The 1,074,686-nt window shown below is 39.9% G+C and overlaps 9 protein-coding genes and 1 pseudogene across 67 annotated transcripts; 4 read left to right on the forward strand and 6 right to left on the reverse strand.

Moving 5' to 3' along the window:
* Positions 1-2,973: 2,973 nt before the first annotated feature.
* Positions 2,974-92,957, reverse strand: CEP152 (centrosomal protein 152). 17 transcript variants are annotated; one of them, XM_070054151.2, is made up of 28 exons: positions 92,798-92,937; positions 86,151-86,244; positions 76,019-76,122; positions 75,748-75,820; positions 75,425-75,655; positions 73,964-74,057; positions 69,351-69,494; positions 68,118-68,257; positions 62,924-63,124; positions 53,691-53,838; positions 52,053-52,144; positions 51,104-51,267; positions 44,796-44,997; positions 36,479-36,601; positions 35,798-35,907; positions 34,891-35,019; positions 34,644-34,779; positions 32,294-32,479; positions 30,945-31,226; positions 28,860-28,991; positions 22,249-22,899; positions 19,343-19,484; positions 16,071-16,238; positions 10,586-10,682; positions 9,624-9,727; positions 7,302-7,458; positions 6,954-7,057; positions 2,975-4,327 (listed from the first exon to the last, which is right to left on the reverse strand). In XM_070054151.2, exons 2-28 carry the CDS (start codon positions 86,235-86,237, stop codon positions 3,285-3,287), a joined length of 5,244 nt encoding a protein of 1,747 aa, XP_069910252.2. In that variant the 5' UTR covers positions 86,238-86,244; positions 92,798-92,937; the 3' UTR covers positions 2,975-3,284. The 17 variants fall into 17 exon arrangements, with proteins under 17 accessions (XP_089165588.1, XP_069910252.2, XP_069910251.2 ...); XM_070054150.2 differs by having other exon boundaries at positions 73,964-74,111; XM_089309457.1 differs by having other exon boundaries at positions 2,975-4,324; positions 73,964-74,129.
* Positions 92,958-99,059: 6,102 nt separating this feature from the next.
* On the reverse strand, positions 99,060-243,574 carry SHC4 (SHC adaptor protein 4). Of its 5 annotated transcripts, none has more exons than XM_070054157.2 (13): positions 242,524-243,574; positions 199,465-199,535; positions 168,562-168,625; positions 161,083-161,202; positions 148,632-148,685; positions 143,823-143,874; positions 130,341-130,464; positions 128,666-128,837; positions 125,999-126,059; positions 114,321-114,500; positions 109,308-109,561; positions 103,425-103,607; positions 100,660-102,975 (listed from the first exon to the last, which is right to left on the reverse strand). In XM_070054157.2, exons 1-13 carry the CDS (start codon positions 243,106-243,108, stop codon positions 102,820-102,822), a joined length of 2,076 nt encoding a protein of 691 aa, XP_069910258.2. In that variant the 5' UTR covers positions 243,109-243,574; the 3' UTR covers positions 100,660-102,819. The 5 variants fall into 5 exon arrangements, with proteins under 5 accessions (XP_089165590.1, XP_069910258.2, XP_089165591.1 ...); XM_089309465.1 differs by lacking the exon at positions 242,524-243,574 and adding an exon at positions 241,367-241,474; XM_089309464.1 differs by lacking the exons at positions 100,660-102,975; positions 103,425-103,607 and adding an exon at positions 99,060-99,608.
* EID1 (EP300 interacting inhibitor of differentiation 1) lies at positions 152,949-154,848 on the forward strand. The gene has a single exon (XM_008269041.5). The coding sequence runs from the start codon at positions 153,241-153,243 to the stop codon at positions 153,823-153,825; it is 585 nt and encodes a 194-aa protein (XP_008267263.3). The 5' UTR covers positions 152,949-153,240; the 3' UTR covers positions 153,826-154,848.
* A 31,615-nt stretch (positions 243,575-275,189) lies between the features above and the next one.
* On the reverse strand, positions 275,190-327,389 carry SECISBP2L (SECIS binding protein 2 like). 2 transcript variants are annotated; one of them, XM_008269039.5, is made up of 18 exons: positions 326,964-327,389; positions 315,636-315,814; positions 312,017-312,341; positions 310,311-310,446; positions 302,294-302,523; positions 301,994-302,018; positions 301,541-301,656; positions 298,668-298,802; positions 296,833-296,913; positions 296,142-296,309; positions 295,859-296,000; positions 291,571-291,740; positions 290,032-290,164; positions 287,597-287,759; positions 284,767-284,987; positions 283,643-283,797; positions 282,393-282,612; positions 275,190-279,529 (listed from the first exon to the last, which is right to left on the reverse strand). In XM_008269039.5, the coding sequence occupies exons 1-18, from the start codon at positions 326,985-326,987 to the stop codon at positions 278,841-278,843; spliced, it is 3,312 nt and encodes a 1,103-aa protein (XP_008267261.3). In that variant the 5' UTR covers positions 326,988-327,389; the 3' UTR covers positions 275,190-278,840. The 2 variants fall into 2 exon arrangements, with proteins under 2 accessions (XP_008267261.3, XP_008267262.3); XM_008269040.5 differs by having other exon boundaries at positions 310,311-310,443; positions 326,964-327,260.
* Positions 327,390-392,617: 65,228 nt separating this feature from the next.
* COPS2 (COP9 signalosome subunit 2) lies at positions 392,618-425,680 on the reverse strand. Of its 2 annotated transcripts, none has more exons than XM_002717812.6 (13): positions 425,485-425,680; positions 411,903-412,016; positions 410,529-410,606; positions 407,913-408,038; positions 405,967-406,056; positions 405,761-405,838; positions 403,473-403,647; positions 402,894-403,072; positions 401,408-401,460; positions 397,944-398,041; positions 396,852-396,934; positions 395,600-395,658; positions 392,618-394,685 (listed from the first exon to the last, which is right to left on the reverse strand). In XM_002717812.6, the coding sequence occupies exons 1-13, from the start codon at positions 425,536-425,538 to the stop codon at positions 394,541-394,543; spliced, it is 1,332 nt and encodes a 443-aa protein (XP_002717858.1). In that variant the 5' UTR covers positions 425,539-425,680; the 3' UTR covers positions 392,618-394,540. The 2 variants fall into 2 exon arrangements, with proteins under 2 accessions (XP_002717858.1, XP_002717859.1); XM_002717813.6 differs by having other exon boundaries at positions 405,967-406,077; positions 425,485-425,660.
* Positions 425,681-425,761: 81 nt separating this feature from the next.
* On the forward strand, positions 425,762-571,190 carry GALK2 (galactokinase 2). 14 transcript variants are annotated; one of them, XM_070054163.2, is made up of 11 exons: positions 438,236-438,395; positions 444,393-444,705; positions 449,771-449,859; positions 458,394-458,517; positions 462,590-462,680; positions 466,183-466,329; positions 513,070-513,168; positions 514,583-514,735; positions 526,337-526,547; positions 553,432-553,633; positions 570,633-571,190. In XM_070054163.2, the coding sequence occupies exons 3-11, from the start codon at positions 449,790-449,792 to the stop codon at positions 570,838-570,840; spliced, it is 1,305 nt and encodes a 434-aa protein (XP_069910264.1). In that variant the 5' UTR covers positions 438,236-438,395; positions 444,393-444,705; positions 449,771-449,789; the 3' UTR covers positions 570,841-571,190. The 14 variants fall into 14 exon arrangements, 12 of the variants coding, with proteins under 12 accessions (XP_008267252.1, XP_051678343.1, XP_069910264.1 ...); XM_008269030.5 differs by lacking the exons at positions 438,236-438,395; positions 444,393-444,705 and adding an exon at positions 425,762-425,951; XM_089310274.1 differs by lacking the exon at positions 553,432-553,633.
* Positions 571,191-574,666: 3,476 nt separating this feature from the next.
* FAM227B (family with sequence similarity 227 member B) lies at positions 574,667-831,429 on the reverse strand. Its single transcript, XM_089310279.1, has 16 exons — positions 831,295-831,429; positions 820,984-821,108; positions 815,833-815,886; positions 802,672-802,903; positions 800,052-800,119; positions 788,201-788,236; positions 787,636-787,740; positions 784,626-784,724; positions 763,288-763,389; positions 755,354-755,480; positions 746,501-746,638; positions 601,867-601,955; positions 594,456-594,613; positions 578,668-578,748; positions 576,865-576,939; positions 574,667-574,912 (listed from the first exon to the last, which is right to left on the reverse strand). Exons 2-16 carry the CDS (start codon positions 821,029-821,031, stop codon positions 574,798-574,800), a joined length of 1,527 nt encoding a protein of 508 aa, XP_089166405.1. The 5' UTR covers positions 821,032-821,108; positions 831,295-831,429; the 3' UTR covers positions 574,667-574,797.
* LOC149123100 (protein PRRC1 pseudogene) lies at positions 598,647-599,926 on the reverse strand (annotated as a pseudogene).
* FGF7 (fibroblast growth factor 7) lies at positions 647,858-723,733 on the forward strand. 3 transcript variants are annotated; one of them, NM_001195837.2, is given in 4 exon segments: positions 647,858-648,167; positions 648,785-649,332; positions 718,677-718,780; positions 719,817-723,733. In NM_001195837.2, coding segments are annotated over 3 exon segments (585 nt in total). In that variant the 5' UTR covers positions 647,858-648,167; positions 648,785-649,046; the 3' UTR covers positions 720,012-723,733.
* On the forward strand, positions 824,500-898,267 carry DTWD1 (DTW motif tRNA-uridine aminocarboxypropyltransferase 1). Of its 22 annotated transcripts, none has more exons than XM_089310286.1 (7): positions 824,500-824,604; positions 825,316-825,347; positions 830,328-830,388; positions 835,609-835,916; positions 840,540-840,683; positions 843,664-843,922; positions 864,027-866,105. In XM_089310286.1, the coding sequence occupies exons 4-7, from the start codon at positions 835,665-835,667 to the stop codon at positions 864,350-864,352; spliced, it is 981 nt and encodes a 326-aa protein (XP_089166412.1). In that variant the 5' UTR covers positions 824,500-824,604; positions 825,316-825,347; positions 830,328-830,388; positions 835,609-835,664; the 3' UTR covers positions 864,353-866,105. The 22 variants fall into 22 exon arrangements, 20 of the variants coding, with proteins under 20 accessions (XP_089166412.1, XP_089166419.1, XP_069910265.2 ...); XM_089310293.1 differs by lacking the exon at positions 864,027-866,105 and adding an exon at positions 855,653-855,981; XR_016218099.1 differs by lacking the exons at positions 824,500-824,604; positions 825,316-825,347; positions 830,328-830,388; positions 864,027-866,105 and adding exons at positions 831,305-831,442; positions 833,799-833,945; positions 893,005-893,130; positions 897,963-898,267.
* Positions 898,268-1,074,686: the final 176,419 nt, after the last annotated feature.

Raw genomic sequence — 1,074,686 nt, forward strand, 5'->3', positions numbered from 1 at the left:
ATCCTCCATTCTTGAACATGGAAGCAACATATTTCAAGATGACCAATAGGCCAGAATATAAATCACAAGGGAACTAATGAAAAACATAAGAGGCGGAGCTTAAACAGGGAAATTCACAGCTTCAAACATTGACATTGGAAAAACACATCAGTGATCTAAACTTCCATTTTAAGAATACAGAAGAGTAAATTAAGTCTAAAAACATAAAATAAGGATAAGAGGGTAAAACCAATGAAATAGACAGAAAATAAGAGAAACCAAAAGTTCTTAAGGTATTAAAAAAGAAAATCCAAACACTTGATAAACCATTAGCAAGACTAAGAGAAAAACGACACAAAATACCACAATCAAGAATGAAAGGAGACAACACTGCTAATCCTACTGAAATGAATGATGAAAGTTATGCAAAAAATCTAGATAAAAATGGCAAAATTCCTCAAAACCAAAAACTACCAAACATGACTAAAGAACAAATGGAAACCATAACAAGAAAATTACTTAAAAATTCCGAAGCCCAGGCTAGATACTTTCTCCTACTTTAATCCAAAGGAGAAATATCAACCCTAAACCAATTTTTTCATAAGAAATGAAGTGAGGGAACACTTTCCAACAAAGAGAAAAATATCACAAGAAAATAAGAGAACAGTAACTCCTATATAATATTAGCAAATAAAATCAGCAGGATAAGACAGGATTAAACACCACTGTGAAGTGAGATTTATGCAACCATATCTAAGCGGCTTTTTTAGATTTTAAAATTTTATTTATTTTTCATTTACTTGAAGTAGGGGAAAGGTGGGGGTAGACAGAAAGATCTTCCATCCACAGGTTCACACCCCAAATGCACACAACAGCCAGGGCTGGGCCAAGCCAAAACCAGAAAACTGAAACTCCAACAGGGTCTCCCATATGGGTGGGAGGATCCAAGTATTTGACTCATCACCCAAGGGTATGTGCATTAGTAGGGGCTGGACTTGCTTTGCACCCCAGCATTGTATTACTGGATGTGGGTGTCTCAAAGGCACGCAACTGCTGTACCATGAGGCTCACTCCCCTAAAGTCTTCGGTTAAGGTATACTAAGACAGTGGATACTTAACCCAATTATGGTATTCAGAGGCACACCCTTTGGAAAGTAATTGTTACCGTGAAGCCCTTGTGATCAGATCATGGTGGCTTCACAAGGAGAGATTCACTGCCAGCAAGAATGTCATCACCAGATGCTGAACCAGAGGCCATGGATCTTTGACTGTGAACCTTCAAAACCATGAGCCAAAATAAACCACCTTCCTTGGTAACCATCTTTTCCTAGGTATTTCATTGTAGAAACAAAAAGCTAATGCAGGGAATAGAAATTCAGCTGGTTTAGAGGTTTTCCTAGAGTGAGAAATCTCAGTCTTACTACTGGGTAAAAGGCATTGTCTCCACAGGGAAATGTCATCTTTAAAAAAAAAAAAAAAAGATTTATTTGAGGGACCGGCACTGTGGCACAATGTGATGGGCCACTGCCAGCATCCTATATGGGCACCAGTTCAAATTTCAGCTGCTCTACTTCTGACCCAGCTCCCTGCTAATGCACCTGGGAAAACAACAGAGAATGGCCCAAGTGCTTGGGCTCCTGCCTCCCATGGGGGAGACCCAGAAGAAGATCCCGAATCCTGGCTTTGGCCTAGGCCACCCTGGCTGTTGCGGCCACCTGGGGAGTCAGCCAGCGGATGGCAGATCTCTCTTTCTGTGTAACTGACTTTCAAATAAGTTAAAAAAAAATACTTATTTGAAAGGCAGAGTTAGAAAGGGAGAGGCAGAGATCTTCATCTGCTGATTCACTCACGAGATGGCTGCAATAGCTGGGGTTGGACCAGGCCAAAGCCAGGAGCCCAGAGCTTCCTCCAGGTCTTCCATGTGGGCGCAGGGGCCTAAGCACTTGTGTCATCTGCTATTGCTTCCCCAGGTGCATTAACAGGGAGCTGTTTCAGAAGTGGAGCAGCCAGGTCTTGAACTGGTGTCCACATGAGATGCTGGCTTACAGATGGTGGCTTTACTTGCTACAATGCCAGGCCCACAATAAGACTTGAGAGGTGGTGTGTTCCTTGCTACAGCTGCTTGTCAATTCAAGCACTGAAATCCAGTGCTAATTTTTAGGCTTGGCTGTATCTGCTCACCAGTTAAGGGGACAGTTTTCTAGGCTCCAAACATTTCCCTGCTAGGTTCTTGCTTTTAGAGAGTTATCAAGCATGAAGAAAATGCTCCCTTGACCACCACCTAAGTCAGCCTGCTTCTGGATGGAAAAACATACAGGATCAGCCCCAAGTACAATTCATAACATGGCTGGAGTGAGAGGAGAGGAAGCTATAGTAACTGCTTCCAGGAAGTATCTGCATACACCTGAACTCTCATATCCCTCTCTAGCAATTGGAAAAAGAATTAATCTAGAAATGATAGTGCTTAGGGAGTTCTTCATTTCTGCACCTGCCCTTCAGTTCAGAAGTACTTCTTGCAACCCACAGCATATGTCAAATCTGCACTATAAACAAGGTAAAAACAGTGCTGCTTTTTTTACTTCATGATAAAGCTTTTTTAAATCTCCAAGTATTGTTTCTGACAAAAGAAAAACAAGCCACTGAAGTCTCTGGATGTCACAGGTGATCTTCAGTTAATATTTGTGTTATTTCAGAAGTTCAGAATAATATTTTAAATAATAAAACAGGGAAACAGCTATGTACTTGTCTTCTTCAGCAAACTTTGTAAAACCCCTTTTCTCTAAATCAAAGCAAGGACCAAAATTTGTGAGTACCTATTTCCAGAAAAAGCATATCTAAATTGTCTGCAGCCTCATTAAACATGCCACTTTCAAAAAAAAAAAAATTGGCTGACCATACATACAAAGAGTAAGCTTGTATTTTTTTTCCTGGTATCAAGCATGATGTCAATATAAGACTTCTATATGATAAACTACAAAAGAATTCATAGCAATGCTACAGATCATATGCAAGTTTATTTAAATAATTTAACACTACATAGTGAGCCAATTTGTAAGTATAAAAATATATGGTTTAGCAACCAAATATAAGCACCACACAGAAGCACATTACACATATACCATCAGGCCTTTGGAAGATTAAGGCAACATAAATATCCCAAACAGCTTTATGAGAATGCTTTACTCATATAATAGATGTTATTAAAACATCTCAAGATAGGCAGAAATCCACAATTTTTCAGTATGAAGTCTTTCCTTGTAATTTGATCAATATGTTAATGATTCTTCTTAAAAACTGTTCAGTGATTAATCTAGATTGACAAATGGGCTATCAAAGCCACTATCTTGTTGGCTAGACAGGGGAGGAATTAACTTCCTTGCAGGCTGTCGACACATTGAAGTTGGCACTGTCCTGCTCAGTGTTTGGAAGTCTGACTTTAAGTTATCAGCCTTAGGATGAGGTGGGTGTCCAAGAGTCACACTGATCTTCCCTAGTTGGGAATACGTGGTTTCTTCTGACAGGTCTGGAACATGATCACTCTGACATTTCATTGGTTGACAAACCATATTATTTTTCTCTGTATCTGAAAGACAATTGGTTGCTGAAAACTGTTTGAAATGAACAGATTCACCCAGTATATCCAAGGTGTTTTGCGGCCTACTGTGTAAAAATGACACTTCGGGGCTGTTACAGGGTAGAGTTGCACTGGTGGGATGGCAGCCTAAGGAGTCACTAGGGTCCCCTCCATCCTTTACCGGAGTTTCCTGAACACCCAGGCTTTGGCTTTCCTCGGACAGAGCATTTTCACTTGCCATTAGTGAATTGTGTGTGTATCCTTTCAAAAGAGGCTTTTCCTTAGCACCCTGAAAGGTGATGTGTGTGGATCCTGATTCAAAAAGACCAGGGGCACATCTAGGTGAGGGTTTATTTCCAAAGGTTCCAGGGCAGGGGTATGTGGCTGAGTGTGGAAGTGACTCAGAACCAGTATCTCTGAGTAGGTCTTTCTTCTTGTGCAAACCAAGGCCTCCTTCACCTTCACATGGAACAAACTCAGGAGAAACATTCTTGGGCAAAACATCTAGGTGCTTGCCACTACTATCTCCAAACTGAAAGTCCGAAAGGGACCCTTTGGAACCCACATGTTTTGTGTCCCCGTGCTCCGAGTCCTCTAACCGCCGTCGTAAGTTACAAGCAGCCCTCCTCTTAGGAACTTGCTCACACATACTTTTGGGGATACTTTTGACGCTGTTTGATCTGCTTTCAATGTAACGTGCTGTATTCTGAAGCACTTCATTTCTTTTTGATTTTTCAACTCCAATCAGTGTCTCCGAAGCCAGGGGCAGGGCTACTATAAGCAAAGGAACATAAAAGTAAGAGAAAATGAACATTTAAAGGAACTATATCAATGCTAAACAGTTAAAAAAATTTTTACATATATCTGCTAAATAAACCAGGGTAATTTTGTTAATGACATCTAATATATTATTGCCATTCATTTGATCACTTTCTACAACAATGCTTTTTAAGAAGCAATTGCAATTTTTTTTTAACCTATTCCGATTCTGGTGTCAGGAATGGAGTTTTTGATGAAGGAAGTTTGCTAGAAGAGTCATGTACCTAGACCTATCTGTGTGTGTGCACACATCTCTCTATAAAATCTGTTTTCTGATTTAATTGGGTAGGACACTATGTGGCCACACAGCATAGAATTAGAAGCACTGTAATTCAGTCCACTAGAAGTTCATTTCCATGGGGCCACTATTTACACACTGTTGCCTCTAGTCTAGAACATTACTTTCTTATTCAATGCCACTGTCCTAAGAGTAATATCACCATTCCAAAACTTACACAATCAGTTTTCTTCTCCATGAGGAATGGTTAACAACATGCTGAATTTCCAGATAATCTCTGCTTCAGGTTCTCAGTAGTTCAAAAAGCCCATTTTCCTACAAATACTCCTGTGTTAAACATCTCCCGGGGTGATCAGGAACTCACCAGTTGTTTTTCACATATTTCTACCACCCTGTGCTTCATACACTTCGAGTCTAAAGCTATGTTGTTACACACAGAAACAACTCATAGTTTCTTGGGAGATTGTTCCTATTAAAAATTATCTTTGCTCCTTTTAGTGCTCTGATTCATCTAATACTATATTTATAAGTCATCTAATATCAATATTGCATTTGCCTGGCATGCCTTTCCCTACTCTTTTGGAATTTTAGGTGGTATTCTTGTAAAAATGGCAAATGTCCATATTTTATAAAACCCTGTTTGAAACTTGTGGCTTTTTAGCATTGTGATGCTAGAGGGGAAAGCCACCGGCAGGCATGATATGGGCAACAGTTCATGTCCTGACTACTTTACATCCAATTCATCTCCCTGCTAAGGTGCCTGGGAAAGCAGAAGATGGCCCAAGTGCATGGGCCTCTGCACCTAATGTGGAAGACCCGGATGAAGCCCCTGGCTTCTGCCTGCCACAGTGCTGGCTATTCCGGCCACCTGGAGAGTAAACCAGCAGATGGAAGATCCCTCTGTCTCTCCCGCACTGTAACTGACTTTCAACATAAATAAATCTTTAAAAATCAATTTAAAAAAGAAAGAAAATTATGGCCTTTAAAAAAAATGTTTACTTGAAGGCAGAGTTACAAAAAGAGGCAGAGAGAGAGAGAGAGGTCCTCCATCTGCTGGTTCACTCCTTGACTGACTGCAATAGCAGGAACTGTGCTGATCCAAAGCCAGGAGCCTCCTCTAGGTCTCCCATGCGGGTGCAGGGGCCCAAGGACCTGGGCCATCTTCCACTGCCTTCCCAGGCTGTAGCAGAGCTGAATTGGAGTGGAGCAGCCAGGACTTGAACCCGCTATGCCACAGCACCAGCTCTGTGGTCTTTTAATAATAAGCAAATTTAACCTATTCACATTTACTATGATTGCTAATGTTTCAATCTACTAAGAGTTCTATTTACCCAGATTTTCTAATTCTTTCTTCTTTCCTGATTTTGCTAGGCTAAAATGCTTTCTTCCAAGTTTTTCCCCAACCAATTTGAAAATTATATATTCTACTTCTTTGTTACCCTTGAATTTTAATATACTTAAACCTGTATTTTTCCACCAATGACTACATTTAATAGAGTCTATACTCTCTTCATGAAAATGGTGAAAATCTGAGCATAATTTTAGTTTCTTCTACCATTTCTTCCTACATTTTTCAAGAAAATTATACTTTATAATACTCTCAGGTCTTTATTGTTTTAGTTTCATGTCTTATCATGGTGACAGATTTCTGTAAATATATGGTGAGTCTTGATTAAGCAAGCAGCACAGATATGGTATTTAGGACATTTAAATGGCAAGCAGTTAGAGGCTGGGAGAGGTAGAAAGATCCATTAGGTGGCATGGGGGCTCCCAGTTATTCCTTGGTGTGGCTAGCCACCTAGCACACTGCCTGCTCTCACACGCTTTGTTCTTAATGCTGCTGCCCAGTATTGAGGTTGGGGAAGGGAGGGGAAAGGAAAAACAGAGGGTGGCCCCACTGGTTGCATTGGTACCCTCAAGGCCCACTACTTCTCCTGGGCCATCTCCCCTCCATATGTGGAACAATTCTGATATTGTTCCTAATTGTGCCTGTCACCTTCTGGCTGCTTTGAACTGAGGTTTTCATCTGTAACTCTACACTATCTTCTTTTCTACAGCATCTGGTCTATCCATGGCAACTATATAAGTTCAGTTATACTTTCACCTTTTTCTTATCTTAGAAAAAAATTTTACTTGTATGGGCAGAAGCAACAATGGGAAGCTTCCTATTTAAACCAGAAATTTGCATAAATGAATGTAGAGTTTTCTAGTTCAAATAAATCACACGCATATAACTTTATAATTTAACTCTTACTCCTTACATTTCCTGTAGTTTTTCATACTAAAAATATTTAATATCCAAAAGAGACAGAAAAACCATTCAAGTGACTCATTGTGACATACCTGACTGTGTAAGTTTGCTCTGGGATTTATTAGAAATAGGCGTTTCCAGCAATTTTGCCATTGTAGCAAGTTTGCTAGCAGCATTCATAATCTTTTTTTCAGCCCTGTGGGGAATTCCAGAATATTGAATTAAAACAATTTAAATGAAAAAATGAATTCTCTTAGCCCCAAGATTTCTGTTTTCCTATTAGCTCTGCCAACACTTAGGGTAGCACAACAGTTAAGTCTCTCATAACCCCCAGTGGCTGATCATGTAGAAACAGGTAATATTGTGGTCAAGGAAAATGTTTAGAAAATGACAGCAAGTTGTCTTTGACTCTTAGGACACAACTTTTACAATGAACTTACCCTTCTTCTTTTCCATTATCCTGCAAAATCTGTTGGAGGCAAGTCAAATAATATTTGCGCATCTTTCGGGCAGTATCTTGGCGTTCTCGCAATACCTCTGCTTTTACCATTTCCGCAGCTCTTTCCTTACTCTCCTGAATGTAACGAAGCATGTCACCTACAGTGGGGTGAGGGGATACCCACAGAATGCAGGTTCATTAGCACTGATTCAGAAACAGGAGGGGCTGCCTTCAGGCCCCAATTTTCTGTGAGAGAGAGTTACTGGAGGTACAACTGAAACTTTCCATAGTCATGTAAATGGAATACTTCAGATCCCACTTTGATAGACTCAAAAGAGAATTAGTAAGTCTTTCTGGAATGATGACATAACATACGGCAAGGAAACATGATAAGCTCCCCAGGGAAATTCTGTCATATTCTAAAACACTTAGCAAGAAAATACCCAAACTACTAGGCACAGAAACATGTATTCCAATTGTACATTACGTCCATTTAAGAGAAAGAGGAAATTATAGAAAGGGTGAGGAAGAAAGGAGACACTAAAAGGGTGGAGAGGAGGCAACAGGAGCTAGAGACTCATATTCGTCACTTGTGCTCCGAAAGTCCACTTTCCATCAATTCTCTCAGCAGCGCTTACTGAGCACCTTGCTAAATGTAATCTCACAAACCATGGGAGACAGGTGCAAAATGCTACTGTAAGGAGGGTGATGACACGTCCGTGTGAATGTGAATTTCAGAAGGTAATGTAACTCTCAGCTCCAAGCTGTTGTTGCTGTTGTTTATAAAGATGTATTTGAGAGGAAGAGAAACAGGGAGATCTTCCATTCGCTGGTTTACTCCCCAAATGGCCCCAATTGCTACAGCTGAGCTGATCAGGAGCCAGAAACTTCTTCTGGGTGCAGGACTATTCCCAGGTGTATTAGCAGGGAGTTGGATTTGAAGTGGAGCAGCCAGGACTCAAATTGGTGCCCATTATGGGATGCTGGAGCCACAGGCTGCAGTTTTACCCACTACACCATAGCACTAGCCCCTCGAGTTCTCTCTTTAATGTAACATGGTTTTGATCAGAACCACTTTTTGAATAAAAAATGTTAGCCCTAAGACTGCATCTGTTATATTAGCCAACCCATTCATATGGAAGTCTCCCTCTTAATGTCAATAACCATCTAAAAATTACATGCTCTATGCAAAAATATTAACTGGGAGACTTTTTCATTGGAAAAATGAAAATGGAGCATATATCAATATAAAACCTCCAACCAACTTTGTAAAAATATATCTAAGACCCAGTACACACACTTACCCAAGTGGTAGGATGAAAAAAGCTTAAACTTCTACTTCTCAGTTAACAAATTACAAGTATTAACAAAAAGTTGCCATGTTTGTAATTATTGCTGATACTAACAAAATATGTTACTATAAAGAAAATTCCCTTTGAGTTTTCTAGAACATCTATCATGTATAGATCTATCATCTATCATGTATAGATGTTCTACCAATTATATTAGGTATTTGAGATCTTTCCTGCTCTTTGTTAAAAATGAATATATTTTTACAAAGTAAATTCATTTTCCTATTCAAATGCTGGCTATTGTATTAAGACACACATCCCCTTCTATGCAATTTTGTCATTAAAAACCAGGAAGTATTATACACTGGGAAACTGTCAGGGCAAGGCTCTCAGAGCATGCTGGCACCACCTGGTATGGACAAGAACTGATAAAAATACACAGCTCTGAGGAATAATAATGACAAAGAAATGAATCTAGTTAGCAATTGTTCGATCTTACCATAGGAAGTAGTAATTACTAATTAAAAAAACTCATGTGACTTATTTTGCAAGTTATTTAAGCTGTGAGGTTATCAAATTTTAGTTTACAAAAAAGAAATGGAATAATCAACAATAAAAAAAAATATCTGAGGGCAAGTGGTTGGCTCCTTGTCACCATGTAGGAGACCTGGATTGAGTTCTTGGATTCAGCTATGCTTAACTTTGCCATTGAAGGAATCTGGGGAGTGAACACACAGAAGGAAGTTCATTTCTCTCTCTCTCAACCTCTCAAATTAATAATTGCTTTTAAGTCTGAAAAGAATTAACTCTACTTTCATACTTCCATGTCACTTCCAAAATATATTATACTTGGACAAAATTAGCCACTGCATAATTTTGAAAAAGCATCACAACTCTAAGATTAAATAATAAAATAGTTTGGAAAGTTCCCAAAAAGTACTACTATTGGTAAACTCCAAGTTTTCATTCAACAACCACAATTTTAAAAAGGTCCAAACTTCAAAATAATGGGAGTCTGTCTAGGAACTTACGTTTAATTTTTTTTACAGCTTTTATGTACTGCCCACGAAGTTCCTCTAAGGCTTCCCTGTGGCATGGCAGGCAAGGATTTTCAATGGCCCCTTCTGACAAAGACCTAAAAACAAACCAAAGGTTGCAAAGACAGTGTTAGTGAAAAACTTCATTTGAAAAAAATGTGTATTCATGCATTCAAAGGAAATCAACTGAGATGTGCTAAAATTCATACCCAAAGACCACTACCATAGTTATTTAAAATGGAGGGGGAGGAAGGATGGACATAACTTCATTATTACAGATGCTTAAATATTGGTAAATCCACAGGATAAAAATGTAGGTATTGAAAAGCATACAGTATTGCCGGCGTCCCAGCTCACTAGGCTAATCCTCTGCCTGCGGCGCCGGCACACCGGGTTCTAGTCCCGGTCAGGGTGCCGGATTCTGTCCCGGTTGCCCCTCTTCCAGGCCAGCTCTCTGCTGTGGCCTGGGAGTGCAGTGGAGGATGGCCCAAGTGCTTGTGCCCTGCACCCCATGGGAGACCAGGAGAAGCACCTGGCTCCTGCCATAGGTTCAGTGCCATGCACTGGCCGCAGGCCGCGGCGGCCATTGGAGGGTGAACCAACGGCAAAAAGGAAGACCTTTCTCTCTGTCTCTCTCTCTCACTGTCCACTCTGCCTGTCCAAAAAAAAAAAAAGCATACAGTATTTAACATGGGAAAATGTTTAATAACATCAAATGAATAAAAGATTACATAATACTTTCTGCAATAACCCCAATTTAAATACACTGTGCCCAGGACATGCATGTGTAAAGAAGCTTAAATTATTTAAGAAGTTAACAGTGTATCTTCTGGAGATAGAAAATCTCCCAAAACTTTTTTATACCTTTTGCTACATAACCAAAGAAATAGTTGATAGCTTCAAAAACATCAAAATGGTTAGAAATAAACAGTCTCTTTAAAATGGTAAAAGTCTACCTTGGTGGTGTTTTACAAAGTGCTTGCATTTCTTGCAATTTATTCTTCATGTCACTGTTTTCTTCTATTAATTCTTCAACAACTTTGTTATTCTCTTCTACAAAGGAAAGTTTATAGTATAGTAGTCAGTTCCCTTTTTTTCCAGTCTTCCTCTTCCTTAAGTGCCTGACACACATGTTTATAAAGACGGCATAATTCTAGTTGCTCTCCTGTGTTATCAATGCCCTGATAAACTCTAGTCCGATCATTCCCTATTCTGTCATCTCAGCACTCAAGATCTGTATTCCACCTTCTTGCTTAGGGTCACACATCGTCCTGGAATTTGTTTCACAGACATGTGTTTTATTTTCCTGCTAGATGTGCTCTGTTGAAACCTAGTAGGATTTCTAACTCAAGTTCTACCAAGGATCCTGGCCTACATTTGGTGTTCAAGCATCTCTATAAAATAAAAACCTTAAGTAGGTGCCCTGCTCAGAAATAATGTAAGATTTTCAACTTTTTGGACCTTCAGAAAGATGAAAATGAGAGAGTCTATGTGGTATAAAAGAAAAAAGTATAAATTTCAGAGACACAGAGACTAGTTTTAAATCCTAGCTCTGCTTCTGACCAGTTGGATCAACCAAGGCAAATTATTTAACTTTCTGAACTTAAGTTTTTTTACATGTAAAATGGGGATAGTGTCACTTACCTTAAAGGTTATAAAAGAAATAAAACAACAAATGCATAACACCTTACATAGGCTCGGAAATACCAATGTGAAGATAGCATGTCATGTTTCCTACTATGCCATCCTGTTAACCCATAATTTGGGAAATGAAATCACTTTTTTCCCATTTTTCAATACATGTTACCAAGAGAGAAAACAATTTAAGAAACAAAAAAGCAATGATAGCAAAAATATCATCTAGTAAGATTTATATTAAGAGCAAAATTCAATGACTTAAATTCTGGCATTGATGACCATCCTCAGTCAGTGCTTTTGAGAAAGTACAAACTTTCGTTGCTATGAAATGTAGGAGGGATTAGTTTCAATAAACACTATGTAGAGTAACTGTTTGATGATAATATATGGTACTAAATATTATAAAGAATCATATCCTACCACTCGTCATCTTATGTAAAAAATTTTTCTTGATTTCCATCAAATATTGTAATAATTATATGAGTAAACATCAAAAAGTTCATGGAAAATGGAATTAAAAACAAAAAAAGTTCCAGTCATTTTGTCCACCTCTGACCTCTGAAGAGCTGAGGGTCCTGGAAATTTATTCATATCAGTGTAGTCTTTTTTGCATTAACTTAAAAAGCTTTTAAAGTATACCTATTTTTCTTAATGTCAGACAACCGAAAAGAGGAAGCAAATTAGGAGTAAGGTGGATGAGGGATTCCCTATCATCTTACAAATGTGCCGTTGTCTGATGGGAAATGGCAAGAGCACTGTGAAGCACTCTGGGGAAACTGCCTGGGGTTTTCCTGTGAAGGCTTTGGCTAACTTTCTCAAACCACTCTCAAAACAAGCAGGTGTTAGCACTCCTTGGTCCTCTAGAAAGCCAACAAGCAAAAATGCTCTTCACCTTACAAAAAAATTGTTGCCACACCTTTATTCTTGACTGGTCTGCTTTTGCTTTGATTGGACCATGTACTGGTCTTGGTAGCCATTGTTTTGATTGTCCTTTGTCTTCAGGATTACCCTGGAAAAGCCAGGTTTCATCTCCTGTTATAATTCTTCAAAGAAATGCTTCAAGATCGTGATCCACATGTTTAACATCTTATTCAAAGTTCTACATGCAGCCGACTGATGGATGTGCAACAGTTTTTGGGTCCATCAAGCAGGAAGCTTGTGTTCAGCTTTAATTTTTCAGTCAGAATTGTGGAAGGTGGATGGGGCCTGCACCGTGGTGCAGTGGGTTAATCCTCCTCCTGCGGCGCCAGCATCCCATATGGGTTCTGGTGGTTCTGGTCCCGGCTGCTCCTCTTCCAATCCAGCTCTCTGCTGTGGCCTGGGAGGGCAGTGGAGGATGGCCCAGGTCCTTGGGCCCCTGCACCCACATGGGAGACCGAGAGGAAGCACCTGGCTCCTGGCTTAGGATCAGCACAGCTCTGGCCATTGTAGCCACCTGGGGAGTGAACCAGCGGACAGAAGACCTTTCTCTGTCTCTCCCTCTGTCTGTAACTCTCTCAGATAAATAAAAATCTTTAAAATAAAATTTAAATGGGACCAGTTGAAATGTCTGTGGTGTTGGCTATTGTTTCTACTTTTGTCCATCCCCCTCTTCAACTGGGGAACAAATAAGATTAATGATTCCTCACAAATTGATCTTGATAGTCTGCCTCTGTAGACTATCTTCAGAATTGTCTTGTCCTTTCTTAAAATGAGTTATCCAGGGGCCAGTGCTGTGACGAAGTAGGTTAATCCTCCACCTGAGGCACCGGCATCCTAGATGGGTGCCGGTTCTAGTCCCGGTTGCTCCCCTTCCAATCCAGCACTCTACTGTGGCCTGGGAAAGCAATAGAAAATGGTCCAAGTGCTTGGGGCCCTGCACCTGCATGGAAGACCAGAAGAAACACCTGGCTCCTGGCTTCAGATCGGCACAGCTCTGGCAGTTGCAGCATAAACCAATGGAAGGAAGACCTTTCTCTCTGTCTCTCTCTCTCTCACTGTCTATAACTCCACCTCTCAAATAAATAAATAAAATCTTAAAAAAAAAAAAAAAAAAAGGAGTTATCCATTTACAAACTGTTGATTTCTTTGGAGCATATTCCCTGTACACTTTTCATAAAGTATCAGTGATTTCACCCTGTCTCCACTCAAGCTCCACCATAAATCTAATGTTTGTTTTTGCTTCTAGTTTAACAGAATTCATGTTGCTCTCAGAGGGGCTCTTTTCAAACTCATGTCTTATCCTTCTTAGTGCCTTAAAATAGATCCTGTTCGGACAGGCAAATTAATATGAGCTTATTTTGGTGCAAAAAAAAGCTTTGAAATCTGGGGCTAGTATTGTAGCACAGTGGTTTAAGCTGCCACCTCTAACACTTACATCCCATATTGGAGTTCCAGATCAAGTTCTTGCTGCTCCACTTCCAATCCAGGTTCCTGCTAATGTGCCTGGTAAGGTAGCCCTAGTACTCTGCTTCCTGTCACTCATCTAGATCAAGATAGAGTTCCTGGCTCCTGGCTTTGGCCTGACCTAGACCTGGCTGTTGTGGTCATTTGGGGAGGGAACCAATGGGTGGAACATCTCCCCGTCTCTCTTGCTCTTTCAAATAAATAGAAAAACAAATATCCAAAACTTTTTTAAAATCCATGCATGGTTTTTTTTCATATAAGCACTGCATGAACTTCTGGAGACTCTTTATATTGTACTTTTAGCTATAGTTGGGCAAAATGTTATTTAGTCCTCTGTCCTCTAGCAAAGAGCAAAGTAATCACAAAGGGAAGTGTAGTTTTTAAATTTTTTACCTCTAAGCCGGCGCCGTGGCTCAATAGGCTAATCCTCCACCTTGCGGCGCCGGCACACCGGGTTCTAGTCCCGGTTGGGGCGCCGGATTCTGTCCCGGTTGCCCCTCTTCCAGGCCAGCTCTCTGCTATGGCCAGGGAGTGCAGTGGAGGATGGCCCAGGTGCTTGGGCCCTGCACCCCATGGGAGACCAGGAAAAGCACCTGGCTCCTGGCTCCTGCCAGGATCAGCGCGGTGCGCCGGCTGCAGCGGCGGCCATTGGAGGGTGAACCAACGGCAAAGGAAGACCTTTCTCTCTGTCTCTCTCTCTCACTGTCCACTCTGCCTGTCCAAAAAAAAAAAAATTTTTACCTCAAAATTCATAATTCCAAAAGGTTTTATCTATCTAACAAACTTAGTAAACGGTAAGTAAACAGGTGTGGTAGTATGTAGCTTCTTCTATGTGCTATGAGGCTGAATACTTCATTAACTGCTGGGACAGGACTTGATCCTTGAAGTCTATCTTCCAAAAAGGAGTACAGGCAAGAAATAACAAAAGTGATGTATATTATAAAAAGCACAGGCGCAATGGGGAATGTATAATAAGAGGATCTAACCAGGAAATGAGACCAGGAAGTTTGGCTAAAGACAGACAGACTGATTCAGACAGGAGACAATGAAATCCATGCTATGGCTCTACTCAGTGTAAAAGGGTTGCCAGGTACTAAATCATAAAGAGCTTTTTAAACCACGTAAAATCAAGTATTTGTACTTCATACTGGGGACCATGGCAAGCCCCTGAACGGCTTTCAACAAGAGACTATCATGATCCAATTTACTTTTGTAAAAGGTTTCTCTAGCTGCCCCATGGGGAATGAATTACAGGGGTAACGCTGGAAACAGAAAGACTTAAGAGGTGACTGCCATTGTCGAGGTGAATGCAGAAAATGAATGAACCTCTTTACCTGATCTTTTCTGGATAAAATTATTTAGGACCCTGGCGCTCAGTTTTTTATTCATTCGAACATTCATTGTCTGGTATGTGCTCAATATCATAAGTATATGGATAAACAAGATAAAATACATTCTTCATCCTCCCAGAACCTGTAGTTGGGAGAGGATATCAGGCACGCAACAAAGCAATTAAAATACAGAAAGGTAAGAGAAAGAGCCAAGGGCTACAGGGCTACACAGAAGCAGCCCACTTAACCCAGGCTGAGGAAAATCAAGGAAGGTTTTAAAGAAGATGTGTCTTCTGAGTTGAATCCTAAAGGATGAGCAATTGGAAGTCAAATGGTAGGACAAAGAACAGGTCAGATTGATAACACTATAGGCAAGGATCAGCAGTAAAAGAAAACATGACCAGTTAAGGAATCCATTATCCAGAGCTCGGGGTGCAGCAAGTAGTAAGAAAGCAGCCTTTAAGCCCAATAGCTTTCCTTCTTGAAAAGAACAGTGGGAAATGGCAAAGACTTCCCTGACTGCAATGTGGTCAGCAGCCTTGAAGGCGGCCAGGCCAAAGCTACACGCCTTTTCCCTCCGCCCTGAATGTGTTCTTCCCCTTGGCAAAGACTCAGGCAACTTTCCTTAACTCTAATTAAGAGACAGAGTTACCATCCTTTCTGCTAAAAACGCACAGCATATTGCCAATAGCACTCAATGTCAAGTTATTTATTACTCTGTTCTTAGTTCCTGTCACTTAAGTTTTTTGGAGAAAGGGAGCAGCAGGGTGTTTTGTATCTCCACCAGGTCTGGAAACATTCCTCAGAGCATCCCCACTGCCCGGAACACTGCTTGACACATACTGGGCCCTTGCTATCTGTTCAATCAAGAAAAGGAAGGAAGGAATGTGACCTTTTAATCACAGCTGAAGTTTTCCTCTTTTGAGTTGACTAGGAATAATTCTGTTAGTAAAAATAAGGTCCAAATTAGGTTATGTTAATCCCAAAAGAGAAACCGTGCAAACGTTAACTAAAATGTCACATTTGAACATTTATGTCAACAGCATGAAAGATTTATAGCAGTAGCAGTGCTACTTTAAATGCTAACCTCCAATTTTTTCCACTACAGCTTTGTGCTTCCTTTCTAAGTGCTGAAGATGCCTACAGCATTTCTCCAGTTTTCTTTTCAGATCTTGACATTCCTGCTTTGCCTTTTCAAGTTCTTGAAAGCAGGGTCCACAGCATAAATTCTTAATTTCAAGGATCTTTTTCTTATCTGCAAAATTAAATGACAGAAAGCTTTTATATCGGTTTGGCCCGAGAACTACGAAAAGCAAAGCAGATGACGTGACTCACAATCAAAGGCCCCAGTGCACCTGACAGAGCAGGATCCTGAGACAGAGAGACCTGGGTTTAGATCCTGTTCCCACCACGCACTGGCTGTGTGCCTCCACGGACTCCTTAATCTCTCTGAGGCTTAGTTTTCTAATACGTAGAATTGGATAATACGATCTACTTTAACTACTGTGAAACCTATATTCAGATCTTAGCACTGAGTATCGTTTCCTACGAAAAGGAACTGGGAATCTTTAAGAAATGGCTGATTCCAGTTCTGGGAAAGAGAACAAAGAGACTGAAAGATCTTGCCATGTAAGAAAGTACTCAAATACACTCCCATCACAAAAGCAGTTTGAAGGGCCTCTATTAGATAAACTGCTGTCAATTTGAGCATCATTAAATACAGCGATGCATTACGAATCATCAAGAGTCACAGCGGTAATCCTGTGGATGGAAGGCAAGTAGATAAAGAAATATACAGGCCAAGGGGAGGGAAGACTCCTGATTGTGACACCACAGAGTGCCACCTGCTAATACTGGACGGAGGTCTGCAACTGGGGAAACAAAAAATACACTTTTGCTTCCACTGTAGTAAAGACTGGATCAGGTGGGAATCGCCAATCAACAAACTTAACAGAAGGTTCTAATGAGGAAAAGGATATTTGCATGGTCTTAAAGTGTCTCCCCACAGATTGTTCATTAGTTCCTAGAGGGAAAAACCCAGTAATTATTTAGTGAAGAAATTAGAAGGCATTATGACCAGACTGTGGTCAGGAGAGGGGATCACCCAGGCAGTGTCCAGGCAAGAATCTTCTCGGGAAGAAACAGACAAACCTAAGTGGGGAAAGCTCTGTTAACAAGGAGTAATGGGCAACATAGAAGGTCACAATGATATAACTTACCTCATATGGGTCAGGAAAAAAAGGAGATCACATGCACAAACACCCAAATGTGAACACCAGCTGGAGTAAGGTGTTACTAAGAGGTGTATATAAGTATTTTTGCAACTTTTTATTTTTCTAACTTCTACATTTTATAAGTTTGAAGTCATCTCCAAATTTAAAAAAATGACTCAAAACTACTGATATAAATATATAAAAACTGTTTTGCGTAGCACCTGGAATACAGCATATACAAAATAAATAGCTACTGTCATTACTAACATATGGCATTATAAAATTAGAATAACAAAATTATACAAAGGGTTATTACTACTACTATCAGTGATATAATCAAATAGAAATACAAATCGGCACAGGCTCAGAAGCGAGTACCTAAAATGTGCATATAATGTGATTGGTCACGCAAAATTAATCTTAGTTCTCTTAATCAGTTTCACTTATTAGGGATTAATGAAGCATCATACTTGTACTAAACACTGATTTTCTATTTTTCATTTCAGCTACTTTTGTAAGATCAGCAACCATGCAAGTACCCACTGACAAGATAACAGATAAGTCCATTCTAGTACATTTCTAAAGTGAAATATTGTACAGAAATGAAAATGAGCTAGAGTTGTATGCATTAACACAAAGTTCTGTGGAAAGATAGCAAGTTAACAAAGGACATGAATATTAAGCCACTTTTATTACAAAAAACAATAACTTTTTAAAAATAGTTATATTCTATTAAAACATTAATAATTTTTAAAAAAAAACAGATTATTTGTTACCTCGGGTTTCAGGGGAAGAACTGTGTTCCATGGTATTGGTGATGTTCTGTTTCTTAAACGGAATAGTGGGTTCCTGGCTGTTACACTCTAACTTACACACATTCTTATGTATCAAGTGTTTTATAACTGATGTTTATCTTTAAAATATTAAGCTATTAGGAGCATATAACCAGTCAACAATGGTTACTATCTGCTGGTGGGAGTCCTATGGACTTTATCACTTAACACATGTTTGGGATTATTTAGTTCTTTCTAAATAGGTGGGAAAAAAAGAAATCTTCTTTCATATTTATAGGACTTCCCAAAACTACATAACGTTAACAGTTATTTCTAGCCCTTTCATGATGAAAATAAACTATCAGGCTATTGCAAATATGACAAAAAATTGAAAAAGATACAAATTAAGGTAGTATTACCACCCACCTAATAGTCAATATTCTCAGAGCCATCTAGAACCTAGAAATAAGGGGACAGAGCTTGTGAATGAGGAAAATTACTATCAACTAACAGAGATTACCTAAGCTCCTGGGAACATTACCAACTGAATTAGAAATGTGTAGAAACTAAGGTTATTGACTTGGTACATCATATAATTTGCTCTGGCAATTGCTAATTTTCTTCCAGATTCCAGTGAAAAGTGTAAATAAGAAGCAGAAAGTGAGTTTACACATTTGTGTGAGGGAAGGAGCAGGCTGCAAGGAGAAGATATCTAATCAAGGACGTGTCAGTGCTTACCTCAGAAAACCCAGAGGCAACATACGTCCTTGTGCCTCAGGAAGCTAGGAATAAAAAGGGTTGTGGTACAGTACAAAAATTCTTTCAAAATGACAAGTTTAAGTCATTAAAGAAGAATTAAACTGTTACTTCATCCAAGGTTTAAGGAACACATACTATGCAGCATTCACTCTGTCACATGTTAGAGAGGAAAAAATTAAAAACACTGCCTTTAGCTGGAAAAAAAAAAAAACCCTCACAAATAAGCTAGACAATGCCTATACTGCAGGATGATTTTCATTTTTAAAATGGCTGAAATCAGCTTCAGGAATTTGAATGAAACATTTTATTCGCTGGCAATTTTCTTAGGTGAAACCCTTGATTTCTCATTAGGGGATAAAATTCTCATTTGTCTAGTCCCAAAAATCACTTGTAAATGGAAGGGAAACCATTAAAAGAAGAGGGTCTAAATCAACCCTGTCCATAAAAATACGAAATAAAATCTAGGGAGAGGATACACAGTAGTTGGAGTAAGAGCACACATTTTTTCACTCACAAAACCATTCACATATTTGATCTCCTTTTATCCTCAAAGAAACCCTGGGGAATGGTGATTACAGATGTTACAAAGAATAGTGGGAACAAAATCCAGTTACCAGCTTCTGCTGCTGTTTCTTGCCAGGCCAGTGGCTGAGCGCGGTGTCCAGATGTAGACGCAGGAAGGGCTGCTGTTGCTCCCAGGTCTCCTCTGCCAATGCCCTGGGCGGCAGGATCCGCAGAGATCTTAGCCATACTTGCCTGAAATTAATTATCCTCATAGTGAGTACCCAGTAAAGATCTTCACGCTAACTTCTACTTCAAGTGTTAAAAACATAAAAAGAAAATGTTGCTTGGAAAAAAATCTTGCCTGAACTATCACATGACTACTGCCGATATCATAAATGATTCTCTTATGACCATATTTATTAGAACAGTGTCAGAAAAGACTGATGGGTCGGCTAAGACAGAATGAAGCTCAACTCTGAAACATACAAAGGAATGTGAGATAATTTTAGTGGTTTATGTGATCACACCATAGACAGACAACATGCAATCAGAAATGTTCTTCAAAATCCAGCGCTGCAGCAGGAATCAAATTCATTAGCAACTATTATCAAGCTTTTGCCTCCAATGAAAAATAACCACAGTAAAAATAATTTTTATCCTTCTAAATACTTTAACATATACGCCATTTTGTATGGAAGGACAGAAACCGAGGCTTAGCCAAATTAGACATCTTGCACAAGGCTATTTCTTCACTAACATTTATTGAATTATTTTTATGTTCCAGTCCCTGTTACAGGCAATGCAACTACTAAATTCACTAGTGGGTTTTAAAGCAATATTTTCAGATTTTAGACAACTACTAAATCAAAAAACGCCAGAATGTGACACTGAGAAAGCACTCTTGTCTAGTTACTAAAAACATGTAAAACATGCTTGATTCTAAGAAGTATTGATTTAGATTATGAGAAACTAACTTAACTGTCAGGAAACCTACTTATGATGGCCAACAAGAACAGGTCAACAATTATAAAGAAAAGGCAAAAACTCTACCCAATCAAGAGGCTGTGAGGCTCAAGCCAAAAGGAAGAAAAGCTGAACCCAAAGGCATCAACAATTTTGGCTTCTACCTAAGGCTAGAGAAGGGCCAAAACTCTTGACAAGACAAACATTTGATCTTATTTTTTACCTTGACTTTGGTATGATTAAAAGACAGAACACATAACCTAAAATTTACTTTACAATTTTGTACTGTTGCATTAACATATTTTGATAAGGTATTCATTTTCTTGGAAACTATTTTTCATTCATTACACCTATTTTAAACTTTTGAGGGTCTCAGTTATATAAACGAGGACTTGTTTATGTACCCTGAACAATTCTTGTTTTAATTTCAATGAGCAAGTCTAAAAAACAGATTTAAGAAACTATGAATGACAGTTCCTCATGTTTATGGAAACTATTACAAATTTATAACCAATGCTTTACCTCAAGATTCTGAGTTAGCTTGAAAACTATAAAAGGTAAGATATTATTTCTATGACAATTGTCAGATAAGGCATTTCAAAGCCATCATTCTCTTGGGAATGGAATCTGATCCACCACATAAAAGCTGAGAAAGTCTAAATTCCTAGCTAGATTATGTGATTTTGTCTCCATAGACTTGTGAGCCCCATTAAATCACACAGATGACCTTAACACTGCTTACCCTTATTATTAGCCCTATTAAAAACAAAAAACGCTTGGGGTTGATTATACACATAAGTGGTAAGAGAAAGGTGTTGTAGTTTCATGGTTTACATAGCAGATACCACGTTTTCAGGAAAGCAAACTTCAAAGTATATAATATGATTTCTCCACCACTTCTCATCTTAAAACATGTTACAAATAATTTTTCTTATTTTAACTATTTTCCCTAAAAGTTCCCAATGCATTAAGCAGTATTTATGGAAAGTGATCTTGTTCAGTTATTTTTACATTGAACGTAACTACTCATCAGTAGCATGTAAAATCAAGGATAAAAGTATCAACTGGGGTGAACTGGGATTGGGTACACTGATCTTTCTGCCACCTTCTAGCTCTAAAATTCCATACCATACTGTTTCACATGCATGATGCAGAAAGGTCACACTGTTTCATGCATATCCTACAACACCCAGGGATTTGTATTTTATTTTTCAGATGAGCCAGTAAATGACTGCTTGAAACAATAAGCTAACTCTCACCAAGTGTGGGACTGGAACTCAGATTTTTTTCCTGGCTTATAACTCTTTCCAGTAGGTATTAGTACCAAATGCTCAATTCTGTCTTTGAATCTCTTATACTTTGATGGGCCTTAACTCTTCTCAACTCATCTATGAGGCAAACCTTATAATACTGGCATTTTTTTCCACCTCTAATTCCAAATGTTGAAATTGGTTGATCACAATATCATTTTGGATCTTTCATGTATACTTGACTGAAGAAAGTAGCAAGGCATTGGTTTTTGACAGGTCCTCCACACAAACTAAAAGCTGGTCTCAGAGACAAACATATCTAATTCAATATTCTATATGCACAGGTAAATATGTACTCGGTTGGCATTTTTCATCAAGGACAAGAATTACGCTTCTAAACTCTTTTAAAACTTTTAAGAAACTAGTTTAACATGTTGCATGTTTCTTGAAGTGGTCAGGCCCAAAAAACAAAAATAGGAATGAGAGTTATTCAGATCCTGAAATCTCAGGCCCTTTCACATATAAGAAAGACACAGACACAGACACAGACACACACATATACACGTTAAGAAAAAATGTCTAGAGGCTAAAAGCTCTACCTGAAAGTTGTGGCATTATGGAATAGTAAGTTTTTGTTGTTGCTGCTGTTTAAGAATAAAATATATAATCCTTTAGATTTTCTACAAAAAGATTTTTAAACCACTGGTAAAAACATAAGTCTTAGATCTATTAAACTATAAACTGAAGAAAGGAAAATACCATTTGCGGCATCTAGTTATCCTTGTTCATTCTTAGGAACATACCTTTTCCCATTCCAGGCTGACATTCTCAATAAGTAAGGAGAGTGTATCTTGAAATGCTCTCTGGATGCAGGCCTTTAGTTTTTCGAAATATTGCACAGACACCCATTTTGAAGAACAAATGGACATTATTTCCATGAGCTGTGAGTCCTCTGACCCACTGACACACTCCTTCTGAGTATCCCTTAAGAGAAATCCCAGCATGGTGAGGATGTCCTCCTCATACTGAGAGATTTCCAGCTCTATCCGCCGGGCCTCCTGCACGGTCCATTCTCTACGACTCTGGTCTAGACATGCTTGTAATTCAGTCTCCTTCTGAAGAAGCAGTTCAGTCTTTTGTTTCACAAAGTCTTCTTTAGCTGCCGCAAGCACCTCACTAATTTTATTTCGATGATCATCTAAAAACTGTCGGTAATCCTGCTCATTTTGTTCTTGAATTCTCTGAATTTCTTCTTGCTTTTCTTTATTCCATTCATTCCGGGCCTTCGCCAGCTCAGCCCTGACAACCACTGGGACTTCCTCGTTCTTTAACTCCAGCTCCTTCTGAAGAGAATGAATCTTTTCTTCCAGTTCCTTTCCAGGCATGACATTTTTCTTCATATTTTCAAGTTCACTTTTCCATTTCTCTTTAGCTTCGCAAACAGCAAGTGATATCTAAAGGCCATAATAGAAGTTTTTATGATTCTCCTCATTAGCAAAGAAATTAAACTAAAGGAACTATCTGGGTTAACACTTGAACTTAGAGTTAAAATCAAAATTAAAGGGAAAAGTGAATTTACGCAAGATAATATTCTATATTAAAATATACTATATTTTAAGATCTTTTTCCTTATTTAAATCACTCAATAGTTTGTCTTATGTTATTTAGAAAACAAAACACTAATTGCTGATGGAGAACTAGAATTTCAAATTGGCATATGACAGATCTTTGAAAAGTTCATGGAAAATGCAAATTATGTAAAAATTCATGAACTTCAAATTTTATTTGCACAAAAATCTTTTAACTATTTTTCCATAAATTTTTGGAATACTCTTGTAAGGACAAAATTATATAATTAGCCAAAGCTAATGTTAGAAAAATATTCAGTGTTAGTTTGGTAAAATATAGATACAGCCTAAACTCCCAACAAATTGTAAACATCTTTTACCTAAAGCAAAAGCAGGCTCATAAGGAAATCTTAATGTCACTTAAAGTCACACATCTTGATAATTCCTTGTTGATTAATTTCTTTATAAGCTTAACAATTAGAACAGCTTGTTAAATGACAAGGCCAAAGAGAATGAGATGAGCAGATCATAGGAAATAGCAGTCTACAACCAAACAGTGAAAAGACGAATCAAAAAACCCGGGCTCTAGCTCAAACCCTGCCTGAGACCACAGAGACGGCCTGGCACCATGCTTAACAGAACAGATTCTGAAGACAAACTGCTGGAATTAGCTTAGCAACCAGGGAGCCATGGGCCCACTCCCCAGCTTGCCTGAGCCTCAGTTTCCTCACCCATAATGTAGGAAGAACTAGAATGCCAGTTTGCTAATGTTTAAGAGATAACCATTTTAGAGTCCTTAGCCCAAAGACTGTATATAACAAGGATTCAATAACTATCAGGAAGTTGTTAAACGAAGCACTTAGTATCTTCATCTAGTTAATGAGCGGACTGGATATAATTTTGAGTTCCTCTTACTTCTTATTCCCTGACAGAATTCAAAAAGTCACAAGGGACACAACAGTCATCAACAAACAGAACTGGGTCTCCCCAGTTAGTCAACACTCCAACAGGCTCTCTAGACCCGTGTATTCCACATTCGTGGAATCAACTAACCACAGATACTGAATATTCAGAGTAAAAACTACGTATCTGCACTGACATGAACAAACATTTTCCATGTCATTATTTCCTAAACAATACAGTTTAACAACTTCTGAGATGGCATTTACATTTTATGTCATCTAGAGATGACTTACAGTATGTGGGAGGATGTACACAGGTCCAATGCAGATACTGCACCATTTTATCTAAGAGACTTGGGCATCCTAGGATTTTGGTAGCCAAAGAGGTTCCAGGATCCAAATCCGCTCAGTTACCAAGGGATAACTGTACACACTATCTATGCTCAGGGTGATGACAAGCTTACTAAATTTTCTCCTAAAGGAACAGCTAACATGAGCTTTACAAAGGAATTTACTGCAAAACCCTTTGCTAACAACAGCAAGATCAGCAGTGATTTGAAGACTTTCAGTTGTGTTTTTACAGAAAATCATGTTGCAGTGGGTGCCTGGAAATCCTTACTAAGTGATTTGGCTGGAGGTGGGAGCCCATGGAATTGGATGACCTGCCCAACCTTACCAAAAAAACAGGCATCTTCTCACACAAAGTTCTCCAAGGAGAATTTGACATTAATCAATTCAATGGTTCCCAAATTTGGCCATACATTAGGATCGCCTAAGGAGCAGTTAAAACCTCTAATGCCCAAACCACATTCCATACCAATCAAAATCTGAGGGTGGGAGAAAGCAACTGTGTTTTTAAAAGATCATGAAGTTATTCCAAAGTGCAGCAAAGTTTGGGAACCACTGAACCAACCTGACCACTTATAAACCCTAGAAACCGGCTTTAAATTGCCACTGATGACTCTTAAAAGAGCTCTCTCTAGCCACTGTCATGAAATTTCCCTTTTTCCAGCTCCTTTGTGGATTGGAGGAAGGATAATGATAACATCATGTTTTGTGGCTGATACAATTATCTAGTACAGTGTGATTCCCAAGCAGGGTCCAAAATCCAGCAGGGTCATCTGGGAGTCTGATAGAAATGTAAATTCTTCTTGGGACTCACTCCAAACCCACCAAGTCATTGTCTCTGGGAGTAGAGCCCAGGAACTCTACTCCCAGAGGTGATTCTCACGGCTCTGAAATGGACAAGCTACAGAAATACTGTGCTGCCACTTTATATTTCGCATTCTCACGTATTTGGGCCCTCTGTGTTCTTAAGGGAAGATCTGGTGACCTACTTTATATCTATTTTCTATCCAACTTACTTCTGGGTTGGGACAAATTTTCTCACCATCCCCTTGTTTCCTCTATCAAATTTCCTATCAAATTTTCACATACTGGAAAGTATAGAGGATAATGTAGCAAACACCCCATGTATCTTAAAAATACATTAAAATAGATTTAAGCCAGAGGGAGAGAGGAGAAAGAGGTCTTCCATCCGCTGGTCACTCTCCTAATGGCTGAAACAGCCAGGAGCCAGGCACTTCTAGGTCTCCCACATGGGCACAGGGGCCCAAGCATTTGGGCCATCCCATGCTGCCTTCACAGGCTCATCGGCAGGGAGTTGGATCAGAAGTGGAGTAGCCAGGACTCAAACCAATACCCATAGGGGATGCCAGTGCCCCAAGCAACAGCCCTATCTGCTTTGCCACAGTGCAGGCCCCAAAATAATTTATTTCCTTATTCCAAAGAGGAAGCCTCTCTAATTGGATGTAGAGTTAGAAAGGTCTTCTATCCACTGGTTCACTCCCCAGATGGCCACAACGGCTGGAGCTGCGCCAATCCAAAGCCAGGAGCCTGGAGCTGCTTCCAGGTCTCCCACATGGGTGCAGGGGCCCAAGGACTTGGGCCATCTTACTGCTTTCCCAGGCCATAGCAGAGAGCTGGATCTGAAGTGGAACAGCTGGAACTCGAACCAGCACCCATATGGGATGCTGGCACTGCAGGCAGCATCTTTACCCACTACACCCAGCGCCAGCCCAAAAACAAACTTTTTATGTTGAATTAATTCCTAAGTAATTTGTGGAGTAAGATAAAGAATACAAGGTATGAATCACAATTTCTGTTATATTCCACATTATTTTCCAAAATGTGCCAACAGGGGGGTAGTACATGTTTGATGCTACAATCTATGGATGATTTATACATGTAGCATAAAATGGTACCTTGAGTGTGTTAATATGGTTAGGTATGAATGTTCTTCCACTGACTTTTTTTTGTGGGGGGTTAGACTTTTCATGGAGGTCATCTGCTCATATCCTTGGCCTACTTATCCATGGACTCCTAGTTCTCTTACAAATTTGTATGAGCTCTGTGTTAAATATTTTTATTAATACTTCTCATGTTTGATTCATTTATTTTCTCTATTTTCTTAATTTAAATGTTATTTATTACAAAAATGTTTCAAATGTAATGTGCCTGAAGCACTGGCATTCCATATGGGCACCAGTTTGAAACCTGGCTGCTCCACTTCCAATCCAGCTCTCTGCTGTGGCCTCGGAGGGCAGTGGAGGATGGCCTGAGTCCTTGGGCCCCTGCACCCACATGGGAGATCCAGAGGAGGCTCCTGGCTTGGGATCGGCGCAGCTCCGGCCGTTGCGGCCAATTGGGGAGTGAACCATCGGATGGATGATCTCTCTCTCTCTATGTATGTGTGTGTAACTCTTGACTTTCAAGTAAATAAATAAATCTTTAAAAAAAAAAAAAATCCTGGCTGTTCCACATCCCATCTAGCTCTCTGCTAATGTACCTGGGAAAGCAACAGCAGATGACCCAAGCGCTTGGGCCCCGCCACCTAAATTGCAGACCCGGATGAAGCTCCTGGCTCAGCCCCAGCTGTTGTAGCTATTTGGAGAATAAACCAGCAGGTGGAAGATAATGGTCTCTCCCTCTCCCTTTGTAGTTTTTTCTTTTTTTAAAAATATTTATGAATTTATTTGAAAGGAAGAGAGATAGATCTTCCATCCCTGGGTCACTCCCCAAACATCTGCAGTGGCTAGGGCTGGGCCACGCCCAAGCCAGGAGCTTCCTCCAGGTCTTCCATGTGGGTGGCAGGGGCCCAAGCATTTGGGCCATCCTCTGCTGCTTTCCCAGGCACACCAGCAGGGAGCTGGATCAGAGGAGCAGTGGGGACTCGAACCAGGACCCGTATGGAATTCCGGCACCATAGGCAGAGGCTTAACTTTCCATGCCACAGTGCCAGCACCATCTGCCTTTCAAATTTTTAAAGTCTATTGCACTGGGACTGGTACCGTGGTGCAGCGGGTTAAAGCCCTGGCCTGCAGTGCCTGCATCCCATATAGGCGCCGGCTGCTCCTCTTCCAATCCAGCTCTCTGCTGTGGCCTGGGAAAGCAGTGGAAGATGGCCCAAGTTCTTGGGCCCTGCACCCACATGGCAGACCCAGAGGAAGCTCCTGGCTTCAGATCAGCGCAGCTCTGGCCGTTGCAGCCATCTAGGGAGTGAACCAGTAGATGGAAGACCTCTCTCTCTGTCTCTCCCTTTCTCTGTAACTCTTTCAAATAAATAAAATAAATCTCTTTTTTTTTTCAAAGTCTATTGTGGGGCTGGTGCTGTTGCTCACTTAATCATCTGCCTGCGACACCGGCATCCCATATGGGCACCGGGTTCTAGTCCCGGTTGCTCCTCTTCTAGTCCAGCTCTCTGATGTGGCCCAGGAGGGCAGTGGAGGATGGTCCAAGTGCTTGGGCCCCTGTACCTGCATGGGAGATGAAGAGGAGGCACCTGGCTCCTGGCTTCGGATCAGCACAGCGCTGGCCGTAGCGGCCATTTGGGGAGTGAACCAACAGAAGGAAGACCTTTCTGTCTGTCTCTCTCTCACTATGACTCTACCTGTCAAATAAAAAAAATAAAGTCTATTGCACTGAATTCTATTTCGTGACAACACTATTATGTGTTAAGGCTAGACTACAACTTCTTTTCTAGAACATTAAAAAATTCCTAGTTCTTTTTTTCCAGATAAATTTTAGAATTATGTCAAATTTCAAAACTATATTCAGTGTGTTGGCATTTTAGTTAGAACCGGGTTAGAGTAGTAAACTAAGCTGGAAGAGTACACATGGTAGGGTGGGCGCTGTGGAGTAGCAGTAAAGTTCTGCCTGCGACACTGGCATCCCACGTGGGCACCGATTCAAGGCCCAGCTGCTTCACTTCCCATCCAGCTCTCTGCTAATGGCCTGGAAAGTAGCAGAAAAAACTACCCAAGTGCTTGGGCCCCTGCACCCACGTCGGAGACCTAGAAGAAGCTCCTGGTTCAGCCTGGCCCAGCCCTGGCTGTTGCAGCCATTTGGGGAGTGAACTGGCAGGTGGACAATCTCTCTGTGTCTTTCCTTCTAACTCTGCCTTTCAAATAAATAATTAAATCTTAAAAAAATACACATGGTTATAATAGCTAAGTTTTCCAGTTAAGGAACATGACATCTCTGGGAAGGGAAGTTACCTATTTACCAAAGAGAATAAATTATAAGACTACTGACAACAGCACAGAAAACAATCTTTAAGCTTGGGAAGGGATACTGTATATCTAATAATAAACAGATAAACACCTGCTCTCAATCTTACCTAACATAGAGGAAGAGAGATTGAATTTGGTTTCTAAGTCAAAGTTACCATACTGACTCAAGAGTTTTAAATGGCTAACATACAATTGTTTCTCCCTAAACAACTTGAAGGTGGTGAAAACAGAGGCCATCTGTGAGGCCCGGGGCGGATGCTAAATGTGCATTGTCATTTTTAATCCTGCACCAACTCTGAGCATGTATGAATTCCCAAGACTGAAGGGAGAAAAGAGGTCCTGGAGAGAAGTTTCCTTCCAGGAGAGCTCATACCTGTTTGGCCACAGAGATTGCTTGCTGCTCTTCCCACTTCTTTTGCTCTGCTCGGACGCGCGCTTTATATTCCGCAAGCTCAGGCAGTTCTTCCAGCCACCGATGACGAGCATTTTGTACCGCTGTTTCCACCTGTAAGGTATCAAAAAAGATAGAGGTCAAGTGGTTAGAAAATTCCAAAAAGACCACATTTTCAACCAGCAACCATGATTTCATGTGTATTTTACATTATATTTCACAACATGATAGTCACACTGACTACACGCTCTCTGACTTATCCCAAACAGCAGATTCTATTCTTTCTCGTCTATACTTCCCACACTGTCTCATGCAAATGCCACAATAGGAAGTGGGACTCTGTTTGATGACCAACGCTATTTTAGAATGCTTTGTATAAAGCAGTAATCGCCTTTTCCAACACACTCGTACTTATTTTTAGGAGAAAGCCGGCCTCAGGCTGCATGTTGCCAGCTGCAGGTCAATCAGTACATCTATCATTTCCTCACACACTCCACCCCCCCACCCCCTACCCCGCCAACATAGAGTCTTACCTAGCAAACTAATGAATGAGAGTGATGCTGCTATTCAGGCAAAAATTTAAGACAAGGAGACTTCAGGGTGACCTATCTGATGGTAAATCTATAACCAGTTATCAGAAAATCATTTATTTTTCCTTAGTTCTTCATTTTAACAGATACACACACATATATATCCATAAGTACACACAACATTCCTCACCTAAATGTTACACACATCTCCATGTAAACCCCAGAATGAAAAATGCAGGAAAAAGAATAAAATTCCTTGGAAATTTATATTCCTGAACAAGTTATCATGAAACACTTCCTTTCTATTATGTTAACTGTTTTTCTTTACAAGATCTGTAATTCATAAGTAACAAAGCAGTATACCTTTTAACAAATCTTTGTCTATAGATTATTTTCTTAACTCTGTTCAAATCTTTCGGTAAACATTTCAGAAAACTATTTTTGATTGGTGATGCCCTCGAAACCGTTACATGTATTCGCCTGTTTGAAAACTTGAAAGATGCCCAGCAAAATCATATAGAATAATATAATAAGCAGAGTTTCAAATATTTGTCAAGAGCTAGGTTTAGTTTTTAAAGGCTTATTTCTGAGGTTGTTTAAGGGTTAATAAGTAGTAAATCTAAAACAATAAATACCTGGTAGATATATAAAGGTTTAGGGCACTTGTAAAGGCAAGAGACTGGGCTGGGTGGGTTGTGAGGTCAAAACTATTTGCATAATATCAAGGCATCTTTTGCCTTTTTGTACTGTATTCTCTCATGTTTAAACACAGAATTTCAGACTTTGTGCCAGGTGATGACATCACTGCTCTGATAGCCTATGAACTGTGTGCATGGGCATTCTCATTTTCCCAAACTTCTCAAGTTCATTTTCCAGTAGGGTGAACAGATACATCCCACCCAAAAATAAAAAAGGACTCTTTAGAGTCCTCAGTTAACTGTAATTGGTAATAACTCATCTTTCTTCTATTAGCACAGGCTATCCTTGTCTTCATACGAGATTTCTTTCAAGTCAAGTATGTTGCCTCAGTTAAAAATTTTGCGATTGCTGCAAAAGCAAAGGCAATGGACCACTTTTTGGCAGCTGATGGAAATTATAGACAAAGTTCCAAGAGACATGCCTGCAGATTCACCCTGCATCAAATTGCAACACAAATACTGTTACATACCTTATTTGCCTACATTTAGTTATCTGTAATTATGTTAGTGGGATATTTTCTATAACATTAGATATGAAAGATTCATAACTAAATAGCACTTTATTCAGATATAAAACCACCATCGTTAACCTCAGGCATCTTAATGCTTAAACTGATCTCAGAGGAACGAACACCCTTGTAAACTGAAAGAACATATATGCAACAACACTGAAGGGTGAGAGTTCTATGACAGAAATACCATGAAGAGAAACCGAGGAACAACATCCCAGGTCAGGAATTTTAAAATATAAAATTATAAATTCAGTGGTAGTATTCTGCAGGTTTCCATGAACACACAGGCAGTTCTGAACATTGTACTAGAATAAACCTATCAATTACCTGTTTGGCAATATTTTCACAGTATTTGAGCTCCAATTCGATTTCGAGCTTCTTCAGACCCCCCTTGATAGCTACTTCCTTCTCCTGTTCTAAATCTTGCTGGATCTTTCGCTTCTGCTCTTCTATCATGACTGCCATCTCTTTCTTGGAAATAACATCAAGGGTGGTTACTTGGTCGGTTTGGCTGCCACAATCGGAGGTCCTCTTTTTCAGTGCCTTTATAGTTTGATCCAGCTTAGACTGCCACTCCTTTTCAAGTTGTTGGATGAGTTTTTGTTTGATCTGTTTTCAGAAGAAAAGTTGTATGAAAAAAATCAAGGAAGTAAAAACTAGAATTAATAACTAGCCAGAAAAGCAACCACAGCTGTGTTTGAAAACCATCTAGACAGTTGTAGTAATTATACGAGGCTTAGAATGAAAATATATTCTCAAGGTTAACTTGAAAGCTATGCTTTCACCTTAACTATGTAATAACAACAACAAAAAAATCACATGGAAAATTTAATTATGTTGTGTAAGGTCACACTATCATGCTCTCAATATGCAACTCTATTGCCACTACGAAGTTGGCACTAAGAAACTTTTGACATTAATGAGTATTTTGCCATCAACACCATGCTTTCCATAAATGAATGAACCTAATGAATGAACCTAAAAGTGAACAACCAAAACACTAGTATTTTATTTGTAATGATGTGAAATTTTATAGAATAGACTACATTCAAGAGCAGCACTATTGGAAGATGTCTTAATGATTTTTTCCACTTTTAACAGTGGAGTGGGGTAGATATGAGCACAATCAATCATAGGCAAAACCATGAAGAGTAGAATTTGTGGTTCTTGGTTTTTGGTTTCCCACCTCCTGTGTATCCAGGGCTCTCAAACTACTTCCCTGGTTAATCATTTGGTTGTTAACTTTTGAGGAAACTACTGTTTCCTAATCTCATTTGCCAGCTAGCTAACAGAAGTAATGTTTTATGTCTGTGACTTCTTTCTTCTGCATGACATCGATTATTTATTCATTAATCAAGAAAGTAATTTAGAGTTATCAGAATCATTTCATAATATGAAATCAGATCCTGGTTTCATTTGGAGGAATCAATACAGTACCCAAAAATCTGTTACATGCTCAACTGGGTTGAAGAGTCAAGAGGGGCTAAACATTAAAATCTGAACCTGGTGTTGGGTATGCTGCTAAGAGCCTCATTCTGAAAGGTAGACTGGGTGGCTATGAAGGTCCTTGGCAATTAAAAATTGTAGGACTGTTCAGAAAAAAAAAAAAATTGTCTTCTGTAGTTAATACTGCATTTTTTTAAATATGGTGTCCAGAAAGAAATTTTAACCCACACCTCTTTCTGTTCCTTATCCCAGTGTGCTTTGGCTAACACCACTTCATTTTCAACCTGCTGCTTAATATCAGTTTCTTGTTCTTTCAGCCATTTTTTCTTTTCCACCATAAGAGCATCTTGGTACTTTTCTTCAAGTTTCAATTGCAGTTTGCTTACATATTCTTCTCTTTCCTCCAATAGCTGTCTCTTTAAACAAAATTCAAGTAAATATCTTTGTGAAACTAATCATCTCCAAGTTAAAAACATTTCAACTTGTTGTGTATGGCTTAGGTTGCCAAAAGAAAAACATAACCTCCAACTCCTAAGAAGGACTTGCTTAGCTTGTGTTGTATCAGTGTGTACAGAGACAGAATTAGAATGGGAATACTGATCATCTTTGCCTGCTCTTCAAAGCCATGAGCTCCACTGATTACCACCCAATCTGAAGGGTTCCATGAGTAGGACTCTTTCTGCCTTTGGATGAGTCAAGGGTTCCATGTGCCAATAAATACTAGAATGTAGCTCTTATCCACAGCCTGACTCAACAGCATTTCAGAAAACAACACCCATGAAACATGAAAATACACTCTTGGACTCTAGGAATTGCCTGTCTCTTAAGTTCTGTATTCAGACTGTTTAACTTGCTAAAACTTAGCAGCAGGGAAATGACTTCTGTCCTACAGAGAAGGGCTACCCTTAAAGTTCTCCAGTTTGCTCAAAGTTTAATAAGATTCTTGCAATGTATATGTAGGAAACATTTCTTAGCAAACAAGTTGGTGTATCTTTGCCTACTTCTGGAGGATATGAAAAAAAACAAAGTCTTACATAAATCCATAACAGAAAACTAAAGAATCTCCAGAGAAAGAAAAAATTAAAACTTCTAATGCTTTAAATACATTGATCCTTTAAGTAGGGGGTGAATGTAACTTCAAAGTAAGGGTACAAACATGTGTTTTAGGGGGATAACACTGTTCTGTGTGCTCATGAGACTAAGTGTGTTAAAAATTTATAAGAACTATACAACCCATGTGGGCAAAACGGTCAGTTTTACTCCATAATTTGAAATTTTTAAAGAAAATAAGTTTAACCTCTAAGGTTTTTCTTTGTGAAGGGCCAAAGAGCAGTTTTAACTTTTCCTTCTTTCACTGTGCACAAACACTTGTGAGCCAAAATATGTCAGTAGCAACTACTAATTGCAACTGATCTATTATATAAGATTCAATTTTACGGGAAAACTCATTCTTTGAGAAGTACCAAAAATATATTTCTGAAAAGAATGACCTCTTTGAGAGAACTGCTCTTATGTTCTTGCCAATTTATATATTTTTTTGAGTAAAGAATCATACTAGAGATCTTCTCCCTAATTTTTAAAACATTACTGAAAGCTAAGTCCTCAATTTCTAGGTAATTTGATTCTTTTAAAGTTTTATACTGCCAGCAGTAACTAAAACAACTCTCTTCAGAAGTTCTTTTTCCTCTAAATGATATATATACAAGGCAAGTTTTTTTCATCATATTAATCTATTCAGAAATAATAAAAATATTAAATGAATTCCTCACCTGCTCTTTACTATTCTTTTAAACTCTGCAGGACTAAGTTTGCTTTAATATAACTTACTACAAAAACTTCTGTATAGGATATTGACTCACAGCTTTAAAAATATTTTCTAATCGTGAGGCAGGTGGCTTTCCAGTTGTGGTCTGCCGGCTGGTCCGAAGTACGAGGAGGAGTCAGAGCAGTGTCTTGGGGAGGTAGCCAGCTAGCACAACTGTATGCACGTGAGTTTACTCCTAGACACTTGCCAAGGACAACTCGGAAGAACCGGGCATCGGAGAACTACCGTAGTCCCACTACAGCGGCCACACTAACACTCTGACCTTCTCCTCTCACCCTCCACAACATCGCCTTCCCTATCATGAGACCCACAGATAAACTGACTGCTACGTACTGAGAGAGACAGGGTGGAGGACCTGGCCTCTCAAGAACACTCTGCGGAGCGCTCACAGGACCAGGGAGGGTCTCCTGAGGAGGAGGCACACGAAGGAAAAGGGCCATCTTTAAGTTTCAGACCGGACCAACTCTTTTTTGCCTTCTAGAGTAAACCTATAAGGAAAAAAATCTTCATATATGTGTGTGTGTGAATATAATACATAATATATATTACACATTTATATTATATATATCTTCTAAGGTTCTGATAATCATTTCAACATTCACTCTATATTGTGAGTTATTTTAGGGCAAAGCAGCCAAAGTAAAAGTTCTAGGAACACCTTCCCCATAACTTCCCCACAAGTATGCAAGTCTAAATGACAGGACTGAGGCCTGAGAAGTGAAAGCATGGAGACACAACACAAACTTGGATGCTACCTTCTTCTCCTGGGCCTGCTGCTCCTTCTCAATGGTCTTCCTGAGAGTCAATTCTAGATTATCCTTCTCTCTGCACACTTCTAGGTAACATTCCTGCACAGCAGCCATCTCCTTATGGATCTTATCTAAGTCAGACCTTGGGAACACAAAACCAGTAAATGCATAACAAGCAAGTTTCTTCTAAGGCACGTAAGAGGAGAGTATAGTTTCTACAGCATCAAAGGCAGCTGAACTCTGTTCTTCTCACCTAAGTTGCGAGTGAGTCCCTTCATAAACCTCAAAGAGCTGCTGCTTCTCCAAAGCATGCTTTGCCAAGAGGCTTTCCCGGATCTGGGCTTTCATGGCTTCATGGTGCTGCTGGTAAGTCCTCTCACACCTGGGAGCAGACAACAGAACCTACAGCAATGCCCAGTGTCACTACAAGCCCTGAAATGGTCTGTCTGTCTGTCTTCCTTCCTTACTTCCTTTCCTTCCTTCCCAACCTTTCTTGCTAATGCAAACTAGAACACAGATTGGATTGCTTTCTCCCAACCAAAAGTGGCAGTGATTAATCTACAACCAATGAGCTCATGGGAATCTTCAAAATTTTCTTTCCTCAAATGTTTCTACAGAAAAACTAGAAACTTGGATGTGTAAATGCCCCTATCCTTCAAACAAGGATATTAATCTATATTGAAGACTTTGGTTTATAAAAGATTAATACAAATAATTGAGGGTATGGTTCCAAAATTTCAAGTCCTCCATGTTAAACACAAATTCTTACAGGTAAGTTATGCTCCAAAAGTCTGTTTCCAAGTTTATGACTTGGTATTTGGAAGACATAGTCCCCCTTCCCATAGATTTCTTCTTTATAAAGAACACTTTGGTTCCCAGACTAGCCTTTAAAAAACAAACACTGAGCCATAAATATTTCAGTGGACTGCAGTTTCAGTGGTGCTGTAGAACCCAGCCCACTACATATAACATTGTTTCTATGGATAATGTGTTCCAAATTCTAATTTGGAAAGTCCAAGACTCATCTCTGACAATCCAAAATCTCAACAAGGGAGAGTTTATTTCGTCATTTTTCTTGAATCTTTTGTTAGGGGAGGTGAGTAGTGTCTTAAGGGGAGGGGACTTAGGAGTCGGATATCAGGCATCTAGATAGACCTTACCTGTCCACAGCTTCTTGTTTATCACGGTCAAAATCCTGTACCATCTGTCTCATTTGATTACATAAATCTTGATTTGTATTTCTCAGTTTTTCTTCAGTTTCCTTAAGTTCCTAGGAACAAAAGAATAAACCATTTAGAGGAAACAGGTGTTATTTTCATTGATTAATCTATTTGCTTTAACATTTTGTGCTTGAACTCTGCCCTGTTAACACTGACATAGTATTTTAATAAGTCTAAAAAATCTCTCATTTCTTTTACTTCTGTAAGAAAGCTACATATCAAAGTTTTTTACAGAAGTTAAATTTTCATATTTTAATATGTATGAAAAAAAATTTAACCAGAGAGGTAGAGATGTATTAGCTGGTAAAATGAGTCTTAGAAGTCAAAAATCTTCAAAAATATTGTGTAAGGTTTTGCTTTTTGGTCAAGGGCTGGCTAAGGAGAATATATGTCCATTGGCCATGCCAGTATACAGAAGGGACACAGAATTCCACTAATGTATGTTTGAGTGAAACTCAGTAACCCAACAGGAAAGGGAAATAACTGGAGTCCACAATCATCACGTACTACTGTACTTGTCCACTGACTTGCATTGTCTCAGTGTTGAAAAGTCTACTGTATTCTTTGAATTTAATGAGTCTGCACACAAATTCTCATAAAATGTAGAAAATTCTTATTCACCTGGTTTTGTTGTTGTAAAACTTGAATTTCATTTTTAAGTTGCAAAATGTCATCTCTGACAATCATATCAAACGTAGAAGGATCAGGCCATAACTGATTTGTTGGTTTTTCCGAAGTTTTATTCTGAATGTTAAAAAGAAGTAAAAAGTTTTCCAGGGTCTTAAAACATTCTAAGTATACATTTTTGAAATAAGTTAATACTTACAAAGAAATTGCAAGACACAATTTAAATAATTTCCACTTACCTTTATCTTCTCCAAGTATACCACAATTAAACAAGGAAATTAACATGCATATAGTACTTTCAACAAATCTACAGACTCTGTACAAATTCTTCCTATCATTCTCTAATGTCCTTTTCCTTATCTAAGATTCTTAAATCCACAGAATGCTAACTTGTCAGTCTCTTAGGTATCCTCCAATCTAGGATAATTTCTGACCTTTGTCTTTTCAACTGCTGACATTTTCTAAGAGTGTACTAGCCTGTTATTTGGGCTTATTTCTTTATTAAATTCAGGTTATATAACTTTGGAATGAATGTTCTTTGCAAGAAACACAGGTATTATCAGTGGTAATAATCACTTGATAAAGGTAGTCACTGGCAGGTATCTTCATTGAAAATTTACTCATTTTTGATTTGTGATTAATAAGTTTTCTTATGATAAAGCTCAAGACTATGCAAATATCCTAATTTTCATCATACCCACTAATTTTAGGACTTCACTGATGTATTTATACCTGTATTAACTTATGGAAATACTTTATTTAATAGTAAAATTCTTAGGACTCACGATACAGACTTTGGTAAATTGCTTACCAGAAAGAGTACACAAATGCATACTATCAAATGGTGTCTAACTCTAACTCTCCTCACCTCCAATTGCAATGATTTTTTTTTAAGATTTATTTTTTATTTATTTGAAAGATTTATAGAGGTAGAGACAGAAAAGTATTTTACTCGCCGATTCATTCTCCAAATGGCCACAATAGCCACAGCTGAACCAAGCCAAAGCCAGGAGCTTCTTCTGGGTCTCCCATGTGGGTGCAGGGGACCAAGCACTGTGCCATCTTCTGCTGCTTTCCCAGGCACATTAGCAGGAAGCTGCATCAGAAGTGGAGCAGCCAGGACTTGAACTGGTGCCCATATGGGATGCTGGCACTGAAGGCCAGGGCTTTAACCCACTACGCCACATTGACAGCCCCAGCAATGATTATCTTTAAATCATCATTGTATTTGATGTGGAAAGGGAATCTAGTAATTGCTTTCCTTTGCAATTCTTGTGTTATACCTCCATTCTTCGTTTTCTCATCATCCCAGATTTGTCTATTTATACAACTATGCACATTTTCCTCTGAGCATGAGTGTTTTCCTTATTTTTTTATTCATTGAGAGAGAACACAAATATATTACAATTATGTTCTACTTGACTTGTTGGTTTGTGTATGTATCTGGACTCTGAGGTCTCATCTACAATGCTTAAAATACATCCTATACCAAGGTCCATTCTATTTGGGGTAGAGGGAGGGAAAAGGTGAGTAAGCAGGTACATAGATTCCCATGTAGGGTGACAGAACAGCAGGGTTTGGATTGGTTTTCCAATGTGGCATTGAGCAGTGGAGTCTTCACATCCTTTAGGGGACAACAGCTCTCGCTGAAGTTTCTTTACATACATCAACCCTTCCCACAGCCACTTCTACTCCAGCCAGAAGAGAGAAAAGCGGGGGCCAGCATTGTGTCGCAGCAACCCGTTCGAGTTCTGGCTGCTCCACTTCTGATCCAGCTAATGGCCTGGGAAAAGCAGCGGAAAATGGCCCAAGTGCCTGGGCTGCTGCCACCCATGTTGGAGACCCAGATGAAGCTCCTGGCTTCGGTCTGACCCAGCCCTGGCTGTTGTGATCAACTGGGAAGTGAACCAGCAGATGGAAGATCTCGGTCTCTCCCTCCGTGTAACTCTGAGTTTCAAATGTATAAATAAACCTTTAAAATGAGAGAGAAAAGAGCTAAGAATTCTCACTGTGTTTAGTTTCTCTCAGATTAGAGAGGTGGGGAGGAGGTACTACAGAGATTTAAGATTTTTACTGACTCACTAGGAAGGCTTTTTCACGCTTGATCTTAGCCAAAAGGCCGAGAAGCGAAAGGCTTTTTCTTCTAATTTGATCTCTACTTTTATTATTTTTATTTATTTATTTTTTGACAGGCAGAGTGGACAGTGAGAGAGACAGAGAGGTGCTTGTCCTGGTCTCCCATGGGGTGCAGGGCCCAAGCACTTGGGCCATCCTCCACTGCACTCCCGGGCCACAGCAGAGAGCTGGTCTGGAAGAGGGGCAACCGGGACAGAATCAGGCGCCCCGACTGGGACTAGAACCTGGTGTGCTGGCGCCGCAAGGCAGAGGATTAGCCTAGTGAGCCGCAGCACCGGCCTGATCTCTATTTTTTAAAGTTTATGATATTTACATTTCTCTACAGACTGGTAATTTTTTATACTGGGAATGAAAATAACATTGTACTGGTACTCTGACAAATCTTTTCATGGCTAGTTTTTTGTCCCCTCCACCCATGGCGTCTTTATTTCTAAATGTCAGAGTTCTCGGTCAGACTTGAAAACACTTTTAAACAAGTCCTTGGCAACCTCCAAATTATTCTTGGTGATCTTGATATCTCTCTGGCCATACTTGGGACTAGAGAGGCACACAAAGATCACCTTATGGCCAGTGCTGACATAGCCACTGCACGAACACAAATACATGACAGCTTAGTACCTTTACCAAGATCTTTAAAAAGAGAAAGATCACTTGAATGTCACCAAAAGCATTTCAGGAATATGGAACACATTATCATCAACAGAATAAGAGATTTAATATACCAACCCATGCTATTTTCCTAGTTTCTGTGTCTAAAAAGATTCTAGGTAAAGACCTTCTGAACTGTCTATTGAACACAGCCTACCAAGGCTTTGCCATCAGTAAGCCTTTCTGGTTTCCCTTATGCCTTTCTCACATTCTACCTTTTTTTTTGACAGGCAGAGTGGACAGTGAGAGAGAGAGACAGAGAGAAAGGTCTTCCTTTTGCCGTTGGTTCACCCTCCAATGGCCGCCGCACAGCGCTGATCCGAAGGCAGGAGCCAGGTGCTTCTCCTGGTCTCCCATGGGGTACAGGGCCCAAGCACTTGGGCCATCCTCCACTGCACTCCCGGGCCACAGCAGAGAGCTGGCCTGGAAGAGGGGCAACCGGGACAGAATCCGGCACCCCGACTGGGACTAGAACCCAGTGTGCCAGCGCTGCAAGGTGGAGGATTAGCCTATTGAGCCGCAGCGCCAGTCTCATATTCTACCTTAACGACTCAGTTGGTCAATAAAAATGAATGGTATAATATTTGATCCACTCCTAATCACTGCCTATGTATGGCCAGTATCTAAATGTCATCACATCGTATCTTGGCAATGTCATAAAGCAGCATATTCTGAATTTATAACTACAGATAAGGTTTCTGAGAAAGAATTCAGCTTCATATAAACTGCTATTAATAGTGATAGACCATAAAGTAAAAATCTGCAATTCTCTATAATAACCTTAACTTACTCTATATAAAATGAATACAAAGCATGTATAAAAAAATCAATTATCTTTAAAGTGTTCATTTGTAAAAAGCCTAATAGTTACATATTTTTTCTGGCCTTAACACTCAAAGAATACTTAGGAGAAGATTTTGATGGTCCAGGTCTCTATAAGATACCCAGGGAAGTTTAAACTGATGTGCTCTTTCTTTCAATCGATTTCCTTGTAGCAAGCAGAGAAGTTCTATATCCTTATATTAACCTCAGGATTTGATGACGGGTATGTTCATTCCTTGAAATATTGAGCCACTTAAATCTTTCTGGCCTTACTAAAGATCTCAGAAAGATTTAGCCTATATAATAAAGACTTCTATTCATGTGCCATACTTTCTAGTCACACCAGCTGACTTGCCACATGACTTCCTGTATTTCTGTGCAAGGCTGAAATGTCCCCTCCCACCTTCCATCCAGGATTTCTCCCTCAGTACAAAATTCCCTATCCTCAAAGATTTTACCCCCAAATAGAGTTAGTTATTCCTTCTCACAGCACCTCATTCAAACTAGTAGCAACCTTAATAAAGTTGGAGGTGTGTACTGTCAAATATGATAGCCCAATTACCACATATGGTCATCAAGCACTTGAAGTATGGCTGGTCCAAACTGAAACGTGATGTTAGTATAAAATACATGCTACAGTTCAAGGACTTACCACATATTCCCAAATGTGATCCATCATATCAGTAAATTTTATATTGATTACATATTCACTTGGTAATGTTTTGCACATACAGAAGGTACCTGACATAAGATGGTTCTGCTTAGAATTTTTCAACTTCACAATGAACTAAGACTGATAGATATTCAGTAGAAACCATATTTCAAGTTTTGAATTTTGATCTTTTCCTGTAGTGGTATGTGGTACAATACTCACTCAGCACTCTCTTGTGATAATCAACAGCGAGCCACAGCTCCCAATCAGTCACGCAATCACAAAAGGAAACAGCTGATACTGTATTCTACTCAGAAGTCGAATATTTCATACAATACTTAATTATAAGACAGACTGTGTCCGAAGACTCTAACCAACCTCAGGTTAATATAAGTATTCTGACTACAGTTCAGGTAGGTAAGGCTAAGCTTTGTTAAGATAGATATACTGGCCGGCACCACAGCTCACTAGGCTAATCCTCCACATGTGGCGCCAGCACGCGGGGTTCTAGTCCCGGTCGGGGCGCCGGATTCTGTCCCGGTTGCCCCTCTTCCAGGCCAGCCCTCTGCTGTGGCCAGGGAGTGCAGTGGAGGATGGCCCAGGTGCTTGGGCCCTGCACCCCATGGGAGACCAGGAAAAGCAGCTGGCTTTTGGCTTCAGATGGGCACAGCATGCCAGCCATAGCAGCCATCTGGGGGGGGTGAACCAACGGAAGGAAGACCTTTCTCTCTCTCTCTCTCACTGTCTAACTCTGCCCATCAAAACAAAACAAACAAAAAAAGAGACAGATATATTAAATGCCAATTCAGTGTATAATACCTTCAACTTATGATGGGGTTACACTTCAATAAATCATCCATCTTAAATCAAGCAGCACCTACACTGAGTTAAACTATTAAAACACACTAAATTTAATTTCACTCATTACCAGAAAATTTAGAATTAACGTGTGGTGCCTGTTATATGTTTCTATTGGACAATACTGTTCCAGATTCTAAGTTCCTTCAAGGAATGGTGATTGTTTCATCACTGAATCCCATAAGATGCTGTAGCAAACACCTTTAGAAAAAAACAACTATCCTTCCTCCATATACCTCCCAATCATGCTTTTTTTATTATACAAAGAGTTTCATGATAAAATATGTGAGAAAGAAGAAAGTTTGAAAGTGTTCATTGGCTGGGGCCGGCATTGTGGCATAGTGGGTTAAGCCTATGCCTGCAATGCCAGTAGTCCATATGGGCACCAGTTTGATTCCTGGCTGCTCCACTTACAATCCAACTCCTTACTAATGTGCCTGGGAAAACGGAGGCTGGTCTGAGTCCTTGGGACCCTGCACCCATGTGAGCGACCTGGAAGAAGCTCATGGCTCCTGACTTCGGCCTGCTCTAGCCCTGGCTGTTGCAGTCATTTGAGAAGTGAACCAGCAGATAGAAGATCTCTTTCTCTCTCCCTTTCTCTCTGTAACTCTGCCTTTCAAATAAATAAATCTTAAAAATAAAAAGGTGCTCATTGGCTAATATAAATGCCTGTGAATTTGAGGTTTTTTTTTTAATTTATTTGAAAGTTCTAAAGAGAGAAAGAAAGAGAGAGACAGAGAGAGAAAGGTCTTCCATCTGCTGGTTCACTCCCCAAATGACCACAAAGGCCAAAGCTGAGCTGATCCGAAGCCAGGAGCTTCTTGCAAGGGTCCAAGGACTTGGGCTATTTTCTGCTGCTTTCCCAGGCCATAGCAGAGAGCTGGATGGGAAGAGGAACAGCCGAGACTAAAACCGGTGCCCATATGGGATGCCAGTGCTGCAGGCTGGGACTTTAATTCACTGTACCACAGCACCAGCCCCTTGAGTATCTTCTTAAAACCATATATTAGTCAAGTTATTACTTCCTCTCCCTTTCTCCCCATGTAGGAGGTGGATGGAAATGTGTATTAATTATTTAATTATTTATTAATTAAATGTGTATTAATTAACGTGGATTAATTCCAAATATTTACTGAGCAATTACACAGGGAGTTAAAGACAATATTTCCAGGGAATCCTTATATGGCAAGTTGAAGGAGAACAGACATAAGCAAGGAATACTAAAGTAACACTTAAAAAAAATCTGAATTTAAATGCAGACTTTGAGAAGTTGCCATGGCAAAAGGCTAGCTGAACTAAACAAGTACTTAAAGATGAGACAGCTCCCTTTGATCTACTGATCTACCAAACGACAGAGGCAAAGGGAAACACTAAATAAGCAACAGAAGGCACAGCCTTTATCAACTGCCACAGGTAATAAAGTGTATCTGTGTAACAAATACTATTAGTGAGCATCCCACATAAGTGTCAGTTCAAATCCTGACTTCACTTCCAATTCCAGCTTCCCACTAATGTGTATCCTGGGAGGCAGCAGGTGATGGCTCAAGTACCGTGGGTCCCTGCCACCCACATGGGAGACCTAGATTGAGTTCCAGGCTCCCGGCTTCACTCTGGGCTTGCTCTAGCTGTTGCAAGTATTTGGTAAATGAAGAAGCATAGGGGAGATTTCTCTTTCTCAAACTTTCAAATATTTAAAATAAACAAATGCCATTAGTAACTTCAAGATACCCGAGTTGGGCGGTGGACGCCAAATCAGGCTCCTATTCTCCTACCTTTAGGCTACTCTCCCAAAATTCTTGAAGGAACCAACTCTAGTCTTCTAACACAAATCGAGACAAGCTTTCATTCCCATCCTTTTAAAGAAATCTATAGCAGCAATTAAAACAGCTCCATTTAAAGATTAAATGTGCTAGTGGGGAAATGAGGTAGTTCTTCCTAATTTGTTAACATTAAAATCAATACTGTACTCATCAGATGCAGTTATTCAAAAGAGAAAACTAGGCGGGGCAGGAATTTGCAAGTAAAAATACACTATTCTGGAAAATAGGCACAATTAAAATCCCATTAAAATTAGCACCATAGAATGTCTTACGTATTGTGCTTTAATAGGACTGTTTTAATGAATACAACTTTCAAAGGATTAAAACAGGAAGTAAAAAATTATTTCCATCCTGGAGGAAAAGGAGTTTGTCACCTACATTCCTCCCCGCCACCCTTCTTCCCTTTCCTTAGTTACTTTGTGAAATTTGGGATGTTTAAAGAAAAATAGTCAGGCATCCCTAAAAATCTCTGATATCATGAACTCATGGACATAACCCTGACAAGTCATATGTCTTAGGCAATTTGAAACTTCTGTATCCTCAGAAGGGTCACAAACTCCTCCAGCCCCACATTCCCCCATCTGTAAAATCTGAAAAGTAAGTAACTAACCAGAAAACACAGAGATGGGTCTCAATGACTGACATAACCAGATTCCATGCCCTTCCCAAGTCTTACCACCACACTCCCCTTACACAGAACATGGGCCATGGAAATCTCATAGCAAACTATTACAGGGTTTGACTACACAGCACTTGTCTTAACTAGATTTTAGAGTACTCTTCATACAAGCCAATCTTGAAGAAAAGCAGACACTATGCTATGTAGAATGCTTTCTTATATCCTTGGCAAAAGATTTTTACCTAATTGGCACCTCAGTTACTATGTGCCAAGAGAAACTAGAAAATATCACTTTAAATGGCATTTCCTTCTATAAACTTAACTTTCTAAAATAATCAAATTAACCTATGAAACCTAAAGATTTAATAAAAGGTAAAGAGCACAAAAATTGCCTTTTTTTTTTTTTAAACTCTACAGGCTCAAAAAGACAGCAAAACATCTATAGAAAATGTATAGGAATGAAATGATCATTTCAGGATATAACTCATTTTTAGTCCTTGTTAATACTCCTGTGGAACTGTGGTCTTCCTACTTTTTACTTGTTGAACATTATGATTAGTGGTGAATTAAGCCTGTGAATACAGAATAGATTAAAATTATGGCTTTGCAAAAACTGATTAAGATAGGGAAGAAGAGAAGAGGGTTGGGGAGCAGGAGAATGTGGTTGTCTTCTTGAAACTGTATCTATAGAACACATAAAATCTCTCTATATTAATAAAAACTTGTTTAGAAAATACCTCTACAAGCTCTACAAACCTCCACTCCATTGCTTTTCTCATCCTTCAGTTGTTGGAGTTCTTCAATTTTCTGATGACAGCCTCTGAGGTCATTCTGTAATTGAGACACCAGATGACGCTTCACTGAGTTGCTATCCAGCAAACGCTGCACTTCTGCCTTCAACTTTAGGATGACCTCATCTTTCAAAAGTTCTTCATTTGAGTCTTCTTGCTGCACTATGCTAGTGGAGAAATTATAGAATGAATCAAGTAACAGACCAAGCATGGTTGTTCTTTACAAGCACTAGCTATAGTGGTGAACATGTTTCATATACAAATTGCAAGACAGTTGTAAACTTGGTCACACACAGGGATATTGCCTTGGTTGCAGGTGTCCTCATATAAGATTCTTCATGCAGAGACCATTCTTAAGCTTAGTCTTGCTGCCTTACCTGGCTTACATTTGTGCTTAGGGGAAACTGCGTGATACACGTACATAGCTTTAGGATTCTAACAGAAGAAACACTAGCCATCCTAACCAACAATTTGTTATCTCTTTAAACTTAATAAAACATGGATCTGAGTGGGTATCTGGAAAAGCCATGCTAAATTAACCCAAATTTTAGTTTCAATAAATGTAAAGTTGGGGACCCAGCACCGTGGCGCACTGGGTTGATCCTCTGCCTGCGGCACCAGCATCCCATGTGGGCACTGGGTTCTGGTCCTGGTTGCTCTTCTTCCAGTCCAGCTCTCTGCTGTGGCCTGGGAGGGCAGTGGAGGATGGCCCAAGTGCTTGGGCCCTGCACCTGCATGGGAGACTAGGAGGAGGCACCTGGTTCCTGGCTTTGGATCAGCGTAGCTCTGAACACTGCGGCCATTTGGGGGGTGAACCATCAGATAGAGGATCTTTCTGTCCATCTCTCTCTCTCTCTCTCTGTAACTATACCTCTCAAATAAATAAATAAAAAAATCTTTAAAAAAATAAATGTAAAGCTTGGAGTGAGATAGTCTGTTCTTGCTATGATAGATTAACAAGGACTAAATTTACCTTCCCCCTTAAAAAACCAGAAAGTAAATCAAATGGATGAAGCCCCAGTTTTCAACCATGAGACAGCAGGCAGCTCAGGATAGTGATTCCCGAGGAAAGGAAAAGAAGGTAAGTACTACAATGGGCCCCGTCATCTACCAGCAGGCCCCAGCACAGAGGGGAAACCCAGAGTGACCTCAATGAGCTGCACACAAAATGTTACAAGTGTGAAGAGGCCAGAGGGGCCAAAGGTGAAGGGAGGAGAATACAAGGAAGAAAGGAGCTGCACAGAAAAAGAGCTCTGGAGATCTGTGTGTGCATGTCAGGCTGCAGAAAGAACCAGAGGAAAAGAATATCAAGTAATAGTGCATCAGCATGAGTTTCTTAATTGTAATATATGGTCCACACTACTGTTAACATGTCAGTAGGGGAAAATGGAAGCAGCATATACAGGAACTTTCTGTAGGATATACATCATTCTGTAACTAGAAACAGTTCTAAAAAATACTCTATTTTCTAAGAAAAATTAACAATAGTACCTAGGTCAAAATTTTTACTATTCTTCAGTCTCAGATGATTCCAAACAAATACTGGAATATTGTGGGTCCCAGAGCAATGGCACAGTGGGTAAAGCCACTGTCTGCAGTGCCAGCATCCCATGTGGGCACTGGTTCGAGTCCCAGCTGCTCCACTCCCGATCCAGCTCTCTGCTATGGCCTGGGAAAGCAGTAGAAAATGGCCCAAGTGCTTGGGCCCCAGCACCCGCATGAGAGACTCGGAAGAAGCTCCTGGCTTCAGATTGGCCCAGCTCTGGCTATTGAGGCCATTTACAAGTATGGCCATTTGGGGAGTCAACCAGTGGATAGATCTCTCTCTCCCTCTGCCTCTCCATACCTCCACCTTTCAAATCAATCTTGAAAAGAAAATTTTTTTTAAATAAAAAAATTTTGTAAGTGTGTGTATGTGTGTGTGTGTAGAGAGAGAGAATTAACTGTTGGGTAGATTTACTTTTAATGTTATAAAAGATGCACCTTGCAATTCATATATGCAACTTTTGTATATAAATACTATGTAAGTATGTTTATATATATAGATTTCACATATTTAAATCACTTCTGTTTGAATAGACATGGAAGATAAGAAATATGAATAGAATATATAAGAAATAGAAAATATTTACAATGTTATCTTCCTGGGCTACTGATGTGCCAAATTAATTTCAAACAGAGCACTTATTTTGCTCAGTTAACAAACTGTGAATCCCTAGCTGCATCTCTTAGTGGATGTTGACTACTGAAATAGCACATCCTGTACTCCTAATGGCAGCCAAGTTGTAGAGCAGAGAAAGTGCTTGCTAAAACCATCTTCTCTTCTCTCTCCTCAAAAGGGAAAAGCCAGTGGTGAGCATCACTCCTGCATGAGGCTGACCACTGGGCCTGTGGACTTTAGGTCCCCTGTGAAGCCTGCTGAGATGACTAAAGGGGAAAAGGCATGCCACCTGCTGAATGTTTATTTGAGCTTAGCAGCCAACTCTAATAAGGGAGAGAGGAAGCCATCTGCAGGGGGCATGCAGATTTAGCTACTCAAATTCCATGAAAGAAAAATAGAACGCTGAGGCTAAGCCCTTAAAGTTCACTAGGCAGGAGCTTGAGGGGCGTGGTAGCTGGTAATAAAGGCGTGGAACTCCTAATATCTGGGTCACTGATTTGAAAGCAACTCGAAGATTCTCAACACTGGGAAAACTGTTGGCTTCCTCTTATTCTAAGAATCACAGTCCTCTGGAGGAAAGGCATGGATCACATCTCTTCTTTCAGCTGGATCTGAGAATAAGTGTTTCCGGTTGTCCTCAAAGCCAGATAACCATCTGTTAAACTGTGGGAGAGGGGAGCGAATGTTTCTTCCCTTATCCTGCACTTCACTGGCTGTCTTCACATTGAACCTCAATGACCAAGCACGCTCTGTGCTGGGTTAGTCTCTGCTTCCCATCAGGAGCATGCCCATCCTTCCTTCCACTGTGATAATGACGTGCTTCCTCAGGACTACCCTCTACAGGGAACATGCTTTAAAATTACTGTAGGATTTTGGATATGAGAGCCAAGTACATAGAAAGTACAAAAGCAGAACATATTTTAGTATACATTATAACAAAGTAAGTCTATCTGAAAAGATAAATAATGTATTTATCCAATTCCCAGGGCAATTATGGCACAAACTATAGCAATAACAAATTAGAGACAAATATTTTTTGATGTAAATAACTCAAAAATGAACAACATAAACAAGAACAAAGTTTAAGGCAAAAATGTCTGTCATAAATATGAACAAACTGAGAACTGGGCCTTGCCTGAGTTTTTGATTCAAGTACTAGTTCCACTAATTGTTTCTTCAAGAGCAAAGGAGTTTCCCAACACTAAGGCCATGATATTGGACCTGATGTTTTTCACAAAGTTGAAGAGCAAAAACTTCTTATAAAGTACGTGTTGAATTAAAAGTGGATTAATATAAAATGTGATCACTAGTATATTTTAACCAACCTATTTAATAATAGTAATGGCTATCATTTATTAAGTGTGTTATGTGTTATGTGCTAGGGCATAATATGAGGCCCTTTATACTTACAATTTTAATCCTCACTTTAGCTTCCAAGGGATATCAATCTGAGAAGAAAATGGGCTCAGAAAAGTGAGGAACCATGCTCCTGGTCATACAACTAGTGACAAGTCGCAAAGCTATCATTTAAAACAGTTTGACTCTGAAGCCCAGGTTCTACACACCAGCCACTTAGAATCTGACATCAACAGGAAATGAGGCCTTTGTAGCATTGAGTTTTCCAGAAGATCACATTTTAATGTTTAAACTGTTATTTAAAATCTGTCTAAAAAGCATAAAACACTCTTCCTCTTTTGCTTTAATTATCCCAAGTGGAAGCCTCTCTTCAACAACTTGGGATCGTCATGGAGGACATCTTAGCACAGATCAATAAATACATGAATGTATACAGCATATCTGCTTTTATGCTTGGCAACTCCAGCTACCTGGGTCTCCACAGTTCTCTCCTTGCTAAGGACCAGCTTTGTCTGGTTTAAGCACCACCAGGACCTTTCTCAATCCCCTGTTCCAGCTACTCTGCAGTTAGGCAATCTAAGTCAATATGGCCCTGGGGTAAGAGTTTGAAGGTGCCTCCTATTTAATACATCAAATAATCTAGCTTGGCTATTTTCTTCATTACTTCCTTCTGGATTGTAGATGTGATCTATATAAATGAGAATCCCTGGAGACAGATCTCCAGATAAATGGAGCTCTACTAAACTAATAGTTTCACATTTTCAAATGATTGCTTCAGATTTCAAATTATTGAATCTGATCTTACTGTCCCTCACAGTATTAAAATACATAACTTCTAAAACTTATTACAGAGCAAGCCATTTAGAGATTTATATACTTGTATTTAGTTGTGGGATGCCTGAAATACAACATGCATTAACACTCTCACTAAACAATAAACTATAAACCATTTGCTGATAGTGAGGGCCAAATTCATTCAAGATAAGCTTTCTGGGCCAAGCATTTGGCTGGGCATTTAAGATGCCCATGTCATGGGACCAGCGTTGTGGGGTAGCATGTAAAGCCACAAGTTGTGATGCCAGCATCCCATATGGGTGCCAGTTCCTGTCCTAGCTGCTGCACTTCCATTCCAACTCCCTTTTAATGACCTGAAAAAGGCAACAGAAGATGACCCAAATGCTTGGGCCCCTCCCACAACATGGGAGACCTGGATAGAACTCCTGGCTTTAGCCCAGCTCCATCCTGGTCATCAGGGCCACTTGAGGAGTGAACCTATATATGGAAGGCCTCTCTTCTTGTCTCTCACTCTAACTCGACTTTCAAATAAATAAATTTTTAGTAAGAAAAACAAAAAGATGTCCATGTCCTACACTGGAGTACCTGGGTTCAAGTCCCTACTCTGTCTCCCAATTCCATCTTCTTGCTAATGTAACACCCTGGGAAACAGCAGGTAATGGTTCAAGTAATTGGGCTCCTGCCACTCATGTGGAGACCTGGATTGAGTTCTGTGTTCCCAGTTCTCAGATTTGGCTCAAGCTGAGTCCCAACCTTGTAGGCATTTAGGAGCTCTCTCTTTGCCTCTCAAAACAAAAACAAACAAAAACTTTAAAAGATTAGAAAATGCTTCCTTGGCCTAAAAGCAATCTCTTCCCAACACCACATCCCTTAACTCGATCCCTTTGTACTTACTTGTTAACAAGTATTTCTGCAAGTTCCCCACTAGAACAAACACAAACTCACTGTGAGAGTACATCTTTTGTACTCTATTCACAGAGCCTTGCTTAGCACCTTCCAGTGGTTCCAAAGTGTAAATGAATTCAAACCTCATTCATTCACCCTCTTAAAGGTTTAACACTCTCTCCTACCACCACCACCGCTTCCTCCATCAGTCCCCGGGAAGGTTGACAAAGCACTCTCTTCTATGAGACTGCTAAAATATTTCCATTAGGTAACAGAAAAATGGCAGAATCCCTATTTTTATTTATTTATTTATTTATTTGACAGGCAGAGTGTGTGTGTGTGTGTGTGTGTGTGTGTGAGAGAGAGAGAGAGAGAGAGAGAGAAAGGTCTTCCTTCCGTTGGATCACTCCCCAAATGGCTGCTACAGCTGGCGCGCTGTGCCAATCCAAAGCCAGGAGCCAGGTGCTTCCTCCTGGTCTCCCATGCGGGTGCAGGGCCCAAGCACTTGGGCCATCCTCCACTGCCTTCCCGGGCCACAGCAGAGAGCTGGACTGGAAGAGGAGCAACCGGGACAGAATCCGGCACCCCAACAGGGACTAGAACCCAGTGTGCAGGCAGAGGATTAGCCTAGTGAGCCGCGGTACCAGTTAGAATCCCTATTTTAAAAGTAAGGTTACAGTAGTGATGTTTCAAGAAAAATTAATGCTTATTTTTCTTCAGTGAGTTTCTCAATGAAAAATGCTATGTATGTGCTTTCAATACAGTGTTAACATATAAAAAGTCCTCACCATAATAATTAGAACAGATATATAATCTTATTTTAGAATTTACTTTGTATATTTCAACTACATTAACCATGTTTTACCTTTCTAAAATGAAAATGTCTGGATATTGAAAATAGTATAATATCAAAACGAGATTTCTGTTCATTTTGATTTCAGACATTTACATTTCATTAAAAATTACTACAATATACTGTCCCACATTCAAGATTTCATGTCTGGAAACACCTGACTACCATTCAGCAACAGTATTATTCTTGCAGGTTGTTCTACAGTCAACTTTTCTCTCAGTACCTGTTAACTTTGGATTTCTTCTGCTTGTTTTTTTTAATACCCAAATCCACATATGATTCACTGAGTTCTATATTTAACTTTCCTTCTGAATCAGTTGGAAGTATTCCTAGTTTTGCAGCAGATTCATAGAGAGAAATTTCTTCTTTTAGCGCTGTTAATTCTTCCTAGAACATAAAACGAATGAAAATAATTTTCATTATTTTCCTATATGAAAAGATCACTGTTTCAAAATTTGTCATCAACAGAAATACTTCTTCAAATGCATTATTAGCAAATATTATAAATGACTTCATAAAGGATAGCATGCATCAGGTTTTCAAGTAAATTGAATGAACTAATGACTAAACGAAGGAGAAAGCGATCATAAGCCGTTTCTGCCACATCTCACTCTCCCACGTTTTGTCCTCTATGAACAGTGCCCCATGAGTCGAGATGATGGCAGCACCTTTTGGCTTTCTGGAGGGGAGGACAAAGCACGCTGGTTTTCCAAGAATGTGATGTACTTTATAGTATGCCTGTGGTGAAGCTGGAAAATACCTCTTTCAGTGGAAGTAAAGCGGGGACCCTTCCCCAGTGTTTTTTTCATCCTCCAGAAAAAACATAAGCAGTGCTGGAGAAGGATGTGAAAGAGCTGCAGTTCAGTTAACTGTTTCCCACACCTACGGATAAGCTTGTCTCTGAAATACACCCATAGATGAAAGGATACATCACATGAAGGAGTTGGCAGGCAGACCAGCAGGAGAAGAGAAGGGCCTGTCTCTGCAGTGAGACAAACCTGGGCTTGGATGCCCCAATGTGTGAGTAAGGTTGTGAACCACTCCCATGAGCTAACCTGAAGATGGTCCAACTACCACCAAAATCAAGCAGAGTGATCCAAGAGCCAAAGAAGCGATATACTCACTGCTTAATTCAGTTACCCACAGGAGCTCTTCCCAGGGGCAATACTCACCTGCAAAGCCTTGTTCATGCTCTCACTCATAGCATACGCCTTCTGTGCTTGCTGCAGTTGGATCTGTAGCTGGGCCACCTCCTGTACTGAGCCTGTGGGGAAAGAATCAGGGGTACACTGGAAGTAAGGGGTCAAAGGGATCAGAAGGTGGCTTTTGGCTTTATTACCACTCACCTTCTTGGTGTACAGGTACAGAGTCAGTGGGACACAGAAGGCACAGATGTGGTCTAGACATTTCCAAGATTCAGCACAGCTTCCTGTATGTCCTTGAGTGTGACACTCAAGTCCTTTCATGGGAGCACAACATTCCAGCTCAACGCCAGAGAAACAGTTTGTTGGAACCCATTTGTCCTCCATTAAGAAAATTACACTTGGTGCCTTTGGCTTCTTTCTAAATGCTTCTATTTATTTCCAGCACCCCCACCTCCACATAGGAAAGAAGTCTATGAGGGCTGTACTTCTGGAACCTTAGTAACCCAATATTTTAAATGTTCTAGGGAAGTTCCCACTTGGAAAGGACTTTATTGAGTTCCCCCAAAAGAAAATGACCATCTGGGAAATGGTTAAGTGAAGTAATCATGGGCTTATTATGCAGCTAAAGAGAACCATATTTCCAAAGACAGTAATGGCCAGGAAAAAGGATCACCAAGTGGGGAAAAAGAAAAAGGATACAAAAGTAAACAGGGAGGGGAAAACTAGAGTGGACTCAAATTTTGCCTCCCACCAAAATATATACACGTTTAGGCAGTCCTTGACTTCAGTACTAACAGCTTTTGAAAAACCTACCCCTTCATACAATGTCCCAACAGTATGAATTAACTTTTATATGTCAAAGTGTGACTTTCCTCTATCAATTAATGAATAACCACTGACCTAGTTTCAGTGTGGAGCTACTCAGCAGCAAACAGGCAGTTTTGTCAGTACAGCCATCTTTGTACAAATGTATTTTATTGTCCTTTACCCCAGCATCATTTCATAAAAATTCATATGAAATAAAGCTGCTTACGAAACTGAAGTGATCGGAAGCAAATGTTTCCAACTTAACAGCATAGAGAATATGATAGAAATCTTAGTTACAAACAAAAACAACTCCCTGGCCTCGATCACCAATTAAGCTATTCCACTGTGTAGGGGGTAAAAAAAAAAATCAAAGAAGTTATACAAAAGGATAGAACTATATGATCAAATATTGAGTTTAAAACCACAAAATACAATGGGATTTTTGAATGAATATTAGCTTTCAGGTAAAGAGCTTACCTTAGGACATGTGCTTTACTGTTTTGCATACTCAGCTTTGCTATGCTTTCAGAAATGTACTATATACAGCGGCAGGACATTGTGTGTGTACATTCATTTCACTTCAAGTAATATTTAAATATGAATGATAATGATCTTAAAGTATTTGGGTTATTGGTTATTTGTATTTGGTACTGTATACTTGTCTACATTTTCCAAATTACCCAATAAGAACTAACTAGATTTTTACAGATATAACAATTTTTTTTTTTACAAGGAAATGAATTTTGTTGCTGGTTGTCTTTTCTGTCTCCTGGATTTTGTAATTCATGGAGCCTACTGTGTTCCCTCTGCATGTTATCCTGGCTTTCTGGGAAGTTGATAGCTCAATCAGAAACTCACCTGATTGCAACAAGTGGGCACACTGGTTTTGACTCTCCTCTAGACTTCTTGTCAACCTGTTAATGATCTCAGTCTTTTCTAATTTGATTTCTTCTTGAATCCTTTCCAGTTGTTTCACATGATCTTTCAAATGACAGGAAATATCTTCCTAAACAAAGAGTTCCAAAAATCATGTTAATGATCAGTTTTAATAAATATTAAACCAAAACTGTGATAAATAATTGTATATTAAGTCAACTATACAGTCACCACATGGCAGCATATTTTCTATGGAGTTAAGTGCACAGGACCACAAGTCAGAACAAACTTGTGTGATCCTGAATGATGCTTCAGCTTCTCAGTCTGTTCCTTCTTTTGTAATTACGTTAATAAAAGTTGGGTTAGTTACTTCTAAAGACCCCTTCTATTCTACATTCAGAAGACACCATTAATTCTAAAATTAGAATTTATTCATGCCAAAGTAAAAGTATTACATTCCTATTTCCTATTTACATTCCAAAGTGTACATGCAGACCACTTTACATCATGGAATTTGCATCCTGAGACAGTAAGGATACAGATAAACACATAGAAACTCACTCTGTTGTGGGAAGCCAAAAGCTCATTCTATTCAGAACATCCAAAAATAATGATTCCTTCCTCTGAACTTCTTTTGAACTTGATCTATTTCTCTCTTATGTTTCTCTTCTACCATTTACATACATGCCTGACTTCTCTTAACCTTGAAGGTGTCTCTGCAGTGCTTTATATAAAGGGCTTCAACAAGTTCATGGGAAACTTGCATTATCTTTCCAATCCATTTCTCCATGGACTGTTTCTATCTGCTTCATACACAGCCCACAGCAAGTGCTATAATCAACACTTGAGAAGTGAATGACAAGTAAAAACAGGACAAATGTGTATATGCATAATTATATGAAGACCTATAGTAAATATATAGGAAATAAATATTATATACTCAGATATTTAAAAAAAAAAAAAAAGATGTTTTGGGGAAGTCAGTCATGACCAAGTCCCAGTAGAAGATGTCATCACAGAAGAAATTAAATCTTATTCAAAAAAGGCTACATAGGCTGAATTTCAGGCAAATAGAACATGGGAGAGAAAGAGGAGATTATGGTAATTATTGAAACTACCTTAAAAAATTAAAGAAAATAAGTAGTAACAGGAATACCAAGAAACGGCATTGAAGCAGAGAGGCTTAGGCCTTTGATGCTTGATCCACAGGATAAGTAAAAGCTTAAGAGTGCCTCAATGATACCACCACAGGTATACTCCACAAGGGCACTGAAGGAGGGCACACAGAAGTTCCTATAAGGGGAAGAAGGGACAGTGGAAAATTCATGTGAATTTTGTGCTCCATTTCATAATATGGCTGTGTTTCCTTTAAATGTTTCTACCATACTTCTGAGCTAAACGAAGCTTCTAGGAACCGGTCTATATGAGTCAGCACTGCAGATGTATTGGTGTAAGCTGTTAATCCCCAGGCCCGCTCGAGAAGCGTCATTCTAAAGCACTAAAGTAGGACGACAGACACGGTGAATAACCTAATCTGAATGACAGTATGAATGTGTGTGCAAGGAGAGGCGGGTAGGCATCTCATGTTTATGTTCTGCGAGGTCATAATCATTTTTACAAACAACTGGGAACTGGGGAAAAAAAAAAGTTAAAAGGTAGAGGCGAAAAACATTATAAAGAGAAGGCAGGAAGGCGGTTCCAAGATGGCAGAGCAGGGAGGGAACTTACTGCTCTAGCCCAGGAGAAGACAGTTTAAAAATTGTCATCTCAGGGAAGAGTTAGAGAGAAAATGGCAGAGGAAACCCTACCAAAATTAGAGGGACACGGTGGACCGACGTGGAGGGCGTGGATGCCCACAGCTCGGGACTCCAGCAGCGAGAGCCTACACACCAGTGCTGGAAAGTAGGTGAGACCAGACCGCAGCAGCCCAAGCCACTGGCAAACAAGTGGATGGAAGATCTGTCTCTCTCTGCCTCTCTATAACTCTCTCAAATAAATAAATTAATTAAAAGATTTATAAATTTATTTGACAGGCATAGTTAGAGAGACAGAGAGAAAGGTCTCCCTTGTGTTGGTTCACCCCCCCAAATGGCCGCCACGGCCAGCACTGTGCCGATCTGAAGCCAAGAGCCACCTCCTGGTCTCCCAGGCAGGTGCAGGGGCCTAAGCACTTGGGCCATCCTCCACTGCCCTCCCAGATCACAGAAGAGAGCTGGACTGGAAGAGGAACAACTGGGACTATAACACGGCGCCCATATGGGATGCCGGCGCTGCAGGCGGAGGATTAACCAAGTGTGCCACAGCGCTGGCCCCTATAAATCTAAAAAAAAAAAAAAAAAAAAAAGCAAAGCAAAGCAAACAAGACAACATCATGCTAAACAGATGATAGCTGAATGACTTCTGGTGCACAGAAACAGGAGGATTAGACCACAGGGAGGTCCCTGGAACTCTCCAAGCCAAGAGAACTTTGTTCAAAGCAGAGCTCTCAATAGGATACTGGTGACAAAGAAACCAAAGTCCTTAAGTTCACTCAAGCTAAAGATTTCACAATGACCAGAATGAAGAAAGGCATTATTCTGTTATGGTTGTCAGAGATCTTAGCATGATGTTTCCACAAATGAGCGGTAGAAGGCAGTCTGGAGAAGTAACCAGGGATCTGAGAACATGATACTTCTACAAAGGGCAGTTTATAAGAGAGTTCAGCAAACAGCTTGCTGTGAGAGAGTTCCATCACTAGAGGACCGTGATGAGCTCCAGAGGCCCATTCCTTTTTCTATTTCGTAAAAACAAAACAAAACTCAAGAGGAACTCAGTTAAAGTAAAAGGAACTGTTATAATGAAGTGGAGTTCATACAATCTGCTCTACTCAGAAAAGCTAATGTCCTATCCAGGAAGACATTAATAACATAATTATACAAACTTAACATAAGTATACAAACATGTATACCCAATCGTGTCACAGACTGCTATTCCTTCCATTACATAGAATTACAAAGTCCCTGTGCTGAATTTTGTCTTGTGAGTTACAATGAAACACTCATTCATGAACAGCATTCTCAGTAAACTAGGTATAGAGGGGAGCTTCTTCTATTTGAATTTAAAAAATCAAAAACAAAAAATCCCACAGTTAACATTCATATTATAACAGTGAAAACTTGAAGCTTTCCCACTAAGATCAGGAATACAGCAAGAACGTCCCATCTCAGTGTGTTTTAACGCTGCAGTGGAAGGCCTAGTTAATGTGATAGGAAAAGAAAAGTAAATAAATGGTATACAAATTTGGAAAGAAGAAATAAAACTACCTTTATTTGTGAATGACTAGATAATCTATGTAGAAAATCTGAAATCAACAGAAACACTCTTGGAACTAATAAATGATTACAGCAGGATTGCAAAAAAACAGATGAATCCAAAAAAATAACAATTGTTTTCCTATATACTGGCAATGAGCAAGTAGAATTTAAAATTAAAAACACAATATTGGGGGCCAGTGCTGTGGCACAGGGGGTTAAAGCCACAGCCTACAGTGCCAGCATCCCATATGGGCTCTGGTTAGAGTTCCAGTTGCTCCACTTCCAATCCAGCTCCCTGCTAATCAGCCTGGGAATGCAGAAGATGGCCTAAGATGGTCCCCTGCACCCATGAGCGAGAACTGGAAGAAGCTCCTTGCTCCTGCCTTTGGACAGGCTTAGCTCTGGCCATTGCAACCATTTGGGGAGTGAATCAGCAGATGGAAGACCTCGCTCTCTGTCTCCACCTCTCGTTGTAACTCTTTCAAATAAATAATCAATCTTTTAAAAAGATGCACAATATCAGCCATGGTGCTGTGGTGCAGTAAGTTAAAGCCCCAGCCTGCAGTGCCAGCATCCCATATGGGCACCGGTTCAAGTACTGGTTGCTCCATTTCTGATCCAGCTCTCTGCTAATCCACCTGGGAAAGAGGCAGAGGATGGCCCAAGTCCTTGGGCCCCTGCACTCATGTGGAAGACCAGGAAGAACCTCATGACTCCTGGTTTCAAAGCGGTCCAGCTCCAACTGTTGTGGCCATTTGGGGATTGAACCAGCGGAGGAATACCTCTCTCTCATGCTGCCTCTGCCTCTCTGTAACTCTGCCTTTCAAATAAATAATCTTTTAAAATAAAGAATCCCTATAACTAGCAAAATTTACTGTGACTGAACATCTAACCTGTTAGCACTATGTTATGTAAAATACACAGACAAAGAGTCAGGTGAGACTACATGAGAGCCACTTACAATCTAAAAATTGGCAAATCTATCCAAGGTCATTTGGGTAAATTATCCAGTAGGTCATTCCTTGCTACTATTTTCCAAGAATTGTTTTATTTCTTTTTGTATATCTGTCAGATGGAATATTTAGGGGAAGGTTTATCTGAAAGGGATATTTTATAACTGCTGTAAAGAAAAGGAAGGCAAAACGCAAAATGCAACATGGATAGATGGTTACCAGTTAAGTAAGAAAATGTTGGGGCCAGCGCTGTGGCATTGTAGGTTAAGCCTCCACCTGCAGCACCAGCATCCTATATGGATGCTGATTCGAATCCTTGGCTACTCCTCTTCCAACCCATTAGCTGATGGCTTGGGAAAGCAGTGGAAGATGGCCAAGTACTTGGGCCCCTGTACTCATTTGGGAAACCTGGAAGAAGCTCTGGCTCCTGAGAGGTTCAGCTCCAGCTGTTATGGCCATTTGGGGAGTAAACCAGCAGATGGAAGACCTTTTTCCCTCTCTCCCTGTCTGTAACTCTGCCTCTCAAATAATTTTTTTTTTTTTTTTGACGGGCAGAGTGGACAGTGAGAGAGAGAGAGAGAGAGAGAGAGAAAAGTCTTCCTTCCATTGGTTCACCCCCCAATAGCCGCTGCGGCCGGCGCACTGCGCTGATCCAAAGCCAGGAGCCAGGTGCTTCCTCCTGGTCTCTCATGCAGGTGCAGGCCCAAGCACTTGGGCCATCCTCCAATGCACTCTTGGCCACAGCAGAGAACTGGACTGGAAGAGGGGTAACCGGGACAGAATCTGGTGCCCCAACGGGACACTAGAACCCAGGGTGCTGGCGCTGCAGGCAGAGGATTAGCTTACTGAGCCATGGCGCCAGCTTCAAATAATTCTTTAAAAAATTTTTTTATTCTCCCTCTTTGTGTAGAATACATTCATATGGGGCAGGCATTGTGGCACAGTAAGTTAAGCTGACACTTGGGGGCCCACATCTCCTATCTGATGTTGGAGTGCCTATTCTGCTTCCGATCCAGCTTCCTGTAAATGTGCTTAGGAAGGCAGTGGAAGACTGTCCAAGTACCTGGGTCTCTGCCACCCACGTGGGAGACCTGGATGGAGTTCTTACCTCCTGGATTGTCCTGACCCAGCCCTGGCTGTTGAGCGCATTTGGAATGTAAACTGCAAACAGAAGCTCTCTCTCCCTCTTTGTCTGCCTCTGTCCCTCTGCCTTTCAAACAAACAATTAAAAAAAAAAAAAGTAAAATATACTGTAAAAGCAGGTAACTCCCTAGCTCCAATCAGGAATCTTAATTTAGATTTTGAGATAATATGGATTAAATATAGGTGCCTTGAAATTGTATTAAAAATACCAGTGAGGGGCCGGCACCACGGCTCAATAGGCTAATCCTCCGCCTTGCAGCCCTGGCACCCCTGGTTCTAGTCCCGGTCGGGGCACCGGATTCTGTCCCGGTTGCCCTTCTTCCAGGCCAGCTCTCTGCTGTGGCCCGGGAGTGCAGTGGAGGATGGCCCAAGTCCTTGGGCCCTGCACCCCATGGGAAACCAGGAGAAGCACCTGGCTCCTGCCATCGGATCAGTGCGGTGCGCCGGCCGCAGCGCGCCAGCCGCGGCAGGCATTGGAGGGAAAACCAATGGCAAAAGGAAGACCTTTCTCTCTGTCTCTCTCTCTCACTGTCCACTCTGCCTGTCAAAATATAAAAAAAATTAAAAAAAATAAAAATAAAAATACCAGTAAGAGACTAGTGCTGTGGCATAGCGGGTAAAGCCACCGCCTGCAGTGCCAGAATCCCATATGGGCGCCAATTCGAGTCCTGGCTGCTCCATTCCAATCCAGCTCTCTTCGATGGCCTGGGAAAGCAGTAGAAGATGGCCCAAGTCCTTGGGCCCCTGCACCTACATGGGAGACCCGGAAGAAGCTCCTGGCTTCGGATCGCCACAGTTCCGGCCGTTGTGGCCAATTGGGGAGTGAACCAGAGGATGGAAGACCTCTTTCTCTCTCTGCCTCTCTCTCTCTGTGTAACTCTGACTTTCAAATAAATCAATCTTATTAAAAAAAAAAAAGTGAGCTGATAGAAATTTGATACCACAAAGGGATACACTCCATGAAAAAAAACTATAAGCACTTTGGCAATGACCACTAAGGCAAGTGCTGACCCTAACATCAGTGCCATGCTGTCAAAAATAATACTAACAAAATAAAACAACAACAGAATGAAACAGTGGGGAAAAGACCTAACTCAACACCTTCAATTTATCGTTCAGGAGTCTGATGCCCACTCAGCGCAGAGTCCAGACTTTGTTCTGCCTTCTAGTCACAGGCTCTAGGACTGCATGAGGAAGGTGAATGCAGGGGCAAGGGTGGGACACACTAGGAATTCCTTCTGGTCCATCTCCAATGTAACTGCTTCAGCAGAGAATGGAGAGACTCTCAACTAAGCAACATGAAAAAGTCACCATATTTCCTACTCTTCTCCACCCATCCAAAAACTATTGCCCACTTTAATGCTCTTACACTGTGTTTGACCAAAGAAAACATTTTTTTAAAAAGTGAAACAAAGGGGCTGGCGCCATGGCTCACTTGGTTAATCCTCCGCCTGCGGCACCGGCATCCCATATGGGCGCCGGGTTCTTGTCCCGGCTGCTCCTCTTCCAGTCCAGCTCTCTGCTGTGGCCAAGGAGGGCAGTGGAGGATGGCCCAGGCGCTTGGGCCCTGCACCCGCATGGGAGACCAGGAAGTAGCACCTGGCTCCTGGCTTCAGATTGGCACAGCGCTGGCCGTGGCGGCCATTTGGGGGGTGAACCAACGGAAGGAAGACCTTTCTCTCTGTCTCTCACTGTCTATAACTCTACCTGTCAAATAAATTAAAAAAAAAAAAGTGAAACAAAGTAAAAATTATCGAAGCTATATTTCAAATTCCATTTGCTTAAATATTCCATACAGTAGAACTTTCAATAATTTGGCATAGCTTTCACCTTTCCCTGACCCTATTTAAGCTCTACAATTCAAAACATCTTTACATATAGAAGTAATAAAAATGCAACTTGCAAAGTAAATTAAAAAAACTCTCATTTAAATACATATAGAAAGAAAATGACATACAATTATTTGTCAACAATGCAATTTTATATAGCTCTATCTAAAAGCACGGAAAAGCTTAGAGTCAGCCATTTAAGTCAAGGGTAACAACCTGTAGCACAGTAGGTTAACCTTCCGCCTTCAGCGCCAGCACCATAGTGTGCCGGTTCAAGTCCTGTCTGCTCCCCTTCTAATCCAGCTCCCTGCTAATGCACCTGGGAAGGCATTGGAAGATGGCCCAAGTGCTTAGGCTTCTCCACCCATGTAGGAGACCCAGAAGAAGCTCCTGGCTTTGGATCGGCCCAGCTCCAGCTGTTGCAGCCATTTGGGGAGTGAACCAGCGGATGGAAGACCTCTGCCTCTCCAATAAATAATCTATATAAAAAAAATAACAACCCAAATCAGGATGAAGTTTTTAAGTGTGGTATGGTTTTCCTCACTCTCATATCTTACTTTTCTCTTCATGTTAAATTAATTCTGAAATTACCTTAGGGAAAAAAAGAATCAATAAAATTTCATAATACATTTAACTGATTACCTAGGGTCTTGGCATACAACAAACTTGCTACCCTCAACTTACAGTATTTTCTTCTGTTTTGAGAAAAGTAATAAAAATTTATTATGAAATATACTCAAACTTCTCAATGAGTTTAGAAACAAGATTTTCTGTTGCCGGCGCCACGGCTCAATAGGCTAATCCTCCGCCTTGCGGCACTGGCACACCAGGTTCTAGTCCCGGTCGGGGTGCCGGATTCTGTCCTGGTTGTCCCTCTTCCAGGCCAGCTCTCTGCTGTGGCCAGGGAGTGCAGTGGAGGATGGCCCAAGTCCTTGGGCCCTGGGCCCCATGGGAGACCAGGATAAGTACCTGGCTCCTGCCATGGGATCAGCGTGGTGTGCCGGCCGCAGCACGCTGGCCACGGCAGCCATTAGAGGGTGAACCAATGGCAAAGGAAGACCTTTCTCTCTGTCTCTCTCTCTCTCACTGTCCACTCCGCCCGCCAAAAAAAAAAAAAAAAAAAAATAGAAACAAGATTTTATTCCCTTTTTTATACATACTTTTTTTTTTACAATACTGCTTTTTCTTAAAGATTTATTTGAAAGTCAGAGTTACACAGAGACAGGAGAGGCAGAGAGAGAGAGAGAGAGAGAGAGAGAGAGAGAGAGGTCTTCCATCTGATGGTTCACTCCCTAATTGGCCGCAATGGCCAAAGCTGCGCCGATCCGAAGCCAGGAGCCAGGAGCTTCTTCTGGGTCTCCCATGTCGGTGCAGGGGCCCAAGGACTTGGGCCATCTTTTACTGCTTTCCCAGGCCATAGCAGAGAGCTGGATGGGAAGTGCAGCAGTGCAGTAGCTGGGTTTCGAACCAGCGCCAGTATGGGATGCTGGTGCTTCAGGCCAGGGCGTTAACCTGCTGCGCCACGGCCATTGGCCCCAATACTTGTTTTATCAAGTATTATCAAAATTATCACCTAAGAACCCATTCTCTAGTCTTCATTGATATATGAATTCCTAAACACTGGGAGACCCAAGAACGGCTGTTTTTTTTTTTTTCCCCAGGACAACCTCTCAGGTCTGGCCAGCCCCCTGCATGTTCATCCTTCTCAGTCTGTATTTGTTCTAAGACAACATGAACAATGTTCATAAACACCCGGCAGAGAAGGGAATAGTAATGTGAGAATTGAAAAGCACTAACCTACCAGAAGGATTTCCCAAATTACACGTTTAGGATGTACTCATAGATTAAAGAAATCACTGGCTTTTAAATTTCATTCACAATCTAATACCTACCTAAGAACATTCAAGTTTTCTATGTGATGGTTCACAAAATACCAGTTACAAAAAGTAATCAGCTTTACTTGTTGATAACATTTGCTCATTTGAAATCATCCCAACCTGTTCCTTAAGTGCAGTAACTGTAGCATCCAAATTCTTCTGTAAGGACAACACTTGCTCTTCATACTTCTTGGTGAGGCCCATGACAATGTTCTCATGCTGCTCTCTAGCTCGTTGAAGTGATTCAGAATGATGAAGGTCAACCAGTTGCTGCTTCAAGCTTTCCAGAGCCATCTCAGTTGTTCTGGACTTCTTGATTATCTAGTAAACACACATACCCATGTTTACACTATTTTACTTTATGTTCTCTATAGACTTTATTTTTTTAGAAAAATTTTGTTTAATAAATATAAATTTCTAAAGTATAGCTTTTGGATTATAGGGGTTTTTTTACCCCATAACCACCCTCCCACCCACAAACCATCCCATCTCCTACTCCTTCTCCCATCCCATTCTTCATTGATTCATTTCTAATTATTTTTATATACACAAGATCAACTTAGTATATACTAAGTAAAGATTTCTATTGACTTTAAAATTCAACAATGTTTTAATGAGAGTAGAGAGAGTCTGCCACTTTTGTAGACTTAGCTCCTTACAACATCTATAGCTGGGACTGGTGTTGTTAAATAACAGGTAAAACCACCACCTGCAATGCCGGCATCCCATATGGGTGCCAGTTCGAGCCCCAGCTGTTCCACTTCTGATCCCGCTCCCTGCTAATGCATCTGGGAAGAGCAGTGGATGACGGTCCAAATACTTAGGCCCCTGCACCTACATGGGAGACCCAGAAAGAAGCTCCTGGCTTCGGACCGGCCCAGCTCCAGCCATTGTAGTGACTTGGAGAATGAACTAGCAGATGGAAGACTGATTCTCTCTTCTCCCTCCTTCTCTAACTCTGCCTTTCAAATGAATAAATCTTTAAATTTAAAAAACTTTTTAAATCACTAGCTGGGACCTACCAGGTTCATGGTTTTTGGAAATATTCACTGAGAAAACAGATTCTATAGTTACCTGAGGAGAGTAAAAGAGGATTGTGTGCAACATGACAGCAATGTAGGTGTCAGACAAGGAATCTATATTGGTCCTAATGCTGTTTGCACTGCTATGAGCAAAGTGTGGGGCACCCAACTATTAGGTCATAAAAAAATAACAAGTGTTCCGTGAAAAACTGATAAAACCTGCCATGGTCACTTACTAAAAAAAATTATAAAGGCTAGAACTGCACACTAGGTAAAATAATGGCCTGTAACAAAGTCCCACGTCCTAATCAACAGAATCTATGGAAGAAAGCACCAAAAAACAAAAAGCTATGACTATGCTATGTTACAAGACAAGAGAAAATTAAAGTTGAGGTGAAATTAAAGTTGCTAAGCTGAATTACCAAGTGGGTCTGGTAATGCACCAGGGTCCACAAATGAGGAACACTGCAGCAGAAAAGTCAGAACCAGTGAGCCTCAATCAGCCACTGCCAGCTCTGAAGATGGAAACAGGCCACAGGCCAAGGAATGCAGGTGCCCTCCAGAAACTGGAGAGGCAAGAAGATGGATTCTCTGCCTCAGCCTCCAGAAAGCAGTGTGTCCCTGCTGACATGCTGATTCAGCCTAGTGAGGTCTCCGGTAGACTTCTCCCTGCTGGAGATGTGGGGTAAATTTGTCTAGTCTGCAGCCACTAGCTCTGTGGTGATCTCTTGTAGCAGCAATAAGAAATGAATACATTTGGTGAACCTGATGCCTTTATTTTTCTCTAAGTGTAATTTCTAACACAGAAGGCTTACAAAATTATAATCTTTGACTATTGAATGCAATTTAACTTTAAAATCTAAACTGTTTTTTCAGTTTTCAAAGTTAAAAACAATCTATATTATACACAAAACTTAAAGTTTCCTTTTTCAAAAGATTATTTATTTGAAAGGCAGAATTAGAAAGGGAGAGACAGATCTTCCATCTGCTGGTTCACTCCCCAAATGGCCTCAACAGCCGGGACTGGGCCAGGCAGAAGCCAGGAACCAGGATCTCCATCCACGTATCCCACTTGAGTGCCAGAGGCTACCTAGGCCATTAGCAAGGAGCTGGATGGAAAGTGGAGGATCTGGGACTTGCACTGGCACTGACATGGGATGCCAGCATTGCAGGCAACAGCTTAACCCACTGCACCACAATTCTGGCCACCCAAAACATTAAAATTTCAAATGAGGGGGTTGGCATTGTGGCTCAGTAGATTGGAATCGGGACACCTGAATCCCATATTGGAGTGCCTTGGATTCAGTCCCACTTCTGATTCTTCTAATCCAGCTTCCTGGGAAATCAGCAAATAATGGATCAAGTCCTTGGTTCCTTGACACCCATGTGGAAGACCCAGATGCAGTTTCTGGCTCTGGCTTTGGCCTTTCCCAACTCTGGCTGTTGCAGGCATTTGGAGAGTGAACCAGACGATAGAAGACCAAGCTCTCTTCCTCCCTTCCAGCACATCATGTCACCATGCCTTTCAAGTCAATAAATAAATGAAATTTAAAAAATGTTTCAAGGAACTGGCACTGTGGCATAGTAGCTTAAGCCTCTGCATGTAGCTTCAGCATCCCATATGGGCAATGGTTCTAGTCCTGACTGCTCCACTTCTGATCCAGCTCTCTGCTAATGGCCTGGGAAAGCAGTAGAAGATGGCCCAAGTGCTTGGGTCCCTCCACCTATGTGGGAGACCTGGAAGAAGCTCCTGTCTCCTGGTTTCGTATTGGCCTAACTCCAGCCATAGCGACTATTTGGAGAGTGAACCAGCGGATGGAAGACTTCTCTACTCTGTCTGTCCCTCTGTCTCTAACTGCCTCTGAAGTAAATACATCTTGAAAAAAGTTTTTTCAAATGAGAAATATTCTATTTCAGAGATTGTCTATTTATTGCTAAGATGGTTATTCATTGCTAAGGTACTATTCACTTGCTCAGTAAATAACATAGTTACTCTGTGCCAGGGGAGGCTCTAGGCACACAACCACAAGACATAGATAGGTCTGTGGTCTCTCTACTTTCTGGTGGGAAAAGACAAGTCAACAAATGAGGTCATTTCAGGCAGTTCTAAACTATGATAATAGAAAATATATCATGGGGCCGGAGCTGTAGCTCATTTGGTTAATCCTTTGCCTGCAGTGCTGGCATCCCATATGGGCACCAGGTTCTAGTCCCGGTTGCTCCTCTTCCAGTCCAGCTCTCTGCTGTGGCCCGGGAAGGCAGTGGAGGATGGCCCAAGTGCTTGGGCACCTGCACCCACATGGGAGACCAGGAGAAAGCACCTGGCTCCTGGCTTTGGATCAACATAGCGCCGGCCGTAGCGGCCATTGGGCAGTGAACCAACAGAAGGAAGACCTTTCTCTATGTCTCTCTCTCTCTCACTAACTCTATCTGTCAAATTAAAAAAAAAAAAAAGAAAGAAAGAAAGAAAATATATCACGACAAAGGCAATAGGAGTGAGGAGCTATGGGCAACTTTACATTTAAGGTAGATGGGAGTAGATGGGAAGTCCTCTATGAAAAGGTGACATTTTTATCTCAGACCTGAAGGATGAAGAGGAGCCAACAAGGACACTATTGTTTAAGCTCTAACTAAACTCTCCTAACTTAGAAATCTCACCCAAAACCAAGCTCACTGTTTTATAATCACTGAGTTCTCATTCCCCTCTTCTCCCTGCAAAGCGGCAATACCCTCACGAATCACCCGCTATTCAGCCTGGCTACATTTCAGGTGTGGCTTTAGTGTTCCCAAGGGTCCTCTGTGAGTGCAGGCTTGACCTCCAGGATGGTGGTACTGAGAAGTATTGTGGAGCCTACTAGGAAGACCTCAGGTCACTGGGCATGACCACAGAGATCAGTTGTGGGACTCCCTGTAGTTCTCAATAGGACGCTGTCATAAAAGCCTGAGTTTGGCCAAGCCCAGCCTCTCTCTGGTTTGTGATCACTTTCCCCTCTCCATGTTCTTGCCATTGCCATCGGCCATCTACTTTGAGGTCCTCACTAGAACTGAGCTGGTACAGCTACAGTGCCCCTGAACCTCCAAAACTGGGACTTAAACAAACATCTCTTATCTTCTTAAGTAGCCCACGTCAGGTATTTTGTTATAGTAATGCAAGGCTGACTTAACACAGACTGTTTTCAAAATTCAAATATCTCATTAATCAAATAATGTGTCACTACATTAAAGGCCAAGTCTAATAAACAGTTCTGGAAATGTTAAGAAGCTAACAGAATTTCCCCACCCCTCCCTAAAACACACACACACACACACACACACACACACACATTCTCAGGATAACAACACTGATGAGAACTGTTTAGGGCAGGAAATATAGATTTTGATGCTTTGTCAGTAACTCTCTTCATATCCTTGGGCAGGTAACTTGACTTCTCTGAGACTTGGTTAACTCATCTATAAAACAGTAAAATACAATATCTTGCTAATCAAACTTCCAACAAGAATTTATTGAAAGAATGATTGTAAAAGCTACAAGAGGAAACATGAACAACACTTGTAAATCTTTGAACAGTAAGGATATCCCTTCTCTACCAAATCTCAAAGCATGACATAAAGCTACAAGTCATGACAGTAGCCAAACAGGAAACACGAGTAGAAACTAGTTAAAGGGCGTTTGCAGTAAGATGACAAAATCCTAAAGGACAGAAACAGAAATCTGTTAGCAGAACCGAGCAGCTGAAATCCCCAGACACGTGCAAGCTGCAAGGTGACTGTAGCAACGCTCTGCCAGAGACGAGGCTCAGGGTAAAGCAAGATAACCAAGAGCAAAGTCCCTCTACACGGAGTCTACCCTACCCTACTTAACGAAAGTGTAGTTAAGTAACTGGGACTCAGTAACCCTTTTACCATAAATAGTCGAGTTAATATATTTACTTTTTTGGCCGGCACCGTGGCTCAATAGGCTAATCCTCCGCCTTGCAGCGCCGGCACACCGGGTTCTAGTCTCGGTTGGGGCGCCGGATTCTGTCCCGGTTGCCCCTCTTCCAGGCCAGCTGTCTGCTGTGGCCCGGGAAGGCAGTGGAGGATGGCCCAAGTGCTTGGGCCCTGCACCCCATGGGAGACCAGGAGAAGTACCTGGCTCTTGCCATCGGATCAGCGCGGTGCGCCGGCTGCAGCGCACCAGCCATGGCGGACACTGGAGGGTGAACCAACGGCAAAAGGAAGACCTTTCTCTCTGTCTCTCTCTCTCACTGTCCACTCTTCCTGTCCAAAAAAAAAAAAAAAAAAAAATTTACCTTTTCTTCATTGGCTTTTAAGGCTTGTATTTGGGTCTCCAGCGTTTTTATCTGTGCTTCGAGCTGTACTTCTCTTTCTTTTCCATTCTGAAAGAGTTTCTGTGATTCTCGAAGGCTGAGGCTCAATCCATCCTTTTCATCTACAGCATTAAAAGCAATAAATAATTAATTTAATAAGTATATAATCTGTCACTGTGGAGGCACCTCAATTGTCACACTCCCTTTCAGAAAGATAACAGATCTACATCATACAATTCAGACAAGTGAACTTTGGTCAATTTAGGGAAAACCAGATTTTAAAAATGACAAACACAACAAACAAACAAAACATCTGAGTAGCACCAAGAAAAATTTTAAGAGAAACAGAACCACTTCCTTTAAAAATATAATTGTATCCTTTTAGGGGCCTAAAGATTTCCTAACCATGTCAGCATTTACCTAGGAAGTCACATATACCTGCTAATCAATGACAGTATCTGAGGACCAATTCCTTCTTAAATATACTTCCAATAAACTCTTAAACTCACCTAATCATAAATTCTTCCCACATACTTTGCTATCACAAGGTCCATATTTTCTCTCAAAATAAATTTTATGAACATTACAGAATGAGACCTTCCTATTACCAAATTTGAAATGAGCTAGAGTTCAGTCACCAAATTATTCTACAAATAAGAAGTTCAACATTAACCAAAGCTGCAGAAAACGTGAAAAGTAAGCAACTATAATTTGCATCTGTACTGTCTCCGTGTGATTATCCAGATGTCACCATATCCTCTTTGATGCATCTAACGCAGTTCAGGATCTTGAACTCTTACTGGGATTAAAATGGTTATGCTAATTTGTAGCTCAGAAAACATTGCATTACAAACTAAATACAAAACACTCTGGCAATTGGAATACTTCATCAAATTTTAAGGACAGAAGGCGTTCCATACTTCATTCACTATATTCATTGAGTCTATCAGCCCAAGAGAGAAAAGGGCAGGGGAGTAAAATGACAGGAAAGAAGAAAGCAAAAAAATGAGGACTGTCAAACACTTGCTGTATGTTCTATTGTGAAGAGAAGTAATTCAAGGGAAGGACTCAGAAGTCCTGGGGATTTGTTTCACTCTGACTCTCTACAAGTGCCTCAACTCTCCTAAGCTTCATATTTGAAACGAGGTTGCTAGTCCGAGATATCTAGCTCTAGTGTAACTGGTCTGCGACTGCACCCAGCGGCGGTCATCTTACCTTTGATCATGAGAAGCTGGTGATTCAGATACCGAATCTGACGTTCACTTTCATTTAACTTTTCAACTAAGTTGTCTAGTTGTCTCTCTTTGGCTTTGTTAAGAACCTGAAGTTGAATAATCTGCATATTTTCTGCAGAATCCCCTTTGGAATTAAATATAATTTATTAGATAAAAATATTAAAACTTATGGTCATTTAGAGCAGCGTTTTTCAAGCTGTGGACACAGCTTATTAGATTGTCATGAAATCAATGCAGTCAGTAGTAGCTTTTTTTCTTCCAAAAAACAGGAAGGAACAGAGTGCATTACGTAGTAGGAATAAATATTATTTTATAAACCTTTTGTTTCACATATATATTTATTTATAAAGATACATATTGCTGCCCATAACACAATGCTAAAAAAAATACTCTTAACTGTGGATCACTGCCAGAGAAGTTTGAAAATCACAGTTTAGGGTACAACCCTGGAACACTATCATTTTTGCCAATTAAAAATCAGTATACAGAGGCCAGAATTGCAGAGCAGTGGTTAAGCTGCTGCCTACAATTCCAGCATCCCATGTGAGCACTGGTTTGCTTCCTGGCTGCTCCACTTCCAATCTAGCTCCCTGCTAATGTACCTGGGAAAGAAGTGGAAGTTGGAACAAGTATTTGGGCCCCTGCCACCCACATAGGTGACCCACATGGAGTTACAGATGCCTGACTTTGGCCTGGCCCAGACTCAGCCAATGAAGTCATTTGGAGAGTGAACCAGCATATGAAAGATCTGTCTCTCCCTCTTTCTCTGTAATTCTTTCAAGTAAATAATTTAAAAAATTAAATATAGAATAATTGCAATGGAATGCACTCTTATAAAGTTAAAAACAAGTACATCAGATTCTATAAAATCATTTTTTTCTAAAGAAAAGTCTAGCTCTGCTTCTCAAAATATTTTCTTGGGCAAGAGTGGGAATATTTTGTACAGGAGAATTTCAAAAAGACTATAAAATAGAATTAAAGACAAGTTTGCTTGTTGCAAACATTTTTGAAATTCAGGCATAGATTTCATAACATGCATTTTTCCATGAACATTTTGAGGACTCCTTGTATTATTTGTTAGAACATAACTGCTAAATTAACTAATGAGTCAATTATTAAAGAATCTTAAAGTATTCCTTCAGAAATAATTAAGTAATTTTAGGAACTACTTAAGAAAAAACTAGGGCCAGCATTGTAGCACAGTGGGTAAAACCACCACCTGTGATATCAGCATCCCATTTGGGCACCAGTTCAAGTCCCGGCTGCTCCACTTCCAATCCAGCTCCCTGCTAATGGCCTGGGAAAGTAGTGGAAGATGGCCCAAGTGCTTGGGCCCCTACCACCCACGTGGGAGACCCAGAAGAGGCTCCTGGCTTCAGCCTGGCCCAGCCCTGGCCAATGCAGCCATCCAGGGAGTGAACCAGCAATGGAAGCTCGTTCTCTCTCTCTCTCTCTGTAATTCTGATTTTCAAATACATAAATAAATCTTTTTTTAAAAAAAGATAAGACTAGGGATGGGGAAAAGTCCAGTACTGTATCCTAACAGGTAAAGCTGCCACTGGTGATGCTGGCATCCCATATAGTCACCAGTTTCTGTCCCAGCTGCTCCACTTCTCATCCAGTTCCCTGCTAATGGCCTCTGGAAAGCAGCAGAGAATGGCCCAAGTGTTTGAGCCCCTGCCACCCACATGGGAGGTATGGATGAAGCTCCTGGCTCCTGTTTTGACCTGGCCCAGCTCTGGATGTTGTGGCCATATGGGTAATGGCCATCTAGAACCGCTCCCCACCATCAACTCTGACTTTCAAATAAATAAATAAATCTTTAAAAAAAAAAAAAAAGACTTAGGAAAAACTGAAAATAATGATCACTAAGAGAAAGATACTGCTTCAACTACATAATAAATATTCATTTTCTACTAGAAAACTGCTTCTGTAAGCTTGCCACCAGTAATAAATGCATTTACTGAGTTTTAACTACCAGCTAAGAAAGTAATTTGTTCCTTTTTTAAAAAAAATTTCAAGGCCAGCGCCGCGCTCACTAGGCTAATCCTCCGCCTGTGGTGCTAGCACTCCGGGTTCTAGTCCCGGTTGGGGTGCCGGATTCTGTCCCGGTTGTTCCTCTTCCAGTCCAGCTCTCTGCTGTGGCCCGGGAAGGCAGTGGAAGATGGCCCAAGGGCTTGGGCCCTGCACGCGTGTGGGAGACCAGGAAGAAGCACCTGGCTCCTGGCTTTGGATCGGCACAGCGCGCTCACTGTAGCGGCCATTTGTGGGGGTGAACCAACGGAAGGAAGACCTTTCTCTCTGCCTCTGACTCTGCCTGTCAAAGAAAAAAAATTTTTTTTTCAGAGAAAGAGTTCAGTCTTCCATCTGCCAGTTCAGTCTCCAAGTGCCTGCAACAGCTGGGGCAGGGCTGGGGCTGAAACCAGAGGCCAGAACATGATCCAAAGCTTCCATGCAGGTGGCAGGAACCCAACCATTTGAGCCATCACCACTGTCTCCCAGGGTCTGCATTAGCAGGAAACTGGGGTATGAAGACAGAATCAGGAATCAAACCCTGGTACTCTGACATGCAACACAAATGTCTTAAACAGTAAGCTAAATGCCAGCTCCTAGTCAATCCTCTTTTTTAAAAAGATACAAAATTTTTAAAAACTGGGACTACCATTGTGGCATAGTGGGTAAATCTGCCACCTGTGACACCGACAACCTATTTGGGCACTGGTTCATGTCCCAACTGTTCCACTTCTGATCCAGTTCTCTGCTAATGTGCCTGGGAAAACAGCAGAAGATGGCCCAAGTGCTTGGGTCTTTGCTACCCACAAGAGACCAGATGAAGCTCCTGACTCCTGGCTTCAGCCTCACTCAGCCATGGCCATGGCGGTCACTAGTAGAGTAAACCAGTGGATGGAAGATCTCTCTGCAACACCACCATCCCATACAGGCAGGTTCAGGTCCCAGCTGCTCCACTTTGAATCTAGCTCTCTCTTTATGGCCTGGGGAAAGCAGAAAATAGTCCAAGAGCTTTGACCCCTGCACCTACATGGGAGACACAGATGAAGGTCCTTGTTCCTAGTTTCAGCCTGGCCCAGCCCCAGCCATTGCAGCCATTTAGGGAATGGACTGGCAGATGGAAGACCCTTTCTGTCTCTCTCTATATATAACTCTGCCTTTCAAATAAATAACTTAAAAAAGTAACTGAAGACTGAAAACTTCATTATGAAACTCCTCTTAAGTAATATAGCAGGGCTAGACAAGAAATTAACAGTCTCCAAGCCTCAAGTGTCTTCAAACTCATTTTTAAAAACTACTGCTAAGACACTGTAATCACCAAATCTGTTACTACCACCAAGTTATTTAATTCACTTCTACATGTCAAATGCAGGCAAATATGTAACTGCCTCACGTAAATCTACTTGATTAAATACGGTCTGCCATGAGAAATGATGAAAGGCCACAGATGCAAAGACCAGTAGATATAACTGAATAAAGGGAGTAAAAGAGTAAACACCAGGGAGATGTAGGGCCACTTCTGTGATTCGGATTTACTCAAACTGAAGCCAGTTATGCCATAAACACTGTCCACTTCCTCATTCCACAAAAGCTTATCTACAGAGGCCACCCTCACATTTGCTATTCATGCGTTTAGGAGAAAGAAACTCCTAAGCCCACCCCCCCCATAAATGTCCTGTGTCCCCTGTATATGATGGTAGCAATGCACGAAAGTCCAGTGTTCTCTTTAACCTCCCCCAAATAACCCTGACTATCCAGGATGACTGCCCTCTCTCAATTAAAGGAAAAGCAAAACAAACACACAAAAAAACTTGCCATCACACTGGCTCTTCACTCAATACAATAATTAGAGTTTACTTATATGCCAGAGAGTATTGACAATAAGGTTAGATATACAAAAGTACTAATTTAGAATAGTTACCATATAACTTTTGGCCTTTGGTTTTTAGTTTTATGATATCAGTATTTCATCTCAAAATTCTCTAGTTAGCTGTAAACATTTCTGTCATTCTCACATTTTTATACAAATTATACCAAAGAATTTTTTGGAAAATATCACACAATTGAACTTGAGATGTAAGGCTAATTCTGAATCTAAAGTAATTTTTACTAAAAGCTGACTAGTTATTATACTGACAATATTAAATTACATTTCAATAGAATGAAATATCAGAATGAGTGGAAAACTATTTTCAGAATCTGACTTCACTTAGAAAAACATGAAGCTCATGAAAAGTGTCAATAAACTATAATAACAAATATATAGTTAAGAAATTCCTTTAATTTTTTAATATGTAAAACCTCAAATTTGTAAGAGAATAGCACCATGAATCCCAAGAAACTATGCCCCTGATTCAACAGCTAGCAACTCCTGGACAGTTCTGTCTTACCTATACTACCACCCAACATTACTCTCCAAAACCATTTTGAAATGAATCCTAGATTTCAAATCAGCCTACTTATAAATACTTCAGTATATATCTCTAAAAACATGGGCTCTTTGAAATATCACAATTCTTTTCTCATAATTTTAGATAGCCCCCAATTATTGTACTAACAGATAAGTATAAGTTTGATACCTACTTTCATTAACTTCTAAAAATTGTTGTTGCAGGCCTTCAAATGTGTCACTTCTTGCCACCTCCTGGACTGGTGAGCCATTATTCTGAGCTGAAGACTGAAAAGGTTTATATGTCACTTTGTATGATTCCAAAGCTGGACAACTGGGACTCTGTGATGAACCAAGATGCTATTTTAAAATGACAAGTGGAATTAACAATGAGGATTTAGCCATTTCTTTGAAAACTACCTGAATCAGACAGCTTAATTTTATGTTACAGAGGTTTCATAGCAATACAATTACAAATTTTATATACATATCCTTGCTGGAAAATAGTATTTACTGTTAAACAGTTAATTGAAAGCCTGTAACATATAATTTAACAACTTAAGTTTTACTTTTGAGCACCTAATGGAACCAATTTCATAAAAAGAATTCCAATGAGATTTTATATGCAAGTATTTTATTACAAATGACTTAGATGCCAACATCTTTGGAACATAAAAAGGCACATGCTCATTAACAAGAACATGTGATATAATGACTCATAGGTAATACATGCTCACTAACTTTTGTGGAATGAACAATATTATTACAGACAGAATTAAGAGAAAATGACTGCATTAAAGGACATTAAAGAATTCCTGTCACTGGATAACATAGCAAATCTATTGGCAAAATGAGGCAGTTATTGTCATCAAGCAATTCTAAGCAGCAATTCAGAATATCCTGAGGTCTTACTTCATTAGACTCTCTCACATCCATCCTGTCTACTGCTCTATCACCATTCAGAAAAGACACCAGTTTTGAACACTTCACCTAAAATTTTATGTAAGAGTGGTGAGAAGAAAATTGAGGAAACTAAATGTTGTCATCTACATGGAATTACTGCTTTAAAAACCATATCAAGATGGGTACATATAGATTCTCACTGAAGCACAGTAACGTGGCAGAAGCCAGAAACATCAGTTAATGAGGAAGGTTAGGCTTTGGTAGACTTTTTTGTTTGTTTGTTTCTCCCGCCACCATAAATACAAGTTTAGGAATATAGAGGTTCTTCCTACCATACCCACCCTCCCACCCCCACACCCTTCCCACCTCTTCCTCCCTCTCCCATTCCTAGTCCCATTCTCCATTAAGATTCATTTTCAATTAACTTTATACACAGAAGGCCAACTCCATTCTAAGTAAAGATTTCAACAATTTGTGCACACATGCACGCACACACACGCACACACAGGTGAACTTAACTTTTAATGCTTATATAACCATTTCCATAAAGCTTCCACTTTGAACTTCTGACTTAGGATCATAATTGCATTAGATTGTAAACAGAAAAAAAGCAGGACTAATTCAGCATGAACCTGAATAAACTTTTGTAGTTAAAATAAATCTTACTGTTACACTGACATTTCTTAAACACACACATGCCTCAGACAAATACCCACATACACATATCCTTTAAAGTCAGATTCTTACAGTACCTGAAAATGGTTCCTCTGAGGATCTGAAAACGTAATGACATTGGTTGGCTGGCTATTGAATTCCTGCTTCCGACCACTGGTGTATGGCCTGAAGTTCTCAGGAAGGCGATATAACTCAGTCTGTTCATATTTACTTGGAGGACTGTACCCACTTCCACCTTCATCTCCGCCTTCTTCAGGATGGTACTCAAGATGTCCGTCTTCAGTTTTGCTTCTATTTTCATATAAACCCTGAATTTCAGTACAGCCCTAATTAGATAAGTGAAACAAAAGCACTAAGGTCTATTCCCACCCTCAAAGTCATCATCACACCAGACACTTACATTTACACTTTGCGATTTGGGCAGCACTTGATGCTCATTCCAGTTCGCCTCCAGCTGCTCAGAATGATGCGGTCTTCAGAAAAATCAACACTTTAGATTTAAAGCCTTTCATTTATTTGAACATAGATAACACAAAGAACCCCAAGATTTCAACCTTCAACCTTCACCCAGTTTCAACTCTACAACTCTAGCATCATGTAAGTTATCATTGCCTGACGTGCAACAAAGACCTAGCTGAAATATCCAAGTAAAAGGAAAGTCAGGTCCTTACTGTTGCTCCGTGCCATCCTCACTGCAGTCCGAGTAGTGGAGCTCGGGCGAGGAGAGGTCATCATCCAGCATGTCATGGGGAAGGTCCGTGAGTAACTGCTGCAACTGAGCCGGGAGAGCCACATCAGTCTCACACCAGCTTAGCCACCAGACGCCAGCCACGGCTATCTGGGACGCGGTGATGTCTGACTGAATAGGAAATCCTAACTGCCCCACCTAATTCATTCTCTAAATAACGCATAGTTAGGGTCCTCAGTTCACTTGGGGAAAGGGAAAAGTAAAATATCGGGATTTATATTAGGCACCTTTTTTTTTTCCTACGAAGGTATTTAAATGCACATACACTGCAACAGAATTGGAAAACTTCTTTCTGGAACTACAGCAAGTCACACTAATGGTACAATCACTGTATCAGGTTATCAAAGGGCAGACTCGAGTCTCCAAATCCTGTTTCACCAGTACTCAGACCTTGGGGACTTGACAATCAGACAAACTGCAGGGAATCTGAGAAGCCAGATGCATTTCGCCCAGGTGGCGAGAACAGCAGCCGCAGCAGGTGGCCTAGAAGCCTTTAAGCTCTGGCAGTGTGAAGGAAACCCTTGGGGAGTACTAATTGGTAGACAGCCATCTGATCCCAATAGTGAAGACACACAATACCCTGCTCTTATGAAACATGTGAGTACTAGGAGGCTTAGAAGATTCAGTTTTCTGCAGATAACATCCTCAACAGCATTACACTAAAATGACATTTTAAAAGTTTCACTTCACACTCCAATTTTTTATAGAAAAATCATTTTTAGCATTCTAGCAATAAAAACTAAGCAGACAATATAAACGCACTGAAGTCACAAGATAAACTGTGAAAAAGATGAGTTTATTGAATCTCCCTATCTCCTTTCTTCAAATTTCAACATAAAGTACCTTAAAATTTGTAACAATCATAAGATTCAAATATTACATAATTCAAATAGCTTGTAGGGGACTTGCTATAATGACTTCTCTTTAAGAAACTGAGCACCAGTCTAATAAGTATAATGTACATGAACTAGTCTCACAGATTTACACAATGGGTAAATTTTAAAGGCATTAAATACTCTGTAAAATATTGTAGAAAAAAAATGATATTCTGTCTCTCTCTCTCTCTCCCCCTCCCTCTCCACCTCCCACCCTCTATGTAACTCTGCCTTTCAAATAAGTAAAAATAAATCTTTTAAAAGATAATACAAAAGGGGAAAGATTGTGATAGACACACTCCTGGGACATCAGCATCCCATATGAGCACTGGTTCAAGTCCCAGCTGCTCCACTTCCGATCCAGCTCCCTGCTAATGTACCTGGGACAATAGCAGAAGATGGCCCAAGTGGAAGATTGAGATGGGTTCCAAACTCCTGACTTCAGCCTAGCCCAGCCCCAGTCATTATGTCCATTTGTGGAGTGAACAAGTGGACAGAGGAAGATCACCCCCACCGACTTTCAAATAAATAAAAATAAATCTTAAAAAAAAAAATCTCAAATGACGTGCATCTCAGTCCATGGCAGGTTTTCTCCCCAATTTCTCTATACTAGTATAAAAGAAATGAACTGTAGTTATAAAACATCTAAGAGTATTATTTTTAGAAGTTTAAAACTTCACTAAATAATACATATGGTAAAAGTTAAACAGATATAACCTAAGAAAGATCTGCAAAGAATGTCCCAAGCTGTTCACGGAGTTTCAGTGAACAACCTGGGAATGGTATGGAATAAGAGAGGTGAAGAGAAGATACTGCCTCACTCCCATATATTTTTATGATGTTCACTTAATTTTTTTAAATGGAGGGGGGGCGGTTCTCAATCCATTTGATTCCTTCATGATGGAACAAGAGAAAGATGAACAGTTATCTTCATCTTTACATTTGTTTGATACTGCTATTAACAACAGAGGCCCAGCTCAGGCAGAGTAGTTGAGAAGTCATTTTGAGAATTGGACATATCAGACTGACCCAAAGATATAAATGACAAGAAACACAAAAGAGAACACATCAACATACTAATGTATCATGTGTCTCAAGTGGAAGGCAGCAAAGCAATTCTAACAGACACAAAATGCACCACACCAGAAAAAAGAAATACCCATGAGAATTTTAAGAGACTTAAAAGTAGCCCAACCTGTTTTACCTATAATTACGCATCACAGCTCTGAAGAAGAAACGATCCCCACATATTACACAGGGAAAAAGAACACCAAAGTAAACCTTCCATACTCACCTCGTAGGGACTCCTGAATGGAAAGAACATTTTCTTCCAAACCTTCAGCGAGGTTCAAGTACACAGCCTCATCCTCCAGGGGATCCTTCACAGGCACATGTGAACAGCACACTTCCCTCTCGCCTCCCCCAACTAAGTCAGAAAAAGCTACCTGACAATTAAGCAGTTATCATACCTTTCTTTGTGACACCCATGAAATTAACAAACCCGGCATCTGTGGTAGCAAATTCACTTGAGTGTAAGCAATCAGCTGATCAAAATGCTCCGGGATCTACAGATAAACTTATCAACTCGGAGAATCAACACAATAGTATTAGAGTCTTGGAAGATATTTTACATGTATGCTAAAGTTTTTAAATAGCTTAATTCACCTCCAAAAAATTTCTCCATCAAGTTCTTTGGCATAGCTAAGAAATATTCTTTGGCTTCTGTAACTTTCAGGGCAGAGAGAAGCTACATGAAGTCAAGTCCTGGTAATAACGCCACTCAGGAACAACATCCCACCTCCACTGTTTCCAGGTCCCAGGATCAGAGTGTGCCCTCGAGTACACTGTAAATTGACTGGGCTACTGGTCACCGAACCTTGTGTTGTAAAACACAAAGCTGCCCTATTGACCCATAAGGGTTATCAGGAAGGAAGGAAAATTTTAGAACCTGTAAATTTTCATCATTAAAGTTCCACCCAAATTCCAAATAACAGATTCAAGAACAGAGAGAAGTCTTCATAAATGACAAGACTTCATCTCACTCTGATTCATCAAACTGCTTTTTGGTTGCAACTGGCAATCTTCTCAGTGGGGTATTATTGACTGTCAATTGCACTGAATAATTTAAGAGATACCTTCTTCAGGAAAAAAAATTTGCTATGATTTTGGCTTCTATTGAAATACATTCTAAATCACTCTATAAACTCCTCTCCCTTTACTGCTTCCTAAAGAGTAGGGGGAGTGGGCAGCTCCCTCAAATAGCATTTTCAACAAAACACTTTACAAGAACCTATGTTGGGCAGCACCCCCACACATACCTCAAAAAAGAAAATCTATGTTCAAAGGAAAATGTAAAATACACATGTAAACCTTACTAGGATTACCAATTTAAATTAACAGACTGTCTCCAGAGCCTATAATCCCCAGTGTTGAAGAAAGCAAAGTTCCCACATTACAAACCACAGAATGCACCTTCTCCCAAGAGAAATGAACCAAATGGAGTTGCCAACAGTCATAATCCTTTAGAATAGGTTACCACCTAAGCACACTCCTGAAAAGATTCTGACATTTTAAAAACAGAATTATAAAATAATGCTTTTGTGGATACACATTAAGCAGAATCTTTATTTTAGCCAAGAAGCGACTTTAAAACATACTTAAAGGGGTACACATTTAGCCTGGTTGTTAAGACTGCAGTTGAGAGCCCCGTGTACCGCATGGGACTACCTGAGTTCAATACCCGGCTCCAGCTCCTGACTCCAGCTTCCTGCTAACAGAGACTCTGAAAGGTAGTGGTGATGGCGCAAGTAGTTGAGCTCCTGACACTCACATGAGAGACCTGGATTAGGTTTCTAGCTTTGGGCTTCAGACCAGTCCACTGCAAGCCTTTAGGGGATGAGCCAGCATATGTGGGAGTGCTTGCTCTCATGTGCTCGCTCTGTGTGTGTGTGTGTGTGTGTGCGCGCGCATGTCTGTCTCCTCTATCTCTGTGTCTCTGTCTCTCAAATAAATAAAAAGTTTTTGAAAGATCCTCACACTTGAAAAAGCCCATCATGAGATTGATAAAGGACCAAAATGACTTGGCAGTTAGCCCTTTAGTTTAGGAATTATGCTGAGTTCAGAATATTTTTAAAAAATGCATTTCATCAGCTAAACAATTTCATAGTGTTAAGAGGAAAGACCTTGTCTGGGTTGCCATGTATATGAAAAGGAAATATGGCAACATTTAGTAGACAAGTAACAGCTGCACTGCAGATGACAGATGATAGAATTTTTGGCCCAGAAGGAACAGTGGAGTTCCTGCAAGCCAAGCCTTCATTTCTAAAGGTGAGCACAAAGCTCAGAGAAGGGTTGAGCCAATGAGAGCAGGCACCACAGCTTAAATCTCCCCATTCTCACTCTTCTCCTCTAGGTGGCATTTAGCCAGTCACTGTAAGAGATTTACTTCTACCTCTATGTATGTAAGCAAGCTTCAGTACTAGCAAGCAACATTCAATGTTTCTATCCCAATTGTGACAGCCACTGACAAGTACCTATACCATATGAGGAGAAATTCACAAAGCATAATCTGGATGAAGAGTAAGAAACAGCTAAAGAAAAACATCAGGGGAAAGAAAAAAAAGCCTGAGGACTCAACCATTTGTTTCTTGGACTTTGTAGGGGGAAAACAAGAAAATTCCACTCAATAAGTCAACTAATACAGACTGTAAACAAATATTAGCTTTACAACTCCCTCTAGTGGGGACAAAAGAGCAAACTGGAGCCATTACTGCATCAAGCAAAGCAGTAAAGAGAACAGAGTTATGCAGTGCAGATTCTGTTAGGGAAATACTAGTATGAAAACCAGAGAGGGATGGCACTGCCTCACAGTGGGTTAATCCACTGCCTTCAACGCCAGCATCCCAAATGGGCACCAGTTCAAATCCTGCTGCTCCACTTCCCATCCAGCTTCAGCTAATGCGCCCAGGAAAGCAGAAGATGGCTCTAGTACATGGGCTCCTTCACCCATGTGGGAGACCTGGATGGAGTTCCAGGCTCCTGGCTTCCGCCTGGCCCAGCCCCAGCCATTGAGGCCATTTGGGGAGTGAACTAGCAGAGGGATGCTCTTACTCTGCCTTCAAATAAATGAATAAATCTTACAAAAAACAAAACAAAGCAAAAAAAAAAAAAAAAAAAAAAAGAGGAACCCAAATCAGTATTGCCAGGTACAGGGTTCTATCATCTACTCTTTAGACAAGTACTTTCTTTTTGTTTTTTTAATTGAGAACTAATTTGTAGGTTTTTTAAAGATTTATTTATTTTATTTGAAAAGCAGAGTTAGAGAGAGGGAGGGAGAGACAAAGACAGAGAGCTCCCATCTGCTGGTTCACTCCCCAATTCCTGCAACAGTTAGAGCAGGACTGATCAGGAGCCAGGAGCTTCTTCCAGGTCTCCCACATGGGTGCAGGGGCCCAAGCACTTGGACCATCCTCTGCTACTTTCCCAGTCCATTAGCAAGGGCTGGATGGGAAGTAAACCAAGTACCTTTCTACTCAAGATCATTTCAAATATACTATCACTAAATGAACCATCATCAGCAAATTTTTATCTTGATAGCACAGATTACCAAGAATTTCTGTCCCACACCATCAGCTCCAGAATAAAGCATGCACATACAGTTTTACTATCTACACCAAACAATAATCAGAGTTACTTCTGGCAACACTGCAACACTACAGAGACTATGTATATATTCCAACACCCTGTAAGGTCCCCAAGTTTAAATTGTGGCCTCATCAATAACTTATATGCTTATAACAGTCATTCCTGAGGCCAGCACTGAGGTGTAGTAGGTTAAGCATCACCTGTGATGCCAGCATCCCATATGGACACTGGTTCAAGTCCTGGCTGGTCCACTTCCAATCCAGCTTTCTGTCAATGTCTTAGGAAAGCAGTAAAAGATGGTCCAAGTGCTTGGGCCCCTGAATCCATGTGGGAGACCTGGAAGAACTCCTGGCTCTTGGCTTCAGATCAGCCCAGCTCTGGCCATTTTGGCCGTTTGGGGAATGAACTAGTGGATGGAAGGTCCATCTCTGTCTGTCTCTCCCTCTGTCTGTAACTACACCACTCAAGTAAATAAATCTAAAAGAAAATTACTTATTAAAAAACAAAAGTCAATTATTCAGATCACAAAAATAGCAACCATATCTGTAATATACAACCATGAAATCACAAAATACAGTGATTAATCTACAAGTAACATTGTTACATTATGAACTTTAAACATTTTATTCATGTAAATTTTTTTTTCATATTCTTTCTGGGCCAGACTCGAAAGCTTGCCTAAAATACTTTGGATGAGGTCTACTTGATAGTGATAGCAAGGACAGCTACATCTCAGCTTTCAAATGGAGCAGCAATATGTTGTGAGAAATCTGAGTAATGTGCGACTATTAGCTGACAGGAATCCTGCCTGGTACGATACCGTATCTCCACGCTATCATCCTCACTCCCTTGTACTCCTCACTAATCTGACAACTGTATAAGAAATGGAGTGGCAGTGGAAAAAATGTGTGTGCCATGCTTTGGCCAAACTTTTACCAAAGTACCACTAAAAGTTTCAGAAATTCATTGCTGAAATCTTTACTTAGTATAGAGTTGGTGTTCTGTATATAAAGCTAATTAAAAATGGATCTTAATAAAAAATGGGATGGGAGAGGGAGTAGGAGGTGAGATGGGAGTGGGGGTGGGAGGGCGGGTATGGGGGGAAGAACCACTATATTCCTAAAGCTGTACTTATGAAATTTGTACTCATTAAATAAAAGCTTTCTTTTAAAAAAAGTTGCAGAAATTTAGAAATAATTATCTTTCTTTTCTGCAAAATTCTTTGCGGTTTTTCAAAATATGGATCTATTCATGCTGGCCAATACCTTGATCTATTTGTCCTCTGAATAGTCAATCACTTATTTACCAACTTTTTTTCCTTTTCTGAAGATGAAATGTACTTTTTCCACTTGACCTTCAATACAAACAATGGACAGAACAGAAATGGCAAAGGCAAGATCATAATTTAGAGCTGCTAATTAAGATGGCATGGAAATTGGAATTTGACAATGACTTATTCATTAAGTTATGGGCAAATGCAGACAAAAATCCCAATTGGCCACTAAGCAACAAAATGAAACACAGCTTGTTAACTCATGTGGTATTGTCAACTGGCCATCCATACTAGAAGGTCAAAATCAGGACTATCCTACCACTTACAGACATGGGTTTCTTAAATCCTTAGTAAGACTGTAAGTCAAAGGTTGTATGTTTGGCCAGCCTTATGGCACATAACTGAGGTTTCAGATTCCCACCTTAGTCAATATATAAGGATTCCTACCCCTGTTAATTAAAACACAAAGTGATTCACTATGTAGAGAAAGCAAGAATATGTATTAGCCTACTGCTAACACTCATAATCTAGCTATAATCCCAAAGCTACCAAACAGGCAGAAAAAGACAGTTGTTGCTTGCTTGTAAAATAAGAAACAACAGAGAGAGACAGACCAACAGAGCTCCCACCTGCTGGTTCACTCCCCAAATACCTGCAACAGCCAAGGGGCCAAAACCTGGAGCCTGGAACTCAACCCAGATCTCTTACAAGGGTGGCAGGGACCCAACTACTTGAACCATCATTTGCTGCTTCCCAGGGTTGTAATAGCAAGGAGCTGGAATCAGGAGTGGATCCAGGACTCATAACAAGGCACTCTGATATGGGATGCAGGTGTCCCAATTAGCACTGTGGCTACAAGACCAAAAGCCTGCCCTAACTCTTTTTTTCATTCTCTCAAGATTATGAACCGTGCTGCTATTGGGGCATCAGGGAAACTGAGGAGGCTAAAGAAGGCTACTGGATATGCAAACAAGCTTAGGTTTGATCAGCCAATTTACTATTTTAACTTACAATGACAAAGTTTACATACATACAGCTCAATCTGTATAAGTAATTATGAGTTTTGTTACTGAAAAATCTGAAATTCTCTAGCCCCAAATCTCACTTTGTCCCTTGCAGTAACTATTTTCTTTTAAAAAGTAGAAACCAAGGCCAACGCTGTGGTACAGTGGGTTAAAGCCCTGGCCTGAAGAGCCAGCATCCCATATGGTTGCCAGTTCGAGCCCTGGCTGCTCCACGTCCAATCCAGCTCCCTGCTAATACCCATGAGAAAGCAAAGGTAAATGGCCCAATTCCTTGAGCCCCTGAACACAGCTGGGAGACTGGAAACAGCGATTTGGGGAGTAAACCAGCAGATGGAAGATTCTGTCTCACTCTTTCAAATAAATAATATTTTTTTAAAAAGTAGAGGGGCCTACACTGTGGTGTAATGGGTAAAGCTGCCACCTATAATGCCAGCATCCCATATGGGCACCGGTTTGAATCCTGGCTGCTCCACTTACGATCCAGCTCTCTGCTATGGCCCAGGAAGGCAGTGGAGGATGGCCCTAGTGCTTGGGCCCCTGCACCCGCGTGGGAGACCCAGAGGAAGCTACTGGCTCCTGACTTTGGATCAGCACAGCTCCAGCCATTGCAGCCAATTGGGAAGTGAACCAGCAGATGGAAGACCCCTCCTTTCCCTCCCTCTCTCTCTCTGCCTCTCCTCTTTCTGTGTAACTGACTTTCAAATAAATAAATAAATATTTTTAAAAATATATATTGCTAAGAAAATAGTCAATCTGAAAAGACAAAGATAGAAACTTTTTATTAACATGAAGCTTCTGAGGAATGTAACCATCATGTCGTGTAAGAGTCAAATTAGTTATATGTTCCTTTCTTCTACTCTGCTAGAAATACTCATTCCTAAACACTTCATCTGTTTTATTGTTATTTATTGTTTGAGAAGCAGACAAAGAGAGGAAGCTCCCATCTGCTGGTTCCCTTTCCTAATGCCTGCAACAACTAGGACCGGGCTGGGCCAAACCTGGGAACCAAGAACTCTATCCAGATCACCCACGTGTGTGGCAGGAATCCAACGACTTCCGCCATCACTGCTATTTCCCAAGGTCTGCCTTAGCTGGAAGCTGAGTTCAGGAGCTGGAGACAGGTATCAAACCACCCAACCACTCCGATAAAAAACACGAGACAAGGGTCTTAACTGATAGCTTCATCAGTAGGCTAAATACACGTCTCAACTTCATCTTCTAAGAACGCCTTTTCCTCTGGAAATTCCCTACCCCAGAATTCGATCTACCAAAGTGGTGAGCCCAGTGGCTATTTTCTGTATTATCTAGAATTAACTGCCTCCTTAACAAACACTCCCTTTGAGTTTTTCATCACATAACACATCTGGCACTAAACTCCCTCTAATACCCTATCCATCTAATAATTTCTTTCCCAATGAAAACCCACCTATCAGAATATTGTTTCTTCTTCTTTACACTAATGATTATTTAAACTAACTCTCACAAATTGCAGTGGCTACAGCCTAGCCAACTACCTAGACCGACGCAGGGTTTTGAAAACGTCATGCTGCAAGTTCACAGAGTAATATAAAATCCTCACCCACATCCTTGCCACAACAGTTTTGAAGGACCCTGCCAAAACTCGTAAGTTCTCACCAGGGTCAGCTCAGATGTCTTGTGGCCAGCGCTGTGGCGCAGCTGGTTAGCACCCTGGCCCAAAGCACCGGCATCCCAGATGGGCACTGGTTTGAGTCCCAGCTGCTTCACTTGTGATCCAGCTCTCTGATAGGGTCCTTGGGCCCCTGCACCCATGTGGGAGACCCAAAGAAGCTCCTGGCTCCTGGCTTCCAATCAGCTCAGCTCTGGCTACTGCTGCCATTTGGGAAGTGAATCAGCGGATGGAAGATATCTCTCCCTCTCGCTCTCTCTCTCTCTGGTTCTATCTCTCTCTTTCTAACTCTTTCATATAAATAAAATCTTAAAAAAAAAAATCAAATGCCTTCAGGGACCTGGTAGAGGATGTATAAGAATGCACAATGCGTAAGTCTAAGTGCTGATGTGAGAAGTGGGACTGTGACCAGCTGGTACGGGAGGGTCCTGCTGAGCTCCAGCCCATCTGCTGCCATGTGCAAATATGGGCTGGGTGTGGCCAACGCTTAGGAAGTCTCAAGACAAGCCTGAAGTTCTTTTCTGTCACATGAGATTTCCAATCTGTACATATGGATTAGGTTTAGGGCATCTTTTTTTCCAGTAACTCACCTCTTTCTCCCTTTCATAGTCCTCTTTGTCATATTCTTCATCTTCATTTTGTGTCTGTAGTGCCATACTACCAAAGTCTAACGACATGGTCTTCCTGTGGGGAGGGCAAGAAAACTTGGTTTTTAAGGAACCCATAAAATCCCCCCCAAAACAAACTACATACAAGATGCCATAGACACCATCAAAAAACAACATATCAAACACCATCACAATTACAGAGACTCCTTACAAATGACTTGCAGTTCATAGAAAAGACAGATGCCAGTGATTCATCAAAAAAAAAAAAAAAAAGAAAGAAAAAGAAAAAGAAATCGGTAATAAACCTTGGAAGGTATTTTTCTAGTGGTCTGGAACTTAAAAAAAAGGTTTTTTTTTAACACACAAACATCAGATGACCCTAATAACTAGAAGTATGCCAAATAAGAAATCTCAGAACAAGCTCAAATAAAATCTCAAACATGCACAAGTAATATCCTCTATAATTTGCTTCACTCTTCAAATGCCACAAATCCAAATTTCATGCTTTACAAAAAGAGGGCACCAGGGCTGACGCTGGGCCGTGGTGGGTAAAGCCGCCGCTTGCAGTACCAGCATCCAACATGGGCGCCAGTTCGAGTCCCAGCTGCTCCACTTCTGATCCAGCTCTCTGCTGTGGCCTGGGAAAGCAGCAGAAGATGGCCCAAGTCCTTGGGTCCCTGCACTCGCATGGGACCAGGAAGAAGCTCCTGGTTTCGGATGGGCTCAGCTCCAGCCTTTACGGCCACTTGGGGAGTGAACCAGCAGATAGAAGATCTCTTTTTCTCTCTTTCTCTCTTTCTCTGCCTCTGTAACTCCACCTTTCAAAACAAATCTTTTAGGCCGGCGCCGCGGCTCACTAGGCTAATCCTCCACCTTGCGGCGCCGGCACACCGGGTTCTAGTCCCGGTCGGGGCGCCGGATTCTGTCCCGGTTGCCCCTCTTCCAGGCCAGCTCTCTGCTGTGGCCAGGGAGTGCAGTGGAGGATGGCCCAGGTGCTTGGGCCCTGCACCCCATAGGAGACCAGGAAAAGCACCTGGCTCCTGGCTCCTGCCATCAGATCAGCGCGGTGCGCCGGCCGCAGCGCGCCGGCCGCGGCGGCCATTGGAGGGTGAACCAACGGCAAAGGAAGACCTTTCTCTCTGTCTCTCTCTCTCACTGTCCACTCTGCCTGTCAAAAAAAAAAAAAAATCTTATAACAAAAAATTCTGAAAGAAAATTAAAAAAAGAAAAGAAAAAGAAAAAAGAAGGCACCTACATCCTGAGTTAATGATTGCTATCCAGGAACCATTTATGACCTGGTAAAAACATAAAGCACACAACAAAAATTTGAATGTTAAATGTCCTGCTCTTAAACTCGATAAAGTCAGATTCTGCCAAAATACTCAGGGAAAACAGAAGGGAGGTCTGTGAAGCGACACAACTGTGATGTTCCAGTTCCAAAAGCAACAGGGGTTCCCTGCGAGAGCAGCAGCAAGAGATGGGTCTTCATCTACTTACAATCCAAAAGGCTGCTGACAATCTAGATTAGATTTAGCTATCCTGACACTACACATAAAATACCCTGAATCTCAAAATTCTGAACAAGCTTGACAAACGTAAGGGCAGGCAGGTGTCAGCAATTACTTGATTTAACACTGCCTGCCTCCTCGCATCCCCCTGCCCAGCCAATGAAATATAAGCCTGAGCCTCAACTCTTTCTATACCTTTCAGGTTCTAACTTGACATTAAACTGGATTGTTGTAGGCTAGGTTAGGCCTAAAGTCCTAGTCCAGGCTCTTGCCTCTTACAGAAGCATTCCAAGTACAGTCACAAACACAAAGTGATGAAGATGAGGAAAACACACACACAAGGGCATTGTTCAGGGAGAATGGGCCAGGGAGGGAAAAGAGATTTCAGTACCCTGCTTGCTCTGGGTCCATGGGAAGAGGTGAAAGAGGGAGAGAAGAAAAAGAGGAAAGGAGGGAGGGAGGGAAAAAGAAAGAGAAAGAGAAAGAGAAAGAGAAAGAGAAAGAGAAAGAGAAAGAGAAAGAGAAAGAGAAAGAGAAAGAGAAAGAGAAAGAGAAAGAGAAAGAGAAAGAGAAAGAGAAAGGACAGAGAGGGGGGAGAGGAAAGAGGAGGGAGGGAAGGAGGGAGGAGAGATGGCAGAAGGGCAGGGAGGGGAGGGAGAGAGAGAAGGGGGTAAAGAGAGAGAAGGCAGAAAGGGAGGGGGGAGAGAGAGGGAGGGAGGGAGAGAAGGAGAGACACACCAGACCACACCCCTAGCCTTTGCCAGGGACGTGGTTACGTGGTACCACCTCCAGGTCCCAGGTGAGTGGAGGTACATCTTGGGGAAGGGGTAATTTGATTGATAGGTAGGTGGATAGGATTACATAGGGTGAAGGTGTGGCTTTAGCTACTTTCCTTATCCTATATCAAAATGAGAAGCAAAGAGACCCAGAAATCCAAACCCTACTACTATAAAGACCCTGGCTCCTTTTTGATAACAGTTTAAAACTCTGTCACAAACTTTAAGCAGTGGCCCGACAGCAAAAATTATTCCATCCCATCAGCTCTAAGGTGCCCTTGATCATATGAAGCAATTCCATTTGTACCAGTAAAAAGCAGCCAATTAAATTACAATGCCTAATTGTAGAAATGTAGCCTATTTTGTAGATGTTAAAATGTGAAAAGAAAAAGTGAACTTCAGAGCTGATAAATACGGTCTTACAGAGTAACACAAAAATTTCAGTGCTAAAAATCTCTATTTGTCAAGTCTTGGTTTTTGTATTTCAAGAACTGAATTGTATTTCTTAGCCAAGCTCTCATTTGCAGGCCACCTTCTAATCCCCTCCTCTCTGGGCCATGCACTGAGCTCATCCCCTTTGATTTAATGTCCAGCCTTTGCTTGAGACCAGACCTACTCACTTTAACTCTTAAGCTAAGGCTGAAAGAAGGGTCATGGGTACCCCCTTCACTGAAAGGTAAAATAGATCAGCTCGGGGAATCTCAATCCTTGTCCCCACCCAGCATGGCTGAGAATCCTCTTGTTTACTGGCTTTAAAATGAAGATCTGAACGCAAGAAAGAGCCTGTAAATAGAACTGCAATGGTGAGGGGAAAACAGTCTCATGTCTCTTGGGTTTTTTCACTACTGCAAGTGCTCATCAAGCCAACAGAACCCACGAAAAATGAAGATACCAAGTCCCAACTTCTAAACAGATAGTAACCTGGACCCTAGAGATATCCCTGAATCCTTCATGGAAGAAATAATCCTTTCTGCTTCTGAATTCTAACTGTGCTTGCCACCTTTTCTTGCATTTAACTACAAACACATAAATCCAAGGCAGAATATGGGATCTGGGTTAATTTCTGCTTTCTTAGGTAAGAGAAGTGAGGTTTCGTCCCAACTGGTCATGAGTCTGCCATCAACTGATGTTGCATATTGCCAATGACAATTAAAAATCACAAGTGTCTTATTGTTAAATATTGATATTTTTAATAAAGAGCTACTTTCTCCGACAGAAAACTAATTCTACAAGGTTTTTCTAAGTGAAGAGAATTTAGAAAGACAATTACATTTTTAGATGGCATCTTGAAACCAAGCCATATCATTAAAGAAATATGAAAATAACTAAAAAAAAAAAAAACAAAAGTCTCCCCGAGTGGGGAAAAAAATATATTAGGTATGTTTTTCTTCAAAAAAATGTGAACTGTCGAGCCAGGGTTGTGGTGTAGCAGGTTAAACTGCTGCCTGATTCATGTCCCGGCTGCTCCACTTCCAATCAGCTCCCTGCTAATGCGCTTGCGAAAGCAGAAGATGGCCCAAGTGTTTGGGGCCCTGCACCCATGTGGGAGACCTGAGAGAAGCTCCTGGCTCCTGTCTTCAGTTCAGCCCAGCTCTGGCCACAGTGGCCATTTGGGGAATGAACCAGCGGAAGGATGACCTTCTCTCTGCCTCTCAAATAATTAAATCTTAAAAAAAGACAAATATTACATATGGAAAATCACATAAAGTTAAAAAATGAGAAAAATATTTGCAAAACACATGACTGAGTAAATATATATATAACACTTGCCAAGAAATAAGGTGAGCAACTCGGGGCAGGTGCTGTGGTGTAGCGGGAAAAGCCACCACCTACAGTGCTGGCATCCCATATGGGCACTGGTTCATGTCCCGGCTGCTCCACTTCTGATCCAGCTCTCTGCTAATCACCTGGGAAAGCAGTGGATGACCCAAGTACTTGGGCCCCTGGACCCACAAAGGAGATCCAGAAGAAGCATCTGGTTCCTGGCTTTGGATTGGCCCATCTTCTGGCCATAGTGGCCATTTGGGGAGTGAACCAACTGATGGAAGATGTCTCTCTCTCTGCCTCTGCCTCACTGTAACTCTGCCTTTCAAATAAATAAACAAATCTTTAAAAAAAAAAAAAAAAGATGAACAACTCAATTTAAAAATGGGCAACTGAGCTAAAAATGCATTTTAAATATAAATGCTCAATTAATTTAAAAAAAAAGGCTTACAGTCATGAACTATTCCAAGTGTTATTTAAACAAGAAAAATGTCATTTTAAACAAGTAGATATTTTGTGTGACTCATGAATTGTTAGCGAAATTAAAACTATCTTGAAATCAATAATATATGTGCCCTAGTAAATGCCATTAGTAAAAATGAAATTTTCTTGTATTTATTTCCTGTATTTACAGATTTAAAAAATCAAGATGCAGAATAACAATATGCTTTTAAAAACAGCAGTCTAGTTACTTTCTTCCTAGATAACATTTTCCGAATCCTTAACAGACTATAAAACACACGTCTGCCTTTTTGTCACACTCAGATGGGACAGCACTCTGACTCAGCACTTATTTTGTTGTCTCTGGTTATGTTTTCTTTACCTTTCTTGCACAGAGAAGAAAACTAATAGCTGTTTTGTTGGACAAAAGATTACAAAACAAAACTAGCACTGTTTTTGCCTCATGAAATGCACAATAAAAACACTAAAGGCTTAAAATGTCTGCCTCCTTGCACATGGTAGGCACATCACACATATTCGTTGAATATACACACATCACACCTTATGAAATTCTCTACGGCAATACAGTTTTATTGACCACCTACTGAGTGCCAGATTATATCCTAAATGCATCTAAAACAGGGTACCAGCCTGGGGGAGATCACAGTCTTATAAACTAGTAGTTACAATAATACATTGTATTACATTCTGTAGTAGAGGAAAACAAAGTACAAATTAACTTTGCCTAAGAAGGGAGGTTTAGAGAAGTTACAGAAAAGAGATGCTTTAGATTAGAAATATTTGTAGATACTAAGGGGCACAGCATGGGTAACTGGCTGAAGAGTTAGTCGCTGATTTAGTCAACCAGGGCTCATTTCTGGCCATTTCATTTATCAGCTATGTAATCTTAAGCAACTGTTTCCATTTCTTCGTGAATTAATATCTCAAAGACTGGTTGTGAGAATTGACAAAATGATGCACATAAAATGCTTAGCACCATGTACCAACCAACACATCTTAGGTTATTACTATTAAGACTTTATGACTGTTGAACTGGAGACTGCCAGCCACAGAAGAAGTTTAGGGAACAAACAGCATCCCATTTAACTGAGAAATGGAGAGTGTGCAGCCTGTGGGAAACTGTACTTCAAATAACACAACCCCCTCTGGAATGGAGATGCACCTCTTGCAAGATGCCCTCCTCAATCCTGCTCCCCCATGAAATCAAATCCTTCTTTGCACTTCAGACTGCATTTCCAATGCTTTTCAACTTCAGTCTCTTTTGAAAGTATGCACTTATCTAGAAATTATGCATAAAATGTCACGAAACATGGATATGAGATGAAAATCCGCTTAAGGCATTCAAATTCAGAACTACAAAATTAAAAGGGTTAAGTGATTAGGAACTGTCCTGGGAGTTGGGAAATTCTACTTACTTGCTAAGATGGAAACAACTCACTACCCTGTTTTTAGACCTGAAATGCTCAGCTGAGGATGCCTATTCAATCGTAACCACTGTTTAAGACGACAAAGCTTAACAGAACAGGATAAAAAGAAAGAAAACAGCCCTATAAAAAGAAATAACATCTTATGACGATTCTAATGACAGCAGCTTGGACAGATAGCTAAGAGGCCCAGAGGCAATCTTACTACACGGTAGGCACCCACAGAAGGAAAGAGTGTATAAGTATAAAAGTAAATGCCCTTGCATAAACGAACGACCTTACCGAAGAACTGTTGGACCTCAGTCAAGACACATCCAACAGGTACCCAGAGACCCAAGCTGCACGGCGCCCAGCTGCCTAGGGCTGCCTGCTTTGGTGCCAACGACACCTGCACTCGGTCAGCATACGTGCACAGAGCGCCCACTGTGAGCCAAGCGCGGCGCCGGGTGACCACTGCTGGGGTCTTCGGCGTGGGGCCTGGGGGCGCCCGAAGGAGAGAAGAGCAGGGCTCCCCCGCCGTCACTTTCAATTAGGAACCTGGGGTCAAAAGCTCAGCTCTGCAACCTGAGGGCAGTCCACCACTGCGCAATGTGGGAGGGGGCGGATCTGTCCTTAGGGAAGCCTCAGCCAGGATCCCGAGGACCCCGTAACTGTTCCAACCCCAGGCCTATCCCTAGGCGCGAAGCAGAACTTACCGGGGGTCACGGACGCTGTCACTTGGGGAAAATTCAGGCCCCAGCCGAAGACCAACTTCTAGCAACCCCCCTTATCCTAGCTCTAATCCACTAGCTCCCGCCTAGTCGCAACCTAACCCGGAGCCACGAGGCCTTTGATTAGCAGCAGCCTCCTTAAATCACCGTCTGGACTCTCGCTTGGTGGGCGGGACCATATCGGCTATGGGCGGGGCGAGATGCTCCGCCTTCCTCAAGCTTGGTTGAGAGGTCTGCCTGCAGTTGCAAGTGTATGGCTGTTTGAAAGCGGGCGCCAGAGGTGGCGGGAAGCTCCCCCCGTGCGTCCATTGGAGGATTTGTGAGCCAATTACGAGAGGGTTAACTCTGGAGTGGGCGGGCTTATAGGTATCCTAGAGACACAGGAGCGCCAAGCCAGATAACTTAGTTTAGATCAGCAAAGCCAGGTCCGCTGTGCCACTGGTGCGGGAAATAGGCGCCGAACCTCGTGCCCTGCCCGCTTCCACTCCTAAATTCTAGTTGTCGGCTACAGCACTCAAGCTCTGTTTCCTCACAGAACTCTTGCGTAGAGATTTTTGCATTTGCCCTTCTTTTCTAAGGTGCTGGTTTCTCCAGCTCCCAACAGCCAGACATGTTGTTTTTGCTTTGTCGTATTGCTGCCTAGGCCCTGCCTTGTTTAAGTGTGGTTCTAGTTGCTAAAAAAAAAGGGCCCATTCTATCACATATGCATTCACTAATTTCCTTGATTATGAATGCTTTTGTCACTGAGGTTTGCGTTATCCTGTCCTTGAATGCAGCACCACCCTGTCTTCTGAAAAACCGGTTACTATATCTACCTGCTCTGGTTAAAAGGTTCTGGTGAACATCGAAGGTTAGCAGCTGTGGGATAGTGAGGTAAAGCCACCGCCTGCAGTGCCGGCATCCCATATGGGTGCTGGTTCCTGTCCCTCTGCTCCACTTCCGATCCAGCTCCCTGCTATGGCCTGGGAAAGCAGTAGATGGCCCAAGTCCTTGGGCCCCTGCACTCACATAGGAGACCCGGAAAAGGCTTCTGGCTTCTGATGGACCCAGCTCCCGCCCTTGTGGCCATCTGGGGTGTAACCAGTGGATGGAGGACCTCTCTCTGCCTCTCGGTAACTCTGCCTTTCAAATAAATAAATAAATATTTTTTAAACTAATAAAATAGGGCCTGCGCAATGGCACACTAGGTTAATCCTCAGCCTGTGGCACCGGCATCCCATGTGGGCGCAGGGTTCTAGTCCCAGTTGCTCCTCTTCCAGCCCAGCTCTCTGCTGTGGCCCGGGAAGGCAGTGGAGGATGGCCCAGGTGCTTGGGCCCTGCACCCGAGTGGGAGACCAGGAAGAAGCACCTGGCTCCTGGCTCCTGGCTCCTGGCTTCGGATCGGTGCGGCTTCGGCTGTTGCAGCCATTTGGGGGTGAACCAACAGAAGGAAGACCTTTCTCCCTGTCTCTCTGTCTCTCTGTCTATAACTCTACCTGTCATATAAATACATAAAATCTTAAAAATAATAATAAAATAAAAAAGGCTGCCAGCAACAGGTTCATCATATCCTTTTAATTAGTGCTTTCCCATGGATACTAGTATGGAGTAAAGTGCTCCTTCAAGGCTCTCCAGAACAGGGCTAGTTTTCCTTAGCTCCTTCCCATCACACCCCCATGTTGCCTGCACTGACTGGCATCATCTAGCATACGGTGTGGTGTATAATGAGAACTTAATGACGGGAGTCGAGTGAATGGAATCACGGCTAAATGGTTCCCAGACTTCGTCTTGCAGCTGCACTGCCCTGCCTGAACTCACCGCCTACCCCGTTTTCATAGTGGAGCCACTCTGAAGCCGTTCACGACGCACGCATCTTGCTCACTTTGCCGAAATGACCTTTCCCACACCTGCACACAACGCGCACATCCGGTTATAGTCCTTACATCTATTATGACTGGTTGTTGTGTGTTCGTTTCCCTCTCGCAATGTGGACAGCTTGAGGAATTCACTTTGCTTCTAGCAGGCTTCATGGCCCTGGTAGGCATGCAAAACTACTGTGTTGAATTCTCTTAAGTGGGTGGAAAAAAACTAAAGGGAAGACTTGAGGAAGGGGGCCAGAAAAAAAAAAAAAAAAATAGAAGACATTCAGGTGAACGGCATTTGTTAAGCCTGAGCCAAAGTATCTGTTAATGAGAACTAAGGCAATTTTTATGTCCCCTTGGAGTTTATCAGCAAATTGTGCATAACGTTCCATGCTGGGGTTTATAATGGAAAGCCACAGCAAGAGTGCTCCCTGATCTCTGTTCACACACGGGTACTTGATAGAAAATAAAAGATGTTAAGGGGACAGTACACAAAGACGTAGAAGAGCTTTATAGTTTGGTAAATTCTTTCATAGGCATTATCTCACTGGGTTCTCAAAACCGCGATATTAACCATTTTATAGTTGAAGAAACTTATGTTCTTAAAAAAAAGGCAACTTTATTACCAGTACACAGTTAATACAAGACAGGCAGAATTTGAACCCAAGTCCTTTATCTCCAAACCCAGAGCTTCTCACTACATACAAAATACCTGAATGAAGCTAGCATGTAAATGACAAAAGAGACAAAACAGAGACTAAATCAAGAGCCACCTGCCTGTGGGTCTGAGTTGTGGATATAACCAAAATTTTGTTTGCCTTTCCTGTGTAATTTCTGGCCCAGATACTAAAATATAAAGTGTAGGTCGAGACCCTTATCCTCAAGTCACACATGCTATTTGGAGTGCAAGATGCTTACATAGACAAATGTTAAAACACAATAAATTGGGGCTGGCGCTGTGGCACAGTGGGTTGAAGCCCTGGCCTGAAGCACTGGCATCCCATATGGGTGCTGGTTCTAGTCCCAGCTGCTCCTCTTCCTATTATGGCCTGGGAAAGCAGTAGAAGATGGCCCAAGTGCTTGGGCCCCTGCACCCATGTGGGAGACCCAGAAGAAGATCCTGGCTCCTGGCTTCAGATCAGCGCAGCTCTGGCCCTTGTGGCCATCTGGGGAGTGAACCAGCAGATTGAAGACCTCTCTCTCTGTGTCTACCTCTCTAACTCAAATAAATAAATCTTAAAAAAAAAAAAAAACACAATAGTATAATTGCCATATGAATAGAATAGGCAATAGTTTTTGGTGAAAGTGAACATCTAAGGAAAGACCTATCCAGAAAGGTTCCAAGAGAAAGGGGAGGAGAAAGCTCAATAGGCAAGTTGCTAAGCCTGAGATGAAAAGACCAGACCAGGAGCAGGTGTTTGGGGCATCCCAGATTAGAGTGGCTGGTTCAAGTTCTGGCTCCTCCACTTTCCACCAAGCTTCCTGCTAATGCATGAGAAGCAGCAGATGATGGTCCAAATGCTTGGGTCCCCAACACCCATGAGGGGGATCCAGATTGAGTTTTGGGCCATTGATGTTGGCCGGGCCCAATTCTGGCTGATGTTGGCACTTCAGGAGTGAACTAGCAGATGGAAGATAATCTCTCTCTTTCTCAAATAAAGTGAAAATAAAGCAAAAATATGTTTTAAAAGACAGTCCACTGAAAATGAAGATTTATTCTTTAGAGATAGGCAGCTAGGAACTAATCACAGAAGAGCTTGAAGCCTGGAGGAATAGTAAAGGCACCACACAAGTTAAGGTGCAGTGTGCACAAGCCACAAGCATAATACACCCAGAGAAACATGACTGACAGAAGCTTCTAGGTTAATAAAGACAAGTGTGGAGGAAGAGAGAAAAATCACCAGACATCTTAAATACACAGCAAGGGATTATTTGTGGAACATTGGGTAAATGTTTGTCTTGCATTCTGGACACACCTGTGAGTTGGGTGGGACTCTTACCTTTAACCAACTTGTTTATACTTCAATGTCTCATTATTGAGGAGATGGGATTCCTCCCACTAACAAGGTTGTAAAGCTGAGCCAAACCACCCTTACTTCTTTTTCCTGCCTTCTCTTTAGTGTCAAAGCTATCAGATCCAAGCAATGCCACCATGGGAGGGACATCCAAAGCGCTATCATCAAGGAGTTCTCTCTCCAAAACAGCATTGAACTCAGAGTAAGAAGATGCAAGTTAGGCCGGCGCCGCGGCTCACTAGGCTAATCCTCCGCCTTGTGGTGCCGGCACACCAGGTTCTAGTCCTGGTCGGGGCGCCGGATTCTGTCCCGGTTGCCCCTCTTCCAGGCCAGCTCTCTGCTGTGGCCAGGGAGTGCAGTGGAGGATGGCCCAAGTGCTTGGGCCCTGCACCCCATGGGAGACCAGGAGAAGCACCTGGCTCCTGCCTTCAGATCAGCGCGGTACACCAGCCACGGTGGCCATTGGAGGGTGAACCAACGGCAAAGGAAGACCTTTCTCTCTGTCTCTCTCTCTCTCTCACTGTCCACTCTGCCTGTAAAAAAAAAAAAAAAAAAAAAAAAAAAAAAAAAAAAAAATGCAAGTTCCAGCTCTCCCACCTATTTGCTTTTCTCCACAACTTATTTAACACTCAAAACCCTCAAACTCCTTATCTGAAAACAGGAATAATACCTGCTTCTCAGTATTGTGGGAAAGATGAAAGGAGATTGTGTGAAAAGAGCTTTTAAAATGTAGAAACACTATTTAAAATTATTTCATCTATTGTGTTTCTTTGTATTATGGCTTACTGGACTAGACTGTATACTGGGATCTGAACCAGTAAAGAAAAAGCAAGACAGTACAATCACTACCATGCAAATACTAAGGTGTTCTGAAAGTGGGTGGCAGAATTGAAGGGTAAGGTTTGCAGAGGATGACAGGGGCATATGGAATGAGACAAAGGACTACACAAATGATACAGCTCTATGAGAACAGGAAAAAAATAGGAAAATGCTAGAGATGAAACCAGAACTAAGAAAGACTGCCTCATGATTTGTAATATATTCAACAATATTTTTTGAGCAAACAAGTACTTAAGACCAACCCCTGTTATAGGAGTTCGTTCAACACTGACATTGTGGTCAAAATGTCTGCTTTCCCCAAGCCCATTCTCACAGAATCTTCTCACACTCATGGCTACCACAACCTCACCACTGTCACCATTCCATGTCCCCTCCCCCGAGTTCTAGTCACAGATCAAGAGTGAGCACCAGACGAACGTGGGACAATCATATTCCATCCCAGATAACTAGGACTCTATGAAACAGAGTAAAGAAGTAGTCATATAAAAGAGAAGCAACATTTTTATTATTATTTAGAGAAAGGTCTTCCTTCCGTTGGTTCACCCCCCAAAATGGCCGCTGCGGCTAGTGCGCTGCACTGATCCGAAGCCAGGAGCCAGGTGCTTCCTCCTGGCTTCCCATGCGGGTGCAGGGCCCAAGCACTTGGGCCATCCTCCACTGCACTCCCAGGCCACAACAGAGAGCTGGACTGGAAGAGGGGCAACCGGGATTAGAACCTGGGGTGCCGGCGCCGCAGGCGGAGGATTAGCCTAGTGAGCCACGGCACCAGCCAAGAAGCAACGTTTTATTACACTTGTCTGTATTATGTGGGAGATGTGCTGCCTCCCTGTGTCATACATACATCCCAGGTAAGATCATGAACTTCTGCCATTCATCATAGATCTGCTGCATTTCTGCACTTTGAAATGCCTGACAGTTCACTTTTCCTTGGATTCCATGATACCTGAACTTTAAAGAAAAATACTGTTTGACTTAAGCTGACTTGGCTCATATAGCAGTTCAAAAATGTCCTCCCAAAGTTGGTGTCTATCTGGAACTTCAGAAGGTGACTTTATTTGGAAATAGACTTTCTCAGTTGTAATTACTTAACATGAGGTCACACTGGATTAAATCTAATGACTGGTGTATGTATGTGAGACATGGAGGCACCAGGAGAAGACAGTTCTGTGAAGATGGAACTGGAGATTGGAGTTATGTTGCCATAAGCCAAGGAATGTGTTGGAAGGCTTTTTCCCTGAAGCCTTTAGAGAGAGCATCCCTTGACTGTAGACTTCCAGCTTCTGGAACTGTGAACATGAGCTTCTGTTATTTTAAGCCATCTAGTGTGGCTAACATTTTGTTGAAGATTTCACATCTCTATTCAAGGGGATATTGGTCTATAGTCTGTGGTATTTTTGTTTTTGTACTATGCCTGCTTTTGATGTCAGAGTAATATTAGCTTCAAAAAATAAATTGAGAAGTGTTCCCTTTAGTGTTCTGAAAGTGGTCACATAGCATTGGTGCTAATTATTTAAGTGATAGAGTTGTCCAGTGAATCCATCTGAGCCAAAATTTCTTTCAGAGATTTTTAATTTTGAATTCAATTTTTCTTAATAGTTAAAAGGTTACTCAAATGATCAGCTTCATATTGAATGGTATGTAGTAGTTTGGGCTTTTGGAGGAATTGGTCTGTCTCATCTAAATTGTTCAATTCATGTGTATAGAATTTTGTGTAGCATTCTCTTATTCCTTTTGTCTGTAGGTCTGCGGTAGTAACCTCTCTTTCATTCCCACACTAATAATGTTATTTGTTCCATTGGCAAAATTATAACAATCTACAGATAGGTTAAGAGGGCCTACTAACGCTAGAGCACATAGAAGCATACCAATGAAGGAAAGAGTCTTTTTTAACCTCATATAAGATAAGCTCAAAAAGATTAAATAGCAATGAATTTAACATTAATGTGTGTATATTTAAATATCTTCCACATTTAGAGATGATATGTCTCATATATGTGCATGACATAGTAAGAAATTATCTCATACTGTAATCTATGTGGATCTATGATTCCAATCATAAAAGGCAGTGACGTGAGGTTCATTATTTTTCCAGATAAAACCCTGGGAAGAAAATGGAAAAATTAATAGAAGGACTTGCAAGAGCATGGAGATCAAAGATAAACAGTATCTAAGAATTAATGTATTTGAAGTTATTCTTGACCAAAATAACCAAACCTCAAAATACAGTTTATTGGGTTTTTAAAATTAATTAATTAATTTGAAAAGCAGAGTTACAGAGGGGCAGAGGCAGAGAGAAAGGTCTTCCATCTGCCGGTTCACACCCAAAATGGCCGCAATGGCCAGAGCTGGGCAAATCTGAAGCCAGGAGCCAGGAGCTTCTTCCAGGTTTCCCAAGTGGGTGCATGGGCCCAAGCACTTGGGCCATCTTTTGCTGCTTTCCCAGGCCATAGCAGAGAGCTGGATCAGAAGTAGAGCAGCTGGGACTTGAACCAGTACCCATATGGGATGCTGGCACTGCAAGTAGCAGCTTTACCCCTGCACCACAGCGCCAGCCCAGCTTATTAGGTTTTTCATAATGAAAATTTGGCATTTTTGCTGTGGCTCATATAGAGTTAACTGAATACATGGACTTTTTCCTCTGCAAACTGGCTTTAGCTTATTAGCTAATCCAAACCATCTCCTTTGAGGAGCTTAACTGTCTCAAAGTTTTTAGTACTGGATGTGTTCTGTTTGCCCTTCCAGATCTCCCTCTACCCTTCTCCCTCCTTCTCTGTGTCCCAAGAGGCTGGCCTTTTGGATTGTATCTAGTAGCTCTATCTTCAAGTTGCTTGGGCCAGGTGGGAATCCCATTAGGGGAGCAGAGGGTGAGCAGATAAGACTCAGGTTAAGACTCCTAGCTGCCTCTCCAAGTCACCAGGACTACTGTTCTCTCTCTAGATTCGGTGACCGCTCTCTCCCATACATTCTCCTCTGGTCCCAGGACACTGCACTCTCCCCTGTGGTTTCCCTACATTCTGCCCACACCTTTGTAAATTGCCTGTTTGCTAAACTCTCCTCATATTACCCGATTTAAGTGAGCCATCTGTTCCCTCCAGGTTCCTGAAATCGCCTACATATGATAGATTTTTCCAAAACCAAAACATTAGACATATTTTATCAATTGTCAGAAAGCAATAATCATTTATTTTTTTAAAAAAGGTCATTTACAGGTATTTATAGACAAATGGATTTACACATTAAGACAGTTGAAGAATGTGAGATTAAAACAGCATGCAGACATTCCTTTTTGTTGGTATTGTTTTATCTGTGTCTGTGAGAATTCTAAGTGCAGTATTTGCTCACCTAACTACTATATCATGACAGTTAAATACTGATTATCCATGTGTACTGTTCACACCATTTATACTCTGCATCTACTGTATCAGAACTCTTTCTCGCTACCCAGTTAACATCTGCTCAGCCAGACTGAGACACAGCCCTACCCTGTCTCTGATAAATGTGGTTAAATTTCTATCATCTATATTCATACTGATCCTCTTTAAGAGGAACAATGATGAACTAAGGTAGATAGAAAGCTAATGAAAAACACATTATTTTCTAGTTGTATAAAAGGCAAAAACCTAAGAAATCACTGGCAGTAGAAATAAAATGAAATTATAGCTTTTACATAAATATATTAGAATCCAATGTGTTTGGTTTCTAGTGATATATATCTGAAAGAAATTTCCAATATTTTACTTAAAACTGAACAACTATAATGATCATAACCACAAAGATTAAGCTGAATCTACATAGCTAAAATGAAATGAACTTAAAGCAATTGTCTGGTAACAAAGGATTTAAAAGAAAAACATACTATAGTAATGACCTTATCTCTATACGCAAAGGCAAATAAAGGGCTGAAACGATTTTCTGCTACTCAAACCAACTCCACTTCTATCATCATTATCTATATTATTCCAAAGTTGCAATGTTTTCAACAGAAAGGCTTGAGGATCCAAACTATGCGAATGTTGCATCATTCAGTGATTACAGTCAAAGAAAATAACCGATTTTAACCTTAGCTATATAGACTGGTTATCAATATTGACTCCTAGCGAATCAAAAACTTGCTTTTTTTTATAGATTCATACTATGTTAGGTCTGAAGTGGATCTCAGAATTCACCTAGCTCAGCTTCTCATCTTATAGACAAGAAAACTGGAATCCAGACAGGTTTGGCAGCTTGCTCAAGGTCTCACTGATGAGCTCCAGCCCAGTGCTTTCTCCTACATAACACTGCCATCATTATTTTGCCAGCTGATACACATGTGACACACATTTCCAACTGTTGCATTCACTATGTTTCTCCACTTTGATCATATTTAGAAAAGGTGTTAGGACACATGTAGGTGACAGACTATGATTCAATGGCAGCCAATCAAAAGAAAATGTCCCCACACTTTCAAATTTTGTGCTTTCAATAAGCATGGAACCGATGTAGATATTGAATATGAAGAACACGGGTTTTGTTTGTCATCTCTTAAACCTATGTACTTTGAGCCATGTTTTGGGGCAGAGAGAAAGGGAGAATGTGATGAAACCAGAAATGATGGATGGATCTGATCTCTTTAGTTTGTCTCATGCTGTATGCAGACGGTCCCAGTGGTAAAGACTGAGAAATACTGGGCCAAAGACTCTAGCCCTCAATCCTTTAACTAGTAAATGGGATGGACTAGCACTTTCAAGGGCTTCTGATTTGATTCCATGGCATAGACACAGTCTGAATTCAATGTCATATTTATTTTAACATTGCAGTGAAAAATGCCACTAAACAGAAAATGTAATAAAGTTAATAACTATCAAGCAAATTGCTCCCTAATATTTTTTTTGCAGCAAGAAAAACCTCCTTTTTGGCAAATGGTTCTGTAGTTATAGAACATGAAGACACTTAAAACTAAGATCCCCAATATGAAAATGTCCCTAAGTTATCAAGTTGAAAGGCACATACACAGCCCCAGAAGTTCAAGTTGTCTTTAGCATGTGAAATTTTAATTGTGCTTTTAGCTTGTTATTAATGCAATATGACCTTTAAAAAGTGACATCCGTGCATATGTATAATTTCTTTTCACATGGATCGATCCTCTTCCTCTTTTCTGAAGATCAACTTTGTTAGTTCTTTATTTTATAAAGGACCTAGTCCAGGATGGTCTCAGGAAGATGCACTTTGCAGTTCGTGCTCTATTTTATCTAGAAAACAGTTCGAATTCTCCTTGTGTCCTAGCACAAAATGGAGTTTCTTGAAAGATCAGTGTGATGGTGCTGCAATATTGTCATTTCTTAGACTGCAAAAGCCCTGGAGTATTATCTTTCCTCACTGGTTGTTTAAGGCTTACTTCGCTTCCAGAAGAGACGATTGGCAAACTGTTATCCATATGGTATCTGATAAGGTGGCCAACATTATCAAACACGTGATCCTTGGTCCTCACCTTGAAAAGGAAGAACAAATATACTTCGATTAAATGACAGTATTTCTTCTGAAAGTTGTAAGGAATCAGAAGGAGGGGTCGGCATTGTGACGCAGTGGGTTAAGCCATGGCCTGTAGCACCAGCATCCCTCACAGGTGCTGGTTGGAGTCCCGGCTCCTCCACTTCAGATCCAGCTCCCTGATAATATGCCAGGAAAAGCAGCAGAGGATGGGCCAAGTCCCTGGGCCCCTGCACCCATGAAGGATACCCAGAAGAAGCTCCTGGCTCCTGGCTTCGGCCTGGCCCAGCTCAGGCCATTCCACATTATCCCGTCCTATCAGAAGCAGGTCATCTGGGGAAGTCATACCCCTCCTTGGACACTCCAGACAAGTCCTATCCCTTCCAAGAAGGTCCCTTCCCACAAATACCCTAAGAGCTGATTCACAGATATCTGCTGCACAGCGCTTACTGTCTGCTTGCCGAAGGGGCTCAGTTTTCCAAGGCCATGCCTTCTTCTGAGGAATTTCCCCAGCATTTCTGCACCCTCGCGCTGTGCGTGCCCAGCAGACGCAGATGACTCCCCATCGCAGCTCCCCTGGCTCGGCAGCCTGGCTGTGCACGTGCTTCCTTTTGGAGGTGGCTGGGGACCATCCTGGAGAGGTAAGGTGTGCAGCCAGGGAGCATATTTTATATAATTCTGTCAGCTCTCCTACGAGGGATTCTTTGTGTTCTCTCTAGATCATGGGTTTTGGCATTTTAAACATGTACACACACATACACATACTTATTGGAATAACCGTTAGATATGAATTGGATAACAGGATAGTACCAGGGTTAAATTTCCAAATTTTGATCATTGCATCATAGCTATGAAAAAGAATATCCCTGGGGCTGGCACTGTAGCGCAGAGGGTTAAAGCCCTGGCCTGAAGCGCCGGCATCCTATATGGGCGCTGGTTCTAGTCCTAGCTGCTCCTCTTCTGATCCAGCTCCCTGCTATTGCCTGGGAAAGCAGTGGAAGATGGCCCAAGTGCTTGGGCCCCTGCACCTGCATGGGAGACCCAGAAGAAGCTCCTGGCTCCTGGCTTCAGATGGGTTCAGCTCCGGCTGTTGTGACCATCTGGAGAATGAACCAGCGGATGGAAGACCTCCCTCTCTATCTCTACCTCTCTCTGTAACTCTGTCTTTCAAATAAATAAATAAATTTTTTAAAAAAGAAAGAAAAAGAATATCCCTCTTCTTAGTAATTACATATTCAAGGATTTGGAGGAAATCAGCACAATGGCTTCAACTTAGTCCCCAATGCTTCAAATCTTGTGGAAATTATTTCCTGCCCCATCTCCTCGCCACCCCACGCTAAATCAGATGGCAGACAGTGCCTGCCTGCATTCGGAATCCCCATTCGCTCTGCCCTCCCGCCTCAACTTCTCCCGACTCAGTTCTGGTTCAGGTTTCCACTACTTCTTCCGCAACTGCTTTCTCTGTCTCTGACGCTCCCTCTTCTCTAATTGATCCTGCATACACATGTCAAGTTAATCTCTGCAGTACAGAGATTATAAACAGGCCACTCTCTGGCTGAATACACTCGATGTTTTAGTGTGCTGGGGGTAGGAGGAGGAGGTCAGCGCTGAGAGTTTTAAATATTTGGAATATTAAACAGGGGAAAGTTCAAATAAAATTCCGATCTTGTGGCTTCTTTGGAAGAACCCCATCTGTTCCCACTGGGCCTCTACTTGGTGTGGCAGTGTCCCCCTGCCCAGGGACTTGTGTTGCCCAGCTCCACCCGACCCACCACATTGTGCTCGCTCCTGCATCTGCCCAGCTTTACAATGCTGGACCCTGCAAACGTGGGCAGCTGGGCTCCACCCACATAGGCTGTGTGTGTGTGTGTGTGTGTGTGTGTGTGTGACATTGTGGTAAGAAAAAAACTGAAACATGAGATCTACCCTCTTCATAGATTGTTAAGTGTGCGATGCAGTATTGCTAACTCTAAGCACAGCATTGTACAACAGGGCTCAAGGACTTTTTCCTCTTGTGTGACCAAGACTCCACACCCAGTGAACAGCAACTCCTCATTTCCCCTCCCCTCACTGCCTAGCAACCACCATTCTACTTTCTGAGTTTGTTTCCTTGTGGGTGGAATAATAAAGCATCTGTCCCTCTGTGATTAGCTTATTTTACTTGATGTATTCTCTCTAGGTCTTGCTCTCTTTTTTTAAATCTTCCTCTCCCTCTCCCCTGTTTCCCTCTCCCCCCTCCCCCTTCTTCCCTCTTCTCTCCCCCCTCTCTCTCCCTCAGAGGGACAGAAAGACGGAGAAATCTTCCATCTATTGGTTCACTCCTCAAATGCCTGCAACAGCCAGAGCTGGGCCAGGCTGAAGCCAGGAGTCCAGAACTCAGAATGAGTATTCCATAGGGTGGCGGGCATCCAGGTACTTCCACCATCATCTGTTGTTTCCCGGGTACATTAGCAGAACCCTGGACTGGAAGCAGAGGAGCTGGGACTTGAATTATCACACGAATACAGGATGTGTATCCCACAATGCCCACCCCTCTTTGGGCTTCTTTACTATGATGCTCAGTTCCTTCTCCAGATTTGAGGAATTCGGGGCAATCCATGGTTTCTTTATGCTTTCTCCTCCCGTTCTCTGTCCTTTTTGGACTCCCATAATGCACATACTGGTATTGGCATTAGATTGGTATCCCAGAAGTTCCTTAGGTTTCATTCTTTTTTTTTTTTTTCATTATTTTGTTTGTTTCCCTGTCTGGATAATTTTAAATAGCCCAGCTTCAAGTTCAGTGATTCTTCTGCTTGATGAAGTCTGCTGTTGAACCCCTCTAGTGAATTTTTCTGTCCTGTTATTGACTTTATCTATTTGTTTGAGAGGTAGAGTTACAGACAGTAGGGAAAGACAGAGAGAAAGGTCTTCCATCCATTGGTTCACTCCCCAAATGGCCGCAATGGCCAGAGCTGCATTGATCAGAAGCCAGGAGCTAGATGCTTCTTCCCGGTCTCCCACGTGGGTGGAGGGGCCCAAGGACTTGGGCCATCATCTACTGTTTTCCCAGACCACAGCAGAGAGCTGGATTAGAAAAGGAGCAGCCAGGACTAGAACGCATGCCCATATGGGATGCCAGGGCCAAAGGCGGAGGATTAACCCACTGCGCCATGGCACTGACTCCCTATTATTGTATTTTGTAACTCCACAATTTCTGATTCTTTTAAAAGTATTTTTTTTTTTTTTTGGACAGGCAGAGTGGATAGTGAGAGAGAGACAGAGAGAAAGGTCTTCCTTTTGCCATTGGTTCACCCTCCAATGGCCGCCACGGCTGGTGCGCTGTGGCCGGCGCACCGCGCTGTTCCGATGGCAGGAGCCAGGTGCTTCTCCTGGTCTCCCATGGGGTGCAGGGCCCAAGCACTTGGGCCATCCTCCACTGCACTCCCGGGCCACAGCAGAGAGCTGGCCTGGAAGAGGGGCAACCGGGACAGAATCCGGCGCCCCAACTGGGACTAGAACCTGGTGTGCCGGCGCCGCTAGGTGGAGGATTAGCCTAATGAGCTGCGGCGCTGGCGTAAAAAGTATTTTTTTTTTTTATTTGAAAGGCAGAGCTACACAGAGAGGCGCAGAAACAGAGAAAGAGACAGATCTAGCTATCTAGCTATAGGTCCACTCCCCAAATGACTACTGGGCCAGGCTGAAGCCAGGAGCTTCTTCTGGGTCACCCACGTGGGTGCAGGGGCCCAAGCATGTGAGCCATCTTCTGCTGCATTCCAAGGCGCATTAGCAGGGAGCTGGATTGGAAGTGGGGCATCTGGGACTAGAACCGGTGCCCATATGGGATGACGACACCGCAGGCAGCAGCTTAACCTGCTGTGCCACAGCGCCAGCCCCTCTGATTGCTTTTTGTTATCTTTCATTACTGATATTCTCATTTTGTTCTGGATTGTGTTCTTGAGCTCATAGAGTACCTTTAGGATGACTATTTTGAAGTCTTAGTCAGGTAATTTATATATATCTTTGTTTCAGGGAGATAGGTTTAAGATTTATTTTGTTCTTTTTGAACCATGTTTGCTCTCATGTGTCTCAAAACGTGGGATCCATGCGTTTAAAAGCACTGCAGAGCCGGCACCATGGCTCACTTGGTTAATCCTCCACCTGCTGCGCCGACATCCTATATGGGTGCTGGGTTCTAGTCCTGGTTGCTCCTCTTCCAGTCCAGCTCTCTACTGTGGCCCCGGAGGGCAGTGGAGGATGGCCCAAGTGCTTGGTCCCTGCACCCGCATGGGAGACCAGGAGGAAGCACCTGGCTCCTGGCTTCGGATTGGCGCAGTACACTGGCTGTAGCGGCCATTTGAGGGGTGAACCAACGGAAGGAAGACCTTTCTGTCTCTCTCTCACTGACTATAACTCTACCTATCAAAACAACAACAACAAAACAAAACACCAGCTGCCTCTCCCAGTATAAACTGGCTTCATATAAGGGGACACCGTCATCTCAGACCAGCTGGAGTTTCAAGAAGTTTTACAACCTTTTGAAGAGGGATGTGACCTCTCTGGGCCTGTATGATCAATTTTTGAATTACAGAGGCTTGCTAGTTTCCAAGGATTTGCAATCCCTTGCCCCCTCTGGTGTCCTTTTGTGGTACTGCATGTCCTTTGGCGCTACAGCAGCAGGCCACACCATTCTCTCTAGTTCTCAGTGGCCACTGACGACGTCTGCACTGCGACAGGCAGGGCAGACACCGGTCCATCAAGCAGTCCTGCATCCAAAAGCCAGAGAGCTGGTGGCACTTGGCTTCTCGCCTCCCTCCTGAGGGAGAAGCCTCATATTGTGCACACGCTCCTGCCCACACTGAGGAAGGGCAGCTGCTTCCCTGTACTCTGTCCTCAGTGGCACCCGGGCGTCCGAACCCTGCTGGTTCCACCAGGGCTTCGAAGGAGGCAAGATGGAAACCAGTTCCTCAGGCAGCCCGCAAAAAGCCAAGCCATGGCTGCACGCTCCACTCTACTCTTCCCCCACCGCGGGAGAAGTCGTGCGTCCAGGCATTCTCTGCAGGCACTGAGCTGTGCTGGCTCAGGAAAGCGATGGATGCTGCCAAGGTGAACTTGCTCTCCTTACGCAAGTCAACGTGACTGTTTTCAGCCTTATGCTTACCTGGGTATTATACCTTCTCGACTGGATTCTGCAATTCTCATGACGCTATTTTGGTCCATCTAAGTTGTTAAATCAGTGTTTCTGTGGGTGAATGAGGGCTGGGACTTCCCCTTCTGCAATCCTGATGATGTCACCGCCCACACAGGTTTGGATTGTATCCAATTGCCAATGGCCTGCCCCCACCCCCGCACTATCTGGCCATTCAGGCAGCTTACTCCACATTACGTCCCATGGGACGGCTCCAACCTGCCTTTGCTGGATCATTTTTCTGTCTTAATGGTGCCCTCTGCTCCAGCCATACACCTTCTATTGGCTTCATAACATTCTGTCACTCTGTCTGCTCCTTCGGTCCCTTCCCTATATTCTGAATGTCCCCATTCTTAAATCACGCCCTCTTTTCAACGTTTATCTTATGTGTCAGACCCCATAAGGAGCCTTCTCACTTTGCCTCAACCAGAGCAACCTCTCGATCCTGAGCCATACCATGATTCTTCGGTTGAACCATCCTTAACTCATTCATCCTTGTAATTATTTAAGCACCTGTTCCATGAAACCATAGGCACCCTGACAGTAAGAACTACATACGCGGGGCCAGCGCTGTGGGGTAGTGGGCTAAGTCTCCACATAGTTTCAGTCCCAGCTGCTCCTCTACTGATCCTGCTCTCGGCTATGGCCTGGGAAAGCAATGGAAGACGGCCTGGGTGCTTGGGCCACTGCACCCACGTGGGAGACCCAGAAGAAGCTCCTGGCTTCAGATTAGCCCAGCTCTGCCCGTTGCAGCCATTTGGGGAGTGAATCAGCAGATGGAAGGCCTTTCTCTCTCTCTCATTCTGTAACTCTACCTCTCAAATAAATAAATAAATAAAATCTTTAAAAAGGAAAAAAGGACTACATATGTGATACTGAGCATCATGGCCTGTGGGTCCCTTAACTTCCTCATATCGCATATTCCTTCACTTTGTGGAACTGAACTGAGGCAGGCAGGAAGAGGCCATCCTCTACCTGATGACCCAGCGTGGCTTCCCGCTCTCACGCCTCCCTGCTCTCTATTTAGCACTTCCTGCACCAGCTGGAAGGTTCAAGAGACATTAAACACTTAGCCTCGGACACTATCCAATGCCAGTTTTAGAAACCACTCAGGTTATTCTTAACAAAACACCCCGCCCTGTGAACCTGTCATGCGAAGCTGGTGATACCTTGCCTTCAGGATCCACCAGGAGCAGATGTTTCGCCTGGCCTCCCTGGAGTCCGCTCAGCACATACTGGCCAGGGGAGGTTGCACTCTCTCGAACCAAAAAGTCCCCGTCCTTAACCAGGAGGCTCTCTGCCGCCTTCCTGCTCAGCTTGCCATGGTAACACTCTTCATTCCACAGCTGCTGCTTAATGTGTGGCAAGGAATGCGAGCTGGCAGGCTGGGCTGTGGCACCTGGTTGAACAGTTTCTGGTGTCTCTGAAATCAGAACACAAAGAAGGTCATCACCACGTTACCCTTCATCCATCCATCCTCAAATACGACTTGGGGTCCTATTGCGTGCTGGGCACTGCTTAACTAAGCCCGTTCCTAAACAAATGAGGTTTTTGCTTTCAGAACTCCCCACAATCCCTCACTTAATGGTTGATCCAAACATTGCCTTTGGCTTCTGTTACCAGCAAAGGCTCGCCCATGTGCAAGAATTTTCCTTTCAGATCAGAAATGGAACTGGCCCATGAGAACTGCTTTTATAACTGCAGAGAGAGGTTCTTTATGTCCCAAGGGCTGCTTGTGAAAGAGAAAAAAAAGCCTTATCCTGCACCTAGACTACAGATAACTCCTACAGTGTTCCCAAACTCTATGAAAATAGCTATGGTAACTCTGGACCATGTCCATGTTTGAGCATTTGGGATTTTTATAACCAAATCAGTGCTGAACTTCTGGACATTGCCCTGACCAGAAATTTCAAAGCTTTGCTAACCCTCACAGCATTCCTAGTAATTGATCACTCAGCTTTGTGTCTTTCACGTGTATGGACAAAACAGACTTGATGAGCTAAAAGCAAGCAAAACTTCAGGGACACAGGTCTGAGGCAGTTCCCCCAGGCTCTGCAAAATAAGTGTTGTCTAGAGTTGAGAACACTGGTGATGAGAAACGGTCTACAGGGTAAGCATCAAAAAGCCAGAGAGCTGGTGGCACCGCTTTAAACTCACAGTGACAGTGACTATTGTGTAGTTCCTGCGGATTATGAAAGCCCATCTGAATGCTTCACATCCATTGTACTGCTTAATTCTCAAAATTAGGCAGACAAGGACATGGGTCTTCACACAGAAGTTACTTAGCCAAAGTCACAGGATTTGAAATAAAGTCTATCTGATTCCAAAGCCCAGGTTCTCCAAACTCTAAGGCCCTTGCCTTGCATGTAAAATCTTTCAGTTCCCAAAACTTGTCAAGCTATCTACTTCTGCAGTGCCCACAAAGGTCTCTAGTAGATGATGAGGCTCTCAAGATGCCAGGCAGCATCTCCAGAAGCAATGACATAAAATTCTTACATCTGAATCCAGGAAAAGAAAAGCTGTGCATTTAATGTGACAAATTTACTGGGAAAAATAACCATAGAGACCAGGCTTTATACAGTCCACCCTCCAGGTCCACAGTTCTACATCCCCAGATTCAACCATGCTCGGACTGAAAATATATGAAAAGAACTTTTTGTCTCATCAAACTTGTGGAGACTTATTTTTTTCTTGTCATTGTTCCCTACACAATCCAGTAAAACAACCACTACATAGCATGGTCATTGTATTAGGTAATATAAGTAATTTAGAAATGACTTAAAGCACTCAAGAAGATATGCATAGGTTGTGCCAATACTACACCATCTTATATAAGACCCTGGAGCATCCACAGATTCCAGGGTTGGTGGGAGATGCTGAACCCACTCCCTGCAGTTCTAAGGGATAACTAAATGCACTGTGAAACGCAGGAGATCTTTCGCATAGAAACCAACCTTCACCTCTATTAACACAAAGGTCCTTATCCAAAGGTTTCACAAATGGGAAACTTGCTTGGCTCTGAGTTTGACAACTTATATATATGACCACCCCCGAAAGTCGTTAGCATAGGCAAGCAGTGCCTGTAGATGTAGACACAGTTCAATTCTATTAATAAGTTCTAATTTCGTCCCTACTTAAGAACTTCTTTCTGCATAACACAGTTATGATGCAGCACTCTCAACTATATCTTTCAAAAATATATCCTTCTTCGAAATCTAATGACTGGAAACATTCTCCTCTACAAGCAAGTATTTCCATTGTTGCCAGGAAAAGCCTGATGAAACATGTCCAGATTTGATGAATAATCCTTATAGCTGGCCTTGGTGTGCCTGCTTTCCAGCACGATGGAGACCTTCTAATGAGTAACTCTGTCCATCTGTGTGTGTTTACTTGGGTGTGGATGTGTGCTTGTGTGCATGTGTGTGTGTGTGTGTGCACAGTTTAGTGCATGATGGCTTCTGGTTTATTCTGAGATTATGGTGAAGAACTTTTGGACAAGGACAAAACAAAAGAAAAACAGACATTATATCATCTTGAAAAGAGGCACTAGATCATGGGCCAGCCAGAGGATGTGGACAATGTTTTCCTAACATAGTTTCCCAAATTAGCAAAAAGACAAGATACACTGTGCTGGGAGATTTCAATCATCCAAACATTTGCTGAAAATCTAATTCTGCTAAAAGCACACTATGTGACAGATTTTTAAAATTATGTTTTACTTTTTAAAAATATTTACTTTTTTAAAAGATTTATTTTATTTGAAAGTCAGAGTAACCGAGAAGGAGAGGCAGAGGCACACACAGAGAGAGACAGAGAGATCTTCCATCCACTGGGTCACTCCCCAAGTGGCCACAATGGTCAGGATTGGGACCGGCTGAAACCAGGAGCTTCTTCTGGGTCTCCCACATGGGTGCACAGATTGGGCCATCTTCCATTGCTTTCCCAGGCACATTAACAGGGAACTGGATTGGAAGTGGAGCTGCTGCGACTCAAACCAGTGCCCATATGGAATGCTGGCACTGCAGGCCGGGGCTTTAACCCACTGTGCCACAGCACTGGCCCCTTGCCTTACTTTTAAAACCTAGGGTCTAGAAACTTTCTTTTCCCAAAAAGCTATCTCTCTAAAATATTTAAACTTATCCACACAGAATATTTCACATTCAACAGTTGAGTTCTGCTTACTGCAGGAGTCTGAATGCTTCATATCCCACCACCCATCAGACAAGATGTTCTCTGTGGTGGACCTGAGAAGCACCACCCAAATCCCCCTTCAAGAAAGGACTAATTGCCCCAGGTGTCACTTCCCAGTTTACTAGCAATTCAAGGTCTGTCTCAGCTGCCACGGGCTTATCCACCCTAGAATGGCCCACATACAAAGACTGGCATAACCCAGGGATAAAGACCCAGCCACTTCAATCCAATGTGGGACACTTGACAGACCACACAGGCTCCCTTGTACTTCCATCTCCCCTCTATCCAGCCCTCCCCCTGGCTTCCTAACATTGATGCCCATAAGGACCCTACATGTCAAGTTTTCTCTTAGTATCTACTTCTAGAGGATCTAACTTGGTTGGGTTGGGTACCAAGAATGATCCTAGAATGTCTCAAAAGAGACGGACCATTTGCCCCCGCCTGACAATGAAGATTCTCTTCATCTAGAGAATTAAGGCAGTCTAGTGAAGCCCAAGTGCAACAGAATCTCCTTTACAGTGCTGCCTGCCACCCCAGCCACACTGGAAAGTTGCCTTTGGCAGCTCTGGAGAAACTCGCTGGGCTGGGGAAAGGGCTTTCTCAGAACTGGCTCTCCATTTCTGGAGCAAACCAAATTTGAGACCAAGCCAATCTCTGAACCCAACAAGCTTCAATATTTTATAAAAAGCATTTCTGTTTATTTATTTTTCAGTTGATTGTAGGCCTTTGGCTTGTTCTGCTCTTATTTATTTATGTTCCTGTTTATGCATTTACCCCTGGAAGCAATTCGGCAGGAAAATTCTGTTTGTCTTATTGTATCTTACCACAGTATCAGGCTGCAGAAAGGAGCTATCTCATTTTAGTGTTGTATAGATGACTTACCAAGGGGTTAGGAAATGAATAAAATTAATACCATCATTACATAAAACAGAAATAGTGGCCATTGTTGCTCATGCAAATAAGCAAAATCTCCAGTGTTTAACAGCCTTCCTACAGCAAAAGCACACAGCAGAAACCAAAATGGGAGTCAATTTAAAATATTTGAAAGGATTATTCAAAAAAACCTTGAAACCTAAAACATTTAAAACATTTCCACAAAGTTCTGATCTATATTAACTAAAGTGAGAGACTGAGGTGAAGAAAGAATCCTTGTAACTCTAAAAATGAGGGCTCCCTTAGGGGGCCCGCACTGTGGCGTAGCCAGCAAAGCTGCCACACCGGCATCCTATATGGGCACCCATTCATGTCCCCGCTGCTCCACTTCTGATCCAGCTCCCTGCTAATGCACCTGGGAAAGCAGTGGAAGATGGCCCAAGTGCCTGGACCCCTGCACACACGTGGGAGACCCAGAAGAAGCTCCTGGCTCCTGACTTCAGATAAGCGCAACTCCAGCTGTTGCAGCCAATTGGGGAGTGAATCAGTGCATGGAAGACCCCTCCCTTGACCCCTCCCTCCCTCTCTCTCTGCCTCACCTTCACTCTCTGTGTAACTCTGACTTTCAAATAAATAAATAAATCTTTTAAAAAAATGAGAGACAAGTAATGTAAAAGATATGTTCAGTCCTAATCCCTGGTACCTGTGAATGTAACCTAATTTGGCAAGAAAGCCTTTGCAAGTGTAATTCAATTACAAATCTTGAGGTGAGATGGTCTTTCATGTGATCACCTCAGCTCTCCTAAATCCAATGACTTGTCCTCTAGGAGAGAGGGGGGTGTGAGACGCAGAGACACGGGGCGGGTCCTCTGAGGACTGATGCGTCTCTAGGCCAAGGAGCATGAAGAATTACTGCAGCAGCCGGAAGCAAGAAGAGGGGTGGGACAGATCCCCTTCCAGAGCCCACAGAAAGAACTCATCATGCTAACACCTTAATTTCAGACTTCCGCCCCCCAGAACTCTGAGAGAATAAATTTCTCTTCTTTTCAGATACGCAGTTTGTGGCCATTTGTTATAACAGCCCAGAAAACTAACACAGGCAGTGAGTAGCTACTTACTTCCACGATGCCATGAGTTCCCCGGTGGCTGACCTGAGCTCTGATCTCTGGCACAGCCAAGTGTGCTTTGAAGAGCCTGTGTGTTAATGTAGCAAGGGTCGTCAAAGAGGTCCACTCGACACGTGTGCTTCATTAATGAGGCCTCTCGTGGGAACGGCACTCCTCGCTCATGGGTGTTACCTGTAGTAATTAGGAGTGACCAATGCATTACGTTCTTGTTTTTTAAGTCATAAATCTAAAATCCTGTTTGTACATAGGCTGTATAGGATGCTAAAATCCTTGTCCATCCCAAAGATTGAACTTGACCCATAAAACCAACATAAGCACCAGTCTTTGAGGGAAAGCCATCCTCTCATTGCCCTCCCCTCAGCTGACCAACTGCCTCAACAAACAGCACGAACATACATGCAACACCACTCCAAGTGGTTGCCCCCAAATCAGCAAAATAAGTGTGCAATATTCAACTACAGTAGTTGTTATAAACTCTTATTCAAAAATGCATGGCTTCATTTGAACTTCTTAAATTCATTTTACAATAAATGAATGAATAAAATTCTTAAGGTGAAGAGGGGGCATCTGGCTTCTCTTTATGCCCTCAGTTTCCTGTTTTCCAGCTCGGTCTTGCCCTGGTGGCTGTTATTTCAATTCTGTTAATCAGTGGGAAGCAATCAACCCTCAGGTCTTCTACTCTCCATTCAATTTTACATACTGTGGCTAAAAGGATCTTCTTAAGTCTGCAAATCTGATCATATGGTGTTTCTTGGAGGTTTAAAGACCCTTTAATTGTTTCTCATACTCTCCTAACAAGCTGCAGGGTCTGCTCTGTATTAGCTTCTCTTCCCACTGTCTCCTTTGCAGCTTCTACTGGGCACCACACTGGCGCTGAGGGATGAACCAGACTGGAAGGCCCATCTCCTCTGTGACAGGACCTTCCATCCCCACCTCCCTCACTGTCATCCTTCACATGTCAGTTTAAACATCTGTCTTCAAGAGAACCTTCCCTGACCTTCCAGACTGGATGACATTTCTCTGCTTCCCTAGCAGCTGGTACTCAACCTTCGAAGGCCCCATTTACAAGAGTAAGCCGGGGCCGGTGCTGCGGTGTAGTAGATGAAGCCTCCACCTGCAAGGCCAGCAACACATACGGGTGCCGGTTCTAGTTCCAGCTACTCCTCTTCTGATCCAGCTCTCTGTAAATGGCCTGGGAAAGCAGTGAAAGATGGCCAAAGTCCTCGGGTCCCTGCACCCACATGAGAGATCCAGAAGAAGCTCCTGGCTCTTGACTTTGGATCGGGCCAGCTCCAGCCATTGTGGCCATTTGGGGGGTAAACCAGTAGATGGAAGACCTCCATCTCTGTCTTTCCCTCTGTATGTAACTCTGCCTTTCAAATAAATAAATCTAAAAAAAAAGAGTCATTAATTCTAGCATCATGCTATCATTTGTTTAATGTCTGGTTGCATGTAGACTGCATGTACCATGAAGGCAGGAATCCTGCCTGCCTTGGTCATGGCTGCAACCTCTGCACACATCTGGCACACCACAGTTATGGAACTCATGGATTCTAGGACCATAGCTCACTACCCAGCAGCATGAAGTACCCTGGACTGTCCAAATGGATCTAAGAAAGCCAAGATAGAACTTTTTGCTTTTGTTTTTCTAAAGTCCATTTATCATTTTGGCCAGATATCAGATATGGACCAGGATCAGCCCAAGGCTGCCCCTAGAGTTGTGACAGTCCATTGTCTGACCATAAAACATGAGTCCTTCTATCGCTTCAGTCATTCAACATCATCATGAGGTCCAAGAAGGACCAAGCCCATATAGGATTTCACCTCATGATGAACAGCGCTCAGGTTCTTGTAATTCACAGATGGAAACCCAACAGTCCACCAAGCAGGGGAAGCCCAGTCAGGAGGCTAGTGACCTGCTGCTCCTTTACTGCTTGTCTGTCAGCTGGGACATGTCATCTTGTCACACACATGCTCTTGTTGGCATGCAAGGCGTCCTGAGAGAGCAGTGGGCTTTCCACAGAGGGAGGGGTTAGCACAGCGCTTCATTTATGCACCCGACAGTTTCCATTTGCTAGGCTAAGTGGATTTATGATTTATCTAGTTTACACTAAATCTACTTTCAGCAGATGACAAGTGGTTAAAAGATCACTGCAAAGAAACCAAGGATTGAAGACAATCCTTTTACTCCTAGGGCAAACTCCTCCTTAGCAGCATCATGAGCTCATAAGCAACAATGATCTAATGGGATCAGAATTTGACCTCCTGAAAGTTAAAACTACCAAGATTTGAAATGTAGATTTACAGCTATTCTCTTTATCAACAAATATACACTGGGCCTTGAAATATAATCTGATAGTATCCAGCTGTTGTCATCAGCAGTAATTGTTTTCAAAGATTTATTTGAAAGGCAGAATGACAGAGGAGGAGAGGAGGAGATGGAGACAGAAACACAGACAGAGAGATCTTCCATTTGCTGGTTCATTCCCCACAATATCCAGTGCTGGGTCAGGCTGAAGCCAGGAGCCAGGAACTCCCTCTGAGTCTTCCATGTAGGGTGGCAGGGGCACAAGTACTTGAGCCATCATCTGCTGCTTCCCAGCCACATCAGCAGGAAGATGGATCAGAAGCAGAGTAGCTAAGACTTGAACAAGCACCCTGATATATGGGATGCAGTCATCCCAAGAGGTGACTTAACCCACTGCACCACAGTGCCAGCCCCCAGTAGGAACTTTTAAAAATATGTTTATTTATCATCAACTCTAACTTTACAATTTTATACTTTTGCATCTTATAATAATGCAAAATATATTAGTACATGTGTATATAACTTATACATAAATGAGTAAGTTATTAAATAATCATTTATTTAGGAGTGCCTGCCTATAAAAATTTACTGAGAGTGTGTATGATCAAAAGTGCTTGGGGGTACATAGCAGTTTAGACACTGATTACAATGCCTTCATCTCGAATCAGAGTGCCTGGGTTAAATTCCTGGCTCTAGCTCCTGATTCCAGCTTCCTGGTCATGCCGACCTGGGAGGCAGTGATGATGGCTCAATCAGTTGAGTTCCTACCACCCATATGGGAGACCTAGATTGGGTTCCTGGCTGCTGGCTTTGGCCCAGGCCCAGTCCTGGCTGTTGTGGGCAGGTATGGAGTTAGCCAGAGGATATGAGAGCAGTGCTCTCCTTCTCATTCCCTTGCTTGCTCTTTCTTTCTCTCTACCTCTCTGGAAAAAACGTGCTTGCAAATGTCTAAGAGGTCTGCTTCTAAATTCATAAGAACCTGAGTTAAAATACCAGTGATATCTCCTACTACCGGTGTGCCTGGAGAAGTTAATTAATGTTTCTGATACTCAGTTTTCATACCTGTAAAATGGGGATGCCTAGATTCAAGTACAGCTAGTGACGACAAAGTGGAATAAACCTGGTGAGACACTGAGCACAATGCTTGCCTAAAAGTAGGAATTTAATCAATATTATTCATGGATGCTTGACCTCTGAACACAATGTGGACCTCTTACTACAATGTCCTCGCCTCCCTTTCTTTATCTAACTCCTGTTTGTCCTTTAAGACTCTGCTCTGGGGGCCGGCACTGTGGTAGGTTAAGCCTCCGCTTACAGTGCCAGCATCCCATATGGGTATCAATTCAAGTCCCAGCTATTCCACTTCTGATCTAACGCTCTGCTTATGGCCTGGGAAAGCAGTGGAAGATGGCCCAAGTGCATAGGCCCCTGCACCCATGTGGGAGACCTGAAAGAAGCTCCTAGCTTTGGATTGGCTCAATTCCGGCTATGTGGTCATTTGGAAAGCAAACCAGAGGATGGAAGACCTCTCTCTCCATCTGTAACTCTGCCTCTCAAATAAATAAATCTTTATTATTTATTTCTAGACAGTTCTGAATCTGTCTCCTTGAAGAAGTCTGCCCTGTGGCCTTCTCTCCTCCAGGTTGGGTCAGGTGCCCTTTCGTAATATAACAGGCAGCGCTCTTAGCCTCTGTTTCCTTGCCTATCTTTCACATCACTGCTGCCTCCCAGGGTCTGCTTTAGTGTGAAGCCAAAGTCAGGAGCTGGAGACAGGCACTGAACGCAAGCACTCCAATTTGGAATACAGGCATCTTAACCATTAGGCCAAATGCCTACTCCTAAGGAAGTATTTTAAACTAGAACGGGTATCTCTGTATATCTTCTGGGTTTTCAGTGCCTGGGATGAAGCAAATGCTCAAAAGAAAAACAGTTATCAGCTGAATGAATGAATGAATGAATGGCTACCCAGCTATCCTTTCTTAGCCTATTTGATCTCATCATGCTCTCTCTCTCTCTCTCTGAAGATTTATTTATTTGAGAGGCAGAGTTACATACAGATAGAGGGAGGGAGAGACAGAGGGAGAGGCATTTTGGTTCACTCCCAAAATGTCTGCTACTGCCGGAGCTGAGCCAGTCTGAAGCCAGGAGCCAGGAGCTCCCTCAAGGTCTCCCACATGGGTGCAGGAGCCCAACCAATTGGGTCATCTTCCACTGCTTTCCCAGGCCATAAGCATAGAGCTGGATCGGAAGTGGAGCAGCCGGAACTCAAACTGGTGCCCATATGGGATGCCAGTGCCTCAGTCAGAGACTTAACTGACTACGCCACAGCACAGCCCCCCCAACTAAGAATTTTCTATTTCATTTTTTCAATTTTTGAGATAACATTTTTAATTTACATTATGATTAAAAGCCTTAATGCTCCACTAAATAAGAAATTCAACAAATAAAAAGTAAAAAAAAAAAAAAAAGCCATAGTTCAGCAAGACTATAGGCAAGGGCTATAAACGATAATTAAATGAAAATATGTCCCATGGCGCCATGGCTCACTTGGCTAATCCTCTGCCTGTGGCGCCGGCATCCCAGGTTCTAGTCCCGGTTGCTTCTCTTCCAGTCCAGCTCTCTGCTGTGGCCCAGGAGGGCAGTGGAGGATGGCCCAAGTGCTTGGGTCCTTGTACCCGCATGGGAGACCAGGAGGAAGTACCCAGCTCCTGGCTTTGGATCAGCACAATGCCAGCTGTGGCGGCCATTAGGGGAGTGAACCAACGGAGGGAGGACCTTTCTCTCTGTCTCTCTCTCACTGTCTAACTCTGCCTGGCAGAAAAAAAAAATGAAAATATGTCTATTTAACGCATATACAGTAAATTTTAATTCATAGATAATTAAAACTGTAGTAGTATATCATTCTTAATTTGACAAAGATTTAAAATAAAGTTTGACAAAACACTATATATGCAGGAAAACTGATAAACACAGGAATTGCAGCCATTTTTTTCTTTTTGTTTTTTGTTTCTTAGTTGTTTTTTTTGTTGTTGTTTTTTTGTTTTGTTTTGTTTTGTTTTGTTTTTTTAAGATTTGTTTATTGGCCGGCACCGTGGCTCAATAGGCTAATCCTCCGCCTGCAGCGCCGGCACACCGGGTTCTAGTCCCGGTCGGGGCGCCGGATTCTGTCCCGGTTGCCCCTCTTCCAGGCCAGCTCTCTGCTGTGGCCCGGGAAGGCAGTGGAGGATGGCCCAAGTGCTTGGGCCCTGCACCCCATGGGAGACCAAGAAAAGCACCTGGCTCCTGGCGCCGGCCACGGCAGCCATTGGAGGGTGAACCAACGGCAAAAGGAAGACCTTTCTCTCTGTCTCTCTCTCTCACTGTCCACTCTGCCTGTCAAAAAAAAAAAAAAAAAAAAGATTCGTTTATTTATTTGAAAGAGTTCCACAGAGAGAGAAGAGGAGGCAGAGAGACAGATCTTCCATCCGCTGGTTCACTCCCCAATTATCTGCAATGGCCAGAGCTGCACCTATCCGAAGCCAGGAGCCAGGAGCCAGGAGCCAGGAGCTTCTTCCTATCTCCTATGTGGGTGCAGGGGCCCAAGGACTTGGGCCATCTTCTACTGCTTTCCCAGGCCATAGCAGAGAGCTGGATCAGAAGTGGAGCAGCCGGGACTAGAACCAGCGCCCATATGGGATGCCGGCACTGCAGGTGGCAGCTTTACCTGCTAGCCACAGCGCCAGCTACATATTGTGTGTTTTTTTTTTTTTTTTTTAATTTTAGCTCCCACATTCAAGGGAGAACATTCAATATTTGTCTTTCTGTGTCTGGCTTATTTCACTCAACATGATGTCCTCCAGTTGCAACCATTTTGATGCAAATGATAGAATTTCATTCTTTTTATAGCTGAATAATATTCCATTGTATGTGTTATATATATATACACACACAATTTTGTCTATTCATCATCATTATAAATGATGATGACACCTCGGGGACTTTATCACGTTCTCAAGACCCTGAATCAGCCTTTACAACAGGGTGCAGACTCAGCGGCCCCTCACAAAGCACTGGCCGGGGCCGACCACACCAGCTCACCAGCCCAAAGGGTGACACAAAGGCAGCAGTGTCTATACCCATCCTCTCCTGAAAATCTCCACTCCTTTTTTTTTTTTAAATATGACAATATTTGTCAATGTTGTCTTAAATTAGAAAATAAAGAAAGATATTCTGTCCCATACCTTTTCATAGTTCTGGGCTACAGTGTTTGGGTGATGGGAGCTTAGTCACACACATGACCTTATATATCCCAAAAATCCTTTACACCAATGATAACTTGGAGAACAAGCCAACCTGTCTGAGATTTTTGGCAGAAGATAAATATATCCACAGTGTAAATACTGTGAACAACAGAATTTTAAAGTCTAAGCCCTTAGGATTTGTGGAAATTTAACATCTTTTTTATTAAAAATATCAAATTTCCGGCCGGCGCCGCGGCTCACTAGGCTAATCCTCCGCCTAGCGGCGCCGGCACACCGGGTTCTAGTCCCGGTCAGGGCACCAGATTCTGTCCCGGTTGCCCCTCTTCCAGGTCAGCTCTCTGCTGTGGCTCGGGAGTGCAGTGGAGGATGGCCCAGGTGCTTGGGCCCTGCACCCCATGGGAGACCAGGAAAAGCACCTGGCTCCTGGCTCCTGCCATCGGATCAGCGCGGTGCGCCGGCCGCAGCGCGCCGACCGCGGCGGCCATTGGAGGGTGAACCAACGGCAAAGGAAGACCTTTCTCTCTGTCTCTCTCTCTCACTGTCCACTCTGCCTGTCAAAAAAAAAAAAAAAAAAATCAAATTTCCGTTTTAACTGGAAGGTTAGGGAAACATTGTTCTACTTTGCTGGTTAGTTTTTTCATAAGGGAATCTAGCATCAGGTATAGAGATCTTTTCTACAGCCACTGATGAATAAAATTATCTCCTTCAATAGCTAGGAGCTTATTGCAATATTTATAATAAACCTGGAATTCACATTCTAAGCCAATATTTGAATAAACAAGTGTATTGGAGGAAAAAGTCAAATCTTATTGAAAATATTTGTATAGTTGTCTCTCAAATGCTTACATATGAATCCGGGAAAAGCCTGAAAAACTATGTTTTTGCTATTCTGGCAATTGTTATTGATTTGCTCATCGGTCAAGAATTTCAGGTTCCCTTTTAAAGGTTTGCCTACATCGTCCCAAGCAGGTCCAAAGATAGGAACACTTTATTTGTAGGAGTTGTGGTATGAAAGAACGATGTTGTGGGAACTCCCTCTTAGCACAACAGGAGGAACCCTGTCCCGTGCTGGCCCTGGTACACGTGCTGAGTTCTCCCATCCCACCATGGCTTTGGTGGCTGTTTGGGGAGATGGTTTGCCAGCAGGCGGGTTCCCCAGAGGAATTTAGAACTTGCATTGCTGTGACAACAATGTTGTGACTGACAGGGGAGGGAGCTGTCCAACTTGAGGACTTCTTCCAACGATAAATGTCATGCCTCACCTTCCCAAGATTCTAAAATATTTCCAGTTACAAACACTGCCTTAGAACCACAGTTAAGAAAGGTGGTGTACCACAGAAAATCCCACTGTACTAGGATTTGTCATTATAAAATACACACTGAAGCTCCAGGATAGGCAAATCAGAACAGAAAAATGTGGTGTGCTTGTCTGAGTTAGCCATCATGGCTAAAATTTATTCTATGGAAAAACATGTCCCAGGCTCCAAACAGACTTTTATTACAAAGTCTATTCATGTGTTCGGATCTGCTTTCAGTGTTTGATGAGATATATTAGAGATTATACATGTGATATACATATTTATTATATCTGCGATATGTATCACATAGGAATAAAGGGATTACATCGTTTGTTGGTTTAAAAAAGAAATAAAACCAAGGTGATCAGAAATAATAAATTAGATTCTATGACAAAGCTATACTCACAAAAAGAAAAATCTTGAATAAGGTTGAAATGATATCCATTAATCCCTTCATAGATTTATACTTTGGGGGAACAGTGCTTTCAAGTGTGTATATACACACTCACACACACATATAATATTTTCTGTATTTCTATTTTATATGTTATATATAATCACTTTGGCTATACATAACAGACAGTCTTAGGAAGATTTTCTTTTCCCAAGTGAGAGCTCTTTAGAAAACATAAGGGAAAGCATGCCCATTTCTCCTATGCTAGTATTTTTTTTTTGACAGGCAGAGTTAGACAGTAAGAGAGACAGAGAGAAAGGTCTTCCTTTTTTCCATTGGTTCACCCTCAAAACAGATGCTACGGCCGGCGCGCTGCGCCAATCTGAAGCCAAAGCCAGGTGCTTCCTCCTGGTCTCCCATGGGGTGCAGGGCCCAAGCACTTGGGCCATCCTCCACTGCCTTCAGGGGCCACAGCAGAGAGCTGGACTAGAAGAGGGGCAACCGGGACAGAATCCGGTGCCCCAGCCGGGACTAGAACCCGGGTGCTGGCGCCGCAGGCAGAAGATTAGCCTATTGAGCTGCGGCGCCGGCCTTATGCTAGTATTTTGATTTTGTACATTCAGCCCAATTCTAGAAACATCAGGAATTTTCATTCATTGAGCTCCCGTTGGAAGCTGGGTGACAGGACAGGAAGATGCGGCTGTGCTAATGTATTTAATGGAGAGGAGTGAGGCAGGCTGGGAAGGGAGCTGCCCTGGCAGGGCTGAAGATTTCTCAGGACTCACCAATTCAAGATTCATCTCTCTCTCCACCGGTCGCTTGGTGCCAACGGCCTGAGAACTGGCCGTGACACACGTAGTTCTCCTGATCACTCATCCACCCCCACTCTCTAGTTCTTTTTCTCCTTTCCCTCCTCCTCCTCCTCCTCTGTGCCTGGTGAACTCCCACATCTCTGTCAGTCCTTGGCCTGGTTATCCCTTCCTTAGGGAGAGACTCCATGGCCCCCGGAGATTAGGCTAGATTTTCCTCTTATTTGTTCCTGTAACACCTTGGGCTTTGAAACATGCATCACATTCGTGAGCATTTGGATAAGGTGTGTCTCCCTGGCTAAACTGCAAACTACAGGCGCGTCAGTTGTGCCTCACCTGGGAGGTCCTCAGTAACTCATCAGTGAGTGAACCATTGAAGAAATGTTCATGTGAACAAATGAAGAAAATGAGGGAAGTAAACAGGGCTTGGTGCTGTTTCCAAGTGAGCTTCCGTGCAGGGACAAAGTATGTGCATCACTAAAGGTACGTTCCTGACTGTTAAATCCTTAGCTTAGGAATTTTCAGGGTGAGTGAAAGGAAGGAGGGAGAAAGTATAGCTTCTAAAGAGAATAATTTGTTAAAACATTTACATCATTAATTTTTTTCAGTCATCTTATTAAGAATTACTTCAGAATTTTAAATAATGTTAGAGAATAACGTGGGATTTTGATTTCTATCAAAAGGGGCTATATTTTAGAAAAAAAAAATTTAAATACTTCCTTAGGAGTAGGCATAAGATGCCTTATCCCATATTGGAGTGCTTGCGTTCAGTGCCTGTCTCCAGCTCCTGACTTTGGCCTCACATTAAAGCAGACCCTGGGAGGCAGCCGTGATGGCTCAATTAATTGGGCTCCTGCCACACATGTGGGCAACCTGGATAGAGTGCCTACCTTCCAGCTTCACCCTGGCACAGCCATGGCCTTTGCAGGCATTTGGTGAGTGAACCAGCAGATGGCAATACTCTCTGTCTCTCTTTCAAATGAATACTACTTTTTTAATTTTTAAAAATAAAAAGAAAGGGGCTGGCGCTGTGGCGCAGCAGGTTAAAACTCCAGCCTGCAGTGCCAGTATCCCATATGGGTGCTGGTTCAAGTCTCAGCTGTTCTGCTTCTGATCTAGCTCCCTGCTAATGGCCTGAGAAAGCAGTAGATGGCCCAGGTCTCCACCCACGTGGGAGACCCAGAAGAAGCTCCTGGTTCCTGGCTTCCGATCTGCTGAGCTCTGGCCATTGCAGTCATTTGGGGAGTGAACCAGTGGATGGAAGACTTACTTTCTTTCTCTCTCTACCTCTCTCTCTCTACTTCTCTCTGTAACTGTCTTTCAAATAAATAAAATAACACTTAAAAAATAAAATAAAATTAATAAGTGTTCAAAAACAATTACTGCCTTAGCTTACTACTCCTCTTTTACAAGGTGACGATCAGAGCTATACTACAAACAAGTAAACACTTTGCTACACACAAAAAATAACAAAACCATTAGAATACACTGGCATAATTTCCTAAGAAATATAAAAGCACTGTTGAAAATGGTTACTTTGTCTATGGCATCCTTAAATATAGCTCTCTAACTTTATCCCCCACTGTGTTATTTGTACTGTCAGTCACCTCCCCTCTAAACCTGCACAACTTTCCTTCCACAAGAAATAACCCCCCTTGGGGCCGGTGCTGTGGTGCAGAGGGTTAAAGCCCTGGCCTGCAGTGCCGGCATCCCATACAGACACCAGTTCGAGTCCTGGCTGCTCCACTTCCAATACAGCTCTCTGCTGTGGCCTGGGAAAGCAGTAGAGGATGGCCCAAATCCTTGGGCCCCTGCACCCACATGGGAGACCTGGAAGAAGCTCCTGGCTCCTGGCTTCGGATCGGCTCAGCTCTGGCCATTGCAGTCATTTGGGGAGTGAACCACTGGATGGAAGACCTCTTTCTCTGGCTCTACCCCTCTTTGTAACTCTTGCAAAATTAAATAAAACAAATCTTAAAGAAAAAAGAAAAGAAAAAAAGAAACCCTTCAACACCTTGTTAAGAATGAAATGACTAACTGGCAGCATAACTTGTTTCATGAAAATTTATGTTCAGCCTGATAGCTAATGTCCTATACTTGTATTCTGAAAAACTTCTGCCCAACATCAATGATCTCCTGTAGCAATAAGAGATTTAATATCCTGGCAGGTCCAGAGTGGACAGGTCCCTGTAGTTGGGACTCTCATGTTTCAGATAGCCTTTTGTTCTCTCCGCCAGGCTGGAGTAAGGTTTTGATTTTAACCCTAATGGATCTGACAGGTGTCAATTTTCATATCAGTTTTCTGTCTCATTGTCTTTGAAGTGGAACTCGCTCGAGGTTTGTGTTCCCTTTAGAGAGCTTTCCTGATGCTGGAGCAGTGAAAAGGCCCAGGAAGCAAAACCATCAGCAGGGTGGAGCGCCCAAGAGCAAAGAGAAGCACGAGGCTTCCCAGTGACACACGTGCAGCATCCGGGCCTCGGAGAAGTCTGCAGCCCCAAATGTTACACGCTAATTACATATGCTGCTCCTTCCATGAAGGGTTGAAGAACAGGGCCGCACACATCCTTCTGGCTTCACAGGAGTAAGGAGGGTGGCAGACGGGGAGGGCGTGGTACGTACCTATTGCCCTGCTTTGTTCTAAACAGTTCTCGTACACACTGCTGCACTTGGAGTTTCCAGGCTGTACAAACAAGTTGTGAAACATTTACAAACATAGCACACATTCATAAACTCATTACAAATATTCATAAAAAAATACTCTCAGAGGATCAGGGCAGGCCCCTGCACTTTCTGACATGGCAACTGTCTGCCAGGTAAGATCCAGGGTGGGGAGAGTCCCTGCGTCTCCCAGCCCATTGTTTTGGAGGTGCAGAGGTGAGACACTGAGGTGGAGGGCTGCAGAGACTGACACGGCCCTGTGTCTGAAGGGTTACCACTTTGTTTCGAATTTCATACCCAGGACTCAATCAAATCTCAGCCACAAAGTGATTTTCAGGGCATTAGTATGAACACTGGCCCTGTTGCCAAGCTCTTTCTAACTTTGAACTGGCAGGCTGGAGCCCTGGTCTACTGAGGCTTGTGGCAGGCTCACTTCTCACTCTGGAAATCTCATCTCCTCGGAGGGCTTCAGCCATCCCATGGCTGTCCTCGGGAGTGGAATGGGGATCCACTCGGACCTTTGAGAAGGACAGTGTCATTATGGGCTTTAGAATAATGACTCTAGACCTGTGCAGGAGCACTTCAGGGATGAGACTGGACATAAAAATGGGGTTTTCAGAAGGCAATTAGGGACCAGAACTTAGAAACATACTCTGAGGATGGAAACGTTTGGGCAAACTCAAAAGATAACAGACTAGGTTGATACACAACCTAAAGTATGAGAAAAATAAAAGACTGCAGGTTAGTGAAACAGTGGCACTACCACTAAACAACACGAGCAAATCAGTCAAGGAATTGAGTTGGGAGTCAAGGAGAAAATGCTGAGTCTAACCTTGACAAAAATAAGCAATGTGCTACAATGTGGTATTACATCAGGGAAGACAGATAAGGGCTAAAGATGGGGCAAGATGAGTGCCGACAGCAGAGCCTTGGAGGGTGCCTACCTGGTAGGAAGGTGGGGATGGAAGAAAACACAATATAAAAGAAAAAGATGCAACTTACTTTGAAAACTATCAAAAATAAGATGGACCAATGGATGATAAATGAATACATATTTCAAAGAGCAAATATAGCAAGATGCTAAATGCTGGACGTAGGTGGCAAGTATGTAGCTATTCACTGCATAATTCTAAATGTTTCTGTATATTCGAAAATACTCATAATTAAATGTTGCAAAACATGAAAAAAGGAAAGAAAGCAGCAACTAGAGATGTGAGAAGAAAAAGACAACTTGGAACTGTTTTGGAATCTAACAGAAGAGGGTCTCAAAAAAAGAGAGGCAGCCAACAGGTCTCAAATGCTGTAGACAAATGCAGAAGATTGGGTAGGGAAATACAGTTAGCAATTAAAAACCACTGGTGACCTTTGTAAAAGCAATCAAGTTACCATGTAGAGGTCAGGAGCCAGTGTTGTGGTGTAACAGCTGAAGCTGCTGCCTGCAATGCTAGCATCCCACATGGGTGCCAGTTTGTATCCCCGCTGCTCCAGTTCTGGCCCAGTACCCTGCTAATGCCTGGGAAAGCAGTGGAAGATGGCTCAAGTCCATGGGGCCCTGCACCTGCATGGGAGACCTGGAGGAAGCTCCTGGCTCCTGACTTCAGCCTGGGACAGCCCTGGCGGTTGCAGTCATTTGGGGAGTGAACCAGTGGATGGAAGTCCTCTCTCTCTCTCCCTGTTTCCCTCTGTAACTCAGCCTTTAGAATAAGTACAGGGCCGGCCCTGTGGTGCAGCTGGTTAATCCTCTGCCTGCGGCGTCGGCATCCCATATGGGCACCAGGTTCTAGTCCCGGCTGCTCCTCTTCCAGTCCAGCTCTCTGCTGTGGCCTGGGAAAGCAGTAGAAAATGGTCCAAGTCCTTGGGCCCCTGCACCCATATGGGAGACCGGGAAGAAGCACCTGGCTCCTGACTTCAGATTGGTGTAGCTCCGGCTGTTGCAGCCATTTGGGGAGTGAACCAACAGAAGGAAGACCTTGCTCTCTGTCTCTCCCTCTCACTGTCTGCAACTCTACATCTCAAATAAACATGTAAAATCTTAAAAAAAATAAGTAAAATAAATCTTAAGAAAAAATGTCTAGCGTGACATGAAAGCAGATAGAAACAATGCTTTCTAGAAGTTTGTGGATAAAGGGAAAATTAGAAAGAGGTGGGACATACTAGTTGGGTTGGCAAGTCAAGTTTATCTGCAGGCAGAAGATGAAGAATCAATAGACAGAAAACAAAGTTTGAGGTTGAGGCTAAAGGACAGAACAAGGGCACAAAGTTGGCAAGAGGGGATTGGATTGGGAGTGCAGGGGAAAGATTGGTTTTGGAGACGGTTGCTAAGGAAGAGAAGCAGAAAGAACAGTGGCGATGTGCAGATGGGGAAGGGTGAAGTTGAGGATAACTTGTTGGATCGCCCTAGTCCTCCTGGAAGTGGATATGAGGTCATCCGCTAAGGCTCTGGTTGGGAGATTAGAAGTAAAAATCATCTAGTACATGCTCCAACATGATTCACTCTCTGGCCTTGTTTTTGAACGAGATGGGGCTTTCTCTAAGCTAGCATTTGGAAGCCCTCAAATTAACAGCTCCCCATGATAAATAAAGCCAGAATTGCCTTGTTGGTTCAAGTAACAATAAGACATGACTTACCAGATAGCACAACTTTTCACACCGGATGGGGCAGTAAGCCATTTGTTCTGTGGCTTGAACTTTGGCGCGTACGTCGGAGACACCACCAGCAGGTGGCTGCTTCCCTGGGATCTCATTGTAATACTCAGGACCTTCCCTCTCTTCAGCTGGGCCATCAATGTGCACCTCCTCACTGAAAGGCAAAAAAGAATTCCCAAGGGGTTGGGTGAGACTTCCAATGCTGGAGGGAATGCAGAGGGTCAGAACCAGCAAATGATCCCGAAAAACTGTGCATTCATGCTTTAAGTTTATAGCTATGCTTAAGTGATGTCAAACATCTGGATAGAAGCAACCAGATGGTTGAGTTGTTTAGCATTCCATAGACAATTAAAGTGGAGTGAAAGCTGACAAAAAGCACCGAGGGTGATGTTTTTGTAACCCCTCCAGTGATAACTAATAGTAATAAATAATGAAGTCCCAAATAGAGGTCCTTTTGCCTTGGGATCACAAAAATACAAAGTTTCCCTGGGTATCTCTGGCATACCTTGATTGTTCCATTTTGGAAATGTTTTGCTGGAAGCAAATTCACATATTGTTCTTTGGGTAGAGGGCCCAGCCCAGTTTTCAAAATCAAGATGAAAAAAAAAAAAAATAAGAGAGCTATGGCCAGCTATCACGTCTGCACAAATCTGGAGGCGTATATGGGATTCATAAAGAAATATTAGAACCATATGTGGCAAGTGGGTAAACACACAATTGTTTTTAAAACTGAAACAGGGCAAAAAAAAAATTGGAGTTCTCTTACAAATTGGGATTGGTAAATTCTTATAAAAAAGAATAAATCAAGTCTTTTTTGATTAAACTCATTCCACTGGCGATCCACATGGTTTCATTGGGTTCATTACCAGTCAATAAAACAAAAACACTAGAGTTAGTGCCATCCAGGGAAAAATTTAGCATCAAGGCCCTCAGTAAAACCCTCTCTTTGCTAGCCCAGATCCCTTCATAAAGGAAAATCACCACGCCCAGTGTTTGTTGATATACAAAATGTCAAATTAGGGGGAAAATGCATTTTAAAGTGCCCAAGCATTTCATTTCTCAGGCGTGAACTGTGCAAGCCTGAGGCCTCACTGCATTGCACACATGGAGTCTGACAGCCATGAAGAGGTTTTACTGTCACTGTGGATTTTCTGTGCATTAACAAGCAGAACGAGCAGATCCTCAGGTCACGTCGTATCCCACCTCCTGCCACAGCTGCGCTGGAGTTGATCTACTGCCATGGCAAACCAGCAAACTAACGGCAATTTCGGCAACAGACACGCGATGCTTATTATTTGGCTCTGATTATTATTATTCTTATTACGTGGCTCTTTTTTTAACTGATATGCTAGGAATTTGAGTTTGAAATAAGTCGGAGAAATCTGTAGATGCATATTATCTGATGATTCCCCTTAATTAATTCATAGCCCTGTGTAACAGAAAAACAGGGCCAACCTCTTCTTACTTTTTGTCTCTCCTTTAATCTAATTACAAAGCAAGGGGAAATATCTGAATAAATATGAATGGAAGAAAAACAGAATAGAAGCTGTGTCTATTGGTAAGGGAAAACATACTAATTCCATTAGTCAATTTTAAGATGCCATATTAATTTAAAAAATACATAGCAAGTCAAATAATTATACCACTCTCTGCCAACCTTTCACAAGAAGCATTCAAAGAAGGATTTTTCAAGTACTGTTTAAACCGGAGTTCAAAAGCCTGCCCTATGGTGCTTATGACGTCTTGAGCCATTCCGCTGCGGCATTCCAGAATGTGGCAGGCTGCAAGAACACATACCAAAAAGGAATATTACAATAAATTTGCAGGAAGAGAAAATTACATAAAGTCAAAATACTTCCAGCACATGAACCGGTAATTGAATGAATGGAAGTGGTTTTACAAACTCTCTGCAGCTCTGAAATGGTAGGAAGGGCGCAAAACAATGGGAAGAAACACTGGGGTTTTACACACATTTGGGTCTCACAGCAGGTATTTTGGGTCCACATTTTTATAAAAGAAAACTGATTTTGAATCATAATCTGGCGTTCATGAAGTCAATACAGGAGATGCTCAAGCCTGCGATCTGATGGGAGGATGAGGTTTGAGGCTTCCTGTGTGGCGGGTTACAGGAGACTGAAAAAGGTAACTTTCCAGCCCCACCCCCAGACAGAGACGGGGCTGCTGGTGCAGATAAGGGCTTGGGAATACTTCCTTCTCTAGCCACTTCTCAGAGCAGTGATCAGTATGGTAATATCCATCTTCAAAATTCTGCTCAAGAACTCTCTCAGACCAGCATCAAAATCAGTACTGAATTTAGTACAGGAAATTTAGTATTGGAAGATACTAAAGATTTTTCTCTGAGAAGCAGTTACTGGGAAGGGGCTAGTTTTCATGTGCAAAATAAATAAGCTTGGGGCTGGTGCTGTGGCGCAGCAGGTTAAAACCCTAGCCTGAAGTGCCGGCATCCCACAGGGGTGCCAGTTCTAGTCTCGGCTGCTCCTCTTCTGATCCAGCTCTCTGTTATGGCCTGGGAAAGCAGTAGAAGATGGCCCAAGTGCTTGGGCCCCGGCACCCACGTGGGAGACCAGGAAGAAGCTCCTGGCTCCTGGCTTTGGATGGGCACAGCTCCGGCCGTTGCAGCCATCTGGGGAGTGAACCAGCAGATGGAAGACCTATCTCTCTGTCTCTCCCTCTACCTCTCTATAACTCTGTCTTTCAAATAAATAAAAATAAATCTTTAAAAAAGAAAATAAGCTAGAGGTGGGAAGGTAGCTGACCACACATTAGCAAATGTGCTGCTGACATCAAAGCAGGAGCTTGTGTTCGGGTTTCTGTCAGTCAGTTTCCCCAATGTATATAATACCATTCTTGCCTTGGTTACAGTAGGACGTGATGTTTAGGGCCTGGCAATGCAAAGTCTTAATCTGCTGCTTCACACGGATGACTCAGAAATAGTCCTGGCTGGCGCCGCGGCTTACTAGGCTAATCCTCGGCCTGTGGTGCCGGCACTCCGGGTTCTAGTCCCAGTTGGGGCGCTGGTTCTGTCCCAGTTGCTCCTCTTCCAGTCCAGCTCTCTGCTGTGGCCCCGGAGGGCAGTGGATGATGGCCCAAGTGCTTGAGCCCTGCACCCACATGGGCAACCAGGAGGAGGCACCGCCTGGCTTTGGATCGGCGCAGCGCGCTGACCGTAGCAGCCATTTGGGGGGGGGGGGTGAACCAACGGAAAGAAGACCTCTCTCTCTGTCTCTCTCTCACTGTCTAAATCTGCCTGTCCAAAAAAAAAAAGTCCTTAGGAGGAGTTGAAATAGCAGTAATATCTGGAGAAATCCTAAACATAACTGAGGGATGAAGAAAAACTAGGTAACCATTTCAAGATGGTAGTGAACATTGCCAGCCATTCTCTCAGCACAGGAAAGAAAAAGAGGTGATGCACTTCAGGGCATGCGTGGAAAAGCAGATTAAACACCAAGGAAAGCATCTTGGGTCTTGGAATTTCAAAACCAACACTGGAACCTATTACTCACAGGGATATCTGAAGAGAAGAGAGAGTTATCTTTGTGGAATAGTTTTAACCGCATTGACTTTATGCTTTGCATTGTCTTGGAAAAGATACCATATTTACTTAAAGTAAAAGGCAATCCATTCACAGTTGATAAAATTTCCAGGGCTGATAATAATAAATCATAGAATCTATAACAGCATTTCTGAGCCTTATGTTGCTAATCAACTCAAGGACTCTCAGAAAGTCTCTTTCCACAATTAATTTTTTTTTTTTAATTTGAGAAACAGAGAGATAGATAAAGAGCTCTTATACACGGCTTCACTCTCCAACTGCTGTGATGGCCCAGCCTGGGGTGAGCCGAAGCTAGGAGCCAGGAACTCCATCCAGATCTCCCACACGGGTGGCAGGAACCCAGTTACTTGAACCATCTCCACTACCTCCCAGGATCTGAATAAGCAGGAAGCTGGAGCCAGAGTTTGGGCCCAGGCCCTACAACATGAGATGAGGGCCTCACAACCAGCATCTTAACCGGGAAGCCAAATGTCGGACCGGATGTGATTGGTTTTGGAAGGATTTACGTCTCTGAACACTTTTGGAAGGGCTATGTGCCTTGGATGCTGAAACACAAGTTAACTCTACTTTTGAAAACTATTAAGAATATGTTATAAATGTACATCCTAACCACCCAAAGACAGTCTTTTCTCTTTCTTTAAACTATCACTTAATATTTTCCCTGTATTCTTCTCTATAGTAGTTTTAAAAACACTTGTTTGAGCAGGTATTTGGCCTACTGGTTAGGGTGCCCATGTGCCATAACTGAGTGTCTGAGTTTGACATCTGCCTCTCGCTGCTGATTCCAGCTTCCTGCTAATGCAGACACCAGGAGGTAACTGTGATGACCCAAGTGACTGGGTTCTTGCCACCTACATGAGAGACCTGGATTCAGTTCCTGGTACCCAACTTTGGGCTTTTGGGGACTGAACCAGAGAATGGGCTCACTTTCTCTTGCTGTCTCTCTCTCCTTCTCAAGTAAATAATAAAAATATCAGTTGACAACAGGAGTCACTGTGCACTTACTCCTCATGTAGGATCTCTGTCCTTAATGTGCTGTACACTGAGGCTTAATGCTATAACGAGTACTCAAACAGTATATTTCACTTTGTGTTTCTATGGGGGTGCAAACGATTGAAATCTTTACTTAATGTACACTAAACTGATCTTCTGTAAAAAAAAAAAAAAAAAGAAAAAAAGAAATTATCAACTCCCAACTTGACGCTCACTGGGATTAAACATGATAATAGGTCTGATCTGATTTCATCATCATTTAAAAAAAATCATCTATTATTTTTCACTTTATGTTTCTGTGTGGGAACAAACTGTTGAAATCCTTACTTAAGGTATACTAAGCTGATCTTCTGTATATTAAGATAATCGAAAATGAATCTTGATGTGAATGGAAGGGGAGAGGGAGTGGGAAAGGGGAGGGTTGTGGGTGGGAGGGACGGTATGGGGGGGAAAGCCATTGTAACCCATGAGTCGTACTTTGGAAATTTATATTCATTAAATAAAAGATAAAAAAAAAATATCAGTTGATAGAATAAATCCTAGTTTCTCTGAATCATATCATTATTTCTAGGACATGAAATTCTCTGCTCTTTTATTGAAGTGTGAGCTGCAGCAAGTCCCCAGTTGATGGAAGATTTCTCTCTCTCTCTCAAATAAATAAATAAAATATATTTTTAAATATATGGCATAGCTGGTAAAGCTACCACCTGTGACACCGGCATCCCATTATGGGTGCTAGTTTGAGTCCAGGCTACTCCACTTCTGATCCAGCTCCCTGTTAATTTGCCTGGGAAAGCAGTGGAGGATGGCCCAAGTGTTTGGGCCCCTGCACCTAGATGGGACACCCAGAAGAAACTCCTGGCTTTGGACCGGTCCAGTCCTGGCTGTCGCGGCCATCTGAGGAGTGAACTAGTAAATTGAATATTCTTTTCTCTGTCTCTCCACCTCGTTCTGTAACTCTGCCTTTCAAATAAATAAAATAAGCCTTTAAAAAAATGAAGAAGATAATGAGAGGCAGGAGACTCAAACATGTAGGTATACACACGTACAGAAAAATATATTGTGCTTCCAGTGAGAGGGATAAGAGACGAAGGATGTTTAAAAGAACTCTGTGAAAAGATTTATATCTGAGTTCAAGTTCCAGTTATGCCACCATCTGTGTGACCTGGACAAATCGCTCAATGGCAAGGTCCGCACCTGCCAAGGCAAAGTGCTGGTGGCTTCTGAAGCCCTTTTTTTACTTTATAGACTCTTATCCTTTATCACAGTAGCTTAAACCCTTTAAGGAACGGAACAAAGCAGGTAGGCACAATGGAATGAGCGAATCAGCCAAACCCACCAACCACCCTTTAACACTTCTAACACAGGAGGGCCTTTCAGAAAGTCTGTGGAAATTATGAAAAAACTGCATGGGCTTCTAAATTCTTTTATTCCAAAGTAAGCTTATCTTTGAATTCCATATTTCCAAGAACCCGCTCAAGTACATTCCATACTTCTAAAATGCTTTATTTGTCTTAACTTTTCCAATGCTGATATATTGAGGTTTTTTGCCTCTTTATGGGCTGATGCCACCAACAACATTTTCTGCTTGGCTTTAGATTACCATATGACTGCCAGCTTATTCTTTAGGAGATTAAACAGGAAGAAAACCAGTGGTGCCCATTTCTCTCCCCAGGAGAAGTGGAACAGGCCGATCCTGGACAGCTGTTCTTCTTCCCAGTCTTGCCTCCCTTGGGGAACACGCCTGTTTGGATGGAGCTATCTGTTGCCGTCATTCTCAGACATGCTGCTCTGTGAAAATGATCAGGATAGGGGCGGGCCTTTAATTCCATACACATATGCCCATTTCCAAATATTAGAGATACCCCCAAAAGCTTGACCAAGAATTGCAATCTATAGCTAACAGAAAGGAAGAAAGGCCAGTTTATACAAAGTCCTAAAAGAAAGACAAGTATCCACAGAGTTCCAGGTACCAAAAAGGAATGCAGCTTCTCAGTGACCTGTAATTTGGCTAAGGACGCTTCACTTTGCACTCCCTGTCTGCATGGGGTTTTGACTTCCTGCCTTGGAGCCGGACAGACCCACAGTTCTACCACTGGGTGTCGCTCCAGACACTGTATTAAGAAGGATTTAAAAGAATCTTATATTCATAGTCTTCTAGATTTTTCCTTTGGCTTCCTAGCCAGGAAGTCATGGACAAGAGGATGAGAACAATTCTTAGAGGTTTACAGGCTTTTCTTTATTAGTTTTACGTTTGTCTTCATTTTGTTAGGAGACTAGAAATTAAGAAGTTCAGTTTCTCAGCTCAGCCACCAGATGGTGCTGTGGTACTGAAGCAGAGTGTCCTGCAAGCCTTGGGAACTCATTCAAAGCTCCCCCAGCAGCCTATAGCTAACCAACATCATCAGGGCACTAGTGCATGTACTTTATAACCATGAGAATAAATATAAACTAGTGGGTCCATTTAGGTGGTTTTTTTTTTTAAGATTTTATTTATTTGAGAGGTAAAGTTACAGACAGTGAGAGGGAGAGACAGAGAGAAAGGTCTTCCCTCCGTTGGTTCACCCCTCAAATGGCCACCATGGCCGGAACTGCGCTGATCTGAAGCCAGGAGCCAGGTGCTTCTTTCTGGTCTCCCGCGTGGGTGCAGGGGCCCAAGCATTTGGGCCATCCTCCACTGTCTTCCCAGGCCACAGCAGAGAACTGGATCAGAAGAGGAGCAGCCGGGACTAGAATCGAAGCCCATTTGGGATGTCGGCACTGCAGGCGGTGGATTAACCTACTGCACCAAGGCACCGGCCCCTCATGGGGTTTTTAAAAGAACTTTCCTCAAGGACTTAGAACCATGGCCTTCCTATGCTGAGCTGGTGCCGGTGACCTGGGCTTCTCCCTAGACTAAACCCTGAGAAAATACTGAAATCTTCCTGGATTGCTACACACTTTGAGTAAGCAGTGAAGAGAATGTGGCTAGTTGGGACGGCACTGTGGTGTAGCAAGTAAAGCCGCCATCTGCAGTGCTGGCATCCCATGTCAGCGCCAGTTCAAGTCCTGGCTGCTCCACTTCTGATCCAGCTCTCTGCTATGGTCGGTCGGTCTCTCTCTCTCTCTCTCTCTCTGCCTCTCCTTCTCTCTGTGTGTAACTCTTTCAAAATAATTAAATAAATCTTAAAAAAAAAAGAAGAAGAATGTGGCTAGTCTCACAGCAAGGACAGGTTCAGGCCATGTTAGCCACTTAGTAAATGCCAGCCATTCTTGCTGCAATTTGCCTTTTCTTCAGAAAAGGGCCTTTTATTCTTTTTTTAAAAAAGATTTATTTATTTATTTGAAAGTCAGAATTATACAGAGAAAGGAAAGGCAGAGAGAGAGAGAGAAAGGTCTTCCATCCACTGGTTCACTCCTCAATTGGCCGCAATGGCCGCAGCTGTGCCGATCTGAAACCAGGAGCCAGGAGCTTCTTCCAGGTCTCCCACGTTGGTGCAGGGGCCCAAGTACTTGGGCCATCTTCTACTGCTTTCCCAGGCCACAGCAGAGAGCTGGATACGAAGTGGAGAAGCCGGTACTAGAACCGGCACCCACATGGGATGCCGGCACGTCAGGCCAGGGTGTTAGCCCACTGTGCCACAGCAACGGCCCCAGAAAAGGGCCTTTTATCAGATGAGTAGTGCATAAAAGGGCTCTGGCCAAGAAGGGCGAAAACTGGCAATGCTGTGACTCAGATGCACTAATGCAAAATTTCATCATGCAAAGGGGACAGTGGGACTGCGCAGCATTATTGGTGTGAAGCCTGTCTCCTCTGCTGTCTCCCCTTCCCGCCAGCCACGCTCTCCTCCTCCCCCCTGCAGCCTGCCTTTACCAGTGCATGGAAACTGCGCACTCCAAGGTGACCGATGGCCTGTTAAGGGCTGGGCTAAATGGCGTTTCCCACCTTCATCCCCCTTAACTCCTCTGCGGTGGGGGCCCTGCGCCGATGGCTGGGAGAAACTTCTCGTAATGTTCATCTGAGCTCCTTTCCAGCTCCTGACCACTCTTCCTTTGAGTTCTCCAACTTCTCAACGTTCTCACCCGCATCTCTCTGGGCTCCTCCATCACTTTTAGGGCTAAGGAATTATAAGTACAGTTTTTCCAAACCCACATCTCAGACCTAGTGTCTGTCTGTCTGTCTGTCTCTCTCCTCACCCCACCTTGCTGCACCTTACCCCCAAGACCCTCTTCTTGGGCTTCTTCTGTTGTTTTCCCCTGGATGAATTAACTCTAGGTAATTTTATAACATCATCTTTCTGCTTTTACCTGTCTTTTTTATTTATTTGAGAACTTCTGATTTTTCCCCTTTATAAAATTACGTAAATTATGAAATGGACTTCAGTATAGGAATTCTAGAAAATAAAAAGGCACCAAGGAGCAATAAAAATTACACAAACTCTCACCCTGCAGATAACCACTATGCACACTTTGGCATGCATCTCCCCAGTCCTCCTCCTCTGTAAAGCTATGCCCAAATTCCCTAGGCTCATGCTACGCACGCTGCTTCACAACCTGCCATTTGTTCTCAGTAGTAATGTGAATGGTTTCCATGTCATTATTTATTCTCCTACAACACTAGTTCTAATTGCTGCATAGAACTATGTTTTGCATTCATTTAAATAATTTGTTATCTATGAATATTGAATTAATTTTATTTTTTCTAGCCTTTATCTTCTTTTTCAGATGTTTCTTGGTGCCCTGCAATGTTCTTCCATAAAAGCGTGCTCACAATCAATCCACCCAGTTGTTGGCTAATAACCTCAGGAAGATCCTACTTTTCATAGTCCCCAGGTTTCCTTTTCCTTTTCCCTTTCCTTTCCCCCTCCCTCCCTCCCTTCCTCCCTTCCTTTCTCCCTTCCTTTCTTTTTCCTTTCTTTCTCTCTCTCTCTCTGTGTCTCTTTCTTTCTTAACATTGATTTACTTATATGAAAGGCAGAGTTACAGAGAGAGAGGAAGAGACAGAGAGAAAGAGATCTTCCATCTGCTGGTTTACTCTCCAGATGGCCACAATGGCCAGGGCTGTGCCAGACTGAAGCCAGGAGCCAGGAGTTTCCTCTATGTTTTGCACGTAGGCATAGGGACCCAAACATTGGGCCATCTTGTGCTGCTTTTCCCAGGCCACTAGCAGGGAGCTGGATCTGAGGTGGAGCAGCCGGGACATGAAACAGCACCCATATGGCACAGCAGCATCACAGGCAGTGGCCTCAACTGCTGTGCCACAATGCCAGCCCTAATTCCCGTATTTTCTTCCATAGTAACAGTGCCTCCTTCGTAGGACTGCTGTGAGGATGCAACTGAGATCACGGAAAGTACTCTTGACAATGCTTGGCGTGTGGTTAGCATACAGTAAATGGTGGCTGATTTTTGTATTGGGCTACCTGTCTCCTATGTATAAGAATCTGTTTGGGGTTGGCACTGTGGCAGAGCCAGGCACAGAAATACTTGCATTGCATACAATATCCCACTGACTCCTCAGAAACATCTGCTCCCCACGGATTCATGAATCCACACAGGTAAATAGTCATCAAGTACTGTTCATTCACAGCGGTGGTCCAAACTGTGCCTTCCCTCTCCATGCACACTACCAGCTGGGCTCAGGACCAGCGACAAATCCTCTGACTTGGACTGCACATTACAGACCGCCTTCCTGCCCTTCCACATCACCTTTACAGATGCAAGTCATCATTGTAGCATTTCTGTAGCACGGCAGAAGCTGGAATAATTTTTTTGTAAAGGCTTATTTATCTGAAAGGCAGAGTTACAGCGAGAGAAAGGGAGAGAAAGGGAGAGACAGAGAGAGAGAGAGAGAGAGAGAGAGAGAGAGAGAGAGAGAGAGAAATATCTTCCATCCACTGGTTCACTACCCCAAATGGCTGCAACGGCCAGGGCTGGGCCAGGACAAAGCCAGGAGCTGCATCCAAGTCTCCCACATAGGTGTAGGGGCCCATCTTCCACTGCTTTTCCAGGCAAATTAGCAGGGAGCTGGATGGAAAGTGGAGCAGCTGGGACTCAAACTGGCACCCATGTGGGATACCAGCACTGCAGGCAGCAGCTTACCCTGCTGCACCACAACACCAGCCCCTCTAGGATAATTTTTAAAAAGCTGAAAATCTGTCATGACGCCAGTGGCCTACCGGCTGGCACTGAGTGCCCTCCACAATCTGTTTCCAGCCTTTCTTCATTCACAGCTCCTCAACTTTCACTTCTTCCCTTCCCTGCACCCCACCTTTACACACACACTCAGCATCCGACACACGGCTCTGGGCTCCCAGTACGATGGTCTTCACCTGTGCCTTTCTTCTCGCATTCCACAGATCCTAACTGAGCATCTACTGCAACCCAGGCACTGCTCTCCGGCTACCCCTCCTTTTCCATGCACATCTTACAGCTCATGCTTGTCCCTCACACTGGATCAGGAGCCCACAGTGGCCAGGAATTATTTTTCTTCTGTAACAATCAGCTCACCCCTTGCATATTAGGTTCTAACTCATGATTAGTTGTGGACATAAAAGCTGCGCCATGACCTCCCCTTTGAGGGGACTGTGCTAACCAGGGGCCCAAGTGAGGGGAAACAATTTAACACTAGAGGTATGCATGTGCAAGCAGCGGGTATATTGAGAACATGGTGGCTTCTCACAGAGGTTTTTATAACAAGATATATAAGGGAGAAACAGAAATAAGGGAACAGCAAAAAAGAAAAAATAAGCAATGATGAGAATCCACTAACTTTCAAATACAAAAAATTATTGTATATTTCTAAGCTATTTATCGACTCAGACCTGTTTTCTTAAATAAAAAAGAAAGATGAGATGAAGAGAAAGAAAATAATGCTCTCTGTGTTTCCTAAATTATTCAACCCAATGATACCAGGAGGTATGTATTATTATTCCCACCTAAAAGATAAAAATAAGAAGTTGAGGTTTGAGAACATGAGACCATCTGCCTAGCCTCACACAGCGAGATGGCAGAAGTTAGGATTTCTGACTCCAGCAGCAATCTTGTGTCCTGTGACTTATTCCTTATTTCTCATTTTCAGGTTACTGACTAAAGGAAGAAAAAACTGAAAGCTCTATTTGGACTGTTTCCATTCCTCAAACCCCATGCGTGTCCTCACTCCGCGCTTCTCACGAAAGCCTTCTAGAAGTCTCCGTGCCACTCGGCTCCACCACACAGCTCAGGCCCACAGCCGGCGCTTTCTACGCGAATGCACGGCATCGGAATGTTCTCTCCCTCTTGTTTTACTGTGGCAAAGGGAGAGACTTGCAAGCATGGGGGTCCTCCTTGGCCTTACCCAGTGCCACCAGCTCTGATGTCAGAACTGCTTACCACCGTTTACTTAGGAGCCAGGACATGTGCAGAGACAGGCAGTGACCGGTGGCCAAGTTACTGAACACCTACCCTTCTCAGTGTATTTCTTTTCTTCCTTTTATCCCGCTCAGTTCATGTGAAGGGACAAAGCTTTGCTGTGCAGAGGCCTTTCCAAACATAGAAAGGAGTTCTTCTTTGAGAAGTTCAAGCAGGGATGAAAAGAAGTGGCACTTTTCTGGTATCCCTTGCTGTACTCCCTCTGCCCCTTTACCAGTTCCTGTCTCTCACACCCACTCTTCGGCTGTTAGCCATGCTTCGTTAGGTGGTTGAAAGCGACTTAATTTTTATAGGGTATGTCGTGGTGCTTGTCCTCCCCTCCTTCCTCTCCATCTTATCCGGACCGTGTTCTTTGGGCAACCATTTACTAAGCATCTATTTTATCCCAGGCTCTGTGCCAGTGATCGGTCATCATTTCATTCCTGGCCATCACAGTTGCTTCCAAGTGGACCTCCCTCCCTTAAGTTTCTTCCGGAGGAGAGCACTTTCACTTTCTTATGGACTTGTCTAAATACTGATGGAGACTGTGGATTCAAAAGCCTTCTGCATAGCAGGTAAAGCTGCCGCCTTCAGTGCTGGCATCCCATAAGGGTGCTGATTCGAGTCCCAGCTGCTCCACTTCCAATCCAGCTCTTTGCTATGGCCTGGGAAAACAGTAGAAGATGGCCCAAGTGCTTGAGCCCCTGCACCCATGTGGGAGACCTGGAAGAAGCTCCTGGCTCCTGGCTTCGCATTAGCACAGTTCCAGCTGCTGGAAGACCTCTTTCTCTCTCTCTGCCTCTCTTTCTCTCTCTGTGTAACTCTGACTTTCAAGTAAATAAATAAATATTTTTTAAAAGTCTTCCATAGCCTAGGTAGCTTATGGCAAGAACCTTGGGTGGTCACTGACATCATACATAAGAGTGTTAATTGGTAAATTAACAACAGGAGTCACTGTGCACTTACTTCCAATGCAGGACTCTGTCCTCAAAGAGTTGTATTATGAGAGTTAACAGTAAAACTTGTTCTCAAAGATTTATTTCATCTTAGTGTATTAAATGGAGAATATTCTTATGTCTCATAAGTTTTAGTTATGTGTAAGTGTCCAACTCCATTGCTTGGTTTCTTAGGTGCTTCTTTAATTAATGATAAAACTTGTTCTTAAATATTTTAATGTATTAAGTGGAGGATATTCTTATGTAGTCATGTATAAGTGCTTGCAAAAGATGTCTCATTCTTAGGTGCTTCTTTAAAGTTAATTAAGTTTCTCAAAGGAAAAAAGAAGTGAAATTAACTTTGAGATGCAATGACTTTGAGCAGCTCTTGTCTAGACTGTTGAGGAACATTTTTTTTTTTTCAAACAAATTGTTGAACTCTTTACTTAGTATAGAGTTAATCTTCTGTGTATAAAGTTAATTGAAAATAGATCTTAGTAAAAAATAAGCCTGGGAATAGGAGAGGGAGGAGAAAAAGAGGTGGGAGTGTGGGTGGGAAGGTGGATACAGTGGGAAGAATCACCATATTCCTCAAGTTGTATTATGAAATGCATGACCTTTGTATTCCTTAAATAAAAGGATTCTGTGCAAAAAAAAAAAAAAAGTTTTTCCTGAATCCATTTACTACAGCATTCCCCTGCCAAGTAAACCCTTCTTACACTCTGCTTAGTAAACAGCTATCTGAACCCACTTTCCCATAAGACTCAGCCCCTTCTTATTGGGCCTTCTTCTCTCTGCCCACTGGACAACTTTTTCTTCCTCCACATAGATTCTACAATGTTATGTGCTCTGTGCATTTGGACCCCAACACATCTTGTGCCTTTCCACCTCTGTGCCTTATAGCTCTTTACATTTCCAATTCCCACTCCATGTCTGCTTAATAAATGTGGTACAGCAAACTCCACCCATGGAGCAGCAGAGGATTTTGCTTAACGAAGGGGGAGGAAAACCAAACTTTCATCCCTAATAGGGGTCTGAATGTCCCAGAGTTAGAGATGAGAATAATACTAATCATGTCTGTCTACAGAGGTCCAACTACCTGAGGAACTCAGGTGTGTCTGAGAGATGAGTTGTTTAGGCAATTTTGCTTAATATTAACTCTTCCATTTATTCAGCCCTTCCACAAAATGGTTTTGGAACATCACAATAACAGTGGGCACATGAGTAAGAGAAACTGGTTTTAGCCATCATGGAACTTTTAGCCTACTTGAACAGATACATTAAAGACATCAAGAGCTGCAACAAGTGAGTAAATAAAATAATAGAGTGTGGCATAGATATCAATAAGAGAAACAAAATGTTTTGATGCAGCACCTGTGGGATATGCTACTAGGAGTAGGAGCAACTACCAGTCAAAGATCTCTCTGAAGAAGAGGCATTTAAACTGAAATCCAAAAGAAAAGACCAAACACTCAAAGTGGCATTTTGCTCTTTAACAACTAGTGTACATGCTGCACACACATATACACACACACACAGGCCAATGCAGACCAATAACATGATTGGCTTAAGTCTTATGGGTAATTCATTTTTGTACTGATGCTATGGCAGCTAGTCCCTTCATTATAACCAAAGATGCCTCTTGTTAGTTTTTGGGTCTCTCCAAAGAATGGATCTTAAATCTCACCTATATATTTTTCTACTTTACTCTGCTAGCAGGACCATTAAAAAAATTTACTTAGTAAATTAGTTGAAAAGAAGATTGACAGAAGGTGGGGGGAGGGAGAGGGAGAGGGAGAGGGGGAGAGGGAGAGAGAGAGAGAGAGAGAGAGAGCACGAGTGCAAGTGTCCTTCCATCTTCTGGTTCACGATCCCAAATGGCTGCAACAGGCAGGACTAGGTCAAGCAGAAGCCAGGAACCCAGAACCCCATCTGGGTCTCCCATGCAAGTGGCACAGATCCAAGTACTTGATCCATCATCCACTGCTTTTCCCAGGCACATTAGCAGAGAGCTGGATCCAAAGCAGTGCAGCTGGGATGGGAACAGCACTCTTGATAAGGGATGCTAGTGTTGCATGCAACACTTTAACCTGCCGCACCACAACACTGGCCCTGTAGGGCCTTTTATTACCAACTCAAATTTACATAACATTTCTACAATGCAACACGGCACTTAGTGATACCCATCACTACATGTATTGAAAATTTCTTGTTACTTTTAAAGTCAGTATATACCAGCTCTTACGAACATCTTCGAAGTTGCTTTCCATACCTCGTTGATTAACTGGATCTTTAGCTACATAGGCAACATAGTCTGTAGTATCCTAGAAAAAAGGGAAAATAATTGCATTTAAAATAAATGAATTGGACCATCGAAAGATAAGAGTACATGTAGGGTATGATACTGAGGCAAGAGCTTAAACACAAGAAGAATATGAACACATACTAGTTTAACAAGTGTGAACTTTATATCCATTGCCCCTTAGAGAAACAATCTGAGGATTAAAATGTTAGAGGCAGACTGTGTCATGAAATATAAAAAGGAATGCAGATAGGGAATGGGCTAGGATATATTCTTTAAATTGGCTAGGAACTATGGTTCTCTCCTGTGTTTAAAATGAAAATATCATGGATTCTACAGTCACTGGGGTGTCAACAACTAGGATGGGGCATCAGGATTCCTCTGTTGTCCAAACAGATGCCAATGTATATCAGAAAAATAGTTGATTGAAGAGACAGCTTGGGTTTTGTGTGAAGCACAAGAATAATAAAGCAAAAATGCAAGGTATTCATTTGATAATGGGAGAATATAGAAAAGAAAGAGTCATTTTTTAAAAAAAGAGAATTCATGAAAACCTTACGGTGGAAAAAGAGATGTGATACTGACTTTGTAAACACAGGCAAATAAACCACTGGTGATGCCAGCTGCTCTTAAAAATGGTAAGCTGATGAGTGACAAGATTTTAATAATTAAGGATGCTTTTTGTTATCTCAATTCTCAGGGAAAAAATACACACAATGCCATTTGCAGATTAGAAGTATGACTCTCTGGAGGGAAGATGCAATCAGCTGGCAGGAAATAAGAGCCCACGTTTGTAATACCCTCAAGGACAATCACTTAATAACTCACAATGAATCACACAGGAAGCAGATCTCAGGGTCAGCAGAGCTCAGGTTACTTTGGAAAATAACACACACAGAAGTAAATTCCTCTTATGCAAAACAAAAAAGGTCTGAAATGTCTCTGAAGCAAATAAGGTCCTACCTATGAGCTTTTGTTTAGATTACTTGAGAAGAGAAGCCATCTCTGGACTTCAGCACTAATATTAAAATGAAGAGGCAGCAGGATGCCCATGCTGATGTGCAGCTTGTTAGATGACGAGAAGGAGGCTGTGGAGCCTCAGCACACCTCAGTTTCCTCACCTTCAAAACAGTCTCTGGCGTTTTTTTTTTTTTTTTTTTTTTTTTTAGATTTATTTATTTATTTGAAAGTCAGAGTTACACAGAGCTAGGAGAGGCAGAGAGAGGTCTTCCATCTGCTGGTTCACTCCCTAATTGGCCGCAACAGCCGGAGCTGCGCCAATCCAAAGCCAGGAGCCAGGAGATTTTTCCGGGTCTCGCATGTGGGTGCAGGGGCCCGAGGACCTGGGCCATCTTCTACTGCTTTCCCAGGCCACAGGAGAGAGCTGGATTGGAAGTGGAGCAGCCGGGTCTTGAACTGACGCCCAAATGGAATGCTGGCAATGCAGGGGGCGGCTTAACCCACTACACCACAGCGCCAGCCTCAAGCATTCTTTTTTTCTTAAGATTTTTTTATTTATTTATTTGAGAGGCAGAGTTACAGACAGAGAGATGGAGAACAGAGAAAGGTCTTCCATCCGCTGGTTCACTTCCCAAATGGCCACAAAGGCCGGAGCTCAGCTGATCTGAAGTCAGGAGCCAGGAGCTTCTTCCGGGTCTCCCACAGGAGTGCAGGCACCCTAGCACTTGGGCCATCTTCTACTGCTCTCCCAAGCCATAGTGCAGAGCTGGATTGGAAATGGAGCAGCTGGGGCGCAAACTGGCTTCCACTCAGCCTACTACACCACAGCATCAGCCCCTTCCAATATCCGTGCAGTCCTAAAATTCTATAGCTCTTAATATCTGGGAGAATTTAAATAACACTAGAAGTAAAACACACTCAGTAAAGAGAAGTAAGAACAAAGATGATGAGATAAGGGAGAATCCTCAGTTTTACTAAAATTCAGAGAGCAATCTGGTAGAAAAAAGATGACTATGTTGGGCTATGGAAACTTTTAACTCAGCTTCCTACCCCTTGTAATGTGTTGGATATGAAGTTGTAATCTCTCTCAGTGAGTAACCTAAAAAATATGGATGTGCCTTAGTTGAAGGGGTGATATTCACCTCTTGTGATGGGGGTGCCAGGCACCTAATTCTTCTAACACTGTGGGGCAGTGGGGATCACTTTCCATTTCATAGACAAGGATCCTGAAGCTAAGATAGGTTTTACAAGTCAAGTTTGCTTTGCCAAAGCCTGGCGCTGCCCCTTGTGCCTCCCGACAGAGTCAGACTTCACTGAGAATAGGGTGGCGCCCTATTTCTATTTTAAATCCTCATCAGTGGATTTTCTTTCCAGCTATAGAGAACACAGAGGGTTCCACTCAGTTCAGCCAGTCAAACCTCGCCATAGCGACAATGAATCCAATCCAGTTTGTTTTTGGAAGGGGCAGTGCTTTGGCGAGTTGAAAGAACTGAAGGATGAAAGGCACAGGAAGACAGAAGGAAAAGAATAAAGATTCAGGAGAACATCTGTAGAAGTCACGCAGGGCGTGCCCAGGGTGAATGAGGACTTGGGGCTGTGTCCTAAAGTGATGGCAACCCTTGACATTTGGAAAGGGATAACACGGGGCGAACACCAATCATTGCTTTTCATACCACATTTATTGAAAATTCCTTTAAATGTCTTACAAAAAGTATTTGAGTTCCTTCAAGGATGACCAAGCTACAGTGGGTTAGGAAGAGGAGAAACAATGCTGCTGTTTTTATCCTGGATTCAGTCCACCGTCCCTGCTGCCTAACCCTTGGTGTTACAAGGCTGGATGGATCAGGGTCCAGATCCATTATTAAGCTCACACAGCAGCCTCTAAGGGCCAACCACTCTGCCAGCTCCCTGTTTACTAATGGAACCACAAATAGCCATCTGTGGAATCTCTTGGAGAAAAGGTGGAGCTCTTAATTTGGTTTAATTTTTTTATTTTAAAGATTTACTCATTTATTTGAAAGTCAGAGTTACACAGAGATAGAAGGAGCAGCAGAGAGAGAAAGTGAAGTTTTCCATCTGCTGATTCACTCCCCAATTGGCCACAACAGCTGGAGCTGCACCCATCCGCAGCCAGGACCAGGAGCTTCTTCTGGGTTTCCCATGCAGTGCAGGGGCCCAAGCACTTGGACCATCTTCTACTGCTTTCCCAGGCCACAGCAGAGAGCTGGATCAGAAGAGGAGCAGCCGGGACTAGAACCGGCACCCGTATGGGATGCCAGCGCTTCAGGCCAGGGTGTTAACCCACTGCGACACAGCGCCAGCCCCAATTTGGTTTACTTTTAAATAGTAGCGTGATGGAATGCAATAATTTGGAAATAATCAAACCCAAGACTGAAAGATGAGGAAGTAGTGAAGTCTGAAAGGAAAACTGAGTACCCATCAAAAAGGAAAAAAAGAAATTAATTTGAAATCCTGTAAAGGCTTCTTTCTGCCGTATGCTTCAAAAAAGCTCTGAAAGCAGGCTGTCTTGCTTTGCTAGACTTAAATACTTCGGGTTCCTGGTAGCCAGTGTGAAGACAAGTAATTATGGAGATGTTTCTGAGAATGACCCCATTTAAATAGCATTCACGTAAGAAAGCTGCACCAGCCTGCAAGGAAAGGAACCCGCTTAAGTACTTTAGATGCCAATTTATGAACCAAGGGTCCCACACAGTTACTTTAGGACTTTATTTCTTCTTAGGAGAGACACCATCCTTTCTGATTTCTTTTAAATATTTAGCCAGAGTTTAAAGCAAATTAAAACTCTGCAGTGACACCAGCTGCCAGATTTAGTTGTTACCACTGTCCATCTCTCTCCGGTTTCTGGATCATGTATCTTGCCATTTATGACCCTAAATTTTATTTCTCAATTAGAAATGAGAAAGTAAATATGAGGGATAGAAAATGATTCATCACTGGACTGGATTCTATTATCTTATTTCTGAGCAATACAGTATTTAATTCTAAATGATTTGCAAAAAATAAGGTAATATATTTTATGTTATCCTGTATGTTTTCTTGTTTACCATTTTCTGTGTTTATTATGAAAGTCATTCCCTACCCTCCTTCAGATTTCCATATATTTACAGGTACAAGAGAAAGACCCACCACGTTATAGAGGAGCAAATTTGTCCTTCAACTCCCTCAGTTTCAACAGACTTTTATCTTGTTCAGCCATGGACTCCCCAGCTTCAAGGTCGCTCTCCAAGGTCTAGAAATGATGCAGGAGGGAGTGGGCTCTGCAGACAAGGCTTGGAGAGAGAGTCCTGTACCATTTGTGGGATGTGAGTACCACGTGGCCTCTCGCTGGAGAGAAACTGCAAGTTCTCGATCCCCAACGGAGCTTTCCCTCCCTGGGTTTCTGCAAACCTGGCTGCTCATTCTAAATGAGAATCATTCTAGATTAGGTTTAGTTGCCTTGGCTGACACAAATATGGCAGAGTCATCCTCTCATAGGGACAGTGATAAGTAGAGCCTGCTGGGGGTTCTGAGGCAGCACTGGCCATGTGTGCTATTCATAACTTAGATATTATAGACATGAAGCCTATCATATGGCAATTCCATGGCTGGCAACACAATGGAGAACTGTTAGCTCAACTACTCATCCAAATATATTTTAGTTCAGTGACAGAAAATATTTTTCCAAGCCAAATTTTATTACCTGATAAAGGTAGCTGTTCACAAATTGTAACACTTAGAAAAGATAGGCCATGGCTAATAAGCTTTATGTAGAAGCTCTTTTAACTCTTATCAAAAGAAATTTCATGAATCCATACTTACAGGATCCCCTCCAGAAGCAAATGAAATAGACTGCATATGATGATTTGCAATAATCTGAAAAACATAAATTAAACATGCATGATGCTAGAAAATTATTCTTCCTAGTTAGACACAGACTAACAATAATCAACATAAATTTGTTTGGGTTTCATTTGCTCTTCATCCCTTTGGTAACCACTCCACCCATTATGTACAAGAATCTCATATAAATCATGAGGTTCATGGAGGCTTGACAGGCCCCTCTCAGTGCCCCTCCCCACCCAGACGAATGCATGATCCAGATTTAGCCAATCAGAAAATACCATTTGGACACTGAAGAGTCAATCAATATCTTTGGGAGGAACTGAAATGGATAGTAGAAGAGAAAGCATCTTTCTCTGCCATTAAGGGCCATGCAAGTTCAAACACTTGTGAAGACCACCTTTTGCTGCCAAGTGGGACAAGCCTACCGGAATATGAAGCTTTCCTTCTGGGGAAAAAATCAGAGCCAAAATTTAAAAATAGAAAACATTTGGTGGTGGGGCCGGCACTGTGGCATAGAATGTTAAGCCTCCACCTGCAGTGACGGATCCTATAACAACGGGAGCTGGTTCAAATCCCAGCTGCTCCATTTCCTATCAAGCTCCCTGCTGTTGCCCCTGGGAGAGCTGCTGAGGAAGACCCAAGTGCTTGGGCCCCTGAACCCAGGTGGGAGACCCAGAAGAAGCTCCTGGTTTCAGGCTGGCCCAGCCATGGCCATTGTGGCCATTTGGGGACAGAAGTAGCAGATGAAAGATTTCTCCATCTCTCTCTCTCTCTCACCTTCTCTCTCTGTATTTCTCTGCCTTTCAAATAAATAAATAACTCTTTGAAAAAATGAAATAAAATAAGGGCTGGGGATGTGCCAGCATCCCATATAGGTGCTGTTTCCTGTCCCCGCTGCTCCCCTTCCAATTCAGCTCCCTGCTGATGGCCTGGGAAAGTAGTTAGAAGATGGCCCAAGTGCTTGGGCCCCTGCACCCACTTGGGAGACCTGGAAGAAACTCCTGGCTCCTTGCTTCAGATCAGCTCAGCTCTGGCCATTCCGGCCATTAGGAAGTAAACCAGCAGATGGAAGAACTTTGTCTCTCCCTCTCTTCATAACTTTACTTCTCAAATAAATAAATAAAATCTTTAAAAAAAAGAAAAGGTTGGTGGCAACATTTGTTCCTTAGCTTTAGTCAGTACACTTTCCCCTTTCCTTTCTGTTTTTGTTTTCTATGTATTTATTTTTGCATAGTTTGAAGTGTTGTTGTTCACTACCAAAAGTATTCTGACCAAGTCAGTACCCTTTAGCCTTCCAATATGAAATAAAACTAGTCAAGTGAATTGCATCAATAAGCCAAGAAAAATCTTTTTAAAGAACTTTTTAAAAAAAATTAATCTGAAAAACAGAAACAGATCTCCTATCTACTGGTTCACTCCCCTCAGTGCCTGCAGCAGCTGAGGCTGGGCCAAATAGGAGCCAGGAACTCAGTCTGGGTCTCCCACGTGAGTGGCAGAGATGCAACATCATGAGCCATTTCATGCTATCTTCCAGAGTACACATTAGCAGAAAGCTAGCACTGGGCACCAGAGTGCACATTAGCAGAAAGCTAGCACTGGGCACAGAGCCGGGACTTGAACTCAGACCTTCCAATATGAGACACAGGCATCCCGGAGATGTATTTGCCACACTGTTTTTTAAAGTTTCATTAGAACATCAACACTATGGGTGGACTTCTGGCTAAGTGGTTAAGTTCCTATTTGGGATGCCCACATCCTATCAGAGTGCCTGGTTTTCCTGGCTGCTCTGCTCCTGATCCAATTTCCTGCTAAGGCACACCCTGGAAGGCAACAGATAATGCCCCAAGAACTTGGGTCCCTGCCACTCATGTGAGAAGCATGGATGAATTCCTGGCTCCTGGCTTCAATCTGGCCTAGCCCTGGCTGCTGACGGCATTTGAGAAGTGAGTCAGTGGACAAAAGATCTCCTCTGTCTCTCAATCCCCCACCCCCACCTCCACCTTTCAGATAAAATGAAGAGTAGTTTTTAAAAAGTTCTTTCTTTCTTATTTGAAAGGCAGAGTTACAGAGGGAGAGAGAGAGAGGCAGAGATAGCAAGATCCTCCAACCAATAGCTCACTCTCTAAATGGCAACAACAGCCCATTGGAAGCCAGGAGCTTCCTCCCCATCTCCCACATGATGCATGGGCCCAAGATTTGGGTCATCCTCCCCTGTGGATCTTGCATTGGATGCCGGCACCTCAGGTGGTCCCAATACATAAATTTTATTATTTCTTTTTTTTAAAAAAAGATTATTTTATTTGAAAGGCAGAGTCACAGAGAAGTAGAAGCAGAGAGAGAGAGAGGTCTTCCATCTGCTGGTTCACTCTCCAGATGGCCACAATGGCTGGAGCTGGACTGATCCAAAGCCAAGAGCCAGGAGCTTCTTCTGGGTCTCCCACTTTGGTGCAGGGGCCCAAGGACTTGGGCCATCTTCCACTGCTTTCCCAGGCCATAGCAGAAAGCTGGATCAGAAGTTGGGCAGCCAGAACTCGAACCAGTGCCCATATGGGATGCCAGCACTGCAGGCAGTGGCCTAACCTGCTACACCACAGTGCCAGCCCCAATAACTACATTTTAAAAACTTAAAACACTAATACTATGCACTATGTACTACATTTCAGAATTGTGTGGCAGAATCTGCTAGAGCTGCTATTATACAATGACCAAGCAATGTACATCTCACAGAACTGTGTATTTATATGGAATAGTAGATATTCTCAAGAAAGACAAAAACTGCCCTGGTCGTAACTGCTCTGAACTGGAAACAATCCTAATATTACCACTGTGCTACTCAAATGGTCTATCATTCACAGCAACGATGTTTGGAGAGCAAAGAAGCCAGACACAAAGAATACATGCTGCTTTTTTAATGTATATAACATTTAAAAACAGGAAAAAAATACTATCTTTAAATATATTTATTGGAGAGATGGAGAGAGGAGAAGGGGAGGGCGAGGTAGGGGGAGGGGAGAAAGAGGGAGAGGAAAAGCAAGTGAGCTTCCATCAGCTGATACACTTCCAGAATGCCCAGAGCTGGAGCTGTGAACGCAATCCCCGTCTCACAGGTGTGGCAGGACCCCAATTACTTGAGAAACCATTGCTGCCTCCCAGCGTCTGCACTAGCAAGAACCTGGAGTCAGCAACTGGAACCCGAGAGTCGCTTTGCTCCTGTGATCTCAGAGAACGGGTTCTGCATCTCAGGGAGAACACGGCTGCTGCAGTGAACCTCCTCGGTACGCTCAGGTAACCTGACACAAGATGAAAGCATCCCCACTGGCATCCTCACCGCTAAGTTAAACACCTCTTCCTCCATGCAGTTTTTAAAGATTCCTTGTATTGCACAAATGTTTGATTTATAAAAGATCTATAAGAATCAGAAGGAAGATAAAAATTGTTTTTGTGCAGTAGGAAAATCCATCATGATAAAAAGACATTCAGAAAAAAAAAAAAAACCTTTAAATCTGATTAAATAAAACTAATTCTTAAGACCTCTTCAGACAGACAGACGGGGAACAGTTGTAACCTTAAAAACAAAGTATTCACATGCAGATTTTATAAGGAATTCAGAGGACACAAATCAGTAACAAAAGAAATACCAAATAGGCAAATAGGACTTCTTTAAGAATAAAAACTATAGAAAATATATAGTATTAAACGATACACTATTAAATTGATAAAACTGTTAAAATCCAACAAAAGCAGGTGTGAAAAGGGTGTGCGGAGTTCTCAAATACTACTGGCTAGAACTTAAATTTTTACAGCAACTTTGGAGAGTACTTTGACAATATTTAAAGTAGACATACCCTATACACACAGAGAGAGCTAAGTCTTCAGGATATTGATAAACGTTTTTGAGAGTTATATAGAGCATGCAGAAAAAAGTTTTCCCACATAAAAATCCAAATAATGTAAAAAAATTATTTAAAGAATATACATCAAGCTGACTGATAATAGGAGAAAGCTACTTACTAGGAAAGAAAAATGGGACCAAATGTTCACTGACTATAACTGAAAATAGGATAACTTAACTTATATGACTTGTGAACTTAATTTTAAGGGGCAAAAAGAAAAGAGCAGAATGGCTCAGTTCTCAATATGTTGGCCTGCGTGTGGTTCGGAGACGTGGATTCAGAAGTCATTAGGGACTAGACGAAACCGTGGAGCAGGTGCGGTTGCCTGGGGGATGAGGAAGAGGAGCAGCAGGAGCGTTAACTGTGGTTAGGGAGGTATCTCCCAGTTTATAGCATCCTAAGTAGTATCGCGGCACAGTGAAGCAGAGCCCACGGAACGCTCTCGTACACACAGTCTCTAGCTGTGAGGTTTGAATCGGTGGACACATAGTCCACCGAGCCGCCCCGACATTCCCCGGGGAACGGCGAGCTCCCCGCCATAGCGGGGCGCCCAGCGGGAGGCGGCAACTGGGGGGCCACGCATGCGCCCCGAGTCCCGCGAAAGCAAGGCTTGTGCGCACGCGCACAACGGCGCAGCCGCGTCGCCCCTGTTTTGCTAAAAGCGCTTTGCTAGAACCTGAGCGGTTTCTACCATGTCGGCAATGGCAGAGCTGTCGGAGCTGTATGAAGAGTGCAACGACCTGCAGATGGATGTGATGCCCGGCGACGGGGACCTTCCGCAGATGGAGGTAGGCAGCGGGAGCCGGGAGCCGACCCCGAGTCCCTCCCGCAGCGGGGCCGCGCCACAGCTCGAAGAGGAAGGCCCGATGGAGGAGGAGGAGGGGGCGGCGGCCCAGCCAATGGCGGCGCCGGCGGGGAAACTCGGCCTGGCTCCCGGGCGCAGCCCTGGGGAGCAGCCCGGCCAGGTCGCAGGCCCGGACTTGGAGAGCGAGGACGAGGGCGAGGAATTTGATGACTGGGAGGACGACTACGACTATCCGGAAGAGGAGCCGCCGAGCGGCGCGGGCTACAGAGTGTCCGCGGCCCTGGAGGAAGCCAACAAGATGTTCCTGGGCACATCCCGAGCCAGAGAAGCAGCCCTGGATGGCGGCTTTCAGATGCATTATGAGAAGACCCCGTTCGATCAGTTAGCTTTTATTGAAGAGCTCTTCTCACTTATGGTTGTCAATCGTCTGACCGAGGAACTCGGTTGCGATGAGATTATCGATAGAGAGTAGCTGAATGCTGACCGGAGAGGAGGGACCCGACATTCCACTTGCTTTGGGGTTCGTTCCAGATAGGTTCTGTGCCAGTGAGAAAGTCGATCTTCAAAACAAGAAGTTGTTTTTGTTTTTCGGAATAGAAGACAATAGGACAGTGACTGCACAGCCGGGAAGGAGGGAAAGAACAGGACTGTCGAAGTCCGTTTTCAAGAATGCCCTGAAATACCCATGGCTTGTGACTTTGTTAGCAATCCAGGTCATTTTCCTCGCATTGGGAAATACTTTTCTCAGATTTGTTTGGCTGAAAAGATGGTTTTGCAAGAGTAATCCACGACCAAGACTGGCAGTGTAAGAGCCCACTGATAATAATTATATTATGAAAAACAAAAGTGTCCACAAGATTATTTGGACTGAAAGCTTGTTGCAAAAAACTTTGAAAGTTACAATTTATGACCTATTTTCGCCATGGTTATCAAAGGCTAACTTTTAAATGTAAGGGTAAATTGAGTATTCTTCATTATCCAAAAGCATGAACAAACTCGAGAAGAAATACTTATCACACATGCTATATCTAAAGATGTGTTTCCAAGAGCATGTGAAATTATGTTTGTACATTCATCTTGATTTTTTATACAGCTACTGTGATCTATAAATCAGGAAAAATCCCTTGTAATGATTCTTTTTAAACGTCAAAAATTAAGGTTACCTTTAAAAATTTTTAAATGTAGACATAAAAATGCATAATGGAAGTACAAAGAAAACTTTCTCACACTCATATACTGGAGACATTTTGTTTTTGATGTAACTTGACAGATGAAAGACTAGTTGAAATTCTAAGAACTGTTAGTTAAAAGTGTCAAGTAAAAGCCCTATATCTAAAAACGTTTCATGAACAATTGTACTGTAGACCTTTAAAGGTTTTAATCTGCCCGGAAATCCAGCTCAGTATCTGAAGTTTCCCTCTGTCTCCTCCTCTAATTAAACCCGTTACTTGTTATGCACCAGCATTGGCGTTAATAAAACTTTTTGTTCTGTGTATTTTATCTGGCTAATCGTATTGTATACATACTTTTTCTGTATATTAAGAGAAAAGAACCCAGCTTCTAATACCTGACTTACAGATTAACTTCTGGAAGTTCAACTTAGTAAATAAATATCGCCCACAGAACTTATCAACTTAGGAAAACCCATCTGAGCCATAGTTAAGATGCTTACGCAGTCTATGTGGGAGTAATAATTCCATCAGAAGGCTGTGCCAAGCAAAATGAGTATATCAGGTTTTATCATGATCAATAAGATGGTTCCAGCAGCTCCATTATGGCAGTCAAGGACATACTTAATACAACAGGACGATTCAGAACCTCACTTGGTTTATAGAACTCCTATCTTACTGGGTGGTGGTGTCGGGGAGCAGTGGTATCCTGTTAAATACAGGACTGTATGAAGTAACAGTGATTAAAATTGTTCAAACATTAGCTTGGGGACACGAGGGAGAGTGGAAAGAAAAACAGTAAAAGTTACTACCAAAACATCCTCCTCATACTGCTTCTCCCCTACCTCACTTCTTCCAGATGTCTCACTTGGCTTGTCGTTGGAATCACATGAATACCTAGGTGGGTAGTTAATCCTATCTGCAATTTAAATTTCAAGTGCTCTAGGGGGGAGGATGCCAGTACACAGGAAATGGTCAGTTGCATTTTCCTCTAGGTAAAGATGCCAGGAAAGCAGGCTCAGAAAAAAAACTCGGGTCTATAAATAGGTGGTGCTTGTTTCTTTCAGGGAATAAAAGGGAGGGAAAACCATTCCTTGTTAAATTTGAAGACTCTTGGAAAACCTGGGCTCTGCAGCTGGTTGATGCTTGGTTAGTAGGTCTTAAAAATAGAGGTAAGCCGAGACCACTAAGATTAATAGTTCTTACTTACTAAAGGTAGAAAATCGTAACGTTTTCTAACGTTTTGAATACATTCAAATTTCGGCTCCACCAATTAGCTCAGTTATGGGTAAAGTACTTAGTCCACAACTCCCAAATTTTCAATTCTGTGAGTATTTCAGTGACATACTTTCTAAGTTGCCTTAAGTGGTATATTTACTGCTCAATTTACGTTTTAAGTGTCCTGTTGTAGGGACAAAGGGACACTTAATCTCTCTGGCATGGGTCATAAACTAAGGGTTACTGGATGTGCCTTACAAATCATGGGGATTAAAGTGGAGATATACATGATCTGTATCCTCATTTAGTGGGAATTAAAGGAATTGTGGGGAAATTCTGATAGTGATTTTGCAACCAGGAAGAGGGAGGATGTGAGGGAATTTAAAGAAGCCTATGGGTACATAATGTATTGGGAGAGAGTAGCCAAGATCTGTCCATATGTGTTATGTTCACATGGATCCGATATCCCACGTTGGCTGTCCTCAGATCACAGGCGTATTTTCTTCTTTTGCCTCATACTTGCATTTTGAGAGACGAACGTCTTCCTCCAGGAATAACAGCCAAAACCCCAAATGTTCACTTTTTTTTCCTCACAAAAGTAGAAGATCTGACAACTTTTGACGTGTAGTCCTACGTGTCAGAGGGCACCTAGATCACCGTTACATGGGGAAGGTATTCTGTCTGCCAGGGTCTCCAGCATTGTCTTCCTAACACAGTGGCCAGGTAGCTCTCACCATTTATCCTGTGCTTACTTACAACATTGTTTTTCCTATACTTGGACAGTTTGCATTTCCTGCCTGGTCCCGGGATACTGCCTATAACGATGTCTTCATTTCCTGCCTATTTTACTTTCATGCCTCTTTATGCCTCTCATAGCTCAGTAGCTGTTACACTTCGTGATAGCTGTAGAAATGAGTAGAGAATTAGAGCTACCACTTAAGGCCTTAAAATACTATAAGGTACCCCCACCCATGGTTTCGGTGACTCAGGCTCAACCACAATCCAAAAAATCAAATAGAAAATTTACAGAAGCCAACAATTCATACATTTTGAATTGCACACTGTTCTGAATAACAGAATGAAATCTCATGCTATTCTTTGTCCTACATGGGATGTGAATCATCCCTTTGTCCAGCATTTACTCTCCTCACCAATAGTCACTCTCTAGCCATCTCAGTTGTCAGAGCCTGCTGTGGTATCTCAGTGCTTGTGTTCAAGTAACCCTTATTTTTACTGAGACTAAAATCAAGAGTAGTGGGGCTGGTACTATGGTGCAGCGAGTTAACATCTTGGCCTGAAGCTCCAGCATCCCATATGGGTGCTGGTTCAAGACCCGGGTGCTCCACTTCCAATCCAGCTCTCTGCTATGGGAAAGCAGTAGAAGATGGCCCAAGTCCTTGGGCCCCTGCACCTGCGTGGGAGACCTGGAAGAAGCTTCTGGCTCCTGGCTTTGGATCAGCCGTTGCGGCCAATTGGGGAGTGAACCAGCGGATGGAAGACTTCTCTCTCTCTCTGTCTATCTGCCTCTCCTCTCTCTGTGTAACTCTGACTTTCAAATTAAATAAATAAAAATTTAAAAAAAGCAAGAGTAGTGATGCTGGCAATTCAGATACGCCAAAAAGAATGTGGAAAATGCTTTTTTTCTTTTTTTCTTTTTTTTCTTTTTTTTTTTTTTTTTTTGAGAGAGTTATAGACACAGAGAGAGAGACAGAAAGGTCTTCCATCTGATGGTTCATCCCCCAAATGGCCACAACGGCCGTTGAGCTACGCCATTCCGAAGCCAGGAGCCAGGTGCCTCTTCCTGGTCTCCCACACAGGTGCAGGGGCCCAAGCACCTGGACCATCCTCCACTGCCTTCCCGGGCCACAGCAGAGAGCTGTGGAGGAGCAACCGGGTCTAGAACCCAGTGCCCATATGGGATGCCGGTGCCATAGGCGGAGGGTTAACCTAGTGCGCCACGGTGCTGGGCCCAGAAAATGCTTCTTTTAAGTGAAAAAGTGAACATTTTTGACTTAAGAAAAATCATATACTGAGGTTGCAAAGACCTACAGTTAGAACAAAACATATGTATAGAATTTAGTACTATCCATGGTTTCAGGCATCCAGAGGGAGGTCTTGAAATGCATCCCCAATGGATAAGGCAGTCTGCTATATGAAAATGTCAATAAACTGCTGATTGAAGTTTAAAACCAGGAATATATAGAAACATATCATTGGCCTTTCCAAGATGTGTTTTCATACCCCAAAATATGGTTAACTTCTTAAATTACAAGCGATTTTTATTTAATATGATTTGATTTTTTGCCTCTGAGGATCTATGAAAAATTACCTGAGAATAAATCGTTACATTAATGTCCTTAATGACTGAGGCTAAATCTGAACCACCTGACCCAAAAAGTGCTGTCATCTATGATAAATACATCCATCAACTTTAATCCCTTTATGATCTTGGTCCAAAGATGAGGTTAGGAGTCAAGGGCGGAGGAGGCAGTTTTCTCTGTATTTATTTTGGAACTTACAGGGGCAGCTTTCTTTTGTCTCGTGTTACCTCCAAAAAGTCTATTTTCTCCATTGCCTTCATCCTCTGAACCTTTTAGTTGCTCTTTTTATGGGGTATATAAAGCTGCTTGAATTGAAGCATCATCCACAGTGGCACATCTGTCCCCCTACCTCACCCCTAGCCATTTCCTCCAGGCTTGTAAAACAGCACAAAATAATTATTAAAAATCAGCCCCTGCGTCTGAGATCAATGTGGGTCTCATTGCAGCAATGGTCTGACCACAGCCCTGTTCATGCCACCACTGCAGGAAAACTATAACTGTCAAAAGCTCATCATTGCTATAGCTGCTGGCAGTGGAAGCCATGCATTCCCATTATCCCCATCTCTGCTTTGCCTGAAAGATTACAAACATTAACTGCTGTGACCTGAAGAACAGTAGTAGAGGGGAGAGGCTGAGAATAAACCATACACAGGGGCACTTCAAAAAGCTCATGAAAAGTGGAATTAAAAGATTATTTTGGCTCAGAGAGAGTTTTTGAAATTTTGCATATGAGAGATCTACAAAAATCATTGGAAAATATGTACAAGTGCTATGAAAAAACTACAGATTTCAAAATAATTTCTGTACCAAAATAAACATCTTTTAATTCCATTTTCCATGAATATTTGAAGTATGCTGATATACTACAACCTTATTTTTTGTCAATTCCCCTTTCATTTGTGGAGCCCCATGGAAAGGGCTGTTTTATTTATTTATTTTTTTCCCAAAGAAACCTTTTATTTAAGGAATAGAAACTTCTTTAGGAATATAGTGATTCTTCCCACCGTACCCACCCTCCTATCCCTCCTCCTCCTCCCTCTCCCATTCCCAGTCAAAAGGGCTGTTCTGAAAAATGATTATTTGAATCTGCACATGAGGTGTCTCTGTGATGGCTCCAGCTTTGCCTGCTCCTCCCTCACAAAACCCTAAGGTAATTCAAGGGCTCCTGTCCTCAGTGAGTTCTCATGACTAAAAGCATTGAGCGTCTATGCTACCACACAAAAGTGAAAACTAAGGAAAAAATACATCTAGATATGTCTTGGAGTCAAAGAAATGTGTGTTTCCCCTTCAACCTAGTTGTTGTTGCCTTTTCTAAGTGCAAGCCAAAAATGTTATGCTGTTATCATACCAATGTGGTCACCTCTCTTGAGAAATCACTAAAAACCCAGGAATCTATTTTGAACAGTTTCATACTAATTATTTTCCTCGGAGGTGTTTTATCCCATTGTATAAGCAATTTATTTATTTATTATTTATTTATTGACTGGCAGAGTTAGAGAAAGAGACAGAGAGAAAGGTCTTCCTTCCATTGGTTCACCCCCAAATGGCTGTTATGGCCAGCGTGCTGTGCCAATCCGAAGCCAGGGGCCAGGTGCTTCCTCCTGGTCTCCCATGCAGGTGCAGGGCCCAAGCACTTGGGCCGTCCTCCACTGCCTTCTTGGGCCACAGCAGAGAGCTGTACTGGAAGAAGAGCAACTGGGACAGAACCGGCGCCCCAAACGGGATTAGAACCCGGGGTGCTGGCGCCACAGGTGGAGGATTGGCCTAGTGAGCCGCAGCGCCGGTCATAAGCAATATATTTTATTCCTTTTTGAATTTAGAGAATAAAGCTGCCCTCAATACCTATATTTTTAAGCTACTAACAATTTTATAAATTAAATTATGCTTTCACTGGAAAGTATAAAAAATATGAAAATAAATTTAAAATATGAAAAGGCCCTTGAAAAAGAAATGTGTGAGTAAATAATAACAAAAATGGGTACAATGTGACTGGCACTGTGTTAAGGGATTTACATCCATTATCTCATTTAATCGTCCAAATAGTCCTATGAGATCCTTACTGTTAAATCCATCCTCTGAGACAGCCTATGAATAAACACCGTGTTCCTCATTTCATTGATGAGGAACCCTCAAGTTCAGAGTGGTGGGGGAACTTGCTGTTAAGTGGCAAGGCCAGTGTTTCAACCTGTACACGTTAAAACCTTCTAATGTTTATCATCGCCAAGCACACATGAAACCTCCCATGAATCCTTGATCAACAACACTGCACTCGGCAAAATCTTAAATATTAAGAACCTCAAATGTCTACATGTTAGACAATGAGAAAAATCAAACTCTAACAACAACATAAAAACCTGATATAAAGAAGCTTAACAACTTAGAAGCAAGCAGAGAGTCCTAGTTTTGTACACTTTTAGCCCAATGTCGGTCTGTCTTTTACATTTGCCTCAGCAATGCTGTTCTGTGAGAAGTGAGGTTCGAAACAGTGAAAACTCAGGCACACCATGGTATCATAAACATGAAAGAAGCAAAACTGTGTTCATACAGTAATGTTTTAGAAAGCTTTTTGACCACAAGAGCTAGAAGATATCTTCTGTTAAAACTTCAGTTAGCCAGAACATAAACCCTAGCTTCAATTTTCCCCTGTCCCTCTTCTGCACTTTTGCCCAACCCACAGGCTGCTGGTTTCTGATAATGGAGTTGTTTTCTCTGTGAAAAGGGTTGGCAGGGACTCATCAATGACCAAATCAAGGATATTAGTTGCCAAATGATATTGACCATGTTCTTTGCACCTTAGTTCTTCATACCAAGCCCAATTAGATAGAGGCAAGTATATAGACAGATAATGATGGGCTAGTAATGTCATTCTAATTACTGTTGTGCATAAATCTTGGGTAGATTTTTTCTCTTGTGCCTTATTAAATTGTAGGCAAGTTGTCTGAAACCCTATTCTCTATTATCTTCAGGCTTTGCTAGAAGAAAAATGCTTTTTTAGACCATAAATGACATTCTCACTCTTACCTGTTGATTGTCAAGATTCATCAGTGTGAGGCTGCATGTTGAGATGGTCAGTTTTATATTCGTTCCCGAAAACTGAAGATTACTTTTGCCAAGAACTGTTGACAGGAACTTCACTGGGGGCTTTACAAATAACAAAACAACACTGTAAGTTATAACTTTTGTAACGTTAACAATGGATCAAAGCCCATACTCTTTCTCTGTATTTCACTTTACATAAATCAAATGATTTTTGTTTTGAAACAGAAATGCAGGGTATTTTTAGTAAATGGTGAAATGTGGGCCCTCAGAACTTGTCTCCTACATTTCCACCTCCCCAGGTGTTGAGAGCATGGGCCTGCTTTATATAAATGAATTCCTGTGAGAGCTTAGACTGGCTCACAAATCAGAGGGACAAAACAAACAAACAAACAAACAAACAAAACATGGTAATTTCCTCAATCTAATGCCACTGCAGGCACTGACAGTTCCCAGTTGCCTCCTTCATGGAAGCCATCCCTGTCTCTGCCTACTGTTTCCCTTGGCTGGAGTTTAAAGGCCTCTCTACCAGTCTCTTCTTCACCTTCAGACAACTACCCACCATTCTTTAAGGTTGAACCATTGCTTCCAGAAAGACCCTGTTGTTAAAATGAACAAATGTTACTAGGAAGGGATTACCCCATTCGACAGCAACTCATTAATAAGGACAGTTTATCAGAATTAACTAATAGAAATTTAGAGGGAGGTCCTCAGGAAAGGAACACTTTTTTTTTCTTGCTTTGTTTTTGTTTGAGAGGTAGAGAGAGCAATAGTCCAGCCACTAGCTCACTCCCAAATGCCCACCACAGCTGGGACGGGGCCAGGCTGAAACCAGGAGCTAGGAGATGAATCTGGCTATCACACATGGTGGCAGGAACCCAGCTGGTTACTTGAGTCATCACTTGGTGCCTCCCCAGGATGTGCATTAGCAGGAACCTGGAATCAGGAGTGGATCCAGGGATAGAAACCAAGCGCTGTAATGTGGGACATGGGCATCTCAACCTGTGTGTTAACTGTCATACTAAATGCCTGCCCCGGGACAAGTTTTTGACAAAAACTGAAATACTGGGCCAGGCTCTTCTCACAGACAGGTCTGGGGCCTCGGTGGAGAACTAGCAGAGTAGGGGTTGCCCAGGGATTATTAAAAGCATTGGGCTCGCCGGCGCCGTGGCTCAATAGGCTAATCCTCCACCTTGCGGCGCCGGCACACCGGGTTCTAGTCCCGGTTGGGGCGCCGGATTCTGTCCCGGTTGCCCCTCTTCCAGGCCAGCTCTCTGCTATGGCCAGGGAGTGCAGTGGAGGATGGCCCAGGTGCTTGGGCCCTGCATCCCATGGGAGACCAGGAGAAGCACCTGGATCCTGGCTCCTGCCATCGGATCAGCGCGGTGCGCCGGCTGCAGCGGCGGCCATTGGAGGGTGAACCAACGGCAAAGGAAGACCTTTCTTTCTCTGTCTCTCTCTCTCACTGTCCACTCTGCCTGTCAAAAATTAAAAAAAAAAAAAAAAGCATTGGGCTTATAAGTGGGCAAAGGAATCTGAATGGAGAGGTGAGAGGTTGGGCTGGCCAATTTTCTCAGGCAGAATGGTGCCTTAACAGCTGTATGGCCTTAGACAAATACCTTTCAAAGCCTCAATTTCCTTTGTAAAAAAGTGAGAAAGGGGCCAGCTCTGTGGAGTAGCAGGTGAAGCCACCACCTACAGTGTCGGTGTCTTATATGGACATAGGTTTGAGACCCGGCTGCTCCACTTCCAATCCAGCACTCTGCTGTGGCCTGGGAAAGCAGTAGAAGATGGCCTAGGTCCTTGGGCCCCTGCATCCGTGTGGGAGACCCAGAGGAAGCTCCTGGTTCCTGGCTTCGGATGGGCATAGCTCCGGCTGTTGTGGCCATCTGGGGAGTGAAGCAGCAGATGGAAGATTTTCTTTCTTTTTCTCTCTCTCTCTCTGCCTCTGCCTCTCTGTAACTCTGCCTTTCAAATAATAAATAAATAAATCTTAAAAAAGTGAGAAAAACAAAAACCACCATATAAGGACTGTTGTGAGACTGAATTAGATAATAAGCAGAGAGCATTTAGCACAGTGCTAGGCTGGATACACCAGAGCTAAGAATGGTTGGCGGGTGGGCTGGAGGGAGGGCAGGGGGGAATTATCACTATGTTGCTAAGTCTTTATTTATGAAATACATGAAACTTATATAATAAATCTTTTTTTAAAAAAATCAACAAGCAAAATCACAAGAAAAAAAAACAGAGGTAGCAGCATCATCCTTAATATTTTGGTCCTTTCCAATACTAAGAGTCTAAGAAATGATGTGAGAGATTTCAATACTATGTTAGATGTTTAGATTAAGTATTAAAATCATCAGCTGGAAAGTGAGCCAGTTGGAAATTAGTGCTTCTTCAATAATTGGATCAATACTTTGACACAATCAATGACAACATAATTTCTTTCTTTCACAGTTTTACTTGTATGTTACTCTTGCTTGACTTCTTATGGAACCACACTAAACTGCTAAATTATTGTGAGTGAGATCCCAGTGGAAAGAAGGGGCCATCAAAGGAGGAGGTACCTTTCTCTGAAGGGAGGAGAGAATTTCTACTTTGACTATGGCCCAAGTAAATTCAGAGTTTGTGACCTCAAGAGGCTTCCATAGCCTTGGCAGCTCATGACAAGAGCCTCGGGTGATTACTGACGTCATAAATAAGAGTGTCAAATGTTATATCAATAACAGAGTCACTGTGCACTTACTCCCCATGTAGCTTCTCTGTCCTTAATGTGTTGTACTGTGAGAATTAATGGTAAAACTAATCTTCAAACAGTACTTTATACTTTGTGCATCTGTGTAGGTGCAAACTGTTGAAATCTTTACTTAGTATATACTAAGTTGATCTTCTGTATATAAAGATAATTAAAAATGAATCTTAATGAAGAATGGGATAGGAGAAGGAGTAAGAGATGGGATGGTTTGCGGGTGGGAGGGTGATTATGGGGGAAAAGCTGCTATAATCCAAAAGTTGTATTTTCAAAATTTGTATTCATTAAATAAAAGTTTTCTAAAACAATGGCCTTCATGATTAAGCAGATGAAATTTTAAAAAAAAAAGCTAACAATATTATCTCACACTTGAAAAGTACTTTTTCTTTGTAATGAACTTTTTTTAAAAGATTTTTATTTATTTATTTGACAGGTAGAGTTACAGACAGTGAGAGAGAGAGAGACAGGGACAGAGAGAGAAAGGTCTTCCCTCCATTGGTTCACTTCACAATTGGCTGCAATGGCCAGAGCTGTGCCAATCCGAAGCCAGGAGACAGGAGCTTCTTCCGGTTCTCCCACGTGGGTGCAGGGGTCCAAGGATTTGGACCATCCTCTACTGCTTTCCCAGGCCATAGCAGAGAGCTGGATCAGAAGTGGAGCAGCTGGGACTTTAACTGGTGTCCATATGGGATGCCGGCACTGCAGGCAGCAGCTTTACCCAATATGCAACAGCGCCGAACCCTGTAATGAACTTTTACATATATCATAATTCTGTCCTCACAATAGCCATTTTTTGAGAATTGCCCAAAATACATTTATTATCCAGGAGACAAAGTCTTTCATTTTATCATTAGAAATGACTTAAACGACCCATGGAACAGAAAGCACATGAATTTCAGGGAGGTACAGCAGAGTAGAAAACATACAAGATTGGCAACTTGGAATCAAGTCCCAGTTGAGCTACTTATGAGCCCAGGGATACTCTCAGTGTCTTTGTTTACAATACAAGAATAATAATACCACTTCCAAACTCTCACTCCTGCCATGGTCTTAGAAGATTTTCAGCAGTAAAGTATATGGAAATGCATGGTATACAGTGAAGTGCTAATAAACTGTAGTGATCACATTGCATTAGGGGCAGCATTGTGGCGTAGCAGTTTAAGCTGCTGCCTGCAGTGTTGGCATCCCATAAGAGTGCTGGTTCGAGTCCCAGAGGCTCCACTTCCAATCCGGTTCCCTGCTAATGTGCCTGGGAAAGCAGCAGAAGATGGCCCAAGTGCTTGGGTCTCTACACCCATGTGGGAGATCCAGAAGAAGCTCCTGGCTCCTGGCTTTGGCCTGGCCCTGCCCTGGCTGTTGCAGCCACTTGGGGAGTGGATGAGCAAATGGAAGACCTCTGTCTCTCTGCCTCTCTGCCTCTGCCTTTCTGCTTTCTGTAATTCAGCTTTTCAAATAAATAAATCTTTAAAAAAAAAAAAAGAAAAGAAAATTAAAAGATAAGTTTAATTCATGCAAAGTTTTTTCTCAGTATGCATGTTTTCCATGAACTTTTTGAAGACACTCTGTATGCATGACTTCAAAATTTTCTGCACCAAAATAAACTTATCTTTCGATTTCATTTTTCTGTGAACTTTTTAAAGTGTCCCTGTATACCCCAAACAGTTGAAAGCAGGGCCTTGAAGAGATATTTATAGCCATACTCATGGCAGAATTATTTGCAATAGCAACATGTGGAAGCATCCTGTGTCCATCAGCAGATAAATGGATAGGCAAAATGTGGTATATATACATTATGCAATATTATTCAGTCTAAAAATGGAAGAGAATTCTGACATATGCCACAATATGGATGAACCTTGAGGACATTATGTTAAGTGAAATAATATAGTCACAAAAGGGCAAACACTGCATGATTCCACTTGCATAAAGTAAAATGATCCTTTTAAAAAATGTTTATTTTTTTTAATTTATTTGAAAGCAATGGCTACACTGAAGAAGGCTGGGCCAGGCTGAAGCCAGGAGCCTGGAGCTCCTTCTGAGTCTCCCACATGGGTGATAGTGGCCCAAGCACTTGGGCCATCCTTTGCTGCTTTCCCGGGCACATTGGCAGGGAAGTTGATCAGAAGTGGAGTACCCAGCACTCGAACCGGTACCCATATGGGATGCTGGCTTAATCCAGTATACCACAATGTCAACCCTACATAAAGTAAAATGATGGTTGCTAGGGGTTAAGGAGAGAAGAGAATGAGAATGTTCAATTCATATAGAGTTTCACTTTGTAAAATGTAAAGAATTCTGGAGGTGGATGGTGATAATGGTTTTATAACAATAGAAATGTATGCACTTAATACAACTGAATTATATACTTAGAAATGGCTAAGATGGCAAATTTCATGTTATGTATATTTTATCACAATAAAATAAAAAACTGGAGAAAAAAGAATATAAAAAATGTAGGGCCGACCCCGCGGCTCAATAGGCTAATCTTCTGCCTGTGGTGCCGACAACCCGGGTTCTAGTCCCGGTTGGGGCGCCAGATTCTGTCCCGGTTGCCCCTCTTCCAGGCCAGCTCTCTGCTGTGGCCAGGGAGTGCAGTGGAGGATGGCCCAAGTCCTTGGGCCCTGCACCTGCATGGGAGACCAGGAGAAGCATCTGGCTCCTGGCTTTGGATCAGCGCAATGCACCGGCCGCAGCACACTGGCCGCGACGGCCATTGGAGGGTGAACCAACGGCGAAAGGAAGACCTTTCTCTCTGTCTCTCTCTCTCACACTGTCCACTCTGCCTGTCAAAAAAAAAAAAAAAATGTAATGGTGGGGGATAAAGGCAATGCCTGCAGTGCCAGCATTCCATATGGGCGCTGGTTCAAGTCCTGGCTGCTCCACTTCCAATCCAACTCTCTACTTATGGCCTGGGAAAGCAGTAGAAGACAGCCCAAGTCCTTGGACCCCTGTACCCATGTGGGAGACCCGGGAGAAACTCCTGTCTCCTGGCTTTAGATCAGCCCAACTCCAGCTGTTGCTGCCATTTGGGGAGTGAACCAGCAGATGGAAGACCTATCTCTTTCTCTCTCTCTCTCTCTCTCTGCCTTTCAAATAAATAAATAAATCTTTAAAAAAATGTAATGGTGGGCATTTGGCCTAGTGAGTAAAACACCAGTTAAAGGGCCGGAGCTGTGCCCCAGCAGGTAAAGCTGCTGCCTGTGCCATCGGCATCCCATATTGGAACTGGTTCTGGTCCTGGCTGCTCCACTTGCAGTCCAGCTCCCTGCTAATGCACCTGGGAAAGCAGCAGAAGATGGCTGAAGTGCTCAGGTCCCTGCACCCATGTGGGAGACCCAGATAAAGCTCCTGGCTCCTGGCTTCAGCCTGGTCCAGCCCTGGCTGTTGTGGCCATTTGGGGAGTGAACCAGCAGATGCAAGACATTTCTCTCTCTCAGTACTTCTACCTTTCAAATAAATAAATCTTTAAACAGCAGTAACAAAAACACCAAGTAAGATGTCCATGTCCCACATCTGAGCACCCGGGTTCTAGTCTCAGCTCCGTTCTGAATTTCAGCTTACTGCTAATGTGTACACTGGGAGGCATCAGGTAATGGCTAAAGTAGTTGGGTCTTTGCTATATACATGGAAGAGCCAGACTGAGTTCCAGGCTCCTGATTTCAGCCTGGCCCAGCTCCAGCTGTTGAGGGTATTTAAGGAGTGAACCAGTAGATGGGAGCACTCTCTCTTTCTCTCTCATTCCCTGTGTCTCTCCATCTATCAAATAACAAAAAAATAAAATTTTTAATTAAAAATGTAAAGGGCTGAGAAGCATCCCTGCCATATTAACTAGTCAATAAATGCTGACTATCAAAGGAAATTAACTCAGAAATTTCAGTTTTTGTTTACAGGTAAACTTTCTGGGAGGACGTTAATTAGGTTTGCTTTGCTTTAATTTGGGAGGTGGAATCTCTTCTTCTGAAATAAGAGAATCTTTAATACATGAGCACATTTATTGAGATCATCCAGTTGAAGTTTTCTCATCATGGAGGTTATGAGAAACAGGAAGCTTGAGGTAGCTTTGGGGCCATGGGTTCTGTCAAAGAAACTGGGAATGGGGAGTCCTTAATAGAATTCAAAGGCCATTTGTCAGTTTCCCAGGCCATGCAGCTCCTCTGAGTCACTCTGGGTGACACTGGGTTCAACTCTGTGTGAAATAATCAACAGTGATAACAAAAGAGACCCTGGGTGTTATAGAAGCAGAGCACTAGGCTGCGAATCTGAAGACCTGGCGCCTCCACCCTTTCCCTAAGGTGCACTTGAGTAGCTGGCAAAATGAGATTGTGATCCATGCACCCAACGTGTACTGATGCAACCAGGGTAATCAACCTTTTCCCTCTTTGACATTACTCGATGATTGCAGCCCTGGAGCTCCTCTCTTCTATTTGTACAAATATAATAGGTTATTGTGAACTACAGTCACCCCACTATACTGTGTGACACTAGCAACTTCTAGAATACTTCTAGAACACTCTGGTTTGATACCTGTTATCCGCCCTCCCTATCTTTCTCGGTCTGTAGTCATCATCATTCTGTGTTCAGGCTGAGTCTTTTTAGAGCACGCCTCCTAATGAAGGCGGGGGTCATATGGTAGATGGAAATACCCACTATCGCGATGCTAGTTTCGCCATAGTTAGGGAAACATCAAGCAAGAAAACCACATCAATAGTTACCTTTCGCTTTTTAATGGCTCCGTTTGCCCCAGGGACAGCTTCACACAGGCGACTTATTGCTTCCCTACAGAACAGAAACCACACAAAGACTTAGCACACCGGCTACACACCGGAAGCGTTCAAAACCTGTTGGAAATTATTATGACCAAAATGTACCCGTCCAGGATGGCGGGTCCCTCGCAAGCCACCTTCCCTCAGCCCACCGTCTCTCTGCAGTTCAAACCCAGGAAAACACCCTAGCACGGCAAGATTGCCGCTCAGCGTGGAGCCCTCCCGTCCACTCTCTTCGTCTCTTTCTGCCTTAGACTTTGCAGATTTGCCTTTTCGTGCTGTTGAGCTTTAGCCGCCAAGGAGGGGCAGAGGCTTGATCTCTCCCGAGGAGCTCAGCACCCCAGACAATCACAGACAGCCCAGCAGAAGTTGAAAAGGACAGGGAGAGCACTGAACGCCAAGGTGGTCTCGGATGGAGCCCTATCGACGAGGTTCCTGCTACGAGCCATTGAGCTCTCACGTCATTCCACCGAAGAAGAGAAAATCAATACCGAATTTCCTCCTTCACTTATTTTTCTGCCCTTAACTCTACATTGCACTTCCTGAGAGAAAGGCACGACTAAAATAAGTAGGTGCTCCTTAATGGAAGTGGTGAAGGCACAGGCCCCTCCTCTCCAGCGCCCTAGTGCTAACTAAAAGCTTTTGTCTCTGGGACTCAGGGCAGTCATCCCTGCCCAAGCGGCACTCTGCGTAACGTGAACCTTAGCCTTGTGGTTTTCAACACGTGAATTACACTTCTCACAAGGCAAATGGAAATCTCTGAACTCCTCCCGCACCCCCCTGAGATGACTGTTTAAGTTAATGGACTGTTTACACACACATGCTACATTGCACTACAACTTTTTAATATATTCCATTTCATGATGATATTTTCTGGGAAATATTTTTGATTCCCAAAGGAAGGGGCCAGACAGAGGAATGTAGTAGACCCATGACTAAAAATCTGCATGGCGTGGTGGAGAGTGTGTTTCTCTAGGGAACGCTGGAGAGCTGAGTAGAACTCAACCCTATGACTGCAGGCATTATTTCAGACATACATGTTTTAGTCCAGATTCCTTCTTCCTCTTTGTTTTCTTTTTTGGCTTAAATGAAACTCCTTCCCAAGATATTATCTTGTCTTATTTATGACTAATTACCTGCAACCAAAGGATAGAATGGCCCTTTGGTTTAGCATATTTTCTCAGAATTTTGGATTTCTTGTTTCTCTAATACGCAGACTTTAGTGCTCTGTAGTCAAACAGAAGGATTACACAGAGGCAGGACTCTCTGGTTGCTCGGTTAATGCTTTGTGTCGTTTGAGTGATTACTCAGTAACTGATGAGACCCAAATAACTGGCAGAAATTGAACTTTTATACTTCAATGTGGGGAGCAAACCGGACTAGACTGTTACTGGAATTAAGACTTATTCTATGCATCTGCTCTCCCACAAAATGGCGCTGGGAGAGAAGTAAACAGCTTCCGCACAGCTGCCTCCAGTTCAACCAATAAACTGTAGGACTTGCTCCTGATTGGAGAGCAGCGTACTCGGCGTGTGGGCAGCCGAGTTAGGATTGGCGGAGGAGGACTATAAAGGAGGAGAGAGACGGCATGCACCAGGAACATCTATGGGGAACATCTATGGGGAACATCTAAGGGGAACACCTGTGCAGCCCCCGAGAAGAGCCGGCCGGCGGTGTGCCGCTCCCCTGCGGAAGTGGGGAATGTGGCCAGGGGGAACTGCCCTTCCACGGAGGTGGAAGGGATAGTAGCCAACCCGGGAAGAACCAGCAGCAAACCCGGGGAGGGCCGAGCAGACAAAAGAACAGCGCAGGGTCCTGTGTCGTTCCTCCACGAAGAGGGGGAGCGACACTTCAACAATAACTAGTCCTGGCACCTGCTGCATTGATAGTATTTATAAAAGAAATACTCCATGAGAGCTGGTGGGATGCTTTGGTAAATGGTTTGAAATAAAAGTACAGTGGCTAATGCTGTGGTGTAGTAGGTTAAGCCGCCACCTGCACCAGCATCCCATATGAGCGCCAGTTTTTGTCTTGGCTGCTCCACTTCCAATCCAGCTCCCTACTAATGGCCAGCTCCCTGCTAATTTAGTACTACAAAATACTACAATTACTTTGATATTGCTAGAGTATAAAGTGTGACAGAGTATAAAGTGTGACAGTGGGACTGGCATTGTGGCACAACAGGTTAAGCTTCTGCCTGCGATGCCAGCATCCCATATAAGTGGAGTTCAAGTCCTAGCTGTTCCACTTCCAATCCAACTCCCTGCTATCCCACCTGCAAAAGCAGCAGCAGACAGCCCAAGTGCTTGGACCCCTGCACCCATGTGGGAGAGCTGCAAGAAGAACAGCTTTGGCTGTTGCGGCCATTTTGGGAGTGAGCCAGCAGATGGAAGCTGTCTCTCTGTCTCTGTCTCTCCTCCTCTCTTTGTAACTCTGCCTTTCAAATAAATAAAAAATAAATCTTTTTTTTTAAAGTTAGGTGTGACTGAGCAAGAGTGAGTAAGAGCCAAGACATGAGATTAGAGTCTCAAAAAACTTTTTTCAGGGTCCTGCACTGTGGCATAGTTAAAACCACCGCCTGCAATGCTGGCGCCCCATATGGGCACTGGTTTGAGTCCCAGCTGCTCCACTTCCAATCCAGCTCCATACTAATGGCCTGGAAAAGCAGCAGAAAATGGCTCAAGTGTTTGGGCCCCTGCTACCCATGTGGGAGACATGGATAAAACTCCTGGCTCCTGGCTTCAGCCTGTCCCAGCCCTGACTGTTGTGGCCATCTGGGGAGTGAAGCAGAGTATGGAAATCTCTCTTTGCCTCTCCTCTCTCTGTAATTCTTTTAAAATAAATAAATAAATCTACCTCCCCCCCCAAAACAAAAACTCTATAAAGGCCAGATGGTAAATACAGAAGTACTTCAAAAAGTTCTTGGGAAAATGAAATTAAAAGGTAAATTTATTTTGGCGCAAAAAATATTGAAATCCATTGCAACTATTCAATTCTGGGACTGTAGAACAGAAAGCAGCCTTAGACAACATGTAAATAAACCAAAACCAGCATGGCCGTGTTCCAATAAAACTTTATTTCTAGAGACACTTTCCAGATTTGGCCCACATGTTGTAGTTTGCCAAACTCTGGATTAGATAATTCACATAAAATGAGAGAGCTCAATTTTTAAAAATGGGAAAATTTTCACATGCATTATAATGTCAAAATTGAAAATGAAAGCAACTCTAAAATACTTCACTCACAGTAAAGTAGCAAAAAGGCAAATACAAAAATCTAATATTGAGAAGGGTGGGTAAAATTCTGCTTCAGCAATATTTATCCATTGCCAGAGGCCTAATAAATTTTCTCCAAAGAGCAATTTGGTAAAAGATGACAAACATAAAATAATTCATTGGTGTTTGATGTGGGGGGGGGGGGTCTTGTAGCCAAGTAGCATTGAGTATATAAAAGAAATAAGGGACTGGTGCTGTGGCATAGTGAATCAAGCCACCTCCTGCAATGCCTAGCATCCCATATTGGTGCTTGTTCGAGTCCTGCCTGCTCCACTTCCGATCCAGCTCCCTGCTAATGCACTTGGGATGGCAGCAGAGGATGGCCCAAGTCCTTGGGGCCCTGCACCCGTGTGGAAGACCAGAAAGAAGCTCCTGGCTCCCGACTTCGGCCTGGCCCAGCCCAAGCCATTGAGGCCATTTGGGGAATGAACCAGCAGATGGAAGACCTCTGTGTTTCTGTCTGTACCCGTTTCTTTCTGTAACTCTGCCTTTCAAATAAAAAAAGAAATATTTTAGAGTAAAAAAACCCCTAAGTTTGTGATATAGAGATAAGACATGCCAAAATAAATATCCAAATAACATATTTGGAATGTTAAATATGAAATATGGGGGAAACCTATAGAAATTCATGGGAAAGTAGACATTGGCATGTCATAAACACATTGGTAGCAGTGATGTAAAATTAATTCTCTGCAAATAGTGATAGACACAGAGCTGATAAAAAGTGGTTTGGTTTGAGGTGTTGTTTTGTGGTTTGTTGTTTCTGATTCTAAAAATGTTTAGATACCAACAATGTAAACAAGGATTTCAAAACCCAAACCCACCAAGGGAGGAGCCATGTTTCCTGGAGTGTGAAGAGGGAGGACTCCTGGGCTCCAGGGACCGGGGAGGCACAGTGCTGGTTGTCTTTCCCCTGCCCACTTCCCCAGCAGAGTGAGGGGCTACTTTTTGGCCAGTCCTTACACCACTGAGTCTGTGGGGAACTACCAATGGAAAAAGACAAAAAGGCAGGCGTCAACATGGGAAAATGTTAGCAGGGAAGAGCCACTGGACATCGGCCGTCATCGCTAGCCGTCATCTGCCAGCAAGCACCTGCGTGCCCTCACAGATTCAGAGAGAACTTGACAGCCAGGTAAAGGCACCTGTGGCTTCACAGAGCCTCAACATCTCTGGAAGGATTCACAAGTCTGCTGAAAAGCAAAGTGTGTGCTTATAAGCTTGCTTTCTTAAATTAAGTCATTAATGTTTTTTTTTTTTTATTTGAGATTCTAGAAGGCACCATGGATTTTCTCAAAAAAAAAAAAAAAGACCTTTCATTCAAACTTTTCTATTCCATTTTAGAGGGCTCAACCCAACCCTGGAAACATTATGTGGACTACTTGAGAGTAATGGTCCTGTGTTAAGAACCACAGTTTTAAAATAACCTCTCAGGGGCTGGCACTGTGGCATAGCGGGTAAAGCTGCCACATGCAGTGCTGGCATCCCATATGGGCACCAGTTCGAGTCCCAGTTGCGCCACTTCCAACCCAGCTCTCTGCTGTGGCCTGGGAAAGCAGTAGAAGATGGCCCAAGTGCTTGGACCCCTGCACCTGCATGGGAGACCTGCAAGAAGCTCCTGGCTCCTGGCTTCATATCGGCAAAGCTCTGGCTATTGCAGCCAATTGGGAAGTGAACCAGCGAAAGGAAGACCTCTCTCTGTCTCTGCCTCTCCTCTCGCTGTGTAACTCTGACTTTCAAATAAATAAATAAATCTTAAAAAAATAAATAAAAAATAGCCTCTCAAGTGCTGCTTTCTCTACTGATATCTTTCACTCCAGGAAAGAGAGATCTGTGTCTGTATTTTGTTGCTCTTCTACATTAAGATCTTTCCCTCCCCTAAAGTTAGGACTAAGAAAGTAACTGTAACATTTTAAAGAACAAACAGTACTTTCAGTGCTTTTCTGGAATTTCAGCCACACCCTACAGCCTAAAGCGTGGACTTGACAAAAGCTGGGGAAAATGAAAACAGGCAGTGCCTTCCCCCAGGATCGCCTGCCTCCCTGGCTGCCTGGGTTTCTGCAGACCCCCTGTGGATCTGACCTGCCATGCCACTGCGTCCCGCGAGCAAACATGGGGCGCACGTCCTCTGAGAGGAGCTGGATTTGGGGATTTCACTGGGTACGGATTTCCATCCTGGGAGCCTGTACTAGAAAGAGAGAGGGAGCAAGGCTCCACAGCAACAACAGTGGTCACTTTGTTTATTGTTTGGCCACATGAGAAGGAAGGGGAGAAGCGGCTGATGTAAGGCAATGAGAATGCAGTTGAAGATTTGCTTTTAAGCATAGAAAACCCTGCCTACGCCATAAGACCCAAAAAAGATATTTTGTGTGTCTTAACAGAGTCCAAACAAATCATCCAAACAAAGCCACCTTTCTTTACCAACCCCTGGCTGTGGCCATATTCCCGTTGTCATTTGTCTGAGTTGAAGCCTTACACAGTCAAGCTCCTCTGGAGGCTTGTTTAACAACCCCCATCTGTTTTTTGTTTTAACGTGTGGAAGACAATCATCACCATCAGGACAAAGTGGAGCACTTAATGGGGACAGACTTTTAGTAGTGAAGATCAAAATGCAGTTCTTCAGTACACAGAGGAGCCAGAAAATGTGGAACATGAAACCAAGCCAAGGGCCCAGTTGGAAGGGCAATGCTGCCACCACACAGACACACAGTCACAGACAGGTCACACACAGTGAAGGAGTGGTTTCAGTTTTACCCTGGCAAATAGGAATGAGAGGAGAATACAATTTTAATCATGGCAAGAGCCTTTCCCAAAGTGAAAGTCAAAGATACCCAGACTAAACACATTCACCTGCACCTCCCAATGGTCTTGCCCTTACCTTTCATCTCCAACATGAACCCTTCAAAAATCAGTTAACAATGTCTCAGGGACAGATCATCAATGTCTCAAATTGCCTTCCGATTATGAATGAAGAGCCTTGTGAGTAATTCAGATTGCACAGCGGGGTGGTTTTCTGTTGTGCTGATTATCCTAGGGAAACCAGTACCATCTTTTGTGAAACGTTTGCCTTCAGGACATCAAGGCTCAGGGATCTATGTGTTCCATTTTGTTCAGTCTGGTGAAATTAAAGACACCCAAGAATTTTGTGAAAGCCCTGAGACAGGACACGGTAGAACATGAGCCTGCCTCTATGGCGAGAAGCACACAATGGGCACAGTCAATGCCCACACACCAGTCGAAAATAGAAAGCTTCAAACTCCCTTTGTGCTGTTATCAAGAGGGATCGCCCATGCAGGCTGCTGGGGCTCGCCTCAGCTCATAAAATATAGCCTTTCATGTTAGAAACGGACACCTCAGGTCCCAGGATGCTCAGATAAAACCCTGCAGTACTGCCCAGAGCATTTACCCCTACGCCCACTTACCACACCGCTCTGGCTCCTGAATTACACTTAACATCAGATTCTGAAGTCACATTTGCAATCTGACCCAGCCCAGCAACCCTAACATATGGGCTTTTCTAGCTTCTCCGTGATGCTACTCTCTGATGCAAATGTGGGCCCTTTAATTGCACTGTCCTCAATATCGTATGTCCTTTACAAATCTCTCTAGTTAACAAAAATTAAGTACTTATTTTCTATTCCCACCATGATTTCTCACAATAGTATCATATTTCAATATTCAAACACCTACATCCATATGCTGACGGATTTATAGGGTTTGCCAGTGGTTAATAAATCTTATGAAAATGACAATGAAGAAATACATTTGGTTTCACACAAAAATACACTGGAATTTGTAAATTTACAAGACTCTTTTTTCTTGAGATAGATAAGCTGGGTTTCTTTAAAACAACTCTGTTTTAGACAAAACTATTATGAAACTATATCTGCTATTGGCAGGAAAGAGTGCACTGAAACACAGTGTGGTCACTTGTGAGTCAAAGCTCATCTTTTAAAAAATCAAAAATGGGGTCGGCACTGCGGTGTAGCAGGTTAAGCCTCCGCCTGCAGCACCTGCATCCCATATGGGTCTTGGCTCTAGTCCCGGCTGCTTCTCTTGGGATCCAGCTCTCTGCTTATGGCCTGGGAAAGCAGTAGACAGCCCAAGTGCTTGGGCCCCTGCATCAGAATGGGAGACCCAGAAGAAGCTCCTGGCTCCTGGTTTCGGATCGACCCAGCTCTGACCATTGTGGCCATTTGGGGAGTGAACCAGCCAACGGAAGACCTCTCTGTCTCTCCCTCTAACTGTCTTTAACTCTGCCTCTCAAATAAATAAAAATAAATGTTAAAAAAGTAAAGAAACAGTTCCCGCTTAACCACCCATTTTATTCACCCCATTCACTCTAAATGGTATGTATCTACTTCTAAAAATTAGGCCTACCTTCAAGAAGGAAGATTTGGGACTAGTTCAGATATTTATAACTGCTTGTAGTGGAAGTACCTTTAATACTGAGTAAGACAGTGATTGGTGGGCTGAAGAGTTTGACTTCTATGACATTTTTTTAAATAACTGATTATTTTGGCTAAAAATCTATTGATTTCATTTGGGAAGTCCATTTTTAAAAATGTATGTGTGTGCATCTCTGGAAGGAATCAATAACCAGCCCAGTCAGTTAAGTCCGCTGTAGCAAATAAAGGTAGGACAACTTTGGCCTGCACATCAGGCAGGAATTCACCAGCACAACCGTTTGGGGAAGTGGTGATCCAACTTCAAAGCTCACTTTAAAGAAAAATGATTTATCTGAAAGGAGAGACAGAGGATTTCCATCTTCTGGTTCACTCCCCACATGGCCTCAACAGCCAGGTCTTGGCTAGACTGAAGTCAGGAGTTAGGAACTCCATCCTGGTCTCCCATATGGAAGACAGTGACCCATGTTCTTGGGCCATCTTCCACTGCCTTCATGGGAACATTAGCAGGAAGCTGGATTGAAGAGAGGAGCCAGGACTCAAATAGGGGATGTTGGGGTAGCAGCAACAACTTAACCCACTACACTACAATGCCGGCCCCTAACTTTAAAGTTCTTAATTGAGGGGCCAGTGCTGTGGTGTAGTGGGCAAAGCTGCTGCCTGCAGTGCCTGCATCCCATATGGGCACCAGTTCAAGTCCCGGCTGCTCCACTTCTGATCCAGCTCTCTGCTACAGCCTGGGAAAAGCAGTGGAAGATGGCCCAAGTCTTTGGATTCCTGAACCGGCAAGGGAGGCCCTGAGGAAGCTCCTGGCTCCTGCTTCGCATTGGCACAGCTCTGGCTGTTGCAGCCAATTGGGGAATGAACCAGGGGATGGAAGACCTCTCTCTCTCTGCCTCTCCTTCTCTCTCTGTGTAACTCTGCCTTTCAAATAAATAAATCTTTAAAAAAGAATCAACTGGAAGCTGGCTAAAATGCAGATTTCTATGATTGTCCCTAGAGATTTTGATTCCAAATGTCTGGGATGGAACCTAGGAATCTGCGATTTAATAAGACTTGCAGGTAATTTTGAAGCAGAGTTTATGGACCATACAGGTGGTTAATCCTTCCACTTGGACTCACTGTACAAGGTGACTGGTTCTGGGCTCTATAGCTGCAATTATCTGGCTGCATTAGTGGATGCAAAGGAATTAGGTCACCTATTTCTAGAGGCTAGGGTATGGAAGGCTACACCACCTGCACGTTTGATAATATTCTATTTGGGACAAAATTTGCTTTCCGCTTAGTCACTCTACACAGTGGGATGGGTATTTGATATAATCCTGTCTTCTCTATAACCGACCTCTTCTTGGAGAAGGGCACCTGGAGGTCCTGAACCTCTTTGCTAGTATCACTGCTTGCACACACAGGTGGCAAGAGTGACCTGCATCCTGTCTCCCGTCAGGCAGCCTGGAGGCAGGGGCCCAGTCCATCTGCCCCTCAAACTGCATCCATGCTTCAGGCAGGGGTTCTCAGCCCCGCCTGGATATTAGAGAAACACTGGAGAGGATTAACAAGTACAGAAGGCTGGGCCTCATCTCCAGAGGTTTTGATTTCACTGGTGTAGGATGGCACTAGAGACTGGGAGTTTTACAAGCTCTCCCTCCCAAGTATTTACAATGGAGCTAAAGTTGAGAATCATGCTACAGTAGCAGTCCACATGCTTTTTCGAAAAAAAAAAAAAATCCAGATAGTAAATATTTTAGGCCTTGCAGGCAACACGATCTCTGTTGCAACTGCCCAACCCCATGGTTGCAGCTTGCAAAGCAGCCACAAACAACACATAACCAAGTTGGCACGATTTTGTGCCAGTTACACTTATGGACACTGAAATTTCAATTCCATACACATTTCACATGTCACAAAAATATTCTTTTTGCTTTCAATCATTTAAAAATGTCAAAACCGGCTGGTGCTGCAGCTCACTTGGCTAATCCTCTGCCTGCGGCATCGGCACCCCGGGTTCTAGTCCCGGGCACCAGATTCTGTCCCGGTTGCTCCTCTTCCAGGCCAGCTCTCTGCTGTGGCCCGGGAGTGCAGTGGAGGATGGCCCAAGCACTTGGGCCCTGCACCCCATGGGAGACCAGGATAAGTACCTGGCTCCTGCCATCGGATCAGCGCGGTGCGCCAGCTGCAGCACGCTGGCCGCGGCGGCCCTTGGAGGGTGAACCAACGGCAAAAGGAAGACCTTTCTCTCTCTCTCTCTCTCTCTCTCACTGTCCACTCTGCCTGTCACAAAAAAAAAAAAAAAAAAAAAAAAAGAAAAGACTATAGTTTTCTCTACAGCAAACAAGAAATGAATGTAAGAGGCCCTGGGGGCCGGCGCCACAGCTCAATAGCTTAATCCTCTGCCTGCGGCACCGGCACACTGGATTCTAGTCCCACTTGGGGCACCGGTTCTATCCCGGTTGCCCCTCTTCCAGGCCAGCTCTCTGCTGTGGCTCGGGAGGGCAGTGGAGGATGGCCCAAGTGCTTGGGCCCTGCACCTGCATGGGAGACCAGGAGAAGCACCTGGCTCCTGGCTTTGGATCAGCACAGTGCACCAGCCACAGCGGCCATTGTGGGGTGAACCAACGGAAAAAGGAAGACCTTTCTCTCTGTCTCTTTCACTGTCCACTCTACCTGTCAAAAAAAAAAAAAAAAAAAAAAGAGGCGCTGGGGTCATGGTCAGCTATTAGCTTTTGCTAATATGGCACAAAACCTATTCAAACACAATCCTTTAACCTTCACAAAGATGAGAAGCATTTTGGACTTGGGGTCTTTTCAGCTTCTTGGTACAGGAAGTTGGATATTATAAGAAACAGGTCTTAGAAGTCTTAAAACACTCTGTAAGAATTATGGAGCCTCTTTTACACTGTACATTATCATCTTCCACTTTTCCTTGTCTCTCCTTTCAGGACCCAAGAGAAACAAGAGGGAGAGAATGGGAAAATGAAATTCGTTTTTACTTTTTTAATATTAGCCTTCATTAAGGGACACTATGTACTTGACAGAGTGCTTTGGCAGGGGAGACAGAAATTAATTAAAGTGCAAAAGTATAGTAAATGTTAAAAGGAACAGAAATTGAAGGCCTTATTGTTGTATAATTCCTCTTCCCCAGAACAACAGAGTGAAGAAAAGCTAGTTAATTGAACTCTACAATCAGGCAACCAGAATTCAAAATCTAACTGTCGCTTATAATCTCTGTGACCTTGAACAAGTTCTTAAAGCTCTGCTCAGTTCCTTAAATAAATAAAACTTGGATAACAATAGTGCTTAGAATAGTGTCTCAGTAAATGCTGCCATTGTTCTCACTTTATCCTTTCATGGCTATCTGGGTTGAACCTACCCTGTACAACTTTTAGTGCCCCGCAAGATATTCTATGTGTATAATTGGGATGCTATAGATAATATGCAAACAGTACTGGATGAAACAAGTTTCTATAAAATCAGAACGCATGTCTGACGCTCTTTTGATACCCGAGGCACCTAGCAAGCTACCTTGGACATACAATACATTCAGTGCAGAGAAGTTTAGGCATCTCCGTGACACTGAAACGGGCATGCCCCTTGTCTCCTGATGTAACCCCCCCTTCAGAATGGAAGTACTCATTGCCCAGCTACTGAAGGCTTCATTGCTAATGGCACTGAGCTCCTACCCCAGAACTTGTCCTCTCCAGAGGGGACTTGCTCTGTCAAGCAAACTTCCGATGACGCTGATATGAGGGTCAAAGGCCTCGTCCCCTGGTCTCAATCTGGGACAACTCCAAAATGCCACTCCAGCTCTACAACTGAGGCTGAAGCTCTTGCGACTTCATTACTGTCCAGCCTGTCTGTCTGTCCAGCCCTGCTTCGCTCATGACCCCAGAATTCTGATCTTGAGTCTTCCCCGAAAACTTTCTGCACTGCACTCTGCATCTCAAAACTTGTTCTTTTTCTGTTTTGTTTTTAAAATATTTATTTATTTATTTGAAAGGCAGATTTACAGATAGGTAGAGGCAAAGAGAGAGGTCTTCCATCTGCTAGTTCACTCCCCAAATAACCACAATGGCTGGAGCTATGCCGATGAGATGCCAGGAGCTTCTCCTGGGTCTCCCACATGGGGGCAGGGGCCAAGGACTTGGGCCATCTTCTACTGCTTTCCCAGGCCATAGCAGAGAGCTGGATTGGAAGAGGAGCAGCCTGGACTCACACCAGTGCCATATGGGATGCTGGTACTCTAGCTGGTGTCTTTACCTGCAATGCCACAGCGCCAGTTCCAGAACCTGTTTCTATATCCAACCTAAAACCTGCTAGCGAGCTGCTGTCAGAGTTATGCCACCTTACACTCATACATGCACTTAACTAAATACTATTTTAAGAATCTGTGCTGTCACAGACAATAATGAACAAAATCATTTTTAGAGAATTCCTCATAAGGGACACAGAAGATCTGGACCAAAATGATCCATCTTTTATTACTGTTGCATTCCAGGGGAATACACATTTCCTAGAGTACGCGTGGTTCTCACAAGCTATGAATCAATCATGCAAATCGCAGGGACCCGAGAGGGCATTTCTCTCACTTCCCACAGAGAATACCAAGAGGAAATGGAACAAATCTGCCTCGCAGGTACACAGCTGCACCAACTGTCCTGCTTTCCCTTTGGTCACAAAGCTCTCTTTTTATCAGCGAAAGGACTTTTAAAGAATTCTGGGTGCCTTCTGCTGGCTCATTCTTCCTAAAAGGAAGCGTATCATTCATTTTTCTGTATATTTAGGACACAGCAGAATAAAACTCAATCTCTTGCATTCCCCAGGAGTCCCATTGTCCTTTCTTAAGACAAAACCCCAATAAAAACCTGCAGATGGGCTTGGGGATTTTCTAGGGAACCACCTATTCAGAAGTAAGGGGCTTCCATTCCTATGTGGTCTGTGTTTCAACCGAGACTTCCGTCTGACATCAGCTGTGTAGGCTTCCCTTGTACCTGTGACCCTCAGAGTGCGGTCCCTGGACCGCATCTTACAAAACGAGCAAATTCTTGTTTTAACGACCAGCCTTTGCATCCTGAAGTTGGAGAACTACCACCTCATTTCCCCCCTCTTTTTCAGTAGAGATTCAAAAAGGACATTAAAGTGTCCTCACCTAAAGATTTCTGAGTATCTATGAAGTTCCTCCAGACTGAAGTCACAAATGAAAAACTTAGCATTTTAACCACAAATTCCAACCTGAAGATTTAAATTTTCCTTATTCTGTCACGTTTGGCTTTTAGCATATCCCTAAAATCTGTTCTTTTTTTTTTTATTTTACTAAGGTTTATTGACAAAGAGTAAAACCACACCAAAGCTGGGCTTATCACCTCTTTGGAGTGACACTTGCTGATTTGTGCCCCAGCAGCCTTTCTTTCCTACCTTGTCATTTTGCAATAATTCGTGCATAGGGAATTAAACTATGAAAATAAGACACATGTGAGATTAGAAAACATAAACCTTGCACAAGAAATTAAGTTAGCTCTTGCTATGTAGGCGTTGCCTGGTTCTAATACATTTTTAAGAAATATAAAATGGTCAACTTTTCTTACCTAATAAAATTAGCTATTTCAGCTTCCATTTCTAGATTTTTTAAAATCATATTTAGTCTTAAACTTTCTCACATCAATATTTATGCCCTATACTTTCTATTAAACTATAATTTTGGCCGGCGCCGCGGCTCAATAGGCTAATCTTCCGCCTAGCGGCACCGGCACACTGAGTTCTAGTCCCGGTCTGGGCGCCGGATTCTGTCCCGGTTGCCCCTCTTCCAGGCCAGCTCTCTACTGTGGCCAGGGAGTGCAGTGGAGGATGGCCCAAGTCCTTGGGCCCTGCAACCACATGGGAGACCAGGAGAAGCACCTGGCTCCTGCCTTCGGATCAGCGTGGTGCGCCGGCTGCAGCAGCCATTGGAGGGTGAACCAACAGAAAAGGAAGACCTTTCTCTCTGTCTCTCTCTTTCACTGTCCACTCTGTCAAAAAAAAAAAAAAAAAAAAAAAAAAAAAAAAACTTTATAATTTTGCATTCCGAAACCCACCAATGATTTTTAAAATTGACATGTGTCTGAATTTCAAGTTATTCAGACAATTTTCAACTTAAAATGCAATAAATACACTCAAAACTAAAGATCAAAATTTAAAAATAATTGGTTAAATACACATAATTATATATAACATGTTTCACATATTACGTTTTATATCCATGTAATTACAATATAGCATTTGTTTATAATTATATATAGACTCACAGTTTGGAATACTGAACACTAAATTTATATGTAACAAATAACATTCAGGCAGAAATACATCTTCCAGTGATGTTCTGTTACAAGTGTAGCTCATACTGGCTGGTGCCGCGGCTCACTAGGCTAATCCTCCGCCTGCGGCACCAGCACCCTGGGTTCTAGTCCCAGTTTGGGCGCCGGATTCTGTCCCAGTTGCCCCTCTTCCAGGCCAGCTCTCTGCTGTGGCCCAGGAGTGCAGTGGAGGATGGCCCAAGTGCTTGGGCCCTGCACCCGCATGGGAGGCCAGGAGAAGCACCTGGCTCCTGGCTTCAGATCTGTGCAGCACGCCGGCTGCAACCTGCCAGCCATAGCGGCCACTTGGTGAGTGAACCAGAGGAAAAAGGAAGACCTTTCTCCCTCTCCCTCTCCCTCTCCCTCTTCCTCTCCCTCTCTCTCTCACTGTCTAACTCTGCCTATCAAAAAATAAATAAAATTTAAAAAAACAAGTGTAGCTCGTACTGAACACTTACTCCTTTGGATAAAATTTGTTCCTTAAAACTGTTTCTCTCTGATTGAGGCACAGAGCACAAGAGTGAGGCAGATCTGGCTTCCAGTTCATCACTTACTGATTTCCTAGCTGACCTTGGTATATTCCTTTATTTCTCTAAGTCTCAGTGTAGTATGGGCAAACAAGAATAAATATTAATATCTGCTTCATAAATGTTAAATTTTGCAATGGTGACAATGTTGATAGTAGCTATTAATTAATAGTAAAGTGTCTGCTAATAGTTGAAAATCACATTTGATTCATTCAAGTAGAAAGAGTTGTAATTCAGCCAGTTCCACATAGATTGGAAAATCTTTCTCTTCATCTTAATCAACTTCCTTGGACTCAAGGATTTTGAACCAGGGTTGATGCTGTGGCAGAGAAGGCAAAGCCTCTACCTGCAGTGCCAGCATCCCATATGGGTGCCAGTTCAAGTTCCGGTTGCTCCACTCTAGTCCAGCTCCCTGATAGTGGCCTGGGAAAGCAGTAGAAGATGGCCCAAGTGCTTGGGCCCCTGCACCCACGTGGGAGACCTGGAAGAAGCTCCTGGCTCCTGGCTCCTGGCTTTGGTCTGGCCCAATCCTGGCCATTCCAGCCATTTGGGGGGTGAACCAGAGGATGGAAGATTCTCTCTTTCTCTCTCCCCCCTTCTATTTCTTTCAATTAAATAAATAAATAAATAAAACTATTCTTTAAAAAAGGCTGTCTGAACCAAACTGATTATCTTCAGTGAATTTACTTTTATTCTTTAGTTCAAAACTCTATATGAGTGGTGCCCTACATGCCAAACATTCTACTTTAGGGCCTGGGACCTGACCTGGTTGTCCAAGAGTTCTTCATTCTGGAGCTTGGCCTAGGTCAGGATGCCAGATCCTCTGCTTTCAATTTTCTTGGTCTTTTCTGCTTTCCTCTGATCAACAGTGACCAGGAGACTTTAAGAACTCCAGGGTCATCTCAAGAAGTGTAATATAAGCTTGAGAAGCCCTGATGCCTCTCCACTAAACGGTAGGTATTTATCAATCCAACCATGTCCCAGGCTTCCCAAAGATGAGCCTTTATGACGGCGTCACTAAAACAGGAGCCAGTCCCTTCCAGGCCAGACAGGATCTGGGGCACGTTCTGAGCCTTCTCGGGAAGTTCCTGAGCAACTGCACCATTGGCGCTTCCAGGAAAAGTGGCTCAAAAGTCCTATGCGCCACGCGTGGCAAGTGACTAGACCAGGGGCTGCCTGTGTACCTATCCAAAATCAAAACTTGAAATCTGGTCCTCAAGAAACACAAAAGGGAGACACTAGTATGCATGTTAAGGAAGCCCTGGGAAGAAGTCACCAGCGAGAGCGATTTCACCCAGCAATCAGAGCTAGGATTCTGGAGTCACCTCCGCATGCTGAGGCTAATTTAACATCCGTGTGTCTCAATCTCTGGATTAACCCGTTCCTCTTCAAACGCTCGAGGCCAACCGCTATAACCCATGCTTGGACATGGACAGATACCTATGGTTCTCACTTAGGCTGCTGAGTGCACGCCCAGCATCTGTTCAAGGGTATGTGCTGTGTGATACTATGTGCACATCTGTAAATGTCTGTATATTTCTCTAACAAAGTAGCAGGCCCTGCTTTTAGCTACAACATATTTTTAGAAACTACTTCATCAAATGCATCATATTTTCCATGGAAAAGATCTATAATTGGGAGTTTCATTCTTGGCCAAGGGCTCCTCAACAAATAAAATAAATACTACAAACTGCTTGTCATGGAACAAAAACTATGACCATTTTATAAATGTCTATAAATATCTAAAACATTAAAATAATGCTCTAGGTCCTATAAAAGGGAATAAATATATACAGAACCGATACATGGTGGCTCAAAATTTCTAGAATTGTCCAATTACCACATAAAAATACAGCTCAATTGAATTATGTTCTAAAATGAATGCTGTGCTATGATAATATTAAACATTTGACCACAGGCCAGCACTCTGGCATAGTGGGTAAAGCTGCCACCTGCAGTGCCAAAATCCCACATGGGTGCCTGTTCGAGTCCCGGCTGCTTCACTTCTGGTCCAGCTCACTGCTACGGCCTGGGGAAGCTGTGGAAGATGGCCCAAGTCCTTGGGCCCCAGCACCCTTGTGGGAGATCCAGAAGACACCCCTGGCTCCTGGCTTCAGATCGGCCCACTTCTGGTCGATGCAGCCATTTGGGGAGTGAACCAATGGATGGAAGACCTCTCTCTCTCTCTCTCTCTGTGTGTGTGTGTGTGTGTGTGTGTGTGTGTAATTCTTTCAAATAAATAAATCTTTTAAAAAACACATTTATCAACAATTGTAGAAACATTAGAGTTTAGCAGAGCGCTTGAACATGATTTAAACTGTCCAAAGAAATTGCTCTAATGCCTTCCTCTCCCTGCGATGGAAATCTATTCTTTACTGCATCTACTACCTGCATTTTACAAGCCTTTCTCCTGGCTTTCCCGTCCCCACCCTCGCCACCCCACAACTTACTCCCCAGGGCAGCACTGTCCTGGGCAGAGACAACTGGTCCAGGATTGAATCCCAGTCATCCTTTTCCTTGGGAATTTGGTAGTTGGAACCAAGAGAACCAGAGATGAGGGAGTGTCTTTTTTCCTGTAGCTAATGGCCTCAAGAGCCCTATCCTGGTCCTTCTAGTTAGCTGGCTTGTCCAGTGGTCCTCAGGTTAAATGAGAAGACCCAATATCCTTTCAAATAATTCCCCATTTTGCTTAAGCTAGGCAGTCTCTTTCTGTTACATAAAGTCTAAAAGACTCTTAATAATATACCTATAACAAGGAGATATACTTAAAATTACTTCTTTCACCTTAATACTCAGATCAAAGCCATTACTGCTCAGGCTTAAACCACTTAGAAAATGTACACAATATTCATAAATGAGAAAAATATGTTACAAATTACTATACAACATATAATCCCACTTTGGTTTTTAAACATGATTAGAAAAAACAAATATCAAACAGTTACTATTGGCTATTTCTAGTGATTTGACTGTTTTTTCTTTTCACAATAAGCCAGATTTACTTTTTCTAAAAAAAAAAAAAAAAAAAAAAAAAAAAAACAAACCAGATCCATTGATCTAAAAGGCAGAGTGACAGAGAGAGATCTTCTACCCATTTGTCATTTGTTCACTTCTCAAATGGCCACAATGACCAGGGCTGGGCCAAGCTGAAACCAGAAACCAGGCCTTCCATCCTGTTCTTCCACATGGGTGACAGGGGCCCAAGTGCTTGGGCCATCTTCCAGTGCCTGCCCAGGCACATTAACAGGAAGTTGGGTCCAAAGAGAAGCAGCCAGGATGCAAACTGGCACTCTGATGCAGGATCCTGGCCTCACAAGTAGCAACTTAACTCACTGTGGCACAACTCTGTCCCCAGGTCCACCTTTTATAATCAGAAATTTTAAAAAACTGGGAAAATTTTAAGAACTGGATGTCACCCCCAGAGAACTGATATTAGCAATGATGAAGATCATGATGATATTCTTCTCTCACTTAAAAGGATTTTGTTTTAAAGATTCATTTTATTTATTTGAAAAGCACAGTTAGAGAGAGAGAGAGAGAGATCTTCCATCACTGGTTTACTCGCTAAGTGGCCACAATGGCCACGTTTGGGCCAGGCCAAAGCCAGGAGCCAGGAGCCTCTTCCAGGTTTCCCATGCGGGTACAAGGGTCCAAGCACTTGGTTCATCCTCTGCTGCTTTCCCAGGTGCATTATCAGGGAGCTTGATGGGAAGTGGAGCATAACCCATATGGGATGCCTGGGCTGCAGGCATCCCATATGTAGCTTAACTTGCTACACAATGACGTGGACCCCTAAAAGTGAGTTTTGAAGGTGAGGCAGGCCTGCCTATATTCCCCTAGTCTCCCACCATCTTAATCTATTCACAGCCAAAGAAAAGTTTCTTAGGTCCAAACCAAAGCAATATCATTAGGAAAAAGTAAGTGTTGTAGGGAAATGTTGTAGAGGGGAGAACCTGGGTTTGAGCCCCATGGAACAGCAGTGTGGGCTCCGGATGGTCACTTACTTTCCTGAGCCTCAACCCTCCTGCTTTAATAAGGGAATCCTAGTACCCTCATCCAGGTGACCACGCAGTTCTTAAGAGAGCAGAGATACAAAAGTTCTGTGTGGTGCTCAACACCCAGTAGCTGTGAGTGGCCGCTCTTTCCTCCTGTCCCACCATAGCTGCCTCTACAAGTGTGGCTTTGGGGCTGGCTTCTCTGTCAAGAAAGAGGAAGAGGCCACCAACCCCTCCTCACTGATTTCTCTTTGCTCTAGGACCTGCTAGAAACTCAAGCATGGGTGCCGGTGCTGTGGCGTAGTAGGTAGGGATGCTGCCTGCTGTGCCGGCATCTCATATGGGTGCCGGTTTGAGTCCCGGCTGCTCCTCTTCCAATCCAGCTCTCTGCTATGGCCTGGGAACGGAGTAGAAGATTGACTAAGTCCTTGGGCCCCTGCACTCGCGTGGGAGACCCAGAAGCAGCTCCTGGCTCCTGGCTTTGAATCGGCGCAGCTCCGGCCATTGCAGCCGGAGAGAGAGAGAGAGAGAAAGGTCTTCCTTCCATTAGTTCACCCCCCAAATGACCAGTATGGCTGGCACACTGCGATGATCCTAAGCCAGGTGCTTATTCCTGGTCTCCCATGCAGGTGCAGGGTCCAAGCATCTGAGCCATCCTCCACTGCCTTCTCCAGGCCACAGCAGAGAGCTGGACTGGAAGAGGAGCAGACGGGACTAGAACCCAGCACCCATATGGGATGCTGGCACCACAGGCAGAGGATTAACCAATTGAGCCACAGCGCTGGCCCTGTAACTCTAACTTTCAAATAAATAAATTTTTAAAAAATACCTTATCAGATACATGACTTGCAAATATTTTCCCCTCTGTGGGTTGCCTTATAACCTTTTAACCTTACATCAGTTCCTTCAAGTAGTAACTGTGCACCTGCTATGTGAGAGAAACTATACTAATAACCATATAACCTTCATACCCTCTCTCTCTGCATTTGACTCTGTCATGCTGTCAGGACAACTGATAGAAAATTATTTTTTAGTTCCTACATCTTTGAAGACTTCTAAAAGAACATAATTGGCTATTTCATTTAAATATCTGAGAAGATCTTAGCTTAAGCATGTTGAGAGGAACTAGAGAACAGAGGAACTTGAAGTTAGAAGAGGCAGGTGCTGAACACACACACACACACACAAGCATCCAGCAAGGGCCTCCTGACATCTACACACGCGTGAAAGAAAATATTTCCACCAACTCCAATGCTTGCTTAGGAGATATCAACCTTGAAAGCTGTGTTCTATTGCATGGTTTATTGTTCCAGCCAACTTATAGAGGCTGTGAACACTGACCCGGGGACACTAGACCCTTTTGGAGTCAGCACTCTTTCCTGATCAATGAATAATGAAACTTGTTTTTTCTTTTTTTTTTTTTTTAAAGATTGTATTTACTTATTTGAGAGGTAGAGTTACAGAGGGAAAGAAAGGTCTTCCTTCCATTGGTTCACTCCCCTAAATGGCTGCAACAGCCAGAGCTGCGCCGATCCTGATCTGAAGCCAGGAGTTTCTTCTGGGTCTCCCACATGGGTGCAGGGGCAAAAACACTTGGGCCGTCTTCTACTGCTTTCCCAGGCCACAGCAGAGAGCTGGACTGGAAGAGGAGCAGCTGGGACTACAACCGGCACCCATACGGGATGCCGGCGCTGCAGGTGGAAGATTAACCTACTGCACTGGCCCCATGAAACTTGTTTTAATCAATCTTATACATTCCGTTGTCGCTCCCCCTCTTCGTGGAGGAGTGACACTAGACCCTGCCTAGGCTTCCTATCCGAGTCACGGCACCATTATGTTGCTCCTAGGCTTCATATCCGAGTCACGGCACCATTATGTCGCTCCCCGGGTTTGCTGCTGGTTCTTCCCGGGTTGGCTACCGACCCTTCCACCTCCGTGGAAGGGCGGTTCCCCCTGCCACTTTCCCCACTTCCGCGGGGGAGCGGCACACCGCCGGCCGGCTTTCTCGGGGGCTGCTCAGGTGTTCCTTCAGATAGATGTTCCTGGTGCATGTTGTCTCTCTCCTCCTTTATAGTCCTCTTCCACCAATCCCAACTCTGCTACCCACATGCCGAGTATGCAGCTCTCCTCCAATCAGGAGCAGGTCCTGCTGTTTATTGGTTGAACTGGAGGCAGCTGTGTAGAAGCTGTTTCCTCCTCTCCCAGCGCCATATTGTGGGAGAGCAGATGCATAGAATAAGTCTTAATTCCAGTAACAGTCTAGTCCGAGTTGCTCCCCACATTCCATCTTAACCACAGTTCTATCCTTAGCAAGACTGCCATAAGCTAGAACTTGGACACTCATGATTTGCTTTCTCCTTAGCACTCTTCTCAGAGCTCCCTTGCCTGGCAAGTTGACAGACAGCACTTCATCTCCACCCCACACCATAGTCCTTATTTTATATACCATGAAGATGGCAATTCTATTCCTAACTCTGTGACTTTCATCAGAATCCAAATACCACAAGATGTTCAACTACACCAAGGCTTAGCAGAGATACAAACACTTATCCATGCACACCTATAACCAATCCCACTCTAAAATCCAAAAGAAATTTAGATAACTGCAAACCTGTTTTCAAACTAATAGGTACCTTAATTTAGCCACTTCACATGAAAATATTTTACCTCTACAGAGTATTTCCCCTCCCTAATGTTCACATTCCTTAAAAATCTCAAGCCTAGACCCATACATAATTGCTCAGCTACATCGTAGATCTGCTTTGGACCTGATAGTTATGTGCATGTGCGCACACACACACACACACACACACAGAGGGAGAGAGAAGAAGGAGGCATTTGTTATGAGAGAACTAGCTTTAATGTCCTGTTGAAGCCAGAGAATCAATATTTTCAAGATAGTGAATTAAAACTGCAGAATCACTGCTCAGGAGCAATTACATTACAAACAGGAAATTAGCCCAGTTACAACATCTTCTGAATTATGATCTTCGTTTCCTTTTTGCTTTATTCAGTACCAAATCACCCATCAGCCTGCTTACTGTCCACAGCAGCAGGCCAATGAGAAACTCGGTTACAGCCCCACCCCCACAGGATGGAATGGAGCAGACAATTCCCTTTGTGCAGCCCTAACGATATCCTAGAGTAAATGAATCTTAAATGAGGACCCCCAAAAAGGAGCACTCATCACCTCTTCTCTGACAGGCACCTAGTTTCCTTCACAGACCCCTCAACGAATGGCCATCACACGAAGAAGGCAAACCTACCACAACCACTGCCTCTCAGCTGCCCCTGGAGCTAGTGTGGGCCGATCCTGCGTCAGGTGCCTCGCTCTCAGTCTGACTGATTTTGTTACCGAACATGAGTTACATGTTAGTTATGTACCAAATACCGGAAGAGGACAAAGTAGTCGGACAATGACCTGGAGGTGATTCTACTAACGGTGTCCCCTGCCCTCAGGGTACTGGGGTGAGGAACTCCACGTGCCCTCTGCCACTTCAGAATGTAAAGCTCTGGTCTCCAGGTGAGCGCCAAGCCCGTCCCACCGGCTCCACTTGCGGATTTACCCTGATGTGTCTGCTTCATCTCAGAGGCAGGCTCCCGTATGGTCCCAAACAAGAAGGCAGCATTGGGGCAGAGGAAGTCTTCGCTTCCTTGCAAGAAGAGAAGGCTAGGCTTTAGCTTTTAGTGACCCGATTTTCATGATTTAGGTCAAATGGGGGGTTTTCTGTTTTAAAAATCGCAAGGAAAATGCACGGCTGTATCATCCGGAGCTTGTTTCCACTGCCACTTCCCTTCCCTTGCTTGGACACTGACTTCCAGACATTTTCAAGACAACCTGGCTGCGAGCCTTTGTTTTCCTAGTGGCCTCGTTTCTCTTTACTTCCCTCTCGCCTGTCTTTCTGCGGGAAGACTCTATGATGAAAACTTGAGACCTGGTCCAGAACCATTTACAGGGATGAATGCCTGCCTAAGAATTAGTGGAGAAACAGCAATAGAAGCTGCCCCAGGAGCTTGCCCAGGGATACACCTGGAACAGGTGCAGAAGAGTGATGTGGGCCTTGAAAGGGTGAAATCCAGGCAACTACTGAGGAAGCAAATGGCCTCTTGTCTTCTTCCTCTCTGCTGGATTCTGAGCACTCGCTGTGCTCCAGGTCCTGAGGAGTCAGCCCTCAGATGATTGCAGGAAGGTCCCTCCCAATGACAAGAACGCTGCCGCATCTCTCTCCTGCTCCCAGGGTCAACCCCTTTCTCCCAGGTCAGCTGCTTCAACAGTCATGCTCTCAGGATAACAGCCAGCAAACCTGGTACTAGAGCAATTTAAATAGTGATAGAGTGTCAAAGACACAGAGAAGTTGAAGGAGAACAAGAAAAAGAAGGAAAAACAGGACCCGTGCTGTGGTGCAGTGGGTTAAAGCCCCAGCCTGAAGCACCCACATCCCATATGGGCTCTGGTTCTAGTCCCGGCTGCTCCTCTTCCCATCCAGCTCTCTGCTGTGGCCTGGGAAAGCAGTAGAAGATGGCCCAGGTCCTTGGGCCCCTGTACCCACATGGGAGACCCAGAAGAAACTCCTGGCTCCTGACTTCGGATGGGCCCAGCTCTGGCCATTGTGGCCATTTGGGGAATGAACCAACAGATGGAAGATCTCTCTCTCTCTTTCTATCTCTACCTCTCTCTGTAACTCTGTATTTCAAATAAATAAAAATAAATCTTTTAAAAAAAGGAAAAAGAAAAATGGAGGAAAAAGAAGAAATATTTGGGAGGCAGAGTGCGAAATGCAGGCTAAATGGAAAGTGACCCATTTTCTTAACTTTCAAGTCAGAACTATGAAGCCATCTGCTCAGAGGCAGCAACACAGTTTTGAGATACACACTTTGCTGACTGTGCCAGTTCAATGCCAAGGTGAGGGAGGCCTTAAAGAAATTATTCTGGGCTCAAATAAAATAGTCCTATCCAATGACTGTATGGGGAGGGAGGATTTGGTGAGTGTACTAACACTTAAGCTTATATTCACTTAAAGAACATTCTACCAGACTTAGAGCTTCAATTTTTAACATTTTCATTTTATTTGAAAGGCAGAGAGATGGATAGATAAGGAGAGATCTTCCACCTGCTGGCTCACTCCCCAAATGCTCACAACAGCCAGGGCTAGGGCAGGCTGAAGCAGGGGCCAGGAATTCAAACTGGATCTCCCACATGGGTGGCAGGGACCCAGCTACTTAACCCATCACTTGCTGCCTCCTAGGGTGTGTATTAGGAGGAGGCTGGATAGGAAACAGAGCCAGAACCTGAACCCAGACACTCCAATACAGAATGTAGGCATCCAAAGTGGCATCTAATCCACTGTGCCAAAGGTTTGCCCAAGGCCTAGAGTTTCAAAGATCACTCACACTTTCAGCAATATGTGAGCTCCCAGGGGGAAAAAATGTGAAAATAATTGTTTCCATTCTGAATATTCTTTGAAATGCTGGCAAGGAATTTACTAGGGAACCCAGAGTTGAAATCTGCGATGATGATTTTGCTGTGAGTAGATTTAGATTTTCGCTAATTCCTTAAACTGGGACACAACCTATTTGCCAACTTCTCTTGTGTCTTCTATCTAACCTTTCTTGGTGGGTTTTTCTTCCACTTCCTTTTGGGTCAGGCAGCTCCAAGCTTTCTGTTCAGCCCAGGCATACAAGGCATAGCATTGTAAGCCTCACAAGACCTGGGGAAAGGGTTGAGGAAGCCGGGCAGGAGCAGCTTGGAACATAGACTCTGAAGCAAGGGCTCGGCTGGGCAGTCCTGGTGAGTGGAAATCAGTCTCAAGTGTTCAAGCCCCACCACAGGTAAGGTCCTCAGACTACTGACTTCAAGTAGAACCCTTAGACATCAAAGGGTCCATTAAACTGGATTCTCCCCTCTACTCAGCTTCTCTTCCTGAGTGGGGATCCATTTAGCGATTTTCACATCCACTCTGGAGAAAATACCCAGTCTCTCCCACCCTGACAAAACCGACCGAGTGCTGATGCATGGAGCAATGACGTCTATGGCTGTCTTCCCGCATTCACCTGTGAGCTCTAGTCTCCCAGACATGCCCATGGCTGGTCGGCTCCCTTTAGTCAGGTCTGGACTCAAATGCCTTCTCTGGGAGGCTTTCCTGACCACCCAGCCTAAAAACTATAGATCACCACCTCAAGCTGCCACACAGGTGCTTAGAATACAATCTGCCATGCCTGAGTCATGTACAGGGTACATGTGTAAGGAATAACATCCAGAGACCTTCCCCTGGGTGTGTGCAGTGATCACCAACTATCTTCATGACAGAGAAAAAGAAGTCAGCATTTCACTGCTTATTAAATAATAGGGGGCCAGCACTGTGGCGTAAAGGGTAAAACCACCACCTGCAGTGCCGGCATCCCATATGGGCACTGGTTCAAATCCCGGCAGCTCCACTTCTGATCCATCTCTCTGCTATGGCCTGGGAAGCAGTACAAGATGGCCCATGTGCTTGGGCCCCTGCATCCACGTGGGAAACCTGGAAGAGGCTCTTGGCTCCTTGCTTCGGATAGGCACAGCTTCAGCCTTTGCAGCCAATTGAGGAGTGAACCAGTGGATGGAAGACCTCCATCCCTCCCTCCCTCCCTCCTTCTCACTCTGTATAACTCTTTCAAATAAATAATTTTTTTTAAAAAAGTGGCAGTTTTAAAAATAAATAAATAAATTGGGAAATTTAGCCTTATACATTGATGAAGATTTTTTAAAAAACAGATACAAAGGATAGATAGCTCAGAGAAAAGAGTATCCATGAGTATAGTTCTTCTACAGAGCTATCTAGCAACATACATCAAAAACCTTCAAAGTATTTATTTAGTTTGACTTAGTGATACTAATTTTAGAATTCATCCCGTGGGAATAAGCAAGAGCTATGGATAAAATGGTCATAATAGTATTATTTATAATAATGGAAAGTCGAGCTGGCATTGTGGCATAGCGGGTTAAGTCATCACTAATAACACCAGCATCCCATATCAGAGTGCAGGTTGAAGTCTCAGCTGCTCCACTTCTAATCCAGCTTCTTGCTATTGCACCTGGAAAGGCAAAGATGGTCCAAGTGCTTGGGTCCCTGCCACCCACATGGGGAAGGCCAGGATGGAGTGGTTGGAACTTGGCTTCAGCCTGGCCCAGACCTGGCTATTGTGGTTATTTGGGGAGAATGAACCAGGCTGCTCTGCCTTTCAAATAAATCTTTAAAAATAATAATGAGAAGTAATGGTAAAACTAATTTTCAAACAGTACTTTATACTTTGTGTGTCTGTGTGGGTGCAAACTGTTGAAATCTTTACTCAGTGTAAAGTTGATCTTCTGTATACAAAGATAATTAAAAATGAATCTTAATGAAGAATGGAATGGGAAAGGGAGTAGGAGATGGGATAGTTTGTTTGTGGGAGGGTGGTTATGGGGGGAAGAACTGCTATAATCCAAAAGTTGTGCTTTCAAAATTTCTATTAAATAAAAGTTTTCTATTAAAATAATAATGAAAAATAAGAGAATGATACACAGCCAAAAGTGAAAAATATCTATTGACTGATTCATGGATAGGGAAAAAGTAGTACACATATACACAATGGGAGAGTACTCAGCCATAAGAAGGAATGATATTTTGACTCATGCTACACTGTGAAGATACTGAATACTTGAAGGCAGACAGAAACGGACAAGTGTGGGGAGCAACCCGGACTAGACTAAGTTACTGGAATTAAGACTTATTCTATGCATCTGCTCTCCCACAATATGGCGCTGGGAGAGAAGAAAACAGCTTCTACACAGCTGCCTCCAGTTCAGCCAATAAACTGTAGGACTTGCTCCTGATTGGAGGAGAGCAGCGTACTTGGCGTGTGGGCAGCCGAGTTGGGATTGGCAGAGGAGGACTATAAAGGAGGAGAGAGACGGCGTGCACCAGGAACATCTAAGGGGAACATCTAAGGGGAACACCTGTGCAGCCCCCAAGAGAGCCGGCCGGCGGTGTGCCACTCCCCTGCGGAAGTGGGGAAAGTGGCCAGGGGGAACCGCCCTTCCACGGAGGTGGAGGGGACAGTAGCCAACCTGGGAAGAACCAGCAGCAAACCCGGGGAGGGCCGAGCAGACGAAAGAACAGCGCAGGGTTTAGTGTCGTTCCTCCACGAAGAGGGGGAGCGACATAATGGTGCCGTGACTCGGATATGAAGCCTAGGCAGGGTTTGGTGTCGTTCCTCCATGAAGAGGGGGAGCGACAGACAAGAACTGTGATTCCACTTGCAGGAGGTCCTTCAAGCAATCAGATTCAGAGGTACAGAAAGCAGAATGGTGGTTATCAGGAGCTGGAGGGGCAGAGCATGGTAGTTGACTGTTTAATGAGTATGCAGCTTTCCAGTTTGGAAAGACAAAAAGGTTCTGTGGAGAGAAGTGGCGATGGTTGCACCACAATATGAATGCACTCGATGACACAGGACCATACTCCTAAAAACGGTTAAGGTATAGATTTTATACTATGTATATTTTACCACAACATAAATATTTTTGAATATCTAGCAACAGGAAAAAGTTCAATAGAGAGAAACAGTATATAACATTGTTTGGATTTTCCATAAAAAATAATTGGAACCTCATGTATAGAAAAAAAGAAAAGGACAAGAAAGATATCTCCAACCACAGAATGTTAAAAGACATTATGTCTAGATGGATTGTGAATAATTTTTTCATACTTTTGTTAACTATAAAGTGAAATTGCAAAGCCAACTCCCTACATCTCTGTCCTCTTAGTTTTATTGTTAGAGTGACAGCACTTCCTATTATCAGAAAGTACATGATACACTTAATTATTTCCTTCCACATTCTGTCTTCCCTGCTAGACTGGAGGCTCCATGAGAGCAGAGGCTTTGTCTTTTTCACTGCTGAATCCTTAATTTTTTAAAAAAATTATTTATATACTTATTTACTGAAAGGTAGAGAGAGAAGGAGGGACAGAAAGAAAGAAAGAAAGAAAGAAAGAAAGAAAGAAAGAAAGAAAGAAAGAAAGAAAGAAAGAAAGAGAGAGAGAGAGAGAGAGATATCTTCCATCCACTGGTTTACTCTCCAAATGACTGCAACAGCCAGGGTTAGGCCAGGCTGAAAGCAGGAGCCAAGAGCTCCATCCAGGTCTCCTACATAAGAGAGGGACTCAAGGGCTTGAACCATCTTCTGCTGCTTCCCAGGCATGTTAACAGGGAACTGGGTCAGGAAGCAGAGTAGCCTGGACTGGACCCAGCACTCCAATATGGAATGCAGGCATGCCAGGCTGCAGCTTAACTCACTGTGCCACAACACTGGCCCCTGGATTCTTGAATGGTTTCAGGCACTTAAGGGGCACTCCATAAATATATAAGTGAAAGAGAATGAGCCAATGAATGAGTGGGTGAATGGACAGAAAAGCAGTCACCCTCAGTGTCTTGGTCAACTCCTGCTGCTATAACAAAATAGCTTAGAGGAAGTAATTTATAAATCATAGAAACTTATTTGTTACAGTTCTGGAGGCTGGGAAGTCCAAGCTGGAGGTACCAGCAAACGTGGAGTCGTGAATACTTACTCTCTGCCTTACAGTTGTTACCTCCTGCTGCATCCTTGTATGGGAAAAGGGGCAAACAGCTCCCTCACACCTCTTTCTAAAGTTATTAGTCTCATTCCTGACACTCTGTCCTTATGGCATAATCATCTCCTAAATGCTCCCACCACTTGGATTTCAGCAGTGAATCTGGGGGGACACACAGACCAGAGCACTCAAGTTAGGACGGTGGGCACTCCTTTCTTCTATGCCCCTACTCCAGGTACTTGGATCTCAACCCTCTTCTTCTTAACTATAGTCTGCTAAGAATTGGAGGAAGGGTTTTCTCAGGTCAAGAATCATCCAAGTGGGAGTGGGCACCTGGCTTAGCTGTAAGACACAGGTTAGGATTCTCATGTCCCATACTGGGGTGCCTGAGCTCCAACCCCAGCTCCAGCTCCAGCTCCTGACTCCAGGCTCCTGCTAATGCATACTCTTAGAGACAGCAGGTGATGGCTCAAGTAGGTAGATCTCTTCCACCCACATAGAAGGCCTTGATCAAGTTCCCAGCTCCTGCCAGCCCTGGTCATTGTGGGCATTTAGGGAATGAACTCGGAGGCTGGGAACTCTCACTCTCAGTGCATCTTTTGTGTCTCTCAAATAAATAAATAATTTTAAAAAAATAATAAAAAGAAATAAGGCCCACAGTGTGTGTTCAAAGTGGAGTTAACAGAGTGGGAAGCAGTTTAGGAACTACGTCACTGAAGGATCATTGAACGGGCCGAGAATGTGAAAGATATTTGAAGGGGAGAAGAAATGTTGTAGCTCTCTGCAAATACTGAAAGTGTAGTCAGGTGGAACCATGTATCTATTCCTTAAATATCCTTTGAGCATCTTCCATATGCCAGAGACTAAGGTAGGCACCAAGTGTCAAAGCAGCACAAAACCAGGATTATATTTCATTTGTTTGGCTGCACAAGGATTGTTGAGGAGAACTTTGGAAAGACAGAGACTGATGTATCACAAGGCAGAGGGTCCAAATCAACATGCACTTTAGGGACCCCCAGGGATCTCTGAGATGCTCGTTATGTTTATTCTAGGGCTGGATAACTTTAGAGAATCTTGAGATAAAATAGGAGTTTCACAAGCGACAGCACAGGACCTCTCTGTTTGTTTGTTGTTGTTGTTGTTGTTGTTGTTGTTTTGACAGGCAGAGTTACACAGTGAGAGAGAGAGAGAGAGACAGACAGAGAGAAAGGTCTTCCTTCCGTTGGTTCACTCCCCAAATGACCACTATACGGCCGGTGCGCTGCACCAATCTGAAGCCAGGAGCCAGGTGCTTCTCCTGGTCTCCCATGCGGGTGCAGGGCCCAAGCACTTGGGCCATCCTCCACTGCACTCCTGGGCCACAGCAGACAGCTGGACTGGAAGAGGAGCAACCGGGACAGAACCTGGTGCCCCAACCAGGACTAGAACCCGGGGTGCCGGTGCTGCAGGCAGAGGATTAGCCTAGTGAGCTGCGGCGCCAGCCTGGACCTCTCAGTTTTAACCACACTCTTGGAAACTGTGATTTTGCTAAAGAGCAATGTGGTTCCTGCTACAGTTTCAGTATTTCTCTCCCCAAACTCAAGCCAGTGTTTAGTTCCCAAAGTCCTACGCTAATTGTACTGTGATGAGATTAGGTTACAGAGTAGAGCCCTTGTGATTGAATGTGGGTGGCTTTATAGGAAAGGGAGAGAGACACACGGAGAAGCACCTGCTCCCGCCATGATGGGATGCAGCCACAGACGACCCTCGTCAAAGCCTGCATTGTGCTTTTTGAACCCACACAATCACTAGCCAAAATAAACCTTTTTATTTAAAGGTTAGCCTGCCTCAGGTATTTTGTTACAGTAACAAAAAGTGAACAGTTTCTTTTCCTAAATTTTTTGGACCACAAAAGCTTTTTCTAAGGGTAGAATTCCATGGTATGAGCCTTAAGAAGTTATCTTCTCTTTGTAATGAGAGCATTCACCTTCAGAACACGTGGTCTGCAATGGCACAGTGGCATTCCCCAGACACACCTCAGCACCAGGTCCAGTGGACACCCGAGTCTTCATCCTGAATCACTCATCAACCCAATCCTCTCAGCTCCTCTCTCTCACCCTACTCTTCTCCCAGAGTCAGAGGTCAGCATTCACTTCTTTTCCTTTCCATTCTTGCTTGGAACTTGGCTTTAATGAGCCATGGCTTATATTTCTGCTTCTGAATTGAGTTTAATCTAACAAGGATTCTGATTTCTTCCCCAAAGCAGCCTGGGGTTATCTTGGGTAAAGCTCCCCTGGTCCAAATGTGCCATTCAGCTCCCTGGACACAGAGAAGGGGGACCTGGACGAGGCATGAGCAAGTCCTCCTACCAGGAATGCCATTAAAGGGGACAGTCTGGGCTTTCTGCTGTTAAAAGTTCTTGTCTGGTCTTATTTTCAGCTATGTCCTTGGCAGATCTGAGCTTCAGTAATGTCCTAATTCCAGGCATCATTTTAAATACTTTTGGTACCTGGGAAACCAGCTATTTCTGTATAATTCATCATCTTATTAATCTTCATATGGGATGCAGATGCTCTGCCATCCAGTTGGGGAATTTTTCACATGATAAATAAAGCCACTCATCCAAGGTCCCTGGGTTATGTTCTACCCTCCAGCCACGTGAATAAGACTCACAATGTCTGAAGGCTTGCACGTGATTCCTGAAGGAGAAACTATCGTAACAAACTACAGTCTTAAAAACCTCTCTCATTTTTGGTCTCTTACCTTGTCACTTGGGTTCTCATTCCAAAATCCAGTGACCTCATTGATTGCAGCACTTCAATACAGCCCATGTACTGGAAGGAGAAAAACAGAAGAACAAGTGGGACAGAAATACCACAAAGCAGCCTCTTAGCTTCTTAGGGACTTCCTGGGAAGCCCTGAAGTCAGCTCTTGATATCAAGTTACACTTGCACACTACCTGCCATTGATATTTCTGATCATTAATGGACACAAGCTTTCTGTTTCAGGTCAGTTTTAAAGCATCAGCTAAATCCAAACTATAACATCAGGAATGCAGGTAGCAAAGACTAACATGGGTTCAGTGGTTAAAAGAGTAGGCTCTGGGGTCAGACTACATGACTCTGAATTCTGGTTCTGCCACTTCTTAGTTACAGAATCTCAACCAGCTACTCAAATTCCCTGCAGCACAGTTTTACCATTAGTAAAATGGAGCTTCAATTAGAACTGTGTTAAATTATTTCACACATGCAAAGCTTTTAGAACAATGTCTAGTACACATAGATACCCAAAAATAAATGTGAGAAATAAAATAGGATTGTTGAAACATCTAAAGAGATATAACAAGTATAGAAATGCATGTAATACCAAACTTAGTAATATAAGATCTTAGCAGGTTTTGCAAGATTAGAAAGATTCAGGGAGTTCAAGAAAGAAAAATAATTCATGCTCCACACCAGTGATTAGCATATTTAAATTGAACAAGGAGTACTAGAAAAGGAATTGTGACTTTCGAATGGTATGAATGGTTTGTATTTAACAGGGCTGCAGTGGGGAGCTGTGGTAGGCTTTGGGCAAGAGCATGATGTAACTGGATCTGTGTTTGAGGAGGCTTAAGTGAGCAGCAGTGTGAGGTGGGTTAAGAGTAAGGGAATAAGTTAGGAAGCTCCCATCAGGGAGGAAGTGATGACAGCCCACACTGAGAAGGGACGGTGGCAAGAGGAGGGAGGGGACAGATTCAAGCGACATCACGGAAACAGATACTACAGGACTCGGCAGTGGATCTGAGCCAGAGAGTAAGAGAGAAGGATGAGTCAAGGGTGACTCAGACGTATCCAGCCAGGGTAGCAGAGGGAACAGTGATGCCATCAACAGGAAAGCCAGGAAGGGGAAAGATGATGAATTAGTTTGGGACATGTTGACAGCAAGACGCTGGTGGGGTATCCAGGAAATAACAAGCCGGCAGTCAAACACTGAATTCAGGCTCCTGGAGAGGAATTAAGCTGGAGATGCAGATTTGGTGCTCTGTATAGCTTCACCAGGTGCGGCTGTGGGAGTAAATCCTCTTAGCAGAGCCTTGGTTGGCCAGGGCGTGCACTGCTTTGAGCATTGCCTTGTAAGGGCTATGAGAGCCCAGCAGTCTGATTGAAAGGGATCTTGGGAACGGTGTGCTTCCTCTTCAGTTTTCCTTTGGAGTTCTCATGCCTTTCTCTGAGCGGAAATGGTAAAGGCACTGTGGAAAGACAGCAGGAGCCACATGGTGGGTGGGGAAGGCACCTCCCCAGATACTCCTTACAGTATTTCTGAGCAGGTAATTCTACAGACTTAACGTCCTAAGAGCAGCGAAGTGTGCCAGCGCGGTCTTGCGCCTAGTGCTGGGGAGAGCACGCTAGCTAGAACATTCTCAGCCAGACCCCAGTCCATCACACTCCTCTTGGGGTCTTCAGTATTGCTACAACCATTCTGAGTATTTCAATCTGTCCCACTCGTGCTTAACTTAGGCTTGAGTACCATTGAGAAATAAGTGATGGCAAGAGATTGCTATTTAATAGACCATAAAGCCATAAACCAGGAAAAGAGAGCTAGATTTACAGGGCTAAAGGCCATCTCCACAATGTATGGAGCCAAGCTCCATACGCAGGGAGATCGAGAAAACTGCTTACATAGCTTCCCTGGGGGCTCCAGTGTCCCCTGCCCTGCAGGGCCGGCCCTCTGTCCACTCCAAGACATAACCTGCTCCCCTCCCTCCCTCACCTCTGGCCCAGGGAAGAACAGACTCCCCATACACAGGCTGGAGAGGCTACTTTCCCAGGACTCCTTGTTGGTGCAGAGGTGGGTGACATCTTTCCCCACAACTGTCAATCACTGATTTAAAACAAGGTGATACCAACCAGCCCTTCACTGCACACTTTTTGAAAAGGTGACCAAGCAACTATGTTTTTCATACGCTGCCACAGCGATTTTTCAAAAATACATATCATATCATGTTCCTCCACTGCCTAAAACCTTGACATCTAATATGAAACAAAGGCACTGGGACTGGAGCTGTGGTGCAGCGGGTAAAGCCGCCGCTTGCAACACCAGCATCTCATGTCAGAGCGCCAGTTTGAGTCCCAACTGCTCCACTCCAATCCAGCTCCCAGCTAATGGCCTGGGAAAGCAGCAGAAGATGATCCAAGTGCTTGGGCCTCTGTCACCCATGTGGGAAACCTGGATGGAGTTCCTAGCTCCTGGCTTTAAACAAGCCAAGCCCCAGATGTTATGACCATTTAAGGGATGAACAATGGATAGAGGATCTCTCTCTCTCCCTCTCTCTCTCGCTCTCGCTCTTTCTCTTGCTCTCTCTGATGCTCTGCCTTTCAAATAAATTAAATCTTTTAAAAGAAAAGTAGGAATCTCTTCTCAATGTAACATATCAGATAGTCTATTAAAGAGAAAAACAAGTGCATTACTATAAACTCCTAGAGCCGCATTTTCTGGCCTCTGCTTACCCCTTCTGCCCTCCCTGTGTCACTCTCCCGCCACACACTGCTGCAGGGCCTTGGCACTTGCTGTTGCCTCCACCCAGCTGTTTACCCATTGCTCTGAAAAACTGACTCCTTGTCCTCCTGCAGGTTTCTTTTTTTTTTTTTAAGATTTTATTTATTTATTTGAGAGGTAGAGTTACAGACAGTGAGAGAGAGACACAGAGAGAGAAAGGTCTTCCTTCTGCTGGTTCACTCCACAGTTGGCTGCAATGGCCGGAGCTGCACTGATCCTAAGCCAGGAGCCAGGAGCTTCTTCTGGGTCTCCTACATGGGTACAAGGGCCCAAGCACTTGAGCCATCTTCCACTGCTTTCCCAGGCCACAGCAGAGAGCCGGAGTGGAAGAGGAGCAACCAGGACTAGAACCGGTGCCCATATGGGATGCAGGTGCCGCAGATGGAGGATTAACCTACTGCACTACGGCCTGGCCCCCATCCTGCAGGTTTCAATTCAAATGACACCCAGAGGCCCCCTCCTGCCGTCTCCATCCTGATTTGCCACCTTCTCATCTCTGAGTGGTTATCAAGTTTCCTCGCTGATTTGTCCATCAATTACCTGTCCTCATTCCCTGGCTGACAGCCTCCTAAGAGGAGGGACCATGACCAACACCACATTTCCAGCTCATGGGCCAGTACCCAGGACCTGGCAGGTGAGCAGTAAACATTGATTAGAAAACTGAAGACAGCATCAAGTTTTCAATGCTATTGTACCTTTAAGATGAGCACCAAGTGAGGTGATGGTATGACTGTGGCCTCTCCACCCTGGGGACCAAGGCAGAGGACAAAAACAAGGAGGCCTCAGAGGGAGACTCAGGCTCCAAGGGGCAGGAGCCTGGGGAGGGTTCTAGGTTTCTCAGGTCTTTACTCCGTGTCTGTTACTTCTCTTAATCCTCTTCTCCAGATCGGCCACAAGCAACCTAGACAAGAGTGCGTTCTATAGGAAGCAGGCTGCTCAAGTTCTCAGGCTGGGGGCAAGGACAGCCCTGAGTGACAGGGCAGAGGACGAACTGTGAAAGGAAAGGGGAGGAGCCTGCTTGACTGGACAAAGGGAGCTGGCAGGGCCAGAGGCACCCCAAGGACCAATTCCGTGGGAGGGATGGTGTCACACTAGTGGCAACTGACCCAGTGAAATGAACAGCCAAAGATGGGGCTGCGGGCATCTGTGAAGACGGGGGTTTTGATGATTTTTTGCAGGGTGGGGAGTAGGACAAGGCAAGAGGGCCTCCTCCAAGGTTCTGTTCTTCATCGCTTCCCAGTGATAACGGCCTTATCTGCTTCCTCTGAAGCAGGCCCTTAGCCTCGCACCAGCCTGTGCCGATTTACACTTGTCTCTGTCAGTACCAGCACAGATGACCCACACCCTCCGCCAGCCTCACTGTGATATGATGGAAGGTTCTGGAGAAAGGTGTCATAGCCTGAGGTGACGACAATGAGGACAAACCCCCATCCCCCATGGGCAAGTCCTGGAGAAACCACAGCTGATTTTTGCCACCATTACCCCAGAACAGAGGTGATCCTCCCACAGACCGGCACTGTTCATTTCATGTAGAGATCGCTGCCATTGCTGTAAGGAAGCGGGGAGGGGTTGTGCATAAAAATCACCTTCCTGCTTCTTTGCTTAGGTGCCGGAAGGCTGCATAAACAGACAGTGGCTGAATACCAAGGCCGGAGGGAGGCATTTAGTGTGTTGAACGTAAACTGGAGATGACAGTGCCTCTCCTTCATTTATTAAATGAAGATCGGTGTAAGACACGGTCTCCGTTCTTAAGAAACCCGGCCCCATAAAGCCCCGACAGCCACGGAAAGCAATGACTTTCCTTTTTATGAGGCTGGTCATTGTTGTGAGCTCCATTTAATAGATGAGGAAATTAGAGCCTATTAAAGGGAAGAGCCTGGCTCGGTTTCATGGATTCACTGAGACTGAATCAGCATTGATTCCAGAGTCCGCAGTCATCGCGGGGACCCTGGGTAACAGATGCAGCTGGAGGAGAAAGGTTAGCTAGCTGACTCCCTCCCCTCGGTCTGCCCAGTTAGGTAACCCAGTGCTGAGACTGGGGGCCACAATGCTAATAGCAGATGTGACTTCAAGCTGCTCTGGGGACCGCAGGAGGTGGCACATGAGACAGAGGCACTCCCTAATTCCCGACCTTGGGTGAGGAGAGGACACTGGAGCCCTTTATCCAGAGGCATACGGGGTTGGTAAGAAAGTGGTGGCACTCAGCAGGGCCCAGACAACCTTCATATTCAGCACCTGTCAGACAGCTCACCCAAGCCCAGCTCCCTCCCACCCTCCCCTCATGCCCCAAGGCAGTAATAATATTTTCTTGCAGTCCCAGCTTCAACCACTTGCTTTCCGGGAGAAGCGAGCAGCCTATTCATGCTCACGTGTATCTTAGGCTCTGCACGCCAGGGAAGAAAGTACTAGAGCTTTCAGAGCAAAGGCATGACAGCCGGCTTATGGGGACTTCTCATCCCGACTCTTAGAGAATGAGGACTTCAAGTATTTGACCTAAAGACAAAGGGATGTACATTCTTATGCCAGAGTATTTCAGTAAGTCCATGGAACTAAGAGTTTATTGGGGCGGGCATTTGGCTTAGTGGTTAAGACACCATCTGAGATGTCTGTATCCAAAATATGAGTGCTTGGGTTTGAATGGGGCTCTGCTTCCATCTCCAGCTCCCTGCCGATGCAGAGCCTGGGAAGCAGCAGACGGTGGCTCAGGTAGTCGGTCCTCCCATGAGAGAAACCTGGAACGAATTCCCAGCTCCCGCCTTATGCTTGGCCCAGCTCCTGCTGTTACATGCGTCTGGGGAGTAAACCAGCAGATGGGAGATCTCTGTCTGTTTGCTTGTATCTCTGCTTCACAAATAATTTTTAATGCTATTTTTTATTTCAGTGAAAAACTGTTTGAAACCCATGCATAGTTTTTATTTAATGATACATGTTTCCCATGAACTTTTTGAACATCTTTTATGTCCCTGTTTGTCTGCAGGATATGTAAGACACTTAACAGTAGTTGTCTCTAGAAGTGGGGAAAAGGTAGACTTTTTACTCTTTACCCATTTGCACTGCTTATATTTTTAAAATAAATATGTGGTATTATTTGAGTGAAAAAAATCTGGTAATCGAAGTGCATCACTTCCCCTTCTGGGAAGCATTTATTAATAAGGGGAAGGCCCTTTTTGTCAAGGGCGCACACACTTCCTGAGAACGTCCCTGCCCCCGTGCTGAGTATGGGAGAATGTGACTTGGAGACGTTGAAGGCACAGTGGGTTAAGCCACTGCTTGTGATGCCAGTGTCCCGCATCAGGGCGCCAGTTCGTGTCCTGGCTCCTCTGCTTCTGATCCAGCTCTGTGCTAATGGGCCTGGGAAGGCAGCGGAACATGGACCAAGTGTCAAGGCCCTGCCACTCATGTGGGAGACCTAGATGGAGTTCCTGGCTCCTGGCCTCAGCCTAGCCTGTCCATGGCTGTTGGCACCAATTGGGGAGCAAGCCAGTGGATGGAAGATTCTCTCTCTGTCATATTCCCTCTTCCTATGTGTTCTTCCATCTCTCTGCCTTTCATATAAATAAATAAGTCTTTAAAAAAAAAAAGAGGTTTAAGAAATGGGCCCTGCACTTAAGTCTATAACAAGAATGATAAGAACAGCCCTTAAGAAACAGTGAGGAATGGTATATAATCAAGTCTGATACAATGAGTGGCCGACTTTCATGCAATACGTGCTCAATGGTGGTAAAGGCCACCAGGGTAACAAGAAGATTTTTCTGCCTCCTTTTAATACATTAATCTTTCCCATTGGAAAACAAACAAAAAAGCAGGGAGGTAGGGAGGAAGGACATTGCCTTCATAACATTGTCTCCATTCTCCTTACTTTCCATTTATGCCACGTGAAGTTTCAGCACTCTCAGAAACTGCCTGAGCAAACCAACTGCTTCTTCCAGGTCCATGGCTGACACCCACCCCCACCCACCCACCCCCACCCCTTTCTTTTTCCGCTGACCGCTCCCCTTTGGCTTTCATGAGAACATTTTCCCCAACTCCTCATCTTTCTTCTCTATTCCTTCTCGCTCCCCCGGACGGATCCTTACTTCCATCTCTTTCTCTTGAACAACAGTTCCTTCTCTGCTATTGCACACCAGTGGTTCTCGAGCCTCGGTGCCTGATAAATTCAGTAGGGAAACTCAGAAAAGCCTGATACTGCTTTCCGGGTTCTACTCCAGTCCAATAAAGTCAATCCCCAGCACACGTACTCCTGTTCCTGACATCAATACCTGGTGTGATGGTGCAAAGATTTTTCAGCCCAAGCACTCTCCCACCTCCAGGCCAGCATGAACACATGAATAATCTATTTGTATCTCAAATTCAACAATCTAAATTATTCCTCTCCTCACATTTCTAATCTCAACCAACAGTATCATTATCTACCTAGTTATGTAAACCAGGAAACTAAGCCCTCCCCTTGCTTTCAAATCCCTCATCCAGTCAGTGACTGAGCCCTAGCCTTTCACTCTCCACATCTCTCTCGTATCGGCCTGTTTTCTTCCCTCAGCTCCACACTCTGCCCCAACTCGTACCCTCGGTTTAGGCTCACTCTCTCAGCTGCCATACAGTGGATTCATCTCACACACAAGTTTGACGTACATGACTTCAACTGCATCCACTTGGCAGGCAGAAAGCAAGAGATCGGTTTCTTTGTTTGCATCATTAGCCTCCTACTATTCTCCAAACTAGACACACAAAATCAAATACAAGACATTGGTTTTGACATTGGATAGTCCAGATGCACAGGTGTCAATGATTTCAAGGATCAACTGATATATTTTTTTAAGATTTTATTTATTTATTTGAGAGAGAAAGTTACAGAGAGAAGGAGAGAGAGAGAGAGAGAAAAGTCTTCCATCTACTAGTTCACTCCCCAGATGGCTTCAATGGCTGGAGTCAGGCCAACCTGAGGCCAGGAGCCAGGAGCTTCCTCTGGGTCTCTCATGCAGGTGCAGGGGCCCAAGCACACAGGCCATCTTCTGCTACTTTCCCAGGCCATAGGCATAGAGCTGAATCAGAAGAGGAGCAGCCGGGACTTGAACTGGCACACATATGGGATGCCTGCACCACAGGTGGAGGCTTAGCCCACTATGCCACAGAGCCGGCCCCAGCCAGTATATTCTTTATTCTACTTGAGTTTCACTCTAGTGCTGACGTAGGCTTCCCTGAGAGGGTGTCTCTGGTATCTCACTCCCTGAATCTCTTTCCCACTGAGCCAGCATTTTACTGAACAGTGAATCTGACATGTTATCATTCCATACAATCCCATCCCATTCTCACTGAACACTCTTACAGTTCCCTCTACCCTTAAAGCAGAATGTCTGGAACTTTGGGGAAGTTCAGAATCAACAGAATCAACAGGGAAACATAAAAGACACCTGGACTCTGAGAGCTTCTTCTGCAGCAAATCTGCAAAATCACATTTTGATTGCGTTCGAGCCATTCCACCACAGGGGTTCAAGAACCACACTTGAAAGAAAATACCAGCACTCAGGGAAAAACCCAGCTTCCTTAACATGACGTTCAGGGCCTCCAGGGATCTGGCTCCTGCTGAACTCTGTAGCCCCTTGCTGCTCTCTCTTACCCCCTCTGCTTACACTTGAGCCATTTGTCTGAACTCCCCCAGGCTGTTTCCAGTTCAGAACTGCCCCCTCCTCTGCTCCTTCATCTTGCAATGTCCGTCTCGTGCCCATCCAGCTGGCTAACACGTAGGCATCGTTCACAAGGAAAAACAAAAGCTGTTGCCTCTACAAAACCTCTCCTTTTCTTTCCCTTGCCTGCCCACGGGATTGACCACTCCTGTGGTCAATCCTCTACACATTCTAGGAATTTCTAGCAAATGTTTTATAATACTTGAATAGCCCATAAAGAACTTTTTGTCACTATGTCTGTGTCTCTTCTAGAGCAGGAAAGGTTTCTATTTCTTTGTATCCTCCATGCAAAGTCTGGCTCAACAATGTTCTTGAGATAAGCAAGATACAGTTTGAGATAACTTTTGAGAAAGGATGGGATGTATACATAAAAATGATCATATTAAGGATTTAGATGATAGTATACCCTCCTTGAAATTGAACGTTATCTGGGGCCAGCACTGTGGCGTAGTGGGTAAAGCTGCCACCTGAAGTGCTGGCATCCTACATGGGTGTTGGTTTGAGTCCCGGCTGCTCCACTTCCAATCCAGCTCTCTGTTATGGCCTGGGAAAGCAGTAGAAGATGGCCCAACTCCCCTGGGCCCCTGCACCCACATGGAAGACCCAGAAGAAGCTCCTGGCTCCTGGCTTCAGATCAGCCCAGCTCTGGCCATTGTGGCCATTTGGGGAATGAACCAGCAGATAGAAGACCTCTCTCTCTCTGCCTCTCTGTAACTCTGCCCTTCAAATAAAATAAATAAATCTTTTTTAAAAAATGAACTTACAAACACAACTCCATTTATAATATAATCAAAAAGAATAAAATATTTATGAATAAATTTAACACAATAAGTGCAAAACTTATACTTTGAAAATTACAAAATATTGTTGAAAGAAATTCAAGAAGAACTGGAGCCAGCGCTGTGGTATAGCAGGTAAAGCCACTGCCTGCAGTAATGGCATCCCATGTGAGTGCCGGTTCGAGTCCAGGCTGCTCCACTTCCAATACAGCTCTCTGTTGTGGCCTGGGAAAGCAGTAGAAGATGGCCCAAGTGCTTGGACCCCTGCATCCACGTGGGAGACCTGGAAGAAGCTCCTGGCTCCTGGCTTCGGATCAGCACAGTTCCAGCCATTGCAGCAAACTGGGGGTGAGCTAGCAGATGGAAGACCTACGCTCTCTCTATGCCTCTCTTTCTTTCTCTGTGTAACTCTGACTTTCAAGTAAATAAATAAATCTTTATTTAAAAAAATAAATTCAAGAAGAACTAACTAAATAGAAAGATCTCCCATGTTCATGGATCAGAAAATAAAATTGTTAAGATTGAAATACTCTTAAAACTTATCTGATGCAATTCAACTCCGATCAAAATCCCAGATGATTTCTTTGCTTAAACTGAAAAATGGATTCTAAAACTCTTGTGGAAATTCAAGGAATCAACAATAGACAACACTGATTGAAAAAGAACAAAGTTGGGAACTTATATGTCCCAGTTTTAAACTTGCTATGCAAGCTACACAATCAAGATATTGTGGTACTGGCATAAAGACAGACATATAGGTCAACAGAACAGAAATAAAACCTCGTTTTACTGATTTTCAGTGAGGATGCAAAGTAATTCAACAGAGAAAGGACAGTCTTTTCAACAAAAGGTGCTGGGACAGCCAGATATTCATAAACAAAGAATGAAATTGACCCTCTGCCTTACAGCATTTACAAAAATAAACTGAAAATGGTTGTAAGATTTAAATATGAGCCCAAACTATAAAACCTTAAAATAAAACAGTCAGAAATCAGGACAGGGCTGGAACTGGGGTGTAGTCAGTAAAGCCTCTGCCTACATCGCTGGCATCCCATATGGCCCCTGGCTATGGTCCCGGCTGCTCCTCTTCTGATCCAGCTCTCTGCTAAGACCTGGGAAAGCAATAAAAGATGGCCCAGCTGCTTGGGCCCCTGCACCTGGAAAAAGCTCCTGGCTCCTGATCTGCTCAGCTCCAGCCATTGCAGCCATTTGGGGAGTGAACCAGTGAATGGAAGACCTTTCTCTCTAACAATCCACTTGGGGCCAATGCCATGGTGCAGTAGGTTAATCCTCCGCCTGCCGCGCCAGCATCCCATATAGGCACTGGTTCTAGTCCCAGCTGCTCCTCTTCCGATCCAGCTCTCTGCTATGGCCTGGGAAAGCAGTAGAAGATGGCCCAAGTCCTTGGGCCCCTGCACCCACATGGGAGACTCAGAAGAAGCTCCTAGCTCCTGGCTTCGAATCAGCCCAGCTCCAGCCATTGTGGCCATCTGGGGAGTGAACCAGCAGATGGAAGACCTGTCTCTCTCTCTCTCTCTCTCTCTCTCTCTCTCTCCCCCTCTCCCCCTCTCCCCCTCTCCCCCTCTCCCTCTCCCTCTCCCTTTCCCCTCCCTCCCCCTCTCCTTCTCTTTGTGTAACTCTGACTTTCAAGTAAATAAATAAATCTTTTTTTAAAAAAGGGCAATTCAATATACATTCCTCTAAGGAAGATACACAAATAGCCAATAAGCACATGAAAAATGTTCAAAAAGTCAAAACCACAAACAGATACCACTTCACAAACTCGAGAATGACAATAATTTTTTTTAAGCAACAAATTAAAAATCACAAGTGTCAATAAAGACATGGAGAAACCGGAAGCAGCATACACGGCTGGCGCGAAAGTAACAAGGGAAAATAGCTGAGCAGTTCTTCAAAAAGTTAAACATAAAATTCCCAGAATTATCATAGGACCCAGCAATTCCACTCCTAGATATATATCAAGAAAACTGAAAACATGCTCATGCAAAAATGAGCACTTAAATGTTCATAGAAGCATTATTAATAATAAAGAGTAGAAAAATCCCAAAGTCCATCAACTGACAAGTGGATAAATGAAAAGTATTATATCAATGAATGGAAAAGTATCTGGCAATAAGAAGGAATGTGATACTGATACATCCTAGTACAACATGAGGGATCTTGGAAAATATTATTCTATGGGGCCAGCGCTGTGGCGCAGCAGGTTAACACCCTGGCCTGAAGTGCAGGCGTCCCATATGGACGCCGGTTCTAGTCCCGGCTGCTCCACTTCTGATCCAGCTCTCTGCTGTGTCCTGGGATAGCAGTAAAAGATGGCCCAAGACCTTGGGTCCCTGCACCCGTGTGGGAAGACCCAGAGGAAGCTCCTGGCTTCTGGCTTAGGATCGGCACAGTTCCAGCTGTTGTGGCCAATTGGGGAGTGAACCATCAGATGGAAGACCTCTCTCCCTCTCTCTGCCTCTCCTCTCTCTGTGTAACTCTGACTTTCAAAGTAAAATAAATAAAATAAATCTTTTAAATAAAAAGAAAGAAAATATTATTCTAAGTGAAAGACAGTAATCACAAAAGACCACTTGTCCATTTGTTATATGACTACATTTATATGAAATTTCCAGAATGGAAAAATCTGTAGAGCTAAAACGTAGAGCAGGGGGTTGTGAGAGGGGGATCATGAGTTGGGTGGAGTGTGACTGCTAAAGGAAACACAGAACTTTCCTTGAGTTTGATGATGATTTTCTAAAATTTGTGATGGTTGCAAAACTCTGAATCTATTGAAAACCATTGAATTCAACACTTTAAATGAATGAATTTTATGACATATGGATTATATCTCAATAAAATAATTACCAAAAAGCAGCAATAAGGGTGGATGTTTGGCTTAGCAGTTAAGTTGCTCTGCCCACATACTGCATATTTGGGTTCAACCTGGCCCTGGGAAGCATCAGGGATGGCACAGTGGTTGGGTATGCTACCACCTGGGAGACCTGGGATGAGTTCCTGGCTCCTGGCTTCATCCCTACAGCCCCTGTGAATACTTGGGAAATTAACTAGCAGATGAGAGCACTCTCTCTTTCTCTCTATATTTCTCTTTCTCCCTGTCTTTGTGTGTGTGTGTGTGCATTTGTCTTGCAAATAAATTAATAAATCTTAAAAAAAAAAAAAAAAACAAGAGGCCAAACAAGCTGTATCTGCAGTGTGTGACCTTGGTAAAAGCTATTCAGGAAATATGTTATGAATGGATGACTAATGAGTTAATGAATGAAACATTGGAAATTATTCCAGTCGTTTGCTATCTTCTCCAACACCCTGGAGGTAGTGTTCACTACTCTTCCTTTGGGCTCTCAGAACATCTTGGTCACACCCCTAGGTTGCACTTGCCCAGTGGTGCTATGGTTTGTCTGTTTCTACGTCTATGCCCCCCACTGGACTACAGGCTTCTCAAGGGCAGAGAGTGAATCTTAGTCATCATTATCCCCAGCACCTCTTACAGAGCAATAAATGATTTATTTGAATGAATTAGCCAAGAAATGATGTTCAGGAAGTCTGAAAATAACCTGCATCCTAACTGGACCATCTGTAATGTATTCCTTCTTAAAGGGGTATTATCACCAGCTAACATAATCCTCTGTTAAGATGGTCAGACCCCTCCTAGTCCAGATTTAAGTTGGAACTTGGGTCCTATGAAAAGGGAATGGAAATCCTGCCCGTTTTCATGCAATGTCAATCAATTAAGACCCAGGTGGGTAGGCAATGGGTGCTCCCTGGGAATGGGGAGCAAGTGTAGAAGGACCTCAATGAGACAGGTGGCCAAGCAGATGGGCCACTCAGGACACACCTCTAAGGAAAGTGGTCTTGGCAAATGCTGACTTCTCTCAGGAGTGATCTTACAGCATGTTTGACACTCCTGTCCAAGGGTACAGAGCTGTTGACACCTTCCCTCTTCCCACCATTCTCTGTCCACTTACATTTGCTTTCCTGTGGAGTACTTATTGCTGAAAATATTATGTGTTTGGTTTTCGTCTGTGTCCTCCACTAGAAAGGTAGTAGCAGAGAGCAGGACTGTTCTATCCCCAACACCCTGAATACTTCCTGGCACAAAGCAGCCTCTTCAAACATTTTTGGGTTGACTGAATTGGACACATTTTTAAACATCCACACTGCCAAAATCTCTTCCTTCCACTTTAGTTTCAAAAGCCTGAACATCTGAATTTGTTTACAACTGGAGTCTTGGCAACCAGGGAATTTCAACCCTTTGAGTCCTTAGTGTTTACAAAGATAGAACCTTCTAAAAGGAAGATTTCCCTCTCCAGGGCTCTGGCTGGAGCCAAAAAGCAGGGATGTGACATGCGCAAGGACCAAACCCCCTGCCCCTCCATGCCCTTTCACCGGCAGGTGGGCTCCTGCACCCGCAGCACAGGCAGAGCGCTCCCACCATCTCCACCCTCTATGGTCCCAGTCCTAGTCCCTCTAAGTCAGCACAGCTGATCACACCTTGAGTAAAATCTCTTGAGGAATCTTAGGATTAATGAGGGAAGTGTGGATTGATTCAAATGAAGTTTCTCTTTGACAGTGGGCAACCAAGGATAAGGCAAGTAGTGTCTTCAGTGCCCAAAGCACTGATACACAGTGATCTTGGTCGCGTCAGCACTTTGGTGAAACCCTAATGTACTAGGCTATGGGCTGCCTACAACTGTCCAAAGAAACCTTCCAATTAATTTGAAAAAAGGCCCTGCTTGTCCACGGGCAGGAAAGTATGACAATCATCCACATCCGTGGGCAGCCATGCTGTGTCTCATTCCAACAGTCCTACGCCCATTGAAAATCCCTTACACATGTGGATTTTTTGAACTGAAAGTTTCCTCTCTGCCTGCAAGCCAGAGCATAGACATAGCTAGCAAGGTAGAGGTCATCCCTGTGGAGGAAAACCACACTGGCAGCATTTGGAGGGCTATGACCGCCCCCTAGGAATAGCTCGTACCCACAGGGTGAGAGCCACAGGTAGCTCTTTCAGGCCAGAAGTCACCTGTGTGATCACACACTTCTGTGTAGAGATGCACACTGGGTCTGCTCTTTTGAGTGCTATTTCCTCGGATCCCATGTATTGGGTCCTGAATGGATGGAAGATCCCCTTTTACAGATGGACAAACTGCTTCTCAGAAGTTCAGTGCTCTGCCCAAGAGCCAAAAGGGGGCTTAATGGAGAAGAACTCAGCTATTCTGATGTTTGAAGCTGCTGTGTTCCATGTCATCTGCCTGACCTGGAGCAGTTTATCAGATACGGGAGACTCCAAGCCCTGCCTCTATTAAAAAAAATACATAAGATGTCACACAATAAAGCTGGGCTCTGACTTAAAAAAACTCAAGTTTGCATCATCCTTTCCATGAGCAAGCTGCTGACAACTTTCCCGGGGCACCTGGATCAGACACAAGTGTCTCCATCATACTTACCCTCCTGCAGTGCCCCTGAGCCCCGATGGCTACAGGCTAGGGTGATATTTACAAAGAAAATGAATTCAGGAAATGTAAAACCTCTGCATTAAAGTTACTGTGTTGTGTCTCTCCTCCACCTACCTTGAAAATCCTCTCTACATGGTAATATATATCATGAAGAGAACAAAAAATGGTGAGTCCAGGCATTCTCTGGAGGTAGCAAATGTTTCTATATCTCATAATAACTTAGAGTGTGACCTGAAGAACGGTGCTGTAGCTTGCATGTATCCCTCAAAATTTCATGTGCTGGAAATTCAATCCCTAACATATATTGATGGTATTTGGTGGTGGGACATTTGGGTGGTAATTAGGATTAAATTAGATGGCATTGGTGGTTTCTTTTATTTATTTCTTTTATTTATTTATTTATTTGTTTATTTATTTTTTGACAGGCAGAGTGGACAGTGAGAGAGAGAGAGACAGAGAGAAAAGTCTTCCTTTTTGCCGTTGGTTCACCCTCCAATGGCCACTGCCACTGGCCGGCGCACCACGCTGATCCGATGGCAGGAGCCAGGTGCTTCTCCAGGGCCCAAGCACTTGGGCCATCCTTCACTGCACTCCCTGGCCACAGCAGAGAGCTGGCCTGGAAGAGGGGCAACCGGGACAGAATCCGGCGCCCCGACCGGGACTAGAACCCGGTGTGCCGGCGCCACAAGGCAGAGGATTAGCCTAGTGAGCCGCGGCGCCAGCCCAGCATTGGTGGTTTCATAAGAGGAGGATTCCAGCTCTCACACTTGCTCTGTCTCGCCGTGTTATGATGCAGCCAGAAGGCCCACATAAGTACTGTGCTCTTGGACTTCCCAGCCTCCAGAAACCTGACCAAATAAACTTCGATGTTTCATAAATTACCCGATCTCAGGTACTCATTTTCACTTGAGAGGCACCAACAGAGACAGATAGATTTCTTCCCTCTGTTGATTCAGTCCCCAGTGTCCATCACCACTGGGGCTGAGCCAGATTGAAGTTAGGAGCCAGGAACTCCACCCAACCTCCCACGTGGGTAGCAGGGAACCAAGTATTTGAACCATCACCTGCTGACTCCCAAGGGCACATTAGCAGGAAGCTGGAATCAGGAGCAGAGCCAAGACTTGAACCGAGGCACTCCAATACGGGATGCAAGCTTCCCAAGTAGCGTCTTAACAGCTGCACCAAACACCTGCCTCCTGTCTCAGGCATTTTGTTACGGCAAAAGAAAACGGACTAAGACAGTGAGTACTGTGTTCAGTTCCACACCCTGTCAATCACCTTCTGTGTTCTGGGGAACTGCACTGGAAAAGGTGAACTCTCCTTAACCAAAATATCATTCTCAAAGTGTCCTTTGCAGAAACTCCTTGGGGCGCTGGGTGTTATATTCAACTTTAATGTTATTATGGAGATTCAGAAATTGCATTCAGTAACTTTAACCCAAATCATTTATGGGCAGGAGCAAGTGTTGGTACTAAATCCAAGGCTCCTAACAATGAAGAGATTTTTTTTATCACAGGATAGGCCTAATCCTAAAATCCAGGAATGCTATTCTCTATTTTTCTTGAGAAAATTTCTTACCTGGCAGGGCTGATTCCCCATAATGAAAATGAGGATTGAAATATTGGCTTGCAAAGACTGGCATTTCTCAGATTAAGTTGTTTCTGTAATAGCAATTGCCCGCTCTCTCCTGGTGGATCCAGAGATATTCCTAGTTGTGTCAATATATCCGGAATAGAAGCCTTCACAGCACTACTTAACAGGAAGAACAACTGAATAATTGATTCCAGGAGCTGTTGAACCAGAGACCTATGGTTAAGAAGGCAAGTTTTTTCTTCTCAGGAAGTCCATTATTCCTCTGGACCTGAGCTCCTTCTCTTTTATTTTCATGTATCTATCTCCCCTACTCCTTTCTGTTGCATGCATGGGAGTCATTAATGCCCTTCCACAAATGTTTCCAACTTTTCAGCACCCTCCCCCCATCCATAATAGAATAGTAACTCTCTTGCCCCCTTGAAGTTGGATGCAGCCTCTGATACGGCCAGTGATAAAACTATGGAAGTGATTAATCGTCACATTTCTTTTCACTTGCCATTGGAGAAGCATAGAGATAGAGCTGTCCTCAGCAAATGTCGCTGGGTGAGAATGACATAAAGCAGGGCCCTTCCCCAGTCAAGGTACAAGGGACACATCACAGAGGAGGGAAATAAGCCACTGGGAAGCTGGGATTAGTTAACCTAGACTATCCTGACTGATGCAATAACCGTGAGACGGGAGAAGGAAGACAACATACAGTCTGCAAGCATGGGCTTCGATGCTACACAGGCTTGGGTTTGAATCTCAGCTGTGCAGTCCTAGCTGTGAAACCATGAGCCAGTAACTTAATTCCCAAAGCCCAGTTTCTTTGTCTATAAAACAGAGACAATATTTATCTATTTTGTATTGCGAGGACCCAATAAAGTAATGCATGTTCTGGGATGACAACGCTGTTCTTCCTGACTGTCCCCAGTTCCACTTCAGTTCCTCATTTGGGGAGCTGATGAATAAGCCTCAACTACTGAGAAGGGACCTCAACCAAGCCACTTTATACCGTGATAAACAGCGGGATTCAAGGGGCTATGGGAGTAAGTAGGTGGGGCTCCGAGAATCAAGCCAGAGGAAAGGATGCTGGGGTGAGTCATGAAGGGCAAGCAAGGGGAGGCTGGGGGAGGGATTGTCAGGCAACGGGCACAGCATGTGCAAAAAGTAAGGGCAAACATAGGGGACGCTCCAAAATCACCAAATACTTCAATCTGAGTCAAGTTCAGAGATCTTACTGGGAGTGTCAGTAGAGACTACATTGTAGGAATTTCCACGTAGGTATCTGTCCATACAGGTCAGTGAGCTCTTGGAGGGCATCCTCGTTTACCTTTGCATCATTAGAGTCCAGCACAATATGCGGCACATAGTAGGCTCTCAATAAATGCCTGCTGAATGTCTGAGGATTATAACCAAATTTCAGGCCATACTAGCCTAAGTATGATGCCAGTTTCTCCTCATTCTTCCATGAGCTTCTGAACTATACTTCTGCCCAGCCCACTTTTCAGACCCAAATAAATAAAAGCTAAAAATATAGCCCAAGTCATGAATCATAAATGAGATGGAAAAGCAGTGACTCACAGAAGTTAATCTGCTTCCCAAGAGAGTCTTGCTGAATGTCCTTTGCTCTGAAAGGTTAGGCAAAAAGCCAGTACCACTGCTGCACAGATATAGCTAATGCAATTCCCAGGCCTGCCAGTGGGAGCCCATCTGGTATTCGGAGGCTCCCAGGCAGACATGCCAAGGGGCAGCGGCTGGGTGCATCCCCACTGAAGGGATGTTAGATGAAAATTCTAACAAGGGTGCTCAAGAATAGGATATAGAGCCCCATCTGTTATCTCAAGGGCCCAATGTGTCCACCATCTTGTTGGCTATGGCATTAGCATGGCTATTTCTGTAGCCAAGGCAACATCTTTGCAGAATGGCTTAGTGAATGACCCATCCATTATATTTTGAATCCCAGTCTAATTAAGTTGGGGATATAATCTAACCTAATAAAGACAGTGTGTGTAGAGTCTCCCCTGCCAACCCATAATCCACTTAAAGTGGAACATCTTTGAGTTTTTATTACCCTAATTCTCAGTTCTGAGTTCCTCAAAAATTTAAATAATGATCCACTGCACCCCAAAATCACATAAATCTGGCTCAGCCTTGAGTACCCAGGACCTACAGCTTTTGACTTAATTCAGCACATATTAGAAGAACTCTGTATACTCACAAATGAGACCACCTGCAAGTACCACCACAAAGTAGACAAATGTGAACAGCTTAAAACTCCCTCTTCTGTCCCCCCTCCCCCACTCACCAGTGTTTGCGTCCACCCCGTTTAAAGACTCAAATACTATCAAATTTTTTCCTGTTCCTATTTATCATATCAAATTCTCATCTCAGCAAAAAAATGAAATATTACATGCTCATATGCATAGGTAAGTACTTAAAGCTACTGGAACCATACAGTTGTTTTTGGAGAAGCCAAAATGTTGGTCATCATTTGCTCTGGATGCCCCTAGTAAGAGCAGCTACATGATGGTGGTCCCGATCTCCCCAGCACCCTAAGACTTGACCTTGCCCAGTGTGTGGTCATGTCTGAAAGACCCAGTGGCCAAAACTCCACCTTCATACCATCCTCCCTCCATGTCACAGCACTGAAGCCCTGCACGAATGGCCAGTGTTCCATTCTGCTGAAACCATGACTCACATCAGCCCATCTCCGACATGGTGACAAACTGCTAAATGATAGCGTACTAGTGTTCAGCTTTTACAGTTCTCTGCAAAAGAAGCTGCTAACAATACGTCTTCAAAGAATCACGTTCCACACATTAATCATCTCTCTTTACGCTTCTTTTCACATGAAACAAGAGTTTTCTATAGCTCAAGCCAGTGAAATCTCAGTCTAGATAATATAAATAAAAGAATACTAAAGTTTGAAGGAAACTAAGAGATTATTTAGTTCAACAATTCAGCTTTTCATAGATGAGAAATTAAGGAACTTAGCTGATGGCACTCAGCATTTGAAGGGCAGGCTGGGAAGAGTCCACTACAGACAAAATCAGAAATGTACAAGGAGAACCAGAAGAGTGTGATATGGCAGCAGTCAAGAGCACACAGAGCTTTCTGGGGAAAAGTTTGTTACTAGAGGCCATGGAGAGGGATAACAGGCCGAGCTGCTGGAAAACATCCCCTGGAATTGGACACCTGTTGGCTTTAACTGTTGGCCGTAGTGGAGCAACTTCAGGACAGTAGTAAAAGCAGAAGCCAGACAGCAGATTTAGAAATTGATACAGAGGTGAGAAAGCGAGCTGGTGAGTATAGTGCTTTTGTTTTGGCTTTGCAAAATTTACATTTTAACAAAAGAGGAAAGATGAGCTGGCAGGGGGAGGTTATTTTAAGTATGGAACATACTGTAGCATGTAAAATGATTGGGGATGGGGTGGCACACATTTGCCTAGCGGCTAAGCCATTGCTTGGGATGCCTCTATGATTATCAGAGTGTCTGGGATGAGGTCCTTGCTCCGCTCCCAGTTCCAGCTTCCTGCTAATGTGCATGCTGGGAGGTAGACAGTGATGCCTTAAGTACTTGAGTCCCTGCCACCCAGATGGAAGACCCAGATTGGGCTCCTGGCTCCCAGCTTTAGTCTGGCCCAGCCTCAGGCCATTGTGGCATTTGGAGAATGATTCAGAGAATGGGAGCTATATCTGTGTGTCTCTCAAATTAAAAAAAAAAAAAAAAGATAGTGAAAAAAATGGAATTAAGTGTTAAATTTATTTTATACAAAAATTTTAAATCCATAGTTTTTTCATAAGATACATTTTTCATGAACTTTTTGAAGATTCCTCATATGCCTAGATTTCAAATGGTTTTCTGCACCAAAAGAAACATTTTTCAATTCCATTTTGTACAAACTTTTTAAAGAAATCCCCTTTTACTCTTTTTTGCTTTTAAGATTTATTTATTTGAAAGGTAGAGTGACAGAGAGAGAAGGGACAGAGAGAGAGAGAAAGAGATATTCCATTTGCTAGTTCAGTCCCCAAATGACTGGAATGGCTAAGGCTGGACCAGGCTGAAGTCAGGAGCCAGGAACTCCATCCAGGTCTCCACTGTGGGTGGCAGGGACCCAAGTACTTGGTCCATCCCAGCTACTTTAGCAGGTGCCTCCCAAATGCACTATCAGGAAACCGGATTGGAAGCAGAGTAGCTGGGACTCAAATCAGTGCTGCAAAATTGGATGTGGCTGCCACAGTGGCAGCTTAACCTGATGTGCTACAATACCACTGACTCCCACCCCCATATTCACATAACTAATCAGAACGACCCGAGGTTTGTTCAAGTGAAAATATACCAATGGCAAACAGCAGCAAGATCCTACAACTTCAGCAACCACGGGCTCTTCAGGATTAAGTCACAGAAACAGCATGATCAGAGCTAGAAAGAGGTGACTGCTAGTCAGTAAGAACAAAAAAATCACTGGGCTACTAAATCCTTTCTGATGGGAGGAACGATTTGCTCCAACACACTTAACTTTTCAACAAAGTCACTTTGTCTCAGAAAGCTCTAAATAAGCTCAGACACCTGCTAAGCTGCTCACCTTCATGGGCATCAAGTTCCCAACAAATACTGACAAAAAATTGTGACTCGAACCCAAATAATGCCCTTATACTACTGAAACTGACACCTTCAGGATGCAACGCTAACAGGATCAGATTCAATCTGCTTGTTTTCTAACTTTAGTTGTGGAGAAAAAAGGGTGAAAGGATCTCTATTTTCCTTTAAATTCCATTAGTGTAAGTGGATTTTTTTAAAAGATTTTATTTATTTATTTGAGAGGTAGAGTTACAGACAGTGAGAGGGAGAGACAGGAGCTTTTTCCTGGTCTCCCATATGGGTGCAGGGGCCCAAGCACTTGGGCCATCTTCTACTGCTTTCCCAGGCCATAGCAGAGATTGGATTGGAAGAAGAGCAGCCGGGACTAGAACTGGCGCCCATATGGGATGCTGGCACAGCAGGCAGAGGATTAAGCTACTGCGCCATGGCGTTGGCCTCGAGTGGATGTTAATACTACTGGTTTTTACAGTAAATAATGACTTTATGGAAGTATGTATCATTCAATGTAAGTAATCAAAAAGAAGGGAATACTCAAGTAAGATTTGAGGGGCCGAGAGAGGTCATTTGGTTATGAGAAGCTCAGCTCAGGCTTGGGATTTTCACTGAAGTCAAGCAGCTTCATTTCTTCCCCAGCCACTGACTATACTCTGCACCTCCAACCATTGCCCTAAACACCTGTGACTAACAGCATTCGTGAGTATAACAGGGGGAAAGAAGAAGAATGAACAGCAGCAGACGGGCTCTAAGCTAGCCTTTTCCATAATACCTAAAGAATGGCCATTCACAGCATTATTTCCTTTAACGTTCGCCTGAATCCCCATGTCTCCAGAACTCCTCTGATCCATCCACTGAAGAACTGCGCTGGACAATTCAGCCACTTCCAAAAAATCAATCTTTGCAACAATTTTTTATGTGTTTGTGGGTAAGAGAACCCAAAGTCCACTTCCTTAGCAAACATTCAGGACACAAGAGAATATTATTAACTTTTGTCTCCAAGCTCCATACCAGTTCTTAATCATCCTACATAACTGCATGTTTATAACCCTTGACTGACATCTGCTCATTTCTTCCCACTCATTGCCCCTTTACTTTCCAGTACTATGGATCTATCCGTTTTGTTTTGTTTTTCAGATACCACGTATAAGTGAGATCATGCAGTATTTTTCTTTCTGTGCCTGGTTTATTTCACTTACCATAATGTATTCTAGTTTCATACATGTTCACAAATGACAAGATGTCCTTCTTTTTTAAGGTCAAAGAATATTCCAGTGTATATATATATATATTCATTCCAGTGTGTGTATGTGTGTGTATATATATATATATATATATATATACACAGTATATATATATATGTATTCCCCAATTTCTGTATCCATTAACCCACCAATGGTCACTTAAGTTGTCCTCATATCTTGGATATTCTGAATGTTACAACAAATGTGGGGATGCAGTTACCACAACAAGATGCTGATTTGCTGGGTCATATGGAAGTAGTTTTAGTTTGTGTTTTTGAGGAATCTCCATACTGTTTTCTATAATGGTTGTACCAATCCATATTGCCACCAACAGTACACAGGGTTCCCTTTTCTCCAAACCCTTGCCAACACTAGTAATCTTTTGTCAGTTTGATAGTAGCCATCTCAACAGATGTGAGTAATATCTAACTGTGGTTTTGATTTGCATTTCCCTGATAACTAGTAGCACTGAGCACCTACTGGTTGGCCATTTGTAAGTCTTCCATGGAAAAGTATCCATTCATCCTTCTCAACAGTGTAGGCCTAGAAACATCCAAGAGGCCCAGGAAGGGCCCCTGTGAAGCTCTACACAGCCATGTGCTGTGTAACACTGTGTGCTGACCTACTTCTGTCTCATCCTTCTTAAATGGTCAGCTCCTAAGAGGCCAAGGCAGAGACTGATTTCCTACCTATGCCTTTCCTCCCTTTTTCCTTTACCCATTTCTTTCCTAACAGAACTTACTATGTGCCCAGCTTAGAATCTACCATTTCCCAGATTCTCATGAAGCCAGGAGCCCACTGAGATGTAAGAAGATGTCACTGGGTCAGACCTCAAAGAAGACTATTAAAGGGAGCTGACCCAGCCAGCAAGTCCTTGCCCTCACCATTTTGTCCTCACCCTCCCCATTTCCTCCTGCAAGGAAAAGAGACTTAACAGTCAGCGCTCCAGTGGCCTTATTGAATGATCCTGAACAGAAGCCATGTGTTAAGGATGGCCAAACAAAAAGACAGTAGGAGTCTGAGTTATTGATGACTGTGGGACCACCTCATAGCTCTGACCCACCTATGACATGAGCAAAAATATTGTCTCTCTCTTGCTTAAAGTGCAGTGATTTGAGCTTTTTCTAATAACCTAATCCAGAATGATAAGGAGGCATTTTAGCCTGTGCTTTGCAGGCGTCAGGCCAGGAGCCAGGGCTCCTCTGCAGGTCCCTTCCTACCAAGGAAGAGCTCTGTGAAAAGGTTTCCTACTAAGTCAGTTCAGCAGCTCTGAAACAGACTTTCCTACAAGCCAGCAAAAGTAGCAGTTTTATTTTTTAATCTTCATTATCGGAAAGGAAAGCCTTTATACATTAACAAGTTGTCTTATACCTAACAAATTCAAATGTCCTATCTTAGGGGCAGATTTTAGGCTAGTGGTTAGGGTGGCCATGACCCACATCAGAGAACTTCAGTTCAATACCCAGCTCTGATTCCTGACTCCAGCTTCCTGCTGATATTGATCCCGGGAGGCAGTGGTGATAGATCAAGTAATTGGGGCCCTGTCACCCGTGTGGGAGACCTGGATTGAGCTCCTGGATCCCAGCTTTGGTCCCCTCTCAGTAGTTAGAGCCATTTGGGGTGTAAACCAGCAGATGAGATCTCTCTCTCTCTCTCTCTCCTATTGCCTTTTATTCACTCTTGAGGGCTTACCCCATCCCAAGATAGCAACATGACTGTCAGAACGAAGGCTGCACTTCTAGCAGAGAAAAAGGAGGTTGCATGCCAATAAGTATCCCCTCCTAGATATAAACATGTGTGTGTATATATATCTCCAAGAAAGTAGAAAACACATGTCACACCAAAAATTATACCTGAATGCTTGTTGCAGTATTACTCATAATAGCCAAAAAGTGGAAATAGCCCAAAATTCCATCAACTAGTGAGTGGATATACAAATTGTGTTGTATCCATACAATGGAATATCACTTAGCAATAAAGACTTGAAATACTGACACATGCTACAACATCGATGAGCCTGTAGAACATTACGTTCAGTGAAAAAATCCAGACAGAGAGACCTATATATTATATTATTCCATTTATAAGGAACATCTAGAAGAGGCACACACACAGAGGTAGAACATAGACTGGTAGGGCCTGCCAGGGGCTGAAGGAGGGCAGCAGGGAGTGACTGCTAATGACTACAGGACTTCCGGGGTGACAAAAGTGTTCCCGGTGGCAACGCCGCACAATTCTCTGATACACATTAGAGCTCCATATCCATAGGTAACATATCCATATATTCAAGCAATGGCAGATAGGAAATATCTGGGGGAAATGCATCTGTACTGAACATATACAGACATTTTTCTTGTCATTTTCCATAACAACTATCTACGTGGATATATGTTATGCTAGTATTAAAAGTAATCTAGGGATTATATAAAGTATAAGAGAGGATGCATAGGTTATATGCAAATATTACATCGTTTAATATAAGGAATTTAAACATCTGTGAATTTTGTATGCCTAGCATGTCCTGGAACCAACACCCACGGATACTGAGGAAAAATTCTATATGAAAACTGCTGAACTGTACATTTAAAGGTAAATCTTATGATGTGTGTGGATTATATCTCAGTAAAGCTATTATTTAAAAAGGAATCATATATCTAAAAAGAAACCAGGCATTCTACTCAAAAAAAATTATTTGCAGTCAATAACAACCACACATGAAGAGGAAAACAAAAGCTTATACTCTTCATTATACAAAGGTTTCCAGGTAAAATACTATAAGATTTGGAAAATTGACTTGTAAAGGGAGAAGCTCCAATTATCTGAAACACAATGACTGCTTGGTGAGCCAGGATTTGCTCTGGTAAGCAGTGACAGCACATGTGGGTGTCTCATTCAGAAGACACAGCCCCCCAGCCCCTGAACCCTAACAGGTGGGTGATGATTCACAGTGTTTCTGCCCTTTTCACTTTCTTAGAGTCACTCCTTGTGTGTAGGCAGCATTACCTCACCAGCAGGTAAGCTACCTCACCCCCTTCCACAAGTCAGCGGGGTGTAGCTCGTAAATAAACACACCACCCATGAGTGCACACACTGCACTCCCTGGAGGCTTGCAGGATCAATGCTCGCTCCCTGCCAGGGCCCAAGACCTCCCAGGATGGTGCCTGCCATGCCGCATCCTTGCTCCTCATCTCCTCGCCCCTCTTTCTTCTCTACTCCCACCTTCGCTCCTCCTTCCCTTCCTCCTCCTTTTCATAGGCAGCAGCTTAGCTGGGAAAGCTGATTCTTACATTTCCTCAAGAGAGATGGAGACTTTTCCCCACTGCGGGCCAGAACCCCTTCACCGGTTGCCTGTGGGTTTTCAGGGCATGGCTCTTTCCTCCCTCCTCCCCTATCATCTTTCTTGCTCCCTGGGCGAGACATTCAGAACGTTCCCTCCCTAGAACGTCCGTATCGTTGGACCAGGCACACTGACATGGCATTGGCTGCCTTAGCCTTCATTTTCACAGAACTTTGCAACTTATTGCTATTTCTCATAAAAGATAAGGAATTTAAGATTTGGTGTTTCAGAGGGTTTCTTTGTTTTAAAGAGAAGAGCTTTTAGCTGCTTTGGATGGGCTAACATTTTTTAGACTCATCCTTGTATTTGAAGGGGTTGAGAAGAAAGACTTGAAGTAACTTAGAGAGGTTCAGGGAGACCAGCGTTATGCAGACAGGTGTTGAGTTGGTGCCCAAGAGCGAACTACAATGGCTAAGCTGCAGGAGTCTGGGGATGGGCACAGTCAGAGCCACTCAGAAAAGTTTTCATCTTTTATTTCCACCATTCAATGCTTTCAAGATATTTTGTTTTCAAAAACTCTATCTGACTAACTTTCATTTGGCCAGGATAAGTATCTTTACCGTAATTTCAGAACCCAAAAGGAAAAGGCTCTGATCAGCCTGTGGTATGAAAAGAGGATTGGCTTGAAGTGTGGCCCATTCCCAGGGACTCCATGCTGCCAAGGCGGGTCAGCAGGCACTGCAGGCAGCTGGAGAGCAAACAGCACACCACAGAACAGCAGGCAGTGTCATCTTCACCCAGGCCAACAATCACGTTTAGGGCCAGTGTTGTGGCACAGAGCCCCAAGGCCACCTGACACCAGCATCCCACATGTGCACTGGTTCTTGCTCCTGCTGCTCCACTTCTGATCCAGCTCCCTGCTAATGCACTTAGGAGAGCAGTGGAGGATGGTGTGGGGAGCAACTCGGACTAGACTAAGTTACTGGAATTAAGACTTACTCTATGCATCTGCTCTCCCACAATATGGCGCTGAGAGAAAGAGACCAAACAACCTCTACGCAGCTGCCTCATCAGTTTGACAAGCTGCAGGAGCTGATCCTGCTCCTGATTGGAGGAGAGCAGCGTGCTCGGCGTGTGGGCAACAGAGTTGGGATTGGTGGAGGAGGACTATAAAGGAGGAGAGAGACAACATGCACCAGGGAACATCTGAAGGAACACCTGAGCAGCCCCTGAGAGAGCTGGCCAGCGGTGTGCCGCTCCCCCGCGGAAGTGGGGAAAGTGGCAGGGGGAGCCGACCCTCCACGGAGGTGGAGGGGTCAGCAGCCAACCCGGGAAGGACCAGCAGCAAACCCGGGGAGGGCCGAGCAGACAAAAGAACAGTGTAGGGTTGTGTCATTTCCTCCACGAAGAGGGGGAGCGACAGGATGGCCCAAGTATTTGGGCCCCTGCCACTCTCCTGGGAGGCTCGAATGGAGTTCCTGGCTCGTGACTTCAGCCTGGCCCAGCCCCTGATATTGTGGCCATTTGGGGAGTGCACCAATGCATGGAAGATCTCTTTTTCTCCCTCTCCCTCCCTCTCTGTAACTCTACCTTTCAAATAAATAAAATAAATCTTAAATTAAAAAAAAAACAATGGGGACAAACCCAAAATTTAAAAAAGAAAAACCATAACAAATATGCTTCTGGATATATATAAATATGAAAAACTTGGGGGAAATGTCTTAAAGAATACAAAATTGCTAATCATGGCAATTATTCCCAGGGAAAGGTTTCCTTCTATATTCCTTAGATTTTTCCAAAATTAGCACGTATTCCCTTTGAAAGGAAAAAAAAAACCCAATAATGAAAAAATTAGGCTAAACAAAAAGAACTAGAAAAGCTATTCCTCATTGTATGCCCTCCCTTATTCTAGTCTTGACTCTTCCATTTAAAAATATGTATACAAATGAGAGAGCAAACTCATTCACCAGGGACCTGGAGATCTGAGTCCCTAGGAGCATGAGGTAAATCAAAGCTGAGTATATCCATTTTGTAGGATAAAGTGTATTGGTTTCAGGCAAAGAGACACGGAAAGCCAAATTGGTTTTTGTTGGGGTATATTTCTAATAGCTAATGTCATCATTCCTGAGAAAAATATTTTTCCATGACAACCAAAAGCTATGGAGAATTACATCTGCCTTTGTAACACATTCTATTCTAATGTGTTTCATGTAAGGCAACCTAGAACATGAAAAACACAACCAGGGCTACAACAGACACCCCAACTGCCCAGTCAACAATTCGAAGACCCTGTATTCTGGAGGTGAATCAGCAAGTAGAAGGGTCTCTGGAGATAGAGGTTTAAATTCAGAAACTCGTCTATGGCCTTTTCTTTACAAAGAAGCCAAAATGCATGAGGTTTCAGTCCCCCCTCTGTTGTCAGTGTTCTTAACCACCTGAAGACTAAATTAAGATGCCTTGGGTTTTGTTTTTCTTAATAACAGTTTACATCTTATAAGGTGCCCTTGGAACACCATGTATCATTTTCCTTGAACAGAAACCATTTTGAGAGTAAGTACAAGAGTATGTTATCTACTATTCAAGGGCAAGACATTGTTGTCAAATTTAGTAGAAAAAAAAAGGTGAATGTAGAATGTGCTTATTGATTGCAACTATGCAACAAAACATGATGACACAAGTTAGAAATGTGGATCAGGTGTTTAGCCCAGTGGTTAAGACACTGGTTAGGTTGCACACATCTTCCATAGGAGTGCTTGGGTTCAATATCTCCCCTCAGCTTCCTAGTAATTGTTTGTGTGTGTGTGTGTGTGTGTGTGTGTGTGTGTGTTTTGACAGGCAGAGTGGACAGTGAGAGAGAGAGACAGAGAGAAAGGTCTTCCTTTCGCCGTTGGTTCACCCTCCAATGGCCGCCGCAGCTGGCGCGCTGCAGCCGGCGCACCATGCTGATCCAAAGCCAGGAGCCAGGTGCTTCTCCTGGTCTCCCATGGGGTGCAGGGCCCAAGTACTTGGGCCATCCTCCACTGCACTCCCTGGCCACAGCAGAGAGCTGGCCTGGAAGAGGGGCAACCAGGACAGAATCCAGAGCCCCGACCAGGACTAGAACCCGGTGTGCCGGCACCGCAAGGCAGAGGATTAGCCTATTGAGCCACGGCGCCAGCCAGTAATTGTTATTTTATTAAAAAAAATTTTTTTGGCAGGGACCGGTGCTGTGGCATAGTAGGCTAAGCCTCTGCCTGTGGTGTTAGCATTCCATATGGGCACTGGTTCGTGTCCCAGCTGCTCCTCTTCTGATCCAGCTCTGTGCTTATGGTCTGGGAAAGCAGTGGAAGATGGCCCAAGTGCTTGAGCCCCTGTACCGATGTGGGGGACCTGGAAGAAGCTCCTGGCTCCTGGCTTCTGATCAGCTCAGTTCCAGCCATTGCAGCCACTTGGAGAGTGAACCAGTAGATGGAACACCTTCCTCTGTCTTTCCCTCTCTCTCTGTAACACTATATCTCAAACAAATAAATAATCTTTTTTTTTTTTTTTTTTTTGACAGGCAGAGTGGACAGTGAGAGAGAGAGAGACAGAAAGCAGAAAGGTCTTCCTTTGCCGTTGGTTCACCCTCCAATGGCCGCCGCGGCTGGCGCGCCGCGCTGATCCGAAAGCAGGAGCCAGGTACTTATCCTGGTCTCCCATGGGGTGCAGGGCCCAAGTACTTGGGCCATCCTCCACTGCACTCCCAGGCCACAGCAGAGAGCTGGCCTGGAAGAGGGGTAACCGGGACAGAATCCGGCGCCCCGACCGGGACTAGAACCCGGTGTGCCAGCGCCACAAGGCGGAGGATTAGCCTAGTAAGCGGCGGCGCCAGCCAATAAATAATCTTTAAAAAAATTTTTTTAAAAGGCAGACAAAGATCAGCCACCTACTCCTTTACCCTCCAAAATGCCTGCAACACCCAGGGTCTGGACCTGGACAACAGAATACCATTTGGGTCTCCCATGTGGGCAGCGAAGACTCAAGAACTTGAATACAATCACCTGCGGCTTCGTAGGGTGAGCACTAGTGGTGAGCTGTATCAGATGCAGAGCTGAGACTCAAACCCAAGGATCCCAAATATGGGATGCAGGCTCCTAAGCAGCAATTTAACTTCTGTGCCAAATACCCACCCCCCTTGCTAATTTAGACCCTATAGATGCAGCCATGAAGTCCCAAGTAAAGGGGTTCCTGCCACCCACTTGTGTGACCTACATTGAATTTCTGGTTCCCAGCTTTGGCCCAGCCCAGTCCCTGCCATTGTAGGCATTTGGGGAGTAAACCAGAAGACGTAAGTACTCTTTCTCCTCCGCCTCCCTTGCCGCCTCTCTTAAGTAATTTTTAAAATACACATGTTCAAAAATTGGAAGTATATTGTGAGACCTATCAACAAGCCTCTTTGCTGAATTATTAACATACAATACTACAACATTACTTTGTTGATTGATCTCCACTTGACCAACTTGTTGCAGCCAGCAGGCCACTGGTGTGTCCACACCATCTGCTGCGACAATTCAAATTGTAATGTGGGCCTGCCAAGAATCTTGAGGCGCCTGCACCACAGGTGTATATAGCAGTTATAGTTACTATTGAAATAACAATTTCAATAGATGTTAAAGGGTGGATTTTTTAAAAGTAGTCATTCCTTCCTTGGAAATGAAGTCAAAACACTGGAAAGACTTCACAAAGGTAGGCTGCTTTTAAAAACCTTATTAAACTAGAGGTAAGTAAGACTAAGATAAAACATATGTTAAAAAATGAAACTTAAGGGTGGGTGTTTTGCTTAGCAGTTAAAACACAGGTTAAGGGGCCAGCATTGTGGCCTAGCAGGTTAAGCAGCAACCTGAGATGCCAGCATCCTATATGGGTACCTATTCAAGTCCCGGCTGTTCCATTTCCAACCCAGCTCCCTGCTAATGGCCTGGGAAAGCAGCAGAGGATGGTCCAAGTGTTTAAGCCCCTGTCACCTATATGGGAGACCTGAAATAAGATCCTGGCTCCCGGCTTCAGCCTGACCCAGTCCCAGCCATTGTGGCCATCTGGGGAATGAACTAGCTGATGGAAGATCTCTCTCTGTGTTTCGCCCACTCTCTCTGTTAACTCTGACTTCCAAATAAATAAATAAATCTACAAAAACACAGGTTAAGAAATTGCATCCCATGTCAAAGTGCCTAGGTTTGAGCCCCAACTCTGGATCTCAATTCTAGCACCCTGCTAATGCAGATCCTGGGAGGTGAGTTCCCAACTCCCAGCATTGTGGGCATTTGAAGAGTGAACTACTGGATGGAATCCTCTCTTTCTGATCATTTCTTTTAAATGAAACTGCTCAGCACTCAGACTGCTCTGAAGATATCTCTAAGGGCTCTTTCTACTCTAAAGAAACTGAAAGGAGCAATGTAGAAGGGGCACAGAAGAGACAGTGGTAGAATTAATGCAAAAATGAGGAAAGAGGGCAGGAAGCTGTTTCTACAAAATTCAGGGAAAGGGCCTTGACCCAACAACACAAAAGCACATTCATACAAATTGAACTTAAGCATCAAAAGTATACTTGTACAACACGAGTATGTAACAGTTTTTAAAGATTTATTTATTTACTTATTTGAAAGGCCGAGTGACAAAGAGAAAAGAGAGGGGCAGAAAATGATAGATCTTCCATCTTCTGGTTCACTTCCTATATTCTTGCAACAACCATGGCTAGGACAGGCCAAAGCCAAAAGCCAGGAACTCCATCTGGGTCTCCCTCATGGGAGGGTGGCAGGGACGCAAGTACTTGAGCAATTATCTACTGCCTCCCAGGCACTGGAAGGTGCAGGAAGCTAGATCAGAATCATTAGGAGTCAGCGCCCTTAAGCCTCTGCCTAGGGCACCAGCATCCCATATGGGCAATGGTTTGAGTCCTGGCTGCTCCACATCTGATCCAGCTCCCTGCTAATAGCCTGGGAAAGCAGTGGAAGATGGCCCAAGTGCTAGGGCCCCTGCACCCACACTGGAGACCCAGGAGAAGCTCCTGGCTCCTGGCTTCAGATCGACACAGCTTTGGCCCTTGTGAGCATTTGGCGAGTAAACCAGTGGATGGAAGACCTCTCTGTCTCTCCTTCTATGTGTAACTCTGCCTCTCAAATTAATAAATAAATCCTTAAAAAGAATCGTGGAGTAGTAGGGACTATGCACTCTGATATTGGACGCAGACATCCCACACAGCAGCTTAACCTACTGCAACATCATGTCCCCCTCAGTGTGTAACATTTCAATTTTCCTTCTCAATGACAAGTTTCAACTGTGTCAGAGAAGTGGCCTTCTAGTGTGTAACATTAAGAAATACTCCATCCTTTACCATGCTCAAAAATCACCTAAAATCTCTCTGTGTTAATGGGACAGTGGTCAGATAACAGGGCCCAGCTTCTGGCTTGACCCAAAAAGCACACCCCAGGCTGGATGTCCACCCAGCTCTGCCTGTCGCTGGTCACCTCCCCCTTAACCAGAGGACTCTGCCATTGCAACCTTTCAGGAATGGACTCTCTCACGTTCCTTTCCAACAACTCCTCTCCTGTGGTTTCCCCCACCTTCCCTAGGAAATCTACCTGAAAACCTCAGCTTGGTGGATTGACCTCAACACTCTCCCTTGGCTCTCTCCATCAAATCACTCCTCCATCATCCCTCTACCTCATTCCCTCCATCAACACCCTAATACAGATACTTCTCACCTTGGCAATTACTATAATTGCCTCTCACGGGCTTCCTTACCTCCAGTCTGTCCCTTCTGTAGCCCTAGCAATAGTCCATTATATATTACCTCTAATATCCTACCTATACCACATGCTCTGTCCAAAAAAAGTCAAATTACTTACTGGTCCCGAAGCATACCCTCCACTCTCCCACCTCCATGCTCCTGCGCCTGTCGTCTCTTGGCCCAGAATGCTCACCCTGCACTTCCGCCTATGGAAACTCTACCTGTTTCTCAAGACTAAGATGTCTCTTCTTTCATAAAGTCTTCAGTCACCCCAGCTGAACTCTCATAAGTGCTTTACTTGTGTCACTGTGGCGTCATTTATTATAGATTGCCCTATATTAATTTATGTGGATGCCTTTATTATTTTCTACTGTAACCTCTTTATGAAAGAATTGTGATTTAGCCCCATCACAGAGTAAAAAGAGCACATCAGATGACCTATTAGTCCTTGTTCCGCTGCTGCTGAGTCCTGTGACCTTGATAGCTTAACTCACCATGAAACAGAATTTTGCAGTGCAATCTCTCTGTTGTGTTCTGAGTGCAGGGCTTAAGGAGCTGGGCTGAGATGAGGGGGTGGGGACAATGCCTTTCAAGGACCTAGAATTGGCACTAAGTTTATAAAGAAATTGAGTTTGAATTATGCATTTCACTATTTCCCAAGATATGATTCCTATAAATTATTATATGATCACATTGGGGGATACAATTCCTGTAATGGGCCCACAGAGCACACAAGCTTTTTCTTCATGTCTCTTGCTTTCTGATACATTTTTCCTCCTAACGAGAGGAAGTTTCCAACACCAAACAGGCTCTGTACTTAAAATTTACTTGTAAGTTCATCATTAAGACCCTGTATGCATTTCCCCATAGAAATGAGGGTACCACGAATGGCAGGCTACCATGATTGCAGCACCAACCCACCTGTAAACACCATTTCTCCCAGAGTGCACCTGTGCTCATGTGGACACACTTGCTACAGAAGTGAGTCATAGCAACACTTGGCCCACTCCCGTTCCCATTGCTCGAGATGCTAAACACTGAATGTTTCTTCAGTGAAGAATGGGGTGGTAAACTGCAATCTGTAGAAAATCTACGGATTTAAAAGAAAAAAATAAAGAAGAAAACTTGAGAAAATTAGAATTGAGGTTAAATTTATAGGAATTACTGATGAGTTGTGTGTCCCTCCATTCAATATTACTGCCTAATCCATAAGCTCACTGCTCAAGGATTCTTAACCTCAACCCTATAGATGGGCTGAGCCTCATAAATCTTTACCATGGGCCTGTCCTGTACAAAGTGGGATGTTTGGCCGTATCCCTGGCCCCTAGCCATTAACGCTAAGTAGGACTGCCACAGTGATGACAACCAAGAATGTCCCCAAGCATTGTCAAATGTCCCTTGGATGGCAATATCATCTCTAATTGAGAACCACCGCACTAAGGTCCCCAAACTTTCTGTACATCAGTATCACATAGGGAGCTTCTTTTGGGTCCCAGTCTCAAATATTCTGGTCTAGTAAGTCCAGGATGGGGGCTGGGAACCTACATAGACTCAAATACTATGTGTGACTGACATAGGCACTTCTCAGCAAACTTTGGGAGATACTGCAATGAAGAACTCATGATGCAAATACACATCTTTGCAAACTGCAAATGCTTTTCTTTCTGCTGCACTAAGGGAATAGACAGCTGCCCAGTGGTAGGCAACTTTAAAGAGGAAGGCGGGCTTTTCCTGGTGAGCACCACAAAGAAAGACTGAGGGAAGAAAGTTCCACCATGGTGACACTGCTGTCCAGGAGAAAGAACACCAAAATAATGTGGTCAAACACCGAAATCGAAGATAATCTATCCTAATTTTTTTTGTTCCAAAGCATCTTTAGAAATGTACTTTCATCTGGGAACTGCTATGAGAAAAGCTCTGAGCTAAGCTTGCCACATGTTTTCTCATTATCTTCTCTCTAACCATGAGCAAGCTTATCAAGTTGTAGCAGTATTTCTCTGGGAAAATGCATTGCCCCCAAAAAACTGATGTACAAACTAACTTTTGGTCCACAGCCTCTTCACAAAACAGGGACAGCTAGTACTAGTCCTGGAGTTCTACTGCTCTTAGAAGCTCTCCGCAAAACTGTTAGGATAAGAAAAGGCTCTTTGAGTTGAGAAGGCAGGCTCGCACTCTCGCTCTCTCGGGTTTCATCCAGCCCCTAAAACACTTTCTTTGCATCAAAGAGAGAAGTCTCAGAATGCCTGCCCAAGAAGAAGACAATCTCAATTTCTCTCTCAGGTAGTCTAAATTGGAAAATTACAGAATAAGAGGTTAGGAACTCCTTCACATGCTTGCACAGGAGGGCAGACAGGGCCAGCCACCTTCAGGACCAAACAGGTAATGTGAGTGACACTGGGTGGGATCGGCGTAGAGCAGCCTTGACTCAACAGCTGTGTGCATTACTTAGATCACTCTGCTCATGTTGAGATTGGTTTTGGGATCCAGGGTTGGTTCACTCTCACCCATGTGATGTCTCAGTATTGGCTTTACAATATGAAAATGGAAGTGAAAGGAAGCCATCCAAAGAAATGACCCCAGTGGGTTGTAGAAGATGAATGAAATGGGGACCAGTCTGTGCATGTTGTATAAGTCCTGGTCCAACATGGACACACTGCCATCACAGGAAGTTCCTTAAGCAAAAGGGTGAAATTGGCAAAGCCAATGCTCTTTGGGTTCTGTTACCATTTGGACAAGGTTTGAGGGTCCCTCAAAGATTCACAGGCTGGAAGCTTGGTCCCCAGAGTGTCAGTCTTGGGGAGCCACAGAACCTCCAGATAATTGTCATTGGCAGCGCACCCTTCAAAGGCACTAATGAAGCTTTTCCAGGGCCTGGATTACTTCTTCCTAGAATGGTTGCTATCAAAGAGCGAACCTGAGCCCTGAATCTCTCTGTTCATCATGATCTCTCTCTCCCCCACACTTCCACCACGCTGCCATCTGCCATGATGTGACTCACCCAAGGAGCCCCTCACTGGAGGCCGAACACATGAGGCTGCCGCCTTTCAGTCTCCAAAACTGTAAGCTAAATGAACATTACCCAGCTTCAGGGATTTTGATATAGCAATAGAAAGCAGACTAAGAAAAGTTTCCTGACCACTCTTCCATGTTCTCTTCTTCCTTCCCACTGCCATTTTGAGATAATTTTTCTTTTTTAATATTTATGTATTTATTTGGAAGTCAGAGTTGCACAGAGAAAGAGACATAGACAGAGAGGTCTTCCATCTGCTGATTCACTCCCTAGTTGGCCGCAATGGCTGGAGCTATGACAATCCGAAGCCAGGAGCCAGGAGCTTCCTCCAGGTCTCCCATGTGGGTGCAGGGGCCCAAGGACTTGGGCCATCTTTACTGCTTTCCCAGGCCACAGCAGAGAGCTGGATCAGAGAGCAGCAGCCAGGGCTCGAATCAGCGCCCATATGAAAACGCCTGCACTTCAGGCAGCGGCTTTACCCACTATGCAACAGCGCCGGCCACAAGAGACAATTTTTCTATTAGCACATTCTGGGGCAGGTGTCTGACCTAGCAGTTAAGATGCTGGTTAAGAGATTGATATTTGGCATGGCAGTGAAAAGCTACATAGGATGCCCATATCTCATGACAGAGTGCCTAGGTGAGTCCCAGTTCTACCTCTTATCCAGGCTCCTGCTAATATGCACCCTGGGAGAGTGCACAAGTACTCAAGTACTTAGGTCTCTGTCACCCACATGGGAGACCCACAGCTCTGGGCTCCTTGCTTCAGCCTAGCCCAGACCTTGGCATTTAGGAGTGAACCAGTGGATATAAAATCTCTCTCTCTCTTTCTATGCCTTTCAAACAAATGAAAATAAATTAATACTTTTTTTAAAAAAGACACTGGTTAAGACACCTATGACCATATCAAAATGCCTGAGTTCAATAGCCGGCTCTGACTCCTGACCCTGGAAGGCAGCAATGATGGCTCAACTAATTGGATTCCCACCATCCATGTGGGAGACCTGGATTGAGTTCCCAACTCCCAGGTTCAGTCAAGGTCGTGGACATTTGGGAAGTGAACCAGCTGTGTCTTTTTGTTTCCTTCTGCCTCTCAAATATATCAATAAAAACAAATAAGTAAGTAATTATATTTTGAAAAAATACATGCAGCATGTTAATCAAGTAGAGACATGCCGTACAGCATGCTTAGTTTGGGGAGTGAGAAAAGACAAATCAAGCTGGGAGTAGAAAATAGAGAGCTGTACACAGAATTGGGGGTTCCTGTTTGGGAAAAGTGTGCTTTGGAAAGAGTCATTCTATGTCTCTGAACCAGTTTCCCCAACTATAAAATGAAGGGTTTGGACTCAATGATTTCTAAGACCATAAGTATATAAATATAATTATATATTTGAGTATTTGAGAGAGACACAGAGAGAGCTCCCATCTACTAGTTCACTCCTCAAATGCCTACAACACCCAGAGCTGGGCCAGGCCAAAATTGGGATCTGGGAACTCAGTCTAGGTCTCCCATGTGGGTGGCAGGGACCCAACCACTCGAGCCATCACCTGTTGCCTTCCAAAGTGCTCATTAGCAGGAAACTGGAATTGGGAGCAGAGCTGGAACTTGAACCCAGGCACTGTGAAATGGAATGCCTGTGTCCTAAGCAGCTTCTTAACTGCTATACTACGTTCACCCCTCTAAGATTTACTCTTGCAGTTAATGCTCTAGTGTCCAGGGTTGTAGAAGGACTGGACACAAGGGAAACGTGAAGGTCTCAAGAGAATGACAGGAAAACAAGTCAAGCCTGAATTGTAGCAAAACCACTTCCAAACCTACTTCAAGAAAAAACTGTAGCACCCTCAATGCCCAGTTGTCCTCTGGAATTATGTTCACCTACACATCCTTACCTCCCTCTGAATCATGAGTAACTTAGAAAAGAGGGAAACAGCAGAAGCAACAAGCCATCTCCTTTGGCTGTGGGTACTGGGGCCACAGCACCTCTCGAGGGCTTCCCAGAGTTACAAATCACCCTCTTTGGAGTTTATGATTGCCAGACTCCATGTGTGCTGAGCCATTTTCTCTTAGCATTTTTGTCCAGAGAGAACAGAGTAGGGTTAATTCCTGCTGCTCCTGCAGTCCTCATGTTGGACACCAAACCCCAGCTGGGCCATGCAGGCCAGTCCACAGGGGCAATGCCATGTTCCCCAGAACTCGAGTCATTACCAGTCACCTCTTCCAACCCTGGACTGCCCCCAACCAGGTGGCCCCTCAGCCCCCTAGAGTCCTATCCTTGGATGTTGGCTGACTCCTCCCACACCACTTCTCTAAAATTTACCACTTTCACCATTGCCATATAACACTGCTCTTTCTGCCTTAATGGTGATGCCAGCTCAGCCTTAGGAAGAGGCTGTTAAGTTGAAAGCTAGTACATCCCTGAAAATATTCTTTCTCCTCTCTGTTGTCATGAAGGTGGTAGAAATTATTTCCTCTAGGAAACTCTTTGTACCCAAAAGAGATCCGAACAGTAAAACTGCAGACAGGCTGGAAAGGGGACCTGGAGTCTCAAGATCTTAGACAGTACTTAGTTCAAAGAGCTGAAGTGACTCACTCAAGGTCCCACAGCTGATGAGCGTCAGAGCCAGGTCTCCTAACTCCTAGATCCGTGGTCTCCTGTGGAAAAGATATTCTAGGTAGGGGGTGGACATTTGGGCATTTAGGAATTGAACCAGTGACTGGAAAATCAATCTCTCTCTCCCTCTCTCCCCTCCCCATCCTCTCTTTTTCTCTCTCTCCCCACCCTTTTTTTAAAGATATATTTATTTGAACACAGAGCTACAGAGAGAGAAAGGGGGAGAGAGAGAGAGAGACAGACAGGTCTCCCATCTACTCTTTCACTCCCCAAATGGCTGCAATGGCCAGGACTAGGCCAGGCTGAAGCCAGAAGCCATGAGCTTCTTCCAAGTCTCCCAACATGGATGCAGGGTTTCAAACACTTGGGCCATACTCTGTTGCTTTCCCAAGTGCATTAGCAGGGAGCTGGATTGGAAGTGGAGCAGTCAGGACTTAAACCAGCACCCATATGGGAAGCCAGCATTGCAGGTGTGGTTTGACCAGCTATACCACATTGCCAGCTCCCCCACTCACCTCTTAAATTACAAAAGGAAAAGATACCCTAGGCATACATAACCCTGTGGTAGTGTGGACTATATCTAGACAACAGAAATTGACGATACTAGTTTACTGGCTCAATAGTAAGATCAAACAAGGGAAGGTGGATTTTAAAAGAATGCTCTGAGATTTGTAAAAGCAAAGCAAACTTTTCAATACAAATTTATATTTGCACACAAAGCTGAAGAGACCAATACCCAGGATTGCCTGTGTGAGCAAACACACTGCAACAAATGTTCTTGGGGACCATTGTGGATTGAATTATGCCTCCCAAAAATATAGTGAAGCTTTACCCCTAAAATCTGTGAATGTGATCTTCTTTGGAAATCAGTAGGGTCTTCACAGATGTCATCAAGTTGAGATGGAGTCAAACGGAATTAGGGTGGGCCATTATCCAATGACCGACATTCTTGTCAGGAGAGAGAAATTTAGCCATGAACATACTAGCAGAATGCTCTATGAAGACAGGCAGAGCCTGGAGAGATGCACCTACAAGCTCCGAATCACCAAGACCTGCTGGCAACCTCCAGAAGCTAGACACAAGGAAGGAAGGATTCCTCCTCTAGAGTCTGAGAGTGAGCCTGGTTCTTCCGGTACCTGGACTTCTAGCCTCAGAAACCATGACAGAATTCCTGCTGCGGTAGGCAACCCAATCTGTGGCCTAAGAAACTAATACCGTCTAGGAAGATGGTTGGGCTGGGTTGGGCTCAAGTGAGGAGACTGAAATTATAAAAATGAAGCCATCAGGCCAGGTCTGTGTGCTAGAGCATAATAAGGCTGTCCTGTGCGGTGTGGTCCTAATGGCCTTGCTCCATCATGAACTTCCACGACAACTCATCTTGCTCAGCGGCAGTGAGAAGGCAGGAAGCAGAGGGGCACAGGAGACAAACCCAGATGGGATCCCCAGCCTGCAGTTGCCCAGGTCTTGGGGTCTCTACAGTTCCTTCAGATGGTTGTTGCGAGGACCACCATGACTATCTGTCAAAGCTGTCACGGTTAGCTTCTTTGCCTCTGCTTTATTTAACATTTGAAGCAAGCTGGAGGTCAGGAATGGAAACCCATGACCTCAGCACCTCCCACCCCTATGGAGAGAGGGCTCTGGAGTCCATCCATGCTGCTGCTGAGAGGGACCTCCGAGAGCAAGAGGCCCACGCTCTTCTTGTAAGAGGTGTGTACATGAGGAGGACACACTCCACACAGACTGTGTTGGGTACCTGGGAGAGCTTTGAGTGAATGTTTGTTGGTAGAATAAATGAACTGGGAAGACCTCATCAAGAAATGGGAGTTAGTCTTATGGTGGAAACAAGTCACCAACTGCGGTGGAATGAGAAGGCCATCAACTGCAACAACCAACTGCTGTCATTTAATGGACTCTATCCACCTACCTCACTACTTTGCCCAGACAAGGGTCTGGATGTCTCATTGCTGGCTCAGTATCGCTCTAAGAATGGCCTGCTAGGCCAAGAGACTATCAAGGTTCCAAGTCTGAGCTTGAATGAAAGTTACTCAAAAATGGGTGCATGGGATTCATAAAATGTCTTCCAACTATATTATTAATTCTCTGTCATAAGACCAAAAGAGGAGCTGTTTTTCAAAAGGATATTTAATCCGAAGTCAACACTAATATAAGACAGAAAATATAGTCCTTACTGCAATCAAGTGACAAACTGCAAATAAAGCCCAAAGATTAGCTGTAATGCCATTTTTTACCCAGAAAGAAGACCTTACACTCCCACCCAAGCACTGCCTTTTTCACATGCCCTACACTACTGCTCTCCACAGCATCTGAAATATTACATTTATTCATTTATTAAATTAGGACCCATATCTGCTTACTACAGTGTTGGTTTCACAAGGGCTCAGACCTGCTCTGTTTTGTCCACTGATGCTCGGTGCCTAGAACAGTTTCTGCTATGTAACTGGCTCAAAAAACATATTTGTTCAATAAATGAATGAATAAGCAAGTAAGTTTGGGCAGGGAGGGGCAGCCACGTGCTGTGAAGGAGGTAGAATGGAGGGCCTCCTTTTGCCTACAACACGTACAGAACTACATCCATGAGCCATTAAGAACACTGACACTTGTCTGCTCAGAATCCATCACCACCAAGCACCCTTTGATTTAAACCCTCTCCCGTGGGGATCACAATTTTGCTTTACTTGGCACATTTTCCATTGAAAACTAATAGGCTGGTGTTTGATTTTTTTTTTTTAATTTGTTTCACATTTTGGAAGAATTCTGAGGACCAGAATGTTAGCCAGCATGGAAACTGTGGCTACAAATGGTAGAAAGGAGAGTTCAGTGTTAGACCTAACTCAGCTTTTGACCCCATATATGACTTTCAAAAAACACCTCTCTGGAATTCAGTTTCCTCAAGAGCGGCATTGAACTTCATGACTTTTGACTCCCTTCCATGTTTCAAAGTAAGGATTCTGTACAAATTAGTAAAGCAAGCCCTTCATGTATTTTTGACTTCGTAGGACAGGTGATTAACTGGTGTCACACATTGCAGCTATCAGTAATATTGTGTGGTTCATTCGGGTCATGGGGTCAGCACTTTTCCTGAGGTCAGTTATTACCGCTATGAAAAGACAGATGATGTCCTCATTAAAAATCCAAAAGGCCAGCAGAGGCACTTCCCAGAGAAAATGGAGCTCACACAGCAAAGCTCTTCCCATTTAAAACCGTGGAGGTGTGTGGGTGCAGCAAGACAGCAGGGGGTACGAGAGGGAAGGAGCCGGCAGGCAGAGGGTGGCGCATGTGGAGGTGACAGGCAGGGAGGGGCACAGAGCACAGGTTCACAGAGTGCTACTTTGCCCACGAGGGCCTGGCTCACGCTTAAGCCTGACAACTGAGAACATGTCCATCAAAGTATTTCCATTATGAACCACATCACCACGGAGAGGCCTGCGCATTGCCTTCCTGGGAGGTTTTAGTTAAGCCATTTGTCAGGGCTGCCCCAGGCCTGCTCTTTTCAGCAATTCTTCCAGCCTTCCTGACTTGACCTGCCTTGAAATCCTATTTGGGGCGCAGGGATTGGGCTAGCTCTCAATTTTCCAAATCAGACTTCTCATCGACGTGATACTCTTACGCCACGGCTTACCTACATATGAGCACCACTTAGCTATCATTATCATCAAAACGTAAATGTCAAAAGCAACCTTAGCACGAGTCCTAACAATTACTTCCTAACTCCTGTGTCTATCATTGGCATCACTAACATCACGCTAGGTCATAAATTTGGAACTTATCTTTCATTCTTCACTGCCCTTCATCAAAAACCATCCAGAACCTCCAGAAACAACAACAAAGTCATCAGTGTACCCACTGATGGGTAGACTACCACCAGCAGTGTTCTCTAGTCTACTCTTTGTATTAGGATCTGAAATTTACTTTGTCAGCCACCCAGAGTCATTGAGGCTTCTCACAGTCTCTTGAATGTATCTCCTCCTCTCCACCTTAATCCACATTCTCAACCCATCACACCTAAACTCCCAAAGTATCTTTCTCACTGGACTCTAAATCTCGCTGATTTTTCCCTGCTTCAATGCATGCCAAATACATCAGGGCTGATTTTCGTAAAATGACTCTCACCTAGTCCTGGTTTGCCTACAGACCTAGGAGTGTTCTTCTTGACCAATCAGAGCCTTGGTCAAATCACCCCTCGTCTCCAGGCTACCCAGGACCTGCATTTGTCTTTATTCAATTCACCCTTGCGTGAGCACTGACCGTGCACTAGCCCCTCTCTTGATCGCACACTACTCTCAGGTGCTACCCTTCCTCTCCCATCAAACCCAGCCTATGCTGCGATCCCCTGTAGCCGAAACAGTGGCTTTACGCCTATTCCAGCCTGCCAGGAATCTCCTCCGTCCTGCCAATCTAGATCTGATATTTCTTCCAGATTCCACCTTCCCCTGAAGGTTTTCCACGTGAATGAATTCTAGACCGCAGCAACCTTTCCCTTTTCCTTAATTCCCTCGGCATTCTCACACTTGCTATCTGTTGATAAGCATTGTTCTCTTAGTGTTTTCACATGCATTCATTGGTCTCTCCAGGTGAAACTCCAGCTCCACAGGGCAGGAGCCAGATCCTCATGTACCCAGATTTAGATTGGGCAAAGATAAATATGAGGCCAGTAAGACCTGGATTTTGCACACAGGCCATGCACGGCCAAGGCCTACTTGCTGCAGCACAGGTGACAAACCTGCATCAAAGGCTGAGGGAGCTCCTGCACGCGGTCAGAGTCTCAGCCAGGTTTTGATAAGTGTTTACTGAATGCCGAATTACCTTTTCTTCCCTTTTTTAGGCAATTCAAACCCCTTCCACCCCATGTGTTCCTCCAGCACAGAAATCTCTGCTCTAGTCATGCAAAACCTAACAGCCAGTGTAACCCACCAGGAATCAATCACTGTAATCAGATTTGAACTCCTTGATTCTTCTCAGCTGGCCTGCTAGGTCTGGTGGCGACCAGAAGGCATCATCTCAGCTGCCTCTCCCAGAAGTCGCCCCTACACCTGGCAACTAAGTACCCGTTAGCACCAGTCCTTGCCCATTGAACCAGAGGCTAACTCCAGGAAGAACCAGATCTTTGTAGAGACTTTTGTAAACCCAGCCCCCTTTCCCCTTGGTCTAGTTGCACAATATCTGGTCCAACCCTAGAAGGCATTCAGGTAATAATGTTCAGCCTCTTGCAGAAGTCAGGAGGGATGCCTGCCACCTTCCCCGGGAGTTCTTAGAGGCAAACCACTTACCCTCACGCAGTAGTTCATGCCCATCCCCAACAGGTGCTGCAGGTACTGCTTGTCCTGCCTGGGCCTGGGGGCTGGCTCTCCAGGGCCGGGAAGCGGGCAAGCATTAGGAGTCAAGGCGGTCGCCCTGTGCCCCAGCAGGTCCGGCTGCGGTGGCGGTGCAGACCCGGCCCTACTTAGACTGGTTTCGGGGGAAGCGGGGCTGCTGGGAGCCGGGTCCTGGCTTTCCTGGAGCTTCAGCCGGGGCACCTCTTTGGTACCCAGGCAAAAGTTTTTCAGACTCAGCAAAGTGGCTGGGTTGGCCAGCTTCATGCTCGCCATGCGAGGGATCAAGGTGCACAGCGGGGTGGGGCTCTCCTGGGACGGCAAGGTGGCATCTTCCCCAGGCAGGTGGGGTGCCAGGGCGGGGCAGGGAGGCTGCGGCGAGCCTTTGTTCCCTACCGAGCCTCCGGGGCTGCCTTCGTCCAAAGACGTGATGGACTCGTTCCGAAAGCGGCTGTACTTGGCCCTGTGCAGCATGCCGGGGTGCCCGAAGAGTCCTACACACAGCACGAGTCCTGCCGGGCAGTCCTGGCCGCGTTCTCGCATAGCCTTGGCAGTGCTGACACACGATACTGTTGCATAAACCGCCGCGTCGTCTGGCAGATGAACCGCACCGACACCCAGCGCCCAACGCCCCGCGCAACTAGCGGCGGCCGCCTCTCAACTCGGCTCTCGCCTGCCCGGGCACCCGGCCCCGCGAGAGGGACAGCCAGCCCGGGGCGTGAAGACGCCTGCCCGGCTCCGATCCCAGTCCCTCCCTGGCCCAGGCAGCGGCGCCCGGGGATCTCTCTGTGGGCTCCTCGCCTGCCTGCACCCAGGCCCCCGGCGGCGGGGATCTCTCACCGCCAACTCCTCCGCGCAGAACCGGGCCGAGTACCGGCCCGCCGGTTCCGCCGCATCACTAGCCTTGCAGGAGCCCGAGAGAAATATTTAGCGCCCCCCAGTCCCCGGCCTCCCCTTCTGCAAACAGGAACTTTCAAACCTGCTCCCTTCGGCTCCCGCAGGGCGGGGCAACGACTGGCCTTATTAACCCTTTATTTGTTCCAGTGATTGTTCATTTAAAAGGAGGTGGGGGGAAAGACACGTATGCACGAGCCCAGGGCCCTCCTGCCTGGGCTCGCTGGTCCTGCGGGCTGTCTTCCCTTGGAAGATCGCTTCCTGCCCCGGTCCGGCCCGGCGGCCAGGCGGGCTAGCGAGGGGCGCTGCTCCGCATTGTTCCCTGACTTGCGAACCCTGCGCGCGGCTCAGCTCGGCTCCCAGCCTGCACACCCTCGCTCGGAGCAGCCCTCCCTCCCGGTACCCTCTTCGAGCTTCATTCCCGAGCCCATTCGCAGCAGAAAGCTGAGATGTGCAGGATGATACGCAGAGTGTTGAAATTTTTATGAATGAACTTTGCCGAATGAATTTCTCTCCGTGTGTGCAAGCTAATAAATCTGTGAATGAAGCTGAGAATAGCTGTAATTGACTGACGGTCTCAGGGGGTGCTCGCTCTCTGTCCAATCCGGCGGCAGCTTGATGACTCATGCACCATAAATATACTAAACTAGTAGCCAGGCGAAATAAGGCTGGGGTGGGGTGGGGTGGGGGCGACGGGAGAGGAGGGAGAGATGTTATTTTGTGATAGCTGATGAATGCGTTAGGAGGAAAGACGATCTTTACTACACATCATCAGTAAGCTGGGAAGTAGCAGGTTAAAAGATCTATTTGCTTTCTGGTTGAGATAGCCAAGAGAGTCAAGCAGAAGAGCTACAAAAGAGATGGATACATTGTTCCGGCGATATTAGGACATATGGTGTACAAACCCTGTGGGAAGCCAATGATGCATTTTTCTTAGAAACATAGTTCTTTTTTTTTTATTGATTGTTGGTTCCATCTTCTGTCTGGTGCAACTTCCTGTACCTATCAAATCATGCTGAAGACTTGATGACAACTGCAAGAGGCTTAACACGGAGGAAGCCAACCCCAACGTGGGCAAAGGAAATGCAGGTTCTCTTAGGAATGGAGAGGAGGAAAGTGCTGAAGCATTAGCGGGGTGGGGAGAGCACCTCTCCAAAAGACAGAAGGAAATGGCTGAAGGTTGCGTGTTCCCGTGGGCCAGGGTTTCCGCATTGCAAATTGTTCCATTCCAGAAAAAATTAACAGAAACACTGGCAACCAAGGGAATCTGGGATGGCACCCTCATTGTCTTATTGCCCACAAGGTTGGGTGAGTATTCATGGCTTTGGTCACCTGCACTCCCTTGAGAGCCAAACACAGGTTCTGAATTAAATGGTGACTGGGAGAAAAGCATCCTCAGCAGCTCCCTGCTCCTCTGCAGGGAATGCACCTTTCCCCATCCTGTCTGCCAAGCCTGTTAGCACGCGTTTCCCCTGGAAAAAGCCTTTCTGCTTCTTCGTAAATCCGCCATTCTATTCTTGCTGATCTCCTCCCTTCCTCCTGGCAAAACGGAGGGGACAGGCTCTGGGCATTCCTCTCTTTCTTCTCTTCTTCTCTCTTCCCCTATCCTGGTCCCTTTCTTATTTCTGTGATGCTCTAATGACCCAATGTTGTGCTGCTTTGGGAAGTCCCTTCACTTCTCTGTGGCTGGATTTCCTGGTGTGTTAGGAGCAGCTATGCGATGCAGGTGTTGTGGGGGCTCGTAGTGTAACCCTAATCCCTGTGAAGTCTTTACAAGATGCTGCACGTGGTGCCTGCCTCACTAAGCACATGCTGGGCAATATAAGGAAAGACCACTCTGGAACCAGGGCAGCCTCCCCTAGGGTTGGTGCTCTTCCCCTGTACAGAGTCCACACCATTCTACACAATGAGAGAAAAATAAGCGCAACGTGAGTGAAACCTAAGAAAGCCTGCCTTGTCCTGGAGACCTCCGCTGTCTCTCCTAGGCAGCTCCAGGCAGCTCACGGGTGTGCCTTGATGAGGGTCAAAGAGACGGTATCTGCAAATGGGCAGAGACGGGTAGCCTCATAAGTCCAGCCAGCCCAGGAAGGCAGCCTTCCCAGCCCAACTGTCCTAGCTGAAAAGCTGTCACAGCAGCCCAAGACAAGGCTTGTTAATTAAGTGGATTTCCATTCCAGGTGTGTCAGTGGGCAAGGTATCCTCTCTATTTTTTCCCCAGAACATTAAAACATCTTTTTCAATTAGTAATAATGAAAATAATAATAGTGAGAGCTACTATTTATGGAGCACCTGATGGTTTATCTACATTCTCATCTAATCGCTATGACAGTGCTTGAGGCTGGAGCAACGTCCTTGTAGATGGGGAAAGGCGCCTGCGAGCAAGTGCAGTGACTTGGCCAAGGTCCCCAGCTGTTGACCGTGATGCTGGGAATCCCTCCTGCCGCTCTGCCTGGCTGCAAAGCCTGTGCTGGCAGCCACTGTACTCTGCTGCCTCCCAGGGGACCAGAGAGCTGAGTCCAGATTCCAGGAGCATGTCCAGGGCTCCGGGCATCCTGCTGCTCCCTAGAGCTCTGGGAATCGAGGGAGCAGGAAGAGCTTGTGACTTTTTTTTTTTTTTTTGGAGGCCCTAAAATTGTCAGGAAGCTTATTCCTGACCTGTCCTTACAGATCAGCCAGAAAGGGACCTCTCATGCACTGTTTTTCTTTCAGCAAGCTCCTCTCCATCTCCCAGTAGAATGCAGCAGAAAGAACGCTAGCTTAGGTGTGTCACATAGCTGCGGGATTCCGAGGAAGTCATGATCATGGTAATAATAAGTCATACTTGCTGGGCACTTGCTTTAGTGTGCACTGAGTGTTTCATGGGTAAGCCTCCCAGCCACTCAGTGCAGCAGCTGCTATATACCATTACCTAACTTGTCCCAGTCACACACCAGTGGGCAGCAAGCCCACGCCTTTAACCACTGTCAGAGGACCTGGTGTCTGCAGGAACCTAACTCCTGCTCTGTGTTTACTGTCAGTTCTTGCTCCCTTGTCCCCCTTCAAGATCATGCCTATAAATTCACTCTGTCTACCTCCCAAGTAAAAATGTGAATAATAGATGAGAAAAACCATTATTGTCATTAAACCATCAGAGAAGCATTCATCTCTCTCATCACCACCTTTGGAAAGCAGAGCTCTGCTCAGACCACTGCAGCATGCCCCCCTGTGCTTTGAGCCCTGTCCTGTCCCAGGGTGCCTGCCATGAATCAACAAGCCAGCTTCTTACTGGACAGCCTCCTCTGGCCAGGCTTCCTGGGCAGTGTCGAGGGAGAGCTGGATCAGAGAGGATTGTGTTAGCATTAGCCAGGTCCTGCTAGAATCTCTAGGAGGGAAAGGAGAGAAGAGGACCTGGCAAAAAGCCTGCCCAGTGGGAAAGTAGAGAAATCACTGCAAAGGATTGTGGGCCACTTGCTACTTTGAGCCAAAGTGTAGCAGGGAGCATGGGAGAGCTACAGCACAGGGGTGCCTCCTCCAAGCCCCCACTATCATTCCTATCACATAGCAGCACTACCCCTGAAGAATTTTTACTGGGCAGTACCCAGGATGGGTCTACCAGCTGATCAGTAGGGAATGAATACACCGCTGGTGCTCTATTATGGGAGAAGACATTTCACAGGAAATATGAAGTCCTTGGCAGGGACCAGAACACCGTTTAAAGGACAGGCAGGGCGGATGGTGAAGGTCTGAGTCTGAGAGGCAGGACCATTCCCCCCAAGGAGCAGCAGCATTCTCTGCCTCCTGAGCCAGATGCTTTCCATTTTCCACAGTCTCCATCCCTGGGTGTAGACAACTTTCTGATGGTTGCTGTTGAGCCCAACCAGCTTGCCTAGAACCAAAACTAGATAGAACAGCACAGGATAGCAGACATTCTCCTATGTGTTGGAAATTAGATATCATCCCTGGAAGTGCTATGTAAAGAGTTAAGACATCATGCAGATGAAAAGTAGATGAATTACTTAAGGTTAGGTTCTGTTTCAGCTAACTCCAAACTATAAAAGTACAATGGCACTGCAGGCGCATAATGACTGATGGAGTTCTGGCTGTTTCATCTGAATTCCATGAAGGGACCAAGAACATGCCCTCTCTAAATCTTTAAAGAAACATTCCTGGGACCGGCACTGTGGCATAGTGGGTAAAGCTGCTGCCTGCAGTGCCAGCATCCCATATGGGCGCCGGTTCAAGTCCCAGCTGCTCCACTTCTGATTCAGCGCTCTGCTATGGCCTGGGAAAGCAGTAGAAGATGGCCCAAGTCTTTGGGCCCCGGCACCTGTGTAGAAAACCCAAAAGAAGTTCCTGGCCTTGGATATGTGCAGCTTCAGCTGTTGCAGCCACCTGGAGAGTGAACCAGCAAGTGGAAGTCCTCAATCTTTCTCTCTCTCTCTCTCTCTCTGCAACTCTGTCTTTCAGGTAAATAAATAAATATTTTAAAAAATTATTGGGGCCAGCACACTGAGCATCCCATTTCAGAGTGTGTGTTCAAGTCCTCGCTGCTTTGCATCCGATCCAGCTCCCTGCTAATACATTTGGGAAGGCAGCGGAAGATGGTTTAGGTGTCCCTGACAACCAAGCAGGAGACTAGGATAGAGTTATATGCTCCTGGATTCAGCCTGTACCAGCCCCTGCCACTGTGGTCATTTGAGGAGTGAACAAAAGATGTGAGATTTCTTTCTCCCCCCTGCCCCCACTCTCTGCCTTTCAAATAAATAAATCTTCAAAAAAAGGAATATTCTGGAAGCCCCATCTGATGCATCCATTTATATCACATTTAGAGAAACTTAGTCCCATGGCTACACCTGGTTGCAAGAGAAGATGAAGTCTTCTTTATCGGAGAATGACGGAGTCATGGGTGCTGCACATCAAATCGCGTTCTGTCACCAAGGGTGAAGAGGAGAATGGGAATGTGGGAGATAACAGTAGATTCCACTGAGGTAGTGTTTTCAAAAGACGCTCTTCTTAGATTGTAAAGCTAGCATAGGATAAACTTCCCTGTGGTCAGTGTAGCCCCATTTCCTCTTTCTTCTGTGCAAACACGTATGTATAGGTTGTTGAACTTGATAAATGTGAACACAGGTGCTGCCAGAACAGAAGCTCGCCTCTGCACAGCCATAGGACTAATGGAGTCTCTGCCTCTGAGAGATGGTTCGGAGAGTCCAGGAAGCAACAGGGAACGCGTGCAGCTTACTGCAGGTGGTAGTCTAAGGGGTTAGCTGGGGTCAGAAATATGTTTTTATTTATTTATTTATTTGACAGGTAGAGTTATAGACAGTGAGAGAGACAGAAAGAAAAGTCTTCCTTCCGTTTGTTCACCCCCAAAATGGCCGGAACTGTGCCAATCCGAAGCCAGCAGCCAGGTGCTTCCTCTTGGTCTCCTATGCAGGTGAAGGGGCCCAAGCACTGGGCCATCCCCCACTGCCTTCCTGGGCCACAGCAGAGAGCTGGACTGGAAGAGGAGCAACCGGGACTAGAACCCGGTGTCCATAGAAATATCTTAGGAGAAGGAGTGTGCGAGTGCTAGACAAGTGGTCAGACTCCAGTCATCAGGAAGTGTCTGATTCAGGAACAGGACCTCAGTTCTACACATGGAGAGCAAAAGGGCACAGACAGAATCTTGCGGAGGCTGAAACTCTGGCACTGTGAGTTAGCTAATCCAATCCTCATTTCCAGTGTTCTTTTCTTTTCCTCAACTCCACCAGGAAAATCTTGCTACTCACTGGCTTAGGCTTCCTTGCAATTTCAGGGGGTGGGACATGTGGCACATGTTCTGATCTATGAGTTGCAAATAAAAGTCTGACTGTGGGGAGTAGGGGGCAAGAATTTGGCACCATGGGTTAAGCTGCCGCCTGCAGTGCTGCCATCCCATATGGGCACTGGTTCAAGTCCTGGCTGTTCCACTCCTGATCCAGCTCCCTGCTAATGTGTCTGGGAAGGCAGCAGAAGATGACCCAGGTCTTCGGATCCCTGCCACATGGGAAACCCAAATGGAGTTCCAGGGTCCTGGCTGCAGCCTGGCCCAGCCCTGTTGCTGTTACAGGTATTTGGGCAGTGAACCAGCAGATGGAAGATCTCTTTCTCTCTGTGTCTCCATTGTCCACCCCCCCCCCTTTCTCTCCCTCGCTCCCTCTTTCTGGCTCTGTCAGTCTGCCTTTCAAATAAATAAATAAATCATTTTTTTTAAAAAAAGTCTGATGGAGACTTCTAGGAAAACATCAGCTTCCCTGATAAAAGGAGAAAATAAAACTGAAATCCAACCCTACCTTTCTCCATGTCATCCTGTTTGTGGATGTGATTTTTTTTAAATAGATTTTTTTTTTTTTGACAGGCAGAGTTAGTGAGAGAGAGAGACAGAGAGAAAGGTCTTCCTTCCGTTGGTTCACCCCCTAAATGGCCGTTACGGCCGGTGCATTGCGCCGATCCGAAGCCAGGAGCCAGGTGCTTCCTCCTGGTCTCCCATGCGGGTGCAGGGCCCAAGCACTTGGGCCATCCTCCACTGCCTTCCCCGACCACAGCAGAGAGCTGGCCTGGAAGAGGAGCAGCCGGGACTGGAACCTGGCACCCACATGGGATGCCGGCGCTGCAGGCCGAGGATTAACAAGTGAGCAGCGGAGCCAGCCTGTGGATGTAATTATCTAGAACTGTGGCAGCCATATTGCAGCCATGAGAGAAAGCCCAACCATCTCAGCCGAGCACTGTGACATCATTGCATCAGTGGACCAGGACAAAAAAACCACCTCTAGGTATGTTATGCGAGAAATATAAACCTCTGGAGCCAGCATTTAGCCTGCCCAGGCGGATGCCTGCATCCCACATCAGAGCACCTGCTGTGCATTCCCAGCCCCAGCTCCTGATTCCAATTTCCCACTACTGCACACCATGGGAGATTACAGTGAAGCTCAATTAATTGGGTTCCTGCCACCCATGTGGGTGACCTGGATTAAGTTCGTGAGTTTCCTGCTTCAGCTGGCCCAGCTCTGGCTGTTGGGGGCATTTGAAGAGTGAACCAGTGAATGGGAACATGCTCACCTGCTCTCTCTCCCTCTCAAAGAAACAAATAAAAATTTTAAGAAATCAATAATAAACCTCTCCTTTATTAAGGCAGCTCTTAGCTGTTCACTGTTGGAGCCTAAAGCATTCCTACCTGATACAAATACAGTGGTGAGAACAGGACCACAGGACCTGCACAGCCTTGAAGCAGGAGACAGAAACCTAGTTATGAGAGATGATGGCATCGGGTAGGAAGAATTCCAATGTGGTCAGACTAACCTGAGTTCAAACAGGGATGCAGGCAGTTGGGTGGGCGGACTAAAGTTGTCGCACCCTAATCCAAGGAAGAAACTTTGCCGATGTGATGAATATTACCCATCGCGAGATTGGGGTGGGCTGGGGGAATATCTGAGAGCCCAGTCTAATCACCCGAATCCTTCAAAGCACTGAACATTCCCCAGCTGGAAGGTTTGAGACAGACACGAGAAGAAAGAGAGGTCTGAAGCATCAGAAAGCCTTAGCTTGTTTCCACTGCTTTGGAGATGGAAGAAGGGGGATACGAGCCAGGGAAGGGCCCTCATCCGCGGCCAACAACAACAACAAAAACAAAAACAGGGATCTCCGCCTGAGAGCTGCAAAGAACCGAGTTCTATTAACAATCTGAATGAACAAGAAAATGGATCCTTCCCTGTGGCCTCCTGAAAGGACCACAGCCCTGCCAACACATTGATTTTCCGCCGAGGAGACTGTGCGTGACTGCTACTACATCCCATTAGAGCAGCGAGATAATGGGTTTTGTTTAAGCTAAGCTGGTGATAATTTGTTATGATAGCAACAGAAAGCAGATATGGATTTTGGCACCAGGAAAGAGGAGCTCCTATGACAAATACAAAATGTGGAGTGCCTTGGAAACTCAGTAATCAGCAGTGCTTGGGAGACTTTTGAGGAGAAGCAGGATCAAAACAAGCAAAAAAAAAAAAAAAAAAAAAAAAAACACACCTAGATTTCTTAGTGGACTCTTGGAAACAGGGACATTAAAAATGCTGCACTGGGATCTCTGAGAAACACGTGAATAGCAACAGAGGAAGGAGGCTCCTCCCCATGTGGTGGCACAAAATCCAGCAACTGCGTCCTGCAGGTGTGTGGAAAGCAGAGGTTTTAAAAAGATGCACCTGAACACTGAGTGGAGATTTCCGAGAAAACTGTCAAAAATGAGGTCCTGCTGCTTTTGCTGCTCTAAAATGTAAACTGTCAAATGAGGGAGGGAAGGGCCCAACTGAGCAGGAAACTGTTAAAAAGAAAATAAAAAAAGACACAGTTTTGAAAACTCTCAGGCTGTCTGGCTGGAAAAAAAATTCTTGAAGTAAAAGATTCCGTGCCAGGAATGTGTACACTACAAGAAAGCCCACGGTGTGACATCTCAGAAAGGTCCAAGGGCCGGCGCCGTGGTGCAGCGGGTTAATGCCCTGGCCTGAAGTGCCGGCATCCTGTATGGGTGCCAGTTCTAGTCCCGGCTGCTCCTCTTCCAATCCAGCTCTCTGCTATGACCTGGGATAGCAGTAGAAGATGGCCCAAGTCCTTGAGCCCCTGCACCCACGTGGGAAAACCCAGAAGAAGCTCCTGGCTCCTGGCTTCAGATCAGTGCAGCTCCGGCTGTTGCAGCCAATTGAGGAGTGAACCAGCGGATGGAAGACCTCTCTCTCTCTCTCTCTCTCTCTCTCTCTTTCTCTGCCTCTCCTTTCTCTGTAACTCTCTCTTTCAAATAAATAAAATAAATCTTAAAAAAAAAAAAAAAGAAAGAAAAGTCCAGAGGTACAAATCACACAAAAGGCTCTTAGGAGAGATTAAGGATATAGTTTACAAATTTCCTCAGACAAACTAGAGAGTTTATGGTCTATTCTCTCAGCCATATCAATAAAAGCCAAAATTAGAGACAGGAATACATAGGAAAGGGCCGTGAATGAGCTTCTTCACGTGGAGTAAAATCCCTTGAAGTATATGGGAGACCCATGTGGACCTTCAGAATGTTATACTAACAGAACAATGCTTATTTGAAATGGGCAGCTAGTGTAACAAAATGAAAGAAGTCTGACAGACCCACAGAAGTCTAGCTGATCCAATACTCAGCTGAAAACACACATGAGCCTTCTAGAAAACAAGACAGCTCGGAAGGCACAGCCGTAAGCTTGGAGGACACAGTCCTGAGCCACAGAGGACCAGTCCCAGGCTTTGAAACCCAGTGAGACTTACCTGGCTGGATTTCTAAATTATGTGAGGTGAATGACATTTCTTTGCTTTTAATTTTCTCCCTTTGTGAGCTGGAATACCTGTGAGTGCTATCCCAGGTCTATCCTACAGAGTATTTTGAAAGCAGATAACCTGTTTATTTTATTTTATTTTATTTTATTTTATTTTATTTTTTTGACAGGCAGAGTGGACAGTGAGAGAGAGAGACAGAGAAAAAGGTCTTCCTTTGCCATTGGTTCACCTTCCAATGGCCGCCGTGGCTGGCGCACCGCACTGATCTGAAGGCAGGAGCCAGGTACTTATCCTGGTCTCCCATGGGGTGCAGGGCCCAAGTACTTGGGCCGTCCTCCACTGCACTCCCTGGCCACAGCAGAGAGCTGGCCTGGAAGAGGGGCAACCGGAACAGAATCTGGCACCCCGACTGGGACTAGAACCAAGTGTGCCGGCCCCACAAGGCGGAGGATTAGCCTAGTGAGCCGCAGTGCCGGCCTGATAACCTGTTTAGACCCAGAGGGCCACAGATGGAGAACACCTTGCTCCTGCTCAGATCCTTCGGCGTGCTCCACTCGTCCCTCGGACCTGGGACTTCTGAGCTGGTCAGAGTGCTGGACTTTGAGTTGATGCTGGAGGACCCTGGGATGAGGCTAATGTATTTGACACAGGCAACAGATGCAAACCTTTGATACCCAGAGGATGGACCGATCGACTGATCCATGGAAAGTTAAGATGACAATATTGTGTTATTTAAGCTGCTAATTTGCAGTAATGTTTAAAGGTAGCAATAGTTACCAAGACAGACACTTTCTTTTTTTTAAACATTTATTTATTTATTTATTTGAAATGCAGAATTACAGAGAGAGAGGGAGAGATAGAGAAAGAGATGTTCTGTTCATTGGTTCAGGAACCTGGAACTCCATCCCGCTCTCTCCCATGTGGGTGTCAGGGAATCATGAACTTGGTCTGTCTTCTGCTTTCCTAGGTGCATTAGCATACAGCTGGATCAGAAGCACAGCAGCTGGAACTCAAACCAGTTCTCATATGGGATGCTGGCATCCCAGGAGGCAGATGAACTACTGTGCCACAAAACTGACCCCAAGCAAACACCCTGTACTCTAGAGCAGACAGAAAAGAAGCATTTCGCACCCTTGAGATAAAGAAACAGCAACCTGAATGAATCTTTAAAAAAAAGGGGGGGGGGAGCGCTGTGGCATAGGGGGTTAAGCATCCACCTGCAGCGCTGGCATCCCATGTGGGCGCCAGTTCAAGCCCTGGCTGCTCCTCTTCTGATCCGGCCTGGGAAGGCAGTGGAGGATGGCCCAAGTGTTTGGGCCCCTGCACCTGCATGGGAGATCAGGGGAGGCTCCTGACTCCTAGCTTTGGACAGGCCCAGCTCCAGCCATTTAGGGAGTGAACCAGCGGATGGAAGACCTCTCTCTGTCTCTGTCTCTGTCTCTCTCTCTGTGTCTGTAACTCTGACTCACAAGTAAATGAATGAATCTTTAAAAAGAAAGAAAAAGAAACAGCAACTTAAACAAATAAGTAAATAAACGGTGAAAAGCTTTGCCCCATCTGCTTCTGGCCCCCAAACTAAATGATCCCCTGAGCCTTTCCTGAAATCTACAGATTCTTCAACCAAACATCCTTTGTGACACTGAAGTGAAGATGCAGGATGCTCTCTGCAGCAAGGTAATCAGGGCAGAAAATCACTGTTTTTCTACCATGAACAGACTAACCGCATGATAGGTAACCTTGGGAATCTCGTGTTTTCGCCTTCAAATACCAACTACATTGTTCATTTTGTGAGCCAATCTTCTAAAGCATGGGCTTCATGGTAGAACCTCTTTACAAGGTAAACAATTTTTCTTTCCAAAATGCTTTTGAGTCTGAGTCTTCCTTTCACACCATCTATGTCATTTTGGCGAAGTTACTTCACCTCCAGTTTCTCTTCATTTGTCCAATGAAGGTAACAAAGTCTGTGGGGAGCAGCCCGGACTGGACTGAGTTACTGGAATTAAGACTTATTCTATGCATCTGCTCTCCCACAATATGGCGCTGGGAGAGAAGTAAACAGCTTTCGCACAGCTGCCTCCAGTTCAACCAATTAACTGTAGGACTTGCTCCTGATTGGAGGAGAGCAGCGTACTCGGCGTGTGGGCAGCCGAGTTGGGATTGGCAGAGGAGGACTATAAAGGAGGAGAGAGACGGCATGCACCAGGAACATCTAAGGGGAACATCTAAGGGGAACGCCTGTGCAGCCCCCGAGAAAGCCGGCCGGCGGTGTGCTGCTCCCCTGCGGAAGTGGGGAATGTGGCCAGGGGGAACTGCCCTTCCACGGAGGTGGAAGGGATAGTAGCCAACCCAGGAAGAACCAGCAGCAAACCCGGGGAGGGCCGAGCAGACGAAAGAACAGCGCAGGGTCCTGTGTCGTTCCTCCACGAAGAGGGGGAGCGACAAAAGTCTACCTCACACGTGGCATTACTGTCAGAAGTAGGTGCCCATGGCACACAGTAGGTCATCATTGTGAGGCAGCCATTATTGTTAGAACAGATGGGGCCGGCGCTGTGGCGCAGCGGGTTAATGCCCTGGCCTCAAGTGCCAGCATCCCCTATGGGCGCCAGTTTGAGACCCGGCTTCTCCACTTCTGATCCAGCTCTCTGCTATGGCCTGGGAAAGCAGTAGAAGATGGCCCAAGTCCTTGGGCCCCTGCACCCACATGGGAGACCCGAAAGAAACTCCTGGCTCCTGGCTTCAGATCGGCACAGCTCTGGCCATTGCCGCCAATTGGGGAGTGAAGCATCAGATGGAAGACCTCTCTCTCTCTCTCTCTCTCTCTCTCTCTCTCTCTGCCTCTCCTCTCTCTGTGTAACTCTGACTTTCAAATGAGTAAATTAATACATCTTTAAAAAAAATTGTTAGAAAAGAGGCTCCAGGAGGAGCAGAACTAACCGACAGCAAGAGCTGAGTACACACTGAGCCCGCGAATTCTGATCAAGAATATCCTAAATTTTCCTCTAAATTGGGGCTGACATTGGGGCACAGCAGGTTAAGCCTCTGTCTGAGATGCTGGCAGCCCACAACGGAGTGCTGGTTTGAGTCCTGGCTACTCGGCTTCCAATGCCTCATGCTAATGTGTCTGGAAAGGCAGCAGAGAATAGCCCAAGAACTTGAGCCCCTGCCACCCACCTGGGGGACCTGAATGGAGTCCCTGGCTCCTAACTCTTGCCTGGTTATTGCAGGCATTTGGTGAGTGACCCAGAAAATGGAAGATCTCTCTCTCTCTTTCATGCCTCCCTCTCCCTGTGTGACTCTGACTGTTAAATAAACAAATCTTTTTTAAAAATTTTAATATAAAGAGATTTCCATGTATTTCATAGGTACAATTCAAAGATAACCATACTCCCTCCTTTTCTACCTCCCTCAATCCTCCTCTTTCCTTCCTTTTGTTTTTTCTTTAATTTCTGCAAAAATATAATTTCAGTCCAGTCTATAATCAAAGGCCTAATGCAAAACTACCCACAATATTCAATGAGTAAAAAGTAGAAAGACCACAGTTCCAAGGAATATAAACAAGAGCTAAAAACAACAATCAAATCATAAGATGTCCATTTCATTCCTAAACATTTTTTGTATTCTATATTAACTACTATTACATATTAGAAAAAAACATATGATATTTGTCTTTTGGGAACTGTCTTACTTCACTAAGCATAACAGTTTCCAGTTGCATTCATTTTATTGCAAAAGATAAGATTTCATTATTTTTTATGGCTGAGTAGTATTCCATAGTGTATATATACCACATTTTCTTTCTCCAGTCATGAGTTGATGGTATCTGATTTGATTCTGTATCTTAGCTATTGTGAATTGAGCTGCAATAAACATAAGGGTACAAATAACTCATTCTTATGTTGATTTCATTTAATTTGGGTGTATTCCCAGGAGTAGGATGGCTGGGTCATATGGTAGATCTATTTTCAGATTTCTGAAGCATCTCCACGCTGTCTTCCATCATGTTTTAAAAGGAGTCCTTATATGACTTTTAGAGATGCATACATGCATATTTGGGGATGAAGTAATGTGGCCAGTGAAATTTACTTCAAAATAATACAACAAAGGAGAAAACATTGGGGTGGGGGCTGGGAGGGCACAAGTGACATGAGATTGGCTGTTTGTTGATGACTGTTGGAGCTGGAGGCTGGGTATATGGGAATCAGCTCCATTTTGTTCTGCACATGTAATGGGTCTAGAATAATGCTGATCTTGCAGGTGCAGTATGGGCAGTCATGGAACAGCACTGTAGTGAGCGAGGTTGGGGAGGGACACGAGAGAGAGGAGCTAAGTCACCCCACACTTGGTTCTGGCCTTGTCAAACTTGTCAACAGAAGACCTGGGAGACATGACATAGGGGTTAGGCTGTCTGTACTTGCTGGGATTGCAAGATTAATGCAGGAATCTGCCATTCCTGCAGCCCACATGTTATAGCATTTTTCTTTGTCTTTCTGAGCCTCCATTTTTAAAATGGGCCGGAGAACAGAGAAGATGTTCTTTGCAAGGTGTTGGGCAGTGAACAGTCCCTGGCTTTTCAGAGCCATGAACATCCACTGCCTGTTAGTCAGATGCTGTTCATGGCCCTAGAACCATAATCGGAAAGGAAGTCTCTGGCACATCATGCCATTGCTCCCTAGCCAGTGGGGTAGAGGGAGGTTTTCTCATGGAACACGTTTCTTCAGCCATCATCCACATGTCCACAGCCTTCACCCGTAACCAATGCACTGTTAAATCCCAAGTTTTCTTTCTAGTCCATACTCTCAAGTTTCAGATTAAATTTCTGGCAATCTTCAGACTCAATCAGACAAAACTAAAGCATTCTTCCTCAGCTGGTGTGCCAAACAGCATCTGACCACTCACCCAAATCTGTCCACTCCACCCTCAAACTGCCTTTTGATGCTATCCTCTGCTTTCCATTCACATATTCCAGGTCAAGCCCTGGTCATCTCTCATGGAGACCCTCCCTCTACTCATCCAATACGCTTTCTTTCTAATTCAAAAATATGATCTTACCAGTTTCTGGGTTCCAAATTTTAATGACTTCTGAGATTTATAGGATAAAATTCTAACCCTTTACCAGAGCTAGCCTTAAGTAAATTTTTAATCTCTACTCAGTCACTCCTCCTTGAAAACTTGCTAAGAAACCATCCTATTGACTGCTGATCAAAGACAGGAGCTTCGTGAAAAAAAATTTATGGTATTCTGGTCCAGGTGCCCTGAAAATGTTGATTAATCCCCCGTGTACCCATGCATCCCCATCTTCCTCAGGTCCTGCACTTCCTGCATCTTTTTAAAGAAAGATTTATTTATTTATTTGAAAGGTGGAGAGAAAGAGAGAGAGGTCTTCCATCTGCTGGGGTTCACTCCCCGAAATGGCTGTGATGCCCAGGGCTGGGCCAGACTGAAGACAGGAGCCCGGAGCCTCTTCTGGGTTTCCCATGTGGGTGCAGGGGCTCAAGGACTTGGGCCATCTTCCACTGTTTTCCCAGGCCATAACAGAAAGCTGGATTGGAAGAGGAGCAGCCGGGTCTCGAACCGGCGCCCATATGGGATGCCAGCATTGAAGACAACGGTTCTACCTGTTACACCACAGCACTGGTCCCCCCAACTATTATGTCTTTTAGTTTCTCAAAATCTGCTCTCCAATCCTTCATTCACACCAAGTCAAAATGAAAGACTGATTCAAATGAGAATTATAGGAACAGGTTTATATAATCTACCAGGAAAGTCATTATGAAATAAGTTTGCCAAGTTAGGAACAAAAGCGGTTAATGTTCTAGGGGGCAATCAAACTGTAACCTTTCAGGTTACTTTTTCAACTGGACAGAAATTATTTGTCTACATTTCATACAAAGTCTACAAGTTAACATGTAACTTCAGAGTCTGAGCCCTTAATTATACTAAGAAAAAAAAAAAAGTCACATGCAGGATGTCGCTCCCCCTCTTCGTGGAGGAACGACACAGGACCCTGCGCTGTTCTTTCTGTCTGCTCGGCCCTCCCCGGGTTTGCTGCTGGTTCTTCCCGGGTTGGCTACTATCCCTTCCACCTCCGTGGAAGGGCAGTTCTCCCTGGCCACATTCCCCACTTCCGCAGGGGAGCGGCACACCGCCGGCCGGCTCTTCTCGGGGGCTGCACGGGTTCCCTTAGATGTTCCCCATAGATGTTCCCCGTGCATGCCGTCTCTCTCCTCCTTTATAGTCCTCCTCCGCCAATCCCAACTCGGCTGCCCACACGCCGAGTACGCTGCTCTCCAATCAGGAGCAAGTCCTACAGTTAATTGGTTGAACTGGAGGCAGCTGTGCGGAAGCTGTTTACTTCTCTCCCAGCGCCATATTGTGGGAGAGCAGATGCATAGAATAAGTCCTAATTCGAGTAACTTAGTCTAGTCCGGATTGCTCCCCACAGCAGGAACATTCCCTGGATAACTTACTGATTCTTGGCTGTAGTTCAACAGTACATGAGTGAAAGACACGCTGCCCATCTCTGCTGCACTAGTCTAAAGTTCTCAGTGATTTTTAAGTCCTATCCATGGAGGAGGCCAAACAAAGAATTCCATGTATCACCAGCGGAGATGGGTAGCAGTCTCAAAAACTGAACAAACGGTTCCCAAGTCAGTGCTTGTCTGTTAAAAAGTGTTGACCACTTTGTATGGAAAGAGCAATAGTTTCTAAAGTACACAGTGGGAAAATGAGAACTTTATAAGAAGTTACATTAAAAAAAAGCTACATTTAAATACTTTTTAAAAAATTTTTGAGATTATCCTTCCTATGACAACATGTCTTTTCTGTTTTAAAGTCGTGGTAATCATAAATGGTAGTTCTAAAAATAGATTTATGTGGCAAAATAAATGCAGCCCATGCCTCCTCATCTTCCTCAATTCCTGCACTGCCTGCATTTTTTTAAAGATTTATTTATTTATTTGAAAGGCAGAGTTACAGAAAGGCAGAGGCAAAGAGAGAGAGAGAGGTCTTCCATCAGCTGGTTCACTCCCCAGATGGCCACAACAGCAAGAGGCAAGTCGATTCAAAGCCAGGAGCAGAGTTGCTTCTGGGTCTCCCATGTGGGTGAAGGGGCACAAGCACTTGGGCCATCCCCCGCTGCTTTCCTAGGCACAAATAGGATGCCAGCGCTGCAGGTTGGGTCTTTAATCTGCTGTGCCACAGCGCTGGCTCCACCAATTTTTGACACCGCTCTGGAACCTATGTAAGACAGTATGTAGATTGATTTTGTGAGCCAAGAATGTGTGCACAAAGTATCATTGTAGTTTCCCAAAGTACCACTGCTTGTATAGGGATCAGAATACCATCCAGCTGATCCTACAGGTCCCAGAAAGACCCATTCCAAAGCAAGGCTTCCCCTGAGAGTCTAACTGGGACAGGCAACACAAAGAGACAGCAGGGCCCAGGCCCAGCAGGCCAGCGGCTGCATTAGTGCTGTCTTTCCTTTAAGACATGGTTTTCATCTGATGAGACTTTCACTGCCCAGTGAGACTCTTCCTCTTAAGAGGCTAAAGGAAACTCCCCGGCCTCAGGAGAAGTGTTGAGGAGGAGAGCAAGGAGGAGAGAAGAAAGGAGGACCTGGTGCTCACATTTCAGAAACTGTGGGGCTGGTGGGGCTGGGTATGGCCAGGAGGGGCTATCCCATGATGCTTGCTCTGGGCAAGAAGGCTGAGATAGCCCAGGACTTCTGTCAGGGTGAGTCTGCATGGAATAGCGCTTCTAGTCTCTTGATGGACACAGTTTTAAATCTCCCTTCTCACTTCACACAGCAGCACTTCAGTGAAAGAAATAAAAATCAGCCAGAGATGAAAAGTAAATTCATCCATATCCTCATGTAGATACAATCCTTGTTAACATTTTAACAACAACAACAAAAAAAACACCTCAAGGAGCTGGCAGGTGGAAGAGCAGTTAAGTAACTACTTGGGATGACCTTGGGTCCCTGGGCCCCTGCACATCCCATATCAAGGTACCTGAGTTCCAGTCCCCCCTTTGCTCCCCATCCAGCTTCCACTGTGCCCCCTGGGAGGCAGCAGGTGGAGGCTCAGGTAACTGGGTTCCTGCCATCTTCCATCCACTTGTTCACTCCTCCAAGTACCTGCAACAGCCTGGGCTGGCCCAGGCCAACCCGGGATCTAGTAATGCCACATGGATAGCAGGGACACAAGCACTTGAGCCATCAACCGCTGCCTTCCCAGGTGCATTAGCAGGAAGCTGGATCAGAAGCAGAGGCGGGACTGGGTTCCATGGTATGTGGGTGTTCCAAGCTATGGTTGAACCAGCTGGGCCACAATGCTGGCTGGCCCTGGTGTTACTTTAATGGGTATGCAGTATTACTGTGCAAATGGGCTGTAATTTAACAAATGGGGGAGGGGCGGGATTTAGCTGTACACACACATTATCAACAGTGATAGGCAAATCGTTCCCTAAACTATGCCAAGTGTAGACTCTAGACCATGGGTGACTTTGTATCCACTGTACCAGTCTTCCAACTGCTCTGCATATTTTACAAAATAAAGTTTCAGTGACTTCCAAAAAGTATTTATTTACTTGGAAGGCAAAGTTAAAGAGAAAGCCGAGAAAGAGTGATCTTCTATCTGCTGGTTCACTCCACAGATGGTCACACAACCAGGGCTGAGCCAGGACGAAGCCAGGAGCTAGGAGCTTCTTCCAGGTCTCCCATATGGGTACAAAGGCCCAAGCACTTGGGCCATCTTCCACTACTTTCCCAGACCATAGCAGGGAGCTGAGCCAGAAGTGGAGCAGCCTGGAATCAACCAGCATATGGGATGCCAGAGAGAGAGAGGTCTTCCATCCACTGGTTTACTCCCCAGTTGGCCTCAGCAGCCGGAGCTGGGCCGATCACAAGCGAGAGCCTGGACCCTCCTTCAGGTCTCCCACGTGGGTGCAGGGGCCCAAGCACTTGGGCCATCTTCTACTGCTTTCCCAGGTGCATTAGCGGGTTGCTGGATGGGAAGTGAGGCAGCCGGGACTCCTAGGGGCGCTTATATGGGATGCGGCCAATGCAAGCAGCGGCATAGCCCGCTGCGACAAGCCAGGGTGACCTTTCTTGAAATACCCTCGCAAGGATCCCTAATTCCGTTCTTGGAATTAGTTCCTGGAAGCACCGCGTCTGAGAAGCGGGGCTGCAGGACAGTGTCCCGGATGAACTCGGGGCTAGGGGCTCCTCGCTGGAGGTCGCAGCGCCCCCTCGGCGCGGCGGCGGGAGCTGCGGCCCGCGAGCTGCCGGGGAGCGGAGAGGGCCGGGGCTCGCTTTCGCACGGCCTCCCTGAAAGGAGCCGCGGAGCGCCAGGCCGCCAGGCGCGCAGCATCAAAGCTGCAGGCGCGCCGAGAAGAAAAGGGCCCCTGTGCGCCCGCGAGGCGGCAGAGCCCCTCTCGAGCCCAGCGACTCCCGGGGGAGGGCCGAGGGCGCTGGCACTGCGCTGGAACAGTGCGGGCAGTCAGGCCGTGGGTGCCCGGCCGGGACAAAAGGGCCTCAGTGCTGGCGAGAAGGCAGCCCCGGGGCCTGATGCGAGCATAAAGGGAAGCTGTGTCTCGCCGGCACTCAAGTTCACCTTTGTCTGCCGAGTCCAAGTGAAAGGAAGGTTACAGAAGGAGCCTGCAGGCTCTCCTCCCTCCTCGGGGGTCTGGTCGATCGCAAGGGCCAAGTGCTTTCTCCCAGATGCTGGGAATTCAGATGAAAATAGAAATGGGCCCGCGTGCTCGCCGGGACAGCGGTCGGTGGAGGGGAAGCCAGGACAGATGACTGGAAGCAGGGGTCGCCGAGGGCCTCCGTGCCAGTCTGCCCTCGCTGGGAGCAGGGCGGGGGAGGCGTGCGGATTCCGCCCCACTGCAGACCCTAACCAGCTACCCGCTGCCCACGTACGGCTTCGGCCTCTCCCCTAGAGAGACGCCCCGCTGTGTTCCGGCCCGATAGCCGCAGGGTCAGTGATGGTAGGTGCAGGTCTGCGGTCCTTACCCATGGCCTTGGCTGAGTCTTCTCCTGGAATCCGCATAAGATCTGCTGTCTTGGGAGCCAGTGCTGTGGCAGCCTAAAGCACCGGTTCTAGTCCCAGCAGCTCCACCTCTGATCCAGCTCCCTGCAAATGGCTTGGGAAAGCGGCAGAGTGGGCCCCTGCATCCACATGGGAGACCCAGAAGCTCCTGGCTCTGGCTTCGGCCTGGCCCTGCTCCTGCCGTTGAAGCCATCTGGGGAGCGAACCAGCAGATGAAGCTGGCTCGCTCTCTCTCTTACTCTGATAAGATTTTTAAAATTAAATTAAAAATCTGCTGTCTTGGGCCAGACCTCTGTCAGTCCTTGGCTGAATTACTTAGATAATTCCAATGATTTGTAGCAGAGTGAGAAGTGACAGTGATGAAGAGCAGTTCTCAACCCTCCCAGCAACACACATGGTACTCTTTTGTGTTATACAGGTAAGATCTTTTTTTTTTTTTTTTCAAAGGAATAATAAACAAAGGCAGCTGGCTCACATCCCACATGGGGATACCTGGGTTGAGGTCCAGCTGGGCTCTCCTTGCCACCTCCTGCTGATACAGTCCCTGGGAGGCAGGAGGCGGTGGCTCTGGTGGTTGGATTCCTGCCATCAATACTGGAGCTCCAGGTTTGAGTTCTAGCTCCTGGTTCTAGCCCTGGGCTAACCTCATTGGTTGTTGGCATTTGGGAAGTGAGCTTGTGGGTAGAAAGTCTCTCTGTCTCTGCTCCTCTCTGTCTCTGTTTTTCTCTCAAATAAATAAAAACTAAATTACAAAAAATGAACTAACACAAAAACTGAATTTCAGACCTGAATTTCATTCTAGAATGCTTTGCCACTTATTATCTACAACTTTGGACAATTAACAACCACATTGAATTGCCTTATCTGTAAAATGGGCATATGATAACTGCCTTACAATATTACTTGAGAATCAGAAGATAAAGCACATATAACTGTTTCTAGCACAATACTAAGCTTCAAATAAAGTTCAATTATTTGTATTTTTTAAAGATTTTATTTATTTATTTGAGAGGTAGAGTTACAGTGAGAGGAAGAGACAGAGAGAGAGGTCTTCCATCTGCTGGTTCACTCCCCAGATGGCAACAACAGCCGGAGCCGCACCGATCCAAAGCCAGGAGCCAGGAGCTTCTTCCGGGTTTCCCACGTGGGCGCAGGGGCCCAAGGATTGGGCCACCCTCCACTGCTTTCCCAGGCCATAGCAGAGAGCTGGATTGGAAGAGGATAGCTGGGACTAGAACCGGTGCCCATATGGGATGCCAGCGCCGCAGGTGGAGGATCAACCTACTGCGCCACGCACTGGCCTGTTTGTATATTTTTAAAAGCTTGACTATCCCTAATATTGTTCCAAGTGAATCTGAGGCTATTCACACATTTAGAGGGTACTACAACATAAATAACAAATGGATACTTTGTAGTTTTGCTTTGTTCTTTTCATCTTTTGCAACAAGAATGTATTAATCCATTAGCTTGTGAAATAAATGAATGTAAGAACAAAGTGAAGGGAAAAAAACACAAGGAAATGAAAGTGGTAGTGTACAACATGCTTGGCAGAAAGTTAAGTACACTTGCTAGAAGTAGGCTGTCCATTTAATTCTGAGCTCCCAGAAAGCCGCAGCAAAGAGAACAGGCTCATTTTCCTAATTCCTGGTATTCATTGCTGACTCAAGCCCACAAGTTATTTCTTTAGAAATTTCTTTTGGAAGTTGTTGTGAAGAGAACCCTGCACTCTCATGAGCACTGGCAATGTTCTCTCTCTGACAGCACAGTGAGTTTCGCCGGGTTGCCTCTCAGAGTGCTCCTTCATCATGGCCTCAAGTCAACGTGCAGCTCCAGTGAGGGCATGCCTGCCAGCAGCTCACGGAACCGGCACCTTGGCCACCAGCAGCAACTTCAATAGCACCACTTGTCTGCTTCGCTCTTACACTTGGCAAGTCCTCCTCACATACACTACTTCATTCCTCTCTCACAAACCAGATTTTCCTACACCTGCATGCTTGGCTCTGCCAACACTGAATAATTCATGAGCAAGTGCGAAGCAACATAGAGAAGACAAAGAGATCTACTGTCTCCTAATGATAATGTTGAATGCACTACAGAAAAGCTGATAAGAACTGGCCTAACTCAGAGAAGCTTAGTTATGGGTGAAGTGCTCTGAGCTGGGAAGGTGATAAAGAGGAGACAAAGGGTTTCACTGGGGAGAATGCTGTAGGTATGGCTTGGGTAAGTCGCCTGGGCTGATGGCCTTAAGGTGGAGGTAGAGGCTGGTGAGTTAGGTCATGGGAGCTGTATTAGACTGCTTGGACTACCATCACAGAATGCTTCGTAGTGGGTGATTTTTAACAACATAGTTGTTATCTCACAGTTCTGAAGGCTGGAGGTCCAAGATCAAGGTGCCTGCCACTTCAGCTTCTCGAAGGCTCTCATCCTGGCTTGCTGTGTCCTCACATGACCTTTCCACCATGCCTGCTCAGACAGAGAGAAATCTGGTGTTTTCCTGTCTTCTTGAAGGACAGCATTCCTATTGAATTCAGGTCCCACCCTTATGGCACCATTTCATTTTACCCCTTCAAAGGCCCTAATTCTAAATAAATCACATTGGGTAGTAGGGCTTCAGCGTATGCATTGAGGGTACATAATTTAGTTCATAACAGGAAACAGAGTGGGGAGGAGTTAGTATCCCTAGAACACAGGAAAGGAGGAAAGTCCAAACCTGCCAATGAGGACCTTATTGCCCCAGGACTAGAGAACCGTGGGGCACAGCTTAGTTCTACCTGGTAAAGAATGCAGTACTAGGGGTGGTGTTTGGCATAGTGGTTAAGACACACTGGGGACACCCACATCCCATATCGAAGTGCCTAGGTTTGAGCATTGCCTGTACATCCCTTCCAGCTTCCTGCAAATAAACATCCTGGAAGCAGCAGGTGATGACTCAAGTACCCACCTAGGAGCAATGCACTGAGTACCTGGCTCCTGGCTTCAGTCTGGTCTGGCCCTATCGTTGGGGGTATTTGGGGAGTGAAACAGCAGATGCAAGATCTCTGTGTGTCTTTCTGTCTCTCTGCCTTTAAAGTATAAAACCAAAACAATTTAAAAGTTGCACTGAAAGGCTCTTCAGTACAGGGTGAAATCTGGGCAAGGTCTGACATGGGGTCCACGGGCAGCATCACAGCACATTAGTGCAAGAATCCTACAGACCACACCCGACTTTGTAGTGTATGAGCGGTGATCTTAGCCAAGTCATGGAAAACCTCCCAGCCTCAGTTTCCCCATCTGTGAAACGAGGCTAATAATATCTATCTAGTCTCCCTCAGAATGTGGACCATTGTGGTAGAGTGAGAAGCAGCAGTAGTGATGAGCAATTCCCAACCTCCCACCCCTACTCCCCAAATGGACATAAGCACTGTCCTCTACCACAGTGAATAAAATGAAACCAGGAAGGGCCATGTAAATTCTACGTCAATGACAACTACAACAGTGATGAAGACAGAAGGAGAAAGGACACTCTGGCATTCTGTCACTTCAGCACTCTCCTAGGCCAACTGGGAGAGACAGGTCCAGCTCGTGGCCGGCACTCATCACAGTCACAACAATGGGAGAGCCCCAAAGAGGACGACCCTATGATCTTTGGGCAGAAAAGGAACTTTCCTCTTCTCGCAGTCAATAATGTACCCAGTTCCTTCTTCCACTGTTTCTACTGTCTCTGTCTCCCTTGCTCTCTCGCTCTCTCCATCTTTCTACTCTCAAAATTAAAAAAAAAAAAAATAAGGTAGGGGTGAGCATTTGGCATAGTGATTAAGGCATCACCTGGGATGCCAGCCTCTCATACTGGATGCTGCAGTTGGAGTCCTGGCTCCATTTCTGATTCCAGCTTCCTGCTAATGCACACACTGGAGGCAGCAGGTGATGGCTCAAGTTCTTGAGTCTCTACCACCTGGTGCGAGATCTAGACTGAGATCTTCCATCTGTTGGCTCACTCCCAAAATATTTACAACAGTGGAGACAGGGCTAGATCAAAACCAGGAGCCAGGAAATCCATTATGGGTACCCACTGTGAGTGGCAGGAACCCAAGTAACTGGCCATCATCGGCTGCCTCCCAGGTGCATCAGCAGGAAGCTAGATCAGAAGCAGAGGTGGGACTCAAACTCAAGCACTCCAGTAAAGGACACAGGCATCCCAAATGACAGTTTAACCTACTGTACCAAAATGCCTGCTTGCCACTTGAATTTTGAACCATGTGAAGGTATTGCTGATTCAAAAACAATTTAAAAAATTATAAATACTTGGTATATCTTTGGTAGAAAATATACCAGATCCAAGAGAGTCCAGTTCTAATCGCATCTCTGCCAAAATTTATTTCTATGGTTTTTTTGTTTGTTTGTTTGAGAGAGAAAGGGAGAGAGAGAGAAAGAGAGAGAGAGACTTCCATCTGCTGATTCACTCCTCCAATGCTCACAAAAACCAGAGCTGGAGCAGGCCAAAGACAAGAACTGTATCCAGGTTTCCCACATGGGTGGAAGGGATACAAGTAGTTGAACTATCACCTGCTGCCACCCAAAGTATGCATCTGAAGAAGCAGGATTGGAGGCAGAATAGCTACCAATAGAACCAGCTACTCCAAATTGGGATGTGAGTGTCCCAATCGGCAGCTTAACTACTGCACAACACTCACTCAAGGAAAAATCTGAATAGTCAAATTATTTTCAGTTCCTCTTCCTCATCCATTTTGTCCTACCTCCTCCCCAGGGTCAACAAGATCACCTCTGCAATCATTTTGCAATGTGCCAACAGTACTACACTTGGGGTACATTATTATATCACAGTTGAATAAGTAAGGTCAACTCTTAATCCCACCCCAGCAACCTGGGAGCCTAGTACAAAGCCTCATGGCCATGAGCCAGCCAGTTGGCTTTTCCAGATTGGAATAGAGTTGAATACTTACCTCACATCTGAGAAAGAGAAGCAAGGAAGCATCAGCATTGAGTTTTTCAGTGATTCCTCCTCCATCACCATTGCACACCTACAGGGAGTGGTCTCACTGCTCTGGGAGTTGTAAACATTGATTGACACCAGAAGATGGTCAGAAGCTAGGCAGGCCTTCTCCAACCAATGGAGGAACATTGATGGAATGGGAGAAGTGCTGGTGGCTGGTGGTGCCATCGTCGTCCCTGGCTTCGGCTCAGTAGGAATATTCCAGGCTCAGGGTAGCAATGTTTAGGAAGCTCTGCCTCAGGAGTCCTTTGACCCCAATTCAGCAACCACAACTATTTTAAAATGAAAACAAATCTTCCCGTGGAGAATCTGTTTTTCAAAAGTAGAATAGGAGGCTGGGGAAAGTCCCAGAGGATTTTCAGTTCCTGGTATGTGCAAGGAACTTGGGGACTGGGGGATCTGGATTCTCAACCTTAAGCTGCTTCCAAAAGTTAAGTGGCCTTGGGCATGTCCCTTAAGTTCCTTGAGCCTCAGTATTCCCATCTGTAAGTGAATCATCCCATAGTATTCCCATCTGTATCTGAATCATCCCACACCAAAGATCCTGTGTCCTGGGAACTCTGCCTTGGGTGCAGCTCATGCTGGCTCTTACCTACATGCTGCCTGCCCCATGTCTATGTGACATTTGGGAAGAGCGAGCTGTGTTTTCTCATGCCTGTCTTCAGTGTCTGGAGGCCATGGGACAATGTGTATCCTGACATCAACACTGCAGGAGGGGAAAGTGTCACCAAGTGCCACTGACCTGCCTTCACATGGGAAGCCTTAAGTCTCACATTGCCCCATTGGGGTGGGAGTTTGGATGAGAGAGAGACCGTGTGAGCATGTATGCAAATGCAGGCATTATGTTTAATTTATGTAAGTTAGTAGGAGGGATCAGGAAACTGCAAAAGTGTAACTTTTATCCTGATATACCTGCCCCTACAAACAAGGGGAACTGGAGAGCAGTTTTAACCTACATGAAACATGACATTTACAACAGCATTGTTTCATGTAGTAAATTTTTTTTCCTATCATTCCAAGTCCAGTATGAGATGTATTTAAGGGATTCTAGAGTTTAGCTTGGGAGTATAAGCACTTTAATACAGTTTCTATGGGAAAATGGTTTTCATCCCAAGCAAATGAGTACTGACTCAAGCACACACTTATGTGTGAGCTGGGACAAGGTGTCTCAACTCCACCACGGCATCTGACTCAACCTTGGGCTCATAATAATACCAGCCAACAGTCTATGTCTTTGAACAATAGGGTGATCATCTCTTCCCAGATTACTGGGGACTTGTCTTTTTTTTTTTTAACTTTTATTTAAAGAATATAAATTTCCAAAGTACAGCCTATGGATTACAATGTCCCCCCCATAATTTCCCTCCCACCCGCAACCCTCCCCTTTCCCGCTCCCTCTTCCCTTCCATTCACATCAAGATTCATTTTCAATTATCTTTATATACAGAAGATCAGGTTAGCATACATTAAGTAAAGATTTCAACAGTTTGCACCCACATAGAAACACTAAGTGAAAAATACTGTTTGAATACTAGTTATAGCATTAAATCACAATGTATAGCACATTAAGGACAGAGATCCTACATGAGGAGTAAGTGCACAGTGACTCCTGTTGTTGACTTAACAAATTGACACTCTTGTTTATGGCCTCAGTAATCACCCGAGGCTCTTGTCATGGGTTGCCAAGGCTATGGAAGCCTTTTGAGTTCACCGACTCTGATCATATTTAGACAAGGCCATAGTCAAAGTGGAAGTTCTCTCCTCCCTTCAGAGAAAGGTACCTCCTTCTTTGATGACCCGTTCTTTCCACTGGGATCTCACTTGCGGAGATCTTTCATTTAGGTTTTTTTTTTTGTTTTGTTTTGTTTTGCCAGAGTGTCTTGGCTTTCCATGCCTGAAATACTCTCATGGGCTTTTCAGCCGGACCCGCATGCCTTAAGGGCTGATTCTGAGACCAGAGTGCTGTTTAGGACATCTGCCATTCTGAGTCTGCTGTGTATCCCACTTCCCATGTTGGATCATTCTTTCCCTTTTTAATTCTATCGGTTAGTATTTGCAGACACTAGTCTTGTTTATGTGATCCCTTTGACTCTTAGTCCTATCATTCTGATCAATTGTGAACAGAAATTGATCACTTGGACTAGTGAGACTTGTCTTGGTTTTAACACTGAGTACCAGGGTGGCTATGTAGCCTAGTGGTTAAGATGCCAGTATCCTTCAGCCATGTCTAGGTTTGATTCCCAGCTCTAGCTCCTGATTCCAATTTCCTGCTAATGCAGACCCTGGGAGGCAGGAGGTGATGGCTTAAGTAATTGGGTTCCTGCCACCCATACAGGCGACCTGGGTTGACTTCCTTGCTTTTGACTCTTGCCATTGTGGGCATCTGGGGAAGTGAATCAGAGAATGAGAGTAAGCTCTCATGCTGTCTTACAAAACAGCCCTCCCCACTCTTTGATTCAATTGTGTGGTCAGGACCAGACCAGCTCATTCTTCAGGCCTCTTGTTGGCACTTGATTCATGCTTTTATTGGAACATTCATTTGGCAATGTCAGGGGTGCCTCCTTGCCCTTTTGCTCCTCACATGCTTGCCCATGTGATGGGAGAAAATTAGTGGGAGACATGGAAGGCACTGGCATGTGAGCAGGAGCTTTGGGTCAAACTCTCCCCATTCTCCCCGCCAGGAAGTTATAAAATAAAGGATTGTTTTATCCAGAAGATCAGAATGTATCTGGCCAAGTCCACTCTGACACATTCGGGAATAGCTAAGCATGCACCAGAAACAGAAGTCCAAAGCATATGATGAAATCATATGAGCATGTGTCTACCTACTGGGGTGGGTCCTAAAACCTACACAGGACTAATACAGCATCCCAGTGTTGAGTGAGTGCTAGATTTCTCAACCCTGCACTACTGAAATTTGGGGCAAATAATTCATTCTTGTGGGGGAAATGGATGCTGTCTGGCAAATTCCAAGATGCTGAGCAGTATTTTCGGCTTCTACCCACTAGGTGCCAGTAGCACTCTCTCCAGTTTTGACAATCAAATATACTCCCAGAGAGCTGTCCCCTTGGAGCAGGGGGGATTGCCCCTGGTTGAGAATCTCTGAACTAAAGCAGTCCAGGTATCTCTTGAATGTCCTATTCTGCACCTTCAGTCTTAAAACAGCAGGTTTCGATGCACAGTACACAACAAACTAGTTAGGTACCCAGGATGTTTGTGGTTGTTGCACAGAAAAAAGTGCTCTGTGACCAAGTAAATTTGGAAAAGTCATGTTCACGGCCCAACACGTTGGGGAAATGCTGCCCGACACACACTAAACCTTTGCCTTCATCCAGTCAGAATGCATCGGGAACCTGGAGAATCTGAAACTTCTGACAGTAAACTAATCTGTTCAACATGTCTGACCTCATGGCTACCAAAGATTTATAGATTTCACTCTTAAAATCCTGGTACCCCAAACTAAGCAACCTTTCTCAGCCCCAAGTCCAAAAATCCCAAGGGAAAAACCCTTTGGCCCAGCATTGATCAGCTGCTTCAGGATTCCCAAACCAATCAGTGGTTTTAGGATCAGTTAACTGGCTGTTCCTGTTGCAATGAAGAGATTCTAACACATGGCTGGAATGTGACGCAGTGGGTTAAGCCACCCCTTGCAACTCTGGCATCCCACATATGAGTGCTGGTTCAAGTCCCAGTTACAAGGCCACGGAAAATTTTCTCAGATTCTGGAATTCTGGTCAGAATTTCCATGAACTGGAGATAAGGGCCATTGTGACTGGCAAGCATGAAGCTGACTATGGATCCAGGTCTAGAGCTTCTGCTTCAATTATATTCCAGGTAGCTGCTCTTTTAGAAGTGTGCTACTATGAATAGCCGGTGAAAAATAAAGTCTTTGAAGCGGTAAAGCAACTGTGAACAGACCAGAGGCACCATGATCAAGCTTACTCAATTTCTATCCTGAGCAAAGGATAAGGAAACAAGCGCCTTGCACCTTGCTAGACCTAAAGAGCAGACAGGTGAGAGTCATTTTCAGCCTCGGCTGTGGGGTTAGGCCAGGTGAAGAATGAAGGGAGACAGTTTTCTTCCTGGGAAGAAGATAAACACTGTAGCTGGAGCTCTTGGTTATTTAGTAAATAGTAGACATGTGACAAATCAATCAAGGTAAGGGTTTAAGCCTGGCTTCTAATTCTCTTTCTACCACTAATTTTCCTGGTCAATGTATTAAAAAGTCAGACTATGCAAAGTTTGGGAAGTCAATTATAGAAAGAAAACGGTTTGCCTTTTAGTTGGTCAGTTCCTTTTGGTTACTCTTACTAAGCACATAAAAAGCTCCACACAATTAAAAGTGTCGATTAAAGGCATAGGCAAAGTCTAAAAATGCAAAGCGTTCAGGATAAAAGGAGGCTCCTTGCTCTTAAAGGCTATTTTCTCTGCAAACCTGTGCTTACTGCACTTTTCAACTTGAATTTTCAAGGGAACTAAGGCGATTGTCTTAATTAGCATGACCCATTCTCAGTACCAGGCCACCTGAAGGTGCCTGCAGTCTTGGGCTGCATTAGCCTTAAGAGAGTGCCTACCCCTGACCTCAGCCTTTTCAACTTCCCTAAAAAGAACCAAGTTGTGGGGGTCTTGTAACTGACTCATCCACTACATCCTTCATCAGTAAGAAAAGGAAACCAAAAACCAGACATTCAAGGGACTTGCCCAATGGTACAGAGCAAGTACACAATTAACAAACACGAGGGCCAGGGCACAGCGGGTAAAGCCACTGCCTGCAGTACCAGCATCCCATATGGGCAACACCCGTTCAAGTCCTTAGCTGCTCCACTTCTGATCCAGCTCTCTGCTGTGACCTGGGAAAACAGTGGCAGATGGCCCAAGTCCTTGGGACCCTGCACCCACGTGGGAGACTCGGAAGATACTCCTGGCTTCAGATTAGTGCAGCTCCGGCCATTGTGGCCATCTAGGGAGTGAACCAGTGGATGGAGGACATCTCTCTCTCTGCATCTCTGTAACTCTTTCAAATAAATAAGTAAATCTTTAAAAGCAACAACAACAACAAGTAAAAATACAAGAGCCCATGGCTTCCAGGATGTTGGAACAAAGCATCTAGGTTTGCTCCTGATGGTGATCCTCCCGGGCATTGACATCATTCTACCACTGGGCAGAGCTGAATGTGTCTTTTAATGTGTAAATCCGTAACATATGCATCCTCTCTAGAACTTTATAAGAAAAAAAGAAAAAACAGGGATAGGGAATCACAAATGTAAAGTGTGGCTGGACAGTACCTCAATTTTAGAGGAAGGCAAAGATCAGATCACCTTACCTAAAAGATTACAAAATAGTTCAAACTGTATGTCATTAAGTGTTAGGCAAAAGAGTTAAAATGAAAGCAATAGTGGTATCTTTCTTGGTTATCATCGTGTTTGAGTATTTGTAAACTAAGAACATAATGCTTTATTTTCCTAATTACAAATGTTACAGCATTTGTTATAAGCTATTTGTCTCACAACATTGGCTTTATAAAGGGGGAAGTCAGGAGAAGAACATGACAGGGATAAAGACACCTAACATTTTTCCTAGGATTGAGAAGCCAGTATTTTTAAGCTATTCTCTCATTTCTGTTCAACCAGAACAGAAGTAACTGCTTAGGTTTCAATTATCTTGTTCTCAAGCTGAATGCTTACTGAGGAGGTGCCATTGTTATGAATAACACTCTTCTGGTAGACAAGAGCACAACCGGTACCTCCAATTAGAGCCCCACCGTTACAAATCCGGTTATTACCTGCTTCTTCTTAACTACCACCTGTCAAGATGGAATAGGGAGGAATGTAAGAACTCAGACGGGGCCTGGAACAGAAACATCTCCCATTTCTCCAAATCCTGCATTGTGATTTTACAAGAGTACGCTTTGGTCCTGTGATCCTCAAGACAACAGTGGTATACTGATGTCTATGAACAAATATTTCACAGAGATCATACTTCCTATCAGTAACATCAGAAGAATCTAGGTAAGCCAAAAGCCATTGACTGAACTGCCAAAATAATTTACAAATGTCACATGACTAAATCCTCAACAGTGGTCTCAGTGTCTTTTGATGGTGTTCTCTTTCTAAAATGAAATGATAGCTCCATGGGCATGGTTCCTGAGATCTGAACTTAAACTCAGCAAGTGTACTTTCTATGGCAAGGCCTTCAGGTTAGGATACTTCCCTTCCCTATCCACACATTAAAAAAATTATTATATTGTAGCTTTTGACTGTTTTCAGGTGCCATGCACACCCTCTTCTGGTCAGTTAGGAGAAAAACTGATCACTATTGAGAAAACAAATCCAGGGAGTGTTACAAACATTAAGAAAAAGGAATATCGCCGGCATCATGGCTCAATAGGCTAACCCTCCGCCTGTGGCGCTGGCACAGGGGTTCTAGTCCCGGTCGTCCCTCTTCCAGGCCAGCTCTCTGCTGTGGCCCGGGAGTGCAGTGGAGGATGGCCCAAGTGCTTGGGCCCTGCACCCGCATGGGAGACCAGGAGAAGTACCTGGCTCCTGGCTTCGGATCAGCACGGTGCACCGGTCGCAGCGGCCATTGGGGGGGTGAACCAACGGAAAAGGAAGACCTTTCTCTCTGTCTCTCTCTCTCACTGTCCACTCTGCCTGTCAAAAAATAAAAATAAAAATAAACAAAAGAAAAAGGAATATCTATTAGAATGGATGAGATACCCCTCCTCTTTATGATCACCAAAAATTTACTTCATCACGATATTTAGTGTTTTTTCTAACAGATGAGTCACCTCAGATCCTCGACATTTCAATGTGACGTAGTGACAAGATCCGGGACTACTCTCAAGAAAGAGTTATCAGGTGAAGTCAACCTATCAGTTCAGTCCTCACACTTCACATTCCAGAAAACACCTCAAGAAAGGGAGGAAGAATGTTTGCTTTGCAGAATCTCAGTTCTTTCTGCTGAGACACAAGAGCAGTGATTAAAAGCATGGACTCTGGACCAGGCCTGGGTTTGAGTCTAACAGCTGTGGGGTCTTGGGCAAGTTGCTCTGTATCTGCACAATTCTTTTGATTTGAAAACTGAGAACTAGTTAGCAGCATCTATAAGGCTCCTAGAAGGCTTAAGTGAACTACCACTATTGGGAAATGGCTTAGAATATGGAGAGGGATCTATAGGAGCCTTCTCTTACCATCTGCTTGGGCTCTGGTCGACTTCCAGGTCTGTGCTGCAGACCACACCAGTCACCACACATGCAGAGTTGCACTGCTGATTCCTTCCTGCAGATTTTTCAACCTTCGGGAAACCCATGCAAGCACTGAATAATAAACACTACACGGCGGACATGTTTTCCTCTGTCCTACACCCTGGGTAAGTCGTTAGTGCTTTAAGTAATATTCTGAAATGATAGATTACTTTTCAATAATCATTTTATTAGTACAGAAGAATCCCCACTGGTATTTACATAGTGCAAAAAAAGCTGTTGTTACCCCCCAAATGTGAAATAACAATTATCCTTCATAGAGCAAAAGAACTAACAAGATGAAAATCCCTTCATGTCATAACTCACACTAATTTTACTAGTTTTTTATTAGAACATTACAATGAAGATATTAAATTATAAATTCATATGATCTATTTAGAAATTAAATTACAAAATAATACAAATACTTTTAAGGTGGGATGTGCCAACAAAGTTAAAATTTTTGTCATTACGATTCGGCCTAGACAAACAATTTGGTTGATTCTGTGATGTATGTAAAGGGTGCGAGGGACAAGGGAAGAGGAGGATGTCTGTAAATAAATTATTTCAGAGATAATTCTTCAAATCAAAAACAGTTAACAGAGTTTTCATATGGATTAATATTCTAACCTGTTGGCACAATGTACAGAAAATACTTACATGACAAGGGCTTGTTTTTTTTTTTTTTAAAGCAAACAGCAGCCTTAGAAACAGTAATACTTCTTTATACATATATTAAAGTAACCATTGTTAAGATTGAGTGATTTCACGTTAAAGAGTTGAAAATGAATATGGAGTTTACTACTCGTTTGCACATTACAATTCCCATCCCACCCACCTCCCCTAGCTTATTAAGAAATCAGACAAGTATATTATTTGGATATTAATTTCTCAATATTTAAACTATGTGAATTCCTTTTGACTAATTCTTTTCTAAATACTGGAAGCATATAAAATACCATCTCTGCAAAAAATGACCTCCAGTCAAAGCCTGTAAAAACTTTTCAATGTATAACACACGTTATTTTCCCATGTTTAGTCAAAAGAAATATATTACATCATTTACAAACATTAAACCGAAAATTAAGCTAATATGAACATTTGTCTTGAGAAGTAATCTTCACAACAAACAAACCTACTGAAGCAGAAATCTAATTTTGGGGGTGTAATTTATATTGTAATTTGCATACTTATGTGCTAAAATAGAAATCTAGTATTAATTATTGCCAGTAAAACAATCTCTATAGACTAAGAAAAAAATCACTATGCTTTTTATTTCTTGTGATGATGATACCTTACTCTTACCACCGAATCTCTTCCTGGGTCTCCAAAGAGCCCACTACACCCACTTCCAAAAACAAGCCAAAAAAATTTCCTAATTTTCATGCCTCTCCAAAGCCTGTAATTCAATATACACAAATTCCAAAATTTATCTAAAGGAAACAAATTATAAAGACATTATTATTAATACTTATTTAAGCACACTTTCAACACAGTAGCACTTCCTTTAGTAAATCTTGGGCTGTGCTCTACAGCTGACCGGTCTCATACAAAAAAGGCTGTGGTCCCTTGGATTTGCTGGCAGAAGAGGTACTGCAGGTGGGAAAACATTGATTGAACACACTGAATCTGAAGTCTACAGCAGAGTAAACAGTGTTGGTGTTCTGAAGATTTCCTCAACTTCTCTTTTTGATACAAATGTCAAAAATCTAAAATGGCCATTCATGTTCAGAAGAGATATAAAATATAAGAAACTTTTGAAAAGCCATTACCTCAAGATCAAGAGTTATCTGAATCACTGACATCGAGCAAAGGAAATTTACATCATAAAAAGTATGAAAAGTTTTAAAATTTATTTTAAAGATTGTCAGTAGTTCAAAACGTCTATCATTTCTTTAAACTAATACTTCCAAATGTACAGACTGTAAGATCTGCCATATATAAATCTATGATCACTACTTCAGAGGCTTCATTCCTTACATGCTGTGTCCCCTCAAGTATTAGATAACTGGTGCCCAGGAAGTAAGAAGTGGAGAACAGTTTAGACAGGACAGTGTAATAATGTCCCCTTCTCGGCACACTGATAAAGTTGATACGCTGACATTTTCTACACAGCTATGCTCCTAAACTTTCACAATCCACAAATACTAAATCATCATCAACCAAGAATCCAATTTCTCCAGTAATTAAATGTCTGCAGTATAAAACATCAAAACTAGCACAGTAGTCCCAAGGATTTCAGTAAAGAATCTTCCAACGTCTTTCCTGCCTCTGTGAGGCAAAGCCCTGCCCCATATAACCAGGGCAGGGAGCATACCCCTCCCTCCTCCTTTTTGTGCCTGCTTATGGGAGCTTGTATGTGGGAAGCTGGTATGTGCGTTGGGGGGTTTGGGGTGAAGGGGGGTGTGGGAAGGGGTAGAGAGCTGTTGGGGAAAAGGGAGAGTTGGAGGGAAAACAGAAAATAATTTATAACTCTTCCACCACTACATAAACTTAGGTAGACCACTAAAGTCCAGGTGGTAACTAACCAGGAAATAAAACATCTAGCTCAGTAAGTTTAATTCCTCCCAAACAGGTATATACATTCCTAGAGAAGGATAGAGATAAATAATAGTGAATAAAGAATTAATATCTGCATATATCTGTATACTCTAAATCTAATACTTTCACCACAATTAGACAACTTTCTCTTTTCTTCTCAACCTTCTTCTTCTAAGCCTTGATTATTAGGATTCATGTTAAAAGTTGTGCAAAATTCCTTTCCCTGACTTTCTGTCAGGAACTATGGTCATTATAATGTGAAAGGAGCTCAAGGCTAGGCGCAAAATATATATTTTAAAAAAGAGAACTGGTTTTGCACTCAAGACAAGTTTGGAGACTCAATCAAATCTGTATCTCACATCAAGAGGGCCCTGAACCAGAAGCATGCAAAAGAACACACCAGTATAAGACTTTGTTTCTGGATAGTTTACATGTAAGTGCTGCAGTCATACAACTGGTTACAGTTATTCACCTGTCAAGCTTTGCCTAACTTCATGTAAATAAGACTATGTACAAGAGCATTCCTGAGGTAAGTGAGAAGCAAACGTGAGACAAGAGTCTGGCAGGTCCCATCCTGAGTGACTGCTCACTGTGACAGACAGCATCCATTGCTTTCCATGAGTGGCGCCAGCTAGCTCCCATCTACCACGAAGGCTCCACTGCTGGCCAAAGGTCTGGAGGCTCTGCTCTAGCCTATCCCAACTTTAATAGCCTACAGTCTCCAGCGACCTCTGAAACAAGCAAGTGTGAACCAATTAAAACTTGCGCCAAGCTTTTTTTTTTTTTTTTCGTTTTTTAAGCATGAAATACTTTGTGGGACTTGGTTCCCCTCAGTTTTTTGTTTAGTTTTCTGACTTGACCATCAGTTCTTTTTTAAAGAAGCCTCCACAACTTTTAGGTCAGACAAGTCAGACTGAAGATGGCATATTGGTGACTGCTTCTATCCTTTTACAACCCTGATCTTTAGCTTTCAAAATGACTTTAATAGGCAGTTTTAAACTTATTTACTTTAAAACCTAGTCCTCTTTTTTAATCATTATCTTCTATTACAAAATAAGCTGAAACAGATCTGAATTTTCCACACAGTTCCTAGAAAGACACTTAGATGCTAATTAAAAGCTAAGCTATAGATCGTAACAAAACAGGTAAAAGCTACAAAAATAGTTATCAGGAATTAAACACATATATTAGACACTAGACAGTGCAAAATGTTGAGATGAAGCATAAAAGGTAATGGCTGCAACCCTTACACAACTGGAGATAGCCGACGCTTCCTGAGTCACGTATTTTGGGGTGAAGAATCAAAATCCGAGTGCTCTCTGTTCACGGAGCTGCTCTTGCTGGGCTTCCGCTTTTGCTGCTCTGGACTGGCTGGCTGGTCTGCAGACCAGGCCTCCCCGTCCATCCCCGGCTCCAGGGCCTCGGGTGTCTCTACTTCTTCTTCTCCACTTTGCTCTATATTATCTTCCTCAGAACCATTAAGGGTTTTTCCGAGCTGCAGGGTTTCCATAGTTCTCTGTGTCTCGGAGACCCAGGACTCAATTCTACTGTTGAGCTGCACTTCTACAGAAATAGGTTCATGAGTATAGTCTTCCTCCTCCTCCTCATCTTCATCATCTTCCTCCTCGAGCATTCCAGGTACGAGAGTGCTGGTAGTGCTGGTGATGGAGGAATTCAGAAGATCTCGGCAGCTGCCATCTAAAGAGCCGGTCTCTGTACTCTGCTGCGAGGCCCATTCTAGGTCATCCGGCTTCACTTCCTCTTTATCGCTCGCTGCAGATTTCCCAGGGTTTGTAGCTGAGGTAGTACTGCCTGCAGCCACTGACGACGGCTGCTTACCACCAGGGCTTGTGTCAAATGGCAGTGTACTGGGTTTTTCAGATGCGCTGTGCTTACAGGAAACCTCCCTCTCATTCTCTGACGTTTCCAGTCCATCTGAAGTTTCCACCATGTTTCTCCAATTTGTTTCTACAAATATCAAACAGATTTTTAAAAGCCAGAAAAGCCCCCAAATGAGAGAAGAACAAAATATAGAAATTTGTTGGCTCAACAACTGATTGGAAAAACTAAAAAAATTCAGTTTCTTCGAATACTAGTTTAAATGTTATAAAGGGAAAACAGCTCTCAAAAATGTACATTCAAGATGAAGAAGACAAATATATATATTTCATAGAGCAAAAGATGGCAACAGAAACTTGCTGACATTCACATACAAATTCATAGATTCAAGAAAATCAATGAATTTTTTTTTTGGTAGTCTAGCGGTGTGCTATCCTCAAGGACCCACAACTGTCAGATGCTGGAGCCACAAGTCCAGTGAAAACAGTTCTGATTTCATGAATTTGTACCATATTCACTGAACAAGTGATCCAAGCTGTCTTTTGGCCCATATGGATGTGTGTTTACAAGCAAATAACCCATCCGTGCACTTCTAACATTTTTGAAAATGTGTTTTCTAAGTAGCTTGATTATAAAGTGATTGTGGAGGGCCAAAACAAGTGTTACAACCCAGTGGTGACAATCTAAGTTATTTTTAATGTTAGGAAAGTTGTATAGAGCAAAATAAAGTACCAGGAATCAGTACAGTTCTCCAGCTGTTGTCTGCATTTTACACAGGATCCTCTTATCAGGCTATAGTGACAGAAGCAAAACTATACACATTAATATATCTCACCCGACTATCACCCGTGTACTGTATAATGACACAAGCCATATTTTTGGCATGCTAAGTAAGGGCACACAGTTTGGAAGAAACCTTTCTTTCCTGTAGCTACTTTAGTGTAGCACGGGTCCTTTCTATTCTCATTCCTACCTCATGAAAATAAAATCTCTCCTCTATTCTCATCCTCAATGGCAGTATCATTTACAAAGTCTCAAAGCAGGAGAAACCTGACAGTAATCTTTGATCCTATGTTTCTTTCTTACTATACTTTTCATTCCACTAAAGTCTTCAATAAACCACACCATGAATAGCTCAACAACTACTCCGTTTGCTCACTACTGCTTTAGCTCAGGTCTTCTTTATCTGGCTGTGCATCTGCACTATCTTCCAGGCTGGAGCTGTGAACTGCTCACGGCATTATCTAACTGGCTTTCTCTCACCCTAGACTAACACTCCTTCACTTGGCACAGCTAAGCACTCCATGAGCTACTCCTTATCTTTCGGTCCCATCTCACTCAGACCATTGGCCATGGATTCCACACTTAGTGTGTCTCTGAATCCGCCCGGCTTCTTGAAGTTACAACGTATGCTAGGCTTCAGTCTATACTGTTCATTCTGGACCAGACGCATCTTCCTCCTTTCCCCTTCAGACTCCTACTCATCTTAAATGCCAGGCTCTTTGTTTAAGTCTTCCCTGATTTTCCTAAGAGGCATTCAATAATATAAACTCCCACAGCCATTTTTTACATGCATTTGCTCTTCCACCCCGTCATTCCTCCTCACTCCCATTCTAGTTCATCTGTGTCCCTATGGTGGGGCGTATAGTAAGTGCTAGGGACGGGGCAGAGGGGACCTATTAAATGAAAATCTTCACAAAACATACTTATGTAGCAAAAAAAATTAGCCATAAATTTCTCTTAAATTTTAAATGTACTTGTCTTTTCCTTCCCACCATTTTTTGGGGGAAAAGAAATCTGAGGGCCAGAAATGAACCAATTTCATCTAAATCCTCCAGGCAGAGTGTGAAAAAAATAAGGCTTCACCCTTTGAACACATTAAATCCGGTGCTTTTTGAAAATATCTCCTAAATCTTCGAGTTTCTCTTCATATTACTTTTCTTTACACGTGGCCATATGAAGATCATCTGTCACTGTGTCAACTGCCCAAATCCAAAGCTTTATGATTAATCTTGTTGCTTGCCTTGAGATATGGCATTTCACTCTTCAGAGAGAACTTATTTACAAAGTTGGTGCTTTCTGTTTGTCTTCTTTGTATTTTCAACTAGCGTCAACCTGGGAAAAGAAATTGTATCCCAGGAACACCTATCTAATACCCAACAGCTTCCTAAATCCCACAGCAAAGTGTCAATTGCCTCCAGTCTGCAGCTTTATCAAAAGCATTCCAGACAGGTAACTGTCATCACAGACAAGGAGGCCAGGAAATTCTAGGGCGGGCAGAAGAGCAGGAATACTCAGGTCTGTACACATTAGGTTTTAGATGGCAACAAGCTATTTGGAAATAGCTTGGATGAGGCTATTTCCAGAGAGAGAAAAGAAGAGAAGGATGAATAGGGGGCCAAAAAGAAAACTTTGGCTATAGGGGAAATGAATTGGAAATTAGATCCAGAAAGAGAAAGAGTTCAAAGTGTTACAGGAAGCAAGGAATCTACTAAGCCACAGACTGAAGTAAAAATAAAGTTAAACATTAAATACAAATGTTGTTTCCAGTCTCTTATTTCTTTTTGACTACAATTAGATTTAACTCAAAGCAAATGTCACATGTCTAGGTTTTCCAAGCTCAGACTGAATAGTATTCAGGTTTTTAGTTTATTATTAAAATTTTGTGTTTCCTAAGTAAAGTATTAGAATAAAACTTCCTAGTATTTAACTAGTGATATGTTACAAGTATGATACATTCTTCTTTTGAAGGCTTCTTGGGGTTTTTTGGATTTTTTTTTCAAGTTGTGATTAAATTCCAGGTCTCACAGAAAGTCTTAGTCTCAAATATGACCTCATTTTCAAAGACATACATAATTTTTTAAAACCAAAACTTTGAGTAAAATTTGAATAAATTTAGAACCAAAGGTAGCAGAGACACCTCTATCAAATCATTTGAATCATGTAGATCGTTTCATTTCTACATAATTTAAAATGTCATGTAACAACTTACCATATTCCTTTTCATTTACTTCAGAGATGGGCTCAGAAATAACACTGCAGAAGGAGATGGCACTTGCTGCGGAGGGGTTCCGAGAGTGCCCCATGTGGTGTGGTACCTTTTTCACATTCTTTAAGGCCTCCTCAGCCTGCTCCTGCTCCATTGCGGCAACCATATCTTTATATGCTTTCCTGGCTTCCTCAGTGAGTTCGACTAACTTATTAAACAGGTTCTGAAAACAAAGTGATTCTGATTAATCCATTTTTATTATGCTTGTGTGTCTTTATAAATATGACCTTTCTTTCCCACAGAGGGTTTTATCTCCAAATTTTCACATATAGTTCACACAGCCAGCAGACATACAGTATCACAGTGGTCAAGAAACATTTACAGTATGCTCATGCTCAAGGAATGTGAAAGGTGTCACAGGGATGCAAAGACAAGGGATCTGCCCCCAAGTAATTTGCAGTTAAAGGGGAAGAAATACACATAAACTACAGTAAGCTAATGAGAGAGCACAAATATTAATTACAAGTTCATAGAGAGTAGGTAAGTGCAAGGAGGATTCCAGGGGTGGTAAGAGAGAAACTGATTGGAGGTATGCAAATGCAGTGACTGAATAGAAAAGGGCAGGTGCTTTAAAATATACAGACTAGCACGCCAGGGAGGAGAGGAATGGCCTGTCAATGACATCAAAAAACAACCAAGGATCAACCTCACAAAGAAGTCTTAAAACACCATCAGTTGATGTTCATACTCTGTATTAATAACTTGTCATTTTCAGCTCCTATAGGTCAAGCTCTGTATTAGCAGACTGCCAGGGAAAGATAATGATGTCAGAACTGCAAAAGTATTCTGACAACTGGCTCAGGAATTTCATTTTCTAAAGGAAAAACTCCCTCCATTTAAAAGATTCTTTTCTCTCTTGACTCCTGATGGCACAAATATATGCCCACCACAAAGGTAGAAAAGATTATTTAACATTGCATAATACTGAATATTTTTAACCAGGAAGTTCTCAAGTTCTACATATTTAAGCCCAGAAAATAAACTACAATTTTTTCAAAATGCTATAAGATTAACCTATGTACAATTCTGCACTACTGAAAAAGGAAATGTAATACCCAAGAATTTTCCATTCATTCTTTTCAGAGTCATCACTCCTTCAAATGCGTGAGCATAATGCTACCCTGTTTCAACATAAAATGTTCTCTGTGGGGTATATGTGAGAGATCAAGAGAGTGTGTCTTCCAAATTCTTACCTCAGCACCAAAGTAGTTGAAGATTCCCACTACACTAACAGGAACTAGCTTGTTCACACAACGTCCTAGAGCTTTTCTTCCAAGAGCAAACACAAAAGGAATTTCTTGTTCTCGTGCCATGGCTATAACATTATAGAGAGCCTCATCCAGGCCACCTGAGAAAATCAATACATGTAGAGGTTTTAATTTAGTTATTTCCTAAATGGAGCATGCCACAGTTAAAGCAAAACACTGTGGCAAAGGATTCTATGAATGCTAACATTTATGTTGTTACACACATTCTCCTATGTGATTTTGTACTGTAAATGGAGATAGATTGTTTTTTCTTTCTTCCCACTTAAATTCTAAATTCCTTCAAGCCCACTAGTTTTGTTTCTCAATAGAGATTAACAAAGTGGGAATCAAATTTTAATTCAACATGTATTACAAAGAAATTAATTAAAATTGTTAATAGTATGTAACTCCTTTGCACAATGTTTTAGGTCAAGTAGTGACCTATCACAGTGCAAAGAGATGGATGATACATTATAGTTTAATTGGCCTCTCTTCCCTGTGCATACCCTTACTACTGTTTCTAGATGCATCTACCTATGCCAATCACCCAAAGTGGCTCTTCCACCAAAAATAAAGGACAAGAAAGCACATGTGACATGGTAAAAAGTACTTGTGAGTAGGTCTACCTAGAGTATGTACATCTGTATCTATGTAATTGCTAGTTTCTGAGAGATAAATCTCTACCGTAAGTGGAAGCAGAGAACATTACCTCTTTGTCTGATTCTCTTTGTTTAGAGGGACATCAAAGCTAACATAGTAATTTTTAAAGCAGAAAATATTTATAGAGGTAAAGAAATGCACCAACTAGTCCCCACTCTGATCTCAACAAAGGGGACACTTGGTAGATCCAAGTGAAATCCTGTACTAGTGTTCATACATGAGCATTTTCTATACAAGCCAATCTCAATTATACCACTTAATTTCAGGCACTAAAAATGTTTTCATTTTCTCATACTCAAGATTTTGTTATACCTATACTCTGCTCAGAAAGACATACAGTTTCTGCTTTAAAATTTTGAATATCTTATGATTTTACATATTAAAACATTTTAACAGCAACACGTGCATACCCTTTGATTGGATTTTTTCACAGTTTGGAGAAATTATAACACACTTGATCTTGTTTAACTTCATATGTTTGGTAACCTCCCTTAGACCCATAACCAGCCGTCTTCTTGCTTTTGCTCTCACAGGATCCTTTTGATAGATGCGTTCCTGGAAACTGACAAGTTCTTGGAGAAGAAGAGTCACACATTCATCAATCTCTTTACAAAGAACCTGATTACAATACCTGTAAAAGAAACCGAAAATATACTGTCATTCTAACTTATTTTTATGTAATTGTAAAAATAAAAATTAGGAAAATTCCTTTAAGATAAGATACAGAGTAAGAGGTTTTCATAAGTCATTAAAATACTTCTAAATCTTTCTTCAGTCAATTAGAAAAATAGAAAAGAAACAGATATAGATTGTTTCTAAATTTCAACAAACTGAATTTTATGTAAAGGATAGGTTAATCTCAGGGCAATACTATCTGAATTTGCAATTATTAAATTCCTAAAGATAAATATCAAGTGATAGCTTGCCATTAGCCAGAAACAGGCACAACATTTTTGGTAAAGATAAAATTCTTTCATTTCAATGAATACTAAAGATGCTTCTAGTAGGAAAGAAATGTACTTTCTACCTGAATGTCCTAACACCAACAACTCACCCTCTGAGTGTGGCTAAGTCTAAGCACTGGTTTTCTCAACCACAAAAATAAAGGGTTAGGAAAGATGACTTCTGTGGTCCCTTTAGCTCATAAAGTCTATGGCTATGGTTATAATTAACATGGCTATCGACAATAACCAAGCTGAAGTAACAACCAAAGAGGCTTTGAGGTAAAAATCACACACCTTTACAGCAGGCAAAGCTACTACATGAGGCTTTCTGTGAGATCATGTATGGCTATAATGTGAAAAAGAGAAAGTGGAAATCACCATGATATTTTACTTCAGGAATTAGGAAATCATCCAAGTACACAAGGATACTTCACAAAGTTCACAGAAAAATGGAATTATGTTTATCTGTGCAAAAAAATTTTTGAAATCCATATGTAGCTTTTTCACAAAACATTTTCTATGAACTTTCTGAAGACTCCTTCGATGTAGTTCAAGATTTTTTGCAGCAAAATAAACTTGAATTCTATTTCCTACAGACATTTTGAGGCATCCGTGTACGTCTCCTGATACACTCATTCCACCATCCCTGGTTCTCAGACCTCATCTCCACATACCTAAGTACTCACCAAGGAGAACTGCGGGAATTTCTAATCTAGTAACAACGCAAAACCACATTCCTACTTCTAAATTACATCATGGAAATACATGCCTTTCATTAGTGTTTTATTTGAAAAGTGTTTAAAAAAAGTACAATACTACTTCAGGGGATAAAAATGGACACACTTTGGAAAGGTTAACTGTCATAAGGTAGGCAAAATTCAAGAAAGCAATTAAAGAACAGAACCTCAAAAATGCAATTTTCTTCATTCTTTCTTCCTTTTTTCCTTTCAAGCTGCTTACTTCATTCATATGTAACATTTTACCCTCCAAGTGTTTCATTTGTTCCACATCTGCTATTTGACATTTAATTAACTTCTCAAAGCTACGCAAGAAGCATTTGCTCAAAAACAATAGTACAAGGAAAAGGAACAGAACAAACCATTTGGATGCACATAGATTATACTTTTCATCCTGGAATTCTTTTATACATCATTTAAAATTTGTATTTATTATTGTTGTTTATTTGAGAGGCAGAGAGAGACAAATACACAGCCAAAGAGAACTTCCATCTGCTGGTTCATTCCTCAAATGCCCACTCGAGCCCAGGGCTGGAACATGCCAGAGCCAGGAGCTGGAAACTCAAACCAATACCCAATGACAGGAACCTAACAACTTTAGCCTCCCAAAGCACACATTAACAGGAAGCTAGAATTAGAGCAGGGTCAGGACTTGAATCCAGACACTCTGATACGAGATGGCAGGTGTCTCAAGCAACAGCTTGCAAACACTTGCCCCTATGTGTCATTTTTAAAGTTAAAATTAATTCATCTACACGAATGCTAGAACCCTTCACAACAATAATTTCTAGTTTAAGGTTGTTCATACATGGAGTATCACATTTTGTGATCTTCTATCTCAATTCTAAAACTTAAGAACATTTGCTTAAAAATAGCTGTGTAACAGGTTCTTAGATACCTGGTATTAAGCGGCTAAAGAGGTTGTTCTGAAGGGCCAAGAATACAAGCAAAAAAGCATTTGCTGGGGTAAAACTTATAGCAACATTTTAAAACAAAATTTGTATCGAAAAGACAGACGAGGATCGCACATCTCACACTCACTGGTTCATTCCCTAAATGCCTGCAACACCCAGGATTGAGCCAGACTGAAGCCAGAAGTTGGGAATGCCATCCAAATCTCCTACATGGGTGGCAGGGACCCAAGTGCTTGAAGCATTACCCGCTGCCTTGCAGGGTACACATTAGCAGGAAGCTGGAATTGGAAATGAAGCCAGGGCTCGACCCCAGGCACTCTGAGAAGGGTTGCTGGTGTCCCAAGCAGCACTGTCAGTGCTTCACCAGATGCCTGCCCCCATTTTCTAAATAAGACCCAAGAGGCCAGGTTTCCAGGATAAAAACACTATCCGATACCAAGAGAGTATGTTTACTGTCAAATCACTAAACACTGACAGAAGGCAATGCTTTAAATGTAATAAAACCAACTATGAAAACAAAACCTGAAAGAATTCTAAAATTTTTGTGGTTTGTTTATTCAACTTACCAAGTAACAAAGATAATACTAGATTCAGAACCACAATCAAGATCCTTCAACTATTCACCCTAAAAAGTAAAATACTTACTCTCTAAATCTCTTGCTGTGGATTTTGGTTATTGTTGAAGATGCCATTGGACTGCCTATCCCAGAACTAGCAGGAGAGCCTTGTGACACGGGTGTCATACAGTACGGAGAGTTCTGACTTGCAGGAGAGAGTGAGGTATCACTGGGCATGCTCAGTCCAGTATCTGTAGAGAAGTAGATGATGGGAAAGAATGCAGAAAACTTCAAATGCTGAAAAGCTGCAGACTGATCAACACAATTTAGAATGGAAGTTGTCTTTTGAGTTCATTCTAACTTTCTGGAAACTAACAAGGTTGGGCATTAGTCATATCATAATTATTTCTCAACACTACTAAAATACTATCTTCCTATCATCTACTGAAATATGCTCTTTAAAACAAACAAGCATAGCCTATAAGTCTATGTAAAAGAGATAAGGCCAAACTACCTACAACATGAAGAACTGCACTTCTTTCTAGATCATATTACCTATCTCCTTTGCCTTTATTTTCCCACCTATTCCTTAGAATTTATTTTTGAAGATTTATTTGACAGAGACAGAGACAGTTAGAGACAGAGAGAGATCTTCCACCCGCTGCTTCACTTCCCAGGTGGCTGCAATGGCCAGAGCTGAGCCAATCCCAAGCCAGGAGCCAGGACTTTCTCCTAGGTCTCCTATGTGGGTGCAGGGGCCCAAGAACTTGGGCCATCCTCTGCTGCTTTCCCAGGTGCATTAGTAGGGAGCTGGATTGGAAATGGATCAGCCAGGACTCAAAGTGGTGCCCCAAATGGGATGCCGGCACTGCAGGCCGGGGCTTTAACCTGCTGTGCCACAGCACCTGCCCCCAGAATTATAATTGTCTCAAAATTCTCATTGTCACTGACAATACATTTTCTCCATACCCATCTGAAATCTCTGGGCACCACAACCACTTGTCTCTTAAGAATCTGTTTCTGTGCTGAAAGTCACATTCTGAGATCTCATCTCCTGTCTCCATTCATTCACATTCTCCTTCATGACTACTTTTTTCCTAAACAGCTAAACTCAGGGTAGGAGTTCAGATTTATGTACCTAATTCATTAGTTAGAAGAATCACACCTGTATCTTCTTATCTCCCTGCAAGACTGTAAGCTCTTAGTGATAGTAGGACCTGTACACTATATATCTTTACATTCTCTAACTTCACTCTTCCATTCTTGTTACTAAAATACATGTAGTGTGTATGCATTCAATAAGCATTTGCAGAATGGATGGATGCATGGATACACCCAAATACATGGCAAAGAGGAATTCTGAGTATGTCCTAGGTGAACAATCCTTAGAAGTGACCTTTTTTCTAAAAATAATGAACACTACTGCTTAATCTATACATAAATCAGATTTAAATGTGTTGTAAACTCATGACAAGAGCTAGGGTGATTACTGACGCCATAAACAAGAGTGTCTATTTATTAAGTCAACAACAGGAGTCACAGTGCACTTACTCCCCATGTAGGATCTCTGTCCTTAATGTGTTGTACTATGTGAATTAACGGTATAACTAGTACTCAAACAGTACATTATACTTTGTGTTTCTGTGTGGGTGCAAACTGTTGAAATCTTTACTTAATATATACTAAATTGATCTTCTGTATATAAAGATAATTGAAAATGAATCTTGATGTGAATGGAATGGGAGAGGGAGCGGGAGATGGGAGGGTTGTGGGTGGGAGGGAAGTTATGGGGGGGGAAGCCACTGTAATCCATAAACTGTACTTTGGAAATTAATATTTGTTAAATAAAAGTTAAAAAAATACATGAACACACTTTTAAAAATATATACATTTAAAAAATAAAAGTATTCATAGTTTGTAAAAAAAATAAATGTGTTGCAAAAACTGAGGAATAAATACATGTATGCCAGCAGAAAAATCTTTCTTCTACTGCAGTATAAACACTAGAAGAAATGCACAGCTTCGCTGAGTTGCTAACCGGAATCATGCTAGCTTCTTAATGCAGGTGACTGAATCTCACTGACCAACTAGACTCTGCTTTGCAATTCTCTACTCGTTGTGGCAAATGTATTAATTCCCTGAAAGCAAGAAAGAGCACTGACAAAAATGACTCAATGAAACATAGAGTCACAAGTAAAGATAACTGAATATAAAACATACACACTGAAAAGTTGTAAAAATTCCAGGAAATTTTTCATGCACTGATGAGATCTTAATTTTGAGTTTATTAAAATTCAGGATTTTAGCTCCCAAAATGCCATCATTCTACTATGTAACACCTACCCCTCCCTTTAACTATCTCCCTACAAAAACATCTTCAAAAGAAAACACTCTCAAGAATGAAGAAATTTATGGAAAATATGGAAAATATCCTCTAGTTAGGAGCATGAGTAGTGATGGTTTATCTATCAACTAGAACAGTCCCGTCCACTCCCTGAGAGGAGGAGAAAGAGGACCCCTTACCTTCCTGGGAAACAATCTCCTGTGGCAAATCGTCAATAAAACCTAAGTGCATTTCTGTTGGTTCCTCAGATCCCAAAGGATTGTGGTCCACAGTTAAACGGCCCTTCTTTTCCTCTCTTTCTTTCAAAATAACCTAAAAGTCAGTATACCAGTCTTCAATTACTCATCATTCCTCAACTATGTTCTGAATTATTACAATGTGCACTATATCACACTATATCTTTAAAAAAAGATTTATTTTGTTTAATTGAAAGGCAGAGTTACAGAGAGAGAGAGGTCTTCCATCTGTGGGTTCACTCCCCAAATGGCCATAACAGCCAGGGCTGGGCAAGGCTGAAGCCAGGAGCTTCTTTTGGGTCACCCCCGTGGATGCAGGGTCCCAAGCACTTGAGTCATCTTCTGCTGCTTTCCCATTAGCAGGGAGCTGAATTGGAAGTGGAGCAGCCAAGACTCAAACCAACGCCCATGTGGGATGCCAGCACTGCGAGCGGCAGCTTAACCCACCATGCGACAGCATTGGCCCAGGTACAGTGGTTCATTTACACATATACCTGAGGATACTCACTGGCTATGTCTTGCATAGAAACTGACTGACCAAAAGGAAATGTACTTTTAGACAATGTTAGCAGAATACAATATGTTATACAAAATAAAGGGAGACAATAATGCTGCAGAATGCACAGCTATCAAACAATACTTTCTTCGATCTTTAAACCCAGGGTGCCAAATAAGAGTTTCCCAAAAAAGAGATAAATCTGAAAGTTTGGGAACCAGAACACCCAATTATAACATTTTACCATTTTCAATTATTTGGTCATGAATTATCTCATTCTGATCTTCCTAATAACAAGAATGAGTGAATCAGAGCAGGAATTACCCCCAATTTATAGATGCGAAAGAAGAGAATGAGAAAGGTTGCCTAAAATTACATACATAGAAAGCAATGATGTGCAAATCCAGGGCTTCTTAATTCCTAAAGCTAAGGTTTTGGTATATTAAAAGCATGTTTTGTTTTGTTTTTTTAACCTTTTAGAAAGAATTCATTGTTCAGGGCCTTGTTCCATTCAAAACACAATCTCAACGGAGATGATATCCCTAAGTTTGAATTAACTAGTCATTATAAAGATGTATGCCTATGTGCACTTCACAATAATATAATGCTTAAAACACCATACTTTTTTTTTCTTTTTTCTCCTTTCTTTTCTCCTCCCTCCCTGCTACATGCTGGTTCACTCCCCAAATGCCCACAGGGCAACACTGACTGGGCCAACGTCACTGAGAACTCCGTCCAGATCTCTCAAGTGCATGGCTTGAACCCAACTGCTTGAGTCATCACCACTTCATCCCAGACTCTTCATGAGTAGGAAGGACAGAGTCAGGGGCTGGGAATCAAACCCACGAACTCCAAGTGGGACATGAGCATCTTAACTGGTGACTTAACCACTAGACCAAATGCCTGCTACATCACAACCATTTTTGCAAAACAAATTAAAACCCTTGTTTATCCTGTAATACAAACATCCCCAGATCCTGGTTTACCTTTTTAAGTGCTGTGGGTCGTTTTAGTTTTGCTATTTCTTTCTCCTTTCCTTTTTTTGCTTTAGAGGAAGTAATGTCCAAAGAATTAAAGGATGTCACACAGGGCTGACTTTTGGTGAAAGATTTTCTGTTAGCTGAGTCTTTAGGGTGAAAAGAAGCTGCAGTCACCACTAAAAACAAACAAGAACATTAACTGCTACGGACAATGCCACACACTTTCAGAGTTTCCAAACTTAAATCTACAAAAACACAAACATTTGCTTCTTGGGGAAAAAACACATCTCATGATAGTAGAACATGGTTACACAGTGTCCCCAGCAGGTACAGCTTTTATCTATCTTGTCAGCCTCCATAAGACAAAAGAGATGAAAAATTATACAGCTAACCAATTTACAGGCCTACAATAGGGAGAAATAAGTAGTTCTAGCCTACAATGGCACTCTCAAGCATGGCAATTCCTTGCAACTGGTCTTCTTTTTATCTCTGAAATCTCAAAACTCTGCACTTCCCTTATTTCTACAGAATCTGCTGTTCAAATTCATGTAAGATACACGTGGAGCCTAGCAGCCTCTCCTCCTTTCAGTCAGTAAAGAGTGCTAATTTTCCTCCCTTAGCTGCACTGTTGGTATGATTCAGTAATTTTCTTATGCCTTTTATGTCGATGTCCTCATTCTCCAGTGGCCACCCTAATCCTTTCACATTTCTAAGCGCCCAATCTCAATCTTCTCACTCTGGCAGAGATGAGATGTCCTGCCATTTCCCTAAGATGTTCTCCAGTATAAGCCTACAAACCACATGGAAGGAAGTGGCAGACATCCTTACCCCTGTTCAAAGTTCACTGACCACCTGTGCTCTTTTTGTTATATCATTTTTAAAAATATTTAATTATTTGAGAGGCAGAGTTACACAGAGGTAGAGGCAGAGAGGGAGAAAAAGAAAGACAGACACAGAGGTGGGGAGGGGTCTTCCATCCACTGGTTCATGCTCCAAATGGCCACAATGGCTGGAGCTGCGCCAATCTGAAGCCAGGAGCCAGGAGCCTCTTCGGGTCTCCTACACAGGTGCAGGAGCCCAAGGACTTGGGCCATCTTCTACTGCTTTCCCAGGCCATAGCAGAGAGCTGGATCAAAAGAGGAGCCTCAGCCAGGACTCAAACTGGCACCCATATGGGATGCCGGCACTCAGGCGGCTGTTTTACCTGCTACGCCACAGCACCAGCTCCTATCTGTGCTCTTAATCCCATCTCCTCTGCTAGGATCGTTCCCTGACCCCACTCAACCAGCTAAAAAAAATCATCTAAAAGAAAGAAAAAAGGGAGAGAAAAAGACAAACCAACAAAATCCTTCCTTTGACTGGCTTCCAGTCTTCTGCTCAAGCTAAGGTACGACTCCTCCCTGCTCTTTACTTGTTAAACTCTAAACAGTCTCTCATCAGTACTTCCCAAATCTAGCCTCTACTCTACCCACTCTCTCAAAACTGTTATTGTCAAGATCACACATAGCCATGCAAACGCCAAATACAATTCTGAGTCTTCACTTCTCTAGTTTTCTTTGGTGTCTGGTACCAGAACTACATCCTTCTCATAATTCCACCCTTGCCTTCTGTGACTTTGTAGTCTTCTATTTTTCTTACTCAAGTCTGTCTTTTCTGGTTCTACTTCCTTTTGTCCTTTAATTCTGAGCATTTCACAGGCTTACCCCTGAACATCTTCCTAATCTTTTTTTCCTCCCAATAATCTTATTTCCAGAGCTACCACAATCATCTCTATGTGGAACTCACTGACTTGTAACCTACACTGCACATTACTAACTACATTCCAAACGGGAATCACCAAGACTGCTTGCTAGCATTTCAAAAACGGCGAGCATCTGTTCTTCCCAACAAAGTTCTGCCGTGATATTTTTCTCGTACAGCATGACCACAGCCTCGACCACCCTGATGCTCCGAGTCAGAAGGTATGGAGCCATTTTTGACTAGTTTCCACATTCTACCACTTACAATCCTTTTTCATTGCTACCATAGTCTTAAACGTTTCTTTGCAATCAACACTTCAATTTAAACAGTGGTAATAGGGAAGAGGTTAATCTCATTTCTATCAAGAATCCTACTCCCTCTTCAAAGCCCAGTTCAAATGCTATCTTACATGAAATCATTTCTAACATCTTTCTCCTCCCTCCCTATTGACAGAAATCACTAGCTTGTGTAAGTTCATGAAACTTTGCTTTTATCTTTCCTAAGACACTGTTTTTGATTATTTATATATTTCTCTCCACTAGATTATAAATTTCTTGACCAAAGGTGTTATCTTTATCATCTTTGTAATCCAGCAGTTCCTGACACGTTTTGCACAAAGACACTTAACATTCATATACATTAACATTTACTAAATGAATCAAAATTCCAACGATAAGTTATTCAAAGGTTAACAATCTCTCTCCACGATATTAGTTTAAATTTACTGAATGACTATAAGCCGGATCCTGTAAGGACTTCTCATGTATCACCTTGTTTAATCCTCAAGACAATTCTGAAGTTGGTACTACCATTATTCCTATGTTAATGTAAGGAATTTTAGCACAGGAAGGTTAGTAACTTGCAAAGGAAATACATGGAAAAACAGGATTCCAGTCTAGGCAGCTTGACTCCAGGGTCCCTGCTTTTAGCTACGAAGCTATGTTGGTTTTCTAAACTACTAACTCTCAACTCTATTCCCTATGGTCCTTACTCTGACATTACTGCTACTCTCTCCATCTCAACAACATGCAACTCTAAAGCTTAGCAAGATAATTCGTTACTAATACTTACTCAAAGCACAGATGTACACACGTGGGTTAACTAGCTATAGGTTTAAACATTTTGCAGATTGGCTTAAAGTTACATACTAATACTCATCATTAAAGCATCATCCCGTCACATGGGAACAGAACAACAGAAAACTCAATTCTGCCTTTTAGCATCACCACTTTTTATTGATGCTTTTCCTTTTTCTTTGTCCTATTCGTCACCCTCTAAAACAAAGACTATGAAAATAAATGGGGAGTACACTACAACTGCTAGGCTCTAAATCTGACAAGGTTTGCTAAAATAGAAATTAATATTTTAGCAGAAAGATTACTTTCACAGACACACAATTTGGTCAAAATTCTACTTGTCATTTGTTTTTGTTTTTTTTTTTTTTTTTAAAGATTAATTTATCTATTCGAAAGGCAGAGTTAGAGAGGCAGAGGCAGAAAGAGAGAGAAACATTTTCCATCCACTGGTTCACTCCCCAGATGGCTGCAACATCAGAGCTGTGCCAATCCGAAGCCAGGAGCCAGCAGTTTCCTCCAGGTCTCCCACATGAGTGCAGGGGCCCAAGGACTTGGGCCATCTTCTACTGCTTTCCCAGGCCATAGCAGAGAGTTGGATTGGAAGTGGAGCAGCTGGGACCTGAACCGGCGCCTATATGGGATGCCAGCACTGCAGGCGGCAGCTTTAACCGCCTTGCTACAGCGCTGGACCCTGTCATTTGGTTTTAAATTGGGCAATTTAATATTTAAGAGGACCACATTACTTGTGATTTTTATTTCGACCTCTGAAGAACAAAGAAATGTGTTTGGTTCAAAATGCATACCAACTGACATTTAAGCAGAGATCTGAAAGACCTGTGGAAACAAGCAAAACTGATATCCAAAAAGCATTCCAAGAAGAGGGAATAGCAGGTCCAAAGGTGAGTGAGCTAGGAGCAGTAGGGTGTGTTGGAGGACAGCTAATATGGGGAAGGCAGTGTGTGTCAGATGAGATCATGATGATGACGAAAAGTAAAGAACTTCAGGGCAGCTCAGATATAGCCTTAGGAATCTGGCTTCACTCCAAATGACATGAAGAGCTACTGGAGAGTTCTGAGCAGTGGACTGATATAATCCAGCTTGGCTATAACCTATTATTTAATATAATCCAGCTTGTATGTTAAACAGATAACTTCTTTGAAGACAAACAGAATCAGGGGGAAGGAAAGGTGGCAGTAGTTAATAGACTACTACTGTATAGTATGATGACAGAGGCTAATAGGGTGGCAGGAAAGGATGTGGTGAGTAGTTAAGATTATGGATATGTTGGGAAGGTAGAACGGACAGGATGTGCAAAGAGAAGGGTCATGGGCAATTTCAAGGAGAATATGGTTTGAACTGACTTAAAATACATACATATTTCTTATCTTCTATATATATAGCCAAAAATTTTAGATTACCAATATTCAAAATAAACTACACCAAAGCCAAACAGTGAACTGCTCAGACTGATGTATTACCCGTATATGACAGAGGTCTGGTATTAGTAATCTGCCGTGCTTTCATAGCTTGCTGCTGCTTTTCCAGAGCAGCTAACATGTCTCCCAAATCTAGCTGCACGGGCGTTTTGTTCTTTTTTCCAGCTGCCTTTGATAAAGCTTCCTGCAAGGTGAACATGAAAATGCTTGTTTTTTATTACAGCATAAAAGTATAACAAGTCAAGATGATATTTACTATTCCTCCATCCATCCCCCTAAACCTAGCAAATAAACTACTACATTTTGTCACAGAGTGACTACATACCTGTAATTTTTTTTGCTCCATACTAATTTCTGAATATTCTTGTGCTGTGGCAAGGGCTGCTGCTAAAGCTTTCTTCTTTTGACTTTTTGCACGTTTAGGAACTGAAGTGGTAATAGGAATTGGAGTCTGAACTATATTGATTGGCGAGTTTTCTGGTAAATCATCCAACTATGACAACCCAAGAAAAATATTTTTTAGTGATCTCATAAAAGTATAATCACAAGGAAAGATGATTCAGAATGTGGGATGTTCTACATTTTAACTAGACTCTTCAAAAGATTCAAAGTCATAAACACAGTGAGATGGTGGGATCATTTTAGATTGGGAAGTAAAGGGACAAAAGACCTTAATACAATGGGTGATTTTGTCTGGAACCCTGACCGAAATCCAACAAAACAGCACCAAAGTAAAATTTTGCAATAATTGGGACAATTTCTGCACAGACTGTATACTGTATGATGCCATTTTATTAATGGTTATTTTCTTGTCTAGTATGGGACTATGGATTTCACAGGAAAGTATCTTTGTTTTGACTATGTTGAAAAGAAATACTAAAGATAAGTACTAAAACACTGTTTCCTATAGATGAAGCTACCTCCCAAGTTTTTAAATTTACCTTAATGTTTCCTTTCAACATAATCATAGTTCAAATGATTTTCTATGTTGCTTATCTTTTTAAAGAGTCACTTACTACTTTTGAAGAGAGTTTCTGTTGAATATTCTCATCCTTAGTATTTCCATTCTCATTTAGTTCTTGAAACCCATCTTCATCCTAAAATAGTTCCACATTTTAAGTAAATATGGAGAGTTCAAGACAGACTTCTTAGAAAACCTTCTTACAATGCTTAACAGTAATGAATAACGGGGAAGTTGGATCCTACCATTTAATTATTCTTAAAAAGGACATCTCATTCCTCACATGCTAAAACACAGTTATTCAAGGGGCATACCTACATGTGTTCACCCTCTGAACCACTTTATCTACTACTCCATTTTTTATTAATAATTATACCAAGAGTAGGTAAAGAAAAAGAAATGGAAAATGGACATTCAGATAATTTAGAAAATATTTTGAACAGTCTTGAGTTTTACAAATATTTTCCCTGTCCTGCATAACTACATACAGATATCAACAGGGTTACAAGTTAAAAAGTAAAAAAATTATTTCTATTTAAATTAACTTCTTAACCAATATCCCACCTTATACTGAAAATTGTATCTAATATCTTTAACTAAATAGAAACATAGAACCAATCATACAATACTACATGTAATAAAACTGCCAACATCGGACATACTGGGGCCAGTGTTGTAGCATGGTGGGTTAAGCCACAGCTTGTGACACTGACATCATATTGGAGTGTCACTTTGAGTCCTGGCTGCTTCACCTCTGATCCAGCTCCCTACTAATCTGCCTGGGAAAGCAGCAAAGTACTTGGGCCCCTGCCATCCACATGGGAGACTGGGAAGGAGTTCCAGGCCAACCGGAACCCTGACCATTGCAGCCATTTGGGGAGTGACCCAGTGCACAGAAGAGTGCTATCTCTCTCACTCTTCTTTCTCTCCCTCTTTCCATCACTCAGCCTCTCAAATAAATAAATAAATAAATAAATAGAATTTTTCAAAAACAAAAACTCAGACATATCAGACATCCTAAAACTATTCCTGACAGAACAATGGAGATGTACTCTCAAGTCCTTAAGATAAGTACTAACTCATCTAACACAGTATTAATCTCTATCCTCCGGCCTCAAGTGAGTTTTCTAGTTTAATCTCCACCTATTAACTCATTTTATACAATCTATGATCCACTCAAAATGAGTTACTGAAGTGAGTTACTGGAGATGTTTGGTAGAAAACATCTAGACAAAACCAAATTCTCCTTAATTCTTTAAAATCTTTTCCAAATGTTATTCCTCCCCTACCCTAAACCCCAAGTGACTTGTCTCTCCTTTCAACTCTAACCATATTAAGTGTGTACGTGTCTATACTCCTCTACTATACAATAAACTTCCCTGAGGATAGTATGTTCTTTCACTTTAATGTATCATTCAAAGAATATTTTACATGTATACAATAGGCCACCGCAAGAGTTGGTTTGATGACTAAACAAAAGAAACAGTGCAATTAGAATATAAACTGTCTGCCTATTAGAGAAAGTACAATAGCCATTTTTCTTTCTAAAATCCCCTTCACTGGCAGCACAAATGAACTAGATTAAATTATTCAAATTTAAAAAATCTTAGAAATACACAAAATAATAGCAATAAAAATTAAGATCTACCTCTACACATAACCTCAAAATAACGAACACACATTACAAAAATGTATAAAAAATTAACATTAATGAAGTGAATGTTAGACTAATATATATAATCAAGACAAATAGTATTTTTGAGTAATTTATAATTAATAGTACAGTCACAGGTTAAAACATAAAAAGTACTTTCAGTGTTCATAAATTAACAAATTAATATCTTAATGCAAGCATTTTCTAAAGCAGTTTAGAAGGTTTGAAAAAAATACCTCAAAATATAAAGATTCAGAATTTGGGTCACTTCTATGGGACTGACTAGAGTTTAAATGCTTATTATCTTGTCTCTTCAGCAAATTCTGTCTTCTTTCTGAGGAAGTACTATGTCCTCGACATTTGAATCCAACCTAAATAAATCACAGAGGAGAAAAGTAAATCGTTATTATTTTTAAGTAAATGTTTTAATGAAGTATAACATATTTGCAAAAGTGTATACAAAAGTGCCACAACTTAATGAGTTTTCATTATGTGTATAATTTGTTCTAAAAAGTCAAACCCGGCAGCCAGCACTGTAGCATACTAGGCTAAGCCTCTGCCTGCAGCACTGGCATCCCATACGGGTGCTAGTTTGTGTCCAGATGCTCTTCTTCTGATCCAGCTCTCTGACTATGGCCTGGGAAAGCAGTGGAAGACAGCCCAAATGCTTGGGCCCCTGTAACCATGTGGGAGACCTGGAAGAAGCTCCTGGCTCCTGGTTTCAGATTGGTCTAGCTCCAGCCATTGTGGCCATTTGGGGAGTAAACCAGCAGATGGAAGACCTTTCTTTCTGTCCATAATTCTACGTCTTAAATAAATAAATAAAATCTTAAAGAAAAAAAAAAAAAAAAGAGGGGCCAGCGCTGTGGTATAGTGGGTAAAGCCACCACCTGCATTGCTGGTCCCATATGGACGCCAGTTCAAGTCCCGGCTGCTCCACTTCCAATCCAACTCTCTGCTAGGGCCTGGGAAAATAGTTTAAGATGGTCCAAGTCCTTGGGCCCCTGTACTCGCGTGTGAGACCCAGGAGAAGCTCCTGGCTTTGGATCGGCTCAGCTCTGGCTGTTGCAGCCATTTGGGGAGTGAACCAGCGGATGGAGGACCTCTCTCTTTCTGCTCCTGCTCTCTGCCTCTGCCTTTCTGTGACTCTGCCTTTCAAATAAATAAATGAATCTTTAAAAAACAGTTTTTATATTCTCCTCATCATTTAAAATTATACTAGCACATAGAAAATGATCTGCCTTTCAAATATTAAACAGATTTTTGAAAAGGTTTAAAATCATCACAATTAAACTATGAAATACGTGAAAAATCGGAAAAATGGAACAAAGCAAACAGCCCAGAAACAAAACTTAGGCCAGAAGAAATTAGCAAATAACTAAAATGGAAGCGTGAACTAGAGGAAAGAAGGGCTACAAAGTTAGGACAACTAATTAACTGCTCTGAAAATCGACACCATTATGTTTTATCATGCATGAAAATAAGACTGTATCATATTTTATCACACATTAAAATAAATCTCATATTAAAATGTCTTGAAACATTACCCCATAAAAAAGCATCGGATAATACAAATATGTGATTTATAGAAGACTTCTGAAGCCCAAAAATAATCATAAATTTCAAAAGGGGAAAAATGTTGACTTAAAAGAAGATAAAAAGATTATTTATCTTAAAATTAAATATATACTTAAGAAAAGCACATGAATAACAAATCATCAGAAGTAGGAAAGAAAACAAACATGCTGTCAGCACTTGGATCCACTTCTGGAAAGAAGAGAGAGATAAAAATAAACTTAACATACCCTATGTATTTGCATAATTCTCTTTTTTTTTTTTTGCAATTTATCTCTTCTTATCAGTTTTGAGACAGAGATAAAATGTTTTTCACTTCAGTATTATTTCCACTCCAGTAGGCTACTGATACCACAAATGGTATAAAGACTGCAAACTTAGCAAGACTAACAGTTACAGTTGCAACAGAAAATTTCAGCACATAAAAGTAAACATTTTGTAGATTTTGTTTAAACTATATAAATGATTCTTGCTTTTGCTCTTTTGTTTTTAATGAGCTAGATTGCCTCACAAGCCTGAAACAAACAACAATAATTCCTTTTTGCAATCACTACAGGGCAGAGGGCATTATTCTGTTTGTTCTCCTAACAGCCTAATTAATGCCAAAGTAGATCTAAAGTACTTCCTTTCAGGGAGACAAAGAAACAGGCAAGTCATGGGGAAACTTAATCCATAAATTACTAGCTCTTATTTTTGTTCATCCACAAATCTATTCTATGATAGCTTTAATTCCTTAACTTGATTAAGGAATCTAGGAAGTCTATATAAAAAAATTAGAAGGATTATACTGACCAATAAACAACTCCCTGACTTCACAGCCAGCCAGTGCAGGCAGATACAGCTAGTAGAAGTTCATGGCAATGAGCAGCCTGCTCGCTACACTGCAGCTAGACCTTGCTCATGGCCTGAAGCAAGCTGCCCAATCAGGCCACATTACAGCAGCAGGCAACCATCACCGGGGAAATGCCATTATTCCTTATTCATATACTCATGCTGTTTTTCAAGTTGTTATCATTTTGTTTCATTATTTAAATAAATTTTATTGGTTAAGCCACTTAGAAATGTTTCAGACATCATGTTAGCTCACTATTATTAACACTTTTTTCTTTTTCTTTTTCTTTTTTTTTTTTTTTTTTTGACAGGCAGAGTGGATAGTGAGAGAGAGACAGAGAGAAAGGTCTTCCTTTTGCCGTTGGTTCACCCTCCAATGGCCGCCACGGCTGGCACGCTGCGGCCAGTGCACTGCACTGATCCGAAGGCAGGAGCCAGGTGCTTCTCCTGGTCTCCCATGGGGTGTAGGGCCCAAGCACTTGGGCCATCCTCCACTGCCTTCCCGGGCCACAGCAGAGAGCTGGCCTGGAAGAGGGGCAAGCGGGAAAGAATCCGGCGCCCTGACCGGGACTAGAACCCGGTGTGCTGGCGCCGCTAGGTGGAGGGTTAGCCTATTGAACCGCGGCGCTGGTCTATTATTAACACATTTAAAATAATTCCTCTCATACTTAATCACAGATTTCTCCAACCCAGTTCAAATTACCTGTGAATTATTTCTTTGTTCAGTTTGCCTTCCACTTCTAGAAAATGTTTGATTTTTTTCCATCCAAGGTTTTTTCTGAGTTGCCTGGCAGGTTACACTGGACCAATTTACACCACCTGTAACAAATGAGATTTAAGTGTAAGACTTACTTACAAAAGATGTCAAAACCTAAATATTCCCCTACCTTCATGTACGTAATTCAGTCAAAATTTAATGCTATGTATTTTTCTTTAAATTTTAAGTGACATACTGGTTCTTAGTAATATGTGTCATCTTGCAGAATACTCGCAGCTGGCATTTTCTCAATTTGCTTGACAAACCTATATTTAGAAATAACTTGAATCCCTGAAAGATTTCTAATGTCTTCTTGCAGTATCAGTAAGATTCATGCTGAAAAAGGAAATTCTGACATGAATGAAAGTATACCAAAAACACTATGCATAAAATAATTACCTGCACAGACGGATGACTCCACATGCTTAAAAAAAAAAAAAGAAAAGAATTATTTTCTACTTAAAGCCTGTCTACATTACATACATTGCAAAACACTTAATAAGTTAATGTACTGTAAAAGCATGCTTATTAAATCAGAATATTTTCATAAATAATTTCTATTAATAATAAATATACATTTTTAACCATCCTATTATTATAGAAATTGTTAATGAATATAGATACTTAAGCATTAGTAGAGGATGCAAAAATGATACTGATGTCAATGAATAATGCAGAAATCAAGGTCATGGTACATACATTCACAGTCCCAGACTCAGGGTTTCTCAAAGCCCCTGCTGCAGGCTGGCTGTTGCTGTGTTTGGGACTACAGTAACCACTATCACTGTCAATGTCAGCCTCACTAGCGCCCTGCTCACTGGAAGACTCAGCAGTGGGGTGGGATGCTCTTCTCCTTCTGCCTTTGGACTTCCACAGCATTGTGGCAGTGCTCTCCGAGAGAGACTTGTTAGCAATATCCGATGGAAAATCTACAAGAAAACAAAGTGCAACAATTCTTTGTGATGACCAAAGTGATAAATTCTTGTTAAATCATCATTAAGGGCATAAGAAAATAAACGTCAAGCTTTAATTAAGAGGAGAAATAGGAATAGGTGATGACTTTTTAAAAAGAACGTGCAAAGGTAAGATGTTCCTAACACTTTTAACAAGTTATGATGAAAAGAGAATGAAATATTTTTATCATTAATACACTTTAACAACCACCAGCCATTTAAGAAAGAGAACATCACAGTCATCTGAAGTTCGCTGTGTGCCCTGTAACCACTACCGCATCCTCTTTGATCTGCAGAGATTACCTCTATTCAGAATTCTGCATTTATCATTCCGTTAGTTTAACTATAGATTTTAAATTCGGAAACCATAAATCATGTAATTCTGCAGTTCTTAACTTTATTTTTAAAAATCATACTGCTGGTATTCTTCTCTGACTTGCTTAAGGTGCATGTGGCTTAAATTCATTAACGTCACTGGAATGCAGACTAAATACACCATAATGAATTTACCCTAATTGTGCCATTAATAAGACACTTGCATTGCTTTGAAAAATGCTATTAAGAACAACACTGCTTGGGGGCCAGTGCCATGGCACAGCAGGTTAATCATCTGCCTGCGGAGCCGGCATCCCATATGGGCACCGGGTTCTAGTTCCGGCTGCTCCTCTTCCCGTCCAGCTCTTTTCTGTGGCCCAGGAGGGCAATGCAGGATGGCCCAAGTGCTTGGGCCCCTGCACCCGCATGGGAGACCAGGAAGAAGCACCTGGCTCCTGGCTTCAGATCGGCGCAGCGCCAGCTGTAGCGGCCATTTGGGGGGTGAACCAATGGAAAGAAGACCTTTCTCTCTGTCTCTCTCTCATTGTCTGTAACTCTACCTGTCAAACAAATAAATACAAATCTTAAAAAAATAAAAAAAAGAACAATACTGCTGGGCCTGGTGTTGTGGCTCAGTAGGTTAATCCTCCGCCTGCGGCACCAGCATCCCACATGGGCGCCGGTTCTAGTCCCGGCTACTCCTCTTCCAATCCAGCTCTCCACTATGGCCTGGAAAAGCACTAGAAGATGGTCCAGATGCTGGGTCCCTGCACCCGCTTGGGAGACCTGGAAGAAGCTCCTGGCTCTTGGCTTCGGATCAGCTCAGCTCCAGCTGTTGCAGCGATTTGGGGAGTGAACTACTGGATGGAAGACCTTTCTCTATGTCTCTTCCTGTCACTGTCTGTACCTCTCAAATAAATAAATAAATAAAATTTTTTTTGGTTTGTTTGTTTGTTTGTTTGTTTGTTTTTTTCCACAGGCAGAGTGGACAGTGAGAGAGAGAGACAGAGAGAAAGGTCTTCCTTTGCCGTTGGTTCACCCTCCAGTGGCCGCCGCGGCCGGCGCGCTGCGGCCGGCGCACCGCGCTGATCCGATGGCAGGAGCCAGGAGCCAGGAGCCAGGTGCTTTTCCTGGTCTCCCATGGGGTGCAGGGCCCAAGCACTTGGGCCATCCTCCACTGCACTCCCTGGCCACAGCAGAGAGCTGGCCTGGAAGAGGGGCAACCGGGACAGAATCCGGCGCCCCAACCGGGACTAGAACCCGGTGTGCCGGCGCCGCTAGGCGGAGGATTAGCCTAGTGAGCCGCGGTGCCGGCCAATAAATAAAATCTTTAAAAAAATACTGCTGTAGGCCAGTGCCGTGGCTCACTAGGCTAATCTTCCGCCTGCAGCGCCGGCACCCTGGGTTCTAGTCCTGGTTGGAGCGCTGGATTCTGTCCCGATTGCTCCTCTTCCAGTCCAGCTCTCTGCTGTGGCCTGGGAAGTCAGTGGAGGATGGCCCAAGTGCTTGGGCCCTGCACCCGAATGGGAGACCAGGAGGAGGCACCTGGCTCCTGGCTTCAGATCAGCGCAGCACCGGCTGTAGCGACCATTTGGGGGGTGAACCAACGGAAGGAAGACCTTTCTCTCTGTCTCTCTTTCTCTCACTGTCTAACTCTGCCTGTCAAAAAAAAAAATAAATAAAAATAAATAAAAAATTTAAAAAATACTTCTGTAAACACTCTTATACAGACACATGAATGCCACATGAATGAAAATACCAAATCATTTTTTAAGTTGGATAAAACAATTAACACTCTACCAGCAGTATATATACATATATACACATATCCCCAGTGATTCATATATTCAACAAATATTTGATACTATTCCCTAAAGTATAATTTTTGCCAACCTGTAGTAAAAAGGGGGTTTACTGTGGGTTTCAATTTGCATTTTCTGCTTAATAATGAGGTTTAATACCTTTTCTGGTATTTTTTAGAAACAATAATGCTTTCCCTTTTGTAAAATTCTGTTAATTTATTTTTAACTTCTACCCATTTTCCTACTATTTTTTATTCTTATTTTGCAAACTGTAATCATAGTAAGACATTCCCAAAACAAAAACACTTATAATCATCTCCCAATAAATCACAACTGTTCCTTTAGCTACACTTCTGCCCCTACATTTTTATGTAACAGTAACACAATTTTGAGTCATCATCTATTTAATACTATGTTCTATGTTGTGATATGTTTCAGAAAATACTGTAGGAGCCAGCACTGTGGCACAGTGAGTTAAGATGCTGTCTGCAGCGCTAGCATCCCATACAGGAGGAGGTTCAAGTCCCAGTTGCTCCACTTCTAATCCAACTTCCTGCTAATGTGCTTGGAAAAGCAGAAGATAGCCCAAGTGCTTAGACCCATATGGGAGACCCAGATGAAGCTCCTAGCTTCAGCCAGGCTCAGCTCTGGCACTTGGGGTCATCTGGGGAGTGAACCAGCAGATGAAAACTCTCCCCCCCCCAACTCTTTCAAATAAATAAATCTTTTATTAAAAAAATACTGTGGCCAGCACCATGGCTCACTAGGCTAATCCTCTGCCTGCGGCGCCAGCACCCCGGGTTCTAGTCCCAGTCGGGGCGCCAGATTCTGTCCCGGTCACTCCTCTTCCTGTCCAGCACTCTGCTGTGGCCTGGGAGTGCAGTGGAGGATGGCCCAAGTGCTTGGGCCCTGCACCCCATGGGAGACCAGGAGAAGCACCTGGCTCCTGCCTTCGGATCAGCGTGGTGCGCCGGCCGCAGCGGCCATTGAGGGGTGAACCAATGGAAAAGGAAGACCTTTCTCTCTGTCTCTCTCTCTCACTGTCCACTCTGCCTGTCAAAAAAAAAAAAAAAATACTGTAATATAGCTCTGTATTACTGAATGGGTATACTGTACTTTTTTAAGACTCATCACCTGCTACTGGACAGTGTTTTTATGGCACTGCTTTAATGTGCATCTTTAATCAAACAGCCCCTTCTCTTCTAGGGAGAGATTCCATTTGGATACATTCATATGAGTGGGTGTTTAGGTCAAAACAAAGAATCCTAAACACCTGACAACTTCTTTCAGATGCCTGGCACTGTGCCCCAGGGACTCCAAGTACAGGATGGGATCACTTCCTTACTAATTAATATGAATTCTTTATATAGATTAATCCTTTGTCAATTATATACACGGCAAAAATCTTTTCCAAGTTTGTGACTTACTCTTTTTGACTTATTCACTTTAAATAATCAACATTTCAGAAAGAGTTTCCTCTTGGCAATCATGACATCTGCCCCTATTTTTTTTTTCTACCATTGGTTTGCCCATTAAGTCCTTTATCCATCTGAAATAGATTCGCGTGAGGTATAAATGAGAGTTAGCACTATCTGTCATGTGCCATGCATTTCCACATAGGCAGAGTCTATTTCTGGGCTTTCTGTTCTGTTCGGTTTTTGTGTATGGCACTGATAATTTAACCTATAGGATTCAAGGTGGCTTAAGAAGTCTTTTTGTTTTAAAAGATTTATTTTACTGATTTGAAAGACAGAGTAGAGAGAGAGGTAGAGCCAGGGAGAGGTCTTCCATTCCATTGGTTCACTCCTCAAATGACCACAACAGCCAGAGCTGAGCTGATCCGAAGCCAAGAGCTAGGAGCTTCTTCCAGGTCTCCCACACGGGCACAGGGACCCAAGAACTTGGGCCATCTTTTACTGCTTCCCTCGGCCATAGCACAGAGATAGCTCAGAAGAGAAGGCAGCACTGGTGCCCATATGGGATGCTGGCGCTGCAAGTTGGGCCTTTAACTCGATGCACCATAGCGCTGGCCCTGTATAAGTCTTAATATCTAAAGGAAAGGTTCTTTTCCAGGGATGTGTTGGCTCTTCTCAAACCACTGCTCCTGTTTTAGAATTAATTTGTCAAATTGTCCAAAAATTCCTACTAAAATTTCAACAGGATTGCACTGAATGTATAGACTAACTCAGGGAAAACTGACACTTAAAATTGCAAATCATCTTGCATGAATATATAGATTTTTCTAAGGTCCTATGGTGAAAGTCTTACGGTTTTATACATATTATATCTCATACATCTCTAAGATTTATTTCCAGAAACTATTTCTTTTGCTATTATAAATTATATCTTGTCTTAAATTTTGTTGGCTGGGGCCAGCACTGTGGTGCAGCGGATTAACACCCTGGCCTGAAGTGCGAGCATCCCATATGGGTGGCGGTTCAAGACCTGGCTGCTCCAATTCCCATCTAGCTCTCTGCTATGCCTGGGAAAGCAGAAGATGGCCCAAGTCCTTGGGCCCCTGTACCCACATGGGAGACCGGGAAGACGATCCTGGCTCCTGGCTTCGGATAGGCACAGCTCCACCGTTCCGGCCAATTGGGGAGTGAACCATCAGATGGAAGACCTCTCTCTGTTTCTCTGCCTCTCCTCTCTGTGTAACTCTGACTTTTGTATAAATAAATCTATTAAAAATAAATAAATAAATTTCGTTGGCTGATGGCTCGCTGAAATGCAATTAACTTTAATATATTATTTCACATCTAGCTATCTTATTAAACTCTTATTAAATACTATAAGCCTATGTGCAAAAGTAAAAATTTGTTACAAATGAAAAGACAAATTTGTTACATAATACATAATTCTTTCTCTGACATAAATTAATACCCAGAAATTAAAAGCAAACTAACAATGAAAGTACCTATAAGAACGTACAGTCTTCTATTTAAATTATATCTTTATCTTTTTATCATCTAATTCTTACACAATTTTTTAGTTTAACCTTATTTTTCATTTTGCTTGAGACGAGACAAAAACAGCCCTTCCATTTGCCAGTTCACGTCCCAAAGGTCTTCTATATGGTTGGCAGAAATCTAATTACTTTTTAAAAAAAGATTTACTTATTTATTTGAGAGGCAGAGTTACAGAGAGAGAGAGAGAGAGAGAGAGACAAAGAGGGAGGTCTTTACTCCCCAAATGGCTACAATGGCCAGAGCTGGGCCAATCCAAAGCCAGGAGCCAGGAGCTTCTTCCAGGTTTCCCACGCGGGTGCAGGGGCCCAAGCACTTGGGTTGTCTTCTGCTACTTTCCCAGGCCGTTAGCAGAGAGATGGACTGGAAGTAAAGCAGTCTGTACTTGAAACACCCATATGAGAGGCTTAATCTACTATGCCACAGCGTAGGCCCCAAAATCTAATTACTTGAGCCATTATTTGCTATCTCCCACAGTCTGTATTTGCAGGAAGCTGGAGTCAGGAGCCAGAGCCAGGTGTTGAACCCAGGCACTCTGATGTGGGGTACAGCAGGCTAAACAACCACTCCCCATTTTCTAATTCTAATACTTCATAAAGCTTATCATTTTGGTAAGTTAATGACAAAACTAGACAGGGACAATTTTTAATACTTTTTTTTTAAGATGCAGAGACAGAGCTTTCATCCATTGGTTCACTCTGCAATTGCCTAGAAGCCAGGAACTCAATCCATGTCTCCTACTTGGGTAGCAGGAACCCAACTAACTGAGCTATCACCCCCAAGATGTATGTTGACAGGAAGCAAGAATGGGGAGCATAGGCAGTACTCAAACCCAGGCGTTCCGGTAAGCGACATGGGCATCCCACTGGGCAGCTGAACTGCTAGGTCCAATAACTACCCTCAGGAAGGGTAATTTTTAATGGCTTTCCCAGGGTTTAAAGCATCAGAAATGGACACTATGACTAGGAATGACCAGAACAGAAAAAATTTTAATATATCACATAGCAATAAACCTTTTCCATACATCCCCTAAGCACCTGTTAGAATCTGTTCATCTTACTACAAACCACGGTGACTATAATATTACCAAGATTTAACTGATTCTTAGATCCTTTCTCTGTTCCTAATGGATCTAAGCCATTGTAAAAGAAACTGGAATAGTCATCCAAAAGAAAAGGCATACCCAAATGAAAATAAAGCATAAGCTAAATTACTCATTATCAAACCTTATTTGAGTATAGGCTATACAGAAATAAAACATAAATGTGCCTTTGAACAGCTCTAATTGTTGGTCTTGGATCATTAGCAAGGATTTTTTGGGGGGACAACTTTGTGGTATAACAGGTTACCACCTGCAATGCCAGCATCCCACATGGACACTGGTTTGAGTCCTGGCTGCTCCATTTCCAATCCAGCTCCTTGCTAATCCACCTGGGAAAGCAGTAGATGACTCAAATGCTTGGACCCATGCACCTATGTGGGAGGCTGGATGAAGCTCCTGGCTCCTGGCTCCAGCCTGGCCCAGCCTGGTTGTTGCAGTCATTTGGGGAGTGAACCAGCAGGTAGAAGTACTCTTTTTCTCTTTCTCTCTCTAACTTTCAAATAAATAAATCTTTTAAAAAATATTTAAAAATTTAGGAAAAAAAGAACTTTTTGTTATACTCAATGAGAGCGGGTCAGAGAAAACAAACATCTACTCTGCAGATAAGAAGCGGAGACCAGAGATACAAATTAGAATTTCATGAAATAAAATAGTCAATATCTAGAATGTTATAAGAATATTAATTATCTATTAGCTGGCACTACGGCTCACTTGGCTAATCCTCCGCCTGCGGCACCGGCACCCTGGGTTCTAGTCCCGGTTGAGGCGCCGGATTCTATCCTGGTTGCTCCTCTTCCAGTCCAGCTCTCTGCTGTGGCCCAGGAGGGCAGTGGAGGATGGCCCAAGTGCTTGGGCCCTGCACCCACATGGGAAACCAGGAAGAAGCACCTGGCTCCTGGCTTTGGATCGGCGCAGCGCGCCAGCCGCAGCACACCAGCCGTAGTGGCCATTTGTGGGGTGAACCAACGGAAAAGGAAGACCTTTCTCTCTGTCTCTCTCTCACTGTCTAACTCTGCCTGTCAAAAAAAAAAAAAAAATTATCTATTGCCAGATAAAGTTTTTTTTTATTATTATTTAATGCTGAGACAGTCCTCTAAAAAATGCTGACACTATAACTGACTGAAGTTTTTCTCTGTGTGACAGAATATAGACGTCATTCACAGGTTTGGTCAGACCTATGCTTACATGTGGCACAGAAAACTCAGTACTAAGTCATTTCTAAAAACGTTACACAATTTTAGAATGACTTATAAAAAGTTGTAAACTAGTTATAAAAAACACAATCAATTTTGATTTCTACCAAAATGGGTCACTCAAATGTCTAGTATGTGCAAAATTACATCTCTGATTTCTGAACAGCCCCACTAAAGGCAAAAGGAACCTCAAATTCTGCTCCAAATTGTACATAACACCAGAAAGCAAGTTGAAAGAACATTGTTTTATGCCTCCTAGAGAATTTCACAAAATGACAAGACAAATCAAAGGATGAAAAGTCTAGAATCCTGAAAGGTAGTGTTCAACTGTAAAGTTAATGTATGAAAAAAGGTAAAATCAGTGACTTAAGAACCTTCGCCTTACCAGTTTGCTGTGAAGCGTCCACCAAAAGCACAATTTTTGATCGATTATCAGGACCCATTGCATTTGTTTCTTTCTGAGTAGCTACATTTTTCACCAGCGGTCTTTTGCTTTTTATGTGCTGTTGTAAAAGCTGCTGCTGATTTAAATTAAATTAAAAAAGAAAGTATTCAGTATGCCAAACACTATAAAATACACATTTACTTAAAAAATACATTAAATGTATGTTCTAACTTGGTGTGGGGAAAAAGGGTTACTCTTAGTGTTTCATGAAATTATCTGCAAAGAAGGCTGGTAGGCTGAATAATGTGTTATACCCATACTTACACACATTTTTCTAATAGCTGTTAACACTACTATGACAAATAAACTATAATCCACTTTTGTTACTTGCACTTTTTATTTTCTTAATAAGTAATAAATAACAAGGGTATAATCATATCATATGTGGGGTTCTATGCATTTATTTAAAAGGGTAATAAAAAGGATTATGAAATCCCAACACTAAATTTTAGTTTCATAATAATAATGTCCAAAAAATCTGCTTCAGAGTTCAGAAAGAAAATATATAAAAGCTGATCCTTCCTTGACTTTTTAAAATATGAGTGTTCATCATTCAATAGCAATATATAAAACAGAATGCTGAATTTAACTTCTATAACTTCCTAATTTAAACTAGAAGTGCATTCTGAGAAATTACATTCCTTGAACATCTGGAACTATATACTATTATCGGACTTCCAGTACTTACCTCCTCATTCTCAGAGGACTCAAAGGATGTCCCTTGACTCAGAGAGCTTCCATGAGCAACGACTATAAACTTCTCAAAATAACTTCAGATGCTTATTTGTTTTTTAATTTGTAAAAATTATGTGAAGAGGAAGTACAGTTTTTTTTTTTTTTTCACTAAAGAAGCTGGGCTAATGGAATGCAGGGAAAGCATCAATCCTTTGATGGTACACGCATAATGTGTGTCTTCTAGGAGCTCCAAAGTGCTGACTAAAAACATGGCTTTTCCTCTTATTAGCTTTAATATTAAGGTCACAATGAAAAAGTAGCCTACAATAACCCTTAATTTCTCTTATATATGTGTGTTTTTTAAACTTAATTAAATGGCTGGCCCTGAATAAACGTGGTTTCATATGCTATCTGCACTTTCTCCAGCCTTAGGAGACTCCTTATTCATGTAATAGCAAAGTACCTCTCAAATAACAAAGTGCTATTCCTGTGCATTTCTAAAAATTCATAGAACTGAACCAATGAAGTTGAAGGGATCTAATGAATCACAAATTTTTTTCCAGAAGAATGTCTCCTGCTGATATCTGAACACTAAAATACCTTGAAGTGCATGAGCTGTTCAATCCCATTAGCATAGCATCCACACTAACCATTTATTAACGTTGGTATCACCATGCAATTTTCATGACTAAATTAAAATAACTCAGACATACTTGTGCATTGTGTTTATGTAAAGTTCTTGGAAGGATCATAAAGATGACTTAATCATACCACCAATCAAAAGTGAAGGAACAATAAACAAGACAGAAAAAATTATTTTTAAATAACATACTCTTGATACTATATTAGTGAATGAAATGCTCTGTAGTAAAATCAGCATTAAAGGTCAATCAATGCAAGAAATACATCACTTACACAAGTATTACCAAAGAAATATTAGATGTAAAATCCAATCAAAAACAGCCACTTACTTTTGGTACCACTGGCCCTCTATTACAGTTTCTGCTTCGGTGACTGGACAACGGGAAGACCTGTCCAAGCTGACTTGGACGCTCAGTGCATTCTGTGGTTACAGCATTTACAGTATTTGCAGCTTGAAAGGTGCTGGAGTAAGGTGTAGGAAAAGGATGATAGAAACCCATAACTTGGGCACATGGCGCTGGCATCAGCTGATAATATGTATACTCTGTCGAAACAGGTGGCTGAGCAGATATAATGGGGTAGGCAAGGTATGGTCCAGTGGGGTTTGGATTGGGCTGTTGCCATCGTATATCATTGTTATATAAAGGAAATTGTCTGCAAAACCAAATAAAACAAGAACAAATCTATTTACAAGTCTAAAAACAAACAAAATCTCTTAACTTTGTTTAATAAAAAACAGAACAAACAGTGGCTTCATAAGTCTGGGAAAGGAGACAAAATTACCATCTTACAAATTTCTTTGCTTGAATTAGAGATTAGGTACATGCAATAAACATTTAAATGACAGTATAAAGGAATCCAACCTGATGAGTTTTATGGCATTCCACAAACTATTATTATTTGTATGTAACTCTGCCCTCAGCCTTCTCAAGAAACTTCTGCTTAAAACATCTTGCTGCTGGGTAAGCAAACAACGGCAGTGCAAGGTTCCCATCAATGCTAACAACTGTGACTGCCTCTTGCAAAAAGCAAAGCAAGGTGATCATTGTGTAAGATCATCATTTCACAGGGTGACTGAATTCCTCTAACTCTTTTTCTGTTCAACCCCAGGGCCTCCTCTTTCCCATCCTTCCTAACCACTTGGCAAAGTCCACCTGTTTTCCTGGCTCCCTTCTTTAGCAATGAAAGAATACTCCAGGTCTAGGGAAAAGAAGAGAAAAAGAAAACTTGTCCACTGACATCTTATCTCCAGCATTACAGCTTCTTCTAATAGGGTTCCTATTAGAACCAGCAAGTCTTCCTGCCCCAGCATCCCCTTGCTGCACAGCACTGCTGATGAATGAGGGGTTTGAGCTGGGGGGAGTTGAAGCAGAGTTTTCCTTCAATATTCCTGTGACAAAGTATTCAATAATTTTGTGACAAAGCAAAATGGAAAAATATCTCTTAAAATTCTAAAAATATTTTAAACTAATCTGCAGTCTCACTCATGTATTCTCAAAGATTATTTGGTAAGGCAAGAAAACAAACTTATCAGGGTCTGCACTGTGGCACAGCGGGTAAAGCCACCCCCTGCAACACCAGGATCCCATATGGGTGCTGGTTCAAGACCTGACTATTCCACTTCCAATCCAGCTCCCTGCTAATGTGCCTTGGAAAGCAGGAGAAGATTTCCCAAGTGCTTGGGCCCCTGCAAACACAAGGGAGACTCAGAAGAAGCTCTAGGCTCCTGGCTTTAGCCTGGCCCAGTCCCAACAGTTGTGGCCATGTGGGGAGTGAGTCAATATATGTTAAGATCTCTCTCCTTCTCTGTGTCCCTAACTCTTTCTCTGTAATTCTGCCTTTCAAATAAATAAATAAATATTTAAAAACATCACACTGTACACTTGGCCATTTTGTCAAACAGAAAAACAGTACTATTAAATTAAGGCTATGAATCATCTTGTACATTAACAGGTCTAAGATTTTTAATATAAATGTTAATTTCAACTGAAAAGGATCCTTTAGTTTGGACTGTTTATCCAATCCCAAGATTCTGTTTTAAGAATCTCACAATATTAACTTGAATATTTAATACCTGAGAAGGTAGTTCAATGGCCTCACATATCATACATCCAGAATTTCTCAAAAAATGTGCACTGACACAATGTATTATATTTGTGTAGAAATACTGATTGCCTCAGCCCTCGGGGATAGTTGGGCTGAGCCTAGAGTCACCACCTGCCTCATCCATTTACCCCATAATGCCAGAAAAATACAATTTTCTGTGCAACATAACTTGAAAAAGGTTGAAAGGACTTCAATACTTCAAAAAAGGAACTACATCAATGAAATGCAATCACTCAGGCAAACTAAGCAGGGTCAGAAAGGCTATTCTGTGTTTCATGAGATACACTTTTTTTTTTTTTTTTTTTGCCACACAGAGTTAGACAGTGAGAGAGAGTTATAGACAATGAAAGAGAGAGACAGAGGACAGAGAGAAAGGTCTTCCTTCTGTTGGTTCACCCCCCAAATGGTCACTAGAGCTGGTGCACTGCACCAATCTTAAGCCAGGAAGCCAGGTGCTTCTTCCTGGTCTCCCATGCAGGTGCAGGGCCCAAGCACTTGGGCCATCCTCCAGTGCCTTCCCGGACCACAGCAGAGAGCTGGACCGGAAGAAGAGCAACCGGGACAGAATCTGGCGCCCCAACTGGGACCAGAACCCGGGGTGCCGGCGCCGCAGGTGGAGGATTAGCCTAGTGAGCCGCGGTGCTGGCCGAGATATACTCTTTTTTTTTTTTTTTTTTTTTTGACAGGCAGAGTGGACAGTGAGACAGAGAGACAGAGAGAAAGGTCTTCCTTTTGCCGTTGGTTCGCCCTCCAATGGCCGCCACGGCTGGCGTGCTGCGGCTGGCGCACCGCGCTGATCCAAAGGCAGGAGCCAGGTGCTTCACCTAGTCTGCCATGGGGTGCAGGGCCCTAGCACTTGGGCCATCCTCCACTGCACTCCCGGGCAACAGCAAAGCTGGCCTGGAAGAGGGGCAAGCGGGAAAGAATCCGGCGCCCTGACCGGGACTAGAACCCGGTGTGCCGGCGCCGCTAGGTGGAGGATTAGCCTATTGAGCCGTGGTGCCGGCCCCGAGATATACTCTTAACCAGTAGGTCACACACTATCTGAACCGTAAGCACTGTGTGAAATCATTGTGAGACTACAGCACACACTTCAAATTAAAACTGGAGTCTGGAAACATGCTAACTACCCACAAAAGCTTCAAAGTTAAGGACTATGCCTTGACATTTTCTTCTCAAGCCAGAGACCACCATGGCAATTATGAGATTAGACACCTAATCTTAAAAAGAGTTTTTGTTTATTTCTTTCTATATACTTCATTCCTCCCTTTCAGTCAATTTATTTCAAATATATTTCAATGGCAATAGAAGAGACATACCCAAAAAACTCCATGTCCTCTTAGAATGATAACAATGTTAACAATTTTCAAGGTCAGTGCTGTGGCATAGCAGGTAAAGCTGCCACCTGCAGTGCCGGCATTCCCATATGGGCGCGGGTTTGAGCCCCGGCTGCTGCTTTTCAAAGCCATCTCTCTGCTATGGCCTGGGAAAGCAGTAGAAGATGGCCCAAGTCCTTAGGCCCCTGCACCCACATGGGAGACCTGGATGAAGCTCCTGGCTTCGGATCAGCCCAGCTCCAGCCATTGTGGCCATTTGGGAGTGAACCAGCAGGTGGAAAACTTTTCTCTGTCTCTCCCTCTCTCTCTCTTTCAATTAATAAGTAAATATTTAAAGAAAAAACAATTTTCACATTTCCACATCATTTGGTTTTATTTACTCCTCTTAGAAAATAAACAGAGACGATTCATGTTTACAGGTACAGAAGAACAAAATTTAGAAGCATTCTCTGCCAACTTTTATATTCCCCATCACTCCACAATAAAATAATAATAAAGAAATTACCTATTGGACTGATTTTCCTGCACAAATGGATAACAAGTAATCAGATAGCTTGGAATTGGAGTTGGTTCTACACCAGAAACACTTCCATTATCATTTGGGAGAGCCATAGGGATCATAAATGTATCAGGATTCTTCTTCTGGGGAATAAACGGCTCTACCTCAGCTGACAGCTTGACATTCTTCAAAGAGAAGGTAGAATGATTAATAACAAATGAGCAAACAACTTAATATAAATTCACAAATTAGCAGAATAGTCTTTATAAATAGTAATTAGGTCACTTCTCAGTATTCACAAAATATCCAAAAGGAATAACAATGTCAACTTTAATGATCAAGTTATTTAGACAGTCATCAAATAAAATAAGAAAAATGTATCAAAAGTTACTATATTTCAATGAAATAACTTCTTATGTAATCAAAACTGTTAAAGCAATCAAGAGTATAAGGAAGTCATACCTCAGGGTCTAAAAATAAAGCTGGAAGTAAAGAACTGGCTATTCAGACAAAACAATGTGCTTTTTGCTAATTTTCTTTGGGGGATAAAAAAGCATTAAACGGAGTTCTAAAGGATAATTATATTTGTTTGAATAGTCCAAAAAATAGTCTACTTCTGACCATTTCAGGAAATTAGATTAGTATCATTAAATTAATAGGAAGGAAAATATCTTAAGATGAACGGAAAAAAAAAAAAAACTAGGGGAAAAACTTCTGGCTCACAGTTAAACGAGGCGGGGGGGGGGGTGGGGGGAGGGGAGGGCAGGGGCGGGAGCAGGGTGATGAGTACTAGTTTCCCAGCAGACATCTCAGCAAACAAATTCGTAACATGTACTCCATTTTAGTTCATGTTTTACACCTTGTCTCATAATACATCTACAGAGATTTAGAAGACATAAGAAACTACAGTATTTAGGGATACATGTATGAGCAACAAGTAAGATCTACAAAAGTCAGGATAGGAGTTACCACTAAGGAAAGAGAGAGCTGTATCTTGGAGGAACCTGGAAAACTTCTGGATGACTGGCAAAACTCTGTTTCTTAACAGGGGTAGAGGTGTATGCGTGTATGTATGTGCGTATGTGTGTGTGTGTATGTGTGTGTGTGTAACTGACAAAGTGTTCACTTTTTAATGAATCACGATTCATTAAGCTCTACACGGGATTTATGTGGTTTTCAGTATATTAAATGGAAAAAAGCAGAATGTTAAAAACCAAGTAAGGGACATGCATTTAGCCTAACGGTTATGACCTCCACAGACTCACATCGCAGTACCTGGGTTGAATACCTTGCTCTAGCTCCTCACTCCAGCACCCTGCTAATGTAGACTCTGGGAGACAGCAGTAATGGCTTCAGTAACTGGGTTCCTACCACCCACACAGGAGACCTGGATTGAGTTCCCAGCTCTTGCCCAACCTGTACCAAGCCTTTGCAGCCAATTGGAGAGTAAACCAGTGGCTGGGAGATCTCCCCCTCTGCCTCTCAAAACCTGAATATATTCAGAAACCTGAATAGAACCCTACCATACAACCCAGCCATCCCACTCCTTGGAATTTACCCAAAGGAAATTAAATTGGCAAACAAACAAACTGTCTGCACATTAATGTTTATTGCAGCTCAATTCACAATAGCTAAGACATAGAATCAACCTAAATGCCCATCAACAGTAGACTGGATAAAGAAATTATGGGATATGTACTCTATAGAATACTATAGAGCAGAAAAAAAAAAAAAAACAACAATGAAATCCGGTCATTTGCAACAAAATGGAGGAATCTGGAGCACATCATGCTGAATGAAAAAAGCCAGCCCCAGAGGGACAAATATCATATGTTCTCCCTGATCGGTAACAACTAACTGAGCACCAAAAAGGAAACCTGTTGAAATGAAATGGACACTATGAGAAAGAGTGACTTCATCGGCCCTTATCCTGACTGTTGATGAACAACTTAATACTTTATCCCTTTTAGTATTTTTTTGTTCCACTTAATACTATTGGTTGAACTCTGTAATTAACACACAATTATTCTTAGTTGTTTAAATTTAACTGAAAAGTGATCACTGTTAAATATAAGAGTGGGAATAAGAGAGGGAGGAGATGTACAGTTTGGGACATGCTCAAACTGACTTGCCCCAAATGGTAGAGTTAGAAACATACCAGGGGATTCCAATTCAATCCCATCAAGATGGCATGTAACAATGCTATCTCACTAATCAAAGTGATCAGTTTCAGTTCACAATCGATCATACTGATAGGTCTAAGAGTCAAAGGGATCACATAAACAAGACTAGTGTCTGCTAATACTAACTGATAGAATAAAAAAGGGAGAAAACGACCCAACATGGGAAGTGGGATGCACAGCAGACTCAGACTGGCAGATGTCCTAAAGAGCACTCTGGCCTCAGAATCAGCCCTTAAGGCATTCAGATCTGGCTGAAGAGCCCATGAGAGTATTTTAGGCATGGAAGCCAAGACACTGGCAAAAAAAAAAAAAAAGAGAGAGAGAGAGAGAGAGAGAGAGAGAGAGAGAGAGAGAAAGAGGACCTAAATGAAAGATCTCTGTGAGATCCTAATAGAAAGAACGGGCCATCAAAGAAGGAGGTACCTTTCTCTGAAGGGAGGAGAGAACCTCCACTTTGACTATGACCTTGTCTAAATTAAGATCGGAGTCGGCAAACTCAAAAGGCTTCCATAGCCTTGGCAACTCATGACAAGAGCCTACGGAGATTACTGATGCCAGAAACAAGAGTGTCAATTTGTTAAGTCAACAACAGGAGTCACTGTGCACTTACTCCTCATGTAGGATCTCTGTCCTTAATGTGTTGTTCAATGTGAATTAATGCTATAACCAGTACTCAAATAGTATTTTACACTTTATGTTCTGTATGGGTGCAAACTGTTGAAATCTTTACTTAATATATACTAAATTGATCTTCTGTATATAAAGATAATTGAAAATGAATCTTGATGTGAATGGAAGGGGAGAGGGAGCAGGAGTTGGGAGGATTGCAGGTGGGAGGGAAGTTTTTTTTTGGGGGGGGGGGGAAGCCATTGTAATCCATAAGCTGTACTTTGGAAATTTATATTTGCTAAATATAAGTTAAAAAAAAACATAAATAGTGTAAATAAAATTAAACTTTTTAATGAAACCAGTAAGTAAAATGCAAGCCAATTTTCTAATTACTCAAAACAATTACTGTAACAGCAATGGTCCTAACTAGAACTTTTCATCAACAAACTCACTACATTTATACAAGAAGTTGTCATAGTTTTCAGAATAAATTTTAGACATGTTTCACAAAAGTGGTTAGTAATAAATCTGAAAATCTAAAGACCTGATACACTCAATACATACCTAGAAAAATTAAATTTTCAAAAAACAATTCATTGTAAATAATCAAAAATCTTTGTTAAAAGGAGGGGAAAGGGATGGAAGAGACAAAATATGAACAATATAGCAATATTCACTCATTAATCCTCCTACGTCCTTTAATTTTGAAGTTTATACTTGCATGAACCAAATCTGAAGTGGTATTCACTGGGACCCAAAACTTTATTTATAATTTAATATCAAGCTAATGAATGCTTCTCCAGTCAGGAAAAAAAAAAAAAAACAAAAAACACCTTTCAGCAATAGCGCACACGTAATGGTAACTTTTTTTTTTTTTTTTTTTTTTGACAGGCAGAGTTACATAGTGAGAGAGAGAGAGAGAGAAAGGTCTTCCTTTTGCCATTGGTTCACCCTCCAATGGCCACTGTGGCCAGCGCACCGTGCTGATCCGGTGGCAGGAGCCAGGTGCTTCTCCTGGTCTCCCATGGGGTGCAGGGCCCAAGTACTTGGGCCATCCTCCATTGCACTCCCTGGCCACAACAGAGAGCTGGCCTGGAAGAGGGGCAACCGGGACAGAATCCGGCGCCCCGACCGGGACTAGAACCCGGTATGCCGGCGCCACAAGGCAGAGGATTAGCCTATTGAGCCATGGCACCGGCCGGTAACTTGTTTATACAGTTCATACATCTGTGTAAGAAAAGAGGCTTAAATTACATTTTAAAAATAATTTTTAAGATTTCTTTTAAAAATCAGAAGTCCTTTGGAACATACAAAAACTCTCTGAACGGGGCTGGCGTTGTGGTGCAGTGGGTAAAGTTGTCACCCGCAATCCCATCTAGCCACCAGTTCAAGTCCCCGCTGCTCCACTTCCAATCCAGCTCCCGGTCAAAGAGCCTGAGGCCCTGCACCCATGTGGGAGACCCAGATGGACTTCTGGCTTCTGCCTGGCTCAACCCCAGCTGTTGCAGACATCTGAGGAGCAAACCAGAGGATGAAAGCTCACTCATATGTTCGCACGCTTTTTCTCCCTGTCTCTCCCTCTATAACTCTGCCCTTCAAATAAATGAATCAATCTTAAAAAAAATTCATAAGTTTTATAAATCTGGACACACTAATGAATACAAGTACATCAAATTCTCAGTCTAAAATGAAGAAAGAAACCATATTAATATCATTAATAAATCACTTCAAATTCTTGTTCAGGTCAAAGGTTGCAATAATCTTTTACTCCTAATTTCATTTGTACTTTATGAGCTCAGGCAGCCTACCTTTCAAAAGGTTTCACGCATAATTTTAAACTGATGTCTGCAAGTAAACACAGCACATACCTTTAAATATTAAAATTTACATTGGCTTCTATTCTAAATGCAATTCTAGATACCAAAGTTCAACAATAAAACTCAGAAACACTGAAATGATCCTTTGTTTTCAGAAAGGGGAAAAAAAAAAGACTTAGAGAAAGAGAGAAGCTGCTATAGTCAACAGCTGCACAAACAGAAGATGTCACTAGTAGGAACAGAATGGCAAACTTTTTCCTGTCCTGTCGCTACAACTCCGCACAGTCATAAAGTAGTTTATTGTGCTTTTAAGACTGTCAGTATCATACATCAAAATATAGCATCTGTTGTTCTTAGGCCTGAGAAGCAATGTAAAGAACCCAAACTACTCTTAAAATTCCACATAATAAAATTCATATAGATAATATAATAATAAGCCAACAACATAATCTTGTAATATCTTAATTATGTAAGACTATTTCTAAAAATTGTGGAAAATGAAGTTAATTTTGATGTGAAAAATCTGAAATTCAAGCAGATTTTTCATAATACGCCTTTCCGTGAATTTTTTACTCATGGACTTTAAAAATATTTTGCACCAAAATAAGCTGTCTTTTAACTCTACTTTCCACAAACTTTTTGAAGTATCCTTGTATTAATGGAGACATCAAAGAAAAATGTTTTGCATAGGGACAGGATGTTATGAAAAATTAAACTAGCTAACTTCATATGAAGTTTTTCCTCAATTTTATATTTCTGGGCTTACTCTATTTTGCCATGATCTAGTTTTTAGTGATCAGAAATTAGAGATTATCTCTAAGTCTGACTGCCACTGAACAAAGTCTATAATTATTCTTATGCTACTATTGGCTTCAAAAAATTCCAACTATCTCCATAGTAAAGTTATCTTTGAAAAATTATTTCAGAATTTTCCAAATTAATGAACATATTAATTCTAGGAAACTGTTTTGAAAAACTATTTCGGGGCCGGCGCTCTGGCACAGCAGGTTAACACCCTGGCCTAAAGCGCCAGCATCCCACATGGGTGCCAGTTCTAGTCCCGCTGCTCCTCTTCCAATCCAGTTCTCTGCTATGGCCTGGAAAAGCACTAGAAGATGGCCCAAGTCCTTGGGTCCCTGATCCCACATGGGAGGCCCCGAAGAAGCTCCTGGTTCCTGGCTTCGGATCAGTGGAGCTCTGGCTGTTGAGGCCATTTGGGGAGTGAACCAGCAGATGGAAGATCTCTCTCTCTGCCTCTCTGCTTCCTGTGTAACTCTTTCAAATAAATAAATAAATCTTTAAAAAATATTTGAAGATATGCTTATTGTTTATAGCCCTTGTCTATACTCCTGAGGAACAGTGATTTTCTACTCACTACTTACTGAATCCTTTATTTTAGGTGGAGGATTAAGCTTGAGATAATTAACAGTGGTTTACAGCCATAGCCTGCAGCACTGACATCCCATATGGGATCAATTCCAGTTCCAGCTGCTCCATTTCTGATCCAGCTCCCTGCTAATGCGCCTGGAAAAGCAGCAGAGGATGGTCCAGGTGCTTGGGCCCCTGCACACACATGGGAGACCTGGAAGAAATTCCTAGCCAGGCTTTGGCCTGGCTCAGTCCTGGCTGCTGTGGCCATCTGGGGAATGAACCAGTGGATAGAAGACTTAACTATGTAAATCTACTTTTCAAATAAATAAGATAAATTAAAAAAAAGCGAGAGAAAAGTTTGTGATTATAAAATAAACTGAAAGTATGCCATTGCAAAAAATTAAAAGAAAAATTAGAAATGAAAGAGGAGGCAGGGGGAGAGCAAGGGAGGGAGGGAAAGTAGGTTGGATGGGTTTCTGTGTGAGAGCAAACTGTTGAAATCCTTACTTAATGTATACTAAGCTGATCTTCTGTATATTAAGATAATCGAAAATGAATCTTGATGTGAATGGAAGGGGAGAGGGAGTGGGAAAGGGGAGGGTAGTGGGTGGGAGGGACGGTATGTGGGGGAAGCCATTGTAATCCATAAATCGTACTTTGGAAATTTATATTCATCAAATAAAAGTTAAAAAAAAAATAAAGTAAACAAGAAAATGAAAAAAAAAAGTAGGTTGGATGGGAAGTATCATTATTCTCTTAAAACTGTTTATATGAAATACATGAATTTATTCCCTTTATATAAAAAATTTTAAATATTTCAGCAGTGTCACACTCATTTGTAATTCTGTACATATTAAATCAAATGTCAAGAATGTCTTTGGTGTGAATAATCCAGAAAAACCCAAGAACTTATCAAAACATAAAAGCATAAAAACTTTGTTTAAAACAGTTTCTTAGACAAACACGTCCATATCATTCAGAACTCATATCATTCAAGGACCATGCATCAGGCATGGAAAGAGAACTGTCCTAGAGCAGTTTAGAGGAATCAGCACACACTACCAAGAGGCACACATCAGCAGAGAATGCACACTAAACTCAGAGATGGCACCTCCAGGAGAGTGCAAGTAATTTTCCCAGATTAAGCATTTATAAAAAAAAATGACACCCACTTAAAGTCAAAACTAAAGTAGAACATAATGAGACAGTCTCCCACAGTGAAACTTCAGAGTGTGTACCAACCACCCACAGGAAAAGACAGGACCATGCAAACCCTACATCTTCTTTCTATGTTAAGGTAAAAATATATCAAACATTAAGATATTTTACAAAATACTTCCTTTTCTGAAGGAAAAATAATGACAAATGTCTAAGAGATACCTGCTGATTATATTGTTTTCTGACTTCATTGGCTTATACTGAAAGTAAACCACTTGCCAAAACAAACTGCGGTAGTTATGTAAGTTTTCTAAGACTTCAGAAAATACTGAGGAGAAACATTTAACTTAGACTCGGGCCCAGATGTTTGTTATCTACACATTTCCCCCTTTTATTAACCCAGATTAAATCTAATCCTGTTCAAATCTGATGGTATTTTGCAAAAAAAAACTTTCTAGTTTTTGGCTTATCTAATTCATCAATTTCTGGTTTTAGATGTATTATTATTGTCTCTCTTGCTCTGGCAGACTTTTCCTCCTAACTTCTTGCCTAGATTGCTAAATTTTTATTTCATTTTGAAGCCATTTAACAATGAAAGCATTTGCTATGCATTTGCCTCAGACTATAGCTTCAACCACATCCCAAAAGTTTTCACATATGGCATTTTATTGCGATCATTTTTCAATAATCTATAATTCTACTTTTTATTTCCTTCCTGACCTAAAGGCTTGAAAATGTCTCCTTAAATTTCCAAATGGCAGTTTTTCTAAATGAGCATGTATTTACTTTCTGGCTATAAAAGTATTATCTGATAAGATACATCATTTACTTATATCCATATATAGAAGTCAAGTACAAGTATTGCTGAATAATTACTACTTGCAGTAACTTATTTAGGATCCATTCATCCCTTGGTATCTGAAGCGATGGGTTCCAGGCCTCCCCACAGATGCCTAAAGCCTCAGATGCTCAAATTCTTTTTCCTTTCACACATAATATATACACTATCTCCTAGACACCTTATATAATCTCTAGGTTTCTAATAATACCTAACACTATTTAAATGCTATGTAAACAGTTGTCAAACTGCATTGTTTAGGGAATAATGACCCCAAAAAAGTGTATTGTTTATTATAATTTTTTCTTGAATATTTTTAATCCACCAACTAACCAGAATACAGAGCAATGATATACTGACTTACTTAGTGCTAACATTATTTGAACCTTATAAATTATTTAAAAGAAAGTTATAAAACAGATAGTTTTACATTTTATTGGTGAACAGCTCTGCATACAATCATATGCATCCACTGCATATTTGTTTTTCTAAGAATTAAAGATGTTAATAACTAATAATCATAAATTCTTTTGGAAGAATATATACAGTAATGCACTAAAAATTAAGTTAATATTTAAATTATCTGTGATAACATAAACATCTATGAACTTCAGGTGTTTGGTTACCACTAAGCCCAGTTTATTTAAAAAAACACTCAAAACATTTTCCTAAATTTCCTGAAAATGGAAACTAAGCCTTTATAAAGAAAATGAACTTCATGATTTATTCTTCACATCCCTTTACACTAGCTTTTTTAAGGGAAAAATGCATTTATGCCAAGTAATATCTGTTCTTAGAACATCTAACTCTAGCAGCTAAAATTAAGCTACTTCCTTTGATTTAATACAGTCTTGCAAAAGGACAACACTCCTGAGATTCTCTTTGGTTTTAACATTCCTTCAAACAGTCATTACTGCAAAAAGACTACCTACCTAGCACGGTATTACCAGCGACTTACTTTGTGTAATCTTTATCAATATATACACAATTTATCATTTTGTAAAAAGATTTTATGTAAAAGATAAAAAGGAATTCTGCAACATGAACTTTTGGCAAAAGAGCTTTTGTTTTTTAAAAAGTTACACTTGAGCAGTAAGTACTTAAAGAGGTAGGTTATGATAAAATGCAGAAAATCTGTGTTAAGAACTATTTTTAAAAAATCAAACTTCTACGACCTGCTAACCACTACAATACTATGTTTTAATGCTACAAGCATTTCTAGAAATTCTGGATATAAGTCAACATTAGTTTAAAAGGAAAAAACAAACATTTTGTGAGGAAAAAAGGAAATTCAGCATATACTTTTATAATTGAAATTTACTGGAAATTTAACCTTGAAAAACCATTACATTACTCTAAAGTACAGTGAAAATTATAAAGATTTCTAAAAGTTGAGAAATCTCAGCACCTAACCATTCGGTTAATGGTCTTTGGACTTTTTTGAATGATACACCCTCCATTGAGAATATGATGGAACTAATGGAGTCTTGCCCAGAAAAACACATATATAAAATGAGGCACACTCCTTCCAGGTCACCCATAGATCCCTAAATTAACTGACTACAGCCTAGTTAACTAGGCAAAGATGCATTATGTTTTCTAGGGGGTGTACTGAGGAATGGGAGAGTTTCAAATTATTCTCTGTGGGTTTAGGCTGGGAAGAAGCAGAAGGTACTAAAAAAAATCTTCAATAGTAAAACCTTTTCTCGTGGTTTCACTCTAGTCCTTAAATTTGTACAAGGGTTTAATAGGAAGGGGACTTTGGGAAGATGTGGGATGAAAGAGGAAGAGGCTGCCTAGTTTAAATAAATTGCTTACAGCACTTGCTGTTAAGATAATCACACACACGAACAGCTACGCAGAAAGTCACAATCTAAAGAGTTAATTACATTTCCCCCAGGATGAAAGGAACCCTAAGTATATATATGGCAGCATTACTGGTTACAGCTCTGGCTTGCTGGTGAAAGACCAAGACATTGAACCCTTTCATTAGTGACATACATACTGGGAAACTGTTCAAGGACATTTCCTATTCATTTGTTGAGCTTTAAGATCATGGGTACTTTTGACAGCTAGATATCTTAAGTATTTTTAGTTAAGCTGGATAAAGACTACATAGAATACTCCTGCTCTATGGGATGAATCTGTACGTGCCAAGAGGCTTCCACATCAGTTTTGCTTTGGTAATCCCAGGTACTAGTTCATAAAAATACCTGTGTTTTCAGTTACAGTCACATAAAGCTTTTTTCTTAAAACTTCTGCAAAAACAAATATTCACAACTAGGAAGGTGTGCTTCGCCTGCTCAGAGTCTGATTTCAGAAACAACACCGGCTCTAAGTACCCAGAGTCACTTCTAGGAATTAGGGAAACCTTGTCTCATTTGTTCAGGTGCTAATTATCTATTTTGTAAAATTAACAGGCAAACCACTAGCCTCTCCTCTTCAGCTGTCTGTCTAGTTCAAAACTAGGCAAAGCCTTTGGAGACGGAAACGGAGACTGAATAAACTTCGACTTCAACCGAATTCAGTCGTTTCGTAGAAATCCTCAGGGCGGAAAATACTGGGGGAAAACACTGTCATTATCCCTGCCTGCCAGCACCTCCTAGCACGGACAACCAAGGATCTGATGCAATGAAAAACAAAACAACGCTGACGGGACGACTTTGCGAGTGGGAAAACGCATTCGGAAATGAACTCACGCTCTGGCCAAACCTTTAAAATCTACGTTCCATTGGGGGGTGGGGGGGACTAGCTACAATTTTTTTGCAAAATAACTGGATAGAAGGGCAAGGAGGACCCGTAGTACCATTTCTTAGAAGGAATAACCTCCCTAAAGCCAATGCCAACACACACACAGACACACACACACATGCACACTGCTTTGCTCCCCAACACCCAGCGGACAGGCCGAGACCCCTCCGGGGCTGTAGTTATCACCTATTCGCGGACGTTCTCCCAGGGCAGAGGCTGCAAAAAGCCCTTCCACCTTGAAAGCACATTCCAGAGCTGGGGGGGAACGGGGCGGGAGGGGGCTCGCTTAGCTGGAAGTTATCATCCCTCCTCTCGGGAGAGCTCGGGCAACTTGGAGCCTCCGGGTCCCCTCCACCAGGCCGGGGAGGAAGAGGCATCGGCCGAGGCCGCAGGCGCCAGGCTGTGCGGGGCAGGGAAAGCCCCTGAGCCGGAGGCAGCGACGGGAACAATGCGGGAGAGCGGGGCGCAGCCCGGCTCCCGCAGGACGGGGGTCGGCGCCCGCCGGAACCCGGGAGCTCCGGTTCTACGCCCGGAGACCCGGCCCGGCCTGACAGGAAGCGGCGACCCCCATCCCCTGGCCCGGCCGGCCCGGCCCGAGCCCGCGTACCTGGTCGGTGGGGGCTCGGTCCATGGCGCCAGCAGCCGCAACAGGCCCGCTCTAATCGGTAACGAGAATGCCTCGGGCCGCTTTCTCCATGGCCCCCCGCTCGGGTCCACACTGGGCTCGGGACCGCCGCCCCTATCTGCCTGGACGCGACAGCGACTCGGCTACGCCACTGGCCGAGGAGGCGGCTCCAGCTCCCGGAGATTGAGGAGGCGGTGGCAGCTTCGGGGTGGGATCATCTGGGACGGAAGCCGAGGAGGGCCCAAATGGGCGGAGGAGTAGTCGGAAATGGAGGTGTGCGGAAGGGAAGGGAGGGGGGAGGAGGCTGAGTGACGGCAAATGGCCTGAGCGCGGGTGGGAGGACTAGCCAGACTGGGGTCTGAAGGAGGAGCTCGGGAGCAGGTGCCGCCAACCCATGGGGGTCGGGCCACTTGGACCCGGAGTCCAGTCCTCAAGAACTCTCGAGACTCGAAAACCACCTCTTAGTCACGCTGTGAGAGCTGTTCGCTGCCCACTATACGTAGGAGCCTTCTTCCTGTTCTCCAGATAAAGGGAGTCATGACCAGAAAGGAATGCGGAGATGGTGAAAATAGTTAGGGAAAGTGCGTATATAAAATGCCTACACAGAGTGGCCGCCTTCTGGAATCCCTTTTCAAAAGCCCTGCAGGTACTGATTGATGAGTGAATTCTTTGTTCAGGTCCAGGCTGAGTTCTCCTATCTCAGAACCCCTCATGTTACCCAGAATCCATACAACATCGCCCAACAGGTAATTACATCCTCAGGAATGCTGCCTTCCCCCACTGCAGGTATTGATAGTTCCTTTGAATCTTCAAGATCATTAGCTCCTACAGGGTGAAGACTGCCATGAAACTGTACACTTCCCTGGCGCGCAAATTCCCTCCTAGACACACCCTCCCACAAGAGTTCTTGCTTGCAGGTCAGCTCCAGGGTGAGGAAGAAGAAATACGAAAAACAGTGTCAGCTAAAGGGAACGAGAACTTTAAGAAATTTGCATTGTCATACTTGAGCAGATGTCAGTGAAGTCTTGAATTGCCTTATCTGGTAGTCTGGGTTAGTCTCTTTTCTCTGAATAAGACGCCCAGGATGAGGCTGTTCTGTGAAGCTCCTGATTGTATTTATCTTGGTACTGTATTTTGGCCTGCTGAAAGGAGCTGTATTGTGTCAGCAAGACATTTATCAAGGCTGCAGAAGAAGCAGTTTGTAAGGAGAAATATTTACACCTGTACATAGAGATCTCTCATTTATTCAGTATTATTCATTCTTCTACCTCCTCAAATTTAATATGCTCGTGTATATAAATTGCACATGTATGTGCGATTGTTACATGTGTGTGCAATTAATGTAATGTTGGTTTCCTAGAGCCTAATACACATGTAGTCAGAATTCACTGTATCCTGAATGAGTTTAGAGTTGCTCAGAAAAACTGAGCTATTTATAAGGTGAAGTTATGTAAACGAACAGATGATCATCTTCCTCACAATTGAAAGAATCAACTCAATTTTCAGACCCTCCACATTGGTCATCTCCAGTCATAAGATACCCTCATCTGAGTAAAAAGATAAAAATAATGCAGTCATAAAAATACTACAGTACTTTGGTTTTTCTTTTTTATTTATTTTTAAAGATTCACCCATCTATTTGAAAGGCAGAGTTACAGAGAGAGAGAGGGAAAGAGAAAGAGGAAGAGGACGAGAGAGAAAGTTCTTTCTCCTGCTAGTTCACTCCCCAAATTGCTGAAACAGGAGCCAAGAGCTTCACTGGGGTCTCACACATGGGTGGCAAGGGCCCAGGCATGTGGGCCATGCTCCACTGCCCTCCCAGGCAAATCAGCAGGGAGCTGGATTGGAAGCAGAGTAACCAGGACATGAAACTGGTACCCATGTGGGATGCTGGCATCGCAGGCAGCTTAACTCGTGTGCCACAACATGGGCTCCTCTTTCTTCTCCTGAAGAATGACCTGAGAAGGTTTAAAGATAGGATCTCCAAGGATCTGTTCACCTTATAGGATTTTTAGGCCGTGAAATAATTCTTGTTAAGAATCTTCCATGTACAAGACATTCATTTAAACCATAAGAACAGAATCATAATGCCCTTCTTAATTAATGTAGTCCTTAAAAAGGTGGCAGTAGATATTAAAAAAATTAAATCTATGAAGAAATTTCACAAGTACTACATTTTGCAGATGATATGAATGCATTTGAGTTAATTATTTTATTTAGTAATAAGTACTGCATTGAATGTTCCACGTGCTATGCTACCTACTGGAGGTATAGCAGTTAACAAATACTATGGGCCAGAAACTATTTATCTTGGGGGCAACACATACATAGAACAAGTTATTGCAAGTTATGTGAGTTTTGTGAAAAAAAATGTTCTGTTGGCTATACCATGGAATGGGGCTGGAAGGTCAGGGAATTCATATCTGAAAAAAATAGCATCTAAGCAAAGACTTGGAGCAGTTATAACGGGTAAAGGAAAAGAAGCAGGAAAGTGGCTTCAATAAAAGGATCAGGTCGTCTGGTGCAGTGGTTAAGATACTCCTTAAAATGCCTGCAGCTGCTATTGGAGAGCCTGGGTTCAAGACCTGATCCTGATTCCAGCTCCTTGCTAATGCTCACCTTGTAGGGAAGCAGGTACTTGGGTGCCTGCCAACTGTGTGAGAGACTCAGACTGATTTCTGGCTTTCTGGATTCAGCCTGGCCCAGCCATGGTTCTTGCTGACATCTGGGGAGAGAATCAGAGGGCAGAAGATTGCTCTTTCTCTCCTTCCCTCTTGCTCTCTTTCTATCTCCAGCTCTGTCTCTCTCTCTCTCTGCCTCCAAAATAAAACAATTTAAGGAAAATTCTTTAAAAAAAAAATAGAGGAGGAGGAGGAAATGGCATGCATTAGCACCCAAGGAGAAAAAGAATTCAGCATTTTTACTTTTGCTCACTCCTTGAGATGAGAGTTTAGGATGTGCAGATGTAAGGGATAATCTAATAGGGCAAGGCCTCCTGTGGGAGTAGGGACATGTTGTCCACTGTTAACAGGAGACAAGGAAGAGAAGATAGATAATGGTGACAGATATATCAAGTTTGGAAAGGAAGATAGTAGATAATGGCTGCAGATATATTATTTGTTGCCAAGAGTTGAAGGAATGTTTGTCTGATAGCTTCTGTCTCTTTTTAAGATTTATTTATTTATTTGAAAGATTTAGAGAGAAGAAGAGGCAGAGAGACAGAAATCTTCTGCCGATTCACTCTCCAAATGGCTACAATGGCCGGGGCTGGGACAGACTGAAGCCAGGAGCCAGTAGCTTCATCTGGATCTCCCCCATGGGTGCAGGAGCCCAAGGACTTAGGCCATTCTCCTCTGCTTTCCCAGGTACATCAGTAGGGAGCTGCATTGAAAGCGGATGAGCCAGGACTAGAACCAGCGCTGATATAGGATGCCAGCACTGCAGGCAGCTGTTTTAGCCGCTTGCCAAAGGGCCGGCCTGGGGAAAGGAGGCAAAATTGTTGGGCTCACTTGTCAAGATTCAGGAAACATAAATGTAAGATTTTCCATATCAGCATAGAGCAAATTGTACATCAAAAGAAAAAAACACTATAGCTAACTCTAGGTTTAACAGATGCATGCACCTATGTAACCCAAATCTCCATCAAGATATAAAATGCTACCATTACCCCCAGTGATATTTAAAATTTTTCTACTTATATCAAGTGTCATATCCTGTTGCATCTCACTACCTATACCAATGTCTAGCCCATAGCAGGTGCTCAATAAGTATTTATTGAATAAATGAGCATATAATATAATAGTAAATCAGGATTCTTTTGTCCAGGATTGGGCTTTTGCTACACATGTATATTTCATTGAATGGGCAGGATTCAGGAGGGTGGTACGAGCAGAAAATTGTTGCCCTTTTTACTGTGCTGCCCTTCAAATTCTCTGAAGACTGTTTTTTTTTCTGCCCTGATGAAATCTAATGAAGGTCACGCAAACTTCATTCCAAATGAGAGCTTTTTCTCTTCCCAGCTCCATCCTTCCAGAAACCTCCCGTGAGGGAACGTGGCAAGATCCTCTTCTGTTTGGTTTTCTGCCTTTCCCATGTTTCTATCTCCTCCACCTGAGCCACTCTCTAATTAGGCTTTTAGGTTCTTCCAGGTTTGGGTTGTGAGGGCTTGACTGGAAGGGCTCCACCTAGTTCGATTGCTAAGACACGCACAACCACTTTAGGGCAACCATGTATGACCCTGGCGCTCAGCCCTTGGGCTTCTGAGGGTCAGCCTCCCGCTTGATTCCTTGAGGGCTCAGCAGGGCAGTCCTCTGAGCTGGAGTTCCATTTAAACTGGCATCAGGCAGAATTCCTTCCCACCAACCCCTGGGATCATTTTGCTAGACTTGGTTTATCATGTAAGTATTCATCCGTCATTCCCTTTATCCACACATTAATCCATCTTATAAAAGTAGTTTGCATAGGGCTGACGCTGTGGTGCAGCAGGTTAAAGACCTGGCCTGAAGCGCAGGTATCCCATATGGGCGCCGGTTTGAGACCCAGCTGTTCCACTTCCAATCCAGCTCTCTACTATGGCCTGGGAAAGCAGCAGAAGGTGGCCCAAGTCCTTGGACCCCTGCACCCACATGAGAGGCCCAGAAGAAGCTCCTGGCTCCTGACTTCGGATCGACACAGTTCCGGCCATTGCAGCCGATTGGGGAGTGAACCAGCGGATGGAAGACCTCTCTAACTCTCTGCCTCTCCTTTTTCTGTGTAACTCTGACTTTTGAATAAATAAATAAATCTTTAAAAAAAAAAAAAAAGGAGATTGCAGACTTCAGTACTCTTCCCCTGATGTACCTAGAAGTGGTAAAATGAAGCTTATTCCCAATCTTTCTCTTGTGTGTGTGTGCTCTCTCTCACCCTCTGTTTCACTCTTCCACCACCTGTGTCCCTCTCTTTCATGCCCGTCTCTGTCTGGTTTTCTCCACAAAGTATCAGGACCCAAGTCCCTGTACTCTGCCAGACTCCAGGTGACATGTATCAAGTTCACCAAGTGTTTTCCTGAAAGCTCCTCTCACATAGCTTAAGATAAGGGGAAGCGTCTCTTTTTTTTTCCCGTGGGAGGTATAGGTAAGGATCAGGTATCTCCAAAGCAATAGTCTTCGTGAGTCATCTGTCCCTTACAGGACTCTGTCTCACTGTCTCTGGGCTGCAGGTGAATGATGAATAATACCAGGCTGTACTTTCTTAGCAATGTCTTGCATGGTAAACTAACACACCTGGGTTTAAGATGTGAGGGTACTTGGTGCCTATTGTCCTTTGGGGACCCTTCCTGAAACCATAAACATATGTTTATCTATTTAACAACAATTTTGAGCATATGTTTCATGCTAGGCACTGAATATAATAGTGAATAAAACAAAATTCCTGCTCTCATGGAATTTATAATTTAGTCTGGAAGACAGACAAAATAAAAAAAAAGAAGGCAATTTCAAATAAAGATGAACATTATCATGGGTGTAAAACATGTTATTATGATAACTGCAGATGAAGAAGGAGGTGGACTATTTTAAATGGGTTGGCCTCTGAGGAGGTGACATCTGACCTGAGAGTTGAGGAATACAGGAGAGGTGAATGACAAAGCAAGGCCCAGGAGGGGACAATCATGCATTGGAGGAAAAGAGACCAGTGGGAACTGGAATGGTGGGAGGGGGAGAACAATGATAGAACAGGAGACCAGAATAAGACCATGTAAAAGCTTACAGGCCATGGTTAGGAATTTAAATTTAATTCTAAGCCAAACAGTCATGGAGAGTAGGGTTGGAAGGGGTGGTGCAAGTGTTTTGCCTAGCATTTAAGATATATCTTAGTGGGGACCAGCACCATGGCATAGTGTCTGTTAACTCTACCTCTCAAATAAATAAATCTTTATTTTTAAAAAAAGATACATAGGAGTACATGGGTTCAGTTCCTGGCACTGGCTCCCGACTCCAGTTTCTTGGCCTTGAAGCAGTAATAGCTGAAATAATTGGATCCTTGCCACACATACTGGAGACCTGAACAGGGTTCGCGTCTTCTGGATCTGTTATGGGCTGGCTTTGGCCTGGCTCAGTCCTTGCTGTTGTGGGCATTTAGAGAGTGAGCCAGCAAATAGGAATCCCCTCACTCAGATGTTAGGATACATAAACAAATCTGAATGTTTAAGAATTAGATTATTATTACAACTTTATTATTAAAATTTTTAGTAAGTTTTAAGTTTGAATTAGTGCAGGAATAACTTTTTAGCATTATTATTACTTACATGTTCCTGCAGTTGTGAGATCATGCATTGTGCTTTTTAAAATTTCTTAAATTTATTTTTCATTTTTTATTTGAAAAGCAGAGACAGCTCTTCCATCTGCTGGTTCACTCTCCAAATGCCCACAACAGATGGTACTGGTCCAGGCCAAATCCAGGGGTCCAGAACTCAGTCCAGGTCTCCCACATAAGAGGCAGAGACCCAAGTACTTGAATCATCACCTCGTTACCTCCCAGTGTGTGTATCAGCAGGGAGTTGGGTTGGAAGGAAATTAGCTAGGACTCCACCCAGGCACTTCAATATGGGATGAGGGCATGTTAAGTGGCAATTTAACAACTGGACTGAAGTCTGCCTCTACACATCGCAGTTTTAAATAAAAGACCACTTTCAGCTAAAGTCAGATAGGGAGCAAGATCATTTTTGGTCAGCTTCGCTGGGATAGGATATTTCTGAGGGTGATGTTGCCCCTGTTTTTAAGCTTCCTTTCCTTTTTAAGAGGAACTTAGGTAAAGTTTTATCTGCTCTTCAACACCTGGGCTTGGAAGATATGACCAATTGAGACAATTCAATTTCACTGAAGCCTTCTAGAAACTGAAGCTCGTGCTGTGCTCAAAGACGCTTTGTGAGTATCTTCAGACGCAGACCCGAGGTTATTACTCTCATTTGGAGTTTTTATTTCTTCTATGTGTTTATTTCTACATACCTTTTTAAATTGTATATAGTGGTGGCTCATAAAGATGATTTCCTTAAATTTATCTAGCCAAGCTTTTTCTTAAAGTTGTATTAGTGTTTGTTTATTTCCCTGTTTATTTAAATATTGGAAAGTTCTCAATAGTCTTTTTACATAAAATTAACCATTTTCATAACCACCCTTATGACTGAAATATACTCTATATTTAGACTATTAATTGGACTTCATCATAAGGAGTTACTTCCAAAATGCTTCCTTATATTTGAAAGGGCATATTCACATGTTAGCACTAACTCTGTCTGATATACTTTGTTCCTGTAGCTTACACAGTGACATTAATTGGATGTAATGATTACCAAGTGAGATCACCATATGATGAGGGACCGTACCAAGTTTAGAGTTACAAGAGGTGAAACAGGAATTTGGTGGTTCGGCTTTCCAGAGGCCAAGGTTGAAGACAAAGCTGAAAGGCAGATTTGGGCCAGACACTAAGGCCAGAACTCAGGTGAGCTTGAGGGTCGATCATATTTTTTTTCTGCAGAAGAGTAACACGATCTAATGGCAAAAGGGCAGTTAAGGTGACAGAACACAGAATCAAAGCTGGCTAAAGGTAGTATTATTTAAAAATTACTGGTGGTCATGGTTCCACGGTTGCAGCCTAGAAGATCAATCCACCAGAATTCCTTTGCGATAGTGGCAAATTGACAGAAAAGAAGGTCCCACCGATAATATCAGCATTATCGTGGGAGGAGCACTATTGGACTAAGAACTGACAACTTGGGTTTAAATCTTCTCTCTGCCCGTTATAGGCCATGGGCCCTTGAATGTCACTTAGGCTTCAGCTTTCTTAGCTGTCCAACGCATAGTGTTGACAGGTTCAGGTTGTGGACATGAATGTAAAAACACATTACAAGCTTCAGGGATGGGGAAGGCCTGGCCCATGGGCCAAACAAGGCCTGCGAAATCATTTAGTCCGGCCCTCCCAAGGCAACCAAAGGTGGGACTAAAAATCCAATAAATCTGTAACGGGCTCATTTTTAGGTTGGTAATTTTGTATGGCCCATGAATGATGTTGTAAATATCCAAATGGCCCTTGGCAGAAACAAGGCTCCCCACCCCCAAGAGGAATGGCCCTTAACGTGGGACACATTTAGATTAAGAGTTAAGAATCTCTGGCACAAATAATCTCCCAGACAGAGTGAGCTATAAAATCTTAGATCGTGCTGTTCCTCTCTTTCAACCCTCCAGTGGAGCTTCCCAAAGTCCTTAGAGCAGCATGGAAGCCCCCACCTCGCCTACTCCGCCTCCACCTTACTCTTTCTGCTCAGCCACATGGCCTCCCTGCTGTCCCCCTGTCGTTCCAAGCACACTTCCCACCTGGGAGCCTCTGGCTTCTGCAAGCTGGAACATTCTTGCCCCTGTTATCCCACAGGGCCCAAGGCCGCACTTGAGGCCTTGGCTTCAGTAGCTGTGACCTTGGAGTGAGGTCTTCTGAGACCACCTTCTGTAACACAGCCACGCAGACACACCCTCCCTGTTCCTTCTCAGCTTTTCCTCCACACCGCTTATCGCCACCTGAAATGCTGTGTGTTTTATTTGCTTTGTTTGTTCATTGACTGTCATTTTCCAGCCAAATGATCCATGAGGCCTGGGATTTTGTTTGTTGGTTAATTTTGCTCACTGCTGAGTACTTCCAGGGCTTAGAACACTGCCTAGCATAGGAGGCCCTCAGTGTATATGTGTTGTTGCTATTCCACATACAAGCTCTGAGCAGGTACCTGGCTCAGTCTGAAAACTCCTAGCGTGGCTCACCGTCGCCTCAAATATATTCTGTGCCTTTCTGCCTCCCTAACTTTGCTCATGCAGTTTTTTTCTACTTAGCCTGCCCCTCCCATAATAAAAATAGTTTTCTCCATTTTCTGGATAAAAAAAATCCTCTTTAAAATTCCTCTAGCTTGCTGTGCCACATCTTGCCTTAGACTGTTTGTACATTGTGTATAATTATTTATGTAATTATTTCCTTCCTAAGAGGAATAGTGTTACTCAATAATGTTTGTTGAATGAACAAATGAACTTGCCTTTATAGCTGGCTCAAACATTCATAGAATAAGAAAGAGAAATAATTAAATGGTAGATTCCATGGAGGGGGGGGAGTCCCTAGATCCTTCCAGAACATAGATTTCATGTGAGTAAAATAAAGACAGAAGATGATAATATCCAAAAATGATCAGTAGATGGTAAGATCAACTACATGAAAGACTAAGCACAATAATCTTGTACATAACCTGGTTTAGGTGAGAGTGAGTTGAAAAGGAATGAATTTATTGCATAAATAAAGCAGATAAAATGTTAGACTGGCATCCATCATTAAGGCAGCGAGAATTTCAGGCCATCCTAGCTAAAAATGGGAAATAATTTCTCAAATTTATTTGGTATCCTTCAAATTATTTTCACAAATGATTCCAAATTTCACTCTCTTTAGAAGACGTTGTTAGCAATAATGATGATATTAAGTCTCTGATAGTTCCCCTTCATTTGGAAATGTCACAGAAGCTGAACTGAAAAATCTCCTTCACCTAAATGGTTTTCCCCCTTGCGTTTAAAAACCTTTGTAAACAAGCTATCTGGATTTTTCGAGTCAGTGGCTCACATCCACAGCTGCTCAAAACTCTGTTCTTTCTGGAATTTCCTCTCCGAACCTAGCGAAAACTTCATCAACAGGACCTGATGGTTGGACCCAGGAATTTACAAAATTCCACCTGTGAATATGTACTTCATGCCAGCCTTGGTATGTCACCAAGTTTCCCTAAGACGTCTCACCAACTTGACCAAGCAAGATGCATGATCATCAGCCTGAGAGGGAAAATAAGTGCTATTTAAATATCTGAAACCAGCAGAGATAGCACCTCTGAAAAGGTGCCCGCTGCAGAATAAAAAAGAAAACTACCCACCAGCTTATCTTCCAACATAAAAAGGATTTTTTTTACTAGTTCCTGGTTCATCTATATATGCACAGGTGTTTATATGCTATAGTTTATATCTGTGTAACCTAGGGACTGTCAGGTCTACGGAGCAAGAATAAACCTCTGTCCCGTCTGGGGGTCTGTTTAATAACCTCCAGAAACTTGGGAAGAGCTCAAAACAGACTAGAGAAATTTGAGAGTTGAGGGCATGACTGACTCCAAGGTGTAAGTCACTTGGTCTGATACGTGACCCAGGTCAGGAAGGTCCAGAAGCCCATCACTGAGCCCAGAGCAGAGTATTTCCCACAAGGTCTCAAATATCATCTTCATTCATTTAAAGGACAGCTGGAGTCTTCGTATTGACGATTATATCAAGTCCACACTCCCTTGCCAAGATATCTTTGCCCTGTATTATCTGAGCCTGCAGGTGGAAAGGAGTATGAAACAAATATTGGGAGGGGAAAGGTAATGATAAAGAATCTTAAAATTGTGTTGGAGATACCGGGAAGGCATCACTGTATCCTGTGCTGCTTCCACCTAAGACCTGTGCACAAGAAACTGCACCTGCTGCAAAACCCCAAGCTCTTCCCCAGTCCTTCCACACAGCTGGCAGAATGCCCGCAACACTCCTAGGCTTGTTGCTTCTGGCGGACCTGCCCCATTTCTTCACCTGGACTTATAACAGGCATACCATTCACTCTGCCACTCCCTCAGCAGCTGACCACTGGGCCTCTGGATTTCCTGCTGTGCCAAGCTCTGACAGGTTACAATGCACAGACTTTGAACTGGTGGAGACCTCTATGAGAGAAACAATGGGAGCTGCAGCCCCTGGCGGTCAAGAACAATGAGAGGCAGAGACTGTTCACAATGGCCTCTCACTGAGTAGTGACTGTAACAATGGCTTACACTGAATGTGCCAGAAGCAGTGCCGAGCCCTCACAGCAAGCATCTCATTTAATCTTCACCCCATCCTTGAGGTAGGAAACTGATGTTTATAATTAATGAGTTCACACAAGATCTCCCTATACTTAGAAAGTGACAGTGCTGGAATTTGAATATGGCAAACAAAGAAGCTTGTACATAAGGATTGGTAAAGTGAGAACACTTAATTTGCATTGAAACCCATGGGCTGTCGGGTTCTGAGCTGGGCAAGCTTTGCAAAGTGCTGCATCTCAGACATGTAGCCAGACAGTTTGACTCACGGCTGTTTGGTCCTGTGCTGGATAGAAATGCCCTGCATAGGAAACCTCCTCCCACCTGCTGAAGTGGTCAGGACAAAGGTCCTCCTGGTGAGTTCACGAACTTGCTCACAGCCTGTGGTCTGGGATGTCCCAACCAACTGACCAGAAAAGAGCAGCAACCACTTTGGCAAAGCTGCTCTAGGGACACAGGTGTCCACACATCTGTGACTATATTTCCCAGGGTGCAAGAAAAACCAATCATCTCACTCACAGGCAATAAATGCAGCCTCCCCAGCTGATGAAAATCAGGGCATTTGCAAGGAAGAAAGCAGAGGGACAAGGAATATGCAGAGAGGAAAGACAGGAGAGGAGAATAAGAGCCTCAAGCAGAGAGGACACAAAGAGAGGCTGCTCACTGTTTCAAAACTGCAGGCACAGGAGCTGATTAGATTAGATGTTAAGGATTATGGCGTTCCAAATCATAGCCTCCAATGGTACCTCTTGAGCAATTAAAAGTTGATGTGTAAAAAGGGCCCCAATTAGTAAGACCTTGTGTTCCTTGAAGATTGTCAATACCCTGGGCTCTCTCACTTTTCATCATACCCAGTACCAAAGGCCAGCACCAGTGCCACCAACAGGACAGGGGTGGCTGAGGGTATGGTGCTCCAACAGAGCCTCACACACACACCCACTCTTCCCCTCAGCTCCATCCCGGCTCCTCAAGTGTCCTTTTATTTCTCTCCCTCTGTTCTTTACCCACCCTACCACATTGCCTTTCCTATCTATCCATCATTCACCTTTTCCTTCTATTGTCTCACCCTGCAAGTGCTGTACCCAGAAGCAGGCAGCACAGACAGAGCTGCTAGCCCTGGCTCTGGGTGGGGTGTGACTCATTTACTAGGTTGTTGTACTAGGACGTGAAGCAGAGTGAGACATTCAACTCCAGCGCATTTAGTGTCCTTGTTCTCACTGGGGTCAAGTCCTGTGGGTTGGAATCTGATAGCATCATAGCGCTTTCAGTGGTGTAACTCAGTCCTGAGTCCTGTTCCACCAGGACCCTGTGGCAGCCTTTGACCTGTGTCATCGGTAACATTTTGCAACCCCGCTGCTGCAGGAGAGAGATGGTTGCATGCTGTGAAACTCTGTGATTCGGTGCTTCTAGCCTTTTATCTTCTTGAGCTCCAGGTTGGTGGTTTTGTACTTTTGTATTCTTGAAATTTTATGTTAGTGTCACTAGTTTGGACTCAGTGTCAAAAGTATTAAGATATTCTTTCTGTTGCTGATAGAAAATCTGTTTTGAGAGAAGTATACTATATGCAAAGGGAAAAGATTTGATACTACTGTATAGAAAGTTGGATAACATTAGGTGGTGAAAATTCACTCTGCAGTACTGTTGGTAAGTCATTCAATCAACACATACTTAACTATTTCAGAAGCGATATCTACAATGAATAAAAATATATCATGGTTCAATAATAGAAAATGTAGGAGGGGCTGTTTTATATAAGCTGGCCAGCAATGACCTCACTCAAAATGTGATGTTGGGCCGATGCTGTAGTGTAGCGGGTACAGCCACTGCCTGCAGTGCTGTCATCCCATATAGGTGCCCATTCAGGTCCCGGCTGCTCCACTTCCGATCCAGTTCTCTGCTATGGCCTGGGAAAGCAGTGGAAGATGGCCCAAGTCCTTGGGCCCCTGTACCCGCATAGGAGACCTGGAAGAAGCTCTCGGCTCCTGGCTTTGGATCAGCACAGTTCCAGCCTTTGCTGCCGTCTGGGGAGTGAACCAGTGGATGGAAGATCTCTCTCTCCCTATCTCTCTCTCCCTGCCTCTCCTTCTCTCTCTGTATAACTCAGACTTCCAAATAAATAAATACATTTTTTTAAAAAGTGATGTTTAAGTAGAGCCTTGAAGGAAGGGAGGGAAGCACCTTGCCAAATATCTATGGAAGTACCTTGCTCCAGGCAGAAAGAAGAGCAAGTGCAAGGGCCCTGAGATCAAATGGGCTGGGTGAGTTGGAAAAACTTCCAGGTCAATCAAGTTAGAACAGACTCAGGAGGGAGGCTGTGTCTTTATGGCTACAAAGCTATGCAGAGCCCGGTAGGCTATAGTTCATAGATTTGATTGTATTGTAAATGCAATGAGAAGTCATTGCAGGGGTTGAACAGAAAGTGACGTGATTTATGTTTCTGAAAGATCACTTTGACCTCTGATTATATAATAGACGTAGGAGAGAAGGGTAGAAGCAGGAAAGCAACTTAGAGCTATCAGAGTAACCAAGGAAGAGAGACTGGGGAGAATCTGAGGTTTGGCATATGTTTTGTAGGCAAACATGAGAGGATGTGATGATGATTTGGATGTGAAGGAAAGAGAAAATTCAAGACCATCACTGGATTTTCAACCTGAGGAATGGGTGAATGATGAAGCCATTTAGTGAGATTGGAAAAGTTTAAGAGGAAGGTAGTAAATCCAGTATTCAGTTTTGGACATATGAAATTTGAGAAGGCTGAAGACATGCTAAGTAGGTAGTTACAAAGCAAGCACAGAGCTCATTGTGAGGTGGTGTTTACTAAGACTTTTTTAAAAAGATTTATTTATTTATTTGATTGAAAGGCAGAGTTACAGAGAGGCAGAGGCAGAGAGAGAGGCCTTCCATCTACTGATTCACTTCCCAAATGGCCACAAATGTTGGAGCTGTGGTGATCCAAAGCCAGCAGCCAGGAGCCTCCTCTGGGTCTCCCACGTGGGTGCAGGGACCCAAGGACTTGGGCATCTTCTATTGCTTTCCCAGGCCATAGCAGAGAGCTGGATAAGAAGTGGAGCAGCCGGGACTAGAACTGGCACCCATATGGGATGCCGGTACTGCAGGCCAGGGCTTTATCCGCTTTGCCACAGTGCCAGCCCCTACTAAAACACTTTTAACAGCAGTATTGGTCAATAGGTAGAGATCTGAATTTGTAAGAAAAAAAGGAAGGAATTCAGGGGCAGGTTTTGTGTTACAGCAGGTTAAGCTGCCATTTGCCATGCCTGCATCCCATGTTATTAGAGTGGCAGTTTGAATCCCAGCTCCTCTGCTTCCAATCCAACTTAATGCTACCAGTCCTGGAAAGGCAGAGGATGTTAGCTCAAGTGCTTAACGTCCTGCCAGCTGTGTGAGAGACATGGAGTTCCTGGCTCCTGACTTCAGCCTGGCCCAGACCCAGTTGTTGAGGCTATTTGGAGAATGAGCCAGTGAATGGAAGATTTCTCTCTCTCTCTCTCTCTCCTCCCCCAACCCTGTCACTCTACTTTTCAAATAAATATATCTTACATTTGTAACAATTTATTTTTAGTTATTTGAAAGATAGAGTTACGGAGAAAGGTAGAGATAGAGAGAGAGAGAGAGAGAGAGAGAGAGAGCGAGAGAGAGAGGTCTTCCATCCGCTGGTTCACTCCCCAATTGACCGCAACGGCCGGAGCTGTGCCAATCTGAAGCCAGGAGCCAGGCTTTCCTCCAGGTCTCCCATGTAGGTGCAGAGGCCCAAGGATTTGGACCATCTTCTACTGCTTTCCCAGAGACCTGGATTATTCCAATCCCAGGAGCAGCTGGGACTAGAATCGGTGCCCATATGGGATGTGGGCACTTCAGGCCAGTGCTTTAACCTGCTATACCACAGTGCTGGCCCCAATAAATCTTATTTTTGAAAAAGGAATTCAAGGGTACTACCTTCCATCATGCAGAGGTCTGCTCTCTGTTTCCATGCTCAGGTAGAAGAGTATTAGACGAGCTGTTAAGGGACCAGTTGGTTTGTAGAGTTCACCATAGTAGTCTCCAACAGTGCCTCTTTGTTTTTAAAAAGAAAATTTACTTATTTACTTGAAAGGCATAACGAGAGACAGATAGAAATAGAGAGAGAGAGAAAGAGAGAGAGAGAGATTGATTTTCCACCTACTAGTTCACTTCCAATTTTAGTATATGTGCTGCCAAAGCGAGCACTACTAGTTCACTTCCTAAATGAACACAATGGCCAGGGCTGGGCCAGGTGGAAGCTAGGAGGCTGGAACTCCATCCAAGTCTCCCGTAGGAGTGGCAAAGCCCAAGTAATTGAGCATTTTCTTCCGCTTTTGCAGATACATTAATATGGAGCTGGATCACAAGTAGAACAACTGAGACTTAAACCAGCACTCTGATATGGGATGCCAGCTTCTCAGGCGGTAGCTTAACCAAAGTCCCTCTTGAGCAGTTAGACTTTGACATTTCAGAAGGACCCCAATCAGTGAAATCATGCTCCTTAAATATTATCCATAACCCAGGCAGAAACACTGGCCAAGTGAAGCAGCTAAGTACAAGGATGTGTGTTCTGTAATAGCTGGAGATGAATTTCAGGCATACTAATCCTTTTGGAGGATGTGGTAGGTCACAGATATAAAGATGTGAAGTGTGGACTCTGGATGAGGAAAAGCCACCTTGAAAGAGCATACTATTCAAATGATGCTGGATGCAAGCCCAGAACTTGGGCCACAGGGTCACATCACCTGATTTCAAATGACCTGGATTATTCACAGAACAATGAGATCTAAGAGTTGCGTCATATTCAGAAGGGTGAGGCTATGCACCTTAGGATACTCTGGGGCATGTAACAAGATAAACGATTGATTGGCTGAAGGAAGCAAAGCAGTGCACTTGTGCAAGCAGTAAAGGCTGGGCTCACATTATTTTTTCATGAGTTATTTTGCCAGAATTACCGATAAGCCAAGAGTTCATCAATATTAGCATGGTTACGTACATGATTTTGCCAAGGACTCCTCTGGGGAGAGGGTATCCCTGTCCTTCTAAGAAGGAATTTAGGGACCTGGGTGCAGAGGGTCTTTGTCATTGGAAAGTCTGATTGAAGAAGGTGTTGGCAGATTTCCCAAGACACTGGGAGCTTATAAGGCTCACTCTGGCTTTGTCCTCCTTAATTGGATTAAGTCTTTGAAATCTCTTTCAAGGTTGTTGCTCACCAACTAGACCCCATCATTATACTCATTCACTTGAAAACTAGACCAGTGTATCTTTACAATTAGAAAAATGTATAGAGAACTTGGTTATCTCATTCAACAATCTCTTCTAATCAGTTGCAGGTACTACCACAGACTATATTAATTGTGTCCTCCAAGTCATTAATAATGAACATAGGCCTGAGTTAGTCAGAATGGAATTTTTTTTAAAGATTTATTTATTTGAAAGGCAGAGTAACAGAGAGACAAAGAGAAAGAGAGAGACCTTCCATCTGCTGGTTCACTCTCCAGATGCCCACAATGGCCAGAGCTGTTCCAATCTGAAGCCAGGAGCCAGGAGCTTCTTCCAGATCTCCCATGTGGGTGCAGGGGCCCAGGGACTTGGGCCATCTTCTACTGCTTTCCCAGACCATAGCAGGGATTGCATTGGAAGTGGAGCAGCTGAGACTCAAACCAGTGCCCATATGGGTACTGCTATGCCACAGTGCTGGCCCCCAGATTGGAGTTTTGAGTACAGTCTTGTCACTTGCTACTCTGATGGGTGAACTTTGGCCACTATAAAATTAAAATAACAATCATACTAGCATCATTGGATTATTGTGAGAATTGGATGAGTTTAAATCCTCACAGATATAAGAAGAGTATCTTAAACATAATAAACACAATAAATGTTAACTGTTATTAATATTATTAATATCATTAATTTAAAGCTTATTGGAAAAGAGATGTTTGGAATTGTTTATCCAATATAATTGAGATACCTGAGTAGTCCTTCAACAGGTTTCTGTAGAGAGTTAACATCATGCAATTTGTGCTTTCAGAGACTGAAGTTTGGTACTCAGTTTTGACCTAACTCAAGGTTGTCAGTGACTTATATAGTTGTGCTAATAAATATTGAAGATGTATACCTTACAATGACTCAGAATGTGTAACAGGATCAATGAATGAATGAGGGAGGGAAGCACAGCATGACATTTTTATAATCAAAAAAGACTCCACTTAATATTTTCTCATAGGATGTTTTGCCAGAATTACCAATAAGCCAGGACTCCATCAATATCACAGTGTTTGATTAGATGATTTTGCTAAGGACTCCCATAACCATTTTAAAGTGTAAAATTCAGTGGCATTTACAACATTCACAAGGTTGTACAACTATCACCTCTACCCAATTCCAGATCATTTCCATTCCCTCTAAAGCAGATCCCCCACCCATTAAATACCATTAAATAGTTTTACTTCTCTTTCCTCCCCATTCCCAGCCTCTGGCAACTGCTAACCTGAAGTCCTTAGGTTTTACCTGTTCTGGATATTTTATATAACTGGAATCAAGCCATATCTGGCTGTTTGTCTGACTTCTTTCATTTAGAGTGATTTACTGTTGAAGATGAAATTATAGACTCCCAAAAGAAGAATCTTCACCCCACCACCCCCTCACTTTGATATCCATGGACTTCTCCAATGTTTAATGGAGATCCTGGCGTCTAGGAGATAAGGTTCTGCCCTGAGTGATTCAATTAATGGTTTCTTGGGGGAAACTTCATGAAGTTCTAAATAATTTCACTATATTAATTATTTGAGACAAAAAATGTCCTGGAAATCTGGAGATCTTGGCAGCCACACAACTCTACCATTTTATTTTATAGAGAAAAACTTTGATGCTTAGTATTATTTGCTTTGGCTACTATAAGATAATACAACTCTTGATGCACTTATAAAAGTAATTCCTCTTATGAGGATGTTGAATGTTCTAGGGTCTAATGAAGGAGCAGTCTTTGATTTCAAGCTGTGCAAGGTCCACTGGAGGAAAAAGACATTATCTGATGTTAAAATGCAATACAATTAGTGCTGTGCCTGAATTAAGCAAGGTGGGCATTGGAGGACTATTCCTTATGCTTTTTCTGCTACACAAAGTCCAATTGAGATGGATATTTGGCCTAGAAGTTAAAATACCTGAGTACCACATTAGACTACCTGGTTGAATACCTATCCCTGGCTCCTGGCTCCAGCTTCCTTCTAATGCAGACCCTGGGAGGCAGCAGGTGATCACTCAAGTAATTGGATCCCTACTGCTCACATGGAAAACCTGGGCAGAGTTCTGGGCTCCTGGTTTTAGCATGTCCCAGTCCAACCTGTTGCTGGCATTTAAGGATAACATCAGTAGATGGAGAGCTCTCTCCTCTCTCTCTCCTTCACCCACCCCCTCTCCCTCTCCCTCTCCCTCTCTGCCTCTTAAAAAATTAAAGCCCTTGTTATTGCAATGCAAGTGGAAACGCATATTTTACACATCATAAGGTAATACTCCTTAGAATGTTATACAGTTGTTGACTTCAAAGCCTTTGCTAATTTATTATCATAAAAAGAGAGCCCTGTTGCCAGAGGTGCTTCTCCTTATCATTCTAGTGCTCTCTTTGGCCACTGATCCCATGTGGCATTAAGGTACAGATTGTACCTAATGATTAGCTTCCTTATTGTAAGGTACAGCAGATTTATTGACCAGGAAATCCTTGCTGGGATTGAGGAGTCATTCTCTCTGACCAAATGTTAACAATTTAAACTCTTTACAGGTTTTTGGGGGGGGATTCTATTTGAAGTGTATTCTCTTAATTCTGTTTGATCTCAATTCTCTGCCACAATGATAACTCTGCCTTAATTATTTGCAACATGAAGTGTTGTAACACTTGGTCTTGCTGTCTATGCTTGATATCACCCCCAGTTGGCTATCAGCTGATGGTATCATTAAGTCCTCCAGCGTTATAAGCACACCCACTTTTATGACAGTAAGTAAACATAGCTTTAAGCACTATGTCTCATCTGTGCTGCTACTCAAGGGTTCTTGGGTTCCCAGATCTCCTACTCACTTCAGATTCTGACATCTTGTTTCTGCTGCATTCTTTTTAAATTTTTAATTTATTTATCTGAGAAGCAGACACACAAGGAGAGACAGAGAGAGAGCTGCTAGTTCACTCCCCAAATGCCCACATTGGTTGTGGGGGAGGGGGGACTGGGTCCAGAGTTAAAAGTTGGAAGCACAATCCATGTGTCCCATGTAGATACAGGGACCCAATCTCTTGAGCCATCACCTGCTGCCTTCAAGGGTTTGCAATGATGGGAAGCTGGAATGGAGAGGTGGAGCCAGGAATTGAACACAGGCACTCCAAGTGGGGTGCAAACATCCTAACCCATAGGCTGAATACCCAACTTTCATGTGGCACAGTGGGTTAAGTCACTGCTTGCTACACCAGCATCCCATATTGAAGCAATGGTTCCAGTCCTGGCTGTTCAGTTTCCAATTCAGTTCCTTGCCAATGTACCAGGGAAAGCAGTGGAAGATGGGCCAAGTCCTTGGGCCCCTGCCATCCATGTGGGAGACTCAGATGGGGTTCCTAGCTCTTGCTTCAGCCTGGCTCAGTCTGAGCTGTTGCAACCATTTGGGAAGAAAAAGCAGCAGATGAAAGACTCTCTCTCTCTCTCTCTCTCTCTCTCTCTGGCACTTTGCCTTTCAAATAAATAAATATTTTAAAAAAATAAATTACCCAGTCTATGGTATTCAGTTATAGCAGCAGAAAATAGACTAAGCCACATGTACAGGTGCATCCATTTTGGTGAACCACCCAAACAGGAAACACTTGGATAATGCTTTTATTTTTATTTTTTTTAAGCGATTTCATTGCAGTTGTATAACTGCTCAGCTGGAGCTGAGCTAATCCGAATCCAGAATCCCTGAGCTTCCTTCGGGTCTCCCATGTGGGTGCAGGGGCCCAAGCACTTGGACCGTCTTCCACTGCTTTTCCAGGTCACAGGCAGAGAGCTGGATTGGATGAAAAGCAGCCAGGACAAGAACCGGTGCCCATATAGGATATCAGCACCACAAATGGAGGCTTAGCCAAGTACGCCACAGTGCCAGCCCCTCCAACTCACTTCCAAAATCTTTCTTGAATTGAGACCAAGAACCTGGTTACCAAGCAGCTCTTGCTGTCTGGGGTCAGGTTCACTGATTGTAACCAACATAGCACTTGGTACGTAAGTGGGAAAAGTGCATATCTGGGACAAAGGGTTATATGGGAACTCTCTGTACTGTTCATTAAATTGTGCTATAAACCTAAAACTACTCTAAAAAATTAAAGTACAATGCATGTATCAAAATAGACTAAGCACACCCCATTGAAATGAATCAATTAGACACTCATTTGCCTCCTGGGTACCAGATGTTGGGGATGTGGCTGGCCTTTATAGAGGCAGACAGTAAACAATTATACAATAGTAATTTTATTATTATTTAGGAAGTGTGGAACTGGGGTCTTCTGTGAGACAAAGAAACTTAAAGCGATGCATCAAAGACAGAAATCAACCCAATTAAAGCCTTTTCAAAGAGCCTCAGGAAACCAGACTGAACTGTGTGCTCCAGGATGTAGAGGCAGGAAGGAGATGGAGGTACAGGCAGGCCAGGCTGGTTGGAGAACAGTGAGCTAAGAAGATGAGACTAGTGAGGTGAGCCAATGGCAGATTATCTAGTGCTAGAAGCCATGATTAGGACTGGAAGCTGTGTGCTGTGGGTGGAAAGCTATTGGGAAATTTTAAGTAGGAGAATGTGGCTATACGTATGTGGCTATATGTGAGTATTTTAAAAACAAATCACTCTGAGGTGGCCATTTGGCCTAGCAAGTATGATACCTGCTTGGGACACCTGCATCCCGGATCAGAGTGCATGATTTATGTTCTCCTGATTCCAACTTCCTGCTAACAAACACCCTGAGAGGCAGCAAGTGATGCTTAAGTAACTGAGTCCCTACCACCGATGTGGGAGACCTGGAATGGATTCCTGGCTCCGGTTTTTGGCCTGGCCCAGTCCCTTCGAGCACTGTGAGCATTTAGGGAGTAAACAAGCAAATGGGAGCTCTGCCTCCCCACCACCACCACCACCACTCTCAAATAAATAAGAAAGTCAGTTAATTAATTAAGCTATAAAGAAAGCTAAAAACGTCTCTCAGAATGGATTAGAGGGACAACAAAATGACCAGGAAGGAGAGTACTGCAATAGTCCAGATGATAAATGGTAAATGTTAAATACTCAGCCCCTTGCAGACATAATCCTGTGGCTGTGGATAATGCAAGCAGTGGGAGAAGATGGAGGAAATGCAAGTGGAAAAAGACAGAACATCCAAGCAGATAGTTCATGGGATAATGAAGCTGAATAAATAGACATCGATCATGACATACTGTGTTTTTAAAACAAAAAAATGGTAAGTAATAATAAAATCATAATCATAGTAGTTAATACTTACTGAGTACTTAGCATGTGCTAGACAGCTGCTGTATAATCTCTGTGTGGACTAATTCACTTCATCCTTGTTCTGGTCATCTGTCACTTCATAACAAACTACCCTAAAATTTAGCACTTGAAACAACAGCAATATGTATATCTGTTCCAAAATCTGCAACTCAAGTGAAGATGGGTTTGCAGGGAGCCTATTGGTACTCAATTTGATGTCGGCAGGGGCAACTCAAAGTTTCAGAGCTGGAATCTCTCTAGCTTGCAGTGTGTACTCTTCTATTGTGCTCAACATGCCACATTGCAATGTGTTTGCTCAAATGTCCAAATATCTACAAGATGCTGAGCTCCTCCAAAGCAATAGAGGTGTCTTATTTATCTCTGTATCGTCACCATTTGCAGCACTATCCACAAGGTAGATGTTTGTTGAATAATGAACAAATGAATGAACACGGATCTTCACTAATAGAATATTTTCTTTTCCTAACGCTTTATAGGAAGCTCTCCATTTTCTGTTTGAACACTCCCAGGGACTGGATATTTGTAATTTTGCAAGGCTACTATCTTTCTTAGAAAGTTTACCCTTATTCTTGTCTAGAGTCAGATTTGAGTAATTTTTGTTCAGTTGTCTTAGTTAGGACTCATGGAATTCCACAGAAAAGTCTAAGCTGACTTCCATAAGACATCTATCCCCTCAGGGATAACTATCTTCACACAGCTAAATCCTCTCAGCCGCACAACTCAGTTCCCAGTCCTCAGGGATGTGGGTTCCATGATTACTCCACTCCAGACACATTTTTAGATTGTCACTGTGGTCCACAAAGGTCCAGGATGACATGCCTGGAGAAACATAAATGGTGACATTGTGGACCAGGGAACAAAGTACCAAATGGTCTTAAAATGAAGTGCAGGATAGGAGTGTGGGGTAAGGACTTGGGACAGCAGTTGGAGACCACATACTATCATGAACCTTTTCTGGATGGGCTGATCCTGGTGGAAAGCAGATGGGGAACCCCTGGAAGGTTATTTGAGGCACTGACTGATTGGAAATGGAGAAGGAAAAACGGGAAAAGTGGAGAGGTCAGTTGAAACACAGTTGCCCCCTTCCGTCTTAAAATAGTGACTCTTGTCTCTTGCAGTGGCATTTGGTTCAGCAGTGAGGTGCTTTGGGATGCCCACATCCCACATGGGAATGTCTCCCTTAAAAACCTAGGGAGTCCAAGCAGACTGTGTGCTATTAGGAATTAGGAAAGCTGTTGAAGAATTCAAACCCATTCTAGATTCTTTCCACTCCTAGTCCCTGGTTTTATTGAAGAGGTCCCAGCTCCGCTTCTTATTCCAGCTTCCTGCTGATGCACACCCTGGGAGACAGCAGGTGATGGCTCAAGTATTTGGATCCCTGACACTCTCATGGGAAACCTGGATTGAGTTCCTGACTCCCAGCTTTGACGCGGCCCAGCCCTGGCTGCTGCAGGTATTTGGCTAGTGAGCCGGTGAATAGAAGATCGCACTCCCACCCCCATTTATGTGCTTTTCAAATAAACTCAAAAAAGTTTTAAAAATTAAAACAGACGTCCTTAAAAAACCAGTGTCTCTCTCCAAGCATAGTAATGGTAATCTTTAGAAGAAGCTCAGAGCCTGCTGGTTAACAGGCAGTGCCTGCCTCAGGCCCATGTATGTATGTACACTCTTCACAAACTCCCAGGTAATTCTTCCAGACATAGTCTTGTTTCAAGGACTAGTGTGAGATGGGAACTACTCATATTCAGATTTAGAAGAGTGATTTTCCAATTGTGTTTGGCAAAGCTAAAGAATCTTATGTTCTTCAGAAATTTCTTTGAAATATGACAAGCTCCAGTTCATGTGTTGATCTGCATATGTTCCATCCTCTAAGATCCTTATCCCAACCCATAAGAGCCAGAAAAACAATGAAAAAAGAGCTGCCTTTGTCAAAAGATCCATCACAATAACTCTTAGAGAAAAGCTTCCCATCGCCAACCTCCTCCACCCCCACCCCCAGGAAAAAAAAAGCTGTTGAAGAATTCAAACCCATTCTATATTCTTTCCATTCCCAGTCCCTGGTTTTATTGAAATATTAAATTGCTTTTTTTTCTACTGATGGATTTTAAGGCAGATTCGCTTCCAATGGACTTTTAGTTAAATAATGAATGGAAAATGTTCAGTAGAGTTGTAGCAAATACACTTTTGTTGCATAGAATAAGAAACTAAAATGGATTTGGGGGCTAGTGCTGTGGTGTAGTGGGTAAAGTCGCTGTCTGTGTTACCGGAGAAAGCAAGGGTTCTTGTCTTCGCACAAGAAAGAATTCAGGCATGAGACAGAATAGTGGAAAGCAAAATAGCAAAGTTTATTAGGGTAGGGACATCTATAAGAACAGATGGGCACCTGTCCAGACAGAACCTGAGAGAGAGTGCCCAGTCGTTCAGACTGGGGGAAAGCGGGGTTACCTGGTTGAGTGGAGAGATTACACCTGGGCAGGCAGGCGGGTGGCTCAGCAGAGAGGCAGAGGGCTGAGCACCGCAGTCTGTTTGGACTCCCTAGGTTTTTAAGGGAGTCTGTTTACCCACCTCCCCCTCTCCTCCAGGACAAATGATGGAGAGTCCTGGCAAAGGGGTTTGTTGGGTGAAAATTAGCAAATTGCTCCCTAGATTTGCTGGCACAGGGCAGAATAGGGGCTTCCCTTTGGGCATCTGAGAAGGTTTGATTGTCCCATGTTATCAGGTCAAGTAGCCCATTTGGTCCAGAGGAGAGAATTCTCCTGGGAGCTTTCCTTGGGGGAAGGGCTGGGACCACCTGAAAAGTTATCAGGGTCTGAGCAGGACTTTGAAGTGCAAGATGCTGGCTTCTGGAGCTTCTGCAGTAGGTGCTGGTCTTCAGGCCTTTCTCATACACACATGGGCTCAATTTCTGACTTGCTACCTAACAGGGAGAAAGCATTTGTGATAATTTCACTGTAAGTCTTCGGGGGAAAGAAAAAAATGGATTCAAAGTAATTTCACCTACAGACTTTCAGGGGGCACAACTTTAAAAAGAAACACAAACTACTGTGCTCACTCACTGCCTTTGCAAATGGTTCTCACCTGGGGATACAGAGGGGACCAAGACAGACACAGTCCTTCCCAACACAATTCATTGTCATTTTGATTAATACTATAAAAGAAAAATGCAAAATGTTATCAAAATGAATTTCTCATCATTGGACTGTTAAGCTGGAAGTTAATTTTAAATGAAGGGACAAATTTAAAAATGGGTTTCTTTTTTTCAAGCTTCAATTTGGACTTCTTTGCTTTAAATTGTTGAAAGTTGTTTGGTGGGCTGGTGCTGTGGCATAGCAGGTTAGTGCCCTGGCCTGAAGTGCCAGCATCCCATATGGGTACCAGTTCTAGTCCCAGCTGCTCCACTTTTGATCCAGCTCTCCGCTATGGCCTGGGAAAGCAGTGGAGGATGGCCCAAGTCCTTGGGCCTCTGCACCCATGTGGGAGACCCGGGAGAGGCTCCTGGCTCCTGGCTTTGGATTGGCGCAGCTCCAGCTGTTGTGGCCAACTGGGGAGTGAACCATAGATGAAGGATCTCTCTCGCTCTTGCTCTCTCTGCCTCTCCTCTCTCTGTGTAATTCTGATTTTCAAATAAAAATAATAAATATTAAAAGAAAAGAAAGTTGTTTAGGAGAGTAATTCCAAGCCTGAATGTGAACCTAAGATTAAGAGTTGATTTCTTGCTCTCCAGTGATTTAGCTTGGATGGTATAATTTCCTACAAGCTCCTTCTTTGAAGCCAAGGACATTCACTTTACTGTTGATTCTTCTGGAGGAATTGGATCCTTTTGCCCAGCAACACTAACATGTGTGTGTTGCGGTGCTTGTTTTGCAAATGAGAAAACTGAAGCTCAGAGAGATGAAATAATTGGTTTCAAATCAGCAGACTCTGTTCTTCTCTCTATACTAAGCGAGAAAATGGAGGAGGGGGAAGGGTGACAGATAAATGGCTAATTTCACTGACAATTGGTTTATTGTTCCTGGAGCCAATGGGTTGAACCAAACTAATTAGAGCCAACAAAATGTGGCCTTTTTATAAAAAATAATGCAGGGTCTATGATGAAATAGCAACTGGAAGTTCTTGAGAAATGGTATTGAGATTTTGGTTAAAATAGTTTGTAATAAAATTAGATTGAAATAAAATACATGATGAGAACTGAGTATTGCACTTTAAGCATTGTATCAAAACGTTTGCTTTACCTTTAGCAAAGTTTGCAATAGATAACAAGGTAAGATTAGAGAGGATTTACTGTGTGAAATAGAAAAAAATTGCACAATGTCAATTTACACAATGAACTCAAAGTGTTTAATTCAGAGCAAGAAATGAGAGAAAAAGCTCCAGTAATTGGGTGGAAGAAATCATAGAAAACCAGAGTTAAAGTAAATAAATAGTACTTGTTAGCAAACAGTAGCCTGGAAAAATCAAAGGCTAATCAGAAGGTTCATCAGTTAAGAACAGAAAGTATCAACATCCAAGGTCAGTAAATTCTAGTTGTAGTCTGTCTAATGAGGACCAAGCAGACATCAGCTATTCAAAAAAATTTGAAGACTTTATTAACATCTCAGAGCAATTGGAGACAGCCAACATATAATTTATCCTAAATTCAAACCCACCAAGGTTTCATCATTAAAGATGGTCATCAAGAATACAGGCTGTGGTAGACAGAGATTAGCATTCCCTGCATTTTATTTTCCATCAGACTTTTACACTATTTATTAAATTGTCTGTGCATTTACCAAGATAAGTAGGGACATGCTAAGCCAAAAATTTATTTATTTATTGGAGCCAGTGCTGTGGTGTAGCGGGTAAAGCCGCTGCCTGCAGTGCCAGTATCCCATATGGGCGCCAGTTAGAGACCCGGCTGCTCCACTTCCAGTCCAGCTCTCTGCTACAGCCTGGGAAAGCAGTAGAAGATGACCCAAGTCCTTGGGCCCCTGCACCCTCATGGGAGACCCGGAAGAAAATCCTGGCTCCTGGCTTCGGATTGGTGCAGCTCTGGCTGTTGTGGCCAATTGGGGAGTGAACCAGCGGATGGAAGACATCTCTCTCTCTCTCTCTGTCTCTCCTACTCTCTCTGTGTAACTCTGACTTCCATAAATATTTTTATAAATATTTTATTTATTTATTTGCAAGGCAGAGTCACAGAGAGAGAGGGGAAGAGAAAGAGAGATCCTCCACCCACTGGCTCACTCCCCAACTGGCCCCAATGGTCAGAGCTGGGCCAATCTGCAGCCAGGAGCCAGGAGCTTCTTCCAGGTCTCCTACATGGATGCAGGGCTTAGGTTCTTGGATCATCTTCTGCTGCCTCCCAGGCACACTAGCAGAGAGCTGGATTGGAAATGGAGCAGCTGGGACTCATCAGGGGCCCATATGGGATGCCAGTATCACAGGAGGTGGCTTTATCCACTTTGCTTCAGTGCTGGCCCTATAAGTGTATATTTTATGTATAGAATGTATGGCATATATTACAAATACAAACATATTATAGAAAATATATGTGCATATTTGTATAACATTATGAGAAAGACTGGCTTCTACGTACAGGAATGACTTTAGCTTAGTTTTTTTTTTTTTTTTTTAAGATTTTATTTATTTACTTGAGAGGTAGAGTTATAGAAAGAGAGAGGGAGAGACAGAAAGGTTTTTCATCTGCTGGTTCACGGCCCAAACAGCAGCAACGGCTGGAGCTGAGCCGATCTGAAGCCAGGAGCCAGGCGCTTCTTCCAGTCCTCCTACGCAGGTACAGGGGCCCAAGTACTTCATCCATCTTCCACTGCTTTTCCAGGCCATAAGCAGAGAAGCAGGAGCAGCTGGAACATGAACCAGAGCCCATATGGGATTCCTTTGCTGCAGGCTGGGGCTTAGCCTATGACACCACAGTGCCAGTCCCAAGAGTAACTTTAGTTTTTAGAGAGACTCCAGTAATACTATTCTGTTGATCTGGTCACAAGAAATTCTCTTCAGTGATGAGGTTGGTGTAAGTTATTTCACAGAAGAGTTTTTTTTTTTTTTTCTATAGTAAGCATGTCTGACTTTGATGAGGTTTTCATGTTTCTTTATTTTAGCCCTAAATAGCAATGACCTTTTGCTCTTTCCACTCCTTTGCTAAATATCTCAGACTCTTTGTAACCAAAAGCAGATTGAAACCCATAAATCAACCAGCAAATTATGTTCTAAAAGGTCCAGATAATTAATCTCTTTGACATTAAATTTTTTTTGACAGGCAGAGTTAGACAGAGAGAGACAGAGAGAAAGGTCTTTCCTCTGTTGGTTCACCCCCCCAAATGGCCGCTACAGCCGGCATGCTGCGCCTATCTGAAGCCAGGAGCCAGGTGCTTCCTCCTGGTCTCCCATGTGGCTACAGGGCCCAAGCACTTGGGCCATCCTCCATTGCCTTCCCGGACCACAGCAGAGAGGTGGATTGGAAGAGGAGGAACCGGGACTAGAACCTGGGGTGCCGGTGCTGCAGGCAGAGGATTAGCCTAGTGATCCGCGGTGCTGGCAGACATTAAATTTTATATAGGACATACCTATTTCTATCTGTACATTTAGGAGACTATATAGACTAGCTAGTGCATAAAGTCTGTTTAGCTTCTAGTTCCCATCAACTTCAGTAAGAGTTCTAATAATTCACCCAGAATGATAGACTTAATTTAATAAGCCAGTGTGTATACTCTAAATATATATGACAATTTACTAATAAGTTTAAATGAATTCTCATTTGTATATCTAATATTCCCTTTCTTTCCCCTTTTAACATGGGCTCTCCTGATCGCCTTTTTTTTTTTTTTTTTTAAGATATATTTTATTTATTTGAAAGCGTTACAGAGATAAGGAGAGGCAGAGAGAGAGGTCTTCCATCGGCTGGTTCACTCCCCAGATGGCCGCAACGGCCAGAGCTGCGCCGATCCAAAGCCAGGAACCAGGAGCTTCTTCCAGGTCTCACACGTGGGTGCTGGGACCCAAGGACTCAGGCCATACTCCACTGTTTTCCCAGGCCATAGCAGAGAGCTGGATCAGAAGAGGAGCAGCTGGGACTAGAACCGGTGCCCATATGGGATGCCAGCGCCTCAGGCCAGAGCCTCAACCCGCTCCGCCACAGTGCCTTTTTAATTCTCCTTCAATAAGCAAGAGAGGAGGCCGGCACTGTGCCTCACTAGGCTAATCCTCCGCCTGTGGCACTGGCACCCTGGGTTCTAGTCCCAGCTGGGGGCTCCAGATTCTGTCCTGGTTGCTCCTCTTCCAGTCCAGCTCTATGCTGTGGCCCAGGAAGGCAGTGGAGGATGGCCCAAGTGCTTGGGACCTGCACCCACATGGGAGACCAGGAGGAAGCACCTGGCTACTGGCTTTGGATTGGCGCAGCGCGCTGGCCATAGCAGCCATTTTGGGGGTGAACCAACAGAGGGAAGACCTTTCTCTCTGTCTCTCTCTCACTGTCTATAACTCTCTCTCTCTATCTCTCTCTCTCACTATCTAACTCTGCCTGGCAAAAACAAAAACAACAACAAAAACAAGAGAGGAGAGGTGAGGCAGGTGTTTGGCCTAGTGGTTAAGACACTGGCATCCCACATTGGAGTTCCTGGATTCAGTCCTCTTCTCCAGCTACCGACTCCTGCTTCCCGCTAATGCAGATGCTGGGTGGCCGTGGTGATGGCTCAAATAGTTGGGTCCCTGCCGCCTATGTGGGAGTCCTGAATTCTTGCTCCCAGCTTCAGCCTGGCCTGGTCCCAGATATTGTGGGCATTTTGGAAGAGAACCAACAAGTAGCTTTCTCTTTCTGTCTCTGCCTCTCATATTAAAAAAAAAAAAAAAAAAAAAAAAAAGAATGATGATATAATGATTTTAGAAAGCATGGAAGGAGTAACAAGGGGGATAACTGATGATGGACTTTATTATTTCTTAAGGTTTATGTATTTGAGAGTCAGAGTTACGGAGAGAGAGGGAGAGACAGAGAGATCTCCCTATGGTAATCTACTCCCCAAATGTCTACAACAACTAGGGCTTGGCTAAGCCAAAGCCAGGAGTCAGGAGCTTCATCTGGGTCATTCACGTGGGTGCGAGGGCCCTAGGACTTGGACCATCTTGCTCTGCTTCCCCATTCACATTAGCAGGGAGCTGGATCAGAAGTGGAGCAGAGGTTCTCTCTGTCTCTCTCTCTCTCACTGTCCACTCTGCCTGTCAAAAAAAAAAAAAAAAAAAAAAAGAAGTGGAGCAGAGGGAACTCGAACCGTACCCAGTTGGGACGCTAGTGTCCCAAGCATCAGCTTAACCCGCTACACCACAACACCAGTGCCTGATGATGGACTTTTAAAGATTGTCAGCTCCTAAAGGAAGCTTCTGTATAACTTAAATATCTCACAGATAAAAATCATTCTTTAACACAAAACCAATCAGAACTCTTTCTGCTCAGTATGAAATGAAAAATTTATTTTAACTTACTTATTGACATATCTCCAGGAAGAATCTTAGATATCTCACAGAAAATACCTATGACAGAATTGTAACATAGAAATATAGTCAAAGAAATAAAATAGGGCCAGCTGTCAGGCTTAAGTCCTGAAGTTCTACAGACCTGCAGGGGAGGGTCACAGGCATGTGTCTGGTCTTCCTGGCGGTTATGGGGGTGGGCAATCATGACTCACAGGATCTGTGAGTTAAAAACTGGTGAGGCACAGCCACTCATAAAGGCCCAGGAGATTCATTTCAGTTGAGACCTGAGTGACTCTCCATCGACACTGGGACGAATCAGTGACCCAAAGCCTTACCTTCCATGTCATGGCAGCACACCTGAAGTGGCATTGATGGGAAGCAGTTTATAAAGCAGGCTTTGAGTTGGACATCTGGTGCAGTGGTTAAACCACTTTTTGGGACACGGCATCCCATGTGGAGCATCTGGTTAGAGCTCTGGTTTCCTGCTAACGTGCCCCCTGGGGGGTCAAGTCGTTGGCTCTCTACCTCCCAGATGGGTGACACAGGAGGAGTTTCAGGCTCCTGGCTCTGGCCTGGCCACCCTTGGCTGTTGCAGGCATTTGAGGAATGAACCAGCAGATAGATGATCTCTCTTTCTGTCTCTCTGCCTTTCAAATGAAGTGAGGATAAATAAATAAGTAAAAATTTAAAGCCCATTTCACCCAACCCCCAAAAGCAAACACATAAAACAACTCTTCAGAGAAAGTCTGTGAGCAGTATTCTCATACTTCCTGGGGAAACTTCTGCACTGAACTGTTTGCCAAAGGTATGGCTGGGTCGCTATCCAAATCAAATCACTTGCTGCATGTCGTTATTAAGTTGAAGCCAGGGTGTATTTTGAAAGATAGCTACCAACATGGAGGGCTTTTGCTTCAGGACACTTGGCAGTACATTGCAAGTGTCGCCCCTCCTATCATCTGACAACAGAACTGCTTCCTATGTGATCCATCCTCCACTGGGGAGTTCTCACGCCGGAGAAAAACTCCTCCACACTCTGAGGCAGACACAGGATGGGTGTGGTACTGGGTCTGTTAGTGTTAAACCTGCATCCGGAAGAGATATGAGTACAAAGTACAGCCTGAAGAATCGAGGCAGAAAGCTGAGGAGGAGAGTGACAATTGCAGGCCTTGTGTTGGGCTCAATGCTATGTGTGCCTTCTTGTAGAGCCTGGGATAGCAGATTTTGTGGGAGTGCTATGAAAAAGCTTTTCATCCTCTCAAATAATGAAATAAAAAGAGGATGCTCTGGAATGTTGCATAGCTCTGGGGAATTTGTCTGCTTGGGGAAAAAAGACTGAAAATAGCACATTGAATAGGATATGATTTATGAAACATGGAAGATTTTCTTAAATTCCATTTTAAGGAATTTGTAAAGTCTTCCATCCATAATTTTAAACAATGACGTTCAAGTAGGATGGATAAATGCCTTCAAAACTTCTCTTTAAAGTGGTGGCACATGGGTATGGAGTAAGAAATACCCCAACACTATGAGGCAAATAAGGAAAGGAAAAGGAGGGAATTCTTTAACAAAATGTCAAAAAACTAACCAGAATATAACATTAGGTTAACAAAAAGCAGCAGCAGTCAAAACTAAATATGCAACATAATGACTGTTTTGTTTGCTGGTTTGAATAAGCAGGTGCATCCATAAGTGATGACCTCTGAATTCTCTAGATGGAAGGATTCCAAAATCTCACTTCTTTTCTCTTTTGTTAAATTTTATTTAATTTTCCAGTAGGTATGCATGACATTTTATTAGTGAACCTCCTATATAGTAAAGGGGAAAAGCATTGCTCTTAAAAATTCAAACAGAGGGGCTGGCGCTGTGGCATAGTGGGTAAAGCTGCCGCCTGCAGTGCCAGCATCCCATGTGGGCACCAGTTCCAGTCCCTGCAGCTCCACTTCCAATCCAGCTCTCTGCTATGGCCTGGGAAAGCAGTAGAAGATGGCCCACGTGCTTGGGCCCCTGCAGCCGCATGGGAGACCTGGAAGCAGCTCCTGGGTCCTGGCTTTGGAGCGGTGCAGCTCTGGCCATTGAGGCCACTTGGGGAGTGAACCATTGGATGGAAGACCTCTCTCTCTGCCTCTCCTTCTCTCTCTGTGTAACTCTGACTTTCAAATAAAATAAATAAATCTTTTTAAAAAAATTCAAACAGATAGTGTCTGTGGTTATTTTTTTTCTTAAAGATTTATTTATTTATTTGAAAGGTAAAGTTAGAGAAAGCGAGAGGTGGAGGACAGGGAGAGAGAGATCTTCCATCTGCTGGTTCACTCCCTAAATGGCTGCAATGACCAGAATTGAGCCAATACAAAGACAGGAGCTTCTTCTGGGTTTCCCATGTGGGCGCAGGGGCACAAGCACTTGGGCCATCTGCCACTGCTTTTCTAGGCCATAGCAGAGAGCTGGGTCAGAAGTGGAGCAGCTGGGACTCAACCGGGATGCTGACACCATTTAGCACTGGTCCCATGGTTATGTTTTTCTAGTAGTAAAACTACCATCTTCAACTCCAAACTGTCTTTACTTTTTTAAAAGAATTATTTTTATTTTATTTTAAAGACAAAGATACACAGAGAGGTAGAGCCAGAGAGAGAGAGAGGTCTCCCATTCTGCTGGTTCACTCCCCAAATGACCACAACGGCCAGAGATGAGCTGATCCGAAGCCAGGAGCCAGGAGCTTCTTTCAGATCTCCCATGTGGGTGCAGAGATCCCCAGGACTTGGGCCATCTTCTACTGCTTTCCCGGGCCACAGCAGAGAGCAGGATGGCAAGAGGAGTAGCTGGAACTGGAACTGGCACCCATATGGGATGCAGGCGCTGCAGGCTGGGGCTTTAACCCACAGCACCGGCCCCTTCAAAGTGTCTTTAAACTGTGTCAAAAGTGAGGCTGTAGGTTGATTGGTTTCCTAGCTGGGCTAAAATTCGATATGGCTTTGTTATGAAATAACCGGTTCTCTGAGAGTCCTGCAGACACTGGCTACAAGGCTTTTGTTTCATAATCCACACACAGTCCTGAGTACAAAGCAATGTGGTAAAAGTCAAACATTTTTCAATGTGCCAAGAAATGCTTTAAAAGCTAAAAGGGATTACAAATATTTCTTCAGTGTTTATTAAAATGTCTTTTATCAGACTAACTACATACTTTTTTGATTTTAAGCATTTCATATACCCTCAGTTTTACCTTTATGTAGCAATAAGCATCAGTCTACACTCAGGAGTTTACTCCAAAATCTATGGGCTATCAGTCCAGTGCAGGCTACCATGCTGGTTTTGGGAAGGAGGCTGGGTGGTGGGAGACTGTAATGAGTAGCTTATTTTCTTCAAGTCACAGCGATTTAGATATTGAAACCACTACTGCTTAGAAGGCTCTTCAGCGGGAACTCTCCATTTACAGAACGGCCCTTTGCTCTGCCTTCGGCTGTGATTGAAACCAATTTCTCCTTATTATGGCCCACTATTTCCAGGCTCCTACTTCTAACTTCTGGAGCAACAAGCAAGGCCAATGCCACTCTGAAAATGCTATAAGTACTTGTGAATAGCTTCTTTCTTCTCCCTAGTCTTCTCTTGTGTAAGTTAAACATTTCCAAGTGATTCAACATTTTGTTTAAAAGCCACCAAAATAATACCTGTGTATTAATTCCTTCTAAATCTCATTTTATTGCATCCATGAATTAGTTTACTCTGTGGAGATATCCAAATATTTATTTTGGAAATTTGATGCATTAGATAGCTCTCCAAGTTGGTCATTCTGCCTTTGAAATACACTGAGAAAAGAATTATAATAGTTGGTGCCATCTTTATTTTCCAGTTCAGGAATATTAAAAAATAGCATATGGCATGTGACCTCACAGAAATTTAAAAAAAAAAAGATTTATTTTATTTATTTGAAAGTCAGAATTACAGAGAGAGAGAAAGGTCTTCCATCTGCTGGCTCACTCCCCAGATGGCCGCAGTAGCCGGAGCTGGGCTGATCACAGCCGAGAGCTGGATGGGAAGTGTAGCCGCAGGGACAGAACTGGTGCTCACGTGGGATGCCAGCACCACAGGCGGAGGCTTCACTCGCTATGCCACAGCACCGGCCTCAACTTCATAGAAATTTAAAGTATCCTGGTGGGGCCAGGGCTGTGGTGCACTGGGTTAAACCACAGCCTGCAACACAGGCATCCCCTCTGGGGGCCAGTTCGAGTCCTGGCTGCTTCACTTCCCGTCCAGCTCTCTGCTATGGCCTGGGAAGGCAATGAAGGATGGCCCAAGTCCTTGGGCCTCTGCATCCATGTGGGAGACCTGGAGGAAGCTCCTGGCTCCTGGCTTCAGCCTGGCCCAGCCCTGGTCATTGAGGCCATTTAAGGAGTGAACCAGCGGTTGGAAGATCTCTTCTCTCCCTCTCCCTCTCTGTCTATAACTCTGCCTTTCAAATAAATAAATGTTTTTAAAGATTTATTCATTTATTTGAAAGGCAGCATTACATAAAGAGAGGAGAGGCAGAGAGAGAGAGAGAGAGAGAGAGAGAGAGACAGAGAGAGAGAGAGAAAGAAAGAAAGAGACCAGAGCTGCACCAATCTGAAGCCAAGGAGCCAGGAGCTTCTTCTGGGTCCCCCACACGGATGCAGGGGCCCAAGGACTTGGGCCATCTTCTACCGCTTTCCCAGGCCATAGCAGAGAGCTGGATCAGAAGTGGAGCAGCTGGGTCTTGAACTGGTGCCCATATGGGATGCCGGCCCCTCAGGTGGTCACAGCTCTGACTCCGATAAATAACTATTTTTTTAAAAAAGTATCCTGGTGGTTATCAGAGGCTGGGGAGGGAAGGAGGAAAGGAAGGAAGGGAAGGGTTGATTGACAGATGCTAAGTCATGTAAAGGAGCAATGCATTCTATGTTCTGTTACACAGGAAGGTGATCACAGATAATGTCAATGTACTCTATATTTCTATATTCTATACTCTATATTTCTATATTAGAAAACAAGAACTAGAATATGGGATTTTGAATGTTTTCACCATAAAGAAATACAAGCGGGTCAGGGTTAGATGGATATATTTGTCCTGATTGAACATTGCACAATGTGTACACATATCAGGTTGCATTGGGGCTCCATGAATATACACAATTTTTATGTGTCAGTTGATTTTTTTAAATCAAGAAAAATTTTAAATTTGATAATAATAGAATCAATTTCTCTTAAATTTTTCATGAGGATCCATTAGAAGTATGCAAGTTTTATTTTTAGATGATATATAAGCCGGCGCTGCGGCTCACTAGGCTAACCCTCCTCCTAGCGGCGCCGGCACACCGGGTTCTAGTCCCGGTCGGGGCGCCAGATTCTGTCCCCGTTGCCCCTCTTCCAGGCCAGCTCTCTGCTGTGGCCAGGGAGTGCAGTGGAGGATGGCCCAAGTGCTTGGGCCCTGCACCCCATGGGAGACCAGGAGAAGTACCTGGCTCCTGCCATCGGATCAGCGCGGTGTGCCAGCCGCAGCGCGTCGTCTTCGGCGGCCATTGGAGGATGAACCAACGGCAAAGGAAGACCTTTCTCTCTGTCTCTCTCTCTCTCACTGTCCACTCTGCCTGTCAAAAAAAAAAAAAATACATTAAAAAAAGATGATATATAAAATACTCATGTATATGTATCTTTTGTTTTTTAAATATCTGAAATGCAGTCTTTTCATTCTAAAAAGATAATATAAACAGTGACAGATATTTACAAAAAGATTTTCTGAACTATCAGATTAAACTCATGAATTATAGATGATTTCATATAATCATCTAGCTTAGTATTAGAATAATGAAAGAAATTTAATTTCCCAGTGATATAAACTTAATTTGAAAGAATTTAGGCAATATTGTGGCTTTAAAATAAACCTCCATGTATTTGTAACTTGTGAAGAGTACACTTTAGTCCTCCAAACAAACATAAGATAGTTTTGACAAAGTTTAGATTGAATCTCCCTAATATAAAGTAACATTTTAAAGTGAGCACACTCCCAACCACTGGATCATGTTCATCCCCAAATGCTCATAATGGCCCATTGTTGGGGCTGATGTAGGAGCCAGAAACTCAACCCAGGTCCCCCATGCCCTATTCCTCAATCCAAGGCACAGAATTACTTGAGCTTTCACTGTTGCTTCCCAGGGTCTATATTAGCAGGAAACTGCAGTCAGGAGCTGGAGCCAGGTATTGAACCCAGATACTCCCTTAGGGAGCATGAGTGCCTTCACCTATGTTGTTACCACTAGGCTAAATGCTTGCCCCAAGAAGCACTTCTCACATAGGGGGATGGATTAGGTTACCTTTAAGGTCACTTCTAGCCTGAAGACATCCACTAGGGAAATGTCTTCTTATCCACTGAGCTGTATCTTCAGCAGACAGTTGATGTATCCCATCTTAAAAAATGTTTTTACATGGAAAGTCCTGAATTTTCTCATGAAAGCATTCTGCTTAAACATGGCTAACTCACCGCGTAGGTATGAATACTTGGTTAAACCTTAGCAAAAGGCACGGAGAATTGCTAAAACTCATCATCATGCACAACCTTGCTGATCTTCAAAGTGAAAACATTTGATTTTTTCTTCTGGTTGCTGTGATTAGATTTTGATTGTGCCCTGCAAGACACACCTCAGATGTGCTGGAAAAAGCTATTGCTGAAATTGTGGGGCATTTGGCTGCTGACCTGCAGGAAGTAGAGAGAAGAGAATACAAAGCTGTGCATGACCTCTTCCCAAGGTTCTACCTCTAGCACATCCCTGGCCACTCCCTTCCAGCCCAAAGGAATGCTTCCTTGTTTGGATTACTGCATAACCCAGAGCTGTCACAGGATCCCAGGATCTCCCCCAGCCCCATCCACAAACCAGCAGCTTGCTGATGTTTCATAAGCTCTCAATGGTTCCCAGAACCACAAGCATTCTGCCTCCACCTTTGCGCTTCGTGTTTGCTGCTCTTGAGGACACTTACTGCTGTGGACACTCGCAGACTGAAATGCAGAATGACCCAGTGACTTCTCAGCGAGCCAGGTCTGCCACACACTGAGCCCTCCCAAGCCTCCCGTTGCAGCTGCTCAGGCTGACCTGGCTCCAGAGGGCAAGCCTAGACCTGGCTACGCTCGGGTTCAGGCAGCACTGAAAGAGAAATCCACGTTAGGATCAGGTTTGTTTCCAAGGAAACAAGAGGAGAGATGAGGACAGGGCACTTGCGGGCCCTCTGTGCAGTCAGGTTTGGGTTGGCCTTAGAAAGGCCTGGCACTGAGCTGCAAGGCAGTGGTGTGGAGTCTGATTCTGGCTGTGCCACTGACGTGTCTGTGGATAGATCATCACTTCTCTGGGCTTCAGTTTTCTCATTCACAAAATGACAGTGAAACGAATGGGCCAGTCCTCTTCCACTGTACTACTTGTTCATTTTAAGCAGCTCTGAGAGCCCCAGTCTGGCCAGAACTGACCTAACCTCTCCATAGCAGACCATCACTTCCCAATATGGATCAGTCCTCCAGAGAGCTGGAGCACAAGGCAACGTTCGTTCTTCATGGTAACCCAGTCATGGTGTCTAGAAAAACGCTTTTATTGATATTTGTATTGTTTTACTATCTCCATTGCATATAAAACAGATGTGAATTTATTTCAGTTCACCTGGTACAAGATCTCTCTCTAAGAGAAGAATAGCAGCTGGTATCTGGTCTCTTCACACAAAAAAAATATTTTGAAGTAGAAGAGGCCAAGATGAAAGAAGATAAACCAGGTTGTCCTACATAGCTGTAACCTCAAGTTGATTTTTTAAATATGGTTGAATACACAAACTCCAAGTAGGAGCAATAAAAGGCAGCTTTCTTTGCTCCTCTCCCTTGCCTTTACCTCTGCTCTTTTTTCTTCTTTCAGCCCTTTAGAGCATACTGAGTTTTCAGATTTCCCTGGACTCCTTCTGTTACAGAACAAAAAGCAGGTTTCATAGAGCAAGTTCTCTGAGCAGAACTGTGTGCATGCTTGGCTCTCCAGAGAGTATTAAAAAGCACAGAATGTTATCCCTTAACAGGCAAGGAAACATTAAGATGCAAGTTGCTAGGGAAATATCCCTCTCCCTACTTCCCCTACACTGCTGTTAGCCTGTTAATTTCCTTAATTTTTTTTTCTTTGCGTAGATTTTCCCCTTGTGGTTGTAATGATGTTGTATATAGATTCCACATTTTCACGGAGCCTGGAAGGGCCATGCACTCTCCCAGAGGCAAGGTGGCACTGTTTTCTTTAGCACCTTTCCTCCACGTTGAGTCTTCCAGGGTACTTTGAAGCCTGGATGAAGCAATCAAATGACACAAAAGAATCAGTTCTTGGTGATGAAACCGTGGGTTCCCTGGGATGCAGATGGAGTAGATTTTGAACGTGGGGAGAAGTTCACTTGCTCTCCTGTCTGTATGTTAATGAGTAGCCCATTGTGATCAATTTCTTTTTCTTTCTTTTTAATCAGTATTATTGAGATATAATTGGTATACCACACAATTCACCCACTTACAGTGTACTATTTGATGAGCCTTGGTATTTTCACTGAGTTTATCCAGCCATCACCACAGTCTAGTGTGTAATATTTCTGGTCAATTTCTATGAATGATGAGAGTGCAATCACTTCCAATTCACATAGCATTTTATATCAGTTTCCATTGATTAGTTTATAATTATTTATTTAAAATTATATTCCTCAAACCAAGACTGCTGGATTAATAAGGCGCATAACTCAGTCCTTCTACCTCTGGACAGGTAGGAAGATTAACCAGGACTCCCACGTGCAGCAAACAGGTTCCTTTTGGTCAACATGTGAGGAAGACAGCAACCCTGGCCCCAGGCCCACACCCACTTCTGGGCTCCTATCGCTGGCACTGTGTTTGGCTCTGCCCCTCATTTCTGTGATGGACTGGGAGAGCTGATGATCTCTTTCTGCTGGGGCTCCAGCTCACTCCTGATTCCAGGTCACCCACTGACACCCTGGAGTCTGCTTTAAAGCGCCTTGGTCACCTTTCCCACCTTTCCAAGGGCTCTTGGACTTGCTTCCAGCCTCACCCTCCGGTGTAGATCCCAGGGCCTGATATCTGCTTGGCCCTCTCCCCAGTACAAACAGGCTTAGCCAATCAGCCCCACTCTGTGCTCACCCATGCCCTATTTTGAAATCACGAGTGGCTCTCTGAACTTAAGCAGGGCTCATTTCTCCAACCTAGGATTCTTTATTCTTCCTTCTTTTCCCGTATTTCAAAGGTTACATTTCCAAATTCAAAATGTGAAATGTGTAACATAGACCAAGAACCGGGGAAGAACTAGATTGAAAAATAAGCCCTAATGACTTTTTCTACAAAGATGTTCATCATGTGTTGCTAATAAAATGGAAATATTCACCAACAGAGGGAAGTTGAATGAATTCTTATGTATCCAATGATGAAATATTATTCACCAGCTGATGTTCATTAAAAGTCTTTGATGATGAAGTTAAATGCTTATAGTGTAATTTTTAGTGAGAAAATTAGGATATAAAATTGCATATAAAGAATTACTTCAACTGTGTAGGGAAAAAAAACACATAAAAAAAAAAGACCAGGTCAGTTGTTTGGAATAGCAGTTAAGATGCTGTTGGGATGCCTGTATCCCATACTGGAATGCTTGGGTTCAAGTCCTGGCTCCAATCTTGATTCCAGCTCCTTACTAATGCACACCCTGTGAGGCAACAGGTAATGGTTCGAGTACTTGGGCCACCCAAGTAGGAGAGCTGGATGGAGTTCTAGGCTCCTCACTTTGATCTGGTCCAGCACTCACCAGAGAATGGGAGATTCTCATTCTCTCTCTCTGTCTCTCTGTCTCTCTCTCTCTCTCCCCCCCTTTCAAAAATAAAATAAAAAATACCAGAAGGAAATAAGATGATTTTAATCTCTTGATAGGTACTGATTATTTTCCTTTCTAAGTTTCTCTGTGCTTCCTAAAATGAGCATATATTCCTTTTACAATCAGAAACAGGTCTATTAACTTTTTGAAAACAACTGTTACTGAAGAATATTTTCCATACCATAAAATCCACCCATTTAAGTGTACCGTTCAGATTTTACTAGCTTTACCCAGTGGTACAACTGTCGTCGTAGATCAGTTTTAGAACTTTTTTTTTTTTGACAGGCAGAGTGGATAGTGAGAGAGAGACAGAGAGAAAGGTCTTCCTTTTGCCGTTGGTTCACCCTCCAATGGCCACCGCGGCCGGCGCACTGCGCTGATCTGATGGCAGGAGCCAGGTGCTTCTCCTGGTCTCCCATGGGGTGCAGGGCCCAAGTACTTGGGCCATCCTCCACTGCACTCCCTGGCCACAGCAGAGAATTGGACTGGAAGAGAGGCAACTGGGACAGAATCCGGAGCCTCAACCGGAACTAGAACCTGGTGTGCCGGCTCCGCAAGGCGGAGGATTAGCCTAGTGAGCCGCGGCGCCGGCCCAGTTTTAGAACATTTTCACCATCCCTAAAAGATCCCTCATGTTGCTTTACAATTAAGCTTATTCCTGCACCCTGCACCAATCAGCCACTAATCTACTTTTTGTCTGCAAAAATTTATTTATGCATTTATTTATTGTAAAGAGTATCATAAAATATCTGGTTACTAAGGCCAGTGTTGTGGTGGCATAGCGGGTGAAGCCTGAGACTCCAGGCTTCCATATGGGTGCCACTTTGTGTCCAACTGCTCCACTTCTAATTCAGCTCTCTGTTAATGGCCTGGGGAAAGTAGCAGAGAAGGCCCAAAATCTTGGGCCTTTGTCACTCACGTGGGAGACCTGGAAGAAGCTCCTGGCTTCTGACTTCAGAGCAGCTCAGCTCTGGCCATGCAGCCATTTGGGGAGTTACCCAGCAGATGGAAGACCTCTCTCTCTCTTTCTGCCTCTGCCTCTGTGTCTTTGTAAATCTGCCTTTCAAGTAAATTAAAATAAATCTTTTAAAAAATATTCTTATGGGCCGGCGCCGCGGCTCACTAGGCTAATCCTCCGCCTAGCGGCGCCGGCACACCGGGTTCTAGTCCCGGTCGGGGCGCCGGATTCTGTCCCGGTTGCCCCTCTTCCAGGCCAGCTCTCTGCTGTGGCCAGGGAGTGCAGTGGAGGATGGCCCAAGTGCTTGGGCCCTGCACCCCATGGGAGACCAGGAAAAGCACCTGGCTCCTGGCTCCTGGCTCCTGCCATCGGATCAGCGCGGTGCGCCGGCTGCGGCGGCCATTGGAGGGTGAACCAATGGCAAAGGAAGACCTTTCTCTCTGTCTCTCTCTCTCACTGTCCACTCTGCCTGTCAAAAAAAAAAAAGTATTCTTACATGGACTTATATTTTCATTTCTTTTTGATAGATACGTAGGAGTGAAATATATTTTATGTTCAACTTCTTGAGAAACTGCCAAGCTGATTTACAAAGCAGCCGTGTTGTCTTTTTTCAAGTCCACCCCAGGGTTTCAAGTTCACCTTTTGTGTTCAGATATACCCCTGAATCTGCTTTCTCATCCTCTTCTCAGCAGTTTTAGACTGAGGAGAGACTATTCTAAAACTTACAGCCATCTTTGCATTGCCCCAAATCATCATCTTAGAAATTACTGATGATTCCTGTGCAGCTTTCATATTTCCTTAAACTCCCGAGAAGCAACAGACTCTCCACTTGACTCTTCTGGAAGGTGGAAATTTCTATTACAAAGAATTTGAGTACTCAAGAAGGAAGTACTGTTTTTGCTCAGTTGCCTGGTTCCTTTGGAAATTTTTTATAGTTTTCCAATAGGCAGCTTCACCTTGAAAGACTCTGGTTCTTTGTGGGTAGAACCCAATCATAATAAAAATCCAACGAATGTTGGCTACATGCCCAGTATTCAGTTAGGAGCTGTGGTTTTAGAAAAGAAACATGATATCATCTTTGCCCTAAGTAATGTATAACTTGCCTGGAAAGATAAAACTAAACACATATTGAACAGAATAGTTGAGGTCCCAACAGGTTAGGGGTGAGTATTGTGCTTTAGGATAGTGGAGTAGTGGATAGTTCGGGGGGCCCAGTGTTGTGGGGCAGCTGGTTAAGCCCCTGCTTGCAACGCTGGCATCCCATATGGGCTCTGATTCAAGTCCTGGGTGCTCCGTTTCTGATCCAGCTCCCTTCTATTGCACATAGGAAAGCAGAGGATGATGGCCCAAGTCCTTGGGGACCCTGGGCCAACACAGGAGACCTGGATGAAACTCCTGCCTCCTGGCTTTGGCTTCACCCAGCTCCGACCACTGCGGTCATTTGGGGTCATTTGGTTAAAAGGTATCACTGTGTGTCTATCCCTGCTTCTCTCTCTGTAACTCTGCCTTTCAAATAGATAAATACATCTTTAAAACAAAACTCTGAATTTTACTCTCAAAAAATATACTTAGTTTATTTACTTGAAAGGTGGTGGCAGGGGGATACCAAGAAATTCATCTTCCATTTGTTAGCTTATTCCTCAAATGCCCACAACAGCTGGCACTGGGTCAGGTCAAAGCTGGGAGCCAAGAACTCAATCCAGGTCTCCCATTTGGTGCCAGGAACCCAACTACTTGAGTCATCACCTACTGTCTACCAGGATGTGCATTAGCAGGAAGCCAGAGTTGAGAGTGGAGCTGGGATCTGAACACAGGTACCCTGACATAGGATGTGGGCATCCCAAGCAGAGGCTCAGCAACCAGACCAAATGCCCATCCCATGAGGCAGGTTGAACTTAATTCCCTTTGAGCACCTCCTACGTGTCAGCTACTGTCCCATCACTGGAGATAAAGCAATGAACAAAGTAGACAAAATTCCTAGGTTCTGACAGCTTAAATTCTGTGAGGATATGAGAATAAAAAAATAAGTAAAATATGAGAAGTATACAAAAAGTTTATGGAAAATGTGTATTATGAAAAAATAATGCATAGATTTCAAAATTTTTGCACCAAAATAAGGTTATCATTTAATCCCATTCCCAAGACCTTTATGAACTACCCTTGTATATAGGAAATAACAATGGAAAAATAAAATAGATAGTGAGATAAGAAGCTGGAAGCATATGGGTTTGGCGTTGTGGTACAGTGGGTTAAGCCACTGCTTGCAAAGCCAGCATCCATATCAGAGTGCCAGTTCAAGTTCTGATGCTCGCACCCGATCCAGCTTCCTGCAACTGGGCCTGGGAAGGCGGTGGAAATTTGCCCGAGTTCTTGGACTCCTCCTGAAGTAACACCTTGACAGTAGAGACTCCATTTTAGAGCACGCAAGACTCCATCTTGAGAAGGCACCCCCCAACACACCGTGAGATTGTGGTCTGAAACTATGATCTAAAACACTCAGACAATAGCCTCCCACTACATCACACTTGGCAAAGCACAGAAACCTCCTAGCATGATTGCACCTGGGTTAATGACAAGATTGCAATTTGTCTATGTTCTACATATAATTTAGGCCAATACCTGGATTAATGTCAGGATTATAATTAAAATTGTTAAGATTATAACTGATATCAGTTTCTGTTAAGATTAAAATTGGTATTAGTTTTGCATAAGCTTTAGGTTAGCTTGACCCCAGTAACCATGTATTCCCCCCGATCCTAGCAACCATGTATTCCCTCTCCCGTTTCTGTGGTTTTTGCCTTTATAAGCCCTGTTGCTTTGGGCTTGGGGTCGAGAGTTCTCTAGGTCATGAGCCCACTCTCCACCGCTGGCAGTAAAGGACCATCAAATTTCATCAATGTGTGGTGCTCCTCTGTTTGCACTTACTCGGTACAAGACTCCCACTTCTGTGGGAAACCACAATAGATCTTGTCTCCTGGCTTCAGCCTGTCCCAGACATGGCTGTTGTGGCCACTTGGGAAGTGAACCAGCAGATGGAATCTCTCTCTCTCTCTCTCTCTCTCTCTCTGTTGCTCTGCTTTCCAAATAATATAAATGAATCTTTTTAAGAAGTGTGGGGGGCCGGTGCTGTGGCTTGGCAGATAAGGCTACCACCTGCAATGCCAGCATTCCATATGAGCACCTGTTCAAGTCCTGGCTACTCTACTTCCAATCTAGCTCTCTGCTGTGGCCTGGGAAAGCAGTGGAAGATGGCCCAAGTGCTTGGGCCCCTGCACCTGCGTGGGAGACCTGGAAGAAGCTCCTGGCTCCTGACATCGGATTGGTGCAGCTCCAGCTGTTGTGGCCAACTGGGGAGTGAACTAGAGGATAGAAGACCTCTCTCTGTAACTCTTTCAAATAAATAAATAAATCTTTAACAAAAAAGAATTTGGGAGTATTTGTGCAAATTAAAATCGAGTGGTCAGGGATAGTGTCTCTTAGAAAGGGATGCAGACGAGCACAGGCCTGAGGAAATGAAGGCATCATTCCTTTGGCTCTCCCAGGAAAACTGAGTCCCAGCCACAGCACACGGCAAGTGCAGCTATGGTGTCGAGGGATACGCCTGCAGGTCAGAGAGACTGCAAAGAGATCATTGTGGCTTGGGAGAAGGGATCAGTGTAGCGACTGTGTGAACAGCAGGTGATCGGGTGAGAAAGGGGATGCGGACAGGGTGTTGGGGGCTGTCTTAAGAATGTGGTCTACTAGGCTGAGTGATAGATGGGAAGCCAATGGAAGGTTTGGGGTCCATGAATGAGATAATTGGGTACCTTTAATCAAATTGCCACGAAAACTGTGCTAGCAGAGAACTAGGGACAAACTGAAGGCTCAGAGACCAATTGGGAAGCTGGCGAAATAATTTTTTTTAATTTATTTATTTTTACTTGAAAGGCAGAGTTACACAGAGAGAGAGGAAGAAGGAGAGAGAGGGAGAGATTGAGCGAGAGAGAGAGGTCTTCCATCTGCTGGTTCACTCCCCAGATGGCCGCAACGGCCAGAGCTGTGCTGATCTGAAGCTAGGAGCCAGGAGCTTCTTCTGGGTTTCCCACGTGGGTGCAGGGGTCCAACGACATGGGCCATCTTCCACTGCTTTCCCAAGCAATAGCAGAGAGCTGGATCGGAAGTGGAGCAGCCGGAATTTGAACTGGCGCCCAAATGGGATGCCGACATTGCAGCCTGCGGCTTTACCCGCTACACCACAGTGCCGGCCACGTGAAATAATCTTGTGGGAGATGATGTGCGCTTGAACCAGGATGGCTGCAGTGAGTGTGGTGTGAAGTAGTTGGCATGGCCATATTTTTAAGCAGGGAGTCACCACGAACAAATGACAGAGGTATCAGGGAGCATTGGAGAGCCATACGATGAGAGCAGAGAAGGACAAATAGGGAGAGGTTGGAGTTGATAGGTAATTATGGTGGAACTGAAATTAGTGGGAGGTGGAAAGCAGTCTGGTTTCAGAAAAATAGGAAGTTACTGTCATATGTTAGTATGTTAGCTACGAGTGTCACAAGACAAATACCATAGACTAGTTGGCTTAAACAACAGACCCTTGAAGTCCCATGTCAAGGTATAAGCCTGTTTGGTTCCTGGCTCACAGAGTCCCTTGATCACTGTGCCCTCACATGGCTGCTCCTCTGTGCTGGCACAGAGATGAAAAGCTCTGCTTTCTCTTTGTCTTCTTTCTTTCTCCTTCTCCTTCACCTGCTCTTCCTCCTCCTTCTTTTTTAAAGATTTACTGTGGGGAGCAACCCGGACTAGACTAAGTTACTCGAATTAAGACTTATTCTATGCATCTGCTCTCCCACTGTGGGGAGCAACTCGGACTATACTGTTACTGGAATTAAGACTTATTCTATGCATCTGCTCTCCCACAATATGGCGCTGGGAGAGGAGAAAACAGCTTCTACCCAGCTGCCTCCAGTTCAACCAATAAACTGTAGGACTTGCTCCTGATTGGAGAGCAGCGTACTCGGCGTGTGGGCAGCCGAGTTGGGATTGGCGGAGGAGGACTATAAAGGAGGAGAGAGACGGCATGCACCGGGAACATCTATGGGGAACATCTAGCTGAAGGAACACCTGTGCAGCCCCCGAGAAGAGCCGGCCGGCGGTGTGCCGCTCCCCTGCGGAAGTGGGGAATGTGGCCAGGGGGAACCGCCCTTCCACGGAGGTGGAAGGGATAGTAGCCAACCCGGGAAGAACCAGCAGCAAACCCGGGGAGGGCCGAGCAGACGAAAGAACAGCGCAGGGTCCTGTGTCGTTCCTCCACGAAGAGGGGGAGCGACATAATGGTGCCGTGACTCGGATATGAAGCCTAGGCAGGGTTTAGTGTCGTTCCCCCATGAAGACGGGGAGCGACAATTTACTTTATTAATTTGAGAGGCAGAGTTACAGACAGGGAGAGACAGAGGTCTTCCATCTGCTGGTTCACTCCCCAGATGGTTGCAACATGCCAGGGCTGGGCCAGGCCAAAGCCAGGAGCCAAGAGCTTCCTCTGGGTCTCCCACAAGGGCGCAGGGTCCCAAGGACCTGGGCCATCCTCCTGTTTTCCCAGGTGCACCAGCAGGAAGCTGGAACAGAAGTGGAGCAGTCAGGACCCGAACTGGCGTCTACATAGGATGCCAGTGTTGGAAGAAGTGGCTTTCCCGGCTACGTCACAGTCCTGGCCCCTTTCTTCCTCTTATTTCAAGGGCTCTAATACTATTGGGGGCCCACCCTTATTAACTCACTTAACTTTAATTACTCCCTTCAAACCTTATCTACAGATACATTCACCTTAGCGATTAGGGCTTCAACATAAGAACTTGGATGTAGGGAGACACAATTCAGTTCATAATACCTGGGTTCTCAAGAAGAGAGTTTCAGGAAGACAAATCTGATATCAGCTACCAGAAAGAATTGAAAGAGAAGAGTTGAGGGTACTAATTTGGAATCTATAGGTCAGGGTCAGGGGAGAAGTGTGCCGTTAGGGTGAAGACATGAGATGTTGCAAGCCGTGACTAAGGCACAAAGAGGTGTGCTAGCCACAGGGAAAAGGCCTGAGAGAAATTTCCTAGCTCTGCAATTGCATTCTTGTAATAGGAAAATAATTGTGCATCTTTATTCCTATTTATTTGTCCCATTTGTTGAATATATGAGTATGGCAGAGCGTGTTGTAGGCATACAAATGCCCTTGTTACCCATACGCACACACACTACACATCCAAACATTCAACTCTGCCAACCACTCACTCATCTCACTGGTATATACCTATAAATAATGATTCAAGGATGCAGATGCAGAAGAAAAAAAAATAAACTCACAATATAATTTTGGGAGAGAAAGAGACTGGATAGGTAGGAGGGAGTAAAGACTTTGACAGTTAAGTTACAAGGGAGGAGTCAAGATTCAAGGTTCCTTTTGGCCTAGAGAGGATTCAGGGCCAGGTGCGATGAGTTTCTCTTCAACCTGTTCTGCTAACCATGTTAACTCCTTTTGCACTACTCTAAGCATACAGGTCAGGCTAACTCCAGCTCGTAAACAAGCATCTGTGGCTTACAGAGCTCACGCATTGTCAGGTTGCAGAAAGAGGCTGCCTGGCCGGTGTGAACTCCTGCCTTCACTTTGATGGGAAGTGTCTGCTGAAGACAGGACTGCCTAGAAGGGAGATTCAAAGGAGACTCTAAAAAGGCAATACGCAGTTGAAGTTGGCATTCCAGATGGGCTGGCGGGGCTGTACCCTGAGCATCAGGGCAGTAGGTGGGGGGAGATGGGGCAAGATCTCACATAGGAGCAGGAGGTAAACAGCTCAGAATTCAGAATACAGCCCGTGGAGTCAGACTGACCTCCATGTAAATCTCAGCTTTCCCCTTAAGTAGTGTGACCTTGAACAGGTTATCTAACCTTCACATGCCTTACTTTTGTTTGCTGAAAGAAAACAAGAAAGAAAAAGTACTTACCCTATAGGTTGCTGGGAGGATAATGAGTTAATATACATAGAAAAGTCATTAGAAGTTGAACATTGCATTATATACATGTGTGTGTGTGTACCTGAATATTACATGGCACCCCATCAATGTGTACAATTTTTATGTGCCAGTTAAAAAAAAGAACTCATCATAGCTTGGCAGATAGTAAGATTTAAAATAATTAACTAGTAGAAGATGTTTCTTTAAAGGCACAAGTGAATACATTTGCAGTGTTAAAAATAATAAACATTATGCTTTCTATGGAGCTTATTTTAAAAAATATAAGTAGTTTATAGGTCTTGAGGATGGTGGTAGTGTCTCAGTCAAAAAATTTTTTCATCCAACATCCCACTGGTTAGAGTTTTCTCACAATCTCATTCTTTGTGAGCTTAGATATGGAATGCAGCAGAACTAGGCAGAAATCCCACTCAAACTTTGCTGACCACCAGCTGCATATGACATTTTCTCAAGACATTTGCTGGATTTTTTCCTCCAAATAATGAGTCATTCTTGTGAGATATTGTTTATTGTAATACTCTTGTGTTCCTGCCATGCACACTGAAACAAAGGTTACTTTAAAGACACTTTATGTTGCCATGAAGAACAAAAGAATACAATTCTGTGCGTGAAATGTCACACTGCAGGCTGTGCCTTTTTAATGTCAGCTTAAAATACACATATTAGGTACAAAGTCAGTGACAGAATATTTAGTGGGATCTCATTTATGAAAAAATATTTATCTATATGCACAGATAATTTCTGGAAAGACAGACAATAATCTGTGACAGTGACTCTACATCTAACATCAGGATTCTTGTACTTCTCGATATGTAGTCTTGTGTACTCTTGGGTTAATTTCTTAATAATGAGTCTGTATTATTTGCAGTGTAATTTTCTAAGCCATATGAAACTGGATACAGGAAAAAAAATTATACTTCCAAATTAAGAGTAGATCCCAAAGCAGCAGGAATAGTTGAGAGAGAAGACATAAAAAGGTAGTCATCTGAAACTGTCTTTCAAAATAAAAGACAACATATAGATAAATAAAATAAACAAGTATGTGTGTGCACACGTGTGCATGGCTATTATAATATAATAATGCTTACATATAGCCTAATTCTTGTTGAACAGTGAGTTTCATTAAGAACTCCCTCCAAGCATTCACAGTTACTCCAAAAATGTAGGCGTTTAGCTGTAACAGTTTCACTAAAATGAGGTAACTCAATGAAGTTGCATCCTGAAGAAACTCTTCTGATTCATAGGTTCCAGTCCCACTTAGTTGTCCACACGTGTGTTAGTCTGTTTCCTATTGCTATAGCAAAATATCCAAGGCTGGGCATTCCATATAGAAGAGAGGTTTTTTTAAACTCACAGTTCTGGAGGTTTGTGAGCAAGCCTCCTGCATCTGCTCAGCTCTCGTCGGGGCACTGTGACTGTGTGACTGTGTGGCAGATGGCATCACTGTGGGAGCACATGGAGATGGAGATGCTCAGGGGATAGAGAGATCACATCACAAGACAGGAAGCCAGCGAGATTCGAGGGTCGGGCTCACGCTAATATCATAATCCATTCTTGGGATCACTCTCTCCAAGAGATACCAGCATGCATGCCTTTCCAAGCTGATGCCCTCAATGACCTAATTACCTCACATTCATCCCTGCGTCTAAAGTCTTTTTTTTAATTTATTATTTTTATTTTTTGACAGGCAGAGTGGACAGTGAGAGAGAGAGAGAGACAGAGAGAAAGGTCTTCCTTTGCCGTTGGCTCACCCTCCAATGGCCGCCGCGGCTGGCGCGCTGCCACCGGCGCACCACACTGATCCAAAGGCAGGAGCCAGGTACTTCTCCTGGTCTCCCATGGGTGCAGGTCCCAAGCACTTGGGCCATCCTCCACTGTACTCCCTAGTCACAGCAGAGAGCTGGCCTGGAAGAGGGGCAACCGGGACAGAATCCGGCGCCCTGACTGGGACTAGAACCCGGTGTGCTGGCGCCGCAAGGCGGAGGATTAGCCTAGTGAGCCGCGGCGCCGGCCCCCGCGTCTAAAGTCTTAATATGACCATACTGGGGACCATGATTCCAACATAACACTTGGAAGACAAATCACATGCAAATCATAGTGACCTGGATGTATCGTTGCTGCCTCACCCAATTCTGTCCAGTGTTTTCCTTCACTAAGTCATAATCGTGACTCTAAGGGCTGTAGCTGTATCATAACAGCAATGGATTCTCTGTGTCTACACTGTGTCTGCACCTTGTTTGCACTCTTGAGTGCTACAATAGAAAAGTCAAAAACTCGCTAATAACTAAATTTTCCTGCATTCTTTATAAACCTAGTGAAAATTTAAAATGTCCTGATAAGCAGTCTCTTGATAGGGAGTTAACATCAGTGATCAAAGTTAAAGAATACAGACATAAAAAGCCCTCCTAAAGCCCCAGACTATGACAAAGTCCAAGCTAAGATCAGAATAAGCATTCAAAAGCCCATAGAAACATTTCCCAGAAATGAATCTTGGTGGAGACAAAAGCGCGATTTTTTGGGGGGTAGGGGGGATACTGTTCTTCAAAGGCAGGCAGATTAATACCACTTCCTTGGCATATGTCCTCAGCAAAGATTTTCACTATAAAATAAAAGAACCCAAGGACTTGTAGCTCCGCTGTTCATATAAAGATGATTTTAACTGATCTGTGGATCATGAGGGACCCTATGATAAGTAGCATGAAAAGAATTTGTGGGGCAAGGGGTCAGTGGTGTGACGTAGCAGGTAAGGCTGCTGCCTGCAGCGCCAGCATCCCATATGTGCACTGGTTCAAGTCCCAGCTGCTGCACTTCCAATCCAGCTCTCTGCTACAGCCTGGGAAAGCAGTAGACGATGGCCCAAGTCCTTGAGCCCCTGCACCCACCTGGGAGACCCGGAAGAAGCTCCTGGCTCCTGGCTTCGGATCGGCACAGCTTCGGCTGTTGTGGCCAACTGGGGAGTGAACCAGTGGTTGGAAGACCTCTCTGCCTCTCCTTCTCTCTCTGTGTAATTCTGATTTTCAAATAAATAAATAAATCTTTTTTTAACAGAAACTTACGTAAAGCATGAAAACGTAAAAACGTCACAGTTAAAAATGAAAAATCCCATGCATACTGTGGAAACAATAATGAAAGAGGCTGCATATATAGACTATAAGGCACAAAGTATTACCAGAGATAAAGAAATACATCATAACAATAAAGGATTTTATTCACCAGGATGAGAAACATTAAATGTGTATGTGTCAAAAAAACATTACCTCAAAATAAGTAAAGTAAAGATAAATTTATTCTGGAGTGAACAGAATTAATGGCCTAGATCACAAGAATTTAAAGTAAGCATGATAATTACCCTCACATTCTAGGTTAAATATGCTACATCTAAAAGAAGCAGTTCTGAGAAAAAGTAAAGATAATGGGTACAAACACATTCTTCCTGTGAATAAGTTGCATTAATAACATGATGGAATAAATTGTTGAACAAGTCATAATAGAACAATTAGTGAACTTGAAATTTAGCTCAAAAAAGCAGATTCATGAAGAAGGAGGAGAAAGGTTGAAAAGAATGAGAGAAAGGGGCAGGGTGTCTGGTGCAGTGGTTAAATCAGTACTTGGGACGGCCACATCCCCTGTTGGAGTGTCTGAGTCCTGGTGACTCACCTTCTGATCCAGCTTCCTGCTAATGCACACCCTGGGAGGTAGCAGGTGATGGATAGCTCAAGAATATAAGTGTGAATTTAATGGGCTTTTAATAGGCTTTCAAAATGAAAAAAAAAAAGAATAAATGGAAGGGAAGAAACCTTTGAAGAAATAATGACTGATTTTTTTTAGAATTACACAGAAATATGTCTTTATATCAAAAGAATGCTAAACAGTCTGGTTATGAAAAATACAACAAACAAAGCAACACTAAAAACAATTTCACAAGCTTCCAGAGGTAAAAGGAAAGTGATCCTGGAAGTAAAAATGGCAACAGGGTAATGTGTAAAGCTTAGATGAAAAAAAAAAAATTGAACCTACAATTTTATTTTAGCTGAATTTCCTTTGTATGTAAAGTTGAAACAAGGTATCCACAGACATATATGAGACTCAGAAAATTTACCAAAGAGTCTCTCTGAATGCACTCACAAGAAGAGTAATGGATTCAGACTTTCTTGTGATCTAAAGAAGCAATGATCAAAGTGTCCAAATGTATTCGCAGTGATCTGAAACTAAAACTCAAAGGATTCCAATGTGATGGTTGGAGAAAAGGCAATAGACCAGACAGGTGGGGAAAACATAAAAATTAAAATAATATTACCAACTTTATCCCAGACAAAAAAGATGTATTTCTGAGAACAAATAAAATGCCAAAATATTGCAACAACATGCATGGAACCAGAGGTCATTATGCTAAAAAGCCAAGCACAGAGAGACAAGTATCACATGGTCTTAATCCTATGTGGAATCTAAAATATAGGTGATCTCATAGAGATTGAAAATATGAGGTGGTACCAGAAGCTGGAGAGGAAAGTGCAGACAGACAGATGGGGAAAGGTTGATTGATGGGTACTAGGTTATAGCCAGATAGGAGCAAGAAGTTCTGGCATTCTATTGCACAGAACAATTACTATACATAACATATTGTGTATTTCTCTACTAAGTAACTGAAAAAATAGGATTTTGTGTGTTTTCACTATAAAGAAATGTTAATTGAAAGGATAATTTATTCACTCTAAATAGACATTACACAATGTATACCAGTATCAAAACATCACATAGTACCCCATAAGTATGTGAAAATGTTTATATATGTGTTAAATTTTTTCACAAAAATTTAGGTGTCAAAATAGTGGAAGATAAACATTTGAAAGGATGAATAAACTCTATATGAACTGAAATACTAACAAAATTTCATTGTCTCTGAAAAATCACAGCCCAAATGGAATTATGAGTTCTTCTACAAAAACAGATTATCTTTGTATTACACATATTGATCTAAAAAACAGAGAAAGAGTGAAAGCTGCCTACTCACTTTATAATGTAAAATAGTACTGGTAGCAAAACTGATTAAAGATATCCCAAGAAGGGAAAAATATGGCTCAACATCACCTAAGAACACAGATGGAAAATCTCTAAATAAAATGTGGGCTAACACATCCAACATTGTACTGAAAAGGAATATATAATCATCAGTCTGAGTTTATTCCAGAAAGCAGGGATGATTAACATCAGAAAAACCTGTGACTGTAATGGTCTAAAAAAAAATCATATGTTCATTCTGAGGTTCTGACATTTTACTAAAGCCCCAAACCTATTTACAGTGAAGAAAAGAAATCCTCTTACAAGATTCAAAATAGAAGGGAATGCTCTTGGGCTGGTGTTGTGGTATAGAGGGTAAAGCAACATCCCATACGGAAGCCAGTTCGATTCCTGGTTGTTCTACTTCCGATCCAAGTCCCTGTAATGGCTTGGGAAGGCAGCCATGGCCCTTGTGGCCTTCTGAGGAGTAAACCAGCGAATGGAAGATCTCTCTCTGTCCCTTTCTCTGTAACTCTGACTTTCAAAATCAATCAATCAATCAATCTTAGAAAAACAAGGAAATTTTAAAGCTCACTTTCCCAAACTGACAATAAACCTCACACCTGACAGAGAAACTTGAGGCGCTTTATCCTTGAGGCTGGGACAAGGCAAAGATGCCAGCTTTTATCATGGTTGTTCCAAGTGTTACGGGAAATCCTGCACAAAGCAGAGAGACTTACCTCAAGAAAATAGGGGCTGGCGCTGTGGCATAGTGGGTAAAGCCACCACCTGCAGCACTGGCATCCCATATGGGCACTGGTTCGAGTTACAGCTACTCCACTTCCCATCCAGCTCTCTGTTATGGCCAGGAAAGCAGTAGAAGATGGCCCAAGTCTTTGGGCCCTTGCACCTGCCTGGGAGATCCAGAGGAAGCTCCTGGCTCCTGATTTCAGATCCGGCGCAGCTCTGGCCTGCGGCCCTCTGGGGAATAAACCAGCAGATGAAAGACCTCTCCCTTTGTAACTCTGCCTTTCAAATAAATAAATAAATACATCTTTACAAGAAAAAGAAAATAGGAGGTGTAGTGATGAAAGGAATGGACAGAAATCTGGTTTTTTCTTGATAATTTGAGATTAATCAGTAAAGAGGAACAAGGTCAGTATACAGAAAAATCAATATGCAAATATTAGTAAATTATTCGATTCTAATACTTTAGAGAAGATTACAAATAATAAAAATTCAGAAATGAAGCCCAATAATGCCTATTTATTCAAAAATACTTGTTATATTAATTTAACAATGAATCATCAAAATTTTTCTAGATAAAAATGAAGATCTTAAATAGCATAAAACGACAAATTAATCTTCACATTTAAGGCAGTTCTGATGAAAACTTCACAATACTTCAAGGTACCATAACAAACTGATTCCAAAATTGATATTAAAAAAGTCCATGGACCAACACCATCAAATTATTAGAAGACATTGGAGAAACCCTGCAAGATATTAGCACCAGCAAAGACTTCTTGGAAAAGACCCCAGAGGCACTGGCAGTCAAAGCCAAAATTAACATTTGGGATTACATCAAATTGAGAAGTTTCTGTACTGCAAAAGAAACAGTCAGGAAAATGAAGAGGCAACTAACAGAATGGGAAAAAATATTTGCAAACTATGCAACAGATAAAGGATTAATAACCAGAATTGACAAAGAGACCAAGAAACTCCACAACAACAAAACAAACAACCCAACTTAAGAGATGGGCCAAGGACCTCAATAGACATTTTTCAAAAGAGGAAATCCAAATGGCCAACAGACACATGAAAAAATGTTCAGGATCACTAGCAATCAGGGAAATGCAAATCAAAACCACAATGAGGTTTCACCTCACCCTGGTTAGAATGGCTCACATACAGAAATCTACCAACAATAGATGCTGGCGAGGATGTGGGGGAAAAGGAACACTAACCCACTGTTGGTGGGAATGCAAACTGGTAAAGCCACAATGGAAATCAGTCTGGAGATTACACAGAAACCTGAATACAACCCTACCATTCAGCCTAGCCATCCCACTCCTTGGAATTTACCCAAAGGAAATTAAATTGGCAAATAAAAGAGCTGTCTGCACCTCAATGTTTATTGCAGCTCAATTCACAATAGCTAAGACATAGAATCAACCTAAATGTCCATCAACAGTAGACTGGATAAAGAAATTATGGGATATGTACTCTGTAGAATACTATACAGCAGTAAAAAACAATGAAATCTGGTCATTTGCAACAAAATGGAGGAATCTGGAAAACATCATGCTGAGTGAAATAAGCCAATCCCAAAAGGACAAATATCATATGTTCTCCCTGATCAGCAACAACTAACTGAGCACCAAAAAGGAAACCTGTTGAAGTGAAATGGACATTATGAGAAACAGTGACGTGATCAGCCCCTGTCCTGACTGTTGAACAACTTAATACTTTATCCCTTTTAGTATTTTTTTGTTCCACTTAATACTATTGGTTGAACTCTTTAATTAACACACAATTATTCTTAGGTGTTTAAATTTAACTGAAAAGTGATCCCTGTTAAATTTAAGAGTGGGAATAAGAGAGGGAGGAGATGTACAATTTGGGACATGCTCAATCAGACTCGCCCCAAGTGGTAGAGTTGGAAACGTGCCAGGGGATTCCAATTCAATCCTATCAAGGTGGCATGAACCAATGCCATCTCACTAGCCCAAGTGAGCAATTTCAGTTCACAGTTGATCATAATGATAGGATTAAGAGTCAAAGGGATCACATAAACAAGACTAGTGTCTGCTAATACTAACTGATAGAATTAAAAAGGAGAGAATGATACAACATGGGAAGCGGGATACACAGCAGACTCATAGACTGGCAGATGTCCTAAAGAGCACTCTGGCCTCAGAATCAGCCCTTAAGGCATTCACATCTGGCTGAAGAGCCCAGGAGAGTATTTCAGGCATGGAAAGCCAAGACACTCTGGAAAAAAAAAAATGACCTAAATGAAAGATCTCTGTGAGTGAGATCCCTCCCAGTGGAAAGAATGGGCCATCAAAAGAAGAAGGTACCTTTCTCTGAAGGGAGGAGAGAACTTCCACTTTGACTAGGACCTTGTCTAAATAAGATCGGAGTTGGCGAACTCAAGAGGCTTCCATAGTTTTGGCAACTCATGACAAGAGCCTAGGGTGATTACTGACGCCATAAACAAGAGTGCCAATTGTTACGTCAATAACAGGAGTCACTGTGCACTTACTCTCCATGTAGGATCTCTGTCCTTAATGTGTTGTACTATGTGAATTAATGGTATAACTAGTACTCAAACAGTATTTTTCATTTTGTGTTTCTGTGTGGGTGCAAACTGTTGAAATCTTTACTTAATATATACTAAATTGATCTTCTGTGTATAAAGATAATTGAAAATGAATCTTGATGTGAATGGGATGGGAGAGGGAGCGGGAGATGGGATGGTTGCAGGTGGGAGGGAAGTTATAGGAGGGAAAAAGCCACTGTAATCCAAAAGCTGTACTTTGGAAATTTATATTTATTAAATAAAAGTTAAAAATACAGAAATAAAATTCCTAATAAGAAAAAAAAGTCCATGGATACTAAACTAATCATAATGACAGCAAATTGAGTAGGGAGATGCAGCAGTGAAGACACTATTCAGCTCAGTAATAAAAACACAGAGTGGTAGAGCAGGCACCTAGCCTGGTAGTTACGAAGCCGGCATCCCACGCTGAAGTGCCTGGGCACCAGCCCTGGCTCCAGCTTCCTACTAATACTGACGCTGGGAGGCAACAGGTGAGAGTTGAAGTAATTGGGCTCCTGCTGCCTATGTGGGGACCTAGATTGAGTTCCCAGCTCTGGCCTGGATCAGCTTCAGCTGTTGTAAGCATCTTGGGCATGAACCAGCAGATGACAGCGCTCTGTCTCTGTCTCTCAAAATAAATGATAAAATTTAACAACAGCAACACAAGGTGGTACAGGTGAAGGAGCAAATAGGAGAGTTAAGCAGATTAGGGAACAAAGAAATAGTTAGAGATTCAGTAGTTGAAAAGATGGCAACACAAATCTGTAAAGGATAGTAATTAGAATATGGTATTGAGAAAACTGGCTCATTACACAAGAAAGAGAAAACTTGATTACTATTCCATATCATACACCAAAAGAAACTCCAGATAAAGACCTCAATATAAAGACAACAAAACTACATAAAGAACACTTTTAACAAAACTATATAAAGAACACTTTTAAGATTTTTGTTTTAAGATTTTAAGAAAATCTTTCTTAAACAAGACCCAAAAATGTATGGATGATGGGGGTGAGGGGTAAGGAGGAAGGGATAAATTTAACATCAAAATCAAAAACCTTTATGTGCAGTAAAGGAGATATGAGACAATGCTTCAGATAACTTTTGCAAGTTTAAAATAGAAGAGATAGAGGTTTATAACAATAATACACCTCCCACAAAAGTAGGTCCATACAAGGGGAAAAGTGAATGGCTAGTAAGTGTATGAAAAGATGTCCAAGCTGCATCACCATCACAAAAATGTGAATTAAAAAGAACAGGAGACCAGCGTTCTGGTGCAGCAGGTTAAGCTGCTACTTAGGACACCCACAGCCCGGAAGGGAGGACAGTTTCTAGTACCAGCAACTCTTTTTCTGATTCACCACCTTGCTGATGTTCCTGGGAAACAGCAGACAATGGTTCAAGTGCTTGAGTTCCTGTCACCCATATGGGAGACCAGGATGGAGTGCCTGGCTCCTGGCTTTGGCCTGGCCAAGCCCCAGCTGTTTTGGGCATTTAGGGAGTGAAGTAGCAGATAAAATATCTCTGTCTCTCCCTCTTTGTCCCTCTACTTTCCAAATAAATAAATATTTAAAAAATAATGATATCACTTTAGAAAGTCAGATATTCTGTAAGATGGAAGAACATCGGGATCCTTACGCACATGCTGGTTATAGCGTAAATGGTACAGTCATTTTTGTTTGTTTTCTGATTTTTACTTATTTATTTGAAAGGGAATGAGGGAAGAAGAGAGAGATCATGAGAGTGTGCAGAGACAGCTTAACTCCCAGAAGACTACGAGAGAGAAGGGGAGCCCATAACTTGAGCCATTACCACTGCCTCCCAGGGTCTGCATTGGCAGGAATCTAGAATCTGGAACTGGAGCCAGGAATTAGAACCCAGGAACTTGGGCATCTTAACCAGTATCTTAACTGCTAGACAAAATGCTGCTGCCTTTGTAAAAGCCTCCAATTTATAATGGGAAATTAAGGACAGTGACTGTTTATGCGATGTTCCTCATAGTCAAATAGAAGAGCTGTAAACAACCTCACTGCTCCACTGAAAATGCTCATCAACAAAGATCTGCATCTTGCTAAATGCTAGAGCACTTCTCTGTGTTTTCTTATCTCAGCAGCATTTGGTTGATGATTTTTTCTATTTGAAATGCCTTGCTTGTGATAGCACTCATTTATTTTCATTCTTTTGCTGATGACTTTTTTTTTTTTTTTTTTGACAGGCATAGCAGACAGTGAGAGAGAGAGACAGAGAGAAAGGTCTTCCTTTGCCGTTGGTTCACCCTCCAATGGCCGCCGCGGCCGGTGCACTGCCGCTGGCGCACCGCGCTGATCCGATGGCAGGAGCCAGGTACTTATCCTGGTCTCCCATGGGGTGCAGGGCCCAAGCACTTGGGCCATCCTCCACTGCACTCCCTTGCCACAGCAGAAAGCTGGCCTGGAAGAGGGACAACCGGGACAGAATCCGGTGCCCCGACCGGGACTAGAACCCGGTGTGCCGGCGCCGCTAGGCGGAGGATTAGCTTACTGAGCTGCGGCGCCGGCCTGCTGATGACTCTTTTGCAAAAACAAAAACCCCCAAAAGCAAAGAACAAAAGCGCTTTTCCTGTTTGCTATCTACCAGTTAGTAGAGATCTAAAAGCCATCCTTTATGCTTTTCTTTCACAGCATCCAATTTCTACTCCTAAACAAGTTCTGTTGGTTCCATCCTGGTTCTGTGCAGTCCTCTCCAAATCCTTGTCCAAAAACCTCCATCATTCTTTCCGACGGCTGTGGTGGGTTCCTACTGGTCTTTCTGCCTTCTCTTGCCCTATATAATTAATTTTCCCACAAATAGCCCAAACCGTCTTTTAGATTTCCAGTGGCTTCCCATCATATTTAGGACAAAATCTTATGACTTCAAATTACAAGAGTATTTAATCTGGTCCCTGCCCACTTCTCCAATCTTATTTCACCTTGCTCAGATTGGTGTACCTGTCCCAACTCAGATGCACCTTACTTCTTCCTGACCTGCTCTTTCCCTAGATTTGCATATCCAGCTTCTTTTCCTCATTCAGGTATGCAATCAGCTTTCACTCAATGATTGCTAGAACTTTGCTCTACCTAAAATCAAATTGTTTATCTGCCTCTCCCCATAGAATTAAGCTCTTAGAGCACAAGGATGATTTGTCCCATATGGTATTCTTCAGACCTCGGACAGTCCCAAGCACTTGGGAGGCACAGAGCACCTAACCAGTTAAATAAACAGATGCAGGGGTCTGAGAAATTCCAGCTCCTCTGGACTTCTGTTCCAACTGCCTCTTAGTATTGAAGACAACAATGAGAAAGAGGTGTAACCAAGTTTTAGCAATCAATCCTACCCTACCCAACAAAGTGTATCAGTTTATAAGCTACATTTATTCTCAAAAAATTTTTTAACAAGTCCTGGTTGAAGACCACTGACTTAGCGAGGATAATCATAATGCAAAACTTAGGATAGGTTTCTAGAAGAAAACTGTAAATTTCTCTAAAAACTAAGAGTTGGGAACATAAATCTATTAAATTATAAAAGCAACTCAAAATGTTGGATGTATACATACTGCTTATGTAGTTCCTTGCTGGGTATCAATGTAATACCACCTACTACTGCTGCTTGAAATGCAGCTGAAATATTAAGTAGCTAATCCACTTCACTCTTGTTGTACTTCTACAACTTGGAAGGGCAAAAGATTTGCAATTTATGACTTTGGTTTTCAAAACATTTACACACTGGAACTTTGGTCACATAGATACTAGTCTCAAAGTTCTTTTGACTTTCAAATGCTGATTGCATTATCATGGTTTTTGAGATTTAAGGTTGGCCCTTTCTCCTGGAGTGAAGGTTATTCCTGAAAACAGTACTTTAAACTCACATATGGTTCCTTAGATGTTGCAGTTCTCAAACGGTTCATCTTAAAGCACCCTAGGAGAAATTTCAGAGAGTACACTCTTCCTTGGCTTTACTTCCTGCTTCAGAATGTTTAATTTGATAAAGAATAAAAGAATAGTTTCTAAAAAACAGTTGTTTGCAACTTGAATTGTTCCAGGACAGATTTAACAGGGGTCAGGAGAGGCCAACTCCTCCATGAATAATTCAAAGAACAAAAAAGCAACTTTAAAAGAACATTAAAGCCCTTATTTTCAAACCAAATGAATGATTTTCAGTTCTACTTTGAGAAAAATTCTCAAAACACTCAAAGTTATGTTACAGAGGTACTCAATCAAGCATAAGTATTATACTGTTTATATCACTGTGCTGGTCTTGTGATAATTGTTACTAATATTTACACAGTAAATATTTCCTAAGAGGTACATTATGTAATTTTTGTTACCAACAAGTAATGCATATTTTCAGATGAGTTAAAGAAACCCTTGAGTACCTAGGCCTTATGGTTCTTGTGACTCATCCTGTAAATATTGGTAAACTCAATTCTCAAGCATTAACTTGTGAGGTTTCCAATTCTAGGAGGTTGCCACTCTGAAATGCTCCTAGTCACGTACTGTTTACACCTAATTAGAGTAAACTCAAGTAATTTGTCAACTTTAATATTAGTTTAAGCAAAACAAAATTGAGAGAACTTATATAACCAAATACATGATTCAAAATGAGACAATTTTTTAAAAATTTATTTTATTTGAAAGGCAGAGTTAGGGAGGGAAGGGGAGAGAGAATCTTCCATCTGCCGGTTCACTCCCCAAGTGGCTGCAACAGCCCGGGCTGGTGCCAAAGCCAGGAGCCAGGAAATTCTGGGTCTCCCACGTGGGCTCAGTGGCCCAAACACTTGGGCCATTTTCCACTGCTTTCCCAGGCGTATTAGCAGGGAGCTGGATTGGAAGTGGTGCAGCTGGTACTCAAACAGGTGCTCACAAGGGATGCCTGCACTGTTGCCAGCAGCTTAACCTGCTACACCACAGGCCCATTCCTAAAATGAAACATCTTAAACACACTTCTACTAATCTTTAAATTTACCGAAGACCAATCAAGTCCAATAAAGCAAGTCATCTTTAGTATTTGATCTTACAATGTCCTCAAACAAGCCGGCGCCGTGGCTCACTAGGCTAATCCTCCACCTTGCGGCGCCGGCACACCGGGTTCTAGTCCCGGTCGGGGCGCCGGATTCTGTCCCGGTTGCCCCTCTTCCAGGCCAGCTCTCTGCTATGGCCAGGGAGTGCAGTGGAGGATGGCCCAAGTGCTTGGGCCCTGCACCCCATGGGAGACCAGGAAAAGCACCTGGCTCCTGGCTCCTGCCAGGATCAGCGCGGTGCGCCGGCTGCAGCGGCGGCCATTGGAGGGTGAACCAACGGCAAAGGAAGACCTTTCTCTCTGTCTCTCTCTCTCACTGTCCACTCTGCCTGTCAAAAAAAAAAACAAAACAAAACAAAAAAAAAAAAAAAAAAACAATGTCCTCAAACAAAATTCCTCTAGATTATTACCTACATTTGGACAGTCTTACATGTGATGGTCATGAAATGTGACAGGTACACTAGCAATTATTTTTATGGAATATACTTACTTGAGTCAGCCACAAGTGATAACAAGTAATGGAAACTGGTTAAGACTATTGTGATGCATTGGGGCGTTCAGTATGTTCACTCAATATAAATATGACTTAACAAAATTCATGCAGAATGGAATTTAAAGATTATTTTGAAGCAAGAATTTAATGTATGCTTACATTTTTCATAAGGTGCATTTTCCATGAACTTTCTGAAGACCTCTTGTGCAGGCCTTCTGTATATACATACACCCACAAGAACTGTACACACCATTCATGTGGAAATTCTGACCAAGATTTATAATTTTGCCAAGATGTAACAAAGTTTGTCCCAAATAGTAAGATAAATTTTTTCTTGCCCGTCACAGGGTTTAAGGTAGAGTTGGTATCTATGTTTGATATCCTGACACTTTATGGCTTAAGATTTTTAATTATTCTAGCAGTTAGAGAATAAAAGGGCAAAAATTAGAGATTTTTAAAAAGTTATCTTTTAAGACTCAAAAGCAAGTAACTGATACTGAACTGTAGCTTTTTGAGAAATATTTAGAGCTACTGACAGAATTTTAATTCAAGGTGCTTAATATCATAAAATGTAAATCCTCTTAATGGTGTTAAAACTCTAGAGCTCTCCTTGAAATTCCAATAATTAAGGCTTTTTACATTTCATCTGATAGAGTAATAGTTTTGAATCACTGACTAACCTAAGCCATCAACGGCACACAATACCTAGAAATCACATAGTCTAATAAAGTTTTGAGTTAAAAACACACTGCAATTTGACTAAAGTCTTACAAATTCCTACTTGTATCTAAACAAATACAGGATGCTTCCTTGAGGGGAAAGGGGGAACTAAAGCTTAAAGAAAACACAACAAAAACAAGGGGCCGGCCCTGTGGCGCAGCAGGTTAAAGCCCTGGCCCGAAGTGCCAGCACTGGGTCTAGTCCCGGCTGCCCCTCTTCCAGGCCAGCTCTCTGCTCTGGCCCGGGAGGGCAGTGGAGGATGGCCCAAGTGCTTGGGCCCCTGCACCCACATGGGAGACCCGGAAGCAGCTCCTGGCTCCTGGCTTCGGATCAACGCAGCTCCGGCCATTGCAGCCAATTGGGGAGTGAACCAGCGGATGGAAGACCTCAGTCTCTACCTCTCTCTGTAATTCTTTCAAATAAATAAAATCAATCTTAAAAAAAAAAAGACCTCCAAAAATGACAAGGAAATCTTAAAATTTTGGTCATACAAATGAAGATCCAAGACTCTTTGAGTTTCAAGTTTTGGGATCTGAAATCCTATGTCTTGTTCTAAGCACATGGACAGGTTCTTTAATACTTTAAACAAAATAAGTACATGTCTATCTCCTTTATCATCTCGGTTCAAAATGATGTTTATCACTTTCAAAATGTTACGGATAGTTTCTAGTTATACATTCAAAGAATGAAACTCCCAGTTAATGCTTTATGTTCAAATATCACTTTGGACTTGAATCAAATGAAAATATCTGTTTTATTCAAAACAGAGCTAGAATAGTAATTTTCAAAAAGCCTTGATAATTAAATCATTAGTGTTATCTCTGAGCTCCTCCTAAGAGCTAAGAGGACTCCATCAGGCAACTAACTTTATCTTATGGATCAAGCTGATCAGTGTCTTATATATATCAAACAAATAACTTTCCTATGCTGATTTAGACACCTCCTCCCTAAAACAGAAATATACTTACTTACCTTATTTGTGTTTACTGAAGAATTATGAAGACTATTGATTAAAAATTTCTTTTCAAATTTCTACTCTCATGGATATTTTAAATAACAATTCTTTTTTTTTTTTTTTTTGTATCTGGGACAAATCTATGTCTTAGATAAGGTAACAAACAGTAGTATACCACCTACAATATAGCCCATTTAAAATAGAATAGGATCCACATAAAACTATATTTCCATTGTGAAAACAGGATCTCAGTAGTCTTAAAAGATAGACTATCAACCTTTAGTTAGAAGGGGTTCAGGTGATAAAAGCAGTACTTAGCGCATACAAGCTCATCTTATCTTAAAAAAAAATAAAAAATTCAGTTATGTTACATTAAGATGTAGAGAACATGCCTGAAATACTCTCATGGGCTTTTCAGCCAGATCTGAATGCCTTTAGGGCTGATTCTGAGGCCAGAGTGCTATTTAGGGCATCTGCCATTCTATGAGTCTGCTGAGTATCTCACTTCCCATGTTGGATCACTCTCCCCTTTATTTATTCTGCCCTAAAGGCATTCAGATCTGGCTGAAAAGCCCATGAGAGTATTTCAGGCATGGAAAGCCAAGACACTCTGGCAAAAGATCTCTGTGAGTGAGATCTCAGTGGAAAGAACAGGTCTTCAAAGAAGGAGGTACCTTTCTCTGAAGGGAGGAGAGAACCTCCACTTTGACTATGACCTTGTCTAAACAAGATAAGAGTCGGAGAACTCAAGGGGCTTCCATAGCCTTGGAAACTCATGACTGGAGCATTGGGAGATTACTGATGCCATAGACAGGAGTGTCAATTGGTAAAGTCAACAACAGGAGTCACTGTGCACTTACTCCTCATGTAGGATCTCTGTCCTTAATGTGCTGTGCATTGAGATTTAATGCTATAATGAGTACTCAAATAATATATTTCACTTTGTGTTTCTATGGGGGTGCAAACTGTTGAAATCTTTACTTAATGCATACTAAACTGATCCTCTGTAAAAAAAAAAAAAAAGAAAGAAAAGAAAAGAAAAGAAAAGAAACTATCAACTCCCAACTTGACTCTCACTGGGATTAAACATGACAATAGGTCTGATCTGATTTCATCATCATTAAAAAAAATCATCTATTATTTTTCACTTTATGTTTCTTTGTGGGAGCAAACTGTTGAAATCCTTACTTAATGTATACTAAGCTGATCTTCTGTATATTAAGATAATCGAAAATGAATCTTGATGTGAATGGAAGGGGAGAGGGAGTGGGAAAGGGGAGGGATGTGGGTGGGACGGTATGGGGGGGAAGCCATAGTAATCCATTATTCATACTTTGGAAACGTATATTCATTAAATAAAAGTTAAAAAAAAAAAAAAAGATGTAGAGAACAAAAGAATAACAAATAAATCTTAAATTAATATAAGAGCACCGGCGCCGCGGCTCACTAGGCTAATCCTCCGCCTTGCGGCACCGGCACACCAGGTTCTAGTCCCAGTCGGGACGCCGGATTCTGTCCCGGTTGCCCCTCTTCCAGGCCAGCTCTCTGCTGTGGCCAGGGAGTGCAGTGGAGGATGGCCCAAGTACTTGGGCCCTGCACCCCATGGGAGACCAGGATAAGTACCTGGCTCCTGCCATCAGATCAGCGCTGCGCACTGGCCGCTGCGCGCTGGCTGCGGCGGCCATTGGAGGGTGAGCCAACGGCAAAGGAAGACCTTTCTCTCTGTCTCTCTCTCTCACTGTCCACAGTGTCAAAAAAAAAAAATTAATATAAGAACAAGAATGAGGAATAAAAATCCAGCTCTTATAGTCAATAGCGTCAGTTTGTGGAAGCCAAGGATTGCTGTAGAGTAAATTTTATCAGATTTAGGAATGAAAAATAAAAATGAGGTGACCACATTACAATGATAAAAGCTACTTGCAGGAAAGATTTAACTAGGGGATAAATGCTACGAATTTCCCAACTGATTTTTTCCTTCCCTTAAATTTTAGTTATATTCTGATAAGCAATTTCTAAGATTTCAACATTTACAATATTTGATGTATGAAAGCACAGAAAACCATTTAAAGGGAAAAATAACCTGTTCTAAGTTATCGACTGATATTAACCTGTATCTGAGGTTTTTATAACAAAGCCTTTGTGGTACATATACAATTATAGTAAGCTAAGGGCTATGGTGTAACTATGGATATTGTTATACACTGAGCTCAGGTTTCCAAAGAATATGAAGTACATACTTTCTCTCCAGAAACTGGAAAATGCATGATCACACCTAGTGAAGATCTCATCACAGGACAAATGGGACTATTAAGAGTTGCAGGGTAAGGGTTAAATCACATCATTCAAATTCTTTGAATTCTAATTCCACAAATTCAAAGTTAAGCAGATGTTTAGCTTCCCAAGGTTATCACATGCATACATATTTGAATACAGGCACAGAAACTTGTCATTTTTATTTGGGTAACAAAGGGTCTCCAAATTATATTGAAAAATAAATCCTAATTATCACTCCTGTAAAAAAAATTTAGCACACTTTTCACAAATGATTTATGTAAAAGAGAAGAAAATACACATAATTTTATAATATCTTAAACTTTTTTATTCCCTACCATAGACAGTAACTTTGTCTTTTGTTTCCTTTCAGTTTTCTACAATTTCCAACCTTTACCTGTATTTAATACTGCTTTAATCTGCTAAAGACATTAACTGATTGCTTTCCTAAATCTAAGGAGTATATAGTTTTAGTATAAATATATATCACATATTTTCGTAAAATTTGACAAAACCGAATAAGCATGCCTTGCTTTAAGTCCATGCTCCTTCCACTGTTTATAAAATCTGATTTAATGATCAAAAATTCTTGGTTGTCACTCTTCAGTTATAACAGTCTTCTTTCTGCACTGCCACTCACTTTTTACATAATAACAAGCAATAGAAAAACCAAAGAAATTATGTTAATCTTAGTTCTTCCTTCTGACACTATAAAATAATGTGACCTTTTTTTAAAAAATGAAACAAAATACATCCAAAACTCAATACATTCAAATGAGCTGAGTTCCTTTAAGGTAGTCACCTTTGGAAGGCCACAGTTCATTCTGTGAACTTCACTGCCACTGCTCAAAATACCTTTAAAACTCTTTTGGTATTGCTTTCAAAGACATTTGCATACACTCTGCATTACCTCAGATCTAATTTTTGGAAACTGCCAAATAATGCTAAAAACAATCAGCTTGCTAAAATATATTTTTTTCTTTTTTAAAACAATGCATACTCATAAAGTTAACAGTGTGCATGAGTTAACTTTGAATGCAATTATAAAAGAGCAAACCCAAGAGGTTTTGGGCAATGGTAAACTGCTGGCATCAGGAAATAACCTTCCAGCATGATCACTATGCAAGGTAACATTCATTTAGCTGTCTATGTTCTGGCATATTTGCTTAAAGTGACATTCTGAGAGTTAGAACTTATTCTTTTTAAAGGAATAGCATTCTTTAAAAAAAAAAAAAAGAATTTTATTCCTTTAAAGCATCACTGTCAAAGTAAATACTATGCAAGTGTTTTGTTAGAAAGTAGTTCTCCTTACTTTGTCAATAAAGACTACTTTTAAAAACTTGAAAGCAAATAACCACAACTTATTTGCCCCCAGGCTTTTTAAAATCATTAACTGAAGATAAAATAGTTTGAAATTTCTAAGGTACTAAGAAACAAAACAATCCCAAAAGTAATAAAAACACATCAAGAACCAAACTACAATTTCTGAGCTGCACTGTTTATTTTGCTGCTTGAAACCTAAGTGACAGTATGCCACTATAATTATGGGGTTTCATCTAAACCTTTACTACACTGCAGGTACAGAAATATACGGACACATTTTTGGAGAATTGACATTTTGCAAAATGCAGCAAACATTTTCATTTATACATGAGAAAAGGAAGTGTTCAAAAGGGTATGCGTTTCAAGTTATTGCAGGTTATTTGTGAGAGAATTTCTGCAGGTAAAACATGTTTAAATTTAACCAACAGTAGCGTGTCAGTATATTTAAAATCATGACAAAATCTTCTCTCTGGTCATGTTGCCCATGACAAATTACTATGATGTTGTATGTTTAGGGCAAGATGTCAATACAGCATAAATCCCATGGTATTTTGGTTTTCTTCTGGAGATTAAAGCTGTTTTTCTTGGGATAAATGCAGCAGCAAAACACAAACCAGTTGATCAAAAAAGCACTTCTGCCATACTCCAATAATTTTCAGGACACATCAACCGACAGTAGTTTTGCCATTCCCAGTTCTTTTAAGGTTTACATCTCTGCACTGTTGCCTCAAGGACGTCTGTCAAAGCTTGTTCTGTGTTATGCCAGTTTGCTGACTACAGCCTGGTTGAGAGAATTTAGTTGGTTGGTCCATTTGTCTAGTGCAGTATATCGTGCACCTCCCCTCTTCTGATGATCCAGTTCAAGGAGTTGGTTGACTTGATCAATTCGGCCATGAATAGTGCTGGAAATAAATAAATAACAGAAAGGTTGTCTACAGATCATTTTCATTAAGTGTAGTTACTGGATTAATGTTACATCAAATATTTATGGTCAATAAATGCAAAAGAAAAAAATCCTGGGGTGGGCATTGTGGAACAGTGGGTTAAGCTGCTGCTTGAGATGCCTGCAATCACATATCAGAGAGCTGGTTTGACTCCCAGCAACCCCACTGCTGATTCAGCTTCCTGCTAATGCCACTGGGAAGGCAGCAGATGATGGCCCAAGTACTTGGCTCTGGCCTGGCCCAACCCATCTGTTGAGGGTATTTGGGGGAATGAATCAGCGAATGGAAGATATCTCTCCCTCCCTCTCTGTCTCTCTGACTCTGTCACTTGCCTTTTTTTGCCTTTCAAAAAAAAAAAAAATATATTTTAAAAGACAAAACACTGCTATCTACATTGAGTGAGTTCAGATTCAAAATAATGTTATTGTCTTATTCAAACTCCAGACAGAAACAAGATTTCAGTCACCTTTCATCAGTTTCACTCAAAGAACCACTAAGCATAGACTCACCCTACCATCAAAGGCAAATATCATCTGTGATGCTTTAAATAATATACTCAGATGATTTAAAAATTGTTATCTACCAAATACCTTTAAAAATGCAGACAAAAATTGCTATCCATTAGATAATTCTTTCAACTATATAAATGACATATACTGAACAAGAAATCCCTCTGAAAAAACACCTAAAATTTTGCAGAGATCATGTGTTTAAAATGCTCATTCACTGATCAAAAACCATCAAAAGATCTTCTAACAGAAAATTGGAGTGTTTTCTATGAAAAATCAAGAATTGAACCACTAACTTTGTTAACATTATTTAAAATTCATGGTCCAAAACATTTTATGGTTAAAAAATAGCAAAGTACTTACTTATCCAATATGCACTGGACCAGCAAGCTCTCCACATCAGCTACATCTATGTTTAACTCCTAAGACAAAAGACTTATTATAATTCCACTAATCAGCATTTTAAAAGTTTTAATAATTTCATGTAACCATTCTAATTTTACATTCAATTCTATCACCTAAAGGAAAATTAGTGCAGAGAAGATTTTAAAACAAATTCCAATATCATTCTAAAATACCTCTGAGAACACAAGTCTGATAAAGATTTAATATTCTAACTTCTGAAGTATTTTCCTAACCATATTATTGTAGATAAGACTGAGGCTGAAGAAATATTTAAAATAAAATTTATTCAATCTCAATTTCTTTGTTACACTGTTAAGGCACTTTGGGATAACTCAATTTAGGCCAAGAAAATTGAAAAATCCACATCAAAAGTAAAGTCCTGGGAGGGAGGAAGGGAATCAAGTATGTATATAGTATATCTTCCTAGAATTCTATCTATGAAATAAATGTTCTCTTTATATTAATAACATTTAAAAAAGAAAACAAATTTCTACTGCTCTATTTGTTAAAAAATGTAATATTATAAAATGTTATCAAGTCTGCCATAGACAGGAGTGTCAATTGGTAAAGTCAACAACAGGAGTCACTGTGCACTTACTCCTCATGTAGGATCTCTGTCCTTAATGTGCTGTGTATTGAGATTTAATGCTATAATGAGTACTCAAACAATATATTTCACTTTGTGTTTCTATGGGGGTGCAAACTGTTGAAATCTTTACTTAATGTATACTAAACTGATCTTCTGTAAAAAAAAAAAAAAAAAAAAAAGAAATTATCAACTCCCAACTTGACTCTCACTGGGATTAAACATGACAATAGGTCTGATCTGATTTCATCATCATTTAAAAAAAATCATCTATTATTTTTCACTTTATGTTTCTGTGTGGGAGCAAACTGTTGAAATCCTTACTTAATGTATACTAAGCTGATCTTCTGTATATTAAGATAATCGAAAATGAATCTTGATGTGAATGGAAGGGGAGAGGGAGTGGGAAAGGGGAGGGTAGTGGGTGGGAGGGACGGTATGTGGGGGAAGCCATTGTAATCCATAAATCGTACTTTGGAAATTTATATTCATTAAATAAAAGTTAAAAAAAAAATGACAAAAAAAATGTTATCAAGTCAGGTTTACTTTTTTAAATGAAAGATAGGCAGACCGCATTTATAACTACAAATTAGAAAGATCATTATAATCCAAGAATATATGTACCTTAGAAATAAAAGGAATATGTATTCTTGTGTAAGGCTTAATTAATTTTATGAGCACTTGTGTTCTGATGTTTCGCAAAAGCTCTGAAAGAAAAGACAAAAATTAAAATATTTGTATTTAGTAGTTGGGTATCTATGAATTATTATGTACTTCTAAATCACAGTAATTATCTACAACATTTATTTTCTCAAAACACATCTTTCCGCTTTGCAAGATCATCTTTCTCTTTTGCAAGGAGTATTTAAATCTAAAAACACTGTGAGTCCACGGAGCATGATTAGACATTTCTCTCATTTCTTGTTCTTACCTCCCTCATTTTGCTTATGTTCAACTCTATTAAAGTAACTTCTTGCCTTCCCAATAATATCCCACTGACTACTTCCTTAATAGCTAGCATGTTTCAAGAAGCTGATTTATACTAGCCAAGTTCCTTGTTTTATGCTCTCAAAACCCACAGTGTTATATCTTATACAATGATTTTATACATTCTTGCAATTTCTTCACATACAATTGTCTTTTTAATTTTTTTTTAAACTAGATTAGAATTCATGGACAATGAGTCTGTATTTTCAATGTCTACAAAGTGCAGTACCATTCCAGGTTCATATAAGAACTTTTAAAATGTCTGTTGAATGAAAGAGAAAGGTAGGGAACTATAAATCCTGCTTTCTGAAGTATTCTTCAGATTTTCCTGACATACCTGGAATTTAAGTACTTGAATGAGTAGTTCCAAATGGCCATTTAAAAACCCTAAAAAAGCGCAGTTGTGAGAGAGAACACAAAGGAGTGATTTTTTTCCTTGGTAATTCAGCAAAACTTACCAAAAATCGTATTCCCTTCGTGGCATGAAACTATCCCAATGTTACATGATCTTTTTAGTAAATGATCTCAGCCTAACTGATGGCAGGAGAGTTTTCAAAGCTTTTGTTGTCACATAAAATCAGCTAGTGATTTCATTGAAACTGCTTAATCATTTTAAGGAGTCTCCTATTCCATGACAGCATTTCCGTACTTTGCAGTAAACTGCAGCTCTATTAAGCATTAGTTTGACAGTGGCAAAGAAACAGAATTCAGTTAGCATAAAGAATATACCTTCAATGTGTTCTCTTATGAAAGGATCATCCATTATGTTGCTGTGATTTGTTTTCAGAATCTTTTCAAATTCAGTGATGTCATTATTCTGATAGGCACTAATAAAAAAAATGTAAATTTTGTCAAACATGAAGAAGTCAATAAAATCAGATGACCCAAAAAGCTGTTTCTCAATTTTCATATGTAAAAATCTAAATTACATTATTGTTTTCTGTCATGGAAATTAGAATTAAATACACATACCCACAAATACACCATCTGTCAAAAAAAATACATTTCCTTTGTAATTTTTTGCTCTTTTAAAAGAAAGATTGAATAAATCTTCCTTCATGGTTATATACTATATTTTTATATAGACAATAAAATGTTTAACGAATATTCAATATTTTTAAATACTTGGTATTTTCAAATATTAAATATTTTAAAGTTAAATTTAAGCCTTTAAAAATTTATTTTAGAGAGACAAAGAGAAACAAAGAGAACTCCTATTCACTGGTTCTCTTTCCAAATGCTTGAATCAGGGCTAAAGCTAGGAGCCAGGAACTTAATCCACATTTCCCACATGGGTGGCAGGAGCCGAATTACTTGAGCCATCACTGCAGCTTCCCAGGGTCTGTCTTAGCAGGAAAATGGAGTCAGGAGTCAGAGTCAGGTACTGAAACCAGGAAGTGCTAGGTTAATCCCCCCAACCTGACTGTTCTTGATAGAAAAAACCAGGTTTCACGCACATTATTACATGGAGGAGTTAGGCTTTGTCTTTCAAGTATATCCTCTCTTGAAGGTTATTCACAAATGCAGCTTCTGAATTTTTAACTTCTAGAGAGCTATCAGGAACTGCCAAAACTTTTCAAAAAGAACATTTCATTCTCAAGTGTCACTGTCCTTAAAATTCCACTGAACAGAAACATCAGCAGCAGATAAATAGCACTAAATGGGCACACAAGGTAGAGAGTGATGGAATTCCTTGTTGCAGAAGGCCAAAGGTTGATTTATGTTCAAAATTATGTTCATAATTTCCCTGAGATATCTAATACCTACTCTTGAATGAATTCTGTAAGGCATTATGGGGATTTCTAAGGTGCTGAGAAGGAAGAAGCCAACCTTCTGGATATGGCACCACTGTCTGCTTTATAAGTAAAACATATCACAGCCATTCTGCACGCCCTCTGATGTGCTTCCATTTGTTGGGTCGCAATGTAACTTCATGTTAGGGGTAGGTGATTCAAGTGCTTCAACAGGAATTATTTTCCTCTAGTCTGCTGGCAACTGACTAGGAAGATAAAATTAGGAAGCATTACTTTCTAACCTACACAGAATACATTAGTGTAATATACTGTAGGAGGGCATATTCAAGTAATGAAAACATTTACAGATGTTTACATTTTATTTTATATTCACATATATACATATATACATTTTAATCATGAGACATTCTTCCATTTCTTAAGTGGGGTTTATTTTTTAAAAAATCTTATATAGAAGTGGACTACACCATGGGTCAACTTCTTTGGGTCAAAATTCATCATTAAAATAAACTTCTGAGTTCCAATATAAAGGCTTCACTGAGATTAGCAGTCAGATGTTAACAAATATATAAGAACAGTTAGGAATTTTTATAGGTCAGCAATTCAGATCTTCAACCCATTTAACAAATTTCATTTATATAAAATGTCAATGTCTAGGACAAAACTTTTCCTCAATATTTTAAAAAAAGCTTTAAAAGTTTAAACTGTTATACAGCAATTTAACATTATAAACCAAACATTTAAAAGGTATTTTGAAGTTATTCTCTAACCAAATTAACCTTAGCTAATATGGCCAAATGTAGATACAATAAACTGTTTGCAATAAAGATGGAGAAGTTACCTTTCATAACTAAAACTAACCTAATTCAACATACATATATTAAAATAGACTACAGTAGTAACTAAATAAACACAAATTTGATTTTTTTAATATGGCAATTTAGGTTTTTTTATCCCCCAAATATTCCTAGTCCCCCCTAAAAAAAACCCCTCAATTTTTTTTCCTACAGCTAAAATTAAGATTTCCTTAGAAAAAAAAATTTTAGCAACTTGTAAACCCACAGCCAATAAAAAGGAAGTAAATGAAAATATTGTACATAGGAATTCAATATTACAAAATAAGCTATTTTCTCCATTTATAATTTATATATATGATTAATGACAGTCTAATAGTATTTTTTAATTGATAAAATACTAGTAAGAAACATTTTATCATCTAAATTATCTAGATACCTACAAAAAAAGCCCCCCCAAATAACACCTTACCCTATGTCCCTAACTACATTTTTCCAGAAGTGTAAATTCAGCTGTAAAACTTAAAACAAAGGACTTAGAGAAACTTGGTAGGTTTATTATATTTTTCTACAAAGAAAGCTCCACAAAAGATTAGAGCTAGCTCCATTTCTTTTTGCTAGGAAGAGAAAAGAACAGAGAAAAGGTTCTGCTACTCAATATCTTTTACAAATAGGTGCCTTCTCTTTTGGTTTCACAATTTTGTTTAATATTAATTAATTCTGGCAAATTCATTAGCTGCTAATCATCATTATTCACATCTTTCTGCACAGAAATATTCAATAAATCTTTGGATTTCTTACATTATAATAACCTTTTGGCCTTCTCATCCTCTACCTCAGAAAATCACTTGGGGTAGACATTTTTTAAAATGGTATTTTGATCTTGTTGTTGAGAAAATAAATGAGTAAATATGTTTCTGCAGTCTTGTCTTACTGAAAATTCTTGACTTGCATTGGATCAATTCATAATTTCATTTTGGATTCAGGTAGACAGAGGCAACAAACATTGTAAAATAATGTTTTAAGAGACCCACAATCAGTTTTTCACTGAAAAACAGCAGGTACATATACATACATGCAAACACACACACACCCCAAACATACATAGATAATAAGAAAAAAACAAATAGTGGAAGCTTTATAAAATATTGTGACTAGCTAAAACAGCACAACAAATGACTTCAGAAGTTAAAAATTTGATCAACTGGTATGGATGTTTGACCTAGAAGTTAAGCTACTACTTAGGATGCCCAGATCCCATAGCGGGGTTCCTAAGTTTGATTTCTGGGTCTGTTTCCAATTCAAACTTCCTGCTAATGCACACCCTGTTAATTAACAAGTTAAGACTCAAGTATATAGGTCCCTGCTACCTCCATAAGAGACCTGCACTAAGTCACCAGCTTCGGAGTTTGGCCTGGCACAGCACTGGCTACTGTGGGCATAAGGAAATAAACCAGCAGATGGGAGAGTTCTGTCTCTTTATATTTCTATCTTTCAAATACAAAATAAATAAAAATATTTTATAAATCACATTTATATATTTCATGTGAAAACGCAAATGTCAAATATTAAGTGAATTCTGCAAAGTTCTTTCTTTCATGAATGTTCTAAGGAAATTTACCTTAACCAAAATATAGACTCTTACCTTACTAAATTTGTCATTGCTAGAATTTCTGGATCATTTTTATACGGCTTGGCCTAAATACAGTAAAAAAAAAAATTAGGTATGTGAACAAAGAAAGAAAAACATTTAATTCTACAAAAGAAAGCTAATAAGAGAAATTAACAATTTCTAAAAAATCATTGAATTAATTTATTTTTTAAGGAATAAAATTGCATACGTACAACTTTAGGAATACAGTTATTCTTCCTACCATACCTGCGCTCCCATTCTTCCTTCCAATATCCTCCCTCTCCCCTTCCCAGTACCATTCTCCATTAAGATTCATTTTCAATTAACTTTGTATACACAAGACCAATTCTATACTAAGTGTGTGCTAAGTAAAGATTTCAACAATTTGCACACACACACACACCCATAAAAACTGTTTGAGAACAGGTATCGCAGTTAGCTCTCATAATACAACTCACTGAGGACAGAGGTCCTACATGGGAAGTTAGTGCACAGTGACTCCTGTTGTTAATTTAACAATTAAAACCCTTATGTATGACATCAATGACCACCTGAGGCTCTTGATATGCGCTGGCTAGGCTATGGAAGCCTTTTGAATACACAAACTTCATCAGTATTTAGACAAGGCCATAAGCAAAGTGGAAGTTCTCTCCTCCCTTTAGAGAAAAGAACATCCTTCCTTGATGGCCACATCTTTCTGAGAAAAGAACATCCTTCCTTGATGGCCACATCTTTCTGCTGGGGTCTCACAGAGAGCCTTTGTGCAGAACATTTTTTGCCAGTGTCTTGGCTTTCCATGCCTGAAATGCTTTCATGGGCTTTTCAGACAGATCAGGAAGCTTTAAGGGTTGGTTCTGAGGTCAGAGTGTTATTTAACACAATTGTCATTCTATGAGTCTGCTGTGTGGACTGTTTCCCATGTTGGAACATTCTCTACCTTTTAATTCTATTATAATTACTCAACACTAGATCCTATTTATATGGTCACTTTAACACTTAAGATGACATTTTTATCATCCAGCTTAATGGGATTTAGGGTCCCGTAAGAAGTTTTTAACTGTGTCCTTAGAATTTAGGTTTTTTTTTAAAAAAAAAATTTTTTTGACAGGCAGAGTGAACAGTGAGAGAGAGAGAGAGACAGAGAAAGGACTTCCTTTGCCATTGGTTCACCCTCCAATGGCCGCCGTGGCCGGCGCGCTGCAGCCAGCTCATTGTGCTGATCCGAAGCCAGGAGCCAGGTGCTTTTCCTGGTCTCCCATGGGGTGCAGGGCCCAAGCACTTGGGCCATCCTCCACTGCACTCCTGGGCCATAGCAGAGAGCTGGCCTGGAAGAGGGCCAACCGGGACAGAATCCGGCGCCCCGACCGGGACTAGAACCCGGTGTGCTGGCGCCGCAAGGCGGAGGATTAGCCTAGTGAGCCGCAGCGCCGGCCCAGAAGTTAGTTCTTAGGAATGTATGCAGAACTACACAAGAATTTAAGAATTAAAGCACACATACCTCCTGTGAGTCAAATGGATTTATTCCCGATTTCATTAGCATGTTTGCTAGGACCAAATATTTTAAGCAAGTGGTTCGTCTTGGACTTCCTGATTCATCATAATTCTTAAAGGCTTCAAAAAAATCAGTGTGTGCCTTTTCAAATTCACCTTCTCTCAAGTGCATTTTACCACCACATTCTGTAAAGAATAAACCACAAGAAAACATTTTCAGTTCTGTAACAAATTTAATCACTTTATAAAGATCAAATAAAAAGTATTTCACTGGCTTTCAGTCTTTTAATTCTATATCTTTAATACTATTGGCTCCTGGGCATACATATTGAAGCACTAATCTTGAACGCACTGTTACAATTCAGAAACACAACTTCTGGTAAAGTAAATTTTCTATTAATATCTTTACTGCTATAAGTTTCACAGAGAGTTCAAGCTAATATCTTTCTAATGTGAGGTCACTTCACTGACTTCAATACTTGAGCCACTTAGTTTCAGTAAACAGAAACAGTAAAACATAGTCACTAAGTCACAAGCTTGACACCTGATCCAATATCACTGCCCACCCTCTCCAAACCACACTTGCCTCTGATGACTCCCATGATCAGTGGATGAGGGATGGCAGACTTGATGTGAAGTGACTGTTCATAGAGTGCTTTAAGTTTTTTGTTATTTTTCTGTGCTGTGTACATCTGAATTTCCAAAGCATATATTTCTAATAATTGTGTACCTTTTTTCAGGTCATCTTCTCCATCATCAGTCTAGGAAAGTAAACACTTAAGTTCAGTCAAGACAGAATTCAGAGACAATCTGGTAATTTTTACAAGTATTTGAGTTAGCTTGGGAACTGTACAATTATAATACTATTTCTCTGCAAAAACACACTACAAATTTTATTTGGGAATTGCAGCATGAAGAACACTACTTTTCATGACCACAAAGAAATCCATATATCCTTTCTACTTTTTGGTTACTGGAAGGTAAAAGTGGACAGAGGTTTTTTCATGTTTATGCCTTTTCTTGGAGATTTACTTATGGTATTTCCCAAATCTTCACAATTGCTTTAGATCACTTATTCAATCCAAAAGCACTTTCCTGAGTGCCTTCCACGTGTCAGGCAGTGGGTCTAATTTGGGGAAATATGAAGTTATTTCATAAGTTAAACCTCCTCATCTCAAAAACTGTCAATAGAAGATGGAACTGTCAATGGATAAATTATGATGATTCTAGTTGAAGTATGAACCATGTACCTAGGAGAGGGAAGAAAAAGGACTAATTCTCCTGGGGGATGCAAAAGGAATCAAAACGTGGTGACACAACAGCTCAGTTTTGAGGGATGACCAAACCCTCACAAAATAAGGGCCATGAAAACAGCATAGAGTCAACAGATATCCAGGAATATCAAATACTGATATACATTAAGCAAAAACTTGTTTACTGGGTCTTCCAACTTAAAATTCTGTTTATTTTTCATTAATAATGACCAGGGTAAAATATGTGATAAAAACAATCTTTATATCTTGATTATCATGAATCCCTGTCTAAACAATTTTATCAAATATTAAGAACTATACTGCTATTCACAATACAGATAACATTTTATGTTGCTAGGGTAACCAAGCAAAAGTTCTTCACAAGGTTTTTTCATATTCCTAATACACATACTGAAAGACACTATTTCATTCAGATATGGCCTCTTTACCATTTCCATTTGACATAGATCTGAACCCACAGTTACTTATGAATCAATTGATATTTTGTTAACAATATGTAGATAAATAATTCAAAATAACTGATCTGCTATTAAATGAAAATATCTGCAAGTAAATAGTTTAGAATAGCTTCTTAATCATTTTCTCTATCCACAGAAATTATATATTAAAGTAATAGTAAAAGGCATTGGAAAAGCTTAAAAATATTTAAAAATAGTATTTTTTCCATAAAATGTATACTAACATCAAATGACTTATTTGAACAAGACAAAACAAGGAATCATAAAAAGAGAATCCAAAGTTAAAAAGGCAGAGAGCTGTGCTGACTTGTCCATATGGCTTATTCAAATCTAAATTCAAAACTCAGTACCTCTGTCACTCCAGTCACATTTCAATGCATAACTAAAAGCAATGTTAGTGCTACCATACTGACAGCACAGATATATAATTATTTCAGTACTACTTGAAGTTCTTTTGGGCAGTGCTGCTATAGAGGCTTTATATATCATAAATTGAAATACAGAATATGTTTATTATGTATGTTTACAATTCACCTCTCCTATTTTTATAGAGCGCATAACTAAATATCAAGGTTTATTGATTTTTTATTTGAAAGGAATAGTGACACAGAAAGAGAGACAGATTTTTTTATCTACCTGCTTACTCCCCAGATTGACTGTTAACAGCCAGGTCTAGGCCTGGCTGGAGCTAGGAACCAGGAAATCCATCCTCATCTCTCTTATGAGTTGTAGGGGCCCAAATACTTGGGCCATCTTCTCTACCCTTCTAGGCAGATTAGCAGGAAGTTGGACTGAAAGTGGAGAAGGTGGCAGTACAATATGGTTGATAACTGTGTTACAAGTGGCCACTTCACCACTGTGCTCCAATGCCAGCCCCATCAAGGTTTATTCTTAGTAAGTATAATGACTAGACTGTTCATTGATATCTATACCTCATTCCACAAAAGATAAAGACTGAAATTAGGATTAAAGCAAGAAATGCAATCCTTAGAAAGAGTAGCATTTTTATAACTTATTTTCCAAATTTTATTCTGGGATAATGTTTGAGCAAGAATATCCTTAAACAGTATTTCAAACACAAATACTTCCTGTGTTTTTTATTATGAAGAAAGAAATATAAAGAAAAAATAAGGTAATGTTACCTGGCAGGATTGATGCAACTGGCGTAAAATTTTTTGAAGCTTTCCATATTCCTCTCGTTCTAAATATAATTTTCCAAGCTGTAAGAAAGCAAACTTATTAAAATCAAAACATTTCAACAAAAGAAGATGTTCAACTTTAGGAGAATTTGTTAAGAAAAACCACCCACTCTCCAGAAGAAAAACATGTAAGTAGTTGTAACTGTTACCTTTGTGTTTGTCTTAAACCACAGTCTATCATTCTTAGCATCTTTCAAAGCTTCCAGTGTTGTTTCATAGAATTCCTGCAGTAAATCCATCTGACATAAAAAATCAGAATTCTATAATTGTAAACAGCAAATTTGTACCTGTTAATAAAGTTTATTTGAGCAAACTAAAAGTGCATCTTTGAACTTTAACACACATAAGATACACTATCTGTATCTCACCAATTGTCTTGTATAGCCCCCATAACGAACAAAATTGAAACAAAATATAGATTGTAAGACACATGCCCAAATCTGTTTTCATATTTGTTTTATAAAATTCAGAAAACATTTTTTCACTGTATCTATACTACTATAAATTCTAGTGCTGCAATAGTATAGGTTTGTCCCTTCTAATCTAATAAACTCATACAGAAGTAAACAATGTGCTGTACTCTTACCAGTGTATGTATCACCCACTCAACCTTTATTTGCTAGCTGCTTTGTGGCAAACACCAAGCAAGTTGCTGAAGAAACAAGAATGAGCTCCTTCTCTGAAATTTGTTTTTATAAATAGACTAATCAATTAACTGAACAACACCGTTTTTAAGTCACTAATAAACCTTGAAGCTAGGTGGAGAAGTCCAGTCTAGTTTTAGCTGTCTCTAATCTAAGTATACATTTTTTCCCCAAGGTAATCCCTATTTGTTTTGCATCGTGATAAGCTTCCCTGTCCACCTTTCTTCCCACACTTCTGACTCTGCTTTTGACTATGATTCTCAAAATCTCTAGTCAACAGGATCAAGAAGTACAAGGACCATCAGAGAAGGAAGGATGAATACTTTCAGGAAGGGCTGCCTATTTACTCATGACTGCTGATGGAATACAGAGTAACTCGAGTACCATCCGCCCAAAAACTACTCTTACTTTCAAAGGAAAAAAGTTCATACATAATAGCACACTGAAGAAAACAATCTTCAAGTTTTAAAATCACTTAGTCATCTCCCCCAACATTTGAAATAACACTTATAAACAGCATTCAAAAAATGTTGTGATAACATTTGTTTGTTAAGACTCAGGGAACATTTTCCCACTTCAGAAAATCCCATAATATATAACTTAATTCTGGAATTAGTGCCACTAAGTGTTTTAACATTCTAACAAACCATGTAAATTTGCTTCCCTCTATTCCCATTACATACATTTTAAATTCAAAATATTGAGACAACTATCTCAAGAAATAAAAATGTAGTACAAGAGACAGGAAATGAAAGGCTAGTCCTGAGATGAATATTTTTTACTATGAATATAAACGTGTCAAATGTTCTGAGAAAAGCTAAATGATATATGGAATACATCTTGTGCTCAAATACCATAGGGTAAGAAAGCTAAAACTTAGGGCTATGTCACTTAAAAGAATATGCACAAATGATCTAATTCAACCAAAATCTAGACTAATGAAAGCACTATCACTCCTGATGTTCCTTTTAGTTTTTTTCATCAGCAGACCTTCCTTTCATCCACTTATTTATTGAGGACATACTGAGTAATGCTAAGCACTGATGTAAGCATAGGCTCTTCTCAAAGATTTTAACCCAATGAAATCTACACAAATAACCTATGATTCGATGTGAAGTATTTAACACCTCCAAATGGCTAGCTGAAGTGGTGATGCAGTTTATTAGAAGGAACTGTGATAGTAACTGTATGGAGTCTAATACTCGTAAGTCTGCAAAAGCTATTTATTTTAAAATATGAAGATATTATTTAGAGAGATTAAGTTGGAATTATTACCTTTTAATATTATACAATGAATTCTATAATCACAGAAACTATGTGTTATTTTTAAAGCATTCTAGCAACTTAGCATAACTGACTAAAGAGAACCTTTAGGCTTTTTCTTCTTTAAGGAACAAAGCTTGCTATTACAATCACATTGACAGTACCATGAAGAAAAAATTGAGCCTAACCTGTTTAGAAGTGGAGATATAATCAAGAATAGAATTAATGGATTTTTCAGAATAGTTTCTTGTGACTGCACTCCGAATATAGGTCAATAGTTGTTTATATCTATTCATCATTTCTGGAAAGTTTGTCTGTGAGGGAAGAAAAAAAATTATAATTAGATAAAGTTTATATGCTAAAATATGTACACATAAGATTATAGTACAAATTACTATATAACTGAAATATAGTTCATACAGTTCATAATATAGCTTTATGAAAGAGGAATATATAGTATTCCTACACTATACTATTATTATATACACATTCTACATTTTATCTTAAGTTTGAAATGACTATATTACTCCTACATAAACCAAATTTTGTGGAGACTATGAAACAAGTACAACAAATTTTCCAAATTTCACATTGTTCCTCATTTAACAAAACATTTATGTAAATGGTAAAAACTACTAAAACTCATAGACTGAGAGTTATAAAGACCAACTTTTCCAATGTCTTAGACCCCAGCTACTATCCCCCGAGATTCATCCCTTCATTAGGAAGCTCTCTTAGAATTACATGTCTTCTTTCTCCCTACCACTGGATGGCTCTGCATAAAAATGTGAAATGAAGAAATCTCTTCAAGCCCCAAGACTCAATTCAAGAAAAGTCCTTGAAAAGAAGTAGGTGGGGAAAACGGACAGAACCATCGGAAAAACTTTGGCATACTCATCGTGTTTCTATTTTTGTCTCTAAATTACACAGTTTTCCTGTATGGGTAAATAATAGGTTAACAGCCTATAAATGAGCTGCCAAAACTCAAGTTCTAGAATACATCTTATAGAAAAAGGGAAATCAGAAAAATATGACTGTCCCAACTCTTCAGATTTTTATCTTGGTACAGAGAAAGGATTTTAGCAAAAAGTTAGTTCTGAATTTATCTCCTTATTCTATAAGTTTAAAGCTAATTTTTCAAAAATTATGCTGCAGCAATTAAAGACTGAAGGAAGACTGAATAAATTGGCTTTAGTTGCAGTGGTGAACAAACAGAGCAGTTGATAATGAACTCTTCAAATGTTTTACCATCTAAAGCAACTACATGGTAATATAATGAATCCAACTAAAAAAGGGGCATGACTGTTTCAGTGTAAAGAAATTGAGTACTGCGACTAGTGCTGTGGCATAGTGGGTGGAGCTGTTGTCTGCAGTGCAGGCATCCCATATGGGCGCCAGTTCAAGACCCAGCTGGTTCACTTCTGATCCAGCTCTCTGTTATAGCTTGGAAAAACAGTGGAAGATGGCCCAAGTCCCTGGGCTCTTGCACCCGCCTGGGAGACCTGGAGGAAGCTCCTGGTTCCTGACTTCAGATGGGTTCAGCTCTGGCCATTGAATCCATTTGGGGAATGAACCAGCAGGTAGAATGCCTCTCTGTCTCTACCTTTCTCTGTAACTCTGTCTTTCAAATGAATAGAATAAATCTTGGGGGAAAAAAAAAGAAATTGAATATTGCCTTGTAATATTCATGCAAATTCCAGTTAATTTGTGAGTTCATTCAACAAAATATTTGAAGTCTTCTAAAGTCTAGCCACTACAATAGGTGCTAGGAATATAACAAAGGAATAAAACAAAGTCTTGTTGTCATGGAGCTTGCAGCTTATTGCAGGAGTGGCGATAGCAGTTGATGTGAAGCAAGCAATAAATAATAGATCATGTAGTAATGTGCACAGAAGGAAAAAGCACAATAATATGAAATTAAACGATGATGGGAAGGATGTTATTTTATATCAGGTGGTCAGGAGAAGATCATCCTGATATTTGGTCTCAGTTGAGCAGAGACCAGAATTAAAATAGCATTTGAGGCAGAGGAAACAGCAAGTAAAAGCCTTCACACAGGGACGTACTTGTGATGACTGGAGGGGCGGCAAGGAGGTTAGTAAGGGAACAATTAGGAAACAGACCAGAAAGGTAGCAAAGGGTGAGCTCGTACAGACACTTTTAGGCCATGGTAAAGATTCTGGGTTTTACTGAGGGGAGTGAAGGACCACTAGAAGATCTGGAGTAAAGGAATGACATAATCTGACTTAAATTTGCAAATGACTACTGTGTTATGAGTTGAGAACAGACTACAGCAGGGCAAGGATGAAGGAGACCAATTAAGAGGCTACTGCAATCATCCAGGTGAGAGGTGATGCTGGCTTGAACCACAGCAGCAGAGTTAGAAACATTAAGTAGCAATTGGATACTGGATATATTCTGAAGATATAAAAAGCCACCTGGATTTGTCAATGGGTTATTCATCAAGTGAGAGACAGAGTTAAGTACTAAAGTAAAATCTTTGTAATAAATTGAATTTATAAACTCCAAAATAAACACTAGTCATTTGTGGAAAAGGCACTCTATAAATAAGGCAGCTAAATAGTGTTCATTTATATCCAAAGGGTAAGTTTTCTGAAACAGAAAACTTTTATATCTTAAGGAGAATATTCTTACTGAGTAGTAATACCGTAGTCGTAACTGCAAATCAGATTGAATACAGAAACAAAGCAATAGAAAATAAGAAGATACAAATGCATTTTGTTACAATGTTTTTACTTATAGAATTTATTTATTAGTTGAATTCCCCTCAAAACAAATCTTACCAACTTGAAGTTAATCTTAATCATCTGTTTCAGTGCTTTAAATCCCCATTCGCCTTTTTCGCCTTCAAGTTCCAAAACCTAAAAAAGGGAATACATTTTTAGTCTAAACACCTAACACATTATTTATTTATTTTTTAAAAATATTTTATTTACTTATTTAATGAGAGGCAGAGTTACAGAGAGAGGGAGAGATAGAGAAAAAGGTGTTCCATCCACTGGCTCAACCCCAAAATGGCCATAACAGCCAGAGCTGGGTTGATCTGAAGCCAGGAGCCAGGAGCTTCTTCCAGGTCTTTCCCACGTGGGTGCAGGGGCCCAAGGACTTGGGCCATCTTCTACTGCTTTCCCAGGCCACAGCAGAGAGCTGCATGGGAAAAGGAGCAGCCAGGACCTAAACCAGCACCCAAATGGGATGCTGGTGCCACAGGTGGAGGCTTAGCTCATTACACCAGAGTGCCAGTCCCAATGCATTATTCTTAAATTGCATTAAATGTGTAGTTTCAAAGTAATTTTACCTCATATTCATGAAAAAAATTTCCCCAAGAATTCTATCCTTTTTCAGTGTCATTTTTAAAAGACTTTAAAAGAAATAAGTCTTATGATGCTTACTTAGTGAGCTTATTTTGAAGTTCCTTCATCAAAAATTACCTCTTGGGGCCAGCGCTGTGGCATAGTGGGTAAAGTCGCCACCTGCAGTGTGGGCATCCCACATGGGCATTGGTTCATGTCCTGCTGCTCCACTTCTGATCCAGCTCTTTGCTATGGCCTGGGAAGATGGCCCAAGTGCTTGGGCCCCTGTACCCATGTGGGAGACCCAGCAGAAGCTCCTGGCTCCTGGCTTCAGATCACTGCAGCTCTGGCTGTTGCGGCCATCTGGGGAGTGAACTAGCAGATGGAAGACCTCTCTCTGTGTCTCCCTGTGACTCTGCGTTTCAAATAAATAAATAAATATTTAAAACACAAATTACTTCTTGATTATATAGTCACAGAAATACTTTCTCCTCCTGAATAAACTCTGCTAAGCATAACCCAATAGTGTATTAGTAAGTCAAGAAATCAAGCTATTTATAATAATGTAACCATACCCATGTGATTGGTACCAAAAGGAACAAGACTGTAGTGATAATCCCTAGTGATTATCATTTGGTTTCCCCTGCCAGAATCATACTAGCTTTTCAAGACAATGGTCCTGCTCCACAGATAGCTTGACTGGATATTTGCTTGTGCTTCTTAATACAAACTTACCTTATGGGGTTATCACTAAGTATTCAAAACACATTTCTGAGACAAAATCACTTGGGACTTAATTTGATCTAAAATATGATTAAGAAAAAATAAAATTTAAAATACAATCAGTTGGGAAAAAATAGAAACCTTTTGGAAACTGCTTAATGCTGCTTTTGGGTCATCTTCTTTTAATGCTTTAGAATTATAGTACTGATTTTCCAAATCCACATTTGGCTCAGAATTACTATCTTCAGAGTATTCCTGTATGTTGGAAAGAAAGAGACATTAGATGGAAAAAAAGAAACCTATATTATAAAAAATGAAAATTATCCATTTATATAAAACAACTTGGTATAATAAGCAAAATGCCACTGATGCTTAACCATTATTTTATTTTTTAAAAAGATCTACTTATTTATTTGAATAGCAGAGTTATAGATAGAAGGAGAGAAGAGAGTGAGAGAGCTCTTTCATTCACTTGTTCACTTCCCAAATGACCGCCAACAATCTGACTGGGTCAGGCCAAAGCCAGGAGCTTCTTCCAGGTCTCCACATGGGTATAGGGGCCCAAGGACTTGGGCCATCTTCTGCTGCTTTCCTAGGCATATTAGCAGGGAGCGAGATTCGAAGTGGAACAGCTGAGACTCGAACTGGCACCCATATGGAATGCTGGCCTGCGCCACAGCACTGGCCCCTTAATCATTATTTTAAAATGGAGGGTGGGAAGAACAAAATATGTATAGTATAATAGAATAATTTTCTTTGAGATCAAAATTACAATTTCTCTATTTCAGATTGAAACCTGAATGAACACAAAAGCTGAGGGGTTAATTTTGTGGTATAGCAGGTAAGGCTTGTGATGCCAACATCCCATATGAGTGCTGGTTTTTGTCCCAGTTGCTCTACTTCCGATCCATCTCTGTGCTAATAACCTGGGAAAAGCAGTGGAGGATGGCCCAAGTGTTTAGGCCTCTGCCACCCCTGTGGGAGACCTGGATGAAGTTCAGCCTGGCCCAGCACTGGCCACTGTGGTCATCCGTGGAGTGAACCAGTGGATAGAAGATCTCTCTCTTTCTCTGTTTCTCCCTCTCTGTAGCTCTGACTTTCAAAATAAATAACTCTTAAACAAAACAAACAAACAAAAAAAACCCAAAAGCAGAATGCAAAGAGCTATTGTTGGCTAATGACCCCCAATTCTACAGTAGTTAAATCTCTGCTGGAGAAAAATCTAGGATAGATATGCTCTAATTAGTTATCTTTCTGTAATATACCCTTTTACCCTCTTAAGCCTAAATATCATTTATATTTACATCATCTAACTAGTGAGAGTGGTAATTCACATATGGCAGAGCAGTCTAATGCTAAGTATAATTATATGCTAATAATACGTGTCATATGTGCATTCAACATTAGAACAGCTGTTAATGTAACTGAACTTTGTAACAAATCAAAGTAAAACAAATGAATTTATAGAATTTTAAATTCAATTCTTAGTGAAAAAAAAGAAGGCATAAAGGACAAGTGCAATAAAACAACTATTTTGTGAGCAGTATAAATAAGTTCTAAATAGTTTCAAGATACTCAAAACAATAATGGGAATTACACAACACACATGAACTGGTATAATGAAAATTATTATTTTAGGAAGCCATAAGAAACAGATTATTTTCACCTCAGCTAAAAGTTCATTGCAAAGGCATAAGTTTATGTTAAGTTAAGAACAGTATGTGGAAATAAACACAAAAAGATGAAAGCAGTATTAGAGTTATTTCCAAATTTAACCAGTTAATAAACTGCTGTATAAAAAATGGAAAATTCTGTAAAGTCTTATAAAAGCAGAGAGAAGTGAAGAATGGTATACTGAGTGTGATAAGCGTTTAGAAGACTAAAAATATATTGACACAAGATGAATTTTTCAATAATCAAAATAATAGCTTGGTAATGTGCGCCCTCTGGAGGATAATTATTTCCTTGCATAAGGACATGAATGACATGTTTTAAGACCGAGAATTCAGCTATTTTTAATATATGAAAATCCCCTGTGCTACTTCTGTTAAGGACAAGATCAAAACTAGGTAGTAAGTAAATTTCATAAAGACTCATTCATTTCTTAACCCATATAATTTAGTTGACTCCAATGAAAATGATCAAACTAAAAAAGCAATTAATAAAAAATAAATAAGGGGCCAGAGCTGTGGTATAGCAGGTAAAGCCACTGCCTGCAGTGCTGGCATCCCATATGGGCACCAGTTTGATTCCTGGCTGTTCCACTTCCAATCTAGCTCTCTGCTATGGCCTGGGAAAGCAGTAGAAGATGGCCCAAGTCCTTGGGCCCCTACACGCATGTAGGAGACCCAGAAGAAGCTCCTGGCTTTGGATTAGTCCAGCTCCGGCCATTGTGGCCATTTGGAGAGTAAACCAGCAGATGGAAGACCTCTCTCTCTCTGCCTCTCTGTAACTCTGACTTTCAAATAAAAATAAGTCTAGATAAATAAATAAGCAAGCACTTCAACTCTATACTTAATAATACTGTGATGTCATCGCTGGGGCTTGACAGATAAATGAGAGAGTTTACTTAATAAAATGGGAGAAGGTAAAGTGAACACCACATTCAAAAATAGCATAAGCAATGGAGGCAATTGAAGAACTAAAAGCAGTCATATTGTTGGAACATAAAAAACCTTAATGAACTACCTTCAAAAATAATTCTCAAATGCATCCAACTTTCTCCTTCTTCCCGAGTTTTGTGTAGAGCCACTTTAACCTCTCCACAAACTATAACATTCTTCCTGTTCTCTTTTGTAACCTTTAAGTTTCAATCTTCTCATGGTAAACAGAGAACAATTTTCATAAAATATAAAATATCTCATTTCTACCCTCAAAAATGGCTTCCCATCGCTCTTACAATCAAGCTCAACCATATCTTCTTTGAAGCCTGCTCTCATTCATTTTGCTGCAACCACCTTGGCCTGAACTCACAAGTGGCTATACTCTTCCTCACTTTTAATGTGATTTTCCCTTCTCGTTCCACTTCTCTTTTAGCTGGTTAACTACAGTGTATTTCAGATCTCAGCTTAACTGCCATCTCCTCAGGGAAGACTTGGAATAAAGAATCACAGCTATATTGGGGCCAGCACTGTGGCACAGTGGGTTAAGCTGCTGCCTGTGGTGCTGGCATCCCATATGGGCAGCTGCTCCACTTCTGATCCAGCTCCCTGCTAATGTACCAGGGAAAGCAGTGGAAGATGGCCCAAATCCTTGGGCTCCTGCTCCCACATGGGAGACCCAGATGAAGTTCCAGAGTAAACCACTAGATGGAAGATCTCTCCCTCTAATTGCCTTCAAATACATTCATTCATTCATTCATTCTCTCTCTCTCTCTCTCTCTATATATATATAAAAACACAGATATAAAACCTAATCTATCCTTTGGAAGTTAGTCCTTCTTGAATTCTTTTATTAGTTTGGAATAATTTATCATAGAATAAACTTTTATTGAAAACCTCACTTAAAACTGTTCAGTAAAACAGAATAGCTTGCTAAAGCAGAATATTACTTTTTTGTACCCAAAGCCTTCAGATCACAGCTCTGAATCTGGAAACAAAATGAAACATTTCAGATTGACACTTACCACAAAAATCTAAAAATCTGAACTCAATCAAAGTCCATTTATGTTTTATTTCTTGGTCCATAACAGATTAGAAAAACAACTAGGCCAGGATATCAGAAGAGGGAAGCAGAAGCTGAGAGGCACACATGAATGACAGGACTGGAATTACAGAGTTTCCCAGAGAAGGGAAACTGAAATACTTTGGAAATTGAAGAGACTACCTTTAATTATATGGAAATTACCACACCAATTATAACATTTTTTTGAATACAGGATCCTTTACATTTCCTGCCATGTCTCATATGAGCCTATATCTTTTATACTCCAAGACTGAGTACTTGCCATTTTTGGGACCTGACAGATTTCAGATCAATGAGATTCTAAACCTTGGATAGTTCACAAGCAAGAAACAACAGTTGAGATATGACTTGATCCAATCATCACCATTTTGTGAATATATATTTTTTGTTTTTCATGTTATATGGATTAAGTGGAATGTATATTTTTCACATAATTGCAATTCAACTTAAACTATTATTGCCCAAATGAACAAATATGAAAGAACTGACACAGATAGTCTCCATGCTGATTTCCAACATGTTCACATGGTTTGAAGCTGCCAATATGACATCACTAATTTGTCATTTGTAGCTCAATGAATCACATTATTACCACAAGTTGTGTACTACAACAAACTATTCTTCAGTTAATACACAGGCATAATTTTTAAAATTGATGACATTTTGAAATGCCTTCAGATGAACAATTCTGTTGATGCTTCTATTCTTTCATAATCAATAATCATGGTCTTAATACAACCATATGTCACTTAATGACAGGGACAAGTTCTGAGAAATGTTTTGTTAGGCGATTTTGTCACTGTGTGAACATCAAAGACTACTTCCACAAAGAAAGACAGTTATAGCACTAAGTGATATCACTGTCACCTATGTGGTCTGTTGTTGACTGAAATGTCATTATGAGGCACAAGACTATATATGCCAGTAATGAAGTATTGCTTACAAAAATGCAAATTAAGTCCTTCCCCTCAACCTACTCATGGTCTATATGCAAACAAAACTACAATGTAACATAATAAAGGCAGCAACAGAGACACAAACTAGGTACAGTGGTATTTCAAAAAAGGAACAATTACTCCTAAGTTAGAGGAAGGAAAAGATACCTGAAACAAGTATAAAAGCATGAAGAAGAGATGTCAGTGATGAGAAAGGGCAGCTGAAATAAAACAAGCAGTGCTAAGGCAAGCTTGAAATAGTATTACACATTTGGAAGAACCATGAATAGATTAGGCTGAAGCACAGAATGTATGTAAAGGGTTAATGAGAGATCAGTTGGATGGAGCAACAAGAAAACACAAATCTACTTAAGATCTAACTGGGAGACATTGACAGCCTTAAGGAAATAATCTTTTAAGAAGAGTACTAGCAATGAAGTAGCCTAAAGGATACTCTTAAGTCAGGCTAAGAGGTGATAAAGTCCTAATCCCAAGTAACAGACTGGGGAGAAAAGGAAGAGAATGGAATAAATAAAGCTGATAAATGATGTTATGATATAAAATAGGAGATTCATCGTGTGGGTACAAGATAAAGGAAAATAAACTTATTTATAATGACAACTGCTTGTAAGACACGGTACCATTAATCAGGATAGGGAAGGGGCAGGCATTTGGGACATCTGTAGCCCATACAAAGTGTCTGGGTTTGAGTCCCAGCTTTGTGTCTTATTGTAGCTTCCTGATAATGGATACCTGGGATGGCTCAAGTATTTGGGAACCTGCCATCCACATGGAAGGCTTGAATTTTCAGGCTCCTGGCTTGAGTCTGGCCCAGCCCTGTTGCTGGCATCTGGGAAGTAAACCAGCAGATGGAATGTCTCTGTTTCTCTTTCTGCCTTTCAGATAAATAAAAATAAATAAAAGATAAAAAAAATCAAAACAGGGAATTTTGAGAAACATTAAGTATTGTTAAACTGAATCCACTTATTCAAATGACTGGGATAATTTGAAAACATTTAAATAAAATGTTTAATAGAAGAAAAAATGAAATTTTAATCAACATATGAAGAATGCTTCGAAAAACAAACTAAGGGAGAAAGCATTTAACCTAGTTGTTAAAACACTGGTGCCCCCCATCCTGATTTATTGGCACCAGGGTTCAATTCCTGGCTCTGGCTCCTGACTCCAGCTTTCTGCTAATGCAGACCCTGGGAGGCAGCAGTGATAGTCCAGGTGATTGGGCTTCTGCCACTCAGGTGGGACACCTGCACTGCATTACTGCCTACTGCATTCAGCCTTGGCCCACCTCTGGCTGTTGTGGGTATCAGGGGAATGAATCAGTGGATAGCAGCTCATTTTCTGTCTCTTTGCTCTCAAATGAAAAAAATGAAAACCTATGAAGATGGGGCTGGCGCTGTGGCACAGCGGGTTAACGCCCTGGCCTGAAGTGCTGGCAGCCCATATGGGTGTCGGTTCGAGTCCCAGCTGCTCCACTTCCGATCCAGCTCTCTGCTATGGCCTGGGAAAGCAGTAGAAGATGGCACAGGTCCTTGGGCCCCTACAGCCATATGGGAGACCCAGAGGAAGCTCCTGGCTTCGGATTGGCGCAGCTCTGGCACAGCCAAGTGGGGAGAGAACCATCAAATGGAAGACCTCTCTCTCTGCCTCTCTCTCTGTGTAACTCTTTCAAATAAATAAATCTAAAAAAACCTAGGAAGAACCTACACAATGTATGAAAAATAAGTATTGTAAAAGGGATTTTAAAAATGCTGAAGTTCAGTAATAGCTCCAACCTACGTAAAGAATAACTCATGCCCAGCAACCTGTGTTCCAGCCATACTACTCAAATCTATTCTTTTCTCCAAATATGTCACACAATTTAAAATCTCCGCTTTGGCACAAACTGTTCTTTTTGTTAGGAATTCTAAACCACCTTTCCTTCTAACCTTCCTGCTTTTCTATTAAGTTTCTCAGTTGCTAACACTCTTGAAAAATCTGTTCATCAAGATTTACTTTCATGATTCTTTGTCCAATTCTTGGAAAGATAATTTTTTCCTCAGCCCTGCTTCAATATGACATGCATCTCTAACACACAGCTCTGTATGTTGTTGTCATCCCCCTTCTGCTCCATTTATCTTCTCAAAACAAGTAACTTTATTACTCATCTTTGCATTCCAACATTGCTCAATAAATGGTTAATTGAAATGACAAGTGGGTGAATGTTCCAAAAGAATGCAACACATAACAGGCAGGGTTATTTATCTATCCTGACTATATGCTGGAATGCAGAAATTACTGAACAGGGTCAGTTTGATAGTCCATCTACTTACTCTTGTATCTGTTACCAATAGGGGACCAAAGAAATGTACTTTAGGAAAATAAGACTCATTAACAATGCTTTCCAAGCCTTGACCACGTCTAGGAAGCTAAGCACACCAAGATATGTGCTATTATCCTTAAAGAACAGATATAATCCAAATCATAGGCAGCCATTTGTGGTTTAGCTATTCATAAAGTTATGCAAGTTTCGAAAACTTTTTTTTTTTAAAGATTTATTTACTTTACTTGAAAGGCAGAATTACAGAGAGGGAGAGGCAGACGCAGAGGCAGAGAGATCTTTCATCTGCTGGTTCACTCCCCAAATGGCTGCAACAGCTGGAGCTAGGCCATTCCAAAGCCAAGCGCCAAGAGCTTCTGCTGGGTCTCCCATGTGGGTGCAAGGGGCCCAAGGACTTGGACCATCTTCCACTGTTTTCCCAGGCACATTAGCAGGGAGCTGGATCGGAAGTGGAGCTGCTGGGACCAGTGGAGCAGCTGTCCATGTGGGAGGCTGGCCTGTAGGGGGTGACTTAATCTGCTATGCTACAGCAAGGGTCCCAGGAAAACTTTCACTCAAGTAAAGGGATCTGGATTTGTTTTCAACGGTGTAAATTAAAGTGTTCTTTAAATTGGCCTGACCTTTGAGTTTTCAAATTCAATTTCTCAAGGAGAGACATAATAAAAGTCATTCGATCTGGGCTTTCCACTAATTTGTATCACAAAATCACTTATTTTTAAAAATATTTATTTATTTGAGGGGCAGAGAGGTGGGGCTGGGGAGGAGAGAACACTCTCATCCACTGGTTCATTCTGAAAATGCCTGCAATGGCCCAGAAGTTGAGAGATGGGAAGGCAATCCAGGTCTTACATGTGGGCGCCATCATTGCTGCCTCACAGAGTCAGCATTAGCAGGAGGCTAGAATCAGGAGCTGGAGCCAGAAATTGAACCTAGGTAATCTGATGTTGGTTGCAAGCATCTTAAATGCTAAGCTATATGCATGCCTATCCTATTAATTTAGATACATCACATCACTCTTGTAATTTCCATTTTGAGAGTTGAATCCAGGATAAAGTTTCTAAATTTTACTGAGTCAAGTATTCATCGAGATATAACATACAAAGATAAATCACTCTGCTGGATATTCATTGTTAGAGATGTAAATTACCAATGACAAGGCTTCAATTTATTTTTGCCATTTATTAAATTTATATATGCTAATTGTTAAATTATCAAATGTATTAATTTACCACTTAAATCTAAATAATATAACTATTTCTTCTTAGCATGTATGAGTTATCTACCATTACTTAATGTAGCTATCCTTGTTTGAATCTCTCTAATTTCATTCTACAAGGTATACCTATGAGGTATACATTACAAATTAATTAATACATTACAAATTAATACTTTTCTTTGATATATTAGCTTTAAGAAACAGCTCCACTTCCAAGCTAGCTCTCTGCTAATGTGCATGGGAATGCAGTGGAAGATGGTCCAAGTGCTTGGGCCCCTGCCACCCAAGCAGAAGACCCAGATGAAGCTCCTGGCTTTGGCCTGGCCCAGCCCTGGCAGTTGTGGCCATTTGGGGAGTAAGCCAGCAGATATAAGACCTCTCTGTCTCTCCCACTATCTCTGTAACTCTGTATTTCAAATAAATAAGTAAATCTCAAAAAAAAAAAAAAAAAACAAACAACAAAAAAACAAAAACAAACAAAAAAAAACAGACAAACCAGGAAAGTTTATTTTGGTCAAAAAAATTGAAATCCATGTAGTATTTTCATAATATGCATTTCCTACAGACTTTTTGAAGTACTCTAATATAGTCTTTGAATATTCACACTAAATAATCTTTAGGATAAATTAAAAAGCAAAGTGTAGAACAATATGTAATATGCTATATTCTGGTTAAAAAGGGAGATGGGAGATAACATGTATATTTAGTTATTTAGTTACTTATGGAAGGAATAGGAACTAGTTTGAAGAGGAACAGCAGTGGAAACTTAAATATATTTTCTTTTATATTTTCTGTTTTTGAAACATGTGCATGAACCATTACCTAGTTTAAAAAGCTAGGTTAAACATTCTTCAGGTTCCAAAGACAATTTTTGAACTTTAAGAAGTCAATTTTGCTTTCCCAAGACTAAAGTAACGTTTCTGTTCATCATTTGTAGACTACGACCTATCCACAACCACCAACAATAAAATACAGGTTCATTGTGAACAGTTTGTAAGAAATTAAAAAAAATTAAAAACTAAAATCACCAATAACCTATTTCCAGACATCATTTCTAATTTCTTTCCCACCTAGCAAAACTGGGATAATATGTATTACATTTTCTTCAATATTTTTTAAAGCTTAATATTTACAGTGAATATGTGCATAGTGCTGGCAATTGACCGTTGAAAATCATCTCTCTGATCTTATAAAAACGATGACAATAAGAGATTCTGTAAGATATCCTGTGTTGGGGCTGGCTCTGTAGTGCAGTGGGTAAGGCTGCCGCCTGCAGTGCTGGCATCCCATATGGGCGCTGGTTCGAGTCCTGGCTGCTCCACTTCCGATCTAGCTCTCTGCTGTGGTCCTTGGGTCCCTGCACCCACATGGGAGAAGCTCCGGGTTCCTGGCTTTGGATCAGCACAGCTCCGGCCGCTGTGGCCAACTGGGGAGTGAACCAGTAGATGGAAGACTTTTCTCTGCCTCTCCATCTCTCTCTGTGTAACTCTGACTTTCAAATAAATAAATAAATAAATAATTTTTGAAGATATCCTGTAGCTAAGATTCATCTCCTTTTTCTTTGAAAAAAAAAAATGCAGATTAAAAAAAAACAGTAGTAAAAGTTTACAGTATTACACTGCTACAGAAATGAGTGCTTAGCCTAGTGGTTAAGATGTTAGTTAACCCATATTGGAGTTCGTGGGTTCGACACTCAGCTTGGCCTCCGGATTACTACAGACCTTGGGAGGCAGCAGTGATGACTCAACTAATAGGGTTCTTGCCTTCCATATAGGAGACTCAGGTTGGCTACTCTCCATCTCAGTCCTGACTGGTGCAGGCATTTGGGGAATGAATCAGTGGATAGGAGCTCTCCCTGTCTTTCAAATACATTAAACAATAAATCCTGCTATATATTAAGACAAGAATAACACTAGTATATATTCATTCACTAATCCTGACTATGAATATGACTAAGAAAATATAATGAGGTTCACAACTTGGTAACACAGTTAACTAAGTCGAATTATTCTATTTTTTGAACAATGTTTTACCTTTAATACATATAAATAAAATTTCAAGGATACTTCAAAAACTTCATGAGCAATGAAATTGAAATAAGCTTATTTTGGTGTACACAATTTGAAATCCACACATATGAGGGTTTCTCAAAAAAGATCATGGGAAATGTGTACTATGAAAAAACTATGCTTGGATTTCAATTTTTTCTTGCATCAAACTTATCTTTTAATTCCATGATTCCACATACTCTGTGAAATACCCTGGTATAACAGGACTTACTGAAGAATAACTTTTGGTATTAAGTCATTTTATTTTAGTATCAGACCAGCAAATAACCTACAAATCCAGAAAATTAGCATTGGACTAAAAGGCATTTACTAGTGCCATCTCCAACCTCTCTATTCAGTTACATAGATTACTATGCTTAAAAAAATGCCTGCTTCTCCCTCGTATAAGTTAAACAGACCTTAGAGGTACGAGGCAAGCATATTAAGTTCCTTTTACCTTTGTTTCTTCTTTTTCCTTTTAGATCTTGGGCACAAATTGTTATTTACTTTCTTGGATAAAAACAGTCAAGAAATATTTTTAATTTTTCAGGTGATAGTCTAACTACTTATTTCCACTAGGTTGGGCAAGAACAAAAAGCGAGTCAGGTGTTAAAATTTATCATTGAAAAACTATAAAAATATGGTATTAATGTGGTCAGAAACACTCAGCTCTAGTCAATATTTTAACTAAAATGAGGTGATGACCAATTTTCCAACAAGCTTTTATTTTTTTCTCTCCGTAAGACAGCAAGTCATTCTTAGACTTTTAAAATCCTAAGCGACAGAAAAAAGACTCAAGCAAAATAACTATTAAAAAAAGGGGGGGGGGGCAACACCTTGGCTTGCAGTGCCAAAATCTTATGTGGGCAGTGGTTCAAGTTTCAGCTGCTCCACTTCCAATCCAGCTCCCAGCTAATGCGCCTGGGAAAGCAGCTGAGGATGGCCCAACTCCTTGGGCCCTGCACCCAAATGGGAGACCCGGAGGAAGCTCCTGGCTCCGATTGGCCGTTGTAGCCATTTGGGTGGAATCAGTGAGTGGAAGACCTCTCTCTCTAACTCTGCCTTTCAAATAAATTAAATGAATCTTCAAAAATAGTTCTCCCATGCTGTGGCGCAGCTGGTAAAGCAACCGCCTGCAGTGCTGGCATCCCATATGGGCACTGGTTTGAGTCCCGGCTGCTCTACTTCTGGTCCAGCTCTCTGCTATGGTCTGGGAAAGCAGTAGAAGATGGCCCAAGTCCTTGGGCCCCTGCAGCCGAATGGGAGACCCCGAGGCAGCTCCTGGGTCCTGGCTTTGGAGTGGTGCAGCTCTGGCTGTTGCGACCAATTGGGTAGTGAACCAGCAGATGGAAGACCTCTCTCTCTCTCTCTCTCTGCCTCTCCTTCCTCTGTGTAATTCTGACTTTCAAAGAAATAATAAATCTTAAAAAAAAAAACCTCTTAGGCAAAAGCATAAAATGGCAATATACAACATATTCCTTGAGTCTTCTTTTTAAACATATGAGGATTTAATAGGTTATTTTGGTTCAAAAATTTTGAAATCCATGCAGAGTTTTTTCCTAATACGCATTTTCATGAACTTCTTTGAATTCACGCTGTTTAATGATTGAAAAATCAGTTACTAAGTTTTCTGAAAGTTTTAACTATCTGTAGATGGGAGTAAGAGCTTCCATTATTTAACACCTGATTGGGAATCCAGAATGTTATCTACATGAGAGGGAGATTAAGGTGAGGGACAGCTATTTAAAAGAATGCTGAAAACCAAAAAGCCTCCCCCAAAACCCCCAAAAAGTTAGTCAAAAAAATTTTTTAAAAGTCAAAACAACTACATATACTGTCATGTAGTATAGGCCCTAAAAGGCTGTGGAACCATAGCCAAATTAAAACACCATATGTTTAATTAAAAATCTTGCAAAAAAGAATGGCGTATTTAATGAAACAATAAGATTCTCACTGCTATTACTACATTGATGATCTTCAAGTTAATCACACTGTAGATAAGTGGCTATTAAATAGACCATTGCTTACGAAAGAGATGGGCAGGAATATTTACAAACACAAACACGTGTAAAAGAAACACTTTGATAGCTACAAAAAGCCTGAAATACAAATAAACATGTAATAATAAAAATAACACAGATCCCACAAGTAATACAAGCTTAATGAACTGAGAGCAGCACTACAACTGGTTTGGGTCGCATAAATGGAAATGTAATGTAGAACCATAACTATTAGCAAAACTCCAACTAAAGAATTGTCTAAATCTATTATGATTTTCAAGTAACAGTAAGCATTTCCCTATTCCTTTTACAAAATGTGCCTTCTTCTAGAATGCAAAGATTAATTTGAGATGACTTATGGACTGTCCTATACAAATATACATTACATACAAATTAAAAACAAATATATTCATAACTTGAGAATCTCGGGCACTAAGATGTTAAGATGAGACACACTTCCCAAAGAATCTACTTAACAACTTGATGATAATGCAGCATCATTACAATACATAAGAACCAAACAGCCCACATTAAAAGAAAATGAAAATAAAAATTAAAAAAAAAAAAGGCAAAAAGCAGCAAAGCAAAGCTGGCGCTAATTTTTGGTCAAGATAATTTGTCTTGGTTCCCAGATAATGTTTTTGAAAAGCAACCAGAAATGTTATTAAGCGCATTCTTAAATTAAACCTTCCATCTTTAAAAAGCACCAGTCAAGTAGGTAGATCCGTTTATTCCTACCCTGTTGATATTTTAAACTTTGAATACTGGGTAATTCCTAAGTTAAGGAAAAAGCCATTGGTTCAATCCCCTTACCCCTCCTCCAAAACAACAAGCCAGGCGGCAGCAGCAGCAACACCTCCTCCCCAGCTTTTCTCCTTAAAGAACCGAACACACAGTTCAACAACTTTTGCAGTTCTCCTTGTTCTGACCTGTCCACTGCACCTCTACCTGGGACCAGAACCGGCCCTGGACAAGACTGTGAGGTCGCTACCTCCAGGAGACTCACAAGTAGCGTTTCCGGGCCAGGCCTGGCAGCAGGATGGCCCCCCAGTTCTCAGACTCTTCTCCCAGCATTTAACAACCTGCTCAGTTCAAGTGTGAAGCACAAGGGCCCGGAATGCTGGGCCCGAAAGGGCAAAGCCAGGGCCTAGACCGCTGCACGGTCCCTGAGGCGTCTCGCGTGGAAGGGAGGAGGCAGGAGGCAGCGAGAACCGGAGGCCCGCGGTCAGGAGCGTCCGTGTAAACCAAGGAGGCGCCTGGACTCGGAACGCAATGCCTGGGACCCCCTTAGCAGCCTCCCTGACCCTCTCTTGCCCCCGTGCTGGAGAAGCAGGGCCCAGGCCCGGTGCGGGAAGGGGGAGGAGGTAAACCCGTCCTGTCACTACACCGGGACAAGCTGGAAGGGGCACATGCTCCACAGGGAAAGGCCGCGGCCACCACAGCCCCGGCCCGGAAAGCCAGACACCATCTCCAGTCCCAGCATTCCGTCCCCTGCGCCTCACCAGGTCGTAGTCCTCCTCATCATCGCACATGAAATCATCCTCCATGTCAGACATCTTGGCCGGGTGGGGGGAGGGGGAGGAGAAATTGGAGACAACCTCCTCCCACAATCCTCCGCGGCTCAGCGCGTCACTCCCAGCTTCTCTTCGCCTTCCCGTGGCTCTTAGAGGAGCTGCGTTTCCTCCCGGAACCAATGTGCTCAGCACCGAGAGGATTAGCTACGACGCCAAAAGGAGGCACACGACCCGGCTCTTCCTGCGAGACGGTTGGTGCCTTAGCAACTAAACATAGCAACTGGGGAATCGGAACCTTGCGCGCTGGTCGAGCAGTTTCCAGCCTCCAGCGTGAGGGAACAGTTCTCTTTTGCCTGCGAGTCTGGAACTATCTCATTCTGGTCAAAGAAAGAGCCAGTCTAGGACCAGAAGCCTTTCGCGGGTAAAAGGCAGAGAATGACCGTGCTGTATGACAGGTTGTATTATTTTTGCCACCGTTATCTACATGCATTTGGTCCACACGTTGCGGTGGATGTTTTGTGATGGTTCGCGACCCTTTCAGCAACACAGTTGACACGCAATGTTGGTTATATTTGTAGTCGGGGAAACAATTAAGTGGATATCTCAAAGTAGGTATACTCGTATGTCAACAGTTGAGGCGCCTTAAATCTTATTGGGTTATAAACTGACCTTTACTGCCTTGACGAAATTAAGGTAATAGTTAACGACCTATTTTTAAAAGTTGCATTTTTCTTGCACAAAGCCATGAGCAGAAAAAAGAGAAAATATAAGAGGAAAAACTGTTTATCAGACAGGTAGCTTTTTCCATATCAACGTCCGGTTTTGTTCCTTTTAGTCTATAAACATAGTTGTGGCCCAGATGTAATTTTGGATTCTGTTTACACCAATTTTGTAGAGGCAGGGGCCGATATATTCTTGACAATTACTGTTTCAATGGTTATGTAATAATCCCTCCTTTGCATGTAGCAGCATGCTCTAATTTATCCATTATTACTGTACATCCAGCATGTTGCAAAAATAGCACTATTTGAAACAATTCTTAAGTGAATATCTTTGACATTTTATTTTTTCTTAGAAAAAATATCCAAGAAAAGGAATTACAGTCGGGTTTTTTAATACTCACTGGATGTTGTGTCATAATTCTTATAAGAGCAGTAAGGCAAAGCTAGGAACCTGCAGCCCAATTCAGGCCTCCCACTTAGGTGGAAGGGGCCCAAGTACTTGAGCCCTGACCTGCTGCCTGTCAGAGTGTGCATTAGCAGGGGTTGAATTGGAAGTGCAGTGGAGACTGAAACTCAGGCACTCTGATAAGGGATGCGGGAGTCAGGTGGTGACTTTATGCTGCCCCAAATACCTACCCTCACATAGATGGGGCATAGATGGCGCCACAAGTAACATGGTGCCGTTTTACTAACACATACTGATTCCATGTGTAAAACTGTGTGATGATTCACATTGAATTTATTTACATAATTTTCTGTTTTTAATTGGAATTCCTTACTCCTGTAATGAGGAAAGGATCATGCAAGTAAATTGGTGACTAGGAACACTAGGAAAATGGATGCTGAGTTTTGAGCATAATTTCCTTGGCCATAGCCAAATTTATTAAGCCCAATTTGGAAATTTGTTAAAAGCAAATGAAAAGGCATTCACAGTCCTTAGCATGCTATTTGGGTACATAGGTATTAGTAAATGCTTATTGAATAAACATGTGAATGAATTAATCTTTTTGTACAGGGAATGTGGAGAAATCTTTCCTGTCCTTAGGAGTCCATTTAAATGTTATCTCATTTACAGAGCCTCTCCTGAATACTTTGAGTAGCTAAGATATTCTTTTTTACTTTTGTTGACATCAAGTTTATTCAATCATAAATAATTGAAGAATTTTTGTTTATTTGAAAGGCAGAGTTACACACATGCACATACACACACACACAGAAATATCTTCCATCTCCCCAAATGGCCGCAACAACTGGTGCTGGGCCAGGCTGAAGCCAGGAGCCTAGAACATGGATGCAGGGGCCCAAGGACTTGGGCCACCTTCTGCTGCATTCCCAGGCTCATTAGCAGGGAGCTGCATTGGAAGTGGAGCAGCTGAGACTTGAAGTCCATATGGAATTCTGGCATCAAAGCAAGCGAGGACTTTTTTTTTTTTTTAAAGCATTATTGGAGTATAATTTAGCAGCTTTATTGAGGTACATTAAGCTGCACATATTTAAAGTGTACAATTTGGTTAGTTTGGCTATGTATACACCTGTGAAACCATGAGCATACCAAGATATATTTGTCACTGCAGGAGTTTGTCCATAGATTACTTGACAATTCATCTCCTCCCCCACTTCACTTAAGCAACCACTAATCTGCTTTTTGTCAACTATAGATAGGATTACATTTTCAGGAATTTTATATTAATGGAATCAGATGGCTCATTTACTTAGTAAAATTATTTTGAGATTTATCTGTTGCTCCATGGGCCAATTGGTTGTTTCTTTTTATTGCTGAGTGTTCCATTGTATGGATCAACCACAATTTATCTTATCCATTTACCTTTTGGTGATGTTTGAGTTTTTTCAGTTTGTGGCTAATATAAATAAAGCTGCTAAGAATATTTGTGTCCAAGTTTTTGTGTGGACAGAGGTTTCATTTGTCTTCAGTTATGTGCCAGACAGACTATAAGGTGGCTGCCTCAGTATCTGTGCCTTTGGATAAGTCTTTGCACCTTGAGCGTAGGTAAGATCTGTGACTTGCTTCTGTCCAATACGATACAGCGGCAAAGGTGATGTGCATGATTATGTGTACATGATTACGTTACACAGGTTGTTACATCTATTCTGTTAGGAGAGATTTTCTCTTTGTTGGCAAGTGCCCATGCAGCGGGACCCATGTGGCAGAGAGCTGAGGGTAGTGCTGGGCCAACAGCCAGGATGAAACTGTGGCCTTCAGACTGACAATACACAAGGAACTGAATCCTTCTCTACTTGAACTTCAGTTAAGACTGTGAGTCCATAAAGTAGAGGACCTATCTAAGCCATATCCTGCCTCCTGAGCCACAGAAATTGTGCAATAGTAAATGTGTATTACTTTATACACCTAAGTTTGTAGTAACATTGTAATACAGCAATAGATACTAATATGGGTAAATACCAAGTAGTGAAACGGTTGCATTATATGATAGGTATGTGTTTCAATTTTTATGCAACCCTCAAATTGTTTTTTTTTTTAAAGATTTTATTTATTTATTTGAAAGAGTTGCAGAGAGAGAGAAGTTGAGGTAGAGAGAGAGAGAGAGAGAGAGGTCTTCCATCCGCTGGTTCACTCCCCAGTTGGTCATGACAGCTGATCCAAAGCCAGGAGCCAGGAGCTTCTTCCAGGTCTCCCATGTGGCTGCAGGAGCCCAAGGACTTGGGCCATCTTCTACTGCTTTCCCAGGCCATAGCAGAGAGCTGGCTCGGAAGTGGAGCAGCCGGGTCTTGAACTAGCACCCATATGGGATGCTGGCACTACAGGTGGCTGCTTTACCCGCTACGCCACATTTGCCAGCCCCCAAATTTTTTTCTTAAGTGATCTTACCTTTTTGTGTATTTGCCAGCAATGTATAGTAGTTCTGGTTGCCTCATAGCATTGCCAACATTTAGTGTCGTCAGTCTTTTTAATGTTAGCCACTCCCACTCTAGAAGGAGTATAGTAGTATCTTATTATGCTTTTAATTTTTATTTCTTTAATGATTATTTTTTAAACATTTATTTATTTATTTGAAAGGCAGAGGTAGAGAGAGAAAGAGAGAGGGAGAGAGAGAGGTCTTTCATCCACTGGTTCACTCCCCAAGTGGCTGCAATGGCCAGAGCTGCTCCTATTCGAAGCCAGGAGACAGGAGCTTTCTCTGGCTTCCCAGGTGGATGCAGGGGCCCAAGGACTTTAGTGTTCTTCTACTGCTTGCCCAGGCCACAGTAGAGAGCTGGATCGGAAGTGGAGCAGCTGGGACTCGAACCAGCACTCCTATAAAGATGCCAGTGCTGCAAGGTGGAGGCTTTACCCACTGTGCCACAGTGCTGGCCCAGGTCATGAAATATTCAGAGGGTTTAACTGAAAAGAGCTTAATGAAGGGACTATTTATATTTACATTGATGGAAGCAGGCTTAAGGAAAAAATTAGGAGGTAAAAATTCTAACAGCAGGCTGGGAATCATTATCACACCTTGAAGGCTTGAAAGGGAAAAGGAAAGAAATGGTTTTACCAGAGCCTAGAAAAAGGAGGGAGGCATGGAAGATAAAGCTTCCCAACAGCATCTGTGATTGTAGAAAAACACAATGACTGCCACAATCCCCTGTCAAAGGTGTGGTAGGAGGTTGGGGAAACACATATGTCGGCCTCAGTTCTCTTACACCCTTTTAGTCCTTCCCTGAGCAACCCCAGCCAGCCCCAGTAGCACAGAGAAGGGTGGAAAATGGATCCAGATGTCATACAGGGGTTAAATAGCACAACATTATCTCGTATAATTCATCTATAGCATAAATTGTATACTTCACCAAGGAAAGGAATTTTCTGTTCTCCAAAGGCAAATTGGTGACTTTTGTTTTTGGAGCATAGCCCTTGATCTTATGACCCTACTAACTGACTTAGCAAAATGTTATTTCTGCCTACTGTTAACACTCACTCCTTCCTGCGAGGAGTTCTATTTGCAGGATCTCACTACATTTCCACTTCAGGCTTGATGTCCTTACCTGGTTAGTTCTCTATTTAGTCTGTCATGGTTTCTTTAGAGTAAATAAAATGGTGCAGGTAAATGAATGGTGTTTGCAAAGTACTCAGTAAATGGATCATAACTCAACTACTCATACTAAGACCTCAGAATGCTCTGCACTGCAGTTAACATCTTTCATCTCTAAAATTGCCATAGAAGTAATGAGCAAATAGAGATAACTAATAATTGAAGGAGTCTGGAATACTCCACCCCCAAATATGTCACTTTGACATAAAGATTATTTTGAGCTGAAGTCAGTTGAGAACTAACAGCTGCAGAAAAGTTCTCTGCTCTCTCATTATCTGCCTAAAAACATGATATAAAGCTTCCTTTGTAAAGATAACATAAATATGCCCCCTCTCCTACACCAGGATGCAAAGAGCCAGCACAAATCCTTGCTGTTAACCATGCCAAATCCTTGCTGTTAACTCTCCCTATGTATTGCTCTTTACTTCTCCACAATTTGTTTCTCTTTATTTATTAAACTTCTGAGTACTTCTTTGACATTTCATTTCTTTTCAGTAAAGCCCTCATTTACACAGAATTAAAAATGTCAAAATTTATATGCTTTTTCTCCTGTTAATCTATTATTTGTCAATTTAACTTGTAGACTCTGGCCATTAAATTTAAGAGAAATTTTTTCTCTTCTATAACATAATAGTAGTTTCATTCCTTGAGTTGACTTTGATGTTATAAAAAGTCTCTATTTTTTGAAATTGCAATTTTCAAATTTTGCAGCCAGAGTGTATAAAACAGTCCCTGCCTTCAGGGAGCTTATAGGCTAGATCTGTGCCATCTAATGCAGTAACCACTTATTTCCAGCTGGAATTGAAATATGTATTTGGTTTAAAACATACACTGGATTATGGAGGCTTGCCACAAAAAGTAAATATCTGGATTTAAAATTATTATATTTTAAATAAGATTTTGTATATATTTAATAAAATATTAAAATTAACTTTACTTTTTACTCCATTTGAAGTGGATTGGTTGGCTTGCATTGTGGATTCTGATTCGGTAGGTCTGGGCCCAAGATTCTGCGTTTGTAAAAAGCTCCCAGGTGATGCTGATGCTGGTTCTGTTTGAAGACCACATTTTGAGTAGCAAGGTGTAGACAATAGACAGACAAGCCAACATACAAATATTTACAGTACTGGTATAATAATTACCGTGAGCAGGCAAGCAGAGGGTGCTCAGAAATTTTGTTTAGTTTTTTGCTTTGCAAAATATATTCTATAAATAATTTTTACACAATTTCTGTCCCTTTCATATTGATTTATAAGATATTAAAATATTATACTTAATGACATAAATGTATATTTCTCTGATTCCTGAGTTTATCTTTCGCCTTTTGGCTTAAATGATTATGAACTAAAAAGATAACATGTGGCCTTTGAACAGTTCATGGAAAATGAGCATTACAGAGAATTATGCATGGAGTTCAGGAGTTTTCCACACCAAAATGAACTTGTATTATTACAATAAACTTATAATATTTCTGAGTAGAATCTCATTTGAAGCACTAAAAAGAAAAATACACTATTTAAAAAAGCCTTTGTCATCAACATGAATTTTGCTAAAATTGAAGCAAGAACAAACATCAAATTTATGCTGAAGCTTGAATAGAAGAATGGTGAAATCATTGATGCTTCACAAAAAGTTTGTGGGGACAGTTAGCAATTCAAAAGTAGATAATTGACTTTAAGAAGGAATGAGTTTGTGTTGAAAGTCAAGCTCTCAGTAGCAGACTATCCACATGTAGTTGTGAGGAAGAGTTCATCTTGTTCATACTCTGGTTGAAGAAGACAAATTATTATTATTTTTTACATATTTATTTTGTTTATTTGAAAGAGTTACAGAGTGAGGTAGAGATAGAGAGAGAGGTCTTCTATCTGCTGGTTCACTCCCCAGATGGCTGCAACAGCTGGAGCTGCGCTGATCCAAAGTCAGGAGGTTCTTCCGGGGAAGACAAATTATTGAAAGCAGAAACAGTAGCTACCATCATAGACATCTCAACTGGTTCAGCGTGCAGCATTCCAACTGAGAGACTGAAGTGGAGCAAGCTTTCTGTTCAATGGGGGACCAAAACTGTACCAATCTGTCACGGACAAATCTTTCAATAGAAATTTTGAATAGGTGGGACCAAGATCCTGAAACATTTCTTTGAGAAGTTGAAACTGCAGATGAAACATGGTTTTACCAGAACAGTTCTGAAGACAAGGGACAATCAAAGCAATGGCTCCTAAGAGTTGAAAGTGGTCCCATCAAAGGAAAAACAGACTACATTTTGCTTGTTGACTTTGTGGAGGGCTAATGGACAATAGCATCTATTATTATGGGAGTGTTTTGAGAAAGTTAACCAAAGTTTCAGCAGAAGCATGCCCAGGAAAGCTTTCCCAGACAGTCCTTCTCCACCATGAGGGTGTTCCTTTCTCATTCCTCTCATCAGACATGGGCAATTTTAAGTGTTGTTGGGAAATGACTAGGCAGCCACTTTAGAGTCCTGATTTGGTTCCTTTCTGACTTTTGTTTCCCAGTCTTAAAAAAAATCTCTAAGGGCACCCATTTTTCTTCAATTAATAATGTAAAAAAGTCTGCATTGAAGTGACTAAATCCCAGAATTCTCAGTTTTTTTTAGAGGTGGGATAAATGACTATTAGAGTGTTATCACTTACTGTTAGACTGTTATCACTTACAAAAACGTCTTGAACTTGAGTGTATGTTGAGAAATAGTTTATATATTTTTATATTTTAATTCCATCTCTTGAAATTTTTGAAGTCTCCTCATATATTTATTTTATATATAAAATAAAGAACATAACACATTATAAAGAAGAAACTTAGGAATAATAACACATTATTTATCACAATGGAAAAATACCCAGCTTAGTGACTAGATTCTCCCAACTATGACCAATACTTTTTGATTATAAATCAAACTAGAATTTTTTTATTATTTTATTATTTGAAAGGCACAATTACACACAGAGGGAGAGACAGAGAGAGAGGGAGAGAGGGAAATCTTTTCCATTATCTCCTGGTTCACTCCACAAATGGCCTCACTAGCCAGGGCTGGGCCAGAAGCCAGGAGCTTCTTTGGGCCTCCCACATGGGTTCAGGGGCCCAAGAACTTGGGCAATCCTCTGATGTTTTCCCAAGTGCATTAGCAGGGAGCTAGATCTGAAGTGGAGCAGCTAGTACTCCAACTGGCACCCATTTGGGATGCTGGCACTGCAAGGCAGTGGCTTTACCCGCTATGCCACAGTGCTGGCCCTGGAAATATTTTTTATAGAGGCTGCATAACTAAACAATAGAAATAACATTATTTCAGATAACTGATTATTGTTTCACTTAATTTTGAAGGTAGAGGTAGGAATAGGAAACAGGGAGAACTTCCTGGAGGAAGAAGTCATTTCTAAGCTGAGACCTAAATGCCAGGTCTGTAAGACTGTAATAGTCATGCTTTTTTTGTTATGTTGAATCAAGTTTTTTTTTTTTTCATCTTAGTGTCTGTTTTATTTATTTTTGTTTGGTGTACTATTTTACCTGTAAAGAGACTAATGTCCTTTGAGAAACAATTTCAACTTTATTAATTAGGTTTCTGTTTAATGATCTATTATGGGGGTCGGCTCTGTGATGTAGTGGGTAAAGCCGCCTCCTGCAGTGCCGGCATCCCATGTGGGCACCAGGTCCAGTCCCTGCTGCTCTACTTCCAATCCAGCTCTCTGCTATGGCCTGGGAAAGCAGTAGAAGATGGCTCAAGTCCTTGGGCCCCTGCACCCATGTGGGAAGACCCAGAGGAAACTCCTAGCTCCTGGTTTCGGATTAGTGCAGCTCTGGCCGTTGTGGCCAATTGGAGAGTGAACCAGCAGATGGAAGACCTCTCTCTCTATCTCTGCCTCTCCTTCTTGCTCTGTGTAACTCTGACTTTAAAATAAAAAAATCTTTAAAAAAAAAAGAATCTATCATGATATACCATCTGTTAGTTTACAATTTAGACTATAAACCTTATTATAAATGTACCTTCATACAAAAAATAAACTGAGAAGTCTGAGAGTTGAAAGTAATAATAATGTGAAATTTATATTCTTGGGGCTAGCATTGTGGTAAGGCAGGTAAAGCTGCTGCCTATGATGCTGTCATCCCATATGGGCACTAGTTCGAGTCCTGGTTGTTCCACTTCTGATCAAGCTTTCTAATAATGACCTCGGAAAAGCAGTAGAAGATGGCCCAAGTGCCTGGGCCCCTGCATCCCCATGGGAGATTCAGTGGAAGCTCCTGGCTCCTGGCTTCAGCCTGGCTCAACCCTGGCCATTACGACCATTTGGGGAGTGAACCAGTTGGTGGAAGATCTTACTCTCTGAGTCTCCCTCTCTCTCTTTAACACTGGCTTTCAAAAAAATTTTTTTGAAAAAAATATGTTTTTAATATTTTTATTATGAGAGATGTCTAATAAGAACCAAAAGACTATATTTTTAAAATCGAATATTTTTTTCTATCCCATAATGATTGTTGTGAAGATTTAAAGAGTTAATAATGTGTGTTTGTGTGTGTTTGTATAGCATTTACTTTGCAAGATGCCTGGCATAAAGAAGATAGGAAAAAGAATTAATGCTAATTTTGTTTTTTGTTGTCTCTTTGGGATTCTATTGTGGTTTGATAGTAGCTTATTTTAGGAACAATGTTTTATGAAAACTATAATGTACACATTTTAATTTGGGGACAATTATTTGCTTTTAAGCGGGGGCCTTGTCAAAGGCCATACATTCAAAAGTAGTATGGCCTCTGGGCTAGGATACCAGAGACCTGGGTCTTAATTTCAGGTCCACTATGCTTTTTTATTTTGGGCAAATTCTTTCAAAAAAGGATGTTTTACTAGTTGCACTATAAGTTGCTTCCCAATCTGCATTAGCCCTGTTGATAATGTAATAGAAATGTATCCAAGATAGAAACCAATGATTTGGTGTTTGTTTCATTTAGCAAAGTTAATGTTTGGTCACCAAATACTCATCAATAGGAAGTATGCTTTTATGAATCAGAGTTTCCATAGTCATTGTTTTCATTTTCTAACCCTGTTTAAAATAAGTTTATTTCAAAGCTTTAAAATGTGGTTATAGTTAAGCAGTGTATGAGAATAATTAAAAATATGTCTGAATAAAAAATATCCTATCCTTTTCCAAATTTAGTGATTCCTAAACATTTTCCATTTCATCTCACCTAGAATCTCTCCCTGTTCAAACTTATGTACAAGGATTGACAAGGATGATTAAGCCACAATGATCATTATACTGAGATTTATTGGAGTTCAAAAAGAGAAGATATAATTTATTCAGTTGAAAATGATAATGGAGAGGGCAAAGTAATAGTGAGAAGGCAGCCCTGAGACCAGAAATAACTGTGGAGTACCATTTTTTTAAAAAAAATTATGTATTTATTTATTTGAAAGTTACAGACATACACGCGCGCACACACACACACACACACACACAGCTTTCCTCTGCTGGTTCATTCCCCAAAGGGCTGCAATGACTGGGGCTAGGCCAGTCCAAAGGTAGGAGCCAGGATCTTTATCTATGTCTCCCATGTAGGTGGCAGGGGCCTACTTAGGCCATCTTTCTCTGCTTTGTGATGCACATTAGCAAGGAAGGATCAGAAGTGGAGTAGTTGGAACTTGAAGTGGTGTTCCTATGGGATGCTGACATTGCAGGCGTTGGCTTAACCTGTTGAGCCATAACTCTGGCCCCAAGTACAATTGACAGTAATAACTCATGAGATGCTGTTTCAGAAAAACCTGGTGTATAACAATTGACTGCCAAAAGCAATGCTCAAAAACTGGAGAAAGGATAATTTAAAGATGACAAAGAATGTAATTTGTTGAGGGGGTTTACGGACAGAAGCATGGTCTCAGGTGAACACAAATGAAATGGATGTGTGTGCTCCCAGTCAGTACAAGGTGGTTTCTATGTCAAGCTAGACAAAGGTGGTCCACAGTTAACCTAAGTGCACCCTGAACTTTCTAAAGAAATGTAGATATGTCAGGCATTAGATAAGGGATATTCCAGGATTTGACTGGGCAAGATATGGCCAGCTGGCTTTGTTTATCCCATAAGATTTGAAAAAAAAAAAAAAAAAAAAAGATTTGAGATGGCTTTCAGAGTTTCCTATAGGGCAAGATGGTGATTATGACCAAAATGCCTGTAGTTCTGTCAAGCTGAATCCCTACACGTGCCAAGAGATTGCCCCTCTTTGGCTATACTTTGGTATTGTTGATTTGCTCTTTGGCCTCCATTTCCCTACCTGCTGACATACACTTAGAGATTCTGGAGGGGTAACTTACTGAATCTCTCTCAGTTATGCTACTGTCCCTAGTGTGTTGGACACTACTATGGTTTGGATATGATTTGAGAGTGTCTCCCCAAAATGTTCATGAATTGGAAGCTTTGTCCCCAATATGGTAATGTTGGAAGGTAGTGGAACCTTTAGGAGTTGGAGTCTAATGAGAGGTAATTAGGTTACTGGGGATATTGCCCTGGGAAGGGATTAATGTCTCTGAGAGCGAGTGAATTGACCTGAGAATGGGTTGCTTAAAAAGTGGGAGCCTGACCCCTGAATCTTTCTAGCATGCTGCTGCCATTTTGATAGAGGCTAAATAGATGAGGCTACTCAATCTTGGACTTCGGGTTTCCAAAACTGTGAGCTAAATCTCTTTTCTCTGTAAAGTATCCAATCCCAGGTATTTTGTTATAGCATCAGAAAACAGACTAACATGGCATATGGGCCCAAACTTCCTCATTTAGGGAGTCTACAAATAGTTGGATTGCCAGCTGCCTTTCCTCAGGTTTAGTCTTAGTATTCCAAGATACAAAATGCACTAGATTGAGAACTAATAGACTTGAATTTGAATTTGAGTTTTGCTGTTGAAGAGCATGTCACTTCACCTTTCATTCATTCAGCTTATCTTGTCCATTTATTAAAAATCAATTTGAGGGTGGATATTTGGCCTAATGGTTAAGACACCACTTGACATGTCTACATCCCTTACCAGCTATGCATCCTGGCTCCACTCCCAATTCTGGCTTCTTGTTAATGTGCACCCTCGAAGGCAGCAGGTAAGGGCTCAAATACTTGAGTCTCTGTCATCCATATCACAGACGTGGATTAAATTCCTGACATTTGGCTTCAGCCCGGTCGAGTCTGGCAGCTGCAGGCTTTTGGTGAGTGAACCAGGAGATGGAGCTCTGTCGGTCCCTCTGCCTGTAGAATAGGATAGAATAAAAAAAAAAGGATAAAATTTAAAAAATTTTAAAAACCAAACCAATCTGATGGGTACTGTTTTGAGGGCTGGAGATGCCCAGCTCCTGCTGTCATGTTGCTCACCTTTTAGTAGCAATGATGGTGGAGGTGGTAAGAAAGACAGTACATATATAAGAAAGTAAACTGGCAGGGTGCTTTGTGATATTCTGAGAATTGTGAAGAAAAGTCAGTAATATGGTAGGGCATTGTGGGGTAACATTGTGCCTCTTTAGAAAGCATCTGGGATTTTCCTAGACAAGAAAAATAAAGGGATTGAACTGGATGCTAAGTGTTCTTGCAAATTGAAAGATATGTGTTTCTCCCCCCACCCCTGCCCACTAATCAAATGCTACATCAATTTTATATTGCTTGATTTGGGAATAATCCTCACAAGAAGCAAAGCTAAACATTTTAGTATTGTTTAATGCATAGTTATTGGATATTAAGGAGGAAAAAAGAAAAAAGCCTAAGATCAGATGTAGAAGGTGTGTGTGGGCCTGGTTGTAATTTTGTCCTTAGACATTCCCAGAGTGCAGAAGGAAACCTTATCCCTAGTGCCAGGGGAAGGGGCTCCCACAAGTTCCTACCGCCAGGAGCTCAGGGCAGCTCGCGGCTGAACTTGAAAGCCGCAGGGAGATCCGGGAGGAGGAGTCGGAGGCGGAGCCCGCTGGAGTGGCCACCTCAGCGCAGCTGCAGGATTTCCGCAGACTGAGGGTCCGTGTCATCCGGAAGAAAGCGGCTTCTGGCAGATACCTCGTGATTGCTGTGCTTTGCCACTAGAAGCTGCAGAAGAAAGAAAGATCTAGAGAAATATGGCAACGGAAGGCCCTGCCATGCGTCGAATCCAGGTTGCAGAACATCCCAGGTGGGGGAAGGGAGATTCCCTGCTTTGGGACTGCCTAGGTTGTGCAGGTGCAGGTAGGGTCCACGATTTGACTGCGTCCCCGAGGCGCTGCCTTTCCCCCACCGGGACGCAAACAGTGTCCTTGGGATTATGTCTGGCCGTGTGATTAGGCTAGGCTTGCAAGAAAGACCATGCGTCAGTTTCCACCTGGGATTGCTGTGGAGGATTGGGTGTATTGCTCATGAGTGGGGTTTCTTTTTCTTTTCTTTAGTACAGATGCCCGGATCAGCTCTGAAATCCTTTTCTGTCATACCTGCTGATTGGTAGTATTGTAAAAAGTCTCCTCTCTAATTATGAGTATTTATTGAAAACAAACACATTAACCTCTAGGTCTCTGCACTCTTTAAAAAAATATCCGGGAATATTTGAGCTGTCTTTCCTGGAATGAATTTACTACCAGTCCCTAGCTACAGCATAGGTAACAGTTTAGTGTTGTCTGGTGGAGAATCTCATGAATTGCAGACACTTTGTAGGAATACTTTGTTATGATTTGTAGGACCGAAACCTCTTAGAACGAAGTCTCATAGCTGCACTAGCCCAGGGACTTTTCTGAGGTTGGTTCCTGTCCCTCTTTGCTTTTCCTCACTCACACTCTTTTTTAAAGTGCTTTTTGTTTGCTTTTCCTGTTAGCTTTTTCCTCTAACATCAACTCCTTAAGCAATTCTTGCTTCCTGGTTTATTTCCATCATGTTACTGTTGATAATATTGTACTCTAACTTGAAATATTGTTTCATGCTTAAGTGAGCAAAATGTGTCTTTAGTTATCATTTTTTAAATTACAGAGAACAGTGAGCCTTGGACTGTTTCTGAATATCTTTGAATGTTTTAATGTATTCTCTAGAGGTCTTTGCAAACTTCTTTGTCCTTATATATTTGAATGAATTAGGACACATTGTTAAAGACAAAAAAAAAGTCATGTTTCAAATAAGACCCATGAGGAACTTGTTACATGAAAACAATTCAGCCCCTTGTAGTTCAGTTTTTTTTTTAATTACATAGAATGTGTTCATGTATATATTTCATATATGTCTAATGTGTTTCTGGTTTATATTTTTATAGTTAGGCTGTAGGGGCTAGTGGGTGGTGGTAACAAGTACAGGCACATGTTCTCAAAGTGAAGAATTCTTTACTAAATTTCCTTAGTATCCTTTCTTGCCTCTCATGATTTTTACTATATTCATTCATGCAGTAAACATTAAATGTTGCTATTTGCTGTCCTATGCTAGCCACAGAAGAGATCATAACAGTATTCAGATAAGCTCTGCTATTTTCACTTGTGCTTGCAAGGCAATTCTTAGCTTCAGGCAATGTTTTGTTTGCAAGAATCTTGGGAAGCCACTTAACAATTTTAGGAGGGGTGAGTCTTGTTCAATCTAAATAGCAATCTGCAGACCCACCTAACAGGTCACGTGTTGCAGTGTGCTGAAAGGGAAGCCATGAGGCCCTTAGGTCAGTCTATTTCCTTGTGGAACTCCTACTGTCTTCAGGATGCCTCTTCACCTTCACAGGGTGCATGATGCTCTGAGTAAAGGCACTTGTTACACTGTGAATTTCAATAAAAACAATTTCTTTTTTGTTCTCTTTATATAAAAATCATGTTGAAATCGATGTTGTAATGTTTTATTTCTGCATTCCACTCCTGCATATTATCTGTATTGTTAGATTTCAAATTCCCCTGTTCTAGCTTTCTTTGCTTTCTTAGTAGTGGTAACTTATTTCTTCTCTTTTCTTCACGATTAAGTTTTAAATAGTTGATTATTATTATTTTTTTCCAGTGGACTTATTGATATCCACATACCATGTAATTTATCTGTGTTTTTTAGTATTTTCATACTAAAAAGGAACCTGACATCCCTAAGTTGTCACCCCTGAGCTCCCCATTCTGTGTTCCCTGTTCCCTAAGCAGCCATTAATCTGTTTTCTCTCTATATAGATTTGGTCAGTCTTGACATTGCTAATAAATGCAATGATATAATAAGTGTATTATTTTGTGACTGTTTCACTTAGAATAATGTTTCCAAGGTCTCATTTGTGTTGTAACATTTATCAGGATGTTACTCCACTTCATGGTTAAATGATATTCTTTTGTTTGGATGTGCTACATTTTCTTTATCCTCTTATCAGCCTTTGGGTTGCTTCTTTTACCTGGCTTTCATGAATAATAGTGCTATATGTCATGCTTTATGGATACATTTTTAAAAGTTTCATGTTCCTGCAACTGAGCTGGCTAGGTGACACTGAACATATTCTCAGTATTAAAGATTTGGATGCTTTAAAAATACACTCAATGAAACCTGAAAATCCTGCAGTTCCTTTTCTCACTGTTGTCTCTGATTTCAGCCTTGTGCTGCCAATTCCTACTTCCCTTCTTAGAAGTCAAACATTTGGTTTGAATCCTGTAACTTCATTGCATCCTTATAAAATCATTCTTTTCCTTTTTTAAAATTTTTTACAAATATTGCTTATTCACATAAGTGAAATCTATGTTTTTCACTTCCTCTTTCTCAGAGATCCTGGCTTAAACAGTTCATATAGATATAATTCACTTTTTAAAGGCTGAGATTATTTTGTAGTGTGAATACCATTATTATGTAGCTACTTCACTATTTGGTACATTTAGATATCCAAGTTTTCACTCTTAGAAATAATGCTGCAATAAACATCCTTCTATATATATCTTTCAGCATTTGTGCAAATATTTTTGAGGATAATTCATGGAAATGGACTTAAAATTTTGATAGTTCCTAAATGGGCTTGCAAAAAAGATGTTGCTAGATTGTTTTATGTCTTAATACCACTTGGGCACAGGAGTACAGGCACATTAGCAGGGAGCTAGATTGGAAGTGGAGCTGCTGGGACTTGAACTGGCACTCATATTGGATGCTGGTGTCACAGGCTGTGGCTTAACCCACTGTACCACAGTGCTGGTCCCATGTCATGGATTTTGATATGTAGAGCCCCCATTTTTCTTTTCCAAAAAGCTGTTATTTTGGTCTCAATTTCTGCTTTCAACTTTTCTTCTTGTTCACTAATTTTTTCTGCAACTCTTTTCATTCTTCTGCTTAACCTGTCTACAGTTTCTGTTTTTTACCATTACTACTTCTTTTTCTTAAAATCTCTAATTAACTTGGTTTCATTTTTATGTTCAATTTCTTATCTAGGGAGAATTTATTGTGATGAAAGGAGTGAGATTCTTGACATCTCTTAATGGCAGTGACCATACTTTGAAATGCCATCCATAACATATTTTACATTTTCAAGTATAGCAGCAATAATGAATATTTATTATCATGTACTTATAAATCTTCAAAAGTGTTGCATTGAGTTGCTGTATTAGCCTCAATTTGTACATGAGAAAAATAAGGCAAATAGCAGCCTATATAAGCTATCATTAAAATTCCTATTGGTAGCCAGATATTCTTACATTAGTATTAAATGTTAGTGTTATTGAATAGACAAATGGGATTACATCAAGCTGAGAAGCTTTTGAACTGCAAAGGAAACAGTAAACAAAGTAAAGAGGGAACAAACAGAATGGGAGAAAATATTTGCAGACTATGAAACTGATAAAAGATTAATATCCAGAATCTATAAAGAGCCCAAGAAACTCAACAACAACAAAACAAACAATCCAGTTAAGAAATGGGCAAAGGACTCGAACAATCATTTTTCAAAAGAGGAAATTCAAATGGCCAATAGACACATGAAAAAATACTCAGGATCACTAGCCATCTGGGAAACGCAAATCAAAAACACAATTAGGTTTTATCTCTCCCCAGTTAGAATGACTCTTATTCAGCCATTAACAAACAATAAATGCTGATGAGGATGTGCAGAAAAAGGTACTCTAATCCACTGTTGGTGGGAATGTAAACTAGTACAGTCATTGTAGAAGACAGTAAGGAGATACCTCAGAAAACTGAAAATAGGTCTACCATATAACCCAGCCATCCCACTCCTGGGAATTTACCCAAATAAAATGAAATCAGCATATGAAAGAGTGACTTATAGTTCCATGTTTTTTGCAGCTTATTTCACAATAGCTGAAATATGGAATTGATCCATATGTTCATCAACTGATGACTGGATAAAGAAATTGTGTTTTATATATATATAGTATGGAATACTACTCATGCATAAACAAATAAATGAAATCCTATCTTGCAACAAAATGGATGCAACTGGAAACTATTATACTTAATGAAAAAGCCAGTCCAAAAAAGACAAATGCCATATGTTTTCCTTGAACTGTGGTAACTAATAGAGTAACAAAAAATGTAATGGATAGGAGTGAAACTCACATTTTGAGATTCAATGATTTTTTTTACAGCACTTGTCTCTAATGTTAAAGAACAGTGTTTTTTTCTTGTTACTATTTGTTGAGCTCTTTAATTAGTATAGGATTAATCTTATGAGTATAAAATAAACTGAAAGTATATCATTGTGAAAATGAAGAGACAGAATAAGAAAGGATGGAGGAGGAAGAGTGGCAGTGTGGGTGGAAGGGAAGGTAAGGTGGGAAGTATCACTATGTACCTGAATCTGTATCTATGAAATACATGAAATTTGTTCACCTTAAAAAAAATCAAAAAATAAAAATAAAAAAATTAGTGTTTTTGGGGCCAGTGTTGTGGTGCGATGGTTAAACCACTGCATCCCATATGAGTGTCAGTTTGAGTACCAGCTGTTCTATTTCCTATTCAGCTCCCTTAACAGTATGATTTTTGAAGAAGCTCTTAATTTCCTATCAAAAATGCTCATTGTTGGGGTGAGCATTTGGCCTGGTGGATTTGCTTGATATGTGCACATCCCATATCTGAGTGTCTGATTTGGTCCAGGCTCTGCTCCCAATTTTAGCTTCCTGCTAATGCACACACTAGGAGGCAGTAGGTGGCGGCTCAAGTACATGGGACCCTGCCATCTGCTTTAAAGACCCATAATGAGTTCTGAGCTCATGGTTTCAGCCTTGTTCAGCCCCATCTGTCCTGGGCTTTTGGAGGAATGAACCAGGGGATGGTAGATTGCTGTCTTTGTCTATCTTTCAAACAAATAAATTATTTTAAAAAAGAAAAAGGCTGCTAATACTAACTAATAGAATAAAAAGGGAGAGAACGATCCAGCATTGGAAGCAGGGTACACAGCAGACTCATAGAATGGTAGATGTCCTGAGGCACTCTGGCCTCAGAATCAGCCCTTAAGGCATTTCGATCTGACTGAAGAGCCCATGAGAATATTTTAAGCATGGAAAGCCAAGACACTCTGGCAAACAAACAAACAAACAAACAAACCACCACCTAAATGAAAGATCTCTCTGAGTGAGATCCCAGTAGAAAGAACGGGCCATCAAAGAAGGAGGTACCTTTCTCTGAAGGGAGGAGAGAACTTCCACTTTGACTATGACCTTGTCTAAATAAGATCAAAGTCGGCGAACTCAAAGGCTTCCATAGCCTTGGCAACTTATGACAAGAGCCTAGGGAAATTATTGACGCCATAAACAAGAGTGTCAATTTGTTAAGTCAACAACAGGAGTTACTATGTATTTACTCCCCATGTAGGATCTCTGTCCTTAATGTGTTGTTCAATGTGAATTAATGCTATAACTAGTACTCAAACAGTATTTTACACTTTATGTTCTGTGTGGGTGCAGACTGTTGAAATCTTTACTTAATATATACTAAATTGATCTTCTGTATATAAAGATAATTGAAAATGAATCTTGATGTGAATGGGATGGGAGAGGGAGCGGGAGATGGGAGGGTTGCAGGTGGGAGGGAAGTTATGGGGGGAAAAAGCCATTGTAATCCATAAACTGTACTTTGGAAATTTATATTTACTAAATAAAAATTAAAAAAAAAGAAAAAGGAATGCTCACTGCACTCTTTTTTGGGCATACTTTCAGTTACGACTTTAAGACTTTGAGAGTCTTTTTTTTTTTTTTTTTTTTTTTTTTTTTGACAGACAGTGAGAGAGAGAGAGAAAGGCCTTCCTTCCATTGGTTCACCCCCCAAATGGCCGCTATGGCCGGTGCTGCGCCAATCCGAAGCCAGGAGCCAGGCACCTCCTCCCAGTCTCCCATGCGGGTGCAGGCGCCCAAGCATTTGGGCCATCCTCCATTGCCTTCCTGGGCCACAGCAGAGAGCTGGACTGGAAGAGGAGCAACCAGGACTAGAACCCGGCACCCATATGAGGTGCTGGTGCTGCAGGAGTATTAGCCAAGTGAGCCACTGCGCTGGCCCCTAAGACTTTTAGTCTTGTTGTTGGAATCTCAGAGGTAAAAGTACAAACTGCTCTCATTATAACCACACTGTTTCATTATCAGGGGATTAAGTATGACATTTAGAAAGCTCCTGTGCACTTCAGTGCTTTCTGTTCTTAGAGAAAAATGCTCCCATTATTTTGTTTTGTAGCCTGCATGCATCTAAATTTAAAAGGTAGAAGTGCTTTATAGCAAGCCTCTTGGTGATGGAACAGTTCTAAGTGAACGAACTATTATCCTCAGGTCCTCTGGGAAAAATGACACAAAGTTTAATCACTCAGAATGTTTTCACTTAAACACATTTTAGAAATCTCATTCTAACTCTGATGTTAGCACTTTACTTTGTGTTTACAGTGCTTATAAAAGCTAATTAATAAGGATTCAAGTTCAAGAGTCTATATATAATTTTCTATATATGAATTTCATCTACATATGATTTTTTTTTTGACAGGCAGAGTGGACAGTGAGAGAGAGAGACAGAGAGAAAGGTCTTCCTTTGCCGTTGGTTCACCCTTCAATGGCCGCCACGGCTGGCGCGCTGCGGCCAGCACACTGCGCTGATCCGATGGCAGGAGCCAGGTAATTATCCTGGTCTCCCATGGGGTGCAGGGCCCAAGCACTTGGGCCATCCTCCATTGCACTCCCTGGCCACAGCAGAGAGCTGGCCTGGAAGAGGGGCATCTGGGACAATCCAGCGCCCCGACCGGGACTAGAACCCGGTGTGCCGGCGCCGCAGGCAGAGGATTAGCCTAGTGAGCCGAGGTGCCGGCCCTATGTATGATTTTAATCTGTATCTAGACTAGCAGAGTTAGCTAAGCCCTAAAACTGGAAGTTATCAGCCTTATCTTCCTCTTTCCCACAGGCAATTGGTCACCAACTCCTATGGATTTGATATTTTAATTATCATCTCAATTTAATGTGACCCCTTTCTATCTCCACAGCTAGTGGTCTCAGCATTTCTCTCTAGCTTTTCTGTTAAATTTCTTTGGTTTTGCAACCCTTCTATATGCTACTCAGTGAAATTTATTAAATGCAAATTGATGATACCACTCCATCCTTAAACATCTGTTCACACCCACTGTGTATATGTTAAAAGACAAGTTTCCAGACATGGCATATGAGGGAACCTCAAAAAAATTCTTAAAAATGGACATTGTCTTTTAAATGCATTTTCCCACAGTCTTCTAAATCACTCTTGAATAAAACCCCTTAAGATTTGGGGCTTGATAAGCCTCCTAGCTCTTCTCCCCTCTTTCTCTATTTAAGCTCTGTTTGTGTTTATTGAAACTCTAATTGTGGTTTTCTTTTTATTTTTTTAAAGATTTTATTTATTTATTTGAGGTAGAGTTACAGACAGTGAAAGAGACAGAGAGAAAAGTCTTCCATCTGCTGGTTCACTCCCCAAATGGCCGCAACAGCTGGAGCTAGGTCATTCTAAGCCAGGAGCCAGGAGCTTCTTCTTGGTCTCCCACACGCGTGCAGGAACTCAACCACTTGGGCCATCTTCTGCTTTCTCAGGCTATCAGCAGGGAGCGGGACTGGATGAGAAGCAGCTGGGGCACTAACCATTGCCCATATGGGATGCTGTGCTGCAGGCAGAGGCTTAGCCTACCATGCCATAACCCCAGGCGCTAATTGTGGTTTTCTGAATGCAGCTTGCTGGGCCTTTTCATGCCCACTGCCTAGAATCCTTCACTCCATTTCATTTCAATCATTGCTTCTTTGGAGAGACTTCTGTAACTTACTTTCCTCTTTTTGATTTATTTTACCACTCAAATTCTCCAACAATAGGGGCTAATGGTCTTTGCTCCTAAAGAACTGTATTCAACTGTCTTATCATTTTTATTGTACCCCATATTGTAATTTTTAGCTTCCTCTTCTGCCAGATACATATTCCTTGAGGCCCAGAGCTGTTATTAATTTCCTTTCTGAGACTACTTAGTAAAACATCAGAAAATGCTTCCTTTGAAAATAAAGTATTTTTTAAAAATTATTTTTTGAGAGAGATTGCGCCTATTGGTTCACTCCCCAAATGTCTGCATGGGACTGGAGCCAGGAGCCAGGTACAAAATCCAGGTTTTTCACCTGGCTGCTAGGAGGAACCCAATTACTTCAACTATCACTGCTGCCTCCCAGGATCAACATTGGAGGGAAGCTTGAGTCAGAAGCTGGGACTGGGAATTGAACCCAATCACTCCTACGTGGGATGAGGGCATCCTAACTTACAGCTCAACCAGTAGACCAAACACCTGCCCTTTTCTATTGTATTTCTTATCAAACTTTGATTTACAGCTTTAGCATCCATTTATGCCTGAATCGGTTATTACTTTGATGATCACAAAACAGTGACTTTCTAATTTTTTCATACTTTTTAAAAACTTATTAGTTGATATTCTGTTGTGAAGAAGTGCTTTCCCTTTGTATCAGTATGGACTAATAGATTTTTATTTTTAATCTATGGATTATATTCTGTTACCATTATTGTTATTTTTATTTTGATACTCAGTTTTTCCAGATTTGGGCAATGAGAACTTGCTCAGGTGGATTCCTGGCCATTCTGACTCATGGCTATCATTGGGTACTTCTTACTGTCTGGCATAGCAAGATGCTGTAGGTTTATAAAGTCTTGTATTTTCTCTGCCCAGCTCTGGAATCAGCCTTTTCTTTAAGGAGCTCTCGTTTCCTACTTTCTTTCTTTTTTTAAAATTAAGGAAGGGAATTATTTTTATAGTTTTATTTGTTCATTCATTCACTTAATTGAGAGGAAGAGAATCCTGGGGATGGGTGGGGGCAGAAAAAGACATCTTCCATCTGATGGTTCACTCCCCAAGTGCCCACAACAGGTGATCTGGACTAAGTGGAAGCCAGGGGCCAGGAACTCCATTTGGTGCTCCTCCAAGGGAGGTAGGAACTGAAATACTTGAGGCATCACTTGCTGCCTCCTGGGCACATTATCAAAAAAGTAGATCAGAAGCAGAGTAGCCAGGATTTGAACCAGATACTCTGATAAGAGAAGTAGATGTCCTGAGGGGTGGCACTGAACCCCAATGTTACTTTTTAATTTTCACCAATCTGATAGTATCTCAGTGTAATTTTAATTTGCATTTCTCCATTTGTAAGTTAGGTGCAAATCTTTCCATGTTTTGGTATTTTACAATGATCTTTTTAAAAAAGATTTATTTATTTATTTGAAAGAGTTACCCAGAGAGAGGGAGATAAAGATAGATATCTTCCAACCACTGGTTTACTTCCCAGGTGGCTACAACAGCCAGGGCTGACCCAGGCCGAATCCAAGAACCAGGAGCTTCATCCAGGTCTCTCACATGAATAGCAGGGACCCAAGTACTTGGGTCATCCTTCCCTACTTCTCCTAGGCTAGTAGGAGAGAACTGCATTCCGAGTGGAACAGCCAGGACATGAATGGGTGCCCGTATGGGATGCTGACTGCACAGGTGGTAGCTTTACCCACTATGCCTCAAGACTGGCCCCTTTCAGTAATCTTTTATTATGAATTTTGTTCATATCTTCCATGCATTTTTCTATAAGGTTTTTGATCTTTTTCTATTACCAGGAGCTCTGTTCGAATAACTTCCAGCAAGATTCAACAGACATTTCTATCATTATAAAAAATTTATCTTTTTTCTTTTATGTGTGGATTTCTTGCAACTAATTAATGTCTCAGACTAATTCATTAATTAATTTCCTAAATATAGTAGGCTTTAATAAATGTTAACTTTCTGTTATTTTAAAATTATTTTAAGTTATTTATTAGAAAGGCAGAGATGGAGAGAGAGAGAGAGAGAAGAGAGAGAGAATCTCCCATCTATTGGTTCACTCTCCACAAACCTGCAACAGTCAATGCTAGCCCAGGGCTGAAGCCAGAAGCCAGGCACTCTATCCAGGTCTCTTATATTGGTGACAGGGATCCAACCACTTCATCCATTACCTACTGCCTTCCATGGTTCACGTTAGCAAGAAGCTGGAATTTGGAGCAGAGATGGGACTTGAACACAGGAACTCTGATATGGGAATGCTGACATCCCAGGTGGTGTCTTAACTATTATGTGAAATGTCTGCTCCTGCCCTGGTGTTTTTATCTATACACAGTATGATATAGGACTACAAACAGTGAAGTTGTTTGACCAGAGATGATTTGACAGTATAAATTATTGAATCTCTTATAAGCATTTTAGATCTGGAAAGGGCCTGTGAGGACTGTCTAGCTCAAATTCCTGAATTTTAGAGTATAGGTTGAAGGAAAACAATTTAACAAACTGGTGTTGAATTAGAGGCTTTATCGGAATTATACCTGTGGTCTCATAATACCAAGTCTAGTTTTCATTTGACTACTTGTAATGAATTGAATGGCATAACCCCTTAATTCATGACCATTTAGAACCCTAGAATGTGACCTTATTTGGACTACCATCTCTGCAAATGTGGCCAAATTAAAATGAGGTGGGTCTTATCCAAGCTGACTGGTATCCTTATAAGAATGAAAAGCAGAGACACAGGGAGATGCCAGGAGCAGAGAATGGAGTGATGCAGGTCTAAGCCAAAGAGTGCCAGGGATTGACATCTACCAGAAGGTAGGAAGGGGAAGGAAGGAGTCTCCTTTACAGGTTTCAAAGGCGTTAAACCCTGTTGACCCCTGAGTTCAGGCTTGTAGCCTGTGGAAGAGTGAAGCAATGCATTTCTGTTAAGCCATTCAATTTGTGGTATTTTGTTATGGCATCTTTAGGAAACAAATACACCATATCCTGTGCTACTTCTTTAGTATAAAGAGATTCTGCCTTGAATATTACTTAAACATTATGCAGAAAGTTACATTCTTCATAAATGCAGGATTTTTTTCCCCCTTGCTGGTTACATCAGCCTTAACATTACCTTATGTCATTTAGGAGGTTATGATATTATTGTCCTGGGGTTTTCCAGAGGTATATCACTAAAGATTTTGCCTTTTTTTTTTTGCAGTAATTAATGTTGAGGGTTACATGAAATGTGAGTGTGTGTGTGTCTTCTGGATTTTCTGTTATATGGTATTATATGGTATTATGAAATAGTCTACTCTTGTTTTCAGATTGCTGAAGCTGAAGGAGATGTTTAATTCCAAGTTTGGATCCTCTCCCAAATTTTATGTTCGAGCCCCAGGAAGAGTCAATATAATAGGTATTTCAAAAGTTTCTTTTTAAACATTTTCCTCTTCCTTTGGTAAGACCCAAATTTTTGTTAATGTATTTCTTTCTTAATTTTTCTAAAATAGAATATTTTACATACATCCACTAATAGTAAGATATAATTTTGCATAAGGAACACACTTTATTTTTGTTTTTCTCAATCCAAATTACTAACACTAATTTTGTCCATTTGTTTTTTAAATCTGTAAGTTTGTTGAAATCTAGATGTTAATATTTTTTAATGGAGGATGAATATATCTTGCTATGCCTCAGATTAAAATTTTAAACTGTGGTAATAATTTTACTGTGTTTATACTGAATCATGAGTCAGAGGAACATTTGGAATGCTTAGATTCCTTGCTTTATAAGTGTGGCCCACATTTTTCAGATTTCTAGGTGGCTTTGTCTTTGTTTCTTCTGTGAAGTATTTTGAGTTTTACTTTCTTTTAGAAATAAATAGCATAGCCTTTTAACATTTTTGCCTATAATTTTTTGTCCATCTTCATATATAAATAAAATTGATATAGTTGTAGTTATGTAACATTATTCTGTTTTTCATTTAACTGATCATAAATATTTTTCCATTTCCAGTATTCATAATGATTGTTTTAATGACTTCACAATAGCTAAATTGAAATTTAAGGAACAGTTTTCTTTAAATATACATAAACCTTTCAAATTTTTCAATATTATAGCCAGTAGATTGATTAAAAAGAAACATTGGGTAAGAACAGCATATTCAGTTGTCATTATGTATTACTGTCACTGAGCCAATAAGAGCTTCATTGCCCACGTGCATTGGAAATCCAGATAGTGATGCCATGGTCTTAATGGAGAGAAAGTTTATTAGGAGCCAGCACTGTGACATGGTGGGACATCCCCATCCCATATTGGAATGCTGGTTTGAGTACCACTCAGCTATTCCACTTCTAATGTTGCTTCCTGGTAATGCGCCTAAGAAACAGCACATAACGGCTCGAGGACTTGGACTCCTGCCACCCAGGTAGGAGACCTTGATGGTGTCCTAGCTCATGGCTTCAGCCTGGCCCAGCCCTGGCTAGTGAGGAGTGAATGAGCAGATGGAAGATTTCTCTCTTTCTTTCTTTGCCTTACAAACAAACAAATAAATAATGAATGTTTTCTAATTTAGTTTATTAGGAGGTGGCCAACTTAGGAGCTAGGAACAATGTTTGCATTTACAAATATTTATATTTCTGATCAGCAAGATTCTTAGCATTGGAATTTTTGTTATAGGCCTTCTTGAGTTGAATGTTACTTAGAGGACATTTAGATCCTGTTTTTCTTCTAAATTTATTCTGGATCTAAGTGGATTTCAGAAATATATGTACTTTACACGCAGAGTTGTTTTTACCAAGTTGTGCCTGTGTTATTTATAATGAGACCCATTATTAAGGCCAATGAGGGGCTGGTGCCACGGCTCAATAGGCTAATCCTCCGCCTGTGCGCTGGCACACCGGGTTCTAGTCCCGGTCGGGGCGCCGGATTCTGTCCTGGTTGCCCCTCTTCCAGGCCAGCTCTCTGCTGTGGCCCGGGAGTGCAGTGGAGGATGGCCCAAGTGCCTGGGCCTGCACCCCATGGGAAACCAGGAGAAGCAACTGGCTCCTGCCTTCGGATCAGTGCAGTGTGCTGGCTGCAGCTCGCCAGCCATGGCGGCCATTAGAGGGTGAACCAACAGCAAAGGAAGACCTTTCTCTCTGTCTCTCTCTCTCTCACTGTCCACTCTGCCTGTCCAAAAAAAAAAAAAAAAAAAGGCCAATGAGGATATATTACTGAAGATATTGGCCATTCTTTGAAGAAGCAATGGAAAATTCCTACTTTGAGGATAAGATCATATATATTTTCTGTTGCTGTTGCCAGTAGCCACATGTGACTTAGTAAATTAAACTGAAACAAAATTTAAAATTGACCAGCCACATTTCAATCTCAGTAGCCACATTTGGCTAGTGGTTACTGTATTGGACAGCACTGATATAGAACATTTCCATCACTCCAGAACAGTCCATATCCTGTGCTGCATGGTCTGGATGTTTGTTTTGGCTGCCAGAAGAGCAGGAACAGAAGCTTCCTCTGGTTGTTCCTTGAGTCTCCCTAAGGCATAAGGTCCTAGGGAGATGACTAGGTGGGGAGTTCCTGTGTAGATCTAGAGCATAAAGAACAGGTGGCTGCCAGCTGACCCTTAAATCTTTGAAGAATATTTATCTCATTTCTGGGTTCACTTATGTAGAATACATCTATTTAATGTTGGAGGGTTGAGTTGAATCATATTTTTTCCTACTATTCCATTTTTGCTTTTCCTCATGTTCTTTCCTCCACCTGAAACCTTTAGCCTATATCCTAGTCCACATGACCAATTTCTGCCTATTTTTTGTTCTTTTTTTTTTTTTTTTTTTTGACAGGCAGAGTTAGAAAGTGAGAGAGAGACAGAGAGAAAGGTCTTCCTTCTATTGGTTCACTCCCCAAGTGGTTGCCACGGCCGGTGTGCTGCACCAATCTGAAGCCAGGAGCCAGGTGCTTCCTCCTGGTCTCCCATGCGGGTGCAGGGCCCCAAGCACTTGGGCCATCCTCCACTGCCTTCCCGGGCCACAGCAGAGAGCTAGACTGGAAGAGGAACAACTGGGACTAGAACCCGGCGCCCATATGGGATGCTGGTGCCACAGTCGGAGGATTAACCAAGTGAGCCACGGTGCCAGCCATCTGCCTATTTTTTGAGACCTGTTCAGATGACTCTATTATGGAAAGTGAAGGTTACATTCTGTTAGGTGGTATACTGTAGAGTTCATTTTTGCATTAATCTAGATCACTAGACCCCTTTGTGTAATAAATACACCATTTAGTCTTTGGTAGAATTGCTTCACTAAACTGTACAATTAGGGTTTTATGTTCTATTTGAAAGATACTGTAGGAAATCAAACATATAGGAATCATCCTCATGTAAATTTTTAATTTTTCTTCACAACCAAAAGAGCCCAACTAGAACAAAGGAACTAATTTGACCAGTTCATGTACAAACATATATATGTTTTTGTATGTGTAGTAATAAGGGAGAGACAGGGCCTTATAAGGACAGGAGCCAAAATACAGCTGGGCCTCATGGAAACTTAAACTAAACTAGAGGCAGTGCTAAAAAATTAAGCAGCAAATAAATTGTAGATCTTTGCTGTAGTTCTGTCCCATAAGGTAGTTAACTGCATACTCTTCCTTTGCTTATCTTCATACTTTTTCTAGATATTCATTATTCTACCAAATGTTACTCTTTATTTTCTCTATTACTCTTTATTCTGGATGCTTACTCTCTTATTTTTTACTGCCTTGTAAATTGGGCCTTCTGTTTGTGACTCTTATTGGACCTATACCTACATCTCTGTGCATCCTTTTAGTTTCAGTTGATATCAGACTTATCTACTTCACAATTCTTAATTTAGATTCACAAGCAAACTTTATTCATATTTAGATGGAGTCTAATAACAGACTGTTGATTAGTTATTGGTTATCTTACAGATTTCTTTCTTTCATTGAACTGTCCATCAGTGAAGGTGTCTGTCTGCCCAGTTTCCCCTTCTAGTTGGAATTATTCCACCTAAATCTCTGTGCCTGAGGAAGATATAGTGGGCTGTGCTTCATACAGAGGCAGGAACAATGGAAAACTGGCTCAAATAATGAAGGGGGTAGTGAAGTCTTCCCCAGGAAGATGAGACTGGAAAGTTAAAACTCTTAATGAGAATTTTTTGGATGAAGGAAAGGGTATGGGGTAAGGAGAAAGGCATTCTACTTAGAGGGGACAGGAGTGCAATAACTGGAGCCAATTCAGAGTTTGGCATAACTTTGAGAGTGTAAGTCATTAAATATGGCTGGATTGTGATGTGAGGATTGAGAGTGGGGAGGGCGGGGAGTGGAGATAGAAAGAAATTGATGGGCTCAATAAACATTGCTATGTAGAAGAATCAATTATATATTACTTTTTGTTTTTTGGTTGTTGTTTTGTATATGAGACGAGGACTGAGTGATAAATTCCATGGTTGAGCAACTGAGTAGATAGTGGCACTGTCTGCTAAGACAGGAACTCCCAGGAGAGGAGTAGGTTTGGAGAAGAATATTAAGAGTCTTAAATGTAAATTTGAAGTGCCTTTGGCTATCTAAAAGCAGCCTTTGCATATGTATTCTGAAGCTTGTTGAAAGAAATGTGGGGCTGAAGATACAGATTTGGGTAAATGGTATATACCTGATCACTGAAGCTCTTAGGATAGGTTAAATTGCTAAGGGAAAATGTATAGATGAAAAATGCAAAGTTCTGAGGAAAGGAGCCTTAAGAAGAGTAACTTAACAGAAGAGCAGGAAATAAGCCCCACAGAGAGAATGAGGATGAAAGGCCAAGCCAGAAGGAAGAAAACCAGGATGGCAGGGAAACAGAATCAATGGGATATATGGACAGATGTATAAAGATAGAGATATATGAGAGAGGATTTATTAGGGGAACTGGCTCATAAAATTTTGGAGGCAAGAAGTCCCACTATATGCTATCTACAAACTCTGCAGAACCAGGAAAAGACAATAGTTTGGCTCAATCCAATTTGAAGGCTTCAGAACCAGAGAAGCTGATGTGTAACCCAGTCTAAGGCCAAAGGCTTATTCATTTGGGGATTATTGGTGCAAATCCCAGAGTCTAAAGGCTGGAGAATCTGGAATTCTGCTGTCCAAGGGCAGGGAAAGAAGGTTGTCCCAGCTCCAGGAGAGAGTACAAATGGGCCTTTCCTCTGCCTCTTTGTTCTATCTGTGCCCCACAGCCAATTAGATGGTGCCTCCCCACACTGAGGGAAGGCATTCTCTAAGCCCACTGACTCACATGTCAATCTCTAGAAACATCCTCACAGACACACCTAGAAATAATGCCATCCAGTTCTCCTTTTACTCATCAAGGTGGTGCTTGAACTTGACCACCACAATGGTATCTTGGAAGCTGAGGAGAACACCACGTTAAGAATAGGCATGTTTCAAGTGCTACATAGAAGTTAAGATTTTACCCAAAGCGAGTCTTTTATCCATTCTTCTTTTTAGTAGAATTGTTGTATATCTTATCTTCTATATGGCAGGTGTGGCTAGCCATGTGAGACTAAAAAGGCATAGTCCTTCCCCTCACAAAAGTTAGTCAAATGACAATCATGATGGAATTCTTAACACTCTGATAGTGTGCTTCTGTATTGGGTTCTGCAAAGCCCAGAAGATTCCTTGCAGTTTGCTCAACGACCACTATTAGGAGTAGAGTACCTGTCATGCCATGGGCTCAGTAAAAGGAGCATATTATTTATCTTCTTTCTTATTTCATGTCCGTATAAGATTTCATTTCAGCAAAGGCATCTGCAACTAAATATTTTAAAAATTTATTTTCTTATTATTATATTTTAAAATTATTATATTTTCTTTGTAGAGAAAAAGGGTATGATAGAAGTTTATAGGAAGGGTGCTTAATCCTGACTTGAAGGGACTTGGGTAAGTTATGAATGATGACCTGCAGGATAAGAAAAAAATTTTATCAAGAAAAAAATGGGATGGGGGAGCTGAGAAAAGTTCAGAAGACAAAAGGAGGATCAAAAAAACCCCAATTTTTAAAATTTCCACTCTTCTTTTTATTAGAGAGACAGATGAACAGAGTCTGAGAGCTCTCCCATCTGCTGTTTCACACCCCAAACAGCTACAACATCTGGAACTGGGACAGGCCAAAGCCTAGAGCCAGAAACTGAATCCAGATCTCACACAATGGATAGCAGGAAGCAAATTACTTCAGTCATTGTGGTCTACATTAACAAGAAGCTGGCTGTTATGGGCATTTGGGAAGTGGACTAGTGGATGGGAGTCCTGACCTGACTGTCTTTCAAATAAATAAAATAAATATTAAAAAAGAAGATCTGTGGTCATTGCTGGATTTATCAAGGCCATGGAAATGGATGCTGGAAACAGAAAGAAGGTCAGGCTCCTTGTAGGTCAGGGTTTGGGAAGCTAGGGCCTTGGATAAGGTCAGTTTTACCTGAATGTTATCCAGATACTTGTGGAGTTTAGGTGGAGAGGGTTTATAGTTGGGTGCTGAGGTCTTCCATGAGGAGCAAGGTATCTAAGAAAGTCAGATGAAAGTGATCAGAAGGAGAGGAGACAGGAACCTCAGGAGAAGAGAAGTGCAGAAGGAGGCCTGGAGGTGAGAAGTGGGAGGAGGACATCAACAGTGCCCCTGTTTAGCAGAGAAGCACCATCCTCAGGCAGAGCCAGGGTGCGCTTGGTTTTGGGGGCAGTGATTCCAAAGGGTTTTCATGATGAATAATTCTTCTAGTAAGTTACTTGACTATTTTCTAATTTTAAAAGGGAGTGGTCTCTACGTGTTTTCAATATAGTTAGTTCATGGGAAAATGAATTTTAATCTCTGTTAAAAGGATTATTATATTTTATTATCTTTTCTTGCCTTTTGTTTTCTTTTCTTGGGAAATTCCTACTTCCTCCCTATTCCTCACCCAGGGTGGTGTTTTTGTTTTTGTTTTGTTTTGTTTTCACCAGTTTTGACTATGGGAGAAATTATTCATTCTCAGAAGGCTGCCATCTGTGCTGCAGCCTCCCTAACAGAATCTGAATGTTTCCCTGGAGTTCAGCTTATTTGAATACATTTACTTGTTTCATGTCATTGTCTTTTTGAATTATTTGCTTATTTGAGAGAGAGAGAGGGAGAACGAGAGCACAACAGTGAGCTCCCATTGCTGGTTCACTCCTCAAATGCCCAAATGGTAGGGGACTGGGCCAGGCAGAGACCAGGAGCCTAACTCAATCCAGGTTTCCCACATGGGTAGAGGGACCCAATTACTTGAGCCACCATCACTGCCTTCCAGGGTATACATTAGCAGGAAGGTGGAATCTGGAGCTGGAGCTAGGTATCAAATGCAGGTATTCTAATATGGGTTGTGGGCATCTTAAGCAGAGTCTTGACTACTAGGGCACATGTCCCATTATTGTCTTTTTGAAGGTAGTTGGTGTAAAAGATAACTTTGAAAACTGCTGTATCTGTTATTTTTAATCCATAAAACAACAAATCAATATGGAAACAAAAACTTGTTGCCTGTAATCTGTAGAATAATGTTTATTTAAAATATAATTATGCAGTTGAATTGTCTTCTGTTAATTTTCTATTTCTTAGTTGACTGATATCTGCAATAGTAACAATTAGATATAAAAATATGTTTCAGGGTTTGGCTAGGCTGTCTTTCTTGAATTTGTTATTTTCTGTTTAAATCTTATGAATAACAGCCTTGAATTTAATGGTAACTTGGAGAAGACATTATAACATAATAGAAAAAAAATCCCTGCTGATGAGTCATGGAGCAGTTAGCATGAAAAGCAAAAGAGGCTATTTGCTTATATATAAAAGTTCAGGTTGCATATTCTTTTTCTGGCTTTTTTTTTTCTTTTTCCTAGTCTAACACATTTAACACAGTTTACAAGTGCCAATCTAATTTGCTAGACATTTTGTAAGGTAATAAAGCTAAGCAAAGTCTTTACCTTTAGTAAGCTCATTGGCTTACTAAAACCAATAGGAAGCTGTAGGAAGAGTGAAACTCAAATAATGTGAATATAAGGGAGAATGAGCTAAAGGCTTTGATTGTTCATTTTCTTTAAAAAATTAAATTTTTTTTCATTTTTCATTAATTTTTTTTTGACAGGCAGAGTGGAAAGTGAGAGAGAGAGAGAGAGAGAGAGAGAGAGAAAGGTCTTCCTTTGCCGTTGGTTCACCCTCCAAGGGCTGCCGTGGCCGGCGCGCTGCGGCCGGTGCAGCACGCTGATCCGATGGCAGGAGCCAGGTACTTCTCCTGGTCTCCCATGGGGTGCAGGGCCCAAGCACTTGGGCCATCCTCCACTGCACTCCCTGGCCACAGCAGAGAGCTGGCCTGGAAGAGGGGCAACCAGGACAGAATCCGGCGCCCCAACCGGGACTAGAACCCGGTGTGCCGGTGCCGCAAGGCGGAGGATTAGCCTAGTGAGCCACGGCGCCGGCTCATTTTAATTAATTTTTAATAGACTCAATATGATTTGTAGATACAAGTCTAAGAATATAATATTCCCCTCCTCTGTTCATTTTCAAAAAGGTAATACAAAAGAGAAACTGAAAAAGGAAATACTTGCTTTATGCTCATACAGTTTTCCACATAACATAAATATTTGAAAATCATCATGAATTAGAAATTGGAAAAATAAAACTTTAAGATTTAAAGATATCCACAAATTAACAGAAACTTTTGATTGATATACTTATGGCTAGCAGAAGTTCCCGGCTCAGATATCCTGGCAGAGGGTGGGAGAGGGGAAGAAAATGGAATAACTTCACCTATAATATTTTTATTTTGTTGTTAAACCTGGCTTGTGGTCAGGTTTTTTTTGTTTGTTTGTTGTTTTTTTTTTTTTTTGTATATGTCAACCTACTTGAATTCTTTTGTTTCATGTGGTAGCAGTGATAAACATGGTTTCTCTTTTTTCTAGGAGAGCATATAGATTACTGTGGATATTCTGTACTTCCAATGGCTGTAGAACAAGATATGTTAATAGCTGTGGAACCTGTGAAAACAAACACTCTCCAACTGGGCAACACAAACCCCTTATATCCGTGAGTATTTATGATTGCTGGTGTGTGTGTGTGTGTGTGTGTGTGTGTGTATGTAGTGGACTATTTGTGCCTGAAAGAACTCTTTAGGAAATAACCACATATATAATCATTCATATAATTTATTGAAATTTTGTATCTGATATTTAAAAGAATCTAAGGCCAGTATTTAGTGTTTGTTCATTTTGTTCATTTATTCCTTCATTCAGAAGCATTTACCAAACACTTACCATGTGCTAGGCATTGTCTTTAATACCAGGTGATACAAAGGTGACAATAATTCTGATCTTGCGCAGAGGTATTTAAAATAGTCTACTGAAGTAACTGAGCAGTCAGGCCTAGTATCTGTCCTGTGTTTGTGCGGCACATGGTAAGTCCTTTGTCACAACATCTTACTATATTTTGTATTATTACCTCTTTGCTTACCTGTATCCCTCAACAGATTGTAAGCTCTATGACTGGAGGTACTGTTGTCCCTTTTCTTCAATGCCCTAGCCTCAGCGTGAGGAAGAGAGTCTGGTGCATAACAGATTCAAGTTTCTAGTACAGACACTTTATCAAGTTAAGTTTTTTTTTCTTTTTAGATTTCTAGTTTACCAGGATTTAAAACATTCAATAATGGGTTTTCAGTTTTATTAAATGTCCATTCAGTCTTGAAGATCAGTTTTTTTATAATATGATGAATTACTTTGCTGGGTTTTCTAATGTTGAACCATGTTTGAATCCCTGAGATAAGCCCTATCTGTTGATAATGTATAGTGACCCATGCCATATAATCAAATTTCAGTCAGTGATGGATTGCCTGCCTGATGGTGGTCCCATGAAGTTATAATGGAGCTGAAAAATGCCTATTGCCTATCATGGGTTTGTGTTTCAAGCTAAGTATTATCACAAAAACAACAAGAAATTCTTAGAAAATTAAAGACATTAAAAGTAAAATAGTTACAGTAAGCTAAGCTAAGCTCATTTGATTATTGAAGAGACAATTAAAAAATAAGTTGAGCATAATCTAAATGCACAGTGTTTATAAAGCCCACAGTGGTAGACAGTAATGTCAGGCCTTCACATTCCCTCACCAGTTAATCACTGGCTTCTCAGAGCAACTGCTCGTCCTACAAACCCCATTCATATCAAGTGCCCTGTACAAATGTGCTATTTAAAAAATGTTAAGATCATATTTGATGTGTATCTTTTCTGTTTAGATATGTTTATATATACAGATATGTACCACTGTGCTGAAATTGCCTACAGTTGGGGCTGGCACTGTGGCGCAGTGGTTTAAACCACTGCCTGCAACACTGGCATCCTGTATGTGCACCTGTTCAAGTCCTGGATGTTCCATTTCCGATCAGTGGATGATGGCCCAAGTTCATGGACCCCTGCCATCCACAGGGGAGACCCAGTGGAAGCTCCTGGCTCCTGGTTTGGCCTGGCTGTGCCCTGGCCATTGTGGCCATTTGGAGAGTAAACCAGCAGATGGAAGATCTCTCTTTGTCTCTATCTCTCCTTCTCTCTCTCTGTAACTCTGCCTTTCACATAAAAATCTTTTTTTAAAAAAGTTGCCTATAGTATCAAATAGTATGGGTTTGTAGCCTAGGAGCAATAGAGTATACCATATAAGAGTTAGGGAAGTAAAGATACATTTTCAAGGTAGGTAGCCTCTGCTGTAGGCAAGGGGTATGATTACACCAGGACTCCTAGGAAGTATGAGCGTTCCTCTCAGAATTGTTCACTTTTTGGGTGGCATTCATGGCATGGAAATACCATAACTTATTCACCAATAAAGCACAAGGATGTCTTGAAAATAACTGAAAGGCTCCACACATGTTCATCTTCTGTACATCACATAAGGAGGCGTATGATATCCTTTTACAGGTGATGTTAATTTTGATCATTTGGTTAAGGTGATATCTGACAGAATCTTCCAACATAAAGTTAGTATTAAAAATGTTACAATTAATAACTATCTCATGGGGAAATACTTGTAGTCTATGAAAATATCTTGTTTCTCACCAAAATTTTACTCTCCAATTTTAGCATCCATTGATGATTCTTTCCTGAAAGAATTATAATGGAGTTTACCATGTAGTGATTTTTCTTTTTTAACAATTTATTTATTTGAAAGACAGAGTAACAGAGAGAGAAAGAGAGAGAGAGAAAAGGAAAGGGGAGGGCTCTTTCATTTGGTGTTCCATTCCCCAAATGTCTACAGTGACCAGTGCTGGGCTAGGCTGAAGCCAGGAGCCAGGAACTCCTGCCAAAGGGATGGCAGGAACCAAAGTACTTAGACCTTCATCTGCTGTCTCCTGAGTGCATTAGCAGGAAGTTGGGTTGGAAATCGAGGCAGGACCCCATCCCAGGCACTCAGGTATGGGATTACAGGCATCTCAAGCTGTGACTTTGTGGCTTAACTCAATGTGACACAACGCCTGCCTCCACCACCATTTCTTCTACATCTATCAGGTACTTCAGGGGCTGGCGCTGTGGCATAGTAGGTTAAGCTTCTACCTCTGGCACTGGCATTGCATATGAGCACTGGTTTGAGTTCCACTTCTGATTCAGCTCCCTGCTAATGTCCTGGGAAAGCAGTGGAAGATGGCCCAAGTGCTTGGGCCCTTACACCCACGAGGGAGACCTGGAAGAAGTTCCTGGCTCCTGGCTCGCTTCTTCTGGCTGTTGTGGCCATTTGGGGAGTGAACCAGTAGTTGGAAGACCTCTCTCGCTGTCTCTTCCTCTGTCTGTCTGTAACTCTCCCTCTCAAATAAATAAATCAGTTTTTTAAAGTGTACTTCAGAGGGTATGTGGGAAGTGTGCATTATCTTTTAGTGCAATTTTCCTGAACTTTTTGAAGTTCCCTTTTGGCATTTTACTGTAAGGAAGAGTTTATTCTTCACTTAACTATTTATGCATTTATTAATTTATATCAGTTTAGATGCATGGAATTTTACTTCATTTCTTCCTTTGTAATTGCTAAAAAGGCATATAAAGGTAACACATGGTACTGGTGCTGTGACACCGTAGGTTAATCCTCTGCCTGTGGCACTGGCATCCCATGTGGGTGCTGGTTCTAGTCCCAGCTGCTCCACTTCAGATCCAGCTCTCTGCGATGGCCTGAGAAAGCAGTGTAAGATGGCCCAAGCACTTGGGCCCCTGCACCCGCATGGGAGATCCAGAGGAAGCTCCTGGCTCCTGGCTTCTGGCTTTGGATCGACTCAGCTCCGGCCATTGAGGCCATTTGAGGAGTAAACCGGGGTCTGGAAGATCGATCTCTCTGTCTCTCCCTCTCATTGTCTGTAACTCTACCTCTTAAATAGATAAATAAAAAAAATCTTTAAAAAAGTAACACACGCTCATTGCCAAAAAATTTTCAAGAACTACAAGTGTATGTGATTAAAAACACACATACCTTTTTCAGGAGGTAACGCCTATAAATGCTTTGGGTTTTATACCTTCAGGTCTATTCATCTGCAAACATACATAGTCAGCATATCAGGTCCCCACTTTGTACCAGGCACATAGTTTCGCTTTTGTTACATTTTTGTGTTTCTTTTTTCAGCATAGATTCTTAGTTTGTTCAATGTGTGATACTCTACTAGAATCATGTATTTTGTGTGTTCGTTCTTTTTCTTAAATTGTACAGATGGCAAAATTGGATAGGTGGTAGGAGAGGGGGGGACTATCACTTTGGGTCTGTTTCAGCTGGGGGTCTGCCAAACGGCAGGCCCAGAGGATAAAGCATTCCTGTGGTTTACACCTGCAAACTGAGGTCCAACGTGAAAGAGAAAACGGTTGTAGGTTATGCGATAATACATTTGTCGTCTCTGTTTCAGGAAGTAAAAAGGGTTGTTTGGAGGTAGTTTAGTCATTAAGGCCTCTACAGCTTCCCCTTTTTACTTTTAGCAGCAGCTGGATGTCTTCGTTGTTTCAGGGTAGACTGTGAAGTACGTAAATTCAATGCTCAAGGAAATGTCAGTATCGCTGTTTTGACACAAGATGGCAGCAGATAGCCATTGATTTTTTTTTTTACAGTTCAAGGCCTCCAGATTTAAATCCATGTTGTCTTTTGTTTTTGCAGGGACTTCAGTACTAGTTCTAATAACATTCAGATCGACAAAACCAAGCCTCTGTGGCACAACTATTTCCTATGTGGATTTAAAGGAATTCAGGTAAATTGGTTTGTAAAGCACCTACTAGCAAATGAAATTGTGGTGTGTACTATGTCACATTTTAAAATTTGCTGTATCAATTTTTGTTTCCTTTCAGTACTAATGTACATTTCTATTTTGCTAATTTATTTTTCACAGGATGGGGGAATATGAATGTTTCTGGGTATTGCTCATAGCAGGTGGTAGTGGTCTTTCATAGATAGCTGGCTGTTCATAAATCAGGTATATCTGACAAATGTCTGTCTTGTTTTTAAATGACTGGGTTTTTTCCCCCTCATTTATTTGAAAGATAGAGAGATAATGATAGAGAGAGCTCTTTTTCACTCCCCAAATACCTGCAACCTCTAGGGCTGGACCAGGCCAAAGCCAAGAGCCATCAGCTCAATCTGGGTCTCCTATATGGGTGGCAAGGACCCAAATAATTGGGTCCTCACCACCTCCTCTCAGGGTGCACCTTAACAGTGTGCTGGATTGGAAACAGAGGTGGGACTTGAACCAGTCACTTCAGTGTGGGACATGGACATCCTAACTGCTGTGCCAAACACGAACCTCCTCTGTCTGGTTTTTGAATCTTTTGAAGATCCTTTCTCATAATACTGTTTACATTTTGTTCCTGAGCTATAAAGGAGTACACTGTAGTAGAATTTAGAGTTGGGCAGTCCTGAATTTCAGTCTCTATGCTACTCAGGCGTGTAACTTAGCCACATAAGGCTCAGATTTATCAGTAGATGTTACTGCTCTCTTAACAGAGGTTGTTGTGAGGATAACACAGTGTGTGATGTTGTTAGGCATCCAATAAATGGTAAGTAGTGTTGTTACTGCTTACCTCAGATGGGGTTAAAAAAGATACAGTGAAATACACTAGTGTATTTTCCTAGAAACATTGAATAATTCCCTTGAAAATATCTAATGTCATGTGTAAGAACAAGGAAATACTTCCATTTTCATAAATTTTAAAAAAGTATGAAGGACAAAATAGAAAATGGGTATTTGGGGGCTGGCGCCGTGGCTCACTTGGTTAATCCTGCGCCTGCGGTGCTGGCATCCCATATGGCTTCGGTTCTAGTCCCGGCTGCTCCTCTTCCGATCCAGCTCTCTACTATGGCCTGGGACAGCAGTAGAGGATGGCCCAAGTGCTTTGGCCCCTGCACCCGCATGGGAGACCAGGAAGAAGCACCTGGCTCCTGACTTTGGATCGGCGCAGCTCCTGGCTATAGCGGCCATTTGGGGAGTGAACCAACGGAAGGAAGACCTTTCTGTCTCTTTCACTGTCTGTAACTTTACCTGTCAAATAAATAAATAAATATCTTTAAAAAAAGAAAATGGGTATTTGCTTTTTATAACAATTTAATATTTTAGACAATTATGTTATTGGTAGTGGCTCTTGGAGAGAATCACAGGCAAAGAACAATGAGAGGTAGATTTTGCTTTTTAGACCAAAAGCAGATATGTTAACTCTTGTTTTAGAGAGCTTGTGTTCCTGACTGCCCGGTGGTCATATTTACAACTTATTCGTGTGTAGCCCAGGATTCAGTGGCATATCTGTTACAGAGATGCATCAAATGCATAGTCCTGAACTCTAAATGTGGTATCTTTTCTTAGAGTTACCACATTCATTACTGTCTTTTGTGTGTGTGTGTGTTTTATTTCTCCCGTGGTAATGACTTATGGGAAAAGTTATTGGCAGGTTCTAAACCTTCAAACCATCTGGCTTGTCAGAAGTATTAGTGGGAATTACAGTATTTGGAAGCATTTGCCTGGCAAATGCAGTTGTGTTTTCCATACAACAACAAGTCTGTTTGTAGTGTGTGGGTAAAATGGCCTAAATAATGCACGTTGTGTTGTTTTTGAGCATTTTGTGTTAAAAACCTTCCTCTTTGGTTTGACAACTTATGTGCAAGAGCAGGTTTGTACAGTGAACTTCTAGCAGAAAAGTAGTATAAATGTTTGCCTGTTCAGAAACCTTCAAATTAAAATACTAGAAAGTTCCAAAGAATAATCTGTTTATACAAAATTGAACATGTATCCTTTTGGGATAGAGCTATTACAGAACTTGGCATAAGCCATTTGCATTTTTGAATCTGTTGTACATTTTAATTTAAACACTGTGTGATAAGTTTGTAAGTCTGACTCACATTCAAGACACCCTGTAGATCAGTTTATAGTTAAATAGATAGTATCCTACAAGGATTATTTTTTTAAGCAAGCTGTCTGACATTCTGTATGAAAGGGCACTGGCAGCAGCAGTGTTTCAGTTTATAATTTGTATTTCTGGAAAGAAATTTTTCAATGACTTGAAATAAAAAAGAGAAGCACATCCAAGTGAATCTCTTCTTTTGTGGTACGTGAGTTTTGCCAGCTAGGAGAAAAGGACAAAAAAAATTAAGGAAAGAAATGGTCTTTTATTTGCAGAGTTTTGTTGTTACTCTGGCTATTCTATCTAGTGTATTGAAATTTCTCCCTAGAATAATGTGTATGATGAAATGCATAATTAGGTAACATAATAGCATTTCATACTTTGGTCTTGAGTTGCGTGAGCCTTGCAAGGATGAGGGTACTTTTTCTTGAGGAGGAGGTGGCCTTGAATTTATCTTTAATCCTAAACCACAAAGGCTATATGATATCACCCAGTGTCATAGTCCTAGTTAGTCCTGTGAGTATATTAGAGCTTTGTGTCTAAGTCTGAGTCTTATTGTTTCTTTGGACTTCCCCATTTGTAGAAACAGAGTTTCCCTGCCTTGTTTAGAGTCTCCATTCTCATTTGTGGCTGAATTCTAATTTGGCTGTCTTTAAAGCTACCATATGGCCAAATTGTATCTATAAACTTGAGGAGAAATCTGGATTTCCTCATATAGCTGACTTCCATTAAATCACAGTGACAGTATGCTGGCCCCGATTTCTAACTGCAGTGGGAATCTGAGAACCGAGACCTATTCCCAGCTCCCTCTGTGTGATATTGGGAAAGTCGCTTAATCTCTTGGTGCCTAGGTTTTTCTGTAAGTAAAATAGAACTGAGAAACCTTGAAACTCTGTTTTCCAGAGGACTTTCTGAAGCGAGACAGTGCATAGAAGCCAGCACTTCTCTAGGCGTTAGAATTTTTATAATGAAAGAACACTGGAGATGTACTATGTGGAGTTTTAACCCACTTTGCTGATAATTGTGTCTTTCTTTTCTTATACTTGACACGTTGAACTATCATTGTCTTTTTTTTTTTTTGCATTTGCTCAAATTCAATATATAAGAACATTCACGGCAATTTTAGGAAATGGACCAGTAGCTTTTTGTTGAACAAAGTAAAAAAGTGATCTTCAGATTGCCTTACCCATTGGCCAAGAGCCATTAAATAAAATGTTATGTATAGTCCCAATTAAATTGAATTGTACAACTAGTTTCTATAAATATTATAAGAAGTCTACTGGTGAACCTCTGTTCTCTGAAGGTTATACTACTCCTTAAATTCAACACTGAAATGACTATTGCTGTTTTTCCTTATGTTCTTAGGAACACTTTGGTCTCAGTGACCTGACTGGAATGAACTGCCTGGTAGATGGAAACATACCGCCAAGTTCTGGCCTCTCCAGCTCCAGTGCCTTAGTTTGTTGTGCTGGCTTGGTGACACTCACAGCACTGGGAATGAACCTATCCAAGGTAACCACCTTTTATAGTAGTGCTCACAGCAGCCTTTCTTTCTAAAGGCATTAGCATCCGAATCTCAAAATCAGAATATCCTTCAAGACCAAGAAACCTTGTGTTCCCTGAAAGGACAGCACAGGTGGGCAAGCATGTTAAATTACCAAGTCTTGCTTGTGTTAAATCACTATAAGATAGTGAGTGAACCGATCTATGAATACCTGTATTAAAATGTTCTTGGATTAAGTATGCAGTTTGAAGGTATATTTCAGTGACTTCATTAACAAAGTACATTTAGAGCAAGAAATTCTAGGTCTTGTGGTTGAATCTGCTTATTTGCACCTAAAACCTTAAATTTAAATATTTGACAAGCAGTGGGTGAAAAGGATAAAGAGCAGGTAATAAAGGAGCTGAACAGCAAATCTGTTTATGCTGGCAGGTTAGTCACTAACATAAACTAAAAAAAAAAAAAAAATGGCATTTAAAAGAGGAAATGCTTATTTAAAGGAAATGTAAATCCTGCAAGAGGCCAGAAAGCCTCAACTTTACAAGTTCACATAAATCTCTGACTTGCAGTTCGGAGTGCATGTGCTCAGCTTTAATTAATGTTTTGGCATTCTGGTTCAAATAAAATGTTATCATAGGTTCTTCTCTGCCCCTGTAAGACACTGCAAAGTTTACAGGTAGTTTGGGAACAGACTAGGCAGCAGGCAGCAGAAGAGAAGGTCAGTCACATACTTAGTCTCTTTTAAGTGTGTTTAAATTTTTAGTTTGAACATTTTATATGTGGGGAAAAGGAAAACAATGAAAGAGAAGGCAAAGTCAAAGATAGAATGAATTCTTTGCCTTAGTGTCATGTGTAAGTATACATAATTAGTCCTTTGTAAGCAATGACTTATTTGGGGCAGGTGATAAGTAACTAAGGATATTTACTTATTATTTGATTTTAAAGAAGAGAGAAAGCTAGGGGAAAATAGGTTCAACTTTCAGTCTGGTAGTTTGTTCATTTGTTTTTTCATCATTCATCCACTATTTATTTAATGGCTGCTTTGTGCTGAGTAATGTTGAAAGCACTGAGATATAATACATACCATCTTAAACTTTACTGTACTTATGGTCTTAAAGGGGAATAGAGACAAATATATAGGCAGTTATAATGTGGCAGTTGGGTAAGTAGTGTGGTATGGGAACAGATTTAACTCAGATTTAGAGAGCATAGGACATCTCACCTGAGACATAAAGGAGTCAAGGAATTGTAGATATTAGTCAAGAAGTACTAATGGGGGATGGCATTTGGCACAGTGGTTAAGAGACCATTTGGGATGCCTGCATTGCATATTGCAGTGCCTGGGTTTGAGTCCTAGCCTTCTACTCATCCAGCTTCCTGCTGATATTCCGCCTGGGAGGCAGTAATTGTGGCTCAAGTAAATGGGTCCCTGCCACCCATGAGGGGAGACCTGGATGAATTCCAGGTTCTTGGCTTTGGCTTGATCCTGTCTTGGTTGTTGAAGGCAATTGGGGGATAAATTAGCAGATAGATCTCTATCTTTGTCTCACTCTCTATGTATGAAAGAGAGAAGTAAAGAAAAAGAGAAAAAAAGAGAGAAAAGAAAGAAAATGAAAGAAAAAGAAAGCAGGAAGGAAGGAAGAAAGAAAAGAGGAAAGAAACAAAGGAAGAGAGAAAGGAAATCAAATACAAGACAAAACTAATGGAGGAGTGAGCTTTTGGTATAGTTGTTGAGATGCTGTTTGGGATGCCTACAACACATATCAGAGTGCCTGGGTAGTTGGGTTCCTGCTACCCACATGAGAGAACTGGATTGAGTTCCAGCTCCCAGCTCTGCTTGGACCAGCCCTGACTCTTGTGGGCATTTGGAGAATGAACCAGTAGATAGGAGCTGTCTGTTTCTGCCTATCAAATAAATAGAATAAAATAAAGAAAAATAAAAAATGTTAATGGGATTATAGTGCTAATAACATGAGATAGGGAAATATCAGGTGGGAGGAACATCATGTGGAAACAATCTGGTATAAGAGTGATCAGGCGGCCGGCACCGCAGCTCACTAGGCTAATCCTCCGCCTTGCGGCGCCGGCACACCGGGTTCTAGTCCCGGTCAGGGTGCCGAATTCTGTCCCGGTTGCCCCTCTTCCAGGCCAGCTCTCTGCTGTGGCCAGGGAGTGCAGTGGAGGATGGCCCAGGTGCTTGGGCTCTGCACCCGCATGGGAGACCAGGAAGAAGCACCTGGCTCCTGGCTTCGGATCGGCGTAGCGCGCCTGCTGTAGCGGCCATTTGGGGAGTGAACCAACGGCAAAAGGAAGACCTTTCTCTCTGTCTCTCTCTCTCACTAACTCTGCCTGTCAAAAAAATAAATAAAAGTGATCAGGCTTGTTGAAGGAACTAAAAGGGGTTCAGTAAGTGTGGAACATGTAGTAACTTGGGTAGCAGGGTAGGAGATCAGATGCTGGGCCTTGTAAAAAATGTTGAACAATTTGCACTTTATCTTGATTTCTATGGAAAACCATTGCAGGGTTATAAGAAGAGGGTAACATGATCATGTCTGAATTGTGACAAGGTTAAGTTTAGATTTGAGTGTAATAATGTTGTTGTCAGGGGTGATTTGGTATAGGGAAGTGGCACTGAGAATGGATTGGATGAAAGATTCAAGGCACATCTCAGAATCATTAGGGCTTGGCCATTGATTGGGTGTAGGGATGGGGGACAGCAGGAGTCAAGGATTCTACCCATGTCTCTGGCTTTATTCATTGGAACATAGATGGAAAATAGAGTTGATGGAAAATTGATCTGACATGCTGAGTGTGAGGGTCTCTGCATTATGATAAGTTATTGAGTTGTTACCAAAAAATCTCTGAAATTCAAGAGGGAGATCTGGCTTTGAGACGGTCAATTGGAGAATCGTTAGTGTTGTCATTGGCTTTTGAATCTACAGGAGTGGATGAGAACACCCAGTAGTGGAATTTAGAGGACATATAAAGAAGATGAGGACAGAGCCCCATAAGCATGAACACTGAGGAATGGCAAGGGGAGATGTCCACCGACAAGACTGAGTATCCCAGTCAGTAGGAGGAAAACCAGACAGTGAAATAACAATAAAGGAAGATGATGTTTCATGAAGAGAGTGGCAGTGTTGTCAGATGCTTCCAAGAGGGTGAGGCTTGAGAAGCTTCCAGGGAAAAGAGCAACAAAGAAACTGAACAAAACTTTGGGAAGGACAGTTTAGAAAGGAAGTGGGGTCGGGAATGGGTTGAAAGGTTTATGAGGGAGGAGAAACTGAGAAAGGTGTGTCGATACAAAATGTCTGGCAGTGCCTGGACAACAAGATCCTCTGGTGTCTGAAGGGAGGTGTGAAGTCAAGGAATTCATTTCTTTTTAGGGAGGTTTGGTAAAAGTTTTTTGTGTGTGTTTTTCTGGCCCTTTGATAATGTGACTATTAAGGGGGAAAGAATAAAAGACAGAAAATGAAACATTTGAAGCTTTAGAATTAGTTGTGCTATTTCTGTTTTCAAGGTCAAAAAAATAGCAAAGAATATTTTTGTCAGAACTGACTCCAAAGTCTACAGCATAAAGGGAGCAATGTGTATCTTCTGGCTTTCCCCGCTAATCTAAGTTGTAATAAAAATTCGTATTTTCTAGGGGATGAACATAATTATTTGGAAAGCCCGCCCTTCCTTCCTTCCTTCCTTCCTTCCTTCCTTCCTTCTTTCCTTCCTCTTTTTTCTCAAGTCAGAATCTTTGATTGAGGAGAAGTCCCCAATTTTCTGAGTCTTTAAGTATGATCATATTTATGATTTTTGAAAATCATAAAATTTCAAGATAAAGTAGTTAAAACTTTTCTTTTTATGGGTGTATCAGTGTCTCAGTAGTAAACAAATGACATGTGGGATACAGAACTTAATAAAGCAACTACTTACAGAGGTGTGAGCAAGGTCAAACAAAACAACTAGGAAGGGTTTCCTTAGGAAGCCAAAGGAGCTATGGCTGTGGAGAAATACAGTGAAGCAGGGAAAGAATGGTATGGGTGAGAGTAGCAAGGAGCAGGAGTGGAGGAGGGGGTTGGTTCATTGATGTCAGTCTTCTGGTGTCGAGAAAGTGTGAGAACAAGGAGCACAGGGACAAACAGGGAATAACCAGCCTATTTGATATGGACACTGTACCCCACGCCACTGCACACAACTGCTGCAAATGGGGCATGGTAGGAAGATGTAGAACTTGTTAATTCTTTAAATGTTGCAGGTTTGAAACCAGTAAAACAATTTGGCTAGTCAGTCAGAGAGTTTAGAAACCAGAAATCATGAATCAGAATGGTACTGATAGGAGAGAGTATGGTGTGGTAAAAGGCTTTTTTGGATTTAAGATGTCAGAATAAACACATATTTACTCTTTATTTCTTGGTTCTTTAGTCTTTTATCAAAAGCCACTCCCAAACAACAGGGAAAATAAGACAAGGAAACACAAGCCCCAGCTTTGATAACCAAAGAGACATAAATAACCCTAAACCACAAAATATAAAGATGGAAAGTGGGTGGAAAACTGGTGCATGACATAGCAGAGTGGAGAAAGGTCAGGGCCAAGTGCCTGTGGACACAGAGAAAGATGGAAAGCAGTCTGACTCACGCTGCAGCCCTCTGGAAAGGCTTAGGGAGAAATCAGCACGATGTGATAGCTGGGAGCCCATCTGAAAGTCTTTATTAGAATCAGTCAGACCCTCAAAGCCCGCTCTCAACTGAGACCATTTCCATCCACCTTTGCAGGAGTCTTTGGAGAAACAACCAGAGATCATCTAGACTTGGGGACACTGAGCACTGAGAAAGGCAGGGCAAAAAACACATTTGAGAACTGGGGAATTAAAGGACAGTCTGTATTTGAACAGTGAAATTTCCAGTTCCCTCCTACTGGCAGCCTCACCACCTTAATAATAATCCATTAGGATAATTGGTGGATCCTTCTTAGAGGAAATGCAGCCATCCTAGAGAAAAGACCTACAGACACTGATATTTGGGGAACCCCTTTCCTCAGAAATTCCCCAGCTAATCTGTAATCCCATTGGAAGCCCATATGCATAAATCCTAATCATCTTCCAAATGATTCATTCTTAAATATGATAGGGCATCAAGATTAATCAGATTTTGGAGGAAAGGCCTCCCAAATGAAGCAAATAAAAACCCAAAGAGAAAACAGGAACTCAGAGGAGACAGACACAATGCTGTGAACAGAAGACTGCATCAAAGAAGACATGCTTGCTGTCCTTAGAGATGAAAAAATGATGGGGATGGAGTTGTGGTGCCACTGGTCAATGTCAGCATCCCATATGAATGCCAGTTCAAGACCTGGCTGCTCCACTTCCAATCCAGCTCCCTACTAATGCACCTGGGAAAAGTAGCAGCAGATGGCCCAAGTGCTTGGGTCCATGCACCCACATGGGAGACTTAGATGGAGTTCAGGCTCCTCGCTTCATCCTGGTCCAGACCTGGCTGTTGGATAGTGAACCATTGAATGGAAGATCTCTCTCTGTTTCTTTTCTCTCTGTAACTCTGCCTTTAAAATAAATACATAAATCTCAAGATAAAAGTTAAATCCTTGAAAAATAACAATTTTTAAAAACAGGAACAGACAAGAGGATAGAGCTTTGGGATATTAAAAATAGGATCACTAAAACAAGTTCAGTGAAAGGATTAGAAGATTCTCCGAAAAAAAAGAGGTGGGTAATGAGAAAGAGAAAATAAGAAAATTTATGATCACTTCCAGATATCCAAATTACAGCTAGTAAGGAAAAACAGAAAAAAGTCATTAGAAAATTATTTTTAAACAATATTTCTCCAAAGTGAAAATGTAAATTCTGATCGAAATGGCTCCTTGGGTATATGCATATTAAATGAAAAAGGCCAAAACAGAGCATATCATCTGGGAATTTTCTTTTTTTTAAAGATTTATTTATTTATTTGGAAGGCAGAGTTATAGAGAAGCAGAGAGAGAGAGAGAGAGAGAGAGAGAGTCAGTCTTCCATCCGCTGGTTCACTCCTCAAATATCCGCAATGGCTGAGCTGGGCCAATCTGAAGCCAGGAGCTGGGAGCTTCTTCTGGGTCTCCTACACAGGTGCAGGGGCTCAAGGACTTTGGCATCTTCTACCGCTTTCCCAGACCATAGCAGAGAGCTGAATCAGATGTGGAGCATCTAGGACTTGAACTGGCACCCATGTGGGATGATGGCACTGCAGTTGGCGGCTCTACCTGCTATACCACAGCACTGGCCTAATCATCTGAGATTTTTGAAACTCAAGTGTTAATAGAAAAGAAACTAAAAGCTGATGGAGAGAGCAAGAGAGAAGGGAGAGATAGATCAGAAAGTCAGGAATAAAAATTAATTTCTCAGAAATGGTATTGGAAGATAGAAGGTAGCAGTATAATGTCTTTAAAATATGAATGAGTTTTAGCTTAGATGCTCTGTTTAAATGTGAATATTGAATAAAACATTTTCAACATGCAAAGTCTAAAAGTTGAGAGGAAGTAATTCAGAAAAACTAGAGAGTAATCCAAAAAAGAAGCTGACAAGGGTATTAGGAAATGGAAAATCCAACACTGGAAAAAGGAGTTGGGTATTTATAGAACACTGAATAAGGGAAATTGCAATATAACATCATAATATCTGGTAGCTTAGAACACAGTAAAGATTAGAATGAGAAGAGGAAGGAGAAAATGGAGCTCATAAATCCTAACAGAAAAGAAGTAAATCTGATAAATCTTACATGTTCAATCACATGGCAAAATGAATCCAGATTTTTTTTTTTTTAATTAGGGAGATAAAGAGACAGAGGCCTAGCTGTGGCTTCACTTCCCAAAGGACTTCAATGGCTGGAGCTGGGAATGCAATCTAGGTCTCCCATGAGGGTGGCAGGGACCCAGCTACTTGAGCCATCTATGCTGCCTCCCAGGAATGTGAATTAGCAGGAAGCTGAAGTCAAGAGCCAGGGCCAGAACCAGGAATTGAACGTAAACACTGCAATATGGGACACAAGGTTTATTTTATTTTATTTTATTTTAATTTTTTTTATTTAAAGAGCATAAATTTACAAAGTACAGCTTATGGATTACAATAGCTTCCTCCCCCCCGTAACTTCCCTCCCACCCACAACGCTCCCCTCTCCCACTCTCTCTCCCCTTCCCCTTCGCATCAAGATTAATTTTCAATTATCTTTATATACAGAAGATCAATTTAGCGTATATTAAGTAAAGATTTCCACATTTTGCTCCCACACAGAAACACAAAGTGTAAAATACTATTTGAGTACTAGTTATAGCATTAATTAAACACCTAAGAGTAATTGTGTATTAATTACAGAGTTCAACCAATAGTTTTAAGTAGAATATAAAATGCAACTTTTGTATTGTTGTGGCTCCCCCCCACAACCTCCCTCCCTCCCGTGGCCCTCCCCTCACCCACTCCCTCTCCCATCCCGCCTTTCATCACGTTTCATTTTTAATTACCTTCATATGCTGAAGATCAACTTAGTATATACTAAGCAGGGATTTCAAGAGGTTGCACTCACACAACCGAACCAGGTATAGGGTATTGTTCGACTAGTAGTGTTGTTTTTGAGTTTCATAGTTAAACACATTAAGGACAGAGATCCTGCGTGGGGAGCATGAACCCAGTGACTCCTGTTGTTGATTTAACAATTGGTACTCTTATTTATGATGTCAGCAATCACCCGAGACTCTTGCTATGAGCTGTCTAGGCTATGGAAGCCCCTTGAGTTCACCAACTCTGAATTTGTTTAGTCAAGGCCGTATCACAGTGGAGGTTCCTTCCTCCCTTCAGAGAAAGGCGCCTCTCTCCTTGATGGCCTGATCCTTCTGCTGGGGTGTTGTTCACCAGGATCTTTCATTTAGATTGTTTTTTTGCCACCGTGTCATGGCTTTCCATGCCTGTGAGACTCTCATGGACCTTTTAGTCAGATCCGAATGTGGGACACAAGATTTTAACCACTAGGCTAAACACCTGCTCCTGAATGAAAGTAATTTTACAGAGTTGTTGTAGGGTTTGGGAAGGCTTGGGCAGATATACAGATAAAGCTAAGAGAGAAAAATGAGCCAACTGTTAAAATTTATAATAGAAAGGAAATCAATAATTTTTCAGGAAATGGCTCGTAAGTGAACAATAGTCAGAATACTTCATATACTGAGTACAGATTTAAACAACATTTTGGCATAATTTATTGAGAAAGATGAGGGTGGACAGAAAGGTGGATATAATAAATTAAAATCCTCATTTGCCTTAATAGGAAAGCATTAGATAAAGTTAAAATTGGAATAACTGGGAGAGACCATTTTATTCATGTTTTAATAATTTGAAGTGAGAACAAAAAGCTGAAACTGCCTGTATACACACTACAATGGGGATGGCATGAGGGGGTAAGAGCTACGGATTCTTGTTCTCAGGCTTTTGGCTCCATATGATTTTTTAGATTATGTGCAAATATCCCTTTGGTGAAAGTGAAATAACGACAAGGATAGAGAGGAGAGATGAATAGTCATACAATGAAAATTAAAAGGAGCAGTGGATGACCTCAATGACCATAACTGGGGGTATTGGAAGATGAACAGGCAGGAAGGGATTCGGTGAATCAAGGCTAGAGATGGAGAACAGATGAGCTGCTGCAATGGGACTAAGTAAGAAAGGGCCAGGGGAGGCTTGATGGTGGGTTTTAGATGAAAGAATCCAGAAAAAACAGGCATCTTCATTTAATGGCAATAGGCTGTTCTAAAAATCAGATGTTCTGCAGAAAATCATTTTGCAAGACCCGATTTCTTATTAAACAGGAAAAAGTATTATGCATGATTCCTCAACTCAAACATTTCTAACTTCCCACAATGTTAGAAAAACACAGAGAAACTTCCTCTACACAGAAGTAGGGTAAAAAAAAATGCTTAAACCCATTTTCTTTCTTTTAAAAAGTTTTATTTAGTTGAAAGCCAGACAGTTACACAGAGAGAGAGGGGTCGGGGTGGGGGAAAGAGATCTTGCATCTGCTGGTTCACTCCCCAATAGCTGCAATGGTTAGAGTCGGACCAGGTTGAACCCAGGAGTTTGGAGCTCCATCTTGGACTCTAATGTGGGTGGCAGGGGCTCAGGCACTTGGGCCATCATCTGCTGCTTTCCCAAGTACATTAACAGGGAGCTGGATACTAAGTAGAGTAGCCTGGACTCTAACTGGTGCTCTTTGGGATGCTGGCATCTCAGGCAGTGGCTTAACCCACTTCGCCACAACACTGGCCCCTTAAACCAATTTTCTTAGACATCAAACAGTTAATATGACTGTTCACAAACAAGTCCCTTACTTATTAATACCTGTGTATCTTCTCTGTTGACACCTGGTGTTAGCATTGCATGCTGTTTTGTTTGCAATGTGGGATTGAGGTCTTAAACTGTAAATATATATTTCCTATATTAGCACCTTTCAAAATGTGTTGTATTGGAAGATACAAATATTCTATGAAGTTTGATTATTAAAAAAAATTAAGAAGTGTTCCACTAGGAAAATTTTAGTTGCCGAGATACTCTGTAAAATATGCCTGCATCTTGTTAGCTTAAGAGTTCGGTTGCTTTACCATATATGTGTTCTGCTTCTATCTGTCCTTGGAGCTGTCTTTGAAACCCATGAAGGAAGGATCAAGTGCCTCCTAAGGATCTTAGGTTGGAGGTAGCTGGCTGAGTTGGGAAACAGGTTGCAACTCCAAAAGCTAGCCTCGAGTAGTAAGGTGGGTTGTGCTGGCTTCTACCCACAAATTCATCCCTCTGCTGGAGTGGGAAGAGAAGGGGTGTAAGTTTTGAATTTAATGAGGTGTGGACTGAGCAAGAGCTGTTCAGAAGACCCACTTTGGAGGATCTGGGGGATACAGTAGAAGAGACGTCTTCGGATATCTCTACTTTGGCATTTTGTCAGAAACACAGTTAATGTGATTCCGAATAATTCAGAATACAGATTGGCTATGAAAGGTTTCCTTGAGATTTGCAGTCCAGTGAGGAAGATGGGGAAGCTCAAAGTTGGCCTCAAGAATCTTACTCATTCACTGGGAAGACTGGACTAATAGGACTAACACTGGATTTGCTTGGGAGTGCTTTCCAGAGAGGACAGTGTTTCTAGCCACAGTATGAACTTCTGTCCCAAGTCCTGGAAGCAGTGACTCCCTGACATTTACTGAACACACAGTATGTGTCAGAAGAATTGTTCTAGTCACCAGAGATACCACTGTGCAGAGTGTCAGGGAAGCCCCTGCTTTCATGGAATTTCCATGCTGCTGCTGGTGGTGATGGTGAGAGATAGATAATGAAAAGCTAGAGAAATGCATATATAAAAAATCATATATGGCTGTGAAGCAAAACGGGCTGTGGCAAGGGAAGTCTGCTAAGTTAGCTAGGGAGCTGGAAGAAATCCAATTCCAGGAGGGGACATTTGACAGAGTCCTTAACAGAGCGAACAGAAAGGAAGCAGAGGGAGCAGCTGGTGCATAAGCCCTGAGGTGAGAGCAAGCTTGAGTTCGACCCGTGTAGCTGGAGCGCTGACTGCTCGCTGCTCTGAGTGAGCAGTAGGGTGGTGGGAGGTGAGCTGAGAGGCAGCCAGGGCCTGTAGAGCTTTCTCTGGCTTGTAGTCTAAGTGTGATAGCAAGCCTTTGGAGGGTGGTGAGTTGGGATGGCAAGACGTGCTTTACGTCGGTGGAGTTCTTTGAGCTGGGAGAATCATTCCTGTACCCCACCCAGGCAAGGGAGCAGACTCTAACAAGAAAGGAAAACGTCAGTGCCCTTCTGGAATGTACCGTGCATGGTGGAATATTAACAGAGGATTTATAAACGGAACATCTATCTCTTGCAAGGTGTGGAGTATTTCAAGTATGCATGGAGAATAAGGTTGAATAATGGCTCCTTGGTGAAGTTAAACAGGGAAGATTTCATGTAAGAAAACGTTAAAGGAAGGGAAAGCCGTGTCATGACACAGAGTCCTGGGAGGCTCGAGAGCATTTCAGACAGAGTGAACCCATACATGTAACCGTTCTCTGAGCCACTTTATAAGTGTTAGCTGAAGCCTAGAGATTCTTTTTTTTAAATTATTTTTATTATTATTTTTTTGACAGGCAGAGTTAGACAGTGAGAGAGAGAGACAGAGAGAAAAGTCTTCTTTTCTCCATTGGTTCACCCCCCAAATGGCCACTATGGCCAGCGCACTGAGCCAATCCGAAGCCAGGAGCCAGGTGCTTCCTCCTGATCTCATATGTGGGTGCAGGGCCCAAGCACTTGGACCATCATCCACTGCCTTCCTGGGCCACAGCAGAGAGCTGGCCTGGAAGAGGGGCAACTGGGACAGAATCTGGCGCCCCAACCGGGACCAGAACCCAGAGTGCCAGCGCTGCAAGCGGAGGATTAGCTTAGTGAGCTGCGGCGCCAGCCAAGATTCTTATGCAGCTTCAAGAAGGTCCTTGAAAAAATTTATTTGACTACAGGGAAATTTTCAAGTTGCTGAAGTCCCTGAACAGCTATAACTTATTCAGTTTCAGTGGGTGAATTAATGGTATAGACATGGGTTGATGCTCTTTAGAGGGGAGTTTTTCTTATTTTTTAAGGAATACGAATTTCATAAGAACGACTTTAGGAGTACAGTTATTTTTCCCACCATAGCAGCCCTCCCACCCACACTCCCACCATTCCTCCTCCTCCCTCTCCTGTTGCCAGCCCCATTCTCCATTAAGATTCACTTTCAGTTAACTTTGTACACAGAAGACCAACTCTATTCTAAGTCAAGATTTCAACAATTTGCACACACACATACACACAACTGTTTGAGATCTGGTTTTGCAATTAACTCTCAATACAACTCATTGAGGACAGAGGTCCTGCATGGGGAGTTAGTGCACAGTGACTCCTGTTGTTAATTTAACAAGAAGGGAGTGTTTTTGAAGTTTGAAATCCACACTATGCAGGGGACCTAAGAAGAATAAGTGGGATTTTCTAAGCTTTCACTTCCCTGAGTTGATAAAGGCTGTTTTCTTGAGAAAGTTTGGGGCTGTGCTAATCTTCTCCTGTAGCTACATTTAAAGAAATACTCCTCAGCCTTCAGAATGAGACTTTGTGCCTGCAAAGTCAAGCCACATCTACATTACACATCGCAAACACTCTCATAATCATACAAAGGTTTAAGCTATGATTTGAATGTTTCAATATCAGTTTGCTGCATGTTACAAGAAAAATCAGAAACCAATTTGCACTGTCACTAATTATTATGTTTAGAAATCCATACAAGGACATTGTTTCAGTTTGCTTAGAATAACAAAAATCTCAGCCATATAATGGTTAAGGAGAATAGTAGTTTAAAACATTCTAGCCAGATGTTGACTGCTAATGAACTGCAGCAGCACAGCCTCAAAGAAGATGGTAAATCCAAAATACAATCTTTGAAAAGAATCTCTTGATTAAGTGTTGAACATGGACACAGGCCATGTGCTCACTGGTTCAAAAACAAGGAAACTTTAGTGTTAGCTCTGAGTGACCAGTGTTTAAATACTCATGTATATGAAATTTTAAGTTAATAAAAATGTAAATACAAAACCATTCACATAGTTTTATCAATTAAAAACCTCCACATGTTTCAGTCATGTGGGACGGTGTTTGTATCTCTGCATTCTTTTTTAGGAGTAGGATTGGAGACTGAATCATTTATTTAATGATTATGAGTAACTTGGATTGTGACTAAGCTGTTTGATTGCAGATTAGCGGGCTTGCTTTGCAGAGATTGTTTAGGTCACCTCTGTGTTTTTTTTTTTTTTTTTTCCATTTCCGCCCCTAGGCTAACTACATGTTTACCTTTAGCATAAACGGAGGCAAACAAGACTAATTAAGGAATAGCAGATTGGAAGAGTATGGGTCACTGTTTATGAGTGGTTTCAAATATAATCACTATTGCTGCAAATTCATATGTATTCCTGTTCATGTTTTGAACTTTTACTGTGATCGTTAGATTCTTATCATTATTAGGTCACTGTGTTTAGAGGCCTCCAAACAGTTAAGTAGCACCCAGTATTTAAATAATTAATTGGAACAGTGGGAATGATGTTAAGTACACCATCTATGTGCCTAGCCCTTAACTACTACATTTATTGTATGCATCTGACATCCCCAAAGATGAAAATATAAAGATAAGTAACTTTCCTACCAAATTCAAGGTGTTTTTTATCTTCTATTAATTCATATTTCACAGGAGTGATAGGAACCACCTTGGTTAAGAATTACCCCTGTGCTGACTCCAGAAGAAGAACTACTAAAGCTCACCTGGACTTTCTCCCCTTTTGTGACCGATTCGCTCTGTGACTTGTGAGGACTTCTTTGTGCTTTAGTGTCTGTTTCTTTTTTATTTTATTTATTTATTTATTTATTTATTTATTTTTGACAGGCAGAGTGGACAGTGAGAGAGACAGAAAGCTCTTCCTTTGCCGTTGGTTCACTCTCCAATGGCCGGTCCAGTGTCTGTTTCTAAAATGAAAATGAGAGGCTGGCGCTGCAGCTCACTAGGCTAATCCTCCGCCTTGCGGCGCCGGCACACCGGGTTCTAGTTCCGGTTGAGGCGCCGGATTCTGTCCCCGTTGCCCCTCTTCCAGGCCAGCTCTCTGCTGTGGCCCGGGAAGGCAGTGGAGGATGGCCCAAGTCCTTGGGCCCTGCACCCCATGGGAGACCAGGAGAAGCACCTGGCTCCTGCCATCGGATCAGCGCGGTGCGCCGGCCGCGGCGGCCATTGGAGGGTGAACCAACGGCAAAAGGAAGACCTTTCTCTCTATCTCTCTCTCTCACTGTCCACTCTGCCTGTCAAAAAAAAAAAAAAAAAAAAAAAAAAAAAAAAAAAAGAAAATGAGAGTAGTTCTTTTAACTTCACAGGGGTAAATCAGTGACATTGATTTAATACCTCTAGTTCTCTGATCTTTCTCATAGATTTTAGAAAAGTTTAACAAGAATATTTGCAAGAGAAAGGATTTAACAAGAATACAGGCAAGAGAGGAAAATAAATTAGCAATCAGGGAAGTTTCTGTAATTGTATGAAGTTTTTTTTGGAGGTATTGGTGGTCATGGAAACAGTTAGGAGGCAAACTGTATTACATAGAGAAAAAAGTGACTTGAAAGATAATGGCTAATGAATGGAGACTGTTTAAGGTATGCATGGCAGCTTTGGAGAGACAAGATTTGGAAGTTACTACTGAAAAACATGACCTTAAATTTCTATGTTAGAATTTATGTGAGAGTAAAAGATGCCCCCCACCATTTCTATTAATCACCTAGATGTTTTATGCACATCATCTCTTAATTTGTGGTAACTTTGTAAAGCAAGATTTACAATTTTGCAGAGGAAAACACTGAGGCTCAGAGAATTTATATAATGTGACCAAAGACAAATAACCTATGAATGGAGTTATCCAAGTTCCAATTGACATGTATTTGAGCCAAAACAAGATACTTTTCTACTTAACTCGTGCTGTTACCCATGGTATAAGGTACCTTAGGGTCTAATGTAACTGGTATCAGACACAGTGACCACCCGATAAATGTGGTACAGCCCAACATTTTATGATTCTTCTGAAAAGAAAATTCTTAAAAAGATGAAAGTGAATCATAAGATCTCATGTATATGCTTAGTAATATGCATTTTTATAGGTGACATTTTATATTGTTTTGTCAAGGGAATAATGATTATTTTTAAAATTCCACTACACCCAAAGTAAAGGGTAGTATGCTCAGGATACAGAAAACTCTAGATATAGTCCCTAGGTTTAAAGAGTTTACAATTTATGTGCAGGAGATTGGATTAACATAAAAATAGAAATGTCATATAAAAGTATCATCTATAAATTCCTCAAAAGAATAGCCAAAGGAAGAATATTTCTGAACTTTTTTATGAGGCCAGTGTAACCTTGATACCAGACTTGATAAAGGCATCACAAGAAAATTACAAGTCCATCTCTAATGACTTTAAATGCAAAAAAGACACAAAACAGAATGTCCACAAATTTAATCCAGTAATACAATAGGATAATACATCATAGGCAAATTGTGTGTGTTCTCAGAATTAAAGATTGGTTTATCATTTAAAAATTCATTAATGTAATTTATCAGATTAAAAGAATGAAAGGTCATCATTTTGACAGATAAGGGAAAGCAATGATAAAATTTAGTATTCATGATGGGAATTCTTAGCCAGTTTTAAATCGATTTCTGTATAGTGGCTGCCTTTGGGAATTAGGGAGGGGAAATGACCAGCTGGGGACCTCTAGGGACTTTATAGAGTGCTAACAGTGTTTCATTTCTTTTTCTTTTCTTCTCTTCTTTTTCTCCCTTTTATTCACATGGCAAAGACACCATGATATCCACCATTTTAATATGCTTTTTGTTGTAGGATTTTATTTGATCATAAAAATGAAAGCACATAACATCACTCTATATCCTCAATGTAGGATGTGGAGCTGGAACAAAATACATGGATCAACAAAAACAGGGAGCCAGCAAACTAGTAAACAGAATCTTCCCACTGCTTACATTTTGAAGTGTATAATACACTTGTGTTGACTGCAGGTACAATGTTGTAGAGCAGATCTCTGAAGCTTACTCATCTTGGACTGCTAGTTGATTAGTAACGTCCCATCTCCATCTTCCTCTCCTCTCAATACTCTCACTGTTTCTTGATGTTGACTGCAAGGTTCTTTCCTTTGTGATGATACATTATTAAGCTTTATTTTTATACTTATACACTATCCTCTAGTGTCTTATAGTTCAGCAAAAGAAAAAAATGGTAAGATTCCTTTCAATCCCAGCATCAACTAGAAATACTCTTTCCAAGGTAATAGATACATATGTTCCCCCATTTTGTGAAACACATAGGACAATTTTATGTATAAATAATGTATACAAATTATACGAACATTTTCTCCTGCTTTTTCTCTTAAAGCTATAATTTGAGAATCAATCCATGTCAGGACATTACTGAATTACCTTTAACAGCTGCCCTTTTTTTTTTTTTTAAAGATTTATTTATTTATTTGAAAGGCAAAGTTACAGAGAGACAGAGGGAGAGAGAGACAGGAAGAGGGAGAGGGAGAGGGAGAGGGAGAGGGAGACAAGTCTTCCATCTGGAAATTTACTTCCCAAGTGGCCACAATGGCTGAAGTTGGGGCGATCCGAAGCCAGGAACCTGGAACTTCCTTCGGGTCTCCCATGTGGGCTCAGGGGCTCAAGGACCTGGGCCTCCCAGGTCACAGCAGAGAGCTGGATCAGAAGTGGAGCAGCTGGGACTCGAATGGGCACCCACATGGGATGCTGGCACTGCAGGCGGCAGCTTCACCCACTGCACCACAGTGCTGGTCTCTGCCTTATTTTTTAATATATAGGCACACTGTAATCCATTTGGTTCTATTACTGTACATTTCAGTTGTTTCCAGGGTTTTATATAATACCTGTTTTCATATTTAATGAGATGTCTTTAAAAGGATATGCTATAATTTTTAACTACACATCTATGGTGAGAATCTAAGTTGCTTCAAATTTCCACTATTATAAAAATCTCTGATGAATAGTCTTCCCCAATTATTTTCATACTTGTGCAGTTCTTTCCTCTGCATAAATCTCAGGGCATAAAATTATGGGTTTTAGGGATATTCTGATTTGAACTTTTGAAATACATTGCCAAATTGCCATCTAGAAAGATTTTGCCAAATTCAGCAATGTTGCACAAGAAGATCCATTTCCCCATACACTTATTAAAACTCTTGATGTTTAAAATCTTTTCCAAGCTGATAGATGCCGTTATGGATGCATCTTTGGTTATCAAGTAGTTTAAAAAATCTATTCCATACCTTTTATTGGCCATCTGAATTTCTGATTTGGCTGGGTATCTACTCAGCTCAGTTTCTTCTGGAGTGTGCATTAGTTGCCTCATTGCTTTATAAGAACGCTTTCCATGTTAACCACTCATTTATTATATAATGTAAATATTCACTATTCTCCAACTGTTTTTCCATTTGGCTTCTTTTAAACTAATAATTCTGAAGCAAAATCACTTCAGTCATATTTAAGTAAATATACAGGATGGGATTATTGCATGTATGTTCAGTTTTATCTTCCTCGAGTTGAAAATACATTCTTTAATTTTAAAATAAAGGACTTTTACACAAATGAGCCCGATAGACTCAAGCATTTTATTTAGAATTTCTCAGGAGTTAAGTACCTTTTTCCCTTATATGGGCCTGAGGGCTCTCTGGGCTACCACTTGTTTGATCTTGATTCTTTAGAAGCTTACTCAGAGGATCCAGCATTGTGACTGATTTGAATTGCAAGCAGGAACATTTTTTTTTCTAATAGCAATAATGCAGTGAGATATGCCCTTTTGAATGAATAATGCAAGTTAGCATCTGCTTATCACTTGGAAAATTTTAAAGAATGTTACCATGTTCCACATGCTAGTCTTCTTAGCTCTGTAAGGTAAGGTATGAGCTGCTTAGATCATAGTCCTGCCCTGAAGAGACTTTCTGGACCTCAACTATAGGATTGTTTACTTGGAGCTCTGGGTTCTATGTTATAGCCAAGAGATATGACCTATTTCACTTTCATAATATGTCAGTGTTGCCCGCTACTTGCCCTTAGGGCCTACAATACCAAACATCATTAACAACAAAATGACAGTCGTTGGGAAGATGGGCTCCTGGAAATTGACAATGGGGAATGACTTTTTCAATCTTTTGAAAGGCGACTCCATTAATAATGAAATAAGTGCAACCAGCTTGGAAAATAGTAAATAACCTTACAAAAACTTTTTTCTTTGAAGAAAGAGATGATTATTTTAGTTGGTGTGGGCATCTTTACAATGCCTGCCATAAAGGAGGCAATTGATTAGATTGGATTAAATTAGTGAGTTAGCATTACTACTATAATCCTTCAAATAGCCATTTTCCATATTATTACTACTTTGGATAAATTGAGAAAAACATAACAGGAATACTTTGTTCCAAAGAGAGCAGTATCTCCTCCTGGGAGGGTGCATTTATTTTCACCATGAGAGTGTGGAACTGTAAAACAGAGCTGATCTGAATTCTGGCTCCATTACTATAATTGAGGGGAAGTCTCTGGTTTGTAGTTTTCTCATTAATACAATGAGCAAATTTAGACAACTAATTCTTAGGTCTGTTTTAGCACTGAGATTCTGTATCTAAGACTAGGTTTTTGTGAATAATTGCATAGCAGTAAATAAATTTATGCTTAAATCTAAAACTTCTAATGAATTTTTCAAGATTCGAGATCTTAGTGACAAGAAAATCGTCACTGGAAATGAAGGAAAACACTGGAGAGCCATATCCTAATTTTAGGAAAATTAAAACACTGTGGCTTTAGGGATGGGTTCCAGTATAACAATGTAATGTGATTCTCCTAGTTTTGCTAATTGAACATCTCAACTCTAGGAAAATACCTGTTGCTTTTCTACTGTTAATCTTGTTCATTATTATTTTGCTCGATGAACTTGACGATCAGGAATTTACTGAATAAACTTTATAATCTAAGTGTCCACTAGATGGAGATACTGGGGTAACCAAACCCTTCAATTTACCACACATATTTTTACTTCTGGATAGTATGCTTTTAGTTCTAATTAAAATAAATGAATAAACAAAAAAAGAAAAGAATAACAAAAAAAGTGAGGGTGTGAGGACTGAGAGTGAAACCCAGCTTCCCATGGCTTTAAGGACATATTGAAAGACTCTATAAATCATCCTGAAGCATTTCAAAGCGTCCATTAAAACTAAGTATGTTTATGAATACAATGTGCAATAATTAAATCAAACGAGTTAACATATGCATCACCTCAAATACTTAGGACAATTCAGTGGGTTAGAAATGTTTTCTTTTTTCAGACTTATAGTCTGAAGTTAATAAAATTTAAATTTAATAAGTATATTTCCACATGAATATAATGCTAAAGCTAACACTGCCTACTGCTACTATCAGCTCTAATGGCAGTTGTCACAAACATGCATTCGTTAAAATGTTTTGCAACAATAAAAAACTACCAGATACATTGACCTAATTTGCAAATACCCATACCCCTTGAAATCATTGTTTAATTTACTATCTTTGAAAAAATCTAAGAACTTCTCATTTATCAAGTTTTCCTGTTTCTCAAATTTAATTGTTAGGGTTAGTCTTAACAGACATAATTTTAATTTTCTTTTGAGTATTTTTTCCTATTAAAATTTTAGTAATCAACTCTCCTAAAAGCATATTGAGCAATTTATAAGTATTTATACTTTTTCAGAGATGGAAGCATTTTACCAAGTATATTGAGACTTTTTCCAACTCAATTATTCTAAGGCCTTTGATGATTATGAAAGCAAGATCCTGGGGTCAAACTCTGGGTGGTAATGCTAGAGAATGAGGATAGAAAAAGAAGATATATATGGATAATTTTAGGGAATCAGTGCCTACATTGTTCATTACTGCTTAATGAATAAAATAGTCATGTAAAATAATAACACTTTATCTAGATATTTCTAAAATGAATGACTGAGGAAATGAAATGTTTTTTGTAAAAGACAATTATGTATTTATTTGAAATTCAGAGTTACAGAGAGAGGAGAGAGAGAGAGAATCTCTCTCTTTTTTTTTTTTAAGATTTATTTATTTGAATGTCAGAGTTACACAGGGAGAGAGAGAGAGGTCTTCCATCCGTTGGTTCACTCCACAATTGGCCACAATGGGCGGAGCTGCTCCTATCTGGAGCCAGGAGCTTCTTCTGGATCTCCCATGTGGGTGCAGGGGCCCAAGGACTTGGGCCATCTTTCACTGCTTTCCCTGTCCGTAGCAGAGAGTTGGATTGGAGGTGGAGCAGCCGGGTCTCGAATCGGCGCCCATATGGGATGCCAGTGCTTCAGGTCAGGGTATTAACCTGCTGCACCACAGCGCCGGCCCCGAGAGAGAGAGAATCTTTCAGCTGCTGGTTCACTCCCCAAATGGCCGCAACGGCCAGGCCTGAGCAAAGCTAAAACTATTATCAAGAAGCTTCAGCCACATCTCCCACGTGGATGCAGGGATCCAACCGCTTGGGCCGTCTTCCACTGCTTTCCCAGGCCATTATCAGGGAACTGGATGGGAAGTGAGGCAGCTGGGACATGAACCAGTGCCCATGTGGGATACTGGCAGCACAAATGGATGGCTTTACACACTAGGCCACAACACAAGCACTGAAAGGAAACATTTTACAAATTGAAGTTTCCTTAGTTACTTTACATACCAGATGCTTTAGAAGTACTACAAGAGACTATTTAGTAGCAGAATTGGTAAGGGGTAGGGGGACAGGAAAGCATGTTGGCTTGATCTTAAATCCTGAAGGATGGAATTGAAGGGGGTAATTTCATCTCATCAATTTACAGCACAGTCAGGTGAAAAGAGCATGGCTCTGGAGTCAGCCAGACCTTGGGCTCCTAGCTCATTCCCTCAAGAGCTGTGGGACTGTGGGCACATTCCTTACTTTCTGGGGACCTGTTTCTTAATCTGAAAAGTTGGGATATTCATATTTACTTAACAGCCTTACTCTATAAGAAGATAGAGGGGACCGGCGCCGTGGCACAGTAGGTTAATCCTCCGCCTGTGGCGCCGGCATCTTATATGGGTACTGGTTCTAGTCCCAGCTGCCCCTCTTCCCATCCAGCTCTCTGCTGTGGCTTGGGAAAGGAGTAGAGGATGGTCCAAGTGCTTGGGCCCCTGCACCCACATGGGAGACCAGAAAGATGTACCTGGCTCCTGGCTTCAGATCGGCGCAGCGCTGGCTGTAGCGGCCATCTGGGGAGTGAACCAATGGAAGGTCCCTTTCACTGTCTGTAACTCTACCTCTGAAATAAATAAATAAAATCTTAAAAAAAAAAAAAAGAAAAAAAAAGAAGAGTATAGGGCCTAACTCAAAATAAGTCATAATGATCATTTCTTTCATCATCACAACATTATAATAATAGTGATGATGATACTAATAGCAATCTGTAATTCTTATTCTGTTTATTAAAAGGTAGATTTGCTCTGTAAGTGAGGCATTCTAGGTCACTGGAAGCCTTATGATTTTCCTTAGGAACCCACATAGATTAGGATAATCGAAAAACTTTACTTTTCCTCCTTTATTCATTACTGTCTATGGAAACGGGCACTATTTCCAGAATTGGGGCTAGAGTAGTAGACAGGAGCTTATTTTCTAGATGGGAGAGACAGATATGATAACTGAGTGGGAAAGATATTTTCACATAGGGTTAATTTACCTAAGAAGGAGAATGAAGTTTAGCAATAATGGAGAATGGCTTGGAGAAAGGTTACTTTAGATCATAGGATTAGTATAGAGAATTAAAATAAGAGAGGTGTGAAAGAGAAAATATTGCCAAATGCAACAATCACTAATTATTTTTAAAACTGAGTATTGGGGTATATAATAACATAAAACTGTAGAGAGTGACAGTTGAGCTGAAGTGTATTATTAAACATTTAACTTTTTTTTTTTTTTTTTTTTTTTTGACAGGCAGAGTTAGACAGTGAGAGAGAGAGACAGAGAGAAAAGTCTTCCTTTCTGTTGGTTCACCCTCCAAATGGCTCCCACGGCTGGTGCGCTGCGCCGATCCGAAGCCAGGAGCCAGGTGGTTCCTCCTGGTCTCCCATGCGGGTGCAGAGCCCAAGCACTTGGGCCATCCTCCACTGCCTTCCTGGGCCACAACAGAGAGCTGGTCTGGAAGAGGAGCAACTGGGACAGAATTGGCGCCCCAACCGGGACTAGAACCCGGGGGTGCCACCGCTGCAGGCAGAGCATTAGCCAAATGAGCCGCAGTGCTGGCCTAAACATTTAACTATTAACTGTTCTGAACCTTTCATCTCTGATAAGGTCCACCCTGCTGGTTGCAAATTTTTCATCTTGAGGGGCTTGGTAATGCTCTTTGGGTATAGTCTTCTCTATTCTGCCGACTCATCATCATGGTGGTGCCATGGTTGAACACGGTACTTCAAACCCCTGTGGGTGGGCTTCTCTCTTCTTCCTGGGGCTATCCAGGGGTAGCTAACCCAGAGTCCACGGAAATGGCAGCCGCTGTGGTCAGCCTTTTGTGTTTCTGGGTTGAAGTCTTCTAGTGGATTTCCAAATGTAATGTTTTTCATATTTCCTTTCCCAGTTTTCATGGGGTTCTGTTGGGAGCAAACCACCTGGGTCAGGAGTGCTATTTCTTTATTCAACTTAGATATTTAAAAATGGACATTATTAGGCAATAGATTAACATCAAGGAAATGTTAAAACAAAATTCAAGAGGAAAAAATGTGCCTTTTGGGTATTCCAATCATGGTATTTCTAAGTATTATAAAGATTCTACCTTGCTATAATTGGGAAGCTACTCTTCTGGAGCTTGCCTGAAGAAGTCCCAGATCTTTGACATTGCTTTGTTAGGTATATAAATACTGCCAATTGCCTCAAATTTCCTAAATTAAAAAGAAAAAAAAATTAAAATTATATTATTTATTTGGGGAGGCTCACTCCTTAAATGTCTGTAATGGCCAAAGCTGGGTCACGCCAGATTTCCCACATGAGTGGTGGGAACCCAATTACTGGAGTCATCACCACTACCTCCCAGGGACTGCATTGTCATAGTTAGAGTCAGGAGCTGGAGCTGTGGCTTGAACTAGGGTACTCAGATACAGGATGCAGGCATCTCAACCACTAAGTTAAATGCCTGATCCTCAAGTTGCCTAACTTTTTCTTTTAAGATTTGTTTATTTATTTGAGAGGCAGAGTTACAGACAGAGAGAAGGAAGGACAAAGAGAGAGAGGTCTTCCATCCGCTGGTTTACTCCCCACATGGCCGCAATGACCAGAGCTGGGCCAGTCTGAATCCAGGAGTCAACAGCTTCTTCCAGGTCTTCCACATGGGTTCAGGGGCCAGAGCACTTGGGTCATACTGGCTTTCCCAGGCCATTAGCAGAGCTGAATTGAAAGAGGAGCAGCCGAGACACCAACTAGCACCTGTATGGGATGCAGGCGCCGCAGTCAGAGGATTAACCTGCCATGCCACTGTGCCAGCTCCAAATTGCCAAACTTCTATGGTCAAATATTATTCTGATGTCCAATATCGTATAATTTATGGCTTTGACTCTTATGATGTCATTGTATCTCTAATTATCATTTCACTGATATATGTGATTGGAGATCCCACAATATATATCTAAAAAGAAAAATGTAAAAGCCAGGATTCCTATTGTTCTCCTTATTAATTTTCTTAAAAAATAAATATTTTACAGAATAAATTATTCAGAGAAAGAAGGATTTTTTTCCTGGGTGTGTGAGTGGCAGAGTTAACATTTCCTTAAGTTTCATTTCATGTGTGTAGAGTATCATACTGTCAGATTGGCAGTTCAACATATTAAAGTGATTTACAGTGGGAACATCTTTATCTGTAACTAAACTAATTCCCTTGGAACATCATAACTTCTTGGAGCAGAATTGGAAGCAGGAGTGGGGATCCAATTTCATTTTATTTCCTATAACGAACAAGGAAAGTTTGTAAAATTCATCTTCTAGAAACCCCAGTGCCCTGCTTAGTATCAGCACCAGTCTGAACTTGCTAAAGACAGCCTATGAGGAGGTCGGTGTTTTTTTTTTTTTTTTTCCTAGAGGGGATCACTTTCAAATGATAGATTTTAATGAGTGCCACCCAGGTTACTCTTCAGCCAATATGCTGATTTAATTCTTTTAAGCATGCAAATAAAGTACAATTGTTTCAAAGATCTTTAGTAACATCTGTTCTACATAAGAAGACATTCTGGGCTATTAACCAGTTGTTAATTTTGACTGTGTTTATTTAAATCAAGTGGAAGTGGGGCCCTCTGGAACTTTATGTGTGGTCATCAAAGCCTATAATCTCCTATAATTTAAGTCAGTTACAGAGAAGGTTTTTAAAAACTAGCCATGATCCCTGTGGTTAGCAGGACATCCACAGAGTATCTGACTAATTTTTCTTTTGATAAATTCGTGTTATTTCTTTGTAAAACATATGGAAAAATTCAAGACACCAGGGCTCTAACGTGTGTAAGGAAATCAAAGTCCCCCTTGTAATTTTCATAATTTGAGTTGTATGTATGTTAATTTTCATGATGAAATATCTTAATTATTGTCAGATTTTACAAATCATTTAATTCTTCAAATGAAGTAGTTATGGTTAAATTTGGTGATAAGGCAAAACACTTGAAAGAGAAAAGAAAATTTGCGATAAAGCCAAAAATTTTTAGAAAAATGTAAGAAATATGCATTTCTTTTAGGAATAATTCATAGAAATCCATGTTTCCATGTAGGCTGCCTTTAGAAATTTACATTGATTTGCTTCAAGTTTTGGAGATAACATTGTTGGTATCTCTCTTATTTCTGTTTCACACATTCACACACATACACACAATTACATGGATTGCTAATGTAGCACTTAAAATTTTCCTTCAAACTGTTTATTATTAGAAACTTTTAAAAGTACAGAAAATGGCCGGCGCTGCGGCTCAATAGGCTAATCCTCTGCCTTGCGGCGCCTGCACACTGGGTTCTAGTCCTGGTTGGGGTGCCAGATTCTGTCCCGGTTGCCCCTCTTCCAGGCCAGCTCTCTGCTGTGGCATGGGAGTGCAGTGGAGGATGGCCCAAGTGCTTGGGCCCTGCACCCCATGGGAGACCAGGAGAAGCACCTGGCTCGCCGGCTGCGGCAGCCACTGGAGGGTGAACCAATGGCAAAGGAAGACCTTTCTCTCGGTCTCTCTCTCTCACTGTCCACTCTGCCTGTCAAAAAAAAAGTACAGAAAATGTGGAAGAGTCAATGAACACGTGCACATTGTTCATTTAAATCCATATAAATGTTTGCCACATTTGCTTTTATCTTTCTTTTTTTTCTGATCCATTTAAGAGTTAATTGCTGGGGCCAGTGTTGTGGCATACTAGGAAAAGCTGTACTTTGTTTTCCAGCATCCCATATGGGTGCTGGTTCATGTCCTGGCTGCTCCACTTCTGATCCAGCTCTCTGCTAATGGCCTGGGAAAGCATTGGAAGATGGCTCAAGCTCCTGACTCCTGGCTTCAGCCTTGCTTTTCCTCTGCCATTGTGGTCATTTGGGGAATGAACCAGCAGATGGATGATCTCTCTCTCTGTCTTTCCCTCTCTCTCTCTAACTCTGACTTTCAAAATAAATAAATAAATCTTTTTTTTTTTTTTTTTTTAAAAGTTAATGTAGACATCACCGCTGGAGACTTCACTATGTATCTTCTGGGAGCAAGGCTTGGAAAACCCAACAGTGGTACAATATTATTATCTAAAATGCAGTCCATATTCAAATTTCCCAAATACCTCAATAATCATGTCTTTTATAACTTTTTTTTCTGTTTTTTCTTTTCCTTTAAAAAAATTTTTTTTGATCCAGAATCTATTCAAGGAGAGAGGTCTTCCATCCACTGCTGCACTCCCCAAATGGCTGCCACGGCTGGAGCTGGGAGCCAGGAGCCTCCTCCGGGTCCCCCTCGTGGGCATATCTTGTAGGCCATAGCAGAGAGTGGGGCAGAAGAGGAGCAGCTGGGACTCGAACCAGCATCCATATGGGATGCTGGCACTGCAGGTGGTGGCTTTACCCAGTAGGCCACTGCACCGGCCCCTCATTACATTTTAAAAAAATATTTATTTATATATATTTGAAAATCAGAGTTACAGAGACAGAGGGAGACACACACACACACACACACACAGAGCAAGAGAGAGAGAGACAGCGAGAGAGAGGAGAGAGAGAGAGATCCTCCATCTGCTGGTTCACTCCCCAGATTGCTGCAGCAGGCAATGCTGGGACAGGCCGAAGCCAAAAGCCAGGAGCTTCATCCCAGTCTCCTGCATGAGTGCAGGAGCCCATACACATGGGTCATCTTCCAGGGCTTTCCTGGACATAAGTGGAGAGCTGGATCAGAAGTGGGGTAGCTGAGACATGAACTCGTGCCTATAGTGGATGCAGGTGTTGCAGGCAGCAGCTAAACCAGCTAGCCCCAACACTGCAGCCTGTTCTCCACTTTCTAGCCTCTGTCATTTAATTGTCATGTTTTTTGAGCTTCATTTATTTTTGAGCACTCTAAACAGTTCCCCAGCTTTTAGCCTTTTATGACATTGGCATTTTTGAAAAGTCCAGGCCAATTTTTTCTTTTGAGTGTTGTCAGTGGGGGTGGGGGTGGGATCAAGTCCTCAATTTCATTTTGTCATGTGATTGCCTTATTATTAGATTGAGGCTGTTTCGCCCCTCAGGAATATAATGTAGTGGCAGATGTTCTTATCAGTGAATCACATTATATGTAAGTTTCTCTTTCTCCAATTATATGTTTTTTTTTTTTTTAAAACAGTATTTAGATAGGTAGAAATCTGCTACCTATCCAAAAGAATGCTTTAGTTTAGGTGTGTGATATAAATTCCCCATTAAAATGTGGCCTTTTTGTTAATAGTTATTTTAAAAGTCTAATAAAAGTGATCACAGACACTGATATAGTCTTCTATTATGTGTTTTAATAAATACAATACTCAATGCATATTTGTTGAATGAATGAAAATACCAATGACTTAAAAATCATAGTCTCAATTTTGTCAAGGAATTAAAATTACTCATTGTTGCACTGCTATTTAAGTACTTTTATGTTCCCCTTCATTGTTTTGTTTAGGAAACGAAATGTACTAAGCTTGGGATAAACTGTTTGAGATGTCTAACATAAAAATAACCAAAGCAAATGTAATTTTAAACTGTCACTGTGTATATAGGGTCACATTATTTCATTTGCAGTCACTCAGCATTTGTATATATCATATTTCAGGGTAATGGCATGGGAAGGCTCCAAGGAAAATACCAGGCAACACGAATTTGGTTTGACCAACAAATATTTACATGTCTCTGTATCTCTAATTATTGTAATCTTTTAAGGGGTTTATACTACACAGGCTTAATTCTTTAAAACTTTATGTTGGATTCAGAAAGGTTGGTCAGTAGGCTATGTATCTGTAAACATGATAATGCAGCCTGTCTAGATAATGTTGGTGTAAGCCAGAGCTTCTGCAGGGAACAGGTGAACTTGAGAGTGCCCTGCCTATCCCATGTGTATGTGCAATTTATGTGTATTTAACCTTTTTCCCCCCTTCTTAGGTGTGTGGGGTTGATAGAAATCAGGACTATCATTTGATCTTTTTTGGCTTCTCCAGTCATGTAGTTAGTACAATGTAGGAAGGAAAAGATAAATAGTTCAGGCCTTTGCTTAGTAAGTTGATGTATCAGGCAGATGGAAACATGTATGGTTGGGTACTGAACCATTAGCATGTGTTTGCTTACTCAATACCATCCATGTCACTTGGCATGTGAGGTAGCTGACTGGTTTAATGGGCAACCCCCATGCCCAACACATATATTAAGGCTCCCCAACATATAGGATCTCAGAATAACCCCTAATCTCACTATAGTACTTCTTATTTTATATCGCAAGGATATTTCCTTGTATACCACCATTAGGTTTTCAATCATAGAGCCTATCTCTTGTAAAATTTGGACCCCAAAAGATCCACATCACAACTGATTTAGATCAGGCAGTTTTGTGTCCAGCTGAATTAAGAAAAAAAAATGTATCATTTGCAACATGATAATTCCTGGATAAAACAAAAATAATTATTTGAGCTTTTATGTAGTATAACCATTTGAGAGTTTAAAAATTTTACAATTAGATCTAATCCAGAGAATGTTAATGTATTTACATTTATTGAGGAGTTATTAAGTTGTAGGTAGGGCTAAGCTAATAATATGCTACCTTCCTCTCCTATGGCTGATATTTGTTCTTCCTAGTTGGAATGTGTGCCACACTAGTTGTCAAAATTGTGACTGTTTTCTCTAGTTTTGTGTATTTGTTCCTAGTGCTGAGTTTCTCCACATTACTAACAGGCTTTGTCTGTCTTACACATATATGAAAATATGTTCCATATATCCAAAGCTGTCAATTAGGAGAGTTGTTATAGTGATGATACTAGTAAAGACTGTCTCTAAATCCTACACTTGAACTTCCTAAATTTTGTTCCCTGCCTTGTACATTCTCACCTGAGAGGTGAGAGTTTTAAGACAGGGAGTGGCAAGGAGTAAAAGGGACAATGACACAGGGTACACACCTGTAATCCATTATAATTCCCAGTTTGCAGATGAAGAAACTTGTATGAATTAACCACTATGCTATACCAAGAAATACCATGATAGAGTGGAGAGTGAAGAGTGTGTAACTCAGGTTCCAGGAGGCCAGGAAAGTTTCCCAGAGGAGCTGCTGCTTGAAGTAAGTTCTGGTGATAGAGCCATTATGAGGTGAGAAAGGTTTAAAATTTTGTTTCCTCCCCCTGCTGGATCCCCAAAAGCTTTAATAGTGCTTTGCCCACACTTGGCACTTAATGCATGGTTGTTAAATAAGTGCAAGAATGAAGGACATTTCCAAAGACTTAAAGACATAGGAGAACATAGCATATTCAGAAAACTGAAAGTAGTTCACTTTGACAGAATCATGAACCATGTGATAAAAACAACAGGAATCTGTAGTACAAAGAATAAGCAGGGGTCAGATCATAAATCTTTTTTGTTTTTTGGTAGAAAGTCTATAAGATACATACTTTGGCAGCATGCAGAAGCTTAAGATTGGTGAAACTATAGAGGACATAGATGATTATGGAGCCTAGGAAAGCATAATATGTGTGAGTAGCTTCATCTGAAAAAATCTCAGTGGAACAAAATGTTTAAAATTGTTTAATATTTGAATATTCTTTGGGCTCCTGTGAAGAGAAGCATTTGAAAATGCAAAGGTGAATTATTATAATTTTTGATGCCAAAGAAAGATCACTCAGTCAAACTATCTTGAATTAAAAGGAATTGCTCTAAGTCTGTGTCTTGAAATGCAAAGGTGGATATGTAGTTGTTGCAGAATCCCAAAACCTGGGTCTGTTTTCCTGACATGCAGAAAGCCAATCACTGACATTGAAGTGGTAGAAGAAAGTAGGTATTTATTTTCAAAGCTCAGAGCAAGGAGATGGGCAGCCATTGCTTGATTCTTGGACTCCCTGAGGAGTTAGGAGTAAAAGTTCTTGTAGATTGAGGTTGAAAAGTGCGTGTTCAGCTTGTGTGCAGGCTCCTGGTCAGTCCACAGAGCTCATGGCCTTCCTTGGATTAGTCAGCAACAACCATGTTCTTTTGAGAATTTTGATGATGACAAATTGGGCTTCTGTCAGTCAGATGGTAATGACTTCTTGCTCAGGGCCTGGGGTCCTAAATTCTTCAAGATGAGACCAAATATCAAGATGTTGTCTATAGGGGTGATAAATGACCTCATGAGTCTCGTCATCTGGGACCCTCTGGGATCAGTTGAATAACTCCTTCAATTTAGAGAGTTTATTTTAGTAAGTGGTTTGATTTGCAATGTAGAACCAGGGCAAGGAAACTTAAGGCTAAAGGAGGGAGGCTGGGAGACTGAGGCCTGATGGTGTCTGGCATCTGTGTCCAAAGGCACTGTATAGGGACTTGATTTCATAGTTCAGCTTTTGCTGTGAAACAAACCCTCCCAAAACTTAGTGGCTTAAAATAACAACCATTTGAACTGGGTTCAACTTGACAATAATTCTGCTTATCTTGGCTGGGTCATTAAAACATCTGCTCTCGGCTGCTGGTCAGCCAGGCAGTGCTCATTCTGGATTGGCTGGTTGTCAGCTGGGCTGATGGGGATTGCATATCTCTCATCATCCTTCAGGCTAGCCCTGGCTTGTTCAAATGGAGGTTTCAGGCTTCCAAGAACAGCAATAGGGCAACCCCAATGTACAAGTGCTTTTCAAGTGTCTGTGTCCCATATGCCACTGTCCCAGTTAGCTAAAGAGAGTTATACCCCAGATTCAAGAGGTGGGGAAATAGATTCCATCATTTAAAAAAAAATATTCACTTATTTGAAAAGCAGAATGTCACAGAGAGAGAGAGAGAGAGAGAGAGAGAGAAAGAGAGAGAGAGACACAGACAGACAGAAATCTTTGATCTGTTGGTCTACTCTTCAAATACTTGAAACAGCCAGGGCTAGACTAGGCTGAAACCAGGAGTCAAGAACTCCATCTGGGACTCCCACATGGGTTGCAGGAATCCAAGTACTGGGACCATTATATGCTGTCTTCCAGGCACATTAGTAGCAAACTGGATTGAAAGCTCACCGTAGCTGGAACTCAACTAGGCACTCTGATATGGGATGTGGGCATCTCAAGCAGTGGACCAATGAGCTGTGCCATAATGCCTGCCCTATGTTTCATCTTTTGATGGAAGGAGTTGCAAAGTCATATTGCAGGGGTGTGAGAACAGGTAGGGAAAGGATTTGTGGCCATTTTGCTGTTAAATATGTGGAGTATCATTGGGTTTCAGGAAAGTGCAGGAACCAGAAACCTGAATGTGGTTAACTCTGCTTCTCTCACTTGCCTTGTTCTTTTTGCTTCTCTCTTTCATCCATCTGTCCTCAGATCTTCTTGCTCTACTTCTCTGGTCCCTGTGTAGATATGGGACAGACTCAAATTCTACCAAACTGGCTCTCTCTTCCATCAGGAAGATGCTTCTGGAGAAGGAGATCTGGAAGGGAATCTATCTGGTTATTGTTTTCAAGGTACTCACCCCTGGAACTATGAAATGTGGTGGCCGGGTGGGTTGGGTGGATGGGAGGGAGAGGATTAGTGTGTGAATTTGGCAAACAAGAATTATATTCTTATCTGTGGTCGTTGGTAGGCATGGGAGGTTTGAGAAAGGGGGAAAAGAGGGAAGTGCCCCTCCAAAATGGTAGAGATAGGGTGGTTAGATATACATCATGACACCTAACAACACTAAGCTGTATCAATAATACATTAATTTCAGGGAACTGAGAGTAAGGCTTGGAACCTTGGAGGAAAAAGAGATAATGGGGTAAAAACCATTATGGAGGAGGGATATTTGAGCAAAGTAAAGGAGTACATGTTGTTAAAGAAAAAACATAGCAAGGCAGACTCTCTTCAGGACCATTGTGATAGGTAGGGGGACCCAGTGGGGGAGAGAGATTTGGCTAACCCCTCAATACAGCATGGACTACAGCATAGGCTACTGGGAAGTTACTGCCAAGGAGCTGGGGTGGTGCTGGTGGTCGCAGTCAGTGGATGGAAAATTACTAAGGTGATCAGGAGCCACACTAACTTAGCAGATTTATGCTGAAAGCAGGCTAGGGTGATCAGATGTCACCTGTGGGGAGTGGGTAGAAGATATGAAACCTGATCAGACATCAAAAGTGATCAGATACCAGGGGGTGGGGGGAATTTCTTGCTAAAATTGGGTTTTAGAAGAATGTGAACAGATGTGCCTGGTAGATGGCTTAGGAATCTGACTAAAGTTGGGTCATGCAAAGGATCTTTGCCAAGGTCTTCTGTCTCCAGGGCTCATTCAAAGAAGGGGAAACATCAATCTCTTTGATAGGGGCAGTAGCGAGTTCCTAGTGACAGACTGAGAAATTTTCTCTTTGTGAATAGCTGGGGTAGTTTTTACTCAGCTCTCTTTTCTTCCACATAAAATATCGTTGGCTTGATAGTGTGTTGTTTCTATTTTGGAGGAACTTTTTGGGTCCTTTATGTTCTCCTTTCCCTGTTAACACTGTAGATATTTTGATAATTATTTGCACATTTCCCATGAAATAAATCAGGAAAATGGAAAGACATGAAGTTCTTACCATCTCATATTTTTGTCAAAGAATAAAGTTGAAAATTACTGGCCAAAGTGAGTTTTTTTTATTTTTATTGTATTTTTTTTCTATGTCTTAGCACACAGAAATATAAGGGAGAATGAGATTGATCACCTATTATAAAATCCTAAATGAAGCAAAAGAAAGTAATATTTCACTATCCAACACACACCAATGTTGTGCAATGAGTGAATAATTAATCAGTTCCAGGGTATTCATTTGGTACTCATTCACTTTTTAGGAGCAGATTTTTATCTTTTAATATGACAGATTAGTAGGAGAATGGGAAATTGACCTTGTTCATTTATTAAATATTCATTGATTAACAAATTGTTGGATATTAGAACTACAGAAGTGAATAGACTACTTTTCCACCTCATAGAGCTTAGAATAATGGAGATCAAAATTAAACAAACATATATAAATATCTATACAAAGACTGATGAATGCTGAAGGAAGTAGGTTATGAGAGAGAACTCACTTTATATGGGGAGGGTAGTTTTTGGGGATGTCTTAGTGGAGTAAGTTGAGGTGTACAAGAAGGTGAAGGAATCAGGAGGGAAAGAGGGAAAGAACAGAGCTGAGACCCAAGGCACAGATGTTACAAGAACCGTGGCTGATATTGCAGGCTGCTGTGAGGTCCAAAGGCAGAGAGCCTATTATCCACCTTGCAGAGCACTGCCCTTACTGGGATCTCATGGAACTGATCACCATCTTTTCTTCCCCTTCTCTCACATTATCTCCATTTAGACAATGTTAGAGTTTCTTCCATGTATGGAAATTGCCTTACCAGTTGGGCTCATCTTCTGGTCCACATTAGATCCTGTTCTCTTAGAAATCATTTCCTCTTGTTTTTAGCCCATCTACTAGTAGTTTACTAAACCATTGACTAGCATTTCTATATATCTAGGAGAGTGATTATGCAATATCATTTGCAATATTGTCTCTATTTTCATCTTAGTCTTTTTTTGAACACAGCATTTATAACTTTTATAATTTTGAGGAATATCAGAAATGACTTCATTTAAGGAACTTAACAGGGAATGAAAATTTAGGGAGATGCAGTCAGAATTTACTTTCCAAAGGGTAAATTTTCTTGGTCAGTTTTTTATGCCTTTTGGATTGGACTGTCCTTGGACTGTGATTCATAATTAGATTGTCTGCCCATGAAAGTGGATATTGGGTCTTGGCCCTTCTTTTGGTTCTCCCACAGTGTATGGTGTAGAGGTCTAAATATGTCTTTGAAAGTGCTCTATAAAAGATTGACTGGATCTGCAACAGAGCTGCCCTTTCATAGGGCATGTTGTACAGTGCAGGCAGGGGGCCTGGGATGTTGCATGGAGGGTGAAGGTAAGCTCTTGTGGTGTGTCTGAAGGGACCTAATTAGGATGATGGAGTCTAGAGTTGTGTCCAGCAATCCACATTTTTGGAACACAGGAAATTTTCCACTTTTCATGAAGTTCTTTTTTAACTTCTCTTCCCCACAAAGGGCAGGGAATTTGAATTGGCTCTAGGAGTTCTATATACATCTTCATCTTTTATGGAATGTAATGTCATTAAGAGTTTAAAATCTGGAGGAGGGCAAAGAAATATACAGTTTTTCCAGCAGTTGGAAATTAACAGGCCCCTGTCTCTGAACCCCAGATCTCTGGAGTCCTCTCTTTGAGTACATGCATACTTCGTCATCTAACCTGAGCAAAATTCTACTTTTCAGCATTCATAGGAGGTAGTTTTCTAGCTTCTCTGCTTGAATAACTCCAGTGATTTCACCGCTTTACAAAATATTCATTCTTGGATGACTGAATGTATTAGAAAAAAGTTTTTTTTTTTTTTTTCAACTTTTAAAAGTCATTTTAGGGGCTGGTGCCGTGGCACACTAGGTTAATCCTCCGTCTGTGGCGCCAGCATCTTATATGTGTGCCAGTTCTGGTCCTGGTTGCTCCTCTTCCAATCCAGCTCTCTGCTGTGGCCTGGAAAAGCAGTAGAAGATGGCCCAAGTCCTCGGGTCCCTGCACCCACGTGGGAGACCCAGAAGAAGCTCCTGGCTCCTGGCTCCTGGCTCGGGATTAGCACAGTTCCGGCCGTTGAGGCCATTTAGGGAGCGAACCAACGGAAGGAAGACCTTTCTCTCTGTCTCTCTCTCTCACTGTCTGTAACTCTACCTGTCAAATAAATAAATAAATAATTTTTTAAAAAAGTCATTTTAATTATTTAAGAGAGAGAGAGAGATTGAGAGATTGATTTCCTATTCACTGATTCACTCCCCAAATACCTGCAATAGCTGGGGCCGGGCCAAGCTGAAGCCAGGAGCTAGGAACTCCATCTAGACTTTTCATGTGGTAGAATGGAGCCAACTGCTTGAACCATTACCTTGTGCCACCTAAGGTGTGAATTAACAGGAAGCTGGAATTGGGAGTAGAATAAGAGTTGAATCCAGACATTCTGATATGGGATGCAGTATCTCAGTTGGTGGCTTAACCACTGCCAAATGTCCCTCCCCCACATCTTTTTTATACTGAGTAAAAATATATGTGTTCTGCAGACATTAATCCTAATAATTAAGATGCTGTTTAAGATGCCTGTTGCCTCACTTCAGGTTACTTGAGTTCCACACCCAGCTTTGGCCTCTGACTCCAGGTTCCTGCTAATGCAGACCCTGAGAAGCCATGGTGATGGCTCAAGTTAATTGGGCTCTGGCTACCCACATGGGATACCTGGTTTAAGTTCAGGGTTACTGGCTTCAGCCCTGACCCAGACCCTGCTGTTGTGGGCATTTGGGGTATCAACCAGCAAATGGGGTCTCTTTGTCTATATTTCTATCTCTCTGTTCATCAATAACCAAAAAAACCATGAAAACAAAATCTACCTTTTCTACCTAAATTCTCAATTTTTTCCTTCTTTAGAATTTGAATTCTTCACAGTATGAAAGAACCTGTCCTGATGCCTCTTATTCTATTTTTTTTGCTTATTATTTTACTTTATTTTATTATTCTTTATTTAGATCATATATTCACTGATCTTGCAACTATTCCTTACGGAATACGGTTACTGGACCTCCTCCTTATTCTTCCCCTTGCTTCTTAGAATGTGTTCTTATCTTCATGTGACTATTCCATCTGAGGCCTGTTATGTCTTATTTTTTTCCTTTTCCTTATACGTAATACCCTTTTGCTTTCCTTTTAAAAAAGTCCAGGGGCAGATATATAGCACAGTTGTTAAGTCACCACTCAGGATGCCTACATCCCAGATCAGAGTGTGTGATTCATGTCCTAGCTATTCTTCTTTGTTCAGCTTCCTGCCAATGTGCACCCTAGGAGGCAACAAAGAATGTCTCAAGTACTTGGGTCCCTGCCACTTCACGTGGGGAGGCCTGGATTGAATTCTGGCCTCCTGATTTTGGCCCCCAAGCTCTAGCTGTTGGGAACTGAACCCGTGAATGGAAGATATTTCTAGCTCTTGTTTTCTACCTTTCAAATAACATTAAAATAAATAAATAAAAATTTTAAAAAATCTAGGAACTAACTATACAACCAAGAATATTTATTAAATAAGGTTAATATGTTAGAAGTAGACTATCAGGGCAGAGGAAAGAAGAATGAAAACATACCAACTTAATTATTTCATGAAATTTTTTTGTTTAATCTTATCTACTGAGGCTCCTGGAAGCCAAGATAAAGAGGGAAACCTAGTAAGTTTTATAGATCTCATAGAACAGAATAGAAGGATCATTTCAGCCCTTCAGAAGAGGCTTTGTTTTCCCCTAGTGTGCTAAATTCTCTAATGCATTTTTCACATGGATTCTTTACAGCACATAAAAACGTAACTGTCTTAGCCTATTCTCTGTTGCTGTAACAGAATACCTGAGACTGGGTAATTTACAAAGAAAACTTATTTCTCTCATGGTTCTGGTGGCATGGAAGCTCAAGATTGGGCAGCTACACCTGGTGGGGACCTCACGTTGCATCTTGATATTGTGAATGACATCACATGGTGGGAGCACATGAAGGCATCGCAAGAAAAGGGGACCAAACTTCTGAGACAGTGACCTCATTCCCGTAGAGAAGCATTAACTATTCTTGAGGGCACATTGCTAATGACCTCAAAGACTTTTTAGACTCCACCACTTCTTAATACCATTTCATTGGGATCAAACTTCCACATGAGTTTTGGTGGAGACAGACTGTTTTCACTTAATCGAAATAATGAAATGACTCTCTGCAACAGTGTGAAAACAAATGCAAAATTGTTATTACCATGACTGCTTCTTAGAATAATTTTTGCTAGATGCTCATGGCATAACATTTGATAACAACTCAGTAAAATAAATTCGTTTCATGTAACACACTTTGAACAACCTCACCATTTCCTGGCCTTAAAGAATCTTTCAACTTCATGTGAAAGTCTTTGTGAGTTGACTCTTGTATACCACAGTCTAATATATACATTGTGTTATATATATTTGGTTCACAGGTGGGAAATGTCTGGCCTGTGGACCATATAAGGCCTACCAAATCATTTGGTCTGGCTCTGCCAAGGCAACCACAGGAGGGATTAAAAAGTCAACAGAACTACAACAAGCTAATTTTTAAGTTGATAATTTTGTATGGACCATATAGCCCAGAATGATGTTATAAATATCCAAAGGCCCTTGGCAGAAACAGGTTCCCCATACCCTGATTAGACAATGATGCATGGGAGTAATTTTCTTGCCCCTTTTGGTTTATGTCTACATTTGTATTTTCAGATTCATATTAGGAAAGTCAACAGGTTTTGGTTTTTATTATTATGATGCTGGGGGTAGCAGTCATTAAGTAAGTGAATGTCCCTTCTTTACATTGTCCTGGAGAGTCTGGATTGGTTACAGTGGGGGTACCTGCAGTGTGGACTAGTGTGGGACAGGAGAATGATGCTGAAAACACAGTGTGAAAAACCTTCCCTTGGGGAGTGGGAGGGTCCCTCTGATCATGGGAGGATGTGTAGTCCCAGGACACACTTGCCAAACCACAGCGATTGTAGGGCTGCCATCCATTCATTATTATCATCATTACTTTGCCTTTTTTTTTTTTTTTTGGAATGTTAGAGCCAAAGTAAATGGTCTGCCTGCCAAGGAAGCGACACTAGCCTTTACAACGGTGTTGGAGGCCCCGTTGGTATTTAGTAGCAGTGTTTGGGTCATATTCTTGTCAGACTCCATCAATCTGGCCAGGCTGCTCCCTCCTGTTCTCACACCACAACCACTTCTTGGCAATTCTCTCTTCCATTTACCCAATAAATGTTGTATTTGTTTGCTACCTACCCCTACTTTATTTTTTAAGAAGTTAAACAGAGAAAGGGGCTTAATTAATTGTGATATGTGAGAAATAAGTGTGTTGGAAAGGCTTTTTGAAGTTCCTAACTTTTGGGTTCAACTCTTTCCCATTTAGAGATAAAGTATACTATTGTGCTTAAAAGAATACAGTCAAGGTTGTGACTTCGGGTCCTGGCTCTGCAACTTGCTAGCTGAATGATTTTGGTCAATTTAACTTCCCTATGCTTCAGTTTCATTATAAACTTTATTGAGTAATAAAATCTTCTTTCATGGATTTGAAAGCAGCATACTCTGGTGCTTCCCAGGGTATGCTTCAGCAGGAGGCTAAAATAGGGAGTGAAGCTGAGACTTGAACCCAGGCACTCTGTCAGGGGATATGGTATTCCAAGCAGTGTTTTAAATGCAAGACCGAATGCTGCCCCTCAGATTTACTTTAGAGAAACCTACTCACTGTTGTTTTCTTTCCTTTGTTATTTACTGAAACTTTTAAGCCTCAGCTATCAGGGTCACTTGCCTCTGCTGTGTTCATGCTGGGGAATTAGCTATCATTGTTCTCAGGCAACTCCTCTTGCAGTAATAAAGCAAAAATTACTAATTCCTTTGAGTGACATTTCTTTGAGTTAGAAATGTGAAGATGAAATAATAGCTTCCTCCTCATTTTTTTTTTTAAATTAAAGCAAGGCTCATTTCCCCCCTTAAAACACTCCACAGAATCTCCAGATTTGAGCTTGGTCTTCAGCCATGCTACAGAACACGGCAAGTCTATGTCAGTCTCTTTTACACATGCCTTGGTGCCGTTTCATGTAGTTCCTCCTTCCTAGAAGGGCTCTTCCTGGTAAGTTTGCCAATTTGGGAAAAAATCTGAAACAACCTAGGTAAGAACCCAAGCATTTGGAAAGTTAGAGTAGAGAAGGATTGACAGGGCAGAAAATATCTGAGGTAAAGAAGAGTCAGAGGAGCCATCACATTTCACCTTATCTAGATATGCAGTCAGGGTTCTAAGGGAGAACAAATGGCATCGTCAGTAATAAAGGACAGTGTATTTCATTGGGGTTATTTAAAAACTGTGGCTGTAGGGGAAACTCAGGACTAGTTGTAGCTGGGTTGTTACCTGCCTTTGGATCTGCAAGTGCCCTTGGCAGAGAGGCATCTGAGCTCACTCCCCCTCCCTTCCCTCTTTCATGCTTGGGTCTTCTGTTGGAAGGACCCAGTGGAAAGCATAGTGCACAGGAGCCTGTGCTCTGGGTCACCCTAGGTAGCCTGCTGCTGAGGCGGATACCACGATGAGTAGGTGGGCAGCAGATCTGGAAGGGCAATCAAGCTGTCAGTTACAGTAGTTTCACATTTTCTCTTGTAAAGAGTTACTCCCCAGGACAATCTCAGTACTTTGAACTCCTTGAAGGCAGCCAGTGGCATGTTCACAGTGGCATGTAGAATACTATTTAATGATTATTGAGTGAATAGAATAGGGCTCTTTATCTCCTTCCTTTCTCTTGACTTGCACTAAGGGTGGCCAAAAGCAGTAGCTGGATTCTGCTAGATTAAAGGCTTAGGTTCTGAGTGATTAGGCTTCCCATAGGGCTGGTTAACTGACTCAAAGAGATTAGCATTCCTTTTTAGTAACTTAAAAAAAATTTATTTAATAAATATAAATTTCCAAAGTACAGCTTTTGGATTACAGTGGCCTTCCCCCCACCACCACCATAAACTCCCTCCCACCTGTAATCATCCCATCTCCCACTCCCTCTCCCATCCCATTCGCATCAAAATTCATTTTCAATTATCTTTATATACAGAAGACCAATTTAGTATCTACTAAGTAAAGATTTCAAGAGTTTGCACCTACACAGAAACACAAAGTATAAAGTACTGTTTGAGTACTAGTTATACCATTAATTCACATAGTACAACATATTAAGGACAGAGATCCTACATGGGGAGTGAGTGCACAGTGACTCCTGTAGTTGATTTAACAATTGACACTCTTATTTATGACGTCAGTAATCACCCAAGGCTCTTGTCATGAGTTGCCAAGGCTATGGAAGCCTCTTGAGTTCACAAACTCCGATCTTGTTTAGACCAGGTCATAGTCAAAGTGGAAGTTCACTCCTCCCTTCAGAGAAAGGTACTGCCTTCTTTGATGGCTCATTCTTTCCGCTGGGATCTCACTCACAGAGATCTTTCATTTAGGTCTTTTTTTTTTTTTTTTTTTTTGCCAGAATGTCTTGGCTTTCCATGCCTGAAATACTCTCATGGGCTTTTTAGCCGGATCCGAATGCTTTAAGGGCTGAGTCTGAGGCCAGAGTGCTGTTTAGGACATCTGCCATTCTATGAGTCTGCTGTGTATCCCGCTTCCCATGTTGGATAGTTCTCTCCTTTTTAATTATATCAGCTAGTATTAGCAGACACCTAGTAACTTATTTTTAGAAAATGTTTATTTAATAAATATAAATTTCAACAGTACAACTTTTGGATTATAGCAGTCCCCCCCCCATAACCACCCTCTCACCCGCAAACCATCCCATCTCCTACTCCCTCTCCCATCCCATTCTTCATTCAGATTCATTTTTAATTATCTTTATATACATAAGATCAACTTAGTATATATTAAGCAAAGATTTCAATAGTTTGCACCCACACAGACACACAAAGTGTAAAGTACTGTTTGAAGACTAGTTTTACAATTTATTCTCATAGTACAACACATTAAGGACAGAGTTCCTACATGGGGAGTAAGGGCATAGTGACTCCCATGTTGATTTAACAATTTTCACTCTTATTTATGACGTCACGAATCACCTGACGCTCTTGTCATGAGCTGCCAAGGCTATGGAAGCCTCTTGAGTTCACAAACTCCGGCCTTATTTAGACCAGGTCATAGTCAAAGTGGAAGTTCTCTCCTCCCTCAGAGAGAAAGGTACCTCCTTCTTTGATGGTCCGTTCTTTCTGCTGGGATCTCACTCACAGAGATTTTCATTTAGGTGGTTTTTTTTTTTTTTTCCCCCCCACAGTGCTTTGGCTTTGCATGCCTGAGAAACTCTCATGGGCTTTTTAGCCAGATCTGAATGCCTTAATGGCTGATTCTGAGGCCAGAGTGCTGTTTAGGGCATTTGCCATTCTATGAGTCTGCTGTGTACCCTGCTTCCCATGTTGGATTGTTCTCTCCTTTTTAATTCTATCAATTCTTATTAGCAGATACTGGTCTTATTTATGTGTTCCCTTGACACTTAATCCTATCATTATGATCAATTGTGAACTTAAACTGATCACTTTAACTAAAAAGATGGCATTGATACCTACCAACTTAATGGGATTTGGAGTCATATGGCACATTTCTTTACCATTAGGGGTAAGTCCGAGTGAGCATGTGCCGAACTATACATCTCTTCCCTCTGTTATTCCCACTCTTATTTGTAACAGGGATCACTTTTTAGTTAAATGACTAAGAATACTTGTGTGTTAAAGAGTTCAATCAATAGTATTAAGTAGAAAAAGAAAATACTAAAAAGAATAAAATAGTAAGCTGTTCCTTGACAGTCAGGACAAGGGCTGATTAAGTCATTGGTTCTCATAGTGTCAATTTCACTTCTACAGGTTTCCTTTTAGGTGTTCAGTTAGTTGTCACAGATCAGGGAGAACATATGATATTTGTCCCTTTGAGACTGACTTATTTCACTCAGCACTGAGATCCAGTACCAGACAGGGATGTCTAGTAACTTTTCAAGGAGTTACAGTGAGAGGTTTTTCATCTGCTCGTTCACTCCCAAATTGGCTGCAATGGTCGGGGCTGGGCTAGGCCAAAACTAGGGGACCTCCATCTGGGTATCCCTTGGTCATCAGGTACCAAGAAAACTCTGTCTTTGCTAACTAGAACTGAGTCCCCAAATTCATTTCCATGTTTGCTGGGCTGGCTTCTGCGAGGCTTCCTTTCCGTGCACTTCTGTTAATGTGTGTTTGATAGCTCCTCCCTCTTCTCCAGCAATCTTTGGAGATCTTCTATGACTTATGTAGGTACAGAGCTATAATTTAGTGCATTTGCAAGTCAAACTGTCTGATTATAATTCTTGGAGGACATTCTGTAGTTCTGTTTCCAGTGTCCCAAAGGACAGAAAAGGCGTGGGCAGGCTCACATGTCTTTGTCATATCCTGCGGGATGGCAGGAACTCTCTGCTTCTATTTACATCCTGAGGGTGTTACCGTCCTTCTACTAGAGGCTCTCTGAGTTCGGGTCATGCCACCTCTGGCTTAGGCTGTGGACCTAACTCATTTTTTTGTTGTTGTTGTTGTCACAATTTTTCCTTAAATAGGATTAGAAGGCTTTAAGGAAAAAAAAAACACCACATTTGTTTCTAGTTTCTTCAGACATCATAGCCACTTTTTACTTTTAGCATAGGCATGAAGGACTAGGAGGACTGAGAAAGCCATCCTGTGGCCTGGCCTGAAGTTTCCCACTGCAGACACGCTTTGTTCAGCGGGTAGGGACTCCCTCATCCCTCAGTGGGACTGCGGGGCTTTTATCGAGGCTCACGCTTGCCTGCTCACCTCAGGCTTATTGCTCCCTCTCACTGAATTGGCTTTTCTAGAGACATTCAGAATATGAAAAATGTCTTTCCCTGAGCGCTTAAAACATGGTTCTAAACTCCAGAATAATTGTAACTTGTCTTCCCACTTTGTATTTTCTCTTTTGTGAGAATTACCTCCTGTAAACCTCCAAAGACCCTCTGCTTTACCCCAGTATACGAGCACAAGTGAGGAAACTGAGGTTTCAAACATGTAACCAGAAGTGGAGGAACCAGAATCAGTCCCTAAGGCATTTGGATCTGACTGAAAATCCCATGAGAGCATTTCAGGCATGGAAAGTCAAGACATAGTGACAAAAATGGTTCTGCATGAAAGCTCTCTGTGAGTGAGACCCCAGTGGAAAGAAAGGGGCCATCAAAGAAGGATGTACTTTTCTCTGAAGGGACGAGAAAACTTCCACTTTCCACTCTGTCTAAAAACCGACAGAGTTTGTGGACTCAAAAGGCTTCCAAAGCCTTGGTAGCTCATGTCAAGAGCCTCGGGTGGCACTGACCTCTAAAATAAGTATGTTAATTGTTAAATCCACAACAGGAGTCACTATGCACGTGCTCCCCATGTTGGATCTTTGTCCTTAATGAGGTGTACTATGGTAATGATAAAACTTGTCTTCAAACTGTACTTTATACTTTTTGTGTCTGTGTGGATGCAAATAGTGGAGATCTCTACTTAGTATAGAGTTGGTCTTCTGTATACAAAGTCAATTAAAAATGAATCTTAATGGAAAATGGAATGGGAGAGGGAGTAGGAAGTGGGATGAGAGTGGGGGTGGGAGGGCGGGAATGGGGGAAGAAGCACTATATCTTTAAAAGCTGTACATATGAAATTTGTATTCATTAAATAAAAACCTTAAAAAAAGGAAGTGGAGGAACTTCATCTGTTTGACTCTATATCCTGTGTTCTTTTCTCACTGAACTTCAATTATCCCACTAAAAATAGAAATAACGTAACTTCTTTCTTCACTTTCTTAAAGGAATGTGAAAATGCTAATGAAATTCACCAAAATTTAAATATTCTCCCAAGAGAAAAGAAAGCATGAGAAGTTTATGCTTATTGTTTTAAAAAGTTCTTGATGCGTGGCAACAACTGTGTTTTAATAGGTACAGGCTGTGAAATTTTCAAATCTATCTTTCTGGACAGAATTCAGAGGCACATCCAGAAGTTCCCAGTCTCTGAATCAGGCGAGCACACCAAAGGGCAGGGGGTATCTCTCCATCTTTCTGCTCCCTCTTCTGCTGAATTATGACAGCTCAATCCTGTAATTGAACAGATAATACCTAACAGCTCTAAGTGGAGAGAAAATAAAGAAAATTAAGATACGGAAGTTGAAAGATGGAAGAAAGAATGAACTATCTTATAGACCCCTCCTACCCCACAAATGCATGAAGAATTTAGAAATTAGTGGAAAACAAACTGGTATCAGATGACTCCAAATCTCAGTGCAAGCCCTGACTCTCCTGCCTACTGGCTAAGTGACCTTAGATTACTTCACTTTTCCAAGTTTTCATTTATCCATATACTTGTTGGCAACAATAATAGTTTCATTTAAATGTTTATTTTTTATTTGAAAGAGAGAGAGAGGGAGAGGGAGAGAGAGGAGAGAGAGAGAATATGAATCCATCTTTTATCTGTTGGTTCATTCCCAAATGCCTTTAATAGCTGAGGCTGGGCCAGGCTGAAGCCAGGAGCTGGGAGCCAGGAACTCCACCTGTCTCCTGTGTGTGTTTGAGCCACCATCTGCTGCCTGCCAGGATGTGCATTTCAGAAGCTGGATTGGAAGCAGAGGCAGGACTTGAACCCAGGTACTCCAATATGGGATGTGGGTATCCCAAGTGGCAGCTTAACCTACTGCACTATGGTGCCTGCCCCGATTTAGCAGCTAAGATTTACTGAGCACCTACTATTTGTTAAATGCTGTTCTAATTGCCTTTCCTGAATTATGTATCTCTCACACAAGCTTATAAGGTAGGTATCTCTCTCCATTTTATAAAGAAGAGGTTGAGTAGGTTTATTGGCTGAGACTAAGCTAATTAATACTAAAGCTAAAATTCAAACTCAAATTATCTAACCACAACACCCATACTCTTAGTCACCATGTCACATGATCTCTCCTTCACAAGATGAAAAAAATACCTGTTTCCTTGGCTACAAGATTACTATGATAATCCAATGAATTAAAAAAAACACTTTGAATGAGAACACCTCATGGTGCTCTAAAGCTCTGTGCAATTGTAAACTTTATTTTTGCATAGTGAATAAACAATCATTTGATTTACACAAAAAGTAGTTATTTATGTTTTAATTTATTTTCAAAGATTTACTTCTTTATTTGAAAGTCACAGTTATTAGGGAGAGGGAGGGACAGAGAGACTTTCTATATGCTGGTTCACTCCCCATGTGGCCACAATGGCCATCACTTGGCCAAGCCAAACCCAGGAGATAGGAGCTTCATCTGAATCTTCCATGTGGGTAGAAGGGGCCCAAGTACTTGGGCCTTCTTCTGCTGCATTTTGCAGCTCATTAGCAGGGAGCTGGATGGAAGTAGAACAGCCAGGGCGAAACCAGTGCCCATAGTGGATGCTGGCATCACAGGTGGCAGCTTTACCCCGTAGGCCACAGCTCTGGCCCCAGTTAATAAAGAATAAGCATAAACTGCTCAATGCCATGGTTTTGTTCCTCTTAAAGAGGGATAATATTTACATTTTGGTAGATCTCTTTGGTGTTTTTACATTCCTTGAGAAAGTGAAGAAATAGGTCATATTATTTCTGTTTTTTAAGGGATAATTGAAGTTCAGTGTGTAAAGAACACAGGCTTTTGGGTGAGGTTCCTCTACTCCCAGTTATATTTCTCAACTCCATTTTTCTCATCTGTACTCATATAATGGGGGTAAGCAGAAGGTTTTTGGAGGTGAAAAGGAGGTATTTCTTACAAAAGAGACAATACAAAAGAGAATAAAGAGTACTTAACATACTTGACAGCTACCTGGCTCTCAGTTATGCGGCTGTTACTGCTGTTAAAGGAGAGGTGATCCTTACACTGTCTCAGAGTTACACTTACGTGGGTACCCCAATTTCATTATTCTTCACTGAATGCTATGCATATTGCTCCGTCTGGATGTGTTGTTTCTCTATGTTTTTAATCCAAGTGTTTTGACCTTTTAGTTACAAACTTATTTTTAATGTGCTTATTATGGACAGGCCACTGATTCTGTGTGTTAGGCCATGTGCAATGCCTATTACGTCAGACATCTCAAGTTGACCTCTTGTCACAAGGCAAAGTTAATGTTAGTGAATCCACATGACCAAGATGAAATATGACACTTGCAGAATCTGACAGGTGGTAATTGAGTAGCTATTCTCAGAAAATGAAGCAGCAGGTGTTTATTGAGTCTTTACTACGCGCTTAGTGTTGTGTGAAGTAGGTACAGAAAGAACACTGTACTTTATCTGTCTCTCTGACTCACAGTTTTCTGGGGAAAATAGATGTGATGGAAGCAAGAAACAATTAAGGAACAATAATAAACACTATGATTCAGCTCATATTAGTTAAGTGGACTCTGGTTTGGGTGCCACATGGGCTCTCATAGCCTAGTGGGTAAAGAGACAAGTAAATCCACACTCAATGCATCAATCAATAAGCTATAATAGAGCTATTAATATGGAACATAGGAGAGGGTTTATGTGGTATGTATGCATCTGAGTGGTGGTGTGGGCTCCCTGGGGAGGTAAGGCTGGAATTGTGGAATGTTAGTGATGAAAGAAATATTGAGTGAAGCATCTTGGTAAAGTCACTAGAGGTGGAAAGTCTGAGGGTGATGAAGAACAGCATTTGCTCAGCATTCCTTATGGGCAGAGCTTCAAGTTTATGGGAGTAGCGGTGGTAGAACAGTTTGGAGAAGTGAGTTAAGTCATTAAAGGCCTTGTGTACTGAGAAGTCTAAGTATGAAGGTACTGGAAACCAGGCAGGCAAGAGATGATTACAAAATGCCAGTGTTTCAGAATGATGACTCTAGGAACAGCTTCAGGTAAAACAAGTGAGAAACCAGGGCCTGAAACAAGTCTTAGACGAAAGACAGATAGATGAATGAATAATAATGTGAGTAAATAGATAATAACTGTAAGTATTGTAAGAGTGTAGAGAAAGGGGATACCGAAGTGGTAACAATATCTGAAGAAGACATGATGGAGGAAGATTTGAATGGCCAGCCTTCTGACTTGTGTATAAGCTGAGTATTGAGTAGCAACAAGACTTATATAGGAGAGAAGACAGGAAGTAATACCAGTTGCATGAATGTGTATGAGATGGTCAAGGAGACAAATCTAACTGGAAAAGAGTGATAGGTGATACAATTACATATGCAAATTGGTCCCAGGTTTTCGAAGGCTTTGAAATGGCAAATTGAGGAGGTTGGACTTATTTCATTATTTAGTAGGAAGCCACTGAAGATCCTTAAAAAAACCATTTTGAGCTTTTCAGCTTGGATTAAAACTGTGTTCACGAATTGTACCTCTTCATGTTGGTTTGAGTAAGATGTATTTGGTGACACTAGTTCTGATTCATATATTTAATGGAAATGTCAAGGAGACAGCATTACTTTTGGGCTGAAAAATATAGGTGAATGACCCCACTTTGACAGTGAGAAGACTACAGAATAGTCCACCATTGGAAGACAAAGGAATCTGAGGCAGAAATTAATGAGTGCCCATATGTGATGTTTAGTGACACCAATCTAAAGAAGGATGGAGTATAAAGAAGGAAGGGAGGAAATGCTTGCCCTATGGAATCTTTTAGGGATAGCAAAAACATGGCACACAGTAAATATCTCATTCTACACTCAAGCAGATGTTGTTAAACAATCTTAGTGTTTTTCCTATTGGGCTCAGTTGTTGCCTACAGCTCTTGTTAACACAATGCTACAGCCAGCTACTATTAGTTGGTCAGAGTTGGCACTGTATTTGTCATGCTTGATGTAAGAAAAGGATGAGAAATAGATTAAAGCTGTACTCACAGTACAAATCAATCTTTACTTTTTCAGGTGGAACTTGCAGAAATTTGTGCTAAGAGCGAACGTTATATTGGCACTGAAGGAGGAGGCATGGACCAATCCATATCATTTCTTGCAGAAGAAGGAACTGTAGGTGGCATTGAGTTATTTGAAAACATCAGCTTGGAGAAATTCACACAGTGAGGAAGGCCTTGGGATCACCAGCATTTTGGGTTATGGGCCTCTTCTTTGTTATGCTTTACTGTAGGGTGTTATTTTCTAGTTGCCTTGTAACCCAAGGCTATCACGGGTGAATTTACTTTGTCTCATGCTGATCACTTCTACTCTAAACTTCCAGACTCATACCTCAAAACTATTTTTCTCATGTGTTTTTCCTTTTTTTCTTCTTTTTTAGGAAGAGATTTTTCAATTCCCTAGTTTTTTCAGCCCCTTTTGTAACTTCTGTCCTAAATCACTTCTCATCTCATGGCATTTTCCTAATCTCATGTTGGTTTTAAACTCATATGTTCATTTTCTTACCACATGTATTCCTAACTCCTCTTTTTATAATTTACTCTTTGGTATCATTTTTCTCTGTCAACATTTTTGGGTCTTTAGTGGTGGGAAAAAGAATGTTGAAAGCAAGCCAAGAGTGAATTCCCCAGCAAATACCACTTCCTCTTGGCTATCAGCTTCTTTAGGTAGAACATAGATTTTGGTTGTTGTCTATAATCTACCCACTTCCAAAATAGAAACAGTTATTTCTTTAAAATCTTAGGTTTTTTTTTTTTTTTCAGAGTTCTCTAGGCTTGGCTATTTTCCAAGAACACCTAGATTCCTTCTTATTAAAAGTATTTGCTGTTGATTTCCCTAAGTCAAAGACATGTGGAATGAAGAAGTTTGGTTTAATACTCTGAAAAATATTACGGGTGTTTTGGATGAGGCCCAACAATCACACATGATAGCAAGTGTGCTGACATTAATGTACATTGGCTATAAAGTCTGCACAGTGTCCAGGTTTTTTGGACTTGCAAAGTACTTCATCATCTGACCTCTGCTTTACCCCTCCATTGTAATCTCTTGCCACCTCTCACTTCTCAGACTCTAAGCTCCAGCCAAACTACAATTCCCAAAATGTAGTTAGCATCCACGTTGTTTGTCACCTCTGGACTCACAGAGCTCTTCCCTGTTCTTCACATCCTGTTTGAGGAGAGAACCCTCTGTCTGTCCTACTATAGTTACTCCTTTAGGACTTGGTTTAAATTTCCCTTTTTCAAAGGAAAATGTACTAGGTTTATGTGATCAGGTGCTTCAAGTGTGTGTTTATATAGCATATTCTGCTTTGGTGCTTTTGTCACACAACTTGGAAATGATAGGCTCTGTGAGGGCAGGGTCATTGTCTATCTTATTCATTTAGTATTGTGCCTGGAAGTCAATAAATTATATTTAAATAAATGAAAGCATTTTTGAGAAAAGATATTGTTAAGGTAAATTAGTGTATCTATGCTTAGACATGTCTGAATTCTAATTAGTTATATCTCCTCTGCCATTTTTCTTCAAATAGGCCAAGTTGATAGAATTTAGTCCTTTGAGGGCGACTGATGTTAAACTCCCAAGTGGAGCAGTGTTTGTGATCGCCAACAGCTGTGTGGAAATGAACAAAGCAGCAACTTCCCATTTTAATATCAGAGTGATGGAGTGTCGGCTGGCTGCAAAGGTATGAACATGGCAAAGTAGTGAAATCTGAAGTAGGCCTTTTCTTGTCCTTGTTCTTTTTGTTTCTATCACTTTGTCTCTCTCTCCAATTTTAGGACAACATTGTGACTGCAGGAACAGTTGGCAATCTGAATCCAAACTCAGGAAATAGATAAGCCAGTAGGTGTGTGCCCTCTGACTTCTAGCTCTGCAGAAGCTACATGAACTTAACCACTGTTTTCCATGGTGACAGTGAGAAGAAGAGGGCAGTTTATATCCATAAAGCGCAGTCCATGGGTTAGGTTGAGGGGTGGAAAAAGATAGTTTGGAGTGATTGACAGGAAGTGACCTCACCTGGTCTTGTTTCCTAACCAGAAGTGATGGCAGTCTCTGCTTGGTTTTCTCAGATACACCATTTTTCACCATTGCTGTTAGTGATCACTCCAAAAATAAAGGCTTGGTGCAACCACCCTGTGATTAAAAAGATTTCTTCATGTCTACCAGGAAATCACAAACCAGAGGGAATATTGGCAGTTCTCTATTTGACAGTTTAGAAGATCCTTAAATTTATTTAGGAATCATTCACTGAGTAGCCATTGTCTGCGGAGTAGTATGAAGACATACACAAGGACATAGGAATAGACAGAGTAGAGAGTTGAAGTTAGGGGAATACCAAATAGGAAATTTTTAGTATGTGATCATGTAGTAAAAAGTGATGTAGTACTTAAATGTTATGAAGGATTCAGGAGCACATAATATGACTAGAAAATTGGAGGGAATTGAACTTGAGGATTAGGGAGTGGATTCTGGGTCTGGAGCTCCACTGTACTTTCTCCTGCTCCTCCTTTGATCTCTTCCCTACTGAAGTGATGGATATCACCTAAGATTCATGACCACCGATCTTCACCAGGCCTTAAACACATTCTGAAATCTACTTTGTTCCTAGTAACAATTTCATACCTTCCTTACTCCTTTCAAACTCTCATTACTTGACTATATTAATCTGTTTTGGGGGTTACTATAAAATACCTGATGCAGACTAACGTTATAAAGAAAAGAGGCTCATTTTACTTATGGATCTGGAATTGGATGGTAAACAGGCTGTGTTTGTTTGGTGATGTTCTTCTTGCTGGCAGAGTCCCAAGGCAGCGCATGTCATCACAGAAAGACAGGGAGCACACGTGTATATCTGTGCTATACGTCTCTCCTGCTTGTAAAGTCACTAGGGTTCAATCATGGGGTCTCTACTTTAACAACCTATTCTAATCCTGATTTGCTTTCCAAAGACTTTACCTTTAAGCACTAGAGTCAGATTAAGTTTCCATGCTCTGAATATCTCATTTTTGGGGTTAGATTTCAATACCTGAAGTCTTAGGGATACTCAAACCATATCCAAAATCAGCTTGACTGACTTCCAAAAGTGATCGTATCCCCTATTTCATGTTGAGATAGGTGTGATCACACAGGCTATGGTGTCCTGCCACCATGTGTGCAGGTCTCCCTGTATCTGCATCTCCTCTTGAAGCCAGCCCTTCCTTGCGTGCTTGCAGGGACTCCCTCCATCTTTGATCTGTCTCTTGTCTCCATCTCTTTACTAAATCCTCTTCATTAGACCTCACATAGTTATTATTTTGCATTAAAAAAGAAATCTGTTCAATATCTCACAACTCTCCCAACTACCATTTCTGTTCTATTTTCTTGTTCTCTTCACAAGTAAACTCATAAATTGCTCAATAGATATTATCTTTCCTCCATTACTTCCCTCTCATTCTGTAATCTACTAAGCCTTCAGTTCTGCTTTTTTTTACAATACTCAATTTGTTCTTTCTTGGCCACTGAAGACTCTTTTTTTAGAATTAGTAACTGCAGTGGACACTCTTTGGTCTTCATCTTAGTCCTCATTTGGATAAGGTTTACCATTCTCTCCTTGAAGCATTCTCTTCCTTTGGTTTCCATTATAATGCACTTCCTGTTTTTTTTCCTTCTGTTCCCTTGCCATTATTTTTTGGTTTTAGTTTTAGCTTTCCTTTTTTTTTTTTTTTTTCTCCTCAAAGGTAAGGGTAAAGGGATGGTGGAATTCAATCTTCAACCAGTCTTTAAATATTGGAGTTCTTTAAGGCTTTGACTTTGACCTTGTCTTCTTTCCTGTGGTCTTTCCTCTATTAATCTCATACTCTATCATAGCTTCAACTTCAGTCTCTGTGCTGATGAATTGACTCAGGTCTTCTTGGCTGAGCTTCAAACTTGTATATTATACAGAACTTTATTGAACATCTGTATTTGAATGAGTCATAGACTTTTCACACTGAGCATGTAAAAATTGAGCTCATTCTTCTTCTCACAAGTCTTTTACTCCTCTGTTTGTCCCATCATTCATTGATTATTGCATTAGCCTCCTCACTGTTCCTTAATCCATACTTGTCTATATCCCAGTCACTCTTCAAGAAGCAGAATGGTGGTTGAGAAATTTAAATCTAAGTGGTTCCCCTGCTTAACACCTTTCACAGGCTTCTTATTTCATTGCATTAAACAGTGCTTATCAACACGTGGAAAGCCTCGAAACCTCATGCCTGTACACCTCATCCTGTTCGTCTCCTAGAGTCCCCTACTCCATTGCATTCCAATAATGAGGATCATGTCTTCTCAGGGCCTTTGCCCATGCCTAGTACACTATTCCAACCCTCTTTGAACTCTCAATCCAGTTCCCTCGGGGAACATTCCTTGACTTCTGTACTTCTGGACTAAGGTAGAACTTTCTTTGTACTGTATAGCACTTGCATTACTCAGTTATGGTACTTACTACAATTATTTGTTTAATGTCCATCTCTTCTTTCAGATTCAGTTTTGCTGCAGAGCTGAGACTGTACCCTTCTTTACTCTTCTGCCCCTAATGCTTGATGTATGCTTAGACTAAAGTAGACATAGGATATACATTTAGTGAATACACAGATGACTGCTTTCTGTCTCACCTGCTCTGTTCCATTCACTTTGCTCAGCTTCACAGTTTTCTAGAAGTGCCCATCGTGTGTCCAGCACCGAATAGATTCTGTAGAGATACGCAAGATGTTGTTATCCTGTGTGATTGACTCTGCATGTCTCCTCTTACTCTCACCCCTGATGTTGTGAAGTGGGGAAAGTCAGAAAAATTAAAGTTTTATGGTTTGCTTGTTTCTAGAAAGTTTTGAGCTTACAGATTTTAAAAAGATCATATTTCAAATTTGGAATTTACTCAATAATTTCTAAAAATGATGTAAGAGAAAAATTTTAACATGAAACTTTTTACAGCCCCTCATCTGTGCATATATGTGCAGTAAACCTCATTATAAAGGGCTCATTGAACTTTTTTTCTTCTTCAGGACATACTTCCTCTTTCAGGAAATGGAAAAATTAGTGTCTTATTTGTTTGAGGGCTTACGCTTGTTGACTTTTTATCTTGAGGTCAATGAGTAAGTGTTGTCTTCCTAAGAAGATCTCAAATATAGACACATTGTTTCCCAAGTTCTATCACAAAATCAGATATATTGTGCCAGATCCATAGGTGAGCGGAAACAGGGATGGGACATGTGAAATGGGTCATGTTGTGAATACTGTGTTTCAGAGAAGTAAGAAGAAAGTGAAGAATACAACTATGGTGTTGAATCTTTATAGTAAAAGCCATTGGGATGTGTGTGATGATTGAAAAGTGAACAATTTTATCAAGATGGAGAATGTTTTCTAAATTGTGTTGTTGCAAATCACTGGAATCCAAGGTTCTATATAAAAGGAAATTGAAGATAAAACTGACACAGTGGACTGTACCTGTAGATATTGGTGTTAAAAATATAGGCTGGGATTCTGCTAAGCATATTTTTCTTATATTTTGTTGTCCTTTCTTCTATTTTTGGCAATATGTGAATGAATCCAATTTTTGTTTGAAAATGGTCTCCTTAAATAAGGAAATAAACTCCCATGTGAAAAGGTAGAGAACAATATCTCAGCCTGGATAAACTTGCTGTTTTCACAAGATAATAACAAAATGTCATTGGAGAATGACTAATCATGGTAGTTTAGAAAATGAGACTAGAGACCGGCACTGTGGCACAGAGGGTTAATCCTCCGCTTGCAGTGCCGGTATCACATATGGATGCTGGTTCAAGTCCCAGCTGCTCCTCTTCTGATCCAGCTCTCTGCTATGACCTGGGAAAGCAGTAGAAGATGGCCCAAGTCCGTGGGCCTCTGCAACCATGTGGGAGATCCCGAAGAAGCTCCTGGCTCCTGGCTTTGGATTGGTGCAGCTGTGGGCATTTTGGGGAGTGAACCAGCAGGTGGAAGACCTTTTTCTCTGTCTCTCCCTCTCACTGTCTGAAACTCTGCCTCTCAAATAAATAATATAAACTTTAAAAAGAAAAAGAGAAAATGAGACTAATCAGACGGAGCGCCACCTGGCAAAGTTGCAATGAATAATATGTACTTTTCCTCTCCTCCTCTCCTTCCAAGATTGTTTATTGAAACTGAGTGACTTTCATATCATTAACACTGAAAAGTATACTAAGATAATAAAGATTTTTCTTTGTTGTACTTTTTTTTTCATTGAAAATATCTCCTGTTCTCAATTTTCCTCTCTCTTTCTCTCGACTAACTTTAAAAAATTAACTGATTTAGATTCATTAAAATTCAGAGTATTGTAGTGTATTTGAACTAAAATTGAAAACATTTCAAGGCAAACTCAATAGAGATTTATAATTATTACTTGCGTAAGTGATACTTTTAAGTGAAGCACATTTTTGTGTTCTTAAATTAACAAAGTGGCCAGGGATTTTTAATGGGCACAATTTTTTTTTTCATATTTTGCACATACTTAGTGGCTTAAGTAGAAATATTTCATGCCTATAAAAGAGAGTATCCCTAGTCATACTGAGGGATAAAATGTGTGATGCCAATAGTAAGTATTATGAGAAGTCAGCTAGGGAAGAGAAATTAGACCGTTGCTTTTTTGAATGCTCTGAGCTCCTCGTGGCAACATGTGAAGCAATGGAGGGGAGTTTCATGTGGTCCTGTGACACTGTAAGGAAAATTTACAGCGATTCTTTACAAGGCCTGTCTGGTCACGGCCCATCACTCACAGTTTTTCAGTTCCTGTCATTTAGTGGTTGATATGGAACTTATTCTCTTTCTGGTGATAGACTGTGAGGAGAGTTGGCATTATACTTCTCAGGACTTGGCAGTTTCCTTCAATCCAAGCAGAGAAAAACCAAATACCCAAGAATGTGGCCACTTTCACACAGCCTGCTGACTCGGTAGAGCATACTCTGCCAAGACTGTAGCATGGAGTATGCAGAGAATGGTGAGTCCAAGCTTCATGGCAGTTGATGTTATGTTCTGGAGAATAGGGGTGATGTTGTTCATGGAACCGCCTTGTGGCAGCACCTTCAGGGCCGGGCTAAGGGTCACCTGGACTTGGTCCTGGGAGTAGAGGGGAGCTGTTAATGTTGTTAGCAGGGGATTGTAGAATTATTATTCTGGCAGGAGAAACCTTTGCCTTGGGTGAAAAGAGGTGGGTATTAGCATAATAGTGAGGTTGAGATGAAAAGGGAGAGAAGCTATGACTGGGCCTGGTAAAGGGTCGAGTACAAGGCTCTCTGTGACTGGATTTCAGTTTTCCTTCTGGCCTACTGCATCATTACTTTGAGGAAGTTTTTCTTGATGACCTCTCTATACCCATTAGGTTGAACACTTTTTCATATGTTCCTGTCATGTCCTGTATTTTTCATTTACCATAGTTCATCACAGGTTAAGTTCTTCAATGGGTGATTTCTATTTAACATCTGTCTCCTCTGCTAGGATTGAGAGTTTCATGTGGCCAGGAGCCATGTGTACCTTGTTTACTGCTGTCTGTCTGGAGCCTGGGAGGTAGTAGGTACTTAGCAGACACTCATTGCATGCAGATGTGCATGAATAAAGGAAAGTGTTGAGTTGACAAGTTGCAGTTTGAGCTAAAATGTTGGACAGAAAGGGCAGTGCTGCCACTGGTAGGTTTGGAGAAGTTGAGGTAGAAGGTGACGGGAGAGTAGGAGGTGAAGATAATTCCCTACAGAATTTTCTTGTAGGTGGTTGGCAATCTCAGCTAGGAGAGTATCTCATGGATGGGGCTGTAGCCTTCAGATGTATTTGGTTTGAGATAATCGTTGAAACCAAGAGCCACATTCAGTTCACTGAGGGAAGAAATGTGAAAAGAGAGGGCCAGAAGGCTATGAATAAGCTAGGGAAATGCTGTAATTCAATAAAGAAAGGGAAAAAATGAGTCACAGAAGGAAATGATATAAGAATCAGAGAGAGAGGTGAGAGAGAGACTAGGAAAATTCAATACTCTAGAAGCCAATATAACACAGAGTGTTGAAGAATTCCCAAAGCCACAGTTTAAGTAAAAATTAAAAGCAAGATGGCTTCAGTTTTTAGAGATGAGGAAGGGCCTTTGGGTGGCCATATTCAGTATTTAATATAGTTACTAAGAGCTTTGGTGAGTATCTCCACTGGTTCTAGGTGTTGGATGGTGAAGTGATGGAGAAATGAAGGGCTTTTGCTTTAGGAACAGGAATTTTAGGGTGGATCTATTTTTTTTTAATTATTTATTTATTTATTTTTGACAGGCAGAGTTAGGCAGTGAGAGAGAGACAGAGAGAAAGGTCTTCCTTTTCCATTGGTTCACCCCCAAAGTGGCCGCAATGGCCGGCGCACTGCGCCAATCTGAAGCCAGGAGCCAGGCGCTTACCCCTGGTCTCCCATGTGGGTGCAGGGCCCAAGCACTTGGGCCATCCTCCACTGCCCTCCTGGGCCACAGCAGAGAGCTGGACTGGAAGAGGGGCAACTGGGACAGAATCCGGTGCCCCAACAGGGACTAGAACCTGGGGTGCCGGCGCCACAGGCAGAGGACTAGCCAAGTGAGCCACGGCACCGGCTGATCTGTCTATGTTTAAAGACATATGAAGAGGTGTCAGGTGGGAGAGGACAAGCTAGAGAGGCAGGAGAATGTGGGGAGGGAAGGAAATATTTTTTTTTGACAGGTAGAGTTATAGACACAGAGAGAGGACAGAGAGAAAGGTCTTCCTTCTTTTGGTTCACTCCCCAAATGGCCACTACGGCTGGCGCTGTGTCGATCTGAAGCCAGGAGCCAGGTGCTTCCTCCCGGTCTCCCATGCGGGTGCAGGGGTCCAAGCACTTGGGCCATCCTGAGGGAAGGAAATTTAATCCTTCAAGGCTCCCTCTGGGCTAGCAGGGTGCTGGTTGATTTTATTATTATCTTATTTAGCCTTCCCAATAGCTTGTGAGGTAGCCAATAAGTGTCTCATTTCACTTACTGTGGCTTTCAGGAGAGGTCTGTTGTGATGGTTTTGAATAGAGGAGTCCAGGTCTGCCTTAGCCTGTGCTCCTTGCATTGTACTTCTTGGCTATTGGGCATGAGTTGGATCTAGAGCACAATGCATGGTGTTGCCTTACAAAGGAGGCTGTGCTGAGGGTGCAGGGAGAATTGTAGAAGTTTCGTTTGCATGACTTGATTTAGTCTGTGGCCTGCAAACTAATATGGAGAACATGACAATAGGGATGAATAGGATTGGGGAAGGTCACATGATGAATGTGGTTATGGCTAGGGGTGGAACATGGACACAGAAATCACTAACTACTGTGGAATGCTGGGGAAGGCCTCCATGTAGTTGGAAGAGGGATGAAAGGGAAATAAGACCCTTCCCCCCAAAAAAAGAAAGATAAAAGGTGTCCACAGTAAAAGTTGCTATGTAAGATCTTATGTATGTCAAATTGTGTTTGTGTAGGTGTGCATAATAAGTGCATGCTAGAATGCCTGTCACATCGGTGTGCTAACTGAATTGAGTGATTAAAGATGATTCATTTATTTCAGTTTTTTTGGGGGGAGTACTTAGAACTTTCTACAATGAGCATGTGTGATTTATGCAACCAAAAACAACAACACAGCTGCTTTTGTTGTGTGGAAAATAACTTTTTGAATGAATTGCTATTTTTAGAGGGGACACAGAGAAAGGATTAGAAAAATTTCCCTTCATGGACCTAGTGAGAAGAATTGGTGCTTTCCTCACTGAGGTGTCAGTCAAATACAAGGAGAAAGTCAAAAAGAGGTGGATTCTGACAGTCTCTTGAGTGAGGGTCCTTCTCTTAGTACACTCCCTTTATTGGAAGCCCCAGTCAGGGTTTTTTTCTGGCTGTAGGCAAGATCTTAGTATTTTAGTTTGCATCTGGCACAACTGGGAGGTGATAGGGAGTTCAGACTCTTGATGGAAGCCTCAACCAAAACTTACTGGGATTTAGGGGGCAAATACCTGAGTTTTCTCGCCCCTGGGGATTATATAGACAGATCTCGGAAGATCCATAAGGCCCAGCCTCACCTGATTGCATCAGTGCCCCATGGACTGACATCTTTTTCCTGTCTCACTTTCCATTCCTATTCTGGTGCTTGTTGGGATCACTCTGCTCCTAAATTCTTGCCTTCAAATTCTTGTCACGAGTTTCAGAGAAAAACCAACCTGTGTCAGGACCCCAGCACTAACAGAGTTCCTTCCCATGACTGTGGACAAAGCAGCTGTTGTCTGCTTTCTTGTCTGCAAAGCATGAAAACAGAGCTCAGGAACCTCCCAGAAGTGGTATCTGAATGAATACTTAATGTTAGCTGTGGTGAAAAGAAAATGGTGAACAATGACAAAGAACCGCTTTCTCTTATTTCCCCACTCCGCTACTGAGTGAGGGACTCATGACGAAACGACCCATATCCCTGACTCATAGCCCTGCTTCACAAATGTGAAGTCGGCTAGTCACCAGAGCCGTAAGTGACAGATTCCCTCATGGAGTTCTGTCCTTGAGCAACAGCAGTCTTACCCACCCACTTCTCTCATCTGCAAGTCATCTTTCTGTTTCCTGAGCCAAATTTCAAAGGGCTTAAGCGGCTTTCCTATTTTACTCCCTCAATGTAGTGCAATTCAACGGCTCATGGGCTATGCAGCTGTCCTTGAGGGCATGTGGTAGATTTCATCCTTAATTGAAATACACACCAAATTGGCTGAATGGACCCTCCAGCTGAAGGCTAAGTAGACAATTGGGCTAAGAGCAAAGCGGGATGTTGCTGGAGTGAACGTGGACTTTTGTATGTTAGTTCCTCTGTCTGTAGAAGAAAAGCACATGGGGAGGCTGCCTTTGAAAACTAAACCTGTGGGCTGCAGGCATCTTTTACAGACTTTCTCCTCACGCATCACTGGCCGAATTTTCTTGAATTAAGGGCCTGGGGCAGTGTGACTGGTTCAAGTGAGAATGGGGATGGGAACTCGGAGACCGTTTTTGACTGAAAAGTTCTTAGAAAGAACCCACTCTGATAATGGGGGCAGTTCTCTGACATTTTCCCTTTTGCGTTTCCTTTTTTGAAAGAAACAACTGTTTATTAAAGTGTTTTAAAATCACTTGAATGTTGACTTCTAGCACATATCTTAATTTATGCTTAGAAATGCATTTCTAAGACCTGAATGGTGATTTGAACTAACATGAGTAGCATATATATCGTCCATATCTCCTAGAGAATGTGGCCTTGGGGAAGAAAGAGAGATGTAGCACCTGGATTTAATTTCAAATCTGTTATTTTCTAGTTAGGTGACTTTGGACAAATCACTTACTTTTATCTCTCACAAAGAGTAAAAATACCTATCTCACAGGGTTGTTGAAGATTACAAGAATTAAAGAGCACATTTTAATCCATACAGCACTATTATTTTCGCTAGCTTCCATTATTTATCTCAGATGCATTCTGGATATGTTGCCAGAATGCATCGTTGTAGGAAATCGTTGACTTCAGCTTTTCTTTCCATATAAAATAAATATATATTTTATGTTCATTCTTTTTAAAAATATTTTTTAAAGATTTATTTATTTGAAAGTCAGAATAACAGAGAGAGGGAGAGACAGAGAAAGACACACACACACACACACACACACAGAGATCTTCCATCAGCTGCTTCACTCACCAAATGGCCACAAACAGCCAGAGCTAAGCCAGGCTAGAGCCCGGAGCCAGGAGCTTCTCCGGGTTGCTTACATGGGTACAGAGCCCAAGGTCTTGGGCTATCTTCAGCTGCTGTCCCAGCTGCATTAGCAAGGAGCCTGCAGTGGAACAGCTGGGATTAGAACCAGCGTTCATATGGGATGCCTGCGCTACAGATTGCAGCTCTGTGCCACAACACTATCTTCGAAATTTCATTTTCTTCTTATATATGCCTTTTAAGATTTTTTCAAATTGGTTTTAGAATACTTTGAAATATAGAACATGAATAAATGAATTTACTAAATTAACAAGTGGGTCATTCTATAGGACTATTAACCCAGTACTGTTAATAGCACTAACTAAATGTGCTAAGCAAACAAGGGCAGAAGAAAAGTCTTAGCTCATGTTCTTGCTTTAAAAATGGCAGCATGTTCTATGAAATAACTGAACAGAAAAACATAATTCTATTGTCTCTTTTCCAAGTTCTGCTTTAAAATCATTAACTGTTCAAGTGTGTGAGCCAAGGTTTTAAAAAAGATGATTAATGAATTTAAGAACTTCTGTTATTAACATTCTTCAGAAGTGAGTTGCCCTAACCAAAGTACAATAGTTTTTTGGTAAACTCTGCTTCCTGTCGAAAAGAATGAAAATCAACTCAGCAACATAATAGAAGAGTAAATCAGATGCACATTTCCTTGAAGACGAGTTTCTCCTTCTCTTGTTTCTTATTGTTGTTTGAACTGTCTGCACCTGCTGTCTTTATACCTTGGCAATGAATTTTATGGACCTCAGAGTGACAGAAATCTTAACAGTTTTGATTGTCACCTCCTGTGAAGGGCAGTGGTTTGGGGAGAATGAAAAAAACATATCTAGGTTGGTTTACCAGGAGTATACCCGGTTATAAAGATTTGGTTTGTACTTAACCTTCTGTGTCCACTGGAGGATGCCCCACGAAGAGATTGTAAGCCATATGCCTTTTCTTGAGAGTGGAGAAACAGACAGCTCTTCTGCTACTAGCGATCTAATGAAGTGGTTTTTTATAAGGTCACCAATGAGGTTTTCATTTAAAATCTAGGACTTTACTCCAAACGCCAAGATACTTAAATTCATTAGCCATTTTCAAAGAGGCATGTAGTAAACAGGAAGTGCTCTAATGAAACCGGGCATACAGTGTCCATCTCAGTACTCAGGTCACATGAGATTTGAATAGTTTCCTCTAGACTTTACAGAGAGGGACATAGTAGTGTTAAACTGAATAAAGATAAAAGAATGAAATTATTCAAAGAAAAAGCCTCAGGGAAAGTGGTGACAGACCAAAAAAATCAGTGGGAGATTAGTCATGTGTGTGTGTGTGTGTGTGTGTGTGTGTGTGTCTGTGTTGGGACAAATACTTCACTAGTTTGAGCATCATACAAGCATGTTTAATTCCAAACATCTGAACCCAGTATGCATGTCCAAACAATGGTCAAAATTTGGATAGGTTGAATGGAAAAAAAAAACAGCTTAAAGTTGAATCTGGCTAATTAAAATAGTACATATCAAATTCTGAAATGAAAAATGAAAACTGACCATTATCTTGGTTTAAACTTGCAGCTCCTGGCTAAGCACAAAGGCTTGCAATGGAACAAAGTTCTGCGACTGGAGGAGGTACAGGCCCAGCTAGGGATTAGTCTGGAAGAAATGCTCTCAGTCACAGAGGATGCCCTTCACTCTGACCCCTATAGCCCTGAGGAGATCTGCATGTGTCTGGGTATTAGCCTGGATGAACTCCGAACCCAGATCCTGAGTCAAAACACTCGAGATGGTGAGTTTGCTAGAAAAACCAGGGTGTGAGCTGTCCTCATTTATAGCTGGAATGTTTTCCCACTTCCCCATGGATTCTATTGGATTGTAAGGCATACTTGAGGGAATTTGGGGAATGCATACATACTTTGGGAAACTCAACTATCTAGATCCTTAGCTTTATATATTCATTCAAGTATCATAAACATTTCCTGGTGTGCTACATGCCAGGTATTTTGGTGAATAAAACATGATTCCTGCCCTCAAGAGGTTCATTATTTATTTATTTATTGATGAGAGAGAGAGAGAGAGAAGAGAGAACAAACATACTACTCTAGAATACCAGAGACCTTCATGGCTCAGATTGGAACTTATGGCCCAGCTGTTGCTTTTAAGTAATTTTGTTTTTATACCAGTACCATCACAAGATGAAATGAAGGCAAGGTAAATGTTGGAGGCACAGGATGGAGCCTTGAAACGTCTGTTCCTCTTAGAAGTGGAGGTTGTCTATTGATGGGGAGTCAATGTTAGGTGCAAGGACATTGCATTAAGATCCAGTTGTCCTTTGGAGTAGGGGTAGGTAGTGTGGGAGCTTGGCACGAAGATCCGCTTCAGGGTTCCAACTTTCATTCTATTAAGTTCAACTCTACAATTGCATCTTGAGGGACTACTGTGGGTATGCCTGAAAATTCATATCTTAAAGGCTGAAACTACTGCCGGCGCCGCGGCTCACTAGGCTAATCCTCCGCCTTGCGGCGCCAGCACACCGGGTTCTAGTCCCGGTTGGGGCACTGGATTCTGTCCCGGTTGCCCCTCTTCCAGGCCAGCTCTCTGCTGTGGCCAGGGAGTGAAGTGGAGATTAGCCCAAGTGCTTGGGCCCTGCACCCCATGGGAGACCAGGATAAGTACCTGGCTCCTGCCATTGGATCAGCGCGGTGCGCCAGCCGCAGTGTGCTGGCCGCGGCAGCCGTTGGAGGGTGAACCAACGGCAAAGGGAAGACCTTTCTCTCTGTCTCTCTCTCTCTCACTGTCCACTCTGCCTGTCAAAAAAAAAAAAAAAAAAAAAAAAAAAAAAAGGCTGAAACTACTGACAACTTTGGGAGGGGGTAAAGTAATCATTTGAGGTTAGGGACTGGTTTCATTTGATGTCTAACATTGTCATATCCAGTTTAATTTTAGGAACAATTGTTGAGTCTCTATAACTGGGACAAGTGAACTATAGTCCACTATTAAAATTATACCTGATAAAAACTTTTGTGAAATAAACTTTTATTAAAATACCACCATGTATTTGCCATAGCTACTTTTGCACTACAATAGCAGAGTTGAGTAGTTGTGACATAGATTGAACAGGCTACAAAACCTAAAATGTTTACTATCTGGCCCTTTGTAGACAATGTTTGCTGACTTCCATTCTAAACATGTATTAGACCAAAGCTTACCTCAGTTTTCTCTTGAAAACAGGCATAAAAGGGATATAAAGGAGTAACCTATGTAATGTGCTAAGAACAGTGCTTGGTAATGGAGGTGCTCATAGAGGTGGGTGTGGTGGTGGAGGTGTAGGGAGATGAGAAAACAAAGAATTCAAAGCCAGCTTTACTAAGGAGATAGCAGTCAGCCAAAAGGTACATAAGAAATGGGAATTTTCTAAACAGACAAGCAATCAGAAAGAATTCAGGGCTGATAAAATAGCAACTACAGAGGCAGAGAGGTGTGAAAGAGGGTATATGCCCAAGGAACTACACATTTTTGAGTATATCTTAAAAATAATATACATACTAGAAAGTGAGATGATATTAAGCTGATAAAGACAGGCACAGATCACCAAAGGCCTTGTTAAATTCTTTGTGTGAATTTTATAGGTAATGGGGAAGTTAATAAAATTTTTATTGAATGAAGAAATTGTGTAGGGTAGACGTGGGATAGAGAGAGCTTCTAGGAGAATAGCCTTTCTGTTTTGACCTAAGACATTGTCTGATTTCTTTAATTCAGATAATAATATGTATTGATTTCTTGGGACTTGGTATTGTGCTAGAAATTGGCATACAAAGTTAAATAGACATGACTTTTACCTTGTAGTGACTAAGTGTCCAACGCACTCACAGTATTTAATGCCAGTTGTAATAAAAATATTTATCAAAATCTTAAAAATATGGAGTATAGAGTAGATAAATGCCTGAAGAATGTGGCTCTACTTTGAGCTGAATCCTTAGTTTGGAGGGATATTTCCCAAAGCATAATCCAATAGGAAGAGAAGAAATTGTTGTCTAAGCTAGGAGAGTTGCACACAACTATGAAGCTTGGGAGCTAAGTCAAGGATACACATTGGAGGATAAACAGAGGAATCTGTGAAGAACTAAATGAGGACTAAGGTAGAGAGTGGGCCAGGTGACATGATCCCTAGTTTAAAAAGGGGAGAATCTATTTGGAACATTTTTTGATGAGTGTCCAAACTGCTTAGAATTTGGGTGGCTTGGCTGCTTAGTTGTACTGTGTTGGACTGGATACAAACTTCAGTGCTTAGATTACCAGCTTTGCCTTTGTCCCTGTGCTGATAAGGGGTGGGGCAGTTGCTGAGTAATTTGTTTGGATATTGTGATCTCCAAAGTCATGAGTGGTAATCTTGGCTTTTGTTCAAGGACTGGGCACTGGCATAGATTGTTCTTTGGGAAGACACTTACAGTTGATAGTAAAACACACAGCTTGTTTACTTTATGGTTTACACATTACACTATTCACCCACATCATCCAATTTGAATCTCTCAACAACCCTTATCCTTATTTCACAGATGAGAAAACTGAGTTACATGATTGTTAAGCCTATAGATAATACACATTGCAGCCAGACTCCAGATCCTAGGCTTCTGAGTTACTTAATCCAATACTCTCTTCCTTTTTAGTTTTTCCAAAAATTTATTATTAATTTTTATTTATTTGAAAGACAGTGTGACAGTGAGAGAGAAAGAGGGAGGGAGGAAGAGAGGAAGACAGGGAGAGAGGGAGAGGAGAGAGGGAGGGGGGGGGAGAGGGAGAGAGAGAGAGATAGAGAGAGATTGATTGTCCATTGGTTCATTCCCCAAATGCCTACAACAGTTAGGACTGTGCCAGGCAGAAGCCAGGAGCCAGGAACCCTCTCTGGGTCTCCCACATGGGTGGCAGGGACCCAAACACTTGAACTGTCATATGTTCCTTTTCTGGGATGCATATTGGCAGGAAGCTGTATCAGAAGTAGAGGAGAAACTCAAACCCAGGCCCTCTGATATGGGATGCCAGCATCCCACAAGTTGGCCTACCTTGTGCTGCACCACAACAGCTGACCCTAGCTTGTATTTTTTTTTTTTTTTTAGTTTTACATCTTGTATATTTGTAAGTTGGCTTTGGCAGTCCCTTACCAAATAAGGGAGATATTGTCTAATTTTGAATTTGCTTGGCTCTAATTGCACAAACTCCTTAACAAGGAGTTTTTGCATTTTTTCTTTCTTTTCTAAATATTTATTCATTTATTTGAAAGTCAGCGTTACACAGAGAGAGGAGAGGTGGGGAGAGAGAGAGAGAGAGAGAGAGAGGTCTTCCATATGATGGTTCACTCCCCAATTGGCTGCAATGGCCAGAGCTGTGCTGATCTGAAGCCAGGAGCCAGGAGCTTCTTCCTGGTCTCCCACATGGGTGCAGGGGCCCAAAAGCTTGGGCCATCTTCTAATGCTTTCTCAGGCCATAGCAGAAAGCTGGACAGGAAGTGGAGCAGCCGGGTCTCAAACTGGCACCCATATGGGATTGGTGCTTCAGCCCAGGGTGTTAACCTGCTGCACCACAGCACCGGCTCCTGCGTTTTATCTTGAGACTAAAGATAGATGATGAAAATAGGCTGCTTTGCAGATAGTTTCTTTTCGACTACTTTTGATTCTGGCATTTGGACCTTAGAAGAGGTAGGGCTGCATGGCAGCCAGAGCTCATTTTGCGTGAGGATAACTCGGGTTGTGGTGTTCAAGGGCTGTGAGAACTGATAGGGAATTTTCACTTTGGTAGGAAATGTGGTTCTCCTGCCAGTGTTGTGGCACAGTGGATTAAGCCACTGCTTGCAAAGCTGGTTCTTAGTCCTTGCTGCTCTGCTTCTGATCCAGCTCCTTGCTAATGTGCCTGAGGAGGCAGCAGAGGATATCCCAAGTACTTGGGCCCCTGCTGCCCATTTAGGAGACTCAGACGTATTTCCAGATTCTTGATTTTGGCCTGGCCTAGCCCTGGCCACTGTGGCCATTTGGGGAGTGAACCAGCAGATGGAAGATTCTTTCTCTGTCTCAATCTCTCTCTCTGTGTTTGGTATCTCCCTCTCTATCACTCTGCCCTTCCAATACATGCATACATATGCACATATTTTTTTAAAAATATAGTTCTTGTAGATTATCTCTGTTAAGTCTGTGAAGGGTAGTTTGTTTTGATCCACTTGAAAATTGTCATGGTACTTTACAGTATACATCCAGTCAGTTTTTTTAAAAGTTTAAGTTTCTAGCTAATTGTTCTCAGATATCAGAGAAACTAATTTAAAAATCAGACATCAAGTTCTAAACTCCGTGATGTTGGGGTGGGTGACCTACTCCTTAAGGCACTCGTGTCCCACTACAGAGTGCCTGGGTTTGATTCCCAGTTCTGACTCCTGACTCCTCCTTCCTACCCTTGCAGAGCCTAGGAGGAAGAAGTGTTGGCGCAAGTAGTTGGGTCCCCACCCCCTACATGGGAGATCTGAATTGATCCTGGTTCCCAGCTTTCTTCTGGCTCAGCCACAGTCACTGGGGGCATTTTGGGGGTAAACCAGTGGATGGGAGCTTTCTCTATATCTCTATTAAAAAAATGGAAACAAAGCCTTCTATTGTTTCAAGAGAGTGAATTGTTCGTGTATAAATTTTTGAAAAATTTCTCATTAAAAGAAATCCAAAGGAGTTTACAGATGTTGGTTGAGCAGAAATCCTTAAAATCTGCATGAAAGACTTCTAATAATAAGGCCAAATGAAATGTGTGCTTTGGTTTTATCTGTTGTTTTCATTTTTGCAAGATGAAATAAACTAATAGATTATTAATGAAACAAAGTAAAATCAAATAATAACTATTTGTGTTATACACAAAAGATATTATGCTTTAAATTGTTTTGGAAATCAAGTCTGGAGAAAATTTTCTTTCATTTAGTCCTTTTCCTTTGCCTGTTCTGCCTGGTTTTTCTTTTTCTTTTTTTTTTGTTCTTCAGTATCTATTGATCTCTCAGCTGCCTGGCCATCGAGGGCAGGTTCATATCAGGAGTAAAAGTTCCTACTTTATTTTCTAGGAAAAAATGGACTGCACTGGTATGTGAGAATGGGCCTTCCTGCCCGTGCTTCTGCTTCCGTTTTCAGATGTGTGCGTGGCTCTCCTTTTCTGGAGCTCACATTCTCTCTTCAAATATTTAAGGAATTAAGATGAATGTGAGCGTATGTTATTAGGTATGATTTCAAAGACATAGCATCTTAACATTCTAAACCACTCTAGGGACAGCCCAAGACTGGGAGGGGGGGATTCACACCAGCTGTGTGTGTTCTATGTTGGTCACAAGGGAAGCTGCTGGTGGGTAGGCTAGCACTCAGAGGCTGCCTCCTACCCAACAAGGCTGATGGTAGCAGTGGCTCTGGCTGCTGAGATCAGCAGATAGGTAACCATGTGCATGAGCTACAATGGAATCAGCTTCCCCTAAGTAGACCCATGAAGTAGAAAAAATATGTTTCATCATTCTTAGCTTATTTATTTTCCTATCCCCCTGTATGTCTTGGTTTCCTGACCCTGTGAGCTTTCTTTACCCCAGGTGCCTCCTTGACCTTGGCATCGCTGATGCCACTGGGCTCCTGAGTTCTGACCTCCCTCCTTGTCTGGCCCTGTTAGCCTCCATGGCTCTGACCCCGCTGTTCCTGGATGCCTTAGCACCAGAAGCCTCTTTGGTCCTAGGCTTGCTGGCTCCGCCATTCATGGCTGCCTCAAGGGAAGGGAAGAAACAGAAAGGGACATTTGTAATATCTAAACTTCTAAATGTATGTTTTTTAAGTCTGAGGATTTGTTCCATGGTATTCCTTTGCTTGAATTCATCATAGATGTGTCTCTGTCTTCTGAGAGGTAAAAAATTATCACAGGATCAGCTGTGAAGTGATTGGACACTCTGCTTTGAGCAGAATGGGGCTCGTGCAGATATGAGGTCAGCTGATGTCTCATCATCTGCTCAGTCGCTTCTCTGCTGCTTTGGAAACATCTTCTACAGGAAGACATCATCTATAGTCACCATCTAACTAAGAGGACAACATCTTGCCATCCTATTTTCCTTTTGTGCTACTTTTGATTTTTTTTTCATATTTTCAGGTTTCTGTATAAGAAAATGTTTTTTTTTTCATTTTTTTCTGAATAAAGAAATACTTTACACTTTTTTTTTCTTATACTTCTTTTGGTCTGTCCAGTATTAGTGGATTAAAACTGATTATGCTTCAGTCACAAACAGTTCCAAAGTCTCAGTGGCCTAACCCAACAAAACACAAGTGTTTTTGCTCTGCATCTCTAATACAAGTCAACAAAGGGGTCCGCTCATCTGAGGCACTCTGGGACCTGAGCGTGGGTCAGGGAGTTCCACCTAAATGCCTTTGTCCATAGTCACTGTGGCAGGAGGAAGCGAGTGTTGCTAATTGCTCACTGGCTCTTACTATCTGCCAGACTGACCCCCATTACTCCATTTCTCATTTGATTGGCCAAAGCAAGTAACATGAATGTGATGAACTTCAAAGGGGATGGGAAAGTGCAGTATGAACTTGTATGAGGAGAACTGGAATATTTAGAAACAGCTCTAATGATAACCACATTTCTCCATGCTGTGTAGCTATGATTCTCATTTTGTCAATTTTTGGTGATATCATTGAGAACCAATTTACTTGCTCATATAAGCATATGAAGTTGACATTTCTTTTCAGACATCTGGCACAATGACTATTGTTTTTAAACAAATTCCGTGATATTTTCACTTAAGAATTAGACAGACATGCTTTTTTGTTGTTGCACATTTCTTTCACACTGGCATTTCTGTGCACTTGGTCTGATGGAAGCTTCCTTTGTCCTGATGGCTTGTCACTTTCTTCTCTGTTTTGTAGAGTTCACACAGTCTCTTTTCCAGAGCCTCCCATTATAATATCCTAGGGCTTGGTCTGGGAACACATCTTTCCTTTGAAGGTTATTCATTTCCTATAGCTGTCTTTCTTCTTCAAAGTACAGTTTGAGTACCTCTTCCTTGAAATGCTTGGGACCAGAAATGTTTTGGATTTCATATTCCTTTTTTTTTTTTTTTTGGTTGCTTTTGTTTCTTGCATGTTTTCCACTATGCCACAGTGCCAGCCTTGCATTTTGGAAATTTGTTTTTTTTTTTTTTAAGATTTGTTTATTTATTTGAAAGTTACACAGAGAGAGGAGAGGCAGAGAGAGAGAGGTCTTCCATTTGCTAGTTCACTCCCCAGATGGCCGCAATGGCCAGAGCTGCTCTGATCTGAAGCCAGGAGCCAGGAGCTTCTTCTGGGTCTCCCACAAAGGTGCAGAGGCCCAAGGACTTGGGCCATCTTCTACTGCTTTCCCAGGCCATAGCAGAGAGCTGGATTGGAAGTGGAATAGCCGGGTCTTCAACCAGTGCCCATATGGGATGCCAGCAGGCAATGGCTTTACCCACTATGCCACAGCACTGGCCCCACATTTTGGAAATTTGGAAGTACATAATGAGATACTTTGGGGATGGTACTAAAGTCTACACTTGAAATTCATTTATGTTTCATATATACCTTATACAGATACCCTGAAGGTAGTTTTTTAAAAATAATTTTAAAATATTATTTAGAAATAATTTTGTGCATGTATCAAAGTTTGTGTACACTGAACCATTAAAAAGCAAACGTGTCACCATCTCAGCCACCCATGTGGACATTTGTGGGTATTTGGTATCAGCATCATCCCTGACTCTCAATTAATATGCTACTAATAAGTAATCATTTTCTTATCCCTATTCTTACATAAGTGTTAAACAGTAAAGAATATGATACAACATTAAAACTGTGTAAAGTCCACATGTTCAGGGTGAGCAAGTAGCGTGGTAGCATCACCAGAACCCTTGTGTCAGCTGTTGAATAGCAGTACCAATAAACAAATGGTAGGCTCTTAGTCACTACGATGCTGTGCTTTGATTAAAAGATTACCATATACTGTATTTTGTTTTACTTTTGGTGAGAAAAAACATCACATAGTTAAGAGACCAGGAAGTGTATCCCTTGGGGAGGCAGAGATGGTCTACTGGATGGATGACTTTCATTTATGTTTTCTCCAGTCAGCTCTGCCTCATTACCCATGGTTTTTGTCTTAGAAGGCTCTCTTTGATTTTATAAACTGATATGATTTCTTTTTCCATTATGAATATACCCTGCCTTAGTCCTTCAGTAAGTCTATCACATGTTTTCATCATCTCATCTGTAGATACCATTCCTGTAGTGTTAACAATGTCATGTTCATCATTACTATTATCACATTATCTTGATTCAGAACTACTTGTCTGCTTCATCATTGGCCAGTGAATTAACAATTGGAGCCTAATTATCTATGTTAAAAACTTTGCCACTCAGTTCTTTTGCTTATGAATGGACTCTCAAGGTATATAAATCTTTGTGTATGTAAGGGAGTCAGACATCCAGATTTTCTTCACTTGATGTGAGGAACACTTCCAAGACACCATCATTAGTCACTGAATGTAGATGCAGGCTGGAGGCTGTGCCAGGCAAGCATGTCTTTAGTCACTGGGTCCTAAGCATTGGGAGCAGCATATATGGCTTTCTTTATGCCAAACTTCTTTTGGAAACCTTCCCCACCCACACCTCTGTTCACTACTCTAGCATGCTGTTGAAGAAAGTGTTTTCTATTTATTATTCTTTGATTTAGGGAACCCTGGTCACATGGATGAATTTAGTGAAAAGTACATGGCAACTATGTATATATATATATATATTTTTTTTTTTTGATGAGAATTTCAGCTGGAGGATGAGAACAGTCATCAGGGAGTAACAAAATCTTGCAGTCATTGTCCAGTCCAGCTTCTCTGAAGTGAGCATGAGACATTAGTACAAATGCTTGTGAAACCAACCAGAAGAGATATGCTAGTGATCCAATGGGTCTTTTTATTAGTGTTCTAATGAGCTTGTAAGAAATCCACTTCTTTAAAACAACAGGAACACAAGATCTTGCCTATTACAGCAAACTTACACTTAAGCCCGCCTGCTGCATTAGAACATCCCAGCAGTTATTCTGTCCGTGGGAGCTGTCTCATCAGCTGGGATCAGTGTCTTTCTGGGCAATAATGCCCAACAGTGATGCTTATCAGCAGCATTATACACTTGTCTTGGTGTTAGATTTGAATCAGTGATGATCTTGACAAACACGTTAATGCATTTCTCTACTGTTCTGTGATGAACAGATACTTTATCATCACAGATCTTTAGAAATTTAATGTTGTGTCTTTTCTTAAATTTCTACAACTAGCCTGTTGAATGTTCATGGTTTCCCTCAATTTGCAATTGATCATAATAGAACTTTGCTTATTTCATGACCAGCATACCATTAAGTGGCAAATGTTCCCTGTGAGGCCGACAGATCCACTCTTCCAAAAGATGAATGAGATCTTCATTTTTAGCTTTATTTTTTTTTGTTTGTTTTGTTAACTTCTGAAAGTAATCAGCACAGAACTTCAGTGTTTTATCTTTCTATTTCATCAGGTCATAAATGATAATCATTCTGATTCCATACTCATTCTAACACTGCTGTCTTAGTTTCTCCAACAGCGTGAGTTTTGTGAGAGCTTCCTTTTCTTATCACTGGTATGCAGAGAGGTATCTTCAGTGCTTTCTGACATTTTGAACAGTATCTTTACAACTGCAGAGCAGAGACTAAGCAAAAACCACAAAGAGTAAAGCCCACAGGTCTTAGCCTCATATAGGGCATTATAGGGAATTTGCTGTTTGGGTGTCCACCCTACACATGTGCCATATGTTACCCTTTGTGAATGTGCTTGTGTGAGGAATTCAGGCATGCGTGGAAAAGATACAGCACAGCTAAAAGGGTCTGGAAGGGTCTTTCCTCTTTTACAGAAACTGAATAAACCATGTGGTCTGTGCCTACATTTGTACTGTGACTTGTCACATGACATCAGGTGTGCCATTTTCCACTTGTGACATCATGTCGGTGCTCAAGAAGTTTCAAATTTTGGAGCATTTCCAATTTCCAGTTTTTTTAAATGTATTTTTATTTTTTGACAGGCAGAGTGGACAGTGAGAGAGAGAGAGAGAGACAGAGAGAAAGGTCTTCCTTTTTCCGTTGGTTCACCACCCAATGGCACCGCGCTGATCTGAAGCCAGGAGCCAGGTGCTTCTCCTGGTCTCCCAAGCAGGTGCAGGGCCCAAAGACTTGGGCCATCCTCCGCTGCACTCCTGGGCCACAGCAGAGAGCTGGACTGGAAGAGGAGCAACCGGGACAGAATCTGGCACCCGGACTGGGACTAGAACCCGGTGTGCTGGCGCCGCGGTCAGAGGATTAGCCTGTTGAGCTGCGGCGCCAGCCTCAGTTTTTGTTTTAGGGATGCTAAATATGTAATTAGCCTCAGGCAGAATAAAATTTCCTAATAAGGTCTTCTAAATTAGAAATTAGATACTCCTTTCTACCCATCATACTGCTTGTTTCCATGTTGGTCAGCAGAAGTAAGACTGGATCTAGTGATTTTTGGCATGTTGTTCCCAAATATCAAAAGCAATGTCAACAAAAATAATGATCCATCATATCTGCATAGATACAAACAGTTATAAACCTAAGGGACCTCGACTGATTGTCATTCATATTGCAAGTATCACATGAAAACATGCCAGGCCACCACACCACATTCAGGTCAGAGGTAATGCATAGTTATTTAAGAAAAAGTTTGAGGGATATAGTTTCTGCATTGTCTTTAGAAAAGATTGGAATGGGAGAGACCACCAAGATTCATTCCCTCAGTTATTAGAACCTCTTCAATACTAGGAAAACTTTATCCATCAGGAACAGTAAAAAAGCCAGAGACTGTCTACCTAGGAAAACAATATGATTTTGGTTTTTGATGGGAAATTAAAAAATGTTCCAGGAATTATAAAATGTATAAAATTATAAAATATTCCAGGAAGAAGGAATATTAAATTCTACTTAACTGGGGTGGCTGTTGTGGCTCAGTGGTTTAAGTTGCTGGCTGGTATGCCCACATCCAGTACTGGGTTTGGAGGTCTGGGTTTGAGTTCCACATCTGCTTTCCATCCACTTTCCTGCTAATGTGCTCTCTGAGAGGTAGCTGCTGATGGCTTGATTAGTTGAGCCCCTGACACTTGTATGGAAAACCTGGATGTATTTCCTGAATTCAGGTTTTGGCCTGACCCTGCCTGGCTTTTATGGACATTTGGAGAGTGAACCAGCAGAAGGAAAAATCTTACTATCTGTCTCTGTCCTTCTGTCTTTTAAACAAATAAACAACAAAAAAATTTTCCTGTAATTAACACAAGAAATAGAAAGATAAGTGTAGATTAGCCTCATAAAGGAAAGAGGACAGAGAGGAAGAAAATCAAAAGGGAAGGAGTCACATGGACAATGAGAAGAGGAAAATGGATCTGATAAAGAGGGAGAGACTGAATTGTGAGGTGTAGAAAAGCCCAGAAGGCTCAATACAGAAAAAACACAAACAAACTTGTGCTGGTGTGCATTCGCATCCCACCCTAGCCCCCAGAGAGCTACATAAACACATTTATAACCATGGAAGACTATGAAATAGCATCCTCATTTATCTTTTCAGGATTTTGCTAGTTAGACTGTAAATACCTTGAAAATAGGGACGTCTCAATAGATGTCTGTGAAAATTAAACCTTTTTATCTTTCCCAGTTATAGATTGCATTTTGGAAAGTCTGGGTATCTTATAAGTATATTGTCCTTTTTTCAAAAGAGGAAATCCAAATGGCCAACAGGCACATGAAAAGATGTTCAGGATCACTAGCAATCAGGGAAATGCAAATCAAAACCACAGTGAAGTTTCACCTCACCCCAGTTAGAATGGCTTTCATATAGAAATCAATAAACAACAAATATTGGCAAGGAGGTGGGGAAAAAGATACCCTAGGGGCTGGCACCGTGGCTCACTTGGTTAATCCTTCGCCTGCGGCACCAGCATCCCATATGGGCACCGGGTTCTAGTCCCGGTTGCTCCTCTTCCAGTCTAGCTCTCTGCTGTGGCCTGGGAGGGCAGTGGAGGATGGCCCAAGTGCTTGGGCACCTGCACCCACGTGGGAGACCAAGAAGAAGTCCCTGGCTCCTGGCTTTGGATCGGCATAGCTCCGGCCATGGCAGCCATTTGGGGGGGTGAACCAATGAAAGGAAGACCTTTCTCTCTGTCTCTTTCCTCACTGTCTAACTCTATCTGTCAAATAAATAAATAAATAAAAAAAGAAAAGAAAAAGGTACCCTAACACACTGTTGGTGAGAATGTAAACTGGTAAAGCCACTATGGAAGACAGTTTGGAGATACCTCAGAAATCTGAATATAGACATACCATATGACCTAGCCATCTTATACCTGGGAATTTACCCAAGGGAAATGAAATCAATAAATAAAAGTTATTTGCACTCCCATTTTATTGCAGCTCAATTTAAAATAGTTGAGGCATGGAATGAACCCAAATGCCTGTCAACCAAAGACTGGATAAAGAAATTATGGGATATGTACATTATGAAATACTATACAGAGGTTAAAAAAATGAAATCTGGTCACTTGCAACAAAATGGATGAATCTGGAAGACACCATACTTAGTGAAATAAACCAGTCCCAAAAGACAAATACCATATGTTCTCCCTGATCTGTGATAACTAATAGGGGACCTAAAAGGAAATATGTAGAAGTGAAATTGACATTTTGATAAGCAATGACTTGAACAGCCCTTGTCCTGACTGTCGAGGAACAGTTTGTTTTTCTCTATGATATTTGTTGAACTCTTAACATAGAGTTAACCATATGTGTATAAAGCCAATTGAAAATAGATCTCAGTAAGAAATAAGAGTGGGAATAAGAGAAGGAGTAGGAAGTTTGTAACTATAAAGCTATATAGTTCTGCATACATTCCTGTGGACTTATTTCTAAGGGTACAGTTTAAAAACTTGCCTTGGGACCCCAAATCCCATTAAACTGGGTGATAAAAATGCCATATTAAGTGTTAAAGTGATCATATAAGTAGGATCAAGTGTGTGGTAATAATAGTAGATAGAATTGAAAAGGAGAGAATGTTCTAACATGGGAAACAGTCCACACTTCAGACTCATAGAATGACAATCACTTTAAATGTCACTCTGACCTCAGAATCAGCCCTTAAGGCATTCTGGTCTGGCTGAAAAGCCCATGAGAACATCAGGCATAAAAAGCCAAGATGCTGTGGCAAAAAATGTTCTACATGAAGGATCTCTGTGAGTGAGACCCCAACGGAAAGAAGTGGCCATCAAAGAAGGATGTACTTTTCTTTGAAGGGAGATGAGAACTTCCACTTTGCTTATGGCCTTGTCTAAATACTGATGAAGTTTGTGGATTCAAAAGTCTTCCATTGGGGCTGGCGCCGTGGCGCACTAGATTAATCCTCCACCTGCAGCTCCGGGATCCCATATGGGCACCGGGTTCTAGTCCCAGCTGCTCCTCTTCTAGTCCAGCTCCCTGCCATGGCCCGGGAAGGCAGGGGAGGATGGCCCAAGTGCTTGGGCCCCTGCATGGGAGACCAGGAAGAGGCACCTGGCTCCTGGCTTTGGATCGGCATAGCTCCAGCTGTGTGGCCATTTGGGGGGTGAACCAATGAAAGGAAGACCTTTCTCTCTGTCTCTATCTCTCTGACTGTAACTCTACCTGTCAAATAAATAAATAAATAATCTTTTTTAAAAAAGGCTTCCATAGCCTAGGCAGCTCATGTCAAGAGCCTCATGTGGTCACTGACATCATATATAAAAGTGTTAATTGTTAAATTAAAATTAACAACAGGATTCACTGCATACTAACTTCCCATTCAGGACCTTTGTCTTCAATGAGTTGTATTATGAGAGTCAACCTCAAACAGGTTTTTTTGTGTGTGTGTGTGTGTATGCAAATTGTTGAAATCTTTACTTAGTGTAGAGTTGGTATTCTGTGTATAACGTTAATTAAAAATGAACCTTTATCAAGAATGGAACTGGGAATGGGAGAGGGAGGAGAAGGAGGGATGGGAGTGTGGGTGAGAGGGCAGGTATGGTGGGAAGAGTCACTATATTCCTAAAGTTGTTCTTATGAAATTTGTATTCCTTAAATTAAAGGTTTCTTTGGGAAAAAATAAGTACATTGTCCTTTGATAGTTGCTATGAGAATTTTCAGAGGAGGGCCACATTTAGCACACAAGTCCTAGCTCCCTCACTCTCAGTCACCTTGCACCCAGTGCCTAGGTCACTCTGGTCTGCTTCAGCGAATTAATTTCTTCCCCTTCCTTCCTTCCTCCCTTCCTCCCTTCCTTTCTTCCTTTCTTCCCTCCTTCCTTCCTTCCTTTCTTTACGATTTATTTATTTATTTGAAAGGCAGAGTTACGGAGAGAGAGAGAGAGATGTCTTATATCTGCTGGTTCACTCCCCAGATGACTGTAATATCTGGAGCTGTGCTGATCTGAAGCCAGGAGCCAGGAGCTTCTTCTGGGTTTCCAGTGTGGGTGTAGGATCCCAAGGACTTGGGCCATCTTCCTCTGCTTTCCCAGGCCATAGCAGAGAGAGGGATTGGAAGAGGAGCAACCGGGACTCAAATCAGTGCCCATATGGGATGCCAACACTGCAGGTGGTGGCTTTATCTGCTATGCCAGAGCACTGGCCCCATGTGAATGCTTTTCAAAAGCAAACCTGGGGCAACAGCCTGTGTAATCCACATGAGTCTTTAGCTGCCTGGTATATAACCTATCTTCACACTTGCTTCAACTATCAATTTTTGATTCCTTTACTCAACAAATATTCAACTCAGGCCCCATAATTCAAGCACTGTGATAGACAGTGTTGGCAATTAGCAAGGACAGAAAAATCCTTTTCCTCATTTGGTTTAGCGTTTTGTGGGACGAGAACAACAAAATAATTACAAAGGTGTTCTGGTAGAAATATTTTCTCAGATTTTTCTCAGATAAGCACCAAGTTTTCCTTTGCCTTTCTTTCATCCCCCCCGCCTTTTTTTTTAAGTTTTATTTGTTTGAAATGCAGAGATACACAGAGAGGAAGAGACAGAGAGACAGAGCTCTTCTATGTGCTGATTCATTCCCCAAATGGCCACAATGGCCAGAGCTGGGCCAGGCCAAAGCCGAGAGCCAGGAGCTTCTTCCAGGTCTCCCACATGGGTGCAAAGGCCCAAGCACTTGGGCTGTTCTCTGCTGCTGTCTCAGGTGCATTAGCAGGGAGCTGGATCTGAAGTGGATCTCACACCGGTGCCCATATGGGATGCTGGCTTCATAGGCGGCAGCTTTACCAGTTACACCACAATGCTGGCCCCCATTCTTTTTTCTTTTTTTTAAGATTTATTTTATTGATTTGAAAGGCAGTGTTACAAGAGAGAGGGAAAGAGAGATCTTCTCTCTGCTGGTTCACTCTCCAAATGGCTGCAGTGGCTTGGGGCCACAATGGCTGAAGCCAGGAGCTTCATCCAGGTCTTTCATGTGGGTGCTGCTGGATCAGAAATGGAGCAGCTGGTACTCAAACTGGGGCACTTATGGGATGCTGGCATTGCAGGTGCTGGCTTAACTTGTTATGCCACAAAGATGGCCTTCTTTAATCCCTTTTTATTCTTTTACTTTTCTCCCTGTAATCCAATTAACAGATTAAAACTAAGACAGGAACTAATTTCCTTTTGTGTAAAAATCCCAGAACAGGCCTGACCGTTGTTTCCACAGGCTTCATTCAGCTCTGCATCGACAGAGATTCCTTTCCAACTCCCTGGCTCCTTTTCAAGGATTTGATACTATCTCCTCTTTTCACTTTCCCCATGAACAAAGCTTTAGGGAAGAGCTGGAAAGTCAGTGGGAAAGTTCTACCCCCAAGAAAGTAGAAAATAGAACAGTGTGGCTCATCAAGGGAACAGCTGCAGATTCTTCCTGCATTGATGGAATGGGGGCAAGGAAATGATATTGATTGGGAACCTGCTGTATTCCAGGAATTCTGCTGGGTTCTAAGGCAGCTATGAAGGTGAAGAGCAAGTGAAGGTTCCTTTCCTCCTAACGCAGTGTATTACAAAAACAATTAGAAAGGAACACAGTAATTAACGAGGTGTGCAGTGGTGGAGGGTATGAATTCCTCTGAGTGTGCTATGGAAGAGGTGGCGTCTGGGTTAATACTGGAAGAGATGCGGGGAATGCAGTCAGTGTGGGTAGGATGCACATGCTAGGTCTTTTTTTTTATTAAAGTTTTTTTTTTTAAATGTATTTGGGGGCTGGCACTATGGCACAATGGGTTAACGCTTTGGCTTGAAGCGCCAGCATCCCTTATGGGTGCTGGTTCGAGTCCTGGCTTCTCCTCTTCTGATCCAGCTCTCTGCTATGGCCTGGGATAGCAGTGGAAGATGGCCCAAGTCCTTGGGCCCCTGCACCCGTGTGGGAGACCCGGAAGAAGCTCCTGGCTCCTGGCTTCGGATTGGCGCAGCCCCCATCGTTTCATCCATCTAGGGAGTTAACCAGCAGATGGAAGACCTCTCTCCCTCTCTCTTTCTCTCTCTCTGCCTCTCCTCTCTCTGTGTAACTCTGACTTTCAAATAAATAAAAATCTTAAATGTATTTGATAGAGAGAGAGAGTGAGAGAGAGAGAAAGGGAGAGAATATTCCATCCTCTGGTTCACTCTGCAGATGGCAGCCAACAATGCTGGTCCAGGCCAAAGCCAGAAGCCTGGAACTGCATCTGGGTCTTCTACTTAGGCACAGGGGCCCAAGCTCTTGAGGCATCTGCTGCTTTTCTGGGCATATACGCATGGAGCCAGATCAGAAGGTGAGACACTGGGACTTGAACTGCTCATATGGGATGCTGGAGTTGCAGGTGGCAGTTTCACCCACTGCATCACGACAGACCCCTGGGGCAGCTGTGTCCAGGTTGAGAGGTAAAAGGGAGATCAGTTAGAAGGTAGTGCAGTGGTTCAGACTTGCGTGCTAAGACTGTGAACCTGGAGGGTAGATGATAGCATGAAAAACAAGGGAGCAATAGGCTCCTTCCTGTTGTGTGAGTGATCCTGGGGTTATTTGCAGTTTAGTGTATTGCCAGAGTGTTAAATACAGGTGAATGTAACTAGAGCAAAAGTTTCAAGATCAAAGGAGTAAAATTTACTGTGAAACAGATGGTGCCGGTTCTTGCTACTCTGGTAATCTGAGAAAGGGAAGTTATAAACATGCGGGGTGCTGTTAGTCTTCATGTACAAAATGGCATTATGCTGTGGATTTTCAAATATTTACAAATGTTTTTGGAATGTAGTTTTCCAGGGATTAATGTGGTCTGTGTTGAAAGTGCATATATATTTTTTTCATCAGTGGTTTTGCTTTTAAAAGCAGGTAGTTAAAGATTTTTCCCCCTTTAAATGTAAAATGCTAATTGAATTTAAGCTTTGTAGCATGGGAATGGGGTACTAATGTGGCTGAAAACAGCAGTTTATTTTTTGTGGGTTTGACCATTTCAGAAACTTCACATTTATGAAAAATATTACTACTAGGAAAATAAATTTGCAACCACAGTCCAACATCAATGAGGATTGTATAGTGTTTTTCCATTATGCTGCTTAAATACTCCAAAGAGGCTCTGCCTCAGAGCAGGGACTTATAACTGTGCTGCATAGAAAACAGCGAGCTCCAGAGTAGGTTCTGAAGTGGTTTTCCCCATCTACCTCCGATTGCTGTTCTTGGAACCGACGCTTGGGTTAGCCCAGTGGATTTTTCTTCTTTGCAAAGAAATTGGCCAGTAGCATGTAGCAGCGTGCTTGTGCAGAAACTGCTAAGGCCATAATTGCTCTTAGCCCCTACCCAAACAATGGGAAAGTATTTTGGGATGTGAGATTCTCAGAAAGATAAATTATGCAGTTATATGATAAATATTTCTATTTCTTCGAGACCAGCATATTTATTCATTTTGATTTGATTATCTAGAGATGAAGTCTTCATGAAGCCACGTCTGATTCCCAAAACACTTAGCACTTTTTAGCTTCGTTCTGGAAAACCAGTGCTCTGCCCTCTTGTGTGTTCATAAACCCTCATGTGGGTTAGTGATGGGAGGCTATGTGGAGAGTGAGAGGGACCGTAGTCCAGCTCTCCCTTGAGCTCATGAGATGAATTCCGCTCTCTTGTGAATCTGTAAGTAGGTCCTGGAAGGTACCCTTCAGGAAGGGCCAGCACAGACTAAAGTAGATTCAGAGGAGGAAGCATTGGTAACTCACTTATTAAGCCTCCTTTCTCGGCTTCTCTCCTTTCTTATCTCAGTTTTCTTACATCTTCACCTCATCTGCAACCTGCTTTCAGGTTAATTTAGATTAGGATGCCTTGGTATCTCCATTGTAGCTGTGAGGGGTTGCCTTAGCATCTGTTCTTGTTTAATGCTCTCTAGTAGAGTGTTACTTCTTGTAAGTAAGGAACACTTATTTATCATGGTTCCCTCAGTTTCAACACAGACTACCAATGTGTAAAAGACTTAGAACAGGGGTTGGCACTGTGGTGCAGTAGGCTAAGCCTCCACCTGCAATGTTGGCATCCCATATGGGTGGCTGTTCATGTCCCAGCTGCTCCTCTTCTGATCCAGCCCCCTGCTAATGGCCTAGGAAAGCAGCGGAAGATGGCCCAAGTGTGTGGGACCCACACCTGTGTGGGAGACCGGGAAGAAGCTGGCTTCAGATCATCCCAGTTCCAGTTGTTGTGGCCATTTGCAGTATGAACCAGTGGATGGAAGATCTTTCTCTCTGTGTCTTCCTCCCTCTGCCTGTAATTCTACCTCTCAAATAAATAAATAAATCTGTTTTTTTTTTTAAAGACATAGGACATGAGAGCTATCTTCAGATACCTTGTGTTTATGTAAATTTGGGTAACAGAACCACAACCAAATAGCAGAAGTTACAGCAAGAGAGACTATTTTAATGCAGAGCTGTCAATACATATAAGAGGAAAGTGCATTTGCTAGTAACAGTAGGAGTGACTCATTATGGCAAGATGACTAGGGAAGAGTTTTACCCACTCTTCTCTCTCTGCTGAGAATTCCCATCATATAGAGTTTTGTGGAACAAGGGCCACAGCAGATACCCATGGTGACCAGGCAGGCGTATACACTAGTCGGGCAGGCTGAATGTCAGACAGTTGGTGATGGTAGAACTGTGAGAACTAAAGTGTGTGTGTCCTGTCCCAAGGGGGTAGCTGCTCCTCAGTTCCTGTCAACCGTTGCTCTGTGGCAGCTAGAACTTTCAGTTTTTTCAAGAAAAAGCAGAAATCTACACTCATATATAATTTCCCAATTTAAAGATATCTTGTCAGTGAAGAGGGCACCACTGTCACTGGCTATGGCCCATAGGTTGTTAGTGCACAATGTTTGTGGAGCAGGGGATGTGGAAGCATCATGAGAGGATGGCTGCCTGGAGAGGCTGCCCATGTTCTGGTCAGCTTGCTCTCTCCAGCCTGCCTGTTCCCATCCACAGCCATTTGACCATCTGTCTTCATAGCAGGGGAGCTTAAGGCTCAGGCCTTTCTCCCATGACATCTCCTACTGCCGCACCCCGAACATTAAACTTTGTCTTCATGCACCTTTAGCATCTCCATCTCTCAGGTATCTGCTGCAGTTGGTCACTGTCCAGTGGTCTGTTCGCGTGTCTTACCTGTTTAACTGAGTTACAAGTTTCTTAAAGCAGGGGCTTCTACTTCATGTGTCTTCCATCTCATTTGGAGCATGGTATGGGGCACATAGCAAGTACTCAGTAAGAACTATTGGTTGAATGTTGCTACATGGCCATCTGACTCAGGGCTTTTGGCATTACTTTTAGTAGAAGATGAGGTAATGAAGAGGAAGTCCTCAGCTCTTCATGCAGAATTTAAAATTATACCAGTGGATCTCTTTTTAGAGATTGAATAGGCATATCCTTTATCTACTACTGAGCTGCTGTCTTCAGACCTATTAAAAAAATTGGAGAGAGAGAGAGACACTCATCCTCTGGTTTACTTCCCCAAATACCTTCAATGGCTTAGATGGGTCAAAGCTGGGAACTGGGAACTCAAATCCAGGTGTCCCATGAGAGTTATAGGGACCCAACTACTTGAGCCATCATTTGCTGTCCCCTGTATTCTGCATTAGCAGGAAGCTGGGATTGGGCATCAGAGACTGGACATGAACCTAGGCACTTGGATATTGCCTAATGGGTGGCTTAACTGCTAGGCAAAATACCTACCCCCTCAGAGTTTTTGTTAGCAAAATAGTGCCCGGTGTGTTTCATCTGTCAAAGAGTTTCCCACATCTTTTAACACCAAAAGTACAACAAAATAACCAATTACTTGTGTCCTGGTTTAGATTGTTTGATTAGAGATGGGTTCTTATGATGAACTCTGTAGCCATCCATCTTTTGAGCTAGATTAATAGGCACCTCTTTGTTATAAAGATTGCCTAAAAGAAAACAAAAGACTATTTAAACTGGTTATGATGATGATCTATTTTCTATTCCTTCACTTTTATTTGAAACACATTTTGTTTTAGAAATATCTTTTCTCCTATGTCTCTGAAGCAGAATATGTTATAAACAAATGCTTCTCAGTCATCTGTGATAATGGATATTACAGTCCACTTTGGGCATAGGAACCTACTAACTTTACTCTAGCAAACTTTTCCCAATTTTTTTGGTGAGAAGACTAGTAAGTGTGACTGCCAAAATAGCAGGTCTTCTATATATTCCCTATTGTGTTTGTCCCATAATTGTTTATCTAGTCTAGTTTTTTTTTTTAAGATTTTATTTATCCGAAAGATAGAGTTACAGGGAGAGAGAGACAGAGATACAGACAGACAGACAGACAGATACTCACTCTTCCATCCTCTGGTTCACTCCCCAAATGGCCACAATGGCTGTGGTTGGGCCACACCAAAACCAGTAGCCAGGAGCTTCTAGGTCTCCCACCATGGGTGCAGAGGCTCAAGCACTTGGGCCATCATCTGCTGCTTCCCCAGGCACATTAGCAGGGAGGTAGATCAGATGTGGAGCAGCCAGAACTCGTACTGGCCCCCATATGGGATACCAGCGCTGCAGGCACTGGCTTAACCCACTATGACACAATGCTGACCCCTATTTAGCTTAGTTTCAGTACAGTTTTGTCACAAAGACCAGGAATGGAAGCACTCATTCTGCACACATTTATGGAGTCCCTACCATGTGCCAGATCACGTTAGCTGCTAGAAGATACAGTGGTGTTGAAATCAGGTACGGCCCTTGACCTGGAGCTGACTATAGCTGTGGGAGAAAACCACAAGCCTGTGAACACACCAGAAACTATTATCTGGTCATAAATGTTGGGAGAGTAAAATAGGATGGAGAGAATATATGCTGTGTGGACTACTCTAGATAGGAATTTTTAGAGGGAAATTTTCCTTGCAACTATAACATTTGACACTTAAATACCAAAAAGGGGCCAGCCATGTGAAAATTATGAGTGAGAACATTTCAGAGCAACAAAACAGCTATTGTGCAAATGGGCCCAAGGCAGGAGCCCCTGGCAGATTCTGGAGGCAAAGTGTGAAGGCAGTGTGTCTGGGAAAGGGGTGGGCAGTGAGGGATGAAGTCAGAAGAAAAGGAAAAATCTGAGCTAGCAAACAGAGCTTATATAAAAATAGAAATTATTCAATAGCAAAATGAAATATTTATTCTGCAGTTTCAGTGTGTATTGCCACGAACTTTTAGGTTTCAGATTGGAGTCAATGTGTCATGGTTTCAGGATTAGATTCAATAATCCTTGAAGATTCATGCTAGAGAAAAACAATGTTCCAAAGTCCATGTGGCATATCTTGCTTTGAAGCCCTGGATTTCCCATGGATAGGTTAGGCCACTAGTGGTCTCGTAGGAAAACAGCATCTAGCATTATATTCTCAAATTGAATGTGCCTTGGAAGTAATCCTACATGTAGTGAACTTAGTAAGAAACAGCTTCCTCCATCCTTTAATATAATAATTGCTCTCACGGATTGCAAGAGCTTATAGGCCGATGGAACATCTAATTATACAGTTAACTGGACAGGGAAGAAAACTGTTCCAAACAAAGTTTCAGATTTTCTTTTTTCTTTTTTTTTTTTTTTATCTGGAGCACAGAGACCTGATGAGTTGCCAGCACATAACGAGCCAGAACCCTGGATCCAGAGAGCATTTATGATATCCAGCCAGCACAAAACTGCTTTCTCTCCCAAAGGGTGGTCTCCAAATCTCTTGTAGCCTTTGGCAAGATCTTTGTATCACAATTGAAAACAGATGCCCTTTCTGCCCTCGCCTTGTTTTCGGAGTTACTACTGTTCAGAGGGTGTGAGCTATGGCAGTCTCAAATGCACCTTCAGTTTGCCCAGTGAGAGTCCTCGTTAGGCATTCCTCTTCAGGAGTCCTGATGTGAAATGCTTCCTCTACAAACAGAATAGACGCCAGAAAGTGCGAGGATCGAGAGGTTCTGGTAATATGCTTGACGCATTTAGAATGTTTCTTGTCACAAATCAAAGCACCAACCCTAAGGTTTAATAGGAAACATCTCTCTGGACAATTTATACTTGAGAACATTTAATCCTAAATAAATATGTAATCCTAAAGGAAAACCAAAGCATATTTCTCAGAGTATATTGAGTTTTATTGCAGGATATGGCACTGAAATGTACTTGGATATGATACTGAGAATCCAGAGTGCCAAAAATGATTATAAATTGTTGATTAAAATAAACCTATTAGATATAACAACTGAATATAATGTGTGGACCTTGGGTATAAACCAACTGAAATTTAAACTGGAGGACAACAGGGAAAATTTAGATATGGACTGGATATAAGATATTAATGGATCATTGGTGATTCTGTTAAGTGTGATAATTATATGGTGGTAATATAGGGAAAATATTTCTGTTTTATAGAGATGTATGCTGAAATATGTAAGTGGAGATATGTGTATCTATAATTTATTTAAAAATACTTCAGCAAGATATCAATCAAAGCACAAATGGGGAATATTAATAGTTGTTCATTATAGATGATGGGCTTATGGGGTTTATTATAGCATTTTCTCTACTTTCCCATATGTTTTAAATTTTTTGTTAAAAGAAACCTTTGCACATCAGAGCATACTAGCCTGACTTGTCAGCTAAATAGCACTGCTTTATTATCATAGTCGACGCCACTTTCGTGTACCTTTTGTGCTGCAGCCATAAATAGCAGTGGACTTGGAAATCAGGTGATTTTTAATCCTCTGTACTTTACAGGAAAAACAAAACAACTCTGCTTTCTCCTCCTCTTCTCCATGCTGGGAACTTTAAACTTCATATATGATTATGGGAGGTAAAGTAGTTCAAAAGTAAAACTGAAACATACGGGGTCATGGTATTTAAACTTTTGTTTCAACCTCAAATTTTTAAAAAAGAACAATCTTAAGCCACAGTTACCAAAGTCACTTTCTTTGCTTTCAAAATGCGAATCATACAACCTGAATTACAAGAACAGGTATGAAATGATTAGTGCTGTCTCAGGCATGTACATGGCCACCAGTTGCCCTTCTTTTCCCTTTCCCATTGAGAGATTTTGAGAAGTTGCTACATGCTCCTGTGTTGCTCCTTCAGACAGTGGGTTTTGAAGACGGTGTATTGCCAGTATGGGGTATTGGTAAGACATGTTTCCCCTTGGGATATTTTGACACTCAGACCCTAAAATGAATCACATTCCCATTTGAAGAGAACTAAATGATGGGAATAACAAATTCACATTACAGTGTGGGCTGATTCACATGACCTGGCTACCGATGGGACAAAACATGTTGTTGTACTTTTGTTCCCACCTACATTTCACTTGTAACTCCTGTCATTATTATTATTATTTGAATTTTAAATTCACATCTGTTGTTGGCAGTCTGTGAGTGTTGATCAAATGTAGGTCACAGGGAGGAGTGATCAAGAGGGGAATATAAATTCAGAGCTTGCTGCAAAATAGTCCAGGTGGAAAAGAGAATAAAATTGGAAATTTGGATAATGACAGAGGGAATAGGAGTGGGGGATGGCTGCAAGACACACTGGGAAAGAAGAACCAGTCACATGACTGAATACAAGTCCTCTGGTTAGTGCTGCATTTAAGCCTATAATTTATAGTGGACTGAAATTATTTTTGCACAAATTAAAAAAAAAGGAAGGAAGGAGAGGGACTGCGGGAGGGGAAAAAAGGAGGGAGGTAAGTATGGTTCTCTTCTTGGAATTGTACCTATGAAATACTTGAAATCTGTTCTCTTTATATTAATAAAAATTAAAAAAAGAACAATAGGAAAATTCACACAAATCTGCATCATTTCATGAAAATGGTTAACTGTAAGTTTAATATATCTCATATGACTCAATTGAGAACCTCTGAAAAAAATTTTAATTCTTCATTATTAATTTATGGGAAGTTTGGCCTCACAAATACCAAAAATAATGTCTTTGTCAGTTTGGGCTGCTCTAACAAAAATGACATAGACTTGGTGTCTTACACAACAGAAATTTATTTTCAAAGTGCTGGAGGCTTGGATGTCCCAGATCAAGGTCCTAGCAGATCTGGTGTCTGGGGAAGGTCCTCTTCCTGGTTTACAGATGGCTGTCTTCCCCTTGTGTCCTTCTATGGTGGACAAAGTGAGCTTTGGTCTCTTCTTTTCTTATAAGGACACCCAGTTCCTTCATGGGTCTGTACTTTTATGACCTCATTAAACCTAATTACCCCCACAGGCTCCGCCTCCTAATACCTCCCCTCTGGGGATTAGGATTTCCACACATGAAGTTTGAGGAGACAGAAACATGCAGTTTGTAACAAGTGACTATTCACTTCCTCTAACCCTGACCGCCTTTTCCTCTACTTCTGAGAGTTATGGGGGCAGTGCTGCACAGTGGAAACTACAAAGACAACATGAAACTTTAACAGGATTTATTGGCTCATAACTAGAAACGTGAAAGTACTTCTGAAAAAGTAGTCATAGTTCCTGGGAAAGCAACATGGAGGCAGATGCAGGAGACAGTCATGCAGAAAAGGCAGCCTTGAAGGATGCATGGTGTCCTGGATGTTCAAGTCTAGCTGGCTCTGCAAGAGGGAAGCCAGGAAATCAATCGTCTGACTTTACTGTCTCTCCTCCCGTTGTTTGCTGATCTTCTCCTCTGCTCTGCTCTAGACAGCAAAGGAACTCATTGAAGTAGTTTATATAGGTCAGCGTCTGGATGCACACAGCAGGGTAGAGAAGGGCAGAATGCAGAACCCGAATTGCAACCAGAAAGGTCATAGTCATAGTTAGCATCCTCTTTACAAAGGATAACAAAATGGGGGAAATGTTGAGGGATTATGCTCGGAGAAAGTTCTTCATAGAACTGTAAAATGTTGGAGTTGGAAGGACACTGGGAAGTCATTCTCAACTTCATTTTAGACACAAGGAAATGCTCTGTAGAGATAGCAACGTGTGTGATAGCTAGTTGTCACAGAGTTGATAAGAAATGACAGGTCTTTTGGGTCTTAGCCCTGGCTTTTTCCACCAGGCCAGGTAAATCCCATACATTTTTCCCCACAGCTTTCCCAGACCTACCACACCTACCAGCTCAGTCACTGTTCAGCTTGGCTGACAACGGTGAGGATGTCAGATGTTATTCAAGGGAATGTGTAAGCAGAAAAGACACAACTATTGCTTAGGACAAATTTCTGTAACTGAAAATACAATTGTGTAGCACAGTCTTTGTGAATAATATGGAAAGTGCAGAAAGGTGTGATAAAGACCAAGAAATCACCCATACTGGACTACAGAGAGACCTACTGATGAAATTTTGGTGCCTTCTTGTCATTAAAAAATATACATAAATATGTCTATATGTGTATGCAAAATTGGTGTCAGTTGTACATAGTTTTAAGTGTTATTTCACAACCCAATCAGGAAGAAATTGCCTTAGAACTGAGTTTCAGGTTTTTGATGGTTATAGTGTAATTTTTTTAAAGCCTCCTCTTACCGGACATTGGGCTCTTATTTTCTTCTATGATAAGGAATGCTATAGCACACATGGGTGCATCGTTGCCAGCACAAGCAGTTTCAGTGCTCCTTTCTGGTGGACCCAGAGGAAAGAACATGGCTCTGGGGCCAGACACCCCTCATCTGTTCTGCTTCTGCCACTTTCTGGATGTGGGACCCCTGGCAACTCACTCTGCTTTTCTCAGCTTCAGTCTCTGTCTGTTGAGCAAGGATCCTGCTGCGCGTCACCCGCTGCTATGAGAACTACATTAGGTAGTGCTTGAAGGATCTGACAGGTAGGGAGTGCTCCACACACGTAACCCTCTTCCCTCCTGTGGGATGGTTTAGTTTGCATGCGTATGCATGCACCCATCTGGGTGGGTTGGAAAGACTGAAGAAAATACAGTTATAAGATTTGATTCACAATCAAGAATAAAGTAAAACCTACTTGCAAACACAAATTTTGGGTAGAAAGCATTCTTTCAGTGAAATAGAAAACTATTTGAAGTCTAAGATATTGATAATGAAGGCAAAAATGGAAGCCCTCAAAACTATATTTTTCTTTGTATTGGGCTGTCCAGTAAACCATTTCTAACTTCCTTCTAATGCCCTTCCTCCCTCAGTGCCCATCTTCAAACTCTACCAACGTGCAAAGCACGTATACAGTGAGGCTGCACGAGTGCTTCAGTTTAAGAAGATATGTGAAGAAGCACCTGACAACGTGGTCCAGCAGCTGGGAGAGTTGATGAACCAGAGCCACAGGAGCTGCAGGGACATGTACGAGTGCAGCTGTCCTGAGCTGGACCAGCTGGTGGACATCTGTCGGTGAGGCTGGGAGAGCAGCGTGGTGGGAACCAAGGGATACTGCCAGAGAATACTGTTGAAGTCAATGAACAAAACACTGCACCATTTCCCATAATCTTCTTCATTAAAGAGGATCCTTTCCCACTTCTCATATGAGCTGAATGTGTTTCCTCTTCTGTATCTGCGGCATGAAAGACTAGCGACCTGGCTTCATGGTCTCATGAGGTCTTGAGTTTGGGGCCAGTTTGCAGTCAGGTCTGTACAACATTGAGAGAAAGACTTTTCCATGCCTGGATGATTAGGGAAGGCGGATGCTTTAGGTAGGCAGATTTTCTCAGGCACGGGCCCTGTTGTTACTGCCTCATGATATTTTAATTACTACATGACTGCTGTGCCAGAACCTCCTGTCTGCTGTCCTAATGAAGTTTAATGGTTCCATTCAGATGATAGGAGTATGTGGGGAAGAGAGCTTGCTGAACGAATCACTCAGAGAGCCAGCCAGTGTTTTTCTGCCTTCCAGGTTTAGTTTAGACAAATTGGGGAAATGAGAACCGAAGAAAGCTCAGGTTATAAATGGTCAGTTGAGACAGAAGTGTAAAGAAGAAAAACTCTTTCCCAAAGCCTGGAAACAGCTTCCTTATAATTGTAAAAGAATGGGGTTAATAGAGTCGAGTGGTCCTCTTAGCCAGCAGGGAGCTCACTGACCTCGGGAGAACTGAAAGGGAAACTGGGAGAACTCAAATGGCTGAGATTCCGTTTCACTGTGAGAAGATACTATAGTGCTGCATGCAATTAGTAATGGAAATATAATTAACCACTTGGCGCCTGTGGCTTGCCTAACTCATTGCCACACTCCCAGCCTGAAAAACTTAAGCCAAGTAGCTCCAGTGATCACAAATGACACGTATAGCCCAATTTGTTGAGAGACTTGAACACAGCTTTGACGAGAATCACTCTACTGACGTCAGTGTTTTTTCACTCACTGCCAAAAATCCTTACCAAGGTTGTTTCATTATAAGTGCTCTTTTCTGAAATATCAAGGGCCCAGTAAGTGGAAGGGGCACTTACTGTTCAGCTTTGGAAGAGAATGATTTGTACAGAAGTCGGGAAAGAGCATCTTTGCCTGGAAGAGAGTGGGGTTATTTGAATCCCACCTGGAAAGCAGTGGAGGGTCACTTGCCAGACTCCAGGAATTGAATGAACTTCCCCTTCCTGGGATAGCCAATCAGCATAGATTCATTCTCTTGGGATTTCATTCCCATGCGAAGACCGGAGATGACAAAAATGCTTTGCGTGGTAGTATTCAGTGCTATGAAAAAAAATTAGAAGGCATAGAAACTGCCAGGGTTGTGGAGGGGGGTTACTCTTCTCATTGAGTGGTCTAGGAAGGCCTCTCTGAGGAAGTGATATTTGAGCAGAGCCCTCCTGAAGGAAATTCAGAAATGAGAAGAGTCAAGTGCATAGGCTGAGAGGGGCCACGTGGCTGTCACAGGTGAGCACAGAAAGACCTGGTGGAGGGCAGTGAAGGAAGGAGAAAGTATCAGGGGATGAGCAGGAAGAGGCAGTGGGGAGCCATGCAGTGGCCTCTGCAGACTGTGGGAAGGACTCCAGCTCTGAGCAGGAAAAGGGGTGGTGGAATGCTAAGTGATTCAGTGTCATGTGTCTTGAAGAAAGGTTTCAGACACTTCTGTGTGGCTGAAAGAGAGGAATTAATATGACTCCTGGGTTTCTGGCCTGAGAATTTGTCTTTGTTTCTCTCAAAGTCCCATGCTTGGAAGCCACATTTCACCATTCTGGGTCCTGATTATCTTACAGTACTATTAGAAATGACAACAGGAAGGGGCCTTTAAGATCTGAGAAGACAGTGATACAAAGTGACTTGAACATATGAGTTTGCACCATGAGTTAGTGGGAAAACCTGACCCCCAATCCAGTGTGTGTTCCACGCTTGTCTCTTTCCCCTTGGGTTATCCTGAAATGTGATTACACTCAAATGGGTCTTTTTTAAAAAAATATATATTTTCATCTCCTAGCTTTGAATCTATGATGGCAGCCTTGGATGTCATGTTTTCTAGCATTCAAACATTGGGAAAAGCCATGCTGTGAGAAGGCAGACAGCATGGAATTTTAAGAAGGCTGAGTTCTAGCCATGCTTCTTTTCATTTGGTGCCTTGTAACTTTGAACTGTAGCCTTGCTTCATGATCTCCAGAGTCTGTCTGTTTGTTTTCTACCAGTCTATCGGGATATTTGAGCAGAGGATATTTATATATGTGATTCTAGTAAAAGATTTTGTGGCATGTCTTAAATGGGTTTGGAAGAGCACCTTTTATTTTTTAAAAAATATTTTACTTGTTTTGGGAAACTTCTTTTTCTTAATTGCAGCTAAAGTTTTTCTGACTAGATCATTTTCATCAATTATATTGATTTTCTGAGAAAAAAGCAGTTGGATCCAGCATAGGGAGCTATATGCCTTTTTCAAGGTTCTTTTGTTTGGAATGGGTATATACCAAAATGAATTTCTACTTATTATATAACTGGGTAAGGTCAGAGTTTCCCATATTGAAAGTTTCTCTTCTGGCATGTTGAAAGTACTGGCCAAAATAGTTGTCTGGTTCTTAGGCTTTTTTTCCTTTTTTTTCCACTTTTATTTAATGAATATAAATTTCCAAAGTACAGCTTATGGATTACAATGACTTCTCCCCCCACCCCCATAACTTCCCTCCCACCCACAACCCTCCCCTCTCCCGCTCCCTCTCCCATCCTATTCATATCAAGATTCATTTTCAATTCTCTTTATATACAGAAGATCAATTTAGTATATATTAAGTAAAGATTTCAACAGTTTGCACCCACACAGAAACACAAAATGAAAAATACTGTTTGAGTACTAGTTATAGCATTAAATCTCAATGTACAGCATATTAAGGACAGAGACCCTACATGAGGAGTGAGTGCACAGTGACTCCTGTTGTTGACTTAACACATTGACACTCTTGTTTATGGCATCAGTAATCACCCTAGGCTCTTGTCATGAGTTGCCAAGGCTATGGAAGCCTTTTGAGTTCGCCGACTCTGATCATATTTGGACAAGGTCATAGTCAAAGTGGAAGTTCTCTTCTCCCTTCAGAGAAAGGTACCTCCTTCTTTGATGACCTGTTCTTTCCACTGGGAGGGATCTCACTCGTGGAGATCTTTCATTTAGGTCATTTTTTTCCAGAGTGTCTTGGCTTTCCATGCCTGAAATACTCTCATGGGCTTTTCAGCCAGATCCAAATGCCTCAAGGGCTGAGTCTGAGGGCAGAGTGCTGTTTAGGACATCTGCTATTCTATGAGTCTGCTGTGTATCCCACTTCCCATGTTGGATCATTCTCTCCCTTTTTTTTTATTCTATTGGTTAATATTTTCAGACACTAGTCTTGTTTATGTGATCCCTCTGACTCTTAGTCCTATCATTATTATCAATTGTGAACTGAAATTGATCACTTGGACTAGTGAGATGGCATTGGTACATGCCACCTTGATGGGATTGAATTGGAATCCCCTGGTATGTTTCTAACTCTACCATTTGGGGCAAGTCAGTTTGAGCATGTCCCAAACTGTACATCTCTTCCCTCTCTTATTCCCACTCTTATATTTAACAGGGATCACTTTTCAGTTAAGTTTCAACACTTAAGAATAACTGTATTAATTACAGAATTCAACCAACAGTATTAAGTAGAACAACCAAAAAAATACTAAGAGGAATAACATATTAAGTTGTTCATCAACAGTCAGGGCAAGGGCTGATCAAGTCACTGTTTCTCATAGTGTCCATTTCACTTTAACAGGTTTCCTTTTTGGTGCTTGGATAGTTGTCACCAATCAGGGAGAACTTATGATATTTGTCCCTTTGGGACTGGCTTATTTCACTCAGCATGATGTGTTCCAGATTCCTCCATTTTGTTGCAAATAACTGGATTTCATTTTTTCTTTTTTTTTTTTTACTGCTGTATAGTATTCTATAGAGTACATGTCCCATAATTCCATAATTTCTTTATCCAGTCTACTGTTGATAGGCATTTAGGTTGATTCCAGGTCTTGGCTATTGTGAATTGAGCTGCAATAAACATTAGGGTGCAGACTGCTTTTTTTTTTTTTTTTTGCCAATTTAATTTCCTTTGGGTAAATTCCAAGGAGTGGGATGGCTGGGTCATATGGTAGGGTTATATTCAGGTTTCTGAGGAATCTCCAGACTGACTTCCATAGTGGCTTGACCAGTTTGCATTCCCACCAACAGTGGGTTAGTGTCCCTTTTTCCCCACATCCTCGCCAGCATCTGTTGTTGGTAGATTTCTGTATGTGAGCCATTCTAACTGGGGTGAGGTGAAACCTCATTGTGGTTTTGATTTGCATTTCCCTGATTGCTAGTGATCTTGAACATTTTTTCATGTGCCTGTTGGCCATTTGGATTTCCTCTTTTGAAAAATGTCTATTGAGGTCCTTGGCCCATCTCTTAAGTGGGTTGTTTGTTTTGTTTTTGTGGAGTTTCTTGATCTCTTTGTAGATTCTGGTTATCAACCCTTTATCTGTTGCATAGTTTGTAAATATTTTTTCCCATTCTGTCGGTTGTCTCTTCACTCTCCTGACTGTTTCTTTTGCAGTACAGAAACTTCTCAATTTGATGCAATCCCAATAGTTGATTTTGGTTTTGACTGCCTGTGCCTCCCGGGTCTTTTCCAGAAAGTCTTTGCCTGTGCCAATATCTTGAAGGGTTTCTCCAATGTTCTCTAGTAACTTGGTGGTGTCAGGTCATAGATTTAGGTCTTTAATCCATGTTGAGTGGATTTTTGTGTAAGGTGTAAGGTAGGGGTCTTCCTACATGCTTCTGCATGTGGAAATCCAGTTTTCCCAGCATCATTTATTGAGTAGACTGTCCTTGCTCCAGGAATTGGTTTTAGATCCTTGATCAAATATGAGTTGGCTGTAGATGTTTGTATTGATTTCTGGTGTTTCAATTCTGTTCCATTGGTCTATCCATCTGTTTCTGTACCAGTACCATGCTGTTTTGATTACAACTACCCTGTAGTATTTCCTGAAATCTGGTATTGTGATGCCTCCGGCTTTGTTTTTGTTGTACAAAATTGCTTTAGCTATTCAAGGTCTCCTGTGTCTCCATATGAATTTCAGCATCATTTTTTCTAGATCTGAGAAGAATGTCTTTGGTATCTTGATTGGGATTGCATTGAATCTATAAATTGGTTTTGGGAGAATGGACATTTTGATGATGTTGATTCTTCCAATCCATGAGCATGGAAGATTTTTCCATTTTTTGGTATCCTCTTCTATTTCTTTAAGATTTTGTAATTCTCATCGTAGAGATCTTTAACGTCCTTGGTTAAGTTTATTCCAAGGTAATTGAATGTTTCTGTAGCTATTGTGAATGGGATTGATCTTAGCAGTTCTTTCTCAACCATAGTGTTGCCTTTGTATACAAGCGCTGTTGATTTTTGTGCCTTGATTTTATATCCTGCTACTTTGCCAAACTCTTCTGTGAGTTCCAATAGTCTCTTAGTAGAGTTCTTTGGATCCCCTAAATAAAGAATCATATCATCTGCAGAGAGGGATTGTTTGACTTCTTCCTTCCCAATTTGTATCCCTTTAATTTCTTTTTCTTGCCTGATGGTTTTGGCTAAAACTTACAGAACTATGTTGAATAGTAGTCTTAGAGTGGGCATCCCTGTCTGGTACCAGATCTCAGTGGAAATGCTTCCAAATTTTCCCCATTCAACAGGATGCTGGCCATGGGTTTTTCATAAATTGTTTGACTGTATTAAGGAATGTTCCTTCTATACGCAATTTGCTTAGAGTTTTCATCATGAAAGGGTGTTGAATTTTATCAAATGCTTTCTCTGCATCTATTGAGATAATTATATGGTTTTTCTTCTGCAGTTTGTTAATGTGGTATATCACATTGATTGATTTGGGAACATTGAACTATCCCTGCATACCAGGGATAAATCCCACTTGGTCTGGGTGGATGATTTTCCTGATGTGTTGTTGTATTCTATTGGCGAGAATTTTATTGAGGATTTTTGCATCTATGTTCATCATGGATATTGGTCTGTAATTTTCTTTCAATGCTGCATCTTTCTCTGGCTTAGGGATTAAGGTGATTGTGGCTTCATAGAAAGAATTTGGGAGGATTCCCTCTTTTTGATTGTTCTGAATAGTTTGAGAAGAAATGGAGTTAGTTCTTCTTTAAATGTCTGAAAGAATTCAGCAGTGAATCCATCTGGTCCTGGGCTTTTCTTTGTTGGGAGGGCCTTAATTACTCTTTCAATTTCTGTCTCAGTTATGGGTCTGTTTAGGTTTTCTATGTCTTCATGGTTCAATTTAGGTAGATTGCATGTGTCCAGGAATCTATCCATTCCTGACAGGTTTCCCTGTTTGCTGGCATACAACTCTTTGTAGTAATTTCTGATGATTCTTTTTATTTCTGTGGTGTCTGTTGTTACGTTTCCTTTTTCATCTCTGATTTTACTGATTTGGGTCTTTCCTCTTCTTTTTTTAGTTAGTTGAGCCAATGGGGTGTCAATTTTATTCATTTTTTCAAAAAACCAGCTCTTGGCTTGACTGATTGTTCGTAATTTTTTTTTTTGTATTCAATCCTGTTGATTTCTTCTCTGATTTTAATTATTTCTCTTCTCCTACTAGATTTGGGTCTGGTTTGCTGCAGATTTTCTAGATCCTTGAGATGCATTGAAAGCTCATTTATTTGGTGCCTTTCCAATTTCTTGATGTAGGCACCTATTGCTATAAACTTTCCTGTCAACACTGCTTTTGCTGTATCCCGTAAGTTTTGATATGTTGTTTTGTTATCCTCATTTACTTCCAGAAAGTTTTTGATTTCTCTTTTGATGTCTTCTATGACCCAGTGTTCATTCAGTAGCATGTTGTTCAGTCCCCATGTGTTTACATACTCTCTAGGGATTCCTGAGTTGCTAATTTCCACCATCATTCCACTGTGGTCTGAGAAGCTGCATGGTATGATTCTAATTCTTTTAAATTTGCTGAGACTTTCTTTATGGCCTAGTGTGTGGTCAATCCTAGAGAAGGTTCCATGTACTGCTGAGAAGAATGTAAAATCTTTAAATGTAGGATTGAAAGATCTGTAGATATCTATTAGATCCATGCAGGCAATAGTGTCGATTAAGTCTGCTGTTTTGTTGTTGATCTTCTGTCCGGTTAATCTGTCTATTGCTGAGAGTGGCGTTATTGAAGTCCCCAGTACTATTGTATTGGAATCTAAGTCTCCCTTTAAGTCCCTTAACATACCTTTTAAATAAACCGGTGCCCTGTAATTAGGTGCATATACATTTATAATAGTTACATCTTCCTGTTGAATTGAACCCTTAATCATTATATAGTGTCCCTCTTTGTCTCTCTTAACAGTTTTTGTGTTAAAGTTTATTTTGTCTGATATTAATATGGCTACACTTTCTTTATTTTGGTTTCTGTTGGCATGGAATATCTTTTTCCAACCTTTCACTTTCAGTCTGCATGCATCTTTGTTGGAAAGATGTGTTTCTTGTAGGCAGGAAATAGATGGGTTTTGTTCCTTAATCCATTCAGCCATTCTGTGCCTTTTAACTGGAGAACTGAGTCCATTAACATTCAATGTAACTATTGATAAGTAGTAACTTTGCCCTGTCATTTTCCCGGAGATATTTTCTAGTATATGCTTTGAGCTTCCTATGATCTTTTACTGGTAGGTTTTCTTCCTTTACCTTCTTTCATATTGATGGCCATGTTTCTGTGTTTCTGTGTGTAGCACATCTTTAAGCATTTTTTGCAGGGCTGGATGAGTGGCGACAAATTCTTTCAATTTCTGTTTGCTATGAAAGGTCTTTATTTCACCTTCATTCACAAATGAGAGCTTTGCAGGATATAATATTCTGGGATTGCAGTTTTTCTCTCTTAGTACCTGGGCTATATCTTGCCATTCCCTCCTAGCCTGTAGGGTTTCTGATGAGAAGTCAGCTGTGAGTCTAATTGGAGAACCTCTGAGAGTAATCTGATGTTTCTCTCTTGCACATTTTAGGATCTTTTCTTTCTGTTTCACTGTGGTGAGTTTAATTACAACGTGTCGTGGTGAGGATCTCTTTTGGTCATGTTTATTAGGGGTTCTATGAGCTTCCTGTGCTAGGATGTCTCTGTCCTTTTCCAAATCCGGGAAATTTTCTGCTAGTATCTCACTAAAAAGACCTTCTAATCCTTTCTCCCTCTCCATGCCTTCAGGAACTCCTAGAACCCAAATGTTGGGTTTTTTAATAATATTCTGTAGATTCCCGACAATATTTTTTAGATTTCTAATTTCCTCTTCTTTTCTTTGGTTTGACTGTATATTTTCCTGTGCTCTGTCTTCTAAGTCCGATATTCTCTCTTCTGCTTCACTCATTCTGTTTTTAAGGCTCTCTAATGTTTGTCATTTGATCTATTGAATTCTTAATTTCATTATGATTTCTCTTCACTATCACAGTTTCATGTACTACTAGTTGCTTCGTTTCATTTTGATTCCTCCTTAATATTTCATTTTCAAGAGAGAGATTTTCTATCCTGTCCAGTAAGGATTTCTGTAATTCAAGAATTTGTTTTTGAGAACTTCTTCATGTTCTTATCAATTTTTTGAGATCAGTTTCTTGCATTTCTTCTATCTCATCATCTTCATAATCTTGAATTGGGGTGTCTTTTTCATTTGGGGGCATCATAATGTCTTCCTTGTTCTTGTTTCCTCAGTTTCTGCGTTTGATGTTTGGCATTGTGGAGATATTCTTTGGTTTCTTCACTGTAGTGGTTTTCTCATTATACTATGACTCTAGATTAAGTGGACTGTCTGCTTTTGATGGATCCTTAGAGGCTGTGATGGGTGTGGCCAGAGAGCTCTGTTTGGTTCTTCAAGGTTAATTGTGTGCCAAAGGTGACTCGCCCAGGTTATTCTCTCGCTTGCTCGCTTTTTTTTTTTTTTTTTTTTGACTCAGAAGTGAAGTAATGCCGCACAGCTGAACAGAATTGAGGGTAGTCGATGTATGAAATCTGGCCCCTGTGGGTATTTGTCTGCTCTACCCCAAGGACCACACAAAAGGTCTATGCAACCCTCAGTGTGGTCTCAAATTTCTCTGCAGTCTCCCACTGGGTTGCCAAGGTTAACGAGTTTGTGTACTCCGTGAGTTCTCTTGCCTGCCCTCAGATTTTCACAGTCTCAGTTCATTAGCTCCACACCTTCACTAACCTCCTGTTATTTCTCCCCACCAGAGTCAGGTTTTTCTGCTTGGCTAATGGTGGGCGCTGCTGTATGTGTGTCCAAAATGGCGCCTACTCTTTGCCTTGTTCGGCATTGTAAGATGAGTGGAGAGAGAGGCTCGTGTCCATGCCGGTTCCCCTTATTTATTCATTTTTTTCTCTCCTCCAGTCAGCCTGGTGAACTTTACCCAATAGGGCTTCAAGCCTCATTCCCTCTAGGCTCTTTCTGCCATTTCCCTGCCAATGTCTCGGGCTACTGAGGTTTTTGTTTCACCTCCCCTTCCAGCGCTGGTGCACAGAATCCATGGCTGGGCTTCTGAGTCGTGGGCGTCCTTGCTCTCCCTGTAGGTCCTCCGTGTCACATCCACTAGATCTGGAAGAGTTTCCTCTGCAATTTTTTTCCCAAGCCTTTCCCTGGAACTACAGTAACTCCACTTTTATTAAACTGTCTTTTCCCAGACTACCAGTGCACGCCGTCACTATTCCGCCATCTTCTAGGCTTCTTATATAATTAATTTTTGTTTGCTGTCACTGTGACCAGCAGATAATAGTCTCCAAATACTCCAGCCAAATATCCGAGTTGATTGCTGGCTACTGAAAGATCTGAGTGGCAGGACAACCTTAGAGAGTAATTAAGTAGATGCAAGAGTTGATGTCATTCCTTCTTAAAGGTCAACACATACTTTTCACATGGATATTTGTGTATCATGTGAAATTGAAGCTTAGTTTCCACTTTCAAAAGCTGTGGCGGCACAGCAAGGAGGAGGGATTCAGAAGAATCCCTGAGATAAAGGATGGTTAAAAACTGGCAAGACAGATGGTGGAAGAGCAGCAGGTAGTAAACATGGGGAAAGGATCAAATGAATGATGGTGATCCTAGTTTCCTCTGAGGCCTTATGACTGCTTCACTCGTCCAGGCAGAGGAGGTGTTGGATATGCAGCGAAGGAACTTGGCAGGCCTGGTGTGGGCCACCTAGTGCCACAAGCTCAATATCTGGTAGAGTATTACATTAAGGACCACAGCTATCTCCACACATCCATACTCCCCTGAAAAATGTTAACATCAGTGGAGAAGCTGTGAGTAAACCTGGGCAATCTGAGTGATCAGCCGTCTTCAGGGAACCAGAAGGAGGAAGGACTTGAAATCAGTTCAAGAAAGAACACTGCCAAGATGGTCTTGAGATGGTGCTCCCTGGTCCACCTGTGGTACTTTAAAATTCCTCAGTATTTCTGAAGGCTTTCTTTCAAGCAATTGCAGAAAAAGACAACTAATTGAATGACTGAGTGAAAAGTCTGAATGCCTGGAAATACCCACGGCACTACATAAAAGTGGAAATCTTGGTGTGATCTGAGCTAGACTGCATTGCAAAGGTGTCCTAGGTAGTTCGCCCATAGGACCATGTGTAGGACAACTTCAGGACCCAAGCAGACAGAATAGGGGAAGAAAGAATATAAGAAATCATCAATGTTTGCTGTTTTTTCAATTGTGCCTTTTGATGCTTTTCAAAAAAAAAAAAAAATAGAAACAGTTTAGAATCCAAAGTAAGGACCAGGGATAAAGAAGGAAACTACACTAACATAATTAATTGATTTATTGAAAATCAAATTAGGGGCTGGTGCTGTGGCTCAGGAGGTTAATCCTCTGTCTGTGGCACAGGCATCCTATATGGGCGCTGTTTTGTGTCCCAGCTGCTCCTCTTCCGATCTGGCTCTCTGCTGGTGGCCTGGGAAAGCAGTAGAAGATGGCCCAAGTGCTTGGGCCCCTACACTCATATGGGAGATACAGAGGAAGTTCCTGGCTCCTGGCTTCCGATTGGCCCTTGTGGCCATTTGGGGAATGAACCAGTGTATGGAAGGTCTTTCTCTCTTTGTCTCTCTCTCTTTCTGTCTGTGACTCTGCCTCTCAAAGAAATAAATAAATCATTAAAATATAAATGTTAGAATTTTAATTGTGTGAAAAGGCATAATAATGAAGAACAAGGTGATGTTTGGGCAACTATAAAGTATCTTTTTTAAATGAACAAAATGTAAATGTAAGGAAATGGCTAGGGGCCTGTGCCATGGCATACAGTTAACTCTGCTTGTGATGCCAGCATCCCATATGGGTGCCTGTTTGCATTCCGGGTGCTCCACTTCCCATGCAGCTCTCTACTGTGGCCTGGGAGAACAGTGGAGGATGGCCCAAGTGCTTGGGCCCTGCACCCACGTGGGAGATTTCAGAGGCTCCTGGACTGTGGCTTCAGACTGAACCAGCTCTGGCCATTGCAGTCATTTGGGAAGTGAACCAACAGATGGAAGATCTCTCTCTCTCTCTCTCTCTCTCTGTCTCTGCCTCTCTTTCTCCCTCTTGCTATAAAACTGCCTTTCAAATAAATAAATTAATCTTTTTTTAAAAGAAATGGCTAAACTTTAAAGTAGAATTTACTGAGGAACACAAAAAACTAAAACAGTTATGTGTGGGACAGTTCATTTGTTATCAGTTCTTTGATTTTACTTATAAAAAATAGTTCATGCCTTTTATTTCTGTTTTAACATTTGTTGAAATTAGAGAGGATCCATTGCTGCATTATTGCCCAAGCTATTAAGGCCAATGAATGACAAATTTTAATGGACTGACAATGGTTACAGAAGGTAATTTGCTTTTTCTCCTTAGAAGTCTTTCTACAACTTTATTCCAGGGCTTGGTTGCCCAGCCCCTTGCACCCATTCTCCGTCAGGTGTGAATGGGGAAGAATGAAGTGCAGTCCCCTAGTGTCTGCTCTTCCCCCATGACTTTAAATGGTAATGGTAATCTGGCTGGCACCGCGGCTCACCAGGCTAATCCTCTGCCTTGCAGCGCCGGCACACCGGGTTCTAGTCCCGGTCTGGGCGCCGGATTCTGTCCCGGTTGCCCCTCTTCCAGCCCAGCTCTCTGCTGTGGCCTGGGAGTGCAGTGGAGGATGGCCCAAGTGCTTGGGCCCTGCACCCACATGGGAGACCAGGAGAAGCACCTGGCTCCTGGCTTAGGATCAGCGTGATGCACCGGCCACAGCGCGCTGCCGGAGCGGCCACTGGGGGGTGAACCAACGGAAAAGGAAGACCTTTCTCTTTGTCTCTCTCTCTTACTGTCCATTCTACCTGTCAAAAAAAAAAAAAAAAAAAAGGTAATCTGCATATCCTGGCATGGAAAATGGAGGGAACCATTTCCCCTACCCCAGGGCCTCTTTCTCTTTGGGCCTCTTTCACTTGTTGATAAATACGTCATTTGCTTGCTCCCCAGCAACTGCTCTTCAGTGGCCTTGTAGTGGCTTAAGATTTAAAATAGACTTTTGGGCATATTTTCACATTCTTTCTTGTATGAACCCTATTTGGGGGCTGTAGTTTCTTGAATCTAAATCAGCCTGAAAGTGTTTGTAACTGAACTGTAAGAATCATAGAAATTGTGTGGAAAAGTCTATTTTCACGAGATTCTTGCCAGTTTCCAGAAATTAGAAGCTAGAATTATTTTGTGGTATAGAACATGCTACTGATTGATTGCTTATATTTATATGTAAGGTTCTTTTATATTTGAAAATAAATTTAACAGTTTGGCAGTCAATTATAATAACTTACAGATTCCTAGAATTCTGCTAGGTTGTGATTAGAGACAGATTGACTGTTTCCAAATTCAAGATTTCATCAAATAATTTAATATCCAGCTATGTAAGATATAAACTAACTGATAGAATAAAAAAGGAAGAGAACGATCCAACATGGGAAGTGGGATACACAGCAGACTCATAGAATGGCAGATGTCCTAAACAGCACTCTGCCCTCAGACTCAGCCCTTGAGGCATTTGGATCCGGCTGAAAAGCCCATGAAAATATTTCAGGCATGGAAAGCCAAGACACTCTGGAAAAAAAATGACCTAAATGAAAGATCTCCACGAGTGAGATCCCTCCCAGTGGAAAGAACAGGTCATCAAAGAAGGAGGTACCTTTCTCTGAAGGGAGAAGAGAACTTCCACTTTGACTATGACCTTGTCCAAATATGATCAGAGTCGGCGAACTCAAAAGGCTTCCATAGCCTTGGCAACTCATGACAAGAGCCTAGGGTGATTACTGATGCCATAAACAAGAGTGTCAATGTGTTAAGTCAACAACAGGAGTCACTGTGCACTCACTCCTCATGTAGGGTCTCTGTCCTTAATATGCTGTACATTGAGATTTAATGCTATAACTAGTACTCAAACAGTATTTTTCATTTTGTGTTTCTGTGTGGGTGCAAACTGTTGAAATCTTTACTTAATATATACTAAATCGATCTTCTGTATATAAAGATAATTAAAAATGAATCTTGATGTGAATGGAAGGGGAGAAAGAGCGGGGGGTAGGAGGGAAGTTATGGGGGGGGGAGCAATTGTAATCCATAAGCTGTACTTCGGAAATTATATTCATTAAATAAAAGTTAAAAAAATTAAAAAGGTATATTTTGAAATAAGTCAAATTGAACAGAAATGCAAGGCATAATTCCCTACTCTCCCTTTTTCTCTTAAAAATTATGTGTTTGGGGCTGGCACTGAGGCATAATGGGTAAAGCCCTGGCCTGAGTGCCAGTGTCCCATATGCATACCGGTTCGAGTCCCGGATGCTCCACTTCCGATCCAGCTCTCTGCTATAGCCTGGGAAAGCAGTGGAGGATGGCCCAGACCCGTGGGCCCCTGCACCCATGTGGGAGACCTGGAAGAAGCTCCTGGCTCCTGGCTTCACATTGGATCTGCACAGCTCCAGCCGTTGTAGTCATGTGGGGAGTGAGCCAGCAGATATAAGACTGACTCTGTCTCTGTCTCTGTCTCTCTCTGTCTCTGCCTCTCTGTAACTCTGCCTTTCAAATAAATAAGTAAATCTTTAAAAAAATTATGTAATTTTGTAAATTCTTATTTGAAAGGCAGAGAGAGGGAGAGAGAGAGACAGACAGAGACATATTTTCATCTACTGGTTCATACCCCAAATGCCTGCAAAAGCTGGGCTGGCCAGAAACTCAGTCCAGGTCCCCCACTCAAGTACTTGAGTGCTTGCCTCCCAGCATATGCATTACCAGGTTTTCCCTCTTTCCAGTGTGTAGTGCAGTTGTGTCCTTTTTAATTTCTTTTTCGACCCTTAAAATTTAGCACATGTTTCATGGTCAAAGCAGTTCATTGAAATATGGGAAATTTTAGTTAGGTTATTTTGGGTATCTGGGCATTTAATTATGCAAATACATTTTTTGGTGATAAGAGGGTCAAAGGAAAACGTCCTTTCAACCTCCATCCCTCATTTACCTTAGCCTTTGTTTTGTAGATCTTACTCTGTAAGGGAAAGGCTGCTTTAACAAACCCTTCCACGTTTTTTCCCAATCCAATGGGTATAATTATCAGAGTATCATTTGGGAGATTTTAGGGTTTTGGCTTTTGTAACTCTTGAATCACCTCTCTAATGTGCAATAGCTCAGGAGATATATTAAGTATTTCACTGTTCTTGCAGAAAAAAATGCAAAAATGCACACAATACCATTTGCTCACCTATTTTTTCTTTCTTAATTTAAAGCTTATGTTGGTCTCCTAACTTTTGAATCTCCGTTGAAATTTCTATGATATACGGCCTATTAAGAGACACAGCAGACACAATCTTTGTGCTGCTGTGAGTGTGTGTAGCAGGGCAGGCTGTTGACTGGTGCCATTGGCACAGGGACAGAAGGCCATTTATAAAGCACTTACCATTCCCTATTTGGGAAATTCGAGCTCTGATCGTTCTGGACCTTGTGGCTGATACGACCCAGCCCATTTCATCTGCAGTAGGCAGGGTGGTGACAGAGCGGTTCTGGAGACTCAGAAGTGAACGCGTGAGTTTTCACCTACAAGGACTTCCAGTTTTTGCTCTCTGGAAACTGGCAGGAGGCTCAGGAAAATATGCCCTCTAGCACAATTCCTATGGGTTCTGCATCCAGATTAGAAACAATACTCTCAATTTGCTTTAGGTTCAGTTTTGAAACCACAGCTTTCAAAAACTGCTCAAATGAGAAAGTTTAAGAAAATATGCATTAAAGACCATTAAAGACTTGGTGAGTTGAGTCCAGCACAATGGCATGGTTTGGCACATTTTTGTTCTCTAGACTGCTCCAGGGTTGGCTGGGTCTTCCGCAGAGGCTGTAGAGACCTCTCAGTTTTCTCCAGCATCTTACATAGTTAGAGTTTTTGATATGATTGGATGACAACTTTAAAAATAATCAGCCAACAGCAAACAGGCCCTTTGCCAACCTAGGAACTCAAAATAATCCTAGAATCCTAGAATCAGAGAACATTTTTAGTCTGGATAAGAGTTTGGCTCAGTTCAGCTTCTGTACCACATGCTGAATGTTTGAAGGATAGGCAGAAATCAGTATTCTTTATTTGTTTGTAAGCATTTTTCTTCCTTAAATATTCATTTTCATTTGGAAAGCATATTTTAATGAATAAAATGGATGATGAAAAGAAATCAATTGAGAAAATCATTGAGGGGGGAAATGAATTACTGGTGTACACTAATTCTAATGTCCTGGAATAGGGGTAATAATCTATTGATATTTTCCAGGAAGTAAAGTAGCTCATTTAGATGGAAAAAAGGGACAAAACTGTGCTAAATTAATTATGGTGTTTTTTAATATGCTACTAATTTGGAGTAAATTTTATTAGAAAGAATTAATTGGAAGTACATGTTAACTTTTGTTGGCAGGGCAAATTGCATCTTTTAAAGATGAGTGATCCTTGCACTCTGTATAGCGCCGTTTTCGTTGGTTCAGATCTTAGGATTGAAACTGTGCCTGGTTGATGGTGACTGAAATACCACTTGCTGTGTGCCAGTTTATGTGCTCATTTCCCAGGCAGACACATCTCCTCTCATGGTAGTTCTGAGTCCAGTTCTCAAGCCAACAACAGAAGACATGGGGAAGGTGGTAGAAAGTGGTAGGGTCTACCTTCCTCTCTGTGGAAAGGTTTGCCTATTTTTCCATTAGAGATTTTACAGGGTTGGGGACTGTCTGGCCTGTGGGCCACATAAAGCCCAGGAAATCATTTGGTCTGTCTCTGCCAAGGCAACCACAGGTGGGACTGGAAATTCAATAAATCTATAGCAGGCTAATTTTTAAGTTGATAATTTTATATGACCTGTGAATGATGTTATAAATATCCAGTGGTCCTTGGCAGAAAAAAGGTTCCCCACTCCTGAAACCAACTCTCCTAGAGTTTAATAACAACTTCTTTGCTGATATGTTTATTTAGCATGAATCTAGGCTATCTGTTCTAGGGGACTGACTCTAGTGTGTGAAATAGCCAAGCCTGAAGAATGCAGCTGAAATAGCCACAGGAGGAAGCGTCCTTGCTTTTGATTTGCCCTTATTTGAAGTGATCTTCTGATTCATATTAATCATGTCCATTGCCTGTTTTCTTTTTACTCCCTCTTCCTGGTTTACCTTTAGTCTTGAAACACAACTCTTTAAGTGGCTACTTTATGGAATCAAGTCTACAGCTGGTTATTGCCAGACTTCAGAAATGGGAGTACTTTTACTCCTTGCATTCAAAAGCAGGGACTCACTTTGGATACAATGAAGACATTCCAAATCACCTTGTGAAACATTATATGCTTCTTGATGTCCTAAAGTGTTTGACACCACCCAAAAACCCCCACATATTCCCTGTCGAGAACATGGGTTGGCAATGTGTTCTGTGACTCCAAGCAAATCATTCTTATTTTCATTTTCTGTTTTAGGAAATTTGGTGCTCAAGGATCACGGCTTACTGGAGCAGGATGGGGAGGCTGCACCGTATCAATAGTGCCTGTTGACAAGCTGCCTGGCTTCCTGGCAAATGTGCAGGAAGCTTTTTACCAGGGGAGTGACGCAAGCTTTGCACCTGAGAAACAGAGCTTGTTTGCTACCAAACCTGGAGGTGGGGCTTTGGTTTTCCTTGAGGCCTAAACAATGTAAAAAAATCTCAGAAAACTATTTAGGGCATTTAGGCACTTCCAAGACTTCCTATGCCACAGTAAATTAATTCTCTTTCTGTTTTGTGTTATAATTTACAGTTGCTATTATCAAGATGTATTTACAAACAGCTGAAAGCTCTCTATGCTTCATAATGATTATTTTTCCACCTTAAAATAGGATTTTAAAAAACTAATCAGAGACAACATTAGACTTAGGTATTTTAAGGATGATTTACTGAGATTGTCGATGGGAAGATTTTTAAAGATAAATGATAAAACACTCTAAATACATGGATTGGACTTGACTTAAATAAACATACTGCTACAATTAAACTGATAAAATTGACTGTGTCTATTATTCTTGAATTTAATTAATTTCTGGTTTCTCACTGTGTTCTGCTTCCTCCAATGTGTAGATTTCCGTTGATGATGATGACTGTGATGTCATATATTCTAAATCCATGCTTTCTTCAGAACGCTGTGAAAATAATACATGATTGAAAATTCATAAATTTTCTTTAACACCGTGTACTTGAATGTGAAATTTTCCAAATTATTAAGATGGTAAGGGTCACTTTTTTTTTCTGGCAAACGATGTATTGGAATTAGGAAGAAAAACCCAGGATCATTTAAATTGCTTTTTTAAAAAATGTATTGTCATACAATGTAGTTCTTTTGGCACTTAAACTATCTCCATCACTCAGTAGTTAACTTAGATGACACTATAAGTGTCTCTCATATCATAGTGAAATATAGAATTATCTAGATAATAATTCAGATAATTTGATTTGTTCTTCCCACTCTATCCAATCTTTCCTCAAATGCATCTTCAATCCAAGAAACATGTATTCTGGAAACTACACTGATGCCTTCCATCACTTTTGTGTGTGTTTTCATGAGTAGGTTACTGAGGGTTTTTTTTGTTTTGTTTTGTTTTTTGGTTTGTACATGAGTATTTCAGCCAGTAAGGTAGGTGTGCAGGAATGTCGTTATGTTACCTGAGTACTGTGGCTAGTGTAAGGATATAGGTATGCAGGGATATAGGTGAGAGTAGCAGGAAAAGGCTTAAAGTTGATTGTAGGCTTGGTAATAGTATTGGTGGGTACCTGTGTGTATTCATCAAGAGTGGAAAGAAATGTTTGGCCATGTAATGGTGGCAAATGAATGACTTTCTTTCATGGTCAGACTACAGGAATGCCTTCCTGAATTATATGGTAATTTTGACCAAAACACAATTAGCTAAAATATTCAGATAACATAAACAGCGGTTTTGCAGTTTGAATTATCTAGGAAACTATCACAATTTTCCATTTTTCTTTGATTTTGATTGTTCATTGATGCGCAACTCAAAGATTGAGCATCATCATCTAGAATCTCAGTTTTACAGTGGCCTAAGAAAAGTTGGTTATGATAATTCTTAAAGGACAACATACATAAAGTATTAGAAAAATATTCTGTTGTAAAATAAACTTCTGATAAATTTTTATTCTTAGCAGAAAGGTAGGCACTTCAGAATTCTTAATTAAACTTTGTTGAAAAAATTTTGAATTCTTTAAATTCAAGTAGTTTAAATTTAAAACCCTTTGTTTTTAATATCTTGCAATTTTCCACAAAGGATTTGTCATGTGTGTATAACTTTTTAAAGATACCTGAATCACTGTTACAAAAAAAGATACTTGGCCGGCGCCGCGGCTCAATAGGCTAATCCTCTGCCTAGCGGCGCTGGCACACCGGGTTCTAGTCCCGGTCGGGGCGCCGGATTCTGTCCCGGTTGCCCCTCTTCCAGGCCAGCTCTTTGCTGTGGCCAGGGAGTGCAGTGGAAGGTGGCCCAAGTGCTTGGGCCCTGCACCCCACGGGAGACCAGGATAAGCACCTGGCTCCTGGCTTCGGATCAGCGTGGTGCGCCGGCCATGGTGGCCACTGGAGGGTGAACCAACGGCAAAAGGAAGACCTTTCTCTCTGTCTCTCTCTCTGTCCACTCTGCCTGTCCAAAAAAAAAAAAAAAAGATACTTGTCATCACTTTGCTATACTACTTAAATTTTTTAACCGCATGATTTCTGCTTTGCAATAGATGAATAAAAATTTTGTGTGTACTCCTGTAAGCCATCAAATACATATCTGTTTTGATTTCTAGCTTGAAAAGAACTATATTTCAATTCTACCATCACTAAGAGTTGTTCTAGGTATTTATAATAGAGATAGAAAACTTGTCTGGAGTCACTGGAGAAAAGTTTCATGCAGCAAATGGACTAGTGAATAAATTTTGAAAGCTAGAGAGCAGGTGTTGCATGTGAGTGGAACCTACGCACACGATGTGTACAGAGGCTTTGGAATATAGTGAAGAATAATATTGGCTACATGGGCTGGAGTCAGCTTTTTAAAAGGTCCAAATCTAGGCAGACTTTCGACCAGGGGTTGCAAACTGTCAGTTTATGGGCCACATCTGGTTTACAGATGTTTTTTTGCAAACTAAATGTAGTCAGAAAATACTCATACAGTGTTTCAAAATCTTGGGGTTCAAAGAAGAAGGTTTTACTGAAGAATCTTTATTACTGATAGTGGAAAATCTGATAACATTTTGGTCTACCTGCCTACAAGGCAACAAAGACCTGGAGCTGAGGTAGTAGCTGTCTTGTTAGGTGAGGTGTGACTCTCCAGGGTGCTACAATTCCCACAGCCCCTTGTAGTTTCCCTGATGCATCACTTATCATTGACAAATTGAGACCACTCGCCCTTCACCAGCACAGTGACACTGTTGTATTCTTACATTAAGTGTTTCTCTTTTACCATGCGTCTGTTGATACTAGGAAAGATAAATCAAGAAAAATGAGTGTGTGTGTGTGTGTGTGTGTGTGTGTGCGTGTGTGTGTGAAGTAAAGAATGGCCCTGCTCAAGAGAGACATCCAGGTATTTCACTGTGTTCTATCACCCTTCAGGCCCAAGTAGGAATTTATTATTTGACTCATTATTGACATTATACCATTAGCCAATTGGATTGCTCTTGATTTTAAGTGGAAGCCTGAGATACTGAAAATATAAGGTTGTCTTTGATTGCTGATCTCCAGTTGTACCACTTTCAGCTTTATTGTATACATGTGCCTGTTGGACAGGAAGAGGTCCTTTAGACTTAACAGAATTTTCCACAAAGTAAGAAGGAGCCGAAGGGACAAGGACAAAGAAAACCAGGAAGAAGGCAGAGTCTCCTTCCCTTCCTTTCTTCCTCACAGTAGAGTCCTGTTTAGAGCTTTATCGCAGTCTGCCTTGTGTTTTGGTTAATTTAGGCCAGGGACCATTCATCTAACATAGCAACATATTCAATATGCTTTTGTTGAATTATTAATGAAAAATAAAAGGAAACTTGTAGCTCTAACGGCTTTTGGAGGTTTTCAGTTGCATAAACTGTCCATTGGAGGCAAGGAATGGGAAAGAAGGGCATGAGATTGTCAGTAAATATGTTAAATAAAGAATATCTTTTTTTTTTTTTTTTTTGACAGGCAGAGTGGACAGTGAGAGAGAGAGAGACAGAGAGAAAGGTCTTCCTTTGCCATTGGTTCACCCTCCAATGGCCGCCGCGGCCTGCATGCTGCGGCCGGCGCACCACGCTGATCCGATGGCAGGAGCCAGGAGCCAGGTGCTTTTCCTGGTCTCCCATGGGGTGCAGGGCCCAAGCACCTGGGCCATCCTCCACTGCACTCCCTGGCCACAGCAGAGGGCTGGCCTGGAAGAGGGGCAACCGGGACAGAATCCGGCGCCCCGACCGGGACTAGAACCCGGTGTGCCGGCGCCGCTAGGCGGAGGATTAGCCTATTGAGCCACGGCGCCGGCCTTAAATAAAGAATATCTTAAATGTGCATATGGATGATTAAATACCAAGAATACATTTTGTTGCGCCACTGTAACTTGGGTGTGAATCAGATACTGCTTATGAAATATTACCCAGTGTATATATTAGAAACTAGGGAGAGAATTATTATTTTCAGAAAGGAAACATACCAATTTATGTAGGAACTTCTCAAAGTCACTCTGAACTTCATAAGGCTTCTTCATAGCCTTTGCTTGGAGTCTAATTATGGATAAGGAAAATTAGTAGCCAAACTGTCTTTATACTGACACAAATTAATAGCCAACATTTATAAAGATTTTAATATGTGGGGCTGGCACTGCAGTGCAGCAGGTTAAAGCCCTGGCCTGCAGCGCCGGCATCCCATATGGGCGCCAGTTCAAGTCCTGGCTGCTCTACTTCCAATCCAGCTCTCTGCTATGGCCTGGGAAAGCAGAAGATTCCCAACTCCTCATAAAATTTGTAGGAAGTAAAATTTTCTGAAAATTCAAAGTACACACTGCTGTACCAGGAAGTGTGGATTAGGTGACAGGCCTGTTCTAGGTTCCTTCCGTGTTTCTTCAGTCTGAGGCTACCAAGTCGTAGGTCTTTTGCATTGATGCTCTGTGACAGACACATGCCCCTCACTCAGTCTTTATCTCTGTCAGTTTTTTCTCCTCAACCTCTGTTTTCTTCTCACTTTCTGTTTTCCTCTGGGTCACACATCTGTCTTTTCATTCTTATCCCAAACTGGCTCTTATTCATAATCCTGTTTAAACACACTCCAAATTATCCCTGGTGCCCTTTCTCAGTTGCACCCTTTTAATGTATACCAGTCACTGGTTTTAGAATATTCACCAAGTCAGCTGGCACTGCACCTCACTTGGCTAATCCTCCGCTTGTGGCGCCGGCACTCCGGGTTCTAGTCCGGGTCGGGGCGCCGGATTCTGTCCCGGTTGCCCCTCTTCCAGGCCAGCTCTGCTGTGGCCAGGGAGTGCAGTGGAGGATGGCCCAAGTGCTTGGGCTCTGCACCCCATGGGAGACCAGGAGGAAGCACCTGGCTCCTGGTTTCAGATCAGTGCAGCACGCCGGCCGTAGCAGCCATTTGGGGGGTGAACCAACGGAAGGAAGACCTTTCTGTCTCTCTCACTGTCTAACTCTGCCTGTCAAAAAAAAAAAAAAAATATTCACCAAGTCCTGTGGTCATTGTCACTATCTAATCCTCCCTCTTGTGACTGCCTTTCGACTTCATGGGTGTAGTTTTTTTGAAGATGACAGATGGAAGCTTATATGCCATGCCTATAAATTTCACAAGCACATGGGATTTATATAGCCAAATGAGTATTTTCCCCTTCACTTTCTCCTACAACGTGCCCTTACATAAAATATATCTGAATGCTTCTTGGGGGTTACCCTGAGAACTCGCCTAGATTCTTCTGCACAGCTTCGACGGTGAGAAATTCTGTCTTGTGTGGATTTGATTGTGGAAACCTGTAACACCACTTGAAATTTGACCTTACACGTTTGAATGTGAGGTTTCTGGTGAAGTGAGATAAGATTCTAAAATAATGGGTTGGATTTTTTCATATAAGTGAAAACTAACTTTCTAAGTTCCAAAATAGTATTTACAAGTATGACATGTGACTGGCGCAGTTCTAGTTTCCCAGGGGGGCTTTTTGTGAAGGGCTGTACCCATCTGATACTTATTCTTGTGCATGTGGGTGTGTTGGAAGAAGTGGTTGTTCTTAAAATTTGTAGTTTTCCTTTTTATACTCCAATTTATAAAATAAACAAATTAAATGAGCTCAATTTTCCTTGCTTCATTGGGGAAAAATGTTTGTATGTGTAGAGGAAGCAGAAAGGCAGAACAGAATGGAAACAAGGAATTAGCCCAGGAGAGACCAGCTAAACATGCTGTTTTTCTAGTTTACATCTTCCCTAGGGCAGGGCTGGGTTTATTTTAAGTCCCATAGCTGGAGGAGTAAAAACAGTTGATGACAATGTTTAGTAATTAAATTAGCAAGATAGGTGATTTTTGTGGATAAAAAAGTGTTATTCCAGATGAACTGGTTAAAGAGAAAATCCATTTTGCAGGTATTATAGTAAATGTAGTTTTACTTAATAACTAGTGATTTAATGTAACATTCATTAATTAAAATGACTTTAAGTATTACAAAGTTGAATACAAAACAAACCTGTCAAGCTCCTTGTCAATTCTTTCCTGTCGCTGTTTTAGGAATTTTATTTCTTCATTAATTCTTTGCTTTTCTCTATGAAGTCAAAATTTTGGAGTTAAATTTTAAGATAAAGCAGGCAATCTTAATTGGGAAAGAATAAATAATCAATTAACTGGCACAAATATGTCAGTAAATGTCCTTTACAAACTAATTTATCTCTCTCTATGCACTAAGAAAACTTTTATTTAATAAATATAAATTTCAAAAGTACAACTTTTGAATTATAGTGGTTTTTCCCCCCATAACCACCCTCCTACCCACAAACCATCCCATCTCCTACTCCCTCTCCCATCCTATTCTTCATTAAGATTCATTTTTAATTATCTTTATATATAGAAGATCAACTCAGTATATACTAAGTAAACATTTCAACAGTTTGCACCCACACAGACACACAAAGTATAAAGTACTGTTTGAAGACAAGTTTTACCATAAATTTGCATAGTAAACACATAAGGACAGAGACACTACATGAGGAGTAAGTGCACAGGGACTCCTGTTGTTGATTTAACAATTGACACTCTTATTTATGATGTCAGTAATCACCCGAGGCTCTTGTCTTGAGCTTCCAAGGTTATGGTAGCCTCTTGAGTTCACAAACTCCAACCTTATTTATTTAGACGAGGCCATAGTCAAAGTGGAAGTTCTCTCCTCCCTTCAGAGAAAGGTACCTCCTTCTTTGATGGCCCATTCATTCCACTGGGATCTCACTCACAGAGATCTTTCATTTAGGTCATTTTTTGCCACCGTGTCTTGCCTTTCCATGCCTGAGAAACTCTCATGGGCTTTTTAGCCAGATCTGAATGCCTTAAGGGCTGATTCTGAGGCCAGAGTCTATGCACTATTTGATGTGAGGAATCACCCAACACACTCCCTCTTAGAAACATGTGCCCAAAGCATTGCCCAAGACACCTTATTATGGCCTGAATGCCATCTTTCTGCTTCCATGGCACCCTTACTAGGATATCTTGTTCCCAGCAAGCTTAGGAAATCTAAGGGAAATATACTGCATGTGTGGCAGGGAAGGGGATTGGGCATCTGTGGAAATCAGGGTCTCAGAACTGTCACTGTCTGCTGAATAGGTCCTATCTGGCTGCTCCTTTACTTACCTCACTTAGCAATAGGTGTTCTCTGACCAGCCATGGATTCCCAAAGAGGAGGATACCCATCCTTTCTCCCTCTTACAGTAATAAAGTCTCTAGGCAGTTACCTTAATATGGACTGAAGAACTGGATCCTGCCAATTTGTTCTTATAAAAACTGATGGATAACTCATTTATTAACCCATCAGTAGTTTTCTAGTACATGATTGGGCACAAGCAGTCATTTAAATTAACCACAAAAACCTGAAACTGTTCCCCAAGAAAGCATTCTGTAAAAGACCTCTCTTACCTACTTCAATACCACCCCAGCTTCCATCCAGCTCCAGGGAACCCCTACTACACACAAGCTCTTCCCTTTTTCAGGGCTCATCTTTGTACATGGATTATACTGTATTCTCTGCAGCTGTAGCCCACGTTAGGGTGCATCCTCAACCACACCACAGTATAGCTTCCTTCCTCTCTTTGGTTCCTGACACTTGCTATGGCTCTATGGTTATAACATACACCATTTACCTGAAAAGAATCTCTAAATCTGTAAGATGCTCAGATAATTTGCAGGATCAGCAAAATAAGAAGCTTAATTTAGATGATTTCTATGATCACTTCCAGCTATTTAAAAGTATGATTTTATATTTAACAAAAGTTTGGCAGCAGCTTACATTCTAAATTCCTTGTAGTTTCTTTCAAATTGTTTTTTCGCCTCCCTGATGATATCAGAGTATGTTGGAGCAGGTGGTGTGCTGGGCTCATGGTTAAGGAAAGCTTTCCAACTCACAACATTTGGGAGTGGTAAACAATACCTTTCACAGGAGACGCAAGAGGACCACTAGCCTATGCTTCCATGTCATGAGTGATCTCAGGTGCAAACATGAATATTATGTCTGGAGTTATACTAAAAGGATGGAAAGAAGACAACACCCATCAGATCATTATCTGGACCACACCAACTATAGAGTATGATGATTTGATAACATCATAGAAGGGAAAGAAGTTGGCATTTTTAATATAAAGAACTTATATGACTTGGCGGTATTTTTAAATGGGTGTTCTTAAGACTGGAATAATATTACAGACCATGAGGAACTTCTAAAAGAATGATTTGGTGCACTAAGCTTGATCAGTGCAGGTGATAGTACTAGGCTGCTAGTCCTGCCTAGTGGGCAGCCCCTAAATCTTCCCATGTCCAACTGATGCCTGCTCAGAAGGCTGACAGTGAAGTTCTAACAGTGGAAGTCTTGGTCCAGGGAAGACTTCTTTCAGGTTGCCAAGTTAGGTTTCTTCTTTTTCTTAAAACCTTTTATTTAGTGAAATTTTATTTGAAAGGCACACACACACACAGACACACACACACACACACGGGAGGGGGAGGGGGGGGAGAGAGAGAGAGAGAGAGAGAGAGAGAGAGAGAGAGAGAGACACTTCCATTTGCTGGTTTACTACCCAAATATCCCAGACAGAGCTGAACCAGGCTGAATCCAGAAACCAAGTACTCAGTCTTGGTCTCCCATGTGGATGGGAAGGGCCCCAATATTGAGACATCATTTGCCACCTCCCAGAGTGCACATTTGCAGGAAGCTGGATTGGAAGTGGAGGAGCCAGGATTCAAACCAGGCACTCTGATAGGGGATGTAGATGTCCTAAGCAGCAACTTAATTGCTGTGCCAAATGCCTGTCCCCAACCTACTTCTTATTTCAAACATTGCGGGAAGATGGTGTTAACTAAGAAACCTTGAAGGTACAGTATCTACGATGGTGGTGAAGGTGTGAGGCAGGAGTTGGGAGTGGAGTAGAGATGAAATGAATTAGCATTAGCACTTGCTGGATTTTCCAGTGTTCTTCCCTTACCAAAACATTAATTTGAACTGGAAAGTACAGCGTGTGTGAGAGAGGCATCATCCACATGAAGGAATGGGAGTGAAGTGTACACAGGACCTTGGCTCAGACCCTACCACCAGCCCTACTCCAGGAAAGTGAGTGCCAGGAAGGCTCCCTGGGCCCAAGATGACAGGCAGCACTTTCAAACCTGACTGCTCACTCCTGTGTCAGTGTTTGAGGCTGCAACATGAAAGGGTAACTGGTGTCTCCACTTAAATGAACATGGCTCTACCTAACATAATCCTACTTGTTGCCTGGCAGAGGCCATTCCAAGAAGTCTCCTCCTAGTGGGGATTTCATTTTTTGAGGCTGCAGTCCAATTTCAAATATGCCCTTAATGGAAACTCATTTTACTTAAGGATAGAAATTTTATAGTGATGTAGGTTATATGCAAACAGTAACAGTTATTGAATGACCAATTTATCTACTAGAATTACCAGTTTTTAGTCAAATGTTCTGGAAACCTATAATGAGAAACACAGCAATGCCATCAGAATACCAGGACATTCACAAGCTCTGATCACACCACTCTTGTACAAATGACCCTGTCTTCAGGGATCTTCTAAGTGATATTTCTGGAGTAAGTGTTCTTATGAACTACAGTTTTGCCTTGATAGGAATCAAATCAGATGGTAGTGAAGGTGTGAGACAGGAGTTGGAAGTGGAGTAGAAATGAAATGAATTAACACTTGCTGGATTCTCCAGTGTTCTTCCCTCATAGAAACATTAATTTGAATTAGACAGTAAAGTGTGTGTGTGAGAGACATCACCCACATGAAGGAAGGGGAGTGAAGTGTACACAGGACCTTAGGTTGGCCCCAGCTTTCTTTCAAGTTTTGGTTTTGAGATTAGTAATATTTTTGATTATTCAATGAATGTTCAACATTAAGAACACATCAGTCCTTAAATTTAAAAGGAAGCAGTAGAAGCCTCACTTTAAGTCATTAAAACCGAGAAAAACATAATCTTTCAAATCTTCCCATTTTAACAAACATTTCCTAATGATATTGTACAAAGATTGGAAACATTAATAAAAAGAAAAAATTCTCCTATGATCTCATTCTTTAAAAAATAAAAACCATTTTCATGTGTCTATCTGACATATGTAAATAAATTTTATATTATTGTGGTTATATTATATATTATTTTATAAATGTGGTTATTCTCAGTGTCATAAATTCTCCAGACATTCAGGTTTTACAGTAATTATTTTAATATTTACAAACATTTTCATTAAGTTTGTGTATAAGGTGCATGTGTTGGCTCTGTTGCCCTGATGATATAGCATGGTACAAATTTTGCTTTTTTTTTTAAATAAGAAACCATTTTCTTCTCTCTTCCACAGTTAGGTTTTTTAATATGACACTGTTGCCCCCAAGAGTCTAACGAGGGAGGACTGCATCTCTCCTATTGTAGGTCCCTATGAATTCTGGGAAAAGATAACTCTAGTCTTACTTAGCTTGGAACTGGAATGATTCACATAGAAAAACAAAGAGGCCATGATTCTGCTCATTAAATTACTTACTATATCACATTGCCTTGAATTCTGGTCATGCCAGATTTTCATCTTTAGTTTCATCCTTTTTTTTTTTTTTTTTTTTGTCATACACCAGGAAGAAGTCCAGCAGAATTAGAAGGGAAGGTCTAGCAATCTTCCTGAAATGAGAGGTAACTGATGATACTAGATTCCTTGAAATTCTTGTCTTACTTTACCCTGCTACATCAAGTGATTGACAGCCTAAGACTTCTCTGAGAAAAGAACTCAGAACACTGAATATCATTCTTCTTGTAAAATGATTAGATCAACTAATGAGACACTGTTCCTAGGACAGGTGGTGTTGAGCTGCTCAAGTTTTATTTGCACGCAGTTATTTACTGCTATTACTTTGTGTATCCCTCAGAGTTCCTGTTAGAATTTCAAAGATTTTTATTCTTCTACAAAGTGATAATATGCTCTTGAGTGTGGCTTCCATGATTATTTGTGAAAAGATATATTTGCCGATTTGAACTAATTGGATTTTCATAGAGAACATTATTGCTATTGAAATAAAGATTTATGTTTTATTTCTTATAAATTATTAATTTTGAGCATATCACTTTGCTGACATGAACTGTGTATACATTCTATATAAAGTCATTCTAATTACCCACAAACTTTGGTCAAAGCTGTATGTTTATGCTGTATAGTGAGGTTCTGGGCTGCATTATGATGGTGGATTTCTGTTAATTTGTCTTAATGAATATCCTAATTTGTATTTTCTCCAGATACTTAAAGCCATAAATTTGTTCCCAGTTGTAGAAAAATAACATACTTTAAACTTATAAATTATGAAGAATAGCTATATTTTATTCCTTCGGGATGGCTGTGGCAACAAGTTTTCCAATTCCACTGTCTGAATTGGCCTAAAATTTCATTTTCCCATGTACTACTATGTGGAGGCTACAGGGCAAGCCACTAAACAGAGAAGGAGCCATTTGGGGACAAATGAAATGGTCCCATTCCAGGATTTTCAAACAACCATGGTGAAATGCAACAAATCAAGACCTGAAACATCCTAGAAGCTTCAATTTATACTGGGGCTTTTTGTCTCCCTTCAGAATCACAGTATATTAGAGAAACAATGGACCTTAGAAATTACAGGGTCCAATTCAATTATGTTATAGATGGAGAAACAGAGCTTCTGGAAGTACAGTTCCTTGTCTTTGACACCCTGGGTGTGAGAATCATGGAAAGAATTTCCCAGGTAAAAATTTTGCTCTTATTTGCCAAACATGTTGTCCTAGAATGAGGCTACAGGAGGCTTTGCTGTCTCCCTCACATCTCTAGAGATTTTCCATAGATCGCATTCGGAGTTGTTGATGAGATCACCAAGTTTAAGGCCAATGTGCCCATTACACAAATAGTGCTACTGCACAATTAGTAAAATGAAGCTAGGCATCAAGCAGTGGCCAGAATCTCCTTTTACTGTAGAATTAATTTGATTTTAAATCCTAAAAACTGAGTTTATGGAATAACTTAATAACACGCGTCCTAAACTGATTCCCTGCTTAATGTTTACCTTTGCTTACACTTCAAATATTTTAATGTTGGATATGAGTGCTAAATATCTACATAACCATGTATTCAGAAACCCCCAAAAATTGTCACCATGGGGCCAGCATTGTGGCATAGCTGGTAAAGCCATTGCTTGCAATCCCATATGGGTACCAGTTCATGTCCCTGCTAATGGCTTGGGAAAAGCAGCAGCAGGTCGCCCAAGTGCTTGGGTCCCTGCTCTCATGTGGGAGACCCAGGAGAAGCTCTGGCTGCAGCCCAGCCCAGTCCTGGCTGTTGTGGCCCTCTGGGGTGTGAACCAGCAGATGGAAGACCTCTCTTCTCTCTGTCTCTCTAAATATGACTTTCAAATAAAACAAATATTAAAAAATTATCACTATGCACACATGCCTTATTCTATAAGATAGTGTCATTGATGGAATCTTATGCTGATTTTAGGTGGCCTGGTAGTGTATATAAAGTCAAGCTCTGTTTTAGTAAATTTCATTATTTAATATATCAGTTGGGCAGTTTTGTAGCATAGTCTAGAAAACTAAGGGAATAAGGCTACTTGGAAGTAGTAACACATATTTAACTAGAGGCACTCAGCACACTTGCCAGGACTTTCACTGGGCCTTGAGACACAAAGATGAGTAAGACCATGGCTTTCGCCCTTAAGGAGCTAGTAGGCATGAGAAGTGACAACAGGCAGTCTTTGAAGGAGAAAGAAGTGTTATAAACAGAACAACAAAGCAAAAACACCATAAAAAACCTAGAAGTCTACTCTTTTGTGCAGTCTGTCTCAAATTGGATGAGAGTGCATCCTTGTTCTACTATAGGATTCCAAGTGGAGGACAGAGTACTAGTGACAGTAATTCCTACCCTACCTGCTGGATTACTTAGCACCCTCATACAGTACCAGTGCTAGTGTGTATAGGTACTCAGTAAATATTTACTGCTTTTCATCTACTGAACAAAGATTCTTATTCATATCTCAGGACTGTTTACTCTTAGATTTCACCCTGAGAAACCCAGTCATCATCATGAAATTAACTTTTTTTTGCTATATTAAGAAATCAGGTAAGTATGATATTATTTAATGAGAGTATTCATTAAAATGGTCAAAATAAAGGGTCTGGCACTGTGGTAGAGTGGGTAAAGCTGCCACCTGCAGTGCCAGTATCCCATATGGGATCCAGCTCTCTGCTATGGCCTGGGAAAGCAGTAGAAGATGGCCCAAGTCCTTGGGCCCCTGCACCCACGTGGGAGGCCCGGAAGAAGCTGCTTGATTCTGGCTTCAGATCGGCGCAGCTCTGGCCATTGCAGCCAACTGGGGAGTGAACCAGCAGATGGAAGACCTATCTCTCTCTGCCTCTGTCTCTGCCTCTCTGTAACTCTGCCTTTCAAATAAATAAACAAATCTTTTTAAAAAAATGGTCAACATTGGGGCTGGCGCTGTGGCACAGTGGGTTAAGGCCCTGGCCTGAAGTGCCGGCATCCCATATGGATGCCGGTTCTAGTCCCGGCTGCTCCTCTTCCGATCCAGCTCTCTGCTATGGCCTGGGATAGCAGTAGAAGATGGCCCAAGTCCTTGGGCCCCTGCACCCACATGGGAGACCCAGAAGAAGCCCCTGGCTCCTGGCTTCGGATCGGCGCAGCTCCAGCTGTTGCGGCCTTCTGGAGAGTGAACCATCAGATGGAAGACCTCTCTTTCTCTCTCTCTCTCTACCTCTCTTTCTAACTCTGTCTTTCAAATAAGTAAAATAAATCTTTAAAAAAGAATGGTCAACATAAAAAGTCTTAGTGCTTCACATGGTCAGCTTTGGTTTTCAGGAACATTTAATTATGGGTGACAGTTTATCCCTGATAAGGCTGGATTAAACAAATTGTTGATTTATAGAAATTCCAACATTTTTATAATGGATGCCCTTTAACAGACCCAGTTCCAAAGGTTGTTTGGAGGAAGTTTAACCATCTCCATTAGTTCCATTAATTCATCCACCCCCACAAAGCTATTCTGAAAAACATACAAACTTAGGGTTTGTTTTGCAAATGCATGTTGGAGACAAGTTCTCCAGCCCCCTGCCTGCAAGTGAATTGACTATCCAAGTCCTTCCACATGAAGGTAGAAACTCTGGAGCCATCATTTCCCAGAGATTGACCAAATCTGATTGTTAGTAACAATACAGCAAACAGATAAACGAAGGAGCTTCAAAATGTTCATAGAAAATGCTTATTATCTTTTTATTCCATCCCCTTCTCTTATTTTACATTAAGCTGTGTTTATAATCGAAATTATGAATCATGGATAAAATATTTGATTACTTAAAGCAATTGAAGCCTTCTCTTTATTTCACTAGTTACTATAATAACAAGTTGGAAAATTATGGTACATGTCTTGTGTATTTTATTAAAATACATTGAACTGAGTCTGCAAGAAAAAGGGGCTGGATCTTAAAGACAATTTTAGATTTGTCTATGGCTCAAGGTGGCTGCAAAATGCTTACACTACACGTGCACATATTCACACATATAATAACTAAACCCCTTTGCTCCTCACGTTCTTATACAATTATTTTCATTTTCATTCCTTTTAACACTTGGCAGAGTTTATAAATGGAAGAAACTTAGCAACCTACTCAACAAGGGTTTGAATAGCTTTAAGCAAAAGTCATCTAAAAATAAAACACCCTTCTCTTTTCTAAGAGCTAAATTTAAATACTTGATGTAACCTTTATTTTACTATGCCTCCATGAATTTTTTTGTTTATAAAGTACTCTTATATAAATTTAAATGTACTTTTTGAAGATTTATTTATTAGGCAAAGTGAGAGAGAGAGAAAGAGAGAATCTTTTATCTATGGCCACAACAGTTGGAGCTGGGCCAGACAGAAGCCAGGAACTCCATCCAGGTCTCCTATATGTATGGCAGGGGTCTGTGTACCTAGGTCATATCTGCTGCTTTCCCAGGAGTATTTTCAGGGAGCTGGATTGGAACTGGAGTAGCCAGGACTGGAACCTGTGCTCATATGAACCACAATGCCCCCCTTTAAATGTATTTCTTTTAAAAAAATCTTTTTTTTAAAGATTTTGTTTATTTTATTTGAGAGTTAGAGTTATAGACAGTGAGAGAGAGAGAGAGAGAGAGAGAGAGAGAGAGAGAAAGGTCTTCTTTCCATTGGTTCACTCCCCAAATGACTGCAATGGCCGGAGCTGTGCCGATCTGAAGCCAGGAGACAGGTGCTTCCTCCTGGTCTCCTGTGTGGGTGCAGGGCCCAAGCACTTGGGCCATCCTCCACTGCCTTCCCCGGGCCACAGCAGAGAGCTGGACTGAAGAGGAGCAGCTGGGACTAGAATCGGTGCCCATGTGGGATGCTGCTGCCGCAGGCGGGGATTAACCTACTGTGCCACAGCACCAGCCCCTAAATGTATTTCTTAAAAACTAAAATTCAATCCTCTATGGAATCCCTGAGAACCAAGTAGGAGAGTTATGATGTTATTTTAGGTAGTTGGCAAAAGTTAGCATCAAAGGGAATGAAATAAAGGAAGGAATCCATGGATCAGAAATCTTTTGACTATAAAAAGGCAATCACTGGCTTTCATGGAGATCTAGGTTATTTACAAAGTTATTCACCTCAGGGCTAGAACAGAGAGTGGCACGCTCTCTTATGTGTGTTGAAGCCGTACTGTATGGAACTGTATGGCCCAAAAATTGGCATTATGTTGAAAGTACTTTTTTTTTTTTTTAGCAAAAACAAACCAGACACAAAATAAAACTAAACTAGAAAAAAAAGAGAAAACAATCTGACCAAGAAGAAGCAGTGTAAGATGGGAAATTAACTTTGAATATATACAGGAATTTTATTGGATAGATGCAAGAATGAATGAATGAACAAGATAATTTGTAATCTCCTAAACCTCTCCTTCTAAAGTTAGAAGCCTGCAAATGACAAGACAAAAAAGGAATTCTGTACATGTTTTTAATCTGATATCAGAAGGTGACATCTCAAGTTCTGTAACATAGATTAAACTTTTCTTCTTACTAAAAGCAGTGCTGTCCATAGAACTTTCTGTGATGCTGGAATGTCTGATATTTTCTCTGTCCAGTAGTCAGTCACATATGGCAAGTGAATATCTGATATGTGGTTATGTAAATGATGAACTGAATTTCCACTTAATTTTGTTAATTTAAATAGCCACACATGGCTAGTAGCCATGATAATGGACAGAGAAACTGTAGAAAGAAAAAAATATGATAAATACCTAACAGGAGCATTTTAATTTGCTTTTTTTCATAGTCCTTTTTTTTTTTTTTAACCTTGTTGTATCTTCTGCACTGTTGACTTTTTATTGTCCCTACAGCCTAGCCAACTTCTCTCTTACATGCTCCAGGGTGAAGATGTCTTTGATTTTCCTAACATTCTTATTCCTCTGGGATATGGAAGCCAAAGACATGGTGAATTGGCCCCTTATTGTTAACCAAAAGCCCCTAATTGTTAACCAAATTGACACAAACAGGTGCTGTTTTATTTTTCTTCCTTCCTTCCTTCCTCCCTCCCTCCCTCCCTCCCTCTCTCCCTCCCTCCCTTCCCTCCTTCCCTCCTTCCCTCCTTCCCTGCCTCTTTCCTTACTTTCCTCTCTCGCTCGCTCTCTTCAAATCTCTATGCCTTTCCACGCTTCTGGTTTGTTTCTTTGTCCCTAATTTCCCCATTCTACTCCCTCCTTACTCTGTCTCACCCTTCTGGTGAAATTTCCCCAGCTCATCTCTATAATGGATTATGTAGAAAATATTATTACATGGAATGTAGAAAAAAAGCAGACTCCCTTTTTGTGGTCGTTCCATAGAGAAAGGCAACCTGGTGACCCTCCTTTCCATTTTCTAGACTAAGTTTTCGTTCAAGATACCCTTATTCAACACTGTAAGAACTTGACTAATTTTTTTTAAAAAGATTTATTTGAAACTCAGAGTTACAAAGTGATGCAGAGAGAGAGAGAGAGAGAGAGAGATCTTCTACCTGTTGTTCACTCCCTACGTGGCTGCAAGGAGCCAGGAGTTTCATCTGGGTCTCTCACAAGGGTGGCAGGGGCCCAAACATTTGGGCCATATTCTGCTGCTTTTCCCAGGCCATTAGCAGGGAGCATGATAAAAAGTGAAGCAACCAAGACTCAAACTGGTTCCCATATGGGATGCCAGCATTTCAGGTGGTGGCTTTACTGTTTATGCCACAACACTGGCCCCTTTACTTATGTTTTAAATGATGCCCCTTGTGCTTCCAGGACCAGTAAAAAATTATACCCATTTTTCTGTGGATTCCATCCATTTTTAGGCAAAGTGAGGCCATCTGTGCTGTAGCTTTTAAGGAGAGAAGAACAGAGAGTGCTCAGGTAAGCATAAGGGGGAAGGCTGGAAAAAGGCTGCTTGAGCTGATGAGCCTATGGACAAAGTCAGGTGACTGGGGCTGAAGACACCTGAAAGGTTTCTCTGCTCAGGTATTTGATGGCTAATTTTGGCTGTGGCTGAATCTCTGTTGTGGCAGTCAGCTGGAACATGGTCTCTCCATGTGTTCTGAACTGTCTTACCATCACAGCTGTTTCCAATGACAAGCCTCCAAAAAATTCAAAGTCAAACAGGCAGAAGCTGTCAAGGCGTTTATGACCTAGCCTTAGACCGCAAAGCACCCTCTTGGTTGTGGAAGTGTCACAAGACTGCCCAAATTCAAAGGCAGCAAATACAGGCACTATACTTTGATGGGAAAGGTGCCAAGGTCACATTGTAACAAAAGCAGGTGGGAAGGGCAAAGTTGTTATGGCTACTTGTGAAGAATATATGACGTAATCTTAGATGAGGCTGCTATCGTCAGATGAACTAATCTTTGTAGGGTGTTGGCGGCTGAGGATTTTTGGGATTAGTACCATCCAGAGGAGCTGAAGAGTAAGTCTATTCTTCTTCTTTATCAGGGCTTTGAGAGCATCTCCTATACAAATCTTCTTGTTCCTACATTGGGAGGAACATGCACCATTTTTTCTCCTGCTATGCTTAACAATGCTGAGAGTAAGCAAAAGTAATAGCTGCTTGCTCCAGGCAATGCTCTCCGTGTACGATAAAGTTGAGCAACCTAATCGAAGCTCACTTCAAGACTCTTGCTTCATCAGCTAATCCAAAATTATAATATCATAAACTCTACCTGATTCCAGGCACTTTCCTGCCTTCCAAGGCCTGCTTCAAAAATCACCCAACTCAGATCTTAAAACCCGGCAAATGTCCTCCTGGAATTTCCCTGTTGGAGACACTACTAAATCCCTGTGAAACTGGTATCCTCGCTTACTACAGAAAGTCTACTACACAGGTTATTCTGCTGGTCTTTTTATAAGTCAACAGCTGACAATGGGAAAAATGGTTTCTAAGCATTCTTTTTCTTAGTTTAGTCTCAGGAGAACTTTGTGCTACAGTGAGTTGACAAAATGAGAATGTCATCATTTTAGGGAAATACTGAACTAATTCAGCCACCAATGGTGTTTAAAGTCAAATTCCTCCAACAGAGTCACAAAATTTCGGGTTGAAAGAGACTTAAAATTTATCTAGTCCCATTCATCTACTTAATGTGGATGGAGAAGAGGCTCAAATTAGGTTAAATTTTGTTTTCCTGTATTGCTGAAGAGGCTCAGTGGGCCTGCGAATGTTACATTTCTCCCCCACACTGAGCTAACTTGGTTCCTGTTTTCCCCCTTTTCAGAGTTTAGAGAAAATAGCAGAACTCCATTGTATTGGGGTAGAGGTAGCCCTTCATCTCTGTAGTGCCAGAGTGTTTTCAGAGCTGTTTTGAACAAAAACATGTCTTTAAAGAAACCTCACATTCCAGAAAGCTAATATCTGTTTTCCATTATCCGAAAGATCTCATTAACGGACAGCATTGTCATAGTCACCTTCTGATTTTTGAAGATGAGGGGAAGTGAGAGTTACTTTTGTTGTTGTTGTTGTTGTAAAAATCTCATAAATAATGGAGTGAGCTTTCTAGAAGTGTGGGCTTTCCTATTTACTTCACCATGAGTATTTCAGAAGGATTGAAGGAAAAATGGTATTTTATCTTGTATATACTGAAAAATCAATTAGATGGGAGGGTCCTGGACTAGAGTTTTTTTTCACATATTTGTTTTCAGCTAATTTATCTTTTTAAAAATGCGATCAAGGATGGCATTGTGGTGCCGTGGATTAAGCCGCTGATTATAACATTCCGGCATCCTATCGTGGAGTGCCAGTTCGTGTTCCAGCTGTTCCACTTCTGATCCAGCTCCCCGTTGATGTGTCTGGGAAAGCAAAAGATGCCTGCCATTCATGTGGGAGACTGCGAGGCTAATAGCTTTGACCTGGCCCAGCTGTGGCTGTTGCAGCCATCTTGGGGAGTGAACCAGTGAGTGGAAGATTCTCTTTCTCCCTTTCAAATAATAAATGCATCTTTAAAAACTGTGAGTGTATCCCAGATCCCTGCTGATGCATGTAGGAAGACAGAGGAAGATGGCCCAAGTCCTTGGGTCCCTGTACCCATGTGGGAGACCTGGAGGAAACTCCTGACTCCTGGCTCAGTCTGACCCAGTCCTGGCCATCTCTTTTCCTCTATGCCTTTAAAATAAATAAATAAAAATCTAAAAAAAAGTGATTGTATCATCAGTTCCTTAATATATATTAACTAGTCACTGATTGACAGTAACTTTAGTAACAAGTTAGAAATTGTTATTCACATAATAGAAAGAAATCTATGTGTACATGGCTGTGGAGGCTATCAAACATCTTTACATCCATAAAAGTGGTAAGTTACACCTGACTCTAAAGAGGCTCTGCTGGGTCCTGTTGTGTGAAGATGGAATGTTATATTGGTATATTCATACAGAGCTTATGACCTTTCTGGAGTCTCAGAATGTTTTCCATTTCTTTTTTTTTCACTATTGATTGCTGCATCTTCCACATCATAGATAATTCACAGCAGATGATTTCTTTGTATAAGTCTTTTTTTAATGCAGAGTAATGTTGATATATCGCACACTATTTTCAATTGTAGAGTTCAAATAATCCATCTCTGGACAGTTTTTACATTACATGTTAAAAAACTGTGTACTAGTATGTGAGAGTATGATGAGGGGAATATGTATTTATAGTACATAATACACTCATCTTGACACTGCATTGAGTATAGTTTTCTAAACTGCAACAAAATGTGAACATTCATGTCAGAGATATATGTTACAGTGTCTAGGTTTACACCAATATTTTGTTAAATTTTCAATTTTAAGACAAACTTTAAATTTACATTTCACATGCTAAGAATAGTTAGATTTGGAGATACTTTTTTGTTATTTTACCCTCAACACATAAAGGGCAGAACGTGGTTTACAAATGCACAGACCAATGCATGAAGGGAACAGTGGAAGCTCTAGAAACATTTTGCACAGCTAGAAGTTGCATGACACTTTCAGTTCTGAGTCCTGGAAGTCAATGTTTTCTTCTCATTTTACTCACAACTCTAATACTAAATGATCAGATTTTAAGAGAAGAAATTCAAAGAGCATTCATAAAAATTATATTTAAATGACTTACTGTCATTACTTAATAAAGATGTTTATTATTTTCCTTAAAAGTGTACTTTAAACATTATGTCAGGGTCAGATGTTGTGTTGCAGTGGGTTCATACGCCACTTGGGATGCCAGGATTCCCTTTCAAAGTACCTGGCTGGTGTCCGGGCTACTCCACACTTCTGATTCAGCTTCCAATAAATGCACCTGCGAGACAGCGTATGCTGGTCTAAGTACTTGGGTTCCTGCCACTAATGTCGGAAGACCCAGATACAGTTCTCGGTTTCTGGCTGCAGCTTGTCCCAGCCCTGGCTGTTGTGGGCATTTGGGGAGTGAATCAGCAGATGGAAGATTTCTCTTTTTCAGATCTGCCCCCACCCCCACTTTCAAGTAAAAAAATTAAAAAAAGATCTAGAAACATTATATATTGTCAGTGGGTACTACATTTTATAATCTCTGGAAACATCATGGAAAAATCCATTACATTCCTAATGATGACTTTTTCAAAATTTTACAGGAAAATATCTTGTAAAAGATTTATACTTTAGAGCTCCACTTCCTGTGTTCCCTGCCCCAACACATACTCTCACTCCTTCCACATTCTACTTGAACTGGGGGTATGAATCCCTGCATACCTGTCAGACAAATCCGTGCCCATAAGAAATGCAAACATAAAGAGTGCTATTTTTATAATCAGAATAAAAACTAGTTAAAAATAAAATATGATAGTCCTTAGATACTTTTCAAACTTAATTTCTAAACATTTTAAAAATTTGTTTTGGACCTAGTCTGAGGTTGGTGAGAATTCTTGCATCATTACTTAAGCTACAAGGTTGAGAACAGACTAATTTAATCTGCCAGTTGTCTCTCCTTGTGTTCCAGAGTGGTTCAAATAAATTCCAGGTGTCTGTGGTCAGTGCGGCTCTGGAGGTTGTCTTGACTAAAATGCAGGAGAAAAACTGTCCTGGGTAGGGTCCTGAGAACACTTCTAGAGAAGTGATCTCTACATTTTCCTCATTTTGTATCTCATGAGTAAAAGACAAGTGAGCATACTCTGATATAGGTATAATTTTGAATTAATACATTAAATACACAAATAAATATTAATATATTATGTATATTGTTATATATAAAATAAAAATATAAAACAGTGATATGAAATAAAGATATTTTAAAAATTAAATTTAACTTATTAATGGTACACCAAATCTTTTTGTTCTTAAATTGTAGATATTTATAGTGATATTCTAAACAGTTGGCTTTTAAATGTCTTGCTAATTAAAACAAATATCATTATCTAATATTGAAAAGGAAAACATAAACTTAGATTCATTGTTTATAATTATGATGCATATGCATTTTTCAAATAGTTTCTTTTGCCTACCTCTTGGTGGAACTTATTGATTTCTTCTCTTAGCATGGTTGAAAAGGAGCTTCTTTGAGGAATCAGAAAAATATATTTCTTCTAATTTCATGTATTAAAAATTTGTTCTTGGCATTATAACTATTATCATCATCTAAAATTTCTTTTTAGGAGTCTTTTTAAGCTCCTCATTCATTAATGAGTGTTGATTAGGTTAAAACTATATGCTGTAATTTGTGAATCTACTTCATAACCCAAAGAAAACAGCAATATGTTGTGGTATTCCAAAAATAACATGGCATGGCAGGGGGTTGGGTGGGTAGGCATTTAGCCTTCTGGTTAGGATGATGGTTAAAATGCCCATGTCTCATAGTGGAGTGGCTGGGCTTGATAACTACCTCTGGGTCCTGACTCCAGCTTCACGCCAAGGAAGACCTGGGACACAGTAAATCACAGCTCAAGTAATTGGCCACGTGGGATACTGAATTAAAATCCCAGTTCTTCGCTTCAGCCTGGCCCAGTCTTGGCCACTGCAAGCATTGGGGGAGTGAACTGAACCAGTGGATGGGAGCTCTCTCTGCTTCTGTCTCTTTCACTGTCTCCCTACCTCTGATAAAGAGAGAGATAGAGAGATAGAAAGAGAAAGATAGAGAGGGAGGGAGGGAGGAAGGAAGGGAGGGAGGGAGAGAGCGAGCGAGAGAGAGAGAAGCTGAAAGAAGGAGAGAAGAAAGAAAAAAACCATAAGTGCAAAGATACCATCATCATCCCTCAAAATAGTACAGGGCAGACTGAACCATCAGCTGAGAGAACCTTTATTAAATATTAGTTAAATGTAACTTCCTTTTTATTTTTAAAGATAGATATAGATATAAATAGGAGTCTTATTTTTTCAACATTCATAGCTGTATTAGATCCCTGTGACAATCACCTGAGTCTCCCGTGGGGCCTTGGCCAAGAGGTATTGTACAGAAGATGCACAGGAGTATAGGTAAACAGAATTCCTGGCCCCTCTCCTTGCTACAATCAAGGTTGTAGCAAGGTCATTCGTTTGTTATTTTACATTTTGAGCTTTCTGATATATTTTTATTTTAACAAAGGATTACGTAGCTTAAACATGTCTGAAATTCTCTCTGGAGAAGTCCATGCACCACATTTCTGAAAATGTTTGAAATTTAACACTGAATGGTAAAGTTTCAAAGACACCTCCTTTTATCAGCGAGCTAAGTATACTAGTTTTTGAAGTTCCTGGGTTTTATTCTTTTTTTTTTTTACATGCCAAAACCACAACCTCAGAGTTAAATGAGAAAGCACTTTAGTCAAACATGCTGCAGTAGTTTTGAGTATAAGTGAATGTTAAACAAGTCACTTGATTATTGCTTATTACCTGCCTATATTCTTGCTGAACTATGGTCTTTTACTTTTCACTTGTTGAACTCTCTATTGACTGAACCATTAAGCCCTTGAATATAATGTAAATTAAAAATATTTTATCTCAAAAATAAGTAAAGAAAGAAGTATGCAATTTGTTTCTTCCTTGAGGCATCTATAACAAATTGAATACTTTATACATATCATATCATATTAAAGAAGAACTTAAAAAAGGATATGGTTCTTGGAATATTGCAGTGAGTTTAATCTTGGTTTGTTTAAGGGCTTTGAAAACCCCAGTTAGATTATGCCTCTTAAGATAATACAGAATTAGTGGACTCTGACTTCCAACATTGAAGAGAATACGGTAAAACTCTGGACCAGTGCTAATATAATGAGACTGCAAGAGAAAGAAAAAAACATCAAGTCAATGACTACTTTTGTATTTCTAGAGAACTGTGAATAAAATATAACTTCATTATAAGTATAAATAAAATTACCATTTGAAGTATTAAACTAAATAAAATTAAATATATGTATATTTATAATAATTGCCTCAACTAAAGGACTTTACCAAAGTATGAATCTATGGGTATATTCAGTAAGACTCTTCTAACTTTTTGACTTATCATCAAGGTTGGGTACTGATAAATAAATTATTCATTCTGAAGAAAAGAAAGAAAAAGGACTAAAGAAAATGAACAGAGCAAGGAAAAGAAGGAATGAAAAACTATAAAGAAATAATATCCCAAACTTTCCAAATTATATGAGAACATATCCAAGAACTTCAATAGCTATAAATGGGATAAATTCACATGTAAACACATCTTAGACCAAGTATTTAATGACAAAGAGGAAATCTCAAAAGCAGCAAGAAAGAAACAACTCCTTACATACAAGGGACCCTTAGTAATATAAACAGCTGACTTCTCATCATAACAATGGAGGATTTTTTTTTTTTTGCAGCAGAGTAGTATTCTACAGTGTGTGTGTACGTATACCATATTTTCTTTATACAGTCATCAGTTGATGGACATCTGGGAAATGGATGCAACAGGAAACCATTGTGTTTAGGGAAATAAGCCAGTCCCAAAAAGACAATTATTATATATTTCTCCTGATTTTAGGTAACTAAAATACAGAGTATAAAAATGCAATATATATGGGTGATATTGACATTTTGAGATTTGATTATTGTTTATAGCTCTTGTGTATATTCTTGAGGAACAGTGGTTTTGCTACTTACTACTTGTTGAACTCTTTATTTAGTGGAGGGTTATGCTAGTGATTATAAAGTAAACTGAAAGTATATTATTGTAAAAATTAAAAGAAAAAATGAGAAAGGAAGAAGGAAGGAGAGGGGAAGTATGGGAGGGAGGGAGGGAGGCTAGAGTGTGAAGTATCATTATACTCTTAAACCTGTATATATGAAATACATGAAATTTGTTCACCTTATATAAATAAAAAAATTAAAAAATTAAAAGGAAGACAAAATATGGAGGCCAGAAAGCAGTGAGATGACAGAATCACAGTGTTGTTGGAAAAAATAGTTGATCAAGAATTCTGTTAAAAAACAACAAACATAAATATAGTTACTCCAAGATCTTATTATTGACTTCTGATGGGAGACAAGTATAGCAACTACTTGTGTTTTAAGTTTCCTCAATCTTTGTAATGCCAAAGTGAGATGTTATTAACACCATTTCCTGTGGGGAAATAAGATTTTTATTTTCATTTGTTTTTATTGATACATACAATTCTCCTGAATTTCTTTTGCTTCTGATCACTTTTTCAACCTGTAGGTTTTTTTAAAAAGATTTATTTAATTATTTGAAAGGCAGAGCTACAGAGAGGGAGGTGTGGGGAGAGAGAGAGAGAGAGTTCTTCCATCTGCTGATTCACACCCCAGATGGCCGCAATGGCTGGATGGCTGGAGCTGCACTGATCTGAAGCCAGGAGCCAGGAGCTACTTCCAGGTCTCTCATGCAGATGCAGGGGCCCAAGGACTTGGGGTATCCTCTATGGCTTTCCCAGGCCCTAGTAGAGAGCCAGAATGGAAGTGGAGCAGCTGGGACTCGAACTGGCGCCCATATGGGATGTCAACACTGCAGACAGCATTTTTACCTACTATGCCACAGCGCTGGCTGATCTATAGGTTTTTATAACAATGTGTGTTTCAGAATTCCCAAATGCTTCAAAGTTATTTGAAATGATGAGACCACAATACTCAAAAGCAATTCTTTGATGGTGAAAACATAATGTCAATATCAGACATGTTTCAATTACATATATAATTTCTTTTTTCTTAATTTTCCATAGTAACTCACATCAGCTTATATCTAGTATGATCTTTAAAATGTATGCAGGGGAAAGCATTTGGTTTAGTGGTTAAGAGGCTGCCTGGAACACTGCAATCCCATATTGGAGTGTCATGGTGCAAGTCTCAACTTTGCTCCAGATTCTAGCTTCCTGCTAATGGATACCTTGAGAGGCAGCAGGTGATGGCTCATGTGTTAGGTCACTGCCATTCATGTGGGAGACCTGAGCTGAGTTCCCACCTTGACCTAGCTCAGCCATTGCTAATGCAAGCATTTGGGAGGTGGACCTGAGATGGGAGCTCTCTGTCTATATGTCTCAATCTCTCTCTCTCTTTGTCTCTCAAATAAATTAAATTTAAAAATTTAAAAATTCCCATAAAATTTATGTAAAACCAAGCACAGTTTAGATTTAAAAATAACTGTCCTGTCTGTAGAGATGTTTTGTTGCCCTTTTCCTGATTCTTCCATGGGTAATATAAAATAAATATTCTAACAATAAAGTTTTTTTTTTTGGAAATAGACATTCTGTTATTTTTCTTCAGTTATGAGCTAGTAAAGTAGGGAAAACCACAGTTTATAGTTTCTTCTTCCTCTATGAGGATCTATTATTTTTAAGGCTATTCAACTGAGCAAGAGTAAAACTAGGTATTAAATGAAAATCTAATGCTTTGTGGACACCGAGCCATTTTAAAAAAAGCACCAATTGCCAAGTTATTCAAAGAATCTTGATAGAGATATGCCTAATGGACAAATTGACAGAAACCCCAAAGCTTCCATTCATTTCACAAAAGATAATAGCAGAAATTTGTTCAAGAACTTTTAAGATTCCATAAATAAGAGATTTCTAGTCAAAAGTCAACTTAGCATTGGATTTGAAGAATCAAGCAACGCTGTAGACTTTAGAAACATCATCAGGGATGAACTAGAGAGTCCAAAGGGTAATTTTGGTGTCCAAATTTTCTATTACTTTTTAAAAAGATAATTGTTGACAATGAACAGAAAACAAAATTTTGATTTTTGAGGTTTCTTTTTTTTCACAGGCAGAGTGGACAGTGAGAGAGAGAGAGACAGAGAAAGGTCTTCCTTTTCCGTTGGTTCACCCCACAACGGCCACCGCGCTGATCTGAAGCCAGGAGCCAGGTGCTTCTCCTGGTCTCTCCTGCGGGTGCAGGACCTAAGGACCTGGGCCATCCTCCACTGTACTCCCTGGCCACAGCAGAGAGCTGGACAGGAAGAAGAGAGACCGGGACAGAATCCCACGCCCCAACTGGGACTAGAACCCGGGGTGCCAGCGCCGCAGGCAGAGGATTAGCCTATTGAGCTGTGGCGCCGGCCTGATTTTTGAGGTTTCAATGAATGTTCTGCTAATGCTCACATCCAATGTCACTTTCAGTGACAGGGAACCCACAGGCATCCATTAAGCATTTGGACAACTCCGATGCTTGGAAATTTTATTTTTCATAAAGTTGAGCTATAATCTGTCTCCCATAACTTTCACTTATTGGTAGGAGTTACACTTCTTTTGAACCACATATGGGAAAAGTGTAATTATGCACCATAGTAGCTCTCTACTTATTTTAAAATAGTTATTATGGCTTCCAGAATCTTTTCCTTTCTATTTAAAAGTCCTTCATCATTTTGATTTTCTGTTTAAAGTATTTACATTTGTCTACAGGCTTTTACAATGTGGATCGCCAATAGCAACCATAGTACACCAATTATTGTCTCATTAGCATGGAGTAGATCCTACATGTTATGAACTGAAGTTTTTAAAAAAATAATCAATAAACATTTTCTTTACACAACAAAATAATCAAGTAAATATCAAGAGTTTAAGTTTGCACATCAGTCTCCACAAATTTGGCACATTAAATCGTGCTATAATTATATTTGTATATTTTCTTTTTTGAGAAATATGACATGTAATTACATGACTATTAAAGGATCTGTTTCTTTTTACTGATTAGAATAACACCATGTCTTTCTACAAAAAGAAAAACTGCAGCCTACAGGAAAATTATCAAAACTGTCAGATTCATTGAGGCTTTCATTTAAGAAGTCTTAAATGGAAATTTTCTGAAGAGGAAAAATCTTGGTCTCCCTTACAGGTCTCACTCACACGGTCCTACAGGGCAGGTGCTGCTTATACATGCCTGCGTTTGCTTTGGCTGTGCTGTAGATCATCGCCGATGAGACAGTATGGTGAAAGCCATGTGCCAATCAGTCCAGCTGATATTGAGTAAAATTCTTTTCCAGGACTTCGCCCACTGTCACCAAAAGGCCTGACCACCTGATTGTATTCCTGGGGAGTCAGACTCTGAGTCTGTTGTACTGGGACTAGAGGCACTGGTGTGACCTGTGTAAATGCTTCTAGATGAATGCCCTATACACGATCTTCAACCACCAAACAGCCAATGTCAAACCATTTGTCAGTCAGCAATTCTGCAATGAAGTTTTCCACTGACACAGTTTCTTGTGGACCATTCCAGTTCTACGCAAGCTATCTCTGTGTTCTTGGGCTCCCTTTAGACCAGCTGTGACCACTGGTTGTAGGGCAGTGTTGGACTGTCCAGCTTCACCTACAACCACAGCGAAGTCAAAGACCTCCTGGAAGGTACACAGACAGCAGCCACTTTTACTTCTTTGAGATCACTACAATATCCAGTTCACCTCCGAATTTTATATATGGAGCCATGCCAACATCCAGCCGGGTACTCATCAACCAAATCATCTTATCAAGCACAGATTTCGCCATAGGATTCCCAACCACACCCTTAATAAAACCCCAGATTCCACCAACAGATGCTTCATCCTGATTTTGTTTGATTCTAGGATCTTCGTGTTCCTTTGAGAAAGCAATGGCCAACATGGTTCCAGTTCCTTGTTCTAGAGATGTCCAGCTGGCTTGCTGAGTAGTAAGAGTTGGCAAAATAATGAGTTGGCAGAAAAGGATGACATCAGGGGCATCTTCATGCATGTCCCCTTGTAATGTCATGAGTTCCTGATACAGGAGGACCCAGATTGGGTGCAGATGAAAGAGTACTTGGAGCAGAAGTTGAAGGTGGGAAGTGGGACAGATGAGGATTACTGAAAGCAGTAGCAGGTGATAAAGACACAGGAGGTGGTAGAGAAGTCTCAAGGGAGGGGACTGAAGAAATTGGGAAAGGTGGCACAAAAGGTAACGGTGCTGAATGTCTGGCAGGAGCAAGGGATGGCTGAGGAATAGAATACATGTGTGGTGGCAAGGACTCCATAGAGGACACATTTGCAGAAGAAAAATAACTGGGTACAGCTAAAGGAACTGGGATGGAAAAGGTGACAGCAGCAGCCAGGCCTGCAGGGTGTGGTGGAGGAGTTCCAGGTGATATTATCCCTATTTCACTCTCTTCTATCATTTTTCCCTATTATGGTATACTGGGGCCCTGAGTGAACTCCTGAACAGCAGTTACAAAGTGCAAGGCAGGGAAGTCAGGGTGTCACACTGCAGATAGCAGGAGACAAGGAAGATGCAGACAGGAGCTCCCTGGGCACTTCCCTGCCTCCAAGATGAATTGAATTTGTGTATCCCTGGGGGCCGGCTCCGTGGTACAGTTGGTTAATCCTCTGCCTTCTGCGTTGGCATCCCATATGGGTGCCGGTTCGAGTCCCGGTTGCTCCTCTTCCAGTCCAGCTCTCTACTGTGGCCTGGGAAAGCAGTAGAAGATGGCCCAAGTGCTTGGGCCCCTGCACCCACATGGGAGACCAGGAAGAAGCACCTGGCTCCTGGCTTTGGATCGGCGCAGCTCCCGGCTGTAGCGGCCATTTGGGGAGTGAACCAACGGAAGGAAGACCTTTCTCTCTGTCTGTCTTTCTCACTGTCTGTAACTCTACCTCTCAAATAAATAAATAAAATCTTAAAAAAAAGATTTTGTGTATCCCTTCCTAAATTTATATGGTGAAGCTCTAATTTCCATTGTAATGGTATTTGGAGGTGGGGGGGGGGTCTTTAGTAATTAGCTTTAGATGAGTTTATCTATAGTGGGATTAGTGTTCTTACAAGGAGAAGGGGCAAGAGCTTTCTGTCTGCCAAGTGAGGATACAACAATGATAACAAAAGGTCATTTACACCCAGGAAGAGAACCCTCACCTGGAAACCAAATTGATTGACTCCTTGACCTTGGATTTTCCAGACTCCAGAACTGTCAGAAATGAATTCTTGTTTAATCTATCCAGTTGATGATTTTTTTAATGCTAGCCAAAGCTGATTAATTTAATGGGAGAAGCCCAATGATGTAGTAATATGCTGTACTACTAAATAAGATTTTCCAATAGACTTTCTATCATTTTGAGAGTGTTCATTTTGATTAAAGTTGCTTAGTCAATTACAAATGCTTTTGTCTCTATTTTTTTAACCAGTAAACAAAATACAAGAGATTACAGTGCTTCATGAAGATTATATATAAATTCCTACTACATTTTCCCAATTCCTAAATCTAGTAATCTTGTCCCAGAAGGAAATGAGGTGACATTGTTATCAATCCAAAATGGATTTCTGTCTAGATCATGTTTGTAGTCTACTTTACAAACTATCCTTGACAGCATCGTAAAAGTTGGAAAAAGATAGGAAGAGATTATATAAAACTGAAATACTAATGTTAAGGAAATATATGAACAGTGACTTTCAGAAAGTGGATTTTACATAGTTGTAATTTCTGACTTTAAACAATGGCCATAATTAACTAGTTGATTTAGACAAAATTTTATCAACAAACATCATACAGATGTAAAACCTCAATGTCTAACAAATTAAGAGACAAGATTCAGAATTTCAAGCCAATAATCTCATCAAATCTTGGTTAAAACAACACAAAGCAGCAAGTCGCTGAGATCTCTGGTTGCAAGGCAACTTCATGAACATGGAGAAACTAAGCACTCAATACTCAAGAGTCACAGTGGATATGTGGAGTCAGTTATGGGGACCATGGCTTAAGATGTGAGCACAGTCAACTATACTGATATTCCTTTGAGGTTTTCCCTGCCACTTTGATCTTTTTGAGATCACATCCAGGTGAAAACAGTAGAAGAAATCTGTGTGTCACATCAAGGAGAACCAATGTCAGGAAGTGTTGTGAGGTAGAGATAAATGCTATGAGTTTTTCTTTGGAGATGGAGATATTTTCATATTTTTATTATTAAGATTAATCCTTTAAAATAAACCTCTTTAATAACTATTTTTTTTCCTAAAATGTGTGTTGAGAATGTTATAACCAACATTGCCTATGTGAAACCAGCAAATTTCAATTACACTGAAAATTAAACAAGTAAGAACATTCTTTATAATTACTATATTCCAAACCTTCATTGTAGGTCTTGAGTCTTCCTTGATTGTGGACGTTGTATATGCTCTTGGATTCTTTAAAATTTTTGCTGTATTGAAGTCTATAGCTGAAACAGGAAATAACACATTTTTAAAAATCTGATGTTTTCCTTCACAAAAAGGCATTGATACTCACTTTTTCCTTTTAGCAATGTACCCTAAATGTGGAGAGAAGTAAACATGGATGATAGAGGGTTAGACATTGTTGTAACTTGTCCTGCTTACAGAAATGAATGTCCTTTATCATGTTTTAACTAAGTAGGGTCTTAGAGTTTATAGAATTCATTGATATCTATGATCTCAAGTTATCCCCACAAATCTGTATCATTTCCTACAATTCAAGATGAGAAAACCAAAGTACAAGAAATTCTTTAACTTTTTTAAGCCACTGTTTATTAACTAGTAGAGAGCAGATCTAGTTCTTTTGTGTCTAAGTCCAGATCTCTTTCCATAACCCTCCAGGTAAGTACAGTAGGAAGCTTGGTTCTCTGCATGTCAGACTCCACTTTTCCCATATTCTGATATCTCACAGAGAAAAAAAGATTTGCCAATCTTTCTTTCCAATCAGCATTAAAATGCATAAGGAGGGCCGGCGCCGTGGCTCAATAGGCTAATCCTCCACCTTGCGGCGCCGGCACACCGGGTTCTAGTCCTCGTCGGGGCGCCAGATTCTGTCCCGGTTGCTCCTCTTCCAGGCCGGCTCTCTGCTATGGCCAGGGAGGGCAGTGGAGGATGGCCCAGGTGCTTGGGCCCTGCACCCCATGGGAGACCAGGAAAAGCACCTGGATCCTGGCTCCTGCCATCGGATCAGCGCGGTGCGCTGGCCGCGGCGGCCATTGGAGGGTGAACCAACGGCAAAAGGAAGACCTTTCTCTCTCTGTCTCTCTCTCTCACTGTCCACTCTGCCTGTCAAAAATAAAAAAAAATAAAATAAAATAAAAATAAAATGCATAAGGATACTGAGGCAAACTTCCAAAAGAAAGGAAAACCATATGATTAGATCAACACTGTAAATAAGACTAAAAGCACAAGCTAGGCATTACATATACATTGACACAGAGTAGAGAGGAAAAGGTTATTTGAGAGGTTTACTGTAGATTCTGGTACTGATTATCAGTGACTATGTAGGCTAGTTCTGTCTAGGATTGTAATATTAATGACAAACACTTAAGAGCTGAGGAAAGTCACTTGATTAATTTTTGATATCAGACAATCAGAAATTAGACATTAGTCTGAAATACCAGAGGACAGGAATTTGTTTCCACCAGAAATTAAAGGATTGGTTATTGAAATACATATTTTAAATTTTGAGTAATACCAGGGTTACATTAAGGTAGAATTAGAATGTGCAAGAAAGGTAACAAACTATATACTTAAAATTTTAATCTTTACTTTGAATTAGTGTTAAACATATTTAGGCAATATCAAGTCTAATTTTCTGTGAACAGGTATAATTTTAAGAATAAAAAGAAAGCTCTACTTCATTCATTTTACACACAATAAAACACTTATTTTTCAGATCACCTGATCCTGATTGCAGAATTATTGTAAACAGAAAGTAATACATTAATATCAAGCAAAGAATGTAATCTAGGAGTAATGGCAACAAACACAAAGAGTAAGACATAAATAAAAAACACAAACCAAAGAAATTTAAGAAGAAAAATACAGAGAAAAAAATTGGACAAAACTACACCCCCACAAAGATATGAATAATAAAAAACATAGTCATCATTTTAAAAATTGTTTTATATTTTAGTCTTCATACTAAATATATGAATGGTTTATGCATCATGATTACAGTATTAGAGCAATCTGTACTTGTACCTGCTATACCACAGCACTGGCTCCTGTATGGTCACTCTTTTTTTTTTTTTAATATTTACTTATTTATTTATTTGAAAGGCAGCGTTACACAGAGGCAGAGAGAGAGAGAGAGAGAGAGGAAGAGAAATATTTCATCTGCTTGTTCACTCCCCAAATGGCCACAATAGCTAGAGCTGAGCCGAGCAGGAGTCGGGAGCTTCTTCTGGGTCTCCCATGTGAGTGCAGGGGCCCAAGCACTAGGGCCATCTTCTACTGCTTTCCCAGGCCACAGCAGAGAGCTGGAGTGGAAGTGGAGCTCCTGGGTCTTGAACAGGCACCCATATGGGATACTGGTACTGAAGGTGGTGGCTTTACCCACTATGCCACAGCGCCAGACCCTGTATGTCTTAACAGTGAATTTTTTTCTCCCACCTTATATGTTCTTTGTACTCTTAATTGTCTCTTTCTTTTGGTTTGAAGAGCTCTCTTTATTAATTCCTTGTAAGGCAGGGCTGGTAGTGGTAAGTTCTCTCAGCTTTTGTTTGGGAATGTCTTTATCCCTCCTTACTATCTAAGGGATAGGTTTGCTGGATGCAGTACTCTTGTGTGGCAGTTTATTGTGAAAGTCTCATTCCATTTCCTCCTGGCCTGTAAGGTTTCTGCCAAAAAGTCTGCAGCTAGGTAAATTGGGACATTTTTAAGTGTTCTTTGTTTCTTTTCTTTTGCAGCTTTGAGAATCCTTTTTTTGTCTATAAACTTGGAGAGCCTGATTATAATATGTCTTGGGTTGACCTTGCTTGAGTTGAATGTAAATTAGTGACCTCTTCCCTTCCTATACTTACATGGTTGTATCTTTCTCTCAGTTTGGGAATTTTCTGTTATCATATCTTTGAATATGCTTTCTACCCCTTCGGCATTTTCAAGTCCCTTTTGAAACTCAACTTTCCCCAACTCACTGATTTATTTTAGGGAAAATACTAATTTTTCTTCCAGTTGTAGCTTTTGTGACTCTTCTGTTCTCAGCATCTCTGAGAGCTTAGACAGATTACCCGAGAAGCTGAGAGTGACAACATTTGATAAATCTTTAAGAAAGTATGTGTTAATTGTTTGTACTAAGTCTTCAGAAATCCCACTAGTGAAAGATGGTCCCAGTCTTTTCCCACCTACAATGGTAACATTTCATTTTAAAATTAACCTCTATTTATTTTAGAGGTATTTGCTTCCTTACCAGGAGGTACACAGGTAAGTATGGCTATCTCTCTCCACATTTGCAGCTTTTATTCTAATAGTCTTTCTGAATTGCAAATAATTAATGTTTCTTGAAAAAATTAAAGGTCAAGCACATTATGAATATTTAACTATAATACTTAAACTTTAGAAACGGAAAAACATTATTCATAGATGTACTTTAGAACACGCCTGATTTAAATCTGAACTAGTCTCAGAAACAGACTTATTTAATATTGAAATATAAAGGGATATGAGTTAAGAGAAGTATAACAAGATGATAGTTGAGTAAGAAGCCCTAGTAACTCTCTCTCTGCAGAGAAACCCATTTTTTTAAGCTACGTATGCACCAAGTAACCTTCACAAGAGCTAAAGAAGCCAGGTGAGAGGCCACAGTGCTTGGTTTTAGTGCAATAATAAAAAAAAGTCATATGGAAGAAAGTAGGAAGGAGAGAGTTGCCTGCATCAACCATTCCCCAGCTTTAAATAGTGTGGTGTAAAGATAGATGCTAGGGCTGGTGTTGTGGCACAGTGGGTTAAGCTCCTCCCTGCAATGCCTGCATCCCTTACAGGTATCAGTTCAAGTCCAGGCTGCTCCACTTCTGATCCAGCTCCTTGTTAATACACTTGGAAAAGCAGAAGATGGCCCAAGTAGTTGGGCCCCTGCCAACTACATGGGAGACTGGATGAAGTTCCAGGCTCCCGGCTTCAGGCTGGTTCAGTCTTGGCCATTGCAGACATTTGGGGAGTGAACAAGCAAATGGAAGATCTCCCACTCTATATCTATTTCTCTCTCTGTCTTTTCCTCTCTCTGTGTAACTCTAGCTTTCAAATAAATAAATAAATAATATATAATTTTTAAGATAGACACCTTGCCTCCTACTTTAGGAGAGGGAGAAGATATTAAGTTTAGCCTATAGACCTGAATCCCAGTGCCAGGCCCACCATGATAAAATTCAGCATTCTCATACCTGCAAACTGAGTATTTGTGCTTTCCATAGCCGAGTGGCCAGCAAATTGCCTCTGCCACACTTTTCCCAGCAGAGCAGGACTCCAGTTGCTGCAAGAGAGGAAGCTTAGAGCTTGCCTTGGAGCTTAGAGTTGGGCCCACTACCATAAGATCCAGATCCAGCACTCAAGAAAGGCCAAAGGCCTCTATCCCTCAGACCAGTGCTCACAAATGGAAATTCTAGAGTATTCAGGGCATCAGGCTGAGACCTGCTCTCTGGTGGGACAGACCCTTGTGTGTGTGTGTCTCTGCCAGCCTGAAATGCCCCTAGTATGTATCTCTGAACCTTACAGAATGCAGTGACTGTGAGATCCAGATGTGAGATCCAGCTTTGTGTCAACTTGGATGGGCAAGGGGCTGCCTTTATCAACCCTCCCCCAATCTTGGGAAGACAGCAAGGAACCACAGAACTGTGTCTTGGACTGCATGTCAGGCTGGTAAAGTCCTACACTAGGCAAATCTTAATGGTTCCTGTTTCTGGGTTAGTGCCCTACTATCTAGATTTGCCCTACTATCAGGCAGGAATACACGCCTTGATGGGACAGACTTGTTCCACAAGTTTTACTGGTAGCCTCATGCGGGCCTAGTGTGTACCATCAAAATTGAAAGGGACCTAGTGACAGTGAGATACAGGTGTGATCCATGCAGTGCCTGCTTGGGCAACTGATAGGCTGCCTGTATTACTCTTCTTTCAACCTTGGGCAGACAACAAGGAACAACAGAACTATACTGGGACTCAGTGCCAGGCTAGTAAAACCCAATATTGAATAAATCCTAATGATTCCCGTCACCAGGTCAGTGCCTGCTGATGGAGCCTCTGGAACTGCTCTGTTGTCAAAGAGAATTCTGTGACTCCGGTTGATCAGTCTTACATCATAGCCAGCATCAACAGTGGGTGGTAGGAGCAGTCCTGAACTATGAGTTCATATTTGCTACAGACATATCACAGCAGGCTGGGCTTTGGTCCTACCCCAAGGCTGCATTGGTTTGGCAGGCTGTAGGTTCCAAGTGTGATCCACCATCATGATTTTGGTGTCCACAGCACTAGGTGTTTGGGCATACCCCAGTACTATGAAGAGGCTTGTAGGGATGGACTATCCTCTTCTGGATACTTTCTCAATTCATTCTGAATACATCAACTGTTGATTTGGGACAAATCTGAGTTTGGGGTATATATTCATACTGAAACAGTGCAAACACACCAATAGCAGACTTGAAGTGAACCTCAACTTATGACATCATCTGGTATTGAAATAGCAGAGGCTTAGGAGAAAAAACAGACTGCTTCGAATTTCTGAAAAGGACAGCTACAAACAAAGCCAGGGACTCCGTGCCAAACAAAGCCAGATTACTATAACTAATCTTTCAATGCACAGATGATGTCATACACCAAAATGCATCATGCATCAAGGACTTCAAGGAAACCAAGACCTCACTGAATGTGGAAGATAAGGTACCAGATTGGCTTCTATCTAGGAATCAAAATTCTCAAATTCTTGGAAGATTTCAAAATAGCTGTTTTAAGGAAATTCAACAAACTTCAAGAAAACACAGAACGATTTAGTATTCTAACAGAGTGACTTTACAGACAGATGAAAGTAATTTAAACAAATAGAAACCTTTCACCTGAAATGTACACTAAGAAAATTTTAAAATGCATTAAAAGCATCACTACCAGAATAAACCATATAGAAGAAAGAATCAGTGAACTTGAAGACTGCCATTCAAAAATAAACAGTTGGACAAGAAAAAAGAAAATGAATCAAGAAGAATGAAGAAATCTTATGGAAACTTTGGTTTAGCATGATAAGAGCAAATATATGAGTTACTAAGTTTCAAGAGGGACTTGAGAAAGCCAAAGAGGGTAGAATCACATTGAAAGAAATAATAACAGAAAACATTCCAAACCTAGAGAGACACACAACTCTCCAGAAACAGGAAGCTCAAAGGTCCAGTTAGATTCAACTCAAACAAGTTTATCCCAAGACTATTACAGTCCATCTCTCCAAGGTTAAAGAATGGATTCTAAAAGCTGCAAGAAAAAAGGAATGATTACCACTTAAAGGAATTGTGAATTGTCTGAAGACTTTTCAGTAGAAACCTACAGGCTGGGATAGAATGTGATGACTTTCACAACACTGAAAAACAAATCAGCTAAAAGATACCGTTCCAGCAAAGCTGTCCTTCAGAAAAAGGAGAGAGAGACATTCCCAAACAAAAGCGAGAGAATTCAGCACCACAATATTTTCCTACAACAAATGCTAACAGGCATTCTTAATGCTGAAAGAGATACTAAAGAGTAAGCAGAAAATGGAAAACTCACTGTGTAACTATACAAATTCAGAATGCTCTAATGTTGTAAACGTGGTGCATAAAGCATAATATTTCCAATTATAATTCATATTTGATTAAATTATAATTACTACATTAAAATGTTAGGAGGCAGGCTATATACAGAGGTAAAATGGATATTAAAAATTCAATTGTAGAGAGGAATGCAGCACAAGTATAGAGTTCCTTATTTATTTATTTTTTATTTAGTAAATATAAATTTCCAAAGTACAGTTTATGGATTACAACGGCTTCCCTCTCCCATAACTTCCCTCCCACTCGCATCCCTCACATCTCCCGCTCCATCTCCCATTCCATTCACATCAAGATTCATTTTCAATTCTCTTTATATACAGAAGATAAATTCAGTATATATTAAGTAAAGATTTCATCAGTTTGCACCCACACAGAAACACAAAGTGTAAAATACTGTTTGAGTACTAGTTATAGCATTACTTCACATTGGACAACACATTAAGGACAGAGATCCCAGATGAGGAGTAAGTACACAGTGACTCCTGTTGTTGACTTAACAATTTGACACTCTTGTTTATGGCATCAGTAATCTCCCTAGGCTCTAGTCATGAGTTGCCAAGGCTATGGAAGCCTTTTGAGTTCGCCGACTTCGATCTTACTCAGACAGGGTCATAGTCAAAGTGGAAGTTCTCTCCTCCTTTCAGAGAAAGGTATCTCCTTCTTTGATGGCCCCTTTCTTTCCACTGGGAGGGATCTCACTTGCAGAGATCTTTCATTTAGGTCTTCTTCTTTTTTTTTTTTTCCAGAGTGTCTTGGCTTTCCATGCCTAAAATACTCTCATGGGCTCTTCAGCCATATCCGAATGCCTTAAGGGCTGATTCTGAGGCCAGAGTGCTGTTTAGGACATCTGCCATTCTATGACTCTGCTGTGTATCCCGCTTCCCATGATGGATCGTTCTCTCCCTTTTTGATTCTATCAGTTAGTATTAGCAGACACTAGTCTTGTTTGTGTGATCCCTTTGACTCTTGGACCTATCAGTGTGATCAATTGTGAACTGAAATTGATCACTTGGACTAGTGAGATGGCATTGGTACATGCCACCTTGATGGGATTGTATTGGAATCCCCTGGCACTTTTCTAATTCCACCATTTGGGGCAAGTCCGTTTGAGCATGTCCCAAATTGTACATCTCCTCCCTCTCTTATTCCCACTCTTATATTTAACAGGGATCACTTTTCAGTTAAATTTAAACACCTAAGAATAATTGTGTGTTAATTACAGAGTTCAACCAATGGTACTAGAACAAAACAAAAAAATATTAAAATGGATAAAGTATTAAGTTGTTCAGCAACAGTCAGGACAAGAGCTGATCAAGTCACTGTTTCTCATAGTGTCCATTTCACTTCAACAGGTTTCCCCTTTGGTGCTCAGTTAGTTGTCGCCTATCAGGGAGAACATATGATATTTGTCCCTTTGGGACTGGCTTAATTCACTCAGCATAATGTTTTCCAGATTCCTCCATTTTGTTGCAAATGACCGGATTTCATAGTTTTTGACTGCTGTATAGTATTCTATAGAGTTCTTTATTATTGTTTCTTGTTTATCATTTGTCTCTCTCCATATCTTTACAATCAATGTTAAGTTGTTATTGCAAAATAGCTTCTTAAGATCAATTATTTTGGCAAGCTTCATGGTACTAACAAAGCAAGGGAGAGGGAGGCAGAAAAAAAACTTCAACAAAACTAGAAAACACACATCAAATTGACAGTAGTCAGACCTTATCTATCAGTAGTAAATGAATTAAATTCTTCAATGTAAAGGTATAGAGTGATGAGAGAATAAAGAAAAAGACCCAACTCTACAATGCTTACAAGGAACTCACTTCACATTTAAGCCCATACATAGAGTCAAAGTGAAAGGATGGAATAAGATATTCCATGTGAATGTAATCTAAAAGAAAGCAGGAATACCATTACAAGATAAAATAGATTTTAGATGAAATCAGCAAGAACAGACCAGGAAGATCACTACATAATAATAAAGGGTTCAATATATTAATAACATAAATATATATGTACTCAATATTAGAACATCCAAATACATAAATATTACTAAATCACAAAGAGAGAATGATTCTAGTATGATACTGACAGAATACTTTAACATCCCAATTTTAAAAACAGATCATTCAGATAGAAAATCAATAAAGAGGGACCGACGCTATGGCATGGTAGTTTAAAGCTCTGGCCTGACGCACCAGAATACCATATGGGCTCCGGTTCTAGTCCTGGCTGCTCCTCTTCCAATCGAGCTCTATGCTGTGGCCTGGGAAAGCAGTAGAAGATGGCCCAAGTGCTTGGGCCCCTGCACCCACATGGGAGACCCAGAAGAAGGTCCTGGCTCCTGGCTTCGGATCAGCACAGCTCCAGCCATTGCGGCCAACTGGGGATGAACCAGCAGATGGAAGACCTCTGTCTCTACCTCTCTCTGTAACTCTGTTTTTCAAATAAATAAAATAAATCTTTTTTAAAAAAGAAAATCAATAAAGAAACAGGACAGTTAAATTGTATCCTAAATCACCTGGACCTAATGGACATCTTAAAACATTCCAGGTGCAGAATACACATTCTTTTCAACAACACATGGAACATTCTTCAGGATATACCATTTGGAGTTTCAGAAAACAAATCTCAACAAATTTCTAAAAATTTAAATCACATTGAGTGTCTTCTTACTATAATGCAATTAATAACTCGTAACACTTTGAAAGCTACATAAACACATGAAGACTAAAGACTTTACTATTGAACAACCCATGAATCAAGGAAGAAATTAAGAAGAAAATCTTAAAAACTTCTTGAAATTAATAAAAATATAAACACAGCAGCAAAGCCTATGGGATACAGCAAAAGCAGTATTAAGAGGGAGGATATCTGGCCGGCGCGGTGGCTCAATAGGCTAATCCTCTGTCTTGCGGCGCTGGCACACCGGGTTCTAGTCCCGGTCGGGCCACCGGATTCTGTCCCAGTCGCCCCTCTTCCAGGCCAGCTCTCTGCTGTGGCCAGGGAGTACAGTGGAGGATGGGCCAAGTGCTTGGGCCCTGCACCCCATGGGAGACCAGGAAAAGCACCTGGCTCCTACTTTCGGATCAGTGCGGTGCGCCGGCCGCAGCGCACCGGCCGTGGTGGCCATTGGAGGGTGAACCAACGGCAAAGGAAGACCTTTCTCTCTGTCTCTCTCTCTCACTGTCCACTCTGCCTGTCAAAAATAAATAAATAAATAAATAAATAAAGGAGAATATCAGAAAAGCAGAAAAATCTCAAACAACTTATTGCTATACTTCAAGCAACTAGAAAAATAAGAACAAGTGAAACTTAAAATTAGTAAAAGGAAAGAAATCACAAAACTCAGAGTACGAATAAATGACATACAGACCAAAAACAATACAAGAATCACTAAACAAAGATTTGATTCTTTGAGAAGAAATACAAAATTGAGAAATTTGAGAAGTGAGCCAGTGGATACAAGATATCTCTCTCTCTCTCTTTCCATCTCTCTCTCTCCTCCCTCCCCTACCACTTCTCTGCCTTTCACATAAGTAAATAAATCTTTTAAAAAAATGGGTTGGAACATGTGACTTGCAGTATGAACTGACCTGTACATTTTACCTTATCTCTCAGTTATCTTTTCCTTGAAATGGCCTAATGACTGAGAGACCACTGGCTCAGAAAGTTTTAGTTTCACTTTTCTATCAAGCCACTTTCGAATTGAGTCTCAACTTCATTTGTGAAACGTGCTATCTTTCTAAAAAAAACTTTATGCTCAAGTTATGTTTCTTGATTTTACATGAATGAACAATGAGGAGATAGATCAAGTTAATTGACCTCTAAGAAGTGGGGGAGGGGTGGGTGGAAACATGAATCTGAATTTTCAAGTCTAAATCTGCTATTTTCCATTTATTAATTGATTCATATGCTGTGGATGATCTGAAAAACACTGTAAATTTCAAAAGACATAAAGGACACAGTCTTGGGAAGTCAATTATAATCAAATAGGTTGATAAGAATCATAAGTACAAGCCACACGTGTGGAAAATTATATCACAAAGATAGTAGGTTAAGGGGCAAATAAAGTGTACAAGAAATGAAACATTTAGGATGAGATAGGGACTGTTTGTAGGGTGAGGTCATTAGAGAAGTCTCACTTAAAAGCTGATTAGATTTATACGTTTCAGACATGAAAAAATAATTCAGGCCACTGGAGGATACATAGTGGTGAGACGGGATAACAGACATTTGGGCAGGACCATGAGAAGACCACCCTCAGTGCAGCCAAAGGTTGCTTTAGGGACTGTCCTTACTTTAAAAATAATGAAGAAAGAGAGCAAAGAAAAGAGCAACATTAAGATGGAGAGCTCTCCTAGTGTCAGAAGACTTTAAAGTGTGTCAGGAAATAGTGCACTGAACTCACATCTTTGAGTATGATTAAAATAATTGGTGGGTAATTAAGAGTTCACTTAAATACTATAGTTGCTTAAGAAATGACATGACTGATGTGGTTTTACCCCTTAAGTCACAAAGTTGTTAATGAGCCTACTTATTTTAAATTATCATAAACTTCATTTCCCCATAGATTGCTTATAAAACAGAAAGGTAACATGGTAGCTTATTGGAAGTAGACAGCAATTATGGCTGTTTTATATATTGTCATCTAATAATTTATAAATGTTTGCCAAGGGCTTCAAAGTTTTGTTAGTGTGAGTAAAGTTAAAGTATAATAGCAACAGGAATGGACCAATCCTACCACTATGAAAATGATATAGAAAAGAGGAGCCAAAGAATGCATAGCTACATGTTATCATAGAGGAATACTTATTACTGTAGAGGTATACAGTAGAATATTTTCAGCTTAAATATTCAAAACCTTGAAGTACTTCAATCAAAGTGACACAGGATTTACACATTGGTGAGGTCAGTGTTATAGACATTTTATAGGATATATACATGCTTCTTCTAAAATGTGAGTTGAGGGGTCAAACGTAGTTGGGAAAAAACTTATGCAAGAGCCCACTGCCCTTTGTTTTAGTGAAAATGTTAAATGGAGGGTGCTGTGGTTCACCCATATCATTTCCTCTTTATTTGGAGCCATTGTGCTTTAATAGGAAAAATGCTAGCAGAAGTTCTAGTGACGCAGTGTCAGATCCCCACCCTTTCACCAAACCCTTTCCATCAGAATGTTTACTGTAAGTCAGACTTCTGTAGTGAACAAAGAAACTAACAGTTGATTCCATTATTTAAAACAAATAAATTATAGGCTCTCAAGCTCTTTCCATGGGTGGATTCTCAATATTTACCACTAACAATATGCCTTAAAATAAGTCCATATTCCAAGATCAAATTTGTAAAATTTGGTTCTGCTTTTAATTAAACCAAGCTCTTTCTCAGTGAATGAGAAATTAACAGTTAAAATGAATGATTAGAATAAGAATGGGTTCTTATAAGGCTAGCAATCCAAAATTCTTTGATCTGGCTACCACTAAGCTCCTACCCTGACTGCTGAGACTAACTGTATCCAGACTTAATCAAATCAATCACACCAAGAAAAGGAACACCACCAGAAGTTCCATTTGTAAGACCACAAGACACTAATAAAATTTATGGAAGGTTTGAATTAGTTAGTACCTTGGGAAGACCTGTCTTTCTTAATAATACTTCCAATTGAAAAAGACTGAGTGTTACTATATGATCTAAGAAACAATTTGATTTTTTAAAAAATAATTTGTGCCACTATGTTCTAGTGGAAAGTACTGAATGGGAAAGAATGGACTTGTACACAGCAGTGTTCTATAACCTTCAAAGGGCATAAGAAATACCTGAGGATCTTGTATTTTTTTTTTTTAACTTAAGCAGTTCTGGGCTCAAATAACATCACAGGTGTTGGTGATGCTCATGATCTTGGAGTCACCCTTTGAACAGCAGATGGACAGAGGGTGCAGAGCTGGAATCACTCCTTCCTAATGATGTGATATTGAACCTGTGCTCTCAGCCATAAATTGACACCACCAATACCAACCTCATGGAATCACTGGAAGAGTGAAGGAAATCATCTGCTGATAAGATAATCCAACAAGAAGACATACATGTGAATAGAAATGTATCAAAATGTATTGTTATAGAAATAATGTGTCAAAATGTATATATATATATATGTATATAAAGACAAAATGTTCAAACTCTCAAGAATTAACAGACAAAGCCATAATTACGAGGGAATATTTTAATCATTTTAGATAACAATACCTAAATTTTGTGAAAAGAATTAGCAAATACTATATATTAGGAAACATTACTTAGTTTGATATGTATTGTGAGTGTGAGTGTATGTGTGTGTGTGTGTGTTTGTGTGTGTGTAGTACTGCATTCAACAAATCAAGACTCTATACTCCTTTCAAGGGCAAGTACATGGAACATTTACAAAAAGTTTTCACAAACTAAGTCATAAATGAAGTCCTAGCAGTATATAGACCTTAGTACCCTTCTGCTGTCCCTAAGCCCACTGATGTCTTCACTTACCTCTGTACCTAAATTGAATACCATGGTCAATCATTATAGTTATTCCTTTGCATTCACTTTTACTTCCTTCTCAAATTTTCCACTGTGTAAGTTACTTGAAGACATTACAAATCTAATTAGAGATAATTCTTCACTCTTTCCATATCTTAATGTATAAACTAAATATAGAACCATGCTAACATTTTAAATTCATAATTATATAACTCAAAAGGTTCTTTTTTTTAAAGGATTTTATTTTATTTGAAAGAGTTACAGAGAGAGGTAGAGACACAGAGAGAGGTATTCCATCCGCTGGTTCACTCTCCAGATGGCTGCAACTGCACGGATCCAAAGCCAGGAGCTTCTTCCAGTTCTCTCCTATGGTTGCAGGGGCCCAAGGACCTGAGACATCTTCTACTGCTTTCTCAGGCCATAGCAGAGAGCTGGATCAGAAGAGGAGCAGCCAAGACTAGAACCGGCGCCCATGTGGGATGCCGGCGCTTCAGGCCAGAGTGTTAACCCGCTGCGCCACAGCGCCGGCCCCCTCAAAAGGTAATAATTCTGTCAATCATACTATATTCCCTATCCTATTTCTCCCACTCACCTAGACAACTATTTCCACCTTTACCCTTTTAAATCTCCAACATTACATTTCCTATCCTCATTCTCAGATGATGATTTTGCCTTCTGCTACAATGAGAATATTAAAGCAATGAGAACTTCCACAAATTCCTCTCATCATCACATCTCCCTTATTTCCAGCATCACCTTCCATCATCTCTGCTTTTCCTTCTGTGCTTGGAAGTGCAGTGACTGGGGCTCACACTCATGTTGGGCTCACATATGGGATGCTAATGTTGTAAGTAGCAGCTTAACACCCTGTGCCACAAAGGCTGGGCCGGACCAGCTTTCTTTGAGTAGATATTTACATATTTATTTCCTTTACTTTAATTTTGACTTTTCCAGGTTTTGTTTTAGGTTTTATTGTGAGATATTTTGGTAAGAAGAATAAAGACATATCAGATTTGAGAAGAATGTCTTTGGTATTTTGATTGGGATCTCATTGAATCTATAAATTGCTTTTGGTAGTATGTACATTTTGATGATACTAATTCTTCCAATCCATGAACATGGAAGTTTTCCCATTTTTTTTTGTGTGTCTTCTTCTATTTCTTTCCATAACGTTTTGTAATTTTCATCATAGAGATCTTTCACCTCCTTGGTTAAATGATTTCCAAGGTAATTATTTTTTTTCTATAGCTATTGTGAGTGGGATTGATCTTAGAAGTTCTTTCTCAGCCATGGCACTGTCTGGGTATACAAAGGCTATTGATTTCTGTGTGTTAGGCTTACATCCTGCAAGCTCTTTATGAGTCCCAATAGTCTCTTAGTGGAGTCTTTTGGTTTTCTTATATATAGAATTATGTCACCTGCAAATAAGAATAATTCGACTTACTCCTTTCCAATTTGTATACCTTTGATTTCTTTTTGTTGCCTAATGGCTCTGGCTAAAACTTTCAGGACTATATTAGATAGTAGTGGTGAAAGTGTGCATCCTTGTCTGGTTTTGGATCTTAGTGGAAATGTTTTCAACTTTTCCCTATTCAATTAGATGTTGCTGTGGGTTTGCCATGAATTTCCTTAGTTATATTAGGAACGTTCTTTCTATACTCAATTTGCTTAAGGTTTTCATTGTGAAAGGATGTTGTATTTTAACAAATGCTTTCTCAGATCTAGAAAAAATGGTGCTAAAATTCATATGGAAACACAAAAGACCCTGAATAGCTAAGGGAATATTATACAACAAAAACAAAGCCAGAGGCATCACAATAGCAGATTTCAAGACATACTATAGGACATATATAATCAAAAAAACCTGGTACTGGCAAAAAAAAAAAATAGACACAATAGACATGTGGACCAATGGAATGCAACAGAAACCCCAGAAATCAATTCACGCATCTACAACCAACTAATCTTTGACAAAGGAGCTAAAATCAATCCCTGGAGAAAGGACAGCCTGTTCAACAAGTGGTGCTGGGAAAATTGGATCTCCTCACACAGAAGTATGAAACAAGATCCCGACCTTCCACTTACACAAAAATCCACTCAAAATGGATCAAGGATCTGAATCTACAACCTGATACCATCAAATTACAAGAGGAGAACATTGCAGAAACTACAAGACATTGGCGAAGGCAAAGACTTCTTGGAAAAGACCCCAGAAACACAGACATTCAAAGGCAAAATAGATATATGGGATTATACCAAGCTAAGAAGCTTCTGCACTGCAAAAGAAACAAAGTGAGGAGGCAACCAACAGAATGGGAGAAAATATTTGCAAATTATGAAGCTAACAAAGGATTAATATCCAGAAATCTGTGAAGAACTCAAGAAACTCAACAACAACAAAACAAACAATCCAGTTAAGAAATGGTCAAAGGACTTGAACAGGCATTTTTCAAAAGAGAAAATTCAAATGGGCAACAGACACATGGAAAAATGTTCAGGATTATTAGCCATTAGGGAAATGCAAATCAAAACTATAATGAGGGTTCACCTCACTCAGTTAGACTGGCTCTCATACCAAAATCTACAAACAATAAATGCTGGCAAGGATGTGGGAAGAAAAGTACCCTAATCCACTGTTGGTAGATTGTAATCCACTGTTGGAAATGTAATCTCTAGTACAGCCACTGTGGAAGACAGTATGGAGATCCCTCAGAAATATGAAACCAGACTTACCATATGACCCAGTGATTCCTCCTGGGAATTTACCCAAATGAAATGAAATCAACATATGAAAGTGTTATGTGTACCTCCAAGTTTCTTGCAGCTCAGCTAGCTAAGATATGGAATCAACCCAGATGCCCATCAACTGATAATTGGATAAAGAAATTATGGTATATATACACTATGGAATACAAAACCATAAAAATAATGAAATCCAGTCTTTCACAATAAAATGGATGAAACTACAAACATTATACTTAGTGAAATAAGCCAGTCCCAAAAAGACAAATATCATATGTTTTTCCTGACCTGTGGTAACTGATAGAGTACAAAAAATATAATGTGTATGAGTGAAACTGGCATTTTGAGATGTGATGATTGTTTACAGCCCTTTTCTCACTGTGGTGGAACAGTGGTTTTCCTTTTACTATTTGTTGAATTTGTTTACTTAGTGTAGTGTTAATCTTATGAGTATAAAATAAACTAAAAATAGGTCATTGTAAAAATTAAATGAAAGAATGGGGAAAGGAGGGCAGGAAAGTGGGCAGGAAGGAGGGTAGGGCAGGAAGTATCACTATGCTTCTAAATCTGTATACATGAAATACATGAAATTTGTTTATCTTAAAAAAATTTTAAAAAGATAAATGCAAAAAATTAAAAAAAATCAGAAACCAACATTTAATAATAAAAAGGAAAACAAAAGAGAAACCAAATTAGAAAGTATTTTTAGATGTCGAGAGTGGTCAACCATGTCAGTTGTTTTTCAGATGTCCAGTAAGGCCAGCAGTGAAGATGGAATATTAGATTTCAAAATTAGGAGGACTTTGGGAACCTTATGAGGGCCACTAAATAAATTTAGCTGTTTAAAGAGAGTGTTATCAAAGTGCTCTTGAAAATCTGTACATGCCATCTGTATGAATGGACTTTGGTAAGTTCTGTCAAATACAGTTAGGTCCTTTTGCACTAGTAACATTAAAATAATCTGTGAACAAAGCAAGATGAATGTCACTAGAATTGTAGGCTTCTAAATTCATGCACCAACAGAAGACAGATCCAATTCACATCAGGGGTTGCAATATATCATTTGTTACAAAATATTTTCTCTGCCCTTGTTGCTAACATCTGCTATTTTATGCCATGTATTTGAGTATTTCCAGAGCTACCATATACTCTCCAAACTACTACAGATATCACACATTGATGCCAGCTGCCATGATGACACTCTCATGTAGCTTAATGTTTAAATATATAACCTTAAATTAAGAATCTACCTTTTATTTTCAAGTTCTCAGCAAAATAGCATATGGTATTTTCTAGGTGGGCTATTAACAACCAGTAGGTATTTCAAAAAATAAATTTTTCCAAGAGCTAAGGGATATGAGAAACATTATAGTGAAATTATTTATGATATATTCCTCTTTTCCCTTGATTACTTTGTTCATGTCTTCCATTCCATTTCATTTTAATCAGCGTGTTGAGTTACTGTGGTAGTAAACATAGCTTATTTCCAAAATAACCAAATATGCCATGAGGAAGCCAACTAAAAAAGTGACAAAAACATTATTTCTCTTTTTATCCCTCATAAAATGATAGCAAGATAGGATGAAATGCATAAAATTTCTGAATTATTTTTTCATACCTAGAACATATTACACTTTAGAGTTGAGACGGGATGTTTTTTTTGAACAATGGTTCTCTTCTCATTTGTAATTTATTTATTCCTTTCATACAGGGACACCATATTTTCTCTTTTTTTTTTTTTTTTTTACTTCTTTGATTTACAGGTAAAATTAAATTATGCTTTGAGGCATATTTCCTTAGTGTTAGCAAATATTGACAAAGGCTTGGGAATTTTGTTTTCTCATCCTTTCCATCATGCTTCCTCCTTCTCTCTGCATTTTTCTCCTCTACTTCTTTTTTCTTCCACTTGCTCACCCTCCTTCCTTCTTCCCCACCCTCTAATACAAACCCTCCCCCCCAATCCCCATCACACACTAGTCCACACTCACATTCTTTTTCTAACATACCCACGTTTCAGGTTTCTAGAAACCTCCTTATGTCGTTCTTACATTAATTTTCTACTTGCTTATCTTTTTTTCCCCAGTCTGGGCTTGAAAAACACATCTGGTTTCTATTATAATCAGTATCCCTCTGAGAATAACTTCATATTATATAAGGCAAACAATTCTCAAATAATAACCCATAATGATGCAACTTCTGGTAATTTAAAATCTTATCCAATAATTTTAAAAGAGCTATTCATGTAATCTAAACTGGCACAAACTTTTTTTTAAAGATAAAAGTTTTGTAGGTGGAGTTTATATGGGTAATGATTTGAAGCAAGTCAATATTTGGAACCTTATTCTTTCAAAATAAGAAATCTTGGAAGCTAAATGTGTAAAATGATTCACTCTTCTTGTGAGCAAATCATTTCTGCTTGTTCACAGTTAAATGACACATAGAGAGTATTATGGAGATGAGGAGATCACAAACCCTATGTCTTGCAAAGAGAAGACAAAAAATGAGAACTAGACATTGAGAAGTCATTAAAAACTACTTATAAAACAAAGCTATGTGCAGAATTCTTTCACAATAAGAGGATATAGTGTTTGAATGTAATATGGAACAAGCTTGGCATAGGAAGAACTTTCAGGTTTTCAGACGACTTGCAGTCAGATATATCTGTATTGTGATACTGTTCATAACAAATGTGTGAAGTGAATTATGTCACTTATCTGAGACCATCATATGTAAAAATCAAAATAGGGGACCAACTTCCCTTTTGGAGAAAGATAAAGGGCTGGGTACTGGACACAAAAAATAAACAGAGTGCTTTACAGTATCTGAAGTGGGAGTAGAGTTTTCAAAGAAGATGACTAGATAATGCTAGTGGCAGCATCACAGGTGAGATTGAGCAGGGACTTCTAAAGAGAAAGTAAACCTGAAAGGAAATGAGAGCAAAGGAATTCTAAGAGCCCGAAGGAGCCAAACAAACAGTAAATGCAGAGATGAACATAGCAAGAAACAGAAAGACACTCATGAAATGAATCACTGTTTTATACATAAAATGTTTACAGAGCACAGAATGACAGACATTTGAAGAAAACATAGAGGAATCAAGATGTGAATACAAAAAACTGATCCTTGACAAAGACAACCCAAAAAACATAAAATAGGCATTTCAAATTCTCTTTTAATAGATTTTTTATTGCATTGTTAAAATGTCATGGATTAGGTTTATAATCCAAGTTCTTGTTTCTATGGCCAGGCAACTTTTAGATCTTATTCATCAGCCTGCCGAATTGTTCCTTTTTCAGAGACATAGATACCATCCCCAAATTTTCTGATACCCTTATTTTTAACACTTGTTGCCTGCTGAATCAAAGCAGCCGGGTGAAACAAGTTCAATGTCATTTCCTACAGATTTTAGTCAGCATGTAAGGGAAAGAAAAATTATATGATGACAACTAGAGTGCTAAAGATTGCAGCTATCGTCATGTATCTCATAGCAACATTTCAAGCAATGACAGATCGCATATACAGCAGTGGTCTCATAACATTATATTGTCTAGTGTTGATAGCCATCTTAGTTTGTGTAACTTAGTTTGTACCCTATGATGGTAACACCTTATAAGATTGCAGAATAAAGTGTTCTCAGAGCATATCCTCCGGTTAAGTAACACATGACTGTATCTTTCTTTGATGGTTACCCCTACCTAGATTTCTCTTTGCTTATTACATGTCTTTTTATTTCAATAACTTAAGAAGTACATTGCTCTGAACAATTTGTTCCTAATTTTGTTGTTCAAATGTGTTAAATTTGCTCTTGAAAAACTACTGGTGCTCTCAATAAACCAGCCTGCTTTTCATGAGACAAGCAACTACATCCTGATCAGAGGGCTGCCAGAACTCACTTTGGCCACACACGGGAGACCAGAATTAATATCTCTGGAGGGAAATCCCTTAATTCCTGACTGATGAGAGATGGTTAATAGATGCCACAGCTTTCTTCCAGACCCCATCCTTAACTAGGATAGTTCCGAGGCATGTGTTGTTCACCTGCCCCCTGACTCCCAGCGTTCCCCTAGGAGATTATGTATCTTGTCACATGTGATAGCTAGCTTCATACTGATTTTCATTGACTGCCCTTCTTTCATTGTATCACTTCTCCCCTCTCCAGCCCATGTACCTTGCTCCTTTCCAACAGACTACAAGCCCTTGAATTTTTCACATGGAGGCTGCTTCCAAGGACACAGATTATTTGTAGGCATAGAAAGTTATAATCATAGATATTTCAGTTCTTTTTGTGTGCTTTATTTTTAATGCTAGCAGAATTTGCAACTTGTTTTCAAGACAATTTTACAAAAGAAAGAGAAAACAAATGTGAAAAAATGTTTAAAATTGGTAGATCCAAATATCAGGTATAGGATATTCATCACAACAGTTTTACATTTTTAAATTGTTTTAAGAAGTTGGAGAACATGCTAGATTACTTCTGATCTGTAATAGCAATGTAAAATAATGGTGTTGTGACTTGGGAAATAACAAAAATAATATAGAAAAAGTCCAACATACTGAATGCTTGATCCTTTTACTTTGTTTCTAAAAGTCTGCATTGGACTTTCACATTTAATGGGTATTTTTTCAGAGTGTATATTTGTATTTGGCAGAGGGTTTTGACTTTTTTTGTTTTTTTTTCTTTTGGCACTTTAAACTACTTTGCATTGTTTCTGTTGAAAATTTCTATTGCTCCTTTGACAGTAATATATCTTTTTTCCCTGGTTGTTTTTAAAATTTTTCCCTTCATCTCTGGTTTTAGCAGTCTGACTATGACATGCCTAACGGTGGTTTCCTTTATTCTCCTTGGGGTCTGCTAAACTTTTTAAATATATGAATTGATGTCTTTCATTAGTTTTGGGAACTTCTCTGTCATTATCTTTTCAAATATTGTTCTGTTCCAGACCTGCTCTCATCTCCATAAGGACTCACATACTCTGTCATTTTCCTTCAGTTCTGTCTGTGTGCATCTCAGTGTGGATATTTTCTATGGAATTCCTTGAAGTCACTTATTCTGCCTTCTTTAGATATTGTGGTTATCAGTTCCAGGACATATATTTTACTCTTTTTTGTAAATTGTAGTTTGTGAAAATTTCTATTTTTGCTCCATTTTGTTCATCTTTTCCCATTATGTTTCAATATATTTATGATAATCTTTTAATTAAAGATTTATTTATTTATTTCAAAGACAGAGTTACACAGAGAGGTAGAGGCAAAGAGAGAGAAATCTTCTATCCATTGGTTCACTCTCCAAATGGCTGCGACGGTTGGGTCAAAGCCAGGAGCCAGGAACCTCATCCTGGTCTCTCATGTGGTGCAGGAGCCCAAGCACTTGGGCCATGTTCCACTGCTTTCTCAGGTGTATTAGCAGGGATCTGGATTGGAAGTGGAGCAGCTGGGATCCAAACCAGTGCCCATATGGGATGCTGGTGCTGCAGACAGTGGTTTAAGCCACTGCACCACAATGCCGACTCCTGTAATATTTAAAGCTGTTGCTCTGCATCAATAAAGACAGAAGTTCCAATGCATGGATCATTTATGTGTCCATTTCTATCACTCCCTTCGCTTTCTTTTTTTTTTGTATTTTTTTTTTAACTTTTATTTAGTAAATATAAATTTCCAAAGTACAGCTTATGGATTACAATGGCTTCCCCCCCAATAACGTCCCTCCCACCCCCAACCCTCCCCTCTCCCACTCCCTCTCCCCTTCCATTCACATTAAGATTCATTTTCGATTATCTACAGAAGATCAGTTTAGCATACATTAAGTAAAGATTTCAACAGTTTGCTCCCACACAGAAACATAAAGTGAAAAATAATAGATGATTTTTCAAATGATGATGAAATCAGATCAGACCAATTGTCATGTTTAATCCCAGTGAGAGTCAAGTTGGGAATTGATAATTTCTTCTTCTTTTTCTTCTTCTTTTTTTTTTTTTTTTACAGAAGATCAGTTTAGTATACATTAAGTAAAGCTTTCAACAGTTTGCACCCACACAGAAACACAAAGTGAAATATACTGTTTGAGTACTCATTATAGCATTAAGTCTCAATGTACAGCATGCTAAGGACAGAGATCCTACATGAGGAGCGAGGGCACAGTGACTCCTGTTGTTGACTTTACAAATTGACACTCTTGTCTATGGCATCAGTAATCTTCCCATGCTCCAGTCATGAGTTTCCAAGGCTATGGAAGCCCCTTGAGTTCTCCGACTCTTATCTTGTTTAGACAAGGTCATAGTCAAAGTGGAGGTTCTCTCCTCCCTTCAGAGAAAGGTACCTCCTTCTTTGAAGACCTGTTCTTTCCACTGGGATCTCACTCACAGAGATCTTTCATTTAGGTTGGTGGTTTTTTTTTTTGTTTTTTTTTTGTTTTTTTTTTTTGTTTTTTTTTTGCCAGAGTGTCTTGGCTTTCCATGCCTGAAATACTCTCATGGGCTTTTCAGCCAGATTGGAATGCCTTTAGGGCTGATTCTGAGGCCAGAGTGCTATTTAGGACATCCGCCATTCTATGAGTCTGCTGAGTATCTCGCTTCCCATGTTGGATCACTCTCCCCTTTATTTATTCTATCGGTTAGTATTAGCAGGTACTAGACTTGTTTATGTGCTCCCTTTGACTCTTAGTCCTTTCATTATGATCAATTGTGAACTGAAAATTGATCACTTGGACTAGTGAGATGGCATTGGCACATGCCACCTTGATGGGATTGAATTGGAGTCCCCTGGTATGTTTCTAACTCTACCATTTGGGGCAAGTCAGCCTGAGCATGTCCCAAATTGTACATCTCTTCCCTCTCTTATTCCCACTCTTATGTTTAACGGGGATCACATTTCAGTTAAATTTCAACACTTAAGAATAACTGTGTATTAATTACAGAATTAAACCAGTCATATTAAGTAGAACAGACAAAAAAACTACTAAGAGGGATAATGTATTAAGTTGTCCATTAACAGTCAGGGCTATGCTGATCAAGTCACCATTTCTCATAGTGTCCATTTTACTTCAACAGGTTTCCTTTTTGGTGTTCAGTCAGTTGTCACCAATCAGGGAGGACATATGGTATTTGTCCCTTTGGGACTGGCTTATTTCACTCAGAATGATGTGTTCCAGATTCCTCCATTTTGTTGCAAATGACTGGATTTCGTTGTTTCTTACTGCGGTATAGTATTCTAAAGAGTACATAACCCATAATTTCTTTATCCAGTCTACTGTTGATGGGCATTTAGGTTGGTTCCAGGTCTTAGCTATTGTGAATTGAGCTGCAATAAACATTAGGGTGCAGACCGCTTTTTTGTTTGCCAATTTAAATTCCTTTGGGTAAATCCCAAGGAGTGGGATGGCTGGGTCGAATGGTAGGGTTATATTCAGGTTTCTGAGGAATCTCCAAACTGACTTCCATAGTGGCTTGACCAGTTTGCATTCCCACCAACAGTGGGTTAGTGTCCCTTTTTCCCCACATCCTCGCCAGCATCTGTTGTTGGTAGATTTCTGTATGTGAGCCATTCTAACTTGGGTGAGGTGAAACCTCATTGTGGTTTTGATTTGCATTTCCCTGATTGCTAGTGACCTTGAACATTTTTTCATGTGCCTGTTGGCCATTTGGATTTCCTCTTTTGAAAAATGTCTATTGAGGTCCTTGGCCCATCTCTTAATTGGTTGTTGGTTTTGTTTTTGTGGAGTTTCTTGATCTCTTTGTAGATTCTGGTTATTAACCCTTTATCTGTTGCATAGTTTGCAAATATTTTTTCCCATTCTGTCGGTTGTCTCTTCACTCTCCTGACTGTTTCTTTTGCAGTACAGAAACTTCTCAATTTGATGCAATCCCAATAGTTGATTTTGGCTTTGACTGCCTGTGCCTCCCGGGTCTTTTCCAGAAATTCTTTGCCTGTGCCAATATCTTGAAGGGTTTCTCCAATGTTCTCTAATAACTTGGTGGTGTCAGGTCGTAGATTTAGGTCTTTAATCCATGTTGAGTGGATTTTTGTGTAAGGTGAAAGGTAGGGGTCTTGCTTCATGCTTCTGCACGTGGAAATCCAGTTTTCCCAGCACCATTTATTGAGTAGACTGTCCTTGCTCCAGGAATTGGTTTTATATCCTTGATCAAATATAAGTTGGCTGTAGATGTTTGGGTTGATTTCTGGTGTTTCAATTCTGTTCCATTGGTCTATCCACCTGTTTCTGTACCAGTACCATGCTGTTTTGATTACAACTGCCCTGTAGTATGTCCTGAAATCTGGTATTGTGATACCTCCGGCTTTGTTTTTGTTGTACAAGATTGCTTTAGCTATTCGAGGTCTCTTGTGCCTCCATATGAATTTCAGCATCATTTTTTCTAGATCTGAGAAGAATGTCTTTGGTATCTTGATTGGGATTGCATTGCATCTATAAATTGCTTTTGGGAGAATGGACATTTTGATGATGTTGATTCTTCCAATCCATGAGCATGGAAGATTTTTCCATTTTTTTGGTATCCTCTTCTATTTCTTTCTTTAAGATTTTGTAATTCTCATCGTAGAGATCTTTAACGTCCTTGGTTAAGTTTATTCCAAGGTATTTGATTGTTTTTATAGCTATTGTGAATGGGATTGATCTTAGAAGTTCTTCCTCAGCCATGGCATTGTCTGTGTATACAAAGGCTGTTGATTTTTGTGCATTGATTTTATATCCTGCCACTTTGCCAAACTCCTCTATGAGTTCCAATAGTCTCTTAGTAGAGTTCTTTGGATCCCCTAAGTAAAGAATCATATCGTCTGCAAAGAGGGATAGTTTGACTTCTTCCTTCTCAATTTGTATTCCTTTAATTTCTTTTTCTTGTCTGATGGCTCTGGCTAAAACTTCCAGAACTATGTGAAATAGAAGTGGTGAGAGTGGGCATCCCTGTCTGGTGCCAGATCTCAGTGGAAATGCTTCCAACTTTTCCCCATTCAATAGGATGCTGGCTGTGGGCTTTTCATAAATTGCTTTGATTATATTGAGGAATGTTCCTTCTATACCCAATTTGCTTAGAGTTTTCATCATGAAAGGGTGTTGAATCTTATCGAATGCTTTCTCTGCATCTATTGAGATAATCATATGGTTTTTCTTCTGCAGTCTGTTAATGTGGTGAATCACATTGATTTGCGAATGTTGAACCAACCCTGCGTACCAGGGATAAATCCCACTTGGTCTGGGTGGATGATTTTCCTGATGTGTTGTTGTATTCTATTGGCGAGAATTTTATTGAGGATTTTTGCGTCTATGTTCATCAGGGATATTGGTCTATAATTTTCTTTCAGTGCTGCATCTTTCTCTGGGTTAGGGATTAAGGTGATGGTGGCTTCATAGTAAGAATTTGGGAGGACTCCTTCTTTTTCGATTGTTCTGAATAGTTTGAGAAGAAATGGAATCAGTTCTTCTTTAAATGTCTGGTAGAATTCAGCAGTGAATCCATCTGGTCCTGGGCTCTTCTTTGTTGGGAGGGCCTTTATTACTGTTTCAATTTCTGTTTCAGTTATGGGTCTATTTAGGTTTTCTATGTCTTCATGGTTCAATTTAGGTAGATTGCATGTGTCCAGGAATCTAACCATTTCTGATAGATTTTCTTGTTTGCTGGCATACAAGTCCTTGTAGTAATTTCTGATGATTCTTTTTATTTCTGTGGTGTCTGTTGTCATGTTTCTTTTTTCATCTCTGATTTTATTGATTTGGGTCTTTTCTCTTCTTTTTTTAGTTAGTTGAGCCAATGGGGTGTCAATTTTGTTTATTTTTTCAAAAAACCAGCTCTTCGCTTGGCTGATTTTTTGTAATGTTTTTTTGGATTCAATCCTGTTAATTTCTTCTCTGATTTTAATTATTTCTCTTCTCCTACTAGATTTGGGTCTGGTTTGCTGTAAATTTTCTAGGTCCTTGAGATGCACTGAAAGCTCATTTATTTGGTGCCTTTCCAATTTCTTGATATAGGCCCCTATTGCTCTAAACTTGCCTCTCAATACTGCTTTTGCCGTATCCCATAAGTTTTGATATGTTGTGTTGTTATCCTCATTTACTTCCAGAAAGTTTCTGATTTCTCTTTTGATTTCTTGAATGACCCAGTGTTCATTCAGGAGCATGTTGTTCAGTCTCCATGTGTTTGCATACTTTCTGGGGTTTCCTGAGTTGCTAATTTCCAGCTTCATTCCACTGTGGTCTGAGAAGCTGCATGGTATGATTCTAATTCTTTTAAATTTGCTGAGACTTGCTTTATGACCTAGTATGTGATCAATCCTAGAGAAGGTTCCATGCACTGCTGAGAAGAATGTAAAGTCTTTAGATGTAGGATTGAAAGTTCTGTAGATATCTGTTAGATCCATGCAGGCAATAGTGTCGATTAAATCTGCTGTTTCCTTGTTGATCTTCTGTCCTATTGATCTGTCTATTTCTGAGAGTGGAGTATTGAAGTCCCCCAGTACTATTGTATTGGAATCTAAGTCTCCCTTTAAGTCCCTTAACATATCTTTTAAATAGACCGGTGCCCTGTAATTAGGTGCATATACATTTATAATAGTTACATCTTCCTGTTGAATTGAACCCTTAATCATTATATAATGCCCCTCTTTGTCTCTCTTAACAGTTTTTGTATTAAAGTTTATTTTGTCTGATATTAATATGGCTACACTTTATTTTGGTTTTTGTTGGCATGGAATATCTTTTTCCAACCTTTCACTTTCAGTCTGCATGCATCTTTGTTAGAGAGATGTGTTTCTTGTAGGCAACAGATAGCTGGGTGTTGTTCCTTAAGCCAGTCAGCCAGTCTGTGTCTTTTAACAGTTTAGGCCATTCATGTTTAATGTGACTATTGATAAGTAGTAACTTTGCCCTGCCATTTTCCCGGAGATATTTTCTAGTATATGCTTTGTGCTTCCCATGCTCTTTTACTGGTAGGTGTTCTTCCTTTCCCTTCTTTCATATTGATGGCCATGTTTCTGTGTTTCTGAGTGTAGCACATCTTTAAGTATCTTTTGCAGGGCCAGACGAGTGGCCACAAAGTCTTTCAATTTCTGTTTGCTATGAAAGGTCTTTATTTCACCTTCATTCACAAATGAGAGCTTAGCAGGATATAATATTCTGGGCTGGCAATTTTTCTCTCTTAGCACCTGTGCTATGTCTCGCCATTCCCTCCTAGCCTGTAGTGTTTCTGATGAGAAGTCTGCTGTGAGTCTGATTGGAGATCCTCTGAGAGTAATCTGACGTTTCTCTCTTGCACATTTTAGGATCTTTTCTTTATGTTTCACTATGGTGAGTTTAATTACAACGTGTCGTGGTGAGGATCTCTTTTGGTCATGTTTACTGGGGGTTCTATGAGCTTCCTGTACTAGGATGTCTCTGTCCTTCTCCAGACCTGGAAAGTTCTCTACTAGTATCTCACTAAAAAGGCCTTCTAATCCTTTCTCTCTCTCCATGCCTTCAGGAACTCCTAGAACCCGAATGTTTTTTTTTTTTTTTTTTAATAGTATCCTGTAGATTCCCAACAATATTTTTTAGATTTCTAATTTCCTCTTCTTTTCTTTGGTTTGACTGTATCCTTTCCTGTTCTCTGTCTTCTAAGTCCGATATTCTCTCTTCTGCTTCACCCAATCTGTTTGTAAGGCTCTCTAATGTGTTTGTCATTTGATCTATTGAGCTCTTCATTTCATTTTGATTTCTCGTCACTATCACAGTTTCATGTACTACTAGTTGCTTCATTTCATTTTGATTCCTCCTTAATATTTCATTTTCACGAGAGAGATTTTCTATCCTGTCCAATAAGGATTTCTGTAGTTCAAGGATTTGCTTTTGAAAACTTCTAAATGTTCTTATCATAAATTTTTTGAAATCCGTATCTTGCATTTCTTCTATCTCATCATCTTCATAATCTTGGCTTGGGGTGTTTTGTTTATTTGGAGGCATCATAATGTCTTCGTTGATCTTGTTCCCTCGATTTCTGTGTTTATTGCTTGGCATGGTTAATTGTGTTTCCCTCACTGTGAGTTTTTTTTTTTTTTTTTATTATACTGTGTCCGTGTTAAGTGGACTGCCTGCTGTTGGAGGAGCCTTGGAGGCTTGAGATGGGTGTGGCCTGAGAACTCTGCTTGGTTCTTCAGGGTTACAGGTGTGCAAAGGTGACACCCTCAGGTTATGCGTGGTAAATCTCTCTTTATTTATTTATTCATTTATTTTATTTTATTTTATTTTTTGTTTAGGAGGTACATAATACTGCAAGGCTGAGCAGAATGGATGGTATTTAGGTTCCACTGGCTTCTACCCAAAGAGTCTGTGCAGGCTCCGTTTCTCCTGTGGACTCCCACTGGGTTGCCTAGGCTTAACTCTCCCCTTTTATTATGTATATCCCAGCTCTTTGTCTCTTGCTTGCCTTTGCAAGGTTGGCAGAGAGTGGAACTTGTCTGTACCAGTATGCCCCCACCTATTTATTTATTTATTTTTCCTTCTCTCCTGTAGTCTGTTGGACTTTCCCGCTTCAAAACCCGCGTCCCTCTAAAATTCTGTCTGCTGTTTCCCTGCCAATGTCTCCGGTTACTGAGCTCACCTCCGCTTCCAGCGCCGATGTGTGGACTCGGAGCCCTTAGCGTCCCTCCTCTCCCCGCTGGTGTCTTTGTCACATAGACTCCCCTTCCCGCACTGGCACTCAGACTCTGTGGCTCACTCCCTTCGCTTTCTTGTAATCCATCATCATACACCAAGCATAATGTTTAATAGAAGTGTTGAACCTGTAGATAATTTTGTATTCCGCAGAGATTGTCCTCCCTTTTCCCATTTAGGATGTGAGACCGAGTCCCATGATTTAAACATGATTAAGGTGAACCAGAGCTGGACTTTAGTTTTGTTAGATTACCCTACTTCTGTTTCCTCCCTCTCCTTTGAGCAACGCCTTCAAAGACTTTCAGTTAAGAACCTGGGAAGTCCTTGAATTGTCAGGTATGAGAACCTGATGGAGATTCAATTCTACCCTTTGAATGTGTTGAACTTAACTCTTTAAACATCAAAAATTCACATATTGAAAATCAGATATGTGTCTTATGGGGAAGAAGACCAATCAGGTATTTATCGGTCTTTGCCTCCTGTAAGAAGGATAAGAGAGGGTTTGCGGAGCTGAGAAGGAGTGAAGATGGTAGAGTGAGGCGGGCCGTGGCCTGCTGGCCTCTGGGCCGGGGGCATAAGGCCCCCGGGAGGCCAAGTGTAGCAGTTGGGCCGTGTAAGGTTCCTTATCACAGGAGGAACATTTCCCTTGACATTTAAGTGCTTTTTATTCATCTGGAAAACAAGATTCTGAATTCAGGATTTGGCAAATATTTCTGTGTTGACTCCTAGAGTGAGTAGTCCTGCTTCCTTTATCCAGTCACTTTCCTCGTTCTTGAAATATGGATATTCTTCTCTGCACATTACCTCCATGATTTGGGATGGAAAAGACTGCTTTTCTTTTGTTCCACCTCTCAGATTCAACAGAGAACCCCGTGGCATGCAGCTGTCAGGCTGACTTCCCCAGAAAGAAAGAAGCCACTGATATGAATCTTCTGCTGCAGTTTTCCTAATTATAAAGAAATTATTTACACACTGAAGGCTGATGTTTAGTTTGAAGCAGGTGCTTAGGTAGGGGTACTTGTCAGTTCTCTACCTGTTGTTCCAAACAAGAAGAGTAAATACAAGGTGACTGCAGAGCTTGTCTTCCAGATCAGCCACTACCGTGAGGCGCACAGGTGAGACCGCAGCAGTAAATTCCAAATCTGCATTGGGATTTGAAATGAAAAGAGATGCTAAAGTGACACATGTTTATATATTTGAATCCTGGCTCATCCTGTGACATAGATTTCCTGGATAAGATCAAAGGTCCAGTTTAGCTCTTAAAGAAGAGTAAGGACAGGATTTCAAGGTTCATTTTATGTGCGAATAAACCACCACAATTTCTTTTCAAATACACATTTTTACATGTGTAAATCCACATTTTTGGATAAAAAGAGGGATTTCTCTCCTAGAGAAGAAAGTTGTTGACTTCTTTCTCAGAAGTCTTAACACTTGAGTTTTACAATGTGTTTTCATTGTTCTAAGGAAGGACCAGATTGTGCAGGGGCTAACCCTGTGAATGAATGCTGGGATTTAGTTGCAAGGATGCTGAAAGAAAGCAAAATTTTTGTGTTCAGTATGAAACCCTATTCACCTCTCTAGATGGGAGGCTGCTGTGTTATAAATTACTTCATTTTTTGTGGACTCTTAATAGTACATGAGACTGTTTTCCGTTTTGCTATGGCTAGAAGAAAAATGGCATAAGTGGTTTTTCAGTTTGGAAGATGTGATGGACCTTATAATATAACCTGCCTACAACTTTGGACATAGAGGAATGAAAAAATGAAAAAAACTATCCATATAGTTCCTTTCTCCCAAGAAAAAGAAACAAAGATATCTTATGTAGCACCACTGACATCATGGCATTTTGTATTATATCCCACATTTTTTATAAAAGCATAGATGACTCTTTTTCTTCAATAAAAAAAAAAACAAGTATAAGAAAAGTCATACAGCTTTTAGAAATTTCTGGCCCAGCTCTGGCCAAGACTTTATATTACCACACAACTCAGCAAGTATTCCATGGTAAAAACTGGCTGCTAAGTAGGTGAGATCCTCTAGACTTTATACCCATCTATATAACTGTAGAAGTACAGCCTTTCTGTCAGAGTATAATGTTTCAGCCTATTCCAAACCTAACACTCAGCAGTACTCAGAATCTGTAAACGCTAGGACAAGCATTGTGGCACAGAGGTTAGGATGCTGCTTGGGATACCAGAATCCCATACTGGAGTGCCTGGTTTCAAGTCCTAGATCCTCCTTCAATTCCAGCTTCCTGCTAATGTGCCCTCTGGGAAACGGCAAGGGATGGCTCAAGTATTTCAGTGCCTGCCACCAAGTGGGAGTTCCAGGCTCCTGTCTTCAGCCTGCTCAGTGCTGGCTGTTGTGGGCACTTGGTGAATGAAGCAGCAGGTGGAACACTGATTCTCTCTCTCTCCTCTGCCTTTCAAATAAATAAACATTTAAAAAATAAATCAGTAAATGCCTTCAAGAAAAGAAAATGACTAGACATTGTCAGTCCACATAGGAAGAATTCTTCTTCATGTGAAAATTTAAATCTCTTGTTCTAGGCCGGCGTCATGGCTCACTAGGCTAATCCTCCACCTGCGGCGCCGGCACCCGGGTTCTAGTCCTGGTCAGGGTGCCGGATTCTGTCCCGGTTGTTCCTCTTCCAGTCCAGCTCTCTGCTGTGGCCTTGGAGTGCAGTGGAGGATGGCCCAAGTGCTTGGGCCCTGCACCCGCATGGGAGACCAGGAGAAGCACCTGACTCCTGGCTTCGGATCAGCGCAGTGTGCTGGCTGCAGCACGCCAGCCGCAGCGGCCATTGGGGGGGTGAACCAACAGAAAAAGGAAGACCTTTCTCTCTGTCTCTCTCTCTCCTGTCCACTCTGCCTGTCAAAAAAAAAAAAAAAAATCTCGTGTTCCTATTGTTTCCAGCGTTCTTAAACACAGTATTTTTTTATTTATTCTGTTTTTTTTTCCTAATTACTTAAGCCTTAGGGGATGCAGTGAGAACTACTGCATCCTCCTCAGAAGCAAAAGCCTCAAGAGGATCTTTTTAAATTGTATTTTTTTAAAAAATTTTATTTAAGGGATACAAATTCCATGAATTTCCTATGTACATATTAAGGAACATAGTGATTCTCTGCGAGTGAGATCCCAGTGGAAAGAACAGGGCCACCAAAGAAGGAGGTACCTTTCTCTGAAGGGAGGAGAGAACTTCCATTCTGACTATAACCTTGCCTAAATATGATCAGAGTCAGTGAACTCAAAAGGCTTCCATAGCCTTGGCAACTCATGACTAGAGCCTAGGGAGATTACTGATGCCATAAACAAGAGTGTCAAATTGTTAAGTCAACAGGAGTCACTGTGTACTTACTTCTCATGTGGGATCTGTCCTTAATGTGTTGTCCAATGTGAAGTAATGCTATAACTAGTACTGAAACAGTATTTTACACTTTGTGTTTCTGTGTGGGTGCAAACTGATGAAATCTTTACTTAATATATACTGAATTGATATTCTGTATATAAAGAGAATTGAAAATGAATCTTGATGTGAATGGAATGGGAGAGGGAGCGGGAAATGGGAGGGGTGCGAGTGGGAGGGAAGTTATGGGGGGGGGGGAGCCATTGTAATCCATAAACTGTACTTTGGAAATTTATATTTACTAAATAAAAGTTAAAAAACCAAAAAGCTCAAAATGTCAATTTTACTCCAATACATTATATTTTTGGTATCCTACTAGTTACTACTGATCAGGAAAAACATGTAGTATCTGTCTTTTTGGGACTGGCTTATTTCACTAAGTATAATGGTTTCCAGATGCATCCATTTTGTTGTGAAACATGGGATTTCATTCTTTTTCACAGCTAAGTAGTATTCCATAGTGTATATATACCATAATTTCTTTATCCAATCATTGGTTGATGGACATCTGGGATGATTACACATCTTAGCTATTGTGAGTTGAGCTGCAATGAACATGGGGGTAAGGTCACTCTTTCAAATATGCTGACTTCATTTCATTTAGGTAAATTCCCAGAAGTGGAATGGTTGGGTCATATAGTATATCTATTTTCAGCTTTCTGAAATATCTACATAATGTCTTCCACAATGGCTGTACTAATTAAAGTTCCACCAACAGTGGATTAGGGTGCTTTTTTCCCCACATCCTTGCCAGCATTTATTGTTTGTTAAATTCTGTATGAATGCCTGCTCAAGGCCTTTGTCCATCTCTTAACTAGATCATTTTTGTTTTGTTATTGTTGAGTTTCTTGAGCTCCTCAAGGATTCTGGATATTGATCCTTTATCAGTTCTGTATTTTGTAAATATTTTCTCCCATTCTGTCAGTTGCCTCTTCACTTTGCTGAGTGTTTCCTTTGTAGTGCAGAAATGTCTATTTTTGATTTGATTGCCTGTTTTTCTATGGTCTTTTCCAAGAACAACACCTCACTTCTTCTCTTCAAAGGTGATCAATGCTTGGGGTTAGTCCACAGTGGGTACAACCCCCTTCCATGCTGGTGCATGAACTGCAAATAGGATCTATGTGGCCTCAGTGTGAGCAAGGAACTCTCTGCAATTATCCATGCTGGGCCATCAGGGAGCTCTGAGCCTCTGAGGCCAAACACACTGCACATCCTGCACCCTATCGTGCAGTCACAGCATTCCCACAGCACAGCACACAAGGCTCCCAAAGTCGCAAGGTGCAGTGCATCCACTCAGTCCTGCAAGCATGCCTGGTCCATGCAGAGCTAAGAGCCTCTGAGTCTCTACTGGTGTCAAAATGGCACCTTCTCCCCACTGTTGCCAAGTGCCCTTGTGGGGGAATGGGGAGAAAGAACTGTGTTTTTCCATCAATAGATTAGATGGATACCCTGCCCCTGGCTGTGGCTCCAGGTCAGACTCAAAGTCAGTGTGGTCCACAAGGTATTTCCTGAGGCAATATCACTGGTGACAAGGGCTGCTGCCATCTGCTCTTACCTTGCTCCCCTGGGCTGGCATCTCCTTCAGCTCTTGGCTGTGGGAGTCATGTGTGGTAACCCTTCTCAGTGCTGCACTTCCACACCTTCTACGTTGCTCCACAGAACCCACTTTTCTTTCTGTAGAATTTCCACTGCTAATTTCTTTCCAACTCTCCCCTGAGAATGAACTGCCTCTGCTTCTCTTCTGCTATTTTCCCCTGATTAAAAACAGCACATCTTTTACCTATTTAGCCATCTTGGAATTCCCTTTAGTTGTACTATGAACTAGAATTGTCCTCTTTATTTACCCAAGGCAAAATAATGTGATGAATGTTATCCTAGTAAATTACCCATTTCCAGGATTATGAAAAATAACAGAATAGACAAGTTAGAAACATTTTTTAGTGTTTTCATATCCACATTTGCAGAAAAGCTAATAAGTTGCTTCCATAGTCTTTCTATTGATTCAATTAAACCAGGTGATAATTTGATTTATTACAGAAATAGTATCTGGCATTAAGAAACATTTCTTTAAAATATGCTATAATTTCAGATTTTTACTAATTCAGCAACTTTCTTAATTCAATATATGATGTTTCCAATTCCCAAGCTATTTCAGCCAAGAAACCAAAGCTATAATCAAGTGCAACCAAAAAATTCTATTAGAAATAAATCAGTCAGTCATATTTTGTTGTTTTTCTGGCCACTAACAAATGACTAATAAGATTGTCTCTCTTTTTTGTGTGTGTGCCAACTTAGCCAATTTTTCTTGGCATTAGATAGACAAGATTTTCATTTTTAACATACTCTTTTTATTGTGTAATCTACTATGATATATTTAAATATATTTAAAAATTATATCTGTGAGCTTTTAATAAAGGAATTATTTGTTTATTTGAAAGGCAGAATGACTAAGAGAGAGAGAGAGACAGAGAGAACTCTTCTTTCCAATGGTTCACTTCCCAAATGGCTGCAAAAGCCAAATATGGATCAGGCTGAAGTCAGGAGCTGGGAACTCCATCTGGGACTCCCACATGGGTAGCCAGAGACCAAGCACCAGGGCCATCGTTCACTATCTTTCTAGGCATATTAGCAGGAAGCTGTATGGGAAGTAGAGCAGCTGGGAGTTGAACTCGTACTCTGATATGGGATGCCAGCATCGCAATAGGCAGCTTAACCTACTGCACTGCAATGTTAGCCCATCACTAAGGCCTTTTATAAGCTAATGTGAACTACTCTACTATGTTCTTCTGCTCACATAGAAGCATTTTTTTTTTTTGGTAAAATAATCACAGAAGGTACTAAGTATTGATGTAAACATATTGTTTTAAAATTTCTTTTTCAATATCACAAGAGTTGGCTTGAGCACTGTGCATTAAGTTATATTTGACTTCTCTAAACACATTTCTGGTTAAAATCAAAGAATAAAATTGTTTTTAACTTTTACAATAAAGCTCCCATTACAAAGCCTGACTTCTTTTTTTTTAACTTTTATTTAATGAATATAAATTTCCAAAGTACAGCTTATGGATTACAATGGCTTTCCCCCCATAACTTCCCTCCCACCCACAACCCTCCCCTTTCCCGCTCCCTCTCCCCTTCCATTCACATCAAGATTCATTTTCAATTATCTTTATATACAGAAGATCAGTTTAGCATATATTAAGTAAAGATTTCAACAGTTTGCACCCACATAGAAACACGAAGTGAAAAATACTGTTTGAGTACTAGTTATAGCATTACTTCACACTGTACAGCACATTAAGGACAGAGATCCTACATGAGGAGTAAGTGCACAGTGACTCCCGTTGTTGGCTTAACAAATTGACACTCTTGTTTATGGCATCAGTAATCACCCTAGGCTCTTGTCATGAGTTGCCAAGGCTATGGAAGCCTTTTGAGTTCACTGACTCTGATCATATTTAGGCAAGGTCGTAGTCAAAATGGAAGTTCTCTCCTCCCTTCAGAGAAAGGTACCTCCTTCTTTGATGACCTGTTCTTTCCACTGGGATCTCACTTGCGGAGATCTTTCATTTAGGTTTTTTTTTTTTTTTTTTTTTTTTTGCCAGAGTGTCTTGGGTTTCCATGCCTGAAATACTCAGCCAGATCCGCATACCTTAAGGGCTGATTCTGAGGCCAGAGTACAAAGCCTGACTTCTGTTACGTTTCATGTGTTTTAATACTGGGACCTACAATATTTTGGTTATCAGAGACATTTTTAATTAGACAAATGGAGAGGGTAACCCTTAACATTTTCATCAGAAACGTAACATCACACAGGAAAATTTGCTTTTTAAAAAAGATTTTTTAATTTAAAAAGGCAGAGTTACAGAGAAAAGAGGAAGAAATGGGGGGTGGACACACACACACACACACACAGACAGAGACAAAGACAGAGAGATCTTCCATCTGCTGGTTCATTCCCCAAAAGGCAGCATCAGCCAGGATGGAAGCCAGGAGCCAGGAGCTTCTTCCAGGTCTCCTACATGAGAGCAGGGGCCCAATCACTTGAGACATCTTCTTCTGTCTTCTCCGGCCATTACCAGGGAGCTGGATTGGAAGTAGGGCAGCTGGGACTCAAACTGGAGCCCATAAAGAATGCCACAGCTGAAGGCAGTGGTTTAACTTGCTGTGCCACAGCTCCAATCCCAGAGAAGTTTTATTTTGCATCAAATATCCCTCAAGTGAGATTCTGTTTCCACTTCCACACTTTTGATATAATTGATTTTCAAGATTTTCCCTTTTCAAGGCAGTAAGAAATCCAGATTTCTCTGATGTGGGTGAGCTGGGCTTTGGGCTATGGCATTCTTCTCACCCAAACTTTCCAACTGCTTGATTTTCTTCTCCAATGCTGGACTCTTTCCAGGTTTCCTTAGTTCAGCCAATGACTCCACCATTTATCCAGTTAAAAATGTCAGACATCTGGAATTTAACCTTTTTTTTTTTTTTTTTTGACAGGCAGAGTGGACAGTGAGAGAGACAGAGAGAAAGGTCTTCCTTTGCCGTTGGTTCACCCTCCAATGGCCGCCAAGGCCGGCGCGCTGTGGCCGGCGCACCACGCTGATCCGAAGCCAGGAGCCAGGTGCTTTTCCTGGTCTCCCATGCGGGTGCAGGGCCCAAGCACTTGGGCCATCCTCCACTGCACTCCCTGGCCATAGCAGAGAGCTGGCCTGGAAGAGGGGCAACCGGGACAGAATCCGGCGCCCCGACCGGGACTAGAACCCAGTGTGCCGGCGCCGCAAGGCGGAGGATTAGCCTATTGAGCCGCGGCCTTCGATCCCCTTACTTCATCTTTGCCATCTCCTAAACCATTCTCTACAAAGTTTTCAGAATGATCACATTATTTGCTAATTATAATCTATATTGTTAGGATCAAATCCCAACTCCTTACCTTTGGTGTCAAGGCCCTACATAGTCTCACCACTTGACTCTCCCCTTGTTCACTGCGCTCCAGCTTTGCTATCTTTCATTTGATAAAACACAACAAGCTAATTTTCACTTCAAAACTTTCTGTTCTGTCACCTTTGTGGAGAATGTTCCACCTCCATTTACATTTTCTTCCTATCTTTCATACTGCAGTTTAAATGTTGCTTCAGACACATCTGTGACCATATGCCAACCCTGATTCTCCTTTGTATTTGCTATCATACATATCACCAGAATTATTTTTATATGTTTATTATCTGGTTTCTCTTCCATAGTTTAAACTCCATGAAAGCAAGAACCATGGTTATCTTACTGAATAGTTTATTGCATACTATCTGAATACATAGTAAGTGTTGATTTGAGGTGATTAGCTACCAGAATAAATAGGGCTAAGGAGTTTATTGCATCATTGAAAACTCAATTCATATAATTTCCAAGGAAATAACTGATAATTGCTGACATGTCTCCTGTGTCATTCACCAAGACTGAAAATACAAGAGAGAATATATAAAGAGAGAGGGAAAGAGCAAGGGAGAGAAGGAGGGGAGAGTATGTATGGGGGGGATTTCTTCCTTATTAGTCCTATTTTCTACCAAGAGGAGAAATAGGAGTGGGTGAATCTCCTTTCACTCCAAATCTTGTGTTTGGGGGGGTTGCAGGGATGACAGAAGACATTGGGCATAGTGGCAGAAAATTAGGGCTCTATTCAGGAAAAAAGAGGGTGTCACAGAGGACTCTTGAGCATAGAAATGACATCATTACAACTGTGTTTTAGGAAGACTTATTTCAACATTTAAAATAGATTGGATATTGGAGAGATGAGATGCACAGAAATGGGTTTGGAATAGAGTTGACATGAGCTGTAATAATGACTTGACCTGTAGGATGTGATAACTGGCAGAAAGAAATATGTATGGAAAAATTTATGGTGGTAGAATTTACAATTTTTGGAATTAATTGGAAGAAGAATAAGGGGGACTCACTATGTCTGAGTTCATATTACCTACCATTGGATAAAAATTATGAGTAATGTATGATGATAGCAGGAATGTATAGTTTGGAGAGAAACATAAGGGTAAGTATGAACTTCCTCTCTCTTATAAATGAGTACATATTTTACCAAATACCTGACTTTTCATGGATGCATTTTTTTAGAGGAACAAAAAATTGTATCCCTGCACCCTTCTAGGTTCTTTGGATAGGTTACAAATTAAATTGACATAAGACAGATTAACAGGAGAAAAATTTTCATCAAGTATGTATACATAGGAATCCAACAAAATATGAGATTTAAAGAAAGGTCAGAAGATTGAAGCTTATGTAGCATCTTGAGCTACAGAAAGGAATAGGGAATTGGGTCTTCTGGAGCTCAGTGGGAACTCAAGATATGGGAGGGTTAGGGGAAGACATGTAAGGTGAATAAGGCTGTCTTGTGTGAATATCAAAAGTCTCAGGCAATAAAATTTCTTTCCGAGCAGTTCTGAGAATAGGTGCTAGCCTATTGGACTTGGTATCAACGTCCAGTCTTCTTCCTGGCTGAGGTCCCCAGGGAAGGTATTTATAGTGATTGCGTTCCTTTTGGAAGATCCACCCTTAGGCAGATGAAAAGAGCCTGGAGGAAACCTCTGTCCATATCTTGTACCCCAACTGTCCTCTATTTAATCAGCATTCCAAAGTATCTCATTTTAGGGTGGCATTTTCTAAACTCCTTTAATTGTCATAATAAAGATTGTGTAACCATACTTGATTGTTCTTTACTATCATAACTACCTTTGTTCAGTCTTTTCTCCTACTTTTGTAAAGTTCACGTGGTGCTGAAAAGTCATGGGTTCAAGGCTAATAAATTAAAGCAGTTTTGCTATTAGCACATTGACATCCATGAGACACTGAAAGAATTATTGCTATTTTTACCCCCCCCCCCCAATTTTGTTCCCTGCTACGTGGACAATTAATATAGAAGCAAAGATGACAATTTTAGTACACAATGTAGTAATCCTAATTGCACAGAATCCTTGGGATTTTCACAATATTCTCCTAGGGACGAAGCAAAACTCTCTCCATTAGAACACTTTCTTACTTTTGGAAAGGTATTGGGCTGTTAAAGCCAGTTATCAGGTTAAATGACCCTAAATCAAGGGGATTGCTTTTCCCCCTAAAATAAAGCAATAATTTAAGAGGGAATCAAGACAATTAAGAGTGAATTATATACTGTGTCCCCAGTATATAGAAATTCACAAAATGAAAAAAATCAACTAGTTGCTTTAATTAAAGCTGCTTATAATTCAATAAAGTCATGATATATTTTGAAGAATTTTAGCATCTCAGATGGATTTTACAAATATAAATATAAATCAAGTAAAACATAAATTTTTATAGGCTCGGAGATACAAAGAGTCAAGTAACATTTGTAAACTGAGGTATTTATATAGTTGAGTCATAGGCACGCCACAATTCTGAGCATATGACTCAGACTTTGTATCTTATATACAATTAGTTTTAAAATGCTAGAGCATTATGCCAAAGGTAAGCACAAAGTTTACATAATTGAGGATTTATGGGGACTTCAGGCTTGCTCAATTACTTTTGAAATTTTACTCCTGAGTTTAAACTACTGTCTTTGACCAGGTCCATTAGATTTGAGTAGGCATGTTTGTATTTTAACTTCCTATTATACTTAACATAAGCCCAAATTCCTATTAACATGACCAACAAAGTTCTTGATGATCAAGCCCCAGCCTCCAACTTCATCTTCATTCACCTCCCACTGCTTTCCCCATTGCTCTTGCACTTCATTCATACTGAACTTCTTTCAGTTCTTGGAATACGAGATCTCTGTATCTGCATGGAACCACCTGCATTCCCAGCCCCAAGCCCCATCTGCCAGCACCATCCACCTCAAGATTGAGGTGGATTGTTCATGTATATCTTCTCACTGATTGGTTGGATGGCATGATGCAGAATTGAGGTGGAATTTATGGAACGAGACTGACAGAAGAACAGAAGAAGACAAATCATTGTGTGAGGATAGCTGGATGTAGTAGAAACAAATCTTGGACCACAGTTTTGGATATTCAAGGAAAAATATAAATTTAAATATGTAAATCAACAGCTGCAATTTTGGGAATTCTACACTCCCAAGCTGGTGGAAAACTTAACCTCAGTTCTGTTTCAGTATGGGATATAGTTCAAGGGTTTCATGAAGTGCCATGGAAAGTGCCTCTAGTCATGGAGTTGTCTACCTGGGTTACTTCTGCAGAATTCATTGGCTCTGTTTACACAATTCCTTGATGTCTGGGCTCCATGATGATTCCATATTTCTTTTAAAATATGAGGAATCTTTTTGAAATGACAGTTATGGACCCATCTATTTATAGACATAAGGTAGTCCTTATTTTCTGGAGTTTCATTGTCTCTGTTGTATGCTGTGTTGGTACCAGAAATATAGGAGCTTGACTTTTCAAATATGCAGCCCATAGAATTTCTCTAAGTTCCCAAGTCTTGGGACTTTGTTTTCACTAGGATGCTTCTCAAAAGTCATGTTAGGCTTCCCTTGTCTTCAAGGCACTCAGCACAAATCTTTTTTTTTTTTTTTTTTTTTAAGAGAGATAGAGAGAGGACTTCCTTTTATTTATTTATTTATTTATTTTTTGGACAGGCAGAGTTAGACAGTGAGAGAGAGAGAGAGAGAGAGAAAGCACAAATCTTTTAAAACCAACTCAGATTTTATCCAAGTTGGAAAACATATATGACATTTCCCTCCAAATGTTCCAATGACAAATGACTATCTTTCTGAGAACTGAAAAGCAGAAAATATAGGCTAAATGAACAAATTTTAATGTTTCATAAATCTATTCTGTCCATAGGAATTAAGTTTTTACCGAAACAGAGATAGGGAGTTGTGGGGAGCAACTCGGACTAGACTAAGTTACTGGAATTAAGACTTATTCTATGCATCTGCTCTCCCACAATATGGCGCTGAGAGAAAGGACCAAACAACTTCTACGCAGCTGCCTCTCACCAACTTGACTGATGAGCTGCAGGAGCTGATCCTGCTCCTGATTGGAGGAGAGCAGCGTGCTCGGCGTGTGGGTAGCAGAGTTGGGATTGGTGGAAGAGGACTATAAAGGAGGAGAGAGACAACATGCACCAGGAACATCCAGATAACATCTGAGCAGCCCCCGAGAGAGCCGGCAGGCGGTGTGCCGCTCCCCCGCGGAAGTGGGGAAAGTGGCAGGGGGAGCCGCGCCTCCACGGAGGTGGAGGGGTCGGCAGCCAACCCAGGAAGGACCAGCAGCAAACCCGGGGAGGGCCAAGCAGACAAAAGAACAGCGCAGGGTCCTGTGTCGTTCCTCCGCGAATGGGGGAGCGACAGGGAGTGTAGTTGTGATAGTTTCATTTTTTTTTCTTAATATACTATAATATTTTCCTATTGCTCTTAGGATAAAAATTGAATCCTTAATGTGCCCACTGAGATCCTGCCTCTCTAGTCTCTTCATGTACCACAGTCCCTCTCATTCTGTCTAAAAGGGCAATACTGGCATTTGATGGCTGAAAGAGGTATTCTGTCTTTCAGTACAGAGTTTCTGTACATTCCTAGATACCCCTTTGCAAGGTTAAGTCCCACTCATGCTTCAAAGCACAGCTCTACATTTTTGCAGGAATACCTTCCCTACTGAAATCTTTTATATAAGGAATTCCATGTGCATTTTCTTTATATCCCTTTTCCATGATGATTGCTTTGTCTCACAAGAAAAGAAATGAGGGGTCAGTGCTGTGGTGTAATGGGTTAGGCAGCCGCCTACAACACAGGCATCCCATACGGGTGCTGGTTTGTGTCCTGGCTGCTTCCAATCCTGCTAATGTCCTTGGGAAAGCAGTAGAAGATGGCCCAAGTCCTTGGGTCTCTGCATTCATGTGGGAGACATGGAAGAAGCTCTTGGCTCCTGGCTTTGCCCTGGTCCATTCCTGGCCATTGGGGTCATTTGGGGAGTAAACCAGCAGATGGAAGATCTCTCTCTCTCTCTCTCTCTCTCTCTCTCTCTAATTCTGCCTTTCAAATAAATAAAATAAATCTTAAAAAACCTCATCACACTAAAGATCAATTTATTTCATTAAAAAAATTAAAGAAGAGAAATGAAAGGAAAAACTACAATGAAACGCCATTTTTTACTTCTCAGATTAGCAAAACTCCAAAAGTTTGACAATACACTCTGTTGAACAAACAGGAACTCTTATGTACTGCTTCTGGGATTGTAAAACCAGAACAGTCTCTGGAGAGTATATTGAAAATAGTAATTATAAGCACACACACACACATATATATATATATATCACTTGATCAAGTCTATTTTTTGAAATGGACCATATAGATATATTTGCATATTATAAATGACATTTTAATTTATTCTCCACTGTATTTTTGTAATAGAAAATATTATAAAATATTAAATGTTAATCAAATGGGGTTATTCAAATACATTGTGATATATACATTCAGTGGAATACTATGCAGCTATAAAAAGGCAAGAAATCTTCCTAAAATACTTAAGATTCTTTATTTGTATTAACTGAAAAAGTTACATGTAGAACAAAGCATATAGTATGCCATCTTTTGTATAGGAAGGATGACAATTAAAAAATATTTAAAACTGCATATATATGTGCTCTGTTTGCATGCATATGCATAAGGAAACTGGAAAGATATAGAAGAAACTACTAACAATGACCATATTTTTGGGAACAGATGGGAACTGAAAAGAAACACAGGAAGCAGGACAGAATTTAAGACTTTAGAGTGCGGTTGGCATTGTGGCATAGCTGGTAAAGCTGCCTATGATGCAGGCATTCCATATGGGCACTGATTCATGTCCTGGCTGCTACACTTCAGATCCAGCTCTATTCTAATGGTCTGGGAAATCAGCAGAGGATGGCCCAACTGTTTGGGCCCCTGCCACCCATGTGGGAGACCTAAATGAAGCTCCTGGCTTTCGCCTGGATCCGCCTTGGCCGTTGCAGCAATCTGGGGGTAAACCAGCAGATGGGAACTCTCTCTCCCTCTCTCTCGCTCTCTCTCTCTCTTGCTCTCTCTCGCTCTTTCTCTCTTTATTCCTTCCTTCCTTCCTTCCTTCCTTCCTTCCTTCCTTCCTTCCTTCCTTCCTTCCTTCCTAACATCCTTCTTTCCTTCCTTCCTTCCTCTCTGTCTCTCCCTCTGCCTCTGAAACTCTTTCAAATAAATAAATAAAATCTTTGAAAAAAGGTCCACAAAGTAATCAAAGTATTAAATGATGTTTCCTTCTATTGATTATATTATACATACTTTTTATCATTTACCTCCTTATAGAATGCAGGATATACTAAAACTTGCTTAAGCATTATTGGATGGTTAATTATTATTTTTGTAACTGCCTGTTTTCATGGTATTCACTGGTAAATTATTGTTTCTTTCTGAAGAATTTCAGGTGCTAGCCTCTACTTTTGAAAGACATTGAAGAGCCAATTTTTAGTAACAGAAGAATCTTTTTTGTCTTGCAAAATTAAAACTCAGAGACAATAAAACAATAAAGTTAACTCAATCCATAAACAACAAATGAAAAACAATCTTTGAGATATTTTTGTGCTTAGTCTATCACTAATGTATATTTTAAAAAGAGCAATAAATGGTTGCCAATTTAGAACATAAAAACCCTGGAGGATTACCCTGTTTAGAGATATCTGAGGTATCTCAGTTCCCATAGAATTCCTCCTGAAGTATAGTAAGAGTGTCAGTGAAATCTAACTGAGATTTTCCCTTACAACTGTGATACTAGAGAAACTGTCTGTGGGCCCAACTTGAACTATTTTTTCTATAGTTGGGAAACTAATAATCAAAGAATTTAAATGATGGATGTTGTTCTTTGGTTTAGATTAATCTTCTCATTAAAAGCATAGGGATTGGGACTGGCATTGCAGTGTAGCAGGTAAAGCCTCCTTCTTACAATGCTGGCATCCCATATGGTCACAGGTTCATGTCCCGGTGCTTCACTTCTGATCTAGCTCCGTGCTAACGGCCTGGGAAAAGCAGCAGCAGATGGCCCAACTGTTTGGACTCTACCACCAGCATGGCAGATCTTGATGAAGCTCCCGGCTCTTGGCCTTAGCCTGGTCCAGTGCTGGTTGTTCCAAGCATCTAGGGAGTGAACCAACAGATGGAAGATCTCTCTGTCCAAGTGTAACTCAGATTTCAAAATAAATAAGTAAATCTTTTTTTTAAATTTATTTATTTGAAAGTCAGAGTTAAGCACAGAGAGAAGGAGAGGCAGAGGGAGGGAGAGGTCTTCCATCTGCTGGTTCACTCCCCAATTGGCCGCAAAGGTTAGTGCTGGGCTGGTCTGAAGCCAGGAGCCAGGAGCTTATTCTGGATCTCCTATGAAGGTGAAGGAGCTCAGGAATTGGGCCATCTTCTACTACTTTCCCAGGCCATAGCAGAGAGTAGGATTGGAAGTGGGGCAGCTGGGACTCAAACTGGCCCATGTGGGAATGCCATCACTGCAGGTGGTAGCTTTACCCACTATGCCACAACTCTGTCCCTTAAATAAATAAATATTTAAAAAATAAATTATGGGGATCATGTGAACATTTCCAAATCATAGAGTATAATAACATGCAATGTACTTAACATGCGTAGATAACAATTTTATTCTTTATTTCCAATTTTATGGTTAATCCTGTATATTAGATTAAGGAGGTGCCAAACACTTATTACTAACAAATTATCTGTTACTTTCATGGAAGTCATAAGCATTTATTTAGCAAATACTGACTTCTAATCTGTTGATTTTTCTATCTAAAGTCTGTAATGTCCACATGAAACAGATGGATTCAGTAGCTCTGCATAGCTTCACTTGGTATACTTACTTAATCATTTTCATTACTTCAGAAGGAATATCCAAGTCCTGGGGATTCTGACCTTGCTCATTACTGAAGCCTCCAAAACTACCAAGTATCATTCAGAACACAATAGCATCAAATTCTCTTTCTTTTCCCTCTTTCTTCTTTTAGAGAAATACATGATACAGTGTTTTGAGTAAACCAGCTTTCAAGAGGTAACTATAGAAAAATTCTCTAATAAACTTTAATAAACTCAGCACTTTGGATAATTCGGTTCATAAAAAGTAATTGGATACATTTAAACTATTCTGTGTGCTTGATTTTATGTCTTAAAAGCATCAATTCAAAGAGAAATCATAAATGAATAGACTTAATTTTATTTCCTATTTGGTCCACATGCACCACCTAGTGGTGAAGTCCTAATTTTCAAGTACAGAAGTGTGTGTGTGTGTGTGTGTGTGTGTGTGAGAGAGAGAGAGAGAGAGAGAGAGAGAGAGGAAAGAGGTATCTAACATGGGGAAAATAATTTTTATATACATTCTTAAGTAGTTATTTAGAGTGACAACACAATTATTCAACATAAAGTATCTAAGAAAACATTTGAATTTCTACTATACATATACATAGAACAGGATGTAAAGGACAGAATAACCCGTATTGTAAAGTAAAATAGGTTTCTCAAATATACATTAGCTACAGCTCTTATAATTCTGTCCCCAAATTGACATTTGTCTACTGTGTCAATGAATTTGTTGAGTCAAAAGTCAAATATTGGTAACTAAAGTAAAATATTTTAACTTTCAATAATACTAATTTTTAAAAATATGTATCTTCTTTATTAATATTCTAAGTCACAGGTCACAGAATTTTAAAACTACAGGGCACAACAGATTCTTTTAGATTAATGTACAAATTTTACAAATGTAGCAGTTGCAACTCAGAAACATCAAATTACTTGCCTAAGGTCATACTGATCAATAGTGGCTCAACTCACATAAGACTAGGTCTTCTCACTCTTAACCTAACAATAGAAGATATAAAAAGTATACTAATATGCAACAGTAAATTATCTCCGTATGGAGAGATACACCATCAGCTTAGCTATGCAGTGCTTTAAGACACTAAGATGTGAGTTAATATGTATTAGTAGGTTTTTTTTTTTTTTTGCATTTTGAGTACAAAGGAGCAATTAAAGACATACATGTATCAGAAAGTTATGGAATAGATTTTCTAACTATTAAAAACACTGTGTATAATATGGATATATGTTTCAGGGAATATTTTTCAATCTATACAACTCTGATCTGGAAAGAAGGTGTAAAAATTACCCTTTCCTCTTCTAACTACCTCAGAATCAGATCTATTTTCAAAGTAGGTACCCGTTTGTGGATTTACACATAAACCATGTTCATAGCTCCCTCTCATGACCACTGAATACTATACAAGCCTCTTTTTATTCTTGCTGTTGTATTCAACTAACAGCTCACTGGTTAAGTTTTAATTGCTTCCAATGAGGTCAGCAAAGGTATTTATCGAAAAGCGCTGAATAAAAAGGCTCCACACACACACACACAAGCATACACGCGCTCACACACAGAAAGAAAATCCTCTTGCCTGTTGATTTATGGAAACAATTATGATTCTGCTGGAGAATTTCTCAGCTGAGAAATAGTTTGTAGCTACAGTAGAGAGGCTCAAGTTGCACAAGGCAGACAACAGACATGGAATTCTTGTGTATCCAGCTGTTATAAACAGAACAAGTAAGTTACTGTTATTTGTCTTTAAAAACAATGCTGAATGTTTTTCTAAAAGTTTGTCTCTTTCTCTGGTTTTAGTGTTGAAGGGAAAAGTAAAGTGACCAGATTTCTGAGCTATGTGAATATATAATTATGCTGTAGAACTTATGTAAAGATAAAGCTGAAGTTCTGCAGGGAACTCCTGACACTTAACTTGAAAATGTGGGCTGTTTAGGAGAAAATAACTGAAAATGTAAAAGCATATAATAAGGAAATCCAGGAAAAGCATTTATATTTTGTTAACAGTAACTGTATAACTTAATTTAAATAAATAGCTGTAAGTACAGGATGTTTCTTACAAAATAGCAACCGGAATGAATGGACATATTCTCATATGAATTCTTATATTCTTATATGAACAGTCAAATTCTTATTTGTCTCTATTAATGCACAGTTTTTATAAATCTACATGTAGAATGGTAAAGATGCTGACATCCTCTATGAAAGCTGTTTTAAATGTATCTTTGTACTATAAGTTACATTGCATGTTATAATACTATTTAGCCACTGAAATTTATACATAGTATTTTTATCTTCCTTTTCTTCTCCCTTCCCCATTCCCAATCTCTCATTATAAACAGAAGCCAAGTAGCAAACAGCATCGCAGCAACTGAGTTTATTACAACCTGTTTTTATAAGGATATATCAGAGTTACTTAAGGAGGAATCCTATATTTTATCAGGAACTAAAAGGATAAGTCTAACATTTGGAAAGAGCAACTACTCTTTCTTAAATCAATCTGCAATTCAAAGATAGGAAGAGGTCAATGACCTAGGAATAACAATCAACTCAAGATTTAATTTTCATTATGTTATTCATGAACACCCGGAGCACTACACTATAATGCACAAATGGATACTGACATGGATCCTGCCAACTTTGCTCTACAGATCATGCTTTCACATTATCTGTCTAGTGGCCACTATATCTTTAGCTTGCAATGACATGACTCCAGAGCAAATGGCTGCAAATGTGAACTGTTCCAGCCCTGAGCGACATACAAGAAGTTATGATTACATGGAAGGAGGGGATATAAGAGTGAGAAGACTTTTCTGTCGAACACAGTGGTATCTGAGGATTGATAAACGAGGCAAAGTAAAAGGGACTCAAGAGATGAAGAACAATTACAGTAAGTAACGTCTTTTGTTTAAAGCACTGCTTATGAACTTTAACAATCTGTTAAAGGATCAATTTTCAGGGGACATGCTTTCTCATTTTCCTTTTAAAGCAATTAAGTGAAATGTCACCTAATTCTTTAACTTGAGATAGTTGAACTATGTCCTTAAAAATATCCTCTAGAACAGGGAAAATATTATTATGAATATTATAAATATTATATTTGAATTGATAACAAAAGACAATTTGAAAATAAATGTTGCATGTCCTAATCTCAAAATGCTCACAAATAAAGCAAAATGTAAAATATATTATTCACAATGAAATGTGATTTATAATTTTCTAGCAAAACTCATTAGGGAATGTCATATAGTACTAAGTAAATGCTCACTAAAACTACTTATCACTCCTGTGAGAAACAAAATTCATTTATTTTTATTGATTTGATTTCATTTCAAAGAATATTTCATGATGTAAAATACTTAAACTGTGTTTAAAAATGCATTCTTATCCAATTGTGTGTAGTTATGAAACAGAAGGGAGTCTATGGTATCCTTATCCAGTCAAGTCATAATGAACTTATACAATTGCTTAATTATATACCTACACAGAAAAATAGATTTCTTCTAACATTTTCTTTAACCAAATCTTCTATATCACACAAGTTATATGTTGCCTTAAGATAAACATAAGTGTGAGGAAATAAAAATGAATTGGAAGAGATATTAATTCAATGATTTCCAGTTGAAAAGATATATTCCCCAAGGATCAGTTTTTCTATTCATGATGAAATTTTAAGGGATGGGTTTTTCATTTAACAGGATTAGTAGCCAATTTCAATAATATTAAATTTAGTGGGGCAAAATATATCTCAACATACACATTAAAGATTTAAAATATCTCAATGAACATGAATTTTTGTTGCATTACTAGCACTAGGACAATGTTAATGGTACATATTTTATAATGTGTGTGTTAAAGTCAGTTATAAAGGAATACATGGGAATGATGGTGTAAACACACATACCTAGAACAGTGCCAGGCTTGAAATAGTTACTTAAAACTTTTGCTGTCTGTTTACTGAGTTGCTTTTAGGCTTCTTACCTAATCAGCCAATAAATTTCCATTGTCAAAGTGAGAGATCTTTAAAATTATAATTGATACATGATGTTAAGGCCATTTAATGAATTAAGTTATGGTTTTATTATTATTATTGGCATTAATAAAGGTATGTTAATTCTAGAAGATTGTTCTAGTTATACTGACTTTTAGCTAAGCAAATGAGTATTTGGAGGAAGTTTTATATAAGCAAAAGGATTTGACTTGTAGACATCAATGTATTCACTGAGATTTGTCATAGTTAATGGAGTCTAGTGGAGATGATAGTACTCTGGTGGACTTATAACACGTAGGTCCAATTCCTGTGTGTGAATGACTTTGGTATAATCTCTTAGTTTTTGTAATGTTCAATTTTTCCATTTTTAAAACATGGGATGTATACAGATGATTTCTAAGGTACTTTCTAACTCTTATAGTCTATTCTGTTCTAAACTACATAACATACTACATAAATATGAAGAAACCTAAGTATCTATTTTATAATTATCACACACAACAAATGAGATTAAATATTATCTGATGGTAAGATCAACTGTTGGAACTATTGTCAAATTGTAGTAATGAATGATCAAACAAACACTACAGAATCCTATGTAAAGGTAGTTCCTTTTGAATGCTTTTAACAAATAATGAAAAGTAAAAACTTAAATGTAAAACTCAGTGGAAGTGAATAGTATGTGTAAGTATTTGAGATAAAAATATCTACAATTGGAATTAATTCACATACATAAATCACCCATAAATTTTATGTTAAAATTTCTTAAAATCATGAAACTAAGGTATTTATATACATAAACAAAGGGTTAAAGTTATTTTATATTTTGAGACACAATTTAATGCTAGCCTGGAGTAATCATAAACTCAATTTGATTAATATTTTGTATTCTAATATTAGTTCTGCAATAACAAAGTTATGTCATTATAAATTAGAATGTCATATGTACTAAAAAGACATGGTATGCATTACATAAATAATTCTTACCTACAAGCTTTTTCATAATATATATATATATATGTGTGTGTGTGTGTGTGTGTTATGCTTTCTTGATATGGTATATTATCCTGGAAAAGGAAACTTCCATTAGGATTCTTTAAGTAAACTCTAAAATTATTGTCTATGCTGTTATGCTTTTTAAGAGTCAGTAAGATTTTTACAAAGCTAAAAAGAGGCTAAGGCATTTTTAAATATAGGAAATAGTAAGGTATAGAAGAAAATATTTCAATGAAGAAAATATGGAGAACAATTTATTAGAAGGAAATTGTCATTTCCTATTACTTATGTGGCAGTCTTACTCATTTAAAGAATGCACATAAACATGCAAATTGATAGATGTGAAATTGAAGCCATTATGTTAGGAAAGCTAGGTACAAGGAAAATACTTAGCAGAATTTGGTTAAAATACTCAAAGAAGATGAAATTACAAAACCAGAAGATTATTTACAGTTTTCAGTTGCTAACTGAATGAGCAAATGAACAAAAGACATTTCCTTCCCTTGGTCATTAAAATGGGAGTAAAAGGCAATTGGATTGCCTGCTAGTGGATGAATTCAGAAAGTAGAGATCAGAATCAAATTCCGAATTTCATTATTAATGTTTTGATAACCTACATTTTTAAGAGGTTGTTGATCTTTGGGGGTCTTTTAATGTACATTTGGAGGTAAATACTTTAATGTCTTAGATGATAAAAGAGGATGGCATGCATGTGAAACATAATTGTTCTCTCTGTTAACATAAGAAAGTCCCCACCCAGTCCATTCTCATGGCCTGCTTTGAATGAAGCGGGAAATAACCTGAGGATGTTGATGTGTCTCAACAATGGCTCACTTCACCAGAGAAGCACAACTCCTGCATAGCAGTGTGGTTTATAAGATACTAGTAAATATGGCCTGGAGCTAGAGAAATTAGTCTGGATGTACCATTCTATTTCCAGAAGGGGTTGTGCTGGGGTAATTAGACGAAGGGCAGGGAGGAAGGAAAGGGGAGTGGTGAGGGGGGAGGTGATTATAACTGCTCATGTCTCACATCAATTGAGAATTTAAAAAATTACTTAAAGCATCCCAGAGAATGAGGATCTTACTGAACTTCAGTCTTAGCTGATTGCAGTATTGTCTGTTGAAATATTTAAAGTTTAGATTAGACATGAACAAACTGCAGAAAGTATACCAAGAAACCCAACAGAAATAAAACTTGAATTAGTAGACCTATAAATAAGGACTCACAACACAGGTGAGAGGATTCATGAGAGACCAAGAGAAGTTGGACTACATTTCTACTCTTGGGGCTTGGAGAAGAGAAGACTAGAGACTAGTCTAAGGATTGCACATTACTCTCACCCAGGAGGCAGAAAGCCTCTCCTCTAAACTTGTTTTGTCTGTGGGTCCACATTTAGCTTTAGATTAGGTTTCTATGCAATGAACCTGGAACCTTACTCGAACTAGTAACAAGGATAATAAAAGCATAAAATGTCCCTCTAAAATGCTCATCCAAAATGAGATAAATATTCATGTTCTCTGCAGGAGAGCGTTGATAACATAAAGGGACTGGAAATGAAAGGTCAATACTTCTACTTCCGTCAAAGTTCTCCCCTTGGGGACAAGGCTGGAGGGCAAACTTAGGTAATTACTGGACCAGGCATCAACCAGCAGACTGAGACAATCACTCCACACCTGACAGAAATAACATTACTGTCTATGTTGGGAGCTGAAGTGCTGAGTGAGAGATGGCAACACTGCACGGGGCATCTGACAACTGCCCTGACAGATGTGGAATTCAGAACTTAATCCCTCGAGATGATATTCTTTTTTGGTATCTAATTACCAAAAACCTGTGCTCTTCAAAACCATACTCAATATTACTCACTTCTTCTAAGAAGAAGTCCTTGTCGTAAACCATTGCTTCAAGAGAAAGTATGCCTCACATGGATATAATTGAGCATTGCTAGTTCCATTGCAAGAAAAGGGTTAGCCATTCTGAAAACTGGCCAGTCATTTGGCAACATTCTCTTTTGGATTGTTAGACTGTGATGGGATATGGCCTAACAATTGGCAAAAAGCAAATAAACACAGTGCTGTTGAATTTGACTTTGTCCACAAAATCTTCAGCAACTCAACTGTCAACAATTCTTTGGATAGGCTCCCACTCAACAGTAATCTCTGTTAATAGCTAGCAAATACGCATATCACCTATGAATATGGAGTTGGAAAACCTGCTTATGTTCCAAATATCTTAGTAAGTTATCTAAAAAAGTAATAATTCATGTTATCAAATTTTAAAAATGTAAAGGTAATACTGGTTTTTAAAACACCAGACAATATGGAGTATATCTAAGAAGTTGAACCAAAATCCTAGAAATTACTGATAAGATGGAATCCTTATTGGTCTGGTGAACTGAATTCCCTTAAGTAACTTGTCAAGGTATTAAATTATGGAAGATGGACAAATCACTGTGGAGTAGATTTGGAAATATTAGCTATTCTTAGAAAACTCTAATACTACTAATTATTTTTCATTTCATAATCTACATTTTTTCTCTCTATCATATGTGACACTGATAAAATGATAAGTTCATTTATTGCCACAGGCACATTTCTTATAAATTCTGATTTCTTTTATGAATCCAAGTCTAAATTGACCATTTCTATACCGCTATACCACTTTCATTTCCATATCAACTCAGAACATCTGATCATGGTTTTTTTTTTTTTTTTTTTTTGACAGGCAGAGTTAGAGAGAGAGACAGAGAGAAAGGTCTTCCTTCCCTTGGTTCGCCCCCCAAATGGTCACTACAGTTGGTGCGCTGCGCCGATCGAAAGCCAGGAGCCAGGTGCTTCCTCCTGGTCTCCCATGTGGGTGCAGGGCCCAAGCACTTGGGCCATCCTCTACTGCCCTCCAAGGCCACAGCAGAGAGCTGGACTGGAAGAGGAGCAACTGGGACAGAATCCGGCACCCCAACCGGGACTAGAACCTGGGGTGTCGGCGCCACAGGTGGAGGATTAGCCAAGTGAGCCATGGCGCCGGCCTGATCATGTTTTCTTGTGACTCAGCCGTATGACAACTCTTTAGTCTATAGTTTAGAGAATTCAGGGGATCAATGAACTGGAGAGTACAAGAAGTCATCTGTTAGATATATGTTAAGACGTTGCTTTACCTACATTTTTCTATTTCTCAGCCTACATATTGTTAATTAGCTTGGGAACTTGAAAAAAAGAAAGAATTCCAATTCTCACCAAATTGACCTGATGTGCATCAAGAATTTTAAAATGTCCCCAGATAATTCTGACATGCTTAAGGCTGAGAATCACTGGACTAGAGGATAACATTACATTACTAGGGAACTCACAGCTCAAGTTAATCAATCTCATGAGGCAGGGAGGATTCAGTCATCAGTATCTGTTAAAGTTCTCCAGGGATCTTAATGAAAAGCTAAGATTGCAAGCCACTGTTAACGGGACCAAGAATTCTGATGAAGCACGGGCTTCCTCAGGTTTCCTGGGAATGTTCCAGAGCCCTTAGAGGGCTTCAGAGTCAACTTGTACACTAGAGGATTTTGAAATACGCTCAATCAGGAATGTATCTCTGAATTATGTGCCGAGGGAGTTCTTCTGGGCCCATCTGACCTCTCTGATGAATCTGAGGTTTCAATATTTGGTGAACTGACCTGAAAATAAATGTGATGACAGATCTGTAGCTACTATGAGTTTAAAAGAAAGATGTTTTGGTGAATGAGTTTGCTGCAGGGGAGAATAGTTCCTGTGCTATAGTCCGACAATGACAGACAGGTCTGAATCTCTTCCACTTTCATGTGGCACTGCAGCAGGGGCCTGTAGTTCAACCATCCATTCCAATGTACTCAGAACTTAAATAAACCACTTCTGACTGTGAACACAGATGACACTAAATTACACTTTCACCACTTATGGCCACTTTACAAATTTCAAAGGCAAAAATTCAGACACAACTTCCAGCATAGAAAACCAAGTGTGGAGGGAAACCATTAGTTTAGAAGATCTATCCAGATTAATGAAATGGACATGAAATCAGAAGTTTGTCATAAGATTGGGATAATGTACATTAAGGCAAGTATTTATTTTCTAAGGGCTCTAGCTCTATTACTTTGTATGAAATGATTTCTGGTATTAAGGTCAGTACTTCTTCATATTTTAATTTTATATATGACACATAGACGAAAAAGGAGGAATTTTGTATACCTAAGTAATATAGAGAAAAAAAGAACTCTTGTTAAGTGAAATTGAGCTTTAGTATGAACTAGTGTGGTTTAGAGAGGGAGAGAGGTGAATTATCCAACACTCAGATAAGGCCTTATCTTTCAGGCAGATAATATTCTCAGAGGGAAAAAGTTTGATATTTATTGTGGATAACTGACCCTAAAGACTACCCAGTTGTTCCAGTCAAGTTCCTTGCAGAAGAAAGTAAACACTTACTGGAGTGGTCATTAGTACTTGACAGAGCCATTAGCTCATGTCTGTTTAAATAAGAAGAAAATATCTTTGTGAACAGGAGGGAAAAGAGCAAAAGAAGAAAAAAGGAGGAAATTATATAAAAATTAATAGGTTTTAAATCCTCTATAAACTTAAAGTTCAAAGAATTCTTATAAGATAGAGCTCTAAGTTTTTTTGGATGCATTTAATGAATTAGAGCAATGGAATGCAATGGGTGGATAAGATGATTGAGGGAGAATTCTGAGATCAAACAAAACAAAATCTCTAAAATTCATGAGAGGCCAAAGATTTAACTTGAGATTGTAGTAACAGTGTGCAAAGAGGTTGAAATAATAATAATATATTATTGCAGATATTATTCAAGTTGGAGGCTTGAATCTATTAGCTAATTTTGTGCCTCAAACTGATAATCTTTGCTAATTTATCAGAGTACTCTAAAATTTGGCTTATTTCATGATAAATGTAATACAAAAGAAATGCAGATTTGAACTACTTTAAATAGCATATTTTCATATTCTATTATAATTTCATATCATGCATAATCCCCAATTTATGTACCTAGTTGAACTTTATATGTAATAATAGATAATATTGAGAAAATGACTTGAGACCGAATTCATAATCAACTCAAATTTGAATTTATGCCTATTTTTCTTAAGGAAGTATTTCCAAACTGTGTTTCTTAGAACACTCATGTCCCCTGAGATATTAATGGTGTTTCCTGAAGCACAGTTTCTGTGGCTAACCAACTGGGAAATATTAGCTTAAGTAAAATTGAACAAGTTTTTTTAAATTGGAATTTCTCTTAACCTATATTACACTAATGTGAATTAGAAAGCTTCCCCAAATTTATTTGACCACAGAACACTATGTGTGATCCCATTCCCATTCCCAGCCCCTGGTTTGGGTAGAACATTTACCTTTCATTAAATTTCAATTTGACAGATATTGTTTGTGATCTGTTTTTGTTGTAGCCAAGAACTAAACCAAGCTGACACTCAGTTGCTTGACCTAAGTAAAATGGTTATAAAATTTATCTGAAATAATATTCTAAGAATGAACTTGAACCAGGCAATTATGCCAAAACCAGGATTCTCTATAAAAATTTCCAACTATTAGGGTGGTTTTTTGGGCATAGATGCTGGACTGAAACCCAGAGATCTGTGGTGGAACTTCAGCCTAATTTGAAGTTCTTTCTGAGTTCAGAGCAGTTTAATAGCACCATTCTCCTAATCTGACATGATGCCCAATAGCTATTATTTGTGCAACCTATAAACTGACCAAAAACATTTTCCATGAAGAACCTAAAAGTGTTTCAGGGTCCTAACATCATTGAAAAGCTATTTTTATATGGACCGCAAACAATTAAACTTTGTTTTTCAAACAAAGTTGTTTGAGCAGAAGTTGTAGTTATTTTAATTATATGAATAAAAACAAGTTTTCTCTACTGGAAAAACACTATTTAGAAATTAGAAATCTAATATAACCTGATGAGAGGACTATAAATTTAAAGAACTAATTTCTATATCCTCTGAAGAGTTCACTTATTTGAGATTTTATTATTTTTCTTAAACCTTTAAATTATTTTGATTAGCACTTAATAATTACACATATCTATGAGGTATAGAATGGTATTTCAACACATCTATACAATGTGTAGTGGTAAAATCAAAATCAAAGTAATTAATTAAACTTTACTTTTTTTAAATTTATTTGACAGGTAGAGTTAGACAGTGAGAGAGAGAGAGACAGAGAGAAAGGTCTTCCTCCCATTGGTTCACTCCCCTAACGGCTGCTACGGCTGGTATGCTGTGCTGATCCGAAGCCAGGAGCCAGGTGCTTCTTCCTGGTCTCCCATGGGGTGCAGGGCCCAAGCACTTGGGCCATCCTCCACTGCCCTCCCAGGCCACAGCAGAGAGCTGGACTGGAAGAGGAACAACCGGGATGCCGGTGCCGCAGGCGGAGGATTAACCAAGTGAGCCACGGCGCCGGCCCCATAGAGTTCTTTATTATTGTTTCTTGTTTAAGTTTGTCTCTCTCCCTATCATTACAATCAATGTTAAGTTGTTATTGCAAAATAGTTTCTTAAGATCAATTATTTTGGCAAGCTTCATGGTACTAACAAAGCAAGGAAGACTGAAGAGAGGGAGGCAGAAAAAAAAAACTTCAACAAAACTAGAAAACACACATCAAATTGACAGTAGTCAGACCTTATCTATCAGTAGTAAATGGATTAAATTCTTCAATGTAAAGGTATAGAGTGACGAGAGGATAAAGAAAAAGACCCAACTATACAATGCTTACAAGAAACTCACTTCACATTTAAGCCCATACATAGAGTCAAAGTGAAAGGATGGAATAAGATATTCCATGTGAATGTAATCCAAAAGAAAGCAGGAATACCATTACAAGATAAAATAGATTTTAGACGAAATCAGCAAGAACAGACCAGGAAGATCACTATATAATAATAAAGTGTTCAATACATTAATAACATAAATATATATGTACTCAATATTAGAACATCCAAATACATAAAGTAAATATTACTAAATCACAAAGATAGAATGATTCTAGTATGATACTGACAGAATACTTTAACATCCCAGTTTTAAAAACAGATCATTCAGATAGAAAATCAATAAAGACGGGCCGGCACTATGGCATGCTGGATTAAAGCCCTGGCCTGAAGCGCCGGCATCCCAAATGGGCTCCGGTTCTAGTCCTGGCTGCTCCTCTTCCAATCGAGCTCTATGCTGTGGCCTGGGAAAGCAGTAGAAGATGGCCCAAGTTCTTGGATCCCTGCACCCAGGTGGTTTACCCCTCAAATGGCTGCTACAGCTGGAGCTATGCTGATCTGAAGCCAGGAGCCAGGTGCTTCTCCTGGTCTCCCATGGGGTGCAGGGGCCCAAGCACTTGGGCCATCCTCCACTGCATTCCCTGCCACAGCAGAGAGCTGGATTGGAAGAAGAGCAACCCGGACTAGAAACCGGTGCCCATATGGGATGCCGGCACTGCAGATGGAGGATTAACCAAATGAGCCACAGCACCAGCCCCCTAATCAAACTTTTAATTAAACTATTGATGAAGCTTTTCTTCTCTTTGTCAGTACTCTCTGTTTGGAGACTTAGAGATCTTCTATATGTTTATAAAATATGTAATAAGTTCTTGTGAATTATAGTCACCCCACTGTGCTACCGAAAGCTAAATCTTATTCCATCTCTAACCATGTTTTGGTATCCATCATTCAACCTTCCTCTGCCTTTCTCCCCCTGAAATTTTAAATAGAGAAAGAGCCAGTAATATTCTTACTCTCTTCTGTGTCCCAAATGCTTTTCTACCTATATATAGCACATGTGGCTTAGGTTATGGTTTCTTCTGTTTGCATTTGGTGCTGGTGCTAGAATGCCAGTTCTGGAAAGATAAGCATACTATCTTACTTTTCCTTTTATCTCCAATGTAGAAGGTGCAACACTTAATACAATGGAAGAGGTGGAAGAATGGAGAAATACTGATAATCACAATATATTTCCCCTTTAATTATTACACTTCTAAAATGACTGTAAGAAATAGATTACTGAGTTATATGAAATTTTTATGTGGGCAAGTATCAAAAGATTTGATAAAAAACACCCAATCCTTCTCTTACTCTATATCATTTAAAAAAGTATTGATTTCTGGAACCAATTTGATTTACTTTCTAGATAATTTCAAGAAACTAGTGGAGAAGTTGTTTTACTATAGAGGTCAACTATATAAGCAGACATAGGCACCACTAGTGACACTGGGTGATTGGCAGGGCATGGTGAAGATCAGTCCTGGAAGAGCTGTGGGCCTCTTCAACAACCTTATTGTTCTCATAATTATTGACTAATCTCTGTATATAAAAAAATTGAAGGAAAAAAGTGACTCATAGCTGACAATAGATTAAAGAATATCCTCAATAAAAGCAGACATAGAGAAGAAACTCATTAAGAATTAAATGAACCATCCTAACTAATAGAAAGCAAGCAGTGGACTGATAGTTTTTGGGTAGGAAATCTATCTACAAATAAGATTGATCTGGGACTTGGTGATCAGCACTGAAGGGAAGAAAGGGCTCACGTATATACAGACAGAGAACCAGAAAGTTGGTGAATTCACTCTTAATTTGTTTTAGTGCTAATAGCCTGATCCTCAGGAGGGTCGTTTGTTGTCTTAGGTTATCTCTAACTATACTTCCAAGTACATGCTCTGATTCAAGATTTATTCATTTGCATGAATAATGAAGACATACAAAAATCTGGAAGACTGATGGCTTCATATCATTCATTTTTAATTCAACCAATATTGACTGATACCTCCTTTTGCCAGACTGATGATACACTAGTCAAAAAATCTATAGTGCTCATTTAAAATAATTTAAAGTTTATTTTTATTTCTTTTTTTCCCCAAGATTTATTTATTTATTTGAAAGTCAGAGTTACACACAGAGAGAAAGAGAGCAGAGAGGAGGAGAATGGGGTCTTCTATTCACTGGTTCACTCTCCAGTTGGCCGCTACGGCTGGAGCTGTGCCAGTCCGAAGCCAGGAGCCAGGAGTTCTACCAGGTCTCCCATGGGGTGCAGGGGTCCAAGGACTTGGGCCACCTTCTACTGCTTTCCCAGGCCATAGCAGAGAATTGGATTGGAAGTGGAGCAACTGGGACCTGAACAGGAGCCCATATGGGAGGCCAGAACTGCAGGTGGCGGCTTTACCTGCTATGCCACAGTACCAGGCCCTGTTTATTTCTTTGAGAGGAAGAAGAAAAGAGAGAAGGAGAGGGAAAGGTAGGGGAAAAGGAGAGAAGGAAAGGTCTGGTCTGCTAGTTCACTTCCCAAATCCCTGCAACATTGGGTGATGCCAGAGCTGGTAACTGAGAATTCAGGGCATGTCTTGCAAATGGGTAGCGGGGAGCCATCACTATTGTCTTCCAGGATGTGCATTAGCAGGGAACTTGAATTGACAGTGAACCCAGGATTCAAATCCAGGTACTCCCACAGGGGATGCAGGCATTTCAATTGATGTCATAATCACTTTGCCAAATGCCTACTCCCATGGTCCATGTTTTTGGAGAAATAATGGTTTAGTAGGGAGTAAGAAGAAAAAATGAGACAAGTTTAGAACACAGAGAGGGTTGTTCAACCCCACATGAAGAGGGAGAGTGTGGAAGTATTTTTTGAGAGTAAATTATCACAGGATGAATTGAATGAAAGAATACAGACATATAATGTTAAGAGGAAACACTTTTTGTAAATATTTGGCAATTAAGAGAGGTTGAGAAACACTTTCCAAGTGTTCATGTTGAAGCTCCCCAAGATCTATTATTTTAGAAATTTTAACTGTTTTTGATAGTCAGAATGTGAAATTAAAACTTTAAGGTTGTAGTTTAGTTTTTGGCACTTTATCTCAATGCTACATTTAATAGAAAACGTATTCTCATTAACTTTAGATGGGAAATAAGGTTGTATATTTATGCCAAATTTTTGCCAAAATGGCTATACTTTCTTAATGAATACTGCAAATGTTATATAAAAATCACTGTCTTCCAATTAAAAATAGGAGAACAATTGTTCTTTTTCAATTTTCAGACTTTGTCTCATTGCTATGGTTATTAAAAACACAAGTATCCCAAATAAACCAATTGATTCACTAAAAACATAAACTGTATATTTGTTCACTATTATATTCTCATCTGGCAAAAGGAAGTAGCATCAATGGCTATTTGTTGAATTTCAAAAAGAATAAAAAAAAGAGTTCACAAAATCTTTCAAAGTTTGTATGATATCTTTCCTTTACAGAGTAAGTTTCATTGAAGGCATAATTCCAGTTCAAACTAATTGGAATAATTTAATTTTCCTGAGTAATTGCATATTATCTCATTTTAATGCCTTTCATTATTTGATTGTAACTATAACCTGCTTAAGTCAGCTGTTGCAAATAATCACTGTAAAAGCTCCATCATTATGGAGAATTTTCTTCCATTACTGTTTCTACAAAGTACATAACTGTTTCTAGGAAGTGAGAGAAACAATAATTTTCAGGCACATATTTAGTAGTCAGACAAATTAAAGCAGTTTATCTTCCTCATTCTTTAAAACAAATCATTCTTTTATTACCATATGTGTTTGACTGCCTATCTCAACTATAATCAGGACACTCAGTAGTCCAGTAGGTGTGCATAGTCTTACTCCCTTTAATTCACAAAGCAATGAGGTGAGTTTTCTTCCACTTAGTAAAACTATCCAGGTGTTTCGGTTTCTGGGAAATTAGGCTAATCTCCCTTCTTGTATAACTAATGAGTTTTAAAATCATATGTTTTATAGTCATAGAGGATGTGCTTTTGGATTTGAAAGACTCTGGTCAAATATTCTCTCCAAATAGTCTTTTAACTTGCTTACAGTTGATGAGATGTTAAATAATACATCCCAAAGGAGAGGAGCATAAATCTATGGATATTAAGTTGCACTTTAAAATTTATGATGTTTTAAAGTATTATTTAGTACTTTATCTTGCATTTACATTTACATTACCATTAAATTACTGCACTGTGTGGAAATAAATTTCGTTATTGGTGCCATAAATCTTCTTAGTCTATGCAAAATTGTGCAGTGTAAAATTGAGCCTTTTTGTTGAGTAACTAAACATAAGTATACAACTAAATTGATTTTAAAATCTTTAAAATATAATCTCAATTTTAATCTTTTAAAATATACAAATATCCAATATTAACATTGATATAGAAAAAATATTCCATTTTAACTAATTCTCAAAATATCCTTTTGCTGTAAGATTACAATCACTATTATTTCATTTTACAAAGGAAAACAAAGACCTTTGGGAAATTGGCCAGATGAATAGGTTTTCTTGTATGAAAGTTATAATTTAAAAATTTTACATGGTTCTGTTTTTCTTTCCATTTAGATATTCCTTTTAATTAAGAAATATATTGATGTTCAAAACTATCAGTGATTCAAATGATCATGTCATAAATCTTTATGTGCAATGATTAATTGTTTTCTGCCAATATTTGGGTGTTGGTTAACTTACAAAAGAGAGATATTGAATAGTAAGTCTGATGAATTCACTGTGTGATGAACATCATTACATAGACACAAAGTGCAAGGAGTTCCTGTACAGAATGTGGTTTATAGATCTTCCAGTTTACTTACAGCTAACACAATTTACTAGAGACTTTTAAGAAGAAAAAGCAAGACATTTTATAAGTAGCACTTTCCCCTTAGTGAAAACACATGCTATTAGTACTATTCTGGGATTGCAAAAACAATTACTATTATGACAGGAGTTAAACCGATGAATGGTGTCTGAGGGCCTGGCACTGTGCTAAAAACTTCATAGACTTGTACATTCTCTAATTTAATCTTCATGAGCTACCTATAAGTTTGGTAGATTAAGCTCATTTTGCAGATGGAATAACTTTGTCTCACAGAATTAAGTAACTTGCTCTAGGTTACACAGCTAGAGTTGGGATGCTACCCAAATAGGCTTAACTCCAAAGCAGAGTTTTAGTTATCACCACATGTATCACTATACTGCTGCTGGTGTTAATACAACATCAAATACTAATTTGTACCACACAGGGGGACCCATTGCATCTGAATAATAAACAGCTGAAATTTTCTTCTCTGTAATATGACCTATTGAGTATTTGGCATTACCATCTTCTTATTAAATAAAAACTTTACTCCAACTTTCCTTGCACAAAACATCTCCATCTGTCTTCCTCTGAGTTGGTGGAGCAACATTCAGTTTATTTTCCTTACAAGTTGCTTAAGATGCTTCAAAATTAATTTGGATTGTATTTAAAATATTTTTGGCATTTATTAAAATATTTATACTTTATTAGTGTCTGCATAATTATTATATAATGCATATTCACACATAATTTAATTTTAGAGAATAAATCAGTCATTTTTAGGAGTACATCCAGATAGTTTCTTCTCTAAAGGTCACTAAATCCAAACAGAACAAACACAAAAACTATTAAAATAAACAGCAGAGAGTTTGTTCTAACAAATACTTCTGAACGATAAGTTGAAAAACAAATAGTTTACTGGCAAACTGGTTCTTTCTTTTGTCCTGAATTATTGTGTTCTCAATTTATTTCTTTCCTCTTAGGACCCTGCCCAATAAAAGCAGAGGCAAAATAAATAAAAATAATGAGTTAATACAAAGACAGTGTATCTTGAATGTTAGTCTAAGAAAGTTATTTTGTGTATATGTGTGATTTTGGATAAATCATATTATATCTTTGTTTCTCAATAGTTTTCTGCAAACTAAATGTTATATATATTTTTGTGAAATGGTTGATCTTATATTTTTCTAAATATGTTAAGAATATCTAAGAAATTTTTTATTCTGAAAGTTCAGTGGCTCTTCACAAAATTGAAATACAATTCATTGTAATACTGATTGAGCACTTATTGTGCTATAAGCATGTACTATGGATGCATAGACACACAGGGTAAAGACCTACTGTTTGGGAAATTTCAGTCTGCTTGGGGATATGAACACGAGAGTCAATTCTAACAGAAAGTAGTATGATGATAAATATACGCTTAGGGAGCTAGGGATCTTAGCTAACATAACCCAGGAAAGATAGGGCAAAACTCTTAAAGGACATGCTATTTCAATCACATCTTGAAGAGCTGGTGAGAATGAATCTGGCTAGAGAAGAGAGTAGGGAATGGAGAAAGGAGTCAGAGAAAAGAGCATTTCTTCCTGGAAAATACTACATGCAGAAAAATATGCACGTATGGGAATTAGTGTTTCTGGAGTATCAAGTTCTAGGCAAGAAGTAGGAAGAGATGAGACGGCAGTGATATCTTGTACCTTGGAAATCTGTTTTTCATTGTAGGGAACATTTTACCCATAGGTAGTAAGAAACAATTGCAAAAGAAGGGTAAAAGCAGTAACTACTTAACCAAAACAAAATAAAACACCAGTCAGTTATGTACATCATTCACAAATATGACCTGGATAGGTAATATTTGTTAGTAACACAAAATTATTTTGTTGAAAAGTTTAACTTTTTTTCTTGTCAAAGCTTATTACCAGAACTACCCATATGTAAAAATATTAACTCACGTTCATAAATATCCATTAATTTGCTTACCCACTATTTGACAGTAGGAGAAAAAGTAGGCTTAAAATTTATCAATAATTATCAGTCTTAGTTTATCATAATGGTAATGCTATTTTAGCATGGACATTACATATTATCTACTACTTACGAGTAGTTTGAATAGGTTAAAAGTGATTAAGTTAGAAAGTGAGGGGCAGCATGAGGGCATGGAGCTAACACTGTGCTAGTTATTTTGGGACTTGGGTTTTTTCCTCTTTTTCTTCCAAAAATTAATTGAATGACTGAGCCTTAACCATCCTGGGCCTCAGTTTCTTTTAAAAACAAAGATAGTTAGACTAATTAGACTAGATCATTTGAAGAGATTTCAATTGTAAAATGTTACAAAGAGTACTGAGAGAGAAAGAATGAGTGAGAGAGAGAGAGAGAGAGAGGGAGGAGAGGAGAGAGATATTCCAAGATAGAAGCTGCAATGTGATATATGATTATTTCTGGCTTATTTTATTGCTCACACCAATCAAGTCTAGTAAAATGTGGGAGTGAATGACACAAGGGTACAGATAGTGACTACTAAGTGGTGGGGATCATTGGGTGTCAAACCAGAGGCTACCATACAGAATTTGATTTTCAGTGGTCAGTAAGAGGAGGGAACCATTTTCTTATTGCATTTATGCAATTATTTTTCTTAGTATAGTGCACAAAGATGATAACTAATTGTATGTGTTTGTCTAGATGCAAACGTCCTGGCTAGAGCTCATCAAGGTCAGGGATCTTTTCTTTTCCTCTTTTAATTTGTAGACCCAGATACTGTTTGACCCTTTAGAGGGGAAGTGTTTGAGCAACTGAATTAATGAAAAAGAAATAAAAATTTGCATGAAATAAAGCATTGTAAAACTTCCCTAAGCTCATCATTTAAGATGCTATCATTTAGCTCCATTTTTCTTTTGTTTTCTACTATTTGCTAATGAAAAGATTCTATTGTATCCTTTTCTCCAAAGGAAATAAACATCTATACTTTTCATTCTGTTGACGATCATATTAATTAGAAATTTTTTCTTCTCAGCCATTCTTTAGTTCGAAGATTAGATCCCAACTCTCCCATAAAGCTTCCCTTGGCAATGCCATTTCTGTGCACATCTCTACAATGTAAGTGTAAAATGTGAAAACTGTAAATTAGTATGCAAATATAAGGCATTACTGTTATTTTTATTCTTAGATTATTATATTCTCCTAGAGCTTAGGATCAGGAGTTTAAATTGATAAACAACTGTCCATGTATTGCATCAACTTTCTCTCTTTCTCTGAAGATTTATTTATTTATTTGAAAGACAGTTTATGGAGAGAGGGAAAGAGACAGAGATCTTGCATCCTTTGGTTCACTCCTTAAATAGCCCAGCCCTGGCCAAAGCTAGGAAGCAGGAACTTCTTCCTGCACGTACGTGCAGGGGCCCAAAGTCTTGGGCCATCTTCTGCTGCCTTCCCAGGCCATTAGCAGAGCGTTAATGAAGCAGCCCCTATGGAATGCCAGAACTACAGACAATAGCTTAACCCATTGCGCCACAGCACTGACCCTAGCATCAACTTTCTCTATTCCTTCATCACCTCGGATATCAAGCTTGTGCTCTACGTATAGTAGTTACCACCCAATCACCTTACTCAGTGTCATTTGTTAATTTCTGACTATTATAAAGCCGTGTATAAAAGAAAGCTACTAGCATCGTTATTTAAGCATTCACAGAAAAAACCTTGTTTTAATTTGTTGCTATTTACACCAGATACTTCAAGTGCCCAAACATTTGCTTTTCTTTTATACACACACACACACATACACACACACACACATATTCACTATATCCCTACTCAGTTCTAGCCATCCATGAGTTATGTGCTACCTACACTACTCAACAGGTTTGTTAGGAAAAAAAATTAGAAGTGGTAGAAGTGGATAGAAGAAGGCTAGAAATTGTGTTAGGACAGAAATAGTTTCTATCCCAAGTGCTGCTGTACTGCATTTCCAACAACTAGCACAATTCTTGGCATATATTGATTGAAAAATATCTGTCCAATGAATTAGACCAGATATAAGTAGGGTGAACATATTCAGAGGTATGCTGGAGCTGACTTGTACTATCAATTATTAAATTTTCAGGGATTTTGTGAAATTGTCAAATATAGCTATTATTGAACATTTAATTATAAAATTTACAATTAAATAAATTACATTAAGAGCAAAGGTAATATTCAAAACTCTTCACTTCTGAATTATTTTACTATTATCTATGCTTTTGAAGTTACTTATTTTTAATGTATCTAGGTGATGGAAATACTACATAATGGTATTCTACTGTGTATTTCTTCCCAATTCTATTTAGTGATGTCTTCTTGATAGTATTTATACCACAGAAATTGGCAAATGCTACAAATTAGAGCTTGACTCATTATTTTGTTGATTATCTAGACATAAGAGAATGACAGAGAAAATGTTAATACTTATTAAGTTTAAATGTTTTTGTCTGTAACTGTACAAGTACAAATAGGACAAAAAGTGAAAAATATCTTTCCAGTATCCCTAAAAACTATTATTTAATTCAGCAGTTACATCATCAGAAAATTAAGTGATGTTCCAACATACATCTTCACTGACTCATTTTCATCTTATTAGCATGAATGCAAATATCAACAACCATTTTTGTCAGAACTATATTTGTTTCTTTATGGTAACTGTAGGTAGTTTCAGAAAAAAGTTAAAACCAACAAAAGAATTTATGAGTATTATCCAATTTATTATTTACAATTATGTGTTGCTTCCTTTATATTAGTAATGTGTGCATTCATATGTCTACCTTTTTCCTAAGAGTCAGTTGTAAAACAGAACACATCTACATAAACAGTAATATGTCATCCAAACTGGAATACTCCTGGAAGTAAAAGATGCCGCTATAAATAATCACACCAACACAGCAAGTCTAAAGTGAGACTGTGCTAGGCAAACAGGAATGGGTCAATCTTGTTACAGGAAATTTAGAGCAGTGTAGGAAGCAATCTTGGGGTGGAAAGTGGCACTGCTGGGATGGTAGATTATTCATTGATGAGAACCATGTGTTGTTTAATTTTTCATTGTAGTATTCCTTCTCCTTCATTAGGATTTATGGTTGCTTTCCAGACAATTGAGAAAACAGAGAATGGAAGCCCACAATTCAGCAATTTAGCCTCATCTCTATTTTCCTTAATATTTCAATAAAATATACTACCAAGAAAAGATCTTAAAATTCAGGGAAACAAAGTTGGTTTAAACAGTGGCAGATTCTGTTTTGTTGTATAAAAAGTAAAAAAAAATTAGCCTTTTAAAACTTCATTTTATGAAAAACATAGGTAGACAAGGAAATAACATTTAAGTATATACTTAATAACATCAATAGCTTGTATTATTTGGGTCTAATTATATTCAGTTAAATGTTCTTTTTCTTTTTTTTTTTTAAAAAGATTTTATTTATTTATTTGAAAGTCAGAGTTACACAGAGAGGAGAGGCAGACAGAGAGAGGTCTTCCATCCGATGGTTCACTCCCCAAAAAATTGGCCACTATGGCCGGAGCTGCGCAGATCCGAATGGAGCCAGGAGCTTCTTCCGGGTCTCCCACGCGGGTGCAGGGGCCCAAGGACTTGGGCCATCTTCTACTGCTTTCCCAGGCCATAGCAGAGAGCTGGACTGGGAGAAGTGCATCTGGGACTAGAACCAAGGCCCATATGGGATGCCGGCACTTCAGGCCAGGGCATTAACCCACTGAGTCACAGCACCGGCCCCATAAATGTTATTTTTCTTTAAGAACATAAGGTTTACCTGAAGCTCAAATGATATGAAATCTAATCAAGTATTTATGTGCAGATTTGAGTTGGATCAGGGATCTTTTTAGCCTAATATTCTGTTACTGATAGCATACCAAGGACACTTTGTACTTTTCTCCCATAGCCTATCTTAAAGGTTAGAAATAAATCCCAAATATTTCCAGTTCTTTTAAGAATTTCTATGACTCTATCATTTGAGGATCATCTTGTACCTATTTGTTTTGTGCTATACTTTGAGCTAAAAGAAATAGCAAATTTGCAACCTAATAGATAAACTTGTTAATATTTGTCCTTAAATATCATATTCAAATCTATGAAGAAAGCTTCTAAATACCAGTGTTCTGAGATTTGATTAACAAATACATATTCATGCTAGTTAAAGTTCTAATAATTGTATAGATTTTAGGTACACTAAAGGTAACCTTAGTGATCTTTTTTCAGGATAACGATTTCTAATTTAAAAAACGTTTTTGAAGATTTACTTATTTATTTGAAAGTTAGAGTTTGAGAGAGAGAGAGAGAGAGAGAGAGATCCACCTGCTGATTTACTCCTCAAATGGCCACAGTGGACTGGACTGTACCATGATGAAGCCGGGATCCAGAAATTCCATCTAGAGGACTTAACTGGCATTCTAATATGGCTTGGTGATGTTGCAGAGAGAAAGAGAGGTCTTCCATCCGCTGGTTCACTCCCCAGATGGCTGAATGAGCCAGGGCTGCACCAGCCCAAAGCCAAGAGCCAAGAGTTTTTTGTAGGTCTCCCACTTGGGTGGCAGGAGCCCAACGACTTGCATCATCTTCTGCTGCTCCTCCTGGGCTATTAGCAGGGAGCTGGATTGGGAATGGAGCAGCGATGACAGTGCTGCAGGAAGCTGCTTTACCTGCTATGCCACAACGCTAGCCTCCAAAACTTATTTTTCTAATGTTAATTTTTCCTCTTTAGACATTTTTCCACTTAATATTTAAATTTTCTATTACTTTTTCTTTAGAACATTTTTATCCAAAACAAATGGACCTTTTGCTTAAGCTCTGTTTTATTTCTTGTTAACTTTTTTATTGTTTTGGTTCATGTAAAATATCTATGACTTATTCAGTTCAGATTACAAAAGCTATTCAGTTATTAAAAATTGTAAACAACTGTTTAAAGCAATGTCCTGCTTATGGTAATGTTTGCCAAGAAGCAATAAAAAAGAACGTAAGATATATTTGAAACTCTTTTATCACCAAATAAATTCAAGTTATTAGATAATTTTAAACTAAAATTTAATATTCTGACCACTTGTGATTAGACAGTGACTTCCCTAGGCAAACATAACTTTGTTAAAGTGACAAAGTATCAGATTTCCCATCTACATTATGACTACAGATTTCATGTCTTCTCTTTATTAGAATTAAGATATTTTAGATTTTAATTTTCTTGTACATTATATATACAAGTGTTTTCTTAAATTATTTTTAAAAAGTTAATTTGTTTTTTTTTATTTATTAGAAAGGCAGAGCTGGCGCCATGGCTCACTAGGCTAATCCTCCGCCTAGCGTTGCCGGCACACCGGGTTCTAGTCCCGGTTGGGGCGCCGGATTCTGTCCCGGTTGCCCCTCTTCCAGGCCAGCTCTCTGCTGTGGCCAGGGAGTGCAGTGGAGGATGGCCCAAGTGCTTGGGCCCTGCACCCCATGGGAGACCAGGAGAAGCACCTGGCTCCTGGCTTCAGATCAGCACGGTGTGCAGGCCGCGGCGGCCATTGGAGGGTGAATCAATGGCAAAGGAAGACCTTTCTCTCCATCTCTCTCTCTCACTGTCCACTCTGCCTGACAAAAAAAAAAAAAAAAAAAAAGAAAGGCAGAGTGAGACACACATACACATATATACACATTCACCCAGGGTGGGGGCACAGTGAGAGAGAGAGAGAGAGAGATCCATCTTCTGTCTGCTGGCTCATGCCCTACATGTCTGCAACAGCCAGGGCTGGGCCATGTGGCAACAGGAGCCACAAGTGAGTAGAGACTCCCAGAACATGGGCCTTCATCTGCTGCTTCCATAGGTGCACATTAGCAGGAATCTGATTTGGAAGCACATGTAGGACTCAAACCAGACACTCTGATAAGGGATGTGGGAATCTCACGTGATGGCTTAATCTGCTGGGCCACAACACTGGCCTCTAATTAACTCTTCTTATCAGACTGAGGAAATAATTAGTACATTATAGTTGGGAGTAGGCTGACGACAGTTTCTCTGAAGACTTCACTTACTGATATAAATGAGACTTTCTTATTTTTAGTGAAGAGCTGCTAAACTTAGTGTCATATGGAATCAAAAGGCAATGCAATCTAGTTTATTAGAAATTAAATTAAGAATTCAAGCCTATGGAGCATCTTTAATATACAGTAACAGTATGCAATAAATAGCACTCTGGCCTCAGAATCAGCCCTAAAGGCATTCGGAGCTGGCTGAAAAGCTCATGAGAGTATTTCAGGCATGGAAAGCCAAGACACTCTGGCAAAAGATCTCTGCGAGTGAGATCCCAGTGGAAAGAACAGGTCATCAAAGAAGGAGGTACCTTTCTCTGAAGGGAGGAGAGAACCTCCACTTTGACTATGACCTTGTCTAAACAAGATAAGAGTCGGAGAACTCAGAGGGCTTCCATAGCCTTGGAAACTCATGACTGGAGCATAGGGAGATTACTGATGCCATAGACAGGAGTGTCAATTGGTAAAGTCAACAACAGGAGTCACTGTGCACTTACTCCTCATGTAGGATCTCTATCCTTAATGTGCTGTACATTGAGATTTAATGCTATAACGAGTACTCAAACAATATATTTCACTTTGTGTTTCTATGGGGGTGCAAACTGTTGAAATCCTTACTTAATGCATACTAAACTGATCCTCTGTAAAAAAAAAAAAAAAGAAAAAAGAAAAAAAAAAAAAGAAATTATCAATTCCCAACTTGACTCTCACTGGGATTAAACATGACAATAGGTCTGCTCTGATTTCATCATCATTTAAAAAAATCATCTATTATTTTTCACTTTATGTTTCTGTGTGGGAGCAAACTGTTGAAATCCATACTTAATGTATACTAAGCTGATCTTCTGTATATTAAGATAATCAAAAATGAATCATGATGTGAATGGAAGGGGAGAGGGAGTGGGAAAGGGGAGGGTTGTGGGTGGGAGGGACGGTATGGGGGGGAAGCCATTGTAATCCATAAGTCGTACTTTGGAAAATTATATGCATTAAATAAAAGTTAAAAAAAAAAAAAAAAAAAGAAACAAAGATAAACAATATGGTTTTTGCCTTTTACTATTCTTCCACAGAAATAATTTGGTAAATTCTGAAAGTTACTAACAATTTTCATTTTAAGGTTCAAATAAGTTACTAATAAGTTTCATTTGATCAAGAGAGTGTGAGAGCATACTTTTGGGTATGCCTAAGGAGGTGAAGGGAGAAAGTGGAAGAATTAGGAAAGGAAAGCATACTGGAAAAGGTGTTTCTGTACAAAAGGGACATTGGTTGAGGATTTTGATAGAGGGTAGTGGTGGACATTTACAATAGTGGTTAAGATGTCCAAGTCTCATATTCAGTTACCTGGGCTTGATGCTCAGTTTTGGCTTCCTGCGAAGGTGGACCCTAAGAGGCAGTAGTGATGGTTTAAGTAATTGGATTAGTACCTCCCAGTAGGAAGACCTAGATTGAGTTTCTGGTTCCTGACTTTTGCCCTCAGTCCCTGCCCACTGCAGGCATTTGGGGAATGAGCCAACCAGTGGGAACTCTCTCTCTGTGTCTGTCTCTATGCCTCTCAGAACAAATGGTAAAGAGGTTTCTGCTAAAGGAGGAACAAAGCATGAAAAAAGATTTAAACGTGGTAGGGCAAGAGTGAAGAGGAGTGGGGACCTCTGCTCTAATAGCTATGGTCCAATTTAGTTAGAGAAGATGGTGCAAGGAAAGTAGCAACACAGGACTAGTTAATAGATACTACAATAAATAGGGTGTTAGGAAGTAAAAAGAGAAACATGCAGGGAGAGAAGTAGAGAAAGAGGGATCACTAAAGAAAAGGAAAAGGAATACATAGATTCAGCAACAAAGGAGGAGAGACAAAAAGCAGAGGGATGCACTAGAAGTTCTGAAGTCCACAGAGACCTTGGCGGGGAGTAAGGAGAGAACCCACCGAGGGTGTGAAGTGCAAGAATTCTTTCTGAATAAATGGACTGTGATCCTACTAGTGTTACCCTAAGCCCCAAATGAAATTATGTTATAGGCCAGATATAAAAAGCTGTGGTTTCCTACACTGATCTAAAGCTTCTAAAAACTGATCCTTGAACTAGTAATTTATATAGACAAAGTGACATTATATAACCAATCTAAGAAACTACAGATATTGCAAAAATATTGTTTGATCACTTTGAGCTTTGTTCAGGGGGTTCTTTGGTTTGAACTTTTGTCAAGTTGACATGTAAGTTAAGATCACAAAGCTAGTTAGTGGTAGAGTCATATTTGGAATCTAGGTTTCTAGATACACAGTTGTACACTTGAAGTATAAAAAAGAACAATATGGCAACTAGCAAAAGCATCATGCTAAAGCAGAGCGTCTCAGTCTTCATGTGATTTAATTATATACAATTAAGTAAATCCTGGTATCAAGTACATTGATGTATTGTTGTCATGTTTAAAATAAATGCTCATCAAAAGTGGTATATTTGCTTGTGGTGAATTTCTTGCAAATTGCAATAAATTTATGCAAATTATATATTTCCAAATAATTGAATTCATATCTTTGTTTTCTTGGAAAATTGTTAGTGAGTACATGAGGGCATTTTTTGTGGAATGACTTTGTGCTCATTACTATTGACTACAGATTAATTCAACTTACTGGTAATCAATTTTATGGAAAAAATAAAATTCAAGATTCATAGAACTAGAATATGTTGAATAAGCAGTTGGTTGCTTTATCCTTTGCTTTTTCTGCAGGTTAATATTTAAAGCAGAGAGACTCTTTAGGTTTTTGTCCTGTAGGGATCCAGCTTTATATTCTACCAGAGAACTTTCCCACTCACAGGATGCTCCAGAAATTCTATTGACCTGTTTGAAATTATTTTAATGCCAAAGAGTACATAAAGACTTGTAACCAGTAGCAACAAATTAATCTGAACTTCAAAGGCAACATATTATGCTCTTATTATTTAGAGCTAACATGTTTGAAAGCCAGATGAATGGAGATTATCCCAAGAAATCTCTAATAAATTACTAAAACCTTTTCAACCTTCTGCTTGACATCTTTCTATTGTTGTACTAACTCTTCAGTTTCTCACTGCATCTCCTCCCTCTCCTTCCTTCTATTCTTCTTCTTTCTCCTCTTTCCTGCTAGATTTTCCTCCATCCTTTCTTCTCTTTTTTTAAAGTCTTTCCTTCTCCATTTTATTCCCATCATACTCTTTTTAATTCCTATTTTCCTTTTCTTTGCTTTAACTAGACACAATATAGAACTGAAGTATATCCAATTTTCTTTTTTTTTCTTTTCCTTTTATTTCACATAACCCTCGCTTTTGCTAAAAAGGAATGCCTGTCATACTCTGGCCAAGTAGTCTACTTTGTGTGTGTGTGTGTGTGTGTGTTTTAGAAGGTTTTTATTTAATGAATACAAATTTCATATGTACAGCTTTTAGGAATATAGTGGTTCTGATGCATATATTGTATATATGCATAATAAATTATATTGCTTTTGACATGTGGCTTTAATTTCTTCTTTCAATCACACTATCACAGATCAAGAAAGGATTCCTCAAATACCCACCTGTCTAAGACAGATAACTTCCAAAATGTTTCCTGAAGCTCTTCAGGAATTGAACATTTGACTTCTTTGCAGTCTGTTCCAATATTGAATTGCCCTAACAATTGGGGCACTTTCATATATAAGGAAGCTACTCCTTACTTTAATTTAATTCCTGTCATGTTGTTTTTCTGCATATGGATAAAATTGGTATGCCAATAATAAAACATTTTCTTAAGAGAAATAATATATTCTTGTCTACACTCATGGCCTTGATGATTTCATTAACTTTCATGGTTAATGACTACCACATTTATGTTGTTAGCCTTGCTGACTCCTCTAACTTTCAAAATTTATCTCTAACTGGATGGCTATTAGACATTTCAAACTAAGCATGTCCAAAACTGACTCAGGATTTTTCTTCCAATTGTTCTTGAAAATAGAAAATACAGGGGCTGCACCATGGCTCATTTGGTTAATTCTCTGCCTGCGGCGCTGGCATCCCATATGGGTACCAGGTTCTAGACCCGGTTGCTCCTCTTCCAGTCCAGCTCTCTGCTGGCCCAGGAGGGCAGTGGAGGATGGCCCTAGTGCTTGGGCCCCTGCACCTGCATGGGAGACCAGGAGGAAGCTCCTGGCTCCTGGCTTCTGATAGGCATACCTCCGGCCGTGGTGGCCATTTTGAGGGTGAACCAACGGAAGGAAGACCTTTCTTTCTGTCTCTCTTTCTCACTGTCTAACTCTAACTGTCAAATAATAATAATAAAAAGAAAATAGAAAGTACAATGTCAGTTTTCCTGTTAACTGGCCAAAAACTCTGGAGTAATCTTTGACTTTTATCTTTCTCTTATAGCCTAGTTTGATCTGTTAATAAATCCTACTGTCTCTATAATATCCAAAACATGTACACCTGATCACTTCTTGCTACTTCCACTGTTTAGACCTTTAGTCCAAACTCCTGTCCTATTTTACCCATACTAATGTAAAAGCGTCCTGATTGGTCTCTTTGCTTCCACCCAAGTAATTTTAAGTCTTCTCTTAAAATGCAATATTAGAGAAAATATTTCAAAAAATATATTAGAACATATTGCTCTCTGCTCAAAGCTCTCCAATGTCATTTTTTTTTTTTTTTTTGGACAGGCAGAGTGGACAGTGAGAGAGAGAGACAGAGAGAAAGGTCCTCCTTTACCATTGGTTCACCCTCCAATGGCCGCTGCGGTCGGCGCACCGCGGCCGGCGCACCGCACTGATCTGAAGCCAGGAGCCAGGTGCTTCTCCTGGTCTCCCATGCAGATGCAGGGCTCAAGGACTTGGGCCATCCTCCACTGCACTCCCAGGCCACAGCAGAGAAAGCTCTCCAATGTCTTTACAATGGCCTACAAAGAACCAGAAGAACTATCCTTGTCCCCTGCACAATTATCTCCCTTGCTTATGCCATTCTCTTCAAAGTGGCCTCCTGTGCTTTTCCTAGGTGACTGAAATATTACCCTTTTCACTGAGTCCTTCCCTGTCCTCTTACCCAAACACACAAATGTCTATCCTTTTTCTTCCTATATCGGTCTCTTTAGCATGTATCATTCCTAACATGATATGTATTATTTTTATTCATCTCATATGTAAACTCCCCAATCACAAAGCAAGGATTTTTGTCTGTTTTATTCACGTTTATAAATCCAGTACTCAGAATGGTGTCTGGAATGTAGTATGAGCTCGATAAATATTTGTTGAGAAAAAGAATGGATGATTTCCATAAATATTTATTAAGTGACTATTAGTATCAAGCAATGGGCCAAGGCACTAGGGATCAAGAAGAAAACATAACAATATGGTGGGGCTGGTGCTGTGGCCTATTAACCTAAGCCTCTTGCCTGCGGTGCCAGCATCCCATATGGACGCTTGTTTGTGTCCTGGCTACTCCACTTCTGATCTGGCTCTCTGCTATGGCCTGGGGTAGCAGTGGAAGATGGCCCAGGTGCTTTGGTCCCTGCACCTAAGTGAGGGATCTGGAAGAATCTCCTGGGTCCTGGCTTCGGATTGGCCCAGTTGTGGCCATTGAGGCAAATGGGGAGTAAACCAGTGGATTGAAGACCTTATTCTCTGTCTCTCCCTCTTCGTGTCTGTAATTCTACTTCTAGAATCAATCAATAAATAAAATATTTAGAAAAAAACAATAAATGGGCTGGCGCCATGGCTCACTAGGCTAATCCTCCGCCTGCGGTGCCGGCACTCCGGGTTCTAGTCCCGGTTGGGGCGCTGGTTCTGTCCCGGTTGCTCCTCTTCCAGTCCAGCTCTCTGCTGTGGCCCGGGAAGGCAGTGGAGGATGGCCCAAGTGCTTGGGCCCCTGCACCCATGTGGGAGACCAAGAGGAAGCACTTGGCTCCTGGCTTTGGATCGGAACAGCGTGCTGGCCGTAGTGGCCATTTGGGGGGTGAACCAACGGAAGGAAGACCTTTCTTTCTGTCTCTCTCTCTCTCACTGTCTAACTCTGCTTGTCAAAAAAAAAAAAAAAAAAAAGAAAGAAAGAAAGAAAAAACAAAAAATGAAAATGGTATTCCTCTTTGAGGACTATGGTAGAAAAATAATTAAATATAAATACACTTGTTTCCCAAGGTTAATAGAAAAATGAGAGACAACCATGAATAACTGAACTCAAAATTGCTCAATAGAGATTTTTATTTTAAATTTTGTGGTTAGGTAAGTGTATATGCTTGAGTTCAGGGATATTAATTACTTAAAGATTAATTGGTCTTTAAGTTTCATGTCACATTCAAATCACTTATCTGTAACTGTTATGAGAATTATTCTGGCTTATGAAAGTTCTTGAATAAGCTTTTAAGAATTAAAAAAGCTATTAAGAATTGAATAAGCTTTTAAGAATTCTGAAAGCATTAAAACATTTTCAAAAATATATATTTTTCTTTCCAGAATATCTTTCAGTGTACAATGACAGTAATAAATTTTTTCAACAATGGAATATTTATCATTTGGCCATAAAAAAGAATGAAATTCTGTCATTTACACCAATATGGATTATCCAGGAGGACAGAATGTTAAGTGAAATAAGGCAGGCATAGAAAGACATATGCTGCATTTTTTATATGTGGAAGCTAATAAGATTTGATTTCATAGCTATTGGTAGGACAGGAACAGTAGTAGGGAGAAGGGGATAAAGAGAGGTTGGTTAATGGGTACAAAATTATAGTTAGTTATAAGGATTAAGTTCTAGTGTTAAATAGCACAGTAAGGTGACTATAATTAATATTTTCTTGTGTATTTAAAAATAGAAGAGGATATTTAGAATGCTCTCAACACAAAGAAATGATCAGTTTTAGGTGATGGGCATGTTAATTATGCTGATTTCATCATTAAACATTATATACATGCATTAAAATATCACACTGTACTATATAAATATGTATAATTAGTCTGTAGCAATAAAATTTTTAAAATATTCAAATAGGCTCTGGGGGTTAAAGATCTGAAACTTTATAAAACATCCTAAATTTCATTCTCATGTAGACAGAATTATAATACTTTCTCAATCTCAATTTCTTTTTTAAAAAGATTGTCATTTTTAAAAAAAGGATTTACTTATTTGAAAGTCAGTTTTAGAGAGAGAGGCAGAGAGACAGAGAGAGAGAGAGATCGTCCATCTGCTGGTTTATTCCCCAGATGGCTGCAATGGCTGGAGCTGCTCCAGGTCAAAGCCAGAGCTTCCTAAAGGTCTCCCAAATGGGTATCAGGGCCCAATCACTTGGGCCATCTTCTGTTGTTTTTCCCAGGCCATTATCATGGAGCTGGATTTGAAGTGGAGCAGCCAGGACACAAACAAAAGGCCAGCATTGCACTCTGTGGCTTTACCTACTATGCCACAACTCCGGCCCCAACCTCAATTCTTTATAGGAAGAGTAAACCAGGTAATCACTAGAAACTTTTCTAGGTATGGTTTTTTAGAGCTCTTATAACAATTTGAAGTGATTTTTGATTATTTTAAATGCTTTCCTGTTTAGTAGGGACTTGAATGATACTTCCACTTGGTACAGAATTGCTTACTTTTTCTAAAAGTTTTTCAGATTATATTATCCAGTCTAAGGTTTTCTTGTTACTTAATTTCCATCTACATAGACTCTCACTGGGCTTCTAGTATTTACTGTCCTTTTTGTATGAAATGAAACTACATGAATCAATCTATACATGATCTAAAATAAGACCATGCATTAATAAATATTTTTAATCCTATACCTACATTCTCTATGGGAGAGTTATTTTAGTATACAGATTTGTATTTAATCATATCTTTTTTAGACTAAGCAATGTAAATTCCATCAACCATTACACTTAAATAGGATTTCTCAATTTTCCACTACCCACTAAGTCCTTTAAAAGTATCAACATTTTAAATGGATTCCCAGAACACAGTGCTCCAAACTCAGCAGGCTGGGTCCAGGAGCAGCAAAACTGCTGCTTCCTTGGCAACACTGTATTTCTATTAAGGCAGTCAAGCTTGCCATTAAAATAGTTGGCAGTAGATGGGTCACACTGTTGGCTTATGTTAACCTTGTCTACTAAAAGTGTCAGGTGTCTTTCAACTGAATTAATTGCTGCCAAGTAATGTCTCCTCTGCTTTTGTACTTGTGTAATTGCTGTTTTGAACCTATGTTCATAGCTCTTTGCCATCCTTTTTATTAAATTTTATCTTGTTTCATCCCAACACTGAAGTCAATTATAAAAAAAGTCAGATAACTATGTATAGAGATTACTTAACATATTGTTATCACCGGTGGCTTTCCACTGTTAAAATTTCTGTTTTAGAAAGTAGACTTTTAGAAATGCATGGAAGGAGCACTCTATAGATGTCTGTAAAGAGGCTGTCCTGCCCAATCACAGACTAGTCTGGGAAACTGCCATTCATACAAACGCAGTTGCATAGACCCAGAAGTGGATAAGCAATGCATGTGGCTAACTTGTGTTCATTCATAAGACTGAGAAACAAATTAAAAACATAAATTTGTAGCATAACTCTTTCTTACTAGATGGAAATTCACTCTAAAGAAATTGACCATAACAGAATTAGAATGGTAAAAAAAAATTACAATAGCAATACTCAGCTGACATGAGACATTACTTAATAACTGATGAGCTGTGTGTTCATTGTCCCCATCATTATCTTTCAGCACTTCTCTGACAGTACACACTATCTGCCTCTCCTCCAAGTCTCGAAACTTTGACCTTCCAGAGTTACCTGCATTGGGACTATATTGCTACAGATCAATTTCTTTCCCTTACTAAAAAGTTTCCTGAATACTATTGTTTTTCAGGGCCCTTCTCTCAGTCATCCACATTAGATATCAGGTTTATAAACTGATGTTATAATGTGAATAGCTCAATGCATAAGCTTTCTCAGGAATATCTGCCCTTTAGTTATGTGCCCCTGGGAATATGATACCTACTGTAGAGTATTTAGCAGTAGGCAAGAGTGTGGACAAGAAAGAAGCATTTTGGAGAAGAAAATCTTTCTTATACAACTTGATGCTATACCATAGTTTTTCAATTATGTTCTTGATCTTCAAATCCAACTCAATAAAAAGTTAATAAAATTGAACTTGTTATGATAATTCATCTTAAAATAAATCTCATCTTGCTTGCCTATAAAATCTGTTAACACACAGTTGGATAGCTTAGGTTCTCTCGAGTTGCCAGGTAATCTTTTCCACATGTGGGCTAAACCTATTTGGAAAATACTGCACAACTAAACTAGAGATGTGCTTAGCATATCTACACTTAACCAACTCATTTGAATGGACCCAAAACTTTATTGTCCTAGTCAATATCAGCAGTGTGTGTGCATGTGTGTGAGTGTGTAAAAGTTGGATGTCTAAAAAACTTTTATTTAAGATATAATTTAATTGTACTATAATTTTAGTCAGATATAAATCCCATGATCTGGAAAAAACACATCAGAAAACAATTTTCTGTAGGATTTATATGCATTTTCTTCCTAAATATAAACTAAGAATGTGACAACTTACATGTGAAATATATAATAATATTGTCATTGAAATTTAAACAATTTAGAATTGGATAATTTCTTGTTAAAAATATTTATTTATTTGAAAGGGAGGGAGAGAGAAAAGGAGAGGGAGGGAGGGAGAGAGAGCGAGAGCAAGAGCGAGACATTGAAAGAGAGAACACATTCTTATCTACTGGTTATTCACTCCTCAAATGCCTGCAAAGGCTGGGGCTACACCAGGCTGAAGATGAGAGGGAAGGAATTCAGTCCAGGTCTCCTATCTGGATGTCAGGGATCTAAGTACACAGGCCATAACCTGCTGTCTCCCAGGGTGTGCATTAGCAGAAAGCTGGAACTGGGGTGGAGTCTGGACTTGAATCCAGGCACTCTAGGAGTCTTTTTTTTTTTTTTTTTTTTTTTTGACAGGCAGAGTTAGACAGTGAGAGAGAGAGAGACAGAGAGAAAGGTCTTCCTTCCCTGTTGGTTCACCACCTAAATGGCCGCTGTGGCTGGCACGCTGCGCTGATCCGAAGCCAGGAGCCAGGTGCTTCCTCCTGGTCTCCCATTTGGGTGCAGGGCCCAAGCACTTGGGCCATCCTCCACTGCCTTCCTTGGCCACAGCAGAGAGCTGAACTGGAAGAGGAACAACTGGGACAGAATCCGGCGCCCCAACCGGGACTAGAACCCAGGGTGCCGGTGCTGCAGGCGGAGGATTAACCAAGTGAGCCTTGGTGCCAGCCAATCTTGGAGTCTTAAGCAGCATTTTAACTGCTAGGTCAAACATTCACCTTGAGTTTTCCAATTTCTAGAAAAGGTTACATAACTATATATGACTACAGTTCTTGTTAAGAAAATTTTTTTTTCATTTTTAAAAAAGATTTTGTTTATTTATTTGAGAGGTAAAGACAGAGGGAGAGACAGAGAAAAGATCTTCCATCCACTTGTTCACACCCAAAAGGCCACAATGGCTAGAGCTGTGTTGATACAAATCCAGGAGCCAGGAGCTTCCTCTGAGTCTCCCACGCAGGTGCAGGGGCCCAAGCACTTGGGTCATCTTCCACTGCTGTCCCAGGCCATAATCAGAGCTGAATTGGAAGAGAAGCAGCTGGGACATGAACTGGCACCCATATGGAATGCTGGCGCTGCAGGTGGAGTGTGAGCCTATTTACATCACAGCACTAGTCCCAGAATTTTTTTTGCATTTTTAACTGACATATACAATTGTCCATATTTTTGGGTATCATGTAATATTTCAACACATGCATACATTGTGTACTGTTCAGAGTAAACATATTAATCTCTTCAAACATTTAACATCTCTTTATGGTGAAAATTAACATCTTCTATTTTTTAAAGAGATATATACAGCACATTATTGTTATCTATACTGACCCTACTGTGCACCAAATCATCAAAACTTTTTATTTCCATGTAGCACCCTTTAATTAACCTATACCTATTCCACCTCTACTTTCTCCAACCTTGTGAAAACCATTATACTTTTAACTTCTATGAGACCACATTTTTATTTATTATATTTATTTTCCTTTTATTTGAGAAGCAGAGAGATAGAGAAAGAGATGTACAGAGACAGAGAAAGATATTCCATCCACTGGTTCATCTTCCAAATCCCCACAACCATCAGCCAAGGCAAAACTAGGAGTCTGGAATTCAACCTAGGTCTCCCACATTAGTGGCAGAGACACAGCACTTGAGCAATTATCTGCTGCCTCTCAGGGTGTACATTAACTGGAAGCTGAATTGGAAGTGGAGCAGTCAGGACTCAAACCAGGCACTCCAGTATAGGAAACACACACGAAGCAGTGACTTTAACCACTGTGTCAAATGTCCACCTTGAGGTTAACTTTTTTCAATATTGTTTATGGTCATAGAATCTAAGGTTTTGTAAGACAAATTATAAAAAAAAGTTTTATTAGGCACAGAAATAGTTTCATGAAGCTTTCTTTTTTTCCACAAAATATTGACAGAATTAAAGAGTATTTTAACCAACATCACATATATTTGCATGTATACCTTGCATGTATATTTGGCACAGATATATTGAGTGTTGCAGATATATTTGCTGAAATATATACATATACACAAGATTATAATCTCAACAATGAGATTAAGTTTAGAAATTTTAACTTTACTAAAATTTTAGTCTTTATATAGTAATTTATTTATAGTAATTAATAGTAATTTCAAATTGTTATGATTCTTCTTCAATTCACCTCTTTGCTGACCATACAATGCATTAATTCACATTTCTATTTTGGCTGAACATGAAATGAAATGTAATTAGAAGCCTAACCTAATTGCAATTTTTAAGTATTTCTCAAATCATGAAACATATCTTCTAGCTTTGAATACTCTCTTAGGGATTAATACTCTCGGTCTTTGTTTAGAATCTCTTATTAACTAGGTTTGAAAATCATATTTATATGCCAATTGACAGAAGATAAGAAAATCCTTTGCCCAGAGAGAAAACATAAGAAATATTTTTAAGTCTATTTGGCAATGACTTACTTTAAATTAAGTTCTTCCAATTGCAACTTATAATTTGCGATTTCGGGATTCAGGATCCTTTCAGAATTTGAGATTCAATATAATAACTAGAGAAAAAAAGGTCTTTGGGAAAACTCTGTCAATATAATATCCTACCATACTACTTGACATGTATTCAAAATTTATTTAATAACACCAACCAGAATTTTAAACTAGTTTTAAATTAACTAATTTTAAATTAGTTACCCCACTAATTCACATTTGGAAAATGGAAAGGAATACTCCTTGATATTTATCCTTATACTTTTTGTGAAAAAGGATGCTTGGTAAACAAATCAAAAACCAAAAATCTATTAAAGTATAGTATTATCTTCTGACACTTTAAGAAAAAGTCTACATAAAATTGTTTTCTAGTTATAATTGTTTATATTTTTATTTAAGCAACTATTTTAATGAGAACTGTATTGGATATAATATTTTAGGAAGTAAAATAAAGAGACTTTAGATAGAGTGCAAAGCCAAGATTTGAAATGCTATTAAGTAATGCAAATTCTTTAGTTCCTCTGAATCTTGGTTTCTCTATTAGAATTACAGTTATATTATTTCAGTACAGGGCATAGTACAATATATGCAACTAATATATGTTAGCTATTGTTTATGCTTCACTTATGTTATGAACAAAAAGATAATTAAATTTCACTAAATATTTTATATATTCAAAAGTCGTGATTTGTCTCACTTTAAACTGGTTTTCCTCCCATAGGGCCCAAATTTATAACATGTTACTCATTAAAAATTGTGTCATGAATACAGTGATGCCTTTTCTCCTTTCTCTTAAAACTGTGGAAATGTGGTTTTGTAAACAATCTAGGATAATTCTAAAATATTACACTGAGGTCAATGAAAAGTTGCAGCATGTTTTTGTATTTTACATTGTAACAACTGTCTTTTTCTCCTTTGTATTTCTGAGTAATTGTATCTAACCCATGTCTTCACTTATGACCAATATGATCATCTGAAATCTGAAATTCATTCCCTTTCCTTTTCTTGAGCTACTGGTACACACACTTAATGCCCACAAGATACTTTTCCTTGATCTCCAGAAAATTAAAATTCAGTGTTTTCCCGTGAGCTCATAAGATTCCCTCTCTAACTTGCACTTATCCTTACATTTGAGTTATGACCTCACCCATTCAGTTGACCAAACTGGAAGCCCTGCACTCCTCCATCTGCTTTAGTTGCCAGTTTTATTCGCCAAGTCCTACTATTCTACCACTTAAGTATCTCTCAAACTAGATCCTCAAATCTCCTAGAAAGTTGATACGACTAGAAAGGAAGAGTAGTATAATAGAAAAGATAAGTCAAGAAGTCTGAATTTGAATCTGAGCTTCATTTTGAGTTAATATTAAAAAAGAATTTAGAAGAGAAAATTTAATGTCTCTGAGCTTCAATTTTGTCTCTTGAAAAATGAGTTTTATGGTTTAAACTGTATAAAGTATAATAGGCAATTATCAGTAAAGATGAATTTCTTTCCACTTCTTCCCTTCTTTCACTGCCAATATTTTCCATTGAGCCTTAATTAAGGCTCTTATCCATCACATTCCCCTAATTCAGTTTATTTTAACAGTCTTTTAAATGATCTGCAATTTTCTATTTTCTCAGCTTCCAGTCTATCCTTCAGATTTACTATAACTCTGAAATAAAAATCTAATTATTGCATTCTCACTTATATGGTCACAAATGGTGTTCTTTTTTTTTTTTTAAATTTATTTGACAGAGTTATAGACAGTGAGAGAGAGAGAGACAGAGAGAAAGGTCTTCCTTCCATTGGTTCACCCCCAAGATGGACACTATGCTGGATGCTGGAACTATGCTGATCTGAAGCCAGGAGCCAGATGCTTCTTCCTGGTCTCCCGTGCGGGTGCAGGGCCCAAGCACTTGGGCCATCCTCCACTGCCCTCCCGGGCCAGCAGAGAGCTGGACTGGAAGAGGAGCAACCAGGACTAGAACCCGGTGCTCATATGGGATGCCAGCGCCACAGGCGGAGGATTAACCAAGTGAGCCACAGCGCCGGCCCCACAAATGGTGTTCTAATGTCTATGAGATCAAAACCAAATATGTAGTTCCAACATCTCTTGCTTTTCCCTTCTTCCTTCTGCTCTAACTCTACATCACTGCTTTCTTTGCGTCAAACACACAAACTTTTCACACTTATGTATATTTTCATTGTCTGTTCTCTCACCCTTTGTTTTCCTGGTGAATAACAATAGAAAACATAGATGGTGAATAGTTTAAAAAATAGAATGGGAGCCAGAACTGTGGCACAGCTTGCATCTCATATTGGAGTGCTGGTTCCAGTCCCAACTGTTGCACTTCTGGTGCAGCTTCCTGCTGATGCCCCTGGGAATGCAGAGGAGGATGGCCAAGGTGCTTGGGTCTCTGCCACTCATGCAGGAAGCCACATGGGCTTCCTGGCTCTTGGCATCAGCTGGTCTGGACCTGGCTGATAAGGCTATTTAGGGAGAATGAACCAGTGTATGGAAGATTTTTCTCTGTATCTTCTTCTCTTTCTGTAGCTCTGCCTTTCAAATAAGTAAATCTTAAAAAAAATAGAGTGAATGCCATATTGAATATTATTCTTGTGACGTTTTCATGTTATCATAAACAAAGATTAAATATGTTGCCCGGGAATCCCTGAGATATATGATAGATCACACAAATGTTCACAGATGGAAGAGCAACTCTCAGAGCTCTCATGTGTATTTCTTCTTTCCCTCATTTCCACTTTAATCCCAGAAACAAAACATACACAGATAAACTGGAGGAAGAAACACTAATATTAACTTAGGTAAAAATCCTGATAATACTAACAGCCAATGTATTTTGAGTGCCATGCTCCATATATAGAAAAGTATTTACCTATCATGTAAATGGCCTACATGTAAATTCAGCTCTTCTGGGGCTGGCATTGTGGCACTGCAAGTTAAATTGCTGTTGTGACAAGGATATCCCATATCAGAGGGCAGTTCAAGATCATCTGCTCTGCTTCCCATCTACCTTCCTGCTAAGTGCTTGTAGGCAGTGATTGAAGGTCCCCTGCTGTGGGGAGCAAACCGGACTAGACTGTTACTGGAATTAAGACTTATTCTATGCATCTGCTCTCCCACAATATGGCGCTGGGAGAGAAGTAAACAGCTTCCGCACAGCTGCCTCCAGTTCAACCAATTAACTGTAGGACTTGCTCCTGATTGGAGAGCAGCGTACTCGGCGTGTGGGCAGCCGAGTTGGGATTGGCGGAGGAGGACTATAAAGGAGGAGAGAGACGGCATGCACGAGGAACATCTATGGGGAACATCTAAGGGAACCCGTGCAGCCCCCGAGAAAGCCGGCCTGCGGTGTGCCGCTCCCCTGCAGAAGTGGGGAATGTGGCCAGGGGGAACTGCCCTTCCACGGAGGTGGAAGGGATAGCAGCCAACCCGGGAAGAACCAGCAGCAAACCCGGGGAGGGCCGAGCAGACGAAAGAACAGCGCAGGGTCCTGTGTCGTTCCTCCACGAAGACGGGGAGCGACACCCTGCAACCCATTTGAGAGACCTGGATGGAATTCCTGGCTCCTGGGTTTAGCATGACCTAGACCTGGCTGTTGTAACCATTTGGGGAGTGAACCAGTGGATGGAAAATTCTTTCTCTTTCTCTTCTCCCTTCATGTCTCCTCCCCTCTCCCCAACCCGTTGTTTGCCTTTTAAGTAAATACAAATAAATAAATCTTTTTAAAAATTCAGTTCTTTGGAATTCCCTATGAATGAGAAAGTACTGGGGCTCTATACAACTTATGTGTACTTCTATTCTAGATGAAGTCCCCAAGATCTAGGTTTCTCCACAATGGCTGTACTCCTAAAGCACTCTGGGCAGTCTTCAGTCTCATTATCCTCTTCTGCCAATTCCAGGGATTTTAGTGAGCCGGGATGGGGGAAAAATGGACTTTTCCTTTTCAGAGCAGTATGACTTAGTTTGGATTCTGGCTTAGGGCTACCACTTTACTTCTTTGAAAGCATATTCTCTAAGCCTCACCTGTCACTGAATCCAAATCTTTTATGTTAATAGGCTTCTCAGATGATTTGCATACTTACTAAATATTCGGCACTTCAAATTTTGGTGAACTCCTGTTCATTTATGTTTCTGTGGTAGGTGCTGAATACACAGGGCTAAAAAAGTGTACATGATATCCCTAATGTATGGTGTTTGTATTTGTCATGAATTCACCTAGTGTGAAAAGCAAGGCCAATCTGTTTTTATACGTTGCTTTCATTATAAAAATATTTATTCTTGACAGACATCATGGGCAAAGAAACAAATGAAATACAAATGTTCTTAAAAACAACACGTGTGTTCCCTTAAGTAACATAAATGTAGTAAGGACGTGTTAAAAGCAGTAAGTGCTAAATCATGTAACTGCTCAAATGAAATACTCTGAAAAAGATAAGACACATTTGAAAGCTGAGTTTGTGGTTATGTCTATCATCAGTTATAAGAATCATTTAGAGGAAGTCCTTTAGGAAATATTTCAAACAGTTTTTATCATACACACTTCTAAACATACATATATTAAAACAGCAACACTTAAATGCTTTTCAGGTTTTTCTCAAAGTTGGAGAAAATAACAAAATATACTATAGGCATAATAAAGGAACAAAATCAGGTTTTTTTCAAATATTCAATTGTATCATCTATGGGTAAAACCATGCCTCTATTATTTTTTCTTTTGGTATTTGGAAATAAACTCCTTCTGATTTTTATTTTAGAATTCAAACTGTGTTGGAAAATACCCTCAAATTGGAATTTTGTTGTCTAGGGAGTATCAGGAATACTCCGTAAGAGCTTTCCATTAACCTAAATAACCAGGTACTGGCTCAACATGCTGTTACATGATTTAATTTGACTATTTAATGTGACCAGATAATGATGCCACTTCTGTTTTTTATGACTAAACTTATGAGACAATTAAAAATTTTTAAAGTAAATTTAGAGTCTGTGTCTAGACCATCTGTTTTGATTAAATACATTTTATTGAGGTTCTTTTGGGTTCTTACTCCAGATATGATACAGTTCAGAGTTAGTTTTTCACAATTTCATTTTTTTATCCCATTTCCTTCTGAGACCTGAGTTGTTATCCAAATTTCCAAAATGTGCTTGATGACCACATCATACCCCTCTGTGAACTAAAAAGTGGATAGTCATATCTAGAAGTTGAAAGAACTAATAAAAAGGGAAAGCAGCTGGACAATGTCTTACATGACAGGTCATTTATTGCCAATTAAAATGGTCTGACAGGGTTCAGCAAGGTTAAAGTAAAAAAGAAAAGGTTAATGTAAATGTAATGCTATCAGTAACATAGTTGAAGTAAATTCTCAAAAATGATATTTCTATTCATTTAACAAATACAGTGTTTCTATTAAGGGTAAGCATTGGGCTAGATACATAAAAAAATAAAACACTCAAGAATAATTTTTTGTGTTTTGCTGTTTTTGCTTCTCTTTCTTCGAGTAGTTAATGGCCTAAATGGGGAGATAACTACACAAGTAACTACAAAGGAAGGATAAGATAAGTGTTCTTTATTAAAAGAATGGGAGATATTATATTTTTGGAATTTTTGAAAAGGGAAAAAATGGAGGATCAGTGAAGACACTGGAGCTTAGCTTTGAAAGATGAGCAGGGTGGTTGACAGGTAAACATGGAGTAGGAGGTCATTTTGCAGGCTGAATGAACAAAAGGTTCAGAGATGTGAGTCAATGGCCTCCAACTTCATGGATGAGAAGCAAGGCTACAAAAAGGTAGGTAATGGTTGACACTACGTGTTTGACACTGTATTAAGTGCATTACAACTTAATCTAATGTTTAAAATGACACAATTATCCTCCTATACTAGAGAAGGAAACTCAGGATTCTAAGTAAGTCACCTTGCTTAAGATCACAAAACTAAAATGTAGATCAATCTAGGTTTAAAACCATGCCTCAAAGTCAACACAAGATGCCAAGACACGAAAACTCCACATATTAGGCCAAGACTTTAGGTTTTATTTCATGAATAATAGAGAATTACTAAAAACTTCTAAATAGTGTTTTTTAATTTTTATTTAGGAAACAGGAAACAATTTACTGAATAGATTGGAGTGGGGAGAGTAGAGAGTTTAAACTGTAATATTCCAAATGTGATACAATGGTGTTGGTGATAGAAATGGAAAAAAGAAAGGGGCCCATGTTTAAACTATCCCATAGATGGAATCCATAGGAAATGTAATCAGATGTAACAGATTAGAAATGAGAATTGTTTAAAAATCATTTAAATTTCAAAGCCAAATGCTTTGGAAAATTGTGATGCCATTTAAACAGAAAATCAAGAGGATTCTAGTAAATTTTAGTAAAATACTACTTACATAATTTTTTCTTAAAATATATAGCAATAATTTTTATAAGAGTATATATATTATTAAATTCCTTAAAGAAGAGTAATGTTTCCATTTCTCCAGAGGAGAGAAACCACAGGAAAATGAATCTATAAAATAAGTGGTGTCTTCTTAGGGCAGACTCATTGAAGTGGTCCTGTCATGCCAATGACAGTAGATTTCTAATGTCTATGAATTCATTATTTAGAAAGTGCAAGGCAATTTTTGAGTCCTTATTTATTTTATCAGTTTAAAATTAAGAGAATTCATGAATGCACTATATTAAACAGAATTTTTTATAGTCAACAATTAAACTCTTTTGGAAAGGTTCATTACTATATAAAAAATCTAACAAAGAAATTTTTGTGCTAATGTTGGCATCAGGTGTTTTAAACATTTATATTGATGGCCGGTGCCATGGCTAATCCTCTGCCTGTGGCACCAGCACACAGGGTTCTAGTCCCTGATGGGGCACCAGGTTCTGTCCCAGTTGCTCCTCTTCCAATACAGCTTTCTGCTGTGGCCCAGGAAGGCAGTGGAGGATGGCCCAAGTCCTCGGGCCCTGCACCCGCATGGGAGACCAGGAGGAAGCACCTGGTTCCTGGCTTCGGATGGGCGCAGCACGCTGGCCGTAGCGGCCATTTGGGGGGTGAACCAACGGAAGGAAACCTTTCTCTCTGTCTTTCTCTCACTAACTCTGCCTGTCAAAAACAAACAAACAAACAAAACATTTATTGATGTTATTTATTTTGTTTAGGCAGTGATTTCTTAATTGGTCTTGTTTTTTTTTTTTTTTTTTTTTTCCATAAAGCACTGTATTCACTTCATAGCAAAAAATACTGTTTGGGAGATCAAATAAAATACAACATGTGAAAGTTCATGGAAAATTTAGTAAAAAGTGCTGAAGTAGGGTTTAAGTTGCGTGAGATAGATGTCAAGGATTTTTATGGTTAGCAACACAAACTAACGATTTTTTGAGAAAAAATAAAAATAATCACACATTTAAATAGTCAAAATCCACAAATAAGCTATTACGTGGCTTTGAGTCATCTTTAAAGGTCATTTAAACTCATAAACATGTACTTCCAGCATTGTTAACTTGTGCTTCTAATTAATTATCATTTAAAGGTTTCAGTTTTATTTGGATTATTTTTCATCCAAGATTTTCTTGTTCTCTCTTTCCCAGTTAAAATTCAACACACTTCATGCATTTTAAGATAATACTAGAAGGAATGCTTTAAGAACACAGTGACTAAAAATTGCTTTTTATCATTGCCAAACTCTTGTCTTTATGGAAATCAGAGTTAAGTTTATGTTCCCAAATTTTCTGACAGTCATACAATTGAAAATGTAATACATCAGAAAAAACAACATTATGATAATGTTTCTAAAATCAGTGAGATTAGTTACAGCTGTGGATATTTTTGCAGTCCTAAGATCTTGTCTTCTAAAAATTTATTCTATAAATTCAATTTGTAGATAAAATTAAGCCTTGTAGATAAATTCAGAATATTTTCCCTTTTGTACAAGTATTTTATCAATTTTTTCTAGGCTGCCCAATATCTTTCATTGTAATTAATTTAATCAGGCTATTAAATAAAAGTTACCATTGACTGTGAAAATATTTATTTATTTTCTTTTTTCCCCCAAAGAGACCTTTTATTTAAGGAATACAAACTCCATGCAATTCATAAGTACAACTTTAGGAATATAGTGATTCTTCCCACCATACCCACCATCCCACCACACTCCCAATCCTTCCATTCCCAGTCCCATTCTCCACTAAGATCCATTTTCAATTAACTTCATACATAGAAGACCAACTCTATACTGAGTAAGAGTTTAATAATTTGCATGAAAACAAAAACAAAAACAAAAATAAAATGTTCCCCAACATTTGAGACAAGTGCTGTTCAAAGATGGAATATCAAAGTTAATTTCACTTTTTTTTTTTAAGAAACTTAATTAAAGAAGCATCCAAGCATGAAAGAATGATACAACTTCTGGGAGCATTTAGACATAACTATAAATTGTGAGACATAAGAATATCCTCCACTAATATCTATTTGCTATCCAGATTAATAGGATAATTCCTTTGATTGTTTTTAATTTCTATTTTTAAAAACTACTGCAATATAATTAATGCTTGACCATATCTGTTCTTTCTTTGGTAGTACTAATAAAAAAATTAAAATTTACAGAAATTCCTACGAGTTTCTTAGAAAAAAAAATTTTTTTTTGACAGGCAAAGTGGATAGTGATAGAGATAGAGAGAAAGGTCTCCCTTTGCCGTTGGTTCACCCTCCAATGGCCACCACGGCTGGTGCACTGCGGCCAGCGCACCGCGCTGATCCAAAGGCAGGAGCCAGGTGCTTCTCCTGGTCTCCCATGGGGTGCAGGGCCCAAGCACTTGGGCCATCCTCCACTGCACTCCCTGGCCACAGCAGAGAGCTGGCCTGGAAGAGGGGCAACCGGGACAGAATCTGGCTCCCCAACCGGGACTAGAACCCGGTGTGCCGGTGCCGCTAGGATTAGCCTATTGAGCTGCAGCGCCGGCCTAGAAAATTTTTTTTTTTTTAAGATTTTATTTATTTGAGTAGTAGAATTACAGAGAGAGAGAGAGAGAGAGAGAGAGAGAGAGAGAGAAAGAGAGAATGTCTTCATCTGCTGGCTCACTTCCCAAATGGCCACAAAGATCTGAAGCCAGGAGCCAGGAGCTTATTCTAGGATTCCCATGTGGATGCAGGGGCCCAAGCACCTGGGCCATCTTCCACTGGATCAGAAGAGGAGCAGCAGGGACATGAACTGGCATCCATATGGAATGCTGGTGCCACAAGCTGAGGCTTAGCCTACTATGGCATAGTGCTAGCCCTGGAAAATTTCAAAATGCCCCAAATCTTTATCTGGTAGACAGATTGTGTCTGTATCTGTTTCTCCAACTACACTACAGTTGGTGTCCAGATGTAAGCCCTCCTGCACAGAGGAGAGATTTGTGCATGTTCGGCCACTTTCATGAAGTGGGTTCCCCAACAGGTTCTTTGAGTTAGGTATCCCCGAGAAACGGCACAATGGATGCCTTCAGCACGCTCAAAAATTCTCTTAGAATCAGAGCACCTGAAATTAGCAAACCTGTCCAATGAATGTTATGAGCCTTCGAGTCCATGTTCTGCACATTCTGATGGTGCTTTTTACCTTTTCATAAGACAGAAGAATGAAAGTGTAAAGAATGAAAGTACTGTGTTAAGTATTTTTCATTTTCTGATAAAGGAATTACAGTTTCCTCTATCTATCTTTATCTTAATTAGAATATTTTAAATTCTTCTTACTTTCTTTTATATTCTATTATTTTGTAAATTTTGCTTTAATGTGAATTCATATTTTGGGGGATATTTACAATCAATATTTGGATAGTACCATTATGATTTTATGATTTTGAGAAATGTTGTTACACATTTTTCAGGGGTCAATGCCAGGCTATGGTTAATAGAGTGAACTGTGCTTAAGAGACTAACAGGTGGTGGTGTGTTAGAGTGTGCTCATCCTGGTACCTGAGATCAACAGTATGCATCTTCTCCCAATACCATAATACCATGTTGCCTTCTTGATAGAAGCATGACACTCATCTTAGAAAGTGGCAAGCGTTATAAATCAGAACAGCTTCTTCTGGGAGTCAGTTGTTGAAATTTACCAGCCCACCCACTGCCTGCAGAAAAAATGTCCAGGACTATAACTTTCCTCCCTGGACAGAACACGTCACTACTCCTAGTTGTTCTCTCACAAAGACAGACTTCATATCTTTGCTGCTGCTTTGTCCGTGTCTTTATTAGTGCTTGGAAACCTGTGCAAGGAAAGTCAAGCCAGAGCATCAAGTATCATGGAAGAGGCAAGCCCCGGACTCTGAAGAGAGGAAGGAAACCTCTCCCTGCTACCTGTGAAGTTCTTTCTGATGGCCTATAAAAGAAACTCCCCAAGCTCAGTCCTTCTACAAATAAACCACATACTGAATGTTTAATATGTAATCACGGATACACACACAGATAACAATATGCTAAGAAACACAGTACAGTCATGCTTAAGGAAAGTGAAGTTTGACTGTAGTGAACAAAATCAGTGTTGCAGGTATGTTTTTGTATCTACATAAAATCACTGACTCCCCTGAAAAGTCTAGAATGTATGTACTCAAATTAGCTCAAATTCTAAATCTATAGTAGCATAATTTCTTTGTTTTCCTACTTATATTTTCACATTTCTTCATAATCCAGAAGATCATTACCAAATATTCGAGGTGGGAGGGTTAGCAAATTCCAAAAATGTTCTAGCAACAGCCAAGTCATAAAACAAATATTTTAACCCACACACATTGTACTCATTATAGTTTGAAAAAAAAGACTAGATACTAGTCATGTATATAATTATTAAAAAATTTTAAACCCTCTGACCCTTGTAAAAACTGTAACTTCTCTATTTTTGCAACATGATTTTCTGCACTGTGCAGAGATGCAAAGCAAAGCTGTGTGGTCTTTACATATGAGGTAAATATCAAAGAAGGTTTTGTTGTTTGTACGTTTGTTCACTTTGTTTATATTTTCCTTTTTTCAGAATATTTTAGAGTTTGATTTTTTTTCCTTTTCAGAAGAATACTGCCCAGCCAAATTCCACTATGTCAAAGTCTATGTTAATAACTGGAATTCACATGGACCACAAGGAGGGGTGATGTGTATTAAATGAGGTCAGCTCTATTCTGAACACACTGCCCTTCACCCCACACCTGCCATTTTTCTTAGTTTATTTCCTTTTATTCCATCTGTTTCTTCCAGAGTTAAATAATGCCCATCTTAAAGGACTTGTTCAAGGCCTTCCTGTCCTCAGTAGTCCTGCTTGGCTAGACTATTGACATTGGCCCATTCTTCACTACTTTGTCACTTATAGTCTTCCTTGTCATTTGGGTAACTGTATCTCCTGATTCCACAAAAGATGACTTTTTCAAAGCTTGCAACATATTTTTTTCTGTGTTCCACATGTACTGCATGACAGATTCACTAACAATGCTGGACACTAGATAGGTAAGCAGTCAATAACTTTCATTCTTTCTCTCTTCCTCTCTTTCTAGAACTCTTTCAAAATAAATTTTTACAAAAAGCAAAAGCACTTCCGATTTCTTGAGGATAAATTTTTTTTATATTTTAGTGAAACATTAAGAAGACACATGGGAAAGTCAAGTTGAATTTCCCTGTGCTAGCTATTGGACTGGTTTAATTTTGAAAGAAAGCTCATGTCTGTATACAGTTACAAATGTACTCTGATTATTTAATAGGTATAGTTTTGATTATAGTTTCTTTGCAGTAACTTAATCACATTTGAACACGTTAAAAAAGATCCCATTATTTAAAATATCATACAGGAAATCCTTCCCAAAGAAGATATTTTTAAAGTTTATTATATATGTATTTTCATCTATTTGAAGCTGTGGGGGAGAGATCTTCCATCTGCTGATTCACTTCCCAAATACCTGCAAGAGCAAGGGCTGGACCAAATTGGATCCAGAAACCAAGAACTCCATCCAAGTATCCCATGTGGGTGTCTGAGGCCCATACATGTATATATTTAAGTTCAATAAATAAATATATGGTCAAATATATATATATATAGTTAAATATAATTTAAGTAAAATACATACAGACAGACATATATGATATATATACACATATAATACATATGTTACTATTTAAAGTATTTCAAAATGTTTGTGGAAAAGTACAACTAAAGGAGTTTTTGGTGCAAAAAATTGTTTATATTCATTAATAAGTTTTTGAAATATGCATCATCTATGAACTTTTTTTGAAGACTCTGCATACATGGATTTCAACTTTTTAAAACAAAATAAACTTTTAATTTTAGTTTTCATGAAACTTTCAACTACCCTCATATGTTTACTAAATTCAGGTATCTTTGGATGCAATTTCTTGATAGGGGGTGTTCCGCATCTTTTCTTCCATCACTTTAGCTAGAGATTCAGCCTCTGACCAGAAATATCTTGAATCTAGTCTCACAATTCTCTTTTCCCACTTGGACAAACATAGCTTACTAGTCTATCATGATTCTATCTTAACTTTGTGCCTCTTGATTCACTCTGTATGATTCACTCTCCATGGCATAGAACTAGGAAGTGTAGAGTAGCAGGGTAAGAGTAGGTCATGAAAGATAACCTACATTTCCTCAAAGATTCTGTGACTGCTCTCCTTTATTTCTCCTCCCATTAAATCTATTTTACTTTCAATTAAGTTAAAACATAACTTTGAAAGATTTAAAAAAATGAGAGAAGAATATTTAAGTAGTTCAGACTACAGAAGACTGTGGCATGGACAGAGATGGCTATATTCTATAAGATTATTGATAGATGATAAAGATTTTACATTAAAAATAAAAAGAAGTTTTCTTCTCTAGTTCTTAATTTAGGCATTTTACACATTCAATTTTTGCATATTGGAACTGTGACAACAATACTTTGGAGTCTTTTAAGAGGTTGTATCTTAAATCACTCAGATTAGGATTTAGGGTCTGTACTAACAATTTACGCAAATATAACCTTACTGAAGAAACACATGTCCTCATCCCCAGTCCTGACACTCTCGCCATGGATTTGTTCATCATCAGCTCTTGCCCAGACTAATATTGTTTATATTTCTACTTCTTTCTACTTTTCTTGCCTCTTGCCATTTCCCACACTGATGTTAAAGATTTCTTTCTTATTGAAAAAATTTATTTTAATTTTTAATTAGTTTTTAATAGATTCAATGTAGTTGTAGCTACAATTCTAAGAAAATAATATTTCCTTCCTCCCTTGCTCCCTCCACCTTTCTCCCTACTACCATCTTCTTCCTACTTCCATCTTCTTCTGAAAGATAAAAATCCAGTCTTCTAGCCACATAAGGTTCTTCATGATCTAGTTCTGCCTTTTTTGTTTGTTTGTTTGTTTCTTCTCCTAGCAGACCAACCCGTTTATGTTCCAAGCGCAGCAAACCAACTCCCAAATGCTACAGTGTTTTAGGCTTCTGCACATTTTTTGGCCGGCGCCATGGCTCACTTGGCTAATCTTCCGCCTGCACGTTTTTCATGAAGCTTTTTTTTTGTGGGGGTTTATTTCCTATTTCACTACGGTACAGGTTACAAAGTAATAATATTTATGGAATAGATGTTGAGGAAAGTTAAGTCTGTTTATGCAAAGAGAAAATTATACCTTTTTGCTAAAGTTCTGTGAGCAAATAAACATGTAGAAATCATTTTGTAGATGTTCAAAATGATTTGATGTGGTTCAAGAAACAAAGATATTGTTATTTTTTAAGGGGTTAGTATTATGCTCTTAGGACAGAGATGATTCTTTGTATTAGGGAAGTGAGACAGCTTAAAACTTGGCTTTGAATAGGCTGTGGATTTCTTCTACCCGCTAAATACCTATTATGTGGAGAACAACTCTATTAGAATCTTTGGCTAACTACTGCGACAAATCTCATGAGGGATGGGGTAGGTAAGGATTGACTTTCCTAAGATGAGAGACTGAATAGGTTAAATCACTACAGAGTATGTGTAGTTTGAGAAAGTCCCAGTGATTCTGACACCATTTTTTTTTTCCGGATGTTCTCTGTTCAACAATATCTTCCTGTACCCTCATTCCTAGTCTGTCATACTAAGAACCATGGAAATTTTTTTTTTTTTGGACAGGCAGAGTGGACAGTGAGAGAGAGAGACAGAGAGAAAGGTCTTCCCTTTTGCCGTTGGTTCAGCCTCCAATGGTAACACAGTGGCCGGCGTGCTGCTGCCGGCGCATCGTGCTGATCCGAAGCCAGGAGCAAGGTGCTTCTCCTGGTCTCCCATGGGGTGCAGGGCCCAAGCACTTGGGCCATCCTCCACTGCACTCCCGGGCCACAGCAGAGAGCTGGCCTGGAAGAGGGGCAACTGAGACAGAATCCGGCACCCCGACCGGGATTAGAACCCGGTGTGCCGGCGCCGCAAGGTGGAGGATTAGCCTATTGAGCTGTGGCGCCGGCAAGAACCATGGATTTTAAAATTTAGATTAGTTGGGGCCAGCACCATGGCTCACTTGGTTAATCCTCCGCCTGCGGCGCCGGCATCCCAGATGGGCGCCAGGTACTAGTCCCGGTTGCTCCTCTTCCAGTCTTGCTCTCTGCTGTGGCCCGGGAGGGCAGTGGAGGATGGCCCAAGTGCTTGGGCCCTGCACCCGCATGGGAGACCAGGAGGAAGCACCTGGCTCCTGGCTTTGGATTGGTGCAGCGTGCCAGCCGTAGGGGCCATCTGGGGAGTGAACCAATGGAAGGAAAACCTTTCTCTCTGTCTCTCTCTCTCACTGTCTAATTCTGCCTGTCAAATAAAAAAAATATTAAAAAAACAACAAAAAACTAGATTAGTTAATATTTAGTATGGACTTTTTAGGAAAACACTGAAATACTGAGTTGGTGTAATATCTGGTATTCAGTAGTTATTTTAAAATGAATAAATATAGATCATTTCTTCAAATAAGAAGATGAATATGGAATTCATTTGAATATTTTCAACAAAAATGTGTAACAGTGTGATTCTATAGGAGTCAGTAAAATTAACCAAATTAGTAGACATTTTTAGAAATTATCTAAAAGTCGAATGTATGGTGAAAATTTTGTATTTGCAGATTATGCTAACAGCTTTCAACTAGTGAAATAAGCTATTGGCAATAAAATGTTATAAGACAGAATATTGCAATGCAGGTAGACAGAAAACTGGCAGATGAGTTTTCATGTAATAAATTTCATAATAGCATTTAAATTATACTTTAAATATAAAAGTAAAAGAATAATAACATCATTACCAAAAAGGCACCAAGAAATCACTTTGGATGTTTCCCTAAAGATGTTATATTAATGTATAGCTGTAGTCAAAAGACCAATGAAGTAATGAACATTATTTGTTAGAATATGACACAAAACAAAACATATTATAATATCTCTGCATAAACAATATGATATATCTACATATGGAATACAGATGTCAACCTCCCTTCTTAGAATTAATAAAGATTACACAATACAATGGAAGCAGCTTGGATTTTGAATGAATGATGTAAGACATGCACTGTGTGATATACTTATTTGGTCTACCATCTAGAATAGTAAATATTATTAAAATGAATATTAAGATGGACTATATTCAATTTTTATAAAATTGTAAAAAAAATATATAAGGAGAACAGAGACTTGTTATTTAACTAATAAAATACTGGAACTAATGTGTACTTCTTAACATCTTAATGTGCCAGGAGTAAGAGATAGATAGTAGTGCTATATTACACAGCAAACAAAAAGCATATGGAAGTTGTTACTCATATAAGTGTTGCATGCTAAAAATACAAATAGATTCAAGAGAGGTTTAGCTAAAACTAGTGAGAAAAATCTATAACTGATGGGAAAACCAGAAAATCCTGGCATTCTCTCAATGTTTTTGAGCTGGCATCAATGAAATACAATCTTAGACGAGCTATTATTTAATTTAATCAAAGAGTTTTCTGCTTATCTAATTATATAAACCTCAAAAATATAATGAAAATTAGAATGCAGTTTTATAAATACTGGTTTATCAGTCTTTCAGCCTCGGATCTTTTGACGTTTAGTTTGATTAGAACACTCATTAATTTTTTAAACCTGGTTACTTACTTTCATTTGCTGATTTCTAATCTGACACACTAGTTAGGAGGAGTTTGTGTATCATTCTATTTACATCTGTATTTGATGTGAGCCTGCCAAATACAAATTCCTGTAGCCAGCGCTGGGAACTGGCAGAAACATAAGACAGTCCAGTCCATTAGGCAATGTTTGGCAAATATTGTAGTAGAGAATTCTATGTAATTATGGGGACTGGTGGGAAGAGCAAGGAACATGCCTGGCATTCTGCATGGGAGAGCAAGACAATGAGTAAATCATTTGCTTGATGCCAAAAGGAAATATGTAAAGAAACAACGGGAGAAATATATAAAAGCAGGCTGGAGTCAGATTTTGGAAAAGATTTTCATTCTTAGTAAAAGAGGGTTTGCTTTGTTTTGCTTTCTAGGGGAGTGCACCACTGACACTTAAAAGTAAGCTTTATAGCATGTCCTTTATGAATACACACAAAGGCTAACTATGATGATAGAGAGGCTGAAGGCAGAGGTCTAGTTAAGAAAGTATGGTAATAGTTGAGGTACAAAATAATGAAGGTCTGGACTAATATGGCAGTGAGAACAGAAAAGAAGTACCAGATACACATTTGTAATACATTCTAATAAGAGTTTAGGGTGTCCTGAATACCTTTCTGGTTTTTTTTTCCTTTTAGTATTTTAAGTATCGCTGCATTATCAATGTTTTTATTTCTTCCTTTTCCCTTTCACTTTTGTTTCTGCAAAAATGTCCAACTACTCTGCCCCAGAATTCACTGTCCAGACTGAAATCAGTGATGTCCACTTAAACATTCCTAAAAGAGCCATTGACCAAAATGATTTTAAGTCATGTTGCAATTTCTAAATACTGATAACTGGTATGATCTGAAACCAATGTTTAGAGTTATTGCTTGCATGGTAGAAAAATCAAATACAAGTGAAACAGGTAAAGAAGAAAAATTACACTATATTATTTGCCAGACAATAAAATTTCACAGGGGATAACAATAGTTAAAATGGAAAGATGAAGCGGAATTGCAGTTGATCTTTGAAGCTATGTCTATGAATTAGATGAAGTTTAGCAAAGAGGCTTTTGAACTTCTAGGGCTAGCTTAAGCAAGATGTAAATGGAAGTTTCTATAATTTCTTCCTTTTATGACCACTTTACACTTTTAGTTTCACCTCTTGTGCTCACTTTCTTGTAGCCTAATCAAATTCTGCTCTCCAGAAAAGAGACAGAAGTTTATGCCACAGTACGAGACTATGCTTGTGTTTCTCAGGCATATTTGTATTTTGAATCCTACCTCTAAACCTATGTAATGAAGATTGATTTTTCTGTGTTTGACTTTAGGAAATACTAGAAAATGGGAGTCATATTTTAGGTTGTGTGAAGGGACTTATTCAGTTATCTCCATTTCACATAAAATTCTGCTGTTTTCTCATTATCTGAGGATTATAAGTATCTATATTCTGGTAACTCTGGGACCATTTAGAACATAGTAAAGATACTGTATTTAGCATATGTAATATTCTACGTAATCAGACAAATAATTCTTTCTGAATAAAAGTGATAAAATAAAATCACCTCCAGTGATTGAGAGTAATCATACAGCATTTTTTTCTGTCTGATTCAAAGAGAATATCTCCCCTGACCCAAATGAGAATACTAGGCCCTCTGAGTTCCAGAGGGGTCATTAGTGATGAGAGAAAAGGTCAGTCAACTGGTACAGAAATATGTCTGCATTATACAGTGCAACTGTGTTTCCATAATATTCTTCATTAATATGCTACTGGATGAATATCACCCAATTTATTGTACAACTGAATAGTCTGCTTCTAATTTCAGCATAGTTTTAATCCTGCTGAAACAAGCTGCTGCAGTTTAAATTCTTTCAAAAGAAAGCATTGCCATCACTATACTATGTGTACTTTCTAAACAATTCATGATGGTTTATTTATTTTCTTAATAAATCCCTAAATTAATTATATGATTCTTTTTACTTAGTCCAACAAGGCACTTAAGTGATTTTGATAGTATTATAAAGCAGATACAAGATTGATAAGAACTATATTGATTTATTCCTGAAAGATGATGATGATGATGTGGAATCAAATTATATTATTACATATTATTACAGGAGATTTCAGTTATATTTGATATCAGCAATTATGCAATCACATGGAACTATTCAGAATTTCATGCTGCTTCAATAAGAATTATACATTCTAGGTTTTGCTAACAATTTACCTACTTGTGTTTCTTTCTAACTGGTTTTAATTTGATTAGTTTTCTTACTTCTTTTAAGGTATTTCAAAGTACTGTCTTAGATCCGTTACTTAACATTCGAAGGTCATGATTTCGTAGGGCAGATTGATTCAAATACAATGTTAGAATTATCAACCATGCATATCAAGTGTGTTATCGTTTTTATTTATTTATTTATTTTGAGAAGTAGAGTTATAGACAGAGAGAGGGAGAGACAGAGAGAAAGGTTTTCTATCTACTGGTTCATTCCCCAAATGGATGCAACAGCCAGAGCTGGGCCAAACTGAAGCCAGGAGCTGAGAGATTCCTCTAGGTCTCCCACGTGGGTGCAGGAACCCAAGGACCTGGGCCATCTTCTATAGCTTTGTCAGGCCATAGCAGAGAGCTGGATGCCCGTGCCTCAGGTGTAGGCTTAGCCCACTATGCCAAAGCTCTGGCCCCAAGTGTATTATCTTTATAATAATGGATTCTAGAGTTAATGGGAAAAGAAAGAGAATTTGGAAGCAAGTTCTCTATCCAGACTACTGCCACATTATCTCCATGAAGGCTTTTGTGTCATCTCCAAGTAAAAGTCAATAAAGAAATATGAATAAAATGAACATTTTGTTTCCAAATTCAAACAGTGAATCATTCCCTCCATTCTGGAAAGTCAACATGTCTATAGCATATCCACCTAGTTGTTCTAACCCAACACAAGAGTGACCAGAGATTTGTGTTCCATGTTAAGTTCCTCCACTTAATTGATGAAACAAATTTATTTAATCTATGTGCTCATAGTTTGGGATTTATTTCATTGTTACTTTTGAGAAAGTCAATTTTGAATAATATTGATACATTACTAAAGGTCAGTTAATTTTTTTAAAGATTTTATTTATTTATTTGAGAGGTAGAGTTACAGACAGTGAGAAAGGTCTTCCTTCCGTTGCTTCACTCCCCAAATGGCTGCAATGGCCAGAGCTGCACCAATCCAAAGCCAGGAGGCAGGTGCTTCTTCCTGGTCTCCTATGTGGGTGCAGGAGCCCAAGCACTTGGGCCATCTTCCACTGCTTTTCCAGGCCACAGCAGAGAGCTGGACTGGAAGAGGAGCAGCCAGGAGTAGAACCTGGCGCCCATCTGGGATGCTGGCGCCGCAGGCGGAGGATTAACCAAGTCAGCCATGGTGCCAGCCCCTAAAGGTCAGTTATGCCTCTGGGTGATACCTTGAAACAAAATACTGTAATTGTATGTTTTTAAATGAGTATGTCTTACGTAATTTTGATAAAACTTGGTTCAAGAGAGAAGTCCTTATCTGTTATTTACAAGAGAATAAATGACTTACAAACTATCTTAGAAATAATCATGACAGGAATAAATTTAAAATGCTACTTAGGTAATTTATTTCCTTATAAGAAATTTCTTCATAATGGTTAATGTGAGACTTACGTTACTCTGCTTTCAAACATATTTGCCTAATTTCTTGGTTAAAGGTAAATGTATCATTCAATCCACTTTGTAATATCTACACAGAATTGCTACTTACTCTAGAGTTCTCTTAACATTATTTATAATTTGATTTCTATTTGAATGTTATGGATCATCAAAAGCTGTTTAATAAAAAATATTTTATATTTAATTATAATAAATTATATTTGGCTTACAAGCAATATTCTTATTTCATTCTAAGAACTCAGATGAATGAATCATGTGGATTTTCACAGTGCAAGAATTTTTGCTGCACTTCTTAGTCTTACTTTTATAGTGAAAGCCAAAATAGTGACTTATAGATTAAATTATTAGATGTCACTAATCATTCAATAAACTGTTTATTTAAATACGTTAATTTTATGAAGAGGAGGACAAAAAGTAGGCAAGTATCTCGTTTGCAACTAGTTGGCTTCAGTGAATGATATAATATTCATTAACAAGATATGGGTCGCCAATGTAGTCCATAAGCTGTACTTTGGAAATCTATATTCATTAAATAAAAGTTAAAAAAAAAAGATATGGATCACAGTTAAGCTATGCCTTTAAAAGTAATTGATGATAGCAATAATTCAAATGAGAAGATACTAGATGAAATATATTGCTATTATTTCTCAGTCTTATGACTCTAAGTAATAAGAAGGAAATTCCAAAGTAGAAATGACAAGGAATGAGAACTGAGAAGCTACACATACAAATTAAACTAAAGCATTCTTACTTCCACAGTGCAATTAAGAGTTCAATAAGGAGGCAGCAATTGGTCTAATGGTTAAGATGATTATGTCCAAATCAGAGAACCTGAGTTTCTTAGCTCTGGTTCTTGACTCTAGCTTCAGCTAATGCAGACCCTGGAAGTTAGCAGTGATGGCTCAAGCAATATGGTTCCTGCCACCCATGTGGAAGAACTGGATTGTTTTTCTGGTCATCTGCTCTAGTCTTGGCCCAGTTTTGGCCATTATGGATATATGGAGAGTGAACCAGCAAATGGAAGCTTTCTCTGTCTCTCTCTCTTTCTCTACCTCTCATATAAATAAAAGTTTAACAAAGAGTTCAATGATTCCATCTTACCAACACAGGGTGGCATTAAATAAAACGGTAATTATGCTTTAATACATACTATGGTATATTGATTTTTAAAACACTGTGACATTTTGATTTTGCTCCATCTTTAGAAGATGTTAATACTGTAGTTAGAGCATATTAAATAACAAAGTCTCAGAAGTTGATTAAAGAGGGAAGCAGGCCTAGAGGATCATGTGAGAATACTTCAAAGTGACATCTACATATAATTCTCTAACACAGAATTTGGAAAAACTGAGTGAACATTAAATATTTTAAAAATGAAAAAACACTATAGTATTATCACTATATTGTACAAAGTTAGATATCTTCTGAGACTTCTTGGCATTGTGTAAACTTATTTTAAAAACTTATATATCGACTATAGCTATAATTTAATTGTGGATTTAGATCATAAAGTGATTTTCCTATACCGAATTCAGGAATAGATTCACAAAACCAAACTGCTTCGAACTCAATGTTTTCATTAAAACAAGTTATCACTGCCAACCTAGTAAAAATAGTTATCTTCACAAGTTTTCTCAACATTCATTTTCAAAATGATCTGTTAGAAATATTCTTGATTTCTCCAAATCCTTATGCCTTGGTTTCAACATCCACTGGTCCTAGAAGTTGAGAAAATGAGGGTATCAAGAAGAATGAGTAGGGGCTGGCACTGTGGCACAGCAGGTTAATGCCCTGGCCTGAGGCACTGGCATCCCATATGGGCGCCAGTTCGGGACCTGGCTGCTCCACTTCCTGTCCAGCTCTCTGCTATGGCCTGGAAAAGCAGTGGAGGATGGCCCAGGTCCGTGGGCCCCTGCCCCCGCATGGGAGACCCGGAGAAGGCTCCTGGCTCCTGGCTTTGGATCAGCACAGCTCTGGCTGTTGCAGCCAGTTGGGGAGTGAACCATCGGATGAAGACCTCTCTCTCTCTCTCTCTCTCTCTGCCTCTCCTCTCTGTGTAACTCTGTCTTTCAAGTAAAATAAATAAATCTTTAAAAAAAAGAAGAATGAGTAAATGTGATAGACATAACCTGGTTCATTCCTGTTTATATTGATTATTTGTATTCTAGTCTATTTGTTGAAAGAAGTTAGGTTTGAGTTTAAGGTGATACACTCCAGTAGTATGTACCACTTTCTGAAAGATTAGCCAAGTATAGAATCAGTGATAAGGGGATTAGTCACAAAGAATTAAAATAAATGCTTCCAGGATCTCAACAACTACCTTGAAGTAGTTCCAGGATGTAAGGACACTAAAGGAACTATTTCAATTGACTTGGAATGCATTTGTTGTGTTTGACCTGTGTCTGAGATGGTCACCAAATGTGTAATATAAATAAAAGCTGCTTTACTTCACTAGAGGTAAAAGTGAAAAGGTTTGAGATATTCTTTCTTATACCATAATTTGTTAGAGAAGGTAAGAATTTTTAGAGGGGGTAAAAAGCTAATTCAGAAGGGAAGCCAAGAAAGGAAATAAAACCCAGGAGGCTGGAGAATTCATACCATCATTTATTACATGGAAAATGGAAAAAAATTTACATGGAAGACAGAGAACAGATAGAAGGAGTACTGAACATAATTAGTACACAATAAATTCTTTTATTCATAAATGAACTGTTAAGATGTTCCAAACAAGAATGACAAACTAGGTCTTATGGAAAGAGCAGTAATGGCATCTCATGCTTTATCTAACAATAAAGAGCAATCAGAAAAGCTCACTGAAATTAGGTCATTACCCAACTGGATAGTAACTGAACACAGGTTTGACACAGCTTAGTAGAGGCTTTACATGGCATGTGTATCAATACATAAAGGAGACGCACAGAAGATTTTTCAATCTAAGTAAATGCCAGCACAGGAAGTAATAAGTGATAGTCCCAGAAAAAGATGGGAACTCTAATGACATTGAAATTCTAAATAGGAAGTTGAAAATAAAAACACACTGTTGTTATGCTTCTTCTTCTGGTTTAAACTCTTAACTTTAGAAGTGAAAAGAATTATGGAAGTAAATACTTGGTTATTAAATCAGTTTTAAAATAGTACTTGTCTTTCTGGCTGGTGACTTACAAAAACTGGAAAAATAGGATTCTGGATTTTCATGTGCATTTTATAATGAATGAGTTTGACAGGAAAATGAAACTGGGATGCATTAGTTAGGATTTGCTTTGACTTAAATAAAGCAGTTTATTTCTCCATTCAATTAATATCTGGAGGAGTGAAGACTTTATTTCACAAAAATATCTGGGAGTCTGCAGGTCCATTCAGCTCACGGTTCCATAACTATATTTTTTTCATAATCCAAAGTATAATCCAAATTCCAGTAGGAAGATGGAACAGAGGAAGAAAAAGTAGGTACAAAGGGTTCCTGCTGGATACCTGTTATAGAAGATTTCTGAAGCTGTCATAGGATAGTTCACATACATTGCATTACGTAGAACTTGGTCACTGGCCACACTGAACTGCAAGGGCAACTGAGATGTGATATTGATTTTGTACAGTCAGCTAAAATTTGATAGAAGAGAATGGATGCCAGAGAATAAAACTTTCTTTGCTCAGAAAGAGAGAAAAATGATTCATATGATTGAATGAATAAATGGTACAATGAATGATATTGTGCTATCATAAGTTAGAAAACTTCAGAAACTAAGATAATACAAGGAGAGACTAGAAAGCTTAGAATACCTCATAAGAAAAGGAGAATGATCAAAATGTATAAATAAAATTTATATAAAATATACAGATACAATGAAAAACAGGAGACAGAGAAGATCTAAGTAGCTATGTGACTTTACAGATGTACAGAAATAAGTACATAGAATATATAAGTTTTCAAGTGCCAAAATTTTTACATATACACATGTACCATTTACTTATAATTTATTCCGTTACAAACAGGATTGAAGTGGCTGAATTACAACTTTAAAAACTGTGACAGGAAGGGATAGTGAATATTAGACATAGATACAAAGACCTGAACTTTAGTTAAAATATATTGCATGATAAAAACAAGTAGGAGATGTAATTAATTCACATAAGTAAAGTCGTGGGCATTTTGCAAATCTAACATAAGCCAAAAGTGTGCCACTGCTTCTAAAATAGCCAACATAATCAGGTTGAAGTAAGAAATTCCACTCACAATTTATTTGGCAATTGTATGTGGAGCACCTAGAGGTTTCCAGAAGAGTTTCCAAGATACCTGGGGATTATTTTTACTAATGGCAGAACAGAATATTTTTTTAACTTTTATATTTTAAAAAAGCAATTTTATACTTTTCTACTTTAGAAAAGAACAGATTGAGAGCCTGCACAGGTATGTTAAATCTGCATGTCTGATAATTAGAGAGACCAGATAAAATTGCCATGAGTTACTTAACAGACATTTTCTTTTTTTTTAAATTTTTTTTAAATTTAAAAAAAATTTTTTTTGACAGGCAGAGTGGACAGTGAGAGAGAGAGACAGAGAGAAAGGTCTTCCTTTTGCCATTGGTTCACCCTCCAATGGCTGCCGCGGCCGGCGCGCTGCGGCTGGCACACTGCACTGATCCGATGGCAGGAGCCAGGTACTTATCCTGGTCTCCCATGGGGTGCAGGGCCCAAGCACTTGGGCCATCCTCCACTGCACTTCCCTGGCCACAGCAGAGCTGGCCTGGAAGAGGGGCAACTGGGACAGAATCCGGCACCCCGACCGGGACTAGAACCCAGTGTGCCAGCGTGGCAAGGCGGAGGATTAGCCTAGTGAGCTGCGGCGAGGGCCCAGACATTTTCAATATTTAATCAAGTCATGATGACTTTCACTATTATATAAATAAGATCCTTCATTGTCATATACTGTTAAATTCATAACCATAATATGCTGTTGTGTAACATCAGAAAGTATAAAGGACACCGAGTTAAATAAAAAACATAAAAATAACTCAAAAATTCACTTCTCTCGCACTCTCTATATATTTATACACACACAAACACACACAAACCTTTGACAATTCACTATTCACTTATAGAAATTTCTCCAAATCAGTCGTCTCAGAGTCTAGGATGCCGTCTGTCAATAAAGACTCAATAACTATCTGCTAAATAATTTTTATGCTACAGAAAATATTCTTAAAATCACTATTGGAGTTGATGTCACGTTTTGGGGGGGATGGAAATAATAACTCTCCACACCTGCAATATTTTATTTGTGGAGCAATATTTGCAAATAACAGAATGGAACCATCTCTCTGATTTAATCATTTAGAAACCATAGAGATTCCAAAAATAGATGAGTTAACTTGTTAGACATAGCACAGGACAGGAATGTGTCTTTTATCATCTTTTTCAGTGTCTGGGTTTATTTATTTTTATTTTTAAGGAATTAATTAATACATTAGATTCTCAGGGTCACAACAAATGCATGATGATTACTATCCCACAATTATCATCAATATGATTTAACGTGATATTAAACCAAAGAGAACAGATTCAATGTAATTCATAGAAGTGTAAGAATATAATGACACTTCTTTGCTTCTTTTTTATTTTTTGAGATAACATTTTTAATTTGCATTATAGTCTAAGGTTTAATGCTCTGCTAAATAAACAGTTCAACAAGTTAAAAGATCATAGTTCAGCAGGAATATAGGCAAGGGCTATAAATAGTAATCAAATGAAAAGATATCCATTGTATTCATATATAGTCATCTTTGATAATATGATATTTGTATTTCAACTTATATCATTGAATATACTTTTATATTAAATGTCTGTTTTTATATGTAATGTCTGAACACATTACATAAAATCATTTTGAAATGTATTGGTCCACAAATAAAGAGTTTTTTTCATAATTATATCAAAATATTTAAAAATTCATTATTAGTTAAAAGTTAAACGCTCTGTTTTAGGTTATCTATATGTATATCAGTACAGTTCTTGCTGAGAAATTAGTTTACATATCTAATTAAGAGGCTAGAATCTATGCTGTATGTGGAGAGCTAAAGAAACTATGGAAGACGGGGGCATGATCAATGTCTGTACTCTCTGAAAGTCTGTTATATGGAAATGATATCTATTCTGTACAGCTTCAGAGGATATATCCAAGAACAATAAGTTCAAGCCATTTTGTATCTCCATAACTTAAAGCTTAAATGAACTTAATTATTATCTTGTAATCACACAGGAAATGTTTAGATATTACATTGTTATTGGCTCTAGTTAATTGAAAGAAATTAGAGTGACTGATCAAAAAACTGTATATGGGTGAAATAGCCATTTTTCTATTCAATTATTGTTTATAGCTGTTGTTTATATTCCTACTAACCTAGCTTCTTTTTGCATTTTACTTGTTAAACTTCTTATTTGGTGAAGTATTAAGCCTTTTTATTGCAATGTAAATTTAAAATGTTATCTAAAATACTAAAAATAGACAGACAGAAAGGTAGAACAAAGGAGGATGGGAAGGAGGTAGGAAGGGATTATAATTAAGTTTTTAGACTTGTATCTACAAATCATATTGAATCTGTTAAGATTTAATTAAAATTAATATTAAAATTAAAATGATAAAAGAGCAATGAGTAACACCTAGAATCAGAGCTACTGATAAATGTAATAAGTTGCTTGAGAATTGGTAACTTGAAATAAATCAATGTAGGTATATAACCAACAAATAGATAAATCAGTGAGACAAAATAGACAGCAAAGGCAAAAGGGAGGAATCAGGCCAGTAAAAATAAATGGAATATTTAATAAATAATGTTGAAAAAAATCAAGCAGCTATTTGCAGGGATAAAATATCAGCTCAGAATCTCAGCTCACATTATGTCACAAAATTAAATCCAGATGAATTTAAAAGAACTGGAATTTGTGTTTAAAATTCAAACTATAAAAGCTATAACAAAATATATTTCAGACAATGGGATAAAAAATTGATTTTAAGCAGAAAAAATGATAAATTATTTAAAAACATGTATATATATATATGGTTATACAAAAATTAACAATTTTCAGTAGATTTGTACACCAAGACAGTGCAGTAGAAATTAGTTATTGCATAAGGGATGTCAAGTGTAATAAAGAATACATAGAAGAAAGTTGTGTCTACTAAGATTACTTTGAGATTTGGCAATTAAGAGGTCACTAATGACCTTAATGAGAGAAAACAAAATAAGGAGATTAGAAGTAAGGATGCAAGGATTAAATTAAAGGAGAATGAGCAGATTTAGTCTACATATTCTAGAAATTTTGTGTGGGCTTTTGAAATATTTCAGAGTTAGGCATTGAGATATTTTATTCATTTGAGTCATAGCCACAGAAACTAGACTTATGAAAATTTCAAGGGGTAATAACTACAGTTAAAACTTTAAAATACTGGCAGTAGAATTTGAAAATAAAACAAATATTAGATTGACAAATTTTAATATGTAAAATATACCATCATACCAACTTGATTATACTTTTTTCATGATGATTGAAACCCATTTGATTATATATTTTACCTTATATGAGTACCCAAGAATGTGTACATCTGCAGAAAGTTTATTGCCAAAGATAAATTCAATGAGTTACCTTAAGCCAAAAATTTCCAAACAATTAAATAGACTTTAAAAATAATTATGAAGTATTATATATATTGAGCAACATGGATATATTTTTAAATATGTGTGAACTGTGTAGGGTTGTCTCAGGAAATAAAGTACCTTGGGTCTATAAAGGTCCTAAAATATTCCTTGTGAGACAAATATTTGGAGAAAAGATTCCAAGCTTCCTGTAATCAAAAGGCAAAGAAAAGAGTGACTGAAGAACTCCAAGAGAGGCAGGAAGTACAGGTGGAATCCAGATTGAGTGCTACTTTAAAGCATTTACTCTGAATTTACAATAGCAAATAAACATGCATATGTGTTTAACTACAGGAGCAATTATGTGTGGAATATGTAAAAACATAACAAGATACAGGTTTTTAGTGGATAAAAACTATAACACTTATTATAAAATTCTTTACTATCCTTTAAATTGGGTCAGTGTACAGAAGTTAAAGCATGGTGGATGCATATCTAGCCTTATTCTTTAAATAAAGCTATACTTTCCTGGATACATACTGTCCAAAAATAGAGTCATGAAGACATAGGAAACTTAAATAGACCAAAAACCAAGATGGAGATTAAATCATCAATGAAGACCATCACAATAAAGAAAATCCCGGGACTGGATGGCTTTACTGCTGAATTCTACCAGACCTTTAAAGAACTATTTTCTATTCTTCTCAAGCTGTTCAAAATGATTGAAAGGGAGAGAATCCTCCCAAACTCCTTCAATGAAGCCAGCATCATCCTAATTCCTAAATCAGAAAAAGAAACAACAGAGAAAAGAAAACTATAGACCAATATCCCTGGTGAACATCGATGTAAAAACCCTCAACAAAGTACTAGCTAATCAAATCCAACAACAAATCAGAAAGATCATTCACCTGACAGAGTGGGATTTATCCCTGGTATACAGGGATGGTTCAACATTTGCAAATCAATCAATGTGATATATCACATTAACAAACTGAAAAAGATTATTTCAATAGATTCAGAGAAAGCATTTGATAAAATACAACATTCTTTCATGATGAAAACCTTAAGCAAAGTGGACATAGAAGAAACATTCCTCAACACAATCAAGGCAATTTATGACAAAGTCACAGCCAGCATCTATTGAATGGGGAAATGTTAGAAGCATTTCCACTATAATCCAGAACCAGTAAGGATGCCCACTCTCACCATTTCTACTCAATATAGTCCTAGAAATTTTAGACAGAGTCATTGGGCATGAAAAATAAATCAAAGGGGTAAAAATTGGGAAGGAGGAAGTCAAATTATCCCTATTTGCAGATGACATGATTCTACATATAGAACAAAAAGATCTTACTAAGAGACTATTGGAACTCATAAAAGAATTTGGTAAATTGGCAGCACATAAAATAAACACACAAAACCAATAGCCTATGTATACACAGACTGCCATGACTGAGAAAGAATGTCTAAGAAAAATCCAGTTCACAATAGCTAAAGGCTGGCACCACGGCTCACTTGGCTAATCCTCTGCCTGTGGCACTGGCACCCCAGGTTCTAGTCCTGGTTGGGGCACTGGATTCTGTCCCGGTTGCTCCTCTTCCAGTTCAGCTCTCTGCTGTGGCCCCGGAAGGCAGTGGAGGATGGCCCAAGTGCTTGGGCCCTGCACCCACATGGGAGACCAGGGGGAAGCACTTGGCTCCTGGCTTCGGATCAGCTCAGCATGCCGGCCATAGCGGCCATTTGGGGGGTGACCAACAGAAGGAAGACCTTTCTCTCTCTCTCACTGTCTAACTCTGCCTGTCCAAAAAAAAATAGCTACAAAAATTAAATACCTTGGAATAAATTTAACCAAGGAGGTAAATGAACTCTCCAATGAAAATTACAAAACTGAAGAAAGAAATAGAAGAAAATACAAAAAAGGGAAAAATTTTTCATGTTCATAGATTGGCAGAATTAATATAATCAAGATGTCCATACTACTGAAAGAAATGCATGGATTCAACATAGTCCCCATCAAAACACCAACAACATTTTTCTCAGATCTAGAAAAAACGATGCTAAAATTCATATGGAAACTCAAGAGACTTCAAATAGCAAAAGCAATCTTATACAGAAAGACAAAGCGAGAGGCATCACAATATCAGATTTCAAGGCATCCAACAGGGCACATTTAAAAAAACAGGCTGGTACTGGCCAAAAAAATAGACATGCGGACCAATGGAACAGAATATAAACCCTCAAAGTCAATTTTTACATTTACAACCAGTTTACTTTTGACAAAGTAGCTAAAATAAATCCTTGGAGCAAGGACAGTCTCCTCAACAAATGGTGTTGGGAAAATTGGATTTCCACATTCAGAAGCATGAAGCAAGACTCCTATCTCATAACTGTCACAAAAAATCCACATAAGATGAATCAAAGACCTAAATCTGGGACTAAATACCATCAAATTACTAGAGAACACTGGGGAAATCCTACAAAACATTTGAATAAACAAAGATTCTTGGAAAAGACCCAGAATTACAGGCAATCAAAGCCAAAGTTGATAAATAGGATTATATCAAGCTGAAGAAGTTTCTGCACTGCAAAAGAAAGATTCCGTAAAGTGAAGAGGCAACCAAAAGCATGAGAAAAAACATTTGCAAACTATGCAACTGATAAGATTAATATCCAGAGTATATAAAGAGTTCAAAATACTAAAAACAACAAAACAAGCAATCCAGTGAAGAAATGGGCAAAGAACTTGAACAGGCATTTTTCAAAACAGGAAATTCAAACCATCAACAGACACATGAAAAAATGTTCAAGATCACTAGCTGTCAAGGAAATGCAAATCAAAATCACAATGAGGTTTCACCTCACTCCAGTCAGAATGGCTTTTATACAGAAATCAACAAACAATAAATGCTGGCAAGGATGTAGGGTAAAAGGTACCCTCATCCACTGTTGGTGGGAATGTAAACTACTAGTGTAACCATTGTGGAAGACAGTATGGAGATACTTCAGAAATCTGAAACTAGATCTACCATATGACCAAGCCATCTCACTCCTGGGAATTTACCCAAATGAAATGAAATCAGCAGTTGAAGGAGTGATCTGTACTCCACATATTTATTACAGCTCAATTCACAATAGCTAACATATGGAATCCACCCATACATCCATTAGCTAATAACTGGATAATGAAATTATGGAATATAAAAACTATGGAATACTACTCCACAGTGAAAAAAAAAGTGAAATCCTTTCATTTGCAACCAATTGGATGCAACTGAAAAGCTTTATACTTAGTGAAATAAGCCAGTCCCCAAAAGACAGGTAATATATTTTCCCTGATATGGTAACTAAGAGAGTACCACAAAGGTAATGTATAGGAGTGAAATTGACACTTTGAGATTTAATGATTGTTCTACCCTTGTTTTTTCCTCATACTATTTTTGTTGAAATCTTTACTTAGTTTTAAGGGTTTTTTTTTTTTTTGTATATTTTGGATATACTGAGTGTATCTTTTGCTTGACATAAAAATGAATGGAATCTATAGTAATAGATTACATTCCACGTAATATAAACATGGAATGGTTATGATTTCCCAATCAACAAAGTTTCACAGAAAATCACTGTAGTTATTTAAAATCAAAAAGTTTCAGTTTTGCTGCTACAAGTTCTTGGTTTTAATGTGTTCAAGAAGATATATCTGGTTAAACATAAAATTAAATGTTGTGTATTTTCAACTTAAAAATGTTTAGTCCTGTGTTAGCACAGCAATATTAACGCATGCTCCTTCAAAACTTTCCCCATACAGCTTAATATATGCATAGAAAAGAAACACTCAACATGCTGGAATGAGGGTAGAATTCTGTGTATAAGACATGAAAAATACTTTTAAACAGGAAAGTTAAAGTACTTCAAAATCAGAAAGTTACTGGCAATAAAAATAAAAAAAAATTTCTGAACTACAATATTAGGAGAACACTTAAAATTCTAGAAGTTGATGTTAAAGAATTTAAAAAATGTAATAGAAATTTATATTAAAGTTCTTTGCTTCTCTTTCCAAGTATAAGTTTAACAAACAGGCAAAAAAAGGGCCGGCGCCGCGGCTCAATAGGCTAATCCTCCGCCTTGCGGTGCTGGCACACCAGGTTCTAGTCCCTGTCGGGGCGCCGGATTCTTTCCCGGTTGCCCCTCTTCCAGGCCAGCTCTCTGCTATGGCCAGGGAGTGCAGTGGAGGATGGCCCAAGTGCTTGGGTCCTGCACCCCATGGGAGACCAGGATAAGCACCTGGCTCCTGGCTTTGGATCAGCGTGGTGCGCCGGCTGCGGCGGCCATTGGAGGGTGAACCAATGGCAAAGGAAGACCTTTCTCTCTGTCTCTCTCACTGTCCACTCTGCCTGTCAAAAACAAACAAAAAACAGGCAAAAAAAGATTAGATAACTTCATTAAAGATTGAACCACAGAGAAAAAAGCATGTAAGTTATTTGGACAATATTTTCTAATGTGTTAAGGGTGCCATACTAAATAATGAATTTATATTATTGTTAACAAGGCTTAATGATTGATTTACTTTCATATTTTATCATTTTTCAAAACTGTGTTCTTTAGTCTCTCTCTCTGTCTCTCCCCTTCTCTTCCCTCCCTCATTCCCTCTCCTCCTTACTCTCTTTTTTGCTGTTTTAAAAACTCTACCATCATGCTACCACAGTCATTATGTTAACAATTTCATGCATCTATAATATGCCTTATACATTCGGAACAAATTTACCATAAGTGCTACTGAATACAAAAAATCTTCTCTTGACTAGAAATATAAATTCTCTCTCTCTCTCTCTCTCACACACACACACACAATCTTTTTTTGTATTCTTATATGAGGCAACATACATACATACTGTAGACAAAAAGACAAAGAATAACTTATGAGAGTAGCTAACTTAATGTTTGCACATTGTGTATTTTTAAATTATATTTTCCAAGCAACTCTTTGGCTTCTAGTTTGGCAGGTAGGATTCCATGATTTTAAAGTTAGCATTTCTGCAGAATTTTGTGGATATGGAAAGGAGTATTGCTGAAAAAGTGTGATAATGTTAATTTCTGCATTTTTGAGTTCTTCACTAGAAGATGGACATAGCACATGAGGCAAACAAACTATAGCAGGGTTGAAAGCATAATGATTCTGTCAATACAGCTTAACATTCCCCCTATCACTGATTTTTAAATATGTTGATTTCATAGTGTGAAAATTTAAAAAATATGTCAGGTAATGAATATAGGAATCTAATCTTATTCAAATTCATTCTCATCCCAATTAAAGGCGAGGTCTTTACAAAGAAATTCACAGCATCCATAATGTTGATATGAGGAGGGATAATATTAACAATGTCCATCACCGACTGAATATCATGGTGTTATAAAGAAATTGACAAGCATGAGGACAGTGCTGTAGCACAGTGGGTTAAAGCCCTGGCCTTAAGTGCCGACATTCCATATGGTTGCTGGTTCTGCTCCTCTTCTGATCCAGTTTTCTGCTATGGCCTGGGAAAGCAGTAAAAGATGGCCCAAGTCCTTGGGCCCCTGTACCCATGTGGGAGACCTGGAAGAAGCTCCTGGCTCCTGGATTCAGATTGGCGCAGCTCTGGCTATTGTGGCCATCTGGGGAGTGAACCAGCAAATGGAAGACTTCGCTATCTGTCTCTACCTGTCTCTGTAACTCTGCCTTTCAAATAAATAAAATAAATCTTTAAAAAAAGAGAAATGGACAGGCAGATGATAAAAGAAAAAGCTTTGGGTGTGGGACAATATGAATATGTCATGTCTGGACTTTAAAGTGGTTATCCACATAAAATACTTAATAATACTTTATCATCCAATAGTTATTTGTGGGGACAATTGTTCTGTTAAAGAAGCCAGCAAACATTATGGATTTCAATTCCTAATTACAAGAAAATATGAAAGATATCCTGGCAGGGGTACAGGGGAGGAAGAAAGACACCATAAGGGCTTGCAATGTGGTGCAGTGGGTTGAGCCTCAGCCTATGATGCTGGCATCAAATATGGACGCTGGTTCAAGTCTCAGCTTCTCCACTTCTGATTCAGCTCCTGGTTGACAAACTGAGAAAGCAGCAGAAGATGGTCCAAATCCTTGGGCTCCTATACCCATGTGGGAGACCTGCAAGAGGCTTCTGGCTCCTGGCTTCAGATCAACTCAGATGTAGCCAATGTGGCCATTTTGGGAGTGAACCAGCAGATGGAAGATCTCTGTCTTCCCTTCTCTCTCTCTCTCTCTCTCTAACTCTGCCTTTTCAATAAACATAAAAAAAGAAACCCTAAGCCTATGCATCAGTATTCTCCTTTCTATCTAAAAGAAAATATATTTAACAAAGGGAAGAATGACAGGAGTAAAGAGACTTGAGAAAAGAAAAATGTTTAAGTCTTCTTAAAAACTTCAAGTGATAAATTTTTGAAGTCAATTATTACATATATCCTCCACAGATTGGATGAGTTTGGCAGGTATAGAAAATATGTTGAATCAATGCATTTCTTCAATATTCCTCATGGTAGTAGCAGAAGTTTAACCTAATGGGATTCTGTTGCATGGTGTATGGTTTCCTTTGCTCATCCCTTCATGATAATAGAATATGCTAAGTGCTTGTACCTGAATTGCAAGCCTGGCATAGAATTGGCTCACAGTGAAGATTAGCTAAATTCTGTGTGAATGCATCAGTATCATAAACCTTCACGAGCATGTAAGTCATTGTTAAAATTTTCTCTATCTTCATCAGGACTGTGCTCTCTAAAAAGTTTTCTTCTTTTTAAATTAACACATATTTCATAGATGCATTGGCCATTTCTATTAGATGTTTACTTCTGTGATTCAGACAATAGTTTTTTTCTCTCAATCTGTATGCTAAAATTATCATAGGGTTCTATGTATGACAATGCTTCCTAAATACTAAAAATCTTAGTATCCATTCCTTTGAAATTTCTTCATATACTCCATTTTCTAGGAAAGCAGCTGAGAAACTCAGCTCCATAAGCTCTGACTAGTGCTAAGAATAATATATTGGGAAACAGGCTGCTGTATATAGCATATATGTGAAAGCGATGACAAATACTTGGTAGGCTACATTAAATGCTAAGGACATGAATAGCAATTTTATTATTCAGATAGGAGGTCTTAAGCAAAAGAATAATTAAGAGGATGAAGTTGGAGGTATCTGGTAAAAAAAGATTTTCCTTTAATTAAGTGAATATTTTAGAAAATGGATTCTGGAGACTTAATTTATACAGATCACTCTCACTTGGAATTTGCTTTTTGTATTGGGCACAGGTGAGAGAATGTTTCAGGACTGCAACTTTATATAGAAAATTTAATTAACAGGAAGTCATAGATAAAGTATACTAAACTTTTAATTCCTACATCCTTTAAAATAATTTCTTAAGATTTTAATATATTTAGGATGAATCACTAAAATACAGTATTTAAGGAAGAAACATATAATAAAAGAAAATATGGGGTTAACATTCTTATGTAAGTATATATTTGTAAAAAATTTCACAAATAGAAAGGTGTAAAGTTATAAAATTTTATTGGTTCAGGAGTTACAATTTTGTTTTAAATAACTTCTCTGGGCTTCAGTTTCCTGATCTGTCAAGTGTGGTAAACAAGAGCCCTTGCCTCATAGTCTGTGGAGATGATTAAGTGAATTAATACACAAATGCACTCGAACAATCTGTGACATTATATTATGCATGAGTTCAATAAACATTATCGACTATTATTACTGTTATTATTAGTTATCATTATTATTACTATAAAATAGGAATGTAGTTTTGAGAAGAAATCCAAGTATGTAACAATTTCTTAGAATTACAGATACCATTTTCTGCAAAATAAAAAATCATGAGTCTGCACTTCCCGTACTTAGTGACTGCTCTGGTGTTTGAATATGTTATGGGTAGGGACTGTTGGGCCAACTAAATAAGTACATTAACAATCTTAACTTCCAGTGGAACAGAAATAAGAATACTCATTCTTAAATCATCTACAATGTTGAGTGAATAATTGACATATTTTCCCATGATTCTTTGCAGATATCATGGAAATCAGGACTGTGGCAGTTGGAATTGTGGCAATCAAAGGGGTGGAAAGTGAATATTATCTTGCAATGAACAAAGAAGGAAAACTGTATGCAAAGGTATTGATAAATGATAGCTTAGATTTTAATTTTTAAAATTTGTTTTTGTCAAAGCATCTTGCCCTTCAGCAAAGTAAAAAATGGAACTAATTTTTTCCCAACTATATAATTTAATGATTTCATTAAAATGACTTATACTCAGGCATTAAGAAAAAAATATTTTCTGTATAACCATGGACAAATTGCTTAAAGCTCCTTGGTTTCTTCATCTGTAAAAATGCGTTGGACTTACTGGTCTGTAAGGACTCTTCCAGCTCTAAAATTCCATATGCATTTTAGATATTTGAAATATGAAATTGCCAGCTGTCGGTATTAAAGCTCTTTTTGTTACATTCATGCAATTTGCATATTGCTGACATGAAAATTCTTGGGGAAAAATCTTGACGTATTCATTCAGTTCATTTATCAACATCAATCTCACAGTCATGGGCTTTGAATTGTAAGCATTCACATTGTTCCTACTTTATTACAATGCAAAACATCTAACAATTTATCCCACACTAATAAATTATAATTGACTTTCCTTTGAATTCGCATAGCTCAGTGTAATACCTAGCATAGGCTAATTACATAATAATATAGGGTTGATTGAATAAATGAATGATTGAAGGATGAATATATTAATTTTTAATTTTATATTCCACTAAAATAAATGTAATATTAATAAAGAAATGATTGTGAAATATGTCCCTCAGATGAGGGAAGCACAGAATCTGCTAAGTACACCAAACTTTCAATGGGTAGAGAAATAGTGACTTTGGTATAGCAAAGTGAGTACTACTGAGGAGGAAGTAGGTCCTCATACTAACAAACTGCCAAAAAGCAACAGTTTTGAAACTCTGTTGCATAAATAAATTTGTGTTATGTTATCTTAGTTTCTGAAATAAGATGCCTTTTTGGCAATATACTACCCAAGTATTAGGCCTGTTTAACCTAGGGTTGTAAAAAAGTCAATTATGTTTCAATATTGCTTGCTTACTCTTTAATTGAGCCCCCATAAAAATCATTTGGATAATGTTGTTTGTTGTTTTAACAGAAAGAATGCAATGAAGATTGCAACTTCAAGGAATTAATTCTGGAAAACCATTACAACACATACGCATCAGCTAAATGGACACACAGTGGAGGAGAAATGTTTGTTGCCTTAAATCAAAAGGGGGTTCCTGTAAGAGGGAAAAAAACGAAGAAAGAACAAAAAACGGCCCACTTTCTTCCTATGGCAATAACCTAATCATATATGGTATATAAGAAACCAGTTCCAGCAGGGAGATTTCTTTAAATGGACTGTTTTCTTTCTTTCTTTCTTTGTTTCTTTCTTTTCTTTTTTTTAAGTAACCAAGAAAGGCTGGAAAACTACTGAAAAACTGATCAAGCTGGACTTGCGCATTTATGTTTATTTTAAGAGACTGCATTAAAGAAAGATTTGAAAAAATATACACAAAAATCAGATTTAGTAAGTAAAAGTTGTAAAAAATTTTAAAACTGGTTGTACAATCATGGTGTTAGTAATAGTAATTTTTTTCTTAAATTAATTTACTCTTGAGAGTATGTTAGATTTGATTATCTGATAATGATTATTTAAATATTCCTATCTGCTAATAAAATGGCTGCTATAATAATAGAAATAATGCAGATGATGTTATATAAGATATGTCAGACCAAAGGCTGCTGGAATGACTTGTCAGATAATCAAGCCAAACTAAGAATGGAAGAAGAGCAGTATTTAAAATTTATTTTAGTAAAAATAATGATCCACTTAAATGCTAATCAGAAAAAAGGAATATATTCAAAAATTCTATTGTGGAATTGAGTCAAATAGCTTTACAAATCATGGGATTAGGATATGCTTGTGCCTATTAATAAGAACAAACTCCTAAAGCTGCTCAAATTGAAAGGGTTGTGAAAAGGATGTTCTCAAAAACTTTGTATATAAAATAGCAATAATGATAATACTGTATTTCATCTCACTTGCCACAAAATAACATTTTATAATCCCTAAAAGTAAAATTCAGAAATCTTTTTTTCCAGTAACATAATCTGCCTTTTATAGAATTCATATTCAGGAATATGGCTTTTGATAATGTTCTTCCCACAAATAATCATGCTTTTTTCTGTGGTTATAGCATTAAACTCTATTTTAAGTTGTATTTGAATTTTATTGTTTTGTTATTTAAGTTTATGTTATTTATAAAAAAAACCTTAATAAGCTGTATGTGTTCCATATGCTTTTAATTTTAAAGAAATAACAAAACCATCTGGCTCAACTGCTAATTTCCCTTCCTCCTTTTGACTGACACCAAGTCTAGTATATAATACTTGGGCCAGCAAATCCTGGATGAAAGACAAAAATGACAGCCTGCAGCAGTGCTTACAATTGATGTCTTACAGAGAACAATACAAATATGTGAAAAATGTTTTGTCACACACGCTTGCCAATTAAATTGGATCATATAAGCAAAATCACTGCAGATAAAAGAACTCACAGGATTTCAAAGTTAATATTTCCTTACATGGGAAGAAAAGTACCGTATTTTAAAGCTATATGTATTTGAAGTTAGTAATTTCTAATTTCTACAAATCTCTGCCATCCAAAAGATGGCAGCGTTGAATTTTTTTTTCTTCTGTTAGATGGCAAGAACACAATGCCTAAAATAGAGGTTGTAGGGCCTTGACTATCATAAGGGCTTGAGGTCAGACTAGGAATCACAGGCATTTTAGAAAAATGAGTTTCCACTTTAAAATTCTTCCACTGACAGATCTTGGCATACTTGAAATGCTCACCAAATGGGAGGTCAACATTTATTTAAATTAAATCACTGGATGCCAATCATTGTGTTATAATTTCAAAATGATTATCATTCAATTTCCTTTAATAAATATTATTTGGTAATTATAGGTAAGAGTTGCATTAAAAGCTTAGGTCAACAGAAAGAACAGTTACTTGATTTTCTTGTGGTTCACCTGCATTACCAGGTTGCAGGAATCAGAAAGCATTGCCCTTCTTCAGATATACTCTTGGGAGGAAGTCATGAATGCAATTCCAAACCTTGCTGGCCCTGGTTTCAAGATCAGGCTTCTTTGATTGCCAACTTGTGAACATATTGAGGGCAGAGGAGGACTTAACATTTTTCATATTTATTTTCTTATTGTCTAGTTGAATGTCCATAAAAATTTTTCTATAGAATCACTCAATGTTTGAATATTAAAGTTCAAAATTAAACTAATCTTAGTTCAATTTAAAAAGAGTAAAATATGATTATATAAAATTTAAACAGGAATAGTGTATATATATATACAAGCTATTTTAGGACCAAATATTCTTTGTCTACAGTTATAGTTATCACCAAATTACACAGCAATGCAGAATTAGGTAAAATCAGTATTTAGTAGTAAATGAATTTCTGGTAGTCTAGGTCATTTAAAAATTTTTCTAGAAACATATACCTTTAATTATTTGTTTTTTTTTTCCTTTCTGAAACATTTATTATGAAAATTTTATAAAATAAAATGTATTCTAGTTGCATATACTTAAAATTCTAGACTCTTAAAACTGTAAGGAGATTTAATCCTCTTACTCATTTGTGGATTGGGAAATTGAGATTTTGATATAGCTAAGTTCATGCAACTGAATAGATTACCAGATTCTTGGTCATTTAGCACATGCTCTTGGTTTATGATTATTAGCTAGTGGCCTCCTGTTTTTGCTTTCTTATTTCTTTTGATAATACAAACAAACAAATATGACCCATATTTTGGCAATTTATTTCAGACACAATGACTGATCTATATTGTGATTTTTTGACTCAGAGTAAGAAAAGAAGTGATGTAATTTCCAATTATGATTTTCATTCAACTCTTATGTGTACCCCTTTTTTTTATAAATGGAGAGCATTGTACAAATTATCCACATGAATAGAGTAGCCCTTTCAAAAATGCTCTTTGAAAGGGAAAATTAGCTAAATACAGGGGTTTCAAACATTAGGAAGGAAGCAATTAAATAAAAGAATATGAAATGTTAATAGAAGAATAAAAATATACTTTTGATGCAGTAAGTAAACTATTTTGACATAAACTATAGTATAAATTATCAGCCTTTGGATTTGATTTGGCTATAAATTCAATTTAATGACAGAAGTGAAGGAATGTTAGAGATAAGTTCTTAGAGCTTCTACATCTTAAGAGTAGAAGTAAATTTAAGAGTTCACTCTTTTGGTTCTCCATAGTGCCAAAGAATATAAAGATTGACTAGGGTATCTAGCTGTAGTAAAAGCAATTCTATAACGAAATATCCCTTAAGCAGTGACCCTCAGAAGTTTCTACTGATGTATGTAAACATTAAACAAAGAATAAGCCTAGAAAAGAATAAGAGTCTAGGGAATAATATAAAGGTGTCCTACCAAAGACAAAAAAATTCTTGAAAGTCTCTCTTCTCTTAAAATTCATATGATTTTTTCATTTTACTACATGATTCATTTGTGTTTGCTCTAAAAATCTCCAATCAACACCAGTGAGTAAAACTGATGATTCAGAGGGACATACAAGATTTATCAGGTGGCTTTATTTACACTCTCACTTCACTGCTATATATTTGTGTTACACAAATAAGAAACCAAAGATTTGGTATCTCCCATTCTCCAACTTCACATATAAATAACACACAGCTAAAGAAAAACAAAACTTAATCTAAGTTTACTATGTACAGGTGTGGTATTAAAAATATTTAACAGCCTGTTTGAGTGGTTACTGGCCAAGCAGAATATCTCTCTATGTATGAGAATGGATGCAAGTTAATATTACTAATTTGTGGTATTAGATGATTATCAGCCTTGACCACATCTATGATCATTCTAGAACACTATTTGAAAAATATCTATTAATTGGTCTGTCTGGTTTGAGTTTCAAATGTGTATCCAACTATGAAATAGTTCATTAAAACTTCATGTCTAACTGTTTTAGCGTTGTTGTCAGGTTACTCTTTATTCTGTCTTTATTCAAAAAAGCAGCAGCTTTCAATGAAGGTGACTTGTTCCCTTATGCCTACATCTATTCTAACCCATTCTCCAATTTTGAATAGTTTGTCAAGAAATGGTTTATCTCAAATAAAGACCTTATAGGAAGCAAGAAATAATAACATACTATTTTCTTCCCAACAATCTCTGATTTCCCACTTTTGAAATTACACCTCTCAGGGAACCAGGTACTTACTCTCACTTGAGAAGATGGCTCTTATGTTTGCCTTTAACTTCTTGATTATTATGTGGTTTTATTTTCCAAACTTCACATCATTGCATCTATGAGAGTCTATGCAAATTTATTTCCCTTAATATCATCAGTATTTGTGTCCTAATACTGAAATGTCAGCAACAATAACAATTAGTTTGAAGATTACAAGTCCTTCTCTTGGAGAATCCAGTAATAGATGGGTATTATTAATTATTCTAGTATAAAATGAAAACTTAATGGCTTAAAGCATCAAATATTTATTATCTCATAGTTTATAAGTGGTTCAGGAACAATAGGCATGATTCAGGAATTCAGGCATGGTTCAGATAGGTATCTCTGTTTGGAATCACTTATAAGGATGTAATCAAAGTTTTCATTATGGCTATATAGCCATCTGAAATCAGAGAGGAATATGTTTCAAGCTCTCATTGACTGTTGGCTGGGCATATCACATCCTCACAACACAGGTTTCTTCATATATTGTTTATAACATGATAGATTGCCACAGAACAAAAAAATCAGAGAACAAGAGAAAGTGTCCAAAATGCAAGTCACAATTTTTTTTTAAAGATTTATTTATTTATTTGAAAGTCAGAGTTACACAGAGAGAAGGAGAGGTTCACTCCCCAATTGGCCGCAACAGCGGGAGCTGCACCAATCCGAAGCCAGGAGCCAGGAGCTTCTTCTGGGTCTCCCATGGAGGTGTGGGGGTCCAAGCACTTGGGCCATCTTCTACTGCTTTCCCAGGCCATAGCAGAGAGCTGGATTGGAAGTGGAGCAGCCAGGACTAGAACCAGCACCGGTACAGGATGCCAGCACTGCAGGCAGTGGTTTTACCTGCTAAGCCACAGTGCCAGCACCAGCAAGTCACAGTTTTTATTTTAACCTGTTCTTAAAAGTGATGTTATGGGGCTGGGCTGTGGCACAACGGGTTAAAGCCCTGGCCAGCAGCACTGGCAGCATCCCATTTGGGCACTGGTTCTAGTCCTGGCTGCTCCTCTTCTGATCTGGCTCTCTGCTATGGCCTGGGATAGCAGTAAAAGATGGCCCAGTTCCTTGGGCCCCTGCACCCATGTGGGAGACCCGGAAGAAGCTCCTGGCTCCTGGCTTTGGATCATCGCAGCTCTGGCTATTGGGGCCATTTGGGGAGTGAATCAGCAAATGGAAGACCTCTCTCTCTGTCTCTACCTCTCTCTGTAACTCTGTCTTTCAAATAAATAAAATAAATCTATTTTTTTTAAAAAAGTGATGTCACTTCTGCCTACACAAAGAAGGAAGGGTATTACATGAGGAAGTAATACCTGAAGGTGAGAATCACAGCAGGTCATCTGAATGACTGACTGCCATACACTAGGTTTTTTTTTTTTTTTTTTAAGGTCAGTACCATAAGCTGAGATTCTTGAGGGCTTAATACGAGGAGTTCATGGGTTTCAGTAGTGAGCCATTCAGAAGCGAAAGGTATGAATGAAATAGGTATATTCTATTTGGAAACATTCATTATCTTTTCATGGGGGACACTGTACGGTCCATTTCTACTCAGGATAAGGTAGAAAAGGTTTGATCCACTGCATAGACTTCCTTTAGTCTAAGTTGCCCTTCGTTAGGACTCCCTGTATTGTTGGAAAACTAAAAATACCACTTGCCCTCCACATGACAGAAATTACCCTGCATTCAGACAACCTGAAGGCAATCCTCCTCTTAATGGTCCTGCCTTCTGAGATTAAGATAGGGATGTCAGTTGAATTTCTTTTGGGCTCTAGAGAATTTTTTCGTAGATGGTGAAGGCAGTTAGTCACAGATTGCCTATGTCTATCTGAGGATAAAAAGACCTAAACGGGGCCAGCACTGTGGCTCAGTGGGTTAAAGCCCTGGCCTGAGGCGCCAGCATCCCATAAAGGCACTGCTTCTAGTCCCGGCTGCTCCTCTTCTGATCCAGCTCTTTGATATGGCCTGGGAAAGCAGTAGAAGATGGCCCAGGTCCTTGGGCCCCTGCACCCGCATGGGAGACCCGAAAGGGACTCCTGGCTCCTGGCTCCTGGCTTCGCATCAGTGCAACTCCAGCTGTTGTGGCCAATTGGGGAGTGAACCATCGGATGGAAGACCTCTCTCTCTCTGCCTCTCCTTTTTCTGTGTTACTGTCTTTCAAATAAATATATAAAAAAGTAAAAAGACCTTAAAAAAGTAAAAAGACCTAAAAGGGGCCGGCGCTGTGGCTTAGTGGGTTAACACCCTGGCCTGAAGCGCCGGCATCCCATGTGGGTGCTAGTTTGAGACCCGGATGCTCCACTTTCAACCCAGCTCTCTTCTATGGCCTGGGAAAGCAGTAGAAGATGGCCCAAAACCTTGGGTCCCTGCACCCGCGTGGGAGACCTGGAAGAGGCTCTTGGCTCCTGGCTTCGGATTGGCGCAGCTCTGAACATTGTGGCCAACTGGAGAGTGAACCATCAGATGGAAGACCTCTCTGTCTCTGCTTCTCCTCTCTCTGTGTAACTCTGACTTGCAAATAAATAAATAAATCTAAAAAAAGAAGACAAAAAAAAATTGGAAGGAATTGGTTTCAATGCTAGAGGCATAAGAATCCACCTGGGAACTTAAGAGTAAAAATAGAAATAAAAAAGGGACAAGGTCTAGGTCCCATTCTAGCCCAATTACATCATTATATACGTATAATTAATAGGTCTCAGATAATAGTATGTTCTTAACTCCCCAGGAGATCTGAATGTGCCTCTGTAATTTAGAACTAATTAAGTAAAACAAAAACAAAAACAAACCCTAAACTTTTTTAGGAAGCACATATGGTTCTTTATCTTGTCTCTTTCTCAAACATTGTAAAGGTCTTATTTTCCCCTGGTTTTCCTAGGTGTCTCCCTGTTTTTTTCTATTCACAATTGGGGTAATGAGAAATGTCAACACTAGAAAGAGAACTACAATTGTTTTTCACCAAAGTGTTTATAAAATACAAATGCACAAAGTCTTCTCTTCCACATAGTTCATTCTCAAGCAAAACAGAGTGACTCTGTTTTAAAATGTATTTGGGATCATGCAATTCTTCTGTTCAAACTGCAATTATTTTCCATATTACTCAGAATAGAATCTTAAGTCCTTATGGTGATTTATGAAGTGGAAATAGAAAAATGTGAGTGAATAAATTTTTTTCTGTTGAATTAGGCATGAAATGGGAAAGAGGTAATAAAAATATTGAAGAATTATGCATGCAAAGTGCTTGGCACATACCTCTAACATCTCAGTTCATGCCAAAGAACTGAAATTAGACATGGTAGACAATATTTAATGGGCAGTATAACTATTAGAATCAGACTCAGGGGAAAGGTAATAGTCCTACATAAAAAATTAACTAAGGTACATTTTTGTTTAAAGTAAACATATTTAAATCTATCTATCTATCTATATAAACTTAATGATTCATCAATTTAACATTTTTCTATTACTCAAACAATACATTCATCTAGGCTAAGTGAGAAGGTTTTCTGTTTTACTATTTATTTAACTGAAAGCTGATTTGGCTATTTTCTTTGTTTTAAATTTTTCATTAATATAAATGTGAACATTTTTGTATATGCTTTTTTATATTTTTAATAATTTTCTTAGGATAATTATAAGAAATAGAATGGAAAACTAATCTTTAGAGAGTGTTTTTTTTTTTTAATTTATAACCAGCAATGCACGCGAGTGTTCAAAATTTAGTTGTGTTTAAAATTTAGTCAACTTTTACCCATGTCTCTGCTTTTTTGACTCTGATAAATAACCAACGTTTTCCTAACCTCTTCTTTCTCAACACCTTTTGTATTAGTCACTTTCTTGATCCTTCAACAACTTCATTAATTCATGCCTGCAATTTAGCAAGAATTCCTTCTGTTTTCAGTTCTTACCTATCTCATATGCTTCCTTAATCCCTCTAAAATATTGCTTTGACAGTTTCAGTTGAAAAAATCCATAATGGTTCCTGTTTGCCTATTCAGTTTCAATTTCTTAAAAAAAAATAGCCAGAGCAGTCAAACTACTGTACCTGTAGAAACTTCTTGTTCAATCTAAATCTTAGAATTTACTTAATCCATTGTGTTTCATATTTTGCAGACTATATTGTGTTTGCCTTTGAGTTTTTTCTGTATTGTCCCCTCCATCCAGAATATCTGCTTTTTACTGTCAGTCCTCATCCTTTTCTTCCTTTTAGGACAAGGTTAAAATTTAATGAGCTTTATCTCTTAACCTGTATTATCCCTGTCTTACATGATTTTTTTCCTTCTCTGAAAATTATTATGATATAGTCCAGCAACTGATTACACACACATACACACACACAAATACATGTGCAAACATAGATACATATATATAGATACATATACAATGTTTATGAATATATGTCCTCATCTACTTCAGGTAAACAAGCATATATTGAAAGCCTACTACAGTTGTGTCATGTACTGTATAAATTATTTCAAAAATTTCATGACAAATGGAATTAAATGTTTACTTTGGTGCGAAAAGTTGTGAAATCTATGCCAAAGGGGAACCTTCAGAAAGTTAATTAAAATCCTATTATAAAAATAGGGGTCTTAGGGGCCAACACTGTGGCATAGGAGGTATAGCTGCTGCCTGCAGTGCCAGTGTCCCATATGGACGCTGGTTCAAGTCCCTGATGCTCCACTTCTGAACGAGCTCTCTGCTATGGTCTGGGAAAGCAGTGGAAGATGGCCCAAGTCCTTGGGCCCCTGAACCTGCAAAGAAACCTCAAAGAAGCTCCAGGCTCCTGGTTTCAGATTGACACAGCTCCAGCCAACGCAGCCATTTGGGAAGTTAACCAGCAGATGGAAGACTCTCTCTCTCTCTCTGCTCTGCCTCTCTGTAACACCACATTTTAAATAAATAAATAAATCTAAGAAAAACCACATAGCTTTCAAAAATATATGTCAAATGTTTTAAATGTGATGGAAGTAAGAACAGTGATTGCCAGTTTGAAATTCCCCATGGAAGTAGGTAAGGAAATAGAACATCAAAAATTATATAATACTCTTAATTTTGAATATATGAGTATTCTACTTATAAGATATATAATAAATTATAAATAGAATGATCTTTGAAGGTATATAACCATGCGACATGAATAATCTTATCTATACCTAAACAAAATTCAGTATGAAGTCTTTTAGGATCTATTCTTAAAATGTTATTTTATAAATGCATAACTCACTGTGTGAGGTAAAACACATCTATATTTTGGTAAAATGATTTCAGTCACAGGTATGATAGTATAAGTTGTTTCAGATAGCACTGGAAGCAATATACAATTTAAACAATACATTGGGAAAGCAAGAGATCAAAGTTTTTTGTTTGGTAACATTCTGCTTTCAAATACTTCATCTCTTAGTATCCAACAATTCATGATTACAGGCTTTTATAGAAGCATCTAATATTTTTACTCCCCTTTATTAATTTTATCTGCCATTGTTTTATGAAGTGACAGTGCTTATCTCAACTCTATTATTTTATTTATTTTTTATTTAGTAAATATAAATTTCCAAAGTACAGTTAATGGATTACAATGGCTTCCCCCCCATAATTTCCCTCCCACTCACACCCCTCTCATCTCCCACTCCCTCTCCCATTCCATTCACATCAAGATTCATTTTCAATTCTCTTTATATACAGAAGATCGATTTAGTATATATTAAGTAAAGATTTAATCAGTTTGCACCCACACAGAAACACAAAGTGTAAAATACTGTTTCAGTACTAGTTATAGCATTACTTCACATTGGACAACACACTAAGGACAGATCCCACATGAGAAGTAAGCACACAGTGACTCCTGTTGTTGATTTAACAATTTGACACTCTTGTTTATGGCGTCAGTAATCTCCCTAGGCTCTAGTCATGAGTTGCCAAGGCTATGGAAGCCTTCTGAGTTCACCAAATTCGATCTTATTCCAACAGGGTCATAGTCAAAGTGGAAGTTCTCTCCTCCTTTCAGAGAAAGCTATCTCCTTCTTTGATGGCCCTGTTCTTTTGACTGGGAGGGATCTCACTCGCAGAGATCTTCCATTTAGGTCTTCTTTTTTTTTTCCCAGGGTGTCTTGGCTTTCCATGCCAAAAATACTCTCATGGGCTCTTCAGCCATATCCGAATACCTTAAGGGCTGATTCTGAGGCCAGAGTGCTGTTTAGGACATCTGCCATTCTATGACTCTGCTGTGTATCCCGCTTCCCATGTTGGATCGTTCTCTCCCTTTTTTATTCTATCAGTTAGTATTCGAAGATACTAGTCTTGTTTGTGTGATCCCTTTGACTCTTAGACCTATCAGTGTGATCAATTGTGAACTGAAATTGATCACTTGGACTAGTGAGATGGCATTGGTACATGCCACATTGATAGGATTCTATTGGAATCCCCTGGAATGATTCTAACTCCACCATTTGGGGCAAGTCTGATTGAGCATGTCTCAAACTGTACATCTCCTCCCTCTCTTATTCCCACTCTTATATTTAACAGGGATCATTTTCAGTTAAAATTTAAACACCTAAGAATAATTGTGTGTTAATCACAGAGTTCAACCAATAGTACTAGAACAAAACAAAGAAGAAATACTAAAATGGAAAAAGTATTACATTGTACATCAACAGTCAGGACAAGAGCTGATCAAGTCACTGCTTCTCATAGTGTCCATTTCACTTCAACAGGTTTCCTTTTTTGTGGTCGGTTAGTTGTCACTAATCAGGGAGAACATATGATATTTGTCCCTTTGGGACTGGCTTATTTCACTCAGAATAATGTTTTCCAAATTATTCCATTTTGTTGCAAATGACCGGGTTTCATTGTTTTTGACTGCTGTATAGTATTCTATAGATTACATGTCCCATAATGTATTTATCCAGTCTACTGTTGATGGGCATTTGGGTTGGTTCCAGGTCTTAGCTATTGCGAATTGAGCTGCAATAAACATTAAGGTGCAGGCAGCTTTTCTGTTTGCCAATTTAATTTCCTTTGGGTAAATTCCAAGGAGTGGGATGGCTGAGTTGAATGGTAGGGTTATATTCAGGTTTCTAAGGAATCTCCAGACTGACTTCCATAGTGGCTTAACCAATTTGTATTCCCACCAACAGTGGGTTAGTGTCCCTTTTCCCCCACATCCTCTCCAGCATCTATTGTTGGTAGATTTCTGAATGTGAGCCATTCTAACCGGGGTGAGGTGAAACCTCATTGTGGTTTTGATTTGCATTTCCCTGATTTCTAGTGATCTTGAACATTTTTTCATGTGCCTATTGACCACTTGGATTTCCTCTTTTGAAAAATGTCTATTAAGGTCCTTGGCCCATCTCTTAAGTGGGTTGTTTGTTTTGATGTTGTGGAGTTTCTTGATTTCTTTGTAGATTCTGGTTATCAACCCTTTATCTGTTGCATAGTTTGCGAATATTTTTTCCCATTCTGTTGGTTGCCTCTTCACTTTCCTGACTGTTTCTTTTGCAGTACAGAAACTTCTCAATTTGATGCAATCCCAAATGTTAATTTTGGCTTTGACTGCTTGTGCTTCTGGGGTGTTTTCCAAGAAGTCTTTGCCGGTACCTATATCTTGCAGGGTTTTTCCAATGCTCTCTAATAATTTGACGGTTTCAGGTCGTAGATTTAAGTCTTTAATCCATGTTGAGTGGATTTTTAGGTAAGGTGAAAGGTAGGGGTCTTGCTTCATGATTCTGCACATGGAAATCCAATTTTCCCAGCACCATTTATTGAATAGACTGTCCTTACTCCAGGGATTGGTTTTGGATCCTTGATCAAATATGAGTTGGCTGTAGATGTTTGAATTGATTTCTGGTGTTTCAATTCTGTTCCATTGGTCTATCCATCTGTTTCTGTACCAGTACCATGCTGTTTTGATTACAACTGCCCTGTATATGTCCTGAAATCTGGTATTGTGATGCCTCTGGCTTTGTTTTTGTTGTACAAGATTGCTTTAGCTATTCGAGGTCTCCTGTGTCTCCATATAAATTTCAGCATCATTTTTTCCAGATCTGAGAAGAAGGTCTTCGGTATCTTGATTGGTATCGCATTGAATCTATAAATTGCTTTTGGGAGAATGGACATTTTGATGATGTTGATTCTTCCAATCCATGAGCATGGAAGATTTTTCCATTTCTTGGTATCCTCTTCTATTTCTTTCTTTAAGGTTTTGTAATTTTCATCGTAGAGATCTTTAACATCCTTGGTTAAGTTTATTCCAAGGTATTTGATTGGTTTTTTTTTTATCTTTTATTTAATGAATATAAATTTCCAAAGTACGACTCATGGGTTACAATGGCTTTCCCCCCCATACCGTCCCTCCCACCCACAACCCTCCCCTTTCCCACTCCCTCTCCCCTTCCATTCACATCAAGATTCATTTTCGATTTGATTGTTTTTGTAGCTATTGTGAATGGGATTGATCTTAGAAGTTCTTCCCCAGCCATGGCATTGTCTGTGTATACAAAGGCTGTTGATTTTTGTGCATTGATTTTATACCCTGCTACTTATGTATATGCACCTAACTACAGGGCACCGGTTTATCTAAAAGATTTGTTAAGGGACTTAAAGGGAGACTTAGACCCCAATACAATAGTACAGGGGGACTTCAATACTCCACTCTCAGAAATAGACAGATCAACAGGACAGAAGATCAACAAGGAGACAGTAGATTTAAATGACACTATAGCCCAAATGGATCTAACAGATATCTACAGAACTTTCAATCCTACAGCTAAAGATTTTACATTCTTCTCAGCAGTACATGGAACCTTCTCTAGGATTGACCACATACTAGGCCATAAAGCAAGTCTCAGCAAATTCAAAAGAATTAGAATCATACCATGCAGCTTCTCAGACCATAAAGGAATGAAGTTGGAAATTAGCAACTCAGGAATCCCTAGAGCATACGCAAACACATGGAGATTGAACAACATGCTCCTGAATGAACAATGGGTCATAGAAGAAATTAAAAGAGAAATCAAAACTTTTCTGGAAGTAAATGAGGATAACAGCACAACATACCAAAACTTATGGGACGCAGCAAAAGCAGTGTTAAGAGGAAAGTTTATATCAATAGGTGCCTAGATCAAGAAATTGGAAAGGCACCAAATAGATGAGCTTTCAATTCACCTCAAGGATCTAGAAAACCTACAGCAAACCAGACCCAACTCTAGTAGGAGAAGAGAAATAATTAAAATCAGAGAAGAAATCAACAGGATTGAATCAAAAAAAAAAAAAAAAAACTTTCCCATTTCTTACCTGGATGTTGTTCAGTTTCTGGATATTAATCCTTTATATATCCTGGATATAATTCTGGATATTAATACTTTATTAGTTGCATAGTTTGCAAATATTTTCTCCCAAACTGTTGGTTGCTTCTTCATTTTGCAAGTGTTTTTGTTTGCTCTGCAGAGGCTTCTCAGTTTGATCTAATCCCATTTGTCAATTTGGGTTTTGATTGCCTGTGCTTTTGGGGTCTTTTCCAAGAACTCTTTGCCTATGTCAACATCTTGCAGGATTTCCCCAATGTTCTCTAATAATTTGATGGTATTGGGCCATTGATTCATTTTAAGTGGATTTTTGTGTAAGACGTAAAGTACGGGTCTTGCTTCAAACTTCTATATGTAGAGATCCAATTTTCTCAATACCAAGCATGTGCTTGCTCCAGGGATTGATTTAAGTTCCTTTATCAAAGATGTGTTGGTTGTAGATGGATGGACTGATTTCTGGAGTTTCTTTTCTGTTCTACTGACATAATGCATCTGTTTTTTTTTTTTTTTTTTTTTTTTTTTTGCCAGTACCAGGCTGTTTTGATTATAACTGCCCTGTGGTATGTCTTGAAATCTGGTATTATGATGCCTCTGGCTTTGTTTTTGTTGTATCCGATTGCTTTAGCTATTTAGGGTCTCCTGTGTTTCCATATGAATTTCAGCATAGTTTTTTTTTTTTTTTTTGAGATCTGAAAAGAATGTCTAGATCTGAGAAAAACTGGTATTCCGACTGGAATCTCATTGAATCTGTAAATACTGTTTCTATAATTTAGAATGTTTCAACTTATCTCTATCAATCCATGCGTTTTGTGTTAGATGATTTTGCTCAACTGTAGGCTAATGTAAGTATTCTGAGCATTTTAAGGTTGACTAGAATAAGCTAGGATGTTTCATAGAATATCTGTTCAAATACATTTTCAACTTGATATATTCAACCTAAAATGGGTTTGTTTGGATTGAACACAATCATAAGTGGAAGAATATCTATTAATTGACATTATACTTTGACCCTAGATAGCCTGAAATTTAAAGCTTGAGTCTTTTTAAGGTTTTATTTATTTATTTGAAAGATTTATTTTTTTTAAATATTTATTTATTTGAAAAGCAGAGTTACAGAGACAGAGGGAGAGATCTCACATCCTCTGGTTCCTTCCCCAGATGGCCACAACAACCACCGTGGGGCCAGGCTGAAGCCAGGAGCCTGGAGCTCCATCAGGGACTCCCACATGGGTAGCAGGGGCCTAAGTACTGGGCCACCTTTCCTTGCTTTCCCAGATGCCTTAACAGGTAGCTGGATTAGAAGTGGAATGGCAAGGACTCAAATTCTGTCCTGTTCTTGATAACATTCTGGATGACTTCATTTTGTGTTTGACAAGGTCCAGTATTGTCCTGAAATTCCATGGTGCTAGATGAACTTTACTAATGAAAACTTTTCCTAACATTTTGTAATGTTTATGCATTCTACTGATTTACTCTAATGACAACTTGACTGTCCTCTTTTGGACAATATTTACCCTGCAATTCTCTCACACAGTATTTTTACCACAACTAGAGGTGTGTGGTAGGAATATATATGCTCCCTATAAATACTATATAATTTATTGTGTTTATTAGTTATTGTCTCCCCTGACTAGTTGTATGTGGTACAAGGAAAATGGTAATTGATGTTTCCCAGCAACATTTCATACTATCTGTCAAGCACTTAGTAAATATTTGTATGTGCTCAGAATATATAAGTAAGGTATCAGTAAGTATTCATTTTATTCAGTAAGTTTTAACTGAATGAGTGGGTAAATCAATTCCAATTCAGTGACCAAATGTGTACACATCACTATAAAGCATCCATCTAGTAACTGAGCATGAAACAAATGTGTTGAGTGCAAGTGACCAGAAAAGTACCACTTTGTTTTGTGAAAATTGATGATTAAATCTCTCAGAAGTACTAAAATCTTATCCTTTATTTCTCTATACCATAGCATTTATATCTCATTTGATTTAGTATGTAGTGATATATTTTACAATACAATAGAATCCTCTTTTTTTAAAAATGATATCCAACACCTTTGACTACTGCTACCAATCAACAGACCAATAAACTTAGGGAAAGCATTTGAGGGTTAATTTATCATATGCCATGGCAAATTGCTATGGAAGCTAAATTAGTATTTAGTTCCTTGGTGTGCATAGCATCAAAGCAAAAATTAGGTGAAATAGTTATTTGAAAGGCAGACTGACAGATGGAGGAGGAGGGGATAGAGAGAGAAAGGGAGAGAGAGGCAATCTTTCAACTGCTGATTCACTCCCCAAATGGTTATAACCACCAAGTGTGGGCCAAGCCCAAAGCAGAAGCTAGAAACCCCATCCTGGTTTCCCATATGAATGGCAGCGGTCAAGGACTTGGACTGTCTTTCCAGGCATAGTAACAGGGAGCTGCATGGGAAGCAGAGCATCTGGAACTCACATTGACCCTCTAAAGTGAGATGCCAGCATTGCAGGCAGTGGCTTAACCTGCAGTGTCACAATGCCATTGCATGAAATGGTATTAAATACACATTATACAAGTTATTATGAAATTTAACTCCAATGATCAGACATGAATAGTTCTGTAAAAACATAGCCTATTTTAGATTCTTTGAACTACCTGTATTCTATGTCTAATGTTATTCATTCCGCTTATGTTCACAGTCTTTTCCCACATACTATAAAGGACAATCAATAACAAGACAACACACAACTTATTAAATTATCACCACATTGGGTGATTATAGGTATGTCCATTATAATTACATTTTGGAGACTTCCTAAATATTTTGCTGTGTGAATTTCTTAGTTTTCTTTCAGGGCTATACAATGAAAAGCATAATGTGGAGATTTTATTGTCTCAATTATCAAAGCGCTACATTATATGAGAGATTTAAGGGTCTTCTTTCTAAGTATTTCTAACAGTGACAAGCTAGGAAAATGAAAGGTACAATTAAAATAATTAAAAATGTTTAAGTACTTCATTTATTTATTTGAAAGGCAGAGTTACAGAGAGAGCAAAGGAGAGACACAGAGAGGTCTTCCATTTACTGGTTTACTCTCCAAATGGCCACAACATCTGGGGCTTGTCCAGGCTGAAGCCAGAAGCCTCTTCCAAATCTCCCATCTGGGTGCAGGGGCCCAAGCACCTGGGTCATCCTCTACTGCTTTCCCAGGCTCATTAGCAGGAGCTGGATTAGAAGTGGAACAGGAGGGACTCCAATCAGCACCATATGAAATGATGACACCTCAGGTGGTAGCTTAACATGATTGTCACAACGCTGGCCCCTTAATTAAAATTAAAATTAAAATTAAAATTAAAGTATCTCTTTTAACACAAATGTTTCTAGCTCATCTGGTTATTACTTTAAGCATTTATGTAGCGTTGTCATTTGCTAAATATCAATAAGAACTTGGTATAAGATACTATATTTTGTTTTTATTTTTTATTTTCCCATAGTGCAAAGTAGAGTAATGTACAACAGGTATTTAAAGTCAAATGATAATTAAAATATAAGGATTTTTTTTGACTTATGGTTTAAACGATATAAAAATCATGAGGCTTGTTAATGTTTTAAAAGTTAAGTTCTGTGGCCTCTGCTGTGGCTTAGTGGGCTAAGCCTCTGCCTGCACCACTGGCAGCCCATATGGACACTGGTTCTAGTCCCGGCTGCTCCAATTCTCTGCTATGGTCTAGGAAAGCAGCAGAAGATGGCTCAAGGGCTTGGGCCCCTGCACTGCATGGGAGACCTGGATGAAGCTCGTGGCTCCTGGCTTTGGATCAGTCCAGCTCCAGCCAGTGCAGCCATCTGGGGAGTGAACCAGCGGATGGAAGACCTTTCTCTCTGTCTCCCTCTCTGTAGTGTAGCTCTACCTCTCAAAGAAATAAATAAAATCTTTAAAAAAAAAAACTTAAGTGCTAAAAAAAGGTGAAAATAATGGTTCAAAAATTGATCTTTGAGTTTAAAAGCTTAAATGGTGTTGTATCACCATTTAATGAACACTAAAACTTTTTTCTTATAAATAATAAAACAATACACTTGTTAGGGGGAGCTGGCTTGTAAATCCCAAGTCATTCCAGATACTGAAACTGTAACTGCTAATATCCTCGTCATAATAAAGGAGATATTATTCCATTTTGTTTGACAGGCAAACTGTTAACTACTCACTATCAACTTCATTAAAAACAAGAATAAACAGCTATTTTTATTAAAATTCTGAAAAAAATAACTCCACATGACGAGAAGCATCCCAAATGTCAAGAAGAAAAAATTATGTTTAAATATGTTTTGGATTACAACATGCAATTCTAAGACAGCAGGAGATGCAGAACACAGATTATTCTATCACTAGAAAGTCATCTATATGAGGGTTCTTCAAAAGGTTCACAGGAAATGCATATTGTGAAAAAACTTTGCACAGATTTAAACAAAGCTTTGCATCAAAATAAACTCTTGCTAACTTGTTATGACATAGCTGAACGGGATCTACTTTGAGGCAGTAAGAAAGATAACTTATCAGTTTGAAAAAAAGCTCTATCAGATCATATGAATTCTGCTAAAATTAGCACAAGAAAAAACACGCTTAAACCTGGGTTGGAGAGAATGATGAAAATCAATGATGTTTAGAAAAAGCTTATGGGAACAGTACCCCAAACAAATCAGCAGTTTACAAATTGTTAACTCATTTTAAGAAAGGACAAAATGGTGTTGAAGATGAAATCCACAGTGTTATACCATCTACATCAATTTGTGATGAAAAAATTTCTGTGCACTAATTGAAGAAGACTAATGAGTAATAGAGTAACAGCTGAAATAATAGTCACATCACAGACATCTCAATTGGTTCAGCTAACACTATTTTGACTGAAAAATTAAAGTTGAGTCACCCTTCCGCTTGATGAATACCAAAACATTTGCACCCAGATCATCTCCCAACAAGAGCAGAGATTTTAATGAGGATTTTCAACAAGTAGGATTAAGATCTTGATGCATTTCTTTAAAGAACTGTATGAGATGAAACATACCTTTATTATTATGATCCTGAAGACAAAGCACAATCAAATTAATGGCTACCAAAGAGGTAGAAGTGATCAGGTCAGAGCAAAAGCAGAATGGTTAAGAGTAGAATTCATTTATATAGTAGTTTGAATGCTTTTTTCATTTTTTAGATGCCCAAGACATTTTTCTTGTTGACTTTACAGAGGGCCAAAAAACAATAACATCTGTTCTATATGAGAGTGTTTCAAGAAAGTTAGCCACAGAATTAGCAGAAAACCCTCTGAGAATGCTTCTCCAGAGAATTCTCCTTGACAGTTTCTGCTCATTCCTCTCATCACATCAGGGCAATTTTACAAGAGCATCAATGGAAAATATTAGGCATGTATCTTACAGACCTGATTTGGCTCCTTCTGACTTTTGGTTTCCTAATCATAAAAAGTCTTTAAAGGAGACTCTGCTTCCCTCAGTTAATAAGGTAAAAAATTGGCCAGGTATTTACTCTAGTGGCTAAGATGCCTGCATCCCACAACAGAGTACCTGGTTGGACACCTGGCTCCAGGTCTTGACTCAGGTATCCTCCTAATGTAAACTCTGGGAGGCAGCAGTGGTGGCTTAGATAACGGGTTTCCTTCCACACATGTGGGGCACTTGGATTGAGTTTATGTTTTGGCCTTTCCCAGCCCCAATCATTGTGAGAATTTAGGAAGCGAATTGGCAATTGGGAGTGCGCTCTTTCTCTCCCTCTCCTCTCCTCTCCTCTCCTCTCCTCTCCTCTCCTCTCCTCTCCTCTCCTCTCCTCTCCTCTCCTCTCCCTCTCTCTCTCTCTCTCTCCTCTCTGTCTCCTCTCTCTCTCTCTCTCCCTCCCCCCCCTGCCACCTTCACTCTCCCTGCCTTTCACATAAATAAATAGTGTAAAAAATCACTGCGCTGGCATAGATGAGTTCCAGAACCCTCAATTCTTTAGGAATACAGTAAGTAGCTGGTATCACTGCTTACAAAAATGTCTTGAACTAGATGGCACTTATATTGAAAGAAAAAGTTTGTATGTTTGGTTAAAAAGATTTATTATTTATTTGAAAGGAAGAGTTACAGAGAAAAAGAGAGCAAAGATTAAAGGAGGGGAGAGAGAGGGAGAGAATGAATCTTCCATCTGCTGGTTCATTCTGCAAACACTTGGAATAGCTAAGACTGGACAGGCTGAAGCAGGAGGTAGGAACTGCATTCAAGTCTCCCATATGGGTGGCAGAGGCCCAATCACTTGGGCCTTCATCTGCTTCCCTCCCAGGTACATTAGCAGGAAGCTGGATCAGAAGAAGAGTAGCCAGGACTGGACCCAGCACTCAAATTTGGAACACATGTATCATAAGAGTTGGTTCTATCTTCTGCACAAATACATTGGTCTCTATTTTTATAAATCTTTCTATTCCATTTTCCCACAACCTTTATGAAATCCCCTTATATGCAGACATATGCATATATGCTCATGCTTTACCTATGTTCTGCTCTTGACCTGCCTCAGGCTTCCTCCAGCACAAAGATTAAGGTGTTTTTGTTTTTGTTTTTAATTTGACAGGTAGAGTTATAGACAGTGAGAGAGAGGGGAACAGAGAGAAAGGTCTTCTTTCTGTTGGTTCACCCTCCAAATGGCCGCTATGGCCAGAGCTGCTCCTATCTGAAGCCAGGAGCCAGGTGCTTCTTCCCGGTCTCCCAGTATCCCGGAGCAGCGGCCCAAGGACTTGGGCCATCTCCACTGCCTTCCCAGGCCACAGCAGAGAGCTGGACTGGAAGAGGAGCAGTCGGGACTATATCTGATGCCCATATGGGATGCCAGCACCACAGGCGGAGGGTTAACCAAGTGAGCCAAGGCGCTGGCCCCAAAATTAAGGTTTTAATATACAAAAAGTTTCTACCACTACCCGACATAGCTAAAAAGTAGAAAGAGCTCTCTCATCAATCCTAAACTACTTGCCTCCATTTTGAATTAGTCTTTAATAAGCAACAATCATTTTGGAAGATTATTCAGTATCTATAGATAGAAGTCATGAAGTAACAAAATGTTAGAAAATGAGGTTGTAGAATGAATATATCCTAATTACCTTATTATTCAGTTGGAAAAATAAAGTTCGTTTATATGACATGCTCAAGAACTTTCAAGTATTTTATGTGCAAGCGGAATATATCCAAGCTGAAGAAACATTAGAGAATATAGAAATGTCTCTAAATAAAAATATACTTATTTCCCCAGTACCTAAATTATTTGAGTATTGTGATCAGTACAAAGGATATCCAAAACAAACAGTAGGAATGTTCATGAAAAAATGGCAAGACCAAGTCATTACTCATCCATAATAACCTTGAATGTAAATGGACTAAAATCTCCACTTAAAAGATACAGATAGGCTGAAATTGGGTTAGAAAGCAAGATCAATTTATATGAGGCCTACAAAAATCACCTCACCAACAAAGATACACACGGACTGAAAGCAAAAGGATGAAAAAAGATATTCCATGCAAATGGAAATAAAAAGTGGTTAGGAGTAGCTGTCTTAATATCAGACAAAATAGACTTTAAGATAATAACTGTTAAAAGGACAAAGAAGGTCATCATGCAATAATTAAATGCTAGAGCAGCTGGCTCTTTAAAACGAATGCATGCATCTACAACCTACTTAATCTGTGACAAATGAGATAAAATCACTTCTTGGAGAAAAGATATTCTCTTTTAAACAAATGGTATTGGAAAAATTCTTCACATGCAGAAGTATGACACAAGACCCTTACTTTACGCCTTATACAAAAATCAACTTACAATGGATTAAGGATCTAAATCTATGACCTGATACATAAAATTACTACAGAAAACATTGGTGTAACTCTGCAAGACATTGGCATTTGCAAAGATTTCTTGGATAAGACCCCAGAAGCACAAGCAATAAAACAAAAATAGACCAATGACATTGCATCAAACTATGAAGCTTAGGCATGGAAAAAGAAACACTCAACAAAGAAAAGAGGCAACCGACAAAATGGGAGAAAATATTTGCAAACTGTGCATTTGATAAAAGATTAATGTCTAGAATATACAATAAACTAAAGAAACTCAAACAACAACAAAATAATCTAGTTAAGAAATGGGCAATGGACATGAACAAGTATTTTACAAAGGATGAAATACAAACGGCCAACAGATACATGAAAAAATCCTCATGATCACTAGCCATCAAGGAAATGCAAATAAAAACCACAATGAGTTATCATCTCAATCCAATTAGAATGGCTGTCATCCAAAACTCAAAAAATAATAAGTTCTAGTGAGGGTGTAAAAAAAAAAAACACTACCATAATATACTGTTGGTGGGAATGTAAACTAGTACAACCATTATGGAAGACAATATGGAGATTCCTCAGAAATCTGAAAATAGATATAAAATATGACTTAGCCATCCCACTCCTGGGATACCCAAAGGAAATGAAATCAGCATATGAAAGAATTATTTGTATCCCCCATCTTTACAGCAGCTCAATAGCTAATAGGTCAGATATGGAATCAATCTAGATGTCCATAAACTGATGACTGGGTAAAGAAAATGTACGATTCCGTATATACAATGGAATACTACTCAGCCATAAAAAACAATGAAATCACGTCTTTTGAAACAAAATGGACATGACTGGAAATGATTATGCTTGGTGAAATTAGCCAGTCCTCAAAAGACAAGTATTATTTGTTTTATCTGATCTGTGGTACTTAATATAGAATACAAAGCCAAAACAATGTATGGGAGTGAAACTGACACCTTGTGATTTGCTTGTTGTTTATTGTCCTTGACTGTATTCCTGTGGAACAGTAGTCTTTCTACTTTTTGATTAGTGCATTGAGCCTAACATTGTGGAGTGGACTGAGGGTGTGTTATTGTAAAAACAGAGGAATAAAATGGAAAGAAAGGAGGAAGGATTGAGGGAGGGAAGGAAGGAAAAAGGATGGTTGTATTCTTGGAATTGTATTTGAGATACATGACATCTGTTCTCTTTATATTAATTTTAAAAAACAGCAAAAACATCTATACTTATACTTTATGAAAAAAAACTTTGAAGTACATAAATAAAAAACAGCTCATACAGTAGGTTAGAAGGAGGAATATTCTGAAAGCCTTTCCATATAATTGTGATTATTCTTTGGTACTATACCAAAACTTGATAATTTGTAGTTTTAAAAACATTTTTTGTTTATTTATTTGAAAGGCAGAGAGAGAGAAAGAGAGAAAAAGAGAAAGAGCACACTTGCCTACTCTCATCTGCTGGTTGTCTCAAATACCCTGAAGAGCTGGAGCTGGGCAAGGCCAAAGCTGGGTGCTGAAGCCAGCAGCCAGGAAGTCAATCCAGTTCTTCCACATGGGTGTCAGGGGCCCAAACACTTAAGCTATTACCTGCTGCCTACCAGCATGCAAATTAACAGGAAGCTGGAACTGGGAATGGAGTCAGAACCTCAACCCAGTCACTCCAATATGGGATGTGAGCAATCCAAGTAGAGTCTGAACTTCTAGGTAAAAAATGCCCTTCTAAAGTTGTAGTTTCATAATAGTATGTTGCAATGTGGAATCTGGAATCAGCACTGTACTGTGTTACATTAAAATCCATTGAGATTTCACACTTGAAAAAGCAGGTATGATTTTTTTAAAATATAATGTAGGGTCATTTAGAAAAAACTGGTTCAGTGAGTTATATGGATATTCTAAGTATTCACACACTTCTTTATATAATCAAAAAGTCATGTTCAGTAATACAACCAGTAATCTCATCAGGAAAGTATTTTAAATATTGAAAACTTTCTAGATCATGGTGATGGATACAGTTTCTTCACAATGTTTTGCTTTGAAGCTAAACTTTCATTATTGATCATAACAAAAGCTCTCTGTTAAGTAAGGATAACTGCACTATTTAACTGATTGCCTGTAGTAGAGAGATGAGCTGCTTCTCTAAATTTTGTGCTCCCTTTTCCACAGTATAGAGCTGTCACTATGTAGCAACTTTCCAGTCAGAAATCTTACTTGCCACAATACCTTACACCTCAGTATAGCCATGACTTATTCTTGGTAATACTCTGTGATTGGAACAAAGTATTTTTTAAGAGTGTATGCTTATTCCTCCTTTTAGTCTCTTGATATAGATATATTCTAATTACTGTGGAGCTCTGCACAGGATGGTAAATCCACACATGGATGCAGCCTGAAGCCCTGAATCATTGTGTGGAAGAGAAGTACTCACTGACTACTAACTAATATGAAAACTCAGAAGACAGCATAAAAAGTAGGCTAGGGATCTGGAGAAATATGAAAGTCTAACAGTTCAAATAAGGAAATGTATATTTGAATAAATGTCTGCTTCACCCAGATTTTCTGGTAGTTACAAACTAAGTAGAAACTTAAAAAATACTTTTAAAGTACTGCTTGCCCTTTTGAAATGGTAAAGCTGTCCTTTTAGATCCCCTCTAAAAACAGTGGTAATTAGTTGATATATGGTTTCCAACAAAGGCTCTGTTTCTTCAAGAGATTTAAGAATTCGAGCCCTTTGCTATCATTGTTTTTGTACTACTTTGGCCCCACAGGGTTCATTTTTCATTCCCCAAACAATTGCTTGCTGTTTCGAAAGGAGTCCATATACTAACTTTGGAAACAAGTGATGTCCTCAAGCCTTCCAACACTTCTACTATTTTTTTGGCCCTTCTTCCAACATTTTTTAAAAATTCATTCATGTTTTTCATAAGTGAAGGATTACAGCTATGGTAACTCCCATAAATTACAACACTTAACCCATAATGATAATTTTAAACCTCACTGTATTAACAAGCCTGTAAAATCAAATGACTGAGAAACACTATGTGAAGTTAACAGTTCATTCAGACTTCAAGATCAAAATATCCTGTATTTGAATTCTTATTCCAGCACTTAAGAGTTATATGACCTTGGATAAGTTACTTAATCTTATATTTTAGTTTCCTAGTTTATAAAAAAGGAAGTTTTTCAGGCTGAACAGAAATGATAGATGGAAACTCAGATATACAGCGAGGAATAAAAAAAAATCAGAAAGCATAAATATGTGAATAAATACAGAAGTTTAAGTTTTCTCTTCATCTTTTAAAAATTCGTATAATCATTTCCACTTTTATCTATGATGTAATAATGGGGGTTTCTTTTACTGTCCTGTATGAAACAAACAAACACTGGACAAAATATATGACACAATGATTTTCATAATTTGGATAACAGACTACACAGATAGTGATCTCCAAGAGAAGAGAAACAAATGAAAGAGCCCTTCACTTGTCCCAGGTTTTGTGTGTAAAGAATTTTCAATGTATGCTGCAAAAGGTGTAAATCTAAATAGAACACAGTGGGCTCACTGAATTGAGAAACTAAAGTTGAGCATTCAGGAAGTCTGAAGCAATCTAAAATTCACACGTGAGTGTACTCTAGAAGACAGAGATGTACAATGAGAGCATTCTGCAAATCTTCAGAGGATGATCTTTGACTCTTTATCCGAAGTTAATACAAACCACGCGAACACATTATGTTCTAGGTGTCAAATGACACTTTTATGAAATGGAAAGGCAAGCCACAGATTGAGGGAGGGGAAATTTTTAAAAATCTAATAAAGGACCTGTATCTAGGAAATATGACGTATTCTTATAACTCAATAAGAAGAAGACAAACACCCAAATAAAAATAGTTGGGAGATTTGAAAAGAAAAAGCATTTGTTTTGTTTTTTATAAAGCTTAAAAATTACAGATATATGTAGAAACATGTTACAGGCCAGATTTGATCTACAGGCTACAGTTGGTTGATCTCTGATACGGGAGATTGTGATAACACTATTAACTTTTTGAACTAATTGAGATTCATAAAGTGTATACTCTTTCCCAGTGTACATGGAATGTACACAAGACAGACCATGTATTACACTAAACAACAAGTCTGAAAACATTGCAAAAGATTGTGCAGAGCATTTTCTCAGATTACTATAGTTTTTAAATTAGAAATGAGTAATTATAAGCTATCTAGAAAAGCACAGGTACTTAGAAATTAACAATAACTTTCTGAATAACAGAGGTCAAAGTAAAAATAAATTACAATGGGAAATTAGAAAACATCTTAGGTTAAATAATAAAACAACATATCTAAATTTGTAGAGTATGATTAAAATGATACACAGAGAAATTTATGGTTTTAAAAGTTCTTATCTGAAAAAGCATAGAGAGAATGATAAACTGGCAAAATGTAAATAACTGCTGGGAAAAGGATTGATGAGAATTCTTTAGGCTATTTTTATCACTTTTCTGCAAGTTAACATTATAACATTATACAAAGCAAAACAGATCATTCTTCCAAACTGCTTGATTTTGTCTTCAGTCAAATTATTCACATATGAAGGTGTTAAGTAAAAATAGATCTGTAAAACTAGGTCAAGATATCATACTACTTCTCTTGCCATTTCAAATTCTTAGAAAAGATCTCCAAACAACAAATACATATACATGAAGATCTAGAAAAACTACTAAGGGTGACATTAGCAAACAATCATTTTCTAACAGTTACTGACAGATAGAAATCATTTAGGATGGTATCTATGGTGATAAAAGTGGGGAAACCCACAGCTCAAAAAGTAATTACTTAAATTCACAGTGCACACATAGTAGGAACAGTGCTTAACTGATAAAATCATTTTCAAATCAGACCACCTTTCAGATTATTAGATTGAGTACATTAATCCCTCCTCTTCCCTAGAAAGATATTTCCGTCTACACTAATGTTTTTTAACTTTGCCTGCATGCTGAAATCATTAAAGGAGCTTCAAATAAATGATGAGCCTAGATTTTAATTTAATTTGCCAGAAGGAGGTCTGACTATCAGACCTACATTTGGCACTGGAGATACAGTATGACCAAAAAAAAAAAAAACTTGCCTCATAAAGCTAATTAATGTACAGTAACTGAGGATCTTGGTGCTGGTGCAGAAATATAAAATATATTCAGAAATGAGGAAAGGAATTAAGCATGTATCACTACAACACTAATCTATAAGTCAAATGTTATTTCAAGGCCTTCAAAAATAAATTACTAGAAAATTCAGAATATTAATAACCTGATATGTTTGATTTTGAGTATTACAATAATAAGTTTAAAACATTTACTTACCAGGTGACATAGATTCTTGACTGCTTATGATCCTTTGCTTTATTGATTTTGTAGGTGCTTTCTTGCTACCATGTATGGTTGTTGTGGAAAGTTCTCTCAGTTTCCAATGGGTCCAAAAGCCTCTTTGAGGTTTTAAACCTTAATATAAAAAGAACATTTAGCCAAAGGAATTACAATTTTGAAAATACCTTTTAATTGGTCAAAGCATTTTATACTATTATACATTTCAACCTAAGGACAAAAATTTCTACTTGTTCTTTTCACGTTGTGTAGGGTTCAAGATGTCCTTTAACCATTCTAAACATGTGCATTTTCAACAATTAAAAAGAGAAAAGTAAAATCCTTTCTAGTCTTCATATATTTGTCCTGAGATTTAATTAAAGTATATTTTAAAGTGTTCAGTAAAAGAAAAGCCACACACAAATATTAATTAATGTTATTATCACTGTTACTATATATTGACATACTCAAGAATATTGTCAATATTTTCTCAGTTGAGAGTAGTGAGGATTATTTGATAAATTAGTTTATCAAATTAGAATTTCCTAAGTGTTTTTAGGTAAATTATCACCTATTTAGCATGAATTCACTAGATAAACTATATAGAAGCCTTCAATTTGATTCTCTAGAATTCTTATTGGAAGATGGCTTATGTCTTGAAATATTTTATAGCAATAGAAAATTTGAAATATAGTAAAGTTAACAGATCCGCTGACTGACACTGAAAAGATGGTTTATTCTGGGAAGGACCATGGAACATAGTATATAAAAGCAAAAATAGATGCATAAGATTATATCAAGCTAAGAAGCTTCTGCACAGCAAAAGAAATGATTAAGAAAGTTAAAATACAACTAACAGTGACTAACAGTGTGAGGGAAAATATTTGTAAATCATGCATTTGATGAAGGATTTATATCCAGAATATATAAAGAGTTCAAGAAACTCAACAACAACAAAATAATCCAGTTAATAAGTGAGCAAATAATATGAGTAGATATTTTCAAAAGAAGACATAGAAATGGCTAGCAGACACATGAAAAAATGCTCAGGATCACTAGCCATAAGGGAAATGCTAATAAAAATCACAATGAAGTATATCAAACTCTAGTTAGAAAGCTATTATCCAAAAAATTTTTAAAATTCAATTCTCACAAGATCATGGAGAAAAGTATCCTAATACAATTTTGGTGGGATTAAAATTAGTGAAATCATTATAGAAATCAGTACCAGATTCATCAAAAAACTAAAAATGGACCTAGCATATGACCCATACATCTCACTTCTGGGAACATATTCAAAGAAAATGAAATCAGTATATGAAAAAGATTCCTGCACTTCCATGTTTATAGCTGCCTAATTTACAATAGCAAAGATATGTTATCAACCTAGATATCCATCAACTGATGACTGGATAACGAAAATATGGTATGTATACCTGATTCAATATTACACAGCCATTAAAATGAATAAAATTCTGACATTTGCAACAAAGTAGAATTGGAGATCATCATGGTAAGTGAAATAATCCAGGCAGAGATAGACTAACATTACATTTTTTTCTCATATGTGGAAATATATATATATATATATGTATATATATATATATATGAGAGAATATTTTTAAAAGATGGTTTATTTTTCAAAATACTCAAGAGAAGGAGCATTTCACACCACAGGGAGACATCTTAGGAAACACTGGGGTCAGTCAGGAGGAAGAGGATGAAACTATGGGCAAGAGCTTTTATAGGGTTTCCTAGGAGGAATGAGCATGGAAAAATAAGCAAGCTTATAACCAGCTCATTTGAATAATTTCAGTGGACTCTAGGTCATAGGGGCTATCCCTACTTGCGTGTTATCTCATCAGGGATGATTATGGCAGGTGGTTAGTGGCTAGAGCTGGGAGAGCCTGGTAAAGGAAGTGTCATCAGATTTGGATTGGTTGGTTTGTATTTGGGAAGCATGTTTACTGGCAAGTTGTTTACTATCTTTACTATTTTATTAATCCTAAGAAGAGGATTCCTTCTTTTTTTTTAAAGATTTATTTATTTATTTGAAAGAGTTACATAGAGATAGAAGGAGAGGCAGAAAGAGAGAGAGAGGTCTTCCATTTGTTGGTTCACTCCCAACAAATTGGCTGCAACGGCCGGAGCTGCACTGATCTGAAGCCAGGAGCTAGGAGCTTCTTTTGGGTCTCCCATGTGGGTGTAGGGGCCCAAGGATTTGGGCTATCTTCTACTGCTTTCCCAGGCCATAGCAGAGAGCTGGATTGGAAGTGGAGCAACTGGGTCTTGAACCAGCGCCCATATGGGATGCGAGCACTGCAGACAGCAACTTTACCTGCTATGCCACAGTGCTGGTCCCAATATAGTAAGTCTTAAAATAATTAAAATGTTGTTTATTAAGTGTGAAACATATGTCAATAATTATGCAATGTGATGTGTTTGTTGCCTTTTACAGTACTTTAAAAAACTCCTATAAGATAGCACATTTTTCCAATCAAAAGTTTCACTTGAGGTGCAACAACAGAATCTATGGGAGACTAACTTTGCACAGCTGTATGCACTGGCTTTTCCCATTGAGTTTATCCCACCCAAGTCACAGTTCCTTGCATCTATCATCTATCATCTATCTATCATCAACCTATCATCTTTCTACATATTGATCTATCTAAAATGAATGGTTAAGGCTTTTTGTAATGAAAATATATTTTTCTCCCAAAGTAATTAGGTTACATTTCAATATATTTATTTATTTTTTTCAACTTTCGTGCTTTATCTTTTATTAGCAATATCTTGAAGTGTTTTCCCTATTTTTTTTCTAGTAATATCAATTCAGACTTTACATTTAGATTTTGATCCATTGAAAATTGATTTTTCTACATGGTGAGAGGTAGGTTTCTAATAACAATTTTCTATGTATGTTTTGTTAGCATCATTCATTGAAGAGATTCCTTTCCTCAATGTATATTTGTGGCACCTCCGTCACAAATCAATTGACTCTATGTACATGGTTTAATTTCTATGTTCTCTATTCTATCGCATTGATTTATGTGTTGTGTTTTTTTTTGTTTTGTTTGTTTGTTTGTTTGTTTTTTATTTAATGAGCATAAATTTCCAAAGTACAGCTTAAGGACCACAATAGCCTCCTCCCCCCCCGTATCTTCCCTCCCACCCACAACGCTCCCCTCTCCCACTCCCTCTCCCCTTCCTCTTCACATCATGATTAATTTTCAATTATCTTTATATACAGAAGATCAATTTAGCGTATGTTAAGTAAAGATTTCCACATTTTGCTCCCACACTGAAACACAAAGTGTAAAATACTATTTGAGTACTAGTTATAGCATTAATTAAACACCTAAGAGTAATTGTGTATTAATTACAGAGTTCAACCAATAGTTTTAAGTAGAATATAAAATGCAACTTTTGTATTGTTGTGGCTTCCCCCCCGACCTCCCTCCCTCCCGTAGCCCTCCCCTCACCCACTCCCTCTCCCATCCCGCCCTTCATCACGTTTCATTTTCAATTACCTTCATATGTTGAAGATCAACTTAGTATATACTAAGCAGGGATTTCAAGAGGTTGCACTCACACAACCGAACCAGGTATAGGGTATTGTTCAACTAGTAGTGTTGTTTTTGAGTTTCATAGTTAAACACATTAAGGACAGAGATCCTGTGTGGGGAGCATGAACCCAGTGACTCCCGTTGTTGATTTAACAATTGGCACTCTTATTTATGATGTCAGCAATCACCCAAGACTCTTGCTATGAGCTGTCTAGGCTATGGAAGCCCCTTGAGTTCAGAACTCTGAATTTGTTTAGTCAAGGCCGTATCACAGTGGAGGTTCCTTCCTCCCTTCAGAGAAAGGCGCCTCTCTCCTTGATGGCCTGATCCTTCTGCTGGGGTGTTGTTCACCAGGATCCTTCATTTAGATTGTTTTTTGCCACCGTGTCATGGCTTTCCATGCCTGTGAGACTCTCATGGACCTTTTAGTCAGATCCGAATGTACCAAGGGTTGATTCTGAGGCAGGAGTGCTGTTTTGGGCATTTGCCATTCTATGAGTCTGCTGTGTGTTCTGCTTCCCCCGCAGGATCATTCTCTCCCTTTTGATTCTATCTTTCATTATTTGCTTACACTGGTCTTATTTGTGTAATCTCTTTGCCACTTACCCTATCTTTTTGACCAGTTGTGTATTTATATTTGTCACTTTACCAAGTGTGCTGGCAATGGTACTTGCCTCCTTGGTAAGGTTGAGTTGAAATCCCCTGGCACATTTCCAGTTCCACCATTGGAGGTAGGTCTGAGTGAGTATATGCCGTCCTATATATCTCCTCCCTCTCTTATTCCCACCCCTATGTTCCACAGAGATCAATTTTCTGTTAATTTTTAAATGCTTAAGAATGGTTGTGCATTGATTGCAGAGTTCAGCCAGTGGTCTTGTGTAGAGCAAATCGAGCAACAACAACAACAACAACAAAAATACTAAAGGAACAAAATAGTAAGTTGTTCCTCAATAGTCTAGCCAAGGGCTGCTCATGTCATTGTCAGAAGAGGATTCCTCCTAAAATCAGTAAGGCCCCAGATGTCAAGGTATCAAAATACAGAAAATGAAAAGCTAATACTATACATTCTAGTGTTGATAATACTCTAGTTTTAATAGTTTTAATAATACTCTCTTGTTGATCAACCATGCCATTTTACATATGAACCATATTTAGTCCTGATGTATAGATACAGTTAAACACAGAGGTTCACTCAATGAACCACAATGGATACAAAATTTAATTTAACCTAGTTCCTGTCTGCTCTTGAGGTAGGTATGAATTTAATAATCACTTAATATAAGTCAGTTGATCTTTTTTTCTTTCCCCAATTAACTACTAATATATAATTAATAATAATAATTAGTAATCCTAACATTAAATACAAATAAAAAATTGAGGGACCAGTGCGTGTAGTGGGTAAAGCCACCACCTGCAGTGCTGGCATCCCACATGAGTGCAGGTTCGAGTCCCAGCTGCTTCACTTCCAATCCAGCTCCCTGCTAATGTGCCTGAGAAAGCAGAGGAAGATGGCCCAAGTCCTTCGGCCCACGCCTGACTCCTGGCTTCTGATCTGCAGTACTCAAGCTGTAGCAGCCATCTGGGGAGTGAACCAGCCAATGGAAAATGGAATACCTCTCTCTCTGCCTCTTACTCTCCCTCTGCCTCCCTGGAACTTTGCCTTTCAAATAAAAATAAATAAATCTTTTTAAAAAATTGATCACTTAAGATGGATTGTTTCAAAGAATGGCCTTAAAATAGAAAGATAATACTTAAGTGAAGTATCTCCTTATCTTTAGCTTTGATAAGTTTTAAATATTAAACTTCAGTAAGATCTAGTCAAATATTTCCTAGAAAATTTTTACCAGACAGGGTTTAGAAATAAATGGCATAAGAAATAAAAAGAGTTGATTTTCCAAATAATTTTGCAATTACTAGGTAGCTTGCATACACAGGAACTTAAGCTTCTTTTTTTATTTGAGAAAATATTTTCAAGCATATAGAGTTATATATTTCAAAATCCCAATAGTTCCTCACACATCTCCAATCCATATCAACAACTTTTTTGGTATTCATATCATACCAGAAACAGGACAATGTTGCTACTTCTTGATGTCTTAATTTCAGGCATTATCTATGAACTTCCAATGAGGGGAGATAATTACTTAATAGTCTTTAACTTTCCCATCCTCAAATTACCACATATAATTCATTTTTCAGCCTTTACATAATATCCAAAATGTTACATTTTTTTATTGGATGAATAAAAACATTTACATTATTATAACTATGTAAAATTTTATTTACAACTGAGTTACATGGTTTACTATAATTAGTTTCTTGGGAAAATTTTTTTCTCTGAAGTTAATAACTGATATTTTTCTTTACTTATTTTCTATGTACTCATAATTAACTTAGTTCCCAACTACCCCTTTACTATACAAATTGTTTCTACATACACTCAGATGTCAGAATTTTTAAAACATCCTTCCACTGTCTTCTAGCTTTTTAAAAAGATTTAAATTATAAAAGTTCCATGCATTTCATAAATACAGATTGAGAAACAGTGATGCTTCCCACCCCCTCTTTCCTCCTGCCCTCACCCTAACCCTTCTTCCTTCTCCCTCTCCTATTCCCACTCTTAATTTTTAGAAGAATCTATTTTCAGTTTACTTAATGATCGTAATATGTCTTTTTACATTAAGAGTTGCTGATAAGAGGGATGATACTATCTTTCTTGTGCTGTCTGTTCTCTAGAAGCTTGTAGCATGTTCTGTCTAAGGATTGTGAGAATTTAAAATAATGCACACATATTTTAATCCCTTGTCCTAAACACTAGATAATCCCCTTCAAACTGGAAACAAAACTCTTCTCAGAAGTTATAAAGTTTTTGATTATTTCTGTCCATACCTTTTCTGTTTTCTCTTTTTGGAGACTGAAAAAAATGAAATGGCTGAAAGATCAGTTTCTCCCATCGGGGATGGGTGCCTAGACCACTGATCTTCAATTTATATTTCTTTAAACAATTGCATTAAGGACCACAAAATACTCTAAGAATTATTTTAATTGTTATATATATATATATATATATATAAATTTATACACAGTACTTTTTTCTTGTCAGCTCAAAACCATTTTTAAAAATTTCCATTATTATTTATTCTTTGATCATTGAGTTATTTAGGCACTTTATTTTTCACACACATGAAACAATTCTCTCTACTTTTCTGGATCATAGTTCCTAACATATCATTGCATTCAATGAATCAACACGCTTTGTGTGATTTAAACTCTTTAAAAAGTTGCAATATTTGATTTTGGGCAAAATATATGGAGAATTTTATGAACATTATGTGTTTGAAAGTAATGTGTATTGTTCAATTGCAGTATTCTATATGTAAATGTTGTTTCACCCTTTTTAACCATGTTGTATAAATCCTTTATGTTTTGTTTTTTATTTGTGTTTTGCTTGTTTATTCTATCAATTACTATGACAGTTGTCTATTTATTCCTGAATTAGTACAGTCATGCCAATAATTTGAAATTTTACTTTTAGATTCACATACATTCTTTGGTAAATTTCCTTTTCAAATGTTTTGCCTATTTTCCTTTTCAAATGTTTTGCCTATTTTAAAGTTGAGAAGTTTGATTTTTTTCACTGAATTTTGAGTTCTTTATATATCCAGATAAAATGTTTTATCATAGATGATAAGTCAGTTTCTTTGAGGTTGCAGCTTATCTTTTCATTTTATTAACAATGTCTTCTGAGTAGTGCAAGAACTTAATTTTGATGAAGTAAAATCTATCAAGACTTCTCTTTTTCATGTTCTATTTAAGAATCTATGCTTAACGTAAACTTACACAAACTGTCTTTCTATGCTTTCTTCTAGAAGTTTTACAGTTTTAGATTTTACACTTAGATCCATAATCCATTTCAGTTAATTTTTGCATAGTGTAAGGTTTAAATAATTGCTTATACTTAAACATATGATAACCAGTTATTCAGACAATTTATTAAAAAGTATTTTTTTACATTTTGAAAAATCTCAGACATTAACTCCTCAAATATTTTTTCTATCCACTCTTTTCTCTCTTCTCTAGAGATTTTCAATTATACTTTTAGATGTTTGTCTGTATTTTAAATTCTTTTTCATTTTGGGTTATTTCTACTCGTCTATCATCAAATTAGTAGATTCTTTCTTTGGCTGTGCCAAGTCTTCATGATAAGTACCTCAAAGCTGTTCTTCATCTCTGTTAATGTGTTTTCCATTTCAAATATTTGCATTTGATTCTTAAAGTTTACACCTCTGCTGAAATAACAACATCTGATCATGCATGTTACCTACCTTTTCTACTAGAGCCTTTAACATATTTTTTTTTTGGACAGGCAGAGTTAGACAGTGAGAGAGAGAGACAGAGAGAAAGGTCTTCCTTTTCCATGGGTTCACCCCCCAAATGGCTGCCACGGCCAGAGCGCTGCGTCGATCCGAAGCCAAAAGCCAGGTTCTTCCTCCTCGTCTCCCACGCGAGGGCAGGGCCCAAGCACTTGGGCCATCCTCCACTGCCTTCCTGGGCCACAGCAGAGAGCTGGACTGGCAGAGGAGCAACTGGGACAGAATCCGGCACCCCAACTGGGACTAGAACCTAGGGTGCCTGTGCCGTAGACAGAGGATTAGCCAAGTGAGCCACGGCACCGGCCAGAGCCTTTAACTATTAATCATAGGTTATTTCAGATTTCTTGACTGATATTTTACTGAGTCCTTTCTGAAACTTGTTGTGTTGATGGCTTCATCTCTTTTATTGCTTTCTTTTTTTGGTATGTTTTATACCTTTTGTTGAAAGTCAGATATATTATGTAGCATCATAAAGATGAAGTAAATAATTTTTATACCTGGAAATAAATTTTATTGATTCGTTTTGCTTGATGCTTAGTAGATGCACTTCTGTTCATCTAGTAAGGTATTGAACAGTATTTGGTTTTTGTTGTTGCTATGATTAACTTTGCTAATCCACAGGCATTAAATTCTTCTTAGGATGTTGTGATTTCATTTCTGTGGCAATTGATTTGTCTATAATAATAACACTGCTTAGAAAATTATTTGGGTTCTGAAGTTAATAACCCATTAAATTTTGTACAACAAACTTACTGGACAAAATGTAATATCATTATTATTTTAAAGGAGGCAGTAATATGGCATGTTTTATGAGATCAAGAACCACCTTTTCTGATGGAAGTAAACAAAATACTGAAACACCAAAGTTTTAGGAAAAAAATAAGAATCAATATTCAAAATGCATATATTCATACCTGACATCCAAAGAAATATGTTATTTCCTATATCTTCTTTAAATTTATCATTAAAGATCTTACTAGATTCTGGGAATGCTTCCTGGAATGTTACATAGATAGCTTGTGTCAAACAATCAGGATATATCTATCAAAAAAGAATCAGATTAATTTTAGATTTTATGTTAGATTTTATGTGTCCTATTACCAAAGATATTGTTTAGTTTCTGAAATATACTTTTCTTTTTTTTTAACTTTTATTTAATGAGTATAAATTTCCAAAGTACAGCTTATGGATTGCAATGGCTTGATACTTGAGTAAGAAACAGAAAAGCTACATAGATCACAATTCAGAACATTCAAGAAAGTAATCCTGATAGTCAATATTTGTGTAACACTTACATGTACCAAAATACTGATGTAGGTTCTTTTCATTCATCAGTACATTTCTTTTCTTTTTTTTCTATCATTTAGTTTCTTTTTTCTTTTTTTTAACTTTTATTTAATGAATATAAATTTCCAAAGTACAGCTTATGGATTACAATGCCTTCGCCCCCATCACGTCCCTCCCACCCACAACCCTCCTCTTTCCCACTCCCTCTCCCCTTCCATTCACATCAAGATTCATTTTCGATTCTCTTTATATACAGAAGATCAGTCTAGCATACATTAAGTACAGATTTCAACAGTTTGCTGCCACACAGAAACATAAAGTGAAAAATACTGTTTGAGTACTAGTTGTAGCATTAAATCTCAATGTACAGCACACTAAGGACAAAGATCCTACATGAGGAGTAAGTGCACAGTGACTCCTGTTGTTGACTTAACAAATTGACACTCTTGTTTATGGCATCAGTAATCACCCTAGGCTCTTGTCATGAGCTGCCAAGGCTATGGAAGCCCCCTGCGTTCACTGACTCTGATCATATTTAGACAAGGCCATAGTCAAAGTGGAAGTTCTCTCCTCCCTTCAGAGAAAGGTACCTCCTTCTTTGATGACCCGTTCTTTCCACTGGGATCACACTCACAGAGATCTTTCATTTAGTTTTTTTTTTTTTTTCACCAGAGTGTCTTGGCTTTCCATGCCTGAAATACTCTCATGGGCTTTTCAGCCGGATCCGCATGCCTTAAGGGCTGATTCTGAGGCCAGAGTGCTGTTTAGGACATCTGCCATTCTATGGGTCTGCTATGTATCTCACTTCCCATGTTGGATCATTCTCTCCCTTTTTTATTCTAGAGGTTAGTATTTTTAGACACTAGTCTTGTTTATGTGAACCCTTTGACTCTTAGTCCTATCATTATGATCAATTGTGAACAGAAATTGATCACTGGGACTAGTGAGATGGCATTGGTACATGCCACCTTGATGGGATTGAATTGGAATCCCCTGGTATGTTTCTAACTCTACTGTTTGAGGTAAGTCAGCTTGAGCATGTCCCAAATTTCACATGTCTTCCCTCTCTTATTCCCACTCTTACATTTAACAGGGATCACTTTTCAGTTAAGTTTCAGCACTTAAGAAGAATTGTGTATTGATTACAGTATTCAACCAAAAGTATTAAGTAGAACAAACAAAAAAAATACTAAGAGGGATAACATATTAAGTTGCTCATCAACAGTCAGGGTGAGGGCTGATCAAGTCACTGTTTCTCATAGTGTTCATTTCACTTTAACAGGTTTCCTTCTTGGTACTCAGTTAGTTGTCACCTATCAAGGAGAACAAGTGGTATTTGTCCCTTTGGGATTGGCTTATTTCACTCAGCATAATGTTTTCCAAATTCCTAACAGGGATCACTTTTCAGTTAAAATTTAAACACCTAGGAATAATTGTGTGTTAATTACAGAGTTCAACCAACGGTACTAGAACAAAAAAAAATACTAAAATGGATAAAGTATTACATTGTACATCAACCGTCAGGACAAGAGCTGATCAAGTCACTGTTTCTCATAGTGTCCATTTCACTTCAACAGGTTTCCCCTCTGGTGCTCAGTTAATTGTCACCGATCAGGGAGAACATATGATATTTGTCCCTTTGGGACTGGCTTATTTTACTCAGCATGATGTTTTCCAAATTCCTCCATCTTGTTGCAAATGACCGGGTTTCGTTGTTTTTGACTGCTGTATATAGTATTCAATAGAGTACATGTCCCATAATTTCTTTATCCAGTCTTCTGTTGATGGGCATTTGGGTTGGTTCCAGGTCTTAGCTATTGTGAATTGAGCTGCAATAAACATTAAGGTGCAGGCAGCTTTTCTGTTTGCCAATTTAATTTCCTTTGGGTAAATTCCAAGGAGTGGGATAGCTGGGTTGAATGGTAGGGTTATATTCAGGTTTCTGAGGAATCTCCAGACTGACTTCCATAGTGGCTTAACCAGTTTGCATTCCCACCAACAGTGGGTTAGTGTCCCTTTCCCCCACATCCTCTCCAGCATCTATTGTTGGTAGATTTCTGAATGTGAGCCATTCTAACCGGGGTGAGGTGAAACCTCATTGTGGTTTTGATTTGCATTTCCCTGATTGCTAGTGACCTTGAACATTTTTTCATGTGTCTGTTGGCCATTTGGATTTCCTCTTTTGAAAAATGTCTATTAAGGTCCTTGGCCCATCTCTTAAGTGGGTTGTTTGTTTTGATGTTGTGGAGTTTCTTGATTTCTTTGTAGATTCTGGTTATCAACCCTTTATCAGTTGCATAGATTGCAAATATATTTTCCCATTCTGTTGGTTGCCTCTTCACTTTCCTGTTTCTTTTAAAGTACAGAAACTTCTTAATTTGATGCAATCCCAAATGTTAATTTTGGTTTTGACTGGCTGTGCTTCTGGAGTGTTTTCCAAGAAGTCATTGCCGGTACCTATATCTTGCAGGGTTTTTCCAATGCTCTCTAATAATTTGATGGTGTCATGTCGTAGATTTAAGTCTTAATCCATGTTGAGTGAATTTTTGTGTAAGGTGAAAGGTAAGGGTCTTGCTTCATGATTCTGCACGTGGAAATCCAATTTTTCCAGCACCATTTATTGAATAGACTGTCCTTACTCCAGGGATTGGTTTTGGATCCTTGATCAAATATGAATTGGCTGTAGATGTTTGGGTTGATTTCTGGTGTTTCAATTCTGTTCCATTGGTCTATCCATCTGTTTCTGTACTAGTACCATGTTGTTTTGATTACAACTGCCCTGTAGTATGTCCTGAAATCTGGTATTGTGATGCCTCTGGCTTTTTTTTTTTGTTGTACAGGATTGCCATGGTCAAAGTGGAAGTTCTCTCCTCCCTTCAGAGAAAGGTACCTCCTTCTTTGATGACCCATTCTTTCCACTAGGATCTCACTCGCGGAGATCTTTCATTTAGTTTTTTTTTTTCCAGAATGTCTTGAATTTCCATTCCTGAAATACTCTCATGGGTGTTTCATCCAGATCCGCATGCCTTAAGGGCTGATTCTGGGGCCAGAGTGCAGTTTAGGACATCTGCCATTCTGAGTCTGCTGTGTATCGCACTTCCCATGTTGGATCGTTCTGTCCTTTTTAATTATATCAGCTAGTATTAGCAGACACCTAGTAACTTATTTTTAGAAAATGTTCATTTAATAAATATGGCAAGATATAGCCCAGGTACTAAGATGAAAAACTGCCAGCCCAGAATATTATATCTTGCAAAGCTATCATTTGTGAATGAAGGTGAAATAAAGACTTTTCATAGCAAACAGAAATTGAAAGAATTTGTTGCCACTCGTCCAGCCCTGCAAAAGATGCTTAAAGATGTGTTGCACACAGAAACACAGAAACATGGTCATCAATATGAAAGAAGGTAAGGGAAGGAAACCTCACAGAAAAGATCACAGGGAATTCAAAGCATATATTAGAACTCATCTTTGGCAAATGGCAGGCAAAGTTACCACTTATCATTAGTCACATTGAACATTAATGGCCTGAACTGTCCAGTTAAAAGACACTGATTGGCTGATTGGCTTAAGGAACAAAACCCATCTATTTGCTGCTTACAAGAAACACATCTTTCCAACAAAGATCCATACAGACTGAAAGTGAAAGGCTGGAAAAAGATATACCATGCCAACAGAAATGAAAAAAGAGCGGGCGTAGCCATCTTAATATCGGACAACGTAAACTTTACCACAAAAACTGTTAAGAGAGACAAAGAGGGGCACCATATAATGATTAAGGGATCAATTCAACAGGAAGATATAAGAATTATCAATGTATATGCACCTAACTACAGGGCACCGGTTTATTTAAAAGATTTGTTAAGGGACTTAAAGGGAGACTTAGACCCCAATACTATAGTACAGGGGGACTTCAATACTCTACTCTCAGAAATAGACAGATCAACAGGACAGAAGATCAACAAGGAGACAGTAGATTTAAATGACACTATAGCCCAAATGGATCTAACAGATATCTACAGAACTTTCAATCCTACAGCTAAAGATTTTACATTCTTCTCAGCAGTACTTGGAACCTTCTCTAGGATTGACCACATACTAGGCCATAAAGCAAGTCTCAGCAAATTCAAAAGAATTAGAATCATACCATGCAGCTTCTCAGACCATAAAGGAATGAAGTTGGAAATTAGCAACTCAGGAATCCCTAGAGCATACGCAAACACATGGAGATTGAACAACATGCTCCTGAATGAACAATGGGTCATAGAAGAAATTAAAAGAGAAATCAAAAATTTTCTGGAAGTAAATGAGGATAACAGCACAACATACCAAAACTTATGGGACGCAGCAAAAGCAGTGTTAAGAGGAAAGTTTATATCAATAGGTGCCTAGATCAAGAAATTGGAAAGGCACCAAATAGATGAGCTTTCAATTCACCTCAAGGATCTAGAAAACCTACAGCAAACCAGACCCAACTCTAGTAGGAGAAGAGAAATAATTAAAATCAGAGAAGAAATCAACAGGATTGAATCAGTGGGTTGGAGGGACGTTATGGGGGGGAAGCCATTGTAATCCATATTCTGTACTTTGGAAATTTATATTCATTAAATAAAAGTAAAAAAAATTAAAAAAAATAATTAAAAAATCACTCAAATGAGGAGCTGGTTTTTTGAAAAAATAAACAAAATTGACACCCCATTGGCCCAACTAACTAAAAAAAGAAAAGACCCAAATCAATAAAATCAGAGATGAAAAAGAAACGTAACAACAGACACCACAGAAATAAAAAGAATCATCAGGAATTACTACAAGGACTTGTATGCCAGCAAACAGGGAAACCTATCAGAAATGGATAGATTCCTGGACACATGCAACCTACCTAAATTGAACCAGGAAGACATAGAAAACCTAAACAGACCCATAACTGAGACAGAAATTGAAACATTAATAAGGCCCTCCCAACAAAGAAAAGCCCAGGACCAGATGTATTCACTGCTGAATTCTACCAGACATTTAAAGAAGAACTACAATTCTTCTCGAACTATTCAGAACAATCGAAAAAGAGGGAGTCCTACCAAATTCTTTTTATGAAGCCACCATCACCTTAATTCCTAAGCCGGACAAAGATGCAGCATTGAAAGAGAACTACAGACCAATATCCCTGATGAACATAGATGCAAAAATCCTCAATAAAATTCTCACCAATAGATTGCAACAACACATCAGAAAGATCATCCACCCTGACCAAGTGCGATTTATCCCTGGTATGCAGGGATGGTTCAATGTTCACCATCAATCAATGTGATACACCACATTAACAAACTGAAGAAGAAACATATGAATATCTCAATTGATGCAGAGAAAGCATTCGATAAAATACAACACCCTTTCATGATGAAAACTCTAAGCAAACTGGGTTTGGAAGGAACATTCCTCAATACATCAAAGCAATCTATGAAAAATCCACAGCCAACATCCTATTGAATGGGGAAAAGTTGGAAGCATTTCCACTGAGATCTGGTACCAGACAGGGATGCCCACTCTCACCACTGCTATTCAATATAGTTCTGGAAGTTCTTGCCAGATATATTAGGCAAGAAAAAGAAATCAAAGGGACACAAATTGGGAAGGAAGAACTCAAACTATCCCTCTTTGTAGATGATATGATTCTTTATTTAGGCAACCCAAAGAACTCTACTAAGAGACTATTGGAACTCACAGAAGATTTTGGCAAAGTAGCAGGGTATAAAATCAATGCACAAAAATCAACAGCCTTTGTATACACAAGCAATGCCATGACTGAGAAAGAGCTGCTAAGATCAATCCCATTCACAATAGCTACAAAAACAATCAAATACCTTGGAATAAGCTTAACCAAGGACATTAAAGATCTCTACGATAGAATTACAAAATCTTAAAGAAAGAAATAGAAGATGATACCAAGAAATGGAAAAATCTTCCATGCTCATGGATTGGAAGAATCAATATCATCAAAATGTCCGTTCTCCCAAAAGCAATTTATAGATTCAATGCGATACCAATCAAGATACCGAAGACCTTCTTCTCAGATCTGGAAATATATTTTTCTTTTTTCCTACTACTTGCTTTTGGCCATGGTATTACTTTTCATACCCGTACCTTGCACTGTACACAAAAATCCACTCAAAATGGATCAAGGACCTAAATCTATGACTGATATCATCAAATTACTAGAGAAGAGTGGAGAAAATCTAAAACACAGTGGCATAGGCAAAGACTTCTTGGAAAAGACCTAAGAAGCACTGGCAATCAAAGCCAAAATTGACAAATGTAATTACCTCAAACTGAGAAGCTTCTGCTGCAAAAGTGACATTCAGCAAAGTGAAGAGGCAACCAACAGAATGGGAGAAAATATTTCAAACTATGCAACTGATAAAGGATTAATATCCAGAATCTATAGAGCAAATTAGTAAATACATTAATATCAAAACTACAAAAGACTAGCTTAAAGAATGTAGTAAAAACAGAACTTCTGTAATTTGTAGACAATTGTAAAATTTCTAATCATTAAACCACCTCCTGAAAGCAAGAAAAAAACTTCAATATTAACAGAGGAAAATTCCAGTTTCTCTTTCACAACACCACTGTTCCACAAAGTAAAAATCATGAGTCTAACAAACCTTTAATTTGATGTATAACCCAGTTATGGACCTGAGAGGTTGTGTGGCTTACCAAGACTACTCAGGTAATTAGTAGCAAATTCTGGACATGAAAACATATCTCTTTATTCTAAATCTACTTATTGGTTTCTCTCTACTACACTTTATATATGTGTTCATAAGATAGGTCAAGATTGAATGTAAATATTTGGGAAATTTGTGAGTGTATATTTATTTTCATTGTGAATGACACTTTTTATCTTATGTCTGTCTTACCCTGAAAATACAAAATCCAAAATACTTATTTATTTCTGATTTACTGATTGCCAAAGCAGCATATTTGAATATGGGTTGTGTTTTGAAATGCTAGAGTTTAAATTTATCAATATTCAATGAAATCTCTATTTTCTTAATTTCACATTACTGAAGAACATTATTTTAATCAACTCCATCCCCTAGCTGGTATAACAACAAAAAAGCAAAGCAAACATCGATTCATAATTTTATGCTTTGTATAAACACATGTTTGATCCTTAAATGTGACATAAACTTGTCCAGTCCTCTTAAACAGATACATTATGAGCTTAAAATAAGGAAAATGATAATTTTCTAGTAAATATAAAAAGCACAAGAACACCTATGTATATATATAATAAGTCAATATGTTTTAAATTATTACTTTTCAAACACAGTGTTGATACCACTGAAGACATTCTGAAGATTTTGAGGCAAGACTTGTATTTGGGATAGGAATGTGGTAACAGTGTAACTTTAAAATATTATCATCAGATATTCCACACTAAGCCAATTTTAGTTTCAAAAGTAACAGAATATATTCTCATATATATCTAAATGAAGTAGCTAGTTTTTCTATTTAATTCACTCAAAAAATAATTAGTATAACTGTTAATCTCTACTATTACCTGAAAGAAAGTATCCTTTCGACTTAGAGGTATGCTCACGAAAAGTATCACATAACTTTCTGAAATTCTATTAAATAAGTAATCTTGATTTTCTCTGTCAGGCTTAAGATATAAAACATGCATGAAATTATAGTCAGTATTACAGTTTAAAATTGGAATTTGCATAAAATCAGTGACTTTATTTCCTCTTAAAGGGCAGATCAATTGGTATACTGGAAGGAGTACAGGTTTTGGTATCATGCAGACCTGATTTTGAATACTGGTTCCATTATTCATTAGTTATATTACCCTTTCAGTTAATTAAGTCCTGTTTTCCTCATCTGTCAAAGATAGATAATATCCACACATCAAAGGCATGAAGTAAGATTAAATAAAGATAGAGATCATGTTTTACATAGCTGTGTATTTGAAGTCCTTAGATCAGTGCCTTGGACACAGAAATCACACAAACATTTGAGGTTGAAGGTTCTTTCACAGGTGTTATGCAGAAAGCCACCAATGAATTAGTTACCTTCCATTGTTCAGTGACAGTTTTTACTCTTTCATTATTAGTAACTCAGTGTGAAATTAAAGCAATTACTCAGATATATGAGCAAGCCAGAACTAGTAAGATTGTACATAATACTAAAACTGAAAATAGGGCCGGTGCCGCGGCTCACTAGGCTAATCCTCCGCCTAGCGGCGCCGGCACACCAGGTTCTAGTCCCGGTTGGGGCACCGGATTCTGTCCCAGTTGCCCCTCTTCCAGGCCAGCTCTCTGCTGTGGCCAGGGAGTGCAGTGGAGGATGGCCCAGGTGCTTGGGCCCTGCACCCCATGGGAGACCAGGAAAAGCACCTGGCTCCTGGCTCCTGCCATCGGATCAGCGCGGTGCGCCGGCTGCAGCGCGCTGGCCGCGGCGGCCATTGGAGGGTGAACCAACAGCAAAGGAAGACCTTTCTCTCTGTCTCTCTCTCTCACTGTCCACTCTGCCTGTCAAAACAAAACAAAACAAAACAAAACAAAACTGAAAATAATTATGTAAGAAGAAAGGACCCTATACACACACACACATATATATATAAATATATATATAATATTATTAATATAATAATGTAGCACTCTGAATCACTGCTTTAATGTGCAATGAAGGATGAATTAGAGTCGAAATCCATGAATTAAGCAAATATAAATTAAGAAGTTCAATTTTTTATGAGGTTAGTTATACAAACAGAAACTGGAATTGACAACTTTTGGTAACAAAAGCAAAAGATTATAACATTTTATAGTAGTATCTATGAAATTAGCAAATCAAAAAATGGATTTTTAGATACATAGGATCTTATACCTAAAATTAAGTTAGAAACTACTTAGCTTGTCTCTGTACTTCAATGGCTGCACTGACGCTCAGAAAATTTAAAGAATTATTACAGGAACCGGCACTGTGGTGTAGTGAGTGAAGCTGCTGCCTGCAGTGCCAGCATCCCAATGGGCACCAGTTCGGGTCCTGGCTGCTCCACTTCCAACCCAGCTCTCTGTTATGGCCTGGGAAAGCAGTAGAAGATGGCCTAAGTCCCTGGGCCCCTGCACTCACATGGGAGACCTGCAAGAAGCTCCAGGATCCTGGATTCAGATTAGCCCAGCTCTGGCTGCTGTGGTCATTTGGGGGGTGAACCAGCTGATGGAGACTTTTCTCTCTTCCTCTCTCTCTCTCTCTCTCTCTCTCTGCCTCTCTGTAATGCTGCCTTTCAAATAAATAAATAAATTATTAAATAAATTATTAAATAAATAAATAAATTATTAAAAATTATCTAGCTAACTAGGCAAAAGCCTCACTAGAACCAAGGTCTCCTACCTCCCAATACAAATCTCATACTTGTTTAATAACTTTATGGAAGGAGGTAATAGCAAAAATAACGATGATGTTAATAGAAGTTCATGATCATTTGGTAACAGTGATTCTGTGAGAATTAAATAAAATTCTATATATGACTTACTCAAGAAAGCATGTTTCAAGTACATAATCTACACTTAACATGTATGAAGAAGAAAAAAAAGTTACAAGATGAAAACTTCCAAAATATGTCTTTGATTAATGTAATTCAACCTGGTGTCCAGATCATATATGAGTATACCTTAAATGAAGTGATGAATTAGCAAAAAATAGGATTGTAAATGTTTTGTGTATGCTTCATAAAAAATGTAACTTGCAGCTAGAGAGAATATGAATTACTAATTAGGTCAAGCTATTTAATATACTTGTATGTTCAGTTATCATTGAATTCCAGCAATAAGTCTCATTGGTTATGGTTTATAATCCTTTCTGGATTTGCTTTGTTAATATTTTGTTTTTAGATATTTTCATCAATATTCATCATAAGAGGTTTTGTTTTTCTTGTAGTGTCTTTTCTTTTAGTATCAAATAATACTAACTCCTATTTAATTTTGTGGGAAGATTCTGAAAAGAATTAGTGTTCATTCTTCTAAAATTATTGGTAGAATTCTATGTTGGGATGTTTTTGATTACTGATTCAAAATCTTTAATAGTTACAGTATATTTTGATTACTGATTTGTGATTCAACCTTGTCAGGTAGCATACTTCCAGGAATTTGTCCATTTAATCTATGTGACCAAATCTGTTCACATAGTACTCTTTTAGAATCCTTTTGATTTCTGCAAAATTGACAGTACTACATTTTTTTCAGAATTTTTTTAAACTTTTATTTAATTAATATAAATTTCCAAAGTACAGCTTATGGATTACAATGGCTTGCCCCCGCCCATAAATTCCCACCCACCCGCAACCCTCCCCTTTCCCTCTCACTCCCCCCTTCCATTCACATCAACATTCATTTTCAATTCTCTTTATATACAGAAGATCAGTTTAACATATACTAAGTAAAGATTTCAACAGTTTGCACCCACACAGAAACACAAAGTGAAAAATATTGTTTGAGTATTAGTTATAGCATTAAATCATAAAGTACAGCACATTAAGGACAGAGATCCTACATGAGGAGTAAGTGCACAGTAACTCTTATTGTTGACTTAACAAATCGACACTCTTGTTTATGGTGTCAGTAATCACCCTAGGCTCTTGTCATGAGCCGCCAAGGCTATGGAAGCCTTTTGAGTTCACCAACTCTGATCATATTTAGACAAGGTCATAGTCAAAGTGGAAGTTCTCTCCTCCCTTCAGAGAAAGGTACTTCCTTCTTTGATGGCCCCATTCTTTCCACTGGGATCTCACTTGCAGAGATCTTTCATTTAGGTCATTTTTTTTTTTTTTTGACAGAGTGTCTTGGTTTTCCATGCCTGAAATACTCTCATGGGCTCTTCAGCCAGATCTGAATGCCTTAAGGGCTGAGTCTGAGGCCAGAGTGCTGTTTAGGATATCTGCCATTCTGAGTCTGCTGTGTATCCCGCTTCCCATGTTGGATCGTTCTCTCCCTTTTTTATTCTAGAGGTTAGTATTTTTAGACACTAGTCTTGTTTATGTGAACCCTTTGACTCTTAGTCCTATCATTCTGATCAATTGTGAACAGAAATTGATCACTGGGACTAGTGAGATGACATTGGTACATGCCACCTTGATGGGATTGAATTGGAATCCCCTGGTATATTTCTAACTCTACTGTTTGGAGCAAGTCAGCTTGAGCATGTCCAAAATTGTACATCTCTTCCCTCTCTTATTCCCACTCTTATATTTAACATGGATCATTTTTCAGTTAAGTATTAACATTTAAGAATAACTGTGTTTTAATTACAGAATTCAACCAATAGTATTAAGTAGACAAACAAAAAAATACTAGGAGGGATAAAGTATTAAGTTGTTCATCAACATTCAGGGCAAGGGCTAATCAAGTCACTGTTTCTCATAGTGTCCATTTCACTTCAACAGGTTTCCTTTTAGGTGGTAGTTAGTTGTCACCGACCAGGGAGAACATATGATATTTTTCCTTTGGGAATGCCTTATTTCACTCAGCATGATGTTTTCCAGATTCCTCCATCTTGTTGCAAATGACTGCATTTCATTGTTTTTTACTGCTGTATAGTATTTTGTAGTGTACATATCCCATAATTTCTTTATCCAGTCTACCGTTGATGGGCATTTGGGTTGGTTCCAGGTCTTAGCTATTGCGAATTGTGCTGCAATAAACATTAATGTGCAGACAGCTTGTTTGTTTGGCAATTTAATTTCCTTTGGGTAAATTCCAAGGAGTGGGATGGCTGGGTTGTATGGTAGGGTTAAATTCAGGTTTCTAAGGAATCTCCAGACTGACTTCCATAGTGGCTTTACCAGTTTGCATTCCCAACAACAGTGGGTTAGTGTCCCTTTTTGCCCACATCATCGCCAGCATCTGTTGTTGGTAGATTTCTGTATGTGAGCCATTCTAACCGGGGTGAGGTGAAACCTCATTGTGGTTTTGATTTGCATTTCCCTGATTTCTAGTGATCTTGAACATTTTTTCATGTGGCTGTTGGCCATTTGGATTTCCTCTTTTGAAAAATGTCTATTGAGGTCCTTGGCCCATCTCTTAAGTGGGTTTTTTTTTTTTTTTTTTTGAGTTTCTTGATCTCTCTGTAGATTCTGGTTATTAACCCTTTATCAGTTGCATAGATTGCAAATATTTTTTCCCATTATGTCGGTTGTTTCTTCACTCTCCTGACTGTTTCTTTTGAAGTACCGAAACTTCTTAATTTGATGCAATCCCAATAGTTAATTTTGGCTTTGACTTCCTGTGCCTCTAGGGTCTTTTCCAGGAAGTCTTTACCAGTGCCAATATCTTGCAGGGTTACTCCAATGTTCTCTAATAACTTGATGGTGTCAGGTCGTAGATTTAGGTCTTTAATCCATGTTGAGTGGATTTTTGTGTAAGGTGAAAGGTAAGGGTCTTGCTTCATGCTTCTGCATGTGGAGATCCAGTTTTCCCAGCACCAATTATTGAATAGACTGTCCTTACTCCAGGGATTGGTTTTGGGTCCTTGTTCAAATATAAGTTGGCTGTAGATGTTTGGGTTGATTTCTGGTGTTTCAATTCTGTTCCATTGGTCTATCCATCTGTTTCTGTACTAGTACCATGCTGTTTTGATTACAACTGCCCTGTAGTATGTCCTGAAATCTGGTATTGTGATGCCTCCATCTTTGTTTTTGTTGTACAAAATTGCTTTAGCTATTCGAGGTCTCCTGCGTCTCCATAAGAATTTCAGCATCTTTTTTTCTAGATCTGAGAAGAATGTCTTTGGTATCTTGATTGGTAATCGCATTGAATGTATAAATTGCTTTTTGGAGAATGGTCATTTTGATGATGTTGATTCTTCTAATCCATGATCATGGAAGATTTTTCCATTTTTTTTGGTATCCTTCTCTTTTTCTTTCTTTAAGATTTTCTAATTCTCATCGAAGAGATCTTTAACGTCCTTGGTTAAGTTTATTCCAAGGTATTTGATTGTTTTTGTAGCTATTGTGAATGGGATTGAACTTAGCAGTTCTTTCTCAGCTGTTGCGTTGCCTGTGTATACAAAGGCTGTTGATTTTTGTGCATTGATTTTATATCCTGCTACTTTGCCAAACTCCTCTATGAGTTCCAATAGTCTCTTAGTAGAGTTCTTTGGGTCGCCTAAATAAAGAATCATATCATCTGCAAAGAGGGATAGTTTGAGTTCTTCCTTCCCAATTTGTATTCTTTAATTTCTTTTTCTTGCCTGATGGCTCTGGCTAAGACTTCCAGAACTATGTTTAATAGCAGTGGTGAGAGAGGGCATCCCTGTCTGGTACCAGATCTCAGTGGAAATGCTTCCAACTTTTCCCCATTCAATAGGATGCTGGCCATGGGTTTTTCATAAATTGCTTTGATTATATTGAGGAATGTTCCTTCTATACACAATTTGCTTAGAGTTTTCATCATGAAAGGGTGTTGAATTTTATCGAATGCTTTCTCTGCATCTATTGAGATAATCATATGTTTCTTCTTCAGTTTGTTAATGTGGTGTATCACATTGATTGATGGTGAACATTGAACCATCCCTGCATACCAGGGATAAATTCCACTTGGTCTGGGTGGATGATTTTTCTGATGTGTTGTTGTATTCTATTGGTCAGAATTTTACTGAGGATTTTTGTTCATCAGGGATATTGGTCTGTAATTTTCTTTCAATGCTGCATCTTTCTCTGGCTTAGGAATTAAGGTGATGGTGGCTTCATAGAAAGTTTTTGGGAGTATTCCATCTTTTTCGATTGTTCTGAATAGTTTGAGAAGAATTGTAGTTCTTCTTTAAATTTCTGGAATAATTCAGAAGTGAATCTATCTGGTCCTGTCCTTTTCTTTGTAGGGAGGGCCTTTATTACTGTTTCAATTGCTGTCTCAGTTATGGGTCTGTTTAGGTTTTCTATGTCTTCATTATTCAATTCAGGCAGATTGTATGTGTCCAGGAATCTATCCATTTCTGATAGGTTTCCCTGTTTGCTGGCATACAAGTCCTTGTAGTAATTCCTGATGATTCTTTTTATTTCTGTGGTGTCTGTTGTTACGTTTCCTTTTTCATCTCTGATTTTATTGTTTTGGGTCTTTTCTTTTTTTAGTTAGTTGAGCCAATGGTGTGTCAATTGTATTCATTTTTTCAAAAAAACAGCTCTTCGCTTGGCTGATATTTTGTTATTATTATTATTTTTTGGGATTCAATCCTGTTGATTTCTTCTCTGATTTTAATTATTTCTCTTCTCCTACTAGAGTTGGGTCTGGTTTGCTGCAGTTTTCCTATATCCTTGAGATGCATTGAAAGCTCATTTATTTGGTGCCTTTCCAATTTCTTGATGTAGGCACCTGTTGTTATAAACTTTCCTCTCAACACTGCTTTTGCCGTATCACATAAGTTTTGGTATGTTGTGCTGTTATCCTCATTTACTTCCAGAAAGTTTTTGATTTCTCTTTTGATTTCTTGAATGACCCAGTGTTCATTCAGGAGCATGTTTTTCAGCCTCCATGTGTTTGCATACTCTCTAGGGATTCCTGAGTTGCTAATTTCTACCATCATTCCACTGTGGTAGGAGAAGCTGCATGTTATGATTCTAGTTCTTTTAAATTTGCTGAGACTTGCTTTATGACCTAGTATGTGGTCAGTCCTAGAGAAGGTTCCATGCACTGCTGAGAAGAATGTAAAATCTTTAAATGTAGGATTGAAAGATCTGTAGATATCTATTAGTTCCATGCAGGCAATAGTGTGGATTAAATCTGCTGTTTCCTTGTTGATCTTCTGTCCAGTTGATCTGTCTATTTCTGAGAGTGGAGTATTGACGTCATCCAGTAATATTGTATTGGAATCTAAGTCTCCCTTTAAGCCCCTTACATACCTTTTAAATAAACTGGTGCCCTGTACTTAGGTGCATATACATTTATAATAGTTACATCTTCCTGTTGAATTGAACCCTTAATCATTATATAGTGTCCCTCTTTGTCTCTCTTAACAGTTTTTGTGTTAAAGTTTATTTTGTCTGATATTAATATGGCTACACCTGCTTTTTTTCATTTCTGTTGGCATGGAATATCTTTTTCCAGCCTTTCACTTTCAGTCTGCATGCATCTTTGTTGGAAAGATGTGTTTCTTGTAGTCAGGTTTTTCTGCTTGGCTGATGGTGGGTGCCGATTAAGTATGTCCAAAATGGAGTCTGCTCTTTGTCTTGCTTTGCTTTGTAAGGTGTGTGTAGAGAGAGGCTAGTGTCTGTGCCGGTTCCCCTTATTTATGTGTTTTTTTTTTTCTCTCCTCCAGTCAGCCTGGTGAACTTTCCCAGTGGGGCTTCAAGCCTCGTTCCCTCTAGGCTCTTTCTGCCTTTCCCCGCCAATGACTCAGGTTACCGAGGTTTTTGTCTCACCTCCCCTTCCAGTGCGCATTGTCTCACCTCCCCTTTCCAGTGGTGCGCAGATTCTGCGGCTCGGCTTCTGCAGCTTGGCTCCTGCGCCTTGGCTTCCATGCCGTGGGCATCCTTGCTCTCCCCATAGGTCCTCCGTGTCACATCCACTAGATCCGGAAGTGTTTCCTCTGTAATTTTTTCCTGAGACTACAGTGACTCCACTTTTATTAAACTATCTTTTCTCGGACTATCAGTGCGCGCCCTCACTATTCCGCCATCTTGTCTCCTCCCCCGACAGTGCTATATTTTTAATTTTACTTATTTGAGCCCTCTATGTCTCTTGGTCATTCTAACTAGGGCATCGTTTGTTTTGTTGATCTACTTGAACTGTTGGTTTTATTGATTTTTTTCTATTTTTTATTCTTTTTTTTTCACATGTCTATACTCTAATATTATTTCCATTCTTCTGTTGATTTAGGATTTTATTTTGTCTTTTTTATTTCCTTAATGTATAAAGTTAAGTGGCTTACTTGAGGTCTTTCTTTTTCTAAAATTATTTTCATTTTATATAATCAAATCATAACTGTATATACTTATGGGATACAGTGTAATGTTTTGGTATATTTATATAATGTGTAATGATTAAACAAAGCTCATTAATCTATTCAGCATCTCACCTAATTTTTGAGAAGAGACATTTGAAACTAACAGTAATTTTGAAGTATACAATTTTTTTTTTTGAAAAGCAGAGTTAGACAGTGAGAGAGAGAGACACAGAGAAAAGTCTTCCTTCCGTTGGTTCATCCCCCAAATGGCTGCCATGGCCAGTGCTGTGCCGATCTGAAGCCAGGAGCCAGGTGCTTCCTCCTGGTCTCCCATGAAGGTGCAGGGCCCAAGGACTTGGGCCATCCTCCACTTCTTTCCCAGGCCACAGCAGAGAGCTGGACTGGAAGAGGTACAACCAGGAAAGAATCCAGCGCCCCAACTGGGACTACAACCCGGAATACCAGTGGTGCAGGCGGAGGATTAGTCTAGTGTGCTGTTGCGCCGGCCAAAGTATACAATCTTGTATTATTACCTCTAGTGAACCTGTGGTACAACATATCTCAAAAACTTATTTCCTCTATTTAACCACATCATATTAACATCTCCCCACTCACTGCTCCCAACCTAGGTTTCTAGTTATCACCAGTCTGCTCTCAATTGTACGAGTTCACTTTTTAAAGATTCATATATGGTGTGTTCATGAGATATTTGTCTTTCTGTGTCTAGATTATTTCAGTTGGCATAATGTCCTCCAGGTTCACCCACACTGCAATAAATAACAGGATTTTCTGTTGTTTTTTTTTTTTTTTTTTTTTTTTTTTTTTTTTTTATAGGGCTTGAATAATATTCCTTTGGGTAGACAGGTATTTACAGCATTTTCTTCACCCATTCACTCATCAATGGGTACTTAGTTTTATTCCACATTTTGGCTATTATGAATAATGCTACAATGGACATGGACATGCAGGTATCTCTTCAACATACTGACTTCAATTCCTTTGGAAATATACCCAGAAAGTGGAATGCTGGGTCACAGAGTACTTCTATGTTTAGTTCTTTGAGGAGATTCCATACAGTTTTCCATATTGATTGTAGTAATAATTCCCATCAACAATATACAAAAATTCCCTTTTCTTACATTTTCACCAACACTTGTTATCTTTCATCCTTTTGATGATAGCCATTCTAACACACTGTGGCTTTAATGTTTTGGCATTTTTGCAGAAAACTTCTGGTCATTTGGGAGACTTTTCAGAAATATCTGTCAGGTCTTTTCCCCATTTAAAAACAAGTATTTGATGTTAACAAATAATATTTGTATAAATTTACACACTACAATATGATTCTTTGGATTTATGTATATACACTGTAGATGGATTCAAACTAGTTAACATATCCATTAACTTTTTTATGGTGAGAATATTTAAACAACATTCTTACATGAATTTTGAAATACACATTATTCTCTCACACACACACACACAAACACACACACTCTTCTTCAAAAGAACATTTCAGGGGGAGTTCCAAGATGATGGAATAGCGACAGGATGGTCTGAATCTGCAGGGCAAAATTAGTATTTTAAAAGGGATGAAACTACTTGCCTAAGATAAAGCTGTGGGAAATTCATGGCAGGAAACCCAGTGAAAATAATAGAGAAGGCCCAGGTCTGTGCTAAAAGAGCAGATATGAATAAAAAAGGGGGGGAGGCTTGAACCGGGGAGGAGAACGCTGGCCCAAGCAGATCAGGTGAGAGGGGAATCTGCAGGCCCAAGCACTGAGGATAGCAGCAGGAGAGAGAGCTTGACAAACTGATTTTAAAGTTCCATGCAACCCCCTTGGGACAGCAGAGCCAGAAAAAGAAAACAAACAAACAAAAAACAAATAAATAAATAAGGAGGTGGTGCACCTCTCTCCCCTTCCACCCCCCTTCCTCTACCCTGCTACAGTAGAGACCTGCAGCCAGCAGGGCAAAGACATTTTGTTAGTTTCTTTCTTTTTTTTTTATGCAGGCAGGTGTCTGCCACCCCTACCTCCCATATATGTGCCCAGCAATAGTGGGGGGCACCTCACCCTCTACCCAAACAATGAGAGCCATAACAATTCAGAAGAATTCCTTCCCCCTCATGTAAATGGTAAAGGGAAGCCCCACCTACATTGAGAAGCCTACAACCATTGAGAAGTGAGCTGGGCTCCAGTGGGCAGGGGCTCTGCATGCCTGCCTCCAACCCACAGATCTAACCAAAGAAAAAAAGCCCACCCTGGGTCATGATTCAGAGACAAAGTATACCTAGGCCCTGGGCAACCACAGAGCACTTCCCCACATGCCTGATTTCATTGGTTACCTATTGCAGCTCATAACAGAGGGAACCATACATCAAAGGTACAGTTCATTAGGCAGTGCCAATGAGTGGTGAACACACCAGAAACTAACACGGGGGTGTCACACAGCTGTAAGAAGGGTGGGTCACACCAACAGAGGTGACAACCCTCCTTCATCCAGTAGCCAGAGGAAAGCTACGAAACCCCACAGGAGTCTTACCTTGGATACTTGCTCCACCCTGGAATACTGAACAGAGCACCAGACAACATCTAACACACATATCTAAGCATTCACTGAAAGTACAGACATCCCACTAAGCCACAGAGACATAAATCAAAGGTAAAAGTCACCAGACAATAAAAAAAACTACACAAATGCCAAAAAAGGGAAGAAACTGAAATAACAAAATAAGAATAAGGAAGACAGCAAGAGCCCCCTAAAGGAACACTACAACACTTCAATAGTAGAAGGTGAAGATGAAGAGATTGAAAATATGCCAGAAATAGAATTAAGAAAACTAATCATCAGATTACTTAGAAGCAATCAGAAGCAAATTCATGAAACTAAATGGAAATTTTTCTCATGAAATTGAGATACTGAAGAGAAATCAGAATGAAATACTAGCAATGAAAAATTTAATAGATACATCTCACTAACAGCAATACTCACAGACTGAAAGTGAAAGGATGGAAAATAATCCATGCTAACAGAAACCAAAAAAGCATTGGTGTAGTCATGCTAGTATCAGACAAAATAGACTTGAACACAAAAACTATTAAAAGAGATGAAGAAAGAAACTATGTAATGATTAAAGGACGAATTCAACAGGAATATATGACTATTACAAGTGTATATATACCTAATTATAGGGCACATAGATATTTAAAAGAAATGTTAATGGAATTAATGGGTTTAAAGGGAGACATAGACTCAAATACAATAGTAATGAGGGACTTCAGTACCCCACTCTCAGCAATAGACACATCAACCAGACAGAAAATCAGCAAGGAAATAGTTAATAGACACTATATGGACACTAACAGATATCTATAGAGCTTTCCATCCCACAGCCACAAAATACACATTCTTCTCACCTGTACATGGAACTTTCTGTAGGATTGACCACAAGTTAGGCCATAAAGCAAGTCTCAGCAAATTCAAGAAAATGTACAGATTCAATGTAATACTAATTAAAATATCAAAAAATATTATTTTCAGAGGCAGAAAAAAATGATGCTGAAATTCATATGGAAACACATGAGACCCCAAATAGCTAAAGCAATCTTATACAACAAAAACAAAGCCAGAGGCATCACAATACCAGATTTCAGGACATATTACAGGGCAATTAAAATCAAATCAGCCTGGTACTGGTACAAAGACACATGGATAGACCAATGGAATAGCATAGAAACACCCAAAATCAATCCAAACATTTACAACCAACTTATCTTTGACAAAGGAGTTAAAATCAACCCCTGGAACAAGGACAGTCTCTTAAACAAATGGTACTGGGAAAACTGGATCACCACATGTAGAAGCATTAAGCAAGACCCCTATCTGACACCTTTCACTAAAATCCACTCAAAATGGACTAAACACCTAAATCTATGACCTGGCACCATCAAATTATTAGAGAACACTAGGGCAAACCTACAACACATCAGCTTAGACAAAGAGTTTTTGAAAAAGACCCCAGAAGCACAGGCAATCAAACCAAAATTGAGAAATGGGATTGCATCAAATTGAGAAGCTTTTGTACTGCAAAACAAAATCAGCAAAGTTAAGAGGCAACTGACAGAATGGGAGAAAATATTTGCAAACTATACAACCAATAAAAGATTAATAACCAGAATATATAAAGAGGTCAAGAAACTCGCCGGCGCCGTGGCTCAATAGGCTAATCCTCCACCTTGCGGCGCCGGCACACCGGGTTCTAGTCCCGGTTGGGGCGCCGGATTCTGTCCCGGTTGCCCCTCTTCCAGGCCAGCTCTCTGCTATGGCCAGGGAGTGCAGTGGAGGATGGCCCAGGTGCTTGGGCCCTGCACCCCATGGGAGACCAGGAAAAGCACCTGGCTCCTGGCTCCTGCCAGGATCAGCGCGGTGCGCCGGCTGCAGCGGCGGCCATTGGAGGGTGAACCAGCGGCAAAGGAAGACCTTTCTCTCTCTGTCTCTCTCTCACTGTCCACTCTGCCTGTCAAAAAAAAAAAAAAAAAGGTCAAGAAACTCAACAAGAACAAAAACAATCCAGTTAAGAAATGGACAAAAAAAAGGCTTAGACATTTTTCAAAAGAGGAAATCCAAATGGCAAATAGACACATGAAAAATGCTCAGGATCAGTCGGTGCCAAAGCTCACTTGTCTAATCCTCTGCCTGCAGCACCGGCACCCCAGGTTCTGGTCCTGGTTGGGGCTCCAGATTCTGTCCTGGTTGCTCCTCTTCCAGTCCAGCTCTCTGCTGTGGCCAAGGAAGGCAGTGGAGGATGGCCCAAGTGCTTGGGCCCTGCACCCGCATGGGAGACCAGGAGGAAGCACCTGGCTCCTGGCTTCAGATCAGCGCAGCGCACCAGCTGCAGCAGCCATTTGGGGGGTGAACCAACGGAAAAGGAAGACCTTTCTCTCTGTCTTTCTCTCTCTAACTCTGCCTGTCAAAAAAAAAAAAAACAAACAATAAATAAAAGAAAAATGCTCAGGATCGATAGCCATCATAAAATGCAAATAAAAATCACAATGAGGTTTCACCTCATCCTAGTTAGAATGGCTTTCCTACAGAAATCAACAAACAACAAATGTTGACAAGGATGTGGGAGACAAGGTACCCTAATCCACTGTTGGTGGGAATGTAAACTGGTAAAGCCGCTATAGAAGACAGTGTGGAGATACCTAAGAGGTCTGAATACAGACCTACCATATGACCCAGCCATCCCACTCCTGGGAATCTAATAAACCCCAGGGAAATGAAATCAGCCTATGAAAGAGGCATCTGTATCTTCATGTTTATCACAGCTCAATTCACTATTCCAAAGACATGGAATCAATTCAAATGCCCATCAACTAAAGACTGGGTCAATAAGTTACGGGATACACTATGGAATACTACACAGCATAACAAAAATGAAGTATGGTTATTTGCAACAAAATGGATGAACCCAGAATACATCATACTTGGTGAAATAAGCCAGTCCCAAAGGGACAAATTCTATATGTTCTCACTGACGTGTGATAACTAATAAAGCACCTAAAAGGCAACGTATAGAAATGAAGTTGACACTTTAAGAAGCAATGACTTTGAATAGCCCTTCTCTTGACTGTTGAGGAATAGCTTTTTATTCTATATTTTTCTTTTTATTTTCTTTTCCTTTATAATATTTTCCTTATTTTTTTCTTTCATACTAATCATTGAACTCTTTACTTAAGATAGAGTTAACCATATGTATAAAGATAATTAAAAATTGTTCTTAGTAAACAACAAGTGTGAGAATAAGAAAGGGAAGAGAAAGGGGGGTGGGAGTGTGGTGGGAGGGTGGGTATGGTGGGAAGAATTACCAAGATCCTAAAGTTGTAACTGTGAATTATATTAAGTTTGTAACTGCAAAGCAGTATAGTCCTGCATACATTCCTATGGACTTACTTCTAAGGGTACAGCTTAACAACTTGCCATGGGATCTCAAATTCGCTTAAGCTGCCTGGTAAAAATAACAGCTTAAGTGTTATAGAGATCAAATGGATAGGATTAAGTGGCAATGTGACCATACAGATAGGATCAAGTGTTAAAGTGATCATATAAATAGGACTAAGTGTTTGGAAATAATAATAGAATTAAAAAGGAGTAAAGGCTCCAATATGGGAAGCAGTCCATACAGCAGACTCACAGAAGTACAATCACTGTAAATAGCACTTCAAACTCAGAATTAGCCCTTAAGGCATTACAGTATGGCTGAAAAGCAAAGGGAAGCATTTCAGGCATGTAAAGCCAAGAAACTATGGCAAAAAAATATTCTACATAAAGAACCTCTGTGGGTGAGATCCCAGTGGAAAGAAGTGGCCAACAAAAAAGGATGTACTTTCTTTGAAGGGAGGCAAGAACTTCCACTTTGCTTATGGCCTTGTCGATCTAGTGCATCCAAAAGTCTTCCACAGCTGAGGTAGCTCATGACTAGATCCTTGGGTGATGTCATACATAAGAGTGCTATTTGTTAAACAAACAACAAAGTCACTGTGCACCAACTTCCCATGAAGGACCTCTGTCCCCAAAGAGTTATATCATGAGACTTAATAGTAGAGCTTGTTCCAAAGAATCACTTCCTTTTAGTGTATTAAATGGAGGATATAAAAAAATGAACATTTCAGAGCTAACAACTGGAATAGTGAGGCAGATATGTCACAGGTAGTGGAGAAAGTGTGAATTTGGAGGCAAGCATACATTGGCCCAGACCCGTATTCTGTCTCCATGGGAAATGTGGCTTTATGAGAATGGATTTGTGTATTACTTACGGAAATAAAAAATCACTTTATTAACTAAAAAAGAAATATACAATATTAATTGCAATCATGCAGTGCAATAGAGCACTAAAACTTATAATCCTAGTCTTAACTGAAACTTCACAGCCTTTTATCAATATCTTCCCTTTCCTCCTATTGTCCTGTCCCAGCCTCTGTTATCCACCTTTTTACTTTCTGTTTCTATGAGATCAACTATTTTAGATTCCATATATAAGTAAGATCACGCAAATACATATTTTGCTGTGCCTAGTTTACTTCACTTAGCATAATGTCCTCTAATTCCATCCATGTTGTGTCAAATAATAAGATTTCCTTCTTTTTTAAGTTTGGAAAAACCTATATATCTATATATTTTCTTTATTTATTCACTTTTAAATATTTAGGTTGATTTCATTTCTTGTAAGCTTATAATAATGCTTAAATGAACATAGCTAGGTTGGTATTACTTCAACACATCAATTTCAATTTTGTTGGATATATATAGAGATGAATTTCAGGATAACATGCTATTTCTATTTTTAGTTTGAGAAGACTCCATACCATTTTTCAGATTTGCAGTAATAATGTACTTTGCCCATTTTTAAATTATTTAATTAATTCATTAGAGAGTTAGAAGTACAGACAGAGATAGGGAACTCCATCTGCTGTTTCACTTCCAAATGTCCACAATAGATGGGGCTCAAGCAGGGATTTGAGAATTAAATCCAGGTCTCCCTAAGAGTGGCTGGGATCCAATTATTTGAATCACTCCCACTGTCTTCCAGGGTCTGCATTTGCAGGAAGTTGTAGTTAGGGGCCACAACATCAGTTTTTATAGATCTATGAAGGATGTCATTGGTATCTTGATTTGGATTACATTGAATCTGTAAATTACTTTCAGTAGTCTTGACATTTTGATGATATTAACTCTTATAATCAATGAACTTGGAATATTTTTCCATTTTTTGTGTCTTTTTCTATTTCTTGCTTTAATGTTTTATAATTTTCTTCATAGAGATTGTTGACATCCTTGGTTAAATTTACTCCAAGGTATTTAATGTTTTGTAGCTGTTGTGAATGGGATTTATCTTAAACATTGTTTCTCAGTCATGGCATTGTCTAGGTATACAAAGGCTATTGATTTATGCATGTTGTTTATATCCTGCCACATTACCAAAATCTTTTATGGGCTCCAGTAGTCTGTTAGTTGAGTCTTTTGGGCTCCAATAGTCTCTTAGTTGAGTCTTTTGGATCCCCTATTTATAGAATCATGTCATCTACAAAAGGATAATTAGACTTCCTCCTTCCCAATTTGTACCCCTTTGAGTTCTTTTTCTTGCCTAATGGACAAATCTTCCAGGACTATATTGAATAGCAAGTGTGAGTAGGCAAACTTGTCTGCTTCTGGATCATTGTGACAATGCTTCCAATTTTTCCCCACTCAATAAGATGCTGCCTGTGTGTTTGTCACAGATTGCCTTGATTGTGTGGAGGAATGTTTTTGTGTACCCAAAGTGCTTAAGGTCTTCATCAAGAAAGGATGTTGTATTTTATCAAATGTTTTCTCTACATCTAATGAAAAATCTTTTTTTGGTTTCTCAGTTTGTTAATGTGATGTATCACATTCATTGATTTTCAAATGTTGAACCATCCCTGCATACCAGAGATAAATGCCACTTGGTCTGGATGAATGATCTTTCTGATGTGTTGTTGGATTTGATTAGCTAATATTTTGTTGTGGATTTTTGCATCTAGGTTCATCAGGGATATTGGTCTATAGTTCTCTTTCTCCATTGTATCCTTTTCTTATTCAGCAATTAAGGTGATATTGGTTTAATAAATGGATTTTGGGAGAATTCCCTCCCTTTCAATTGTTTTGAATAGCTTGAGAAGAATTGGAATTAGTTCTTCTTTAAATGTTTGGTAGAATTCAGTTATGAAGCCATCTGGTCCGGGTTTTTCTTTATTAGGAAGGTCTTTATTATTGACCCAATCTCTGCATTGGTTATTGGTCTGTTTAGGTTTTCTCTGTCTTCATGACTCAACTTTAGTGGATTGTATGTGTCCAGCAATCTACACTTTTTCTGTTTCCCTATTTGTTGGCATACAGCTCTTTCTAGTAATTCCTGAAGATTCTTTTTATTTCTGTGGTATTTGTTGTTACATTTCCTTTTTCATCTCTGACTTTATTTGCTCCTTCTTTATACGTCTTATAATTTCTGTTTGATAGCTTGGCATCTTCAAAAGGCTAGTTGAAATGGTGATATATAGAATTTAAGCTGGCAAATAGGCATGCCTTTTTTTTTCCATAGACTTTTAGGGACTCAAGTCAACTAAGTACATTGTTGAACTGTATTTTGATTTTGTTTTTGCTATAGTTACTCTCATGAAACACAACCTTCAAATTCCTTTTGTATTACTTTTTAGAATTCTCCAATAACCAGTTTTTTACTTCATTGATTTTATTTAATTATTTTTCCTTCTTGTCTTCCTCCTCCTCCTTCTTCCTCCTTCTTCTTCCTGCTCCTTTTCTTCTTGTTATTCGTCTTCTCTAATAATTGAGATATTTTATTTCAATTTTGGATACCAAAGTAATTTTATCCCTTAAGCAAGCATATGTGGCTTCATTTTTCTTCTTTTTAAATTTGTATAAAGAGATCAGATTTAGTGCATTTTCATATGTGCAATTTTAAGCACATAAGTAATGATACCCCCATCCACCCTCCCTCTTCATTCCTTTCTCTTTTTTCTTTTAAATTTTGAGATAAAATATTTAAAATTTGGTTTATGATTAAAGGCTTAATCCTCCACTAAATAAATAATTCAATGAGTAGAAAATAAGAAAAGACCACTATTTTTCAGGAGTATAGAAAAGACTATAAGCAATAAACAAATCTCAAGATGTCAACTTAACTCATATGTATTACATTTTTGTATTCTATATATTAGCTACCACAAATCACATAAGATATTTATATTTTGGTGTCTGGCTTATTTCACTAAGCATAATGCTTTCTATTTTGCATCCATTTTGTTGTAAAAGACAGGATTTCATTCTTTTTATGGCTATGTGGTATACCATTGCGTGTATGTGTGCATGTATATGTGTATATATATATATATATATACACACACACACATATATATACATGGCAATTCCATATACATATATATACATATGGAACTGCCATAAACATGGGGGTATAGCTATACACTGTTGGTGGGGGTATTTAAACTAGTACAACCATTATAGAAAACTGATCTAGCGTATCACCCAGCCATCCCATTCTTGGGAACTCATCCAAAGGAAATGAAATCAGCATATGAAAAGAGTGATCTGCAATTCTTCTTTCTTTTCCGTATTTATTTTTAATGGTTTCCTTTCTAGTTATTATTATTTAATTCTTTTGTTTGCCTTCAATTTCATTTCTTCATGTATTTCTAGCTTTTCAAGGTAGAAGCTAAGGTCATAGTTTTTGAGAACTTTGTCTTTTTTTTCTAAAATAGGAATTTTAATGCCACAAGTTTGCCTCTAAAGACTGCTTTAGCTACTGTCCCTAAAATTTAATCTGTATTTTCCTTTTCATTCAGTTGAAAAGAATTTATTTCACTGTTGATTCTTGGATTGACCCACGTTTACTGAAAAATGTTTTATTTAGTTTCTAGATATTAGGGGAATTTCCAGAAATCTCACTATTACTCATCTATAATACCATTTTGGTCTTCAAATCCACTTTATATGAGTTGAGTTATTATAAATTTATCAGGGTGCTTTTCTAGCTCAGGATGTAGTTTATCTTGGTAAATGGTTAACATGTTCTTGAGAAACATGTATTTGTTGTTGCTGGTAGGTGCCATGGTTGAATGTGTCCCTTAAAGTTCATGTGTTGGAAACTTGATCACCAAAATGCAATGTTGGGAGGTAGAGTCTAAAGGGAATTATGTGGGTTACGGCAGCACTGACCTCATGAATAGATAAATGCCATCATCAAGGAAATAGGTTATTTATGTGGGAGTGAGATACCTACTCTCTCTTTCTCTCTCCCCTTTTCCCTCTCCCTCTCTTTCTCTCAATTCTTCACTCTCTCTTCCCAGTCTTGCACTTCTACATATCTCCATGGGGTGGTGCAGCTAGGAATCCTTGACAGATGCTGCTTCCTCAGTCAGACTTCCCAGAATACAGAACTATGGATCAATAAATTTCTGTTCAGTATAAATGATCTAGTCTGTGGTATTCTATTTTTTTTAAAAGATTTATTTATTTATCTGAAAGTCAGAGTTACAGAGAGGCAGAGGCAGAAGCAAAGGAAGAGGCAGTGGCAGGGAGAGGTCTTCCATCCACTGGTTCACTGCCCAGATGGCCACATGGCCAGAGCTGCACTGATCCGAAGTCAGGAGCTAGGAACTTCTTCTGGGTTTCCCATGTGGGTGCAGGGGTCCAAGGACTTGGGCCATCCTCTACTGCTTTCCCAGGCTATAGCAGAGATCTGGAAGAAGATTGGAAGAAGAGCAGCCGGGTCTCGAACTGGCATCCTTATGGGATGCCAACGCTGCAGGCAGTGGCTTTACCTGCTATGCCACAGCACTGGCCCCTGGTATACTGTTTTAGTAGCATAAAAGGGACTAACACAAGAGGGATGTTTAATAAATGTCATTGGTTGGGCCCGGGAGTGCAGTGGAGGATGGCCCAAGGCCTTGGGCCCTGCACCCACATTGGAGACCAGGAGAAGCACCTAGCTCCTGGCTTTGGATCAGCAGGATGTGCCGGCCGCAGCACACCGGCCGTGGCGGCCATTGGAGGGTGAACCAACGGCAATGGAAGACCTTTCTCTCTGTCTCTCTCTCTCTCTCTCACTGTCCACTCTGCCTGTCAAAAAACATTTTTTTAAATTAAAAAAAAATAAATGTCATTGGTTGGACAACGAACTTGGCACAGCAGTTTATTATGTTGTTTGGGATACTCACATGCCATATTAGAGTGCCTGGGTTTAAATCCCAGCTCTTTCTCCAGTTCTAGCATCCAGCTAATTAATGCACAGCTTGGGAGGCAGCAAGCCTTCACCACCCACTTGGGAGACTTGGATAGAATTCCTGGCTCCTGGTTTCAACCTGGTTCAGCTCTAGCTCTTGTAGGCATTTGGAGAATGAAACAGTGAATAGAAAATCTCTGTCTGTTTCTAATTCTACATTTAAAAAAATAATCAAATATAAATAAATGTTGTAGATAAGATGTTTGATAATATTGCTAAATTCTTCTATACCAATCTATAACATTAGTGATGTTTTGAGATAGTCTATCAGTTATTGAGAGTAAGAAGCTGAAATCTTCAACCATATTTATGGATTTGTTGTTTTCTCATTGAAGTGTTAACATTTTTATTAGATGCATTGTGAGTTATTTTTATTAGGTATGTACATAAATAACTTTATTATAACATCTTGATGAATTGACTGTATTATCATTATATAATTATTCTCTTTGTTCCTGATTTCATTGTTTGATTATTTACTGTGTATGATAGGTTCAAAACACTGTGACTTATTGGGTTATATATATTTTTATTGTTGTCATACGGGTAGAAATAATGTACTTTCCATCTTTCTAAAAATTTTGGTGAGCCAAGGTCCAAAGGACAGTTTTTCAAAAAATTAAAGATACTACAATATCAATAGTAAGGTTCTTCTAGTCAAACACTGTTAGCTCACATGGTGCGCATTTCCACTCTTTTTTTTTTTCCCAGATGATCCTCTCCTTGTGTTTTTAGTCCTATTCAGAATCTTGATGTTTCTGAATCAATTAAGATCCATTGTTTAATCTGTAAAATCTTTGCCAAATGGAATTTCCTTCAATGTCACTTATTTGCAATAGGTCTTCTATTCAGTGTTCACAAGTCCATTATTGTAATGAGTAAATCTCTAATTCCATTACACACTGTAATGCTTAATTTCACTAACCATTTTTTTGATTAATGAAGATCTAGAGTCTTCGAAATATAAATTATTGTTTCCTGAAAGAACTCTAGACTTCAAGAGGACTTCTAACATGTGTGGGATGCTTAAAAACTAATCTCTGTGAAGCAATCCAGAAAAAAAGCTTTTGTCAGGGTTACTTCCACAGAAAAATTAATTAAGCTAAAAATTAACTTAAAATTCCACTCACCTTAAATTTATGGAGAAACCACCACCAGAAAGAGTCATGCAAAAGAGCAATGGAGGCTTCTGAGAGAAAATACATCTTCCAGGTTTTAAAAACTCTTTCCTGTGGAAAAAAAAATCAAATTTTAAAAATCACAAAATATTTTAACATAAATAGGCTTTAAAAAGAGTATGTATGGTCAGCGCCATGGCTCACTAGGCTAATCCTCTGCCTTGCGGCGCCGGCACACCGGGTTCTAGTCCCGGTCGGGGCACCGGATTCTGTCCCAGTTGCCCCTCTTCCAGGCCAGCTCTCTGCTGTGGCCTGGAGTGCAGTGGAGGATGGCCCAAGTGCTTGGGCCCTGCACCCCATGGGAGACCAGGAGAAGCACCTGGCTCCTGGCTTCGATCCGCGCGATGCACCGGCCACAGCGCACCGGCCGTGGCAGCCATTGGAGGGTGAACCAATGGCAAAGGAAGACCTTTCTCTCTGTCTCTCTCTCTCACTGTCCACTCTGCCTGTCAAAAATAAAAAAAAAAAATAGTATGTATTCAGTGATTATAGGCCAGCACTGTCAGAAATTTAACAGGAATCACTCATTTATATTAAATTTTCTAGTAGCCGCATTGAAAAAGTAAAAGGTGAAATTAATCCTGAAGACATTTTATTTAACCAAATGAAATATTTTCTACCCTTTTGGTACTAGGTCTTTGAAAGATGGTTTATATTTCATATTTATAACACATCTTGTTTTGAATACATTTTCATCAGAAACACCAGATCACTATATAGACATTCTAAAATATATGACTGTAATTGTGTTCCAACATAATTTAAAGTTTTTCAATAATGGAAGCAAATAATAGTGTTTAGTTTTATTTATAATTTAAAAGAAATAAAATTAAAAATTGGGGTCCTTAGTTGCATGAACCATATTTCATATGTTCAATAATAATACATGAATAGTTGCTATTACAAGGATAGAGAAACAATAGCAAAAATGTAAGATACATAATTTCTTCATTTTTCCACTAAAGACAAGGATCAACAGTCATGGAAATTGATCAAAATTGGTACATAAGGTTAAATATATTGGTAATGACAAAGACTATACATTTTTGCTTAAATAGGCATATTCAACTGATCATTTTTTTTTTCTTATTCACCAAAGTTTATAAATGCCAGACTCAGTAGAATGCAATATTTTTCTAATGAAATCCATTGGTACAAATTCCTACTCCTCAAATACAAGTTTACACACACAACATCAGACAACTTTTATAGCAAGACAATTATTTATCTCAAGTCTACACAGAGTATATCATGCAAACATATCACAAGAAATTTGTCACCTAATCTGTGGAGAGCATTTCTTTTAAATATCCTACTTAGTAAACAGTACAACTGGTAATAGCTTCAACTTAGGTTCAGTATTTTAAAAAAAAGATCTAAGGCCGGAGCCGCGGCTCACTAGGCTAACCCTCCGCCTGTGGCGCCGGCACTCTGGGTTCTAGTCCCAGTCGGGGCGCTGGATTCTGTCCCAGTTGCTCCTCTTCCAATTCAGCTCTCTGCTGTGGCCCAGGAAGGCAGTGGAGGATAGCCCAAGTGCTTGGGCCCTGCACCCGCATGGGAGACCAGGAGGAGGCACCTGGTTCCTGGCTTTGGATCGGTGCGGTGCGCCGGCCGTAGCAGCCATTTGGTGAGTGAACCAACGGAAGGAAAACCTTTCTCTCTCTCTCTCTCTCTTACTGTCTAACTCTGCCTGTCAAAAAAAAAAAAAAAAAGAATTAAAAAAAGGATCTATTTATTTTATATTTGAAAGGTAGAGCAGCAGAGAGAGAAGAGCCAGAGAACAAGAGAGACCTTCTCTCCACTGGTTCACTCTGCAAATGGCCACAACTGCCAGGTCTTGAACAGGCTAAAGCCAGGAGCCAGGAACTACATCCTGATCTCCCACGTGGGTGGCAGGGATCCATGGACTAGGGCCATCTTCTGAAGCTTTCCCAGGAACATTAGTGACAAGTTGTATCAGAAGCATAGCAGCTAGGACTCAAACCAGCATTCTGATATGGGATGTAAGTGATGCAAACAGCAGCTTGACCCCCTGTGCCCCAATACCAGCCCCAGGTTTAGTACTTTTAATGTTAAAGAATGTATATGAGGGGACAAAGCCATGGCTCACTTGGTTAATCCTCCACCTGTGGCACAAGCATCCCATATGGGCACCGGGTTCTAGTCTCGGTTGCTCCTCTTCCAGTCCAGCTCTCTGCTGTGGCCCAGGAGGGCAGTAGAGGATGGCCCAAGTGCTTGGGCCCCTGCACCCGCATGGGAGACCAGGAGGAAGCACCTGGCTCCTGGCTTCGGATTGGCACAGCGTCGGCCGTAGTGGCCATTTTGGGGGGTGAACCAACGGAAGGAAGACCTTTCTGTCTCTCTCTCTCACTGTCTATAACTCTACCTGTCAAATAAATTTTAAAAAATGTATATGAAGCATATGAACATAAAAAGTAGAAAATTAAAATACTTAGAGTAAAATAAACAATTTTACCAGTAATAAGCCACCCCCATTTTACCCCTGATAATCATTGGCCATTAATACTCCCACCTTTTATATGCAATCTTCTATCATTTGGTTATTTTTTAAGGATACTACCCAACTCCTCAGGACACTTGGAGGCTCAAAAGTAACAACAAAAGGATTGCAGAGAAGTGCTCTCATCAGTTATTTCAGGGTCAAAATTAGCAAGTTTGAAATATCCTGAGCTGATAGAGTAGGAACAGAGAGTAAAAACCACCTGTTACTCTTTCAAACCCATACACACTAGCAACCTCAGACTCCTGTGAATGTAACAAAGAGTCTAATGTTTTCTCTTCTGGTAATCAAGGAATGAGCATCACTGGTCTTTACTAACAAATTTAATGTCCAAAGGATCAATTTTTTTAACAGCTAATTTATCACGGTTTTAAATAAAGGCCTGATTCATTATAGTCTTAACTTTATTATACAATGATCCTAAAGATAATATTTACATACATCATAGTTTCGGGATTGTAAAACAAAAAGATAAATTCGTTCAGCATCCAAATGTCTGGGTAGCTGAGTAAGTTCATTTGTTTTGAATCCTGGGAAGTTACAACCCTAAAAAAAGAAACATCATAGAGTAGTTATTATTTTACTCACAGTGTAGTAGTCTCATATGACTACAAAGGACAAATATTTAAATATCACTCAATTAACAAATTTATTTAAATTCTTTTTACTAAAACAAGTAAAAGATTTTACATTGAATTTAAGAAAAATCTTCATATTTTCTGCTTCTTGAAACTTAAAAGTCCTTGTATACCCCATGCCAAATCCAAAAGCCAAACAAAATATTTTAGAAATAATTTTATACATACTCAAATAACCAAGAATTTTACCTAGACTATGTATAAAGAAATATGGACTAGGCACAAACAGAAAGCTTCTATTCTTGCTTCCAACTCTCTCCCGTGAGACCTCTACCTGTATTTATAGCTATATACATATTGTGTACATTACTTTAGCCCCCACATAATACTTTTGACATATAATGTGTCAGAACAGAAATTTTAAATACCTCTATATTCTTCTTTGTCATCATTATATCTGAAAGCTGGAAAACATTTAAAAATTCAAAATTAAAACATTTTTATGTGTCAAAATCCTGCAAATCAAATCTAGTAACACATTTTTATTTAACATAAAGAATAATTTTTAAAAATTTTGTTAGTATAGTTCATCTAAAGGTCTTTTAAGTAGTAGCTAAAAATTCATCTGATAAAATTGGTCAGACTTTTAAAACTTCTTTTGAAAATAAAAAGAAACCAGAACATTTTTATGAATAATATAAATACCAGTTGTTTCCATATTCCCATAGCCTAGAACACATTCTTGTTGACATTTTAGCACTTGAATCAAGACCACACTTTTAAAATAAGTAAGAAGTTTAAATATAACAAAATATAAAATTTATGATCTCTAGTTCTATTAGTATATTCCCCATCTTGGAATTATCCTTTTTTGGTTTCTATATGTTCCATTCTATTAACTATGTACACATATACATACACACACAGACAATAAAACAGAGATTCATGTGTTTTAAATCTTAAATAGATGATATATCTACTGTAAATATTATTTGGTAACTTGATTCATTCACTCAATATTAAGTTTTGACATTCAAGGCAGATATTTATGTAATTAATTTCCACATAGCTTTTCTACAAACAATAAATAAATCAATGAAAGTTCACAGGAAATTTTAGTGAAACATTCAAAGAACAAATGTTGTCCCTATTTCTATGAAGTAATAGAAAGAAAGATAAAGCAAAGGACTTCATTTTCTGAGGTTAGTATAAATTTGATACCCCAAGCAACCAAAGAGAATATGGGAAAACATAAGTAAATCTTACCAAATAGAGATCCCTGACTAAATAAAGCCAATAAACTCTAGTAATGAATTTAAAAAGTATAATCTAAGAAAATGAAATGCTTCCATTTCTGAAAAGCTGTTAATACAATCTGCTATGTTCCTGTCAGCATAGTTGACTTAATCTCTTTCCCTTTCAAATCACACAGCTTTCTTTAAGATTTGAGGACAGTGATACCCCATCTACATTCATATTCACATCCATAATATGTCTAGATATCTTTAGTATAATAAACTAGGAATATCAATTTCCTTAACCTTAAAGAATATAGCTATCTAACTATTTAAAGTTATACTTAATTGCAAAGTTCTAATTAGTATCCTTTCTACTAATATTGGTGATGAGAAATACCTAATATTGGTGAATAATACTCATACAGCAAAAAAATTATATATACTAACACAACTGATTTAATAAAATAATAGAAGAACTATCTAGTTGGCATTAGTAATGAAAATTTAAAACATCAATGGAAAAATTTAATAGAGAATGTACAGAACTTACATGAAAAAAATCATGCAAATTTATTGATAGGCCTAAAATAATATTCTTATATTTTGTTCCCGTATAGTACACACACAAAAACAAACACCAGATGGAATAAAGAATCAAATAGAAAAAATAAATATTTGAGAATAATACAGAACACATGTGACTATATCTATGATCTTGTGCTATACTTAATTTTTTTTTTTTTTTGCATAGGCAGAGTTAGACAGTGAGAGAGAGAGAGAGAGAGAGACATAGAGAAAGGTCTTCCTTTGCCGTTGGTTCACCCCCCCAAGTGGCCGCTGGAGCCGGCATGCTGCGCCGATCCAAAGCCAGGAGCCAGGCGCTTCCTCCTGGTCTCCCATGTGGGTGCAGGGCCCAAGTACCTGGGCCGTCCTCCACTGCACTCTCAGGCCACAGCAGAGAGCTGGACTGGAAGAGGGGCAACCAGGACAGAATCCGACACACCGACCGGGACTAGAACCAGGTGTGCCGGCGCCGCAGGTGCAAGATTAGCCTAGTGAGCCACTGCGCTGGCCACTATACTTAATTTTCTTAAATATCATGTCACTAAAACAAAATTTCAATAAAAATAGTATATCCATGCAAATATAAAATTCTAATCAAAAAAGATTTTTGGGCTAAAAAGGGAAAAGAGAGAGTGACATGAATATTTATAAGTCACTGATTGGGTCAATATTTTTAAAGTATAAATAGCTTTTAGAAATAAAAAGAGAAAAGCTCAGAAATAGTAAAATTTCATAAATAAGTAATTCACAATAAGAGAAATAAAAGAACTAATAAAAACCAAACAATTCAATTTCATTAGTAAAAGTATACAATTTTTTTTAACTTTTATTTATGAATATAAATTTCCAAAGTACAGCTTATGGATTACAATGGCTTCCCCCCATAACATGCCTCCCACCCGCAACCCTCCCCTTTCCCACTCCCTCTCCCCTTCCAATCACATCAAGATTCATTTTCGATTCTCTTTATATACAGATCAGTTTAGCATACATTAAGTAAAGATTTCAACAGTTTGCTCCCACACAGAAACATAAAGTGAAAATTAATAGATGATTTTTTAAATGATGATGAAATCAGATCAGACCTATTGTCATGTTTAATCCCAGTGAGAGTCAAGTTGGGAATTGATAATTTCTTCTTCTTTTTTTTTTTTTTTAAACAGAAGATCAGTTTAGTATACATTAAGTAAAGCTTTCAACAGTTTGTACCCCCATAAAAACACAAAGTTAAATATACTGTTTGAGTACTTGTTATAGCATTAAGTCTCAATGTACAGCACATTAAGGACAGAGATCCTACATGAGGAGTAAGTGCAGAGTGACTCCTGTTGTTGACTTTACAAATTGACACTCCTGTTTATGGCCTCAGTAATCTCCCTATGCACCAGTCATGAGTTTCCAAGGCTATGGAAGCCCCTTGAGTTCTCCGACTCTTATCTTGTTTAGACAAGGTCATAGTCAAAGTGGAGGTTCTCTCCTCCCTTCAGAGAAAGGTACCTCCTTCTTTGAAGACCTGTTCTTTCCACTTGGATCTCACTCACAGAGATCTTTCATTTAGGTTTTTTTTTTTTTTTTTTTTTTTTTTTTTGCCAGAGTGTCTTGGCTTTCCATGCCTGAAATACTCTCATGGGCTCTTCAGCCAGATCGGAATGCCTTTAGGGCTGATTCTGAGGCCAGAGTGCTATTTAGGACATCCACCATTCATGAGTCTGCTGAGTATCTCGCTTCCCATGTTGGATCACTCTCCCCTTTATTTATTCTATCGGTTAGTGTTAGCAGGTACTAGACTTGTTTATGTGCTCCCTTTGACTCTTAGTCCTTTCATTATGATCAATTGTGAACTGAAATTGATCACTTGGAATAGTGAGATGGCATTGGTACATACCACCTTGATGGGATTGAATTGGAGTCCCCTGGTATGTTTCTAACTCTACCATTTGGGGCAAGTCAGCTTGAGCATGTCCCAAATTGTACATCTCTTCCCTCTATTATTCCCACTCTTATGTTTAACAGGGATCACATTTCAGTTAAATTTCAACACTTAAGAATAACTGTGTATTAATTACATAATTAAACCAGTCGTATTAAGTAGAACAGACAAAAAAAACTACTAAGAGGGATAATGAATAAAGTTGTTCATTAACAGTCAGGGCTATGTTGATCAAGTCACCGTTTCTCATAGTGTCCATTTCAATTGAACAGGTTTCCTTTTTGGTATTCAGTCAGTTGTCGCCGATCAGGGAGAACATATGCTATTTGTCCCTTTGGGACTGGCTTATTTCACTCAGCATGATGTGTTGAAGATTCCTCCATTTTGTTGCAAATGACCGGATTTCATTGTTTCTTACTGCGGTATAGTATTCTAAAGAGTACATATCCCATAATTTTTTTATCCAGTCTACCGTTGATGGGCATTTAGGTTGGTTCCAGGTCTTGGCTATTGTGAATTGTGCTGCAATAAACATTAGGGTGCAGACCGCTTTTTTGTTTGCCAATTTAAATTCCTTTGAGTAAATTCCATGGAGTGGGATGGCTTATATTCAGGTTTCTGAGGAATCTCCAAACTGACTTCCACAGTGGCTTGACCAGTTTGCATTCCCACCAACAGTGGGTTAGTGTCCCTTTTCCCCCACATCCTCTCCAGCATCTGTTGTTGGTAGATTTGTGTATGTGAGCCATTCTAACCGGGGTGAGGTGAAACCTCATTGTGGTTTTGATTTGCATTTCCCTGATTGCTAGCGACCTTGAACATTTTTTCATGTGCCTGTTGGCCATTTGGATTTCCTCTTTTGAAAAATGTCTATTGAGGTCCTTGGCCCATCTCTTAAGTGGGTTGTTTGATTGATGTTGTGGAGTTTCTTGATCTCTTTGTAGATTATGGTTATTAACCCTTTATGTGTAGCAGAGTTTGCAAATAATTTTTCCCATTCTGTCGGTTGTCTCTTCACTCTCCTGACTGTTTCTTTTGAAGTACAGAAACTTCTCAATTTGATGCAATCCCAATAGTTGATTTTGGCTTTGACTGCCTGTGCCTCCCGGGTCTTTTTCAGAAATTCTTTGCCTATGCCAATATTTTGAAGGGTTTCTCCAATGTTCTCTAATAACTTGATGGTGTCAGGTCGTAGATTTAGGTCTTTAATCCATGCTGAGTGGATTTTTGTGTAAGGTGTAAGGTAGGGGTCTTGCTTCATGTTTCTGCACGTGAGAATCTAGTTTTCCCAACACCATTTATTGAATAGACTGTCCTTACTCCAGGGATTGATTTTAGATCCTTGATCAAATATAAGTTGGCTGTAGATGTTTGGGTTGATTTCTGGTGTTTCAATTCTGTTCCATTGGTCTATCCATCTGTTTCTGTACCAGTACCATGCTGTTTTGATTACAACTGCCCTGTAGTATGTCCTGAAACCTGGTATTGTGATGCCTCCGGCTTTGTTTTTGTTGTACAAGATTGCTTTAGCTATTCGAGGTCTCCTGCGTCTCATTATAAATTTCAGCACCATTTTTTCCAGATCTGAGAAGAAGGTCTTCGGTATCTTGATTGGTATCACATTGAATCTATAAATTGCTTTTGGGAGAATGGACATTTTGATGATGTTGATTCTTCCAATCCATGAGCATGGAAGATTTTTCCATTTTTTGGTATCCTCTTCTATTTCTTTCTTTAAGATTTTGTAATTCTCATCATAGAGATCTTTAACGTCCTTGGTTAAGTTTATTGCAAGGTATTTGATTGTTTTTGTAGCTATTGTGAATGGGATTGATCTTAGCAGTTCTTTCTCAGCCATGGCATTGCTTGTGTATACAAACGCTGTTGATTTTTGTGCACTGATTTTATATCCTGCCACTTTGCCAAACTCCTCTATGAGTTCTAATAGTCTCTTAGTAGAGTTCTTTGGATCCTCTAGGTAAAGAATCATATCATCTGCAAAGAGGGATAGTTTGACTTCTACTTTCTCAAATTGTATTCCTTTAATTTCTTTTTCTTGTCTGATGATTCTGGCTAAAACTTCCAGAACTATGTTAAATAGCAGTGGTGAGAGTGGGCATCCCTGTCTGGTACCAGATCTCAGTGGAAATGCTTCCAACTTTTCCCCATTCAATAGGATGCTGGCCGTGGGTTTTTCATAAATTGCTTTGATTATATTGAGGAATGTTCCTTCTATACGCAATTTGCTTAGAGTTTTCATCATGAAAGGGTGTTGAATTTTATCGAATGCTTTCTCTGCATCAATTGAGATAATCATATGGTTTTTCTTCTGCAGTCTGTTAATGTGGTGAATCACATTGATTGATTTGCGAATGTTGAACCATCCCTGCAGACCAGGGATAAATCCCACTTGGTCTGGGTGGATGATTTTCCTGATGTGTTGTTGTATTCTATTGGCAAGAATTTTATTGAGGATTTTTGCGTCTATGTTCATCAGGGATATTGGTCTATAATTCTCTTTCAGTGCTGCATCTTTCTCTGGCTTAGGAATTAAGGTGATGCTGGCTTCATAGAAAGAATTTGGGAGGACTCCATCTTTTTCGATTGTTCTGAATAGTTTGAGAAGAAATGGAATCAGTTCTTCTTTAAATGTCTGGTAGAATTCAGCAGTGAATCCATCTGGTCCTGGGCTTTTCTTTGTTGGGAGGGCCTTTATTACTCTTTCAATTTCTGTTTCAGTTATGGGTCTATTTAGGTTTTCTATGTCTTCATGGTTCAATTTAGGTAGATTGCATGTGTCCAGGAATCTATCCATTTCTGATAGATTTTCTTATTTGCTGGCATACAAGTCCTTGTAGTAATTTCTGATGATTCTTTTTATTTCTGTGGTGTTTGTTGTTAACGTTTCCTTTTTCATCTCTGATTTTATTGATTTGAATCTTTTCTCTTCTTTTTTTAGTTAGTTGGGCCAATGGGGTGTCAATTTTGTTTATTTTTTCAAAAAACCAGCTCTTGGCTTGGCTGATTTTTTGTAATTTTTTTTTGGATTCAATCCTGTTAATTTCTTCTCTGATTTTAATTATTTCTCTTTTCCTACTAGATTTGGGTCTGGTTTGCTGCAGTTTTTCTAGGTCCTTGAGATTAGCTGAAAGCTCATTTATTTGGTGTCTTTCCAATTTCTTGGTATAGGCCCCTATTGCTATAAACTTGCCTCTCAATACTGCTTTTGCCGTATCCCATAAGTTTTGGTATGTTGTGTTGTTATCCTCATTTACTTCCAGAAAGTTTTTGATTTCTCTTTTGATTTCTTGAATGACCCAGTGTTCATTCAGGAGCATGTTGTTCAGTCTCCATGTGTTTGCATACTTTCTGGGGTTTCCTGAGTTGCTAAGTTCCAGCTTCATTCCACTGTGGTCTGAGAAGCTGCATGGTATGATTCTAATTCTTTTAAATTTGCTGAGACTTGCTTTATGACCTAGTATGTGATCAATCCTAGAGAAGGTTCCATGCACTGCTGAGAAGAATGTAAAGTCTTTAGATGTAGGATTGAAAGTTCTGTAGATATCTGTTAGATCCATTTGGGCAATAGTGTGGATTAAATCTGCTGTTTCCTTGTTGATCTTCTGTCCTGTTGATCTGTCTATTTCTGAGAGTGGAGTATTGAAGTCCCCCAGTACTATTGTATTGGAATCTAAGTCTCCCTTTAAGTCCCTTAACATACCTTTTAAATAAACTGGTGCCCTGTAATTTGGTGCATATACATTTATAATAGTTACATCTTCCTGTTGAATTGAACCCTTAATCATTATATAGTGTCCCTCTTTGTCTCTCTTAACAGTTTTTGTGGTAAAGTTTATGTTGTCCGATATTAAGATGGCTACACCTGCTTTTTTTTGGTTTTTGTTGGCATGGAATATCTTTTTCCAACCTTTCACTTTCAGTCTGTATGCATCTTTGTTAGAGAGATGTGTTTCTTGTAGGCAACAAATAGTTGGGTGTTGTTCCTTAAGCCAGTCAGCCAATCGGTGTCTTTTAACTGAAGAGTTAAGTCCATTCACGTTTAATGTGAGTATTGATACATAGTGACTTTGCCCTGCCATTTGCCCAAGATAAGTTCTAATATATGCTTTGAGCTTCCCATGCTCTTTTACTGGTAGGTGTTCTTCCTTTACCTTCTTTCATATTGATGGCTGTGTTTCTGTGTTTCTGAGTGTAGCACATCTTTAAGTATCTTTTGCAGGGCCGGACGAGTGGCCACAAAGTCTTTCAATTTCTGTTTCCTATGAAAGGTCTTTATTTCACCTTCATTCACAAATGATAGCTTGGCAGGATATAATATTCTGGGCTGGCAATTTTTCTCTCTTAGCACCTGTGCTATGTCTCGCCATTCCCTCCTAGCCTGTAGGGTTTCTGATGAGAAGTCTGCTGTGAGTCTGATTGGAGATCCTCTGAGAGTAATCTGACGTTTCTCTCTTGCACATTTTAGGATCTTTTCTTTATGTTTCACTGTGGTAAGTTTAATTACAACGTGTCGTGGTGAGGATCTCTTTTGGTCATGTTTACTGGGGGTTCTATGAGCTTCCTGTATTAGGATGTCTCTGTTCTTCTCCAAACCTGGAAAGTTCTCTGCTAGTATCTCACTAAAAAGGCCTTCTAATCCTTTCTCTCTCTCCATGCCTTCAGGAACTCCTAGAACCCGAATGTTGGTTTTTTTAATAGTATCCTGTAGATTCCCAACAATATTTTTTAGATTTCTAATTTCCTCTTCTTTTCTTTGGTTTGACTGTATCCTTTCCTGTTCTCTGTCTTCTAAGTCCGATATTCTCTCTTCTGCTTCACCCATTCTGTTTGTAAGGCTCTCTAATGTGTTTGTCATTTGATCTATTGAGCTCTTCATTTCATTTTGATTTCTCTTCACTATAACACTTTCCTGTTCTACTAGTTTCTGCGTTTCACTTTGATTCTTCCTTAAAATTTCATTTTCACGAGAGAGATTTTCAATCCTGTCCAATAAGGATTTCTGTAGTTCAAGGATTTGCTTTTGAAAACTTTTAAATGTTCTTATTATAAATTTTTTGAAATCCGTATCTTGCATTTCTTCTATCTCATCATCTTTATATTCTTGGCTTGGGGTGTTTTGTTTATTTGGAGGCATCATAGTGCCATCGTTGATCTTGTTCCCTCGATTTCTGTGTTTATTGCTTGGCATGGTTAATTCTTTTTCCCTCACTGTGAGGTGTTTTTTTTTTTTTTATATACTATGTCTGTGTTAAGTGGACTGCCTGCTGTTGGAGGAGCCTTGGAGGCTTGAGATGGGTGTGGCCTGAGAGCTCTGCTTGGTTCTTCAGGGTTACAGGTGTGCAAAGGTTATGCGTGGTAAATCTCTATTTATTTATTTATTCATTTATTTTATTTTATTTTATTTTTTATTCAGGAGGTAAGTAATACTGCAAGGTTGAGCAGAATGGATGGTATTTAGCTTCAGATCTCTGGCTTCTACCCAAAGAGTCTGTGCAGGCTGGGTTTCTCCTGCGGACTCCCACTGGGTTGCCTAGGCTACTGAATTGTAGCCTTAACTCTCCCCTTTTATTATGTATATCCCAGCTCTTTGTCTCTTGGTGGAGAGAGGAACTTGTCTGTACCAGTATGCCCTCACCTTTTTTTTTTTTTCCCTTGTCTCCTGTAGTCTGTTGAACTTTCCCGCTTCAAAGCCTGCTTCCCTCTAAAATTCTGTCTGCCATTTCCGTGCCAATGTCTCCGGTTCCTGAGCTCACCTCTGCTTCCAGCTCCGATGTGTGGACTTGGAGCCCTGGGCATCCCTCCTCTCCCCGCTGGTGTCTGTGTCACATCGACTCCCCTTCCTGCACTGGCGCTCAGACTCTGCGGTTCCTGTGGTTCGGCTTCCGTGCGGTGGGCGACTCTGCTCTTCCAGTAGGTCCTCTGAGTTACTGCCACTAGCTCCGGAAGATTTTCCTCTGCAATTTTTTTTCCTGATCCTTTTTCTGAGGCTACCGTAACTCCGCTTTTATTAAACTAAATTTTCCTGGACTATCGGTGCGCGCCCTCACTATTCCACCACCTTGGCTCTGCCCAAAGTAAACAATTTATAAAAAATTTGTCTATTAAGTTTGTAAACTTTAAAAATGTGATAATATTTAATGTCTGCAAGGCAGTAGATAAGGGATCATTCACAAATATGTTGTTAAAAAATTTCAGGTAGCTTTACAGAAAACAATTTAAGGTTTCCAGATTTTCTCTTTCAACTGGTTCTACTTTGATCAATTTATTAAATAAATTTATTAAATAATCATGGGTAAGTGCAATCTTTAACTCCAAATATCTTCATAAAAGCTGGAACATAACTTTGATCAATTTATTAAATAAATTTATTAAATAATCATGGGTAAGTGCAATCTTTAACTCCAAATATCTTCATAAAAGCTGGAACATGAAAACTAACCTGCGTCCATGAAAGATCTCTCTCAGTGAGATCCCAGTGGAAAGAACAGGCTATCAAGGAAGGAGGTACCTTTCTCTGAAGGGAGGAGAGAACTTCCACTTTGAATATGACCTTGTATAAGTAGGATTGGAGTTGGCGAACTCAAGAGGCTTCTATAGCCTTGGCAGCTCATGACAAGAACCTCTGGTGATTGGACGTCATAAATAAGAGTGTCAATTGTTAAATCAACAACAGGAGTCCCTGTGCAATTACTACCCATGTAGGATCTCTGTCCTCAATGTGTTGTACTATGAGAATTAATGGTAAAAATAGTCTTCAAACAGTTCTTTGTACTTTGTGTGTCTGTGTGGATGTTAACTGTTGAAATCTTTACTTAGTATATACTAAGTTGATCTTCTGTATATAAAGATAATTAAAAATGAATCTTAATGAAGAATGGGATGGGAGAGGGAGTAGGAGATGGGATGGTTTGCAGGTGGGAGAGTGGTTATGGGGGTAAAGACCAGTATAATCCAAAAGTTGTACTTTTCAATTTATATTTATTAAATAAAAGTTTTCTTAAAAAAATCCAACCTGTGTCCAACAAAATGGCTATTGAATTAGATTATTTATGAAATACACATTTTTAAAATGTTATAGATATATGATAGAATATAGAATATATATGATAGAAATCTCACAATACATTTAATGATAAGTAACATATAATCTTAGTTTTTTAGATAAATGAAAATTTAAGTAGTCAGAATGAGAGACATTTTTATCTTAAATGATTGAATTATAATGCCAATTCTTTTTTAGTGATTATACATTTATTTCTTTAAATTTTCTAAAATGACTACCTTAGTCATAATGATGAATGAAGAATGAAAGTTATTTTGAGGGGCTGGCACTGTGGCACAAAAGTTTAATAATCCTCTGCTTGCAGTGCCTACATCGCAAATGGGTGCTGGTTTGAGGCTCAGCTTCTTCCCTTCTGATCCAACTCTGCTAATGCTCCTGGGAAAATAGTGGAAGATGGCCCATGTACTTGGGTCCATGCACCCACATGGGAGACACGGAGGAAGCTCCTGGCTCCTGGTTCCAGGCTTTAGTCAAGCCCAATCCAACCTTTTGCAGCCATTTGGGAAGTGAGCAAGTGGATGGAAGATTTTTCTTCCCCTCCCTCCCACCCCCCGCTTCTTTCTTTCCTCCCTCCTTTCTTTTCTCTGTATTTCTGCCTTATTTTGGGGGTCGGCGCTGTGGTGTAATAGGTTAAGACCCTGCCTGTGGTGCCGGCATCTCAAATGGGAGCCGGTTCCTATCCTGGTTGCTGCTCTTCCCATCTATCTCTCTGCTATTGCCTGGGAAAGCAGTATAGGATGGCACAAGTGTTTGGGCCTCTGCACCCACATGGGAGACCGAGAAGAAGCTCCTGGCTCCTGGCTTCGGATCATCTCAGCTTGTCTCAGCTCTGGTCAGCGGCCATTTGGGGAGTGAACTAGCAGATGGAAGATCTGTCTCTCTCTCCCGTTCTCTATCTGTAACTCTACCTCTCAAATAAATAAATAAATCTTCAAAAAAAGTTATTTTGAAATTTAAAAAACTTCAAAAATTAAAAAAACTAACATTAAATGAGGTGGACAGACTTGTGGTGACAAAGTTTTCATAGCTTTAATATAATTTTAGAATGTAGTTTCAAAAATTCTAAATATCTAACAGTAATTAAAAATTCTATTATAATTTTAATCAAATTCTCAAAGATCATGAAAAATTTGTTTCAAGTTAAATTTGTTTCTAAAGGAAAATGACCAATATAGAACGTGCATTTTACATATAAGTTGTCATAAATTATCAAATACCTAGATGATGGAATATTTAACCATTAAAATAATTTTTCAAATAACTTGTAGTTATATGAAGATGCCAGTACTCTCATATTAAGTGTGGGAAAAAGAGTTCAGTTATTTTAAAAACACAGAGATAGATAGAATACAAAAGACTAAAAGAAAATTTACAAAACTGTAGTGCTTATCTGTGGAATTATATTGCCTACATTTTCTGTGTAAATATAATCTTTAAGGATGATAGAAACATAAATACCATACCATTATCTTCTTTTTCCTATCAAACTTCTTTACAAATGTCTTGTATCTTCCCAGTTTTTCGTAAGCACCTTTACAAAACATAAGAATTCACAACACACATACATATACTATAAAACTGAGGAAAAGTTTAAACAATTTAAAGAAATTATATATGAAACCATTTAGTGAATTCAACTAGTTATTTTAATAAGTACAATGCAAGACACACTCTTAGTTGAATGGATAATCAGAATTCTTATATTCTGCTTTGCTTTTCTGAAATATCATGTTCCAAGTAACATATTTATAGTATTCTTACAGACTGAACAGGATTTAGCTCCCCAATCTAATGGGAGATGTTTAAACCCAAAAATTTTATGTTAATAGTTGATGGATTAAGGGTGGAGACTGGATCTAATTATAGCATCTGAGAAGGTGGGCTTGTAGAAGGTCTTTAGTAATTGGAGGTATGCCCTCAGAAGGTAATTTTCTCTAGAGCATTGGTTATGTAAGTGGAGTGTGTTTTCTGTGTCTCTCTCTGCTTCCTGGTGCATCATGTGATCATTCCTCTGCAAATACCCATGACTGCCAACCTCCATCAGATGCCTAACAAATGGTGCCACCCAATCTTGAACTGTGAACCTCCAAAATGAAAGTCAAAATAGAGCTTTTCTTTATCAAGAAGCTCCTTGGTTATTTTAGTTAAAGTGACAAAAAAACTAATATAGTGTGCTTCTTTTTTTAATTTTTTGTTTTAAAGAATTATTTACTTATTTGAGAGGTAGAGTTATAGACAGAGAGAAGGGAGACAGAGAGAAAGGTCTTCCATCTACTGGTTCACTCCCCAAATGGCCACAATGGCAGGAGCTGAACAGATCTGAAGACACGAGCCAGGACAACTTCCAGGTCTCCCATGAGGGTGCAGGGGCCCAAGCACTTGGACCATCCTCTACTGCTTTCCCAGGCCATAGCAGAGAGCTGGATCAGAAGATCACCTAGGACATGAACTGGTATCTGTAGGAGATGCTGGTACCACAGGTTGAGACTAATCCTACTATGCCACAGTGCAAGCCCTAGGCACATACTCTTATATCTAAAGTGTTACCTCAATCCTTCCCTTCTGAAAAAGTCCATGTTTTTCAAATATGTCAGTCACTTACATTTGGGTTTTACGTGGTTACCTTAAATCAATAAGTGAAGAAATGTTGTGCATGGCCCAGTGAAAGATTATGGGACTTTGAAATCAGATATTGTAGACTTAAATCCAAGCTTGGTATTTACATATTTAAGACTACAAATTTAAATTATTTTAATCAGGAGGAAGGTATGAAGGGATACATTCATATTTTGCTGTTTGCTTATAGGTATCTTTACAACATTAATTGTATATATATATATAAATATATGTATGTACATATACACAGATATATATGTTTGAGGGTACTTTAAAGTTTGTGCAATAATGGAACGTGGAGATAATGTTTGTGTATATATATATATATTTATTTTATTTTTTTGACAGGTAGAGTTATAGACAGAGAGAGACAGAGAGAGACAGAGAGAAAGGTCTTCCTTTCGTTGGTTCACCCCCTGCTAGAAGGAAGACTAATTAGAAGGAAGACCTTTCTGTGTCTCTCTCTTACTATCTGTAACTCTACCTGTCTAATTAAAAAAATTTGAAATAAGCACAAACTACTGAACATTTTACCCATCTAGCTCCCTGCTAATATACTTGTGAGGGCAGCAGAGGATGGATCAAGCCCCTGGCTCCTGGCTTCAGTCTGGCCCAGCTATGGCCATTGCATCCATTTGGGGAATGAGCCAGCAGATGGAAGATTTTTCTCTGTGTACCTCCCTCCCCTGCCCCCCTTTCTCTCTCTCTCTCTCTATCTCACTCTGCCTTTCAAATAAATAAAATAATCTTTAAAAATGTCAATAAGAAAATTTTAAATAGTAAATTTAATAGTAATGTATTTAAATACATTCTCAGAATTTAAAAATTCTTCTTCTAAAACAGCAAATTAAATATCTAAATATAACTAATCAATTTATTTAACTGATATTATCACTTTCAAAGATTCTATATTACATATTTTCCCATTAAATCAAGAATAAGACAAGAATCACCAATAGTATTTAATACTATTCTGGAAGTATCAACATAATTAGATAAGAGAAAAATTATACAAGTACTAAAAAGAAGTAAAAACTGTTGTTAGTTATAGATATGCTTCTCACTAATTCATTTACTGCATAATGAATACTAAATATTCTTACAAGTTTTAGGTCCTTGTTTCCTTCTATCCCAATCCTTGCTGAATTGTTTATAGTTATCTTGATACAATCATGTTTTCCTGGCATTCCCCTACCTCGACTGCAGTTTAACAAAGTTTACAACTGTTTCAGGCTTTCTTGAAGTAATAACACTTTCTTCAAAACCACAAGTTTATTTCAGTTAAAAATCTGTATTAGACATTTTATGTTGAAGATGTTTTAAAAAAATAATTTCTTATCATTTCAAGATATTTTCTACCTTAGTATTTTATTCTTCATGAAAATGCACATAGAAACACAGACACACACACACACACACAAGCACAGAACTGACCATTATTTCACTCATACATTAAAAAATGCTTACTTGCTTTGGAAATCATGTCATTCCACTCAAATATTCTGGATGCATGGTTTTTCAGAAGAACGGAACATTCACTTAATCTTGACTCCATTGACATGTGTGCCTCATCTATTCGAGGGACAGTTTTCCATAGATATGAATAAATTGAAGTAAATGAACTATCTTCTTTTATAGTTTTCATAATGTGTACCCACTTATCATGATCTTTAAAACAGATTTCCCTTGGCCAACAATCCTGAAAACAATATGAAAGAGAAAGTAGAATTCAAAGTCAAAACAACTAAAATTAAGATTTTTATTTCATATTATTATATTTTTTAAATTTTTATTTATTTATTTTTTGACAGGCAGAGTGGACAGTGAGAGAGAGAGACAGAGAGAAAGGTCTTCCTTTGCCGTTGGTTCACCCTCTAATGGCCGCCGCGGCTGGCGCGCTGCGGCAGGCGCACCGCGCTGATCGGATGGCAGGAGCCAGGTACTTATCCTGGTCTCCCATGGGTGCAGGGCCCAAGCACTTGAGCCATCCTCCACTGCACTCCCGGGCCATAGCAGAGAGCTGGCCTGGAAGAGGGGCAACTGGGACAGAATCCGGCACCCCGACCGGGACTAGAACCTGGTGTGCCAGTGCCGCAAGGCGGAGGATTAGCCTAGTGAACCGCGGCGCCAGCTGGTATATTTTCTTTTTTAAAATGTGAAATAATCTGGGGCCGGCGCCGTGGCTCACTTGGTTAATCCTGCACCTGCGGTGCCAGCATCCCATAATGGCACCGGTTCTAGTCCCGGTTGCTCCTCTTCCAGTCCAGCTCTCTGCTGTGGCCCGGGAAGGCAGTGGAGGATGGCCCAAGTGTTTGGGCTCCTGTACCCGCATGGGAGACCAGGAAGAAGCACCTGGCTCCTGGCTTTGGATCAGCGCAGCATCGGCTGTAGCAGTCATTTGGAAAGTGAACCAATGGAAGGAAGACCTTTCTCTCTGTCTCTCTCACTATATCTCTACCTGTCTAATTAAAAAAAAAAAATTTGAAATAATCACAAACTACTGAACATTTTAGTGCTTACATTTTTTTCTGAATCATTTGAGGATAAGCTGCTTTATTGCTCAATCATCCTTTAGTATTTCAACATCTATTTATAAAAAAAATAAACATTTTCCTACATAATAACAATATAAGAAAGCTGCTTTATTGCTCAATCATCCTTTAGTATTTCAACATCTATTTATAAAAAACATAAACATTTTCCTACATAATAACAATATAAGAATCAGGACATTTGAACCAACTATAATTTGTTCCCCAAAGAGTTCATGTATAAGAACTTGGTCATTAGTGTGGTGATGTTAAGAGGCAGTGCATCCATTAAGAGGTGGGACTATTTGGAGATCATTTGAGAGTGCTACCCTTAAAAGAAATTGATGTAGTTCTCCTAGGATCCTGGTTTGTTCTCACAAAGGGGTTGTTACGAAAAAGTACACATAGCTCCTCCCCATTTCTCTCTTTGATTTACTATCTTGCTATATGATCTCGCTGCCTGTCTCATGCACTTTCACAATGATGCCATCTCTGGTGCTGTGAATCAGTTAGGGGAGCCCTCACCAGAGTCAGCACCTTACTGTTTGGACTTTCAACTTCCAATAATGTGAGCTAAATACAAGGTACACACCCTCAAATATTTCATTCTAATAACAGGTAGTAGACAAATATAGCATTGGTGTGTTTTTCCTATTTTATTTCAGACTGTATTTGAGTTTCATCAATTGAACCAATAACACCTTTTATAGAAAAAAAATCTAGTTCAGAATCATACATTGCATTTAGGTTTCATGTCTCTTTATTCTCTTTCAATCTGTAATAGTTCTTCAATATTGTTTTAGTGGGGGAAGGAAGATTTGGAGGCTTAGTTTTATTTATTCTTAATTTTTTCCATTTTTTAAGTTGTATTAGTAACAAGCAAACATTGGGCCTATCTGTGATATTCATGTGATATTATGCATATGATATTATGCGTAATGATTACCAAAATAAAGCTAATTAACATAGCCATCACATTACACACTTTTTTTTTGTAGTGAGAACATTTAAGATCTACTCTGTTAGTAATTTTCAACTGTGTTATATGTTATTAACTACAGTCACCATTATGTCCAATAGATCACCAGAACTTATTCAATCTATAAATTCAATCTATGAAAATTTGAAATTTGAAATTCTACATGTAAGTTGGAACAGGTAGCAATCATCTATGTGTGGCTTATTTCACTTAGCATAATGTCCTTCAGGATCATCCATTTTATAAAAATAATAGGATTTCATGATTTTAAATGCTGAATAATATTCCACTTATATATACACAAACATACACATTTGTTTTTCCATCCATATGTTGATGAACATCTACGTTCATTCCAAATCTGGACTCTTCTGAATAATGCTGGGAGTACAAATATCTCTTTGACAGACTGATTTCATTTCCTTTGGCTATATATTCAGATGTGGGATTGCTAGATCAGATGGTAGGTTTGTTGTTAATTTTCCAAGGAATATCCATACTATTTTTCATGATGGCGAGACTAATTTACATTCCTACTGCAAGACTGCCATTTCTTCACATACTTATCAACATCCATTTTTTTGTCTTTTTGATCATTCTTTTTTTAAAAAGATTTATGTTATTATTTATTTTAAACATAGAGTTACAGAAAGACACAGAGAAACAGATAAGAGAGGTATCTTCCATCAGCTGGTTCACTCCCTAAATGGAATTAGAAGCTGGGCCAGCTGGGATGTGAACCAGAGTTCATAAGGGATGCTGCCATTGTAGGCAGTGGCTTAAACCTCTGTGCCACAATATCAGCTCTTGATCATAGCCACTCTAACAGATGTGAGGTAATATCTAATTATGGTTTTAATTAACATTGCCCTGATAATTACTGATGATTTTGAGTATCTTTTCACATCCCGTTGGCCATTTGCATATCCTCCCTTGAGAAATGTTTAGTTAAGTCCTTTGTCCATTTTTAAATTGAGTTATTTGTTTTCTGGTTATTGAGTTATTGAGTTCCTTGTATATTTTGAATATTAACAGAGATATCATGTTTTGAACCTTATCAGATGTATGGTTTTCAAATATTTTCTCCAATTTTCCAGGTGGTGTCTTTATTCTGCTGATTATTTCCTTGGACATGCAGAGGTCTTCAGATTAATGAAATCCCATTTGCCTATCATTGCTTTTGTTGCCCATGTTTTTGGTGCCACAGCCCAAAAAAACAATCATTGTACAGACCTATGTCATGGAGTTTTCCAGCAATGTCTTTTCTCGTAGTATTACATTTTCATATCTTAACTTTAAATCTTTAATCTATTTTGAGCTTTTTTTCCCCTGCATTTCATTCTTTAGCATGTAGACACACAATCATCCCAATATCACTTATTAAAGAAAATGTCCTTTCTCCATTTTGTGGGCTTGGCACCTTTGTCAAAAATCAATTGAACATAAATACATATATTTACTTTTAGGCCACATAGTTTACTCTGTTGGCCAATGTGTCTGTTTTTATGCTATTATCATGCTGTTTTGATTATTATACTTTTTAAAAAGATTTTTATTTTATTTATTTGAAAAAATACACAGAGAGAGAAGTAGAGGCAGAGAGAGAGAGAGAGAGAGAGGTCTTCCATCACTGGTTCACTCCCCAATTGGTCACAATGGCTGGGGCTGGGCCAATCCAAAGGCAGGGACCAGGAGCTTCATCCAGGTATTCCTGCAAGGGTACAGGGGCCCAAGGGCTTGGACCATCTTCTACTGCTTTCCCAGGCCATAGCTCTCTTCAGCCACAACTCCAACCGGTGCCCATATGGGATGCCAGCACTGCAGGCAGTGACTTTACCTGCTATGCCACAGCACCGGGCCTTGATTACTATACTTTTGTAATATGTCTTAAATAGTGTGGTGCTTCCAGCTTTGTTCTTTTGTTTTGATAATTTAAGGTCTTCAATGGTTCCATATACATTAAAAGATTTGTTTCCCCTAGTTTTGTAAAAAAAAAAAAAACAAACTCAAATTTCAATATTTAGTCCACTGAACATGTAGGTTAGTTTGGGTACAATGGACATTTTGACAATTCTGGTTTTTGAATCCATTAACATAGATTATCTTTCCATTTATTTACATCATTTTCAATTTCTTTCATCAATTTTTAAATAGTGTTCAGTGTACAGATTTTTATATTCTTGGTTAAATTTATTTTTATGCTACTACCATAAATGTGATTGTTATTTTTAAATATCCCCAAAGCAGCATTTATTTACCCATTGAATTCCAAACATTTACTTTAGATGTCTGGCATTTCATAATCACATATCTTGATTCATATGGGCTGATCCACAATGAGCTGTCAGGATACATTCATCTACAAACAAAGACAATTTAAAATATCCCTTTTCTATTTGAATGGTTTTGTAAACATTTTATAAAGTTACACAAGTTTAATATATTTCCTAAATACAGATTTAGGAACACAGTGACACTTCCTCCCCTACCCTCCCTTCTAGCTATGCTCCAACCCTTTCTCTTCCTCCCTCCCTCATTCCCACTCATAATTTTTACAGTTTACTTAATGATTCTATAGTTAACCCAACACTAAGTAAAGAGTTCAACAAATAGTATGAAGGAAAAAAATAAAAAAACACTATCCTTCAACAGAATAGCCAGGGGCTAGAAACAATCATCAAATCTCAAAATGTCTATTTCACTCTAATACATTACATTTCAGCTACTCTGTTAGTTACCTCGTATCAGGGAAAACATATGACATCTGTCTTTTTGGGATTGGCTTATTTCACTAAGTATAATGGTGGCCAGTTGTGTCCATCGTGTTGCAAAAGACAGGATTTCAATTTTTTCTTTTTTTTTTACAGCTGAGGACTACTCCATAGTGTACATATACCATAATTTCTTTATCCAGTTAACAGTTAATGGATATCTGGGTTGATTCCATATCTTAGCTATTGTGAATTATGTTACAATGAACATGGGGGTACAGATAATTCTTTCAAATACTGATTTCTTTTGGTTTGGGTAAATTCCCAGGAGTGGGATGGCTGGGCCATATGGTACATCTATAATCAGATTTCTGAGGTATCTCCATACTGTCTTCCACAGTGGCTGCATTAGTTTACATTCCCACCAATAGTGAACCAGGGTACCTTTTCCCCCACATCCTCGCTAGCATTTATGGTTTGTTGATTTCTGTATGAGAGCCATTCTAACTGGAGTGAGGTGAAACCCCACTGAGTTTTGAATTGCATTTCCCTGATGGCTAGTGATCCTGAGCATTTTCTCAAGTGTCTTCTGGCCATTTGAATTTCCTCTCTTAAAAAAACGGCCATTCAAGTTCTTTGTCCATGTCTTAACTTGATTGTTTGTTTTGTTATTGACTTTCTTGAGCACTGTACAGATTCTGGATGTTAACCCTTTATCAGTTGCATAGTTTGAAAATATTTTCTTTTTTTTTTAATTTTATTTATTTATTTATTTATTTTTTATTTTTTTGACAGGCAGAGTGGACAGTGAGAGAGAGAGACAGAGAGAAAGGTCTTCCTTTGCCGTTGGTTCACCCTCCAATGGCCGCCGTGGCCGGTGCACCGCACTGATCTGATGGCAGGAGCCAGGTGCTTTTCCTGGTCTCCCATGGGGTGCAGGGCCCAAGCACCTGGGCCATCCTCCACTGCACTCCCTGGCCACAGCAGAGAGCTGGCCTGGAAGAGGGGCAGCTGGGACAGAATCCGGCGCCCCAACCGGGACTAGAACCCGGTGTGCCGGCGCTGCTAGGCAGAGGATTAGCCTAGTGAGCCGCGGCGCCGGCCTGGAAATATTTTCTCCCATTCTGTTAGCTGCCGCTTCACTTCACAGAGAGCATCTTTTGCAGTGCAGAAGTTTTTCAGCTTCAGGTAATCCCATTTATCAATTTTGGTTTTGACTGCCTTTGCTTCAGGGTCTTTTCCAAGAAGTCTTTTCCTATGTCAATGCCTTGCAGAGTTTCCCCAACGTTTTCTAGTAATTTGATGGGTCATAGATTTAGGTCTTTGATCCAATTTGAGAGTATTTTTCTATAAAGTGTAAGGTATGGGTCTAGTTTCATACTCTGCATGTGGAGGTCCGGTTTCCCCAGCACCAGTTGTTAAAGAGAATATCCTTGCTCCAGGGATGGATTTTACCTCCTTTGTCAAAGTTTAGTGATGTTGACCAACAACATAGTGACTTCAAAGGATTCTGTAAGTTATGATGTTTTACTTCTTTATGTATACAAAGAATTACAACTTGAGTCCATGAGTGAGCTAAAAAAAAGTGGATCTTGAAAGAGGTTTTAACATTGAATGAGACTCCAGTATTCATTCACTAATGAATGATGAAATACACCAAAAATTTCTGAATCAAGATGGTTGTGACAATGAAGATGATGTTAACACTGCAGGAAAAGTGTCTCTAGATGGCATGGTCAAACTGATGGGACTACTGAAGGACAATGGAAGCATGAATTCATAACAGGACAAGAAATTGTCTCAGTTTTTTTTTTTTTCAGAGCTAACTATTTTTATTTTGTGATTTTTTTAACTTTTGTTTAATGAATATAAATTTCCAAAGTACAGAATATTGATTACAATGACTTCCCCCCCATAACGTCCCTCCAACCCGCAACCCTCCCCTTCAGACAGGCTTCTAAGACAAAAAATCTATTGTTAACAAGGCACATGACTTTGGAGGAAACATTTCAAAAAGCCATTCAGCAGAATGGCTGTCTATGCCTAAGGGAACTGGTCATTGAACTGATTCTCATCTTTCTTCTAAACTGAAAAAAATAAAGTAAAAATGCTGTGTACAATATACCTTTTAACCAAAATGCAGCATTGTAGGTAGAGATTGGAAGCCTGTGATTGTTGGCCTGTTGATTAGCATCTGATACAGGTATTCTGGTGATGCTACTGTGCCTTTTAATTATTACTGTGAACACATTCATTTTTCACTGCATTATGCTATGTCATATTTTTTAGCATTAAGTACTTACATGAGAATAGTTATAAAATTATTTCTTATTAATAGCATATAAATTCAGAGTGAGGAATGATGGTGATACCAAATAATCACAGATCGTCTTCTTGGGTGACTAAGAAAGTCACACCTTTGCTTTCTGATGATTCAATATATACAAACTTTGTTTCATGTACAAAATTATTTAAATCTTTTTACAAAATTAACTGTAGTCTGTGTGTGTAAGGTATATATGAAACATAAATGAATTTAATGTTTAGACTTAGGTCCCATCCCCAATATATCACATTATATAAATGAAAATATCTAAAAATGTTCAAAACTTGAAGCATTTTTGGTCTCAAGTCCTTTGTATAAGGAATATTCAACCTGTATTATGATTATTCATGAATAAAGTATCTTGAAACTCTACCAGTGAGACTCTATCTTTGCTATATTAACAAGGTAAACAAAGAGTGACCTGGATTCCAAAACTATTAATACTTAGAAAGTGATGTTTAAATAAACCCTGATTCTTTTTTTGGTTAATATTTATTTATTTATTTATTTGAAAGGCAGAGTAACAGAGAGGCAGAGAGAAAAAGAGTTTGGTTCACTCCCCTAATGGCAGCAACAGCCAGAGCTGGGCAGGTCTGAAGCCAGGAGCCAGGAGATTCTTGCAGGTCTCCCACGTGGGTGCAGGGGCCCAAGTACTTAAGCCATCTGATTTCCCAGGTCATAGCAGAGGGCTGGATTGGAAGTAGAGCAGCCAGGACTCAAACCAGTACCCATATGGGATTCTGGCACTGCAGGTGGCAGCTTACGCATTATGCCACAGCACCGGTCATAAACCCTGATTCTTTCACTAGATTCTTTTTGGATGTATTATCAAAAGGCCAGCCTACGATGGTTTGGAATAAATAATATTTTCTGATAAGTCATAATCAGCTGTCCTCTTCTCATATTTCTACTTTCCTTTTTTTTCCTCATTTGCATTTTGCCTTCAACTAGATTCTCTTTGAATAGAATATGGTCTGAAAAGTAAATTTTATAGCCAGACCAAGGGAAGGCAAACAAGAGTCACCTAGGAGCCAGTAAGCAAGTGAACCGTGAGGCAAAAGTCAGGTCTTTACTGTTTCAGGGGAAAAAGCATTACAAAGGATGAAGCATCCAGAGTCCACAGAGATCACATTAATTTAAAGGAAATAAGTGGATTCAAAGTCCAAAAGAAGAAAAGAATTCAACTGGAAAATTCTGTTCCCCATTCCACTTTGGCACTAAGTTCTTCAGTGACTCCAGTAGAACAATTGCCTTATTAAAAACAAAGTAAGTGGGGCCGGTGCTGTGGTGTAGTGGGTAAAGCTGCCACCTGCAGTGCCGGCATCCCATATGGATGCTGGTTCATGTCCTAGCTGCCCTACTTCTGGTCCAGTTCTCTGCTATGGCCTGGGAAAGCAATGGAAGATGGCCCAAGTCCTTGAGCCTCTGCACCCACATGGAGACCCAGAAGAAGCTCCTGGTTCCTGGCTTTGGATCTGTGCAGCTCCGGCCGTTGAAACCATTTGGGGAGTGAATCAGCAGATGGAAGATTTCTCTCTCTCTGCCTCTGCCTCTCTGTAACTCTGACTTTCAAATAAAGAAATCTTTAAAAAAAAAAAGTAAGTGAACAAGAATCAGCCATGTATTTATTATGTTTCTTTTAACTGGAACAATTAACTTTGACAGGGGCAGAAGCCAAATTACTATATCCTAGTACAAAACTAGAGATGGCGAAGGAAGAGTAGATGGACAAAAGGGCTTTCCTGAAATGTGGAGAATGATTTCACTTAAGGAATATAATATTAGGTCTTCACCCACATCCTGTACCTCACAGGCATGTGGAAGTAACCAATAAAAGTAAGAATTAAGAAGCATGACTAGGGTTGGAGGAAGAAGTGACTATTAGTTAGCTCTTCTTCCCTTTTCTTAGGCTTCTATATAAGGAGAGATTTGAATGAGTGAAGGATAAGTAAAAAAAATAAAACAGGCTATTCCCTGAGTAAAGATAATGGAGTTGAAATAATAATTCTATTATAAAATAGTTTGATCCTCTGAGAAAAATAACAATGTGGACCCAAGTGCTTCCCAGATCTGGATTACAAACCTAGTAAGTCTCTTAACAAAAACTGGCACTGATGATATATAAAATGATGAATTAAAGTGCTACTAGATAAGTTTATGAAAGAAAAAAGAAGAAGATTTAGAATAAGAAGTAAATAACATTGAAGATCAAATGTGATATATAGATAAGAAAGGAATTGGAACCAACCTTTAATATCTGAAGAAGTAAAAAGGAATAAAAAGTGTGACAATATGAAAGAAATGGGGCTGAAGTGTGAGGGTGATATAAACTTCACAAGGATAGGAATTATTGCCTGTTTTACTCATTCCTGTATCTATATACCCAGAAAAATACCTGATAAATAGGTAGCAAAAATTCACAAAATAAATAAATGAATAGGATAATAGAGGTGACAATGATGAAATAGAATGATAGTATGCCAGCCAGTGCCGCGGCTCACTAGGCTAATCCTCCACCTTGCGGCGCTGGCACACCGGGTTCTAGTCCTGATCGGGGCGCTGGATTCTGTCCCAGCTGCCCCTCTTCCAGGCCAGCTCTCTGCTGTGGCCAGGGAGTGCAGTGGAGGATGGCCCAAGTCCTTGGGCCCTGCACCCCATGGGAGACCAGGAGAAGTACCTGGCTCCTGCCATCGGATCAGCGGTGCACTGGCAGTGGCAGCCATTGGAGGGTGAACCAACGGCAAAGGAAGACCTTTCTCTCTGTCTCTTTCTCTCACTGTCCACTCTGCCTGTCAAAAAAAAAAAAAAAAAAAAAAAAAAAGAATGACAGCATGCTATACAAATGAAATATAAAAATAGAAACAAATGGCAATAAAGTTAAGGGTGAGTAACTTGGGAAGAATGTAACAACTGATAAAGCAAGAAATCAAAGTATACAAATTACTGAAATAAAAAGGTACATAGATCTATAACAAGAGATAGAGAGGAAAGTATTACAATTATAAAAGAGATTTAGAAATGGATAGTAAGTGGCAAAAAAGGGAGGTCTTTAGATCATGTGACAAAAGATAAATTATAAAAAATACCTAATGGCTAATGGTGGCCAGCACTGTAGTACAGCAGGTTAAACCACCACCTGTAATACCATCACCCTATATGAACACAAGGTTGAGTCCTGGCACTCCCCTTTCGACTCAACTCCCTGTTACTGCACCTAGGAAAGCAGCGGAAGATGGCCCGGGTGCTTGGACCCCTGAACCCATGTAGGAGACTCAGGTGAAGCTCCAGGCACCTGGCTTTGGCCTGGCCAAGCCCTGGTTGTTGCAGCTATTTGGGGAGTGAACCAGCAGATGGAAGATCTGTCTGCCTGTCAGTCAATCTCTCCTTCCCTCCCTCTCTCTCTAACTCTGCTGTCAAAGAAATATTTTTTTTAAGAAACCAACAGCTAACATGTATATTGCAGATTCTGTTCTATTGCTTCAGCAGGGTCAAAGTTTGAACATAGGAAATCTAACACCGAACTACTCTGTTCTAAAAGACCACACTACTATACATATACCTCCAGTTTTGTAGTTTATAAGCAAAGAAGAAAATAAAATAATCTTTTCAAAAAGTCATAAGCAGTTTAGGATATATTTTTCACTTCTCTTGTGTTTTATTCATTTATTTCCTTACAATATGCCTCAATTCTAAAATAATAACAGCTTCATGAGGGTAGACATCTTTGGTTTTATTCACTGACATATCATAAATGTCTATATGCTTTGTACATAGAAGGTACTAAAAGAATTTCCTAAATGAATCAGTAGATTATTTCTTTCTTACTTGACTATACACAAAAACTTTGTCCAGCAAACAAACTATTAAGCATCTAGTCATTTTTTTTTTTTTTTGACAGGCAGAGTGGACAGTGAGAGAGAGAGACAGAGAGAAAGGTCTTCCTTTGCTGTTGGTTCACCCTCCAATGGCCGCCGTGGCCGGTGCACTGCGGCTGGCGCACTGCGCTGATCTGATGGCAGGAGCAAGGTACTTCTCCTGGTCTCCCATGGGGTGCAGGGCCCAAGCACCTGGGCCATCCTCCACTGCACTCCCTGGCCACAGCAGAGAGCTGGCCTGGAAGAGGGGCAGCTGGGACAGAATCCGGCGCCCCAACCGGGACTAGAACCTGGTGTGCCAGCGCCGCAAGGCGGAGGATTAGCCTAGTGAGCCACGGCGCCGGCCAGCATCTAGTCATTCTATTCCTGGATAATCTCAAATATCCAATAGTTTGGCAATGCACAGATGTGGAAAGGCCTTGATAAAATAACTACAGAATTTGAGTATTTGGCTGGAAAACACAGACAATAAAATATATTTAAAATAAACCCATAAATTATGAAATGTGTTATCAAATTATAAGTGTAAATAATTGCAGGTTATAGATAGAGCCTTTTTTAAAAAAAGGCGGAGGGAGGATTTACTTATTTATTTGAAAGTCAGAGTTGCAGAGAAAGGGAGAGACAGAGAGGTATTCCATCAGCTAGTTCACTCCCCGAGTGGCCATAATCGCCAGGGTAGAGCCAGAACTAAGCCTGGAGCTTCTTCTTGGTCTCCCGCATGGATAGCAAGGGCTTAAGCACTGGGATATAAACCAATGCCCACACAGGATGTCATGGCTGCAGGCAGCAGTGTTAATAGTTATGCCAGAAAATTAACCCCTAGATAGAGCCTTTGAAAACACAAATATAAATATGCTGTTTGCATACAATGATACACTAACATATATAATTAAAATGACATGTGTTTTGATTTTCACTTTGATTTTTATTTTATTCTATATTTAGTCAGGTCTGGCACACACCTACCATCTTGATTTGATTGGTTACATTCTCAATTTAAACAGAGGAGTTTTGAGCTTTCCACTTCAAATAATCAAAGATTTTCACCTAAAAATCATGGGTCCTGAAACAGGTATAATCATGGTATTATCTAAAAGTCTCTTACTTTTTTAAATAATTATTTTATTTATTTGAAAGAGTTACAGAGAGAAGTAGAGCCAGAAAGAGGTCTTCCATCTGCTGGTACACTCCCCAAATGACTGCAATGGCCAGAGATTAATGTTAACTATAATCCCTTCCCTTCAATATTAAAAAGACCATAAACATTGTAATTAAGTTTTAGGACATCTCTACCACTATTTAAAACAAAGTAGCTGCAAAAAGCTTGTCCCAAAAGTACTATGAATATTTGGCTCTATCACAGTGATTGAAATAAACTTTTGCAGGCTAGGAATGTTTTCATTTTCTATTTGTACCTATAAAGGGACGACACAACATTTTCCAAAACATTGGGGGAAAATCTATTTAAATAGATATAAGAACAGAGAATACATGTTCAAAATAATTATTTCTGAAATCAAATTGTCAATGGTTTTGTTATATCAAATTATGCTTCTGTTTATATTTAAGCATAAAGAAATACAAATTATTTGTATACCCAATTCACACAAATTCAAATGTTCTTCATTAAAAAGCTACCTTTTCTCCTGACTTCCACACTAACATCTTTATCCTGGCCCTTACTTGACACTCCTCAATACCAAACAAACCTGACAAGGGAAAACTCTTTAGCTAATCTAGTAACTCCAGACAAAGTCAGTAGTTGCAAATATTGACAGAAGTTGGAGCTTTCAACATGAGAGATACTTCACTGTGATTCAACAGTCAAGGAATATTAATGAATACCTCTACAAATTACATTAAATCTTAGTCATGGATCATAGATAAATGAGGTAAGCGCACCTGTCAGTCTTCAAGGTGTAAATATATAAGATAAAAATCTTACATTGGCAAAAACTACACAGAATGTTTCTATAGGGCTAGAGCTTTTAAAATGTAAGAAAAATAATTAAGCATTGCCTTGAGGGAATGGCTACAACATAGATCCTACTGAAGGGAGATTAATATTGATAAACACCTCCCTAATTGAAATATTTTTTTGAATTTCTATTCTTAAAATCTTTTCTAGGTCTTCATATTATACTTCAAAATACTGGTATTTTTAAAGGATGTATTGGCATATAAAATAGGATGTTCTACTTACACAGTTTTGAAGCTTTAAGAATTCTTCAATGCTTTTTGGAGGTTCTTGCATTTTCTAATGAAATAAAATCAACATTGCTCATTGGCATAAATTCAGGTTGTTCATAATATTTATATATAATTTATTTAAATTTGATACTCTACTAGGTTAAAATTTTCAGAGCTGTAATACATTATAAAATATTCCATTTATAAGGTCCCTGCGCTTTGAAAAGGAACATAGATAACTTTAAATTCTGAAGTTCCAAACCAAATTTTGCAAAACCCTTCTCTCTTACACACTGCCCCTAGAGAAAAACTTCACATGAATCTTGCTAAATGTCCTCATTTAAAATTCCTACAAGAGTTCCAAGAAATTTAGAACCATTGTGGATGGTGTCCATAATAAATCCATGGCCAAAAATATAATAATAAATTCCTCTTGCTGATGAATTATTTTAGAAAGGCATGGTGACATGGTGAATATAATTTAAATATTTAACTTACAATTTAAATATTAGGATGTTTCAGTCTAATAAGTAATAGTATCATTTGTATTAGTAGTTTTATTGTGAATTGAAAATGTATTCACTATTACACACATTAATTTTAATGGAGACCACACCTTGGTCATTTTTGCCTTGGAGACTTTGTACACATTTTTCCTTCTGCTTAGAAGCTTCTCAGTCCCAACATCTCTCCAATTCTTTCTTTATATATTTAACTCTTACTTTAAGTATCAAATTAAAAGTCACTTTTCTCAGGAAGCCTTCTTTGACTCCCCAGATGTTTCTGCATAGTAACATAGAGCAGATTCATATGAGTAAGAACACAGAGACTATGGTGTAATCATGGCTGAACTGTCTAAATTTCACACAGTGGCTGTGGCATAGTCAGTGCATAAGAAGTACTTACAGTATGCAAAAATTAAGAGTAAATTAGTAGATGAATGTCAGAAATGTATAGCTATTTGAGAAGTAATAATGAAAACACTTCTAGAGAATGAAAAACCAGTGAAAAGAAAGTGAAAATAAGAATTTTGGAAGTCTAGTAACTTAATATTCACAATGACATAGCTGGATAGATTACACCTCATTTTTCTTTATAAAAATATATTTTACATTAATAAATAAAACAGCTAAAATTATAAAACCACAGGGCTATGTTCTGAAAAAATTCATATATAAGGTTGAAAGAATATTTTATTCTCAATATTGTTTGATATATATAATGGCTCTAACTAAATTTATAACTGGCAATACAATAACAGTACAATGAAGGGTATCTGTGGAAGCCATTATAGCAAATAAGTGTTCAGACAGGAGCAAAGATGAATAGAGTTGTCAAGAAAATTTTACAAAAACATGGCTCCCTAGTGCTAGCGAGACTGAGGAGGGTGAGGGATACAAGACACAGTGTGCACGAAAGGCTTGGAGACAGACAGAGAAAATGTTCAATAAATACCCTCAGGGATAATTTAGTTATATGGAACTAGCAGTTTACATGTGCATTTTAAATTTATTTTTAAATTTTGGATTAATGTACAACTCAAAATTCTTAAGGAGAATAGTGCAATAGTTCAACACATACACACAATATAAATGGATCATACCAGGCAATTAGCCTTCTTATTTCTTTATCTTTCTGTTTTTAGAGCCCACCAGCTTTTCTGTTCCAGTCCTTTATAAAGAACATAATACAGTATCAATATCTATAGTCACTGAACTGTACTGTGCTTCAAGACACCAGAACCCATTACATCCATGTTCTACTTAACAGAATGATCTCCAGTTCCACTCATTTTCATGAATTTGTCAGAATTTCTTTTCCTTATCACAGAACAATATTCCATTGTGCATATATTCCATATTTTCTTAACCTTTTCATCCATCAACAAACACATAAGTTGATTCCATATAGTGGTTATTGTGAATAGTGCTGCAACCTACATGGGAGTACCAGGTGTCTCTTTCATACATTGATTTAATTTCCTTTTAACCATATCCAGAAAAGGGATAGATGATTGATACATCTAATTTTGGTTTATAGAAGAACTTCCATGCTGTTCTCCATATCTGTATTAATTTGCATTAAGATCAAGAGTGTATCAATGGTTCCCTTTTCTCCACATCCTTGCCTCATTTATTTTTTTCTTTTTTTTTTTTAATATTTTATTTATTTATTTGAAAGGTAGAGTTAGAGGGGGAGACAGAGAGAAAGGTCTTCCTTCCAGATGGCCCCAACAGCTGGAGCTGCGCTGATCTGAAGTTAGGAACCAGGTGTTTCTTCCCAGCTTCCCACAAGGGTGAAGGGCCACAAGGACTTGGGCCATCTTCTACTGCTTTCCCAGACCATAGCAGAGAGCTGGATTGGAAGAAGGGCAGCCGGGACTAGAACCAGTGCCCTTATAGGATGCCGGTGCCACAGGGAGAATATTACCCTTCTGCAAACATGGAGCCGGCCTCTTTTTTCTTCTTGTTTATAAGCCATTCTAACTGGAATAAGATGGTACATCACTGTGGTTTTGAATTGCATTTCCTTGATGACTAGTAATATTCAGCATGTCTCTCTTAAATTTTTAAAGATTTATTTATTTATTTGAAAGTCAGCATTACAGAGAGAAAAGGAAAGGCAGTGAGAGAGAGGTCTTCCAATTGCTGGCCCACTCCTCAATCGGCTGCAATAGCCGGGGCTGCACCGATCTGAAGCCAGGAGCCAGGAGCTTCCACTGGATCTCCCATATGGTTGCACGGACCCAAGGATTTGGGCTATCTTCTACTGATTTCCCAAGCCATAGCAGAGAGCTGGATCAGAAATAGAGAAGCTGGGATTCGAACCAGCACCCATATGGGATGCCAGTGCTGCAGGCCAGGGCTTTAACCCACTGTGCCACAGTGCAGGCCCCAGAGTACATTGTTTCTTAAAACCATTCAGCCAGTCTGTACCTTTTAATTGGGGAATTTAATCCATTTTCATTCAAAGTTATTATTGATAAGTAATAGTTTAGTCTTGTTTTTAAATATTTCTTTGGTTTTTTTTTGAATGTCCATTGTTCTTTTTCTAGATGATTTTATGCTTTCACCTATTTTCATGATGTTCGCTGTGTTTGCTTCTATATATAGGACATGCTGAAGTATCCTAAGTCTGGTATGCTGGTAATGGGAAGTCTTCATTTCACCTTCATTTATGAAAGATAACTTCACTGGTAAAGTAATTTTGGTTGACAGCTATTTGCATTCAGAACTTGGATATACCATTCCATTTTGTCTTGGCAGATAAGGTTTCTGTTGAAAAATCTGCTGTTAATCCAATGGAGAATTTCTTAAGAGTGACCTGGTGCTTTTTTCTTATAAATTTTAGAATTGTTTTTGGTGTAAATTTGTGAATATGACTGTAATGTGTCATAGTATTGGTACTTTCTGACCATGTCTTTTTGGAATCCTATGAACCTTCTGTACTTGGATGTCCTCATCTTCCTCCAGTTTGTGAAAGTTTTCAGTTACTATTTTATTCAATAGATTATTCTGTGCCTTTCCCTTTTCCCACAGGGGTCCCAAGCATGCAAATATTGTTTTGTTTAATTGTATCTCAACAATCTTTGAGGTTGTCTCCATTCTGCTTTTTGTCTGAGATATTTCAAAAAATTTGACTTCATGTTAAGATACTGCTTCATCTAACTGATCTGATTTATTGTTGACAGGTTTTAATTGTGTTTTTTATTTGACTTACTAAGTTCTTAAAGATTTATATTTCATTCTTTTTTTTAACACTTTGAGGGCTGGTGCTCTAGCATGATGGGTAAAGCTACTGACTCCGGTGCCAGCAGCCCATGTCGGTGTCAGTTAGAGTCGTGGCTACTCCACTTCTGATATAGCTCCCTGCTAACGCACCTGGGAAAGTGAAAGAAGATGGTCCAAGTCCTTGGGAATCCTGGAACCATGAAGGAGACCCAGAAGAAGCTCCTTGCTCCTGGTTTTGGATTGGCCCAGCTCTGGCCATTGTGGCCATTTGGGAAGTGAATCAGCAGATGGAAGATTTCTCTCTGTCTTTCTCTCTCTCTCTAATTCTGAATTTCAAATAAATAAATATTTTTTGAAAAAGATCTCATTTTTTTGAATTTGTCAATTTCATTTAACTATCTATATTCTCTTGTATCTCTTTGTTTAGACTTACAATACTTCTTTTAAATTCATTATCAGGCATTTTATCAATCTCCCTTTGTTTATATTTTTATACTAAATTATTACTATGTTCCTTTTGGTGTCTTATATTATCTTATTTGTTCATACTTCTTATGTCCCTGGACTACTACTTGAACATCAGCATAGTGGATGACTTTAAAGGGTGGCTTTCATGGACTGATGGCTTTTGCTGAGGATGTTTCTTTAGTTATCAGTTTGGTGGATTATTTCAGCATTAATTTCAGTTGGATGTCACATTGTGGTCCTTTCACTGCAGTGGATGTTATCAGTGTCATGCATCAAGGGCATTCCTAGGGTTCAATGAGGTTCCTTGGTTCTCTCGCACATGGCTCCTCAGTCACTGTCCACATGAGGGGCAGAAGCCCTAGCAGTATAGTTTTAGATGCCCAGAATATAAAAAAACCCTAATTAAAACAATTTAGATGTTGACTTTTTTTTTCTTATAATGGCTGTCAAACTACTTCTAGTACAAAGAATTGAAAAATAGACAAATTTCAATTAATGGGAATTAGAAAAATTGAATTAAGGAATTGAAATTTGTATAAAAAAATTCCAGCTAATTTCAATGTAAAATTCTTTATCTTTCAGGATAAAGCTAAAAGGAGGCTAGGCATAACTTAAACAGACTTCTACTTTTGGTAGGGTATAGAAGAATGCAAGAGAAACATAGACAAAATAAAAAGCATACTTCTCTGTGAGGTTAGTGAAAAATAGTGGATGTTACTAAGCAGGCTTAATTACATTATTTGTGGAAATTCAGAGTCCTTTATTCAAAAATCATTAAGAATTTAAAGATGGTAATACAAGAGCATTAAATCAGGGGCAAGGGGTCATTTTCAGCATGAGATTCTATCCTAAATGTAGAAGTCACAAGCCCATAACCTGACCCTTCCTTGGAAGCCTTGATGACTTGAAATCAGAAACAAGCAAGCTCTTTATAAGCAACCATAATGCTGTGGCAGTTTCCTTACCTGTGAGCCACCTGTGGCCATCCATTGATGTTTCTGCTGGCCTGCCATGGTGCAGCAATTTTGCAGAGATGAAGAGAAATCAGCAAGGCCTTAGACATAAGTGATTTGGGGGAACAAACTGGAATCTGAAAGATATACAAATGTAAACACAAATGACTTAGCCAATTCCTTCTTCCCTTCCTCCAAACCCCACTTTTTTTTTTTTTTTATGATAGTGGCAGTGGAGGACAATATGAAAAGAGAGAAACTGTACAGGACCATACTTTTCCAGTTATTAGATTCTACAACTTTAACAGAGTTGACCCCAACGTTGAACCAACATTATCTAAAACTTCAGTCCAACCTACATCAAGCTCAAATATTCAAAAGATATAAGAGGTGACCTTGAGGGAAAGAGGTTGGAGGTTGAGCTAATCACATGTGAAGTTAATCTAATTAAAGCTATTGTAAATTCTTAAACTCAGCTCAACTCCCAGAGGATTCTAAAAGGTCAGACTCTAAATACCAAAGAAAGGAAAGGTCTTGTCTTCTCTGAAAACAAGCAAAAATAAGTTTCAGCTTCTATAAGCTTCTCTACATAATGTGTAAACACACAATAAATAAGACATACAAAGAAAGAGGAAAACAGGACCCTAAGTCATGGAAAACACTGTGAACATAACCCAATTAACTCAGAAACCAGTTACAATTAGCAGCCAAGGACTTTGAAATAGCTACCATAAATATATTAAAGATTTTTACAACATAGGTTGGATAATCGTGCATAAAGTTATTATATATTTCAAGATGATTAGAAATTCTAAAAAAGAAACAAGTGGATATTATAGGTCTATGAGTATACTAATCATAAGAAATTTGGCATGGCTATATTATCATCATACTAAGTACTAAGTAGACCTCAAGACAAGGAGTATTACCAGACGTTGATAAACATGTTTTATAGTGAAAAAAATGTCAGTTCATTAAGAAGACACACCAGTGCTGAAAGTGTTTGCATAATTTAGAATAAATGTAGTAGACATTGAAAAAATAAAGGGAAATATAGACAAAACCACAATTACAGTTGGAGATCTAACAAACCTCTCTGAATAATTGGTGAATCAGGTACATACGTAGACACAAATCAGAAAGGATGAAAAACATTTGAACATTATCAAACAACTTAACCTAAAAATGTCAAAATAATTTAAATTTAACAGTATGTATTCTGACTAAAATAAAAATAGAAGAGCCAGCATTGTGGTGTAGTGGGTTAAGCTCCCACTGGGATACCAGCATTTCATATCTGAGTACCTGTTTGAGTCCCGGTTACCCTGCTTCTAATCCAGCTCCCTGGTAACATGCCTGGAAAAGCAACAGATGATGGCTCGAGTAGTTAGGACCCTGCCACCTATATGGGAAATTAGATGGAGCTCCTGGCTCCTGGCTATGACCTGGCCCAGCCCTTGCCATTGTGGCCATTTGGGGAAGGAACCAGCGGATAGAAGATCTCTCTCTGTCTCTCTGTAACTCTGCCTTTCAAATAAATAAAATAAATCTAAAGAAAAGATCCCTTGTATAATAAATTTCTTGGCACCATTGTGAAAAACCCAGTTGGTTTTATGTATGTGAATTAATTTCTGGGTTTTCTATTCTGTTCCATTGATTTATGTGTGGATTTTTATTCAAGTACCACACTGCTTTTTTAATTACCATAGCTTTGTTACATACTTTGAAATCAGGTATTGTGATGGCTCCTCCTTGATTTTTTTTTATTTTTATTTTTTGGCTTGGCTATTGGAAAGATAGAGAGATATAGAGATTTTACAACCACTGATTCACTCCCCAAAAGGCTGCAACAGCCAGGACTAAGCCAGGTTGAAGCCAGGAGTCAGAAACTCCATCCTCCTCCTCCTTCCATAGACCAGCAGGAGCTCAAGCACTTGGATCATCACCTGCTGCATTTCCAATAACATAGTAAGAAGGCTGGGTTGGAAGCAGACAATGGATTCACCTAGGTTAAGGGATGTTGATAGGGGATAGCTGGCACCACAAAGAGTGGTATAATGCTGGACCCTATATTTTTCTTTGATGGGATATTTTTAATTACTTTTTAAATTTTATTACTTGCTATAGTTCTGTTTAGATTTTCTATACATTCTTGATTTAATTTTGGAAAGTTGTGCATATCCAGGAATTTATTCATTTCTTGAGGTTTTAAATTTGCCAGCACATAGTTAATCAAAGTAGTTTCTTATGATTCTATTTCTTTTTTTTTTTTTTTTTTTTTTTTTTTTTTTTTTTTTGACAGGCAGAGTGGACAGTGAGAGAGAGACAGAGAGAGAAAGGTCTTCCTTTGCCGCTGGTTCACCCTCCAATGGCCGCCGCTGCAGCGGGCGCACCGCGCTGATCCTGGCAGGAGCCAGGAGCCAGGTGCTTTTCCTGGTCTCCCATGGGGTGCAGGGCCCAAGCACCTGGGCCATCCTCCACTGCACTCCCTGGCCATAGCAGAGAGCTGGCCTGGAAGAGGGGCAACCGGGACAGAATCCGGCGCCCCAACCGGGACTAGAACCCGGTGTGCCGGCGCCGCAAGGTGGAGGATTAGCCTATTGAGCCACGGCGCCGGCTTATGATTCTATTTCTGTGGTAATCAATTGCAATGTCTCCTTTATCATCCCAAATTTTTCTCTTTTTTGTTAATATAGCTAAAGTTTTGTCTGTCATTTCAAAAAATAGCTTTTCATTCTGTTTAACTTTTGGGTTTTATTTCTGCTCTGATATTTATTGCTTCTTGCCTCTTGCTAATTTGGGGCTTGGTTTGTTCTTTCTTTTCTAAGTCCTTAAGATGCATCATTAGATTATTTGAAATCTTTGTATATTCTTAAATATGCACTTATTAGCATAAATTTACTTTCTCAATTTTTTTTTGTTGTATCTGACAGCTTTTGATATGTTTAATTTTCATTTTCATTTGAATCAAGAAAAGTTTTGATTTTCTGTTGAATTTCTCCAATGATCCATTGGTGATTCAGGGGCATTTGGTCAATTTCCATTGGTTTGAAAACATCTATTGTACTTATTGCTTTCTAGTTTATTCCATGGTGGTCTGAAAAAACACATGTTTTCGTTTTTAAAAAAATTGCTGAGACTTGGGTTAAGAGCACATTTTGAATCAAGAGATATCTCTTTCCCCATGATGTCGGCTTCTTGAAATGAATCCTTTCCTTTTACCAATGCTTATCTCTGATGAGTTGGCTATGCAAGTGGAGAACAGCAAGGGCCCGATTATTTGGTAACAAATAATCGTTGGGGTGTATTCTTCAAGTAGCCTAACACTCGCATACCAGCAAGGAAGGGCAATGGCCACTTGTACCCCACTCCAGAGTTGCTATGGTGAGCTGACCCTGTGAATGGGACTCCAGGGACACTTTAAGCAGCTGCTGAGAGCACTTTCTGTGGGGGAATTGTCTTCTCTCCCTACTGAGGCATTAGCTATCTATAAAAGCATTGTTGGTATGAGGAAATGGGTAAGGAGCCGATGGACTCTAAGTCTGAGTAAGTCGCATTGGGTAAGTGCACACTGGGAATCCTCTCTATCTGCTGTTTGGGCTTCATGACATTAGTTTTTTGAGTTGGCAGGAGGTAAGATTCTAAGACTTTTACCTCAGTTCCTCTACAAGGAGGATTTTGATTTGGTTTGGTATAGTACCCTTTTGGTTGGTTGGTTATGTGAGAATTTCTTTCTCTTTGGTTAAACAAGAGCAGTTCAATTTCTGTTCTATCCAAAAACCTCCTAGGTTGCATCTTGGCTGATTGGGCAGCTTACAGGTGATAGCCTATGACTAAGAAGGAAATGATGTCCTATGGAAATACTGTGTGGTCTACATATATGTTGGATTTTAAAGAAAGGTGGCTGTTAAATGGATCCCTACCTGTTATGCTATTCTGCAGTTAGAGAGGTTTTATTAGAAATTTGGTAAATACCTTAAACCTTGCAATTGCTGTGTCTACAGTAATTGATGCCCAAGGAGATATGGTAGGAGGCCCTCCTAGTTTAAAAAATTCTGCAGAGCTTTGACTCCCCCTCACCACAATGGTAGAGCACAGGCTCAGGGATGACTCTGATCCCTTAAAACCTGTATAAATTCCTACAGATGCCCCTGATAAAATTGACAGTGGGGAGCAAGAAACTATAAACATAATAAACAAAAACATTTCTCTGTTAGAGTGCTAACAGAATCTGAAATAAAGATATTATTTTCTTTACATGTGAAAATGTCTAATTCAATTACTGGGACTACAGTTATTTTACAAACTATATGCTCAAGTAAAGTTTTTTTTTTTTTCCTTCAGGTTCCAACTGAAAAAAAGTATGGTTAATTCAGGTAACTAAGAGCAAGAAGTGATTCTAATTGATTGATAGTTGTTTTTTAAAAGAAGTCAAAGATTTTCAAAAGCTGTTAACAGAATCTGCTTTACTGTTCTGTCCTGTGATGTATGTTATGAATGCATTATAACTGTGTACATGCTGTATGTTGTATCTACATGCAAAATTTTGTTAAGAGGTCTGTTCTAAATGACTTATAGATAAAAGGGCACTCATATAAATTAAAACTATTAAATTAACCCAAAATAGTTTTTTTGGTTTGTGTTACATAAATACTTGGATAAATCTCTGATAGATAGGTTGTTTTAAATTCGTTGGTAAAAAGAAACTAAAGATGTTTTCAGAGGTTGTTTTAAATTCGTTGGTAAAAAGAAACTAAAGATGTTTTCAGAGTGCTTCACATGTTTGTGTTTCGGTTTGCTGATTAAGCAAAAGTTATATCTATTTGTGTTAGATATTTGGAATTATAAAGTTATTATATCAACCTAAAAACAAATAACATAGGTAAAGGTATGATACAATGTTCATTGACTCCTATAAAGTCAAATTTAGCTTCTAGAGTTGTTCTCTGGGAAGATCATGACTTAAGATAGTAACCATGCATATCTAATATTTTAGTTTCTTAGGTAATTTAACTATAATTGTTAAAAAATAAGTTTGTAAGTGTGAAAGATAAATGTTTCCAAATATATGTACTCTTGTATTCTTAAAATCTATAGAAGACATCAGGCCTTTTGGTAAATGTTTCTATAAGTTGTTGCTATGTGACAATTCAAATTGCTTGTTAAGCTTTAACTAGATAGTAAACTATTGAGGGTAATAAATAGTTCCCCACTGCGGAGTTAACAGCAGATGAAAGAGCTCTTTCTGTAACTTTGCCTTTCAAATAAATAAAACCAGGATTTCATCCCCTAAAAAAAACCTGCTGAGACTTGATTTGTGACCTAATATATGGTCTAGCCTAGCTGTTGGGTGAAATATTAAGCCCATTTGCTGTATAGTATATTTCAAATCTGACGTATCTTTGTTAGTTTTCTGTCTAGATTATATGTCTATAACATTGTGGTGTTAAAGTTCCCTACTACAATGATATTGGATTGTGTCTCTCCCTTTAGGTCTAATAATATTTGTTTTACACATCTGAGTGGTCTTGTGTTGAATGCATATACAGTTATAATGATTACATCTTCCTGAGTTGATCCTCATCAATATATAATGTTCTTCTCTCTTTTCACATTTTAAAAAATGTGAAATGTATGTTTTATGTGACTATATAGCTACTCTAACTTGTTTTTGGTTTCTATTTGCATGGTATATCTTTTTCCAACCCTTCACTTTCATTCTATGTGTATCTTAACCTGTGAAGTGAGTTATCTGTAGACAGTATATACCTGGGTCTTTTTTTTTTTTTAATCTACTAAATCTTTTGGGTAATTTAATCTATTCACATTCAATGCTAATTCTGATAGGTAAGCACTAACCCCACATCCCTTTGTTTGTTGCTTAGCATTTTACATATTCTCCACTTCTTTCTGCTTTCTTATCATTTTTGTGTTTTGGTAGCCTTCTGCCATAAGGTTGGATACCCTTCTGTTTCCCTTTTGTGCATTTGCTCTTTCATTGAATTTTGTACTGTTTTGTTTTCATGAAGGTTACATCTAACGTAGGTCTCATTTCAGGCTTTCTTGTGAGGCTCGCATGGTGAGATGAATTCTCTCAGCTTTTTCTTGTCTGGGAAATAATTTACTTCTATCTCATTCATGAAGGATTGCTTCACTGGATATAATATTCTTGGCTGGAGGTTTTTTTCTTTCAAGACCTTGACTGTATCATCCTACTCTTTTCTGGCCTGTAGGGTTTCTGTTGAGAAGTCTGTTATTAGTCTAATAGGTTTTCCTTTATATGTGACTTAATGTTTTGTCTCTGTCTTTAAGATTCTCTCTGTGTCCTAAAATTTTAGCACTTTGGATATAAAATGCCTTGGAAAGTGTCTTTTTTGGTTGAGTCTTGGTTGAGCTCCTCTGAGCTTCCTATATCTTCATGTCTATATCTCTTCAAGGCTTGGGAAGTTTTCAACTATTATTTAATTCATTATGTTCACTATGTTGCCCTGGTGCAAGGTTAGTGGCCTACAATATAAGAAGAAACGTCTTATCATAAACCAACCCTGATGGAGCCTTGGTCTCTTTATCTATGAGAAAAAAAATTTCTGTTGTTTAAGTCATCCAGTCTACTATTATATTTTGACAGTCTGAGCAGACTAATACAGATACAGTTTATCAAAATTAATATAATGTCATGCAGATACTCTATTAATACTTATATTCATTTTGGTAAATTATTTTTCAAGGAAATAAAAATTATCAAGTATTTGACATAAGTATTTTACACTTAATATTCTCTTATCTGCTATCTGTAGGGTCAGTGATGATGTTTTTAAACTTTTGATATTTGTACTTATGTCTTGATCAATCTCAAGTTCCACCAATTTTATTAGTCTTTCCAAAGAACCAAGTTTGGCCTTCTTAGATTTCTCGATAGTGCACATATAACATCAATTTCATTGATTTTTCCCTTTATCTTTATTAGTCTTGTTTCTCTTATAGATGTTTGAGAAACTCCCAGTGATAAACTAAGAAAGTGAATGCTTGACAATTCCTGTTCAGACACAATGAAGATTCTGTCTTTACTTTAATTCTTATTCGTCAATATAAATTGAAGCAAGGACTACCAAGTATTTACGATAAAAAATATAAAATAGAAACCCAAATAAATAGCTAAGAATAAAATCCAGCTGTATACAGACAATGTGGGGAACAAAAAGAAACTTCAAAACAGTCTTTAAGATACTTAAAGTGCTATAAGATAAGGCATTCTTGAAACAAAAGCAGCATGATATAAAGAAATAGAGAATACAAAATGTAAAGTACACATAATGGATATAAATTAAATACTCCAAAAAAAGGTTATGGAACAAAAACTGAAGAAATTTTAGAAGAAAAATGTTTAAGAAAAACAAGAATCAGAGGAAAAATATAAGAATTTAGGAGATTCTGCAGGAAAATGACTTTCAATCTATAAATTCAAATTTAAGCTAATCATTAATTAAATCTGTTGCATCTTTCTTGCAAGGTAGTTTAAAAATCCCCATTTATTTCTGTGTTATTTTCATATTACTGCTGTAACCAATTATTACACACAGTGGCTTAAGACAACACAAGATCGTTATCTCATAGTTCTGGAGGTCAGAAGTCTAAAGTGGGTCTGTGGGGCTATGCTCCTTCCTGATACTCTAGCAGAGTCAACTTCCTTCCCTTCTCCAGCTTCTAGCAATTTCCCACATTCCTTTCCTCATAGCTCCTTCCTGTAACTTCAAAGTCTGGAGCATTCTCCCCTCTTTGACCTCTTGTCTCTCTCTTATTAGGAGACCTCACCCAGATAATAGAGTAATTTTTCCACCTCAAGACATTGAGGTGCATAGGTGATTTTTTCTGCCATATAAAATTTTCATTTGTTCTGGAAACTAGAATGTGGACATCTTGTAAGGGGAGGTTATTAATTTTCTCCCATGCTTCCATTTATGTTTCTCAGGAAGATACTAGAGGGCATATTTCATAACACACAGAATTAAACAAAGAAAAAGGAATCTAAACACAGTATAACAATGTTGGATCTGTGAAATCAATCATCCTAAATTGACTAAATGTTATAATGCTCTCAGGAATATCTATAAGGACAAAAAAACTGCTTTATTGATTGATGTATTTGATTTTTATGCTTTATCACTTCAGAATCTCTGAAGAACAGATTACTAATGAATACACAAAATACAGTAGTTATTAAGAGAAAGGAAAAGTTTTATTAATATAATTATGGTATACTATGTGGTTCGGGGTTGAATGTTATTGACCTAGACTTACTAGTGATAATATTAAAAATTGATTTGACCCAAACTATGATATCACTATATTGAGAGACGGAGAGACAAGAAGAGTGTAGAACTGGAAGAGAGGAAATGTTCACATGCTTGGGGTAGTATTATAAAAGAACAACACCATTGCCTTCCACAAGAGAAAACCAATGGATAATGTCTGACATTTAAAAACTCAAGAAATTATAATATATTTCGAAACAGTAAATAACAGAAGACATATTAAAAGCTGTTAAGGGATTTTCCTTTGGTGAGAAGAACCAAGTGAAGGGCTTGAATACTATGGGGTTTAATTTAAAACCTAGAATGTGACAAATTGATAGTACTCACCTATATATATATATATATATATATATTCCTCTACATTTTCCAGGCTACCTTACAGTTACAGTGAGAGGTATTGGGACTACATTCTGAACTGGAATGTGGCACAATTTATGTACTATTTTTAGAGCTGACCTCCACAGGTTCTTGTATAATTTACCACACTTTCTATCTTGTCAGAGAAGTTACAGACCCTAAGTTCTAGAAGGCTACAGAACCAGTGAAAATAAACCTGAATCCATGAGTCTTGAGTCAACCTTTTTCATCTGACTAGCAACAATCACAATGGATCTTTTGCGAGAATTCAGTTAAAGCAGTAAATTCACTGTCAGTTTTTTTCTTTTTCCTAAATGGCTACAAAGTCTTTGCTAATCTTTTGAGAAGTAGGACTTTTGTCTTTCTCCAAAATCTGGACAGGACTTGTGAGGGAAAGAAGCTAAAGAAACTGACACCATGTTATGGTCTGGATGTAGCTTAGCGTGTCCTCCAAGGGGTCATATGTTGGACATCTGGTCATCAGTGTGTGGATTTTGGGATGCCATGGAACTTTTAAGGGATGGTGGAGGTGGTGGTGGTGGTGGGTGAGGTGGGGGCTCCTGGAAAGTGATTAGTTCATTCTGGTCATTGCCCTGGGTAATGCTGGTCTTAGAAAGTTAGTTGGTTCCTTTAAGTGTGGGTTATAATAGCTAAATATGACTTCCTGTCTCTTTATCTCTGCTGTAGGAACTCCTGATATCCTGATGCCATCTGCCACGAGACCCTCAAGAAAGCCAAGAATAAGCCAGTGCGTGCTCCTGGCCCTTCAAAACTGTGACAATAAAAAATGGACTAAAGCAAACTGTTAGTTTTTGAGGTTAGGTCAGAAAAGCACATGCAGTTTCTGCCCTGTTTATTTAAATACTCCTTTTGAAGACAAGGGTCTAAACTGAAGTCTGACAGTGCTACTGCCATTCTGGGAGGAAGCCCAGGCCACATGGAGGAGTTGTAAACAGGAATTCTGGTAGCATGCCTAGGCTCACCAGTTGTTACCATAAAAAAGGCCAACATATTGTGCCCCACTGACCATACAGCTCACGAATATAATAAAATGGTCATTTCAAGCTGACATATTTTGGAGTAACTGGTTCCTTACAAATAACAACCCCACACGCTAATAATTAAATATATAATTTACTTTTTAGTCTGTGCAAACTAGTTTGATAAAACTTAAGATTTAAGTTTAAAAAAAAAAGAGAGAAAATGGCTGTGAACTATTCCTGGTTAAAGACTTCGCTTTTGCTGCTTTTTATATCCAGAAGGGCAAACTCCATAGTATAATCTTTCGATTTTTCTAGTAGCTTTCAGCACTGCGTAGCACATGAAACACTTGATACAGAAAAGTAACAGACCCAAGTTCTCACAATGTAAATACACCGAGGATTGGTAAAATGGTCAGTGTTCAGTGGGGTCAGCACTGGTTCACAGCTCACTGCAACTAAGCCTTGAGAATGCATTCCCAGCACCGCGTTCCCGTTTTGATGTCCCATTCAGCCTCGAGCGAGCTCTGCGCCAGGACGGCCGGGGTGAGGGCCTCGCCCCAGCGGCCCAAGCCCGGCTCCCACAGAGTCTCTCAGAAGGGCTACAGGGCCCGAGGAGAGAGAGGCGGAGGCGGGACTTCCCGTCTAACCCCGCCCCGCCGCCCGTCAGTTACCTTCGCCGCGGCAACCGCCTAGCTCCTCCCTCGGGTGTCTCCCGGAAAGCGCTCCGCTCGGTCCGTGCGCGGTCACGGCCCGGCGCGCGCCTCGGGCTCGGGAGGCGGAAGACTCGTGGAGCTGCGCGAGAACCCGCGAGCTGTGCAGGTGTGATTAATCCCACTCCCATCCCCCGTGCGGGTCTGCGCGCCGCTTCAGCGGTCTGGCCCGAGCCGCGCGGCCGCGGGAAGTGGACGCTCCTGAACAGGGCGCCAGCGGAGGACGCGCTGGTTGTCGCCTGTGAGGGCAGCCCTGGTCCCTGCATCTTGGGTTTGTAAGATCTAGCGGGCCCTTTCGGAAAAAAAGCTTACAGATTTTTCCTCAAAAAAAAAATTAAACAGTGATTTTCGGATTTTTCTGTCCTAAGGAAAGTGTTCCTTCAGACTCCTAGAAACTCCATTTTTTTTTTTTTTTTTTTGTCTTTGGAGTGGTTTGTGAAGGGTCAGTCATCTCGGAAGTCCAGTACAGTTGTGGGAATAGGCATGCCACGCGATGTATTTAAAATATTAATATTGTGGCTACATAATAAGCAACGGAGTCTGTTGTGTCTGAATTATTTCTTGTGAATGTAGATAAGGAAGGAAGTACATTAACATTTTTTCGGGCGCCAGTTCTACAGAGTTAGTGTAATAAATTTGGGAACTGGTTTAAGATCACAATATGTAAGGACTGAAGTCCAGTGTACGAGGAAAAAAATAAAGCAAGTCGTCTATAAGCCTATCAGTGGGTGCTGTGGGAGGGCCTATTTGTCATATATATGTCATATATGGTCCTATATGTCATATATATTTATATATGTAGCTGATACCTTAGATTTCGGACAATGGATGTTGGATGTGATTATATTATGGCACTAGGTTCTTAAAAATACTCCAGAAAGAAAATTTGAAGTGGATTTTATCTAGTACCGAATTAAAAAGCAAAGAACGGTTTCTGCTGTTTTGTAAAGCAAAACAAAAAACAAAAAATGTTTTGCCAGGCTGCCACTTGTGCCAGGCTCCAGATAGCCCATGAAGGTAGTTTTTCAGGTACTTAAGCAGCAAGGTGTGTACCAGAGTCATTTCTCAAAATGGCTTTGATTTCATTAGTATTTGTTGAATTCTAAGTGCATTAGATTAAGGGATAGGTGAGATCAAGAAAGAATTCTACTTTTACACAGTTGAATCTCCTGGGAGGGACAGCCTCACTCAAAGGTACCTCCAAATTAAGTGTATTTTTCCATGTCAAATATGTGGAACCAATAATAAGTGCTCAAAGGTAAGGAGGTGTAAGAGAGTGTCCTGACCCATCCATGAGTTATTAGGAACTGAATCACTGTCCTGACTTTGAGACTGAAAATACAAGGTTCTATGCAGGATAAAATTGATGCAGCTTGGTGTCTTTAATTAGTTTTTGGGGGAAATTGGGTAGAAAGAGGAATAAAAATTTGTTTTTAGCCTAAGTTGCAGAATGATGGATGTAACATCAAGGTTCTAAAACTATTTGATAGTTCCCTAAGAATAGTCTTTTTATGTTTTCTGTCTTTTTAACTCCCAGGACTTCAGTTGTATTTCCCCACACATATTTGATGTTAATAAGTAAGCCTTGAAGGTTTTGAATAACAAAACTGCAACAAATGATTGGTACACATTGAAGACAGGCTGTTGGGTAGGTCAGGACAGAAGCTGTGATCATATGGTGTCAGAGACTCTTGAAGGGAGCTGCAGTATTATAACTGCTGGCCTCTTCTATGTGGCCACCTCAGCCATAGGTGAGAGTGTGTAGGTGAGGCAGGGAGAGGAGGCAAAAACATTTCCCTGAATTTCACTGCCTCACAGGTATTTGTGTTATTTTGATTTTGTAGAGGATATTAATTTATATAAGCCTTAACAAATATCCATTTAGTTATCTGAACATAAGAACATAAGGCCAGTGAAGTGCAGGGTGATATTTCTGAGGCATCTTAGGAAGAATGTATTTTGAGGGCTTTAGAAAACTGTAGAAACCAGTAGTTTTCTGTTAAATGTCAGACCACCACGTTGATTTCCATGACATCCACAGGAACTGCGTTGTTAAGCCCCAGTATGTGTGGGCTCTTTGGTGATACAGGCAAACCCTCTAAATTGCTAACGGGAATAGCCTGGGGAATCAAGTCACATTGAATTAGACCTGTCCAATTTCATTCTTAGGATGAGTCCTGTGATCTGAATAATTTAAGACTATTAAAGCTGTAAAGCGTTTTTATGTAAAAACTTCAGGCAACAACAGAACAGACCCAAAACAAGGTTTTTATAGGTGAAATTTAATTAGCGCACGAAGTGCAGCTATAAGACTTCTATTGGCTTGAGACAGTTAGCACTTTGTTGGCCAACAGAGGATAGCTCTGGTTTCTGGAGATTAATAGGATCTTTCCCCAAACTTGTAGGGTTACTTCTGTACTGAAAATGAATTTTCTTACTCAAGATTTCTCTGCCTGTATCCGTAGGTGGATTCTAGGAGACCTGTGAAAAACACTTGAAATTGTGTAAAAAATAATTGAGTTTGGATATGTATTTTTGCGGAATAAGGACTAATGTTTTTATGATTCCTAAAAGGATCTGAGACTCAAGGAAAGGCAACAGCTTCCTAATCTGTAAGCATTGAAGACATGTCCACAGAGATAGAAGCCATTTTTAGTTTGGTGATTTAGAATTGTGGTCAGAAGTAGAATTTATTTTCCATTTGTGAGGCTTAAAGAAGGGATTGGACTAGTGTTTTCACATATCCATTTTTCTGAGCAACCCAAAATGTAAATCTCCACCTAATTAGTAAACAGCAAAAAATATAGTATACGTATTTCGGTTTTCTCCCGGGGTAAATTTGGCAAGTGCATTTTTCGCTTCAATGATGGCATCTTTTCTTTGAGTCTCAAGCTCTCTTGGATTTACAGTCTTAGTATCTCTAACTTATTAGCAAGTTGTGTTGGATTCTTTGTCTCTCTGGACTTTCTGTTCACTTTCATTTGGAAGACCAAAGAAATCTTCTTGTAAAGTGCCTGGAGCATCATAGTTAAACATCACAGTGCCATAAGGCTTTGTAACAGAAAAATTGTTTTATAGCTGTGGAATGCATATCAAATCAACAGGCCCAGTCTTTTTTCTCCCTTGAAAGATATCATGTTTCAAGGGAATTCAAATAAAAAATTTTGCAGCTCTCACCCTTAAGAAAATATTAAGTGGGAAAGTGATTTTACTACTTTATCTCGTGTACTGCAGAATCTGAATGGTGTGTATTTTTAAAAGGCATTATAAATTCTGTTGTTTTTTTTTTTAAGATTTATTTATTTATTTGAAAGGCTACAGAGACACAGAGGCTACAGAGCTACAGAGACACAGAGGCAGAGATAGAGAGGAATTTCATCCCCTGGTCACTCAAATGGCTGCAACAGCCGGGGCTGTGCCAACCCGAAGCCAGGAGTCTGGAGCTTCTTCCGGGTCTCCCACACGGGTGCGGGGACCCAAGGACTTTGGCCATCTTCTGCTTTCCTAGGCCATAGCAGAGAGCTGGATTGGAAACGGAGCAGCTGGAACTCAATCCAGCACCCATATTGGATGCTGGCACTGCGGGCAGTGGCTTTACTCACTGTGCCACAACGCTGACCTGGATAGTATAAAACCTTAGAATGAATGGACACTAATGTCATTCTATAACGCTTTATAATTTTTAAGATCAGGCATTTCAATTATGGGATGTTTTACAAATTGTAAGTGGTAGTAGATGCCTCTTATTTTTTAGTATACACACACATTTTAAGTTAAAGAGGAATATATCTTTTGGAACACTTCCCACTAAATTTTACTGATTTCTCTGGAAGCTTTTTTTCATTAGAGTTCAGCATGAAATTTGATGTTATGTGAAGTCAATTCAGAATCAGAGCCTAACAGCTTAAATATATTCCTGGCTAATACTAACATGAAATCATTGAATTTTTAGTACTTAGGAAATAAAATTGCCATCTCTGGAACAAAAAGAATTTTTAAAAAGTAGATTTTCAGTACCCAAACTTTGTATTTGAAATAACTTTTCTAAGATAGTGCCATTTCCAATTTATGTACAGAAAGGCCCAAAAGGAGAACTGTTATTTGTTGTTTTGACTACTGACTTTTATATTTAAAAGCATGCAATTTAGTGGTTTTCTGAAACTTCTTAATATTGTTAAATATTAAATTCACAGTGTGAATTGTGTGGTTTTATTTATAGAGACAGTGACTAAAATGTCTTTTGTTTTTATCTCCTAGTTTTTCTTTTTTTTACAGTGTACCTGTAATAAATGTTTTTAACAGTAAATATTTACATTTAGTTTAAATGAAGAATGTCTCTCAATTCACTTAAATTTGAAGAAAATAACTCAGAATTTGTGGAGACAAAACAGTCACAAACTGCTTCTGTAGCTTCAGAAGATCCCCTTCAAAACTTATGTTTAGCATCTCAAGATGTTCTTCAAAAAGCTCAGCAAAGTGGGAGGTCAAAGTGTCGCAAATGCGGTGGATCCAGAATGTTTTACTGCTATACGTGCTGTGTCCCAGTTGAAAATGTACCTGTTGAACAGATTCCACTTGTGAAGGTTAGTAAGAAATTTACTTGTTTGATAGTAGGGAAATAGATGCAACAACTATATTTCATATACTTGTGCTGTGATATGATTGATAAGCTTGAGAAACGATAGTATGAAAACAAATTGTTAGTGAAATTGTTATCCTATATTTTACTAAACCTATTTGTTTTCCTTAGCTCTGTAAAAACACTTGGGTCTGAAATGAATGGTGTTTCTAATTTTTAATGAAATCAATTACTTTTTGAAATAGTGATTATAGTTTATTTACATTATAGAAAAAGTGTTTTGTAAACATGACTATTACAGAGCTGGTGCTGTTGTGTAGCTGGTAAAGCCGGCACCACAGTGCTGACATTCCATATGGCCCATATGGGCACCAGTTCAAGTCCTGGCTGTTCCACTTTCCATCCAGCTCCCTGCTAATGGCCCTGAGAAAGCAGTGGAAGATAGCACAGGTTCTTGGACCCCTGCACCCTCATGGGAGACCCGAAGGAAGAAGATTCTGGCTTTCGATCAGCGCAGCTTCAGCTGTTGCAGCTATTTGGGGAGTGAACCAGTGAATGGAAGACCTCTCTCATTCTCTCTCTCTGTCTCTGCCTCTCTAACTCTGCCTTTCAAATAAATTAAAAAAAATCTAAAAAAAAGTGCGCAGAAATAGAATTGAGATACGTTGGTTTAAAAAGTGAATACTAAATAGACAAGTTTATAGACTTACCTAAGGAGCTTTTTTTTTCAAGCTATTGTGACTTAGCTCAATCCTATATGGGGAGGAGTACTAGATCTCAGTCATCAAAACTAAGCTAAACTAGAAAAAAGATTAGACCTATTCATTGGGCTATATTATAATTATAGTGACTTAAAACCAGATTTAAAAGTTGACTTGAATCAGTTGCTTAACTTTTTACTTTTTGTTGCTTATCAAGACTATTTCTTTTTTAAGATTTATTTTTATTTATTTGAAAGGCAGAGTTTCAGAGAGAGAGAGAGAGAGAGATCTTCCATCTGCTGTTCATTCCCCAACTGGCTGCAATGGCCCAGCCATTTTTCATTTTGTTCAGGAGGACCAAGACCTTGAGATTAAAGGACTGTTATATTTCAGAGTACAGTTTTTGAAGTATACATAGAATTATTCTGTCTTGGTTCATATCATAGTTACATAAAGGAAGTGTCCCATTAAAATTTTATCTTAAGAAGTGTTCTGTTCAGAAAGGGTTGCAGATAAGAATAATGCAAGTCAATAATTTAAAGGTCTTCAAAAAAGTTCATGGAAAATGTATATTATGAAAAAAATTGTGCATGGTTCCTAAAGTTTTCTGTGCCAAAATTTTTCTTTGAATTCTTTTTAGTGAACTTTTTGAAATACCTTTATATTTACAGAACTGATATTTTCATATAAGTTAACAGTAGGTTATTTTTCAAATCAGTGTACTAATGTCCACTGTTTAATAGAAATGACTCAAAACCCTATGTAAATGTTTGACTCGAAATGGTCTGGATTGTGCAAGGTTTTCTATAGTCTGTCTTTCTTTCTTTCTCTCTCTCTCTCTCTCTCTCTCTCTCTCTCCTCCCTCCCTTCCTTCCTTTCTTTCTTTGTCAGAGTTACACAGAGAGAGAAAGAGAGGCAGAAAGAGAGTGAGAGAGGTCTTCCATCCTCTGGTTCACTCCTCAATTGGCCACAAAGGCTGGAGCTACACCGATCCAAAGCCAGGAGCCAGGCGCTTCCTCCAGGTCTCCCATGCAGGTGCAGGGACCCAAGGACTTGGGCCATGCTCTACTGTTTTCCCAGCTCATAGCAGAGAGCTGGATCAGAAGTGGAACATCTGGGACTTGAACCAGTGCCCATATGGGATGCCAGCCCTGCAGGCAGCGACTTTACCCCCTATGCCACAGTGCCTCTTCTAGTGCTTCTTTTTTATTGGTTTATATATATATATATATATATATATATATATATATATAAACTCAATCTGTTATATATATAAATTCAATCTTTCATATATATTAATGGTAATAAAAACTCTACAAAGTATTTTTTTCTGATGTCTACTTGAAGTTTGTTTAACAAACCCTTTAGCATTTGCTTTTATGTAGCCTACTTGGGAAGGGAGCATGGCTATATAATGAGTAAGTCCTTCTTAGGTTTAAATTTTAGTCTAGGGGACAAATTCTAAATACTTACATTTTAATGCAGAATATAGTTTTATAAAAGCCTTGTAAAATGCGTAGGTAAAGGTAAAAGGTACTTGGGGATTTTCTGAAAAGTGAGAAAAAATCAGGAGGTTAAAAAAAAAAAAAAACCTCCAGTTTTATTAGAATCTAAAAGGCTAGTTTAAAAAGGCTTTCTTTTCTTTGTGGGAAAGTTGATAATTATTTCGGAAAATGTTGGGGTCTCCTGGCTAAAGGCATTTTGATATCCTAAACAAAAAGATTTGTGGTCATTCACTTCCAGAAAATAGAACAAATGGATAGTCTGTACATGTTTGAAAATAGAATATCTCTATTCAAACTGTCCTCTGGTAAACATTGTTACTCCATTCTCTGTCATGATGTGTGAATTAGCACACACAGATACAATTTTCATATTTGATTTGCTTGCATGTTTTGGTTTTATAGTGTCAGAAACCTCAGGCTTAAACACAGAGAACTGATGATACCTGGATTGGGTTTCAGGGGTACAAATTTTGCGTAATTGTCTTATACTTTGTAGATTTTAGTTTATAATACTTTCTTTATTGTGTAATTTTAAAAATAGGTGTATATGATTTGTAAAATCTGGTAACAATAGCACTGAGTCCTGTCCTTCAAGATAGCCACCTGATTTGAGTATTAGTGATAGCTTTTAGAATTTTCAGCTCTAATCATCAATCTTATAAGAAATTTAATTTTTTTAGTAATAGAATACCTTGTCATGGTCTGCTTTCTTTTTCTTCTTTCCTTTTCTCTACCTTCTCTGGACTAAGAAAATGCTGACCTGACACTCAGAGACCCTGGGGCGGGAGAGTATAGTGTCAGCTGAAACTAATTGTCATGAGGGACGTCTAAAGTAGAGTTCAGACAGAAGTAGACTGGTGTAAAATCACTTGAAAGCTGCCTACTTACATAGTAAATTTTCTACAACTAGAAGTTGGTGTGATGATATGAAATAATTGGCCCTAACCTATAAATGATCACTAGGCCAGAGGGAAAGGGTAGGAGATATGGTATTTTAAACTCTAATTTAAAACTGAGGTAATTATTTGTAAGCTAGGATCTTTCTGTACCCACATAATTATCCAGAAAGAAAAAAAACATGAAATTGGCATTATTTAGGAGCATGCAGCACTATACCTTTTAACAGTAATTTTAGACCTAGTGATGTATACAGTGACGTAGATGAATCTTAATATTCCGGATGAAAGAAGTCAGATGAAGAGTACATATTATATGATTTCATTCATAAGAAATGAAAGTCAGTCTGTAATCACAGCAGGCCAATAGCTGCCTGAGGACTGGAGGCATTGGTTGATGGGGAGAAGGGAAGTAAGGAACAACAGAAGACCTTTGGTAGTTGCAGATCATTGTCTTCATTGTGGTGATAGGCTCAAGGGTATAATATGTGATTCATTTTATTGTATCATAACAGTTAAATTATATGCAGTGTCTAGCTCAAGAAAAACAGTTCTGAACTGCAGGACAAAACAGCTGTGTGATCCAGGGTAAATTCCTAGAATCCTCTCTATTCAGTGTGGGAATAGGGATTGGAGGTGGTAGATAGTACCTAATAAAAGGACATTTAAATCTGCAGTGAAGAACCTATCTCAGGAGAATTTCTTACATATATAGTGGAAAAAATATGTCTCAGCATTCATTTTCATATTCATGGCTGAGTGCAGGATTTGTGTAGGCATTATAAAGAAAGTTAAACCAAATAAAGTGAGATACTAGAAGAATCTTAATTCAAGGAATCCAGTTTTTTCACAGTGATGGAACATAATCCATAACAAGTACTGAAACTTTAAGGGAACTGTTCAAGACAAGATGATTTTGCAGAGAGTTATTTGTGATATGAAGATTATGCCTTTTAGACTTACTCTGTTACTTTTTTTTTCAATTGATAATAATTTGATTGGTGTTGTTAAAATGTGCTGGTGAAGATCATGATGTTCACAACAAAGAGTAATGCCTGTGATTGGAAAGGACATACAAAGAATGGAACTTCAGTTTGAAATTTAGAGCTGAAGCTTTTCCCAAAACTTAATTTTCCATTTAAAATAGCATAAAGGAAACAAACTAGGAGTTGGTCAGAATTATAAAAACTGTTATCGGTACAGATACAGAAATGTTAGGATTTGGACTTAATAACTATATAACTTAAATGAAAATGACATTGGAGCTTTGTTTAAAAGGGGTTCTATGTTAAGAAAGTTGACAATAGTTGTTTTCTTGCATAATTAACAATCCTGAAGAAGAACTTGGGTTTGCTTTATGACATTCATAATTCTTAAAATTCTGGCCTAGAAAAATATGCCTTTCAAACCATATGTATTTCTATGGGACTCATTGTGAGCTTGGTATTTAGCTTTAAAGACCATTTTATTAATATAAAAATTAGATTTTTTTGTTCATTTGCCTTTTTTGTTTGTTTTACTTTAGCTTCCATTGAAGATCGACATCATTAAACACCCAAATGAAACAGATGGCAAAAGTACAGCTATACATGCAAAACTTTTAGCACCTGAATTTGTAAACATTTACACATATCCTTGTATTCCAGAATATGAAGAAAAGGACCATGAAGTAGGCTGCTTATTTTTTATAGATTTTCACATTTGACTGTAAAATGAATTTTAAAATTCATTGCTTTTATGAGCTTATTTTAATTCAATATTTTTCCTAAAAGCCTAGTGTTATGCTCATGTAGCATTAAATGGTACAGCTTATTTTATTAATGCTTCAAAGGTCAGATGATCCTGGATTGTTATACTATTTTGAGTCTTTCTGTTCATTTTAGTTTTCTGCCTTATTTCTTTTACACTGCTGATATCACTTTGCATGCTTTTACTTTCTTCCTTCTTATTCTCATTCCAGTACTACATATGCATGCTTTAAATGGATGCAGACTAGAAAAGTAGATTACAAATATTGTTGAAATTTCTCCAAAAGAATGAAAGAAAGACTGAATTGGAAGAATTTTCAAGAATTCTCCCAAATTAAAGAGCTTTAGTACATAGCCTTTGTAAAATTTCCTTTGGCTTTCAGAGGTCTTCCTTGCCTATTGTTAGAATCTTTTTTTTTTTTTTTTTTTTTTTGACAGGCAGAGTGAATAGTGAGAGAGACAGAGAGAAAGGTCTTCCTTTTGCGTTGGTTCACCTTCCAATGGCCGCCTCGGCCAGCGTGCTGCGGCCAGTGCACCGCGCTGATCTGAAGGCAGGAGCCAGGTGCTTCTCCTGGTCTCCCATGGGGTGCAGGGCCCAAGCACTTGGGCCATCCTCCACTGCCTTCCCGGGCCACAGCAGAGAGCTGGCCTGGAAGGGGGCAACCGGGACAGAATCCGGCGCCCTGACTGGGACTAGAACCCAGTGTGCCGGCACCGCTAGGTGGAGGATTAGCCTATTGAGCCGCGGCGCCGGCCAATTGTTAGATTCTTAATTGGTTTTCACAGAGTTGAAATTTTCATATTGGTGAGATATTGCTAGTCTTTTGGTAAGAACTGATTTTACAATAGATTTCAAAAATTTAGACCTTGGATGCTTCTAAAACAATCATTTGAATCTATTTAGGTCCCTTGGGGACCATTTATTGGTGTGGTCAGTCTGGAAACAAATTTAACACATTCATTTATTCCAGAAAGATTTTGTAAGGTTTGCCTCTTTCTCTCTCTCTCTCTCTCACTCTCTCTCTCTTTCTTTCCTTCTTTCTTTCTTCTTGTCTCTATCTATATTGACTTTTTATAGTCTCAGTTTTAGATCTGTCATTATATTTGCATTTCTTTCTCTGGTCAGCTGTATGCTGTTTACATTGTTTAAATAAATACAGTGATAGGTTCTATTAGGGGAACCTTGATTATAATCCAAGAAAATTAAGAAGCCCTGGACTTTGCTATGTAGGTATAGGAATGTATTATGAAAATTTGAAGTTTTATAACTTTGAAATTTAAAAATTCAAGATTATTTCTTAATTTTATTTATTATGTATTTGTTTTTATTAATGTTGACTTTTTCAAAATTGTATATATGTGGTAGGTGTTTGGCCTAGTAGTTATGATGCTTACGTTCATATCAGAGTGCCAGGGTTTGATACCCATCTCTGGCTTCTTACTAATGCAAACCCTTTTAGGTGGTTGTGATAGCTCAAGTAGTTGGGTTCCTGCCAGCTACCTGGGAGATCTAGCTTGAGTTCCTGGATGTTGGCTTGAGTCTTGGCCTATACCTGGGCTCTAGCAGGCATTTGGCAAGTGGACTAGCAGATAGGAGCTCTCTTTCTCTCATGCTTTCTCTCTTTGTCTCCCTGCCTCTCAAATAAAAAATTTAAAAATGTACCTGCACATTGAAGAAAATGTGGGGAATAGGGAGAAGTGTGAGGGATAAAATATGCATGATTCTATCAGTATTTGTACATTTAACAAATGTTTATTTGGTAGCTGTATTGTGTCAGGAACTGTTTAGTCATTGAAGGCTCCAACAGTATAAGATCTCAGAAAGGGGGCTGAAAGGAGGTACCATAATTTTTTAAATTTTTCCTTAAAAGCTATATTTTTCATTTTAATATTCCATAAGAAAAGTACATTCTATACAACATATTCTTTATTGTGAGTGTATATATATTTAGGATTATTTTATTAAGATGGATTCCCATAATGAAATCACTGTGCCAAGGGTATGAACATTTTAAGACTCTTCATTTAAATTGTCATATTGCTTTCATGAAAGGTCATGCTGTTTCACTCTCCTATCACCAATGGTGTAAAGGCTCATTACACCATTTCCTCACCAGTATTCACTGAATCATTTGTTTTATCCTTATCATATAAATGAAAATGGCATTTAAAACTTGAGAAGTTTTGCACTATTTTTTTTTTTTTACTTTATTTAAATATATTTTTGAGGCAGAGAAAGAGAGAGAGAGATCTCCTAGGCTGAGTTAAGCAGAACCATGGTTGGGGGGTGGGAAGTAGGTAGGTGGTGGTAAGAGATATCCTAGAGTGAGCCAAGTAAAAACCAGGAGAGAGAGAGAGAGAGAGAGAGAGAGAGAGAGACCATTTCCTAGGCTAAGCCAAGCCAAAGTCAAGAGCTGGGTGGTAGGTACCCATGTACTTGAGCCGGCACTTCCTGCCTCAGAGGGTACACATTAGCAGGAAGCTAGACTTGAGTGGAGCCAGGACTGAAACCTAGGCATGTTGAATTGTGTTGTGGGCATCCCAAGTGACATCGTAAACACTGTACCAAATGCCTGCCCTTGTAGTGTTCTTTTACAAAGTATCATGTACTTTGCCTTATATTTTATTAAATATTATATATTTTATTTATTTAAGGTACAATTAACATGGCCCTGTAAATCAGTGAGAGACTTATTTTGAAATAAATCATGCATTTAGGTAGTATTTTATGATTATATAATGGTAAAACCTAAACTTTACCATACATACTAAAGAAATACCAACCCATTGCTTTTTTCCTGCCAGACATTCAGTGCCTATTTTTCTTGAAGTTTTAAGTCAGTCAGAATTCATTTTGAAGATAATAATAGCACACCGCTCACATTAGTCTCTTTGTTTTAGGTTGTACTTGTTTTTCCTGGACCTCAGTCAGTCTCCATAAAAGATATTTCTTTTCATCTGCAAAAAAGAATTCAAGATAATATTAGAGGTAAAAATGATGACCCTGACAAGCCATCTGTTAAACGCAAAAAAACTGAAGAACTGGAGGACTGTGATTTGATTGACAGCAAGTGCAAAGACATGACACTGAAAAAAATAATTTTTATAGATAGTACCTGGAACCAAACAAACAAAATATTGACTGATGAGCGACTTCAAGGTAAGGAAAAAAATGTGTTTGGGTTATTCCTCTTCTAGCAAGTTTTATGTTTAAGAACTTCAAACTTACTCGTAAATTGAAAGGATTGCATTGAATATCTATACATATCTATACATATGTATTTATATTTTATAAAATTTTGGTTGCACCATCTGAAAGTAAGTTGCAGGCTTTGTAGCACTATACCTTTAAATACTTAGGTATACATCTTTTAAGAATAAGGATATTCTGCATAATAAACATAATAACATCATTCTTAAAAGTTAGTGAAAGTTCTGTAAGTATTGTCCAGTATAAGTGTGCATTCAGATTTCCTTAACTGATCAAAGACTATCTCTTGTAGATTTTTTTCTCTTGATTCAGCATTTGACCTCCACACATTTACCTTTTTTATGATGTATCTTTGGTATTTTAAAAATCTAGAATAATCTCTTGGTTTTCATGGCTTAGATCTTTTTAAAGAGGTCAGATCAATAATCTAAATATTTCATCATAATTAGGTTCCGTTTAAATATTTTTAGCTAGGGACAGGTGTTTGATGCAGTGGGTAAGTCACCAGTTGGGACACACACATTCCATATCAGAGTGCCTAATTTGAGTTCTAGCCACTCTACTTCCCATCTGGCTATCTGACAAGGTACATCCTGGGAAGCAGCAGTAATGGCTGAAATACTTGAGTCCCTGACACCCACTTGGGAGACCAAATGGAACTGTGGGCTCCTGGTTTCAGCTTGGGCCCAGCCTGGCTATTGTGTACTTTTAGGGAGGGAACTAGCAGATAGAAGATCTCTCATTCTCTCTCTGTCTGTTTTTCAAATAAAGTGAAGATACATAAATAAAAATTAAATATTTTTGGTTAAGGTGCCAATAGGTAAGGGCAAATCCAGAATTGTCTATGGCAATTTCAGTTAATATTTGTTGTTTTTGTATAGTTATTAATAGCATGCCCTTTCACTCTCAGAAATGAATTATTAAGATGATAAATTGTATGATTAACCAATTCCTAAGTAAAGTTGTATACTTACTGTTATATAAAATCAGGAGGCATATAATACAGATTGTTTCATTATTTGTGATAACTTTGATTAAAGTGATGATTGCCAGATCTTTCCATTATGTAGTTTTGTTTTTCTCTTTGTAATTAGTAATAATCTATAGAGTGATGCTTTGAGACTATGGACTGCTTCCCAACAGCTTTTCACTGAGTGGGTTTGGTATTTATTGATTCCTGCCTAAATCAAAGATCACACTGAAAACTTAAAAATGATGAGGTTTTAATTAGGAGTCTTATTTCTTCTACATTTTATAATTATCATTCTTATATTAATATTTTTAAAAAAGCTTTTTCTTTTTTTTCTTGTTTTTCTTTTCTCTCCCTTCTCCTGCCCCTTTTTTAGATCACTGTAAACTGTAGTCCTACAGGTTTTCTTTTTAATTCAATATGCTTTTTAATGGTTCTGTTCTTTTGATGCTCAAATTACCTCAAATTTGCCAGTGAGAACCCTTGAAATCCTTGTGGCATTGCCTCATTAGTCTTTCTGATTAAAAAAAAAAAAAAAAAAGGATGTCCCAAGTATACCTGTACTTTTTACCTGTTCCAGACCTGAAATCAATAAGGTTTTAAGGGACTGTGGTTCCTTTTGGTTGGAAATGATATTAGGAACCTAAGATCTAATAAACTTGTTACCCTTCAGATGTTATTTCCTCAGTAGACAGCCAAGAAAAATAAATATATATCATGAGTTCACATGGATAGCTTCAAGTGAGATTTAACATTACAAAGAGATTTTATTTATTTATTTATTTTTTTATCTGTGTCTCTTTTTCTGGTAGATTGAGAACCTTGGTGGCTTAAAAGAGTTACTTTATTTGCCAAGTAACACCTCATAATATGAAGAACATATTGCCTCTTTTCTTCTCTTGCTCCTTACTTAGATCTTCAGGCTTTCTCAGTTGTTCCTCTAAAAATTTTAGGTTTATTCCTAGCTATTTGATGGCTTTGTTTGTGAATCAAGTATGAGATGGCAGGAAGTAGTTGTTAAAAGTTTCAGCCTGGGAGAGCTCCTATCAAGCTAGAGTTAAAAATGTACATAATCTTGAAAAGAAAGTTTCTGACACTTTTTGGAGTTTGATTTGTGTTAATTAGTCACCAGCTAAAAGAACTGACATTAGACTTAGCTAGTTTAATTTATATAATTTGTACCTCTGAGATGCTATCACATTAGTAAGGTTGCTTTGCCAATCTAATTGTGTGTGCTTGTGTGTTTGTGTGAAGTGGGAGTTACTACAGGGCATAGAACCTTTAAAAATGTTGTTGCTGGTGTTTGGTAGAAAAGGAACTACCCTAAGGCCCTGCCCTTTGAAAGTGACAAGGAGTACTGCCTGCCACATTCCCTTGGATGTTTACAGCAGCAAGTTACTCCTCAGTTTGAAGATTTTTCTTTATAATTACCTTATTTGGTCATTGAAAAGATCAAATGAAAGAACATAAGTGAAAACCCTTTAAAAACTATAAAAGGAATTATTGTGGTACTATTCAAAATCTGTTTGTGCTTCAGGCTTGCCTAAAATCAGATTTGTACAAAAGATTTCTGTTATTCCTTTCCAATCCACATAGAAGTGCTATTCAAAAATTTTAAAAGAGATTTCTTAATCCCTTCAAAGTCTTAAAATAAACAGATTTCTAGAGGCAGGCTTTACTGTATGCCTTACTTCAATCCCTGCCCCTTCTGGCTTCTCATTGCACCAGAGAGAATAATTAAGGATCCACACATAATTACATATAACTTCTGTATATATGAAGTATCAGTCTCTGAGTAAGCCAAGTTGCTTCCACAAGAAACAATCCCTGTTTGGCTTTAGTGTTTTTTTTTTTTTTTCAATTTTTAAAAAAGATTTATTTATTTATTTGGAAGTCAGAGTTACAGAGAGAAGGAGAGACAGAAAAGGGGGGGTGGGTGGGGGAATCTTCCATTCGCTGGTTTACTTCCCAGACTGCACAAAGGCCAGGGTTGGGCCAGGCCAAAGCCAGGTGCCAAGAGTTTCATTCATGTCTCCTATTTGGTGGTAGGACCTAAACACTTGAGCCATCTTCTGCTGCTTTTCCCAGGCCATTAGCAGGGAGCTAGATCAGAAGTGGAGTAGCCAGGACACAAACTGGGGCCCATATGGGATGCCAGCATCCCAGGAGGCTGCTTTAGTTGCTGTGCTAAAAAGCTTAGAGTTTAAAATAATTTATTATTTGATGAGATTAAGTTGAGATGATTAATTCTAACCTCAGCCTGAACTGTCAAGTATAATGTACTGAAAATTATGTGTCTGTTATTTTATTGTTGTGCATGCTGAGTTTAAGAATTCCCTTAACAATGTAAAGCTACATATACTATTTTTATCAGACTTTATAGTGAAATGCTTTAGGTCTTTTACCAGTGTCAAAGTAAAACACTGGAAGGTTTAGTGCCTGATGTAATAACCAAAGGTAAACTTAAAAACTGTGAGAGGCCGGCATTGTGGCATAGCGGGTAAAGCCGCCGCCTGCAGTGCCCGCATCCCGTATGAGCGCTGGTTTGAGTCCTGGCTGCTCCACTTCCTATCCAGCTCCCTGCTATGGCCTGGGATAGCAGTAGATGATGGCCCAAGTCCTTGGGCCCCTACACCCACGTGAGAGACTCGGCAAAAGCTCCTGGTTCCTGGCTTCGGATCGGCGCAGCTCTGGCTGTTGCAGCCATCTGGGGAGTCAACCAGCGGGTGGAAGACCTCGCTCGCTCTCTCTCTGCCTCTCCTTTCTCTGCATAACTCTGACTTTTAAATAAAAAAAAAAAAAAAAAAACCGGTAAGTGAAGAGTGACAAGATTTTTGGAGATTCAGCATAGGAAGCCTGGGAGAATGCAGGATTAAAGATGTTTTCTTTTTGTTGGGAGGAGCCCATATTATTAATTGTTACATGATTGTAATTTGTTAAAATTATAAGCCAGCTGTCCCCTCATTTAACTGCATTGATACAATTTTCAATATAATACTTGTTCGTATTATAATTATTGCTTAAATTATACTCACTATGTCATCTACAGATGCTCCTTACTTAATGATGGGTTCACCTCCTGATAAGCAAATACTAAGTTGAAAACATAATTAAGTCAAAAATGCATTTAATACATCTGATTTGGCGCCGGCACACCGGGTTCTAGTCCCGGTCGGGGCGCCGGATTCTGTCCCGGTTGCCCCTCTTCCAGGCCAGCTCTCTGCTATGGCCAGGGAGTGCAGTGGAGGATGGCCCAGGTGCTTGGGCCCTGCACCCCATGGGAGACCAGGAAAAGCACCTGGCTCCTGGCTCCTGCCAGGATCAGCGCGGTGCGCCGGCTGCAGCGGCGGCCATTGGAGGGTGAACCAACGGCAAAAGGAAGACCTTTCTCTCTGTCTCTCTCTCTCACTGTCCACTCTGCCTGTCAAAAAAAAAAAAAAAAAAAAAAAAAAAAAAAAAAAAAAAAATACATCTGATTTGCAGAACATCGCAGTGTCAGCAACACCATCCAGCACAGCATATGGTTATTTCCTATCGTGATCGCTGAGACTCACTATTCAGTATCACGAGAGTACGGTGCTGCATACTGCTAGCCTGGAAAAAGATCAACACTCAAAATTTGAAGTAATGTTTCTATTAAATACATATCACTTTCACACCATTGTAAAGCTAAAAAATTCTGAAGGCAAACTATTTTAGGTCAGAGAGTGTCTGTACTACCTCATTCAGTTCTTTCAACAAGCATAGGGGAGTAGGTAAAATATTTTAGTCTCATTTTGCAGTTGAATAAATTCACGCAATGATTTTGGCAGGAAAGTCATTTATAATGTCTGCTTTAAATCTGTACTGCTAAAATTTTTTACTTATTTTGTTATGAAGTTACTGACTCTTAGAAATATTAGCAAGAAAAAAGTTACATGTTGAATTTTTAAAAATAAATATTAATTTTCTATATAATACCTTGTCTGTACATTCTAATACTTTTAAAAGATTCTTCTGTACTTCCAAGCAAATTTTTAAAACAGGTTGGATTACTTAATCACTGAAGCTTCATTTTTATAGCAAACATTTTCGAACATATTCCAAGTGTCATAGGAAACAGACACAATTTGGTAGTTTTTCTTAATTTGTTTTTCTAGGAATTATGTTGGTAATGTCAAAATCCTCCATTAACATTTTAATTATATAATGTTTATTAAATATCGTGTAAAGTGTAGCAGAAATACGTATCAAGCATCACTGACATTGTTAGAGAAGGGAATGAGACTAGAACAGAGAGATGAGATTACCTAAAGGAACTTTTGCTTTATCTGTATTCTTTATTTATCTTTTGTAACAAGAACATGTTCATGTATGACTAGAGAAATTAAATGAAAAGAAAAAATAAATACCTGGAGAAAACTTTTATGTTTAAGCCAGGAAAACAAATCACTGATTATCAGACTTAGTCCAAAGATCACTTTTTCTTTTTCAGAAAGATACACAAGATTCATACCCAAGACAGATTTCATGTTTAGAGGCTATACATGAAATGAAATCTAGAAATAAAAAATCATAAGGTGAAAAAACTTTTAGTTGTGCTAATTACTTAAAATATTTTCAAATGTCTGCCTTTACCTCTTGATTATAATTAACAATAACAAAATCAAAACTGTTGCATGTATTTAAATCCAAATTATTCAAGATGAAATGTTTTCAAAATACCTAGCTAGAATACCTAAAGGAAGAATGGCTTTATGATTGCTTCATTCTCCCTGGACAGCCAGTGTCCTAGATTTGAGAGGTAAAAAGGAGAATAACGTAAGTCTCTACCTTCTGGTTGATCACAGTGGCTATAGTTAGGGTTGTATTCACTTGCATATAATAGAAACTCTTCCTAGAATCTTTTGGACAAGTAACAGCTTTACTTTTCACATGTAAAAGTCCAAAGGTGGAAAATGCAGGCCTGCTATAGGAGTTTTACAATGCCATTAAGAACTGGAACTTGGGGCCAGTACTGGGGTTTAGTAGGCTAAGCCTCTGCCTCTGGCACCAACATCCCACTTGGGTGCCAATTCTTTTCCCTGGCTGCTCCTCTTCCAATACAGCTCCGTGCTATAGCCTGGGAAAGCACTAGAAGATGGCCCAAGTGCTTGGGTCCTGCACCCACAGGACCTGGAAAAAGCTCCTGGCTCCTAGCTTCGAACTGGCTCAGCTCCAGCTGTTGTAGCCATTTGGGGAGTGAACCAGTGGTTGGAAGACCTTTCTCTCCGTCTTTCTGTCTCTCTATCTATAACTTCACCTCTCAAATAAATAATTAAATCTTAAACAAAAAGACAAATGTATCTGATGAAAAAGATAATGTGTAAAAAAAAAAAAAAAAAGAACTGGTTTCCTCATCCACCATTGCTTTCATCCTCATGCTTACAAGACACCTGCTAGTTTCTGAGGATCCACATAGTTATTCCAGGAAAAACAAAGAGCAAAGAACCATATGTGTTCTCTATTTAAAAAAATAAGTAAATAAAAAGGCTAGGTTCTGCATAGTAGATTTCATTTTCCCTTCTTTTGGCCAGAACTAGTTCATAATGACCAGCTTGGCTGTTAGGGAGTCAGGAAAATTATTTTTAGCTAGACACATGCCATGGTGAAGACAATTGTGATTTTATTATTATGAGAGAGAGAAAATGATTATTGAGAAGCAGTGAGAGCTTTCTGTTATATAATCTATCATGAAAAACAGGTAAACAAATCAGAAAATATAGTGTGCTTTAGATGCAGTGCAGCATCCTCTGAAAGATTTCTCAGAGGAGTTGCTATTGCTTTTCAAATCTTGATGGATGGAGTGGTGAGGGAGGGACATTTCAGGCCAAGAGAATGCTGTATGCATGAGTATGGAAACATTTGCATTCAAGAAACTGAAATACTTTAATACTGTGGCCTAGAATACATTCATATATGACAACAGTAGGAGAAAAGACAGTAATAAATTCAAATTATGAATGACCTTGAATGTCATGCCTGAAGAATTTGTTCTTTGGATACTGTGACATCATTAAAAAATTGTATGCCTGTCACTGACATGATTAGATTGTGTTTTAAATCTAGTCGGAAGGACTGGTTGGATATCTATTAGACCCAGTCCTGTGACTAAAAACAGGCAATGATTTAGTTTTTGTTTTTGGTGGTTTTTTTTGCTATATGTTTATAAGGAATTATACATATGAAAGAATATATTGAATATTAACTTACAGATAATGACATAACAAATAGTTAAGAACCCAGGCACCAGAATAGTATGTTACTTGTGTGTTCTCATTCCCTAAGCCATTATCATTTCTCTCAACAATTATTCTCCTAATTGTTTATCTTAATTTTTAAAAAAAATATTTATTTATTTGAAAGGCAGAAAGAGACAGTCAGAGGTCTCCCATCCATTAGTTAACTCCTCAAATGCTCCCAGTAGTCCAGGGTAGACCAGACTGACCCAGGAACTGGGAACTCATTCCAGTTTTCCTATCTGGCTGTTAGGGACCCAGCTACTTGAGCCATCACCTGCTGCTTCTGAGGGTACACACCAAAAGGAAGCTGGAGTTGGAAGTGGAGCTGGAACTTAAATCTAGACACTCAGTTAAGGGATGCAAATATTCTAAGCTGTGTCCTAACTGCTAGGCCAAACACCTGTCCCTCTTTTACTTCTATAGATTCTAGCAGTACTATGTACATTATTTTTCATAAGCCATATATTATTTAGTTTTGCTTTATTTTCACCTGTAAGTTTTCTTGGGACTTGCTTCCTAAAGTTATCAAAATTTATTTGTATTGTCACATGACTATGGTTTTAGTTTATTCATTTTGACTGCCGTAAAACATCAGACTGGGAATATATGAGTTCATCTAGTCTCCTGTTGATGATACACTTGGGTTATTTCTAGTTTTTGCTTCAAATAGTCTACTACAAACATTCTCATGTGTGTGCAAGCTCCTCTAGCAAATGTATCTAGGAATCTAATTGCTGGGTTAATGAGTATGAATTTTCAGCTTTATAAGATAATGACAAATAGTTTTAAACAGGGTCTATAAAATTTTTTTTAAGATTTATTTATTTGTTTCTTTGAAAGTCAGAGTTACACAGAGAGAGGAGAAGCAGAGAGAGAGAGAGGTCTTCCATCCGCTGGTTCACTCCCCAATTGGCCGCAACAGCCAGAACTGCGCAAATCCGAAGCCAGGAGCCAGGAGCTTCTTCTGGGTCTCCCACGCGGGAGCAGGGGCCCAAGGACTTGGGCCATCTTCTACTGCTTTCCCAGGCCACAGCAGAGAGCTGGATAGGATGTGCAGCAGCCGGGTCTCAAACCGGTGCTCATATGAGATGCTGGTACTTCAGGCCAGGGCGTTAACCTACTGTGCCACAGCACCGGCCCCAGGGTTTATAAATTTATACTGCCATTATTATTGTGTAAGACGTCCATCAGTCCATAATCCTTTTTACTTACTTGTCAAATGTCTAATTTGTTATCTGATATGTCTAATTTGTTATCTAACACGTATAAAATGGTATCTCGTGTTTTTAATTTGTTTTTCTACTTATTAATTGGACTGAGCATCGTTTTGTTAATTTATTTGGTCATATACACATCCCATTCTGTGAAATACCTTTGCGCATTTTTCTAAGATTTTATGTGGCTGATTTGTAGGAATTCTTTATATATTCCAGAAATACAGATTGCTTTGAAATGTCTTCTTAGAGTTAGTGGCTCATCTTTTTAATTTCTTTATGATAAATTTTGAGAAAAATATTCATAAAATATATCAGTTTTTTAAAAGATTTTATTTATTTATTTGAGAGAGAGAGTTACAGAGAGAGGGAGAGACTCCCCAATTGTCTGCAACAGCTGGGGCTGAGCCAATCCAAAGCCAGGAACCAGGAGCTTCTTCTGGGCCGCCCGTGAGGGTGCAGGGGCCCAACCACTTGGGCCATTCTCCAGTACCTTCCCAGACCATAAGTAGAGAACTGTATTGGAAAAAGAGCAGCTAGGACACCCATATGGGATGTTGGTGCCGCAGGTGGAGGATTAGCCTACTACGCCACAGCACTGGGCCAGAATTTATCAGTTTATATGTTAAGTACTTTTTATGTTTCGTTTAAATTTACTTAAATATGCTAAGTTTCTACTAATTATTATTGGAAATTATTGATTTCTCATTTAATATCTGTTGTATTTCTTCCTTTCCAGTTCTTATAAATCTAATTAATGTATTCTTTATTACTATAAGAATTCCATTAAAATATTGAATGGAAGTTCTATAGAGAACATCCTTCTCATGTTTCAGTCTGATAATCTATTTATTTTAAATGGCAAGTTTAATTTGTATTTGCTGTGAATATTGATATATTTTCTGTTTCTACCATCTTAATTTTATATCTATTTGGTTTTCTTTTTACCATTTTTTTCTTTCCATTGATTGAATTAACTTTTGTTTTGCTCCAGTTTTTAATATTCCTATTTCAATTCTTTTAGAGAAATACACATATGTCCCTTGATAAATTTCAGACCCAGAGATAGGCATTTGGCTTAGCAGTTAAGATGCCTGTGTCCTGTGTCAGAGTGCCTGGGTTTGATTCCTATATTCTGGCTCCTGTATCCAGTTTTCTGCTAATACAGATCATAGGAGGCAGTAGTGATGGCTTACGTGAGATTGGGTTCCTAGCACCCAATGAGAGATCTGGGTTGAGTTTTTGGCTTTTAGTTTTGGTTTCAGCTGGGAGGCTGTTGAGGTATCTGGGAAGTGAACTGGCAGATGGAAGCTTGCTACCTCTCTCTCTCTGCCTCTTAAATTAAAACAAAAAATATTGAAAGGCAAACAATACTGTCTTTAACTTCTGCTTTAAACACTTTAGGGACTTTGTACACTTGAGCTTGTTTCAGCCTCCTCCTTATTGACAATGTTATCGTTAGTGTTCTTTTAACTGGGTTTTATTGGTGTGTTGTCTATTAATGTTTTTTACCCTTTCTTTGTATTATTCTGTTAGGCATGTAATTTTAGCTAGCCAGCTATTTTTTTTTTAAGATTTATTTATTTATTTGAAAGTCAGAGTTACACACACACACACACAGAGAGAGAGAGAGAGAGGTCTTCCATCCGTTGATTCACTCCCCAATTGGCTGCAATGCCCAGAGCTGTGCCTATCCGAAGCCAGGAACCAGGAGCTTCTTCCAGGTTTCCCACACTAGTGCAGAGGCCCAAGGACTTGGGCCATCTTCTACTGCTTTCCCAGACCTTAGTAGAGAGCTGGATTGGAAGTGGAGCAGCCAGGACTCAACCAGCGCCCATATGGGTTGCTGGCACTGCAGGCAGCAGCTTTTACCCACTATGCCGCAGTGCCAGCCCCACTATTGTCTTTTGACATTTGGAAGACATTATTATGCCATCTTCAATATTCTATTGTTGCTAATGAAACGTTTCCTATTATCCTACTTACCTTCCTTTACATATGATCTGTCCCTTCTCAATGGATATTTTTAAAATCTCTTTATTCTTAGTGCTTTGCAGTTATACTATTATATAAAGTATCTAGCCACTAATTTCTTTGTATTTATGCTATTTGAGATATATTATGTTTCATGTGTCTATATGGCTTTGCCTTTTAAAAAACAATTTCTGAAAAAGTCAGAGGTGTTATCTCTTTAAATGCTATCTTTATTCTTTTTTTTCTGTCCCCCACATATTCCTATTAGACCCTTGATTTTCCATATCTCTTAATATCATAACATATGTATTTATGTCTTACCACTGTTGGCTACATTTCTCTGATAGCTTTGGTGTAAATGTAGGGTATGACGATAGGAAGCAATTGACCACTCAGAGATTCCAAATTGGTCATTGGACCAATTTTGATGATGCTACCTTCTCCCCAACATTTCTCACTTTAAAAATAAAGTATGCTAAAATGTATAACAAATAGCTTTAATTTTAATTTAAGTGTCAGTATTGGTCAAAGGAGCTAATAGCATTCTGGGTATATGTGTTGACAGCTGCTTTATAAGAGATGATAGTATTGTTAGTTCATTAACCATTTCCTCTTTACGTTTAGAAGTGTAAGATATTCTAGCTGTTTGTGTGTTTTGGGGCTCTACTGTATAGGTATGACAGAGCTAAAGATACAGCTCTAGTTCTATTAATGAAGATATAGCCTAAAAGTGATAATTTAAAAGTAAACTTTTACTAGTAGCATGGGCCATTTTATGAGCATTGGAATATTTTTGAAGTTACTGTATCAAGGAAATGAAACCCTTCTGAAAATTGGTGAGTTTAACCCTATCCTGGGTTAAAATTAAAAAAGATTCATAGAGGGTAAAAGAAATGAGTATCTTAAATGTTAATTATTTTTAATCCATTTCTATAAAATCTAAGATTTATATATTGTAAGTTATGTTTCATCTCTTATAAATCAGTGTCAACACAGAAACTCAGAATGCTCTTAGCTCCTTAGACCAGTGTTGAGTAATACATCATACTGTGTCTTAAATTCCTTCTGTTTATACCTTATGAATTTAAGAAAATACCCTGTTTGGAATTGAGAATGAAGAAAGTTATCTGTATTTCCTAAAATAGCAAATTCTTTCAATAATTAAAAGAAGTTGTTATTATTGTTCCATGCCCTTTGCTTAAGAAGAAATATTTATATTTTTCTTTTTTTTTTTCTTTTTCTTTCCTTTTTTTTTTGGCAGGGTTGTTACAAGTTGAGTTGAAAACAAGAAAAACTTGCTTTTGGCGCCATCAAAAAGGAAAGCCAGACACTTTCCTTTCCACAATTGAAGCCATTTACTACTTTTTAGTAGACTACCACACTGATATATTAAAAGAGAAATACAAAGGACAATATGACAATCTTTTATTTTTCTACTCTTTTATGTACCAGCTGATAAAGAATGCCAAATGCTCTGGAGATAAAGAAACAAAAAAACTTATACATTAGTGTTTAATAAGCTACCTATGTCATTTTATTTTGCTAAAATCAATAAACTTATAGTTGTGCTTTGTTTATTCTTAAGAAAAATCATAAATAATGCCTATAAGACTACTTAAAAAGTACCAGTTTCATTCATTTTACCTTATGTGTTTTTTTTTGTTTTTTTTTTTTGTTTGTTTGTTTGTTTGTTTGTTTTTTGACAGGTAGAGTTATAGACAGTGAGAAAGAGAAACAGGTAGAAAGGTCTTCCCTCCGATGGTTCACTCCCCAAATGGCTGCCATGGCCGGAACTGCACTGTTCCAAAGCCAGGAGCCAGATGCCTCCTCCCAGTCTCCCATGTGGGTGCAGCGGCCCAAGCACCTGGGCCATCTTCCACTGCCCTCCTGGGCCACAGCAGAGAGCTGGATTGGAAGAGGAGCAGCCAGGACCAGAACCAGCGCCCACATGGGATGCCAGCACTGCAGGCGGAGGATTAACCAAGTGAGCCACGGCGCCAGCCCCTACCTTAAGTTTTTATAAAAGGAAATTATATCTAAGGGAATTTCTCATAGATAGTGTAGACTGAATAACTTATTTCAGAAGTTATTTGCTCAATTTTAGCACATTTCAGTTTATTACATTTTAATTATGTGTTTTATCTATGTAATTAGATATAACACATCTAATAAGAATCATTTCATATTTGTTTAGAGGTAATTGTGTCTTTTCACCTATACTCACCACCCCATTTAGGGATAAGTGGAATCAGAATCTTCTTGCTGAAAGAGAGTAATAATTGACTTCCTTGAGGTTAGTGACAAATATAGACAGAACTATAATTAGAGCTTCAGGGGTTAGGGCTGTTACTTTAAGTCTACACTGCCCGTGATGAACATTTGTTGACTTTTACATCTGCCTGATATTTTTTAAGGGGAAATTGCTAATAATTATGTTGCCAGGACAAGCACTGGGGCACAGCCAGTTAAGCCCTAGTCTTTGATGACAGCATCCGTATCAGAGTGCCGATTCGAGTCTCTGCTACTCCATTTCTGATCCAGCTCCCTGCTAATGTGCCCAGGAAAGCAGAAAACGGTGGCCTAAATGTTTGGGCCCCTCCTATACATGTGGACAATCCAGATGGAACTCCAGGCTCCTGGTTTTGGCTTGAATCAGTCCTGGCTATTGCAACTGTTTGGGGAATGAACCAGAGGATGGAAGATCTATTTGTCTGTTTCTCTTTCTTTCTTTCACATAAGTAAATAACATCTTAAAAAGAGAGAAAGAGTTAGAAAAAAAAAAAAAAACTGTGCCCTGCCATAGGAGTGGACCAATGACCCAGCGTAGCAAGATAAGTGCCCAGTACTTCCTAACCACAGTGATCAATTTGAGGATGAACACATGATCCCAGAGCACCAGCATCCTGTTTTATAAGTAGTATGGCTGCTGCAGGCAATGAGAATTATTTGTAAAAGCACAGCCTCTGCAGCTAAACTGCCTGAACCTAAATCTCACCTCTCCCTTTTCTACTCACCAACCATATTACCAGTTTGTCCGTCTATAAAAGGTGGTTAATGTGGTAGCTACCTTATAGGATTATTAGGAGGATTAACTGAATGTATTTCTAAGAGGCTTTCAGCAATGCCTAGAATATAGTAAGTGCTGTGCTTGTATGTGTTTACTCTTTTTATTTAGAAGTGTAAACTAAGAACGATTAAACCAAGAACTGCTTGTAGCAGTGTATGCTACCAGGTGAAAAGAGCTTGATTTAACATGAAGCTAGTGATAGAAAGCAGAGTGGAGGGAAAAAAAAAAAAAAAACAATTGAATAGTGACATCATTTAATGGAGCCTTCTGTGATAGCTTCCCTGTGCCTCTCTGGGTCCACTCTCCACTCTTTTCCGTTCTGTTTTCTGCTCTTTGAGATAGATTCCTTTTCCCTCTGGCTTCTCTCTGGTTCAACAGATGAGAAGCACCAGCAGGAGATTGGAAATTGAAAGGTAGATAAAATTGTCTTTTTCATTTCCTTGGCTCCCCTCCTGCCATGCATTGTCTGTGTCTGTCTACTGAATTCTATCCTGTCAGGCATCATTTAGCTTCCCATGCAATTATTCCAGGTTTCTGTCTAGGTTGAAGTCCTTGCTCCCCCTCCTTTACCATTGGTTGCTTTCCCTAAATCCTGCCCTATACCTTTGTAAACAGGAATTTTATTACATTCTTCTCATATGTTTGCATTTGAAGTTTCCTTCTGCTTCTTTTTGGGACTCTGATAAATTCAACCATTTGGATGCTAGAAACAACAGTCGTTTCCCAAGGTATGTGCAGTGGTACACAGAACATGCTTTATGGGGATAAAAAAAAAAAGAGTTCTTGATGAGGTATTTGCCACACATAGATTTCTCTCTTGGAGATTCAAAACATACAGCATATTAAAGGTTTTAAAAAAGTCATGGAACCAATTAACATTTTGAACTTCATTTAAGTTAGCGTGTCCTAAATGTACTTGAGTATGTAAATATGTTAACACCAATTAACATCCTAGGGAAATAAGACATTTGGAATATTGTATTTTAGAGCAATTCCTGGTAATATACATGTGGCAACTGACTAGTAAGTGTTAAGTAAACTGCTGATCATACAATGTGTTAGTGGTAATACCTAGTCTAGAACTTCTGATGTCTTTGGGTTCAGTGAGTTTACCATTTTATTATACTGTTCATAAAAAGGAATGTGGATTATGGAAGGTTTGAACGTTGTTAGCCTCATAGAGCCAAATTAACTAGCTTGCTTACTTAGCAATATTTTATAAGATTGAATTCAAAATAGATGTCTTCGTGTTTAGAAGTTGGCCCTGAGAATAGATGAAGGCTTGAATTGACTTAAGCAGGGCCAAAGTTGGATTTCTCAGGGCTAAATTTGGACTTTCCTGAGCCAAACTATATTGCCATTTAATTGGCTCTGCAACTCAATTACACATAACAGTTAACAGAAGGAGAAAAAAGGAATATTCCTATTGCACATTTGCCCCTCATCACACAGCTGGGGTAAGAAAGATAACCCATATACTTCCTAAGAGCCTAATTTATAACTATGTACAGATAGAATCTCAAGTTCTTCCCTTAAGAAGATGATAATATCTGTTAAAATAATGAATTGTCTGTCCTTACCTTGTTTTTCTTTTGTATGACACATTGCAAAATGGCCCTAATTTTTTACTCCTCCTTCTATTCAAGGTCCTTTTTAAGGTTCCTTTGAAGTACCTACTCACTCTGATTCTGGAACATATACATTTCCAGAGACCTAGTGTATTTCTACTTGTGCTTCTGCTCTTGACATAAGAACAGGCTTAGTAAGGATGAGACACCCACGGAGCATAGCCAGGTTGTCCTGGCCACCCTACTGATTCATGTCTCTATTGACAAAACCAACCAACTTCCAGATATGTGAATGATCATAGCCAGGATTATCAGTCATGTAACCCCTGTCAGATTCTAGATATGAACAAAGAAGGGTTATTATTCCCCTTGGTTTTATAACTGTTTATTATGTAGCTGTATTGTAATAGTAGACTCAAATCAACACTCTGATATGAAATGCCAGCATCAGAAGTGGCGGCTTAATCCAATGTGTCTCACCAGCCCCATCAACTTTTTGGAGACATCTCATAAGCACAGATTTCTAAATTTTTTTGCACTAAAATTTGTTTTTTGCATTTTTATATTTTTTATTTTAAAATATTTCAAATATGGGAAAGTATACAGTTCAACAAGCACACATAGATTTAACAATTTTTTAACATTTTCCCATATAATTCCATGTTTCAAATATCCTTATTTTAACATAGGTACTGTTAGTGTGTTGTGCTGGCCTAGTTATTGACTGTTTTCTCTAATCCTCCTCTGCTGCAGCCTTCCAGACATTAACTCTCCTAGTAACACCCACATTTGGGTGAGTCCCAATTCCTTTATTAAATTTCTCTATTCGTGTAATGCTTGCAATGAGTCTGCTGTTTTGACCAAATATATACCAAAAGACTTGGCTTCCCTAGAAGTGAAGAGTTACTAAGCAATTATACTTGCCAAGTGATTGGCAGTGTCTCCTTAGGAAACAACAGCAGGTGCTTTGGTTCCCATCCTTGCTAACCTCACTTCTTTCAAGATTGGCACTTGGAAAACTACACCTAAGCATTTGTACCTGAGGATAACAAGGCGTTTTCTCCACACCTGTACCTGATTTAGCTGCTGATATCCTGAATTTAACCTTTTGTCATATGGGGTGAAAATTTCAGGATACAGAATGAGTGTATTTTTTGCATGTGAGAGGGACAAAAATTGTGGCCAAATGGTGATCCTTGAAAGATAGTTTTCAAAAATAACTCCTAAATAATTCCCCTTCTTTCTTGGACACACAGAAGTGTGTGTCCTTGTAGTATCTTCAGAGGATAAAGTCCATTTCCCTTCTCCTTCAATCTGTTATGGCCTTGCAACTTACTTTCTCCTATAAAACACAGTGAAAGTAAAGTATGACAGTTTTCACTTTCACTCTCCTGAGCCATCATAATAGAATTCCAGGCCATCCTGTACAGAGGGACCGTGTGGAGAATTCCTAGTTACAACACATGAAGAGAAAGGCTACATAAGGCAGAAGTGAGATTCCCTAGCCAACAGCACTCTCCTAATTTGGGCTACTATAATGAAAATGTCAGACTGAGTGGCTTAAACAACAGAAATTCATTGCTCACATTTCTGGAGGCTGGAAGGTTAAAAGTCCAAGATCAGGATGCTAGCATGGTTGGGTGCTTGGTGAGAACTCTTTTCCTTCTTTGCAGACAGCTGTCTTCTTGCTGTGTCCTTACTTGATGGAGAGCTCTGGTTTCTTCATCCTTTTATGAGAGTACTGATTTCATCACAGGGGCCTCACATCATGGCATCTAGAAACCTAATTACAACCCAAAGATCCCACTTCCAGATACCATCTCAGTGGGGATTAGAACCTAAATAAAGTTGGGGGTAGGAGTCATTCAACCCGTGGAAAGCACTAAAGCCCCAACAGATGAGTGCAGTGTTGAGTTAGCTCAACTTAGTCTCGGAGCTCAGCTTAGTTAGTGAATATTGAATACAGCCACACGAGTGACCTCAGGTGGGGACATCATTTGGGCCTGAAGAACCTCTAGTCAGATCCACAGAAACGTGAGAGATTTAAAAGCCATTGTTCTTTGCCATTAAATTTTGAGGTGGTTTGTTATGTTCTAATATATAACTGCTTTGGCAATCTTTTTGATTGTAGAAGAAGATTTAAGAACAAAGCTTAGGAAGAAAAGACCTGTAGAGAGTTGAGGCCTTAAATACCTAACTGCTTTGTTCTCTTTTATCCATGTCTTTATGCATACAATTTCCTTAAACTCTGTGAGTCTTTGTATCAGTTTAGTCCACAGCATTAGATAAAAAGCTACATCTGTAAATCTGGCGATATCATGCTCCTCTACCTTGTGCTGAGAATCAGAAAATGCCCCTAAGATTCTCTAGTATAAAAGGCCAAAAGTCTTTACAAAGGGTCTTTAAACCTTTCATGTATCTTAAACCTGGGACCATGTTTTGCTGGTGGCACCTTGGGCTTTTATCTTTGCCCAGAGATCATATAACATGTGAAGAATATTTTGCTGACTGGTGAAATTAGTAAAGAACACTTCAAACTATTCTAGATGTGCTATGAGTTTATAAGAAGATGTTGTATCTATATATTTCACATTCCTCTAGACTTCGTAAAAGCTTTGAAAAATTGTTATATTTTAATATGAATGTAAGTTAAACAAATTTAATATCTATTTATGATTAATGTGATTAATGAAATACATTATAATTACAACAAATATCCATGGATATTTAACAAGCAATGGTTAATTTTAAAATAGAAACAAATAAAAATTTTGGTTGTAATTTTTAAATAAAGGTTACTTATTTATTAGCTGGAGAAATATGTTTATTCTAAATGAAAGTACAGATCACACCTGGCTCTCTACTGGCAAAAATAAAAATCCAAACAGAATATTTATTGACTCTGGAGCACAAATCACTTAATTTCTTAATCTTATTATCATGGTCAATAGTTTTTTTTTTTTTTCAAACAAATATATATCTCCAGAAATGCTGCAAATTGAATCTAAATTATTTGGTCAAATTTCTTAATTGTTTATGATTTTTTTCTTTTTTAATTGATAGTATATTTTGGAATTTTATAATCACTCTGAATCTGAGAAATAAATTGCTTTGTTACCTTAATGACTTTTTCAGTCAAATGGACTCTAAAGCAAAACCCAAACAATTCTAGAGATCCCATTCTCAGAGGTGATTTAATCTTTTGTCACTTAGAGGATTTCTTTTTCACAGAGATACATTTTTCCTTCTCTTTTTATATTTTTCTTTTTATGTTATTGAACATTTGCTATTGTGACATTAAATGTTTTAGCAAATTCTAGAGAAATCTTTAATTCTTTAGTACAAAATAGGTTCTTATACTAAAGTATTTTGGAGGGAAGGGAGAAAGGAAGAGAGACGGAGAAAACTGAGGAAAAAGGAGGAATGGAAGGAGAAAGAGAAAAACAAGAAAGGGGGCAGGTGTGAGTTTGAATATAGACTCTGTTCCCAACTCCAGCTTCCTGCTAATACAATACCCTGGGAGGCAGCCGGTGATGGCGTAAGTATTTGAGTCCCTGCCACTCACATGGGAGACCAGGGTTAAGTTCCCTGCTCCTGATATCAACCTGGCCTACCCCTAGCTGTTGTGGGCATTTAGGGAGTGAATGGCAAGTGGAAAATATCTCTGTCTCTCCATATCTGTCTCTGTTTGTCTGCCTTTCAAATAAAATATACTTTTAAAAAAAGAAGGAAGGAATGAGGAAACAAGTGGCCTAATGTTTTATAATCTTTGAGGAATGAATTTCTTCTTTTCTTCCAACACATAGTTCCCTGAAAACATATTGTTCAAATTTAAAAAATAGAAGTCTTTGTTACTTTTATGAAATATTTTTGTAGTTAAAAATGTTTTCCAAATTTAAGTCTGGACACCTTAATATATTTTAACAATGGGAGTTAAGAAGCAATTCCAAAATAAATTAATTTTAGTTCTCAGATGAAATCAGTGCACGGGGATATTTAAAACTGGGGACATGGTACTTCAGAAGTTCAGGATATCCTACTGGAGAGAAGGATTATGTGTCAAGTCCCTCGAGCTACTGAAAGGAAAGCAAGGCTCTAAAGGGAGACACTGAGTATTTCTGTCAAATAGCATCTTGGCACCCAAACAAGTGAGAAAGGCCTTTTCCAACCTTCTGTTTCATCTGAGCCAATAGGTGGATGCAACCAGAAGAGCAGTCCAGCTAACGTCACTTGAAGCAACTATTCAGAATAGTTAAACTGGATGCCACATAACCTCTATATCAAGAAACTTAGTAGCTGTGTATTTTTTCCATTATCTAGTCATTAATTCTGTTGTTATAAGAAAATACTCATAGCTGATAGCCTTTATAATTTACAAGAAAGTTGGAATTATGCTAGTTACATTTTTCCCCAAGGTTGCTTATATTATGTTTTTTTTTTCTTTAAAAAACTGCTTGGTGATGTTTCCATTTATTTTACTTTGAGCAATAATCTTTTAATACATTTCACATGATTGAACACATATTTTACTTTAAAATTAACAGTCACAATTGAAGAAACAATGGTTTATTTTTCTAGTCAAGTGACCAAGCTGCTAAATTTTAAAGCCTCAACAAAATGTTGCATCTTATTATTTTCATTGAACAGTAAGACCTATTTGTCACTCCTGGTAAACAACAGTATTTGTTTCTCCAGTGGTTTTCCTTTGCTAGACAGGCATGACAGATAGTTTGTCATGGTTCCTACTGCATTCAGGTATTCTATCAGATGAATCCCCATTTTCAGTGCAACACCTGCTGGCAATCTTTCATTGCAAAGTCCATCCTTCAGGACTTCTCTATTGTGGTTGTCCAAGGAGTCCTGCTTTGGCTGCCAGTGCTTCATTCTGCTGGATGTGATATTCCTGAAATCTCATGGATATTCTTTCTGTAAGCAATGTTCTGAACAGGTAGTCTCTTCAGGCTTTACCTCTCTTGTGTAATTTTTTTTTTTTTTGACAGGCAGAGTTAGTGTGAAAGAGACAGAGAGAAAGGTCTTCCTTTTCCATTGGTTCACCCCCCAAATGGCTGCTAAGGCCAGGCATGCTGTGCTGATCCGAAGCCAGGAGCCAGGTGCTTCTCCTGGTCTCCCATGCCGGTGCAGGGCCCAAGGACTTGGGCCATCCTCCACTGCACTCCTGGGCCACAGCAGAGAGCTGGACTGGAAGAGGAGCAACCCGGACAGAATCCAGCGCCCCAATGGAGACTACAACCACCACCCCCGGGGGGGGCGGTGCTGCAGGCGGAGGATTAGTCAAATAAGCTGCCACGGCACTGGCCTCTTCTGAAATCTTTAACACAGTCCATGAAGCAGGTTTCTGTAAATTTATTGTAGGTTCCAAGAAATTCTTTGAACTGTTTTATCTGATTGGGTTCTGGTATTTGTCCAGCCATATTCTTTTCATATGTTTATTAGTCACCTTCTCTGATGCATGAGTTTCCTCTCTGTTCTGGAAAAGCGGTTGTCCAACCTGTTTGAATGTCTCCAGAGAGGCCTGATTTCATGCTTAAGCACGAACTCTCACAGCTGACATCAGCATGAGGGTGGGGGAACTGTGTTGCCAGTCTGGGGGCTGATGGTAGGGGTCAGGGCTTGTGCCATGGCTGCTGGATGGGAGCGAACACGTGGAAGCAGTGATGCCAAACTATATTATGTCTTTACATTTACTGTGCACATTAAAAATGAGTATGTAGTGGCAGTTTGGCCTAGCTGCTAAGATGCTGGTTGAGTCACCCACATCCCATATCAAATTACATGGTTTCTAGTTCAGACTGTACACCCAATTCTAGCTTCCTGATAATGTACAGCTTAGAAGGCCACAGGAACTCACTCAAGAAGTTGAGTCCCTGCCACCTAAGTGTGAGAGCTTGATTTCAGAGATGACCCCCTAAAATCTATACAGCAATATGGCCCCTTAAAGTTCTCCAGAAGCGCCATCTGGGATGCCACATACGCTACTGGAATTTGGGGTGCCATATGATATCACCACATGTTTATTAATAAATCCCCGATATTAATAAGCCCGAGAGGGTTCTTGCCTAATATTCAGAGAAGAATTCTAAATACCGGCACAAATGAACAAGGCAGCATGGTACATTTTAGGCTTTTATTTAGTGGGAAAGATGCACTTGAGAATGAGAGCTTTATCTAAGAGAGAGGTAAATCTGGGTTCATACCGAGAACCAGGAACCAGCCACGTGGAGGAGCATCTAAGCCAGGAAGCCTAGGGCTTTTAACCCACTTCCAAAGAGGAATGGTTAATCAACCTGATTGGCTGGTGGGCACCCAGGTGTGGCCACGTAGGGGCATGAGGTCACATGGGGTGTGGTGAAGGCATGGTCTTCCAGCTCACAAACCTAATTGATTTTAACCAGTATGCCTGCCTACTTCAAGCTGGCATGAGTTACTGGATCCCAGCTTCAGGCTGGCCCAGCTCCAGCCATTTTGGGCATTTGAGGAGTAACCAGTGGATGAGAACTTTTTTTCTGTCTCCATACCTTTCAAATAAATAAATATTTAAAAATGCATAGGACATTTCTTATTGAAGTGAGTTTGCAAATTGCTACAAATTGCCTTTTACATCCATGTATTTGTAATATTTTAAAAAATTGCTATTTCAAATTTTGCTTCCCCAAAATGCAAGGCATAGTATGGGTATAATTCTACATGTAAAGTCTTAATTATGGGATGGTGGAAAACTGACTCTAAGCGATGGCCAGTCACTCTCTCATCACCAGGTTAATTTGGATAAAAAGCTGCTCCTTTTTCTACCTTTATATATAGATGTCTTGATTCATGTGCTTATCAGTCCGAGAGTTTGAAGCACCAACATTCTCTTTATACAAACAGATTTTCCTGCTTTTAGGTAAAAACATTTATTTTTTTTAAAGAAATCATCTATGTTGCTTAATATAGCCATTATTTTCCTCATCTCTCCCAAGTTATTCTTTCTTGTGGGAGCAGGTACCATTCATTGCCAGTCCTGTCTTGTTAAAAGTGTATATTTTCGTGGGAGAAGTAAATATCCTGTTTGAACTGATGATCTTTGGATACTTGACATTTTTAAAATTTACTTCTTGGGACATCCAAGATGGCTGAATAGGGTATGGCCACACTAACTTAAACTGATCTGGGATATGAAAAGAACAAAAGAAGGATTATGTTTCCAGGGGTCCGGCTGACACAAATTTTCTGCAAAGAAGTAGGAAAAAAAAAAAAAAAAACACTACCACCAAAAACAACAACAACAAAAAACCACAAAGACTCCATGGGACAAATAGAAGACAGAGACAGTGCTGCCGCCAGTTGTGTGTGGTACTGCCAGCCACCATCTTACCATGTCAAGATAGGACCAAAATTCTGTGCTCCCTGCTGCTGGCAATTTTAGCTGAGAGGGAATTCCACAGTCAACCCCTGACTTTTACTTCAGCCTGGATAGCTGACTGGGTTCTGAGTAACTGCCAGGCTTGTAGCAGCAAAAATGTGACACAGTGTGCCTCTGTTCTCCCACCAGCATCATAGTCAGAGTCAGGGCAATGTGTGGGAAAAAGGACAGATCCTTTGCAACCTGCAACTGTGAAACTTTTGGGGCATTAACCCCAGAGCTACCCTCATGCACTCTATGTGAGCCAGGAGGATTTGCCTTAGCTTCTGGGGGTGAACACCAGAAGCAGCCCACAAAATATCCTCTTCCACCCTGGGAGATCCTACTATACAAAGCTAGGACTGTAACAATTCATTCTAAATCCATGGTGCCACTGGAATCTAGCCAGTGGACATAGAGAAAAACCTACCTGCATTCTACTTCTCTGAACTCATACCTTCCAGAGTAAAATCTCCTGTATACCTTGTGGTTGCCCTGTAGGACCAAAATGGGGTTCAGTTCAAACTAGAGCTATTGGTATTACAAGCCAGCTGGAATTTTCTAGCAGGACATGAGGAAGGGTCCATATATATCACACAGTCCTAGAGCCACAGAAGTTGGTGCCGTAAACTCTGGCATCAATCAGGCTTGCCAGTAGGACAAGGTAGAAGCCACACCTGTCTTCCTCAGCACAAAGAACAAGGCCCTGGCTATCACATTTGCCAGGAAAACTGACCATAAACTCTCTGTGGACCAAAGATAAACACCCCAGGAAACCCTTATTCAACTCAAAGCCATACTGCTGTCCCTCCAAACTGCAGCAGACTACTCCACTGTGTCACTTATAGACAGCTGGCATTGTTTAAGACAAGATAAATCACTCAGAAACTACATTCCTGATCTAACCTAAAACCAAAGTCAAAGGAACAAGCCAAGTAATATCCTGCATACCAGCTAAACCATGAACTCTTTTACAATCAAATCTTCTCCATAAAGAAGAAGGGACAAATATCCCAGATGGGCAGATGTCAACGTGGACATAGGAGACATGAAGAAGCAAGGTAGCATGATGCCTCCAAAAGAACACAATACTCCTCTAGAACTAGGTCCTGAACTAAAGGAAATGTATGAAATGGCAGATATGGAATTTAAAATAATTATTGTAAGGAAACTCAATGATACGCAAGAGAATACAGATAGGCAGATTAAAGAAATGAGGAGAGCCGGCGCCGTGGCTCAATAGGCTAATCCTCCACCTTGCGGCGCCGGCACACCGGGTTCTAGTCCCGGTCGGGGCACCGGATTCTGTCCCGGTTGCCCCTCTTCCAGGCCAGCTCTCTGCTATGGCCAGGGAGTGCAGTGGAGGATGGCCCAGGTGCTTGGGCCCTGCACCCCATGGGAGACCAGGAAAAGCACCTGGATCCTGGCTCCTGCCATCGGATCAGCGCGGTGCGCCGGCTGCAGCGGCGGCCATTGGAGGGTGAACCAACGGCAAAAGGAAGACCTTTCTCTCTCTGTCTCTCTCTCTCACTGTCCACTCTGCCTATCAAAAATTAAAAAAAAAAAAAAAAAAAAAAAGAAATGAGGAAACCAATTAATGACCTTAGTGAAAATATTAGGAGATAGAACTCATTAAGAAGACCAAATAGAAATTTTTAAGATTAAAGTTTCAATCAGTATAATAAAGAATATGAGTGAGAACTTTAATAGCAGAATAGACCAAGTGGAGGAAAGAATTTCTGACCTCATGGACAAGAATTTTGAAATAACCCAACCAGACAAAAATAAAGAGAAAAGAATTAAAAAGAATAAAGAAAGTCTGTGTGAAATATTGGATAGCATTAAATGACTGAATATTTGTATTATAGGTATTCCTGAAGGAGAAGAAAAGGAAAAAGGCATCGAGAACTACTAAATGAAGTAGCAGAAAATTTCCCAGAGAAGTAGACATTCAGATACAAGAAGCTCAAAGAACTCCAAGCAGACTCAACCAAAGTCTTTTTCAAGGCATGTTATCATCAAATTCTCAAAAGTTAAACACGAGAGAATCCTAAAGACAGTAAGAGAAAAACATCAAGTTATATATAAAGGAAAACCAGTTAGATTAACATCAGACTTCTCAGTGGAAACCCTACAGGCCAGAAGAGAGTGGTATGATATCTTCAAAGTCTTAAAAGAAAAAAACCTCCAGCCAAGAATATTATATCTAGCAAAACTCTTCTTTAAAAGTGAGGGAGAAATATTTTTCAGATAAGCAAAAACTGAGAGCATTCACCACCACCAGGCCAGCCTTACAAGAAATTCTGAAGGGCATCCTGAATTAGGAGTTAAACATCATGAAAACACATGACACCACCAAATTCACTAACAGAGCAGGTAGCGTCATTATCCAATCAACAAAATTACAGGTCTTAGTTCTTATCTATCAATACTATGTAAATGGATTAAATTCACCAACAAAAAGACCTAGGTTGGCTGAATAGACAAAAAACCAGGACCCCACTATAAGCTGCCTACAAGAAACTCACTTCACAAAGATATACACAGACTGAAAATGAAGGATTGGAAAAAGGTAAACCAGGTACATGGAAACCAAAAGCAAGCAGGTGTAGCTTTCCTGATTTCAGATAAAACAGACATCAAAAACTGTAAAAAGAGATAAAGAAGTAAATTATATTTTGATGAAAGTTTCAATTTAACAAAAAAAATCATAAATATCTATGTACCCAATACAAGACCAGATTTATACAGAAAATACTATTAGACCTAAAAGGAGAGATAGTCTCCAATACAGTAATTGTGGGTGACTTTAACATTCCTCTGTCATCAATGGACAGACTATCCAGACATAAAATCAATAAAAATACATCAGAGTTAAAACACACTATCAAGCAAATAGACCCAATACACACAAGACATTTCATCCAACAGACACAAAACACCTATTGTTCTCATCAGCACATGGAACACTTTGAATAGACTATGTTTTAGACCAGAAATTAAGACTCAGCAAATTTAAAAAGATTGAAATAATATGAGGTATCTTCTCAGACCATACAGGAATAAAACTAGAAATCAACAAGATCAATAGAATACTATAAATACTTAGAAATTAAGCAGCATACTACTGAATGATCAATAGGTCATTGAAGAAATAAAAAAAAAACTTTCTTGAAATAAATAAAAATGAAAACAACATATCAGAATCCCTGCAGCAAAATCAGTATTAAGAGACAAGTTTGTAGCATTAAGTGCTTACATTAAAAAGAGAGAAATGTCTAAAATTGAAGATCTAATGATACATTTTGAAGACTTAGGAAAGCAAGAACAAACCAAACCTAGAATCAGCAGGAGGCAAAGATCAACAAAAAAGTTGGTTCTTTGAGAAGATAAACAAAATAGATAAACCTCTAGCCAGACTAATAAGAATAAAAGAAAAAAATAAATAAAATTAGAGATGAAGAAGGAGTCATTACAACTGAAACCACTGCAATATGAAGGATTTTAAGAAACTACTAGGAAGAACTATATGCTAATAAACTGGAAAACCTCAAAGAAGTGGATAAATTCTTGGATTCATATATCCTACGAGGATTAAATCAAGAAGATACAGACAATCTAAACAGATCCATAACAAGCAATGAGATTGAAGCAGTAATCTAAAGTCTGTCATCAAGGAAAAGTCTGGGAGCTACTGAATTCTACAAAACATTCAAGGAGGAAGTACCTCCAGTACTCTCCAAACTATTCCAAATTTTTTAGTAAGATGGAACTCTGCCAAACTCTTTATGAGGCCAGAATTACTTTGATACCAAAACCAAAGACATGACATGAATAAACTACAGACCTATATTCTTAATGAGCATAGATGCAAAGATACTCACCAAAATATTAGCACATTGAATCCAAAATTATATAAAAAAGATCATATGTTACTATCAAGTGGGAATTATCCCAAAAATATAAGGGTAGTTCAACATTTGCAAGTCAATAAATGTCATAAATCACATCAATAGAATGAAGAATAAAGGCCCTGTGGTCATCTCAGTAGATGCAGAGAAAATACTTGATAAGATTCAACACCATCTTATGATAAAAGCCCTCCACAAATTAAGTATAGAAGGAACATTCTTCAAAATCATGAAGGCTATTTTTTTTTTTGACAGGCACAGTTAGACAGTGTGAGAGAGACAGAGAGAAAGGTGTTCCTTTTTCCGTTGGTTAACCGCCCAGTGGCCACTACGGCTGGTTTATTATGGCTGGCGTGCTGTGCCTATCTGAAGCCAGGAGCCAGGTGCTTCCTCCTGGTCTCCCATGTGGGTGCAGGGCCCAAGCACTTGGGACATCCTCCACTGCCCTCCCGGGCCACAGCAGAGAGCTGGACTGGAAGAGGAGCAACCAGGACAGAATACGGCACCCCAACCGGGACTAGAACCTGGTGTGCTGGCGCCGCAGGTGGAGGATTAGCCTAGTGAGCCATGGCGCTGGCCGCTATTTATCACAAATTAACAGCCAATAGCATATCGAATGGGGAAAAGCTAAAAGCATTTCCTCTCAGATCTGGAACAAGACAAGCATGTCCACTTTCACCATTCTTACTCTATATAGTACTGGAAGTTTTAGCAAGAGCAATTATGGAGGGGAAGGAAAAAATAGACATTAAAATTGAAAAAGAGCAAGTCAAATTATCCATGTTTGCAGATGACATGATGTTGTAAATGGAAAAACCTACTCTTCACTAAAAAGCTGTTAGAATTGGTAAATCAATTCAGTAAATTTGCAGTTTACAAAATAGCATACCAAAACAGCATAATAATGATGAACTTACAGAAAGAGAAATCAAGAAAGAAATCCTGCTCACAGTAGACACATGCACACACACACACACACAAATCAAATATTTAGGAAAATTTACCCAAAGTAAAGGATCCATATGATGAAAATTTTCAAGCATGGATGAAAGAAATCATTAGGGACACAAAACATTGGAAAGATATTCCTTGCTCATGGATTGGAAAAATCAATATCATTAAAATGTCTATGCTATCTAGAGCAACCTACAGATTCAGTGCAATCTCTATCAAAATACAAATGACATTCTTCACAGAATTATAAAAAGCAATCCTAAAATTCATATGGAATCACAAAAGACCCAGAATAACCAAAGGGATCCTGAACAAGAAAAATCAAGCTGGAAGCGTCACAGTACTTGGCTTCAAAGCATACTACAAAGCTAAAGTAAGTAAGACAGCATGGTACTGGCATAAAAAACTATACATAGATCAATGGAATGGAGTAGACAGCCCAGAAATGAATCAACATACATACAGCCAACTGACTTTTGACAAAAGTGCTTCGACCCTCCAGTGGAATAAGGATTATCTCTTCAACAAATGATACTGGCAAAATTGGGTGTATGTACATAGAAGAATGAAATTAGATACATACCTCTCACCAGATAGAAAATCAACTCAAGGTAGATCAAAGACCTAAATTTAAGACCCAAGGCTATAAAGTTGCTGGAAGAAAACATTTGGGAAACACTCCAAGACATAGGTGTAGGGAATGACTTCTTAAACAAGAATCCCAAAGCACAGATAACAAAAGCAGAACTAAATAAATGGGACTATATCCAACACAGAAGCTTTTGCGCAGCAAAGGAAAAGATCAGTAGAGTGAAGAGACATCTGACAGAATGGGAAAAATATTTACAAACCACCTATCTGACAAAGGGTTAATATCCCAAATATATAAGACCTTGAAAAACTCAGTAACAAAAAGCCAAACAGTCCAGTTGAGAAATGGGCACAGGGCTTCCATAGGCACTTCACAAAAGAAGAAATACAAATGGCCAACAAATGTATGAAAAAAATGCTCAGCATCACTAGCCATAAGGGAAATGCAAATCAAAACCTTAACAATAAGCTATCATTCCACCCCATCAGAATGACTAAGATCCAAAACACATAGAGTCACAAATGCTGGTGAGGACGTGGGATATGGACAAAGGGGAACACTTATATACTGTTGGTGATAATGTAAATTAGTGCAACCACTGTAGAAAACACTGTGGAGATTTCTTAAAAAACAAAAACAAAACTGGAAATATACTTGCCATATGATTCGGCAATCCTACTACTGGATATATACCTCAAAGACTTGAACGAAATGTATCAAAGAGATACCTGCACCACCATGTTTATAGCAGCACTGTTCACAGTAGTCAAAATTTGGAATCAACAAAGGTGTTCATCATCAAATAAATGGAGAAAGAAAATGTGGTATAAATACAAAATGGAATATTATTCAGCAGCGCCAATCCAAAGCCAGGAGCAAGATGCCTCCTCCTGGTCTCCCATGTGGGTGCAGGGGCCCAAGCACTTGGGCCATCCTCCACTGCCCTCCCGGGCCACAGCAGAGAGCTGGACTGGAAGAGGAACAACCGGGACTAGAACTGCCACCCACATGGGATGCTGGAGCCACAGGCAGAGGATTAACCAAGCGAGCCACAGCACTGGCTCCCAACCATGATTTTTAATTTTCTAATTTCTTCTTACATTTGGTCTGACTGTATTATTTCTGGAAATTTGTTTTCTAGTTCTGATATTCTTTCTTTTGTCTCATCTATTCTATTGCTAAGACTTTCCACTGCATTTTTAATTTGGTCTATTGAATACTTCATTTCCAGTATTTCATTCTGGCTTCTCTTTAAAATCTCAGTTTCTTGGGAGCGCTTTTCATTTAGATCATGAATTTGTTTCTGAATGCTTCTAAGTAATCTGGCTATTAATTGTATGAATTCCTTTTCTGGCAAATCCTTGATCTCTTCTTCTTCAGCCTCCATTATTGAAGAATTGTATTGCTCCTTTGGCAAGTTCATAAATTCTTCCTTATTCTTATTAAGGATTTTTCCTTTGTTCTTCAGCATTTCTGGCTGATTTTAATTTGTATCTGTGTTATAATTTCCTTCTGCTATGTGTCTGTGGGCTGCAAGTGGAAGCATGCAGCCCTGCCTCCTGGAGCCCTGTTTATTTCTAGATTGTGATGGAGGTGGGTACCAGGACTTTGGGGCACTAAGTCCCGCCTACTGGGGATGGGCTCACTTCTCACTTGTTCATTTAACAAGCTTCTGTTTTTGCAATTTAGGACTACTCCTTGTTGTACAGCTTGCGTGGTGGGAAGGAAATCACTCTGAAATGTTGTGATTTGGTTCCCGGGTGTGGGGTGTTGTGAGGTGGCCCCTGCAATTGATGGCTGTGTGCACAGGAGACAAACGTGGCAGCACCCTGCTTGCACACGAAAATGTAAACAATATGGCTTCTCTCCCTGGCTATAGGTCAGGTTGTGGGAGGCAGGAGACATAGACAGGCCGTGGAGTGCCCAACCTCTCTGTTTGTCCCTCTTATAATTTCTCCCTCTTCCCACTGGGAGCTTCAAACGCAGTGCACGAGACTTCCCCGCCGCTGCTATCCACAGCTCCATGGACTCACAGTCTCTACCTGGTTCTCTGTGGGGAGTGGGTGGCGCCATGCTCCTCCTTAGGCCTCTCTGCTGCATCTTCACTGTGCCTCCACCGCTTTCCCTTCCTCTTCGCTCCCTAAGCGTGGACCTGGGCAGTCTGCTGAACTCCTGAGCTACTCCGTGAACTTGCAATTCTGACAGCGGCTTGTATCCCCTTTGCTTATCAACTACTATTCCCTGTGTGACTTGGGACGTTCTGTTGCTATACCACCATCTTTGGCCCTCTTCTCACAATGTAATTCTTAATCCTAAATTTACTTTTAAGATGGAGGTACATTTTATGATTAAAGAGGGAAGCCAAACCCTACTTAGAAAATGTACAATGTTCTTTGCAAACAGACTTTAAACATTTTATTATATATTATTGCTTATAATAAACCAGTTTTAACTCTGTTTTGTAATATATCAAAATTTCAAAGGTGTGCCCTTCTGAATATTTCTTTTAAGGGATAATAAGTTTCTAGTCAAAGGACCACTTATTTTTAACTATAAAGGAAAAGTCTCCGGCATAATGTAGGAAAGAATCCTCTCAGACTATCGTATCAGATATTAGATTTGATCTTCATTCTTTTTGCTTGCTTCTTTCTATTCACTGTATGTTATATGGGCAGATTAGAGCAGTGTTTCTTAGTCTAAAAGAAAAAAAAAAACACATTCTCTTCTCACAAGCACAGATATTCCACACTCTTTCTGGTACATTTAAATTTTCCAAGTAAATGAAAATGTTTTGATAAAAACTTTTGTAACATTTTAGTTATCCTTTTCATTTTATTCAAAAGAGAGCAAACAGAAATCTTCCATCCACTACGTCACTTCCCAAATGCCCACAACAGCCAGGGTTTGGTAAGGCCAAAGCCAGGAGCCCAGAACTCAATCCAGGACTCCCATGTTAGTAATAGGGACCCACGTTCTTGACCCATCATCTACTGCCTCCCAGGGTATTCATTAACAGGAAGCTGGTCAGAAGTGGAGGAGGCAGGACTCAAACCAGGCACTATGATATAGGATGTAGGTGTCCCAAGTAGTACCTTATTCTGCAACAAACACCTACCTCTCACAAAAACATTTTAAAGAATCACTTTTTAAAAGATTAATTTAATTATCTTGAAGACAGAGTAACAGAAAAAGAAGGAGAGGCAGAGGAGAAATAGATCTTCATCCACTGGATCACTCCCTGGGTGGTTGTAATGACAGGGACTGTGACAGTCCAAAGCCAAGAGCCAGGCCAAAGCCAGGAGCCAAGAATCCTATCCAGCGCTCTCACATGTGTGACCAGGGCCCAAGCATTTGGGTCATTTTCTGCTGCTACCTCAGATACATTACTAATGAACTAGATCAGAAGTGGCGCAGCCAGGTTTCAAGCCAGTGTTCCAATATGGGATGCCAACATTGCAGGCTGCGCCACAAGACCAACCTGAATAAACATTTTATAGTCTTTCAAATTCCTCACATCCCCCTCTCCTGGATTTCATATATACTAAGAGTAACACCTCATTTAGAAGTACAAATCATTTTTAACAGATTTGTTTATATCTATCTATCTATCTGGGGATCCTTTTGCAATTTTCTTATACTCCTCAATGTCCTTTACCTTAACTGGTCAGACTGGACTGTGGCTTGTCTACATGTTTAAAAATGGAGCAACTCCTCCACTATAGGTGTCTCCTCCTTTTCTACCATGAACCGATGCCTTGGATATGGAGCAGGCCACAAAGAAGTCAGCTTATCCATACAGAAGTGTACAGAGGAATTACCTGTGATACAGACAACAAGAGTAACTAGTGTCAGATTATATTTGGTTGGCCAAGGACCTGTAGTCAATCAAGTCTGCAGGGCATGATAAGCCACAAGCAGGTCATTAATAATGAGAAACTTTGTTCTTTGTTATTAGTATTAATTAGGTTTTTGTCACTTTAGCTAAAATACTTGAAAGAAACTTCTTGGGAAGAAAAGTTTGTTTTGGTTTACATTTTGAAGGTTCACAGTTCAAGATCAGGTGATCCCATTAGTCTGGCAACTGGTAGAGGCGGACAATGGCAGAGTGTGTGTGGAGGATTGATCACGTGGTGAGCCGGGAAGCAGAGAATGAAGATAGGCCAAACTTGCCTTAAATAAAAAACCCTTTTCTGAGAAATAGTTCCCATGGGCAAGCCCAGTGACCTACAGATTTCCCGTTGGTCCTACCTCCTTTCCACTGTGATTACTTCAGGTCTTCACTCTAACCCATCAACCATTAGCATTAATCCATTAACTGTTAACACGAAAATCTGAGTTTAAATGTCTATATGAGTTTGGGGAGTCAAGTTCAGTTTAATCCATAACACTGTTTATTATCATCGGGAAAACCTATCAGGCTCTGCTATCTAATCTGCCATCATTTAAACAGAACCAACAAGGCAGGCTTTTATCTTAGGAGTTAAGATATCACTTAGGACCTGCATTGATATCAGGGTGCTTGGGTTCAAGTATTAGCTCCACTTCTGATTTTAGTTTCTAGCTAGTGTGCACCTGAGGAGGCAGCAGGTGATGGCTCAATTCCTTGAGTCCCTGTTACCTATATGGGAGTCCTGGAATGAGTTGCAGGTTCTGGGCTTCAGGCTGGCCCAGTGCCAGCTGTTTCATTCATCTGGGGAGTGAACCTGGAGATGGAAGATCTCTCTTTCTTTCTCTTTCTCTGCCTTTCAAAAATACTACATAAGCATTTTAAAATAAACAAACACCACCAGCAGAAAAGCTACCAGATACATTCTTCAACAGTACCTTCTCCAAGATATTTATAATTGAAAAACTTTACATATTGTTTCAATGAGCTATGCTAACTCTTCTCTTGCCAGTTTGCTTTTGAAGCTTAGCCATATTGACTGTGAGATGATGCAGGATATATAAAAGCATTTGTTCTAAAATTTCTATAGTGTTACATAAAATATAAAGGGGAACTATAGGGAATTGAAGGAAGAAAGGCAGTGATAAAATAGAAGAGAAGAATGTAAGAAAGGGAATGGACAATGATGAGAATGAGTATGTGTATGAGGCTAAGAGATTTTAGCCTGAGGGAAACATTGCTTTTTAATCAATCTTCTTGCCTTCTTTAGCATCCTCCTCTAATTTAGCTTGTCCCAAGCCAGAGCAATCCAGAAACTGCAATATTACCCATATAATCCTTTGCTTGAAACTTTAAAAAAAACTTTATTTATTTATTTATTTATTTATTTAATTTGAATAGCAGAGATCCTGGGACTCAATCTGGGTCCCCCGTATGGGTGGTGGGTGGCAGGTACCCAACTATTTGTGCCATCACTTACTGCCTTCCAAGGTGTGCATTAGCAGAGAACTGGAATGGAGAATGGAAGCAGAACTCAAACCCAGGCACTCTGATACAGGATGTGAGCATCTCAAGCAGTGTCTTCACTGCTAGGCCAAGTGTTTGCCCCTGCTTAACATTCTAGAGAATGAAGTCCCTCTGTGACCTGACCCCAGACTGTTGTGTTAGCCTCATTGACTGCTACCATTATCCTTATGCGTAAAACATTTTCATCTCCTTTGAGATTTTGAAGAACAACATATATGTCATTCCTCTGTGCCTTCGCACTGTCTATGTCCTCTATCTGGCAAATATGCTTCTTTTCTCTGTTGGCCAGTGATTCTCCAGTACCTCCTCTCTGATGTCTTCTATACTTTCAGTGAAAGTCAAAAATTTCTTCTTATACAAAACACTGGACATAGTATTTCCATTATAATAAACAATGTTGTGGAGTTATTATTGGTTTTGCATTTGTTTCCTAACTGATTTGTGAACTCATTGTGGGTAGGAACCATGATTTACTTGTCACTTTGTCACCTGTATCTGACACTGTGCCTGATAAATGTAGGCTGTTAGAGAATGTTGGTTGACCTAAATTGAACAGCCAAACTAACAAGAATTCACCAGTCTTTCACTTTGAAGACTCTTGTGTCAAATAGGCTGCTATGTTATGAATAGCGTGAAATGTAATTTATCTTCTGTAGTGAAAAAATGTTTTCATGGAAGAAAGCCAGGTCAAATAATCATGCTCTCTCATTTCCATTTAGATAAAGATATCCCAAAGGCAAAGGTAATGGACTGAAAACTTGTACATTAGTCTTTTTATTTAGAAGGAAAAAAAGGATTTTAAATTTTTTATAAGCTATTTCAAAAAAGTAAGTTGCTGTGCAATGTTGTACTTCTGAAAATAATGTCCAGAGGAACAGCAGCTCTAGAGAATATGAAATCCTACTATGGCTAGATTCCATTTTCATTTTGGCAACAGCCACAGCTGTGTCCAGCCCAGCGGATGATAGAATGCAGTTGCAGATTTGATATGGGGAAAAGGAGAGATTTCCTGACTTGAGGTAGTTGGTGCCTAGACAACTAGTCCCTCCCCTTTCTTTACTTCCTCTGAGGCAAACCCTTTCAACACCACCAAGAAATATATTGGTGAGTTAGGCAAGAAACAGGATTTGAGTTCTGTTTGTATTCTTGAAAATAATCTTCTGTATATAAAGATAGTTAAAAATCTTAGTGAAGAATGGGATGAGAGAGGGAGTAGGAGATGGGATGGTTTGCGGGTGGTTGGGTGGTTATGGGGGGAAAAACCGCTATAATAAAAAAGTTGTACTTTCGAAATTTTTATTTATTAAATAAAAGTTTTCCCCAAAAAAAGAAAATATGGTAAAGGGCCTTAAAAACTAATATGAAAATATTACATTGTGCATCTCTAATTCTTACCAAGTATGTCTTTGTATTTGGACAAGTACCAAGTTAAGCCATAGAGAAATGTTTTACTTTGAAATTTTTTATATAAATGATACTTTACAATATATCCAAGACAAAAAAACACAATAATTCCAATTTAATTATGTTCTCTTTTACCCCCCAAATATTATTTGCCTGCTGCAAATGACACACTGGTCTTAACAAACCATGTTTTATGGAGAAGATAATTTGAAGTCCTATATTCTGCATTTGGCTTGGCTAAACCCCATCTGTTGAGGGCATTTGGGCAATGTACTAGTGGATGGCAGATCCTTCTCTCTCTCTCTCACACACACACACACTGTGTCTTTCAAATAAATAAATAATTTTTTAAATCAGAATAAAATTCAAAAAGATGATTAAATGTAACAAAGATGGTATAATAAGCATGAATGTCTAAGTGTCAAATAACATAACCACATAATGTGTATTACAAAAGTCATTAGAAGTACAAAGAGAAATTTATAGAAACTAAATCTTCAAATATTCAGAGTGTCCTTTAACATATTACTTTTTGAAATTGGTGGATCAAGCGGACAGGAAAAAGATATTTGAAGGCAAAAATGAAAAATAATAAAGCAATGATACATACATACATCAAACAGAGTCTGGACTGTGCAAACATTCTTAGAAAATTTGAAAACTTTCATCATGTGGTAAATCATAAATTCTAGTAAGTAAAAATTTCAGAATTCACATTCTGTGTCCAATATGTAGTAAAATTAGAAATTACTACAAAAGGGTAGCACAGAATATTTATTCTCTCTCAGAAATTTACAAAACAAATAAAATTTTCTTGAGCTAAAGAAAAAAACCAAATAGTTTATGAATCTATGAATAAAATATTGAATATACAAGATATCAAAACATGTTAGGCTATGATACATGTTTTTATTTTTAAAAAAAAGATGAAAAACTAAGATGCAACTGGATTTTTTTAAATAACAAACTAAACCAAAAGAAGAGAGAAAGCAGGGATTTGTAAAGATTACATAATTAAAGATTATATATTTAATGGAGTAGAAAAATTTTCTAAAATGGATGATAGATCAGAAATAGTTCCTTGAAATGACCAAAAAACTGACACATGACTCCCCAGAAAACTAGGATATAGTGCACATGTTCATTTATTGAGTGTTAATTTTTCAGCTTGTCCAGCATATTTTCATTTGGAGTTGTTGCTCATCACATAGCTCTGCTTCTCCCACATCAGAACAATTTCATTCCCAGGCTGGCCAATTATCTTGGATAGAATAATTTATCTACAGTTGGGTATATGACATAGCCATGCCCAATGAGGATCCTTTTGGGAAGATTAAAATTGACCCTGGGAGAAACAAGCTCTCTTATCTCTTTTCCTAAGACATCAAATTCTAAAGTAAAAATAACACCAGAGTTCCAGGACCCTCTTTACTGCTTTTAGAATAGAACCTGGGCTGGCGCATGGCGCAGTAGTTTAATCCTCTGCCTGCGGCGCCAGCATCCCATATGGGCGCCGGTCCGTGTCCTGGCTGCTCCCCTTCAATCCGGCTCCCTGCTAATGCACCTGGGAAAGCAGTGGAGGATGGCCCAAGTACTTGGGCTCCTGCACCCATGTGGGAGGCCTGGAAGAAGCTCCTGGCTCCTGGCAGCAGCCTGGTCCAGCCCAAGTTGTTGTAGCCATTTGGGAAGTGAACTAGTGAGTGGAAGACCTCTCTCTGTGTCTCCCTCCTCTGTAACTCTGTCTTTCAAATAAATAAAAAAATAAACTTTGGGAAAAAAACAACTAAGCCCACTGAGGCCCTAAGAAAAAGATGCTTATTTCTGCCCACCTACCTTTAGCCTCAGAAAGAAGAGGCTGGATAGAACATCCTCAGCAGATAAGACCTGGAAGACCTGTAAAGTTACCTGTGTAACCCTCATACACTGAGGGTGCCCAATCTGGGCAGACTATTGTGGCCTAACTCCTGTACAGCACCCAGATACTGACAGGCACCCAACCATATTATGGGGCATGTTGCACCATACCCAACTGAATCCACAGGGGTGACCCCATCCTCACACAACTCATGAAAACTGGCACAGACTTCATACTCTTAGCCAGTTACACCATACCCAGAGCTGCCAACTAATCTGCTCCATCAAAGGGAGCTTCAACCCAAAAGGCAATGCAATCCTCAAACTCCTGTAACCTATGCTACTGAGATTCTACAGATTTGGTTTTGGTTTTGGTTTTGGTTTTGGTTTTTTGTTTTGTTTGCCTTTTTTTTTGTTTTTTTTTTTTTTTTTGGACAGGCAGAGTTAAACAGTGAGAGAGAGAGACAGAGAAAGGTCTTCCTTCCGTTGGTTCACTCCCCAAATGGCGCTACAGCTAGCGCGCTGTGCCGGCCCGAAGCCAGGAGCCAGGTGCTTCTTCCTGGTCTCCCATGCAGGTGCAGGGCCCAAGGACTTGGGCCATCCTCCACTGCCCTCCTGGGCCACAGCAGAGAGCTGGACTGGAAGAGGAGCAACTGGGACAGAATCTGGTGCCCCGAACGGGACTAGAACGTGGGGTGCCGGCGCCGCAGGCTGAGGATTAGCTGAATGAACTGCGGCACCGGCCAAAGATATTGTTAACATTAATTATAACTGAGGAAACTACATGAACACTGTATTAAAATACATACCTGGAACCAAAGACAATGAAGCATATCCAACTAGCACCCAAGAACACATTGCAGCAAAATTTATTTGTTTATTTGAAAGTCAGAGTTACACACAGAGAAAAGTTGAGGCAGAGAGGGAAGGAGAGCTCTTCCATCCGCTGGGTCACTCCCCAATTGGCTGCAAAGGCCAGAGCTGTGCCAATCCAAAGCCAGGAGCCAAGTGCAGGGTCCCAAGGACTTGGGCCATCTTCTACTGCTTTCCCAGGCCACAGTAGAGAGCTGGATTGGAAGTAGAGCAGGTGGATCTCGAACTGGCACCCATATGGGGTGGTGGGACTGCAGGCAGCGGCTTTACCTGTAAGCCACAGCGCTGGCCCCACAGCAAGTCTTTTACACCAAAAGCTATCCTATTAAATTGGTATAAGCAACTGACTCATTGTACAGTGACTAATCATGAGGCGCAAGGAAAATGAAAAAATATGATAACATAATGCCTCCATATTAACACAACTCTCAAGAAACAGAACAAAAAAAGGGAAATCAATGAATTTGTTAGACAGTTCTATATAATGATTTTAAAGAAACTTAATGAGATTCAGGAGAATATAGACAATTCAATATTATGAAGAACACTCATGATATGGATGAGACATTTTACAAAGAGGTAGAGATGATAAATAACAACCAATCATGAATGAAATTAAAAATACAATGGAGAGCCTCAACAATAGAATTGAGTAGACAGGAGAAGTTGCGAGTTTTAAGACAGGCCTTTTAAAAATAGTCAGGGGCTGGCATTGTGGCACTATGGGGTAAGCTGCCACCTGAAATGTAAGCATCCCATAGGGGCACCAATATGAGTCCTGGATGTTTCACTTCTGATTCAGCACCCTGCTAAATGTGTCTGGGAAGGCAGAGGAGGATGGCCCAAGTCCTTGGGCCCCTGCACCCACATGGGAAACCCAGATGAAGTTCCAGGCTCCTCCTAGCTTTGTTCTGGCACAGCCATGGCCATTGTGACTATTTAGGGGAATGAACAAGAAGATAGAAGATCTCTCTCTCTCTCTCTCTCTCTCTCTCTCTTTATATATATATATATATATATACATACATATATATATATCTTTCTCTGTGTGTGTGTGTCTACCTCTGTCTGTAACACTGTCTTTAAAAAAAATTAATTAATCCTTTAAAAAAACCCAGTGAGAGAGAGAGAGAGAGATACAGGAAAGAAAAAATGAAATATAAAAAAATTTAAAAGAGCAAAGAAGACTTTGAGACTTATTGAATAGAAGAGAAAGGAAAAGGAATAGAAAAAAATCTGTTCAATGAAATAACTCCTGGAAACTCTATATGTTGGGAAACTTGTAGACATCTGTTTCTCAGAAGCCCAAGGGAGCATAATAGGTTTAACCAAAAAAGATATTATCTAAGGTATATTACATCACAATGCAGATCAAAAACAAAGTTCTTTTTTAACTTTTATTTAATACATATGAATTTCCAAAGTACAGCTTTTGGATTACAGTGGCTTTGCCCACCAAAAACCTTCCCTCCCACCCGCAAACTCCCATTTCCCACTCCCTCTCCCATTCCATTCACATCAAGATTCATTTTCAATTCTCTTTATATACAGAAGATCAATTTACCATTATTAAGTAAAGATTTCAACAGTTTGCACCCACACACAGAAACACAAAGTGTAAAGTACTATTTGAGTACTAGTTATAGCATTATTTCACATTGGACAACACATTAAGGACAGAGATCCTACATGGGGGGTAAGTGCACAGTGACTCCTGTTGTTGACTTAACAAATTGACACTCTTGTTTATGGCATCAATAATCTCCCTAGGTTCTTGTCATGAGTTGCCAAGGCTATGGAAGCCTTTTGAGTTTGACAGCTTCGATCTTATTGAGACAAGGTCATAGTCAAAGTGGAAGTTCTCTCCTCCCTTCAGAGAAAGTTCTCTCCTCCCTTCCTTGATGGCCCATTCTTTCCACTGGGATCTCACTCGCAGAGATCTTTCATTTAGGTTTTTTTTTTTTTGTTTTTTTTTTGTTTGTTTGTTTTTGTTTTGTTTTGGCAGAGTGTCTTGGCTTTCCATGCCTGAAATAGTCAAATAGTCTCCTGGGCTCTTCAGCCAGATGTGAATGCCTTAAGGGCTGATACTGAGGTCAGAGTGCTGTTTAGGACATCTGCCATTCTATGGGTATGCTGTGTATCCCACTTCCCATGTTGGATCATTCTCTCCTTTTTAATTCTTTCAGTTAGCATTAGCAGACACTAGTCTTGTTTATGTGATCCCTTTGACTCTTAGACCTATCAGTATGATCAATTGTGAACTGAATCTGATCATTTTGACTAGTGCGATGGAATTGGTACATGCCACCTTGATGGGATTGAATTGGAATCCCCTGGCACGTTTCTAACTAACATTTGGGGCAAGTCCGACTGAGCATGTCCCAAATTGTACATCTCCTCCCTCTCTTATTCCCACTCTTATATTTCACAGTGATCACTTTTCAGTTAAATTTCAACACCTAAGAATAATTGTGTGTTAATTAAAGTTTCAACCATTGGTATTAAGTAGAACAAAAAAAGTACTAAAAGGGATAAATATTAAGTCGTTCATCGACAGGACAAGGGCTGATCAAGTCACTGTTTCTCATAGTGTCCATTTCACTTCAACAAGTTTCCCCTTTGGTGCTCAGTTAGTTGTCGCCAATCAGGGAGAACATATGATATTTGTCCCTTTGGGACTGGCTTAATTCACTCAGCATAATGTTTTCCAAATTCCTCCATCTTGTTGCAAAGGACCGGGTTTCATTGTTTTTGACTGCTGTATAGTATTCTATAGAGTACATTCCCATAATTTCTTTATCCAGTCTACTGTTGATGGGCATTTAGGTTGACTCCAGGTCTTAGCTATTGTGAATTGAGCCGCAATAAACATTAATGTGCAGACAGCTTTTTTGTTTGCCAATTTAATTTCCTTTGGGTAAATTCTAAGGAGTGGGATGGCTGGGTTGTATGGTAGGGTTATATTCAGGTTTCTGAGGAATCTCCAAACTGACTTCCTTAGTGGCTTTACCAGACAAAAACAAAGTTCTAAAAATAGCAAAAAGAAAAATGAAGTCTCTTATAAGGGAATCCTCAATAGATTAATGATAGAAGTATCAGAGGACAGGATAGAATGGGATAGAATATTCAAAACCCTAAGAAGAAAAAAAGAAACAAAAAAAAAAACAAAATTAGAAGCACCTGCCAACCAAGAATACTATACCCATCAAATATATCCTCCAGAAATGAAGGAGAAATAAAAACTTTGCATGACAAGCAAAAACTGAATTTATTTTCATGAAATTAGCCCTACAAGAAATGCAGGAGTCCTACATTAGAAGTGAAAGGATGATAACTGCCATCATGAATATACAAACCTCAACAGTAGAGCAGATGGAGAAAAGATAAAGAGAAAAAAACCTGATTCATATTTTGTTTTTATTATTTTCTGGATTTTATTTATTATATATTAGTTGTGGGTTTTTAATTAAACTATAGTTCTGTTATCTTTTTTCTACTCATTAAGTTATGTCATCAGTGTATATTGATATTTTAAAATGAGTTGGAAGGCATCTGATTATTCCCTTTCTCTGAAAATACATTTATGCTATTCTTTAAATGGTTAGTAGAATTCACTAATAAAACTATTTAGGTTTTCAGTTATCTCAATGGGAAGATTTTTAAGTGTTTTTAATTTCTTAAGTTTATATAGGTATATTACATTGTCTTTCATTGTCAGCATAGAATTATGTAACATACTCTTTATTTATTTATTTATTTGAAAGGAAGAGTTACGGAGAGGCAGAGGCAAAGTCAGAGAGAGAAAGTCTTCCATCTGTTGGTTTGCTCCCCAAATGGTGGCGACAGAGCTGCGCCAAGCCAAAGCCAAGAGCCAGGAGCTCCTTTCAGGTTTCCCAAGCAGGTACAGGAACCCATGAACTTGGGCCATCTACTGCTTTCCCAGGCCACAGCAGAGAACTGGATAGTAAGTGGAGCAGCAGGGACTTGAACCAGCGCCCACATGGGATGCCGGCACTGCAGGCAGAGGCTTTACCTGCTATGCCACAGTGCCGGCCCCATGTAACATTTTTTTTTTTTAGTGGGGTCCTGGTTTTTTTTGTTTTTGTTTTTGTTTTTTTTTTGTTTGTTTATATATATATTTTTTAACTTTTATTTAATGAATATAAATTTCCAAAGTACAGCTTATGGATTACAATGGCTTCCCCCCCATAACGTCCCTCCAACCCGCAACCCTCCCCTTATCCACTCCCTCTCCCCTTCCATTCACATCAAGATTCATTTTCGATTCTCTTTATATACAGAAGATCAGTTTAGCATACATTAAGTAAAGATTTCAACAGTTTGCTGCCACACAGAAACATAAAGTGAAAAATACTGTTTGAGTACTAGTTATAGCATTAAATCTCAATGTACAGCACACTAAGGACAAAGATCCTACATGAGGAGTAAGTGCACAGTGACTCCTGTTGTTGACTTAACAAATTGACATTCTTGTTTATGGCATCAGTAATCACCCTAGGCTCTTGTCATGAGCTGCCAAGGCTATGGAAGCCCCCTGCGTTCACTGACTCTGATCATATTTAGACAAGGCCATGGTCAAAGTGGAAGTTCTCTCCTCCCTTCAGAGAAAGGTACCTCCTTCTTTGATGACCCATTCTTTCCACTGGGATCTCGTGGAGTTCTTTCATTTAGTTTTTTTTTTTTCCCCAGAGTGTCTTGGCTTTCCATGCCTGAAATAGTCTCATGGGCATTTCAGCCGGATCCCCATGCCTTAAGGGCTGATTCTGAGGCCAGAGTGCTGTTTAGGACATCTGCCATTCTATGGGTCTGCTGTGTATCTCACTTCCCATGTTGGATCGTTCTCTCCTTTTTTATTCTATCAGCTAGTATTTGCAGACACTATTCTTGTTTATGTGCTCCCTTTGGCTCTTAGTCCTATCATTCTGATCAATTGTGAACAGAAATTGATCACTGGGACTAGTGAGATGGCATTGGTACATGCCACCTCGATGGGATTGAAGTGGAATCCCCTGGTATGTTTCTAACTCTATCGTTTGAGCTAAGTCAGCTTGAGCATGTCCTAAATTGCACATCTCATCCCTCTCTTATTCCCACTCTTATATTTAACAGCGAAAATTAGAAATAGAGGTATCCTATTGTTCTGCAATCCCAGTACTAGATTTATAGTCAAAGGAAATGAAATTAGAATGTTGAAGAAACATTTTTAGTCCCATCTTTCTTGCAGAACTATCATAATAGCCAGGGTTTGGAAACAACTGAAGTGTTAATCAACAAGATGAGTGGATAAAAAAATGTGATAAATATGCATAATGGAATACTATTCAGCCATTAAAATACTGAAATCCTGTGCCATGGATGAACCTAAAGGGCATTATGTTAAGTTAAATAAGCCAGCCATAGAAAGATAAAGACCACATTATCTCACTGATATGTAGAAGAGTTGATCTATTATAAAACAGTTGATCTATATGTAAAAAAGTTGATCTCATAGAAGTTAAGAGTAAAATAGTGTTACCAGAGGGTGGAGAATAGAAATGGATTTGTGCAATGGGGATAAGTTAGTCAAAGAGTACAGTTATACAGTAAGATAGGAGAACAAGCTCTGGTGCTCTGTGCAGTAGGGTCACTCTAGTTAGTGTTAACATATATTTCAAAATTGCTAGAAGGTGTTTCATGTGCTCACCACAAAGCAATGATTGATGTGTGAGGTGACAGGTACACTAATCACTAATTTGGTCATTTCACAGCGTACACATACATGTGTTAAACATTGTACCCCTTAAGTATGTCTAATTATATGCCCATCAAATAAAAGCAAAAAGAATTATCAATCTATTCTGTTGAGAATACACTTTAGAGGGCAAGAATGAAAGCAGGGAAATAGGCTATTGTCAAAATCTGGTGAGAAATGACAATACTTTGGATCTGAGTGCTAAAAGTGAAGTAGTTGGGGCCAGCACTGTGGCATAGTGGGTTAAAGCCCAAGCCTGCAGTGCTGGCCTCCCATATGGGCGCCAGTTTGAGTCCTGGCTTCTCCACTTCTTTTTTTTTATAAAAAGCTTCAATTTAATAAATATAACTTTCTTTTTTTTCCTTTATTTTATTTTATTTTATTTTATTTTTGCTTTCAAACTTTTATTTAATGAATATAAATTTCCAAAGTACAGCTTATGGATTACAATGGCTTCCCCCCCATAACATCCCTCCTACCCGCAACCCTCCCCTTATCCACTCCCTCTCCCCTTCCATTCACATCAAGATTCATTTTCGATTCTCTTTATATACAGAAGATCAGTTTAGCATACATTAAGTAAAGATTTCAACAGTTTGCTGCCACACAGAAACATAAAGTGAAAAATACTGTTTGAGTACTAGTTATAGCATTAAATCTCAATGTACAGCACACTAAGGACAAAGATCCTACATGAGGAGTAAGTGCACAGTGACTCCTGTTGTTGACTTAACAAATTGACATTCTTGTTTATGGCATCAGTAATCACCCTAGGCTCTTGTCATGAGCTGCCAAGGCTATGGAAGCCCCCTGCGTTCACTGACTCTGATCATATTTAGACAAGGCCATGGTCAAAGTGGAAGTTCTCTCCTCCCTTCAGAGAAAGGTACCTCCTTCCTTGATGACCCGTTCTTTCCACTGGGATCTCACTCCCGGAGATCTTTCATTTAGGTTTTTTTTTTTTTTTTTTCACCAGAGTGTCTTGGCTTTCCATGCCTGAAATAGTCTCATGGGCTTTTCAGCTGGATCTGCATGCCTTAAGGGCTGAGTCTGAGGCCAGAGTGCTGTTTAGGACATCTGCCATTCTATGGGTCTGCTGTGTATCTCACTTCCCATGTTGGATCGTTCTCTCCCTTTTTTATTCTATCAGCTAGTATTTGCAGACACTATTCTTGTTTATGTGCTCCCTTTGGCTCTTAGTCCTATCATTCTGATCAATTGTGAACAGAAATTGATCACTGGGACTAGTGAGATGGCATTGGTACATGCCACCTTGATGGGATTGAATTGGAATCCCCTGGTATGTTTCTAACTCTACCGTTTGAGGTAAGTCAGCTTGAGCATGTTCCGAATAGCACATCTCTTCCCTCTCTTATTCCCACTCTTACATTTAACAGCAATCATTTTTCAGTTAAGTTTCAGCACTTAAGAAGAATTGTGTATTGATTACAGTATTCAACCAAAAGTATTAAGTAGAACAAACAAAAAAAATACTAAGAGGTATAACATATCAAGTTGCTCATCAACAGTCAGGGTGAGGGCTGATCAAGTCACCATTTCTCATAGTGTTCATTTCACTTTAACAGGTTTCCTTTTTGGTGCTCAGTTAGTTGTCACCTATCAGGGAGAACAAGTGGTATTTGTCCCTTTGGGATTGGCTTATTTTACTCAGCATAATGTTTTCCAAATTCCTAAAAGGGATCACTTTTCAGTTAAAATTTAAACACCTAAGAATAATTGTGTGTTAATTACAGAGTTCAACCAATGGTACTAGAACAAAAAAAATACTAAAATGGATAAAGTATTACATTGTACATCAACCGTGTGTGTAAGGATGAGTGACTGATCCTCTCTATTTTCTGTCTCCCAGAAGCTCTTCTGGTGAAATAGGCCTACATTCTAATCTCTATGTGGTATCCCCTCTTCTAGATGCTGGAATCCCTTCTCTATGAAGAACCGCTCTCTTCACACCTGTTTAGATGCATCAGTCTCTGCAACATTAGGAAACCTGTTTACTTTCCTCAGCCTTTGTCCTCAGTTCCCTGGGAACTGTCTCCGTGGGATTTCCTCCTGCATGGATGCATGTGAGCTAACAGTGTCTCGAGTTGGGAATTACTCAGGCAGACTCATATTCTTTCCTTTCCCCATAGATTAACAACTGGGATCAAGCATCTTCAGAACTATTAGACTTTTCATATTGCTGAAAGTGACTCGCATCAAGAAGAACATAATTCTTACATGCCCTTATGCTAATAATTTCCTTTTCTTCCTAAATTACTCTATTAAAGGCCTGCTTCTGTAATTCCAGCTTGGTGACTCACCCCAAGGAGGTAGTGGGAGGAGGAACTTAGAATGTATTGTGCCCTAGATAAGGAATACCAAGAACAGAAAAACAAGCACGCCGCAAAAAATCCAAAACTGTCTTTTTGTACTCACCTGTGGGTGAAGGGAGATGGAGAGTGTTTTCTTTTTTTTTCAATTTTATTTAAGTTATACAAGTTTCCTGTATTTCATATATACATTATGAACATAGTGATACTTCCCACTCAACCCTCCCTTACACCAACACTCCAACCCTTCTTCCTCCTCACTCTCCTATTCCCACTCTTAATGTTTACAAAGATCTATTTTCAGTTTACTTAATATTCATGGTTAGTCATACACAAAGTAAAAAGTTCAACAAATAATATGAAGAAAAAAACCCTTCCTCAACTGAAGAGACAAGAGTTGTAAACAATCATCATATCTCAAAATGTCCATTTCACTCCAAAACATTACCCTTTAGGCACTCTATTAGTTACCACAGACCATGGAAAACATGATATCTGCCTTTGGGGACTTTTCTTATTGCACTAAATATAATGATTTCCAGTTGCATCCACTTTGTTGCAAAAGACACAATTTCATTTTTTTACCCTTGATTAATACTCCAGGGTGTAAATATACCATAATTTCTTTATCCAGTCATTAGTTGATGGACATCTGGGTTGATTCCATATTTTAGCTATTGTGAATTGAGCTGCAGTGATCATGGGAGTGCAAATAACTTTTTCATATGCTGATTTCTTTTGCTTTGAATAAATTTCCAGGAGTGGGATGGCTGGGTAGAACGGTAGGTCTATATTCAGATTTGTGAGGTATCTCCATACTGTCTTCCACAGTGGCTGGACCAGTTCTCATTCCCACCAATAGTAGATTAGAGTACCTTTTTCACCACATCTTCTCCAGCAGTTGTTGTTTGTTGATTTCTTTGTGAGAGCCATTCTAACAGGGGTGAAGTGAAACCTGATTGTAGTTTTGATTTGCAATTCCCTGATGGCTAGTGATCCTGAGCATTTTTTCAAGTGTCTATAGGCCATTTGAATTTCCTCTCTTGAAAAATGCCTGTTCAAGTCTTTTCCCATTTATTAGCTAGATTGTTTGCTTTATTGTTGAATCTCTTCAGCTCTTTGTAGATTCTGGTTATTAACTCCTTATCATTTGCAAAGTTTGCAAATATTTTCTCCCATTCTATTGGTTGCCTCTTAACTTTGCTGAGTGTTTCTTTGACAGTACAGAAGCTTCTCTGTTTAACGTAATCCCATTTGTCAATTTTGATTTTGATTGCCTGTTTTTCAGGGTTTTTCCAAGAAATGTTTTTCTATCCAATGTTGTGCAACATTTTCCCACTGTTCTCTAATAATTAGATGGTATCAGGTCATAGATTTAGGTCTTTGATCCATTTTGAGTGGGCTTTTGTGTAAGGTATAAGATATAGTTCTAGTTTCTTAATTCTGCATGTGGGGATCCAGTTTTCAAGCACTGTGTTTTGAAGAGACTGTCCTTGCTCCTGGGATTGATTATAGCTCCTTTGTTAAAAATAAGTTGGTTGTAGATGCGGTACCCTAGGGGCTATCTGGTGCCTATGGACCTAATGGAAGAAAAAGGGGCGCGTTTCTCTCACCCCATCCTCCCCACAACAATGCCTGGTGCCAGGCTGAGAGAGGGTGGGCGCCATTCTGGGCCTAAGTAGCAGCTGCAGAAGCCCTTGTACAAATGCACAGCAACTGGCTAAGACAGGACACCATCTTCTCAGCAATACTGGTGATAGCACTGGGGAGACGACAACATTTGGCAGTGGCTCTTGTGTCCTCATGTGATACAGAGATTCTAGTAGAGGCAAAAATCCACATTACCCACTGACTTTGAGCCTGGCTGGGAGGATTGACAGTAGGCTGAGCACCCACATTAAGAGTCATTTCTTAGAAATAGTTAATATTTGAATCTAGGGTTTGAACTTTTGATAATATGAGAATATTAAGTTGGCTTATATTGATACTCTGTGACTTCAACTAAACTTGAGTTTCTTGAGTGCTTCTTTTAATATGAACATATTTTTTAAATAAATTTTATTGTGTATATTTGAGGTTTTCAGCATAACATTATGAGATACATATGGGGGTAGTTTAAGTTAATGAAAGATGAAATTACAGGGTAAGTTTATTATGGTGCAAAATCTTTTGAAATCCATATTTTTTCATGATATGTATTTCTATGAATTTTTGAAGTACCTTTATGTACATAGTAAAATGCTTACTATAGTGTAGCAGAGTAATGTATCTATAATATCAAAAATAATTTTTTGTGTTAAAAGAGCACTTAAAATCTGCTTAACAAAAATCCCTAGTACAAAACAATTCTATTAACTTCAGTCCTTAAGTTGCGCGTTAGGTCTCTAAACTTGTTCATCTAACATATCTGCTATTTTGTTTCCTTTAACCTAGATCTCTAATTTCTTTTCCCCTACTGCCCATGGTAATCATTATTTCATTTTCTTTCTATGTATTTGGGCTCCTTTTAAAATATTCCACATGTAAGCGGCCGGCGCCGTGGCTCAATAGGCTAATCCTCCACCTGCAGCACTGGCATACTGGGTTCTAGTCCCGGTCGGGGTGCCAGATCCTGTCCCGGTTGCTCCTCTTCCAGTCCAGCTCTCTGCTGTGGCCCTGGAGGGCAGTGGAGGATGGCCGAGGTGCTTGGGCCCTGCACCCCATGGGAGACCAGGAGAAGCACCTGGCTCCTGCCTTCGGATCAGCGTGGTGCGCCAGCTGCAGCGCACCAGCCACAGCGGCCATTGCGGGGTGAACCAATGGAAAAGGAAGACCTTTCTCTCTGCCTCTCTCTCTCACTGTCCACTCTGCCTGTCAAAAAATAAAAATTAAAAAATAAAATAAAAAATATTCCACATGTAAACAACATTGGGCAATAGTTTTCTTTGTGTTAGTTTATTTCATGTAACATAAGTTCTTCCAGGTCCATCTGTTTTGGGCAAATTTTTTCAAAAAGTTGTTAAAGGCTGTACTACACACAGACACACATGCTCACTCACTTACATTTTCTGTATCCATTCATCTATCAGTGACATTTAGGTTGTTTCCATATCTTAGCTGTTGTGAATAATGCTATGAATGGAAGAGAGTTTTGTTCAGCCTGCTGTTCATAACTTTCTTTCATAGTAACTTCATATTCCTTTTATTCTAGCCTAGAACAAGACAGTTGATTAGAAAAATGTTTTCCGTAAGAAACTTCATCTGGGCTTAACTACGCTAAGTTAGACTGCTTGTAAACCATACAAAAGGGCATAAAATGTATTCTCTACTATTGAAAATTATGAAATAGAGGTATAAGGTAGCACATAGTCAGTGAGAACATGTTTTATATCTTTGACAGAATTTTCTGACATTTTGTTGTTGATACTAAAATCAAACAAATGGAACAGCAGTATGTCTAGCTGTTAGTTTTGTAAAAATGCTAGACTATAATCACATATTATTTATTTTTCAGGATGACACAGCAATCTAAGAAATTTCAGTCTATAAGATGATTCCAGAAGAAGAACATCAACAGCCTCCCAAAGAATGCATAATTACTTTTAATTCCTTAGTTGAGGTCATGGAAATAAAAATACAAGTGAGTGAGTCACTGTGGATCTTAAGAATCACTGAAATATTAATAATGGGGATAAAATAAACTTCACTGGGACTTTACTGGCTGTCAGTATTATGCCAGTCACAGTTAGTGGTCAGTGAACTCTTAAAGGATGGTTTCTAAAACAATAAAGGGACTCTCTTTGCTTTTCTTCAGACTAGGAAGCTCTGGAAGACGTGTGGTATTAATGGCAAACCTATATGGGGGAGGGAACAAAACAGGTGTCTTCAGAAGTTCATTGAAATGCATACTATGAAAATAATATACATTGAGTTCAAATTTTTTGCTCCAAAATAAACAAATCATTTAATTTGATTTTCCATGAATTTTTGAAGTCCCTTTGTTGAAAAATTTGCACTTACAATATCCTTAATATCTCAGTAAATCAGACCAAATATGCTCCAGAGGAGCATTTAACTTCAGAAGCCCAAGATACTCTCCCAAGGTAATTAACAGGAGGCTACCAAGTCATCACTGACCTCAAAGATTGACTACTCTCACTCTTTACAGTTCAAAGAACCACACACAGTTACTCTTAGTTTTACTTTCTTGCCCACATGGTATTGTTTTAAATTATGAGCATGGGTATCTCACCTGTTAAGAGAGCCTGATTAATTTGTCTGTTGAAGGCCTTCTGCCAGCTCCTTTGCTTGACTGGCTGATGAAAGAGACTAAGGACAAGGACAGTCTTTCTGCGAAGCTTCATGGTATTGCTCTTCTCTCCCCCGACCCCAAGACTAGTCCTAGGACTAGTTTTCTCACTGTTTCTCCACAGGGTACAGAGGGATTGAAACCTTCTAAGAGAGTTTAGACTATTCACCAATGGATAGTCCTGTGCAGCAGAAACTTCTAGACTGGTTACATGTCACTTGACATACTTTTCTGTCTCAACTTCCTTCTCATCTACAGAGAACTGAAGATCCCAAGATTTGCTTTAAAATAAAAGTAAATATAAAAGGCATTTTTCTTAGTTTTTGAAAATATAGGCATTTGGATAACATCATTGCAGATCATACAAAATTATCAGCTTAAAAATTAACCTGCTGTAGATTTATTTAATTCTGAGTTCCACCTGCAGGTGCCTTAGCAGGGCCAGGCCAAAAGATTTCACAAGCATTATACTGCCCGCAGGCCATTTATTTCCCACCCATGGACCATAGACTTTGTTTTATGTAATAGAATTTAAAATAAAGTGCAAATGCAAAGACCATAGTTATATGAGCATCTCTCAGATCAGCAATGTTTATTCTATGACTTAAATTATTATTGATAAAGCCACCAATAGCATTTAGTGAAGGGGGAACTAACATCTTCAAGTATTTATCACATTTTTCAACAAATATTTGTTAAATATAAAGGAGATTTACAAAGTAAAAAGTCAGAAGCATATTGTGAGAATGAATTATTCAGAGAGAAAAAGGGAAAATGGATAGTGCATACAAAAACATGAGAAAACACCTGCTTTCCTATAAATAATTAACTTAATACAGTTCCCAAAAATGTTCCAATGAAATAGCTGTTAACAAGAAATTCAGATTCAATTAACATGCCATTATGGTTTCAGACCTCAGGAGAAAACAAACTGCCTTTCTTCTCTCTACTTCTAAGCTTTCTTCTTTTCTAGAATTGCCTGAGGATGAAGTCATCAGGTTGGAGTTATTTCTTTTTAAGCTTAAAGAAAGATCACAGTAGCTCTCAACAGGTTACAAATGATTCGACACATGATTTCAGAAGCTAGGAAAATTCTAGATGCAGGAACACTTCAAGAATTGATGAAATGATTTCATAACAGGGCAGGCGAAAATTAACAATGCTAAAGCAGGGTCTATTTTAATTAGCTAGGTGCAAGCCATTGCAGAGTCTTCTGAAACAAGGATGGTTGTTGTACTAGACAATTTTCAGATTTCTTTGGTATTCAAATTTGATGTTATTGATTAATTGTGAAAATCCTTTTGTTACCTTATGGTAAAATCTCTAGTTCCATACCCAAGCCCAGCCCATGGTCCAATTTGAAGGATTACAAAGGCACTATCCTGTCCAACATTATTTTCATTATACTCAATAGAAGCAAAATTTTTATTATTCTATGGTCCTTACATGTGATAGAGACCATTTTATTGTTGTATAAGGCTGGGCTTTTCTTCTTAAAAATGAAGAGATGCTCAGTGGTACCTTGTCCTATTTTACTGAAAGGTTCTTGATGTTGAGAGACATCACGGTTTTAGTTGAATCAAACTGGTTAGGTGTAAAAGACTTTAAAAGAGAACAATTTTGTTATCTCTTTGAGTTGTAAGTTCTCAAAGAAAATGATATTTATTTTTATTTTTATCTCTTATAATTGATTTCAAAGAGATGGATGTTGCCACCAGAAATCCTAAGCTCTACTATTTCTCTTTCATTACTAATCAATGAAAGAAAGTGAATAATGACAATGAACAGTAAATACATTCATTTCAGGATTTATAAGAGAATGTCCTGTGCTAGCAGGTTGGAACAAATTACCTTAATATGGAGATATCTGTGCTTATCCTCTTTCTCACCTCTGCTTGTTTAACCTAATAGTTTAGGGCATTGCAAGCTTCTACCAAAGTTCAGTAGAGTGGATTTTTCTGTATTCTTTTCAAGAATAATTTCTTATATTTTTCATAAATACATAACTATAATGAGAGTTACTTTAATTCTTCAGCCTCAGTTTCCTCAATTGTAAAATAAAGGGTAATTTTAAAAAATTCTTTCAATTCTAAAAATATTATCATCAGTGCAGACTTTTTGATGAATGGCAATAACTCTGGGGTATACAGGAGTCTGTGGATAACACCCATATGCCCTTCATCCCGAAAGTACTAGAAATATACTCTACCAGCATAAGGGGGACTTGAGAGAAGTCCCATAACACCTGGCAATCAAGCTTACATAGGAACTAGTCTAGATCAAAACAAGAGAACTGATGTTTTCAGAAAGACTATCTTTATGGGAAAAATAAAATGGAACTTATGATTTTCTGTTGTGTTTGACTTTTAAAAGATTATAGAATTGTTTGGAAGACTTTGGAAGTAAATTAAGAGTTAGTACATGGAAGAATGAATATTGAAAAATTAAGCATTATTAACTCCAGGGAAAATAAAAGTAATACAAAGAAGAAAATAAAATACACATGTGATTCTTCTGTAAACCATATTTATATGTTGGAAATGATATAATATTCCTCTTTTCGGGAGAAGACTGTATTTTTTAAATATATTGAGAAAATGGGTGAGAGGTCAGAGAAAGAAATTATGTGTATATACGGGTGTAAGAGACCTATATCCTAATATTTAAAACTTTTTTTTTGTTTTACTTTTAACACTGATCCCAATTCCCAAGAGGGACCGCTATATTTATTTTTTAAGATTTATTTTAATGAATGCAGTTTCCCTCGGGTGATCACTGATGTCATAAATAAGAGTGTTAATTGTTAAAGGAACAACAGAAGTCACTGTGCACTCACTCCTCATGTAGGACCTCCATCCTTAATGAGATATACTATGAGAATTAATTGCAAATCTTGTTCTCAAACTGTACTCTATATGTTGTGTGTGTGGGGGGGTGCAAACTGTTGAAATCAGTGCTTAACATGGAGTTGGTTCTCTGCATATAAAATCAAACTAAAAATATTTAAAACATTTTAAGATTTATTTATTTATTTGAAAGTCAGAAATGTAGAGAGAGAGAAGAGATCTTCCATCCACTGGTTCACTCCCCAAATGGCCACAATTGTCAGGGCTGGGCCAGACTGGAGCCAGGAGCCAGGAGACAGGAGTTTCATCTGGATCTCTCATGTGGGTGCAGGAGCCCAAGCACTTGGGCCATCTTCCACTGCTTTCCCAGGCCATTAGCAGGGAGGTGGATCAGAAGTGGAGCAGCCAGGACTTGAACCAGCACCCATATGGGATACCAGTACTGCAGAGGGGGTCATAAACAGCTGTGCCACAGTGCTGGCCCCCTTAATTTTTTATATACAGAAATCAACATAACAAATAATATCTAAAATGGCAGTTGCAGTTTGTGCATGCAACTTAGAAGTACGAAAGTAAATGATGCCAGGAGAAACAGCAAAACATATTGAAAGTGTTTGCCTCTGGTAAGTGGGAGTCCACAATGGGGATCCCTTATAATATTTGCTATTATTTGATTTCTCCAATGATGTGAAGTAAATACTACAATAAAAATTGAAATGTTGGTGCTGGTGATGGAGAGCAGTGGGTTAAGTTGCCACCTGTGATGCTGGCATCCCCTATGAGCCCCCATTCAAGTGGATACTTTACTTCCATTCTAGCTCCCTGTTAATGCAACTTGGAAGGCAGCAAAGGATGACCCAAGTACCTGGGCCTTTGCTACCCACCTGGGAGACCCAGTGAACCTGTGGATAGAAGATATCTCTCCTCCCACTCCCCCCCTTATTTTCTCTCCCTCTCTATCTATAAATCTGCATTTCAAATAAATAAATAAATAAATAAATCTTTATAAAATCTTTCTAAAACAGTGTTCTACTTCACAAGACTGGCAGGCAGAATACAGGGTATCCCATAAAAATGTGAATTTCAGATAAATAAAAAATCACTTTTTAGTATATGTTAAATATTGTATGAGGTAAACCTATACTAAAAATATTCATTGTTCATCTGAAACTCACATTTTGTGGGGCATCCCAAAATTTTATTTGCTGAATCTGGCAGACCCTACCATGGCTAAATATTAGTGTGGATCATTCTATTTGCTGGGGTTAGTGAGTAGTAAATACCATTAACCATTTCCTCCCATTCTGGATTTTTCAGGTTCAAGTGAGGTCACTATCTCAATTTCTTCACTCCATTTGCCAAACTCACTGAAGATCTTATTTGGATAGAGGTAATGTATAGGCAAGATAAAACAACAGCATATACTACAAAAATAAGCAAGCAAAACACCCAACCATGTTATCTCTTTGACTTTGCAAGATTCTACTCTCATAATCCCTGCACTATTTTTTTATAGACTATATTTTTTAATGACAATGTGATAGAATGTTCAATTGAATAAAAGGCAAACTAAAAAAATTCTTCCTGATTGGGAATACACATATATACACATTATATAAAAGAATAGCGTTGAAAATTAGAAATCCAAGAACAGAATAGATAATGAAACCATAATCGCTTCTCGGCCTTTTGGCTAAGATCAAGTGATAATGAAACCATATGATTTTTTGGAATTCAGTAAGATTCATAAATTTTTAGTAAAGCTAATCAGCAAAAAATAAAAAGAAAAATCAGAAAGAAGGGGTAGAATTTATATTAGAGCAAACAATTATAAAATAACAACTAAAATAATATTATGAACAACTATATCCTCAGTGCATTTGTAAACCAAGATGAAGCAAATACTCTTCTGGGTAAACACATGATTTTGATACTTGAGTAAGAAACAGAAAAGCTACATAGATCACAATTCAGAACATTCAAGAAAGTAATCGTGATAGTCAATATTTGTGTAACACTTACATGTACCAAAATACTGATGTAGGTTCTTTTCATTCATCAGTACATTTCTTTTCTTTTTTTTTCTATCATTTAGTTTCTTTTTTCTTTTCTTTTAACTTTTATTTAATGAATATAAATTTCCAAAGTACAGCTTATGGATTACAATGCCTTCGCCCCCATCACGTCCCTCCCACCCACAACCCTCCCCTTTCCCACTCCCTCTCCCCTTCCATTCACATCAAGATTCATTTTCAATTCTCTTTATATACAGAAGATCAGTCTAGCATACATTAAATAAAGATTTCAACAGTTTGCTGCCACACAGAAACATAAAGTGAAAAATACTGTTTGAGTACTAGTTATAGCATTAAATCTCAATGTACAGCACACTAAGGACAGAGATCCTATATGAGGAGTAAGTGCACAGTGACTCCTGTTGTTGACTTAACAAATTGACACTCTTGTTTATGGCATCAGTAATCACCCTAGGCTCTTGTCATGAGCTGCCAAGGCTATGGAAGCCCCCTGCGTTCACCGACTCTGATCATATTTAGACAAGGCCATGGTCAAAGTGGAAGTTCTCTCCTCCCTTCAGAGAAAGGTACCTCCTTCCTTGATGACCCGTTCTTTCCACTGGGATCTCACTCCCGGAGATCTTTCATTTAGGTTTTTTTTTTTTTTCCCCCAGAGTGTCTTGGCTTTCCATGCCTGAAATATTCTCATGGGCATTTCAGCCGGATCTGCATGCCTTAAGGGCTGATTCTGAGGCCAGAGTGCTGTTTAGGACATTTGCCATTCTATGGGTCTGCTGTGTATCTCACTTCCCATGTTGGATCATTCTCTCCCTTTTTTATTCTATCAGCTAGTATTTGCAGACACTATTCTTGTTTCTGTGATCCCTTTGGTTCTTAGTCCTATCATTCTGATCAATTGTGAACAGAAATTGATCACTGGGACTAGTGAGATGGCATTGGTACATGCCACCTTGATGGGATTGAATTGGAATCCCCTGGTATGTTTCTAACTCTACCGTTTGAGGTAAGTCAGCTTGAGCATGTCCCGAATTGCACATCTCTTCCCTCTCTTATTCCCACTCTTATATTTAACAGCAATCATTTTTCAGTTAAGTTTCAGAACTTAAAAAGAATTGTGTATTGATTACAGTATTCAACCAAAATATTAAGTAGAACAAACAAAAAAAAATACTAAGAGGGATAATGTACTAAGTTGTTCATCAACAGTCAGGGTGAGGGCTGATCAAGTCACCGTTTCTCATAGTGTTCCTTTCACTTTAACAGTTTTCCTTTTTGGTGCTCAGTTAGTTGTCACTGATCAGGGAGAACATGTGGTAGTTGTCCCTTTGGGATTGGCTTATTTTACTCAGCATAATGTTTTCCAAACTCCTAACAGGGACCACTTTTCAGTTAAAATTTAAACACCTAAGAATAATTGTGTGTTAATTACAGAGTTCAACCAATGGTACTAGAACAAAAAAATACTAAAATGGATAAAGTATTACATTGTACATCAACAGTCAGGACAAGAGCTGATCAAGTCACTGTTTCTCATAGTGTCCACTTCACTTCAACAAGTTTCCCCTTTGGTGCTCAGTTAGTTGTCACCGATCAGGGAGAACATATGATATTTGTCCCTTTGGGACTGGCTTAATTCACTCAGCATGATGTTTTCCCAATTCCTCCATCTTATTGCAAATGACCGGGTTTCGTTGTTTTTGACTGCTGTATAGTATTCAATAGAGTACATGCCCCATAATTTCTTTATCCGGTCTACTGTTGATGGGCATTTGAATCCCTGCACTATTATATATCATCCATTGAATAAACAAATACATAAAGCAATAGCTTTATGCTAGTGATTAAGTTACCTATTTCACTTTCCAACGCAGCATATTAGCATAAAATAAATATTTTAAGGATTAAAAATAATACTGATTGGTTCTGGATATGGTTTGCTCTCAGTTTCTTCAACTGATACTTACCTGGATAGAGCACATTCCCACACATTGCCTCTTGCAGACTTTTTTCACTTTATAAAACAAAAATACCTGAAGTTTAATGAGTTTCAAATGCTTGATGAAGACATCATGGGGTAATGCACAAAATAATCAAAATGCGTGAATAGCATGAGATATTAAAAACAAATAGCTTAGTGACTCAAACTGTTTTGTGACTGATCCGATGTCCAAATAGATAATAAAAAATGAATTTGTTTGCAGCTTTTTGGAAAACACAATTCAATGATGTCATTGGTTCTAATAAGAAGCAGAGGCTTAGTAAAATAGAGGAAATCTTCAGAAGCTGTGTTCATGCTTGAAATGGGGATTGACTGTTTATGGCCTTTCTTCAGATTGTCCAAATCAATGGTTCTTAGTAAAATAGCCACAGGTGTTATTTGGATAACAGCAAGAAAATTCCCAACATAAATGCTGTCCAAGACTAAAACTAAAGTATGAATACAGAATTGCAACAGATAATCAATCAACTAAATCCAAACCCCATTTCAGGCAGGATTCGAAACCACAGACTTAATGTTGATGACCTTCTCTCAATGGTAACTGACATTCTAGAGCACTCTATAGTGCTACTTTTCATTAAGCAGTAAGCTTTGCCAAGACTTTCTGGCAATTTGCACAGGAAGACTCTAGAAAAAATGTCTCTGAACTGTGAAATATTTGTTTTATGCAAATTTCAAAAGAATTCTGAAACTAAATAAAAGGGGAGGGAAAGAAGGAAACAAATGTGGCTGTCTTAAGTTCTCACCATCAGATAGATTTTCCAGTGGCTTGTCACATCTTTTCCTGATGTATTTTTGAAATCTAGAAGAAGAAATGAAAATAACTGAGCATCTGAATATTATTAAAATTGAAAGACCACACAAACATTCAAATGATCCCTACATGGCATCATCTCATTCAGTTCATTACTGTTTGGCATGTTTTTGACCCCTTTGTTTTTATTGGTAGGAGAAAAAAAATTGTAAAGAAGAAAAAATAGATTTTTATGTATCAGAGCAATAATCAACTTCTACAGCTACCCTGGCATCTTTAAGACCTTGTACATTTGTAATGCTGAAGCTATTAATTAGCAAAATTTAAAGCCTTCTCCCATGGAACTGAAGCCAAAGTCTTTGATCTTGGAAATAACTTGGCTTCTTCCCATCTGCTTTCTGTAGACTTGATGTGAACTTCCTATCTTCTGTAGTACCAACAACTGGCTTGATACATTTTCTGTTACATTCTGAAAATATGTAGTTTTTGCAATTGAGTAAACACAGTCTGTCTGAGTCATCTCATGGGTGAGGTTTAAACAATGAGATGAGATGGCTCAGCCAATTGTGAGTTTTATTTATACATGTGATACTTGTGGGCCTAAGGAGTAGTGGAAGACTTGTCTACTCACTTTCTTCAACAGGGGCAAACAAAGAAGTTTCTCTCCTTATAGCAGCTTTGTGGGGTAATATTAAGGATCATGGAGAAATTGATGAGTTTGCTTTGCTGAGTGCAGATCCAAGAAAAATAGTTATTTTAAGTTTTTATAAATATAACTCTTAAGATGCTTGTATTAGAAAGCTTTTAACTATAAATTGGCATTAAAGAACTTGGAACTCAAAAGGGTACTCCTTAGAAATGGGTCTTAGAAAACTAAGAATTCCTAACTGATAGTGAAAATTGGCTGCAAAAACCAACCAACCAACCAGTCAGCACAGTATTGCCAACCTAAGGGAACAAAACTGTTCCTCAGTTTTCTGATTTCACATTTTCCCTCTAAAGAATAAAAACTGAAGTATATTTTCTTTTTTTTAAAGATTTACTTATTTATTTGAAAGTCAGAGTTACACAGAGAGAAGAGAGGCAGAGAGAGAGAGAGAGAGAGAGAGCGAGAGAGAGCGCAAGGTCTTCCATCCACTGGTTCACTCCCCAATTGGCCGCAACAGCTGGAGCTGAGCCGATCTGAAGCCAGGAGTCAGGAGCTTCCTCTGGGTCTCCCATGCAGGTGCAGGGTCCCAAGGACTTGGGCCATCTTCTACTGCTTTCCCAGGCCATAGCAGTGAGCTGGATTGGAAGTGAAGCAGCCGGGTCTTGAACAAGCAGCCATAGAGGATGCCGGCGCTTCAGGCCAGGGTGTTAACCCACTGCACCACAGCGCCTGCCCCAATTCAGGTATATTTTCTTAAAAAATTCTTTTCTCAACTTATTTAGGTTGAATATCTTTCCAGATAAGTTTAATCATGTATATGATACACATTTCAAATAGTAATGTAAATATTATGATAAAGTACAGATCTATCCCCCATCTGCCTTCCAAATGACCAGAGAAAAAATGTACTTGAGGTATTTTCTTATGTTTTCTTCATTAATCAAAAACCTGTATGACTGAAACATGAGGCATTAGTAGCATAGATAGAATCTATTCTTGAAGGAGTTGCTTGTGATTGGCTTTAGACATAGGTATTGAGTTTCAATTAATGATTGGTGTATCTTTATGAAAATACCTAGCAGACAGAAATAAATTCCAAACAGGATCTTATAACAGAAGCAGGGTTAGAAACATTGATTTGGCTATATCCACCCATCCAAAGGACATAGACAAGATAAAGAAAAGAAAAAGCAGAAGGTCAAATAACCAAGTAAAGTTTAAAACTCACATGCATAGTATAAAGAAATAAAAAATGAGAAGAGCCAGACCAGACCAGGATAGCTGAGCACCGTGGAAGCCAAGAGCAATATATTTCATAAAGAATAAAATGGGCTTTAAGAGTGCCAAATAGTGCAAAGAGTTTAAAAAAAAACATAGACTGAGAAAAAGCTGAGGAGGTCAGGTCTGGTGACCATTGAATGGCCACTGAATGTTCAAATAGGGAGAAAGTTTTTTTGAAACTGTTCCATTTGGAAAACAAAACTAGCCTTGGGATAATACTCATTTTACTTCCTGAAATTTGAGTTACAAAGGAAATCCTAATAGTAGGATATATTTGTGAAAAAGTATACTATTTATAAATTATTGATCTAGGAACATCAGTTTATAGATGCAAGATGACTTCACTAAAAGGGAACAACTCCTAAGTTCATTGAACAACTTCACTGAACCAGTTGAAAGTGTAAATATTCTATTTACTGTTCAGGACACACAAAAATCCGTTCACAAGCATTTATAATGTTTGTCTATTTTTCCTAACATTTTCTTCAAAGAATTTTTGTGAAATTGAGGACCCAGTTATGTAAATTCTACTATGTCTGGATCCAGAATTTTTTAAACTTGGATAACTGGAATTTATGATTATAAAAGTGCCTTTCTGATCTCTAAAATAGTCATGGAATGCATGTATCCCAAACCTTTATATGGCTCCCTTATGGATAGAAGTATCCTTTCCACCAGCTCTTAGTAAGCACTTACAGAAAGCAACCCTGAGTTGATTTACCCAGTTTTAAAGATCAAGCACAGCAAATTTAAAAATATTTCCTAAGATGACACAATAGACACTAATAAATAAAGTAGAAATCTGTATAAGATACCGAGCTACATGTAGGAAAGAATATTTTAATCCAGATACAACTGGAAGGCTTCTCAGAGTTGATAACATTTGAGCTGGGTTTGGAAGAACAATGAAAGATCTGGGCCGGCACTGTGGCTCACTTGGCTAATCCTCTGCCTGTGGCGCCGGCACCCCCGGTACTAGTCCTAGTTGCCCCTCTTCCAGTCCAACTCTCTGCTGTGGCCCAGGAGGGCAGTGGAGGATGGCCCAAGTGCTTGGGCTCCTGCACCCGCATGGGAGACCGGGAGGAAGCACCTGGCTCCTGGCTTCGGATCGGCACAGCGTGCCAGCCATAATGGCCATTTAGGGAGTGAACCAACGGAAGGAAGAACTTTCTCTCTGTCTCTCTCTCACTGTCTAACTTTGCCTGGCCCCCCCCCAAAAAAAATCTGTAATTAGTAGATGAATGAGAGGGCATTTTATAAAGGCATAGACTCATGCCATCCACAAGATATACCCTTGTTGAGATGTAGTATGAGGAACTTAGGGAAGGAATGTAGGGATAAAGTATCATCTGCCTTCAGATTTTTCTGTTTGGAACTAGATGTGAAAAAAAAGAGAAATATTTTAAGAAGAAACATAGATTATAGAACTGTACTGGAAAAAGAGACTTAACAGAGAGGGAAAATATGGGTACAGCATGACTACAATCATGGAATTAATCCTGAATAATTTCCTAAGCTAAAGAAATAAGGTGTGAGGGGTATTCATAGATATTTTGGGTGTTGCCCAATCAGTATATATTGAAGGAATTGACCTAGTTTGGACAAGGACAAAGGTATGAAATATTCAGGGCCCTAAAATGGTCTCTGAACTTGAGATCTGATTACTGGAAAATGAAGATGAGAACTTGGTTGAGAAAGTCTAAATCATGAAGGTTCTCAGGCGACATTCTTAGGATCTTGGACCTTCATGTGTAAAACTTTAAAAATTTGAGGCTGGTGCTGTGTCACAGTGGGTTAACGCCATGGCCTGAAGCGCTAACATCCCATATGGGCGCTTGTTTGAGACACAGCTGCTCCACTACTGATTCAGCTCTCTGCTATGGCCTGGGAAAGCAGTAGGAGATGGCCCAAGTCCTGGGCCCCTGCACCCACGTGGGAGACCCAGAGGAGGCTCCTGGCTCCTGGCTCCTGGCTTTGGATTGGCGCAGCTCCTACTGTTGCAGCCATCTGGGGAGTGAACCAGCAGATGGAAGACCTCTCTCTCTCTCTCTCCCTCCCCACCCTCTGTGTGTGTGTGTGTGTGTGTGCATGCGTGCTTCTCCTACTCTCTGTGTAACTCTGACTTCCAAGTAAATAAATAAATCTTAAAAAAAACTTTAAAACTCACCAAAGGAAACTGGTTGAGAAAGGGATTAAAACTGTGATTTAGAAATATCACTTACATAGATTTTTGGAGGGAAAAAGATAGAATGAATGAAGGAACTGCAAACAGTCGAGACTACTTTTAGGGCAGTTGCCATTGTCCATAGAGGAGATAATGTGAGCCTGAAATAAAGCAATAATTGTGGCAATGGTGATGGAGAAGAGAAAGTCTAGTTGAGAGGTATTTAGAAGATCATACATAAAGCCAGGGCTATTTCTTTGCTGTGGAGAATCAGAAAAACAGAAGGGTTGAAAAATCCTTTTGGGTTTCTGGTTTGGATACCTGATAATGCCACTAACTGAAAAAAAAACTCTTAAGAGGAAGAGTATCTTACAGAGAAGATGTTAGGCATGTTAAGATAGAAGTTTTTATGATATTCTGGTGAAGATGACTTGGATGTAGTCTAATGTATCAGTCCATGAGACCAGAGGAAAAGATGGAATTGGATTTACAGGTTATTTATTCAACTCTATAAATTTTATACCATCCATTGCTTTCATAAGTAGGACCTAAAATGAAAAGTCACTTAACCCTCTCCAAGGATAATAATACAGTATTTTAATACAAACCCATGTGTTGGTTATTGGAAAGACTATTTTGAGTAGCTTGGCATGCCTATCATTCTGTTATGGGTACAGCCTGTACTTGGAAAGAGATACCCCTAATATAATCTACAAACTCTGCCAAAAACTTAGGGGCGTTTGTCTGCAGTGGTTTTCTGACTTCCTGACTTGTGAACTTCTGGGATAAATTAAGGGAGAACTCATTTTACTCTAGGTCAAAAGAAAACTATTGAACTAGTCCTTACATCATGGAAACCTGGAGAAAACTAGATGCATCTTGAAGAATTAAGAGTCAGAAAGTGAATCCAGAGACCTTCCCAGAGGTCCCATTGTTCATCAAGCAATGCTTATTCAAAAATAAAGCAACTTTCCTTTCCCTTTCCCGTCCCCACTTGCATGACAAGACAATATGTCAAAACTTACCTTTTTGTTGAGAAATGTTTGATTTCCCTCCTATCCTGGGGCAAAATGTTAAAGAACAGAATTCAACAATACCAGAGATTTGAAACTTGCTTCAGAACTTTGTTTTATCTTGTACCCAAATTTATACTTTGGCAATGGAAAAAAAATCAAAGTAACAACCAATAGAAAAATCTGACACAATCATGCATCATAGACTTTAGTCACCTCTTTAAAATATTTTGTATAATTCTGACTGACAGCAAAGAAGTTGAATCTAAAGGTTTGAGGAAAATCATTGGCTGAATTTAATTCTTGTAAGAAGATATTTTATTCATTGCTCTGTCTTATATGAGTTGAATTAAAGTCATCTATATTTTATTCACTTATCATTTTTGTAACAATCACCCTAACTCCTTGACTCTTGGGATAAGATTTTTGCTCAAAATGTGCCCAACAAAATGTAAAATATCTTTTATCTTAGCAATGGAATTTGAAGGAAAAGAAATTGAAAGAATGGCATATTCTTAATCTTCCACGAGAAGTATCTGTAATACAACTCTCAGTGAATTGCTCCTCCGTTGGAGTCTGATTTACAGAGAATTGTGTATTCGGAAGTACACAGGCCTCATCAACTTCCTTGGTATGCCGCAGCATTCAGTTTAAAATACACAATCCTCTAAGAGGATTTAGACCATCACTGACATTGTTACTTAGCCAAGTTTCTAGGCTCTAGAAATAGTTGGCTATCATGTTATGATTAGGCCTGAATAAAGTATTGGGCAGAAAAATTGACATCTCTAAAACTGAGCTCTCCAGCTCTGAACTCATCTGAAAGAAATCTGGTATTCCTTCTGTGTTCCTAGTCTCCATGAATGGTGATATCATCTACCTAGTTATCTAGCCAATAGAATGAAAACTCCTATCCTGGAATACAATAAGGGATAGTGTTTAAGAAAACAGGTGTTAAAGCTATCATTTATTCTCATTCTCTTTGTGCCTGTGTCTCCTCAACTATTAAAAGGGGGATGATGATGATGATACTTCCATAGGAATAATATAATCGGTGAATTCAATATAAGTGGTATGAAAATATTCATTAAATAAATTCCAGAGTGTCATCTGCAAAGCTATATCAATCACTTATACTCTTTGTATACTAAGCTCTTAACTGTTTCCTCTCTTTTCATTCTTGTTACTCACAATCTGCCCTTCTCAATGCAACATAAAACCCTTCAATAATTTTCCTTTAACTCAATCACATCTTTTATTCCTCCTCATTCACTTGTTTTTTTTTTTTTTTCTTAAGATGTATTTATTTATTTGACAGGCAGAGTTACTGACAAAGAGAGGGAAAGACAGAGAGAAAGGTCTTCCATCTGTTGGTTCACTCCCCAAATGGCTACTCCTGCCAGAGCTGGGCTAATCTGAAGCCAGGAGCTTCTTCCAGGTTTCCCACATGGGTGCAGGGACCCAGGCACTTTGGCCATCTTCTACTCCTTTCCCAGGCACATCAGCAAAGAGTTGATCAGAAGAGGAGCAGCCAGGTTTAGAACTAGTGCCACAGGAGGAGGCTTAGCCCACGACACCACAGTGCCAGCCCCTCATATACCTTATGACTCAACATGACATAATATAACATTAAGTTTTTCCCTTTTCCTGAAAAGTGCTCCAGCCACTGTCTACCTACTCAATTTCTATTCAGTTTCTAGTACCAAGCTCAACTATCCTTTGATACACTAAATGATTCCCCTTATCTAACTCATAGTTATTCCCTTCTATGTGATCTCATAACACTTGGCAAATCTTATCAACCAAAGTGCTATAAACATTTGTTTTCATTTATCTCCTCTACCAGGCCACAGTTTCCATGGACATCCCCAGTACCAGTTTTGGGACTTTTCACATATTTGAATCTAAAACATGGATAAAGTTTACAAAATTTTACTTATATTTCTCCCAGGAGTCTGATTCTACTTTTATAGGGATTTATTTCATATCTTTAGGTTAAAGACCAAACTTTTATGAGACAATGATAAGTTGGTTAAGTCATGTTTGACTAATATTCAATTAATATTAATTAGTTGATAAATATCTGAATTTTCCATAAACTGTGTTTTCATTTCAGGCAGGAAGTGAAAACATTCATAACTATTTTTATAAAATGTGTGAACTATGAGTTGCGAAGACTTATTCCACACTTGTACCTGGCATATACTAAGTATAAAAATCTCCCTGCCTTCCTTGCAAAGCTCTTCAGCTTATTAATTAGACTTTTCAGGAAAGAATGTTCTCTGTGGAAGGTGCTCATGAGAAATTAGAAAATCTCTACTTTTCTTTTGGAAATGAAAGTATACAATCTCTAATATACCTAATTCAAGTTATTCTTAGTGCTATACTGATTCATCTGTTCATTGGCATCTAAATTCATGTTTCCTAGTCACTTATGAGAAAAAATTCTGAGTACTTGTTGAAAATCTTTAGCCAAAGTAACTCTTTTCCTGCATATCAGTGTTATTGACACATATTCATCTCTTATCCAATCCTACTGGGATGTTTTTATTTATTTGGAACTTATTTGGGGTCGAAAACACTTGCCCATTCCCTGGAATAAATACACTGTTTCAAAATAAGGGACTCACCCTTTCTCCTCTCCTGCTCCTCAGAATCGGTACTTCTTTTTGTATCTCTTGAGAATTTCCTGAATTATCACAGAAAATTACTAGTTGTACCCAATGGAACATTTTTTTATGCCAATCACAAACTTAAAAATACAGCAAAAAGGTTCATTCTTAGCAAGTTAATTTTCCAGTTCAGTTTTTACCAGCAATTCATTTAGTCAGGGTTTTCTTTAATAATAAAATCCAATGGATGAAAAATTAATATTTGTATTTTAATCAGAAATTGGCCGTTTGGTTCAATAAAATCTGAATAATTATATATTCATGCTGTAAATTACAAGATAAGCACAACTATCATTTCCATATCATTGTTTCTAATGATCCAATCAAGTTCCTTAATCAAACTCATCATTTGGCATGAGGTAAAAATAATCTTTTCATGGAAGAATAGTTTTTAGTCAATTCAAGATGCATCTGGATTATCCTTTGAGTATACTCTAACACCTTGAGTAGTCGTTGTTCTTGGCAAATCCCTCTAAGCGATAAAATGAACAGCACACCCTCATGAAAAAAGGAGAGAGGGATAGGGATAGTCATTGTTTTCATGTCATGTTGCTAAGTGCTATTATTGTAGTGGAGATTGACATGTGTTAAGAGTATACTTGATGAATACTGAACAATTATGTGTTGTGAGTTGCTGGAGACAAATATTCCAAATTCTCAGCTTAACAAACTCTGTGTTCATTCATGAAACTAGTGCTTCTTGCAGAATAAGTAATTCAAAACACTTTCTCAATAAGCTAGTATCAGAATATTTTGAAGATATTTAATGATTGACCTATAGATCCATATGGTGTTTATTTGGAGAGAAAAAAATTATAGTATTTCAAATTTTAAAATCATTCATTGCTTTACCAGTACAATTTATATATGGCAATGAGTGCCTTATAAAGTGCGTTTTTCATTCAACTGTTAAATAATAATTTAGTAGTGATTCTTTTTATATTTATGTATTGTTGATATTTTAAAAAACAGAATGTCATATTTCCTATCATGTTGAAATTGATATTTGTGATTCAGTGGTGGGGAGAGAGGTGGGAATCCAATTCCAGAACTCCAAACTCTGCATAGATATAAACTTTGATACCTATGCCTTAGATTTAGAAGACTTTCCAATAGTATTGATCACCCTTCCTGTTAAACGATTAAGTCCTAAATATTTGGGCTGAACATCATGCAAACTTACCCTATGGATAGTCGCTGCTTTAGTGTTATAAGCCATAGTGTTTCAGTGAAAAGATAGCATATTATGATTGACAAGATAAGTCAACTCATCAAAAGAGTGACCATTTTGAAATAGAGGACATAGAATTCATCTACTGACTATACCCAGAAAAGGAAGAATCTTTGAAAGCAAGAAACACTTGTGTGAGGCACTATATTTGGGAGAGGGACAATTCAGCATAATTTCTATGATCATGGGTTTTTGATTGATACATCACAGAATAGGTATTTTGGCTTTAAGGTTTATAAACTATATGACTTTTGGAAAATATATTTTTAATCCCCAAGTCAGAAGACTGTTATATATTGATTTATTTTGGCTTTAAGGTTTATAAACTATATGACTTTTGGAAAATATATTTTTAATCCCCAAGTCAGAAGACTGTTATATATTGATTTATTGATAAAAATGTTAGGATCAGAGACTCCCAGAAACCTAAACCTGTATTACTTCTAGTAGGAGTGATCAATATTTACTAATTCAGTGTTTTCAGGAACTTAATAGAACATTAAAATTACAAATATATACAGGAATAGAGCATTGTTTTCATAAATATATATAAAATTGCTATATATTATATATAATTCTTATTATATTAGTATTATATAGTACATAATATCTTATTACTCATATTTTTATTAAGAATGCATACAGTGGCTTCCAGAGCTGGGTGCATTTATTAGAGAACTTTAAAAATATATATATAATTGTCCTCATTCCAAGATATTCTGACTCATAGATCTGATAGGTATCTGGAAATCTCTGCTTATATAAAACGCTTCCAGGAGATTCTGATTTAGAGCTGTCCAGCCCTTACTCCCTCTTGTGCTAGTTTTATGCTAAGTTTTAGGTTTATCCATGAAAACTCGAGAATAAAAGTCACCTTCTCCAATTACTATTAAGCATGAAATATATTAATGGAGGATCAGAGGAAGGATGAGGAGGTGATCACTGTCCTTTTCCCTCTTTGAGCTCTCACATTTTAGTGTTGTCTAGTTAGTGTTGCCAATTAGTGTTGTCTATTAACATGGAATGTTCATTTTTATTTTAGGGCTCTAAATTTTGGAATATAATTAGTTTTCTAATTTACTCTATTTTTTTCACTGTCACAACCTTCAGGCACTGTACAAGAAACCTCTGGAAACCACATGTGAGACAGCGTTCCTTGTGTCCATGCATGTTACTGAACACATTTTCCACATTTGATAATAAGTCAAGTCTGAATTCAAACTCATTTTATTTTACTACAAAATAGAATCCACCTATATTCCAATATTTTCCAGCTTATTGTGCTGGGTCAAGATTCCAGAACTTATCACTTCAGCACACTTGTAATTATTCTTTCTGGCTAGAATGCTTCTTCCTCTTATAGGGAGTTGCACAAATCTTTTCTTTTTTTTAACTTTTATTTAATGAATATAAATTTCCAAAGTACAGCTTATGGAGTACAATGGCTTCCCCCCCGCCCCAACAACTTCCCTCCCACCTGCAACCCTCCCCTTTTCCACTCCCTCTCCCCTTCCGTTGACATCAAGATTCATTTTCGATTCTCTTTATATACAGAAGATCAGTTTAGCATACATTAAGTACAGATTTCAACAGTTTGCACCCAACAGAAACATAAAGTGAAAAATACTGTTTGAGTACTAGTTATAGCATTAAATCTCAATGTACAGCACACTAAGGACAGAGCTCCTACATGAGGAGTAAGTGCACAGTGACTCCTGTTGTTGACTTAACAAATTGACACTCTTGTTTATGGCATCAGTAATCACCCTAGGCTCTTGTCAAGAGTTGCCAAGGCTATGGAAGCCCCTTGAGTTCACCGACTCTGATCATATTTAGACAAGGCCATGGTCAAAGTGGAGGTTCTCTCCTCCCTTCAGAGAAAGGTACCTCCTTCCTTGATGACCCATTCTTTCCACTGGGATCTCACTCGTGGAGATCTTTCATTTAGATTTTTGTTGTTGTTGTTTTTGTTTTTGTTTTTGCCAGAGTGTCTTGGCTTTCCATGCCTGAAATAAGGCCCTCCCAACAAAGAAAAGCCCAGGACCAGATGGATTCACTGCTGAATTCTACCAGACATTTAAAGAAGAACTAACTCCAATTCTTCTCAAACTATTCAGAACAATCGAAAAGAGGGAATCCTCCCAAATTCTTTCTATGAAGCCAGCATCACCTTAATTCCTAAGCCAGAGAAAGATGCAGCATTGAAAGAGAAATACAGACCAATATCCCTGATGAACATAGATGCAAAAATCCTCAATAAAATTCTGGCGAATAGAATGAAACAACACAACAGAAAGATCATCCACCCAGACCAAGTGGGATTTATCCCTGGTATGAAGGGATGGTTCAATGTGCGCAAAACAATCAATGTGATACACGACATTAACAGCCTGCAGCAGAAAAACCATATGATTACCTCAATAAAGGCCAAGAAAGCATTTGATAAAATACAACACCCTTTTATGATGAAAACTTTAAGAAACTGGGTTTGGAAGGAACATTCCTCAATACAATCAAAGCAATTTATGAAAAACCCATGGCCAACATCCTATTGAATGGGGAAAAGTTGGAAGCATTTCCACTGAGATCTGGTACCAGACAGGGATGCCCACTCTCACCACTGCTATTAAATATAGTTCTGGAGGTTCTAGCCAGAGCTATTAGGCAAGAAAAAGAAATTAAAGGGATACAAATTGGGAAGGAAGAGCTCAAACTATCCCTCTTTGCAGATGATATGATTCTTTACTTAGGAGACCCAAAGAACTCTACTAAGAGACTATTGGAACTCATAGAAGAGTTTGGCAAAGTAGCAGGGTATAAAATCAATGCACAAAAATAAACAGCCTTTGTATACACAGGCAATGCTACAGCTGAGAAAGAACTGCTAAGATCAATCCCAATTGCAATAGCTACAAAAACAATCGAATACCTTGGAATAAACTTAACCAAGGACGTTAAAGATCACTACAATGAGAATTACAAAATCTTAAAGAAAGAAAGAGAAGAGGATACCAAAAAATGGGAAAAATCTTCCATGCTCATGGATTGGAAGAATCAACATCATCAAAATGTCCATTCTCCCAAAACCAATTTAAAATTCAATGCGATACCAATCAAAATACCGAAGACCTTCTTCTAAGATCTGGAAAAAATGATGCTGAAATCCCTATGGAGATGCAGGAGACCTCGAATAGCTAAAGCAATCTTGTACAACAAAAACAAAGCCAGAGGCATCCCAATACCAGATTTCAGGACATACTACAGGGCAGTTGTCATCAAAACAGCATGGTACTAGTACAGAAACAGATGGATAGACCAGTGGAACAGAATAGAAACACCAGAAATCAACCCAAACATCTACAACCTACTTATATTTGATCAAGGATCCAAAACCAATCCCTGGAGTAAGGACAGTCTATTCAATAAATGGTGCTGGAAAAACTGGATTTTCACGTGCAGAAGCATGAAGCAAGACCCCTACCTTTCACCTTACACAAAAATTCACTCAACATGGATTAAAGACTTAAATCTACGACCCGACACCATCAAATTATTAGAGAGCATTGGAAAAACCCTGCAAGATATAGGTACCGGCAATGACTTCTTATAAAATACCCCAGAATCACAGGCAGTCAAAGCCAAAATTAACATTTGGGATTGCATCAAATTGAGAAGTTTCTGTACTTCAGAAGAAACAGTCAGGAAGTTGAAGAGGCAACCAACAGAATGGGAAAAAATATTCGCAAACTATGCAACAGATAAAGGGTTAATAGCCAGAATCTACAAAGAAATCCAGAAACTCCACAACATCAATCAAACAACCCACTTAAGAGATGGGCCAAGGACCTCAATAGACATTTTTCAAAAGAGGAAATCAAATGGCCAACAGACACATGAAAAAATGTTCAGGATCACTACCAATCAGGGAAATGCAAATCAAAACCACAATGAGGTTTCACCGCACCCTGGTTAGAATGGCTCACATTCAGAAATCTACCAACAATAGATGCTGGAGAGGATGTGGGGAAAAAGAGACACTAACCCACGGTTGGTGGGAATGCAAACTGGTTAAGCCACTATGGAAGTCAGTCTGGAGATTCCTCAGAAAGTTGAATTTAACCCTACCATACAACCCAGCCATCCCACTCCTTGGAATTTACCCAAAGGAAATGAAATTGGCAAACAAAAAAGCTGTCTGCACCGTAATGTTTATTGTAGCTCAATTCACAATAGCTAAGACGTGGAACCAACCCAAATGCCCATCAACAGTAGACTGGATAAAGAAATTATGGGAATGTACTCTATAGAATACTATACAGCAGTCAAAAACAATGAAACCCGGTCATTTGCAACAAGATGGAGGAATTTGGAACACATCATGCTGAGTGAATTAAGCCAGACCCAAAGGGACAAGTATCATATGTTCTCCCTGATCTGCCACAACTAACTGAGCACCAAAGGGGAAACTTGTTGAAGTGAAATGGACACTATGAGAAACAGTGACTTGATCAGCTCTTGTCCTGACTGTTGATGTACAATGTAATACTTTATCCACTTTGTATTTTTTTGTTCTAGTACTATTGTTTGAACTTTGTAATTAACACAATTAACTGAAAAGTGATCCCTGTTAGGAATTTGGAAAACATTATGCTGAGTGAAATAAGCCAGTCCCAATGGAACAAATATCATATGTTCTCCCTGATCAGTGACAACTAACTGAGCACCAAAAAGGAAACCTGTTAAAGTGAAAGGAACACTATGAGAAACGGTGACTTGATCAGCCCTCACCCTGACTGTTGATGAACAACTTAATACGTTATCCCTCTTTGTATTTTTTTTTGTTTGTTCTACTTAATACTTTTGGTTGAATACTGTAATCAATACACAGTTATGCTTAGGTGTTGAAACTTAACTGAAAAGTGATCGCTGTTAAATATAAGAGTGGGAATAAGAGAGGGAAGAGATGTGCAATTCGGGACATGCTCAAGCTGACTTACCTCAAACGGTAGAGTTAGAAACATACCAGGAGATTCCATTTCAATCCCATCAAGGTGGCATGTACCAATGCCATCTCACTAGTCCCAGTGATCAATTTCTGTTCACAATTGATCATAATGATAGGACTAAGAGCCAAAGGGAGCACATAAACAAGACTAGTGTCTGCAAATACTAGCTGATAGAATAAAAAAGGGAGAGAATGATCCAATATGGGAAGCGAGATACACATCAGACCCATAGAATGGCAGAAGTCCTAAACAGCACTCTGGCCTCAGAATCAGCCCTTAAGGCATGCACTAATCTTTTCATTTAGGATTCAACTTAAGTATCGTCATCCAAGAGGGACCTTACCAAGCCATCCCACCCAAAGTAAATGCCCAAGTATTCTCTATCATAGCAAACTGCTAATTTTCTTTTCATTTATCACTGGCTATAATTATTTTTTAATCTGACACTTATTTATTATGCATCTTCTATACCAGCATCTAAGTTTCATAAGGGCAGAAACTAAAAATCTTTGGCTTACTGTTTTTTCTGTATTGCCTCACCCGGTGCCTAGTAGACATCCACTGACTGAGTGAATGAATGAATCCTGTTACATTTTGTTTCCTACAACCTTAAATGTTACTTTCTTTTTTAATTTAATTTAATTTTATTTTTAATGACAGGCAGAGTGGACAGTGAGAGAGAGAGAGAAAGAGAGAGAGAGAGAAAGGTCTTCCTTTGCCGTTGGTTCACCCTCCATTGGCCGCCGTGGCCAGCGCGCTGCGGCTGGCTCATTGCGCTGATCCGAAGCCAGGAGCCAGGTGCTTCTCCTGGTCTCCATGGGGTGCAGGACCCAAGCACTTGGGCCATTCTCCACTCCCTCCCGGGCCACAGCAGAGAGCTGGCCTCGTAGAGGGGCAACCGGGACAGAATCCAGTGCCCCAACTGGGACAGAATCTGGTGCCCCGACCGGGACTAGAACCCCATGTGCTGGCGCTGCAGGCGGAGGATTAGCCTATTGAGCCGTGGTGCCAGCCATACAATTTTAAATATTACTTTCAATCTTAAACAATTCTTGTTAAAAAAAATCCTTGGTTTTTTATTTTTATTTATTTATTTGAAAGAGTTACATGGAGAGAGGAGAGGCAGAGACAGAGACAGATAGAAAGACGGATCGGGGGGGTCTTCCATCTGCTGGTTCACGCCCCACTTGGCCACAACACCTGGAGCTACACTGATCCGAAGCCAGCAGCCAGGAGTCTCCTCTGGATCTTGCACGTGGGTGCAGGGGCCCAAGGACTTGGGCCATCTTCTACTGCTTTCCCAGGCCTTAGCAGAGAGCTGGATTGGAAGTGGAACAGCCAGGTCTCGAACTGGTGCCCACATGGGATGCCGGTGCTTTAGGCCAGGGCTTTAAACCTGCTGCGCCACAGTGCTGGCCCCGAATCCTTGGCATTTGAGATGAATTCCATCCCATTTTCAGCATCATCCATCAACAGATAGGTTGGATCACACTTTGTTAGAAAGAGGGAAAGCAGTGTATTTTGACCAACCTTGCTCAGAGCACACTATGCTCAAATGTCCATGCTATTAAATACAGCATCTCAGATCCTAGCCTGATTTCTCATGCCCAAAGTGAGACTATCTACAAAATTTCAAATAAACTTATATGTTTATGGGCTAAGTAATATATAATTTCTGAATTGGAGAATCTTAAAGTTAGATAAGTATAGCTTTGAGATTTTGTCTAGGATCTAAGCAATAGCCTAATATGCTACACAATATAAAAGAGCACTCTTTTAAGAGGCAGAAAACATGGGTCATAATCTTTGTTCTGCTACTAACTTGCTGCATGACCATGGGAAAATTTTTAAATCCTCATGGGCCCTACTTTCCTTTCCATAATTATGGATTTGGACCAGTAGACCTACAGATCCTTCCAGCTCTCCATGACCATAAAGTTGAATAAAATCCATCTCCTCTCATTTCACAGAGGGAAAGCTCAAGCACAGAGTTAAAACCTGCCAGGTCACGTCTATTACTGGAAGCAATAGAGCAGACTTCTGCAGGGTCTGCCATGGGGCAGCAAGATGCTGCTGAGTAGAGACCTTTGAATTCAGGTGCCTGATTATGTCACAATGGTGCTAGGCATTTTAATCTGCATAGCTAATGCTTTCTTATTTGGTGGGCAGATCTACATTGGAAGCCAAATTGCAGATTGCTAAGTGTGCACAGAATTAGAGCAATGGAGTCAAAGAAGGAAAGGAGGAAGAATTCAATGAAAGTTTGTTTGCTAAAAAGAGTACAAGACACCTTTCCCAGCATGACTGATAATTCCAAAAGTCTGATTGCCAAAATTGCTCTCTTGGAATCATGGTTTGAGGTGCTGCTAAAGTTTGTTTTCTGTGACTGTCCTTTTCCATCAACCCATGGATGACTTTTTGGTATTTATTCTTTGGCATTATCAATGTACCTTTTAAATTTTTATTTTATTGTTTAAAGGTTTATTTATTTGAAAAGCAGAGTTACAGAAAGTGAGTGAAGGAGACACACACACACACACACACACACAAGGTGGGAGTGGAAGTGACAGGCGGAGCAGAGAGAGGGAGAGAGAGAGAGAGAATCTTCCATCTTTTGATTCATTCCCCAGGTGGCCACAACAGCTGAAGCTTAGCCAGGCTGAAGCCAAGAGCAAGGAACTCTATCAGGGGCTCCCATGTGAGTGACAGTGGCCCAAGTGCTTGGGCCATCTTCCTCTGCATTTGCAGGCGCATTAGCAGGAAGTTGGATCAGAAGTGGTGCAGTTAGGATAGGATGCCAACATCACAGGCAGTGGATTAACTCGTTGCTCCACAATGCCAGCCCCTAATATGCTTTTTAAAGTCAGGCTCTGGTTTAAAAAAAAAAAAATTAAAAGAAACAGCTTAAAATATTTACAGTGAAGGATTTTTAATTCTTGCAAACAGCTGCACATGCCGTCTGGTGACTAAAAGGTAAAACAAAGGATGAAGGTGAAGCAGCCCAAAGATAAGCAGGAGTAGAAACCCACTGGCACCAGTGGGCTGAAACTATGCTGCCAAGTATGATAGTTGTTAGTCAAATCTGGCTGTTGAACACTTGACGTGTGGATAGTCTGAACTGAGATATGTTCAATGCAAAGTACATGGCAGATTTTGAAGATGTAATATCAAAAAGTAAAATGGCTCTTTATATATCAATTTTTCCATATAACTTTTATATGAAATACACATAAAATAATATGTAACGGGATGAATGAAATATAGTGTTTAATTTTACCTTTTTATTTTGACTTTAAAATGTGTCTGTGACAAATTCTTGATGTTTCTTATTATTTGAGCCCATTGTCTTATCTTGTTCTAACTGCTAATGGTCCATGAAGGATTTTCACCCAATTCCTTAGTTTATGTCATATGTAGTGCCTTTATAATCCATAGAACTGAACAACAAACCACTTCCCCAAGAATATCAGCTACCAGAGCAGTCTTGGGAACCATAAGCCTTATTTCTTGCTGCTTTCTCTCTTTCTGTAATATACTACCATGTATAGAACCAGTGCTGAAAAAAAGCTGACCACATGATGTGGATGGATATACAAAAGCAAAACACACATCCTGGGTCTAAGGATAAAATTCTCTGGCCAAATGCCAATTGTTATAATGTGTTTATCTTCAAAAAATTTATTCTGTATTTCTGATAATCATAAGTTCATAGAGAAATATGTGTTTGTATTATCAAACAAACATTTTCTAGATAGCTTTCATGTGCTAGGCATTTTTCTAAACAAAAGAATACAAAGATGAAAAGGTGAAAAATATTCCTGTATGGTAGATAGAGAAGACTTAAGTAACCCAAGAAGTCATGACAACAGTGACACAGATAATGAATGCCCTGGGATTTTAGGTTAAGGATCTCCTTGTGCCAGGGAGAGTTTCAGAGAAACTCTGAAGACAGGAACTGGGGCTAAAAAAAAAGCAGAAAAGCATTAGATAAACAAAGTAGAAGGAAAAGTTTTCCAGGAAGTGAAAGTTATATACATAGCAGTAATATGCAGCAGTAGGAATAAATTTATTCCATATTGAAGCAGAATGTATTATAACCAGGAAGCTCAACTCTTTAAGAATTTTCTTCATCTATATGGGACCCAGGAGCAGTTTCAACACAAATTAAGGGCCCTTTTGTATTTGACTAAGATTTAAATATGACTGAAAAGTTCAGCTTGTTGGGAAGTATTGTGAAACTTACAGATATTATCTGATTACAGTGTGGCTCCCACTTTCCAGCTTCCAACGGATAATGACTGACCTGTTCAGTGTTGAGTCTTAAGGCATGGCCCAAAGTCAAATGCTCTTCTGTGTTAGGCAAATGAATGTCAGCAAAGAGAGTGATGAGTGGATTCAAGAAAAGTATTGATTCAGTGCTTATCTATCTATTTCAGAATAGGGTTTTTTGAAATTAGAAATAGAATTAGGCAGTATGTTCTAATTATTAGAATTCCCTTCAGAAATTTGGACAATATATCCCCCAGGGGAATACTGTTGGGGAATCAGAAACTCAGTGGTGAATTTAGTCAGCCTGACATGTTATTAGGGGATGACAAAATTTATAATATAAATGTCACGACTCATGCCTTCGTAATAGTTTTTTTATGGTTATACTCATTGAAGACTGCCTTCCTTAGGCACATTTGGATTGGATTAAAAAGCACATTAGGGCTGGTGCCGCGGCTCAACAGGCTAATCCTCTGCCTTGTGGCACCGGCACACCGGGTTCTAGTCCTGGTCGGGGCACCGTATTCTGTCCCGGTTGCCCCTCTTCCAGGCCAGCTCTCTGCTGTGGCCAGGGAGTGCAGTGGAGGATGGCCCAAGTGCTTGGGCCCTGCACCCCATGGGAGACCAGGAGAACCACCTGGCTCCTGCATTCGGATCAGCGTGGTGCGCCGGCCGCAGTGTGCCGGCCGCAGCAGCCATTGGAGGGTGAAGCAACGGCAAAGGAAGACCTTTCTCTCTGTCTCTCTCTCTCACTGTCCACTCTGCCTGTCAAAAAAATAAATAAATAAAATAAAATAAGCACATTAGATCTGGTCCTGAGTTAGTTTTTCAGAGACTAGATCCTGCAAGCCATGGCTAGTTCACTAAATTTTGAGACCTGAAAAAAGATAAATTATCATCACAGAATCCACAGCATCACAGGATTATTGAAAATCTCATGGAAACAGCATTACATGAGAGAGGGTTTTGAGGAGGTCTCACTCCATTCACTTGGGAAGTGTTGCTATATGTCAAATACAGGCTGTGTGTTCATCCAACATTCTACCATATGGAGGACATATGGCTGTTCAGAGTGGGTGTTGCCTTTAGAATTAGCCAATGCTGGATCTAAATCCTGAATGTAACACATGTAACTCTTTGAGCTTGAACTAGTGATGGGAATAAACATATTACATCATAGAGCTGTGAGACTTCAATGAGATAAGCCAACTGAATCCATTAGCATAATGCCTCTCACAGAGAAACACCTTGGTGAAGAGCTTGTTCTCAGAACAGTAGAAGTCCACCTGTGCCTCCACAAGTCTTCAGTTTCCAAAAGAGAACCATCTCCAGCCACACTTGCCACCCTCACTGAAAATCTGGGAATTCATTCAGACAAATTACATACATTTCCTATTTTTTGTGTCTTACCTCAAACACAATTAATTTGGCCTTCTTTTACTCATTTGGATCTTGGCTTTACCTCCGAATTATTTTGTATATGTCCGATCCCATATTACTGCCTATTGCTCTGACTCTGACTCTGACTCTAGGGTAACCCATTCCTGTTTTGCTTCACTGACAGGGTTTTTCTCTGTGTGCCTCACTTTCCCCAACTAAGTTTGCTCCTGCTTTCTACCTCCATTCTCCTGATGCCTCAGAGTGTGGCCTTTACAATACTGCAGAGCTAAAGCATACTTTAAAAAAAAACATACTTTAAAGCAGAGAGAGAAGACAAAGTAAATAGTCTCAAATCTCAAGAATAAAACACTTATATAAGATTGTTTTCTAAGAGCAGCTTTTGACTGCAGAAGGGAATGACAAATGAAAAAAATACAGCATATGGTCACTGTACCCTGTATACAGAAAGAAAAGCCGGGGAAGGGGCTTCAGGCAGGGGGGCGATACACAAAGCATAATTCTCTACTTTACTGTCCTATCTGGTGATTGTGACAATTAATGTCTGATCTAGTGGTATTAGTATGGCTTAGTCAAGAAGTCACTTCACCAGAAATATCTTTATCTTTCAAAACGCCCTCTATTTTTCCACTTTTGGAAATGGAAAGAGAAAAGTATTTCTGTGGTTTCTCAAATCCTTGAAATTGCAGTCTGGGTGCAAATTTTCAAAGTGGTTGCTGCCAAAGTGTTGCTTTTATAATCTCAGAACCAGGCTTGTAGCTTTAGGGAAGCTAGGGATCTGGAGGTGAGCCATGGCAGGCCCAATGCCAAATCCTGGACTTGTGATGTCTTATGGCATTTACAACTCACCACTCTTCATAGAAGGGGATAAAAATAGAATACAGTAATGTAAGGAGCCACCCTAATCAGAGCATTGCCTTACAGTTGGAATATCTGCTCTTCTATGGGAAACCACATGGTTGGAATGTTAGTTCAATTCAATGTGGAAAAGGCTGGAGGGAAACTAAGTTGTGATTGAAATTTCCACTTCTCATATCTTACATACAAATGATGTAAGTTTGAAAATCTTTCCCTATTTTTCCACATATCCCTCCCATGGTCATAAATACCCTGGAGGCCATTGGCAGCATTAAGCTTAACCACAGAGTAAAAGTTCTTTTTCACAAACCATAATCCACAATCTTTTCCTCCAGTACCTCTTCCAAATTTTATTTCTGCCAATCACCTTCTTCCTCATAGTCATAATACTACAGGAGTTTCTCCTCACATCCAACAACATAGGATAACTATTCCCTTCTAACAGAATATTTAGTATGTCAAATAGTCAACATGCCTAGGAGGAAAATTAATCAGTATTAGTGAGATAGAAAAGTAAGTGTTTCTATTTTCTATTAATGTAATCAGGAAAGGTCTCTTTGATAAGGTAACTATTGAACATATAATTGAATAAAATAAGTAATATTTGGAATTTGTAAAAAAAGGTTATTTCTAGACAGAGGGAACAACCAGTGCAAAGGCCCTGAGGTGGCAGTGTGAGGCTTGTAATCAAGAGCAAGTAAGAAACCCAGGATGACAGGTATACCGTGAATGAGAAGAGTAACAGGAGAGAGACAGATCACTTATAACTTTATAGGCTTAAACTCCAAGAAAGACAAGAAACCACTGTAGAGTTTTGAATAGAAAGACATGATAATCCTGTCTGTTGGGAATGAACTACAGATGCTATTTGACATACAGTGGACTTATATCCTGATAAATGTACCATAAGTTGAAAATGCAAGGATGAGCGTTTAGGCTGGTGGTAAAGATGCCTGTGTCTCACATCAGAGCATTTTCACTCTTGATTCAAACCTCCTGTTAGTACAGACCTTGGTAGGCAGCAGTGATGGCTCAAGTTATTGGGTTTTGGCCACCTCTGAGGGAGACTTGGGTTGAGTTTCTGATTCACAACTTTTTTTAAAAATTAAATTTTAGTTTAGTTTCTTAATTTTAACAGATTCATTATTGTTCATAGATTATATTCTGGTTTCTGATGAATCTCCAGACTGACTTCCATAGTGGCTTTACCAGTTTGCATTCCCACCAACAGTGGGTTAGTGTCCCTTTTTCCCCACATCCTCGCCAGCATCTGTTGTTGGTAGATTTCTGAATGTGAGCCATTCTAACTGGGGTGAGGTGAAACCTCATTGTGGTTTTGATTTGCATTAGATACAATTCTAAGAATTTAATGATATCATCTTCCTCCCTCCCTCCTTTCTTCTGTCTGCTTCTGTCCCATTCATCCCTGTACCCCTGCCTCTTTCTCTCTCTTCTTTTCTTTTCTTTTTGTGCTTTTGAGATAACATATTTTTAATTTAGATTACAGTCAAGGGCTTAATGCTTCACTTAATAAGGAGTTCAATATTAAAAAGCAAAAAGGCACAAGTTTAGTGTAAATATAGTCAAGGGCTATAAATAATAATCAAATGGGAAGATGACCATTTCACCCACATACAACAAATTTCCAAGTAATCACAGGTCATTACAACTGTAGTAGTGTAACACTTGGCCACTCCTCATTCCTGGCCCAGCCCTGGCCATTGTGGCCACTTGGGGAGTAAACAGCTCCTTCACTCTCTGTTTCTCCCCTCTCCTTCTACCTATCTGCCTCTTAAATAAATTTAAAAACTAAACCATGTTGTTGCCGGCTCCATGGCTTACTTGGTTAATCCTCTGCCTGCGGTGCCAGCATCTCATATGGGCGCTGGGTTCTGGTCCCGGTTGCTCCTTTTCCAGTCCAGCTCTCTGCTGTGGCCCAGGAGGGCAGTGGAGTATGGCCCAGGTGCTTTTGCCCCTGGACCTGGATGGAAGACCAGGAAGAAGCACCTGGCTCCTGGCTTCAGATTGGCGCAGCACCGGCTGTAGTGGCCATTTGGGGAGTGAACCAATAGAAGGAAGATCTTTCTCTCTCTCTCTCTCTCTCTCTAACTCTACCTGTCGAAAAAAAAAAAAAACTAAACCATATACTTAATGTTCCAAACCTACCCATCATTGTTTAACCTTGCTTACCTTAAATGTGCTCAGAACATTTACACTGAACTACATCTGGGAAAAATCATCTAACACAAACCTGTTTTATAATAAAATGTTGAACATGTCATATAACTTATTTAATGCCATGCTGAAAGTGAAAAACAGAATAGTTGTATGGGTATACCTTTCAACATCATGAAGTAAAAGAAATGTAACACAAACCATTATAAGTAGGGAGAGGTCTGTGCTGGGAAACAAGAAGGAAAAAATCCATTAATAAATTATTTAAATTTATTTGAATCCATATGATGGATGCTGATATTTTAACCAAAGTCATAGCAGTAGATATGCATGAGAACATTGGAAAAGAAAGAAATGAGAGAATTAGAAGTATTGTGGATACATTTAAGAGAATAGGAAATAGATTAATCAAACAGTGCAAGGTTTTGGCTCAAGCAACTAGGTAGATGAATTGTTGGTGGAGATGAGACTCACCATGGGAGAATCAGAGTTGAGGGGAAAATTAGGAGTTCTGTTTTAAATGTGTTGATGCTACATGCATTTTAAACATTTCTGTGGAGATTACTGAATAACCAGAGGAGATTTTAAGTGAGAAGTCTAGGCTTTGGGCTAAATGGTCTTAAGAGAGGGAGGAAAGCATGGTTATTTTCTTAGAATCTTATCTGTGAAATACATGAAACCTGTCCTTTTTATATTAATAAAAAATTTAAAAAGAAGTAGATTGACTACCAATATGATAATGAATAAACTTTAGTATATGATACTGTGGCACAAACAATTTTCTGAAGCAATGAAACAAATACGGACTAATACCCTTAATTATTAGATAAGCTTATTCTAATTAAATTATATAATTGCAGGACTGAAAGTTACCTTGATGAGATTTATTACTTTAGCCTTCCTCATTTCCTGTCTCTCATAATGTCCCTGTTCCTAATCAGGAAGAATAAACTTCATAGCTGCAGGAAAGTTAGCAAATCCAGATGGTCTGATTTTTGTCTTATAGGCCTAAATGGAGAAGTTGACATGGTCTGTTAAGTTGATGGCATCATTAATGGCCCATTCTTTCCCTAAACCCATAGACAAAGGTGAAGGTTAAAGGGATCTGGAATAGATGTGATGGGGTACAATCACATTACAAAAGATGCGCATGAGCTCCAAGCCTGTGCCAGGAATGGTAAAGCCTACATTTCTTGGAGTCTGGTGAAAAAAGAAGAAATACCTAAATTAAACTTCTAACTTTATTTTTCATCATTTACTACCAGGCTATTCCAAGGGACTCAAACTGCAGTAGACTTTGTACCCATAGGACATGTAGGGATTCTAGACTCTGAAATAGGTATTTTAGCATTGTAGTAAATTGTCATTCCTAAAATTATCTCAAACCCTGGAAGCAAATGTACTTCTAAGGTAGCATTCTGACTTTTTTTTCTTTCTCAGGCACCTCTAGAGAAAAAGCCAATCCTTGGTAGCCTCTTCATGCAGAAATTCATTACACACCCTTCTGCTGTGCCAGGGCATGGGATAGATGAAAGAGTGTGGATCCTAGAGACAGGCAGGTTTGGGTTGGACCCCAGATGTATTGACTTACTAGTCATGTTTTCAGAAAGGTTGCTCTGAGGATAAAATAAATGAAATAGTTCATGCTAAAAAAAAGTCCCTCCTTTTTCAAATTATCAACTTGTTGCTCATTTCCTTTTGTGAAAATAGCTAATCAGTGATTATGCAGGTGATTCATAGGCTACGTCAAAGAGGGCAGGCCTGGTGGGAGATAGGTCACATTAAGATATTTGTGTAAAGAGACCTGAAAGCCCTTGGTATTGGAAGAAATAGAGTAGTAAAACAAAGAGGGGAGGGGAGGAAGAGTGATTGTGTACAGACATGGTGCCAGGAAGGCAGCAAGACACCCTACTACCAACATGACCAAACCTGGAGTTATCCTTCAGTGCTGCCTCTTACTCCTGTAGCCAAATTATCAGCAAATTCCACTTCCAAACTTTATCCAGTATCCAATCAACTGCCATAACACCATAGATCACCCCCACAGTATCCACAGATACTCTAGTCTAAATTATCTTAGTCTCATGTCTTAATCACCACCATAAACTCTTAGTTCCCTGCTTATTCTTCCATCCTATTGTCCGTTCTCTGCAGATCAGCCAGAGTGAGCCCTTTATTCTATTTTTTTAGCTTTATTGAGATATAGTTGACAAATACAAATTGTGTATGCTTACTGATTCCAAAACTCTGATGTTTTGGAATCTGATTACATTGTGAAGAGATTATCATTATAAAGCTCACTAATGTGTTTATCACCTCATAGAGTTCTATGTTTTGTGTGTGGTGAGAACATTTAAGATCTACTGTCTTAACAAAGTTTAAGTATACAATGCAGATATTAACTGTGTCCACCATGCTGTACAGTAGATCTCCTGAACTTATCTATGCTATGTAAGTCAACATTGCTTGGCTGCAATTGCCCCATTTCCCTTACCTGCCAGGTTCTGGCAACTACCCTTCTACTGTATGCTTCCAAGAGCCTGATAATTTTAGATTCTGCATAGAAGTGGAATCATGCAATATTTGTCTTTCTGAACCGGGCTTATTTCACTGAATCCTTCAGATTCACCTATATTATTGTAAATGATAGTATTTCCTTAATTTTAAACATGGAATAATATTCCAGTGTGTGTGTGTGTGTGTGTGTGTGTGTGTGTGTGTGTAGACATATGTATAAAATTTAAAAAAAAGATTTATTTATTTGAAAGGCAGAGTTACAGATAGAGAGACAGAGACAGAGAACTCTTCCATTCCCGAAATGCATTCCCGAAATGGTGGCAATGGCTGGAGGTGGGCTGATCCAAAGCCAGGAGCTCGGAGCTTCTTCTGAATCTTCCACATGAGTGCAGGGGCCCAAGCACTTGGGCCATCTTCCGCTGCTTTCCCAGGCATGGTAGCAAGGAGCTGGATGGAAAGTGGAGCAGCCAGGACTCAAACCAGAACCCATATGGGATGCCCACACTGCAGGTGGTGGCTTTCCCCACTACAGCACAGCGGGTCCAAAATTTTCTTAATCCATTCACAAATCACTGGACATTTAGTATGATTACTTATCTTGGTTATTGTGAATAATGTGTCAATGAACACGGGAGTAGATATCGTTTTGAAGTACTGATTTAATTTCTTTTGAGTATATTCCAAGAAGTAGGTTTGTTGGATCATGGGGTAGTTCTACTTTTTAAAAATTTTATTTGTTTATTTTTATTTATTTGAGACAGAGCTGATTTATTCCTCAAATGCCCATAAAGATGGGACTGGACCAGGGCAAAGTTTGGGGCTCTGAACTCAATCCCCATCTTCCATATGGATGACAGGGACCTGGCTACTGATCATCTGCTGCCTCCTAGGGTGCTCATTAGCAGGAAGCTGGAGTTGGGAGTAGAAGCAGGACTCAAACACAGGCACTTTGGATGATATGGGATGGGGCATCTTAACTGATGTCTTAACTACTGGGCTGGGCCAAATGGCCATCCAGTAACTCTATTTTTTATGTTTTGAGGAGTCTGTTCTATTTTCCACTCTGGCTATACAAATTTACATTCCCACCAACAATGTATAAGAGTTCCTTTTTCTCTGCATCTTCATGATTAGTTGTTCTCTTTTGTCTTTTTGTTAATAGCCATTCTAACAGGTGATAATTAGTGATCATGAGCATATACCATTAGTTATTTATAATTTGGGGAAAAATGTCTACTCAGTTCATTTGTCCGTTTTTAAATTGGCTTATTGGTTTTCTTGCTATTGGGTTGTTTCAGTTCCTTATATATTTGGGATATTAACCTCTAATCAAATATTTTGTCCCATTCTATAAGTTGTTTCTTTTACACTGTTGATGGTTTCTTTGACTATCCAGAAGCTTTTTAGTTTGATTCAATACTGCTTGTCTGTTTTTGTTTTTGTTACCTATCCTTTGGGTTCCTATAAAAAAAATCATTTCCCAGACAAATATCTGCAAATTTTCTTCCCCATATTTTATTTTAGCAATTTTATAATCTCAAAAGATCTTATATTTATTCTTTAATCCATTTTGAGTTGATTTTACACACAGTATGAGATGAGGCTCCAGTTTTATTCTTCTGCATGTGGATATCCAGTTTTCCCAACAGAATTTGTTGTAGAGCCTAGCTTTTCCTCATGTATGTTCTTGCCACCTTTGTTGAAATTCAATTGACTGTCACTGTGGATTTATTTCTGGAATCTCTAATTTATTCTATTTGTCTATAAATCTGTTTTTTTTTTTTTTTTAGTTTTTGTGTTTTTAAACCCCAATACCATGCATCTTTGATCACTATGGCTTTGTAGTATAATTTGAAAACAGATTGTGACAGATTAGCTTTTTTCTTTTTGCTCAAGATTGCTTTGGCTATTCAGGGTCTTTAATACATTTTAGGATTGTCTTTTCTATTTGTGAAAAGGGACACAGAGATTGCATTGAATCTCTATATTGTTTTGGGTAGTATATAAGGCAGTTTTCCATTATCATAACAAATTACCTGAGATTACATAACTTATAGGGAAAAGAAGCTTGTTTAGCTCACAGATTTGGAGTTTCAAAATGGTGGAGTTGAATTTTTTCAGCTCTGGTGAAGGCCTCCATGGTTGTATCACATGGCTGGAGTATAGCTCTCACCATAGTTAGGCGGAGCCATGTATCTGGAATTTGAGCCTCCAAATCTTAGCTAAATAACCTTTTTTCTTCCTAAGTAGGCTGTGTCAGTTATTTTGCCAAAAAAGCACAAAGCAGAGTAATACACACCCCTTAGAAATTTCTAATAACTTCCATTTCATTCACAAAAAATAATAAGCCCAAATCCTTCCCTCAGTGTGCTTACCTGACCTATTTGACTGAACACTTGCCAACCCTCTGATTTCTCCTCCTTTGCCTACTATTCCCAGCCATACCTGCCCACTTCCTATAATTTGATCATTCTATAACCCTGGGTTGTTTGTGTATTTTCATCCCTTTATCTGAAATGTTTTATTTCTAGATACCTACATGAATTACTCCCCTCCCTTTATTCAGGTCTGAATCTGACTATCACATTCTTAGAGAAGCCTTTCTTAACGTTTGGAATATAGCATACTGCACCTCGTCTTCTTCTAGCCCCTGGTGCTGGCCCTGAGAATGACTACATGGTCTGGTGGCCATTTGTGTATTTGAACAGAGTCATAAAACAGTATCACAGTATGAGCTTCTGCACACAGAAGAATCTAAAGCCCTTTCTTTGAGTCTTACCTTCATCTGCTCTATTAGGCCCAGGAACTTCCGATGTCTCTGGTCTGAAACCTACCCAGCACAACAGGGGGCCAGAGACAAGTCTAGTTGCAGGCCTTATATAACACACTAGTTACCAGACACACATCTTTTGGAATTTGTTACCTTCTCCCTCATAAAATTTTTTTCCAGGAAGCCTACCTCAAAGATACTGATTTTAAAACACTGCTAAGCAACTTCAGGAAAAAAAATATGTTTGCCGACTGAGCCAGAATTCCCTATAAAAAATAACAAGATGGTTTTCTCCTGATAACCATTTGTCTCAGTAATAGAAAAATCTCACTGTTAGTTGAGACTCAATGATAGCTGGTTACTGTCAGGTGAACCAGGACAATAAGAGGGCTTCAAAAAGTTCATGAAAAAATGGAATTAAAAGATGTTAGAGTAAAAGGGGAAAGATTTATACATTTCACCTTACACAAAAATTCACTCAACATGGATTAAAGACTTAAATCTATGACCTGACAAAATCAAATTATTAGAGAGCATTGGAAAAACCCTGCAAGATATAGGTACCGGAAATGACTTTTTGGAAAACACCCCAGAAGCACAGGCAGTCAAAGCCAAAATTAACATTTGGGATTGCATCAAATTGAGAAGTTTCTGTACTGCAAAAGAAACGGTCAGGGGTGTGAAGAGGCAACCAACAGAATGGGAAAATATATTTGCAAACTATGCAACAGATAAAGGGTTAATAACCAGAATCTACAAAGAAATCAAGAAACTCAACAACATCAAAACAAACAAACCACTTAAGAGATGGGGCAAGGACCTCAATAGGCATTTTTCAAAAGAGGAAATCAAATGGCCAACAGACACATGAAAAAATGTTCAAGATCACTAGCAATCAGGGAAATGCAAATCAAAACCACAATGAGGTTTCACCTCACCCCGGTTACAATGGCTCACATTCAGAAATCTACCAACAATAGATGCTGGAGAGGATGTGGGGAAAAAGGGACACTAATTCCCTGTTGGTGGGAATGCAAACTGTTTAAGCCACTATGGAAGTCAGTCTGAAGATTCCTCAGAAACCTGAATATAACCCTACCATTCAACCCAGCCATCCCACTCCTTGAAATTTACCCAAAGGAAATGAAATTGGCAAACAGAAAAGCTGTCTGCACCTTAATGTTTATTGCAGCTCAATTCACAATAGCTAAGACCTGGAATCAACCCAAATGCCCATCAAGAGAAGACTGGATAAAGAAATTATGGGACATGTAATCTATAGAATACTATACAGCAGTCAAAAACAATGAAACCCGGTCATTTGCAACAAGATGGAGGAATTTGGAACACATCATGCTGAGTGAATTAAGCCAGTCCCAAAGGAACAAATATCATATGTTCTCCCTGATTGGTGACAACTAACTGAGCACCAAAGGGGAAACCTGTTGAAGTGAAATGGACACTATGAGAAACAGTGACTTGATCAGCTCTTGTCCTGCCTGTTGATGTACAATGTAATACTTTATCCATTTTAGTATTTTTTTGTTCTAGTACCATTGGTTGAACTCTGTAATTAACACACAATTATTCTTAGGGGTTTAAATTTTAACTGAAAAGTGATCCCTGTTAGGAATTTGGAAAACATTATGTTGAGTGAAATAAGCCAATACCAAAGGGACAACTACCACATGTTCTCCCTGATCAGTGACAACTAACTGAGCACCAAAAAGGAAACCTGTTAAAGTGAAATGAACACTAGGAGAAACAGTGACTTGATCAGCCCTCGCCCTGACTGTTGATGAACAACTTAATATGTTATCCCTCTTAGTATTTTTTTATTTGTTCTACTTAATACTTTTGGTTGAATACTGTAATCAATACACATTTTTCTTAGGTGTTGAAACTTAACTGAAAAGTGATCACTGTTAAATATAAGAGTGGGAATAAGAGAGGGAGGAGATGTACAGTTTGGCACATGCTCACTCGGACTTACCCCTAATGGTAGAGTTATAAACATACCAGGGGATTCCAATTCAATCCCATCAAGGTGGCATGTACCAATGCCATCTCACTAGTCCCAGTGATCAATTTCTGTTCGCAATTGATCAGAATGATAGGACTAAGAACCAAAGGGATCACATAAACAAGAATAGTGTCTGCAAATACTAGCTGATACAATCAAAAAGGGAGAGAACGATCCAACATGGGAAGTGAGATACACAGCAGACCCATAGAATGGCAGATGTCCTAAACAGCTTCTGGCCTCATAATCAGCCCTTAAGGCATGCGGATCCAGCTGAAAAGCCCATGAGAGTATTTCAGGCATGGAAAGCCAAGACACTCTGGCAAAAAACAGACAAACAAACAAACAAAAACAAAAAACAAAACAAACAAACAAACAAACAAACAAAAAAACAACTAAATGAAAGATCTCCAGGAGTGAGATCCCAGTGGAAAGAAGGAGGTACCTTTCTCTGAAGGGAGGAGAGAACTTCCACTTTGACCATGGCCTTGTCCAAATATGATCAGAGTCGGTGAACTCTGGGGGCTTCCATAGCCTTGGAAACTCATGACTAGAGCATAGGGTGATTACTGATGCCATAAACAAGAGTGTCAATTTGTTAAGTCAACAACAGGAGTCACTGTGCACTTACTCCTCATGTAGGATCTCTGTCCTTAGTGTGCTGTACATTGAGATTTAATGCTATAACTAGTACTCAAACAGTATTTTTCACTGTATGTTTCTGTGTGGCAGCAAACTGTTGAAATCTTTACTTAATGTATGCTAAACTGATCTTCTGTATATAAAGAGAATCGAAAATGAATGTTGATGTGAATGGAAGGGGAGAGGGAGTGGGAAAGGGGAGGGTTGTGGGTTGGAGGGATGTTATGTGGGGGAAGCTATTGTACTCCATAAGCTGTACTTTGGAAATTTATATTCATTAAATAAAAGTTAAAAAACAATTAAATTAAAAAAAGATGTTAGAGTATAAAAAATGAAATATATGCATTGCTTATTAATAATATGCAACTCCATTCACTTTTGAAGATTCCCTATCCCTTCCCAGTCCCATTCTGCACTAAGATTCATTTTTAATTAACTTTATACACCAGCTCTATACTAAGTAAAGAGTTCATCGATTTGCACGGAAAAAACAGAACAAAACAAAACCAAACCTGTTCCTCAGCAGTTGAGATAAGGGCTATTCAAAGTAATTGCAACTTAAAGATAATTTCACTTCTTTTTTTTTCCTAAGAAAGTTAACTTTCAATAAGCACCCTAGAATGATACATATTTTGGGAGCTGTTAGACATGGTTATAATACAACTCTTTGAGGACAGAGGTCCTACATAGGAAGACAGTATACAGTGACACTTGTTAATTTAACAATTAACATTCTTATGTATGATGTCAGTGACCACCTGAGGCTCTTGACATGAGCTGCCTAGGCTATGGAAGCCTTTTGAATACACAAACTCCATCAGTATTTAGCCAAGGCCATAGGCAAAGTGTAAGTTCTCTTCTCCCTTCAGAGAAAACTACCTCCTTCTTTGACGACCACTTCTTTCCTCTGAGATCTCACCCACCAAGGTGCTTCATGTAGGACATTTTTTGCCACAGTGCCTTGGCTTTCCATTTAAGTATGAAATGCTTTTATAGGCTTTTCAGCCAGACCAGAATGAATTAAGGGCTGATTCTGAGGTCAGAGTGCTACTTAAAGCAACTGTTATTCTATGAGTCAGCTGTGTGGACTGCTTCCCATGTTGGAGAATTCACTCCTTTTAAATTCTAATTTTTATTATTACCAGACCCTTAATCCTATCCATATGGTCACTTTAATACTTAAGATGGTATTTTTTTATCACCAGGTTTAAGGGGATTTGGGGAACCATGGCAGGTTTTTAAACTGTACCCTTAGAATTAAGTCTGTAGGAATGTATGCAGAACTATACAGCTTTATACAACTTTAGGAACATGGTGATTCTTTTCACTGACCCTACCCTACCACCCATGCTCCCAACCCCTCTTCCTCCTCCCTCTCTTATCTCCAATCTTATTCTTTACTGAGATCTATTTTCAATTGACTTTATATACATATGTATAATGCTATGTTAAGTAAAGAATTCAACAAATAGTATCACACACACACACACACACACACAAAACACCTGTTCCTTGACCGTCAAGACAAGGGCTGTTCAAGACATTGCTTCTCAAGGTCAGTTTCTCTTTATTGGCTTTTAGGTGCTCGGTTGCTATCACAGGTCAGGGAGAACATGTGGTATTTGTCCCCTTGGGACTGGCTTCTTTCTTTAAGTAAGATGTTTTCCAGAGTCATCCATTTTGTTGCAAATGACCAATTTCATGTTTTAACCTCTATGTAGTATTCCATAATGTACATATCCCATAATTTCTTTATCCAGTCTTTGGTTGACCGGCTTTTGGATTGATTCAATGTCTTAGCCATTGTGAATTGAGCTGCAATAAATATGAATGTGCTGATAATGCTTTCATATGCTGATTTAATTTACCCTGGGTAAATTCCCAGGAGTAAGATGGTTGGGTCATATGGTAGGTCTATATTCAGATTTCTGAGGTATCTCCATATTGTCTTCTATAGTGGCTTTACCAGCTTAAAATCCCACCAACAGTGTATTAGAGTACTTTTTTCCCCACATCCAAACCAGTATTTGTTGTTTGTTGATTTCTGAATGAGGGCCATTTTAACTGGGGTGAGGTGAAATCTCATTGTGGTTTTGATTTGCATTTCCCTGACAGCTAGTGATCCTGAGCATTTTTTCATGTGTCTGTTGGCATTTGGATTTCCTCTTTTGAAAAATATCTGTTTAAGTCCTTGGCCCATTCTTAACTGGGTTGTTTGTTTTGTTGTTGTGGAGTTTATTGATCTCTTTATATATTTGGTTATTAATCCTTTATCAGTTGCATGGTTTGCAAATACTTTCTCCCATTCTGTCAGTTGCCTCTCAATTTCCTGAGTGTTTCTTTTTGCAGTGCAGAAGCTTCTCAATTTGATGTAATCCCAGTTGTTAATTTTGGCTTTGATTGCTTGTTCCTCTGGGATCTTTTCCAAGAAATATTTGTCTGTACCAATGTCTTGCAGGGTTTTCCCAATGTTCTCTAATAATTTGATGATATTATTCATAGGTTTAGGTCTTTAATCCATTTTGATTGGAATTTTGTGTAAGGTGTAATGTAAGGGTATGCTTCATACTCTGCACATGAAAATCCAGTTTTCCCAGCACCATTTGTTGATGAGACTGTCCTTGCTCCAGGGATTGATTTTTTTGTATCTATTGTGAATGGGATTGATTCTAGAAGTTCTTTCTCACCATGGCATTGTCTATGTATATAAAGGCTGTTGATTTTTGTGTATTGATTTTATATCCTTCAACTTTACCAAACTCTTCTATGAGCTCCAGAGGTCTCTTAGTGGAGTCTTTTGGATCCTCTTTATATAGAATCATGTCATCTGAAAATAGGGATAGATTGACTTTCTCCTTCTCAATTTATATCCTTTGATTTCTATTTCTTACCTAATGCCTCTGGCTAAAACTTCCAGTATTATATTGAGTAGCAATGGTGATGGTGGGCATCCTTTTCTGTTACCAGGTCTCAGTAGGAATGCTTTAAATTTTTTTAACATTCAATAGGATGCTGGCAATGTGTTTGTCATAAATTACCTTGATTGTATTGATGAAAGTTCATTCTATATGCATTTTGCTTAGAGTTTTCATCATGAAAGGGTATTGTAATTTGTCCACTGCTTTCTGTGCATCAATTGAGATAATCATATGGTTTTTGTTCTGCAGTTTATTAATGTGATGTATCATATTGATTGATTTGCAAATGTTGAATCATCCTGGCATACCAGGGATAAATCCCACTTGGTCTGGGTGAATGATCTTTCTGATGTGTTGTTGCATTTGATAGACTATAATTTTGCAGAGGATTTTTGTGTCTGAGTTCAGCAAGGAAAGTGGTCTTCAAGTCTCTTTCTCTGTTATATTTTTTTCAGGTTTAGGAATTAAGGTGATGCTAGCTTCATAGAAAGAATTTGGGAGGATTCTCTTCCTTTCACTTGTTTTGAATAACTTGAGAAATATTGGAGTTATTTCTTTTTTAAATGTCTGGTAGAATTCAGCAGTGAATCCATCTGGTCCTGGGCTTTTCTTTGTTGGGAGGGTCATTATTACTGATTCAGTTTCTGTCTTGATAATGCATCTGTTTAGATTTTCTATGTCTTCATGGCTCAGTTTATATAGGTTGTATGTGTCCAGGAATCTATCCATTTCTTCTGGGTTTCCCATACAGCTCTTTGTAGTAATTTCTAATGATTCATTTTATTTCTGTGGTGTCTATTGTTATAGTTCCTTTTTCATCTCTAATTTTATTAATTTGAGTCTTTTTTTCTCCTTTTTTTTAGTTAGTTGGGCCAATGATGTGTCAATTTTGTTTATGTTTCAAAAAACCAGCTCTTCATTTTGCTAGTCTTCCATATTTTTTGTTGTTTCAATTCTGTTGACTTCTTCCTGAATTTTAATTATTTCTCTTCTCCTACTATTTTTGGGTCTGGTTTGTTGTTGTTTTTCAAGATCCTTGATATGCAATGATTGTTAATGTAATTGGTGCCTTTCCAATTTCTTGATGTAGGCACAAACTGCTATAAACTTTGCACTTAACACTGCTCTTAATGTATCCCATAAGTTTTGATATATTTTATTATCATCTTCATTTATTTCCAGAAATTTTTTAATTTCTATTTTGATTTCTTCTGTGACCCACTGTTCATTCAGGAGCATGTTGTTCAATCTCCATTTGTTTGCCTAAGCTCTAGAGAATCCTGAGTTACTGATATCCAGCTTCATTCCATTGTGGTCTGAGAAGATGCATGGTATGTTTTCTATTTTTTTGAATTTGAAGAGACATGCTTTATGCCCTTGTATGTGGTCAATCCTAGAGAAAGTTCCATGCACTTCTGAGAAGAATGTGTATTCTTCAAGTGTAGGATGAAAAGTTCTGTAGATATCTATTAGGTCCATTTGGTCTATAATATTAATTAACTGTACTGTTTCCTTGCTTGTTTTCTGTCTGGTTGATGTGTCCATTGCTGAAACTGGGGTATTGAATTCCCCCAATAATATTGTATTTGAGTTATGTCTCCCTTTAGGTCCCTTAACATTTCTTTTAAATAGCCAGGTGCCCTGTAATTAGGTGCAGATATGTTTATAATAGTTACATCTTCTTGTTGAATTGATCCCTTAATCATTACATAGTGCCCTTCTTTGTCTCTTTTAACAGTTTTTCTTTTTTATCCATCCAGTCAATCTGTGTCTTTTAACTGGTGAGTTGAGGCCATTTACATTCAGACTATTGATAAGTAATTACTTGGCCCTGCAGTTCTTCCATAAAAATTCCTATTTTTTACTTTAGATTTCCTTTGTACTTTTACTTGGAGATTTTATTCCTTTACCTTCTTTCCTACTGGTGTTTCTGTTTCTGTGTTTCCATGTACAACTCATCCTTGAACATCTTTTGCAAGGCTGGATGGGTAATGATAAATTCTTTCAATTTCTGTTTGTTATGCAAGGTCTTTATTTCACTCTCATGTATAAATGAGATCTTTCCAGGGTACAGTATTCTGGGTTGAAATTTTTCTTCTCTTAAGACTTGGAATATATCTTGCCATTCTCTCCTAGCCTATAGAGTTTCTGTTGAGATGTCTGCTCTGAGTCTAATTGGAGATCCTCTAAAGTAATCTGGCATTTCTCTCATGTACTTTTTAGAATCTTTTCTTTATGTTTTTTTGTGGTGAGTTTGATTATAATGTGTCATGGTGAAGATCTTTTCTGGTCTTCTATTAGGAGTTCTATGTGCTTCCTGTACTTGGATGTCCGTTTCTTTCTCCAAATTAGGGAAGTTTTCTGTTACAATTTCAGTAAAAAGGCCTTCTAATCCTTCCTCTCTTTCCACGCCTTCAGGAACTCCTGGAACCTAAATGTTGGCTTGTTTGATAGTATACTATAGATTCCCAACAGTGTTTTTTTGATTTTCTAATTTCCTCTTCTTGTATTCTGTTTCATTGTGTAATTTCCTATGATTTGTCTTCTAAGTTGGATATTATTTCTTCTGCTCCACTGATTTTGTTGTTAAGGCTTTCCACTGCATATTTTTGTTCTATTGACTACTTCATTTCCAAGATTTCATTTTGATTTCTCTTTAAGATCTCAGTTTTGTATGACAAATTTTCTTTCATATCATGTACAGATTTCGTTAGTTTGTGCATTTGCTTCTGATTACTTCTAAGTAATCCTATGATCAAATTTTTGAATTTTATTCCAGGCATTTCTTCAAACTCTTCATCTTCACAATCTAGTATTGAAGTGTGATATTCTTTTGGTGGCATCATGTTGTGTTCCTTATTCTTGTTTCTTGATTTGGTGTGTTTATTATTTGGCATTTGTGGAGATACTTGCTGGTTTTTTCTTTGGTTTTTCACTGTGGTGCCTTTTATCTTTAGATTATGTCTGTGTTGATTAGTGGAGTATCTGCTTTCAGGGAATACCAAGAGATGTGTGGTGTGTGTTGCCAGGGAGCTGTTCAGTGCTCCCAGGTTAAGTGAGTGTTAAGGTGACACCCAGGTTGGGCATGGTAAATCTCCATCTCTTTTTTTATCAGAAGGGAGGTTTTTCTGTTCTGTTGGTGTAGACTCAGCTCATTTCCTCTCCTCAAAGGAGACCAGTTTCTGGGCACTAGCCTCAGTGGGTCTAATATTCATCCACACTTCCACAAGGACTACATCAAGGATTACAGTCCTCTTTGTAAGCAGATTCCCCAGCAATGTCCCTCACAAGGGAACCAGGGATCAGCCAGTGTTTGGAGCCTCCCACAGTGACTGCCCAATGTCCTAGCCACACCCTGACTCTTCCCATGCAGCTTCAGTGTTTTCAAAGCCCTGCAGTCTCAGTGTTTTCACAGTCCTGGCACACAAGCTTCCCACAGTCATTAGCACCCAACCCCCCTTCAGTTCTCCCTGCCAGACTCAGGAGTTTCTGTTTGGCTGGTTGCTGGGTGCAGACACAAGCTGTCTAAAATGGATCCTGCTCTCTATTGGCTTCTTACAGTACACCATTGCAGGCTTATTTGGGAGAAACAAAGAAAAACATGCCTCCTCTTTTTTTTGCAAGCTCTAATATGGCAGGTACACTATCCCCCACAGGGATCCAATCTGGATTCCCTCCAGGATTTTCCTGAAGATTTATTGCCAGTGGCTTGGGTTGCTGCAGTCTGGTCTCACCTCTCTTCAAAGCTGATGTGGAAGCTCCCAGCTGCTGGGGTCCTGATTTGTGTATGTCCACACTCTCCACATAGGTTCACTGTGCCCCTCTAATTTGCATGGCATTCCCTTTCCATTTTCTCCCTGACTCTTCTCTGAGACTATACTCTCTCCAATTTTTTAAAACAATTATCTTCTCCTAGACTAGAGCAGTAAGCTGCTTCCCTACTCTGCCATCTTAATCCCTATATCTCAACTCTTTCTTTTTTTAATATTTACTTATTTGAAAGGCAGAGTTAGAAGAGAAGGTGTAGGGAGACAGGGAGTGAGAGAGAGAGAGAGAGGGCGACTTCCCACTGCTGGTTCACTCCCCAGATGGTTGCAATGGCCAGAAATTGAGCCATTTTCCATGCTTTCCCAGATGCATTAGCAGGGAGCTGGATTCGAAGTGGAGTAGCTGGGACTTGAATTGAGACCCATATAGGATGTCAGCGTTGCAGGTGGTAGTTTAACCTGCTGTACCACAGTGCCAGTCCCCTAGTTGCCCTTTTCAAAGCACTTCTCCTACTCAATCAGATTTCCCATATCCTGTATTCCTGTTTCTTTCTTGAAATAGTCTTATTTTACTCTAAATTCCTTTTTTATAACTCTTGCATAGCTGTCTTGTTGTTGCTTCTCTTTCCTAAAAAAATATAAGCTCCATGAAAGTAGAAATTATGTCTAACAAGTTCACTGATAAACTCACAATGGCTAGATCAGTATTAGATATGTGGGGGATTGTTCAATAAATGCAGTGGAAGAAAAATGAGCACTCTGTTTATTTATCTCTCTTCTCTCTACACACTACCAGAAGCTATCTGAGATGACTTATTTACAGTGCAAAAACTTTTATACAAAGAACTGGCCAGGGCCCAAACTGCACAGTCTGCACAGAGGTTTGTTTATATTGCCTGTGTTTATAGTGCTGACTGTGACCACAGTGTCTGTGAACAGACAGATTGTGAAACCAAGCACTGGTGACGGGAGTATTGGCAGTATTTGATGTCACTTTAAATTGAAATTCAGTGTCTCCAAAGCAACAAACTAGCTTTCCTGGTATAGTTCATGAAATGAGAATGAACTTACATGGCTCAAAATTTTTAACTAAGTCTCAGAAGTCTTTGGAACATCAGAGAAAGTTTTGGCTGACATCTTAAGCTGCAAACCTAGTGGAACAATGATACATGTCTTGAAAGCCTTACAGAGATAGAAGGCTCCTATTATGATATGAAATCCTTTTCCTACCAGCTGTACCACACTTTTGATACAGGTAAAGATGTGATTGCACTTAAACCAGCTCCATTTGGTTTATACTTGCTCTCTTATCCTGTTCTCCCTCCACTATACTTGCTTCTTCAATTATTTGAGGGGTGGGTATTGTTGGTGGTGAAATATAGGGAATAAAAATATATTCATTAACTATTACTTCTTAAATTAAAAACTTAATGCAAATTTAGCAGCCTTAAATAACATGCATTATTGCAGAACATCCATGGGTCTGGATTCTAGGCAAAGCTTACCTGGTTCCTCTGCCTATGGTTTCACAAGACTTCATTCAAGGAGCTGGTAGTGTCCTCTACGATTTGGAACCCTCATCCTTGTGGATGTTGACAAAATTCATTTTCTTACATCTAAATAATTTAGGATGGTGTACTTCTTTAGGGCCAATGGGAAATTGAGTGTACTGTCTGAAGTCTCTGAGCTCAGGAAATAAATAAACCCTCTTTTAAAGGGCTACTTAAATAGGGCAGGCCCATCTAGAATAATCGTTTTGATTAATTCAAAGTCAAACTGAACTAATTTCACCTGCACAATCCTTTCACCTATAACACAGCATACCCAAGGAAGTGATGATATCCCATCACCTTTGCTACATTCTATTAGAAGCATGTCACAAGTTCTGCCTACATTCGAGGGGAGGTGGTTTCCCAAAGGCATGGATACCAGGAGGCAGAGGTCACTAGGGTTATTAGAAAAACAAGAAAAGTGTCCGGCACCGTGGCTCACTAGGCTAATCCTCTGCCTGCGGCGCCAGCACCCAGGTTCTAGTCCTGGTTGGGGCACTGGATTCTGTCCCGGTTGCTCCTCTTCCAGTCCAGCTCTCTGCTGTGGCCCGGGAGGGCAGTGGAGGATGGCCCAAGTGCTTGGGCCCTGCACCCACATGGGAGACCAGGAGTAAGCACCTGGCTCCTGGCTTTGGATCGGCGCAGCGCACCAGCCGTAACAGCCATTTGGGTGGTGAACCAACGGAAAGGAAGACTTTTCTCTCTGTCTTTCTCTCTCTCTCACTATCTAACGCTGCCTGTCAATAAATAAATAAATAAAAATAAAAGAAAAAGAAAAACAAGAAAAGCTAGCAAAGATAATTCAGAATGAGGAAACAGAGGCTTCCTCTTTTGTAAAAAAATTCTTATTTTAATTACAAATATTTGTGGAGTACAGTGTGATAATTTGATTCATATACTTGGTATGTGATGATCAACTGAGGCTAGTTACCCTTCAATTTCATTAAATGTTTTTAAAGCTATTTATATACTCATGGGATATAGTATTTCAATACATGTAATAATGCATACTGATCAAAATAATGTAATTCATGTTTCTTTTTCCTTGTTTTTACTTTGTTTTGAAACTTCAAGCTCCTCTCTCCTGTTTCTTCTTTTTTTAAATTATCTATCTATTTATTTTTTTAAACTTTTATTTAGTAAATATAATTTTCCAAAGTACAGTTTATGGATTACAATGGCTTTCCCCCCATAACTTCCCTCCCACCCCCACCCCTCCCATCTCCCACTCCCTCTCCCATTCCATTCACATCAAGATTCATTTTCAATTATCTTTATATACAGAAGGTCGATTTAGTATATATTAAGTAAAGATTTCATCAGTTTGCACCCACCCAGAACAGAAAGTGTAAAATACTGTTTGAGTACTATTTATAGCATTAATTCACATAGGACAACACATTAAGGACAGAGATCCCACATAAGGAGTGTCCCACAGTGATTCCTGTTGTTGACTTAACAATTTGACACGCTTGTTTATGGCGTCAGAAATCTCCCTAGGCTCTAGTCATGAGTTGCCAAGGCTATGGAAACCTCTTGAGTTTGCTGACTTCAATCTTATTTACACTAGGTCATAGTCAAAGTGCAAGTTCTCTCCTCCCTTCAGAGAAAGGTACCTCCTTCTTTGATGGCCCGTTCTTTCTACTGGGATCTCACTCACAGAGACCTTTCATTTAGGTGGTTTTTTTTTGTTTGTTTGTTTTTGCCAGAGTGTCTTGGATTTCTGTGCCTAAAATACTCTCATGGGCTCTGCAAACAGATCCGAGTGTCTTAAGGGCTGATTCTGAGGCCAGAGTGCTGTTTAGGACATCTGCCATTCTACGAGTCTGCTGTGTATCCCACTTCCCATGTTGGATTGTTCTCTCCTTTTTTATTCTATCAGTTAGTATTTGCAGACACTAGTCTTGTTTGTGTGATCCCTTTGACTCTTAGACCTATCAGTGTGATCAATTGTGAACTCAAATTGATCATTTGGACTAGTGAGATGGCATTGGTACATGCCAGTTTGATGGGATTGTATTGGAATCCCCTGGCACATTTCTTTTTTTTTTATTTTTGACAGGCAGAGTGGACAGTGAGAGAGAGAGAGACAGACAGAGAGAAAGGTCTTCCTTTGCCGTTGGTTCACCTTCCAGTGGCTGCCGCGGCCGGCGCGCTGTGGCCAGCGCACCGCGCTAATCTGATGGCAGGAGCCAGGTACTTATCCTGGTCTCCCATGGGGTGCAGGGCCCAAGCACTTGGGCCATCCTCCACTGCACTCCCTGGCCACAGCAGAGAGCTGGCCTGGAAGAGGGGCACTGGGACAGAATCCGGCACCCCAACCGGGACTAGAACCCAGTGTGCCAGCACTGCAAGGCGGAGGATTAGCCTAGTGGGCCGCGGTGCCGGCCCCCTGGCACATTTCTAACTCCACCATTTGGAGCAAGTCTGATTGAGCATGTCCCAAATTGTACATCTCCTCCCTCTCTTATTGCCACCCTTATATTTAACAGGGATCACTTTTCAGTTAAATTTCAACACCTAAGAATAAATGTGTGTTGATTACAGAGTTCAACCAATAGTATTAACTAGAACAAAAAAAAAGTACTAAAAGGGATAAAGTATTAAATTGTACATCAACAGTCAGGACAAGGGCTGATCAAGTCACTGTTTCTCATAGTGTCCATTTCACTTTAATAGGTTTCATTTTTGGTGCTCAGTTAGTTGTCACCAATCAGGGAGAAAATATGGTATTTGTCCCTTTGGGACTGGCTTATTTCACTCAGCATGATGTTTTCCAGATTCCTCCATTTTGTTGCAAATGACCAGATTTCATTGTTTTTGACTGCTGTATAGTATTCTATAGAGTACATGTCCCATAATGTATTTATCCAGTCTACTGTTGATGGGCATTTGGGTTAGTTGCAGGTCTTAGCTATTGTGAATTGAGCTGCAATAATCATTAAGGTACAGACAGCTTTTTTTGTTTGCCAATTTAATTTCCTTTGGGTAAATTCCAAGGAGTGGGATGGCTGGGTTGAATGGTAGGGTTATATTCAGGTTTCTGAGGAATCTCCAGACTGACTTCCATAGTGGCTTAACCAGTTTGCATTCCCACCAACAGTGGGTTAGTGTCCCTTTTCCCCCACATCCTCTCCAGCATCTATTGTTGGTAGATTTCTGTATGTGGGCCATTCTAACTGGGGTGAGGTGAAACCTCATTGTGGTTTTGATTTTCATTTCCATGATTGCTAGTGATCTTGAACATTTTTCTTGTGCCTATTGGCCATTTGGATTTCCTCTTTTGAAAAATGTCTACTGATGTCCTTGGCCCATCTCTTCAGTGGGTTATTTGTTTTGTTGTTGTGGAGTTTCTTGATCTCATTGTAGATTCTGTTTATTAATCCTTTATCTGTAGCGTAGTTTGCAAATATTTTCCCCATTCTGTCAGTTGCCTTTTCACTTTCTTGACTGTTTCTTTTGAAGTACAGAAACTTCTCAATTTAATGCAATCCCAATAGTTAATTTTGGCTTTGACTACCTGTGCCTCTGAGGTCTTTTAAAGAAGTCTTTGCTGGTGCCGATATCTTGAAGGGTTTCTGCAATGTTCTCTAATAATTTGATGGTGTTGGGTCATAGATTTAGGTCTTTAATCCATGTTGAGTGGATTTTTGTGTAAGGTGAAAGGTAGGGGTCTTGCTTCATGCTTCTGCACGTGGAAATCCAGTTTTCCCAGCACCATTTACTGAATAGACTGTCCTTACTCCAGGGATTGGTTTTGGATCCTTGATCAAATATACGTTGGCTGTAGATGTCTGGGTTGATTTCTGGTGTTTCTATTCTGTTCCACTGGTCTATCCATCTGTTTCTGTACCAGTACCATGCTGTTTTGATAACAACTGCCCTGTAGTATGTCCTGAAATCTGGTATTGTGATGCCTCCGGCTTTGTTTTTGTTGTACAAGATTGCTTTAGCTATTCAAGGTCTCCTGTGTCTCCATATGAATTTCAGCATCATTTTTTCTAGATCTGTGAAGAATGTCTTTGGTATCTTGATTGGTATCGCATTGAATTTTAAATTGTTTTTGGGATAATGGACATTTTGATGATGTTGCTTCTTCCAATCCATGAGCATCGAAGTTTTTCCATTTTTTTGGTATTCTCTTCTATTTCTTTCTTTAAGATTTTGTAATTCTTATCATAGAGATCTTTAACGTCCTTAGTTAAGTTTTTTTCCAAGGCATTTGATTGTTTTTGTAGCTATTGTGAATGGGATTGATCTTAGCAGTTCTTTCTCAGCCATAGCATTGCCTGTGTTTACAAGGGCTGTTGATTTTTGTGCATTGATTTTATATCCTGCTACTTTGCCAAACTCTTCTATGAGTTCTGATAGTTTCTTAGTAGAGTTCTTTGGATACCCTAAATAAAGAATCATATCAACTGCAAAGAGGGATAGTTTGACTTCTTCCTTCCCAATTTGTATTCCTTTAATTTCAGATCAACCGGACAGAAGATCAACAAGGATACAGTAGATTTAAACTACACTATAGCCCAAATGGATCTAACAGATATCTACAGAACTTTTCATCCTACACATAAAGAATTTACGTTCTTCTCAGCAGTACATGGAACCTTCTCTAGGATTGACCATATATTAGGCCATAAAGCAAGTCTCAGCAAATTCAAAAGAATTAGAATCATACGATGCAGCTTCTCAGACCATAGTAGAATGAAGTTGGAAATTAGCATCTCAGGAATCCCTAGAACATACGCAAACACATGGAGATTGAACAACATGCTCCTGAATGAACAATGGGTCATAGAAGAAATTAAAAGAGAAATCAAAAATTTTCTGGAAGTAAATGAGGATAACAGCACAACATACCAAAACTTGTGGGACGCAGCGAAAGCAGTGTTAAGAGGAAAGTTTATATCAATAGGTGCCTAGATCAAGAAATTGGAAACGCACCAAATAGATGAGCTTTCAATTCACCTCAAGGATCTAGAAAACCTACAGCAAACCAGACCCAAATCTAGTAGGAGAAGAGAAATAATTAAAATCAGAGAAGAAATCAACAGGATTGAATCAAAAAAATTACAAAAAATCAGCCAAACGAGGAGCTGGTTTTTTGAAAAAATAAACAAAATTGACACCCCATTGGCCCAACTAACTAAAAAAAGAAGAGAAAAGACCCAAATCAATAAAATCAGAGACGAAAAAGGAAACATAACAACAGACACCACAGAAATAAAAAGAATCATCAGAAATTACTACAAGGACTTGTATGCCAGCAAACAGGGAAACCTATCAGAAATGGATAGATTCCTGGATACATGCAACCTACCTAAATTGAACCAGGAAGACATCAAAAACCTAAACAGACCCATAACTGAGACAGCAATTGAAACAGTAATAAAGGCCCTCCCTACAAAGAAAAGGCCAGGACCAGATAGATTCACTTCTGAATCATTCCAGAAATTTAAAGAAGAACTGACTCCAATTCTTCTCAAACTATTCAGAACAATCGAAAAAGATGGAATCCTCCCAAATTCTTTCTGTGAAGCTACCATCACCTTGATCCCTAAGGCAGAGAAAGATGCAGCATTGAAAGAAAATTACAGACCAATATCCCTGATTAATATAGATGCAAAAATCCTCAACAAAATTCTCGCCAATAGAATACCACAACACATCAGAAAGATCATCCACCCAGACCAGGTGGGATTTATCCCTGTTATGCAGGGATGGGTCAATGTTCGCAAATCAATCAATGTGATACACCACATTAACAAACTGCAGAAGAAAAAACATACGGTTATCTCAATAGATGCAGAGAAAGCATTCGATAAAATTCAACACACTTTCATGATGAAAACTCTAAGCAAACTGGGTATAGAAGGAACATTCCTCAATACAATCAAAGTAATTTATGAAAAACCCATGGCCAGCATCCTATTGAATGGGGAAGAGTTGGAAGCATTTCCATGGAGATCTGGTACCAGACAGAGATGCCCACTCTCACCACTGCTATTCAATATAGTTCTGGAAGTTCTAGCCAGAGCCATTAGGCAAGAAAAAGAAATTAAAGGGATACAAATTGGGAAGGAAGAAGTCAAACTGTTTCTTCTGAAAATACAAAGAAATTATTGTGATCTATAATCACCCCTACTGTGATGTGTAGAACACTAGAACCTATCCTTTCTATTAGTCCCACTGTGCTGTGTAGAGAATTAGAACTTGGTACCTGTTCTTTGACACTTGTAATTATTCCTGAAGACAAATATCTTAAAGTTGTACTTTCCAGTCACTTTTTTGTTAAGATTTTATTTATTTATTAGAAAGGCAGAGTTACTACCAGAGAGAGGAAGAGACAGAGAAAAGATCTTCCATCGACTTGTTCACTTCTCAAATGGTTACAATGGCTAAGACTGGGCCAAGCTGAAACCAAGAGCTTCTTCCAGGTCTCCCATACTGGTGCAGGGGCCCAAGCACTTAGGCCATCTTCTACTGCTTTCCCAGGCCATAGCAGAGAGCTGGATCAGAAGAGGAGCAGCCAAGACATGAACCAATGCTGATATGGGATGGTGGTGCCACAGTCAGTGGCTTAGCCTACTATGCCACAGCACTGGCCCCACAGGCATCTTTTTTGTCTTGAGAACTTGGAAGGTTTCACTTGGCATTTTCAGGTAGGAAAGAAAGGTGAGCCTTTTCATTATTGGGTCTTTACATGTCCAGCCAATTGCACTTCAGCTTGAGTACTACCCCATTTTAGAGGCTTAAGATTATGTATTCACTTTGCCTGAGTTCTCAGTGATATTATGAATGAGTCTATTTCTGTATAGAGCAGTGCTCAATTTTATTGTGAATAACAATCACCAGGAAGTTTTGTTAAAAGATTTCTGGGTCCCACTCCTACTCTCTTATTCAGTAAGTCAAGCATAGAACAAATTCTAGCAGGTTTCTAAGTGAAGCTACTGCTTGTTGTAGAGTTCAGAGCTAATGGGAGCAATGGCTCCCTGGGACCAGTCTTAGATATGCTGCTATTCACTTCCTACCACTTCCTCTGATAAGTCCTATATTTGCTCTGACTCAACAGGTACAGTATCTCATGTGAGAGGGAGATAATGATTGGCATTGTGATCTTCTGTTAGAAATCTTGATGGATTTATTCCTACATCTTTGGTAATTACTCTAGGCTTATTTCAGGCCCATTTATCTCATTCCTCAAACATAAACTACCACAAAAAAATCCTATAGATTGTGTATTTTAACTATCTACATGATTGTTCCTCTTCCTCTCTGGCCCTTTTCTCACCTCTTTATTTAGATAATCAAGAAATCTCCAGTAACTTCCTATTTGGTATACTTTTCTTGTCGTACTCCAACCCATTTTCACTCTACTATCAGAGAAAATTTCCTAAATTAGAAATCGGATCCAAAATTGGTGCTGCTCAGAATTTCTCATGTGCTCACTTGGCCTTCAGCAGAGGAAAATGGGAAAGTGATAGCTCAGAGATACTAATTTTCCCTTTTAGTCTTCTTCTTCCCTGCCAGTAATGTGGGTTCATAACATTCTAGACCAACCTTGTCTAGAGGAAGAGGTTAAACTGCTACCTTTCATTTCAGTTTAATGAACATTTATCGTTACCAACTTTTTGTAGTGCTTTTGCTTTTCACTATTTCTGCCAAAAATCAGGTGAAATTACTGGGAGGGAAAGAAAAAGACACAGAGTTAAGGAGCTTCCTAAGGTTATACAAAGTGAGTTAGATAAATATAGAATAAAACCAGGTCTCTCCCTGACTTACTATTGAAGACAGTAGTCTTCACTTGTTTTTCAAATGCGTGAGGAGGAGGTAGAATTTAAGACAATAGTCTGTAACTTAGACATTACTGATTAGAATAGTTCAAAGTTTTATCTGCTGTGTATATATTTATGTGGTTTAAAAGAAAAAGTCAATTCCTTTTCACAAAACATATTCCTTAATTCATTTACCAAATATTTACAAAGAGTCTATAGTACTAAGTACTAAAGACTTATAGTACTACTATATGTGATGTGTTCTAGAGATATAGCAATGAAAATCTAAGATTACATGTCTGTTAATAAGGGACTAGAGGGGCCAGTGCTGTGGCATAGTAGGCTAAGCCTCCACCTGCAGCACTATCATCCCATATGGGCACTGGTTTGAGTCCCAGCTGCTCCTCTTCCTGGCTTCCTATCTGCTGAGTTGCAGCCATTTTGGGAGTGAACCAGTGGATGGAAGACCTTTCTCTCTGTCTGTAACTCTCAAATAAATAAATAAATAACTTTTTTTCTTAAATGGATGCCAGGGCCGGCGCTGTGGCACAGTAGGTTAATCCTCTGCCTGTGGCGCCAGCATCCCATATGGGCACCAGTTCTAGTCCCAGCTGTTCCTCTTCCAATGCAACTCTGCTGTGGCCTGGGAAAGCAGTGGAAGATGGCCCAAGTCCTTGGGCCGCTGAACCCACGTGGGAGACCGGGAGAAGGCACCTGGCTCCTGGCTTTGGATTGGCGCAGCTCTGGCCATTACAGCCATTTGGAAAGACCTTTCTCTCTGTCTCTCCTCTCACTGTCTGTAACTTTACCTCTCAAATAAATAAATAAAATCTTTTTTTTTTTGACAGGCAGAGTTAGAGAGAGAGAGAGAGAGAGAGAGAGAGAAAGGTCTTCCTTTTCTGTTGGTTCACTGCCCAAATGGCCAGTATGGCCGGCGCGCTGTGCCAATCTGAAGCCAGGAGCCAGGTGCTTCCTCCTGGTCTCCCATGTGGGTGCAGGGCCCAAGCACTTGGGCCATCCTCCACTGCCCTCCCAGGCCACAGCAGAGAGCTGGACTGGAAGAGGAGCAACTGGGACAAAATCCGGCGCCCCAACCGGGACTAGAACCCAGGGTGCCAGCACCACAGGCGGAGGATTAGCCTAGTGAGCCACGGCACCGGCCAATAAAATCTTTAAAAAAAATTTTTTTAAATAAAAAAGGATGCCTATGATTGATTTTACCTTTTAGTCTTGCTCCAAATAAAACATTTTCAAATGAAAAGAAAAAAGGGTAAAAAGGCAAATGACATATCACTTGGTGTCGCCTTTGGGAATGCCAGACCTTAATGCCTCATCTTGCATTTTAGATAACCTCCACAGCTTGTACAAAGATCTGTTCAGAGAATCCTCTGTTTTCAAATCTATACAACACGAGTGTGAATATCAGTTGGTATCCACAAGGCTTCTCTAATCTTCTCAAACTCAGCCAACCAGAGGAGCATTCTAGCAAGACTTAAGGAGACATTCACAATATCAAGGTTAAGGAAATGCCTGGCGTAAAGCCTTGGGTGAGAACTGATTACTTACAGAAGAGGTCTCAGGATAAGTTCAAGTGTATAATCCCAGCTCTGAGACTCAGCTATATTGTCTTCAAAATGAAAGGAGATTTCACCTAGTTAGAATGGCTATCATCCAAAAATCAAAAAATAACAAATGCTGGTGAGGACGTGGAGCGAATGATATCTAATGCACTGTTGGTGGGAATTTAAACTAGCATGGCCATTATGGAAAACAGTATGCCCTCAGAAATTTTAAAATAGATCATGTGACCTAGCCATCCCACTCCTAGGAATTTACCCAAGGAAAATGAAATCAGCATATGAAAGAGTGATCTGTACCCCCATGTTTATTGCAGCTCAATTCACAATAGCTAAGATAAAAAATCAACCTAGATGTCCATCAACTGATGACTGGATAAAGAAAACATGGTATCTTATACAATGGAACACTATTCAGCCATAAAAATAAAATTCTGTCTTTCACACCAAAATGGATGCAATTGGAGACCATTATGCTTAGTGAAATAAGCCAGTACCAAAAAGACAGATATCATATATTTTCTCTGATTTGTCATATACAAAACTGTAATGCTATGAGTGAAATTGGGATCTTGGTATTTGATTATTGTTTATAGCCCTTCTTTATACTCCTAAGGAACAGTGTGATTTTTTTCTTCTTACTACTTGTTGAATTTCTCATTTAGTGGAAGATTAAGATTGTGATTTTAAAGTAAATTGAAGTATGTCATTGCAAAAAGTAAAAGAAAAATAAAGAGGGAGGAGCATAAGAAGTATCATTATGTTCTTAAAACAGCTTATGTGAAATATGTGAAACCTGTTCCCCTTATATTAATAAATAAATAAAGACTTAAGACAACTTGTACACCTAATATTTTAATTTTTACCTGTTCTCTCATGTCCCAGAATTCCTGGCCCTACAGATGATATCAATTTAGATTCTGGTGGTGACAGAGAGAACCATACACCTGAATCTAGCCTTTGAGGGAAGGGTCTTTAGGATTTTCAGAATTGTGTTGACCTTAAAGCAAGAAAAAAACAGCCAAACTCATTTGAGAAGATTTCAGAAGGCTCATAGGAAAATGTAATTTGAATATAAAAATAGAAACTTAATTTTTAACAAGCACTATCAAGTTGAAGGTACTTTTATAAGTGATTATATCAGACATTTAGTCCATCCTGGGAGCACTGAGGATCCTGGGAATTTAACCATTTCAGTGCAGCCTTTTTATATTATGAAAGTAAAGTAAAATGAGCTCCATTTAAAAATTTTTTAAGATTAGGAAACAAAAGGTCAGAAGGAGCCAAATCTAGACTAAAGATAGTAATGATTTCCCATTGAAGTTCTCACAAAATCTCTCTTCTTTGATGAGAGGAGTGAGTAGCAACCTTGTAATATTCAGAAAAACTTTTTGGTGAGGAATTCTAGGGCATTTTTCTGCTAAAGCTATGGTTAATTTCCTGAAAACACACTCATAGTAAACACGTGTTACTTTTCTTTGGGCTTACCAACAGCCAACAGCAAAATCCTTTGAGTATCTCACCCCCGCTACCACCACCACAAAAAAAAAAAATGTTTTCCTGAACTTTGCTCTCAGTAGATCTGCTTTTGCCTTAGCTGAACCACTTCCGTTTGTTGATAGCCATTGCTTTTATTGTGCTTTTTCTTCATGATTGTCAAGAAAAATGATGAAGCCATTTTTCATCTCTTGTTACAGTTATTTGAAGGAATGCTTCATGATCTTGATTCCATCTGTTTAAGATTTCAATTAAAAGACTTGCTCTTGTCTATAGCTCTTATCTATGATCTGGCTACAACAGTTTTGTGCCTTACAAATTGATGTGGATGGCTGCTGTGGGCTTTATCTTCAAAATCATCTCATTGCTTCTTAAAAAGAGTTTTCAGTAAATAAATTATAGATTTATTTGGGAGTATTATCCTCATAAAATTTTGTACCGCATTAATAATCATATTTAAGCGTCAATACAAAGTTGATGTTTGTTCTTGCTTCAGTTTTTTTCAATTCATGTTGCTCTGATAGGAGCTCTTTTCAAACTGGTGCATTATCCTTTTTAATCCCTCAAACTGGATTATTTTTGACACATATTACAGCAAGTTAATATGAATTTATTTTTGTGTAAAATAATTTGAAATTTATGCATAGTTTTCTCTACTCCTAAAGGACTCTCTGAACATCTTGCCTTTGTATATCAGGAATTAGCAGGGTAGGAGCAGAAAATTTCCATTGACAGGGATTTTTAATAACCAGATGAATGTGGTTTCTCCAGCTTAAGAGAGAGTTCTGAAGGCAAGTTTTGTGTTCTTTCAAATGTCTGTAAGGCACAGAGAAAGATATCTTTCTTGAGGAGCAGCTCTGAACCACTATTCTTTAATATTGATCCTTCATCCTTGAATTAAGGCATAAGATAAATTGAGTATATTTTTTTAAAAAATTCCTTTTATAAAATGATAGCCTAGAGATTTCACAGCTTGATTTTTGTTCTGCACAAAATTAACTGACTTTTAATCTGTTTCCTTCATTCTTCCATTTTCAATTTTAAAAACTGTATTTTAAGAGAGTCACAGGAGGCCAGCACCGCGGCTCAATAGACTAATCCTCCGCCTAGCGGCGCCGGCACACCAGGTTCTAATCCCGGTCGGGGTGCTGGATTCTGTCCCGGTTGCCCCTCTTCCAGGCCAGCTCTCTACTATGGCCCGGGAGTGCAGTGGAGGATGGCCCAAGTCCTTGGGCCCTGCACCCCTTGAGAGACCAGGAGAAGCATCTGGCTCCTGCCTTCAGATCAGCGTGGTGCGCCGGCCGCAGCGCGCCGGCCGCGGCAGCCATTGGAGGGTGAACCAACGGCAAAAGGAAGACCTTTCTCTCTGTCTCTCTCTCTCTCTCTCACTGTCCACTCTGCCTGGGGAAAAAAAAAAGTCACAGGAAAACAGAATGAGTCAGAGCATTTTGTTTCTCTAGGATATTTGGAAGGTTTCATTTGGCAACTTCATATGGAAGAGAAAGATGAGCCTTTTCTTCAGTGTGTTCTTAAATGCCCAGCTAACTGTACATCACCTTAAGTTCTGGCCTATTTCAGGGTTTTTTAAAAATCCATTTTGTCTGACTTCCCAGAGGTTGTGTTAGTGTGTGCATTTTTCAGAACCAAACATAGCAGCTATAATAAAGAATTCACAAAAAAATTTCTGAAAAAATATTATTTTCTTAATTTTAATTAACTGTGGTACTCTATCACAGCTTGAAACAGTGCTGATTCTTGAACTGAAATACATTTCTTTGTTTATTCCCTTACACAAAGGCTTGCGTAATTTTGTCCCTCACATAATCCTCTCTGTTATTTTTATAGTAACTGAAAGCAATTCCAGGTTTATTTTGAAAGTCAAATGATTCTTCATAGCAGTTCTATGAAGCTTATTTGGAGACAAGTTGGAATAATTGTTTTTAAACAAAAAGGAAAGGTGAGGAACGGTGAAATGATGGATTACACAGAGACTACACAGAGAAACACTATTCATAGTAGATTAGAATTTAGCTCATTCATTTAATAAATATTAATTCATATTCCAATTACCAATCTAGTTATTCACATACGGAAATATATTTCTTGTGTTTTGTCTTATGCTCCATGTACCCTTTAAATGGATAATTGTACCATATTTTCCTAATTCTTTCCAATAAAAATCCCTAACTTAAACAATTACATTTTTAGGAGGGAACCTTCTACTACTCTGTATCCAAAGACAAAGAATAAAAAAAGGGCTAAGAAAAGTAGAAAAGTTAATAGGAGTCCATAAAAGGTACACTGTGATAATTTTTATCTTTCAGCTATAATAGAACAAAAAGAAAGATTTCCTAAAGTAGGACTAACAGTTCCCCTGTCTCCACTTAAGCAATGACTCTTACACAAGACTTTCTGTGTAATATCCTTTTATGTAACTTCTGATTCAGAAAACCCTTGACATTAAAGACTTCCTATAACTGAAATATCTGTTTTAAAGACAGCACAAAGCTCTCTTCAAAGTAGGAGAATGAAGAAATGTTAGAGTTATAAGGGACCCCAGAGTTCATCTGTTTCAGGGAGCAGGTTGGTTTCTTTCCATATACTGAATATAGTTTTTATTATTATTTAGATATGGTAGGGCCAACAAATCAGGAGATAATTTCCACTGGAATGGTAGTTTATTGTACTCACAGATCCTAAGAAAAGAGATCATGCAATGCCATAGGGGCCACATGGAAAAGTAATTGGATCAGTTAGGAGATAAAGAGAGAGCAGAGAACTATGGGCAAAAGTTGTTATTATGGTTTGTGAGAAGGAATGGGCAAGGGAGGATAAGAAAGTCTAAGATTGGGTAGTTTGAATAATTTCAGCAAACTCTGGGGGATAGATGCTTTCACTGCTTATATAGTGTCTGGCCCCAGAATTAGAACGGGGACATAGAAGACTGGAATGTGAGAGCCTCATTAATGGAGGTAGTTGTGCATTGGCTCTTGATTAGTTGGTTTGCATTTGACTTGATGGGCTTGGTTGTCAGTGTGCTCCTGAGAAATTTGTTTACTACCTCTAGGAATTGACTAACCCTGGGAGATGTAGTCCTTCTGTGATTAATAAGACACAGGTCTGACATTTCTGTGTTGGGCAGAGTTTTTCAAGGATTCTAACAGGAGATTTCCTTTAGCTTATCTGTATGTAACATGCTACAAACTCACATCTCCCACAAATAATTGTTTCTCCCTCTTGAAGTCTCAAATGAAATTGGTAGTTCAAAGGAAACTACCCAAGCATGGTGATTTTCACAGTAGAGTACAAACCATTTACATGCATGACAATCCTCACTGCCTCTTTAGTGCAATTGGTAGACACTAAAATGTCTACACCAATGGCAAACCATTAACAAAGGAAAATCCATGAAGTTGAAATACTTTTCCTTTCATGTATTTAAATTTCTGTTTTAGAATTCACCCTCATTATAAATATTGTGGAGCCTCAATACATACAGTCTCCTACCCCCAAATTTAGCATGTTCCCCTTGGCTTTCCAATTTTGTGTCACTACACACTTAACGTCTTACTCATAAAACTACAGTACAGGTGAGTGTATAGGATACAAATGTTACATTGTCTTAAAGGTAACTTAGTTTTCTCAAAACAGTCCATTGTGTTACTTTTGTCTATAGTTAGCTGGGCAATACCTTGAATCTAAAAAGAGGAAATACAATTTAAAGAGACATAGGAATAGTAGAGTACAAGCTCTAGGTAACAGTGTCCACGACCACCTGGGGTAGATTCCAGGGAGATAGCTATGATGTTTTCCTCATGAGAAGGAAATCTTGCAAAAGAGAAGTATGGAAGTGTTCTGGCAAATATTGCCTGTTCCGCTTGAGAATGATTATGACTTTATGACATCTTTTCCCTGAGAAAACATGTGTAGGCAGAAATAGTGAGTTATACATACTCCAGAGAATTGAACAAGTGATGTATTTTGCCTATTACAAGTTGTAAAGTTCATTCTTATACTGTAATACTCAATGTCAGTAGTGAAGAATGCACTGGATAAATTATTTGCTTGACCAAAGAAACAGCATCCCATTTTTTATAAATATTTTGTAGGGAAGGAAATAAAGACTTTTGCCATTTTGTCTCATTTTTATAGGATAATTGATTCTATTTGAGCTTTTGAATTTGGTATTGCTCTGATTTATAAGTGACCATTGAATGAGTCTGTAGTTGTTCCTAGAATTTATAAACACAAAGATTCCTTTTCAGTCCTCCTTACTTAATTGTTGAGCATACCACATTTAAATACTGATGGAGTTTGTGGATTCAAAAGGCTTTCATAGCCTAGGCAGCTCATGTCAAGAGCCTCAGGATGGCCAGCGCCATGGCTCACTTGGCTAATCCTCTGCCTGCGGCACTGGCACCCCGGGTTCTAGTCCCGGTTCGGTCGCCGGATTCTGTCCCAGTTGCCCCTCTTCCAGTCCAGCTCTCTGCTGGAGCCCAGGAAGGCAGTGAAGGATGACCCGAGTGCTTGGGCCCTGCACCCACATGGGAGACCAGGGGTAAGCACCTGGCTCCTGGCTTCAGAACGGCGTAGTGTGCCGGCCGTAGCGGCCATTTGGGTGGTGAACCAATGGAAGGAAGACCTTTCTCTCTCTCTCTCTCTCTCTCTCTCTCTTACTGTCTGACTCTGCCTATCAAAAACCAAACCAAACCAAAACAAAAGAGCCTCAGGTGATCACTGACATCATACATAAAAGTGTTGATTGTTAAATTAATAATAAGAGTGACTGTGCACTAACATTCCAAGCAGGACCTCTGTCCTCAAAGAGCTGTATTATAACTATGACCAAATGCTCCCAAAAGATGTATCATATCATTCTTGGGTGCTTCTTTAAATGTACTTAAGTTTCAAAAAAAAAAAAAAAGAGAGAGAAGAAGTGAAATTAACTTCAAGATGCAATGACTTTGAACAGCTCTTGTCTCAAATGTTGAGGAAGTTTTTTTGTGTGTGCAAATTGTTGAACTTTTTACTTAGTATAGAGTTAGTCTTCTGTGTATAAAGTTAATAAAAAATGGATCTTAGTGGAGAATGGGACTGGAATGGGAGAGGGAGGGGGTGGAGGGGTGGGGGGGGCAGATATGGTGGGAAGAGTCACCATATTCCCAAAGTCATACTTATGAAATGCATGAAGTGTGTTCTTCTTAAATAAAAGGTTGTTTGAAGGTAAAATTTAAAAATAAAGATAAAAATAGACTAGGAAAAGAAAAAAATGTGATTGGAAGGCAGATAAACAAGTTACTTTCAAAAGGAAATATTTATTGAAGAAAATTTAAATTCATTTATCTTATGAATTTCTTTTGTCTAATTCAGACATTCTTTCATAATGTAGCCATCCTAATATATTATTGCTCAAAAGAATTTAAACTTATTGCTCTCTCTTCAGGGTACTGATGTTAACTTAACAACATTCATTCAAATATTGCATTTCTGCTCATGGTTTGGTAACTCATCCACACTATCAGAAAATGCTTCATGTGAAAGGTTATCCTTGAAACCTCAGTTTCTGAGAGAGGAAATTTTCTATCCTGCTGAAATGTTGGTTATTAGGATCTAGTGGGGGCAATTTTGTGCCTAAAATTTTCATGGAACATTTCTGAGATAAGAAATAAAAGAAACCATCTTTCAGAGCTGTGGATGCTTGTCCCCTTGGTGACCTGAATGAGAAATGTGGGCAAAATGGCAATGGGAAAGCAATATACCTAGTAGAGTGTTGGCATATGTCCTCTTGGGTGCACCATCTATATTGGATTTCCTTGCACACTGAAATGAATTTTTACTCATTTATGATTTTCTAGAATGCATAATTGGTTATTTGGAAAATATTAGTTTATTGAGTTAAGTAAATCTTACAAGTCTTGACACAATTTAGTATGCAATATTCAGTAAATCATACTTGTTAAAATCATCACAATCTCATCATAGAAGTATTTAGTTATTTGGAAGCTGTCAAGTCATAATAGTGGATGTAAGATTTCAAAAATCTAATTTTCTCTTGAAAGCTTGAATTTGATTACTGTCAACAAATATTGCCAGTTGTTTTCCTTAATGTGACAGGCTCACTCCATTCATTTTTTTTTAAAGATTTATTTATTTATTTGAAAGGCAGAGTTACAGAGAGGCAGAGGCAGACAGAAAGAGAGACAGAAGTCTTCCACCCACTGGTTCACTCCCTAAATGGCCTCATTGGCCAGAGCTGGGCCAATCTGAAGCCAGGAGCCAGGAGCATCTTCTGGGTCTCCCACATGGGTGCAGAGGTCCAAGGACTTGGGCCATCTTCTACTACTTTCTCAGGTCATAGCCGAGAGCTGGATCGGAAGTGGAGCAGCTAGGACTCGAAGTGGTGTCCATATGGGATGCTGGCACTGCAGGCAGCAGCTTTACCTGCCAGGTCACAGTACTGGCCCCTCCATTCATTTTTTAAAAGATGCTCTCCATGGGGCTGGTGCTGTGGCACAGTGGGTTAACGCCCTGGCCTACAGTGATGGCATCCCATATGGGCACTGGATTGAGACCCAGCTGCTCCACTTCCAATCCAGCTCTCTGTGTAACTCTGACTTTCAAATAAATAAATAAATAAATAGTGTTCTCCAATACCCATGTCTAAACACACAAACTGATCCAGTTTATGCATCATTATTTCAAGAAAAAAATAGCTATTCCAACTTCCAACTCTGACTGAAATGTGGAAAAGCATTGACACCTAATATCTTAGCTTTGGTACTTCTAGCAGGATGTAGATTTCTCTCAATTTCCAAAGGACTGCCCAATGTTCTTTTGATAACAGCAATTACGTCTATAGGCATGTGCCAGCCCCAAGAAAAGTAGACAATGTTTCCTTAGAGGCTTGGCTTGGCACCACAAACCTGACATGAAGGAAGAGCTAAGGGAAAAATTACACAGACTTTCCATCTTTTTCTATTGTCTTTTTTCCAGTGATGGAGATTAGAAGGTGAGAGAAGGCAATGGAGGAAGGGGTAGCTTCCTTTATAACTACGACAACATCTTGATACCTAAACTGAGAGAAGACGAGCCTCAATAGCAAAGAAAAGATAGATCTGGAGAGGAATTCAAAGAGAACAAGTAAGTAAGGGGGCTCTCAAGATCATTTCCCATTTCTCCCCATTTGGTTCTCTAAGAATACCTGACGCCAACCAAAGATATAACCATCAGAAAAGAAGCAATATATAACACAGATCAAAGAAAGGGAGAAAGAGAGGGAGGAAGGGAAGACAAAGGATGATAGAGGATTAAGTAAAAAAAAAAAAAAACACAAAATTTCAAATAAATTTAAAGTTTAAAAGGACTCAATAAGAGATAAGAATAGATTATAAAACACTAGATGACTAGTACATTGAGAGCATGCTAGAAAAGAAAAAATATTACATAAGGTAAAAATCATAAAGAAGTAACAAAAATAGAATATGAGCAATTTCAAAAGAATTGAAATCATACACATGCATCTTCTCAGACCACAGTGGAACAAAGCTGGAAATTAGCAACTCAGGAATCCCTAGAACATATGCAAACACATGGAAATTGAAAAAAATGCTCCTGAATGAACAGTGGGTCATAGAAGAAATAAAAAGAGAAATCAAAAACTTTCTGGAAGTAAATGAGGATAACAACAAAAGTAAATGGGATACATCAAAAGCAGTGTTAAGAGGAAAGTTTATAGCAATAGGTGTCTACATCAAGAATTTAGAAAGGCAGAAAAATAAATGAGCTATCAGTGCATCTCAAGGATCTAGAAAAACTGCAGCAAACCAGACCAAAAGCTAGTAGGAGAAGAGAAACAATTAAAATTAGAGAAGAAATCAACAGAATTGAATAAAAAAAAATTACAAAAGATCAGCAAAACAAAGAGCTGGTTTTTTGAAAAGTTAAACAAAATTGACACACCATTGGCCCAACTAACTAAAAAAAGAAAAGACCCAAATAAGTAAAATCAGAGATGAAAAACTGAATGTAACAACAGACACCACAGAAATAAAAAGAGCCATCAGAAATTATTACAAAGAGTTGTAGGCCAGCAAACAGGGAAATCTATCAGAAATGGATAGATTCCTGGACAAATGCAACCTATCTAAATTGAACCATGAAGATATAGAAAGCCTAAATAAACCCATAACCAAGTCAGAGATTGAATCAGTAATAAAGGCCCTCCCAACAAGGAAAAGCCCAGGACCAGATAGATTTATTGCTGAATTCTACCAGACATTTAAAGAAGAACTAATTCCAATTCTACTCAAACTATTCAGAACAATAGAAAAAGAGGGAATCCTCCCAAATTCTTCCCATGAAGCCAGCATCACTTTAATTCCTAAACCTGAAAAAGATGCAGCAGAGATAGAGAATTACAGACCAATTTCCCTGATGAACATAGATGCAAAAATTCTCAATAAAATTCTGGCCAATAGAATGCAACAACACATCAGAAAGATCATCCACCCAGACTAAATGGGATTTACCCAGGTATACAGGGATGGTTCAACGTTCACAAATCAATCAATGTGATACACCACATTAACAAACTGCAGAAGAAAAAACATACGGTTATCTCAATAGATGCAGAGAAAGCATTAGATATAATTCAACACATTTTCATGATGAAAACTCTAAGCAAATTGGGTATAGAAGGAACATTCCTCAATATAATCAAAGCAATTTATGAAAAACCCATGGCCAGCATCCTATTGAATGGGGAAGAGATGGAAGCATTTCCATGGAGATCTGGCATGCCCACTCTCACCACTGCTATTCAATATAGTTCTGGAAGTTTTAGCTAGAGCCATTAGGCAAGAAAAAGAAATTAAAGGGATACAAATTGGGAAGGAAGAACTCAAACTATCCCTCTTTGCAGATGATATGATTCTTTATTTAGGGGATCCAAAGAACTCTACTAAGAGACTATTGGAACTCATAGAAGAGTTTGGCAAAGGATATAAAATTAATGCACAAAAATCAATAGCCCTTGTATACACAGGCAATACCACAGCTGAGAAAGAACTGCTAAGATCAATCCCATTCACAATAGCTACAAAAACAATCAAATACCTTGGAAAAAACTTAACCAAGGAAGTCAAAGATCTCTTCGATGAGAATTACAAAATCTTAAAGAAAGAAAAAGAGGAGGATACCAAAAAAATGGAAAAATCTTCCATGCTCATAAATTGGAAGAATGAATATCATCTAAATGTCCATTCTCCCAAAAGTGCCTTATATATTCAATGTGGTGCATTTCAAAATACCAAAGACATTCTTCTCAGATCTGGAAACAATGATGCTGAAATTCATATGCATAAGCAAGAGACCTCGAATACATAAAGCAATCTTATACAACAAAAAGAAAGCTGGAGGCATCACAATACCAGATTTCAGGACATACTACAGGGCAGTTGTTATCAAAACAGCATGGTACTGGTACAGAAACAGATGGATAGACCAATGGAACAGAATAGAAACACCAGAAATCAACCCAGACATCTACAGCCAACTTATATTTGATCAAGGATCTAAAACCAATTCCTGGAGCAAGGACAGTCTCTTCAACAAATGGTGCTGGGAAAACTGGATCACCACATGCAAAAGCAAGAGGCAAGGCCCTTACCTTACACCTTACACAAAAACCTACTCAACATGGATTAAAGACTTAAATCTATGACCTGACACCATCAAATTATTAGAGCACATTGGAGAAACCCTGCAAGACATAGGCACAGGCAAATACTTCTTGGAAATGACCCCAGAGGCAAAGGCAGTCAAAGCCAAAAAAAAAAAAAACAAAAAAAAAAAAAAAAAAAAAAACAACTATTGGGATTGCATTAAATTGAGATGTTTCTGTACTGCAAAAGAAACAGTCAAGAAAGTGAAGAAGCAACCAACAGAATGGGAAAAAATATTTGCAAGCTATGCAACCGATAAAGGATTAATAACCAGAATCTACAAAGAGATCAAGAAGCTCCACAATAGCCAAACAACACTTTAAGAGGTGGGCCAAGGACCTCAATAGACATTTTTCAAAAGAGGAGATCAAATGGCCAACAGGCACATGAAAAAATGTTCAAGATCACTAACAATCAGGGAAATGCAAATCAAAACCACAATGTTTCACCTCACCCCAGTTAGAATGGCTCACATTCAGAAATCTACCAACAATAGATGCTGGAGAGGATGTGGGGAAAAAGGGACACTAACCCACTGTTGGTGGGAATGCAAACTGGCTAAGCTGCTATGGAAATCAGTTTGGAGACTGCTCAGAAACCTGAATATAACCCTACTATTCAACCCAGCCATCCCACTCCTTGGAATTTACCCAAAGGAAAAAAAAAATGGCAAATAAAAGAGCTATCTGCAACTAAATATTTATTGCAGCAAAATTCACGATAGCTAAGACCTGCAACCAACCCAAATGCCCATCAAGAGAAGACTGGATAAAGAAATTATGGGATATGTCCTCTATAGATTACTATACAGTAGTAAAAAACAATGAAATCTGATCATTTGCAACAAAATGGAGGAATCTGGAAAACATCATGCTGAGTGAAATAAGCCAGTCCCAAAGGAAAAATATCATATGTTCTCCCTGATCAGTGACAACTAACTAGCACCTAAAAGGAAACCTGTTGAAGTGAAATGGACACTATGAGAAACAATAACTTTATTAGAACTTGTCCTGACTGTCAAGGAACGATTTACAATTTCATTCCTATTAGTATTTTTTGGTTCTACTTAATACTATTGGTTTAATTCTTTAACAAACACTCAACTATTCTTAGGCATTTAAATTTAACTGAAAAGTGATCCCTGTTAAATGTAAGAGTGGGAATAAGAGAGGGAGGAGATGTACAGTTTGGCACATGCTCACTCGGACTTACCCCTAATGGTAGAGTTATAAACGTGCCAGGGGATTCCAATTCAATCCCATCAAGGTGGCATGTACCAATGCCATCTCACTCGTCCAAAGGTCAATTTCAGTTCACAGTTGATCACACAGATAGGTCTAAGAGTCAAAGGGATCACATAAACAAGACTAGTGTCTGCAAATACTAACTGATAGAATCAAAAAGGGAGAAAACGATCCAACATGGGAAGCGGGATACACAGCATACCCATAGAATGGCAGATGTCCTAAACAGCACTCTGGCCTCAGAATCAGCCCTTAAGTCATTCAGATCTGGCTGAAGAGCCCATGTGAGTATTTCAGGCATGGAAAGCCAAAACACTCTGGTAAAAAAATATGACCCAAATGAAAGATCTCTGTGAGTGAGATTCCAGTAGGAAGAACGGGCCATCAAAGAAGGAGGTACCTTTCTCTAAAGGGAGGAGAGAACTTCTACTTTGACTATGGCCTTGTCTAAATATCATCGGAGTTGGCAAACTAAATAGGTTTCCATAGCCTTGGCAACTCATGACAAGAGCCTAGGGTAGGCCGGCGCCATAGCTCTATAGGCTAATCCTCTGCCTTGCGGCGCCGGCACACCAGGTTCTAGTGCCGGTCGGGGCGCCGGATTCTGTCCCGGTTGCCCCTCTTCCAGGCCAGCTCTCTGCTGTGGCCAGGGAGTGCAGTGGAGGATGGCCCAAGTGCTTGGGTGCTGCACCCCATGGGAGACCAGGAAAAGCACCTGGCTCCTGGCTCCTGCCATCGGATCAGCGCGGTGCGCCGGCCGCAGCGCGCCGGTCGCGGCGGCCATTGGAGGGTGAACCAACGGCAAAGGAAGACCTTTCTCTCTGTCTCTCTCTCTCACTGTCCAATCTGCCTGTCAAAAAAAAAAAAAAAAAAAAAAAAAAAAAAAAGAGCCTAGGGTGATTACTGACGCCATAAGTAAGAATGTCAATTGTTAAATCGATAGCATTAGTCACTGTGCACTTACTCCCCATGTAAGATCTCTGTCCTTAATGTGTTGTACTATGTGAGTTGACGTTGTAACTAGTACTCAAATACTACTTTACACTTTGTGTTTCTGTGTGTGTGCAAACATTTTGAAATCTTAGTAAATACTAATTGATCTTCAGTATATAAAGATATTGAAAATGAATCTTGATGGAGAATTGGATGGGAGAGGGAGTGGGAGATGGGATGGTAGCGGGTGGGAGGGAAGTTATGGGGGAAAAAGCCACTGTATTCCAAAAGTTGTACTTTGGAAATTTATATTTATTAAATAAAAGTTTAAAAAAAAGTAAGGTATTACAACTATTATTCTATTAACTTTTTTCTGGTTCTTTTTTTTTTAACTTTTATTTAATGAATATAAATTTCCAAAGTACGATTTATGGATTACAATGGCTTCCCCCCCCCCCATACTGTCCCTCCCACCCACAACCCTCCCCTTTCCCACTCCCTCTCCCCTTCCATTCACATCAAGATTCATTTTCGATTATCTTAATATACAGAAGATCAGCTTAGTATACATTGAGTAAGGATTTCAACAGTTTGCTCCCACACAGAAACATAAAGTGAAAAATAATAGATGATTTTTTATAAATGATGATGGAATCAGATCAGACCTATTGTCATGTTTAATCCCAGTGAGAGTCAAGTTGGGAGTTGATAATTTTTTTTTTTTTTTTACAGAGGATCAGTTTAGTATGCATTAAGTAAATATTTCAACAGTTTGCACCCCCATAGAAACACAAAGTGAAATATATTGTTTGAGTACTCATTATAGCATTAAATCTCAATGCACAGCACATTAAGGACAGAGATCCTACATGAGGAGTAAGTGCACAGTGACTCCTGTTGTTGACTTTACCAATTGACACTCCTGTCTATGGCATCAGTAATCTCCCTATGCTCCAGTCATGAGTTTCCAAGGCTATGGAAGCCCTCTGAGTTCTCCAATTCTTATCTTGTTTAGACAAGGTCATAGTCAAAGTGGAGGTTCTCTCCTCCCTTCAGAGAAAGGTACCTCCTTCTTTGAAGACCTGTTCTTTCCACTGGGATCTCACTCACAGAGATCTTTTGCCAGAGTGTCTTGGCTTTCCATGCCTGAAATACTCTCATGGGCTTTTCAGCCAGATCCGAATGCCTTTAGGGCTGATTCTGAGGCCAGAGTGCTATTTAGGACATCTGCCATTCTATGAGTCTGCTGAGTATCTCACTTCCCATGTTGGATCACTCTCCCCTTTATTTATTCCATCGGTTAGTGTTAGCAGGTACTAGACTTGTTTATGTGCTCCCTTTGACTCTTAGTCCTTTCATTATGATCAATTGTGAACTGAAATTGATCACTTGGACTAGTGAGATGGCATTGGTACATGCCACCTTGATGGGATTGAATTGGAATCCCCTGGTATGTTTCTAACTCTACCATTTGGGGCAAGTCAGCTTGAGCATGTCCCAAATTATACATCTCTTCCCTCTGTTATTCCCACTCTTATGTTTAACAGGGATCACATTTCAGTTAATTTTCAACACTTAAGAATAACTGTGTATTAATTACAGAATTAAATCAGTCATATTAAGTAGAACAGACAAAAAAACTACTAAGAGGGATAATGTATTAAGTTGTTCATTAACAGTCAGGGCTATGCTGATCAAGTCACCGTTTCCCATAGTGTCCATTTCACTTCAACAGGTTTCCTTTTTGGTGTTCAGTCAGTTGTCACCGATCAGGGAGAACATATGGTATTTGTCCCTTTGGGACTGGCTTATTTCACTCAGCATGATGTGTTCCAGATTCCTCCATTTTGTTGCAAATGACTGGATTTCGTTGTTTCTTACTGCAGTATAGTATTCTAAAGAGTACATATCCCATAATTTCTTTATTCAGTCTACTGTTGATGGGCATTTAGGTTGGTTCCAGGTCTTAGCTATTGTGAATTGAGCTGCAATAAACATTAGGGTGCAGACCGCTTTTTTGTTTGCCAATTTAAATTCCTTTGGGTAAATTCCAAGGAGTGGGATGGCTGGTTCTTTTGTATATCCTTTGTTCCTTTATTTTTCTCTTATATATCTTTGTGATTTGGTGATTTTCTGTGTGGATAAGGTTTGATCCTTTCATCTCTCTTTGTGTATCTGCTCTATTAATGAGTTTTATACTTTTGCATGTCCTCATAATGACAGTTTATCATCCTTTATTTTCTAGAGATAGAACTTCCTTAAGTATTTCTTTTAAGTCTAGTTTGGTGGTAAAGAATTCTCTTATTTTCTGCTTGTTTTAGAAAGTTTTACATTCTCTCTTATTTGTGAAGGATAGCGTCACTGAGTGATGTATTTCTGGTTGGCAGCTTTTTCTTTGGGAATTTGAATATGTCATCCTATCCTCTCCTATCCTGTAAGGTTTCTGCTGAGAAATTTGTTTCTCATCTAATAAAGATTCACTTAAGTGTGACATGACCCTTTTCTCTTGTTTTTAGAATTATCTCTTTGTCTAGGACTTTAGACAGTTGGCTAACTATGCGTCACATAGAACATTCTTAGGTAATATATGCTTGGGATACTTTGAGCTTCCCAGATCTAGATTCTGTATCTTTCTCAAGGTTTGGAAAGCTCTCAGCTATTATTTTATTTAATACATTTTCTATGTTATTCCCCCTTCCTTTCTCTTTGCATCTATACTGCAAATATTCACTTAATGATGTCTCATAAGACTCACAGTTATTAATTAATTCTTATTTTATTTGATTTTTTGGTCTGACTCTTTTATTTCAAAAGAGCTGTCCTCAAGCTCAAATTCTTTCTTTTACTTGATCTAGTCTGTTGTTGGAGCTTTCAGCTGTGTTTTGTTTGTTTGTTTTAATTTCACTTATTGGATTCTTCAGCTCAAATATTTATGTTTCACTCTTGAAACATTCTATTTCTTTGCTTAATTTGTTAGTCATATAATGGATTATTTTCCTAATTTCATGGAATTGTCTATCTTTTTCCATTGTATCTTCTTAAGTTTTCTCTTAAAATCCATTATTTAAAAATCTCTTTAGGCAATTTACAGATTTCCTTTGTTTTGGCATCTCTTACAAAAGAGTTGTCATATTCCTTGGGAGACACGTCATAACTTTTTTTCATGCATCTTATATATACCTGCATTGAAATTTGTGCATTTGTGGATATGTTTATTTTATATTAAATTATATAGGTTGGGTCTTCTAGTAAAAGACTCTCTTAGAGATTTGTCTTGGGATATTGGTTGGGTAGGTTACATGGCTTTGGTTCCTGGTGGGTGTAGTAGTGTAGTCTCCATATACCTTATTCAACTATAATCAGTGTCAACAATTTCTGTAGGTGTCCCAGTAGCCTATGTTGCAGGGTTTTTGTGGGGTTGTTCCACCAGCTGGGATGTAGCTTTCTTAGGTAGAGCAAGTTTACCAGTGACTCTCAGAGTGACACACATGGCTGTAGAAGGGGAAGGTTACTAATCCATTGTTGGTGGGAATGTAAGCTAGTACAACCATTATGGGAGACAATATGGAGATTCCTAAGGAAGCTGAAAATGAATCTACCATATGACCCAGCAATCCACTCCTGGCAATTTACCCAAGGGAAATGAAATCAGCATATGGAATAGTGAACTATCTGTAGCCTCATGAATATTGCAGCTAAATGCACAAAAGCTAAGGTATGGAATCAACCCAGATGTCCATCAACTGATGACTGGATAAAGAAATTATGGTACATGCACACTATGGAATACTACTCAGCCATAAAAAAGAATGAAACCCTGTTTTTTACAATAAAATGAATGCAACTGGAAACCCTTATACTTAGTGAAATAAGCCAGTACTCAAAAGACAAATACCGTATTTTTTCCCTGATTTATGGTAACTAATAGTGTACAAAAATGTAATGTATAGAAGTGAAATTGAGATTCAATGATTGTTTACAGCCGTTGTCTCTTAATTTTATGAATATAAATTAAACTGAAAGTTAATCATTGTAAAATTTAAGAGAGGGATTGGAAGAGGAGAAGGAAGGAGTAGTAGTGGGGGTGGGAGGGACAGTAGGGTAGGAAGTACCAATATGTTCCTAAATCTGTATATATGAAATACCTCAAATAAATTAAAAAGAAGGAAAGAAAAGAAAAGCATATTTCTTTGTCCTCATGCTCCTATAAGGATGCCTGGTGACCAATAGGGAGAAAGCGCCATCTTCATGCCAGTAGAAACTCTGGCAGCTCTGGTGTGCATGACTAGGGGATTTTAACAGAGGAAAAAAATCCCTACTCCCCAATAACCTTGAGTATACCCTGGAGGGTTGACAGGAGACAAGGCACCCATGTAGGACTGTGAGGTGCCCACATCTATTCCCCACCCCACTGCACCCTATCCCAGGTCCTGGAACTTAAACTGCAAAAGTGGAGCACCAGCAGGTAGCTGATTCTGAGAATACCTCTTCTCTTTCCATGCATGGGGCAGATATGAGGGACTGAGAACAGATCTCATGCACCCTGTCACCATGTCCGCCATGTGTGCTATATCTGTGACTGTACAATAGGGCATGGAGTATAGCTGGGTCTCTGGGCAACCACTGTATCAGGCATAAGAAGCTCAGAGCTCCATGATAGTCTGTAGTAGGTCATTGCAGAGAGTTTGATGCTTACTTTGAGAATTGCACATATCCTTTTTACCTTCATGCAGCTGTGTGGGTGGCTAATCCTTGGCATTGACCACCTTGGAAGAGAGGAGGTGAGGCTGTAATTTTGCCAATAGACTTGATCATAACCTCACCCCAACCCTGCTGACAATAGAAATCTACCATGCCCAAATTAGGTTTCACCCTGGACTCTCATCCCACCGTTGAGCACTGACCAGAGCTCCCTAGCCCTACCTAGCACATGAGTCTGGATATCCACTGAAGGTGCAGAATTCCACCAAGCCACAGAGGCATAGTTCAGAGATAAATGCTATCAAATGAGAAAATCAACAAGTGTTTCCACAAATGCCTAAAAATAAATGCAGAAATACAGGAAACAAAAACAAGGAATACAAAATGACTCCCCAAAAGGAATACAACAACACTTCAAGAGAAATCAAACTGAAATATTAGAAATAAAGAATTCAATATGTCAAAAAGAAAATACAGTGGAAAGCCTCAACAACAGACTTGGTGAAGCAGAAGAAAGAATATCCGAGCTAGAATACAAATCCTAAGAAAGAGTCAGACAACACCAACAACAACAAAAGAGAGAGAGAGAGAGAGAGAGAGAGAGAGAAGGAGAAGGAGAAGAAATTAGAAAAACCAGAAATACTATTTGAGAGATTTATGGGATAATATCAAAAGACCAAACATACATGTTTTAGGAGTTCCTTGAAGGCATAGAAAGAGGGAATGGACTACAACACCTATTCAGCAAAATAATAGCAGAAAAATTCCCTAATTTGGAGAAAGAAAGGGACAGCCATGTATAGGAAGCATATAGAACTCCTAATCAACACAATAAAAAAAGATCTTCACCACAACACATTATAGTTAAACTTTCAACAGTAAAACTGAAAGAAAAGATTTTAAAATGTGCATGAGATAAACACCATATTACCTTCGGAGGATTCCGCAGTTGGACTAATAGCTGATTTTTCAAGAGAAAAACTTCAGGCTAGGAGAGAATGTAGAAACATATCCCAAGTCCTGAAAGAAAGAAACTGTCAATCCAGAATCCTGTAACCAGCAAAGCTCTCATTAATAAATGGAGGTGAAATGAAGACCTTCCAAAATAAACAGAAAACAAAAGAATCTGTCACCACTTGTCCAGCCTATCAAATGATTCTTAATGATGTGTTACAAACTAAACAAAGAATAATAGTCAACATATGAAAGAATGTGAAAGTAAAGAAAAATTCCTAGTAAATATAAAAAGAAAGTCCAAAACAAACAATAGGAATATTTATGGGAAAATGATAGGACCAAGTCATTACTTATCAATAACGACCTTAAATGTAAATGGCCTAATTTCCAATTAAAAGACATAGACTTGCTGAATGTATTAAAAAACAAGATCCATCTATTTGTTGCCTACATGAAACATAGGTCACTAAAAAGATACACACAGACTGAAAGTAAAAGCATGGAAAAAAGATATTCCATGCTAATGGAAAGCAAAACTGAGCAGGTATAGCCATTCTAATATCAAGCAAAATATATTTTTAACACAAAAACTGTTAAAAAGAGACAAAGAAGTGCACTATGTATGATTAAGGGATCAGTTCAAAAGGAAGATCTGACTAACTTAAATGTGTATGCATCCCAATGCCAGGCACCTGGCTATTTAAAACAAATGTTAATGGATCTAAATGGAGATGTAGACTCCAATACAATAGAAATGGGAGACTTAAACACCCCGTTTTCATCAATGGACAGGTCAACTAGACAGAAATTCAACAAACAATAGAGCTAATATATACTATGGACCAAATGGACCTAACTGAAAACTACAGAACACTTCATCCCACAGTTACAGAATATCCAAAATCACTTTTCTGCCCACCACACAGGGCAACAAGTTTATTTGTAAGAAGCCTAAAATTTGAATTCACACCTGTAGTATGAACTGTGGCAAATTTTTAGTTGAACTTGTATGAGAACTTTGGAGAAACAGACAGGATGTTTGCCTCATTTGTTCCTTTCTATCCTGCTGAATTTATCTTGTAAAGAATAAAAGTGATCCTAATTTCTTTATGCTTAACAATCAACACTTGGAAAATATGAATTATTTATCCCCTAATGTTACTGAGTCTGAGTAAATAAAATAAAAAAGAGGGAATTACTCATTTATGAATAGCATGAGGACACCATAGGGAGTAGTGTGAGGTGGGAACCTATAAATCACAAAGCATTTCTGATACCCGGCCTGGTTCAGGTAACTTAGACATAAAGAAATACTCTTCTGTCAGTCCTTGATGCTTAGAAGTCTCCACTTGGCCGGCGCCACGGCTCACTAGGCTAATCTTCCGCCTTGTGGCGCCGGCACACCGGGTTCTAGTCCCGGTCAGGGTGCTGGATTCTGTCCCGGTTGCCCCTCTTCCAAGCCAGCTCTCTGCTGTGGCCCAGGAAGGCAGTGGAGGATGGCCCAAGTCCTTGGGCCCTGCACCCCATTGGAGACCAGGAGAAGTACCTGGCTCCTGCCATCGGATCAGCATGGTGCACCGGCCGCAGCGCGCCAGCCGTGGCGGCCATTGGAGGGTGAACCAACGGCAAAAGGAAGACCTTTCTGTCTGTCTGTCTCTCTCTCACTGTCCACTCTGCCTGTCAAAAAAAAAAGAAGTCTCCACTTGACATTTACTAGAAGAACTTGTAAACTGAAAGTAAAATCAATGCATATAGAGATTACGAGATAAGGAGGGTCAAGGTGCAAGGTATAGGCCTGGGAAGAGATAGGAGATTTGAATCAACTGTTTCCAACTCAGTTTCATCTTAAAACCTAGCTAAAGACTTTAGATTCCACATGCTATCTCTGTCTGGTACACATCAACTGAAAATGCAAGGCATAAAGGAGATGACTCCAAAGGACAGTGGAAAGACATGGAACCTTTGACTTCCTGAGTCTCTGGCTTGCATCTAACTCAGGCTGGCAGGCACCACAAGTCATTAGCATAAATTGAATGTGGTCATGTTGAGCTCAGCCCTGGACTCTCTCAAGTTCCTGGGAGACCAATATTTCAACTAGCACTAGAGATGCTGGAAGGCTGAGCTGAAAGAGCAGGTCAATAGGGAACAGTACCGGTCTTCCTTCTCCCGATTTGGAAGAAAAGTATCCCTGGAAGCATCTAAGATCAAAGAACTGCCGACACAAGATCTCTGCTTTGCATTTAATATTCCACAGATTATGCAGCTGTTTTTTCTTCTATTACAGTCCAAAAAGTGGGAAAGGATTTAATGTGGCCAGTAATATAAATACACTCTGTTCTCAGGACAACAAGGAACACATCATTTTCCCTTCATTTGAATAACTTATTGAGTCACTCCAGCTACTTATATAGTTACCCAAAAAAGGTCTGCATAAGCTTTTTTTGTGCTGAATTAACTGAGGCTTGAAACTTAGTGGGATCCTGAGCTGTGACTTTAAAGTGAAGTCAGGGTCAACTAGCAAGCAAAGAAAGAAAGATAAGTCTACCTTTCAGGATGCCACCCAGCAGCGGCACCATCCCAGCTAGATATGTCACAGCCACTGGCCGAAACACCATTAGGCAGCTTTAACAGATGGAGTTCTCCTTCAGTGCTGTCTGGAGTGAATTAGGAGCAACAGCACAGCTGCCTCTGTACTTTGCGTGTTGCTATAGTGAACCAGTTCTGGCTCTTCTAAATGTGAATGATGGGGCCAATTTTGTGTGGGAAATGAGTGTCAGTATTGCAGAGAGATGGGGGTAAGCTGTACCCAATAATATCATCCTCATCCTCCTTGAAGATTATTCTCTGTACACTTTGTATCCACTTTCAAAATTTATTCACTCTTGAAAGATTTAGTACTTTAAATTTATTGAGTATTCAATTGTAATTTAGTATGATTTCATTGGTTTGTGCTTATTTAACTTATTTGATGGAATTGAGAACAGTAAGTTCGTGTGTGTGTGTGTGTGTGTGTGGTACCTAGCAAGGCTACAGGGAGACCTTTCATGGTTATGATGCCACAGTCTGTGAAGACTGGAAAACCAGAGAGTGCACTGGGAACCTGGTGGTGGGAGATGAGGAGAAACTGAGGAAAAAAGCTAAGAAAAGAGGAAAGTGTGTGCCTTACATCAACATTTCCCAAATATTCATATGGCAACCTCAGAGTCACTTGGGGGAAGTTTTTAAAAATTCAGGTCACTAGAGTTCCTTCCAAGGATGCAGCAGCTCCGTGGTCCTGGAGAACCACCTCAGGTGTCCCATCCATTTCACAATCTTTTTACAAGGTCAGCCATCAGACTGGCTTTTCCTTATAAAAACTTTACTTGGAAGAGCTTGCCTGGTCTACCTCATTGATCTCCTAAGCCAAGAATGGGACACAGAAAGAAAAGCAGATCATAATAAGAAGGACCTTCCAAATGTGAGGGTAAGTATGAGGTAATTTCTTTCCCAAGTTTTACCTCAAAGGAGAACAAGATTTCTTGGAGTGGTTCAGTTTCTAGTGGCTGAGTCCCTAACTTTTCTTGACCACTATGGTCCTTTAAGCTTGGTATTCTTTCAGACTGAAAATACACAACCAAGTACCCAAAGAAAGACGAATTGCAATCCGGTGCCTTCCAGTAAGAGGTGCTTATGAAAGCCAATAAATGACGGGGGCTCTTTATGCCTTGTTAGTGGCAGGGTGTGTCTGGCATTCTGGGGAGTGGGCCAAAACAGTCCAAAACACCCAGCTCATAGAGTCGTTAAAACAACACAACTACATTGAATATGTGTGAGAGATAGGAATGGGAGCTGGGTCAAGAGGGAACATCAGTAAGGGACACCTCTTATTATACTCCAAGCACTCTGATGATATTTAATATTTTTACAGAGTTGAACCCACTCAATGTCTGAAGGATTAAAATCTGAAAACATTTTAATATGTAGCTTATATCAGAATAATTGGTACAATATTTGAACCAGTTTGGATTTTCATTTAATGAGTTCCTTGTCCAGGTCCAAATGACTATGGAATCATTGCCAAATTTTAATTGATTCAAACTGTGACTATTTCTGAATGATGATGGGTTGTGAGGATGCTTCATGGAGCCTTGCAGATCTATGTGGGAGGGCCAGGACAGGAGCAGCAATGGGATGCTAATACAGCACTCAGCAGCTGAAGGGTTCTGTAGCTGGACTGTCCAGTGCTCCTATGCAAGAAAGAATAGAGCTGGCATTGGTCCCTTAAATAGAGCCTGCCCTACTTGTTACTAAGAGTAAAATATTCTGACTATCCAAAGGAGAAAGCAAAGCTGTTTTGTCTCCAACTCTCATACTTTTCATCTACAGGCAGAAAAGAAATTCCAAGCCTGTGGTTCTGATTGCATGAGAATCACCAACAACAAAATGCTGGGTTCCACATTAAGAAAGGCTAAGTACAAGGAGAGTACCATAGGTTGGTGATAATTAATACTGCTAGAGCAATTTAGCCAAACAACTTTGACCGTGTGTAAAAGATTCTGTTTTCAACAGAAATGGAAAACTCTCAATGATAATAGTAACAACTTCAGAGGAGATAGATGGTTATCTGCAGTCTTGAAACCACAGATAATTTGGAATGCATCAAATATTTAGATACAGTTTTATTTAAAGATTAGTTTCCAAATCAGAAAATAAAGCCTCAATTTCATAATCAAGGTATAAGCCATTTAATTATTCAATAAGCTATTAAAAAGTAGAAAGAATATTTACTATCTTCAGCAACTATAAGCAATATCACAGTGAGTTGTGTGAACCACTTAGGCCAAGAGAACCAAATAGGTATCACATGTGGCTTTATACTTCTCTGCTTTGCTGCCATAGCTGGGAAGAGTTATAGTGCCTATTTGGTAGGATTCTAATTAAAGCAATACTGTCATAATAAAGTATTTATCAAAACTATGGCTGTGGTTGAAAGTCAAAAGTGAACCAGCAGAGCTGTCTCAAAATACCTATCTAACACATGACAATATTTAATTCTCCATGTTCAGTTTATTGCCAATAAAAAAGACAGAAGTGTACAGACTTAGTTATCTTTGCAGAAAAAGCTTCCCTCGATGAGTTTCCTTTTTTGTTTAAATAAGTATGTTCTATATACTCGTATTGGCATTACTTGAAAATTTCTAGTAGTACTGGACATAGTAAAAACTCATAGTATAGTCCTCTAGTTAATAAACTGTCCAAACCATGGAATAAGTAGTCATGACTTGTTCATATTCTTCAGATGATAAGCCTCAAATGTGGTAGGTTTTACTGCTGGTCTCTAAATATGTTATAGATGTCTTCACAAAAATTGAAGGCCAATTGCTGGCATCTTTTCATTATTTCCTTGAAAACTACTAATCCAAATCCCAGATATCAAGGAAGTTTTTCCAAGTGGTTAGGTTTTATTTTTTAAGGCACATAACAAAAACACTAGAGACACTAATTCTGATATCCTTTTATCATGTTCTAATCCATTCTGAGAACCTTAGAAATGGACTTTGCTGGAGGAATTTCCATGTTCCTGTTACAACTGTTAGTGCCCAAACCGAGAAGTTTTCAATAGTTGTGGTAGCACCTGGGGCTTTTAAATTGCTCTTTAAATCCTGAGAGAGACTTGACATTTACTCAATTTGGCTGGTAACACTCCATAAATAACCACAGTGGATAAAATACATTGATTTTTCAAAAGTCACTTTTATGTGCACCACCCAGACAAACAATTTTATTTGTAAGAAGCCTAAAACTTGAATTCATACCAGTAGTATGAACTGTAACAAATCTTTAGTTGAACTTGTATGAGAACTTTGGAGAAAACACAGACAGGATGTTTGCCTCACTTGTTCCTTTCTATCCTGCTGAATTTATCTTGTAAAGAATATAAGTGATCCTAATGTCTTTGTGCTTTACTGTCAACACCTGGAAAATAGGAATTATTTATCCCCTAATGTTATTGAGTCTGATTATTCAGCGTAAAGTCGAGGGAATTGCTCATTTATGATTAGCATGAGTAGTCTTCACTATAAGCCAGTCTTATTTAACACTTTTATTTATCATCATTTGGATGATATACAAATTTAAGATATGAAGACAATAATTTATAAATAGATTTTTGTGCAGATCTTCTAGACTTATCTCTCTGGAATTGAAATAAATCTTTAGAAAAACAGAAGTGGATTTAAAGTTTCTCTTTTTAAAGTTCTTTTGCAATAAGTTAGTACCTATAACACACACCTAATTAAAGTGAATCAAGGAGGTGACTTTCAAAGCAAAAACAATTTCCTCTGCAAGGAGATAGCCATATTTTAAAATCCTAAATGTTCACTAGTGAGTGCTTGAGTCTAATCTAAATGAAGCATCTTTGTACACATATTTGTCATTTCTCCAAAAATTTGTGGATTTCAAAGTCCAAAATAATGTTGCCTAACTATTTAAATTTCATAAAGAAAGAATGAAGAGACTGTGAAGCAAGAATGAAATATATGGCCGGCGCCGTGGCTCAATAGGCTAATCCTCCACCTAGCGGCGCCAGCACACCGGGTTCTAGTCCCAGTTGGGGCACTGGATTCTGTCTCGGTTGCCCCTCTTCCAGGCCAGCTCTCTGCTGTGGCCCGGGAGGGAGTGGAGGATGGCCCAAGTCCTTGGGCCCTGCACCCCATGGGAGGCCAGGAGAAGCACCTGGCTCCTGCCTTTGGATCAGCGCGGTGCGCCAGCCGCAGCGCGCTGGCCACGGCGGCCATTGGAGGGTGAACCAACGGCAAAGGAAGACCTTTCTCTCTGTCTCTCTCTCTCTCTCACTGTCCACTCTGCCTGGCAAAAAAAAAAAAAAAAAAGAATGAAATATATAATAAAGAGACAGGTTGATAACGTGTGTGAACTTTTCCTGTGCCCATGAAGATTACACTGTTGTCTCTTACTCTGAGTTGTTTGGGTGAATTAAATGCAGTAGATTGTTTACATTTGATTTAATAGTTATTGAAAAGCAGATTATTTATTTTAAAAGGAGAAATTCAAAAGCAATGTGTTAATTTTATTAGATTTCATACATTTTGGAGGGTTGGACAAAGGAGCTAAGAGAATGTTGGGAAAGAAATAACACTGTCTTAATCAATATAATAAAATACCAAGGAGAGAAATTATTTTCAAGAATTTCCAAGTGAGATTTTTTAAATGATTTTAAATACATAGGAGTGCTATTTTCCTATGGGAACCTGTCTCTGAATTAGAATATATTTTTTGGGAAAATATAATCTGATTTACAGATACTTGCTTTGTAAACACATTTAAAATATACTCACTCAGTGTTGGATCCTAGTGGCTAGGAAGACTTAATGGATCTTCAAAAGACTGCTCATATAATATTTCAAACATTGGTTGAAAGGACTTAACTAGATCTAATATAAGATTTAGATTTTTGTATTTTAGTAAGGAGATTTCATAAAAAGGTACATAGGTGGACAGAAGGATCACTAGGAAAAGGATATGAGGCTTAGCATTATCTCTAAGGAAAAAATACAGAGTTTAGTGGTCAGACAAGAGAATAGATAAATATCTCCAAAGATTGCTGGTCAAGAAATAACTGGAAGACTTACTCAAGGTAATTCAACCTCAAAATTCATTAAGGTATTTGCTTTAGAAAAAATAAGTGGGCACAGAAAATAAAAAAATAAATGAAGGAAGGAATTCAGAGACTCAAAATTCAAGACAAGATAACTGCTCAAATCAGGGGAAAACGTAAGCATTAAAAGTACATGATTCCAAATAAAAGAACTAAAACCGTGGCTGAAAGTCCCAGAAAGCAGACAGGAAGTAATTACAACACAAGAAATGCAGTAAACAGTACTCTCCATACTTGAGAAAAAAAATTGCTGCAGCTAACCTGAAGACTTCAATACTGAGAATTACTTCCATTCCATTTTGCTTCCTTCAAAATCAGTTAGTTCCAGAAATGAATCCAGAGTTTAAAGCTCATAGAAGATAAATCCATTCAAATTATGAAGATCTTGGCTGAACTGGGACTGTGAAGGCATTTTAGTGGGCACACACATTTCTATTAATTTATTTGTTCACTTATTCTTTCAAAAACATAGACTAAGGATGTCAATAAAAATGGTGGAGTCACGACCTCCAAAAACCCTGTTTTTAAAAGCAACAGGAACACTTGTGAGACAAGTCATAAGCAACTTTTTACAACTATGAAAATTAATCAAAGACTTACTGCAATGTAAGAAGCATTTATTCAAGAAGAATGGAAAAATCCAAGTAAGAACATTGAGCTTTGTGGTGATTTAACTTGCCCTGTTCCCATCTCCCACTGCTTTAGCTCTTTGGTGCCTTAAAAACCAAAAGAATACAAGCATAGTGAAAAGTGGCATTCTGGTAGCCATGGGAACAGACAGAATTGGAGTAAAGCTTCTAGAAAGCCACACTTTGCAGAGACATGTCATTATTTGTCCTGTCAGTTGGTTCTATGGAAGCCCCACTTCAGGGCTATTTGTCCTGACATAGAGTTTGCTCAGTGAAAACAGTCTTTTCTTGAGGGCATTTGTCAAAAATTAATCATGGCTGCCTAAGCCAAAGAACAGACTAACCAAAAAGCTTAAAGGCGAAAGAGAGGGAATGAGATATTCATAGGGGGTTTTGAAAAGTTCCCGCATTCCTGGAAATGTGGAAATCCAGGTTTACATGTGGCTGTAGTGTCGGTGACATGGTTGTGGACATATTCAGGATAGACATGATAAAAGTCATATATTTCACATCTGGATAATCTGGAGGCTCTATACAAGCAAGACATAAAATTTCAAAATTTTCTACAAAACTTTAATAATGAAGACTGTGTAGTATTGCTGTTAATCTAGATGTGTAAGTCAATGTAATAAAATTATCAGTCTCCAAGTAAGCCCATACATTTAAAGCCAATTAATTTGTAAAAATATGCCAAGATAATTTATTGGTAATTCAAAAGACTACTTTTAAATCGTGTCAAGACAACTATATATTCACATGCAAAATATGAAGTTGAACATTACCATGCACCATATACAAAAAATTAACTCAAAATAAGTCGAAGACCTAAATGTAAAAGCTAAAATTAGAAAATTCTTGTAATAAAATATAGTTGTAAACCTTAGTGACCATGCATTCGGAAAAAATTTTGGTATGATGACAAGCACAAAAGAAAACAAACAAAAATAGATAAATTTAACTTCATCAAAATTAAAAACTTCTGTGCATGAAAAACATTATCAAAGAAGTGAAAAGACAATATAATGGGAAGATATATTTCAACTTATCTATCTGACAAAGGTTTAGTATCCACAATAAAAAGAACTTTCATAATTTAACAATAGAAAAAGGATTAAAAATGAGCAAATGAAAATCACATGAAAAGATACTCAACATCATTACTCATTAGGTAAATGCACAGGCAAATCATGATGATATCCCACTTCATATCCACTAAGGTGGTTATAATCAATAAAACAGATAATAACAAGTGTTTCCATATATTATGTAAATTTAGAACTCTTACACACCACAGACGTGAATATAAAATAGTGCAGAAATACCAGAAAAAAGTTTGCAGTGTCTAAAAAAAAGTGATTCCACTTCTGTGTGTATATATATATATAAATACAAAAGAATTAAATATATATATATCCATTCCAAAAACACATACACAAATTTTCATAATAGAATTATTATATAATTAGAAAATAGAAACCAACCAACCTTGAAGTGTCTATCAACTGCTAACTATCTAAGCAAAACAGTATATTTATACACTGAGTATTATTGGACCATAAAAAGCAAAGAAAATTTGAAAATTCTATGCCAACTGAAAGGAACCAGACATAAAAAGCCACATATTGTGTGATTCCATTTATTTGAAATGTCCAGAATAGGCAAATCCGTAGAGATAGAAAACAGCTTAGTGGTCGCCAGGGGCTGTGGGAGAGGAAAGTGAAGAGAGTCTGCTAATGGACACAGGGCTTCTGTTTAGGGCGTTGAAAATATGAGATTATGCAATGGTACTGGTTGTACAACTTTATGGATAAACTGAAAACTACTGAGTTATAGACTTTAAAATCAGTGAGTTTGATACTTGATTTTGATAATTTTTAAATGTACTGAAGATTCAACAAGTATTAGTTGCTATATCAGCACTAAAGATAGTGAGAAGAATGAGACCATACTTGTGCCCTTATGGGAGTCTAGTGAGGAATGCAAAAAGATATTTCACTACAATAATAAGCACTATAGTAGAGTGCAGGAAACAAAGGGAAGCCGGAAAAGGAAGCATATGTGTTGCTGTGGTAGTATGTTGGAGCATTGAAATTAAAGTTCATCAGATAGGCAAAAAGAAGGACATTCAAGGAATTCAGAAAAATGTGCAAAGAAACCTAGCAAAGTGGACTCTAACAGAAATTTTAGTGAATATCCAAAGATTTCCTGTTTCTAATCTTATTATCTAAGAGGGACACTTTTAAAAATGAGACCATGCAGTGAAAATCAACCTGGCTATGTCTCACCAACTATGTCATGTCCTCAAACAGGAATCACATGACAATGCTGTTTATACCAGTCAATATTAGCCAAGTGTGTTTGCCAAGGTTTTTGTCAAAAATCATTTTTGGGTTGTCCCTTATAGAACAAACAAATAATCAATTCAGAAAAATAGATGAGTTTTTTGACATACCATTACCTGAACTAAAATTTGTGAAATTTAGTCTCTGTATCTCACTAAACAGAGATCTTTGAACAGAGCCTCAAGGTATTATGTACTTTGAATGATTTATTTTTAGTAAAAGAGGAGGTAGGTTAACAGCAAAAGGGGAGAAAAGTCAAAGAACTGTCTCAATTAATTCTTAGAGAATAAAGTAATTTTATTGGCTTATTAGTTTGTTGATCTCATCAACATTTATTTTGTGTTTATCTTTGCCTGGTGTGAGGCTAGTTATTTTCCAGCTGTCTGAAACTTACAGGGAGTAGGTTTAAAGGGCTATGATTATACCCATCCTTGGATGTAGAAGAATAGATAATAAACATTTTTAAAGGAACAATGGGGTTTTAATAAAAGGGATTAAGAACATATTTCTTTGATCTATTTAGTACAAAAACCTTCTCAGAGCTTCAAAAAAATAAAGATAAAAGAAAGAAGAATATACTCATAAGGTTTAGATAAAGAATTATACTAGGAATTATTTATGTTTCCATCCAGGTAGAGTTCAAATCAGACATCAGGACCAGGTTTCATATTGAAATAATTTGACTTTCTCTCTAAACAAAATCCAAAAATTCTAAATCAGTACTTCCAGAGAGAATATGTGTTTCACTTCTGGCTGCAATAGAGAAACAGAACAATTCTGAAAGTGTTCAGATACCATCAGGCTTGTTTGTAAGGATAAGAGAGCAACAAAGGTGACAAGAATTTGTGGGCCAAGATCTCAGGGAATAGTTAAATGTGTTGAGAGAGCCCTTTTATATGCTGCTGTTTTTTCCTCTGGGGCGTTTACCAGTTCAAATCATGAGGCATGGACACCATGAAGTAGGGCCTACTACTTGTGGTAGGCTCACTGAAATCAGAGAGACAAAATCACCTAAATTTGAGGGGTCATATTTTTAGAGAAAAGAGAACAATGAAGAGTATCGCCTTCTGTCTGGAATATTTGTTTTGATGCATTTTCTGAATTTTAAACTGCTTATTTCTGAGGTAAGGAACCAAGAATCTAAGTAGAAAGTGGCTATCAATAGGCTAAAAGTTTTTGGTTGTCTCTGGTGTTGGGGATATAAAAGATGGAGCTGAGTAGAAAGAATCAACGAGACACCTCAGGTTGTTAGTAGAGATATCTAAAATGACTACAGTCTAAAAATAAGAGCTGATCAAAATAGACATATCTTGACTCAGTCAGGCAGATGGGCCATATATTACTATTTGCATAAAGACAATTAAATCTCTATGAAAATTGATGAGACAACCCAAAGAACCTTTATAATATTGTGGGCATATGAGGAATGAATCAGTAAATGGGAGATCTCTGTCTGTCTATCTGGTCTTTCTCTCTGTGTCTGTGTCTTTCAGCCATAAAAATTAAATACATATGGGGCAAGTATTGGAACATAGTGGGTTAAGCCAGCCCCAGCAAACAAATACATAAATATTTTTAAAAATTTAACAATAATACAATACAAGTGATTGAACAAGAAAAAACAGATAATAGAAACAGACTATCAGGTGGCTTGCATGTTGGAACTGTCAAATGTAAACCTTAAAATAATCATGATTGGCATGTTTGACAAAATTGTTAAAAATGATGAAGAATTTTACTAAACCACAATATATGGAAAATGATCAAAAGGATTTTTCAAAAAAGAAAAATGTAATAATTGAATTAAGAGCTTAAAGAATGAGCTTGGGGACAGCGCTGTGGCACAGCAGCACAGTGGGTTAACTCCCTGGCATGAAACACTGGCATTCCATATGGGTGCCGGTTCGAGACCCAGCTGCTCCACTTCCAATCCAGCTCTCTGCTATGGCCTGGGAAAGCAGTAGAGGATGGCCAAGTTCCTGGGCCCCTGCACCCACATGGGAGACCTGGAGGAAGCTCCTGGCTCCTGGCTTCGGATTGGTGCAGCTCTGGCCATTGCAGCCTTTTGGGGAGTGAACCATCAGATGGAAGACCTCTCTCTCTCTGCCTCTCCTATCTCTGTGTAACTCTGACTTGCAAATAAATAAATAAATCTTAAAAAAAATGAATGAGCTTAATATATCAGACAAAACGAAACAAAAAAAGGATTAGTGAAATGAAAGATCACTTGTGTCCAGGATAAGTTTCGAGAGGAAATTTTTAGAAAGTGTTAGTAAAGTAGATGGTAAAAGTCTGATGTGTAAAAGTCTGAAATAAATATAACTGGAGATGAGACTACAAAAAGAAATATTTCTGGAGATACCGAGGTGGTGGGATACGGAAGGAGTTTACTGCTCAAACCTAGCAGAAGATAGTTTAAAAAAAAAGTGGAGAGAGTGCAATCTCAGGGAACAGTTAGAGAGTAAACTGCAGTAGAAATTCCACAACAGGAAGACAGAGGCTGTGGATCTCTGTGGAAGGTGAAAAATGGGCAGCATAATCATAAACAGAACATGGGGCCTCAGCAGCCGAAAGCCTGAGTGCTAGCTTTGGAGAGAGAGGTAAACCTAACTACAGCAGCCTGTACCAAGAATGATATAGTTCCTAGGAGAGCCTGGTGTGAGTCTGGCCTGGAGCCTGTGGGATACAGGGTACATGCCAACATAGAGGGGGAAAAAGAGGGTACATTTCTCTCTCCCTGTGTGGGAACCCAGCAACTGGCTGAATACTGTACAGAATACTGTACCCTGTACCCTGCAAAGTTCTCATTTATGAGTGAAGATGAAATAAAGACTTTCCGTAACAAACAGAAACTGAAAGATGTGTCACCATGTGTCCACCATTACAAAAGATGCTTGAGGATGTGCTACACACAAAAACACAGAAACACCATCATCACTGTGAATGGATATGAAGGCAGAAAATCTCCTAGTGAAAGTAAAAAGGAAATCTAAATTAAACAATAGGAATACTTATGGCAAAAAGGCAGTGCCAAGTCATTACTTATTAATAGTAGCCTTGAATGTAAATGGCCTCCATTCTCCAGTTAAGAGATACAGACTAGCTGAATGGTTTAAAAAACAAGACGCATCTATTTGCTGCCTATAAGAAACCTCACCAATAAAGATACCCACAGACTGAAAGTGAAAAGATGGAAAATGATATTCTATGCTAACGGAAAGCAGAAAAGAGCCAGTGTAGTCATCCCAACATCAGACAAAATATCCTTTAACACATATACTCTTAAAAGAGACAACGAAGGGCATTATGTATTGATTAAGGGATCAATACAACAGGAGGATGTGACTTTAATAAACATATGTGCACCCAATTACAGGGTGCCTAGCTATATAAAAGAAACGTTAATGGATCTAAAGGGGGATGTAGGCTCAAATACAATAGTAATGGTAGATTTCAACACCCCACTTTCAGCAATGGACAGATCAACTAGACAGAAAATCAACAAAGAAACAACAGAGCTAAGTGATGCTATGGACCAAATGGACCTAACTGATATCTACAGAATTTTTCATCCCACAGTTGCAGAATACATTCTTCTCACCAGTGCATGGAACTTTCTCTAGAATAGACCACATGCTAGGCCACAAAGCAAGCCTCAGCAAATTCAAAAATATTCGATTCATACCATGCACCCTCTCTGCCCACAATGGAATGAAGCTGGAAATCAAAAACTCAAGAATCTCTAGAACATAGGCAAACACATGGAGACTGAAAAACATTCTTCTGAATGAACAGTGAGTTATAGAATAAATCAAAAGAGAAATTAAAAAAAATTTCTGGAAATGAATGAAAATGACAGCACAACATATCAAAACTCATGGGATTCAGGGGCCGGCGCCGTGGCTCAATAGGCTAATCCTCCACCTTGCGGCGCCGGCACACCGGGTTCTAGTCCCGGTTGGGGCGCCGGATTCTGTCCCGGTTGCCCCTCTTCCAGGCCAGCTCTCTGCTATGGCCAGGGAGTGCAGTGGAGGATGGCCCAGGTGCTTGGGCCCTGCACCCCATGGGAGACCAGGAAAAAGCACCTGGCTCCTGGCTCCTGCCAGGATCAGCACGGTGCGCCGGCTGCAGCGGCGGCCATTGGAGGGTGAACCAACGGCAAAGGAAGACCTTTCTCTCTCTGTCTCTCTCTCTCACTGTCCACTCTGCCTGTCAAAAAAAAAAAAAAAACTCATGGGATTCAGAAAAAGCAGTGCTAAGATGGAATTTTACAGCAATAGGTTTCCTATATCAAGAAATTGGAAAGGCACCATTAAATGAACTATCAATGCATCTCAATTACCTAGAAAAAGAACAAACCAACCAAATATCAATAGGAGGAAGAAAATAATTAAAATTAGAGAAAAACAAAATTAAAACAAAGCAACAATACAAAAGATCAGCAAAATGAAAAGCTGGTTTTAAAAAAAAGCAATACTGATACACCTTTGGACCAACTAAACAAAAAAGAAAAATGAAGTAGAAACCCAAATCAATAAATTCAGAGATGAAAAAAAGGAAATTTAACAACAGATATCACAGAAATAAAAAGCATCATCAGGAATTACTACAAAGAGCTGTATGCAAACAAATCAGGAAACCTAGAAGAAATGGATAGATTCCTGGACACATACAAACTACCAAAATTGAGCCATAAAGACATAGAAAACCTAACAGACCAAAACCAAGATGGAAATTAAATCAATAGTAGAGACCCTTTCAAAAAAGAAAAGCCCGTGACCAGATTTCACTGCTGAATTCCACCAGACATTTAAAGAAGTAATTCCAATTCTTCTCAAGCCATTTAAAACAAGTAAAAGGGTTATAGTCTTCCCAAACTCCTATAAAGCCCACATCACCCCAATTCCTAAGTCAGAAAAAGATACAACAGAGAAAGAGAACTGTAGACCAATTTCCCTGATGAACATAGACACAAAAATCCTCGGGGCCAGCGCTGTGGCACAGCCGGTTAAAAGCCCAGACCTGAAGTGCTGGCATCCCCTATGGGTGCCGATTCTAGTCTTGGCTGCTCCTCTTATGATCCAGTTCTCTGCTATGGCCTGGGTAAGCAGTAGAAGATGGCTCAAGTGTTTGTGCCCCTGTACCCATGTGAGACCCAGAAGAAGCTCCTGCCTCCTGCCTCCTGGCTTCAGATTGGCTCAGCTGCAGCCATTGTGGCCATCTGGGGAGTCAACCAGCGGATGGAAGACCTCTCTCTCTGTCTCTACCTCTCTCTGTAACTCTGTCTTTCAAATAAATAAAATAAATCTTTAAAAAAAATCCTCAACAAAATACGAGCCAATCAAATACGGCACCAATGTTATATCTTAATGTTAGCCGTCGCAAAGCACACCGGACACCAGAGTAAGGGAAAGGGTTTATTGGGGAACACCCTACAGACCAGAGTGAAGGGGCGGCAAAGGAAAAAGAGAGGAGACTGTGAGAGAGAGACAGAGGAGGGAGAAGAGAGAGGAGAGAAGCCAAGAGAGCACAGGAGAGAAGGACCGAGATGATTTATCTCTGATATGTGGGGATGGTTCAATGTTTGCAAATCAATGTGATGTTTGCAAATAATGTGATGTGACACATCACATTAACAAACTGAAGAACAAGACCTGTATGGTTATTTCAATAGATGCAGAGAAAGCATTTGATAAAATATCACATTCTTTCATGATAAAAACCTTAAGCAAATTGGGCATAGAAAAAACATTGCTCAACACAATCAAGTCAGTTTATGACAAACCCATGGCCAGCATCCTATTGAATAGGGAAAAGCTGGAAACATTTCCCCTAAGATCTGGAAGCAGACACGGATGCCAACTATCACAACTGTTATTTAATACAGTCCTAGAAGTTTTAGGCAGAGCCATTAGGCAAGAAAAACAAATGAAAAAGATACAAACTAGGAAGGAGGAAATAAAACTATCCCTATTTGCAGATGACATGATTCTATATACACAGGAACCAAAAGACTCCACTGAGAGATTGTTGGAACTCATAAAAGAGTTTGGTAAAGCAGCAGAATATAAGATCAGCCCACAGAAGTCAATAGCTATTGTATACGTGGACAATGCCATGGCTGAGAAAGAACTTCTAAGGTCAGCCCATTCACAATAGCTACAAAAAAATTAAATACTTTGGATTAAATTTAACCAAGATGTCAAAGACTCTATGACAAAAATTGCAAAACATTAAAGAAAGAAATAGAAGAAGAAACAAAAATTAGAAATATTCCATTTACATGGATTGAAGTAATCAATATCATCAAATTCAATGTGATTCCAAAATCAAAATACCAAGGACATTCTTGCTAGATCTAAAAAAATGATAAAATTAATATTGAGTCACTAACATAATTGTAAACAACCAAAACCAGGCCAGAGACATCAGAATACCAGATTTTAAGACATAATAGGGCCGTTGTAATCAAAATAGCCTGGTACAGGCAAAAAACAGCTGTATAGATCAGTGGAGCTGATAGAAACTCCAGAAATCAATCCATGCATCTACAACCAACTTATCTTTAACAAAGGAGCTAAAATCAATCCCTGGAATAAGGACAATCCCTTCAAAAAATGGTGCTTGAATACTGGACCTCAGCGTGCAGAAGTATGAAACAAGACCCCTATTTACACCTGACAGAAAAGTCCACTCAAAATGAATCAAGGACCCAATACCTTCAGTTTACTAGAGACCACTGGGGAAACCCTACAAGAAATTGGCACAGGCAGAGACTTCTTGGAAAAGACCCAGAAGTACAGACAATCAAAGCAAAATTGGCAATGGGATTACATCAGATTAAGAAACTCAGTAAAGTGAAGAGACAACTGACAAAATCAGAGAAAATATTTTCAAACTATGCAACTGATAGAGGATTAATTTCCAGAATATATAAAAAGCTCAAGAAACTCAACAACAGCAAAACAAACAATTCAGTTAAAAAATGGGCAAAGTGCCGGCGCCGTGGCTCACTAGGCTAATCCTCCGCCTTGCGGCGCCGGCACACCGGGTTCTAGTCCCGGTCGGGGCGCCGGATTCTGTCCCGGTTGCCCCTCTTCCAGGCCAGCTCTCTGCTGTGGCCAGGGAGTGCAGTGGAGGATGGCCCAAGTCCTTGGGCCCTGCACCCCATGGGAGACCAGGATAAGTACCTGGCTCCTGCCATCGGAGCAGCGCGGTGCGCCGGCCGCAGCGCGCCAGCCGTGGCGGCCATTGGAGGGTGAACCAACGGCAAAATGAAGACCTTTCTCTCTGTCTCTCTCTCACTGTCCACTCTGCCTGTCAAAAAATAAAATAAAATAAAAAATGGGCAAAGGACTTGAACAGGCATTTTTTCAAAAGAGGAAATTCTAAAGGCCAACAGACACATGAAAAAATGCTCAGGATCACTAGCTATCAGGGAAATGCAAATCAAAACCACAATGAGGTTTCACCTCACCCCATTTGGAATGGCCCTCACTAAGAAATGCTGGTGAGGATGTGGAGAAAACAGTATCCTAATCCTCTGTTTGTGGGAATGTAAACTGGTACAGCCGCTGTGGGAGACAATATGGAGATACCTCAGAAATCTGGATATAATCCAGCCATCCCACTCATGGGAATTTACCCAAATGAAATGAAATCAACAATTGAAGGAATGAGCTATACCCCCATGTTTATTGCAGCTCAGTTCACAATAGCTAAGATATGGAATCAACCCAGATGTCATGGATAAAGAAATTATGGTATATGTACACTATGGAATACTGTACAGCAGTAAAAAAAAAAAAAAAAGAAAAAGAAATTCTGCATTTGTAACAAAATGAATGCAGCTGGAAACCATTATACTTAGTGAAATAAGCCCATATAAAAAATAGCATATGTTCTTCATGATCTATGGTAACTAATAGAGTACCTAACAGGTAATGTATAGAATTGAAATTAACACTTTGAGATGCTATGATTTTGAACAGCTCTTATCTTGACTATTGAGGAACAGTGTTTTTTTTTTTTTTTGGTATGATTTGTTGAACTCTTTACTTAGTGTACAGTTAGTCTAACGAGTATAAACTTAAGTGAAAGTAGATCTTTGTAAAAAATATGAATGGGGGGCCAGTATTGGGGTGTAGCAGGTAAAGCTGTTGCCTGCAGTGCTGGATTCCCATATGGGTACTGGTTCAAGTCCCGGCTGCTCCGCTTCTGATCCAGTTCTCTGCTATGGCCTGGGGAGGCAGTGGAAGATGCTCCAAGTCGTTGGGCCCCTGCACCCACTGGAAGAAGCTCCTGGCTCCTGGCTTCAGATTGGCACAACTCTGGACATTGCAGCCAATTGGGGAGTGAACCAGTGGATAGAAGAACTCTCTCTCTCTCCCTCTCATTCTCTCTCTCTCTCTGCCTCTTCTTCTCTCTGTGTGTAACTCTGACTTCCAAATAAATAAATAAATATTTTTAAAAATATTAATGGGAATAGGATAGGGAGGAAGAAGAAGGATGGGAAGTGTGGTCAGGAGGGAGGGTAGGGTAAGAAGACTTGCTATATTCCTAAATTTTTATTATTTTTGAAATGCATTAAGTTTGTATACCTTAAATAAAACATTTCTAGGTGAAAGGAAAAAAAGATAAGCTTATTTTGGTACAAAAATTAAAATCCACATGTAACTTTTCATAATTTGTATTTTCCATAGTATGTATTTTCCATGAACTTTTTGAAGTACCCCTGTATAGTACCTGAAAACAAGAAAAACTAGTCAGAGTTACAAGAAGCCATTGGGTGTAAGGAAATTTTTAAAATATGGAATGTAGTCAAGTACTGAATTGCTAGAGGTTTTAAATTGGTAAAAAAGTAAGGACAGTGTATGGCAACTACTTTTGAAGATATTTGAACAAGATAATAGTTTTTTAAAACATTTTGATTTATTTGAGAGAGAGAGAGAGAGACAGAGACAGAGATAGAGACAGAGAAATGAGCACTTCTATGCACTGGTTCACTCCCTAAACGGCTGCAACGTCCCTGGGCTGGGCCAGGCCAAAGCCAGGAGCCTTGAACTCAATCCGGGTCTCCCACATGGGTGATAGGGGTCCAAGCACTTGCTGCTTTCCCAGGCACGTCAACAGGGAGCTGGATCTGAAGTTGAACAGCCAGAACTCAAACCTGCACTCAGAGATGGGACGCCGATGAGGCAGGTGGCAATTTAACCACTGTACCACAATGCCAGCCTGGAATAATTTAATACTTATTACTGGGTAGGAAATATTTTTATTTTTTAGGAAACAAAACACAGTGAGCTCTGTTTTGCAGGCAATGAAATACAGAGCCTGGAGTGGCAGGACTAAGAGGGCACTCTCAGAAAAACCCAGAAGAGCATTTAGGGTGCCAAGAACAATGAAGATGCTGCTTTACTGGGCCTACACAGATGTGCTACCTTACCAGCCCACAGAGAGGTTAAATAATGCCCAGGACAGCTCCCTAGGGTTTCATGGGTTTTGCACAGTGCTGGTTCCTTCTTAGAACCCAGCCTCAGGAGTCCCTGGGATTTAATTGATATCACTCTGGCACATTAACTTGGTTAGTTTATTGGTATCTTATTTTCTGCTGCTGCACCCTCACCAAATGAATGAGACAATTACTTGTCAATTGACTGACTGATTACTTTTGTAGAGGAAACTGTGTGGTGATGAAGTTTGGACTCTGGGGTTAGTACCCTGAATTCCCCTTGCCCCGTTTATAACAAGCTCTTTTAGAAGCTATACTTTTCTTATACATTCGACTGGAACAGTCTTCTCACCTACCAGGGATGGTTCCTGAGAGGATCAGATGAAATAATATTTGTTGCAAACCACTTGCTACGTGCCTAGTTCAAAAGAAAAACTGAATAAATACAAGTTGCGGTTACCAGAGAGCAGTCACAGATTTGTACCCTAGAGAGCTACATTTCACTTGTCCTGGAAGAGATTTAACAATGCCTCTCTTTTGAAAACTCAGGATCACGGAGGCTAGAGAGAGCTGAATTGTTGCAGACAAGGAGGAACTCTGGGTATTAAAAGAGAAGCCCTCCTGAATTAATGCTGAAATTATTGTAATTTCTCAAACCAAAAGGAGGATGGGTGGTGCATCTTACTGAACAACAGAGATCCTAAAATCACTGTCCCCCAGTATCCCAAGAGGTGGCAGATTGTAGGACATCTAGATGCCTGAGGTGTGATCAGCAAGTAACAAAGCCTTAAGAGTGATGGTCCCAGTTCCCAGTGGTAGAGCCTCTGGCCAGCAGAGGCTGAGAGTGATTGTGCCCAGATATGGAAAGCTGGACACCAATAGTGACAACATATGAATCTGAAAATAATGGCATCTAATAGCGACTTAGCACCAAGACCTTCTCTGTTTTCTTAGGCAAGGTAGGATCTGAGATTCTTTGGGGATCCAAAGGGTTGACAAGGGGAAGTTCAGAGTCAGTCTACTTTGATATGTAAAGGGAAAATAATGTGACCCTTCTTTTTCTAGGATTAGAAGATGTTCATTTTGCTGCAAAATACACACACACACACACACACACACACATATACATGCATATATATGACCACATTTAATTGAGGCCTATATTTTTAATAATTATAGCTAGAATCATGATTAATAATGAATTTTTTAACAAAGTATGTTCAGCATTTCTCAAAATGCAAAAGTATCATAAATGGGAAGCATTTTGCTTTCATTAAAGATTGTCATTTTATCATGTGATTAGTGGAAAATACCTGGTTCTTGACAAGCTTCTTCAGCTGCTAATTTAATCAAGTTTTGCACTATTCTAATTTTGCACTTATGTGTTGGTCTTGTCCATGTTGCCCTCAGAGCGCTATTGTACTCCACACTCCACCCACAATCTTTGCACCTAAGTTTTTACCTTTTACCCACACCATGGTGTTGTTTCTTAATCCATCCACACATCAGGATGAAGTGAGGGATATCAGGTCTAATCCCTCAAAGGCAATTGTATACTAGACATTTGTTCTTACTAACAACCATTTACCATGGACATGAACTTTCTAAATGACTCTCTGGTAAGTGGCCTAGGATCTTCTGTAATATAGCGTTGAAGATCAGTCAGAGGCACTCAGTGGACTTGCTGCTGGAGAGGCTCACCACAAAATAAGGAAAATGATGAGTACAGTTCCTTCACATCCTTTCCTGGGTGACTCTAAAGAGGAACTGTGTGTCTTTGAGTGTCAGTGATGACTGAGACATGGTGTAGTTTGTATATGCCATGCCATTCCGTAGTCTTCTCAACACCTAACAGTCCCCACTCCGTCCAGTTCACTTTTCTAAGTTGGTGTCACTTAACTTCTATACCCCCTTTAAATGTGTTCTGGATGATGTTCCTGCATCTGACATGGGTCTATGTACTTTCTACCCGGTCCAGGTATCCCTTTCAGAACCAGCCTACAGATGGCATTCAACCTCTTCTCACATGTTTACAGCGATGCAGCTTTCAAAATCTCAAGGCAGCCTCCCTTATGAGACAGCCCAATGGGTGAGAAAACTCCACTTTTCTTGACATGAGAACTCATTTTCTTCCATCACTATCGCCTGCTTCTGCCCTTAAAGAAGAGACTAAGTCATGCCAACATGACAACTCCTCAAATGTTTGAAAACAGTTATTCTATCTCTTTCATCACCTCCTCTCTGAGTTAAAAACAGCTTTTACTGTCCATTTGTGGTCTTTGAAGTGGTCTGTCATCGAGATAGTTTGAGTTGGAATAGTTCCTCACTTCAGAAATGTTTTGATCTTCCTTGGGAAGCTTGTCCAGATCTAGGAGAGAGTGCTCAGAAGTTAACAAAATGTAGAAAAACAGCAATAGAAGAAAAGGTGGTGGTAGAAGGATAGTTTCCAAAGACTGACAGACTGATTGTCCAAGTAGTCAAACTGATGTCCAATCACAGGTTTCCTCAATATCTCTGCTTAGTGTGGGACAATCCAAAGTGTTTTTGGCAGAATAAAGCTATAAATAATACAAGAAATGGTCCCATAGTATTTCTTTTCTTTTTCTTTTTTTAGAGTTACTTCTTTATTTGAAAGAAGAGTCACACACACACACACACACACACACACACACAGAGAGATTTTTTTTATCCACTGGTGCACTCCCCAAATGGCCACAACAGCCAGGGTTGGACCAGGCTGAATCCAGAAAGCAAGAAACTCCGTTCGGGTTTCCCATGTGGGTGGCAGGAACTCAAACTATCATCTGCTGCTTTCCCAGGTGCATCAACTGGGAGCTGGATCGGAAACAGAATAGTCCAGACTCGAATTGCCACACCAACACAGAGTATAATTGGTGTGCATCCCAAGAGGTGGCTTCAGTTTCAGTGCCCTAACACCTGCCCCCCCAAGCCTTCAGTGTTTCTTAGCTTTGTCTGTCTTTTAAGTTTTATTTTTCAACTTTCAACTTATTAATAAGTATAAGAAAAAAGAGAGAGAAATTTTTTTTCTATAAATGTTGCCTTATCTGGTTTTTTTTGTACAGTTGAGAATCAGCACCTGCCTTGAGCTTATACTAGGTAAGTGCCCATTTCCTGTGGAGCCTTGCTTTAATGTTTCTCCAGACATACATGCTGGAATCAATCACAGTCAATTCTTCTATGCAGGCTGCTTACCCTCATACAGGTTGAGTATCTCTTACTTGAAATGCTTGGGACCAGAAGCATTTTGAGTTTTGGATTTTGTAATATTTGCAGTTGCACATAAATAATGAAATATCTTGAGGATGTGATCCAAGTTGAAACACAAAATTCATTTATGTTTCATATATACCTTATGCACATAGCCTGAAGGTAATTTTACTTAATTTTTTAGTGTGTGTTTTTTTAAGATTTAGTGATTTTATTTGAAAGTCTGAGTAATAGAGAGAGAAGGAGAGATATAGAGAGATTTTACAACCACTGATTCACTTCCGAAATGGACATGACAGCCAGAGCTGGACCAAGCTTCATCTGGGCCTCCCACTTGGCTGCAGAGGCCCAAGGACTTGGGTCATCTTCTGTTGCTTTCCCAGGCACATTAGCAGGGAACTGGAATGGAAGTGGAGCAGATGGGAATCCAACCATCATTCATATGGAATGCCAGCATCACAAGCAGTGGCTTAACCCACTACCCGAAGATGCTGGCCCCAGAGTGTCTATGTTTTGACTGCAACCTGTCACTTGAGATCAGGTGTAGTAATTTTCCATTTGTACTGTCATATCAGAGCTCCAAAACGTTCAGATTTTGGATCTTTTCAGATTTTGGATATTCAGGTTAGGGATGTTCTACTTGTATTACTTTGTACATTTTTTAGCATGCAGACTACAATAGTCCTTGCTTATCTGTGGTTTCACTTGCTATAGTTCCAGTTACTTGCAGTCAACTGAAGCATGAAAACATTAATAGAAAATTCCAGAAATAAGCAATTCCTAAGTTTCATATTGTGTGTTGGTCTGAGTGGTGTGATGAAATCTTGTCTAGTATATTCATACTATATACACTACCTGCCCTATGGCAATGGACAGAGATCATGTTCACATAATGTTTATGACAGTATGTTGTTATGACTGTTCTATTTTAGTATTGTTATTGTTAATCTCTTATTGTTCCTAGCTTAGAAATTAAACTTTATCATAGGCATAGATTTATCGTGTAGAGTTTAATACAATCCTACTGGAGATGTTGACTATACTCCCTATGGATGGGGTTAGAAACTATTGTATATTATTTTATAGCCGTTGAAGTGTTCTTTAGCCATGTCAGGCAAAGTTAGGCCCTATAACTCAAAAAACGTGGTTACATTTTCTTGCTGGCTTCCAATTTCTGGTGAAGCTCACTGGAAGACAAATTTGTCATTTTTAATCTCTCCTAAGATAATAGAGTTTTGTTTAACTGTGAATATAGGTTGTTTGAGTGGATTCACAGATTTCCAGAAACTTGATTTTAATGCTTAAGGTCCTTTTATGAGATGAGGAATTTCCAAGAACATTGTATTTATGCTATGCCAATACAATATTGCTACAGATTTATTTACGTTCTTCCATCTGGATCCTGCTGGATACCATGTTTTGAGTTGGAATTGCTGCCTTGTGCTTACCTTATTTCTCCACAAAATTACTTTAGAAATGTGGCATTGTTTAGCAAGTCATAAAAATAAGTTATTTATTCTGTGAACCCTCTAGGTCTACTTGATTAAGGATCCTCTCCCCAACCCAAAACCTCTGTGGTCTTTGGTAACGGAATGTGTGTTGATTAGAAGTTAAGATAAACCTAGAGGGGCTGGTGCCATGGCTCACTTGGTTAATCCTCTGCCTGTGGCGCCAGCATCCCATGTGGGTGCTGGTTCTAGTCCCGGTTGTTCCTCTTCCAGTCCAGCTCTCTGCTGTGGCCCGGGAGGGCAGTGGAGGATGGCCCAAGTGCTTGGGCCCCTGCACCTGCATGGGAGACCAGGAGGAAGCATCTGGCTCCTGATTTTGGATTGACGCAGCGCCGGCCATTGCAGCCATTTGGGGAGTGAACCAACGGAAGGAAGACCTTTCTCTCTATCTCTCTCTCACTGCCTATAACTCTACCTGTTAAAAAAAAAAAAAAAAAGATACACCTAGAAACCTCAGTGAAGTGGTTGTCTCCATCTTTGTTTCTGCAACCCCTTATGTATTTTGTCCTGGTTATGTTCTTACAAGTGTGTCTGCTCATTTAGAATGCAAATTTCTATAAGAAAGGGTCCATGTCTTGTCTTTGGATTTTCACAGTGCACTTCACAGTCCCAGCAGATAGTTTATTGTCACAATATTTGTTAAATGAATGAATGGTCATGATTCAGACTTATTGTTGAAATTAAGGTTCTGTTCCACTCAAGGCATTGACGTGGGTTTCTTTTTCTTTTTTTTTTTCTTTTTGGCAACATTAGACTTGGAAAATATATCTCCCACTTAACCAAGGATGTCTCAATATTGTGAGCTGGCCACATCCTGAGAATATATTCTATAGTTTCATTGCTTTAATCATTCTTCTGAGTCAATATCTGGCACGGAGTAATCCCACGGGATTACAGAGCCCTTAAAAATATCTCATCAACTGAACCCTATGCATGGAAGATATATTTTAAATGTACTGCAGCCTTTTGGGCTTTAGGCAGTACTCATATTTCTTCTCTAATAACTTATTTTTCCTTGGACTTGACTTTTTATATTTACATTTTCCCAGCCTTAGTTGTCTTTACTTGTTTATATTTTAACATTGCTTATTCTATCTATTCATGTTGTAAGTCACTTTGAATCCTTTAGGAAACAAAGTGGGATATGACTAAATAAATAAAGAGAAACTGCTGTATCATAGGCAGATAATTGGGATTCAAACTGAAGACTTGGGAACTGGATGGAAGCTGTTTTTCTTTCCTGCATTGGTCTGCTGTATGAACATGGACAGGTCTTTTAATTTACCATTGCCATTTGTTTCAGTTAGGTAATGTCAGGAATAATTTCTTCAAAAATAGTAATGGAAGCCCCCCTCCACAACAATAACTTACTCATGGCACTAAAAACAACTCAAAGTTGGGCCTCCTCAGCACTTACCTATAGCCCCTACAAGTATTTCTTGGGTTTTATTCTTCAAGGTGTCAGGACCAAATGCCTCATGAAACAATGTAACAGGCTGCATATCTAGCATCAGTGAGGAATACAAGAGCAGCAACACATACAGTCTAGACCCTCAGGAGGTTCTGGTCAGCCTAGAGCAGAGTCTGGAATATGGCATATATGAGCGGTCACATGATCCTATATTTGGAATCACAACATTGTGTTCATGGCTATGGGATCTTGAGCATTTTACCTAATTTCCCAGACTTCATTCCCTTATTTACCAAATAGAGTAGATAGAGGGCTTGCAGAAAGGATTAAATAAGAGAATGAACATTTAGGAATTTTGTAGGTTGCAAAATAAAATATCAGGATTATATACTCATGTTATGATAAATTTTGTTTATATTTGATATAAAAAGATGAATTAAAAAGAACACTGGAGGCATACAGGCCTAATTCAAATGTCCATACAGGCTATAATTCATATGATTTCAGGCAAGATATTTGACATCTATGAATTTCAGTTTCCTAATTTGTACAATTGATATAATAATAATAGAATCATAAGAGCTCCTGGGAATATCTTTGGCAATGTGTGGAATACATAAAGTAGAAAATGTGGTACACAGTATGCACTGAACAACTGGAAGCTTTCATGTCACTGTTATATAGCATAATACAAACAGTATGCAATTTAGTGCTAAATTGTGTGGTTACAACCCATGGGAATTCAGAGAAGTGTGCCAGGTGTATTTGTAATTGTCTTTTTTTAAGATTTATTTATTTTTTGAAAGAGTTACAGAGCAAGAGGGAGGGACAGAGATCGTCCATCAACTGATTCACTCCACAGATGGCCACAAAGGGCAAGGCTGAGCTAGGTTGAAGCTAGGAGCAAGGAGCTTCATCCAGGTTTCCCATGTGAGTGACAGAGGCCCAAACACTTCTGCTTTTCTCAAGCCATTAGCAGAGATCTGGAAGGGAAGTGGAGCAGCTGAGACAGGAACTGTCAGCTATATGGAATACTGGCATTGCAGGCAGCAGCTTTACCTGCTACGTCACAATGCTGGTCCTTGAAATAATATTTTAAAAGGCTTTTTGGAGAAGGACGTACTTTTCTCTGAAGGGAAGAGAGAACTTCCACTTTGACTATGACCTTGTCTAAATAAGGTCAGAGTTTTTGAACTCAAGAGGCTTCCACAGCCTTGGCAGCTCATGACAAGAACCTCGGGTGATCACTGACGTCATAAATAAGTGTGTTAATTGTTAAATCAACTATGGGAGTCATTGTGCATTTACTCCCCATGTAGGACCTCTGTCCTACTATGTGAATTAATGGTATAACTAGTACTCAAACAGTACTCTATACTTTGTGTTTCTGTGTGGGTGCAAACTGTTGAAATCTTTACTTAGAATATACTAAGTTGATCTTCTGTATATAAAGATAATCAAAATGAATCTTAATGAAGAATGGGATGGGAGAGGGATTGGGAGATGGTATGATTTGCTAGTGGGAGGGAGGTTGTGGGGGGAAAAACCACTATAGTCCAAAAGTTATACTTTCGAAATTTATATTTATTAAATAAAAGAAAAAAAAGAATAAAATAAATAAAAAGACTTTATGGAAGAGGATCGATTTGAGATAGACCTGGAAAGTAAGTAAGCTTTTCTTGGGAGGAATAAATAATAGCATTTACCCAAGTGAGTCATCAAATACGGGGCATTGGCAGGATGGCATATTCAAGAACATGCTACATACCTAGATCTCCCATAGCCCCCAGAATGGGAGTTAGTTATATATTTTCCTGCCTCACTGTGAGCTCCTAGAAGGAAGAGGACATATTATTTTCATCCTTACATTCCTTAGAGGCTTTCAACTCCATGATGTCAGTTGAGACTGAGGTCTCGATGCAGACCTATTACATTGGAATCTTAGGGTAGGAAGCCTGACGGTGGATAATTTTCCAAACATCCAAGGTGTCCATAACATGGACCCATGTTAAGAACCATTGCCTAAAAGTATCAGCCACGTGTGAATAGATGTGTGTTTAATTGTTGAGATGTTTGTGTGGAACAGAATATTCCCGAAAACTGTCTGGGCTGGAATTAGGAGTTGCAGATTCGAGCTCCAGCTTTGCCCTAACTGCTGTGTAGGCTGGTCACGTTCTTCAGCTTGTCTGACTTGATGTTAGACTAGATATCTCATCTACAATAGGAGGAGCTTGCACTGTGTCTCTTCAAGCCCTCCTAGTCAATGAGGTGGTTAAGCAGACTGGGAAGCCAGGCCGGGTGGTGGAATGGTATGGCTCCTTTTCTTGCTCTCCTTATAAATACACTTTTCTCCCTGTGTCAGCCCTACCGACATGCATCAGAGTAACTCATGGAGGACATTGAAAAACTGTTTTCCTCTTTTCCCTTGCAACACCGTGACATCGTCAATCTGTGTTTATTTTATTTCTAATGAAGGAAAGGTGCCCCCTTTTATTGGAAACACCTTCTGGGAGGAGGCAAGGACCTCTCCCTGTATTCTGGTAGCAGAGAGCAGAGCTGCTTACTGCACCCAACCTGTCCCCATAGGCAAGACAGACATGGCTCCAAATGCTTTCCATACGTAAACCTTGGTGATGTTTCCTGTGGACACAGGACCAATTGAGCCCCAGCTGCTGTTTCTGGCCAAGGTAACTCAAACCACATGCCTGGAGGGGAATCAAGCAAAATGTGGTTCCCCCAGGGGCAGAAAGTAAGTGGTACCTTCTCATCTTAGTCACAGACCTCTCATTCATAGGCCAGGCACTGGCCAAATCTAAAAAGTTATCACAGCCCTGAAAGTCACCATGGACTCGGGCCAGGCTACCTGATGCTCCTTAAAATCCAGTTATCCTTTTTTTCACTCTTAATAAACAACAGAGTGACTAGAAATTAAAAGGAAGGTGGTAAACACATGGGGAATTTCCTCTGGCATCCCAGATTCTCAGTCTGAGCCTAGGGCCAAGAGGTGGTGCACGGACAGCTTCTGTGTCCTTGTCCTCGGGCTCTTTTCTGGGTTCTGAAGAGAACTTCAAAGAGCCACACTGGGTGGAGCTGGGATCCAGGCTCGCTTGCCTCCTGTCTCAGGGGGTTTTGAGGAGGGGCTCTTGGCCAGCAGGTAGGCTGTGGCAGCAGCCATTCTGAGAAAAGGCCATTTTACAAGAGCAACATCCACGTCCTAGAATCCTTTCGAAAGCAGTCCCGATGATGTAAGCCTTCTGGAGATTTGTAGTAATGCTTCCTGTTAGAGGGCTTGGATGAGCTTCAGCTCCACATGAGAGTGTGAAAGGAGCTCAGACTCTAGAACCAAATAAGGTCACATTATTCCTATCCCAGTTCATCGTTTCTACATCAAGCCTCATCCATTCGCCATTCTCAGAACCCCAGCTTTCTCGTCTTCACAATGGGAGGAACGGTAATCAGCGCGGGGAGCTCATGTGCATTTGGCTCTCTCTATCTGTGGGCTGTGCAGTTGTGAGCATGCAACGCACCTCTGATAGAAATGTTTGGAGAGTAACTGCATCTGTGCTCAGTCTGTACAGATCTTTGTTTTCTTGCCTTTATTCTTTAAGCAATACAGAAAAACAGCTGTTTACAAAGCAATTACATTGTATTAAGTATTATAAATAATCTAGAGATGATTAGCATATATAGGAACATGCAAAATATGTAAAGTACACATGAGTAGGCGAGTGCTGCAAATACTGTACTATGACATTTTGTATAAGGACTGGAGCATCTGCTTGTTTTGGTAACTGTGGAGATCCTGGAATCAATATCTTGAGAAGACAGAGGGATGATTGCACTTAAATAGTTAAATAAATGGGTTCTGACGTCAGACTGCCTGGATTTGGACCCCTTTCTACCATATTCTACTTCTGTGGCCTTGGGCAAGTTAATTCTTTTCTTCCTGCCTCAGTTTTCTTATCTGCAAATCAGCGACAATGGAACCCACTTCAGGGGATTAGTGTGAGGGTTAAATAAATTCATACTTGTAAACTCCTGGAGTAGTGGCTAGTACAGAGTAGGACTCAGTGAGAGACAGAGTTAACATTTATTGTGCATTGTAACCTTCAGCACAGTGGCTGACACAGCACCCCTGCCCAATGACGGCTGGTTATTCTGACTACTAGGACCATTGTCTACAGAGCCAAGGGAAAGAATGCCTGTTCTCACTTCTCATTGGCTCCCCCTCAACCCCCTGATGTGACTCAGATGTGAGTCCTCTGAGTTGACATTATGGCTGTAAGGAAGGAAAAGGGTGGGTGGCAGCATCAAAGGAACAGATCAGGGAGGTCAGGCTAGTCACTGAGGTCCCATGAGAGAGTCCAGGCCCACGATTAACTGACCTTTCCACAGGGAGAGGAGAGGAGAAACCACAGCAACTCTCACTTTCCCTGAGTTCTGCCTGAGTCATTCTAAGTCAGCTCCTTTGGTACAACCCCACGAGAAAAGATGTTTCTGCAGAAGCCATGAGGGCGTGGCTAGCCAGGGTCCTAGGCTCTCTGCTCAGATCAAGATGCGCTGACAGGGCTACCTGGACCAGAGCGTTTGTCCGATAATGAACGTCACCTGTGGAGTGAGGCAACTAAATAGTCCTTAGGTTGATTCACTGGCATAATTGCTATTCTTTCCTGTATAACTAGCCCATGCTTTATTACTGCACAGAAGTGACCCTGATGCATATTCACTTATTCTATAAATCGTGGAGGGCTCACCATGAGTCACACACAGTACTGTGGAATAGCTTCAAAGAGGATTTCATGAAATCCCAGATAGTTACTATATTTTCAGTGTGTAATACAAGTGAATTCAAAGTCGGATGAGGGTACAGTGTATGGGGCTATCATACAAAGTTTCATGGAAGAAACGATTGAAATATTGGTTCTCAGAAAAAAAACCAACTGAGTCAAAAGTTTATCTCTGCTACTTTGTGATCATGGAAAGGTGTGGGGAGCAACCCGGACTGGACTGAGTTACTGGAATTAAGACTTATTCTATGCATCTGCTCTCCCACAATATGGCGCTGAGAAGGGAGAAACAGCTTCTACGCAGCTGCCTCCAGTTCAACCAATAAACTGTAGGACCTGCTCCTGATTGGAGGAGAGCAGCGTACTCGGCGTGTGGGTAGCAGAGTTGGGATTGGCGGAAGAGGACTATAAAGGAGGAGAGAGACAACATGCACCAGGAACATCTATCTGAAGGAACACCCGTGCAGCCCCCGAGAAAGCCGGCCGGCGGTGTGCCGCTCCCCTGCGGAAGTGGGGAATGTGGCCAGGGGGAACTGCCCTTCCACGGAGGTGGAAGGGATAGTAGCCAACCCGGGAAGAACCAGCAGCAAACCCGGGGAGGGCCGAGCAGACGAAAGAACAGCGCAGGGTCCTGTGTCGTTCCTCCACGAAGAGGGGGAGCGACAGAAAGGTTTCTCAATCATTCTGTGCCTTGATTTCTCCATCTATAACACGAAGATACCTCCTTTTAAGGTTCCATGTGTCAATCAAGTAAGACAATGCATGCAGAGTGACAACCAGAAACATAGTTAACAAATGGTGGCCATTTTTATGAGACAATGTTTGTATATGCCTAAAAATCCCTAGTGGAAATTTCTTCCAAGATTATGGCTTATCTGGAATTTACTATTCAAGTTTCCATTTTGTGGCTGGTTGAATCTGAGCCTAAAGTCCTGCTTTTAGAGTCACTGAAGATTCTCTGTTCAGTACTCGATGGCACCCAGATGTCTCTTGTTTCCTTGCTGTGTGAGTCTTTCATAGGTGGTTCCCAGTATGGCAGTTGTCTTCATCAGAGTAAGCAAGGGATGCAGCAAAAGAGGACACAAATAACATGGGTGGAACTGGAGAAAATTATGTTAAGTGAACTAGTTCAGGCAGAGAAAGACATATACTGCATATTCGTATCTATATATGGAAGTTTAAAAAGTTGATTTCATAAAAGTAGAGAGAAGAATAGCAGTTTCCAGATATTGGGAAGGGTGGGGGAGGGAATGATGGAGAGAGGATGATTAATAGGATCAGGTGTGCAGTTTGCAAAGAGGAATAACTTCTAATGTTCTGCAGCACAGTAAATCAACTCTGATGATTGACAGCAATTAATTGTATATTTCAAAATAGCTGATTGAGAGGAACTGAATCTTACCAACAAAAAGAAATGATAAATGCTTGAAGTGATGGAAATTCCAGTTACTCTGATCTGATTATTATACATTATATACGTGTATTGAAATATCACATTGAACCCATACGTATGTGCAATTTTTATGTCAACTAATTTTTTTAAAAAAATAAAAAAAAGAATACAAGTAAGGGGGAGAGAGCCAGACAAAAGTCATAGCCTTTTGTAGCCTATTGGTTAAGGGGACATCTTATTATTTTTGTAATATTCTATTAGTTGGAAGAAAGTCTCTAGATCTAGAACACACTCAAAGAGATTTCACAGAAGACAGAGATGAGGGCAGGGAGGGGCATTTCAGGTGTGGCCTACCATAGTCTATGTTTGTTTTTGCCAGTTAGAACTGGAAAACAGAGACAGATTGTTTTGTTTATATTTCAGGGTTATGGGCTGTGACATTGGTAGTTAGCAGACTTAAGAGACAAGGCAAACTGGGAGAACTTGGCTCATGCTCTTGAACAGTGTGGAAACTATTGTGATAAAACATGACCATCTGCATGAATCCTGAAAGTCCTTTCAGAATCCTGGAAGTCCTTTCCAGAGGATAAATCGTGTTAAAGGTGGGAAGACATTAAGAAAACAAATGTAGGATTTACAAGATTTTGTGCTCTCATACAACTCTGAGACCATTTTCATATTTTGTTGCTCCCCCAAGACAGTATTTCTGTTATCAATATGGACTGTCTTAGTTTATTTGGTGTGGTATAACAAAATACCATAAATTGGGTGGCTTATAAACAGAAACTTATTTCTCAGTTCTAGAGTCTGGGAAGGTCAAGTTCATGTCCCCAGATGACTTGGTGTCTGGTGAGCATCCTCATTGTGGTCCACACAGAGTCTTCTTGCTGTGTCCTCACATGGTGGAAAAGACTAGTTGGCTCTCCAGAACCTCATTTATAAGGATGCCACCAAGAGTGGGTGTTGTGACACAGCAATTAAGATGACACTTGGGATGTCCACATCCCATATTGAGTGCCTGGGCCTGGGTCTTGGCTCCACTCCAGAATCCAGTTTCCTGCTAATATGTACCCTGGGAGGGAACAGGTGATGGCTCCAGCACATGGGTCCTTGCCAGCCACATGGGGGATTTGGATGGAGTTCTGGGTTCCTGGTTTTCGCCTTGCCCCACCCCAGCTGCTGCATATATGCATATATATATATATATATATATATATGACACTAATCTCATTCCTAAGAACTTTGTCTTTGTGACCTAATCACCTCCCAAAGGTCTCATCTCCTTAATACCCTCCACTTGGAGGATTTCAACCTATAAATTTTGAGAGCACAAGAGCTCCCTAATGAACATGTGCTGATGAGAAGCCTAAGAATGTAGCCAAGAGGGGTCAAGAATAAATAAGATCGCTTCAAACAGATAGCAGAAAGCACTTTGAAAGAAACACTATTGATTTGATGGTAATATTTTCTATCTTGATTCTTCTTGATGTAGGAAGGAATTTGTATAAATTTGTATAAATCTTTCTTCCTTAGCAATGCATGGCCTACTAGGGTTATAAGAGCTGAATCTGAACCAGATGAAATTGTGTGCATTGCAGCATTGGGGAGAGAACTGTAAACTAACATCAAAGAAAGAATCCAAAACAGTTACACAAAAATTGTGCTTCCTCCATTTGTCTGCCAGTGGATATGTTGGCTCTATCTATGTTAGACTCTGAGGGATGATCATGGCCATCTAACAAGTTACCATAGAGATTAAATATCAACATTTTAGATTAAAAACAGCAACTTCATTAATTTATTTTTAGAGCTAATATTTTAAAAATTACTTATATTCAGTTTTATTTGAAAGGGAAGGAAAAAGAAGAGATGGGTGAGAGAATGAGACAGAGAGAGAGATCTTGTATTAGGTGATTCACTCCCCAAATGTCTACAGCAACTGGGGCTGGGCCAGGCCAAAGCAGCGATCTCAGAACTCAATCTAGGTCTCCCATATCACAGAGGGCAAGGACCTGAATATTTGAGTCATCATCAGCTACCTCCCAGGGTGTGTATTAACAGAAAGCTGAACTCTTGAAGTAGAGCTGGGACTCAAATCCAGGCACTCCACTAAAGTATGTGAACATCCCAAGTTGTGTCCTAACTTGTATACAAGCTTCTGTCCTGAAAGTATTTTATGAAAATATTTTTTCCCTTGGGGCTAGCATTGTGTTGTAGCAGGTAAGGCCACTGCCTTTGATGCTGGCACTCCATATGGGTACTGGTTTTGTGTCCTGGCTGCTTTACTTCTGATCCAGTTCCCTGCTATCAGTCTGGAAAAAGCAGTGGAACATGGCCCATACCTGCCACCCATGGGGAAACCCAAGTGAAGCAGCTGCCTCCTGTCTCCTGGACTTGGCCTGGCTCTGCCCTGGCTGTTGCAACCATCTAGGGAGTGAATCAGCAGGTGAAAAATCTCTCTTTCTGTGTCTCTCCTGCTCTAAAACACCTTTCTTTCTCTCTCTCTCTCTGCCTCTCCTTCTCTCTGTGTATAACTGTGACTTTCAAGTAAAGTAAATAAATCTTTAAAGAAAAAAAAAAACCTGACTTTTAAATAAATAAATAAATCTTTAAGAAAACCCACTTTTCCCCACTATCTTCATCTTAGGAATTCATAACTCGGGCATTTATTTGTCTAATCAATTATCCATATTATTTCACTGGGTTTGAGTCTTGGTTTTACTCTCAACTTCAGTCTTCTGCTTATGCTCACCCTGGGAGATAGTAGTGATGGTTAATGTAGTTGCATACCTGACACCCATATAGGAGGCTCAAGTTAAGTTTCTGGGTCCTGGCTTTGGCTGTTGCAGGCATTTAAGGAGTGAATTAGTAGAAAGGAGATCCCTCTGTCTATATCTCTCTGTGTCTTTCAAATGCATATAACTAATTAAATAATTAACTTTTAATTTTTAGAAAACTACACAGTAAAATAGGAAAATGAGCAAAATGCAGAGACAGTTTACAAAAGAGAATTTTCAACCTTTTCATACTAACTCTAAGAATTTACTTGAATATGTACTTTGAACAACCTGAAAATCGTTGCTCAAGGTTATTCAATTCTACGTTCTTTATGACAGTAAAATAGAGGAGTTCCTAAATATCTAAACATAGAGGCCTAGTTAGAAGGTTCATTTACATGTTGCAGAAATGAGGGGATCTCTATGAACTGATATGGGGTAATTTCTAGGAGATAATGTTACTTGAAAAAAGTTGGAAGCATATTTAGTATTACTTTATAAAGTGTGATAAAGAAGGAAAATAGTTTTTATTTTGGAAATAATATTCAAAAATTAAAAATAAGTAGATAATAAATGGGGGTACTCAAAGCAGAAAGAGGCCGGCGCCGTGGCTCACTTGGCTAATCCTCTGCCTGCGGCACCAGCACCCTGGGTTCTAGTTCCAGTTGGGGCACCGGATTCTGTCCTGGTTGCTCCTCTTCCAGTCCAGCTCTCCGCTATAGCCCAGGAAGACAGTGGAGGATGGCCCAAGTGCTTGGGCCCTGCACCCGCATGGGAGACCAGGAGGAAGCACCTGCTCCTGGCTTTGGATCAGCGCAGCACGCCGGCCACAGTGCACCGGCCATAGTGGCCATTTTGGGGGGTGAACCAACGGGGAAAAAAAAAGGAGACCTTTCTCTCTCTCTCTCTCTCTTACTGTCTAACTCTGCCTGTCCAAAAAAAAAAAAAAAAAAAGCATAAAGAAAAAATTAAGACTAACTCTATTTCAATGAATACAATTATGACACTGAAAGGAAAAGATGGGAAAGAGGAACAGAGGGAAGGAGAAAGGGGAGAAGAAATTTAATAACTTACGAGCACAGCTTTAGACCACATATCTTCAGTGTCAGCCAAGGTTGGCATGCAGAATGAAGAGAAAAGAAGTAAGTGCAAACAAATCCTAACTTTTTTAGTACTTTAATTTCAATTGTAGAAATTTGGAGGAAAGCAATTATAAACATTGTACATAGATTATTGGATTGAGCAAATGAGTTGAAGGGAGTCAGGGTTCTTACTATGGAAGAAGGGACATACAAATATAGCATGAGAGAGGGCAGGAAGGAACCGTGGACATGTACTGAGACTGCAGGTGTCATTGTGAACTAATGATCTCTAAATTATCTATGTATCTATGTACAAGTATTGTACACATGCAATCATGTGCATGTTTGTGTTAATGTGTATGTTAAATATATTTTATGTGTAGTTTTTTTATATATCATTGGAGATACAGATTTGTGTGTGTGTGTGTGTGTGTGTGTATGCCTATTTCCTAGCTAGGTATGTCTATTGAAAGTGTCAAGAATCAACACCCCAGGGGCAACAATCACACCTAAAACCCAAATCTTCTACTCCAATGCCATTCTCCACCAAAAGGAATAAAGTTCTTTGGAGAAATGGCTGAAACTTAGCATGAGGTAGGATAGGGGGAAGATGAGCCTGGAATATCTTGTTATGCCAGAAAGTAAGAAACATTTAAAAAGACATGATGGGGTTATGTCCCAAGTACTAAGGAAGGTGCTAGCTGGAAAGGATTTCTATTAGGAAAATAATGAATAATTTGAGCTCCAAAATTCTTAAGTACAGTGATAAATTAATTACAAGCTACTGCAAAAGAATTCATGAGTCCATATGGATAATAATAGATAAAAATGAATAATTCAGTGAAGGAGATGGAGAGCTCTGACTTCACATAGACTCCTGATAGTCAATTTGTAAATGTTGATGGTTTATGGGAGTTGGAAAATTATCATTTTAAACCATCACAGCAAAGATTGCTTTAGGCAAAAATTAGCAATAGCTGATAAATCTAGATAGTCCTGATGAAGAGAAAAATGTCTGCATAGTCTTAAAGTATCTCCTCACAGATTGCTCATAGTGGTCAGGGAGAAGAAAATAGTTTATTTTTTAATTAGTATTCCATTCCCTCATCTTTTAAATATTCACTTTTATTTATTTAAAAGGCCAATAAAGAGAGAGAGAGAGAGAGAGATCTTCAGTTGGCTGGTTCACTCCCTAGATGTCCACAACAGCCAGGACTAAGCCATGATGAAGTGAAGCCAGGAGCCTAGAACTCCGTTCAGGTCTCCCACGTGGGTGGCAGAGACTCAGTATTTGAATCATCATTTGCTGCCTCCCAGGCACATTAGTAGGAAGCTAGTTTGGAATCAGAAGCAGAAGCAGGAGCCAATCCCAGGCACTCCAGGTGGGAGATGGACATCCCAAGTGGTGGGTTAACGTGCTGTACAATACTTGTCCTGAAAACAGTAGCTTCGTATTAAAGGAATTGTACAACAACTTGACAGGGCAATCAAAATCATTGTTACCATTGGAGTAGAGAGACATGGTGTGCCTCCATGTCATACCCTAAGAAGGACATCATCTATGCAGTATTCTAATCAAGAATATACATGTTGAAGAAGGAGAATTGTATCCTTAAAAACGACAAATCTAACAATTAAATGCAATACCCTCCCCTAGACTGGATTCTGTAGTAGAAGTGAAAATGCTTTAAAGGACACTAGTAAGTCAATTGATGAAATTGTAATATAAATGGTAGATCAGATTTAAAAAGTTACTTCAATTTAAAATTTACAGATCCTAATGATTATATTGATCCTAATAATTATATTGTGATTTTGTAAGAGAATATTTCTATAATTGGGAAATACAGTGAGGCATTTCACTTACCCTTAAATAGTCAAGGAAAAACATTTGTGTAGATAGAAAAAAATGAAGCAAATGTGATAAAATATTAGCAATAGGTGACACTGAATTAAGGATATATGAATATTTTTGTACTATTTCACTATTGCAACTTTTCTATAAATTTAAGAGAATTTTCAATTAAACATTACTTTGAGCAGGTGAACAAAATGAAGTCACCAACGAAGAATGAACCTCATGCCTCTAGCTGTTATGGCCTGTGAATGCATCACCTATGCAGTACTGTAGGTGAGCACACATAACCCAAATAAAATCATAAAGGAACATCAAAAGTACCCCACATGAAGAGTGGCCTGTTTTAAAATGAGAGCTTTTTTTTTTCTTTTTTTGCTAGCGTAAAATCTACACTTCACAAAGTACACAGAGAAATGAGAGATCCTTGACCCAGAGGAGACCACCTTTATAGCTATGTTGACAGCTTTTGATAGATACAACTAGTGCTATGATTTGTCCTCTCAAAAACTGATGTTGAATTTAATTGCCATTGTACTGCTATCAAGAAATGAGATCCACTAGGAGAAAGATTTGCCTTCTTCAGTGGATTAATGCCATTATATAAGAGTGAATTTGGCTCTCTGTTGTAATCTTTTTCCTTCTACAATGCATTGTGGCAGAGTGATTAAGCTGCCATTTAGGATACCCACATCACATAGTGGAGTGCCTGGGTTTAATCTCAGCTTTGTTTCTGATTCCAGCTTCCTGCTAATGTGTATGCTGGGAGGCACTGGTGATGGCTCAAGTAGTTGGGTCTTTGCCACCCACATGAGAAACACAGATAGGGATCCTGGCTCCTGGCGTCAGACTGGCCCAGAACTGGTATTGCAGGTATTTGGGGAGTAAGCCAGTGGATAGAAGTTCCCTCTGTCGTTCTCCCCTGCCCCTCTCTCCCTTTCAAATAAATACAAAATAAATACAATTTCTTAAAAATTATGCTTTTCTCACTTTTTCATGTCACCTCCAAAAAGAAAAGTGTGATTTCTGACTAAACAGCCCCCTCTCCACACAGATGGGTCTTTATTCTTTTCTCCCTTTCTTCCTAAGAAATATAGTAAAGGATTAGGGATGATATTGGATTACAACGTTCAGCATGATAATGTTAAAACTATGATCTAATCATGATCTTAACAGAGTCCCTTAGGTTTACAAACCATGGTCTACTAACTGCTTCTGGTCTCCAGGTGGGATTTCTTAACTTTCCCCAGAAGGTGATAATCATGCAACAGGAAGAACCCTGGAACCAGAAGGCTGGACTCCATCCTAGACTTAACAGTTTACTAGCTGCAAAATGGTACCTTCCAGGGCTATTTTAACGCTTCAATGAGACAGTGAACATATAAGCACAAACAGATGTGGGTCTCTATGCTCCCCAACTCTCCCCTACCAAAGCAATTCCATATATCATTAAAAACAAAACAAACCTTAACAATCATGTTTATGAAAGCAAAAACCTCAGTGAGATCCAATGACTCCCACTGCTTCCTCTATCACCATGTCCAAATGTTCCCTTCCTTCAATCACTTGCAACCAGGTCAAGAATTCTAAAGCAGCAGAAAAAATAAAAGGGCAGAGACTTGTCAGTGGTTTTCTCTAGAGCCTCTAGTCTTGAATCAGGTGTGGTTCATCTGCTTCAAAAACACTGTTTTCATATTGCTTCTATTACTTACCAAAGAATGACTTAAGTCATCTCCTTGCCCACCTTGACTTCAGTCATCAAAATGAGGGCCAGGTGTTGGGATTTTAAGTTGATATCCATCATGGTCTTGTTCTTACATTCCCTAAAGCTGAAACAGCTGGGCTTCTTGTTAAACGATGTATTTTTTCCCAGGTTCCTTCTATAGCTACCCCCAAAAGACCCTTGGGTAAAGCATTTGGGAATGTATATTTTAACTCCCTATCCCTTCTTCCAAACAATTCCAACACAAAAAATATGAAAATAACTAACTTAAATTCCCTTTCAGATAAAACTATGTTGTAGCTCAGTGATTTAAAAAAAAAAACAAACAAACAAGATTTTGCAAGTCAGAGTGACAGAGCTATAGAGAGGCGGAAAGATTGTCTGTTGGTTTACTCCCTAGATTGCTACAGTGGCCAACAGTGGGCCAGACTGGAGTCAGGAGCTTCATGCAGGTATCCCACGTGGGAGGGGCCCAAACACTTGGGCCGTCTTCTGCCACTTTTCCCAAGCCATTAGCAGGGAGCTGGATTAGAAGCGGAGCAGCTGGCCATGACACGGTGGCAAAAAAACAATCTAAATGAAAGATCCTGGTGAACAAGACCCCAGCAGAAGGATCAGGCCATCAAGGAGAGAGGTGCCTTTCTGTGAAGGGAGGAAGGAACCTCCACTGTGATATGGCCTTGACTAAACAAGTTCAGAGTCGGTGAACTCAAGGGGCTTCCATAGCCTAGACAGCTCATAGCAAGAGTCTCGGGTGATTGCTGATGTCATAAATAAGAGTGCCAATTGTTAAATCAACAACGGAAGTCACTGGGTACATGCTCCCCACGTAGGATCTCTGTCCTTAATGTGTCCTACTATGAAACTTAAAAACAACACTACAAGTCGAACAATACCCTATACCTTGTGCGGTTGTGTGAGTGCAGCCTGTTGAAATCCTTGCTTAGTATATACTAAGTTGATCTTCAGTATATGAAGGTAATTGAAAATGAAGCTCAATGAAGGGCGGGATGGGAGAGGGAGTGGGAGAGGGGAGAGCCACAGGAGGGAGGGAGGTTGTGGGGGGGGCACAACAATACAAAAGTTGCATTTTGTAAATTCACATTTATTAAATAAAAAAAAACTACATAACAAACAAAAAAAAGAAAGAAAGAAAAGAACTTAATACTTTACCCTTTTAGTATTTTTTATGTTCTACTTAAAACTATTGGTTGAACTCTAATTAATACACAATTACTCTTAGGTGTTTAATGCTATAACTAGTACTCAAATAGTATTTTACACTTTGTGTTTCTGTGTGGGTGCAAACTGTTGAAATCTTTACTTAACATATGCTAAATTGATCTTCTGTATATAAAGATAATTGAAAATTAATCGATGTGAGTGGAAGGGGAGAGGGAGTGGGAGAGGGGAGTGTTGTGGGTGGGAGGGAAGTTATGGGGGGGGAGCTATTGTAATCCATAAGCTGTACTTTGGAAATTTATGTTCATTAAATAAATAAAAAAAGGAAGCGGAGCAGCAGGAACACAAACCTGTGCCCATTTGGAATGCTGGTGTCCCAAGCGGTGGCATTTTCCACTGTTCCAGATGGCCGGTCCCAGGTCAGTTTTAAGCTTTAATTAATTCCTTGGAAATCTTGTTAAAGTAGTTTCTGATTTGGCTAACTGCAGCGAGGCTTGATAATCTGTATTGCTACTAAGCTCCTAGGTGATGTTACTGGTTTCTGGACCTTCTCCTAATTAGCAAAGCTTTATGTGAAACTACAAGCTCACACAGTAGGTTGATTTACTGTTTTGTGGTTTTTTAAATATTTATCTATTTGATAAACAAGTTAGAGAGAGAGAGGTCTTCCATCCGCTGGTTCACTTCCCAGATGGCTACAATGGTTGGAGCTGCTCTGATCCAAAGCCAGGAGACTAGAGCTTCTTTCAGGTCTCCCAAGTGGATGCAGGGGCCCAAGGACTTGGGCCATCTTCCACTGCTCTCCCAGGCCACAGCAGATGGCTGGATAGGAAGTGGAGCAGCCAGGATACGAACCGGCACCCATATGGGGTGCTGGCTCTGCAGGCAGCAGTTTTACCTGCTGGGCCACAGCACCAGCTCTGGTTGATTTACTCTTTAGGATGAAAATAACACAGGTGGTAAATAGCTCAAGGGTGGGAGAACATACAATTGGATAGGAACCCCAAATATTTGCTTGTCTTGAGCGAAGACTTGATGAATGACCTTTGGGTGATTTAGATCCACCTTTAACACAGGACACAACTTTGGAGACAGCCGACTTGGTTATGTCCCCCACTATGTCACTTCCTAATCATCTGATCTGCAGGGAGTGAGTTAAGCTTGTAAAGCATTAAGTTCTTGAATCTGCAAAACAAAGACAATAAAATCACTACCTCACTGAGTTGCTTTGAGCATTAAAAGTGATCTCACATATAAAATTCCTAGCACAATACAATAAGTAACATCAGGTTTTCTAGAGATACTCCTTAAGCCTTTACTTGGACCTTGCCCCTATCCTACAAACATCACCACCTGGAGGCCAGCAGACTCTTCATCACGAGAGGACTCTTGGCTTTCACAGGCCGCTGGGTGATTTATCACACAGCTGCTCTCCCAGGCTTGGAAGGCCAGTAGTAACCCTGCCAGAGACAGATGGCAGAACTGGAGTCCAGGCACTTGTCAGTGATATTCAGTGGATGCATTCATAAGGCGTTCCACACTCTCCTGGCATCGTCTTCTATTAGCTATTCACCAAAGGAAGCCCACGACACAGCACGTGCCAGGAAGGAAGGCTGCGTGTGCACGTGCTGGCCGGGGCGCCTCAGGACAGCTTCATCTTTCTTTCCTGATTCATTCATTACTCATTTCTATGTGGTTGTGGTGAACATGCCACCCAGCTTTTTATGCCATGTCTTTCTAATTTTTTTGACAGGCATCACAGTGCTTACTTTCCCTCCCCAAATAATTTTTGCTAAACAAGAAAAGAGCTTCAATAGTCTGGACTTAACAGGAAGAATTTTCAGCTGTTTGTTTTTTTTTTTATCATTTAGAGAGGTTATCAACAAATATTTCTTTAGAAATAGCAATGTGCCTAGCAGTATCTCCAGTCTTTGAGGGACCTTATTACCAAATCATTTGTTAAGCAGCTTGGCTAAAATATAAAATGTAAGAGTGATTTTCTTTTTCCTTTAGGGTGGCAGTCCCAAACTTGGGTTATAAATTAGAATCACCTAGGGGAACCTTAAACTAACTGATATTTGTACTCCAATCCCAGATCTCTTGATTTAATTGATTTGGAATGCAGCTTGGGTACAGGGAATTTTAAAAGCAGCCAAAGTTGGCCGGTGCCACAGCTCATTAGGCTAATCCTCCACCTGCGGCACCAGCACCCCGGGTTCTAGTCCCAGTCGAGCACCAGTTCTGTCCCGGCTGCTCCTCTTCCAGTCCAGCTCTCTGCTGTGGCCGGGGAGTGCAGTGGAGGATGGCCCAAGTGCTTGGGCCCTGCACCCGCATGGGAGACCAGGAGGAAGCTCCTGGCTTCGGATCGGCGCAGCGCCGGCCGTAGCGGCCATCTGGGAGGTGAACCAATGGAAAAAGGAAGACCTGTCTCTCTCTCTGTCTCTCACTGTCTAACTCTGCCTGTCCCAGGCCATAGCAGAGAGCTGGACTGAAAGTGGAGCAGCCAGGATCGAACTGGCGCCCATATGGAATGCGGGCACTGCTTACCCGCTATGCCACAGCGCCAGCCCCATGATGTTTTCCACTTTCATCCATTTTGTTGCAAATGACAGGGTTGCTTTCTTTCTTTCTTTTTTTTTTTTTACCACTTTGTAGTATTCCATGGTGTACATATTCCATAATTTATCCAGTCTTCAGTTGATAGACATTTGGGTTGATTCCATATCTTAGCTATTGTGATTTGAGCTGCAATAAACATGGGGTTACAGATAACTCTTTCATATGGTGATTTTATTTCCCTTAGGAAAATTCACAGGAGTGGGATGGTTGGGTCCTATGATAGTTTTTGAAGTGCTAAAATCACTCTAAAAGCACAGGAGTTTTAAATCCTCCCCCCAAAAAAGACACTAAAAGGTATCTCTTAAGCAGTCCTATAAAATTATCCCTTAGTGATATCTTTAAATGCAATAGAAATCTGATTTATCTTTATAGTTTCTCAGTTTTAGAAACCCAGGAGACAGATCTCCATGGAATTTGAAATATTTTGAGATTATGACACTTTAGTGAGACTAGCTGGGTAATTGATGGGCCCAGTGCAATATTAGAGCACAGTGCCCTTCCTTAGAAGACTAAGACTTTCGTGTGGTGAGAGCAGAATGTTAACCAAGCTCCTGGCCCTGTGTGACTTTATAGGCTGCATACCCATGAAGCCAGCCCGCTGTGTTCTGAAGGCAGCAAGACCCCAATAGTGCATTTCTGGTTACCCGTCTGGTGAGTCATTGGTAGCAACTGACACTCAACTGTGTGTTGCCAATTGTTATATAGGTAGATGGGCCCAGCTGTCTATGGGACATCTGCAGAGACATCAACAAAAGGTAAATATTATGGATACTAACTTCAATATGTTTGTCAGGAATGACAGTTGAAGGACAGAGGTTTTATACAAGGACAATTGGCTACTGAAGATCCAACTGAATGCCAACATTATGCAGGAGAGTTCTCATGACTAAATAAGGTTATGTGTCAGTATATATTGTCTCTCTCTCTCTCTCTCTCACTCCTTCCCTCCCTCCCTCCCTCCTATTTATCCAGCTAATATGCATAGATCTGAACTTAATTTTTCAGTATTTCTAGCTCCCCTTACTCTCTTCAGCTAACAGATGGCCTTGTACTTATTGGGGGGAAGGATCTGCCAGCAAAAAAAGAAGAAAATATCCTAACAGTCATCTTGGACTTAGGTACACAAGTAGATTTGGGGCATGGACTTGTCTTGGCCAGAACCAAGAAGGCAAGGTTTTCCCCAGTCTAGAAAAGCAAGGGAGAATCAGAAAGCCAAAGTGTCCCTCAGCAAGAGGACATATACCACACATCCCAGACAGAACCATCTGGGAAATAACCCTTGCCCTACAAAAGGGCAAAGAGGCTGATTGGATGAGAGAAAGCCTTGAGCCCCAGTAGGGTCTGGGGGCAGAGAAGCAGCATGCACATTCTGGAAAAGGACAGACGACATCCCACTGGCAACTTAGATTCCCTGGTGATGGAGGCTCCAGGACCACAGGGCGTGCTCTATTGTGGCCTGCCCCTCAACACCCATATATGTAAAGTATTGGAAAATATCATGGAGGATGCACACCAAACTGCTAAAAGTGGTTGTCTTTGAATCAAAAACTCAGATTTGTGAAGGGTGATTTTAGCTCTTTCTTTATAAAAACCAATTTTGCAATGACAGTGTTCTAAAGCATTTCATATACAATTAAGGATGAACTGTTACATGTTAAAACTAAGATAATGTTTCTGAATACCAAAGTTAATATTTCATTGAGTAGATGAATAGCAATTTACTTAGCCATTGCCCTGTATTTGGTAGGTTAGGCTGTTTCCATTCTTTTATATTATAGATCTTCACATGGCAGCTTCTTCTTCTGTTGATTTATTTCTCTAGGATAGATTCCAAGAGTGGGATTACTAGATAAAATAGTACAAACATATTTCTGGCTCATGATATATTTTTCCACATTGCTTTCCAAAAATTTGTGCTGCTCCTTCCTCGACATTACTACATTAAAAAAATGAGTGAGCCCTCCTACTAACTGGCACTAACCCATTTTTCTAGTTCTGTTTCCTAGCTCTCAGTAATGCACACTCTTCACTTCAGTTTTTAACCTTTTTTATGACTGAGATCTCCTACAGGAACTTCAACCTATAATCTTTCTTGTATGCCTAATGTATGCATATCCTACAAGATAAATATGATCCGTATTCCCATTTTATAGACGAGAACACTGAGGCTTGCAGAGATCAAGTAATTTTCCTAGGGTGGCATAACAAACAAGTAGCACAGTTCATACTTTTAGTCATACTTCTATATTCTCTCCACATGTGGGTGTCTTTCTCCATCAATTTGATATGAACAGGGTTGGCTTGAACCTAAGTAACTCCAGTTTGGTCATCGGATCTAGTTTTGTCGAAGCCTTCCTGCCTCATCTGCCTTCTTGGTACCAGTCTATATCTATATCCCCACTACCTTTCTGCCTGTGCCATTCTTCATGGCTTGGTTCTCAGGCTGTCAATTTGTTTCATTAACTCAGGCTCCATCCTTTATGTTCCAGGTGCTTTAACATAAGGTGCTAGATCAGTGGTTTGGGTTACATACTCAAGTCACCGGGGAACTTAAAACAAATGAACCAAAACCAGGACTGAACTCCATCCCCGGAAATCTGGATTCAGCTGATCCATTGTAAAGTCTGAGCATGGTTCTGAGGTTGTTTTGAAGTTACTTGGGTACTTTTGGAGTTGAGAAACTACCTGTATCGTAGAGGCTATCCTTGGCTTCCTTCTGGGTTTAGAGATTGATGTGCCTTTTTCTGGCTTTGTTTGCTTATCGGTTGGACAATTTTATGTTTAGTAATAGTTACATGATCTCCCATGGCTACCACCACCGCTTGAATTGTTTATCTGTGTGCCCTGCTGTCATCCTGCCTGTTCTATTTTGTCTTTCTGTGCCCTCACTTAGCAAGAGCACATTGCTGATCTTACTTTCAAATCTTTGCTCTTGCTATTGCTGTTGCTTTTAACCACTCCATATTTCTCTAGTCTAATCTTGTTGAACTGAAACTTCACACCAGCCATCAAATTCTTCCTTTTCACAGCCTACACAACTGATTCTTCTGAACTCCTATTTTAATTCTAATATACTTCATTATAGAGGTTTCTTTCTCGTTTAGCATTGAAGGGTGATGTATGATTTTCATATGTAGACAAGAGGAAATGTTTTTAATTGTGATTAAGAGAACAGGATTCAGAAGCTGGTGTTGTTGTGTAGCGAGTAAAGCTGCAGCCTATGAGGCTGGCATCCCATATGAGTGCCAGTTCAAGTCCTGGCTGCTCTACATTTGATCCAGCTCCCTGCTGATGGACTGGGAAAGCAACAGAAGATAGACCAAGTCTTTGGGCCCCTGCACCCACACCCATGTGCGAGACCTGGAAGAAGCTCCTGGCTCTTGACTTCAGTCTGGCCCAGCCCTGGCTGTCTGGCCATCTGGGGATTGAAACAGCAGATGGAAGTTCTCTCTTTCTGTAACTTTGCCTTTCAAATAAATAAAATAAATCTTTTTTAAAAAATGAGAGAGAGAGAGAACAGGATTCATAGTTAGGAAGACCGGTGTTACAAATTTTGAAATTCTAGGCTGCCACTTAGTTAAGCCCTTAAAACCTTAGTTTTCTCATTTATAAATGAAAGATAACAGTGAGATCTACATATATGTAGAGAGAGCTTATCTGAACCCATAGAGAGTATTTAACAGAGTACCTGCCACATGTTAAAAAATGTCATACAGGGCAACTACTAGAAATAATGTTGTAGTAAGACTGATTTCTTTCAGCTAAAGCAGTGGAAATTAAGAACATATGTATCCCAATGAGCAATTTCCTCTTATCAACTGCCTCATGAATATTTGTTATATGAATGAGTGCAAGATGCCCACTTACGATGATATTGCATAGCCCAGTTCTTTTCCAGAAATCCTCTTTTGGAATTGCCTACACACTCAAGTTATGAGTCAGAAGGGAAAAGGATCCTATTACTCTGGCCTCTGCTTCCTTTTTTTTTTAAACCAAAAAAGGTAATACTTAATTTCATTGCCTACTTTGTGTTCATCAACTTTAATACCAAATGACTCCCCCCTTTTTTTCTTAAAGTTTAATCTATCCCAAGAGAATAAAGATGCCACAACTAAGAATATGTGTTATGGATTCTTATGGGGATTTCATAACAGAAGTTCCCCAAAATATTCCTGTAACAACCCAAAATATTCCTGTAACAAGATTGCAAAAGCCTGGAGAACGGGAACTTTATCTACAAGCAAGGTTCTCAACCCAGAATTATCTGGTATTGAGTGTAGATTTTCCTCTTATATATGGTTAGAGAACCTGTAGTTTTCTTAATTTTCAAAGCAATTTATGACAAAAGAGAGTAAAACCCTGTTTTAAATTATATTTCGAAATCAGCATATGAAAGAGTTATCTGTACCACCATGTTTCTTGCAGCTCAATTCACAATAGCTAAGATATGGAATTTAGAATAGTAAGATATCCATGAACTGATGACTCGATAGAGAAAATGTATATATATATGCTATGGAATACTACTCAGCCATAAAAGTGAAATCCTATCTTTTGCAACAAAATGGGTGCAACTGGAAACCATTATAGTTAATGGAATAAACCAATCTCAAAAAGACAAATGTCATGGTGTTTTTCCTGATCTGTGGTAACCAGCAGAGTTCAAAAAATGTAACATATATGAGCAAAATTGACATTTCAAGATTTCATTTTTGTGTACAGCCCTTGTCTCTATTATTGAGGAGCAGTGTTATTTTCTTCTTAGCATTTGTTGAATTCTTTACTTAGTAGAGGGTTAAGTTTATGATCAAAAAATAAACTGAAAATATGTCATTGTAAAAATTAAAAGAATAATAAAGGGGGAGGAAGGATGGGAGCATAGGAGGGAAATTAGGTTGGGATGTGTCACTATGCATCTAAATCTGTATATATGAAATACATGAAATTTGCCCAGCTTATATAAATAGAAAAACTATAAAAAATGAGAGTATTTCAGGTATGGAAAGCCAAGACACTCTGGCAAAAAAAAAAAAAAAAAACTAAATGAAAGATCTCCACGAGTGAGATCCCAGTAGAAAGAACGGGTCATCAGAGAAGGAGGTACCTTTCTCTGAAGGGAGGAGAGAACTTCCACTTTGACCATGGCCTTGTCTAAATATGATCAGAGTCAGTGAACTCAGGGGGCTTCCATAGCCTTGGCAGCTCATGACAAGAGCCTAGGGTGATTACTGATGCCATAAACAAGAGTGTCAATTTGTTAAGTCAACAACAGGAGTCACTGTGCACTTACTCTTCATGTAGGATCTCTGTCCTTAGTGTGCTGTACATTGAGATTTAATGCTATAACTAGTACTCAAACAGTATTTTTCACTGTATGTTTCTGTGTGGGAGCAAACTGTTGAAATCTTTACTTAATGTATGCTAAACTGATCTTCTGTATATAAAGAGAATCGAAAATGAATCTTGATGTGAATGGAAGGGGAGAAGGAATGGGAAAGGGGAGGGTTGCAGGTGGGAGGGACGTTATGGGGGGGAAGCCATTGTAATCCATAAGCTGTACTTTGGAAATTTATATTCATGAAATAAAAGTTAAAAATAAAAAAAAATTTAAACTGCTAAATTAACTCCAAATACCTTTTTGGTTCCTCTGACTTAAATAAATCTCTGTATCAGATGTTTTAAATTTGTTGGTAAAAAGAAACTAAAAATATTACCTTGACAATTTTGTGCTTGAGTTTGCTGGTCAAACAAGTTACACTTGTGTTAGATGCTTAAGAGATGTTTACAAATACATGTATTCTTGTCTTAAAATTTAAAAAGAAAGAGGTAATGGTATTTGTCTTTCTGTGTCTGGCTTATTTCACTCAACAAATGTCTTCCAATTGCATCCCTTTTGATCTGAATGGAGGAATTTTATTCTTTCTATAGGTGAATAGTATTTCGTTGTATGCCTTATATGTGAGAGATAAAATTTAAAAAGAAAAAAGGAAAAAAAAGAACTAAATGAAAGATCTCTGTGAGTGAGATCCCAGTGGAAAGAACGGGCCATCAAAGAAGGAGGTACCTTTCTCTGAAGGGAGGAGAGAACTCCACTTTGACTACAACCTTGTCTAAATAAGATTAGAGTCAGCGAACTCAAAGGTCTTCCATAGCCTTGGCAACTCAAGACAAGAGCCTAGGGAGATTACTGATGCCATAAACAAGAGTGTCAATTTGTTAAGTCAACAACAGGAGTCACTGTGCACTTACTCCTCATGTAGGATCTCTGTCCTTAATGTGTTGTTCAATGTGAAGTAATGCTATAACTAGTACTGAAACAGTATTTTACACTTTATGTTCTGTGTGGGTGCAAACTGATGAAATCTTTACTTAATATATACTAAATCGATCTTCTGTATATAAAGAGAATTGAAAATGAATCTTGATGTGAATGGAATGGGAGAGGAAGTGGGAGATGGGAGGGTTGCGGGTGGGAGGGAAGTTATGGGGGGGAGCCAATGTAATAAAAAAGCTGTACTTTGGAAATTTATATTTATTAAATAAAAGTGAAAAAAGGAAAAATAAAAAAATGAAATAAAAAAAATATATTGTAGGTGCTGAGATACCTGGGAGACTGTTATAGTGCTAAAATCAATTTAAATATTTTACGGGACAAAAATGTGCTATCTTTCTTATGCTAGGATGGTGCTTATTCATCTGCCTCTATACCACATACTCTTATTTTAACATTGGGAGATAAATGAAACAGCATTCTCTCAACCACGCCTTGACTGCACTTGTGCATGTGTTCATGAGGCAGCTGCTAGGGTTCTAGTATATGGAGTATGACCTCGGAACAAAGCCTAGTTTTTCTCTTTGAATGAAGAATACTGGAGCATCAATGTTAACGCTATGACTTTTTGGTTTTCATGGTGAAACATTCTAACACACTGAGTTAACAAAACAAAGCACACTGGAATGACTGCTTGAAAGAACTGAGAATTTGGCTTTCCTGTCATTTCTCTTCCAGTTCCCTGTCCTATATTTTAGAAACATTATTGTAAATGGAAAGAGTCCAAGAGATATAACAGTAAAAAAAAAATCATAACCTGAGAATGGGGAGAAAGACTCTTTCACCATTGTGTATTTAGTCCAGTGGTGTGCTGGTGAGATGACCCTTTGGGAGAAAAATAAGCCCTGATTTGTAGTGCTAGCCATTTTCTGTGGTGTAAATACTCTTACCATCATCAATTTTCAACTACTAATGTGAGATCACTGAATGGGATTGGGAAGAGATAGACAGAATTTGTTCTTATGAGCTGGTCTTAGTACACCACTCCTTGTAACCCTTATAAACCTGGAAGCCAAGGAGAAGGGTTTCTAGGGGGAACTTCATTTGTACAGCAGTTTCCTTTGGAAAAAGCATAGTTTGAGATAGAATGAATTAGAAAGGAATTCCATTGAAAGATATTGAAATATAGTTTAAAATACATTTCCCAAACTTCCTGATAGAATTAATTTCCTCCACCCAGAATCTTGTGGCTTTCTCTTTTCTTCTTTCTTCTCTCCCTTTGTCCATAAAAAATTGATTCATTTACTATTTTGGCAGGAATGAACCTTTTTTATGAGCTGCTCTGAGGTGGGGCATGGAGGGAAGCATTACCCTTTGATGAACAGGGAAGAGGGTAGATCTGGGAATAATAAGATATTGATCATCTTTATTCTGTCACATTATTTACCTATGTTCAAAAAAATGAAAAAATGAGGAAGAAAAAGTGTACATGTAAAACTACTTTCTTTTAAAGTTTATGGTTTGTGAATCAACATGTCTTTATAAACATTGACCCCTGAAGAAGAAAGAGCAGTGTAAATATGAACCAAATTCTTTTATTTTATTTTTATTTACATAAAGAATTTCTTAAACTGTATCTACACTTATAATCCAACTTGATGAACTAACTTTTAGCTAGTAAGTGAAAAGCCAAGCCAATTGTTGATCTATCCCACCTGATTTGATTTTGGCTATCTGGTCAAACTTGCCATATGATTGTGAGAAAGTCATTTGGCATTTTTGGACTTGAGTTACATTATCTGACAAACAAGATTGAACAAATGGCCTTAAATTGTTTTCTGCCATAAAAGACTGTAGTATTTTTGCATTTGACAAGTCTCACAATTTTCTCTTATGAAATAGACTAATCTCTGCTTTTAAAATGTAATACACCCACTAGTTTGAGTAACTAGACTTACATTATCTGAACTCACTAGTTAACCAGGACTCTTCTATGAATAGGAATAATTTATTCTTGAGACTCTAGTTTCTTCTTCTGCCCTCTCTAAATGTTGTGATTCACTAACCTCATCTAGAATCAGAAATCCTGAGGCTGGAGGAGGTGCTGGAAGTAGCAGAAGATCCCCAACAATTCAGACTATCCCTAGAATGCCTTGGCCTTTGAGGATTCATAGTCATACTCAAACTCTTTCAATACTTGATCTTCTGTATACTTCTTTCTCCCACCTTCGTCTCAAGGCTCCTGGTGATTCAGAAAAAGGAGAGAGTGAGTAGGCAATAGGGACATCTTTCCATCTTCTTTGGCTCTTGTAGAATACCTGATGCTTTACTTTGTTTAGGAGACTCCTGGGAAATAACCAGACAACAACTACAGTGTGTACTGAGTGCTTATATTTGCTAAGGACTTCATGCACATCCTTTTAGTTTCTAGCAATAACCTTAACTCTCACTCCATTTCTCTTCATAAGAAAACTGAAATTTGATGAGGTTAACCCAAAGTCAGAATGAGTGACAAAAGCAAGACATGATATAAAATTTTAGGGCTTCCTGACCTAATCTCTGTGCTCTTGTGCACCTAATAACCATTCTTCTGTGGTTGTATTATAGATTCCTAAAACAAAATTGAGAGTCCAAGGCCAAATAAAAGTTTAAGATGGGGGTAGATTACACAGAGATTGAATTTCACAAGCTTTTCTAGCTAAAGAGAGGAACTCAGACTGCTCAGATGAAGGGGACCACCATGGCTCTGATGATCTGCTCCTTTCACTTAAGTGGAAGTCCCTAGTCTACTTCCAGACCACCTGTCTCAGAGGACTATAGGTTCAGCCCTAAACACAGGTCGCTCTAACCCAATGTGGGCAGTTAGTGATAGTGCTGGGGGGTGGGGTCAATGCTCTTGACCCATTCTAATTTCTTTCCCCCTTATTATTCAGGTATGGGAAGATTCATCTTGAGTAAACATTGGCAAAAGTCATCTTAAAACTAGGCAAGTAGGGCTTTCTCTACTGAGCAGAAAGAATGATCCTAGCATGATGACCTCATTGTCATTCCTAAAGAATTTGGAACCTCAGTCCTAAGGAAAGAAAAGGGACACATCATCACAGAAAATGTGCAGCTGGAGGCTGGCACTGGGGCACAGCAGGTTAAGTTGCCACCTGCAATGCTGGCATCTCATATGGGTACCAGTTTGGGTTTCTGCTACTCCACTTCAGATCTAGCTCCCTGCTAATGCCCCTGGAAAAGCAGTAGAAGATGGCCCAAGTGCTTGGGCCCCTGATATCCATGTGGGAGACCCAGATAGAGTTCCAGGTTCCTGCTTTCAGCCTGGCCAAACCCCAGCTGTTGCAGCCATTTGGGGAGTGAACCAGCAGATGAAAGATTGATTCATTCTCATTTCATTCTCATTCATTCTCATTCTCATTCTCTCTGTGTGTGTGTGTATATATATATATATATAATATATATATAAATAAAATCTCTTTATGTAAGTCTGCCTTTCAAATAGATAAATAAATCTTTACATAAAAAGATAATGCCTTGGAGAGTACAAAGGCACTTCTCTTCAATGCCCCCCAATATACTCTTCTATTTGGTGACTGAAGGTCTCCTGAGTCCTGGTCGAAGGCTAAGAGCCATCCTCTGCCATGACCTCACCCACCATTTGGAGATGAAGAAGTGACAAGACACAGAGCAACAATCATCTCCACTGATGAAAATATGATGGTATATATAAACGAGGGAAGAAGATAGTTAGGAAGAAAACAGGACTTTTTAAAGAAAAGTTTTAATGAGTTGTTTAATGGAGATATTCAAAGACAACACTTCTTTGATAGACTTTTGATTGTAAGTAGTGTAATGGGTAACAGAAGGCTTAGGGATGAGTAGGGAGCAGGAGCCTATGTGGGTTTTGTGGGACCAAAATCTTCTACAATTGAGAGGAGTACTTTAAAATTAATATGAATACAAAATTAGTTACAGAGCCTTGGAGGAAGTTTATGAAAGTAGGGAACTTTGAGATGAAGTTTCAATACCTTTTTAGAAAATCCCGGTATGATTGAGACAATTTTTACCTTTTCTCTATTTTCTGGGAAGATAGAAGCACCACTTCTGAGAGATTCTGTACCAAGAGATGAGAGGGTCAGTGAGAGAGAGAGAGAGAGAAAAGTGGGGAGAGACAAAAGGAATGACATGGAGAAGTCAACCAAATGCAGAGGAATTACAGGGAGTTTAGTAGGTGGTAGTATGCAAATTCAGACAGAAGGCCATATGTGTATGCATGACATTATACACCGGGATAGTCATTAAGAAAAGGTGCTGAGGGTCATCTGGGCCATTAGTGTGCTTCCTTGCCCAGAAAATGAAGGGGATATAAGGGTCAACAACTTCACAGCTGAAGCTTATTTTAAGATGCATCTTAAGCATGGGTTATACAAACAGCCAGCGCAACTCTTGTGCCAACACCTCCTCTCTATTTTTCTAATTATATTGATTCTTGACTATGAAAACAACATGTCTCAACTGGGGAATTGAAAGACATTTATGAGACATGTAGGACATTTTATCTTAAGCATTATAATATTCATCAGATTTTTAATAATTATGTTGATGACACTAAAATGTACGCTTAAACTACACTGATGATACTCCTTTTAAACACTGTGGCAATATAAGAAAAAAAGATGGTGCCAACTCTCCAGACTGACCAGGGCTGTGGAGAATCCTAATTTTATGGAGTGAGGTTGATTTGGGTAGACTTGTTACTAGTCATAAGAATCTTAAGCCATTCAGTAGCTGACATACTATATTTAGATTAGAAAGGAAAGATAATCATAACATTTTGTGGGGAGAGTGCAACCCAGCAACAAGTTCCACATAATGGAAAAGATGAGACCTTTAGATGAAGCATTAATGAAATTCACAAAAGAATCATAAGACAACTATCTAAGTTTTAAAATATTCTACCAGAAAATGAGCAACAACATATATTGCAGATCAAATGCACATGGGCAAGAGAAGAGGTTCCAAATGTAGATGGTTTAGGGAGTTTGGGATATGTGGTCATAAGTTCTCTCCATCCTGAAAGGAAGCCAGTGGAGGTAGGAGAGCCAATTTCTCTGAAGATTGGCACTCAACTCCCCATAATAAAAAAAGGAATGTTGGATGCCTAATTTCTGGTGCTTGCAAAACTATCCAATGTGCTTTAGGGCAAGATATTATTTGGCAGGAAGGGTGTGGGGAGCAACTCGGACTAGACTAAGTTACTGGAATTAAGACTTATTCTATGCATCTGCTCTCCCACAATATGGCGCTGGGAGAGGAGGCAACAGCTTCTACCTAGCTGCCTCTCACCAACTTGACAAGCTGCAGGAGCTGCTCCTGATTGGAGGAGAGCAGCGTACTCGGCGTGTGGGTAGCAGAGTTGGGATTGGTGGAAGAGGACTATAAAGGAGGAGAGAGACAACATGCACCGGGAACATCTATCTGAAGGAACACCTGTGCAGCCCCCGAGAGAGCCGGCCGGCGGTGTGCCGCTCCCCCGTGGAAGTGGGGAAAGTGGCAGGGGGAACCGCCCTTCCACAGAGGTGGAGGGACGGTAGCCAACCCGGGAAGAACCAGCAGCAAACCCGGGGAGGGCCGAGCAGACGAAAGAACAGCGCAGGGTCCTGTGTCGTTCCTCCACGAAGAGGGGGAGCGACAGAAGGGAAAATAAAAAAAGCAGGAAAACCTGTCATTCTTCCCTCATGCCAGCAAGGGCCATAGTCTCCCACCATGTCTTCCCCACATGGCCCACACAGAGGTGATCCCCTGGCAGCACAATGATCTTTTCATACATGATTAACCCTGGTAATGTCACTATCACAGGACAGGATTGAGCAGCATCTGTGATTTAATTTAGCAGTAGACCCAGTGACCCTGGTTAGTATTTCTGTGAGGCTAAAGTAGGGAGGATCTTGCTTACTTTTTCTAATTTACTTACTTTTATACCTGGAAATTGCTCAATTTATACTTGGGTAGCAGGGACTCAAGCACTCAGACCATCATCTGATACCTCCCAGGGTGCACATTGGCAGGAAGCTGGAATTGGAATTAGAAGTTGAGTTTGGACTCTTTTCCAAACACTCCAATTTGGGACATCAGCATCTAAAGCAGTGACTTACCCACTTTGGTAAATGCCTTTCTCGGAAAGATTTTTCCAAAAAAAATTCATGTAGGGTATGGAAAAGCATGTTGGTTGGCCAGTGCTGCTGCTCACTAGGCTAATCCTCTGCCTGCAGTGCCGGAACACAGGGTTCTAATCCCGGCCGGGGCACCAGATTCTGTCCCGGTTGCTCCTCCTCCAGTCCAGCTCTCTGCTGTGGCCCGGGAAGGCAGTGGAGGATGGCCCAAGTGCTTGGGCCCTGCACCCGCATGGGAGACCAGGAGAAGCACCTGGCCGCTGGCTTCAGATCAGTGCAGTGCACTGGCCACAATGGCCATTGGAGGGTGAACCAATGGAAAAGACCTTTCTCTCTGTCTCTCTCTCTCACTGTCCACTCTGCCTGTCAAAAAAATAAATAAATAAAAATAAAAGCATGTTGGTTGAGGCAATAATACTGAGGTATATATGTATGAGACTACTTCAAAATTTTTTTAAATATGGAACTTACAGATATATTTTTTTTGGTGAAAAAATATTTTAAGTCTGTATATAGTTTTTTTTTTAATAATATGCATTTTCCATGAGCTTTTTGAAGACTCCTGGTAGATGAACTTAGGAAAATCTTGTAAGAAAAGAAGTAAGAACTTTAAGTTTGGAAGGAAACTGAGTGCAAAAATGGTCACTATTCTCTACCCCTCCCCAAATCTTACTCCTTTGAATGTAACTGAAAATCTTCTAATGAAGAGATGGGATGTACTTCCTTATTTCTTGAATCTGTGCTGCCCTAATGTCTTAGTACATTTTTATCACTATAACAAATATTTCAGAGAGGCTACTTGTGAAAAAAGGTTGATTTTCACTCATGGTTTTGGAGGTTCACAGGCCAAAATTGGGCAGCTCCGTTAGTCTAGTGCTTAATGAAGATGGCAGATAGCAGAAAGCATCCAGAGGAAGGATCAGACAGTGAGCCAGGGAGCAGAAGCAGAGAGAAAGGACAACTGCATTTGACTCACACTTATTTAACCAACCCTCTCACAAGAATTACCTTCCGAGGGCACACCCCAGTGACGTAAAGACCTCCAACTAGATCCATCTCCCTAACGCAGTAATAGGATCATGTCTCTCACCCAATATTGTGCTACCCTGGGTCCAAGTTTTTAACACATGGGGCTTGGAGTGACACCAAAACTAATATCCAAGCTAATATTTGTACCTAATAAAGCACTAAATAATTGCATTGACCAATGGAATAAGGCACAAATAATGGTGTGCCAATCTTGATTCTAGGAATCAAGAGATCCTACATCTTTTTTCGTTCTCTCACAACAGTGGCCAACTGCCATGTTAACAAGCCCAGCTAACCTGCTGGAGGATGAGAGAACACATGCTGGAGAGTCCAGTTGTCTCAGGCAATGCCATTTATACTAGTTGGCTTTGTGTTATGAAAATAAAATATTGGGGGCAGGCTAACTTACTAGGAAGTTTATTTAGCTCACAATTTTGGAGTGAAATGTCCAAACAGCGTGGCAATAGTTCTTCACCCATACTTCTCCCAATTGACCTTGGGCTATGTCACTTTGTAGTGGGCCTCTTTTTTCAGAGTCCCAAGCTGGCACAAAGCATCAGATGGCAAGAGACAAGGAGCTAGTGCATGTGTGGCCTCTGTTCCCATTCTTTTAAAACCATCAGGATTCAGTCATGGGGATTCCACACTAATGACTTTACGTAAATCTAACTAGTTACCAAAAGCCCTGTCTCTAAACACCACAGCTGGCTTAAGTTTTTGTCCTTTTAATAATATTAACATATGGATTTGGGGATTAACTTCTGCATGAATCCAAGGAAACCCAGACCATATTCAAAAGATAACACCACCCTAGACTAGCCAAGATGAGCAATCTCCAGGTATATGGAGTTGTGGGGAGTTCTGCTTATATTAACAGAGCTCTCCAACTGATCCACAACTAATTTCAGACACATGAGTGAGGTCTCATGACGTTAGAAACCATCCAACTGACCTACAGATTTGTGGGCAATAATAAATGTTCATTGTTTTACGTCACTATGTTTTGGGGCTATTTGTTACCTAGCAATGGCTAACTAATACAAATATCAACCCATAAAGTTTGGGATTTTTGTGCTGTAAATAATGAAGGGATTCTTAGTAGGTATTGTGATACAACAAGGAAGATATGATGCGATGTTTCCTATCAACATTGCAGTAGTGAAGATTGTTAATAAACTCAGTCCATTTAAAATTAATTTATCTAAATAATAAATGAGTAGTTTAAATACTAACATGAAGCTTATAAAGGAAAACATAGTGTTAAACTATACTTCTCATGCCCCAGTACTGTTTCTTAGCTTAGTTTTCTTCTGGAATTGATCTTCATATTTGTAAATAGTATGTTTATTCTATCACATTATGATCTTTTTAGACATAATTTATTCATAATATGATAAGGATTCTTTTTTCTTCCCCACTTCCCTATTCTACACCCCTCTACTCCAATTCATCAGTTTAATAATTTATATAATTAGTTGAATATCAGCATGTTTTAAATCTTTTTTATTATTATTTATTTATTTGAAAGTCAGAGTTACATAGATAGAGAAGGAGAGGCAGGGAGAGAGAAAGAGAGAGGTCTTCCATCTGATGGTTCACTCCCCAGATGGCCGCAATGACCAAAGCTGTGCTGATCTGAAGCTAGGAGTCTCCTCCAAGTCTTCCACATGGCTGCAGGGGCCCAAGGATTTGGGCCATCTTCTACTGCTTTCCCAGGCTATACCACAGAGCTGGACCAGAAGTGGAGCAGCTAAGACTGGAACCAGTGCCATATGGGATGCTGACACTGCAAGCAGCAGCTTTACCTGCTACGCCACAGCACCTGCCCCGAGTATCAACATTTTAAGTGAAACTGCAATGCTTGTAATATAATGCTTGTATATAATTGTTTATAATTATATAAACAATATACAAATATTGCTTATTGTTAGATATAATACTACTATAGTTTCTTTTTATTCAACTTTTGTTCTTCTTTATTTCTATCTCATTCTTTTGTTTGCTTAATTTACTAAGTACCAATGGTAAAAATAGGTACATAATGTCCCCCAGTATAGTGACAGATATGAAAAGAAAATCAATTTAATTTTCCCATAGCCTGAAGCATCAGTTAGCTACCTAGTTTATATATTTGTGTGTGTATTTATTTATTTTGAGAGGACATTATCCATGAATTTTTTTTGTTCTAATTAGTACTTGTTTTCTCCCTGTATTTCCTGTGAATGGATATTTTCTATTTCTCCAAATATTTTCTGACAGATTTCCTGAGCTAGGGCCATTCTCAAGTCTTCCGCTCTCTTGGTTTAATTCTCAATTGTGGCATAGCCCATCCTCTAATATTATCTCTTGAGAAAGAGGCCTTGCATCACTAAACTATCTTTAGTCTACATATCTCCAGCTTAATTGTTGGATCAGAAAGGGAAAACATTTTTCTCCAAGAATTTTGGGTGCTTTCAAAACTTCTTTCGAGAACTCTAATACCTTTCTTTTCACAATCATTGACATGTTGCCTGTTTTTGGTTTTCTGCTATTTCATCTGTTTTACTCTTTTTAGAAATGTAAAACATCTGAAATGTTGCTATTTATGTTACTTGGTGTATCTCTATTTTCCTCCTTTCATTCATAACTGCAGGCAGCACAATGCATTCTTTCATTCTGGAAACGTTTGCCCTTCTGTGGATTTAAAAAAAAAATCCACATTGTCATTTTCTCTTTTTCAGAATTGCTGTTGGTCATATGTTGGACCTCCTGGCTTGATTCTCTAATTTTTAAAGTGTTTATTTCCTATTTTCTAACTCTATTTTTCTATCCTACTTTCTGTAATATATTCCCAACTTCATATTCCAAATTGTATTGATACTTTTTTTCTTTTTGTCCAAATTTTTCATAAAATCTCTTCTTTGTACTTTGATTCCTCCAGAAATACATAATGCATAATAACCTTATTTTTCCATTCATGCAGCTTTTTCACTTACTTCTGTTTCATGATATTCATTATAATTTATTCAGTCTGATTTCTTTTTAAAAGGTGTCTGCTTTGATTTTTGTCTTTATTTTTCATGCGGAAACTCATCTGATGACCCTTGATCATTCATGTTCCAGAATAACACTTGGATATTCTTTGTGTCTCTGTAGGGCTTATGAACCGGTGATCCGGATAGTAGGGTGTTCAGAAAGTGAACTTTTTGTTTTACAGGAAACCTAAAGCTGTGACATATGAGGGACATTTCTGTGGGACTTGTAGTCCCTTCAGAGGGGAATTGCTAAATCTGAAGTAACGGGGGATACAATTGTCAAGAATGTTCTAGGAGTACAGTAAAAGGCGGGGGGGGGGCATCGATAGGGAGACTTTTGCATAATTTACTGTTAAACCTACCCATATTGTTTCAGTATCCAGACATCCTCCCTATTCAGTTTATGCAGAAAATGAAACTTCCTTTCCTACAGTTTAGAAGAGAGGAAGTTATGACTGTGCATGATTATTATTACAAATAAATATGCAATCAGATTATGACTCATCTTCTTTGGGAAGCCTCTGTTTTTGACCTGTTCTGTCTATAGGAAAGGCATTGCTTCTGAAACCAAAAACTAATTTCCAAAGTGGAAATTTTGTAACAGAGTTGGAATGGGAGGTTTTGAGAATTGATGAATAAAAAGATGATTCACATCACAGTCACACACCGATTTTGCCATTTGATGTGAGCCACTTGGATCCTTACATTTCCGCCCTTGGAGGCAACTCCTTAGTCTTCTTCTTTTTCTCAATTTACATGTCCTCACCAGAACTCTCTATTATCTTGGCTTTGCCACCTCAAATTTTAACCTCAGCTTGCAGATCACATTCACTAACCAAATAATATGATTTTCTCTGGAATCCAGTGCAGGATTACAGAATGGGATAAATCTTTTCATAACACAAGAATTTAATAATTATTTAAAGTTATGCCAGTGAAACTTACCTGTAAATTGAGAATCACTAGTATTTAATCACAACAACACATCCTCTAATTGGTGGATATATTGTCAGAGAATTAGAGAAGTTTGGCCTGGAGCCAGTGTGTGTGATGGTCACGGTCATCTTTTCATCTCTCAGTACATACATATCAGAAAACACCTCAAGCTGAGGATAATAACCACCAAGGGCATTAGAAAGAAGTGTTCTGGGACAGTGCAGTGGCACACTAGGTTAATCCTCTGCCTGCAGTGCCAGCATTCCATATGGGCACCGGTTCTAGTCCCGACTGCCCCTCTTCAAATCCAGCTCTGTGCTATAGCCTGGGAAAGCAGTAGAAGATGGCCCAACTACTTGGACCCCTGCACGAGCATGGGAAACCAGGAAGAAGCACCTGGCTCCTGGCTTTGGATTGGCACAGCTCCAGCCATGGCAACCATTTGGGGAGTGAACCAACAGAAGGAAAACCTTTCTCTCTGTCTCTCCCTCTCACTGTCAGTAACTGTACCTCAAAAATAAATAAATAAAATCATTAAAAAAGAAGTGTTCTTAGTGGTTGCACAGATCAAGGAATATTTCTTGGTACTATCAATCAGATTGCAAAACCTCATAATTCATGGACCATTAGGTAGTCAGCAGAGCTTTGGTTAAGCAGTGGAATAATTACCCCAGGTGATGAGCACTACTCAGCTGAATGATGTTTTATATATCATTTTTACTGTATACAAACAGTCTCTAAGTAGGTTAAATATACCCTAGAATAAAATTGAATAATATTTATAGGCACACACAAATATCCAAAACTCAAGAAAGGAAACTTCTAATGTCTACAATATTATAAAAGTACCAGAAAAATATGACCTATAAAAAGGAGAACAAGATCAATGTAAACTGACCAAGGACTGTCATAGATATTACAATTAGTAGACAAAGAGATGAAAATACATTACATATGTTTCTAAGTGGAGATATGGAAGATACGAAAAAAGATCTCAAACTTCCAGAAATAGAGGCTATAATTTCTAAGATGAAAAATGCACTGAATTAGATTAATTGTAAATTAGAAAGGAAAGAAGATAAATATAAACTAAAAGTATTTTAATAGAAACAGAGCATAAATTGAGCATAATTGAAGTACCTGAATGAGAGGAGAGATAAGCAGGAAAAATATTTGCAAAATGGTAACCAAGGTTGCCAGTGTTTTGGTGCAGTGGGTTTAGCAGCAATGCCAGCATCCCATCAAGTCTCAGCTGCTCCACTTGTAATGCAGCTCCCTGCTAACTCACCTGGGAAAGCAGCGGAGGATGGCTCAAGTACTTGGGTCCTTCATACCCAATGGGAGACCCAGATATAGTTCTTGGCTCCTTGCATTGACCTGGCCCAATCTTGGCCATTGTGGCCATGTAGGGGAGTGAAACAGCAGACAGAACATATCTGTCTCTGTGTCTCTCCCTCTATCTCTGCTATTCTGTCTTTCAAATAAATAAAATAAATAATTTTCAAAAATGATGATGACCAAATTCCAAATTTGATGAAAACTAAAATCTACAGACCCAAGAAGTGTCATTCACCCCAAGTATATAAACATAAAGAATACAGTATAAGCAGATATCAAAACTGAATTATTCAAATCTGTGATAGAGGAAAAAAGAAGTAGTGATAGAAAAAGTACACAGGGGAAAACTTAATGATAATGTATTTCTCATGGTAAACACTGCAAATGAGAAAACAATAAAGCAAGGTTAGAAAGTGTAAAGTGTGGCTGGTGCTGTGGAGTGGTGGGCTAAGCTTCTACCTGGATGCCAATTCAAATCCTGGCTGCTTCTCTTCTGATCCAGCTCTTTGCTGTGGCCTGGGAAGGCAGTAGAGGATGGCCCAAGTGTTTGGGCTTCTGCACCTGCATGGGAGAACCGGAAGAAGCTCCTGGCTTCAGATTGGCCTACCTCTGGCCATTTCGGCCAGTTGGGAGTGAACCAGTGGATGGAGGACCTTTCTTGCTGTCTTCCCTCTCTCTCTCTCTCTCTCTGTAACTCTGTCAAATAAATAAAGAAAATCTTCATTAACAAAAGTATAAAGAACTGAAAGAAAAAATTATAAGCCTGAAATTCTGCATCTAGAACTAATAACTTTGAAAATTTAAAGTAAAATAATGTATGCAAAAGCTAAAAATAATTTATCAACAGCACATCTATACTATAATAATTGTTAAAGGAAGTCCTTCAGGCAAAAGAAAAATGTTGCCAGATGAAATATGAATATACACAGGCCGGTGCTATGGCTCACTTGGTTAATCCTCCGCCTGTGACACCGGCATCCTATACAGGCGCCAGGTTCTGGTCCCGGTTTCTCCTCTTCCAGCTTTCTGCTGTGGCCCAGGAGGGCAGTGGAGGATGGCCCAGATGCTTGGGCCCCTGCACCCACTTGGGGGACCAGGAAGAAGCACCTGGCTCCTGGCTTTGGACTGGCGCAGCACCGGCCGTAGCAGCCATTTGGGGAGTGAACCAACGGAGGGAGGACTTTTCTCTCTGTCTCTCTTTCTCACTGTCTGTAATTCTACCTGTCAAATAAATTTTTTAAAAAAATGAATATACACAAAAGCATGAAAAGCACTGGAACTGGTAGTTGTGTAGGTAAATAATAGCCTTTTTCATATGATTTAAATCTCTTTAAAATATGTTTAACCATTTAAGTAAAAGTAATAATGTATGGGATTAATAGCATATGTAAAAGTAAGATATATCACAACAATATCACAGTGGCTAGAAAAAATGGAAACATATTTTTGAGAGTTTCTTTTTAAAAATATTTATTTATTTGGAAGGCAGAATGACACAGGGAGAGAGAGAGAGAGATCTTCCATTCGCTGATTCACTCCCCAGTTGGCTATAACAGCCAGGTCTAGGCCAGGCTGAAGACGGGAGTCAGGAACTCTGTGCTGGTTTCTCCTGTAGATGGGAGGAGCGCATGTACTTAGGCCACTTGTTGCCTTCCAACATGTATTAGCAGGAATCTGGATTAGAAGTAGAGCAGCTGGCACTCAAACTAGCACTCGTATATGGGAAGTGGGCATGGTAAGCAGTGACTTAGTCTAGGAAGCAATACCCTCCTAGAACTGCTAAATCATTATAGCAAGTTTGCAGGATACAAAATTAATAAGTAAAAGTTTACTGCTTTGCTATATACCAGCAATGAACAAGTGAAGTAGAAAACACAAAACCATTTAAATTACCAAGCCCAAAATAAAATATTTAGGAATAAATATAACAAAACATGTACAATATCTATATAAGGAAAATATAAAACTCTGAACAAAATCAAAAGAAGCAAATATATGAATAGTCTATGGATAGGAACTCAATGTTGTTAAGATGTCACCACTTCTCAACTTGATCTATAGATTAAATGCAGTTCCAGTCAAAACCCCAGTAAGTTCTTTTATTAATATTTACTAAATTATTTTAAATTTTATATTTTTAAAATAGTTATTTACTTGAGAGGCAGAGTTATAGACAGAGAGAGGTCTTCCATCCTCTGGGTCACTCCCCAAATGGCCTCAGCAGCCAGAGCTGGGCTGATCTGAAGCCAGGAGCCAGCAGCTTCTTCCAGTTCTCCTCTATGGGCGAGGAGCCCAAGAGCCATCTTCCACTGCTTTCCAAGGCCATCAGCAGGGATCTGGATCAGAAGTGGAGCAGCCGGGACTCAAACCAGCGCATGTATGGGATACCCACACTGCAGGCAGATGCTTAACCTATTGTGCTGGCCCCTAAAGTTTATATTTAAAGGTAAAAAACCTTTAAACATAAAAAGCCAACACAGTATTGAAGGAGAATACTATTAAGTAACTGACCCAATTTCAAGATTTAACTACTGGGGCCAGTGCTATGGTATAGCGGGTAAGGCCACTGCCTGCAGTGCTGGCATCCCATATTGGCACCAGTTCGAGCCCCGGCTGTTCCACTTCTGATCCAGCTCTCTGCTATGACCTGGGAAAGCAGTAGAAGATGACCCAGACGCTTGGACGCCTGCACCCCCATGGGAGACCTGGAAGAAGCTCCTGGCTCCTGGCTTCGGATTGGCACAGCTCCGTCCATTGTGGCCATCTGGGGAGTGAACCAGCAGATGGAAGATACCCCTTCCCTCCCTCCCTCCTTCCCTCTCTCTGTCTCTCTCTCTCTCTCAGCCTCTCTGTAGCTCTGCATTTAAAAGAAATAAAGTAAACCTTTAAAAATATTTAACTACTGACTACAAATTTTAAGATTTACTAGAGTAATCAGGGCAGTGTGATCTTGGTGATAAAAACAGACAAATAAATAAATAGGACTGAGGAAAGAGCCCAGAAAGTAGACTGCATAGTCATGTGATCCCTCACAAAGGAACAAGAAATGATGTTAGAACAATGAAAAAATATGCAGACACAGACCTTTTACAAAAATTAACTCAAAGTTAAACTTAAAGTAAAAAGAACACTTTTTACACATCATTATGCTGTATATGATTATGACATTTAAGGTACAACACCAAAAACACAATCCATGCAACAAATAATTTACAAGTGGATTTCATTAAATTTTAAACTCTGTTCTGCAAAGGACAATATCAAAACAATTAAAGTATAAGCCACAGACTGTGAGAAAATATTTCCAAAATAAATATCCAAAAAAGTAAGGACTATTACCAAATATATAAATAAGTCTTCTTGAGATTTTTATTTATTTGAAAAGCAGAATTACAGATAGTGGGGGAGACAGAGGGAGAGGTCTTCGATCCACTGGTTCACTCCCCAAATGGTTGCAATAGCCAGAGCTGGGCCAATCTGATGCCAGGAGCCAGGAGCTTTCTCCGAGCCTCTCACATGGGTGCAGGAGCCAAAGCACTTGGGCCATCTTCCATTGCTTTGCCAGGCCATTTGTGGAAAGTTGGATTAGAAGAAGAAGCCAGGACTCAAACAGGCACCAAATGGGATGCTGGCACCACAGGTGGAGGCTTAACCTACTACATCACAATGCTGACCCCTACAAATAACTCTTACAACTCAACCATAAGAAAATGAACTACCCAATTAAATTATCCAAATACCTACACAGGTATATCACCAAAGATGGCAAGTAATCATATTGAAAGATGCTCCATATTAAGGGTGAACCAACTGCAAAGGAAGACCTTTCTCTCTCTCTTTCTCTCTCTCTCTCACTGTCCACTCTGCCTGTCAAAAAAAAAAAAAAAAAGAAAAGATGCTCCATATTATATGTCATCAGGAAAATGCAGATTAAAACAAGATACCACTATATACATATTAGAACGGCTAAAATTAGGAACACTGACAGTATCAAGTATTGACAAGGATGTGGAGAAACAGGGAATCTCATTCATTGCCTGTGGCAATGCCACATTGGAAGACAATTTGGCAGTTTTAACAAAATTTAGCATAACCTTTTTATGTAATCCAACAAACATACTCCTTTGTATCTACCCAAAGGAGATGACTATTTTATATGTGCACACAAGATCTTGCACACAGATGTTTATAGTACCTTTATTAATGCTTTTTTAAAATTTATTTGACAGAGTTAGATAGTGAAAGAGACAGAGATAAAGGTCTTCCTTCCATTGGTTCACTCCCCAAATGGCTGCCACGGCCGGAGCTACGCCAATCTGAAGCCAGAAGCCAGGTGCTTCCTCCTGATCTCCCATGTGGGTGCAGGGGCCCAAGCACTTGGGCCGTCCTCCACTGCCTTCCCAGGTCACAGCAGAGAGCTGGACTGGAAGAGGAGCAGCTGGGACTAGAACCCGGCGCCCATATGGGATGCCGGTGCCACAGGCAGAGGATTAATCACGTGAGCCACGGCGCAGGCCCTTATTCATGTTTTTAACACTTGGAAGGAACCAAGATGTACTTCACTAGGTAAAAGACTAACTAATCTATGAGACATACAGACAATGGAATCTTACTCGGTGCCAAAAATATATGTGCTATTAAGCCACAAAAAACATAAGGGTTTAAGGTTTTAAATACCTATTATCAAGTAAAAGAAGGCAATTTAAAAACCCTACACAGTACTGTAGGATTCCAACTATATTACCTTCTATGAAAGGAAAAACTAAGGCTCTAATAAAAAAAAAAAAAAAAAAAAAACAGTGGATGCCAGGGTTTGGCCTGGGGAACCAGAAGGATGGATACATAGAGGAATTTAGGGCAGTGAAAATACTCTGTATGATATGTAAGGGTGGATACCTGTTGTTATACATTTGTCCAAATCCTTAGAATGTACAATACCAAGACTACCCCCGGTAAACTATGGACTTTGAGTTATTTTGATGTACTAAAGTATGTTCATTAATTTTGACAAATGACCCACTTAGATGGAGGGTATTAATAATAGGACAAATCATATTTGGGCCCAGGGAGTTTATAGGAAATCTCTGTAACTTTCCTCTTAATGTTGATGCGAACTTAAAACTGCTCTAAGGAAGTAAGATATATATATATATATATAAATATATATGATATATATAAGACATATATATAATCTTAGAACAGTTTTAAGTCTATATATACTTAAATAAGTATATACTTATTTAGGTACATATATACTTATTATAGATATACTTATATATTTTATATATAATATATACTCATATATAATATATTGTATATATAATATATAATATATATTGTATATATGATATATGATAATACATATTATATGTATGATATATTAAATATATAAAATATATAATGTATATATACTATATAAGTATATATGTAAGTATAAACTTAATAAGTATATATATAATACATATATTTATATATACTTAAACATATATATGAAATATATATTTATATATACTTACATATACTTAAATTTATATATACTTAAATTTATATATACTTAAATAAACATATATATAAATGCAGTCAGTTCCATTTACTTTGATTTGGCCCTCTCTAGTCCTCTTTTTAATTTTTATTGTTAGTTTTTATTCATATGAAAATATTTCATAATCCTTCATTCTTTTTTAAGTTAATTTTCACAAAAACTTAATTTGAATCCACTGAATAATCACAGGCTTAATGTATAACTCACCATAATATTCAACAAGTAAAAAGTAGAATGACCACAGTTCCACAGGAATATAAATAGGGGGTAAAAGCAACAATCAAATAACAACATGTCCATTTCATTCCTATTTTTTGGGGGGCAATCTATATTAACCATCACATATCAGATAAAACGTATGTCTTGTGGGGACTGGCTTATTTCACTAAGCATAATTGTTTTCAGTTGCATTCATTTTGTTGATAAAGACAGGATTTCATGATTTTATGGATGAACAGTAGTCCATCACGTATATATGCCACACTTTATCTAGTCATCAGTTGATTGACATCTGAGTTGATTCCATATTTTAGCTATTGTGAATTGAGCTGCTGTAAACATAGGAATACAAATAATTCTTTTATATGCTGATTTCATTTATTTGGGGCAAATTCCCTGAAGTAGGATGGCTGGATCATATGGGAGATCTATTTTCAGATTGCTGAAGAATCTCCATACAGTTTTCCTTATTGGTTGTACTAGTTGACATTCACACCAATAGTGTATTAGGGGACCTTTTCTCCCATATTCTCAGCAACATTTATAATTTTTTGATTTTTGGATGAAAGCCATTCTAATTGTTGTGAATTAAAACCTCATTATGGTTTTTATTTGCATTTCCATGATGACCAGTGACCCTGGGCATTTTTTCATGTGTCTCTTGGCCATCTGTATTTCAACCTTTGAAAAATGTCTGTTGATGTCTTTTACCCATTTCTTTTTTCTTAAAGATTATTTATTTGTTTGTTTGTTTGAAAGGCAGAGTTACAGAGAGGCAGAGGCAGGGAGAGAGAGGTCTTCCATCCACTTGGTCACTCCCCAAATGGCCACAACAGCCACAGCTGGGCCAATCTGAAGCCAGGAGCCAGGAGCTTCCTTCAGGTCTCCCATGGTGATGCACGGGCCCAAGGACTTGGGCCATCCTCAACTGCTTTCCTAGGCCACAGTGCTGGATCAAAAGTGGAGCAGCCAGAACTCGAACTGGCGCCCATATGGGATGCTGGTTCTGCAGGCAGCGGCTATACCCATTACAACACAGAGCCAGCCCCACTTTTATCCATTTTTTAACTGGACTGTTTATTTTGTTATTGGTGAGTTTGCTGAGTTCATTATGGATGTAAGTTCTTTATCAGTTGCATAATTTGTAAATATTTTCTCCCATTCGTTCAGTTGCATTTTCATTTTCTTGAGGATTTCCTTTGAAGTGCAGAAGCTTCTTAGCTTCATATGATCCCATTTGGTTATTTCTGCTTTCATTGCCTGTGCTTCTGGAGTCTTTTCCAAGAAGCTGTTGCCTATGCCACTGTCTTGAACTTTCCCTGATGTTTTCTTCTATTAATTTGCCACTATCAGGTCATAGATGTAGATCCTTGATCCACTGCGAGTTGGTTTTTTAAAAAGATTGATTAATTAATTATTTTATTTATTTGAAAGAGTTACAGGGCGGGGGAGACAGAGAGAGAGAGCGTGCGAGCGAGTGCAAGAGAGAGCTGTTTCATTCACGAGGTGGCTGCAATGGCCAGGATTGGGCCAGGCCAAAGCCAGGAGCCAGGAGCTTCTTTCAGGTCTCACACATGGGTGGCAATGACCCATACACTTGGGCCATCTTCCACTGCTTTTCCCAGGAAGTTATCAGGGAGCTGGGCCAGGAACAGAGCAGCCAGGACTTGAATCAGTACCCATGTGGAATGCCGGTGTGACAGGTGGCAGCTTTACCCTATATACCACAGCACCGGCCCCCAGTAAGTTGATTTGTACAAGATGTAAGGTAGGGGTTTTCTTTCCTACTTCTGCACACATAGATCCAATTTTCCAAACACCATTTATTGAAGAGGTTGCTCTTTCACTAGCATTCAAATAATATAAAAACTTTTGTGTGCATGAGAATCCTCCACCATCACCAGGCTTCCGTCCTCTCTTGCTGTCACGCTGTGTTAACTCCTCCCACTTGTCTAATTTCCACTTAGGCAAATCATAGTGATGTTTTTAGGACAAATTCCATTTATATGATGATCAACAATATTGTATCACTTAATTTCTTCTCACCTGTTTCTACGTAGACTTTCTGATCCTGAGTCAAAACAAGTTCAGTAATCCCAAGTTAATACATAGAGGTATTCCCCTTCTCTTGGCTCTAGGTCAAAGACACAGAGGAAAACAGCTCCACTCCATAGCATGAAGGCCTGAGGGCTTCAAAATGAAGATTTACCTATAGAAAATCAGCTCTTCTTCCTCACAAGTTTTCTATGTGCCACCAGTTTTTTTTTTTTTTTTTCATTTTCTACTTATTTTTTTTCACTTTGTTGACAACTAGTACTATCCTGCTTTAGTTTTAGGAAAAATGATTAAGGCTAAGACTCAGTTGTTTATTTTTGTCATCCAAATTTCTGAGTAGATGTTTTAGATAGGCAGTTCAACACTGCCTTTGATCTCAAGCTATCAGCTTCAAAGTATAACATTTAAAAATAATTTTATGTGGTTTCTATTATTTTGCCTTTCTTGCATGCACTGAGTTTTATTTTAAGGTGTCTCTTCTGGTTTTGAGCACTTTTGCATAATGGTCAAGTTAGATGTTTGTGTTTTGTGATAAAACTCTGCTTTTTTATGTAAATAGCCCAGACTTTATTGATTATTGTATCAGACAGTGATTACATGAACACACTGCTCTTCTTCATATAATAATCCCCAAGAGTCAAGAGATGATGATCACTCCAATCTTTCTAGAAGGATATAGGCTTTTGCATCATCTCTCACATGCAATTGCTCTTAAAAAAAGATCTGTTTTGTAAATTTAATGTATTTGACTAGGTGGAATTGGTTATCATGATTTCATTTGCATCGTGGTAGATAACATTTCTGTTCTTATTATCAGGTCCAAGAAAAAAAAATGTGTTAATGGACAATCTGTTGTAGAAGGGACATATACTTTTTTTGTGTTTCTGAAAAAACTTCTCTGTAGTTTTGGCAGAGACCATCACATTCCTTAACTAGAGTATGTTAGTTTATTAAATTACAGGGAGACATTAGAACATAGCAAAATAAATATACATTATTTTGCTTAGAAATTTAACAGTAAGTCCATGAATATTGTATTTTTCTAGTTTCTGGTGATTTTTTTAACCTAGCAACCTTTTATTTAATATATACAAAACTTCATGCCTTTCATATATACAAATTTAGAAACAGTGATTCTTCCTACCCTTCCCTCCTCCTGCCCACTATCCAAACTTTCATCCTCCTGCCTCTCCTATTCTCATTCTTATTTTTTACAAAGATCTATTTTCAGTTAACTTTATACTCATAAGATTAACCACACACTAAGTAAAGAGCTCAAAAAATAGTATAAAAAAAATCCAAAAACACTGTTCTTAAACAGTCAAGACAAGGGCTGTTTAAAATCATCACGTATCAAACTATCAATTTCACTTCTATAAATTACCTTTTAAGTACTTTATTACTTAGCATGGATCAGAGAGAACATATGGTATTTGCCTATTTGGAGCTGGCTTATTTCACTAAGTGTAAAAGTTTATAGTTGCATCCATTTTGTTGCAAATTACATAATTTCATTTTTTTACCATTGTGTAGTACTCCATAGTGTATGTATGCTATATTCTCTTTATCTAGTCTTCAGGTGATGGATATCTGGTGGATTCTATATCTTAGATATTGTGAATAGAGCTATAATAAACAAGGGGGCACAGATGACTCTTTTCAAAGCTAATTTCTTATTGTTTGGGTAAACTCTAAGAAGTGGGATGGTTGGGTCATATGATAGGTCTATATTCAGATATCTGAGGTATCTCCATACTGTCTTCCACAGTGGTTGTACCTGTTTACATTCCCACTAACAGAGGATTAGGGTACATTTTCAGACATCCTAACTAGCATTTGTTGTTTGCTGGTTTCAGTATGAAAGCTTTTCTAACTGGGGTGAGGTGAAACCTCATTGTGACTTGGATTTGCATTTCCCTGATGGCTAATGATCCTGAGCATTTTTTTCATGTGTCAATATGGCCATTTGATTTTCCTCTTTTGAAAAATTCCTATTCAAGTTCTTAGCGCATTCCTTAACTGGATTGTTTGTTTTGTTGTTGTTGTGTTTCTTGGGCTCCTTATAGATTCTGGATATTAATCCTTTATCAGTTTCATTCTCTTGGTTGCCTCTTTATCTTGCTGACTATTTCTTTCACAGTGCAAAAGCTTCTCAGCATGAAGCAAACTCACTTGTTGAATTTGACATTGATGTCTGTCATTCTGGGGTCTTTCCAAGAAGCCTTTGCCTAGGCCAATATCTTCCAGCATTTCCCCAATGTACTTTAGTAATTTGATGGTATCGACTCATAGATTTAGACCTTTGATCCATTTTTAGTGGATTTCTATGTAAGGTGTAAGGTAGGGTCTTGCTTCATATTTCTGCATGCAGAGATCCAGTTTTCACAGCATCATTTGTTGAAGAGACTGTCCTTGCTCCAGGGATTGATTTTAGCTCATTTGTCAAAGGTAAGATGGGTATAGAAATGTGGATTGATTTCTGGTGTTTCTATTGTGTTTCACTGGTATACACATCTACTTTCTGCCAGTACCAGGCTGTTTTGATTATAACTGCCCTACAGTATGTATTGATATCTGGTATTGTGATACCTCTGGCTTGCTTTTTGTTGTATAAGATCACTGTAGCTATTCGGGGTCTCTTGTGTTTCCATGTGAATTTTAGCATCATTTTTTCTAGGTCTGGGAGGAATATTTTTGGCATTTTGGTTGGAATCACATTGAATCTGTAAATTGCTCTTGGTACTATGGACATTTGGATAACATTAATTCTTCGAATCCATGGACATGGAATATATTTCCATTTTTTGTGTCTTCTATTTCTTTTTTTAATGTTTTGTAATTTTCATTGTAGAGATCTTTCACCTCCTTTGTTAAATGATTTCCAAGGTATTAATTTTTTGTAGCTGTTGTGAATGGGATTGATCTTAGAAGTTCTTTCTCAGTCATTGCATTGTCTGTGTATACAAAGGCTATTGATTTTTGTGTGTCAATTTTACATCCTGCCATTTCACCAAACTCTTATGAGTTCAAATAGTCTCTTAGTGGAGTCTTTTGGAGCCCCTAGATGAATAATCATGTCCTCTGTAAATAGGGATAGTTTGACTTCCTACTTCCCAATTTGTATCCATTTGATTTCTTTTACTTGCCTAATGGCTCCTCTAAAATGTCCAGAACTTTACTGAATACTAATAGTGAGAGTGGGCATCCTTGTCCTGTTCCAGATCTTAGTGGGAAAGCTTCCAACTTTTTTCCATTCAAAAAGTTGCTGGCTGTGGGTTTGTCATAGATACCTTGATTGTCTTGAGGAATGTTACTTCTATATCAAATTGGCTTAAGGTTTCATCATGAAAGCATCTCGTATTTTATCAAATGCTTTCTCTGCATTATTAAGATAATCATATTGTTCTTGTTTCAGTTTGTTAATGTGATGTATCACATTTATTGATTTGCAAATGTTGAACCATTCCTTCATACCAGGGAAAAATCCCATTTGGTCTGTGTGGATGATCTTTCTCAAGTGTTGTTGGATTCGATTGGTTAGTATTTTGTTGAGGATTTTTGTGTCTTTGTTGATCAAGGACACTGTTCTATAGTTCTTTCTCCATTTTTTTCCAGGTTTAGGAATTAAGGTGATGCTAGCTTCATAGAAAGAGTTTGAGAGGATTCTCTCCCTTTGAATTTTTCTCTTTGTGTTTCTCTTTGTGACCTGGGCCATCCTCCACTGCCTTCCTGGGCCACGGCAGAGAGCTGGACTGGAAGAGGAGCAACCGGGACAGAATCCGGCGACCCAACTGGGGCTAGAACCCGGGGTGATGGTGCTGCAGGCGGAGGATTAGCCAAGTAAGCCATGGCGCCGGCCTCATTTTGATTTTTTTAAAATATTAATTCCATGGTAAAAATTTTCATTCAAGTCATGTATGGATTTCTTTCACTTGCAGATTGTGGGGAGCAACTGAGACTAGACTAAGTTACTGGAATTAAGACTTACTCTATGCATCTGCTCTCCCACAATATGGCACTGGGGAGGAGTAAACTTCTACGCCTCTTCCCAATTTGACAAGCTGCAGGAGCTGATCCTGCTCCTGATTGGAGGAGAGCAGCGTGCTCGGCATGTGGGCAGCAGAGTTGGGATTGGTGGAAGAGGACTATAAAGGAGGAGAGAGACAACATGCACCAGGAACATCTGAAGGAACACCTGAGCAGCCCCCGAGAGAGCCAGCCGGCGGTGTGCCGCTCCTCCGTGGAAGCGGGGAAAGTGGCAGGGGGGGGGCGCCCCTCCACGGAGGTGGAGGGGTCGGCAGCCAACCCAGGAAGGACCAGCAGCAAACCCGGGAAGGGCCGAGCAGACAAAAGAACAGCACAGGGTCCTGTGTTGTTCCTCCGCGAATGGGGGAGCGACAGCGGATTTGTTTTTGTTTCCTTCTTAGTAATCCTATTAATCTTTTGATTCTGTTTCAGGCATTTCCTCAATCTCTTCATCTTTGCATTCTAATATTGAAGTGTTTGTGTTCCTTTGGAGGCATCATGTTGTCTTCCTTATTCTGTTTCTTTAATTTCTGCATTTATTTTTAGGTACTTGTGGAGATACTTGTTGGTTTTTTTCCTGTGATAGTTTTTATCTTTAGATTATGCCTCTGTGGCTTAATGGAGTGTTTGCTCTTTCAGTAGATACACAAATGCATGTGCTAAGTGTGGCCAGGGAGCTCTGCTCAGCACTCTGCTCAGGTTGAGGCAAGTATCCAGGTAACATCAAGTTAGGCATCGTAGACCTCTTCTTTTGTATCAGAAAGAAGGGTTTGACAACTCTGTTGACATGGTCACACCATCACCTCCTTACCTCCTATCCACCTAGGCAGTTTGAGCCCCAGAGCCTCTGATGTGTTGGGAGACTGGGGGCACTTCACAGTCCTACACTCATACATAAGGTGTACGTAGCCCATTTTAGGTAGAGTCATGGCTTAGGTGGGACCATGCTAGAGGCCAATGTGAATGTACAATGGGGTCCAGGCTGTAAAAATGTATTTAAAAAAAGGAAAATGTAATTTTTAGGGTAGACATTCAGTTTGTCCATTCAGATGTGCCTTGTGTTGCTAAAGATTCAGAGAAACTCTCTTTAGCCTTTGTCGAACTCACCTAATACTCAAGAGGCTGTCATTGGAGCAAAGCATGCCAGAGTCCTGAGTTATCGGTGTCTGGTTATGTGTACTTCTCCTTATGTCAGGGCACATAAATATATATGTATAAGGCAAATGTTGTTGATGTAAAGATAATTTTATCTCATATATAACATTTTCAATTCCTCATTGTGTACTTTCCCTAAGGCAAAGTACTTTACCTGTTTTGCAACATATTCTTGTATGTAATCTTCATAACAACACTAAGAAGGAGGTTGTGTTGTGATTTCCACTTCAGTGATAATGACACTGAAGCTTAAAGAGGTTGGGGAACCAAAGAGAAGCCAAAGAGAGGAACGATGAATTGCCCACACTTTCAGACTGAGGACAACAAACTCAAGAGCCCACATGGTTTCTTTCCCCTTTACAACTTCCTAACATATAAAGACTTTATTATTTTCCTCTATTAACCAGTGTAACAATGTTTAGGGCCAGTGGAGGTAACTTACTTGATATTTGAGAACTGATATTTAGAATTTTATAAGGACAATTTTATTTTCTAAAGACAATTGTCTTTCAATTTCTCCCACCAGGCCTGTCAAGTTTTCCTTGGATGACTATTGCTAGCTTTTGGTTCTACCCAGTTGGCGTTTAGGAATAGTCCATAATCCAAAAATGCTTCTTTTCATAGCTTGTTTTTGCATTGCACTTTGCAGCCCTAGGAGGAAATTTGTATGGTTATCAGTTTATAAAAACTAGGAAAGGATAACAATGTGTACAGAGAAAGAGGACAGCAGTGATTAAAGCCAGTGATTGACATTTCAAAATATGATAGAAGATGAAAGTGCAGTAGAGAATGGGTCAGGGGAAGGATGAATCAGAGTGTGGAGGCAGTTTAAGCCAAATTACTGACAGACTTGTAGAGACACTTAACAAACCCTAGTAACTCTAAAACAGATGGAGAGAAAATATCCTTGAGCTAACTCTTCTTCAATTTCTGTCCATTGAGGACTGAAAAGCAGTCATCACTGGGAACCTTGATGGTTGAGATGACATGGTAACTGGGATGGACCAAGCTAGTGCACCTGTTTTGAGACCCAGCTGCTTCTTCTGTATTAAAGAAGCATTCCACTGTAAGACCCTTTTTGTTGAATTGTTGGTATGAGCTCCAAAAAATGTCTTTGGATTTTACCACTATTCTAGATTCTACTAAAGGCCTATTTCTGCATAAAATTGCATATACATTATGAGTGTGGGATTAGCAAGAGAACAGTTCATGATGACACTTTAGAACACAGTCTCTGAAGTAAGAGACCTTGTGAATTATGAAGGGAAAATAACCCTTAATCCTCTGAGGGTATATCTGAGAACTTGATTATTGATGCAGAGGTAAAACATGTACAGAAGAAAAGATAGTAAAACAAAAAATGGAAAGAGAAAGCTCCTAATTTTAATTTCTTTAACCTAGATCAAGAAATGAGTATTAAGAGTAGCTTTAAATAAACAAACTTTGCTTCAACTTCATGTATCTGTGTCAATTCTCTCTCTTGCCAAAGAGTGAGTATGGTAGGGAAAATAATCCTTTATTTTCTGGGAAATGAGGTCAATGTAATATATATTATATATTACATATTTATATATAACAATATATATTATATATCATATAATATATAATATTATATATATATGTGTGTGTGTGTGTGTACAAATTCTTTGTTAGGTTGAGAGAAAAAACAAAAAACCCCAAAAACAAAACAAAACAAAATGCGAGAAAAAGCAGCTACCCTGTAGTATCTTTGAAATTACTTTACAACCATTTTCTCAGGCTGTAAGAGCATTTGTCTGGGAAAGCATCCCTGTTCTTGAGTTCCATGCACAGGCTTAGAATGAGTACCCAGTCTTCCAAATATTATAAATGCTGTTCTAATTACTCCTTCCTTGAGAAATAAATACATAGGACCTGAAGTAATAGTCAGTCTGAGACTATTATAAGATACAATGCTGAACTATTTCTTGACAGGTGCTACTGGGACTTACAGAATTCTTCTTTCCACAGATATAAAAATGGCACTGTACCTGTATCTCAGTTGAAATGCTGTCATTGCCCATGCCTCTAAAACTAATGACACAAAAAGGTTATAAAACCTCATAAAATGAAACTATTGGCAAAATGCAGACTTGGCTGTCAGAATACCAGCAAGTCCTCCCAATGACAATATGAACATCCCAGTAATTAGGCAGTGATTAGACTTATGAGGAACATATGTTCCTGGGCTGTAGCAGCACCTCTGCCTTTACATTTACAAAGAATGCATGGACTCTTTTTGATGTCAGGATAAATAGAATTTAGGCTGAGAAGGATGATGATTTCTCTGATTTGGGCTGGGTTCTGCCCAAAGTGTTTTCTTCTTAGGGACAATAGTCTGTACTATTGAAGAAACTGGACTTTCCATTCATGGCCTGCTATTCAGTATTCATTTTTTGTGGCCCTTCCTTCTTTCTTTGTATTTGGCATTGTTATTCCTCTCAAACACTTTGTAAGCAAGTACAGGTTTCATTAAACTTGTTCCTCTCCCATGCTTACTAAGGCATTTGGAATTCAGAAGATCTTATTATTCATTTATCAGTTTAAAAATACACAGAGAAGGAATGATGTTAGCAACATGATGAAATGGGAATTCTCAGCTCTTATTCTCCTATAGAAAAAGCAATTTAATGGTACATGAACTGATACCACTTTTTTGAGAGTTCTGGAATCTAGTTAGGTTGGAGTAACCCCTGCATGCAAAAAAGCCAACAGTAGCCACACTGAAACAGGTAAAAAGAGTGACTTCACATTACCTGCATCAGTACTGCCTCTGAGTTGCCATGGCTAAATGCTAGGAGAGACTTTCTCGGCTCACAATTTCTCATGGGTTACAAGAAGAGTAGATCATGTATTGAGAACTTCCTGGTTTCTGTCTCACTTCTTCAGAGGCTTTTGTAGCAAGCATAGTTGGGATATCTGGGGGCTGCTAAAAAGTGAGGGCAGTCTGCTGCAGTGGCAAAGTTCAACATGACTGAGAAAATGTGTACAACTTGAAGCTTTTCTATCAGGTGGGAGAAAAAGGAGTGGAGTATGTCTAGTGTTCTGGACATTTGGAAAGCTACCCAAGGGACTGGTGTCTGTATGTCCTGATGTTTGTATTGCATACTTTAGATACCCGATGGTCATTGAGAATAAGGAGAACAGGGAAAGATTTATTTTGTAGAATCACAGAATTTGCAATACTGCAGGCATATACCAGAGAGAGAAAGATATTCTGAACTTTTGAGAAAGAAACAGGCAAGCTCTCTGAGAAACTATATGCACAGTGAAGAGAAGTTGCATAAATTCCCGAATAGGTTTCAGATGACACCAGAATCTCTAGCTGGGGTGATTGGTGTATATCTTCACCTGGAAGGAAACCATTCCACTAGAAGAGGTGGCTATTTTTCCAAATGCACAGACCCAAACACAGTTATGAGATACATTTTTGTAGAAACCTTTTATTTGATGAGTACAAATTTCCTAAGTACAACTTTTGGAATATAGTGATTCTTTCCACCAACCTGCCCTCCCACCCCTACACCCTCCCCACCTCTTCCTCCCTCTCCCATTCCCAGTCCCATTCTCCATTAAGATTCATTTTCAATTAACTTTATACACAGAAGACCAACTCTATATTGAGTAAAGATTTCAACAGTTTGCACACACATACAATATAAAAACTGTTTGAGAACAAGTTTTACATTTCATTCTTATAGTACAACTCATTGAACAGAGGTCCTGTATGGAGTAAGTGCACAGTGACTCCTATTGTTAATATAATGATTAACACTCAGGTATGACGTCAGTGATCACCTGAGGCTCTTGACATGAGCTGCCTAGGCTATGGAAGCCTTTTGAATCCACAGTCTCCATCAGTATTTAGGCAAGGCTATATGAAAAGTGAAAGTTCTCTCCCCACTTCAGAGAGAAGTACATCCTTCTTTGATGGCCCCTTCTTTCCACTGGCATCTCACTCACAGAGATCCTTCATGTAGGACATTTTTTGCCACGGTATCTTGGCTTTCCATGCCTGAAATGCTTTCATGGGCTATTCAACCAGACCAAAATGCCTTAAGGGCTGATTCTGAGGTCAGAATGCTATTTAGAGTGATTGTTATTCTATGAATCTGCTGTGTGAACTGCTTCCCATATTGGAACATTCTTTCCTTTTGAATTCTATCTATTGTTATTACCAGACACTTGATCTTATTTATTTAACCCCATTAACACTTAATCCTATCTATAAAATCAATTTAACATTTAATATGATCACTTTAACACTTAAGATGGCATTATTACCACCCAGCTTAATGGGATTTGGAGTCCCATGGCAAGTGTTTAAACTGTATCCTTAGAAGTAAGTCTGGGGGGAGTGCATGCCACACAGACAACAGCGGGGAGACTTGGGACATCCAGGGCTCCGAGTCCACACATTGGCGCTGGAAGGGGAGGTGAGCTCAATAACCTGAGACATTGGTGGGGAAACGGGGGTCAGAATCTAGAGGGGGGCCGAAAAGTGCAGCAAACTCACTACCGGAAAGAAGGAAAAAAAAGCTTCAGGGTTTCTCTTTCCCCCTAACCTTGCAAAGGTGCAAGGCTGCAAGGCTTGAAGAATTCCCAAGAGACAAAGAGCAGGCCCCCTCTCTGGATTTACATATCAACGGGGGAGAGCTAAGGAACTGAGTCACTACAATTCAGTAGCCTAGGCAACCCAGTGGGAGTCCAGAGGAGCCTAAACAGACTCTGTGGGTAGAAGCCAGACTGGAAGCTAAATACCATCAATTCTGCACAGCCGTGCCATGCGGTGTTACTTACCCCCTGAATAAATAAAATAAATAAATAAATAAAAAGAGAGAGATTTACCACGCATAACCTGAGGGTGTCACCTTTGCACACCCTTAACCAGGAAGAACCAAGCAGAGCTCTCAGGCCACACCCATCTCAAGCCTCCAAGGCTCCTCCAACAGCAGGCAGTCCACTTAACACGGACATAGTATTAAAAAAAAAAAAACGCACAGTGACGCAAGAATTAACTATGCCAAGTAACAAACACAGAAATCGAGGGAACAAGATCAACGATGACACTATGATGCCTCCAAATAAACAAAACACCCCAAACCAAGATTATGAAGATGAAGAGATAGAAGAAATGCAAGATACGGATTTCAAAAAATTTGTGATAAGAACATTTAGAAGCTTTCAAAAGCAAATCCTTGAACTACAGAAATCCTTATTGGACAAGATTGAAAATCTCTCTCGTGAAAATGAAATTTTAAGGAAGAATCAAAATGAAACTCAGAAACTAGTAGAACAGGAAAGTGTGATAGTGAAGAGAAATCAAAATGAAATGAAGAGCTCAATAGATCAAATGACAAACACATTAGAGAGCCTTAAAAACAGAATGGGTGAAGCAGAAGAGAGAATATCGGACTTAGAAGACAGAGAACAGGAAAGGATACAGTCAAACCAAAGAAAAGAAGAGGAAATTAGAAATCTAAAAAATATTGTTGGGCATCTACAGGATACTATCAAAAAAACCAACATTCGAGTTCTAGGAGTTCCTGAAGGCATGGAGAGAGAGAAAGGATTAAAAGGCCTTTTTAGTGAGATACTAGCAGAGAACTTTCCAGGTTTGGAGAAGGACAGAGACATCCTTGTACAGGAAGCTCATAGAACCCCCAATAAACATGACCAAAAGAGATCCTCACCACGACACGTGGTAATTAAACTTACCACAGTGAAACATAAAGAAAAGATCCTAAAATGTGCAAGAGAGAAACATCAGATTACTCTCAGAGGATCTCCAATCAGACTCACAGCAGACTTCTCATCAGAAACACTACAAGCTAGGAGGGAATGGCGAGACTTAGCACAGGTGCGAAGAGAGAAAAATTGCCAGCCCAGAATATTATATCCTGCCAAGCTCTCATTTGTGAATGAAGGTGAAATAAAGACCTTTCATAGCAAACAGGAATTGAAAGACTTTGAGGCCACTTGTCCGGCCCTGCAAAAGATACTTAAAGATGTGCTACACTCAGAAACACAGAAACACGGCCATCAATATGAAAGAAGGGAAAGGAAGAACACCTACCAGTAAAAGAGCATGGGAAGCTCAAAGCATATACTAGAAAATATTTCCGGGAAAATGGCAGGGCAAAGTCACTACGTATCAATAGTCACATTGAACATTAATGGTCTGAATTCTTCAGTTAAAAAGACACCGTTTGGCTGACTGGCTCACAGAACACAACCCAACTATTTGTTGCCTACAAGAAACACATCTCTCTAACAAAGAGGCATGCAGACTGAAAGTGAAAGGTTGGAAAAAGATATTCCATGCCAACAGAAACCAAAAAAAAGCAGGTGTAGCCATATTAATATCAGACAAAATAAACATTAATACAAAAACTGTTAAGAGAGACAAAGAGGGACACTATATAATGATTAAGGGTTCAATTCAACAGGAAGATGTAACTATTATAAATGTATATGCACCTAATTACAGGGCATCGGACTATTTAAAAGATATGTTAAGGGACTTAAAGGGAGATTTAAATTCCAATACAATAGTACTGGGGGACTTCAATACTCCACTCTCAGAAATAGACAGATCATCCGGACAGAAGATCAACAAGAAAACAGCAGATTTAACTGACACTATTGCCCAAATGGATCTAACAGATATCTACAGAACTTTCAACCCTACATCTACAGACTTCACATTCTTCTCAGCAGTGCATGGAACCTTCTCTAGGATTGATCACATACTAGGCCATAAAGCAAGTCTCAGCAAATTTAAAAGAATTAGAATCATACCATGCAGCTTCTCAGACCACAGTGGAATGAAGCTGGAAATTAGCAACTCAGGAAACCCCAGAAAGTATGCAAACACATGGAGACTGAACAACATGCTCCTGAATGAACACGGGGTCATTCAAGAAATCAAAAGAGAAATCAAAAACTTTCTGGAAGTAAATGAAGACAACAACACAACATATCAAAACTTATGGGATACAGCAAAAGCAGTATTGAGAGGCAAATTTATAGCAATAGGTGCCTATATCAAGAAATTGGAAAGGTACCAAATAAATGAGCTTTCAGCGCATCTCAAGGACCTAGAAAAACTGCAGCAAACCAAACCCAAATCTAGTAGGAGAAGAGAAATAATTAAAACCAGAGAAGAAATTAACAGGATTGAATCCAAAAAAAAACATTACAAAAAATCAGCCAAGCGAGAAGCTGGTTTTTTGAAAAAATAAACAAAATTGACACCCCATTGGCCCAACTAACTAAAAAAAGAAGAGAAAAGACCCAAATCAATAAAATCAGAGATGAAAAAGGAAACGTAACAACAGACACCACAGAAATAAAAAGAATCATCAGAAATTACTACAAGGACCTGTATGCCAGCAAACAGGAAAACCTATCAGAAATGGATAGATTCCTGGACACATGCAATCTACCAAAATTGAACCATGAAGACATCGAAAACCTAAATAGACCCATAACTGAAACAGAAATTGAAAGAGTAATTAAGGCCCTCCCAACAAAGAAAAGCCCAGGACCAGATGGATTCACTGCTGAATTCTATCAGACATTTAAAGAAGAACTAATCCCATTTCTTCTCAAACTATTCAAAACAATCGAAAAAGAGGGAATCCTCCCAAATTCTTTCTATGAAGCCAGCATCACCTTAATCCCTAAGCCAGAGAAAGATGCAGCACTGAAAGAAAATTACAGACCAATATCCCTGATGAACATAGACGCAAAAATCCTCAATAAAATTCTGGCCAATAGAGTACAACAACACATCAGGAAAATCATCCACCCAGACCAAGTGGGATTCATCCCTGGTATGCAGGGATGGTTCAACATTTGCAAATCAATCAATGTGATTCACCACATTAACAGACTGCAAAAGAAAAAACATATGGTTATCTCAATTGATGCAGAGAAAGCATTTGATAAAATTCAACACCCTTTCATGATGAAAACTCTAAGCAAATTGGGTATAGAAGGAACATTCCTCAATATAATCAAAGCAATTTATAAAAAACCCACAGCCAGCATCCTATTGAATGGGGAAAAGTTGGAAGCATTTCCACTGAAATCTGGCACCAGGCAGGGATGCCCACTCTCACCACTGCTATTCAATATAGTTCTGGAAGTTTTAGCCAGAGCCATCAGACAAGAAAAAGAAATCAAAGGAATACAAATCGAGAAGGAAGAAGTCAAACTATCCCTCTTTGCAGACGATATGATTCTGTACTTAGAGGATCCAAAGAACTCTACTAAGAGACTATTGGAACTCATAGAGGAGTTTGGCAAAGTGGCAGGATATAAAATCAATGCACAAAAATCAACAGCCTTTGTATATACAGGCAATGCCACAGCTGAGAAAGAACTGCTAAGATCAATCCCATTCACAATAGCTACAAAAACAATCAAATACCTTGGAATAAACTTAACCAAGGACATTAAAGATCTCTACGATGAGAATTACAAAATCTTAAAGAAAGAAATAGAAGAGGATACCAAAAAATGGAAAAATCTTCCATGCTCATGGATTGGAAGAATCAACATCATCAAAATGTCCATTTTCCCAAAAGCAATTTATAGATTCAATGCAATCCCAATCAAGATACCAAAGACATTCTTCTCAGATCTAGAAAAAATGATGCTGAAATTCATATGGAGGCACAAGAGACCTCGAATAGCTAAAGCAATCTTGTACAACAAAAACAAAGTCGGAGGCATCACAATACCAGATTTCAGGACATACTACAGGACAGTTGTAATCAAAACAGCATCGTACTGGTACAGAAACAGATGGATAGACCAATGGAACAGAATTGAAACACCAGAAATCAACCCAAACATCTACAGCCAACTTATATTTGACCAAGGATCTAAAACCAATTCCTGGAGCAAGGACAGTGTATTCAATAAATGGTGCTGGGAAAACTGGATTTCCACGTGCAGAATCATGAAGCAAGACCCCTACCTTACACCTTACACAAAAATCCACTCAACGTGGATTAAAGACCTAAATCTACGTCCTGACACCATTAAGTTTTTAGAGAACATTGGAGAAACCCTTCAAGATATTGGCACAGGCAAAGAGTTTCTGGAAAAGACCCGGGAGGCACAGGCAGTCAAAGCCAAAATCAACTATTGGGATTGCATCAAATTGAGAAGTTTCTGTACTGCAAAAGAAACAGTCAGGAGAGTGAAGAGACAACCGACAGAATGGGAAAAAATATTTGCAAACTATGCAACAGATAAAGGGTTAATAACCAGAATCTACAAAGAGATCAAGAAACTCCACAAAAACAAAACCAACAACCCACTTAAGAGATGGGCCAAAGACCTCAATAGACATTTTTCAAAAGAGGAAATCCAAATGGCCAACAGGCACATGAAAAAATGTTCAAGGTCTCTAGCAATCAGGGAAATGCAAATCAAAACCACAATGAGGTTTCACCTCACCCCGGTTAGAATGGCTCACATACAGAAATCTACCAACAACAGATGCTGGTGAGGATGTGGGGAAAAAGGGACACTAACCCACTGTTGGTGGGAATGCAAATTGGTCAAGCCACTATGGAAGTCAGTCTGGAGATTCCTCAGAAACCTGAATATAACCCTACCATTCGACCCAGCCATCCCACTCCTTGGAATTTACCCAAAGGAGTTTAAATTGACAAACAAAAAAGAGGTCTGCACCCTAATGTTTATTGCAGCACAATTCACAATAGCCAAGACCTGGAACCAACCTAAATGCCCATCAACGGTAGACTGGATAAAGAAATTATGGGATATGTATTCTTTAGAATACTATACCGCAGTAAGAAACAACGAAATCCAGTCATTTGCAACAAAATGGAGGAATCTGGAACACATCATGCTGAGTGAAATAAGCCAGTCCCAAAGGGACAAATACCATATGTTCTCCCTGATTGGTGACAACTGACTGAACACCAAAAAGGAAACCTCCTGAAGTGAAATGGACACTATGAGAAATGGTGACTTGATCAGCATAGCCCAGACTGTTAAGGAACAACTTAATACATTATCCCTCTTAGTATTTTTTTTTGTCTGTTCTACTTAATATGACTGGTTTAATTCTGTAATTATCACACAGTTATTCTTAAGTGGTGAAAATTAACTGAAAAGTGATCCCTGTTAAACATAAGAGTGGGAATAAGAGAGGGAAGAGATGTATAATTTGGGACATGCTCAAGCTGACTTGCCCCAAATGGTAGAGTTAGAAACATACCAGGGGATTCCAATTCAATCCCATCAAGGTGGCATGTACCAATGCCATCTCACTAGTCCAAGTGATCAATTTCAGTTCACAATTGATCATAATGAAAGGACTAAGAGTCAAAGGGAGCACATAAACAAGTCTAGTACCTGCTAACACTAACCGATAGAATAAATAAAGGGGAGAGTGATCCAACATGGGAAGTGAGATACTCAGCAGACTCATAGAATGGCAGATGTCCTAAACAGCACTCTGGCCTCAGAATCAGCCCTAAAGGCATTCTGATCTGGCTGAAAAGCCCATGAGAGTATTTCAGGCATGGAAAGCCAAGACACTCTGGCAAAAAGATCTCTGTGAGTGAGATCCCAGTGGAAAGAACATGTCTTCAAAGAAGGAGGTACCTTTCTCTGAAGGGAGGAGAGAACCTCCACTTTGACTATGACCTTGTCTATACAAGATAAGAGTCGGAGAACTCAAGGGGCTTCCATAGCCTTGGAAACTCATGACCAGTGCATAGGGAGATTACTGATGCCATAAACAGGAGTGTCAATTTGTAAAGTCAACAACAGGAGTCACTGTGCACTTACTCCTCATGTAGGATCTCTGTCCTTAATGTGCTGTACATTGAGGCTTAATGCTATAATGAATACTCAAACAGTATATTTCACTTTGTGTTTCTATGGGGGTGCAAAGAGTTGAAATCTTTACTTAATGTATACTAAAATGATCTTCTGTAAAAAAAAAAAAAAGAAATTATCAATTCCCAACTTGACTCTCACTGGGATTAAACATGACAATAGGTCTGATCTGATGTCATCATCATTTAAAAAAATCATCTATTATTTTTCACTTTATGTTTCTGTGTGGGAGCAAACTGTTGAAATCCTTACTCAATGTATACTAAGCTGATCTTCTGTATATTAAGATAATCGAAAATGAATCTTGATGTGAATGGAAGGGGAGAGGGAGTGGGAAAGGGGAGGGTTGTGGGTGGGAGGGACGATATGGGGGGGAAGCCATTGTAATCCATAAATCGTACTTTGGAAATTTATATTCATTAAATAAAAGTTAAAATATATATATATATATAAAAGAAGTAAGTCTGTAAAATGTATTCAGAACTATAGTTTTACAGTTACAAACTTCCACCTCCTTCTCTTATTCCTACTCTTATTTTTCACTGGAATCTATTTGCAATTGACTTTTATACACATATGATTAATTTTATGTTAGGTAAAGAGTTCAACTGATAATATTAAGAAGGAAAGAAAAAGAAAGAATAAAACTGTTCCTCAACAGTCAAGACAAGGACTGTTCAAGTCATTGCTTTTCAAAGTGTCAATTTCACTTCTACAGGTTTCCTTTAGGAGAACACATGATATTTGTCCCTTTGGGACTGGCTTATTTCACTAAGTATGATGTTTACCAGATTCATTCATTTTGTTGCGAATGACTGAATTCCATTTTTTTTATCACTGTGTAGTATTCCATGGAGTACATATCCCATAATTTCTTTATCCAATCTTCAGTTGATGGACATTGGTATTGATTCCATGTATTAGCTATTGTGTATTAAGCTGCAATAAACCTGGGGGTGCAGATAACTCTTTCAAATGCTGATTTCATTTCCCTTAGGTAAATTCCCAGGAGTGGGATGGCTGGGTCATGTGGTAGGTCTATATTCAGATTTCTGAGATACCTGCATACTGTCTTTCATAGTGGTTTACCAGTTTATATTCCCAAAAACAGTGGATTAGGGTGCCTTTTTCCCCACATCCTTGCCAGCATTTGTTTTTGTTAATTTCTGTATGAAAGCCATTCTAACTGGGGTGAGGTGAAACCTCATTATAGTTTTGATTTGTATTTCCCTGACAGCTAGTGATCCTGAGCATTTTTTGTGTGTCTGTTGGCTATTTGGATTTCCTCTTTTGAAAAATGTCTGTTGAAGTTAATTGACCATTTCTTAACTGGGTTGTTTGTTTTGTTGTTGTGGAGTTTCTTGATCTCTTTGTGTATTCTGGTTATTAATGCTTTATCCATTGCATAGTTTGCAAATAATTTCTCCTATTCTGTCAGTTGCCTCTTCACTATGAGATTCTTTTAAAAACAAGGAAACATAGCCCAATAAAAGAAACAAAACAAATCTCCAGAAACTGATGCTAAGGAAACATATCTATAAATCACCAAAGAATTCAAAATAAATGTTACTATGATGTTCTGTGAGCTCAAAAACTGACACATGAACAACATGAGAATTTTTTAGAGATTTGTCTTACTCATTTGAAAGAATTAGAGAGGTAGGGAGAGGGAGAAAGGGGGGGTGTCTTCCATATACTGGTTCATTCCCCAAATGGCCACAACGGCCAGATCTGAGCCAATCTGAAGCCAGGTGCCAGGAGCTTCTGCTGGGTCTCCCGCATGGGTGCAAGGGCCCAACGACTTGGGCCATCCTGCACTGCTTTCCCAGGCACATTAATAGGAAGCTGAATCAGAAGTGGAACAGCCGGGACTTGAACAAGCACCCAGATGTGATGCCAGCACTACAGGCCAGGGCTTTAACCCACTGCACCACAGCACTGGCCCCAACATGAGAATGTTAGTAGAGATAGAAAACATTTTAAAAGAGGCAAATTGAAAATATGAAGCTGATGAATTCTATAGATGAACAAAAACATTAACTAGAGAGATCAAAGATTTGTTTGAGCAGAAGAATGAACTATGAACTTGAAAAGAAGTAACTAAAATTATCCAAAGAAGTAAAAAGAAAAAATTAAAGTAAGAATGAAGAAAACCTAAGGAACTTATGACACACTCAAGTTGGTTGAGACACACATCACAGGAGTTCCAGAAGGAGAAGAGGGGAAAAGGCAACATTTTATTGGAGGAAATGATGACTGAAACTTCTGAATTCTGAGGAAGGAAAAGTGGACATACAAGCTTAAAAAGCCAAAAAGATGCCAAATAAGTGTGTAACCAAAGAAATACACGCCAAGATACATTATATGAGAACCAATTTGTCAAAAGGTAAAGGCAGAGAATTTTGAAAGTATCAAGAGAAAAGTGACTTGCCATATAAAAAGGAAGTTTTATAAGATTTATTGGGTTTCTCACCAGAAACTGCAGGTCAGAGTGGGGTAGGATGATATGTTCAAAGTGATGAAAGAGGGCCGGCGCCGCGGCTCACTAGGCTAATCCTCCGCCTAGCGGCGCCAGCACACCGGGTTCTAGTCCCGGTCGGGGCGCCGGATTCTGTCCCGGTTGCCCCTCTTCCAGGCCAGCCCTCTGCTGTGGCCAGGGAGTGCAGTGGAGGATGGCCCAGGTGCTTGGGCCCTGCACCCCATGGGAGACCAGGAAAAGCACCTGGCTCCTGGCTCCTGCCATTGGATCAGCGCGGTGCGCCGGCCGCAGCGCGCCGGCCGCGGCGGCCATTGGAGGGTGAACCAACGGCAAAGGAAGACCTTTCTTTTTTTTTTTTTTTTTTTTTATTTATTTATTTTTTTTTTTTTTATTTTTATTTTTTTGACAGGCAGAGTGGACAGTGAGAGAGAGAGACAGAGAGAAAGGTCTTCCTTTGCCGCTGGTTCACCCTCCAATGGCCGCCGCTGCAGCCGGCGCACCGCGCTGATCCTGGCAGGAGCCAGGAGCCAGGTGCTTTTCCTGGTCTCCCATGGGGTGCAGGGCCCAAGCACCTGGGCCATCCTCCACTGCACTCCCTGGCCATAGCAGAGAGCTGGCCTGGAAGAGGGGCAACCGGGACAGAATCCGGCGCCCCAACCGGGACTAGAACCCGGTGTGCCGGCGCCGCTAGGCGGAGGATTAGCCTAGTGAGCCGCGGCGCCGGCCAAAGGAAGACCTTTCTCTCTGTCTCTCTCTCTCACTGTCCACTCTGCCTGTCAAAAAATAAAAAATTAAAAAAAAAATTAAAAAAAAAAAAAAACAAAGTGATGAAAGAAAAAACCTCCAGACAAGAATAATATATCCAATAATATTGTCCTTCAAAAGTTAATGGTAAATACAAACTTTCTTAGACAAGTAAAGATTTGAGCAGTTTCATCACTGCTAAGCTGGCATAAGAAATACTCAAAGGTGAAAGGAGGCTAAATAACAATACAAAAGCAAATGAGAACATAAAGCTTCCTAATAAAAGTAAATATAAAGAGAAATACAGAATATTGTAATATTGGTGTATAAAGCACTTTTAGTTCTGGTACAGATGCTAAAAGCCTAAATAATAACTATAAAAATGTTAATAGTATATGGTATATAAATATGTGATTCATGTCATCAATGACAATTTGTGGGAGGTATAAAAGTATATTTGTACACAGTTGAAGTTAAGTTTTAATCAGATTGAAATATATCATCATTTTAAGATGTCTGATATAATCCTATATATTTTTATCATTTTAATATGTCTGATATAAGCCTATGTTAACAACAAAGAAGACATCTGTAGAAGATGGAAATAAATATAATAATCAAATGAACCTACTATGGCCTCCTGCTAATGTAGACACTGTGAGGCAGTGGTGATGGCTCAAGTAGTTGAATTCATGTCACTCACTTGGGAGGACTGTATTCCAGTTTCTGGCTCCTGGCTTCAGCTCCACTCAGTTCTGGCTGTTGCAAGCATTTGGGGAGTGAAACAATTGATAGGAGTATCTTCTATCTCCTCTCTCTATCAAATAAAGAGAGTCAAATATCTAGTATAAAGTCAGTAAGACATGAAGAAGCCAGTGAGAGGAAGTTAGGAACAACTAAATAACAATACACAATTGATGAGCACAATTGATGAAATAGCAATAATAAGTCAATCAATAATTACCTTAAATATAAATGGGTTAAACTCCTCAGTCAGAAGACAGAGAGTGGCTGAATGGAAAAATGACAAAACCCAACTACATGCTGTTTGTAAGAGACTCATTTTATATTTTAACACATAAATATGCTGAAAGTTAAAGAACAGAGAAGATATTCCATACAGAAGGTAACAAAGGGGTAGCCATAGTTTTACAAAACTGCTTTAGGCCAAAAGCCAGTAAAAGAGTACATGAAGGTACTTTGAAAAGTTGAAAGACAATGGAATTGAAATAAATTATTTTGGTGCAAAAAAATAGAAACTGATGCATTTAAAGGCTTTTCAAAATGTAGAAAAATCAAATATTATAAAAAACTCTACAAGGTTAGAAATTTTTTTCTCTACAATAAACTTATCTTTTAATTCCATTGACTATGAATTCTTTGAATTACTTATATAATGATGAAAGGGTAAATTCAACAGGAAGATAGAAAATTATACATGTATGTAATACAACCAACATCAGAATGTCTTGATATGTGAAGTTCATATCGATAGAATTTAATTGAAACATAAATAGCAAAACAAAAAGTACTTAATTTTGATATCTCATTTTCAAAAATGGATAGAGAATCAACAAGAAAACAGAGGACATAAAAAACACCGTAGAGCAAAAGAATCCATTAGACATTTACAGAACATTCCATTCAGCAGCAGGAGAACACACATTCTCAGTCACACACAGCATTCTCCAGAGTGTATCACATGTTAGGTCAAAAACCAAGTTTTAACAAATTTAAGATTAAAATCATATCAAGTATCTTTTCTAACCACAATGGAATGAAATAAGGAATTAATGCAGAAAGAAAACTAGAAAATTCACAAATATGTGGAAATTAAACAATACATTCTTGCACAATCAATGGGATACAGAAGGGAAATAAAAAATATCTTGATACAAACAAAAATGAAAACACAGCATACTAAAATTCATGGGATGCAGGGAAAACAATTGTAAGAGAAGTTTATAGGGATAAATGCCTACATAAAGAAAATGAGATCTTGGCTGGCGCTGCGGCTCAATAGGCTAATCCTCTGCCTGCGGCGCCGGCACACCGGGTTCTAGTCCTGGTCTGGGCGCTGAGTTCTGTCCCGGTTGCTCCTCTTCCAGTCCAGCTCTGTGCTGTGGCCTGGGAGTGCAGTGGAGGATGGCCCAAGTCCTTCAGCCCTGCACCCGCATGGGAGACCTGGAGAAACACTTTGCTCCTGGCTTCGGATCAGCGCAGTGCGCCAGCCGCAGCGCGTTGGCCACAGCGGCCATTGGGGGGTGAACCAATGGAAAAGGAAGACCTTTCTCTCTGTCTCTCTCTCTCACTGTCCACTCTGCCTGTCAAAAAAAAAATGAGATCTCAAAAAAATCATCTTAAAATTACATGTCAAGAAACTGGAAAAGACAAACTAAGCCCAAGCTTAGTTGAAAGAAGGAAATAATATCAAAACATCAATGAGAAATTAGAAAATAATAGAATGAAATCAATAATAGAATAAAGCCAAGACAACTATAGAATATGAAAATATATATGATAATAATAAAATATCACTACTATAGCTTCCTGCTGATGTGGACCCTGGCAGGCAGTGGTGATAGCTCAAGTAATTGATTTCCTGTCAACTACCTGGGAGGCTCCCCAGTATCCACAAAGGTTGGGGCTGGTCCAGACTAAAGCCAAGAGCCAAGAGCTCCCATTGGCTGTCAGAGACCCAAGAACTTGAGCCATTATCCACTGCTTTCCAGGCAAATTAGCAGGAACCTGGATTGGAAGCAGAGCAATTGGGACTTAAACACATCGATACTGGATGTTGGTATTGTAGGAAGCAACTTAACTTCTTGTGCCACAAAGTTGGCCCCTGGTGGGAGATCTTGTACTCTTGTCCATTGAGGGCCTCAGAATGTTCATAACGAATTCCAGGAACTCAGTCCAGATCTCTCACATGGGTGGCAGCAATCCAATTACTTGAGCCATCACTGTGGCCTTCCAGGATCTGCACTGTCAGGACATTAAAGTCAGAAGCCTGAGCCAAGTATTGAACATAGGTACTCTAATGTGGGACATTACCACATCTTTACCAGTGTCTTAACCACTAGACTGAACACCTATCCCTTAAAAGATATTTTTGTTTGAGAGGCAGAGAAAGAAAAAGGTAGAGAGAGAGAGGGAGGGAGAGAGAGAAGGAAAGAGAGAGATGCAGCAGCGAGTGAGTTCGTATGTGCTGGTTCATCCTCAAATACCCACGATGGCTGGGGCTGGGGTGAAACTGGAATCAAGAAACACAATCCAGTTCTCCCATGTGGGTGGCAGGAACCCAATTAGTTGAGTCATCACTAATGGCTCCAAGGGTCTGCACTGGCAGGAAGCTGGAGATAGGAGCAAGAGACAGGAGCTGAATCCAGATACTCTGTTATATGATGCAGGAATCTTAACTGCTAGGCTAAAAACTTACTCCTAACAAGATTCCTATGAAAATACTGTGAATTCTGTAGTTGTAATGAAACATTCTGAGAAATTCATGTAGGTTTATACTGATTTACTTTATTCTGCTTGGTTAATTACTGAAACATATTATTAAGATTAACCGTGCGTGTAGAGTTCCCTATTTCTCTATTTAATTTTGGTATTATACTTTAGAATTGTTAAGTTTGTTGTATTTGGTGCACATAAAATTAAGTTACTAAGAATTCCCTTTTAATAGTTTGTTTTACCAGTATTAAATATCCCTATTTTTTGCTAATAAATAAAATACTAAATAAAATAATGAAGTAATCTTTATCTCTGGTAATACTAAATATTGGAACATTTAGAAGTAGTAAACTGCCTGAATTTGTCAAAATGAAATTTTTCTTTATCCCTGGAACTATTACATACAAAACCAGACCCTGTATCTAGAAGTTATACATACTAAAGAACTTTTTATTACCACAATTCTCCCTCTAATTGTTTTGCACTATTAGAATTTATCTTGAACTAATGTTTTATTGACTTTCCAGACAATGCAAGGGCCTTATAACCCTTTAACAACATTTAATTCCTCCTCTTTATGCTTTTTGCTATTATATATTTCAGTTTTACATACAATTAAAATCCAGAAACTATTGTTGCTGTTTTAAATTCATTATTATTTATAGTTCCCTCAATAGTTATTCCTTTTGTTGCTTTTCCATCTTGCATTATTGTTCTCTCTCTGGGATCATTTTTCTTTGCAAAAAAATGCCCTTTCTTATTCCTTTTAGTGTAAGTCTGGCAGTAATGAATGAGATTATGTTTGCTTGAAAAGTAATTTTTTTCCTTCACCTTTGAGGAATATTTTAATTTGATATAGAATTCTCAATTCACATTTATCTTTCATTATTTGAAAGATGTGGCTTCATTGTTTTATTTTTTCTATTGGTTCTTTCTGGGCCAGGCCAAATCCAGGAGTCAGAAACTATTTGTGTCTCCCAAATAGATGTCAAGGACTCAAGTATTTAGCCATCATTTGCTGCACCCCAAGTGCATTGGCAGGAAGGTGGATGAGAAACAAAGGTGGATTTTATTCCGGGCTTTCAGATAACGGATGTAAATATCCCATATGGCAGCTTAATCTGCTGTGTTCCAATGCCTGTGTCTGGTAGCACTATTGAAGATGACTGTCAGTGTTGTAAATTTAAAAGCAATATGTGTGTTTCCTTGCTTTTAACATTTTTCTTTTTTATTTCGTTTTCAGTGGTTTTATTATGTTGTGTTCTGGTATGGCTTTCTTTCAGTGTATGCTGTGTGAGATTTACAGATTTTGAATCAAAAAATCAGTTTTTAATTTTTTGTCAGTTTTGGAAAATTCTTAGGCAGTAGCTCTTCAAGAGTTATTTCTTTTTTATTTTATATTTTTATATTTGTTATACAAGTTTCGTGTATTTCATAGATACAGTATTAGAAACATACCGATACTTCCCACCCTGCTCTTCCTCCCACCCACACTCCAACTCTTCTTCCTCTTCTCTCCCATATACCCACTCTTAATTTTTACAAATATCTATTTTCAGTTTACTTAATACATGTAAGGTTAACCCCACAACAAGTAAAAAGTTCAACAAATAGCATGAAGAAAAAAACACTGTTCCTCAACAGAAGAGACGAGCTATAAACAATCATCAAATCTCAAAATGTCCATTTTGCACTAAAACATTACATTTTAGGTACTCTGTTATCCCAAATCAGGGAAAACATGATAGCTGTCTTTTGGGCACTGGTTTATTTCACTAAGTATAATGGGTTCTAGCTGCATCCATTTTGTTGCCAAAGACAGGATTTCATTTTTGTTTATAGCTGAGTAGTACTCCACAGTGTATATATACCATAATTTCTTTATCCAGTCATCAGTTGATGAACTTGCTTTTCTTTTTACCTATAAACCTTTTATTTAAGGTATACAAACTTCATGCACTTCATAAATACAAATTTAGGAACATAGTGACTTCCCAGTACACCTCCCTCCCTCCCACAGACCCACCCTTCTACCTCCTTCCTCTCCTATTCCAATTCTTAATTTTTACAAAAATCTATTTTCAGTTAACTTCATACTCATAAGATTAACGCTACACTAAGTAAAGGGTTCAAAAATACAGTATGGAAAAAAGTGTCCTATAACAATCAAGACAAGGGCTGCTCTAAATCATCACATCTCAAAATGTCAATTTCACTACTATAGATTACCTTTTAGGGACTCTGTGACCACAGATCATGGAGAATATACAGTAGTTGCTTTGGAGGACTGGCTTATTTCACTAAGTATAATGGTTTCCAGTTGAGCCATTTTCTTGTAAATTACAGAATTTCATTTTTTAATCAATGTGCAGTATTCCATAGTGTACATATAACCATAATTTCTTTATCTGGTCTTCAGCTGATAGACATCTCGGTTGATTCTATATCTTAGCTATTGTGAATTGAGTTGCAATAAACATGGGGGTACAGACAACCCTTTCATATGCTGATTTCATTTCCTTGGATAAATTCCCAGGAGTAGGATAGCTGGATCATAGGGTAGGTTTATACTCAGCTTTCTGAGATAGCTCCATACTGTCTCCCACAGTGGCTGTACCAGTTTACATTCCCACCAACAGTAGTGGGCACCCTTCTCCCCACCTTCATTCTAACAGGGGAGAGGTTAAACCTCATTGTGATTTTGATTTGCATTTCCCTGATAGCTAGCCATCCTACGCATTTTTTCATGTGTCTATTGGCCATTTTAATTTCCTCTATTGAGAAATGTCTGTTCAGTTCCTTTGCCCATTTATTAATTTGATTGTTTTTTGTTGCTATTGAGCTTCTTGAGTTCTTTTATAGATTTTGGAAGTTAGTCCTTTCTAAGTTGTATTGTTTGTAAATATTTTCTCAAATTCTGTCAGTTGTCTCTTCACTTTGCTGAGTGTTTTTTTGCAGTACAGACGCTTCTTAGTTTGATGTAATCCCTGTTGTGAATTTTGGCTTTGATGGCCTGTGCCTCTGGGTCTTTTCCAAGATGTCTTTCCTTATGCCAATGTTCTTTTAGGGTTTCCCGCAATGTTCTCTAGTAATTTGATGGTATCAAATCGTAGATTTAGGTCTATGATCCATTTTGAGTGGATTTTTGTGTAAGGTGTGAGCTTAGGTCTTGTTTCATACTTCTGCATGTGGAAATCAAGTTTTCCCTGCATCATTTGTTGAAGAGACTGTCTTGACCCAGGAGTTAATTTTTTCTCCTTTATCAGGCTGTTTTGATTATAACTGCTCTGTATTATGTCTTGAGGTCTGGTATTGTGATGCCTCCAGCTTTATTTCTTTTGTTTAATCGCTTTAGCTATTCATGGTCTTCTGAGTTTCCATATGAATTTTATCATTTTCCAGAACTGAGAAGAATATTGTTGTTATTTGCATTGGTATAGCATTGAATCTGTAAATTGTTTTGGTAGTATGAACATTTAAAGATATTGATTCTTCCATTCCATGAGAAAGGTTTTCCAACTTTTTTATGTCATCTTCTATTTCTTTTTTTGCTCAAAGAAACCTTTTATTTCAGGATTAAAAACTTCATGCCCTTTCTAAGTACAACTTTAGGAATATGGTGATTTTTTCCTACCATACCTGCCCTCCCACCTCATCTCCTCCTCCCTTGCCCACTCCCAGTCCCATTCTCCACTAACATTCATTTCTTATTAACTTTGTGAGCCAGTGCCGTGGCTCACTAGGCAAATCCTCCGCCTTGCGGCGCCGGCACACTGGGTTCTAGTCCCGTTGCCCCTCTTCCAGGCCAGCTCTCTGCTATGGCCCAGGAGTGCAGTGGAGGATGGCCCAAATGCTTGGGCCCTGCACCCCATGGGAGACCAGGAGAAGCACCTGGTTCCTGGCTCCTGCCATCGGATCAGCGCGGTGCGCCAGCCGTGGCGGCCATTGGAGGGTGAACCAACGGCAAAGGAAGACCTCTCTCTCTGTCTCTCTCCCTGTCCACTCTGCCTGTCAAATAAATAAGTAAATAAATCTTAAAAAAAAAATCTTTGTACACAAAAGACAAACTATATACCAAGTAAAGAGTTCAACAGTTTGCACCAAAATAAATAAAAAGCTGTTCCTTAACAATTGATAAAGTATGTCCAAAGTTATTGTATCTTGACTGAATTTCAATTCTTTAATTTTTAAAAAACTTAATTAACTGTTTCTCATAGTGTCCATTTCACTTCAACGAGTTTCCCCTTTGGTGCTCAGTTAGTTGTCGCTGATCAGGGAGAACATTTGATATTTGTCCCTTTGGGACTGGCTTAATTCACTCAGCATAATGTTTTCCAAATTCCTCCATCTTGTTACAAATGACTGGGTTTCGTTGTTTTTGACTGCTGTATAGTATTCTGTAGAGTACATGTCCCATAATTTCTTTATCCAGTCTACTGTTGATGGGTATTTGGGTTGGTTCCAGGTCTTAGCTATTGTGAATTGTGCTGCAATAAACATTAATGTGCTGACAGCTTGTTTGTTTGGCAATTTAATTTCCTTTGGGTAAATTCCAAGGAGTGGGATGGCTGGGTTGAATGGTAGGGTTATATTCAGGTTTCTGAGGAATCTCCAGACTGACTTCCATAGTGGCTTAACCAATTTGCATTTCCACCAACAGTGGGTTAGTGTCCCTTTTTCCCCACATCCTCGCCAGCATCTGTTGTTGGTAGATTTCTGAATGTGAGCCATTCTAACCGGGGTGAAGTGGAACCTCATTGTGGTTTTGATTTGCATTTCCCTGATTGCTAGTGATCTTGAACATTTTTTCATGTGCCTGTTGGCCATTTGGATTTCCTCTTTTGAAAAGTGTCTATTGAGGTCCTTGGCCCATCTCTGAAGTGGGTTGTTTGTTTTGATGTGGTGGAGTTTCTTGATTTCTTTGTAGATTCTGGTTATTAACCCTTTATCAGTTGCATAGTTTGCAAATATATTTTCCCATTCTGTTGGTTGTCTCTTCAATTTCCTGACTGTTATTTTTGAAGTACAGAAACTTCTCAATTTGATGCAATCCCAATAGTTAATTTTGGCTTTGACTGCCTGTGCTTCTGGGGTGTTTTCCAAGAAGTCATTGCAGTACCTATGTTTTGCAGGGTTTTTTGTTCTAGTACCATTGGTTGAACTCTGTAATTAACACACAATTATTCTTAGGTGTTTAAATTTTAACTGAAAAGTGATCCCTGTTAGGAATTTGGAAAACATTATGCTGAGTGAAATAAGCCAATCCCAAAGGGACAAATACAACTTGTTCTCCTTGATAGGTGACAACTAACTGAGCTCCAAAAAGGAAACCTGTTAAAGTGAAATGAACACTATGAGAAACGGTGACTTGATCAGCCCTCACCCTGACTGTTGATGAGCAACTTGATATGTTATCCCTCTTGGTATTTTTTTTGTTTGTTTCTTCTACTTAATACTTTTGGTTGAATACTGTAATCAATACACAATTCTTCTTAGGTGCTGACACTTAACTGAAAAGTGATCACTGTTAAATGTAAGAGTGGGAATAAGAGAGGGAAGAGATGTGCAATTCGGGATATGCTCAAGCTGACTTACCTCAAACGGTAGAGTTAGAAACATACCAGGGGATTCCAATTCAATCCCATCAAGGTGGCATGTACCAATGCCATCTCACTAGTCCCAGTGATCAATTTCAGTTCACAACTGATCACAATGATAGGACTAAGAAGCAAAGGGATCACATAAACAAGAATAGCGTCTGCAAATACTAGCTGATAGAATCAAAAAGGGAGAGAATGATCCAACATGGGAAGTGAGATACACAGCAGACCCATAGAATGGCAGATGTCCTAAACAGCACTCTGGCCTCAGAATCACCCCTTAAGGCATGCGGATCCGGCTGAAAAGCCCATGAGAGTATCTGAAGGGAGGAGAGAACTTCCACTTTGACCATGGCCTTGTCTAAATATGATCAGAGTCGGTGAACTCAAGGGGCTTCCATAGCCTTGGCAGCTCATAACAAGAGCCTAGGGTGATTACTGATGCCATAAACAAGAGTGTCAATTTGTTAAGTCAACAACAGGAGTCACTGTGCACTTACTCCTCATGTAGGATCTTTGTCCTTAGTGTCCTGTATATTGTGATTTAATGCTATAACTAGTACTCAAACAGTATTTTTCACTTTATGTTTCTGTGTGGGAGCAAACTGTTGAAATCTTTACTTAATGTATGCTAAACTGATCTTCTGTATATAAAGAGAATCAAAAATGAATCTTGATGTGAATGGAAGGGGAGAGGGAGTGGGAAAGGGGAGGGTTGCGGGTGGGAGGGACGTTATGGGGGGGAAGCCATTGTAATCCATAAGCTGTACTTTAGAAATTTATATTCATTAAATAAAAGTTTAAAAAAAATTAAAAAAAAAAACTTAATTAACTTTAAAGAAGCACCCAGGAATGATGCATCTTTTGTGAGCATAATTATAATACATAGATTAGACATAATTATAATAAACTCTTTGAGGACAGAAGTCCTGCATGGGAAGTTAGCAAAGTGACACCTGTTGTTAATTTAACTATTAACACTCTTATGTATGATGTCTGTGATCACCCAAGGCTCTTGACATGAGCTGCCTAGGCTATGTAATGACTGGATTTCATTTTTTTTTTCACCACTGTGTAGTATTTAATGGTGTACATTTCCCAAATTTCTTTATCCAATCTTCAGTTGATGGACATTGGTATTGATTCCATGTATTAGCTATTGTGTATTAAGCTGCAATAAACCTGGGGGTGCAGATAACTCTTTCAAATGCTGATTTCATTTCCCTTAGGTAAATTCCCAGGAGTGGGATGGCTGGGTCATGTGGTAGGTCTATATTCAGATTTCTGAGATACCTGCATACTGTCTTTCATAGTGGTTTACCAGTTTATATTCCCAAAAACAGTGGACTAGGGTGCCTTTTTCCCCACATCTGTGCCAGAATTTGTTGTTTATTGATTTCTTTAAGAAAGCCATTAAACTGGGATAAAGTGAAACCTCATTATAGTTTTGATTTGCGTTTCCCTGACAGCTAGTGAACCTGAGCATTTTTTCATGTGTCTGTTGACCATTTGGATTACCTCTTTTGAAAAATGTTTAAGTTCATTTCCTATTTCTTAACTGGGTTGTTTGTTTTGTTGTTGTAGAGTTTCTTGATCTCTTTATATATCCTGGTTATTAATCCTTTATCAGTTGTATAGTTTGCAAATACTTTCTCCCATTCTGTTGTTTGCAGCTTCACTTTCCTCAGTGTTTTCTTCTGCAGTACAGAAGCTGTTCAATTCGTTGTAATCCCATTGTTAATTTTTGCTTTGATTCCTGGAGCCTTTGGGGTCATTTCCAAGAATTCTTTGTGCCAATGTCTTCTAGGGTTTCCCCAATATTCTCTAATAATTTGATGGTATCAGATTGTATATTTAGGTCTTTAATCCATATTGAGTGGATTTTTGTGTAAAAGGTGTAAGGTAGGGGTCTTGCTTCATGCTTTTGCATGTGGAAATCCAGTTTTCCCAGCACCATTTGTTAAAGAGACTGTCCTTGTTCCAGGGATTGGTTTTAGCTCCTTAGTCAAATATAAGTTGGTTGTAAATGCTTGGATTGATTTTGGGTGTTTCTATTCTATTCCATTGGTCTATCCATTTGTTTTTGCACCGGTACCATACTGTTTTGATTATAACTGCCCTGTAGTATCCTTGAAATCTGATATTGTGATGCCTCTGGCTTTGATTTTGTCGTGTAAGATTGCTTTAGCTATTTGGCATCTCCTGTGTTTCTATTTGAATTTTAGCATCACTTTTTCTATATCTGAGAAGAATGTCCTTGATATTTTGATTGGTATCACATTGAATCTGTAAATTGCTTTTGGATGTATGGACATTTTGATGATATTGATTCTTCCAATCCATGAACATGGAAGATTTTTCCATTTTTTGTATATTCTTCTATTTCTTTCTTTAAAGTTTTGTAATTCTCATTGGAGAGATTGGTATCGCATTGAATCTGTAAATTGCTTTTGGAGTATAGACATTTTGGTGATGTTCTTTCTTCCAATCCATGAACATGGATGATTTTTCCTTTTTTTGGTATCTTCTTCTATTTAGGTCTTTAATGTTTTATAATTTTCATTGTAAAAATCTTTTACATTCTTGGTTAAATTTATTTCAAGGTATTTAAATTTTTTGTAGCTATTGTGAATAGGATTAATCTTAGAAGGTTTTTCTCAGCCATGGTATTTTCTGTATATATGAAGGCTATTGATTTTTGTGTGTTGATTTTATATCCTGCTACTTTACCAAACTCTTTTCTGAGTTTCAATAGTCTCTTTGTGGTGTCTTTTGAGTTCCTTATTTATAGAATCATGTCACTAGCAAATGGGGATTGTTTGACTTCTTCCTTCTCTATTCATATCTCTCTAATTTTTTTTTCTTGCATGATGGCTCTGGCTAAAACTTCTAGGACTATATTAAATAGCAATGGTAAGAATTGGCATCTTTGTATGGTTCCAAATCTTAATGGTAGTGCCTCTAATTTTTCCCCATTCAGTAGGATGCTTCCTGTGGGTTTATAATAATTTGCTTTGACTATAATAATTTGTTGGCATAGAGCTCTTTGTCAAAATTCCTGATGATTCTTTTTATTTTTGTAATATCTGTTGTTATATCTGTTTGTTGATTTGGGTCTTCTCCCTCTTTTTCTGGTTAGTTGAGCCAATGGTTTTTCAATTTTGCTTATTTTTTCAAAAAACCAGCTCTTCATTTCATCGATCTTTTGTATTTTTTTTTTTTGGTTTAAGTTTTCTTTCTTAATTTTAATTATTTTCTCCTAATTTGTGGTTTTGTTTGCTGTTTATTTTCTAGGCCCTTGAGATGCACTGATAGCTCATTTATTTGGTGACTTTCTAGTTTCTGGATGTAGGCACTAATTGCTTTAAATTTCCATCTTAACTGTGCTTTTGCTGTATCCCGTAAGTTTTGATATTGAATTTGAATTTTTTTTATTTCTCTTTTGGTTTTTTTATAACCCACTGTTCATTCAGGAGCATGTTGTTCAGTCTCCATGTGTTTACATATGTTCTTGAGATTCTTGAGTTGTTGATTTTGAGCTTCAATCCATTGTGATCAGAGAAGGTGTATGGAATCATTTTGATTTTTTTTAATTTTCTGGGACTTACTTTATGGCCTAGTATATGATCTGTACTGGAGAAAGTTCTGCTCACTGCTGAGAAGAATGTGGATTCTGCAACTGTGGGATGAAAAGTTCTGTAGATATCAGATCCATTTGGTCCATAGTGTTGATTACCTCTGTTGTTTCTTTATTGATTTTCTGTTTGATATATTCATTGATGAAAATGGGGTGAAGTCCTCCATTACTGTTTTTATTTGAGTCCATCTCCCTTTAGATCGCTTAAAATTTCTTTTAAATCACCAGGCATATATTATATTATTATAGTCACATATTATATTATTATAGTCACATCTTCCTGTTCTATTGATCCCATAATCACTACATAGTGTTCTTTGTCTCTTCTAACAGTTTTTATGTTAAAGTCTATTTTATCTGATATGAGGATGGCTATACCAGCTCTTTTTTGGTTTCAGTTGGCATGGAATATCTTTTTCCATCCTTTCTCTTTCAGTGTGCATACATCTTTGTTGGTTGTTGCTCCCCCTCTTCATGGAGAAACGACACTAAACCCTGCCTAGGCTTCATATCCGAGTCACGGCACCATTATGTCGCTCCCCCTCTTCGTGGAGGAATGTCACAGGACCCTGCGTTGTTCTTTTGTCTGCTCGGCCCTCCCCAGGTTTGCTGCTGGTTCTTCTCGGGTTGGCTACCGACCCTTCCACCTCCGTGGAAGGGCGGTTCCCCTGCCACTTTCCCCACTTCTGCGGGGGAGCGGCACACCGCCGGCCGGCTCTCTCGGGGGCTGCTCAGGTGTTCCTCTTAGATGTTCCTGGTGCATGTTGTCTCTCTCCTCCTTTATAGTCCTCTTCCACCAATCCCAACTCTGCTACCCACACGCCGAGTACGCTGCTCTCCTCCAATCAGGAGCAGGTCCTGCTGTTTATTGGTTGAACTGGAGGCAGCTGTGTAGAAGCTGTTTCCTCCTCTCCCAGCGCCATATTGTGGGAGAGCAGATGCATAAGTCTTAATTCCAGTAACAGTCTAGTCTGAGTTGCTCCCCACAGCTGGTGAGATGTGTTTCTTGTAGGCAATAAATAGATGGGTCTTATTTTTTAATCCATTTGGTCAGTTTGTGTCTTTTAACTGGAGAGTTGAGTCCATTCCCATTCAAGGTAATTATTGATAAGTAATTACTTGGCCCTGCCATTTTTCCATCAATATTCTTTGTTTAGATTTCTTTGGTGCTTTTACTGGAGGATTTTCTGTCTTCACATTCTTTCATCATGGTGGATTTCTTTCTGTTTCTGTGTGTAGCACATCCTTTAGCATCTTTTTTAAGGCTGGACACATGGTGACAAATTCTTTCAATTTGTTTGTTATGGATGGTCTTCATTTCACATTCATTCATAAATGAGAGCTTTGAGGGTACAGTATTCTGGTTTTTTTCTAAGATTTGTACTATATCTTGCCATTGTCTTCTAGCCTGTAGGGTTTCTGATAAGAAGTGAGCTATGAGTCTAATTGGAGATCCTCTGAAGGTAATCTGGCCTTTCTCTTGTGCATGTTTAAGAATCTTTTCTTTATGCTTTGCTGTGGAAAGTTTGACTACAATGTGTCATGGTGAATATTTTTTCTGGTCAAAAAGTCAGTAACAGGAATTTCATTCAACACTGTCTACAGATGCTCTGGAGTCAGTAAAATTTCTGTCCAAACTTTATACATTACTTTGTACCTATATGAGACTTAAAAATTTTAATAGAAAAATTGCTTTAAAAGATAAATATATGTTGCTGTAAACAAGGTTGATATCCATCATAGCTTTTACATACTATGCATTTTCATGAAGTTTTTGGCATATATACACTTTTGTATGTATATAAAGTTGCACTCTGTGGAGACAGTCAGAAAGGAGAGTAGAAGTAAAATAATCAACCATCAAAGAAACATCCTAATCCTTCACATTTTCCTAGAAGAAGTCAGGGAATATTAGAAACATTTGTGACAATGGTGAAACAGATAGTTTTGTCCTTGACTGTGAATTTATTTCCAAATCAAGGTAACAATCTCTGTATGCCTCTTGGTCAGATCAGAATTTTCTATACAAACCCTGGGCTGTGGCTTATTAAAAATTTAAACTTGCCCCTGTAAATCTTACGGGAAACTGAATTGAGATAGCCAGAGATTTCTAGCCAGCTAATCATTATTTCTTGATCTGTGGACGTTCATGTACAAAGCTCCAAGCTGATTTGCATTTTGTACTAGTTACAGGAAGAGATCTGCCAGGAAGTTTTGAAATTCGAAGACAGAAAAGACCCTTTCTTAGTTAAGTTGTAGCTCCAGACCTACAGATTAGCCCAGCAAGCCCCTCCAAATCTTTTGCAATGAGTATTTTGAAATACATGGCTCATTTAGTACTGGCTTCCAGGCAGTTCAGTGAAAGGCTTTGGCTAGAGAATTGCAAAAGTTTATGATTTCTTACCAAGGAATGAAATGTGACGCAGTAGAGCAAAATGCTGACATTCATTACCAGATGTTAATGTAAAAATCGGTAAATTATGACCCCCACATGGTTATCTGACCCCTAACCTGCAAAATCTCATCACAGAATCTGTAAGTTATAATTGTTTCTGGATTCTTCCACTGTTAAACTTTGTGTTTTTTAAAATTATGAGTCATTATTAGATCATATCAATTTTGAGGAATTTGTGTATACAGTAAGAGTAATGCAATTTCTTAACACAAAATCAAAAATATAGTCTGACTTGTTAGATCTCCTAATGATATTTTTTAAATATCTGCCAACATGTTTATTTCTGTGTCTGCACTGCATAATTATCTAGCTTTATGAAATGCTAAAGGCAAGGAGTAAGAGAAATTTTGTGTATTTGCACTGAGACAGAAAGAGAACACATGAAACATATTTCAAAACAGGTTTACATTTGCTTGCACTTCTTCCCTAACTACGCACACTTCAGGAGCCAAATGAATGTTTCAGAGGGAAGACAGACTGTAGAGAAAGTCCACATCTATTAGGAGAGGTAGGCATCCAATGAGGAGTTGTGTAAGAAGCTCTGGATTTGGTGTCAGATCTCAGTTCTGTATCTTATGCTTTCTGTGTGACGCTGGGCAAAGCATTTAACCTCTCAATGCTTCCATTTTCTCTTCATAACAGTGGGTTTAACATGGAGTTCTGACTACCCCACAGGGCTGTTTTTAGAGGAAAAAAATACAGTCTGGGGATGGGTATTTGTTCTAGTGATTAACATGATATCGTATCATGGTGCCTGGGTTTGAGTCTCACCTCTATTTATGATTCCAGCTTCCTGCCAATGTGCACCCTGGGAGCCAAAAACTGATGGCTCAAATAGTTGAGTCTGTACCTCCCACACAGGAGACCAAGACAGAGTTCCAGGCTTTCAGCTTTGGCCTGACCCAGCCTCAGCTGTTGCAAGCATTTAGGGAGTGAACCAGTGAGTGGTAGATCTCTCTCCATCATCCTACCTACCTACCTCCCTACCTACCTATCAACATCTCTATCATCTCTATCACTGTCTTCCATTCAAATAAAAAAAAAAGTTGCATAAGAGAGAGAGAGGGACTGCAAAATGCCAGATAACTATGAAGAAAACTACTCAAGCTTTATTATTGCAAGTTGAATCCTGGGGGAACTGAGGCCCAAAGAAACTTCTCTAAACCTAGGGACAAGTTAGGACTAAATGGCCCTCTTCTTAACAGGGCGTGAGCATCTTGCCTTTATATCTCCATATTTGTGATATTTAAAGTGGTGCA

Source organism: Oryctolagus cuniculus, chromosome 12 (genome assembly GCF_051225735.1).
Source record: "Oryctolagus cuniculus isolate XC-2025 breed Fujian yellow rabbit chromosome 12, ASM5122573v1, whole genome shotgun sequence".
Taxonomy (NCBI): Eukaryota; Metazoa; Chordata; class Mammalia; order Lagomorpha; family Leporidae; genus Oryctolagus; species Oryctolagus cuniculus.

What these genes read in the sequence shown, in the direction of transcription:
- FGF7 (XM_051821702.3), top strand. An exon ending in AGAGATGAAGAACAATTACA is followed by an intron (nt 649,333 to 718,676) that starts GTAAGTAACGTC and finishes GATTCTTTGCAG; the next exon opens with ATATCATGGAAATCAGGACT. An exon ending in AAGGAAAACTGTATGCAAAG is followed by an intron (nt 718,781 to 719,816) that starts GTATTGATAAAT and finishes TTGTTTTAACAG; the next exon opens with AAAGAATGCAATGAAGATTG.
- SECISBP2L (XM_008269039.5), bottom strand. Translation starts at nt 326,987, where the DNA reads ATGGACCGAGCCCCCACCGACCAG. An exon ending in AACAAAGAAATAATTCACAG is followed by an intron (nt 298,803 to 301,540) that starts GTAATTTGAACT and finishes TGATTTATTTAG; the next exon opens with GTTGGATTCAAATGTCGAGG. An exon ending in TCAACTACTTTGGTGCTGAG is followed by an intron (nt 282,613 to 283,642) that starts GTAAGAATTTGG and finishes CTTTGTTTTCAG; the next exon opens with AACCTGTTTAATAAGTTAGT.
- GALK2 (XM_002717732.6), top strand. Translation starts at nt 438,343, where the DNA reads ATGGCAACGGAAGGCCCTGCCATGCGTCGAATCCAGGTTGCAGAACAT. An exon ending in AACACAAACCCCTTATATCC is followed by an intron (nt 458,518 to 462,589) that starts GTGAGTATTTAT and finishes TTGTTTTTGCAG; the next exon opens with GGACTTCAGTACTAGTTCTA. An exon ending in GTGGATTTAAAGGAATTCAG is followed by an intron (nt 462,681 to 466,182) that starts GTAAATTGGTTT and finishes TTATGTTCTTAG; the next exon opens with GAACACTTTGGTCTCAGTGA.
- CEP152 (XM_008269045.5), bottom strand. Translation starts at nt 86,237, where the DNA reads ATGTCGTTAGACTTTGGTAGTATGGCACTACAGACACAAAATGAAGAT. An exon ending in CCAGCTTCTCATGATCAAAG is followed by an intron (nt 68,258 to 69,350) that starts GTAAGATGACCG and finishes TTAATGCTGTAG; the next exon opens with ATGAAAAGGATGGATTGAGC. An exon ending in GATAATGGAAAAGAAGAAGG is followed by an intron (nt 7,058 to 7,301) that starts GTAAGTTCATTG and finishes AATTCCCCACAG; the next exon opens with GGCTGAAAAAAAGATTATGA.
- SHC4 (XM_070054157.2), bottom strand. Translation starts at nt 243,108, where the DNA reads ATGCGAGAACGCGGCCAGGACTGCCCGGCAGGACTCGTGCTGTGTGTA. An exon ending in TTGAATGCTTCTTGTGAAAG is followed by an intron (nt 128,838 to 130,340) that starts GTTGGCAGAGAG and finishes TTTGCCTTTCAG; the next exon opens with TGAGGAGGTGCACATTGATG. An exon ending in GCCCCTTCGGCAAGCAGACA is followed by an intron (nt 102,976 to 103,424) that starts GTAAGCGCTGTG and finishes TTCCTTTTCAAG; the next exon opens with GTGAGGACCAAGGATCACGT.
- DTWD1 (XM_089310286.1), top strand. Translation starts at nt 835,665, where the DNA reads ATGTCTCTCAATTCACTTAAATTTGAAGAAAATAACTCAGAATTTGTG. An exon ending in AACAGATTCCACTTGTGAAG is followed by an intron (nt 835,917 to 840,539) that starts GTTAGTAAGAAA and finishes GTTTTACTTTAG; the next exon opens with CTTCCATTGAAGATCGACAT. An exon ending in GACTGATGAGCGACTTCAAG is followed by an intron (nt 843,923 to 864,026) that starts GTAAGGAAAAAA and finishes TTTTTTTGACAG; the next exon opens with GCAGAGTTAGTGTGAAAGAG.
- FAM227B (XM_089310279.1), bottom strand. Translation starts at nt 821,031, where the DNA reads ATGGCAGGCCAGCAGAAACATCAATGGATGGCCACAGGTGGCTCACAG. An exon ending in ATAGGAAAAAGAAGATAATG is followed by an intron (nt 788,237 to 800,051) that starts GTATGGTATTTA and finishes AATGTTTTCCAG; the next exon opens with CTTTCAGATATAATGATGAC. An exon ending in CATATTTCTTTGGATGTCAG is followed by an intron (nt 746,639 to 755,353) that starts GTATGAATATAT and finishes TTTTATATTAAG; the next exon opens with GTTTAAAACCTCAAAGAGGC.
- COPS2 (XM_002717813.6), bottom strand. Translation starts at nt 425,538, where the DNA reads ATGTCTGACATGGAGGATGATTTCATGTGCGATGATGAGGAGGACTAC. An exon ending in ATATCTCCACTTCTAAACAG is followed by an intron (nt 406,078 to 407,912) that starts GTTAGGCTCAAT and finishes TTACAATTATAG; the next exon opens with AATTCTGATTTTTTATGTCA. An exon ending in AGTTGCATCAATCCTGCCAG is followed by an intron (nt 403,648 to 405,760) that starts GTAACATTACCT and finishes TTACTTTCCTAG; the next exon opens with ACTGATGATGGAGAAGATGA.
- EID1 (XM_008269041.5), top strand. Translation starts at nt 153,241, where the DNA reads ATGTCGGCAATGGCAGAGCTGTCGGAGCTGTATGAAGAGTGCAACGAC.